Raw genomic sequence first — 1,104,063 nt, forward strand, 5'->3', positions numbered from 1 at the left:
CCAGTGGATGTGGTGTATTTAGGGTTTCAGAAGGCTTTTGATAAGGTCCCACATAAGAGGTTAGTGTGCAAAATTAAAGCACATGGGATTGGAGTAATAAACTGGCATGGATTGAGAATTGGTTGACAGACAGGAAACAGGGAGTAGGAATAAACGGGTCTTTTTCCGGGTGGCAGGCAGTGACTAGTGGGGTACCACAGGGATCAGTGCTTGGGCCCCAGTTATTCACAATATATATTAATGACTTGGGTGAGGGAACTAAATGTAACATTTCCAAGTTTGCAGACGACACAAAGCTTGGGGGTGAATGTGAGCTGTGAGGAGGATGCAAAGAGGTTGAAATATGATTTGGACAAGTTGGGTGAGTGGGCAAATGCATGGCAGATACAGTATAATGTGTATAAATATGAAGTTGTCCATTTTGGTTGTAAAAACAGAAAGGCAGATTATTATCTGAATGGTGATAGATTGGGAAAGGGGGAGGTGCAATGAGACCTGGGTGTCCTTGTACACCAGTCGCTGAAAGCAAGCATTCAGGTGCAGCAAGCAGTTAGGAAGGCGAATGGTATGTTGGCCTTCATTGCAAGAAGATTTGAGTACAGGAGCAAGGATGTCTTACTGCAGTTATACAGGGCCTTGGTGAGACCACACCTAGAGTATTGTGTGCAGTTTTGGTCTTCCTAACTGAGGAAGGATGTTCTTGCCATGGAGGGAGTGCAAAGAAGATTTACTAGGCTGATTCCTGGGATGGCAGGATTGACGTATGAGAAGAGATTGGGTCGACTAGGCCTATATTCACTAGAGTTTAGAAGAATGAGAGGGGAGTTCATAGAAACCTATAAAATTCTAACGACTAGACAGGCTAGATGCAGGGAGGATGTTCCCGATGGCTGGGGAGTCCAGAACCAGGGGTCACAGTCTCAGGATGCGGGGTATACCATTTAGAACCAAGATGAGGAGAACTTTCTTCATTCAGAGGGTGGTGAACATGTGGAATTCTCTACTGCAGAAGGCAGTGAAGGCCAAGTCATTAAATATATTCAAGAAGGAGATGGATATATTAATGCCAAAGGGATCAAGGGATATGGGGAGAAAGCGGGAACAGGGTACTGAATTAGACCATCATCCATGATCTTTTTTGAATGGTGGAGCAGGCCTGAAGGGCCGAATGACCTACTCCTGCTCTTATTTTCTATGTTTCTATCACCATCCCTGGGGAGGAACCCACTGGCAGGACAAACCCAGCAGAGGCGGTGGTACGGTGGTATACAGGCAGGAGGGCGATGCCCTGGGAGTCCTCAACATCGACTCCAGACTCCATGATGTCTCATGGCATCAGGTCAAACATGGGCAAGGAAACCTCCTGCTGATTACCACCTCTCGCTATAGGTTTCTTGCTACTTTCAGGAGTTAGTTTAATCTGAACAGGGTGACTTGCCTGTGACTACAACAAAGCACTATGGGTACAGGTATATGTTGGTTATATGTGTAGCAGATTTATTAAGTAATTTATATTCAGTACAAAGAAGTAATACTTAACAAAGCCAATTGGCGCAGTCTTTCTTTCTCTTGCTGTGTTCTGTTGACTGAAGATTCTCTTCTTTCTTCCTGTGGATTTTTCGTGCTGCTTCTCAGGTTCAATAGCTGTTCTTTTTATACCCTCTTTGGCCATCAGACCACCTTGTAGTTTGCCCGATGGTTGGTCCAGGCCCTGTGATGTCAGTTACTGCCCAACTCTAATTGGGGCTTAATCGATAAAACATTTTGCCAATCATTGAGATAAAATGCTATGAAGAGTTCTATTCATTCGGGCTGTTATCTCCTTGGACAGTATGAATTTGATTCTCTTTTAGCAAAGTTAAGAATGTTATCCGGGTCACAATACTTTTTCTGCTGACTTTATATCACAGTGACTTCCAAAGTCCTACTGATATTAAAATTCTTACAAGCTTAAGACTTAGTTTTTAAATGTAATACTTTTAAATTAAAGCCCATTCTTTCTAGCATGATTCTTAATTCGTTAATTGCAACTCAATCAAGGTGCATTGCTTTGTAATCATTGTTTCTTGACGGTTTACTACTTAATACATAAATTTGATTCATACAGTTGCTGATACAAGACACAAAAATGACTTCTTTAGTCACGTGTTAGTCTTAAGATGGCTCACCTGACATTGTTCAGAGGATACAGTGTGAAAATGGTCAAGTTAAGCTAAAATCCAGCTACCCAAACCTACTTACAACTCCCTGCTGTGAGGGTGAAATATATGACAATATATTGATCCCTCGCTACATTCCATTGACTATTGGTTTCTTTTAGACGTAAGAGCTGGGTTCCAGCTCAATTCAGTTTAGTTTAGAGATACAGCACTGAAACAGGCCCTTCGGCCCACCGAGTCTGCGCCGACCATCAACCACCCATTTATACTAATCCTACACTAATCCCATATTCCTACCACATCCCCACCTGCCCCTATATTTCCCTACCACCTACCTATACTAGGGGCAATTTATAATGGCCAATTTACCTATCAACCTGCAAGTCTTTGGCATGTGGGAGGAAACCGGAGCACCCGGAGGAAACCCACGCAAACACAGGGAGAACTTGCAAACTCCGCACAGGCAGTACCTAGAACTGAACGCGGGTTGCTGGAGCTGTGAGGCTGCGGTGCTAACCACTGTGCCGCCCAAATTCAGTGCTTCGGCGGTCCTGAGGTAAAGTTTCTCAAATAACAGAGGAAGGCTATTATTACAATTGTGAACACTGTTTGCATATTTCACATGTTAGTACAATTTATCCCTGATTCCCATGATCACTATTGATTGTTTTGACATTCCCCACCTGCAGATCACCTCACTCAATAATGTTCTCAACTATTAGCACATAAATACATATAATTCAAGCAATCAGTCATGCATGGACTTAAAAGATTCTGCAGCTCTCCTTTTATCTGTATCCAATTGTGGATAATTCTTACTAAATGCTAGACCTGGCCCTTAATTGTCTTAATCCAGATTCCATATCCCTCTTTATGTTAATTTTACTCCCTCTGACAGTAACGTTCTATCCTGATTAGAGTCAGTTTCTCTATGGAATATATGGCAATGCCTTGATGATTCAAAATGTTGTCTCACTCTACTGGCCACATTAACTATTTCATGCCATGCTGTTTGTCGAGTAGTTGCACATGTCTGAGACCCGTTCTTCGGTGCATTTCACCAAGTATTTCTGTATTTTAGTTACTTCACATGTAACAAGTCACACCTTCATACTTGCACAGGTATCCCAATATCATGACACACATTCTCGACTCTCAGGTGATCTTATCAAAAGATCAAAAAGGTGGGTCGTGAAACCTTTCCTTATCTCCCCCTGTATGGTCCCAATACCTCGGATAGTGACCCAACTATCAAATGTGGTTTTCTTAAAAGAAAGAAGTCTGTAGGCAAAGATACAAACATCTCCAAGAGAAAGCTATCAATTACAATTCTCATCTATATTTTCCTGACTTTCACTGGAAAGTTCTGGACTTCTAGGAAATTTTACTCCATATTAATTTAGTGGTTTGAATTCTAATTTTCCAATATTTGTTCCCAAAATTCCTTTATTACCTTTTGCATCATCCAGATCTAATTGCCAGTTCTCATTAATTATAATTCTATTTTATTCATGAGCTCGGGAAAAACATTACAGTCCAATACTCATAATATCTTTAAAACAGAAATCAAACATTCCCAAGTGGTCCCAGTTATTAACACATTTGTTTGTTTGTTCTATATTTTTGATGATATTTTCATTTCTTAAAAATAACTTTTTAAGTTACACTGGACTCTTTACATCTCAAAATTATCCCAAATTCAAATAACAGTGTTGCTGGGGTGACAGGTTTTGTTAATATTCAATTTATTTCTTCCCAAAAGAGCTTTATTCTCATGCACTCTGTCTTGGAAGATAACAAACAACAACGGTCTTTGAAAAGATAAAGCCTTCAGTCCAAATTTGATGTCTGTAGATCGGTTCTTAAATTCTTTTTTTTTAAATTATATAGAAATTTTACACTTAGCAATACAAAAGTTGTGTGGTGAATTAAATGGAAAAAAGTTGTCAGCACAAAGGGTTAATTTCTCTACTTGTTTAAGCAGATGGAGCAAAACATTCTCAGATGCGTCACGCTACCTTTTTTTTTTAAAAAAACTTTCCCGATTGAAAATAACCAAACTCCATTTTAAAATTAAAAGCTAAATACTGCAGATGCTGGAAATCTGAAATAAAAACAAGAAATGCTGGAAATACTCAGCAGGCCTGGCAGCATCTGTGGAGAGAGAAGCAGAGTTAACGTTTCAGGTCAATGACCCTTCATCAGAACTGGCAAAGGTTAGAAATAAAGCAGGGGTGGGGCAAAAGATAACAAAAGGCAAGGTGTTGATAGGACAGGGTGACTTTGCTTCCAATTTGCACCCTTCTCTCACCTTTACATGGTCCATCTCCGACACTTCCCTTCCCTTCCTTGACTTCTCTGTCTCCATCTCTGAGGATAGACTGTCTACTAATATTCATTATAAGCCCACCGACTCCCACAGCTGCCTCGACTACACTTCTTCACACCCTGCCTCCTGTAAGGACTCCATTCCATTCTCCCAATTTCTCTGTCTCCGTCGCATCTGCTCTGATGATGCTACCTTCCATGACAGCACTTCTGATATGTCTTCCTTTTTCCTCAACTGAGGATTCCCCACCACTGTGGTTGACAGGGCCCTCAACCGTGTCCGGTCCATTTCCCGAACCTCTACCCTCACCCCTTCCCAGAACTGCAACAGGGTTTCCCGTGACCTCACTTTTCACCCCATCAGCTACCACATCCAAAGGATCATCCTCCGCCATTTCCGCCAGCTCCAGCGTCATGCCACTACCAGTCGCATCTTCCCCTCCCTTCCCCTGTCAGCATTCCGAAAGGGTCATTCCCTCCGTGACACCCTGGTCCACTCCTCCATTACCCCCAACACCTCGTCCCCTTCCCACACAATCACAGGAGGTGTAAAAACTGCACTTTTACCTCCTCTCTCCTCACTATCCAAGGTCCCAAACACTCCTTTCAGGTGAAGCAGCGATTTACTTGTACTTCTTTCAATGTAGTATACTGTATTCGCTGCTCACAATGTGGTCTCCTCTACATTGGGGAGACCAAACGCAGACTGGGTGACTGTTTTGCGGAACACCTCCGCTCAGTCCGAAAGCAGGATCCTGAGCTTCCGGTTGCTTGCCATTTCAACACTCCCCCCCCCCCCCCCCCCCCCCCCCCACCCTGCTCTCATGCTCACATCTCTGTCCTGGGATTGCTGCAGTGTTCCAGTGAACACCAACGCAAGCTCGAGGAACAGCATCTCATTTACCGATTAGGCACACTGCAGCCTGCCGGACTGAACATTGAGTTCAATAATTTCAGAGCATGACGGGCTCCCCATTTTACTTTTATTTTTAGTTATTTTTTTCTTTTTAGTCTGTTTCATCATCCATTTTTCTTACCATGTGCCTGCCCCTGTTTTTTTTCATGTTTGTGCTTTGGGCCTGGGCTGTTCATTTTTCTGTCCATTAACACCCTCTCTGTACTAACGCTTTGTCTTTCAGCACACCATTAACTTACCGTTTGCCTTTGCTCCATGACCTTCTGGTCAGTTATTCACTGTGACCCTGTCCTATCAGCACCTTGCATTTTGTTATCTCTTGCCCCACCCCCATTTTATTTGCTTAAAACCTATTACATTTCTAACCTTTGTCAGTTCTGATGAAGGGTCACAGACCTGAAACGTTAACTCTGCTTTTCTCTCCACAGATGCTGCCAGACCTGCTGAGTATTTCCAGCATTTCTTGTTTTTATTCTGTTTTTAAAAAAAAAATTCCAACTCTTTTTGATATCCCCAGGAACTGAATACAACAAAAATCATTAGTAACATTATCAACTTCAAAGGAAAACATATCCATCAGGGAAGACAGCATTTTAGATTAACCTCTGATTGTTTCCAAACTTTTAACATCTTTTGTAAGAGGTTTCTAATCCAACGATTTTTTATTTGCTATAACCAGGATGATTCCAAATCCCAATTTATGGCAATAAACATTTACAATTCAAAACTGCCAATGTTATATGAGTGAGCCTTCTATCTGGAATTAAAGACTGCCTCAAAACTTGACATAATTACTTGGAAATGCATAGTGGCACAAATGAAATTACAGTTTTTCCAACTTAACAGGTCAGTTAACCTTCATAATTTAAACTAAATTCAGACTTAGACTTAACACCTGTCTCTGAAACAACCTTTAAACAATCAGAATCTTTCACATATCTCCTTTATTTATCCTTTTTTCTGATGTTTGTGATTTAGCCTCATTTGAAAGAAACAGTCATTAATATGTGTCTTTAATTTGATTTTTCTAGCAATGTTTTGAAAAGTTCAAATTGGATTTCTGCCAGGTTTCTGCTTCAAGGCTGAAGTTTTATCTCTTACAAGGCAAACCAGTGCTTTTGCAAAAGTAGCTCCTTCAAAAGACAACACTCACATTTTAAATTAACAATACTGGTGTGATTTTGTTTTAATATTTTGACTGATTCAACAGAAAAATTCATACTGTTTCCCACAAAGATATGCACGTGCATAGATATGGAGATAGGATCAGTGACAAATTTTTGCTTTCAACACTAAAAACCAGACAAGAAAGGATTAAAGACTTTAAGTTCTGCAAACCAGAGCACAGGCGTACACAAATATAAAAATATTTCCTCACAGCAGCTCGAACATTTTGCTGTGGGATTTTTGACCTATTTCTTTTCCCTTTAGCCATTCTCTCTAATCCGGGTGGTACTTTTGGAGGGTCCCTTGTTTCAATCAGTGGGGGGTATATTTCCACAGGAGCAGCATATGATGGTGCCATGGGGGAAGGGGGGTGGGGTTCCCTCATTTTAACCAGTGGGGGAAAAATCATTTCTACTGGCGATGATGGATTTGGCCAATCCCAGTCTGACACACATGCCTCTGAGTCACTCTGTTGTACATCAGGTATCTCACCTCCCCTAGTAATGGCAGTGACCACAGCCAGCTGTCTGCCTAACTTTCCTTCCAGTTCAAAAGGTTGCTGCTAGTCGATATACTCCCTAGGGGTTCCCCTTGCACTTTCCAAATCTAACTCAAGTTTTTTAGTGGGGGGTTTATTTTGCAGATTTTGGAGAATTTCTCCCAGTCCCGCAGCTGGTGCATTAGAAACCACCTGAGTCCTAATAACTAACTGGGTTTTCTGTATTTGAGAAATCAAGTGGAGCTTTCTCTTCACAGGAGATTTTTGAGACTTCCTCTTTGTTACGACTAAAATAGGGCTGAGGATCCGACCTAGAAGGAGATGGTAGGGGAGAATATAAATTTTCACTCAATTCGTCAAAGTCGGGGCCATAATCTGGGTTTGGGTCTCCCATGGTTACTGTCACTATGACTGCATTTTGTTTTCCCAGCTGTTTTTCTAACTGGTAAATGATAGTGAGACAGTGTCAGTGATAGGCCTCTCTTTGGGGGTTCTGGAGAGCTTCTCTTTCGGCTCCTTGTGAATCTTCCAATTGTCCAATGAGTCTGTTATTATCTTTGGTAAGGGTGTCTACCTGACACTTGACTTTCTCAAGATTCTGCAGGGTTAATCTTGCCTGAACAGCATTAACCCTCTGTTGTTGCAAAGTTGCCACAGACGAGGCTACTTGACTCTGCAGAAGCTCGATCTGATGTTGCTGCTCTGATATCTGTTTTTGCAGTTCTCATATGTGTTCTTCTACTATTTTATCATCCTTCGTTAGGATGGTCTTGTTATCTTGCTGCGCACAGTATGAGATTACAAATGCAATCAAACTCATCACTTTATCTAACTTTCATTTCTTAGCCATAACCTGTTCTGAAATGAATTTGACTGGATTCTCAAGAGATGCTTTTGGGTCTCTAGCCAGGCACCCCAATAATAGTGTCTGGAAGTGTGCACTGCCACACTTTTTTCCTAATCTCGCTTTATACTTTGGCCAAAGATCCTCTTCAGGCATCTTGGTGTGTTTAGAGAGACACTAGCAATTGTTTTTTCACAAAAGAAAGGAAGACAAAAACCCTCACATCTGCTGCCTTATACTCAACAATACCTGGTTTCAGTTAGTCAGAGTCCCATCTCTGGGATTATAGGTTTCAGGATTCAAGTTAATCAAAACAGGATGACATGTCCATGACTACAACAAAGCACTATGGTACAGGTAGATGTTGGTTATAAGTGTAGCAGATTTATTAAGTAATTTATATTCAGTACAAAGAAGTAATACTTAACAAAGCCAATAGTCACAGTCTGTTCCTCAGAACCTCAGCAGTAGCCCTCTGAGTGACTGTGGTGCGGACGTTCTTTCTCTTGCTGTGTTCTGTTGACTGAAGATTCTCTTCTTTCTTCCTGTGGATTTTTCGTGCTGCTTCTCAGGTTCAATAGCTGTTCTTTTTATACCCTCTTTGACAATCAGACCACCTTGTAGTTTGCCCGATGGTTGGTCCAGGCCCTGTGATGTCAGTTACTGCCTTACTCTAATTGGGGCTTAATCGATAAAACATTTTGCCAATCATTGAGATAAAATGCTATGAAGAGTTCTATTCATTCGGGCTGTTATCTCCTTGGACAGTATGAATTTGATTCTCTTTTAGCAAAGTTAGGAATGTTATCCGGGTCACAATACTTTTTCTGCTGACTTTATATCACAGTAACTTCCAAAGTCCTACTGATATTAAAATTCTTACAAGCTTAAGACTTAGTTTTTAAATTTAATACTTTTAAATTAAAGCCCATTCTTTCTAGCATGATTCTTAATTCGTTAATTGCAACTCAATCAAGGTGCATTGCTTTATAATCATTGTTTCTTGACGGTTTACTACTTAATACATAAATTTGATTCATACAGTTGCTGATACAAGACACAAAAATGACTTCTTTAGTCACGTGTTAGTCTTAAGATGGCTCACCTGACATTGTTCAGAGGATACAGTGTGAAAATGGTCAAGTTAAGCTAAAATCCAGCTACCCAAACCTACTTAAACTGTTCCCCTCACCCTCCCCCTGCCTCCGCCCCCTCCCCCCCACTCAGCTGATGACTCAGTACTCCTCCATGTTGAACAGCACTTGGAGGAAGCGCTGAGGGTGGCAAGGGCACAGAATGTACTCTGGGTGGGGGACTTCAATGTCCATCACCAAGAGTGGCTCAGTAGCACCACTACTGACCGAGCTGGCCGAGACCTAAAGGGCATAGCTGCTAGTCTGGGTCTGCGGCAGGTGGTGAGGGAACCAACGAGGGAAAACATACTTGACCTCGTCCTCACCAGTCTGCCTGCTGCAGATGCATCTGTCCATGACAGTATTGGTAGGAGTGACCACTGCACAGTCCTTGTGGAGACAAAGTCCCATCTTCGCATTGAGGATACCTTCCATTGTGTTGTGTGGCACTACCACCATGCTAAATGGGATAGATTTCGAACAGATCTAGCAATGCAAAACTGGGCATCCATGAGGCGCTATGGGCCATCAGCAGCAGCAGAACTGTACTCAACCACAATCTGTAACCTCATGGCCCGGCATATCCCCCACTCTACCATTACCATCAAGCCAGGAGACCAACCCTGGTTCAATGAAGAGTGCAGGAGGGCATGCCAGGAGCAGCACCAGGCATACCTCAAAATGAGGTGTCAACCTGGTGAAACTACAACACAGGACTATCTGCGGGCCAACCTGCGTAAGCAGCATGCGATAGACAGAGCTAAGCGATCCCATAACCAACAGATCAGATCTAAGCTCTGCAGTCCTGCCACATCCAGTTGTGAATGGTGGTGTAGAATTAAACAACTAACTGGAGGAGGTGGCTCCACAAATATCCCCATCCTCAATGATGGGGGAGCCCAGCACATCAGTGCGAAAGATAAGGCTGAAGGATTTGCAACAATCTAGAACCAGAAATGCCGCGTTGATGATCCATTTCAGCCTCCTCCTGAAGTCCCCAGCATCACAGTTGCCAGTCTTCAGCCAATCCGATTCACTCCATGTGATATCAAAAAATGACTGAAGGCACTGGATATTGCAAAGGCTATGGGCCCTGAAAACATTCTGGCAACAGTACTGAAGACCTGTGCTCCAGAACAAGCCCCTAGCCAAGCTGTTCCAGTACAGCTACAACACTGGCATCTACCCAGCAATATGGAAAATTGTCCAGGTATGTCCTGTACACACAAAGCAGGACAAATCCAACCTGGCTAATTACTCCCCGTCAGTCTACTCTCAATCATCAGTAAAGTGATGGAAGGTGTCGTTGATAGTGCTATCAAGCAGCACTTGTTTTGCAATAACCTGCTCAGTGACGCTCAGTTTGGGTTCCGCCAGGGCCACTCAGCTCCTGACCTCATTACAGCCTTGGTTCAAACATGGACGAAAGAGTTGAACTCAAGAGGTGAGGTGAGAGTGACTGCCCTTGACATCAAGGCAGCATTTGACCGAGTATGGCATCAAGGAGCCCTAGCAAAACTGAGGTCAATGGGAATCGGGGAAAACTCTCCACTGGTTGGAGTCGTACCTAGCGCAAAGAAAATGATTGTAGTTGTTGGAGGCCAATCATCGCAGCTCCAGGACATCACTGCAGGAGTTCCTCAGGGTAGTGTCCTCGGCTCAACCATCTTCAGCTGCTTCATCAATGACCTTCCTTCAATCATAAGGTCAAAAGTGGGGATGTTCACTGTGCAATTATCAATGTTCAGCACCATTTGTGACTCCTCAGATACTGAAGCAGTCCGTGTAGAATTGCAGCAAGACCTGGACATTATCCAGGCTTGGGCTGGTAAGTGGCAAGTAACATTCGCGCCACACAAGTGCCAGGCAGTGACCATCTCCAACAAGAGAGAATCTAACCATCTCCCCATGATGTTCAATGGCATTACCATCGCTGAATCCCCCACTGTCAATATCCTGGGGGTTGTCATTGACCAGAAACTGAACTGGAGTAGCCATATAAATACCGTGGCTACAAGAGCAGGTAGAGGCGAGGAATCTTGCAGCGAGTAACTCACCTCCTGACTCCCCAAAGCCTGTCCACCATCTACAAGGCACAGGTCAGGAGTGTGATGGAATACTCTTCACTTGTCTGGATGGGTGCAGCTCCAACAACACTCAAAAAGCTCGACGCCATCCAGGACAAAGCAGCCCGCTTGATTGGCACTCCATCCACAAACATTCACTCCCTCCACCACCGACACACAGTGGCAGCAGTGTGTACCATCTACAAGATGCACTGCAGCAACACACCAAGGCTCCTTCGACAGCACCTTCCAAACCTGTGACCTCTACCAACTAGAAGGACAAGGGCAGCAAATGCATGGGAACATCACCACCTGCAAGTTCCCCTCCAAGTCACACACCATCCTGACTTGGAACTGTATTGCCGTTCCTTCACTGTCGCTGGGTCAAAATTCTGGAACTCCCTTCCTAACAGCATTGTGGATGTACCTGCCTCAAATGGACTGCAGCGGTTCAAGAAGGCAGCTCGACACCACCTTCTCAAGGGCAATTAGGGATGGGCAATAAATGCTGGCCTGGCCAGCAATGCCCACATTCCATGAATGAATTAAAAATCAGGAGAAATGTTAAACAGGCTGCCGACTCGTTTTATTCTATTTCGCAAATTCAAAATCTTATGTCTTGTTTGCAATCCGCTCAAAGTAACCTTCCATTTTAGTGTAGTTTCTGTGACTGTTATCACTGCAGGTATATACTGACACCTGCGTATCAGTTACAAGCCCTCTCACTGGCAGCCCAACCTGGATTGGAGTTAGTTTAAGGTTCGTGAGACGCGAAGAGTCACATCTCAGCTTCTTTCACAAGACAGTGGCTGTGTGTGTTTGGAAATACAGGTTTCCCTCGTTTTTCATTTGCCATTTACCAAAAACCTTGTCCACGGTCGGATTAGCAACAGTTGGGTTATTTATCTGGTGAAGTGGCTGGTTAGCTGCTTACGTTAAAAGTTCACTGTTACCAACTGTGGGTTGGCTGCTAGATCTAGGTAAGGGGAATGAAACGGCTTTTTTAGGAAGTGCAGATTTTATAACTCTTGTTCCGTAGTTTATTTTATGAGCCACACATTACAACAGTGACTATATATCAAATGTACCTCATTAGCTATGAAGCACTTTTTAATGTCCTGAGGTTGTGGAAAGTGTTGCGTTAATGTAAGTTTGTTTGTAAACAAGAAAAAGTGGGTATTTCAAACAAAAGAACCTGTAGCCTCCAATGCAGGAACAGCACAGAACTAAACTTAAAGAATTCCAGATTAGGACAAAGAATCAAACTGAGACTGTACATGTGAAGGAATGCTTCCCTTTATTCTATTATCAGGTATCAAACAAAATCTCGCAACAACAATGCAACAGTAAATGGCAAAGTTGAAGTCACAGAGCATTAAGCGTTTTCTAACTGTCTGGAAATACACAAAGTTGCTAGCAGTTTCAATCAGCACACTATCACTCTCAATATATGAGTTACATTGAAAGTAGGCAAAAAGCAAAATATTCCTTTGGAGTGTGTTTGTTTCAATTTCTGGTGACTCCAGATCCAAGCAACAGTATCTGCTGCAGGTTACTCACTAAAAGCTGAACCATGCGCTGCAGCCATTTGGGGCCTGTGCACCCACTGGGGGATTTTCACAAGGGTCAGTACAGTTCCTGAAGCCAGACTGAATCTCCATCACGCTGACTGCTGACTAGACGATTCAATCTCCAATCATCCCTCTGCCATGAGCTTGCTCTAAAGAAATTATTGAAGTTCCACCCATTTTTGGACACGTGTTGGTGATGAGATTAATCGTTGTGTTCTTAAAGGTATGTTCTGTGCATTTCCAAGCAGTTTAAGTTGTCTTGTGCAATCATTTAATGAGAGAACATTCCACTTTTAAAGATTATAAAATATACAACACTTACAAAATGTCATTACTTTTTTACATAATTTTCTGAAAGTGTTCACTCCCTAGTACCTCAACCAACTAGTTGTTCTTCAGGCCTGACACTAGTCAATGACTCGCAACAGGCTGTTCAGCTGCGCAAGCATCATATAAAATATTAAATGGAAGGCAAGTCAATCGAACACCCCTAACACAGCAATTCCTTGTCAGGGAGGCTCCAAAAGGTGTTTGTAACTAAATTGAATCAGAGAAACATTGTTGTCTAACTACAGAAATGCAGAGATGCTGGACAGGTGAACAGTCTTTGTGACACCAGCCGTTACACTATGTCATGTGTAGCTCGTATGCTCGATCCATCAGTCCACCACATGCAAGTTTTCAGTTCCGCACACCACACTGTAGGAACGATATATTGATCTTGGACAGGATGCAGCACAGATATACCAGAATCATGCTGGAGCTAAAGGGGTTAAATTATGAGGGCAGCTTGTATGCATTAGGTTTGTACTCCCTCAAGTATTGAGGTTAAGGGGTAATATAATTGAAGTGTATAGATAATTAAAAGATTTGATAGTTTCCCTCTATAAAGCCTATTTCCTATGGTGGGGGATCCAGAACAAGGGGGCAGAACTTCAAAATTTGAGCCAGGTCGTTCAGGGGTGATGTCAGGAACTTCTTCACACAAAGGGGAGTGGGAATGTGGAACTCCCTCCCCAAAAAGCCGTTGAGGCTGGGGGTCAATTCAAAACTGAGATTGATAGATTTTTGTTGTGGAAGAGTATTACGAGTTACAGAACCAAGGCAGCTAAATGGAGTTAAGATACAGATTAGCTATGATCTAATTGAATGGTGGAACAAGCTCCAGTGGCTGAATGTTTCCTGTTTCTGTGAAGATTGCAGAGACGAGGGGTAGTCATCTCTGGGTGACACTCACATCAGCTCTGGCTGGCTCCAAACACCCTTAATAAAACCAACCCTGTTTAAATCCAGTGGAATGTGGATCGAGTGACCATGGCAAGGTGAGGAAGATGTTCATCAATATTAAGCTATGGTCCCATGGAGGAGGAACAGCAATGGATGCCCATTGCTAGTGTCTCTAATGATTGATCATAGTAACGGAGACAAAAAATCCAGGGAGGAAAATGAGGAGAAACGTTTTCACGTGACGAGTTGTTAGGGTGTAGAATGCACTGCCAGTGAAAACAGATTCACTAGTAACTTTCTAATGGGAATTGGATAAATACTGGAAAAGGAAAAATTTATGCGGCTATGGGGAAAGAGCAGGGGGGAGTGCGATTAATTGGATAGCTCTTTCAAAGAGCTAGCACAGGAACAATAGGCTGAATGGCCTCCTATGCTGGATCATTCTATGAAGATTCAATGAATCACAAGAAAGAAAAATTAAAATAACTTTCAACTCCTGATATTGTATCTGAATTTGCATAATTTTTCACCATGGACTCCAGAAGCATTCTAACTGCACCCCCACACTGTTCTATTCCCTTTCCCTCATGTGTTTAGCTTCCCTTTAAATGTCTCGATACTATTCACCTCAACCGCTCCTTGTGGTAGCGAGTTCCACATTCTCACCACTTTGGGTGAAGAAGGTTCTCCTGAATTCTTGATTGGATTTATTAGTAACCATCCTAGTTTTTGACTCCCCCACACATGGAAACAATTTCTCCAAGTTTACCCTATCGAAACCCCTTCATAATTTTAAAGATTTCTATTAGGTCAACTATCACTTCTCTAGAGAAAAGAGCCCCAGCCTGTTCACTCTTTCCTGATAAGAATAACCTCTCAGTTCTGGTATCATCCTTCTAAATCTTTGTTATACTTTCTCAAGTGCCTTTATAACCTATTTCTAATATGGAGACTAGAACTGTTCACAGTGCTCCAAGTGTGGTAGAACCAAAGTTCTATACAAATTTAAAATAACCCCCCCCCTGCTTTTAAATTCTATTCCTCTAGAAATGAACGCCAGTGCTTTGTTTGCTTTTATTATGACCTTAACTTGTGCCACTACTTTTAATGGTTTGACAATCTGCATTCCCATGTCTGTCTGCTCCTCTTCCCCCATTTAGGCATTTATTTTCCAAGGAGTATGTGCCCTTTTTATTCCTCCTACCAAAATGCACCACCTCATACGTATTTATATTGAAATTATTTATACATCCAATTTGCCATATACACTCCCCACTTCTGTTTTATTAACCCCCACTTTCTAGTTACTGTTAAACATGGGCTGAAATTAGCTCCATGTTTAAACGTTAGACCAGGAAGTGGTATTTTCAGAAAGTGAAGCGTTCCCATTTTTCCCAGCATGTTTCAGATGGAAATGGCTGTCCATGGTCTCTTGGCTAATACAGCCCATCTCTCTGAGAAGTTTCAAGATGTCATTTTTGAACTTGACCCCAATAAACACATAAAGGACAGGGTTCAGACAACTGTGACTGAATCCAATGCTCTCTGACACCACAATGGTAAACTTCAGCTTGCTGTTGAAATCACAATCTGCACTGATCACATCGAGTGAGTGTAATGTTTTGATGAACAATGCCACATTGTAGGGTGTCCAGCAGATGAAAAACATCGCAGTGACCGTCAGCACAACCTTGACAGCCTTGTGCCTCTCAAAGTTCTGGGTCTTGCACAGGGTTTTGATCACCTTGGCATAACAGTAACACATGACAGCAAGTGGCAAGGAGAAGCCAATCCCATGGTATAAAAATTGCTCAACTAGCAGCCAGTTGTTGGCCCTCATATCATCTGACGGGTAGGTGCATACGGTATAATTCCTGAGCACGTCAGTCTCAATTTTAAAGAAGATTAGATTTGGAATTTGGAGGATGAAACCTGTCACCCAGACAGCTGAGCAGACCAGGTGGACATACTTGGCTTTACGTTTTTTGTAAGTCTGGACTGCATGGACGATGGCGAGGTAGCGGTCAAAGCTGATACAACCTAACAGCAGGCTGTTACAGAAGAAGTTGAGCTTGTGGATGGAACCTATTAGTTTGCAAAGGACGTCTCCAAAGAGCCACCCGAAAATACTTTCAATGGCAAGAAAAGGTAGGACCAAGACTAGAAGTAGGTCTGCCATTGCCAGGTGCAGCAAGTAGTTGTCAGTTGGAGTCCTCGATTGCCTGTAACGTAGCAGAATCAACAGCACCAGGGCATTTCCAATGGTCCCAAAGAAGAAGACCAAGAAATAAACTATGGGTACAATGACTTTTTTGAAATACTTGGGGATGTCATCTTCTTCAGAGCAGTACGATTCTCCATAATCCAAAGTAATACCCTCAGAGATAGATGTATTGTCCATAAACACAGTGTCCAGAAACTAAAGGGAATAAAATTCACAAACACTGAGCATTAAAATGGTTTTAGAAACATTTGGCTTATTTACTTTGAAAACATGTCTGCCTCATCATCCCAGAAACCGTGTCGCAATCCCTTGTGCCTCAGTAAGATGGTTCAGTGAGCTCAGACTAATAGATCAGATTTCAGTCTGATCTCAGCTGGCTAAAGGGGAGGAACCTGAGAATGAGCCCTTATTGATTCTGGGTTAAGGGAGGGGGAAGTTGGCCAGAATACCCAGCACTGACTCCGGCTGAAACCTGTGACTGTATGAGGGTTGGGTGAGGATATTGTCAGAGTGCTCACAGCCCAGCAGCTTGCTGTATTGATGGGAATGTCAGTCTTCCTATCACCAACAAAGCTTCTCAATCTCTGATACCAACTCATTTGGTTTTAGCAATAGTGTTGATGTACAAGGCATTTTGACAACATGAAAGATAATTATTTCTTGGGGATTAACCTGTAGTTAGTGGGGGAGCTTCACAATTTCAATATGGTATACAGGGGAAATGGGAGTAGGTCATTCAGTCCCTTGGACCTATTCCACCTTTCTGCCCACCTTGGTGCAGTAACCTCAATATACCTACCCCAGACAAATCTATCAACACAGAAGCAAAATACTGCAGATGCTGGAAATCTAAAATAAAAATAGAAAATGCTGGAAATACTCAGCATGCCTGGCTGCACCTGTGGAGAGAGAAACAGAACTAATGTTTCAGATTAATGACCTTTCATCAAATTTATCAATCTCAGTTTCGAAATTTTCGATTGACCCCGCCCCCAGCCTCAACAGCTTTTTGCAGGAGAGAGTTCCAAATTTCCACTCCCCATTGTGTGAAGAAGTGCTTCCTGACATCAGCCCCTGAACGGCCTAGCTCTCATTTTAAGGTTCTGCCCCCATGTTCTGGACTCCTCCCACAAGAGCAAATAGTTTCTCTCTATTTGCCCTATCAAATCCTTTAGTCATTGTAAACAACTCAATTAGATCATCCCTTAATCTTCAATACTCAAGGGAGAAGATAATCATGGGCGGTATCAAGAATTTGTGTGGGGGCCGTGGAGGAAATTTAACAGGGCACAGGAGCGTGGAAAGTATGCTGCAGATTTATTGATGCTAACCCCACCCAACCCCCCCCCCCCCCCACCCCACTGTGTTGGGGATGGCAGCTGCTGCGTCCAGAATTCACACTGAGATATATACAAACCAAGTTGTCATCTGGTGTCTACTGTGGTCCTCAGAGAGGACAGAACCTTCACCACCATCTCAAGAGACTGAAAACAAGTGTTCTAGATTCTAAATGAAATGGGTCAGACCAGAACGTTACTAATTTAGAGACTCTATTTTGAGATGACTGTGTTTTATATCTCATGCTATTTATTTTCTAAACCACCGTCAGTCTCAGTTGCCTTTAATAGTCATTCAGTAAAAGCCCAATTCTGGTTATTTTGAGACACTAAGCTTTTGTGAAGATTCCACACTTGCTTAGCTTTGTGTAAATTGTGGTGTATAAATTCCATGAGTCCAAAGCAATCAGTGATCGTAACAGCAACATTTTAGCATTAATTCAATACACTCTCATCCCAATATAGAGAGTGAGGAGAAAGGTTAGGAGAAATTGCTTTAGTTGGAGCGTGGAATGCTTTTCCATAGGGAATGTTTGAAGCAGAGAGCATTGAGTCTTAAGAGAAAATTGGATGGAACTTTTGAAGCAGAGAAAGATACAGGGTTATTGGGAGAGATCTCAGAGGATTATAGGGCTGGAGGAAGTTACAGAGATAGGGAGGGGGCGAGGTTAAGGAGGGATTTATAAACAAGGCTAAGAAATTTCAAATCAAGGCATTGCCAGACTGGGAGCTAATGTAGTGAGCACAGGGGTGATGAACGAGACCTGGTGTGAGGTATAATACAGGCAGCAGAACTTTGGATGAGCTCAAATTTATGGAGGGTGGAAGGTGGGAGGCTGGGCAGGAGTGTGTTCAAATAGTCATGGCTAGAGGTAACAAAGGCACAGATGAGGGTGTCAGCAGCAGATGAACTGAGACGGGGACAGAGTCAGTGATATTACAGAGGTGGATGTAGAGAGGTCTTAGTGATGGAGTGGATATGGGGCTGGAAGCTCAACTCTGTGAAGTGGCACAGGATATTTTTTCTACATTAAAGGTACTATATGAATGTAACTGCCAGTAGTAATACACAGAAATCAGTTATTATACTGTTCAGTATAAACTCACACACTGTATGATATAAACTCACACTGTTCAGTATAAACTCACACACTGACAGCCTATCTGAAATTCTGGTGGATCTGTTGCACATTCTCAGCATTTTCTGTTTTTGTTTCAGATTTTCTGGTTATGTAGTATTTTTCTTTTTGTGCCTGTGGTTCTCAGACGCTGCAGTGCAGCATTCGTGTGCAGAGGGCAGTTGGTTTACAGAGCTGACTTGTTGTTAAAAGGTACCTGGACATGCACCTGAAGTGCTTTAACTGGCAAGGCGATGGACCATGTGTTAGAAGGTGGGATTAGATTCGGCGGCTAGTTTTTTCAGCCGGCACGGACACGATGGGCTGAATGGCCTCCTTCTTGCTGTAATTTTTCTATGGTTGGTCCTGGATAGTGCAGTGGGTTAATCACACCGTGCTTCATCTCTGTTCTAAACTTATAAATAAAGATTGAACTTGCATTTCTATAGCACCTTTCAGAACCTCAGGATGTCCTGAAGTGCTTTACAAATAATCAGGTACCTTTGTTGGTGTTGGAAACACGGCAGCCAATATGTGCACAGCAAGATCCCGCAAACAGCAATGTGATAATGACCACTTAATCTGTTTCTTAGTGTTAAATATTGTCCCCAGGACAGAGGGAGAACTCCTCTGCTCTTTCAAATAATGTCATGGAAAGGGCAAATGGGGCTTTAGTTTAACATCTGATCTGAAAGCCACCCCTCCGACAGTGCAGCACCCCCTCAGTACTGACCCTCTGACAGTGCAGCACCCCCTCAGTACTGCCCCTCTGACAGTGCAGCACCCCCTCAGTACTGACCCTCTGACAGTGCAGCACTCCCTCAGTACTGACCCTCCGACAGTGCAGCACTCCCTCAGTACTGCCTCTCCAACAGTGCAGCACCCCCTCAGTACTGCCTCTCCAACAGTGCAGCAACCCCTCAGTACTGCCCCTCTGACAGTGTGGCACTCCCTCAGTACTGACTCTCTGACAATGCAGCGCTTCCTCAGGACTGACCCTCCATCAGTGCAGCGCTCCCTCAGTACTGCCCCTCTGACAATGCAGCACTCCCTCAGTACTGACCCTCTGACAGTGCAGCACTCCCTCAGTACTGACCCTCTGACAGTGCAGCACTCCCTCAGTACTGACCCTCTGTCAATGCAGCACTCCCTCAGTACTGACCCTCTGACAATGCAGCACTCCCTCAGTACTGACCCTCTGACAGTGCAGCACTCCCTCAGTACTGACCCTCTGTCAATGCAGCACTCCCTCAGTACTGACCCTCTGACAGTGCAGCACTCCCTCAGTACTGACCCTCTGACAGTGCAGCACTCCCTCAGTACTGACCCTCTGACAGTGCAGCACTCCCTCAGTACTGACCCTCTGACAGTGCAGCACTCCCTCAGTACTGACCCTCTGACAGTGCAGCACTCCCTCAGTACTGACCCTCTGACAATGCAGCACTCCCTCAGTACTGACCCTCTGACAGTGCAGCACTCCCTCAGTACTGACCCTCTGACAGTGCAGCACTCCCTCAGTACTGACCCTCTGACAATGCAGCACTCCCTCAGTACTGACCCTCTGACAGTGCAGCACTCCCTCAGTACTGACCCTCTGTCAATGCAGCACTCCCTCAGTACTGACCCTCTGACAGTGCAGCACTCCCTCAGTACTGACCCTCTGACAGTGCAGCACTCCCTCAGTACTGACCCTCTGACAATGCAGCACTCCCTCAGTACTGACCCTCTGACAGTGCAGCACTCCCTCAGTACTGACCCTCTGACAGTGCAGCACTCCCTCAGTACTGACCCTCTGACAGTGCAGCACTCCCTCAGTACTGACCCTCTGACAGTGCAGCACTCCCTCAGTACTGCCCCTCCAACAGTGCAGCACTCCCTCAGTACTGACCCTCTGACAGTGCAGCACTCCCTCAGTACTGCCCCTCTGACAGTGCAGCACTCCCTCAGTACTGACCCTCTGACAGTGCAGCACTCCTTCAGTGCTGACCCTCTGACAGTGCAGCGTTCCCTCAATACTGCACTGGAATTATGCTAACTCATTGGGTGAATGTCTCCCCTCACTGCTCGTCATAGGACTCCTGATCAGAATAAATATGGACAGTTTAAACATTACTGTTTTGATGATTCAGAACAAACGGACCCAAATTAATAGCCTCTCTGAGAGAGGATGTATGTGGGAAATGGATGATCCTGTAGCAGCTGCTTTTTTAGGTTAACTTTTACGTTGTACCTAACCTGCACTGGCCTTTCTTCCTCTTAATGTTGGTCCCCTGCCTTTTACCCTCCATCATCTTGAGCTCATCCAAAACTCTGTTGCCTGTATCCTAACTCACACCAAGTCCCATTACCTATCACCTCCTGTGCTCACTGACCTACACTGGCTCCCGGACCAGCAATGCCTCCGTTTTAAAATTCTCAACCTTGTTTTCAAATCCCTCCATGTCCTCGCCCCTTACAATCTCTGTAACCTCCTCCAGCCCCACAACCCTCTGAGATCGCTGCGCTTTTCCAGTTCTGCCCTCTTGCACATCCCTGATTTTAATCACTCCGCCATTGGCGGCCGTGCCTTCAGCTGCCTGGGCCCCAAGTCCTGGAATTCCCTCCCTAAACCTCTCCGCTCTCTATCGTATGCTCCTCTTTTAAGACTTTCCTTAAAGCCGACCTCTGACAATGCTTTTGGTCATCAGTCTCAGTGTCTCATGTTGCTGGGTGTCAGTTTGTTTTGATAACACTCCGTTGAATCTCCTTGGAATATTTTATTATATTAAAGGCACTGTGCAAATGCAGATTGTTGCTGTTGATGCCCAGATTCTTAAAGGCTTCCCAATGAACTAATAATCCAGAGAACGTGAGTTCAAATCCTACCATGGGCAATTTGAAAATTTGAATTCAGATTCTTTTTTAAATTTGGAAATATAAAGATTGCCTCAGTAAAAGTGACCATGAAGCTTGTATCGTCATTAAAACCCAATTTGTTCACTAATGTCCTTTAGAGAAGGAAACCTGCCATCCTTACCTGGTCTAGCCTACACGTGACTCCTGTCCCACAACAACCTGGTTGACTTTTAAGAGCCTTCTGAAATATCCCAGCAAACCGCTCAGTTTGTATCAATCCATCCCAAAGAAGGCAGCTCATCACACCGTTTCTGGGCCATTAGGGACAGGAACATAGGAACAGAAGTAGGCCATTCAGCCCATCGAGCCTGTCCCGCCATTCAATATGTTCATGGCTGATCATCCACTTCAATGCTTTTTTCCCACACTATCTTCATATCCCCTTATGTCATTGGTATTTAGAAATCTGTCCATCTCTCCTTTAAACATACTCAATGACTGAGCTTCCACAGCCCTCTGGGGTAGAGAATTCCAAAGATTCACAACCCTCTGAGTAAAGAAATTTCTCCTCATCTCGGTCCAAAGTGGCTTCCCCCTTGTTTTGAAATTGTGTCCCCTGGTTCTAGACTCCCCAACCAGGGGAAACATCTTACCTGCATCTACCCTGTCTATCCCTAAGATGAGCAATAGATGCCAGTGACACCCACATCCAGAGAGTGAATTTAAAATGCAGTTTGATGATGGCTCCAAAACAGTAGATAATGGGGAAACAGCAGGAAACAGTATCTGCTGACGCACCGAGTGGTCAGCACAGAGTGGTCAGCACAGAGTGTAAAAGTTGGGACCTTATTCATCAGGTACGTGGTTCTTGTTCCCTGTGTGGATGAGGACAAAGTCTGCAGGCAGCATGAGCAAACTGACTAATGCACTGAGGTACAGGAGACCATTCAAATGGGAGGAGTGAAAACAAATGCGGTAGTGGTAGGGGACACTACAGTCAGGGGGATGGATACTGCTCTCTACAGCCACAACCAGAAGTCCTGAAGGTCATGCTGCCTGGTCGGTGGTGGGTAAAGCTAAGCAGAGTGTGGCTGGAAAGGACAGTGTTTAACAGTAATAGTCCATTAGAGTCAGAGAGAGATACAGTACTGAAACAGGCCCTTCGGCCCACCGAGTCTGTGCCGACCATCAACCACCCATTTATACTAATCCTACATTAATCCCATTTTCCCTCTCATATCCCCACCTTCCCTCAATTCTCTTACCACCTACCTACACTAGGGGCAATTTTTACAATGGCCAATTAACCTATCAACCCACAAGTCTTTGGCACGTGGGAGGAAACCGGAGCACCCGGAGGAAACCCACGCGGTCACAGGGAGAACTTGCAAACCCCACACACAGGCAGTACCCAGAACTGAACCCGGGTCACTGGAGCTGTGAGGCTGCGGTGCTAACCACTGCGCCACTCTACAGGAAAAATGGTAAAAAGTTAAAATTAAAAGTGCCTTATCTGGATGCACAAAGAATTTGTAACAAGATAGGAAATTAATGACACAAATTGTGATAAATGGATTTGATCTCATTGCCATTACAAAGATGTTGCTGCACAGTGACCAAAGTTGGGAACTAAATATTCCAGGGTGCTTGACATTTCAATAACAAGGACAAAGTGGGAAAGGAATGAGAGTAGCCCTTATAATAAAGAACAATATAGGGATAGTAATGAGAAAGGATCTTGGCTTATATAAGCGGGATCTAGAATCAGTATGGGTGGAGATAAGAAAAATGGGCAGAAAACACTGCTGGGAGTAGTTTATAGGCCCCTAATAGTAGCTTGCCCGTCTAAGAGCGAAGTCCAAAGTACGGAAAGTCCTCATCAGGGAACTCCTCTTTGCTGACGATGCTGCTTTAACATCTCACACTGAAGAGTGCCTGTAGAGTCTCATCGACAGGTTTGCAGCTGCCTGCAATGAATTTGGCCTAACCATCAGCCTCAAGAAAACGAACATCATGGGGCAGGACGTCAGAAATGCTCCATCCATCAATATTGGCCACCACGCTCTGGAAGTGGTTCAAGAGTTCACCTACCTAGGCTCAACTATCACCAGTAACCTGTCTCTAGATGCAGAAATCAACAAGCGCATGGGAAAGGCTTCCACTGCTATGTCCAGACTGGCCAAGAGAGTGTGGGAAAATGGCGCACTGACACGGAACACAAAAGTCCGAGTGTATCAGGCCTGTGTCCTCAGTACCTTGCTCTATGGCAGCGAGGCCTGGACAACGTATGTCAGCCAAGAGCAACGTCTCAATTCATTCCATCTTTGCTGCCTCCGGAGAATACTTGGCATCAGGTGGCAGGACCGTATCTCCAACACAGAAGTCCTCGAGGCGGCCAACATCCCCAGCTTATACACACTACTGAGTCAGCGGCGCTTGAGATGGCTTGGCCATGTGAGCCGCATGGAAGATGGCAGGATCCCCAAAGACACATTGTACAGCGAGCTCGCCACTGATATCAGACCCACTGGCTGTCCATGTCTCCACTTTAAAGACATCTGCAAACGCGACATGAAATCCTGTGACATTGATCACAAGTCGTGGGAGTCAGTTGCCAGCGTCCGCCAGAGATGGCGGGCAGCCATAAAGGCGGGGCTAAAGTGTGGCGAGTTGAAGAGACTTAGTAGTTGGCAGGAAAAAAGACAGAGGCGCAAGGGGAGAGACAACTGTGTAACAGCCCCGACAAACAAATTTTTCTGTAGCACCTGTGGAAGAGCCTGTCACTCTAGAATTGGCCTTTTTAGCCACTCCAGGCGCTGCTTCACAAACCACTGACCACCTCCAGGCGCTTACCCATTGTCTCTCGAGATAAGGAGGCCAAAGAAGAATAGTAGCTACACTGTTGGATAGAGTATTAATCAAGAAATAAGAGGAGCTTGTAACAAAAGCAATGCAATTATTGTGGGGGGACTTTAATCTTCATATAGATTGGACAAACTAAACCAGCAAAAGTAGTTTAGAAGACGAGTTCACGGAATACATTCAAGACTGTTTTCTAGAACCATACATCATGAAACCAACCAGGGAAGAAGCTATTTTAGATTTTATTTTGTGTAATGTGACAGGGTTAATTAGTGATCTCATAGTAAGGGATCCTCTGGCAAAGAGTGTTCATAATATGATAGACTAATACACTGGTTTCAGACTTAGGTACGTCAGGATCAAACTCAACGTGAAAGAGGATTGAACTTAAATAAAGCCAATTACATAGGTATGAGGGACGAGTTGGCTAAGGTAGATTGGGAAATTAGCTTAAAAGCTTTGACAGTAGATGAGCAATGGTAAATATTTAAAGAAATATTTTATCATTCTCAATAAATCAGCGTTCTATTGAGAAATAAAAAACTCCAGGGGAAAAGTGATCCATCCGTGTCACAAACGAAAGAATTTAAGGATAGTATTGGATTAAAAGCAGAGCCTTATATTGCCGAGAAGAGCAATAAACCTGTGTTTTAGATACCTGCAAAGAATGACCAAAAAATAGATAAGGAGGGAGAAAATAGAATGAGAATAAACTAGTCAAAATTATATAAAAACAGATTGTAAGAGTTTCCACAAGTATGTAAAAAGGAATAGATTAATGAAAGTAAAGGTGGGGCCCTTAGAAGATGAGACAAGAGAAATTATAATGGGGAATCTTCCCTTCTTAGACAGTCCCTCGGGATCGAGGATGACTTGCTTCCACTCTGATTCAATGGGTACTGAGATGGCTGATAAGTCCAATGCGTGATCTGCAGACTCTGCCACATGAGGGAAAGGTGGTGCTTGAAGGGTCAGGTTGATGAGTTGTTTGGAGGTTTACGTGCTCCCTCTGATGCCTCAACTTCACTTCTGCATGTTCCTGACCAAGTCCCTCGAGGTGTATGATCCCTTCCCGAATGAGCTTTCTCCATCTTGGATGGTCTGAAGCCAGGGACTCCCACAGGTCGACCGGGGATGTTTGATCTCTTCAGGGATGCTTTGAAGACATCTCAAAAACGTTTCTACTGTCTTCTTGGGAGTCTCCTGCCACGACCAAGTTCTGAGTAAACAGCTTCTTCGGGAGTCTGGTGTCAGCCATGTGAATGTCCTGCCCAGTGGAGCTGGTTTTGGGTGATTAGATCCCCAATGTTGGGCAGTTTGACTTGGGAGAGGACGTTGCTGTTGGGCCGCCTTTCTTGCCACCGGATTTGGAGATCTTGTGGAGGTATCTCTGGTGGTACTTCTGCAGTGCTTTGAGGTGTCTCCTATAGGCTGTCCAAGTCTCCGAAGCATATAGAAGCACAAGAGTCACTGCTGCCCGGTAAACCATGCTCTTAGTCTCGGGTTTGACATCCTGATCCTTAAATACTCTCTTCCTCAGTCATCCGAAGGCTGAGCTGGCACCTTGGCGGGGATGATGAACCTTGTCAACTATTTCCGGTTTCACTGAAAGGAGGCTTCCATGATATGGAAAATGGTCCATATTTTCCAGGATCCTGCCATTGATCTTGATTGATGGGGGGAGGTGTTGTGCTATGGGAGCTGTTTGGAAGAGGACATTCATTTTCTGAGTGTTTAGCGAAAGACCCATTTTCTCATGGGGAATAAGGAAATGGCAGAGACGTTAAACAAATATTTTGTGTGTCTTCACAGTAAAAGACTCAAAAAAATACCAGAAATAAAGGGTAACCAAGGGGCCAATGAGAGTGAGGAACTTAAAGTAAATAATATGAGTAAAGAAAAAGAAAAATGAATGTCCTCTTCCAACCAGCTCCCACAGCACAACACCTCCCCCCATCAATCAAGATCAATGGTGAGGTCCTGGAATATATAGACCATTTTCCAGATCTTGGAAGCTGCCTTTCAGTGAAAGCAGACAGAGCAACAAGGTCCATTGTTGTCTCCAACGTATCAGCTTAGCCTTTGGCTGACTGAGGAAGAGAGTATTTGAGAATCAGGATCTCAAACCCAAGACTAAGATCATGGTTTACCAGGACCAAAAGCCGTCAAATCCCCTGGACCTGATGGCCTACATTTTAACGTTCAAAAAGAGATGACTGCGGAGATGGTGGATGCACTGGTTGTGATCTTCTAAAGTTCCCTAGATTCTGGAATGATCCCAGTGAATTGGAAAGTAGCAAATGTAACACCGTCATTCAAAAAGGAGGAAGAGAGAAAGCAGGGAACGACAGGCTAGTTGTCATCACTTGTCAGGAAAATGTAGGAATTCATTATTAAGGAAGAGATAACACAGCACTTGGAAAATCATATAATTAGGCTGAGTCAACATGGTTTTATGAAAGGAAAATTGAGTTTGACAAATCTATTGTAGAGTTTTTGAGGATATAACTAGCAGGTTAGATGAAGGGAAACCAGTGGATTTAATATATTTGGATTTTCAAAAGGCATACAATACATGTTACATAAAAGATTGTTGCACAAGATAAGGTTTCATAGGGCTGCGGGTAATATATTAGCATGGATTGCAGATTGGTTAAAGGATAGAAAACTGTGAATAGAAATAAACAGGTCTTTTTCAGGTTGGCAGGTCTGTTATTAGCAAAGCGCCAGAAGGGTCAGTGCTTTGGTGTCAGCTATTTACAATCAATGTTAATGACGTAGATGAAGGGACTGAGTGTAGCTTATCCAGCTTTGCTGACGGTTCAAAGCTAAGTGGGAAAGTAAACTGTGAGAAGGACACAAAATAGGCTGCAAAGTGATATAGATAGGTTAAGTAAGTGGGCAAGAAGGTGGCAGAGGACATCGCTGCAAGAGTTCCTTAGGGTAGTGTCCGAGGCCCAACCATCTTCAGATGCTTCATCAATGACCCTCCCTCCATCATAAGATCAGACGTGGGGATGTTCACTGTTGATTACACAGTGTTCAATACCATTCGTGACTCCTCAGATACTGAAGCATTCTGTGTCCATATACAGCAAGACCTGGACAGCATTCGGGTTTGGGCTGATAAGTGGCAAGTAACATTTGCACCACACAAGTTTCAGGCAATGACTGTCTCCAACAAGAGAGAATCTAACCATCTCCCCTTGATATTCAACAGTGATAGCACTGCTGAATCCCCCAACATCAGTATCCTGGGTGTTACCATTGACCAGAAACTGAACTGGAGTAGCCATATAAATACCTTCACTACAACAGCAGGTCAGAAGATGGGAATTCTGCAGCAAATAACTCACCTCCTGACTCCGCAATGCCTGTCCACCATCTACAAGGAACAAGTTAGGAATGCGATGGAAGACTCTCCATTTTCCTGGATGAGTGCAGCTCCAACAACACTCAAGAAGTTCAACACCAAATGGGACAAAGCAGCCCGCTTGATTGTCACCCCATCCACTGCCTTAAACATTCACTCTCTCCACTACAGACATACAGTGGCAGCAGTGTGTACCTTCCAAACTTGCGACTTCTCCAAATAGAAGGACAAGGGCAGCAGATGCATGGAAACACCACCACCTTCAAGTTCCCCTCCCAGTCACACACCACTTGGAACTATATCGCCGTTCCTTCACTGTCACTGGGTCAAAATTCTGGAACTCCCTTACTAACAGCACTGTGGGTGTACCTACACCCCAAGGACTGCAGCGGTTCAAGAAGGCAGCTCACCACCACCTTCTCAAGGGCAATTAGGGATGGGCAACAAATGCTGGCCTAGCCAGCGACACTCACATACCATGAACAAATAAAAAAGAATGTGGGGGAATGTAAAGTTATTAATTTTGGTAGGAAGAATAAGAAAAATGAATATTTTTAAATGTTGAGAAACTATAAAATGTTGATGTTGAGAGGGATTTGGGTGTCCTTGTACAAGGAAGACAGAAATCTAACATGCAGATATAGCAAGCTATCAGAAAAGCGAATGATATGTTGGCCTTTATTGCTAGGGGCTTGGAGTACAAAAGTAAGGAGGTCTTGCTGCAATTGTGCAGGGGTTTGGATTACTGTGTACGCTTTTCGTTCCATACTTAAGGAAGGATATACTTGCTTTAGGCGGGTGCAGCGAAGGTTCACTAGGTTGATTCCTGGGATGGGAGAGTTATCCTACGAGGAGAGATTGAGTAAGCTGGAGCTGTATTTTCTTGAGTTTAGAAGAATGAAAGGTGATCTTATTGAAACATATAAGGTTCTGAGAGGACTTGACAGAGTAGTTGTTGAGAGGCTGTTTCCCCTGGCTGGAGGGTCAACAACTAGGGGTCATAGTCTCAGGTTACAAAAATATATTGATCTCTGTCTTGAATATAGTCATCATCCGCATGAACATCCACAGCCGTCTGGGGTGAAGAATTCCATAGATTCCCAACACTTTGAGTGAAGAAATTTCTATTCATCTCAGATTAGTAAATAGACCAACTATCAAATGGGGAATTAACCCAAAAACATTACACCTGATGGAAAATTATTCTCATTAATAAACACTGACCAGAGCCAGTATTGTGAACAGAGAAAATATTACTTAAAAAATTTTGCTCCATGCAAAATCTAAAAGCTGCACTGTGCAAATAATTGCATTCAGCATTGTTATTCCCCCTGCTCACTAATCAGCTCTACAGCCTTTAGGCTTTGAAAGGTAACTTAAGAGGCAGCCAGAACATTTCTCACATGTTATTACGAATGTCCCCATCACACCCCCATTAATGGAGAATGAGGAATACTTACTTCAGATAGGTTATCCATCATGGTCAGTCTCATCTTGGACGTTTATACTCAGGTAATAAGTTTTACTGATGTGGTGATGACCCGCCTCTCAGTTTCACTAATACATTGCCGTCTCCTTCGAATATGCAGAACTGCTACCCAACAGTAAAATCTAGTCAGTAAAGATGTTTTTTTTAAATGATTGACACCCTTCCTGTCAGACAAATTTAAATAAGGGGGAGGAGTGGGTGCGGCTGGGAATGTTCCCTTTTATTCCTTGATTTGCATAATGATCTGCATTGGTCAAATGTGACTTTGAGCAGCTGTTCAGAGCAGGTAAAAGAAAGAGTTGCATTTATATAGCACCTCTCACATCCTCAGGATGTTCCAAAGACTTTCACAGCCAATTAAGTATTTTGAAGCGTAGCCACTGCTAAAAGTGACCTATTTGTTGCTAAAGTCCCAATGATCCATTTTCCTAAATACCAAAAGAGAGAAGAAAAAATGCCCCAAAGGAAATGTCTCAGCTAACCAGGAAGAGGACAATCTGAGGTGGAGATGGGAAAAATAAAGAAAGCACCAAATGCACTAGACTGGAAGGTGGATTATTAAGAAGTTTCGGTGGCAAGGCAGAGAGTTACAGGTATAGTGACTGATAGCACAGGGTCCAATAATGTGGCAAACAGAATGGGGTACAAGCAAGCCAGATTGCAAGGAGCAGAAGACATGAGCTGGAACATGGGGCAGGAGAAGATTGCTTAGATGAGCTGGGTGGAGATTGTAGAGGAAATTGAAAGTGAGAATGAAGAATTTTGAAATGAATGGAAGTGGGGGAAAGAGAATTTGTCGGAGTTGGGTGGGACAGGACTTGGTGTGAGAAAGACTCGGAGTATAGAGTTTGCATTAAATGCAGTTTGTGAAAGGTGGGCAGGGAATTCAAAAACTCAGTTCTAGGGCTGATGAACGTGTGGGTTTAGGTTTAGCCAGTGGAAGGGGTGAGGTAAGGGAGCAATAAATACGATCTTGGCCAGGGTTTGGAGGCAGAAAGCCACTTTGGAGACAAGAAGAACCCAGAGATTCTATGCTACTTGGCTGTGCCTGAACGGCTAACCAGAGGCCTGCTGGTACCTGGTGGGGACTGAAAAGAGTGGCTTCAGTTCTGGTTTTGCTGAGCTACTGGACATTTCAGCTCATCTAAGACAAGCATGTTGGATAGTACACCACCAACCTTGGTAGTGGGAGATTTGCACGTAATTTTCTAATTTCCTAACAGGAAGCCTCACCAGACTGGCAACATATCAACAACGTTAGAAAAATCATACACACAGCTCGTCAAATGTCTGCTACATTCTTCCTCCCAGTGACCTGGCCAATATTTATCCCTCAACCAACATCACCAAAACAGATTATCTGGTCACTATCACCTCGCTGTGTACAAATTAGCTGCTGTGTTTCCTGCATTACAACAGTGACCACACTTCAAAAAGTACTTCATTGGCTGTAAAGTCCTTTGGGATGTCCAATGGTCGTGAAAGGCACTATATAAATGCAAGTTCTTACTGTTTTTAGAACAGAGGAAATCAGGTGATGATTTGATAGAGATGTTTTAAATTATGAAGGGATGGTTCAATGTAGATGCATATTAACTGCTCCTCTTAACTCAACAAAGCTATAACCCTGGATTCCTACTGGGCTGCTTTTGGAATGATCTGTATCCCTGAAAACTGTAACTTGGGCCCTACCCATATCCTGTATAATAAAAGAGGCTTACCACTTGAAACAGACAAACATGCCTCATCCCCTTTAAGAATGGCGGTAATGGGAGTGTCACATTAAAGCAGTGGTGTTAATGCCAATCTGACCTAGATTAAATGGTCTGGCTGAGGAAATTGGGGATATTTAAAGAGAGAATGACTTGCATTTCTATAGCACCTTTCATGACCTCAGGGCATTCCAAAGTGCCTTACAACCAATGAAGTACTTTTGAAGTGTAGTCACTGTTGTTATGACAGTTCCAGAAAAGAAGCTCAAGGACATCTTAGTGAGCGGTACTCAAGCTAAAGGTGGTGTAAATAAACTGAACCACAATAATAGCAACAAAGCAACAGCGGGAGGCCATTCAGCCCCTCAAGCTGCTCTGTCATTCAATTAGATCATGGCTGATCTGTATCCTCAGCTCCATTTTCCAACTTTTGTTCCTTGATATCCCTGTAGCCGGATGGCTAATAGCTATACATCTGCAAAGCATGAAGGGAAAAATAGCCAGCCTTACACAAGGACAAAGACTGCTTCCTGATTTCACTCCTAACTGGCTGAACTCTAATTTTAAGTTTATGCTGGACACCCCCACCAGAGGAAATAGATTTTCTCTATTTACCCTAACAAATCTTACTAATATTATAAATGCCTTGATGAGATCATCCCTCAATCTGCTGAGTTCAAGGGAATAAAAGCCAACTTTATGAAAACTGTCATGGAACATCCTGGCCCAGGAGATTGGAGGCAGAGGTCAATGGCAAGTTCAAAAAGGAACAGGATAGATACTTGGCTGAGGTGTATGGAGCCACTTCCTAAACTAGGTGAGCAGCCGCAGACAAACCCTCCAGGAGTACAGCCCTTCTTAATCTGCAGGATATCAATGTTTATGAGCCGATTACAGCCACCAGAACTCAGCAAAGTGACAATATTTCAATGTGACTGTTGCATTTCCTGGCTGATAAGTTCTATGGTTCTGGGAAGACTGGAGTGCCTACAGTTTTTAGCAGCACTGCGCTATTGTTTGCCCTCTGGTACATTGCTAAAAAGGACCATTATTCAATATGTGATCTTCGACAGTGTCACTGGGCTATTTGAGTATGATGTAGTACATCCAGGTCTGATGCTTAAAAGGGCAGGGAAGTCAATAGCATACTCAAAAACAATTTATATTTATATAGTCCCTTTAACATAGTAAAAGGTCCCAAGGTGCTTCACAGGAGCCATTAACAAACAAATTTTAATATCCAGCCACATAAGGAAATATTAGGATAGGTAACCAAAAACTTGGACACAGAATTAGTTTTTATGGAGCGTCTTAAGGCAGGAGAGAGAGCGACGAGAGGTTTAGGGAGGGAATTCCACTGCTTAGGGCCCATACAAGTGAAGGCACGGTATTCAATGGTGGAGCAGGGGAAACTGGGGATATGCAATAGGACAGAATTGGAGGAGCACAGAGATCTTGGAGAGTTGGAGGAGTTTACAAAGAAAGGGAGGGATAAGGTCATGGAGGGATTTTAAAATCAAGGCATTGCTAGACCAGGAGCCAATGTAGGTCAGAGAGAATGTTGTAAAGAATGATTTGGGTTAGAGTCTCAAGTACACAGAGCTGCTAACACTGAGCTTTGAGTTACTGGCTGAGTGACTTTGTGTTGGAGGTTTATTTATAGCGACACTACTTTTCAAAACCTCTCTCTATCACCCCCTGGTGGACATACCATCAGTAATTTCACAGCTACAGGTAGTTTTGCCTCTCATTCTCCCCACTCTTTGTTAAATATAGAAATGTTCATCAAAGGTTATTCCTCCCCTTGTGCTCTTTTTTCCCATTCTATTTCTTCTTTCTGTTTGGCTCAGACCTGAACATTTATCTGGATTATACAGAGAGATATGGAACTGCAAGAGATTTGCCTCCAATTAGAAGTGTTTGCATTACAGTAGTCAGCAGAAACATGTACCAATTAAAAACAGGAGTACATAGGAGTATGCACATACACACACACACATGCTCACACACACTTGCACTTGCACACATAATGATCAGGACTGGTTTCCCCCTGCTAGCCCTACAGTTATTCACCCACGCACATACACACTAGTCTTGTGTGAGCCATTCAACTGTGGGGCCATTGCAGCCAAACCTGATCCTGTCTGACAGCACACACGCACCCTTTCCAGTAAACCAATGAAAAGAGTAACTCGGGCAGTGTGTATAATGGGAGGCCAATCCAATATTGTCAATTTTACCCAATTGTTGTAGCGGCTCAAACATGAAGAATGTTGGAAAAAGATTTAATTTAAATTTTTGTGTTCATCAAGGTGAGGGATGTTGGTATTGGGGAACAAAACTCTTTCCATTGAAACACTCCCAGGTCAGCTGTGGCACAGCCAGATGCAGAGTAAAGCTCCCTCCTCCCTCTTCCAAACTCCAGAACAGCCTCCTCTATTGCACCAGTGTAACAGCCTGCTATCTGCTACACCAGCAGTGGGCACTCTCCGGCCTTTCAGCGTGAGACTGACAATTACTGATCAATTAGAACACTTTGGCTTTGTAGGACATTGGTTTGCAAACAGGGATCCACGGATCCCTTGGGGTAGATATAGAATTTCCAGGGGATCTTGCAAAATAATATGAACTGCGAGCTGGAAGGTGGGAGCAGAGTGCGGCCTCCACATGTGCAGCACAGTGCTGGCTGGCTGTCTCACTTAGAAGGGGACCACAGGAGAAAGAACATGATTGCCAGGTAGACACGCAGTTCCCAAGGCTGGTGATGGTGCCAGGTGAATTCAATCTTGTTCAAGAGAGGGGAGTTTTTTTGAATATTTAAGTACTGCAACTCAGCAGTGAGAAGCAGGCACACCCATCTCACTAATATCTGTAAATTAATCCCTGTTTCCTTAAAAGCATTATTAAAACAGTCTTTACATGCAGCACCTTCATATTATAAGTAATTTTTATATTTGTTTCATGGGATGTGGGCATTACTGGCTAGGCCAACATTTGTGGCCCATCTCTAATTGCCCTTGAGAAGGTGGTGGTGAGCTGCCTTCTTGAACCACTGCAGTCTTTGGGGAGTAGATACACCCACAGTGCTGTTAGAGAGGGAGTTCCAGGATTTTGATCCAGCGACAGTGAAGGAACGGCGAAATAGTTCCAAGTCAGGATGGTGTGTGGCTTGGAGGAGAACTTGCAGATGGTGGTGTTCTCATGCACCAATTCTCCTTGTCTTTCTAGGTGGTAGAGGTTGAGGGTTTGGAAGGTGCTGTCGAAGGAGGTGTGGTGAGTGGCTGCAGTGCATCTTGTAGATGGTACACACTGCTGCCACTGTGTGTCGGTGGTGGAGGGAGTGAATGTTTGTGGATGGAGTGCCAATCAAGCAGGCTACTTTGTCCTGGATGGCGTCGAGCTTTTTGAGTGTTGTTGGAGCTGCACCCATCCAGACAAGTGAAGAGTATTCCATCACACTCCTGACTTGTGCCTTGTAGATGAGCCTACTATAGTACTGTAATTTAGATGGAGATCCAAGATTGCTAATCCATTTGATAAGGGGTCCTTTAACCAAAAAGTATGAGACCCACTAATGTAGGACCATGACTACAATGAACTGGAAAACAAAGATAGTATCAGACAAAGTCAACATAGGTTTATGAAAGGGAAATCATGCTTGTTAAATATAGAAGAGAAACTGAGTCATTCTGAAAGGCAGAGCAAATATAAACCTGTTAAGGCACAAGTGAAAAATGCAAGGATGGATTGCATTTATTTTAATGCAAGGAGTCTTACTAATAAGGCAGATGAATTAAGGGCATTGATTAGCACATGGGATTATGATATTATTACGATCACAGAGACATGGTTGAGGGAAGGGCAGGACTGGCAACTCAATATTCCAGGGTATAGAATCTTCAGGCGTGACAGGGGAGGGAATAAAAGAGGAGGTGGTATTGCACTGTTGATCAAGGAGTCAATTACTGCAGTAAGGAGGGATGATATCTTAGAAGTGTCCTCAAATGAGGCCATTTGGGTAGAACTTAAAAACAAAAAGGGGGAAATCACTTGGCTGGGAGTGTACTACAGGCCTCCAAACAGTCAGGGAGAGATAGAGGAGCAGCTATGTAGGCAAATCTCGGAGAGGTGTAAAAATAATAGGGTAATAATAGTAGGGGATTTCAACTTCCCCAATATCAACTGGGACAGTCTTAGTGCAAAAGGCTTAAAGGGGGCAGAATTCTTAAAATGCATACAAGAGAGCTTTTTGAGCCAGCACGTAGAAAGTCCTACAAGAGAAGGGGCAGTACTGGACCTAATCCTAGGGAATGAAGCTGGACAGGTAGTAGAAGTGTCAGTGGGGGAACAGTTCGGGAATAGTGACCATAACTCTGTAAGATTTAAGGTAGTTATGAAAAAGAACACAGACGGGCTGGAAATAAAGGTACTGCATTGGTGGAAGGCCAATTTCAATTTGATAAAACAGGATCTGGCCAAAGTGGACTGGGAGCAGCTACTTGTAGGAAAGTCTACATCAGATCAGTGGGAGTCATTCAACGAGGAAATAGTGAGAGTTCAGAGCCAACATGTACCCGTTAAGGTGAAGGGTAGGACTAACAAGTCCAGGGAACCCTGGATGTCAAGGGATATGGAGGATTGAATCAGGAAAAAAAGGAGGCTTATGGCAGATTCAGAGTGCTGAAAACAGTGGAGGCCCCAGAGGAATGTAGAAAGTGTAGGGGGGTACTTAAAAAAGAAATTAGGAGAGCGAAGAGGGGACATGAAAAAACATTGGCGGGCAAGATAAAGGAAAATCCTAAGCCATTTTATAAGTATATTAAGGGCAAGAGGATGACCAGGGAGAGAGTGGGCCCATTAGGGACCAAAGTGGCAATGTGTGTGTGGAACCGGAGGACATAGGTGAGGTTTTAAATGATCACTTTTCATTTGTGTTCACTATGGAGAAGGACGATGTAGGTGTAGAGATCAGTGAGGGGGATTGCGATATATTTGAACATATTAGCATTGAAAGGGAGGAAGTATTAGATGTTTTAGCGGGCTTAAAAGTGCATAAATCCCCAGGTCCAGATGAGATGTATCCTAGGCTGTTATGTGAGGCAAGGAGGAGATAGCAGGGGCTCTGACACAAAATTTCAAATCCTCTCTGGCCACAGGAGAGGTATCAGAGGACTGGAGGACAGCGAATGTGGTACCATTATTCAAGAAGGGTAGCAGGGATAGACCAGGTAATTACAGGCCAGTGAGACTAACATCAGTGGTTGGGAAACTATTGGAAAAAATTCTGAGGGACAGGATTAATCTCCATTAATCAGGGATAGTCAGCATGGCTTTGTCAGGGGGAGATCGTATCTAACTAACAATTGAATTTTTCGAGAAGGTGACTAGATGTGTAGATGAGGGTAAAGCAGTTGATGTAGTCTACATGGACTTCAGTAAGGCTTTTGATAAGGTCCCACATGGGAGATTGGTTAAGAAGGTAAGAGCCCATGGAATCCAGAGCAATTTGGCAAATTGGATCCAAAATTGGCTTAGTGGCAGGAAACAGAGGGTGATGGTCGAGGGTTGTTTTTGCGAGTGGAAGCCTGTAACCAGTGGTGTACCACAGGGATTGGTGCTGGGTCCCTTGCTGTTTGTAGTGTTCATTAATGATTTAGACGTGAATATATGAGGTATGATATGTAAGTTCGCAGATGACATGAAAATTGGTGGTGTCGTAAATAGTGGAGGAGGAAAGCCTTAGATTACAGGACGATATAAATGGGCTGGTAAGATGGGCGGAGCAGTGACAAATGGAATTTAATCCTGAGAAGTGTCAGGTGATGCATTTTGGGAGGACTAACAAGGCAAGGGAATATACAATGAATGGTTGGACCCTAGGAAGTACAGAGGGTCAGAGGGACCTCGGTGTACTTGTCCATAGATCACTGAAGGCAGCAGCACAGGTAGATAAGGTGGTTAGGAAGGCATATGGGATACTTGCCTTTATTAGCCAAGGCACAGAATATAAGAGCAGGGAGGTTATGATGGAGCTGTATAAAATGCTAGTTAGGCCACAGCTGGAGTACTGTGTACAGTTCTGGTCACCACACTATAGGAAGGATGTGATTGCACTGGAGAGGGTGCAGAGGAGATGCACCAGGATGTTGCCTGGGCTGGAGCATTTCAGTATGAAAAGAGACTGAAAAGGCTAGGGTTGTTTTCCTTAGAGCAGAGAAGGCTGAGGGGAGGACATGATTGAGGTATACAAAATTATGAGGGGCATTAATAGTTCAGATAGGAAGAGACCTTTTCCCTTAGCGGAGGGGTCAATAACCAGGGGGCATAGATTTAAGGTAAGGGGAAGAAGGTTTAGAGGGGATTTGAGGAAAAAAAATTTCACCCAGAGGGTGGTTGGAATCTGGAACGCACTGCCTGAAGAGCTGGCAGAGGCAGGAACCCTCACAACATTTAAGAAGTATTTAGATGAGCACTTGAAACGCTATAGCATACAAGGCTACGGACCAAGTGCTGGGAAATGGGATTAGAATAGTTAGGTGATTGATGGCTGGCACAGACATGAATGGCCGAAAGGCCTGTTTCTGTGCTGCATAACTCTATGACTCTATGACAAATCTACTGGAACTTTTTGAGGATGTAACTAGTGGAATAGATAATGGAGAACCAGTGGATGTGGTGTATTTGGACTTTCAGAAGGCTTTCGATAAGGTCCCACATTAGAGATTAGCGTGCAAAATTAAAGCACATGGGATTGGAGGTAAGAGATTGACCTTAGACGTGAATATAGGAGCTTTAATAAGTAAGCTGGCAGATGACACAACAATTGGTGGTGTCGTAAATAGTGAGGAGGAAAGGCTTAGATTACAGGACAATATAGATGGGCTGGTAAGATGGGAGGAGCAGTGGCAAATGGAATTTAATCCTGAGAACTGTGAGGTGATGCATTTTGGGAGGACTAACAAGGCAAGGGAATATACGATGGATGGTAGGACCCTAGGAAGTATAGAAGATCAGAGGGACCTTGGATAGAGAACTGGTTGGCAGACAGGAAACAAAGAGTAGGAATAAACGGGTCTTTTTCCAAGTGGCAGGCAGTTACCAGTGGGATACTGCAGGGATCAGTGCTAGGACCCCAGCTATTCACAATATATATTAATGATATGGATGAAGGAATTAAATGTGATGTATCCAAGTTTGCAGACGACACAAAGCTGGTTGGGAGTGTGAGCTGTGAGGAGGATGCAGAGAAACTCCAGTGTGATTTGGACAGGTTGAGTGAGTGGGCAAATACATGGCAGATGCAGTATAATGTGGATAAATGTGAGGCAGATTATTATCTGAATGGCGATAGATTGGGAAAGGGGGAGGTGCAGCGAGATCTGGGTATCCTTGTGCACCAGTTGCTGAAAGTAAGCATGCAGGTGCAGCAGGCAGTTAAGAAGGCAAATGGTATGTTGGCCTTCATAGCGAGAGGATTCAAGTACAGGAGCAAGGATGTCTTGCTGCAATTATACAAGGCCTTGGTGAGACCACATCTGGAGTATTGTGTGCAGTTTTGGTCTCCTTATCTGAGGAAGGATGTTCTTGCTATGGAGGGTGTGCAGCGAAGGTTCACCAGACTGATTCCTGGGATGGCAGGACTGACGTATGAAGAGAGATTGGGTCGATTAGGCTTCTATTCGCTAGAGTTTAGAAGAATGAGCGGGGATCTCATAGAAATCTACAAAATTCTAACAGGACTGAAAAGACTAGATGCAGGAAGGATGTTCCCGATGGCGGGGGAGTCCAGGACCAGTCTAAGGATATGGGGTATACCATTTAGGACTGAGATGAGGAGAGATTTCTTCACCCAGAGAGTGGTGAACCTGTGGAATTCTCTACCACGGAAAGCAGTTGAGGCCAAATCATTAAATATATTCAAGAAAGAGTTAGATATAGTTCTTAGGGCTAATGGGATCAAGGGATATGGGGAGAAAGCAGGAACAGGTTACTAAGTTTGGATGATCAGCCATGAACGTATTGAATGGCGGTGCAGGCCCGAAGGGCCGAATGGCCTACTCCTGCTCCTATTTTTCTGTGTTTCTATGTTTCTAAGTGGGTTTAGACGGGTAAACTAATTTGACATCAGGCCCGTAAAGCCAGAACAGAGAAGAAAGATCACCACATCTCTCCTAACTGGTTCCAAGATCACTATGATAATTTGGTGGAATTTTTTCCCAGATATAAAATATCCCTTTTGGAAACAGAAATTAATCTTCCTTCTGCAGCAGATGGATGTTTGGGGGGAACATTGCAAAAAGAATCTGTTCTTCCATTTCCCTCTACAGATTATTCACAGCACTTAAATTGCTCATTGAGAAGACTGAAGAAATGAATATTTGGTCTGGATTTTCCGATCAGTTTGTGCCTGCTTCCCATTCACCCCTATCCTACTATTTTTGCATTGTCCATGTAAACATGCACAAAGCCAACCAAACACCACATGCAGTGGGGGTCGAACTGGTGTGCAGCGGACGGTTCCTTAAAACAGGTGGTAAAAAATCAGCTGTCTGCTTTACACCACCCCACTCCATTTAATGGAAAATGAAATTGGGTGGGTGTAAAACGGCCAGCAAGTTCACTATTGCCCAATTTCTACCCTCTGTGTCTGTGTTTGAAGGTGTTTTGGGGAGCCAGTACTGCAGGTCTGGATGTGCAGCCTGTTAGCACTACAGTGGTCCAGGGCAAGGCAGCACTGCAGAAATGCCAAGCCACACTGGCAGTCATGCACCCCATTTATGTAGGCAAGCAGTGCTTTGAGAGACGAGGCCCCACCCACATCCAGTTGACCAGAATGGTTCTCCTTATTGGTCAAGAACCAATGGGTTTCACAGGCAAAATGAGGCTCCCACTGGGAAAAGTATTTTAATTTGAATATTCTGAGCACTCTGCCAGATTCTGCAAACCACACTCTGTCCAGTGAATCTCCTGTCCAGTGAATTTCCTGTCCTGAGAATTACCTGTCCAGTGAATCTCCTGTCCAGTGAATTTCCTGTCCAGTGAATCTCCAGTCCAGTGAATCTCCCATCCAGTGAATCTACTATCCAGTGAATCACTCATCCAGTGAATCTACTGTCCAAGGAATAGCTCGTCCAGTAAATCTCCCGTCCAGTGAATCTCCTGTCCTGAGAATTACCTGTCCAGTGAATCTACTGTCCAGTGAATCTCCTGTCCAGTGAATCTCCCATCCAGTGAATCCTCTATCCAGTGAATCACTCATCCAGTGAATCTACTGTCCAGTGAATATCCCGTCCAGTGACTCTCCCGTCCAGTGAATCTCCTGCCCAGTGAATCACTCATCCAGTGAATCTACTGTCCAGTGAATCTCCTGTCCAGTGAATCACCTGTCCAGAGAATCTCCTATCCAGTGAATCACCTGTCCAGTGAATCTCCCATCCAGTGAATCACTTGTCCAGTGAATCTCCCATCCAGTGAATCTCCCGTCCAGTAAATCACCTGTCCAGTGAATCTCCCGTCCAGTAAATCACCTGTCCAGTGAATCTCCAGTCCAGTAAATCTCCCGTCCAGTGAATCTCTTGTCCAGTGAATCTCCTGTCCTGAGAATTACCTGTCCAGTGAATCTTCTATCCAGTGAATCACTCATCCAGTGAATCTACTGTCCAGTGAATATCCCATCCAGTGAATCTCCTCTCCAGTGAATATCCTGTCCAGTGAATCACCTGTCCAGCGAATCTCCCGTCCAGTGAATCTCCCGTCCAGTGAATCTCCTGTCCAGTGAATCTCCTGTTCAGGATTGCCTCAGACAATCAGACTTCTTGTTCTCTCTTTGCCCTCTGACCACTGTTCTGCACTATTTTTTGGAATCTCTTAGCTTTCTCCCTACAGTCATCTTTAATTTATTCGTTCTTGGGATGTGGGCGACAGGAGCAAGCCAACATTTATTGCCCAACCCTAGTTGGTGTATGGGCATTGAGAGTCAACTATGTATACTGTGTAGGCAGCAGATTCTCTTCTCTGAAGGATATAAAAAATTTATCAAGGAAAGGTTGACGGGAAGTGCAAACGGATAGAAGATATTTTAACATAGTAATTGATGGCTTAGGACACTGTGGTACAGACACACACTAGAGAACAAGAGACTGCCAAAGTACTTCTGTTTTGTTGATTTTACCATTGTAACATTTTTTGGATTATTGAAATAAAATGTTAACATCCATTTCCCTGCATTGATTTGCATAATGACACACAGGTGCACCCAAGTGTGACTGTGTTCCAAGAGCCTACAGCCACACACAGATGTGTTCCTCATTCTTCTGATATTTTGAATGTACTGCGGAGTAAATACTGAGACCAGGTGGCTAATTGCAACCTTCAATGAACAAGCCAGCAAGAAAAGTAACAAGAGTCTAAGATGATTTCTGCAATCACAGCCACATAAATGTTGGAGAGATACGGGTGGAACACGGAGTCAGAACATCTTAAAGCTGCACTTCTCCCCAACTTCCTCCCACACAAACAAACACTAATCTGCTGGATTTAATTGCCAACCCAGTACAGAACCCACACAGTAAACGAACGATCCGCTCCAGTAGGTTACCTCCCGAGTGGTTAAGGTGTCAGCTGTGCCTCTGTGGGTCGCTCTCTCTCCTCTGAGTCGGAAGTTTGTGGTTTCAATCTCCACTGCAGAGGCCTGAGCACAAAATCCAGGCTGAGGGAGTGCTGCACAGTCAGAGGTGCCGCCTTTTGGATGAGATGTTTAAACCAAGGTCCCATCTTCCCTCCTAGGTGGGTGTGAGAGATCCCATGACACTATTTCAAAGAAGAGCAGGGGAGTTCTCCCTGGTGTCCTGGCAGATATTTATCCCTCAACCAACATCACAAAAACAGAATAGCTGGTCATTATCACATTGCTGTTTCTGGGATATCGCTGTGTGCAAATTAGCTGCCATTACATTACATTGCCTGTAAAGTGCTTTGGGATATCCCAAGGTCATGAAAGGTTGTGTATAAATGCAAGTCTTTTACCACAGTAACTCTTACTTAAGGAATGTACCTTGGTCAAATAAACTCCTAAAATTAAATCAAACTTTTAGGTTCTATCCTTGCTCTCTCTTGAGTTAGCTGAATTGCAACAGGGCAGGAATCAGGTGTGCAATTATTCTCAATGCTGGAGAGAGAAAACATCAGCCAGGTTTCTTGCTCCTGAGTGACATCTAGTGACTTCTGCCAGAAACTGCACCTATGTATGGCCATTGGTAAAAATAAGATCAGACTTTGCATTCAGCAGTGTCAAGACTCACACAAGAATGGTCACTTTTGTGGGTATTGGAGTATAAACAATTTTTGTGGAACCCTGCCTCAGCACAGCTCAGCACTTCCAGGAGGCAGGAGAAAATACTTTTGAGTTTGAGTTTATTTCAAAGCCTCTTTTGTTTTTTTTAAAGAAGATTTTGCTCTGTCTTTGTGCCTCTCTGTGCCAAGTATCATTCTCTGAGCGGATAAACAGTCAGGAATCCTGCTACCCTTCAGTTTGTGTTTCACCATTCAAATTCCTCCAGGGCCTCGCCCCTCCCTTTTTCTGTAACCTCCTCCAGCCCTACAACCTTCCGAGATCTCTGCGTTCCTGCAATTCTGGCCTCCTAAGCATTCTCCACTCGCTTCACTCCACCATTGGTGGCCGTGCCTTCAGCTGTCGAGGCCCTAAGTTCTGGAACTTCCTCCTTATACCTCCGCCTCTCTAACTTACTCCTCCTTTAAGGTGCTCCTTAAAACTTACCTCTTTGACCAAGCTTTTGGTCACCTAACCTAATATTTCATTAATAAAATAAGAAAATGCTGGGAACATTTAGGGAGTCCGGCAGCATCAGTGGAGAGAGAAACAGAGTTAAAATCTCAGGTCGATGCTCTTTTGTCAGGCGGCACAGTGGTGCAGTGGTTAGCATTGCAGCCTCATAGCTCCAGGGAGCTGGGTTCAATTCTGGGTACTGCCTGTGCAGAGTTTTCAAGTTCTCCCTGTGACCGTGTGGGTTTTCGCTGGGTGCTCCAGTTTCCTCCCACTGCCAAAAACTTGCAGGTGATAGGTAAATTGGCCATTGTAAATTACCCCTAGTGTAGGTAGGTGGTAAGGAACATGGGATTACTGTCGGGTTAGTATAAATGTGTGGTTTTTGGTCGGCACAGACTTGGTGGACCGAAGGGCCTGTTTTAGTGCTGTATAAATAAATAGAATTGGAAGAAGTTCCAGATTTAACAATTTTTAAGCAAGTATATAGACAGGAAAAGAGTGGGAGGGGAGGAAAGAACAAAAGTGAAGTGATCATTTCCTTATGTGGCTCGGTGTCAATTTTTGTTTGATAATACTCTTGTGAAGCACCTTGGGATGTTTTATTACATAAATGATGCTATATAAATGCAAGTTGTTGTTGTAGCAGTAACAGTTACAAGGTGAATATGTTGGAACTTTTTGTTTGTATTTTCAGGGATTTTGTTCTTTTTCTTCATCAATGAGATGTCACTTATTGATGTAAATGTCAAACCAGCAGGCAATCCTTCAACTAGCAATGTCCTGCGTGGGTTACAATGCACGTGGAAAAATCGTCTGTAACCGGCAGAGACCCACAAAACGTGTGGTCAAATTAGTATCCTTATTGCAACAGCACTTCTTTAAATACAAGATTTCTAGTTATTTTTTCACCAAAGACTTTAACAGAATCAACATTTCACACTCTGGAAAAAGCTACATAAAACTGTCCATGTGTGAAAACAGGCCGAGGAATATAACTACAAATTTTGTCGAGAGTCTGGCCTTGTGACATGTTTATATTCATGGAATATGAAAGTCTAATTGGGAACTGTTATCTCCTGAGTTGAAAAGGCAGGTTTACATCTGATGAGCTCAATATTATTTGAGGAATAAACACTCTATTTCCTTGAAATCTGGCTGCAATCATTTCAGCATCTATCATTGAAGAAAACAGCTTCTTAATTACCAATATAAAAGCAAAATACTGCGGATGCTGGAAATCTGAAATAAAAACAAGAAATGCTGGAACCACTCAGCAGGTCTGGCAGCATCTGTGGAAAGAGAAGCAGAGTTAACGTTTCAGGTCAGTGACCCTTCATCGGAACTGACAAATATTAGAAAAGTCACAGGTTATAAGCAAGTGAGGTGGGGGTGGGGCAAGAGATAACAAAGGAGGTCGAGATTGGACCAGGCCACATAGCTGACCAAAGGGTCATGGAGCAAAGGCAAACAATATGTTAATGGTGTGTTGAAAGACAAAGCATTAGTACAGATTAGGTGTTAATGCACTGAATATTGAACAGCAGCAAGTGCAAACCTGAAAAAAACAGTGGGTAAGCAAACTGAACAAACTAACATGAAATGAACTAAATGCAAAAAAATACATTCTTTTTTACATTTTTTACAATCTTTTTTTTGCATTTAGTTCATTTCATCTTGGTTTGTTCAGTTTGCTTACCCACTGTTTTTTTTCAGGTTTGCACTTGCTGCTGTTCAATATTCAGTGTATTAACAGCTAATCTGTACTAATGCTTTGTCTTTCAACACACCATTAACATATTGTTTGCCTTTGCTCCGTGACCTTTTAGTCAGCTATGTGGCCTGGTCCAATCTAGACCTCCTTTGTTATCTCTTGCCCCACCCCCACCTCACTTGCTTATAACCTGTGACTTTTCTAATATTTGTCAGTTCCGATGAAGGGTCACTGACCCGAAACGTTAACTCTGCTTCTCTTTCCACAGATGCTGCCAGACCTGCTGAGTGGTTCCAGCATTTCTTGTTTTTATTTATTCTTAATTACCAATCTTGTTTCATTATGGAGTCCTTGATTCGGATTCAAGTTTCTTAGCAACTTTATAACTGCTCCTTCCTTGAGTCTAAGTTTGTGTGGTGACATTCCCATTGGAGCTGGACTGTGTGGAAACTCTGGAGAATATAGACTATCATCTTTGTCTATAGAATCAACACTAATATATTCTTTAAATTCACCTGACAGTTTTTCTAATTTTTTAAAATTCAAATCTAGTGAATCTTCATTTTTAGCACAAAGAATAGCTTTCCAATAATAAGTTGTATCAAATAATTGTCCCTGCCATTTTGCCACACTTCACCAATTCCACCATCTCATCCACCCCTCCCATGCCATCCTTCTTATCCCATCCCCATCCCATTCATTCCATTCCTCCCTTGCCGTCTCCATCCCTCATGGAAACAATCTCTCCAGCCAGGGTAACTTTGTTGTTGGGCTCCCCTTACCTTCCACTGTTTTTGCTTTCCACCAACATCACCCCCCAAACTCACCACTGTTGCCGGCACATGTGCGCCATGCATTCCAATCCTCCGTGTGCCCCACGTGGCCCAGCGTGTGCCAGGCACCATCCACCAAATCAACCCACCAACAGACATGCTCCTTAAACTGACCAATCAAAACAGTCCGGACAGACAAAAAACGAGCATTATTATTCTAGATTCAGAAAGGAGAGAGTCTGTATGTTGAGCTGCCACTCCTGTCCTTCTTTAAGTCATGCTTCAGTAATAGCTATTTCAATCAAGTCGCCTCTTGCTCTTCTAAACTCCAGTGGATACAAGCCTAGCCTGTCCGACCTTTCCTCATATGACAGCCCGCCCATTCCAGGTATTAGTTTAGTAAACCTTCTCTGACCTGCTTCCAACACATTTACATCCTTCCTTAAATAAGGAGACCAATACTGTACCCAGTACTCCAGATGTGGTCTTACCAATGCCCTGTATAACATAAGCATAACCTCCCTACTTTTTTATTCAATTCCCCTCGCAATAAACGACAACATTCTATTAGCTTTCCTAATTATGTGCTGTACCTGCATACTAACCTTTTGTGATTCATGCACTAAGACACCCAGATCCCTCTGCATCTCAGAGTTCTGTGATCTCTCACCATTTAGATAATATGCTTCTTTTGTATTCTTCCTGCCAAAATGGACCATTTCACATTTTCCCACATTATACTCCATTTGCCAGATCATTGCTCACTCACTTAACCTATCTATATCCCTTTGTAATCTCCTTATGTCCTCTTCACAACTTATCTTCCTACCTATCTTTGTGTCATCCGCAAAATTTAGCAACCATACCTTCGATCCCTTAATCCAAGTCATTTATATAAATTGTAAAGAGTTGAGGCCCCAGCTCTGATCTCTGTGGCACACCACTCGTTACATCTTGCCAACCAGAAAATGGCCCATTTATGCCTACTCTCTGTTTCGTGTTAACTAGCCAATCTTCTATCCATGCTGTACCACCTATCCTTCATGGAGCAGTTTCTGCGGGAAAACACCTTTGACCACCGGTCCATCAGGCAGTGGTCTGCACGGAATGTCCTCAAGGCCCTACGGGAAAAGGAGACGGTGGATCCTGTCGGATGGTTCCCCGAGCAGACCGTCAAAGTCATTTGGCGGAATGCCTCATCACCAGAACTTTCAAACAAGCACCAAGACGTAGCTTGGCTGGTGGTGAGAAGGGCCCTCCCCGTCAGATCCTTCATGCACACCCGAAGTCTCGCCCCCTCCGCACAATGCCCCCACGGTGGCTGTGGTGGGGAAGAGACGGTTGCCCACCTCCTCCTGGAATGTGTCTTCGCAAAGCAGGTGTGGAAAGAGATGCAGTGGTTTTTGTCGAGGTTCATCCCAAGCAGCTCTGTAACACAGGAGTCTGTGCTCTACGGGCTGTTCCCAGGGACGCACCCCGAGACAAACATCAACTGCTGCTGGAGGACTATCAATTCGGTGAAAGACGCCCTTTGGTCTGCCCGAAACTTGCTGGTCTTCCAGCGAAAAGAGTTGTCCACGACCGAACGTTGCAGACTGGCACATTCCAAGGTCCAGGACTACGTGCTGAGGGAAGTAAAGCTTGGGGCAGCCGCAGCAAAGACTCAATGGGGAAAGACCACAGTGTAAGGTCCCCCCACCAAGCTGAACTGAGGGGCTGGATCCATGGGAAACCCCTCGAACTGTATCGGAGAAATTTTGTGTAAAAATGTATATGGCATGACAATGAAATGGAAGGGTTGTGAGGCAACTCATGATTGTATAGAAGGCAACTGATCACCTTTGCACTGTTTGTATTTTTTGACTTGATGCTGTTTTAAACTGTTTGGGAATGTAATTTTTACAGATTTTTATGAATAAAGTATATTTTGGAAATAAAAAAAAAGAAACTAGCCTGAAAACATTCTATGAACTCCTCATCTAGGCTACCTTTGCCCATCTGATTTTTCCAGTCTATATGTAGATTAAAATCCCCCATGATTATCTCCGTACCTTTCTGACAAGCTCCCATTATTTCGTCTACCCCCTCCTACCGTGTGGCCACTGTTAGGGGACCTGTATATCGCTCCCACAAGTGACTTCTTGCCTTTACCACTTCTCATCTCTACCCAAACCGTTTCTACATCCTGGTTTCCTGAACTTAGGTCTTCCCTTTCTATTGTGCTAATACCATCATTAATTAACAAAGCCACCCCTCCACCTCTTCCTAGCTTCCTGTCCTTCTTAAATGTCATGTACCCTTCAATATTCAGGTCCTATTCTATATCATCCTGCAGCTATGTCTCTGTAATGGCTATCAGATCATACTTATTTATTTCTATTTGCACTATCAGTTCATCTGTTTTGTTTTGAATGTTACATGCATTCAGATACAGAGCCTTTATTTATTTTTTAAATTTTATTTAGAGATACAGCACTGAAACAGGCCCTTCGGCCCACCGAGTCTGTGCCGACCAACAACCACCCATTTATACTAACCTTACAGTAATCCCATATTCCCTACCTACACTAGGGGCAATTTACAATGGCCAATTTACCTATCGCCTGCAAGTCTTTGGCGGTGGGAGGAAACCGGAGCACCCGGCGAAAACCCACGCGGTCACAGGGACAACTTGCAAACTCCGCACAGGCAGTACCCAGAATTGAACCCGGGTCCCTGGAGCTGTGAGGCTGCGGTGCTAACCACTGCGCCACTGTGCCGCAGTTGTATCTTTTTATTATGTTTGTAACCTCTAGCCTTATCTGCTGATTTACTCTTAGATTTGTGCTCTCTGTCCCATCCTGTCATGGTCTGTTTATCATTTCCCATATTAATACCTTCCTCTCTTGCCCTGTCGCTACTCTTTGATTTACCACGTCTTCCCAAATTTGATCCCTTTCCCCCGCTATTTAGTTTAACATCCCCTCTACTTCCCTAGTTGTGCAGCTCACTAAAACACTCGTCCCAGCATGGTTCAGGTGAAGACCGTCCCAATGGTACAGCTACCACTTTCCCCAGTACTGGTGCCAGTGCCCCACAAAGCGGAACCCACTTCTACCACACCAGTCTTTGAGCCATGCGTTCATTTCTCTAATCTTATTTTCCCTATGCTAATTTGCACGTGGCTCAGGTAATAATCCAGAGACTGTTACCTTTGAGGTTCTGCTTCTTAATTTGGTGCCTAGCTCCTCATATTGACTATGTAGAATCTCTTTCCTTGTCCTGCCTATATTGTTGGTACCTACATGGACCATGACAACTGGATCCTCCCCCTCACTGTAAGTTGCTCTCCAGCCCTGAGCAGATGCCCTGAACCCTGGCACCAGGCAGGCAACACAGACTTCTAGATTCTTGCTCTTTGCTGCAGAGAACAATGTCAATCCCTCTCACTATACTGTCCCCAACTACCACTACTTTCCTTTTTGCTCCCCCCGCTTGAACGGCTTCCTGTACCATGGTGCCATGGAGAGTTTGCTCATCCACCCTGCCGACCTGACTTTCAGCCACACAGGTTGCAAGCACTTCAAACCTGTTTGACAATTGCAAAGGCTGAGGCTCCTGCACGACTGTCTGTTTGGTCCCATTACCTGCCGCCTTCACAGTCACACTCTCCCGTCCCTCTCTGTTGGCCAAAACAGAGGACCCTAAACTAAGGGGTGTGCTTTGTTTTGCTTCTCTCCCTTCTGGATCTACACACAGGTTCCTATTCTGGTTTAAACCCTCCCCAATAGCACTAGGAAACCATCCCACCATGCTATTGGTCCTGGTCCTGTTGTGGTGCAACCTGTCCAGCTTATCCAGGTCCTTCTGCCCCCAGAACAGGTCCCAATGCCCCAGGAATCTGAAGCCCAACCTCTTGCACCATCTCTCCAGCCAGGCATTCAGCTGTACTATCCTCCTACTTCTGTACTAATGCGTGGCACTGGGAGTAAGCCAGAGATTGCTACCTTTGAGGTCCTACTTGTAAATTTCTTCCCCAGAATCTGCCTGCAGAACCTCATCCCTTTTCTTCCAAAGTCATTGGTACTGACGTGGACCACAACTTCTGGCTGTTCACCCTCCCCCCTCAGAGTGCTCTGCAGCTGCTCAGTGACATCCTTGACCCTGACACTAGGGAGGCAACATAATATCCTGGAGCTATGTCTGTGGCCGCAGAAAGGCCTATCTGTTCTCCTAACTATTGAATCCCTTTTTTTTTTGAATCCCCTATCGCGATTGCTTTTTTGACCTTCCTCCTGCACCCCACCCCCACTCCCCAGTGGACCCTACACCGGAAGGACTGCAGCAGTTCAAGAAGGCGGCTCCTTCTCAAGGCCAATGAGGAGTGGGCAACAAATGCCGGCCTTGCCAGCGACACTCAGATCCCATGAATGTGGTCAGGGAGCAGAAGGGAAGTGGGTGAATGGGAGTTAAAAGCACAAAACAAAGCCAATCAGACCAAAATTAGTCTTAGCGCCCTGCACGCTCCTCTTAGATCTGCATTTGGAAATATTAACCTTTAAAAGATGCACCAAACATTCCCTTTGGCAAAGCATTCCTCGCGTCAACAATTCTCTGCTTTGAGCATTTGCCAGGAAAACTCGAATGGAACAGGGAATGCGACTGAAGAAATTAAGATCACTCAACGTGAATGGGTTAAATTTCCAAACTTGCCACATCTTGAGATGGAAAGTGGAGCTTCCAGGAGAGGGCGTGAATGTGGAACAACAAGATCAACAAACAGCAATACAAACAGAGGGGGGAAATAAAATAGGATAAACATGACAAAAAACTAACAGCATCAATAACAAACAAAAAACTTCCAAAATGATCAAAGAATAAAAAGTTAAGGCAGAAACCTGCAGCTTTGGTGGGGGGTGGGGGTCACGTGACGAGACAATTTCCCCCCGGGGACACCACCTTTAAATGTAAATTAAATTTTCAAACTGACGACAGTTTCGGCATTTTATAGTCGATTTAAGGAGTTTGATGAGGTAACCCCGATGTTTTAGCGGGCGGGATTGCTTTAAAAGTCGACTGATTTATTCGGGCTCGGCCGGTGACGTTGGGCCGAGGGGGGGGGGGGAGACGCCATATTGGAATCGGGCAGACAAAAAAAGCGAATAAACATAAGGCGAATCGGAGAGAAATCGCCGTCATCGTGGGTTCGTTCACTAGTATTTTCTCCTAAATTCTTTTGTCTGGGTGTCAGGGGTTGGGATGTAGTTTTATTCTTGAAAACGGTTGTTCGGCTGCTTTTATTTATAAAGCTGCGTAGGAAGTTGATCATTTTTTCCTCTCTTCCGTTGGCCGTTGCTTTGGTGCAAGGCCCGAAAGTCGCTTTTTGGCGTTTTTATTTTCAGTATGTTTATCGATCGCTTTTAAAATTCGTGTTTTGAGTTAAATTTTTTTAAAGCTTTTGTTTTTCGCGAGTTTTTACATAGTTTTCCTTACCTTTTTCTTTACATTGTAATTCGTTTAATTTCTGACAGTCAGTCGAGATTCTTTCTGTATTGTGAATAATTTGTGGAAACGTTTGGGTTTGTTCAGTTCCTTTCTCTATTTGGGGTGATAAAAGGGAGAAGGCTTGAGTTTTATGTGGGAAACGGTGTAAATATTGACCCATTTAGCCCTCACTTCACCCTGCCAGTAATCTGCAGCTTGCCACTGTCTGCTAGCTGATAAAATATATAAATATGTCTTGTATTTTAATTTGAGGTACATGGAGTTTTTTGTTTACTCTCTGAAGCTACATTTTGGAATCCAGTTTTGCTTATGTCAATGCAATGTGACAGATGGTGTTGGGACTTTAGGGCTTAAAAAAAACTCTCAATAATTCCAGGAAAGGGATGAGAAACTAAAGGAAAATAGTTTGTGAATATTGACTACTTGCTTTACTTCAAACTATTGGATAGTTTTTTTAAGCAAAAGTGACTAAATTGAATTTGAAATTCTGCTTGTTAACTACTGTTGTAAGATTACAAAACTCAATTGAAGTTTGTTTTATTTAAGGGGAATTATTACATTTACATTTAAACTGATTTACTTCATAGTCATATTTTCTGTCTTAATATATAGTTTTGATAGTGAATGTAATCTGTGTTTGTGCAGTTTAATGTAGACAATGGATAAAGTGAGAAATGTTCTATTTAAATATTGCAGAAATAACAACTTGTATTTATATAGTTCCTTTTATTGTTGTAAAACATCCCAAGGTGCTTCTCAAGAGCATTATGACAATGAGCCACAGAAGGAGATATTAGGACAGATGACCAAAAGTTTGGTCAATTAGGTAGGTTTTAAGGATCCTCTTAAAGGAGGAAAGTGGGGCAGAGAGGTATCGGGAGGGAATTCTAGAGCGTAGTCACAAAATTAGTTAAGCTTTTCTCTCTGCTTTTCATAAAGCATCAATTTGTAATGGAGTGGGGAGGTAGTTTGAGGCAGATCCTCACTCAGAAGCCCTCATTTTTCTTGCTACTCGAGCGAATGTCCAATCCCTTTTACATGACTTCCTGTATTTTGGCAGGTTACTAAGTAGTTGAGATGTGCTGTCTGTTAATTTAAGGTTGCTTAATTTGAATAGTCAATTTGAGCAAGAAATGCCTTCTGGTTTGTTTAAGTTGCTTAATTCAATCTGCAGGATATTTAAATTTTTGGAGGCAGAAATGATTGGATTGCGTTTTTTATTTTCTAATAACTAAATATGTTTGGGATAATGTTGGTTTAAAGCATTGCCTGCTCCTGGCTATAAAATGAATTAAGGTTTGTATGGACACTTTGGCTTTCTATACCACTTGCTTAGCTTTACCCTTTTAATTGGCACTTAATAGCTTTTTTGGCAATAGGGCTAGTGGACAGGCTTTAACAATTTAAAGAAGCAAAATACTGCGGATGCTGGAAATCTGAAATAAAAACAAGAAATGCTGGAACCACTCAGCAGGTCTGGCAGCATCTGTGAAAAGAGAAGCAGAGTTAATGTTTCGGGTCAGTGACCCTTCTTCGGAACCTAAATTTAACAAATTAAAGCCTGTTTCCAGTGCAGTGTTGCATCCGATAATGTGACTTGGACCACTAATATTTTTGTTGGATAAATAATTTGAGGTTGGCAAGCTATCTGCCTGCTAGTTCTCATTACATAGGATATACAACACAGAAACAGGCCATTTGGCCCAACTAGTCTATGCTGGCATTTATGTTCCATTTGAGCCTCCTCTCCTCTTTCCTCATCTAAATCCATCATTGTAACCTTCTATTCTCTTCCTCAAATACTTGTTTAGCTTCCTCTTAAATGCATCTATACTGGTTTCAGTAACAGTGACAGGAAACTATCATCGATCGTCATAACCCATCTGCTTCATTAATCCCCTTTAGGGGAGGAAATCTGCTGACCTTACCTGGTCTGGCCTACATGTGATTCCAGAACCACAGCAGTGTGGTTGACTGACTCTTAACTGCCCTCTGAAATGGCCTAACAAGCCACTCGGTTCAAGGGCAATTAGGGATGGGCAACAAATGCTGGCCTTGTCAGTGATGCCCACAACCCATGAAACAAATATTTTTTAAAAACCTCTTTGCTTCAACCACTCCCTGTGGTAGAGAGTTCCATGTTTTCACCACTCTGGGTAAAGAAGTTTCTTCTGAATTCCTTACTGGATTTCTTAGTGACTATCTCTATATTGATGGCCTCAGTTATGCTCTTTCCCCACAACAGGAAATACTCCCTTTGCTTTCCCTCTGTTTTCACTCTATGAAAACCTTTAATTTTTAAAGACCTCTTGGGTCATGCTTATTTTTCAAGAGAAAAGAGACCCAACCTGTTCATCCTTTCCTGACTTGTATACCCACACATTGTTTGAGTGCATGTATTAATGAGCAATCTACCAAGTCTCCCAGTGTCTCTGTCCAGCTACGAAAGACAAGATGCGAGAGGTGAAAGATCCTTTTCTTAAAACTTGTCACTCATGGCTAGTTTCATCTTGATCAGTCTTAATTATAATATCATAATGACTGCGTCACTCATTAAAACTAACAGTACAGTTACACTGCTGATTTTGCATTACATCGTGAAGTAAAAACTAGTTGATAGTGATGCAAAGGTGATCACACATTAGAGTTCATCCCAACCTGTGTACAATAGTGTGAGAACTCTTTAGGAACATTGCATCATAGGGACTGTGTGCAATTTGGGTGAAATAAAATGCTCAGAGGGTTTTATAAACTGGAGGTTTAAAGTGTTCAATGCTGTTGCCAATTCAGTTAGCATGCCCAAAGCATTGGAAATTTACGCACTGGGAGCAAAGCTCTGTGCACGCATACAATTGCAGAGCTGTCCCCTGTATGCACAAGTTTGCCCTTTTGGCAGTTTGTGTATCCTTTTGCATTTAAAGGGCTGGTTGCAGTGATTAAAATATGTTGAGCACAGTGTTACATAAAATACTTGCACATTTCTCATGGTGATCAATCAGTTTAGTCACAATGGGTGCTATGGAAAGAAAATGTGAGATGTGACCAATCAATCTTTGTTATCCCAGACCTGTGAGTCTTAAAAGTCATAGGATGAAAGAGATGTTGCTTTTTAGAGTGAGATACAGATGACAAGAGTCTGATCAGTATGATGGAACAATATACAATCAAGGCCTTGGAGAGGGTGCAGAGGAGATTTACTAGAATGGTACCAGGGCTGAGGGACTTCAGTTATTTGGAGAGACTGGATAATCTGGGGTTCTTCTCCTTAGTTCAGGGAATGATGAGGGGAGATTTAATAGTGGTGTTCAAAATCATGGAGGGGTTTGATAGAGTAAATAAAGAGAAACTGTTTCCAGAGGCAGTAGGTTTGGTAACCACAGGATACAGATTTAAGGTGACTTGCAAAAGAACCAGAAGGGCTTGAGGAAACTTTTATTTTTCCCATAGTTAGTTGTGATCTGGATTGTGCTGCCTGAAAGGGCACTGGAAGCAGATTCAGTAGTAACTTTCAAAAGAGAATTGGATGATTACTTGGAAGAAAAAAAAATTACAAGTTTCTGAGGAAAGACCAGGTAGTGGGATTAATTGAATAACTCTTTATCGAAGAACTGGCACAGATGTAGTGGGCTGAATGGCCACTTGTGCTGTAGTATTCTGATTCTATACTTTCCATAGCCAGTTCATGCTTGCTGTTCTCATGTACAAAAGTTTTTTTTTGACAGGAGTTACTACAGTCTTTACTATTTGTGTAAGATATATGTATCTTTTTATTGACCACTGACTTGTCAATTGGTGGTCGAGTCTAAATTTGAATCCATCTGCTTATTAGGAATTCATCGTTCTGAAGTCTGTGTTCCACTGCTGAATTTAATGGTGCTGCGAAAGGATCCTGAAATTAGAACTGCTGCAGTAAAAAAAAATCAGTTTTGTATCCCAAGTATAACCAAGGCTTCAAAACTCCGTGACCCTATTCCCAGCATCATACCTATTTCCCAGCCTGATTTTATATCTTCCTAGTAGGTAATTTTTTTCTTCTGTCTGCCATTTCTTATTTCTACTGCAGTTATCTTAAGTAGTTTACACTTGAGAGGTTAACTTTGTTTTAAAGTTTTTAATTTAAATTTTATATTTCCTTACAAAGCTGTAAAACTGGTACAGACACGATGGACCTTGTGGCCTCTTTCTGTGCCTTAACTTTCTGTGACTCTTGAAAAGCTGTCTATTGTAATGTTTGTGTCTTGGTGAAAGACATGCCTTTATATGGCACTTTTCATGACCTCTGGGCATTCCAAAACACTTTACAGCCAATGAAGTACTTTTGAAGTGTAATTACTGTTGTAATGTAGCAAAGTTGATGCTTGGACAAAATACTTCGCAAAATTTGTAAAACCTAAAACCAACCTAGCCAGAATTATTGAGCTATGTTCTGTGCAGTTTGCCTTCTGAGTTGGGCAAGTCTATGAAAATCACTTAAGGTTATATTCTAATTGAAATGACCACTTTCCTTTCTCAATAGTTTAATGCTTACCTGGGCCAGTTGCCTCAGTAATGGAGAATCCAGCAGCTGATTGTGATTTGACATTGGAAAATTCTGATCATGATCTGCTTGGAGCCCAAATAAATTTTTTGCCAAATTTTAAATGGGAGTTGCTGTATAGCACAGTTCTCACTTGATTTGTGAGAAACCAGAGACTTATTTTAAGGTAACTTGGTTGTATTCTCTTTGGCTGTAATTTTGGTAAATGTTTTTTTCCTGTTCTCCAGGCAAACCTCTAGTTTGCATTCTTTACCCTGCCAGAAACATTGCGGGGTTGGGGGAAGTGGTGGGGGGGCGGGGGTGCGGGCGGTAAGGAACAGAAAGGTAGGTCTGCATTTGGTATCTTATTACAATACAACATAATCATCTCTTCAAGAATGAGAACATGTATTTTGAGTCTCTGGTTTCTAAAGGTGGGCTACACTGAGGTTGAATCCAGAAAGCATGTGGAAAATGAGATGTGATGAACAGATCACTTGTTTCCAGACTTTTTTTGTCTAAACTGCTGGAGGCACATGATGACTGTTTATATAGAGCCATTAATGTAATAAAATGTCCAAGATGTTTCATGAGCATTATCAAACAAGATTGAACATCAAGCCGCATAAGAAAATATGTGCGCAGATGGTCAAAGAGGTAGGTTTTAAGTAGGGAGGAGAAACACCAGGCATACCTCAAAATGAGATGTTAACCTGGTAAAGCTACAACCCACAACTAGTTGAGAGTCAAACAGCGTACACAGCATGCAATAGACAGAGCTAAGCGATCCCATTACCAACAGATCAGATTTAAGCTCTGCAGTCCTGTCACATCCAGTCGTGAATGGTGGTGGACAATTAAACAACTAACTGGAGGAGGTGGCTCCACAAATATCCCTATCCTTTGCTGGGGATATCCCAGTACATGAGTGCAAAAGATAAGACTGAAGCATTTGCATCCATCTTCAGCCAGAAGTGCCGAGTAGGTGATCCATCTCGGCCTGCTCCTGAAGACCCCAGCATCTCAGATGTTAGTCTTCAGCCAATTCCATTCACTCCGTGTGCTATCAAGAAACGACTGAAGGCATTGGATGCTGCAAAAGCTGTGGGCCCTGACAATCTGGCAATAGTACTAAAGACCTGTGCTTCCGAACTTGCTGCACCCCTAGCCAAGCTGTTCGATTACAGCTACAACACTGGCATCTATCTGGCAATGTGGAAAACTGCTCAGGTTTTTGTGTATACGCAAAATGCAGGACAAGTCCAACCCGGCCAATTGCCACCCCATCAGACTACTTAGTCATCAGTAAAGTGATGGAAGGTGTCATCGACTGCGCTATCAAGCAGCACTTGCTTAGCAATAACCTGGTCACTGACGCTCAGTTTGGGTTCTGCCAGAGTCACTTAGCTCCTGACCTCATTACAGCCTTGGTTCAAACATGGACAAAAGAGCTGAACTCCAGAGGTGAGAGTGACTGCCCTTGACATCAAGGCAGCATTTGACTGAGTATGTCATCAAGGAGCCCGAGCAAACCTGGAGTCAATGGGAATTGGGGAAAACTCTCCACTGGTTGGAGTGGTACCTAGTGCAAAGGAAGATGGTTGTGGTTGTTGGTCAATCATCTGAGCTCCAAGACATCACTGCAGGAGTTCCTCAGAATTAGTGTTCTAGGCCCAACCATCTTCGGATGCTTCATCAATCATAAGGTTGGGGGATAGATTAGATTAGATTAGAGATACAGCACTGAAACAGGCCCTTCGGCCCACCGAGTCTGTGCCGAACATCAACCACCCATTTATACTTCTTTTGGGCCTCCTTATCTCGAGAGACAATGGATACGCGCCTGGAGGTGGTCAGTGGTTTATACTAATCCTACGCTAATCCCATATTCCTACCAAACATCCCCACCTGTCCCTATATTTCCCTACCACCTACCTACACTAGTGACAATTTATAATGCCAATTTACCTATCAACCTGCAAGTCTTTTGGCTTGTGGGAGGAAACCGGAGCACCCGGAGAAAACCCACGCAGACACAGGGAGAACTTGCAAACTCCACACAGGCAGTACCTGGAATCGAACCCGGGTCCCTGGAGCTGTGAGGCTGCGGTGCTAACCACTGCGCCACTGTGCCGCCCTATGTTTGCTGATAATTGCACAATGTTCAGTACCATTCATGAGACCTCAGATACTGAAGCAGTCCGTGTAGAAATGCAGCAAGACTTGGACAATATCCAGGCTTGGGCTGAAAGGTGGCAAGTAACATTCGCATGCCACACAAGTGCTAGGCAATGACTATCTCCAACAAGAGAGAATCTAACCATCTCTCGTTGCCATTCAATGGAATTATGATTGCTGAATCCTCCACTATCAACATCCTGGGGGGTTAACATTGACCAGAAACTGAACTGGATTGCCATATAAATACTATGGCTACAAGAGCAGGTCAGAGGCTGGGAATCCTGCGGCGAGTAACTCCTCCTGACTCCCCAAAGCCTGTCCACCATTTACAAGGCACAAGTCAGGAGTGTGATGGAATACCCTCCACTTGACTGGATGGGTGCAGCTCCAAAGGTACTCAAGAAGCTCAACACCATCCAGGATAAAGCAGACCACTTGATTGGTATCCCATCTACAAACATTCACTCCCTCCACCACTGATGCACAGTGGCAGCTGTGTGTGTCATCTGCAAGATGCACTGCAGACTCTTCTAGAAAGCACCTTCCAAACCTGTGACTTCTACCACCTAGAAGGAGAAGGGCAACAGATGCATGGGAGCACCACCACCTGCAAGTTCCCCTCCAAGTCACACACCATCCTGACTTGGAACTGTAATCACCATTCCTTCACTGTCACTGGGTCAAAATCCTGGAACTCCGTAATAGATGTAGGTGTACCTACCCCACATGGACTGCAGTCGTTCACGAAGGCAGCTGATCACCACCTCCTCCAAGGGCAATTAGGGCTAGGCAATACATGCTGGCCCAACCATCGACGTCCACATCCCATGAATGAGTAAAGAGGTTTAGCATCTTGGGAGGGGATTCCAGAGCTTGGGGCCTTGGTAGCTGAAGGTTTGGCCACCAGTGGAGCGATTAAAATTGGCTGCTCGAGGCCAGAATTAGAGGAGCACAGATATATTGGAAATGTTGTAGGACTGGAGGAGATTAACCATAGGGAGATGTGGAGATAATGGGATTTGAAAAATGAGAATTAAAATTTTTTTAAGTTGATGTGTTGCTTATCCTGGAGTCAACGTATGCCCGCAAGCTCGGGTGATTGGTGAATGGGACTTGGTGAAAATTGGGACACAGAAGCAAGTTTAGAGGGTAGAACATAGAAGGCCAGACAGGTGTGTTGAAATAGCCAAATCTAGAGGTAACAAAGGCATGGATTAGTGTTTTAGCAGCAGATGGGCTGAGGAAGACGTAGAGTTGGGTGATGTTATAAAGGTGGAAATAGGTGGTTTTGGGGGTGAACAGTCTGGTTCAACCTCACAGTTGCCAGGGAAAGGGGGATGGAGGCTGTGGTTTGGAAATGGAGTTTGTAGTGAGGACCCAAAGACGATAGCTTTGGTCTTAATATTTGGAGGAAATTTCTGCTGATCCAGTACTGGATGTTGGATGAGTAGTCTGACCATTTCGAGATAGTAAAGGAGTCGAGAGGTGGTGAAGTAGAGCTCGACCAGCTTGTGTGTGGAAACTGATGCTCTACGGAGGATATTGGCAGGGGACTGCATGTAAGTGAGAAATAGAAGGCGATTGAGGATTCCAGAGGTAATGGTGCAGGAGCGGGAATAGAAACCACTCTAGGTGATACTCTATCTACAACTGGATAGAACCAGGTGAGTGCAGTCTGACCCAGCTGGACAACAGTGAAGAGGCATTAGAGGAGGTTAGTGTGGTCAATTGTGGCAAAGGCTGCAGACCAGTTGAGAAGGACGAGGGGTAATAATTTACCCTTTTCACAGTCACATCGATGCAATTTTTGATTCTGATTACTTCTGTACTGTGGCAGGGATGGAAACCTGATTTGAGGGGTTCAAGCATGGACCCCTGGTAAACATGGATTTGGGAGACGACAACACATTCAGGGACTTGGAGGGAAGGGATGTTGGAGATGGGATGGTGGTTTGTAAGGATGGAGGGTGTCAAAGGTCAAATTTTGAGGAGAGGGGTGATGACAGTCGATTTTGAAGGAGATGCACAGTACCTGAGGAGAGGGATCTGATGAGTGTCAGATAATGTGGAAGTGAGGAAGGGAAGTTGTGCGGTCATTAGTTTAATGGGAATAGGGTCAAGGAAGCAGGAAGTGAGTATTGTGGACAAGATGAGCTTGAGTGGGCATGAGGGGATATAGGAGAAAAACTAGAGAAAGATTATAGGGTAGGGAGGAACCTTCAAGGTTTGGCTTCGTTGCATGGGGGAGCAAGAGTAGCGGCACAGACCCCCTGATCTGATGGTCTTAATCTTAGTGACAAATGAGTTCCTCGCACTTGGAAGTGAGAATGGAGGAGTTGGGGGCAAGGGGTTTAAGATGGCTTATAGCTGAGAAAAGGAACCTGGGGTTTACCTTTGCATTCCAAGATGATCCTGCAATAATGAAATGTTTTGGCAGATGAAAGTGTGTCATAGTGCTTTGTGATCCAGCCAGATCTGGTGGTGAATGGCTAAACCAGTTGTGCGCTTTATCCATTCAAGTCTGTCATTCGGCCTTTAGTTTTAGAGATACAGCACTGAAACAGGCCCTTTGGCCCACCGAGTCTGTGCCGACCATCAACCACCCATTTATACTAATGCTACACTAATCCCATATTCCTACCACATCCCCACCTGTCCCTATATTTCCCTACCACCTACCTACACTAGGGGCAATTGCTAATGGCCAATTTACCTATCAACCTGCAAGTCTTTGGCATGTGGGAGGAAACCGGAGCACCCGGAGGAAACCCACGCAGACACAGGGAGAACTTGCAAACTCCACACAGGCAGTACCCAGAATTGAACCCGGGTCACTTGAGCTGTGAGGCTAACCACTGCGCCACTTAAGGGAGTGAAGATAAGGACGGTACTGGGGGAATGGGTAGGGTGATATAGTGTCGTTTTAATGGGGACTAAGGCATCAAAGGTAGAGATGTGTGTGTTGATGTGTCCTATGTTTCAGGCTTTCAATATTCAAAGGAAAAATAGGTCTGGTAATTAAATATGGCACTATCCTGCACATGAAATCCAAAACTGTTTAATGATTGCATTGTGGAGTGATGGGCAGTACTGAATCTAACGTTTGTGTTTCCGCTACCTGCTATTAAGGAAATACAGTTGGCCAAACTATGCAACTCCTGTTCCTCAGCATGGCATGGTTTCAAAATGTAGGGAAGGACAGCGAGAGAGCAGTGGTTTTCTGACTTTAAAACATGTCTATAAATAAAGTGTACTGGGAATGTTGAACCTTGCAACTGTAGTGATGACCCTCCTAGTTTAGAAGTAAACTTTTTTTTGTTCAGTCATTGGTCTGAACTTTGTCAAGAGAATGGAAAAAGCTACAGTTCCAGTGAAGTAGGTTTAAATGTTAGTTCTGGAATCTCTTTTTAAATGATTTTTATTGCATTGCAGGTGGAAGTGAATACGCACAAGACCTTTATGGAAAAGGATTTATGTGAAAAAGTATTGTCTAATAATAAGCATCAGTGCAAGTGACTGCTTGACTTTTTAAAAGACTCGTACGAGTGCTTGCCTTGATTGCAACAGAGGACTCGTATATATTGAGCAGACTTTATTATCTCTTCATTTGAAGAGGTTTAAACTATTACAGTTTCTGTATGAACATTGGGCTGTAAACTGAAACCACGCATACACATATATATATATATATATATAAATACAATGACCACAGCCAGGACGGAAAATCCCGTTATAATGGGTTTGTCTACTCAGAATGGGCAGTTGAGAGGCCCTTTGAAACCCAGTGCAGGCCCGGGAGGGGTGCCGCCACAGCAAGTCACACAGACCAACCAACAGCTACAGCAGCTAAAGAATGCCAGCACACTTAATGGCACTCAGCAGCAAGCACATACGACCAGCAGTACTATTAAGTAAGTATCTTTCGAACCATAATCTATTCTGATTTGTGAAATAAGCTTGCCATTTGTTTTTATGGTTAATTTTTAAATGGAATGTATTTAGTTTTTATTTGGAGCTAGTCTCCTGAATTACTACATTTTGGGATGTCTACTATAGCACCAAATGTGAAAGACAAAGAACTTGCATTTATATAGTGCCTGTCATGATCTTGTGATATCCCAATGAAGTATTTTTTGAAATGTAAGTAGTGTTACAACGTAGGAAAACATGGCAATCAACTTGTGCACAGCAAGGTCCCACACACAGCAATGAAATAGTGACCCAGATAATTTATTTTGGTGCTGTAGTTTGAGGGATAAATATTGGCCAGGATACCGAGCAGAACTCGCCTGCTCCTCTTTGGAATAGTGCACTGGATCTTTTATGTCCACCTGAGGTGGCAGAGAGGACTTCTGTTTAACTTCTCATCTGAAAGGTAGCACTTCTGAACTTGCAGCACTTTAGTACTGCAGTGGAGTGGCATTTGAATCCACAACCTTCTGATTCTGTGAAGAGTGTAATAACCAAGCCACAGCTGATGTCTTGCTTCTGATTTATTTATGTTGGCAATCTGTACTATTTAGTTGGAAGTTTTATCTGTGGCTTTATGTTGCACATTATTTAAAAAATCTATTTGAGATGCTAACTTGTTTTTGTTTGCTTAAACTGATTAAATCACTGGGCGCTAGCTTGGAGAGATTATTCTGATCTTGAAGATAAATTCATGTTGAGACAGCCCATAGCCTAGAACATTGTTAGTGATTAGTTCATCTACATATTTCTCCCCCTTGTACTGTCTGTGTAGCAAGTCAACTCCTGATAGCACTTCATTTAAACAAATTTAGTTTTTTTTTAAAGGTGTTTAATTGATTCCAGCTCTTTTTTTTTGAGAGGTGCTGATTAACTCATTTATCTAAACAAAGTATGAAAAGGATGATGGTAAAAGTCTATCTAGTTAATCGTACCTGTCCCACCTGAGTTATGCTGTCCTCTAGGAGAGGCAGAAACCCTGAGGCCAAAACTTGGAAAAATTCCTCTCTGGCATCAAGGAAAGCTCTAAGGAGACTGGTAACCCATAAATCTAATCGCAGCTGAGCTGTAGTTTGCCCTCCATAACTGGCAATGACTTCCTCGCTCTAGAACTTGTGCTGTTCCTTTTTTAAAGGACTGCAGGGAATTTGTACTTGGCACCTGCTTTGGTGATCTGTTCCAGAGGACTGCATCTTATCTGAAAATAAATATTTAGGTAGAGGGGATAGGTTAGATGTAACTAAGTATTTTGTAAATGTACTTGCAGTTCTACCATTTCTACTGATCTCGAGTGACCTGTCTACTGGATACAATTTAGTCCTTTTTTAATGTATGTGTCTGTTTTGGTAATGAAAATAAACATGGTTCCTTGATCCTAAGACTAAATAAAATTTTGGTTCCCCTCCTCTGCACCCTATCCAGGGTACCACTCTGTTACGATGAGTAGAACTGGATGTGCAGTGTTCTGACTGTACTGATCATAAATGGGAGCAGGAGTAGGCCATAAGAAATAGGAGCAGTAGAAATGTTTCCCCTAGCGGAGAGGTCAATTACCAGGGGGCACAGATTTAAGGTGATTGGTAGAAGGATTACAGGGGACGTGAGGAAAAACTTTCACCCAGAGGGTGGTGGGTGTCTGGAATTCACTGCTAGGAATGGTGGTGGAGGCAGAAACCCACAATTCTTTTAAAAGGTACCACAGACACGATGGGCTGAATGACCTTCTGTGCTGTAATTTTTCTATGATTCAGGCTTAAGCCATTTGGCCCCTTGAGCATGCTCTGCCATTTGATAAAGTCATGGCTGATCTGACTGAGGCCTTAACTCCACTTTTCCTGCCTGCCCCCGTAACCCTTGACTCCCTTGTAGATCAAAAATCTATCTAACTCAGCCTTGAAAATGTTCAGTGACCCAGCCTCCACTCTCTAGGGAAGAGCATTCCACAGATCAACGACCCTTTGCTAGCAAATTCCTCTTTATTTCTATCTTGAAAGGGAGACCCCTTTTGAAACTGTGCCCCTGTTCTAGTACCCACCCCCATGTGAGGAAACATCCTGCCAAGCCCCCTCAGAATCTTGTATGTTTCAGTAAGATCACCTGAGGTCTTGTACAGAGTAAATATGATGGTTGTAGTTTTCTGTTCGAGCAACAGGACCTATAGTTCTATTTACCCTCCTCGTGGCATTGGTCATCTTCAATAATTTATCACATTTGACTTTCCCATCCTGCCCCTCGATTTCTCTCTTGATCTGTAAATGTTATTTGGTACCCTGTGGAACTCCATTCATGACCTGATTATAGACAGATCTATTCCTGTTGATGCCAACCCTTTAAAGAGATTTCAGCTATTTAATTATCCAACTTAATATCTGACTCCCATTCCCATCAGATGAAATATTTCTCGATGGCTGGCTGTGTAGCACTTTATTGAGTGTTTTCTGGAAGTCAAGGTGCAGTCAAACAACTGCCAAAATCCAGTAATTTGGTCACATTCTCAGCCCAGTCAGGTTGGTAAGGCAGGGTCTGTTTCATAGAAACATAGAAAATAGGATCAGGAGTAGGCCATTTGGCCCTTCAAGCCTGCTCCGCCATTCATTATGCTCATGGCTGATCATCCAACTCAGTAGCTTGTTCTGGCTTTCACCCCATACCCTTTGATCCCTTTTAGACCCAAGAGCAATATCTAACTCCTTGAAAACATACAATGTTTTGGCCTCAGCTGCTTTCTGTGGTAGCGAATTCCACAGGCTCACCACTCTCTGCGTGAAGAAATTTCTCCTCATCTCAGTCCTGAAAGGTTTACCCCGTATACTGAGACTATGACCCCTGGTTCTGGACTCCCCCACCATCGGGAACATCCTTCCTGCATCTACCCTGCCAAGTCCTGTTAGAATTTTATAGGTTTCTGAGATCCCCTCACTCTTCTGAGCTCCAGCGAATATTTTTATTTTTTTATTTAGAGATACAGCACTGAAACAGGCCCTTCGGCCCACCAAGTCTGTGCCGACCAACCACTACCCATTTATACTAACCCTGCAGCAATCCCATATTCCCTACCACCTACCTACACTAGGGGCAATTTATAATGGCCAATTTACCTATTAACCTACAAGTCTTTGGCTGTGGGAGGAAACCGGAGCACCCGGCGAAAACCCACGCGGTCACAGGGAGAGCTTGCAAACTTCGCACAGGCAGGACCCAGAATCGAACCCGGTTCCCTGGAGCTGTGAGGCTGCGGTGCTAACCACTGCGCCGCCCACCTGCGCCACTGTGCCGTCCAGTATATATGTGCCGCCCAGTATATATAATCTAATCCTAACCGACTCAATCTCTTCTCATATGACAGTCCCACCAATCCAGGAATCGGTCTGGTAAACCTTCGCTGCACTCCCTCGATAGCAAGAACATCCTTCCTCAGATAAGGAGACCAAAACGGTACACAATATTCCAGGTGTGGCCTCACCAAGGCCCTGTATAATTGCAGCAAGACATCCCTACTTCTGTACTCTAATCCACTCGCTATGAAGGCCAACATACCATTTGCCTTTTTTACCGCCTGTTGCTCCTGCATGCTTACCTTCAGCGACTGGTGTACGAGAACACCCAGGTCTCGCTGCATATTCCCCTCTCTCAGTTTATAGCCGTTCAGATAATAATCTGCCTTCCTGTTTTTGCTCCCAAAGTGGATAACCTCACATATATCCACATTATACTACATCTGTCATGCATTAGCCCACTCACTCAACTTGTCCAAATCACCCTGAAACCTCTCTGCATCCTCGTCACAACTCGCCCTTCCACCCAGTTTTGTGTCATCTGCAAATTTGGAGATATTACATTTTATCCCTCATCTAAATCATTAATGTATGTTGTGAGTAGCTGGGGTCCTAGCACCGATCCCTGTGGTACCCCGCTAGTCACTGCCTGCCATTCGGGAAAAGACCCATTTATCCCTACTCTTTGTTTGCTGTTTGCCAACCAATTTTCTGTCCATGGCAATACACTACCCCCAATCCTTTAGTTTTACATGCTAATCTCTTATGTGGGACCGTGTCAAAAGCCTTCTGAAAGTCCAAATAAACCACATCCACTGGCTCCCCCTCATCAACTCTACTAGTTACATCCTGGAAGAATTCTAGTAGATTTGTCAAGCATGATTTCCCTTTTGTAAATCCATGCTGTCTCTGTCCGATTCTACCACTGTTCTCCAAGTGCTCTGCTATAAAATCTTTGATAATGGACTGTAGAAATTTCCCCACTACTGACATTGGGCTGACTGGTCTATAATTCCCTGCTTTCTCTCTACCTCCTTTTTTAAATAGTGGAGTTACATCAGCTACCCTCCAATCTGTAGGAACTGTTCCAAAGTCTATAGAATCTTGGAAGATGACCACCAATGCATCCACTACTTCTAGGGCCACTTCCTTAAGTACTCTGGGATGCATACCATCAGGCCCTGGGAATTTATCGGCCTTCAATCCCATCAACTTCCCCAACACCATTTCTCTACTAATGCTGATTTCTTTCAGTTCCTCTCTCTCACTAAGCCCTGTGTTCCCCAACATTTCTGGTATGATAGTTGTGTCCTCCTTTGTGAAGACAGAACCAAAGTATGCATTTAGTTGGTCAGCCATTTCTTTGTTCCCCATAATAAATTCCCCTGTTTCTGACTAAGGGGCCTACATTTGTCTTCTTCAATCTTTTTCTCTTCACATACCTATAGAAACTTTTACAGTCAGTTTTTATGTTCCCCGCAAGCTTGCTCTCATACTCTACTTTCCCCTTCTTAATCAATCCCTTGGTCCTCCTTTGCTGAATTCTAAACTGCTCCCAATCCTCAGCTCTCTTGTTTTTCCTGGCAAATTTATATGCCTGTTCCTTAAATCTAATGCTATCTCTAATTTCCCTTGTAAGCCATGGTTTGGCTACCTTTCCCGTTTTACTTTTGCGCCAGACAAGGATAAACAATTGTTGCAGTTCATCCATGTGCTCTTTAAAAGTTTGCCATTGCCTATGCACTGTCATCCCTTTAAGTAACGTTTCCCAATCCATCGTGGCAAACTCGTGCCTCATACCTTCGTAGTTTCCTTTACTAAGATTCAGGACCCTTGTATCTGAATCAGCTACGTCACTCTTCATCTTGAAGAATTTTATCATATTATGGTTGCTTGTCCCCAAGGGGTCTTGCACCACTAGGTTTTCAATTATTCCCCTCTCTCATTACGCAATACCCAGTCTAGGGTGGCCTGTTCTCTAGTTTCCTGAGGCTGTGGTGGAATTTCCTAATTGTCAATCTCTCCAGATGATCATAAGTCATTTTGCCATCAATATCCTTCCAATTTCCTTTGTTCCTATGAGTATATTCAAGTCAGAGATTGATAGATTTCTAGGTATTATAGATATGAAAGGTTGTGGAGATAGTGCAGGGAAAATTATGTTGCGGTAGATCAGCCGTGATCTAAAAGCAAAATACTGCGGATGCTGGAAATTAGAAATAAAAACAGAAAGTGCTGGAAATACTCAGGTCAGGCAGCCTCTGTGGAGAGAGAAGCAGAGTTAATGTTTCAGTCTGTGACCTTTCATCAGAACTACCTGCCCACCCTAACCTTGTAGGGCACTAATGCATTGTACGTGCTGGAGCACAGTTCCGTTGGTGCTTGTAGCACTATTATATTTATTCTTTTCCCTGAGCCTGGATAACAAATATAAGCTGGAAATATGACTGGAATCCTAATGGTTGTTGCTCATCTCTCTCAGCGGTTAGTATACTTTTTGTTTTGTCTCTGCCCCAAAAAAAGGAATAATTTGATTATTATCCCAGTCCACCATTTCCAGCCATGCTGAGATCAGCTATACAGCACAGAGAAATTTAAACTGCTCTTTCTGGCTCAGTGCCACGCCTGTGGTCCAATTATTCACCAACTGCTAACTTCGTTTCAAAATTTACCCCAGATACCAAAAAAAAAAAAACTATTACTGAATGGTGCAAGTTGCATAATTACCATGTTAAATAATCATGCAGAACTTTTCCATTTGTATTCATATACTATGGTGCATGCTTTACAGATTATGCTAATATGAGGTGCTGCAACTGAATCTAATCCAAGTCCCTTTTTAAAAAAGAAAAATCAGCATATATGTCTTATTTTGTTAAATATGGTTCAGGTGCTTCAGTCCTGAACTTTAAGATTTTGTAAACTGCATATTAAAATTATTTCTTCATGAACTTCATAAATTGGATTTTTTGAGGAAAGAAATCATAGTGTGAAAAGGAATGAACTTGCTGTTGTATCAGATTTGAACTTCAATGTGCTCAGTTGTTTTGACGTTGTACCTGAAGATTGCAGTAGACTTGCAGCCTAATTAGATGCAACAGCAAATCCTTGTGGATGGATTTGATATGTATTCACTTTATAGGTTAAATTTCACTATTGTAATTTCATTTTGGATATGTAATATGTAAATGTTTGTAATCTTTATTTTTCATTCTCTGCAGACCAGGTGATGACTGGAAGAAAAGTTTAAAATTGCCTCCAAAAGACAGGAGGATGAAAACTTCGGTAAGAGGAAATTTAGTATTCCATTCCCTAGTAGTTATTCATTCTCTGCTTGAAATTGTTTGAATTAGAACTGTTCTGTGCCTTTTCAGAAGTAGTGTCAAGTGTTGCATTGTCAGCCAGCATACAGAGAGTCGAGCTTATTTTCAAGATAAAGTACTTTGTGTCCCTTGTATCTCCTCCTCTTCTTCGCCCCCCAAACTAAATATAAAAATTAAGGACTCCTAACTTTAGAACTTGTTCTCTAATTTCTCATTTCCTGTAGACCAAACTATTCAGGACTTCATTTGCATTGGAACAATTTTGTTTGAGAATGTGGAAACTGGTGTTTTGGCAGACTTGATAATGATGCTGCTGCCAAAATTAGGAATTTGGGCTCCAGACCACTTTTTATGTTCAACAAAGTGCTGCTCTGACCTCTAATCCTTTTGAACTTATTTCCATAAATTGAGATTTGATTTGCTTTGTAGTGATCAATTATCCTCTTGACAGATTGCCACAATTTCACTGCTAGGGAAATTTTTTTAATGGGTTTGTTAGTAACCAGTTTTGACCAGGATTACATGGAGTTGCTAATGCTTTATCTTGTACAAAGAAGAAAAAAAATTAAGATAACTAGTGTCTAATCTCAGCAAGCCGCAAGCAGTGTGATGCTAATTTTCCTTTTTTTCCAGTTGCTTATCAAATACAGAACATTCACCTTGAATCTGTAAATTGGGAAGATTGAGAATTTGATACTGGAACAGTGTTAAATGGAGAGTGATACCGGAGAGAGAGTCCTGGCAGTTAAATAATCAAAGGGTTTGGATGACTTCAAATTTAGCAAGCCTAAACTTCAATTATTGCCCTCTAAAATCCTTTTGTAAAACTGGTGTAGTTTTGTTCTGTTGTTTGTCTACTTTGCTGGCTGCAGTAACTGTCAATGGTATCTCAGTCTTTCAAATGTGGACATAGTGACTGTAAATTTGACATTGCAGTTTGTAGTGGCAAGGTTATGTAGCAAATATTCTTGGAGCTGTGTTTACTTCATAGACCTAGGTGGAATGCATAGTTAGTTGAAGCATGAGAAATTTACTTTTAGATTCTAGTAGCTTTATGCTGACTGTGCAGTGCTACAGTTGCACTGTCTTTTTCAGCATGTTACTTACAAGTGCTGCTCTTTCACTTCACTCCTGTAGCTTGATTGAATAATTCCACTAATCAGAATAGGCAGGTTGGGGTATCTACACTCTAACCATGGGCAAAGCAGAACAAATGGTAAATGACAAAAAAAACAATGCTCTATGTTTACTGGTTTTGAAGCAGTGTGTTGATAACTGCACTTGAATATCTGTGGTTCACTTTTCACTTTGTTTTTTTGTCTTTGTTTAGGATGTAACAGCCACAAAAGGCAATGAATTTGAAGATTACTGTTTGAAGCGAGAGTTGCTAATGGGTATTTTTGAAATGGGCTGGGAGAAACCATCTCCAATCCAGGTGTGTATGCAGTTGACAGAATGCTGGGAGGTTTGGCTAAGAAAGTAGAAACTGGGTTAGTGCTGTGTCTAGTGTGAACATTTATTTGTCCTCTGTTCAATAAGCTTGTCTATTTGTAAGCTTCATAAGTTTGTTCAGTACAGACTTTTTTTTGTTAAGCTGCCATAAGTGTGGTTTCAATTTAATTTGATATTTTGCTAATCTTGTTTCTCAGGAGGAGAGTATTCCTATTGCATTATCTGGCAGAGATATATTGGCCAGAGCCAAAAACGGAACAGGTAAAAGTGGAGCCTACCTCATTCCATTACTTGAACGGCTGGACCTGAAAAGAGACTGTATTCAAGGTTTGTGTAATCATGTGTAATTGTTGCTGCCAATTTTTCTCAATCTTCCCAATTATCACAAAAATAGCATTTTTAGGTTTTGGGTAGGAGTGGTAGAAAAGAGGGAAAAAATGTTAACCCTTTTTAAAACCAAATGTCACAATAAAGTTAACTTCTAATGCTATTTAGTTCAGTGTGGAGGTGCACATTGTGTTCGCTTAGATTGGATTTAGTAGGGTTTTTGGCATGTTTGGATCCCTATTCCAGGGTTTGCTATAGAACCCCTTTCCAGCATGATTTGGTACCATCAGGAAGGATGAGGTCACAAGCAAGTAATGTGACAATTATGTGTTGGCACTAAAATGGATCTGTTGGTTACTTGCTGCGAATATTGACATTCTAAGATAGCAACAGGTTTAATTCCTAGCCATATGAGCTGCTTAATTCCTATATCTAATGAATGTTCTTGAATTTAAAAAAAGTTTGCTTCTTGAAGCAGGTTTCCAAAGGCGCTTGTACATATTTTGTATTTCCATTTGTATCTTTTTTTTTGTTAATGTAAACCTTTTTGTTGGGGCAGGGAGGGACACTTACTATATTGGAGGAAAAGAGAAGAAAATTGAAAGTAACAGTGTTACATTTCATTATTGTATATCAGTCAGCTGCTTGTATTAAGAAATTGCATTCATATAGTATCTTTCATGACCTCTGGATGTCCCAGAGCTAAGTACTTTTGAAGTGTAGCCACCGTTCCAATGTATTGCATACAGCAAAGTTCCACAAACAGCAATGAGATGATTACCAGATCATCATCTGCCTTTTTTTCAACGATGTTGGTTGAGGGATAAATATTGGTTAGGACACTGGGAGAATCCTCCATCTGCTCTCAAACAGGGATCTTTTTCTGTTCACCAGAGGGGGTAGTTGGGGCTGTTTACTGTCTCTTACAGAAGACATCTGATAGTGCAGCATTCCCCCACTACTGCACTGAAGTGTTTCCCTGGATAATGTGCTCAAGTCTCTGGAGTGGGACTTGAACCCACAACCTTCTAACAGAGGTATGTGTTCCACCACTGAACCAAGGCTGACGACTAGTACTGCTGCCAGTACTAACATGGTGGCCCAAGAAGTCCTGGGACTCAAAGGGTTGTTTCTGTGGCTGCTGAAAGAGACTGCCACCTTTTTGGGCCACCCATACAGCCCAGTGAAGTGGTTTCTGTACTTGCTAGCATGTGTACTTTTCCCAGGCCAGGACATGTGGCTTTGAAGCTGTATGTGCAGTTTTAGAAAGGAAAATTTAGGCTGCTGTGGAATATGTCCACTACTGGACTGGGACCCTAATATGGAATGTTTTTAAGCATTAGTTCTGCAATATAAACTCTTCAAAAAAAAAATCCATTGGTTTGAAGTTCCCACTATTGGAATTAACAATGCCTTTTTTGAAAGAATAATTTTTATGTTTGGTTGCAGGGTGACTGTGTCTCCATAGTTTTGCCACAAATATATTTACTGTGCTACTTGCATTGATAACTAACCCAGCTTTAATTTTTGCTTTCATTTTTAAAGCTATGGTAATTGTGCCTACCCGAGAGCTGGCACTGCAAGTCAGTCAGATCTGTATCCAAGTCAGCAAGCACATGGGTGGTGTGAAAGTGATGGCTACCACAGGAGGAACCAACCTCCGGGATGACATCTTGAGGCTCGATGAGACTGGTGAGTGTAAGGCCTGATCATATGCATAGTGTACCTGATCTGACCCATCTTTCAGGAGATCTACAAAATTTTCATTTGTCAGTAAATGCAGTTACACTGTGGAAATGCAGTTATCCAGATTTCAGTAGTTTAAAAGCAGGTCTCCTCTTGTAAGCTGAGGCCTCCCAAGTCAAAATAATGGTAGGCTCACCTTTCAGAGTTTCTGTAGTAGGAGATGCCAGCAGGATTACTTCAGTAACTTGTCAATAGTAAACTTGCAAAAGGGTTTTTAAAAAAAAAACTTGCCTTTCTTTAAGCATCTTCTTTGACCACTGGATGCTTTACTGCGAGTGAAGTACTTTTGAAGTGTAGTTATTGTAATGCAAGAAACGTGGCAGCCAATTTGTGAACTCCCACAAACAGCCATGTGACAGTGACCAGATAATGGGATAAATATTGGCCAGGACTCTAGAGATAACTGCCCTGCTCATCAAAATAGTGTTGTGGAATCTTTTACATCCCTCTGAAAAGGCAGACGGAGCCTTAGTTTAACGTCTCATCCCAAAAGCAGCACCTCTGATGGTGTAGCACGCCCTCCGTGTGCACTGAAGTGTCAGCTTAAGATTTTTTGCTCAAGACCTGGAGTGGGATTTGAACCCGCAACCTTCTGACTCTGAGATGACCGCTACCAACTGAGCCACAATGTCCGAGAAGTTACTGCTAGAGAAGCAGATTATTGAGCTTCTATGCAAAATTTTGATTTTTCAGGGGAATTTAAAATTTTCATTTTGGGTAGGGGAGGGTTAAACTAACCGACCCAATTGATGGTCAGTGCTGATGTGTAAGAGGTTGACATGAACATAATTCTACAGGACAGTATTAATGAACACTATCATCTTGAAAATGGTGATGTTGCAGGTACTACATCCTCTAATTTAAATTGCCAAAGGTTTGCATAGGTAAAAATTACAGCTATTACCAAACCCAAAAAAAGCTACTCTGATTTATGTGACTTTCTTTTTGTCTGCTTTTCTAGCAGACGGGTTAACCTAATTAAATATCCTGGATAATACCCAGGATAAAAATGAGCATATTGAAGGTTCATCCAGTAATATTGATAACATTTGGCCCATCATGCTTGTGCTGGCTCTTTGAAAGAGCTATCCAGTATCCCACTCCCTCTGCTTTTTCCACATAGCCCTGTAATTTTTTTTTTGTGTTCATCCAATTTTCTTTAGAAAGTGATCAATGAATCTGCTTCCACTGCCCTTTTCAAGCAGTGCATTTCAAATCATTGTAACTAGCTGCATTTAAAAAAAAAAAAAATTCATTTCTCCTGATGCTTTTGCCAATGATAAATCAGTGTCCTCTGCATTATCCTTATTCACGCTTAACAAAGCTTTCCTTAACCTTCTGTGCACTAAGGAGCCTAATCCCAGCTTCTCATCTATGCACAAGGATTTTCTTTTAAAGATAATCTAATGATGCCTTTTTGATTTAAAAAAAACCTTGGGTTACAGTTGTAACAGTAACTGTAATATGTGCCCTTCTGATAGCGAAAGGACATTCAGTATTGAAAGATTAAAACGAGCAGAGTGTACTGTACTCTGGACAGCTAGTGCTGTTTGAGTCAGGGCAAAAATAGAAGTATAATCCCTGTATTAATAGGGTAAGTTAACACTAAAACATTCTGGCTTTCAGTGGTTGTTTTGAATCATGCAGAATATCTTTAGTTTAATATTTTTGCAACTTGTTTTTTGTCCACCGCCCCCACTTCTATTACAAGCTCTGTATGTGTGTCTTAAATGCCAAACCTCATCTCTGAGCCAGCAGGCAGAATTCCTCTTCAAGTACATGAGCAATACATATCGACCTCAATTGCGTAGGTTATAGCCTGATATGCGAACTGTGCTGGGACCCTTGAGGCCATAATGAGACGATATGTATTGCTCAGTTGAGCAATTTTTAATTGTCATTCCATAGTCCATTTCGTCTTCCCTGTTGGAGAGGGGTGGGTGTACTTTATTTATGACAGTTAACCTCTTGTTCAAGTATCCTATGTGTCTACAATTGTTACTTTGCACTTCAATGTGATATTAATTGTTTTTTTAAATACAGTCCATGTGGTGATTGCAACACCTGGAAGAATCCTGGATTTGATTAAGAAAGGCTTGGCTAAAGTGGACAACATACAGATGATTGTATTAGATGAGGTAATGTAACATTTAAATAGTGCAGCCATTAAAATGCAGCAATAGCTTTTTTATGTGTACCATCGTAAATTCCTTTTAGTTTTCCCTTTTTGTATTGACTTGAGTTTAGGGGTCCATTTGCACTTGCGACTAAAGTGAGCATGCAATTTATTTGTTTTATGGTAGTTTTATTCACCTGGAAGCCCCTATGCACTCTGAAAAGAGGAAACCTCTGAATAAAGGCCTAGAGTGCCAGACAATGGGAGATGTTCCACTCGTGTTTTACTGAAGGCATCTGGAAACTACCTCCAAATATACCAGTCGAAGTGACAACTACCCTGTGGATAATGTTTTGAGGATAAGATTTCCTTTGGTTTCCCTGTAGCACACATTACCCACAACCGAGAGGTTGGGAGACCTACTGTAAGGTGTCTGTCAATACCATTTTAAAATGACCAGAATAAACTGTGCAGCTGGTCAAATGTTAAGTAACTTATATCTCCTTTTGGGAAGTGCTTTATTCAGAGGTAGGTAATTTAGTGCAGAGTTATGGATCCAAACCTTTTTCCTCCATAGCTGTGTCATTGTGTTACGTACAGCAACTGTTATTGAAGAAGGAGGCTACTTAAACCATTTAGAAATGCTTTATTAATGCATAGGAATTGCTAGGTGGTCTGTGTAGTTTGCTGTCTACTATCAACAAAGAACAGTACAGCACAGGAACAGGCCATTCGGCCCTCCAAGCCTGCGCCGATCTTGATGCCTGCCTAAACTAACACCACCTGCACTTCCGGGGCCCATATCTCTCTATTCCCTTCCTATTCATATATTTGTCAAGACGTGGCGCAGTGGTTAGCACCGCAGCCTCACAGCTCCAGCGATCCAGGTTCAATTCTGGGTACTGCCTGTGTGGAGTTTGCAAGTTCTCCCTGTGTCTGTGTGGGTTTTCTCCGGGTGCTCCGGTTTCCTCCCACAGCCAAAAGACTTGCAGGTTGGTAGGTAAATTGGCCATTATAAATTGTCCCTAGTATAGGTAGATGGTAGGGAAATATAGGGACAGGTGGGGATGTGGTAGGAATATGGGATTAGTGTAGGATTAGTATAAATGGGTGGTTGATGGTCGGCACAGACTCGGTGGGCTGAAGGGCCTTTTTCAGTGCTGTATCTCTTTTATAAAAAAAAATGTCTCTCAAACGTCGCTATTGTATCTGCTTCCACCACCTCCCCTGGCAGCAAGTTCCAGGCACTCACCACCCTCTGTGTCCTGTAAACTTTGCCCCTCGCACCTTAAACCTATGTCCCCTAGTAACTGACTCTTCAACCCTGGGAAAAAGCTTCTGACTATCCACTCTGTCCATGCCGCTCATAACTTTGTAAACCTCTATCATGTCGCCCCTCCACCTCCGTCGTTCCTGTGTAAACAATCCGAGTTTTTCCAACCTCTCCTCATAGCTAATGCCCTCCAGACCAGGCAACATTCTGGTAAACCTCCTCTGTACCCTCTCCAAAGCCTCCACGTCCTTCTGGTAGTGTGGCGACCAGAATTGCACGCAATATTCTAAGTGTGGCCTAACTAAAGTTCTGTACAGCTGCAACATGACTTGCCAATTTTTATACTCTATGCCCCGACCGATGAAGGCAAGCATGCCATATGCCTTCTTGACTACCTTATCCACCTGCGTTGCCACTTTCAGTGACCTGTGGACCTGTACGCCCAGATCTCTCTGCCTGTCAATACTCCTAAGGGTTCAGAGTAATGATTGAATGATGTGACAATAATCATGAGGTGAGGATAACCCCGGTGGTAGAGTTTTGGGAACCAAAGTCGTCCTTTTCCTCCCAAGCATACTACATTTACTGTATGTCATATCTCAAATTACTTGTACTATATCCCAAATTATTTTCTGAGAACTCTGTCTATTTTGGAATAAAATAAATTGATATGAACTGCTTCCACTGTCTCCCTAGTGAGCCTGTTTTGTAGATTGACCACTCACTCACTGAACTGTTCGTAATTGTGGGTAGTTTTTTTTATATAAATATTTTGTACCAGTGACAGCTGTTCATTTTCTGACCTCGGTACCCTTTGTCCATTTATCTAAAGGTCTAGCTGAGCAAATCTGTTTTGTAATGCTGACTGTTTAACAGAGTGCTTTTTTTTCCTGACTGTTCCTATAGGCAGACAAACTGCTGTCACAGGACTTTGTGCAGATGATGGAGGACATAATCTCTACATTACCAAGAACTAGACAGATCTTGCTTTACTCTGCCACGTTCCCACTCAGTGTACAGAAATTTATGGTAAGAACTTGAAACAAGCTATCTAACAAAATGTGTCTCTGCACTGTATATAACTTTTTCATTTTGGCGCCTCCCCACTGACGAGTGGGTCTCTGGTTCAGTTGCTAAGAATTGTACTTGAATGATTTAGGAAGAGGGACCAGAGCCACCCCTCTCCCCTTCAGATAATCAGGCTGGCAAGCATGATTATACAATCTGGCTTTTTGCCATCTGCCCCCGCTCCCTCAATACAGTAAGTACAATTCGCATTGAAATTAGGCACTGATTAGTCTAGTGCCATAGTATTGAAGGAAGATTTGTCCAGAAATAATTAATTATTGCCTGTGGTCCAGTATACTTTGCCTACTTTTTCTCATCAGGACCATGTACATTTTTTTTTTTGGGGAAGTTTGATGTGCAAAAGCGATTATTTCACTGATATGTGATATAATTTCTCAGACTTCCCTTTTTTGAAATTGTGTATTACTTTAAAACTGGTTACAGGTATTTTGTGTGGAACTTTCCCTTATTGTGCAGTGCGCTCCACGGTTTCTAGGACAAATTACACATATTTGGTACTGTTTGTGACGTGTCAAGGCACTTCATGAATGAGAAGATGACAATGATTCTTTGTAGTATGGCTGTATAGCCTAATTCTAATGGGGAACTTCTAACATAAAATATCTACACTACTATAACAATTTTTAAAGTAAAATTGAACTTGGTATGATGTACTCCCTTTAACTGATTTGTGTTTTAAGGTGAGAAGATATCTTTCGGGTAATTATCTCACTTGGTGTGACATGCAACTAATTGAGAAGTGTTGTTGTTCTGTGAGACCATGTAAAATCTGTTACAAACAGCTGACCGTGCCCAGCAGTGATCAGTCAAGTCTCTTGATGTTTTGAGTTGAAATTGCGCTGAAACTAATGTATTGAAGATCTGGATTCAAGCTGCATGATTACAGCATGCATGAGACAAACTATTTTTGAGTCGTTTAAACTTTCGAGTAATGATGCACTAACTTGTCCTCTTGGCAGAATTCACATTTGCAGAAACCGTATGAAATTAACCTGATGGAAGAGCTGACACTGAAAGGAGTAACCCAGTACTATGCCTATGTTACAGAACGGCAGAAAGTGCACTGTCTCAACACTCTTTTCTCCAGGGTAAGAACTGCATGAATGCTGAAAACCCCACAAGTCAGACATTGTGTAGTAAGAGATTAACCTGATCTTCTGCCATTTTAATGGCTGAAATGAAGCTATTCCTCTAGGCTTGAGTGCATGATGCAACCTGACATTCCAGTGCAATATAGCGAGACTGCACCATTGTCAGAGCCATTATCGTTTGATGACATGTTGGATCCTCCATGTCCCTGGCTCAATTTGAAGAGGAGCAATGAGTTCTCCTGATATTCTGATCAATGAACATCTGGTTGCTGCCTCTGAGACATTATCAATTAGTTTTAAGGGAGAATTACTTCTGACTGAAAATTCTTGGCAGTTGCAGGGGACCCAGTAAATCTGTAAATTGCTGTAACAATGTCCTGCACCATGTAGTTGCACGATGCCACTCACTTTGAAGTCCTGTTGTGACATGAGGGAGATGCTGTACAAGATGCATTTCTGTACACAAAGGCTATGTTGCCATTCTTCACTCGTTTGTCCACCAGCCACTGCAATAAAGAGCAGCATTGGAAAAGCTCCAAATTGGGCTGTCTGCATACCAACTCAGAATATTAAGTACAGAGGGGCTGGCTGGGTAGAGGTGAAAAGCCTGGCATGCATAAATAGGTTTTGTATTTGCAAAATTTTCTTGAAAATGAGTTGTAACGGGCTTTTTTTTTTTTGTTAGCTTCAGATTAACCAATCAATTATATTCTGCAACTCCTCCCAGCGTGTGGAGCTGCTGGCCAAGAAAATCTCCCAGCTGGGTTACTCCTGTTTCTACATTCATGCTAAAATGAGGCAGGTGAGTATAAAAGGAACTTGAAGACTGAAGGAGCTCTCTCCTTTGAGTTGATGCAAAATGTTTGAATATAACAGTACTTAATTTTTTTTAATAAATCTTGGTAAGACTAATTGTCTATTCCATCTCCCACTGTGGTCATACAGATGTCACTAGCTACAGTCTCCACTAATTTGTATTTTTGAGGGAAGGACTGGAGGTTTGTTCCTCATTACTTTTTATTTTTCTTCTCACTATTCACTAAATACTTTTTTTTGGGTCAGTCTAGAACTGGACTGAAACCAAACTAGTTAAATGTGAAATTATACACTCAAGTAACTTAATTTGCTGTTTCTCCGTGCTTCTGTACAGTGTTGACTTTTTTTATTGAGATATTGTTCTACAGGCACCTGACATCCTCAAGTACTTACCCCAGTGACCTTTCTTAAGTTTGTAGACTTTGAGTGTTGCAAGGCTATTTGGCCATAGGATTTTTAAAGTGGAGTCTCTTCCTGCCCTTGCTGTTTAACCATACTTGCAGCAGATGTTGCTGAATAGTGATTGGGAGTGAGTTGTTTTCTTTGTGGGGGGTGGTGTGGGAGAGGGGAGAAAGCAGTTAAATACTTGCCTCATACCCCTTTTGGGACTTCAGTTACCCAAATATCAATTTTAGAGTAAAGGGAAAAGAGGGCGAGGAGTTTCTGGATTGTGTTCAGGAGAACTTCCTTGATGAGTATATTCTCAGCCCAACTAGAAAAAAGGCAATTGCTGGACCTGGGCTAGGAAATGAGGTGGACCAAGTGTCAGGTGGGGGAGTACTTGAGCAAGAGTGATCGTTTGTATCATAAGGTTTAGACTCATGATGCAGGAAGGCAAAGAACAATTTTTAAGGTAGAACAGCTAGATTGGAAGAGGGCTTGGATTGTGAGGGAGATGGAGATTGTGGTGAATTGGGGAAGAGAGTGTATGATGCATGTCAGGTGAATTCTTCAAGTGAGAACCAGACCAAATACAGTAAGTTGAAAGGAGAGGTGAAGCGGAAAATAAGACAAACAGAATTTGAGAATAGAATGACAGTCAACATCAAAGGAACTCAAAAATCATCTGGCATGTAAATAGTAAGCAGGTAGTAAGAAGTGGAGTTTTTATTCATTCAGGGGATGTGGGCTTCACTGGCTATGCCAGCATTTATTGCCCATCCCTAATTGTCCTTGAGAAGGTGGTGGTGAACTGCCTACTTGAACCGCTGCAGTCCATGGTGTACCTAAACCTCAACAGTGCTGTCAGGAAGGGAGTTCCAGAATTTTGACCCAGTGACAGCGAAGGAATGGAGATACAGTTCCAGGTCAGGATGCTGTGTGGCTTGGAGGGGAACTTGCAGGTGGTGGTGTTGCCATGCATCTACTATCCTTTGTCCTTCTAGGTGGTAGGAGGTGCAGATTTGGAAGGTGCTGTCGAAGGAGCCTTGGTGAGTTGTTGCAGTGCATCTTTTAAATGGTACACACTGCTGCCACTGTGTGTCCGTGGTGAAGGGAGTGAATGTTGAAGGTGGTGGATGGAGTGCCAATTAAGCGGGCTACTTTTGTCCTGGATGATTTCGGGCTTCTTGAGTGTTGGAGCCGCACTCATCCAGGCAAGTGGAGAGTATTCCATCACGCTTCTGACTTGTCCCTTGTAGATGGTGGACAGGCTTTAGGGAGTCAGGAGGTGAGTTACACGCCTCTGACCTGCTCTTGTAGCCGCAGCATACTGGCTGATACAGTACAGTTGCTGGTCAATGGTGGGGAATTCAGCGATGGTAATGCCATTGAATGTCAAGGGTTAGATTCTCTTATTTGAGATGGTCATTGCTGGCATTTGTGTGGTGCGAATGTTACTTGCTACTTATGCAGCAAGAGCTGGACAACATCCAGGCTTGGGCTGATATGGACACTGGCTGCTTCAGTATCTGAGGAGTCACGAATGGTGTTGAACATTGTGCAATCATCAGCGAACGTCCCCACTTCCGTCCTTATGATGGAGGGAAGATCATTGATGAAACAGCTGAAGATGGTTGGGCCTAGGACATTACCCTGAGGAACTCCTGCAATAATGTCCTGGGACTGAGATGATTTACCTCCAACAACCACAACCATCTTCCTTTTGTGCTAGGTATGGCTCCAACCAGTGGAGAGTTTTCCCCCTGATTCCCATTGACTCCAGTTTTGCTAGGGCTGCTTGATGCCATACTCGGTCAAATGCTGCCTTCGATGTCAAGGGCAGTTACACTCACCTCACCCCTGAAGTTCAGCTCTTTTGTCTGTGTTTGAACCAAGCTGTAATGAGGCCAGGAGCTGAGTGGCCCTGGCGGAACCAAAACTGAGTGTCTGTGAGCAGGTTATTGCTGAGCAAGTGTGGCTTGATGGCACTATCGTCGACCTCTTTTCTCACTCTGCTGATCGAAACTAGACTGTTGGGGTGGTAATTGGCCTGGTTGAATTTGTTGTGCTTTTTGTGTACAGGACATATCTGAGCAATTTTTCACATTGCTGGGTAGATGCCAGTCTTTTTATACTGGAACAGCTTGGCTAGGGGTGCGGCTAGTTCTGGAGCGCAAGTCTTCGTACTATTGCCGAAATGTTGTCAGGGCCCAAAGCCTTTGTAGTATCCATTGCCTTCAGCTGTTCCTTGATATCACGTGGAGTGAATCGGATTGGCTGAAGACTGGCATGTATGATGCTGGGAACCTCAGGAGGAGGCCAAGATGGATCATCCACTCGGCACTTCTGGCTGAATAAGGATGCAAATGCTTCAGCCTTTTGCACTGATGTGCTGGGCTCCCCCATCATTGTGGATGGGGATATTTGTGGAGCCTCTTATTCTGATTAGTTGTTTAATTGTCCACAACCATTCACGACTGAATGTGGCAGGACTGCAGAGCTTAGATCCGTTGGGCTGTGGAATCGCTTAGTCCTGCCTTTTGCATGCTGCTTCCATGTTTGGTATGCGAGTAGTCCTGTGTTGTAGTTTCACCAGGCTGACACCTCATTTTAGGTATGCCTGATGCTGCTCCTGGCATGCCCTCCTGCAGCCTTCATTGAACCAGGGGTGGTCCCCTGGCATGATGGTAATGGTAGAGTGGGGGATATGCTGGGTCATGAGGTTGCAGATTGTGGTTGAATACAATTCTGCTGCTGATGGCCCAATTTTGGAGTAAGTTGTGGATGCCCAATTTTGAGTTGCTAGATCTATTCAAAATCTATCCCATTTAGCATGGTGATAGTGTCAGACAACACTATGGTGGGTACCCTCAGTGTGAAGACAGGGCCTCGTCTCCACAAGGACTGCAGTGGTCACTCCTCCTAATACTGTCATCAGCAACTGCATCTGTGACAAGTAGATTGTTGAGGACGAGGTCAAGTAGGGGCCTATTAGGGACAAAGAGGGTGATGTGCTGAGTGGCACAGGGCAAGGCTAGAATAATTGAGTACTTTGTACTTTATTAAAGAGGAATCTGACAGAAAGTCGGTAGAAGCAGAGAGAGTAGTGGTGTTGGATAGGGTAAAAATTGAGTGAGATGTACTGGAAAAACTGACTGAGCTTAAGGTAGATAGGTCCAGATAGCTTGCATCCCATGTTGCTAAAGGAAATTGGCGTGGAGATAGCGGAAGGGCTTGCCATAATCTTCAGTCTTCCCTGGATACGGGGGAGGTGCGAGAGGACTGGAGAATGGCAAATGTGACACCCCAAGAAAGGGTGTACAGACAGTCCTAGCAACTACAGGACAGTTAATTTAACATGAGTGGTGGGTAAGGTTTTAAAAACAACTGAGGGAAGAAAAATCAATAGGCATTTGGGAGAGGTTTGACTTGGTTAAGGATAGCCAGCACAGATTTGTAAAAGGCAGATTGTGTTTGCCTAATTGAATTTTTTGATGAAGTAACAGAGGAGGTGTGTGGCTGTTGTCTATATGGATTTTAAGAAAGTGTCTGAAGTATGACCTAAAAGGCTGGTTGATAAAATTGAGGGTCAGTGCCTAATTGGATGAAAAATTGGCTTAAGGACAGAAAATAGCAAGTCATGGTAAATAAAAGCAAAATACTGCAGATGCTGGAAATCTGAAATAAAAACAGTGCTGGAAGTGTGTGCGTAATGCAGAGTAGAATGTCACAATTTCCTGATACCACATTTGGAGCGGCAAACAGTGAAGATGATACGAACTGCATGAGACAGGACATAGGCTAGCAGAATGGGCGGACAAGTGGCAAATGGAATTTAATACTGGCAAGTGGGAGATGATGCATTTTGACATCATACACTTAATGGCACAGTTCTAAAGAGTGTGCAGGGATACATAGATCTTTGAAGGTGGCAGGACATAATTGAGTGAGTAGATAGCAAAGCATATGGGCTTCATAAGTAGAAGCATAGAGTACAAAAGCAGGGAAGTTATGCTGAAAGCTCTGGTTAGGCCCCAGTTAGAGTATTAACTTCCAGTTCCGGTCATCACACTTTAGGAAAGATGTGAAGGTCCTTGAGAAGGTGCAGAGGAGTTTTACCAGAATGGTTTCAGGGATGGGGGCGTTTTAGTTACAAGGTTAGGTTGGAAAAGCTGGGTTCTTCCTGGAACTGAGATTTGATAGAGGTGTACAAGATTATGACTGGCTTTGATAAGTTGGACAAGGAAAAACTGGTCTTTGTACCAGTAGTTAGAGGGAAAAGGTGACACAAATTGAAGGTTTTGGGCAAGGGATGCAGGGGGGGGATGTGAGGAAGAACTTTTTTTTAAACAGTGAATAGTCATGACCCGGAACTTAACTGCCCGCTGGAAGCAGAGACTGTTAGTGATTTCAAAGGGAAATTGGATGGGCACTTAAAGGAAATAAACTTGGAGGGCTACAGGGATAGAGCGAGGGCCTAGGACTGACTGGATTGCTGCGCGGAGAGCTGGCATGGACACATTAGGCCGAATGGCTGCTTCCTGTGCCGTAGATGAGATGACGCTGTGGAGTTGACGTAATAGTGTGGTTGTTGCATTCAATTAGATCCTCTGTACTGGCAATAATTTCACAAAAATTATTAGTTTTGTATTTAAAATAGTATGGTTCATTTTGCACATGACACTGATTATTGTAAAGAATGAACAGTCCTTTTGGTTAGATGAGTTGTCAATTTTTGTTTTGACAGGAACATCGTAACCGTGTGTTCCATGATTTTAGAAATGGAATGTGTCGCAATTTGGTTTGCACTGGTAGGTACTAAATTTTATGAAATTGTTTGCTTTCACTTTGCAAGGCCAAACATTTGTTTAGGTGTTCTTGGGTTATATAAGTCTGCATGCTGTGTTATATCATCCCACGCATACTATTGGATTGGTCTTCAGAGGAAGGAAAACCTTTGGGAAGTGATAATTCTGCAGTCACATCTGAGTAAGAAATAGTATTGGTGCTTAAAGTACACTACTTTTGAGAATTATGTGGATATAGGCCCTACTGGTTTGTAGTTTAGCTGTTGGTTCTGTTACCAGGTGAAGGAGGAGTCTCCGTCTTCCCTTTTGCCCCTTCTCTGGTTGGACCGCAACAGGGTTTATCTTTTAAACAGTGATTTAACTTCCTTTTAACACCTCAGTGAGCATTTGCTCCTGTTACTCTAATATAATGTCAAATTAACCAATCAGACAGGTTTTCTTGAGTTTAAACAAAGATGTAAGTTTATTAATCTTATCACTCTAAGCAGGTTAAAATTACTAAAATACACAATGCATCCACGCTCACATTCACACAAGAGACATACACACATATACAAATAGATTACAGAGGGAAAATAGAGTTGGGATGTTGAAGTAAATTCCATAATAAATGGAATTCAAATACTGAGGCTCAGTGTCTTTAGTTGAAATTAAAGTCTTGAAGGCCTTGCTGGGCCACGTGCATAATTCTGGCTTGCTTCTCTGGTTCCGGAAGGCTTTTGAGGATCAACATTGACAAAACCATTCTAGGTAGTTTAATCAAAGAATCCAATTTTCTGGCTAGACTTGGTAATCACCTCTGGTTCCAGTCAGCCGTTGGCTTTTCATGTGCAAATTTGTGCGTGGCCATCTTTAGCTGCTCTGTTCTGCTTTTTAAGAGTTATTTGGAATAATGCCAGTAAAAGTCTCAGGCAAAGTTAATTTTGTCATATGGAATATTTCCACGTGGCATGTGGGGTTTCTGTTACACCTCTGTACCATGCCAAATGAAATGTGATAATGGGGAGCATTTCATTCTAAGTTTTAAAAAGAGAAAACGCGTGCGTTTTTCATTCACTCTCATCCACTCGAATCTTAATTGTTGCAGCTTGTCTTTTTCTCTCTGCAGCACTGCTGATTTAAACTGCCCTTTTCCCTTGAGGTTGCTCTGAGATGGTTAGGTTTTGTCTAGTGGGTTTAAAGTTTCTTTAGTATCAGTTTGTAATAAGCTAGTGATGGGCATCTCCATAAACATGTGGTTGTTGGGGGAACTTGGTGTCTGTAAATCTCTGTAATTGTTTGGGGTAAGTTCTTCTTTGTGCATGACCTTTAACCCCTTTAGCTGCTGTTTCTGCAACATGTTCTAACCCTTCAGGTTCCAGTACCTTGCTAATTTCTCTCCTTGGGGTAGTACTGGGTGATTTGGTTTTAAGCCCCTGTGAGGTTCCTGAGGTTTCCTCTGGGCCTTTTGTTCTGGTTGCAGTCTGAAGTTGGATTTAATTAGCTCTGGGCTTGAGCTCTGATCATGGGAGACTGCAATAGGTGGATCCACTCTGACCTCATTTTCAGTGCTCTGGTGAGTCATACAAGTGCTGCTCACTTCAGGACATTTTTGTTTCCCTTTCTCTTGAGAGGAGATTAGCAAAGGGCCCTCCTCAATGTCCTCTCGGACATCCCTGCTCACAGGTATTTGTCCAGATTCCACTGCACTTCCCTGTGGCACTTGACTAGGTGAGGCATCGCCCTCACTGTTTCTCTACCCTTTTGGGAACTTTGCTTGTCCCTGCACGTTTCTGTAAATGCTGTCAGCAGCCCTGGAAGGGTGCTTCTTTTGCCTGCATTTTTGTAGGAGGGCGTGGGTTCTAATTTTTCCAACATTTCAGGGTTGGCTGACAGGACAGCAGGGTGTTTCAGTTGGGAATCCTTTTTTTTAAACCTGTTCTCCCTGTCCTTTTCGTCCTTCCTTTCTAACTCTCTGCCAGACCTGTGCTTGTTTGTCCCCTTTTGTTCTCAGCAGGGGTCCCTCACAAGTCACCAGCCCTCTGCTGGAGGGTTGTCCAAAAGCTGGTGCAGATTTCACTGCAGGTTGGGGCTTCCTCACAACCTGGCACATGTGGCAACTCCTACAGAACTCCACTACTTTGTTGTCCTGAGGTCTGTGAGGAGAGTTCCAGTTCTTTATCACTTTATTCTTTACATAGTAGCAATCCGAGACTCCCTCTGCTTCAATTTCAGTTTGGGCAGCCTGTGCTAACTTTCTTAATACTGGGTTGGCTTGCTGAGCCTCAATTAGGGAAGATTCGTTTAACCTATTCTTTGGGTCCTCTAACTCCCTAAAGAAAGTTTCAGACCGCATAGTCATCTGTCTGCAGTGCCAATTCAGTCTCCTCCTGAAGGAGCTGATTTGGCCATGGCTCGAGTCACTACACAATCAGGGGACGTGCAGTGGACGTTCTCCTGCCACTGCCCTGTCTGTTTGACCACCTTCGGTCTCGCGACTGAGGAGGCTACTGCCTTCACCCTCAGCAGATCATTACCTAGGAGCAGGTCAATCACGTCCACGGGAAAACTCTGGATGATCCCTACTATCACCGGTCCCGAAACTAGGTCGCAGTCCACATGTACCCAATGTAAAGGTACGGCTGTACGTTGTCTTCTGATAGCATTCGCTATCATCCTTAAAGTCACTGCACTCTCTGGGGGGGGGGGGGGGGGGCAGGGAGGTCATGCCTTTCCCCAGCAAAAGGGATCTGGTGGCCCTGAGTATGACAATGGGCTTGCTTGCCCCACTCGAAGGGTATGGGGTTACTCTCCCTTTGGACGCAAAGTCCTGATAAACTTTCAGGGATCTTGTTAAATTTTCCTGCACCCACAGCAGTATTATTCTTGGGTCTTACTGCTGTTGCAGTTAAAGCCATAGCCTGCTCTGCTGTGCTTTCCATCAGGGTCCCTTCTCCTGCACTGGTCGGGTGTGCCATGATTAACCCGATAGGCTTCCCCCGTAGTTTCCAGAAGTCAGCTTTGAAGTGACCTGCCTTATTACAGTGGAAGCACACAGGTCTCCAGGTCTAACTCCTGCTTTCAGCACCATCTTTTTTGGCTTGAGAAGGGCCCCCTGTGTTTCCGGCTTTTCTTTCTCTCCCAGGACTGTTTGGGCTCTTGTCACCTCATCCTTTTCAGTTTAGTTTAGAGATACAGCACTGAAACAGGCCCTTCGGCCCACCGAGTCTGTGCCAACCATCAACCACCCACTTACACTAACCCTACACCAATTTCATATTCCTACCACATCCCCACCTGTCCCTGTATTTCCCTACCACCTAGCTATACTAGGGGCAATTTATAATGGCCAATTAACCGATCAACCTGCAAGTCTTTGGCATGTGGGAGGAAACCGGAGCACCCGGAGGAAACCCACGCAGACACAGGGGGAACTTGCAAACTCCACACAGGCAGTACCCAGAATTGAACCCGGGTCCCTGGATCTGTGAGGCTGCGGTGCTGACCACTGCGCCACTGTGGGTGACTAGGAAAGGTTTTTCACTGGGGAACCGACTTGTATAGGAGAGCGAACTCGTCAGCCAGAACTGCGGCTTATCTCGCTCAGTGCACTTTTTGTTCCACCACCTGGGGGTTTATAGAGGGGAGAGTTTTTAAATTCTTCGAGTAGGATCACTTCTCTGAGGTTTTCATACATGGGCTGTACTTTAAGGGCCCTTAACCACTCTTCAAAAGCCAGCTTACTTCGCTCAAACTCCAGGTCAGTTTGATCAGTTTGTTTCTGGAGGGTCAGGAATTTCTGGCAGTAGGCTTCTGGTACTAGCTCATGTGCCCCGAGGATAGCATTTTTACTCAATTCATAATTTGGTGAACATTCATCTGGCAACAGGGAATAAACCTTATGGGCTTTTCCTGTTAGCTTGCTTTGAAGCAGTAGTGTCCAGCTCTCGGCTGGCCATTTTAACTGTCTAGCAAGCTTTTCTGAAGTTACAAAAAATGCATCCACGTCTCCCTCATTGAACTTTGGGATCAATTGGGAGAATTATAAGAGCTCAGTGGTCGGAGCTGAGTTAAGTGTAGCCTCCATATTGGCCATGCTTTCACTGGGGTTACTCTTGTCACCCCCCAGCTAATTCAAGCTGCCGTAACTCCCTTTCCTCTTGCTCCTTCTGAAAAATGCTCTTTTTCCTGTATTTCTTTCTCTTTCTCTTTTTTTCCCTATCTTCCAATTCAAGTCTCTTCTGTTCCAATTGTATCTGTTACCCTGTCTGAATCTGATTCCAATCCTGCCTCTGACACTTCAGGTTCAAGGGAAAATGGTTGGCCACGAGTCTTAGGCGTTCGGATTTCTTGGCTTTGGCACAGAATGTGATCCCACGCTGCCCAGCCATTTTTCTCAACTCTTCCATAGATAGTGCCATTAACTTATCCCAAGTTACTTCACCCTGGCTTGGGAAGGTACTGCCTTCGGATGCAGACATGTTAGTATTCTAGCATCACAAACCACAAGGAAACCTGTATTGAAATCTTTTTTTGATTGGGATCAATTTAGTTTCCCACTTCCAATTTCTCATTTGTGGGTATAAAAGAACAAAGAACAGTACAGCACAGGAACAGGCCATTTGGCCCTCCAAGCCTGCGCTGATCTTGATGCCTGCCGAAACTAACACCTTCTGCACTTCCGGGGCCCATATCCCTCTATTCCCTTCCTATTCATGCATTTGTCAAGATGTCTCTTAAACGTCGCTATCGTATCTGCTTCCACCACCTCCCCTGGCAGCAAGTTCCAGGCACTCACCACCCTCTGTGTAAAAAAAAAAAACTTGCCTCGCACATCCCCTCTAAACTTTGCCCCTTAAACCTATGTCCCCTAGTAACTGACTCTTCCACTCTGGGGGGGAAAAAGCTTCTGACTATCCACTCTGTCCATGCCGCTCATAACTTTGTAAACCTCTATCATGTCGCCCCTCCACCTCCGTCGTTCCAGTGAAAACAATCAGTTTTTCCAACCTCTCCTCATAGCTAATGCCCTCCAGACCAGGCAACATCCTGGTAAACCTCCTCTGTACCCTCTCCAAAGCCTCCACGTCCTTCTGGTAGTGTGGCGACCAGAATTGCACGCAATATTCTAAGTGTGGCCTAACTAAGGTTCTGTACAGCTGCAGCATGACTTGCCAATTTTTATACTCTATGCCCCAACCGATGAAGGCAAGCATGCCGTATGCCTTCTTGACTACCTTATCCACCTGCGTTGCCATTTTCAGTGACCTGTGGACCTGTACGCCCAGATCTCTCTGCCTGTCAATACTCCTAAGGGTTCTGCCATTTACTATATACTTCCCACCTGCATTAGACCTTCCAAAATGCATTACCTCACATTTGTCCGGATTAAACTCCATCTGCCATTTCTCCGCCCAAGTCTCCAACCGATCTATATCCTGCTGTATCCTCTGACAATCCTCATCATTATCCGCAACTCCACCAACCTTTGTGTCGTCCGCAAACTTACTAATCAGACCAGCCATATTTTCCTCCAAATCATTTATATATACTACAAAGAGCAAAGGTCCCAGCACTGATCCCTGCGGAACACCACTAGTCACATCCCTCCATTCAGAAAAACACCCATCCACTGATATCCTTTGTCTTTTATGACAGAGCCAGTTCTGTATCCATCTTGCCAGCTCACCTCTGATCCCGTGTGACTTCACCTTTTGCACCAGTCTGCCATGTGGGACCTTGTCAAAGGCTTTACTAAAGTCCATATAGATAACATCCACCGCCCTTCCCTCATCAATCATCTTTGTCACTTCCTCAATAAAACTCAATCAAATTAGTAAGACACGACCTCCCCATCACAAAACCATGCTGTCTCTCGCTAATAAGTTCGTTTGTTTCCAAATGGGAGTAAATCCTGTCCCGAAGAATCCTCTCTAATAGTTTCCCTACCACTGACGTAAGGCTCACCGGCCTATAATTTCCTGGATTATGCTTACCACCCTTCTTAAACAAAGGAACAACATTGGCTATTCTCCAGTCCTCTGGGACCTCACCTGTAGCCAATGAGGATGCAAAGATTTCTGTCAAGGCCCCAGCAATTTCTTCCCTTGCCTCCCTCAGTATTCTAGGGTAGATCCCATCAGGCCTTGGGGACTTATCTACCTTAATGCTTTGCAAGACACCCAACACCACCTCCTTTTTGATAATGAGATGACTGAGACTATCTGCACTCCCTTCCCTAGGCTCATCATCCACCAAGACCTTCTCCTTGGTGAATACTGATGCAAAGTACTCATTTAGCACCTCACCCTTTTCCTCTGGCTCCATGCATAGATTCCCATCTCTGTCCTTGAGTGGGCCAACCCTTTCCCTGGTTACCCTCTTGCTCTTTATATATGTATAAAAAGCCTTGGGATTTTCCTTAACCCTGTTTGCCAATGACTTTTCATGACCCCTTTTAGCCCTCCTAACTCCTTGCTTAAGTTCCTTCCTACTGTCTTTATATTCCTCAAGTGCTTCATCTGTTCCTAGCCTTCCAGCCCTTACAAATGCTTCCTTTTTCTTTTTGACTAGGCTCACAATATCCCATGTTATCCAAGCTTCCCGAAACTTGCCAAACTTGTCTGTCTTCCTCACAGGAACATGCTGGTCCTGGATTCTAATCAGCTGACGTTTGAAAGACTCCCACATGTCAGATGTTGATTTACCCTCAAACAGCCGCCCCCAATCTAAATTCATCAGTTCCTGCCTAATATTGTTATAATTAGTCTTTCCCCAAATTAGCACCTTCACCCGAGGACTACTCTTATCCTTATCCGCAAGTACCTTCAAACTTATGGAATTATGGTCACTGTTCCCGAAATGCTCCCCCACTGAAACTTCGACCACCTGGCCGGGCTCATTCCCCAATACCAGGTCCAGAATGGCCCCATCCCTAGTTGGACTATCTACATACTGTTTCAAGAAGCCCTCCTGGATGCTGTTCACAAATTCTGCCCCATCCAAGCCCCTAGCACTAAGTGAGTCCCAGTCAATATTGGGGAAGTTAAAATTACCCACCACTACAACCCTGTTGCCTTTACAGTGCCGGACTAGAGCCCCCAAATGTCTGTTACGACCAGGTGAGGAAGGGGTCTCTGGCTCCCCTTTTATCCCTTCTCTGGTTTGACCACAACAGTGATTTAACTTCCCACCTCTGAGCACTTGCTCCTGCTCTTCTAATTGGTTCATTTACAATTATTATCAGACAGGTTTTTTGAGTTTAAACAAGAATGATGTAACTTTATTAACCTTATCACATTCTAAACTGGTTAAAATTACTGAAATTCACAGCACATCCACGTTCACATTCACATGAGAGACACACACATGTACAAATAGATTACAGTTGGGAGATTTGAAGTCCGTAATAAATGGAATTCAAATACGGAGGCTCAGTGTCTTTAGTTGAAGTTAGTCTTGAAGTCCTCGCTGGGCCTCGTGCACAATTCAGGCTTGCTTCTCTGGTTCTGGAAGGTAGGAGAGGGGCTTTATCCATCTCCCCTGGTTGTTGACTGTAAGGATTTGTAGTCTTGAGACTTAGTAGCTGCCACCAAGGCTTCCCTGGGACTTTGCTACTGAGAGAGAGATGTTCCTTTCCTGGAGTTCAGTTACTGTCTTTCTTGAGGCATAATTCACAAATTGAGTTATGCAGGCACGCGTCATGTGACCACCTCTTTGTTTGAAACAGCACCTTCTGGACTGATCTTTGAAATTCAAAGCTGTTCAGACATGCATGGTGGGGATGCGCGGTTGGTTCTTTCAAAATCAGTGGGTGTCAATGGCTCTTGGGGATCAACGTTGACAAAACCATTCTAGGTAGTTTAATCAGAGCATCCCGTTTTTCTGGCTAGACTGGGTAATCACTTCTCTCCAGTCAACCTTTGGATTTTCAAGTGCAAGGCCATCTTTAGCTGCTCTGTTCTGCTTATTAAAAGTTATTTGGAATCATGTCTAGTAAAAGTCTCAAGCAAAGTTCCATATGACGAAATTAATATTTTCATGTGTTGTGGGGTTTGCATTAGTGATCTAAAGCACTATTCCTACAATTAGGTATGTAGGCAAAAGGTGATAATACATGATGCCCATTGATGCAGGCAGATTTATTCTGACTAGTTACAAAACCTAGAGGAGAAAATATTTAAATCAAGGAAATTGAGTAATTTTAGAATTTAACTTCACCTACTGTGTGATTAGTGATTTGGAAAGTTACTAAGAAAGCCCATCTGTGCAAATAGTGCAGTTGGGTTAGAGGCAACTAGATAATGCCTGTGAGGGAAAGAATGAGCCATTATGAATCCTTTTTGGTTGTTTCGTCTAAGTGGCTATTCTCTGTGACTAAACTGTTTTATGTGGTGTTTTGCTTGTAGGCAGTGGGCAGTAATTCTTTCAAAAAAGAAAATCTGTTTCCAGGCAGGTTTTTAACCTGAATTATGTTTTTTTTTTACAGATCTGTTCACTCGTGGTATTGATATACAAGCTGTGAATGTTGTGATAAACTTTGATTTCCCAAAGATTGCAGAGACCTATCTACATCGTATTGGCAGATCCGGTGAGGATAAACCCTATTATTTGTTCCTTTATTTTCCTATGTATTACCAGCTCAGGATACAGTTTGTTCCCAGGTTGCCACATGCTGAGGATGATTGCAGTTTTTCTCCCCTTCCAATGCCTGCACCTTTCCTTCCTTTGGAAAGTGCTTTCCAGCAATACCCTCGTTGAGGATTGGGGATTTGGAAGTGTTCAAGATTCTTTGAGTAAACCCTATGGGTCCAAAAAAATTTTCTTTCCCACTCGAAACCCATTCACTTAAAAGTTAAAATCAGGCCCATATGCAAGTCCCCTCTCTGGCATTATTGGTGCCTCCATCATGTTGAGCCTAACACTATGTGGACTGCAGAAGTTGAAAAGGCAGCTCACTGCCACCACTTTCTCGAGGGTAACTGGGGATGCGCAATAAATGCTGACCTTGCCAGTGACATTCCGTCCTGAGGGAAAAGAAAAGCATAAAAAGCTAATTGTGTAGAGTTTCACAACTGGGTGGTTTGTTTAGATTTTTTAAAATTCACATCAGGGAATGAGTGTCATAGTCAGAGTTATACAGCATGAAACAGGCCCATTGTGTCCGTGCTGGCCATCAAAAGCCAGCTTTTATTGCCTATCCCTAATTGCCCTTGAGGTGCCACCACTTAACAACTGACTGGCTTGCTCGGCCATTTCAGAGGGCAGTTAAGAATCAACCACATTGCTGTGAGGCTGGAATCACATATAGGCCAGACTGGGTAAGGATGGCAGATTTCTTGCCCTAAAGGACATGAGTGAACTAGATGGGGTTTTTATGACAATCCAGTAGTTTCATAATCACCATTACCGATACTAGCCTTTTATTACATTTATTTAATTAACTTCATTTAAATTCTCCATCTCCTGAGGTGGGATTTAAACCTGTCTGAATCATTTGTCCAGGCCTTTGTCCACTGCTTTATTTTAGATTGGAGAAGATGCTGTCTAATTCAGATGTTTTTTTATTTTAATTCAAGCCTTCTAAAGTGTGTTTAAATGTCTGTCTGCAGGACGGTTTGGCCATCTGGGCCTGGCAATCAACCTCATCACATACGATGATCGCTTTAATCTGAAGGCCATTGAGGAGCAACTCGGAACAGAGATCAAGCCTATCCCTGGGAGCATTGACAAGAGTCTGTACGTTGCAGAGTACCACAGTGAGCCAGATGGCGAGGACAAACAGTAACACTGCAAACAAAACCCGTGAGTACTGAATGGAACTTTACCAAGTGGACACTGATAATGTGATGGTCATTCTTTCCATATCATTAAATGTTGATGCTTATATTTTCTGAATTGCATAAGCTGCAAATTATGCCAATAAGTATTGGGTTCCTGGAGTTTCCCATGGTATCTGCCTTCCCCAGCAGAAAGGACAGGCTGGAGACCTTGACGTCTCAGTCCCATTTTATAATGGTCATCAGCAGGTGCAGAGATGAGAAATTATTTCTCTCAAAGGGTCGTGAGTCTGTGGAATTCACTACCCCAGAGTGCGGTGGATGCTGGGACATTGAGTAAATTTAAGGAGGAGATAGACAGATTTTTAATTAGTAAAGGCTTGAAGGGTAATGGAGAAGAGACAGGAAAGTGGAGTTGAGGCCGAGATAAGATCAGCCATGATCGTATTGAATGGTGGAGCAGGCTCGAGGGGCTGAATTGCCTACTCCTGCTCCTTGTTCTTATGTAATAGACTGTGACTTTTTGTTTTTCCCTCTGCCGTTTTGGGGCAAATTCCTGATCCATGTGATGCTATTTGACTTAACTGTCATGACCAAGATTGGGATAATCATTTCCATTTGAAAAATTGTATGTGCGTTATAAATGTCATAACTCCACATGGTGAGTTAAAATGGAATGGTGGCCAGTGGGTACAGAAAGCTGTTCATGAACACTTAATCTTTAAAGGATCTGTGAAGAGGTTGAAGTGGAACTCCACATAAGTTGACCTCTTTTGATGTATGCAAGTACATTGGGTAATTTTTCAATGTAGCGTTTGCACTTCTGAAGGAAAAATTGGATTGTTCCTTCAGATTTTTTTCTCATCAGCTGACCAATTCTGATGTGCCAGCAGCCTTTTTGGCATCTTGCTCTAGTGCTATTCTTAACTGTGAATGTAACACTGTTGGCAGGCTTCCTTACCAAGGGAGGATATAATCATATCGGATCCTGTCTTGTCCAGTTGTCCACACTTGCATGCTTCGTAATAGCGAGCACTGGGCACTATCCTGGTTTTCCTGACCATGGCTGTGTTGCTGTGGAAAACTGCCAGGTGGAGGCTGATGTTCTGCCATTGTCTGGTGGTTCAACAGATGTGAGAATCCTGGCAGCTAATTGTAGGTGCAAGAGTTGTAAAGTTTTCTTAAGTAATGCTTAAGTTATAGTTTGGAAGTTGGACTCCTTTAGTTTCCAATCCTGCTGTTGACTGAAGTGGGACTTTTTGTTTGGGAGGGGTATAGGGTAGGAAACCAGTGACCCTGTCTAACCACATGTAACATACAGCCTTGTGACACTATCAGACTTTTGCATCCCTTCACTTGGAGGAAAGCCAGGATGGAAATGGGTGAACTGCCTGGAGTTTGAAGGGGTGAACAATGTCATTTTCATGGGATTTTTAACTAGCATCATCCTTTTGCTATGGTCAGATCTCTGAAATGGCTAATTACAATTTTTTTTTTTTTGTATCCGCAGGCACCGATCACGGAATACAGAAACAAGATTTTTTTTGGCCTGTTCTGGAACACATCATTTCTTGGGGATACCCTTCTCTTTTCTTTGTCTAAGACAACATCATTATTTTCCTTCATTTGATGATGACACAAAGTGTAGTTCCCTGATTTTTGTGAAGGACCATTTCTTCCTGAGCTCAGCGGTTTGCACTGTGTGCAGGGAGTGGACAACTATTGCACTAACTGGCATGGGGGTTCTGGACTAAGCGGCACTGAAGAGCTGAACTGAACAGCACACTTTGTTGACTCCTCCTTTTCTCCTTCCTTCCCCTCTGTTTTACCCTTCCATTTACGCTGAAGCCACTGACCAGGATATTCATCTGATAGCTTCTCAACTTCTCCTAGTCTACGTACTCATCAGTCTTAGGCTACCAAGTTTTTATGGTATTTGTATAAAGTGCCTTACGATGTTGCAGGACCATATGAATACCATCCCTAGATTATAGCCATCTGTCACTTATTTTTGTCGGGGTGGGGGGGGAGGGAATGTTATGTGACATTAACTTCATCTGTTTTCCATTGGTGAGAGTAAAATGGCATGTATTTGGGGAGGGGGGGGGGGCGCGGGGTGGGAGGGAGAGAAGAATCTGCAAGTTTTTAGATATTTTAATTTTTGAAGGGGACTATTTTCCTTGGAGAAGTTGAGCTGGAACTCCAGATGAGATGTCATCTCTATGTATATATGTTAAATATGTTGGGGCTAATTTTGTTGACTTTGCGATCAGAAGGAAAGCTTGCATTGTGCATTTTTAATTTTGTTTTCTTCACGGAGGTTGGCCGGAAGACTCCAAGCATGACCCTAGCAGAACACTAAAGTACCCCACCCCACCCACATCCCCCTTAGACTTGAATGTAGACTGTTCTGCAGCAACTACACTCTGACTCGAAGACTTCTAAACACAGGCATCCATTTTCCTTCTGGCAGCAAGATGAAGTGTGTCCCACAGAAGATTGATGTGTATACACCTGTAAACATGTAAATAGGTTTTTTCTATCATCGTGTTACCTTTGATATAAAATATTACTGGTTACTGGGGCTGGTAGGGAATGGGTAGGATGTTGCTGTAAAGCTAAAGCTGTGAGGGGCACTGTTGCATACAACACCAGCATCGTAGTGGACTTCTGTTCGTATAGTGGAAAGACATCCAGCAACCTGCAATTGGGAGTTGGTAACACAGATGCAAGTGCCTGAGAGAGCACTATCTGCATTCTGCATGGAACTATTTGGCCACCAGTGACGATAACAAAAACCTTTTGCTGCCAAATACTTGGCAGTGAAATGCCTCTTAATAAAACATTCTGTAAACCACCTCCCCTGCATGTACCCCTGCACCCCCAAAAATCCCATCTAAAGGTACTTAATTGTTGTGAAGTAAGAAAAAGCCTTTAAATTATTCGGTCAGCTGCTGCCCTTTAGTGTATTCCCAATGCAAACAATAGATGCCAGTAGGAGTCTCAAATTGGTAACTGAAAACTTGAGTACGGCTGCAAGGATTAGAAGGTCAGCAGTTTATAGTTGCCACAGTACTCTCCCCAAATCATGTCAAATCTTAGCTCTCGCTTTAACAGAGTTAAGGTGGCCTGACTACCCATTGTTTTTATTTGGCTATCTGTATTTTTCACTTTGATCTTATTTCTGTCCTCGTGGTCTGAAGACTCTCTTCTAGTGTAACGTGTTGGATTGGGATTTACATTTGATTGAAACCGAGGTAACAAAAAAAATTCCCATTTGTTCTGTTTTTCTCCACACTCTGTAGCAGCACTTTTGAAGGAGCTGTATCTCCAATTGGCATTGTTGCACACAGCAGAGGGGCGATGAAAGAAAACCTTAATGCAGTTTGGTATAGTCTGGGCTGCATGGAGCTGGTCGAAGCAGCTGAATCTTTACCATATGAGCCAAATGACAAGTGAAGTCACAGCTGTGATTGCTCATTGTTTTAATGGGGGCAAGTGCAAAACAATAGATACAGCCGTCAGTAGTTCTGAAACATGTTTATTCATGTTAATGTGAGAAAATCGGACCTCTAACAAATTTACTCCTAGAACTATTTTATTTGGACTTGTGAAACTACTATCTTTTTTTACCCCATCCATCAATCCGGTTTGTGTATGTGCACATGTCACATTCTGCTTTTGGAGCAGGTCTTATGCTAAAATAATTTGAAGATTCAATTTATTGACAAAATATAACCATGTCTGTGTAACTGAAAAAGATAGGATGTCATTACCTCTACTTTTGAACCCTTTTAAGCATTGGTAATGACATTGTATCTTAAAGCCATTTTCTCCCCTAACTTGTGCCCCATTGCCATTTAAATTTCAAGTTTTTTTTAAATAATGGTAAACAGTCTGACACATTGGGGACTGTATTGAGCTCATTAGTTTTTTTTAATCAAATGGCTGTAATTTTTTTATGTTGCCTGTAGCTGTGCCCCTCACAGTGTGCTGGTAGATTGGCCTGATGTACAGGCAGTGTGAAGCAATGGGATAGAAAACAGATTGCTAGTATCCTCCAGCCTGAGTAACTGCTGTCTCAGAGGCACCTGTACTTCTAATCAACTCCTGCACTCACAAACTTAGGATAATTTGTGATCCAAATGCAAAATGGTAGCTGGAAGAATCCTTTTTAGTCGTGAACCAGTAGTCTGTGGCCCAAATGGAATTTTCCACTGGCTTGCGTATTTGAGGACAAGGGAGCAAGACTGTCATTTGAACACCTTGAAAGAAATTATTGCATTCAGACTAAAGTATTAACTTTATAAGTCTTACTATAGTTATTTACTGCTGGCAAACACCCAAAAGTCCATAAATCCTGGAGTTGGCTTGTTGAGGTGTTGGATTGGTGGTGGTTCATTCTCCTAAAATTCATGTTGGTTTTGTTGTGTGGGACCTCGGTGATTGACCAGTGGATTCTTCCAGCATTTAATTCCTTTCTGTTTTGTGAAGTGAACAACCATTTCACAAATACTTGGGAATTGATTTGAAGAAAGTGCAGATGTATTTCAGGACTAGAATCCAATATTAAGTGTAATGTATGCGTAAATAGGCACCTTGCACTTGGAGTACAATAAACATTTAGTGCATTATATTGCCGACTATTTGCTAATCAAGATTTTGAGTTTAACAAACTTGCACTTTTTGAGGAGTGGAATTCTGGGTGAGTGCAGGTGCCTCTTTGACAGACTTGCATTTTGTTAATGTGCAGAGATTATAGGGTTTACAAGATTTAAAATGCTGTAAGATAAGTGTCAGTAGCAGAAAGCTGTGTTAACAGACTTGAGCACAGGTACCAGCTAGGTAAACACCTCCAGTTTTGCAGGTACTTCATGTAAAAGCAGCTATTGTTGCGGGGAGTGTGGATGAGAGAAAAGAAATTAACCAAAAGTAGCATGTTGCTCTTGTGCTGCAGCTTTCTTCATCAATGGATAAAAGATGAAGGGATCGTTCCACACACTCCCTTCCCATCTTGTAAATAGAGAGCAGACGGCAGTGTGCACATCAGACGCAAAGCTTGTGTTGGACTTTGAGCGTACACACTGCCATCATTAACCAACAAGCCTGGTGCCATGGTTTAACGATCCCTACTGAAGCACAGATAAGGTTGAAAATATGTAGTATTAATGCTTGGCCTCTCCTGTAAGGGTTGGAATTTAACTAAACTATCCCCTTGATAGCTTCTGGTGTCAGCAGCTATCTGGGGATGGTAAGACTATGCCGGAGAATGCAAATTTTATTTTGGATCGGGAAAGATGCTTTGTGCTCCCATTGTTGAGTCGAGTGTATAGTTGCATTTCTGCCTCAACAATGAATTTCTAACTATAAAAGCCAGTGATGTAGGCAGGTAACGGCAGATGCCTACATCAAACTGCTGTAAGAACTTGGTCAGTATACAGCTCACAAAAAGATATTTCTTAAATGAAGAGCAACAGCTTTGCTCTTCACTAAGGAACATCTTTTTAACAATGGGGTGATCCTACAAAAGGGTTGTGCTGTAATTATTCACTAAGTTTTTCATAGCACCTAACTGGCTTCTGGGAATATAATGAGGATTTTTGTTGGGAAGGGCCAAAACTTTTTAATATGGAATGAGATGAGAGCATCTTTCCCTTGTTCTCCACAGCATATTTCTGATGTGTGAAGTAGCTAAACTTTGGTTCACAATATCATCAGTGAGCCCTTCACACATTAGGTGACTGAGTCATCTCATTCTATTTTTGTGTTTGGGGAGTTAGGGTGGGTTATTCTGCTGTTAAGAGGACTTCATCTGCATGAAAACTGAGCAATTCAAAACCTGACACGGTGAAAATTGATTACGTTTCCATTACCTAGTGGAATTTTATGTCTGCCATACATGGCCATCTGACATCAAGCTATTTCATTAATGGCCATTGAAACCATTTGGAGGTGGTTATTTTGACTTGGATAATTGGACATCTTGTATTTTTTTTCCCCCTTTAGTTCTCTTTGAAGGGTGGGGGTGTGGGGAGATCCTTGGCAATATGGAACTCTTTCATTGTGCAGATGTAGTCCTCCTTGGGATGGGGGGAGGGGGGATGGTCAGGGTTGTGGGTTGTTACAGAGTTCAAGTAATGCCATATGAATACCAAAGCGGGAGGGCAATGGGCTTGGGTGTAAAAACAAACTAAAGGCAAACCTGTCCCATTTCAGTGTTCAAGAAAAAAATTTAAGTTTCCCCAGTTTGAAAAAAGATACTTAAATTGGCGGCTTAAAGAGAAAGCATAATCTAAACCCATTGCATTAAGGATACTGAAATGTTAGGACTGTTAAATGGTAACACTTGACAAAAGTGAATAGTGTTATTTACAAATATGAAGAAGAGTCTATTTAAATAGAACACAAATTTGGTTCCCTATTATGGGTGTAATTGGCTCTGAATATTCCAGTGAACTACAAAAAAAAAACTTTACTTTCAAACCAGAACTTTTCTTTAAGGCTGATGCTATGTGGTCCGGTTGTGAAATGATTTGGATGCTTATTCAGAATGAGTTGAGAGATTGTTTAAAGAAAGCTACAGAGTTGCATTTTGTTCCTTTCAATAAAACTCACTGGAATCTAATTGTGTATTTGTGTTTAAATTTTGATCTTTGATCATTCAGCTAAATATGTATGAGGTGCTGAGCCATACAGAGCAGAAAAGCTCTGGTTTTAATATTTGGTCTGTGCTGAGTTGACTATTCTGGGCCACGGCAGTAGTTGCGGCGCTACAGTTGACCTTCACAGCCTTGGCTAGAGTTGTGAAGCATTGGCCTAAATTCTGTTCGTAATAGATGAATAGACATCCCAGGCTGTAGTTTGTACATGAAAATGTGTGTTTTGGGAGAGTTACTGGGGCCATGGTAGCACCTGCTGCCCAGCAGGAACCAACGTGTCCACCCTGATCACGCTATCCCGTTCCCCAGCAAATAAACTGTACTTTTGAAATCCCTTTGATCACCTTTTCCTAATCTGTGACTTATCCCCTGCTCCATTGCTTCCCTTGTGGAGTGTCTTGAGGTGTTTCATTGTCTGAAGAAAGCAGTATGAATTAAAGGAGGCAATTCCTGTTCCTTGCTCTAATTCTTATTAACACCATTATGTCATTGTCCAGCTTTTGGAGTCATAGTGTTATATAGCACAGAAATGGGCCCTTTGGCCCACTGTGTCTGTGCCGGCCATCAAGCACCTATCCTAATCCCATTTTCCAGCACTTGGCCCATAGCCTTGTATGCTATGGTGTTTCAAGTGCTCATCTAAATACTTAAATATTGAGGGTTCCTGCCTCTATCACCCCTTCAGGCAGTGTGTTCCTTGTTCCAACCACCCTCTGGGTGAAAAATGTTTTCCTAAAATTCCCTCTAAACCTCCTGCCCTTTACCTTAAATCTATGCCCCCTGGTTATTGACATCTCCGCTAACGGAAAAAATTTCTTCCTGTCTATGCCCCTCATAATTTTGTATACCTCAATCAGGTTCCCCCTCAGCCTTCTCTGCTCTAAGGAAAACAACCCTAGCCTATCCAGTCTCTTCATAGCTGAAATGCCAGCCCAGGCAACATGCTGGTGAATCTCCTCTGCACCCTCTCCAATCACATCCTTCCTATAGTGTGGCGACCAGAACTGTACACGGTATTCCAGCTATGGCTTAACTAGCATTTTATACAGCTCCATCATAACCTCCGTGCTCTTATATTCTATGCCTTGGCTAATAAAGGATATTTTTTAAGGTTGCGTATGTGTCTTCCCTTTCTAAGACTTGTTTGACTTGAAATATGCAAGCTTTTTTTGCATATTTTCCTGTGGAGCCACTGGGACTGCAGTGAGGAAACAAATTTGAAGCTTAATTCTGGTTAATTCGGGTGGTGCAGTGGTTTGCACCGCAGCCTCAGCTCCAGCGACCTGGGTTTGGTTCTGGGTACTGCCTGTGTGGAGTTTGCAAGCTCTCCCTGTGACTGCGTGGGTTTCCGCCAGGTGCTCCAGTTTCCTCCCACAGCCAAAGACTTGCAGGTTGATAGGTAAACTAGCCATTGTAAATTGTCCCTAGTATAGGTAGATGGTGGGGATGTGGTAGGGAATATGGGATTTAATGTAGGATTAGTATAAATGGGTGGTTGTTGGTCGGCACAGACTGGCTGAAGGGCCTGTTTCAGTGCTGTATCTCTCTATGTCTACGACTCTAATTTGCATATGTCTGGTGCCAACAGATCTTTGCATTCTGATTGAGATTTAGACACACATGAAGTTAACAAAGCTTTCCAAACAATCCGTCCCATGAAATTTGAGCAAACTTGGCTTGATTGGCAACTGTCAGGAATGGCATGTGGCTCATGGGTTATAGTTTGACAGTCTCTGTTAAAGGCTATTCACTAGCACCTGTGTCTAGCTTTATTTGGTGGTTAGCCAGCAACTAGCCACTGCCAACAGCACTTTTTCTAACCACAAGCTAGTGTCTAAACTAAAACATTTTCGGTGTGCTATTTGAATCATCTCGAGTGTGATACATTTTTATACAATTTTTGTTTTTCTTGTGTCTTGAATCTGCTGACTCATTACTGTAATGACCTGAGAGTGAGTGTCAGCAATTTACTTGGTAGGGGCTTGACTGCTGAGTCAGATCTTAACTATGTACCTACTTCCAGCAGGATTCACAAGATAGTGATGAGGGATAACGATAACATTTCTCCCACTCCCACCCTGACCCAGGGATGCAGAGATCAGGTATAGTGTCTATATCTAGGGTTGCAATTAATCAGCTAATTGGGTACAGTCCTGCATCCTGGTTTAGTACTAAACTGAGCGTTGACCATTGGAGTTTTTTTACAAAAATGACTTTTAGTGAAATACCAACTTTTCAGCAGGATCTGGTGATTGAATGTAAATGCTTGTTTACTTCATTAAAAGTAAATTCAGTCTTGTTAATGCTATCAGTTTATGCTGAACTTTGAGAATCGTGTCTCCTCCCTCTTGAGCTATCTTTAGACTCGTTAATTGGACCTTTGCACTGTGAGTAACTTTCATTTTTCTCTGTGGTGTCTCGCTACTGTTGTACTAATTGAGACTCATTGTCTGCAATCTCAGTTAAATTATGGTTCTGGAATCCTGGGGTTTACTGGTGGTAGCCTTTTGCTTATTTGATGAATCTGCAATGCGACTGCCTCCGCCTTGTGACAGGTACATGTTTAATTTTCTTTTGCATATAGCAATTATTTCAAGTACTAGCTTGGTTCAATTGGTAGTTTCTTCCTTTTTGAGTTGGAAGAGATGAGCACACAATCCAGACTGACACTACAGTGCAGTACTGAAGGAGTGCTGCACTGTTGGAGGTGCCTAATTTAAATCAAGGCCTTGTCTGCTCTTTCTCGGGTGAACATAAAAGGCCCTGTGGTGCTATTCAGTGAAGAGCAAGTGTCCTGGCCAATATTTATCCCTAGCCAGCATTGCTATAACAGATTATCTGATCATCTCATTGCTGTTTTGAGACCTTGCTGCATGCAAATTGGCTGCCACATTTCCTACTACATTGCCAGCACTTCAAAAGTGCTTCGTTGACTGTAAGCTACTTTGAGAGGTGGTGAAAGGCACAGTCTTGACTGATACACTAATGCAGTACTGAGAGAGCGCTGTCATGTTGAGGTGCTGTCTTACAGCTGACATGATCTTGGCACCATCTGCCTGTTCAGATGAATGTTAGAAGGCCATGGCACTATTTGAAGATGAGTTCTTCTGATGTCCTGGACAACATTCCTCCCTAAACATCTGAAGAAACATTAGGTGGTAATTTGCTTCATTTTTGTTTCAAGGAGTGAGTAGGTGGGCATTGGTTGACTTATCGCAAGTAATCCATTCTGAAGAAATTTGAGGATGTTTGAAAAGTACAATATATAAATGAGTGTACTTTTGAGATTGTGTATAGAACTACCTTTTTGTGTGGTATTTATCTGCATTAGAAACTCTCCAGTATATTGCTTTTTTTTCCAATCTAGGTGCACCAGTCTCCTCTTCACCTCCATTCTCTTTCCCAACTTCCTGTTCCTTATTTAAGTTAAAAGGCAGAATCGCATCTGAATTCTGTTTTGTGTATGTACTTTTAAGCAGCGTCTCTGGATAGAGATTAGAAGCAGGCATGCTGGCTAATTTGAATTTGAGCCTTCCTTCTCTGTAGGGCATAGAACTGTACCACACTCTGCATTTATCCATTGGGATAACTAACTTGGTGTTTGCAGATATGATGGTGGTTTAACTTATTCAATAAAAACGTAATGTGTGTGTATATATATCTGCCCTAATAATGGTGTTGGATCTTAATGCAAGACTATAGAGCTAGTAAGATGAAGGTTCTGAATGGGCAACTTGAGATGTCATAGTCTGAACCTGTAGACCTAGCGGCGCAGTGGTTAGCACTGCAGCCTCACAGCTCTCCAGCGACCCGGGTTCAATTCTGGGTACTGCCTGTGTGGAGTTTGCAAGTTCTCCCTGTGTCTGCGTGGGTTTCCTCCGGGTGCTCCGGTTTCCTCCCACATGCCAAAGACTTGCAGGTTGATAGGTTAATTGGCCATTATAAATTGCCCCTAGTATAGGTAGGTGGTAGGGAAATATAGGGACAGGTGGGGATGTGGTAGGAATATGGGATTAGTGTAGGATTAGTATAAAATGGGTGGTTGATGGTCGGCACAGACTCAGTGGGCCGAAGGGCCTGTTTCAGTGCTGTATCTCTAAACTAAACTAAACTAAAACTAAACCCATAACAGATGAGACTGATGCAACCTGGTTTGAACTTATAGAGCTACAGCTTCCAACCTTTCTTGCCAGATGGATTTGTGATTGTAGTGGAATGAATATCCTGAAGTTTTGACTCCAATGAGAAAACTCAAATGGCAGATTAAATAGCACCAACCGTGTTATAGGTTGTTGTGGATTTAGGAAGGAGTGCTGTGATGGGGTGGATTCCATGACCAGGTAGATTGTACACTGACTTTAGAAATAGTCGGAGTGATTTGTTGGTCCTTGAACAAGTATAGCAGGAGTATCCAAATTGCAGCCCCAAAACTTATTTCTCTTCCGCTGATTAGTCCTGTTTATAGTTCATGGGCTGGAGGTGGGAAAGGGCTGTTCTTGGTCATGTTGTCTCATTGATGGATAGATCTTAAATCAGAACAAGTTCTTCTTCTTTGGCCTCCTTGTCTCGAGAGACAATGAGTAAATGCCTGGAGGTGGTCAGTGGTTTGTGGAGCAGTGCCTGGAGTGGCTGTAAAGGCCGATATTAGAGTGACGGACTCTTCCACAGGTGCTGCAGATAAAATTGGTTGTCAGGGCTGTTACACAGTTGGCTCTCCCCTTGCGCTTCTGTCTTTTTTCCTGCCAACTGCTAAGTCTCTTCGACTCGCCACGCTTTAGCCCCGCCTTTATGGTTGCCCGCCAGCTCTGGCGATCGCTGGCAACTGACTCCCACAACTTGTGATCAATGTCACAGGTCTTCATGTCGCGTTTGCAGAAGTCTTTAAAGTGGAGACATGGAGGGCCGGTGGGTCTGATACCAGTGATGAGCTCGCTGTACAATGTGTCCTTGGGGATCCTGCCATCTTCTATGCGGCTCACATGGCCAAGCCATCTCAGGCGCCGCTGGCTTAGTAGGGTGTATATGCTGGGGATGATGGCCGCCTCGAGGACTTCTGTGTTGGAGATCCGGTCCTGCCACCTGATGCCAAGGATTCTCCGGAGGCAGCGAAGATGGAATGAATTGAGACGTCGCTCCTGGCTGACATACGTTGTCCAGGCCTCGCTGCCATAGAGCAAGGTACTGAGGACACAGGCTTGATACACTTGGACTTTTGTGTTCCGTGTCAGTGCGCCATTTTCCCACACTCTCTTGGCCAGTCTGGACATAGTAGTGGAAGCCTTTCCCATGCGCTTGTTGATTTCTGCATCGAGAGACAGGTTACTGGTGATAGTTGAGCCTAGGTAGGTGAACTCTTGAACCACTTCCAGAGCGTGGTCGCCGATATTGATGGATGGAGCATTTCTGACGTCCTGTCCCATGATGTTTGTTTTCTTGAGGCTGATGGTTCGGCCAAATTCGTTGCAGGCAGCAGCAAACCTGTCGATGAGACTCTGCAGACACTCTTCAGTGTGAGATGTTGAAGCAGTATCGTCAGCAAAGAGGAGTTCCCTGATGAGGACTTTCCATACTTTGGTCTTCGCTCTTAGACGGGCAAGGTTGAATAACCTGCCCCCTGATCTTGTGTGGAGGAAAATTCCTTCTTCTGAAGACTTGAACACATGTGAGAGCAGCAGGATGAAGAAAATCCCAAACAGTGTGGGTGCGAGAACACAGCCCTGTTTCACGCCACTCAGGATACGAAAGGGGTCTGATGAGGTGCCGCTATGCTGAGTTGTGCCTTTCATATTGTCATGGAATGAGGTGATGATACTTAGTAGCTTTGGTGGACATCCGATCTTTTCTAGTAGTCTGAAGAGACCACGTCTGCTGACTAGGTCAAAGGCTTTGGTGAGATCAATGAAAGCAACGTAGAGGGGCATCTGTTGTTCGCGGCATTTCTCCTGTATCTGACGAAGGGAGAACAGCATGTCAATGGTCAGTATCTCGGCACGGAAGCCACACTGTGCCTCAGGGTATATGTGCTCGGCCAGCTTCTGGAGCCTGTTTAAAGCGACTCAAGCAAAGACTTTCCCCACTATGCTGAGCAGGGAGATTCCACGGTAGTTGTTGCAGTCACCGCGGTCACCTTTGTTTTTATAGAAGGTGATGATATTGGCAGGAGTATCCAAATTGCAGCCCCAAAACCTATTTCTCTCCCACTGATTAGTCCTGTTTATAGTTCATGGGCTGGAGGTGGGAAAGGGCTGTTCTTGGTCATGTTGCCTCATTGATGGATAGATCTTAAATCAGAACAAGTAGAGTCTGTTCATATTAGCAGCTGGGATTTTATTCAAATTAACCGGGCCCATGGGTTTAAACTTGGCCTCAGACTCCATGGCATGCAACTATTTGGCTGATGGAGCCAAAGACCTGAATATCCCTGTTTAGGGGCTTAAATGGAATGTGTGTATTGAATGTTTACCAAGTGTAACCCAGTCTGATGTAATATGGTACTTACTCATTGTCAAATATTGACTCTTAACTTATTGTTTCTCTCCCTCCCCAAGCCACATCTATTGCACTGGAGAGCTTCTGCACCAAGTGCAGATGGCCAAACTCTTTGATGATGACAAGCATTTTGTGGATATGAAGTTAAAGATGAATCCAGGTACAAGACCACACCTCTTCCTCAGCCTGCTGTTTCCTCTCAGTTTCCAGGGAATGCTACAAGTAGGATTCCTTCAAACTGTAACTTGTAAATATTGCTGTCAAAGTAATTAGCCAGTTCAGTTGCTCACTTTCTACAATTGAGACAGCGGTAATGGCTTTGTTGAAGTGTATTACTCTGAACACGGGTTCAGAGAACATCAGGCATCTGTTTTATAATCCATTCATTTGTTATATCCATTCATGGCAATGGCAGGGAAGTCTGCTGAAGGTCAGGGAGGTTATAGTCCAAGATAGGGTTGTCCAACATACGGCCAGTGGGTGTAAACTGTACCCGGGCCGTTCCTCAACTTTGCTAGGGGTCCGTGACTGGAGATGAGAAATTTCTCATTGTTGTCTTTCAGACCAGCTTTTTAAAAAGATCGCAAGTCAGTTTCACGGCTGACCGCTGCTGTATCGGGAACAGCAGCTTCCCAACTTCGGAAAGATACGGTGTTTTCCAGCTGGTTCTGACTTTTTTTAAAAAGACCGCTGGAAAACCACGAAACTGTCGGAAGTTGGGAAGCTGCTGTTTCCTCTCCCAGCACCTGTCAGCTGTGAAACTGACTTGCAATATTCTTTTTTAAAAAAAAAAGTACCAATTACCTGCTGAGCTTTCCCGCTCTCTGCAAATATCTGAGGGATCAATGGAGATCACTCCTGACAGAATGACATCTATCTGGGATACTCAGCATTGTTACATTCAGGTGTACGGGCAAACATTGACTACTTGTGCAAGCAAAAAAAGTGCCAGGTATCTTAGTAAATCAGTGTCCAATATAGTGATGAGAAAGTAAGTCAATAAATTAATCTTCTCATTTAAAGCTTCGTCACAAAAATTTACTTTTTTAAAAACTCTTTAATGCCTTTTATCTTTCCACAATTCTCATTAGGCCCCTATGTAACACAAAAATTGTAATGTGCCCCCCCCCTCCCCCACACGAAAAAGTTTATAACCCAGGTCCAGCGCCTTTTTTCTGTTTAATTCTGACTTATGACGTGTCATCATTTAAGGATCTCTTCCATATAAAGTGAGAAAAATTAGAAGAATCCCTCTCTGATAACTACTGCTCCTCTCAAACTTGTCACTGTGGGCCAGAATTTGCTGGCAAATAATTTAAAGGCACTCGCCATTATTTACGTGTAAATCACCCAGAAACTTTTGGCAAGAAAGAGAAACCTCATGAGTTGCGAATTGCCACAGGTTGCTATATGATTTGTGCCCCTCCGCCGTTAGCTTTGCAAGAACCAAATCTGCTTCAACCTTCCCGTGAAGTTTCAAGCCGTCGCTGCATTTGCACGTTCGTTGCTTGTTAAACTTGCTACAAGAAGTTAGGGATGGAACTTAACAGCATAAGAACTCCTTTCTAATGAGATTTAATTTCCTGCAATTTAACTCAATCTCTCCAGAAAGTGAACAATTAAAACTGATGTCTCATTCCTGAAGCTAGTAAATTATTCTTGGAGATTTTTAACATCTAAAATTAACACTTTGCTTTTCCCTTTTTATCTCTATCAAATCTATCTTTTCCCCTCTCTCTGTACCTGGTTTACCTCTCGTCCAATATCCTCTATCTATCTTTCTTTCTCAATCCTTAAATCTCACTGGTTAAAGAGATACTGTTTCCCAATTAAGGTTCCTGATATTCTGTTGCCCTCACCATGCCATTAGCAGTTCGCTCTTCCAGCATGTTGCAGGGCAATATGTTTTTGAGCAGTAGTGAGGATAAAAGTCTAACATTGTAGCATGCCTGGAGTTGCCTCACTCCAGCATATTCTGGGCCATTAACTCATGGCTCAATCTCATTGATACTAAAATTGAATTAAAAAAAAAAAAATGCTACAAACGTTTTTTATAGAGAATTGTTCCTGGGGCCTTGAGGGTTTTTGGCTCTGTGTAGCCCCAGATCTGGCACTTCATGCTTGTGCAGACTCCTTGGGACTTAACTTGCTATAGCCTTTACTCCCTGATTTGAATATTATATAGGCAGTATTTGTTTCTGGCAAGAATATTGCCTTGACTGTTACAGGACCTGAATGAGGAAAGGTGTTACAGCAAAGTTGTGGGAAAAAATTCATGGACAAACATTTTGAAGATGATGTGGGTTCATCTTTGCAACTGTGGGGTTGCCTGGGGTGGGTCAACCACCACTTTGTATTGTAATGTTACTAAAAAGCACATTTGTTCACGATATGCCTTCTCCACCCCCAAAATCTCACTGGAATGTGTTTAAACCTTACCCAAGTGGCCATTCTTGTGTGATCCTAAGACCGTTGGTGTTGGCAGAGTATTCAGCTGTCAAGGGTATCATGCTGAGCCTGATTCTGTTCTCACTTGGCATTCATACATTGGATAGCAATCCCCCTTCACCTTGAGGACTAAAGCCAGTTGAAGTCCCTGCTGCTGCCTTCGCTCCCTGAGCACAGGCCCAGAGATGGAACCTGCAGCCTTCAGATTTCTGACTTGGCACTACACCAGGGAATCATTATGAAAAGGATAGAGGCACCAGAGAAGGTGCAGAAAAGACTGGATGGAAAGGTATAACTACTCACTGCTGGTACCAATCAAGAAAGATTGAATAGCCTTTGACGAGGTCCCTCATGGCAGACTGGTACAAAAGGTGAAGTCACATGGGATCAGAGGTGAGCTGGCAAGATGGATACAGAACTGGCTCTGTCATAGAAGACAGAGGATATCAGTGGATGGGTGCTTTTCTGAATGGAGGGATGTGACTAGTGGTGTTCCGCAGGGATCAGTGCTGGGACCGTTGCTGTTTGTAGTATATATAAATGATTTGGAGGAAAATGTAGCTGGTCTGATTAGTAAGTTTGCGGACGACACAAAGGTTGGTGGAGTTGCGGATAGTGATGAGGATACAGCAGGATATAGATCGGTTGGAGACTTGGGCGGAGAAATGGCAGATGGAGTTTAATCCGGACAACATTTTGGAAGGTCTAATGCAGGTGGGAAGTATACAGTAAATGGCAGAACCCTTAGGAGTATTGACAGGCAGAGAGATCTGGGCGTACAGGTCCACAGATCACTGAAAGTGGCAACGCAGGTGGATGAGGTAGTCAAGAAGGCATACGGCATGCTTGCCTTCATCAGTTGGGGCATAGAGTATAAAAATTGGTAAGTCATGCTGCAGCTGGACAGAACTTTAGTTAGGCCACACTTAGAATATTGCGTGCAATTCTGGCTGCCACACTACCAGAAGGACGTGGAGGCTTTGGAGAGGGTACAGAAGAGGTTTACCAGGATGTTGCCTGGTCTGGAGGGCATTAGCTATGAGGAGAGGTTGGAAAAACTCGGATTGTTTTCACTGGAACGACGGAGGTAGAGGGTCGACATGATAGAGGTTTACAAAGTTATGAGCGGCATGGACAGAGTGGATAGTCAGAAGCTTTTTCCCAGGGTGGAAGAGTCAGTTACTAGGGGACATAGGTTTAAGGTGAGAGGGGGGTGGTGACCTGACCTGACCTGACCTGATGGCGGCCTTTAAGATTGTGAAAGGGTTTGATTAGGATAGATGTAGAGAAGGTATTTCAATTTTGTGAGAGTGACAAGAACCAGGGGTCATAAATCTGACAGTAATAAATCCAATAAGGAATTCTGGAGAAACTTCACCCAGAGAGTGGAGATAATGTGGAACTCGCTACCACGGGGGTGGTTGAGGCGAATAGTATAGATATATTTAAGGGGAAAACTAGAAAAACACGAAGGAGAAAGGAATGCAGAGATATGTTGGTGATAGATGAAGTAGGATGGGAGGAGGTTTATGTGAAACGTAAAGACTGGCCTAGACCTATTGAGCCAAGTGGCCTGTTTCTGTGCTGTAAATACTATTATTCTATACAGTACTATTAACTCCAGTGTCTAACTCCACTAACTGTTGGATTGATTTTTTTGTTGATATTTTGCAATATTGTCGACTCAAGATAGACCTGCTGACCTGACTATATACATCTGAATTTATTTTTTAAAATGTAGTTCGGGTCATTTTTAATCTCTTTCCCATCTGAAAATCAAAGATGTCATTTTGGAAGCTTTTCGAAACCTCACCAGTGCCTCACCTGCTACAGACCTAACAAAGAAGCAACTGCAACTCTTTGTCCAAGCGTACTTCGATGCTCCCGGACAGGAGTTTGAGAAATGGACACCGGGCGACTGGCATGATCAGTAGGTGTAAAAACAGCACAATTTTTCTGTCTTCAGCTCGGTAGTGCTGGCAGCTTTGCACCTGAGGTTAAACTCCATGGCCGACAAAGTTATTTTAAAAACTATTTGACCTTATTGGTTAAAAACGTCCGTTCGGTTCCGTCTGGGTCAGAAGGAATGGGCTGAAACCCAGCCCTGTTACATAACCTAGGCTAATGTTTCAGTACTGCACTATAGCATTGTCTGATGCATCCTCATTCGAAAGAGACGTTAAAAGAATGAACTTGCATTTCTTTAGCACCTTTCATGACTTTGGGACGTCCAAAAGTACTTTCTGAAGTGGTGTCCCTGTTGTAATGTAGGAAAGGTGGTGCCAATCTGCATATAGCAAGCTCCCATAAAGGGCAAGGTGATGATGACCTGTTCTGTTTTAGTGATGTTGGTTGTGATAAATATTGGTTAGGACATCATGGAGAACGCCCCTACAGCTCTTCAAAATAGTGCCATCCAACTAAGAGGGCAGATAGGGCCTAGGTTTAACTGAGGCTGTGTCTGACTGTTAGTTGACTGTTTGTTTGAAGAGGAGGAGTGAGTTCCCTGGTGTCCTGGCCAACATTCTCCCTCAACCAACACCACCCAAAGAAATTAATTGGTTCATCTTGTTGTCTGTAGGATTTTGATATGTGCAAAATAGCTGCTGCATTTGCCTACATAATTCACAGCATGTCCAAATAACTCTGTGCATGAAGCATTTTGAAATGTTTGATATAAGGCATTGTATAAATGCAAGTCTGTGTACAAGTGCAAAATTGGATTCTGGTAAGAAATCAATGGTAAAACTAGTCAAGGGAACAAGATACTAAACTGAGCATTGATACTCAGTGATTGAGACTGTTGACAATAATGACAACACTTCAAATGTAAAGTGACATCCTGCAATTGTGAAAGGCACTATAGAAATGCAAGTTTGTCTTTTATGAATTTGATGCATTGTACGAGGAATATTGAAAGTTAGCATGCAGGTACAGCAAGCAATTAGGAACGCAAATGGCATGTTGGCCTTTATTGCAAGGGAACTGGAGTACAAGAATAAGGAAGTCGTGCTGCAGTTGGGCTTTGAGAACACGCCTGGAATAAGTTTTGGTCTCCATATCTAAAGAAGGATATATTTGCATCGGAGGCAGTACAGCAAAGGTTTGCTGTATGAGAGACGGAGTAAATTAGGCCTACACTGTCTGGAGTTTAGAAGAACGAGACATGATTTATTTGAAAAGTAAAAGATTCTGAAGGGGCTTGAAAGGGTTTCCCTTGGCTGGGGAATCTAGAAATATGGGGGCACATTCTCTGGGTAAGGGGTCAATCATTTAGGACTGAGATGAGAAATTTCTTTACATGAGGGTTGTGAATCTTTGGAACATGAGCATATTCAAGGCTGGGATAGACTTTTTTGCTCTTGGGGAATTGAGGGATACGGGGAGTGAGTGGGAAGGTAGAGTTGAGGCAGAAGATCAGCCATGATATTGAATGACAGTGCAGGCTCAAGGGGCTGTGTGGTCTACTGCTGCTTCTACTCTTTTTATGGACTTCTGGAATTTGTACCTAGAATTAGTTTGTTAATTGCTTCCTGATGGTTTCTGTTTTTGTCTAAATTATGTTTTAACTCACTGGCAGTTGAAGTGTGACAGTCAATCCAAAGGTAGAGGCAAGGCAAGAGAATAGGAGACAAAATAGAAAAATTTTCTTCAACCCAGCATTAAAAGAATGATCATAGACCATTGTATATGGTAGAGGGCCCTTTGTGTGCAGATCCACAGTTGGTAGCATAAATAGATGGGGCATTAAGACCACCAATGGATTCTTTAGTTTTGTGTCTTGGGGCACAAAGTAGAAGAACTGAATCAAATTAACCCCAGAGTGAGAGTTCAGCAGTAGTCAGTCGAGAGCAGATTGGGGAAAATTGATGCCGTGAGTTAGGTGAAAGGAGAAAGATGTTGATTTGGGCAAGTTGGGAGGGAAGGGTTATAAATGGAGACATTACATTTAATAAAAATCAACTCTTGCAGCCCCCGAGTCCTTCAGAGGATTTCTGACCAGCAGTTGCGACTTTGGGCTACAGAACTGCATGCTCTCTGGAAATCCTTGGGGAGAAAGGTATGTGTGGAGCTGTATTTACATCATATTCACAGACATATGTTAACCTCTGAGCAGTGTGGGGAAGGGGTAAAGAGACAAAATAACCTACCGTGGGATCTAACTGAGTCGCTATCGGGAAACGTTTGGGCACAATCACTCCCAAAAAGTTCCCCTTTGAAAGCAGGCTGTCAGGGCCACCATGTCAAGCTATGACTGGTGCGTGCTCTGGTTTCTACCTACTGGGAGCTGAAAATCTACAAACCCCTGTCCATTTGTAAACTCACCCACAAATGAACAATTAAATTCTAAGTGACTCCCAAGAATCTGAGTTAGAAGACCTTGTGGCCTTAAACAGACAGGCCTCCTTACACTTCCATCTGAGCAGCAGCATAATCCATTGCGAGACGCACTCTGGTCCTTGAAAAACTGAATTACTGCTCACGTACTGTGATCAATACCAGGGGTCATTCGTGTGCGTGTTTTTTTTTAAACATTCATATTCTCAATGAATCATAGCCTGAACTTTAATCTATATCAGCAGGTCTGGCAGCATCTGTGTAGAGAGAAAGAGTTAACGTTTCAGGTTTGTGATCCTTCATCAGGTGAAATGTTGCAGACTTGACACGTTAACTCTGTTTCTCTCTACACAGATGCTACCAAACCCGCTGAGTATTTCTGGCACATCTTGTTCTCGAGTTCCAGCATCTGCGTTATTTTGTGCTCTCTTTAATCTATCTCCTTCAGTTGCTGTTTAAATTAAATAGAACCTGCCAAAGTAAACGGGATGGGTTTGGGGGTTCATTGTGTGACGGAATGTGTGAAGTATATTTCATTCATTGTTGGATTGAAGAAAGTGCCAGTCTACCTGAATCTGATTAAACACACTCTTGTTCCTTTCAGATTAAGCTGGATGTGCAGTCACACCCTGAACTCTATTCCCAGATTTATGTGCCCAAACCATTGATTGTGCCTGGTGGTCGATTCAGGGAATATTATTACTGGTAAGAGTGTGTTGAGTGGATTTGCTGGGTTTGACACTGTACTGACACAGCTAGCTACCAATGGGCTCAATAAATCATCACTAGATTAGGCAGTTTTTATACTGCTGATCTCTGAGCATCAAGACATCAGAGTTGGTTCCACATTGTATTGGATGGTTGATACTGTATCAGGTGCTGTACTCTGCATACTGCATCGAGGATTGTGTACTGATTGTTTTCTTCTCATCCTCAGGGACTCGTACTGGATAATAAGGGGACTGCTCCTCTCTGAGATGAGCGAAACCGCCAAAGGAATGATTGAAAATTTCCTGTATCTCATCCAAAGGTAAAAAGTGATGGGAGACAGGTGTATACTCCACCTTCAGGAAAGGAGGGGGCCTGTACCCCCAGAGTGTCAGCACCTTCAGAAGAGATGTTAATTTTAATTAAAAGCAAAATACTGCGGATGCTGGAAATCTGAAACAAAAACAAGAAATGCTGGAATCATTCAGCAGGTCTGGCAGCATCTGTGGAAAGAGAAGCAGAGTTAACGTTTCGGGTCAGTGACCCTTCTTCGGAACTGACAAATATTAGAAAAGTCAGATTATAAACAAGTGAGGTGGGGGTGGGGCAAGAGATAACAAAGGAGAAGGTGCAGATTGGACCAGGCCACATAGCTGACCAAAAGGTCACGGAGAAAAGGCAAACAATATGTTAATGGTGTGTTGAAAGACAAAGCATTAGTACAGATTAGGTGTGAATACACTGAATATTGAACAGCAGCAAGTGCAAACCTGAAGAAAAACAACCTGAAAAAAACAGTGGGTAAGCAAACTGAACAAACTATGAAATGAAATAAATGCAAAAAAAGATTGTAAAAATGTAAAAAGGAATGTAAAAAAAAAAAAGAAAAAATAACTAAAAATGAAAGTAAAATGGGGGGCTGTCATGCTCTGAAATTATTGAACTCAATGTTCAGTCCGGCAGGCTGTAGTGTGCCTAATCGGTAGATGAGATGCTGTTCCTCGAGCTTGCGTTGATGTTCACTGGAACACTGCAGCAAACCCAGGACAGAGATGTGAGCATGAGAGCAGGGGGGAGTGTTGAAATGGCAAGCAACCGGAAGCTCTGGGTTCTGCTTGCGGACTGAGCGGAGATGTTCCGCAAAGCGGTCACCCACTCTGCGCTTGGTTTCCCCAATGTAGAGGAGACCACACTGTGAGCAGCGAATACAGTATACTACATTGAAAGAAGTACAAGTAAATCGCTGCTTCACCTGAAAGGAGTGTTTGGGGCCTGGGATAGTGAGGAGAGAGGAGGTAAATGGGCAGGTTTGCACTTGCTGCTGTTCAATATTCAGTGTATTCACACCTAATCTGTACTAATGCTTTGTCTTTCAACACACCATTAACATATTGTTTGCCTTTTCTCCGTGACCTTTTGGTCAGCTATGTGGCCTGGTCCAATCTGCACCTTCTCCTTTGTTATCTCTTGCCCCACCCCCACCTCACTTGTTTATAATCTGTGACTTTTCTAATATTTGTCAGTTCCGAAGAAGGGTCACTGACCCGAAACGTTAACTCTGCTTCTCTTTCCACAGATGCTGCCAGACCTGCTGAATGATTCCAACATTTCTTGTTTTTGTTAATTTTAATTCACTGCTAATGCTTGATAAACTTGCTTTGAGAAATGATGTGGGATCCATTTTAATATTTCGCCTCCGCTCAGTCTGAACGCATGACCCCGAGCTTCCGGTGGCTGGCCATTTCAACAACAACACCCAACCACCGCTCTCATGCCTACAGCTCTGTCCTGGGATTGCTGTAGTGTTCCAGTGAACATCAATGCAAGCTCGAGGAACAGCATCTCATTTACCGATTAGGCACACTACAGCCTGCCGGATTGAACATTGAGTTCATAATTTCAGAGCATGACAGGCCCCCCTTATTATTTTTAGTTATTTTTTCTTTATTTTAATTTTAGTTTGTTTCTACTGTGCCTACCCACTTTTTTTTTCATGTTTGTGCTTGGGCCCAGTCTGTTTATTTTTCTGTCCATTAACACCCTATCATTCACCACGTCATTAACATACCGTTTGCCTTTGCTGCATGACCTTCTGGTCAGTTATTCTCTGTGACCTTGTCTATCAATATCTCTTTGGTTATCTCTTGCCCCATCCTCACTTTACTGGCTTAAAACCTATTGCACTTCTAATATTTGCCAGTTCTGATGAAAGGTCACTGACCTGAAACGTTAACTCTGCTGCTCTCTCCACTGATGCTGCCAGACCTGCTGAGTGTTTCCAGCATTTCTTGTTTTTATTTCAGATTTCCAGCATCTGCAGTATTTTGCTTTTATTACATTTCAGCTCCTGGAGTATCAGAACTGTTAGTGACACTTTTTTAAAGCAAAAATTGAATAAAATTGCTCCCACAAACTCCATCGTGTGTGTGTATATATTTAAAAGAGCATATGTGGGAGTGTTTATAAGGCTGCAATCTCATTTTGTGGATCAGATGATTTGTGAACTGATCCCTCTTCACTGTCCCATCTATGACAAATGACCCTCTGGTGAGATTATTGCTCTGTTTCTACTATTCTAGTATTCAGTTTTAAGTCGTCTATTGTGCAATATTGTAGATGGACGATACAGCTATCTTTATCACTAGCACCTTCATTTTCCTTGCTTCTCCGTTGGTGGCTGTCTTCAAAGGTACTATAAATATGCAAGTTGCTATTGCTCTTGGAGAGATATTTGAAAATTTAAATATATTCCTTTTCCTTTCTCTTTAGTCCAGTCTGCCTTTCTCTTTATTTCTCTTTGTATCTGATTTGCCTCTCATTCACCCTATTTCCTTCTTTATCATTCCTGTTTCTTTCTCAATCCTTAAATGTTATTGGTTAAAGGGAGAGACAATTGAACCTGTCATTGGGGTGGCATGATATGTTAAAGGCACTCTATAAAGGGAAACTGTTCCTTAACCTAGCCAGGTACTCGGTGTGTCTACATTATCTGTCAGATATCCCTGGCTGAGGTCAGGATCTTGCTACTTGGGATAACTTCCCTTTTGCATATTTTTCTTCCTCCTACCCTGTGGAATTTATCTCTTTGCTGTAATCCCTGCTGTCTCCGTAACATAATTCCCAGTCACTTGCTTTCTGTCTTGCTTCCCGTCTCCTACACTGCTGTACCTTGCAGCTTCCACCATCAATCCCAGCATTAAATCCTGCTATTTAACATTGCAAACTTCAGTCAACCAAACCTGTGCTGGGTTAGGAGAGGAATGATGTGAATCAAAATGTTTAACCTCTCTCTTGATTTTCCAGATTTGATTTAATCCCAAACGGAGGGCGGGTGTACTATGAGCGCAGGAGTCAGCCACCCTTCCTGGTGCTGATGATGGAGAGTTACATCAACGCCACAAATGACAGGACCTTCTTAATGTGAGCTCTCTGATATCAATGTTGGCTGCGCTGTGGAGTCTGTGTTTGAGTTTTTAAGGAGTGTTTATTACTTTCTCGCCACTCCTCAGGCTGAGTAGGACAGTGGGGATGGAACAGGGTATCTACTTGATTTCTCTAACCAATATGGGGTGGGGAGAAACCTTGGTCACTTTTCCCCCCCACCCGAAACTTGTCTCAGCACATTGGTGCTCCCTTGTACATGCTGCATTTTCATGCTCGGTTTTATTTGTATAAGTTTGTGATGGAAGATTAATGTGCTCTGAGTAGGTACTAATCAGCACAAACCAGCAAGGTCCCTGCTTCTCCACTGGTTTGCTGCTGCAACTGACATTAGTGCCCCTGGACTCTGAAGGGGAAAGTTAGCCCAGAGCACACTGTTCACTGATCCCTCTGGGAGCATCAAATAAGCTGTTGACACTCTGGATTGAATGTGATCCCCAAAACATTGTCAAAGATCCTGTGTAATAAAAATGGAATTTGTGCTCGGCCAATGTAAAGCTGAGGTGCTCGACATCACTCTTTCGACTGGGCTTTAAGTATTTTATTCAGCTTCTGTTCCTAACGAGCCAGATGTAACTGCTGTCTGGTCGCATTCATTATAGTTCTGTAAAACTAGTAAAGTTTATACTGTCGAGTTACAATGAGCAGCCCTTACCCTGAGTAAACAGTGACTCTGTATGGTTACATAGTGAGTAATCCCTATCCTGCAGAATACATACAAAAAAAATCTGGAAATAAAAAGCTAGTGTCAATAAGCTGAAGAGCATATCACTAGGTTGTCTTTAAAAACCCAACTCATTCATCAGTGTCCTTTTAGGGAAGGAAACCTGCCGTCCTTACTTGGTGGGACCCATATGTGATTCCAGTCCCCTACCAATGTGACCTCTGGAGTGGCCAAGCAAGCCCCACAATTGTAAAACAGCAGCGATTCAAAAAGAAGGCCCACCAATGTCATCTCCGCTGATTTAAGCGGGCAGTAAATGCTGGCCTTGCCAGCAGATGTCCGTGAATGAATTTGGGCAAACTATGAACCATTAGTGTAGGATTAGTATAAATGGGTGGTTGATGGTCGGCACAGACTCGGTGGGCCGAAGGGCCTGTTTCAGTGCTGTATCTCTAATCTAATCTAATATACACTTGGAGTGGAAGTTGTTTCATGTCGGTATTTGTCTTCACATCCCCACACTTCAGAATAACTTGAAATGTAACTTTTTTTTAAAATCAGGCAAAATATTGATCTCTTGGACAAGGAGTATGAATTCTGGATGAGGAATCGATCTGTTCCTGTCAACATGGGGAGGAAAACTCATCATCTGAACCGGTATATTGTTGAAGCAGCTGGGCCCAGGTTTGTGCAGATCTGCTTTCTGCTGTTCAACTTGTGACTCAGATTTACTGAGGGAGAGCAGCAGATGAACACTGATGTTCCTGCCTTCATTACCTTAACACAGTATTATCGTGCAGCAAGAAGATTTGCTGATTTAAAAAACAAAAAACAAATGTTGAACCTGCAGACAGACACAGGAACACAAATGGACTGACAACTGGGGTAGGGGTCCATTGTCAGGAGTCTGTCATTAACCTCTCTGCTGCGCACTCTGATTGACCTCCTGTGTTCTTCCAGTGTTTTGTTATTTAAGATTACTTGCTTTTTTTCTAAAATAGGCCTGAATCCTACAGCAAAGATGTAGATTTGGTGCAGTCGCTAACAGAAGGTAATTTTTTTGTTCTAAAAACAGTTTGCATTCCAAAGCAAGGTGGTGAAAGAAATGGTACCACCCTGGGAGTGTTTGGGGACAGTGTAGAGGGAGTTTTACTCTATCTAGTCCTGTGCTCTACCTGTCCTAGGAATGTTCGGTTTAATCAGTGGGTGATGGTTTGCTGTCTACATGTGCAGAGTCTGCTGCAGTCCAAGCTCTGCAATGATTCTGTAGTTTGTGCTGAGGCCTGATGCAGGCACTTTAAAATTGAACTAGAGTCTTGCTAATCAAACGAGGCTTGTACGATATTTCAAGTGACGCTGACTGTTCTCCTCAGTTGCTCAAGGAGACCTGTGGGTGGAGCTGAAAACGGGAGCAGAGTCTGGCTGGGATTTCTCATCACGTTGGTTCATTGACCCCAGTGGGGAGAATAGCGGAACATTAAAAGACACAAAAACCAAGCACATTCTCCCTGTCGACCTCAACTCCTTCCTGTGCAAGAATGAGCGAATCTTGGCATCGTTCCACAAGAAGCTGGGTCGGTATCATTTAACGGGCTAGTGTGGGAGACTTTCATCCCTTTCTGTTCTGTTTCTTTATATTGCAGCTCCTTGTTCCAACTCTAGTACATGTTGGTGTGTTGTAAATAGGCAAGTTGGATCAAGGAACAATACCTGTGGCCAGCTCGACTCTGAGCTGAAAGGTCATGTGTTCAACCCCCTCTCCAATACTGGGTGACAGTTGAGGGAGTGCTGCACTGTCTGAGGTGCTATTCTTTGGATATGATAAAGTGAGGCCCCATCCACCAGTTCAGGTGGATGTTGAAGATCAGTGGACACGACCAAACCCAGGTTTAAATGGCCACTATTTCCATTGCAGTTTTTTTGATCTATGTATTGGCTGCCTCATTTGCCTCATAATAGTTTCTCCACTTCAAAAGTAATTTGGGATTTTTACAACATCCGGTAGTTTGTCAATCATTACTAATACTTTAATTCCAGATGTATTTAAATTCCCCAGCTGCTATGGTAGAATTTGAAATTGTCATTGGATTACTAGTCCAGTAGCATAACCATTATGCTACCATACCCTAATGCTTGCAGGGTTCTTCCACATAATCTGGCTAACTTCAGGTTTCCTCTGACCAGTGTAAACATAATAACCTAGGCTGAGAGAGTCTGCTGCATGTAGTGATATCCAGCTTCAGTGATGGATCAAAATTCACCCTGTGTTACTGAGCCACATGGAGCAGAGGGCCACAGCTTCAGTCCCCAGCAGTGCTGTTAGTTTCTCTACAATTGTCCTCCGTGCCCCTGGTTACAGAAAGCAGGGGTGGGGGAGATTGGCTTGAATTCCTGTTGTCTGGTAACTCCCGTAAGGTGAAAGTCTTTGAGGACCAAAATGGCCATGGCTTTGATGGCCCATAAATATTCTGCTGATGTGCACTACAGGGAGACAGACATGAAGCCTGGTCATTTAAAAGCAAAATACTGCAGATGCTGGAAATCTGAAATAAAAACAAAGTGCTGGAAATACTCAGCAGGTCAGGTAGCATCTGTGGAGAGAAGCAGAATTTTTGTTTCATTAATGTGACCTTTTGTCATAGACCTGAAATGTTAACTCTGCTGAGTATTTCCAGCACTTTGTTTTTATTATGAAGTCTGGTCACTTGGGCCAGGTCAGAGGGTACTGTGGTCCAGCAATAGGCAGCACCTCCAGGGGAGGGTGGTACAATGGGGAAAACTAGCTATTTCAGCAAAAAAAAAAATCCATTGACTACTTCATTTAGTTTCTTTTCTGATGAAAGGCCACCTCTCAAACATTAAACCTTTCCTATGGGTACCCGCATGGATCCTAGTTATGTCTGTCTTTTTGTGGGATATGTCGAACATTCCTTGTTCCAGTCCTACTCGGGCCCCCATTCTATTCCTTTCTCCCAGTTTCTCCATCTCCGACGCATCTGCTTTGATGATGCAACCTTCCACGACAGCGTTTGATATGTCTTCCTTTTTCCTCAACCGAGGATTCCCCGCACTGCGGTTGACAGGGCCCTCAACGATATCCAGCCCATTTTCCACACCTCTACCCTCACCCCTTCCCTTCCCTCCCAGAACAGCGACAGGGTTCCCCTTGTCCTCACTTTCCATCCCACCAGCCTCCATATCCAAAGGATCATCCTCCGCCATTTCCGCCACCTCCAGCGTGATGCCACTAGCTAACTCATCTTCCTCCTCCCTGTCCCTGTCAGCATTCCGAAGGAATCGTTCCCTCCACGACTCCCTGGTCGCTCCTCCATTACTCCCAACACCTCATCCCCTTCCCATGCAATCGCAGGAGGTGTAATACTTGCCCTTTTACTTCCTCTCTCCTCGCTATCCTAGGCCCCCAAACACTCCTTTCATGTCAAGCAGTGATTTACTTGTACTACTTTCAATGTAGTATACTGTATTCGCTGCTCACAATGTGGTCGTCTCTACAATTGGGAGACCAAATGCAGATTTGACCACTTTGCGGAACACCTCCACTCAGTCTGAAAGCATGACCCCGAGCTTCCGGTTGCTTGCCATTTCAACGCTCCCTCCTGCTCTCGTGCTCACATCTCTGTCCTGGGATTGCTGCAGTGTTCCAGTGAAGATCAACACGAGCTCAAGGATCGACATCTCATTTGCCGATTTAGGCAGACTACAGCCTGCCGGACTGAACATTGAGTTCAATAATTTCAGAGCATGACGGTACCCCTCCCCCCAACTTTTTATTTTGTTTTTTTTTTTCTTTTAGTTTTTCATTTTTCTTACCATGTGCCTGCCCACTTTTTTTCATGTTTTTGCTTTGGGCCTGGGCGGGTCATTTTTCTTTCCATTAACACCCTCTCTGCACTAATGCTTTGTCTTTCAACACACCAAGATACCATTTGCGTTTGCTCCATGACCTTCTGGTCAGTTATTCACTTGTGACCCTGCCCTATCAGCCCCTTGCCTTTTGTTATTTCTTGACCCACCCCTGCTTTATTTGCTTAAAATCTATTATATTTCTAACCTTTGCCAGTTCTGATGAAGGGTCACTGACCTGAAATGTTAACTCTGCTTCTCTCTCCACAGATGCTGCCAGACCTGTTGATATTTCCAGCATTTCTTGTTTTTATTTGATTTCCAGCATCTGCAGTATTTTGCTTTTTATTAAACCTTTCCTTGTCGTTCTCTCACTGATCATTTCCAGCATTTTCTCACCATTGGATATTCTCTTTCTCTCTCATCTACAGCCCAGTGTTACAGACCCCAGATAAAGATGCGCTGTAACTGGGGGTTGAGCTACCTGAGTGCAGTGACCAATTCTGAGCATGTGTGGGCTCCGTGAGATTTCTTGGTCTTGGGGACAGCTGAGATTGGTAACTCATCTCAAACTGTTGTACCACCTATGACAGACCGTACCTTGTGATGTCCCCTGCACTGATGCATAGAATCATAGAATGTTTAAGGCACAGAAAAGAGACCACTTGGCCCATTGTGTCTATGTCGGCCGAGAAACGATCCACCCATTCTAATCCCTCCTTCCAGTGTTTGGTCTGTAGCCCTGCAGATTACAGCACTTGAGGTGCATATCCAGACTCTTTTTGAATGAGTTGAGGGTTTCTGCCTCAACTATCCTTTTCAGGCAGTGAGTTCCAGACCCCCACCACCCACTGGGTGAAAAAGCTTTTCTTCCTCCTGCCCTTTTTTTCTACCAATCACTTTAAATCTATGCCCCTAGTCACTGATCTCTCTGCTAAGGTGAATAGACCCTTCACCTCCATTCTATCCAAGCCCCTCAATTTTGTACATTTCAATCAGATCTCCTCCCCTCCGTTTTCTCTGTTCCAAGGAGAACAACCCCAGCCTATCCAATCTTTCCTCATAGCTGCATTTTTCCAGTCCTGGCAACATCCTGTTAAATCTCCTCTGTACCTTCTCTTAGTGCAATTACATCCAGAGTCCCATGATGTGACACCACCATTGCAATGCACCTGTCTTTGTTTTACAGGTAACTCTGTCAAGGCCAAGTACTATGAGGATGCCCTGAACCGTCGCATTGATGCTGTGCGTGACGTGTTCTGGGACAAAACGCAAAGAATCTGGTTTGATTACAACTTAATAAGTAACCGCAGCAACACTGCATTCTATGCTTCCAATCTAGCCCCTATCTGGGCCGAGTGCTTTGCTGAGCAGGAGCAGGGGGAGATGGTAGACATGATGATCCGTTACTTGGAGGTATTGCTGCTCACACAAGTTACCCCTGAATATACCCCTTTTATACCCTAGGGGGCGGGGGGGGGGATAATTTCTTTTAGCCTCAAATGAGTAGACGTGTCACACCTGTAGTAAAACATTTGAGATCTCAGTGATTACTTGCAACTCTTTTCCCTGCTCTCTAGGACTGTCAGTGGGCTACAGGTCCATGGATAATGCAACCTCTGGTATCTTTGCCAAAGGTGGCGATTGGGATTCTGCTGGATTATGGCCAGGACGACTGCAGTTTGGGTCCCTGGTCTGTCCTGAGTTAGCTCATTTCAACAACCAGCTGCTGTTGAGGAAAAGAGTCAGGGTTCCTGCCACTGATCACTGTCTAGAGACCCTTGCTGGGAAGTGAACTGGTGGTGGTTGAGGATGGAATGGGACACCATGGTCAAATAAATTGTGAAGGCTCACAAATGAAGTATCAGATGACAACTGTTGATCATTAAACCTGTATCTCCAGAAGACTCAACTTTCAGAAGAAGAGAATTTATTAAAATATTTTTTTTAAATTACTGACCCTGAGGGGAGGGATTAATTATCCTGCAGTTACTGACAGTCAAATGATTATAGAAACCAAGTTATCGTCTGAGCTTTACACATTCATAACAACAATGCAAGCATTTATATAGTCAATGTAGTAAAACATCCCAAGGCACTTCACAGGAGTATTTCAAAACAAAATTTGATACCAAGCCACTTACCAAGATATTGGGACAGGTGACAGATGAACATATGAATTAGGAGCAGGAGGAGGCCACTCGAGCCTGCTCTGCCATTCAACAAGATCATACCTGATCTTCTTGTAACCTTGACTCCACATTCCCACCTACCCCGATAACCTTTCACCCCCTTGTTTATCGAGAATCTATCTACCTCCGCCTTAAAAACATTCAAAGACTCTGCTTCCACCACCTTTTTGAGGAAGAGAATTCCAAAGACTGACACTCAGAAAATTTTTCTCCTCACCTCTGATGAAAAGCTCTGTCAAAGAAGCAGGTTGTAACGTGTGAAGTACTCGCAGGAGAGGCCAAGAGACACTGGTAAATATTAGGTTATATAAGTAAACTGCAGGACTGTGTATGTACCCCTTGCCCTCAGTAGATCTATGCTTTAATTGACAGGACCAACAACTACTCTGGTACAGGAACGGAATCCCAACATCCCTGGTGGCAAGCGGTGAGCAGTGGGACTATCCCAATGCCTGGCCGCCCCTACAGCAAATCATCATTGAAGGTAAACTAATCCTGCTTTTATTTCATTCACTGCCATTTGACGCCGAGCTGTGTCAGTGAGAGTGATTCCAGGGCAGACAGGCAAAGTTTTACTGATGAGTTTGAATGTTTGCAGGGCTATGGGGAAAACGCGGGGGAGTGGGACTAGCTGAGTAGCTCTTGCAGACAACCAGCACAGACGTGACTGGCCAAACGGCCTCCTCCTGTGCTGTGTCCATTCTATGATTCAGTGTGGGACCCAACCGTTCTGAGAAGCAAATGGTTACAGACTTTTTTTTTTAAAAAAAAGTAAATGTTGTTAGTGGGACAAGGCTTTGATCCTGTGATTTGTGTTGTGTGGCGTTAAGGATCTGTCCTGTGAGTGCAGGAGTGGCCCAGAGTGTACCTATCCTGGAGTGAGGGGAGATTGGAGTGACATTTGCCTGGGATTGTCCTTTGGACCTACCAGTGGCTGATTTCTGAGCACCACCGGAGAGGATCTGTTGCAGCTCAGGGGAGCAAGAATACAGCTGCAAACAGCTGGTTTCCGTGTGGAGCAGCGACACTGTCCCCCATGGTGTGTCAGTCAATACTCTGAGGTGGGTGCATTTTTGCCCACTCCATTTCTGTCTTTGCATAGATTAAAAGTCTGACTTCGGGTTCCACATGTATTGTGATGATACCCAACTCCACCTCACCACTGCCTATCTTGCCCCCTTTGCTTCTGATTAGTTACGCTGTTTGCCAGACACCCAGTCCTGGATAAGTCACAATTTCCTTCAATTAAATGTTGGGAAAACGGAAACCACTGTGTTCAGAGTCCCTGCCACATACTCTGTTACCTAACCACTGGTTCTATCCCCGTCCTCCCCGGGCCACTGTTACAGGCTGAACCAGACCGTTCAGACTCGACCTCCTAATTGCCCCGGAGTTGCGCTTCAACCCTCCAGCCAGGAGAGCATTGGAGTAGTTGAGTCTGGAGGTGAGACTGGATGAAGGTTTCAGCGGCAGATGAACTGTGGCAACATTGGAGTTTGTCTGGAGGTGGAAATAGGACGGTGAGGTTGTGAACAGTCTGGTTCAGTATGAGATGGGTCAGAGGGGATGGAATTGGTAACAATGGTAGAGTTTGTGCCTGGAAGCCTTGGCCTCGTTCCAAGGGAGACCATCCCTGTGGCCTTTAGAAGAAAATGTAAAGTGCAAGTGGAACCTGAGTTGGGGAGTCCCAAGATTCCAAGGGGAAGCTGATAGTCCAGGACAGCTAGGGAAAACCAGATAACTCCAGAGTTGTGCCAAAGGACTTAGATTTTAAAGGGCTGTAGTTTGCAATAAGGGAAGAGTGGAGTTCAACAGTAGTTTAAGGTTGGATGAAAGAATAGGCGTGTAGAGAAGCCAGGTTCTGATGAGAGCTAGTAGTGTGTGCTCGACATTGGGTTACTTGGACAGTAGTTAATAGGAACATACGAATTAGGAGCAGAAGCAGGCCATTTGGCCCCTCTAGCCTGCTCCGCCATTCAATAAGATCAAGGCTGAAGTGTTTGTGTCTTGAATTCCACACTCCCATCTACCCCTGATAACCTTTGATTCTCTTGCCTAACCAGAATCTATAAGACCCCATCTCCACCACCTTCTGAGACAGTTCCAAAGTCGCACAACCCTCAGAAAAAATTTCTCCTCATCTCTGTCCTAAAAGGGTGACCCCTAATTTTTAAACAGTGCCCCCCTAGTTCTGGACTCGCCCACAAGAGGAAACCTCTTTTCCACATCCACCTTGTCAAGACCCCTCAGGATCTTATAAACTTCAATCAAGTCTCCCCTCACTCTTCTAAACTCCAGTGAAAACAAGCCTAGTATGTCCAACCCTTCCTCACAAGACAACCCACTCATTCCAGGCTATCAGTCTCGTAAACCACCTCCAACGCATTCACATCCTTCCTTAAATAAAGAGACCAAAACAGCTCACACTATTCGAGATGTGGTCTCACCAATGCCCTGTGTAACTGAAGCATAACATCCTTACTTTTATTTTCAGTTCCTCTCGTAATAAAGGATAGCATTCCATTAGCCGCCTTTATGACTTGCTGTACTTGCATCCTAACCTTTTGTGACTCATGCACTAGAACACCTAGATCCCTCTGCACCTCTCAGTTCTGCAGTCGTTTTCTGTTTAAGTAATACTCTGCTTTCAATTGTTCATTCAATCATTCGCTATTCTTTCTCCAAGCCTCAAATATGAGGTGGAGATCTTGATCGCAAAAGCATCTGGGTAGATGGTATAGTTTAAGCTTCTTTTCAATTTTTATTTTGTGTGTAACCCAGGGCTGGCAAAGTCTAACTCTGAAATAGGCCAGAGAATTGCATTCCAGCAAGCGCAGAAGTGGATCCATTCAAACTGGGTTCTGTACAAGAAACATCAAGCCATGTTTGAGAAGGTGAGCAGAATTTCTTTGCAGAACAGCTGAGATAGAGACGGACCCCCAAAATCAGGATATCCATGTCTTTAGGGCTGGCTAGTGCAACGGTCTCCTCATTCTGGAAGTGGGCGGGTGGGATGTTCCTGTGTAATGCTCTTCACTATTCTATTCTGGTGGGCCACAAACTCCCTCCTTGCTCTACTTTCTTCCTGGAATGGGGATTGTAGTCCGATGAGAGGTGGGGAGGTTGGACTGGGCTGTTCTGTCTGGCTGGTGCTCCCTTGTGCAGTGAGGGGGTGGGAGGGTTAGGGTGTAACCTCCATCTGCGAGGCAAGGATATGAAGGTTGTGGCTATCCCTGGGATTATAGCGTTAACTCTTACTGAAGAATTCCATACACTTTGTTAAAATGGCTGCAATGACAGCTCAGTGTCCTGTCTAAATGGGGAAAGGAGTGATCATTTCATGTTTGCAAACAGCTGAGCACACTGTTTACACAGCGAGAACTCACTGAAGAACCAAACCCACTTGACACAAGGAAGTGAGTCGAGAGTATTCTTCCAAGTCATACTTCAGCTATACCTGTTTAATTTTTGTTCAAAGTATTTCAACTGTTTTTCAAAACCAGTGATCCTAAAAGGCAATTAATTACCTTCCACATTTAGCTTTGATTTAAAAAAAAACTTTTCAAATGAATTATCTGAAGTTGTGGGTTGGGTGTAAACTGCATGCATGGTGGTTGGCTGATGTTGGGGTTATCCCACCTGTTCAGTAAGGCATTCAGTCATTGGTGAGAAGTTGCCTCTCCCACTGCAGAGCCTATTTTGTCTGAGTAACTTTCTTTCTTTTGCTCTTGCAGTACGATGTGAGTGGGGACGGTAAACCAGGTGGGGGTGGAGAGTATGATGTGCAGGTCAGAGCCTCTTCCATTTGCTATTGAAATAAGTTGACACTGAACAGTCTTTACTCTCAGCGCTGCTGCAAGGGTTGGAGTGAGCAGCAGCTGGAGCAGACGCTGGGGCCCCAAGACCCTCGAGCAGTATTGCCCAGTGCATGATGTGGTCAAGTCTCCGGAGGCTGCACAGCCAGCGAGGTTTGCTGCAGTATCAGAACTCACTGTGGCCAGTCCTGTAACTTGCCTCCACATTTCACTATCTTACCCTACTTCAAGTGCTCCCCACACCCATATAGCCCAATTCAAAGAATGATGCAGCACTAAAGGAGGCCATTCGGCCCTTGGTGCCAGTGCTGGCTCTTTGAAAGAGCTATCCAATTAGTCTCACTCCCCTGCTCTTTCCCCACACTCCTGCAAATTTCTCCCCTTCAATAATTCCCTCATTATTGAAATAAAAACAGTGTTGGAAATACTCAGCAGGTCTGGCAGCATCGATGGAGAGAGGAACAGAGTTAACTTTCCAGGTCTGTGACCTGTTTTGATGAAACTTTGTTTTTATTTCAGATTTCCAGCATCTGCAGTATTTTGCTTTTATTTTAGCCCTCATTATTGAATCTGCTTCCATTGCCCTTCCAGGCAGCACATTCCAGATCACCGCTTGCTACATAATAAAGAAAAATCTCATCTCCCCCTGATTCTTTGTCAATCGCCTTAACTCTGTGTCCTCTGATTACTGACCCTTCTGCCATTGGAAACTTTCTCATTTACTGTATTAAAACCCCTCTATTAAATCTCCCCTTAACTTTCTCTCTCTGCTCCAAGGAGAACAATCCCAGCTTCTCCAATGTGTCCATATAACTGAAGTCCCTCATCCATGGTTCAATTTCTATAAATCTGTTGTGCACCCTCTAAGGTGATGCTAAAATGTAATAAAAATCAATGTTTCACTGTGCTCTCACGTGAGTTTCTGTTGTGCAGGGGACTCGTTTGCATCTTCACATTTTATTTACGAGGCTTGACTGCAGTATTCTGATTTCTGCAAGTGAGTTTGCAGCAGAGAGTTGAGTGAGTTTTCCTTCAAGGATTTCCCTCGAGCTGCACGATTTTGATAATGATGAACTCATTGAGCTCGTTGGGAGCAATCAGCTCCAGGCCTGAGGACACTCTAGGTCAAAAGCCCTGATCTGTGCAAGTCATGGGGGTCTCTGTGGAGTGGAGTTTATCTTCTGAACTGCTAATACTATGTGGTGTCCACAGGTGGGGTTCGGATGGACAAATGGTGTGGCACTGCAGCTCCTGGACCAGTACGGAGACCATCTCACATCAGGGGTCGACGACCGGACTTGCTTCTCCTTGCTCGCTGTGCTTCCAGCTGGGTTCCTGCTCTCTCAGTTCCAATAAACAATGGTAACACCACAAATTAGCAGCCTTCAAATTCAGCTGGTAATTGGCAACATTCTAGAATCATAGAAAGTTTAAGGCGCAGAAAGAGGCCACTTGGCCCATCATGTCTGTGCCAGCTGAAAAACGATCCACCTATTCTAATCCCACCTTCCAGCATTTGGTCTGTAGCCCTGCAGATTACGGCACTTGAGGTGCACATCCAGACCCCTTTTGAGTGAGTTGAGGATTTCTGCCTCAACTACCCTTTCAGGTAGTGAGTTCCAAGACCACCACCACCTTCTGGGTGAAAAAGATTTTCCTCATCTCCCGTCTAATTTTTCTACCAATTACTTTCAATCTATGCCCCCTAGTCAGTGACCTCTCTAAGGTGAATAGACCCTGCACCTCCACTCTATCCAGGACCCTCAAAATCTTGCACCTTTCAATCAGATCTCCCCTCAGCCTTCTCTGTTCCAAGGAGAACAACCCCAGCCTATCCAATCTTTCCTTTATAGCTGCATTTTTCCAGTCCTGACAATATCCTCGTAAATCTCCTCTGTATCCTCTCTAGTGCAATTGCATCCTTTCTGTAATGAGGTGACCAGAACTGCACACAGTACTCAAGTTGTGGCCTCACCAATGAATTATACAGTTCCAACATAACCTCCCTGCTCTTATATTCTATACCTCAACTAAGAAGGGAAAGGATTCCATATGCCTTCTTAACCACCTTCTCGATCTGTCCTGCTACCTTTTAGAGATCTGTGGACATTCACTCCAAGGTCCCTCACTTCCTCTACACTTCTCAGTATTTTCCCATTAATCGTGTATTCTTTTGCGTTGTTTGACCCTCCCAAATGAATCACCTCACACTTCTCTGGGTTGAATTCCATTTGCCACTTTTCTGCCCATCTGACCAGACCATTAATATCTTCCTACAGTCTACAGCTATCCTCCTCACTATTTACAACAGGGTCAATTTTTGTGTCATCTGCAAACTTCTTGATCACGCCCCTACGTTTATGACCAAATGTTTGATATATACCACAAAAAGCAGGGGACCCAGTACGGAGCCCTGCGGAACGCCACTCATCCTCATCTGTCAGCCGCTGCTTGTTTGAGGAGGAGGCAGAGACTGAAAGAGGGGAAAAAAAACTTTCAGAAGGGAACAGATGGTCAGTAATTTTGCGAAGAAGTTTATGATGGGGTCATTTGCTGCCAAAAAAATAATCTTTAAAGAGTGTGAGTCTGCTGGTGAAGCTGTTGCTGTTTTCTTCTGTAAACCACTTCCTGAGTTATTTCCTCTGCTCTGTGCTTAGTCTTGTAGGACTGATGATCTGTGTGCACGGACTGAATGTAAACACAGCAATAAAAATGAATCAAACAATTCCAAATATTCTTACCAGTGCTGACATGTTTTGTTTTCTGCAAAGGCTCAGTGGGTAAAAGCTTGACCCAAAGTCCTGCTGGGCCACAGACCAAGATTCCAAGGAATTGGGCTGAAACCCACATACCCTTGTTCTTGGCTTGGGCAGTTTTGGGGTTGCTACAGTGGACCTCATCAGTGTAGGGAGGTGAGTCAGTCAGGGATCTCTAGTGCCTCCTGCAGGAAGGTGAGGGTGAGGCACTTAGCTGTGGTGTGTCCTATGATCAGATATCCTCCAGACACTGAGGTTTGTGCAGGAAGGATGAGGTATTGGAATGATGCTCTAGCACCTTCGGGGTAAAGAGGAGAGAAAGAAATAACCTTCCAAGGAAAAGCAAAAGACTGCTGGAAATTTTGAAGCAAACAAAAAAAATGCTGAAAGCTGTCAGCAAGTTAAGCATCTTCGAGGGAGTCTGCAGACCAATTGCTGTCTCTGATGTGGACTGTTTCCAAAGAAGGGACAATCAGTTTATTTACATAGTTAACACATTGAAACATTTCAGTTAATTCTAAATAATCTAACCTAGTAAAGGTCTCCCAGGTTGCAGCTGTCTCTCTTCCTCTCCTTTCTAAAACTATTGGTTTAATGTACTTTTTTATATATATTGATTGTAAATGACTGGTGTAAAACACACAACCTGTGCACAAATGAGTAGGAAGCTCTCTACATTTGTACATTTCAGAAAATCTGCCCTCCAAGTGCAAGGAATGAGACCCTGTATAAAATAAGTTAGTCCCTTTCCTCATCTTTTCCAGACACGCAGGTGTTTAGATTTAGAAAATAAATGCCTTTCATCTAATTGTAGTTCCTAAATCATTAAATTGGATAATCTCCTTTGGTGTCGCTGACTGCAACAAAACCAAGTATAGTTTTTAAGGAACGTGGGGTTTGTGTGTGGGGGTTACTTGAGTCAGAACTCTCTCACAATTCAGTCTACTGTATTCGAAAGAATGATAGAATGAATGACCCTTTCAATTTTGTATGTCCCCCTTTATAATGTGTACTATGTGGATATTATGTTGAAATTATACTCCTGCCACTGGTGCTGCTACAGTGTGTCTGCTGGTGGGCAAATTCAATTCCCAGTGTGATGTTTGCATAGGTGTCTTGTCCATATTTAAAATGGAAGGTGCCATCAGCATTTATAATGGGGAACGTTGATGAGAAATGCATGTAGCTGAAGTGTAGTCACTATTATAATCTAGGAAATTACTACAAATAGCAGTGAAATGTATAGGTAGAGGATGACTGGTCTGGAATTCACTGGAGGCGGAAATCCTCATTGTATTTAAAAGAAAACACTTGGATTTGCACTTGAGGTGTTGTAACCTATAAGGTTACAGACGAAGGGCTGGAAGGTGAGATAAGACAGGTTAGCTGTTTTTCAGCTGGTATAGACACACTGTGCGAATGGCTGTCCCCTGTGCCATAACTATTTCTGTTTCTGTAACCAGTTGCTTGAGGAATGAATGTTGGGCAGCACACGGGCAAGAGTTCCCCTGCACTTTGCATTGGGCTGGGATCTTTCACATGCACCTGCGAATGCAGATAGGGATGTGGGGGGTAATATTTCACTTGCAAAATGGCACCTCTGACTGTGCAGTACTCCCTCATTAACTTCTCCGTGCATTCTGATTGGAGATTTGAGAGATGTTCAAAGGTATGACTGGTTCTGATTGAGGATAAAGGAAACTATATCTAGTGACAGAGGGGCGATAACTGGAGGCCACAGATGTAAGGTGTTTGGCAAAATGATGGAGATGGGAGGAAGCGGTGCTGTAGCTAGTTGTGATGTATTGGCTGAAATGGTGGTGGAAGCAGAGGCAATACTAACTTTCAGTAAAGGAATTAAGTAAGTACATAAAGAAAAAATCCAAGGCCCTGGGAAAGAGCAGGGCGAGTAAGATTAATTGGATAGGTCTTTCAGAGGTAGTACTGATAGGATGGGCTGAGTGGCCTCGATGCATGCTGCATCAATCGATAACCCTTGTGTGAGGCTAACAGCTGCTCTCCAGGATACTGATTGCTGCACAATACAGTCCTCCCGCTCTTCCGCACTGAGCCTCCAGGAGGTTATCTCTTGACTTGCGTTGTCTCATTGGCGTTCCTGACGTGGACCAATGGGAGGGCGGTTATTCTGAATCCTTCTGTTAGCAGTAGCTCCGCCCTTTTGACGTGGACCAATGGACGAGCGGAGCAACGGGGGATCTGCGGTGACGCGGACCAATAGGAGCTCGCCGCGTTCCAGCGGGGCCGGCGCCGGGTAAAGGAGCGCGCCGGCCGTGAGGGAGAGAGCAGGAGGCCCGAGAAGCCGGTGCAGCACGGCCCCATAGCCGGTCCCCGACAAGCCGGTGCAGCGCGGCCCCATAGCCGGTCCCCGACAAGCCGGTGCAGCGCGGCCCCATAGCCGGTCCCCGAGAAGACGGTGCAGCGCGGCGGGTCAGTGAGTTACTTGTCCGCTATGAAGGCACAGCCTTGGTCATGGAAGTGAGGAGTCGGATGGAGGTTAGGGGATTAATCGCAAACGGGGTGTAGGGGCATGGGGTGGAGGGAGAGTGGGGAGTGTAGGGGCATGGGGTGGAGGGAGAGTGGGGAGTGTAGGGGCATGGGGTGGAGGGAGAGTGGGGAGTGTAGGGGCATGGGGTGGAGGGAGAGTGGGGAGTGTAGGGGCATGGGGTGGAGGGAGAGTGGGGAGTGTAGGGGCGTGGGGGGTGGAGGGAGAGTGGGGAGTGTAGGGGCATGGGGTGGAGGGTGGGGAGTGTAGGGGCATGGGGTGGAGGGAGAGTGGGGAGTGTAGGGGCATGGGGTGTAGGGAGAGTGGGGAGTGTAGGGGCATGGGGTGGAGGGAGAGTGGGGAGTGTAGGGGCATGGGGTGGAGGGAGAGTGGGGAGTGTAGGGGCATGGGGTGGAGGGAGAGTGGGGAGTGTAGGGGCATGGGGTGTAGGGAGAGTGGGGAGTGTAGGGGCGGGGAGTGTAGGGAGAGTGGGGAGTGTAGGGGCATGGGGTGGAGGGAGAGTGGGGAGTGTAGGGGCATGGGGTGGAGGGAGAGTGGGGAGTGTAGGGGCATGGGGTGGAGGGAGAGTGGGGAGTGTAGGGGCATGGGGTGGAGGGAGAGTGGGGAGTGTAGGGGCGTGGGGGGTGGAGGGAGAGTGGGGAGTGTAGGGGCATGGGGTGGAGGGTGGGGAGTGTAGGGGCATGGGGTGGAGGGAGAGTGGGGAGTGTAGGGGCATGGGGTGGAGGGAGAGTGGGGAGTGTAGGGGCATGGGGTGGAGGGAGAGTGGGGAGTGTAGGGGCATGGGGTGGAGGGAGAGTGGGGAGTGTAGGGGCATGGGGTGGAGGGAGAGTGGGGAGTGTAGGGGCGTGGGGGGTGGAGGGAGAGTGGGGAGTGTAGGGGCATGGGGTGGAGGGTGGGGAGTGTAGGGGCATGGGGTGGAGGGAGAGTGGGGAGTGTAGGGGCATGGGGTGTAGGGAGAGTGGGGAGTGTAGGGGCATGGGGTGGAGGGAGAGTGGGGAGTGTAGGGGCATGGGGTGGAGGGAGAGTGGGGAGTGTAGGGGCATGGGGTGGAGGGAGAGTGGGGAGTGTAGGGGCATGGGGTGGAGGGAGAGTGGGGAGTGTAGGGGCATGGGGTGTAGGGAGAGTGGGGAGTGTAGGGGCGGGGAGTGTAGGGAGAGTGGGGAGTGTAGGGGCATGGGGTGGAGGGAGAGTGGGGAGTGTAGGGGCATGGGGTGGAGGGAGAGTGGGGAGTGTAGGGGCATGGGGTGGAGGGAGAGTGGGGAGTGTAGGGGCATGGGGTGGAGGGAGAGTGGGGAGTGTAGGGGCATGGGGTGGAGGGAGAGTGGGGAGTGTAGGGGCATGGGGTGGAGGGAGAGTGGGGAGTGTAGGGGCATGGGGTGGAGGGAGAGTGGGGAGTGTAGGGGCGTGGGGGGTGGAGGGAGAGTGGGGAGTGTAGGGGCATGGGGTGGAGGGTGGGGAGTGTAGGGGCATGGGGTGGAGGGAGAGTGGGGAGTGTAGGGGCATGGGGTGTAGGGAGAGTGGGGAGTGTAGGGGCATGGGGTGGAGGGAGAGTGGGGAGTGTAGGGGCATGGGGTGGAGGGAGAGTGGGGAGTGTAGGGGCATGGGGTGGAGGGAGAGTGGGGAGTGTAGGGGCATGGGGTGTAGGGAGAGTGGGGAGTGTAGGGGCGGGGAGTGTAGGGAGAGTGGGGAGTGTAGGGGCATGGGGTGGAGGGAGAGTGGGGAGTGTAGGGGCATGGGGTGGAGGGAGAGTGGGGAGTGTAGGGGCATGGGGTGGAGGGAGAGTGGGGAGTGTAGGGGCATGGGGTGGAGGGAGAGTGGGGAGTGTAGGGGCATGGGGTGGAGGGAGAGTGGGGAGTGTAGGGGCATGGGGTGTAGGGGCGTGGGGGGTGGAGGGAGAGTGGGGAGTGTAGGGGCATGGGGTGGAGGGAGAGTGGGGAGTGTAGGGGCATGGGGTGGAGGGAGAGTGGGGAGTGTAGGGGCATGGGGTGGAGGGAGAGTGGGGAGTGTAGGGGCATGGGGTGGAGGGAGAGTGGGGAGTGTAGGGGCATGGGGTGGAGGGAGAGTGGGGAGTGTAGGGGCATGGGGTGGAGGGAGAGTGGGGAGTGTAGGGGCATGGGGTGGAGGGAGTGTAGGGGCGGGGAGTGTAGGGAGAGTGGGGAGTGTAGGGGCATGGGGTGGAGGGAGAGTGGGGAGTGTAGGGGCATGGGGTGGAGGGAGAGTGGGGAGTGTAGGGGCATGGGGTGGAGGGAGAGTGGGGAGTGTAGGGGCATGGGGTGGAGGGAGAGTGGGGAGTGTAGGGGCATGGGGTGGAGGGAGAGTGGGGAGTGTAGGGGCGTGGGGTGTAGGGAGAGTGGGGAGTGTAGGGGCGTGGGGTGTAGGGAGAGTGAGGAGTGTCGGGGCGTGGGGTGTAGGGGGAGTGTCGGGGCGTGGGGTGTGGGGAGAGTGGGGAGTGTAGGGGCGTGGGGTGGGGGGAGAGTGGGGAGTGTAGGGGCGTGGGGTGTAGGGAGAGTGAGGAGTGTCGGGGCGTGGGGTGTAGGGAGAGTGGGGAGTGTCGGGGTGTGGGGAGAGTGGGGAGTGTAGGGAGAGTGGGGAGTGTAGGGGTGTGGGGAGTGTATGGGCGTGGGGTGTGGGGAGTGTAGGGGCATGGGGTGTAGGGAGAGTGGGGAGTGTAGGGGCATGGGGTGTAGGGAGAGTGGGGAGTGTAGGGGCATGGGGTGTAGGGAGAGTGGGGAGTGTAGGGGCATGGGGTGTAGGGAGAGTGGGGAGTGTCGGGGCGTGGGGTGTAGGGAGAGTGGGGAGTGTCGGGGCGTGGGGTGTAGGGAGAGTGGGGAGTGTCGGGGCGTGGGGTGTAGGGAGAGTGGGGAGTGTCGGGGCGTGGGGTGTAGGGAGAGTGGGGAGTGTCGGGGCGTGGGGTGTAGGGAGAGTGGGGAGTGTCGGGGCGTGGGTTGTAGGGAGAGTGGGGAGTGTCGGAGAGTGGGGAGTGTCGGGGCGTGGGGAGAGTGGGGAGTGTAGGGGCGTGGGGTGTAGGGAGAGTGGGGAGTGTGGGGAGTGTAGGGGCATGGGGTGTAGGGAGAGTGGGGGGTGTAGGGGCATGGGGTGTAGGGAGAGTGGGGAGTGTAGGGGCATGGGGTGTAGGGAGAGTGGGGAGTGTAGGGGCATGGGGTGTAGGGAGAGTGGGGAGTGTAGGGAGAGTGGGGAGTGTAGGGGCATGGGGTGTAGGGAGAGTGGGGAGTGTAAGGGCATGGGGTGTAGGGAGAGTGGGGAGTGTAGGGGCATGGGGTGTAGGGAGAGTGGGGAGTGTAGGGGCATGGGGTGTAGGGAGAGTGGGGAGTGTAGGGGCATGGGGTGTAGGGAGAGTGGGGAGTGTAGGGGCATGGGGTGTAGGGAGAGTGGGGAGTGTAGGGAGAGTGGGGAGTGTAGGGAGAGTGGGGTGGAGGGAGAGTGGGGAGTGTAGGGGCATGGAGTGTAGGGAGAGTGGGGAGTGTAGGGGCAGGGAGTGTAGGGAGAGTGGGGAGTGTAGGGGCATGGGGTGTAGGGCAATCCTCCTTGGGTAATGTAATGGGCAGGTTATGTGTTGCTGTCGGTGGAAGTGAATTGGGAAAGAGTTTCCTCTGTATCGGCAACGGGAAACCTCTGATGCTGCCCTGCAGGTTGTGGTAAATGGAAGAGTGTTAAAGCATGTTTTATAAGCAGCAGGTGTCAGCTATACATCCCTCGGGCCTGCTTCACTATTCATTAAGATCATAGCTGATCCTCAACCTTAACTCCATTTTCTCACCTGATCTCTGTATCCCTTGAATTCCTTAGGGCCCAAAACATATTGATCTCAGTCTTGAGTGCACTCAGTGATTGAGCATCCACAGCCCTCGAGTAGAGAATTCCAGAGATTTACAACCCTCTGAGTGAAGCAGTTTCTCCTCACCTCAGTCCTGAATGATCGACCCTTCATCCCGAGACCATGCCCACTTTCTAGACTCTTCAGCTGTGGGAAACAGCCTCTCCGTCTATCCTGTTGCTTCCTCTCAAATTTTGTATGTCAATGAGATCACCTTTCATTCTTCTAAGCTCCAGAGAGTATAGGCCCATTCTTCACCATCGCTCCTCAAGACATTTCTCGCATCCCAGGATTCAATCTAGTGAATCTTTGTTGCACTCAAAGTGAGTAAACCCTTCCTTGGGTAAAAAGAGCAAAACTGTGCTCCGGATGACATCTCGCCAAAGCTCTGTACAATTGCAGCAAGACTTCATTACTCTTTGTACTCCAAGTAAAGTGAATAATTTCACCATTCCCCACATTCTAATCCATTTACCATCATTTTGCCCACTCACTTAATCAGTCTGTATAACTTGGCAATCTCTTTGTGTCCTCCTCACAGCTTACTTTCCCAGCCAGCTTTGTATTGTCAGCAAACCTGGATGCATTGCACTCAATCCTCTCATCTAAGTTATTGATGCAGATTGTAACTAGCTGAGGCCCAAGCATGTTAAAGTTCCTTGGAGAACTCCCCTACTCCTCTTCAAAATAACTTTGTTGGATCTTTTACATCCAGCTGAGAGGACAAGTGGCGCCTTGGTTTAACATCTCATCTGAAAGACAGCACCTCTGATGGTGCAGCACTCCCTCAGTACTCGGCTGAAGTGCCAATTAGATTATGTGCTCAGATTTCTGAAGTGGGGCTTAAACCCAAAATCTTCTGACTCCAAGGTGAGAGAGGCAGCACTGAGTCATGGCTGACATCATCAGTTGCATGCTCACTTTATCCAGTAGTGTTTTTATGATTTGCCTTTATAGTGTCATAAATAGTGACAAGCTCTTTCTGACTTATTATCTACACCTGTTTTGCAAGTTGTTCTTGTGCAAAGGTGGCAGTGATGCTATGACTGGCAGTTACGATTTGAATATATTTCATAGATTTTGTACACTGACTTCGCACACCTGAGATCCTATCATCATGGGCGGTACAGTGGCGCAGTGGTTTGCACCGCAGCCTCTCAGCTCCAGCGACCCGGGTTTGGTTCTGGGTACTGCCTGTGCGGAGTTTGCAAGTTCTCCCTGTGTCTGTGTGGGTTTCTGCCGGGTGCTCCGGTTTCCTCCCACAGCCAAAGACCTGCAGCTTGAAAAGTAAATTGGCCATTGTAAATTGTCCCTAGTGTAGGTAGGTGGTAGGAGAATTGAGGGAGAAGGTGGGGATGTGGTAGGGAATATGGGGTTAATGTAGGATTAGTATAAATGGGTGGTTGATGGTTGGCACAGACTCGGTGGGCCGAAGGGCCTGCTTCAGTGCTGTATCTCTCTATGACTCTGACATAACTTGTGACATGACAGACTAGTGTTTTGGGAAGGTGATGCTGGGGCAGAGAAAAAAGAGTGAAGTCAAATGACCAACTTCTGCTGCTTTTGTGTCTTGTGGATGGATTGTCGGGGGCACTTGCCCCGTGTGTTTCAACCTTGATTTGTATCCCTGTTAATCAAATTTTGGGAGGAGAGGTTACCAGCAAAATAGGAATTGCGGGAAAAAAGTATTGCAATGCCCAAATGGTGGCATGTTATTGTTTAGGGGATGGAGGAATCTTTTAAAATAGTTGAGCTGACACATTGCCCGATGAGCAGAGGTCATTACGATGAGCAATACTTGGGAGAGTCTGTAACTATCTGATTGGATTGCTGATTTCTTTCAGAACAGACCATTTTGGCTTCACATGAAAATGGTATCAGATAGTTGAGTGACTACATCAGGATTGCTTTGGGTGGAGCTCTGTGTACTTTCTGTTAGTGTGAATTGAGGTGTGTGCTGGATGTATTGTATTGAGGAAGTAGGTGGGTGATGCTCAGCCGAGCTATACCTTCAGGTTCAATAGTGAGAAACCTCGAGTGTGGGTCATTTTGCTTTACTTAGAACTGTGTTGGGTTCTGTATAGAATAGGTTCCTAATTCCTGCTGCAGGAAGTTTCCTGTACCCACCAGAGGAGCAACTCCAGTGAGATGCCTCGGAACAATTACCTGAGTCCTGGGAGAGGCAAGGAATGAGTATAAACAGACACTGTACAGGAAGGATCGGAATGTGTGCACAGGAGATTACAAATGGATAGCACAGCAGCTGCAAACAGCAAGTAAAATATCAGTGAAGATGGAGCAGAGAAAAAAAGAAGTTTGTGTGCACTCCATATCTGGATCAAGACTGTGGACAGTGAATTCCCAGGCCTCTGTCGATGGGTGACTTATGACTGTCTGCAAAGTGTTTTCTTTGACAGCACACGTCAGAGTACCTTGTTCAGTGACCCCATGACAGTGTTGGTCTTGTGTTTGAGCAAATATTGTTGCAGTTTTTATAAACCCCATGGTTGTTATATTATTTGTATGATCAGAACTGCCCAACTTTTATATATAGTTTGTCTCAAACAACTATTGCACAACAATATGGATCATAAAAGCTTCTGTGTGAGCAGAGGATATATCAATTAAATGTTTTAAAAACATGCAGATGGTATGAGAGTCTGACCCTTGCTTTTTCTCCTGTAGGTGAACCTTTACAATGGACAGAAAGATGGGGCTGTCAGTCTGGGTGGTATTGTGCTTCACACTAGCTCATTTGGCCCTACACACAGGTATGTCCGACTTGGAATTAACTAAGTCACTCCAGCAAGATTTGAATTGTAATTTTCCTTGAAAATTTGTTGAACACTGTGGGGGAAAAGCAGTCATGGGACGTAAAACTTATGCAGACCAATTGCAGCCCAGGGCTTTACTACAAAGTGCTGTTGATGGTATAGTGTCTCATATGTATAAATCTGTGCTGAAACAAGTGTGTTAGGTAGACCTGGCTGTGCTTTGAATGCATCCACCATTTGGTTGGGTAAGTTTGGAACATGGGTTTGCTGGTGGTGTTAACTCCATCCTGAGTGTGTGCTCCTGTCATTGTTTGAAAGTTATATTGGAATGCACTAATATTGAATCTTATGTTTTATTTAGAAATCATGTGGGGTGGGTAGGTTGAGGGTGGGGGAAGAATAAATTACATAGAATATACAGCACAGAAACTGACCATTCAACCCAGCCAGTCCATTTAGGTGTTTATGCTGCACTTGAGCTTCCTCATCTATCTCTACTCCCTATACTGTTCGTGCTCAGCTACTGCCTGTGGTAGCGAGTTCCACATTCTCATCACTCTCTGGGTAAAGACGTTTCTTCTGAATTCCCTTTTGGATTTATCAGTGACTATTTTATGTTGTTGATCTCTAGTTTTGCCTTTCCACACAAACGAAAACACTACCAAAAACTCAATCTTAAAGACCTCTATCAGATCACTTCTCAGCCGCCTTGTTTTTTTCAAGAGAAAAGAGACCCAACCTATTCATCCTTTCCTACAAAGTATAATCTCACAGTTCTGGTATCATTCCTGTAAATCATTTTTGCATCTCCTCCAGTGCCTTTCACCTTTTTATAATATGGTGACCATAACACTACTACAAGTGTGGTCGAACCAAGATTCAAGAAAAGTTCTAGTAGTTTGCTTAAAATCCCCGTGCTCAAGTTTAATCTTCTACTAACGTCAGACTGGTAACGCTGTTAATCCATTATGTAGATTGCTGCAAAATAAGGTTAATGGTCAACGTGACTTACTGCACGGCAGATTATCAATAAAAATAAATACTGCTTTCTCAGTAATAGAGACCAAGATTCACGTTATGGGAGTTAGAGAGCAGCTGGAAGAGAAATGGTGCATTGAACAGCTTCAGTTGTGAGATGTGAGTCCGAGCAGAATGCTGAGTGTGAGGGAGTTTGGTTCCCTTGCCCTGTAGCATCTGGTTGAGCAATTTGTGTGCCAGCATGTAGAGCCTGCAGTGGAGAAGTATTTCACACTTGACTCTCCTGCCTGCCAATCAGGATGGTTAGAAAAGTGAAGTGCATTTCCTCGGAGGTCCCTGTTCATGACAGTTGCGTCAGTTTTATTTTTCTGTTCTCACCAGGAGAATGATTCCACAAATGCAGGCCCAAAGGTCTATTATTTATGTGACGCTTGGGCAATGAGTGTTAGTAGACTACCCTTGGCAACAGAGGTCAAAGATAACAAGCGGGAACACTGTTTTTTTCTGAAGTCCTCTCTAACCCTGGGATGTCCCCAAATCTCTACCAGGCCGGTGTTTAGGCAAAGACCAAACTTTGACTCTATGGGCCACATCCACTGCATGTTGGAGATGCTCAGAACTTTTAATGTTGCTTGGTCACGTGACTTTCAGGGTGATGGCCAATCTTTGGGCGAGGCTTTAATTGTGCATCACTAGAATGCTGAACAAACTAACGTGTTTCAACAACGTAAACCCCTTTCCTCCTCTGCCTCTTTCTCCTTCGTTACCAGTTCTGGTGGTCTGTCTGACTGTTTTCATGTGCTCCTCTTGTACAGATTCGGTAGCAGTGATGTCAGTGGACTTGGGGAGTGAATGGATGAAGATTGCCATTGTGAAGCCAGGTGTGCCCATGGAGATTGTATTAAACAAGTAAGTGCACCAGACAGAATTTACCAGTTGGACACCTGATTCTGAGTTGGATTTTGTTTGTACTGAGCTTGTATGTTTTTGGCTGTTGCAGGGAATCAAGAAGGAAAACTCCAGTTGCTGTTGCTTTAAAAGAAAATGAGCGACTCTTCGGGGACAGTGCAGTAGCAATGGTGAGACTTCAGTTTCTCGGATAGGAAAGAGTGAAGTGACTGCACATAGACGTGGCAGAGATCTACCTGTACATGTATTTATGGAACAATGAGTGTTTCCTTTTGTTTTCCAAGTGTTTTTATTTCTTGCCCACCTCTAGGTTGTAGGCTGTGATGGGGATGCAGTTCCATAACTGCTGGTAACTGTCCAGTCCCTCCTCTTAGTGGCCACTCTGATGTGAAAGTTCAGATAGTTTGTGAGAGCAGACTTAGTATTCTGGCAGTTTTAAAAAAGACTTGCATTTATATAGCGCCTTTCATGTCTTCAGGATGTGGCAAAGCACTTCACAGCCAATGAAGATTTTTTTTTTGAAATGTCATTTTTGCGATGCAGTCAGTTGCCATAAAAAGATGTGTCCAAGCACACACAAACTGATTTGTGTAGTTTTTTGGGGTGTGAGTGTGTTGAATTCTCTAAGCTCCCTTTCGGTTGTGCTTCACAGTCGGCGAAGAACCCAAAGGTGGTGGTCCGCTACTTGCAGGATCTGCTGGGGAAACGGTCTGAAAACCCACAGGCAGAGCTGTACAGGAAGCGTTTCTCTGAACATCAGTTAGTGGCAGCTGAGCAACGAGGGACTGTTGTCTTCAAACTGTCTGAGTGAGTATTTATACAATGCCAAAGTTGGGGAAGATCGTTTTGCTGTCGGTGTACTGCCCTTGTTGAAAGAGACACTTCACGTAATAAATTAACACGCGATGTGCTTTGCCCGTGTCTCAAAACAGATTTTATTTTGTCTTGATTTTTGTCCTTCTCCTGGGGTGCAGATCTACAGCCAGCTATTCTACCTTTGTGTTCTCAGCAGTTTGACAGTTAGTACTACTGTTTCTGTTGCTGCTGCGGATCAGCTGACTCACACCCACCGTTCCTGATCAATTATCTGTAACTTTGTGTATGATTGCATCATGGAAAAGCTGGATTGAGGCTGGTCAAACTGCATGTGGTCAGAAGTTGCTTGAGAAAATTATTCATTCTATCTGTAATAGTTTGAACTCTGCACCATCCAGTCCTCACTCAACATTTAACTTAAAAAGTTGTTTCTCTTCCTTTCTAGTGAATTGTATTATTCCCCTGAGGAGATCCTGGGGATGGTACTGAATTATTCTAGAACCTTGGCTCAGGATTTTGCAGGTTGGTCCAATTTCCCTCAACTAAGATTAAACATTTTCCTTCCTCTGCTGAAGGTGTGAGCTGATGCTGAGTTGCAATTCCACTGATTGTAGCAACTCTCCCATTGCTTACCTGTATGCTCCCAGGCAGCGTGTGTTGTAGGGTATTAACCATAGAATGTGTTTCAACTGACATGCAGCAAGGGTTATTGGATAGTGATACTGGAGCAGGAAGCCTGGCTTTGTGTTTTTCCAAGTTAATAGGCTTCCTTTGGTTTGATCCCCACTTATAACATTGTGTGCCATTGCAGTGAAAACCTTTTGGATTGTAAATTATTTGGCTCTTAATGCATTTCCTGGCCGATTGTCGAAATTAATTTTCACTGGGTGTTCCTTTCTGTGGTTTGTCATTAATTGGCTATTAAGAGTTGCCTGACCCTAACACATCTAACCAAAAACAAGAGTTGGAATTTTACTCTAACACGCTTATATAGTGCACAGGGCTGTATTATCAGATCTGGATTAGCTTCCTAATATGACACTGTTTACTTACCTGATTCCAATCATTCAGAACCTGTTGGGAAAATAGCTCAGAAGTAATCTTAACAAGGAAGCACACCTTTTAATGAGGTAAATACACGAGTTGCCTTAAACTAATCTGACTGAAGGAGTTCCACATTTTGCGCATGTAAAGACTATCTTTATGCAGTAATTCAAGTGATTGAGATATTTCTGACTGTTGTATGTTTTACCCTCGTTCTGCAGAGCAGCCCATTAAGGACTTGGTGATCACTGTGCCAGCATATTTTAATCAGGCAGAGAGGCGGGCAGTCCTGCAGGCTGCTCAGATGGCGGGCTTGAAGGTCCTTCAATTGATCAATGACAACACGGCTGTGGCCCTGAACTATGGTGTGTTTCGGAGGAAGGACATTAATGCAACAGCCCAGGTAGGGTGTTGTTGCTAAAATGAACCCCAAGTTCAAATAAAATTGTAATTAAAAGTTCTCTTGAGTGATGGTGTGAATCAGAGGACTGGGAAATGGCCAGCGTAATACACATTTTCAGATAAAGAGGCCAGGCTAACCCGGATAACTACAGGCTAGTTGGTCTATGGTAGGGAAATTTTGGTATTTTTAAAGCTAAGTGTATTAAATCTCTAGAATTGGAAGCAGCCAGGACAGATTTCAGAAAGAAAGATTTCACTTGACGAACCTAATGGAGTTCTTTTGAGGAGGTGACTGATGCGGTCAGTGGGAAAAATGCACTGGATGCAGTTTACATGGACTTTCAGAAAGCCTTTGACTTGGTACCACACGGAGGCAATTGGTGAAGATTAAGGGGGGTGGAATTGAGAAGCATTGCAAATTGGATTATTTAGGATGTACTATATTACTGTTACTCAGAAATCTGATTATCCACTCTCTCTCTCTGATGTCTGATAACTTATTTCAGAATGTGATGTTCTACGACATGGGATCGAGCAGCACCACTGCCACCATTGTTACCTACGTAACAACTAAGACGAAGGATTCAGGAACACAGCCTCAGCTCCAGATCCGAGGGATCGGGTAAATTTCTATTTGAAGCCCCACCGCGCATTTAATGACTTTTAATTTTGCCACTCAGCCTCGAAAGGCGTTACAGACGCAGTCAAGACTAAATCCATCCTTTTTGTTGAGAGGGAAAGAGGATAGTCAAAAATAAATGATTGTTCTGGAGAAAATTAATTACGTGTAGATTACAGTTTTTGTGGGGGCTGATCAGCGCAAGTGGGAAGATACGGTCCTGTCTACCAGTCAATCCCTGTAGTTAACACAGGGCTGTTTGAAAAGGGATAACAGTGAGTGACAGGTAACTTTGTTATCTGCTCATCTGGTATCTGCAAAACACCAGCATGACTCATTTCCTTGTGGAATATTGGGCTGAAATCATTCCTGAATTGGATATCTGCATTTGCTTTAAATCTTGGGGGCTAAAAAAGATAAATCTGGGTAAAGAAAGAATGTTGGTAGTTCCTGGGTCTGAATGCCTGGTTACTGTGTCCAACTGCTCTGACTATTCTGTATGAATAGAAAGCCCAGTTCACTGACTTGTGCTTTTAATGCTCAATGCATAATAGAAGCTAGAATCTGCATTAGTGTTCCAGTGCTGCTATCTAGTATTTAATCGTTTCAATTGTTATTTTAGGTGAAAAATAATTTTGCCATCTCCGTATGCTCAAAGAATTACAGATTACAACATAAGAGGAGATCATTGTGTTGGGTTCTAACAATTCAGTTGGAACTATAATTGTAATCCTATTTCTCTTTGTCTACTTTTATATTAACTTTAAATGCTGTTATCGTCTCTGCCTTAATAACCAATTGCAGTAAAGTATTCCATGTTCTAATAACCCTCTGTATGCAAACATTTCTTCTATCTCTTTTTCACTGTTCTAGTGACGTTCTCGAACCTTGCCCCCTTTTTACCAATTATCCTAACCACTAGGAATGGTCTATAATAATTTTGAACCCCTCAGATCCCTTTAACTTCTCTGTCCCAGTGAAAAATGCCCCAGTTTTGCAAACATTTTCTTGTGTGGGGTAAGAAAAGGAATTTTGCCACATTTCTTTCCGAAATTGAATAGCTGTCTGTGTGTTTGCATAATTTGGTGTGTTTTAGGCTGGGTTTAGGACAATAGGCTGTACTACCCAGTGCCTAATTTTCAGCAGGGGACTCTCTGCTCTGCTGACTTCCCCCGCCCCAGTTAGATGGTCCCAGAGGTAATGGGTCGGGGGAAACTTGGGCATCTTATTTCAGTAAAAGTCATTACAACCTAGAGTTTTCTGGACAATTGTGTGCAGAAAACAAATAATTGTAATTTACTCTCTCAGACCCTGAGACATTGGTAAAAGAATTGATTTACCATTTGCCTTGCGTGTTTGAGAAGAGAGACATGTGTTTCTATTCCGTCTTCCACAATTTGGCATGTCCCAAAGTGCTTTACAAGGAAGTAGTTTTGAAGTGTTGTTATCACTATTGTAATGTAGGAAAGAAAGCAGCTAATTTGCACACAGCAAGATCTCACTAGCAGTAGTGTGATGATCTGTTTTCTGTTGATAGTTGACGGTTGAATATTGATCTGAACACCAGGGGAACCTGCCTCTGTCTCTCCAAACGGTGGCATGGGGTCTTTTACGTTCACCTCAGAGGGCAGGCGAGTCCTTGGTTTAACATCTCATCTGAAAGACGGCACTTCCGACAATGCAGCACACTCTCGGTACTGCATTTGGAGTGACAGTCTAGATTTTGTGCTCAAGTCTCTGGAGTGGGACTTGAACCCATAACCTCCTCACTCAAAGGCGAGGTTGTTACCCACTGATCCACTGCTATTGTCTGAAGTTGGGTTTATAAATTTATTTTGCTGCTTTCCCTGTCACCCTCAGGTTTGATCGGAATCTGGGTGGACTTGAGATGGAGCTTCGACTACAGGATCACCTAGCAAAACTCTTCAACGCACAAAAGAAGACTTCCAAAGATGTCCGTCAGCACCCGCGAGCAATGGCCAAGTTGTGGAAAGAAGCAAATCGTGTGAAAACAGTTCTGAGTGCAAATATAGATCATATGGCACAGGTAAATAAAATTAGTAGCTTTGCCATCAGTTCCTGCTGCCTCTGGAATGCAGGGCAGCTTTCCCACATTAAATGTGTATTTGAGGGACATAATTACATCTATTAAATGTTTGGTCATGCTTTGCACAAAAAACTCAGCTTTTACTGGAAACAGTATAAAATCATAGAATCACTACACATCTTGCCTTTGTTGGCTCTTCGAAAGAGCTATCCAGTTAGTCCCACTCCTCCTTTTTCCCCATAGCCCTGCTATTTTCTCTGTTTTCAAGTATTTATCCAGTTCCCTTTTGAAAATTATCTTTGCATTTACTTCCACCACCCTTCCAGATCAGCGTAACTCAATATTTTAAAAACTCTCATCTCGCCTCTGGCTGTCTTGCCAATAACCTTATAAATCTGTGTCCTCTGGTTACCAGATTTGATAGATCTTGTCTTTGTGTTTTCTGTGCAGATTGAGGGGCTTCTTGATGATATTGACTTCAAGGCCAAAGTAACAAGGCAGCAGTTTGAGGAACTGTGCAGTGATTTGTTTGAGAGAGTTGCAGATCCTGTACATCAGGCCTTAAAAGTGTCTGAGTTGAAAATGGTGAGTACTTTCAATAAACTGGGATGACTAAAGGGCTTTATGGTGAATGTGTATGTTGTTTAGTTGATATTGTAACTTAATTTTATTAAGTTTGTTTTTGGTACAATGATGAGCTGATTTCTAGCATTCTGGCTGTGTAAGTATCACAACAAGTGCAGGGACTTGAGTTTTTCCATTGTGTAAATACGAGCATATGAATTGGGAGCAGGGGTAGACCACTCGGCCCTCGAGCCTGCTCCACCATTCACCATCACGGCTGAGCTGATTGTAACCTCTACTCCACATTCCCACCTACCGCCAGATAACCTTTCACCCCCTTGCTTATCAAGAATCTATCTAGCCCTGCCTTAATAAAATTTAACGACTGTATTCCTCAAAAGGCAGTGGAAGCAGAGTTCCAAAGAGTCACGACCCTCTGAGAGAAATAATTTTTCCTCCTCTCTGTCTTAAATGTGCGACCCCTTATTTTTAAATCGTGATCCCTGGTACTAGATTCTCCCACAAGGGGAAACATCCTTTCTACATCCACCCTGTCAAGAGCCCTCAATCAAGTCGCCTCTTACTCTTCTAAACTCCAGCAGATACAAACCTAGCGTGTCCTTTCCTCAGAGGACAACCTGCCCATTCCAGGTATTAGTCTAGTGAACCTCTGAACTGCTTCCAATGCATTTACATCCTTCCTTAAATAAGGAGACCAGTACTGTACACAGTACTCCAGATGTGGTCTCACCAATGCCCTGTATAGCTGAAGCATAACCTCCCTACTTTTGTATTCAATTCCCCTCGCAATAAACGATAACATTCTATTAGCTTTCCTGATTACGTGCTGTACCTGCATACTAACCTTTTGTGATTTATGCACCAGGACACCCAGATCCCTCTGCATCTCAGAGCTCTGCAATCTCTCACCTTTTAGATAATATGCTTTTTTAAATTCTTTCTGCCAAAATGTTGAGACTGTATGAAATGCTGCTTCGAACCAGGGTGATGTACATTTTTTTGTTACTAAAAAGAGAAGCCGGTTGCCAGTCAACATCAACTTGCTAAGGCTTCTTTGACAGCACCTCCCAAACCTGCGACCTCTACTATCTTAAAGGACAAGGGCAGCAGCCATGGGAACACCACAAACAGTAAATTCCCTTCCAGGTCGCACACCATTCTGATTTGGAAATAGAACCTTCATTCCTTCACTGTTTCTGGGTCAAAGTCCTGGAACTCCCTCCTGACCACACTGTGGGTGTACCTTCATGTGGAATAAAGCCTGGCTCGGGTATAAAATTAAAACCCGAACCTGGGCCCAACCCGACCACAGCCAAACTGAGCCCGACCTGGGCCCAAGTCCTTCGATTTTTTTTTTTCATGCCTGACCCGACCTGAAAATATCAAACATGTTATTAATACTGGAAAAAAGGACGCGTCAAATGTAGATTTAAAAAGATAACAATACAAAACGAAACCCGACAACAGCCAACCCGAACCTGATACATGTAGTCGGGTTTGGTCGGTTTTGGGTCAGGTAGCCAGGCTTTAATGTGGAATGCAGCATAGAGCATGGCTACCCGACCAGGCCCGACAATGTGTCGGGTTCGGGTCGGGTCACTCTTCCGGGTCCAGCATTCGGGCTCAGGTCGGGTTGGATCGGACACAGTGACAGCCAGGACGTCAAGGTGGGAAACGTGCATCTGGACTCTGCACTAGTCTACAGTGAGTAATTCCATCCAAGGTAGAGCACAACATCTTTAATATAATCAACTTCATTCCTGTGGTCGGGTCGGGCGCAGGAAAAAAATCAAAGGACTCTGGCTGGGCTCAGGTCGGATGTGGTTCTGTTGGGCTCAGGTCGGGTTTCAGTTGCAGACCTGAGCAGGCCTTTAATGCAGCAGTCCAAGAAGGCGGCACACCACCAATGGACAATTAGGGATGGGTAATAAATGCTGACGTCAGTCCCTGCATTTCATGAATGAATGAATTTATTAGTAAGTCAGCTGGATTTTAAAAAAGGCAGATGGAATTTTAAAGTTTTGTTCCCTGAAAGGACTCCCTTTTTCTTGATGTAGGACGAAATTGATCATGTGGTCCTGGTGGGAGGAGCTACACGAGTTCCTAAAGTCCAGGAGGTCCTGCTGAAAGCTGTTGGAAAGTAAGAGTTCTGTTTTCACGTTATTTGACCCAGTGTTGGCTCAGATTTCATCCTTGACCTCATTCCTCGATTATCCGTTAAAGTATATATGAATAACTTGGACCATTCGATTAAGTTATCCTGCTCGATAATGTTATCTGTAATTGATAAATCGGTGCTTGTCCCTCATTATAGGAGTACTGAGTTTAAATCTATTGTGAAGCAATAACGTTTGTGGTGAAACTGTGATCTGACACTGGATATGACATGCCTTGAGTTGCTTTCCAGCAGGAATATCACAGCAAGTGAACATGAGAGTGTGGTGAATCCGGTAAAGTATCAATAAGCCGATAAAGATGAGTCTGCAAATGTGGCTGTTTTTCCTTTTAGAATCATAGAATGGTTAGAGTGCAGAAATACTTTTAAAGTTGTTTTTGAAGTTTCTCTGTGCTGCTAGCCTTTATGTCCAGAAAAATGCAGAGCTAAAAGGGTTGCTTAAAAGAGGCTGCTCAAAAGAACAGGAGGCGATTCAGCCCTTCAAGCCTGTTCTGCCATTGTTAGATTGTGGCTGATCTGTATCGTAACTCCAGCGACCTGCCTTGGTTCCATATCTTCTGCCAAACAAAAATCTATCAATCTTCGTCATATAAATTTCAATTGACTTTGTGGGGGGAGAGTTCCAGATTCCTGCTACTCTTTGTGTATTGAAAAAGAAAAGTTTCCTGATTTCACTCCTAAATAGCCTGGTTCTAATTTTAAGATTGTGCCTTTTTCCTGGATTCCCTCACCAGAGGAAGTAGTTTCTCTCTCTACTCTATCAACAATTATTTTAAACACTTCCATTAGATAACCCCTTAATCACCTATTATAACAACCGACCAGTGCATTGGAGCCCTACGTAATGCCAGGTGGTAGGCACAGGATCCTCGCCGTAGTGTCGCCATGGGACTTGCTGAATACTCCCTAGAGATTTGGATAGGCATGAGGCATGGCCTGGGGAGACCAAAGGAAGTGGGTAAGCCTCCAAAGGGAATTTTTCTCCTGATGGAAAGCTGGAATTCCTCAGTAAGTAACGAGTTCACAAAGTATTTACAGGTCATTTTGCCCAACAGGTCTATGTCTGTATTGATGCTCCACATGAGCCTCCTCCTGCCCCTCTTCATCTAATCCTGTCAACATAAACTTCTATTCCTTTCCTCCTTGTATGCTTATCTAGCTTCCCCTTAAAGGCGTCCATGCTATTTTCCTCAACTACTCCATGTGTTTGGGTTCCATATACTAAACACTCTCCAGGTAAAGAAATTCCTTCTGAATTCCTTATATTTATTAATAGTTATCTTATGTTTATGGACTTTTGGTTCTCATCGCACCTGCAAGTGGAAATGCCTTCTCTACGTCTACCCTGTGAAACCCTTTCCTAATTATAAAGACCCCTAACTGGTCACCTTTGTTGTAGAGAAAAGAGCCCCAGCGTGTTCAATCTTAATTTCTCTTTGTGTAGTTTGCAGCAACAGTGCATTCACACCCTAGGGTGGTGTTTAGTATGAGAATGCAGGACCTGTGCAATCCCTTTATTTCAAAATTAAACCTGAGGAAATGGGCATTACTATTAACCTTTTTATGGTCAGCAAAATGGTCACTGCTGGCTGTCTTTTCTGTTTTTGCTGTCTTTCTCAGTAACTGGATTTATTTTCTTTTTGCAGGAAGGAGTTGGGAAAGAATATAAATGCTGACGAGGCAGCGTCAATGGGAGCCGTGTATCAGGCTGCTGCTCTCAGCAAGGCCTTCAAAGTCAAACCCTTCCTTATCCGCGATGCTGCCATGTACCCCATTCAGGTAAACTTATACTGTGGCTGTGTGTGCATCCACAGGTACATGCTCCACTCAGTCACTGAAGATTACGTTTTCACCAGTGTTTAAAGGCTGCTTTTTAAATTGTGAAATCTTCTTGGAGTTGGAGCAACAAGAAGGAATCGACGTCTGAAGGTTTGAAATAAGTTCTCCACTGAGAGAATCTTTCCTTTTGATTCTTTGAACTGAACTTGCTTGCTGCTGTTTGTGTAAATTTGCTTTCTTTGCTACACTAAACTCTGCTCAGACCTTATACATCAGACTGGGGTAACAATAGGAAAATCAGATTCTGTGGCGTTTCTAGTCATCAGTGCAAAACTAAGATGCCTATACTTTGGTTATTAATTTTTAAAAAAGGGTTCATTTGCATATGGAGTATTGTCCAGTTTGGGTCACCACTTTTAACTATGGTTATTGAAGCTGGTTATTGGATGTAGAGGAGAACAACAGTAAGTAAACTTAGATTTCTGTTAGGGCAGGATGTGAGTTAAGATATAATGAGTTTTTTTTTAATTCCATAAGGCTTGGGTGCCGTGGATTTGGATAAGATAATGGGAATTGAATCGCAAGATAAGAGGCACACATATAAAACAGAATATCAGTACTGTGTAGGGACAGCTGTTCACAATTTACATAAATGATTTTGGGCTCTAGAATGGGAAGTACAATACAAAAACTTTGGAAGACACCAAATTGAGAGGTCTGGTTAATACTGCGGAAAACTACAACAAGACATTAATACACTTGCAGAATGGGCGTCTAAATGGCAAAGATATTTCAATATCAATAAGTGCAAGATGGTGCCTTTTGATAGGAAAATAAGATTTTTTTTTTTATTCGTTCGTGGGATGTGGGCGTCACTGGCTAGGCCAGCATTTATTGCCTGTCCCATTTTAAATAGAGTAGAGGATGCTCGTGTGGAGCATAAATGCTGACACACCCTTGTTGGGCTGCATGGCCTGTTTGTGCTGTAAATACTATGTAAGATAAAGTGCCTGGCAATGAAAGTTAAGAACTAAGTAAATCGTCAATGGTAAACTCGGTAATCGGGTATCGAACCAGGCTGGTCTGCAGTACTCCAAGGTACTTAATGAATGGCCACCTGGTTTTGCTCGCTAGTAGATCGCCATTCCAGACAGAGTGTGCTGGGATTTTGCCCAGTCAACCCCAGGTAACCTCAAGCCAGTAACCTAATCAAGTTGGAGCCAGACAAGTAAAGGGGAATGTACTGTAGCCAGCCGTGTGCAAGTTAAGCAGCATGGCTTTAATTGGTTAAACTCCAGCAACCAACTGAGCACTTGGCACGTCATAACATTCAAGGCTATGGGCCAACTGCTGGCAAATGGGATTAGGTAGACAGGTCAGGTGTCTTTAATGCATCGGTGCAGACTCGATGGGCCGAAGGGCCTCTTCTGCACTGTATTATTCTGTGAATAGCCCAACACATTTCTAGTTCCTAAGCTGTCTTGACTTGAGTAAATTGTCCTGTGTGGGGAGTGCACACTTTATATCGTGCAAACAGAAACTCTGTATGGATCTTGGTAATTTGCTTTGGAGGCTACTAAACATGGCAGGTGCTTTGTCTGGTTGTCCAAAATAAAACAATGAACTCTGCGTATGCCGGTGCCACTGGCATTACACTGAGGTCACACTTTAACCAAAGACCCATGGATTGTTTTTTTTTTAAAGGGCAGGAGTAGGTTTCCTCAGTGGTTCGATGAACAGCTGAGTTGTATAGACTAGAAACTGTCAGGTTTGATCCTCAATCTGTGCTGTTAGCTGATCTCGGTTCGAGCAATGCTGAGGTACTATAAATGGTTTGGGCCATTGAGGAAAATTCAGCAGGGTTCCTACTCCTGATCTTTGTCCTGTAAAGCGTGAACATAGTGAGAACAGGAGGTGGGCATGGCTGTGATGGCCTCTGGTAAAATATCATTATACTACCTGGATTTGCATATAGAAATCACAGCACAAGAGATGGCCATTTGGCCCATCATGCCAGTGCTATCTCCAACTGTAGCTAACTCTGTATATGAGCAAGAGCCATATGCTGGAATTTGTTTTCTAATATCTGTCAGAGGGCACACACTGGGGTCGCGTCACTCAGACTCTCCTCCCACAGCCCAACATTGTAGTCTTGCGAGCCAGTAGCCTCTGTTTGCCTAATTTCTTTTTGTTCTGCCATGGCAGGTTGAATTTACACGGTCGATTGAAGAGGATGGTGTGAAAACCATTAAACACAACAAGCGTGTGCTGTTCCAGAGAATGTCTCCGTATCCCCAACGTAAAGTCATCACCTTCAATCGCTACACTGATGACTTTGAGTTCTTTGTGAATTATGGGGATTTGAGCTTCCTCAGTGAGAGTGACCTCAGGTAATGAGACTGGGAGGGGAAGCATTAGCTGATGCCTGTTTAATGGCAATGTTTTGCTTGGAGCTGTACAGTGCCTTATCATAGGTGTCAGTACAGCAACATTTCAGCCCATCGAATCTGTACTGATGTGTTCTCCACACGAAGCACTTGCTTTAATCGCACTCTCCTGCTTCTTCCCCATACCCTTCAACAACCTTGGTATTCAAGCAATTCTCTGTTTCTTTTTTTTTTATAAAGAGTGTTTGGCTTTTGCTTCAACAGCAGCCTGTTGCAGAAAACTCCACATACAAACTAAACAAATGTTCTGTAATCTCTTTTTTGATTGTATGTGAGGCACTTGAGAAATGTTGAGCAATGTGAGTTCATGGTACTTCAGATATGGGTTTCAGCTGGTTACTTAGGCAACTTGTAACAATTATTTTGAACCTAGCAAGATTTTGCATATAAAGAGATGAATGACAGATCAGCTTCTTGTGATGGTGGAAGGAGAAATATTGGGCAATGAGAATTTTCTAATATCAAAAAAAAGTGCTGGAAATACTCGGCAGGTCTGGCAGCATAGTTCTGAAGAGTCATATCTGACTTGAAACGTCGACTCTGCTTCTCTCTCCACAGATGCTGCCTGACCTGAGTATTTCCAGCACTTCCTGTTTTTATTTCAGACTTCCAGCATCCACAGTATTTTGCTTTTATTTTTGAGAATTTTCTAATCTGTTTTTAGCTGTGCTGTAGGATCTTTAATGTCCCATCTTCAATTTAGGTGGACCTTGGATGATATCCTACCTGCAGGATAATGCTGTACTGAGGTGCTGACCCAAGCTGCCACTTTGTAAACACTCATTTCTTCATTGTATGATGTTTCCCACTAGGGGCAGATTGTAGTCTTGAGCTGCACTGTTAAGTGTCCTGCAGGTGACTATTCCTTTTCTCTGTCCATGCTGCTAGGACATATGCCGTAATGTTAGATTCACTGTAGGGAAATTCGGGACCAGATGTGTTGTTTTCCTCTGAGTGTACAGCGCTGACCTTTTCATTCTTTCAAATACAGATTCTGCCGATAGTTTGCTGCAATGCTGTTTGTAAAGCATCCTGAATGTGTTGCTGGGTTCACCTACAATGCAATTACCTAGCAATGCACAAAATGAGCTGTGGATAGTCATGGTTATATTAACCTCTAACTCTGTCTTTTCCCTCCAGTATCTTTGGATCATTGAATTTGACCACAGTTCGATTGAGTGGAGTTGGTTTAAGTTTTCAGAAGCATTCGGATACCGAGTCTAGAGGGATTAAGGCCCATTTTAATATGGATGAAAGTGGAATACTAGCACTGGACAGAGTGAGTATGCATGAGGTTCTGTTCCCTTCGCATGCGGATCAGCCATTGCATGCCCTCCGTTCTCCCACCTAAACTGGGAAGGTGGCCTCTGCAGTGGATTAACCCACAATTTCTGTCCATCTTGTGAATTATCAGCTGATCTGGAGAGTGGTTGAAGTGTAAGACTGGAGAAAAGGTTTCACTTGGTGAAGAAGTTACATTGTGTGTCATTTTGCTTGTGGGAGTCTGGCAGGCAATGTCTAGCAGTTTTCCAGTTAGTACAAAGATATGGTTCAAAATCTTCAAGTTAACCAGTGCAACTGCAGTTAGTAAGTTCTTCCCTGGCTTCCTTCTGAGATGAAGTGATTGGGTAGAAATCAGCTTTTCTTTCCCCTTGTTTGCCCCCTGTCTCTGGAAGGGGCCGTCCCTCGCTGGGGTAGGGTTCCACTGCTGCTAGTTGCTCTCCACTACCACCCCCCACCTGTTGCACTCACCCAGTGTCACTCAGCATCGTGGGCAAGCACAATCCTCTTACTGATGCCCAAACGCCCACACATTTCCTGGCCTGAGTTGCTGGATCGTGGTCAGGAGCAGGAATCCGGTCTGATTTATTTTTTTTCTTTCTCCTTTTCCCTGCTGGGATCCTGAGGATATTGCAGTATCCGTATTGCCCTAGGTGGGATCACGCAACTTTAGATGTTTATTTCACTTGTGTCTGTGTCCAAAAGAAGTTGCTGATCAGCCACAGCGACACTGCTGCAACCATTTGAACCAGTTTAATGGAAGATGTTATGAACTGCTGGACTTTGTAACGTGATTGTTTTAAAAATTGTGATTTTTAAAAGTTTAAGATGGTGTCGGGAAGGTCAAGTGTCCTCTCATCTACTCTGCTAAAGGACAAGACAGACATCTTGGTTACCAGAACAACAGAGAGCATAGATCAAAAACTTTTTTTTTTAAAGAAACAGACTGCAGGGGTAACACCTGAAGAACAATAAGTTTCCCCTTCCAGACTTTCGGATCATAAACAAGGGCGGCGCAGTGGTTAGCACCGCAGCCTCACAGCTCCAGGGACCCGGGTTCAATTCTGGGTACTGCCTGTGTGGAGTTTGCAAGTTCTCCTTGTGACTCTGTGGGTTTTCACCGGGTGCTCCGGTTTCCTCCCACAGCCAAAAGACTTGCAAGTTGATAGGTAAATTGGCCATTGTAAATTGCCCCTAGTGTAGGTAGGTGGTAGGGAATATGGGATTACTGTAGGGTTAGTATAAATGGGTGGTTGTTGGTCAGCACAGACTCGGTGGGCCGAAGGGCCTGTTTCAGTGCTGTAGCTCTTAAATAAAAAATTAAAAAAAATAAAGGAGTCAGCGATTCTGAAGTTGCAAATGTACCAGGCAGCTGTTAACACCTGAGAACAATGGAAGGCCCAGATGTCTCTGTGAAACGTGACCTCTGGACTTTGCATATTGAAAAAGGGACAAAAAGCTATTGACTTTTGAGTCCAGATAAATTTAACAGATATTCTGAAGGCAGACAGGCTGTACAGAAGACCAGAGGTGGCAGCCTCAGAGCAGGCAGTAAGGAAGACAACCAGCGGTGGCAGCCTCCAGAGGGAGAAAGGGAACACCTGTTCACGGAAGCCTGAGACAGCGAAAGACTGTGAAGACTGTTTTGAAAGTTGAAGCTTGCAGAGAAGTAGAAGACCAACAGGATCGCCAGGAATTGCCTTATTCACGGGTGTCCAGGTCAGAAGTGCTCAGAGAAATGAGCGAAGAGGCTATTGATATTTTGAAAAGATCAGGGAGCTCCAGCGCATTGCAACTGGGAGGTGTTTGGGACTTTTAACCACAAAGGCTTTCGCCATCAAAATGGTAGTGTGGTGTGAGGTTTTCAAGTATTTTAATAAGTGAAGAAAGTACCTTTCTTTGTAATTTGGGGTATCAGCTACTTACAAAGTACTGTTACAAAATAGTAAGAGAGACTGTGGCGTAGTGGTAATGTCACTGAACTAGTAATCCAGAGGCCCAGGCTAATTCCCTGGGGACATGGGTTCAAATTCCACCACAGCAGCTGGTGGAATTTAAATTCAATTAATTAATAAAACTTGTAATTGAAAACTAGTCTGCATAATGGTGCTATGAAACTATTGTCTTAAAAACCCATCTGGTTCACTAGTGTCCTTTAGGGAAGGAAATCTGCTGTCCTTACCTGGTCTGGCCTGCATGCGACTCCAGACCCACAGCAATGTGGTTGACTCTGAACTGCCCTCTGGCCTAGCAAGCCACTCAGTTTGAGGGCAATTAGGGATGGGCAATAAATGCTGGCCTAGCCAGCGACGCCCACATCCCATGAAACAAATAAATAAAAATCAACTATGAAAACAACACTCACTCTCTGCTTTTCACTTTACCATTTTAGCAACAAATCTATAAAAAGGTTAAAGTTCACATGCACTCGGTGTGAATGAGCATTGAGGTCACAAACCCAACAAGTGTTAATTCCTCATAATTTCTTTACTAATCAAATGCAATTAGGCACGTCTAGATTCCCAATTGACTACATGTGGCTAACATTTTTTTTTTAATTTGTTCTTGGGATGTGGGTGGTGCTGGTAAGGCCAGCATTTATTCCCTAATCGCCACTGAGAAAGTGGTGGTGAGCTGCTGTGTTGAACCACTACAGTCCATGGGAGATAGGTACACCCACAGTGATGTTAAGGGAGTTCCAGGATTTTGACCCGCCGATATAGTTCCAAGTCAGGATTGTGTGTGACTTGGAGGGGAACTTGCGGGTGGTGGTGTTCCCATGCATCTGATGCCCTTGTACTTCTAGATGGTAAAGGTCATGGGTTTGGCAGGTGCTATCAAAGGAGGCTTGTTGAATTGCTGCAGTGCATCTTGTGTATAGTTTACACTGCTGCCACTGTGTGTCAGTGGTGGAGCGAGTGAATGTTGAAGGCGGTGGATGGGGTGATGATCAAGTGGGCTGCTTTGTTCTGGATGGTGTCGAACTTCTTGAGTGTTGTTGGAGCTGCACCCATCCAGGCAAGTGGGGAATACTCCATCACACTCCTGACTCTTTTTATATTCGTTCATGGGACGTGGGCGTCGCTGGCTAGGCCAGCATTTATTGCCCATCCCTAATTGCCCTTGAACTGAGTGGCCATTGCAGAGGGCATTTAAAAGTCAACCACATTGCTGTAGGTCTGGAGTCACATGTAGTCCAGACCAAGTAAGGACAGCAGATTTCCTTCCCTAAAGTCCCCAGAGGACTAGCCTGGACCTCAGGATTACTAGTCCAGTGACATTACCACTGCGCCACTGCCTCCCTACTGCCTTGTAGATGGTGCACAAGCTTTCAAGAGTTGAGAGGTTAGTTACTCACGCAGAATTACCAGCCTCTGACCTTTTCTTGTAGCCACAGTATTTTTATGGCTGGTCTTGTTAAGTTTCTGGTCATTGGTAACCCCCAGGATATTGATGGTAGGGGATTCAGCAATGGTAATGCCATTGAATGTCATGGGGAGATGATCATTGCCCACCATTTGTGTGGCACAAGTGTTACTTGACACACATCAGCCCAAGCCTAGATATTGTCCAGGTATTGTTGCATTTCTACACGGATTGTTTCAGTATCTGAGGAGTTGTGAATGGTGCTGAACGCTGTGCAATGATCAGCGAACATACCCACTTCTGACCTTATGGTTGAAGGAAGGTCATTGATGAAGCAGCTGAAGATGGTTGGGCCTAGGACACTACCCTGAGGAATCCCTGCAGCAGTGTCCTGGGGCTGAGATGATTGGTCTCCAACAACTACAGCCATCTTCCTTTGTGCTAGGTATGACTCCAACCAGTGGAGAATTTTCCCCTAGATATGCATTGGCTTTCAATTTGGCTTGGGCTCCTTTATGCCAGACTCGGGCAAACGTTGCCTTCATATCGAAGGCAGTCACTCCCGTGTTCATTTATACTACTTAAAATAAATCACTTCAGATTGTCCAATTGACCTTTGTTTGAATTAAAGTGTCACCTTTTGGTGTAGGTGGAAGCTGTTTTTGAGAAGATACAGGATGGAGAACCCGAGGAAGAGTCCACCCTGACTAGTAAGTACATTATACCTGCCAGTAGATTAATGTTTACATGAGGTGGTGCAAATGTTTTATGATCTGAGAAGTTGAATGCTTTTATCTTTCTTTCTGTGGAGAGTAGTAGCTGGAAAGTTTCTCCAGATTTCTGCCAGACACTGGGTGTGAGCAGTCCCTCCATTACTCCATACTGTGGGGTAATTGTGGCCATTGACTTGCCTCCTGTCGCTCTCCTGAGCTTAAGATCCAACCTGTCACTGTAATGGTACCCCAGGCTCTTTTTAAAAACCCCATTTGTTGTGTGTCTGCTAATGGAGGTGTACAGCTCTGGGCACTACACTATAGGAAGGATGTGATTGCACTGGAGAGGGTGCAGAGGAGATTCACCAGGATGTTGCCTGGGCTGGAGCATTTCAGCTGTGAAGAGAGAGTGAAAAGGCTAGTGTTGTTTTCCTTAGAACAGAGAAGGCTGAGGGGGGACGTGATTGAGGTATACAAAATTATGAGGGGCATTGATAGGTTAGATAGGAAGAGACTTTTTCCCTTAGTGAAGGAGTCAATAACCAGGGGGTATAGATTTAAGGTAAGGGGCAGGAGGTTTAGAGGGGATTTGAGGGAAAAAACTTTCACCCAGAGGGTGGTTGGAATCTGGAATACACTGCCTGAAGAGGTGGTAGAGGCAGGAACCCTCACTACATTTAAGAAGTATTTAGATGAGCACTTGAAACGCCATAACATACAAGGCTATGGGCCAAGTGCTGGAAAATGGGACTAGAATAGTTAGGTGCTTGATGGCCAGCACGGACACGATGGGCCGAAGGTCCTGCTTCTGTGTATGACTCTATGACTATAAATGGGCAATAAATGTGACCTTGTCGTCATTGGCTACATCCTGAAAAACAAAATAGCCTCCCCTTCCTGTGTCCCAGAATAATGTCTTTGGTGTACCTTCTTGATCCCATGTGCTCCATATTCTGTTTCCTCCCAATAACTTGCTTATTCAGTGAGTGAATGATGAACACCAGAGAGTTGCAGGTTCGATTTCGAACATGTACAGGTTTAGCTATCTCAATTGAGGTGCTGTTCCTAAACTGGTATGAGAATCTCTGCCGGGGTCCCTGCCTCTGGTTACAGTCCCCCTGCTGCTGAGTGACTGTGTATGGGCATTGAGATGGGCCCACGTTGGACTTGGCTGCTCTGTGATCCAGTTGAAAGGCCTGCTGATACTCGCTGTCCATGGCAGTTGTGAGGGGCCCAGAAGGTGGCTGGTCCCTGTGGAAGGAATCGCAGGGAGGGTGTTAGGGTGGTTGGGTGCACGTGTTGTCATTTATTTCTAAAGAGCTATTTTTTGAGTTTTAACTGTAAATTCAACTTCTGTTATTGGGTAAAGACCTTGTTTGGGATAGTGTTTTGCCATTTCACATAGTTTGATCTTATCTGCAGAGCTTGGAAACACCATTTCTAGTTTATTTGGAGGTGGGAGCTCCGAAACAGATGGGAAGGAGAACCTGACAGAATCTGTGCAGGTAAGTGTGCACTCACTCTGGCTTCCATCCTTGTATTGGTCCCCTGATGGGTAAAAACATCCATACAGGCCAGGAGACCTCTGGTTTGCTTCCTGGTCTGTGCTTCTACATGTTTGAAGCTAAGGAAGGATATAACAAAAACAGCCTGTATCCCCTGCTCACTATCCAGTGACCTGGAAAACTGAGGGTATGAAGTAAGGGCTGGATCAGTGGTGACTGTGATGACCTGCTGACGCTCATCTAGGCTCCAAAATGAAGGCACAGGGACATTGCGAGTGGCTGTGGACCTGTACATTTGAAAAATTTGGTATCTAAAGGCGGAGAGAAAGATGGCAAAATAAATGAGTTAAGGCTGCTCTGTAACCAGGTGCCTTGCTGCTTAATCAGGAGAGTGCTGCCTTTACTATCCAGTTATTCAATAAACTGCTTGTTTTGGCCTTCCCTGTTTGCGCTGTGTTGATGGGCACTCACTATAGTACATGAGCTGATGTGACACACAGTGTTTGTTTTGAGTTTGTTCACGGGAAGAAAGTGTTTACTGCATGGGAGGGGACATGAGGCAGCAACAAATCATTTGCTGGCCAGCGGCATTGTTGTGAAGCAGGCCAGTGTTTGTGTGTTTCTGTTTGAATGCTCTGTCTGTGCCGGGGTTGCTCAGTCCCAGGTATTCAATCAGTCAGTTAGTGAGTGGTGGACTGTCACTGGGCGATGAGCAGTCCAGGTGACTCATCCTCCTGACTGTGGATGGAAGCTGGAAAAATGTCCTCTGCGGCTGAAATTCTTTATTTTTTTCATTGTTGGCAGGATGAAGAGGAGGCCACGAGTAAAAGTGAGAAGGACGATCGGGAAGAACTAGAGACCCCAAAAGAAAAAGAAACTCCCAGAGAGGAGGAGAGCAGTAAGCCCGATGAGCAAGGCAAGGCTGAATCTGATGGAGAGCAAGCAGACCAGCCTGAAACTGGAGAGGACCAGGCCAAAACTGAGAAGCCTGAAACTGTGGTATGGGAATGCTGCTCTTGGTGGCCTGTGAAATGAATAATGTTTCCATCTTTCCATGATCAGCTTTTCTGCAGATACCACCTCATTCGGTGGGTGCCCTCAGCTACCTCCTCGATCCTCAGCAGTGAGTCTACAGCAGGCTGCTCAATCGTGGGTAGCATCACAGACAGTCTCCCAACCTATCATTGTTCGGTCGACTTGACTGTTCCAACGCGGTCCTGGCAGGCCTCCCACATTCCACCCTCTATAAACTTAAGATTATCCAAAACTCTGCTGTCCATGTCTTTACTTGCACCAACACCCCTGTGCTCTGTGACCTACATTGGCTTCTGATTAAGCAATGGCTTTTAAAAAAAAAAATTCATATCCTTGTTTTCAAGGCCCCTCTGTAATTTCCTCCAGCCCCACAACCCTCCGAGATCTCTGGGCTCCTCTAATTCTGGCCTCTTGTGCATCCTTGGTTTTTGGCAGCCATGCCTTCAGTTTCCAAGGGCCCAAGCTCTGAAATTCCCTTCCAAACCTCTCCACTTCTCCTGCTTTAAGATGCTCCCTGAAACCACCTCTTTGACCAAGCTCTGCTCTACTATCTCCATTTGTGGCTCAATGTAAAACACTTTCAAGAGCCTTGAGATGTTTTATTATGTTAAAACTATATAAGTACCAAGTCGTCGTCCAGATGTGAATTTTCCAGTAGAAAGCTGGATGGGAGCAAACTCTCTTATCCCCCAAACCAGCTGGGGATGTTGAGAGCAAAGTAGTTACCTGGGCTGAGATGCTCTTTATTTAATGACTTTGCGAGTTAATTCCTGTTGACTGACTGGGTTTTGAAATGTGCTTGAGGTATTAGCTCTGGAGTCTGTTTTGTTGTAAATGTGTCAGTGACACCCTGGTGGGTTTTCTTTTCTTTTTGTGCAGGATAAAAAAGCGGAGGATGTTGGGAAGGAGAAGGTGGAAGATCCAGAGTCTAATAAAACGGAAGAGGTTAAAATGCCAAAGGGACCCAAGAGGGTAAAGATTAGTGAGAATGTGACTGTCGGATTAGAAATCCAGGACCTGCCAGATCTGACCCAAGAGGAAATGAGCCAATCTCAAAAAAAGTAAGGTTTGGTTGTTGTTTAAACTCCTCTTGCTTCCGAGTGAGGCAGAGAAAACATTGAAGATTAGTGGAAACATAATTTAGAACTGTACAGACTTTACTTAGTAACAAATAGTTTCAATAATTTTCTCAGCTAAGCATTGGAATTATTTATTTTTATTTATATAGAGATACAGCACTGAAACAGGCCCTTCGGCCCACCGAGTCTGTGCCGACCATCAACCACCCATTTATACTAATCCTACATTAACCCCAGATTCTCTACCACATCCCCACCATTTTCCTACCACCTACCTACACTAGGGGCAATTTACAATGGCCAATTTACCTATCAACCTGCAAGTCTTTGGCTGTGGGAGGAAACCGGAGCACCCGGCGGAAACCCACGCGGTCACAGGGAGAACTTGCAAACTTATTTAGAATACAGTTAAATTCCATGATGGAGAGGCTCTGTGCCAGAGGCAAGGACTTCAATGGGAATTACTGTAAATTGTCAGATTATTTGAGATATGCAGCACTAGCCACACTTACAGGTATTTTGCACCAGGTAACCCCCAACCAGGGCAAGCTTCAGTCATTTTGACACTTGCTGATTCCTTTTACTTTTGCAGTCCCTCACTCCTGTATTTATATCTAGGCTTCAGGACCTTACAGATCGGGACCTCCAAAAACAGGAGCATGAAAAAATGGCCAATTCACTAGAAGCTTTCATCTTTGAATCACAGGTGAGCTATTCTGTCACTCATAATCCTAAACAATTACTATGTCCAATATATGGACCCGATCTCTTTAAATAACTGATCACTGACAGCCAGCAGTGTGGGACATTGGCTCCCCAACTCATGGTGGACTTGGCAGTTTTGGGGAAGGACTGTTTATCAGGTCTGTTAGAACGTGTGCTCTGCAGCCCAGCAATACAGCAGCTTTACTGCCAAACACAAGATCTGCATAATTGACTGCACTGGAGTGTGACTTGTGAAAGGCTTTGGGCTGGTTGAGGGATGTGCTCCTGGTATAGACCACAGTGCCTGCACACACTGAGGTTGATGCAGTTGTATCTGGGGCCACATTTACCCCTGTTCTTGTGCAGCAACCACTGCCGAAGCCTATGCTTTCCAGAGTGTTTCACAGGAATCCAGTGAGCTTCAGCACCTCAATCTGATCCTTTGAGCGTTTCTTTCCTCCACTTGTGCGAGAGTATTTTCCCCGCTGGCTATTGGTGGGTTGAGAGTCATTTTAAAATTGTAAAGGTGTTGCTCACGGGTTTTTGTGTTGCTAATACATATGCTTTTTTCTTTCTGTAGGAGCTTGTTTGATACTTGTCTACAGAGTATAGTTGTTAACAATCTTGAGGGACAGTCTGGTTAAGAGTTAAGGCTGGAGTGCGAGCAAATGTCTTGACATGTATCTTTTTAAAATAACTGATATTCTGTGTAATTACAATAACACGTGTCCTTGCAACAGTTGGACCAGGTTATATGGAAAGAGGATGTGTAATTGAAGAAAATTGGCAACTATTTAATATCAAACAGTTGCATTAACTGACATCCTGTGGTCACTATTGTGTAAGGATGGCAGTTAGATTCTTGTAAACCAGTTTCCTATACAAGGTGCCCAAAGCCACTGGATTGTTTTAAAAAAAAAACAGACTTGATACAGCTGCAGTGATGGCCATATCTCAGTTCTCAGAGTATCAGTAGCCTTTGTTTGACTTTTTATATTGGGTAGTGTTATTCTGTATTTTAGTATTAGGTCGTTAAAGGCAGTATGTTGCTGTGCACTTCTTATCGCAGGTTGAGAATCTTAACACTTTCATCATTGAGGTAACATTATCTATCAGCTGTGACTCAGTGGGTTGTACTTTCGCCTAAGTCAGGAGGTTGTGGGTAATATTCCCACTCCAGAGACTTCAGCACTAAAATCTAAGGTTTTTGCAGTACTGAGGGAGTGCTGGGCCATCGAAGGTGTCGTCTTTCAGATGAAACATTAAATTGAGGCCCCATCTGCCCCCTCGGATGACACTAGCTCAAAGAAGAGCAGCGGTGTTTAGATTAGATTAGATTAGAGATACAGCACTGAAACAGGCCCTTCGGCCCACCGAGTCTGTGCCGAACATCAACCACCCATTTATACTAATCCCATATTCCTACCAAACATCCCCACCTGTCCCTATATTTCCCTACCACCTACCTATACTAGTGACAATCTATAACGGCCAATTTACCTATCAACCTGCAAGTCTTTTGGCTTGTGGGAGGAAACCGGAGCACCTGGAGAAAACCCACGCAGACACAGTTATCCCTAGCATCCCAACCAATCTTTATCCCTAAATCAACAACGTAAAATTAGCTAGTCCTTATCACATTGCTGTTTGTGGGAGCTTGCTGTGTGTAAAATGGCTGCTGCAATTAAATATTTCATTGGCTGTGAGGCACTTTGGGATGTCCTGAGGTTGTGAAAGGTGCTATGGAAATGCATGTCTTTCTGTTTTAATCTGCGAGCCAAAGGTTAGGGTCTAACTGTTTGAGGCTTGATGGGAGTGGTATTTTGGGGTGTGGGGGAGGCTGTGCCTGACACAGCAGGTAAGTAGCTGCTACACTGCATCTTACTTTGTCCCTGCATTGAGGAGTTCCAAACTAGTTGTGATTGAGCAGAGGGCAGGTACTTTCTGCAAAGGGGAAATATCAGGAGATCACACCTTTTTTTTTTAAGTTTTAGGTTATTCTGTGTCTGAATTTACTTTCTCAGCCTGCAGTTGCTAACCTTTGCTACTATTCCCTAGGACAAGCTGTACCAGGACGAGTATCAGGCAGTCTCGACACAAGATGAACGGGACCAGATCTCTTCTAAACTTAGCGAGGTCTCAAACTGGCTGGACGAGGATGGATACGCTGCCACCACACAGGTTCGAGTTTGTTTTATTTGGCTGCTGTTTTCATTCTGATACCTGGGAATAACTGGTCCAGCAGCAGACGATATTGACAAACTATACATCTGTATGTAGTGTACAGAAAACAACAGATCCGACAAGTATGAGGCTGGAATCTAGACCTGAGCTTTATATAACACTGATGCTGGAGTGAGTTGTTTAGTGTCTTGCTTACTCTGGCAGGGAGGTAATATCACTGAAGCTGAACTCTGGGTGCCTGATGCAACCTTGTTAAGTTTGTAGTTTAATAATTGCCACAATATGTAACACACAGCCTTGCTACAGCAGCCAAACACAGATGCATTCTGTTTTGTGTCACATATGCATGTTGGGATGCTGCCAGTGAATTATACTTTTGTGTGCTTAGGAACTAAAAGCAAAGCTCTCTGAGCTACGGAAAATGTGCAAGGAACTGTTCTTCAAAGTAGAGGAGAGGAGAAAGTGGCCAGACCGCCTGGCTGCACTGGACAGCATGCTCAATCATTCCACCATCTTCCTCACGTAAGTATCCTGATGAATGCAAGGAGCTCTGGGCAGAATTTTTGATCATATTTTCAGTGCACTTTTAAGGGGCTGGTTCAGTAAACAATGGCATTGATTTGATTGGGGTAGTTCCATGGGCATTGGTACCCTCCAAGTCTGGCTCCCAACTCTGACTCTTGTCAGTGAGCTTTTCTACTATTACGTATGAGGCAGGAGTCACTTGAACTTTAGTCCAATTCAGTCTTCACTTGAAGACCACATACTCAGCAGGCGAGTGGGATTCCTAGTTTATTTATCCCCACCTCAGTGGTACTGTAGTGCCCCTAATATTGCGCTAGCTGAGGTGGGTTCACGCGGCACAATCCAAGGATTGAACGGGGATATTCCTGCTCAGCTATTCCCTGGATAAACTGAAGAAACTAAATAGTTAAGTTCGGAGTAACCATGCTTACCTACATGCACAGTTGGGAGCAGGGAGATAGTACAGTTGCTGTCCCTATTTCTTACTGTCTGTTATGTCTATGGCTTCAGGGGAGCAAGACTCATTCCAGAAGCTGACCAGATTTTCACAGAGGTGGAGCTAAACACGCTGGAAAAGGTCATTACCGAGACAACCGTAAGTACAGCAGGATCCAACTATCGCTGAGGGCAAAGCTACTAAACTGGGTGAAATCTGATTTGAGTTTTGAAAACAAAGAGCAGGACAGGAACAGGCCATTCGGCCCTCGAAGCCTGCGCCGATCTTGATGCCTGTCTAAACTAAAATCTTCTGCACTTCCGGGGCCCATATCCCTCTATTCCCATCCTATTCATGTGTTTGTCAAGATGCCTCTTAAACGTTGCTATCGTACCTGCTTCCACCACCTCCCCCGGCAGCAAGTTCCAGGCACTCACCACCCTCTGCGTTTAAAAAAAAAAACAACTTGCCTCGCACATCCCCTCTAAACTTTGCCCCTCGCACCTTAAACCTATGTCCTCTAGTAACTGACTTCCACCCTGGGAAAAAGCTTCTGACTATCCACTCTGTCCATGCCACTCATAACTTTGTAAACCTCTATCATGTTGCCCCTCCACCTCTGTCGTTCTAGTGAAAACAATCCGAGTTTATCCAATCTCTCCTCATAGCTAATACCCTCCAGACCAGGCAACATCCTGGTAAACCTCTTCTGTACCCTCTCCAAAGCCTCCACTTCCTTCTGGTAGTGTGGCGACCAGAATTGCACGCAATATTCCAAGTGTGGCCTAACTAAAGTTCTGTACAGCTGCAGCATAACTTGCCTATTTTTATACTCTATGCCCCGACTGATGAAGGCAAGCATGCCATATGCCTTCTTGACTACCTTATCCACCTGCGTTGCCACTTTCAGTGGTCTGTGGACCTGTACGTCCTCTCCGCCTGTCAGTACTCCTCAGGGTTCTGCCATTTACTGTATAATTCCCACCTGTATTAGACCTTCCAAAATGCATTACCTCTAATTTGTCCAGATTAAACTCCATCTGCCATTTCTCCGTCCAAGTCTCCAACCGATCTATATCCTGCTGTATCCTCTGACAATCCTCATCATTATCCGCAACTCCACCAACTTTTGTGTCGTCCGCAAACTTACTAATCAGACGAGCCACATTTTCCTCCAAATCATTTATATATACTACAAACAGCAACGGTCCCAGCACTGATCCCTGCGGAACACCACTAGTCACATCCCTCCATTCAGAAAAGCACCTTTCCACTGCTACCCTCTGTCTTCTGTGACAGAGCCAGTTCTGTATCCATCTTGCCAGCTCACTTCTGATCATGTGTGACTTCACCTTTTGTACCAGTCTGCCATGAGGGACCATGTAGACAACATCCACTGCCCTTCCTTCATCAATCATCTTTGTCACTTGCTCAAAAAACTCGATTAAGTTAGTGAGACACGACCTCCCCTTCACAAAACCATGCTGCCACTTGCTAATAAGTTCATTTTGTTTCCAAATGGGAGTAAATCCTGTCCCGAAGAATCCTCTCCAATAATTTCCCTACCACTGACGTAAGGTTCACCGGCCTATAATTTCCTGGATTATCCTTGCTACCCTTAAACAAAGGAACAACATTGGCTATTCTCCAGTCCTCAGGGACCTCACCTGTAGCCAATAAGGATACAAAGATTTCTGTCAAGGCCGCAGCAATTTCTTCCCTTGCCTCCCTCAGTATTCTGGGGTAGATCCCATCAGGCCCTGGGGACTTATCTACCTTAATGCTTTGCAAGACACCCAACACCACCTCCTTTTTGATAATGAGATGACTGAGACTATCTACACTCCCTTCCCTAGGCTCATCATCCACCAAGTCCTTCTCTTTGGTGAATACTGATGCAAAGTACTCATTTAGTACCTCGCCCATTTCCTCTGGCTCCACGCATAGATTCCCTCCTCTGTCCTTGAGTGGGCCACCCCTTTCCCTGGCTACCCTCTTGCTCTTTATATATGTATAAAAAGCCTTGGGATTCTCCTTAATCCTGTTTGCCAATGCCTTTTCATGACCCCTTTTAGCCCTCCTGACTCCTTGTTTAAGTTCCTTCCTACTTTATATTCCTCAAGGGCTTCATCTGTTCCCAGCCTTCTAGCCCTTACAAATGCTTCCTTTTTCTTTTTGACTTGACTCACAATATCCCTCGTTATCGAAGGTTCCCAAAACTTGCCAAACTTCTCCTCCTTCCTCACAGGAACATGCCGGTCCTGGATTCTAATCAACTGATGTTTGAAGGACTCCCACATGTCAGATGTTGATTTACCCTCAAACAGCCGCCCCCAATCTAAATTCTTCAGTTCCTGCCTAATGTTATAATTAGCCTTCCCCCAATTTAGCACCTTCACCCGAGGGCTACTCTTATGTGGACTACCCACAAGTACCTTCAAACTTATGGAATTATGGTCACTGTTCCCGAAATGCTCCCCTACTGAGACTTCAACCACCTGGCCGGGCTCATTCCCCAATACCAGGTCCAGTACGGCCCCTTCCCTAGTTGGACTATCTACATAAATAAAAGCAAAATACTGCGGATGCTGGAAATCTGAAATAAAAACAAGAAATGCTGGAATCACTCAGCAGGTCTGGCAGCATCTGTGGAAAGAGAAGCAGAGTTAACGTTTCAGGTCAGTGACCCTTCATCGGACCTCCGATGGACTATCTACATATTGTTTCAAGAAGCCCTCCTGGATTCTCCTTACAAATTCTGCCCCATCCAAGCCCCTAGCACTAAGTGAGTCCCTGTCAATATAGGGGAAGTTAAAATCACCCACCACTACAACCCTGTTACCTCTACATCTTTCCAAAATCTGTCTATATATCTGCTCCTCTACCTCCCGCTGGCTGTTGGGAGGCCTGTAGTAAACCCCCAACATCGTGACTGCACCCTTCCTATTCCTGAGCTCCACCCATATTGCCTTGCTGCATGACCCCTCCGAGGTGTCATCCCGCAGTACAGCTGTGATATTCTCCTTAACCAGTTATGCAACTCCCCCACCCCTTTTACATCCCCCTCTATCCCACCTGAAGCTTCTAAATCCCGGAGCATTTAGCTGCCAATCCTGTCCTTCCCTCAACCAAGTCTCTGTAATAGCAACAACATCATAGTTCCAAGTACTAATCCAAGCCCTAAGTTCATCTGCTTTACCTGTTCTACTTCTCGCATTGAAACAAATGCACTTCAGACCACCAGTCCCACTGTGTCCAGCGACATCTCCCTGCCTGCTCTTCCTGTTCGTCTTACTGGCCTTATTTACTAGTTCCCCCTCAGTTATTTCACCTGCTGACCTCCTGCTCTGGTTCCCAGCCCCCTGCCGCACTAGTTTAAACCCTCCCTAGTGACGCTAGCAAACCTCGCAGCCAGGATATTTGTGTCCCTCCAGTTTAGATGCGACCCATCCTTCTTGTACAGGTCCCATCTGTCCCGGAAGAGAAGGATCCAGATATCTGAAACCCTCCCTCCTACACCAGCTGTTCAGCCACGTGTTTAGCTGCACTATCTTCCTATTTCTAGCCTCACTGGCACGTGGCACAGGGAGTAATCCCAAGATTACAACCCTAGAGGTCCTGTTTTTTAACTTTCTACCTAACTCCCTGCAGGCCATCGTCACTCTTCCTGCCTATGTCGTTGGTACCAATGTGTACCACAACCTCTGGCTGCTCACCCTCCCCCCTTCGGAATGTCTCCTGCCCGTTCAGAGACATCCTTGACCCTGGCACCAGGGAGGCAACATACCATCCTAGAGTCTCTTTCACGTCCACAGAAGCGCCTATTTGTGCCCCTGACTATAGAGTCCCCGATAACTATTGCTCTTCTGCACTTTGCCTCTCCCTGCTGAACAACAGGACCAGCCGTGGTGCCAAAAGCTCTTTCATAGTTTATTCAATCCTTTCTGATCCTGCAGCAGGGATAGAGAGCAATGATTTTATGCAGGGGGTTGAGGTGTTAATTCAATTGTTAATGTTTTATTTGTCGGGCTGTTGCCTGCAGAGTCTTGGGATTGTTGACTTGCAGTCTAGGAGTCTGAATCTGATTTTTGAGTTGATCTTGTGTGGAGTTCCGAGAAGAAACTGTACAGTTTTGCTGCTCTTGTCTTAAAGGGGGCTTGACAGGGTAGATACTGGGAGGATGTTTCCCCTGGTTGGAGAGTCTGGAACTAGGGATCATATAGTCTCAGGATAAGGAATCGATTAAGATGAGGAGAAATTTCTTCAGTCAGAAATGTGAATCTTTGGAATTCTATACCCCAGAGGGTTGTCGATGCTCCATTGTTGAGTATTTTCAAGATGGAGATTCATAGATATTTGGGCACTAAGGGAATTGAGGAATATGGGGCAAAAACAAGAAATGCTGGATTCACTCAGCAGGTCTGGCAGCATCTGTGGAAAGAGAAGCAGAGTTAACGTTTCGGGTCAGTGACCCTTCTTCGGAACGCTTCAGTTCCGAAGAAGGGTCACTGACCCGAAACGTTAACTCTGCTTCTCTTTCCACAGATGCTGCCAGACCTGCTGAGTGAATCCAGCATTTCTTGTTTTTGTTTCAGATTTCCAGCATCCGCAGTATTTTGCTTTTATTTGAGGAATATGGGGATCAGGCTGGATAATCTAGCTGAGGTAGATGATCAGCCATGATCTTATTGAATGGTGAAATAGGCTTGATTGGCCATGTGACCAATTCCCTGCTCTTATTTCTTGTGTGAGAAGGGTTAATTTGGGCTAAATCATCTGGTGGAGATGAACTGGATGAGGGAATGTACCCAGCTTAAAAATATCCTTTGGAGCTCTATGTCCACCCACCCCAACCCCATCCATCCAGGATGCTCTGTATCTGAAACTGTACCCCAGTGTGATATATCATTGGGATAGGGGGAGGGTGGAGGGAATGGGTAACTGGCAGTGTACTTGAGGTTGTGTGATACCAAGGAGAGTATGTGAGGCAGGACACTCAAGAATATTCTACGGCTAATTATATTTAACTCATGTTTCAGGCATGGAAAAACGAGACGGTACGCGAGCAGAATAAGTTGCCGTCAACACAAAAACCCGTCCTTCTCTCCAAGGACATTGAGGCAAAGCTCGCTCTCCTGGACCGAGAAGTCAAATACTTACTCAATAAAGCAAAATTTGCCAAACCCAAACCCCGAAAGGAGAAGAACACAACACAGGAAGTGAAAAACACAACACTGGAGGACAAGAATGCAGCAGCTGCTGATAACGAGAGCGTAATACCACCTGAGAAAGACACAGTGGGTGACACAGGTGAGCTCATTGCAAAGTGGGAAAGGTGGACCCTATTTCCATGGATGTAACTGAGGAATTGCAGTGTCTAGCAGAACTGACCAGATGAGCCCTTGATCAGGGTCTCCATGAGTTGTATGGGTGTATACAGTGGATGGGATGGCCATGTGTAAAGTTCGAACCCATATCCCCATTAATTCAGGAGGCATGGGGACTGTACCCCAGTGAGAGTCAGCACCTTCAGGAGAGGAGGGATCCTGTACCCCAGTGAGAGTCAGCACCTTCAGGAGAGGAGGGGACCCGTACCCCAGTGAGAGTCAGCACCTTCAGGAGAGGAGGGATCCTGTACCCCAGTGAGAGTCAGCACCTTCAGGAGAGGAGGGATCCTGTACCCCAGTGAGTGTCAGCACCTTCAGGAGAGGAGGCATCCTGTACCCCAGTGAGAGTCAGCGCCTTCAGGAGAGGAGGGGACCCGTACCCCAGTGAGAGTCAGCGCCTTCAGGAGAGGAGGGATCCTGTACCCCAGTGAGTGTCAGCACCTTCAGGAGAGGAGGCATCCTGTACCCCAGTGAGAGTCAGCACCTTCAGGAGAGGAGGGGACCCGTACCCCAGTGAGAGTCAGCACCTTCAGGAGAGGAGGGATCCTGTACCCCAGTGAGAGTCAGCACCTTCAGGAGAGGAGGGATCCTGTACCCCAGTGAGAGTCGGCACCTTCAGGAGAGGAGGGATCCTGTACCCCAGTGAGAGTCAGCACTTTCAGCAGAGGAGGGGACCCGTACCCCAGTGAGAGTCAGCACCTTCAGGAGAGGAGAGAAAGTAAATTAAATCCAATGGACTTTTCCCTGTGGGTTTTAAATCTTTGTTACATATACTTGGCGTATATTGCCCATCCTCTTGTGAAGTGATGGCTCACTAATGGGAATATTTCCTTCCCAACAGAGTATAAGGAAGAGGTGCAACCCGGAGAGGCTCCACCTACAGCAAGCGAAACTAAAAGCAACACTGAGGGGGATGAGGCCAAGATACCAGATCAAATAGTGTTAGAGTCCAGTAAAGGTGAGGATCTGTGAGTGTGAGAGAGTTTACATATCTGTGTTACCTCGAACAGTTTTTGAGAATTTTTGCTGGGCAATTTGTGTCACTGGGAGGAACGGGGAGAAAAATATTGATAGTCAGGCTTTGTCAAGAAGGTTGACTTTGGAAATCAAAGCCATGCAAAGCCTCTACCAGAAACTCTGTTCAAGTATGGAAAGAAGTTTTTCACTGTCTGTTTTCTGCAATAGTGACTTATATCATAGGATTATACAGCATATAAGGAGGCCATTTGGCCCATTGTGCCTCTGCTGGCTCTTTGAAAGAGCTATCCAATTAATCCCACTCTTCTGTTCTTTCCCCATAGCCCTGCAAATTTCTCCCTTTCAGGTATTTATCCAATTCCTTTTGAAAGTTCCTATTGAATTTACTTCTGCCGCTCTTTCAGGCAGCACATTCCATATCACAACAACCCATTGAGTGTATTTTTTAAAATCACCATCTCCTCTATGGTTCTTTTGCCAATTACGTTAAAAGTGTGGCCTCTGGTTACTGACCCTTCTGCGAATAGTTTCTTTACAGTATCTAAACAAATCATAATTTTTAAACACCTTTATCAAATTTCCCCTTAACCGTCTCTGCTCTGTGGAGAACAGTCTCAGCTTCTCCAGTGTCTCCACATGGTTGAAGTCCATCATCCCTGGAACCATTCTAGTGAATCTCTGTGTTGGGGAAGGAAAAAAGGAAGGTAGGGGGGTAGTACTGATTAGGGAAGACATTTAGTGTTGGAAAGAGAATGTCCTCACAGGGGCAAGGACAGAATCCTTTTGGTTAGAGTTGAGAAGCAAAAAGAGTATGGTCACGCTACTGGGGGTATTCTACAGGCCTCTAAATAGTGAAGAGAGTGTTTGAGGAGCAAGTCTGAAGGGAAATCAGATGTGCAAGCACTACAGTGGTGATATTGGGGGACTTTAATTACCGAAATATTCATTGGGATAATGTTAGAGTGAAGGGTAAGGAGGGGGAAGAATTTCTGAAATGCGTTTAGGAGAACATCCTCGACCAGTACATTCTCAGTCCAACTAGGAAGAGGAGGCATTGCTGAATCTGGTGCTGGGGAATGAGGTGGGCCAAGTGGCCCAATTGTCTCTGGGGGAGCTCTTGGGTAAGAGTGATCATTGTTTAGACTAGCAATGGAGAAGAGCAAGAAACAATCTAAAGTAGAACTTCCAAATTGGAAGAGGGCTAATTTCAATGCAATGAGAAGGGACCTAGCCAGGGTAAAATGGAACCAAAGGCTGACAGGAAAAATTATAACGGAACAATGCGTTATGTGTAAGGAAGAGATGTTTCAGGTACAGGCTAGGTACATTCCAACAAGGACGAAAGGTAGGGGAACTGAAACCTGGGCTCCTTGGTTGATGAGGGAGATAGCGAATATGGTAGAAGAAAAGAGGGGTTGCAAATAGTCGTTTGGTAGCACAGAACTTGAGAATTGCTGAAAATAGAGACATGTTGTCAAAGCTTTTCATCTTGCACTCATCAGGACAATAGCAAGAATAACCAATGTAAAGGAAAACAAGAACTTATACTGCATGTGAAGAGAGTGTTGATTGGTTGGCAAGTGAACTCTGGTAGAGGCTTTGCCATGGCGAATGCACAGTTTACAGTGACTGACAGTTAACTTTAGAAAGGATGTGAGGGTCCTTGAGAGGGTGCAGAGGTGATTTACCAGAATGGTTCCAGGGATGAGGGATTTTAGCTACAAGGTTAGTTTGGAGAAGCTGGGGTTATTCTTGAAGCAAATGAGATTAAGGGGAGATTTGATAGACGTGTACAAGATTATGACAGGTTTAGGTAAGGTAGACAAAGAAAAGCTGTTCCTATTAGCTGATGGTACAAGGACTAGGGGACACAGAGTTAAGGTTTGGGGCAAGAGGTGCAGGGAGGATGCAAGGAAGAACATTTTTTTTATGCAGCGAGTGGTAACGACCTTGAACTCGCTGCCTGTGAGGGTGTTCGAAGCGGATGCAGTCAGTGATTTCAAAGGGAACTTGGATGGGCACTTGAAGGAAGTAGCCTTGCAGGGCTGTGGGGACAGAGTGGGCAAGTGGCACTGACTGGATTTCTATACAGAGATCTGGCGTGGAATCAATGGGCTGAATGGCCTCCTTCAGTGCTGTAATGAATTTTTTTTTTGCTCTTGCTCTCTTCGAATAAAAATTGTTTCATCATTTTGCCCCTTTTTTGAGTTTGTGTTTAATGAAAATTGTTTCTTCCAGATACAGCTGAGGAGAAACTGGAAGGCAAGTCAGACAAACACCCTCCAGATGAATTGTAACCCCTCCTGGCTCCTGCACCAGTTCTATTTATATTACATTACTTTTTATGTAATGGACCATTTTGCCATAATTTAACAGAACGATGATATGTGATTTGGAGCAGAGGTGTACATTTCCTTTTTTTTAAAAAAAAAAACTGGATTTTCCTGTGACAGACTTTGTTGGATAGTTTTACTTAAAACCAAGTACAGTTCAAACCACATTGTGATCAGCAGGAGGCAGTGTTTGCAGGAAGGATGTTGACGTTCAAAGGGATTTAACAGCTTCGAGTTATTGGAAGCCAAGTGTTTTTGTTCCTTGTGTTTCTTCACCTCTCGCTTGTTGTGTTTCTTTTTAAATGAATGGTTATGAATGAACTTATTGCACTGAATTGAAGTATGTTAATTTTATTTTAAATTGTCAGCTTGGCAGCCGATTGCACCTATTAAATCAAAAATTAACAGCCCTGGAGCTAATTCTAGGGCTGCATACTTGGTTTTAAAAATAAGTTGACAGTGCCACAATCTGGCAGGGTCTGTGAGCTATTAATGCAGGGGTGCATTGCCTCATTACACAGTGGACCCTCCTGCCTCAGAGGGCACATCCATGCACTACATGCACAGAGCTTGGAGAAGTGAATTTGGGGCAAGTTTCCTCTTTTTTTTTTTCTTGTAAATTTGGCCTGATGTTTGCAGCCTAGAGTGTTCGAGGGTGCTGCCAGCATGCCCCCATCACTAGCGAGGGACAGGGGTGTGGTGCTTCCCCCGCCCCCTCCCCCCATGAAAGGTGGGTACAGGGGCAATTCACTGATGCAGCCACTTTGGAATCAGCTTATTCTGATGTCCTGAGCTTTCACGTGGCACCAGTTTCTGTGAGAACTCTTGCAACATTGAAGGACTGAAAATACCAAATTAATCCACAATTGGTGGGCATCTTGGTGAATTCGCTAACACTCTACGCTGCAGCCTTGATGGACACAGATGCAGGACAGACACAGAACTTGTGTTTTGTTTCTGAATTTAGCTTTGGATCCAGTCTTTAGTATTTCCCTGAAACATTCACTGACCCCCTGATTCTTTCTCCAGTTCATGTGCAGTGCAGTCAGGCTTCAGAATCGACCCAGTGCTTCAATCGTTACGGCACCCATCCTTGATGAAGTTTAAAAAAGAAAATTGCTGAAAAATGTGGAATAAAACCACTCATGCAAACTCCGGCTGTGTTGTGCCTGGGGTATGGGGGTCTGTGGGATATCATGCCCCAGGTTGCCTGCAGCAAATCACAGCTGGAGTGCATTCAAGAATGTTACATGACAAGATGATGTTGACATTGCTTAAGCTTCACAGTTTATAGTGAAGCCCCTTGTGGCATTCTCCAGTCGATGTGCCACACTGTGGGTAACACACTGGCCTTCGAGTTATCTAACCTGGTTGTTGTATACATCAATTCTGTTTTGTTTTTAATGAATTATAACGGTGGCACCCTGAAGGTGCTCACTTGCTGTAATGATGTTGAGAAGCTGCTGCTGTAAAGCGACGGCTAGAAGTGTAATTTCAGTGCTGGCTGTCTCTGATATAGTTAACCGCTTGCTGTCCGTTAAATATTAAATATGACTGCAGAGGGGGTTTTTTTTTTTGCTCCCTATTTTGCTCTCGGTGCTGGATTCCTGCCTCATGCTGGTCGCTAGCAGTGACCAATCAGACAGCAGCATAAAGTTGCTTCTTTTGGTCTGCAGTCAGTGGGCTGTGGGTTTTAACAATTTAATTTGAGTGTCCACTCCTGGGCCAGCTACTGAAGTAGTGACTGACATTAAAGATGACTCCTTGTTGTCTAACGCTGCCCATTATTTTGCAGCAGATGGTTTCCTTAAACTGCATTTAGTTTGCTGGGAGAGAATGAGAGTGGAGACTGGTTTCCCCTGAATGGTTTTCATTTAATTGTAGGGAAACATCTTTTCCAACCAACTGGTATCAAAATCTGGGTCTCTGTAGATTCACCCCACCCCCGCCCCACTCTCCTTTGCCCAGCTGATGTCCTGAGAGCAATCTTACCAGACGCACAAATGACCACTACAGTGGTTTGGACTGTACTTTAATTTACTGAAGGTCTGCTTCAGTACTATTTATATGTTGTAGTTACATTATTCTTAGTGGGTTTTCCCCCTGATGTTGACGTGGTTTATTTTGAATGTCTAATTTCAAAAAGTGAAATTTAAAGAAAATAAAACTTCTGATCTAATAATGAGTCCGGTCCAGCAGCCAATCGAACTGCCATGAGGTACTAGTGAACATAGGGAGTTGATATGAAAAAGGGACCAGCTTTCTATTTGTGCTTCTGGTCAATTGTCTGTGCCCATTGTAGAATGTACAGTGTGCAGTCTAAATTAGGGGCCATTTCTGCACACACAATCCCTCAAAAAAAAAAAATAACTGACCTACCAAGGCTCCATTGTGTCCCTACCAATTGTGTTTATCTGCACTGTTCCCTCTCCCTAATAAAATGTTGATTTATTTTTCTGAATCTGTCAATGGCTGACTGCGTACTGGGCCTTCTGTTTGTAACTAAGCTTGGAGGACGTGGCCTAAGTGAGACTGCTCTCTGATTTTGGGTCTTTACTGGGTCCCACGTTCTTCCAGTGTGGCACTTTTTTCCTCCTGGCCCTCTCCTAAGAAGCTGTCAGACCTTTAGGTGTCCACCCTGTAACTTATTTTCCTTTACTCACGTGGAGACCACACTGGGTGATGCTGCCTTGTGCATGTGCTGTTTAGCTGCTGAGTTATTTTTGCTTCAGGAGTTGCCTCTCAGCTGTGGAGTAGTCAGTCCAGTCGGGAATTTTCCCAGTTTTAATCATTCATTCTCAAACCTAACCAGTAGCTGCCTTTTAAAAGGGCTTCTGTGTTACAGTGAGAGCCCCCTTGAACTTACCACTCTGGGTTTGATTTACTGCTTGCCTTAGATAGTGAAAATGTTTTAATTTTTGTTAAAACGAGGAAGGATGAACTGTGTATTTTTTTTATGGCAGTGAATGTCTGCTAACACCAGGCCATGAGTAGTTATATAACACAACATTAACTCTCAGCCCTCCAATTGCAGAGTAACAGCCTCTTGCTCTGATGCTCTTCATCCTGTGGCTGTACGTATGAACACACCTCAACCCTCACTGGCACTGGGCTTGACCAGGAGGTTGAGAATAAGGCACTTGTTTGTGCGGGTTAAACACGTCCCATCTACCTCACCCGTCCAAAACGACTAATAGTCTCCTTTCTCCCTGTCCTCCATTAAAGCTTCAAAATATCTCTTCTAATTCTGGGTCTCTGTTTGCAGTCCCTAGCCTGGATTTCATCCCAGGTTTTGATCATTGGTGAAGGCTAGCAGCACAGGATGATGGGTCTTGCTGCTTCATGCAAAATACCATCTGAATGTAAAAATAGTTTGTGTTAAGCTGAGTGGGGAATGAGACTTTGCTGCTTTTCAAACCTGCTGTGCCACGCAAGATGGGGAAACTGGCAGCACAGGGGTCAGCTGCCCTCCTCCCCAGGGTAGCAGGTTTCTCTGTTGCAGGAGTTGTGATATTGGGAACTCTTGGTGCCAGCAAACTTAGCTGGATAAGGGGTTTACTCAGATTATTTATGTAAACTCAGACTAAGCAGGAATATGCCACCTGAAGGAAACCTCTCTCCAGCCCACTGGGGAAACTTGTCCTGTTAATAAAATTGAAGTTGATTTTTTCAAACATTAATTTTCTTGGTGTTTTTCAAGAGTTGCTTATACTGTTGCAGAACTCGGTTCAGTCTGCAAAGACCCTTGGGTAAATGAAAGGATTATTGTATAAACAAGCCCCTGCAGGAGGCCGTTTTAATGACTGGGTGTCGTTTAGGAGGCATGACATCTCTTCAGTTTGGGATTTTTGCTGAAAATATTTTGAAAGCATCCGAGATCCAGGGAGCAGCTGGCGCTTTGGGTGTTTGGATGGATTGAAGGCAAAGCTGATGGCACGGACCTCCTTTATTCATTTATACCACATTACCAAGAGTTGAATAACAGAAGATGACTGACACATCGATTGTAATTGTATTTTGTCTGGTGAAGTGACATGCCGAGCAATTTAAATACAAAGCTTTTCTAAAATACTCAGTGAGTGAGATGTTTTTAATGTAACCACAGTGGGGAGAGGTGGGGTTATGAGTGCAATCAGCATTACTGTATTCAGAAAAAAAATTGCAGGCCTACAGGAAAAGGGGACTAGCTGAGTTGCTCATGCAGAGAGCTGGCATGGATATATAAGGCTGAATGGCCTCCCTCTGTGGTGTAACTATTCTATGATTCAAAATCTCAGCTACAGCTCAGCAATGCTTTCAGATCTGCCTGGGTCATTCATATCAGCTAGTGCGAGCTGTGTTACGCTCGTTGACCATACACAGTCTACAGACCAACTTGCATTTATAAAACACCTTTTAACCTAAAACATTCCATGGTACTTCACAAGAGCAATGTGGAACAAAATTTGACACTGCCACATAAGGTGATATTAGGGCAGGTGACCGAAGGCTTTATCAAAGAGGTAGGGTTTAAGGAGTGCTTTAAAGGAGGAAAGTAAGACAGAGGTGTTTAAGGAGGAATTCCAGAGCTTAAGGCTCAGGCAACTGAAAGCACGACTGCCAATGGTGGATTGAAGGAAATCGGGGCTGATCAAGAGGCTGGAATCTGGTCTAGGGCAGTTACCTTTGTACGTTGTTTCAAACAGATGCAATGCATCTGAGCAAATCCAGATATTTAAAAGCTTTGGCCAGTTTAACCTTGCAGCTTTGGTCTGGTTTGCTTTGCCTTGACTGCAAGAAGTGTGAAGATGTTTCCATCATTCAGCTGACACTTGACTGGTGTTAAAGAATTTTTCAACAGCTGGAACCCAGTTACTGGACCTGAAGTTCTGGTTAACATTGTATTTCACAAGCAACACAGGGTACTTGTAGTTACTGGCAGCAGTCTTCAATCTGATGGTTATCTGTGAATTAGCTCAAGACGCTGCTCTATATAAACTCATCACAGCCACTCTTCCTGACTGCAAACTGTCAACAACTGGTTGTACAACTTAAACAGAGCTTCTTCAATATTAAAATATAGTTTGCAATGTATCGACTGGCTATAGTACTGGTTATGCTACTGGACTAGAAAACCATTGGTTAATTTAAATTTCACCATGGTAAGTCATGAAATTGAATTCAGGAAAATTGATCATAAAAGCTTCCAGATTGTTGTAAAAACAATTGGTTCATTAATGTCCTTAAGGGAAGGGAACCTGCCTCCCTTAACCAGTCTGGTCCATGTGTGGTGTACTCTTAATGCCTCTGAAGTGACAACTGAGTGGTAAAAACAATTGCTTCTGAAAGTCACAACCACATCCTTGCAGTCATGTCCTGAGAGCCAATTAAAAATACATATTTTTAACTTGACAGTGTTTAAAATATTTTGTCATTGAAAGCTGTACATGACATCTTTATATGCTCAGTTGGGAGAGATGATGGAGTAACTCTCCTTGACTTTCTCTGCTTCTTGTAGTCCTTTGCAGGTGCTTTACTCATTGTTTTCTTGGGGTCCTGCCTGGGAGCTGATTTCTTCTCAGGCATTTTCAAACTCAATTTCGGACACAAATTCAGTCTGTGAATTTGAATTTGGTTTTAACAAATTATAGGGGAAAAAAGCCAAGATCAATGAAAGTGACTGTGGAGCTGTTAAATTGTCATTTTAAAACCCATCTGATTGACTAATGTCCTTTTGGGAAGGAAATCTGTCCTTATCTGGTCTGGCCTATATGTGATTCCAGACCCATAGCAAAGTGGTTGACCATTGTCTTCTGAAATGGAGCAGGGTGGCGCAGTGGTTAGCACTGCAGCCTCACAGCTCCAGGGACCCGGGTTCGATTCTGGGTACTGCCTGTGCAGGGTTTGCAAGTTCTCCCTGTGTCTGCGTGGGTTTTCGCCGGGTGCTCTGGTTTCTTCCCACAGCCAAAAGACCTGCAGGTGATAGGTAAATTGGCCATTATAAGTTGCCCCTAGTGTAGGGAGGGAATATGGGATTACTGTAGGGTCAGTATAAATGGGTGATTGTTGGTCGGCACAGACTCGGGCCGAAAGGCCTGTTTCAGTGCTGTATTTCTAAAAACAAAAGCTGCTCGGTTATATCAAAAACCTTTATCAGCAGTTCAAAGAACCACTGCCATTATCTCGGCAACTAGGGTTACGTAATATCTGTTAACCTTGCCAGTGAATAAAGTGGTCGGCCAGTTAGGCCTGAAATGAGGAGAGATTTCTTTGCTCAGTGGAAATGTGAATCTTTGGAATTCTCTACCCTAGAAAGCTGTGTCTTCATGACTGAGATCAAAAGACTTTTGGATGTGAGGCTCAGGCGGATAGTAAAGTTAAGGTAGGATATCAGCCATGATCTTATTGAATGGCGGAGCTGGTTTGAGGGGCTGAATGGCCTATCCTGATCCTATTTCTTATGTTATGGATTTTTTTTTGGCTGGCAGAGATGGGCCAAGTGGCCCATCTTTCTCTGCCTTAAACTTTCAATGATTCAATGATGCCCCTATCCTGGAAATTAATGTTAAAATCACTCTTTGCAGCTTCAACAAACTCATTGGAGTTGCCTGGTGGAGAGTTTGGCCACTCAGGTGACCACAGCCTCCGGGTGGGGGTGGTCACTTTAAGGAGAGTCACATGATCCCTGATCACGTGCGCAGGTCATGTGACCACAAGATGGCCGCCTTCCTGCAATGGAGACGTTTCGTTTTTTTCGACAAGGAGCCGCTGATGGAGCCGGCCCGGGAATTCCGCTGCCCCGGGGACTCGGCCATCAGCGTCTGCACCAGCGGCAGAGGCAGCCTGGTGTTGGGGGATATCCTTCACCTCAGGCCGGGGGGAGGGGAGGCTGGGCTGGGCCTGACCTGGCCTTCCAGCCTGGGGAGCGGGTTCCATCTTCCCCGGGGCCGGTGCCCCTTCTCCCGGGCTAGGCCTTGGTGCAGCCCCGGGATGGATTTGCTGAGCCAGTCCAGGGCCCGAGGCTTGGCTTTGGGAATGTGCCGGGTGTTGAATTTCTCCCCCGCCCTGTCCTGCAGCTCTAGGGCTGCTGCTGTTGCTGGATATTCCAGCTTGTTTTAGACAATAGCAGAGGGATCTGAAAGCTGCTTCACTGTCTTTAGTGGTGACTCTTGGGTCAATTTTAAAGGAATAGTTGCCAGTAAGAACATTACATTTTCTGACAATGAATAGATCAGTTTTGATAAAACAGAAAATGCTGGAAATACTCAGCAGATCTGGCAGCTTGTGTGTAGAGAAAAGTAGAGTTAACGTTTCGATTATCTCTCTTTCTTTCTCTCCACAGGTGTTAGACTTGCTGAGTATTTCCGGCGTTTTTTTTGTTTTGATTTCAGATTTCCAGCATGCACGCCATTTTCCTTTTGTATTTTAGTTTTGGTAATGCTTTGTGACCTGTAGATATTAGTTTTGCTAAGATAATGAATGAGTTCCTTAACAGGAGAGCACATATTGAGGGGAATATCTGGTTCCTGTCACGGACGTTGCAGTTCAGCTCCTTCCAGGCCTACAAGCTGCGAGTTACACACCTCTACCAGCTCAAACAACACAGTATCCTGGTCTCAGTGGGAGAGGATGAGCTCGGGATTAACCCACTGGTGAGTGACGCAAGCCTGGTTAATCAGACGCCAAGGCCGAGATTGAGTCCCACAGTTTGAGAGAGACTCATAGTGGTTAATCAACCAAGGCACTACACTTCTCAGTGCCCTTGGCTCTTTGAAAGTAGATATTAAGCAAGGAGTAGTTCAAACAATTGTTCAATTTAACTTCAAAATGAGCAACAGCTGAACTAAAACAAAAGAACTATACAAACATTATTCCTTTCCTTTCCTTTCACCCTGCCCCTGTCCAGTTTTGTTAACTCTCCCGAGGCCCCTGACTCTTGGGGTATAGGTTCCACAGGCCGGTCTTCAGTACCTCATCTGGATGGCTGTACATGCCTGAACCTGTTGGGGGTGGTGTTGGTGTTGGTGTCTGCCTCGTGCTGTCCTTGCCTGATGTCTGAGTGTCCTGAAACTGAGAAGTCTCGTGCTGATGCACTGGCTGGGAGCAGCTAATTCAGCAATGAGTTGCATTTATGTAGCTCCTTTAACATAGAAAAACATCCTAAGGTGTTTCACGGAGGCATAATCAGGAAAAAAAATGGACAATGCATCAAAGATGATGTTAGGTACAGTTAAAAACTTGGTCAAAAAGATGGATTTTAAGGACGTTATTAAAAGGGAGAGAGACATGGTGAGCTTTAGGGAGGGGGCATTGCCGTGTGGGACCGAAGTGACTGACAGCAAAACAGCCAATGATGGCATGAAGCAAAGAGGCAAATGAAGAAAAAATTAGTGGAACATAGAGTTCAGGGTGAGGTTGTAGGGCTGGACGAGGTTGAGATTGAGGAAACATGAGTGGGAAATGAGGACGGGGTTAATGGATGAGCAGATGGGATGATTTTTTTGCTCGAGCCCAAACTTCGTACTTGAACCTACAACTTGTGACTCGGGCGAGAGTGCTACCCACAGCCATGGTAGAAACGCAGAGGTCGGGCAGTCAGATATTGACTATGTGCCCTGCTCCGAGGGAATCCCTTATGTTTGTACATTTAGTGCTGGTTCTCTGAGAATAATTTGATTTGTGCAGGAATTTTGTAGGTTTGTCTGGATGGACAGCTGGATTCCCATTAAACCAGGAGCTCACTGATATCACTCAACCTTTTTATTTTTCTTTACATTGCAGGTGAAAGTCTGGAATCTGGAGAAGCGGGATAGCAGCGGGAATCCTCTCTGCACGCGGATATTTTCTGCGATTCCGGGAAACAAGCCCACAGAAGTCTCGTGCCTCACCGTTCATGAAAACCTCAACTACATGGCAATCGGTAATTCAGTAACTGCTGCTGGCTTATTGTGCTGACAACAGCTAATGCAGCATAACCAGGGTACAAATTGGGGTATAACTGACCTGTGAAACTCAGTGCCCCGTAGGGCAGTGCATCGTTCATCATTAAACCCTTCCACCCCCTCAAAATCTGAAAAGTCTCGTACAATATTTCAGTGCCTCTCCCTGTTCTAAAGTCAGGATTTCTTCCCATTGCATAGAATTTACAACAAAGAAACAGGCCGACAGCTGTTTAAACACCGCATGAGACTCCTTCCATCCCTACTTCATTTCACCCGCTCAGCATATCCTTCTATTCCTTTCCCCCTCGTGTTTATCCAGCCTCCCCTAAAGTATATCTATGCTATTCACATCAACCACTCTGTTCTGTGCAGGGTTCACGGATGGTAGTGTTGTCCTAAAGAAAGGGGACATCACTCGCGACAGACACAGCAAGACTGATGTTATACCAGAGGGGACCTACCCCATCACTGGCCTCGGGTTCCAACAGTCTGGGAAACAAACCCATCTCTTTGTGGTTACTACGGAGAATGTCAAGGTGGGTGGGATTTGTTTTTTTTTCCGTTGTGAAAATGAGTGGTGTAAAGAAACATGCTGGCACTGCAGTAAGTGCTGAGCACACAGTGATTCCCTCCCACAGGAGGGGATCCAGCAGCTGAGCAAAACTGAAACTGTTTGTAGTCATGTCCCAGCAGTGGGACTGAGGTGGGTCTTGTACTCACTTGTTCCGTGTAACTTGAAGTGCCAACAGAGCTTTCCCTGGTGGTCAATGTAATGTCTGATGTGGGACTGAGCCACATAGGCCCAGGTTTGACCTCTTGCCTATGCTGAGTTAACCAGGGCAGCAGTGGTGATGCAAAATTTGCCCTCAGCATCTCTGGACTAGGAAAGGGTGAATAATCTATCAGGATTCCTGCTGTACCGCAGGACTCCCACTGGGAGGTGCATGTGTGGTGATGTTGGTCTGACCTGCTCAGTGTTTGCTCTCTCTTTTCTCGCTCTTTGTAGTCGTACAATGTTTCAGTGAAGGATTTCCCTGCAATGGAGCTGGATAACCATGGTTGCAGCCTGCACTGTTCCGCCCTCTGTGACCCCTCGCAAGACAACCAGCTGATTGTTGCGGGGGATGACTGCGTGTATCTGTACCAGCCCGATGAGCGAGGACCCTGCTTTGCTTTCGATGGCCAGAAACAGATCGTTCACTGGTACCGCGGCTACCTGATCATCGTCTCAAAGGAAAAGAAGGCCTCCAAGTATGAGGATAGTTTCATAGCCTGTCTGAGGGGATTGTTCGAACCGGGCTTTAGTCAATCACTGATTCATTTAAAAAGAAATAATCAGCTCATGAACATGAATGACCGCACTGCACAGTTAGTAATGGATCCAGTGATTGGATTAGGCAAGAACATTACAGCAGTGGATCCAGGATTAATCTCCCTCACATGGGACTAAAGTTCCTCTACACTGTCCCCATCAAACACTCCCAGGACAGGTACAGCACGGGGTTAGATACAGAGCAAAGCTCTAACTAGTCCTGATTTAGAAGAGCTTCTTCTGCTGAGTTGGTCAAGGGCTCCTGTTTAACAAACATACATACAAATTAGGAGCAGAAGTAGGTCATTCGGCCCCTCGAGCCTGCTGCACCATTCAGTAAGATCATGGCTGATGTGTTTGTGTCTCGAATTTCACACACCCATCTACCCGCGATGACCTTTGATTCCCTTGCTTAACCAGAATCTATCTACCTTCGTCGTAAAAATATTTAATGACCCGGCCTCCACCACCTTCTGAGGCAAAGAGTTCCAAAGTCACGCAATCCTCTGAGGAAAAATTTCTCCTCATCTCTGCCCTAAAAGGGTGACCCCTAATTTTAAAACAGTTCTGGACTCGCCCACAAGAAGAAACATCCTTTCCACATCCACCTTGTCAAGACCGTTCAGGATCTTATAAACTTCAATCAAGTCTCCCCTCACTCTTCTAAACTCCAGTGAAAACAAGCCCAGTCTGTCCAACCTTTCCTCATAAGGCTCATTCCAGGTATCAATCTAGTAAACCTCCTCTCAACCACCTCCAACACATTTACATCCTTCCTTAAATACGGAGACAAAAACTGCACACAGTGTTCGAGATGTGGTCTCACCAATACCCTGTGTAACTGAAGCATAACATCCTTCCTTTTATTTTCAATTCCTCTCGTAATAAAGGATAGCATTCCATTAGCCTTCTTTATGACTTGCTGTACTTGCATACTAACTTTTTGTGACTCATACATTAGAATACCTAGATCCCTCTGCACCTCGGAATTCTGCAGTCGTTCTCCAAACAATTTCACATTTTCCCATATTATACTCCATCTGCCAGATTTTTGCCCACTCACTCAACCTATCTATATCGGTCTGCAACCTCTTTATGTCCTCTTCACAACATACTTTCCTACCTATCTTTGCGTCAACTGCAAATTTAGCTACCAAGCCATTGATATAAATTGTACAAAGTTGAGGCCTCAGCACAGACCCCTGTGGGACTCCACTCGTCACGTCCTGCCAATCAAAAAAGGACCCATTTATGCGTACTCTTTGTTTTCTGCCAGTCAGCCAATCTTTTATCCATGCTAATATGTTGCCCCCTACACCATGAGCTCCTACTTTGCGCAGTAATCTTTAATATTGCACCTTGTCAAATGCCTTCTGGAAATCTAAGTACGGTACATTAACAGGTCCCCTTTATCCAAAGTGCATGTTACTCCTTCAAAGAACTCCAATAAATTGGTTAAACATGATTTCCCTGCCCTCTGCCCCCACCCCAAACCTGTGATCTTGTGGCTAGTCTGAGTGGTGCTGGTTTTGAATGTTGTCACTGACTATACCCAGTTTTAAAAGGTTCCCTAAATATCCAGTGTGAAGGTGAGACCTTCACAAGTTCTGAGCTACATAAGACCTTGTGCTCCACAAATTAAAGGTCAGTGCTCTGGACCCTAATATTTTATGGTTTCTGCATCGTGAGGAGAGCAGAGTTCCTGGATTTTTGAAATTGAAGATATGGTCTGGTATCTTAACATGTTGCACATCCAGTGCAGAGATTCACAGGCAGGTCATGTACATTGCGATTGTGAATTCCAGGTCTCAGCTGGGGCATTGCGGAGGAGGTGGGACTGAAGGAGGCCGGAGTCTGTGGGATGGGATTGGGGAGTCCTGCGGACTGATTTCATTGTTCCTGTTGGCAGGTTATGATGATGGACGAGATTATGGAATGAAACCTGCCACACAATTTTCTCAGTCCACCTCCACAGTTTCATAAAGGCCCACCACCATCTAAAGGGGAATCAAGGGATGGGCAGTAAATGTCAGCCTTCCTTGCAGCTCCCACATCCCGAGAATGAATTTAATAAGTTTATAGATTCAAGTCCCACTCTGGCATTTAGCTTATTACACAAGACCTGGATGTGTGACTTCAATCAGAGAGAACATAAATTGCAAGTGGTTTTGTTTTTGGGTGGAATTGCTTTGCTTCTTCTGGTCTGAGCTGCAAGTTGCCCCACTGTCTGTCTCATCCCTCACTCCTTCTTTCCCCAGGACTGATTTTGTTGGAAGTAACGAGCAGGCTTCAGAGAAGCAGATACTAACCATCTATGACCTGGATAATAAGTTCATTGCGTACATGGCAGTGTTCGATGACATTGTTGATGTGCTGTCAGAGTGGGGTTCTCTCTATGTGCTGACCAGCAATCGGAAAATCAGCATCCTGCAGGAGAAAGACACACAGACAAAACTAGAGGTACTGGCGTGGCAGTGCTTGGGTGGTCAGCGCAAGGCAGGGACTCGCAATGGCATTCGGTTACAGAGGCACTGTTACAAGCTGCTCAATATAAATTGTGTCAGGGTGACTCGGGAGGAACACTTTCCATCTGTATTAGGGGCGCAGTGGCTGTTGTTGGATGAATAATATAGAGAACACGAGTTCAAACTTTAGCATGGCACTTCAAAAATTTGAATTCAGTAATTGGAAATAAGTTGGTCTCAGTAAAAGTGACCATGCAGCTGTCGATTATCATAAAAACCCAACTGGCTCACTAATGTCCCTTAAGGAAGGAAACCTGCCACCCTTACAAGGTCTGGGCTTATATGTGATTCCGCACAAGTGTGCCCTCTGAATTGGCCTAGAAAGTTACTCCTTTCTATCAAACTGCTACCAGCGGCTCAAAGAAGGCTGCCCACCATCACCTTGGGTAATTAAGGATGGGCAATAAATGACAGCCATATTCCAGGATTGATGATAAAGTTATGTTCAAGGTGCACTCCAAAAATGGAGTTCCTGACATAGGTTGACAACCAATGCAGTATTGAGGAGGTGCTGCACTGCCAGAGGTGCTGTGCTTTGATTGAAGTAATAAACTGGAGCTCTGTCTGCCTGCTAAAGCTTTAATGGTAGGGGAAGAATAGTTTGCGTTCTGAAAGATTGAGATGAAATAGACGGAAAGGCTTCTCAAGCAAATCCCAAACTGAATTGTAGGTAGAGTATGATGAAGAATATTGGTGAGGTTATGTATTAAATGCTGCATTCCAACTATTGATAGCCGTTTGATTTCTCTCTCATCTTCAGCTGATCATGGGCATGTGTTGTGGTTGAATCATGAAGTTGCAGTTTGTGCAGTTAGTAACGATTTGGGACAGATTCCCTTTACTGCATTGAAGTAAAATATTATACTGTCTCCATGGAAGCTGTAGCGGTGAGAATGAAGTATTGTTATCGGCACAGTTTCTGCAGTACCGAGTTCCGGTGACATTCAGCAAGGAACAATGAAGGTTCATTCACTTTCTTCAAAGGTGGGAAATTTCACCTGAATCCCATCTCAGACCAAGGATTCAGCTTGCACTCTCCGAAAGCCATCTACTTTGGTTCACTATTGGTTTTTTGTCTGATTACACGTCTGAGATGTTCAGTGTTAAAAGGCATAATGCATGTATAAATGCAAGTTGTTGTTGTAAGGTTGAGGATTTATTAATATAATTAAAATAATGGAAACATTTGACTGGGTTGGTAAGGAAAACAGTGTCAATGGGATTGGAATCCTGAATAAGGGGAGATCATCTTTGAATTTAATCTGAGCGACAGCTGGGTGATTGGCTTTCTTCTCTGTGTAAATCCTGTGTGGCCTGTTAACTGAAGCAGTGTGTTACCTGTTCCTTTCAAACACTGGAGGGAGCATTAGACAGTGGAGGGGCTCAGCTCATGCAGCATGTTAGCACCGGATGACCACTGGTACATTTTTGCACCCAGGCTCACTTATTCCCATGGGAATGGTTTGCTTGTGTGTGATGGGAAAATGAGGAGGACACAGTCTGTAAAGGGATATAGATGAAGTAACAGATGGAGTATAATGTGGGGAAATGTGAGGTTCGTCACTTTGGTAGGAAGACGAGAAAAACAAACCATTTTTAAATGGTGAGAAACTATTAGATGCTGGTGTTCAGAGGGATTTGGGTGTCCTTATACACAAAACGCCAAGTTAACATGTAGGTACAGCAAGTAATGAGGGAGACAGATGGTTATATTGACCTTTAGTGCAATTGGGGGGGCAGGGGGGAAGGAGGTTGGAAGGAAATCTTGCTGCAATTCTACAAGTCTTGATGAGATAACACCTGGAAAGATCTGGTATAATTTTGGTCTCCTTATCTAAGGAAGGACATGCGTGCATTACAGGGTGTGCAATGAAAGTTCATTAAACTTATTCCTGGAATGAGTGGGTTGTCCTATTAGGAGTGATTGAGTAGAATGGACCAATACACTCTGTTCTTTAGAAGAATGAGAGGTGATCTCGTTGAAACATGTAAAATTCTGAGAGGGCTTCACAAGGCGGCACAGTGGTTAGCACTGCAGCCTCACAGCTCCAGCGACCTGGGTTCAATTCTGGGTACTGCCTGTGTGGAGTTTGCAAGTTCTCCCTGTGTCTGCGTGGGTTTCCTCCGGGTGCTCCGGTTTCCTCCCACATGCCAAAAGACTTGCAGGTTGATAGGTAAATTGGCCATTATAAATTGCCCCTAGTATAGGTAGGTGGTAGGGAAATATAGGGACAGGTGGGGATGTGGTAGGAATATGGAATTAGTGTAGGATTAGTATAAATGGGTGGTTGATGGTCGGCACAGACTTGGTGGGCCGAAGGGCCTGTTTCAGTGCTGTATCAATATCAATATCAAAGGTCAATGCTGATGAGATGTTTCCCCCTGGCTGGAGTGTCTAGAGCTAGGGGGTTAGAATTGAGGGATATGGGAATTGGGATGGGAAAGTAGAGTTGTACACCATCAGCCTTGCTATTGAATGGCCAGTAGGCTCGAGGGATAGTGTGGCCGCCTCCGATTTCTTATGTTCTTGAGCTCTTATGCTCCTGCAGTTCAGGCTTCTCACGCATCCTGGTTTTCATTGCTCCACCATTGGCAACCGTACCTTCAGCTGCCTCGGCCCTAAACTCTGCAATTCTCTCCTTAATCCTCACCACCTCTTTACCTCTCTCTGCTCCTCTAAGACACTCCTTAAAAGAGGTAGCTTTTTTGACCAAGTTTTTGCTCACCTGTCCTAATAGCTCTTTATGTGGCTCAGAGTTTGTCCTGTGAGGTGCCCCGTGATGTTTCTTGTAGGTTAAAGGCACTATATAAATGCAGGTTAAAGGCACTATATAAATGCAGGTTAAAGGCACTATATAAATGCAAGTGGTTGCTGCTGAAACAGCTTTCCTGTTTGACAGATGTTATTTAAGAAAAACCTGTTTGTTATGGCGATCAACCTGGCAAAGAGCCACCACTTGGATAATGATGGGCTCGCGGAAATCTTCCGACAATACGGCGACCACCTGTACGTGAAAGGGGATCATGATGGTGCCATACAGCAGTACATCCGGTATGTGTCTCTGTAGTTTTGGGTTTGCTCCAGATCCTAAAGGGGAGCCTCGTGATCCATGGTCACGATGTAAAAAAAGCACCTTCTTCCAATAGGCTCAATAAATGGCACAGGATTGCAGTCCCTCTTCTGGTGGCTTAATGAATAAGAACACTTGCTGGGAGTGGTCCCTGGGCTCGGGAGAGAGAAAGTCCTCATCACTATTTCATGATCCCAGCTGGAAAGTGTCTGTGTGTTGCCTTCCCCAGACAAATAGTCTGCTGATATGAACTGCCTCAACTCTCAAGTGAAGATCAGCCCTTGGGCACTTGGTACGTAGGGAGTGGTATCCCAGCATGAATTGCTGCCCTTCAGGGGCAGAGCCAGTGAGGAGTCACAAGCTCCCCCACACCATCCTTGTGGTCAGTCAAATGGAGTGTGGCCTCCAATTTTCTGGCAGGAATCTCTGTCCCACCTCTTCCTTCGGACCTGGTGAGCCACCATTCCCGGGTCCCAGCTTGGGCCCCTTTCTGCCAAGTCAGCCAGATCTTGAGTGTCCCCCTCCAGCTCCATGTCTGCCCCCAGATGGAAGAACGTGTCACAAAGTCACATGGGTGTGAGCTCAGCCAGTGGGGTTTGTGGCTGACTGTTTGCTTACACCATTAAATCACTTCCTCACTCCTGTCGGCAGCACCATCGGGAAGCTGGAGCCATCCTATGTGATACGGAAGTTTCTTGATGCACAGCGGATCCACAACCTAACAGCGTACCTTCAGGCCTTGCACCGCCAGTCACTGGCTAATGAGGATCACACGACACTTCTCCTCAACTGTTACACCAAACTGAAAGACAGCTCCAAACTGGAGGAGTTCATCAAGGTAAAATTCAGTGCGTGTTCTCTCCAAACATTTCAAATAAAGAGCAGGGGAAACTTTAGAGTTGAGGAATGCACTATTGGAGTTAATGATTGAAGCAGAGACCATGAGAACATTTAAGAATAATTTCAATAAGTAGTTGAAGGAAAGGGGAATATGGGAACAGAACAGACAAATGGCATTAGGACGACTGTTCATGTTGAGTAGAAACATCAACACAGACTGGGCTGAGTGACTATGTTGTAATTTCTCTAACTCTGATTTTTGAAAATGCTTCTTGTGCCTCACTAATTAAATTACAGAATTTAGAGGGTTTCATAAAGGGCTGTAGAGGCTCAGTCGTTGAGTATGTTCAAGACTGAGATCGATAGATTTCTACATATTAAAAACATCAAGGGATACAGGGATAGTGTAGAAAAGTGAAGTTGAAGTCGAAGATCAGCCATGATCTCATTGAGTGGTGGAGCAGGCTTGAAGCGTTGAATGGCCTACTCATGCTCCTATTGTGTCCACTGACTCAGTCCCCATCCCAGAACCTGCTGGCTAATTCACAATGAGGAAACATAAATACTCATCCACCCCCTTGCTTCTTGAGAGTTCACTCAGAATTTCATAAGTCTCCAGACAAACGACTCTGTTTGCCAACACTGGGTAGGTGGGAAAAAGTAGTTATCTGCCTGAAACAGTTACTGCGTTTAATCAATGCCGACTGCAGCCTTTCCTCAGCCTGAAACCATTCAGTGAAAGCTTTCCCTGAGTTGTCATAGGTAAATATTTTGTTAAGCAGTTTCCCACCTGATGAGGTAAATGCCAATTTGTTTTGATCACATTATATGGTAGTGATAGGACAGATTGTGCATGGGGCAGCTGGAGAGTCACAGGACTGATTGTACCTCGTGTCTCCTGACAGACAGCTTGAGTTGAGCTACTTTGATCTGAGAACTGTCAGTGGTTTAAAGTACAGCGCTGACCGAGGGTGGCAGTCCTCAGTCAGCCCAGATCCATTGGAGAGGCATGTGAGCATGGAGCTGAGAGATTCCCTTATGGTGGTTATTCCTTCAGCAGGGAATTCTCCCCGGTGTCCTGGCCTATATTTATCTCTCAACTAAATCATTTAAAACAAAAATCCCAGATTTTCTGACCATTATCTCACTGCTGTTTGTGGAATCTTGCTGTGCACAAATTGGCTGCCACGTTGCCTACATTATAACAGTGACTACACTTTCTTTTTTAAAAAGTACTTCATTGGTTGTAAAGTGCTTTGGACATCCCAAGGTCGTGAAAGGTGCTATAAAAATGTAAGCCTTTAATTCTTTATGGCAGTGAACCTGGAGCGTGGACATTAGCTCAGTATTGGAATTGACCTTTGCCTGTTGACCTGTTCTTTATCCACTTTCATCCCAGACCAGTGACAGCGAGGTACATTTTGACGTTGAAACTGCCATCAAGGTCCTGCGCCAGGCAGGTTACTACAGACATGCTGTCTATCTGGCCGATAAACATTTCCACCATGAATGGTACCTCAAGATCCAGCTCGAGGATATTAAGGTAGCCCTATTGAAGCTTTCAGCTGCTCCTTCCTCAGAATAATCGCGCACCACTGTGTTTATTTCAAAGGGGCTGAAATGCAAAGGGGGTGGAAGTTGTGCTGCAGTTGTACAGAGCCTTGGTCAGACCCCATCCAGGGTAGCTGTTCAGTTCTGGGCACCGCACCTGAGGAAGGATATATTGGTCTTGGAGGGTGTGCAGCCCAGATTCACCAGAATGAGAGCAGGGCTGAAGGGGTTAAATTATGGAAAGGTTGCATAGACTAGTCTTGTATTCCCTCAAGTATAGAAGATTAAGGGGTGATCTAATTGAAGTGTTAGGATTTGATAGGGTAAATAAAGAGAAACTGATTCCTCTGGTGGGGATTTAAGAACAAGGGATATAATCTTAAAATTAGAACCATGCTAATCGGGGTGAAATCAGAAACCACTATTTTTGCACGAAGGATAGTGGAAATATGGAATTCTCTTTCCTCTTTCTTCCCCCCCACAAAAAAACAATGGCTGTGAATATTGGAGCTAAAGGCCTGTTCAGGTCAGGAAATAAAAACCCGACCCGAACCACATCGGACCCGGGCCCGAGTCCCTCCACTTTGTTCCACGCCCGACCCAACCACTGGAGTGGTTACCTACCTTAATTCCATAGTGCACTCACTCACTCTACCGCTTTTGGATGGATTAAGGAAGCTGCAGCGTGATGATGTCATTGAGACGCTCACTGCGCAGACTGAGTTTCCCTCCTTGACCTCCTGGACTCCAGCTCAGGTGAGTTTTTAACTTTTACACTCTCCACTCCAGCAGAGCCTGAAAGCTGGACCCAGAGGAGCGACCCGACCCCAACACACGTCGTCGGGTTGGGGTCAGGTAGCAGGCCTTTAATTGGAGTTTTCAAGATTGAAATTGATCGATTTTTGTTGGGTAAGGGTATCTAGGGATATGCAGCAAAGGCAGGTAAATGGAGTTAAGGTACAGATCAGCCATGATCTAATCGAATGGAGGAGCAGGCTTGAGGGGTTCAATGGCCAGAGGAACCTGGGTGTCCTTGTACATGATTCACAAAGTTAATATGTAGGTACAGCAAGCAATTGGGAAAGAAAATGGTATGTTCACCTTAATTACAAAGAGATTGGAGTATAAGAGTCAAGAAGTCTTCCTGCAAACATATAGCGCCTTGGTGAGACCACACCTGGAGAATTATGCAGTTTTGGTCTCAGTATCCAAGGAAGGATATCCGTGCTTCAGAGGGAATGTAGAGAGAGGTTCGCTAGACTGATTCCCAACATGAGGGGATTGTCCTATGAGAAGAGATTGAATAGACTGGGTCTGTTGCCTAGAATTTGGAAAAATGAGAGGTTCTGTCATAGAAACATAAAATCCTTAGGGGGCTTGACCGGAAAGATGCTGTGAGGATATTTCCCCCAGTTAGTGAAACTAGAACTAGGTTTGGCCATTTAGGACTTGAGAGAAATTTCTTCCAAAGATTCACAACTCTTTGAAGGACAAAATTTCTCATCTCAGTCCTAACTGACCGATCTCTTATCCTGAGACTTTGACCCTGTGTTCTAGATTCCCCAGCCGGAGGAAACATTTTCTCAGCATCTACCCGGTCAAGCTTCTTAAGAATTTTATGTTTCAATTAGATCACCTCTCATTCTCCTAAACTCCAGGGAATATCGGCCTAATCTACTTAATCCCTCCTCATAGTCCCCTCTCCTGCGCTGTATGCCTTGTTACCTTGCTGTTTCTCTCCACTCCCTGGCCCTGCCTGCTTTTCTGTGCTAGATTAGCAACTGCATTCCTGCCCCTGGGAGATTGACAGGTTGGAGTCGATGTGTGTAATTAATGGCTGGTGAGTGTGGTGCTGAATTATTCCAGATTGCACTGTTTACTTCTGTTGAAGATGTAATGTACTTCATTCCATCAACTCTCTCCCACCCCACGCCCAAAACAAAGCACCAAGCTCTATAATTACACAAGAGAAAGGACGACAAGTCGGTTGCATTCCCTAATCCACCCCACAGTAACCTTCAATTGCCTTATCTCCAGAAGCCGATTTAATTCTCCCCCTCCATCTTTATACTGTCTGATTCACCATCTTCCCCTGGATCATAATCTGCAATCTATGGGATAAAAAGTTCCCTCCTTGCTCCTGATTTTATTTTTTTCCGCCTCTGAGCGCCTATGCCAGGGATTTTGCTCCTAGTTGGAATTGTTTTCTCTTCACAGAACTATCAGGATGCCCTGTGCTACATCGGGAAGCTACCCTTTGACCAGGCAGAGCAGAACATGAAGAAATATGGGAAAACACTGATGCATCATGCTCCAGATGAGACCACTGAGCTGCTGAAGATCCTGTGCACAGATTACCGACCCAGCGGAGAGCCCCCAGCAGACAGAGAGCCTGTCAGCAGATATGAGGACAAGGTACTGGGCACAGTCCCCTCCGATTTCCCCCTCAATATCATACAATGATACAGCGAAGAAGGAGGCCATTTACCCATCGGGTTTGTGCTGGTTCTTTGGTAGAGCGATCCAATTAGTCCCACTCCCCTGCTCTTTCCCCACAGCCTGTAAATTTTACCCTTTTCAAATATTTATCCAATTCTCTTTCGAAAGTTATTATTGAATTTTCTTCCACTGCCCTTTCAGACAGTGCATTTCCAGATTGTCACCTTAAATCTGTGTCCTCTAGTTACTAATCCTGCTGCCACTGGAACCAGTTTTTCCTTATTTACTCAGTCAAAACCCCTTATGCTTTTGAACATCTCTAGTAACTCTCCCCCAAATCTTCTCTGCTCTAAGGCGAGTAATCCCAGCTTCTCCAGTCTCCAGATAACTGAAGTTCTTCATCCCGTACCATTCCTGTAAATCTCCTCTGTACCCTCTCCAAGGATTGACATCTTTCCTAAAGTGTGCTACCTAGAGTTGGACACATTACTCCAGGTGGGGCCTCACCAGTGATTTGTAAAAGTTTATAATAACTCTGTTTTGCCTTGTTTTCCTATTTTGTTTTAGGCGAATTCCGAGGAGTTTATTTCAATCTTTGCCAACAACCCACGAGAGCTGAAGAATTTCTTGGAGCACATGATCCAGGTGCAAGCCAACTCCCCACAGGGTGTGTACGATACACTGCTCGAACTGAGGCTGCAGGACTGGGCTCACGAGGAGGATGCCCAGGTTGGAGCTGTTTGCCTTTCCCCTGATAAACCCTGATGAAATTTTTCCACAGTTTTTTGCTGGGCAATGAAAACATTTTCTATTTTTGTATCCTCAGTACAGCATGGGGTAGAGGGATGAAAATGTTCTCAATTCCTGCTCCAACAATATACCTCATCCCAGCCTCAGTAGAATCCCTTGCTGCCCCTCTGCAGCATTGACATTTCTCCCACCACACCTCCTGGGGCCGAGCGAGATTCCCAGTTGTGTCTCTGCTCACTTGATGCCATATGGCTTTGTCCCATCACTCTGGGCTAGACTACATAGGATTTCATAGAATTTAAAGCACCATTCGGCCCAATCAGTCTGTGTCTGTGTATATGCTCCACACGAACCTCCTCACGTCCTGCTTTCTCTGTCTAACAGCATCTCTTTCTATTCCTTTCTCCTTCGTGTTTATCTATCTTCCTGTTAAATGTATCGATACTATTCACCTCAACTACTCCCTGTGGTAGCGAGTTCCACATTCTCACCAGTCTCTGGTAAAGACGATTCTCCTGAATTCCCTGTTGGATTTATTGGTGACTATTTTGTGCTTCCCCACAAGTGGAAACATTCTCTCTGTGTCTACTCTATCAAACCCCTTCATAATTTTAAAGACCTCTATGAGATCACTCTTCAGCCATCTCTTTTTTTTTATATAGAGAATAGAGCTCCAGCCTGTTGAGCCTTTCCTCATTGTTCTAGCCTTGCAGTTCTGGTATCATCCTTGTAAATCTTTTTTGCATTTTCTCCAATGCCTCTATCCTTTTTATAGCCTCACAAGTGCTCCAAGTGTGGCCTAACCAAGATTCGATACAAGTTTAGCATAACTTCTCTACTTCTCTATTCCCTAGTGCTTGGTTTACTTGATTTTTATGGATTAGTTGACCTGTGTCGCTACTTTTAGTGATCTGTATATTTGTGCTCCTAGATCCTTTTGTTCCTCTACTCCATTTAGATTCTTATATCTATGTTGAAATTCATTTGCCCATTCTGCACATTCTTAAAATGTTTTCTTGTAGTTTGTTGCAGTCCTTCTCTGTATTGACCACTCCAGTGCCGTCACCACCAGAATTTGGGGTTGTCCACAGATGTAGAGATTTGAGAGCCAGGATTCTAACCCTGGCCTAATCAATAACACTTATAATCTTGGGGACCATTACGACAGGCCCGGGTATGGTGGGTGTAGAAGGAGAGTGAGTCAGTGTATTTCCAGTCAGTCAGTACGGCCGCCTGAGCTTCTGTTTGGCACCGTTTCCTGCTCTGTATTAAATGGGTGATTTTGTTGCCTTTTCCTATCAGGCAAAGAAACGGCTGCAGGAAGATGCGATGAGCCTATTGAAGAGCGGATTATTTAAGGCTGTTTTTGACAAAGCGTTGGTGCTATGCCAGATGCACAATTTCAAAGATGGAGTGTTGTACCTCTATGAGCAGGGGCGACTGTGAGTATAGAATGAGATCACTCATGTTGCTGAATTGCTGTGACATCCTTACTTGTTACAAAGGCACTGACTGTTGCAGTGTTTTATAATTTACAGCTGCTGGTCAGAGGCTGCCTGGGAGCAAACATTTGTGTTGGTTTCTTTCGCAGAGAAATAGTGAATAAGGAAGGAAGAATTTGAGAGGTCACAGGAGCAAGACACTGCACCCAGCCTCTGAACAGAAAATTAAATACGAGGCCAGGGGAGGGACTGGGGTCATTAATCACAGTTGAGAAAAGCTCCATTTGTAACATATGATGAAGAGATTGCAAATATACCTTAACTGGTGAAATTCTTAGCAAGTAATAGAGCTCAGATGTATTAGTTTTTACAACAGTTTATGTTTAAATAGCACATTTTAATGTTGTAATTCACTCCATGGGATCATAATCAGACAACAATTGACACCAAGCCAAAAGAGGAGATATTAGGATGAGTGACAATTTGGTCAGAGGTAGGGTTTAAGGAGTGTCTTCAAGGAGGTTAGAGAGCCAGGGAGGGAATTCCAGAGCTTGGGCCCAGGCAACTGACTGCACGGCCGCCTGCGATAGCCTGAAGGGATACTGTCACGGACTTGTATTTATTTTCTCCTCAGATTAAAAACAGTGTGTGCCTTTAAGACTCTGTTTGAAAACAATGTTCCTTTAAGACTGAGCACAGGGTGCCAGCTGCACCTGTCCCTAGGCCACAGCAGGAGAGAGAGATCACATGGTATAATGTTTTGATACTGTGTGTAAAACTGGCGCAAAAAAAAATGGTCTGAACCAATTTTTGAGAGACTCTCCAGCGAAGCGTGCTACTGAAGAAAAAAGCTGTCTATTCTCTCGGCAGAAATTCTACAAGGAGCTACAGGCTGAGTTAATTGCCTAAGGGGGAAAAAAGCCTTTTTTTGTTGGAGACCATTTGTTTTGCTGAAGGTAGCAAAACTCATTTTCTTTACTTCCAAGCCTGGAAGTATTTGCTTCAATATTGAATCTCTCTTAACTGTATTTTTTGGAATTCGCCGGTGGGCTTGACGCCTGCTGCAGCCGAAGAGTTTTGAATGCCTATCTATTGAAGGACTATTTCATCAAATCCGTGTGAAGACTTCGAGTAGCACTTGATTATTTTTCACATTAGAATATTTCACCCATCAGGAATGTAACCCACAAAGTCTTATTTATTCTTAAGAAATAGCTAATTTTTAAAAAACACCACTTTTAAAGCCAGTTAACTGTTAGTTTTGAATGTATGTGTGTGTATGGGGGAGTTAGGTTAAAATAAGTTATAAGGTCTTTAGACATAGGTTTATCTTAATAGTGTTTAAGATTTCGTTTTTTCATAAATAGTTAATTTGTTGTTGTCTAAAGATACCTGGTTTCGTCTGTTTTATTCTGGGGTTTATTAGAGGGTTTAATTTGGCTGTTTTTCCAGTTGGGTGGGAAAACTTTAATAATATGCTGTGACCTGTGGAGTGATGGGACTGAATTGACAGTGCGTTGCTCCCGCCTCGGTCGTAACATTTTAAATTGGGGGCTCGTCCAGGATCAGAGTCAGATTAACTGGGGGGTTTGTGTTTGGAATCATATTAATTGCTTGTCACTGCGATAACACATAAATTGGGGTCTTGCATCTGGCATCATATTAATTGCTCTCGCGTCTGGGATCATATTAATTGGAAATTCGATTATCGGGATCCAAATCTAACGCCAATTACAAAAAAAAGGAACCAGTTTCTTGTGTAATAAGTTATAGTCTGTACCATCGGAATGGCATTAGCAGTTGCAGCAGAGTTTCTGGGAAAGGAGAATGTTGCCCTCTGATTTGATAACTTTAAGAATAAACAAAAAGAATTGGTGGCAAAATTGGGGTTAGAATTGAAATCGGGTGTCAAAAAAGCAGTGATATTTGATAGTCCAACATTTAAAATTAGAAGAAGAGGAAGAAGATGATAGTAAGTCAGAGTGTGTTGCAGTGGAATTGGCTAGAATTCATTTGGAAATGAAAAAACTTAGGCTTCAACAGGAAACAGAAAAAGAAATGGCAGTAAGAAAACTTGAATTGGAAAAAGAGAGCATTTCAGAGAGAAAGTGAAAGAGAAGAAAGGGATTTTAAATTGAGAGATGGAACTAAGACAAAGGGGTAGTCTTGACTCTAAAGAAAATTCGGGTCAGGAAGATTCTGAATTTAGCTCAGGACCCAGCGAAAAGCTGTTGAAATTTATACAAGCTATTCCTAAGTTTGAGCTTTTGCAGATTATGAGATGGCAAAAAAGGCTATTCTTGCTGCGTATGAGTTAGTCCCTGAAGCTTACCGTCAGAAGTTTCGGAAATTAGGGAGGTTGGCTGGGCAGACATATGTATTAGGGTGAAGCAAATTATTTTGACCGTTGGATACGGGCATTAAAGATAGAAACCACATATGAGAACCTTCGAGAGTTGATTCTCTTGGAAGAGTTTAAAAACTCCATTCCTTCAGTAGTGAGAACTCATGTAGATAACCTGAAAGTTTTGAAAGCTAGACAAGCAGTGGAAATTGCTGATGATTTTGAGCTTGTGAATAAGTCAAAACCTTTTGTCTATCACCCCCATAAACACAAGAAGGATGAAAGTGGGAGAATGAAAGGAAGGCAAGTAGCTGGGGACAAGAAGGAACAGCTGGGAATGCCCTAGTATCACCACCTGAGGGTAGAAGTGAGGTTCACAAGCCAAAGTGTTATCATTGCCACAAAACAGGTCATCTTGGTTCAGAGTGCTGGAAATTGCGAGGTAAACCCATAGGATTTGTTGGGGTACGCAAAGCTAATGCAGAGGAAAAGACTCTGACTGAGAGTATAGCAGCTCAGGCTATAGCTTTAACGGCAGCTGTAAAACCAGATACAAAAACTGAAGTGTGTTTAGAGGTTAAGTGGCGCAGTGGTTAGCACCGCAGCCTCACAGCTCCAGCGACCCGGGTTCAATTCTGGGTACTGCCTGTGTGGAGTTTGCAAGTTCTCCCTGTGTCTGCGTGGGTTTCCTCCGGGTGCTCCGGTTTCCTCCCACATGCCAAAAGACTTGCAGGTTGATAGGTAAATTGGCCATTATAAATTGTCCCTAGTATAGGTAGGTGGTAGGGAAATGTAGGGACAGGTGGGGATGTGGTAGGAATATGGGATTAGTGTAGGATTAGTATAAGTGGGTGGTTGATGGTCGGCACAGACTCGGTGGGCCGAAGGGCCTGTTTCAGTGCTGTATCTCTAAACTAAACATACCTGAAAGTTATAATGAATTTTTGTCAAAGGGGAGAGTTAATCCGTATCCTGTAAGTGAGGCAGGAAAACCTATCATTATACTCAGGGATACAGGAGCAACCCAAACATTCTTGCTGGGGATCGATATGTTTCCACCAGGAGCGCCATGAACGCTAAAGTTTTAGTTAATGGAATTGGTGGGGAGTATATACCCGTACCTTTATATAAAGTATGCCCAGAGAGTGACTTAATATCTGGGATGGTAACTGTAGGAATTGTTCACAGTTTGTCAGTAGAGGGAATTGATCTACTCCTAGGAAATGATTTGGCCGGATCCAAAGTAACAGTTTCTCTTATAATTACAGAGGAACCAAGTGAAGTTAAAGAAACGGAGCAATCACAGGAACAAGTTCCAGGAATATTTCCTGCGTGTGTAGTCACCCAAACAATGGCTAAAAAGGATCTATTGTCGGAGGTGAAACTGGCACGACAAACATATAGCCAAGTATCTGAAACATTATTTGGGGATTTAGATAATCCAAATGAGATCTTTAACAGATCTTCTATAATTGCTGCACAACAAGTTGATCCAGAGTTATAACGAATAGCACAGACGGCTCTAACACAAGCTGAGGCGAAGGGAGTTTCAGAAGGCTATTATATGGCAAACGGGGTTTTGAGGAGGAAATGGAGACTGCCTCATAGATCTGCAAATGAAGACTGGACAGTTGTTGAACAGATAGTGGTACCACCTAAATATCACCAGGGATTATTAAGGTTAGCACATGACATTCCTTTTGCAGGAAATAGGGAAATTCGGAAGACCAAATCACAGATAAGCCAACGTTATTACTGGCCAGGCCTTACAAAGGACATAAATCAGTTTTGTAGGACTCAGGAACACCGTGAAGCAACCCAGGCCAATATGAAAAAATGGGCAGACAAGAATGCAAAAGCTCACAATTTTCAACCAGGGAATGAAGTGTTGGTGTTACTGTTAATTATTGTTACCTCGGTCGTAACAATACACAAAAGGTCAGAAATTGGTGGAACGCAAAGATCATGGAGGGTTGTACCTCCTGGAGGCTGCAGGAGGTTGAGATAGGGAGGGGTTAAGCCATGGAAGGATTTGAACATGAAGACATTGGACAGAGGGATTCCCTGGATTGTGATGCTAAGCAGACGGACTAGGGATATGCATAGAATGTGTCAGCAGTGGTTCAGTGGGGAGCACTCTCGCCTCAGTCAGAAGTTGTAGGTTCAAGTCCCACTCCAGAGGCTTGAACACCATATCTAGGCTGACACACTCAGTGCCAATGTTACTGGAGTGCTGGATTGTCGGAGGTGTCTTTCGGATAAACCGAGGCCCTGTCGGTTCCATCAGGTGGATGTAAAAGATTCCATCGTGCTTTTTGAAGAAGCGACAACACTTCAAAAGTACTTCATTGGCTGTAAGCACTTTTCTCCTGAGATCGTGAAAGGCTCTATATAAATGCAAGATTTTGTTTCTATGGATAGAATGCTGACTAGGGGAAGGGGGAGAGGATGGACAGTGTGTGTGTGTTGTTGCTCTATTCCATATTGTAAGTGCTTTCTCTGTCGGCTCAGGTACCAGCAGATAATGCATTATCACATGCAGCATGATGAGTATGCCAAGGTGATTGAGACCTGCGAGCGGTATGGTGAGGAGGAGGTCTGCCTCTGGGAACAGGCACTCGGATACTTTGCTCGGAAGGAGGAGGATTGCAAGGAATACATCACTGGCGTGCTGAGACACATCGACAGGAACAACCTCATGCCTCCTTTGCTGGGTAAGGCTAGGCTTTCTAGTTGTAATAGTATCTTGTGGTAGGAGCCAGTTGGCTGCCTCACCCTGTGGGTAGCACTGGACTCGCTCACGCCCCCGCAACTAAACTCTGAATGTTTCGTTGGTCAGATTATCCACTTTGAATTATGGTTTTCCCGAGTGGCGAGTGCTGATCCACTAGGACCCCTGTCCAATCCAGGCTTGTGAAAGGCAGTGTTGGCTGTATCTTCACTGCAGAAACTGTTGGTCATAGCATTGTCCAGTGGAAGACAGTGAGTAGCCACAAGTGTGGCTATGGGGTCAACGGTTAGAGCCACTTGCACGGAGTTTAGGTGATAAAGCCTTACACACGAGACTGGATAAATAGTCTGTACATGTGTATATTTACTTCACAAACATCCACCAGCATTCTGTACCAAGGAAGTGAAAGACTTTCCCACTCTGCTTTTCATCTCAGCACAGAACACACACAAAGGTTGAAGCTCATGTCCACACCCCATGTAACTATGCACATTGCAATCCCATAGTCAACGATGGTCTATTACTTTTTACTGATTGGGACTTTCTTTAGCCACATCTGGATTCCCAGTTCCCTACATGTGGCCAGTGGTTAATGTGTGGACAACACTGGGTTACAGCAACAGAGAAACAAGTCAATGAATACAGAAAAATATTGAATCAGGTTCTGCAGACATTGCTCACTGACTGGGCTGGCCACTGTCAGACTGAAACCAGATTTTTTTTTTTTTTTTTTATAGAGATACAGCACTGAAACAGGCCCTTCGGCCCACCGAGTCTGTGCCGACCAACAACCACCCATTTATACTAACCCTACAGTAATCCCATATGCCCTACCACCTATCTACACTAGGGGCAATTTGTAACAGCCAATTTACCTATCACCTGCAAGTCTTTTGGCGGTGGGAGGAAACCGGAGCACCCGGAGGAAACCCACGCAGACACAGGAAGAACTTGCAAACTCCACACAGACAGTACCCAGAATTGAACCCGGGTCCCTGGAGCTGTGAGGCTGCGGTGCTAACCACTGCGCCACTGTGCCGCCCCACATTGTTTCACAATGTCGTGTAGATTTACTATTGATGTAAAGTCTCCTTTAAAATGCAGGTCTCTGTGTGTCTCGCGCTTCTGTGCTTTACAATTGCAAGATGATAAATGGGGGGAAACAGATTGCACGTTTGGGGGCGCAAAAGAAATTCAACTGTGAGGGGAGAGCAGAGTGCCCAGCCTTTGTCCTTTAATTCCTGGGCAATGCACATTGCTGCTTGAACCCATGTACAGTTATCACTTGTTAAGAAAGTGATCTTCACAGAATCATTGTACCCTTGCTGACTCTCTGAAAGGGGTCTCTGCTTAGCCCCAATCCGCTGCCCTTTCCTCATACCCTTTAAAATGATTTATTTCAGGTATTTATCCACTTCCCTTTTAAAACCTGTCTCAGATTCTGCTCCCCAGGTGAGTGAAAATTCTGTTGTCAGTATACACGAATCTGAAGCTTCCCCCACCCTCTCTTTTCTTCTCCAGTTGTACAGACGCTTGCTCATAACTCCACAGCCACACTCTCAGTCATTAAAGATTACCTCATTAACAAGCTGCAGCAGGAAAGTGACCACATTGCTGAGGATGAGCGAAGGATCAAACAGTATCGAGAGGAAACCAAGAAAATCCAAGAGGAGATTGAGGAACTAAAAAGCAGGTAAATGAGCATAAAGCCAGCGAAAGTTTTTTTGCCTCATTCGGTCAGTTATAATAGCGTGTGGCCAAACTAATAATGGCATTGCGAGCCTCTGACTGTGTCTCAGATATGATGTGCCTGTAACTCATTCCCTGACATCCACCACTACTGGGACACCTCGATCATGTTAGTGCTTTGCGCATCTTCAGGGCATTCATTTTCAGAATGTTTTGAGGCTGTAACTCTGTCTCAGGGCTGCAGAGTTGCTTGTTAGTGTTCACCACGACAACCTCTGGAAGCAGAGGCTTAGCCTGAGCTCAGCACCAGCTTTGTGCTGAGAGGAAAATCCATCCCTCAGCTGTGAACTCTCTCTCCTCTTTCTCTCTCTCCTCCCCCCCCCCCCCCCCCCGTTCACTTTCCCGTTTTCAGTTTTATTCCCTCTCCCCTCTTTTTCCCCCCCCCCTCCCCACTCCCTCCTGTTAAATTATGTTAACATCTGTTAAATGAAACAGCATGTATAAGCTTCTGCCTGTATGCCTTGTAATCAGCAATGTGGTGTGCTCTGCTTGGAACACGACGAGTTATCGGGTTGATGTTTATCTGTTGTCAGTGCTAAGATCTTCCAGAAGCCAAAGTGCAGCATGTGTAACAGTCCCCTGGAACTGCCCTCCGTCCATTTCCTGTGCGGTCACTCCTTCCACCAGCACTGCTTCGAGAGTTACGCAGAACATGACTCCGAATGCCCGACCTGCATGCCCGAAAACCGGAAAGTCATGGACATGATCCACGCCCAGGAGAAGAAGCAGGATCTTCACGACAAGTTCCAGCATCAGGTAACGGGAAACTTATCGCGCGCGCAGGCTTCGGGGTAATGGGAATGCATTGTGTTTGAGGCCTGACAGGCTACTTGACTATGAGAGCCATGGCAGTTGATCTCAATCCTGGCCTTGTCCGATATCCAACTGTGCAGAAATCACCAGTTAGTGATCAGAAACTCCAGCTGCCTCCCTCCTGTAGACCAGGGTCACTGCAGTCAGTCCAGCGTCCTGACTGTGGACCTACCAGAGGTTAGCCGATGGGGTCTGTACCATGCATTGGCGGCGCAGTGGTTAGCACCGCAGCCTCACAGCTCCAGCGACCCAGGTTCGATTCCGGGTACTGCCTGTGTGGAGTTTGCAAGTTCTCCCTGTGTCTGCGTGGGTTTCCTCCGGGTGCTCCGGTTTCCTCCCACATGCCAAAGACTTGCAGGTTGATAGGTTAATTGGCCATTATAAATTGCCCCTAGTATAGGTAGGTGGTAGGGAAATATAGGGACAGGCGGGGATGTGGTAGGAATATGGAATTAGTGTAGGATTAGTATAAATGGGTGGTTGATGGTCGGCACAGACTCGGTGGGCCGAAGGGCCTGTTTCAGTGCTGTATCTCTAAACTAAACTCAAACCTGCTCAAGGTTTTACTGATCCTATTGCATTAATGATCTCGCGCTTTGCTTCTGTTCATCTAACATTCTGACCGTTGCTTCACAGCTGAAGTGTTCGAAGGATGGATTCTCGGTCATTGCAGATTACTTTGGCCGTGGGGTCTTCAACAAACTGACGCTAATCACGGACCCCCTCCCAGGGAGAGCAACCACTGTGTGCATTGATGCCGGACTTCAGAGAGACCTGCTGATACACACGAAGAGAACAGCCTAGGGACGGAACCCAACGCTTGCAACTTCATCAAACACTTTTTTTATAACACATCATGTTGAACTCCTGCTCTGCTATAAAAGTTGCAGTCAGTTGACTTGCTTAGTGACAGACTTGCTACATTGATGAAGAGTGTGTTTATCCAATGTGAATCAGTAACCCCACAGAGTGCTCGTGAGCACTGCCCCCTCTAACTGGGCATGACTCTCATAAGCATTATAACCATGGATTTAACTTCACTGAGGCCCAGCTGCCATGTTACTATGGGCTGGAGACAAAGATCCCTCCAGCTCTGTATGTTGGGATAAGGCTGGTTCCAGGTCTTAATTTGGAGTAATTTAAAACTGTCTGAAAACACTCACATGTGGTGCCCTGTATAGGGTGTATACTGGGTCACAGAACCCTTCTGATTGGAGCAGAGAGTCTCCCACCCAACCTGGTGCATCCGATGCAGGGAGGATCCTGACAGATTCCAGCTGCACTGTCTATTTATGCAATGTTGGATTATCTGCGTTTGAGGTTTTATATGATTCTGCATTTGGGGTCACCATGTAAATGCTGCTTGATGGTGATGTGAGTTGCTTTTGCATCTCCCTGGCAGTTGACTGAAACACTAGAGAAAATCCTACTAATCATGACTCTGAATTATTGCACCAGGCACATCAGCATTAAATCCCCTCCTTCCTTCCAATCACTGTCTCACCAGCTGAAACAGAGCCACAGCACCTACTGCAGGGAAAGATCCCGTCCAATTTTTTCCCCAATCTGGCAGTGTTGGGGGAGTGAGCATGGTGTTTCTCCACCTCAGTCCATCTGCCTTAAATGCCTGATTGTAACCATCTTGTATCTTGGGAGACAGGAGGATGCACAGACTCGGTGGGCCGAAGGGCCTGTTTCAGTGCTGTATCTCTAAGCTAAAAACCCCCAATAATTGTGTCCTGTGCAGCTTTGCAGGTGATGCATAAGGAATTTAATTGCTTTTATGATTCAGCCTCATGTGTCTCTGTTTGAGTTCAGCCTTGCACCTTGACTTACGCAGCCCACGCTGTTGGGACCCTTCCCCTGGTTCTTTGTGATGTCACTTTTTTTGCATTTTCTGCTATTCTGCTTGGATCTTTGCATGCTTCAGTGATGAATAGATTGTATCTGTGCAATAGCTGAAAGGTTACCTTCAGAATTTGAAAATGTAAATAAAAGGTATTGCAGTTAATGGATTGCTGTTCAGATAAATATATTATCTGCATAGATAAATCCAACGACAACAATTGCATCAATAAAAACCTACCAAGGTGATCACAGGTACAATATCAGACAGAATTTGACACCAAGCCACATAAGGGGATATCAGGACAGGTTTTAAAGAGCATCTTGGAGGAGGAGAGATATGGAGAAGTTTAGTGAAGGAAGTTAAAAGCTTGGGGCCCAGGCAGCTGAAGGCATGGCTGCCAATAGTGGAGTGATCAAACTTGGGGTCGCTTAAGAGGTCAGAATTGGAGGAGCCCAGAGATTTTGGAGTGGGGCTGGAGGAGGTTACAGAGTTAGGTTGAAGATTTCTCTCCAGTTTGAGCAGGTAGATTTCACAACTGGATTACAGAGCTCCAGGAGCATTTGATCGCCAAGCTCTGAGTTAGCTAATTACAGTGCTCTATTTAAACTCCCATCTAATCACAGTGACCAGACTGGGGCATTTGGATGTCTGGGTTGAGCAAGAGTAGGCTCTGATATATCCTCCAGTCAAACAGGCAATGGCACTGCAGACGTGTGCATACAAAATGGCCACTTGGTTTGACAGCAGCGACTAACCTGAGCATGTTTACCCACAACTTGGGAACCCTGTTACCTCCAGGTCAGTCCTGCAGTCAAAAGACTGAATGAAAGCATTCTTAACTGAGCTGGAGCTATTAAGTGAGACAGGCTTTTCTGAAGAATCAGGATGAGGACCTGTACTTCTGTCTCAATCTTACTTTGCCAGAGGTTTATCACAGAGGTTGGTATAGATTCGGAATGTGATAAATCTCGTTCCTAGGAATCTTGCAAAAATATGTTTAGAAAGAACTTGCATTTATATAGCACCTTTCATGACAACAGGACATCCCAAAGCACTTTACAGGCAATTAAATACTTTTGAAATATAGTCACTGTTGTAATGTAGGAAATGGGCAGCCAATATTCACACAGCAAGCTCCCATAAAGAAAGATAATCTATTTTTGTTAGTTGTGGGATAACTATTGGCCTGGACATTACAGGAGAACTCTTCTTTGAAATATTACAAAAGCCTGGTTAGATCCCACTTGGAGTACTGTGAGCAGTTCTGGGCACCGCACCTTAGGAAGGATATATTGGCCTTGGAGGGAGTGCAACGTAGGTTTACAAGAATAATACCTGGACTACAGGAGTTAAGTTACAAGGAGAAATTACACAAATTAGGCCTGTTTTCGGTAGAATTTAAAAGGTTAAGGGGTGATCTGATCGAAGTCTTCAAGATATTGACAGGAAAAGACAGGCTAGATAAAGATAAACTATTTCCACTGGTTGGAGATTCTAAAACTAGGGGCCATAGTCTAAAAATTAGGACCAGACCGTTCAGGAGAGATAAAAACAAGAAATGCTGGAACCACTCAGCAGGTCTGGCAGCATCTGTGAAAAGAGAAGCAGAGTTAACGTTTCGGGTCAGTGACCCTTCTTTGGAACTGACAAATATTAGAAAAGTCACAGGTTATAAGCAAGTGAGGTGGGGGTGGGGCAAGAGATAACAAAAGGAGGTGTAGATTGGACCAGGCCACATAGCAGACCAAAAGGTCATGGTGCAAAGGCAAACAATATGTTAATGGTGTGTTGAAAGACAAAGTATTAGTACAGATTAGGTGTTGCTGCTGTTCAATATTCAGTGCATTGTGCAAACCTCAAAAAAAAAAGTGGGTAAACAAACTGAACAAACTAAGATGAAATGAAATAAATGCAAAAAAAATTGTAAAAAATGTGAAAAGGAATGTTAAAAAAAAGGAAGAAAAAATAACTAAAAATGAAAGTAAAATGGGGGGCTGTCATGCTCTGAAATTATTGAACTCAATGTTCAGTCCGGCAGGCTGTAGTGTGCCTAATCGGTAAATGAGATGCTGTTCCTCGAGCTTGCGTTGATGTTCACTGGAACACTGCAGCAATCCCAGAGATGTTAGGAAGCACTACTTCATGCAAAGGGTGGAAGAGGTTTGGAACTCTCTCCCACAAACAGTAGTTGAAGCTAGAACAGTTGTTAATTTTAAATCTGAGATTTTTGTCAAGCAAAGATATTAAGGGATATGGGCCAAAGGCAGGTATATGGAGTTAGACCGCTGATCAGCCATGATCTCGTTGAATGGCGGGACAGGCTCGAGGGGCTGAAAGGCCTACGCCTGTTCCTATGTGACTGTAGGATCACTTGCATCCACTTGAGGTGGAAACAAAACTGAACACAAAAGTTGAACATATCCACTATGTAAACAATTGCAGTGGTGTATAATTGCAGATAAGTTTATCTCCTGCATGTTGCGCTGCTGCGGGAGGTCCGGCACGGGTCCCCTCACATCGATGTTCTCTTGACGTTTGTTAGGCTCGTTGGTGGATGCGGTTGGTGGGAGCCTGAGTCTGCGCAGGCGCGGCCAGTTCTCGCGGTGTTTGGCGGCAGGGTTCATGGCGGAGTCGGACTCTGAGGGAGCGAAGGTAACCATAGCAACGCGGCCTACACTGGGCCTCGGCTGGAGCCGCCTCACTCCAAATCTGGCTTCTTGGAGCTGGGTGACTTCATGCTTAGCTCCGCCACTCAGGGTTAGAGGAGAATGAGGGGAGGCGATCAGGTAACTGGGCCGGGGGCGGGATCCGGCCACCGGGGCAGGGCCTGTTACTGCCGCCGGCTGAGGGCAGTGTGCGCACAGCAAGATCCCACACACACAACAATGAGATGAATGGTCAGTTAATGTAGGTTTTGGTGTTGGTTGACGGAGGAATGTTAGTCAGGTCACTGGGATTGATTGACACTGAACCCGGGCCTGTAAATTAGGATTAGAAGCCGTTATCGTCAGCGTATCATCAATGGAGGACACAATGTCACTGGTTTGTTATAAATAATGCAGTGGAATCTTTAACATCCACCTGAGGGAGCAAGACAGGTTTACCGCCATGTCCAAAGGATAGCCCCTCCGACAGTGCAGCACTCCCTCAGTACTGACCCTCCGACAGTGCAGCCCCTCCCTCGACACTGACCCTCCGACAGCGCAGCGCTTCCTCGGCACTGACCCTCCGACAGCGCAGCACTCCCTCAGTACTGACCCTCCGACAGCGCAGCCCTCCCTCGGCACTGACCCTCCGACAGCGCAGCGCTCCCTCGGCACTGACCCTCCGACAGTGCAGCACTCCCTCAGTACTGACCGTCCAACAGTGTAGCCCTCCCTCGGCACTGACCCTCCGATAGTGTAGCACTCCCTCAGTACTGACCCTCCGACAGCGCAGCGCTCCCTCAGTACTGACCCTCCAACAGTGCAGCACTCAGTACTGACCCTCCGACAGTGCAGCCCCTCCCTCGTCACTGACCCTCCGACAGCGCAGCGCTCCCTCAGCACTGACCCTCCGACAGAGACCCTCCAACGGTGCAGCGCTCCCTCAGTACTGACCCTCCGACAGTGCAGCCCCTCCCTCGTCACTGACCCTCTGACAGCGCAGCGCTTCCTCGGCACTGACCCTCCGACAGCGCAGCACTCCCTCAGTACTGACCCTCCGACAGTGCAGCCCCTCCCTCGTCACTGACCTTCCGACAGCGCAGCGCTCCCTCGGCACTGACCCTCCGACAGCGCAGCGCTCCCTCGGCACTGACCCTTAGACAGAGACCCTCCAACCATGCAGCGCTCCTTCAGTACTGACCCTCTGACAGCGCAGCGCTTCCTCGGCTCTGACCCTCGGACAGCGCAGCCCTCCCTTGGCACTGACCCTCCGACAGCGCAGCCCTCCCTTGGCACTGACCCTCCGACAGCGCAGCGCTCCCTTGGCACTGACCCTCCGACAGTGCAGCCCTCCCTCGGCACTGACCCTCCGACAGCGCAGCGCTTCCTCAGTCATGCATTGGGCATTTCAGCCTGGATGTTGTGCTCCAGTCTCTAGAATGACCCTTGGGAAACCACAAGCTTCTGACTCAGATGCAAGAGTGCTACCAACTGAGCCACTGCTGACACTTGCAAAGAATGTAGTACGAGGTTGAGAGAATTGTTGTTATCAAGATGTGGAATGCTGTACCAGAAACTGTTGGAAGTAGAATTCATAATGGCTTTTAAAAGGGAGTGGATAAATATTTTAGAAGTAAAGGGTATAGGGAAGGGACAGGAGACGGAAGAAAACTACAAATCTGTCTTTCTTAATACTTTCTATGGCATTAATGGGAGGTGAGGGAGTTCTGTTGGTGTCCTGACCAAGATCCCTCCCTCAACCAACAACACCAAAGCACATGAACTGCTCATTTATCTTATTGGAGTCTGTGGAATCTTGCTGTACACAAGGCGACTAGTGTGTTTGCCTGCATAACGGTGACAGTACATCAGTGTAAACCATTTTACGTGTGGTGCTTTGGGACATTGCTGACAGATGTGATAAGGCACTCTGTAAATCATTTTCTTTTTATATGAGACTGAATGTAAATCCTATTCAGTGATGTACCAGCATTGTTACGTTTGCTGGTATCCAAGGTGTTTGCATGTGAGGGGAACCTGAATGAGGTAAACCTAATAGTCATGCTGGTAACTCTCTATTTCCTCTGAAGTCTCAAACTCTGACTCCGTTCTGACCTACCACACGCACCTTATCCATGTGGCCATGATTCATGTGTAAACTCAGCCTGTGAGTAACCGCTGGATGTTCACCTGTGGGAGACATCACAGCTGAGTCTGATGATGTCCTCATCAGACATCTCGGGATTCTTGACAGCATGAGTTACTGGACAATGATCAGGGATGTAAACCCTTGCTCATTCCCAACACCATCCCCCCACCAACTCCACAACCTACCTCCATCCTTTAGCCCAAGGATGTTTATGAAGTACATCACACAAGACTGATCTGCTTCAGTGGTTGAAACCAATTATTATATTTAAATTAAAAGAACCTTTTAATTTGTTTTCAGACAAAGCTTGTTACTAATCAGCCATATGATGAAAGTCTGGATGTGAATGACTCTGAAGAGGTAGCTAGCATCTACACTCCATCCCCAAGGCAGCCTGGTAGGTGAAAGGAAGTATGTGGTGTAAGAGTGAGATAGCGGAGGGCACACAGGTAGCACATGTTACATACTGGGGATTGCACATACTGGAATGTGACATGAAGAGTAACACATGGACTAGCATGACAACACAACATGACAAATGCCACAGTGTGAGGTTGATGAGAGAAATCATAGACAAAGTCACAAGTGCAGGTATCAGTGCTAGTCATTGCTGACTCTAGTTTATTCTGTTTATGATGCTTGTAGTATGTTCCCAACTGAACAAACAAAATACTTGTTGGCTGAAACCTCTTGTCGCTGTCTCTTGATATAATCTGTAACATTCCCCCCTCCTGTTGCAAAGGCAATGACTCCTGAAGGAGGTACAGTTCCAGGGACACAGAGTGTTCTCTGCTTTATTACCCAAATAGCTGTTATTTATATGTGAGAGTGTTGACCTGCTATTCATTGTGGGAGGTAACACAGGAGCCGAATTCCGTACTCGCTCAATCTCCACCCACACATAATTACTTTGAACAAGAGTCACTGGTTAATGATCTGGAGTGGGAACCATTGAGGATATTCTCCTTTTCTCCCTATCCCAAGGACACCAAGTCCAATCTCAGCTCCCATACACTTCGCTGTGGAGACCTGCTAACTCAGCATGTACAGGGCATTGAACCTTACACATTCTTGTTTTGCATTAGTCACTGAAGTACCAGGAGTCCACTGCAGAATGTAACAGTGTGACTTGGGTTAGGGTTTGTGCTTGCACACAAGGCAGGACCCAGGAGTGCCAAGATGCTTGAATCCGCTGGTATTTTATGCCCAGGCCCTGCAGTTATTGCTGCAATGGGGCTCCTGTCACTGCAAGCACCCAGTGACCATCGAGCTCTGCCTCTCCCCCTCTAATGATATAAATTGGTATGCAGCATTTCAGTTTGTTTCACAGGTCCCACAGTTGATGCATTGAAAGGTCTTGAGCTGGAAAGACAGGTTGTCCTCAGTTAGAATAGCCCTTACCCCTTTACCACAGATCTAAGATGTTTTAATTGAACCTACTTCCCCGTTCATTAAATACATTGGTGGGCAGAGAGTGGCTCTGTTGTGTACTGCAGAGGTCTGGGAAGAAGTCTGAACTGATGTTGTATCACTGACATTGTTCAGATTGTGAGTGCCAAATTACTGGTGTATAGCAGCAGTTGGATGTCCACTCAGAGCTTGACCGATTTCAAAGCATTGTGAAACCTATTCCTTCCTTCCTAAATCACCCTGTTTTAATACCAATATTAAGACCTCTTTATCTGAACTATAGTGGAAATAAGAGCACCATTTACACATGTAATGTATAACATGAGCCTGCGGCACATTCACAGCCACTGCCAGTTGGCATCAAAACCAGAACCAAGACTCAAAAGATTTTTTGAAATTTCATTCTGTTTGCTTTTAGCTGGACCCAGGTCAAACCGTTCCCAGACCAGGCTCATGGCAGATAACAGCAGCGATGAGTACGAGGAGGAGAACAGTAAGATAACATCCACAGAGGTAATCCACACATTCATGTTTGCACCACAGCACTACCCAGGTCAGGCTCTGCATGCACATCTGACTGCAGTGACACACCAACACTACACAAGAGAAAAGTGTGACTCTGAGGTAATGTCACCCTGGCTGGACTTAAATCCGTGCACACACTGTTTCTGCATACTAACCTGACACAAGATGAACAGCTGCCTGTGAGTGCAGACACATATTCCTTTTTATACACTTAACACTACTAGGTTGGATTTGGTTGCATGCATACTTTTTAAATGGAAAAGTCCAGTTAAAGGGCTTTATGTCCAAAGCCCAGAACAGCAACAATGTTGAAAATAATGAAAGAGAAGTCTAGAAGCCAAAAACTGCAAGTGGTGATAAGATAACCAGTTCAATTTTAAAAGGCTGTAGAATGTAGTGTGCAACATGCAATGGAACGATTGAGGAATATATAAATGTCTGCTGGAAATCATATAATGGAATTGTTGGAGGAACTGACTCACACTTTCTCACACACATACAAACACAGAACACAAACCCCATAGCCGTGCAGTGTTCCCTGACCCACATTGCAAACAGTGCTCAGTAATCTATACCTCCTTCCAGGGACGAGTTGCCTTGATTTTACGTGATGTCTTCCACCAATAAGAATGGAGAACTTGCTTTTTTCCAACTTGTGAGAGACTTATTGTCCAAGGAGATGTAAGTTGCTACACCCTGCATATTCAAAGTCTTTTGGAAGTCATGCAACAGTGGGGGTGTAGGTGGCAGAAAATGAAAATGCAAACTTTCCACAAAGATTTAAACCAGTCACCACTCCAGAAGTTGCAACAATAATAAATACAGCATAAGATTTCAGAACACGATTGGATGGATTGTAGTAATGTGATTATTAAAGTGACTTCACTCCTTGGGTCAGTGCTCAAAGCCTCTGCATGTCCCGACACTGGCAGCCATCTATGAAAAGGTGGGCAGTTACATTGGCTTTTGAATGGATCCTCTTACAGTCCTTTTCTGTAATTTGTGAAGTCTCCATTTATATTGAGCATATGAAAAGAAGGGTGAGAAGAAGCTGTCAATCTCAAGCATATGTACCACACTTGTCAATGCACGTGATGCTAGCTCTTGGGAGGGAGGGGATAATCTGTGGTCAATTTCAGGAAAACTCTGGGGAGATTCCTCTCCAACTTCATAATACAGTTGAGCGAATTTCAGGAAATTGTGGTTTCCTGTGATGCATTATTTGGTCCCTCCCCATGTATTCTGGTGGGTCTCCTCGCTCAGAAACTTGACAGTCCCTTATACGACTGTAGCAGACCCACGCTAACTGCAACCACCAGTACATGAAGCATCTGACCTAGCTGAGGAGCTTTGCAGTCTCTGTCCTCAATCATTAAAAATGGTTTATTGTGAGTTCAGCAAGCAGTTCAGCTGGTTTAGACCTTGAGCTGATTCATGCAGTCCATCAAAGACCCAGGTTCAGTTCTCATACTGAGTTACGAGCTCAGCAGGCTAATTGTCCCTGTCTCAATTCGAGGAAAGTATGTTGTGAAGAGGACATAAGGAGGTTGCAGACCAATATAGATAGGTTGAGTGAGTGGGCAAAAATCTGGCAGATGAAGTATAATGTGGGAAAATGTGAAGTTGTTCACTCTGGCAGGTAGAATTTAAAAAAGCAGAGTATTACTTAAATGGAGAACGACTGCAGAATTCCGAGGTGCAGAGGGATCTAGGTGTTCTAGTGCATGATTCACTAAAGGTTAGTATGCAGGTACAGCTAGTAATAAAGAAGGCTAATGGAATGCTATCCTTTATTACGAGAGGAATTGAAAACGAAAGGAAGGATGTTATGCTTCCGTTATACTGGGCATTGGTGAGACCACATCTCAAATACTGTGTGCAGTTTTGGTCTCCTTATTTAAGGAAGGATGTAAATGTGTTGGAGGCAGTTCAGAGGAGGTTTACTAGACTAATACCTGAAATGAGCGGGTTGTCTTATGAGGTAAGGTTGGACAGACTGGGCTTGTTTTCACTGGAGGTTAGAAGAGTGAGGGGAGACTTGATTGAAGTTTATAAGATCCTGAATGGCCTTGACAAGATGAATAAGGAGAAGATGTTTTCTCTTGTGGGTGAGTCCAGAACTGTGGGGGCACTGTTTTAAAATTAGGGATCGTCCTTTTAAGACAGAGATGAGGAAAATTTCTTCTCTGAGGGTTGTGCGACTTTGGAACTCTCTGCCTTAGAAGGTGGTGGAGGCGGGGTTATTGAATATTTTTAAGGCGGAGGTAGATAGATTCTGGTTAGGCAAGGGACTCCAGGGTTATTGGGGGTAGATGGGAGTGTGGAATTCGAAACACAAACAGATCAGCCATGATCTTATTGAATGGCGGAGCAGGCTCAAGGGGCCGAATGGCCTACCCCTGCTCCTAATTTGTATGTTCGTATGTTTCTTATGTTCTTTTCAAATGAGGGAGAATTTGGCATTGTCTCTTGTTCTTCTTGAATTTATACTCCTGATAGCTGATCACAGAGTTAATGCAAGTCCCCCGATAACTCGGTAGGAAATGGACTGCCCAATTGAGAACTGAGCTGTAGGGACTAGAAGAGCCTCAGATTAGATCTGTGTTGAGTTAGCTGATCACAGTTGAGGTGATCCAACTGGGCTAAATGTTGGCAGGTTCGAGAAGGGGGCAGTCACCCTGCACCTGCTCCTCATCATTATCCACAGACTCTTGTGCATGTGTGTGGACAGGATTAGTCAGCCTCAGCTGTAAGACTCAGGGTCCAAGGTCTCACTGTAACTAGTGGGCAAGGTACCAGAGTCGACCACTACTACAGAATTCCCAGAAAGAGTCAGTCCCTATTGGGGAGGGAAAATGAGCCAGAGTTCTGCTCACAGAGAAAGTATGGTAGTAGAAGGTTTAGTGAAGAGGAACAAACACGAGCAGCTGAAGTTATTTCTTCTTCAAGATGGACAATCTTTGCACTTATTTAACAGGAGAAGAAGAAAGGGTCAAAGGCCATGCAGCAGGGGTTTGTAGAGAATGAGGATGAGGAGGATGATGAAGATTCGGACGACACAGAATCTGATGAAGATGATGAGGAACATGGAGCACCACCAGAAGGGTGAGTCAGACCAGAAGTTGGAACTGAATTGCAGTATTTTAGTGAAGTCACCATCATCCATGCTTGTTAGGGGTAGTTGCCTGTATCGAGCAAATGATGCTGATCATTTGTCATTGCTTTCGGCATCAATTACAAAGGGCAACTGAAAAGGTATTAAGCGCACTGTGCAGTTCAGTACTTACTGTGTGTTATTTGTATAGTATTTGAGAATTTAATTTTATTCCGGTGATAGGCATTAAATGAGGATTCACATATGCTATATATAGGAGCAGACTGAAACTGGTTGGGTTTGAGGGCGCATGTTTGTAATGTGTGTCTATGTAAATAAAAGCATATGAAGTGTGTAAAAATTAGGCTCCAGTTCTATCCTTCACTTCCTGACTTTGTGGATTAGAAGACTGATGCTCCTTCCTATTCTTAACTTTCTAAATGCTCTGCTGATTTCAGGCAACATCACCTTCAATCAGCTGTTCGCACTGTTAACAATTGTGGCATCTTCAAATATTGCACATCTCCCACAACCTCCAAATCTGGCCTCGGGAATATCTGCTCTCCTTCACCCAAACATTTGTAGCAAAGCTTTTAATCACCATGATCCTACACTCTAACTCTCGCCCTAAACCGTTCCACCCCTTACTCCTCTTCTAAACACCACCTCACAACCCATCTTTTTCACCTAGCCTTCAGTCACCTCTCCTAATCCTCTCCAATATTTCAGCATTCATCCTACTCAATATTTCTCTGTCAAGTGCCTTGAAACATCTTGTCTGTTGATTGCAAAATATTGTTGTTGAACGTCCGTCCATCTTAGATCAACACAGACCAGGGATTTTGCCTGGGTGTTCTGGACCATATGACTCAATAACACACCAAGTGGGGCGTTTACACCAACTAAACCACCAGGGAGAGCTCTCTGGCTTTCATTTCCGTTCACTACCTGGTCTGATTAACTAATGCTTCCTGTAATTTTAGACCCTTTTTGTCTTAAAAGATGCTGAGCCTCATGACATTGGCACTTTTTACCTGGGCCCATCATAAATTGAAATGTTAATGTCCTTTTAAATTACAACTATTTATAATGTCCATAAATTCTGACTCTGTTAAAATGCAGCCAACCACAACCTATCCCGCACTAAGCCCCCAACCTCGACCCCCCCCCCCCCCACCAACCCCTTACCTTGTCCTTGCTGACCCACACTGGCTCCCTGTCCGCATGACACATCTAATTTAAAATGCTTGTCCATATCTTCAAATATAGATTAATAAAGACTTTGGAGATTGCGATGGCTTTGCTGAGGGGCTGCTGATGCCAGAAGCAGCAGGTGACAGGCTTTAAGGGCTGATATTCCGGGACTATAAAGAGCCGGTAATTTTCTGCAGTCCGGATTTCCAGTGAGACTGTTTGTTTTTTTGAGCCCATTTACAATTTCCATTTACCTGCACAGTAAGGTAACAGGAGAAAGACCACGGGCCTGAATGAGAAGCTTTGCTGCTCTGCATCCCCTGCATCAGATGCGGTAGCTGGATTGAACACGCACTCTGTCATGCTGATGCTTGGCTACAAATCAACAGTCACTTTATTAACATCAGGAATAAGGAACTGTAATTACACTATGAGACATGAGATACCGGACCGTTTTCACTAAGAGGAAGTTTTTAATGTTAAAAGGATTTTGATAATTAGACAAAGACATAATTCCTCTGGTCTATGGGTTTTCTGAGTTCTGTTCTTATTGGCAGACTCTCACCTGACTGTTTAGAGGTTTCACTGTGATTCCATCTTCTGGGTTAGTTGTGTGATGTCAGATCTGAGTATTTTAGGATCACAGACTGAATCGCTATCTATAATCTAGAATGTTCTGTCTCTTTCAGTGCATATGATCCTGCAGATTATGAGCATCTACCCACTTCCACTGAGATAAAGGAGCTCTTCCAGTATATCACACGGTAATAGCCAGTCAATCATTTATTTCATTCAGATCCCTCTGCCTCTGTAGGTGCTTTTATACTCCAGCGACAGTATTGAGAGAGTGGTTCTATGGCAGTCCCTCAGTGACAATTTACACTCCCACCTGCCAGACAAAAGTGGAGCTTGTGAATCAGGTGATAGCTGCTGAGATTCATGGAAGTTGGCAGTTTTATATTATAAATGCTGGCGGCAGCAGATGGCCAATCTTCTGTGTACCTGCACAGCATGTTTCTAACTCGCTGTGTACCTGCACAGCATGTTTCTAACTCGCTGTGTACCTGCACAGCATGTTTCTAACTCGCTGTGTACCTGCACAGCATGTGCCTAACTCGCTGTGTACCTGCACAGCATGTGCCTAACTCGCTGTATACCTGCACAGCATGTGCCTAACTCGCTGTGTACCTGCACAGCATGTGCCTAACTCGCTGTGTACCTGCACAGCATGTGCCTAACTCGCTGTGTACCTGCACAGCATGTGCCTAACTCGCTGTGTACCTGCACAGCATGTGCCTAACTCGCTGTGTACCTGCACAGCATGTGCCTAACTCGCTGTGTACCTGCACAGCATGTGCCTAACTCGCTGTGTACCTGCACAGCATGTGCCTAACTCGCTGTGTACCTGCACAGCATGTGCCTAATTCGCTGTGTACCTGCACAGCATGTGCCTAACTTGCTGTGTACGTGCACAGCATATTTCTAACTTTTTATTTTATTTATTCATTCATGGGATGTGGGCACCACTGGCTAGGCCAGCATTTATTGCCCATCCCAAATTGCCCTTGAGAAGGTGGTGGTGAGCTGCCTTCTTGAACCGTTGCAGTCCATGTGAGGTAGGTACACCTACAGTGCTGTCAGGAAGGGAGTTCCAGGATTTTGGCCCAGCGACAGTGAAGGAACGGCGATATAGTTCCAAGTCAGGATGGTGTATGACTTGGACGGGAACTTGCAGGTGGTTGTTTTCCCATGCATCTGCTGCGTTTGTCCTTCGAGGTGGTAGAGGTCGCCGGTTTGGAAGGTGCTGTCGAAGGAGCCTTGGTGCGTTGCTGCAGTGCATCTTGTAGATGGTACAAACTGCTGCCACTGTGCATCGGTGGTGGAGGGGGTGAATGTTCAAGGATGGTGTGCCAATCAAGTGGGCTGCTTTGTCCTGGGTGATGTTGAGCTTCTTGAGTGTTGTTGGAGCTGCACCCACCCAGGCAAGTGGAGAGTATTCCATCACACTCCTGACTTGTGCCTTGGAGATGGTGGACAGGCTTTGGGGAGTCAGGAGGCGAGTTACTCACCGCAGGATTCCTGGCCTCTGACCTGCTCTTGTAGCCATAGTATTTATATGGCTACTCCAGTTCAGTTTCAGGCCAATGGTAGCCCCTAGGATGTTGATAGTGGGGGATTCAGCGATGGTAATGCCATTGAATGTCAAGGGGAGATGGTTAGATTCTCTCTTGATCGAGACAGTCATTGCCTGGCACTTGTGTGGCGCAAATGTTACTTGCCACTTAACAGCCCAAGCCTGTGGCGCAGTGGTTAGCATCGCAGCTTCACAGCTCCAGCGACCCGGGTTCAATTCTGGGTACTGCCTGTGCGGAGTTTGCAAGTTTTCCCTGTGAACCATGTGGGTTTTCGTCGGGTGCTCCGGTTTCCTCCCACAGCCAAAGAATTGCAGGTTGATAGGTAAATTGGACATTATAAATTGCCCCTAGTATAGGTAGGTGGTAGGGGGATATAGGGAAGGTGGGGATGTGGTAGGAATATGGGATTAGTGTAGAATTAGTATAAATGGGTGGTTGATGGTCGGCACAGACTTGGTGGGCCGAAGGGCCTGTTTCAGTGCTGTATCTCGAAATAAAAATAAATAAAGAATGTTCCTAACTCGCTGTGTACCTGTACAGAATGTTTCTAACTCACTGTGTACCTGCACAGCATTTTCCTGACTTGCACTGAGTAGAGAGCATGTTTTGTTCATGGAGAGGGGAAGGTGATCAGTGGGAGGGTCACCTCAGGGCAATTGTGCACCTCTCAGTAGCCCATAAGAAGGTGTGATTTTACCCATGCGTTGAGTTGTTTGTCTTGTCTGCCCTCCACTCAGTTCAGTTATTTCGCGTCAAAGAAGGGGCTGTTTTAGAGTTATACAGCACAGAAACAGGCCCTTCAGCCCATCATTTCTGTGCTGGCCTCCAAGCACCTATCTATTCTAATCCCATTTTCCAGCACTTGACCCGTAGCCTTGTATGCTATGGCATTTCAAGCGCTCATCTAAATACTTCTTAAATGTTGTGAGGGTTCCTGCCTCTACCACCCCTTCAGGCAGTGTGTTCCAGATTCCAACCACCCTCTGGGTGAAAAGAGTTTTCCTCAAATCCCCTCTAAACCTCCTGCCCCTTACCTTAAATCTATGCCCTCTGGTTATTGACCCCTCCACTAAGGGAAAAAGTTTCTTCCTATCTATCCTATCAATGCCCCTCATAATTTTGTATACCTCAATCAGGTCCCCCCTCAGCCTTATCTGCTCTAAGGAAAAGAACCCTAGCCTGTCCAGTCTCCCTTCAGGGCTGAAATGCTCCAGCCCAGGCAACATCCTGGTGAATCTCCTCTGCACCCTCTCCAGTGCAATCACATCCTTCCTATAATGTAACTGTACACAGTACTCCAGCTGTGGCCTAACTAGCATTTTATACAGCTCCATCATAACCTCTCTGCTCTTATATTCTGTGCCTCGGCTAATAAATGCAAGTATCCCATGTGCCTTCCTAACTACTTTATCTACCTGTGCTGCTGCCTTCAGTGAACTATGGACAAGTACACCAAGGTCCCTCTGAACCTCCTGGGGTCCTACCATCCATTGTTTATTCCTTTGCCTTGTTAGTCCTCCCAAAATGCATTACCTGACACTTCTCAGGATTAAATTCCATTTGCCACTGCTCCGCCCATCTTACCAGCCCATCTATATCATCCTGTAATCTAAGGCTTTCCTCCTCACTATTTACGACACCACCAATTTTCATGTCATCTGCAAACTTACTGTTCATACCTCCTATATTCACGTCAAGGGGAGGCAGTGGCGTAGTGGTATTGTCACTGGACTAGTGACTCAGAGTATTGCTATGGGGACATAGGTTCGAATCCCACCACAGCAGAAGGTGGAATTTGAATTCAATTAATAAATCTGGAATTAAAAAAGCTAGTCTAATGATGGCCATGAAACCATTGTCGATTGTTGTAAAAACTCATCTGGTTCACTAATGTCCTTTAGGGAAGGAAATCTGCTGTCCTCACCTGTTCTGGCCTACATGTGACTCCAGACCCACAGCAATGTGGTTGACTCTTACATGCCCTCTGAAATGGCCTAGCAAGCCACTCAGTTGTATCTATCCGCTACGAAGTCAATAAAAAAAACAGCACTGTGGGTGTACCTACCCCACATGGACTGCAGCAGTTCAAGAAGGCAGCTCACCACCACCTTCTCAAGGGCAATTAGGGATGGGCAATAAATGCTGGCTTGGCCAGTGATGCCCACATCCCATGAATGTATAAAAAAAAAATCATTAATGTACACTACAAACAGCAAGGGTCCCGGCACCGATCCCTGCGGTACACCACTGGTCACAGGCTTCAACTCACAAAAACAACCCTCGATCATCACCCTCTGCCTCCTGCCACTAAGCCAATTTTGGATCCAATTTGCCAAATTGCCCTGGATCCCATGGGCTCTTACCTTCTTAACCAGTCTCCCATGCGGGACCTTATCAAAAGCCTTACTGAAGTCCATGTACACTACATCAACTGCTTTACCCTCATCTACACATCTAGTCACCTCCTCGAAAAATTCAGTCAAGTTTGTTAGACACAATTTCCCCTGACAAAGCCATGCTGACTATCCCTGATTAATCCCTGCTTCTCCAAGTGGAGATTAATCCTGTCCCTCAGAATTTTTTCCAATAGTTTCCCAACCACTGAAGTTAGACTCACTGGCCTGTAATTACCTGGTTTATCCCTGCTACCCGTCTTGAATAATGGTACCACATTTGCTGTCCTCCAGTCCTCTGGTACCTCTCCTGTGACCACAGAGATTTGAAAATTTGTGTCAGAGCCCCTGCTATCTCCTCCCTTGCCTCACATAACAGCCTGGGATACATCTCATCTGGGCCTGGGGATTTATCCACTTTTAAGCCTGCTAAAACAGCTAATACTTCCTCCCTTTCCATGCTAATATGTTCAAGTATATCACAATCCCCCTCCCTGATCTCTACACCCACATTACCCTTCTCCATAGTGAACACAGATGAAAAGTAATCATTTAAAACCTCACCTATGTCCTCCAGCTCCACACACAGATTGCCACTTTGGTCCCTAATGGGCCCTATTCTTTCCCTGGTTATCCTCTTGCCCTTAATATACTTATAAAACGCCTTGGGTTTTTCCTTTATCTTGCCCGCCAGTATTTTTTCATGTCCCCTCTTCACTGTCCTAATTTCTTTTTTAAGTACCCTCCTACATTTTCTACACTCCTCTAGGGCTTCCGCTGTTTTCAGGGCTTTGAATCTGCCATAGGCCTCCTTTTTTTTCCTGATCCAATCCTCTATATCCCTTGACATACAGGGTTCCCTGGACTTGTTGGTCCTACCCTTCACCTTTACGGGAACATGTTGGCCCTGAACTCTCACTATTTCCTTTTTGAATGACTCCCACTGGTCTGATGTAGACTTTCCTACAAGTCACTGCTCCCAGTCCACTTTGGCCAGATCCTGTTTTATCATATTGAAATCAGCCTTCCCCCAATTCAGTGCTTTCATTTCTGGTCTCTCCTTGTCCTTTTCCATAACTACTTTCAATCTTAGAGTTACAGTCACTATCCCCGAAATGCTCTCCCACTGCCACTTCTACCACTTGTCCAGCTTCATTCCCTAGGATTAGGGCCAGTACTGCCCCTTCTCTTGTAGGACATTCTACGTGCTGGCTCAAACAGCTCTCCTCTATGCACTTTAAGAATTCCGCCCCCCTTTAAGCCTTTTGCACTAAGACTATCCCAGTTGATATTGGGGAAGTTGAAATCCCCTACTATTATTACCCTATTATTTTTACACCTCTCTGAGATTTGCCTACATATCTGTTCCTCTATCTCTCCCTGTCTGTTTTGAGGCCTGTAGTACACTCCCAGCCAAGTGATTGCCCCCTTTTTGTTTTTAAGTTCTACCCAAATGGCCTTATTTGAGGAAAGATATCATTCCTCCTTACTGCAGTAATTGACTCCTTGATCAACAGTGCAATGCCACTCCTCTTTTACACCCACCCCTGTCGCGCCTGAAGATTCTATACCCTGAAATATTGAGGTGCCAGTCCTGCCCTTTCCTCAACCATGTCTCTGATAGCAATAATATCGTAATCTCATGTGTTCATCAAGAAGATGTTTTAAAAGAAGAGGATTAGGAATGGAATGGACTGGGTAGATGTGGAGAGAATGTTTCTACTGGGTGAATCCGAAACCGGGGCCATCCATCAATACAAGAACACGAGAATTAGGAGCAGGAGTAGGCCATTCAGCCCCTCAAGCCTGCTCCTCCATTCAATAAGATTATGGCGGGTCTGATTGTGGCCCTCAACTCCACTTTCCTGTCTACCCTCCATAACCCTTGAATCCCTTGTCAATCAAAATCTATCTAACTCAGCCTTGAACATATTCAATGACCCAGCCTTCACTGCTCTCTGGGGAAGAGAATTCCACTGACTAACGACTCTGTGAGAGAGAAAAATCCAATACGGAAATGGAAATATTTCTTTATTCAATGAGTGGTTAGAATGTGGAGCACATGACCAGAGACAGTGGTTGCGGCAAGTATCTTCAATACTTTCAAATGGAAACTGGACAAGTCCATGAGAGAAAAGGGAATAGAAAGATTTGCTGAAAGGCTGAGATAAGACAGATGGAATGGGAGGAGAATCATGTGGAGTATAAACATCTGCACAGACTAATTGGGCTGAATAGCCTGTTTGTGTGCTGTATATTCTATGTACTTATCTAGCTTCCGCTTAATGCATCCATGCTATTAAACAAGTGCTGAGAAGTGGTTGTGCATTTGAGTATGTTTGTCCTTGTGTGATAGGTACACTCCACAGTCCATTGAACTGGACCACAAACTGAAGCCGTTCATTCCTGACTTCATTCCTTCAGTGGGTGATATCGATGCCTTTTTGAAGGTACAGAAGTTAAATATTAATTTTATTATAATTGTTATGACCAAGGAGTGCACAGTCTTTCTCTAGTTCCACTTCTCCACAGGTCACAACATATATTTAAATGTTTACCCAGTTACCAGTATGGCCAATTATATACTCTATTTTTATTTCAGAATAAAATCCACCAACCAGGTTTCATTAGTAAACAACAAAATTATCAATTTATTGTAAAACAAGACGTATTCAGTAAAGGTGCAAAACATTAACACACAGATTGAAATATAAGAGTTCCCTTCTAACTTAGTCCAACGCATACATACACACACACCAGTTAAAGAAAAGATAGAGGTTTTGTCTGCAAAGATTTTTTAACAAAAAGACAAAAAAAAAACACTTTGGCCAAATATTTGTTAATTCTTGAAGGAAAAGGATAAGATACGGAATGATATCAGTTGTCCCTTTATTCTGGGGTCCCAAATACACGTCGATGGCTGCCCATGGGATCTTTCTGGAGCAGTTCTTTTTAGGCGGCATCGAGGATTAATCTGACAGGCTTTCCAGGAGAAATGCAGCATTGGGTTTCAACCATCACACATTGGATTTTCAGGGTTTCTGAGAGAGGTGGAGAATGCATGATCTAGTCTCTTTTGGCAGGCTGACCCCCAACTGACTCAAAACAATCCCAAAACGAAACCAACTCTTGACCACCATAAATCTTGACATGTCACTTCTCTGTAAACAACTCCCATAGTCCAGTAAGTGTTTTGTAAACAAAGTTCCCCAAAAGCCCTTCCAGTAACTTTTTTTTTAAACCAAAGTCTCACATCTATGGAATCTCTTCAGTCCCAAATGAATCCATTTCCACAATTTTAAAACACAACTTCTCACAAAAATTTAAAAATGGAAGTACTTTCATAACGCAATACATAGTTGCCCCTTCTTTATTCTTGTTTTCCTAGTCTTAATTTTATGTTTTATTTTGTTATTCAATCTATTTTAACCATTTTATCTCTTAAAACACTCCTGATTAGCTACTGTCTGTTCCACATATCACAGAAGCACATCAAACTAGAGAGAGCTATTAACAAACTAGTTAGCTGATCAACATGTCCTCGGAGCCTTGTTGTAGCTAGACAAAAGTCAACGCATCTGTGGTGTGTTAAGGGTTTAAACTGTTTACTGATTTCAGCCTTACCAGCACACCAGTGATTGATAAAAATTATGGTGTGAATGCTTATTACTATGATTTTCCCTGATTGGTTGAGTTATTTCCATGTGACCTGCAGGTACCTCGCCCTGATGGGAAGCCTGACAACCTGGGCCTGATCCCATTGGATGAACCTTGTGCGAAGCAGTCTGATCCAACTGTACTGTCACTATGGCTGACGGAGAATTCGAAACAGCACAGTATCACGGTAAAGGGAGGGCAGTTAATAGAGGTGACACAGCCTCTGCTGGGAGCTAGTGCTGTTGTAACACTATTGATTAACCCAACCGCCAAAACCAGTTCAGTGCTCGCTCGAAGAATTCAGTAAAGGTTGGGTGAAAATTCTGCAGTGCATTTTCTTAAACTGTGAAAAACATCCAGCAGCCTCATTCTAGATTCTATCCTTGTAGACTTGTGTCTAGAGAGAGTGCTTTGAATTGTAGGGTAAAGTGCTGGTGGTTACAAACCTCTCACTCGGTGTCTCAATCTCACAAAAAGCTGTTGATGCTGGGGGTCAGTTGAAAATTTCAAAACTCAGATTGATCGATTTTTGTTAGGTAAGGGTATTAAAGGTTATGGAACCAAGAAGGGTAGATGGAGTTAAGATACAGATCAGCCATAATCTAATTGAATGGTGGAACAGGCTCGAGGGGCTGAATGGACTACTGCTGTTGATATGAGGGAGCAATTTAAGAGGATGAATTCAGAGCATCATGCAAGAAATGTAATTTTTTCTTTATTGATGGAGCAATTAAAATTGGGGACGCACAAGGGACCAGAATTGGAGGAGTGCAGATATTTCAGTGTTGTAGGCTTGGAGGAGGTTACAGAGATGGGGCGAGGTTGAGCCCATGGAGGGATTTCAACACAAGGCTGGGAATTTTAAATTTGTGGTATAAGTCAGTGATTTGGAGGAGAGGGGAAGGAAAACGGAAGTTCTGTAATTGTGCCTGTGTCTAGGTCTAAGGTGCTATTATGGGTATTATTCAAGGTTCCAGTATCACATCTGTCAGCGGTTTAAAAGTGCTTTTAAGGTTGAGTTACCATTTATTTCTTTCACAACAGCAGTTGAAGGTGAAAAGCCTGGAGAATGCAGAGAAGAATCCAAAGGCTCTTGATAACTGGATGGACAGCATCAGTGAGCTGCACCGCTCCAAACCACCCGCCAACGTCCACTACACCAAGTGAGTCATGTCTGCCCCCTCCCCCCACTTTCTGTCCCTTCTGCTGAGTCCATTGCATCAAATATCCAGGATCCAAACAGAATTATATTATGCAGTTACCCCCTCAGTTATGTTGGCAGGGGATACATTGTCATACTGTGTAGCATGGTTGTGGTATCTGAACCCATTGCTCTGTGCTGCCTGCTGTCTTTGAAAGGTTACAGGAATTCCTCTGATGGCTTGATATGTTTATCCAGCCAGTAGCTGAGCTGCACTGACCAGAAAGATCCCCAATTGGATTGCTCCTACCCACACTTGGTGCTAAGTGTGATGATTTCAGCCTAAGCAGTAGGTTGCTACAGTTGGCTTCAACGCTCTGAGATAGGGAGGGGAAGATGAGGCCGGGGTCCTGCTCCTGATCATTGTCCAGTGACCCCTACTGAAAAGTGCATGGGCACTGAGTGTGGACAGGACAGGGCTTAATCGAATAACCCATTGATGTTCACTGGCTCGGCTTGAATATGAAGCATTGCGATGGCTTCAGGTGCAGGACAGTACTAGCGGACCTGTACCCCAGTAAGGCTTGGTGTCTTAAGGAGAAGAGGGGGATAAATGCTCAGCTTGTAGCTGTGAGTTGATGTAATTTGTTGTTCTTCCTTCCTCCTAGGCCAATGCCTGATATCGAAGCTCTGATGCAAGAATGGCCACCAGAGTTTGAGGAGTTGCTGGGAAAAGTGAGTGAGTCTGATCAGGGCTGTAAACATGTGGCTCTTATTACTATTGCAAGTGTGAAGTATTTCTCTCAGTGGCTAAATTAAGTACCTTCCTTTCAACCTAGGTGAGCCTGCCCACAGCAGAGGTCAACTGTGACCTGACCCAATACATTGACATGATCTGTGGTAAGCACAAGCTGTTAGCATTAAATGATTGGCGGGGGAAATTTAATAGCATATTGGGTAACTTCAGGCAACCTGTAGAGATACAGAATGGCTGCCAGAGTGTGGGTCAGAAGTCTGTCCCATCCATCTCTTGGACCTGGGTGATAAGCCAGACTCAGGAGATGAGGTGCTTTGTTCAGTGCCAAATCGTTCATTTACATATTCGACTCTGCTTCTTTCAGTCCAGCCATCTCCTCAGGCACAACAGTGATTGGGCTGTTGCAGTTAGCTTCAGTAGCTCCAGGCAAGGGAGAGGAACAGGTTGGCAGGCTACTTGCTATTGTCCAATTACCTCCAGTAGTAAACGTGAATGTGTGGACATCATTCATGTTCAGGTGTGGCAGTGATGCTTCCTTCATGGCTGAATAGCTTGCTGCAGATAAGAATAGCTAGTTTGGGGAGGCATTGGAGGACTGGCAGCTCACGTGGAACTGTACCTCAGCAAGATTCAGTGTTAAAAGGAGTGGCTAGTGAGATAGTTGATGGGTTAGTTTTAATTTTCCAAAATTCCCTAGATTTGGGGAAGATGCCATTAGATTGGAAAATAGCAAATTTAATTCCTTTATTCAAAAAGGGAGGGAGACAGAAAGCAGGAAACTACAGGCCAGTTAGCTTAACATCTGTCTTAGGGAAAATATTAGAAGCACTTAGAAAAATTCAAGGTAATCAGGCAGAGTCAGCATGGTTTTGTGAAAGGGAAATCATGTTTAACCAATTTATTGGAGTTCTTTGAAGAAGTAACATGTGCTGTGGATAAAGGTGGATGTATTGTACTTGGATTTCCAGAAGGCATTTTATAAGATGCCACATCAAAGGTTATTGCAGAAAATAAAAGCTCATGGTTTTGGGGGTAACGTACTGGCATGGATAGAAGATTGACTAGCTAACAGGAAACAGAGAGTAAGTGTAAATAGGTCATTTTCTGGTTGGCAAGATGTAACGTGTGGTGTGCCACAGGGATCTGTGCTGGGGCCTCAACTTTTTACAATTTATATAAATGACTTAGATGAGGGGACTGAAGGTATGGTTGCTAAATTTGCTGATGACACAAAGATAGGTAGGTAAGTAACTTGTGAAGAGGACATAAGGGGGCTACAAAAGAATATAGATATGTTAAGTGAGTGGGCAAAGACCTGGTAAATGGAGTATAATGTGGGAAAGTGTGAAATTGTCCACATTGGCAGGAAGAATACAAAGAAGCATATTATCTAAATGGTGAGAGATTGCAGAGTCTGAGATGCAGAGGGATCTGGGTGTCCTAGTGCATGAATCGCAAAAGCAGGTACAGCACGTAATTAGGAAAACTAATAGAATGTTATCGATTATCACGAGGTGAATTTAATACAGAGGTAGGGAGGTTATGCTTCAGTTATACAAGGCATTGGTGAGACCACATCTGGAGTACTGTGTACAGTACTGGTCTCCTTATTTAAGGGAGGATGTAAATGCATTGGAGGCAGTACAGAGAAGGTTTACTAGACTAATACCTAGAATGGGCAGGCTGTATCACGTGGAAAGATTGGACAGGCTAGGCTTGTATCTGCTGGAGGTTAGAAGAGTACAAGGCAACTTGATTGAAACATATAAGATCCTGAGGGGTCTTGACAGGGTGGATGTGGAAAGGATGTTTCCCCTTGTGGGAGAATCTAGAACTAGGGGTCACTGTTTAAAAATAAGGGGTCACCCATTTAAGACAGATGAGAAATGTTTTCTCTGAGGGTTGTGAGTCTTAGGAATTCTCTTCCTCAAAAGGCGGTGGAAGCAGAGTCTTTGAATATTTTTAAGGCAGAGGTAGATAGATTCTTGATAAGCAAGGGGTGAAAGGTTATCGGGGGAATGTGGAGTCTCGAGTCTACTCCTGCTCCTAATTCGTATATTTATATGTTCGTATGCCTACAGGGGAGCAGAGGAAAACATTTCTGCTTTGTTCCAACCATCACCGTACAGCTGAGATCAGGGATTTTCTGTGTGAAGTTGTAGAAAAGAACCAATATCCTGTACACCAACCCACTACACTGTCTGCGAGACTGAGCCAGACCCATATCCTGTCATAGCCAAACAACAACAGGTGTAGCCATGACAGCTAGTCAATAAATGTATCTGTTACAGCCAATCAATAGAGATTGTTCATGAAATCATTAGTTTAGATTGCGTGGAAATTTCCCATTCGATTGGCTGCTGCCCAGGCTGTTGACACTAAAATTCTTAGGTATTTATTGTTTTCTCTCCTTTCTCCACAGCAATTCTGGATATCCCTGTGTACAAGGACCGCATCCAATCCCTGCATGTGCTTTTCACCCTTTACTCTGAGTTCAAAAACTCACAGGTAAGTGATACTAGGATAAGGATTGAAAACATCGGTGCGAAAGATAAAGCTGAAGCATTTGCAACAATCTTCAGCCAGAAGTGCCGAGTTGATGATCCATCTCGGCCTCCTCTTGAAGTCCCCAGCATCACAGATGCCAGACTTCAGCCAATTCGATTCACTCCGCGTGATATCAAGAAACAACTGAAGGTACTGGATACTGCAAAAGCTATGGGCCCTGACAATATTCCAGCAATAGTACTGAAGACATGTGCTCCAGAACTTTCCGCGCCCGTAGCCAAGCTGTTCCAGTACAGCTACAGCACTGGCATCTACCCTGCAATGTGGAAAATTGCCCAGGTATGTCCTGTACACAAAAAGCAGGACAAGTCCAACCCGGTCAATTACCGCCCATCAGCCTACTCTCAATCATCAGTAAAGTGATGGAAGGTGTCATCAACAGTGCCATCAAGCGGCACTTGCTTAGCAATAACCTGCTCAGTGACGTTCAGTTTGGGTTCCGCCAGGGCCACTCAGCTCCTGACCTCATTACAGCCTTGATTCAAACATGGACAAAAGAGCTGAACTCAAGAGGTGAGGTGAGAGTGACTGCCCTTGACATCAAGGCAACATTTGATTGAGTATGGCATCAAGGAGCCCTAGCAAAACTGAGGTCAATGGGAATCAAGAGGAAAACCCTCCGCTGGCTGGAGTCATACCTAGCACAAAGGAAGATGGTTGTGGTTGTTGGAGGTCAATCATCTGAGCTCCAGGACATCACTGCAGGAGTTCCTCAGGGTAGTGTCCTAGGCCCAACCATCTTCAGCTGCTTCATCAATGACCTTCCTTCAATCATAAGGTCAGAAGTGGGAATGTTCGCTGATGATTGCACAATGTTCAGCACCATTTGCGACTCCTCAGATACTGAAGCAGCCCGTGTAGAAATGCAGCAAGACCTGGACAATATCCAGGCTTGGGCTGAAAGGTGGCAAGTAAAATTAGCGCAAGTGCCAGGCAGTGATCATCTCCAACAAGAGAGAATCTAACCATCTCCCCTTGACATTCAACGGCATTACCATCGCTGAATCCCCCACTATCAACATCCTGGGGGTTACCATTGACCAGAAACTGAACTGGAGTAGCCATATAAATACTGTGGCTACAAGACCAGGTCAGAGGCTAGGAATCCTGAGGCGAGTAACTCACCTCCTGACTCCCCAAAGCCTGTCCACCATCTACAAGGCACAAGTCAGGAGTGTGATGGAATACTCTCCACTTGCCTGGATGGGTGCAGCTCCAACAACAGTCAAGAAGCTCGACACCATCCAGGACAAAGCAGCCCGCTTGATTGGCACCCCATCTACAAACATTCACTCCTTCCACCACCGACGCACAGTGGCAGCAGTGTGTACCATCTACAAGATGCACTGCAGCAACTCACCAAGGCTCCTTAGACAGCACCTTCCAAACCTGCGACCTCTACCAACTAGAAGGACAAGGGCAACAGATACATGGGAACACCACCACCTGCAGGTTCCCCTCCAAGTCACACACCATCCTGACTTGGAACTATATTGCCGTTCCTACACTGTCGCTGGGTCAAAATCCTGGAACTCCCTTCCTGAACTCCCTGTTGGTGTACCTACACCACATGGACTGCAGCAGTTCAAGAAGGCAGTCACCACCACCTTCTCAAGGGCAATTAGGGATGGGCAATAAATGCTGGCCTGGCCAGTGACGCCTACATCCCATGAATGAATTTAAAAAAAACATGGAGCTTTACTGTTTGTTTTTATTTATCCTTCCAACCAGAATCATCCAACAGGCTCTAATCCACATCTGGCAGATTGATACCAAAAATGTCACCCGCCCTTCATTTCTACACCCCCCATCCTACAAAATAGGCAGTTTTGTAAATAGTCCTTTCACTCCCACCATTCTTCCCGCATCTTACTCTGCCCAACAATAGTTCTCATCTGCTCTGTCGAAGGGGCAGTGCTGAGGTAGTGCTGCACTGTCGAAGGGGCAGTAGTGAGGTAGTGCTGCACTGTCGAAGGTGCCAACTTTCAAAAGAGATGTTAAACAAAGGCCTCTTCTGGCCCTCTCAGGTGGATGTAAGATATCCAACAACCACTATTTTGAAGAAGAGCAGGGGGGTTCTCTTCGGTATCATGGGTAATAATTTGTCAACTAATCAACATCACTAAAACAGATTATCTGGTCATTTTTTTCATTGTTGTTTGAGGGAGCTTGCTGTACACAAAGTTCCTGCTGTGTTTCCTACATCACATTGCACTTCAAAAGTACTTAATTGGCAGAAAATTGCTTTGGGACATCCTGAGAATGTGAAAGGTGCTGTATCAGGGTTGTCCAACCTTTTTGGCGGGGGAGGGCACATTACAATTTTTGTTTTACAAGGGGGGGGCCAGTGAGACAATTACAAAAAGATAAAGGAATTAAAAATTTATCTTACTATTAATCAAAACAACAACAAATGTGCATTTTTGTAAAGAAACTTTAATTGAGAAGATAAATTTATTGACTTACTTTCTCATCACTGTGTTGGGCACTGATTTAGTGAGACACCTGGCATTTTTTGCTTGCACAAGTAGTCAATGGCTGCCCACACACTTCTTGTAGTGATGTGGAGTGTTCTGGACAGATGTCCATCTGTCAGAAGTGATCTTGTTCATTCTCTCTGCGTTGTTTCCCCCACCCCCCCCCCCCTCCGCCTTGTTCCCACCCCCCTCCGCCTTGTTCCCCCCCCCTCCGCCTTGTTCCCCCCCCCTCCGCCTTGTTCCCCCCCCTCCGCCTTGTTCCCCCCCCTCCGCCTTGTTCCCCCCCCTCCGCCTTGTTCCCCCCCCTCCGCCTTGTTCCCCCCCCTCCGCCTTGTTCCCCCCCCTCCGCCTTGTTCCCCCCCCCGCCTTGTTCCCCCCCCCTCCGCCTTGTTCCCCCCCCTCCGCCTTGTTCCCCCCCCTCCGCCTTGTTCCCCCCCCTCCGCCTTGTTCCCCCCCCTCCGCCTTGTTCCCCCCCCTCCGCCTTGTTCCCCCCCCTCCGCCTTGTTCCCCCCCTCCGCCTTGTTCCCCCCCTCCGCCTTGTTCCCCCCCTCCGCCTTGTTCCCCCCCTCCGCCTTGTTCCCCCCCTCCGCCTTGTTCCCCCCCTCCGCCTTGTTCCCCCCCTCCGCCTTGTTCCCCCCCTCCGCCTTGTTCCCCCCCTCCGCCTTGTTCCCCCCCTCCGCCTTGTTCCCCCCCTCCGCCTTGTTCCCCCCCTCCGCCTTGTTCCCCCCCTCCGCCTTGTTCCCCCCCTCCGCCTTGTTCCCCCCCTCCGCCTTGTTCCCCCCCTCCGCCTTGTTCCCCCCCTCCGCCTTGTTCCCCCCCTCCGCCTTGTTCCCCCCCTCCGCCTTGTTCCCCCCCTCCGCCTTGTTCCCCCCCTCCGCCTTGTTCCCCCCCTCCGCCTTGTTCCCCCCCTCCGCCTTGTTCCCCCCCTCCGCCTTGTTCCCCCCCTCCGCCTTGTTCCCCCCCTCCGCCTTGTTCCCCCCCTCCGCCTTGTTCCCCCCCTCCGCCTTGTTCCCCCCCTCCGCCTTGTTCCCCCCCTCCGCCTTGTTCCCCCCCTCCGCCTTGTTCCTCCCCTCCGCCTTGTTCCCCCCCTCCGCCTTGTTCCCCCCCCCTGCCTTGTTCCCCCCCCCCGCCTTGTTCCCCCCCGCCTTGTTCCCCCCCGCCTTGTTCCCCCCCGCCTTGTTCCCCCCCCCGCCTTGTTCCCCCCCCCGCCTTGTTCCCCCCCCCGCCTTGTTCCCCCCCCGCCTTGTTACCCCCTCCGCCTTGTTCCCCCCCCTCCGCCTTGTTCCCCCCCTCCGCCTTGTTCCCCCCCCTCCGCCTTGTTCCCCCCCTCCGCCTTGTTCCCCCCCTCCGCCTTGTTCCCCCCCTCCGCCTTGTTCCCCCCCCTCCGCCTTGTTCCCCCCCCTCCGCCTTGTTCCCCCCCCTCCGCCTTGTTCCCCCCCCTCCGCCTTGTTCCCCCCCTCCGCCTTGTTCCCCCCCCTCCGCCTTGTTCCCCCCCTCCGCCTTGTTCCCCCCCTCCGCCTTGTTCCCCCCCTCCGCCTTGTTCCCCCCCTCCGCCTTGTTCCCCCCCTCCGCCTTGTTCCCCCCCTCCGCCTTGTTCCCCCCCTCCGCCTTGTTCCCCCCCTCCGCCTTGTTCCCCCCCCTCCGCCTTGTTCCCCCCCCTCCGCCTTGTTCCCCCCCCTCCGCCTTGTTCCCCCCCCTCCGCCTTGTTCCCCCCCCTCCGCCTTGTTCCCCCCCCTCCGCCTTGTTCCCCCCCCTCCGCCTTGTTCCCCCCCCTCCGCCTTGTTCCCCCCCCTCCGCCTTGTTCCCCCCCCTCCGCCTTGTTCCCCCCCCTCCGCCTTGTTCCCCCCCCTCCGCCTTGTTCCCCCCCCTCCGCCTTGTTCCCCCCCCTCCGCCTTGTTCCCCCCCCTCCGCCTTGTTCCCCCCCCTCCGCCTTGTTCCCCCCCCTCCGCCTTGTTCCCCCCCCTCCGCCTTGTTCCCCCCCCTCCGCCTTGTTCCCCCCCCTCCGCCTTGTTCCCCCCCCTCCGCCTTGTTCCCCCCCCTCCGCCTTGTTCCCCCCCCTCCGCCTTGTTCCCCCCCCTCCGCCTTGTTCCCCCCCCCTCCGCCTTGTTCCCCCCCCTCCGCCTTGTTCCCCCCCCTCCGCCTTGTTTCCCCCCCCTCCGCCTTGTTTCCCCCCCCTCCGCCTTGTTTCCCCCCCCTCCGCCTTGTTTCCCCCCCCTCCGCCTTGTTTCCCCCCCCTCCGCCTTGTTTCCCCCCCCTCCGCCTTGTTTCCCCCCCCTCCGCCTTGTTTCCCCCCCTCCGCCTTGTTCCCCCTCCCCGCGCCCTCTTCCCCCCCCCTCCCCGCGCCCTCTTCCCCCCCCCCTCCCCGCGCCCTCTTCCCCCCCCTCCCCGCGCCCTCTTCCCCCCCCCTCCCCGCGCCCTCTTCCCCCCCCCTCCCCGCGCCCTCTTCCCCCCCCCTCCCCGCGCCCTCTTTCCCCCCCCCCCCCTCCCCGCGCCATCCTCCCCCCCCCCCCCCTCCCCGCGCCATCCTCCCCCCCCCCCCCACCCCCGCGCGCCATCTTCCCCCTCTCTCTGTCTCTTTGACAGTTGCAGGCAGCGGGAGCACTCCACACAGCAGTTTGGTGGTTGGTCAGTTTTTTTTTAAATCGCAAGTGTCAGTTTCACAGCTGACAGGTACTGAAGCAGGAACATGCTTCGCAACTGAGAACAGATTCGGGGTTTTGTGGCAGGCCTTTAAAAAAAAAGTCGGAACCTGCTGGAAAACCCCAAATACAAATGCAAGTCTTTTTTCTTTCTGAATTCGTCCTTAAGTTCTTGGTTTGTAAAACACAATACATGGACAGTGACTGGTACTCAGTGAGACACTCACTTTTGAACTGTATTCTCACTTATAAAACACAGCTGTTGGTTCAATACATTTGCAGTCATCTGTCTCACTTGTTCAGATGTGAATCTCATTTCCTAACACTTCCCTAGCACTCACTGCTCATCAGCCCTTGTTCCAACCTGACAAATGTCGCTCATTGGGAGTGACACATACTCACTTTGTGTTAAATGTATTTACCCTTGAAGGGGGCACTGGTCAGGGACAGGTGTTTGCACTTGCAGTCTCTATCCAATAGCTCTCGTCTTCTGTTTGCAGCATTTCAAAGCTCTGGCAGAAGGGAACAAGGTGAGCAGTTGTGAGGAGTCTCCGTCCCACAATGCAGAAGTGGACACAGTAACATTCGACTGAACAGCAGCTCTTAGCAAATAACTTTCACTGATAAAAGCTTCAGAATTTTCCTTTATTCTAAAAACCTATCTTAAGTTGTTTTATTTTTCTATTTATTGTATAAATTTTCCTAATAAATATTATTCTGACAACTTTCTTCTTTGTTAATACATCACATCTATCGCAGCGGGACAAATGTGTCACAAGGACCTTTGGGAAAAATAGACCCATTGTCAGGTGCATCAGCAGACTTTAGTTGAGTGGGTGGTCACCCATCACCCACCCCAAGGTGTGTAATTTTTTAAAATGAAGGCAATCAAATGAGTTTTAGGAGATGGCAGTGACTGGGAGACAAACCATCCCTAGAGACCCAATACCTTCTATAGGTGGATATGTTGCTATTCTGAAGAACACACGTAGCTCCCTTCTGAGCACTTGCAGTGAATCCGCTCTCCCTTCATGTTCCAGCAGCTAATTCCAGAGCTTGACAGCTGTGAAAAGAAGTAGCTCCTAGCATCTAAACTGGGTCCATGCTTCCGTAACTTATACTCATGCCCCTTGCTCCTCCCTGTTCTATCAAGTTCAAATTAGAACAAATCTTCCCTTTTGCTATCTTAAAATCCTCAATCAAATCTCCTCAAAGTCGATGCTTTTCGAAAGTAAAAAGTCCCCAGCGCTCTCAGCATATCGAGATAACTGAAGAAATTTAATCTAGATATCAATCTATGGAATGCCTCTGAAGTGTTTTCCAAGGCTTCTATATCCCTCACCATGTGAAGGGACCAAGACAAGATGCAGTATTCCCGATGAGGCCAGACTAAGGCCTCGTACAAAGAAAGGATAGTATTTCTTGTTCTTTGTTTAATTGCCCTGTAAAACATCCTAACACCCTATTCTGTTTCACAATAACCTTGCAACACCATTCATAACTCATGCAATATAATTCCCAGGTAATTCTACCACTCAGCAACCTTGAGTATGTACCCTGCATGGTATACACGTGCTTGGTGTTACGTTACACAAATGCATCATGCTACATTTACCTATATTGAAATAGATCTGCCAGTCAGGGACCCATTCTCCCATCTCATCTGTCTGCAATCTGGTCCCTGCACCTGCACATCTCTTTGTGTCATTGTAAGCCTGCAGTTATTTCCTCAGTTCAGATGTCCAGATCGTTGATAAAGGTGTTGAAGGACAAAAGCAGGTGACACAGGTACCTGGAGAATCCACCAGTGAACAACCCCACACTGAACCGCTATCATTAATACCTAACTGCTATATTAGTACCTTTTATGAGAATGCAACCAGCTCCTTACCCAATCCACGATCTGCCCGCCAATCCCAAAGGACTCATCCTTGCTTAATTGCCTTTCAGAAGCAACTTTGTCAAAGGCTTTTGGAAGTCAAGATGATGAGTATTAAGTGGACTTCCAACATCATAGGAACATATGAGGATAGGAACAGGAGTAGGCCATTCAGCCCCTCGAGCCTGTCCCGCCATTCAATGAGATCATGGCTGATCCGCGGCCTAACTCCATATCCCTGCCTTTGACCCATATCCCTTAATATCTTTGCTTAACAAAAATCTATCTATCTCAGATTTAAAATTAACAACTGTTCTAGCTTCAACTGCTGTTTGTGGGAGCGAGTTCCAAACCTCTACCACCCTTCGCGTGAAGAAGTGCTTCCTAACATTTCTCCTGAGCTGTCTGGTCCTAATTTTTAGATTATGCCCCCCAGTTTTAGAATCTCCAACCAGTGGAAATAGTTTATCTTTATCTCGCCTGTCTTTTCCTGTCAATATCTTGAAGACTTCAATCAGATCACCCCTTAACCTTCTAAATTCTTGCAAAACAGGCCTAATTTGTGTAATCTCTCCTCGTAACTTAACCCCTGTAGTCCAGGTATCAATCTTGTAAACGTACGTTGCACTCCCTCCAAGACCAATATATCCTTCCTAAGGTGTGGTGCCCAAAACTGCTCTCAGTACTCCAAGTGGGGTCTAACCAGGGTTTTGTACAGCTGCAGCATAACCTCCGTGTCTTTATACTGCAATCCTCTAGATATAAAGGCTGGCATTCCATTAGCCTTTTTGATTATTTTCTGCACTTGCTCATGGCATTTTAAAGATCTATGCATCTGAACCCCCAAGTCTCTTTGGACATCCACTGTACTTAACCTCTTCCCATTTAGAAAGTACCCTGCTCTATCCTTTTTTGGTCTAAAATGGATAAACTCACACTTTCCCGCATTGAAATCCGTCTGCCACAGTTTTGCCCACTCACCTAGTCTGTCAATATCTCTTTGCAATTTTATGCAATCATCTAGACTGTCTACAATGCTGCCTAACTTTGTATCATCAGCAAATTTGGATATATGACTTACTATGCCATCATCCAAGTCATTAATGAATAATGTGAATAATTGAGGCCCCAACACAGATCCCTGCGGGACACCACTAGTTACATCCTGCCAATCGGAGTACTTACCCATTATCCCCACTCTCTGTCGCCTACCACTCAACCAACTTTCTAACCATGTCAATAATTTTCCCTCAACTCCATGGGCTTCTACCTTAGTTAACAGTCTCTTATGTGGGATTTTATCAAATGCCTTCTGGAAGTCCATATAAATAACATCTATGGGCACTCCCCTGTCCACTACCTTAGTCACCTCTTCAAAACATTCAATGAGATTTGTCAGGCACGACCTTCCCATCATGAATCCATGTTGGCTGTCCCTGATTAACTAAAATTTTTCTAGGTGTTCAGTCACCCTATCCTTGATTATAGACTCCAGCCACTTGCCCACCACACGATGTCAGGCTAACTGGTCTGTAATTTCCTTGGTTCCCTCTTTCACCCTTCTTCAAGCATCCACTGACTTTGGTTCCCAAAATGCTCTCTCATCTCATGTCTGAGTCTGGTGCAGATTAATTGATAGAGATTGATTGCTGTGATTAGTCAACATCTCTAATGGTGTCATGAACCATAGGACTACCACAACGATAGAAAGCAAACTGGATGGACCTTGGTCTTTCTTTGTCCAGTAATTCCTATGTTCCTACATTTGATGATCCAGAAACCATGCTAATATTCTCTAATAACCTCTTCTCTTTCAAGTTGATTGGTCCAGAGCGTATCTAAGATTCCTTCTAGCATTTGCCTATAACCAAAGTCAAACTAATGGACCTATAATTTCCTCATCTGACTTAGTGCCCATTTTTAGATATTGGTACCAATTGGGCATGCCTGGAGTCCATGGAAACAATCCTGGGCTCCAGAGAGCTGTTAAATATATAAGTAAGTGAATCTCACAGCACAGGCCTCATTTTAGTTCCCTAGAGTAAATGGTGTCAGGGCTCAATAGCCTGATCTGTTTTGAGATCACCAGGACCATATCTGCTTTATCTATTTTGGCACATTCAATTAAAGCACCCATCCTCTGTGGTATTCCTGATAACATAGCATCAGCTTTAGTAGTGAAGACAGATATAAAGTAGCCAAATAAAACCTCTGCCATGTCCTCAGACTTCATCTATATTTGCCCTGTGGAATACCTTAATAGCCCAATACAGCCCTCAATGGCCCTACAGAATCACCAGAGGAAATAATTTATCTACCGTAATCTGTCATAGCGAATCCTTTTGTTATATCAAACACTCAATTAGATCATCCCTCTGCATAAGAACATAAGAAATAGGAACAGGAATAGGTCATTCAGCTTTTCGAGCCTGTTCCACCGTTCAATAAGACTATGGCTGATCTTCTAGCTCAGCTCCATTTTCCTGCCCTTTTCCAGATCCCTTGATTTCCTCAGTGCCCAACACTTTATCGATCTCAGCCTTGAATTTACTCAATGACTGAGCATCTCTGGTGAAGAGAATTCTAAAGATTCACAACCCTCTTGAGTGCAGAAATTTCTCCTCATCTCAGTCCTAAATGGTCGACCTCTTGCCCTGAGATTGTGACTCCTTGTTCTAGATTGTCCAGCCAGGGGAAACAGCATCTCAACATCTACCCTGTCAAACCCTCTAAAAACGTATTATGTTTCAACGCGATCACCTCTTGTTCTACTCGAGAGAATATAGACCCATTCTACTCAAGTTCTCCTCATAATATTTTGAAACTCATGGGAATACAAACCTGGTTGATCCAATTGGTCCTCATAATTTAAGCCTTTGAACTCCATAAGGTAAGGCATGTAATTTGTTAACTTTTTGTAAACTTGTAGCCAATATTTCTCCTTGAACCAAAACCAGTAAAACAGATTCTGTCACATTTCTTACATCACAACTGTAACTACACTTTAAAAGTACTTCATTGCCTGTAAGGTGCTTTGGGATGTAATAAAGTTGTGAAAGGTGCAAGATGAAGGTAAGTCCTCTACTTTAACTTCATCCAGTTCCATTGTTCAGCTTCATTGTCACTTTTACTGAGACCAGTTTTTTTATCTTGAGTTTTTTAAAAACTGAATTCAATTTTTCACCTTGGGTTTTGAACTCGTTTTCTAGAATATCGCTAGACAGTAACAGCCACAACACTACCAAATCCAATTGTAGTGATATTCCTTTAACTGAACAGCTGCCTCTTCATTGACACATAGGAGACTTTGAGCAATAAGTAACTTTATTAAAGTAATTAAGGTTACAGCAAAGTAACAACAGAGGGGCTTCAGAGGAATCACAGATAATTCTAGGAAGAATCACTGATATGAATCATAGATTTGCTTTTGGGCTCTAGAAATAGGTGTAATCTGTATTCAGATCATCTCAATCCTGTGTCACCTATAATCAAAGCATTAGAGTGTAAAATTCAACGCATACAATGCTCACGATACTATTTTTAAGTATATAATTGCGTTTTGTTTTAAAATGTACTTTTTAGACAAAAACTCAGATGGTTCAGCCACAATAGCCAAGATATTTCCACTTCTGATCGCAGTTCTATGCCAATTTAGCTGATCTCAGCCAGAGTGCAGGTAGGGGCAGTATAATTTTCTTGAGCCAGGTTAAGGAGCAGAAAATCAGCCAGGATTCCCACTCCTGCCCACTAGCCAGTGATTTGCTGGAACCTGTGTCTGTGTGAGTGCATGTATGTACAGGGTCAACAAACAACCAAGGAAGAAGGAAAAATACAGGAACGAGAGGAAAAGACATCAAGTGAGTGATAGAAGGATGGGGAACTGAAAACTATGGGCTTTGAGAGCATTTTTAAAGATAGAGAGAAGAGCAGCGAGGAAGGGGTTTAGGGAGGGAGTTCCTGAGAGCAAGGAGAGGTGGCTGACTGTGGTAATACAAAGAACAAAGAAAATTACAGCACAGGAACAGGCCCTTCGGCCCTCCAAGCCTGCGCCGATCCAGATCCTCTATCTAAACATGACGCCTATTTTCTAAGGGTCTCTATCTCTTTACTTCCTGCCCATTCATGTATCTGTCTAGATACATCTTAAAAGACGCTATCGTGCCCGCATCTACCACCTCCGCTGGCAACGCGTTCCAGGCACCCACCACCCTCTGCGTAAAGAACTTTCCACGCATATCCCCCCTAAACTTTTCCCCTTTCACTTTGAACTCGTGACCCCTAGTAATTGAATCCCCCACTGGGAAAAAGCTTCTTGCTATCCAACCTGTCTATACCTCTCATGATTTTGTACACCTCAATCAGGTCCCCCCTCAACCTTCGTCTTTCTAATGAAAATAATCCTAATCTACTCAACCTCTCTTCATAGCTAGCGCCCTCCATACCAGGCAACATCCTGGTGAACCTCCTCTGCACCCTCTCCAAAGCATTCACATCCTTTTGGTAATGTGGCGACCAGAACTGCACGCAGTATTCCAAATGTGGCCGAACCAAAGTCCTATACAACTGTAACATGACCTGCCAACCCTTGTACTCAATACCCCTTCCGATGAAGGAAAGCATGCCGTATGCCTTCCTAACCACTCTATTGACCTGCGTTGCCACCTTCAGGGAACAATGGACCTGAACACCCAAATCTCTCTGTACATCAATTTTCCCCAGGACTTTTCCACTTACTGTATAGTTCACTCTTGAATTGGATCTTCCAAAATGCATCACCTCGCATTTGCCCTGATTGAACTCCATCTGCCATTTCTCTGCCCAACTCTCCAGTCTATCTATATTCTGCTGTATTCTCTGACAGTCCCCTTCACTATCTGCTACTCCACCAATCTTAGTGTCGTCTGCAAACTTGCTAATCAGACCACCTATACTTTCCTCCAATTCCTCCAAAGAACAGTTCTGAAGAAGGGGCACCAACTTGAAATGTTAACTCTGCTTCTCTCTCCACAGATGCTGCCAGACCTGCTGAGTATTTCCAGCATTTCTTGTTTTTATTTCAGATTTCCAGCATCCACAGTATTTGGCTTTTAATGGAAGACTAAGATGATGAATTGAGCATCGGGCTGCTGAACTCTGAGCTCCTGTGTTTTTTTCCTGAGATCTGTGTGTTCAGTAGCAGTTGCTGACTGCTCACAGATGTTGTGACAGTGACACCATATGAACCACTTTCACTAATTTTAGTAGAAAACACCTTACGGATAAATGTACTTCACGTGTATATTTACTTACCAAACATCTGCCACCATTCGGTAACCAAAGAAGTGAAGCATTCACACACTCAGCTGCTTGTTTTACTCTTTTGACAACAGACGCACAAAAAGGTTAACATTCACAAGCAATCGCTATGCAAAATGAGTATTGAGATCGCAGGTCCCACAACCGTGTCTCTTATTCATTTTGTTTATTAATCAGAAATGCAATCAGCCATCTATGGCTAGTGGCTAACTTATCAGACAACATTGTCTTAGATAATCCACAGCATCTTCCCAAACATTTTCATAGTCATTTGGTTACAAAACATGAAAAAATGTTACAAAACGTATGAGGGGAGAATCAGCTCTGGTCAATCAGCTATTTTCCAAAGCTAACATTGTAAGAAGTGGATGAGAATCTGCATTCAGATAGTGATAAAGCTCAGGCTCTAACACAAAATGTATTTGCATTTTACTCTCCTGTTAATGAGAGATAAGAAACCACGAGCAGTAAGCATGATCTCGCTGTGCACCAGAAATACAACACGATGCAGTTGCCCTTTCCAACTCTCAAACTGCAGCAGCAAAGTCACGTGGAAACTGCCATTTGCTTAGAAAAAAATGTTAGCGATAGTTAAAAGGTATATTTATATTGCACTTTAACTCTCAAATATGAGGGATATGGTGAGTAGGTGGGTTTGGGAGCCATGGTGAGAAGGTGGGTCTGAGTGGGGTTAGAACCATAGGTAAATTAACAGCACAGAAGTCCATCGTGTCCGCGCAAACCGAAAAAACTAGCCGCCCAATCTAATCCCACCTTCCGGCACCTGGTCCATAGCCTTGCCATTACAGCACTTCAGGTGCATTTCCAGGTACCATTTAAAAGAATTGAGGGTTTCTGCCTCCACCACCATTCCTGGCAGTGAATTCCAGACACCCACCATCCTCTGGGTGAAAAAGTTTTTCCTCATGTCCCCTCTAATCCTTCTACCAATCACCTTAAAGCTATGGCCCCTGGTAATTGACCTCTCCGCTAAGGGAAGCAGGTCCTTCCTATCTACTTTACCTAAGCCCCTCTTAACTTTGTATACCTCAATTAAGTCACCCCTCAGCCTCCTCTGTTCTAAGGAAAACAACCCTAACCTATCTAATCTTTCCTCATAGCTGCAACTTTTGAGCCCTGGCAACATCTTGTAAATCTCCTCTGTACGCTCTCCAGAGCAATTATGTCCTTCCTGTAATGTGGTGACCAGAACTGTACACAGTTCTCCAGCTGTGGCCTCACCAGTGTTTTATACAGTTCCAGCATTGCATCCCTGCTTTTATTTTTAATTTATTTAGAGATACAGCACTGAAACAGGCCCTTCAGTCCACTGAGTCTGTGCCGAACAACAACCACCCATTTATACTAACCCTACAGTAATCCCATATTCCCTATCACCTACCTACACTAGGGGCAATTTACAACGGCCAATTTACCTATCACCTGCAATTCTTTGGATGTGGGAGGAAACCGGAGCACCCAGCGAAAGCCCACGCAGACACAGGGAGAACTTGCAAACTCCGCACAGGCAGTACCCAGAATCGAACCCAGGTCCCTGGAGCTGTGAGGCTGCGGTGCTAACCACTGCGCCACCCCTATATTCTATACCTTGGCCAATAAAGGAAAGCATTCCATATGCCTTCTTCACCATTCTACCAACCTGTCCTGCCATCTTCACGGACCTGTGGACATGCAGTCCAAGGTCTCTCACTTCTTCTACCCCTCTCAATATCCTCCCATTTATTGTGTATTCCCTCGCTTTGTTTGCCCTCCCCAAATTCAGTACCTCACACTTTTCTGGATTGAATTCCGATTGCCACTTTTCCGCCCATTCAACCAAACCATCGATATCATTCTGGAGTCTACAGCTATCCTCTTCACTATCAACTACACGGACAATTTTTGTGGCATCAGCAAATTTCCCAATCATGCCTCCCACATTTAAGTCCAAATTATTAATATATACCACAAACAGCAAGGGACTCAGCACTGAGTCCTGTGAAATACCACTGGATACAGCTTTCCATTCGCAAAAACATCCGTCAATTACTACCCTTTGTTTCCTGTCCCTGAGCCAATTTTGGATCCAACCTGCCACATTCCCCTGTATCCCATGGGCTTTCATTATACTGACCAGTCTGCCATGCGGGACCTTGTCAAATGCCTTACTAAAATCCATGTAAACCACATCCTTTGCACTACCCTCATCAATCCTCCTTGTTACTTCCTCAAAAAACTCAATCAAGTTAGTAAGACATGACCTTCCCTTAACAAATCCATGCCGACTGTCCCTGATTAATCCGTGTCTTTCTAAGTGGCAGTTTATCCTGTCCCTCAGAATTGATTCTGATAAGTTACCCACCACCGAGGTCAGACTGACTGGCCTACAATTATTTGGCCTATCCCTCGCACCCTTTTTAAACAATGGTACAGCGTTCACAGACCCCCAATCATCTGGTACCCCGCCTGTCTCTTAGTGAGGATTTGAAGATGATCCTCAGAGCATCCGCTATTTCCTCCCTAGCCTCCTTTAACAACCTGGGATGCAATCCATCCGGCCCTGGTGATTTATCCACTTTCAAGGATGTTAGACCCTCTAGTGCTTCCTCTCTCATTATGCTTATAGTATCTAATATTTCACACTCCTCCTCGCTAACTACAATGTCTGCATTAACCCCCTCCTTTGTGAAGAAGGGTTGAGGGATATGGTGGGTAGGTGGGGTTGAGGGATATGGGATTGATCTATGAAAAGGGATGAGCTTGTTGGGTCTAATGGCCTTTTTCGTGTTCCTGGGCATTCTTTTGTTTTTATATGTCATACAGGTGAGAAAAATAAATTAAAAAGGTGTGAGGTCAACTGATAATTTACCCCAGCCAATCACTGGATGGGGAATCACAGACCTGAGAATCAATCCTCACCAAAATGAGTTTGAAAGGTGCTGATGTAGGCAATAATCCTGCTGACTATGCAGCTGTTTGATAAACCTCATTAGAAATGTGGTTTAGCCTTATTTACATCTCCATTTCCTTTCTGGTGCTGTTTAAGAAACAGAAACCGTGTGACCCACAAACTGGTTTGATGAAGAGTGTTGTGTACAGCAGAAAAATCTTTTCTCGTGCTGATTTAAGATACAACATTCACTCAGGGATAACTTGCTACTTATTTGTGTTGTTTTGTACCAATCTGACATGTTAGTTCAGTGTGATTTAGAAATCTCCACAGGAAACCAGAGGTGCATTCATGGGATGTCTATCTAAAATCATCGGAGCCATGCTGCAGTCACAAAGTTATTTAACTTCATTCATAATCCTGCTCCTTGGGCACCTGCAGGGAGGTAAGTATGAATGTTACAGTACATCGAGGAAGTTGATCATCTCTGTCTTGTTCAGTGATATCATTACAGAACTGGGAAGAAATGATAGTGTGTGGTGGAGGAGGTAGGTTTTTAAATTTATAAAGGGTATCGCCAAAAGCAGTCCAGATAAACCCTTCTCTTTTGCCAAGTGCTTAAATCTCAGGGTAAGTCAGGAAGTTAGCAGTGAGAATAACTTTTTCTCCCAAAGGATAATTGAGCTGTGAAATAAGTTAGCAGGGATAGATATTGATGTGCACAGCGGAAATGGGTCAAGACACAATTGAAACACCAAGGTGCCTGACTAGGAGAAAAAAGACTTACGCAGTGAGTTGTGATCTGGAGTGCACTGCCTGAAAAGGTTTTAAAAACAGATTCAATAATAACTTTCAAAAGGGAATTTGATAAATACATGAAGGGAGAACATTTTCAGGACGGTGGGGAAAGAGCACTGGGGGAGTGGGACCCCATTGAATCGCTCTTTCAAAGCTGGCACAGGCACAATGGGTGGAATTGGTAATGACCACAGTGAGACCATTAACATTAAAACATGAGATATGAACTCTCCAGACCAATTTAAAGAATTACACCACAAGATTTCATTTTTTAAGACTTTTATTATAACAATTAAACTAAAAGAAATCCCCATTAACTAAATGCTACTTTCTAAGTAGCTGATACTCCAAATTACAGAGAAAGGTATTTTCTTCACTTATTAAAACACTTGAAAACCTCGAACCACAATTAAACATTACACAATCCTCCTAGCTGCAAAATCTTTGCATTCAAAAGTCCCAAACTCCTCCCAGTTGGATCTCCCAGACCTTTCTCAAAGTCAATGTCTTCTTTGCTCACCTTTTCCGAACACTTTTGACCTGGATTTCTGTGAATGAGGTGATCTGTGGTGATCCTGTTGGTCTTTTACTTCTCTACAAGCCTCAACTTTCAGAATAGGTTCAAGTCTTCACAGCCTATCGCTTTTTTCTGAGAGAGGGTATTCTCTCTCTCTCTCTTCTCTGAGGCTGCCACTGCTGGTCTTCTTCTGGTCTTCCTTACAGCTTGCCTGCCTTTTGAAAATCCGTTGAATTTATCCGGACAAAGACAATAGCCAATTGTCTTTTCCAATATGTAAAGTCCACAAGTCTGACTGCAGCAGAACCACCTGGGCGTTCCACTGTTTCCAGGTGTAGCAACTGCAATTTGCAGTTACATTTTCAGAACTACTGACTCTTTGTTTACAATCTGAAAGTCTGGGAGCGTGAAACCCATTGTTCTTTAGGTGTTACACCCCTGCAGTCTCTGCTTTTCAAAAAAGGTCTTTGATCTGGGTTCTTTGTTGTTCTGGTAACCAAGATCCCTGTCTTGTATTTAAGCAGGTAGATCTGTGAGCTAACACCATATACCCGCCTTTGCCCTATATCCCTTAATAACTTTGGTTAACAAAAATCCAAATAGACAAAACTCCAGCATACAAGCAGAAAGAAGCTTTCAGTGCTTAGCTGATGAGCTGTACAGTTTTTCCTGGAAAAAGTCCAGGTGTAACCCTGCGCACACTTGGGGTCCTGAATCCTTTGGTTTTCCAACCTACACTTCTGTTCTCTGGATGGGTAACTGGGGGTGGGTGTCCCTCTGGAGCAAGTTACTGTACACCATGTGGGTCAAACAGAAACTATGTTGTGGATTTCTCATGAGCTAGGTTCGTAAACTCTGATGTATGGAGATAGACTCCCACATGTATCAGATATCCAGCTAAACAAAAGCATTCCTGAGGTGAAAGGCTAGTGTCTGGAACAATCACATCACCCAGGCCCTGAAAAAAACAGCTTTCTGTTATTTTAATATATGTTTTAATTCCCTTTCAGCATCTGCACAAACAAAACTAGTGACTGGATTTCTGCATCAACCCATCTGTCTTGCAGTGGAGGGGAATAGGAATGAGTCAAGCCTGGTACAAACCATCAGCTGGCACAGAGGGATCCAGTCGATCGTCCAATACCAAAACACAGCACACTCAACAGTAAAGATCTTTCCCAAGTACGAGGGACGTATAACCTATATCGCAGAAAACAACTCACTGCTCATCCACCAACTGAGCCTCCTGGATGAGAGCACGTACATGATAACCACAACACTTAATTCTGGGCTGGAAATTCATAAGTTCATCAACCTGACAGTGCTGGGTCAGTTTATAACATTTTTGTAAGCAATTTTAGTTCATTAAAGCTTAGAGAGGTAATTTTAGTATCAATATTTCACACGCACAGACAAAATATAACATGAGTCAAAGCTCTCTATATGGGATATTGCAACTCATATTTTACCTTGGAACAGCAAGCCCCAGGCAACCATTGATTCCTTCCATAAGAAGGTTAATTTTGTACCATCATTTTGTGGTGCCTTTTGACCCAGAAAACCTTTATTAAAACAAAATTCTGTCACTCAGAATCCTTGTAGTTGGTGAAAGGGGTGTTGCCCTGCTCGAGTGCACCTCTCAGTAAAGTTGCAACACACTGCACCACCCTGTAACGGGACAGGGGTCTGTGACTCTCTACCCAGTAATGCGATGGGGACTGTGTCTATGACTTTCAGTCAGGGTCACCGGTCGAGATCAGGAGAAGGTACCACCCAGCGGTACTGAGGCCAACTGCAAAGCCCCAACTGCTACCAGCTGAGGTCAGTATTGAAATCTGAGCCTTTCCTTGTCTATGTGGTTCAATAATGAAGCAGTTAGTGCCTTTAACACTGCCTCCATTTCCAGGGTGCTGGTGGACTCTGCCTCACATGGACTGTCCTTATTTAGTTCCAGTTTCAGAGCCCAGCATTACAGTGCAAACAGAAGACGCTCCCTACCCAAAGCTGACCATGAACTGCACAGTCAAGAGCGGTTCCAACCCCCAGTTCTCCTGGATGAAAGACGATCAAATCCTCCCGGTTGACCAACAATTCCAGCTGTCGACTGACCGTCGTAGTTTGGGAGTATCCAACCTGACCAGCTCGGACTGTGGCACTTACAGTTGCATCATCCAAAACCCTGTCAACAGGGTTGAGGCACAACAGCTGATCACAGGTAAGGATAAGGAAAGAAACAATTTGTATTTACATAACGCCTTATACACCCTCAGGACATCCCAAAGCACTTTACAGCTAATGAAGTACTTTTGGAAGTGTAGTTACTGTTGTAATATAGGAAATGTGGCAACCAATTTGCGTACGGTAAGCTCCTACAAAGGACAATGTGATAATGGCCAGATAATTGGTTTTAGTGATGTTGACTAAGGGATAAATTTTGGCCAGGACACTGGGGAGAACTCCTCTTCAAAATAGTGCCGTGGGATCTTTTACGCCACCTGAGAGGGCAGATAGGGCCTCTGTTTAATGTTTATCCAATAAACAGCCTCATCGACAGTGCAGCGCTTCCTCAGTATTGCATTGGGAGTGTCAGCCTAGATCATGGGCTTAAACCTCTGGTAAACTCTTTGCACAAATGAAACATAAAAACTCCCTGGCGGATCATTGTTTCACTGCATCAGCTGCGGTTAGTTATTCTCTGCCAGGATTATCGGTGGGGTCACTTACCATTTGTGTCCCTGAGCTGGGCAGTGCAAAAAAAGCCTCTAACTATCTATGAATATAGAAAGTGGATTGTATTGTGTCTAAATCTGCATGGAGCTCAAGGCTGTTTCATTGGGTACATTTCCCAGTCCAAGCCCTGTGCTGTGGGACTGTATCCTGAATGGGGAGTCATATCTTGAGGAGGGGAGAAAAAAAGACAGAATGTATTTTTTTAAAAAGGAAGAAGATAAATGCCAGAATTTGTGAATGGGAGCGATTTGTATTTTTGTTTGTTTCATGTTTCCCCAGATGACCATTTCCAGGACTGTGTGCGTCTACCCACCGTGGGACCAGAGCAACATCTCGGCACCACTGTAGCCATGTTCTGTGTGGTCGGTTTCCTTGTGGTTTTCCTTGTGGTTTTCCTTGCAATCAAAAAATACAAAGAAAGGCAAAGGGGTAAGGTGTTTAAATATCCAGAATCTGTCAGTGAGAGTCACCCAGAGATTTGGGACTGCAGGGGATGCCTGTGTTGTGGCTGTACTGGAATAGCTTAGCAAACGGTGTGGCTAGTACTGAAGCACAAGCCTTCAGTACTACAGCTGGTTGTCAGGGCCCATAGCCTTTGCTGTATCCAGTGCCTTCAGACATTTCTTGATATTACATGGACTGAATCGAATTATCTGAAGACTGGCATCTATGATGGTGGGGACCTCAGGAGGAGGCTGAGATGGATCATCCACTTGGCACTTCTGGCTGAAGATGGTTGCAAATGCCTGGTGCAGCCCTGGCATACTCTCCTACATGCCTCATTGATCCAGGGTTGGTCTCCCGCCTTGATGGTAATGGTAGAATGAGGGATATGCCGGTCCATGAGGTTACAGATTGTGGTGGAATACAATTCTGCTGCTGCTGATGGCCCACAGCACCTCATGGATGCCCAGTTTTGAGCTGCTAAATCTGTTCTGAGTCTATCCCATTTAGCCTGGTGGTAGTGCCACACAACACGATGGAGGGCCTCTCAATGTGGAGGTAGGACCTGTGTAGTGGTCAGTCCTTCCAATACTGTCATGGACAGATGCATCTGTGACAGGTGGATTTGTGAGGATGCATCAAGTAGGTTTTTCCCTCTTGTTGGTTACCTCACCACCTGCCGCAGATCCAGTCTGGCAGCTATGTCCTTTAGGCCTCAGCCAGATCAGTCAGCAGTGGTGCTATGGAGCCACTCTTGGTGATGAACATTGAAGTCCCCCACCCAGAGTACATTCTGTCTTGCAGATGCAGCCTGGAAATTCCAGGAAGGTTTCCAGGTTTCGAGCTCTGGTCGATGCTGGTAACTGACTGCAATTTCCACAAAGCCACTCGGTCGAGGAGGAGAAATCAGTCCTATGAGTCTTGCTGGAAAATGCGTGTGTGGCATTGTGAGGGTGAGATTCTGACAATGTGCTACCACCATAGTGGAATAGGCTGCCAAGGTTCACTGTTAGACTCACACATGAAGTTTGGTAAATTGGGAGCACAGCAGGAGGGAAGACAAGTGGAAAAAAATCCAATGACTAAAACCTGTCGGTTACAAGCAGTCATGATCCTTGAGGCTTAAACCACAACATTCTCACATTCTCAGAGAAACATATAGCAGTGAACACTCAGGACTACCTGTGCCTCCATTCTCGCCCAAATCTTGTAAAGGGAATACTTTAAAAATAGGTGCAATGTAATTACTGTATCTCCTTGTACTCACTTTATCATTCGCTCACGCTTCTTTCAAATTTTCCACTTGCTGCCTAGCCACTGATATTTGCAACTCAAGCACAGCATCACCTGACCACTATTTGCCAAATAATTTCCTAAGAGTCTTGTCTTTTCAGCCTTGCCAGTGTCCTTTCATTCATGAGATGTGGGTTTCACTGGCTAAGCTAACCTTGATTGCCCTTCCCTAGTACCCTTTAACTGAGTGGCTTGCTGGGTAACTGCAGACAGCAGTTAAGAATCAACTGCATTGTTGGAGTCACATGTAGGCCAGACTAGGTAATGTTGGCAGATTTCCTTCTCTTATGGGCATTATTGAACCGGATGGGCTTTTTTGACAATCTGGTAATTTCATCAACACCATTACTGATATTAGCTTTTTATTCCGGATGTATTTAATTACTGAATTTAAATTCCCCAGATGCTATAGTTAGATTTGAACTCATATCTCCAAATCATTAATTCAGGCCTCTGAATCACTTGTCCAGTAACATAACCACTATGCGATCATTCCTCGTGTGAGACTGGGCACTTGCCCTGGTGTCCTGCCCTGTAGGACTGGATCATTAGAATGTGTCACCTTTCAGTTTATGATATTGATTTTCATGCTCTATTTCTGCCCAGGTTTGCGGCTCAGGGAGCAGCTTAACGGGGAAGAAGATTTATTCAGAGGTAAAGAATTTGCTTTCAATTTTTTTTGCAGAATCTTGCTGTAGTTTCTCTAATGGTGAAAATGTGTATTTTCTTCAGGCGGTATCTGCAGGAGTATGCACGGATACAGAGCATGCAAGGATACACCCCGTGTATCGGCACATTTCAAACTGGGTGTAGTGTCACACACTTCATAGAATCACAGAGTTATACAGCACAGAAACAGGCCCTTCAGCCCATCGCGTCTGTGTCGGCCATCAAGCACCTAACTATTCTAATCCCATTTTCCAGCACTTGGCCCGTAGCCTTGTATGCTATGGCGTTTCAAGTGCTCATCTAAATACTTCTTAAATTTTGTGAGGGTTCCTGCCTCTACCACCTCTTCAGGCAGTGTGCTCCAGATTCCAACCACCCTCTGGGTGAAAAGATTTTTCCTCAAATCCCCTCTAAACCCCCTGCTCCTTACATTAAATCTATGCCCCCTGGTTATTGACTCCTCCGCTAAGGGAAAAAGTTTCTTCCTATCTACCCTATCAATACCCCTCATAATTTTGTCTACCTCAATCATGTCCCCCTTCAGCCTTCTCTGCTCCAAGGAAAACAACCCTAGCTTTTTCAGTCTCTCTTCATAGCTGAAATGCTCCAGCCCAAGCAACATCCTGGTGAATCTCCTCTGCATCCTCTCCAGTGCAATCACATCCTTCCTATAGTATGGTGCCAAGAACTGTACACAGTTCTCCAGCTGTGGCCTAACTAGCATTTTATACATCTCCATCATAACCTCCCTGCTCTTATATTCTATGCCTCGGCTAATAAAGGCAAGTATCCCATGTGCCTTCCTAACCACCTCATCTACCTGTGCTGCTGCCTTCAGTGATCTATGGTCAAGTACACCAAGGTCCCTCTGACCCTCTGTACTTCTTAGGGTCCTACCATCCATTGTATATTCCCTTGCCTCGTTAGTCCTCCCAAAATACATCACCTCACACTTCTCAGGATCAAATTCCATTTGCCACTGCTCCGCCCATCGTACCAGCCATCTATTTCATCCTGTGATCTAAGGCTTTCCTCCTCACTATTTACGACACCACCAATTTTTGTGTCATCTGCGAACTTACTGATCATACCTCCTATCTCTTTGGCCTCCTTATCTGGAGGTGGTCAGTGGTTTGTGAAGCAGCGCCTGGAGTGGCTATAAAGGCCAATTCTAGAGTGACAGGCTCTTCCACAGGTGCTGCAGATAAAATTGGTTTTCGGGGCTGTTACACAGTTGGCTCTCCCCTCGCGCTTCTGTCTTTTTTCCTGCTAACAGCTAAGTCTCTTCGACTCACCGCCCTTTAGTCCCACCTTTATGGTTGTCCGCCAGCTCTGGCGATCGCTGGCAACTGACTCCCGCGACTTGTGGTCAATGTCACAGGACTTCATGTCGCGTTTGCAGATGTCTTTAAAGCGGAGACATGGATGGCTGGTGGTTCTGATACGAGTGATAAGCTCGCTGTACAATGCGTCCTTGGGGATCTTGCCATCTTCCATGCGGCTCACATGGCCAAGCCATCTCAAGCACTGCTGGCTTAGTAGGGTGTTTTTGCTGGGGATGTTGGCTGCCTCGAGGACTTCAACGTAGAAGTCCTTGAGGTGGCCAACATACCTCCTATATTGACGTCTAAATCATTAATGTACACTACAAACAGCAAGGGTCCCAGCACCGATCCCTGTGGTATACCACTGGTCACAGGCTTCCACTTGCAAAAACAACCCTCGACCATCACCCTCTGCCTCCTGCCACTAAGCCAATTTTGGATCTAATTTGCCAAATTGCCCTGGATCCCATGGGCTCTTACCTTCTTAACCAATCTCCCATGCGGGACCTTATAAAAAGCCTTACTGAAGTCCATGTACACTACATCAACTGCTTTACCCTCATCTACACATCTAGTCACCTCCTCGAAAAATTCAATCAAGTTAGTAAGACATGATCTCCCCCTGACAAAGCCATGCTGACTATCCCTGATTAATCCCTGCCTCTCCAAGTGGAGATTAATCCTGTCCCTCAGAATTTTTTCCAATAGTTTCCCAACCACTGATGTTAGACTCACCGGCCTGTAATTACCTGGTTTATCCCTGCTACCCTTCTTGAATAATGGTACCACATTCACTGTCCTCCAATCCTCTGGTACCTCTCCTGTGGCTGGAGAGGATGGGGTATTTCTGTTAATAGGGCTGGGGCAGTGTCTGATGCCCAGCCTGGGAGGGGATTATGTTGGGTTGCTGTACTTGTGGGGCCTCTGAATATGTAGTGGTGCAATGCAATTTCTCTCTCATTTCAGTGTCTCCCAGTCAAGCAGCTGACCTAAGGTTTCTGGGCAACACTGTGGTTTGAAATTTGATTTCCTGCTGCCCTTTCAGATACCAACTCTCTACAGCTCAATTTAACTGTGCTGGCTATAAGATGGTGCTCAACACAAAACTGTAACACATCAGGATAGTTTTTTATGGGACCCTTGATTTTGCCTCACTCAGAGCTCCATTTTTTTGTTTCAGCTTCTTTGTCCAAAGGGAGCAGCATGAGAGATTTGATTTTGATTTAGAGATACAGCACTGAAACAGGCCCTTCGGCCCACCGAGTCTGTGCCGACCATTAACCACCCATTTATACTAATCCTACACTAATCCCATATTCCTACCAAACATCCCCACCTGTCCCTATATTTCCCTACCACCTACCTATACTAGTGACAATTTATAATGGCCAATTAACCTATCAACCTGCAAGTCTTTTGGCTGTGGGAGGAAACCGGAGCACCCGGAGGAAACCCACGCAGACACAGGGAGAACTTGCAAACTCCACACAGGCAGTATCCAGAATCGAACCCGGGTCCCTGGAGCTGTGAGGCTGCGGTGCTAACCACTGCACCACTGTGCCGCCCTTGCTCCCATTTGCTGCCAATTACCCCGGTAACTGGTTGTTGGGATCACCCTGGTTTGCTCATCCCTTCTTATCACACCCCACCACTCCCCCACTGCCCCCTGTCTCTTCCTGGGCTGGGACATCTAACACCTCCCTCCATTCCACAAAAATGAACAGAAGATTTACATTTCTATAGCACCTTTTACAATCTCAGGGCGTCCCAAGGTGATTTACAGCCAATTAAGTACTTTTTGAAGTATAGTCTCTATTGTAATATAGGAAACATAGCAGCCAAATTGCACACAGCAAGCTCCCACAAACAGTAATGTGATATTAACCAGATAAGTGTTTTTTGTGATGTTGGTTAAGGGATAAATATTTACCAGGACATCAGAGAGAACTCCCCTGCTCTTCTTTGAATAGTGCTGTGGGATCTTTTATAGTAACCTGAGAGGACAGACAGGGCATTGGTTTAATGTCCCATGTTAAAGATAGACCCTCCAACAGTGCAGCAGTCGCTCAGTACTGACCTCTGCCAGTGCAGCAGTCCCTCAATACTGCACTGGGCATGTCAGTCTGGATTCTGTGCTCAAATCTCTGGAGTGGGACCTAAACCTACAACCTTCTGCTTCAGAGGCAAGAGTGCGACCCACTGGCACTTTTTGACTCAAGTTTGGGAGCTGAGGAGAATGAGACTCAAACCTGTATGATGTTTTAGTAATTCTGTTTTTCCTGTGGAAAGGTTACACAATTTCCAATTATGAAGGAAAGTTAATGTGCTCCCTTCTCTTGCAGAAGACAAGGTCCAAAATGAACAAAGCCAAACTAATGTGAGTAGGAATAAACCAGTGTTGCATAGAGGAAATTTACAAAACTTTCCAGTGGAGATAAACCTACATGTTTGTGTACTGAACAAAAGCTCAATGGGCGTTTACAAATCAATGCTGGGTGTTTAAATCAGCACTGGGTGTTTAAATCAGCACTGGGTGGTTAACTCAGCACTGGGTGTTTAACTCAGCACTGGGTGGTTAACTGAGCACTGGGTGTGTAAATCAGCGCTGGGTGTTTAACACAGCACTGGGTGGTTAACTGAGCACTGGGTGTGTAAATCAGCGCTGGGTGTTTAACTCAGCACTGGGTGTTTAAATCAGCACTGGGTGTTTAACTCAGCACTGGGTGGTTAACTGAGCACTGGATGTGTAAATCAGCGCTGGGTGTTTAACTCAGCACTGGGTGTTTAAATCAGCACTGGGTGTTTAACTGAGCAATGGGTGTGTAAATCAGCACTGGGTGTTTAACTGAGCACTGTGTGTATATCGGCGCTGGGTGTTTAAATCAGCGCTGGGTGTCTAAATCAGCACGGGGTGTCTAAATCAGCACTGGGTGTTTAACTCAGCACTGGGTGTTTAACTCAGCACTGGGTGTTTATAAATCAGAACTGGGTGTTTATAAAGCAGCACTGGGTGTCTAAATCAGCACTGGGTGTCTAAATCAGCACTGGGTGTTTAACTCAGCACTGGGTGTTTAAATCAGCACTGGGTGTTTATAAATCAGCACTGGGTGTTTATAAATCAGCACTGGGTGTTTAACTGAGCACTGGGTGTTTAAATCAGCACTGGATCTTTATAAATCAGCGCTGGGTGTTTAACTCAGCGCTGGGTGGTTAACTCAGCGCTGGGTGTTTAACTCAGCGCTGGGTGTTTAACTCAGCACTGGGTGTTTAAATCAGCACTGGGTGTTTAACTCAGCACTGGGTGTTTAAATCAGCACTTGGTGTTTAAATCAGCACTGGGTGTTTATAAATCAGCACTGGATATTTATAAATCAGCACTGGGTGTTTATAAAACAGCACTGGGTGTTTATAAATCAGCACTGGGTGTTTATAAATCAGCACTGGGTGTTCAAATCAGCACTGGGTGTTTACATCAGCACTGGGTGTTTACATCAGCACTGGGGGTTTAAATCAGCACTGGGGGTTTAAATCAGCACTGAGGGTTTATAAATCAGTGCTGGGTGTGTATAAATCAGCACTGGGTGTTTATAAATCAGCACTGGATATTTATAAATCAGCACTGGGTGTTTATAAAACAGCACTGGGTGTTTATAAAACAGCACTGGGTGTTCAAGTCAGCACTGGATATTTATAAATCAGCACTGGGTGTTTATAAAACAGCACTGGGGGTTTAAATCAGCACTGGATTTTTATAATTCAGCACTGGGTGTTTATAAATCAGCACTGGGTGTTTAAATCAGTGCTGGGTGTTTATAAATCTGCACTGGGTGTTTAAATCTGCACGGGGGTTTAAATCAGCACTGGGTGTTTATAAATCAGCACTGGGTGTTTATAAAACAGCACTGGGGGTTTAAATCAGCACTGGGTGTTTATAAATCAGCACTGGGTGTTTAAATCAGTGCTGGGTGTTTATAAATCTGCACTGGGTGTTTATAAATCTGCACTGGGTGTTTAAATCTGCACGGGGGTTTAAATCAGCACTGGGTGTTTATAAATCAGCAATGGGTGTTTAAATCAGTGCTGGGTGTTTATAAATCAGCGCTGGGTGTTTACATCTGCACTGGGTGTTTAAATCTGCACGGGGGTTTAAATCAGCACTGGGTGTTTACAAATCAGCACTGGGTGTTTAAATCAGTGCTGGGTGTTTATAAATCAGCAATGGGTGTTTAAATCAGTGCTGGGTGTTTAAATCAGCACTGGGGTTTAAATCAGCACTGGGTGTTTATAAATCAGCACTGGGGTTTAAGTCAGCACTGGGTGTTTATAAATCAGCACTGGGTGTTTATAAATCAGTGCTGGGTGTTTATAAATCAGCGCTGGGTGTTTACATCTGCACTGGGTGTTTAAATCTGCACGGGGGTTTAAATCAGCACTGGGTGTTTACAAATCAGCACTGGGTGTTTAAATCAGTGCTGGGTGTTTATAAATCAGCAATGGGTGTTTAAATCAGTGCTGGGTGTTTAAATCAGCACTGGGGTTTAAATCAGCACTGGGTGTTTATAAATCAGCACTGGGGTTTAAGTCAGCACTGGGTGTTTATAAATCAGCACTGGGTGTTTAAATCAGTGCTGGGTGTTTATAAATCAGCAATGGGTGTTTAAATCAATGCTGGGTGGTTAAATCAGCTCTGGGTGGTTATAAATCAACACTGGGTGTATAAATCAGCGCTGGGCATTTATAATTTTATTAATCAATGCTGGGTGTTTAAATCAGCGCTGACTGTTTATAAATCAGCACTGGATGTTTATAAGTCAACACTGGTGGGTGTTTATAAATCACTGCTGAGTGTTTATAAATCAATGCTGGGTGTTTAAATCAGTGCTGGGTGTTTATAAATCAACACTGGGTGTTTAACTCAGGGCTGGGTGTTTATAATTCAACACTGGTGGGAGTTTATAAATCAATACTTGGTGTTTAAATCAGCGCTGGGTGGTTATAAATCAGTGCTGGGTGTTTAAATCAGTGCTGGGTGGTTATAAATCAACACTGAGTGTTTAATTCAGTGCTGGGTATTTATAAGTCAACACTGGGTGTTTAAATCAGCACTGGGCATTTATAAGTCAAAACTGGGTGTTTAAATCCGTGCTGGGTGTTTATAAATCAACACTGGGTGTTTAAATCAGGGCTGGGTGTTTATAAGTCAACACTGGTGGGTGTTTATAAATCAGTACTGGATGTTTAAATCAATGCTGGGTGTTTATAAATCAACACTGTGAGATGTGGGAGGTCTGTGACGCTTCCAGCGTTCCGGACGACCACGTCTGCAGGAAGTGTACCCAGTTGCAGCTCCTCACAGACCGCATGGATCGGTTGGAGCAGCAACTGGATGCACTTAGGAGCATGCAAGTGGCAGAAAGTGTCATAGACAGGAGTTTTAGAGAAGTGGTTACACCCAAGGTGCAGGCAGATAGATGGGTGACCGCTAGAAGGGGCAGGCAGTCAGTGCTGGAATCCCCTGTGTCTATCCCCCTCTCTAACAAGTATACCATTTTGGATACTGTTGAGGGGGATGGCCTATCAGGGGAAAAGAGCAGCAGCCAGAGCAGTGGCACCACGGCTGGCACTGTTGTTCAGCAGGGAGGGACAAAGCGCAGAAGAGCAATAGTTATAGGGGACTCTATAGTCAGGGGCACAGATAGGCGCTTCTGTGGACGTGAAAGAGTCTCCAGGATGGTATGTTACCTCCCTGGTGCCAGGGTCAAGAATGTCTCTGAACGGACAGGGGGCATTCTGAAGGGAGAGGGTGAACAGTCAGAGGTTGTGGTACACATCGGTACCAACGACATAGGCAGGAAGAGTGATGAGGTCCTGCAGGGGGAGTTTAGGGAGTTAGGTAGAAAGTTAAAAGACAGGACCTCTAGGGTTGTAATCTCGGGATTACTCCCTGTGCCACGTGCCAGTGAGGCTAGAAATAGGAATATAGTGCAGCTAAACACGTGGCTGAGCAGCTGGTGTAGAAGGGAGTGTTTCAGATATTTGGACCATTGGGATCTCTTCAGGGACAGATGGGACCAGTACAAGAAGGACAGGTTGCATCTAAACTGGAGGGGCACAAATATCCTGGCTGCGAGATTTGCTAGCGTCACTCGGGAGGGTTTAAACTAGTGTGGCAGAGGGTTGGGAACCAGAGCAGTAGGACAGCAAACGAAATAAATGAAGGGGAACTAGTAAATAAGACCAATAAGACTAAGAGGAAGAGCAGGCAGGGAGATGTTGCGGAGAACAGCGGGACTGGTGGTCTGAAGTGCATTTGTTTCAATGCAAGAAGTATAACAGGTAAGGCAGATGAACTTAGAGCTTGGATTAGTACTTGGAACTATGATGTTGTTGCTATTACAGAGACTTGGTTGAGGGAAGGACAGGATTGGCAGCTAAATGTTCCAGGATTTAGAAGCTTCAGGCGGGATAGAGGGGGATGTAAAAGGGGTGGGGGAGTTGCATAACTGGTTAAGGAGAATATCACAGCTGTACTGCAGGAGGACACCTTGGAGGGGTCATGCAGCAAGGCAATATGGGTGGAGCTCAGGAATAGGAAGGGTGCAGTCACGATGTTGGGGGTTTACTACAGGCCTCCCAACAGCCAGCGGGAAGTAGAGGAGCAGATATGTAGACAGATTTTGGAAAGATGTAAAGGTAACAGGGTTGTAGTGGTGGGTGATTTTAACTTCCCCTATATTGACTGGGACTCACTTAGTACTAGGGGATTGGATGGGGCAGAATTTGTAAGGAGCATCCAGGAGGGCTTCTTGAAACAATATGTGGATAGTCCAACTAGGGAAGGGGCCGTACTGGACCTGGTATTGGGGAATGAGCCCGGCCAGGTGGTCGAAGTTTCAGTGGGGGAGCATTTCGGGAACAGTGACCATAATTCCATAAGTTTTAAGGTACTTGTGGATAAGGATAAGAGTAGTCCTCGGGTGAAGGTGCTAAATTGGGGGAAGGCTAATTATAACAATATTAGGCAGGAACTGAAGAATTTAGATTGGGGGCGGCTGTTTGAGGGTAAATCAACATCTGACATGTAGGAGTCCTTCAAACATCAGTTGATTAGAATCCAGGACCAGCATGTTCCTATGAGGAAGAAGGATAAGTTTGGCAAGTTTCGGGAACCTTGGATAACGTGGGATATTGTGAGCCTAGTCAAAAAGAAAAAGGAAGCATTAGTAAGGGCTGGAAGGCTGGGAACAGATGAAGCCCATGAGGAATATAAAGTAGGAAGGAACTTAAGCAAAGGAGTCAGGAGGGCTAAAAGGGGTCATGAAAAGTCATTGGCAAACAGGATTAAGGAGAATCCCAAGGCTTTTTATACATATATAAAGAGCAAGAGGGTAACCAGGGAAAGGGTTGGCCCACTCAAGGACAGAGAAGGGAACCTATGTGTGGAGCCAGAGGAAATGGGGCGAAGTACTAAATGAGTACTTTGCATCAGTATTCACCAAGGAGAAGGACTTGGTGGATGATGAGCATAGGGAAGGGAGTGTAGATAGTCTCAGTCATCTCATTATCAAAAAGGAGGAGGTGTTGGGTGTCTTGCAAAGCATTAAGGTAGATAAGTCCCCAGGGCCTGATGGGATCTACCCCAGAATACTGAGGGAGGCAAGGGATGAAATTGCTGGGGCCTTGACAGAAATCTTTGCATCCTCATTGGCTACAGGTGAGGTCCCAGAGGACTGGAGAATAGCCAATGTTCCTTTGTTTAAGAAGGGTAGCAAGGATAATCCAGGAAATTATAGGCCGGTGAGCCTTGCATCAGTGGTAGGGAAATTATTAGAGAGGATTCTTCGGGACAGGATTTACTCCCATTTGGAAACAAATGGACTTATTAGCGAGAGGCAGCATGGTTGTGTGAAGGGGAGGTCGTGTCTCACTAATTTGATTGAGTTTTGTGAGGAAGTGACAAAGATGATTGATGAAGGAAGGGCAGTGGATGTTATCTATATGGACTTCAGTAAAGCCTTTGAGAAGGTCCCTCATGGCAGACTGATACAAAAGGTGAAGTCACATGGGATCAGAGGGGAGCTGTCAAGATGGATACAGAACTGGTTCGGTCATAGAAGACAGAGGGTAGCAGTGGAAGGGTGTTTTTCTGAATGGAGGGATGTGACTAGTGGTGTTTCGCAGGGATCAGTGCTGGGACCTTTGCTCTTTGTAGTATATATAAATGATTTGGAGGAAAATGTAGCTGGTCTGATTAGTAAGTTTGCGGACGACACAAAGGTTGGTGGAGTTGCGGACAGTGATGAGGATTGTCAGAGGATACAGCAGGATATAGATCGGTTGGAGACTTGGGCGGAGAAATGGCAGATGGAGTTTAATTCGGACAAATGTGAGGTAATGCATTTTGGAAGGTCTAATGCAGGTGGGAAGTATACAGTAAATGGCAGGACCCTTAGGAGTATTGACAGGCAAAGAGATCTGGGCGTACAGGTCCACAGGTCACTGAAAGTGGCAACGCACGTGGATAAGGTAGTCAAGAAGGCATACGGCATGCTTGCCTTCATCAGTCGGGGCATAGAGTATAAAAATAGGCAAGTTAGGCTGCAGCTGTACAGAACTTTAGTTAGGCGTGCAATATTGCGTGCAATTCTGGTCGCCACACTACCAGAAGGACGTGGAGGCTTTGAAGAGGGTACAGAAGAGGTTTACCAGGATGTTGCCTAGTCTGGAGGGCATTAGCTATGAGGAGAGGTTGGATAAACTCAGAGTGTTTTCACTGCAACGACAGAGGTGGAGGGGCGACATGATAGAGGTTTACAAAGTTATAAGTGGCATGGAAAGAGTGGATAGTCAGAAGCTTTTTCCCAGGGTGGAAGAGTCATTTACTAGGGGACATAGGTTTAAGGTGAGAGGGGCAAAGTTTAGAGGGGATGTGCGAGGCAAGTTCTTTACACAGAGGGTGGTGAATGCCTGGAACTTGTTGCCGGGGGGGATGGTGGAAGCAGGTACCATAGAGACGTTTAAGAGGCATCTTGACAAATACATGAATAGGATGGGAATAGAGGGATACGGACCCCGGAAGTGCAGAAGGTTTTAGTTTAGGCAGGCATCAAGATCAGCGCAGGCTTGGAGAGCCGAATGGCCTGTTCCTGTGCTGTACTGTTCTTTGTTCACTGGGTGTTTAAATCAATGCTGGGTGTTTATAAATCAACACTGGGTGTTTAAATCAGTGCTGGGTGTTTATAAATCATTGCTGAGTGTTTAAATCAGCGCTGGGTGTTTATAAGTCAATACTGGTTGTTTAAATCAGCGCTAGGCATTTATAAGTCAATACTGGGTGTTTAAATCAGTGCTGGGTGTTTATAAATCATTGCTGAGTGTTTAAATCAGTGCTGGGTGTTTATAAGTCAATACTGGGTTTTTAAATCAGTGCTGGGTGTTTATAGGTCAATACTGGGTTTTTAAATCAGTGCTGGGTGTTTATAAATCAACAGTGGGTGTTTCAACCAGCACTGGGTGTTTATAAATCTTTGCTGACTGTTTAAATCAGCGCTGGGTGTTTATAAATCAACTCTGGGTGTTTAAATCAGTGTTGAGCATTTAAAGATCAGTGCTGGGTGTTTAAATCAGCACTGGGTGTTTATAAATCAACTCTGGGTGTTTAAATCAGTGTTGAGCATTTAAAGATCAGTGCTGGGTGTTTAAATCAGCACTGGGTGTTTATAAATCAATGCTAGGTGTTTAAATCAGTTTTGGGCATTTATAAATCAATGCTGGGTTTTTAAATCAGTGTTGGGCGTTTATAAATCAATGCTGGGTGTTTAAATCAGTGCTGGGTGTTTATAAATCAACAGTGGGTGTTTCAACCAGCACTGGGTGTTTATAAATCTTTGCTGACTGTTTAAATCAGCGCTGGGTGTTTATAAATCAACTCTGGGTGTTTAAATCAGTGTTGAGCATTTAAAGATCAGTGCTGGGTGTTTAAATCAGCACTGGGTGTTTATAAATCAATGCTAGGTGTTTAAATCAGTTTGGGCATTTATAAATCAATGCTGGGTTTTTAAATCAGTGTTGGGCGTTTATAAATCAATGCTGGGTGTTTAAATCAGCGCTGGGTGGTTAAATCAGCACTGGGTGTTTATAAACCAGGACTAAGTATTTATAAATCTGCACTGAGTGTTTATAAATCAGCGCTGGGTGTTTAAATCATCACTGGGTGTTTATAAACCAGGACTAAGTATTTATAAATCTGCACTGAGTGTTTATAAATCAGCGCTGGGTGTTTAAATCATCACTGGGTGTTTATAAATTAGCACTATGTGTTTATAAAGCAGCACTGGGTGTTTATAAATCAGCGCGGGGTGTTTATAAATCAGCACTGGGTGTTTATAAATCGGCACTGGGTGTTTATAAATCGGCGCTGGGTGTTTATAAATCAGCACTTGGTGTTTATAAATCGGCACTGGGTGTTTATAAATCGGCGCTGGGTGTTTATAACTCAGCACTGGGTGTTTATAACTCAGCGCGGGATGTTTATAAGTCAAAACTGGGTGTTTATAAGTCAAAACTGGATATTTAAGTCTGTGCTGGGTGTTTAAATTAACGCTGGGTGCTGCGTTAGTTCTCGGAGATGGGAAGAGCTGTCAATCACTGATGTTCTTCACTGCTGTTTATCAGATGTCTAGCTTGAGGGATGGGCCTCAGAGTTGCCAGTACACCTACCTGCATTTCATTCCCAGAAGTGGGAGTCAAGAGGAGGAGAAGGATCAGTCTGGATACTGCACCATTGGACCCCGACTGTGAGCCCTGTTTAAATCGCAGAATATTCTTTACCTGATCTTTGAACACAGTACACAGCAACTTAGAGTTGCAATGAGTGACTGTGCAGCAGATGACTTGAAATACGAGTTTAAAAAGACACACAGATAGAGTCATCGAGTTATACAGCACAGAAACAGGCCCTTCGGCCCATCATGTCTGTGCCGGCCATCAAGCACCTAACTACTCTAATCCCATTTTCCAGCACTTGGGCGGTAGCCTTGTATGCTATAACGTTTCACGTGCTCATCTAAATAGTTCTTAAATGTTGTGAGGGTTCCTGCCTCTGCCACCTCTTCAGGCAGTGCATTCCAGATTCCGACCACCCTCTGGGTGAAAGCATTTTTCCTCTAAACCTCCTGCCCCTTATCTTAAATCTATGCCCCCTCATTATTGACCCCTCCACTAAGGGAGAAAGTTTCTTCCTATCTACCCTCTCAATGCCCCTCATAATTTTGTATACCTCAATCAGGTCCCCCCTCAGCCTTCTCTGCTCCAAGGAAAACAACCCTAGTCTATCCAGTCTCTCTTCATAGCTGAAATGCTCCAGCCCAGGCAACATCCTGCTGAATCTCCTCTGCACCCTCTCCAGTGCAATCACATCCTTCCTATAGTGTGGTGCCCAGAACTGTACACAGTACTCCAGCTGTGGCCTAACTAGCGTTTTATACAGTTCCATCATAACCTCCCTGCTCTTATATTCTATGCCTCGGCTAATAAAGGCAAGTATCCCATATGCCTTCCTAACCACCTTATCTACCCTCCTTCAATGATCTATGGACAAGTACACCAAGGTCCCTCTGACCTTCTGGCCTTCCTAGGGTCCTATCATTCATTGTATATTCCCTTGCCTTGTTAGTCCTCCCAAAATGCATCACCTCACACTTCTCAGGATTAAATTCCATTTGCCACTGCTCCACCCAATTACCAGCCCATCTATATCGTCCTGTAATCTAAGGCTTTCCTCCTCCACTATTTACGACACCACCAATTCTCGTGTCATCTGCGAACTTACTGATCATACCTCCTGTATTCACATCTAAATCATTAATGTACACTACAAACAGCAAGGGTCCCAGCACCAATCCCTGTGGTACACCACTGGTCACGGGCTTCCACTCGCAAAAACAACCCTCGACCATCACCCTCTGCCTCCTGCCACTAAGCCGATTTTGGATCCAATTTGCCAAATTGCCCTGGATCCCATGGGCTCTTACCTTCTTAACCAATCTCCCATGCAAGACCTTATCAAAAGCCTTACTGAAGTCCACGTAGACTACATCAACTGCTTTACCCTCATCTACACATCTAGTCACCTCCTCGAAAAATTCAATCAAGTTATGTAGACACGATCTCCTCCTGACAAAGCCATGCTGACTATCCCTGATTAATTCCTGCCTCTCCAATTGGAGATTAATCCTGTCCCTCAGAATTTTTCCAATAGTTTCCCAACCACTGATGTTAGATTCACCGGCCAGCAATTACCTGGTTTATCCCTGCTACCCTTCTTGAATAATGGTACCACATTCGCTGTCCTCCAGTCCTCTGGTACCTCTCCGGTGGCCAGAGAGGATTTGAAAATTTGTGTGAGAGCCCCTGCTATCTCCTCCCTTGCCTCTTATAACAGCCTGGGATACATCTCATCTGGGCCTGGGGATTTATCCACTTTTAAGCCCGCTAAAACATCTAATACTTCCTCACTTTCAATGCTAATATGTTCAAAATCTTCTGGAACTGTGGGGGCAGGAAACTAGGGTTTGGGGATTAGGCTACAGAACGGAGAGCGCTGGCACACAGGCACAAGTCTCTCAAACAGGGTGAGGTCACCTGTGTGGCTCCTGGTTCAGGGCCAGAAGATCTTGATTGATTCTCCTCACCTGTCAGGGGGAGATTGAATGTTTCAGTTGTTTGAAATGAGAATCCCATCAATTTCTCAGAATTTTCAGTAATTTAAGGGGACGGAGAGGGAGCTGTGAAAATCTCCAGCCCAACAGCCAGAGAGAGAGAGAGATTGAACATATACTCCAGAATACTGTTGGTAACAGATTTCTGCTCCTTCTCTGCCATCCCCTTTAGCATGCTGTTCCCTCCTCCAGGGACTAATGGGCTGTGTTCTCTCCAATTCAAACACGGTGGTTTATTAGACAAAGTGTGATATATCAATAATATTTGAGTAAACTTTGCTGGTTAATCACTGGGATTACTATCAGTTCAGGAACTCTCCACTGGGTGTGTAAAAAATAAATAAAACATAATGAAACATGGTACAAATCTGCCTGTGTCTAGAACCTGTTAAACATTCACCAATCTCTCTGTAGTCTCGGTGGTTTATTAAGGATGTGCAGTCCTCTAACTATGCCCAACTCCAGTGATGTTACTGGTTAGGCAAGTGACTTGGTAAAACACAATCTTCCAGTGATAGACTCCACTAATCTCTGCAGTTATTGAAGCACACAAAGGCTGGTAGAAGTGTAGAACTCTTTCCCACAAAAAGCAATAGATGTCAGTTCAATTAATAACTTTAAATTTGAGATCAATAGATTTTCGCTGGTCAAGGGTATTAAGGGATATGGAGCCAAGGCGGGTGGAGGGAGTTAGGATTGAGGATCAGCCATTGAATGGCAGAACAGGCTGAGAGATAATGGGGCTACTTTCCTTTTCAAATAATTGTCCAATTCTTTGTCAGCCTGTTTTATGGATTTATCTATCTGAACTCACATTTTCAGCAAGTTCTGTATTGGAATTCTGTGTCTCTATCTTCATCCACACCCTTCAATATCTATCAATTTTTTAAAAAGTCTTGCATTTATATGGTGCATTTTCACGACCTCAGGACATCCCAAAATGCTTTCCTGCCAATGAAATACTTTTGAAGTGTAGTCACAGCAAACTCCCACAAACAGCAATGACCAGATAATCTATTTTTAACTGCTATTGGTTGGTTGCTAAATATTGAGCAGGACAGAGGGCGAACTCTCCTGTGTTTCTTTGAAATTGTACCATGAGATCCTGTACACCAATCTGAGAGCGCAAATGGGGCCTTGGTTTAACTTCCCATCTGAAGGATGGATTGGGTGACCTAATGCGTTAGAGTTTCCCTGTCTCTCCCCTCCTGTCCTGCAAGCACTGACTTCTGCTGGGGACAATTTCATGGGCCCTTCTTTCCCTCCAGTAGCTTAGCAAGTGCGACCTGAGTACTGGCGAGTTGTTCAATCATGGGCCTGGAGGATTTCGGAATGCGAGCCATGCCCCCAACATCAAACTGCAAAGTGTTTACTCCGTGATTATTCAGGCAGTGCCAACTATTACTGGAATGGATTTTATTTGGGGTTTATTGTAATAAAGCTGCTTTGATGTGACCAGTAACACACAAGTCCAGACAGACATAGACAACTGCATAGGGACAGGTACAGAGAGAGATACACACGCAGACAAATACAGAGGGGTACAGAAAGACAGATACACACAGACAAGATAGAAACATAGGGCTGGAGACGGACTGGGAGGCAAGAAGCCTCATAAAATGGAGTCGGGGGCCAGCCTGTTTTTTATTAGTTTATGGGATATGGGATCCCTGGCTAGGCCAGCATTTATTACCCATCCCTAATTGCCCTTGAACTGAGTGGCTTGCAAGGCCATTTAAGAGTTGACCATATTGCTGTGGGTCTGGAGTCACATGTAGGCCAGACCAGGTAAGGACAGCAGATTTCCTTCCCTAGAAGACATTAATGAACCAGATGGGTTTTTACAACAATCGACAATGGTTTCATGGCCATCATTAGACTAGCTTTTTAATTCCAGATTTATTAATTGAATTTAAATTTCATCATCTGTCATGGTGGGATTCAAACTCATACCCCTAGAGTATTAGCCAGGGCTCTGAATTACTAGTCCAGTAACATTACCACTGCACTACTGCCTTCCCCTGATGCTTTCCTGTTACCATGGGATATTCCCAACTTCAGTGTATTGTGTGTGTTTCAGGTACACTTGAACAAATCAGATTACAAATCACTTCCAGAAACGTGGATGCATTTTGTCGTATTTTATGCTGTTGGTTAATTAAAAATTATATTCTAAGTTACAGATCAGGAGGGAAAAGATGGCTATTGAGATTGAAAATATTTCTGAACTTTTATTTTACACTAGGATGTGAGGATTACACCAGGATTTAGATGGGATGATTTTTGCACAGGTTCCTTCTTTAGTCAGAAAATTGGCTTCCAACTCGATTATATATCCAATTTGAAGTAAACAAAAAACATTTTTTAAATAAAATTTGAGTTATTAGAATACTTTGGATAGACATATGGATGAAAATGGAATAGCGTAGGTCAGATGGTTTCACAGGTCGGCGCAACATCGAGGGCCGAAGGATCTGTACTGCGCTGTAATGTTCTAATTCTAATTCTAATTCGTCCAAATCCAGGAGTGAGTGTCTCATTAAACAGAGCCACTTTAGATTCTGAGAGTTGGGTCCAACAGGAGCCTGTGGAAATGGAGACGTTTTTTCGGAGTCAGAGGCACCCCAGGGTGCCTTTAGCCAAGTGTCCACCGCCTCCCCAAAGCTTAAATCTCCAGTGGGTTGAGCCCAAATTCCAGCAGTTTCTGCTTCTGTTCTGAATGGAAACGCGTTGCTGTCTTCTCCCACTGACGTCTGGCCATTTCCAGTTTGTTCAGCAGCAGGTCCAGGCTGTCCTGTACCGGGGGGAGGAGGAGAGAGGTCAGTGCATCTCACTCTTCACAAAACCCTGGCCTCACAGCACCCCGGGCAAAAGAAGATACAAGTTAATCAGCAAGTTTTTGAGTTGGGTTTTTCTAAGTTTACAGATTGTGAGGAGGGGGGAGGATTCTGAGGAAGCTGAAGAGTTCCACAGTGGAAAGAATGAGCTAGGGTAAATGTCATAAGACAACTGGATGTGTACTGCAGGATAATTATTTACACACTGAGTTGTTGTGATCTGGAATGCGCTGCCTGAAAGAACAGTGGAAAAATATTCAATAGTAACTTCCAAAAGGGAATTGGATAAATACTCACCACCACCTTCTCAGGTGCAATGAGGGATGGGCAGTAAATGCTGGTTTTGCCAGTGACGCCCACATCCCTAATACAATAAACTTGAAAAGGAAACATTGCAGGGCAATAGCGAAAGAATGGGCAAGTGGGGCTAATTATCTAATTAACTAATAGCTCTTTCAAAGTGCTGCACAGACATGACGAGCCAAATGGCCTCCTTGTGTGCTGAGAGATTGTAAAGTAGGTGCGATGTGTCTTCAATGCAGCATAATGAGGATGCAGGGAAGAGAAAGAGTCTGTAGGATGGGAATTGGGGCTCAGGAGGAGTGTGAGAGGGACAGTACCCCATAGAACAGCTGCCAGGCTTACAGGCTGCCCTCTTATATTCAGTTTCTTACACTGGAGACCATTTTCAAGATAGAGATTTTTAGATAATGAAAGAGGTCAATAGGGTAGATGTAGAAATGATGTTACCACTTGCGGGGGAAACCAGAACTAGGGGTCCATAAATATAAGACAGTCACTAATAAATCCAATAGGAAATTCAGGAGAAACTTCTTTACCACAGGGAGTGGTTGAGGTGAATAGTATCGATACATTTAAGGGAAAGCTGGATAAATACGCGATTGAGAAAGGAATATGCTGATAGGGTGAGATGAAGTAGGAATGGGAGGAGTCTCCTCATGTGAACCATAAACACCAGCATAGATCAGTTGGGCTGAATGGACTGTTTTTGTCCTGTAAATGCTATTTTAGAAGTTGCCCCTCTGCCTCACACAGTGAACTCCAAAACCTCACTCTTGTGTGTGTTTAGAGCTCAGTCACAGAGACAAAAGGCAACAGAATGAAATACTTGCATTTCTATAGCACCTTTCAGAACCTCATGGTGTCCCAAAGCACTTTACAGCAGTTATCTGCTATACAGGAACCAAGGCAGCCAACTTGCACACAGCAAAATCCCACAAACAGCAATGAGATACATGGTCAGATAATCTGTTTCAGTGATGTTGATTGAGGGATAAATATTGGCCAGGATACTGGGGAGAAATCCCATTTTTTTTAATGGTGTCAAGGGATTTTTTTTATGTCGAGTTGAGAGGACAGACAGTTTAACATCTCATCCAAAAGATGGCACCTCCAACATTGCAGCACTCCCTCAGTGGTGCACTGGAGGGTCGGCCTGGATGATGTGCTGAAATCTCTGGAGTGGGTCTTGAACCCTCAACCTTCTGACTCACTGAGCCAAGGCTGACACCTTAACAATGCATCTTAACCCTAACTCAGATATGGGGTCCCTATAACACGCATGTGTCTCTCACTTCCTACAGGCCTGACAGTGATACCTACATGGAGGATGGCCTCATACTCAGTCTCCATGTTGTTTATCTTGCTCTGGAGCTCTTCTATGATGGAATCCTTTTCCTTGATGATCTGCAGTTTCTCTTCCTGAGTCCTCACTAACTGTTGCTGACATGATGCTGACAGGAAATTACATCACAGAATTAGTTCCTACATATGACCCTCACCAATCCCCACCCCCAACCCACTTCCTAACTAGACCAAATGCCAGAAAAACCCCATTGCACAACCAGCACTGCAATATCCACCAAGATCCCACAGTCCCATAGCAACCCAGCACAGAAATCCCAGCACAGCTCCACAGCAATCCCAGCACAGCTCCAACACAATTCCACAGCAATCCCAGCTCAGCTCTGGCACAATCCCACAGCAATCCCAGCACAGCTCCAACACAAGCCCACAGCAATCCCAGCACAGCTCTGGCACAATCCCACAGCAATCCCAGCACAGCTCCAGCACAAGCCCACATCAATCCCAGCACAGCTCCACAGCAATCCTAGCACAGAAATCCCAGCACAGCTCCAACATAATTCCAGTACAGCTCTGGCACAAACCCACAGCAATCCCAGCACAGCTCTGGCACAATCCCACAGCAATCCCAGCACAGCCCCAGCACAATCCCACACAGCTCCACAACAATCCCAGCACAGCTCCAGCACAATCCCACACAGCTCCAGCACAATCCCACACAACGCCACATCAATCCCAGCACAGCTCCACATCAATCCCAGCATAGTTCCATTGCAATCTCAGCATAAGATGCAAGTTTATTGCAGGTCTTTGTGTCAAAATGATCAAGTGAAATTTGGGTATGCGTGTAATCAGTTTATACTGCACACATTCAGTCGTTCACTCTCTGGCATATACTCAATTACTCACACACACTACACTATAGTTAGTCAAACCAACACACACTAGTCAGTCACATACACAGGCACTGTGCTCACTCATTCATTTACCACACTCAAACAATATACTCATACATACTACACTTACATGCACATACTGCAGTCACCCACTCACGTGCACTCTCAGAGCTTACGCTCATCTGCAGTATTTTACAGTTGGTGTGATTTTCACTGGCACTTACTGAGTTGCTGCTGCAGGCGACTGACCTCAATCTCCAGCTGATGGACTCGGAGGTCCATGTCTGACCGCATCGTCTTGTACTGACGGGTCATATCTGAGGTTCAGAGAAAATGAGGGTGGTTACACAGAGCGGGGATTGTTTATTGCTTTTATTTCAAATTTGCCACATTTCTGCTCCCCCCACCGTGGAGGTCACATCAGTTCCAATCTTGGCCGGTCCCTGAGTTTATCTCAATGATCTCCAAGTGCAGAAATTCCTCTAGTGTGATATTCTAGTGCAGCTCATAATCTGAAATTGTTAGTAGCTATATTAAAATAGCATGGAGGACAAACCTGGATATTGGGAGGGTAAGAGGGCAGAGCAGTCGGAGGGAGCAGGCAGAGTGGGGAAGGAAGGGGTAGGTGAGGCAGGAGGGGAGTGGGAGGGGGCAAAGGCGAGGGTTAGGCTATCCCACCTGCAGCTAACCCTCTCTCCCACTGCTTGGAAGAGACCAGGACCTCCTGCTCTGCTCTCTGCTGCTTCTTGCCATCCAAACCTTGTCCTAAACTAATGAAACACATGATCTAATGCAGCAACTAAAAGCATTTTAAAAACAATCAGAGGGACCTGATGATGGACCAGGGCTGATTCCTAACCCTGAAATCAACTGGAATATGAGAGAGGTTTGATATCCTGATTTACAGCAGTAAATTCCCTCTCCCTACCAAATGTATAAATGATTCATTGGATGTGTTAGTTCAATAATTGATCCAATTTCAATTAATAAAATAATTAATCACCTGAAATTCTTGTTCCCACCACCTTCCCCAGAGGTGACATCTTGTGCTGGGGTTCAAGTGACTTCTGTTGTCTCAGCCAAGAAGCCATTCTTCATATGTGAGCCCAGACTCAACATGTTGCTGGGCTATTCAGTTCTGATGTGCCTGATCATGTCTTCATTTGACAACCACACAACAGGAACCATTGAACTTCAATGGGGAAGCCCCTCTAACCTGGAAAACACCCTTCCTAACCTGGGGCATCTCCTCTCTCACCCGGGGATCGCCCTGTATCTCAGGGAACCCTCTCTCTAACACGAAATATCCCCTCCAACCCAGGGAACCCTCTCTTTAACTCAGGGTGCAGAGGCCACGTTGCTCCCCCTCTGCTCCAGCTGAGATCCTCTAACTCAAGGCAGACCGGAGTCAGACCCCAATGGTTGTGCTTTGTGTGAACGTTTCCTCAATATGCCATCAGAGGTGCCCCTCCCCCACTCTGCTTAAAGGTCTGAGCCTAAATTTGCCCCATCTACATCTGCTTACCTGAGTGTATCGCCTTCTTAACATCTTGTTCCTCATTCAAATCATTCTTGAGAACTTGCAGCCTTGCCTTCCACTCCTCTTTAACCAACAAGGCCTGTCTAGCGATATCCCTCCGCAGAACTAGTATTTAAGGGATAAAAATTCATACAGAACCTTTAATCCAACTGTCATTTTATAATCATCAAGCAAAAGATACTAATACTGGAAAATAGAACTTTTGTCACTTTCAATATCTAGTGTCAGCATTCCAGCGCAGGTACAGCACGGGGGTTAGATACAGAGTAAAGCTCCCTCTACACTGTCCACATCAAACACTTCCAGGACAGGTACAGCACGGGGTTAGATACAGAGTAAAGCTCCCTCTACACTGTCCCCATCAAACACTCCCAGGACAGGTACAATACGGGGGTTAGATACAGAGTAAAGCTCCCTCTACACTGTCCACATCAAACACTCCCAGGACAGGTACAGCACGGGGGGGTTAGATACAGAGTAAAGCTCCCTCTACACTGTCCCATCAAACACTCCCAAGACAGGTACAGCACGGGGTTAGATACAGAGTAAAGCTCCCTCTACACTGTCCCCATCAAACACTCCCAGGACAGGTACAATACGGGGGTTAGATACAGAGTAAAGCTCCCTCTACACTGTCCACATCAAACACTCCCAGGACAGGTACAGCACGGGGGGGTTAGATACAGAGTAAAGCTCCCTCTACACTGTCCCATCAAACACTCCCAAGACAGGTATAGCACGGGGGTTAGATACAGAGTAAAGCTCCCTCTGCACTGTCCACATCAAACACTCCCAGGACAGGTACAGCACGGGGTTAGATACAAAAAAATAAAAAAATAAAAAAATAAAAAAAAAAAACTGTGAAGAGACATCTCCTGGTTGTCTGATTGTTAAATCTTCCAGGAATAAATGTGTCGAAAAATCCTTTCCCATTCATAAAACCAAGTTCACTCTGAAAAAAAAAACGGGGTTAGATACAGAGTAAAGCTCCCTCTACACTGTCCCCATCAAACACTCCCAGGACAAGGTACAGCACGGGGGTTAGATACAGAGTAAAGCTCCCTCTACACTGTCCCCATCAAACACTCCCAGGACAAGGTACAGCACGGGGGTTAGATACAGAGTAAAGCTCCCTCTACACTGTCCCCATCAAACACTCCCAGGACAGGTAGTGCACGGGGTTAGATACAAAAAAATAAATAAATAAATAAAAAAAAAAAAACGGGGTTAGATACAGAGTAAAGCTCCCTCTACACTGTCCCATCAAACACTCCCAAGACAGGTACAGCACGGGGGTTAGATACAGAGTAAAGCTCCCTCTGCACTGTCCACATCAAACACTCGCAGGGAAAAAATAAAGAAGAAAAAAAAACAGGGTTAGATACCCCCGGTGGAGGTCTCTCTATGCGAGAGTTCTCCCCCTTTACATCGGTGACCTGGGGTTGAGGGTGTAAAAAAAAACAGGAAAAAAACGGGATTAGATACAGAGTAAAGTTCCCTCTACACTGTTCCATCAAACCCACTGGATTGTTTTAAAGTGTCAGAGTGACAAATCATAGATGGTATGTAGGCAGAATTCTTCTCTTTATAACTGCATTAGAAGAGTTTGCAGATGCTATCAAGATGATCATGTCCCTGTTCTTAATCTAGACTTTGCAAAGCTGCACTACCAGAGTATGGCCGCTGATGGCGACAGTGAACTACTGAAAGTCACACAATTATCAGTGGCACCAACAGCAGGAGTTATGTGGAATTGCAAGTTTTTATTCTAGTCCATTCAGCCCCATCACCCCTTCAGCTCAACAAATAGAAACTTGGGACAAAAGTTTATTTCAAATACTGGATATAGAATATTCCAACTTACCCAACTGATCTTTGAGTGATTCCACTTGATGAACTGTTCTCTTGTATTTCTCTTCAATGCTGTCTCCTGTAATATGAGAAACAGTGTGAGGGGCACAGGAGAGAGGCCAGGAGTCGGGTGGGCAAGGGGGAACAGAGAGAGAGAGAGGGGAGATTAGATAGATTTTCTTGATAAAATTACAAATCATTTGCAAATCAGAACAGTTGATCCACTCTGAGGTTCTCTTGACTGTTCCAGCAGCAGGTTACAAGGCAGAATCATTACTAGGTTGATTCTCTCAGCCAGGGAATAGTTGCACAGAATCTACAGACAGAAACAGACCATTTTGGGCTATAGTGGGCTTTGTACTCCACATGAGGCTCCCCCCATTCTAATTACTTCTTCTCACCCTGCCCCTGTATCCTCTGTTCCTTTCTATTTGTGTATACTTCAAGACTCCCCCTAAATACTGTGTGCTTTCTGCTTAAACCAGTCCATGTGGCAGTGAGTTCCACATGATCATCACTGTCTGTGTAAAGAAATAACTCCTAAATTCTTCATCTGATCTGGAATTTCCTCCTTTACACTTCTCTGCCTCTCTACCTCTCTCTTCTTTAAGATGTTCCTTAAAACCTAACTAGCCAAGCTGTTCCAGTACAGCTACAACAGTGGCATCCTCCCATCAATGTGGAAAATTGCCCAGGTATGTCCTGTACACAAAAAGAAGGACAAGTCCAACCCGGACAATTACCGCCCCCTCAGTATACTCTCTATCATCAGTAAAGTGATGGAAGGTGTCATCGACAGTGCTATCAAGCGGCACTTGCTTAGCAATAACCTGCTCCGTGATGCTCAGTTTGGGTTCCGCCAGGGCCACTCAGCTCCTGACCTCATTACAGCCTTGGTTCAAACATGGACAAAAGAGCTGAACTCCAGAGGTGAGGTGAGAGTGACTGCCCTTGACATCAAGGAACCCCAGTGAAACTGGAGTCAATGGGAATCAGGGGAAAACCCTCCGCTGGCTGGAGTCATACCTAGCATTTAAAGAGCGCATGGATGAATGACAACAATTTTTCATTCCTGCCTGGCACAAAAATAAAACGGGAAGTGTGGCTCAACCGTGGCTTACAAAAGAAATTAGAGATAGTATTAGATCCAAGGTGGAGAAATATAAAATGGCCAGAATAAGCAGAAAACTTGAGGATTGGGAGCAGTTTAGAATTCAGCAAAGGAGGACAAAGGGATTGATTAAGAAGGGGAAAGTAGAGTATGAGAGTAAGCTTGCAAAGAAAATAAAAACTGACTGTAAAAGCTTCTATAGATATGTGAAGAGAAAAAGATTAGTGAAGACAAATGTGGGTCCCTTACAGAAATGGCAGACCAATTAAATACAAACATTGGTTCTGTCTACACAAAGGGGGACACAAATTACCTCCCAGAATTTTTTTTAAATTCATTCATGGGATGTAGGCATCGCTGGCCAGGCCAGCAATTATTGCCCATCCCTAATTGCCCTTGAGAAGGTGGTGGTGAGCTGCCTTCTTGAACCACTGCAGTCCGTGTGGGGTAGGTAGGCCCACAGTGCTATTAGGAAGGGAGTTCCAGGATTTTGACCCAGCGACAGTGAAGGAACGGCAATATAGTTCCAAGTCAGGATGGTGTGCGACTTGGAGGGGAACTTGCAGGTGGTGGTGTTCCCATGCATTTGCTGCCCTTGTCCTTCTAGTTGGTAGAGGTCGCAGGTTTGGAAGATGCTGTCTAAAGAGCCTTGGTGAGTTGCTGCAATGCATCTTGTAGATGGTACACACTGCTGCCACTGTGCGTCAGTGGTGGAGGGAGTGAATGTTTGTGGATGGGGTGCCAATCAAGCGGGCTGCTTTGTCCTGGATTGTGTCAAGCTTCTTGAGTGTTGTTGGAGCTGCACCCATCCAGGCAAGTGGAGAATATTCCATCACACTCCTGACTTTAGTTTTAGAGATACAGCACTGAAACAGGCCCTTCGGCCCACCGAGTCTGTGCCGACCATCAACCACCCATTTATACTAATCCTACACTAATTTCATATTCCTACCACATCCCCACCTGTCCCTATATTTCCCTACCATCTACCTATACTAGGGGCAATTTATAATGGCCAATTAACCTATCAACCAGCAAGTCTTTGGCATGTGGGAGGAAACCGGAGCACCTGGAGGAAACCTACGCAGACACAGGGAGAACTTGCAAACTCCACACAGCAGTACCCAGAATTGAACCCGGGTCGCTGGAGCTGTGAGGCTGCGGTGCTAACCACTGCGCCACTGTGCCGCCCCCTTGCACAAGGCCGCAACCTTGTAGATGGTGGACAGGCTTTGGGGAGTCAGGAGATGATTTACTCGCTGCAAGATTCCTAGCCTCTGACCTGCTCTTGTAGCCACGGTATTTATATGGTAATGCCATTGAAAAGGAGAGATGGTTAGATTCTCTCTCGTTGGAGATGGTCATTGCCTGGCACTTGTGTGGCGCGAATGTTACTTGCCACTTATCAGCCCAAGCCTGGATATTGTCCAGGTCTTGCTGCATTTCTACAGGGACTGCTTCAGTATCTGAGGAGTTGCGAATGGTGCTGAACATTGTGCAGTCCCCACTTCCCCACTTCTCACCTTATGATTGAAGGAAGGTCATTGATGAAGCAGCTGAAGATGGTTGGGCCAAGGACACTACCCTGAGGAACTCCTGCAGTGATGTCCTGGAGCTCAGATGATTGACTTCCAACAACCACAACCATCTTCCTTTGTGTTAGGTATGACTCCAACCAGCAGAGAGTTTTCCCCCTGTTTCCCATTGACCTCAGTTTTGCTAGGGCTCTTTTATTTCTCTTTTTTTTTTTGATGGGACAGTATGGAGGGAGCTTTACTCTGTATCTAACCCCGTTTTTATTTATTTATTTACTTATTTATTTTTGAAGGTGGCCTTTATACCCCAGGCCCCTTTTATGTATTTTATTTCGAGGGGGTCTTTATTCCTCAGGCCCTCTTTTCATACATTTTTAAAATAACTTTATACAAATCGAATAAATAAACCAAAAACTCAAATTAAAATGCCATTTTGCTAGGGCTCCTTGATGCCATACTCGGTCAAATGCTGCCTTGATATCAAGGGCAGTCACTCTCACCTCAACTCTTGAGTTCAGCTCTTTTGTCCATGTTTGAACCAAGGCTGTAATGAGGTCAGGAGCTGAGTGGCCCTGGCGGAATCCAAACTGAGCGTCACTGAGCAGGTTATTGCTAAGCAAGTGCCGCTTGACGGCATTGTTGATGACACCTTCCATCACTTTACTGATGATTGAGAGTAGGCTGATGGGGCGGTAATTGTCCGGGTTGGACTTGTCCTGCTTTTTGTGTACAGGACATACCTGAGCAATTTTCCACATTGCTGGGTAGGTGCCTGTGTTGTAGCTGTACTGGAACAGCTTGGCTAGGGGCACGGCAAGTTCTGGAGCACAGGTCTTCAGTACTATTGCCGGAATATTGTCAGGGCCCATAACCTTTGCGGTATCCAGTGCCTTCAGTTGTTTCTTGATATCACTTGGAGTGAATCGAATTTGCTGAAGTCTGGCATCAGTGATGCTGGGGACTTCAGGAGGGGGCCGAGATGGATCATCAACTTGGCACTTCTGGCTGAAGATTGTTGCAAATGCTTCTGCCTTCTCTGTCGCACTGATGTGCTGGGCTCCCCCATCATTGAGGATGGGGATATTTGTGGAGCCACCTCCTCCAGTTAGTTGTTTAATTGTCCACCACCATTCACAGCTGGATGTGGCAGGACTGTAGAGCTTCGATCTGATCCATTGGTTGTGGGATCGCTTAGCTCTGTCTATCGCATGCTGCTTACACAGTTTGGCACGCAGATAGTCCTGTGTTGTAGCTTCACCAGGTTGACACCTCATTTTGAGGTATGCCTGGTGCTGCTCCTGGCATGCCCTCCTTCACTCTTCATTGAACCAGGGTTGGTCTCCTGGCTTGATGGTAATGGTAGAGTGGGGGATATGCCGGGCCATGAGGTTACAGATAGTGGTTGAGTACAATTCTGCTGCTGCTGATGGCCCACAGCGCCTCATGGATGCCCAGTTTTGTATTGCTAGATCTGTTCAAAATCTATCCCATTTAGCGCAGTGATAGTGCCACACAACACGATGGAGGGTATCCTCAATGTGAAGGTGGGTCTTCGTCTACACAGGGACTGTGCGGTGGTCACTCCTACCAATACTGTCATGGACAGATGCATCTGTGGCAGGCAGATTGGTGAGGACGAGGTCAAGTATGTTTTTCCCTCACCACCTACCGCAGACCCAGCCTAGCCGCTATGTCCTTTAGGACTCGGCTAGCTGGGTCAGTATGGTGCTACTGAGCCACTCTTGGTGATGGGCATTGAAGTCCCCCACCCAGAGTACATTCTGTGCCGTTACCACCCTCAGTGCTTCCTCCAAGTGCTGTTCAACATGGAGGAGAACTGATCCATCAGCTGAGGGAGGGCGGTAGGTGGTAATCAGCAGGAGGTTTCCTTGCCCATGTTTGACCTGATGCCATGAGACTTCATGGGGTCCGGAGTCGATGTTGAGGACTCCAAGGGCAACTCACTCCTGACTGTATACCACTGTCCCGCCACCTCTGCTGGGTCTGTCCTGCCGGTGGGACAGGACATACCCGGGGATGGTGACTGCAGTGTCTGGGACATTGTCTGTAAGGTATGATTCCGTGAGTATGACTATGTCAGGCAGTTGCTTGACCAGTCTGTGGGACAGCTCTCCCAACTTTGGCACAAGGCCCCAGATGTTAGTAAGGAGGACTTTGCAGGGTCGACAGGGCTGGGTTTGCCGTTGTCATTTCCAGTGCCTAGGTCGATGCTGGGTGGTCAGTCCGGTTTCATTCCTTTTTATTGACTTCAAAGCGGTTAGATACAACTGAGTGGCTTGCTCGGCCATTTAAGAGTTAACCACATTGCTGTGGGTCTGGAGTCACATGTAGGCCAGACCAGGTAAGGACAGCAGATTTCCTTCCCTAAAAGGACATTAGTGAACCAGATGGGTTTTTACAACAATTGACAATGGTTTCATGGCCATCATTAGACTAACTTTTTTTTAAGTTCCAGATTTATTAATTGAATTCCAATTCCACCTTCTGTTGTGATGGGATTCGAACCCATGTCCCCAGAGCAATACCCTGGGTCTCTGGGTTACTAGTTCAGTGACAATACCACTATGCCTATGCCACCACCTCCCCTGTTGGGGAACATAGGGTCTAGTGAGAAGGAGGAACTGCATGAAATCAGTATTAGTAGGGAAATGGTGTTAGGGAAATTGACGGGATTGAAGGCTGATAAATCCCCCGGGCCTGACAATCTACATCCCAGAGTACTTAAGGAAGTGGCCCTAGAAATAGTAGATGCATTGCTGGTCATTTTTCAAAATTCTGTAGACTCTGGAACAGTTCCAATGGATTGGAGGGTAGCTCATGTAACCCCATTATTTAAAGAAGGAGGTAGAGAGAAAACAGGGAATTGTAGACCAGTTAGCCTGACATCAGGAGTGGGGAAAATGCAAGAGTCCATTATAAAAGATATAATAGCAGAGCACTTGGAAAACAATGACAGGATTGGACAAAGTCACCATGGATTTATGAAAGGGAAATCATGCTTGACAAATCTACTGGAATTCTTTGAGGATGTAACTAGTAGAATAGATAAGGGAGAACCAATGGATGTGGTGTATTTGGACTTTCAGAAGGCTTTCGATAAGGTCCCACATAAGAGATTAACGTGCAAAATTAAAGCACATGGGATTGGGGGTAAGGTACTGACATGGATAGAGAACTGGTTGGCAGACAGGAAACAAAGAGGAGGAATAAATGGGTCTTTTTCCGAGTGGCAGGCAATGACTAGTGGGGTACTGCAGAGATCAGTGCTAGGACCCCAGCTATTCACAATATATATGAATGATATAGATGAGGGAATTAAATGTAATATATCCAAGTTTGCAGACGACACAAAGCTGGGTGGGCGTGTGAGCTGTGAGGAGGATGCAGAGAAGCTGCTGATTTGGACAGGTTGAATAAGTGGGCAAATACATGGCAGATGCAGTATAATGTGGATAAATGTGAGGTTATCCACTTTGGTGGCAAAAACAGAAAGGCAGATTATCTGAATGGCGATAGATTGGGAAAGGGGGAGGTGCAGCGAGATCTGGGTGTCCTTGTGCACCAGTTGCTGAAAGTAAGCATGCAGGTGCAGCAGGCAGTTAAGAAGGCAAATAGTATGTTGGCCTTCATAGCGAGAGGATTCAAGTACAGGAGCAAGGATGTCTTGCTGCAATTATACAAGGCCTTGGTGAGACCACATCTGGAGTATTGTGTGCAGTTTTGGTCTCCTTATCTGAGGAAGGATGTTCTTGCTATGGAGGGAATGCAGCGAAGGGTCACCACACTGATTCCTGGGATGGCAGGACTGACGTATGAAGAGAGATTGGGTTGATTAGGCTTGTATTCGCTAGAGTTTAGAATAAGAAGGGATCTCATTGAAATCTACAAAATTCGAACAGGACTGGACAGACTAGATGCAGGAAGGATGTTCCCGATGGCGGGGGTGTCCAGGACCAGGGGTCACAGTCTAAGGATAAGGGGTAAGCCATTTAGGACTGAGATGAGGAGGGAATTCTTCACCCAGAGAGTGGTGAACCTGTGGAATTCTCCACAACAGAAAGCAGTTGAGGCCAAATCATTAAATATATTCAAGAAAGAGTTAGATATAGTTCTTAGGGCTAAAGGGATCAAAGGATACCGGGAGAAACTGGGAACAGGGTACTGAGTTTGGATGATCAGCCATGATCATATTGAATGGTGGAGCCGGCTCGAAGGGCCGAATGGCCTACTCCTGCTCCTATTTTTCTATGTTTCTATACCTAGCGCAAAGGAAGATGGTTGTGCTTGCTGGAGGTCAATCATCTCAGCTCCAGGACATGACTGCAGGAGTTCCTCAGGGTAGTGTCCTTGGCCCAATCATCTTCAGCTGCTTCATCAATGACCTTCCTTCGATCATAACGTCAGAAGTGGGGATGTTCGCAGATGACTGCACAATGTTCAGCACCATTTGTGACTCCTCAGGTACTGAAGCAGTCCGTGTAGAAATGCAGCAAGAGCCGGACAATATTCAGGCTTGGGCTGAGAAGTGGTAACATTCACACCATACACGTGCCAGGCAATGACCATCTCCAACAAGAGAGAATCTAACCATCTCCCCATGACATTCAATGGCATTACCATCGCTGAATCCCCCACTATCAATATCCTAGGGGTCACCATTGACCAGAAACTGAACTGGAGTAGCCATATAAAGACTGTGGCTACAAGAGCAGGTCAGAGGCTGGGAATTCTGCAGTGGGTAACTCACCTCATGACTCCTCAAAGCCTGTCCACCATCTACAAGGCACAAGTCAGGAGTGTGATGGAATACTCCCCACTTGCCTGGATGGGGGCAGCTCCAAAAACACTTAAGAAGCTCGACATCATCCAGGACAAAGCAGCCCGCTTGATTGGCACCCCATCTACAAACATTCACTCCACCACCGACACACAGTGGTAGCAGTGTGTACCATCTACAAGATGCACTGCAGCAACGCACCAAGGCTCCTTAGACAGCACCTTCCAAACCCGCAACCTCTACCAACTAGAAGGACAAGGGCAGCAAATACATGGGAACACCACCACCTGCAAGTTCCCCTCCAAGTCACACACCATCCTGACTTGGAACTATATTGTCGTTCCTTCACTGTTGCTGGGTCAAAATCCTGGAACTCCCTTCCTAATAGCACTGTGGGTATACCTACCCCACATGGACTGCAGCGGTTCAAGAAGGCAGCTCACCACCACCTTCTCAAGGGCAATTAGGGATGGGCAATAAATGCTGGCCTGGCAAGAGACACCCACATCCCATGAATGAATTAAAAAAAAATCTCTTTGACCAAGCTTTTGGTCACCTGCCCTAATAGCTCCATATGTGGCTCAGTGTCAGTTTTGTTTGATAATGCTCCTGTGAAGCATCTTGGGGCATTTTACTATGGTAAAGAAACTATATAAATGCAAATTATTGTTGATCTGTTAGTGCCTATCCTTTATTTAATCCCTCTTGTTCTGGACTCAGGCACAAGTGGGAACAGTTTCTCTACATCCACTCCATCGAACCGCTCTGTAAATTTAAAGACCTCTATCCGGTCTCCTCTTAATCTTCTCTTTCCCAGAGAAAAGATCCTCAGCCTGCTCAGTCACTTCCCGATAGCCACATCCTCTTAATTCTTTGTAACAACATTGCAAATCTCTCCTGCACTTTCTGCAGTGCATCAATATCCTGTTTGCGTATGAAAACCAGAACTGTGCACAGCACTCAGTGTGGGGTCTAACCAAAGTTTGATATTAATTGAATATCACCTCCCTGTTAACCCCTCTAGATATGAACCGGACGCTTTGTTTTCACACAGTGGTGGCACCAGCTGGCTGTGTGTCAGGCAGCTGCTTTCTCCAGGCCTCTGCAAGGAGGTGGTGTGTGAAGGGGGAAGGGTGCAAGAGGACTTAAAGAAGAACTGAAATAACTAAATGAATCATGTGCTCTGAATACTGAGCATTGCATCCTTTATCGCAACGTTCCTTTCTGGACTCTGCTGCATTTGTGGCTCTTCTATGGGCTTCCTGACATCACATTTGCCTGACAACCTGCAGCATGTACTTGGGTGCACCAGTGAGATAAGGCCCTGCCAATCTGACCACAACAACTGTTTGCTGAAATAATTTATCAGTGATATTTCTGGTATGAATTGGTGACAGGTGAATACAGTGATTTGTTTTTTAAATCTTTTTATTCACAGGATGTGGGCAGGCTGGCAAAGCTGGCATTTATTGCCCATCGCTAGCTGCCCCGAGGCTCTGGTGGTGGTGAGCTGCCTTCTTTAAACAGCTGGTAACAGTTTGATACAATGACAGGGTTTCCTGAGCCACTTCAGAGGGCAGTTAAGAGTCTAAGAGTCGACGCGTTAGTGTGGGCCTGGAGTCAGATATAGGGTAAGGACTGCAGGTTTCCTTCCCTAAGTGACATTAATAAACTAGTTGGGTTTTTACAGCAATCTGACAACTTCATGGTGACTTTACTGAGGCCAGCTTTTAATTTCCAGACATTTTTAAAAACTGAATTCAAAATTCTCAAACTGCTGTGGTGGAATTTGAACTCCTGTTTTCTAGATCATTAGTCTGGTAATAGAATCACTACACCATTTCTGTCAAACGCAAGCTTGTCACTATTTCCTCCTCATTCCTGTCCTGGCTTTTGCTGGGCTACAGATTCCACGGCTCCCAGCGGCCCTCTTGTACCTCGACCAAGTGGCCCTTCTTAATGTGTGAGTTTAGGCAGAAGCTATTCAACCACAGGGGCACCGTATCTGACCCTGACCTCACCACACGCTTCCCAGAAAGGATCATTGGATAGTGATCGGAGTGGAGATCCTGGCTGGTATTTCCATCCACAGCCCTGGGGCGTACTGGCCCCAATCTTGGCTGGAGTGACAGAAGACAAGATTCAAATTACCCACTTCATCTGAGGCACTGCAAATGGACTTGCTTCACGTCATTCACTGCCTCCTCCTGTAATTTATAAAATATTTGTCAGGCTTAGTGGCAAATGAATCTTTCATATTCCCTAAAAAAAAAATTCTGACTCATTGGGCAGCTGCACAGACACTGATCTCAAAGTTTAAATAGTTTAAAGTATTTTCTTGCCCAGTGACTGAGCATGTGGTCAGTCCCACGGTCTGTTTGAACTGTGACCCATGCTGAGCTGATTGCAGTTCAGTGTGACGGCAGGGAGGGAACAGTGAGGCCAGGCTCTGATCCTTGCTCAGCCCCCTGCTGGAACAGATACTGCATGTAGATGTCAAGAGATGATGTGAACCCTGGGACACTCTATATCTCAGTTCACACCTGGAGAATGGCCACTTGGGGAATTGTTATTTTAAAAACCTGTCATTTGCTAACCTAGAGTTGTTGGGACTAGCCCAAGTGCCATGTTAGCCCAGTACAATCCCTCCTTTCTCTGCTCCCAGGAGCCACTGAGATCTGTGTTTGTTATATTTAGTGGCTGCGCCCTCATATTCCATTAATACTTATGGGCACAATAGGTTATTGGTTATGGTACTGGACGAGCAAACCAGAGGTTATATGAATATAAAAAATTGACAGACAGGAAATGACCAGCTGGTTCATCGAGCCTGCCTCACACCATAATGGCTGGAGCATCGTGGCGAGACACTTCCCAGCACACCCCGTTCTCCACTCTTCCCCACTTCTCCCCTCCCTTCCTCCCCAGACGCTATGTAATCTCCCAAGCGAGATAAAAAAAGAGACAAAACCCTGGGCCAATAGGGAAATAATATACTCTAGAAAATTCCTTTCCAACCACCTCAGGCAATCAAAACAAGTCTAAGAGTTCATACAGACCTTGTGTTATCTATAAAGGAGCTTACCTTCTACAATGCATGATGTGATCTCTGCCCCAGCTGTTCCAGCTTCCTTAGATAAGTGGCCTTGGAAGTGGTTCTGAGGAGAACTATCAAAATAATTCCTAGGTCGTGAACGTAACTCCCACCATGACAAGTTGTGAAACTGAAGAATAAATCTATGGGCTGGCAACAGAAAACGTGACCCTGAAAAATGCCAGTCAGATATAAAAACAGTTGCTCTCGAGGAGAAGATCCACAATCACCTTCTCAAGGCAACCAGGCAAGGGCAATAAATCCTGAAATCAATTAGAAATATATAATTCTCAATCACGGGTGCCGGGGATTTCTGCTGTTTGCTGGAGCTGGATGTTATTGGTGATCTTGTATTGTTTATCACCGCACTGGAATGTGTGTGTGAGGAAGGAACAAAACTCACCAACCTGGATATCGTCATTTATACCGCTCCTCACTCACCTGCTCCTTTCTTCCCTTTCTTTGCCTTCCCTTTATTCTTGGGTGGCATTTTCCTCAAAAGGAAACAACCTGCAAAGAAACAAAATAAAAATCTGACTGGAGAGCAGGCTGGAAGTGGTGGTTACACTTGTCAACGTTTCTACCTTTCATGTTAGCTGTGGCTCAGAAGATAGCATTCACACTTCTGAGGAAGAAGGTTGTGGATCCAAGTCCTGCTCCAGAACTTTGAGCACAAAATCTTGGCTCACACTTCCAGTACAATACAGAGGGAGTGCTGCACTGTTGGTGCTGTCTTTTAGATGAGGTGTTAAACCAATGCCCTGTCTGCTCTTTCAGGTGTATGTAAAAGATCCCTTAGCACCATTTTGAAGAAGAGCAGGGGCGTTCTCCTCATTATCCATATTCATTCCTCAATCAACATGACTAAAAACAGATTATCTGGTGATTTATCACATTGCTGTTTATGGGAGCTTGCTGTACACAAATTGGCTGTTGCATTTCCTACATTACAACAGTGACTACACTTCAAAAAGTACTGATGAAAGGTCACAGACCTGAAACATTAACTCTGTTTCTCTCTTCACAGATGCTGCCAGACCTGCTGATTATTTCCAGCACTTTCTGTCTTTATTTCAGATTTCCAGCATCTGCAGTATTTTGCTTTTATTATAACAACGAAGACCAAAGTACGGAAAGTCCTCATCAGGGAACTCCTCTTTGCTGACGATGCTGCTTTAACATCTCACACTGAAGAGTGTCTGCAGAGTCTCATTGACAGGTTTGCGGCTGCCTGCAATGAATTTGGCCTAACCATCAGCCTCAAGAAAACGAACATCATGGGGCAGGATGTCAGAAATGCTCCATCCATCAATATTGGCCACCACGCTCTGGAAGTGGTTCAAGAGTTTACCTACCTAGGCTCAACTATCACCAGTAACCTGTCTCTAGATGCAGAAATCAACAAGCGCATGGAAAAGGCTTCCACTGCTATGTCCAGACTGGCCAAGACAGTGTGGGAAAATGGCGCACTGACAAGGAACACAGAAGTCCGAGTGTATCAAGCCTGTGTCCTCAGTACCTTGCTCTATGGCAGCGAGGCCTGGACAACATATGTCAGCCAAGAGCGACGTCTCAATTCATTCCATCTTCGCTGCCTCCGGAGAATACTTGGCATCAGGTGGCAGGACCGTATCTCCAAGGGAGAAGTCCTCGAGGCGGCCAACATCCCCAGCTTATACACACTACTGAGTCAGCGGCGCTTGAGATGGCTTGGCCATGTGAGCCACATGGAAGATGGCAGGATCCCCAAAGACACATTGTACAGCGAGCTCGCCACTGGTATCAGACCCACCGGCCGTCCATGTCTCCGCTATAAAGACGTCTGCAAATGCGACATGAAATCCTGTGACATTGATCACAAGTCGTGGGAGTCAGTTGCCAGCGTTCGCCAGAGCTGGCGGACAGCCATAAAGGCGGGGCTAAAGTGTGGCGTGTCGAAGAGACTTAGTAGTTGGCAGGAAAAAAGACAGAGGCGCAAGGGGAGAGCCAACTGTGCAACAGCCCCGACAAACAAATTTCTCTGCAGCACCTGTGGAAGAGCCTGTCACTCCAGAATTGGCCTTTATAGCCACTCCAAACGCTGCTTCACAAACCACTGACCACCTCCAGGCGCGTATCCATTGTCTCTCGAGACAAGGAGGCCAAAGAAAGAAAGAAAGAAAGAAAGAATAACAACTAGCATTTATTCAAAGTCTTAATGACATCGAATATTCCCGGGTGTTTCCCAGAGAGGAGGGTCAGAGAATTAAAAATGTTGATTCCAGCACATTTTTGGAAAGACTTTTAAAGGCGGGAGGGAAGTCACAAAGTTAAGAGGTTTGGAGAAGGACAAGTAAAGAAAGGAATAAAACACTGATCTAAAATCCACCCAGTCACGATAAAAATACCAAGCAAAGCTGAGGCAGATAAATTAAAATAGAAGAGATTGGAACTTTTTAACAACAGGCAAATCTGATTACAGGGAAAATACAACTAAAAGGATGGAACGTAAATTGCAATTTATTGATAAATTGATTGATAAAATCAATCGAAACAACTGCAAATATTTTAATAAGTTGCAGAAGTCGGTTAAGAATAAAACAGATCTATTTGCAATTAAAATAAAAACATATTTACACAAACACAGCCTGTTAGATCGATGTGACGCTGCACCGATTAGAATCGGCTACTTTGATGCTGCTTCTGCCAGGACTCGGTCGATCGGTCCTCTGCCCACTGAAACGGGGATGTCATTTGATTGACATGCTGCCGCGTCAATCAGAAACTGTATTAGAACGCCAGTAATGCCATCTGACCAATCAGCGCGGCAGAAGGGCGGGTATTCAGTATCAATGTTTGACGTTGCTAGGCAGCGCAAGGCTCGTTGCCTGGATACCGAAACCTGACTCAGTGTGGAAGTGACTGAGCGCCATCTTTGAGACAGGCGGATGAAGCCCAATTTTTCAGGTGTTCGTCGCCTCTTCCTGTCTGTGAATAAAGGAATATATATCTTTCGGTGTAAAAATCTGTATATAAAAAAAGTGTTTTGCTTTAGTTAGAAAAAATATGACTAAATAAATGTATTTCATACGAACATACGAATTAGGAGCAGGATAAGGCCACTCGACCCTGCTCCGCCATTCAATAAGTTCATGGCTGAACTGATTACTCCATATTCCCGCCTACCCCCGATAACCTTTCGCCCCCTTGCTTATCAAGAATCTTTGCCTTGAAAATATTCAAAGACTCTGCTTCCACCACCTTTTGAGGAAGAGAATTCCAAAGACTCATGACCCTCAGAGAAAATAATTTCTCCTCATCTCTGTCTTAAATGGGCGACCCCTTATTTTTAAACAGTGACCCCGAGTTCTAGATTCCCCCATAAGGGGAAACATCCTTTCCACATCCACCCTGTCAAGACCCCTCAGGATCTTATATGTTTCAATCAAGTCATCTCTTACTCTTCTAAACTCCAGCAGATACAAGCCTAGCCTGTCCAATCTCTCCTCATAAGACAGCCCACCCATTCCAGGTATTAGTCTAGTAAACCTTCTCTGTACTGCTTCCAATGCATTTACATCCTTCCTTAAATAAGTAGACCAGTACTGTACACTCCATTTGTGAAATCTTAGCATCAGAATATTAAAAATTATCAGAAGACGATTTTATACAGAAACTGTTTTCTCCCTTTTTCTCACAGTGAAATGACCATGGAAGATGGTATTTCAATCGTTTACCAAGAGCAGAGAGTCAGGCAAGCCTCTCACGTAATTGTGAGGGGCCTGGATAGGGAGGACTTAATTCCATTAGCAGAGGGGTTAATAACCAGGTGTCAGAGATTTGAAGTAATTCTTCTTCTTCTTTGGCCTCCTTGTCTCGAGAGACAATGGGTAAGCGCCTGATTAGAGGGGAGCTGAGTAATTTTTTTCACTCAGAGGATGGTGGTGATCTGGAAGTCACTGCCTGAAAGGGTGGTACAGACAGAAACTGTCATCACATAAAAAAAAATGCTTGGATATGTACATGAGGTGCTGTAACCTATAGGGTTACTGACCAAGACCAGGAAGGGGAGATTAAACTGGATAGTTCTTTTTCTGTTGGCACAGACACGATGGCCTTCTGTGCTGCAAATATTTCAATGTTTCTATGTAGGGTATCAGTAAAGTTGAAAGGAGTAGGATAGAAGTCCAAATACATGGGGAAGTGGTAATTAAGTGACACATGCAGTAGGACCATTCCCAGGTCACAGGTACCTCCACTCACATCACCTCCTGGCTGATGCAGAGGCTCTGGAATAACACATATGTTTGCTGAAGCCACTAGAAGAATTCCTGTCCTTTTATTCAAGGATTTGGGTAGATCATTTGGTTGAATGCTGGGAAGATTTTGGGTTAAAATATTGGTTAGGGCTCATTAAGTTGCAAGCAGTGTGGAGACAGCATGGCCTTGCAGTATCTCCTGGTTTGTCTGCAATGTTTGTGTCTAATGGAAATCTTTCCCCACTTGGAGAAGAAATTGGTCTCTTTGCACTCTGCAACAATTTCTATGAAATTAGTGAAATTGGGGCATGTTTGGAAAACAGGAAAATTGAAGCATCAAGAAGACCATCGTTGTGGTGACTCATTAAACGACAAACAGCCAATTCTACGTAATCTCACGTTAATGCCTTGTCTTATTGTACCTCAATCCTGCATTGTTGAAACCTGACAGCTGCTGGGAGAGCTGTAGGGACCTCGCATCATGTTCAGATAATTATGGGTTCCAACACTTGCAGACTTGCCTTGTTCAACCTTATTGGTTGATTCAAAGAATAAAGTCCATTCCAGGCATCTCAATCACTCTAGACCCACCACAAATGCTACTTGCTGTCCCTTTTGATTTCAAAATAGTTCACTTGCTTGGTCTGCTGTTTGCAATATGGCAGAGTATTCAGGTGATGTGGTGTCAGGTGGGACTCCTGTCATTGATTCTGTGCATCCACATTTAGTGGAACAAAGCCCATCAAAGGAAGTCAGGTTCAACTTAGACTGACACAGGACAAAGTCATTCGGACATGGTGGGTTGCCATTCCCTTATCCCTGTCAATACAACAATCTGCCCAACCATGTTGCCAGCTCTGTTGAGCTTTCTTGGCAGGAACTTATAAAGAGGGAAAAGGATGTGATAAATTATTTTTCACCAGCTCACAGCTTGTTTTGTTTAACAAGTCAACATGGGTGACTTTACAGTCCGGTGCATGTGAATACATCCTTTCCCCCTTCCTCTCTAGAGGGTGCCTGAGGCTAATGATCCACTGATAATTGGGTTTACCTCCAATTCCCGCCTCTCGCAAGCTTTAGCTAGGGCTAAATTATCCTGCCTTACAGAATGAATATCCAAGTGCTACATTGTACCTTTAGCCTATCCTCTTTATTCTGTGGCTATGGCACAAACATGGATGGTAAAAGTTTTAGATTGTAAGTGAAAGGGAAGGCTGAGAAAAGTAAGAAATTCCATGAATTTGAGAGAAAATATTTATGCTAATCTCCTGTGCCATGTACGTGGAGAGTCAGGAGCAAAGCACGGTTAGAAGGAAAGGGAATAATTAGATCAGGATGTGCAGGTGCAATTCCATTTCCATTTTAGTGTTATACATGCCATCCTTTATTACAAAGAATTAATGTTAGCATTAGGAGTTTCTCTGCATTGCAAACTGCAAGACAAGAAGCTAAGGTGATGCAGCACCTTCTAGCAAGAAGGAGTAATTACAGCGTGACATTGTTTACTAAACAGTTTTTATAAGTGTGGACATAGTGTGAGAAACGTAGCCCACTTAATAATAATTTACACCAAGTCAAACTCTGAAGAAGTAAGTTTATTTAACGTTCTTGCAAGATCGGGTGTCCTACAAGCAGGCACACCCATCAACATATTCAGTTCATGTTTATACAATACAAATCCATTTTTCCACGCCTTTAGTTTACATTATTGGTTATAACATATTATGACACTAACCTATCCTATAGTTGCTACAGTCTCCTCCTCTGTTTACTTCTCCCCCTACTCTAACTTTCTAGCCCCTAACTCTTGTTGTTGTTTTACCTTATTTGGCTCTCCATTGTGTGTTTTAACTTGCAGCTGTCAGCCTTTATCTTAGTGGGGCAGTTTCTTATTCACTACATCCTTTGTTCTAACTCTTGCTGTTTCTCTTTTCTCTGCCTAAGCACAATTTTTAACTGCTGTACTGTCTCAAGGTCTTTACTTACATCCCCTTATCCGTTCTCTTTTTCAGTGATTTCATTATGTTGTGTAGAAATGATTTCTTGGTAATTTTCCACAAGCTGTAGAAACAACATTTCAGTATTTCTTATTCTCACAATAGGAACTTCTAAGGTAAGTTCTTTTTATAACCCTTTATTATTTGGGAAAGACAATGTCAGTGCATTGGCTTTATGGGATTTATTTAACAATAAGAAAAACGTTTCTATTTAAATAATGTATTTATTTTAAATCATTGTTGTTAGACAAGGGTATTAAGGGTTGTGGAACCAAGGTGGGTAAATGAAGTTAAGATACAGATCAGCCACGTTCTAATCGAATTGATGAACAGATTAGAGGGGCTGAATGGCCTCTTCCGTTCCCATATAAATAATGAAAACAGAAAATACTGGAATTACTCGGCAGGTCTGGTAGCATTTGGCGAGAGAGAAACGTTTCAGATCGATGACTTTTCTCGCAGTTCTGCAATGCGCCAGTATCCGCAGGAATTAGCTTTTGTTTCATGTAAATAATATCTTGCCAGTATGAAACATGGCGCCTCCGCTAAATGGTTCACATCTCCGGCCGGGCTGACCCGCATGCGCAGTCCATCCCTCTTGTCTCTACACGGTCCGCTTTCCTCTTCCTCTCGGTGAACTCTGACCCCGGTGGCGGCTGCGCACGGAGGGCGGGACCGAGCGGAAAAAAACTGAAGCCAATTTCGCGGCGACTGGGTTTAAAAATTAAAGTAATGTGAGCGGAGAGGGGACCGTTTCCTGAGGTAAACACGTCCTTTAATCCACTCACGTATCGTCTCCTATCCTTTTCCTCGCTTACAAAGTGTACAAAAAGGGAAATATATTTTACAGATTATAATTCGCTCCGCTGGTTGTCGATGGCGGCGGCGGCGGCGCGGGGCAGCAACCTGAGGAAAGCGGGCGGCTTCATCGGGCTGGTGAAGGACGCCTTCCAGCCGCACCAGCACCAACACCAGCCGGCGGGCATCGTGGACAAGAGGGCGGTGGAGAAATGCTGGAAACTGATGGACAAGGTACGGGGAGCCCGGGGGAGGTGTCCCGGGGACCGGGGAGAGGGAGAGTCCGCCTTTCCGCCGCCCCCTCAGCCCGAGTCCGAGTAACGGCATCTGCCGAGTCGCCGGCTCTCGCTCTCTCATTCTGAGGGGTTGAGGGGGGAGGGGGGTGAGACCTCCCTGTCCCGGCCGGGGGTTTGTTGTGCCCGCCCAAACTCGTAAGAAGCAGATGTACCAGTTTATTTATTAGTATAAATGTTGTTTCAGTTGGCAATATTTCCCGGAGGCGACTTTCAACACATTACTGGGCAGACTGATGGTCATGGTGCAGGTTACGTTTCCGTGACATTATCATGGTCATCTATTTAGGAGGTTTAGTGCTTCTGGATGCAAATAGGAATGGTTTACTGTTAACACAGGTGGATAAATATCACAACAAATTTAGATCTGGTCTTGTGTCATCCAAGGAGATCTGAAATAATTCAAAATAAATACCATAGATAGGATCTAAAGTGTTCAAATTATAGAGTTTATGTATGTTATAGAATAAAGTTTCGTACAGGATTTATCTGTTGCTCGTACTTATGGTAAATATTGCGAAAATATATTTCTGAATCACATCCTGTATGTTAATAAAAACAGAAAATGCTGGAAGTAAGCGGATCAGGCAGCATCGATGGAGAAAAATGGCGAAAGGTCACCGACCTGAAACGTTAGCTCTGTTTCTGTCTTCACAGATGCTGCCAGACCTGCTATGTATTTCCAGTATTTTCTGTTTTTATTTCAGATTGCCAGCATCTGCATTACTTTGCTTTTGTAGAAGTCTTGTGTATTTTTAGCGGTTATCCTTGCTGCATTGCTAGATAAATACTGGGCACCAAGGACCAGGTGATCAGTGTAATTACAGTGTGTGTTCTAGCTCCCTTTATTAGTGGTCCATCATTGTCCAGGTAGATAAACAATTGCTATACAGATTTTTTTTTCTCATCAAAACTGTGGATATTGGCAAGATGGAATGCCAGGCTACCAAATCACATTGTGTTGCAGTTAAGTCTTTCTTACTGTCAAACAGTGTCACGAGTTTCTATATATTACTCTGTCATGCTAGGCTCCCACCTGCCAAGAATGAGGCGCATTAATTTTGTCATGAACGTTGATTTTACATTGTTATTGGAGTGAAGAAAGGACTTGTTAAACAGATCAGCCGTGGCTGGAAAAGACATTTGCATATTAACAGTGTTTGGAAGGACAAATCAGCCATTCCCTGACATTCAACCTACAATGGACTTTTGATCACCAGACGTTGAAGGTGGGGGAGCTCGCATTCCAGGTTGACTGCTAAGATGGCTGAATACAGAAACTGACATGGTCAAACCAGCTAGTCACATGACTAACCTGCTGGGCAGCCTGAGTTTTTTGAATTTGTACAAACAGTTTGGCAGAAAGCAGAATGCTCCTGGACTGAGAAGATCTCTCCTGTCTGCCTGCTCCCAACTCTTTCTCTCAAACCTCTGAATCAACTGAAGACACATAAACCCAAGAAAGAAAAGTCTCCTACAGTGAACTAGGTTTAAGAAGAATACTGGGCCCCAACAAAAAGCAAGATCTACCAGCCATCAAGGACTCTCTACAGTGAGCTTGAAGAACCGTTGCAAAAACTCTTCAGATATTGTCTCAATCTTTTTCCATTTTATTTCTTCTCTTTTCTGTCTCTATTTGCATGTGTGTATTGTGTATGCATGCTGGCATGGGTGCATCGAGTATCCGTAGGTGCCAACCGAATTAGAGTTTTAAGTTTAATAAATTTCAATTTTTCTTCAAACCTAAGAAAGCCTGTTTGTGCTGGTTTCTTTGCTTTATAATTGGAAAGCAATGAATAAGGATTCACCAAGGGGGATCTAAAAACACGGTGTGTTCAAAATCAAATCCTGTTACAGTAAGACCAGGTGAAGGCTGAGAGAGACCCCTAGACACCTTTCTCACCAGGTTGTAACATCTGTTTGAAAGCAAGTGTAATGTGAGTGCTGTAGTTAGTGAGTTTATGGTTAGTCTTGCTGTTTGTGTGTATAAAAGCAGCCAGTCTATGGTGAGAAATGGGAAGAGTAAATGCTATTGCAGTGTGTACATTCATTTATTAACCCAATTACTGCATTGCTTGGGTGTGTAATATTTTGATAGAAACATAGAAAATAGGAGCAGGAGTAGGCCATTCGAGCCTGCTCCGCCATTCATTATGATCATGGCTGATCATCCAACTCAGTAACCTGTTCCCGCTTCTTCCCCCCCCCCCCCCCCTCCATATCCTGTGATCCCTTTCGCCCCAAGAGCTATATCTAACTCCTTCTTGAAAACATACAATGTTTTGGCCTCAAGTGCTTTCTGTGGTAGCGAATTTCACAGGCTCACTACTCTCTGGGTGAAGAAATTTCTCCTCATCTCAGTCCTGAAAGGTTTACCCCGTATCCTTAGACTATGACCCCTGGTTCTGGACTCCCCCACCATTGGGAGCATCCTTCCTGCATCTACCCTGTCAAGTCCTGTTAGAATTTGATAGGTTTCTATGAGATCCACCCTCACTCTCCTGAACTCCAGCGAATATAATCCTAACCGACTCAATCTCTCCTCATACGTCAGTCCCGCAATCCCAGGAATCAGTCTGATCAACCTTTGCTGCACTCTCTATAGCAAGAACATTCTTCCTCAGATAAGGAGACCAAAACTGCACGCAGTATTCCAGGTGTGGCCTTTTTTCTTTTGCATCTTTTAGAGATGTCTGAAACAACTTCAGGTTTTGTCTTGTGGAGAGCTCTGTTCACTTAAAAAAAAAACTGACCCATAATACACACAGCTTACAATACCAGGAGCTGAAATTTCTTAATTTAGTAGCTTCCAAAAGCAAAGGTTATCCAGTAATTGACCGTGATAGTTGATTTGATGTGCATCCCTGTCTATAGATTCAGCCTTGCCACTCAGCTGTAACTAGCAAAACTGCTATCTGTCTTTGAAGTCTTTTTGTAACAAGTGAATTGGATGCTTTCACTTTCAAATATTCTATCAGTAGAATATCTGAAGTTTTGCCAAATGCCAAAAGTGCACATGGGAAGGTGGAAATAATGGTATGTGTAAAACTCCTTTTTTTAATGTTGGTTTGCAAACATATAAGATCCTGAGGGGTCTTGACAGGGTGGATGTGGAAAGGATGTTTCCATTTGTGGGAGAATCTAGAACTAGGGGTCACTGTTTAAAAATAAGGGGTCGCCCATTTAAGATAGAGATGAGGAGAAATGTTTTCTCAGAGGGTCGTGGATCTTTGGAATTTTCTTCCTCAAAAGGCAGTGGAAGCAGTCTTTGAATATTTTTAAGGCAGAGGTAGATAGATTCTTGATAAGGGGGCGGAAGGTTATTGGGGGTAGGTGGAAATGTGGAATAATCAATTGCTCCATGAACTTATTGAATGGCGGAGCAGGCTAGAAGGGCCGAATGGCCTACTCCTACTCCTAATTCGTATGTTCGTTTGTAAAATCTGAACGTTGTTGCTGAACTTCAAAAAGAGGTCTTAAAAGATATTGAAAAAGAGAACTCTTAATGAATCATTTAGTATCTGCTGTAGTGCTGAACCACAGAGACCAGCAAGGTTAGGTTTAAATATAAAATAAAAACAAGAAATGCTGGAAGTACTCAGCAAGTCTGGCAGCATCTGTGGAGAGAGAAGCAGAGTTACTCTTTCAGGTCAGTGACTCTTCCCTTGTTCTTGTTTTTATTTCAGATTTCCAGCATCTGCAGTATTTTGCCTTTATTTTAAGGTTAGGTTCAAACCTAGTCTTATGCTGAATCAGTTAATCTCAGCCTAGGTAGCAGTTGGGGCATTACAATTATCCTCAGCACCCCTGGCCCAGGGAGGGCGGGGGGAAAAAATATCAGCTTGCTTTTATAACGCGTCTTTCACAACCTCAGGATGTCCCAAAGTGCTTTATAGCCAATGATATACTTTTTTTTTAAGAAGTGTAATCACGGTTGTAATGAAGGAAACACGGTAGCTAATCTGTGCACAGCAAGGTCCCACGAATAGTATTGTGGTAATGACCAGATAATCTGTGTTTTTGAGAGTTAATTATTGCCCAGGACACCAATTATAGAATCATATTACACGAAAGAGCCAGCGGAGACTGGAATGGCCTCCTTCAGAAGAGTTGTCCAGCTTGTCCCACTCTATCGCTCTTCCCCACATCGGCAATTTTTTTCTTCAAGTATTTATCTAATTACCTTTTTAAGGGCTACTATTGAGCCTGTATCCACCCCCCCCATTGGGTGGTGCATTCCAAGTCCTAACCACGTTGCATGAAAATGTTTTTCCTCATGTTGCTTCTGGGTCTTTTGCCACTCACCTTAAATCTGTGCCTTTTGGTTAGTGACCCTTCAGAGTAAAGAAAGAGAAACCCTTCATGATTTTAAGTACCTCTATCAAATCTCCTTGCAGCCTTCTCTGCTGTAAGGAGAGCAACCCTAGCTTCTCTAGTTTATTCACATAACTGTAATCCCTCATTCCCTGAATCATTCTGGAAAATCTCTTCTGTACCCTCTCAAAGCCTTCATGCCCTTCCAAAAACATGATGCCCAATTAGCCGCATTACTTCAGCTGGGGCCAATCTAGTGTTTTATTTAGCATGACTTCCTGGCCTTTGAACTCTATGCCTCTTTATAAATCCCAGTATCCCATATGCTTTAACCTGCTTTGCAATCCTCAAAGATTCGTGCACAAGCATCCCAGGTATCTCCTCTTACATCCTTTTAACTTTGTCCTATATTTCGCATGTATTGTTTCTCATTCTTCCTACCAAATATATTGCCTCACTTTTGAGTTGAATTTCATTTGCCATGTGTCTGTCCATTCCACCAGCCTATCTCCTCTTGAAGTCTATTACTATCTTCACTACATTGCCACTTTTTGTCATGTGCAAATTTTGAAATTGTACCCCCAAGTTCAAGTCATTAAAATATATCCAAAACATCAGAGGTCCTAGTAGCAAACCTTGGTCACATCTATTTTTTACCCCCTACAGTCTGAAAAACAGTTCTTTTCTATCCCTTATCCAATTCTGTATTCATGCTGCTACAGGGGAGGTGGTGGCATAGTGGTAATGTCACTGGACTAGTAATCCAGAGCCCAGGCTAATGATCTAGGGTCTTGGGTTGGAATCCCACCATGGCAGATGGTGAAAATTTAAAAAAAAAAATCTGGAATTAAGACGCTAGCCTAATGATTCTGATTTTTGGAAAGACCCATCTGGTTCACTAATGTCCTTTTAAGGAAGAAAAATTGCTGTCCTTACCTGGTCTGACCGATATGCAACTCCAGATCCACAACAATATGGTTGACTTTTAAATGCCCTCTGAAATGGCCTCTAGCAAGCCACTCTGTTCAAGGGCAATAAATGCTGGCCTAGCCAGCGACGCCGACATCCCACAAACGAATAAAAAAAAAGAAAACTGCCCGTTTATACCATGGGTTTTAATTTTGCAAGGCTACTATGTGGTACTTTATCAAATGCCTTTTGAAAGTCCCTATTTCATTTATTACATAATATATATTTTTTTATATATAAAAACTGCACTGCCCCCATCCACACAGTTTTTTGATGAGCTGAATCTAGTTAGTCGAACACAGTTTAACAAATCTGTGCTGGCTTTCCTTTATTAGTCCATGTGTGTCCAGGTGGCTGTTAATCTTCTTCCAGATTATTGTTCCTAAAAGTGTCCTCACCACTGATAAACTGACTGGCCTGTAATTGCCAGCTTTATGCTTCGCCCCTTTTTGAATAAGGGTGTAACATATGCAATCTTCCAGTCCTCTGGCATCACTCCTGTATCTAAGGAGAATTGGAAGCTTGTGGCCTGCACCACCGCAATTTTTACCCTACTTCCCTCGGCAACCTAGCATGTATTCCATCCTGTCCAGGTGACTTATCCACTTTAAGTACAGCCAGCCTTTCTGTTACTTTCTCCTCTTCTATTTTTATCTTGTCCAGTATCCCCACAACCTCCTCGTTTACCATTGCTTTGGCAAAGTCCTTTCCTTGGTAAACACAGAGGCAAAGTACTCATTTAGCACCTCAGCTGTGCCTTCTGCCTCCATGAGTAGAGCTCCATTTTGGTCCCTAATCAGCTCTAGTGTTCCTCTAACAACCTGTTGACGCAGTTTGTTAATATGTCTGTAGAAGGCCCGTCAATTCCCTTTTATGTTAGCTGCCAGTCTATTTCTGTATTGTCTCTTTGCCCCTCTTATTTCCTTTTTCACCTGTCCTCTGTACCTTTTTATGTTCAGCCTGATTCTCCCTTGATTGTCAAGCTGAAATCTGAGAGAATTCTCCTGCTTGTAAGTAGTTACATAGTAGGTTACGTAGCACATAAGCAGGTTGTTCATCCCAGTAGGTCCATGTTGCTGTTTATGCTCTAAACGAGTGTCCTCCATCTTCCTTCTAACCCCGTCAACATAGCGTATTCCTTTCTCCCTCATTTGTTTATCCAACTTCCCCTTAAATGTATCTTTAAATGCTTTTCTTTGAAGTAGTGCCATGGGATCTTTTACGTCCATCTGAGGGGGCAGACAGGGCCTTGGTTTGATGTCTGATCTGAAAGATGGCATCGCTGACACTCCAGCGCTCCCTCAAACTGTACAGGGAGTGTTAGCCTAGAGTTTGAGTTCAAATCTCTGGAATTGGACTTGAACCCATGATCTTCTGACTCGGATGAGAGTGCTACACACTGAGCCATAGCTGACATGGCTGAAAGTGAGTGCTGGTAGTTTTATTATTAGCTGCTTGTCATTCAAGTATGTAAAACTTATTCATTGATCCATAGCGTTAATGACAGTTGCAACAAGAAACTCCTGTTTTAAAACAGCAGAAGCTTGAAAGTTTATATTTCAAAGCTGTAGAAAAATTTATTTTATTGACAAGTAAAACTTAGCAAGATTTTGCTCTGATCTATTTTGTTTAACCTGTGCATGGAGAGGATATTGGTCCTACTGAGCTGGCACTTGGACAAGACATTTTCCACAAAAGGCAGACAAGAGATGGAAAACGTCAGACACCTAAGAAAGATTACAAGACAATAATCTTGAGCATTTTCAGTCATAGTAAATTATGAATGCCATTCTATCTCAATCACACTCTGGTATCTTGATTTTTTTTTTAGAAATTACATTCTCCTGTTTTATTTCTTTGAATACTGCACTATAATAGAACTAAAACCAATCACCTTCATGTCAATAAAGTAATGATGGAGGTCACCCTGGAGGTGAAACTATTGCGGTGTTACAGTAATGTAATTTTCAATTCCAGAATATTTTATAACCTATATATATTTTCTAATTATAATTTAGTCGCAATGACACTGCAGCCACTTAGTTTTATTTACCCTGTTCTGACTCGTGATCTGTTCAGTCAACTACAGCGTGGACACAACAGTTTTTTAGGGAAGAGTTGGATTTATAAAAATTCTCATCCTCATTTTCAAATCCCTTGGTGGCCGTGTCCCTGCCTATCTCTGTAACCTCCTACAACCCTCTGAGATCTCAGCTCTTCAAATTCTGGCCTCTTGCCTGGCCCCAATTTTAATCGTTCTACGATTGGTGATTGGTCTTAAGCTCCCAATTCCCTCCATAAACCTCTCCACCTCTCTACCTATCTCCACTTAAGATGCTGCTCAAAATCTACATATTTGACCAAGCTTTTGGTCACCTGTGCTATTATCTCCTTATATATCTCTGTGTCATTTTGCTTGATAATGCTCCTGTGCAGCACATTAGGACATTTTATTATGTTAAATGTGACCTGGAACTCGCTGCCCACAAGGGTGGTGGAAGTGGAGACAATCAATGACTTCAAAAGGAAATTGGATGGCCACTTGAAGGAAATAAAGGTGCAGGGTATGGAGATGGAGTGGGACTGATGGGATAGCTCGGTGGAGAGCCGGCATGGACTCAATGGGCTGAATGGCTTCCTTCTGTGCCATAAATGACTGACTCTATAAATGCAAGTTGTTGTATGTTTTTCTTCTATCTAATTGCCTTACTTGTAAATGGAACTATTTTTGCCCTGCATGTAGTGGTCTGACAGTGTGATATTTACTGCAGTCTGAAGAGAACAGGAGACGTGGTGGACAGCCCACATCGCTCTGGCTTGAAACTGTGGTTGAGAGGAGTTATTAATCCTGTGACATGCTATTCCACTCACATCATGCATAAAAGAGCTAGTTTTCAGTTCATGGGAGTCATGAGGCTGTTCATAGAAATTGGTTTTCTGCTATGCACATGAGTAAAATGTGTTACCAGGAAGTTCAGTAAGCATGTTAAAGGCTATTCTTAACTTCTGGGTTTTGGACACCCCTGGTTTATGATTTGATCGAAAGCTGAGAATGTCTCTTCAATATCCTGGGGAGGCGGTGGCTAGTGATAATGTCACTGGACTAGTAATCCAGATGCCCAGACAAATACTGATGGAACATGGGTTCAAATCCCACCGTGGCAGATGGTGAAATTTGAATTCAATTAATAAATCTCGAATTAAAAGCTAGTCTAATGGTGACCATGAAACCTTTGTCAAATGTTGTAAAAACCCATCTGGTTCACTAATGTCCTTTTCAGGAAGGAAATCCCACATCCTTACCTGATCTGGCCTACATGTGACTCCAGACCCACAGCAATGTAGTTGACTCTTAAATGCCCTAGCAGCTCTGAATGAATAAAAAAAAACTCCCAATTCTCTGTACAGCCTGCAGTTTTATATTTGTGAACTGTATTTGTCTTTTTTTAATTTGTTCTCGGGATGTGAGCATCGCTGGCAAGGACAGCATTTATTGCCCATCTCTAATTTCTCTTGAGAAGATGATTAGCTGCCTTCTTGAACCCCTGTCCATGTGGTGTAGGTACGCCCACAGTGTTTTTTCTCTGTAGCAGTTTGATATAACTGAGTGGATTGCTGCACCATTGCAGAGGGCAGTTAAGAGTCAATCACATCACTTTGGATCTGGAGTCACATTTCGGCCAGACTGGGTAAGGACGTGTAGCTTTCCTCCATTGAAGGAAGTTAGTGAGCTAGATGGGTTTTTAACAACATGATCATTATGAATGAGACTAGCATTTTATTCCAGATTTATTTATTTAATTGAATTTAAATTCCCCCAGCTGCTGTGGTGGGGTTTGAACTCATGACTCCAGAACATTAGTCCAAGCTTCTGGATTACTAGTCCAGTAACATTACCACTATGCTGGCATCCGCCATATTGTCCAGTCTGTGTTTTGCTACAGTGCTTTGCTTCGTGTCTTTTGCAACCTGTGATAAGAGGATAGTTTTGCAAGGAAATATGTGGTTTTGTCTGGTGACTGTGCTTTAAAAAGATTTAACACACACTGTTCTGAATCTGATCATAAATATCAACAGAAATTGCAAATGAGTGCCCAGTGAAATGCCTATCGGTCCACATAACCGGCTTATGGTGACCTCTGAAATAAATGAGTGGATGTAGATTAAACTTCACTGGGCTACTCTTTTAATTTCTGGTTTGTACTAGTGGCTTGAATAGAATCCATCGGTTCATTTTCTATGTAATCTTTCAATGGCTTCTCACCAGTTTGACCTCCATTAATAATAAAATACATGTAAAGAAATACCAGTAGAAATAAAAATACATATTACCAGAAGGTACGATAGTGTAATGTTATGTTTCTGGACTAGTAATCCAGAGAGCATGTGTTCAAATCCCATTATGGCAGTTTGAGAATTTGAATTGGTTTCAAAAAAATCTGGAAAATAGAAAGCTAATGTCAGTAAAAGCTGATTGTCATAAAAAAACCCAACTGGTTCACTGTTGTGTTTTAGCGAAGGAAACCTGTTGTCCTTGCTGGGACTGGCCTACAATTTTTAATAATTTTTCTATTTAACTATCATGTGATTCTTAAACTTATTACCTCATTGCAAGATTCTGAAGGAGCTTTACAGGTTAAACAATGAGAGAACTAAAAACAAAGTACTGGAAATACTCAGCAGGTCTGGCAGCATCTGTGGAGAGAGAAACAGAGTTAACGTTTCAGGTCTGTGACCTTTCATCAGAACTGAGAGGTTGTTTCCCCTGGCTGGGGAATCCAGAACACGGGAACAATCTCAGGATAAGGGAACGATCATTTAGGGCTGAGATGAGAAATTTCTTGAATGTATATATTTACTGTCATATTTCAGACTGTGCGTTAATACTTTGCATCGTTATTGACAGTCTTGTTTTATAATAAATTAATACTTTTGTTTATTAAAAAACCTGGTTGGTGGATTTTATTTTGAAACTAAAATAGATAGGATATATAATTGGCCGCATCGGTTACTGGGTACACATTTAAACATATGTTGTGACCTGTGGAAAAATGGAACTAGAGAAAGACAGTGCACTCCTTCCGCCTTGGTCGTAACATCAATAAGAAAGTGATCACTGCACCTGAGACCAATCAAAAGAACTGGGGAGAGTCGTTTCGGTTAGGGCCGTAAACTTCCAAGAAAGGGTTGAGAATCTGTGTGTAGCAGTCTGTGGCACACAGATTTGCTGACAAAGAGGAGGAAAGAAATAATAAGTAGTTAGTAGAGGCCAGCATAGCATCACTCTGATTCCAAGTGCTGTGGGAAGTAAAGACCATGTGCAACTTGTGAACTATCACCTGGTTGTTAAGTATAATTTTGTTAATAAATCCTCTACTTCTTGATATCGAAACTATTGTTTGCAATCATTTTGGCTTGTCCACAAACCCCATAAATAATTTTTTAAAAACTGGTAAATACTGACTCAAATCAATACATATTTTGCTAAATGACATGTTTCAAAAACTTAATTGTTTTCTAGTGTTTTACTGGATAAGAGGTAGATTATTACCCATTAGGTTTAGACTAAATTCTTCAAATGAGGATTCCACAGAATAGCAGTAAATCAGGATATTGCACCCTGTTGAACCTGAGCCTGCAAAGGCACTTTTTCTTGAAGATTGCCACGTAGTTGTCTCAGCTTGGACACAGAAATATTTGGGTCCTGGTGGATGCAGGAAGTGTACCTCCAATGCATCTGATCTTCCTGGCACTTACCCAGAGCTCTTCATCAATCAAATCTAATGAGAGCAGAGCAATGAACCCAATGGCCATAACTTTGAAGCCAATTGCAGCTTAAAGTTCCAGCTATTAAAACAAAAATCAAGGACTGAATGTAACTGGCCTTTAATGTCTTATTTCAATAGACACACATCACATTGCTGAAGTCACCATTTTTCACTAAGATGTTAAACCAAAGCTCCTGTATACCTGTTCATGTGGATGTAAAGATCTCACGCACTAGTCAAAAAAGAGCAGGCAGCTCTCCCAGGGTCTTGGCTAACATTCCTCCCTCAAGCAACAGAATAAAAAGAATGTTTATGTCATTCATTTATTTGCTATTTGAGTTTATCTATGCAAATTGTCTGTCATATTGCCTACATAACAATAACTGTGCATTAAAAATAATTGGCTGTGAAGTATTTTGGGACATGAGGATGTTAAAGGTACGATACAAATTCAACTTTTTTCCTTCTTAAGGCAAAATTAATTACATTAAGAACAAAGTATAATAGCCAACATAAAATGTGAAAAGTACTCACTGTATGAAGAGCTTTGAGGCGATGGCATGTTAAGTGCTATATAAACCAAAGCATTATAAATAGGACAGCTCGCTATAAGCAATACAATACTAAATATCTCCACAAGCAAGACTGATCGAACAACCTACATGTGACAAAGTAACAAGTATATTACAGTTAATATCACAAGAGGTGGATTTCGATCACACTGACCGCAACATTTGATTCACAGTATGTCTGGAAGAGAAATTAATTTTACATGGGTATTTTTGTAGTCCATGACTATCAGCGAAGCTTTTAAAAAAAAAAAAAAAAAATTGATTCTTGGGATCTAGGTGTCACTGGCATTTATTATCTACCCTAGCGACAGTGTGGTACTTGGCCTTTTACAACTGCTGCAGGCTGTGTGGCTTGCTAGACCACTTCAGATGGCTGTTAAGAACATAAGAAATAGGAGGAGTAGACCATACAGTTTGTCAAGCCTGCTCCGTCATTCAATACGATTGTGGCTGATCTTCGGCTTCAACTCCACTTTCCTGCTTGCTCCCCATATCCCTTGATTCCCTGAGACCAAAAATCTGTATCTCAGCCTTAAATATATTCAATGAAAAAGCATCCACAACTCTGAGGTAGAGAATTCTAAAGGTTCACAACCTCTTGAGTGAAGAAATTTCTCATCTCAGCCCTAAACGATCGTTCCCTTATCCTGAGATTGTTCCCGTGTTCTAGAATCCCCAGCCAGGGGAAAGTGGTTAGCACTGCAGCCTCACAGCACCAGCGACCTGGGTTCGATTCTGGGTACTGCCTGTGTGGAGTTTGCAAGTTCTCCCTGTGACCGCGTGGGTTTTCGCCGGGTGCTCCGGTTTCATCCCACAGCCAAAGACTTGCAGGTTGTTAGGTAAATTGGTCATTATAAATTGCCATTAGTATAGGTAGGTGGTAGGGGAATTGAGGGAAGATGGGGATGTGAGAGGGTAATGGGATTAATGTAGGATGAATATAAATGGGTGGTTGATGGTCGGCACAGACTCCGTGGGCCGAAGGGCCTGTTTCAGTGCTGTGTATCTAAATAAATAAATAAATATCCAGCGCGCACAGGTTAAAGGAAGAATAAAGGTGCTTTGGCTAAAGTACTTAATTCTTGAAGAAAAAGGATAGGATATGCTATGTTCCAGATGACACACAGTCTGGCCTCCGAGTACGCATGGACGGGTCACTGGGATCTTTTCAGAAGCAGTTTGTTCCGGAGATGTCGAGAGGAAGTCTTCCAAAAGCTTCTTAGGAGAAATGTGGCATCAGATGTTAGAGCTATCTCACACTGGATTTTTTTTGCCGGGTTTCTCAGAGGTGGAGAAAAGATGAGCTGGGTGTTTCAGCAGGCTACAAACCCAACTGCCTCAAAACAGTATTCAAAAATGAGACCCACTCTTGAGCACCATAAATCTTGATATATCACTTCTCTTGCAAACAACTCCCATAGTTAGAAGGCACCTGTTGTTTACTTAGCTGAATACATGTGACATCCAGTAAATGTTGTTTTTAAACAGAGTCCTTCCAGTGACTCTTTTTAAAAAAAAAAAATCCAGCATCTATGGCATCACTTCAGTGCTCCAATGAATACATCTCCACAATTCTAAAATACGCGTCCTCAAAAAATATTAAATAGAAGCAATTTCATAACACCTCTATCCTTGGAGGAATGAAATATAATTTTTAAATGTATTTCATTACAAAGTGTGTATATAAAAAAAAAATTAAAAATATTAAAACACATTTACACACACATTCCCAATCAGTCTTTATGTGTAATTAATACAGTTCTGCTTTGTACCATCTTTGTACTTATAACTCAAAGCAAAGTTAGATTCCAGACAAAGCATTGGCAATTGTTTTCCCCGCAGTGTGGATAATCTTTAAGTGATAGGGCTGCAATAGTAAACTCCATCGGAATAGTCTGGCAATTTGGTTTTTGAATTTTTCCACAAAGGCTGGTAGGTTATGATCAGTATATACCAGTGTGTCTCTCTAGTTGTGGCGGACACAGACTTGAAAATGTTTAAGAGCTAGTAATAAGCCCAGCGTTTCCTTTTCCACTGTTGAGTATCTCTTTTGGTGTCAATTTAGTTTTTTGGAAAAGTATCCCATTGGCCTTTGTATGCCCAATTCATCATCTTGTAATGCTGAGGAACACGTCGTCCGCCTGGGTTGTGGAGTTCTACTCGTCTTGGTGCGGCCACTGTGTTAGCTACGCGCCCACCTGGAAGGCGCTGGCCAGGGATGTGAAAGGCGGCCCGAGTGCCCATGAGGCGGTCGTCGAGGCTCAGGGCCTCAATCCGGCCTCAGTCGCACTTCTGCCGTCATAGCTGGGAGCTGGGAAAGAAGCTCCACCGTGAGCTGGATGGCGACCACGAGCGCAGCGTCAACCTGGAGGATGCCGATATTGAGGAGGCTGTGGGCTGGCCCACTCTCCAGGGTCACGACCCCTGCCGGGCGCCTCCACCCTCTCCCCACCCCCACACCACCTTCCTCCCCCCCAGTACCCCCTTCCCCCCACTCCCTCCCTTCCTGGCTCTTTCTCTCCCCCCCCCCCCCCCCACATCCTGTCTCCCCCGCGCGCCCCCCCCCCTCCCCCTCCCTCTCCCTCCATGAAATCACACAGTTTACTTGTTAGCTCCTATCCCTGTGCAGGGGTCCTAACAACCCCACTGCTTTGTGGGCATCTTGGGAGAGACCAAGACTAAGGGAGTAAACCCTAACACAAAATCTGGAGTGGAACCCCGAAGGCGATCATGTGTCACCTTTGGTATGTTTCCGGCAGTTCCTGCAGCCATACCGTTGCCAAGTGTCGTGCTCTGCACTCCTTTGGACCCCACTAGGAAGGCCGAGAGGGGGGTTTTGACCTTTGGGCAACTTACAATCTCCATACATCCGCCCATGCATGCGCCATGGAGAGGTCGCTCCATAGTTGCCTAACAGTGACCAAAGCAACACGGAAGGCAGCAGTTATGGGTTATAAGTCCAGCTCAGTTGGCGTAGAGGTTGGGCGCCACGGGTTGCCTTTGTCGGTGGGAGAGGTCATTGCATCTCGCTGGACAGTTACCACCCGCCTCAAACTGGGCAGCCCCCGGTCAGTAAGGTTCTGTCCTGCCACAGTCCACCTGCATCAATGGGTGCTTGGAGCTCAGGGTCATTGCCTGACAAGTGGACTGTAACACCGCACCAAACAGCACGACAAATAAAGGAAAGAAGGTACCAGCCCTTCGTTTTGCAAGCTGGAATGTGTCCTGGCCTGTTGGAAGACCTTACACAAATCAACGATTCTCAGAAGGCCGCCATCATTAACAACGAGCTCAGCAGACTCAATGTGGACATTGCAGCACTTCAGGAGACTTGCCTCCCTGTGAGCGGATCTCGAAGAGAGCAAGACTACACCACCTTCTGGCAAGGTAGGGATCTGGAAGAACCAAGACAGCTTCGCCATCAGAAACTCTTTGCTCAGCATGATAGAGCCACCTTCAAATGGCTCGGAATGCGTACCGTCCATCCGACTGCTCACCCCCTCTGGTCCAGTACACCTCCGCATCTATGCTCCAACACTCTGCTCCCCACCTGAAGTTAAAGACCAGTTCTACGAGGAACTCCATAATATCATTAGTAGCATTCCCAGTACCAAACATTTGATCTTGTTGGGGGACTTCAATGTCAGGGTTGAGACTGACCGTAACACATGGCCCTCCTGCCTTGGGTGCTATGGCATTGGAAGGATGAATGAGAATGGACAGAGACTGCTGGAATTGTGTACCTATCACAACCTCTGCATCACCAACTCGTTCTTTCATACTAAATCCTGTCACCAGGTTTCTTGGAGGCACCCAAGATCGCGTCATTGGCAGCAGCTGGACCTCATCGTCACAAGGCAAGCCTCTTTAAACAGTGTTCAAATCACACGCAGCTTCCACAGTGCAGACTGCGACACCGACCACTCCCTGGTGTGCAGCAAGGTTAGACTCAAACCAAAGAAGCTACATCACTCCAAGCAGAAGGGTTGCCTGCGCATCAACACTTACAGAATTTCTTATCCACAGCTGTAACATAAGTTTCTAAATTAACTTGAAAAAGCCCTTCAAAACACTCCTACAGGGGATGCAGAGACCAAGTGGGCCCACATCAGAGACGCCATCTATGACTCAGCAATGACCACCTATGGCAAATGTGAGAAGCAGAATGCAGACTGGTTTCAATCTCACATTGGAGAGTTGGAACCTGTCATAGCCGCTGAGCGCATTGCACTGTTAAACTACAAGAAAGCCCGCAGCGAGTTAACATCCGTAGCACTGAAAGTAGCCAGAAGCGCTGCACAAAGAACAGCCAGGCGCTATGCAAATGATTACTGGCAACACCTATGCAGTCGTATTCAGCTGACCTCCGACACCGGAAACATCAGAGAAATGTATGATGGCATTATAAGAGAGCTTTTGGACCAACCATCAAGGAGATCGCCCCTCTCAAGTCTAAATCAGGGGACACGATCACTGACCAACGCAAGCAAAATGGACTGCTGGGTGGAGCACTACCTAGAGCTGCACTCCAGGGAAAATGTTGACACTGAGACCGCCCTCAATGCAGCCCAGTCTCTGCCAGTCATGGATGAGCTGCACGAACAGCCAATAAAATCGGAACTCAGTGATGCCATTGATTCTCTAGCCAGTGGAAAAGCCCTGGGAAGGACGGCATTACCCCTGAAATAATAGAGTGCCAAGCCTGCTTACTCTCCGCACTCCATGAACTGCTTTGCCTGTGCTGGGATGAGGGAGCAGTACCACAGGACATGCGCGATGCCAATATCATCACCCTCTAAGAACAAGGGTGACCTCGGTGACTGCAACAACTACCGTGGAATCTCCCTGCTCCGCATAATGGGGAAAATCTTCGCTCGAGTCATTTTAAACAGACTCCAGAAGCTGGCTGAGCGTGTCTACCCTGAGGCACAGTGTGGCTTTGGAGCAGAGAGATCCACCATTGACATGCTGTTCTCCCTTCACCAGCTACAGGAAAAATGCCAGTGGCGCAGTGGTTAGCACCGCAGCCTCACAGCTCCAGCGACCCGGGTTCAATTCTGGGTCCTGTCTGTGTGGTGTTTGCAAGTTCTCCCTGTGTCTGCGTGGGTTTCCTCCGGGTGCTCCGTTTTCCTCCCACATGCCAAAGACTTGCAGGTTGATAAGTAAATTGGCTTTATAAATTGCCCCTAGTATAGGTAGGTGGTACGGAAATATAGGGACAGGTGGGGATGTGGTAGGAATATGGAATTAGTGTAGGATTAGTATAAATGGGTGGTTGATGGTCGGCACAGACTCGGTTGGCCGAAGGGCCTGTTTCAGTGCTGTATCTCTAAATAAAATAAAATAAAAAAAATAAAACAACAGATGCCCCTCTACGTTACTTTCATAGATCTCACCAAAGCCTTTGACCCCGTCAGCAGACGTGGTCTCTTCAGACTACTAGCAAAGATCAGATGTCCACCAAAGCTACTAAGTATCATCACCTCATTCCATGACGATACGAAAGGCACAATTCAGCATAGCGGTGCCTCATCAGACCCCTTTTCTATCCTGAGTGGCGTGAAACAGGGCTGTGTTCTCGCACCTACGCTGTTTGGGGCCATCTTCTCCCTGCAGCGCTCTCATGCGTTTAAGTCTTCAGAACAAGGAATTTTCCTCCACACAAGATAAGATGGCAGGTTGTTCAACCTTGCCCGTCTTGGAGCGAAGACCAAAGTACAGAAGGTCCTCATCAGGGAACTCCTCTTTGCTGACGATGCTGCATTAACATCCCAGTGTCTGCAGAGACTCATCAACAGGATTGCAGCTGCCTGCAATGAATTTGGCCTAACCGTCAGCCTCAAGAAAACAAACATCATGAGACAGGACATCAGAGATGCTCCTTCCATCAATATTCTGCGACCACGCTCTGAAAGTGGTTCAAGAGTTCACCTACCTTGGCTGAACTATCACCAGTAACCTGTCTCTTGATGCAGAAATCAACAAGCGCATGGGAAAGGCGCCCGTTGCTATGTCCAGACTGGTCAAGAGGGTGTGGGAAAATGGCACACTGACACGGAACACAAAAGTCCAAGTGTATCAAGCATGTGTCCTCAGTACCTTGCTCTACGGCAGCGAGGCCTGGACAACGTATGTCAGCCAAGAGCGACGTCTCAATTCATTCCATCTTCGCTGCCTCTGGAGAATCCTTGGCATCAGGTGGCAGGACCATATCTCCAACACAGAAGTCCTCGAGGCGGCCAACATCCCCAGCATATACACCCTACTGAGCCAGCGGCGCTTGAGATGGCTTGGCCATATGAGCCGCATGGAAGATGGCAAAATCCCCAAGGACACGTACAGCGAGCTCGTCACTGGTATCAGACCCACTGGCCGTCCATGTCTGTGCTTTAAAGACGTCTGCGCTTTAAAGACGTCTGCAAACACGACATGAAGTCCTGTGACATTGACCACAAGTTGTGGGAGTCAGTTGCCAGTGTTCGCCAGAGCTGGCGGACAGCCATAAAGGCGGGGCTAAAGAGTGGTGTGTCGAAGAGACTTGGCTGTCTGCAGGTAAAGGGACAGAAGCGCAAGGAGAGAGCCAACTGTGTAACAGCCCCGACAGCCAATTTTATTTGCAGTGCCTGTGGAAGAGTCTGTCACAATAGAATTGGCCTTTATAGCCGCTCCAGGCACTGCTTCTCAAACCACTGACCACCTTCAGGCGCTTACCCATTGTCTCCCGAGACAAGGAGGCCAAAGAAGAACAGGGCTGCACCGACCCCCAGGTCACTAGCATCAATTGCTAACTTGAAGGGCTTAGTGAAATTTGGGGCAGCCAACACTGGTTCATTGATCAAAATGGCTTTCAACCTCTCAAAAGATGCTGGATGCTGTCCTGACCACACTATCTTGGCGTTCTTTTTTTTCGTAGCAAATCCGTCAGTGGAGCAGCTACAGTGCTAAAATTTGGTACAAATTAGATGTCAAAACCACACATTCCCAAAAACCTCATGATTTCTCATTTAGTCTTAAGGGCAGGGAACTCCATCAATGCTTTTGCTGTTCTTGGCAACACTTGTCCTTGTCCTACTATATGCCCTAAGTAGGTTACCTGCCCTTTTGCAAATTCACTTTTGGCAAGGTTTATCACCAAATCAGCCGACTGTAATTTTCTGAATAGAGTTTCAAGTTGTACCAAGTAGTCCTTCCAAGTGTCACTGTATACCAGTACATCAACGTAAACCACACAGGAACGCTGGCTACCACTCGGTTCATCCGCATCTGAAAAGTGGCTGGGGCAATTTTTAGCCCGAATGACATCAGTCAGCATTGGGAAAGACCGTCTGGTGTGACCAGGGCTGATGTTTCTTTAGCTTGGGATGTTAAAGGAACCTGCCAGTATCCCTTTAACAAATCTATTTTTGTAAGAAATGTGGCGCTGCCAATTCTGTCAATACAGTCTTCAAAGTGAGGAATTAGCCTTTCTGTTGTCTGTCCAAAATCTAGTTGAACCGTCAGGTTTAGGCACAAACATGACTGGGGAGCTCTAGCTGCTTCGACTGGGTTCAATTATTTTTTTTAAAATTCATTCATGGGATGTGGGCATCACTGGCCAGGCCAGCATTTATTGCCTATCCCTAATTGCCCTTGAGAAGGTGGTGGTGAGCTGCCTTCTTGAACCGCTGCAGTCCATTTGGAGTAGGTATACCCACAGTGCTGTTAGGAAGGGAGTTCCAGGATTTTGACCCAGCGACAGTGAAGGACCGGCGATATTGTTCCAAGTCAGGATGGTGTGTGACTCGGAGGGGAACTTGCAGGTGGTGGTGTTCCCATGCATTTGCTGCCCTTGTCTTTCGAGGTGTTAGAGGTCGCAGGTTTGGAAGGTGCTGTCTAAGGAGCCTTGGTATGTTGCTGCAGTGCGTCTTGTAGATGGTACTCACTGCTGTCACTTTGCGTCGGTGGTGGAGGGAGTGAATGTTTGTAGATGGGGTGCCAATCAAGCAGGCTGCTTTGTCCTGGATGGTGTCAAGCTTCTTGAGTGTTGTTGGAGCTGCACCCATCCAGGCAAGTGGAGCGTATTCCATCACACTCCTGACTTGTGCCTTGTAGATGGTGGGCAGGCTTTGGGGAGTCAGGAGGTGAGTTACTCGCCTCAGGATTCCTCGCCTCTGACCTGCTCTTGTAGCCACGGTATTTATATGGCTACTCCAGTTCAGTTTCTGGTCAATGGTAGCCCCTGGGATGTTGATAGTGGAGGATTCAGCGATGGTAGTGCCGTTGAATGTCAAGGGGAGATGGTTAGATTCTCTCTCGTTGGAGATGGTCATTGCCTGGCACTTGTGTGGCACGAATGTTACTTGCCACTTATCAGCCCAAGCCTGAATATTGTCCAGGTCTTGCTGCATTTCTACACGGACTGCTTCAGTATCTGAGGAGTCATGAATGGTGCTGAACATTGTGCAATCATCAGCGAACATCCCCACATCTGACCTTATGATTGAAGGAAGGTCATTGATGAAGCAGCTGAAGATGGTTGGGCCAAGGACACTACGTTGAGGAACTCCTGCAGTGATGTCCTGCAGCTCAGATGATTGACCTCCAACAACCACAACCATCTTCTTTGGTGCGAGGTATGACTCCAGCCAGCGAATCGTTTTCCCCCTGATTCCCATTGACCTCAGTTTTGCTAGGGCTCCTTGATGCCATACTCTGTCAAATGCTGCCTTGATGTCAAGGGCAGTCACTCTCACCTCACCGCTTGTGTTCAGCTCTTTTGTCCATGTTTGAACCAAGGCTGTAATGAGGTCAGGAGCTGAGTGGCACTGGCGGAACCCAAACTAAACGTCACTGAGCAGGTTATTGCTAAGCAAGTGCCGCTTGATGGTACTGTTGATGACACCTTCCATCACTTTACTGATGATTGAGAGTGGGCTGATGGGGTGGTAATTGGCCGGGTTGGACTTGTCCTGCTTTTTGTGTACAGGACGTACTTGGGCAAATTTCCATATTGCAGTGTAGATGCCAGTGTTGTAGCTGTACTGGAACAGCTTGGTTAGGGGTGCGGCAAGTTCTGGAGCAGCGGTCTTCAGTACTATTGCCGGAATATTGTCAGGGCCCATAGCTTTTGCAGTATCCAGTGCCTTCAGTTGTTTCTTGATATCACGCGGAGTGAATCGAATTGGCTGAAGTCTGGCATCTGTGATGCTGGGGACTTCAGGATGGGGCCGAGATGGATCATCAACATGGCACTTCTGGCTGAAAATTGTTGCAAATGCTTCAGCCTTATCTTTCGCACTGATGTGCTGGGCTCACCTATCATTGAGGATGGGGATATTTGTGGAGGCACCTCCTCCAGTTAGTTGTTTAATTGTCCACCACCATTCACGGCTGGATGTGGCAGGACTGCAGAGCTTAGATCTGATCAGTTGTTTATGGGATCGCTTAGCTCTGTCTATCGCATGCTGCTTACGCAATTTGGTACGCAGATAGTCCTGTGTTGTAGCTTCACCAGGTTGACACCTTGTTTTGAGGTATGTCTGGTGCTGCTCCTGGCATGCCCTCCAGCACTCTTCATTGAACCGGGTTGGTCTCCTGGCTTGATGGTAAGGGTAGAGTGGGGGATATGCCGGGCCATGAGGTTACAGATTGTGGTTTAGTACAGTTCTGCTACTGCTGATGGCCCACAGCGCCTCATGGATGCCCAGTTTTGCATTGCTAGATCTGTTCGAAATCTATCCCATTTAGCACGGTGATAGTGCCACACAACATGATGGACGGTATCCTCAATGTGAAGGCGGGACTTCGTCTCCACAAGGACTGTGCGGTGGTCACTCCTACCAATACAGGCATGGACAGAAGTATCTGCGGCAGGCAGATTGGTGAGGTCGAGGTCAAGTATGTTTTTCCCTCTTGTTGGTTCCCCCACCACCTGCCGCAGACCCAGTATAGCAGCTATGTTCTTAAGGACACGTCCAGCTCGGTCAGTCGTGGTGCTGCCGAGCCACTCTTGGTGATGGACATTGAAGTCCACCACCCACAGTACATTTTGTGCCCTTGCCACCTTCAGTGCTTCCTCCAAGTGGTGTTCAACATGGAGGAGTACTGAGTCATCTGCTGAGGGAGGATGGTAGGTGGTAATCAGTAGGAGGTTACCTTGCCCATGTTTGACCTGATGCCTTGAGACTTCATGGGGTCTGGAGTCGATCTTGAGGACTCCCAGGGCAACTCCCTCCCTACTGTATACCACTGTGCCACCACCTCTGGTAGGTCTGTCCTGCCAGTGGGACAGGACATACCCAGGGCTGGTGATGGCAGTGTCTGGGACCTTGTCTGTAAGGTATGATTCCGTGAGTATGACTATGTCAGGCTGTTTCTAGTCTGTAGGACAGCTCTCCCAACTTTGGCACCAGCCCCCAGATGCTAGCAAGGAGGATTTTGCAGGATCGACAGGGCTGGGTTTGCCGTTGTCGTTTCCGGTGCCTAGGTCGATGCCGGGTGGTCCATCCGGTTTCATTCCTTTTTATTGACTTCGTCGCAGTTAGGTACAACTGAATGGCTTGCTAGGCCATTTCAGAGGGCATGTAAGAGTTAACTACATTGCTGTGGGTCTGGAGTCACATGTAGGCCAGACCAGGTAAGGACAGCAGATTTCCTTCCCTAAAGGACATTAGTGAACCAGATGGGTTTTTACAACAATCGACAATGGTTTCATGGCCATCATTAGACTAGCTTTTTTAATTCCAGATTTATTAATTGAATTCAAATTCAGCCTTCTGCTGTGGTGGGATTCAAACCCATATCCCCAGAGAAATACCCATGGTCTCTGGGTTACTAGTCCAGTGATAATACCACTATGCCACCGCCTACCCGGTTTCGGCAGTTTTCCAACCTATATTGGATTTCTGCTTTCACCTGGGCCTGTTGCTCTGGACTTAAGCGATAAGGATGCTGTTTTATCGGAGAGGATTCTTCTACATCCACATCATGTATGGCTCAGGTTGTACATCCTGGTTTATCCCTACAGACTCTCTTAAATGCTGTGAGTAGCCTTGTTAGGTCTTCTCGTCGTTCTGCAGTTGAATATGAAAGCATAGTGTCTAATCTCCCTAACTATTTAGTATTAGTTAACCGGATGGTAGGAGGTTCAATTTGAGAATTGTCTAGGCCTCCTTCTGCCTCATCCTCACTATCCCTTTCATCCTTCACTGTCCTTACTACCTGTTCTTGCTTATTCACCTCCCGAAGGTGATATTGTTTCAACATATTGATGTGACGCAGCCAATTCTTTTTCCGGCGGTCTAGAGTGTCAAACAGTTTACTTTCCCAATCCTTTTGACTATTCTACATGGACCACTGAACCATGCTTTCAGCAGCTCACCCAGTAAAGGCAGTAATACTAACACTTCATCCCCTAGTTGAATTGTTCGGGTCTTGGCATGCTTGTCTGCTCATTTCTTCTTAGTTGTTTAGGAAGCTTTCAGGTGTTCCTAAGCCACTTTGCAGGCTCTTGTAAGCCGCTCCCGGAACACGGTTACATAATCTAATACGGAAGATTTGTCCCTCTGTTCTAAAAGCTTTTCTTTGATTAGTTTTGAAGGACCTCTTATTCTCATGTCCATAAACTAATTCAAAAGGACTAAAATCGGTAGACTCATTAGGTGAATCCCTCGTGGCAAACCAAAGGAATTCCAAACCTTTATCCCAATCATGGGGATATTCATGACAGTATGTCCTGATCATCGTTTCGAGGGTCCAATGGTACTGTTGTAAAGCCCCTTGTATCTGTGGGTGGTATGCTGAGGACTTTAACTGTGTTATACCCAGATTACTCATAACTTCCTGTAAAATTTTATACATAAAATTAGAACCTTGGTCCGACTGAATCTCAATCGGTAATCCATATGGAGTGAAAAATTGGGTTATCTTTTCTACCACTACCTTAGCAGAAATTTTTCTCAAGGATTGGCCTCTGGGAACCGAGTAACCATATCCATGATGGTGAGAATATATTGGTGTCCTGCTTTTGTTTTCGGTAAGGGCCCTACACAGTCTACCAGCACCCTACCAAAGAGTTCCCCAAAAACTAGTATGGGAATTAGAGGTGCTGGTTTTATGGCAGGTTGCAGTTTTCCAACAATCTGGCATGTATGGCACATTTTACAAAACTGCACCAGGTCCTCTTAATGACCCGGCCCGTAAAAATGCCGACTTGTACGTGATTGGGTCTTACGAATCCCTACATGTCCCGCTATAGGAATTTCATGGGCTATCCTTAATATTTCCCGGTGATACTTGGGCGGTACCGCTATCTGGTGAACTACTGTTCATTCTTTGTGCACAGCTGTGTGAGGAGGTCATTTCTTTTTCCTGTTCAAGCTGCTACATCTTTAACTGAATCCTAGCTAATTCAACTGAATTGTCATCTGGATTGCCTTATCCTTCCAGTTTCAAATGCTGTGCTATTACTTCAATTATGTTTGTTTTCTTGGCTCCTGGTTTTAACTTTAACTCTAACTCCAACTTTTCTGTCAATTCCTTTAGCCTAGCCTTGGTTAAGATTTGCAAATCACCCAGGGGTAAATCTTTCCTCCCCAGAAAGGTCATAGCAATTGACAAAGCCATTCTGGTAGTGTAAACTTTAATGCACAAGAAACCTGGTGTTTTCCTTTTCCTTTTTTCAGTTACTATTACCCCACTTACAATTGCACGTCGTTGGCTTTGGATTATCCCGCAACGAGCCGCCAACTATATGTTAGAACCAAGGCTGGAGGAATGCACTGTCTTTCTGTAGTTCCACTTCTCCATGGGTCACACATATCTTTAAATGTTTACCCAGTTACCGATGTGGCCAGTTATATACTCTTGACTATTTTGGTTTCAGAATAAAATCCACCAACCAGTTTCTTTAATAAACAACAAAAGTATTAATTTATTATAAAACGAGACTTAGTCAATCAAGATATTAAGCTCTAACACAGTTTGAATTCTAAAACACGAGTCCTCAAAAAAATATTTAAAAAAATGGAAGCCCTTTCATAATATTGGTTTCTTAAAGTCACAAATACCTGAGGCAGTAATATCTATCCACTACACCGTCCGTTTGTGTTCTCGAGATAAGGAACCCCGTGTTTTACAGGAATTAGCGTCATGTGGTGTCCAGGAATCCCGTCTTATCTCTGAAACTCAAGGAGACCACATGATTTCCAAGAATCCGAATTCCTGGGGGAGTCACATGGTTTCCAAGAAATTGTCTTATTAGGGGTGAATAATGTTTTCAGCCTTGAAAAAGTAGGTGGGTACATGTATAAAATATGGCAGCAAGATTTCAGAATAACTTGATTGATACGTGTGCATGGATAAATGAATTGGAACAAGGTTCATATTCTTACAAGGGAGATGGCAACAGAGCTCTTCAGTCCGATACCAATAGACTTGCAGGAAACCTTGACCTGTTTTTGTCCTGTATCATTCTATGATTTTTGCAGGGATCTATCTGCTGGGCATCAATGGGAATTGCTTGGGATTTGATTGGACCTCTACCTCCTTGTGCTAATTCATGACTCTGCGATTGCTTATCAAACATCCACAGCTGAGATGGATAACTTGTCCTACCCATTTCTGACCCTTTGAAGTCTTGCCATACTCTGTTTCTGCTCCATTGATGGTATCGTTGTAGTTACCCTATTAATGCATAATGTTCTGAATAAAGTTGCAGCCAGCTAGAACATTGGTAGCTGTGTGAAAACGTTTCCTTATCCTGGGTTATCACTAAGCATATTTAATGTATTGGTACAATGCATTAAATTATTCCTCTGCAATAGGAAAAAATTTAACTTAAGCCATTACGCTTCAGTGTTGTGTGATTATGGTTCTAATGTTCTTAATTCATCACTGCAAATTGATCCCACTGCTACTTCACCCTATTGTTAGACAGCTATACTGCTATTTAGATTAAAGACCTAGCGAGAAAGGCCAAAATTGGTAATTTTACTGCTGAGTTTTGAGTGTTCACATTTTATGTAGTACAAAAATTTCATTTGCATGCTGTTACATTTTATTGCAATTATTAAACCTACCAACATCCGCTGGCACTTTTGCTCAAGTATTCATTCTTGACTTGAATTTAGAAAGTGAGTGTAGAGGCTATTCAGCTATAGCAGATGTCATAGAAGATCTGATCCTCTCCTTGGCTAACATCCACAAACATGCATCTGTGGTGTGAGGTCACGTGGACGACAATGTGGAGAAGGAACTCTGACCAATTTTCTTCACTAACCCGGAGACATTGAGACCAGTTGTAGCAGTTTTTTGCTGCCTTTTTGAAGCTCAGCACAGAATATGGATTGAAGCTGTGGCTTTCACAGTTTGTGGTTTCAGTACTGCACCAGGTGGTGCATTTACCCACAAAGTGATGGTATTCTGCAGTCATGACGACATCAAATAAACCTCTTGCAGTTTCGATCAGTGCTGGTGACATTTTATGCTGGCTGAGGTACGGCTGTTAATGTCTAACCAAGCCAGTGTGTCACCGTGGCAATGGGCCCTACCTGTGGAAAACCATTACCAACCTTTTAAGTGAGGAAAGAGTGGATGGGAAAACTCCCTAGCAGTTTGGGGGCTGCTCTGTACCCAAACAGCTCCTCACATTTTCTGAAAATGAATTTTATCTCACTCTCATAAACCTATTTTGAATATGTCTGTGAATTGAATAAAATATTTTTCCACTTTTTGAACTCCAGTATATGTGTAAGATCAGAATACTATGGGTTGGGTCCAATGAAAGACTCTTTACTCTGCCTTGACAGTGTGCTTTAGCTCCAACCTGTGAAAAGCTCCTTCTGTTGCATCAGTGTGCATTTTGGCTGAACTTCCAGCACCAGTCATCATTAGGGACATTGAGAGATATTGGCAGTTTATGTGCCCGCAAGTTACTGCCCAACTGTCTTCTCTTATGGACATTTGAGAGAGAAAATCTTTATCCCATCAATCTGGGCTGGATTAAATACAAGAAGGATGTGATTGCACTGGAGAGGGTGCAGGGGAGATTCACCAGGATGTTTCCTGGGCTGGAGCATTTCAGCTATGAAGAGAGACTGAAAAGGCGAGGGTTGTTTTCCTTAGAGCAGAGAAGGCTGAGGGGGGACCTGATTGAGGTATACAAAATTATGAGGGGGGTAGATAGGAAGAAACTTTTTCCCTTAGTAGAGGTGTCAGTAACCAGGGGGCATAGATTTAAGATTAGAGGCAGGAGGTTTAGAGGGGATTTGAAGAAAAATTTTTTCACCCAGAGGGTGGTTAGAATCTGGAACACACTGCCTGAAGAGGTGCAAGAGGCAGGAACCCTCACAACATTTAAGAAGTATTTAGATGAGCACTTGAAACGCCATAGCATGCAAGGCTACGGACCAAGTGCTGGAAAATGGGATTAGAATAGATAGATACTTGATGGCCAGCACGGATACGATGGACCGAAGGACCTGTTTCTGTGCTGTATAACTATGACTCTATGACAAGTTGTATTATCTGAAATTTTGAGACAGATGGAAGAAAAACAAGTTATTGAGAGATGGCTGTGTAAAGTTTGTTACGCATTTAAAAACTGCCAGTCAGCTGTGTGTGGGGGGCTGGCATTATGAGCTACTGTTAAATTTTAATATGTGATATAGCTGTACTCACTTGGTTGACTGAGATCTAAATGTAAACAAATGAAATAAGCCTTGTATTAGTACTTTGCGTAGGACTGGCTGTTCAGATTCTATAGATTGGTGCAACTGAAGCTTGAACAGTTGAGTTAGTGAGTTAAAACGTGTAAAAGAATTTCAACACAGTACTGAAAACAGGAATATGGTGGAAGATTAGTTCATTTGTAATCTAAGCACAGAAATTCAAACTTCACAAATTATACTCAGGAAGCCTTTAATTGTTTAGCTGGATTATCAGAACCCAGGGCTGTAATTAATGGGAACATTCCGTAACTAAAGGAATAGCTGTTCAGGTGAACTAGTTAATATTTTCTATGCGCAATAAAACATCTTATAATTTGATACACCACCCCCTGGTGAGAGTTTTTACATAGGTTGGACTTCTAAAGATTAACTTTTTAAATCAGAAACTGGATCAGTCAATAAAAAAATCAGGATCCTGTGAAGTGCCTTCGGTTGGTTCTACTAGATTTAAAGATGCTGTATAAATACAACTTCACAGATCACATAATTGTTACAACACATAGGCCATTCGGCCCCTCATGTCTGCACTGGCTCTCCGAAAGAGCAATTTACCTAGTGCCACTCCCCAACCTTCTCCCCATCGCCCTGCATATTTTTTCTTCTCAGATAACCATCCAATTCCCTCTTTGAATGCCTTGAGTGAACCTGCCTCCACCACACTTTCAGGCAGTGCATTCCAGATCCTAACCACTTGCTGCGTGAAAAGGTTTTTCCTCATATTCGCTATTGCTTTTGCCAATTACCTTAAATCTGTGCCCTATTGTTCTCGATCCCTGCACCAGTGGGAACAGATTCTCCCTATCTACACTGTGCAGACCCCACATGATTTTGGATACCTCTATCAAATCTCCTCTCAACCTTCTCTTCAAAGAAAACAGTCGCAACATCTCCAGTCTATTCACGTAACTGAAGTTCCTCATCCCTGGAACCATTCTCATGAAACTTTTCCGCACTCTCTCCAATGCCTTCATATCCTTCCTAAAGTGTGGCACCCAGAACTGGACACAGTACTCCAGTTGAGTCAGAACCAGTGTTCTGCACAAGTTTAGCATCTTTGTTTTTGTACTGTATTCCCCTGTTAGTGAAGCCTATAATGTTGTATGCTTTATTAACTGCTCTATCAATTGTCCTGCCACCTTCAGTGATTTATGCACATATACGCACAGGTCCCTCTGCTCCTGCACCCCCTTTTTAGAATTGCATCCTTTATTTTATATTGTCTCTCTGTGTTCTTCCTAGCAAAATGAATCACTTTATATTTCCCTGCATTAAATTTCATCTGCCACTTGTCTGTCCATTCCACCAACCTGTCTGTCCTTTTGAAGTTCTACATTAACCTCATAGTTTACAATATTTTCAAGTTTTGTATCATCTGAAAAATTTTGAATTATGCCCTGTACACCAAGGTCTCGGTCATTAATATAATCAGGAACAGCAAAGGTTCTAACACTAACCCTTGGGGCACTGCACTACAAACCTTTGTCCAGTCTGAAAACATCTATTAACCACTACTCTGTTTCCTGTCACATAGCCAGTTTTGTAACCATGTTGCCACTGTCCCTTTTATTCCATGAGCTGTAACTTTTCTCATGTCTGTTGTGTGGCACTTTATCAAATGATTTTTGGAAGTCCATGTACATCACATCAACAGCATTGCCCTGATGAACCTTCTCTGTTACCTCTTCAAAAAACTCCAAGTTAGTTAATCGCTATTTGCCCTCACAGATTGGTGGTGGCTTTCCCTAATAAATGCATATTTGCCCAAGTGACTATTAATTTTGACCCAAATTATTGTTTCTAGAAGCTACCCACCACAGAGCGACTGGTCCGTAGTTGCTGGGTTTATCTTTACACCCTTTTTTGAACAAGGGTGTAACATTTGCAATTCTGAAGTCCTCTGTCACCACCCCTGAATGTAAGGAAGACTGGAATGTTATGGCCAGTGCCTCTGCAATTTCCACTCACTTCCCTCAGTATCCTTGGATGCATCTCATTTGGTCCTGGTGCCTTATCAACTTTAAGTACAGCTAGCCTATCCAATAACACCTTATTAATTTTAAACCCTTCAGGTGTCTGAATTACCTCCTCTTTCACCATGACCTGCGCAGCATCCTCTTTGTTGGCAAAGACAGATGCCAAGTATTAAATACCGCAGCCATGCCCCCTGTCTCCATGTAATATAGAAACGGGTGAAGGCACTGGATACTGAAAAGGCTATGGACCCTGACAACACTCGGCAATAGTACTGAAGACTTGTGCTCCAGAACGAGCTGCGCCCCTAGCCAAACTGTTCCAGTGCAGCTACAACACTGACACCTACTCAGCAATGTGGAAAATTGCCCAGGTATGTCCTGTGCACAAAAAGCAGGACAAATCCAACCCGGCCAATTATTGCCCCATCAGTCTACTTGCGATTATCAGCAAAGTAATGGAAGGTGTTGTTGACAGTGCTATCAAGCGGCACTTGCTCAGTAATAACCTGCTCACTGACACTCAGTTTGTTTTCCGCCAAGGCCACTCAGCTCCTGACCTCATTACAGCTTTGATTCAAACTTGGACAAAACGCTGAAGGCCAGAGGTGAGGTGAGAGTGACTGCCTTTGACATCAAGGCAGCATTTTACCAAGTATGGCATCAAGGAGTCCTAGTAAAACTGGAGACAATGGGAATCGGGGAAAATATTCTGCTGGTTGGAGTCATACCTAGTACAAAGGAAGATGGTTGTGGTTGTTGGTGGTCAATCATCTGAGCTCCAGGACATCACTGCAGGAGTTCCTCAGGATAGTGTCCTAGGCCCAACCATCTTCAGCTGCTTCATCAATGACCTTCCCTCCATCATAAGGTCAGAAGTGGGAATGTTCACTGCACAATGTTCAGCATCATTCGCGACTGCTCAGATACTGAAGCAGCCCGTGGCAAGTTACATTTGCGAAACAAGTACCAGGCAAGGACCTCTCAAACAAAAGAGATTCTAACCATCGGCTGTTGATGTTCAATGACATTACCAATGCTGAAGCCCTCACTATCAACATCTTGGGGGTTAAAGTTGACCAGAAATTGAACTGGGCCAGTCACATAAATGCTATGGCTACAAGAGCAGGTCAGAGACCTGCTCAGTTGGGGGGGAAAAAAGAACCCGACCGAACCACAGCGGGCCCGACCTGGCCCGATTCCCTCTGATTTTGCCCCGAGCCAGACCCGACCCGAACCAGCCCCCACTTGACCCGACCATCCCTTTACTTACCTTCCGATTGGGAAGCTCCACGAAGCTGCAGCGCATGCGCAATGATGTCATAGTGACGTCACTCGCTCACTGCGCAGACTCAGTTTCGGCCTGGACTCCCAGCTCAGATAAGTTTAAAATTATTTTTTTTCTATTTTTATACTTCCCAGCAGAGCTCTTACCGTGTGTGTCGGGCCCGACCCGAACCCAACACATGTCGTCGGGTCCCTTTGGGTCAGGTAGCAGACCTCTAGGTCAGAGGCTGGGAATTCTGCGGTGAGTAACTTGCCACCTGTCTCCCCAATGCCTGTCCACCATCTACAAGGCACAAGTCAGGAGTGTGACGGAATACTCTCCTCTTGCCTGGATGGGTGCAGCTCCAACGACACTCAGGAAGCATGACACCATCCAGGACAAAGCAACCCGCTTTATTGGCATCCCATCCACCACCTTTAACATTCACTGCCTTCACCACTGACGCACAGTGGCAGCAGTGTGTACTATCTATAAGATGCACTGCAGCAACGCACCAAGGCTCCTTTGACAGCCCCTTCCAAACCTGTGACCTCTATCACCCAGAAGGACAAGGGCAGCAGATGCATGGGAACACCACCACCTGCGAGCTCCCTTACAAGCCACACACCATCCTGATTTGGAACTATATCGCCATTCCTTCACTGTCGTTGGGTCAAAATCCTGGAAGTCCCTTACAGCGCCGTGAATGTACCTGTACCCTAAGGACTGCAGCGATGCCAAAAGGAGGCTCACCACTACCACCTCAAGGGCAATTCGAGATGGGCAATAAATGCTGGCCTAGCCAGCGATGCCCACATCCCACAAACAAATTAAAAATATGTAAATCCTTTTTTGATCCCTAATTGGCCCCACTCATCCTTTCACCACCCTTTTTAGTATTAATATGCCCATAGAAGACTTTTGGATTCCCTTTCATATTAGCTGACAGTCTCTTTTCATGCCTTCTCTTTGCTTCTCTTATTTGCTTTTTCACTTCCCCTTTGAACCTTCTATATTCTGTCTGGTGAGTTGTTACAGGCTGTTTCTCTAACTGATATTAGTCCACCACTGTGGCCTAGAACTGTAAGCTTCATGGTCTAACATCCTTTGTACCTATGGGGCAAAGTATTTTTTTTGGTGGTAGATGATTTGGGATAGATTCATGGTATCTATGTGATCTACCACTCAGTTTTATCCAAAAGCTTTAGTTTAGATTTTTGAGAGAAAGGACATTCTTGGAATTTGCATTAAATGTGGCACTAGAATTTTGGAACTCTGGGATCCCAAACCTTTAAAACAAGGTGATGTCTGGGAATTCAGAGCTTAAAAATCCTCGGATTTGGGGGTTGCAGAAATCCTGCAGTGAAGTTCACAAAACAACTACAGTACTTCAGATTGTATTGAGCATCTATGTTAGACAAAGTATTAATGTTGTGTGATTCTGCACCACCTGACGGCTGTAACTAGTACAAACGCCATGTGGGGAATTGAATCAATGGTGGAGTTGGAAATAGTACAAAAGATTTAGAAGATTATTGATGGGTTTGATGGTTAGTTCATTTAGAGGAGACTGCTGTAAATGTAAAACTGAAGTGATGGAGGAAGTAAAATAACCTTTCGTCCAGATAGAAAAGAAAATTGATTATGGCTCCACCTGCATCAGTTGAAGAGTACAAATCAGAAGGATTATAGTAGTTATTTTGAAGGAAAGAATGAATAGCTAGCCTTCTGCAAGTTGTGCAAAGAGAAAACGTACCTAATAAATGACCTGGCAGTTGTATAAAAGATTTGAACGTACATCTTCAAGTAGAGCACAGCACTGATCCAAACAAAAGATATGTGAAGAGAAAAAGATTGGTGAAGACAAATGTAAGTCCCTTACAGTCAGAAACAGGGGAATTTATTATGGAGAATAAAGAAATGGCTGACCAACTAAATGCATATTTTGGTTCTGTCTTCACAAAGGAGAACACAAATATCATACCAGAAATGTTGGGGAACACTGGGCTTAGTGAGAGAGAGGAACTGAAGGAAATCAGTATTAGTAGAGAAATGGTGTTGGGGAAATTGATGGGATTGAAGGCCGATAAATCCCCAGGGCTTGATGGTATGCATCCCAGAGTACTTAAGGAAGTGGCCCTAGAAGTAGTGGATGCATTGGTGGTCACCTTCCAAGGTTTTATAGACTATAAAATAGTTCCAACAAATTGGAGGGTAGCTAATGTAACCCCACTATTTAAAAAGGGAGGTAGAGAGAAAGCAGGGAATTATAGACCAGTCAGCCTGATGTCGGTAGTGAGGAAAATTCTAGAGTCCATTATCAAAGATTTTATAGCAGAGTACTTGGAGAACAGTGGTAGAATCGGGCAGAGTCAGCATGGATTTACGAAAGGGAAATCATGCTTGACAAATCTACTAGAATTCTTCGAGCATGTAACTAGTAGAGTTGATGAGGGGGAGCCAGTGCATGTGGTTTATTTGAACTTTCAGAAGGCTTTCAACAAAGTCCCACATAAGAGATTAGCATGTAAAATTAAAGCGCATGGGATTGGGGGTAGTGTATTGCGATGGATAGAAAATTGGTTGGCGGACAGGAAACAAAGAGTAAGGATAAATGGGTCTTTTCCCGAATGGCAGGCAGTGACTAGTGTGGTACTGCAGGGATCGGTGCTAGCACACCAGTTATTCACAATATATTTAGATTTAGATGAGGGAACTAAATGTAATATCTCCAAATTTGCAGATGACACAAAACTGGGTGGGAGGGTGAGTTGTGAGGGGGATGCAGAGAGGCTTCAGGGTGATTTGGACGAGTTGAGTGAGTGGGCTAATGCATGGCAGAAGCAGTATAATGTGGATAAATGTGAGGTTATCCACTTTGGTAGCAAAAACAGGAAGGCAGATTATTATCTGGCTATAAACTGAGAGAGGGGAATATGCAGCGAGACCTGGGTGTTCCTGTACCCTAGTCGCTGAAGGTAAGCGTACAGGTGCTACAGGTGGTAAAAGAGGCAAATGGTATGTTGGCCTTCATAGCGAGAGGATTCGAGTACAGGAGCAGGGATGTCTTGCTGCAATTATACAGGGCCTTGGTGAGGCCACACCTGGGATATTTTGTGCAGTTTTGATCATCTTATCTGAGGAAGGATATTCTTGCTATCGAGGGAGTGCAACAAAGGTTTATCAGACTGATTCCTGGGATGGCGGGACTGACGTATGAGGAGAGGTTGAGTCGGTTAGGATTATATTCGTTGGAGTTCAGAAGAGTGAGGGGGGAATCTCATAGAAACCTATAAAATTCTAACAGGACTTGTCAGGGTAGATGCAGGAAGGATGTTCCTGATGGTGGGGGAGTCCAGAACCAGGGGTCATAGTCTAAGGATACAGGGCAATTGAGAAATTTCTTCACCCAGAGAGTGGTGAGCCTGTGGAATTCGCTACCAGAGAAAGCAGTTGAGGCCAAAACATTGTATATTTTCAAGAAGGAGTTAGATATAGCTCTTGGGTCTAAAGGGATCAAAGGGTATGGGGTGAAAGCGGGAACAGGTTACTGAGTTGGATGATCAGCCATGATCATAACGAATGGCCGAATGGCCTACTCCTGCTCCCATTTTCTATGTTTCTATGTAACAAGCCTATCACACCGACACTGAAGTTGGTGACAACTCCGACAGCTGCACCTGGTACAAAGGTGAAACATGCTACCGATTTTGTTGGCAGTGGTGAAAGTCTAAAGGAATGCTTGCGCATTACTACAAGAGATGGTTTGTCATTTAGGATGTTCTATTCTTACCTGATCTTTGAGGCTTTACAAGTAAAGGGAAATTATTTTACCAAAGCCTCTAAAAAGATAGCGACACCAAGCGGCCAGCCGACACCCTTGGGGCTGGAATCTGCTTTTGGTCCCTCGGCAGAAACATTTCAGAGATGGTAAGATTCCACCCCTTCATGTGTCCAATATGATTCTGTAACTTTTTACTTTTTCAGGATTAGGTTGTCTTTGAGACCTCTAGTAACTGTCAGAGCATCAGCTTTCTAAAGGGAATTGGATATATACTTGAAATTTTACAAAAAGACAATGGGAGAAAGACCAGGGGAATGGACTAATGGGATAGCTTTTTCAAAGAGGCAGGATAGGCACGGTGGGCTGAATGGCCTTCTGCGCTATGATTCTATGATCAGGCCAAATATTTTATCAAACCTAAATTAGACTGTCAAATGTGGGTTTGATAGTTTTGTGGTCCTTGACGCCTCGTTGAATTTTAAAATTATACTTAGCTGGAAGCTTAACTTTTTTTAAAATCAAAAGCTATTGTGGAATATTGCAGCTGGGTCAAAATCCTGGAGCTCCCTTCTTAACAGCACTGTGGGTGTACCTACTCCACATGGACCGCAGCGGTTCAAGAAGGCATCTCACCATCACCTTCTCAAGGGCAATTGGGGATGTGCAATAAATGCTGGCCCAGCCAGCGACACCTGCATCCCCATAAGTGAATTAAAAAAAAAGCTTTAAGGGAAAAGTGACCAAATTTTGCCAAGTTTTTTTTTTATGACTGTTACGACCAGGTGAGATAGGGGTCTAGGGGCTCCCTCTCAGCCTTTGCCTGGCCTAACTGTAACAGGGTTTAATTCTAACAACACAGTGTACTTAGCTCCCTTCCCCAGTGATTTCTTGTTCTCTGCTTTCCAATTGTAAGGCAAAGAAATCTGACAGGTTTTCTTAGATTTAAACAAGAAAGGTGGAAACTCATCTTAAACTCCATTTCGACTACGAGTATGCGACGCGACCATGCTAGCATGCATGCACGATAAACGCACATGCGGATAGAGACATAAAAAGTAGAAGGAATAAAGGGGGAAAGTTTGAGGCAATATCTGGTCGTTATTTATGGTCCTTTAAGTTCAATGTGGAGTCTTTGGTTGCTCTAAGTCTTGCTGTTTGTTGGGGCCCAGTGCACGCTTCAATTTGTTTCGATGTAGGAGTCTTTTCTCTCTTGAGGTTTAAGCGACTTCATTGGGTCCAGAGGCTAGTGAGAAAGTGAGAGCGCCAGCCAGGAGAGAGGCTGTCTTACTCCAGGTTCAGCTACAATCTGCAGTCTGAATTCAAACTATCCTGTGTCTAGTTCAAAAAGCCTGGACCAGCTGGTTAGTCATGTGACTGAGTTTTTTTCAACAAACTCTTGCATTTGTGGATTTCAAAGCTCTGTTTTTTTGGGGAGGTGGGGGTGGGGGTGTAGTGCTGTCTCTCACCCCTACAAGATGTGGATCACCATTGCCCAGCCCAATCTCTTAATTGAATCAGTGTGCAATTCTTTTGTCTCTCCAAGCATTGTCTCTTAGTATGCAAATGTCCTTCCGCCAAGTGTCTGGTGAGTTTTGGCCTTTATTGCTAGGGGTTTAGAGTTTAGAAATAGGGAAGTCTTGTTACAACTGTACAGGGTGTTTGAGGCCACACCTGGAGTGCTGCGTACAGTTTTGGTCCCCATATTTTAAAGAGGGCTATACTAGCATTGGAGGCAGTTTAGCAAAGGTTCACTGGGCTGATTCCTGAGATGAAGGGATTAAACAAAGAACAAAGATAATTACAGCACAGGAACAGGCCCTTCGGCCCTCCAAGCCTGCGCCGATCCAGATCCTCTCTCTAAACATGTCGCCTATTTTCTAAGCTTCTGTATCTCTTTTCTTCCTGCCCATTCATGTATCTGTCCAGATACATCTTAAAAGACTCCATCGTGCCCGCATCTACCACCTCCGCTGGCAATGCGTTCCAGGTGCCCACCACCCTCTGCGTAAAGAACTTTCCACGCATATCCTCCCTAAACTTTTCCCCTTTCACTTTGAACTCGTGTCCTCTAGTAATTGAAACCCCCACTCTGGGAAAAAGCTTCTTGCTATCCACCCTGTCTATACCTCTCATGATTTTGTACACCTCAATCAGGTCCCCCCTCAACCTCCGTCTTTCTAATGAAAATAATCCTAATCTACTCAACCTCTCTTCATAGCTAGCGCCCTCCATACCAGGCAACATCCTGGTGAACCTCCTCTGCACCCTTTCCAAAGCATCCACATCCTTTTGATAATGTGGCGACCAGAACTGTACGCAGTATTCCAAATGTGGCCGAACCAAAGTCCTATACAACTGTAACATGACCTGCCAACTCTTGTACTCAATGCCCCGTCCGATGAAGGAAAGCATGCCGTATGCCTTCTTGACCACTCTATTTACCTGCGTTGCCACCTTCAGGGAACAGTGGACCTGAACACCCAAATCTCTCTGGACATCAATTTTCCCCAGGACTTTTCCATTTACTGTATAGTTCACTCTTGAATTGGATCTTCCAAAATGCATCACCTCGCATTTGCCCTGATTGAACTCCATCTGCCATTTCTCTGCCCAACTCTCCAATCTATCTATATTCTGCTGTATTCTCTGACAGTCCCCTTCACTATCTGCTACTCCACCAATCTTAGTGTCGTCTGCAAATTTGCTAATCAGTCCACCTATACTTTCCTCCAAATCATTAATGTATATCACAAACAACAGTGGTCCCAGCACGGATCCCTGTGGAACACCACTGGTCACACGTCTCCATTTTGAGAAACTCCCTTCTACTGCTACTCTCTGTCTCCTGTTGCCCAGCCAGTTCTTTATCCATCTAGCTAGTACACCTTGGACCCCAAGCGCCTTCACTTTCTCCATCAGCCTGCCATGGGGAACCTTATCAAACGCCTTACTGAAGTCCATGTATATGACATCGACAGCCCTTCCGTCATCAATCAACTTTGTCACTTCCTCAAAGAATTCTATTAAGTTGGTAAGACATGACCTTCCCTGCACAAAACCATGTTGCCTATCACTGATGAGCCCATTTTCTTCCAAATGGGAATAGATCCTATCCCTCAGTATCTTCTCCAGCAGCTTCCCTACCACTGACGTCAGGCTCACCGGTCTATAATTACCTGGATTATCCCTGCTACCCTTCTTAAACAAGGGGACAACATTAGCAATTCTCCAGTCCTCCGGGACCTCACCCGTGTTTAAGGATGCTGCAAAGATATCTGTTAAGGCCCCAGCTATTTCCTCTCTCGCTTCCCTCAGTAACCTGGGATAGATCCCATCCGGACCTGGGGACTTGTCCACCTTAATGCCCTTTAGAATACCCAACACTTCCTCCCTCCTTATGCCGACTTGACCTAGAGTAATCAAACATCTGTTCCTAACCTCAACATCCGTCATGTCCCTCTCCTCGGTGAATACCGATGCAAAGTACTCGTTTAGAATCTCACCCATTTTCTCTGAGTCCAAGCATAACATTCCTCCTTTGTCCTTTAGTGGGCCAATCCTTTCTCTAGATACCCTCTTTCTCCTTATATATGAATAAAAGGCTTTGGGATTTTCCTTAACCCTGTTTGCTAAAGATATTTCATGACCCCTTTTAGCCCTCTTAATTCCTCGTTTCAGATTGGTCCTACATTCCCGATATTCTTTCAAAGCTTCGTCTTTCATCAGCCGCCTAGACCTTATGTATGCTTCCTTTTTCCTCTTAGCTAGTCTCACAATTTCACCTGTCATCCATGGTTCCCTAATCTTGCCATTTCTATCCCTCATTTTCACAGGAACATGTCTCTCCTGCACGCTAATCAACCTCTCTTTAAAAGCCTCCCACATATCACATGTGGATTTACCTTCAAACAGCTGCTCCCAATCTACATTTCCCAGCTCCTGCCGAATTTTGGTATAGTTGGCCTTCCCCCAATTTAGCACTCTTCCTTTAGGACCACTCTCGTCTTTGTCCATGAGTATTTTAAAGCTTACGGAATTGTGATCACTATTCCCAAAGTAGTCCCCTACTGAAACTTCAACAACCTGGCCGGGCTCATTCCCCAACACCAGGTCCAGTATGGCCCCTTCCCGAGTTGGACTATTTACATACTGCTCTAGAAAACCCTCCTGGATGCTCCTTACAAATTCTGCTCCATCTGGACCTCTAACATTAAGCGAATCCCAGTCAATGTTGGGGAAATTAAAATCTCCTATCACCACCACCCTGTTGCTCCTACATCTTTCCATAATCTGTTTACATATTTGTACCTCTATCTCACGCTCGCTGTTGGGAGGCCTGTAGTACAGCCCCAACATTGTTACCGCACCCTTCCTATTTCTGAGTTCTGTCCATATTGCCTCACTGCTCGAGTCCTCCATAGTGCCCTCCTTCACAGCTGTGATATCCTCTTTGACCAGTAATGCAACTCCTCCACCCCTTTTACCTCCCTCTCTATCCCGCCTGAAGCATCGATATCCTGGGATATTTAGTTGCCAATCATGCCCTTCCCTCAACCAAGTCTCAGTAATAGCAATAACATCATACTCCCAGGTACTAATCCAAGCCCTAAGTTCATCTGCCTTACCAACTACACTTCTTGCATTAAAACAAATGCACCTCAGACCACCAGTCCCTTTATATTCATCATCTGCTCCCTGCCTGCTCTTACCCTTAGTCACACTGACTTCATTATCTAGTTTCTTACAGGCTTTTGTTACTACCTCCTCACTGTCAACTGACCTCAATTGGTTCCCATCCCCCTGCCACATTAGTTTAAACCCTCCCCAACAGCGTTAGCAAAAGCACCTCCAAGGACATTGGTTCCAGTCCGGCCCAGGTGTAGACCGTCCAATTTGTAATAGTCCCACCTCCCCCAGAACCGGTCCCAATGTCCCAAAAATCTGAACCCCTCCTTCCTGCACCATCTCTCAAGCCACGCATTCATCCTGACTATTCTTTCATTTTTACTCTGACTATCACGTGGCACTGGTAGTAATCCTGAGATTACTACCTCTGAGGTCCTACTTTTTAACTTGGCTCCTAACTCCCTAAACTCTGCTTGTAGGACCTCATCCCGTTTTTTACCTATATCATTAGTGCCTATGTGCACAATGACAACTGGCTGTTCACCCTCCCCCTTTAGAATGTTCTGCAGCTGATCTGAGACATCCCTGACCCGTGCACCTGGGAGGCAACATACCATTCGGGAGCCTCGTTTTCGACCACAGAACCGCCTGTCTACTCCCCTTACAATCGAATCCCCTACGACTATAGCCCTTCCACTCTTTTTCCCGCCCTTCTGAGCAGCAGAGCCAGCCACGGTGCCATGGACCTGGCTACTGCTGCCTTCCCCTGGTGAGCCATCTCCCTCAACAGTATCCAAAACGGTATACTTGTTTTGGAGGGAGATGACCGCAGGGGACTCCTGCGCTGCCTTCCTGCTCTTTCTCTGCCTTTTGGTCACCCATTCCCTTTCTCCCTCAGCAATCCTAATCTGTGGTGTGACCAATTCACTAAACGTGCTATCCACGACCTCCTCAGCATCGCGCATGCTCCATTGTCTCATCAAGAACGGCTAAAAAGGTTAGGCCTTTATTCATTGGAGTTTAGAAGAATGAGAGGTGATCTTAGAGAAACATATAAGATTTTAAGGGGGCTTGACAGGGTAGATGTTGAGAAGTTGTTTCCACTAGTGGGGGAATCTCGAACTAGGGGACATAGTTACAGAATAAGGGGGCACTCATTTAAAACGGAGATGAGAAAGAATTTCTTCTCTGAGGGTGGTGAATCTCTGGAATTCTCTGCCTCAGAGAGTTGTGGAGGCTGGGTCACTAAATGTATTTAAGGAGGAGGTAGATAGATTTTTGAAATCTCGGGGAGTCGAGGGTTATGCGGAGCAGGCCCGAAAGAGGAGTTGAGGCTTGGGACAGATCAGCCATGATCTTATTGAATGGTGGGGCAGGCTTGAGGGGCTGAATGGCCTACTCCTGATCCTATTTCTTATGTTCTTGTGATCTCTTGTAAAAGAAGTCATTTCTTCACTCCAGCAACAGTTTAAAATTAATTTTCATATGACCAAGTTAACATGCCTCATTCTTGGCAGGTGGGGGTCTTCATGACGATGAACAATAATTAAATCTGACATTTTGAAAAAAGATGTAGGTGTATGGCTTGAGAATTGGATTACTTTTTTTAAACTTTTAATATATAAGTATATTTAGCAACATGTGAAGTTAGTGTTTTGATCGACATTTTCATCAGAAATTCTTTGGGACAACTGATTAGGCTTTGGGAGACTAAAGACATCCATCACTTTTTTTTCTCTGTTCAGTTTCAGCAGTCCCAAAAGCAGTGGAACTGGGGCTCAGTTGGTTCTACGTACCTGAGTCACAAGGTTCTGGGTTCAAGTCGTAAGCCAGGGCTTGTGCACTAAAATCAAGTCTGACATTCTAGTGTGCTGTCTTTCGGATGAGACATTAAACCTAGGCCCCATCTGCCTGCTTGGTTGGATGTAAAAGATCCCATGGCACTATTTCGAAGAAGAGCAGGGGAGTTCTCCCAGGTGTCCTGGCCAATATTTATCCCTCAATCAACATCACAAAAACAGATGATCTGGTTGTTATCACATGGGAGCTTGCTGTGTGCATGCTGGCTGCTGCATTTTCTGCATTACAACAGTGACTACACTTCAAAAAGGACTTCATTGGCTGTAAAGCACCTTAAGATGGCCAGTGTTCATGAAAGGCATTATATAAATGCAAGTCTTCTTTAGCAATCAGTTCCCTTTTTAAAAAAAAATGTTACAAAGACGTGGTTTAACTTCATCGTCCTTTTTGGTTTATTTCTGTTCCTGTTGATTTTCGATATTTTTGAATGTGTGTGTGTGTATATCTCTTCCACACTAGTAGACTCAATTAACTTCTTGGATTGAGAAGCATCTGATCCTGAACATTTCAGTGCTGGCTGGATGCACATTATACAGTAGTATCCAGCTGGTCTGTATAATTTTTTTGCTGATCTGTACAGGGCTGTGTGAAATGCTCACGTCCACCTGAGTGGCTCTGTGGTAGGTTTGGTGATCTGAAATGGCAGGACTTTATGGACCTCTTGAGGCTGATGGTTTTTAAGCCTAACTTTTTTTGCAGGGTTTGGGGGATGAGAATAGTTTTACAATAGGAAAAACTTTCTTTAGCTATTGTATAGAAATTAGAATGTGGAACAGCCACACTTTTGGCAGTTATCCTTCATTTAAACCATCGTCTTAATCCCATCTGTCCTTTCTAATCACACATCCCTTTATTCTCCTTTCCTTCAAACACCTATCAATGCTGTTGTTTATATGTTGGCATGTTCCTATGACATGGTCTCTGCTTCAATCATTTAACTTCTTTTTGGAAAACTTATCAGTACTTCTTTCTAAAAATTGAGCAATTGGAGAATGTAACTCATTTAAGCAGCCAAGTTCACTTCCCTTGTGCTAACAAGGGAAGTTTTAAAAAAAAAAGTAGAAGTGTAACTTTATCCTCATTTTCTTGACGTCAGTGGCTTGTCCTCCTAGCCACTTCCCCAGTGGTGGAATCAGGACTTGAAGTATGTTTCTGATTTGTTTTCCTTCAAAGAGAAATTGATCAGTTAGTTCTTTGTGGTGGTTTTTCTCTCTCTTTCCCCCATGCCCCAGTTTCTTTTCTTACCTAAAGATGGTGATGTATGCTCAGGTGCAGTTTCATTCAGTAGTGCTATTACCTTGCTATGGGGCTAATTTATAGTTAAGGTAATGTGTCAACAAGCCAACTAACTAGGTGGAAGGGTCTTCATTGTCGAGCCATTCCTGTCCATATTTAACCACACACAGCATTTCAGCAGTTTACGATGAATTGACACTATGGTAGGTTTCTACTTTCGCCACTCTGGCGAGCAATCATCTGGGAAAGCCAAGACCAATTGCAGCATCCTTATTGCTGCCTTGGTTGTGATCTGTTAGTTCACCATAAGAATGAGATTGAACCCAAGATCTTCCAGGGTTTTTTGGCTTAGTATCATAAGCTAATTCAATCTAGCCTGCCTGGGTTGTAAATAAAAACAGAAAATGCTGGAAATACTCAGTAGGTCTGAAACAGTTATCCTTTTAGGTCTGTGACCTTTTCATTATAAGTAGATTTGTCAAAGTTAAGTAGTATCTGACAAATTGCGTTCCTTGAAGAAAGAAGCAGTTGTGTTGATAAAGGAACTGCAGTGAATGCTATATGTCTGAATTTTTAAAATGTATGTTATCGGGTACAGTATGGGAGGCTTATTGATAAAATTGAGATACATGTTATTAAAACTAAGGTAGCTTCATTGTTAGGAAATTGAGCAAAGGGAGAGAAAACTGGACGCAAAATACTGTCTAATGGACCTTTTTATGAACTGGAGGGAAGTAAACAGTGGCTTCACCAAGGGGTGAGCATTAAGACTATTTGCTCTTAAATTAATTACATGATCTGGCCTCTAGTATGGGTACACAATTAAAGAATTTGCAGTCACAAAAATAGGGCAAGTGATTGATTAAATGTGAAGAGGACTGTAGGTGATTTCAAGAGGTAATAGGTTGGAGAGGTAATAAAATGAAAGGTCATACATTTTGCGTGGAAGAAAATATAGGGAACATATAGACTTAATGCTCAGGGGAATAAAGGAGCAGGGTTCAGATATATAAATCTTCAAAAGTGGGAGGGCAAATTGGCAAATGTGTGTTTTAAAAAAAATTCCCAAAGGGTGTGGGATTATAGGTTATCGGTTTTATAAAAAGATCAGAGTAAAGAAATGAGGTAATGCTAACCCTATACAAATCATTGATTAGACCATAGGTAGCATACTGTGTCCTATTTTAGGAAGGATATCTTAAGCAGTGCGAGCAGGAGTGGGCCATATGGCCCTTTGAACCTACTTTGCCATTCAGTAAGATCATGGCTGATCTACCTCAACTCTCCCTTCCTGCACTATCCCTATATCTAGAATTCTTTCGACCTCTGTCTTAAATATACTGAACAACTGAGCATCCACAGCGCTCTCGGGTAGAGAATTCCAAAGATTCACACCATTTTGAGGTAAGAAATGTTTCTCCATCTCAGTCTAAATGTCTGACCACTAGTTTTAAACTCCCCAGCAGAGGAAACTTCTTCGTAGCGTCTACCATGTTAGGCCCTTAAAATTTTATATGTTTCAAATGAGATCGCCTCTCATTCTTCTAAATTCTAGGGAATATAGGCCTTGTTCGCTCGATCTCTGCTCATAGCACAATCCCTTCATCCCAGGAATCAGTCTAGTTAACCTTTTGTTGCACTCCCTCTAATGCAAGTATATACTTCCTTAGGTAAGGAGACCAAAACAGTACACGCTACTTCAGGTCACTAGACATCACTGGAGAAAATTGGCTCTGATCTGGTGAAAAGAGAGGGTTAAAAGGAGTTCGTTAGATCTGAAGGGGTCTTGATATGTTAAGTAAGGAAAAACTGTTTCGACCAGTCAGCAAGTCAATAACCCGAGGGCGTAGGTTTAAGATTATCTAACAAATGAAGGGAGATGTTAGCAGAAATGTTTTTGCACAGAAGATTATTGGAACGTGGAAAGTCTTACCAGTAATAGCGGTGGCAACAGAATCCATAATAGGTTTTGAAAGGATATTGTCATGCTAGGCCCCCACCTGCCAAGAATGAGGCACATTAATTTTGTCATGAACATTGATTTTAAACTGTTACTGGAGCGAAGAAAGGACTTGTTAAACAGATCAAACCTGGCTGGAAAAGATATTTGCATATTAACAGACAATGTTTGGAAGGACAAAGCAGCCATTCCCTGACGCATTCAACCCACAATGGACTTTTGATCACCAGACGTGGAAGGTGGGGGAGCTCGCATTCCAGGTTGACCGCTAAGATGGCTGAATACACAAACTGACATGGTCAAACCAGCGAGTCCTAGTCACATGACTAACCTGTTGGACGATCTGTGTTTTTTGAATTTGTACAAACAGTTTAGGCAGAAAGTCTGTTTGCTCCTGGACTGAGAATATCTCTCTCCTGTGTGCTCCCATCTCTTTCTCACAAGCCTCTGAATTCACTGAAGACGCATGAACCCCAAGAGAGAAAAGTCTTCTACAGCAAACAAGGTTTAAGGAGAATACTGGGCCCCAACAAAAAGCAAGATATACCAACAATCAACAACTCTACAGTGAGCTCGAAGAACCGTAACAACAACTCTTCAGATATTGCCTCAAACCTTTCCACTTTATTTTTCTTCGGCTCTGTTCTGTGTCTATCTGCTTGTGTATATTGCGTATGCATGCTAGCGTGGGTGTGTCGTGTATCAGTAGGCCTCAACCGAATTAGAGTTTAAGTTTAATAAATTTCAACCTTTAAACCTAAGAAAGCCTGTTTGTGCTAGTTTCTTTGCCTTATAATTGGAAAGTTGTGATCAAGGATTCACCAAGGGAGAGCTAAAAACATGGTGTGTTTAAAATTAAATCCTGTTACAGTAAGACCAGGTGAAGGCTGAAAGGGAGCCCAGGACCTCTTTCTCACCTGATCGTAACAATATTGAAAAAGATTTGAAAAAATTACGGAGAGATGAAGAGTGAGTAGGAGAATTAACTAAATCGATAACTTTTTCAGAGAACTGATAATGTCTTAATGGGCTGAGGCCTCCTTCCTTCTATTCTAAGATTCTGCCATAATTGAGAAAGATTTTACTTTTGTTATAAAGATCTCCTCTTTCAGTGGCCAGAACAAACTCTTTACTTGCATTTGTATGTCATATCTCTTTATTTACACATTCCTTGGTTAATTTATTTTCCCTGTATAGGTGGTGAGACTGTGCCAGAATCCCAAAGTAGGGCTAAAGAACAGCCCTCCCTACATTCTGGATCTATTGCCTGACACTTATCAGCATCTGCGCCTAATTCTGACTCGATACGAGGGCAAGATGGAGGTTCTTGGAGAGAATGAATATTTCAGAGTCTTCATGGAGAACCTACTTAAGAAAACAAAACAGACCATTAGCCTTTTCAAGGAAGGGAAAGAGAAAATGTATGAGGAAACCTCACAGCCGAGGTAGGAGTGGATTATGTTTTTATTCCCATTGTCGTCCCTATTGCTGGTGGTATAACTAGACAGAATGGTTGAGAGTCTGTGTTTGAGTTGTTCAAAATTCTATCATTTATATAGCTTTACTGCAGAATACTTCAGTGTATAAAATTTATAACCTGGAACTGGTATATTGTGCTGTAAAATTGTCTCTTAGCTAACTATATAGCAACTCCAGTATAAAGCACCAACATGTTGAGTGCAACGGTATCAAATTCAAAGTTAGTTTGAAATTTTTAAATTGTTAAACCCTTCCCTTTTGCAAGAAGAGTGGTGTCATCTGACAAGATTAGTTAACTGAATATGTGGTGGATACAGGATATGAGTTGGTATGTTTGGCTGCTTTTGGGGTTGCAGGATGAAAACTGATGACTCTTGAAAAATGGTTACTATATTGGAAATTGGGGTCCAGAATTGAGCTGAAACTTCAAATGGGACCTTGGGTATCCTGTGGAATGATGGCAGCTAGTCTTTGACTTTTGTTTCCTAAGTTATCTGGTTATTCTGAGACTAACTTGCTTTGATCTCCACACGTAATTCCCTAGAAGAGCCCTCAAAATCCTTTTGTATTGTATGCAATTTATTTATTTAGCATCAGGAAATCTACTAACTTTAAAAAAAAAACTCTCAAAGCTGGCCAATATTTAAAAAAAAACTGACACCATTCCCAAAAAGCTGATTGCTCAGGAATGACCCTGACGTGTGAAAACTAGCCTTTACATAGACTTTGTAACTTAAATTGTCGATGCTCTCTTTTCCTCCAACACTCTCCCTTCTATTTCATACTGATGCTCTTGCATCCACCTCCAGTTCAAACTTGCTACGCTCTATCCCTCCAGCCCAGTTAAAGTGACAGTCTTTGTCGCCCCATATCCCTCCAATTTATGTTGGAAGTCTTTCTCCCCGCTCAGTTAGTTCTGGAACTTTCCCCACCTCACCTGAATGTGCTTTTCCAGCTTCTTCTGTCTTCCCTCTCCTCTACATTAGTATGCATCTCTCTCACCTTCATTCTTACCCCTCTCTGTTTCATTGTAATCAACATCCCCTTTTTTTATCCCTTCAGTTCTAGTTTCACTCAAAAGAGTTACTGCCTGCACTATGCAGAGGTTCCAAATGCTACCATTAATTTTGGGAGCAGCACTGAGCGTAGGTCCGACACAATAGCAGTCATACTTGGGAATCAGACTGGCAGGAGGAGGCTGCAGTCTGCTGATGTTTGTTGGCAAACACTGACAGTTCGCATATGTGAAATTTCAGTTCCAGGGTGAAGGATCCAAAGCTTAAAACAAATTCTAAAACTTAGATGAGGAAGTGCTGGCACAATGTTGACTTAAGCACCTTGGGACATTTCCTATGTTAAATGTGCTATATAAATGCAAGCTATTGAGGTGGTTTTGGCATTAGCTGATTTCGAAGCAATATCAGTCATGCCCTGGAGAAAACGGTACAGGGTGGGGATATATATAGATTTGGGATTGTCTTTAGGATATATCTGTAACAAGTAAAATGTTTAAACTGTACTATATCTTCTAAACTGAGTTCCAGTTCTTCCTTCCCTATTGTGTAATTTTGGATAGCAGTGTTTTTCCATACAATTAGAACTCAAAATCTGCATTAGTATTCTATGTGAATAAAAAAGACTTGCATTACTGTAGGTTTAAAAAAAAACCTTTGGACCATCAGCCATGGCTCAGTTGGTAGCATTCTTGTCTCTTGAGTCAGAAGGTTGTGAGTTCAAGACACACTCCCAAGACTTGAATCTCCGCCTAGAACTTTGTACATCAGTGCAGTATTGAAGGAATGCTACACTTTGAGGTGCTGTCCAGATGAGATGTCAACTCAAGGCCCTATCCACCCTCTCAGGTGGATGAAAAAGATCCCATGACGCTACTTCAAAGAACAGCAGGGGCGTTCTTCCTGGTGTCCAGGCCACTATTTATCTCTCAATTAATATCATAAAAAACGATTGTGGTCATCACATTGCTGTTTGTTGGAGCTTGTGCCCAAATTGGCTGCTGACTTCCCTACATTCCAACAGTGACTACATTTCAAAAGTACTTCACTGGTTGTAAAGTGCTTTGGGACTTCCTGAGGTCATGAAATAAACGAAATGAATGTATATTTTTCCTTCCCTGACCTCTTTTATAATAGTGCATTATCACAATTTTGTAAAATTTCTGTTTCTGTTAGATGAAATAGGATTGGTGGTAACATTTAATAGTTGTAAAATTGTGTAGGGAAAAATAAGATGAAGCTAAGAGAGAGGATAACATTAAAACACCATTTTGTACTAACAGTAATTCTTAACTGCCTTTTCCTTTGCTCAGGATGTTTTAATGATCCTGTAAACCCACAAAAATAAATTGCCATTTTTTTGTAGGTTAGTTTCCAGTCATCCCTTGTAAGGAAGCATTTCCTGTAAAAAGCCATGACAAATTTGCATCTTGTGTATTTTGATTATGCTTAGATAGATGCTGGCTGTATTAGCACTATCAACCTCATTAACAAACATATCAAAGTGCTTAAATAAAAGCAAAATATTGCGGATGCTGGAAATCTGAAATAAAAACAAATAATGGTGTGTTGAATGACAAAGCATTAGTACAAGCATTAGTAGCATTGCTGTCCTGGGATTGCTGCAGTGTTCCAGTGAACATCAACGCAAGCTCGAGGAACAGCATCTCATTTACAAATTAGGCACACTACAGCCTGCCAGACTGAAGATTGAGTTCAGTAATTTCAGAGCATGACGGGGCCCCACATTTTACTTTTATTTTTAGTTATTTTTTTGCTTTTTCCTTTTAAAAAAAAATTTTTTTTTGTGTTTATTTAATTTATTTCATCTTCGTTTGTTCAGTTTGCTTACCCACTCTTTTTTTTCCATGTTTGTACTTGCGGCTGTTCAATTTTCAGTCCATTAACACCCTATCTGTACTAATGCTTTGTCATTCAACACACCATTAACATATTGTTTGCCTTTGCTCCACAACCTTCTGGTCAGCTATTCTGTGACCTTGTCCTATCTCCACCTTCTCTTTTGTTATCTCTTGCCCCACCCCTGCTTTACTTGCTTATAACCTTGTACATTTCTAATATTTGCCAGTTCTGAAGAAGGATCACTGACCTGAAACGTTAACTCTGCTTCTCTCTCCACAGATGCTGCCAGACCTGTTGAGTATTTCCAGTATTTCTTGTTTTTATATCAAAGTGCTTATTTTCTCACAATTTGAGGAAAAAGCTAAGTCCCTGAGATGGTTTTTGATGTCAGATGTTAAAGGTATGAATTTACTCCAGTAGTTTTGTAAACTCTAGTTACTTGAAAGAAGTCAAGGTTGTTGAATAAAGACGAGAGAAAGTATTGCTCATAGTTTGACCAGACTAAGGACTCAGTCAGACAATTGAGCCATTCAGTTCAACTGGGAGATCTTGCAATATTTAACTTCAGAGAGAGAGAGGGGGAGAGAGATCCTGCTGAATTTACCAGTTTGTTTATTTTTCTCTTGCGACTTCATCCTAATTTCTGCTCCTCTTTGTCTCTCCCTCCCTCCCAAACCTGATTATCTGGAATCAGCAATGTATAGTGATTACTATGTCAATCATAAAAATCTTATTTTTAAATGTTGGCATCTTGGTAACAGATTTCTGTAACCTTTTAAATTTTGGGTCATACGGTTAATATATAGTTAAGTAGAATAACTTGTGATTATTGATTTCACTTCTGAATAAAACCATATCATTTCTTAAGTGGTGGATGTTGAGCCTAGGAAAGGGAGTGTAGATAGTCTCAGTCATCTCATTATCAAAAAGGAGGAGGTGTTGGGTGTCTTGCAAAGCATTAAGGTAGATAAGTCCCCAGGGCCTGATGGGATCTACCCCAGAATACTGAGGGAGGCAAGGGAAGAAATTGCTGGGGCCTTGACAGAAATCTTTGCATCCTCATTGGCTACAGGTGAGGTCCCAGAGGACTGGAGAATAGACAATGTTGTTCCTTTGTTTAAGAAGGGTAGCAAGGATAATCCAGGAAATTATAGGCCGGTGAGCCTTACGTCAGTGGTAGGGAAACTATTAGAGAAGATTCTTTGGGACAGGATTTACTCCCATTTGGAAACAAAATGAACTTATTAGCGAGTGGCAGCATTGTTTTGTGAAGGGGGGGTTGTGTCTCACTAATTTGATTGAGTTTTTTGAGGAAGTGACAAAGATGATTGATGAAGGAAGGGCAGTGGATGTTATCTATATGGACTTTAGTATAGCCTTTGACAAGGTCCCTCATGGCAGACTGGTACAAAAGGTGAAGTCACACTGGATCAGAGGCGAGCTGGCAAGATGGATACAGAACTGGCTCAGTCATAGAAGACAGAGGGTAGCAGTGGAAGAGTGCTTTTCTGAATGGAGGGATGTGACTAGTGGTGTTCCACAGGGATCAGTGCTGGGACCTTTGCTGTTTGTAGTATATATAAATGACCTGGAGGAAAATGTAGCTGGTCTGATTAGTAAGTTTGCGGACGACACAAAGCTGGTGGAATTGCGGATAGTGATGAGGATTGTCAGAGGATACAGCAGGATATAGATCGGTTGGAGACTTGGGCAGAGAAATGGCAGATGGAATTTAATCCGGACAAATGTGAGGTAATGCATTTGGTCGGGGCATAGAGTATAAAAATTGGCAAGTCATGCTGCAGCTGTACAGAACTTTAGTCAGGCCACACTTAGAATATTGCGTGCAATTCTGGTCACCATGCTACCAGAAGGACATGGAGGCTTTGGAGAGGGTACAGAAGAGGTTTACCAGGATGTTGCCTGGTCTGGAGGGCATTAGCTATGAGGAGAGGTTGGATAAACTCTGATTGTTTTCACTGGAATGACGGAGGTGGAGGGGAGACATGATAGAGGTTTACAAAGTTATAAGCGGCATGGACAGAGTGGATAGTCAGAAGCTTTTTCCCAGGGTGGAAGAGTCAGTTACTAGGGGACATAGGTTTAAGGTGAGAGGGGCAAAGTTTAGAGGGGATGTGCAAGGCAAGTTCTTTATACAGAGGGTGGTGAGTGCCTGGAACTTGTTGCTGGGGGAGGTGGCGGAAGCACGTACCATAGCGACGTTTAAGAGGCATCTTGACAAATACATGAATAGGATGGGAATAGAGGGATACGGACCCCGGAAGTGCAGAAGGTTTTAGTTTAGGCAGGCATCAAGATAGGTGCAGGCTTGGAGGGCCGAATGGCCTGTTCCTGTGCTGTACTGTTCTTCTTCTTTTGGTGGAGTCTTTTTTGGTGTGAATCTTCAGAAGGCTTTAGAACATTTTTCTATAACTGCTACTCTGGTGTTAAATCTCCAAGTTTTGGTTGGTGTGTTTGCATGATTGGAGACAAAACCAGGAACAATTTGTGTTTTGAGCTGTTACTGATCCCATTTTACCTCTTGTGCAATAATCGTGCAGTCACTTGTTTTAGGAGAGAAAAATGTTTGGGTGACTTTAGTTTGCATGTAAAGGAGGAGGGGGAAGGAAGTTCAGTTTCAAAATCGCCTTGTCAGTACTATTTCTTTTCTGAGGCTTAAATGTGATTTAACACTTTATGCGTTGGGGTTCCTTTGCAGAGATTCTGGCTGTCACAAGTTTGAGAATTAAATATCTTGCCAAAACTACTTTAGGTATTGAGTTAAATCTTTGGGATTCTGCACTGTTGATGGATAGTGCCAGCACTTCGAATAACAAATGACATAAATCACTAACAGGGTCCCTCTTTAGAGTGAAAGTAATCTGATCTTAAAATTAATAATTCCAGTACACTAAGTCCTGAATTTACAAATGTTTTACAACTTTCAAAATTAGCAATATCCATTGAATACTTTTCAGTACAACCACATTTTTGAGAAATATGCTTTTGTCTCCTACTGTTTCTAAATCCGCACCATTTTCATTCCATTGTTACAGAATTTACAGTATTGCTCTGAGGGCTAGTATTTTCTAGAATGTGCCCTTCACTGGAACATGGGTAGTACATACTGTTTACTGCACATTGATACAGAAACCATGTGAAACTTGATCTGTGCTATAGTTTTGAATGTAGCCTTGTGGGGCGGGGGGTGGGGGGGGACTTGGGGGCGGTTCCTAACAAGTGTTGCAATGGCTGTTAGTACCGTAAACTTTTCCCCTCTCACAGCTGCAGTTTTGTTTCAAGGTGCAGGTTGTAAATGTTGACTTTGAGATAACTCTAGTGAGCTTGTTCAGTGAATAGCTGAGCCAAGTTTGATTTTTGGCCTGTGCTGAGTTGGTTCATCCTAACTGAGGCAAAAGTGAAGAATGCTACATTTCATGTCAATGCCACTGGGTGAAGAAGGGAGAAATTGGCCAAGGTTTCTTCCTCTGACCGTATCCAGTATCCTCGGCTGGAAATATATATGTGTGGATTTTGAGAGGATTGGGTTAGGTTTTGGCTGTGATACCTCCTCGGGAGAACTGGTCTGTCAAAATCCACATTTATTAATGCATTTCTGGATGAGGTATTTGGATATTCTTGTAGCACCATATCCAAACAAGATAGAAACGTAGATTTTCAGCACAGAAGGAAGCCAATTCAGCTCATTGTGTCTGTTACGGCCAAACAAGACCTATCCAGCCTAATCCCACCTTCCAGCTCTTGGTCTGTAACCCAGTAGGTTATGGCACCTCAAGTGCACAAGCAAGTGTTTTTTAAATGCATTGAGAGTTTCTGTCACTACCACCCTTTCCAACAGTGAATTCCAAACCCTTACCGCCCTCTATGAGAAAATTACTCAACTTCCCTCTAATGCTCTACCAATTATTTAAAATCTATGCCCCTAATTATTGACATCTCTAATGGAAATAATCCTTTCTATCCACTCTATCTAGGCCCCTCTTAATTTTATACACTGCAATTAAATCTCCCCTCAGCCTCCTCATTCCAAAGAAAATAACCCCAGCTTATCCAATCCTTCCTCATAGCTAGACTTTTCTCCATTCCTGGCTATATCCTTGTAAATCTCCTCTGTACCTTCTCTAATGCGATCATATCCTTTCTGTAATGTGGTGACCAGAAATGTATGCAGTACTCTAGCTGCAGTCTAACTAGTGTTTTATACAGTTCTAGCATTACTTTCCTGCTCTTATACTCTAGGCCTCAGCCAGGATAGGAAAGTATCCTGTATGCCTTCTTGATCACCTTTTTCTACCTGTCCTGCTACCTTCAGGGATCTGTGGACATGCACTCCAAGGTCCCTCTTTTCCTCTACACCTCTCAGAATCCTACCATTTATTGTGTCGTCTTTTGCCTTGTTTGTCCTTCCCAAATGCATTACCTCACTTCTCAGGATTGAATTTTATTTCCCTTTTTTCTGCCCACCTGATCAGTCCACTGATATCTTCCTGCAGTCTACAGCTTTCTTCCTTACTGTCAACCACACGGCCAATTTTTGCATCACGTGCAAATTTCTTACTCATGCCCCCCTCCATTCATGTCTAAATCATTTATATTTACTACGAGCAGCAAGGGACCTAGTACTGATCTAGAACCTTCAGGATGAGACAGGAGAAAAGGCCACGGTAAATTGTAATCCATTTTTATAATCATTCTCTCCTTTAGGGAGTGTCCACCTTTTTTGAAATGCTTCAAATAGTTACCAGTTAGTTCAATTATGACATTTTTGTGTTAAGCTTCTGCCTCGTCCTTTTCCTGCTCAATTTGTACTCCTTCCACCCCCTCCCTGCCCCCTTCGAAAGCTGGAGTGAGGGCCCTTACCATGCCAAATTATCTATTATTCGTGTGTAAGTCTTAATGGTGAGTGTTATAATCACATCTGAGCCTGATCCTGTCCTCAACTAACATTCGCATAATGCATTCTTCTGTTTTTTTTCTGGGATGTGGGAATTGTGGACAAGGCTAGCATTTAGTGCCCATCCCTAATTGCCCTTGAGAAGGTGGTAGTGGTGAGCTGCCTTCTTGAGCCTCTACAGTCTGTGGTGGTCTACCCACAGTGCTGTCACTGTGGGGAATTCCAGGAGTTTGACCCAGGGAAGATGATGGAATGGTGATATATTTCCAAGTCAGGATGGTGTACAACTTGGAGGGGAACTTGCAGCTGGTGGTGTTCCTGTGCTGCCTCTTCTAGGCCATAGAGGTTGTGAATTTGGAAGGTGCGGCCGATGCATTGCATCTTGTAAATGGTGTACACTCTGTTCAGTGTACCAGTGGAAGAGGGAGTGAATGTTTTAAGGTGATGGTGAGGTGGCAATTAAGCGGGCTACTTTGTCCTGGATGGTGTGGCTTGAGTGTTGTTGGGGCTGTACCAGTCCTAGCGAGTAGGGAATAGTCTTTCACATTCCTGACTTGTGGCTTGTAGATGGTAGAAATGCTTTATGGAGTCAGGAGATGAATTACTTGGGCAGGATACGCAGTTTTTGCCTGCTCTTGTAGCCGCAATATTTGAGGCTGGTCCAGTAAATTTCTGATCAGTGACCTCTAGGATGTTGATGGGGTTTCGATGACAGTTAATGCCTTTAAATATCATTGAGAGGTGGTTAGCTTCTCTCTTGTTTGAGGTGGTCATTGCCTGGCCCTTGTGTGGCACAAATGTTACTTGCCACTTATCAGCCCAAACCTGAGCATTGTCCAGGTCTTGCTGCTTCAGTATCCTGGGGTGTTGCAAATGGAACTGAACGTTCAGCAAATGCCCCACTTCTGACCTTATGGAGTGAAGGTTATTGATCAAATAGCTGACGGTGGTTGGGCCTAGGATACTGCCCATTGAGTTGATAGCAGTGAGGAGGAGATGAAAAGAGAAGGTCTAGTAGTGAGGAAGATCTGTTAGGGAGAGTGATCTTCAGAGAATACTTCAGTTTTTGGTATTTTGTAGTTCAGGAGAGGGTCCTGAAATGAAATCATTAAACATCCACTATGGCTATCAGAATGTAGTTTTCCTTTTTTAATCATAAGACCCTTCCTGTGGGTTTTGCCCCAGAGCAGCTTTTTTGTTTTCTGCATTAACTGTAGATTGTGGATTTCTTATCCTGTGAAATGTGTGTTAGAGATTCTTTATTTGTGTTGCTTTGAGTAACCCACCAGAAGTTCACCCAGCCGAAGTGTTTGCATTTCATATAGTATGCTGTGATCTTGATAAGAAAATTAGTTTTTGAAGTTGTTGGTTCTGCTATTAGTGTTGCTGGGCAGTGACTTCTTGTATGCTTTGATTGTTCTGCATTGCTGCTGCTTTCAACCGTCTGCTTTGAGACAGTGTTGTAGTCTTTCTGTGATCACTCCCACCTGTCTCTCCATATCTGGTATCCATTTCAATAAAACAATTTCCTTAAGTTGCTCAATCTATTTGGAATATTTCTGTGGCCCAGAGCAAAACAAACTATTATCAGACGCTACATCAAATTTCCATCACAAGCTGGTCTGTGCTGACAATGCTTGATATTTTTGACAATGGTGTTGAGAAGGAAATGGGAATCCCTGGGAGAGCATATCTGCTGTTTGACATTGGTGTCTGTAGTGCTAAGAAACTACCTGAAACACATCCTGGGCTAAATACTTCTGCATGCAATCCACCCTGCCCCACCCTTGTAGCAAAGGTTGTTTAGCACAGAAATGCCCTGGAACTGTACTTTCTATAATCTATAGTATTCTTTTGAAATGCTTCAAATTGTCATGACCAGTGAATTCAATTATGATATTTTCGAATAGATGCATAGAAATTTCCAGTGGCATCATGCCAGATCTTTGGTTTCCAGTAATCTCTATAATTGCGATTTTTTTTTTTTTTTGCAATTTGTCATGCGATCTATCCAAAGTTGAATTTGTTTTTGGATTTTACTAAATTGATTTTTGATTCTTTTGATGTCTTAAATATATTTATGAAAAATGTTTTTCTTTGTCTTGCTAGGTACTTCCTGTTGAAAAATACTGTTGATACATCTTTCGGTAAATTTAAATCCTGTTACCGACTGAAACTAGAGCAAAGACAGCATTGTGCACAGTAGGGATTATTAATACTACTATACCTAGTGACACAAATAGTTAAGACTGCTTAGACTGATACCAGTTTTTCGCATAGAACTATGCAAAAATAGTCTGTGGGTGTCAGCTGTGTTATCAGCATTTCCAAAGCACTTTTTTTTTTGAGGGTTGAACTGCTGTTTTGTGTTGACAGATGCTGCAGAGTGCAATAACACTTCTGTGGCTTCATTGCACTCTTACTTCCTTCCTCATTTCTTTTAGCTGTTGCACAGTTTTTCATTTTTGCCAACGTCTCCCAGTTGCTTCTGTCAGCTCACTGGACTTAAATTGCAGGTTGAAAGATCATAGTTACTTGAATTGTAACACATTGTGGATACATGGATTAAAGGGGTAGTGGCAGCATGGATACAAAATTGGCTGAGAGAAGTGGTAAACAGTTGTTCTTTGCACTGGAAGGAGATGTACAGTGGAATTCCCCAGGGGATGGTATTAGAATCACTGCTCTTTTTGGTAGATATTAATGACCTGGACTTGCGTATACAGGGCAAAATTTCAAAGTTAGCAGATGGTGCAAAACTTGAAAATGTAAACATGAGGATAGTAGTAGACTTAGGAGGACATCAGCTGGAAAATTGGGTACTCACATGACAGTTGAAATTTAACACACAAGTATAGAGTTCAAAAGCAAGAAAGTGATATGTGAAATTATTTATTTTGGTAAATAGCATGAAGAGTGGCAATATAAAGTAAATGGTACAATTTTAAAGGAGCTGTATGTACTCAAATCTTTGAAGGTGGCAGGGCAAGTTGAGAAGGCTTTTTTTTTTAAAGAGAAAGGGATCCATGGCTTTATGAATGGAGGACTAGAGTACAGAAGCAAGGAAGTCGCACTAAACTTTATAAATCACTGGTTAGGCCCCAGCTGGAGTATTGCTCAATTCTGGGCATGAAGGATGCCAAGGCCTTAGAGGGTGTGCAGCTTAGATTTCCTAGAATGATACCGTGAATGCAGGACTTCAGTTGTGTGCAGAGATTAGAGAAACTGGTGGTGTTTTCCTTAGAGCGGGAAAGATTGAGGGGAGATTTAATGGAGGTGCTCAAAATCATGAAGGGTTTTGATAAAGCAGTGACAGCAGGATTGGTAACCAGAGGACACAGATCTTGGGTAATTGGCAAAAGAACCAGAGTTGCTATCAGGAGAAATTCTGTTTAATGAGTTATGATCTGGAATGTACAGCCTGAAAATATGGTGGAAGCAGATTCAACAATAAGTTTTCAAAAGGAAATTGTGTAAATACTTGAAGGGGAAAATTAGCAGGACAATGGAGAAAGGGCAGGGAAATAGAACTAATTGGCTAGCTCTTTCAAAGAGCCTTCTCAGGCATGATGGGCTGAATGCTCTTCTGTTTCACATGAAATTGAGGCATTCCAGAAGTCTAGGCACAGTATTTCAGAAATCTTTGCAAAGTTCACAGGCTATTCAGTTCCTTAAAAAACAGGTCATGCAGTTGGTCAGGCTCAAGTATTACCTCTGACTGAGCTGGCCGTGTACTGAAGGAGCCAATTTGCTGACCTGGTCTGTCAGGTTAGGGACCAACAAGAAGGAAGTAACCTACTGGATCTCATCCTCACCAACCTACCTGTTAAAGACATCTATCCACAATAGGATTACTTGAATTCATTGCTGCACAGTTCATGTGAAGACAAATTGTCGACCCCAGGGTGACTGTTCTCCATTACGTAGTGTGGCACTACCACTGTTTTAAATGGGGAGGAATAAGGACAGACCCAGCATTCTAAAACTGGGAGCCTGTGAGGCGCTGTGGTCTATCAGCAGCAGAGTTGCATACCAGCACAATATGTAACCTCATTGCCTGTCACATCCCAAACTCAGTGATGACCATCAAGTCAGAAGACAAATCTTGGTTCAATGTGGAGTGTACAAAGGCATGCCAGGAGCAGCACCATGTGTAGCTTTGATTGAGGTACAAATCAAGTGAAGTTACACTACATGCATGCTGAACACCAAAAGCAGCAGACTATGGATGAGCCAAGTGCATCATGCTTAATGGATTAGAACGAAGCTTGGTAGCCACATCCCATTCAGAATGGTGGAGGGCAATCAGCCAACTAACTGGAGGAGGAAACTCCATAACCATTCTCATCCTCAACCATGTTAGAGCCTAGTAAGTGAGTGCTTTGAACAGGGTAGAGAAGAGATTTTCTGGAATGATTCCAGGGATGAGGGATTACAGTTACGTGATGAGACTAGAGAAGCTGGAGTTGTTGTTCTTACAGCAGAGAAGGCTGAGAGGAGATTAGATAAGGGTGTTTAAAATCATGAAGGGTTTAGATAGAGTAAATAAAGATAAACTGTTTCCAATGGCTGAAGGGTCGATAACAGGAAACCGATTTCAGGTGATTGGCAAAAGAACCAGAGGCAACATGAGGAAAAACTTTTTAACATAACAAGTGGTTAAGATGACCTGATAGGACAGTGGATAGAGACTCAAAAGTAACCTTCAAAAGGGGATTCGAGAAATACTTGGAGAAAAATTTGCAGGGATATGGGAAAAGAGTGGGGGAGTGGAACTATCTGGATTGCTGTTCAAAAGAGCCAGCGTAGACGCGATGGGCCAAATGGCGGCGGCCTGTGCTGTACTATTCTATCATTCTATCAACTAAAAGTGCGAAGTGGACCATCCTACCTGGCTGCCTTTTGAGGGTCCCACCGTCAATAAATATCAGTGTCCAGCTCATTTAGTTCAGTCCATTTGATGTTGAGAAGCAGTTGCGTGCACTGGACACAGCAAAGGCTATGAGCCCTGAGAATAAAATGGCTGGAGAATAAATTAAATCAGCTGTAGCCTTGTTGAATTGTCCAACTGTTTGGATGCAGAAATGTTGCTGTAGCACTCAGTTAATGCAAATTAAAATGGTTTGAAGTAACTTTAGCGGCCTGTATATGAACATGTTTACTGAGCAGCATTCTATTAATAATTGATTCTGGCATACAACCAAAAAGTAATTCATTTCCAGAATTACTGTAATTACCAATACTTGTAAAATTCTTCATTGAGATCTGGCCAGAGACATACACACAGAAGATGCTGCAGTTGCCTGTGCATAAACAATCAAAACAGGGAATTCCGGTAGAGCAAATCTTTCTGATGTAAGCATAAAATGTTCCAAATTGAAAGTATTGATTCGTTTAGTCAATACATTTCACCCATTGTAAGAACTGATCTGGAATAGCAAATCCTTCTAGAAATGTAATTATTTCTGCATAGAATGTTGTTTTAACTGCTAATGTGTTCTGATTTTACTTTTATTAGAATTGCTAAATAATTTGGAGTGTTTTATCAGTCCCCATTTTTAAACATCAAATGAATTATCGTAGACTGAATCATAGAATGGTTACAGCACAGAAGGTGGCCATTCAGCCTGTTGAGCCCATGCTGGCTCTCTGCAAGAGTAATTTTTCCCTGTAGCTGTGCAATTTTTTTCCCTTTAGGTGCTGATCCAATTCTGTTTTGAAAGCCACAATTGAATTATGGTCATCCTTGATTTTTTCTTAAATAAGTCCTTTTATTCCTCAGCATATTTTATCGATCCTTTGTTTACAAACACCCATCATAATGTTTAGTACTTGGAGCTTTCTTTTGTCAATTTTGATTGATGCAAATTTAGTGAAAATGGGACTCTTTTACATTCCTCCCCAGACAAAAAAGTAATTTTCCACACGCTTTCACATGATGATGCTCCTGTATATTTTGTGCAGCTGTGTTTGCTGAGAAGATTGGCTTCTGCAGTGGGGTGGAATATTGCGCTTTTGCCTCTGAGACTTTGCTAAGATCCAGCTCAATGTAATAGAACTCAAATTTTCACCTTCCCCTCAATTGCAAGGATTCCAAGTAAAATGATGATGGGAGCACTTTCAACGCAGTTCAAGGTGTTAGTCCACAGCATGAAACTGCCGGGAATTCATATATTCACTCAACCCATTGGAATTATTACTGTGGGAGTTGAAATCTCTCTCGGGTGTAGCAGGATATATTCAAAGTTGTGTTCAGGCTGTGGTAGTGTTGAGGGGAATTCTACTCTGCATCTAAACTGTTCTGTAACTAACCTGAGCTGTATGATGCTAACGCTGGGTTCCAGAAATGGAAAATGGTCTGATTTTCAGTACTGATATCCCTCACCCCCTTTTAAAAATAAAAAGGAAAGAAATACAGATGTTTAAGGCGTCGGTGACGGGGGAACTGAGCAGCGGCGCCGCACTCGAAGCTTTCCTCATGCTTTTGGGAATCCGAGGAGCGGCCTCCTCCCTGGAGCCCGAAATGACCGTGCCGCCCTTCATGTTCGACGCTCTGGACGGACAACTGAGTTTCCCGCCGGCTCGGGAGCAGCGTCCTCGCTCCTTCATCTTTCAGGCGTTTACAAACCATTAAAAACAGGTATCGACCTCCCATTTTCAGTACCCATGAAATCCAGTTGAGTTGTTGTGCTGGGAATCCCCCCACCCCCTCGCACCCCCTTCCTCTCGCAGCCCCCTTACCCCCCTCCCCTCGCACCCCCTTCTCCCCCCCCCACCCCCCCCCCCCCCCACCGGCATCCACATACCCCTGAGCAGGGGCCCCGAAGGTGGTCATGTGTCATTTTTGGCATGTTTCCGGCAGTTCCTGCAGCCATACTGGTGCCAAACGTCGCGCTCTGCATTCCTTTGGACCCCACCAGAAAGGCCGAGGGGGGGTTTTGACGCTTGGGCAACTCACAACCTCCATACATCCGCCCAGGCATGCGCCATGGAGAGGTCACTCCATAGTCGCCTCACAGCGACCAAAACAACATGGAAAGCAACAGTTATGGGTTATAAGTCCAGCTCAATTGGCATAGAGATTGGGCGCCACGGGTTGCCTTTGTCGGTGGGAGAGGTCATCGCATCCCACTGGACAGCTACCGCCCGCCTCAAACCGGGCAGCCCCCGATCAGTAAGGTTCTGTCCCGCCACAGTCCACCTGCTTCAATGGGTGCTTGGAGCTCAGGCTCATTGCCCAACAAGTGGACTGTAATCACCGCACCAAACAGCACGACATAAAAAGGAAAGAAGGTACCAGCCCTTCGTTTTGCAAGCTGGAACGTCAGAACTGTGTGTCCTGGCCTGTCAGAAGACCTTACACAAATCAACGATTCTCGGAAGACCGCCATCGTTAACAACGAGCTCAACAGACTCAATGTGGACATTGCAGCTCTTCAGGAGACACACCTCCCTGCGAGCGGATCTCTAAGAGAGCAAGACTACTCATTCTTCTGGCAGGGTAGGGATCCAGAAAAGCCAAGACAGCATGGAGTGGGCTTCGCCATCAGAAACTCTTTGCTCAGCATGATAGAGCCACCCTCAAATGGCTCGAACGCATACTGTCCATCCGACTGTTCACCGCCTCTGGTCCAGTACACCTACTCAGCATCTATGCTCCAACACTCTGCTCCCCACCTGAAGCTAAAGACCAGTTCTACGGGGAACTCCATAATATCGTTAGTAGCATCCCCAATACCGAACATCTGTTCCTGATGGGGGACTTTAATGCCAGGGTTGGGGCCTACCATGACTCATGGTCCTCCTGCCTTGGGTGCTATGGCATTGGATGGATGAATGAGAATGGACAGAGACTGCTTGAGTTGTGCACCTATCATAACTTCTGCATCACCAACTCGTTCTTTCACACTAAACCCTGTCACCAGGTTTCTTGGAGGCACCCAGATCACATCGTTGGCACCAGCTGGACCTCATCGTCACAAGGCGAGCCTCTTTAAACAGCGTTCAAATCACACGCAGCTTCCATAGTGCGGACTGCGACACTGACCACTCCCTGGTGTGCAGCAAGGTTAGACTCAAACCAAAGAAGCTGCATCACTCCAAGCAGAAGGGCCGCCCATGCATCAGCACTAGCAGAATCTCTCATCCACTGCTGTTACATAGGTTTCTAAGTTCACTTGAAAAAGCCCATCAAAACACTCCAACAGGGGATGCAGAGTCCAAGTGGGCCCACATCAGAGACTCCATCTATGACTCAGCAGTGACCATCTATGGCAAACGTGTGAAGCGGAATGTAGACTGGTTTCAATCTCACTTTGAAGAGCTGGAACCTGTCATAGCCGCTAAGCGCATTGCACTGCTGAACTACAAGAAAGCCCCCAGCGTGTTAACATCCATAGGACTTAAAGCAGCCAGAAGCGCTGCACAAAGAACAGTCATGCGCCGCGCAAATGACCACTGGCAACACCTATGCAGTCATATTCAGCTGGCCTCTGACACCGGAAACATCAGAGGAATGTGTGATGGCATGAAGAGAGCTTTTGGGCCAACCATCAAGAAGATCGCCCCCCCCTCAAATCTAAATCAGGGGACACGATCACTGACCAACGCAAGCAAATGGACCGCTGGGTGGAGCACTACCTCAAACTGTACTCCAGGGAAAATGTCACTGAGACCGCCCTCAATGCAGCCCAGTCTCTGCCAGTCATGGACGAGCTGGACGTACAGCCAACAAAATCGGAACTCAGTGATGCCATTGATTCTCTAGCCAGTGGAAAAGCCCCTGGGAAGGACGGCATTACCCCTGAAATAATAAAGAGTGCCAAGCCTGCTATACTTACAGCACTGTACGAGCTGCTTTTCCTGTGCTGGGACGAGGGAGCAGTACCACAGGACATGCGCGATGCCAATATCATCACCCTCGAAAAGAACAAGGGTGACTGCAACAACTACTGTGGACTCTCCCTGCTCAGCATAGTGGGGAAAGTCTTCGCTCGAGTCGCTTCAAACAGGCTCCAGAAGCTGGCTGAGCACGTCTACTCTGAGGCACATTGTGGCTTTCGAGCAGAGAGATCCACCATTGACATGCTGTTCTCCCTTTGCCAGCTACAGGAGAAATGCCGTGAACAATAGATGCCCCTCTACGTTGCTTTCATTGATCTCTCCAAAGCCTTTGACCTCGTCAGCAGATGTGGTCTCTTCAGACTACTGGAAAAGATAGGATGTCCACCAAAGCTGCTAAGTATCATCACCTCATTCCATGACAATATGAAAGACACAATTCAGCATAGCGGCGCCTCATCAGACCCCTTTCCTATCCTGAGTGGCGTGAAACAGGGCTGTGTTCTCGCACCAACACTGTTTGAGATCTTCTCCCTGCTGCTCTCACATGTGTTCAAGTCTTCAGAAGAAGGAATTTTCCTCCACACAAGATCTGGTGGCAGGTTGTTCAACCTTGCCCGTCTAAGAGAAGACCAAAGTACGGAAAGTCGTCATCAGGGAACTCCTCTTTGCTGACGATGCTGCATTAAAATCTCACACTGAAGAGTGTCTGCAGAGACTCATCGACAGGATTGCAGCTGCCTGCAACGAATTTGGCCTAACCATCAGCCTCAAGAAAACGAACATCATGGGACAGGACGTCAGAAATGCTCCATTCATCAATATTGGCGACCACGCTCTGCAAGTGGTTCAAGAGTTCAACTACCTAGGCTCAACTATCACCAGTAACCTGTCTCTCGATGCAGAAATCAAGCGCATGGGAAAGGCTTCCACTGCTATGTCCAGACTGGCCAAGAGGGTGTGGGAAAATGGCACACTGACACAACACAAAAGTCTGAGTGTATCAAGCCTGTGTCCTCAGTACCTTGCTCTACGGCAGCGAGGCCTGGACAACGTATGTCAGCCAAGAGCGACGTCTCAATTCATTCCATCTTCGCTGCCTCTGGAGAATCTTTGGCATTAGGTGGCAGGGCCGTATCTCCAACACAGAAGTCCTCGAGGCAGCCAATGTGCCCAGCATATACACCCTACTGAGCCAGTGGCGCTTGAGATGGCTTGGCCATGTGAGCTGCATGGAAGATGGCGGGATCCCCAAGGACACACTGAACAGCGAGATCGTCACTGGTTTCAGACTCACCGGCCGTCCATGTCTCCGCTTTAAAGACGTCTGCAAACGTGACATGAAGTCCTGTGACATTGATCACAAGTCGTGGGAGTCAGTGCCAGCGATCGCCAGAGCTGGCGGGCAGTCATAAAGGCGGGGCTAAAGTGTGGCGAGTCAAAGAGACTTAGCAGTTGGCAGGAAAAAAGACAAAGCGCAAGGGGAGAGCCAACTGTGTAACAGCCCCGACAACCAATTTTATCTGCAGCATCTGTGGAAGAGTCTGTCACTCTAGAATTGGCCTTTCTAGCCACTCCAGGCGCTGCTTCACAAACCACTGACCACCTCCAGGCGCTTACCCATTGTCTCTCGAGACAAGGAGGCCAAAGAAGAAGAATAAGTAACTATATATTTTTTAAAATTCTAATCCTTGTACTCATCTGTAAATCCTTCAAGTCTTGTCCTGCAGTATTTCTGCAGTCTCCTCCAATCCTGCATTGCCTCTCAAGTACTCAGTTCCTCTAATTCTGATCTCCTTTCCCCGCCCCATCCCTGCCTTCGATTTGTTTCATCATTGCTGACAGCTTTATGCTGCCTTGGTCCAATTCATTGGAACTGACTCCCTAAATTTCTCTTTAAAAAAGGAAATCTCCTCAAAACTCATCCCTTGAACTAAGATCAGCCACTCCTCCTTTCTTTCTAGTTTGGTTTACATTTTCGTTTATGTCTAATAGTGTGGCACTTTGAGACGTTTCTTTAAGTTGCAGGTAATACACAAATGAAAGTTTATAGTTTCAGCCCTTTGCATCCTCAACACGCAAAAATTTGCAATTTAATATACTGTATTCGCTGATCACTGTGTGGTCCACTCTACATTGGGGAGAACAGACACAGATTGGGTGATTTGCTTTGCTGAAAAATTCCATTCAGTCTGCAAGTGTGACCTTGAGATTCTAATTGCTTGCCACTTTAATTTATCATCCCTCCCACCCCTCTGGCTTTGGCCTCCTGCACAGTTCTAAGGAAGCTCAACACCAACGCAAGAAATAGCACCTCATCTTTCTATTAGGCACTTTACAGCCTTCTGGCCTTAACATTGAATTTAACAAATTTAAATGTTAACCACAGATTCCATGTTCTTGGACATCAGATGCTGGTTATGGAGGATAGCTGCACCAGAGCCACAGGGAGTAGAGGATGTGTGGGTTGGTGCTTGGGGTGGGGATCTCCTATCAGTACACAGCTGGTAGAGTAGTCCCCAACCCTGGGGTCTCCCACCTTTCTCCACCACATTTGCAGGCCCTTGGAGCCTTCTAGAGTCATTTATGGCACAGAAGGAGGCTATTGGGCCCGTTGAGTCCATGCTGGAAGATTTTTCATACTTCCCTCTCTTTAATTCTGCTGTAACAACTTACACCATCTCTGCACTTACCTTTTTGTTTCTTTGCTTGTCTCATTACCATCCCCTTTTGCCTTGCACCATCTTCCCTTGTCATTTAAATCACTCTTGTCCTCCACCCTATCACAGCCCTTGCATTTTTGTTCTTTCCTTCCCTCATTTCACCCCCACTCCCACTTCCCCACTAACCTGCCCCATCCCTCAGACGCTTTCCTTGGCTCTGTGCTGGCGTAAAATCTGTTGATCTCAAACATCCATGTCTGATGAATGGTCATCGACCTGAATCCTAAACGCTCTTTCTCTCTCCATTGATGCCTCCTGACCTGATATGGTAGGGCAACAGAGTTTTATTCTGATCTGTTGGTTGTGGGACTGCTTAACTGTTGCTGTTTTTGGTGTTTAGTATGCAGTTAGCTTGTGTCGTAGCTTCATTAGCTTGGTGCCTCATTGTAAGGTATGCCTGGTGCTCCTCCTGGTACACCCTGCTGGTTGGTTGGCATGCTCCATCTACGAATGATGATGGACACGCAGCAGATAATCCATTTAAGTGGGGTGTCTTCTCTTGGTATTACTTTGGCTGTGAAAGCCAATCCTTGAGAGGCAGGTTCTGCCACATGTGCTGCATGTGAAGCTGCCAAGTGATGCTGAGAGTTGTTTTTGGTGTTGGCACCAAGCTCCTGTAGCCACTGGTCATCATGCCATTCCACAGGATGTATTGCCATTTCCCTCTTTCGCCAGCTTCTGACTCCCAGGTGCAATATTTGACATTTAGGACCTTCATGTCATACTTGCAAGCATCCTTGAAGCAGAGCTTTGGGCGTCCCACTGGTCGCCTGGCCCCAGCTAACTCAATATACAGAAGGTCTTTGGGTATTCGACCGTCTTCCATCCTGCGGATGTATCTGATCCACCAAAGCCGCCTCTGTTTGAGTAGTGCCAATGCACTTGGGAGCTCTGCCTGTGAGAGGACTGCTTCATTTGTGATTTTGTCCTGCCAGGATATACCCATAATGTACTGCAGACAGCGAAGATGGAAATTATTGAGCTGCTTTTCCTGGTAGCTGTAAGTCGCCCAAGTTTCACAGCTAATACAGCAAGGTGCTCAGAACACAGGCCTTATAAACCATGAGCTTGGTCTTAAGGATCAGCTTGGTGTTATCCCATGCACCTTTCGCGAGTCGGCCAAAGGTGGTAGCGGCTTTCCCTTTGCGTGTATTGAGCTCTGTATCAAGCGGCAGATTGTCTGTCACCGTGGACCCAAGGTAACAATTTGCTAACCACTTCCAGTGGGATGTGTTATTTAGTATGATCAGGGGCAGAGATGCAATGCCTTGTCCCATGACCATGGTTTTCTTGATGCTTGTCAAGGAGAACAAGTTACAGGCATGGGAGAGACAGTCCATGAGTCTTTGTAGCTTAATTTTCTGTACGAGCGTCGCATGGCATCGTCAGCGTCGAGGTGTTCTTTGATCAGGACACGATGTGTTTTTGTTTTCACTTTCAGCCTGATGGATTGCAGAGCTTGCCATCTGAACTAGTGTGCAAGTAGTGTCCTTCCATATCTGCAGGGAAGGCAAAGGTCAGGATCATGTAGGAGAAGAAGATGCCAAATAGAGTGGGGGCTATGACACAAGCCTGTTTCACACCTTTCTCCCATTGAACCAGAGTTATCTCCCAACTAGATGTTCTCGGCCATGAGGTTACAGATTTTGGTGGTATACACTTCTGCTACTGCCCAAATCTATCAGTGGAGATCACTGCTCACTCGGCTGTCCCTCCTTTCATCTGCAAGAATCCTGAAATATGTTCAGGTGTTATCATGGTGATAAAAAAGACTTCTTGAAATGTCTCCCCAGTAAAGTCATTTGCAAGATTTACTGTAAAATTCCACTTATTTTATAGCTATAGGTCTTCCATAAAGTCTCAGTTTTGGGATACACCACACCAGCAAGATCTTGTAAAGTATACACTGTACAGGACAAGACTAAAGGTCATGCCTGTTTGGATTAATAATGCTGTACATTTTGTGGTTGTACTTCCTTCTTTGGACCTTCCTCATTTATAACCTGCAATATTTCCATCTCCAACTTTTAAAAATTCTAAATGGGGAAAAAAAGGCTAGAGTGAAATAGCTTTTTAGCACACTGCAACAAACTACAGTACCAGCAAGTGTTTAAAAAAAAAAGTTTAATCATCAGTGAAGACAATTTCATCTGACATGGCCTTTGAATGCTTCTGGGAAGTTCTGTCTTGTATAGTTAAAATTGCTTCCTCGTGGGTGGTTCGCAGTCTGAAGTTACCAGCGCTTCCTCAAACTGCAGCTGAGTGCTAGCACTTGTTAGCCTGCGCTACTAGGACAGTAACATTAACCCATTATGGTTCCTTCACTTAAGATGCATTCTGTAAAGCAGGTTATGTAGCTGCTGCAAGTAGCATAATAAACCAGGTGGATGCTGTATGAACTTGCTACATATACATAATGTATACAGTAGTTTACACTTTTTTTCTACTGCACTGCTTTTAGGTTGTTTTGGTCTAGAAATCAGATGGGACAAATTTTAACTATGATGTGCAAAAAATCTCTACTTAGTTAAGGGACTAACCCGTGAGAAATAATTGTCAGCTGATGGTATTCAAGCAGCTAAGCAGAGCAAGGGCAAGTAAATTGCTGGTTCAGCTGTAAGGAGTATTTGGGGCCCTGGGAAGGGAGGAGGTGAAAGGGCAGATATTGCATCTCTTGTACTTGCATGGGATGGTGCCAGGGGAAGGGCAACAGAGGTTGGAAGTGATGGAAGAGTGGACCACTGTGTCTGGAGGAAACTGTCCTTTTGGAATGCTGAAGGGGCAGGGGAAGATATTTGGTTAAATAGGAGAAAGTGACTTCATGAGTTTCCCATTCTCAATCATAGTGGAGGCAAGCATAAGTGCAAAAAACAAGCATCTTCAGCCAAAAGTGTTGAGTGGACTAACCTGCTTGATCTCTTCCCTAGGTCCTCACCACGTCAGATGCCTGTGTCCAGCCAGTTGGGTTCTCCATTTGAAATTACGAAATGGCTGAGTGCACTGGACACAGCAAAGTCTATGGACCCGGCCAACACTACATTTGGATAAATAATTTAGTGGCCTCTGAGAAGAATGATTAGTTGAGAAGTGTGGACAATCCTAACCTTAGGTGTTTGTATTGTGGCAAAGCTGTTTCTGGGCTCAGACTGTAATGTTGGTAGTCAGCTGCTTTGAAGGCAACATTATATTGCTTTAGAAGTCTAAATTCAAATTAAAATCTAGAAAGGCTTTGTCTTGTGTTGACGATCCAGCTATTCCAATCACACCTTCCAGCATTTGGTTCGTAGCCCTGCAGCTGACGGCACTTAAGATGCATATCCAGACTGCTTTTGAATGAGTTGAGAGTCTTGAGCTCAACTACACTTTCAGGCAGTGAGTTCCAGACCATTACCACCCTCTGGGTGAAAAAGTTTTTCCTCATCTCCCCTCTAATTTTTCTACCAATCACTTTAAATCTATGTCCCCTCATCACTGACCTCTCTGCTAAGGTGAATAGACCCTTCACCTCCACTCTATCCAGGCCCCTCAAAATGTTGTACATTTCAATCAGATCTCCCCTCAGCCAAGGAGAACAACCCCAGCCAATGCAATCTTTCCTCATAGCTGCATTTTTCCAGTCCTGACAATATCCTCGTAAATCTCCTCTGTATCCTCTCTAGTGCAATTACATCCTTTCTGTAATGAGGTGACCAGAACTGCACACATTACTCAAGTTGTGGCTTAACCAATGAGTTATACAGATCCAGCATAACCTCCCTGCTCTTGTGTCCTATGCCTCGGCTAATAAAGGAAAGGATTCCATATACCTTCTTAACCACCTTATTGACCTGTCCTACCTTCAGGGATCTGTGGATATTCACTCCAAGGTCCCTCACTTCCTCTACACTTCTCTGTATTTTCCCATTAATTGTGTATTCCTTTGCCTTGTTTGACCTCCCCAAATGCATCACCTCACACTTCTCCGGGTTGAATTCCATTTGCCACTTTTCTGCCATCTGACCAGACTATCAATATCTTCCTGCAGTCTACAGCTATCCTCCTCGCTATCTTCCACATGGCCAGTCTTGTCGTCTGCACACTTCTTGATCATGCCCCTTACATTTACTCCCAAATCGTTAATATACACCACAAAAAGCAGGGGGACCCAGTACTGAGCCCTGCGGGATGCCACTGGAAACAGCCCTCCAGTCGCTAAAAGAGCCGTCAACAATTACCCTTTTGTTTCCTGCCTGAGCCAATTTTGTATCCACCTTGTTGCATTTCTCTGGATCTTGTGGGATTTTATATTTTTAACCAGTCTGCCATGTGGGACCTTGTCAAAAGCCTTGCTGAAATCCATGTTGACCACATCAACTGCATGACCCTCATCAATCTTCCTTGTTACTACTTCAAAAATTTCAATCAAGTTGGTAAAACAAGATCTTCCCGTAACAAATCCATGCTGACTATCCTTGATTAACCTGTGCCTTTCTAAGTGATAGTTTATTCTGTGTCTCAGAATGGATTCCAATGATTTGCCCACTACTGAGGTTAGACTGACTGGCCTGTAATTATTCGGTTTATCCTTTGCTCCCTTTTTAAACATCACTATCACCAAAATTTGTTTCAAATATAGCCTTTCGAGAGCCAGAACTTTCCCTAAATTGTTAATTTTTTTTTTAAAAGCAGTAAAGGGGCTCACATAGAGTCTAAGCCACAGAACAAAGAAGGTTAAAGAGGGTCCTGGCTGAATACTTAACTGCTCTGTTAGTTGCTTCACTCCATACGTTGGATAAGTCAGTTCCTCTGGGACTCACTTAAATGGATTATTGCACAAGCTCAGAGCTTCTGCTTCACACTGACCTGCTCACAGTAGTCTGAACCCCAGCTCCATTTTGTGGATGGATTCTTCCCTGTGGAAAAAGTTGATTACGGAATTATGATTTCTCTGAAATGTGTGCCTGCTTGTCTCAGTGGTTAAAGAATGAACTTTAATTTGTAATGTGACTTCCAAGTCGTCGACGTTAAATGTGCTTCATGAACAATGTGTTACGACAGGGTGAGGAAGGGTCTCAGGCTCCCCTCTTGCCCCTTTCCTGGTTTGGCCATAACAGGGTTTAACTTTTAAAATGCAGTGTTTTTAGCTTAACCCCTCAGTGAGTCCTTGCTCACTGCTTTCTAATTGTAATTGTAAATGAACCAATCAGACAGGCTTTCTTGGGTTTAAACAAGAAAGGTGCAAGTTTATTAACCTTATTACTCTAACTCAGTTAAAATTACTAAAATACGTGACTACTATGCTAGCATGCATAGGAGAGAAACACACACAAAGAGATACAGAGGGGGAGAAAGAATAAAGGGGTGGGAGGGGGGTTGGAGTAGTAAATGAAATTCAGTTACTGTCTTTAGTTTTGCTGTAAAGTCCTTGATTGGAGTTGAAGTCTTGTAGTTCTCGCTGGGGCCCAGTGCATACTTTCAAACTAATTTCTCTAGTACCAGAAGGCTGAAGAGGCCCTCTGTCTTGAGGCTTAAGTTGCTTCCATGGGTCCCAGGGTCTTTGCTTGAGAGAGAGAGAGGTGCTTACTTCTTGAAGTTCAGTTTCAGTCTGCCCTTAACCTTCCTGTGAGGCACAAGTCAAACAGGTAAGTCATGTGACCAGCTCTTTGTTTGAAACAGCATCTTCTGGGGAGGATTGTTGATTTTGCAAAGCTTGCTAGACATATTCGGTAAGGGGGCATGGGAGTGCTGGCTGTTACACAGATAAGATGTGGATCATCACTGTTGCCCAGACTAATAATGTTAATTGAATCAGTGAGCACTTCCATTGTCTCTCTCTCCAACTGTCTCTCAGAATGCAAATGTGCAGCCATGTTTTAGCTGTTCAGCTCTGTGGTCCTTTTTAAACAAGTTATGTTCAATGTCCAGTAAAAAGTTCAAGTAGTGTTCCATGTGATGAAATTAATATGTTTCCATTTGGCCAGTCACATTAATTACTTTTGAAATGTAGTTACTGTTATTGTACAGGTAAACATGGCAGCCAGTTTGCACACTGCAAGGTTGCACAAAAAGCAGATGAGATAAATGACCAGTTTGTCTTTTTGGTGGTGTTGATTAGGGGATAAATTTGGGGCAGGACATCAAGGGAGCTCCCCTTTGTTCCTTTAAATAGTGCTACGAATCTTGAGTCCATCTGAACAGACAGGATCTTGGTTTCATTCTCATCCAAAAGATCACACTTCAAACAATACAGCATTCCCTGAATGCTTCATTGAAGTTTCAGCCTAAATTGTGTGTGCAAGTCCCGGAGTAGAGCCTGGACCAATAACCTTCTGACAGAGGCAAAAATGTTGCCAATTGTACATTTACTGGTTCTGAAGAAGAGTCATATCCGACTTGAAACGTCAACTCTGTTTCTCTCCAAGGATGCTGCCAGACCTGCTGAGTATTTCCAGTACTTTCTGTTTTTATTGTACATTTATTAGAATGAACTAGGGCAATGCTGAAAAAGGGAAGTTTTTATTCTAATTAGTGGTGCCATCAAGGACTGACTGTGATAGTAAGGAATGGGGATAATTGTTTCCCTTAAACTTCAAAAATCTACTCTCTGCCTCAACTGTCCAGCGTCTTGTTTCACATTGGACACAGTGTCACTTTGATGAACTCATGGAACAAAGAACCTGGGCTGAAGGTACTAGATGTAATGCCATCCTTGTGATCTTCTGCAGGCATTTTCTATTTTGCTGCTTCAGTTTCGGAGAGCAGTGCACTTTTTATTACTTTTCGTGTCTGCTATGCTCAAGACACCTGTTCTGAACATTTGAGACCCATTGTCCTCGCAAATGCGGAGCTTAGTGACTTCTATTTCAACCAGAGTATTTTCATTAGTATATTAATGTTAAAGGCTGTAACAGTTGTGTAACATCTACAAGATGTACTGCAGCAACTCCCAAGGCTCTTTTCAGAGCACCTTGCAAACCCGAGACCTCTACCCACTATAAGGACAAGGACAGCAGATGTATGGGAATGCCACCACCTGCAAGTTCCCCTTCAAGTTACACGCCATCCATTCCTTCACTGTGACTGGGTCAAGATCCTGGAACATCCTACCTAACACCACTATGGGCATACCTGCACCACATAGACTGTAGCAACTCAAGAAGGCAGCTCACCACCATCTGCTCAAGGGCAATTAGGAATGAGCAATGATTGCTGGCCCTGCCAGTGATGCTCGAATCCCATGAATACATTAAAAAAAATTGGAGATACATCCTCCTCCCTTAGAACTTCAAGTGACAAACTTGTTGGTTCCTAAAACCTTAAAGTTAAAAAACGTACTATAACTACTTTGTCCTGGGTCTATCAGAGGAAGATGCCTTGCCCAATCCTACATGAATAAGTCACCATTTACTTATTTCGGAAAAAGTAGATCTGAATCCTTTAACACTTAAAAACAGGGAGCCTTGGAGAAGGTAAAATGGTACCGGGTGGGAATGAAGTGACATCAAGTTGCTAAGTGGACTCTACCTAATCTTAAGCATCCCCCAGGCATTACTCTCAATTTGATGGTACCTCTGACACTGCATCAGTACTGCACTGTTTGTACTCAATCCTGAAGTGAAGCTTGAAACCAGAAACTTCTGATCTAGCAGCTGTGCTACCAATTGAGCTAAGTTGATCTCCAAAAAAGATGTGAAGTGCAAACTCCAGAGGGTAGGGGTATAGTGGCTGAAAGTGCAGCCACCAATGTGATCAGAGGGTGTGAGGTAAAAAGGACTAACACAGCATTTGATGACTGGAGGGTTATTGCAAAGCATGTCGCTGGAGGGGATTTCTGAGGTCGACTGGGGTGAGTCCAGGGAGGCATTTGAAAGTAAGGAGAAGGAAGTCTTGCTGAGGCTTGGGGAACTTGATTGAAACATATAAGATCCTGAGGGGTGTTGACAGGGTGGATGTGGAAAGTATGTTTCCCCTTGTGGAAGAATCTCAAACTAGGGGTCACTGTTTAAAAATAAGGGGTCACCCATTTAAGACAGATGAGGAGAAATTTTTTCTCTGAGGGTCGTGAGTCTTTGGAATTCTTTTCCTCAAAAGGCAGTGGAAGCAGAATCTTTGAATATTTTTAAGGCAGAGGTAGATAGATTCTTGATAAGCAAGGGGTGGAAGGTTATCGGGGGTAGGTGGAAATGTGGAGTAATCAGTTCAGCCATGAACTTATTAAATGGTGGAGCAGACTCGAGGGGTCGAGTGGCCTACCCCTGCTCCTAGTTCGTATATTCATATTATAACCTGTGAAACTGGGCAAGAGCGATGAGAGTGCAAAACTTGTATGGGTAAGGATGCAGACTGCAGCATTCTGAATGAGTTGTCATTTGTGGCAAGTGTAGAGTAGCTGGAAGAGCATTAAAGAAATTGCATCTTACTGGTGCAGATGTGAATTAAGGGAGAGATAGGGATGCAGAGAGATGATTTGAAAATAAGAGAAAGCAGTCTTAATAACAAAATGAACATGAAGGAATTTCAGCTTAGAGTGCAGCAATTTTCCAAAGTTCGCCATCTCCTGACTTTGTTGGAAGGGATAGCAGGGAGGTTGATAGAACTGGAATGATGTGTGTGAGAGCTAGCAAACTGAAGAGAATGTCTGGTTTGCTATCATTAAGCTGAATTTATTTGGTTATCCCCAGGCCTAAAATTTCTTAGTTCTGTTCAGTCAAATCCTCTGTTTCTGAAGAAGGGTCACTGACCTGAAACGTTAACTCTGCTTCTGTCTCCATAAATGTTGCCAGCCCTACTGAGTATTTCCAGCGTTTCTTGTTTTTATTTCAGATTTCCAGCATCTGCAGTATTTTGCTTTTATTTACCTCTTTCTCTTGTCAGGCTTGTGCCAAACCGTAACATCTCGCCTGTACACTCCAACTTGCAGTTGCATGCGTCAAGTCTCGTTAGCATTGTTTCTCTATTTGGCATCTTCTAATGGTCTCCTGTTGCTGCATCTGATGACACTAAGAGTAGTCTGCAAAGTTTTTGAGTGCTATTTCTGTTCAGCCAAGAAACAGTGGCACAGTGGCGCAGTGGTTAGCACCGCAGCCTCACAGCTCCAGTGACCCGGGTTCAATTCTGGGTACTGCCTGTGTGGAGTTTGCAAGTTCTCCCTGTGTCTGCGTGGGTTTCCTCCGGGTGCTGCGGTTTCCTCCCATGTGCTAAAGACTTGCTGGTTGATAGGTTAATTGGCCATTATAAATTGCCCCTAGTATAGGTAGGTGGTAGGGAAATATAGGGACAGGTGGGGATGTGGTAGGAATATGGAATTAGTGTAGGATTAGTATAAATGGGTGGTTGATGGTCGGCACAGACTCGGTGGGCCGAAGGGCCTGTTTCAGTGCTGTATCTCTAAAACTAAAAACTAAAAAACTACAGGCAAGAAAGCTGAAAAAAAAAATCCTTATCTCTGCAATGATTGCCCTCTGGCCTGCTGTGTTAACCTGAGTTTAGTTTTAAAGGAGTCAGATTTGTTAAGGCAAATCACACATTTTGGGTGTGTATAAGCTGCATGCCTTTTTTAGGTGAAAGGACCAATACTATGATGCTGGGATACTCCATTTTATGTCTGAAAGAAGAGACGTCTGTTGTCTCTGAGGTAGATTCATCCCTTGCCTGCGATGGTTTATGCAAGAGGAGTGCATCATCTCTATTTGGGCTGGATCCAAACTTGGATTCAGGAGGGGTAGGTGTTTGGTCAGTCATATACATTCATTTCAGTGTGCATGGGCTTTATGTTGACCGTGTAATCCACGACATCCAGTTAGAGACGAGCTTGGAACTCCACCAATGCCTATGGAGGTGATGAAAGCCATCACATGAAGAAGAACAAAGTGGCAAGAAGTGATCAAATCCCCATTGAAATCTTTAAGCATGGAGGAGAGGAGCTAACATTACAGCTCCATGCCCTCATCCTACAGATCTGGAATGAAGAGGAGGCCCCGAATGATCACCAGGATGTTATGATTGTGACAATCTTCAAGAAAGGGGACAAAACCAACTGTGGAAATTACAGAGGTATCTCCCTGCTCTCCACTGCAGGAAAGATCATTAGAAGAGCCCTTCTGAATCGACACATTACACTTGCTGAAGAGCTACTCCCCAAATCTCAATGTGGGTTTAGGCCATCAAGTGGCAATACTGACATGATTTTCACAGTTCGCCAACTACAAGAAAAATATCGCGAACAATATCAACCTGTCTACATAGCGTTTTTTGACTTAACAAAGGGCTTTGACTCTAAATTGTGAGGCACTCTGGAAGACGCTGTTGAAGAATAGATGCCCTCCAAAATTCGTCACCATCCTTTGCCTGTTTCATGATATGCGAGTGGTGATCATGCACAACAGATCCATTACAGACCCCTTTGAGGTTCAGACAGGAGCTAAACAAGGTTGCGTCATCGCTCCAACTCTTTTGCAATCTTCCTAGCAGCCATGCTCCATCTGACTAGAGACGAGCTCCCTGCTGGAGTGCAGCTTATTTATTGAATGGACGGTAAACTATTTAATCTCTGGCGATTCCAATGAAAAACTAAGACTATCCCGACTTCAGTCATTGAACTCCAGTACACTGAGACTGTAGTAAGTGCTGTGTCAGAAACGGATCTTCAGAAAATCGTTGATATTTACTGAGGCATATGAGAAGATACCAAAACTCACTGGATTCCGGTAGGGTACCAGCGGATTGGAAAACTGCTAATGTGACACCCATATTCAAGAAAGGAGGGAGACAGAAAGCAGGGAACTATAGACCGGGTTAGCTTAACATCTGTCATTGGGAAAATGCTAGAGTCCATTATTAAGGAAGAAATAGCAGTACATTTAGAAAAACATAATGCAATCAAACAGAGTCAACATGGTTTTATGACAGGGAAATCATGTTTGACAAATTTATTAGAGTTCTTTGAGGATATAACAAGCAGAGTGGATAAAGGGAAACCAGTAGATGTAGTGTATTTGGATTTTCAGAAGGCATTCGATAAGGTGCCACATAAAAGGTTATTGCACAAAATAAGAGCTCAGGGTATTGGGGGTAATGTGTTGGCATGGATTGAGGATTGGCTAACACAAGGCAGAGTGTCGGGATCAATGGGTCTTTTTCAGGTTGGAAAGCCGTAACTAGTGGGGTGCCACAAGGATCGGTCCTAAGGCCTCAACTATTTACTATCTATATTAAAGATGTAGAGGAAGGGACAGAGTGTAGTGTATCCAAATTTGCTGATACAAAAATACGTGAGAAGGCATGTTGTGATGAGGACACAAAATCTGCAAAGGAGTATAGATGGGTTAAGTGAGTGGTAAGATGGTGTTCGATGTGGGAAAGTGTGAGGTAATCCACTTTGGTAGGAAGAATGAAAAGATGATTATTTAGATGGAGAAAGACTACAAAATACTGCAGTTCAGAGGGATCTGGGTGTTCTTGTACATGAAACATAAAGTTAGCATGCAGGTGCAGCAAGTAATTAGGAAGGCAAATGGAATGTTGGTCTTTATTGCTAAGGGGTTAGAGTTTAAAAAAAGAGAAGTCTTACAACTGTACAGGTTGTTGGTGAGGCCACACCTGGAGTACTGTGTACAGTTTTGGTCCCCATATTTAAGGAAGGATATGCTAGCATTGGAGGCAGTTCAGAAAAGGTTCAGTAGGCTAATTCCTGGGATGAACGGGTTGTCTTATCAAGAATGGCTAAACGGGTTAGACCTCTATTCATTGGCATTTAGAAGAATGAGAGGTGATCTTATTGAAACATATAAGATTCTGAGGGGGCTTGACAGGGTAGATGCTGCGAAGATGTTTCCACTAGTGGGGGAATCTCGAACTAGGGGACATAGTTACAGAATAAGGGGGCACACATTTAAAACAGAGATGCGAAGGAATTTCTTCTGAGGGTGGTGAATCTCTGGAATTCTCTACCTCAGAGTTGTGGAGGCTAGGTCACTAAATGTATTTAAGGAGGAGGTAGATAGATTTTTGAAATCTCGAGTTGAAGGTTATGCAGAGCAGGCCCGAAAGAGGAGTTGAGGCCTGGGACAGATCAGCCATGATCTTATTGAATGGCAGGGCAGGCTTGAGGGGCTGAATGGCCTACTTCTCCTCTTATGTTTTTATGTTCTTATGGGACTTAGTGAACTTTCAGAAGGCCAAAGTCCTCCATTGGCAAGCTCCAAATGCACATGCCCAGCCCCATTGATTAGGATTCATGATAAGTGCCTGGAAAATGTGGAATGCTTCTAGTATCTTGGAAGTTATCTTTCACAGAAGGCTGACATTGACGAAGAAATCCAGCATCACCTGAAATCTCCTGGTGCAGCCTTTGGTCACCTGAGGAAGCGAGTGTTTGTAGATCATGACATTAAGACTGAAACCAAGCTCATGGTCTACCATGTGGTTGTGATCCCTACTTTACGGTACAGGGCTGAAACATGGACAACTTACAAGAGGCACCTCCAAAGCACTGGAGTAATTTCATCAATGCTGCCTGCGGGAAATTCTACATATCAAGTGGTAGGACAGGTGCACCAACATCAGTGTCCTGTCACAAGCAGGCACCACAAGCATCAAGGCTATGATCATCCGCCATTAACTTCGTCAGGTTGGTCATAAAGTTCAGATGTCCGATACCACGCTTCCAAAGCAGGTCGTCTTCTCCCAGCTCAGTAAGGGCAGATGCACCATTGGGGGGCGGGGGGGAGAGGAGAGTTTGGCCAGTCACTTAAATTCACTTGTGTGTGCATGGGCTTTATGTTGACATTGTAATGCAGCTGGAGTATTGTTGCTTCTGGATTGTGTTAGTTCTTTTCAGATCTTCGTGGTCTTGATGTACATTTGAATTATGAAGGGAGTAACAATCCAACAAGTTGCCAGCCGCCTTTTGTAATCATACATTCCCTGTCCTGAATTAAAAACTTCTGCAGCAAGACTCCTGCAACTGAGGGTCCTGACGAGTGACTTATCAGTGAATTTGAACAGAATTGCATTCATGACTTGGATTGAAAAACATTTTGACAAGATAAGCTGAACTCCATTGGCAAACGTGACTCCAGGATGGGATGTTGCCTCCCTGGTGCTAGGGTCAAGGATGTCACTGAGCTGCTGCAGGACATTCTGGAGGGGGAGGGTGAACAGTCAGAGGTCGTGATCCATATTGGTACCAACGACATAGGTAGAAAGAGGGATGAGGTCCTGCAACAAGGATTTAGGGAGCTAGGTAGCAGTTTAAAAAGCAGGACCTCAAAGGTTGTGATATCTGGGTTACTCCCGGTGCCATGTGCTAGTGATTATAGGAATAGGAGGATAGAGCAGATCAATGCATGGCTGAGGAGATGGTGCAGGAGGGAGGTCTTTAGTTTCCTGGATCACTGGGTCTGTCTCTGGCAAAGGTGGGACCTGTACAAGTTGAACGGGTTGCACCTGAACCGGAACGGGGCCAACATCCTTGCTGGGAGGTTTGCTAGTGCTGTTTGGGGGGTGGGTGGGGTTTAACCTAATTTGGCAGGGGGATGGGATACAGAGTTGAGGTACAGTAGGGGGTGATGCACAGTTAAGTATAGAAGAGAAACTAAGTCAGTCTGGAAGGCAGAGCAAATATAGACCTGTGAAAAATGCAAGGCTGGATTGCATCTGTTTTACTGCGAGGAGTCTTTCCAGTAAGACAGATGAATTGAGGGCATTGATTAGCACATGGGATTCTGATATTGCTATCACAGAGACATGGTTGCAGGAAGGGCAGGACTGGCAGCTCAATATTCCAGGGTATAGAATCTACAGGCGATACAGGGGAGGGGGTAAAAGAGGAGGTGGCATTGCACTGTTTATTCAAGGAGTCAATTACTGGAGTAAGGAGGGATGATATCTTAGAAGGTTCTTCAAATGAGGCCATATGGGTAGAATTTAAAAACAAAAAGTGGGCAATCATTTGGCTGGGAGTGTACAGGCCCCCATACAGTCCGGGAGAGATAGTGGAGCAGATATGCAGGCAAATCTCAGAGGTGTAATAATGGGGGATTTCAACTTCCCCAATATCAACTGGGATAGTTTTAGTGCAAAAGGCTTAAAGGGGGTGGAATTCTTAAAATGCATACGGGAGAGCTTTTTGAGCCAGTATGTCCTGCAAGACAAGGGGCGTACTGGACCTAATACTAGGGAATGAAGCCGGACAAGTGTTAGAAGTGTCAGTGGGGGAGCATTTCGAGGATGGTGACCGTAACTGTAAGATTTAAGGTAGTTATGGAAAAGGACAAAGATGGAACGGAAATAAAGGTACTGAATTGGGGGAAGGCCGATTAAAATATGATAAAACAGGATCTGGCCAAAGTGGACTGAGAGCAGCTACTTGTAGGAAAGTTTACATCAGACCAGTGGGAGTCATTCAAAGAGGAAATAATGAGAGTTCAGAGCCAACATGTACCCGTTAAGGTGAAGGGTAGGACCAACAAGTCCAGGGAACCCTTGATATCAAGGGATATAGAGGATTGGATCAGGAAATAAAAGGAGGCTTATGGCAGATTCCAAGCCCTGAAAACAGCGGAAGCCCTAGAGGAGTGTAGAAAGTGTAGGAGGGTACTTAAAAAAGGAATTAGGAGAGTGAAGAGGGGACATGAAAAAAGACTGGCGGGCAAGATAAAGGAAAATCCTAAGGTGCTTTATAAGTATATTAAGGGCAAGAGAATAACCAGGGAAAAAGTAGGGCCCATTAGGGACCAAAGTGGCTTTGTGTGTGTGGAGCTGGAGGACACAGGTGAGGTTTTAAATGATTTCTTTTCATCTGTATTCACTAGGGAGAAGGGTAATGTGGGTGTAGAGATCAGGGAGGAGGCTTGTGATATACTTGAACATATTAGCATTGAAAGGGAGGAAGTATTAGCTGTTTTAGAGGGCTTCAAAGTGGATAAATCCCCAGGCCCAGATGAGATATATCCCAGGCTGTTATGTGAGGCAAGGGAGGAGATTGCAGGGGCTCTGACACAAATTTTCAAATCCTCTCCGGCCAAAGGAGAGGTACCAGAGGATTGGAGGACAGCAAATGTGGTACCATTATTCAAGAAGGGTAGCGGGGATCGACCAGGTAATTACAGGCCGATGAGTCTAACATCAGTGGTTGGGAAACTATTGGAAAAAAACTCTGAGGGACAGGATTGATCTCCACTTGGAGAGGCAGGGATTAATCAGGGATAGTCAGCATGGCTTTGTCAGGGGGAGATCATGTCTATATAACTTGATTGAATTTTTCGAGGAGGTGACTAGATGTGTAGATGAGGGTAAAGCAGTTGATGTAGTCTACGTGGACTTCAGTAAGCTTTTGATAAGGTCTTGCATGGGAGATTGGTTAAGAAGGTAAGAGCCTATGGGATCCAGGGCAATTTGGCAAATAGGATCCAAAATTGGCTTAGTGGCAGGCGGTAGAGAGTGATGGTCGAGGGTTGTTTTTGCGAGTGGACCCCTGTGACCAGTGGTGTACTACAAGGATCGGTGCTGGGACCCTTGCTGTTTGTATTGTACATTAATGATTTAGACGTGAATATAGGAGGTATGATCAGTAAGTTTGCAGATGACACGAAAATTGGTGGTGTCGTAAATAGTGAGGAAGAAAGCCTTGGGTTACAGGATGATATAGACGGGCTGGTGAGATGGGCAGAGCAGTGGCAAATGAAGTTTAATCCTGAGAAGTGAGAGGTGAGGGGCATTGTTAGGTTAGATAGGAAGAAACATTTTCCCTTAGCAGAAATGTCAATAACCAGGGGGCATAGATTTAAGGTAAGGAGCAGGAGATTTAGAGGGGATTTGAGGAAAAAACTTTTTCACTCAGCGGGTGGTTGGCATCTGAAATGCACTGCCTGAAGGGATGGTAGAGGCAGGAACCCTCACAACATTTAAGAAGTATTTAGATGAGCACTTGGCACGTGGCCTTGTTTGCAGTGATGTTTCAAGTGCTGTAAAATGGGATTGTAGTAGTTAGGTGCTTGATGGCCAGCACAGACAGGATGGGCTGAAGGGCCTGTTTCTGAGCTGTATGACTCTATGACTAAATACTGCTTTGAGGAATAGAACACAGAGGTGGCAGTGGAACTATTCAAACAAAGTTGAATGCATTTTTAGGTTCCACTTGGAGCAACCGGCAAGTTTAGGCGGCGCAGTGGTTAGCACTGCAGCCTCACAGCTCCAGCGACCCGGGTTCAATTCTGGGTACTGCCTGTGCGGAGTTTGTAAGTTCTCCCTGTGACCACGTGGGTTTTCGCCTGGTGCTCCGGTTTCCTCCCACAGCCAAAGACTTGCAGGTTGGTAGTTAAATTGGCCATTATAAATTGCCCCTAGTATAGGTAGGTGGTAGGGGAATATAGGGACAGGTGGGGATGTGGTAGGAATATGGGATTAGTGTAGGATTAGTATAAATGGGTAGTTGATGGTCGGCACAGACCCGGTGGGCCGAAGGGCCTGTTTCAGTGCTGTATCTTTAAATAAATTAAATAAATAAATACCTCTTGTATAGCCAGCTAAGACTTTAAATGGTGTCCAGGACTGAATGGACCAAATTGAATGATTTATTTTGTTTGACATGTGAAGCATAATTCCCAGGCTGAAAAACGAGATAAAATTTTAAATAAAAACCGAAATGTTGGAAATACTCAGGTCAGGCATCGTCTACGGAGAGAGGAACAGAGTAAACATTTCAGGTTGGTAACCTTTCATCAGAACTCTCATTTGCCTTCTTGCACTGTTCATATGGTAAGGACTCAATTTTAACCCACCCACACAACTCGCACAGCAAGAATGCAGCATGAGAAGAGGTTAAGATTAAGTCGAGTTCTCTTACTGGCCTGATGTCACTGGCCTGGCATCATTTCATCTTTGCTGATTTTCAGGTTGGCTGAGGCTTCTGCTATAGCCTGTAAAACCTGAGGCTCAAGAGTCAGAAATAAGTGTACAAGTGTCTGAGTTTATTCTTGCTGAGCCTTTCTTCACTTCCTGAAGGGAAACATATGTTTTCTGCTTTACAAAATTCCCCAGACATATTGCTGAGATTTGGAACACACTATGTGGAGAATTGCCAGTATGAACTTCCATTGCATGCCTTGCTGGTCCTCAGTTGAGCTACATCTCACAAAGTGAATGTGATTTACTTTCTTTTGGATTTATCTTCATTGCTTATCTGAATTTGTCTGTGACAGGACTAACTCACTCATCTGAGTTGATTTGGATGGCAGTTTATATTGCATGAGATTCAGGAGGTTTTTTACTCGACTTATGCAAGTATGTTTCTATAGAACCATAGAAAAATTACAGCACAGAAGGAGGCTGCTGAGTCCGTCATGCCTGTGCCGGCCAAACAAACTAGCCGCCCAATCTAATCCCACCTTCCAGGTCCATAGCCTTGCAGGTTATAGCACTTCAGGTGCATGACCAGGTACCTTTTTAAATGAATGAGGGTTTCTGCCTCGACCATCATTCCTGGCAGTGAATTCCAGACACCCACCACCCTCCTGGGTGAAAAAGCCTTTCTTCATGTCCCCTCTAATCCTTCTACCAGTCACCTTAAATCTATGCCCCCTGGTAATTGACCTCTCCACTAGGGAAAACTGGTCCTTCCTGCTTAGTCTATCTAGGTCCCTCATAATTTTTTGCACCTCAATTAAGTCACCCCTTAACCACCTCTGGTCTAAGGAAAACAATCCTAGCCGACCCAATCTTACCTCATAGCTGCAACTTTCAAGCCCAGGCAGCATTCTTATAAATGTCCTCTGTACTCTCTCCAGAGCACTTATGTCCTTCCTGTAATGTGGTGACCAGAACTGTACGCAATACTCTGGCTGCGGCCTAACCAGCATTTTATAATTCTCGCATTACATCCCTGCTTTTGTATTCTATACCTCTGCCGATAAAGGAAAGCCTTCCATTTACCACCTTCACTCTATCTACCTGTCCTGCCACCTTCAAGGACCTGTGGACATGCAGTCCAAGGTCTTTTACTTCCTCTGCCCTCTCAATATCTTCCCTCGCATTATTTTCCCTCCCCAAATTCATTACCTCTCACTTCTCTGGTTTGAATTCCGATTGCCACTTTTCCGCCCATTCAACCAAACCATTGATATCAATCTGGAGTCTACAGCTATCCTCTTCACTATCAACTACACGGACAATTTTTGTGTCATCAGCAAATTTTCCAATCATGCCTCCCACATTTAAGTCCAAATCATTCATATATACCACAAACAGCAAGGGACCCAACACTGTGCCCTGTGGAATGTCACTGGAAACAGCTTTCTATTTGCAAAAACATCTGTCGACTACTACCCTTTGTTTCCTGTCCCTGAGCCAATTCTGGATCTAACCTGCCACCTTCCCCTGTATTCTGTGGGTTTTCATTTTACTGATCAGTCTGCTATGCGGGACCTTGTCAAATGCCTTACTAAAATCCATGTATACCATATCCACTGCGCTACCCTTATCAATCCTCCTTGTTAGTTCCTCAAAAAACTCAATTAAGTTAGTAAGACATGACCTTCCCCTAACAAATCCATGCTGACTATCCCTGATTAATCTGTGCCTTTCTAAGTAGCAGTTTATCCTGTCCCTCAGAATTAATTCTAACAATTTACCCATCACTGAGGTTAGACTGACTGGCCTATAATTATTTAGCCTATCTCTCGCACCCTTTTTGAAGAATGGTACATAGAAACATCGAAAATAGGAGCAGGAATAGGCCATTCGGCCCTTCGGACCTGCTTACCCATTCAAAAAAGATCATAGCTGTCCGTCTAATTCAGTACCCTGTTCCCGCTTTCTCCCCATATCCCTTGATCCTTTTGGCATTAAGAAATATATCTATCTCCTTTTTGAATATATTTAATGACTTCACCTCCACTGCCTTCTGTGGTAGAGAATTCCACAGGTTCACCACCCTCTTGAGTGAAGAAATTTCTCCTCCTCCTCGGTTTAAATGGCATACCCAGTATCCCGAGACTGTGACCCCCCCCGGCCCCATATTTCTGGACTCCCCAGCCATCGGGAATATCCTCCCTGCATCTAGCCTGTCTAGTCCTGTTAGAATTTTATAGGTTTCTATGAGATCCCCTCTCATTCTTCTAAACTCTAGTGAATATAGACCTAGTCGACCCAGTCTCTCCTCTCCACCAAGGCCCTGTATAACTGCAGTAAGACATCCTTGCTCCTGTACTCAAATCCTCTTGCAATGAAGGCCAACATACCATTCGCCTTCCTAACTGCTTGCTGCACCTGAATGCTTGCTTTCAGCGACTGGTGTAAAAGGCCACCCAGGTCTCGTTGCACCTCCCCTTTCCTAATCTATCACCATTCAGGTAATCTGCCTTTCTGTTTTTACAACCAAAGTGGATAACCTCGCATTTATCGACAATATACTGCATCTTCCATGTATTTGCCCACTCACCCAACTTGTCCAAATCACATGGAGCCTCTTTGCATCCTCCTCACAGCTCATATTCCCTCCCAGCTTTGTGTTGTCTGCAAACTTGGAAATGTTACGTTTAGTTCCCTCACCCAAGTCATTAATATATATTGTGAATAACTGGGGCCCAAGCACTGATCCCTGCGGTACACTGCCTGCCACCCGGAAAAGGACCCATTTATTTCTCCACTTTGTTTCCTGTCTGTTAATGTTCACAGACCTCCAATCGTCTGGTACCTTGCCTGTATCTAGTGAGGATTTGAAGATGATCCCCGATGCATCCGCGATTTCCTCCCTGACTTCCTTTAACAACCTGGAATGCAATCCATCTGGCCCTGGTGATTTACCTACTTCAAGGATGTCAGACCCTCTAGTACTTCCCCTCTCATTATGCTTATCGTATCTAATATTTCACTCTCCTCTTGAACTGCAATGTCTGCTTCAACCCTCTCTTCTGAAGACAGAGACAAAAAACTCATTAAGAACCCTGCCCAGATCTTCTGCATCCATGCATAAGTTCCCTTGTACATCTCTGATAGGCCCTACCCTTCCCTTAGTTATCCTCTTGCTTTTAATGTACTGATAAAACATCTTCGGGTTTACCTGCCAATAATTTTTCATGTCCTCTCTTTGCTTTTGTAATTTCCTTTTTTACTTCACCCCTGCACTTTCGATACTCCTCTAGGCTTTCCAAAGTATTAAGATTTTTGTGATTGTCATAAGCTTTCTTTTTCTGCTTACTCTTGCCCTGTAAGCTTCTAGATAACCGGGGGCTCTAGATCTGGCAGTACCACCCTTTATCTTCGTGGGAACATGCCTGCAGTATCTCACTTTTGACTGCTTCCCACTGGTTTGCCACTGATTTTTCTTCAAGTAGCTGTATCCAGTCCACTTTCGCCAGGTCACCTCTCAGTTTTGTAAAATTTGCCCCCCCAGTTTAGAACCTTTTCTCCTGTTTTATGTTTGTCCTTTTCCATGATTATGCTAAAACTAACTGTATTAGTATTAACAAAATGGTCACCCACAGTTACTTCCACTTGCCCAGCTTGATTACCGAAGACTAAATCTAGATTTGCCCCCCTCTTGTTGGGCTTGTTACGTGCTGGCTAAAAAAAGTTCTCTTGAATGCAGTTCAAGAACTTTGTCCCCTCTGTGCCCTTCACACTGTTTGTATCCCAGTTGATATTGGGGTAGTTGAAATTCCCAACTATTATTGCCCTCTAGTTTTTGCACTCAGAATTTTGCCTACATATTTGTTCTTCTATCTCCCTCTCACTATTTGGGGGTCTGTAGTACACTCCTAGTAGTGTGGCTGCCCCTTTTTTATTTCTTGAGCTTCACCCATATGGCCTCGTTTGATGATTCATTTAGCATATCATCCTGCCTCACAGCTGTTATTGATTCCTTAACTAATAATGCTACACCCCCTCCTTTTTTATCTCCCTCTCTATCCTGCCTGAAAACTCTATATCCGGGGATGTTGAGCTGCCATTCTTGTCCCTCTTTAAGTCAAGTTTCCGTTACAGCAACAATATCGTGTTGCCATGTGTCTCTGTGCCCTCAGCTCATCGGTTTTATTGACGACTACTACTTCTTTGGCCTCCTTGTCTCTAGAGACAATGGGTAAGCGCCTAGAGATGGTCAGTGGTTTGTGGAGCAGCGCCTGGAGTGGCTATAAAGGCCAGTTCTGGAGTGACAGACTCTTCCACAGTCGCTGCAGTTAAAAGTGGTTGTCGGGGCTGTTACACAGTTGGATCTCTCCTTGCACTTCTGTCTTTTTTCCTGCAACTGCTAAGTCTCTTCGACTCGCCACTCTTGAACCCCGCCACCAGCTCTGACGATCACTGGCAACTGACTCCCGTGACTTGTGGTTAATGTCACAGGACTTCGTGTCGCGTTTGCAGACGTCTTTAAAGCGGAGACATGGACGCTTGGTGGGTCTGATACCAGTGACGAGCTCGCTGTACAATGCGTCCGTGGGGATCCTGGCCAAGCCATCTCGAGCGCCGCTGGCTCAGTAGGGTGTATGTGCTGGGGATGTTGGCCGCCTCGAGGACCTCTGCGTTGGAGATACGGTCCTGCCACCTGATGCCAAGGATTCTCCGGAGGCAGCGAAGATGGAATGAGTTGAGACGTCGCTGTCAGCTGACATACGTTGTCTAGGCCTCGCTGCCGTAGAGCAAGGTACTGAGGACACAGGCTTGAAACACTCGGACTTTTGTGTTCCGTGTCAGTGCGCCATTTTCCCACACCCTCTTTGCCAGTCTGGACATAGCAGCGGGCGCCTTTCCCATGCGCTTGTCGATTTCTGCATCGAGAGACAGGTTACTGGTGATAGTTGAGCCTAGGTAGGTGAACTTTTAAACTACTTCCAGAGCGTGGTTGCTGATGTTGATGAATGGAGCATTTCTGACGTCCTGTCCCATGATGTTTGTTTTCTTGGGGCTGATGGTTAGGCCAAATTCGTTGCAGGCAGCTGCAATGCTGTCGATGAGTCTCTGCAGACACTGTTCTGTGTGGGATGTTAATGCAGCATCGTCAGCAAAGAGGAATTCCCTGATGAGGACTTTTTGTACTTTGGTCTTCGTTCTTAAGACGGGCAAGGTTGAACAGCCTGCCCCCTGATCTTGTGTGGAGGAAAATTCCTTTCTCTGAAGACTTGAACGCATGTGAGAGCAGCAGGGCGAAGAGGATCCCAAACAGTGTAGGTGCGAGAACACAGCCCTATTTCATGCCACTCAGGATTGGAAAGGGGTCTGATGAGGCACCGCTATGCTGAATTGTGCCTTTCATATTGTCATGGAATGAGGTGATGATACTTAGTAGCTTTGGTGGACATCCGATCTTTTCTAGTAGTCTGAAGAGATCACGTCTGCTGACGAGGTCAAAGGCTTTGAGATCTATGAAAGCAACGTCGAGGGGCATCTGTTGTTCATGGCATTTCTCCTGTAGCTGGCGAAAGGAGAACAGCATGTCAATGGTGGATCTCTCTGCTCCAAAGCCACAATGTGCCTCAGGGTAGACGTGCTCAGCCAGCTTCTGGAGTCTGTTTAAAACGACTCGAGCGAAGACTTTCCCCACTATGCTGAACAGGGAGATTCCACGGTAGTTGTTGCAGTTACTGCGGTCACCCTTGTTCTTATAGAGGGTGATGATATTGGCATCGTACATGTCCTGTGGTACTGCTCCCTCATCCCAGCACAGGCAAAGCAGTTCATGGAGTGCTCAGAATAAGCAGGCTTGGCACTCTTGATTATTTCAGGGGTAATGCCGTCCTTTCCAGGGGCTTTTCCACTGGCTGGAGAATCAGTGGCATCGCAGAGTTCCGATTTTGTTGGCTGGTTGTTCCAGCTCGTCCATGACTGGCAAAGACTGGGCTGCATTGAGGTTTTGTTAATTATACTCCTTGTATTTAAATAAATACCCTTTAACACGGCCAAATTCCTGTCCACACTTTTTAACCTTTGCTGCTTCTGTCTTTCAGAGTCACTCGCTAATTTTCTGCCTCCTGTTCCCTGCCCTGAATTTGTCCTATCGAAGACTCTGCTCAGGTTCCCATCCTCCTGCCAAACTAGTTTAAACCATGCCCAATAGCACTAGCAAACCTTCCTGCAAGGATATTTGTCCCAGTCCTGTTCAGGTGCAGACCGTCCAGCTTGTACAAGTCCAACCTTCCCCAGAATTATGAAGCCACGCATTCATGTGGTGTCTTTTCCTATTTCTATACTCGCTCGCACATGGTCTTGGGAGTAATCCGGAGATTACTACCTTTGAGGTCCTGCTTGCTAATCTCGTTCCTAACTCCCAACACTCAGCCTGCAAGACCTCATCCCTCTTTCTTCCTATATTGTTGGTACTCATATGGACTATGACCTCTGGCTGTGCAACCTTGCCCTCCAGAATGTCCTGTAGTCGCTTGGTGATATCCATGACCCTTGCACCAGGGAGGCAACATACTATCCTGGAATCATATCTGCGACCACAGAAATGCCTATCTGTTCCCATAACTATAGAGACCCTGCCACTATTGCTCTCTTGTCCTTTCTCCTCCCTCCCTGCACAGCTGAGCACCCATGGTGCTCTGGTCATGATTCTCGCTGCACTCTCCAGAGGAGCCCTCCCTCCCATCGGTACTCAGAACTGAATACCAGTTAGAAAATTGGATGCCCTTTGGGGACTCTGCACTACCTGCCTTGACCTTCTTGTCTGTCTGGCAGCCACCCAGTCCCTCTCTGCCTGTGCTCTCTTGAGCTCCGGGGTGACTACCTCCTGAAACGTGCTATCCACGTAGTTCTCTGCCTCGCGGATATGCCACAGTGACTCCAGCTGCCGCTTGAGTTCCGAAACCCAGAGCTCAAGCTTCTTCAGCTGGTGACACTTCCTGCAAATGTGTTTGTCAAGGACACATAGTGTGTCCATAACTTCCTACATGCCACAGAAGGCACATTCTACTTGCTTCATACCACCTCCCTGTTGCTGAAACCCTCATCCAAGCCTTTGTTTATCTCTAGACTTTAACTATTCCAACTGCTGGCTTCCCACATGCTTCAAAAAAGATGGTAAAAAAGCATTTTGAAGTCTGAACTGAAACCTTAGTAAATAGCTCCTAATGTTTTTTTTTTCATACCACCTCCCTCAATCCTTCACTGTCTTTAAATTGTTACACTGCTTGCCTGACATTCAGTACTAAATGAGCAAAGATTTTCTCCAACTAAATATCAGGAAGATCAAAGCCATTGTCTTCGGGTCACACCACAAACTCCATCCCCTAGCCACTGATTCCATCTCTCTACCTGGCAACTGCCTGAGGCTAAACCAACCTTTTTGCAGCCTTGGCATCATATTTGACCTCTGAGTTTCCAATTACGTATCCGAACCATCACCTAGTCCATCTATTTCCACCTCCGTAACATCACCTGACTCTGCCCTGCTTCAGGTCATCTATTGCTGAAACTCTCATCCAAACTTTTGTTCATCTCTAAACTTAACTATTCCGGCTGCTGGCTAGCTTCCCACGTTCTACCCTTTGTAAACTTGATATCATCGAAATTCTGCTGCTTGTATCCTAACTTGCACCAAGTCCCCCATGCACCTGTCACCCCTGTGCACCCTCTACATTGGATCCTGGTTAACCAACGCCTCAATTTAAAAAAAATTCTCATCCTCGTTTTCAAAACCTCTGTGGACATGCCCCTTCCTATGTCTTAATCTCCTCTAGCCCCAGAACAATGGGGAGACAGCGCGTAGTGGTAATGTCACTGAACTAACAGTCCAGAAGCCGAGGCTAATGCCCTGGGAGCATGGGTTTAAATCCCACCATGACAATTGTTTAAATTCAATGAATTAATAAAATCTCGAGTTGAAAGCTAGCCTCAGTAATGGTGCCATGCAACTATCATCAATTTGTTGTAAAAACCCATCTGGTTCACTGATATCCTTTTGGGGAAAGAAATCTGATGTCCTTACCTGGTCTGGCCTTGGCTGTGACTCCAGACCCACAGCAATGTGTTGACTCTTACTTAACTGCCCTCTGAAATGGCCTAGCAAGTCACTCAGTTGTCGAGGACAATTAGGGATGGGCATCAAATGCTGGTCTTGCCAGAGACTCTCACCCCATAAAAGAATAAAAAAACCCCACCAGGAACCCTGTATTCCTCTAATGCTGGCCTCTTTCACATTCCCAATTTTAATTCTTCCACTGGTGGCCATGCCTTCAGTTGCCAAGCTTTGGAGTTCCCTCCCTAAACCTCTCTACCTCCTTCCTCCTTTAAAATGCTCCTTAAAACCAACCTCTTTGACTAAGCTTTTTGTTATCTGCCCAAAATCTTGTCATATCGCTCAGTGTCATATTTTGTTAATGCTCCTTGGAAGTGCTTTTATTACCTTTAAAGGCTCTTTATAAATACAAGTTGTTGTTGGTTTGTGTGTTGGGGGATTGTGCCACAAGTGCGGAATGTGGTTAGTGGCAAAAGTGCCAAAGCTTACCCCCTACTTGTGATTGTCGGCTTGAATACCTTCCAGATGGTATAAACTATTGTTTAAAAACAATTTTTCCGTCATACTGCTAAGACGACATTTAGTCTTTCCACCACCTCCCATTCTTATGGAAAACTGTATGTCTTCTCATTGCACCATTCTTTGCCTTTCCTCTTTTGAAATGGTCTAAAGCAAGTGTTTTCTGCTGTCACCTGTGGAGACTGTGAACTTGAGATTTTAATTCATTTAACAAGCTGATCATGTCCTATTTGTAGAGCAGAGAAATATGTAATGTAATTTTGTACTTCAATACAGGGTTGAGCTGAATCTTTCTAACTTATTATGATTAACCTGTTTCTTAAAAACTGGAATAATTACCCTGCAGCTTTATAAATCATGGGTGTTTCAATTTTTAAATAATATTGCAAAGTGCATGTTTGATGGCCTAGCTATCAGAAATCTAATTCCAGAACTGCATACCTGTAATATTGGAGACAGGTGGAAGAGATTTTGTAATTTTTGCAAATATTGCTATTTTTAAGGTGTCATCCTTTGCTCAGTGGTAGAAGCCCAACTCCAGATGCTAGGTGCCATCTTTCAGATGAGATGTTAAGTAGAGGACTTATATTCCCCCTCAGACAGATGTAAAAGAGCCATGGTACTGTTCAAAGATAATCAGAGAAATTTTCCTGGTAACCCTCAACCAATATCACTAAAATAGAATATCTCCCATCTGTCTCATTGGTGTTTGGGGGGACCTTGCTTTGTCCAAATTGGCTGCTGCATTTCTCAATATATTACAATGGTAACTACATTTACTAATTTGTTTGCTGTGGAGTGCTTTGGAATATCCTGAGTTTATGAAAAGCACCATATAAATACAAGTTTGTTCTTGCTAAACACAGATTTTTCAGTTGGGGTCAGTACATCAAATAACTATGCTTTTAGTGCTTTAGCTATAGATTATGATTCATTAAGTAGCACGTGCTTGTGACATCAAGGAGTAGTTGCTTCTGAGCTTGCAGCAGTGCACGGATAGAGGTGGGCATCCAGTAGAAATAATCAATTTTTGCCGAAGCCTAGTACTGTCAGGCAAACATGAGCGTGGTTAGCCTCTCTGATGAATTGCAGGGTTCTGAAATGTCGAGGAAGCCTTTCAGAATGAGAAAATACTTGTTTGTTTGAATTATGTTCCTGTCAAAGTTGAGACTGAAGATTTTGGTTAGATCAGGATATTAAAGGATATGGAACAAGGTGGATAAATAGAGTGGAAATACAGATCAGCCATGATCTAATTGAATGATGAACAGACTTGAGTGTCTAAATGGCCTGGTCCTGTTCTGATATTTGTAATTGTTAGGACTGAGGCAGGAGGTGTGCACTGTTAATTCAGTCCCACTTCTCCACAAGTCACAACATATATTTAAATTTTCCCACTTAGCAAAACCATCAGTCAGATACTCTATTTTTACCCCAGAATAAAGCACAGCAACCAGGTTTCTTTTATAAACAGAATTCTCCATTTATTATACCCCAAGTCTTAACCTATAATAAAGTAAACATACACGTGAATTGAAATATTGAAGCCCCCCGATTTATCCTAGCTCTCATGCATACACTCACTTACCTAACTGGTTAACTGGGGGGAAAAAAAGGGATTTTTGTTTACAGCTGTTACAAAGAAATAGAAGGAATAAAAAAAAACTTAGACTGAAGAGAAGATATGGAAGTCCTTTGTTTTGGCGAGGTGTCCCAAAGGTGAATAGGTGGCTGTCACTAGGAATCTTCCGAGAAAAGTTCTTTCCAGGTGATGTTGATGAACAGTCTGGGTAGGCTTTCAAGCGATGCAACTACAGAAGGCTTCAGATAGGTCTTACATCAGGTGTGCAGCAACAAACGTTTCAATTCTCTCACATTCGATGCAAAGTTCCTTCAAAGATGCAGAATTTCTTATAATACAGGAGGCTACCGAAACTACACTTGATACAGGGTTTGCTTTTCAAGAGAAATCAGATACTTTCCTGTACGATTTATTTACTGGTCAAGCTTCTGTTGACCTTCCTTTTAAGAGAAACGCTCAAAGTTCAGTCTCCAAGGTTCCAGATGAGTCAGAGTCCACAATCCAACTATAATTTCTAAAATATATTGTACAATGTAAAATAGAAGTGCTCACGTAACATAATTGAGTTATTTTATTTTCAATTTACACCAAGTAGGCAGCAGATATTAAGAGGGTACAAGATGAATTTGTTTCCAAATTCGAAGTGTCTCTGGATTCAGTACTGCTTACTCTGAATTCAGAGTCCCTTAATTCAAATTGCCTGGTCATTCAATTTTTTAAAGCATTAAATGGCCACTTTTCTGTGTTTGTGTTGTTCAGTCTGAATTACTGGATAGCTTTAATTTCTTTGGTGCGAAAAGTTATTGAATAGACTGTAAGTGAAATTTTTAGGAATTGATGAATTATGATGGTTCAGTAACCTAAAGGAGCCTGCCTAGACTGAACTCTGATTTTACATTGCCAAATGTAGTCCTTGAGACTTTAATCATTCATATTTTTATAATCAAACCTGTGGAAGTTCAATACCAGTTGTAGATGGAAGTTGTGTATTAAAAATTATTTTGAAACTGTTGCCTGTGTATAGTAGGGGCCTGTGATGCAGCATGATGTGATGTTCATGGCATATTTTGTGTAAGCAATAAGTCAAAGTTACGTACATCCTTTGTGTGCAGTCACCCAACCCTCTCCCAGAAGAGAGGATGGGAAGATCTGAGAGCTCAGGGCAGCATGGGGAGAAAACTGGGAGTCGTTTGTAATGATGTGTGTTGGGATTGGAGGAGGTGGGGTGGGGGGAGCGGGGGGTGCCGGGGCGTGTGTGGTTATGGTACTTTATATTATATTACTGGACTAGTAATCTTGAAATCTGGACTAATAACCTATAGCATGCGATTTCAAATTGAAATTTCAGATTGCGAATTGGAATTCAGTTTTACTTTTTAAAAAAAAATCTGTAAATAAAACTATTGGATCAGCAAAAATGACTGTGAACTTGACAGATTGTAGTAAAAATCCAATTGATTCACTAATCTCCTTTATGCAAGAAAACCTGCCATCCTTGCCTAGTCTGACCTAAATGTGACTCGAGAAGCACACTCCAGACCCATGGCAACATGGTTGACTCTTAATTGCCCGCTGAAGTGGCCTAGCAAGTCACTTAGTTGTCAGTGCAGCTAAGGATGGGCAATAAATGCTGGCCTTGCCAGCGATGCCAAAATCCTGAGAATTAAATAAAATGTACAGAACTTGAGTATTGCTGAAAATAGAGACATGTTTTAGAAGCTTTTCGTCTTGCACTCATCAGGACAGTCGCAAGAATAACCAATGTAAGGGGAAACAACAACTTGTACTGCATGAGAAGAGAGTGCTGATTAGTTGGCAAGTGAACCCTGATTGGTAGAGGCTTTGCCATGGCGAATGTACCAGTTTACGGTGACTGACAGTTAACTGCCAAGCTTTGTTTAAAATTTAAACCAAGCAGCTTGACTCTGATCAAGGCATTGATCATTTATATATTATATATCATGATTGTATTAAATGGCGGAGCAGGCTAGAGGGGCTGAATTGCCTATTCCTAGTTATGTTATTTTCAGCAATAAATAAAATGTATGGTTGTAGGTGAAGCCGGAGGAGAAAGAAACATTTTTTGGGAGAGGGGATATATAAATAAATTGTTGCGGGGGCAACTGTATCCTGTACACATCAGTTACTTTTGTTCCCTACTATGAAAGGACCTCATTATGATTGCCTTAACATTGTCTTTTGGCCACAGTTTCCTGATTTACAATTCCCTAGGAATGTGATAAACAGATGAAATCAATAGCATGTGTTTTACATATTGTGTGTCTTTACATGAAGATGTAACATACTTATGCTATCTGTGTACTGAATTTCCTTTCCAGCTTTCACAATGCACATGTTCTCAATCATAAAACAGCTGTAAAAAATCACTTTTCTGTACCTTTTGAATGCTGCTGAAGAACTGTTGGGATTTGAAGATGCATCTGTTGTGTGGAAACGGAACAGTGAAGCAGAGAGCCCTACATCTCCTCAGAGTACTGAAGACTTTTTTTGGCCTTTCTCTATTGCAGTTGTTGCATGCTTTACTCTCTAATGTATATGGTTATTTCATTAAATTGTACCAAACAAGATGAATCCTTTTTCAGTGTTGTATTTTAAAATGTATCCTGATCATTATTCAGATTGCTCAATATCACATGTCTAGCTTCAACTAGCATTGTAGAATATTGAAGGGGGAGCGAAGAAGGAAGAAAGATGGGGACTGAGAGTGGGTGAGACAGTTTGCATTTAAGAGGGAGATTGCAATGCAATGTATTTTCATTGTTCTTGGATTGAATATGAGGTTACATTTATATCCGAAATAATCTGATTGTCATCAAGTTGTCAATCTTAACTTATCAAGGTTGTCTAGAATAAGTTCCAGCCCATCAAATAGAATGTTTATTATTAATCATCATTAATGAAACTGAAATCACCTTTCTGATGCTGTTCGAGTTTTATAATGCTCTCAACTGTACTGAAGGGTTAACGGTTTTTACACTTGGATGAAAATATTGCACATGCCTTTGACTTTGCCTGTGTGAGTAAGACCAGAGCTGTCCCTCTAATTCCCATTGAAAATGGGAATTCCTGCAGTTCTTGAACAAAATGATTTAACCCTTTCATGTCAGAATTCCATCCTCATTTATGCACAAATTTAAACAAGTGACAACAGAGTTCCACCTAATCCAGTTCTCCCCTGAAGCCCGCATACACTTTCCAGCAGGCAACGCTGAGTAATGTTAAGGTGTGGAAAGTTGGTTGGTATCTCCCCTTTCCTACAGTTGTACGGAATCACTTGTGGTTCTTGACTGCTGTCTCACTTCAGGTCAGATAACTCAACTCAGAAAAGTAAATTAAATGTTTTGGGAACAGGTGTAAATTTAATATGTCTAATATTCAAACAAGAAATGCTGGAAATGCCTTTGACCTCGTCAGCAGACGTGGTCTCTTCAGACTACTAGAAAAGATTGGATGCCCACCAAAGCTACTAAGTATCATCACCTCATTCCATGACAATATGAAAGGCACAATTCAACATGGTGGCTCCTCATCAGAGCCCTTTCCTATCCTGAGTGGCGTGAAACAGGGCTGTGTTCTCGCACCCACACTGTTTGGGATTTTCTTCTCCCTGCTGCTTTCACATGCGTTCAAGTCCTCTGAAGAAGGAATTTTCCTCCACACTAGATCAGGGGGCAGGTTGTTCAACCTTGCCCGTCTAAGAGCGAAGTCCAAAGTACGGAAAGTCCTCATCAGGGAACTCCTCTTTGCTGACGATGCTGCTTTAACATCTCTCTCTGAAGAGTGCCTGCAGAGTCTCATCGACAGGTTTGCAGCTGCCTGCAATGAATTTGGCCTAACCGTCAGCCTCAAGAAAACGAACATCATGGGGCAGGACGTCAGAAATGCTCCATCCATCAATATTGGCCACCACGCTCTGGAAGTGGTTCAAGAGTTCACCTACCTAGGCTCAACTATCACCAGTAACCTGTCTCTAGATGCAGAAATCAACAAGCGCATGGGAAAGGCTTCCACTGCTATGTCCAGACTGGCCAAGAGAGTGTGGGAAAATGGCGCACTGACACGGAACACAAAAGTCCAAGTGTATCAAGCCTGTGTCCTCAGTACCTTGCTCTATGGCAGCGAGGCCTGGACAACGTATGTCAGCCAAGAGCGACGTCTCAATTCATTCCATCTTTGCTGCCTCCGGAGAATACTTGGCATCAGTTGGCAGGACCGTATCTCCAACACAGAAGTCCTCGAGGCGGCCAACATCCCCAGCATATACAGTGGCGCTTGAGATGGCTTGGCTATGTGAGCCGCATGGAAGATGGCAGGATCCCCAAAGACACATTGTACAGCGAGCTCGCCACTGGTATCAGACCCACCGGCCGTCCATGTCTCCGCTTTAAAGACGTCTGCAAACGCGACATGAAATCCTGTGACATTGATCACACGTCGTGGGAGTCAGTTGCCAGCATTCGCCAGAGCTGGAGGGCAGCCATAAAGGCAAGGCTAAAGTGTGGCGAGTCGAAGAGACTTAGTAGTTGGCAGGAAAAAAGACAGAGGCGCAAGGGGAGAGCCAACTGTGTAACAGCCCCGACAAACAAATTTCTCTGCAGCACCTGTGGAAGAGCCTGTCACTCTAGAATTGGCCTTTATAGCCACTCCAGGCGCTGCTTCACAAACCACTGACCAGTTCCAGGCGCTTATCCATTGTCTCTCGAGATAAGGAGGCCCAAGAAAAAGAAATATTCAAACAAGAAATGCTGGAAATACTCAGCAGGTCTGGCAGCATCTGTGGCGAGAGAAGCAGAGTTAATGTTTCAGGTCAGTGACCCTTCAGCAGATGAAAGGTCACAGACCTGAAACGTTAACTCTGCTTCTCTCTCCACAGATCCTGCCAGACCTGCTGAGTATTTCCAGCATTTCTTGTTTTTATTTCAGATTTCCAGCATCTGCAGTATTTTATTTTAATAGGTCTAATATCTATTGTGGGTTGAATTCCCAAACCCATGTATATTTATAGTTCTCATGCAGTCATAGTCATGATTTTATGTTTAAAGGATAGGATTGCGGGCATCTTTGGTCTTACTGAGTTGATTACCTTTGTTTGAGACATCAGATTATTTATTTATTTATTTATTTAGAGATACAGCACTGAAACAGGCCCTTCGGCCCACCAAGTGTGTGCTGACCAACAACCACCCATTTATACTAATAACCCGACAGTAACCCCATATTCCCTACCACCTACCTACACTAGGGGCAATTTAAATTAGCCAATTTACTTATCACCTGCAAGTCTTTGGCTGTGGGAGGAAACCGGAGCATCCGGCGAAAACCCACGCGGTCACAGGGCGAACTTGCAAACTCCGCACAGGCAGTACCCAGAATCGAACCCGGGTCCCTGGAGCTGTGAGGCTGCCGCGCTAACCACTGCGCCACTGTGCCGCTACTGCCTGTTCATCAAATTAATTAATATAAAAATCAGTAGATTTTGTGTTTGGCTGTTCATACATTTTGCCATTGTGTATGGAGATAGGCCAAACTCTAAGCTGGTGGTTGTGTAAATCCTTGGAAGCCTGTATTCTCTTTTCACTGACCAACAAAAATGCAAAGAACAATTTGTCATAAGATCAGCCAGAAGAATTAGAGGGATTTGTTTGACTGTATTGTTTGTTTTAACTGGTAAATTGTCTCCAGGTTACTGTATTATGTTGTATAATGCAATGCTTAAATTTGCTTCCATAAGTAATTCTATTTTGATCCAGTGCACGCATATTGCAGGATCCCGAATGACATGTCTGATTTCCACATGCAACGTGAATGTCTGACAGCGTTGCGAGGTCTTGAGACCAACCTGGAAATACACATCAGTAAATCTGACATCCTAAACCAGCGTGATTATATCAACAAAATGCATGCCATTCTTAATGATGGGTCCAAATTAGTATCCATTGGACCTGCGTTCAATATGACCGGGCAGCCTTGCTCGAAAGTAAGCTTAAAAAAAAACCGCTTGCTGGACTTGTGTAAGAGCAATGAGCTGCCGGATGATATATATGATAGGGTTCGTCCTCACGGCTTGCTGCGTCAGCGTACGTATGGGCTTCCCAAGACATGCAAAAGTGATGTCCCTCTGCGCCCTATCTTATCTTTGACCGGTTCTGCACAATATGAATTGGCCAAATGGTTGGGAGAATTGTTACAACCAGTTTTGAGCAAGTTCTCCACATATATGGTGAAGGATTCCTTCACATTTGCGAAGATCATACAGAACTTGCATATCGATTAGCAATGCCGTGTCCATGTGCTCATTTGACATAGCCTATTCACCAATGTACCACTTAAGGAAGTCATAGATATTTGCGCTGCAGCACTATATCATGGCGATCTAGACCCGCCACCACTCTGTGAATCTGTATTCATTGAACTTATGAACTCAGCAACTTGCGCAATTGAGTTCAGTTTTAACGACACCATGTGTGCCCAAATAGATGGTGTTGCCATGGGATCCCCTCTAGGCCCCGCTCTCGCAAACATCTTCGTTGGGTTCCATGAGAAACATATTTTAGAGATAATTACACCTAACCTCTGACCTCATGCCTATTTCCAATATGTAGATGATACGTTTGCTATATTTGAATCTGCAGCTGCATGCAGCTTCCTTACATGTCTTAATTGGCTCCATCCTGTGCTCAGATTCACCTTTGAAATGGAGCAGTCAAATGAGCTCCCTTTCCTTGACTGACTAGTTGCGAAATCTGCTAAGAGGTTCTCTACCACGGTCTACCGCAAACCTACCTTCACTGGTCAATACATGCGTTGGGATTCTTACAATTCCACGCACTATAAGATTGGCTTTATCGGCAACCTTGTAAATAGGGCCTGAGCTGTTTGTTCATGCAATCTTGATGCTGAAATAGGGCGAATCAAAGGCATCCTGCGTGACAATGGCTACCCTGATCAGATCATTTCTCACTGTATATTGCACAAGCTTATGAATGGGTGTAAGGCCATCACTTTCGGCCCTGAAAAGTGCCCAGTCTATCTGAAATTACCCTGGAAGGATAATGTTTCCCAAAAATTTGAGCTACAGGTGAAGCTAGCTGTTTCACGCTGCTACTATACAGTAGCAACACATGTGGTATTTGCCACTAACAGGATGTTGCTGTCAAACCAAAAAGATGTCCTGCCTATCACACAAATGATTGATGTGATATTTGAATTTCAATGCCAGTGTGATGCTAGGTATATAGGCCCTATGACCCAAAGACTGGCGGATCATATCAAACAACATGTCCCTTTCGCTGTCCGCAATGGGCAAAGTACAGGCCGTACCCAACCAACCTGTGCTAGCAAAACTCAAAGCACATTGTCCAACATTAGATGTGATTCCGCGAAGGGACAACATTTGCTAAATAATCCTCAGTGTGCTAAGAATTACGCTGATGACCAATTTAAGATTGTCAGTAGGGCTCGCAGTGTGGTGCAGTTGCGCATACTGGAAGCTTCATATATTAATACAGAGGGCCCTGTTCTTTGCAGACAGAAAGAACATGTACACACACTGCACCTGTTCCAGCTAAATAAAATAAGTGACAGGCATTCGCTGGTTCATTGGTCAAGGCATTGCCCTGAAGAATCAGAGTCAAGCTGCCGAGTTTAAATTTTAAACAAAGCTTGGCAGTTAACTGACAGTCACCATTAACTGGTGCATTCTCCATGGCAATGCCTCTACCAATCAGCACTCTCTTCTCATACAGTATAAAGTTGTTGTTTTTCCTTACATTGTTATTCTTGCAGATTGTCTTGATGAGTGCAAGAGGAAATGCTTTGACAGCATGTCTCTCTTTTCAACAATACTCAAGTTCTGTACTACCAAACGACTAATTCTATTTTGTTAGTAAATCGGAATTAATAGCTTAACCAGTTATGAAACGTGTCTTGCGTAATTGATATCTGCCCTGCCTGTGGTAATAGAAAAGTAGTGGAATTGTGCAGACTACTGGCAGGTTTACAGTGAGGGCAGTTACATTACATGCACAATAAAACAAAGTTTCAGTTGATAGATTCCACTGACAACTGCATTTCCTATCTGTTGTAATGTGCATGGATACTGGGAAAGAAAGCCCAAATTCTAGCAGAATCCTTGGTGTATGCTAGGAATATTTTCATGGACTGCTTACAGACTGTCATGTAAGAGTAGCGATATCAGGAGTGTCTTGAAATATTTTCCTTGTGTGGATTCTGTTTTTAAATGCCCCACAATCATAAATATCCAATAGTGGTGAAGATCCTAATTCTCCTAAGTGCTATTCTGGTGATCATATGTCCTGTGACCTGGACTTACTTGTCTGTGGGTGTCACTGGCTAGGCCAGCACTTATTGCCCATCCCTAATTGCCTTTGAGAAGATGGTCGTGAACCACTGTAGTCCTTGTCGTGTAGGTACACCAATCGTGCTGTTAGGAAGGGAGTTTTAGGATTTTGACCCAGCGACAGTGAAGGAACAGCGATTATAGTTCCAAGTCAAGATGGTGTGAGCTTGGAGGGGAACTTGCAGGTGGTGTTTCCATGCATGTACTGCCCTTGTCCTTCTCGATAGTAGAGGTCACTGGTTTGGAAGATGCTGTCTAAGGAGCCTTAGTGCATTGTTGCAGTGCATCTTGTAGATGGTACACACTGCTGCCACTGTCGGTGGTGAAGAGAGTGAATGTTGAAGATGGTGGATAGGGTGCCAATCAAGCGGGCTGCTTTGTCCTGGATGGTGTCGAGCTTGTTGAGTGCTGTTAGAGCTGCACCCATTCAGACAAGTGGAGAGTATTCCATCACACTCTTGACTTGTGCCTTGGAGATGGTGGACGGGCTTTGGAAAGTCAGGTGATGAGTTACTTGCTGCAGGATTCCCAGCCTCTGACCGGCGGCATGGTGGCGCAGTGGTTAGCACCGCAGCCTCACAGCTCCAGCGACCTGGGTTCAGTTCTGGGTACTGTCTGTGTGGAGTTTGCAAGTTCTGCCTGTGACTGCGTGGGTTTCCGCCGGGTGCTCCGGTTTCCTCCCACAGCCAAAGACTTGCAGGTTGATAGGTAAATTGGCCATTGTAAATTGCCCCTAGTGTCGGTAGGTGGTAGGAGAATGTTGGGGATGTGGTCGGGAATATGGGATTAATGTAGGATTAGTATAAATGGGTGGTTGTTGATCAGCACAGACTCGGTGGGCCAAAGGGCTTGTTTCAGTGCTGTATCACTTTATGACTCTATGACTATGATGTTCTTGTAGCCACTGTATTTATATGAATACTCCAGTTAAGTTTCTGGTCAATGATAACCACCCCCTCCTCCCCCCCCAGAATGTTGGTAGTGGGGAATTCAGTGATTGTAATGCCATTGAATGTAAAGGAGAGATGGTTAGATTCTCTCTTGTTGGAGATGGTCATTGCCTGGCACTTGTGTGGCACGAATGTTACTTGCCACTTATCAGCCCAAGCCTGGATATTGTCCAGGTCTTGCTGCATTTATACATGGACTGCTTCAGTATCTGAGGAGTTGCGAATGGTGCTGAACATTGTGCAATCATCTGCAAACATCCTCACTTCTGATCTTCTGATTGAAGGATGTCATTGATCAAGCAGCTGAAGGTTTCTGGGCCGATGGCACTACCCTGAGGATCTCCTGCTGTGATGTCCTGGAGCTGAGATGATTGACCTCCAACAACACAGCCATCTTCATTTGTGCTAGGTATGATTCCAACCAGCAGAGAGTTTCTGCCCTGATTCCCATTGACTCATGTTTTGCTAGGGCTCCTTGATGCCATACTTGGTCAAATGTTGCCTTGCTGTCAAGGGCAGTCACTCTCACCTCACCTCTTGTGTTCAGCTGTTTTGTCCATGTTTGAACCAAGGCTGTAATGAGGTCAGGAGCTGAGTGGCACTGGCAGAACTCAAACTGAGCGTCAGTGAGCAGATTATTGCTAAGCAAGTGCCGCTTGATAGCACTGTCGACAAAACCTTCCATTACTTTACTGATGATTGGTCTGATTAGTAAGTTTGCGGACGACGCAAAGGTTGGTGGAGTTGCGGAAAGTGATGATTGTCAGAGGATACAGCAGGATATTGATCGGTTGGAGACTTGGGCAGAGAAATGGCAGATGGAGTTTAATCCGGACAAATGTGAGGTAATGCATTTTGGAAGATCTAATACAGGTGGGAAATATACAGTAAATGGCAGAACCCTTGGCAGTATTGACAGGCAGAGAGATCTGGGCGTACAGGTCCACAGGTCACAAAGTGGCAAAGCAGGTGGATAAGGTAGTCAAGAAGGCATACTGCATGCTTGCCTTCATCGGTTGGGGCACAGAGTATAAAAATTGGCAAATCATGCTGCATCTGTACAGAACCTTAGTTAGGCCACACTTGAAATATTGCGTGCAATTCTGGTCGCCACACTACCAGAAGGATGTGGAGGCTTTGGAGAGGGTACAGAGGAGGTTTACCAGGATGTTGCCTGGTCTTGAGGGCATTAGCTATGAGGAGAGGTTGGATAAACGCGGATTGTTTTCACTGGAACGACGGAGGTGGAGGGGCGACATGATAGAGGTTTACAAAGTTATGAGTGGCATGGACAGAGCGGATAGTCAGAAGCTTTTTCCCAGGGTGGAAGAGTCAGTTACTAGGGTACATAGGTTTAAGGTGTGAGGGAAAAAGTTTAGAGGGGATGTGCGAGGCAAGTTCTTTACACAGAGGGTGGCGAGTGACTGGAACATGCTGCAAGGGGAGGTGGTGGAAGCAGGTACGATAGCGACGTTTAAGAGGCATCTTGACACATACATGAATAGGATGGGAATAGAGGGGTACGGTCCCCCGGAAGTGCAGAAGGTTTTAGTTTAGACAGGCATCAAGATCGGCGCAGGCTTGGAGGGCCGAATGGCCTGTTCCTGTGCTGTACTGTTCTTTGTTCTTTGTTCTATACAAGTGGGGCGGTAATTGGCCGGGTTGGATTTGTCCTGCTTTTTGTGTACAGGACTTACCTGGGCAATTTTCCACATTGCCGGGTTGATGCCAGTATAGTAGCTGTACTGAAACAGCTTGGCTCGGGATGCGGCAAATTCTGGAGCACAGGTCTTCAGTACTATTGCCGGAATGTTGTCAGAGCCCATAGCCTTTGCTGTATCCATGCCTTCAGTCGTTTCTTGATTTCATGCGGAGTGAATCGAATTGGCTGAAGACTGGCATCTGTGATGCTGGGGACCTTGAGGAGGCCGAGATGGATCATCCACTCAACACTTCTGGTGCAAGTGCTTCAGCCTTATCTTTTGCACTGATGTGCTGGGCTCCCCCATCATTTGAGGATGGGGATATTTGTGGAGCTGCATCCTCCAGTTAGTTGTTTCATTGTCCACCACCATTCACGACTGGATGTGACAGGACTACAGAGCTTATATCTGATCCGTTGTTTATGGGATTTCTTAGCTCTGTCCATCGCTTGCTGCTTACGCAGTTTGGCATGCAAGTAGTCCTGTGTTGTAGCTTCACCAGGTTGACACCTCATTTTTGAGGTATGCCTAGTGCTGTTCCTGGCATGCCCTCCTGCACTCTTTTTGAACCAGGGTTGGTCTCCCGGCTTGATGGTGATGGTAGAGTGGGGGATATGCTGGGCCATGATGTTACAGATTGTGGTTGAGTACAATTCTGCTGCTGCTGATCGCCCACAACGGCCAGTTTTGTATTTCTCGATCCGTTCAAAATCTATCCGATTTAGCACGGTGGTAGTGCCACACAACACGATGGAGGTACTCTCAATGTGAAGGCGAGACTTTGTCTCCACAAGGACTGTGCGGTGGTCACTCCTACCAATACTGTCATGGATGCATCTGCGGCAGGCAGATTGGTGAGGATGAAGTCAAGTATGTTTTTCCCTCCTGTTCATTCCTCAACACCTGCTGCAGACTCAGTCTAGAAGCTATGTCCTTTCGGACTCTGCCAGGTCGGTCAGTAGTGGTGCTACTGAGCCGCTCTTGGTGATGGACATTGAAATCTCCCACCCAGAGTACATTCTGCGCCCTTGCCACCCTCAATGCTTCCTTCAAGCGCTGTTCAGCATGGAGAAGCACATGGATTCATCAGCTGAGGGGGGCAGTGGAGGAGCAGTAGGTGGTAATCAGCAGGAAGTTTCCTTGTCCTTGTTTGACCTGATGTCATAAACCTTCATGGGGTCTGGAGTCGATGTTGAGGACTCCCAGGGCAACCCCCCCCCCACCACCCCGACTGTATACCACAGCGCCGCCACCTCTGGTGGGTCTGTCCTGCCAGTGGGCCAGGACATACCCGGGGATGGTGATGGCGGTGTCTGGGACATTGTCTGTCAGGTATGATTTGGTGAGTATGACTGTCAGGTTGTTGCTTGACTAGTCTGTGGGACAGCTCTCCTAATTTTGGCACAAGCCCCCAGATGTCAGTAAGTTTATACTATCAGAACTCCTCAATCATAAACTACTTAGAAATAGCTAATGTTCTTCATGTACCGAGCCCTGCTTGCAGCCCTTTATATTAGTCACAGTGATGCTGATTTGCTCAGTTTAACAGTGCATTTATTGATCCTGTAACTATAAAAGTACACCACGCAACCAGGGTGAGTTGTCACAGGAAACAGGAAGGGAGAAGCTTGACTGACGCGCATTCTGAATGATGCAGGTCAAAGGTTATGAGTAGAGGAAACTGATGTGACTGGAATTATTGTTACTATGGTCTGCTACAATAGGTGAGTGGTTCCACATGTTACAGTGCTATTTGTTTGTATCAAATGCTGAATCACTGAATCAGAAAATGAATGCCCTCAAATTACTTTTGAAAGCGCTAACTTAGAATTTGGATCTAACTGAATTTTTGGCTGCCTAGAGACTATGGGATAGCTCCCATTTAGCAGCCGAAAGATATATCTATTGTGAAAACCAATTCAAATAAATATAGCATTATGTACCTAAAGGCATATTTATCATGACAATGCCATTAATTTCTGATGTGTGGTTTCTACTGCTACCTGTGACACTATATAAATGACCTTACATCTGGTGTTATAATGGTACAAATGCAGCAACATTGGGCACAGAGAAATAATCGAGAGTGGTATTATCTGTAGTGAAGCAAACTAAGATAATTAATGGTGTTTTTTCACCGGGGTATGGAATCTAATAGATTATCTCGGACCCCAGCTATTTACAATCTATATAAATAACTTGGATGCAGGGATAGAAGGTACTATAGCCAGATTTGCAGATGACACTAAAGTTGCAATAAAGAAATAAGAAATAAATCTACAAATGGATATGGATAGATTAGATAAATGGGCCAAAATTTGGCAGATGGATTTTAACGTGGCTAAGTGTGAGGTTATCCATTTTGGTCGGAAGAATAGAAAGGAAAATTATTAATCTAAATGGAGAGAAACTTCAGAGTGCTTCGGTGCAGAGGGATCTGGGTGTCCTCGTACATGAATCACAGAAAACTAATTTGCAGGTACAGCAGGTGATCAGGAAGGCAAATGGAATTTTGGCATTTATTGCTAAAGGAATAGAGTATAAAAGTAGGAAAGTTTTGTTACAACTGTACAAGGCATTAGCGAGACCACACCTGGAGTATTGCGTACAGTTTTGGTCCCCTTACTTGAGAAAGGATGTAGTTGCATTGGAGGCAGTTCAGAGGAGGTTCACTAGTTTGATTCCAGAGATGAGGGGTTTGTCTTATGAAGAGAGATTGAACAGTTTTAGGCCTTTACTCTCGAGTTTAGAAGAATGAGAGGAGATCTAATTGAGGTATACAAGATGATTAAGGGGATTGACAAAGTAGACATGGAGAGGATGTTTCCTCTTGTGGGGCAATCTAGAACGAGAGGTCATAGTTTTAGGACAAGGGGTAGCAGATTTAAAACAGAGATGAGGAGAAATTACTTCTCTCAAAGGGTCATGAGTCTGTGGAATTTACTACCCCAGAGTGCGGTAGATGCCAGGACATTGGGTAAACTTAAGGAGGAGAGACAGATTTTTAATTAGTAATGGGTTGAAGGGTTATGGAGAACAGGCAGGAAAGTGGAGTTGAGGCCAAGATGAGATCAGCCATGATTGTATTGAATGGCGGAGCAGGCTCGAGGGGCTGAATTGCCTACTCCTGCTCCTAGTTCTTATGTTCTATTAGTTAGATTTGAAATACAATTGCTTGTAGTGTTTGCAGACAATGCTAACTCTGCATAATGACTAAAGGGGAAGTACCATTTTTCCACTGTTACACCAGGAAATGCTACGGTTAGTAAATGGAAAAGGGGAAGTTGGTAACAGACTGGTCAGAAATTTCCCTCACAGAAAAGGAAAATTTAAGAACATTGTCTCTTGAGCTGTTAACTTACCCCTAGCAGTTTAAGAGTGACCATGGCTGAAGCCTCTCTAGCTTATAAAGCGGCATATGATGTACTGTATACAGGGACCTAAAGATGACGAAAATAAATATCAAAGTGTAGACTCTGAAGAACTTTATAGTCTATAACAATGATACAGTTTTTGTCTGTCTGGACTGTTTTGATTGGTCAGTTTAAGGGGTGCGCCAAACTCTCGTTTTGCACCTGTGGGTTGACTTGGTTTAGTAGATATTTTAAAACTTTATTGTAACTTTGTGGACCAAGTATAACAATTTTTTGATCCATTTGATACAAGGCACCTGGAGTTAGGTGTAAGGTCCTCTTATCGTCATTTATGGTACAGAAGGAGGCCATTTGGCCATCGAGTCCATGCCAGCTCTCCACAGACCTATCCAATCAGTCCCACTTCCCCGCTTATCCCCGTAGCCCTGCAGGTTTATTTCCTTCATTAGTTTCCTTAATTAAATGTTTGTACTTTTAAGTCTCATTGTGGGGTGCAGCAGTACAAATGCTTAAACTATCTCGATGACACTTCTTCCTCTGTCAGTTGAACCCAGCTAATGCCTTGATCAAAGCAGCGGAGGGAGCATTTTCATAACCATATGAGGTGCTCCTACTCTAGTATCCGACAACACGTTGCAGCTTTTTCCATACCTTGCCTCATGTTAAATTTCACAAACCTTTGGGGTGGTGGAAGCTCAGTCACTGAGATCGATAGATTTCTAGTTCCTCAAGTGATATGGGAATAGTGCAGGAATATGGTGTTCAAGTAGACGATCAGCCATGATCTAGAATGGCGGAGCAGGCTCGAAGGGCTGAATGGCTTACTCCTGCTTCTATGTTCTTATATCCTGCATCAAAGAATCTCAAGTGCAATCAGTTATTTATACAACTTCAGGTTACAAGATACTGGAAACACAATATTTGGAACAGCAAAAGCTGACTGACTCCATCCTCTTCTGCTTTCCTTATTGTTGATAACATCTCACCTCCAGGAGCTTTCTCTCAACCCCTTTCCTGTTCCTCCGTCTCCCCCTGAAAGCATTGGCTCTTTGTTGTATAGCTCCATGCCATCTTGGTCAAGCACCTGTTCTTCATTCTTGACTCTCGACTGTGAGTGTTAGGAGGCAATTCAACTGCAGGTAGCTGCACAGCCAAGCCCATTCCTTTCCTCGGTCTACGGTCCACGCAGGTTGCACTCTTGAGGATTGTTAGGTAATGGTTGGAAATGGGGTCTCTAGCCAAACTTCTCTCTTTCTGGCCCAGAACTGAATTCAGTTGTAGCCTGTCCAGCTAAAAACATCAAACTAAACAGACGGGGATCTAAACCAGGGATCTTCCTGCTTGCTACGGCTTAGCACCTCATACTTAAACCATGAGTGAAACTTGTTGTTGCAATCAGGTGCGACTCTTCCAATCTCTGCCATGGAAGTAGATTCTGGGAAGTGGTTACTCAGCGCAATTTTTAAAACTACTCACTATACTTTGTGGAACCTTGATATGCACAGAGTTGTTGCCACTTTGATTTGGTGGGCAGAGCCTGGGCACCTGGAAACACATGGGATATGCGGAGGAGTGGAGTTGGTGATGCATGTGCGGTTGCCAATGGTTGGTGTGTTGCTGTCCCCATGCAACGATAGATGGAATCTGGGTATGTGTGAAGTGGTGTGGGTTTTCCCTGACTTATGAAGGTCATTTGTTTATTTTTTAAAATCTGAGGGGGAAACCAGTGGGCAGTGCCAGGATTTGTCCTTTCCTCTCACTTCCCTCTGGTGGTGGAAACATGCAGTAGATGAGTATGTGGAAGCATTACCTAGAATCACCACAGCAACGACTGCTTGATCAGTCAGCAGCCCCGATCTGGCTGCGCTCAGCAGTCACGGTTGCAGTGGGACTGACCTGGGAAGGTACCCTGGGTTGTTCCATTTTATTAGGCTTACTGGAATTGAAAAGATGAGCTGCATGATTGTTTACATTATTATACACCAAATTATCCAAAATGTGATTACAGCCCTCCCATTAATAATTTTGGAATATAATCTTTAGAAGTTGGATGGTATTATTAAAATTTAGGAAACCATGGAATGTGCAATGCCATTAAGCTGCTCCTTCACAAACAGTTTACTGTGGAATCTACTCCACACAAAGATAGAGAAGCAAAATTCAGAATATCAGTTCAGCAATTTAGTCATTTAGTCCTTTGCCTGCTGTCCTATGAAGATGACCTGACTCATTAAAACTTTGAATTCTATTTATAACCAGATATTTATCCAGCTCATTTTTGTTTAGATAGTGGGTAATGATACAAGGTGTGTCTAACCCCACTAATGTTGGTGGAGCTGAATTAATAAGAGCATTACAATCAAAATACTGCTAGGGAACAGTTTCTGCACCTAAAGTGTGTGAAGAGCTGGATGTTACATTGGATGGATTAAATTCTCTGTTAACTTGGTGTGATTATTCACAATCTATTTTAAACACCGATTGGTTTTACTTTAACTAGTTGGCAGCAATTCTGTTTTCATATCATGGATGTTTATATTTAAAAGCTTTTGCAGCCCATGTTGTGTATGCTGTTAAAGGAAGCAGTGCATACTACAAGGTAACGATTTCTCACCATATTAGTACAAAGGGATCATAGAAGAAACGCACAACAGTACATTTGATGCTTTTCGGATACCAGTGATCCAGGCAGAATATTTAATTTTTAAAATATCTCTGATGGAACCGTATTCAAAGGCCACAGACGCTGCAGGTGTGAAGCTATCTTTGATTGCATTTCATCCAATGATTGTCAAACAGCATAAACCAACAGGAAATTATATCTTAACCCGATGCGTGCTTGTGAGGGACAGCTGGTATATTCTGTTTCAGTTAAATAATGGAATTGAATATTTCTCACAGCAATAGCAGTGCCAACTAATATTGAATAATACATGGTCTTCATTTATTACTTAGAAATAAGACTTTACATGTAAAGATTAAGACCAGTTCAGTGGAATAGGAACGTAAGAACTGCTAGATGAAAAAGAACCAACCCCAATCAAGTTGACCATCTACCATCCTGGTTAGTCGCTTGATGCTATGCTAATTGTGTTTTTGACTAATTGTAGTAATCACTTTTTATGAATTAGCCAACAACAGACCTGGACAGGTGGTGAAGAGAAATCCTGGTGTTGGAAAGCTTTGTGAATTTAGGTCCAAAGCTACCTGTTCCTCTCATATGTAATGTCTCAAATTACTCATACTGAGTTCCAAAATACTTTTTTCTAAAATAAATCAATAGAGTTTGTATTTGAATGAACCAAAACTGTTTCCATTGTCTCCCTAGGGAGCCTATTCCATAGATTGGTCCCTCACTCACTGAAATAATGTTTCCTTAGATTAGTTTTAAATGTACCCACTTCAGGTGTCCTCTGGTTCTTTTACTCAGGGCAAGGTAAAATACTTGATATAGTCTACATTATCTAGTCCCTTAAGCATCCTAAAAAGAACAGTTATATCACCTTTCAGCCATCTCATTTCCAGTGAAACATTTGTCCACTTGACATAATAGCTACTCATAATCCAATCCTTCCATGCCCTCAGTCATCCTGGTTCTTCTTGGTCTATGTATTCAATAGTTTCAATGTCCTTCTTGTACTGTGGTGACCAGAGATGTACACAGCAGTGTTTAAATACTGTTCAGCCAATGATTTATGATGTGGGAGGATTACCCCACGATTTTGGCTTAATATTGACATTTTTAATATATTCCAGCATCAGCTTGCTTTACTCACTGTCACTAAGCATTGCTGTAATAGCTTCAATTTATTATCATAAAGGACCCCAAAACGTCTTCCATTTTCCATGCTTATTATTTTCTATCCATTTGAGTGATGGTGCTTTCCTGAATTTTTTTGTCTACCTGTGAAGCATTTTGCGTCTTTTTTTATCCATGCATGGGATGTAGGTGTCGCTGGCTTGGCTGGCATTTATCGACCATCCCTAATTGCCCTTGAGCAGGTGGTGATTAGCTGCCTTCTTAAACCGCTGCAGTCTGTGTGGAGTATGTACACCAACAGTGCTGTTAAGAAGGGAGTTGCAGGATTTTGACCCAGTGACAGTGAAGGAATGGCGATATAGTTCCAAGTCAGGATGGTGTGTGACTTGGAGGGGAACTTGCAGTTGGTGATGTTCCCATGCATTTGCTGCCCGGGTCGTTCTAGGTGGTAGAGGTTGTGGGTTTGGAAGGTGCTGTCTAAGGAGCCTTGGTGCGTTGCTGCAGTGCATCTTGTAGATGGTACACACTGCTGCCACTGTGCGCGGTGGTGGAGGGAGTGAATGTTTGTGGATGGGGTGCCAGTCAAGCGGGCTGCTTTGTCCTGGATTGTGTCAAGCTTCTTGAGTGTTGTTGGAGCTGTACCATCCAGGCAAGTGGAGAGTATTCAATCACACTCCTGACTTGTGCCTTGTAGATGGTGGACAGGCTTTGAGGAGTCAGGAGGTGAGTTACCGGATTCTTGGCCTGTGACCTGTTCTTGTAGCCAGTTCAGTTTCTGGTCAACGGTAACCCATTGGATGTTGATAGTGGAGGATTCAGCAATTGTAATGCCATTGAATGTCAAGGGGAGATGGTAAGATTCTCTCTTGGAGATGGTCATTGCCTGGCATTTGTGTGGCGCAAATGTGACTTGCCACTTATCAGCCCAAGCCTGGATGTTGTCCAAGTCTTGCTGCATTTCTACATGGACTGCTTCAGTATCTGAGGAGTTGCGAATGGTGCTGAACATTGTGCAGTCATTTGCAAACATCCCCACTTCTGACTTCATGATTGACGGAAGGTCATTGATGAAGCAGTTGAAGATGGTTGGGCCTAGGACACTACCCTGAGGAACTTCTGCAGTGATGTCCTGGGACTGAGATGATTGATCTCCAGCAACCACAATCATCATCCTTTGCGTTCGGTACGACTCCAACCAGCGGAGGGTTTTCCCCCTGATTCCCATTGACTCCAGTTTTGCTAGGGCTTCTTGATGCCATACTTGGTCAAATGCTGCCTTGATGTCAAGGGCAGTCACTCTCACCTCACTTCATCTCAAGTTCAGCTCTTTTGTCCATGTTTGAACCAAGGCTGTAATGAAGTCAGGAGCTGAGTGGCCCTGGTGGAACCCAAACTGAGCGCCACTGAGCAGGTTATTGCTAAGCAAGCGCCGCTTGATGGCACTGTTGACTACCCATTCCATCACTTTACTGATGTTCGAGAGTAGGCTGATGGCAATAATTGACTGGGTTGGATTTGTTCTGTTTTTTGTGTACAGGACATACCTGGGCAATTTTCCGCATGGCCGGGTAGATGCCAGTGTTGTAGCTGTACTGGAACAGCTTGGCTAGGGTGGCGAGTACTGGAGCACAGGTCTTCAGTAGTATGATGGAATGTTGTCAGGGCCCATAGCCTTTGCAGTATCCAGTCCCTTCAGTCGTTGCTTGATATCAGGCGGAGTGAATCGAATTGGCTGAAGTCTGGCATCTGTGGTGCTGGGGACTTCAGGAGAAGGCTGAGATGGATCATCCACTCAGCACTTCTCGCTGAAGATTGTTGCAAGTCCTTCAGCCTCATCTTTTGCACTGATATGCTGGGCTCCCCCATCATTGAGGATGGGAATATTTGTGGAACCACCTCTTCCAGTTAGTTGTTCAATTGTCCAGCACCATGCATGGCTGGATGTGGCAGGACTGCAGAACTTATATCTGATCCGTTGGTTATGTCAACGCATGCTGCTTGCATTGTTTGGCACGCAAGTCGTCCTGTGTTGTAGCTTCACCAGGTTGACACCTCACTTTTGAGGTATGCCTGGTTCTGCTCCTGGCATACCCTCCTGCTCTCTTTTTTTTTGAACCAGGGTTAATCCACTGGCTTGATGATAATGTTAGAGTGGGGCATATGCTGGGCCATGAGGGGTTACAGATTGTGGTTGAGTGCAACTCTGCTGCTGTTGATGGCCCACAATGTCTCATGGATGCCCAGTTTTGTGTTGCTAGAGCTGTTCGAAATCTATCCCATTAAGCACGGTGGTAGTGCCACACAACACCATGGAGGGTATCCTCCTACAGATGGGACTTTGTCTCCACAAGGACTGTGCGGTGGTCACTCCTACCAATTCTGTCATGGACAGATGCATCTGTGGCGGGCAGTTTTGCGCAGACGAGGTCAAGTATGTTTTCCCCTCTTGTTTGTTCCCTCACCACCTGCCGCAAACCCAGTCTAGCAGCTGTATCCTTTAGGACTCGGTCAGTCGTGGTGCTACCAAGTCACTCTTGGTGATGGACATTGAAGTCTTCCACCCAGAGTACATTCTGTGCCCTTGCCACCCTTAGTGCTTCTTCCAAGTGCTGTTCAACATGGAGGAGTATTGATTCATCATCTGCGGGTGGAGTGTGAGGTGGAGGTGCAAGTGGTAATCAGGTTTCCTTGCCCATATTTGAGCTGATGCCATGGGACTTCATGGGATCTGGAGTCGTTGTTGAGGACTCACAGGGCAACACTCTCCTGACTCTATACCACTGTGCCGCCAGTTCTGCTGGGTCTGTCCTGCCAGTGTGACAGGGCATACCTGAGGATGATGATGGTGCTGTCTGGAACATTGTCTATAAGGTATGATTTGGTGAGTGTGACTGTCAGGCTGTTGCTACAACCAAGTGGCTTGCTAGGCCAGTTCAGTGGGCATTTAAGAGTCAACCACATTGCTGTGGATCTGGAGTCACATGTAGGCCAGACCAGGTAAGGACAGCAGATTTCCTTCCCTGAAGAGCATTAGTGAACCATTGAATTTCATCTGCCTCCTGTTTGTCCAAAGCTATTGTGCTCGTGACTACTAGCTCCAGATGATTTATGAAGATATGAAACAAAAGTGATCTCAAGACAGACACCACAGGTAACATTCTTCAAGACTGATGATGATCCCTATACTACCACCATTTGGGTCCTATAAGTCAACCAATTACATATCCATTCTAAAATGTTGTCAATGATTCACGCTTTCTTTGTTTTCAGTACAAAACTTTTCAGTGAAACTATACCATGGCCTTACTGAAATCCAAGAACATTACATCTACTGCCTTACTCCTATCAAGTGCTTTTCATCACACCCTTAAAGAAAACCAGAAAGCTACATTGAGCAGACCTCCCCTCAAAAACCCACATTGATTAATTTTTTTCAAGATTTTATTTCTCTTCAGGTAATCTGTGATCTTATCTGTCATAGGGTTTCCATAACTATCACAATATATGTCAAACTCACTGGTTTGCAGCTTTTTTTGAAAAATAGGAGTAACAGCTGCCTTCCTCCAGGCACCTGTCCTATATTTAGTGATTTTGAGAAGATTTATACCAGAGTTCCTACAATTTCTTGTCTTGTCTCCTTAAATATCCTTGGATGTATCTTATCCAACTCCTAAGGTTTTTTTAACATTTAAGTTTGCAGAGCTGTTTGGCCTGCATGCTTAGTAGTAACATGAATAGTGTCACAAAGTACTTCTGCAGCACCCTCTAGTTCCCTTTTCCAAACAAGTACGTTCCCCATCTCCTCCTTGGTGAAAACAGATGCAAGAAACTTATTTACAACTATTCAATAGCTTCATCTTCACTTTGATCCAAGCTTTTAAATTTCCAGACTCTTTTAAAAACTGAATTCTTAAACTGTCATCGTGCGACTTGAACTCGCGTTCTCTGGCTTATGAGTCAGGCCTTTGGATTACTGTCCAGTAACATAACCACTATGCTATTGTGCTGATGCATTGTCAACAAAAGCTACTACTAATAAAAAAAATAAGCAATGAGACAGCTCAAGGTATTGTTTGAAAAACTTTATTTCCATCTTAGATTCTTGCTAGCTGAGCTAAAATGAATCACAAAATTTAAAAGAAAGCAATTAATCTTACCTTTACATTAGCATTTTGTGTTGAAAATATTTTTAGTAAAATTTTGCATTGGCAACCTATACTTCACTGAGGGGCTTCACAAAGCTATTACTTTTAGAGTCAGAGTTATACAGCACAGAAACAGGCCCTTCGGCCCATCGTGTCCGTATCGGCCATCAAGCACCTAACTATTCTAATCCCATTTTCCAGCACTTGGCCCGTAGCCTTGTATGCTATGGCGTTTCAAGTGCTCATGTAAATACTTCTTAAATATTGTGAGGGTTCCTGCCTCTACCATCTCTTCAGGCAGTGCGTTCCAGATTCCAACCACCCTCTGGGTGAAATTTTTTTTCCTCAAATGCCCTCTAAACCTCCTGCCCCTTCCCTTAAATCTATGCCCCTTGGTTATTGACCCCTCTGCCCAGGGAAAAAGTTTCTTCCTATCTAACCTATCAATACCCCTCATAACTTTGTATACCTCAATCATGTCCCCCCTCAGCCTTCTCTATTCTAAGGAAAACAACCCTAGCCTTTTCACTCTCTCTTCATAGCTTAAATGCTCCAGCCCAGGTAACATCTTGGTGAATCTCCTCTGTACCCTCTCCAGTGAAATCACATCCTTCCTATAGTGTGGCGCCCAGAACTGTACACAGTACTCCAGTTGTGGCCTAACTAGTGTTTTATACAGCTCCATCATAACCTCCCTGCTGTTGTATTCTATGCCTCGGCTGGTAAAGGCAAATATCCCATATGCCTTTCTAACCACCTTGTCTAGCTGTGCTGCTGCCTTCAGTGATCTATGGACAAGTACACCAAGGTCCCTCTGACCCTCTGTACTTCCTAGGGTCCTCCCATCCATTGTATATTCCTTTGCCTTGTTAGTCCTCCCAAATGCATCATTTCACACTTCTCAGGATTAAATTCCATTTGCCACTGCTCTGCCCATCTTAGCAGCCCATCTATATCGTCCTGTAATCTGAGGCTTTCCTCCTCGCTATTTACGGCTCCACCAATTTTCGTGTCATCTGCAAACTTAACGTTCATACCTCCTATATTCACATCTAAATCATTAATGTACACTACAAACAGCAAGGGTCCCAGCACCAATCCCTGTGGTACTCCACTGGTCACTGGTTTCCACTCGCAAAAACAACCCTCAACCATCACCCTCTGCCTCCTGCCACTAAGCCAATTTTGGATCCAATTTGCCAGATTGCCCTGGATCCCATGGCTCTTACCTTCTTAACCAATCTCCCATGCGGGACCTTATCAAAAGCCTTGCTTGAAGTCCATGTAGACTACATCAACTGCTTTACCTTCATCACCACAGCTAGTCACCTCCACGAAAAATTCAATCAAGTTATATAGACATGATCTCCCCCTGACAAAGCCTTGCTGACTATCCCTGATTAATTCCTGCTTCTCCAAGTGGAGATTAATCCTGTCCCTCAGAATGTTTTCCAATAGTTTCCCAACCACTGATGTTGGACTCAACTGGCCTGTAATTACCTGGTTTATCCCTGCTACCCTTCTTGAATAATGGCACCACATTCGCTGTCCTCCAGTCCTTTCGTCAGCTGAATAGACCCAACAATATAGTGAACTTCATTTCCCAGGTGCATTTATACCTGCAACTCCCAGAATATTTTGATTTGAAAATTAAGTTGGACATTGACAGATTGTGCCAGGATGTGGCGTTCATGAGCTCTGCCTTCCCTTACTCTTCTGTCCAGTGATGGAGAAGGGCTAATAGGATGAATGACCCATTTTACAAAAAGTGAAAAATCTGAGTTTCAGTTTTTTGATCTGAAAATCACAGGAGAATGAAACTTTTCGACTTTACGAAGTAATTTTGTTAAATGTCACTATATATTTAACACATGCAGCATGACCAGTAAAATTTTTGTGCACTGAAATATTTTGTAATGCATTCAGCAACTACATTCCTTTTATTCAGGAATATTGAAAGAATTTAACAGCTCATAATCCTACATAACAGTACCATTTTTAAAGTTTGGTGGAGGTTGAGTGAAAATCCTGAATTAAAATATCTAATTTAAGCAGAACCATTTAGTACTAATCACTTTTTGGTCAAGAATGTGTTCAAACTCATTAAATCTTTTACGGTTTGTATATTGGCCCTTGCTATAAAAACATAGACTCTGAAGAGATGGACAGTAGAAACGAACAACTGCTGCTCCCTTGTTACATGCAAATGATTTTATGTGACTGCGTGATGTATGATAGGAGCAAATTTATTGACCTATGCTGTGTCAGTCATGGCCCAGTTGGTAATACATCACCTCTGAATCCAGCAGTTGAGGGTTCAAGTCTCACTCCAGAGACGTGAGCCCAAAATCTAGGCTGACATTTCAGTGCAGGATTGAGAGAGTGCTGTACTGTTGGAGATGTCATCCTTTTAGAATGAGATGTGAAGCTGGGGATCTGTCTGCCCTTCTGGTGGATGTAGAAAGAAGGTTCCTATAGCACTATTCCGCTGAAGAGCAGGTGAGTTCTCCCGAGTGTCCTGGCCAATATTTATTGCTCAGTCAACACCCAGAAACAGATTATTGGGTCATTATAATATTGATGTGAGTGGAACAAACGGCAGGTACTGTGGATGCTGGAAATCTTGTATTTATATAGTACCTTTAATCTAATAAAATATCCTAAGGCGCTTCACAGGTGCATTATAAAAGAAAATATGACACTGAGCCACATGAGGTAATTGGGTCAGGTGACCAAAAGCTTGGTCGAAGAGATAGGTTTTAAGGAATGTCTTACAGGAGAAAACTGAGGTAGAAAGCGGGGAGGTTTAGGGATGGAATTCCAGAGCTTGGGGCATAGGTAGCTGAAGGCATGGCCATCAATTGTGGAGTGATTAAAATCTGAGATGCAAAAGAGACCAGAATGAGATGAGCGCAGATAATTTGGAGGGTTATGGGACTGGAGGACATTCCAGAGAGGGAGGGGTGAGGCCATGGAGGGATTTGAAAACAAGTTTGAGAATTTTAAAATAAAGACATTGCTTGACCAGGAGTCAGTGTAAGTCAGAAAGCATAGGGATGATAGGGGAACAGGACTTGGAGTGAGCTAAGACACAGGCAACAGAGTTTTGGATGACCTCAAGTTTGTGGAGGGTAGAATGTGGGAGACCAGCCAGGAGTATGTTGGAATAGTCAACAGAAAATGCTGGAAAAACTTGGCTGGTAGGGAATTTGTACTGAATTTGAAAATAAAACATTGGTAAAAATTGATTAAAACACTTAATTAACTAATTAATAAGTAGAGTAACTAAACCAGAGGGAAGAGATTACTGTATTTAGTTAGCATTTAGTATTTATAGTAGAAATCTAGCACTGGGGACCATATAGTTAATTATAACAATTGAGTGAGGATTTAATAAGTATTTATTTTATATTAATTAATTAATTAATTAGTGCTAGAAATGTCAGTTAGAGGGGTGAAGTGCTTCACCTGTGAGATGTGGGAGGTCCGTGACGCTTCCAGCGTTCCGGACGACTACATCTGCAGGAAGTGTACCCAGTTTCAGCTCCTCACAGACCGCATGGATCGGTTGGAGCTGCAACTGGATGCACTTAGGAGCATGCAGGTGGCAGAAAGTGTCATAGACACAGTCTCAGTCATCTCATTATCAAAAAGGAGGAGGTGTTGGGTGGCTTGCAAAGCATTAAGGTAGATAAGTCCCCAGGGCCTGATGGGATCTACCCCAGAATACTGAGGGAGGCAAGGGAAGGAATTGTTGGGTCCTTGACAGAAATCTTTGCATCCCCATTGGCTACAGGTGAGGTTCCAGAGGACTGGAGAATAGCCAATGTTGTTCCTTTGTTTAAGAAGGGTAGCCAGGATAATCCAGGAAATTATAGGCCGGTGAGCCTTACATCAGTGGTAGGGAAATTATTAGAGAGGATTCTTCGGGACCAGATTTACTCCCTTATGGTAACAAATGGACTTATTAGCGAGAGGCAGCATGGTTTTGTGAAGGAGAGGTCGTGTCTCACTAATTTGATTGAGTTTTTTGAGGAAGTGACAAAGATGATTGATGAAGGAAGGGAGTGGATGTTATCTATATGGACTTCAGTAAAGCCTTTGACAAGGTCCCTCATGGCAGACTGATACAAAAGGTGAAGTCACATGGGATCAGAGGGGAGCTGTCAAGATGGATACAGAACTGGCTCTGTCATAGGAGACAGAGGGTAGCAGTGGAAGGGTGCTTTTCTGAATGGAGGGATGTGACTAGTGGTGTTTCGCAGGGATCAGTGCTGGGACCTTTGCTCTTTGTAGTATATATAAATGATTTGGAGGAAAATGTAGCTGGTCTGATTAGTAAGTTTGCGGACGACACAAAGGTTGGTGGAGTTGCGGATAATGTTGAGAATTGTCAGATGATACAGCAGGATATAGATCGGTTGGAGACATGGGCGGAGAAATGGCAGATGGAGTTTAATTCGGACAAATGTGAGGTAATGCATTTTGGAAGATCTAATGCAGGTGGGAAGTATACAGTAAATGGCAGAACCCTTAGGAGTATTGACGGGCAGAGAGATCTGGGCGTACAGGTCCACAGGTCACTGAAAGTGGCAACGCAGGTGGATAAGGTAGTCAAGAAGGCATACGGCATGCTTGCCTTCATCGGTCGGGGCATAGAGTATAAAAATTGGCAAGTCATGCTGCCTCTGTACAGAACTTTAGTTAGGCCGCACTTAGAATATTGCGTGCAATTCTGGTCGCCACACTACCAGAAGGACGTGGAGGCTTTGGAGAGGGTACAGAAGAGGTTTACCAGATTGTTGCCTGGTCTGGAGGGCATTAGCTATGAGGAGAGGTTGGATAAACGCGGATTGTTTTCACTGGAACGACGGAGGTGGAGGGGCGACATGATAGAGGTTTACAAAGTTATGAGCGGCATGGACAGAGTGGATAGTCAGAAGCTTTTTCCCAGGGTGGAAGAGTCAGTTACTAGGAGACATAGGTTTAAGGTGCGAGGGGCAAAGTTTAGAGGGGATGTGCGAGGCAAGTTCTTTACAGAGAGGGTGGTGAGTGCCTGGAACTTGTTGCCAGGGGATGTGGTGGAAGCAGGTAGCATAGAGACGTTTAAGAGGCATCTTGACAAATTCATGAATAGGATGGGAATAGAGGGATAAGGACCCCGGAATGCAGAAGGTTATAGTTTAGGCAGGCATCAAGATCGGCGCAGGCTTGGAGGGCCGAATGGCCTGTTCCTGTGCTGTACTGTTCTTTGTTCTTTGTCAAGCTGGCGACACTTGCTACACTTCTCACATGGTACAGGATATGTATTACACGGGGCTGAAATTCCTTGCTATGCCTTTTCTTTCCTGGACTATTATGTAGAAACACTTATCAGCTACTCACCAATCAGCTCCTTCCCTGGTTGTGACATTACTGTAACTGTTGTGCAGATGTTGCTTTTATTGGTGATTTCATTGGAGGCTTTCTCCCTCCACTTTAATCTCTCGGTCACTGTGGTTAGTCTCCTCCCGGGTACCCCAGCACTGCTGCTGGTGAGACTCTAGAACCATGTTAGATTTACACTGTTGTGCAAACTGGACAGAAAAAAATCTAACAGCAAAGAATCTGTAAAGCCATCCAGTTGCCTCACAAAAGGGAAACCTCTTGGTCAGCACTATTGGAAAGGATATTAATGATAAATGGGTAATCTGTGTTTGCAGAGAAATCAAAATTACGGCAGTGCAAGCCCCATTTTAAAAGAAAAATGAATGGCACTCTACAGAGACCTGGCACACCAACAATCTAGAACCTCCCGAGTGTTCTATTTGTGTTGTGATAGTACGCAGAAAGCAGTGAAAGTCATTCTTAGTAAAATGTGACAGGACTGTGGATTGTGTGGCTTCAGTCCATTGTGCACTGCTTGTTCTTTCAGGGCTCAATTATAACAAAACTATGTGTCTGTGTCAAGCTGAAATCTATTTGCATAATGTGAGATGGGAATAGATTGTGTTTATTCCATGAGTTTGAAATGTTTATTTCCCAGTCTAACAATACAACTTCCTGAAACGTAATAACTTTCAATGGTCCAAAGTACGTTTTGTTACTTTTCTAAAATTGGAATTAGGTGATGGATAAATAAATTAACATCCGGTGTGCAAGTCTAACTTTATTGTACTGGTACTGCAGGGTAGCCATCTGTAACACTAGGTTTAGTGCTATTAATGATACAGGGATGTATGCACAAGGTTTAAGTTTATTGTACAAACTGTTGATTAAGGTGTATTCTGATAAATAGTCAGTGGAGTCAAGAATGGAAAAACTTTATCAAAAAAAGGGATGGAAGCAGAGGGATAATATATACTTTGCCCTGAAACAAAAGCAAAATACTGTGGATGAGGAAACCTGAAATGACAAAAAATTCTGGGAACGCTCAGCAGATCAGCCAGCATCTGGGGAGAGAGAGTGAGTTAACGTTTCAGGATCAGAAAGGATGGGGGAGGGGGGTAATTTTAACCTCTCAGGATGTGGAATCAAGCTGCATGCCTCATATTTTAGCAGTTATTTGAATTTAATGGCTGTTGGCCGGGTTCCCAGGGCTTGGGAACCTCCCAGCTAAAGGGAGGTGAGAACTGCTGGGTACAACACTGCATGTGGACCAGGAGGACCATCCCCTGCCCCCTAACCAAACCCCCTGCGATCTGATGCTGCTTCCCCACCCACGCGATTGAACAACAACCCCGTCACGTAATCTGATGTCTCACCTCCGTGTTTATCCCCAATTCGCCAATCTCTCCATCCCTCCTCTCTGGTTCTTGGCTGCGGCCTTGTATCACAGGCTTTCCTGCCTAGCAGCCAGCCAACTTAAATCTGGCCAGCTGCCAAGCGGGAACCAGAGAAAAAATATTCAAATTGGGTTCTACTGTTTAAATTCTGCAGTTCCTCCATCTTTCACCCCTGCTCTTTTCTTGCCTCCCCATAAATATTGGAGCTGTAAACTCTTTTTTTTGTATGTCTTTTCCTGTACTTAGCCATGTATTAAAGCTACTTTGAATTCCCACAAGTGTTTACTTATATAGCATAATTTATGGATTATGCATAGTTTTTGGATATTTAATTCAAATTTTCTTTAAATTACCTTTACTTCTGTGGAGGATATTTTTGTTAAACCAGTTTGTATTACATGAATCAAAGCTTTTATTACTTTTCAACAATAATGTATCCTTAATTTAACTAATGTCAGACTCTTATATTGTTCTGTGCTGAGTTAACTAATATTAGCTAGGGCAGTGATGGGGATGCCACAATTGGCCTCAGCACCGCAAATTAGGAAAAATTGGCTAGGACTCCTGATCCTGCTTGCAATCCCATGAATTCTGCTGAAAAATGCATGTTTGGATGTTGGGTGAAGACAGGTTTGAGTTCTGCTGTGGTGTTGTCTGCAGCAGCCCTGCCAACTCATGAATAATGGGCATATGGACAAATAACTGTACTGAGCAAGGAGTGAACACTTCCAGAAAATGAGGCAAGAAAATTGGTGAAAAGAAAAATTGCAACCTTCATTACCAGGATTTGCTATCCTTATGTTTATTTTAAAAAGCTTTTATTTATGTTAACACTAAATTTGTTATTTTGGCAGCTTTACAGAGCTTTTAATTAAGAACACTTTGGTTATAAATGTCATTATTTAGATAAAATATTTCTTCTCTTTTCTGAACTTTTCTCTTTTTCCTTGCAGGCGACATCTGACCAAACTGTCACTGATATTCAGTCATATGTTGGCAGAGCTGAAGGCTATTTTCCAAAACGGAGTATTCCAGGGGGACACCTTCAGGATCACAAAAGCAGATGCAGCAGATTTCTGGAGGAAAGCATTTGGAGAAAAGTGAGTTCCTTAGTTTGCAATTATTTCAGTATGGTTTTTCAGCATGGTGATAAAATCCTGATAACTCCCCCTTAAGGAAATCACCCTTTGCTTTTGCTATAATCAACCTCCTGGTTTATGTATTGGTGTGTTTTAAATTCTTGATAGGTGAAATAGCATGTGAATTCTGTACTCCATATTCTCAGCAGGCTAGGTATTACTGAACGTTGCAATGACCAAGCCACTACTTGCATGATCATGAGGTATGTTCTTTTTATGTTTCTCAGATTCATTTTAAGACCTATTGCCTTCTGTGTTTGTGTTTATCTTTTTGTTTCTCTCCTATCCCACTCCATTTTTCAAAGATATACTTCACAGCTCTTTTTTCACAACATAACTCCAAGTATCTGCATCCTGGCCGCCTTTCCACTCCTGCATCCCCGGCCCCCACGCTCTGCTGACCGCCTTGTTTCAACTCCAGAGATCCCTGAGGTGGCCTGTTAACCCATCCAATCCATTCACACAGCCAAATCTCTCATTTTAAAAGGGAACTGCATCACACCATGGACAGGATGTGCTTTTCAATTGCACAAGTGAGATTCTGTTTGTGGAAGTCACTGTTATTTAAATTGTAAGCTGTCAGGTGATAGGAAAACGGCACGGTTTGGGCATTTGGAGCAAGAGTTTGTAAAAGGGAGTTACGAGTGGCAATAGTTGTAAAAGACTAGGATAGGCTTTAAAAAATATTTGTTCCAAGGTTGCTGACCAGACTGCATGTAAGAAGGAGGAGAAGGTATGGTTGTTTGGCTGGAGAGATGGTGGAAGGCAGAGGGAAAGGTGGAATGAGGTATAGGGGCTGAAAGCAGAGGGAGAAGAGAGGTGAAGAAGAATGAAAGCTCCAATCCATACTTTGCATAGGAACGTAGGGAGTAGGAGTAGGCCATTCAGCTCGGTCAAGCCTGCTCTGTCATTCAAACAGCTCATGGCTGATCATCTACCTCCACCATTTTCCCCCCATTATTCCCATATCCCTTGATGTCATTTGTCTTGGACATGCTCAATGATTGAGCTTCCGCAGCCCTCTGGGTAGAGAATTCTAAAGATTCACCACCCTCAGTGAAGAAATTCCTCCTCATTTCGGTCTTAAATTGCCTGCTGCTTATTCCGAGACTGTGTCCCCTGGTGCTATACTCGCCACCCTGGGGAAAAAGCTTCTGACTATCCACGCCGCTTATAACTTTGTAAACCTCTATCATGTTGCCCCTCCACCTCCATCGTTCCAGTGAAAACAATCCAAGTTTATCCAACCTCTCCTCATAGCTAATGCCCTCCAGACCAGGCACACTCCTGGTAAACCTGTACCCTCTCCAAAGCCTCCACGTCCTTCTGGTAGTGTGGCGACCAGAATTGCACGCAATATTCTCAGTGTGGCCTAACTAAAGTTCTGTACAGCTGCAGCATGACTTGCCAATTTTTATACTCTGTGCCCCGACCGATGAAGGCAAGCATGCCGTGTGTCTTCTTGACTACCTTATCCACCTGCGTTGCCACTTTCAGTGACCTGTGGACCTGTATGCCCAGATCTCTCTGCCTGTCAATACTGCGAAGGGTTCTGCCATTTACTGTATACTTCCCATCTGCATTAGATCTTCCAAAATGCATTACCTCACATTTGTCCGGATTAAACTCCCCCTGCCATTTCTCCGCCCAAGTCTCCAACCGATCTATATCCTGCTGTATCCTCTGACAATCCTCATCACTGTCCGCAACTCCACCAACCTTTGTGTCATCCGCAAACTTACTAATCAGACTAGCTACGTTTTCCTCCAAATCATTTATATATACTACAAAGAGCAAAGGTCCCAGCACTGATCCCTGCGGAACACCACTAGTCACATCCCTCCATTCAAAAAATCACCCTTCCACTGCTACCCTCTGTCTCCATCTTGCCAGCTCACCTCTGATCCCATGTGACTTCACCTTTTGTACCAGTCTGCCATGAGGGACCTTGTCAAAGGCTTTACTGAAGTCCATATAGATAACATCCACTGCCCTTCCTTCATCAATCATCTTTGTCACCTCAAAAAACTCAATCAAATTAGTGAGACACGACCTCCCCTTCACAAAACCATGCTGCCTCTCACTAATAAGTCTGTTTGTTTCCAAATGGGAGTAAATCTTGTCCCGAAGAATCCTCTCTAATAATTTCCCTATCACTGACGTAAGGCTCACCGGCCTATAATTTCCTGGATTATCCTTGCTACCCTTCTTAAATAAAGGAACAACATTGGCTATTCTCCAGTCCTCTGGGACCTCACCTGTAGCCAATGTGGATGCAAAGATTTCTGTCAAGGCCCCAGCAATTTCTTCCCTTGCCTCCCTTAGGATTCTGGGGTAGATCCCATCAGGCCCTGGGGACGTATCGACCTTAATGCTTTACAAGACACCCAACACCTCCTTTTTGATAATGAGATGACTGAGACTATCTACACTCCCTTCCCTAGGCTCATCATCCACCAAGTCCTTCTCTTTGGTGAATACTGATGCAAAGTACTCATTTAGTACCTCGCCCATTTCCTCTGGCTCCACACATAGATTCCCTTCTCTGTCCTTGAGCGGGCCACCCCTTTCCCTAGTTACCCTCTTGCTCTTTATATATGTATAAAAAGCCTTGGGATTCTCCTTAATCCTGTTTGCCAATGACTTTTCATGACCCCTTTTAGCCCTCCTGACTCCTTTGCTTAAGTTCCTTTCTACTGTCTTTATATTCCTCAAGGGATTCATCTGTTCCTAGCCTTCCAGCCCTTATGAATGCTTCCTTTTTCTTTTTGACTAGGCTCACAATATCCCACATTATCCAAGGTTCCTGAAACTTGCCAAACTTATCCTTCTTCCTCACAGGAACATGCCGGTCCTGGATTCTAATCAACTGACATTTGAAAGACTCCCACATGTCAGATGTTGATTTACCCTCAAACAGCCGCCCCCAATCTAAATTCTTCAGTTCCTGCCTAATATTGTTATAACTAGCCTTCCCCCAATTTAGCACCTTCACCCGAGGACTATTCTTATCCTTATCCACAAGTACCTTAAAACTTATGGAATTATGGTCACTGTTCCCGAAATGCTCCCCTACTGAAATTTTGACCACCTGGCCAGACTCATTCCCCAATACCAGGTCCAGTATGGCCCCATCCCTAGTTGGACTATCTACATATTGTTTCAAGAAGCCCTCCTGGATGCTCCTTACAAATTCTGCCCCATCTAAGCCCCTAGCACTAAGTGAGTCCCAGTCAATATAGGGGAAGTTAGTCACCCACCACTACAACCCTGTTACTTTTACATCTTTCCAAAATCTGTCTACATATCTGCTCCTCTACCTCCCGCTGGCTTTTGGGAGGCCTGTAGAAAACCCCCAACATCGTGACTGCAGCCTTCCTATTCCTGAGCTCCACCCATATTGCCTCGCTGCATGACCCCTCTGAGGTGTCCTCCCGCAGTGCAGCTGTGATATTCTCCTTAACCAGTAATGCAACTCCCCCACCCCTTTTACATCTCCCTCTATCCCGCCTGAAGCTTCTAAATCCTGGAACCTTTAGCTGCCAATCCTGTCCTTCCCTCAACCAAGTCTCTAATAGCAACAACATCATAGTTCCAAGTACTAATCCAAGCTCTAAGTTCATCTGCCTTACCTGTTATATTTCTCGCATTGAAACAAATGCACTTCAGACCACCAGTCCCGCTGTTCTCCGCAACATCTCCCTGCCTGCTCTTCCTCTTAGTCTTAGTCTTACTGGCTTTATTTACTAGTTCCCCCTCATTAATTTCACTTGCTGTCCTACTGCTCTGGTTCCCACCCCCCTGCCACACTAATTTAAACCCTCCCGAGTGACACTAGCAAACCTCGCAGGCTTTCTACTGGCCTCGCAACAGCCAGCGGGAGGTAGAGGAGCAGATATTTAGGTTGTGAACATGTCATTTAACCATCACACTGCCTAAAACACTAGCATTAATCTGTAATTATAACAGGTTCAAGTTAACGACTTTACTTTCAAGCCCCGAGGAGTGCTTTACAGTCAGTGGTCACTGTTGTAATGTGGGGAATGCAGCAGGCAAATTGTGCACAGCAAAATCCCACAATCAGCAATGTGATCATAGCCGGATAAATCTGATTTAGGTTGGAATTGATTAAAAGACAAGGCAGGAATATTTTTAAACAAAATAATACAGCAAGAGTCAAGGGTTCCCTCTCTCAGTTACACATACAATATCTCAGCAACATCCAAATACAAATCACGCTTCAAAACCAGAGATAGTTGCCTTCACTTACCTTGTGTGTATTTGTCTCTCTGTCTCTTTTATCTGTTTCTTTCTGTTCCTGTCTCTCCCTAATTCTATTCTCCTAAATTCTATCTAGGTTGCATCTCTGTCTAGCAGATTTGAGGTTCTTTCAACTTGTACGGATGAGAGCGGGGGCTGCATGGTGGATGAGCAAACTGACAATGGCACTATGGTACAGGAAGATATGAATTGGAGAAGGAATAGACCACTCGGCCCCTCGAGCCTGCTCATGGCTGAACTGTGTGTAGCCTCGACTCCACATTCCCGCCTACCCCCAATAACCTTTCACCCCCTTGCTTATCAAGAATCTATCTACCTCTGCCTCCACCGCCTTTTGAGGAAGAGAATTCCAAAGACTCACGACCCTCTGACAGTAAAAAAAAAATCTCTCCATCTATATCTTAATTGGGCGACCCCTCATTTTTAAATAGTGACCCCTAGTTCTAAATTCTCCCACAAGGGGAAACATCCTTTCCACATCCACCCTGTCGAGATCCCTCAGGATCTTGTAGGTTTCAATCAAGTCGCCTCTTACTCTTCTAAACTCCAGCGGATACAATCCTAGCCTGTCCAACCTTTCCTCGTAAGACAACCCGCCCATTCCAGGTATTAGTCTAGTAAACCTTCTCTGTACTGCTTTCGATGCATTTACATCCTTCCATAAATAAGGAGACCAGTATTGTACACAGTACTCCAGATGTGGTGTCACCAATGCCCTGTATAGTTGAAGCATAACCTCCCTACTTTTGTATTCGATTCCCCTCACAATAAATGATAACATTCTGTTAGCTTTCCTAATTACGTGCTGAACCTGCTTACTAACCTTTTGCGATTCATGCACTGGGACACCTAGATCCCTCTGCATCTCAGAGTTCTGCGATCTCTCACCATTTAGATAATATGCTTTTTTATGCTTCCTGCCAATATGGACAATTAACATTTTCCCACATATTCCATTTACCAAATCTTTGCCCACTCACTTAACCTACCTATATCCCTTTGTAGCCTCCTTATGTCCTCTTCACAACTTACTTTCCTACCTATCTTTGTGCCATCAGAAAATTTAGCAACCATACCTTCAGTCCCTTCATCCAAGTCAATTATATAAATTGTAAAAAGTTGACTTTCCTGATCCTCATCACTCACTAAATGCAAATACGTTCCCCCTTACCTGTTTTGTCCTATTCACCTTATCTAGCTCCTACCCTAAACCACACTGCCTTCCTATCTCTTCCTGCTCAGTCCTACTTCCTCCACACCCCCACCTGGCCAAACACTACTTCCATTTTGTCCTTCCTCACTTCCTGCAAACCCCTGCCACCTTTTGCTCATCCCATCCTGAATGCCTAACCCACTCTCACTACTGCCAGACTCCGACAGCCCCTAATACGATTGAGCGCAACACAACTCCTGCTTGTATTGGAGTCACGTCCCAGTATTAATAAATCCAGGCCGCTATCCTAGTCCCACCAAACTCAAGATTATTCCTTATAATACCCAAACTCAGGACACTTGGCTGGATGAGTGCAGCTTCAACAAAACTCAACGCAACACCAACCAGGCCAAAGCAGCCCGCTTGATCGGCACCCCATCCACCACCTTAAACTTTCACTCCCTTCACCGCCAGTACACAATGGCAGCAGTCTGTTCTACATACAAGCAACTCACTAAGTCTCCTTCGCCAGCACCTTCCAGACCTGTGACCACTACCACCTAGAAGGACAAGGGCAACAGATGCATGGGATCACCACCTGTAAGTTCCCCTCCAAGTCACACGTACAGATATACAAAGTAGGAGCAGAGGTAAGCCATTCGGCCCCTCTAACCTGCTCCGCCATTCAATAAGATCATGGTTGATCTATTTGTATCTCGAATGCCACACTCCCATCTACCCCAATAGCCTTTGATTCCCTTGTCTAACAAGAATCTGTCTATCTCCGTCTTAAAAATATTCAATGACCCCACCTCCGCCACCGTCTGAGGCAGAGAGTTCCAAAGACGCACAGCCCTCAAAAGATTTCTACATATGTACGGACATACGAATTAAGAGCAGCAGCAGGCCACTCGGCCCCACGAGTCTGCTCCACCATTCACTAACTTCATGGCTGAACTGATTACTCCACATTTCCACCTACCCCCGATAACCTTCCATCCCCTTGCTTATCAAGAATCTATTTACCTCTGCCTTAAAAATATTCAAAGAAACTGCTTCCACCCCGTTTTGAGGAAGAAAATTCCAAACACTCAACCCTCAGAAAAAATTTCTCATCTCTGTCTTAAATGGGTGACCCCTTATTTTTAAACAGTGACCCCTAGTTCTAGATTCTCCCACAAGGGGAAACATCCTTTCCACATCCACCCCGTCAAGACCCCTCAGGATCTCTTGTGTTTCAATCAAGTCGCCTCTTACTCTAAATTCCAGCGGCTACAATCCTAGCCTGTCCAATCTTTTCTCGTAAGACAGCCCACCCATTCCAGGTATTAGTCCAGTAAACCTTCTGTGTACTAACTCCAACACATTTATATCTTTACTTAAATAAGGAGACCAGTACTGTACACAGTACTCCAGATGTGGTCTCACCAATGTCCTGTATAGCTGAAGCATAAGTTCCCTACTTTTTTTATTCAATTCCCCTCGCGATAAACAATAACATTCTATTAGCTTTCCTAATTACATGCTGTACCTGCATGTTAATCACTTGCGATTCATGCACTAGGACACACAGATCCCTCTGCATCAGAGCTCAGCAATCTCTCACCATTTAGATAATGTGCTTTTTTATTTTTCCTGCCAAAATGGACAATTTTACACTTTCCCACATTATATTCCATTTTCTCCTCATCTGTCCTAAAAGGGCGACCCCTAATGTTAAAATAGTGTCCCTTTGTTCTGGACGCACCCACAAAAGGAAACATTCCTTCAACATCCACCTTGTTAAGGCCGTTCAGGATCTTAGGAACTTCAATTAAGTCTCCCCTCACTCGTCTAAACTCCAGTGAATACAAGCCCAGTCTGTCCAACCTTTCCTCATAAGACAACCCGCTCATTCCAGGTATCAGTCTAGTAAAGTTCCTCAGATTCGCCTCCAACGCATTTACATCCTTCCTGAAATAAGGAGACCAAAACTGCACACAATATTTGAGATGTGGTCTCACCAATGTCCTGCATAACTGAAGCATAACATCCTTACTTTTATTTCCAATTCCTCTCTCAATAAAGGAGAACATTCCATTAACCTTCTTTAGTACTTGCTGTACCTGTATACTAACTTTTTGTTACGAATGCACCAGAACACCTAGATCCCTCTGCACCTTGGAATTCTGCTGTCATTCTCTGTTTAAGTAATACTCTGTTTTTTTTTTATTCTTCCTGCTGAAGTGAACAACTTCACATTTTCCCACTCCATCTGCCAGATTTTTGCCCACTCACTCAACCTATCTATATTGGTCTGCAACCTCTATGTCCTCTTCACAACATACTTTCCTACCTATTTTTGTGTCCTCTGTAAATTTAGCTACCATGCTATTGCTGCCCTCATCTAAGTCATTGATATAAATTGTAAGAGACTGAGGCCCCAGCACAGACTGCTGCGGGACTCCGCTTGTCACATCCTGCCAATCAGAAAAGGACCCATTTATGCATACTCTGTTTTCTGCCAGCCAGCCTATCTTCTGTCTATGCTATACATGTTATCCCCTACACCATGAGCTCCTATTTTGTGCAATAACCGCTTATGTGTCAACTTGTCAAATGCCTTCTGGAAATCCAAGTATAGTAAGTTAATGGACACCCCTTTATCTGCAGCGCATGTTAGTCCTTCAAAGAACTCCAGTAAATTGGTTAAACATGATTTCTCTTTCACAAAACGATGCTGACTATTCCCGATTACCTTGAGTTTTTCTAAGTGCCCTGCTATAGCCTCCTTGATGATCGATTCAAACACCTTCCCCACTTAAAGAACTGGTAGAATCGGGCAGAGTCAGCATGGATTTACAAAAGGGAAATCATGCTTGACAAATATACTAGAATTCTTCGAGGATGTAACTAGTAGAGTTGGAGGGGGAGCCAGTGGATGTGGTTTATTTGGACTTTCAGAAGGCTTTCGACAAAGTCTCTCATAACAGATTAGCATGTAAAATTAAAGCACGTGGGATTGGGGGTAGTGTATTGCGATGGATAGAAAATTGGTTGGCGGACAGGAAACCAAGAGTAGGAATAAATGGGTCTTTTTCTGAACGGCAGGCAGTGACTGGTGTGGTACCGCAGGGATCGATGCTAGGACCCCAGCTATTCACAATATACATGAATGATTTAGATGAGGGAACTAAATGTAATATCTCCAAATTTGCAGATGACACAAAACTGGGTGGGAGGGTGAGTTGTGAAGAGGATGCAGAGGGGCTTCAGGGTGATTTGGACAAGTTGAGTGAGTGGGCTAATGCATGGCAGATGCAGTATAATGTGGATAAATGAGAGATTATCCACTTTGGTAGCTAAAACAGGAAGGCAGATTATTATCTGAATGGTTATAAACTGAGAGGGGAATATGCAGCGAGATCTGGGTGTTCTCGTACACCAGTCGCTGAAGGTAAGCATGCAGGTGCAACAGGTGGTAAAAAAGGCAAATGCTATGTTGGCCTTCATAGCGAGAGGATTTGAGTACAGGAGCAGGGATGTCTTGCTGCAATTATACAGGACCTTGGTGAGGCCGCACCTGGAATATTGTGTGCAGTTTTGGTCTCCTTATCTGAGGAAGGATGTTCTTGCCATTGAGGGAGTGCAGCGAAGGTTTTCCAGACTGATTCCTGGAATGGCAGGACTGACGTATGAGGAGAGATTAAGTCGGTTAGGATTATATTCGCTGGAGTTCAGAAGAGTGAGGGGGGAATCTTATAGAAACCTATCAAATTCTAACAGGACCTGACAGGGTAGATGCAGGAAGGATATTCCCGATGGGGGAGTCCAGAACCAGGGGTCATAGTCTAAGGTTATGGGGTAAACCTTTCAGGACTAAGATGAGAAATTTCTTCACCCAGAGAGTGGTGAGCCTGTGGAATTTGCTACCACAGAAAGCAGTTGAGGCCAAAACATGGTATGTTTTCAAGAAGGATTAGATATAGCTCTTGGGTCTAAAGGGATCAAAGGGTATGGGGCGAAAGCGGGAACTGGTTACTGAGTTGGATGATCAGCCATGATCACAATGAATGGCGGAGCAGGCTCGAAGGGCCTAATGGCCTACTCCTATTTTCTATGTTTCTATGACAGACGTCAAGCTAACTGGCCTATGGTTACCTGTTTGATGTCTCCCCAGCCCCATCCCCCACCTGAACAGAGGGGTTATATTTTCTATTTTCCAGTCCAATGGAACCTTTCCAGAATCTAGCGAATTTTGAAACATTAACACCAACGCATCTACTACCTCATGAACCACCTCTTTCAAGACCCTAGGATGAAGCCCAGTATCCGGGGACTTGTCAGCCTCCAGCTCCATCAGTTTCCTGGTGATTGTAATTTCACCAAGTTCCCCTCTCCCTTTCACCTCCTGATTTACAGCAATTCCAGGAATGTTTTTTGTTTCGTCTGTGTTGAAGACAGAAGAAAAGAATTGTTCATTTCGTCCGCCATTTCCTTTTTATCTATTATTAACTCCCCTTTCTCACTCTCTAGAGGACCAACACTCACTTTACTTGCTCTTGTCCTTTTTTAAAATTCCCTGTAGAAACTCTTGCTACCGTTTTTACGTTTCTAGCTCGCTTCCTCTCGTACTCTAATTTCTTTCTCCTGATTAACCTTTGTCATTCTCAGGCGTTCTTTATATTAGAATTAGAACATTCTACCACTCACTCATCTTTGCGCAGTTATATGCTTTTTCCTTCAGTTTGATGCTTTCCTTAATTTCTTTAGTTAACCAGGGATGGTGGGTCCTCGCCTTAGAATTTTTCTTTATGGTAGGAATATACTTTGCCTGAGTATTCTGAACTATCCCCTTAAATGTCTGCCACTGCTTCTCTATTGATCTATCTCCTAGCCTAGTAACCCAGTTCACTTCAGCTAGCTCAGCCTTCATACCCACATAGTTGCCCTTATTTAAGTTTAAAATATTCTTCTGTTTTTCCAACTGGATGTAAAATTCAATCATTTTGTGGTCGCTGCTATCTAGAGGTGCCTTTACTCTGAGGTCATTAATTAATCCTGTCACATTACACAATACCAAGTCTAATCTAACCTGCTCTCTGGTTGGTTCCAGAACGTGCTGCTCTTAAAAAAAACTATCTCGAAAGCATTCTATGAACTCCTCATCCAGGCTACTGTTGGCTGTCTGTTTTTCCAGTTCATATGTAGATTAAAATCACCCATGATTATTGCCGTTTCTTAATCACAAGCACCCAATATTTCTTAATGTGTACTTCGTCCTACGTTGTGGTTACTGTTAGGGAGCCTTTTGACCACTCCCACTAGTGACTTCTTTCCCCTACTATTCCTCATCTCCACCCAAACCGATTCTACATTCTGATCTCCTGAAGGTCATCTCTAACTACGTCCTAGTGAGCATAGGAATAGGAGGATTGATCGATTGAATACATGGCTAGAGAATTGGTGTAGGAGGGAGGGCATCAGATTTCTGAGGCATTGGAACCAGTTCTGGGGCAGGTGGGACCTGTAGAAGATGGACGGGCTACACCTTAAAGGACTAAATCGAACATCCTTGCAGGGAAATTTTCTAACACTGTTTGGGAGGGTTTAAACTCTTGTCAGGGGGTTGGGAACCTGAGGGATAGCTCAAATTGGAAGGAAGTAAAGCTGGTAACAGGAGGTAGAAAAGTAGCAAGTGACATTAGAAGGTAGGCGAAACAAAGGCGAGCATCATCTAGGCTTGGAATGCAGAATGACAAGAGGACAAGGTTAAGCGCACTCTACTTGAATACACGCAGAATTCACAACAAGGTGGATGATTTAAAGGCCCAAATAGAGGTAAATGGGTATAATCTAATTGCCATACTGGAAACGTGGCTATAGAGTGACCAAGACTGGGTACTGAATGTTCAGGGATATTTGATATTTAAGAAGGATAGGCAGAAAGGAAAAGGAGGTGGTGGTGCACAGATAATTAGGGATGAGATCAGTACATTAGTAAGGGAGGAACCCAGATCGGAAGAACAAAATGTGTAATCTCTTTGGGTGCAGCTAAGAAACAGCAAGGGGCAGCAAGCATTGGTAGGAGTTGTTTATAGGCCACCAAAGAATAGTGGTAATGTGGGGCATGGTATTAATCAAGAGATTAGAGAAGCATGTAGCATGGGTAATACTGTAATCATGGGTGACTTCAATCTACATATTTATTTTATTTTTATTTATTTAGAGATACAGCACTGAAACAGGCCCTTCGGCCCACCAAGTCTGTGCCGACCAACAACCACCCATTTATATTAACCCTACAGTAATCCCATATTCCCTATCACCTCCCTACACTAGGGGCAATTTACAACGGCCAATTTACCTATCACATGCAAGTCTTTTGGATGTGGGAGGAAACCGGAGCACCCGGCGAAAACCCACACAGACACAGGGAGAGCTTGCAAACTCCGCACAGGCAGTACCCAGAATCGAACCCGGGTCCCTGGAGCTGTGAGGCTGCGGTGCTAACCACTGCGCCGCCCAAGACTGGGTAAACCTAATGAGCACTAATGCTGTGGAGGACGAGTTTCTGGAGCGTGTTAGGGGTCGTTTTCTAGAACAGTATGTTGAGGAACTGACTAGAGAACAGGCTACTTTAGATCTAGAATTATGGAATGAGGAAGGGCTAATTAATAATCTTGTTGTAAAAGAACCTTTCTGAATGAGTGAGCATAATATGATAGAATTTTACATTATGTTTAAAGTGAGGTAGTTCAATCTGAAGCCAGGGTGTTAAATAGGAACAAAGGAAATTATGAAGGTACGAGGGACAAATTGGCTGAGTTGGATTGGGAAAATACATTAAAAGGCATGACAGTACATAGGAAATGGATAGTCTTTAAAGAACTATTACATAGTTTACAGTGTTGTACATTCCTTCAAGATACAAAGACCCCCAAAAGTAAAGGCAGTCAATGGTGGATAACAAAGGAAGTTAAGGATAGTACAGAGTTAAAGAAAAAGTCTATAAAGTTGCCAGAAATGTTGGTAAATCTGAGGATTGGGAGGATTTTAGAATGCAGCGAAGGAGGATCAGGAAACTGATAAAGGGATAATAGAAAAAGAAAGCTAGCAAAAAATATAAAAACGGACTGTAAAAGCTTCCATAGGTATGTAAAAAGGAAAGGTTTGGCTAAGACAAATGTGGGTCCATTACTGGCAGAGTCAGGAGAATTTCTAATGGGGAATAAAGAAATGGCAGAGAAGCTAAATGATTATTTTGTGTCTGTCTTCACTGAGGAAGATACAAGAAATCTCCCAGAATTAGAGATCCAAGGATCAGGGAGAATGAGGAATTGAAGGAAATTAGTATTCGTAAGAAGGTTGTGTTGAGAAATTAATGGGGTTGAAGGTTGATAAGGACCTGATATTCTACATCCAAGTGTTGAAAGAGGTAGCTATGGAGATCGTGGATGCATTGGTGGTCATCTTCCAAAATTCTGTAAATTCTGGAATGGTTCCTGCAGATTGGAAGGTCACAAATGTCATCCCACTATTTAAGAAGGGAAGGAGAGAGAAAACAGGAAACTACAGACCTGTTAGCCTTATATCAGTAGTAGGGAAAATGTTAGAATCTATTCTAAAGGGTGTGATAAATGGACACTTGGATAATAATGATCTGATTTGGCATAGTCAACATGGATTGATGAATGGGAAATCATGTTTGACGAACCTTTTGGAGTTTTTTTGAGAATGTTACTAACAGAATTGATAAAGGGGAGTGGGTGGATGTGGTATACTTGGATTTTCAGCAGGCTTTTGTTAAAATCCCCCACAGGAGGTTGGTTAGCAAAATTAAAGCACATGGGATGTACTATCCTGGCATGGATTAAGGATTGGTTAATGGGCAGAAAGCAGAGAGTAGGGATAATCGGGTCATTCTCGCGTTGGCAGGCTATGACTAGTGGGGATCAGTGCTTGGGCCCCAGCTGTTCACAATATACATCAATGATTTGGATGTGGGGACCAAATATTATATTTCCAAGTTTGCGGATGACACAAATCTAGTTGGGAAGGTGTGTTGTGAGGAATATGTAAAGTGGCTTCAAGAGGATTTGGACAGACTTGGTGAGTATGTTCCTATTGCACCAATGCCATCCTTAATTAACAGTGTTACCCCTCCACCTTTACCTCGCTTCCTATTCTTCTTGAATGTCATTTACCCCTCAATATTCAGGACCCAAACCTGGTCATCCTGCAGCCACATCTCCGTGATGGCTATCAGATCATATTTATTTACTTCAATCTGTGCTATCAGTTCGCTTACTTTATGAATGCTGCCTGTGTTCAGATAGAGAGCCTGTAGTTTTGTTTTTTTGTTATCTTTGTAACATCTCGTCTTGACTGTTGGTGTGTTATTAGGTTTTTTTCTCCATCCCTTCCTGCCATTCTCTGACCTTCATTTCCCATATTACTATTCTGTTCTCCTGCCTTGACTCTACCCCTTAGTTTGCTACATTTACCCAGGCTTGATCCCTCACCAACCACCCCCACCCCAACATATTGTTGAAGCAGAACCTCTTTCCTAGTCCTACTGATGTTGGTACCTACATGGACCACAACAATTGGATCCTCCCCCTCCCATTCCAAGTTCCTGTCCAACCCTGAGCAGATGTCCGGAACACTGGCATTGGGTAGGCAACACAGCTTTCTGAATTCGCGCTCTTGGCTGCACAGAACAGTGTCAATCCCCCTCACTATACTATCTCTACTACCACTACATTCCTTTTTGCTCCCCCCACTTGAATGGCTTCCTGTCACACAGTGCCATGGCCAGTCTGCTCATCTGCCTTACAGACCTCACTTTCGTCCACACAGGTTGAGAGCACCTCAAACCTATTTGACAATTGCAAAGTCTGAGGCTCCTCCACAACTCTCTGCTCAATCCTATTACCTGCCTCACTCACGGTCGCCTCCTCCTGTCCCTCACTGTTAACCAAAGCAGATAACTCTGTTCTAAGAGGTGTGACCGTCTTCTGGAATAAAATGTCCAGATGTTTCTTCCCCTCCCTTATGTTGTGCAGTGTTTGCAGTTCGGCTTCCAGATCAATAGTTCTGATCCGGAATTCCTATAGCTGCTTGCACATTCTGCAGACGTATCCAAAAGCTCCCACATACCACAGGTGCAACATAACAGCTGTCCTGTCATTGTTATGCTATTAGATAATTTACTTCAATTACTTAATTAACTCGCTGTTTCCCATCTACTAAGCTTAATTATTAAAGCAAACCTTAAAATTACCTTAGTTTTGAAAGATAAACTATAAAAAATTCACCAATCAATCACCTACCTTGGAGACGAGGGAAGACTCGCCAGCTGCTGGAGGCTAAAAAAAAAAAAGCCCCTCTGCACCGAATTCCCACATGCACCAAATTTCTAGCTTCACTCTGGCAATGTCTCACACAAGCAGATGTCTCCTCTCACTGCATCCCCAAAATGCGTTGGCTAAGAACAGCTCTGCTTTTTATAGAGATTCTGATGACTCACTAGCTCAGCTTCTGCTGCAATAATTAGCACCTATTGAACCTAACAACTTTCAACTAATTGAGAGATAACTACCACTGCTGGCTGCTGCTTGTTTAACAAGGCTATTTACATAACCAGGAGATTTTAAAGCCTGACTCTTAATCTAAAATTTAATTTAAAATTTAAGCTTGACAAAAAACTCAGCAGAACTTAACATGTGCACCAAATTTACGGCTTCACTCTGGCAGTGTGTCTCATGCAGGCAAATGTCTCCTCTCACTTCATCCCCCTCACTGCATCATGCTGACTTCGACCTATATCGCTGCCGTTCCTTCACTGTCGCTGGGTCAAAATCCTGGAACTCCCTTCCTAACAGCACTGTGGGTTTACCTACACCCCAAGGGTTGCAGCGGTTCAAGAAGGCAGTTCCCACCAGCTTCTCGAAGGAAATTAGGAATGAGCAACAAATGCTGGCCTTGCCGGTGATACTCGCATCCCATGAAAGAATAACAAAAACATTCTTTACAGCAAAACCCCAGGAATGTACTCTTTTGACCCCCCAACCCCCCCACAATTATTGCTATACTCCTGCTACCTATCTATAATTGTGCACATCTTCCTACCTCCTTCCTGTGTATCTTGGACTTCAAAAACAAGTACCAGCTTAAAGGGAGTGTCTGAACCACCTTTGTGAAAAGCTGCTGGACCATGACCCCTGAAGTTTATATGCTGAATTTCATCCTGTTGGATGTAACTGTAATGCTCACCATATTATAATGTGGAATGGTATGTTAACGGCTAAAATTGATTTGCAGGCATCAATAAACAGGTGAGCAATCGACTAGTTTCTATCTAATACAAGCCCAGAAAGTTGCCCATGTTCAAAGGGTTTTGATATGGGATTGTTTGTATATAAGGAGACTGTTGTAGCCTTTAACATCTCATCCAAAAGAAAAGACCTCTGACAATACAGAACCCCTTCAGTACTGTACTGAAGCATCAGTCTAGATTATGTGCGCAAGTCCAAGAGTAGTAGGGCTTGTACCCATGACTACCTGACTCGGAGGAGTGAAGAATCAGTAGATGTCAACTGTAGTAACTTACAAAAGCTATTGTTTCACAATAAAAGAAAACAGCCCACCAGCCTGATAGAAACAGAAAATGTGATCGCTGTACCTTACACACAAGTGTTTGTTTGGAAGCAGTTGTTAAACAGCTTGCACCAGCAGCTTCCTGGGTGTGGGAGCACAGAGCAGGCACTGATTCATAAGACCAGCTGCACTCCCACTCTCACCATCCTTTCACAAAATGTACTAATCTCTCATTAGCAGTCTGGGGCTTAATTTGGAGTCCTTCATTTACGCAACAGAACCTTATAGTGGCAAACAATGGCTATATTTATGTATCTGTTATAGTGAAGGGGTGCCAAACAAAGTATTGAAACCAACAAGTTGAATCACTGCTCTCCCACAGGATTTTAAAGACCTGTTTCGTATTTTCAGTGAATTTTTCTTTGTTTATTCAATATTTTGAAACTGCTAATCTCATTTGACAAAAAAGAAATCCCATGAATGTAAGGGGGGAAAAAAGTTCTTAAATTTCCAGTACTAATTGTGTAATTGAGACCTGTTCATTATGTGGTTGAACTTAGCAGATTGGTAACTATATTCTTGCAAGCTTCAAGCGGAGCTTCAAAGTAACAGTGTAGTCAATTATGCTATTACTATAAGGGGTGTTAGTCAGACCCCAAATGATGTACAGCTTCAAAGGCTGTAATCCAATTGAAAGAAGACAGTTATTGAGCATGGTTGAAGGGTGAGCAGACAAGATTTTCGCTATTGGGTTTCTAGGCTGTAATGAAAGATTAAGAAAATTAGGCTTGTTTTCCTTTTATGGAGGGGCAGTACTTCAAGGCGATAATTTTTCAACATTTATAAAGATACTTGACAGTATCATGCTAGGCCACCCCCCCCCCCCCCCCCCCCCCCCCCCGGGCCAAGAATGAGGCACATTAATTTTGTCTTGAACATTGATTTTAAACTGTTATTGGAGTGAGGGGAGGACTTGTTGAACAGAGCAGCTGTGGCTGGGAAAAACATTTGCATATTGATAGACAGTGACATTCAACCCGCAATGGACCTTTGATCACCAGACGTTGAAGGTGGGGGAGCTTGTATTCCAGGTTGACTGCTAAGATGGCCAAATACACAAATGGACATGGTCAAACCAGCTAATCACATGACTAACCCACTGGGCAACCTGAGTTTTTTGAATTTGTACAAACAGTTTAAAAAGAAAGCGTTTTGCACTTGGATTGAAAAGACCTCTCCTGGCTGGCCTGCCACAGCCTCTCCTGTCCACTCCCATCTCTTTCTGATGGAACTCCAAAACCCACTGAAGACGCATGAACCCCAAGAGAGAAAAGTCTCCTACAGCGGACAAGGTTTAATAAGAATACTGGGCCCCAGCGAAAGGCAAGATCTACCTACAATCAAGGTCTGTACAGCAAGCTCGAAGCACTGTAACAGAACCCCTCTTCAGAGATTGCCTCAGTCTTTTCCACTTTATTTTTCTTCTGCTCTTTCTGTCCCTATTGTTCGTGTAATTTTTTTTTCTTTTCTGGGAAGTATGCAGTGTGCCTTTAAGGCTGTAACAGGATCAGTGCTGCTTTAAGGCAGCAAGCTCCAGGGACTGAGTCAAAGGATGCATTCTCATTGCCATAGGATACAGCCAGCTTCAAATATGCATGCTCGTTGCCGTAGGATACAGCCGTTTGGAGAATAAGGACAAAGATACAATGTTGCCGATTGACGTTTGAAACTAGCTGAAAAACTGGCTTTTGTAACACAGTTAACAGATACACGCACAGACTGGCTGCCAACATATGCTGAAGGAAAAGAGAGCTCTCTCTCGGTTTATTTAAGCCCTATACTCTCAGAATTCTGATGTTAAGCCGGATTCATTTCTTAAATGAAAATAACCAAATTCCTTTAACTACTGAATTGTAATTGCTGAAATTCATCGCTGGAAAAGAAGAGCATCAGTTGAACTGCTGAACTAGACTACGGACTGTTGAAGAACCTTTTCTCCCCCCATCGGACAGCTGTGAGGACTTCAAACAACCTTGGACTGTTACGCGTTGGAAGAGTCCACTTAGGCAGGAGCGTAAATCTGCAAGGACACATTTTTCTATTTTAAATGTTGTTTATATCTTAGTACTGTTTAAGAATTTAGTTTTTCTAATTAAACAGTTGATTTGTTGATCTAAAGACACCTGGTTTGGTTAGCCTCATTCGGGGTTAATAGATGGTACAGTTTGTATGGGTCTTTAATTTGGAATGTTTAAAATATGTTAGGCGATCTTTGGAGGGGTGGGACTGAATCAACAGTGCGTTTCTCCCACCGCAATCAATCATATATTTTGATTTGGGGGCTTTGTCTTGAATGGTTGGTCGTAACACTATCTGCTTGTGTATCACGTATGCGTGCTAGCGTGGACGTGTCTGTATATCCGTAAGTGTTAACTGAATTAGAGTTTAAGTTTAATAAATTTCAATCTTTCTTCTTTAAACCTAAGAAAGCTTGTGTGTGCTGGGTTCTTTGCCTTATAATTGGAAAGCGGTGAACAAGGATTCACCAAGGGGGAGCTAAAAACATGGTGCGTTTAAAATTAAACCCTGTTACAGTAAGACCAGGTGAAGGCTGAAAGGGAACCCTAGATCTCTTTCTCACCTGGTTGTAACAGAAATTTGGATGCTAGTCCGGAATTTTACCCATAGACAAACGAGAGACGTTGGAAGTGGGAAGCCAAATTGCTACCAATTGGAAAAGAGCAAGAGTAATGCAGGCTTTCTTGTGGTTGTATTTGCTTGAATACGAACATGTCTGCAACTGAAGCTAGTAGTTCTCCAATCCAGGGTGAAGTACTTGGGATAAGTTAAAAGCACAGTCTACGGAGGAGTTGAGGAAAATGGCTGAGCAGTGTGGGATCACTGTGTGACAAAGCTAGGAAGTCTGAACTCCTAAGACTAGTGGCCAAGCGTTTTTCCTTTGAATCTGAAGAAGCAGAAACAGGGTTAGAAGCAGACTCCGACAGGGTATTGTTAGCAAAGATACAATTGGAACAGAGGAAAGAGAGAGGGAGAGAGAAAGAGCATTCTAGAAGGAACATGACGAAAATGAAAGACAGGAGAAGGAACGAGAGAGGAGGAGAATATTCCAGAAAGAATGCGAAGAAAGAGAGCTGAAGCAGCTTGAGTTAACTAGGGGCGACAGAGTAACCCCAGTGAAAGCATGGCCAATATGGAGGAGCGTAATTCAGGGCTGGATACAGAATTGTAAAAACTAGCTCAATTAATTCCAAAATTCAATGAGGAAGATGTGGAGGGATTTTTTTTGTCCTTTGAGAAACTGGCAAAGCAGCTAAAATGGCCATCTGAGACCTGCTCTTTGTTTTTTTTACTGCAAAGCAAGCTAACTGGAAAAGCCAATGAGGTTTATTCCCTGTTGCCAGATGAGAGTTCATCAAATTATGAACTGACCAAAAATGCTATCCTCAGGGCATATGAATTAGTATCCGAATCCTATCGCCAAAAGTTTAGATCCCTCAAGAAGCAAGCTAATCAATCTTATCTGGAGTTAAAAGATGTAAGCAGCTGGCTTTTGACTGGTGGCTGAGGGCTCTTAAAGTGCAGCTCAGTTATGAGAATATCAGAGAAGTAATTCTGTTCAAGGAATTTAAACACTCTCTCCCGCTCTACATAAAGACTCATGTGGAGGAGCAGTGGGTTCAGAGAGCCTGGTAAGCAGCCGTTCTGGCCGTTGAGTTTGCTTTAATTAATGTCGGTTTCCCAGGGGACAACCTTTCCTAGTCACCCCCACAAATCCGAAAAGGACAAAGGGTGGGAAGGTGATAGGAGCCCAAGCTGTCCTGGGAGAGAAAGGAAAGCAGGAGACACGGGGGCCGCCTCTAGCCAAAAAGGAAAGTGCTGTAAGCAAGAGTGAGACCCGGAGACCTGTGTGCTTCCTTTGCAATAAAGCAGGGCATTTAAAAGCTGACTGCTGGAAACTAAAGGGAAAACCTGTAGGGTTAATCAGGGTACACCTGCTCAGTGAAGAAGGAAACCTGATGGAAAGCACAGCAGAACAAGCTGTGGCTTTAACTGCAGTAAGAGTGAGACGCAGGAAGCTTACGGCTGCAAGCGCAGGAAAATTTAATAGGATTCCTGAAGGCTATCAGAGTTTTGTGTCTGAAGGGAAAGTAACCCCATACCCTCAAGTGGAACAAACAAGCCCATAGTGATTCTCAGGGACACGAGTCACTTGATCCTTTTTACTGGGAAAAGGCCTGACCTTTCCCCCAGAGAGTGCAGTGAACACCAAAATGGTGAACGGTATTTAAGGGCAGTGTATGCCTGTACCTTTACACTGGGTGCACCTGGAGTGCGACCTAGTTTCGGGACCGGAGACCGTAGGGATTGTCCCTAGTTTGCCTGTGGATGGGGTTGACCTCCTAGATAATGATCTGGTGGGGGTGAAGGTGGTAGCCCCCACAGTAGTGAAAGAAAGGCCGCAGGAGGTCAGAGAGACGGGGCAGTGGCAGGAGACGGACCCCTGCAGTTTCCCTGAATGTGTAGCGGATCAGGCCAAGATCAAAACAGCTGCCCCAGAGGAGACTGCATTGGCACTGCAGGCAGATGACCATGAGTTCTGCCTGTCTGAGACTTTCTTTGGAATGTTTGGAGACCCAGGAAATGAATTAAATGGATTTTCCCTAGCTGAGGCTCAGCGAGCTGACCCAGTATTGCGAGAGTTAGCACAGACTTCCCAGTCTGAATGTGAAGCGGAGGGACTCCCTGATTGCTAATATTTAAAGAATGAGATGCTGATGAGGAAATGGAGTTCTTCTCACTGACCTGAGAGCGGGGAGTGGACAGTGGTTTACCAGTTCGTGGTGCCGCAGAGGTACCGGAGAGAAATATTAAGAATGGCTCACGAGACTACAGTGGCTGTCCATGCCGGTATACGAAAGACCAAAGCCCGCATAAGACAGCAGTTTGACTGGCCAAAACTCCACAAACGTGGTGGAGTACTGCAGGAGTTGCCATATTTGCCAGGTTGAGGGGAAACCCCAACCTACAGTGAAACCTGCACCCCTAAGTCCTGTACTGGTGTCAGGAGGACCCTCCAGCAAAGGGCTAGTGAACTGTAAGGGACCCCTGCTGAGAACAAAAGGGGATAAGCATGCCCAAGGCTGGCAAAAGGTTAGAAAGAGAAGGGGAAAAAGTGACCAAGAGGGTAAGTTAAAGGATGTCTGGGAGGAATCCTGGATGAAAACCCCTACTGCCTGGTCAGCCAACCCAGGAAAATGTGAAAAGTTAGACCCCATATCTTCCTGTGTAAATGCAAACACTAGAAGCAGCCCACTAGAGTGGCTAATAGCATTTACAGGAACCTGCAGAGACAAAGAAAGACCTCTCCGGGGCAGAGAAACCATGAGGGTGATGCCTCACCTAGTCGAAGTGCCACAGGGGAGTGCAGCAGAGTTTGCACAAACCCCTGCAGGCAGGAGTGTCCTCTGGGACAAAGGGGAGATTAGAAAAGAATCCTCCCCCAGAGTCAGAAAAAAAGGGAACCACCCATCCCCTGAAGTCAAAAATCTTTGACTCAGCAAAGCACTGAAAGAGAATTCAGGATAGACCCGCTACTACTGACTCATTTACCAAAAAAATTACCTCAGCAGGAACAAAGACCCTAGGCAGCCATGGAAATGGGCAAATGGAAGAGAAACTTCTCCCCCCATCCCAAAAAAAACCCACATGTTTTTTGGGATGCCAAAAAGGGCAATTAAAGCAGCGCTAGCACCAAGAGAAGACAGGCTGTAATAAGTTTTAGGATTTATGAATGAATGGGAATGAATAAAAGAAATGCATGTTTTTTTCTGTATCTTACATTTTTTTCGACCCTTTTAATGAAGTGCGCTTTATCTCAATTCGCACTTCATTCCGCTGGGTGTAGAGGTATCCTGCTAGGACCCCCCGGGCCAAGAATGAGACACATTAATTTTGTCATGAACATTGATTTTAAACTGTTACTGGAGTGAGGAGAGGACTTATTGAACAGATCAGCTGTGGCTGGGAAAAACATTTGCATATTGACAGACGGTATTTGGAAGGACAAAGCAGCCATTCCCTGACATTCAACCCACAATAGACTTGATCACCAGACGTTGAAGATGGGGGAGCTTGTATTCCAGGTTGACTGCTAAGATGGCCGAATACACAGGCAGACATGGTCAAACCAGCTAATCACATGACTAACCCACTGGGCAACCTGAGTTTTTTGAATTTGTGCAAACAGTTTAAAAAGTAAGCGTTTTGCTTCTGGATTGAAAAGGCCTCCCCTGGCTGGCCTGCCACAACCTCTCCTGTCCATTCCCATCTCTTTCTCGTGGAATTCCAAAACCCACTGAAGACACATGAACCCCAAGAGAGAAAAGTCTCCTACAGTGAACAAGGTTTAATAAGAATACTGGGCCCCAACAAAAAGCAAGATCTACCTACAATCGAGGATTCTACAGCGAGCTCGAAGTACTGTAACAAAAACCCCTCTTCAGAGATTGCCTCAAACTTTTCCACTTTATTTTTCTTCTCTTTCTATCCCTATCTGCATGTGTGTAATACGTATGCATATGCCGTTGTGTATCTGTAGGCGTTAACAGAATTAGAATTTAAGTTTAATAAATTTCAATCTTCTTTAAACCTAAGAAAACTTCTGTGTGCTAGTTTCTTTGCCTTATAATTGGAAAGTGGTGAACAAGGATTCACCAAGGGGCAGCTAAAAACTGTGTGTTTAAAATTACAGTAAGACCAGGTGAAGGCTGAAAGGGAACCCTGGACCTCTTTCTCACCTGGTCATAACAGTCAATCCAAGAAAATTGGTCATTTTATGGACAAGGGTCCAAAAAATTTTTTTTTTAAAGTAAGGAAGTTCGAAGAAACCAAGGAACGAGTGGACTATTAAAAATATAGACTTCTGGTTACCAGTGAAGACTATTGAAGGGAACAGGGTAAATGGATTTAAGAAACCCTTAATTTCTGGAGCAAATGTTTGAACGATGCAGTGAGAAAGAGTTTTGTGGAGTTCAGATCAGTCAAAAATGGACAGGCTTGTTGAGCCTAATGGTTTTTGCTTAATCATTCTTGTGTGCTTGCAGCAAATTCAGAATTCATAAATTGAACAGGGTTGTTGACATTCTCATATACAAAAGGTTGCAATAAGTAGCATGTACTGCAACTCCATAAAAATTTATGTATTTTTAAGGAAACTTTTAGCTTAAGTCAAACTGACCTTGGAGATTTAAGATTAATCACTTTTATGGCAGGAGCTCTTTATGCTGTCAATCTGAAGGCAATGCTATGGTACCTATTTTTTGAAGTTAATAATTACTATCATACAAATGGTAGCTAATCCAATATTGGGGCTGTGTGATCATGGCAAATAGCTGTTTTAGCTACATGTTTAACAGTAATTATCAAGATTATAGACTTTATATAATTACATATATTACAGACATTATCTGGTCATATTCTAAAAGTAGAGCCCGATGTTACAATTGTCTGTAGAATCTGTGACAGCTGACCTGCTTTTAGTGTTTCATTGTCAGTACCTAAAATAATCACTTTGTTTTAAACCGTAGAAAAAATATGGAGGGTATACGCTGAGATTTGTTTTATATATGACATTTATCCTTCAACCACTATCAGTAAAACAGATTATCTGGTCATTATTACTTTACTGTTTGTGGGAGCTTGCTGTGCGCAAATTGACTGCCATGTTTCTTGCATTACAACAGTGACTACACTTCAAATAGTACTTCATTGGCTGTAAAGTGCTTTGGGACATCGTGAAATCTTGAAAGGTGCTATATAAAAACAAGTCTTAATATTTATAAAAAGGGTCAAAGTGACCGAATAAAGCACCTGCAGCAAAATGGCAAATGTGTCATGATGTTGGGGCCACATGGTGACAGATATAACAGTAGGTATCTGTTTATGCACCATGGATATAAACAAATTTTTTTTGATTGAAATGTGATTGACCACACCTTTCCACCTGCACAGGAATGTTTGTTCGGCTTAGGATTTTTCCCAGTGTCAGTGATGGCATATGGCTCTATTTAATATTTACCATGTTTTGCTTTGCCCATGTGTAGAATGGAACTTGGCCAATTCATTTATATTTCATGGGCTGAGGAATGTGGTCAGATTATAGTGTGCTGCTATCAACAGTTGGTTAACATTCATAATTTATTTGGTTGACCAGGTGTCTGAGATGTGCAGAAACTCATCAACATCCGGTGTGTTCCTTCTTGCATTGGTGCTTATTAAAGTTTGGAGAGCAGGATGCCAGCTGTTCAGATTTGTGTACATGCAAAAAAATGTGGGTCTGTGATTCTTCCCTGGGTTAACTGAGCTAGTGTGAATAGTGTTAATACAGGGAGCTTGATGCCCAGATACCACTCCAAAATCTGAACTAGAAATATGAAAGTGTGAAAAGACCCCTAAGAGTCTCCAAACCAAGCTACTGAGAAATACAATCAGATAGAGGTTCTGTTTGTCTGAAATGGAACATCCACTCAAACTCAACCTGTCTAGCTTCAGTAAGGATTGGCAACAGGATGGTTATGCCTTAGCACTGAGCTCCTGTTGCTCCTCTAGCTAGGTCTACTATCTTCATTAGCTTGCAGGTTTGTCAGGAATTGAGAGTGAGCAGTTTCAGGCCCCAGTGATGGGCCAATCTGTAGCTCACCCGTCTCTAATCAATCAACTTTATTATTGATTGTTTTTTATTTTAACTTTGACACTAATTTTGCTATGATTACTCATCCTTAACTTTTTTCTGTCTGTCATGTTGCTAACCTACTTTGCTTCATTACCTATCACCGAGTTCAGTTTTGCATCTTTCCTTATAGGACTTGTTATGCACTGTAGAAAGCTATCAGCAAGCTTGTGCTGTGACTTTCAATGCTGCTTTGTTGCTTGCTGCTGCAGACTGACTGAGCTCGAGTGTTCCACGATGAGATCACTTAACAGTGACAATTACTGTACGGATGTGAAATGTCTGTGTAGATTGGGTATGGGTAGCCAAAATTTAGAAGGCATACCTGCCCCTGAGATGTTAGAAAAAAAATTGCTGTCAGTTAAATTCTAATTAAATTGACATCTGGCAGAGACACTTACTTGAACCATTGTGTTATATTCTCAGCTACTGGGGCTGTTGTTCTTAATAATCTTGTGCATCTAGTTTTATCTAGGCTGCTGTTTCTGCAAGTTGCAACACGTAGCTAATTGCATAGCTCCCATTTCCAAAGCTGTAGATGTTCAGGTTTCTGGTGTATGTTAGTGCTGACCTATAATATACAATAATGTCAACTCCAGCTATTTTTTTTCCCACAGCATTTTTATTTAAAATCTTTTCCCCATTTTTTTTTTCCTCCCCTCTTCTGTCCTCCACTATTAATGCATTGATTCTGCGAGTGTTGGTTGCCTGTGGTACTTTGTCCAACTGGTCATTCTTTGTGTCATCCGACACAATGAGTGCCAACAGGCTATTTCACTGCAGAGGACATCAGAATCGACCCAGGTCCTGATACACCTGAGGTCCATGTATTTCTCGCTTTGGATATCAGTCAAAACTGGAAACCAGTATCAATTTTCCCTTATAAACTGACCTCAGCATCCCATATTATCATGCTGCAATTGCTGTACCATCAGAGATGAGCTAAATCAGTAGTGCATGGGAGTTGGACATGGAACATCTGTATTTGTACTTAACCTAGATAGGAGACCACAAGGTTGGGTGTGACCTACCCCATAAGCTGCTTTTAATCTGTGTTGGAGCTCCAGCACACTCTGCAGCAAGTTAGCAGGATGTGGGGTCATTTTGGTAGTCAATAATTTCCTTGCACAGCAAATTATGAATTTAAGTCATGCATTTATGGAGAATCAAAATGTGCAGCTCAGGTATTTCCTCCTAGGGAGGAGGGAAAGGGAAATCAAAAAATGTAACTCTGTGATGCACGGGCATTCTTATGAAGACTGATTTATTTAGCAACCTAGGAGCTGCGAGTGCTTTGTACTTTGTGGGACAAGTTGGTGGAGAGAACATTTACTGCCCACTAGTATCTTGCCTTTTCCATCTTCCCTTTTCAGTTTCCTCAGGTTTTTTAAAATCGCATTGTTGTTGTTAGCAAGTACACACTGAGCCACAATTTTGTGGGTCCACAATGTCAGAGGTCCCATGAGGTAGGGTCATCTATACAGTGCAGTTCACAGTAGGAGAACTGTGTGTCCAATGTCTGCTACACTCCTGTACAAAATAGTATGAACACTATTTTATAGCCTGCCAAATAATAAAATTGATTGACTGGTGCTGTTAAAAGATAGCCATTCAGGACTACTGGCACCATTGTAGCTTGTAAATTAAGACATATTTGTAGTAGATCCGAGTGGCCTTATGCTACTGTAGAACCTTCTACATTCCATACTGTTTCATTTTGTAATTTGTGTGATGATTGATCTGTGTCTTCTCCCTGTGTCAGGACGATCGTTCACTGGAAGGTTTTTCGACAAGCCTTACATGACGTTCACCCAATTACCTCTGGTCTGGAGGCAATGGCCTTGAAATCTACTATCGATCTGACATGTAATGACTTCATCTCTGTCTTTGAATTTGACATTTTCACTCGACTTTTTCAGGTAAGTACATCAGTATGTGACCACACGTATGAGAGGGCCACTCATCTAATGGCCTAGTGGGCAAAGGCACTGGACAATGTTAAACAAAATAACCATAAAATCCCATTTTTAATTATCAGGACAGCAATTGGAATGCTGCAATTAGCCCCTGCACCTTTGGGTTAGCAAGGGGAAGTCTCTGCTCCTGAATGTTATCTGGTGACCCTTGTGGCAAATTTGTTTGTATCCAATAAGGCCAGGATCGGATTTGTGGTGCTGATATAGTAGAGTGATCTGCTGTCACTAGCTTTTTGTGTTCTGACGTGAAGAATAGGCTCTTGGGTAAGGTACCTGTAGAACTGTATTTCAGCGAGAGATTTATTTGTTTGGAGATACAGCACTGAAACAGGCCCTTCGGCCCACCGAGTCTGTGCTGACCAAGAACCACCCATTTATACTAACCCTACAGTAATCCCATATTCCCTACCTACACTAGGGGCAATTTACAATGGCCAATTTACCTATCACCTGCAAGTCTTTGGCAGTGGGAGGAAACCAGAGCACCCGGCGAAAACACACTCGGTCACAGGGAGAACTTGCAAGCTCCGCACAGGCAGTACCCAGAATTGAACCCGGGTCCCTGGAGCTGTGAGGCTGCGGTGCTAACCACTGCGCCACTGTGCCGCCCCTTCCATGATGGCTTGGTGGGGAGAGGGGTGGTGGCGGTGGCAGTGGCAGGCGGGAGAGAGAGAATATGAGCTGGTATCTTTAATTAGGTAAAATTAAAAATTTATTCTATATTGAAATGAGGGAGTTGAGTTAGCAGAAAAGTCCTAGAAGTTGATTACTTCCTTAGGTGATACTTCCTTCATTCTTGTAAAAGTCTTTTATGGAATGTGAAATGCTTTTCCTTGAGGCTTTTTATTTCAATTTGTGTCTCAGTTCATATAGATGCAGATAATTTCCTCAGCAAGCACTTGTACATGTCTAGTGCAAATAAACTAAATAAAATAAAGTCAATGCTTCCAATAATGGTTAGGTTTTGTACATCTACAGGTCATGGAGGTTCTGGCTAATTAATGGTAAACTGTTTTTCGATTATAAACTTGAGGGTTGGTACTCTTCCATTGTGAATGTCATTCTGTAACAGCTTGGAGTGCTCAGATAATTGCTCACACTGACTGTCAGCACAAAAATAGACCCAAATCTGAAAATTTCATGTTGTGAAAAGTAGCAGGTAATGGAGAATCGCAGACTTTTCATGTTACATTGTTGAAGTGTAAAAAAAGATTTACAGGAATGATACAGCACTGAGAGGGTGCAATAATCAGGAAAGACTAAACAAACTGAAATTCTTTGCTCTAGAGAAGGCTGAGGGGTGAGGATTGGAGGTCTTTAAAATTTTGAAGGGGTATGATAGGGCAGATGTAGGGAGTATGTTCCCACTTGGGGAGTCCAAAACTAGCCATCATAAATAAATGGTGGTCACTAATCTAATAAGAAAATTCAGGAGAAATTTATTTACCCAGAGTAGTGAGAATTTAGAACTCATCACTGCAGGAGTGGTTGAGGTGAAAGCATAGATGTTAAGGAGAAGCTAGATAAGTACATGAGAGACAAAGGAGTAGAAAGATGTGCTGACAGGGTAGGATGAAGTAGGGTGGGAGGAGCCTTGTGTGGAGCATAAATGCTGGCATGAAGCAGTTGGGCTATGTTCATTTGTGTGCTGTAAATTATCCTCTCAACCTTTATGCATTGTGGCAACATGAATCTGTGGCAACTGTACCTCACTCTAAGGCATCCATTATTCGACATGTAAACTACGCAAACCCTTTGATCTTGTTCAAAGTATGAATATGTAAGTCTTTTTAGGATTGATTGTCTAAAGCATCTTTGTGTTTTAATGTTCTTTCATTGTGTGCAGTGCTTCTGTGTCTAAGGTGACACTTGGGAGATTACAAAAACATTCAAGGAGTAAAACTTTCTCATTATTTCTAATCCATTACTGCCCTCCTCTTCCAATAACACCCTCGCTGCCCACCAAAGGAATTTTAAAAGAATTGTTGACCCCTTGTGTTGAATTTAGATAAAGCCTCTTGGCTGCTATGGGCACATCTGGACTTTGCAAGGGTTATTTAATCATCCCCATGTGAGTGAATAGTTTCATTAAGATTAGCCATGTAATCCTGTTTGGCAGGCAAGGATTGTCAGTTCCTCGACTACACTGGCCACATCTGTCTCTCTGATAACTGGACCTGTGCCAGTCACTGTAAAAGTTGCAGATTGCCACTAGTCCAGTTTTATTTTTCATGTTACTCATTGTAGGACTTGGTCCTACTACAGCTTCCATTATCCATTTTCCAATGATGTGCTGTCTGTTTCATTCATTGTAGTTCACACCACTATAGCAGGAAGCCCACTATATTTGAATTGTGACTGAGTGAATTGCTGTTACGGAGAGCCAGTGCGGACACAATGGGCCGAATGGCCTCCTTCTCCACTGTAACGATTCTGAGATTCTGTCATGGGTTTGAGACCCAAGGCTAAATCCCCATAGCTTTGTGTTTGTTCTGGTTTTATTTTTTGGTCCTGCTGTTGTGTGGAACCACCCACATTCTTTGTGTTTGTTTTGTTTAGAAATGGAGGAAACTAATACAGGCTATCTGCTGATCTGAAACTATATAGGCAATATCTGTAGTGGATTAAGGAGTCATTATATCTTATCCATGTGGCTGGAGAAAACCTAGCAGGAAAAATGAAGAAAGTAACTTAATTTAGCATTGCAAAGGTATTAAGAGCAATGTTGTACTGTCAAATGAAATTGTTTGTTTAAGCATCCTGCTGTGAAGACAAACATGGAGATTGGTGCTACCTGTTAACTGCCAGGCTTGCCTTTTCAAATGTGGCTGGCCCAAGGACAATACAGTTGTGTTCCACCTACCTCCAAATGGGCCAAATTTCTCAGGCTGCAAAGGGCTTGCTTTCCTGACTTGCTCATTTTATGACAGTGAATGGAAACAAAGGGGCTGAATTAAAGGAGTGGTATTCTGTTATTAATATTCTTCGAGATAGAGATGTTTCTTAAAATGGCCGTTCAAAAAAAGTTTCTCAAATTGACTGCTCTCCAAATATTCCATTCCAGCCAAGGTGTTCTGCTTCTGATATGAGTCTGTAATGTTTTGCCTCCAATTGAAGTGGAAGATTTGGCCTTGTGAGCACAAAGTGGAAAACTCTGGCCTCTCTGTTTCTTCTCCACTCCAAATTGATTGAAGAGGGGAAATATCCGTAAACAAAAGAGTGCAGAAATGTAGTGACCTCATTTTTAAAAAAAAACTAGGGATTTAAAAAAAAAGCTCCAGGATTAGAGTTCATGTAGCTGAGTTGGAAGGGTCTTTATATGATTACATTTGAAGTATTCATGCAAAGTAAGATTTTAAAAAGTCTTTCAAAGACCAACCCTTGTATTGGGTAGGCTGCAGTTAAACCTTTTTGAGGTCATCTGATATCCCAATAACCATGGACCTTTAGTTATACCACTTGTATGTTTAGGGGTGAGGTGGAGGAGAGTGGTAAGGGGTGTGTTACTGCCTTTGAGCCACATATTGTCATGACTACTCACTGGTGCATAACAGCCTGCACTCACTGCTCATTTAATTCTGATACTAGTGTCACAGAATTTGATTCTTGGGATTTAAAATTATGCTGTATAACATTGGTAACAGTTAATCTATTTGTATGAAATTTCCTTATCTGAGATTTTAATGAATGTTACTAACATTACTCAACATAATGCAATATTACAATGTCTTAAAGCACTATCTGCATTCTCCACCAAACTCATTACTAGATGACGTAATGTGGGTTAAGAAAGTCGAGATCTAGAAATTTTATGTAACAGCATAAGAAATAGGAGCAGGAGTAGGCCATTCAGCCCCTCAGGTCTGCCCCGCCATGCAATAAGATCATGGCTGATCTGTCCCAGGCCTCAACTCCATTTTCGGGCCTGCTCCGCTTAACCCTCGACTCCCCGAGATTTCAAAAATCTGTCTACTTCTTTAAATACATTTAGTGACCTAGCCTCCACAACTCTGAGGTAGAGAATTCCAGAGATTCACCACCCTCTGAGAGAAGAAATTCCTTCACATCTCCCTTTTAAATGTGTGACCCCTTATTCTGTAACTGTATCCCCAGTTCGAGATTCCCCCACCAGTGGAAACATCTTCTCAATATCTACCCTGTCAAGCCTCCTTAGAATCTTATATGTTTCTCTAAGATCACCTCTCATTCTTCTAAACTCCAATGAATAAAGGCCGAACCTGTTTAGCCGTTCTTGATAAGACAACCCCTTCATCCCAGGAATCAGCCTAGTGAATCTTTGCTGAACTGCCTCCAATGCTAGTCTATCCTTCCTTAAATACGGGGACCAAAACTGTACGCAGTACTCCAGGTGCAGCCTCACCAACACCCTGTACAGTTGTAACAAGACTTCCCTATTTTTAAACTCTAATCCCCTTAGCAATAAAGGCCAAAATTTCATTTACCTTCCTAATTACTTACTGCACCTGCATGCTAACTTTTTGTGTTTCATGTACAAGAACACCCAGGTCCTGCTGTACTGCAGTATTTTGTAGTCTTTCTCCATCTAAATAATCTGCCTTTTTATTTTTGCTACCCTAACCTCACACTCTCCCACATTGAACTCCACCTGCCAAGTTTTTGTCATGCTTCTGTAGAATTATGGAATCATGGAATATTGCAATACGGGAACAGGCCATTTGGCCCATGAAGTTTGCACTGGTGCTTTTCTCCACATGGTTGAATTTGACCGATCTCTTGTTTACTCCTCGTGTCCTTTCATATTCCTCTCTTTCAAGCAGCTAACAAGGGAGTAACAGAATCTGTCAGTACAGATGCAGATTGTTAAGCACATCAAGTTAGTGCCAGTGTTCCCTCTGTGAGAAAGCATGCTTGTGTAATCAGTAAAAATCTACTTCTTGTAAGGGTGAGGTCTTGCCCCAGTACCCAAAAACGCCTTGAGAGTTGGATGTCTTGTCCAAACGAGCAATCTTTATTACGCGCATGCAAGGAGAAGTCCTAATCTCTCGAATGATCGGAGGGATTCTACTGGTACAGTGTTTGAGCAGTCATTTCATACAGTTCACATGAGGTTTACTTGACAAGCTGTTTATTTAATTACATCATCTCCCATCTACTGTCTTCCCTAATCCCATCCAGCCTTGATTATATGATTCACCTCGTCAACCTCTTGATTAGGTTATTCATGTGGTTCGGGTGTCTAACAGGAAAGCTTTTCTCAAGTTTCAGGGACCCAAGTTACGCCAAGTATCCCATGATTCCCTAAGCCAGTCTCCCCCTACTTTCACATTGCCAAATCCCTTTGTTCCACCACTGGCAGCTATTTGTTCAGTAACTATATTCCTGTTCTCTGGTACTTTCCCCAAGATCTTACTGGCTCACTGCCTTCCTTCCTGTGCTTTTATATTTGTTCTCCAATGTGGGCATTGCTAGCAAGACCACACTTATTGCACATCTCTAGTTCCTCTGATGCTTGTAGCATTACAAGTCTACCACGTGGTATAGACTAAAGTCATGTGTAGGTCAGACCAGGAAGGAATAAATTATTCCAGTTAGATATTTATGACAAGCTGGCAGTTTTCATGGTTTTGTTTTCTTAGTACAAGCCCAATGGTGGGATTTAAATTCTCAACTTATGAGTTGCTAGTCCAGAATCTCTCACAATCAGTACATTATTGTGTTCCTGTCTTCAAAAGCCTCCTTTAAAACCCTTCATAGGGAACTGTTTTGCACATTAGCTTAGACATTGGTCCTTCACCACTGGCACCTGGGCTCAAATCTGGAATGTGATCTCTTTTGTTGCTGGACAGTCTTGTATGGGAACATACAAAAAAAAAGACAGGTAAAGACTTGCTGGACAATTGATGTAACTTGTGCACACCAACAACCCACTCAAACCTTTTGCCATAATAAAAGCCCTTCATGAGTCTCAGTAAGTGTCTGCTTATAAGTGCTCAAGTAAGACCCCATTAGCACTCTCCACCTGCATATAATGAAACAATTTTTTATTTATTCATTCAAGGGATCCAGGCCAGCATTTATTGTCCATCCCTAATTCCCCTTGAGAAGGTGGTGGTGAGCTGCCTTCTTGAACTGCTGCAGTCCATGTGGGGTAGGTACACCCACAGTGCTGTTAGGAAGGCAGTTCCAGGATTTTGATCCAGCGACAGTGAAGGAATGGCGATATAGTTCCAAGTCAGGATGGTGTGTAACTTGGAGGGGAACTTGCAGGTGGTGGTGTTCCCATGCATTTGCTGTCCTTGTCCTTCTTGTTGGTAGAGGTCGCCTGTTTGGAAGGTGCTGTCTAAGGAGCCTTGGTGCATTACTGCAATGCATCTTGTAGATGGTACACACTGCTGCCACTGTGCGTCGGTGGTGGAGGGAGTGAATGTTTGCAGATGGGGTGCCAATCAAGCGGGCTGCTTTGTCCTGGATGATGTCGAGCTTCTTGAGTGTTGGAGCTGCACCCACCCAGGCAAGTGGAGAGTATTCCATCACATTCCCGACTTGTGCCTTGTAGATGGTGGACAGGCTTTGGGGAGTCAGGAGGTGAGTTACTCGCCGCAGGATTCCTCGCCTCTGACCTGCTCTTGTAGCCACGGTATTTATATGGCTACTCCTGTTCAGTTTCTGGTCAATGGTAGCCCCTGGGATGTTGATAGTGGGGGATTCAGCGATGGTAATGCCATTGACTGTCAAGGGGAGATGGCTATATTCTCTCTTGTTGGAGATGGTCATTGCCTGGCACTTGTGTGGCATGAATGTTACTTACCACTTATCAGCCCAAGCCTGGATATTGTCCAAGTGTTGCTGCATTTCTACACGGACTGCTTCAGTATCTGAGGAGTCGCAAATGGTGCTGAACATTGTGCAATCATCAGCGAACATCCCCACTTCTGACCTTATGATTGAAGGAAGGTCATTGATGAAGCAGCTGAAGATGGTTAGGACCCGGACACTACCCTGAGGAACTTCTGCAGTGATGTCCTGGAGCTCAGATGATTGACCTCCAACAACCACAACCATCTTGCTTTGCGCTAGGTATGACTCCAGCCAGCGGAGGGTTTTCCCCCTGATTCCCATTGACCTCAGTTTTGCTAGGGCTCCTTGATGCCATACTCGGTCAAATGCTGTCTTGATGTCAAGGGCAGGCACTCTCACTTCACCTCTTGAGTTCAGCTCTTTTGTCTTTGTTTGAACCAAGGCTGTAATGAAGTCAGGAGCTGAGTGGCCCTGGCGGAACCCAAACTGAGCGTCACTGAGCAGGTTATTGCTAAGCAAGTGTCGCTTGATGCCTCTGGTGATAACACCTTCCATCACTTTACTGATGATTGAGAGTAGGCTGATGGGGCGGTAATTGGCAGGGTTGGACTTGTCCTGCTTTTTGTGTACAGGACATAGTTGAGCAATTTTCCACATTGCAGCGTCAATGCCAGTGTTGTAGCTGTACTGGAACATCTTGGCTAGGGGTGCGGCAAGTTCTGAAACACAGGTCTTCAGTACTATTGCCGGAATATTATCAGAGCCAATAGCCTTTGCAATATCCAGTGCCTTCAGTCATTTCTTGATATCACACAGAGTGAATTGAATTGGCTGAAGTCTGTCATCTATGATGCTGGGGACTTCAGGAGGAGGCCGAGATAGATCATCAACTCGGCACTTCTGGCTGAAGATTGTTGCAAATGCTTCAACCTTACCTTTCGCACTGATGTGCTGGGCTCCCCCATCATTGAGGATGGGGATATTTGTGGAGCCACCTCCTCCAGTTAGTTGTTTAATTGTCCACCACCATTCACGGCTGGATGTGGCAGGACTGCAGAGCTTAGATCTGATCTGTTGGTTATGGGATCGCTTAGCTCTGTCTATCGCATGCTGCTTACGCAGTTTGGCGTGCAGATAGTCCTGTGTTGTCGCTTCACCAGGTTGAGGTATGCCTGGTGCTGCTCCTGGCATGCCCTCCTGCACTCTTCATTGAACCAGGGTTGGTCTCCTGGCTTGATGGTAATGGTAGAGTGGGGGATATACTGGGCCATGAGGTTACAGATTGTGGTTGAGTACAATTCTGCTGCTGCTGATGGCCCACAGCACCTCATGGATGCCCAGTTTTGCATTGCTAGATCTGTTCCAAATCTATCCCATTTAGCACGGTGATAGTGCCACACAACACGAAGGAGAGTATCCTCAATGTGAAGGCGGGACTTCGTTTCCACAACAACTGTGCGGTGGTCACTGCTACCAATACTGTCATGGACAGATGCATCTGTGGCAGGCAGATTGGTGAGGAGAAGATCAAGTATGTTTTCCCCTCTGTTGGTTCCCTCACCACCTGCCGCATACCCAGTCGAGCAGATATGTCCTTTCGGACTCAGCCAGCTCGGTCAGTAGTGGTGCTACCGAGATACTCTTGGTGATGGGCATTGAACTCCCCCAGCCAGAGTACATTGTGTGCCCTTGCCACCCTCCTTGCTTCCTCCAAGTGCTGTTCAACATGGAGGAGTACTGACTCATCAGCTGAGGGAGGGCGGGTAGGTGGTAATCAGCAGAAGATTTCCTTGTCTATGTTTGATCTGATGCTATGAGACTTCATGGGGTCCAGAGTCGATGTTGAGGACTCCCAGGGCAACTCCCTCCCTACTGTGTACCACTGTGCCGCCACCTCTGCTGGGTCTGTCCTGCCGGTGGGACAGGATATACCCAGGGATGGTGATGGCAGTGTCTGGGACATTGTCTGTAAGGTATGATTCCGTGAGTATGACTATGTCAGGCTGTTGCTTGACTAGTCTGTGGGACAGCTCTCCCAACTTTGGCACAAGACCCCAGACAAAGAACAGTACAGCACAGGAACAGGCCATTCGGCCCTCCAAGCCTGTGCCGATCTTGATGCCTGCCTAAACTGACACCTTCTGCACTTCCGGGGCCCATATCCCTCTATTCCCTTCCTATTCATATATTTGTCAAGATGTCTCTTAAACGTCGCTATCGTATCTGCTTCCACCACCTCCCCTGGCAGCAAGTTCCAGGCACTCACCACCCTCTGTATAAAAAAAAACTTGCCTCGCACATCCCCTCTAAACATTGCCCCTCGCACCTTAAACCTATGTCCCCTAGTAACTGACTCTTCCACCCTGGGGAAAAAGCTTCTGACTATCCACTCTGTCCATGCCGCTCATAACTTTGTAACCTCTATCATGTCGCCCCTCCACCTCCGTCGTTCCAGTGAAAACAATCCGAGTTTTTCCAACCTCTCCTCATAGCTAATGCACTCCAGACCAGGCAACATCCTGGTAAACCTCCTCTGTACCCTCTCCAAAGCCTCCACGTCCTTCTGGTAGTGTGGCGACAATAATTGCACGCAATATTCTAAGTGTGGCCTAACTAAGGTTCTGTACAGCTGCAACATGACTTGCCAATTTTTATACTCTATGCCCCGACCGATGAAGGCAAGCATGCTGTATGCCTTCTTGACTACCTTATCCACCTGCGTTGCCACTTTCAGTGACCTGTGAACCTGTACGCCCAGATCTCTCTGCCTGTCAATACTTCTAAGGGTTCTGCCATTTACTGTATACTTCCCACCTGCATTAGACCTTCCAAAAATGCATTACCTCACATTTGTCCGGATTAGACTCCATCTGCCATTTCTCCGCCCAATTCTCCAACCGATCTATATCCTGCTGTATCCTCTGACAATCCTCATCATTATCCGCAACTCCACCAACCTTTGTGTTGTCTTACTAATCAGACCAGCTACATTTTCCTCCAAATCATTTATATATACTACAAAGAGCAAAGGTCCCAGCACTGATCCCTGCGGAACACCACTCGTCACATCCCTCCATTCAGTAAAACACCCATCCACTGATACCCTCTGTCTTCTGAGACCGAGCCAGTTCTGTATCCATCTTGCCAGCTCACCTCTGATCCTGTGTGACTTCACCATTTGTACCAGTCTGCCATGAGGGACCTTGTCAAAGGCTTTACTAAAGTCCATATAGATAACATCCACTGTCCTTCCTTCATCAATCATCTTTGTCACTTCCTCAAAAAACTCAATCAAATTAGTAAGACACGACCTCCCCTTCACAAAACCATGCTGTCTCTTGCTAATAAGTTCGTTTGTTTCCAAATGGGAGTAAATCCTGTCCCGAATAATCCTCTCTAATAGTTTCCCTACCACTGACGTAATGCTCACCGGCCTATAATTTCCTGGATTTTCCTGGCTACCCTTCTTAAACAAAGGTACAATATTGGCTATTCTCCAGTCCTCTGGGACCTCACCTGTAGCCAATGAGGATGCAAAGATTTCTGTCAAGGCCCCAGCTTTCTTCCCTTGCCTCCCTCAGTATTCTGGGGTAGATCCCATCAGGCCCTGGGGACTTATCTACCTTAATGCTTTGCAAGACACCCAACACCTCCTCCTTTTTGATAATGAGATGACTGAGACTATCTGCACTCCCTTCCCTAGGCTCATCATCCACCAAGTCCTTCTCTTTGGTGAATACTGATGCAAAGTACTCATTTAGCACCTCGCCCATTTCCTCTGGCTCCACACATAGATTCCCATCTCTGTCCTTGAGTGGGCCAACCCTTTCCCTGGCTCTTGCTCTTTATACATGTATAAAAAGCCTTGGGATTTTCCTTAATCCTGTTTGCCAATGACTTTTCATGACCCCTTTTAGCCCTCCTAACTCCTTGCTTAAGTTCTTTCCTACTGTCTTTATAAGTGCTTCATCTGTTCCTAGCCTTCCAGCCCTTACAAATGCTTCCTTTTTCTTTTTGACTAGGCTCACAATATCCCGTGTTATCCAAGCTTCCCGAAACTTGCCAAACTTGTCTTTCTTCCTCACAGGAACATGCTGGTCCTGGATTCTAATCAGCTGACGTTTGAAAGGCTCCCAGACGTTAGTAAGGAGGACTTTGCAGGGTCGACAGGGCTGGGTTTGCCGTTGATGCTGGGTTTCATTCCTTTTTATTGACTTTGCAGCGGTTAAATACAATTGAGTGGCTTGCTAGGCCATTTCGGAGGGCATGTAAGAGTCAACCACATTGCTGTGGGTCTGGAGTCACATGTAGGCCAGACCAGATAAGGAAATCTGTTGTCCTTCCCAAATGGACATTAGTGAACCAGATGGGTTTTTGCAGCAATTTACAGTGGTTTCATGGCCATCATTAGATGATTAGACTAGATTGGACTAGCTTTTTAATTCCAGATTTATTTGAATTCAAATTCCAGCTTCTGCTGTGGTGGGATTTGAACCCATGTCCCCAGACCAATATCCTGGGTCTCTGGGTTACTAGTCCAGTGACCATACCACTGCGCCACCGCCTCCCCCATACACAATTAACAGATTAACATCCTACTGTGATGATAAATACAAAATATTTGTTTAACACTTCTGCCATTTCCTTATTCATTATAATTTCTCCTGTCTCAGCTTCGAAAGGACCCATGTTAACCCTTGCTGCCCTCTTCCTGTTCTCATAACTGTAGAAGCTCTTACAATCATTTTTTATATTTCTTGGTAGTTTATTTTCCCTCCATTAATTTTTGGTCATCCTTTGCTAGTTTCTAAGACTTCTAATCCTCAGGCTTACTGCTCTTGGCAACATTATAAGCCTCTTCTTTTCATCTAAAACTGTCCTTAACCTTTTTTCTTAGTCACGGATGGATCAGTTTTCCTGTGGAGTATTTATTTCTCAATGGAATGTGTAGTTGTTGAGAATTGTGACATTTTAAAAAATGTTTGTGGTTGCTTTGCTCCCATCCTATCTTTTAATCTAATTTTCTAATCTACCTTGCCCAACTTTCCCCTCATACCTAATTAATTGGTTTTATTTAAGTCTCTAATTTTAGACCTAAGTACATTACTCTTGAACGCAATGTAAAATTCATCATATGATTGCTCGTCCCCAGAGGATCTCTTACCATGAGATTACTAATCAATCTTGTATCATTATACAAGATAAGAACCAAAGTAGTTTGTTTTCTGGTTGGTTCCATGATGTATTCTGGAAAACTGTCTTGAATGCATTCCATGAACTCCTTCTCCAAATAACTATCACCAATTTGATTTGTCCCCTCTATGCAAAGATTAAAGTCCCCCATAATTATTGCATTATCGTTCTTACAAGCTCCTCTTATTTCTTGATTTAATATTCTGCCCAAAAGTATAGCTACTGTTCGGCAGCCTATAAATTACTGCTACCAGTGTTTTCTGTCCCTTGTTATTTCTTATCGCCATTTGTTCTATTTCCTGATATTCTGTGCCAAGATCCTTACTCACTATTGTCTCTATGTCGTCCTTTGTTATCAGGGCTATCCAAAGTCAGCATCGCCGCCCCCTGCCCGGCCCACCTTTTCCATTTTGTCTATCTTTTCGAATGTCAGGTACTCAGGAGTATGTAGTTCCCAACCTTGGTCATCGTGCAGCCACATCTCTAATGACTATTAAATCAGACCCATTTATCTCTCTGTATCATTCATTTGTCTTTTTGTTCTACCTATGTCATTGGTTCCTACATAGACCGCGATAACTATATCCTGTCCCTCATGTTCCAAATTCTTTTCCAGCCGCAAGAAATTTGATGATCAGGCCTAACGATATTGCTAGTTTGTCACATATACTCTAATTAAGGTGTCTGAATTTGAAATTCATTGAAATCTGAGTTTGGAGTCTGCAGATATTTGTTTCCAACAGAAATAACCATACCTGTACCCTGCCTCATCGAATACAGGGATGGCATATTAGGGCCTTTGATTGCACTGAGCAAAGAATCAGTGACTATTGATAAGACTATAGTTCAGTGCAGTGGTAAATGCATTCTAACATAAAGGAGGTCCATAGCATTCCCATGTGAAAGTAACTGGGACAGGCTTTTTGAAAACATTGATCAAACACCACCAGCCTGTAACAGCAATGAATTTAATTTGTTGCATTCTGTCAGGTATTGTCCTGGGTCTACTGGATGCCTGGCCCTTGCTTCTGTTGGACATGAAATCAAAAGGGTTGTGGTGGACATTTGCTAATGTTTGGGACTGCTCAGCATTTTTCTTTGATTGGATTTGACTGCGCACAGCCAGTGACTACCAAAGGGACATGTTTTGTGAGCTATCAAATGTAAAAATTCATATTTTGTGAACACCTTGCTGTGTGCGTGTAGGTGTATACACTGCAGAGCACACTTACTTGAAAATGCTGGGGAGAGTGCAGAAAGAAGTTCATAGCTTAAAAAACTTCTGAAATCCAGCTGTTGACATATTGCTGAGCTGTTGCTGTACAGCTCTCAGAGCTTAATGTTCATAGTTTGAGGCTTAGAGAATCCAATTAAAAACAATGATTCTGTACATTCTTTAAACTGTATCTGTAATTTTAATGTACTGACTACCAAAACGTTCTAATATACAATACTAACAATGACTTACTGTTCCATTTGTTACCTGAGCCCCTCATCAAGTACAGCAATGGCCTAATCCAGAAGGGGCCCATCAGTTAAACTTAACCCATAAATTTGCGCCATATTACACCAATAACATCAGTGCAGTGACTGTTAACACAGTAAGCTGTAGTTTATAACAGCAAACCATGGTGCAAGTTTGAACATATTCACAGAGTATTAATTTAAATTTGAAACTAGCAGGAGGAAATTAATGACAAATATAATCAAAAGAAAAATACATTTCATAATATAATGTAAATGCATTGTGGGTGAGATTTTGCCTGCAATCTAGTACACATGGTTTTAATCACATTAAATGTAAATGATATCTGCTAGACCATAAAACTCCTGTGACTATTATCAAGTATTGATGTTTTGGAGTACACTTCCAGTGGGCGTGCAAGCTGATATCCAGGATTGGTACAAAATGCAACCAAAATAGAATGAAGCCACCCTGTATAGTTAACTGTATATTTGTCTTTATTTATCAAAGGGTTCAAGTCCATCACACTTCAGGTGTCATATTTAGTTAGAGTTGTACTGCTTAACTGCACCATAATAAATCAGAAAAAGTAGAGCTTTGCAAATGTGTTCTTGCTGGTCTCTGATGTTAGTAACATTATAAATGTATCTCTCCCACTCCTAACCCAGAATGGCCTGAATACTGCACCTGCCTTGTGTCCCTGTCTGCAATGTCATGGCATCCAATATGTGGAGACTAAAAGCTAAGTGAGTTTGTTGCAAAGCGGCATCATAATTTCGGGATTCTTGATGCCTGAATCACCAAAGAGAAATTTTCTTGTCCATGATTTAAGGTTCGGCACAACATCGTGGGCCGAAGGGCCTGGCCTGGCCTGTACTGTGCTGTACTGTTCTATGTTCTATGATTGGCATGTGAGATTTGCCATTTGAAATTTTATCTGGTGACAGTTTTCAAGTGCAGTGCAATCCCTAGTCTGCATTAGTACTGACTGCTACAGGAGTTCCGCAGGATAGTGTCCTAGGACCAACATTTTCAGCTGCTTCATCTATGGCCTTTGCTTCATCATAAGGTCAGAAGTGTGGATGTTTGCTGGTTGCACAGTGTTCAGTGCCATTCACAGCTTCAGATACTGAAGCAGTCTGTGCCAGCATGCATTAGAACGTGGATAACTCTCCAACTTGGACTGATAAGTGGCAAATTTCATTCGCCCCATACAAGGGCCAGGCAATGACCGTTCAAAGAGGAAATAATGAGAGTTCAGAGCCAACATGTACTGTTAAGGTGAAGGGTAGGACCAACAGGTCCAAGCAACCCTGGCTGTCCAGGGATATAGAGATTGGATCAGGAAAAAAAAAAGGAGGCATATGGCAGGTTCAGAGTGCTGAAAACAGCAGAGGCCTTAGAGGAATGTAGAAAGTGTAGGGGGGGGTACTTAAAAAAAAAAGTAATGAGGAGAGCGAAGAGGGGACATGAAATAACACTGGCGGGCAAGATAAAGGAAAATCCTAAGGCATTTTATAAGTATTTTAAGGACAAGAGGACAACTAGGGAAAGAGTAGGGCCCATTAGGGACCAAAGTGGCAATCTGTGTGTGGAGCCAGAGGACATAGGTGAGGTTTTAAATGATTACTTTTCATCTGTGTTCACTAGGGAGAAGGACAAAGTAGTTATATAGATCAGGGAGGGGGATTGTACCTGTTATATCTGTTAATCGAATCATAGAATGGTTGCAGCACAGGAGGAGGCCACCCAGCCCATTGTATCTGTGCTGGCTGTCTGCTAGTTACTGTTTGAGATGAAACCCTCAATTAGAATTGATACATTTCTCTTTGTGTCCTCTTCCTGAACCCATCTCTGAGGTATTAAACTGAAGCCCCCTCAGATGGATGTAAAAGAACTGTTTAGAAGAGGAGCTGGGGAGTTGTCCCTGGTGTCGTGAGCAATGTTTATCCCTCAATCAACACCACTAAAACAGATGGTTTGGTCATTTCCGATGGTTATTCATGGGACCTTGATGCAGGCAAATCGGATGGTGTGTCTCCTATATTGCAACATTGACTACTTCAAAAGTACTTGATTGGCTATTGGGATGTGCTCAGGTCGTGAAAAATGCTGTATAAATGTACGCCATTATTTTTCTTCCTTCAATCCAATTTTTTTAAATTCGTTCCTGGGATGTGGGCGTCACTGGCTGGGCCAGCATTTATTGTCCATCCCTAATTGCCGTTGAGAAGGTGGTGGTGAGCTGCCTTCTTGAACCACTGCGCTCTATGTGAGGTAGGTACACCTGCAGTGCTATTAGGAAGGGAGTTCCAGGATTTTGACTCAGTGACAGAAGTAATGGTAATATGGTTACAAGATGGTGTGTGGCTTGGAGGGGAACTTACAAGTGGTGTTCCCATGCATCTGCTGCCCTTGTCCTTCTAGTTGGTAGAGGTCATGGGTTTGGAAGATGCTGTCTAAGGAGCCTTGGTGCATCTTGTAGATGGTTGCCACTGTGCGTCGGTGGCAGAGGTAAAGGTGGTAGTATAGAAGGGCTTGACAATACTGGTTTTGCATATTGGTGACTTGTCAAATGTTTAAGAATAATTTGTGTACAGAGAGTTTTGAGTATATATTTTTAAAAATCCATCATTTGCAGGCCAGCAAAAGGCACACTGTCTTGTAAGTGTCGGCAACATTGCAGCTAATTGATGTAGGATTTTGCAATTTTGTTCCAACCTACAGAATTTAAAGCTGTTATTCCCTGCTCCATTGCTTCCATTCAGACACTCAGTTTGTTTCACAGATCTTAATTAAGTTGATCCCTCCATGTTTTTGCTCTTTATTTGCTTTCTTTTAAAATAAAAAATTATTCCTTTCCCCTCAATTTTTTTCCTGCATCATCCTTTAATGAAACTGAGGAGTAAGTATCTAAATGGAAACTGGTAGGGTGGAATCATTAGGTACCCTTGTGGAATAATAATTTGATCTGAAAGAAAGATGGGTTAATGTTTCGGATCAGACCCTAAATGAAAAATGCGACATCCCTGTTTGTGTAACCTTGCTGAACACAATCTCTGAACTTTGGAATCATATAGACGAGCATAAAAGGAAACCATTTAGCTCATCAAGTCTGTACTTGCTGTTTCGAAGACAATTCAGTTAATCCCACTGCCTTGCTCTTTCCCCATATCCTTGTATTTTTTTCTCCTTCAAGCATTTATTCAATTCCCTTTTGAAAGCTACTATTGAATCTGTATCCAGCACCCTATTAGGCAATGTATTCAAATCCTAATTATTCATATAAAAAAGGTTTTTCCTCATGTTGCCTCTGGTTCTTTTGCCAATCACCTTAAATCTGTCGCCTCTGGTTGTCCATCCTTCAGCCATTGGAAACCATTTCTATCAAGCGACACTTGCTTAGCAATAACCTGTTCAGTGACGCTCAGTTTGGGTTCCGTCAGGGCCACTCAGCTCCTGACCTCATTACAGCCTTGTTTCAAACATGGAGAAAAGAGCTGAACACAAGAGGTGAGGTGAGAGTGACTGCCCTTGTCATCAAGGCAACATTCGACCGAGTATGGCATCAAGGAGCCCGAGCAAAACTGAGGTAAATGGGAATCAGGAGGAAAACCCTCCGCTGGCTGGAGTCATACCTAGTGCAAAGGAAGATGGTTGTGGTTGTTGGAGGTCAATCATCTCAGCTCCAGGACATCACAGCAGGAGTTCCTCAGGGTGGTATCCGAGGCCCAACCACCTCAGCTGCTTCATCAATGACCTTCCTTCAGTCATAAGGTCAGAAATGGGGATGTTCGCTGATGATTGTGCAATGTTCAGCACCATTTGCGACTCCTCAGATATTAAAGCAGTCCGTGTAGAAATGCAGCAAGACCTGGACAATATCCAGGCTTGGGTTGATAAGTGGCAAGTAACATTCATGCCACACAAGTGCCACGCAATGACCGTTTCCAACAAGAGAGAATCTAACCATCTCCCCATGACATTCAATGGCATTACCATCGCTGAATCCCCCACTATCAACATCCTGGGGGTTACCATTGACCAGAAACTGAACAGGAGTATCCATATAAATACCGTGGCTACAAGAGCCAGGTCAGAGGCTAGGAATCCTGCGGCGAGTAACTCACCACCTGACTCCCTAATGCCTGTCCACCATCAGCAAGGCACAAGTCAGGAGTGATGGAATACTCTCCACTTGCCTGGGTGGGTGCAGCTCCAACAACACTCAAGAAGCTTGACACCATCCAGGACAAAGCAGCCCGCTTGATTGGCACCTCATCCACAAACATTCACTCCCTCCAGCACCAGCGGACAGTGGCAACAGTGTGTACCATCTACAAGATGCACTGCAGCAATGCACCAAGGCTCCTTAGACAGCACCTTCCAAGCCCACGACCTCTACCACCTCGAAGGACAAGGACAGCAAATGCATGGGAACACCACCACCTGCAAGTTCCCTCCAAGTCACACACCATCCTGACTTGGAACGATATCGCCGTTTCTTCACTGTCGCTGGGTCAAAATCCTGGAACTCCCTTCCTAACAGCACTGTGGGTGTACCTACCCCACATAGACTGCAGCGGTTCAAGAAGGCAGTCACCACCACCTTCTCAAGGGCAATTAGGGATGGGCAATAAATGCTGGCCTGGCCAACGACGCCCACATCCCATGAATGAATTTTTAAAAATCCTCTCTATTTGCTCTGTTCTAAACTCTTCATATTTTTAACCATCTCTTTCAAATCTCATCCTAGCCTTCGCTGCTCGAAGGAGGACAGCCCCAGCTTCTTCAGTCTATCCACATAACCGTAATCCCTCATTCCTGGAACCATTGTATTAAATCACTTTTGTACCCTCTCCAAAGCCTTCATGAATTCCTAAAGTGTGCTGCCCACAATTGGACACCATACTCCAGCTGGGGCCGAACTAATGTTTTGTATAGTTTAGCATAACTTCCTGGCTTTTGTAGTGTCTATCTTTACAATGTCCAGGATCCCATATGCTTTTTTAAATAATCGTTCATGGGATATAGATGTTGCTAGGAAGGCTAGTATTTATTTCCCTTCTCTAATTGCCCAAGAGAAGATGGTGATGAGCCGTCGTCTTGAAATGCTGCAATCTGTGTGGAGTAGGTACGCCTTCATCGCTGTTAGGTAGCGAGATCCAGAATTCTGACGCAGTGAAGATGAAGGAATGGCGATATATTTCCAAGTCAGAACACCTCCTGCCCCTGTTCTAGGCGGTAGAGGCTGCAGTTTTGGAAAGTGCTGTCAAAGAAGCCTTACCAAGTTGCGCCAGTGCATCTTGTAGATGGGACACACTGCAGCCATGGTGCACTGGCAGTGGAGGGAATGAATGTTTTAAGGTGGTGGATTGGGGTGGTAGTGTGGGGGCAGTCAAGTGGGCTGCTGTGTCCTGAATGTTGTTGAGCTTCTTGTGTTATTGCAGCTGTACTCATCCATTGCCTGACACCTGTGTGCATGAATGTTACTTGTTACTTACCAGCCCAAGCCTGAATGTTGATCAGTTCTTGCTGCATGCAGGTATGGACTGTTTCATTATCTCAAGAGTTGTGAATGGAACTTAACACTGCACAATCATTAGTTAACATCCCACTTAGTCATAGCTGGGATTTTGCGTGAATCAACGAGGAGGGGAAGGTGGGACCAGAAGCAGATGGCCCTGAAGCTCCCACTCCGATCCCTGATCTCGCTGCAATCTTGCGCTGGCTGCCCAATTAATGGCCAGTAGGCGGTGGTGGGGGGGGGGGGTCGACAATTCAGTGCTTGGAGGTGGGGACTGAGATGGTGGCCATGTTAGCTGACATCGGATGTGCTGCTGCTATCTTTAAAGGGCTACGAGCATCGGAATGCAGCCAAATGCCTGCTTCAGCCTTCCCCATAAGATCTCCAGCCAGCAGTGTAGCCCTGCCACTGGGAGAAGGCCAAGAGGTCAGCCAGGCAGGCATAGTGAAGGCCAGCGGGGAGAGAGGCGCAGTCTTCGGTGACACTGCTGCTCCAACATCTGGATGTAGCTCATTCTCTGTCTGTACACCCTTGCTACGGAGTACCTTCTGTGCACTGGTGCCTGCTCGTGGTCCCTTCTGTGGCCTTCTGTCATTTTCTATCTCAGACATGCCCCTGCAGGTGGTCATGAGGTTGCTGCTATCCAGATCCCTGTGGCTGGACCTCCCTCCCTCTTGGGCCCTCCAGCGAGGAGGAGAACCTGCCTCCTGAGTGGACAATGCCCATGGCAGGAGGGCACTGCTGGGCAGGAGGGGCACTGCCAGGTGCTTCCTCCAAATACCCCACTTCACCCCTTCTCAACCTTGCCTCAATGCACCCAGGTGTCAGCAGCCAGATGGCATTATGGAGGCTCGACCCCAAAGCGCTTGCACCTGAACTCACCCTCCTCACTGCAAATTGCTCTGATCGTGCTGCCCCAGCCTTCCTGTGAAGGCATACTGCCTCACCTCATGGCTGCCGAATGCAGCAATCACCTCAGCTGCTGCCCCTAGGCACTTGCTGGACAATTCAAACAGGCCTGTAAAACACCATTCAATTACAACTTTAATTACCATAACTACCTCTTAATTGCAATGTTTCCAAAAGCACACACTGTTCCAACTTGACTTGCTGTCCACTGCTGGTAAAATCTGGACCCAGTGTGATGGCATTGGACATCTGTGCTGACACCACCCCACTCAGTTTTTTTTTTGTTCTCCCCTGCCTCCATGGCCACCCTCAAAGGGACCGGAAAATTCCAGCCATAGAGTCATAATGGCACAGAAAGATGCCATTTGGCCCATCGAGTCCATGTCGGCTCTCTGTAGGGTAATCTAGTCAGTCCCATTCCCTACTGTATCCCCATAGCCCTGCAAGTTTAGTTCCCTCAAAGGCCCATCTAATTTGCTTTTGAAATCATTGATTGGCTCCGCTTCCACCACCCTCACAGGTAGTGAATTCCAGGTCATAACCGTTCACTGCTTAAAAATCATCTTCCTCGCATCCCCCGCTTCTGTTACCCAAAACCTTCAGTCTGTGTCCCCTTGTCCTTGTATCATCATTTAATGGGAACAGTTTTTCTTTGTCTACCGTATCTAAACCTGTCATAATCTTGTACGCGTCTATCAAATTTCCCTTCAATCTCATTTGCTCCAAGGAGAACAGCCCCAGCTTCTCCAACCTCACCCTGTAACTAAAATCCCTCTTCCTCTGCAACCTCTCAAGGACCCTGTGTATGACTCCAGCCCGTGGAGAGTTTTCCCCCGATTCCAACTGGCTTCAATTTTGCTCGGGCTCCTTGATGTTGCCCTCTGTCAAATACTGCCTTGATGTCATACGAACATACGAATTAGGAGCAGGAGTAGGCCACTCGACCCCTCCAGTCTGCTCTGCCATTCAATAAGTTCATGGCTGAATTGATTTCTCCACATTACCACTTACCCTCGATAACCTTCCACCCCCTTGCTCATCAAGAATCTATCTACCTCTGCCTTAAAAATATTCAAAGACTCTGCTTCCACTGCCTATGGAGGAAGAAAATTCCAAAGACTCACGACCCTCAGAAAAAATTTCTCCTCATCTCTGTCTTAAATGGGCGACCCCTTATTTTTAAACAGTGACCCCTAGTTTGAGATTCTTCCACAAGTGGAAACATCCTTTCCACATCCACCCTGTCAAGACCCCTCAGGATCTTGTTTCTATCAAGTTGCCTCTTACTCTTCGAAATTCCAGCACATACAAGCCTAGCCTGTCCAATCTTTCCTCATAAGACAGCCCACCCATTCCAGGTATTAGTCTAGTGTCAACCTTCTCTGTACTGCCTCCAACGCATTTACATCCTTCCTTAAATAAGGAGACCAGTACTGCGCACACTACTCCAGATGTGGTCTCACCAATGCCCTGTATGGCTGAAGCATAACCTCCCTACTTTTGTATTTAATTCCCCTTGCGATAAACGAAAACATTCTATTAGCTTTCCGAATTACGTGCTGTACCTGCATACTAACCTTTTGCGATTCATGCACAAGGATACCCAGATCCCTCTGTATCTCAGAGCTCCGCATTCTCTCTCCATTTAGATAATATGCGTTTTTTATTCTTCCTGCCAAAGTGGACAATTTCACACTTTCCCACATCAAATGGAGCCACTCTCGCCTCACCTCTTTAATAACATTTAATTCAGGCTTTATTAACTGCTTTGTTAACCTGTTCTGCCACTTTGAAAGATTTGTGCACAAACACCCCCAAGTCTCGCTCTTCTTGCACCACCTTTAAAATTGTACAATTTAGGATGTATTGTGTCTCCCCTTTCTTCCTACTAAAATGTATCAATGCACACGTTTCTGCATTGAATTTTGTCTGCCCATTCCAGCAGCCTTTCTGGATCCTCTTGAAGAGCGTTACTGTTTTCCTCATTGTTTACTACACTTCCAAGTTTTGTCATCTGCAGATTTCAAAATTGAGGCCTATATCCCCCAAATCCAAGTCATGAATATATATCAAAAACAGCAGTGATCCTAGTACTGAACCTTGGGGAGTTCAACTGTCTATCTGCCTCCAGTCTGAAAATAGCCATTCACCACGGCTCTCTCTTTTTTATCCTTTAGATAATTCTGTAATCATGCTGCTACTGCCCCTTTTATCCCATGGGTATCAATTTTGTTAACAAGTCTTACATATGGTGTTTTATCAAATGCCATTTGAAAGTCGATATACACAACATCCACTGTGCTGACCTCATCCACCCTCTCTATTCCCTCATCAAAAAACTCAAGTTAGTCGAGCACTATTTTCCCTTGACAGATCTGCGTTGGCTCTCTTTATTAGTCTATGCTTGTCCAAGAGAATGTTTATTTTCTCCCAGATTATTGTTTCTAAATGCTCCTCCACCATTGAAGTTAAACTGACTGGCTTGATTGTCAGGTTTATCCTTCTGCTCATTTTTGAACAAAGATGTAACATTTGCAATCCTCCAGTCCTTAGGCATCACTCCTGCATCTTAGGAAGATTAGAAGATTGTAGCCAGCATCTCTGCAATTTCTACCCTTACTTCCCCCAGCAACCTAGGATGCATCCCATTTGGACCGAGCGATTTATCCACTTTCCAAGTGCTACCACTGAGCACTTGGCACGTCATAAGGCTACGGGCCAAATGCTGGCTAATGGGATTAGGTAGACAGGTCAGGTGTCTTTAATGCATCGGTGCTGACTCGATGGGCCGAAGGGCCTCTTCTGCACTGTATTATTCTGTAATACCAGGCTTTCCAGTACCTCATCCACTATCCTGACGTCCTCTTCATTTACCTTAGGTTTGGCTGTCCTCTTCCTTAATAAACAGTGATGTAAAGTACTAGTTTAATACTCAACTGTAAAAATAGAAAAGCAGAATATTTTTTACAAGATGTGAAACTGGTAAGTGTTGATGTTCAGAGAGACTTGGGGGTACTCGTACAAGGAACACACAAAGTTAACATACGGGTGCAGCAGGCTATTAGGAAGGCAAATAGCATGTTGGCCTTTATTGCAAGGGATTGGAGTACAGGAATAAAGAAGTCTTAATAAAATTGCATAGGGCTTTGGTGAGACCGCACCTGGAATACTGTGTGCAGTTTTGGTCTCCACATTTAAGAAAGGATATTCTTGCACTGAAGGCAGTGCAGTGAAGATTTACTAAATTGGTCCCTGGGATGAGGGGGCTTGTTCTATGATAAGCTGAGTAAATTGGGCCTATATTCTCTGGAGTTTAGAAGAATGAGAGGCGATCTAATTGAGACATACAAGATTCTGAAAGGGCTCGATAGGGTAGAAGCTGAGAGATTGTTCCCACTGGTCAGGGAATCTAGAACACGGGGACACAGTCTCAGGATAAGGGGTCAGTCATTCAGGACTGAGATGAGGAGAAATTACTTCATTCAAAGGGTTGTGAATCTTTGGAATGTTCTGCCCCAGAAGGTTGTGGATGCTCCATCATTGAATATATTTAAGGCTGAGGTAGATTTTTGGTCTCGAAGGGATATGGGGAATGGGCAGGAAAGTGGAATTGAAGCCCAAGATCATCCATGATTGTATTGAGTGGCAGAGCAGGCTCGACAGGCCACATCATCTACTTCTCCTATTTCTTGCGTTCTGCCTCCGCTAATAGATCTCCATTTTGGTCCCCAATCGGCCCCACTGTGCTTTTGAACCTATGTAGGAAGCAGTGTGTTATTGGGAAAGGCCATATTTGGGGGAAATAAAGGAATTGAGGCAAGGATTTGATGGGCTGATGTGGTTGGGTTAATTTGCTAGATGTTCATTTGAATCAGATCAGATTTTGGAGCTGTTGGAGCCAGCTGATTTCAGTATGTTGTTAGTGCGAGGCTATCGGTTATTTAGTGCTTGGGATTATGTAATTTGAATTTTGCAAAAATCTATAAAGATGTGGGACCAAAGATTTGTTTTAACCATAAAAAGTACCTTATCCAATCATCAGAAATATTGTAAAGCATCATTATCTCCTCCTAGTTCAGCCACTAGCAAGTTTCACGAGTACAGTGACACCATCTGGTGGTGGAAGTATTAAAACAGTAAGTTATTGAACTCACCAGGATCTTTCTGTTTGGGCAGAATGTACAGAGTGCCCTACCTGGAGTTTTGGATCCTGATAATTTTTTATCAGTTCTATTCAAAGTTGTATTTTATATGTATATTTTTGGAACGCTTTTAATGCTTCTGTAGAAAATGAATTGTTGAAGACTGAATGCAGGAATCTTCATGTAAAATTATCTTGTTTACTTTTGGACTGCGTTTTGGCAGCTGAAGACCTAGTTGCTTAGAAATTTTGTTTTGGAATATTATCTCTGAACTGATAAAGACGATCTTTCCTACTCTTGTGACTCCAAATTGTGCAGGTAGTTGATTCGTGTTGACTATCACAAAACAAGCACCATATAAAATAAAATTAACCTAATTTGTTGTGCTGGCTTACATGGTGCAATGACAGTGTGGCAAAGAGCTTGATCAAGAACAAGGAGGTTCAAACACACTTTATATGTCTGGAGGGCAGTGGCTGAAATGGACATAACCATTATAGTAAGGAAATTTATCCATGTCGTAATCACTATACTTCTTTCCCAAGGGAATATATATACACAGGACAGACCAGATTTGAAATGCATTAGGGTCAGAATAAACAGGAAAACATGGCTGTAATTTTCTTAAACAAGCCGATCAAAAAGATTCCTCTGATCCGTTCCTGTCGACTCATTTAAATTTATAAACCTTGATGGAGGGCCGAGATTGAAGACTGGAAAGAGTAGGTGAGGTAAACCAAGTAGTAGTTATTGGGTGACAGCAGTCTTGACTTTGTAAAAGCCTGTACAGTTACTGGTCAGAGAAGAGTGAAGAAGATAGTCTCTTGTTTTCACAGTGAGGGCATATTGTATCATGTGATGTGGCACTTAACCGACATGCTATGTGGAGCAGACTGCAGACAGATTTAAGAGTCCAAAAGAGGATGATTATGGGATCTGTTAGTAGCAACGGAATTGTATACCACCACAATCTGTAACCTCTTGGTCTGATTCTACCAGGGCCACTCGGCTCCTGACCTCATTACAGACTTTGTCCAAATGGGGACAGAAGAGCTGAATTCAAGAGGTGAGTGACTGCAGCATTTGACTGTGCATCAAAGAGCCCAAGCAAAACTGGAGTCAATGGGAATCGGGGAAAATTGGTTGGTTGGAGTCATGCCTGGCACAAATGAAGATGGTTGTGATCGTTGGAGGCCAATCCTCTCAGTCCCAGGACATCGCTGCAGGAGTTGCTCAGAGTAGTGTCCTAGGCCCAACCTTCTATGGCTGCTTCATCAATGACCTTCCCTCCATCATAAGGTCAGAAGTGGGGACGTTCACTGATGATTGCACAGTGTTGATTACCATTCCAAACTCCTCGCATACTGAAGTGGGCTGATAAGTGGCAAGTAACATTCGCACCACACAATTTCCAGGCAATGACCATCTCCAACAAGAGAGAATCTAACCATTTCCCCATGACATTTAATAGCATTACCATCGCTGAATCCCCTGCCATCAACATCCTGGGGGTTGCCATTGATCAGAAACTTAACTGGACCAGCCAGATAAATACTGTTGCTATAAGTGTAGGACAGAGGCTGGGAATTCTGCGGTGAGTAACTCACCTCCTTACTGACTCCCCAGAGTCTGTCCGTCATCTACCAGGCACAAGTCAGGAGTGTGATGGAATACTCTCCACTTGCTTGTATGAGTGCAGCTCCAACAACACACGAGAAACTCAGCACCATCCAGGACAAAGCAGCCCACTTGATCAGCACCCCATCCACCACCTTAAACATTCACTCTCTCCACCACTAGTGCACAGTGGCAGCAGTGCATACTTTTACAAGTTGCAGAGCAGCAACTCCGAGTCTCCTACAACAGCACGTTCCAAACCCGTGACCTCTACCACCTAGAAGAACAAGGGCAGCAGACACATGAGAGTGCCACCACCTGCAAGTTCCCCTCCAAGTCACACACCATTCTGACTTGGAACTATATCACCATTGCCTTCACTGTCGCTGGATCAAAAACCTGGAACACTCTTCCGAACAGCATTGCGGGTGTACCTACACTAGGTGGACTGCAGCAGTTCAAGGCGGCGGCTCACCACAATCTACTCGAGGGCAATTAGGGACGGGCAACAAATGCTGGCTTGCCAATGACACTTGCATCCCATGAAACAATAAAAAAAACCCCGCACACCTTGCTTATCGAGCCAAGAGGCTGAATATGATCCAATGCAGAGTGTTGAAGGGTGCAGCAGAGGCATACCTTACATTGAAGTGCTAATCTAGTGAAACTGTTATGCAGGGCTACCTGAATGCTAAATACCAAAAGCAACAGGATTTAGACAGTCACACAACAACGGATTAGAGAAAAGCCCTGATATGGCCCTACCATATCCAGTTCAGGATGGTTGAGAAGAAAACAGTTCACAGGTGATGAAAACTCTATGAACATTCCCCTCCTGAACCATGGTGGAGCCCAACTAGAGTGCAAGAGATGAGCTAGAATGTGTTTGCAATTATCTTCAGCCAAAAATGGATAGTCGTACTCAGCCGCCTTCTGAGACCCCCTCTCCCCCTGCTCCTTAGCATGCATGCCAGTATCCTGTCGATATAGTTCATGGTAGGCATTAGGAAGTGGTTGTGTGCACTGGAAACAGCGAAGGCTATGAGCCCTTTTAAAAAAATTCGTTCTTGGGATGTGAGCATTGCTGGCAAGGCCAGCATTTATTGCCCATCCTAGTTGCCCTTGGGAAGATGGTGGTGAGCCATTGCCTTGAACCGTTGCAGTCCATGTGGTGTAGGTGCACCCACAGTGTTGTTAGGGAGGGAGTTCCAGGATCTTGACCCAGCAACAAGGAAGGAATGGTGATTTAGTTCCAATTTAGGATGATATGTGATTTGGTGGTGTTCCTATGTGTCTGCAGCCCTTATCCTTCTAGGTGGTAGAGGTCATGGGTTTAGAAGGTGCTGTCAAAGGTGCCTGGGTGAGTTGCTGTAGTGCATCTTCAGATGGTACACACTGCTGCCACTGTGCGCTGGTGGTGGAGGGAGTGAATGTTGAAAGTAGTGGATGGGGTGCCGATCAAGCGGTCTGCTGTGTCTAAAATGTTGTTGAGCTTCTTGAGTTGTGTTGGAGTTGCACTCATCCCAGGCAGGTGGATTTCATCACACTCCTGACTTGTGCCTTGTAGGTGGTGGACTGGCTTTACGGAGACAGGAGGTGAGTTATTTGCCACTGAATTCCCAGGCTGTGACCTGCTCTTGCAGCCACAGTATTTATGTGGCTGGTCCAGTTAATTTCTGGTCAATGGTAGTCCCCAAGATGTTGACAGTGAGGGATGGCAAAGGAGGACAAAGGACTTGATTAAGAAAGGGAAAATAGAGTATGAGGGAATTAGAGATGCATGCAATAAGGGTGCAACTGTAATTATAGGTGATTTTAAACTACATATAGATTGGGCAAACCAAATTAGCAATAATACTGCAGAGGAGGAATTCCTGGAGTACGTACATGATCGTTTTTTGGACCAATACGTTGAGGAGCCAACTAGAGAATAGTCCATCCTAGACTGGGTATTGTGTAATGAGAAAGGATTAGTTAACAATCTTGTGCGGGCTCCCTTGGGGAAAGAGCAACCATAACATGATAGAATTCTTCATTAAGATGGAGAGTGAGAGAGTTGGTTCTGAGACTAGGGTCCTGAATCTAAATAAAGGAAACTATGAAGTATGAGGCGCGAGTTGGCTATGATAGATTGGGGAACGTTATTGAAAGGGTTGATAGTAGATAGACAATGGCTAGCATTTAAAGAGCACATGGATGAATTACAACAATTGTTTATTCCTTTCTGGCGCAGAAATAAAACAGGAAGGATGGCTCAACCGTGGCTTACAAAAGAAATTAGGGATCCAAGGAGGAGCAATATAAAATAGCCAGAACAAGCAGCAGACCTGAGAATTGGGAGAAGTTTGGAATTCAGTAAAGGAGGACAAAGAGATTGATTAAGAAGGGGAAAGTAGGGTATGAGAGTAAGCTTGCCGAGAACTTAAAAACTGACTGTAATATCTTCTATAGATTTGTGAAGAGAAAAAGATTAGTGAAGACAAATGTGGGTCCTTTACAGTAAGAAATGGGGGAATTTATAATGGGGAACAAAGAAATGGCAGACCAATTAAATACATACTTTGGTTCTGTCTTCACAAAGGAGTACACAAATGACCTCCCAGAAATGTTGGGGAACATAAGGTCTAGTGAGAAGGAGGAACTGTATGAAATCAGTATTAGTAGGGATAAGGTGCTGGGGAAATTGATGGGATTGGAGGCCAATAAATCCCCAGGGCCTGATGATCTACATCCCAGAGTACTTAAGGATGTGGCCCTAGAAATAGTAGATGCATTGCTGGTCATTTTTCAAAATTCTATAGACTCTGGAACATTTGCAACAGATTGGAGGGTAGCTGATGTAACCCCACTATTTAAAAAAGGAGGTAGAGAGAAAACAGGGAATTATAGACTGGTTAGCCTGACATCAGTAGTGGGGAAAATGCTAGAGTCCATTATAAAAGATGTAATAGCAGAGCACTTGGAAAACAACGACAGGATCGGACAAAGTCAACATGGATTTACGAAAGGGAAATCATGCTTGACAAATCTCTTGGAATTTTTTGAGGATGTAACTAGTAGAATAGATAAGGGAGAACCAGTGGATGTGGTGTATTTGGACTTTCAGAAGGCTTTCGATAAGGTCCCACATGAGAGATTAGTGTGCAAAAGTAAAGCACATGGGATTGGGGGTAAGGTACTGACATGGATAGAGAACTGGTTGGCAGACAGGAAACAAAGGGGAGGAATAAACGACTCTTTTTCCGAGTGGCAGGCAGTGACTAGTGGAGTACCGCAGCAATCAGTGCTAGGACCCCAGTTATTCACAATATATATGAATGATATAGATGAGAGAATTAAATGTAATATATCCAAGTTTGCAGATGACATAAAGCTGGGTGGGCGTGTGAACTGTGAGGAGGATGCAGAGAAGCTGCAGTGTGCTTTGGACAGGTTGAGTGAGTGGGCAGATACATGGCAGATGTAATATAATGTGGATAAATGTGAGGTTATCCACTTCGGTGGCAAAAACAGGAAGGCAGATTATTATCTGAATGAAGATAGATTGGGAAAGGGGGAGGTGCAGCGAGACCTGGGTGTCCTTGTGCACCAGTCGCTGAAAGTAAGCATGCAGGTGCAGCAGGCAGTTAAGAAGGCAAGTGGTATGTTGGCCTTCATAGCGAGAGGATTCGAGTACAGGAGCAAGGATGTCTTGCTGCAATTATACAAGGCCTTGGTGAGACCACATCTGGAGTATTGTGTGCAGTTTTGGTCTCCTTATCTGAGGAAGGATGTTCTTGCTATGGAGGGAATGCAGAGAAGGTTCACCAGTCTGATTCCTGGGATGGCAGGACTGACGTATGAGGAGAGATTGGGTTGATTAGGCTTGCATTCGCTAGAGTTTAGAAGAATAAGAGGGGATCCCATAGAAACTGACAAAATTCTAACAGGTTGGAACAGACTAGATGCAGGAAGGATGTTCCCGATGGCGGGGAGTCCAGGACCAGGGGTCACAGTCTAAGGATGGGGATATGCCATTTAAGACTGAGATGAGAGATTTCTTCACCCAGTGAGTGGTGAACGTGTGGAATTCTCTACCACGTGAAACTGTCGAGGCCGAATCATTAAATATTTTCAAGAGTTAGATATAGTTCTTAGGCTAATGGGATCAAGGGATATAAAGAACAAAGAACAGCACAGGAACAGGCCATTCGGCCCTCCAAGCCTGCGCCGATCTTGATGCCTGCTGAAACTAACACCTTCTGCACTTCCGGGGCCCATATCCCTCTATTCCCTTCCTATTCATATATTTGTCAAGATGTCTCTTAAACGTCGCTATCGTATCTGCTTCCACCACCTCCCCCAGCAACAAGTTCCAGGCACTCACCACCCTCTGTGTATAAAAAAAAAACTTGCCTCGCACATCCCCTCTAAACTTTGCCCTTCGCACCTTAAACCTATGTACCCTAGTAACTGACTCTTCCACCCTGGGAAAAAGCTTCTGACTATCCACTCTGTCCATGCCGCTCATAACTTTAAGGAGTTAGATATAGCTCTTGGGTCTAAAGGGATCAAAGGGTATGGGGAGAAAGCGGGAACAGATTACTGAGTTTGGATGATCAGCCATGATCGTATTGAATGATTTAAAAAATTTAAGATTTAAAACCGAGATGAGGAGAAATTACTTCTCTCAAAGGGTCGTGAGTCTGTGGAATTCACTACCCCAGAGTGTGGTGGATGCCGGGACATTGAGTAAATTTGAGGAGATAGATTTTTAATTAGTAAAGGGTTGAAGGGTTATGGAGAACGGGCAGGAAAGTGGAGTTGAGGCCGAGATGAAATCAGCCATGATCGTATTGAATGGTGGAGCAGGCTCGAGGGGCTGAATTGCCTACTCCTATTTTTCTGTTTCTTTGTTTCTGTTCAGTAATGGTAATGCTATTGAATGTCAAAGGGAGATGGTTAGATTCTGTCTTGTTGGAGGTATTCATTGCATGGAACTTGTGTAGTGTGAATGTTACTTGCCACTTATTAGCCCAAGCCTGAATGTTCAGGGCTTGCTGCATGCAGGCACAGATTGCTTCAGTATGTGAGGAGTTTCGAATAGAAACATAGAAAATAGGAGCAGGAGTAGGCCATTCAGCCCTTCGAGCCTGCTCTGCCATTCATTATGGTCATGGCTGATCATCCAACTCACTAACTTGTTCCCGCTTTCGCCCCATACCCTTTGATCCCTTTAGACCCAAGAGCTATATCTAACTCCTTCTTGAAAATATACAATGTTTTGGCCTCAACTGCTTTCTGTGGTAGCGAATTCCACAGGCTCACCACTCTCTGGGTAAAGAAATTTCTCCTCATCTCAGTGCTGAAAGGTTTACCCCGTATCCTTAGACTGTGACCCCTGGTCCGGGACTCCTCCCACCATCGGGAACATCCTTCCTGCATCTACCCTGTCAAGTCCTGTTAGAATTTTATATGTTGCTATGAGATCTCCCCTCACTCTTCTGAACTCCAGCGAATATAATCCTAACCGACTCAGTCTCTCCTCATACGTCAGTCCCGCCATCCCAGGAATCAGTCTGGTACACCTTCGCTGCACTTCCTCTATAGCAAGAACATCCTTCCTCAGATAAGGAGACCAAAACTGCACACAATATTCCAGGTGTGGCCTCACCAAGGCCTTGTATAATTGCAGCAAGACATCCCTGCTCCTGTACTCGAATCCTCTCGCTATGAAGGCCAACATACCATTTGCCTTTTTTACTGCCTGTTGCACCTGCATGCTTACCTTCAGCGACTGGTGCACGAGAACACCCAGGTCTCGCTGCATATTCCCCTCTCTCAGTTTATAGCCATTCAGATAATCTGCCTTCCTGTTTTTGCCACCAAAGTGGATAACCTCACATTTATCCACATTATACTGCATCTGCCATGCATTAGCCCACTCACTGAACTTGTCCAAATCACCCTGAAGTGCCTCTGTATCCTCCTCACAACTCACCCTCCCACCCAGTTTTGTGTCATCTGCAAATTTGGAGATATTACATTTAGTTCCCTCATCTACATTATTAATATATATTGTGAATAGCTGGGGTCCTAGCACCGATCCCTGCGGTACCACACTAGTCACTGCCTGCCATTCAGAAAAAGACTCATTTATCCTTACTCTTTGTTGTATAGCTAATGCATTGGTACTGAACACTGTGCAAACACCAGCAAGCATCCCCATTTCTGAACTTATGTTGGAGGGAAGGTTATTGATAAAGCAGATGAAGATATTTTGGCCTAGGTCGCTATCCTGAGGAACTCCTGCAGCGATGTCCTGGGGCTGAGAGGATTAGCCTCCAATAACCACAACTATCTTCATTTGTGCTAGGTATGACTGCAACCAGTGAGAGTTTCCCCTTAATTCCCATTGACTTCAATTTTACTGGGGCTCCTTGATGCCACACTTGGTCAAATGCTGCTTTGATGTCAGGGGCGGTTACTCCAACTTCACATCTGGAATTCAGCTCTTTTTGTCCCTGTTTGAGCCAAGGCTGTAATGAAGTCTGGAGCTGAGTGGCCCTGGCAGAACCCAAACTGAGCATCAGTGAGTAGGTTGTTGCTGACTAAGTGCTGCTTGATAGCACTGTCGGTGCCACGTTCCACCATTTCTGTTGATGATTGAGAGTAGAACAATGGAGCAGTAATTGGCTGGATTGGATTTGCCCTACTTTTTGTGGGCAGGATATACCTGGGCAATTTTCCACTTTGTCAGATAGATGCCTGTGTTGTAGTTGACAGCATCCTGGCTGTGGTGCTGTAGCTCTGTGAACCAAAGCAGCTGCTCCCCTAGCCAAGTTGTTATATAGCTAATGCATTGGCATCTACCTAACAATGTAGAATATTGCCTACATTCGTCCTATTCTCAAAAAAAGGACAATAATTGGTTGGGTTAAATTAATCCCATCAGTCTCCTCCCAAAAATTAATAAAGCAATGGACAGAGTCGTGACTGTGCCATCAAGCAAGGTTTATTTACCAAACACAGTTTTGGTTTTGCCACAGCCACTTGCCCCCAGACTTCATCACAGCTTTGGTCTAGATATGGATTCAGGAGCTGAATGCCAGAAGAAAGTGAGAATAGCTTCCCACAACTTCATGGCAGCAGTTGACCAAGTATGGCACCAAGGAAACCTAGCAAAACTGAGGTCGGTGGGGTCAAAGGGAAAGCCCTGCGGTGTTTGAAACCATATTTGATGCAAAAGAAGGTAATTGTGACTGTTGGAGGCCAGTCGCCATAGCCCCAGGATATTACTGCAGGAGTTCTTCAGCGAAAGGTCATTGCCCCAGCGAACTTCAGCTGCTTTCTTCATGTCAGGTGAGGAGCCATTTGCTGGCAATTCCAGTGTTTAATTCCATTCACAGCTTCTTAGATAATGAAGCAGCCATACTGGGATTAGGTTTACTGCTCATGTGGAAGAAGAACACCAGCAGGTACTAGTTGGACTGGGGCTGTAATGGCCTGTTTCTGTTTGTAATTTCTAGTGTCCCTTCTGCTCTGGCTGGGCTGTGAGAACGTACCCTAGACCAAGTGTTGAACCTGAGATCTTCCATGTCTGTGCAGCTTAGTCGTTCACTCAGTAAACTTGCTGAGATACTAGGGGAGTGAAAAGTTTGTGTTTATAAGGACGTTTTCCAGTTTGCTCAGTTTGGATTGGTATAGACTTCAGATTGTGTGAACTGGCATAGTGTTAATATTCTAAATGCAGTAAATGTTTCAGATTCTGAACACAGGTGTCACAGGTCAAGAATCTGAAAGCTGTGCTTCAAAAACTGAAATGAAAACAGAAAGTGCTGAAAATACTCAGCAGGTCAGGCAGCATCTGTGGAGAGAGAAGCAGAATTAACGTTTCAGGTCCGTGACCTTTCAACAGAACTATTCTGAAATGTTAACTCTGGTTCTCTCTCCACAGATGCTGCCTGATCTGTTGAGTATTTCCAGCATTTCTGTTTTTATTTCAGATTTCCAGCATCTGCAGTATTTTGCTTTTATTTTAGTCTTCAAAAACTGAGTTTGTGGAAAACATTGCTATTCAGAAACTGCAATCCAAAAATTGGAAGATCAAATTATAATATGGAGTTTGGCTTCCTTGATTGCTCAGAATAACTTGCAATAGGGGTGATCAAAGGTGTGCAGCTTCTGTTTCACTTGCCTTTGTTATCGCTGCTTGGAAAAGCCTCAACAGTTAGCTTTGGAAAATCTAATTTCTGTCCAGTTGGAATCAATTGTGAGAGAAACTTTAAAAATAAATGTAAATAATTGCTATTGCAAATATCTAGCCTCGTTGGGCCTGCAGGTGTCCAAATCAACTGATGTAGAGGTAGCAATAAGCACTTTGGCCACAAGGCACCAGCAGTTCCAATTTATGAAATAGGGGCAGACTGTAGCTGGCCAGTAATATGCAGTTGGTCCTTAGACCAACTTAGAAATCTTTTTTAATTAAATTGTGCAAATAGTTCTTTTAATTTGTTTAATTTGAATTGTCTGTAACTTAAATGGAAATTATGCAAAAAAGGCCTTTGCTGTTTAGGTGCATTTGAACAGGAGTAGGCCAGTCGGCCCATCGAGCCTGCTCCACCATTCAGTACAATCATGGCTGATCACCCACTTCGATGCCTTTTCCCCATTCTATCCCCATATCCCTTTGTCATTGGTATTTAGAAATCTGTCAATCTTTACTTTAAACTCAATGACTGAGCTTCCACAGCCCTCTGTGGTCGAGAATTCCAAAGATTCACAACCCTCTGAGTAAAGACATTTCTGCTCATCTCTGTTCTAAGTGGCTTCCCCTTTATTTTGAAAGTGTGTCTTCTGGTTCTAGACTCCCCAACCAGGGGAAACATTTTACCTGCATCTACCCTGTCTATCCCTTTAAATATTTTGTAGGTTTCAATGAGGTCATCGCTCATTCTTTGAAACTGTAGAGAATTCAGGCCCAGTTTCCCCAATCTCTCTCCATAGGACAGTCCCGCCATCCTGGGAACACGTCTGGTCAACCTTCGTTGCACTCACTCTTTGGCAATAATATCCTCCCTAAGGTAAGGGGACCAAAACTGCACACAGTACTCCAGGTGCGGTTTATCATAGATCAACTATACAACCTATATAGTTTGTTTAAATTGCTTAGTTAAAGCTATCTTAAAAGCAAAAAAAGCTTCAAGTTTAATGGATATGGTGAGTCATTGGCTGTAATTTAGTTAGGCTTGGGCAATGTACTGTGTGTGTTTTATAAAGCAGACTGTAGAGTTATGAGTGATTTTCTTCTGTGTGGGTCTGTTTTTCTTTCTTTTGTTAACTCTTGTGACACTGACCACAGGTTGTATAGTTGATGCATGATATGCTATTAAATATTGAACATTACCAAGTGATAAAACAATTGAAATAATGTGACATTGTCAATTTGTAGATTACTGGTTTTAGAATTGCCGTCTCGTTCAAATCTTGCTTGCAGTGCTTGACCGTTGCCTTTTCATGTGCAAGAAGTATATGTAAAATATTAATCTTTTTCATATAATTATTTTTCAACATGATTACATTGTTTTTAAAATGTTTTCATAAAGTAATTCATTTATGATTTCTTCCATCCCCTTTGGTCATTTTTGTTGCTGTGGGTTGACAGCTCCCCTGCAGTACAACAATTGACCAGCCACTTGAAGGCACCCACTACCGCTTAGACTGAAATTGTTGGTCTATTTTGACCTTTATCTCTTTACCCCAAGTACACCTCTTTCCCTCTTGCCCACACGCCCTGTAGGCAATGTTACTTGCCGCTGCTTGTCGTTTTCCCTTCAATGCCACTTAAGTGGAGTTGAGTGATGCAGGGAATTGAACCTGTACCTTTCTAATCTATAGCACTCGGAGTTGATGCAGATCTCAGTGGCAACATGCTGCCTTGAATGGGAGTGGAGAGCAAGAATATCAGTCAGCCAAGGTCGTCAAGAAGGTGAAACTGATCCTAACCAGTCAGATTGAGTGCTAACGTGGTCATATACTCATTCAAAATTAGCAATTTCAGCAGCAGTTGCAGCTGTGATTAGATTTAAGATTTTTTCTTCACTCATTTTATCAGTGTTCCTATTTGCTGAATTTACTGGTGCATTTCTGTTGGTAAAATTGAAGGAAAGAAAGGGTTAATGACAGAAAGAGGAAATGTTGACTAATTTTAGCACAAGTTCTGGTAAATATGCAAATGTATGATTTGCTGCTTGACTATTGACTTCAAAAATTCACTTAATTTCTTAGAATAACTAGTTCCACCCTGACCTTTTAAGAACTAAGTTGGGTGAGGCTGAGCAGTATTAATCATACATTTCCTATTCAGATATTTCAACAGAAAAAGGAAGAACTTATGCAGCTTGTAACATAGCTATTTAGAAACCTGTAACTGTCAATACTTTACAACATAGCTTCTGCAGTGGATAAGTTGGTGCTACTTAAAGTCTGAAGCAAAAACTACTGGAACAATGGTTTATATTTGAAATTAAATAATGTTGTTGTTCACAGACTGTCAAACAGAAGTATGGAAGGGGCTAGGTAGCGTGAGACTAGTTAGAACATGAGGATGTGAGTTTGAATCCAGCCCCTATTATTGCTTTAATTTGCAGATTTCCGACAGTTGAGAGCAAGAGTATGATAGTTTCCTCTCTTTTCCACTCTATAAATTATGTATATAACAGTTAATGAAACCACAAATGTTGGTAACATTAGGAATGAAAGGCTTCCCTGTCTCAGCTGGCTGGAAAGGTTCTGCATGAAATTAGTTTTGACAGTCTCAACTTGGTTGCTCAGTGGGTGAAAGTCCACAGCAGAATAATTCTCTCAGCTTGGCACAAATTTGGCAATCATTAATTAATAGCAGAATGTGTGGGAAATGGAGGATACAAAATGAAGACAGTCGTCAAGGGTCATATCACAGGAGTGGGTTGACCTGATGAGTAAGTGAGAATTATAATTGGTGTCATTTGTGTGGCAAAATTCATTCCTAAAAAGTCATCTGAAACATTAGAAAAGTTTGTTCCTATAATGTCAATGGTAGCTTAAAAATTAAGTGCATCTCCAGTTTTACTCCTCTTCCCTTAAAAATTTGTTTTTATTCTTGCGAAGTACTTCTCTTCATAATGTATTTAAATACGATCTTCATATGCTGCAGATTTAGATGGTTGTGAGATTGAATCCCTAGGTATGATTCACTTGTCCACTGTGGTTGAGGTCTGTCAATTCTGCCATTGATCATTATGTAGGGCATGAACATTGCTTTATAATGTGTGCAGTCTGACAAAATTCTTCAGCCAATGCACATCTTGTGGATATAAAAAGTTTTTTAAGAAGTTATATTTCGTGGCTGGTGGTGATGTAGAAGAGAATTAGCTATCAGTTATAACAAATAAGCTGTACTTAACTGATTTGTGTTTCTATTGCATAGCCATGGTCGTCGCTGCTCAGGAACTGGAACTCATTAGCTGTCACTCACCCAGGGTATATGGCCTTCTTAACCTATGATGAGGTAAAAGCAAGACTCCAGAAATTCATCCACAAACCTGGGAGGTAAGGAAATTAAGAGCTGCAATACCATTTTGTGTGGAAGGTGGAATAGAAAGAGGGAACAAGAGGAAGAACGACTTTCACAACATGACTTGAGGCAGGATATCATGTTTCATTAGCAACTCCCAGTTTTCCTTTGGGTAATTTATGCTTCCTGTAGCCAAATTAGAGAAGGGAAAAATATTCCTTTAAATCTGTATTTTTGTGGTAGGTGGCATTAGTAGGTATAGTGTGATGCATGGCAGGATCCTAATTAATATTCCTTGGTGAATTTGGGTATTGTTAGTTGAAAGCACTCAAAAATGCCAGAAGAGTTCCTATATTTATATACCATTTGCACGGTGACTGCAGTTACACAACAACTGTAATGTTAGTGTAGAGAGGTTACATTCCCCACTTTTATGCTAAGTTGTAGTGTAAATCCAGAGCCAGGGCAGATTCCAGAATTATACTGCAAGTTTAGGAATCATGCTCAGTGAATGCAGTCTTGAGTTCTGATGTGGTTTCGTATAGAGAAGCATCATCATGTGAATCCTGCCCGAGTATGTAGCAATCAAGATGATTTTTGTTACATAGATCTTGATTTTTTTTTGATCTGTTAGGAATCTCATTAGATTGATGGTGCTGACCTCTTGGCACCCTTTGCTCGTCACCATCCAGGACAAAGCAGTCCACTTGATTGGCGCCCCATTCCTGGGGATCTTCCAGGGTTAGGCTTAACATACCGAGAGTCATACCTAGCATCAAGGAAGATGGTTGTGGTTGTTGAACGCCAATCATCTCAGCCCAGGACTTTGCCACAGGAGTTCTTCAGGGCAGTGTCCTCGACCCTGCGATCTTCAGCTGCTTCACTAACAACCTTCCCTCCATCATAAGGCCAGAAGAGGGAATGTTTTCTGTTGATTGCACAGTCTTCAATTCCATTCGTGACTCCTCAGATACTGAAGCAGCCCGTGCCAGCATTCAGCAAGACCTGGGCAACTTTCAGGCATGGGCTGATAAGTGGCAAGTAACATTTGTGCCACACAAGTTCCAGGAAATGACCATCTCCAACAAGAGAGCCTAATGACCTACCCATGGCATTTAATGGCCTTGCCATTGTTGAATTGTCCACCATCAACATCCTGTGGGTCACCATTGACCAGAAACTTAACTGGACCAGCTACATAAATACCATTGCTACTAGAACATGTCAGAGGGTGGGGTATTCTGTAGCAAGTGACTCACTATCTGACTCCCAAATGCCTTTCCACCATCTACAAGGCACAAGCCAGGAGTGTGATGGAATACTCTCCACTTGCCTGGATGAGTGCAGCTCCAACAACACTCAGAAAGCTGGACACCATCCAGAACAAAGCAGCCCACTTGATTGCCACCCCATCCATTGTCTTAAATATTCACCCCCTCATAGAATCATTGAATGGTTACAGCACAGAAGGAGACTAATCAGCTTGTCGTGTCTGTGCTGGCTCTCTGCAAGACCAATGCGACTAGTCCCACTCCCCTGCCCTTTCCATGTAGCCCTGCAATTTTTCTCTCTTTAAGTGCTTCTCCATTTCTCTTTTAAAGCCACGATTGAATATGACTCCACAACACTCCTCGGCAGTACATTCCAGATCCTAAGCATCTCCTGTGTTTAAAAAAAAATTTTTTTTCCTCATGTCATACAAGCATGTGAATTAGGGATGAGAGTAGGCCACTCAGCCCCTAAAGCCTGCTCCACCATTTAGTAAGATCATGGCTGAACTGATTACTCTGCATTCCCACCTACCCCCAATAACCTTTCACTCCCTTGCTTATCAAGAACCTATCTACCTCTGCCTTAAAAATATTCCAAGACTTTGCTTTCACTGCCTTTTGAGGAAGAGAATTCCAAAAACCCACGACCCTCTGAGAAAAAATTTCTCCTCATCTCTGTCTCAAATGGGTGACCCCTTATTTTTGAATAGTGACCCCTGTTATGACCAGGTGAGAAAGGTGTCTAGGGATCCCTCTCAACCTTCACCTTGTCTTACTGTAACAGGGTTTAATTTTTAACACACATTTTTAGCTCCCCCTTGGTGAGTCCTTGTTCACCGCTTTCCAATTATAAGGCAAAGAAACCAGCACAAACAGGCTTTCTTAGGTTTAAAGAAGAAAAGTTGAAATTTATTAAACTTAAACTCTAATTCGGTTGACGCCTACAGATACATGACGCGCCCATGCTAGCACGCGTACGCAATACACACATACAAATAGAGACAGAAAAGAGCTGAAGAAAAAAATAAAGTGGAAAAGTTTGAGGCAATATCTGAAGAATTTTTGTTACAGTTCTTCAAGCTCATTGTAGAGTCCTTGATTGTAGGTAGATCTTGGTTTTCGTTGGGGCCCAGTATTCTTCTTAAACCTTGTTCGCTGTAGAAGTCTTTTCTCTCTTGAGGTTCATGTGTCTTCAGTGAATTTAGAGCCTTGTGAGAAAGAGATGGGAGCATACAGGAGAGATCTTAGTCCAGGAGAAAACCGACTTTGAATTCAAACTCTTTGTACAATTCAGAAAAACCTGGGTTGCCAAGCAGGTTAGTCATGTGACTAACTGGTCTGACCACGTCTTGGATTGTATCACCTTAGCAGTCTCTGGAATGCTCCTCTTACACACACTACCTGGTGATCAAAATCCATTGTGGGTTGAATGTGTCAGGAAACGGTCCTTTTGTCCTTCCAGTCACCGTCTGTTAATATGCAAATGTCTTTTTCAGCCGCGGCTGATCTGTTTCACTCCAGTAACAGTTTAAAATCAATGTTCATGACAAAATTAATGTGCCTCATTCTTGGTAGGTGGGGGCCTAGCATGACACCCCCTAGTTCTAATTTCTCCCACAGAGGAAACATCTTTTCCACATCCACCCCGTCAAGACCTCTTAGGATCATCTTTGTTTCAATCAAGTCGCCTTACTCTTCTAAACTCCAGCAGATACAAGCCTAGCCTGTCCAACCTTTCCTCATAAGACAACCCACTCATTCTAGGTATTCTAATAAATCTCTGTGCCATTGGTTCTTTTGCCGGTCACCTTAAATCAGTGTCTTCTGGTTCTCAACCCTTCTGCAAATGGGAACAGTTTCTATCTATTTCGTGTACCCCACATCAACCAGATTATCCTCATCAACCCTCTCTGTTACTTCATCACAAAACTCAATCAAGTTAGTTAACCACGAATTTGCCTTTAACAAATACATGCTGGCTTTCCATAATTAATCCACACTTGTCCAAATGATTAATTTTGTCCCGTATTATCATTTCTAAAAGCTTTCCCACCCCTGAGGTTAAACTGACTGACCTCACTCGATCATTGGTGCACTGTGGCTGCAGCATGTACCATCTGCAAGTTGCCCCTCATCATTTTAAACATTTCTATTAAATCTCCTCTCAGCCTTCTCTTCTATAAGGAGAACAACCCCAGATTCCCCAATCTATCCATGTAACTGAAGCCTCGCATCTCTGCAACCAATATTGTAAATCTTCTCTGCACTCTCTAAAGCCTTCACGTCCTTACTATTGTGCAGTGCCCAGAGTTGGACACAATACTCGAGTCGAGGCTGAGTCAGTGTTTCATAAAGTTTCATCAGAACTTGCTTGCTTTTGTACCACGTACTTCTATTTATAAAGCGCAGGATCCCATGTGCCTTTTTGATCACTTTCTCAACCTGCCCTGTCACCTTCAATGATGTGTGCACGAATACCCCAAGGTGCTTCTGTTTCTGCACCCCCTTTAGAATTGTATCCCTTACTTTATCTTGCTTCTCCCCTCGTTCCTCCTAACAATGTATCAGTTCACACTTCTCTGCAATAAATTTTATCTGCCATGTGTCCACCCACTCTACCAGCCTGTCTGTGTCCTTTGAAGTCTTATCACTCTCCTCCTCACGGTTCACAATACTTACAGGTTTTGTGTCATTTGCAAATTTTGAAATTGTGCCATGTATTTCCAAGTCTAGGTCTTAATATAGATGAAGAAAAGCAGCGGTCCCGATACCGACCCCTGGGGAACCCCACTGTATACCTCCAGTCTGAAAAACAACTGCTCACCACTACTGTCTGTTTCCTGTCACTCAGCCAACTTTGTATCCATGTTGCCACTGTCCCTTTGATCATCGATGCACCATGGCTGCAGCATGTACCATCTACAAGTTGCACTGTAACAACTCACCAAGGCTTCTTTGCAAACCTACAACCTCTACCGCCTGAAGGACAAGGTTGGCAGATGCATGGGAAAACCACCACTTACAAATTCCCCTCCAAGGCGCATACCATCCCAACTTGAAAATATGTTGTCCTTCCTTCATCATTGCTAGGTCAATTACCTCAGCATTATGGGAATATCTTCACCACACACTCTGTAGCATTTCAAGAAGGCTTCTCAAGGGCATTTGGGGTTGGGCAATAAATTTGGCCTTGCCAGTGAATGAATATTTTTTAAAAAGTAGTATGCTGTGATTCCTCCACAGCCAGTGTGTCTTAACCTAATAAATGGATTACTCTACAATCAATTGCGTGAGGCAAGTTTGGCCATTTCGATTGTAAAGGCTTCCTGTACTGCTTTAACAACAATGGATGCGAGGGATCCAATGGCATTAATAACAGGAAGTAAACTGGCTGTGTTCTATTATTTGCATATGCCAGCCTGATTATGGCAGACATGTTCAATGCCCCCATTATTTCTGGTGGAAATCCCCTTAAGTTATTATGGGTGCCAGAGATATGGCCTAAAAAGTGGGGGGAGAAGCAGAAAAACTTCAATGACGAAACTATCCACAGTGTGGAAAGTTGACATTTGGTTTACTACGATTCAGATAAACCAAACTAAGCTTCAGAAAGGCCTGCACATCAGAGTTGAGCACAAGCTGAGTTTTTTTTTGGTACTAAATGGGGTAATGTGACTTGATCTTGTTTGCTGCAGATCTTCATTGTGAAGCCGGATATTGCAAGAAAATCTATACCATCCCAGAACAGCCCAACTGCTCCTTTCATTCAGTGAATGAAACAATTGCCACAGTAGATTAGTGGAGAATCAGATTTAATGTTGGTTTTGTTTCATTCGCTGACAGAAGTACCAGGTGGTGCTGTTCTAGTCTTGGATGGTACCAGTGTTGATGTTGCGTTTCTGTCGCTTTATTGCAGTGACTTGTTTTGCAATGGAGATGTGTAGAGAACGAATAGTTGTTGTAGTAAATGCTTCACATATTTTGCCCATCCTGACTTGGAACTATATTGTCGTTCCTTCACTGTTGGTTCAAAAACCTGGAACTCCCTCCCTAACAATGCTGTGGGTATACCTACACCATGTGGACTGCAGCAGTTCAAGAAGGTGGTTCACCACCACCTTCAAGGGCAATTAGGGATGGGTAACAAATGCTGGCCTTGCTAGTGACACTCATACCCCATGAATGAATAAAAAAATGAACTTGCAAACCTGACCGATGAAACCAGCTGTTTGGGTAGTGGTGCTAGGATTCACCTAACTTAATTTTTGCTCTCCGTTTTTCTTTCAGTTACATATTCCGGTTGAGCTGCACCAGGCTTGGCCAGTGGGCAATTGGTTATGTCACTGCAGATGGCAACATTCTCCAAACAATCCCTCACAACAAGCCCCTCTTCCAGGCTCTCATTGATGGATTTCGTGAAGGATTGTAAGTTCACAAACTTTACTTAATGCTATAATGTTACTAAAATAATTAATCTAAACGAGATGTTAGCTTCACTTTAGATTGTGCTTTAAAGTGTTGAATCGCATGTGAATTACAGTGTTCATGTTCAACTGATACTCATTTGATTGATAATATTGAGAATATTATCTGTTCAATTTAACTGTGCAATGAGATTTGAATTGCGACTAATTACTTGGGTATGGGTATGAGCTTGAGAGATGCTGCAGATATCTTTTTCATGGTTTACACAAAGTATTTTTTTTTCACAAACCTATTGAAGTTGAAATTTTGGATGATTGGAAGCTTCAGTGATGAACACATGTGTTTTTAGATTTTACACTCCAGGATTTGGAAATTCTTGGTTTACTTTTCCTCCTGCAAGAGTGGAAATTCTGCAATAGTTTATGCGTTGGGCATTCAAAGGACATAGCTAAAGCAAATACGAAGAGTGAACAATTGCTAGCATATACTGTCTCGATTCCTGAACTTAAAAGAAGAAATGCCAGCCTGTTTAAATTTGTTTCTTTAAATAGTCAGTACAGCCCAACACTGACTAACTTCTTCACACATTCCATATAGTTGAATTCACAGATGGTATTGGCATCAAATGCCAATTATCCACAAACTGGGATGTTGTACAGTTTCTTCAGTTCTCAAAGTAATGGTTATCAAACTTTTCTGTGTGGAGAATCCCCTATAAATACTGATATAATTCAGGGACTCTATCTCCTCCCCTTCCTTTCCTTCTCCCTTCAAACGATAGTCAGCTTCACAATGGAAAAACCAAACTATTATGAGAGAGGAAGTGCTTGAGGGTCTGACATCCATGAAAGTGGATAAATTGCCAGCACCGGATGAATTGCATTCCAGGTTGTTAAAGGAAGCCAGGGAGGAAATCGCGGATGTGCTGAGGATCATCTTCAAATCCTCACTAGATTAAGGCGAGGTACCAGATGATTGGAGGTCTGCGAACATTGTACCATTGTTTAAAAAGGGTGCGAGGGATAAGCCAGGTAATTATAAGCCAGTCAGTCTGACCTTGGTGATGGGTAAATTATTAGAATCTACGATGAGTGAACATCGGGAGAGGAAAGGCATGGATTAATCAGGGATAGTCAGCATGGATTTGTTAAGGGAAGGTCATGTCTTCCTAACTTAATTGAGTTTTTTGAGGAAGTAACAAGGAGGATTGATGAGGGTAGTGCAGTGGATGTGGTTTACGTGGATTTTAGTAAGGCATTTGACAAGGTCCCGTACGGCAGACTGGTCAGTAAAATGAAAGCCCGTGGAATACAGAAGAAGGTGGCAGGTTGGATTCAGAATTGGCTCTGTGACAGGAAGCAAAGGGTAGTAGTCAACAGATGTTTTTGAGAATGGAAAGCTGTTTCCAGTGGTATTCCACAGGGCTCGGTGTTGGGTCCCTTGCTGTTTGTGGTATATATTAATGATTTGGACTTAAATGTGGGAGGCATGATTGGGAAATTTGCTGATGACACAAAAATTGTCCGTGTAGGAGAGGAAAGCTGTAGACTGCAAAATGATATCAGTGGTTTGGTTGAGTGGGCAGAAAAGTGGCAAGTGTGAAGTATTGCATTTGGGGAAGACAAAAAAGCGAGGGAATACATAATAAACAGGAGGATAGTGAGAGGGGTAGAGGAAGTGAGAGACCTTGGAGTGCATGTCCACAGGTCCCTGAAGGTGGCAGGACAGACAGATAGATAGAGTGGTGAAAAAGACATGGATTGCTTTCCTTTATTGGCTGAGGTATAGAGTACAAAAGCAGGGATGTGATGCCACACCTGGAGTATTGTGTGCAGTTCTGTCACCACATTACAGAAAGGACACAATTGCTCTGGAGAGAGTGCAAAGGCGATTTACAAGAATGTTGCCAGGGCTTGAAACTTGCAGCTACGAGGAAAGATCGGATAGGCTAGGGTTTGTTTTCCCTGGAACTGAGGGGGCTGACTGGTGACTTGATTGAGGTGTACAAAATTATGAGGGGCCTAGATAGAGTGGACAGGTAGGACCTGTTTTCCCTGGTGGGCAGGTAGTTACCAGGGGACACAGATTTAAGGTGATTGGTGGAAGGATTAGAGGGGACATGAGGAAAAACCTATTCACCCAGAGGATGGTGGGTGTCTGGAATTTGCTGCCAGGAATGGTAGAGGAGGCAGAAACCCTCAATTCTTTTAAAAGGCACCTGGAAATGTACCTGAAGTGCTGTAACCTGCAGGGCTATGGACCAGGTGCTGGAAGGTGGGATTAGTTTGGGTGGCGAGCTTGTACGGCCGGCACAGACACGATGGGCTGAATGGCCTCCTTCTGTGCTGTACTTTTTCTGTGGTTAGATACGAACATACAAATTAGGAGCAGGAGTAGGCCACTCGACCCCTCAAGCCTGCTCCTCCATTCAATAAGTTCATGGCTGAACTGATTACTCCACATTTTCACCAACCCCCAATAACCTTCCATCCCCTTGCTGATCAAGAACCTACCTACCTCTGCCTTAAAAATATTCAAAGACTCTGCTTCCACCGCCTTTTGATGAAGAGCATTCCAAAGACACACGACCCTCAGAGAAACATTTCTCCTCATCTCTGTCTTAAATGGGCGACCCCTTATTTTTAAACAGTGACCCCTAGTTTGAGATTTTCCCACAAGGGGAAACATCCTTTCCACATCCACCCTGTCAAGACCCCTCAGGATCTTGTTTCTATCAAGTTGCCTCTTACTCTTCGAAATTCCAGCACATACAAGCCTAGCCTGTCCAATCTTTCCTCATAAGACAGGCCACCCATTCCAGGTATTAGTCTAGTAAACCTTCTCTGTACTGCCTCCAACGCATTTACATCCTTCCTTAAATAAGGAAACCAGTACTGTACACAGTACTCCAGATGTGGTCTTACCTATGCCCTGTATAGCTGAAGCATAACCTCCCTACTTTTGTATTCAATTGCCCTCGCGATAAACAACAGTCTATTAGCTTTCTTAATTACGTGCCGTGCCTGCATACTAACCTTTTGCGATTCATGCACTGGACACCCAGGTCCCTCTGCATCTCGGGGCTCTGCAATCTCTCACCATTTAGATAATATGCTTTTTTATTCTTCCTGCCAAAGTGGACAATTTCCCACTTTCCCACATTATACTCCATTTGCCAGGTCTTTGCCCACTCATTTAACCTACCTATATCCCTTTGTAGCCTCCTTATGTTCTCTTCACAAGTTATTTTCCTACCTATCTTTGTGTCATCAGCAAATTTAGCAACCATACCTTCGGTCCCTTCATCTAAGTCATTTATATAATTTGTAAAAAGTTGAGGCCCCAGCACAGATCCCTGTGGCACACCACTTGTTACATCTTGCCAACCAGAAAATGACCTGTTTATGCCTACTCTCTGTTTTCCTGTTCGCTAACCAATCTTCTATCCATGCCAATATGTTATCCCCTACACCATGAGCTTTTATTTTCTGCAATAACCTTTGATGTGGCACTTTATCAAATGCCTTCTGGAAATCTAAGTACAATACATCCACCAGTTCCCCTTTATCCAAAGCACATGTAATTCCCTCAAAGAACTCCAATAAATTGGTTGAACATGATTTCCCTTTCTGAACACCATGTTGTCTCTGCCTGATTACCTTGAATTTTTCTCAATGTCCTGCTATAACATCTTTAATAATAGTTTCTAACATTTTCCCTAAGATAGATGTGAAGCTAACTGGCCTGTAGTTTCCTGCTTTCTGTCTCCCTCCCTTTTTGAATAAAGGAGTTACATTCGCTATTTTCCAATCCAACGGAACCTTCCCTGAAGCTTGGGAATTTTTGGAAAATTAGAACTAAGGCATCAACTATCTCACTCGCCTCTGCTTTTAACACCCTAGGATGAAGTCCATCAGGACTCGGGGACTTATCAGCCCACAGCTCCAACACTTTGTTCAGTACCACTTCCCTGGTGATTGTAATTTTCTTGAGTTCCTCCCTCCCTTCCATTTCCTGACTTACAGCGAATACTGGGATGTTATTTATATCCTCAATAGAGAAGACCGATGCAAAATGTCTGTTCAATTCATCTGCCATCTCATTATCCGTCATGAATTCCCCAGACTCACTTTCTATAGGACCAATGCTCACTTTAACTTTTTTTTAAATACCTAGAGAAACTCTTACTGTCTTTTATTTCTAGCTAGCTTTCTCTCATACTGTAATTTTACCTTCCTTATCAATCTTTGTCATTCTTTGCTGTTTTTTATATGCTGTCCAATCTTTTGATCTGCCTCCTATCTTTGTGCAATTGCAGGCTTTTTCTTGAAGTTTGATACTATCTTTAACTGTTTTAGTTAACCACGGATGGTTAACCCTTGAAATTTTTCTTTCTCGTTGAAATGTATCTATTCTGAAATATCCCCTTAAATGTCTGTCACTGCGTCTCTATTGACCTATCCCTTAACCTGATTTGCCAGTTCACTTTAGCTCGCTCTGCTTTCATGCCCTCATAATTGCCCTTTCTTAAGTTGAAAATATTAGTCTTGGACCCACTTTTCTCTCCCTCAAACTGAATGTAAAATTCAATCATGATCGCTGCTACCTAGGGGTGCTTTAACTATGAGGTCATTAATTAATCCTATCCCGTTGCACAATACCAGGTCTAGTACAGCTTGCTGTCTGCTTGGCTCCAGACGTATGGTTCTAAGAAATTATCCCGAAAACATTCTATGTACTCCTTATCTAGGCTCCCTCTGCCCATCTGATTTTTCCAGTGTATATGTAGGCTAAAATCCCCCATAATTCTCGCTGTACCTTTCTGACAAGCTCCCATTATTTCTTCCTTTATACCCCGTCCTACAGTGTGGTTAATGTTAGGTGGCCTGTACACCACTCCCATGTGACTTCTTGCCTTTGATATCTCATCTCTACCCAAACTGCTTCTACATCCTGGTCTCCTGAACCTAGGTCATCCCTCGCTATTGCGCTAATACCATCATTAATTAACAGAAATACCCCTCCACCATTTCCTAGCTTCCTGTCAATCCTAAATGCCATGTACCCTTCAATATTCAGGTCCCAATCTATGTTTTCCGCAGCCACGTCTCTGTAATGGCAATCAGATCGTACTTATTTATTTCTATTTGTGCTGTCAGTTCATTTGTTTTGTTTCGAATGCTATGTGCATTCAGATGCAGAGCCTTTAGTTTTGTCCTTTTGTTATTTTTGTAACCTCTAGCCTTATCTGTTGATTTTCTCTTAGATTTATACTTTCTGTCCCTTCCTGTCTCAGTCTATTTATCATTTCCCATATTAATACCTTTCTCTCTTGCCTTGTCTCTACTCCTTGATTTATCATATCTTTCCAAATTTGATCCCTTGCCCCCACTATTCAATTTAAAACCCTTTCTACTTCCCTAGTTATGCGACTTGCTCGAACACCGGCCCCAGCACTGTTCAGGTGTAGACCGCCCCAACGGCACAGCCGCCACTTTCCCCAGTACTGGTGCCTGTGCCTCACGAACCCGAACCCACTTCTACCACACCAGTCTTTGAGCCATGCATTAATTTCTCTAATCTTCTTTGCTCTATGCCAATTTGCACGTGGCTCAGAGATTATTACCTTTTGAGATTCTGCTTAATTTGGCGCCTAGTTCCTCTAACTGACTATGCAGAACCTCTTTCCATGTCCTGCCTATGTCGTTGCTACCTACATGGACCACGACGACTGGATCCTCCCCCTCCCACTGTATGTTTCTCTTCATCCCTGAGCAGATGTCCCGAACCCTGGCGTGGGGCAGGCAACACAGCTGTCTGGATTCTCGCTCTTTGCTGCAGAGAACAGTGTAAAACCCCCTAACTGTACTTACCCCTACTACCACTACAATGCTTTTTTTCTCCCTCGACTTGAATGGCTTCCTGTACCATGGTGCCATGGTCAGGTTGCTCATCCACCCTTCAGCCCCCACTCTCATCCAAACAAGCTGAAAGAATCTCAGACCTGTTGGATAATCGCAAAGGCTGAGGCTCCTGCCCTCTGGGTCCGCTTACGTGCCTCAGCTGCAGCCACACCCTCCTGTCCCTGACCACTGACCAAATCAGAAGACCCTATCCCAAGGGGTGTGACCGCCTCCTGGTACAAAATGTCCCAGTAACTTCCCCCTCCCTGATGTGTCGCACTGTCTGCAGCTCGGCCTCCAGTTCAATGACACTGAGCTGAAGCTCTTCGAGCCGCAAACACTGTAGACGTGTTTGCCCTGGATCTCACTGGCATCCAGGAGCTCCCACATGCTGCAGCTGTGATACATCACCTGTCCTGCCATCCTTAATGGTTCTATTGTTACAAAAAAAGTTTCAGTTTATAGCAACAGAAGTAATGTGCTAATTCACTCCCTCCACCACCGATACACAGTGGCAGCAGTGTGTACCATCTACAAGATGCACTGCAGCAATGCACCAAGGCTCCTTAGACAGCACCTTCCAAACCCGTGACCTCTATAGCAACAGAGGTAATGTGCTAATTCACTCCCTGCACCACCGACGCACAGTGGCAGCAGTGTGTACCATCTACAAGATGCACTGCAACAATGCACCAAGGCTCCTGAGACAGCACCTTCCAAACCCGCGACCTCTACCAACTAGAAGGACAAGGGCAGCAAATGCAAGGGAACACCACCACCTGCAAGTTCCCCTCCAAGTCACACACCATCCTGACTTGGACCTATATTGCCGTTCCTTCACTGTCGCTGGGTCAAGATCCTGGAACTCCCTTCCTAACAGCACTGTGGGTATACCTACCCCAAATGGACTGCAGCGGTTCAAGAAGGCAGCTCACCACCACCTTCTCAAGGGCAATTAGGGATGGGAAATAAATGCTGGCCTGGCCAGAGGCACCCACATCCCTGAATGAATAAAAAAAAAGTTAACAGATACAAAAAATGCAGAATACAGAATTCTTGATGCACTGCTTTGTGGAGAACAAAATGCCTGATCCCAGGTGGACAGATATCTCAAGTTGTAGATACTGGGGATCCTTTAATTGACCTCATAGGGATCATAGATCCCACTTTACTATGAAGTATGGCCTGTGACATTCAACTGTTTGCCCAGTTTGAAATCTCAGTAAATTATGTGAACTTTATTCATAAAACAAGTCTAAAATCTAGCAGTCTGTTGTTGCAATTACTGTTCAAAGGATTAAAACACTGAAGGCATTGATAATTCAGTGTTCTTGCTAGATTGGAGTGTTTTCCTTCTGTTGCTGCACTGAATCTTACATGGTTTGCATTCTGTCATGTTGCTCCCATTATTTTAACTCATGACCATTTATGCCAGTAATGAGTTTAAACCTAATTTTGAGACTTGAAAGATCTTCATTATTATGTCTGAGAGGACATCATTCACATGTTAGCCTGTCAGTGTCAATAGGCTTTTGAAATGGGCAGATGTGTTGCTCACAGCTGAGTCAGATCCTGTTGCTTAGTAGATATGAGAAAACCCAGAGTAATAAAAGGCTATTTGACCTGTCAGCCCAACTCCATCCCAAGTTGATGTATGTTTATTCTATCATTGACTTTTCTCCCACACCACCTGTTGTGCCCATATTTGAAGGAAAATGAATTTCCTCCCCTGATCGCCACTGGGGGAAATATTTGCTAATAGTAGTACTATGAACCATCTCTGAATCTTCTCCACAATTGTTAATCCATTTTGTTTTTGAAGAATGCTGTTGACCCCACATCAATTCCATTCCCTGTGCCGCATTTCAACTATTCTGTGGAGAGGGGTAGTTTTTTTCCTAACTTTTAATCTCACTAAAGACTTGTGAATTTTGTAACTGTTTACTGCCACCTCATCTATATACACACTGTGTCACCCTTTAGTCATCTGTTTCTCGAGAGAAAGTAAATGGTTGCTTGTACTGCCTTTCATAAAATCACTTTTCTGAAGCCTGGAACCATCCTAGAGTCAGTCATTACGGCACAGAAGGAGGCCATTTGGCCCATCAAGTCCATCCCAGTTACACTTCTCTGAACCCCTTCTGATGCACCAATATCCTATTTGAAATAGGGTGACCATAATTTTGAATAAGCCTCACCTTGGATTTGTATAATGCAAGTAAAATGTGATCTGATCTGTAGTCCAGTGTTCTGCAGATAATACTTTTAGGTGGCTAAAATAAACACTTGAAACATAAAGTTAAAAGGAAATTTCAATTCTGCTCATTCAGTCTTCCACTAAAGAAAGGATATAACAAGAAAGAGAAGGTGCATGGAAATTCTGTAAGATGGGGGAAACCATATGAAATACATACGAACATACAATTTAGGAGCAGGAGTATGCCAGTCAGCCCTTCGAGCCTGCTCTGCCATTTGATAAGATCATGGCTGATCTGATTGCAGTCTCAACTCCTGTCTACCTGCTATAACCTTTGACTCCCTTGTCAGTCAAGAATCTATCTAACTCAGCCTTAAAAATATTCAATGACCCTGCCTCCACCTCTCTTGCAATAAGTGGGAACATTCTATTTGCCTTCCTAATCACTTGCTGTACCTGCATACTAGTTTTTTGCGATTTATGTACCGGGACACCCAGATCCATCTGTATCAGAGTTCTGCAATCTCTGTATGTAAATAATCTGCTTTTATGTTTTTCCTGCCAAAATGGACAAGTTCATATTTTCCCACATTACACTCCACCTGCCAAATTTTTGCCCACTCACTTAACCTATCTATATCCCTTTGCAGACTCTTTATGTCCTCTTCACAACTTATCTTTGTTATCACCAAATTTAGCAACCATAAATCCGGCCCCTTCATCCAAATCATTGATATAGGTTGTCAATAGTTGAAGTCCCAGCACTGATCCCTGTGGCACTCCACTAGTTACAGCTTGCCAACCCGAAAATGACCCACTTATCCCTACTCTCTGCTTCCTGTTAGCTAACCAATCTTCTGTCCATGATAAAATGTTACCCCCTACACAATGAGCTCTTATTTTGTGGAGTAATCTTTGATGTGGCACCTTTTGAAAATCCAAGTACACCACATCTTCAGGTTCCCCTTTATCCACCTTGCTTGTTACTTCCTCAAAGAACTCTGATAAATTACTCAAATGCGAAATGCCTTTCACAAAACTATGTTGACTCTGTCTGATTGTATGAGTTTCTAAGTGCCCTGTTATAACCTCTTCAATATTAGATTCTAGCATTTTCCCTCTGACAGATGTTAGGCTAACTGGCCTGTAGTTCACTGCTTTTTGTCTCCAAGAACGCAAGAAATAGGAGCAGAAGTAGACAAATGACCCATCGAGCCTGCTCCGTCATTTGATATAATCATGGTTGATCTTGGGCTTCAACTCCACTTTCCCATCCACTTGCCATATTCCTTGATGTCTGAGACACCAAAAATCTGTCTGTCCCAGCCTTAAATGTATTCAGTGATGGAGCATCCACAACCTTTTGGGGTAGAGATTTCAAAGATTCACAACCCTTTGAAGGAAGTAATTTCTCCTCATCTCAGTCCTAAATGATCGGCCCCTGATCCTGAGACATTGCTCCCGTGTTTTAGATTCCTCGACCGGCGGAAACAATATCTCTGTCTACCCAAACAGCCCCTTCAGAATCTTTCATGTTTCAATGAGATCGCCTCTCATTCTTCTAAATTCCAGAGCATATAGGCCCGATTTGGTCAGCCTCTCATCAGAGGACAACCTCCTCGTCCCAGGCACCAATTTAGTGAACCTTCGCTGTACTGCCTCCAATGCAAGTACATCCTTTCTTAAATGTGGAGACCAAAACTGCACACAGTACTCGAGATGTGGTCCAGGAGTTCCTCAGGATAGTGTCCTTGGCCCAACTGTCTTCAGCTGCTTCATCACTGATCTTCCATTAATCACAAGGTCAGAAGTGGGGGATGTTCGCTGATAATTGCACAATGTTCAGTACCATTCGCGACTCCTCCGATACTGAAGCAGTCCATGTAGAAATGCAGCAAGACCTGGACAATATCTAGGCTTGGGCTGATGACATTTGCGCCACGCAAGTGCAAGGCATTGACCATCTTCACAAGAGAGAATCTCGCCATCTTTGCTTTACCTTCAATGGCATTATGATCACTGAATCCCCCACTATCAACATCCTGGGGGTTACCACTAACCAGGAACTGAACTGGACCAGCCATATAATTACTGTGGCTGCAGGAGCAGTCCACCAACTACCTGGCACAAATCAGGAGTGTGATGGAATACTCTCCACTTGCCTGGATGGGTGCAGCTCCAATAACACTCTAGAAGCTTGACACCATCCAGGACAAATCAGCCTGCTTGATTGGCACCTCATCCACAAACATTCACTCCCTTCACCACCAATCAACAATGGCAGCAGTGTGTACCATCTACAAGATGCAGTGTGCCAAGGCTCTTTAGACAGCACCTTCCAAACCCATGACCTTTACCACCTAGAAGGACAAGGGCAGCAAATGCACGGGAACTGGCAAGTTCCCCTCCAAGCCACACACCATCCTGACTTGGAACTGTATTGTCGTTCCTTCATGTGTCGCTGGGTCAAAATCCTGGAGCTCCCTTCCTAACAGCACTGTGGGTGTACCTACCCTATGTGGACTGCAGCAGTTCAAGAAGGCAGCTCACCACCACCTTCTCAAGGGGAATTAGGGATGGGCAATAAATGCTGGCCTGGCTAGCGATGCCCACATCCCATGAATGAATTAAAAAAAAAAATACCTGTACAATGTAGCAAGGCTTTTTTATTGTACTCCAGTCACCTTGCAATAAAGGCCAACATGCCATTTGCCTTCCTAATTGCTTGCTGTACTTGCATGCTTTCTTCATTCCTTGTACAAGCACACCCACGTCTCTCTTTGAACATCAATACTTGCAAGTTGAAGACCTTTTTTTAAAAAAAAAGTGCTTTTCTATTCTTCTAAAGTGAATAACTTCACACTTCCCTACATCTTGTTGCCCACTCACTTGACCTGTCTATATCTCTGCAGTCTCTCTGTCCTCCCCGCAACTTACCTTTCCACCTACCTTTGTATCATCAGCAAACTTGGATACTTTCCTCTCTGTCCCTTCATCTAAGTCATCAATATAGATTGTAAATAGCTGAGGCCCCAGCACAGATACTTGTGACACTCCACTATTCACTGCCTGCCAACTTGAAAACGCCCCATTTATGCCCACTGTTTGCTTCCTGTCCATTAACCAATCCTTTATCCATACTAATACTCAACTCCATGAGCCCTCATCTTGCCTATTAACCTTTTGTGTGACCCCTATCCAATGCCTTTTGGAAATCCAAGTATATTACATTACTGGTTCCCCTTTATTTACCTTACTAGTTAGATCCTCAAAAAAAACTCAATGTAAAATTAAAACTCTCTCTGGACTGATGCTTTGTCTATTTGTCTATACTACTATTAGCACTCTCTTTGCCTTTGATCATAAGATCTTTGTCATTTAATCTCTCCTGCCCTCTGCCCTATCACAGACCTTCCCTTTTGTTGATGTCCCCCCCCCCCCCAACACCCCCTTCTTTCACTTGCTCAAAGCCTATTTACATTTATAACCATTGCCAGTTCTGATGAAAGGTCACAGACCTGAAACGTTAACTGTTTCTCTCTCCACAGATGTTGCCAGACCTGCTGAGTATTTCCAGCACTTTGTTTTTATTTTAGATTTCCAGCATCTGCAGTATTTTTCTTGTATTTTATAAATTTGTCAAACAGGATTTCCCTTTTTTAAAACCATGTTGACTTTTTCTAATTATACTGTGCTTTTCTCAGTGCATTGTTAAGACTTCCTTAATAATAGAATCCAGCATTTTCCCTACGACTGATAGGCTAACTGGCCTGTAGTTCGCTGTTTTCTCGCTCCTTCCTTTCTTGAAAAGAGGTGTAACATTTGCCAACTTCCAATCTGATGGGACCATTCCCTAATCTAAGGCATTTTGGAACATCATAGCTAGCACAACCACTATCTCTGCAGCTGTCTCTTTTAGAACCCTAGGGTGTATGCTATCAGGTGCTGGGGATTTGTCAGATTTTAGTCCCTTAAGTTTCTCCAATATTTTTTCTCTGCTGATATTAATTTCCTGACTCGTTATAGCCCCTAGGCCACTGTCTGTTTCTGGTATGAAACTTGTGTCTTCTATTGTGAAGACAAACACAAAATATTTATTCAATGCCTCTGCCATTTCTTAATTCCTCATGATTTCTTCTGTCTCTGCTTCTAAGGGACCAACGTTTACTTTAGTGATTCTCATCCTTTTTATATACCTACAAAAGCTCTTACAATTTTATATTACTGGCTAATTTACTCTTTCTATTTTTTTTTTCCTTTTTTTAATCGACTTTTTGGTGGCCCTTTGCTTGTTTCTTAAAAAAAACTCCCAATCCTCAGACTTGCTATTTTTATTGCAACATTGTCAGCCTCTGCTTTTGATCTAATACTATCCTTAATTTCCTGAGTGAGCCACAGATGGGTCGGTCTTGCTGAGTTTTTGTTTTTCAATGAATGTATTTTGTGCCTGTCTTCGCTGTAGAAGACACGAGTAGCATCTTGTAAATCAAGAAGTGAAAGCAAGAACATAAGAAATAGGAGCAGGAGTAGGCCATTCAGCCCCTCAAGCCTGCCCCACCATTCAATAAGATCATGGCTGATCTGTCCCAGGCCTCAACTCCTCTTTCGGGCCTCCCCAAGATTTCAAAAATCTATCTACCTCCTCCTTAAATACATTTAGTGACCCAGCCTCTACAACTCTCTGAGGCAGAGAATTCCAGAGATTCACCACCCTCAGAGAAGAAATTCCTTCGCATCTCAGTTTTAAATGTGTGCCCCCTTATTTCTCATTATTAATTCCCCATACTCTCACTCTAGAGGACCAATGGTCATTTTTAGTTACTCTTCCTTTTCAAATACTTGTAGAAACTGTTACTATCTGTTATATTTTTAGCTCGCTTTCTCTCCTTTAATTTGCCCCTCTTTTTTTTTTCCTTAATCTGTGCTGGTTTTTAAATTCTGTCCATTAATCTTTGCAGAATTGTATGCTTTTTCTTTCAATTTACTATTATCCTTAACTTCCTTAGTTAGCCACGGATGGTGTGTCCTTCTCAGTCTTTCTCACTGGAATGTATCTTTGCTGAGTGTTATGAAGTATTTCCTTAAATGGCTGCCACTGCATCTCTACTGTCCTACCCTTTAACCTAATTTCCCAAATCACTTTAGGTAGCTCTGTCTTCAAAACTTTGTAAATTGACTTTATTTAAGTTTAAAACACAAATCTTAGACCCACATTTCTCACCCTCAAATTGTGAAATTGAATCATGTTATGGTCACTGCTACCTAGAGAGTAAGCCCCCACTCTGTTTGGCATCATCTTCTCCATGCTCCTGACCTCCACCTTCCCTGCAGATATGGAAGGAGTCTACTTGCACACTAAATTAGATGGCAGCTCTACAATCTGCCAAGGCTGAAAGCGAAAACAAAAGCACATCACGTCCTGATCGGAGAGGTCCTCTACACTGATGGTGCTGCACTAGTTGCTCACATAGAAATTCAGCTGCAAAAACTCATGGATTATCTCTGCCATGCTTGTAACTTGTTCTCCTTGATGATAAGCGTCAAGAAAACAGTGGTCATAGGACAAGATGTTGCAACTATGTCCCTGATCACACGAAATAGCACCCCACTGGAAGTGGTTAGCAAATTCTGCTACCTTGGTCCACGGTAACAGACAATCTGTCCTTTGATGCAGAGCTCAATACACACATAGGGAAAGCAGCTACCACCTTTGGTCGAGTTGCAAAACGCACATGGAATAACAGCAAGCTGACCCTTAGAACCAAGCTGATAGTTTATAAGGCCTGTGTTCTCAGCGCCTTGCTGTGTGGCTGTGAAACATGTGTGACTTGCAGCTACCAGGAAAAGAAGCTCAATAATTTCCATCTTTACTGTCTGCGGTGCATTGTGAGTATATCCTGGCAAGACAAAATCATAAATGTGGCAGTCCTCGCAAAGGCAGAGCTCTCAAGTGTGTTGGCACTTATCAAACAAAGGTGGCTTCAGTGAATCGGGCAGTTCCGCAGGATGGAAGATGGTCGCATACCCAAGGACTTTCTGCATGGTGAGTTAGCTGGGGCCAGACGACCAGTGGGGTGCCCAAAGCTCCGCTTCAAGGATACTTGCAAGTGTGACACAAAGGTCCTCAATGTTGACTCTTGCACTTGGAAGTCACTAGCTGGCGAAAGAGGGAAATGGTGACACATCTTGTGGACTGGTGTACACTACCACAGTAACCAGACCAGTTGCTACAGCAGCTTGGCAACAGGCGACAATGTCAAAAACATCTCTCAGCATCACTTGGCAGCTTCACTTGCGGCACTTGTGGCAGAACCTGTCTGTCAAGGATTGGCCTTCACAGCCATCAACAAAGGTGCACCAAGAGAAGGCATCCCACTTAAATGGATTGTTTGTTGTGTGTCCATCATCTTTCATAGATGGAAGTATGCCAACCAACCAGAGACTTCTTTACTATGAGGTCATTAATTAATCCAGTCTCATTGCACATAACCGCAGTGGCTAGCACCGAGGGTTCAATTCTGGGTACTGTCTGTGTGGAGTTTGCAAGTTCTCCCTGTGTCTGCGTGGGTTTCCTCCGGGTGCACCGGTTTCCTCCCACATGCCAAAGACTTGCAGGTTGATAGGTAAATTGGCCATTATAAATTGCCCCTAGTATAGGTAGGTGGTAGGGAAATATAGGGACAGGTGGGGATGTGGTAGAAATATGGAATTAGTGTAGGATTAATATAAATGGGTGGTTGATGGTCGGCACAGACTCGGTGGGCCGAAGGGCCTGTTACAGTGCTGTATCTCTAAACTAAACTAAACCAGGTTTAGAATAGTGTGCTCTCTGGTTAGCTTGAGAATATGCTGCTCTAAGAAATTGTCCCAAATTCACTCTACAAACTCATTTTCCAGGCTAACTTTGCCAATCTGATTCATCCAATGTATATGTAGGTTAAAATCACCCATGATTATTGCTGTACTTTTCTTACAAGCCCCCACTATTTCTTTCTGTATAGATTATCCTCATGAGTAACTACTGTTACGGGGTGTGGGGGGTGGGGGTGGCAATAAACTATTCCCACAAGTGACTTCTTACCTATTTCTTATCTCGACCCAAACTGATTCTACATCTTGGTCTTTAGAAATAAGGTCATCTCTCACTATTGTACTAATGTCATCCTTAATTAACAAAAGCAAAATACTGCAGATGCTGGAAATCTGAAGTAAAAACAAGAAATGCTGGAACTGCTCAGCAGGTCTGGCAGCATCTGTAGAGAGAGAAGCAGAGTTAATGATGAAGGGTCACTGACCTGAAATGTTAACTCTGCTTCTCTCTCCACAGATGCTGTCAGACCTGCTGAGTATTTCGAGCATTTCTTGTTTTTATATCTTTTCCTAGCTTCCTGTCCTTCTGAAATGTCAATTACCCTTGAATATTCAGGTCCCAGGCTTGGTCACCCTGCAGCCATGTCTCTGTAATGGCTATCAGTCATATTTATTTCCATTTGTGCTGACATTTCATCCTTTTTGTTATGAATGCTGCATGCATTCAGATACAGAATCTTTAATTCTGTCTTTTTGCTATTTTTGCAAATTCTTGCTTTATCTGCTGGATCACTCTTAAATTTGGATGCTCTGTCTCTTCCTGCCACGCTGTGATTATCGTTACCCTTATTGCTACTTTGCTGTATTGCCTTGTCCTTTTCCTTTAATTTACAACATCTTTTCTCACCTGATCCCTCCCCGCTACAATTTAGTTTAATGCCCTCTCTACCGCCCTAGTTATGCGACTTGCCAGAACACTGGTCCAAGCACAGTTCAGATATAGACCATCCCTATGGTATTGCTTCCAATTTCCCCAGTACTGGTTCCATTGCCCCATGAATCGAAACCCATTCTGCCCACACCAATTTTTGAGCCACACATTTAACTCCCTAATCTTATTTACCCTACACCAATTTGCTTGTAGCTCAGGTAATAATCTAGAGATTATCATCTTTGTGGCTCTGCATTTTAGTTTAGCTGCTAACTGCTCATACTCCCTAAGCAAAATCTGTTTCCTTGTCCTATCTATGTGGTTGATACCTATGTGGACAAAGACAACTGATGCTGCCCATCCCACTGCAAGTTTCTCTCCAGCCGAGCCGATGTCCCGAATCCTGGCACCAGGCAGGCAACATAGGCTTCTGGACTCTCGCTGTCAGTTACAAAGAACTGTGCCTATCCCCAGTACATTCCTATTTACTCCCCACCTCTTGAATGGCTTCCTGTAACATGGTGCCATGGTCAGTTTGCTCATCCACCCTGCACCTTCACTCTCATCCTTCCAAGCTGAAAGAATCTCAAACCTATTGGACAATTGCAAGGGCTGAGGCTCCCCCACTTCTGCCTTCTCGATCCCCATACTTGCCTCACTCTCAATCACACCCCCTGTCCCTGACCACTGACCAAATCAGAAGACACTATCCTAAGGGCTGTGACTGCTTTCTGGAACAAAGTGTCCATATAGCTTTCTCCTTCCCTGATTCTCTAAGATGGGGCAAACCATGTTAATGGTTCAAAATGATCAACACAAGTGTTGTTGTCATGTGAAATTATATTGTGTGTATGTGTTATTCAGAGAAAATATTCAACCTGCTTGGTTTTACTCTTTCCTAGTTACCTGTTTCCTGATGGACGTAGTCAGAATCCAGATCTGACCGGTTTGTGTGAACCAACACCACATGACCATATCAAAGTGACACAGGTAGGGTTCTGAGCTATCTGCTCCTGCTTTCTGGGGAACCCAGTACTGCTTTTAATACGTTGATTTTTGCCACATTTTTATTTTTAGTTCATCTATGAACTCGTTGAGTTGAAAAGCTTTTAGAATATTGTCTGTGGGCTCTGTGGTACACTAGGTACATAGTCAGCACAAAACTCTTTCATTTTCACCCATTTTAGCTGGTCCCTGCACTGATTCCAGGTGATATTTGTCTCTAGATGTCCTCCACTGTGCTTTACCAGGGTATTCTTGGCTATCCATGCTTCCTTTTTCTAGTTGGTTACCATTTCATTGCATAACGTATAGTTTTGCACCCTGACCATGTGACCCCATTTCTATTTGCTGGGTTGACTCATTGGCAGCTGCTTGTGTTATCTTCGTTTGCTCGTGTTTTCCCTTGTCGGTGCTTGGGAAAATGTAATTGTTTATAATATGAACTATCCTGTGCTCATTTATTGTTTGAAGCCCATTTGCTTCTGAAGTTATTGTCACTACTTTTCTGACTGCTGTCTTATTGTTGAAAAACTGAAAGACTTTCTTAGTTATATTTGCCTTTGAAGTTAGATGAACTGGAAAATGGCAAGGCCGCTTGGCTCATTCAAGTCTTTGAATTTGATGAACGCTGTTAAATCAATTTTTTTTATCGAATGACTTTCAAGTGCAGAATTCAGGCTTTACCATCTCAACCTTGAATTTTTGTGGAGCATATGCAGAGGTTAAGGGGAAATGGAGAGGGAAGCAGAAGAGAAAGCGCATTTGAAATAGAAGGCTATTTGTGCAAAGATTGGAGATCCAGCCGAAACAAGATCATAATACTGGCAGTTTGTTGAAGCCTAAATACTAAAATTATGGTTGTACTGAATGTATATGGGTTATGACAGCAGTTGACTCGAGGTACTTGTAATTACTATGTACTTAATTAAAATGTTCTTTTTGCAACAGTACATAAAGTCAGTGTTACCACTTCAGCTCAATCCTGCAAGCATTGCAAATGGGAAAATGTAGACAGCAGTAATTAACCCTTGCAGAATGATGTTACAAGTCTACTTATGTTCTTAAGACATTTTTTTATTCGTTCTTGGGATGTGTGTGTTGCTGGCAAGGCCAGCATTTATTGCCCATCCCTAATTGCCCTTGAGTCACCTTCTTGAATTGCTGCAGTCCACATGGTGTAAGTACACCCACAGTGCTGTTAAGAAGTGAGTTCCAGAATTTTGACGCAACGACAGTGAAGGAAAGGTGATATAGTTCCAAGTCAGGATGGTATGTGACTTGGAGGGGAACTTGCAAGTGGTAGTGCCGTAGTGGTAATGTCACTGGGCTAATAATCCAGTTCAAATCCTAGCATGGCAGCTGATGGGATTTAAATTCAATTAATTAATAAATTCAATTAATCAATAAAAAAAATCTGGAATCAAAAGATATTCTCAGTCCTGAAACTACCATTGTTTGTTGTAAAAACCTATCTGGTTCACTAATATCCTTTAGGGAAGGAAATAAGCTGTCCTTACCTGGTGTGACCTACATGTGACTCCAGACCCATAGCAATGTGGTTGACTCTTCTGAAATGGCCTAGCAAGCCACTCAGTTGTCAAGAACAATTAGGGATGGGCAACAAATGCTGGCCTTGCCAGCAGTGCCCATATCCCATGAAAGAATTTTTATAAAATCATGGTGAAATTGCATTGCACTGCCTGTACAGCCTCAGTATCCTTCCTATAATGTGGAGCCCAACGCTGCACAAAGTAATCTAACTGAGGTCTTCCTTTAGGTTTTATGGAAGCTGACCATTATTTCAGCTTTTATATTCTTGTTGTGATAAAAGCTAGAATTCCCTTAGCAAGCTTTTTTCTAGCTTTGTTTTGTACCAGTGGACCTGTACCCCCAAAGCCCTCTGCTCTTCCACAACATTGAGTGTAATTGCTGTTTTTTTAACCAAATGCTGACAGTAAATTCCATCCCTTTGGTCCATTCTGAATTTTATCAATATCCCTTTGAAGCTTCCATTGATCTCATGAAGCATTAAATATACCTTCTATTTGATATAATCTTGATATTTCAACACCACTTCCTCCAGGCCTATATCCAAATCTTTGATATACACAGTGAACAGAAGTGGCTCCAGAACTAAACCTTGTGGGACACCACTACCCGCTTCTACCCACTCTGAAATATTGTAATTGTAAGTTGTCTATCTGAAATGTGGCTGCACTTTTTAAAATTGGTGAAGGCAAATTGTTGCCTAATCTTGAGGTTTAAATGATTAAACAAGTTGAGCATCAGTATTGCTGAAAATAGAGACAGTATGTCGAAGCTTTTCATCTTGCACTCATCAGGACAATCTGCAAGAATACCAATATAAGGGAAAACAACAAATTTATATTGCATGAGAAGAGAGTGCTGATTGGTTGGCAAATCAACTCTAATTGGTAGAGGTGTTGCCGTGGAGAATGCACCAGTTAATGGTGACTGTCAGTTAACTGCCAAGCTTTGTTTGAAATTTAAACCAGGCAGCTTGACTCTGGTCAAGGCATTGCCCTGAGGAATGAACCAGTGCATGGCTGTCACTTTAGCTGAAACAGGCGCAATGTTTGTACGTATTCTTTCTGTCTGCAAAGAACAGGGCCCTGTGTATCAATATATGTAGCTTCCAGTACACGCAAATGCACCACACTGCGAGTCCTACTGACGATCTTAAATTGGTTGTCAACGTAATTCATAGCACACTGAGGATTATTTATTGGACAAATGTTGTCCAATCACTGAATTACATCTAATGTTGGACTTTGTGTTTTGAGTTTTGCAAGCATGGGCTGGTTGGGTACAGCCTGTACCTTGCCCATTGCGAAGAGCAGAAGGGACATGTGGTTTGATACGATCTGTGATTCTTAGGGATATAGGGCCTATGTACCTGGTATCACAGTGGCATTGAAATTCATATATCACATTACTCATTTGTGTGATAGGCAGGACGTCTTTTTGACTTGGCGGCATCCTGTTAGTGGTGAACACCACACGTGTTGCTACTGCATAGCAGCCTGAAACAGCTAACTTCACCTGTTGCTCAAATTTCTTGGATACATTACTCTTCCAGGGTAATTTGAGGTAGACTGGGCACTTTTCAGTGCCGAAATGACGGCCTTGGTGAACAAATAGCTCGAGCCCTATTTACGAGGTTGCTGATAAGGCCATTCTTCCAGCGCATGGAACTGTAAGAATCCCAACTTGTGTATTGACCAGTGAAGGTAGGTTTGCGGTAGACCGTGATAGAGAACCCCTTAGCAAATTTCTCAACTAGTACATCAAGGAAAGGGAGCTCCTTTTTCCTCAACCGAGGATTCCCCCCCACTGTTGTTGACAGGGCCCTCAACCGTGTCCGGCCCATTTCCCGTACCTCTGCCCTCAGCCCTTCCCCTCCCTCCCAGAGCTGTGACAGGGTTCCCCTTGTCCTCACTTTCCACCCCATCAGCCTCCATATCCAAAGGATCATCCGCCGCCATTTCCGCCACCTCCAGCGTGATGCCACTACCAAATGCATCTTCCCCTCCCTTCCCCTGTCAGCATTCCGAAGGGATTGTTCCCTCCGCGACACCCTGGTCCACTCCTCCAGTACCCCCACCACCTCGTCCCCGTCCCATGGCACCTTCCCCTGCAATCACAGCAGGTGTAATACCTGCCCATTTACCTCCTCTCTCCTCACTATCCCAGGCCCCAAACACTCCTTTCAGGTGAAGCAGCGATTTACTTGTACTTCTTTCAATGTAGTATACTGTATTCACTGCTCACAATGTGGTCTCCTCTACATTGGGGAGACCAAGCGCAGACTGGGTGACCACTTTGCGGAACACCTCCGCTCAGTCCGTAAGCAGGACCCTGAGCTTCCGGTTGCTTGCCATTTGAACACTCCCCCCTGCTCTCATGCTCACATCTTTGTCCTGGGATTGCTGCAGTGTTCCAGTGAACATCAACGCAAGCTTGAGGAACAGCATCTCATCTACCGATTAGGCACACTACAGCCTGCTGGACTGAACATTGAGTTCAGTAATTTCAGAGCATGACAGCCCCCCATTTTACTTTCTTTTTTAGTTGTTTGTTTCTTTTTTTTTTCTTTTTTACATTTTTTACAACCATTTTTTGCATTTATTTCATTTCACCTTGGTTTGTTCAGTTTGCTTACCCACTGTTTTTTTCATGTTTGCACTTGCTGCTGTTCAATATTCAGTCCGTTAACACCTTTTCTGTACTGATGCTTTGTCTTTCAACACACCATTAACATATTGTTTGCCTTTGCTCCATGACCTTTTGGTCACCTCACCTGCTTATAACCTGTGACATTTTTAATATTTGTCAGTTCCGAAGAAGGGTCACTGACCCGAAACGTTAACTCTGTTTCTCTTTCCACAGATGCTGCCAGACCTGCTGAGTGTTTCCAGCATTTCTTGTTTTTATTTTACTTAGGAAAGGGAGCTCATTTGACTGCTGCATTTCAAAGGTGAATTTGAGCACAGATGGAGCCCATTAATATGTTTAAGAAAATTATTGCATGCAGCTGCAGATTCAAATATAGCAAACATATCTACATATTGGAAATACGCAAGAGATAGGAGGTTAGATGTCTTTCCCTCAAAGACACATTTCTCATGGAACCCAACAAAGATGTTTGCTAGAGCTGTGCCTAGAGGGGATCCCATGGCAACACCATCTATTTGGGCTCACATGGTGTCGTTAAAACTGAACTCAACTGCGTGAGTTGCCGAGTTCATAAGTTCAATGAATACTGATTCAATGGTGGCGGGTCTAGATTGCCATGATATAGTACTGCAGCACAAATATCTAGGCTTCCTTAATTGGCACATTGGTGAATAGGCTAGCAATGTCAAATGAGCACATGGACACTACATTGCTATTGATATGCAAGTCCTGCATGGTCTTCGCAAATGTGAAGGAATCCTTCACCTCATTTGTGGAGAACTTGCTCAAAACTGGTTGTAACAGTTCGCCCAACCATTTAGCCAATTCATGTTGTGCAGAACCAGTCATAGATAGGATAGGGCGTAGAGCGCAAACTTATGAACGGTCCTAAAGCCGTCATTTTCGGCACTGAAAAGTGTTCAGTCTACCTCAGATTACCCTGGAAGGGTAATGTATCCCAAAAATTTGAGCAGCAGGTGAAGCTAGCTGTTTGACGCTTCTATGCAGTAGCAACCCATGTGGTGTTCACCACTAGCAGGATGCTGCAATCAAGCCAAAAAGACGTCCTGCCTATCTCTCAAATGAGTAATGTGATATATGAATTTCAAAGCCAGTGTGATGCTAGGTATATAGGCCCTACGTCCCAAAGACTGGCAGATCATATCAATCCACATGTCCCTTCTCTTCACAATGTGCAAGGTACAGGCCATACCCAACCAGCCCGGGCTTGCAAAACTCAATTCACAGTGTCCAACATTAGATGTGATTCAGTGACTGGACAACATTTGCTAAATAATCCTCAGTGTGCTAAGAATTATGTTGACAACCAATTTAAGATTGTCAGTAGGGCTCGCAGTTGCAAGTACTGGAAGCTACATATATTAATACACAGGGCCCTGTTCTTTGCAGGCAGAAAGAATACGTACAAACATTGCGCCTGTTTCATTGCCCTGAGGAATCAGTCAAGCTGCCTGGTTTAAATTTCAAACAAAGCTTGGCAGTTAACTGTCAGTCACTGTTAACTGGTACATTCTCTATGGCAATGCCTTTACCAATCAGAGTTCACTTGCCAACCAATCAGTACTGTCTTGTCTTACAGCATAAATTTGTTGTTTTTCCTTACACTGGTATTCTTGCGGATTGTCCTGATGAGTGCAAGACGAAAAACTTAGACATTCTTTTCTTTTGGGCCTCCTTATCTCGAGAGACAATGGATACGCGCCTGGAGGTGGTCAGTGGTTTGTGAAGCAGCGCCTGGAGTGGCTATAAAGGCCAATTCTGGAGTGACAGGCTCTTCCACAGGTGCTGCAGAGAAATTTATTTGTTTGGGGCTGTTGCACAGTTGGCTCTCCCCTTGCGCCTCTGTCTTTTTTCCTGCCAAAAAAAAAAAAGAAAGCTTGGCAGTTAACTGTCAGTCACTGTTAACTGGTACATTCTCTATGGCAATGCCTTTACCAATCAGAGTTCACTTGCCAACCAATCAGTACTGTCTTGTCTTACAGCATAAATTTGTTGTTTTTCCTTACACTGGTATTCTTGCGGATTGTCCTGATGAGTGCAAGACGAAAAACTTAGACATAATGGCTCTATTTTCAACAATACTCAAGTTATGTACTACCAAATGACTATAAGTTGAGCTTCATTGTTTTGAATTAGCTGACTCCCTTAATTAGGTTGCTGTATTGTAATCATTTACAATTACTTCCACGTATCCATTATTCAATATTTAAAATGCAGGTTATAGTTTTGGTTTGTGTAGAGATAGCAGAGAGTGTGGATTGAATGGGAAATGGATCCTGACCAACCCATTATTCTGGAACTGAGAGTCTGGAACCCACATCCGAGACACTCGAAGAGCATTCACTCTTTCAACAAAAGAAAGTTGCATTTCCAGGATGAAATGCAATTCCATTTGCACACTCCTTGTTTGTACTTGTGCTAATTTTATGGTGCTTCTCTTTAACATTCATATCCCAATAAAAAGGAGAACTAAATGTTTTTATTCAAATATTATATTCATAACACACAATACTTGTAGAAGTGTAATTGAAGAAGATATGTGATATGACTGAACTATCGAGCTAGCTCAATGGCTTAATTAGTATAGAGAGCGTATAACTGAACTATTCAGATCCGGATTCGGCTGTGGTCTCCATGATTGTTCGGCTGAATGCCTCAGACTTGGAAGGGGGAAAAAATGAGCCAGGGATCTCCTATCTAAATTCTTTTCACTGAGCTCTTGAAATTGTGTGTGGTCATTGGGCATGGGCAAGATTCCCTTCCCCTCCCCAGTCCTAATTGTTGTCCACACTCACTTTTCATAAACAAAGAATAGCCACTTGGGCATGAGGTACCAAAGAGCAGTTGGCAGCTGTGGAACTGCATCAAAAGCAGGGGGCACTGTTTTGAGGGGATAAAAGGGAAAAGTGAATTACATGAACACTAAGACATAATTCTCATTTTTTGGTTTCTCCTCTGCAAGGAACAATATGAACTGTATTGTGAGATGGGCTCCACTTTCCAGCTCTGCAAGATCTGTGCAGAAAATGACAAGGATGTGAAAATAGAACCCTGTGGTCACCTAATGTGTACTTCCTGTCTTACAGCCTGGCAGGTAGGAGCGAATAAGATGGATTGGTCATTGGCATGAGTAATTCTATACATGTGTTCATGCAACTTCTCATCAAAGATGTTCCGTTATCACTTTCACTTTATTCCTGATCTGTGTAGGCAGGTCATAACACTGAATGCAGTTAGAATGGGTACTGTAAACCTCAACCATGATCTGTCACTGTTTATTTGGTATCATTATTTATCTGAATCACAATTGGTAATCAGAAAATCACTTCATAAAGTATTATTAAAAGTCGTGTTTCAATTAAAAAGGCACATTCTTTGCAACTCTTAAATGCATTTTTCCAGTCGGTATAGCTAGGTACTGGAAGAAACCAGTCAACTAAAAAAAAATAGTGAACTACACTATAAAGAATCTGCTGAACTTTCAGCACAGTTAGTAATTACTAAATCACAAAGTGAAGATATTTAATTCTTTGTTTTTATGCTGTTTTCTTTCATAATGCTTCAGTCTTCTTTCGCCTAATGTTATCAATCTTAGGGTTCGTCACACTTGTAGTTTTGTATTCAGGTAGTGACAGGAAATGGGCGTGAAAGAGAAATGCCATGGATGCCATGCCTCAGTGTGTGGCTCACTAACCCTGGCCTGTAGCTCTGGTCCACTACTAATGTAAAGAAGAGGAAGTAACTGGGGATAGAAGCAAAGTCACTAACTCACCAATAGGAACTGTAGATTTAAACATTTTCTCTACCATGATAGTTAAGTTCCCTTTATCAAAAATACTTAGTTTTGTTTTGCCCACATGGTTTCACAGAGTTTTAATTAATATTGTTATCATACTGCTGCCATTAATGGCTCTAGAAATTGGTCCTGTATCAGTAAGCTCCTCTTCTGGTCTAACAGACATTTAACTAGATCCCAGAACTAGGGTTAATGAATGACATTCAGAACGGTTCAGGTCAATTGAAATGACGGGAGTAATATCCTTATGCATTGTGGGCTGCAGAAATAACCTCCAAACAAACAACTTTAACCTCATTTTCTATTTATGGAATGATAAATTTCTGATACTGTATGTAGTTCTGTACAATTACATGCTCTGTACAGTTAATTATGCATGTTTTCCTATACAGAATGGTTGAGATTAAGAAATTGGCATGTGAAGAAGAATTGTTACCAGAACCCCAATTGTAGAATTCCATTTGATATCACTAGAATTTCAGTATAATTTCACGCTAGCTGTATGAAATTATACATAAATTAGGGAAGTCCTTATAAACTTGTGTTATATCTGAAGAGGACATACACTAGTGGTGAAGCACTAGTGATTACAAGTCTGTCACTCATGAGAACATGCCATGAATTAAGAGCATTGCACAGTGTTAAAATTGGTTTGAGTGTGATTTGCCTATGGTGTTTTGTATATGGCCTGGTGACAACAGTAATTTATTAGAGTTTTTTGAGGAAGTAACAAACAAGGTGGATAAAGGGGAACCTGTGGATGTGGTGGACTTGGATTTCCAAAAGGCATTAGATAAGGTAGCACATCAAAGGTTACTACACAAAATAAGAACTCATAATGTAGGGGGTAACATGAATAGAGGATTAGTTAGCTAACAGGCTAGAGATTAGGGATAAATGGGTCATTTTTGGGTTGGCAAGCCGTTACTACTGGAGTGCCACCGGGATCAGTAACGGGACCTCAACTATTTACAATCTATATAAATGACTTGGATGGAGGGACCGAATTTATAGTTGCTAAATTTGCTAATGACACATAGATAGGTAGGAAAGGTAAGCTGTCAATAGGACACAGAGTCTGCAAAAGGATTTAAATAGGTTAAGTGAGTGGACAAAAATTTGGCAGATGGAGTATAATGTGGAAAAATGTGAACTTGTCCACTTTGGCAGGAAGAATAGAAAAGCAGAATATTTGAATGGAGAGAGACTGCACAACTCTGCAGTACAGAGGCATCTGGGTGTCCTGGTACAAGAATCACAAAGTTAGTATGCAGGTACAGCAAGTGATTCGGAAGGCAAATGGAATGTTGGCGTTTATTGCAAGAGGAATGGAATATAAAAGTTAGGGAAGTGTTGCTACAGCTGTACAGGGCCTTGGAAAGACTGCATCTGGAGTACTGTGTACAGTTTTAGTCGTTTTACTTAAGAAAGGATATAATTGCATTACACCTATGCTCCAGAACTTGCCGCGCCCCTAGCCAAGCTGTTTCAGTACAGGAACGACACTACCCGGCAATGTGGAAAATTGTCCAGGTATGTCCTGTAAACAAAAAGCAGGACAAGTCCAACTCTGCCAATTACCACCCCATCAGTCTACTCTCAATCATAGTAAAGTGATGGAAGGTGTCATCAACAGTGCTATTAAGCGGCACATGATTAGCAATAACCTGCTCAGTGACGCTCAGTTTGGGCCACTCAGCTCCTGACCTCATTACAGCCTTGGTTCAAACATGGACAAAAGAGCTGAACTCAAGAGGTGAGGTGAGAGTGACTGCCCTTGACATCAAGGCAGCATTTGACCAAGTATGGCATCAAGGAGCCCTAGCAAAACTGAAGTTAATGGGAATCGGGGAAAACTCTCTGGTTGGAGTCATACCTAGCGCAAAGGAAGATGATTGTGGTTGTTGGAGGTCAATCATCTGAGCTCCTGGATATCACTGCAGGAGTTTCTCGGGGTAGTGTCCTAGGCCCAACCATCTTCAGCTGCTTCATCAATGACCTTCCTTCAATCATAAGGTCAGAAGTGGGGATGTTTTCTGATTGCGCAATGTTCAGCACCATTTGCGACTCCTTAGATACTGAAGTAGTCTGTGTAGAAATGCAGCAAGACCTGGACAATATCCAGGCTTGGGCTGATACGTGGCAAGTAACATTCCTGCCACACAAGTGCCAGGCAATGACCATCTCCAACAAGAGAGAATATAACCATCTCCCCTTGACATTCAATGGCATTACCATCGCTGAATCCCCCATTATCAACATCCGAGGCGTTGCCATTGACCAGAAACTGAACTGTAGTAGCCGTATAAATACCATGGCTGCAAGAGCAGGTTAGAGGCTAGGAATCCTGCAGCGAGTAACTCAGCTCCTGACTCCCCAAGGCCTGTCCACCATCTAGAAGGCACAAGTCAGGAGTGTGATGGAATATTCTCCACTTGCCTGGATGGGTGCAGCTCCAACAACACTGAAGAAGTTCAACACCATCCAGGACAAATCAGCCTGCTTGATTGGCACTCCCTCCAGCACTGACGCACAGTGGCAGCAGTGTGTACCATCTACAAGATGCACTGCAGCAATGCACCAAGGCTCCTTAGACAGCACCATCCAAACCTGCAACCTCTACCACCTAGAAGGACAAGGGCAGAAAATGCATGGGAACAAGTTCTCCTTCAAGTCACACACCATCCTGACTTGGAACTATATCGACGTTCCTTCACAGTCGCTGGGTCAAAATCCTGGAACTCCCTTCCTAACAGCACTGTGGGTGTACCTACCTCACATGGACGGCAGCGGTTCGAGAAGGCAGCTCACCACCTTCTCGAGGACAATTAGGGATGGGCAATAAATGCTGGCCTAGCCAGCGATGCCCACATCCCATGAATGAATAAAGAAAGCAGTTCAGAGAAGGTTCACTCGACTGATTCCTGGGATGAAAGGGTTATCTTAAAGGTTGAGCAGGTTGGGCCTATACCCATTGGAGTTTAGAAGAATGAGATATGATCTTATTAAAACATATAAGATCCTGACGGGATTTGACAGGGTGGATGCTCAGAGGATGTTTCCCCTTGTGGTGGGGTCTAGAACAAGGGGACACAGTTTAAAAATTAGGGGTCTCCCATTTAAGACTGAGCTGAAAAATTGTTTTGTCTCAGAAGGTCATTAGTCTGTGGCATTCTCTTCCCCAAAGAGCAGTGGAGACAGGGTTATTGAATATATTCAAGACTGAGTTAGATTTTTGATGTCCAAGAGAGTCAAGGTTATGGGGAGGCTGACAGGAAAGTAGAGTTGAGGCCGCAGTCAGATCAGCCATGATCTTATCGAATGGCGGAGCAAGAATGAGAGGCTGAATGGCCTGCTCCTACTCCTAATTCATGTGTACTACTATGGAAGTATGTTTGAGTTCCACTGCACTGAAAATTACTTTCACAGTAATTATTGTAAAGCTCCAGTAGGTGTGTTGTAAAGTACAGTGACACTGCCTCAGACCCTTTGATAAGGGACTTGGTTCTAGGAAATTCAGCTGACTAAATTCCATGTGGTCTGTCTAGGAATCCGAAGGTCAAGGCTGCCCATTTTGTCGCTGTGAAATAAAAGGCACTGAACCAATTGTCGTAGACCCTTTCGACCCCAAAGATGGACCAGGTCAAGCTCGGTTAGGAATGGAGACAATGTTATCCCCAAATTATGAGGATGAAGATGATGACCGTACTGATGAGTTGTTTATGATGAACAAGCTGTCAAGTACCAAGGTAAATACAGACTTTGGTGTGTACATTTTTTAAAAATCCAGTTAATGAAATTTGCCAGGGCTCACTGCTGAACTTTATTGTTTGTGTAGCCGTGTCTGCTGTGGTGGGATATACTAGTCCAGCTTCCGTCAATAAAATATTTTGACAAAATAATTGGGATCAAATTTCAAAGAATAATTATTATAGGAATGTAAGAACTTTTTACTTGTTTGTTTGTCCAGGGTTTTGGGCATGTTTGTAATCCAAGCTAGCAGGATACCTTGCTTTGAAAGATTTAGTATTCTTTTTTGATGCCTGATTATAATTTGGAATGATGAGCTAACAGCAGATTGAAGATTATTGACCAATGAGCACTCAAATTACTAGTCCCAATTTCAGAAAGGGCATGGTCCAGATACTGGGACTAATTTTCAGTTAGATAGAGATGCTATAATGAGCTTCCAGATGGAAATGTAATTTTGTAGTGCCCACCTACAGTATGCTGAAACATAACTACAGCAAATAGCAGCAAGAACCTGATACTGCAACAATATAAGGAGAGTTTTCTTCTTTAAAGGGCGCAGTGGAGTTAGTAAGATTGATAGCTGACAAATCACGGCCTGAGATACATGGTGTCCTGATGCTAACTCCTGAATTGTGCGAGGAACACGGAATAAGAAAATCTCCCCTTAATACGTTTGAGTCAAAAATTTGCCACAGTGCCACCCAGTGACACAAATTGGAAGCTACATGAATTGGACAATTACCCCTCAAACAAGAGGGGGATGATGAAAAGCATGAAGGAAAGAAAAGTTAAAGGGATCTCTTCCTCGATTCTCTCCACCTTTCCAAAAAATCAGAACTTTCGTTAGAAAACCAGTATTTATACAATACTGTCTGGATCATGCTGTTTCTGAAGTTGGTAAAGTTGAGGATGTCATTTTAATGCACATCAATGCTGTATCAGTAATTTTCAGTGTCCGATTTGGCTGCTGTTAATCCAGCAATTTGGATAAGGGAAAGAACTCATTGCTGCTGAGCCTTGCAAATGTAAATACCCAGCCACAGTTTTTTTTTGCTCAGCAGCTCTTGCCTGTGGTAACCTGAGATAATAGAACATTATTATTTTATTGACACAGGATTTGTTGTAAACTGCTACAAGACCATCTTTTCATAATGGAGAAACTGGCTTTTAAGATTCAATGACTGCATTGACTTGTCCAAGCGCAGACTGGGTGACCGCTTTGCGGAACATCTCCGCTCAGTCCGCAAGCAGGACCCTGAGCTTCCGGTTGCTTGCCATTTCAACACTCCCCCCTGCTCTCATGCTCACATCTCTGTCCTGGGATTGCTGCAGTGTTCCAGTGAACATCAACGCAAGCTCGAGGAACAGCATCTCATCTACCGATTAGGCACACTACAGCCTGCCGGACTGAACATTGAGTTCAATAATTTCAGAGCATGACAGCCCCCCACTTTACTTTCATTTTTAGTCATTTTTAGTTATTTTTTCTTCCTTTTATTTTTTTGCATTCCTTTTTACATTTTTTGCATTTATTTCATTTCATCTTAGTTTGTTCAGTTTGCTTACCCACTGTTTTTTTCAGGTTGTTTTTCTTCAGGTTTGCACTTGCTGATGTTCTATATTCAGTATATTCACACCTAATCTGTACTAATGCTTTGTCTTTCAAAACACCATTAACATATTGTTTGCCTTTGCTCTGTGACCTTTTGGTCAGCTATGTGGCCTGGTCCAATCTGCACCTTCTCCTTTGTTATCTCTTGCCCAACCCCCACCTCACTTGTTTATAATCTGTGACTTTTCTAATATTTGTCAGTTCCGAAGAAGGGTCACTGACCCGAAACGTTAACTCTGCTTCTCTTTCCACAGATGCTGCCAGACCTGCTGAGTGAATCCAGCATTTCTTGTTTTTGTTTCAGATTTCCAGCATCCGCAGTATTTTGCTTTTATTGACTTGTTCTTATACATGTTTCCCTGTTGTGGCACCATTATATATAGTTAATGTGCCTCCATATGTGCTACATTAGTCAGGATCGTGATAATTGAGATGGCACCATTTTGGGGCTTTGTACTTTGGAAGGGTGTCAAAAAGGGCAATTTTATTGTGTATTTAAAGTCAGTTTGTGATTTTCATTGCTGTACACTTTCTTAATTCTAAATGCCCTCCTTACACCTTGTGAAATCTCATGATATCGAGTGGGAAAGTTGCTGAATGTAATTATGCCGCCAGCAAATCTTAGTCGTAGCTAAAATGATACTGTGGCTTCTACACATAGCATTGCATATTGTTGTGCAAATCTGTTTCCTTAAATGATTGTGGAACTCTGCTTACTGATATTAGGTATTTTATTTTGTTTGGCGTTAGTTATTAGTTTGATATAGAAGCTCTGCTGCATTTACATTCCACTACCCAGAGCAACAGAGATCTCCTTGGTGCTCTGGCCAACATTTATCCCTCCGCCTTTATCATTTAACAGCACTAAAACAGATAATCTCATCATATTGTAATTGCTAATTGTGGGACATTGCTGTGCTCAAGTTGGTTGCTGCATTTCTGACATTGCAACAGCAGCTACTCTTCAAAAGTACTTAATTAGCTGTTTGGCTCTCTTGGATATCCTGAGGTCGTGAAAGCTGCTATATAGATACAACTTGCTTTGATTTTTTTTTTAACTGAACAGTGGGACTTACCATCTTGATCCTGGGACTGATCCCAATGATGCTGTGTGTAGCCTGGAAAGACGCATAGCAAAAACAGAATTTTATACCCTTCTATCTCAATAGGGATGGTTGAATCCTGACTTACTGTAGTATAATCTTCCAGATGCAGCCATGCAAACTAAAAAAAACTAAATGCTGGAAGGCTGAAATAAATGATTAATTCTATTTAGTTGTCAGCCTGGTATAATGGTGAGAGGTTAATGTTTTATGTTTATGTTAGATAAGGGAATTAAACATTGCAGGGTGTAACATATTTAGAAAAGATAGAGGTGAAAAAAGAGGTGGAGTAGTTATTAGGGATAACAGTGGCAGTAGAAAAAAAAGAGAGACAGCTATCAGCAAGACAAAAATAAAAATCCATATGGATAGAGATAAAGGATCAATCCCACTAAAAGGTGTAGTCTGCAGCAGACCACTTAATAGTGAAAGGGAGGTGGAGGAAGAAATAGGCAGATAAATTCGGGAATTGAGTAAAAAACAGAGAATAATCATCATGGGGAATTTCAGCTACCCCGATATTAAATGGACAGAAGTGATTGGTAACAGGGATAAAGGAATGGAGTTCCTACAGGACACCTTTCTAACCCAGTATGTAAAATAAAAACAACATGGGTTGATTCGCTATTGAATCTAGTAATGGGGAATGAACCAGAGCAGATAAGATAAGTAAATTAAGGGAATATCTGTGCATAATATAAATATGCTTTAAGATGATAATAGAAACAGATATAAGTATGATGAAAACCAGGTTAGTAGATTGAAGAAAAGCTGATTTTGAGCTGCTGAGAATAGAACTTGGGAAATTAAAATGGGCAACAATATTGGCAAACAACAAAGAACAACAACATTGGGAAACATTTACAACTGTGTTCAACAGTGCAGAAAAAATATAATCTGCTAAAAGGAAGGAACAAACTAAACACTAGTGCGACTCCATGGATTAGTAGAGACATGGGAACAATTGAGGAATAGGGAAGAGGCATAAATTAAGTGCATAGACAGCAGAAGATTGTATGATAAGAGAGAATACAAAGTGATATCAAGGAACATAAAACAAAATAAAATAGTTTACAGGCGCATCCAGAAAAAATGGAAGGTTGGGATAGACAGGAGAATACCACAGTTAATGATAGAGAGATGGCAGAAATATTAAATAATTTTTTCGCTTCGGTCTTTACCAGGGAGATAGAACAGGTAGACATGACATTGAATGATGAGCTGAGTAATTAGATAAGTGCATTTAAAATTGTTGCGGTCAAGTGAGGAGGGATTGAAGGGCTTCCCTCTTTTCCCTCTCTTTGTTTGACCACAACAGGTTTAATTCATAAAGTGAATGTACTGGCCAATTCACTGGATGTTTGATTACTTACTTGCTATGATCATAAAAAGAACCAATCGGACAGGTTTTCTTGAGTTTAACAAAGAAAGAGGGTAACTTTATTGTACCTAATGGGAACTAATAAAAATAATTAAACTATGTGCCAACTTTCACTCACGCACACACACACTCTAGAGGTTTACAGACACACAAATAGGTTACAGAGTGGGAAAAGATAGATTGGTTGAGTTAGAGTCCATGAAAAAAGGGGTATACAGTCTGTGGTGTTTCAGCTGGCTTCTGGCGGCATTTGGTGGTCCTGAGGCTTTTAGTTTGAAGAGGTAGATGACTGGTAGGGTCTTTTGGAGACAATGATGCGGATGATTTCCTCCAACAGGGTTTCTGATTGTAGCCAAAATATGCAAAGGTTGTCAGTCAACAAGTAGGATTTGAAGCTTATAAGCTAAAATGGGGGGGTAGAGACACCCATTTGGGTCTGCATGTGTTAACGTCCAGAAGCTTCTCCTCTCTGCTGCAGAAAGACACGAGCTTAAAACCACAGACGGGGAGAGGACTTGTCACATGACAGTCACCCAGTCATTCAAACATGGTAGCAGTGTTTCTCCTCTTGTCAAAAAGAACAGGTAGTTCCCTTAAACTTCCTGGGCCTTGGTTCTTGCTGGGAAATGAGCAGACATTTCAACTCCTTCACAGGCTTTGCGATGTAGGATACAGTGTTGCAAATTAGCTGGCCATCCTAAGCTCCTAGCAAAGTCGGCTTTTTTTAATCTGTTTTTTAAAATGTCATCCAAAAATATAAATTCAGATCTCCAGTCAGTGGATTAAAGAAAATTATCATTCAACAAAGCAAGTTGGCATGACAAAATAAAAAAGGGGATGTATTGAATAAACTAATCAAACTCTGAGGGGAAAGCCCCTGGTCCAGATGGATGCCGTCCACATATTTTGAAAGAATTTAGGGAAGAGATAGCAGAGGCGTTACTACCATATTTAATCTTTCATTAGAAAGAGGTGTAATGCCAGAGGACTGGTGGATATCTAACGTAATTCCTATATTTAAGAAGGGGGACAGAACATGCCCAGGGAATTATGATCAGTGAGCTTAACATTGGTGGTAGGCAAAATAACGGAATCTCTACCAAAGGAGAGAAGGGAAGAACATTTTTTTAAAAAATGAATAGCTAGCATGGATTTCAAAAGAGAAAATCTTGCTTGACCAACCTTCTTAAATTTTTTTAGGAGGTAACAGAGGGAGTAGACAATGGTTTTGCAGTAGATGTAATTTATCTGGATTTTCAAAAGGCCTTTGATAAGGTGCCCCATAATAAACTAATAAATAAGGTCAGAGAATGCTGAATAAGGGGACAAGTGGCAGAATGGATTGCTGGCTGGCTTCAAGACACAGCAGAGAGTGGGAGTAAAGGGTAGTTATTCAGAATGGCAGAAGTTGGGAAGTGGTGTTCCACAAGGAACCACTGCTGTTCACATCTTATATTAATGATTTGGTTGGGGTTTGGAATCAAAAACACTAATTTCTAAATTTGTCGATGACACCAGATTGGAGGGGGATAGTCAATACTGAGGAAGATTGCAACAAATGACAGGATAACATTAATAAACTTGCAGAATGGGCAAATAAGTGCAAATAAAGTTCAACACAGATAAATGTGAAGTATTACATTTTCATAGGAAGAATAGGAAGGCCACTTATTACTTGGAAGGTGCGAGTCTAGGTGGGGTAGAGGAGCAAAGGGATCTCTGAGTACAAATACACCAATCACTAAAAGGTTGTGCCACAGGTTAGTAAGGCGATAAAAAAGCTAACTGAGTACGAGGCTTTATTTCTAGAGGGATAGAACTGAAAAGTAGGGAAGTATGCTAAACCTGTATCAAACCTTGGTTAGAGTATTGCGTACAGCTCTGGTCACCATATTATAAAAAGGATATAGAGGCACAGGGGAGGGTGCAGAGAAGATTCACAAGGATAATACCTTGCATAAATGCATGGGTATATATTTCATGAAAGGATGAACAGGATGGGGCTCTTGATAAAATGAAGGCTGTGGGATGACCGAATAGAGGCCTTTAAAATTATGAAAGGTTTTGATATAGTGGATACAGAGAGAATGTTTCTACTTGCGTGGAAGAATATAACTACAGGCCATCAATATTAAATAGTCTCCAAGAAATCCAATAGGGAATTCAGAAGATACTTCTTTACCCAAAGGTGTTGAGAATGTAGAACTCTCTTCCACATGATGTGGTTGAAGCGAATAATATAGATGCATTTAAGGGCCAAGCTAGATAAGCATATGAGGGAGAGGGAATAGAGGGTTATGACGATAGATTTAGATTACGAAAGACGGGAGGAGGCGCGAATGGAACATAAATGTTGACATGGACTGGTTGGGCCAAGTGGCCTGTTTCTATGTACATCTTTCAGTGGAAAGTAGGCACCCTATAAAAGATATTATGAACATTCATAAGATATGACTTATGCTGCATAATTGGAATGCAAGTTGCATCCAATAAGTTTTTGTTGTATATTCTATATTGCCAAGAAGTATTTACTATTTTGTATTCCTTTATAGTTGGTTCCAGTGCAGTTGCAGGCAGTACGCTGTGTGTGGTTTATCGTGTGGGTTTGAATTTTGAACATTTTGTGCTCAAACAAGTTTTGAAAGCAAAAGTAGCTCCTAATAATTAGATTATAATATGTCTCCATGAAAAGTCAAAATATAATAAGCCTATCCCCTAATGGCTTGGTGGATAATGATACTTTTCTCTGTAATACTTAGCCACGCAGATCAAAAGTTTCCAGGTTTGATGCTCTGTGTATACTGAATTGGTTGATCTTAGCCAGGATGGTAACCAGAGAGTTGTAACAATTGACCTCAGCACCCTTTGGGTTAGGGAGGAAAAAAATGAGCTAATACTCATGCTCCTGATATGCTATTTCCAGCAGGGCTTACTGAATAGCAAAGAACGTAAGAAATAGGAGCAGGAGTAGACCATACGGCCCCTCGAGGCTGCTCTTGCATTCAATATAGTCATGGCTGAGCTGTTTCAACTCCAGTTTCCTGTTTGCTCCCCATATCCCTTGGTTCCCTGAGAGACCAAAAATCTGTCTATCTCAGCCTCAAATATACTTAACATGGAGCATCCGCAACCCTCTGGGGTAGAGAATCATAAAGATTTTCAATTCTTTGAGTGAAGAAGTTTTTCCTTGCCTCAGTTTTAAATGATCGACCCCTTATCCTGAGACTGTGCCCCGATGTTCTAGATTCCCCAGCCAATGGAAACAACCTCAGTGTCTACCCTGTCAAGCCCCTTCAGAATCTTGCATGTACATTTTGTGAGGACAGGATTAGAATGAGCTAATAATTCATCACCATGCTTGAAAAGCCTGCTTGTGCTCACTGTCTCATCTCACATGAGGATTATCACTTGCACGAGTCCACGGTGATAGACAATCTGTCCCTCGATACAGAGCTCAGTACACGTATAGGGAAAGCAACTACCACCTTTGGTCAACTTGCAAAATGTGCATGGGATAACACCAAGCTGACCCTCAGGACCAAGTTGATGGTTTATAAGTCCTGTATGCTCAGCATCTTGCTGTATGCTGTGAAACATGGGCGACTTACAGCTACCAGAAAAAGAAGCTCAATAATTTCCATCTTTGCTGTCTGTGGCGCGTTATGAGTATATCCTGGCAGGACAAAATCACAAATGTGGCAGTCCTCTCAGAGGCAGAGCTCCTCAGTGTGTTGGCATGAATCAAACTGAGCAGCTTTGGTGAATCAGACATGTCCGCAGGATGGAAGACGGTCGCACACCCAAGGATCTTCTGTATGGTGAGGTAGCAGGGGCCAGACGACCAGTGGGGCGCTCAAAGCTCCACTTCAAGCATACTTGCAAGCACGACACGAAGGCCCTAAATGTCAACTATTGCACTTGGGAGTCACTAGCTGGCGAAAGAGGGAAATGGCAATGCATTCTGTGGACTGGTGTGCACTACCACGATGACCAGTTGCTACAGCAGCTTGGCAACAGGTGACAATGTCCAAAACAACAACTCTCAGCGTCACTTGGCAGCTTCACGTGCAGCACTTGTGGCAGAACCTGTCTGTCAAGGATTGGCCTTCACAGCCATCAACAAAGGTGCACCAAGAGAAGCCACCCCAGCTAAATGGATTGTTTGCTGCATGTCCATCATCTTTCATAGATGGAAGGATGCCGGCTGATGTAACCCTGCAAGGATTGCTGTCTTCAAGGGAGAAAATTGGCATTTTTTAAAAGAAAAATTAAAATGTCAATATTTCATAGGTGTGAATTTAGATACAGCACTTGGACTTTCTTTCAGTAGCTGGATTTTGTTCCCTGAAAACACTTCAAATTCTAGATTTTGAGTCTGACTTGAACAGGAGCATCTGGTCCTGGTGTATTGCCTCCAGTGAGTCTGAAATCATAATATTTCTTTAGTATTTTCATAGTCTTGATTTGGAGTTTGCTTCTTTCTGTAGTGGCTCACTACTGCCTTCTGGTGCAGAGGAAGAGTAAAGGCTCTCTCCAGGCAGTGCTGTGGATGTAGCCTAATCTCTCCAGAGTAGCAAGCTCCTTTTCGATAACCAATCCATTTGAAGCCAATTAGCAAACTTCAGGCAGGAAAACAGAGGAAATGAGAATGAAACTGCTCATCTACACTGTTAAAATAATTTAAGTATGCACAGGACTCGATTTGTGCCCAAAAAATTGATTAAAACTTGCACACCTTTCACTTGTGTGGCTCCTTAAAATGGAGCTAAGGTGAATGTTTGTTTTTCCACCTTTGAAACGCTTATCAAACATTTGAATATCTGCGCCCTGGAAGCAAGAAAACAAAATAGTGAGTTCTCGGAGCTGAACAATGTTACTGATGGATTACCGTTGGAATATGAAGAGTATTGACTAATTCCCAAGCACACAAGGAACCCATTAACACTTTTGCTCTCTTAATCCTACCTGAATGGAGAACTGCTTTAAGCTGTTGCAAGTTATTAAAGTGACAAGTCTTCATTTCCGTTTTATATTTTTAAAAAAACCACACAGTAATTGTGCAGTTAGCAGAATCAAGCAACTGTACAAAGCCAAACAGTTACAAGTACAGATGGGACCCTTTGGAAGAAAATACACTTTCACAATATGATCCCTTAATTTACTGAATGAGAGGAAGATATTACTGTGCCATAATAAAAACAAGAAATGCTGGAACCAATCAGCAGGTTTGGCAGCATCTGTGGAAAGAGAAGCAGAGTTAACGTTTCGGGTCAGTGACCCTTCTTCGGAACTGGCAAATATTAGAAATGTCAAAGGTTATAAGCAATTGAGGTGGGGGTGGGGCAAGAGATAACAAAGGAGAAGGTATAGATTGGATAAGGCCACATAGCTGACCAAAAGGTCATGGAGCAGAGGCAAACAATATGTTAATGGTTTGTTGAAAGACAAAGCATTAGTACAGATAGGGTGTTAACGGACTGAAGATTGAACAGCAGCAAGTACAGCCTCAGTTGTTGGCCTCTGAGCCAGTAGGTTCTAAGTTCAAATCACACTCCAGGACTTAACTACATTTATATAGGCTAAATTCTAGTCTATAATTGGAGAACAGCAAAGTTTCCTTTCTCTGCCAGCACCAAAAAGAAATCTATATGGTTATTCATTTATTTCAGTTGGTGGGGTGTTGCTGTATACAGTTTGGCTGCCACTTTTTCCTACATAAGTTGTTGCATTTCACAATTTATTTTCGCATAGCCCTTCTGAGGGATACAGTACGACACAATTTAAATACAAGGCTTCTTTATTAGTGCATCTGTTCAAATACTAGTTGACCTCCCGGCCCAACCAGTGTTTTGTGGTCGAGACTTTAAAATAGTTTTCTTCCATTCCCTTAAATTAGCTTCTCCTCTGCAATAAAGGTCAGACATGTTGCATGGAATTAAGACGTTTTATTTGACTGCTCACCAAGTAACTCCAGTAATCCTTCCATAACATAATCGGGTGTTGAGTCTGGATTATAGCCCTGGGTTTCACCATTGAACATTATATCTGACGAAGATGCAAAGCAGCTTCAAGGGGATTTGGACAGACTTAGCGAGTGGGCATGAACATGGCCGATGAAATATAATGTGGAAAAATGTAAGGTTATCCACTTTGGTAGAAGGAATAGATTATTCATTTATTTTTTATTTATAGATACAGCTCTGAAACAGGCCCTTCGGCCCACCGAGTCTGTGCCGACCAACAACTACCCATTTATACTAATCCTACATTAACCCCATATTCTCTACCACATCCCCACCATTCACCTACCACCTACCTACACTAGGGGCAATTTACAATGGCCAATTTGCCTATCAGCCCGCAAGTCTTTGGCCTGTGGGAGGAAACCGGAGCACCCGGAGGAAACCCACGCAGACACAGGGAGAACTTGCAAACTCCGCACAGGCAGTACCCAGAACTGAACCCGGGTCGCTGGAGCTGTGAGGCTGTGGTGCTAACCACTGCGCCGCTGTGCAGAGTATTTCTTAAATGGTAAGAGATTAGAAAGTGTAGATGTACAAAGGAACCTGGGTGTCCTCGTCAGTGAGTCACTGAGAGCTGACATGCAGGTGCAGCAAGCAATTAGGAAGGAAGGCTAATAGTATGTTTGCCTATATCGCAAGAGGATTTGAGTACAGGAGTAGTGATGTCTTGCTTCAATTGTATAGAACCTTGGTTAGACCACACTTGTGGTACTGAATGCAGTTTTGGTCCCCTTACCTTAGGAAGGATATTATTGCCATAGAGGGAGTGCAACGAAGGTTGACCATACTTTTTCCCGGCATAGCAGGACTGTCCTACGAATAGAGATTAGAGAATACAGGCCCAGTTTCCTCAGAGTTTCAAAAAATGAGAGGTGATCCCATTGAAACCTACAAAATACTTAAAGGGATAGACAGGGTAAATGCAGGTAAGATGCTTCCCCTGGTTAGGGAGTCTAGAACCAGGGGACACAATTTCAAAATAAGAGGGAAGCCACTTAGGACCGAGAAATTTCTTTACTCAGCAGGTTGAGAGTCTTTGGAATTCTCTACCCCACAGGGCTGTGGAAGCTCAGTCATTGAGTATGTTTAAAGCAGAGATTGACAGATTTCTAAATACCTTTGGCATAAAGGGATATGTGGATCGTGTGTGGAAAAAGGCATTGAAGTGGATGATCAGCCATGATAGTATTGAATGGCTGGGCAGGCTCGATGGGTTGAATGGCCTACTCCTGCTCCTATGTTTTTAATTCATTCAGGGAATGTGGGCCTCGCTGGCTAGGCCAGCATTTATTGCCCATCCCTAATTGCCCTTGAGAAAGTGGTGATGAGCCGCCTTCTTGAACCGCTGCCGTCCATGTGGTGTAGGTACACCCACAGTGCTGTTAGGAAGGGAGTTCCAGGATTTTGACCCGGCGACAGTGAAGGAACAGTGATATAGTTCCAAGTCAGGATGGTGTGTGACTTGGAGGGGAACTTGCAGGTGGTGGTGTTCCCATGCATCTACTGCCTTTGTCCTTCTAGGTGGTAGAGGTTGCGGGCTTGGAAGGTGCTGTCGAAGGAGCCTTGGTGCGTTGCTGCAGTCCATCTTGTAAATGGTACACACTGCTGTCACTGTGCTTTGGTGGTGAAGGAAATGAATATTGAAGGTGAGGAATGGGGCACTAATCAAGCGGGCCATCCTGGATGGTGTCGAGCTTCTTGAGTATTGTTGGAGCTGCACCCATCCAGTCAAGTGGAGAGTATTCCATCACACTCCTGACTTGTGCCTTGTAGGTGGTGAACAGGCATTGGGGAGTCAGGAGGTAAGTTACTTGCTGCAGAATTCCCAGCCTCTGACCTGCTGTTGTTGCCACGGTATTTGTGTGGCTGGTCCAGTTCAGTTTCTGGTCAATGGTAACCCCCAGGATGCTGTTAGTGGGGGATTCAGCAATGGTAATGCCATTGAACATCAAGGGGACATGGTTATATTCCCTCTTGTTGGAGATAGTCATTACCTGGCACTTGTGTGACGTGAATGTCACTTGCCACTTATCAACCCAAGCCTGTTCCTATGAATATTGCTTTGTCAATCCCCTAAAATAGTCCAGTACAGTAAATGTAAAAGCCAGGATCAATCACAAACACACTTCATAGTCCATAGTTATGGGTTCCAAATATTGTGACTTACATAGCCATGTGTGGTATTGTCTGAGAGCCACCCACTGCTACCTCTTGAATTAGTGCGAATTGTGCACATAAAAATAAATGTATGATTCATTAGTTTTAAAAATGACTTACATTTTACAAAAAAAGGGATTTTTTCCAGGTTTACTTCACTACAAAAAAAAAATTATAGGTTACACTAAATACAGATTATGTATTTGTATACCACTGTGTCATCCAGCATTGTCAGTAAATGGTAACGGTGAAATGGGGCGCAACCTATGGGCCAGAATGTTGACTGAACTAGATTTCAGGGGGGTTTTCAGTGCAGCCCAACTTCAAATTGGAGAAGAGTAGATTCCACTTGACTACAATTAATAAATAAGCAGGAATCCACTCAACCCAATCTTGACTGGTTTGCATTGGAGCAGTGGAAGTAAAATATCCAGCAATTTGTGAGAGAGCATCAGATCCCAAGCTTCAGAACCAGTGTCACATTGTGCAGTTCAGGTTCAATATGCAGAATGATAGGATCATGCCTGTAACATCAGAATGGCAAATGGCTTTGAAGTGTTTTCAAAACCAAGAATTTATATCAGGCTTGGGAGAGCCAGTGTTAATCAGCTTTCCAGACCAACAAGGAACTTGGGTTTGATTTACTCTGTGTTTGCTTTGTAAACTATTATGATCCTGTAGTTTTTTTTCGGGAAGAATGCGGTGTGCCTTTTAAGGCTGGAAAAGGAGCCATACTGCTTTACGGCAGCAAGCCTCAGAAACTGAGTCAGAGAATGCATTCTCATTGCCCTGGAATACAGCCATTCAGAGACTGTGATTCAAAGAGTGTATTCTGGTTGCCCGGGATACAATCACTCGGACTGAGCATGGAGAGATACATTGTTGCCGATTGACATTTGAAATTAATTGAAAGGCTGGCTTTTGAGAGACAGTTAACAGATATAGACAGACAACTGGACCAGCATATACTGAAGGAAATGAGAGCTCTCTCTCGCTTTATTTAAACCCTATTTATTATAATCTCAGAATTCTGATGTCAAGCCAGATTAATTTCTTAATCAGTATAAACCAGGAAATACAGAAAGGTACGGCAATAAGCATGGGTGATTTTAATATGCATATAGACTGGATTAACCAAATTGGCAAGGGTAGCCTTGAGGGAGAGTTCATTGAATGTATTAGAGATTGTTTTTTGGAGCAATATGTTGCAGAACTAACCAGGGAGCAGGCTATTCTAGATTTGGTATTGTGTAATGAGGTGGGTTTACTTAATGATCTCCTAGTTAAGGATCCTCTGGGGAAGAGTGATCATAGTATGCTAGAATTTCAAATTCAGTTTGAGGGCGAGAAATTGGAGTCCCAGGCTAGCGTTCTGGAGTTAAACAAAGGTAATTACATAGGCATGGGGACAGATTTGGCCCTAGTGGACTGGGCAGGAAGACTAAAAGGTAGAACAGTTGATGAGCAGTGGCAGATGTTTAAGGAGATGTTCAGTTCCTCCCAACTAAAATATATTCCAGAGAGGAAGAAAGATTCTAAGAAGGGGAAAAAATATCCATGGCTAAGCAAGGAAGTTCAGGATAAAGTGAATGTAGGTCCCTTGGAGGATGAGACCGGGGAGTTAATAGAGGGGAACACAGAAATGGCGGAGACACTAAATCAGTATTTTGCCTCAGTTTTCATGGTGGAGGACACTAGTACCATCCCAATAGTAACCGGTAATGCAGAGGTAATAGAAAGGGAGGAACTTAGAACGATCATCATCACTAGGGAAAAAGTACTGAGCAAACTATTGGGATTGAAGGCAGACAAGTCCCCAGGGCCTGATGGCCTACATCCTAGGGTCTTAAAGGAAGTGGCAGCAGAGATAGTGGATCCATTGGTTATAATATTTCACAATTCTCAATGCGGGAAAGGTTCCAGTGGATTGGAAAAAATCTAATATAGTGTCCTTATTCAAAAAGGGAGGGAGGCAGAAAGTAGGAAACTATAGACCAGTTAGTTTAACGTCTGTCGTTGGGAAATTGTTAGAATCCATTATAAAGGTAGTGATAACAGGACATTTACTAAGTGAAAACTCAATCCATCAGAGTCAGCATGGTTTTATGAAGGGTAAATAGTGTTTGACTAATTTGCTAGAGTTCTTCGAAGCTGTAACAAGCAAAGTGGCTAATGGGGGTCCTGTAGATGTAGTATATCTGGACTTCCAGAAGGCATTTGATAAGGTGCCGCACAAAAGGTTAATACACGAGGTAAGATCACATGGGGTTAGGGGCAATTTATTAGCTTGGATAGAGGATTGGCTAACCAACAGAAAACAGAGAGTCAGGATAAATGCACTAAATAAACTATTTACAATCTATGTTAATAACTTGGATGCAGTGATAGAAGGTACTATAGCCAAATTTGCAGATGACACTAAAATAGGTGGGATAGTAAGTTGCAATAAAGAAATAAGAAATTTACAAATGGATATGGATAGATTAGGTGAATGGGCCAAAATTTGGCAGATGGAGTTTAATGTGGATAAGTGAGAGATTATCCATTTTGGTTGGAAGAATAGAAAGGAAAATTATTATCTAAATGGAGAGAAACTTGAGTGCTTTGGTGCAGGGGGATCTGGGTGTCCTCGTGCATGAATCGCAGAAAACTAGTATGCAGATACAGCAGGTAATAAAGAAGGCAAATGGAATTTTGGCATTTATTGCTAAAGGAATAGAGTATAAAAGTAGGGAAGTGTTGCTGCAACTGTACAAGGCATTAGTGAGACCGCACCTGGAGTATTGCATACAGTTTTGGTTCCCTTACTTGAGAAGGTATGTAGTTGCATTGGAGGCAGTTCAGAGGAGGTTCACTAGATTGATTCCAGAGATGAGGGGTTTGTCTTATGAAAAGAGATTGAAAAGTTTAGGCCTTTACTCTCTCGAGTTTAGAAGAATGAGAGGAGATCTAATTGAGGTATATAAGATGATTAAGGGGATTGACAAAGTAGACATAGAGAGGATGTTTCCTCTTGTGGGGCAATCTAGAATGAGAGGTCATAGTTTTCGGATAAAGGGTAGCAGATTTAAAACAGATGAGGAGAAATTACTTCTCTCAAAGGGTCGTGAGTCTGTGGAATTCTCTATCCCCAGAGTGCGGTGGATGCCGGGACATTGAGTAAATTTAAAGAGGAGATAGACAGATTTTTAATTAGTAATGGGTTGCAGGGTTATGAAGAACAGGCAGGAAAGTGGAGTTGAGGCCGAGATGAGATCAGCTATGATCGTATTGAATGGTGGAGCAGGCTCGAGGGGCTGAGTTGTCTACTCCTGCTCCTAATTCTTATGTTCTTGTGTTCTGAAAAGAAACTAATCAATTCCTTTAACTACTGAACTGTAATTGTTGAATTCATTGCTGGAAGAAGAGAATCATTTCAACTTCTGAACTAGACCACTGACTATCCTACTCTTGAAGAACCTTTTTCTCCCCCCCCCCGACCCCATCGGACGGCTTTGAGGAATTCAAGCAACATTGGATTATTCCACATTGGAAGATTTCACTTTGGCAGGAGCGTCATATGCAAGGACTCTAATTTTTCTATTTGAAATGTTGTTTATTTTTATTTATTTATTTATTTTTGTTTAGCGTTACAGCACTGAAACAGGCCCTTCGGCCCACCGAGTCTGTGCCGACCAACAACCACCCATTTATACTAACCCTACAGTAATCCCATATTCCCTATCACCTCCCTACACTAGGGGCAATTTACAACGGCCAATTTACCTATCACCTGCAAGTCTTTTAGATGTGGGAGGAAACCGGAGCACCCAGCGAAAACCCACGCGCAGACAGGGAGAACTTGCAAACTCCGCACAGGCAGTACCCAGAATTGAACCCAGTTCCCTGGAGCTGTGAGGCTGCGGTGCTAACCACTGCGCCACTGTGCCGCCCATATTATATTATAGTAGTGTTTAAGAATTTAGTTTTTCTAATTAAACAGTTAATTTGTTGATTTAAAGTTAATTAGCCTCATTCGGTGGCGGTGGGGGTGGGGGGGGAGGGTGCGTTAATAGATGGTACAATTTGGCTGGGTCTTTAATTTGGAAAGTTTAAAATGATATATTAACCGATCTGTGGAGAGACGGATTGAATTAACAGTGCGTTTCTCCCACCACAATCAATCATATTTTGATTGGGGGCTTTGACTGGTCATAACATACTAATTGGGTTTTTCATCCGGGATTTGAGTCATAGAGAGATACAGCACCAAAACAGGCCCTTCGGCCCACCGAGTCCATGCCGACCATCAACCACCCATTTATACTAATCCTACATTAATCCCATTTTATCCCTCTCACATCCCCACCTTCCCTCAATTCTCCTACCACCTATAATGGCCAATTTACCTATCAACTCGCAAGTCTTTGGCATGCGGGAGGAAATCGGAGCACCCGGATGAAACCCACGCAGTCACAGGGAGAAGTTACAAACTCCGCACAAGCAGTACCCAGAACCGAACCCGGGTCGCTGGAGCTGTGAGGCTGCGATGCCAACCACTGCGCAGTGTGCCACCCTAATATCTCATATTGAATCTCATATTAATTGGGGGCTCGCTCACAGCTGAATCATATTTAATTCGGTGGCTCATGTCTGGGATCAGAATCAGACCAATCTGGAGGGCTCGCATTTGAAATATTAATTACTCGTTTCTGAGATAACATTTAAATTGGTGTCTCACGTTTGGCATCATATTTAATTTCTCTCGAGTCTGGGATTATATCAATAATAAACTCGATTCTTGGGATCTAAATCTGACACCAATTGCATAGAAATAAAAGAACCAGGTCTCTTATATAATAAGGTACAGTCTATACCATTGTAATGGCATTAGCGGTTGTCGCACAGTTTTTGGAAAAGCAAAATGTTTCCCTGAGTGACTTGATAACTTTGAGAACAAATTAAAAGAATTGGCAGTGAAATTGAGGTTGGAATTGAAATCAGGTGCCAAAAAAGAAGAGATAATTGACATAATAGCCGAACATCTGGAATTAGTAGATGATGATGAAGCTGAAGGGGAATACGAGAGACAAAAAGGTAGTCGGTCCGAGAGTGATGCAGTGGTATTGGCTAGGATTCAGTTAGAAATGAAAAAACTTGAATTGGAGGAAAGGGAGAAAGAGAGTGCATTTCGGAGAGAAAGTGAAAGAGAGGGAATTTAAATTAAAAGAGATGGAACTAAGACAAAAGGGTAGTCTTGAAGCCAGGGAAAATTTGGGTCAGGAAGAATCTGAATTTAGATCCGGACCCAGCCAAAAGCTGTTTAAATTTATACAGGCTCTTCCTTAGTTCGAGGAAAGGGACATAGAGGCATTTTTCATATCTTTTGAAAAAATAAGCAAACAGATGAAATGGCCGAAAGAAAGCTGGACATTGCTAATTCAGGGCAGGCTGGTAGGAAGAGCTCATGAAGCTTATGCCATGTTTTCTGAAGAGGCTTCTGCAGATTATGAGATGGCAAAAAAGGCTATTCTCTCTGCATATGAGTTAGTCCCTGAAGCTTACCATCAAAAGTTTAGGAACTTACCGAGATTGACTGGGCAGACAGATTTAGAATTTGAAAGGGTGAAGCAAATGAATTTTGACCGTTGGATACGGACGTTAAAGATAGAAACCACATGAGAACCTTCGCGAATCGATTCTCTTGGAATGGAGTTTTAAAACTCCATTCCTTCAGTAGTGAGAACTCGTACAGATAACCTGAAGGTTTTGAAAGCCAGGCAAGTAGCAAAGATTGCTGATGATTGTGGGCTTGTGAATAAGCCAACCTATTTTGTCCATCAGCCCCCATAAACCCGAGAAGGATAGAAAGTGGAAGAGTGAAAGGAAGGCAAGTAGCTGGGAACAAGGAGGAACAGCTGGGAATGCCCCAGGATCACCACCTCAGGTCAGAAAGGAAGGTGCTGAGGGTAGAAGTGAGGTTTGCAATCCAAAGTGTTATCATTGCAACAAAACGGGTCATCTTCATGCAGAGTGCTGGAAATTGCGAGGTAAACTGATAGGACTTGTTAGGGTATGCAAAGTTAGTGCAGAGGAAAAGACTCTGACTGAGAGTATAGCAGACCAGGCTATAGCTTTAACGACAGCTGTGGATGTGAAACCAGACACTAAAACTAAAACGAGTGCAGAGGTTAAAACTAAAATACCTGAGAGTAAGAATTAATCTTTGTCAGAGGGGAGAGTTAATCCATATCCTGTAAGTGAGGCAGGAAAAACTATTACGATACTCCAGGACACGGGAGCAACCCAAACACTCTTTCTGGGGAAAGATGTGAGGTTTCCACCAGAGAGTGCCTTGAACGCTAAAGTTTTAGTTAATTGAATTGGCAGGGACAGTATGCCTAGAGAGTGACTTAATATTTGGGATAGTTACTGTAGGTGTTGTCCACAGTTTACCAGTAAAGGGAATTGATCCACTCCTAGGACATGATTTGGCAGGATCAAAAGTATCAGTTTCTCCTAACGTTACAGAAGAACCAAGTGAAACTAAGGAAATGGAGCAATTGCAGGAACAAGTTCCGGGAATATTTCCTGCTTGTGTAGTCACCCGAGCAATGACTAAACAGGATTCATTGTCGGAGGTAAAAGGGGCACCACAAATAGATAGCCGAGTATCTGAAACCTTATTTGGGGATTTAGATCATCCAAATGAGAAGTTTAACAGATCTTCTATCATTGCAGCACAGCAAGCTGCTCCAGAGATAGACCGAGTAGCACAGACGGCTCTATCAGAAGCTGAGGCGAAAAGAGTTCCGGAAGGCTATTATATGGCAAACGGGGTTTTGAGGAGGAAATGGAGATCGCCTCATTAGCCTGCCGACAATCACTGGACAGATGTTGAACAGATAGTGGTACCACCTAAATATCGCCAGGGATTATTAAGGTTAGCACACAACAATGCTTTTGTAGGAGTTGGGGAATTTGGAAGACCAAATCACACATACGCCAACATTATTACTGGCCAGGTTTTTCAAAGGATGTGAGACAATTTTGTAGGACATGCCATACCTGTCAAATGGTGGGAAAACCACAACCTACCATAAAGCCAGCACCACTAGTTCCCATACTAGTGATTGAGGAACCATTTAGCAGGGTATTAGTAGACTGTGTAGAGCCTTTGCCAAAAACAAAGGGCATCAATACATAGTATCATGGAAATGGCTACTTGATTTCCAGAGGCCATTCCTTTGAGGACAATTACTGCTAAGGTAGTTGTAGAAAAGTTAACCCAACTATTTACGAAATATGGGTTGCCGCTTGAAGTTCAATCAGATCAAGGTTCTAATTTCATGTCTAGGATATTTCAAGAAGTCATGGGTAATTTGGGAATTAGACAGTTGAAATCTTCAGCATGTCATCCACAGTCATGGAGCTTTAGAGAGATTTCACCAGATTCTCAAAACTATGATTAGAACATACTGTCACGAATATCCACATGACTTTGGATAAAGGACGAGACTTTTTTATTTGCCTCTCGCCAATTGACTCTACAGGCTTCAGTCCTTTTGAATTGGTTCATGGACATGAAGTAAGAGCTCCTCTAAAACTTATAAAGGACAGGTTCTTGGAACAAAAGAATGAATCTTCAATACTGGACTATGTATCTGTGTTCCGGGAAAGGCTCACGAAAGCTTGCGGTGTAGCTCAGGAACACCTTAAAGCATCCCAAGCCAATATGAAAAAATGGGCAGCCAAGACTTCAGCCAATTCGATTCACTCCGCGTGATAGCAAGAAATGACTGAAGGCACTGGATACTGCAAAGGCTATGGGCCCTGACAACATTCCGGCAATAGCACTAAAGACCTGTGCTCCAGAACTTGCCACGCCCCTAGCCAAGATATTCCAGTACAGCTACACTGGCATCTACCCAGCAATATGGAAAATTGCCCAGGTATGTCCTGTACACAGAAAGCAGGACAAGTCCAACCCGGCCAATTACTGCCCCATCAGTCCACTCTCAATCATCAGTAAAGTGATGGAAGGTGTCATCAACAGTGCCATCAAGCGGCACTTGTTTAGCAATAACCTGCTCCGTGATGCTCAGTCTGGGTTCCGCCAGGGCCACTCAGCTCCTGACCTCATTACAGCCTTGGTTCAAACATGGACAAAAGAGCTGAACTCAAGGTGAATTGAGCGTGACTGCCCTTGACATCAAGGAACCCCAGTGAAACTGGAGTCGATGGGAATCGGGGAAAACTCTCCGCTGGTTGGAGTCATACCTAGCACAAAAGATGATGGTTGTGGTTGTTGGAACTCAATCATCTGAGCTCCAGGACTTCACTGCCGGAGTTCCTCAGGGTAGTGTCCTAGGCCCAACCATCTTCAGCTGCTTCATCAATGACCTTCCTTCAATCATAAGATCAGAAGTGGGGATGTTCGCTGATAATTTCACAATGTTCAGTACCATTCGTAGCTACTCAGATACTGAAGCAGTCTGTGCAGAAATGCTGCAAGACCTGGACAATATCCAGGCTTGGCCTGATAAGTGGTAAGTAACATTCGTGCCACACAAGTGCCAGGCAATGACCATCTCCAACAAGAGAGAATCTAACCATCTCTCCTTGACATTCAATGGCATTACCATCACTGAATACCCCACTATCAACATCCCAGGGGCTATCATTGACCAGAAACTGAACTGGAGTAACCATATAAATCTTCTTTGGCCCCCTTATCTCGAGAGACAATGGGTAAGCGCCTGGAGGTGGTCAGTGGGATGTGGGCGTCCATATAAATACCGTGGCTACAAGAGCAGGTCAGAGGCTAGAAATCCTGCGGCGAGTAACTCACATCCTGACTCCCCAAAGCCTGTCCACCATCTACAAGGCACAAGTCAGGAGTGTGATGGAATACTCTCCACTTGCCTGGATGGGTGCAGCTCCAACAGCACTCAAGAAGCTCGACACCATCCAGGACAAGGCTCCCTATCCACAAACATTCACTCCCTCCACCACCGTCGCACAGTGGCAGCAGTGTGTACCATCTACAAGATGCACTGCAGCAACGCACCAAGGCTACTTAGACAGCACCTTCCAAAAGCATGACCTCTACCACCTAGAAGGACAAGGACAGCAAATGCATGGGAGCACCACCACCAGCAAGTTTCCCTCCAAGTCACACACCATCCTGACTTGGAACTGTATCGCCGTTCTTTCACTGTCACTGCGCCAAAATCCTGGAACTCCTTTCCTAACAGCACTGCGGGTGTAGCTACCCCACATGGCCTGCAGTGGTTCAAGAAGGCAGCTCACCACCACCTTCTCGAGGGCAATTAGGGATGGGAAATAAATGCTGTCCTAACCAGCGACGCCCACATAACATGAATTAAAAAAAAATGCAAAAGCCCGTGATTTTCAACCAGGGGATGACGTATTCGTGTTATCTTTACAGGGAGAACAATTAAAAGCATGGTTAAATGGCCCATTTACAGTGATCAAAAGAGTGGGTAAGGTAGATTGATGCCCCGATCACCAAAGGAAGATCTGGTTGTGTTACATTAATACGCTCAAACAATATTACCGCAGGGAGGAGGATAAGCCAGTACAGGTATGTCAGGTAATCGGGACTGTTAAGTAAAAGGATAGTGAGGATGAGGCAGAAGCAGGCCTAGGAAATTCTCAGATTGAACTTCCAACTATCCAATTAGTAAATACAGAATGGCTAGGAAAATTAAACAATAGGCTTTTACACTTGGAGGCGAAACAGCGTGAGGTCCTAACCAGAGTTTTCACAACGTTTCAAAAAGTTTGTAGGGATAAGCCAGGATGTACAACCTTAGCCACACATGATGTGGGTATAGGGGGAACCATTCCTTTAAAACAACATCCTTGTCTTGGGTCTAGACAGACAGGCCCAAGTGGAAGCAGAGGTGCAATGCATGCTGAAGGGTAGCTTAGTTGAACCTCGTCAGGACAGCTGGAATTCGCAGATGGTCTTGATGTCTAAACCTAGTGGGTTGGCTCAAACTTGCATAAACTCCGAAAAGTCACTGGTAAAGAAGGCAGACTCCTACCCAAATCCTTATTTAAAGGACTGTATGGACAGAGTGGGCAACATAATGTGTCTTAAAGAGACAGATGTGTTGGAGGGATACTGTCAAATTCCTTTGACACCCCGGAGTAAGAAAAAATCAGCTTCTGTTACACCGGACAAGGTTTTCCAGTGCCAAGTGATGCCACATAGATTAAGGGGTACTCAAGAAACTTCTCAGAGAATAGTAAACTCAGTAGTGGTCAGTGCTCCTAGCTGTGCTAGGACCTAGCACAGGTCCTAGCACCTGGCTGAGGTGCTGGACAATAGGGACGCTTAGAAGGAAAACACAAAACAATTGGAAGTCTATGCTTGTAAATTTGAAATGGGTTAATTGGGACAACCTTTTGAAAATTTAAAGCCGAAATGTTCTGGTGGAACTTGTGCTGTAGTCTTAACATTTTTGAAAAGACTATATCTGTAAATGCAGGAATAAATGTGTTAACGTTTTTCAATTTGTATTTTTTACCCATTGTAATGAAACGCATTTCAGGAATGGTGTTTCATTCTGACGGGGCAGAGGTGTTATGATCCTGTAGTTTGTTTTTTGGTAAGAATGTGGTGTCCCTTTAAGGCTGGAAAAGGAGCCATACTGCTTTAAGGCAGCAAGCCCCAGAAACGGATTCGAAGAGTGCATTCTGGTTGCCCAAGATACAGCCACTCTGACTGAGCATTGAGCGATACATTGTTGCCGATTGACATTTGAAACTAATTGAAAAGCTGGCTTTTGAGAGACAGTTAACAGACACAGATAGACAGCTGGACCAGCATATACTGAAGGAAATGAGAGCTCTCTCTCGGTTTATTTAAACCCTATTTATTATGCTCTCAATTCTAATGTCAAGCCAGATTCATTTCTTAAAAGAAAATAACTAATTCCTTTAACTATTGAACTGTAATTGTTGAATTCATTGCAAGAAAAAGTGAATAATTTCAACTTCTGAACTAGACCACTGACTATCCTACTCTCGAAGAACATTTTTTCCCCCCCATCGGACGGCTTTGAGGACTTTAAACAACCTTGGACTATTCCACATTGGAAGATTTCACTTTGGCAGGAGTGTAATATGCAAGGACACTAATTTTTCTATTTTGAATGATAATATCTTAGTGTTTAAGAATTTATTTTTTCTAATTAAACAGTTAATTTGTTGATTTAAAGACACCTGGTTTGGTTAGCCTCATTCCGGGGGGGGGGGGTGGGGTGGTGTTAATAGATGGTACAATTTGGCTGGGTCTTTCTTTAATTTGGAAAGTTTAAAATGATATGTTCGGCGATCTGTGGAGGGACGGGATTGAATTAACAGTGCGTTTCTCCCATCACAATCAGAATCGTGTATTTTGATTGGGGGCTTTGATTGGAGCGGTGGGTCATAACAAAATTATATGTACATTTAGAATATCTGCATCTTAATTTGTACAAAGTGAATTTATTTCTGGTCGAAATTCTTGTTGCTTATGGAGGTAATTGGTATCCCACAGGATTTGAGCCAGAGCTTTTGCATTTTTGGTATTGAAACTGTAGGAAAATGTTTAGGTAGCTTCACACTGATGTATTTTTCCCTTAGGATTTTGCCCTTCACTCTTGCCTCCAATTTTCTCTTGACGCACCTGGCTTGATGCATCATGCTGGGGTACACTCCCACCTCTTCAGTACCTCCTCAACTTGGTATAACTGTTTATCACATGCAAGTAGCACTGTGTTGATTTGGCTATTTAACAGTAGGGCCAATACAGCTGAGCTTGATGCTGTTGTCATTTGGTATTCACCTTTGCAAAATCCTTATGTATGGAGGGAGTCTCTTGATGTCACTATATTCCTCGCTGTCCCCTCTCCAGTCTGTAGTTGCTGAAAGCAACTGTTTCACTGCCACCCTCAGCTGGTACTCAGCACAGAAAACATTTCTATTTAAATTCTGCTATACTTCACCCAGGGCTCGTAATCATTTAAGTAATGAAAGTGTCCTCAACTGGGAGGGAATAGGGAAGTGTGCTAGCTTAGTGTGAGAACTAGATGCTCCTTTTATTGCTTCCTTTATAATTTAGAGCTGGAAAATGTCACGGCAACCGTAGAAGAAATGAGTAAGCATGAGCGCTGTAACTAAAGAGTTAAATAACCGAGAAGAAGCATTTGTGATAACAAGAGTATTGTTGTGGAGTTCCCCTATAATAATGTTGTGAACTTAGTTACTCCGTGTGATGCTGACTGTAGAATTTCCATGCATTGTCAGCATTACATTGCAGCTGCATTCAAAATCAGCATATCAGTCAGTTCTCTATATTTATACTGGAAGTTCTCATGTTGTTTCACTTTGGTTTGCTTTACTGATATAGATGTGTCTGGTTTTTAGTCCTTTGTAAGTGTAGAACATTTATTCTTTGCCCCTATTTGAGTATCTGTGTCAGTCTTTATTTTTATCCTCCTTTCTCCCCTCTTCTGAAGGGTGCCAGCTGCTCTCCAAAAGAGAGTTCTTCATGTGTGATCTAGATGGTGAGAGTAATCAGGCCATGTGCCTATGAGGGTAATCTCATTCAAGTCTGGTGCTGTATTGTCTCTGACTAGATATGTGCTCTTTCTGTCAGGGCAGTTAGAGGTAAGAGGCTTGGCTAATTTCCCCCGTCCTTCTGCCAATTACTTGATTCTGTTTTTACAGAGAAACAGTAACAGGTATACTGTATTGCAGAAGTGTGCAACAAGACTGTTGATATTGTGTAAAAAATGTTCTGTGCTAAAGACCTTGCACAATGTTCCTTGTGAGCATTTCTCACTATATTAGTTTAAATTTGTTTCCTAAACAGATTGAGCGGCCACCGTCTCCAGTCACCCCAGCTCCCAATTCTGTGCTTCCACCAGTTCCTCCGAGGTTAGATCTGTTGCAGCATCGATCACCCACTGTGTCCTGTGCTCCTAGCCCTTGTGTTTCACCCAAGGTAAGTAACTGTTTGTTTTATTGGGATGATATTATGTGCATTTATAGACAATATCACTGGGGTACAGGGGTTGCTATATTGTCGCAGTGTACTGGGTAGAGGTGGGATTTACACCTGTAGCTCCTGGTGTGATGAGTTCTTGATTTTTTTTATTCATTCATGGGATGTGTGTGTCACTGGCTAGGCCAGCATTTATTGCCCATCTTGAGAAGGTGGTGGTGAGCTGCCTTATTGAACTGCTGCAGTCCATTCAACTTCGTAGAGGTTGATACAGTGGAGTGGCTTGATAGGCCATTTCAGAGGGCATTTAAGAGTCAACCACATTTCTGGGGGTCTGGAGTTACATGTAGGCCAGAACAGGTAAGGCGGCAGATTTCCTTTCCGAAAGGACATTAGTGAACCAGATGGGTTTTTACAACAATTGATCAGCTTATTTTTAAATTCCAGATTTATTAATTGAATTCAAATTTCACCCGCTGCCGTGGTGGGATTCAAACTGATGTCCGCAGAGCATTTGCCTGGGCCGCTGGATTACTAGTTCAGTGACATTATGCTACCATCTTGACCTGGCTGCCAGTGGTAGGCTCTGTTAGGCTAGGATAACAGAACAATTGTGAACATTAATTAGAAACTCTTGATACCTTAATCAATGGTAAATAAAAAATAATTGCACCAGTGATATAACAGATTTAAATGAAACTTGATTTCCTATTCCCGCAACATGCAAGATGCAGATCAGTACGACTCAAAAGTTTTAAAACTCCCTTTCTCTGGATGTGGGTGTTGCTGTAATGTGACATTTATTGACCATCTCTTGTTACCCTGCGAAGCTGTTGATACAACTGAGAACAGTTGGTGTAGACTGGCATTGCATATAGCCCAGACCACATAAGAATGGCAGACTTCTTTCCTTAGAGGATATTACTGAACCAGTTTGATTTTTACTACTATCTGACAACTTAACAGTCACAGTTACTGATACCAGCTTATTATTTCCAGATTTCTTTTTAAACTAAATTCAAAATCTCAAGCTACCATGGTGGGCTTTGAAGTCGCTCACTGTAGTCCGCCAACACAACCACTGCACTACTGAATCAATGTCATAATAGATCATAAGTTGATCCACATTCTTAAAATTATTGTATCCTATGAGGATAAAGGCTCGTATGGTGAAGGTAATATTCTCGTGCAGTTTCGAAATGGATGTTCGAATTGCATGGTGCTATTTCTACAGTTCCTTCAGAACAGGGGAGCTAATTGGGTTGAAACCACGTTCTAACCAACTTTCAAGAAGGAGCCGAGGTCATAACTAAATTGTGCTAAAATCTGGAGTGCAATATGTAATTGGACTACTTCCTTGTAGTTCAATTGGAAGGGAATGTATCAAAATGTTTGATGTGATTGTGTTTTCAGGATAGATTCAGCAAGCTGATAGCTCTTGGTCATGTTCGGGGATTAATACATGACCATTTCAATTGCCCAAAATCTCTTATCAAGCAGAGCGAACAGCTTGATTTACCTTTGCCCAATTTAAGGAGGAGCTTCAGAACCAATGTGGTATTGCACCTTTGGTCTGTCAGAGTGAGGGTGACCATTTATTTCCAAATTTGCTGTGCCCACTGAGAACTGGGATTGACTGTTGAAACCCATTCCACATGGGACCTCTACAGAGGTATTGTGTTGGATTGGAACCCTGATCCCAGAGCTGAAAGAAGCTCATTCTGACCCACTGTGGGAACCTGCTGCCTCGGTTTTTATGACTTTTATATGACAAAAATGAGTATGTTTAAAAATCTGTAGAGCATGGTATCTGGCTATCTTAGACTGTAAGTGAGAAATAGTCACATACTCCTGTCATGTTTACAATGTGCATTTTATAGCTCCATAATACTGTATTAGATGGTTTGCAAAGCAAACTTAGAAGCTAGCAAAAAAAACTGAGATGAATAAATTAGTGATCGCCTTCTGTTGCTTACCCTCACCTCTGTGGTTGTTGAAGCACTGTGCTTTTGTCAAGTCATTGCTGAACCTTTGTTTAGTGAGAACTTTCCAACCTCAAACTCCTGCTCTAAAAGCACTATTCTCACATGCTTCAAAACAAAGATACGTGTTTAAATATCCAAAGGTTTGGTGTTGAGTGTATTTTTTTCTCCTCCCACAGACTACCTCTGGTGGCCTGCATAAACAGGACAAGCCTTTACCTGTTCCTCCAACTCATCGAGACCTTCCGCCTCCCCCTCCTGAGCGTCACCCATCAGTGAACATGGATTCTCGGATGCAGAGACGCCCTTTACCAAGCACACCAAGCGATCTCCTACCACGAGATAAGCCACCTCTTGTACCGCCAAACCGACCGGGAGAAGCCTGGCATTCGCGATCTCAGGCAGCTAAAGCACCGCTCCAGCCTCTTAATCCTGGGGATAGATGGACAGGCCGAGAATTATCTAACAGACACTCGTTGCCTTTAGCACTGTCATCTCAGATGGACGCTAGGACGGAAGCAGTTAGGCATAGCAGCTCCCTCGGGCTTGACAGTACGGCGGTGAGAACTGCAACAGCATCATTTTTGTTAGAGTTGGATACTTTCATATGCAGATCTTGGGTTAACTTCAGCATAACTTCTCAATTAACCAGCCTACCTAGATGTTTGATTCAAGCTTCTTTTTAATAGTGTGGTGCAGGGTTTTTACTTAAGGAAACATTTTGTCAGACATGCAGTCATTAGTACTGTTCCAGTTTACATCAGTGACTTGGATTCAGAAACCCAAATTTAGTAAAATAATATCAAATTGAGGTGCAGTGAAATCCAAGGAGGCAGCTCAGGAGTTGCAACTAAGTTGTACAAAGATATGTAAGTGGGTGGAGCAATGGCAGTTGAAATTGATTGCAGTCATGTGTACAATACTGCACTTAGAAATGAAAACAAAGTGACACCAATACTCCAAGAATAGTTGGAAAATAGCTAAGGATGGTGTTAAGGGACCTAGGAATCACTTTAGACTTGAAGTTCAATATGTCCAACTGAGATAGAGCAGCACTCCATAAAATGAACACAGTAGAATACAAGTCAGAGGGAGCTGTGATCAAACTGTATGGTGCTCTGATCAGACTGCATCTTGAGCACTCTGTCCATTCAGGTTACCAAAACAAGGAAAACATTTCAATGCTGGAGTCAGTACAGAGAAGAGCCACAAAACTGATTCCTAGTGCGGAAGGTCTCAGTCCTGATGAAAAACTGGATAGGTTTGGCTGTTACAGGCTCGAAAAGAAGCATCAGAGAAATTATCTTAGAGATGTAAGGTAGTAAACAGTATGGAAAAGGTAATCTAGAAAATATCAAATTAAGTTGAGAGAGTTGGACAAGGGAATATAGATTCAAGCTAATAAAATGTAAAATTTGGACTGATACCAAGAAACTCTTCACATAAAGGATTAGCAATGTATGGAATGGACTCCCAGATATAATAAAGGTCAAACCCTGGAATTATTTAGGAAACAGTTGTATGCTGCAGTAGGACTATTTAAGGATCTCTAGATGAATGAGCTAAGACATGCTGAATGGCCTTCCTCAGTCATAATGATCTTGTAATTTTAAATGGTTGTTCAACTTGCAAGAATTAAATTCACTTCATGGACAGAAATGCAAGTTACCATACCCATATGCATAGGTTTATATACCAGACTAAGTGACTTTGATAGTAGCTTGCCAGCATAAAACACAAACTATAGAGTAATAATCAACTTCTTCAGTCTCGGGGATCATTGTGGAAATGAAGGATGCAGATGAAGGAAGAAAAAGAAAATAGGGTGAACTAGCAAACGTCGCGGTGATATCTTTGTGCTGTTGTGGTCCTTTATTATGGAGAGGGCTTTAGTAGATTCTACGCCTTGAGTGGGACTGATAAAGCTACTTCACAGCTTAATTTATGTTCTTGGATACTCATCCAAATATATATCTAACTCACCTACTTTATGCCAATTTTAAAGAAAAAATTCAAATCAGATACACCAAACCTTACATAATATCTTCTAATTATTGCAGGCTTTCAGTGGTACCTTGAGCGATGTTTCCGAGTATGACATCTCCAAAGTGAAACCCTCCACATCAGCAAATGCCATCTACTCTCTCGCTACACGGTACATAAAGCTTTGCATTATGGATATTGCATTGAGGTCAGGTGTCACCTGATGGTTTATATTACTTACATAGTGTATTTCGGGAAGTGAATAACTTTATCTGTATGAGAGCATAGATGACCTATTGCATAGTGCAATCACAGTTTTCCTTCACATGACCTGCAATGCTTTTATGAACTGAGATGTCAACATCACTTGTGCTTGTCTCTGGTACAAGTATATATCGTAAACCTCTACTTAAATTAATAACAGCAAACTGGTAGAAAGATCCTAACTTAAAATTTTACTTGACTTTCCTTCCTCTGCAACCCACTGTGTTTATTGTTTTCTTCACTGCACTCCTGAAGAAATTCATCAAACCTTTGCTGTTAATCGAGGGCTGTAGTTGGGGCAGTGAGGGGAAGCATGGGTTAGAAAATTGTGGATGAAGTTTTTGGGCCCAGCTCTATTCTGTGCTGCCGTCCAGCCTAGTTCTGCACAGAGAGTGAGGGATTAGCAAATTTACCCAAATTGCAGTATAGTTCTGTGGGTGCAGGTACCTTGCACAAGTGACCATTTCTCATGAATAGAACAAAGAAAATTACAGCACAGGAACAGGCCCTTCGGCCCTCCAAGCCTGTGCTGATTCAGATCCTCTACCTAAACATGTCGCCTATTTTCTAAGGGTCTCTATCTCTTTGCTTCCTGCCCATTCATGTATCTGTCTAGATACATCTTAAAAGACGCTATCATGTTCGCATCTACCACCTCCGCTGGCAACGCGTTCCAGGCACCCACCACCCGCTGCGTAAAGAACTTTCCACGCATATCCCCCCTAAACTTTTCCCCTCTCACTTTGAACTCGTGACCCCTAGTATTTGAATCCCCCACTCTGGGGAAAAAGCTTCTTGCTATCCACCCTGTCTATACCTCTCATGATTTTGTACACCTCAATCAGGTCCCCCCTCAACCTCCGCCTTTCTAATGAAAATAATCCTACTCTACTCAACCTCTCTTCATAGCTAGTGCCCTCCATACCAGGCAACATCCTGGTGAACCTCCTCTGCACCCTCTCCAAAGCATCCACATCCTTTTGGTAATGTGGCGACCAGAACTGCACGCAGTATTCCAAATGTGGCCGAACCAAAGTCCTATACAACTGTAACATGACCTGCCAACTCTTGTACTCAATACCCCGTCCGATGAAGGAAAGCATGCCGTATGCCTTCTTGACCACTCTATTGACCTGCGTTGCCACCTTCAGGGAACAATGGACCTGAACACCCAAATCTCTCTGTACATCAACTTTCCCCAGGACTTTTCCATTTACTGTATAGTTCACACTTGAATTGGATCTTCCAAAATGCATCACCTCGCATTTACCCTGATTGAACTCCATCTGCCATTTCTCTGCCCAACTCTCCAACCTATCTATATTCTGCTGTATTCTCTGACAGTCCCCTTCACTATCTGCTACTCCACCAATCTTAGTGTCGTCTGCAAACTTGCTAATCAGACCACCTATACTTTCCTCCAAATCATTTATGTATATCACAAACAACAGTGGTCCCAGCACGGATCCCTGTGGAACACCACTGGTCACACGTCTCCATTTTGAGAAACTCCCTTCCACTGCTACTCTCTGTCTCCTGTTGCTCAGCCAGTTCTTTATCCATCTAGCTAGTACACCCTGGATCCCATGCGACTTCACTTTCTCCATCAGCCTGCCATGGGGAACCTTATCAAACGCCTTACTGAAGTCCATGTATATGACATCGACAGCCCTTCCCTCATCAATCAACTTTGTCACTTCCTCAAAGAATTCTATTAAGTTGGTAAGACATGACCTTCCCTGCACAAAACCATGTTGCCTATCACTGATAAGCCCATTTTCTTCCAAATGGGAATAGATCCTATCCCTCAGTATCTTCTCCAGCAGCTTCCCTACCACTGACGTCAGGCTCACCGGTCTATAATTACCTGGATTATCCCTGCTACCCTTCTTAAACAAGGGGACAACATTAGCAATTCTCCAGTCCTCTGGGACCTCACCCGTGTTTAAGGATGCTGCAAAGATATCTGTTAAGGCCCCAGCTATTTCCTCTCTCGCTTCCCACAGTAACCTGGGATAGATCCCATCCGGACCTGGGGACTTGTCCACCTTAATGCCTTTTAGAATACCCAGCACTTCCTCCCTCCTTATGCCGACTTGACCTAGAGTAATCAAACATCTGCCCCTAACCTCAACATCCGTCATGTCCCTCTCGGTGAATACCGATGCAAAGTACTCGTTTAGAATCTCACCCATTTTCTCTGACTCCACGCATAACTTTCCTCCTTTGTCCTTGAGTGGGCCAATCCTTTCTCTAGCTACCCTCTTGCTCCTTATATATGAATAAAAGGCTTTGGGATTTTCCTTAACCCTGTTTACTAAAGATATTTCATGACCCCTTTTAGCCCTCTTAATTCCTCGTTTCAGATTGGTCCTACATTCCCGATGTTCTTCCAAAGCTTCGTCTTTCTTCAGCCGCCTAGACCTAGTGTACGCTTCCTTTTTCCTCTTAGCTAGTCTCCCAATTTCACCTGTCATTCATAGTTCCCTAATCTTGCCATTTCTATCCCTCATTTTCACAGGAACATGTCTCTCCTGCACGCTAATCAACCTCTCTTTAAAAGCCTCCCACATATCAAATGTGGATTTACCTTCAAACAGCTGCTCCCAATCTACATTCCCCAGCTCCTGCCGAATTTTGGTAGAGTTGGCCTTCCCCCAATTTGAATAGAGCATAGATAAGATGCAGGTTATTGGTTCAAGGGGGGCATTATAGTTGAAGTCAATCCTTTCCTTGCCAGATATCCACACCGACATTCTTTCCAATAAGGGTAACTGGATAATGATCAGGAGTGGGACCTGCAGCTGATTTTATTTTCCTCCACCTCAAAGCTTTTGTTAATTTAGGGTTTACTGTAAGCATTGATTTAAAAAATTATCCTAAAGGAAAGCCTGTAGTTGGAGGTTACTACACATGGAGCTGGAGAAGTGAGTGAGGCATTTTTAGATAGATAAGTGTTGGCAAGTAGCAATCCACATAGCAAAGATGATTCAGTTCTGCTGGGAGAGGCTTTCTGTTCACTCTGCTATTCTAATTTTAAAATTTCTATGCTCTTGACTGCTCCTTTTCTATCTGTTAGAAGTGGAATACAGGGAGCCTGAAATATACAATCAGTCCCGAGATAAGATCCTCTATGGTAACTGAATGGTGGACTGAACTTATCTAGAGGTGTCAGGCCTGCTGAGTATTTCCAACATTTCTTGTTTTTATTTCAGATTTCCAGCATCCGCAGTATTTTGCTTTTATCTGGAGCTGTATTCTGTTTTTAAAAAATTCGTTCATAGGATGTGGGCATCGCTGGCTAGGCCAGCATTTATTGCCCATCCCTAATTGTCCTTGAACTGAGTGGCCATTTCAGAGGGCATTTAAGAGTCAACCACATGGCTGTGTGTCTGGAGTCGCATGTAGGCCAGACTGGGTAAGGATGACAAATTTCCTTCCCTGAAGGGCATTAGTGAAACAGATGGGTTTTTACAACAATCGATAATGGTCAGCATTAGATGAACTTTTTAATTCCGGATTTATTTATTGAATTCGAATTTCACCATCTGCTGAGGTGGAATTTGAACCCATGTCCCCAGAGCATTAGCCTGGGCCTCTGGTTACTAGTCCAGTGACACCAATACGCCACCGCCTCACCAACTGCTTATAACTACTGTACCTTGTACTTTTTGAATATAAGTTACTACGTTTGGCAGTAACTATGGAATTGTTACCTATTAAGTTTCTGTATGGAACACTGGTTTAGTAGAGCATGGAGTAATATTTTTGTAAATTTTGCTACATTGCTATTGAAGGCCAGTTACACCTAAGTATGAGCCGCATAATTAACATGGAGGTCACAATTTAAGTACAGGGGGACTCCATAAACTCTTGAGGTGGGAAGAAGATGCTAAGTTCATTGCTTAATTGTATGTTGTAATTTCTCTGCAGCACCTGTGGAAGAGCCTGTCACTCTAGAATTGGCCTTTATAGCCACTCCAGGCGCTGCTTCACAAACCACTGACCACCTCCAGGCGCTTACCCATTGTCTCTTGAGATAAGGAGGCCAAAGAAATGTTGTAATAACCAAAGTTCTAATTTGATCTGAGGAACAGCTGCTCAGACAAGATGTTATATGGCAGTTTTAATATAAAAGCACAATTTGCTGTAAAAATGCAGGAGATCCATCTGAATCTGTAATGAGAAATATTTTCAATGTAACATCCTTCCTGTGGCAGTTATGACAGTTGTAGTTGTCTTCTGGCTCGATATATCTATACAGATATATCTTCAATTTATATTAATGTACAGAAGTTGTAGAATTTTTAAAATTGTTTCTGAAAAAATATTCAATGAGAAGCATTAAAACCCAACTGTAAACATGCAGTTTAATTTAGAAAAGCAACATTTGTGTCTTTTTAGTACCCCACTTGGTGCTTCAGTATAATGTGCCATGATAGTACTTGAATTTGGGTTCATGTCCATGGCTTTCCACGTAGTGAGTTTCTGGTCATAACGACCAGTTGGGAGAGCCCAGTGACAGCCAGCCACATCTCATATAGCGGGCAAGAGGATCCAGTGGTTAATTGTGCCCCAGTAGCTTTCGTGCATTCAATGCAGAGCATTGTACAGCGGCATTGACAGAAATCTGAAGGTAAGATAGCCTCTTCTCTGAGACGTGATTTGTGTTACAGGGAATAACTATAACTAAGGCTAATATAGACAGAAAGGCATGGTCAATTAATTTGATCCCTCCTGTAATGGGTTAAGCCATTTCCTGCAGTAAGTCTTGCACTAAATTTCCAAAGTAAGAGTTTAGTTGAGTAACAGATGTGTTGGCTTGGGTTTCAGCTTCCTGTGAAGTTGTTTTGCTTCTGTGCCTTGTGGAGTCCTGAACAGGTGATCGTTGTTTAAGGTGGCATCTGGAGTCACAGTATTTTATAGTTTAACTTCTCTGGAATAGAAAGTTTAGTATCTCCAAATTAGTTAGCCTTTAAATACATGAAATAGTGCTATTGTATGTCGAGTTTAACGTTAATCATTGTTACCAATGAGATACTGCTGTATGTAGTGGCAGTATTTGTGGCAATTTTTCTGTGGTCGATAGGCTGAGATTATGCATAAATTTCTACAGGTGGGACAGCCGCCATCCAGCCTAATCACACTTACCAGCCCTTGGTCCGTAGCTTAGAACCATAGAAAGGTTACGGCACAGAAAGAGGCCATTCAGCACATCGTGTCTGCGCCGGCTGAAAAAGCTCGCCGCCCATTCTAATCCCACCTTCCAGCATCTGGTCTGCAGCCTTGCAGGTTACAGCACTTCAGGTGCAGGTCCCAGGTACCTTTTAAATAAGTTTGAGGGTTTCTGCCTCCTTCACTGATCTGGGCAGCGAATTCCAGACACCCATCACCCTCTGGATGAAAAAAGTTTTCCTCATATCCACACTAGTCCTTCTATCAATCACCTTAAATCTGTGCCCCCTGGTAATTGACCTCTGTGCTAGGGCAAACTGGGCCTTCCTGTCTACTCTATCTGGGCCCCTCATAATTTTGTACACCTCAATTAAGTTACCCCTCAGCCTCCTCTGTTCTAAGGAAAACAACCCTAGCCTATCCAATCTTTCCTCATAGCTGCAATTTTCAAGCCCTGGCAACTTTTTTTTTTAATTTGTTCATGGGATGTGGACGTCGCTGGCTAGGACAGCATTTATTGCCCATCCCTAATTGTGCTTGAGCAGGTAGTGGTGAGCCATGCTCTCGAACCACTGCAGTCCACATGGGGTAGGTACACCCACAGTGCTGTTAGGAAGGGAGTTCCAGGATTTTGACCCAGTGACAGTGAAGTAACGGCAATATAGTTCCAAGTCAGGATGATGTGTGGCTTGGAGGGGAACTTGCAGGCGGTGGTGTTCCCACATATCTGTTGCCTTTGCCCTCCTAGGTGGTAGAGGTTGCGGGTTTGGAAGGTGCTGTCTAAGGAGCCTTGGTGCGTTGCTGCAGTGCATCTTGTAGATGGTACACACTGCTAGAACTGTGCATCGGTAGTGGAGGGAGTGAATGTTTGTGGATGGGGTTCTTGTAAATCTCCTCTGTACTGTCTCCAGAGCAATTACATCCTTCCTGTAATGTGGTGACCAGAACTGTAAGCAATCTCCAGCTGTGGCCAGACAGTGTTTATACAGTTCCGACATTACATCCCTGCTTTTGTATTCTATACCTCGGCCAATAAAGGAAAGCATTCCATATGCATTCTTCACCACTTTACTTGTCCTGCTACCTTCAGGGACCTGTGGACATACACTCCAAGCACTCTCTCTTCCTCTACCTCTCTCAATATCCTCCCGTTTATTGTTTATTCCCTTGCTTTGTTTGCCCTCCCCAAATGCATTACCTCACACTTCTCCAGATTGAATTCCATTTGCCACTTTTCTGCCCACTCAACCAAACCATTGATATCATTCTGGAGTCTATAGTATCCTCTTCACTGTTAACTACACGGACAATTTTTGTGTCATCTGCAAATTTCCCAATCATGCCTCCCACATTTAAGTCCAAATCATTGATATATACCACAAACAGCCAGGGATCCAACACTGAGCCCTGTGGAACGCCACTGGAAAACTATTTCGATTCACTAAAACATCTGCCGACCATTACCCTTTGGTTCCCTGTCTGAGTCAATTTTGGATCCAACCTGAATCCCTTGGGCTTTTACTTTTCTGACCAGTCTGCCATGCGGGACCTTGTTAAATGCCTTACTAAAATCCATGTAGACAACATGCACTGCACTACCCTCATCAATTCTTCTTGTTACCACCTCAAAAAATTCAATTAAGTTAGTAAGATACGACCTTCCCTTAACACATCCATGCTATCACTGATTTATCCGTCCCTTTCCAAGTGACAGTTTATCCTATCTCTCAGAATTGATTCTAACAATTTGCCCACGGCCGAGGTCAGACTGACCAGCCTATAATTATTTGGCCTGTTCCTCGCACCCTTTTTAAACAATGGTACAACGTTTGCAGACCTCCAATCCTCTGATACATCACCTGTATCTAGTGAGGATTTGAATATGATCCTCAGAGCATCTGCTGTTTCTTTCCTGGCTTCCTTTAACAGCTTGGGATGCAGTCCATCTGGCCCTGGTGATTTATCCACTTTCATGGATGTTAGACCCTCTAGTACTTCCTCTCTCATTATGCTTATCGTATCTGATATTTTACACTCCTCTTTACTGCAGTGCACTGGATTTTAACTAGCCCTTGACGTCGTGATCTGTGGTGGGGAGGGCCTGAAGGTGGCTCTGAATGAAGCCTGCCATGGACATAGACGCTGGCTGGGCCCGGCTGTATCCTCCCGGCGGCGGCGAGACTCCATGGCGTCCCCCCCCACCACTGGGTGACGGGACCACAATTTAAATATGCAAATCAATAAAGTTAATAAATTGAAATACACTTGCCTTCAATCTTGAGGGCCTGCTGTGAGCTTAGGTGCAGTGGCTGGCACTCCCGTGCCTTCAGGTCTCTTTCGGGGAAACGTGGTGCCCCACTGTTGGGGATGGGGGAGGAGGTAAGTTTGTCAGTGTGGGACAGGACGGGGTCAAATACACGTAATGGGTGTAGGAGATGATGAAAAGGGTTGAACCTTAAACTTTGTGTAGTTTGCTGGGATGGGGTGGGGGATGTGGGAAAGGTCAGATGTACAAGGTAAGTGTTTTTTGGGGTGGGGGGGAAGGGCAAATAGTTATTGTAACTGCTATTGGCGGAGTGGGGAAGATACATAAGAAATTTAATTATTTAATTTTGTGGGATCTTTCTTTAAAACTTTAAAGATGCCGGGAGGGCTGGCTGCCCTTTAAAATGATGCCTGTGGATAGGCAGCTGACGCCATTGCCGGGGACAGACAGTCCACCCCCTCCACATGATTGGGGGATGGGGCCACCCCGGCCATCTTTTGAACTCGCCACCGAGGTCGGTGGCGGGCTCTTAAAATCCAGGCCAATGTCTGCATCATCCCTCTCCTTTGTGAAGACAGAGACAAAGTACTCATGAAGAACTCTGCCCATATCTTCTGTATCCATGCATAAGTTACCTTGTACATCTCTGATAGGCCCTACCCTTTCCTTAGTTATCCTTTTGCTCTTAATGTACTGATAAAACATCTTTGGGTTTGCTTTAATTTTACCTGCCAATACTTCTTCATGTTTTCTCTTTGCTTTCCTAATTTCCTTTTTACTTCACCCCTGCACTTTCTATACTCCTCAAGGCTTTCTAAAATGTTAAGTTTATAAGTTTAACTTATAAACTTAGTTACGATGCTTCAAGTGCATATCCAACTAAGTTTTACATATTTTTGAGGGCATCTATCAGCCTTTTAGGCAGTGGGTTCCAAATTCCCCACCTCCTTTGGGTGAAAACATTTCACCTTGAATCCCCTCTGTTCTCTTACCTCTTTCCCTAAATCTATGCCCCCTGGTTATAGGCCCCTCAACCAAGAGGAATAGGACCTTAATTTCCGCTCTAATTTGAAACACTTCAATCAGGGCGGCGCAGTGGTTAGCACCGCAGCCTCACAGCTCCAGGGACCCGGGTTCAGTTCTGGGTACTGCCTGTGTGGAGTTTGCAAGTTCTCCCTGTGACCGCGTGGGTTTTCGCCGGGTGCTCCGGTTTCCTCCCACCGCCAAAGACTTGCAGGTGATAGGTAAATTGGCCATTGTAAATTGCCCCTAGTGTAGGTAGGTGGGTAGGGAATATGGGATTACTGTAGGGTATAAATGGGTGGTTCTTGGTCGGCACAGACTCAGTGGGCCAAAGGGCCTGTTTCAGTGCTGTATCTAAATAAAATAAAATAAATAAAAAATAGATCTCCCCTTGTAGATCCCCTGTGTATCTTGTCTCGTGCAATCACATCTTTCCTGTAGTGCTGTGGCCTAACTAGTGTTTTGTACAGTTCTAGCAAAACCTCCCAGCTCTTATATTCTGTGCCTCGGCTAATAAAGGCAAGTCTCCCATTTGCCACCTTGATATCCTTATCTACCTGTCCAGCTACCTTCAGGGATCTGTGGACATGCACTCCAAAGTTCCTCTGTTCCTCTACAGTTCTCAGAATCCCACCATTTATTGTGCATTCCATTGCCTTGTTAACCTTCCCCAAATGCATTCCCTCATGTTTCTCCAGACTGAATTCCATTTCCCACTGTTTCGCCCACCTCACTAGTCCATTGAAATCTTCCTACAGTCTACAGCTTTCTTCTAATTTATCAACCACATGACCAATTTTTGTATTTTCTGCAAACATCTTAATCATATCCCCTACATTCAAGGGACCTAGTACTGAGACCTGCGGAACTCCACTGGAAACAGCCTTGCAGTCACAAAAGTAGCTATCGACTGTTGCCCTTTGCTTCCTGCCTCAGCCAATTTTGCATCCAACTTGCCACTTTGCCTTGGATCCCATGGACTTTTACTTTCATTACTGGTCTGCCATGTAGGACCTTATGAAAAACCTTGCTGAAATCCGTATAACAGATTGAATGCACTACTCTCATCCACCCTCCTTGTTATCTCCTCAAAAAATTTCTTCATGTTAGTCAGACACGACTTTCCCTTAACAAATCCACATTGACTGTCTTTAATTAATCCATGTCTTTCTAAATGAAGATTTATCCTGTCCCTCAGAATTTTTTCTAATAATTTTCCCACCACCGAAGTTCGGCTGACTGGCCTGTAGTACTTGGTCTATCCCTTACTCCAATTTTAAACAGTAGTACAATGTTAGCTGTCCTACAGTCCTCTGGCACCACACTGGCAGAGAGAGAGAATTGGAAAATGATGGTCAGAGCCTCTGCTATTTCTTCTTTCCTTCCCTTAACAGCCAAGGATACATTTCATCTGGGCCTGGGGTTTTGTCCACTTTTAAAGATGTTAAACCCCTTAATAATTCCTCTCATTATGTTAATTTACTTTAATATTTCACATTCCTCCTCTCTGATAGCAATGTCTGCATTATCCCTCTCTTTTGTGAAAACACGCCAAGTATTCATGAAGAACTATACCAGTGTCCTCCGCCTCCACACACTGGTTACCCTTGTGGTCCCTAATAGACCTTACTCTCTTTAGTTATCCTCTTGCTCTTTATGTATTTATTTAAAAAAAATTGAATTTTCCATGATTTTACTTACCAATATTTTTTCATGCACTCTCTGCTTTCTGAATTTCTTTTTTAATTTCACCCTTACACTTTTTATACTCCTAGGTTTTCTGCAGTATTGAGCCTTCGGTATCTGTCATAAGCTTCCCATTTTTTCTTTATCCTCTCTTTTAAGCCCCTTCACGTGCTGGGGACTCTGGATTTGTTAGTCCCACCCTTTTTCTTTAAGGGAACATACTTGCTCTGAATAAAAGCAAAATACTGCAGCTGCTAGAAATTTGAAATAAAAACAGAAAGTGCTGGAAATGCTCAGCATGTCTGGCAGCATCTGTGGAAAGAGAAGCAGAGTCAATGACCTGTCATCAGAACTTGCTATGAATCATCACTAGCTTCCTTGAAATGCCTTCCACTGATCTGGCACTGATTTTCCTTCAAGTAGCTGTTTCCAGTCCACGTTCGCTAAATCACATTTCAGTTTAGTAAAGTTAGCTTAACCTCAATTGAGAACTTTTATTCCTGGTCTGTCTTTGTCCTTTTCCATAACTACCCTAAATCTAACAGAATTATGATCACTTCTACCAAAGTGCCCCCCAACTGAAGACCCTTCCACCTGCCCAACTTCATTCCCTAAAACGAAGTCCAAAACCACCCCCTGTCTTGTTGGGCTTGCTATGTACTGGCTGAAAAGAACAGTAGTACCGCAGCCTCACAGCTCCAGCGACCCGGGTTCAATTCTGGGTACTGCCTGTGTGGAGTTTGCAAGTTCTCCCTGTGTCTGCGTGAGTTTCCTCCGGGTGCTCCGGTTTCCTCCCACATGCCAAAGACCTGCAGGTTGATAGGTTAATTGGCCATTATAAATTGCCCCTAGTATAGGTAGGTGGTAGGGAAATATAGGGACAGGTGGGGATGTGGTAGGAATATGGAATTAGTGTAGGGTTAGTGTAAGTGGGTGGTTGATGGTCGGCACAGACTCGGTGGGCCGAAGGGCCTGTTTCAGTGCTGTATCTCTAAAACTAAAAAAAAACTAAAAACATTTTAAGAATTCTGCTCCCTCTGTGCCTTTCACACTAGATTTCTCCCAGTTATTATTAGAGTATTTGAAATCCTCCACTGTTATGGCCCTGTTGTTTTCGCACTTCTCGAGATTTGGCTGCATATTTGCTCTTCTATCTCCCTCTGATTGCTTGGGGGTCTATAGTACACTCCTAGCCGTGTGATTGCCCCTTTTTTGTTCAGTTCAATCCACATGGCCTCATTTGATGATCCTTCCACCATATCATCCCCCCTCATGCCTATAATTGTTGCTTTAATCAATATTGTGACTCTCCCTCCTTTTTTATCCCCATCTCTTATCTCGTCTGAAACCACTGTAACCAGAAATGTTAAGCTGCCATTCCTGCCCCTTTTTTCAGCCTTGTCTCAGTAATAGATATAATATCATACTCCCACATATCAATCTGTGCTCTCAGCTCATCTGCCTTACTCTCAGAAATGCTAGGGAACCTAGGGACTTGCAAAAATGAGGAACTGAAAGAAATAAGTATCAATGAAGAGGTAGAACTGAAAAAATTAATTAGATTGAAAGTTGATAAATCCCATGGACCAGATGAGCTACGTCCCAGGGTATTGAAGGAGATGGCTACAGAGATAGTGGATGCATTAGTGGTTATCTTTCAAAATTCTATAGATTCTGGAAGGGTTCCTGGAAAGTAGCAAATGTAACCCCATTATTTAAGAAGGGAGCAAGAGAGAAAACGGAGAACTACAGACCTGTTAGTTTGATGTCAGTAGTAGGGAAAATGTTCGAATCTATTATAAAGGTTGTGATAACTGGACACTTGGAAAATAATGATATGATTAGGCACAGTCAACATGGACTTATGAAAGGGAAATCATGTCTCATAAACCTGTTGGAGTTTTTTGAGGATGCTACTTGTAGCATAGATAAAGGAGAACCAGTGGATGTGGTGTGTTTGGATTTTCAGAAGGCTTTTGATAAGGTCCCACACAAGAGGTTTGTAAACAAAATTAGAGCACATGAGATTGGGGGTAATATACTGCTATGGATTGATAATTGGTTAACAGACACACCACAGACAGTAGGAATAAATGTGTCATTCTCAGGATGGCAGGTTGTTACTAGTGGGGTACTGCAAGGAACAGTGCTTGGGCCACAGCTGTTCACAATCTATATCAATGATTTGGATGTGGGGATCAAATGTTATGTTTTCAGATTTGCTGAACACACAAACTAGGTGGGAATGTAAGTTGTGAGGAGGATGCAAGGAGGCTTCAAGGGGATTTGGACAGGTTAAGTGAATGGGCAAGAATATATCAGATGGAATTTAATATGAATAAGTGTGAAGTTATCCACTTTGGTAGAAAAAACAGAAAGACAGAGTATTTCTTGAATGGTGAGAGGTTAGGAAGTGTAGATATTCAAAGGGACTTAGGTGTACTTGTTCATGAGTCACTAAAAGCTAGCATGCAAGTGCAACAATCAATTAGGAAGTCAAATAGTGTGTTGGCCTTCATTGCAAGGGGATTTGAGTACAGGAGTAAAGAAATCTTGCTGCAATTGTATAGAGCCTTGGTGAGACCGCACCCGGAGTATTATGTATAGTTTTGGTCTCCTAATCTAAGGAAGGATGTACTTGTCATAGAGAGAGTGCGGCGGAGGTTCCCCAGAATAATCCCTGGGATGGCGGGATTGTCTTATGAGGAGAAATTGCAGAAATTGGGCCTGTATTCTCTAGAGTTTGGAAGAATGAGAGGTGATCTCATAGAAACTTAAAAAATTCTTACAGGGCGTGACAGGGTAATGGGGATAGGATGTTTCCCCTGGCTGATGAGTCTAGAATCAGGGGACACAGTCTCAGATTAAGGGGTAGGCCATTTAAGAGTGAGATGAGGAGAAATTTCTTCATTCAGAGGGTGGTGAATCTTTGAAATTCTCTACCTCGGGGGGCTGTGAAGCTCAGTCATTGAGTTTGTTTAAAGTAGAGATTGAGCATGTTCAAGACAGACATCAAGGAATATGGGGAGAGTGGGGGAAAATGGCATAGAGGTAGATGATCCTCCATGATCTAATTGAATGGCAGAGCAGGCTTGATGGGCTGAATGGTCTACTGCTCCTATTTCCTATGTTCCTAGGCTTCTTGTATTGAAGTCTCAACCATTTAACCAAACTGCCTTGTTTATTTTCTAGCCTTTGTTTCCTCTCCCTTCCGAACACACTTGCTAATTTTCTGCCATCTTTTTCCAACTTTTCTTCTCTCCTAAATCTACGCTCGGGTTCCCATCCGCCTGTCCAGCTAGCTTCAACCCTCCCTAACAGCACTAGCAAACCCTCTGTGAGGATATTGGTCCCGGCCCTGTTGAAGTGCAACCTTTTTGGCTTGTACAGGTCCCATACCTCCCAGAAGTGATCCCAATGCCTCAGCCCTCCCTCCTGCAACATCTCTCCAGTCATGTATTCGTTAGCTCTACCTATTTCTGTACTCACCCAGCATGTGGTACTGGGAGTTATCTGGAGATTACTACCTTTGAGGTAAAAACAAGAAATGCTGGAACCACTCCAGCACAGTGGCGCAGTGGTTAGCACTGCAGTCTCACAGCTCCAGCGACCCGGGTTCAATTCTGGGTCCTGCCTGTGTGGAGTTTGCAAGTTCTCCCTGTGTCTGCGTGGGTTTCCTCCGGGTGCTCCGGTTTCCTCCCACAAGCCAAAAGACTTGCAGGTTGGTAGGTAAATTGGCCATTATAAATTGCCCCTAGTATAGGTAGATGGTAGGGGAATATAGGGACAGGTGGGGATGTGGTAGAAATATGGGATTAGTGTAGGATTAGTATAAATGGGTGGTTGATGGTCGGCACAGACTCGGTGGGCCGAAGGGCCTGTTTCAGTGCTGTATCTCTAAACTAAACACTCAGCAGGTCAGGCAGCATCTGTGGAAAGAGAAGCAGAGTTCACGTTTCGGGTCAGTGACCCTTCTTCGGAACTACCTTTGAGGTCCTGCTTTTGAATCTCTCTCTTAGTTCCTTAAACTCTGCCTGCAGGACTTATCCCTCTTTCTGCCTATATCATTTGTGCCGATATGGACCACGACTTCTGGCTGTTCGGCCTCCCCTCTCAGAATATCCTGCAGCCACTCAGTGACATGCTTGATTCTGGCACCAGGGAGGCAACATATCATCCTGGAGTCGCGTCTGTGGCCACAGAAGTGCCTGTCTGTTCCCTTTGCTATTGAATCCCCTATTAGTATTGCTCCCCAACTCTTCTTCCTCCCCAGCCCTGTGCAGTTGAGCCGCCCATGGTGCCGTGGACTTGGCTCTGCCTGCACTCCCCACCAGAACCATCGCTCTCACCAGTGTTAGAACTGAATACCGGTTGGAGAGCGAGATGCACTCGGCAGATCCCTGCCTGCTTACCTGGTCCTCCTTGTCCCCCTGGCGGTCACCCATTCTCTCTCTGCCATTTTTAAGCTGCAGGGTGACCACATCCAGAAACGTGCTATGCATGAAGCGCTCAAGCTTCGCAGATGCCCCTTAGTGACTTCAGCCGTTGTTCAAGCTCCGAAACTGGGAGCTCAGGCTGCTCTAGCTGGCAACACGTACTGCACATGTTCGTCCAGGATTTCCCACGTGGCGCAGGATGTGCATTCCGTGGGGCTGAGTGTCCCTGCCTTGCCTTTACTTTCTAGACTATTATCTGGAAACACTTAGCAACTACTCAACAGTTGGCTCCTTTCCTGGTTCTGACGTCACTAGAGCTGTTTTGCAGATGTTGATTTGTTGTCAGAGATTTCGCTTGAGGCTTTTCTCCTGTGCTTTAACTCCTCGGTCAGTTTCCATCTAGGTCCACCGCCACCACTGCTGCTGGTGAGTCTCTCTGTAATATAGATAAATGCCTCCCTGCTCACCCAGTTAATGCCTCTAGACTTCAGCCCTCAGGTTTTGCTGACGACTGCTCCCTCACTCAGACCACACCTCCTCCTTTTGTGATAGACCAGAATAGCACCTTTTCCCTCACTGCGCCGAATTCCCTCATTCAGCAAATTACCCAAGTTAAGTACTCTGTTGAGGCATTACTCTGTCGAACTGGACTCTGTGGCGCTTACTTCCAATTTTAATTCCCACTTTGTACTTTCAGACCCCTGACAAAGCCATTTACAACAGAGGAACGTTCAGAGAGCAGTGACGAAGATATTGATTACATGACTCCATCCTCACTGCCTGTACATGCTCCACTCTGCATCACCTCCTCCTTGGATTCCAGACTTTTAGTACAGTCACAGAGCAGCCACAACACAGAGTAAGAGAAATTTTGTTTCAGGCATGTTTTTTATGTAAGACACCTGGGCTGGTAGAATGCAGATTCTTTACTTGAATCTGGGTGATATTGATTACAGCCAAATTCATCTGTGGCAGAGGCTAATGTGGAACGCTGCTGTCCCCTACTGGCTGCTGCTGGAATGTGTTTGGTAACATTGGGCTGAAATTTATACTTCCGTCGCCGAAATCAGCAGCGTTTGAAAACAATCCGGAGCTGCCACAATCTTCCGTGCAGCAGCTCATTTAAATAGCCGGGGCGGACCACACCCCTGATGACGTGGATGGAACGGGCTGTCCGTCCCCGGCAATGGTGTCAGCTACCTGTGTGCAGCTGTTGACACCATTTTTAAAGGGCTTCGAGCCTTACAGTTCCATTTAAATATTTAAAGAGACATTTAATAAAATAACTAAATACATTTATTCTGCCCCTCTCCTACCCCCCCCCCCATAACAATTAAATTAACTACCTGCCCTCTCCCCTGCCCAAAAAAAACATCTTATCCACCTGACCTTTCCCCACCCCCCCAAAGTACATTAACTTTAACCTTATAACCCTTCCCACCATCCCCTACACTAATGATATTAATTTGACCCCACTCCCGCACTGAGAAAAATCCCACCTCCCCACCAGTGTTCTGCCTCAGTTCCCTGGACGGGGTCCAAAGGCACGGGAGTGCCGGCCAGCGGCACAAAGATTGCACCGGGACAGACGGCGGGAAGATAGGTCTCATTAATTCATTGATTTTAATTAATTTGAATATTTAAATGGCGATCCTGTCGCCGAGCAGTTGTGGGGGTGGGGTGGGGGGTGGTTGCTGCCACCGGCAATATCGGGCAGGGTCTTCCCCATGTCGGGATGTGTGGCGACCCTCTTTTGGAGGCATTTTCTGGCCCCCCCATATCGCCACGACCCCCGACATCGGGGCAGTCTGTAAAATTCAGCCCATTAAGTGCAGTTGAATAGAATTCATAAAACAAAAGAAAAGTTCAGTGGTAGTAATACTGAATGCGCTGTGAAGATGCTTTCTGAAGGAGACTACAAGTACTTGGTTACTAACTGAACCCTTGCTAATGTTGAGTTCATCAAGTGCACACCTGATAACAGATTAACTGAAAAACATAATCTAGAGGAACTGGTTCTTGTAACTGAGTAATTGCTGTTGATTTTTTTCCCTTTGTTTTGATTAGAACTTTGACTGAATCAGACCCGTTGAGACAGATGTGCGAATCTATGTTTACATCATCTCAGGCAATGAACATAGATTTTACATCTGGTAAGCTGCTTCTACACAAATTGTTATCCTTCAGTGAAACCTAATCCCCTGAGATGTAACGTATACTTTTATGCCCCTTCCAAAAGTTTAGGGGTCTTTTGTTCTGTCACTCACTGAGCTATTAAACCTCATATTCATTATCTGTAGATAATGGTGACTGTGCCATCAGCGACGGGCCTGAACGGGGTGAGAGTGAAGATGAGGATAACGCTTATGACTTCCCCAAACCACCTGTGCCACTTCCTCCAGCTCGTCGCACATTGTCTGATATCTCTTATGCCACTTCAGCATTTGCCACTGTGTCTGTTGATCAGAATCTGCCTAATCCTAATGCACATACAGGAGGTGAGTTTTAAAAAATTTATTCTCTGGATGTGGGTATCACCAGCTACTACGGTTAGTTGGTTGGCATCCTTCCATCTATGAAAGATGATGGACACGCAGCAAACAATCCATTTAGCTGGGGTGTCTTCTCTTGGTGCAACTTTTGTTGATGGCTGTGAAGGCCAATCCTTGTCAGGCAACTTCTGCCACATGTGGCGCACGTGAAGCTGCCAAGTGACACTGTGAATTGTTTTTGATGTTGGCATCTGTTGCCAAGCTGCTGTAGCAACTGGTCATCTTGGTAGTGCACACCAGTCTACAGGATGGTTCGTCATTTCCCGCTTTCGCCAGCTAGTGACTCCCAACTGTGATAGTCGACATGTAGGGCCTTCATGTCACGCTTGCAAGTATCTTGAAGCGGAGCTTTGGGCGCCCGACTGGTCATCTGGCCCCGGCTACCTCACCATACAGAAGGTCCTTTGGTATGCAGCCATCTTCCATCCTGCGGACGTGTCCGATTCACCAAAGCCGCCTCTTTTTTTTTAGCGTCAACACACTTGGGAGCTCTGCCTTTGAGAGGACTGCCATATTTGTGATTTTGTCCGACCAGGATACACCCATAATGCGCCACAGACAGTGAAGATGGAAATTATTGAGCTTCTTTTCCTGGTAGCTGTAAGTCGCCCATGTTTCACAGCTAATACAGCAAGGTGTTGAGAACACAGGACTTATAAACCGTCAGCTTGGTGCTAGGGGTCAGCTTGGTGTTGTTCCATGCACGTTTTGCAAGTCGGCCAATGGTGGTAGCTGCTTTCTCTATGTGTGTATCGAGCTCTACATCAAGGGACAGATTGTCTATCACCGTGGACCCAAGATAGCAGAGTTTGCTAACCACTTCCAGCAACGCCAGCATTTTTATTGCCATTTCTTGTTTCCCTGAGGAAATGGTGACCCGCCTTGAACCACTGCCGTCCGTGTGGTGAAGGTGCTCCCTCAGTGCTGTTCGGTAGGGACTTCCAAGATTTTGACCCAGCAACAGTGAAGTGGCGGTGATGTATTTCAAAGTCTGGGTGTTGTCCCTTTTGTTTAATTCATTCGCGGACTGTGACCATTGCTGGCAAGGACAGCATTTTTTACTTATCCCTCATTGCCCTTGAGAAGGTGGTGGTGAGCCATCTTGAACCACTGCAGTCCATGTGTTATAGGTGCACTCACCGTGCTGTTAGGAAGGGAATTCCAGATTTTTGACCCAGCGACAGTGAAGGAACAGCAATATAGTTCCAAGTCAGGATGGTGTGTGGCTTGGAGGGGAACTTACAGGTGGTGGTGTTCCCATGTATCTACTGCCCTTGTCCTTCTAGGTGGTAGAGGTCACTGGTTTGGAAGGTGCTGTTGAACAAGGTTTAGTACATTGCTGCAGTGCATCTTGTATATGGTAGACACTGCTGCCACTGTGTGCCAGTGATGAAGGGAGTGAATGTTTAAGGTGGTGGATGGGTTGCCAATCAAGTGGGCTGCTTTGTCCTGGATGGTGTCATGCTTCATGAGTGTTGTAGGAGCTGCACCCATCCAGGCAAGTGGAGAATATTCCATCACACTCCTGACTTGTGCCTTTGTAGATGGTGGACAGACTTTGGGGAGTCAGGAGGTGAGTTACTCACTGCAGAATTCTCAGTCTCTGTCCTGCTCTTGTAGTCACAGTATCTAAATGGCTGGTTCAGTTAAGTTCCTGGTCAATGGTAAACCCCACCCCCCCCCCCCCCACCCCCACCCCGAGGATGTTGATGGTGGGAGCTTCAGCGATGGTAATGCTGTTGAATGTCATGGGAAGATGGTTAGATTCTCTCTTGTGGGCAATAGTCATGGCCTGGCACTTGTGTGCACGAATGTTACTTACTAACCACTTATCAGCCTAAGTCTGGATGTTGTCCTGGTCTTGCTTGCATCTGGACCTGGGCTGCTTCAGTATCTGAGGAGTCGCGAATGGTGCTGAACATTCTGCAATCATCAGCGAACATCCCCACTTCTGACTTTGACAGAGGGAAGGTCATTGATGAAGCAGCTGAAGATGGTTGTGACGAGGTCATTACTCTGAGGAACTCCTGCAGTGAAGTCCTGGGACTGAGATGATTGACCTCCAACAGGCACAACTATCTTCCTTCATGCTAGGTATGACCCAAACCAGTGGAGAGTTTCCCCCCCACCCTGATTCCCATCAATTTTGCTAGGGCTCCTTGATGCCACACTCTGTCAAATGCTGCCTTGGCGACAAAGGCAATCACGCTCACCTCACCTCTGGAGTTCAGCTCTTTTGTCCATGTTTGGACCAAGTCTGGATTGGGGTCTGGAGCTGACTGCCCCTGGCGGAACCCAAACTGAGCATTGGTGAGCAGGTTATTGTTAAGTGCTGCTGGATAACACTATTAAGGTCACCTTCCATCACTTTTCTGATGATCGAGAGTAGACTAATGGGGCAATAATTGGCTGGATTGGATTTGTCCTGTGTTTTGTAGACAGGACATACTTGGACAATTTTCCACATTGTTGGGTAGATGCCAGTATTGTGGTTGTACTGGAACAGCTTGACTAAGGATGTGGCTAGTTTGGGAGCACATCTTCTGGAGGGGAACTTGTAGGTGATGGTGTTCCCATGTGGCTGCGGCCCTTGTTCTTCTAGGTAGTAGAATTTAGAGGTGCTGCCAAAGAAGCCTTGGTGAGTTGGTGCAATGCATCCTGTAGATAGTATATACTGCAGCCACAGTACACTGGTAGTGGTTATTTAGGCTAGCCGGTAAATTGCTGATGAAGCAAACTGCTTTGTCTTGGATGATGTCAGGCTTCTTGATAGGTTGTAGCTACACCTATCTGGGCAAGTGGGGAGTATTCCATTTCACTCCTGATTTGTGCCTTAAAGGTGGCAGAGACACTTTAAGGTGTCAGATGTGAATCATTTGTCACAGAATACCCAGCCTCTGAACTGCTCTGGTAGCCACAGTATTTATGTGGCTGGTCCAGCTGCATTTCTGGTTAGTGGTGACCCAGAGGATGCTGATGGTGGGAGACTTGGTGATAATGCTATTGAACGTCAAGAGAAGGTGGTTAGGCTCTCTCGTTGGAAATGGTCATTTTGGCACAAATGCCACTCGCTTACCAGCCCAAGCCTGATTTTTTTTCCAGTTTTACACATGGGCATGGACTTCTTCATTATCTTAGGAGTTGCAAATGGAACTGAACACTGCAATCATCAGGCATCAGCCCCACTTCTGATCTTATGATGGAGAAAAGATAATTGATGAAGTAGCTAAAGATGGTTGGGCCTCGGACAGTGTTCTGAGGAACTTATGCAGTGATGCCCTGGTGCATTTGATACCAATAGCAATGTTGTATTACAAACTGCAATAACGATTTACTGTGTCCTGCAACTCAGAAATTGCAACTTCAACTTCATTTCACTGTGTCACCTCTGAGTCTACTGCTGTGTTTTCTTTCATTTTTGTCATTTTTTTCTTAATTGAGAAACCTAGGTGAAGGGCCACGGCCCAACGAGCTGGAAACCACTAACGTTTCGAAGACTGAATAATCAATGAGTAGTAACTGACATTAATCTTGTATTTTAAAATTCTGTAGATTATAGCATGAAGAGAAGACAAAGGGAGGTAAATTTTAAGATCTTGGGAATGTGCAAGTTAGGACAGGAAATGATGCACTAGTTTTGATTTCAATACAGTGCGGATATAAGGAGGAGGAGTAGCGTGAATGGTAGAATATTGGCAGCTGAAGAGGACAAGAGAGAAGAAGTTTAAGCAAAGGACCAAAGCGGTGATAAATTAGATGAAAGTTTTTGACAGTGAAGTTAGAAGCTACAGATCGATTTAAAGTGTTTCCTTGTGTCATATCCAGGAATGTGTGAGATATGCTAGAAGAGCCTCCCAAAATTTGGTGAGCAGTATTCAAGATTTGAACAGACTGGGCTTTGGAGAAAGTTGTTGAAGGGAGAATTAGTGTTTGACATGAAATGATTGCTCCTTCCTTGGGTTTAAATGACATCAGATAGCAGGTTAAGAGATTTATTGTGGTGATCAGGATGCTTCAGCATTCTGCCTTGCAGCTGGGCTCAGTATCTCTTCCAGGCTGTTCCATGCCTTCATATGAAAAAGGAGAAAAAAAAGGAAGTTCTTGAAAGTTATAGTCCTAGTCTTAGTGATTTTTTTCTCTAAAAATAGGTCTTAATCTTAAGTGTATATTTGTTTAGTTGTATTCAGGTGGTGGGCATTAACTGGGGCTTCACCTGTGCTCATATAGGAGCAGGCTGAAAACTGGTTGTTGGGTTTGGAGGTGCACAATATATGTAATGTGTGTCTCTGTAAATAAAAGCTTGTAAGTGTATAAAGATTAGTTTCCAGTTCTATCTTCCAACATCTGGCTATCTGACTTATAACAGTTAAGATCTGCTGCTGACTTAACTAGTAAAGGAACTGGCTAGTGTTGAACTGACCAGGAAGTCTTGCATTGGATCCCTAGTCTGCTGAGTTAGCTGATGTCTGCCTCGGTGAAGGAAGGGATAAATAGGCCAGTTTATCTGTTTTTAATCTTTGTTCAGTGACTTGTGCTGGAAAACTGTCAGTCTGTTTGGGTCCAGAATCGAATCGTCTGCCAACTCTCACTGTCTGGGCCGACAGGTCCAAAATGACCATTTGGGTAAGTTACTGGAGGGCAGGTGCTGATTATAGAACTAAACTCCAGCAGCAACCCCCACTTCAGAAGAGAAGAAAACCTGTGAAAATAAACTTGAGGTTAATTTTATAATTCAAGGATATATATTAAAATAGAGTGCCAATATTGAATGTGTTGTGTGTCTGCGATAAACAGGATTGCTACTCGGGTGATGTATGGGATAGTCACTTCCTGTAACCCAGCATGAATTTTTATTTTATTTTTTGTGGGATGTGGGTGTCGCTGGCTAGGCCAGCATTTATTGCCCATCCCTAATTTCCCTTGAACTGAGTGGCTTGCTAGACCATTTCAGAGGGCATTTAAGAGTCAACCACATTACTGTGGGTCTGGAGTCACATGTAGGCCAGATCAGGTAAGGACGGCAGATTTCCTTCCCTAAAGGACATTAGTGAACCAGATGGACTTTTACAATGGTTTCATGGTCACCATTAGACGAACTTTTTTTTAAATTCACCATCTGCTGTGGTGAGATTCAAACCCATGTCCCCAGAACAGTAACACAGGTCCCTGTGTTACTAGTCCAGTGACAGTACCAATGTGCCATCGCCTCCCCTTAATTGGTGCCTTCAGGTCAGGAAAAGATAAAAAGCGGAGAGTTTAAAAAAGATGAAGATTTCAGATGATGAGTCTGCCTCATCAGTTTTTTAATTTACTTTTTCTCAGATTCATCTGCACCTGAAAGACCTCCCAAACCATTACCTCGTCGAATCAACTCTGAGCGCAAATCCAGCCCTAGTCGGTCAAACAGCTGTAACATCTCACAGCAGCAGACTCTCTCAGCCGAGATCAACAGCCTCTTGAGCCAGGGCTACTCATATCAGGATATCCAGAAGGCATTGCTAATTGCACAAAACAACGTGGAAATGGCAAAGAATATTCTGCGAGAGTTTGTGTCTGTTCCTTCCCCTGCACACATTGCAACGTAGCCAACCCTCAGGACACTGCCTCCGGCAAGCCAGAGCTCATAGATGGGGTCTGATATAAGCTTCGGCTTGAGTGACAACGTGCCTCATCTAACCCTGTCGCCTCATCAATTTGAATAATCAGGTCTGTGCAAATACTGAAGGATGGTAGCTCCCTGCCTTGTTTCCATTCCAGCTGTGGGCTTTTTTTAAAAATAAAGTTTATATATGAAGGTTTATATAAGATGTCTGACCTTGACACAGTTGCATTATTGAGAGCAGTTATCACATACAAAGGAATTTTGCAATTACTTTAAACTGATCCCAATTGGTTCATTTATGTATAACTACCATAAATGTTTTCAATATAATGTGCATTTCCACTATCAAAAAAAATTCCAAAAGTGAATGTGCCACAACGCACGAATGTTAAAATTATTTTTTCCAAATTGTAGCCCAAAGTTAAGAAATATGTATTATACACAGGGTGTATTATATTCAAAGATTGTATGTATTCAAAGTATGTAGTAACAGGCCTCTCTCTGCCTGTGCAAGTATTGTGTAAAACGAAATCGGAGATATTAGCAGTGAGTTGGGTTTCAGAAGTCATGGTTCCAGCTTAAGGGGCTTTAAAAGTAGGCCTGGACTCATCTGGTGTTGCTTGTAAATGTCTGGCACTGGGATATGCAGCTGCTGTTGTGGAACCAGGTTAGCATTTATACCAGCCTGCCATTCAGAAAAACATGTGGGTCTATTTTTGTCCAAACAGGAATCATTTGCACACAAATAAAATATAGTTAGAAAGTTGTATTCATACAATAACTGGTGGTGTACATATGAGAGAGAACTTTAATGTGAAAAGTGGATCCCAATCTAGACAGGTCGAAAAGAGATGTTCAGACCAGTGGTGCAAAGTCCGTGCCGTAAATACATCTGCAATGACAGATTGAGATTCCCTGTGTAATTATAATCTATATTTTCCCCATTTGAAATATTGTGCCTAGCATGAGTCTTGAATGTAAAATAAGCAAACAAGAATGGAAATTGAGTGGCAGGTGGCTGCATGAGATCAGTGCAACACTGATACTGAGCAGATATTAGAGCAGTTTGAGGATTATTCCCAGCTGATCCCTGATGAAAATATCGTTGCTGGTTTACCCAGAAAGAGCTTTCTGGGTTAAAAATACTTGGTTTGTAAATCTTTGTGCCACAATGAATTTAATCCCAAGTACATGAGAAAAGTCAGGAATCTGACTCATGAAGCTTATCTTCCAAGAACATTTGCCCTGTCCTTATAACATCACATGCATTTGGCTATTCAGTCCCCAAAAAAAATGTACTTGTTATTTCCAATATGCTGCTGTCTGTCCCGTGTAATTTAAAAAAAAATATTTGGCACTGAGTTGTGATTTTTGACTTTTAATGGCTGTATTTTAAAACTAAGAAGCCTAGTACAAAAACAAAATATTGGGGATGCTGGAAGTCTGAAATAAAAACAGGAAATGCTCAGGTCAGGCAACATCTGTGGAGAGCGAGAAAGAGAAAAATGTGAATGTTTCAGGTCAATTATCTTTCATCAGAACTGGTTTCATCGACCTGAAACATTAACTCTGTCTCTCTCTCTCACTCTCTCTACAGATGCTGCCAGACCTGAGTATTTCCAACATTTACTGTTTTTATTAATGAAGAAGCCTTTTTCTGTTTGGATTAAGAATTGCCTACACCAAGATTGAACAGGAGCAACTGTTGGGGGACTGCAATCCCCTGAACTAGGGAAGGGAAAAATCAGCTTCTGATTGCTTTCCAGTGACTCCTACAAAAGTGTGTGTGTCTTTGTGTGTCTCCTGTCTGTGTCTGTGTCCCTGTCTCCTGTCTGTGTGTTCAAGCGTGCAGATGTTCTGCAAGCAAAGGGTTGGACTTGTCTTTTGTGCTCTCCATAGTGAAATAGCCTGGGTTTGTCAGCTACTAGAGGGTTGCTGGGATTTGAAGTTAAGAATGAGTTAGTACCTTCAGGAGAAGGGAGATGAAAAAACTGAAGAAACATGTGGGTTGTTGAATCAGATACACCTTTAACTTCAGTTAATTGCACTGGTCTAGACATTCCTGCTCTGTACAAACTGAATTGGGCAACTCTTCGCCAATTGTGCTGTAGCTCCTGATAACAGGAAACTGCCCAAAATGCCACATGACACTCTGGTCAGGAATAGTTTTAGAATTGTTTACAATCAAGTTTGGAGATTTTGTAGAAATCTGCTTCCCATCAATGCTTTTAGTTCAAAACCTGGTAAAATCTAGATAAAAAATTTAAAACTGCCACATCAGTCAAGTAAGACCAACAGCAATGATAGTTCTGCATTTTTAAATAAAGTCCAGTGCCGGCGTCTTCGGAACACTCCCAGATTCGCCCATGCGCAGAATGTGTGATAAATTGAGCAGCGCCATCTTTACTACTGGCAACTGCCAAAAACGTCGCAGACATGTTTCAGTGCATGAGGCTGCATTTGCGCATGTGCAAGTACTGCGCCATCTAGTGGCTGTGTTGTCAGCAAACGCAGCCTTAAATAATTCTCCTACTCTCCCCATGCCAGCATTACTGTTAGAAGTAATATCGGGTACGATTTTTCACCGTGCTGTTGTGATCAACAACCAGCAAGTAAAACTTGACGTGACATTTACTGTGAAGTTCATGAAAGTATGTGACATTGGACATTCTTCAAAGAAAATATTAATACCTAGTATAAGTATTATAAAATCACACAATGATGCAGCAGAACAGAAGGCCATTTGGCCCATCATGCCTGTGCTGGCTCTTTGAAAGAGCTATCCAATCAGACCCACTCCCCTGCCCTTTCCCCATAGTCCTGTAAAGCTTTTCTCCATCGCACATTGTCAAAAGCACAATGGTTTAACTTTTGTTTACATTTCTGCTCTAGCAGAATGTTTACAATTTTATCTGGGATAGGACAGGGATCAAATGTTAAAATTAAAAAAAAAGGATAGTACAGGAAGTTCTTCGATCTCAAATTTGCAAAAATAAAAAGTTCTTGAATGAAAATTCTGGTTCAGCTGTTGGAAAGGTTGCACCCTGCATGCAGCCATATACAATTCTAAATGCATAACACTGTGTTCCCATTGATTCTTCATCCATCCTTCCACTCCATTTACAAGTTTAAGGAGTTCTTCGTGAGACTGTTCCTTCACCAAAAGCTGCATGATGTCTGATCTGAGGCAAATTGTTGGTGTTTTTAAACCCACGTTGTGGGCAGTTTCTTCATAAAGGAGTGATTTTCATCTGTCTGAATGCAAGCATATGTGTTTGTATTGTAATGGAGTATAGAAGATTGGTTGTAGTGAACTATCCTTTTTCCAGTACTGTATGCGTTGTCTAAATATTCTGGCTGATGTCAGGCAGAGTTGAACACTGGATGAATGTCTGCAGGGTCGATTTGCTGGAATAGGAGGTATAACTAAAATGTGCTTTATCACAATTTGCTAATGGTCTAATTTAATTCTATTCTTGCTGGTTCAGCACAGTTCAGTTTTATAAACTATCTAATTACTTGGATTAAAAAGAATTTTCATATTATTTAAAGATTGCTATACTTTGATAATTATAACATGCTTGGAGCCAGCTTCACATGCAGTCAGTGAATCACATGATTGCCTGGTATATTCTTACTGAGAGTAGCTGATGTATTGTGCCATATTTTGAGAGGGGGGTGGTGTTGGGGGGGAATGGTAGTGATCATTAGTTACTGAGTCTAAATATCTTGTGACAAGTTGTGTTTAATGTTCATTGTTATCTTAGATGCACTGATTTGTGTAGGTTGGATCAGTGTTGTGATCATTTGTAATTATTGGTCAATGGTTGGCATTAATAACTGGATTTTTCATTTACCTGAAACACTGACAGTGTTGCACTTCAATATGGCTGTAATTAAACCTTATACAAAATTAAACAACATTAATACAAATACATTTTTATTAACAAAAAATATGCTGTATTTCAGTTTCCTGGGAGGTGTATAACTCGTTAGATGAATTATATCTTTGGGGTCATGGTGGCAACTTTCACATGGTTTAGGAAGATCTGTCAGACAGTGATTGTGTGAAAGGGATTCACATTTCCCAAGAAGCAAGGATTGTCAGTTTGTAGCCCGCTTACCTGTGGAAAAATGTTTGACATGTCCTCCGGAGACGTCATTGCATTTTGGGGTCAATCCTGATTCTGAAAGCCTCTAGCATTGTGTTTGCCATCTTAAAAATCACAAGTAATTAAATAAGTGAATATTCTCCCTCACAACTGCGACATCTAGCACTGAGAACCTGGCTGCAGATTTCTTTAAAGAATGCTGCACAGTGAGTTTAGTTCTTGCCTTTTTCACTTTTATTTTCTCCCTATGTCTCCAAGTAATCCTCCATCTAATGACACGAATTGACCACAAACACTCTGAGATAGGAAATTAAAGTAGTCTTTGAGCTTTGGGCTAGACGTTTTAGTTTGGAGTTCATGCACAAACCTGATTACAACAGCAGAGAGTAGCTGAGGATGGAACCCATCATGCTATCCCACTGCAAGTTTACTTAACGGATCCATCTCTGTTCAGATGAGTGGAACAGTATCTTCAGGGCTTTAGTAATGTGTTCATTTTCAAAGTGGACAGGGACTGGGTGGGTTATTTCAGTTTTACATCCTTTTCTAGTCAGGACTTTAGTCACTGGGAATTGAATGGGAAATCCAGCTAGGAGGGGGACAAGCAACCTTAGTCAAATAATATGAAACCTGCTAATTCATTAGCGCTTCCATCAGCTACAGAAAAGGGTTTAGAAGACATTGATAATTTCATGGCTTGGTTTGCGCTATTTACTGCTGCTTATTTTGTGTGAGGACGGCACATTATTCAATGAACGTATGGTATAAAAAGTATATATATATATATAAATTGTTAAATTAACTGATATTAAATATGAAAATGCAATGTTTTGAAAAGCTGGGCTTAATCAATGGGCTTGATCAGGTGAGGGGGTTGAGAGGGTTCATTTTCAGGAGAAAACAAAATGCTAGCGGTTGTTAAAACAACCTAACCAGCAGCAGGATCTGGTGAACTGTATCATGAAACACTATTTATCAATCTCAAAATTTGAGATATGGTGTTCTAACTTCCCCCTCACCATATTCCTTCAGTTGAATGAACAGAGGGTCATATCCTATAGTTCCTTTCACTGAATCTAAGCTGTGAACATCACTTCTGGAGCTCTCAACTTTTGTAGAATGCTAGAGTAATTTATGACACCGAAGGAGGCCATTTTTTTTATTTCATGGGATGTGCATGTCGCTGGCAAAGCCACCATTTGTTGCCCATTCCTAATTGCCTTCAAGAAGGTGGTGGTAAGCCACCTGTCGAGTCCATGCCAGCTCTCCGTGCAGCAGTCCAGTCAGTTCCGTTCCCTCACTCTGTCTGTGTAGCCCTGCAAGTTTATTTCCCTCAAGTGCCCATTCACTTTCCTTTTGAAATCATTGATTATCACTGCTTCCACCACCCTCATAGGCAGCGAGTTCCTGGTCATTACCACTCGCAGCATAAAAAAGTTCTTCCTCATGCCCCCCTGCATCTCATGTCCAATCTGTGTACAAGGACGAGGGGACAATCAGTTAATGGGAACATTTTTTCCTTGTCTACCTTATCCAAACCTGTCATAATCTTGTACACCTCTATCAAATCTCCCCTCAACCTGCTTTGTTCCAAGGAGAACAACCCCAGCTTCTCCAACCTAACAAAGCCAAGGTTATTCACTGCAACTTCATCTGGTAAATTGTGATTCAGTGCAGATGTAACAAACTTACCCTGCCTGTAAAACCTGTGTAAAGCATCTCCCGAACTGTACCAATAATCTAAAGTGTATTGTATTGAGAAGGAATCTTGAATTTAAGACTGAGGCTGCAGGGCTGAACTCTAATAGGAAATGGAGTGTGATGCTGATTGTTGCTTGCAGATGAAAGACAGAGCTGAGACACCCCAGTTAACCAAACTGGTGACCATTGACCACTGCAGATGCAGGATGTGACCTGTAGCTTAGTTTATCTTTCACTGCAGCTCAAACTTGAGCCTTAATGAACGTCACAGTTTATAAAGTAGACATCTGTTTTTTTACATGCTAAACATGAGGCTGGATTGAAATTGAAGTTAGAAATTTCCTGAAGTTAGGAATTCTAAGCCCTAAATTGATTTAAATGCAGCTGTAGTAATACAAGATGGTTTCATTAAATCAGGGTCATATATTTTAGATAAACAATTTTTTACAAATGTTAAAACCTTTGACTTCTGCATTTCTTGAATTTTCAGTGGCAATCGTGCAGCCGGTTTTATCCGAGGCCTGGTTTGGTATTTTTTATGTTCTTGCCCCAATTTCAGAAATGGGTGCCAGAATGTGCGCTTTCCACCACCCACCCCCAACCCCCTTTTTAAAAAGTTGAAATTTTGATGTAAGAGAACACAAGTTCATCTGTATTGAATTTCTCACCGTGTAGCATGCTGCAGTCATTCTGTTTGTACCATACAGTCCAACATTAGTTGATTTCCTCAGGATTTCAGCAAGGATTACATTTAGTCAATGCAATGCAGAGCTTTGTGTATTTGGATCTGCAGAATGTTTCTCTCCTCCAAACTTTCTGAGACACCACCTCTTGAAGAGAGAACAAGTCAGTCAGTGTCCAAGGTAGATGTGGCCCAAAGGTAAGTAAGAATCCTAAAGAATATGAATAAGATTATTTGCTTAAAGCTGATTAAATCCTATTGCTTTATAGTCCATTTCAAACTTTGCATGTAAAATGGGCAATCTCTCCACAGGAGCAGGACCGATTGATGGGTTTTGATTCTGATTAGCACCAGATTCATAGCTTGATAGTTCTTGTGCTCTCCAGTCTTATCAGTGGGTGTCTCCAGTGAATAAGCAGGTTGTGGCGAAATCACCTTGTGAAGTTGAGGCTTGAATTATGCAGTGTCTTATCACATCTCTCCGAAATGTTTGGCTTCACACAGCAAGTTATTTTGGAAACGCACTGGCTGTTAATGAGCAAATGCAACAAATAGCAATGAGATAAATCACCAGCTAATTTCTCCCTGCTCCTTAACTAGAGCCATGAGAGCTTTTAACATCCACCAGACTGACCATTTCATCCAAAGGATGATACCCCCTACAGTGTAGAGTATTAGCTTGGAGTATGAGCTCAAATGGCATGTGTGGGGCTAGAACCTACAATTCACTAGCCCTGAGATGACTGCTACCAACTGAGCCAGCCTGATCAAGTAGCTGAATTTCACAGCAAGATGGGCTGCCAGTTTGAGCCATGGTAGCAGTGACTTTCATTTGATCTTCCACTTTGCCAGTTCTTGTCAGTCAGCTGATCAGGGAGCTCAATTTGTCCCAGTTAACACCCAGTTGTCGCAACAGAAAGATACTGCATTGAGCAGAGAAACCTGAGGGGGGATTAAGAAAAATAGGGTCTGTAGATATGAGAAGGAGAGGTGGTGAGCCCAGGGTTGAAATTATTTGTAGCAGTGACTATTTCCTGTAAATTGAATACAGGACTGTGGTTTGTATGCAATGTGACCTGAATACTTGAGTGGTGGACTTTGCAAAGTGAGCATCCACTTTCTCGTATGTTCCAGTCGAGTTCAGCATTATGCTGGATCTGAATTGTTGTATGGCGTAGTTTGCAAGCTTGGTATTGATGAGGATGGGTAGGGGCGGGGTGTATGTAGGCAGCACTGCCACATACACACTGGCAAGGCACTATCAGAAGATAACAAGAGCCTGCTTTTAAAGGATTTCTGCATTAACCCTTTGAGTACTCAACAGCTTTCTAAATATGCACTTGCTTTGCCTCATAGCCTTTGAGCAAAGGATTTTCTGTAAATTTCGTATGCTCAATGTTGAAATGTACAGAACTACAGGACGTTTAAGTCTCGGTATTTTTATTAAATACTGTAAACTTAAGATTTTAATTTTGGTGAAAATACTACTATGAGAGATGATCTTCAATGCTTTTGATATGATGAAGGTTGAGACTCGCCATGCAACTGGTCAGTCTCTGTGTCCATTTCAAGCAATGCGTCCGTTTCCTGAGATATTAATTTGTTTTATTCTGCACTGATGTAGGACGATCTTTCACTTTGTTCAGGGTTTTTTGTGCTTGCAATATGTAATTTTTTTAAACTCCTAACCTCATCGCAGATTCTGAAAGTTCTGTGCAATTAATTTATATTCATTTAAGTGCTCTCTGACTGTGTTGGTAAGTGTTTTAAGAAATAGCAAATGGAAAATGCTATTGTGAAATAATGTATTAAATATGTACTGAAATCACGCAAGCTTGTGTACAGCTTTTTATTGAGGGGTCACAAACATTAATAACTCTGGCAAAGAAAAGTTCTGTTGAGGAAATATAGCCTTTTGTCTGATGGCCAATCCTTTTCCCCGTCACCTCCAGCTGTTTGTTTCTCATCTCTCATTTCTAATAAGCAATTCCTGTCACTTTTATAGTCTGGAATTTCTCTCTCCTTTCACGCCTAATCTTTCTCTCATCTGATAGAGGCTTCTTTCCCCTCCAACTTCTCTCTCTTGACCTTTCGTGTGTGTGTGTGTCTTTTTCTCTCTGTTTCATCAATGCTGATATAGTCAATGGCCTTTTAAAGCACCCTTGTTCTTCCTAAGCTGTCCTGTATGCACCCATCAAACCACTCCACCCCCCACCCCCCAACATCCTCATTATTGAAATCAAGTCTCCAACTGTAACCTCCTTTCCTGTACCTCACTCGCCCCTCAGTGATGAGACAAAAAAAACACAACAGAGGTGGGAAAACACAGGATTCCTCCTTGCCACAGAATTCCCCTGCCCCTTCCCCCCCCCCACCCACCCCAAAATAAAACCACAGCAACCTAGTGAACTTGTGAAGGATATTTATTTTTGCCTGCATGGGGACGTAGGTAGATGCTATAAGAAGAGGTGATGGGGTGGGGAAGAGAATTAGGCCTTCTAAACCTTGCTGTATCTTCTCCTTGTCTCACTCCCTTTGTTAAACATTTAGTTCCGAAGAAAGTCCTACACCTGAAATGTTAACTTGTCTTTTCTCTTAACAGATGCTGAATGACCTGTTGTGTATTTCCAGCATTTAATGTTTTTATTTGATTTTCAGCATCTGCTGTTTTTCCCTTCAGGTTTAAGTAGACCCATTGCTAAAGATGTTGATGTATCCACAGGCTGTTTGATTCTGAGTTTATAACTAGAGTCAAACTTACAAATTGAGTGAGTTAATTCTAAAATGCAGTTTTACCTTTGTGAGACCACGTCTGGAGTAGTGCATGCAGTTTTGATCTCCCATTTTAAGAAAAAGACTGTTAAGTTATTGGAGGGTGTATGGAAGATGAGCCTGGTATGCAACACTACTTTTAGAAGAGGAGAAAAAAATTACAAAGAAAGTTAAAACTTCAACCATGAATTGGTTTGAAAAAGGAGCTGTTGGCTTTTTATGGAAGAAAGCTTTTTATAATGAGTTTACAGTCTCACATCAAATGGACCCTGGCTTCTGCTCACTCCAGGTATGTTGGCTTACATTTAACAATCTGAGGCAAGAATAAAGCATTTGTGACTTTGTTGGGTTATTTATTGGATTCTTTCTGGCTGATCACAGCACCCTTAGAGTTAATGTTAAATACTATGAACTGGTTCATCAATCGGCACAGAACATACAATGTGACCTGGTATGTTGAAACATTAATATTGACCATTTAATATACTAATGTCTGTTGAGTACATCCTGTTGAGTAGGTTCCTGATAGCTTGATAAGTGATAATTTCATGCAATCACGAATCAGTAGGTTTCCTAGAAAAATTATCCTTTGTAATTGACATAGGGATCTTTTTAAATTAATAAATTTGATTAACAGTTAGATCAGGAGTGAAGAGTTAAGTCGGATGTGTCAATGATGGGACCACATTTCATGGTAGTCCTGATGCTAGGCTTGAGTTTGCCTGCCTGCACTTAGCTCAATAATTAGTTCGCAGCTGTCAGGATTGAGACCAGTCAGAACAGTGTGGCTTAATGTTCGTGCAGGAGAAAGGTCATTAATATTTTTTACAGTTTAAGCTTAGTAATAGTTTGTAATTACTGTAATTATGTTTGTACTAAGGACTGCTCTTGAACCTATTTTATGCTATACTTGAGATTATGTTGTGGCATATGATATATTCCATTAAACAAGCGTTCTTGCATTGCTGAGTTTTACTACATTTATCTAGGTATTGGGTAGGAAAAGGGACACTCTAATTTCTAAGGAACCTGAGTTCCACTTGTGGTAGTGTCTGAGATCAACATAGGAGTAAAACCCCAAAACAAAAAAGAATCATAGAATCTTACAGCTTAGAAATGGCCATTCAGCCCATATCTGTGCTGGTGTTCTTCTCTTTGAGCCACTGAGTCTAATCCCACTCTCCCGTACCCATTCATATCCTTTTAAACTAACTAATTCCCTTTTGAAAGAATTGATGAGCTTTGCTTCAGTGCAAATTGTGGCTGAGAAATCCACATTCTAACCGCAATCTACAACAACTTTTTCTAACCACCTCTTAAGTTCTTTTAATGACCACACATTTATGCCATCTTAAAACTTTCTTCTGAACCAGCAGCAAAAAAAAGTCTTTGCTGCTTATGTGAATAACCTAAAATAACCAGCAGAGCTACAGGGTTCGCATTGCCCCACAGACAACAGTAAAACTCCCAGAGCCCCAAAGAACGTGGCTTATTCAGTCACCGAAACCAATGCCCTCCGGTACTCAATATACAGATACTGTTCACAGCATATTAGAATATGAGAGTAAACTAGCAAAGAATATAAAAACAAATAGTAAGAGCTACTGCAAGTATGTAAAAAGGAAGAGTAGCTGAAGTAAATGTTGGTCTCTTAGAGGATGAGACTGGGGAATTAATAATGGGAAACAAGGAGATGGCGGAACCTTTGAACAGGTATTTTGTATCTGTCTTCTCGGTAGAAGACACTAAATGCATCCCAAGAATAGTAGAAAATCAAGGGGCAAAAGGGAGGGAGGAACTTGAAATAATCACTATCACTAGTGAAAAAGTACTAGGAAAACTAATGAGACTAAAGGCTGACAAGGTTCCCTGGACCTGATGGCCTGCACCCTAGGGTCTTAAAAGAAATGGCTGCAGAGATAGTGGATGCACTTGTTGTAATCTTCCAAAATTCCCTGCATTCTGGAAAGGTCCCAGCAGATTGGAAAACTGCAAATATAACGCCCCTATTCAAGAAAGGAGGGAGGCAGAAAGCAGGATACTAAAGACCAGTTAGTCTAACATCTGTCTTTGGGAAAATGCTGGAATGCATTATTAAGGAAGTAGTAAGAGGGCATTTAGAAAATAATAATACAATCACACAATCAGAATTGTTACAGCGCAGAAGGAGGCCATTCGGCTCAACGTGTCCGCACCGGCTGTCCGAAAGAGCAATTCACTTAGTGCCTTCTCCCCGTAACCCTGCACATTCTTCCTTTTCATATAACAGACTAATTCCCTTTTGAATGCTTCAGTTGAACCTGCCTCCACCACACTCACAGGCAATGCATTCTAGTTCTTAACCACTCGCTGTGTGAAAAAGTTTTTCCTCATGTCGATTTTGCTTCTCTTACCAATTACTTTAAATCTGTGCCCTTTCATTCTTGATCCTTTCATGAGTGGGGACAGTTTCTCCCTATCTATTCTGTCCATACCACTCATGATTTTGAATACTCTATCAAATCACCTCTAAACCTTCTCTTCTCCAAGGAAAACAGTCCCAACTTATCCAATCGGGAAAAGCAAGGGTCCCAACACTGACCCGTGGGGAACTCCACTACAAACCTTCCTCCAGCCCAAAAGACATCCATTAATCACTACTCTGTTTCCTGCCACTCAGCCAATTTTGTATCCATGTTGCTACCGTCACTTTTATTCCATGATCTATAACTTTGCTCACAAGTCTGTTGTGTGGCACTGTATCAAACGCCTTCTGAAAGTCCATGTACACCACATCAACTGCATTGCCCTCATCAACCCTCTCTGTTACGTCCTCAAAAAAACTCCAGCAAGTTCGTTAAACATGATTTTCCCTTTAAAAAATCCATGTTGACTTTCTTTAACTAACCCACATTGTCCATGTGAATATTAATTTTGTCTGGAATTATTCTGTCTAGAAACTTTCCCACCACTGAAGTTAAACTGACTGGCCTGTAGTTGCTGGGTTTATCTTTACACCCTTTTTTGAACAAGGGCGTGACGTTTGCAATTCTCGAGTCCTCTGGCATCGCCCCCGAGTCTAAGGAAGACTGAAAAATTATGGCCAGTGCCTCCGCGATTTCCACCCTCACTTCCCTCAGTATCCTTGGATTCATCTTATCCTGTCCTGGTGCTTTATCCACTTTAAGTACGGACAGCCTATCTAATACATCCTCCTTGTCAATTTTAAACTCTTCTGGTGTCTGAATTAGCCCCTCTTTCACCATTACCTCAATTGCATGGTCAACAAGCCGAGGCAACATGATTTGACGAAAGGGAAATCGTGACTTTTATTGGAGTTCTTTGAGAATGTAACAAACAGGGTGGATAAAGGGGAACCAGTAGATGTGTATTTGGATTTCTAAAAGGCATTTGATAAGGTGCCACATAAAAGGTTACTACATAAGATAAAAGCTCATGGTGTTGGGGATGATATATTACCTTGGATAGAGGATTGGCTAACTAACAGAACAGAGTCAGAATAAATGGGGCATTTTCAGGTTGGCAAACTATAACTCGTGGATTGCCACAAGGATCAGTGCTGGGGCCTCAACTATTTACAACCTATGTTAATGATTTGGATGAAGGGACAGAGTGTATTGTAGCCAAATTTACTGACAATACAAAGATGGGTAGGAAGCAAGTTGTGAGGAGGACACAGAGTATACAAAGAGATTAAGTGAGTGGGCAAAAATTTGGCAGATGTAGTGTAATGTGGGAAAATGTGAGGTTATCCACTTTGGCAGGAAGAATAGTAAAACAGAATATTATTTGTATGGAGAAAGACTGCAGAATGCTGCGGTACAGAGGGATCCTTGTACGTGAATCACAAAAAGTTAGCATACAGGAACAGCAATTAGGAAGGCAATTGGAATGTTGGCATTTATTGCAAGGGGATGGACTATAAAAGTAAGGAAGTCCTGCTACAACTATACAGGGCATTGGTGAGACCACACCTAGAGTACTGCATACGGTTTTTGTCTCCTTATTTAAGGAGGGATATACTTGCATTGGAAGCAGTTCAGAGAAGGTTCACTAGGCTGATTCCTGGGATGAAGGGGTTGTCTTATGAGGACAGGTTGAGGAGGTTGGGCCTATACTCATTGGAGTTTAGAAGGATGAGAGGTGATCTTATTGAAACATATAAGATTCTGAGGGGGTTTGACAGGATAGATGCTGAGAGGATGTTGCCCCTCATGGGGGAATCTAGAACTAGGGGGGTCGCAGTTTCAGAATAAGGGGTGTCTCATTGAAGACGGAGTAGAAGAGAAATTTGTTCTGAGGGTTGCTAATCTTTGGATTCTCTTCCCCAGAGAGTACTGGGTTTGATCATTGAATATATTCAAGGCTGAGCTAGACAGATTTTTGATCTACAAGGGAGTCTAGGGTTATAGGGGGCGGGCAGGAAAGTGCAGTTGAGGCCACCATCAGATCAGCCATGATCTCATTGAATGGCGGAGCAGGGTCGAGGTGTCAAATGGCCTACTCCAGCTATTTTTTACGTTCTTAAGTATGCATAATACGGGAATTTTCTTGCTCCCGTAATCAGCCCCTCTCTCTCATACTCTCAGCAGTCAGCAGAGGGAGTTGATGCACTACAAAGTACCTTAGAATTCCATTGAATGCAGGTACTGTTCTTTATAGAAATCTAAGGGCTAATCTTTTACAGCTTACTCCGTGATCTGATTTTTCTGAGGCCTGTGCCATGGACCAGGTCCCCGCCTGACTGCAGTAATGACGTATAGAAAGAATAAACATGTTTTTGTATAGTGCCTTCCATAACCTCAGGACATTCCACCAAGACTTTCACTGCCAATAAACATTTTAAGCATAGTCACTGTTGTAGGGAAACACGGCAGCCACATTACGCACAGCAAGTTCCCACAAATAGCAGTCAGATAAATAATTAGATAATCTGTTTTACTGATGTTGGTTGAGGGATAAATATTGGCCAGGCCACAGGGGAATGCTCTTTGAATAGTACCATTGGATCTTCACATCCCTCTGCGAGGGGAGAGGGTGCCTTGATTTAATGTTGCATCTGAAATCTGGCAGCTCCATCTGTGTAGCGCTCCCTCGGCACTGGCCCTCCAACAGTGCAGCTTCACTGGAGTTTCAGCCATGATTTTTGTGCTCCTTCCTCTGGTGTGCGACTTGAACCTACAACGTTCTAACACCACAGCTCACCACCACCTTCACAAGGTCAATTAGGGATGGGCAATAAATGCTGGCATAGCCAGCGATACCCATATCCTATGAAAGAATAAAAAAAAAGTGTGCTACCCACTCAGCCATGGCTGATGTACGAGGAACAGGGAGGCAGAATATATCATCAGTGACTGGGGGGTGGTGGGGTGGGGGGGGGGAGATGATTGGCGAGTGGGACTTAGTATGGCTCAGGAAATGGATGCAGCTTTTGGGACAATTTGTGGAAGGTGCGAGGGCAGCTGAGAGTTAATCGGAGGTGAGAAAGGCATGAATCAGGATGGCAATGATGGAGAGATGGGTAGAATTGGATAATGTTAGAGAGGTGAAGTAAATGATCTCAGTGATGGAGACAGATCTTACAAATGGGTAAACCCCCTTCCTGGGTCCCCTCTTTGGAGCTATCTAGTAACAGACCTGCAAAAGGTGAAAGCGTATCACAAATGTGCCTGTGCTCTGTTCTCTGCCTCTGTCAGCACACGACCCTACTTCTCATTTTATTCTCATCCTTTGTGAAAATGATATGCAGGATTATTTTTTTAAATGGCAGCATGAGCGTGGGAAATAGCCACACTCAGTGGGGAGGAAGAGATGCTCTCCAGATGAAGCCCTGTCTTAGCCTTTTGATTATCCTATGCAAATCATCCTCTTTAACAAACTCCCAAGTGAAACAAAGTGAGGCAGGTGGTGGGCTGTAATGAGGTTTGTCTGTGTGGGTCCCAGTTGTCATACAGTCTGTTTTCTCTCTTTAATTCCACCTGTCAGCAGTCCTGACTGCCACTTCCTCCCGCATGGAAGCCCAGGTGTCACCATCCTGGATACAACTGTGATACCAGTTAATGGATTGCAGTTCTCAGCAGCAGCAGCTGTTTCACACAGAATTAAACTTCATCTGTTATTTTGAGCAAGATAGAAATGACTGAGAGGCCTCAGGTTAAACTCTAGGCTTATATTTTCTGTTCCCAATGGTGACTGCAATTTCCAGATTTTTTTTTTTGATGTAATCCATAAATTGTTAAAGACCAATACAGCATCTAACACTGGCGGAAGGACAGGGCAGTTCATTGCTTTCAAGTCTCACTCCCCTCCCCATTTTCTCCCCCACTTCTCCTAACGGTTTTGAGTCCTGTTTGGATGATCTTTCACTAGCCCTTTACATAAAGGGGCATTCCTCGTAGAAACATAGAAAAATAGGAGCAGGAGTAGGCCATTCGGCCCTTCGAGCCTGCTCCGCCATTCAATATGATCATGGCTGGTCATCCAAATTCAGTAACCTGTTCCCACTTTCTCCCCGTATCCCTTGATCCCATTAGCCCGAAGAACTATATCTAACTCATGAGCCAGGCTGGGCTGAATATTGGTAGATAATTTGCCCATGGTGATAGTGGTGACCTGCCCAAGGACAGGTCCTCTGCTCATTCCTCCACACATAGAAACATAGAAAATAGGAGCAGGAGTAGGCCATTGAGCCCTTTCAGCCTGCTCCGCCATTCATTATGATCATGGCTGATCATCCAACTCAGTAACCTGTTCCTGCTTTCACCCCATACCCTTTGATCCCTTTAGACCCAAGTGCTATATCTTTTTTTGTCAGTTCCGAAGAAGGGTCACTGACCCGAAACGTTAACTCTGCTTCTCTTTCCACAGATGCTGCCAGACCTGCTGAGTGATTCCAGCATTTCTTGTTTTTGTTGCTATATCTAACTCCTTGTTGAAAACATACAATGTTTTGGTCTCAACTGCTTTCTCTGGTAATTTCTCCTCATTTCAGTCCTGAAAGGTTTACCCCGTATCCTTAGACTATGACCCCTGGTTCTGGACTCCCCCACCATCGGGAACATCCTTCCAGCATCTACGCTGTCAAGTCCTGTTAAAAATTTTACCTCATGGTCCTGCGCTTTGCTCTTCAGTTGCTCGTAGGAGCCTCCCTTTTTTAACTTCCATGAGATATGAGCAATATGACAAGGGAAGAAGTACATGAGGTGGTTTTTCATAGTCTTCCTCATGTGTACTTTAAAGGAAACCCAAGTTCTCTTCCTGTAGGATCCTCTGCCTGTAAAGCAGCCTTGTCCCTTGAGGTTTTAGTTCTTCCGCCATCACCACCAAAATTTGCTGATTCCATCATTGACCATGGCTTATAACCCTGAGCACTGGATCCTTGCCTGGGGTGACTTGCAAAAGGGCAGGGATGACCACCCCCTGATTTCTCAAATGACCCTGCTATCCTAGTTGCCTGTGGTGTCCTCATAGCCCATCCTGATTCTCTGTTCATCTGATGTCTATTCACTTGCACTTTCCAGCACTGGACACTGAGCGAGTTTAGCTGTTTTCTTTTCCTTTCCTAGTTCAGTGGCACTGTGGCCAATGATTGCAAACTATTGCCTCAATTGTAGTGGTTGATTTGGTCAGTAGGTGGCTGAGTCTATACATCAAGGTTTTCTCCCGGGTCTGTCCTGAGTTAGCTGATCTCAGCAGGGGTGGGAATTGGTCTGTTCCTGCAGCTGATCACTGACCCTGGATGGACAAGCTCTGCAATTGTTTTTATTCTTTCATGGGATGAGGGCGTCGCTAGCAAAGCCAACATTTGTTGTCCCATCCCAAATTGCCCTTGAACTGAGTGGCTTGTTAGGCCATTTCAGAGGGCAGTTAAAAGTCAACCACATTGCTGTGGGTCTGGAGTCACATGTAGGCCAGACCAGGATGGCAGATTTCCTTCCCTAAAGGACATTAGTGAACCAGATGGATTTTTATGACAATCAATGATAGTTTCATGCCACCATTACTGAGACTAGCTTTCAATTCCAGAATTTTAATTAATTCAGTTTAAATTCCGCCGTAGTGGGATTTGAACCCATGTCCCCAGGGCATTAGCCTGGGCCCCTGGATTATTAGTCCAGTGACATTACCACTATGCCACCTTCTCCATCGTTGCAGCTCTTCTCTAATTTTATTTTTATTTGTTCATAGGATAATGGTGTCACTGGCTAGGCCAGCATTTATTGCCCATCCCTAACTGCCCTTGAGAAGGTGATGGTGACCTGCCGTCTTGAACTGCTACAGTCCTTGGGGTGTAGGTACTCTAACAATGCTGTTAGAAAGGGAGTTCCAGGATTTTGACCCAGTGACGGTGAAGGAACGGCAATATAGTTCCAAGTCGGGATCGTGTGTGGCTTGGAGGGGAACTTGCAGGTGGTGGTGTTCCCATGCATCTACTGCCCTTGTCCTTCTAGGTGGTAGAGGTTGCGGGTTTGGAAGGTGCTGTCTAAGGAGCCTTGGTGCATTGCTGCAGTGCATCTTGTAGATGGTTCACACTACTCCCAATGGCCGTCGGTGGTGGAGGGAGTGAATGTTTGTGGATGGGGTGCCAATCAAGCGGGCTGCTTTGTTCTGGATGGTGATGAGCTTCCTAAGTGTTGGAGCTGCACCCATCCAGTCAAGTGGAGAGTGTTCCATCACACTCCTGACTTGTGCCTTGTAGATGGTGGACAGACTTTGGGGAGTCAGGTGGTGAGTTACTCGCCACAGGATTCCTAGCCTTTGACCTGCCCTTGTAGCCACAGTATTTATATGGCTACTCCAGTTCAGTTTCTGGTCATTGGTGATCCCCAGGATGTTGATAGTAGTGGGGGATTCAGTGATGGTAATGCTGTTGAATGTCAAGGGGAGATGGGTAGATTCTCTCTTGTTTAAGAGAGTCATTTCCCGGCACTTGTGTGGCGCGAATGTTACTTGCCACTTAACAGCCCAAGCCTGGATATTGTCGATGTCTTGCTGCATTTTGACACTGATTGCTTCAGTATCTGAGGAGTCGTGAATGGTGCTGAACATTGTGCAATCATCAGGAACATCCCCACTTCTGATCTTATGATGGAGGGAAGGTAATTGATGAAGCAGCTGAAGATGGTTGGACCTGGGACACTACCCTGAGGAACTCCTGCAGTGATGTCATAGAGATTTGCAGCACTGAAACAGGTCCCTCAGCCCACCGAGTCTGTGCTGGTTGGATTTGTCCTGCTTTTGTGTACAGGACATACCTGGGCAGTTTACAACATTACAGGGTAGATGCCAGTGTTGTAGCTGTACTGGAACAGCTTGGCTAGGGAACGGCAACTTCTGGAGCACAGGTCTTCAGTATGATTGCCGGAATGTTGTCAGGGCCCATAGCCTTTGCAGTATCCAGTCCCTTCAGTCATTTATTGATATCATGTGGAGTGAATCGAATTGGCAGAAGACTGGCATCTGTGATGCTGGGGACTTCAGGAGGAGGCCGAGATGGATCATCCGCTCAGCACTTCTGGCTGAAGATTGTTGGGTGGGGAATGCTTCAGCCTTACCTTTCGCACTGATGTGCTGGGTTCTCCCATCATTGAGGTTGGGATATTTGTGGAGCCACCTACTCCAGTTCGTTGTTTAATTGTCCACCGCCATTCACGACTGGATGTGGCAGGACTGCAGAGCTTAGATCTGATCTGTTGGTTGCAATGCTCCCCATAGTCAAATAGCTGGGCTTAGGCAGTTGATCAATCAGAAGAATGGCCACTTTGGTAGAGAAATGGAACTGAGCAAGAGTCAGCACTTTGTGGCAAGGAAGAGGAGAAGCAGCAAAGGACAAATCAAACCTGGTGTCTGAACAGTGAATTGATGCAATGCTGAACAGCTCTGGAATAAACTACAGTAATTCTAAATCTGTGATATTGTATGTATGATGAGGGCAATCCAGTCACCAACAGCAGAGGAGTCGAGGTGTTCAAAAAAAGCTGGCATTAATCAAACATTAACATTACCTGGATATGAACACCTGATGTGTTCTGGAAACGGGTAGCTGTGGGGTTTGATTTTCAGTGATGTTTGAATTGATCTCAGATAAGCTCACGATTATGTTAGCAGTTGGTAAGGGAGACTTGTGAAATGTTTGGATGAGGTGAAGTCTCCCCAGATGCTTCTCATTGCCTCAGAAGGTTGTGTGGAATCTGAGAGAATTATTGTCTGTGATTTGTTTTGGATGCAGTTTTTACTGGTGTGCTCACAGTCTGATGATTAACCAGATGAAGGGGTGAATTACAGGATTGGTGCAGGGTGCTGCATATTAAAACACAGGGTAGCAAGGGCTCAGAATGTACTCTGGCTGGGGGACTTCAATGTCCATTGTCAAGAATGGCTCGGTAACACCACGACTGAGCGAGCTGGCTGAGTCCTGAAGGACATAGCTGCTAGACTGCATTTGTGGCAGGTGGTGAGGGAACCAACAAGAGGGAAAAACCTACTTGACCTTGTCCTCACCAATCTACCTGTCGCAGATGCATCTGTCAATGACAGTATTGGTAGGAGTGACCACCGCACAGTCCTTGTGTAGACCAAGTCCCGTCTTCAGATTGAGGATACCCACCATCGTTTTGTGTGGCACTACCACTGTGCTAAATGGGATAGATTTGGAACAGATCTAGCAACTCAAAACTGGGCATCCATGAGGTGCTGTGGGCCATCAGCAGCAGCAAAATTGTATTCAACCACAATCTGTAACCTCATGGCCCGGCATATCCCCCACTCTACCATTACCATCAAGCCGGGGGACCAACCCTGGTTCAATGAAGAGTGCAGAAGGGCATGCTAGGGGCAGCACTGGGCATACCTCAAAATGAGGTGTCAGCCTGGTGAAGCTACAACCCAGGACTATTTGCATACCAAACAGTGGAAGCAGCATGCGAGAGACGGGGCTAAGCGATCCCACAACCAACAGATCAGATCTAAGCTCTGCAGTCCTGCCACATCCAGTCGTGAATGGTGGTGGACAATTAAACAACTAATTGGAGGAGGAGGAGGTGGCCCCACAAATATTACCATCCTCAACGATGGGGGAGCCCAGCACATCAGTGCAAAAGACAAGGCAGAAGCATTTGCATCCATCTTCAGCCAGAATTGCCAAGTAGATGATCCAACTCTGCCTCCTCCGAGGTCCCCAGAAACAGCTGAAGGCACTGGATACTGCAAAGGCTATGAACCCTGACAACATACCAGCAATAGTACTGAAGACTTGTACTCCAGAACTAACTGCGCCCCTAGCCAAGCTGTTCCAGTACAGCTACAACACTGGCATCTAATTGGCAATATGGAAAATTGCCCAGGTATGTCCTGTGCACAAAAAGCAGGACAAATCCAACCTGGCCAATTACTGCCCCATCAGTCCACTCTCAATCATCAGCAAAGTGATGGAAGGTGTCATTGACGGTGCTATCAAGCGGCACTTGCTTAGCAATAACCTGCTCAGTGACGCTCATTTTGGGTTCCGCCAGGGCCACTCAGCTTCTGACCTCATTACAGCCTTGGTCCAAACATGGACAGAAGAGCTGAATTCCAGAAGTTAGGTGAGAGTGACTGCCCTTGACATTAAGGCAGCATTTGAGCAAGTGTGACATCAAGGAGCCCTATCAAAACTGGAGTCAATGGGAATCAGGAGGAAAAGTGTCTGCTGGTTGGAGTCATACCTAGCACCAAAGAAGATGGTTGTGTTTGTTGGAGGTCAGTCATCTGAGCTCCAGGACATCACTGCAGGAGTTCCTCAGGGTAGTGTCCTAGGCCCAACTATCTTCAGCTGCTTTATCAATGACTTTCCCTCCATCATAAGGTCAGAAGTGGGGATGTTTGCTGATTGCACAATGTTCAGCACCATTCACGACTTCTGAAGCAGACGTGTCCAGATGCAGCAAGACCTAGACAACATTTAGGCTTGAGCTGATAAGTGGCAACTAACATTGGCGCCACACAAGTGCCAGGCAATGACTGCCTCAAACAAGAGAGAATCTAACCATCTCCCCTTGGCGTTCAATAGCATTACCATTGCTGAATCCCCCACTATCCCCCACCGAGAACCCAATACTACGGAAAGCTGAGAGGAGTATCGAAAGTGGAGAGGTGAAATCAAAAACGAAGTTATGAAAGCAGAGAGAGGACATGAAAGAATATTGGCAAGCAAAATCAAGGTGAACACAAAGATATTTTATCAATACATTAAGAGAGTATAACTAAGGAGAAGGTAGGGCCCATAAAAGACCAAAAAGATAACCTATGTGTAGGGGCGTAAGATGTTGGTATGGTTCTTAATGAATACTTTGCGTCTATCTTCACAAAAGAGGGGGATAATGTAGATATTGTAGTTAGAGGAGTGTGAAGTATTGGATGTGATAAACATAGAGAGAGAGGAAGTATTAATGGGATTAGCATCCTTGAAAGTTGATAAATCACCAAAGCCAGATGAAATCTACACTACGCTGTTAAAAGAAGCAAGAGAGGAAACAGCAGAAGGTCTGACAATCATTTTCCAGCCCCCACTGGATACTGGAGTGGTGCCAGAGGATTGGAGAACGGCTAATGTTGTACCTCTGTTTAGAAATAGAGCAAAGAATAGACGGAATAATTGCAAGTCTAACCTCAGTAGTGGGCAAATTATTGGAATCTATTTTAAGAGACTGGATAAACTCTCTCTTAGAAAGGCACAGGTTAATCGAGGATAGTCACGTGGATTTGTTACGGGAAGATCTTGTTTGAGCAACTTGATCGAATTTTTTTGAAGAAGTAACAAGGAAGGTAGATGAGGGTAGTGCAGTTGGTGTGGTCTACATGGATTTTAGCAAGGCTGTTGACAAGGTGTCACATGGCATACTGGTTAAAAAAAATAAAATCCCATGGGATCCAGGGAAATGCAGCAAGGTGCATACAAAATTGGCTCTGGCAGAAAAGAAAGGATAATTGTTGACAGCTGTTTTAGCGACTGGAGGGCTGTTTCCAGTGGTGTTCCGCAGGGCTCAGTACTGGGTCCCCTGCTTTTTGTGTTATTAACGATTTGGACGTAAATGTAGGGGGCATGATCAAGAAGTTTGCAGACAACACAAAGATTGGCCGTGAGGAAGATAGCTGTAGGCTGCAGGAATATATTGATGTTCTGGTCAGATGGGCAGAGAAGTGGCAAATGGAATTCAACCTGGAGAAGTGTGCAGTGATGCATTTGGGGAGCTCAAACAAGGCAAAGGAATACACGATTAATGGGAGAATACTGAGAAGTGTTGAGGAAGTGAGGGGCCATGGAGTGAATGTCCACAGAACTCTGAAGGTAGCAGGACCGGTCGATAAGGTGCTTAAGAAGGCATATGGAATCCTTTCCTTTATTAGCCGAGGTATAGAATATAAGAACAGGGAGGTTATGCTGGAACTGTATAACTCATTGGTTAGGCCACAACTTGAGTACTGTGTGCAGTTCTGGTCACCTCATTACAGAAAGGATGTAATTGCACTAGAGAGGGTACAGAGGAGATTTACGAGGATGTTGCCAGGACTGAAAAAATGCAGCTATGAGGAAAGATTATATAGACTGGAGTTGTTCTGCTTGGAACAGAGAAGGCTGAGGGGAGATCTGATTGGAATGTACAAAATTGGGAGGGGCCTGGAAAGAGTGGAGGTGAAGGGTCTAGCAGAGAGGTCAGTGACGAGAGGGCATAGATTTAAAGTGATTGGTAGAAAAATTAGAGGGGAGATGAGGAAAAACTTTTTCACCCAGAGTGTGGTGGGGGTTTAGAATGCACTTCCCAAATGGGTAGTTGAGGCAGAAACCCGCAACTCATTCAAAAGGGAGTCGGGATATGCACCTCAAGTGCTGTAATCTGCAGGGCTATGGACCAAATGCTGGAAGGTGGGATTCGAATGGGTGGATCGGTTTTCTGCCGGCACAGATGCGATGGGCCAAGTGGCATCTTTTTCTGTGCCTTAAACTTTCTATGATCAATATCCTGGGGGTTACCATAGACTAGAAACTGAACTGGAACAGCCACATAAATGCTGTGGCTACAAGAGCAGGTTAGAGACCAGGATTTCTGCGGCAAGTAACTCACCACCTGTCCCCCCCATTGTCTGGCCATCATCTACAAGGCACAAGTCAGGAGTGTGATGGAATACACTCCACTTGTCTGGATGGGTGCAGCTCCAACAACACTCAACAAGCTCGACACCATCCAGGACAAAGCAGCCCACTTTGGCACCCCGTCCACCACCTTCAATATTCACTTCCTGCACCACTGACGCACAGCGGCAGCAGTGTGTACCAGCTACAAGATGCACTTCAGCCACTCACCAAGGCTCCTTCGACAGCACCTTCCAAACCCGCGACCTCGACCATCCAGAAGGATACCACCACCTGCAAGTTCCCCTCCAAGCCACACACACCATCCTGACTTGGAGCTGTATCGCTGTTCCTTCACTGTCGTTGGGCCAAAATCCTGGAACTCCCTTCCCAACAACACTGTTGGTGTTACCTACACCCCAAGGACTGTAGTGGTTCAAGAAGGTGGCTCACCATCATCTTGAGCAATTTAGGGATGGGCAACAAATGCTGGCCTAGCCAGCAACACTAACAACCCATAGAGGAATAGAAAAAATTAGTTTTAACCTCTGGGTCTTGGGTTCCAATGCAATATGTTGAATTTTCTAGAAATTCCAAGACACAAAACGGCTGTTCCACCTAATCTGTGTTGCTGTTTACCCTCCACATGAGCAGTGTCCTAATTCCATGTACCTGCCCTGTTTCACGTTGCCTTTATTCCCCTTTCCTTCAGTCACCTATTTATAAATGTTAACATGGTTTCCGTTTCAATCGCTAGCTTTGATGCAATTCTGTACTCTCAACAAAATAGTTTCCCCTAAATGCTCCATCTAATGAAGGGAGATGATCTACTATTAGATCAGATGTATCCTAGGATGCTATGGGAAGCAAGGGAGGAGATTGCTGGGGCCCTGGCAGAGATTTTTGTATCATTAGCTACGGGTGAGGTACCGGAAGACTGGAGGATAGCTAATGTTGTGCCTTTATTTAAGAAGGGCAGCAGGGATAAGCCAGGGAACTACAGGCTGATGAGCCTTACATCAGTGGTGGGAAAGTTATTGGAAGGGATTCTGAGAGACAGGATTTATATGCATTTGGAAAGGCAAGGTCTGATTAGGAATAGTAAGCATAGCTTTGTGTGTGGGAAATCATGTCTCACAAATTTGATTGAGTTTTTTGAGGAGGTGACCAAGAGGATTGACGAGGGCAGGGTGATGGATGTTGTCTACATGGACTTTAGCAAGGCCTTTGACAAGGTCCCGCATGGTAGGCTGGTCCGGAAGGTTCGAACACATGGGATCGAGGGTGAGCTAGCCAATTGGATACAAAATTAGCTTGGTGATAGGAGGCAGAGGGTGGTAGTGGAGGTTGTTTTTCAGATTGGAGGTCGGTGACCAGTGGTGTGCCGCAGGGATCGGTGCTGGGCCTTCTGTTGTTTGTCGTATATAATAATGATTTGGATGTGAATGTAGGGGGCATGATTAGTAAGTTTGCGGATGACACCAAAATTGGTGGTATAGTGGACAGTGAAGAAGGTTGTCCAAGGTTACAACAGGATATCGATCGACTGGGAAAGTGGGCAAGGGATTGGCAAATGGAATTTAACGCAGACAAGTGCAAAGTGATGCATTTTGGGAAGTTAAATCAGGGCAGGACATATATAGTGAATGGCAGGGTCCTGGGGAGTGTTGTTGAGCAGAGACACCTTGGGGTACAAGTCCATAGTTCCCTGAAAGTGGCAACACAGGTAGACAGGGTGGTGAAGAAGGCATATGGCATGCTTGCCTTCATCGGCCGAGGCATTGAGTACAAGAGTTGGGATGTCATGTTACAGTTGTACATAACGTTGGTTAGGCCACATTTGGAGTACTGTGTGCAGTTCTGGTCGCCGCACTACAGGAAAGATGTGATTAAGCTAGAGAGGGTGCAGAAAAGATTCACAAGGATGTTGCCTGGTTTGGAGGGCTTGAGTTATAAAGAGAGATTGGATAGGCTGGGTCTGTTTTCTCTGGAGCGAAGGAGGCTGAGAGGGGACATGGTAGAGGTATATAAAATTATGAGAGGCATAGATAGGGTAGATAGCCAGAGTCTGTTTCCCATGGTAGGGGTGACTAAAACTAGAGGGCATAGATTTATGGAGGAGGTTTAAAGGGGATCAAAGGGGTAAATTTTTCTCACAAAGAATACTGGGTATCTGGAATGAGCTGCCAGAGGAGGTGGCGGAGGCAGGAACAGTAGCAACATTTAAGAGGCATCTGGGCAGGTATTTTTTTTTTTAGAATATTACAGCGCAGTACAGGCCCTTCGGCCCTCGATGTTGCGCCGATCATCTGACCTACACTATTCCATTTACATCCATATGTCTATCCAATGACCACTTAAATGCCCTTAAAGTTGGCGAGTCTACTACTGTTGCAGGCAGGGCGTTCCACGCCCCTACTACTCTCTGCGTAAAGAAACTACCTCTGACATCTGTCCTATATCTTTCACCCCTCAACTTAAAGCTATGTCCCCTCGTGTTTGCCATCCTCATCCGAGGAAAAAGACTCTCACTATCCACCCTATCTAACCCTCTGATTATCTTGTATGTCTCTATTAAGTCACCTCTCCTCCTCCTTCTCTCTAACGAAAACAACCCCAAGTCCCTCAGCCTTTCCTCGTAAGACCTTCCTTCCATACCAGGCAACATCCTAGTAAATCTCCTCTGCACCCTTTCCAAAGCTTCGACATCCTTCCTATAATGCGGTGACCAGAACTGCACGCAATACTCCAGGTGCGGCCTCACCAGAGTTTTGTACAGCTGCATCATGACCCCGTGGCTCTGAAACTCGATCCCCCTACTAATAAAGGCTAACACACCATATGCCTTCTTAACAGCCCTATTAACCTGGGTAGCAACTTTCAGGGATTTATGTACCTGGATACCAAGATCTCTCTGCTCATCTACACTACCAAGAATCTTCCCATTAGCCCAGTACTCTGCATTGCTGTTACTCCTTCCAAAGTGAATCACCTCACACTTCTCCGCATTAAACTCCATTTGCCATCTCTCAGCCCAGCTCTGCAGCCTATCTATGTCCCTCTGTACCCTACAACACCCTTCGACACTATCCACAACTCCACCGACCTTCGTGTCATCCGCAAATTTACTAACCCACCCTTCTACACCCTCATCCAGGTCGTTTATAAAAATGACAAACAGCAGTGGCCCCAAAACAGAACCTTGCGGTACACCACTAGTAACTAAACTCCAGGATGAACATTTGCCATCAACCACCACCCTCTGTCTTCTTTCAGCTAGCCAATTTCTGATCCAAAGCTCTAAATCACCTTCAACCCCATACTTGCGTATTTTCTGCAATAGCCTACCGTGGGGAACCTTATCAAACGCCTTACTGAAATCCATATACACCACATCCACGGCTTTACCCTCATCCACCTGTTTGGTCACCTTCTCGAAAAACTCAATAAGGTTTGTGAGGCACGACCTACCTTTCACAAAACCGTGCTGACTATCGCAAATGAACTTATTCTTTTCAAGATGATTATAAATCCTGTCTCTTATAACCTTTTCCAACATTTTACCCACAACCGAAGTAAGGCTCACAGGTCTATAATTACCAGGGCTGTCTCTACTCCCCTTCTTGAACAAGAGGACAACATTTGCTATCCTGCAGTCCTCCGGCACTACTCCTGTCGACAATGACGACTTGAAGATCAACAACAACGGCTCTGCAATCTCCTCCCTGGCTTCCCAGAGAATCCTAGGATAAATCCCATCTGGCCCAGGGGACTTATCTATTTTCACTCTTTCCAAAATTGCTAACACCTCCTCCTTGTGAATCTCAATCCCATCTAGCCTAGTAGGCTGTATCTCAGTAATCTCCTCGGCAACATTTTCTTTCTCTACTGTAAATACTGACGAAAAATATTCATTTAACGCTTCCCCTATCTCCTCTGATTCCGCACACAACTTCCCACTACTATCCTTGATTGGCCCTGTTCTAACTCTTATCATTCGTTTATTCCTGATATACCTATAGAAAGCCTTAGGGTTTTCTTTGATCCTATCCGCCAATGACTTCTCGTGTCCTCTCCTTGCTCTTCTTAGCCCTCCCTTTAGATCCTTCCTGGCTAGCTTGTAACTCTCAAGCGCCCTAACTGAGCCTTCACGTCTCATCCTAACATAAGCCGCCCTCTTCCTCTTGACAAGCGCTTCAACTTCTTGAGTAAACCACGGCTCCCTTGCTCGACAACTTCCTCCCTGCCTGACAGGTACATACTTATCAAGGACACGCATTAGCTGCTCCTTGAATAAGCTCCACATTTCGTTTGTGCCCATCCCCTGCAGTTTCCTTCCCCATCCTACACATCCTAAATCTTGCCTAATCGCGTCATAATTTCCTTTCCCCCAGCTATAATTCTTGCCCTGCGGTATATACCTGTCCCTGCCCATCGCTAAGGTAAACCTAACCGAATTGTGATCACTATCGCCAAAGTGCTCACCTACATCTAAATCGAACACCTGGCCGGGTTCATTACCCAGTACCAAATCCAATGTGGCATCGCCCCTGGTTGGCCTGTCCACATACTGTGTCAGAAAACCCTCCTGCACACACTGGACAAAAACAGACCCATCTAAAGTACTCGAACTATAGTATTTCCAGTCAATATTTGGAAAGTTAAAGTCCCCCATAACCACTACCCTGTTACACTCGCTCCTGTCGAGAATCATCTTCGCTATCCTTTCCTCTACATCTCTGGAACTATTCGGAGGTCTATAGAAAACTCCCAACAGGGTGACCTCTCCTCTCCTGTTTCTAACCTCGGCCCATACTACCTCAGTAGACGAGTCCTCAAACGTCCTTTCTGCCGCTGTAATACTTTCCTTGATTAACAATGCCACACCCCCCCCTCTTTTACCCTCTTCTCTGTTCTTTCTGAAACATCTAAATCCCGGAACCTGCAACATCCATTCCTGCCCCTGCACTTGAATGAGCAATGCATAGAGGGATATGGAATTAATGCAGGCAGGTGGGATTAGTATCGATGGGCATTATGGTCGGCATGGATGTGGTGGGCCGAAGGGCCTGTTTCTATGCTGTAAGACTCTGACTCTATAAATCACTCCTGAATACACAGGGACCCACGTCCAGATGTACAATCTGATAAAGAGAGCAACTTATACATTAATGACTGCATTTATGTCTCAGAAATAGCTACTCAGAATGATTCTTCCCAAGGAGCTTGTAACTCCTTGTCTCCTGCTCACTTTCCTTTCAGAAGTCCTGTACTGTTGACCTTGTCTAGAGCTGAAATCCTTGCCCAGTTCTAAACAGGGGAGTTTGGGGGTGCGGGGTGTTGCCGCAGCAAGGGTCAAAATTCTACTATGACAAATTACTTCAACCATTGTTTCTCTTAACCTTTATCTCTCCTCTCTCTCTCTTCTGCCTGATTCTCTATCTTTCCCCCTCTTTTGTTTGTCTATTTCTGCATCTCTTTGTCTGTGTTTCTCTTTCTGTCTGTCTCTATTGTCTTGTCTCTGTTTCTGTCCCTCTATCTATTTTTATGTTTAAGTTTTGCTGTCATGCTTTCTGTGCGTGTTGCAGGATTTCCTTGTTCCTGTCTGATTTCCAGCTCTTTGTTTAAATGCTCCAGAGCTCAATTTAGTGCCGCTGCCTCCCGGGATCAATTTCTCCTCTTTTATGCTGACAGTATGAGGGAGCTGGATTAACAACAGTAGAGATATAGTTAGTAACACAGGGCGCTGAGGGGAGCGGGGTAACTGAGTGACTGTGTGAGGGAGCTGGATTAACATCAGTTAACTAGTGGGAGACAGTGGCATTGTGGTAATGTCAATGAAGTAGAAATCCAGAGGCCCAGGCTAATTCTCTGAAGGCACTGGTTCAAATCCCAGCACAGCAGCTGGTGGAATTTAAATTCAATTAATCAATAAAAAAGATCTGGAATTGAAAGCTAGTCTGGATTGAGTAGCCTGTTGACACTCACTGCCAAGGTAAACAAAAGAATAGCCCCAAGAGCAATTACTGAAGGCTTGCTTGCCTTCATCGGTCGGGGCATAGAGTATAAAAATAGGCAAGTCATGCTGCAGCTGTACAGAACCCTAGTTAGGCCACTCTTACAATATTGCGTGCAATTCTGGTCGCCACACTACCAGAAGGACGTGGAGGCTTTGGAGAGGGTACAGAAGAGGTTTACCAGGATGTTGCCTGGTCTGGAGGGCATTAGCTATGAGGAGAGGTTGGATAAACTCGGATTGTTTTCACTGGAACGACGGAGGTGGAGGGGCGACATGATAGAGGTTTACAAAGTTATAAGCGGCATGGACAGAGTGGATAGTCAGAAGCTTTTTCCCAGGGTGGAAGAGTCAGTTACTCGGGGACATAGGTTTAAGGTGAGAGGGGCAAAGTTTAGAGGGGATGTGCGAGGCAAGTTCTTTACACAGAGGATGGTGAGTGCCTGGAACTTGTTGCTGGGGGAGGTGGTGGAAGCAGGTACCATAGAGACGTTTAAGAGGCATCTTGACAAATACATGAATAGGATGGGAATAGAGGGATATGGACCCCGGGAGTGCAGAAGGTTTAAGTTTAGGCAGGCATCAAGATCGGTGCAGGCTTGGAGGGCCGAATGGCCTGTTCCTGTGCTGTACTGTTCTTTGTTCTTGCACTTGTATAACTGTAACAGTCAGCAACTTCAAATTGAAAACTGGAAGGGAATAAATAGGGACTCAAACATGGAAAGATTTCCCCTCACTGCATTGACACTTTCAGCTGAGATGGCAGTTCTAGTCTGGCCTGTAAGTGTTGCTAGATAAACAGGCCAGAGGCAATCCCATGGATTGCATTCCTGGCAGAAACTGCTCCTTTGGCCTGCGCTGCCGGAAGGAAATCATCTCCCAGTCCTGGCTGAAAGCTCTAAGATTTACCCCACAACTGATTTGAATGGCAGCCACATTGCCGCTCTGTGTCTGAAACACAAACTTTGCTGCTGCAGTTGGTGCAAGCAATTTGTGAGAATGTTTCTGATGACCTATCGCCATCTCTGATAATTCTCAGCATGCTGCAGGGGAAGTGTGAGATGTCTTTCTAGCAATTGCAGCTGCAATAACATTAAGCTTTGGCATTCTGCAATTCCCTATCGTCATGTTCCACAATATGGGAGGCTGGTTACTTTCCCAATTAATGGAACAAGTCCCATTGCATCTAAAGCTCTTTCATCTGATAGGTGAATAATGAAGGCTTCAGGTAATCATTGTAATAGAGACAGCCAGACTGTAGGAATCTGACACTAACACAAATTTTAGACTTGTGCCACACAGCTGTCTTAGGCAGATATATTAAAAGAAACATTTTCTATGGTTCTGTCATAATGCTGGATGTTCTAGAGGTTGATCCCACCCCATAGTTCTTCCTTTCTGAAAACATTGCTGCTGAGGAACAGATCCACTGGGGAAGGGGTGGATGATGATAGTTGTACAGTCACAGGGTTTTCCTGTAACCGTGCCCATTCTCCAAATGGGAGTCTAGACAACGAGACAATGTGCGTTGACAAGGCTATTTGATTAAACAACCGAGCCTGGTCCTGTCTCCATCTGCCCTCCACAGGTGAACTTCCCAGCAGGAGTCATTGGATGATGATCAGCAGTGGGAGTCCCAGCACATTTTTTTTTCTCTTTCTGATCCCCGAGCTGCCAAGGATGATTCTAGCCCAGCTGAGATCAGCTTAGGTAAAGGATTGAAGCTGTGATCTCTCTACCATTAGATGGGTGGGGGAACAGAGTGAATTCAACACTGAATGAAAAGAATGCCTTTTTTTCCCCTTTTCGATCTTGGACTGCTCAGAAAGGATAGTGCAACTGAGTGAATAAATTGTTTTATGTTCTTATTCCGCAAGTCAGCTTAGCTTGTAAACCCTTTTGAGATACTAAATCAGATGCTTTCAGCAAAGAAACAAACTCATTTAATAAATGAAATTGTCATATCTCTCTACTTGGCCTGCAGTAGGAGGTGTTGTGATTGACCTCTGAGGCTCTCGCTGTATGTGTAGACGTCAAGTTAGGACAGGATATGGACTATGCCTGATGGCCTGGTTATTCTCGTTGAAGTGTGGTGACTCTAGTCAGGTAGCAGAGAGTACCTGGCACCTATGGAACTTGTACCTTGAGGAGAGGAGAAAATTGGGAAACCAAAAGCTTCTCTAACATCTGAGTTGTAAATGAAGGGTTAAAAGTCAGGGTGAATTGAGGTTTCTCTCTGGGATTCCCTTTTGCCTTTTCCCATGCAGAAAGATTTTGTTAAACAACGGAATTGCTTAAAGTAAGTGGAGAAGACAAATGGTCATTCTAAAAATACACGCATGGAAAGGAAGTCTATTCAAATAGGCTTGAAGTTGATCCAAGTTTGATCAGTGATAATGGTTTCATGTTTTGAATGAGGAAGGCAATAACCTAGAATCATATTTGATAAGGAAAAGCCTAGGAACTCTGAAACTGTGGGGAATTCCATGATGGTGTGTGGTGCAGCATTTACTATGAATTTATTCCTTTACACTCACAGTATAGGTTAGATACAGAGTAAAGCTCCCTCTACATTGTCCCATCAAACGCTGCTGTTGCAATATGTCTTCAGCCAATCTCCAAAGTGCCAAATGCACCACTGTAGTATTTCAATCTCTGGCACCATTGAAGCCTCACAGAGTGAGATTGCCAGTTTGTGCTTTGTTGTTTTTTTTCCTCTAAACTCATTCTCATCAGAACCTGGATTACAGGGGATCTGATGCTTCCTATATGGGCCTTGCAGCCAGTAAAGGAGACTTTGGTCCCTTCACAGTCTGGCCGGGATATTTGCTGAGTTCAGCATCCAGCCCCTCTCTATTTTACACACATTTACTGCTAACAGGCATCTAGATCTAGATTCTGTGATTCAAATCTTCACAACATTTTTTTAACCACAGTAATTTTAGTTAAGAAATCAGCTTTTACATTTGTAATGCTGGTACTTAGAAATGGCAGGGGTTTATGTTTAACTGGTTTATCATGCTGAAATAGTTGCATTTTGTTGAATTCTTTATTCTGTTAATGGCTGCCCAACAGTAGTCACATCTGGTCTCTCCTGGTTTAGGATCAAAAACTACTTGAATTTCTGCCTGTTTTATTCTCTCTCCTCCCATCCCTTGAATCCAAGTGCTATTCATAAGAGACCCTCGATCTTTGGAAAAATCATTCTGCTGCCAAAAGGCTGGTGTCTTGGAGACCTGAGTGACTGCTGAATATTTCAAAAAGAAAGAGTCCGATTCACTTCGGGTGCAGCGAGTTCAGGCTAAATTCCTTTGGACTATTTCAGATGCCTCTGCAGATGAACGGCTGTTTTGTAGGATTTTTAGACTAAGTTCCTCTCCCTCTTGGGCTATAATGCAGTTGCTAGAATGTGGAAATCCAGATGCAAGAAATTCAAACAGGATAATGTCCCAATTGTGGTTTTTTTTGGATAATTTTCTTGGCTTTTCTCAAAGGTGCTGTCTCTTGCTGGTTTTCAGTTCAAGGTATCTGTCTGTCTCTCTCTCCCTCTTCCATCTTGCCTAAGTAACCATTATTCAAATGAATATATATCAATCATTGGGGGGGCGGGGTGGGTGGGAGGGAGAGAGAGCTGAAGATATGTAATCACAGTCGAGCCCGGTTCTGGTATCACATACATATTTTACAGTAAGGATCACTGGATAGGGACAAGGAGAGTTGATCCTGGATGACTGCTCCTTCCCTAGTTGGGGTGCCCAGGCCAATTTTAGCACCTGCCTCAATGACCTGGAACAGACCAATGATCAAACCTAGTATCTTTTGATCATACTTCAGTAATATTAACCCCCTAAGCTGCCATACATCCATACCACAACACCTTCCACCCCGCCCTCCCACAATTGATGTGACATCTTGGGCATCAGACACTGAGGCTCAGATCCGCTGGATGCTAGAGTGGGAACCAAATTAAATTGGTTAATTCTAAATCGATGGCACAAAGGACTGTTTCTGCCTCCAGCCCCAGACATTAATTGGGCCAAAAAACTCTGTTCTCTCCAATTGTATCAAGTCTAAATCCAGCTTTGCCTTCCAATTAAATTGCTGCTACATATTGTTCTATTCAACCCTGCCCACTCAACAATGTTTGCTCCCAGAATGATGATAATACAGATGACTTGTCGCAGAGCAACTCTAATCTCATCACCTACCGTTTGGAAAGGAGTAAGCACTACTACTTCGAATAAATCAAAGCTGAGAGAAAGATGGGCCAGGAGTGAGGCTACTGATGACAGAATTCAACCCCCAGCTCCTTGGTCTGTTTACAGACTATAATATCAGAATATGTATGATAAGAGATTGGGCATGTTCAAAGCAAAGGAACTATTGTTTTATTATATCCAAATGAATGTTTGAGATTTCAGAATGCTCCAAATCATGTCTGGAATCTGCAACAATATTTTTATTAGCATTTTCTTCACAAATTATAATAAAACACAAACAGAAACAGTCACAATTTGTTTTTTTCTTAATTTACATAAGTACTTCAGTGGAAGGAAGCTGTGCAGGTAGCTCTAGGGCACATAATTGATCCCAGACATGTTCCATACTTGCAGAGGAGTCTCAATATGTATATTTTTCAGAGCAACTCGCCCATCCTTGATGGTTGAGCGATGGTGGCTTTGTAACTCCTGTCTGTGTAGAGCTGGCTGACCTTGCCCAAAGTAATGTACAGACACAGCTAGTTACACTCACTACCTCAACCAGCACATCTGTCAGGTTAAAGCCAGAACTGAATCTGTTCTATTGCATACAGTTGTGCATTTCAGGCTCAATAATGGAACTGGGAAACAACCCAACAACGTCAGATGGTCTCTCTCAGCTCTAACGGAATGGGGTGGTCCTTGTCGAATGAGTACCAGTGCTCTGTACTGGTTGGCTGTGGTTTTAGCTGATTAAACTTGAGTAGTACCCTTGCTTAAGTTGGTTCCACCACTCTGCTCTGAAGTTCTCTGGGGTGAGGGGTACACTCCATTTCGGGCAAACAGGAACTCTAACCGTGGGTGCTTCTTGGTAATGCCTGTTAAGACACCTAGCTGCCCAAGAAAAATAATGAGGCTACTCCTGCTGCTTCATTAACTCCAAGAGCCAGTGCCTGCCCAGCTGCTCACAGGGGTGCTGAGTCCAGCCCCAACATTAGTCATTCAAACTTAAAGGGGGGTTTCTAATTAATGGGTGCCATTGTGCTAGCTCTGCAGCAGTTCAAATCTGTGTACAGTATAATTTTAGCTAATCGTGTGTGTGTATATAAAATCCAGATACAGTTTCAGCACCTGCAGCAATGTTCTTGAAATTTCAACACAAACAAAAAAGCAAACAAGTTCACTTTAGTACAGCAAAAGCAGTATTAATATGTTTATAGTCCCCTTTCCTAATGAGTCAGAGATGGCAGAGAACTGCAGCAGGGGCAGCGTGAGATTGAGACAGCTCATTCTAAGGAGACGCTCTATGTTACTCTGTCTTCTTTGACTCCTCAAATCCAATATTGAACTCTTGCCAGTCTGACTGGATGCTTAGAGAAACTCCTGGGTGTTTCCAGTGACGTGATCATCTTCATTTGAGGGCTTTGGAAAGGTTTCCCCATCTACTGACCACGGTCTGATTGTGAAGAACCTCTGAGGGCTTTTCATCGGCTTCACTGCTCGAAAGCTCACAAACATTGAGGCAGGAAATGAAGCAAATGGAACACAGCAGTCTGTTTGGTGGAGGAGGCAGGCCAGTACAACTGGTATTTGGGTCAGTATCAAATATTAGTCAACAGCAACTGCTCATCAATTTGAATTAATATTTTCTGATGTGTGTAGTGCTCTGATTACTAGAGACTAGCAGCGCTGGATTATCAGAAGGACAAAGTAAGAAATCTGCGAGTTTTAGGAAAATACCCACTCTCAAAAAACTTGTCAAGTAAACTATTTCCACTCTCTCTCACCCACACCACTTGACAATCTATCTTTACCAAATAAAATGTCTGGCAATTAACTTTTTATGGTTGAGTTATACGCCTGGTGTGTGCCAGGGAACATTACCCTCTGGGCAGTAGGGGATAAGGTTTGATTTCATCTGACTTCAGGCCATAATCTTGACCGCTCAGAGTGAGACTTTTGCTAGTTGCTTGATTCTAGCATTGCCTCTCGCGTCAAAGAGCCAAAAAATGGAGTCAGTGTTTGCAGAATATGATACATGCCCAATTGTTCTTTAAATGGTGAATCTGAAGGCTGAGACACTGTCAGTAGTGCAGACTGGCATAGACAGCCTACGAAAGGTAACAGGACTCACTAAAAGGTGTACTCCATCATTAAACTATATACAACCTCTTCACAAGCTAAGCGGGGAACACAAAGTACATGAAATGTGGGGCCTACAGGCAAGTGGACAGAAACAAAGTCTTGTGACTCTTGGTGGGAGCTGAGCTCCACAGGACTGCAGGAACATATCCTGGAGATTAATGGAAACCATCCCCCCCCATGTTTTCACTCCCTCACAGCAAAGAAACACAAAATGCTACAAATACTCAGCAGGTCAGTGAAGAGAGAAACACAAGCTAGCTTTCTGGCAATTCCTTCACTGCTGTACTGGAAAACTGCTTTCCTCCCTATATAACTTATTGTAATGTTTATTCTTGGATAGGACTGTAAATTTTTTCTGTAAAAATTTGTTAAAGAACAACTGATAATTAAAGAGGATGTGCAGCATTTCCAAACAGATCACAAGTTTGAAAATAAGTTATGATTGCCCCTTTCTTCAATGGAATATAGACCCTGCCACACAGAACCACAGACCCAGCGCACGCAAACACTGTCCCAGCCACTCAAATACACAGCCCTTGACATTCATAGAAACACAGACCTTGCCACTTGCAGAAACACAGGCCCACAGCCCCTCAGACACACAGGCCTTGATCTTCCCAGAAACAGACCAACAAACACAGCAAAAGCCACTCTCAGATATACAGGCCTTGATCTTCACAGAAACAGACCCAGCCACTCTCAAATACACAGCCCTTGATCTTCACGGAAACACAGATGGTCCCAGCCACTCTCAAATACACAAGTCTTGATCTTGACAGAAACAAAGACCCAGCCACTCTCAAATACACAGGCCTTGATCTTCACAGAAACGCAGACCCAGCACACACACGCAGTTCCAGCCGCACTCAAATACACAGGCCTTAATCTTCACAGAAACATAGACTAAGCACATGCAGACAGTCCCAGTCACTCATAAATATACAGGCCTTGATCTTCACAGAAACACACACCCAGCACACACACAGTTCCAGCCACACTCAAATACACAGGCCTTGCTCTTCACAGAAACACAGGCCCAGCCACTCACAAATATACAGGCCTTGATCTTCACAGAAACACAGTCCCAGCCACTCACAAATATACAGGGCTTGACGTTGCCAGAAACACAGTCCCAGCCACTCAAATACATGAGCCTTGACATTCATAGAAACAGACCCAGCCACTCACAGGTACACAAACCTTGAACTTCAGAGAACCACAGGTCCAACCACTCAGATACACAGGCCTTGACCTTCACAGAAACACAGGCGCAGACACACAGCCCTTGCGCTTCACAGAAACACAGGCCCAGCCACTTGCAGAAACACTGGCCCTGTGCTGTTGAGGACATTAAATGATTACCTCTGCTTGTGATTTAATTAAGATTTGGTCATTTCAATTCAGTGCCTGAATCAAATTGTTATTTCTGGAATCTCAGTTTGGAGGAGAGCTACGATTGATGCTGAAATGTAGTAAAATTACTTACAATACAGTGCATTTCATTTGGACTCGTCAGAGAGTAAGCACCGCAATCAATGAGTTATCAACATTCTCAATAGAAACTCCCTCCAAACAAAACATTACTGGATCCTGAGAATTTACTTAAGGATTCCTGATCTGATGTTAATAGTTCTATTGCAAAGCACTGTGGGAACAACAGGTAACCTTCCCTGCCCATAAATTGCATCCCTATTGCACTGTGTCACTGACTGCAGTATGTCCAGCTCAACGGTGATACATCAGGTACTGAATACAGGCCTCAGCTAAAACCTACAAAAGTACTTTTATCCTGGCAACTAATTCTTCTGGGGCGAGATGGGGATATTGATTTAAAAACATGCAATGGAATGACACAGACCCATGTGGCATTGTAACATTGATCACCCGCCAGATGAAATGTTGTGATATCCAGCCCAAGTCATGGTGACTCATATGGAAAACGAAAATGCCTATCTGCAGCTGGTTGGATTAATTCTAGGATGGTGCCAAGAATTCCCTTCTGAACACCGTTTTCCAATCTGGATGTTTACATCCACGCTGTTCATGAAAAAGGCCAATTTTCAATTGGTGTGATCAAAGGGGATTCATAGGAATTATGTGGAAAGGTGGCTTGAATTTTCTTTTCAATTATCTTGAGGAGACATAGCCTGGACAGGCATTTCACACTGTGTAACTGCTGATGTGACAAAACAATAACTTGAGCAGAAATCTACAGCTGAGGGCTAACTTGCAATTACTGAGATTAAACAAAAAATCATCAGGACCCAGTTTGACCGTGGACCTATCAGCCGGAGCGACAGGCCATGTGTTCATTTCAGTAAAGTGTTCAGTTTCCAGTGAAGGAAAGGCTGTAGCATTGGTTGGAACTGCTTCAGTGTAGGAGCATGTGCAGCGTTTGTAAAGGCAAAAACATTTCATGTCACTATCATATCCGTGCGGTCAGGCCAGGCTGGAGTGCTGTGGTTACTCGTCTTCACTCCGAAGGTCTGCATATGCCTTCCTCTCCCTTCACTCCAGAAAGAGAATGGAAAACAATAGAAGAATGTTAACAAAGTCTTACTGCTGGATTGCCAGTGAACATACTACTGATTGGTGAGACATACACGACCCTATGACATAGGAACAGGAGGCGGCACTGAGTCTGCTCCGCCATTGTAGTAATCATGGCTGATCTGTACTTCAACTCCATTTTCCTGCCTATGCTCCATATCCTGAGATACCCTTACCTAACAAAAATCTACGTATTTGTGACATGGATTTGGGTGATTCCTCGGAGGGTTGGCAGAGTGGGGGGGAAGCTCAGAGAGAAAATAATCTCAATCGCCTTGATGTGCATCAAACAGAAGAGTCCAAACATGGAAAGGAAAATGGTAAATAAGGAGATCCACCAAGAGTACATGAAGAATTCTTAGGGGTAATCAGAGGAAGGGATCTTTAAACCATCCTACTTAGGGAAGTTCAGACCCAAACTGACACTGTGCCTGCTCCCAGAGGTTTGGAGCCACCAAGAGAACAGCAAGATGTCAGTGTAAAACTAACACATGATCCCCATTACTAACTATCATATGCAGGAACTTTCATCTTTATTGAGTAGTGGTAATTCATCTGCCACAATTAGTTGCTACCATAAGCACTGATCTGGACCTGATGCAGACACCTGCACACAGGTACTGATCTGGATTGGGTACATAAATACCTGGTCACAGGGACTGATCTGAAATCATTATGTACACTTGTATATGTCCAGTTTGCTATGAAATCCCTCAAGAATACACACAGGTATTTTTGTTCCCTAACCTGGTCACTGGGTGGTTTTTTCTCTCCATTGACTCCTTGCAGAAGCACTGTCTCTTCTGGAACCTTCTGGTCATTCTTAACTTCCACTACAATGTCATCGTGAGCATCTGTCTGTGTACTAAACAAAACCTCTCGTTAGTTTACCAGTGGCTGGGAGACACCTCATTACCAGAGACAGCCTGACATTAGGACATTGGCCAGAGTTGAAATATTCTGCACAGTGAGGTGCACTGTGGAACATGGAATATATACCACAGTAGATTCTCCAACCAGGCATGTGTATGCAAAAAACACAAAGAATTATCCATACATTACATCATAGAATGGTTACAGCACAGAAGGAGGCCTTTTGGCCTGTAGTGTCCATGCTGGCTCTCTGCAACAGCAACTCATCAAGTCCCACTCCCCTGCCTTTTCCCCGTCAACCTGCACATTTTTCGCTTCAGTTAATTATCCAATTCCCTTTTGAAAGCCACAATTGAATCTGCCTCCACCACACTGTCAGGCAGTGCATTCCAGATCCCAACTACTCGCTGCATAAAAAACGATTTTCCTCACGTCACTGTTGCTTCTTTTGCCAATCACCTTAAATCGGTGTCCTCGGGTTCTGGATCTTTCTGCCAATGGGAACAGTTTCTCTCTGTCTACTCTGTCCAGACCCCTCTGATTTCGAACACCTCTAACAAATCTCCTCTTAATCTTCTCCAAGGAGAACAGCCTCAGCTTCTCCAATCTATCCACGTAACACAAGTTCCTCATCCCTGGAACCATTCTCATGAATCTCCTCTGCACCCTTTCTGATGCATTTACATCCTTCCTAAAGTGTGGCGCCCAGAATTGGAGACAATACTCCAGTTGAGGCCGAACCAGTGTTTTATACAGGTTCATCATGACTTCCTTGCTTTTGTACTCTATGCCCCTATTTATAAAGCCCAGGATCCCGTATGATTTATTAACCGCTTTCTCAACCTCCTATTCCACTTTCAATGATTTGTGCACAAATACCCCCAGGTCCCTCTGCTCCTGCACCCCCGATAGAATTGTATCCTTTATTTTATATTGTCTCTGCTTGTTCTTCCTACCAAAATGAAACATTTCATCTGCCACATATCAGCCCATTCCACCAGCCTGTCTATATCCTCCTGAAGTCTATCACTATCCTCCTGACAGTTCACAATACTTCCAAGTTTTGTAACATTCACAAATTTTGAAATTGTATCCTGTACACCCAAGTCTAGGTCTTTATATCAAGAAAAGCAGGGGTCCTAATACTGACACTGGGGAACAGGACTATATACCTTCCTCCAGTCAGAAAAATAACTGTTCACTACTACTTTCTATTTCCTGTCACTTAGCTAACTTCGTATCCAAGCTGCTACTGTCCTTTTTATTCCATGGGCTTTGACTGCTGACAAGCCTGTTACGTGGCACTTTATCAAATGTCTTTTGCAAGTCTTTGTATGTCACATCAACCTCATTAAGCCTCTCTAATACCTCATCAAAAAACCCAATCAAGTTAGTTAAACATGATTTGCCCTCAACTAATCCGTGCTGGCTTTCCTGAAATAGCCCACATTTGTGCAAGTGACTGTTAATTTTGACTGGAATTATCGTTTCTAAAAGCTTTCCCACTACCGAGGTTAAACTGACTGGCATGCAGTTGCTGGGCTTATCCTTACACCCTTTTTTGAGCAGGGTGTAACATTTGCAATTCTCAGTCCTCTGGCGTCACCCCTGTATCTAAGGAGGTCTGAAAGATTATGCCCAATGCCTCCACAATTTCCACCCTTACTTCCCAATACATCTCATCCAGTCGTGGTGACTTACCAACTTTAAACTTGACAAAGTTGATATATATTGAAGTTTATACAGGTACAATCGCTCACACTAACTGTCTCTTTCACATGCACCCTCTCACACGTACGCTCGTACAAACACATTCTCACATGCACAGATGTGCAGCTTACATGTGAACACTTAAAATAACAGCAAGACTCACATGTCTTGTTTTCCTGAGCGACCACAGGGGATCTTGCCTTTTTTGTAGAGGAAGTAGAGGACAGCACCCAGGATGGCAAGAAGAAGAATGCACACAATGATGACGACTATCACCACACCGCCACTGCTTCTACCATGTGAGACATCTAGATAAACAGAAGACTGGATGAGGCATAAGGTGGTGACACTGAGACACTCCTACACTAACAGCTCTTCTGTTCGTACCAGATTGTCCTGTTATCCCTGTGTTTCCTGTGGCTCCTCTCCTGAAGGTGTTGACCCAGGTTGAGGTAAAATTCTACAGTTTTGGACTGTGGTTGCCCACCAATGTAGTCATTCTTTATCTGTGATCCTAGAACAGCCCATCCTGATCCTGTCCTCATCCAACATCCTAACATTAACCACACTGTAGTATGGGGTATAAAGGAAGAAATAATGGCAGCTTGTCAGGAAGATACAGTGATAATTATGGGGGATTTTAACCTATATATAGACTGGAAAAATCAGATGGGCAGAGGTAGCCTAGATGAGGAGTACATAGAATGTTTTCGGGATAATTTCTTGGAACAATACATTCTGGAGCCAACCAGAGAGCAGGCTATACTACACCTGGTATTGTGCAACGAGATAGGATTAATTAATGACCTCATAGTTAAGGTACCCCTAGGTAGCAGCGATCATAATATGATTTAATTTTACATTCAGTTTGAGGGGAAAAAGAGTGGGTCCAAGATTAGTATTTTAAACTTAAATAAGGGCAATTATGAGGGCATGAAAGCAGAGCGAGCTAAAGTGAACTGGCAAATCAGGTTAAGGAATAGGGCAATAGAGATGCAGTGGCAAACATTTAAAGGAATATTTCAGAATACACAGAATCGATACATTTCAACGAGAAAGAAAAATTCCAAGGGTGGGACCCGCCATCCGTGGTTAACTAAAACAGTTAAAGATAGTATCAAACTTCAAGAAAAGCCCATAATTGCACAAAGATGGGAGGCAGTTCAAAAGATTGGACAGAATATAAAAAACAGCAAAGAATGACCAAAAAATTGATAAGGAAGGTAAAATTAGAGTACGAGAGAAAGCTAGCTAGAAATATAAAGACAGGTAGTAAGAGTTTCTCTAAATATTTTTTTAAAAGTTAACAAAGCGAGTGTTGGTCCTATAGAAGTGAGACTGGGAAATTAATAATGGTAACAAGGAGATGGCAGATGAACTGTACAGATATTTTGCATCAGTCTTCACTGTTGAGAATACAAGTAACATCCCAGTATTAGCTGTAAGTCAGGAAATGGAAAGGAGGGAGGAACTCAAGAAAATTACTATCACCAGGGAAGTGGTACTGAACAAACTGTTGGTGCTGCGGGCTGACAAGACCCGTGTCCTGATGGACTTCATCCTAGGGTCTTAAAAGAAGTGGCTCATGAGATAGTTGATGCGTTTATTTTAATTTTCCAAAATTCCCTAGATTTGGAGAAGGTTCCGTTAGATTGGAAAATAGTGAATGTAACTCCTTTATTCAAAAAGGGAGGGAGACAGAAAGCAGGAAAGTACAGGCCAGTTAGCTTAACATCTATCTTAGGGAAAATGTTAGAAACTATTATTAAAGGTGTTATTGAAAGGCATTTAGAAAATATCATCAGGCAAAGTCAACATGGTTTTGTGAAACGGAAGTCATGTTTAACCAATTTAATGCAGTTCTTTGAGGGAGTTACATATGCTGTGGATAAAGGGGAACCAGTGGATGTATTGTACTTAGATTTCCAGAAGGCATTTGATAAGGTGCCACATCAAAGGTTATTGGAGAAAATAAAAGCTCATGGTAGGGGGGTAACATATTGGCATGAATAGTAGATTGGTTAGCTAACAGGAAAGAGAGAGTAGGCATAAATGGGTTATTTTCTGGTTGGCAAGATGTAACGAGTGGTGTGCCGCAGGGCCTCAACTTTTTACAATTTATATAAATGACTTAGATGAAGGGACCGAAGGTATGGTTGCTAAATTTGCTGATGACACAAAGATTGGTAGGAAAGTTACTTGTGAAGAGGACATAAGGGGGCTACAAAGGGATTATAGATAGATTAAGTGAATGGGCAAAGACCTGGCAAATGGAGTATAATGTGGGAAAATGTGAAATTGTCCACTTTGGCAGGAAGAATAAAAAAGAAGCATATTATCTAAACGGTGAGAGATTGCACAGCTCTGAGATGCAGAGGGATCTCGGTGTCCTAGTGCATGAATCGCAAAAGGTTAGTATGCAGGTACAGCACATAATTAGGAAAGCTAATAGAATGTTATTGTTTATCGCGAGGGGAATTGAATACAAAAGTAGGCAGGTAATGCCATACAGGGCATTGGTGAGACCACACCTGGAGTACTGTGTACTGTACTGGTCTCCTTATTTAAGGAAGGATGTAAATGCGTTGGAGGCAGTACAGAGAAGGTTGGACAGGCTAGGCTTGTATCCGCTGGAATTTAGAAGAGTAAGAGGCAACTTGATTGAAGCATATAAGATCCTGAGGGGTCTTGACAGGGTGGATGTGGAAAGGATCTTTCTCCTTGTGGGAGAATCTAAACTAGCGGTCACTGTTTAAAAATAAAGGCTCGCCCATTTAAGACAGAGATGAGGAGAAATTTTTTCTCAGAGGGTCGTGAGTCTTTGGAATTCTCTTCCTCAAAAGGCGGTGGAAGCAGAGTCTTTGAATATTTTTAAGGCAGAGGTAGATAGATTCTTGATAAGCAAGGGGGTGAAAGGTTATCGGGGGTAGGCGGGAATGTGGAGTAATGAGTTCAGCGATGAACTTATTGAATAGTGGAGCACTAATGCACATTCTAGCAGAACAGACTAGACAGCAATCAGAATCGGGACTGCTGGCTGGTTCTGCCCTAGCCAGAGCCTTCAGATCAATTATAGCACACCTGCTGAGATTAGCATAGATCACAACACAAGATGTGGACCTGGGCTGCATGTCCCACCCAGTATGACACTGGATGGTACATCAACCCATTAGACAAGGGGACTCAGGGAATTGGCTCTTCTCATTGAGGTTTGACATTTTTGAATACTGGGGAGGGACGATTCTCTGTCTAAATCATTAGTGATTGGTGAGTAGCAACTGTCAATTGTGACTGATACAGAATTCCCATCTGGAAATCTATCAAAAATCAGATGATTCCAATGAACTCTCCAAAGAATTTAGAAGGGACATGGAGGAGAACATTTTTTGGGATTCATTGGCAGGGCTCGTTCAGGAATTTCTTGGTTAAAGGTGAGCTCAGGGCATAGTGCCAGTAATGGCATTCAGCTTTCCATAGGGGATCCTCCCCGTTGACAGAAGTGTGGCACTGTTTCCTGTTCTCCAATTGCTCCAGCCATAGAGACGTCAGCGGCTGCACTGATTTTAGCGGTAGGGGCTCTATCCTGGAAGAGCTTGGGTTGGTTAAAAGCAGGGAGCAGGAAGATCACGAGGAAGGAGGTGCAAAGATGCTCACTCAATAATCTGATTAAATAGAGCAGTGTGAGCCGCATGCATATGGCAAGCTGCAGAAAACACTGACCTATTGTGATCATGCCCAATGACAAGCATTGACTAGAGAAATGAGACACTACTAACCTCAGCCTGCTAACAACTTACTGCTTATTTGTGTAGCAGCGACCTGATATGTAAGCTGCACCTGTAGATTTGTAGTGATTTTGCTTTTAAGTGTTAGCTGCTGTATTTCGTTGGTGCCAACAGCATTTTACCAACAGTATACGTGGTGAGACAGGCCACAGCACTAGCAAACCCTCTGTGAGGATATTGGTCCCAGCCCTGTTGAAGTGCAACCTTTTTGGCTTGTACAGGTCCCATACCTCCCAGAAGTGATCCCAATGCCTCAGCCCTCCCTCCTGCAACATCTCTCCAGTCATGTATTCGTTAGCTCTACCTATTTCTGTACTCACCCAGCATGTGGTACTGGGAGTTATCTGGAGATTACTACCTTTGAGGTAAAAACAAGAAATGCTGGAACCACTCCAGCACAGTGGCGCAGTGGTTAGCACCGCAGCCTCACAGCTCTAGTGACCCGGGTTCAATTCTGGGTACTGCCTGTGTGGAGTTTGCAAGTTCTCCCTGTGTCTGCGTGGGTTTCCTCCGGGTGCTCCAGTTTCCTCCCACAGCCAAAAAAGACTTGCAGGTTGATAGGTAAATTGGCCATTATAAATTGCCCCTAGTATAGGTAGGTGGTAGGGAAATAAGAAAATACAGGTGGGGATGTGGTAGGAATATGGGATTAGTGTAGGATTAGTATAAATGGGTGGTTAATGGCCGGCACAGACTCGGTGGGCCGAAGGGCCTGTTTCAGTGCTGTATCTCTAAAACTAAAAAAAAATCTAAATATCACTTTAGATCAGGGTTGTTCAAAATATGGCCCCTGGGCCAGGATCCAGCCTGCGGCTGTATTTCAGAGATAACATTTTTTTTAAAGGCGGACGGAAAACCCCAAATCTGTCTGAAGTTTAGAAACCGCTGTTCCCGATGTCAACACCTGTCAGCTGTGAAACTCAGTGCAAGGTTTTAAAAATCTGACCAACCATAAAGCTGCTGTGCTGAGCGCTCCCGCTCACTGCAACTATCAGAGAGAAAGAGAGGGGGGAACAGAGAGAGAGAGAGAAAGAGAGGGGAGGGACAGAGAGAGAAGGGGGGACGGAGAGGTGGGGGACAGAGAGAGAGGGAGGAAAGAGAAAGAGTAGGGAAGAGAGAGAGTGGGGGGCAGAGAGAGGGGGGAACAGAGAGACAAAGGGAGAAAGAGCGGGAACAGAGATAGAGAGGGGGGAAAAGAGAGAGATGGGAGACAGAGAGAAAGAGAGATGGGGACAGAGTGAAAGAAAGAGGGGGGACAGAATGAGAGGGGGGATAGAGAGAGGGGGGAACAGAGAGAGAGAGAGGGGCAGAGAGAGAGGGGCACGGGGGGACAGAGAGAGAGAAAGGGGGGGACGGAGAGCGAGGACGACACAAAGAAGGAACACAGAGAGGGTGAGAGATAGAAAGAGAGGTAGAAGGGACTGATTAAAATTACTCCTGACAGATGGACATCTATCTGGAATACTCCGCATCGCTACAGGAAGTGTGCGGGCAAACACTGACTACTTGTGCCAGCAAACAAATGCCAGGCATCTCACTAAATCAGTGTCCAACATAGTGATGAGAAAGTGAGTCAATAAATTAATCTTCTCATTTAAAGCTTCTTCACAAAAATTCACATTTGTTGTTTTGATTAATAGTAAGATAAATTTTTACTGTCTATCTTTCTGAAATTGTCTCACCAGCCCCCACATAAGACAAAAATTGTAATGTGGCCTCCGCGCGAAAAAGTTGGACAACCCTGCTTTAGACAGGGCTCAAAGGTGTGCATAGTATACCGTTTACTCACCTCCCACTGTGGTTCAGTTTTTAACATCATCAGAAGTAGATTTTTTTTAAGTTTGAAAAAAAGTTTAAAAAGTGGAGAGCGAATGGCATCCACTACACTGCAAAGACAAATGGTGCAAACTTCTTTCAGAGTGACCTCATTTCTGTGAGTGCCAATCCAAAAGTTTTAATATAAACCCAGCACCTAACGCAATGACACTCACATTTGTCTCACCCTGTGTTGTGGCCTCTAGCATTAGTTACCATGTACAGATCATAGCTCCCCACCATCCCTCAACTCCATGACTACCATGCTCATCCTAACTCAGTGCTGACGTGTTAACTCAGAAGCTTAATACACAGCACATGCAGAATGAGGTGATATTAGTGAGATCTCAGAATGTCTCAGATCCTTCTCTGCTGTAAGTGGAACTTCTACAAATAACCTGCCTCTGAGTGAATTGGTATTGCATAAAATTGTGAAGCTGGTCTGACGTAACTGATTCTTACCAGCAGTAGGAGGTCCTCTTGTAGAAACTGTCATTGACCCTGTAAAGAAGTAGAGAATCGTCAAGAGAATGCACAGTGTGCACAAAAAGAGCAGGAAGATTGCTTGTCAAAATTAGAGAATTGTTGGGGAGAGGAACACTTTGTGACTTTTAACACACAGCGTTAGCATAAAGAATTAACAGGGCATACACCACATGGGTTAGAAAGAATAAACTTCCCTCTAAACTGCCTCAGTAAACTCTCCCAGGGCAGGTACACCACGGGTTAGATACAGAATAATGTTCCCTGTATACTGTCCCATCAAACACTTTCAGAGTCGTACAGCACGAGTTAGATGCAGGATAAAGCTCCCATCAAAAGGGTAGCGTTTTCTTCTTTACTGCGCTTAGAAAAATTGACGATCCCTCAGGCACAGTGAATAACTAAAAGGGGTGGGTACCTTTTACTGCAGGGTCTTTGCCCTCATTTTCCCACCAAGATTGGTGAGTTCATGCCGTCTTTCAGGTGTATGGAGACAGCAATCCTGCTCCTGATTGTCATTAAGTGGTAGCTGCTAGAAAGTGCATGAGTAGCCATTGGGTGAGAACAGGATTAGTTCCTCTGTGATACTTGCTATGGTTGTGCAGCCTACTGACAGTCATTGCCTAGGCTTACACATGGAGAGCAGTTACTTGGGTGAGACAAGCAGTGAGTGAGCAGCACCCATGGAACTGTACAAGTTAGAGTCTTAAGGAGAGAAAATCCACAGGATCATTTTGAGAGAAATGCTTCACTTTGTTGGTGTCAACTCTTCAGTCCTACTCCTGAATGGCCTGTGATCAGATTCTCACCTCTATACACAGTGAGGTTGTGAGTCGTGCTGCCATACACATTGGCACCATTACACATCAAGTTCAGCCTCTCCTCAGTGAGCGGTACAATCAATTCACTGACAACAATGTAATTATTCTGATGGTACCTTATGGTCTGTGGAAAGACAGAGAAAAACACAAAAGTATAAAAAACAATCATCTGAGGAACCGTGGCAGCAAAGAAAACAATTCAGTGGACAATATTTAGAAGAGTTTCCCCCTCAACGTTCCTATTAAGGGAGTTACATCGTCAGGACCCCTTTTAAAAGTGAGAGTCTCACCATGAGGACATCGGGTTCAAAAGAGATAGAGGGAAACAGACATTTGCACAATACAACTAACAGAATGATACATGGATTGTAAGGTAGCAAATGTAACCCTGCTATTCGAGAAAGGAAGGAGAGAGAAAACAGAGAACTATAGGCAAGTTAGCCTGACATCAATAGTAGAGAAAATGCTAGAATCTACTATTAGGGACACGCTAACAGGGCACTTTGAAAATCGTAATATGATTAGGCAGAGTCAACATGGTATGAAAGGACAATAATGTTTGGAAAATCTATTTGAGCTTTTAGAGGTGTAACTAGCAGGGTGGATAAGGGAGGACAAGTGGATGCAGAATATTTGGATTTTTAAAAGGCATTCCATAAGGTGCCACACAAGATGTTACAAAATATTCAGGCTCATGGAATTGGCAGAAATATATTCGCACAGATTGAGGATTGGTGAAAGGACAGAAAACAGAGAGTTGGAATTAATGGGTTATTTTTGGGTTGGCAGGATGTAACAAGTAGGATGCTGCAAGGATCAGTGACTGGACCTCAACTCTGTACAATCTATACCAATGATGTAGATGAGGGGGACAGAGTACAATGCAACCCAAGTTGCTGATGATACAAAGCGAAGTGGGAAAGTAAGCTGTGAGGAGAATGTGAGGTATATCAGAGTGTTACAGTGAGGGGTGTGGGATATCTCAGGGTTTCAGTGAGGGGTGGGGGGTATATCAGAGGGTTACAGTGAGGGGTGCGGGGTATATCAGAGTGTTACAGTGAGGGGTGTGGGGTATATCAGAGTGTTACAGTGGGGGGTGTGGGATATCTCAGGGTTTCAGTGAGGGGTGGGGGTATATCAGAGGGTTACAGTGAGGGGTGCGGGGTATATCAGAGTGTTACAGTGAGGGGTGTGGGGTATATCAGAGGGTTACAGTGAGGGGTGGGGGGGGATATCAGAGTGTTACAGTGAGGGGTGTGGGGTATATCAGGGTTTCAGTGAGGGGTGGGGGTATATCAGAGGGTTACAGTGAGGGGTGGGGGGGATATCAGAGTGTTACAGTGAGGGGTGTGGGATATATCAGAGTGTTACAGTGAGGAGTGTGGGGTATATCAGAGTGTTACAGTGGGGGATGTGGGATATCTCAGGGTTTCAGAGGGGTGGGGGTTATATCAGAGGGTTACAGTGAGGAGTGTGGGGTATATCAGAGTGTTACAGTGAGGGAGGTGTGGGATATATCAGAGGGTTACAGTGAGGGGCAGGGGGGATATCAGAGTGTTACAGTGAGGGGTGTGGGGTATATCAGAGTGTTACAGTGAGGAGTGTGGGGTATATCAGAGTGTTATAGTGAGGGGTGTGGGGTATATCAGAGTGTTACAGTGAGGAGTGTGGGGTATATCAGAGTGTTATAGTGAGGGGTGTGCGAAATATCAGAGTGTTACAGTGAGGGGTGTGGGATATATCAGAGGGTTACAGTGAGGGGTGTGGGGTATATCAGAGGGTTACAGTGAGGGGTGTGGGGTATCTCAGAGTGTTACAGTGAGGAGTGTGGGGTATATCAGAGTGTTATAGTGAGGGGTGTGCGAAATATCAGAGTGTTACAGTGAGGGGTGTGGGATATATCAGAAGGGTTACAGTGAGGGGTGTGGGGTATATCAGAGGGTTACAGTGAGGGGTGTGGGGTATATCAGAGTGTTACAGTGAGGAGTGTGGGATATATCAGAGGGTTACAGTGAGGGGTGTGGGGTATATCAGAGTGTTACAGTGAGGGGTGCGGGGTATATCACAGGGTTACAGTGAGGGGTGTGGGGTATATCAGAGTGTTATAGTGAGGGGTGTGCGAAATATCAGAGTGTTACAGTGAAGGGTGTGAGGTATATCAGAGTGTTACAGTGAGGGGTGTGGGATATATCAGAGGGTTACAGTGAGGGGTGTGGGGTATATCCTGGGTAGGTATTTTCCTTAAAGGTGCGGAGCTCCGTGGACTCGGCCTCATTTCCCGGCGGAGCAGCAGGAGAAGGTAGCGACTCTTCGGTGGGTGAGTGAAGGCATCAGGAGCTGTGTTTTAAAAGTAAGTACTTACTGTTTTACTTACTGTTTTCCTTGTCTTTGAGTTTCTTTTGGCGCCGGAGGAACCGGAAGCTGGTCGGCAGCGAGGACTCCTGGGTAGGTATTTTTCTTAAAGGTGCGGAGCTGAGTAAACCCGAGGCACTACACATGTAGTGTCTCCCACTCATCCTCCTCCTCTAACCTAATAATAAGACCCTTTTTACCCTCCTCCTCTAACCAAAAAGGACTGAGCAGGTAAGCTATTTACTGTTTTTGTTAATATCTATAGTTGTACTTAACTAAGGGGTAATTGAATAAAAGAAATGGCAGCCAGTGTAGTGTATTGCTCCTCCTGCAGAATGTTCGAGGTGAGGGAAACCTCCGGTGACCCTGCCGACTTCACCTGCTGGAAGTGCATCCGTCTCCAGCTCCTATCAGACCGTGTTAGGGAATTGGAGCTGGAGCTGGATGAACTGAGGATCATTCGGGAAGCTGAGGGGTTGATAGATAGAAGCTACACGGAGGTCGTTACTCCACAAATCAAAGGCAGCTGGGTAACAGTTAGAGGTGGGAAGAGGTCAGTGCAGGGATCTCCTGTGGTCGTTCCCCTCAACAACAAGTATACAGTTTTAGATACTGTTGGGGGGGACGGCCTATCGGGGGCAGGCTGCAGTGACCGGGCCTCTGGCACGGGGTCCTGCACTGTGGCTCAGAAGGGAAGGAGGGAGAATGGGAGAGCACTAGTCATCGGGGACTCGATGGTGAGGAGTACGGACAGGCGGTTCTGTGGGCGCAGGCGAGACGCACGGATGGTTTGTTGCCTCCCTGGTGCCAGGGTCCGTGATGTTTGTGATCGCGTCTTCAGGATCCTTAAAGGGGAGGGGGAGCAGCCAGAGGTCGTGGTGCACATTGGCACCAACGACGTAGGAAGGAAGGGTGGCACAGATGTTAGAAGTGAGTTTAGGGAGTTAGGCTGGAAGCTGAAAGCTCGGACGGACAGAGTTGTTATCTCTGGTTTGTTGCCGGCGCCACGTGATAGTGAGGCTAGGAATAGGGAGAGAGCACAGCTGAACACGTGGCTGCAGGAATGGTGTAGGAGGGAGGGCTTCCAGTTCTTGGATAATTGGACTGCATTCTGGGGAAGATGGGACCTGTTCAAACAGGACGGGCTGCATCTGAACCAGAGGGGCACCAATATCCTGGGAGGGAGGTTTGCTAGTACTGTTCGGGAGGGTTTAAACTAGTTTGGGAGGGGGATGGGAACCGGACTTGTAATCCAGGGACCAGTGGGTCCACTCAGAAAGACAAAGAGTGTAGTGAGGTATTGGGGAAGGTAGCACTGTCACAGAGGACAGATGGGCACGGAGAAGGGTTAAAGTGCGTATACTTCAACGCAAGAAGCATCAGGAATAAGGTGAGTGAATTGAAGGCGTGGATGGGCACTTGGGACTACGATGTTGTGGCCATCACTGAAACGTGGATAGGTGAGGGGGAGGAATGGTTTTTGGAGGTACCTGGTTATAGATGTTTTCATAAGATTAGGAATGGTGGTAAAAGAGGTGGGGGGGTGGCATTGTTAGTTAGAAATAGTGTAACAACTGCTGAAAGAATTTTCGAGGAGGATCTGCCGACTGAGGCACTGTGGGTTGAGGTCAGGAACAGGAAAGGAGCAGTCACCTTGATGGGAGTTTTCTATAGGCCCCCCAATAGCAGCAGGGAGGTGGAAGAGCAGATTGGGAAACAGATTTTGGAAAGGAGCAGAAGTCACAGGGTAGTAATTATGGGGGATTTCAACTTCCCAAATATTGATTGGCAACTCTTTAGATCGAATAGTTTGGATGGGGTAGTGTTTGTGCAGTATGTCCAGGAAGCTTTTCTGACTCAGTATGTAGACTGCCCGACCAGAGGGGAGGCAATATTGGATTTGGTACTAGGTAATGAACCAGGGCAAGTGATAGAGCTGTTGGTGGGCGAGCACTTTGGAGATAGTGATCACAATTCTGTAGCATTCACTGTGGTAATGGAGAGGGATAGGTATGTGCAACAGGGCAAGGTTTACAATTGGGGGAAGGGTAGATATGATGCTGTCAGGCAGGAACTGAGGAGCATAAGTTGGGAGCATATGCTGGCAGGGAAGGGCACGGTCGAAATGTGGAACTTTTTCAAGGAGCAGATAGTAGGGGCCATTGATAAGCATGTCCCTGTCAGACAGGGAAGGGATGGTCATGTGAGGGAACCGTGGTTGACAAGAGAGGTTGAGAGTCTTGTTAGGAAGAAGAAGGATGCGTATATAAAGTTGAGGAAAAAGGGCACAGGCATAGCTCTGGAGGGATACAAGATGGCCAGGAAGGATCTGAAGAAAGGGATTAGGAGAGCTAAGAGAGGGCATGAAAAATGCTTGGCGGGTAGGATAAAAGAAAACCCCAAGGCCTTTTACGCGTATGTCAGAAATATGAGGATGACTAGGGGGACCATAGGTCCGGTCAAGGACAATAGCGGGAGACTGTGTGTTGAGCCGGAAGAGATAAGTGAGGTTTTGAATGAGTACTTCTCTTCGGTATTTACGAATGAGAAGGGGTGTATTACTGAAGAGGACGGTGTGAAACAGACTGGTAAGCTCGAGGAAGTGCTCGTTAGGAGGGAAGATGTGTTGGGGTTTTTGAATAACTTGAAGATAGACAAGTCTCCCGGGCCTGACGGGGTATATCCAAGGATGTTATGGGAAGCAAGGGATGAAATTGCAGAGCCGCTGGCAATGATCTTTTCATCTTCTCTGCTGACGGGGGTGGTACCAGGTGATTGGAGGGTGGCAAATGTTGTGCCCCTGTTCAAGAAAGGGAATAGGAACAACCCTGGGAATTACAGGCCAGTTAGTCTTACTTCGGTGGTAGGCAAGTTGATGGAAAAGGTGCTGAGGGATAGGATTTCTGAGCATCTGGAAAGACACTGCTTGATTCGGGACAGTCAGCACGGTTTTGTGAGGGGTAGGTCTTGCCTCACAAGCCTGATTGAATTCTTTGAGCAGGTGACCAAGCAAGTGGATGAGGGTAAACCAGTGGATGTGGTGTACATGGATTTTAGTAAGGCATTTGATAAGGTCCCCCATGGTAGACTTATGGAGAAAGTCAGAAGGCATGGGATAGTGGGGAATGTGGCCAGTTGGATTAAGAATTGGCTAACTGATAGAAGGCAGAGAGTGGTCTTAGATGGTAAATACTCAGCCTGGAGCCCAGTTACCAGTGGCGTGCCGCAGGGATCAGTTCTGGGTCCTCTCCTGTTTGTGATTTTTATTAACGACTTGGATGAGGAAGTCGAAGGGTGGGTCAGTAAATTTGCAGATGATACAAAGGTTGGTGGAGTTGTGGATACCGAGGAGGGCTATTGTCGTCTGCAAAGGGACTTGGATAGGTTGCAGTGCTGGGCTGAAAAGTGGCAGATGGAGTTTAACCCTGAAAAGTGTGAGGTCGTCCATTTTGGAAGGACAAACATGAATGCAAAATACTGGGTTAACGGTAGGGTTCTTGGGCATGTGGAGGAGCAGAGAGACCTTGGGGTCTATGTGCATAGATCATTGAAAGTTGCAACTCAAGTGGATAGGGCTGTGAAGAAGGCATATGGGGTGTTAGCGTTCATTAGCAGAGGGATTGAATTTAAGAGCCGTGAGGTGATGATGCAGCTGTACAGGACCTTGGTAAGGCCTCATTTGGAGTACTGTGTGCAGTTCTGGTCGCCTCATTTTAGGAAGGATGTGGAAGCCTTGGAGAGGGTGCAGAGGAGATTTACCAGGATGTTGCCTGGAATGGAGAATAAGTCTTACGAGGAAAGGCTGAACATTCTAGGCCTCTTCTCATTAGAAAGGAGAAGGATGAGGGGTGACATGATAGAGGTTTATAAGATGATCAGGGGAATAGATAGGGTAGACAGTCAGAAACTTTTTCCCCGGGTGGAGCAAAGCGTTACAAGGGGTCATAAATTTAAGGTGAAGGGTGGGAGATATAAGGGGGATGTCAGGGGAAGGTTCTTTACCCAGAGAGTGGTCGAGGCATGGAATGCCTTGCCCGGGGAAGTTGTTGAGTCAGAAACTTTAGGGACTTTCAAAAGGCTTTTGGATAGGTATATGGATAAAGGAGAATGATGGGGTATAGATTAAATTGTCCTTGACAGAGGACAAAGGATCGGCACAACATTGTGGGCCGAAGGGCCTGTTCTGTGCTGTATGTTCTATGTTCTATGTTCTATCAGAGTGTTACAGTGAGGGGTGCGGGGTATATCACAGGGTTACAGTGAGGGGTGTGGGGTATATCAGAGTGTTACAGTGAGGAGTGTGGGGTATATCAGAGTGTTATAGTGAGGGGTGTGCGAAATATCAGAGTGTTACAGTGAAGGGTGTGGGGTATATCAGAGTGTTACAGTGAGGGGTGTGGGATATATCAGAGTGTTACAGTGAGGGGTGTGGTGTATATCAGAGGGTTACAGTGAGGGGTGTGGGGTATATCACAGGATTACAGTGAGGGGTGTGGGGTATATCAGAGTGTTACAGTGAGGGGTGTGGGATATATCACTGTTACAGTGAGGGGTGTTCCAGAGTGTTCCAGTGAGGGGCATGGGGTATTATCAGTTACATTGAGGGTTGTATCAGAGTGTTATGGTGAGGCATGTGGGGTGTATCAGAGTACTACATTAAGGGATACTTGTTACGAATCACAGAAAGTTAACATGCAGGTACAGTAAACAATTAGGAAGGCAAATGGTATGTTAGGTTTTATTGAACGGGTCTATCAAAATAAGGAAGTCTTGCTGCAATTATATATGGTCTTGGTGAGACCACACCTGTGTACAGTTTTGGCCTCTGTACCTAAGGAAGATATACATGCCTCAGAGGTCATGCAATGAAGGTTCACTAAATTGATATTTGGAATGAGAAGGAAGATTGAGTAGAATGGAGTAAAATAAACTCTGTGGAGTTTCGAAGAATGAACGTGATCCCATTGAAATGTGTAAAATTCTTAGAAGGCTTGATAGAGCAGATGCTGACAGGCGATATCCCCCGGCTGGAGAACCTAGAACTTGGGGAATAGTCTCAAGGTAAGGGGGTCAACCATTTAGGACTGAGATGAGGAGAAATGTCTTCACCCAGAGTTGTGAATCTTGGGAATTTTCTACTCGAGGGCTGTGGATGCTCAGTCAGTGAGTATGTTCAAGACTGAGATTGACAGATGTTCGGAATCTAAGGGAATTAAGGGATATGGGGATTGGGCGAGAAAGTGGAATTGAGCTAGAAGTTCAGCCATGATCTTATTGAATGGTGGAGAAGGCCCAAGGGGCCGAATGGCCTATTCCTGCCCCTATTTTCTATGTTCTTATATATGAAAGAGAGAAATAAAGGGAATCAAATGGCAACTCAGGTATACAGAGATTGAGGGAGAGGACAGAAAGAAAAAGATACAAGAAATAGAATGTTGTAATTGGGCCTCTTAACATGAAAGCCAACTCCCACAGGCAAGTCCGTACCTCCTATGAATTGAAGCAAGGCCTTGTGGGACAGTCTGGTCTGAATAAACAATCCAGTGAGAAAGGAAACAAACTGCAGCAGCAAAAAAAAGAGAGCAGAAAGGATAAAGAAGTCAAAGACAGAAAACTAAGAAAGTCACCAAAAGAATAAATAAGTTGAGGAGATTCCCAATGATAGAATACCTTGGACCTCAGTATCAACTCCTATCAGAGCTGCCCACGACAACGGCCCCTATTTAATGGTAATGGAGGCAAATTTTCTGGGACCGCAAGTGAGAGCCCTGGTATAGAAGCCCCTGGTAGACCCCACGTCTGTCACTCTAACACTGTTCCGCTGGCCTATAGAGAACTAGGTGGAAAGGAGGCAGGGGCTGCAGAAATTCCTGGTGGGGCAATTGCCTCCTGGCATCTACTGTCCCAGAATAAACTTTACTATCACAGTAAAATCCTTTTACCACATGCATTTTGGTTGTATTTGTTTAATGTGAGTACTGTGTATGCCTGAAATGCAGCAATATTTAAACTGGAAGGCTTGGTCGGCCTCTGTCACTCATACTTTGATATGTGTTGACTGTTATTTCTTCACCACCCAGGATCATATAATGCAGGCTGACTCACTCACTATTTACTTACCGGTGCTTGCTTTACATTGCATGTAACCTCTGGTGCTGGATTGCCTTTGAACATACAAGTTAGGTTGAAGTGAGGTCCATTTTTGGAGAATTTCTTCTCAGTGCAGTTTACTTCAGGTGGTCCTGGAGGAGGAAAGACACAACAGAGTTCAATTCCAGGGCTGCTACACCAACACACACAATTTTATTCAACCAGCTATTAACTCCCCGAGTCTTTCCTGAAGGCAGTGCCTGTTGCAGGAATGCATTTTCTTACCTCTAGGTGCCCAATAGTACCTCAGCACCTTAACTATTCAACTTAGGTGTGCCCAGAGTGTTGGCAGCTATTGGACCAAAGTCATCACAGCCAAATCTGGTCTGGTCCTTAGCTGCCTCCACTCACAGACCTTCTCCAGCAGAAAACTACCACAATTAAGAAGAGTTTGGGGTATATCAGAGTGTTACAGTGAAGTGTGTAGAGTATATCAGAGTGTTACTTTGGGTGTGGGGTATATCAGAGAGTTACAGTAAGGGGTGTGGGATCTATCAGTGTTACAGTGCGGGGGTGTGGGATATATTATTACAGTGCGGAGGTGTGGGATGTATTATTACAGTGTGGGGTGTGTCAGAAGTTACAGTGAGGGGCATGAGGTATATCAAAGTGTTACAGTGAAGGGTGTGGGGTGTATCAGAGTACTACGGTGAAGGGTCCTAGAGTCATTATGGCACAGAGCAGGTCATTTGGCCCTTCAAGCCCATGCCAGCTCTCAAGAGCAATCCAATCAGTCTCATTTCACTATCTATCTCAGCAGCCCTGAATTTATTTCCCTTTCATTTTGAAATCATTCATTATCTCTGCCTCAGCTCCAACCTTGAAGGCAACAATGGTCCTAGCACTGAACCTTGGGGAACACCACTGTCTATCATCCTCCAGTCTGAAAAACAACTATTTACCATGAGTTCCGAAGAAGGGTCACTGACCCGAAACGTTAACTCTGCTTCTCTTTCCACAGATGCTGCCAGACCTGCTGAGTGAATCCAGCATTTCTTGTTTTTATTTACCATGACCCGCTGTTTTCTATCCGTAAACAAATTTTTTTATCGAAGCAGGCACTGACACTCCTTTCCCATGAGCCTCAATTTTGGTAACCAGCCTTTTATGTGGTACTTTGTCAAATGCTTTCTTAAAATCCATATAGACAATATCCATAGCATTCCCTTCATCAACCTTCTCTGTTACTTCATCAAAAATTCAATTAGATTTGTCAAGCACAATCTGCCTTTTACAAATCCATGCTGGCTCTCCTTAATTAAAGCAAACTTCTCCAAGTGCCGGTTGATTTTTTCCCTGATTATTGTTTCTAAAACCTTACCCACCACCGATGTTAAACTGACCGGCTGGTAGTTACTGGAATGTCATTACACCCTTTCTTGAATAAGGGTGTTACATTTGACAGGTGTCAGGTGGATAATACAACTGAAAACCAGGCCGAATATAGAAGGTTCAGAGGGAAATGAAAAAAATAATGAGAAGCAAAGAGACAGTGTGAGAAGAGACTGGCAGCTAACATAAAAGGGAATCCAAAAGTATTCTTTAGGCATATGAATAATAAAAGAGTGGGAAAAGGAGGAGTGGGACTGTTTAAAGACCTAAATGAGAATTTACATATGGAAGCAGGGGGCATGGCTGAGGTACCAAATGAGTACTTTGCATCTGTCTTTACTAAGGAAGAAGATGCTGCCTAAATCATAGTGAAAGAGAGGGTAGTTGAGACACTGGAGGGGCTAAAAGTTAATGAAGAGAAGGTATTGGATAGGCTGGCTGTACTTAAAAGTTGATAAGTTATTAGGACCGGATGAAATGCATCCGAGAATACTGAGAGAAGCAAGGGAGGAAATTGCAGAGGCACTGGTCATAATCTTCCAATCCTCCTTAGATACAGGGGTGGTGCAAGAGGACTGGAACATTGCGGATGTTACACCCTTGTTCAAAAAAATTGTAAGGATAAACCCAGCAACTACACTGAGTAGTGCAGTGGTTAGCACTGCAGCCTCACAGCTCCAGCGACCCGGGTTCAATTCTGGGTACTGCCTGTGTGGAGTTTGCAAGTTCTCCCTGTGACTGCGTGAGTTTCCACTGGGTGCTCTGGTTTCCTCCCACAGCCAAAGACTTGCAGGTTGATAGGTAAATTGGCCATTGTAAAATGCCCCTAGTGTAGGTAGGTGGTAGGAGAATTGTGGGGATATGGTAGAGAATATGGGATTAATGTAGGATTAGTATAAATGGGTGGTTGATGGTCAGCACAGACTCGATGGGCCGAAGGGCCTGTTTCAGTACTGTATCTCTCTATGACTCTACAGGCCAGTCAGTTTAACCTCTGTGGTGGGAAAGCTTTTAGAAATAATAATTCAGGACAAAATTAACAGTCACTTGAACAAATGTGGATTAACTAAGGAAAGCCAGCATGGATGTGTTACGAGCAAATCATTCTTAACTATCTTGTTTGAGTTTCTAGCCTTACCCTGTGCCTCTAAGCAGATCACCGTCATTGTCCCTCATAGGTCCCACCCCACCTCTTACTACCCACTTAATATTTACATGCCGGTAGAAGATTCTTGGGTTTCCTTTTATGTTGAGTACCATTCTATTCTCATATTCTCTCTTTGCCAGTCTTATTTTCCCCTTCACTTCACCACTGTACTTACTGTATTTGACCTGGTTCTCACTTGAATGCCTGACATGCATCATGCATCCTTTTTTTTTGGTTCATCATATTCTCTATCTCCCTCGTCATCCAAGGAATCCTGGCTTTAGTTTCCTTACCTTTCGTCCTTGTTGGAATGTACCGAGCATATACCTGAAACATCAGCTTAAGATCACCCATTGTTTCTTTGCAGTTTTTCCTGTCAATCTTTGGTTCCATTTACCCTGGCTAGATCTCCTCTTATCCCATTGAAATTACCCCTCTTCCAACATACGGACATATAAATTAGGAGCAAGAGTAGGCCACTCAGCCCCTCGAGCCTGCTCTGCCATTCAATAAGATCATGGCTGATCTGATTGTAACCTCAACTCCACATTTCCACCTACCCCCAATAACCTTTCACCCCCTTGCTTATCAAGAATCTATCTACCTTTGCCTTGAAAATATTCCAAGACTCTGCTTCCACCACCTTTTGAAGAAGAGAATTCCAAAGACTCAGGACCCTCTGAAAGAAAAAATTTCTCCTCATCTCTGTCTTAAATGGGTGACCTCTTATTTTTAAACAGTGACCCCTAGTTCTAGATTCTCCACAAGGGGAAACATCCTTTCCACATCCACCCTGTCAAGAGCCCTCAGAATATTATGTTTCAATCAAGTCGCCTCTTACTCTTCTAAACTCCAGTGGATACAAGGCTAGCCTGTCCGACCTTTCCTCATAAGACAACCCGCCCATTCCAGGTATTAATCGAGGAAACCGTCTCTGAATTGCTTCCAACGCATTTACATCCTTCCTTAAATAAGGAGACCAGTACTGTGTACAGTACTCCAGATGTGGTCTCACCAATGCCCTCTATAGCTGAAGCATAATCACCCTACTTTTGTATTCAATTCCCCTCACGATAAACGATAACATTCTATTAGCTTTCCTAATTACTTGCTGTACCTGCATACTAATCATTTGTGATTCATGCACGAGGACACCCAGATCCCTCTGCCTCTCAGAGCTCTGCAATCTCAGTCAGGAGGGCTAAAAGGGGTCATGAAAAGTCATTGGCAAACATGGTTAAGGAAAATCCCAAGGCTTTTTATATGTATATAAAGACCAATGGGGCTAATGAGGGAAAGAGTTGGCCCACTCAAAGACAGAGAAGGGAATCTATGTGTGGAGCCAGAGGAAATGGGTGAGGTACTAAATGCGTACTTTGCATCAGTATTCACCAAAGAGAAGGACTTGGTAGATGATGAGCCTAGGGAAGGGAGTGTAGATAGTCTCAGTCATCTCATTATCGAAAAGGAGGAGGTGTTGGGTGTCTTGCAAAGCATTAAGGTAGATAAGTCCCCAGGGCCTGATGGGATCTACCCCAGAATACTGAGGGAGGCAAGGGAAGAAATTGCTGGGGCCTTGACAGAAATCTTTGCATCCTCATTGGCTACTGGTGAGGTCCCAGAGGACTGGAGAATAGCCAATGTCCTTCCTTTGTTTAAGAAAGGTAGCAAGGATAATCCAGGAAATTATAGGCCGGTGAGCCTTACGTCAGTGGTAGGGAAATTATTGGAGAGGATTCTTTGGAACAGGATTTACTCCCATTTGGAAACAAACAAACTTATTAGCGAGAAGCAGCATGGTTTTGTGAAGGGGAGGTTGTGTCTCACTAATTTAATTGAGTTTTTTGAGGAAGTGACAAAGATGATTGATGAAGGAAGGGCAGTGGATGTTATCTACATGGACTTCCGTAAAGCCTTTGACAAGGTCCCTCATGGCAGACTGGTACAAAAGGTGAAGTCACATGGGATCAGAGGTGAGCTGGCAAGATGGATACAGAACTGGCTCGGTCATAGAAGACAGAGGGTAGCAGTGGAGGGGTGCTTTTCTGAATGGAGGGATGTGACGAGTGGTGTTCCGCAGGGATCAGTGCTGGGACCTTTGCTCTTTGTAGTATATATAAATGATTTGGAGGAAAATGTAGCTGGTCTGATTAGTAAGTTTGCGGACGACACAAAGGTTGGTGGAGTTGCGGATAGTGATGAGGATTGTCAGAGGATGCAGCAGGATATAGATCGGTTGGAGACTTGGGCGGAGAAATGGCAGATGGAGTTTAATCCGGACAAATGTGAGGTAATGCATTTTGGAAGGTCTAATGCAGGTGGGAAGTATACAGTAAATGGCAGAACCCTTAGGAGTATTGACAGGCAGAGAGATCTGGGCGTACAGGTCCACAGGTCACTGAAAGTGGCAACGCAGGTGGATAAGGTAGTCAAAAAGGCATACGTCATGCTTGCCTTCATTGGTCGGGGCAAAGAGTATAAAAATTGGCAAGTCATGCTGCAGCTGTACAGAACTTTAGTTAGGCCACACTTAGAATATTGCGTGCAATTCTGGTCGCCACACTACCAGAAGGACGTGGAGGCTTTGGAGAGGGTACAGAAGAGGTTTACCAGGATGTTGCCTGGTCTGGAGGTCATTAGCTATGAGGAGAGGTTGGATAAACTCGGATTGTTTTCACTGGAACGACAGAGGTGGAGGGGCCACATGACAGAGGTTTACAAAGTTATGAGCGGCATGGACAGAGTGGATAGTCAGAAGCTTTTTCCCAGGGTGGAAGAGTCAGTTACTAGGGGACATAGGTTTAAGGTGAGAGAGGCAAAGTTTAGAGGGGATGTGCGAGGCAAGTTCTTTGCACAGAGGGTGGTGAGTGCCTGGAACTTGCTGCAGGGGGAGGTGGTGGAAGAAGGTACGATAGCGACATTTAAGAGGCATCTTGACAAATACATGAATAGGATGGGAATAGAGGGATACGGTCCCTGGAAGTGCAGAAGGTTTTAGTTTAGGCAGGCATCAAGATCGGCGCAGGCTTGGAGGGCCGAATGGCCTGTTTCTGTGCTGTACTGTTCTTTGCTCTTTGCTCTCACCATTTAGATAATATGCTTTTTTATTCCTCCTGCCAAAATGGACAATTTTGCATTTTCCCACATTATACTCCATTTGCCAGATCTTTGCCCACTCACTTAACCTGTCTATATCCCTTTGTAGCTTCCTTATGTCCTCTTCACAACTTATTTTCCTACCTATCTTTGTGTCATCAGCAAATTTAGCAACCATACCTCTGGTCCCTTCATCCAAGTCATTTATATAAATTGTAAAAAGCTGAGCCCCTGCAGCACATCTTGCCAACCAGAAAATGACCCATTTATGCCTACTCTGTTTTTTGTTAGCTAGCCAATCTTCTATCCATGCCAAAATGCTACCCCCATCACCATGAGCTTTTATTTTCTGCAATAACCTTTGATGTGGCACCTTATCAAATGCCTTCTGGAAATCTAAGTACAATACATCCACCAGTTCCCCTTTATCCACAGCACATGTTTACTTCAAAGAACTCCAATTAATTGGTTAAACATGATTTCCCTTTCACAAAACCATGTTGACTCTGCCTGATTACCTTGAATTTTTCTAAATGCCCTGCTATAACGTCTTTAATAATAGCTTCTAACATTTTCCCTATGGCACATGTTAAGCTAACTGGCCTGTAGTTTCCTGCTTTCTGTCTCCCTCCCTTTTTGAATAAAGGAGTTACATTCGCTAATTTCCAATCTAAAGGAACCTTCCCCGAATCTAGGGAATTTTGGAAAAGCAAAACAAACGCATCATCTATCTTGATAGCCACTTCTTTTAAGACCCTAGGATGAAGTCCATCAGGACCCAGGAACTTGTTCTACTTTAGACTGTATGTGGGGTGTATCAGCATTATGGTAAGGCATGTGGGATATATCAGAGTGTGATAATGACTAACTATTTAGGGACAAAGTTGGTGATATATGCTTAGATGCACAGGGCAAGGCTGGAATACTTAATGAACATTTTGTATCCTTGTTTACTAAAGGAAGGGGCTGCTGACAAGATATCAGTAGAAGCAGAGATGGTAGAGGTGAAGGATGGAGTGAAAATTGATTGGCAAGATGTACTGGAAAGGTTGGCTTTCCTTAGAGTGGATGAGTTGCCTGGTTCAGATGGCTTGCATCACAAATTGCTGAAGGAAATGGGAGTGGAGATAGCAGAAGGGCTTGCCATAATCTTCCAATCTCTCCTGGATACGGGGGAGGTGCCAAAGTATTGACGAGTGGCAAATGTGACATTCTTATTCAAGAAAGGGTGTAAGGACAGTCCAGTAACTAAAAGCCGGTCAGTTTAACATCTGTGGTGGGTAAGGTTTTACAAACAATAATCAGGGGAGAAAAATCAACAGGCAGTTGGAAAGGTTTGAGTTAATTAAGGAGAGCCAGCATGGATTTGTAAACGGCAGATCATGCTTAACTAATCTAATTGAATTTTTTGATGAAGTAACAGAGAAGGTTGATGAAAGGAATGCAGTTGGATGTTGTCTATATGGATTTTAAGAACGTGTATGAGGGGTGTGGGATATATCAGTGTTACATTGAGGGTTGTAGGGTTTATCAGAGTGTTACAGTGAGGAGTGTGAATTATATCGGTGTTACAGTCAAGCGTGATGTACCAGAGCAAGTGTCGGGAAATAAAACATTAACAGCATTCAGCATGCGGACAGTAGTATTACTGATTGGCTGCTCATACCTTTGACGACAATGCTGATGGATTTTTGTCGTGTCAGGTTTGGAATGCTCGGGACTGTAACTTTGCAGATGTAGTTTCCGGAATCATCAAATGTGACCACTGGTAATCTAAGCACATTCATAAAACTGACCACTGTCTTCTGAAAGAACAATCAGGAGATGGTTAATAAACAGGAGGTGTGTGAAATTCCTCAGACATGCTCCTGTACAAACTGGGAAACAGCACCTCTCTTTCTCAGCTAGTCCTGGTTCCATATGGGTAGCAGAGAGAAAACTCTCCAATGTCTGGAGTTATACTTTGCACAAATGAAGATGGCGGTGGTTGTTGGAGACCATTCATCTAAGCCCTAGGTCATTGCTGCAGGAGTTCCTCAGGGCAGTGTCGTAGACCAAATAATCTTCAGCTGCTTCATCAATGACCCTCCCTTCGTCATAAGGACAGAAGTGGGGATGTTTGCTATGATTGCACAATGTTCAGTTCCATTTGCACCTCCTCAGATAATGAAGCAGTCCGTGTCCGCATGCAGCAAGACCTGAACAACATTCAGTCTTGGGCTGATAAGAGGCAAGTAACATTTGCACCATATAAGGGCCAGGCAATGACCGGCAATAACAACCGCCGCCACCACCAACAACGTATTTATATCACACCTTAAACATTATAAAATTTCACAGAAATATTATAAAACTAAATGAAACACCGAGCAATGTAAGGAAGCATTAGGTTAGATGATTAGGTCAAAGAGCAGATAAGAGAAGTCTGACTGGTTAAAAAAAATAAAATCCCATGGGATCCAGGGAAATGCAGCAAGGTGGATACAAAATTGGCTCAGTGGCAGGAAAGAAAGGGTAATTGTCGATGGGTGTTTTAGCGACTGGAGGGCTGTTTCCAGTGGTGTTCCGCAGGGCTCAGTACTGGGTCCCCTCCTTTTTGTGGTATATATTAACGATTTGGACGTACGTACATGTAGGGAGCATGATCAAGAAGTTTGTGGACGACACAAAGATTGGCCATGTGGTAGATAGCGAGGAAGATAGCTGTAGGCTGTAGGAAGATATTGATGGATTGTTTTTTCTGGAACAACGGAGGTGGAGGGGCGACATGATAGAGGTTTACAAAGTTATGAGCGGCATGGACAGAGTGGATAGTCAGAAGCTTTTTCCCAGGGTGGAAGAGTCAGTTACTAGGGGACATAGGATTAAGGTGAGAGGGGCAAAGTTTAGAGGGGATGTGCGAGGCAAGTTCTTTACACAGAGGGTGGTGAGTGCCTGGAACTTGCTGCCAGGGGAGGTGGTGGAAGCAGGTACGATAGCGACATTTAAGAGGCATCTTGACAAATACATGAATAGGATGGGAATAGAGGGATATGGTCCCTGGAAGTGCAGAAGGTTTTAGTTTAGGCAGGCATCAAGATCGGCGCAGGCTTGGAGGGCCGAATGGCCTGTTCCTGTGCTGTACTGTTCTTTGTTCTTTGTTTGTTCTTTGGTTCAGTCTTCATTAATGTCAATGATGGGACAGCACCGTTCCCATGTTTGCATCCAGTGCCAGATTAGTGTTCCTGGATTACGTACCGATACAGAGAAAAATTCCCTCTACACTGTCCTATCAAACATTCCCAGGGCAGATACAACATGGGATACGTACAGAGTATAGCTCCCTCAACAATGTCCCATCAAACATTCACACAGCCTGGAATTGATACACATTATTAGTTTTACTGATTATTGTGCAAAGAGGAAATTAACTCCAAAGTTTGCTTTCTGCATCATTTTATGGACTTTACTCCTACCTTATGTTTTGTCCAAACTACAGATGTCTGTTGTGATCCCTTTGCATCACAAGATACATTTACATCTCTGTCACCGTCTGTAAAAATATATGGTCCTTTTGGTTTCAATCCAATGGGATCCAGATCTGTAGGAAAGCAGCGGAAGAGGGAAAGAAACTCAATGACTGGTTGTTTCGATTAAACAGCTTTCTGTCCCCTAATCCACATATAAAACAGGAACCTAAGCCTTCAGCATACAACCACCTGTGGCATCCCTGATGGTTCAGTGAGTAACTATGGCTTCCAACGTAGTGCTGAGCAACATGGGGCAGACAGGTACCAGGAGAAATCCTAGTCTGTGTTGAGCCAGTCAAGTGGTAAGGGTGCCCATGGGCTGAGCAGGGAAAAATCAGCCAGGGTTCCGATTCCTGATCTCCTGCTAGACTGTGCCTTTATCATGTTGGTTAAGGAAAGAATCAGGGTTGGTGCGATGCCCAAAGAGCAGAATAGTTGTTGACTGCTTGGGGGTCACCCATTTTTTAGCCACCTTGGTGTCTGACAAACATAGAAACCCTTCATTATGCTCAAGAATCTTGACACCAAGCTACTGAAAAATCCAAAATAAAAACAGAAAGTGCTGGAAATACTCAGTGGGTCTGGCAGCATCTATGGAGAGATAAACAGTTAATGTTTCAGGTCTGTGACCTTTCATCAGAACTGGCAAAAGTTAGAAATGTAATAGGCTTTAGGCAAGTGAAAGAAGGGAGGGGGAAGAAGAACAAAAGGGAAGGTGTGTGATAGGGCAGAGGGCAGGAGAGATTAAATGACAGAGATGTCACCACTTAGGTTGAATTTCTATCTGCCCAATATGGATTAAACTCTCCATGTAAACACTTGATTTACCCAAGTCTAGATATCTTAGGTACAGGTTGGCAAAAAGCAATGTTTAGGGAACTTAAGTGTTTTCAGAGGTACTACTGGTGTTTAATCACAACACTTGCCAACACAAAGCCTTGGTAAGCTTCCCTCGTGTACATATCCCCTCGCCTGTTGGGGGTCTGGCTTTTAACATTACCCTGAATTATTGCGCGAAGAAGCCCAACATCGAGTGAAAAGCCCATCCCACCGAATCCCATTCATGAGCCAGGCTAGCTGATCAGTGTCCTGGAGCACTAGGGCCCTGTGGCTCAGATATGGGATTACCACAGCTTCCACATGAAGTTGACTGGATTCAGATCTTCTATGCCTAAATATATCACGTTGGGACCACCTTAATTCCAAAGTGACCCTTCTTATTTCCCTTTCCAGGAGGACAATCATTAAACAACTGGCAAAGTGAATTGCAAATACCAGAAGCTCCCGACAAGGAGCACAACTCACCATAAAATCTGCAAAAGCATTCCCATCCTCCTCCAACCATAATATGAACACACACCATACCTCATTAATCATGGTTCTATCAGTTAGAAGTGTGGAACTCTGGCTGCAATTGCTTGTCTCTCTACATCCAAAGCTGAACCGTGGATGTATGAGTATTTGTTCTCATATCTTGTCTCCTGCTAACATCTTTAATAGCTGGCATCCTTTAGTGTCAGCTGTGGCTCAGTAGGTAGCACTCTCACCTCTAAATCAGAAGTTTATGAGTTCAAAGGCTGACACTCTAGTGCAGTACTGAGGGAGTGCTAACTTTCAAATGTGACATTAAACCGAGACCCCAGCAGCCCTCCCAGATGGATGTAAGAGATCCCAGGGCACTATTTTGAAGAACAGGGGAATTATTTCAGCATCCTGGCCAATATTTATCCCTCAGTAAACATCACAAAGGAGGAAAGCCTTAGATTACAGGATGATAAAGATTGGCAGAGCAGTGGCAAATGGAATTTAATCCCGCGATGTGTGCGGTGATGCATTTTGGGAGGACTAACAAGGCAAGGGAATCTACAATGGATGGTAGGACCCTAGGAAGTACAGAGGGTCAGAGGGATCTTGGTGTACTTGTCTATAGATCACTGAAGGCAGCAGCACAGGTAGATAAGGTGGTTAGAAAGACATATGGGATACTTGCCTTTATCAACTGAGGCATAGAATATAAGAGCAGGGAGGTTATGATGGAGCTGTATAAAATGCTAGTTAGGCCACAGCTGAAGTACTGTGTACAATTCTGGTCACCACACTATAGGAAGGATGTGATTGCACTGGAGAGGGTGCAGAGGAGATTCACCAGGATGTTGCCTGGGTTGGAGCATTTCAGCTATGAAAAGATACTGGATAGGTTCGGGTTGTTTTCCTTAGAGCAGGGAAGGCTGAGGGGGGACCTGATTGAGGTAAACAAAATTATGAGGGGCATTAATAGGTTAGATAGGAAGAGACTTTTTCCCTTAAAAAAGAAAACAGTGAAAGCTGTGTAAGTGGGTTTCCCCCGAGCCTTTCAATGTTCCACAATATTGTATAAAACCACAATTTCTACTACACATTCCACACAATAATGAAATTCAGCTTGGTCTTTTAGAATGTTTTGGAGACCTCTACAGTAAGCACAATACATGCTGTGACAACCCAAAGAATTGTCTTAAAAGCCAGTGATATCAGCAAGGTAGTTTTTGGTTCAACTTGGATCCCTGTTCTTACAGATACATGAAGAATCATCACTAAAGAGTGCATACCCTATATACTTATGGAATTGGATCCCAGTCAGAGGAGGAAGGGGAAAAGGGGAGAGAAAAGGAATACGTACAATTGATTATTATTGTCTTGTTACTGTCAAAATACTTGTCTTCTACTTCCAAGTCCAGCACTCTACAGCCATAAATACCACTGTCCATTCGTTTCACTCCATTAATCTCTATGGTGTTGCCATTGCTTTCAAGGTCCTCCTCCTCCTTTCCATCCTGTTTATCAGAAGGGAAGCACAGTTCTCGTTACAAAGATTATTTCCATCTGAGTAACCTCAGAGTGCTCAAAGATCTTGTGTTAAGTTAAGGACAGAAGAATTAGGAGCAGGAGTAGACTGTTTGGTCTCTCGAGGCTACTTTGCCATTCAATATTAGAACATTAGAACATTAGAACATTACAGCGCAGTACAGGCCCTTCGGCCCTCGATGTTGCGCCGACCATCTGACCTACACTGTTCCATTTTCATCCATATGTCTATCCAATGACCACTTAAATGCCCTTAAAGTTGGCGAGTCTACTACTGTTGCAGGCAGGGCGTTCCACGCCCCTACTACTCTCTGCGTAAAGAAACTACCTCTGACATCTGTCCTATATCATTCACCCCTCAACTTAAAGCTATGTCCCCTCGTGTTTGCCATCATCATCCGAGGAAAAAGACTCTCACTATCCACCCTATCTAACCCTCTGATTATCTTGTATGTCTCTATTAAGTCACCTCTCCTCCTCCTTCTCTTTAACGAAAACAACCCCAAGTCCCTCAGCCTTTCCTCGTAAGACCTTCCTTCCATACCAGGCAACATCCTAGTAAATCTCCTCTGCACCCTTTCCAAAGCTTCCACATCCTTCCTATAATGCGGTGACCAGAACTGCACGCAATACTCAAGGTGCGGCCTCACCAGAGTTTTGTACAGCTGCATCATGACCTCGTGGCTCCGAAACTCGATCCCCCTACTAATAAAAGCTAACACACCATATGCCTTCTTAACAGCCCTATTAACCTGGGTAGCAACTTTCAGGGATTTATGTACCTGGACACCAAGATCTCTCTGCTCATCTACACTACCAAGAATCTTCCCCTTAGCCCAGTACTCTGCATTGCTGTTACTCCTTCCAAAGTGAATCACCTCACACTTCTCCGCATTAAACTCCATTTGCCATCTCTCAGCCCAGCTCTGCAGCCTATCTATGTCCCTCTGTACCCTACAACACCCTTCGACACTATCCACAACTCCACCGACCTTCGTGTCATCCGCAAATTTACTAACCCACCCTTCTACACCCTCATCCAGGTCATTTATAAAAATGACAAACAGCAGTGGCCCCAAAACAGAACCTTGCGGTACACCACTAGTAACTAAACTCCAGGATGAACATTTGCCATCAGCCACCACCCTCTGTCTTCTTTCAGCTAGCCAATTTCTGATCCAAAGCTCTAAATCACCTTCAACCCCATACTTCCATATTTTCTGCAATAGCCTACCGTGGGGAACCTTATCAAACGCCTTACTGAAATCCATATACACCACATCCACGGCTTTACCCTCATCCACCTGTTTGGTCACCTTCTCGAAAAACTCAATAAAGTTTGTGAGGCACGACCTACCTTTCACAAAACCGTGCTGACTATCGCAAATGAACTTATTCTTTTCAAGATGATTATAAATCCTATCTCTTATAACCTTTTCCAACATTTTACCCACAACCGAAGTAAGGCTCACAGGTCTATAATTACCAGGGCTGTCTCTACTCCCCTTCTTGAACAAGGGGACAACATTTGCTATCCTCCAGTCCTCCGGCACTACTCCTGTCGACAATGACGACATAAAGATCAACAACAATGGCTCTGCAATCTCCTCCCTGGCTTCCCAGAGAATCCTAGGATAAATCCCATCTGGCCCAGGGGACTTATCTATTTTCACTCTTTCCAAAATTGCTAACACCTCCTCCTTGTGAATCTCAATCCCATCTAGCCTAGTAGGCTGTATCTCAGTAATCTCCTCGGCAACATTTTCTTTCTCTACTGTAAATACTGACGAAAAATATTCATTTAACGCTTCCCCTAACTCCTCTGGTTCCGCACACAACTTCCCACTACTATCCTTGATTGGCCCTGTTCTAACTCTTATCATTCTTTTATTCCTGATATACCTATAGAAAGCCTTAGGGTTTTCTTTGATCCTATCCGCCAATGACTTCTCGTGTCCTCTCCTTGCTCTTCTTAGCCCTCCCTTTAGATCCTTCCTGGCTAGCTTGTAACTCTCAAGCGCCCTAACTGAGCCTTCACGTCTCATCCTAACATAAGCCGCCCTCTTCCTCTTGACAAGCGCTTCAACTTCTTGAGTAAACCACGGCTCCCTTGCTCGACAACTTCCTCCCTGCCTGACAGGTACATACTTATCAAGGACACGCATTAGCTGCTCCTTGAATAAGCTCCACATTTCGTTTGTGCCCATCCCCTGCAGTTTCCTTCCCCATCCTACACATCCTAAATCTTGCCTAATCGCGTCATAATTTCCTTTCCCCCAGCTATAATTCTTGCCCTGCGGTATATACCGGTCCATGCCCATCGCTAAGGTAAACCTAACCGAATTGTGATCACTATCGCCAAAGTGCTCACCTACATCTAAATCGTACACCTGGCCGGGTTCATTACCCAGTACCAAATCCAATGTGGCATCGCCCCTGGTTGGCCTGTCCACATACTGTATCAGAAAACCCTCCTGCACACACTGGACAAAAACAGACCCATCTAAAGTACTCGAACTATAGTATTTCCAGTCAATATTTGGAAAGTTAAAGTCCCCCATAACCACTACCCTGTTACTCTCGCTCCTGTCGAGAATCATCTTCGCTATCCTTTCCTCTACATCTCTGGAACTATTCGGAGGTCTATAGAAAACTCCCAACAGGGTGACCTCTCCTCTCCTGTTTCTAACCTCGGCCCATACTACCTCAGTAGACGAGTCCTCAAACGTCCTTTCTGCCGCTGTAATACTTTCCTTGATTAACAATGCCACACCCCCCCCCTCTTTTACCCTCTTCTCTGTTCTTACTGAAACATCTAAATCCCGGAACCTGCAACATCCATTCCTGCCCCTGCTCTACCCATGTCTCTGAAATGGCCACAACATCAGGATCCCAGGTACCAACCCATGCTGCAAGCTCACCCACCTTATTCCGGATGCTCCTGGCGTTGAAGTAGACACACTTTAAACCAAGTTCTTGCTTGCCAGTGCCCTCTTGCGTCCCTGTAACCTTATCCCCTACCTCACTACTCTCAACAGCCTGTACACTGGAACTACAATTTAGGTTCCCATTCCCCTGCTGATTTAGTTTAAACCCCCCCGAAGAGCACTAACAAATCTCCCCCCCAGGATATTGGTACCCCTCTGGTTCAGGTGAAGACCATCCTGTTTGTAGAGGTCCCACCTACCCCAGAAAGAGCCCCAATTATCCAGGAAACCAAAACCCTCCCTCCTACACCATCCCTGCAGCCACGTGTTCAACTCCTCTCTCTCCCTATTCCTCTCTTCGCTAGCACGTGGCACGGGCAACAACCCAGAGATAACAACTCTGGTTGTTCTCGCTCTAAGCTTCCACCCTAGCTCCCTGAATTTCTGCCTTAAATCCCCATCTCTCTTCCTACCTATGTCGTTGGTGCCTATGTGGACCACGACTTGGGGGTGCTCCCCCTCCCCCTTAAGGATCCCAAAAACAATATGATCTTGGCTGATCTTCTACCTCAATTCCACTTTCCTGCCCACTCCCCATATCCCTCTATTCCCTGAGAGATCAAAAATCCACCAGCTTCAGTCTTGAATATACTCACCAGTGAGTATCCACAACCTTCTGAGTGAACAAATTTCCCCTCATCTCAGTCCTAAATGATTGACCCCTTATCCTGACACTGTGCGCCTATGGTCTAGATTTTCCAGGGAGGGGAAAAACCTTTCAGTGTCTATCCTGTCAAGCTCCTTCAGAATCGTGTATGTTTCAATGAGATCACTTCTCATTCTTCTAAACTGCAGAGAGTAGAGGCCCAATTTACTCAGCATCTCATCATAGGACAACCCTCTCATCCCAGGAATCAATTTAGCGACCTTTGCTGTACCACCTCCAAGGCAAGTATATCCTTCCTTAGATGTGGAGACCAAAATTGTGCACAGTACTCCAGATGCTAATTGTATTCAGGTAGTGAGTATCAATTGGGGATTCATTTATGCTCATATATACGGAGGAGGCTGAAAGAGGGGTTGTTGGTTAGAGGTGCATGATATGCAATGTCTGGCCCCGCAAATAAAAGCTGGTAAGTGAATAAAGAGTGAGCTCCAGTGTTCTATCCTTCACTACCTGGCTATCTGAGTTCTAACAAGGAGCACTGGTCTACAAGCTCATTTGAGATGTAATCCACTGAATACCTTATAATTTCTTTAGGATCCTGCTTTCTACATTGTGCAAAATTCACCAGATGAAATTGTGGGCTACTGTGGGCTGCTCCTCCTTTTGGTCAGTGGCCTCAGCTTTTCAGAACAAAGTTCTAGAATGTATGTACAGTGTACATATGACAAGAAGGATGACTGGTGAGAACTAGAGTGCTACCACACTACACTAAGACACAAGGTGTTGTTATTCAAAATGTTGGGCTTTTTTGATGGTTCAGTGGTAATGAGTCACATGTTGTGAAACTACATTACACAGGCCTGCGAGAAAATGAGGTGTTTTATATTGAAAAGTTGGAGCAAATACAGTTTTATAATAATGACATGCTATATAACACACGGTGTAATATCAGGGCCATTAATTTACAATGATTGAATAAATCAAATTCCACTCTGGCAAATTGACAAAGTGTGATGGGGGAAAATGTTACAGAAAGTGTGACACAGCAAATTAACACTATATGCAAGACAATAATTAAACTCTGCTTGACCTTAGCCTCTGCTTATTTTAACTTTGTATTTTTAAAGGGGGTCATTTCTACTTCTCAACAGAATAAAACGTTTCTTCCATAAGCACAAAACAAAAAAATGTTGGAGGAAAGCCCAAACTGTAAGACGCCCAGGTTTGATCCTTGATAATGTACTGAATTACCTGATTTGGTGGCAATATATGGGTGTTACAAATTCTCACCTTGGCTTAGATATTCTCTCAAGTACAACAGCGCTGGCAATCTGAACACTTTACATTTAGGGTTGTAGCTATGCTGCCCAATAGCTAACTATAAATAGTGTAACCTGGAGTGTAACGATGGTATCTTGTGTTCTGAACTGGATGTTTGTGTCTTTTGCATGTGCAATTCTTCAATCTTATTGAAGGTGGATGAGAAAGCAGTTGATAAGACAAGACCAGATACAAATCATGAAGCTAGTTTATTTCTGAGTGACTGAACAGACAGAGCAGCTGTTGTGAGTTCATTCACTTCGATCAATCAATTTAGATCAACTTGCCTTCACATAATAATACAAAATAATTAACAAACCACACTTCCCTGATAAATGGGTTGCTTGCTAAAAAATTAATTCCTAACTACCTTATGCATTCTGAGTTCTTGCAGCCTTTACTGGGTGGGCCTTACTGCCCTCATAGTATTCTGTATAAAACCCCACAAACCTCTGTTTCCATTCCTGTTTCCTATTTCTCTCTGTTCACAGTCAAAAATGATCAGAGATGTCTTAACACAATAGTAGTGAGGAGTTTATCAATTGATGAGTTGAACAAATGGCTCATTATTTATAGTCTTTGGGGAAATGACGTCAAAGATCAAATCACTGGGATTTTAACCAGCTATTATCTCAGTTCCCTTTTAAACCTGTGTGATTTATTTATTTAGAGATACAGCACTGAAACAGGCCCCTCAGCCCACCGAGTCTGTGCCGACCATCAACCACCCATTTATACTAATCCTACATTAACCCCACATTCTCTACCACATCCCCACCATTCTCCTACCACCTACCTACACTAAGTGCAATTTATAATGGCCAATTTACCTATCAACCTGCAAGTCTTTGGCTGTGGGAGGAAGCCGCAGCACCCGGCGAAAACCCACGCAGACACAGGGAGAACTTGCAAACTCCACACAGGCAGTACCCAGAATTGAACCCAGGTCGCTGGAGCTGTGAGGCTGCAGTGCTATCCACTGTGCCACTGTGCCGCCCAAATATAATGATCACACTATGTTTTAAAACATCACCTTTAAAAATAACTTTTTTCAAATCCTTTCTGTAGTGAAATAGTGAAAATATGATAGGCCTACAACTGGCTTCAGTGATAGTGGTCTGGGGGTGTGGCGGTGGTGGGTGATGTGAACAGAATAACTACATTTCCTATTCACTATTAGCCAATGAATTCTGCTGGAATTCAGGAGGGGACATAATTAAGTTTTGCTGTGATGCATGACTCCTGAAAGATAACTGCTGAAAATTATTGTCTGGGCTCACACATGAAACCTACGAGGCACTATTAGTGCTAATGCATTAATTTCAACCCATTGAAGAATGGAGAAAGGGAGGGAATTTTTTTTAAACAAGGGTCAAATTATACTGATCAGCTTCGAAACTGTCTACTTCTTGATTATCAAGAGTTACAGATGCCAAAAGCAAATCTCCTCACCCGCACTCTATAAAAGGTGTATTCAACAGGTGATGAACCATCGGATTTGCATTCCATTGTCATATTGTCTGCCTCCTTCAACACGCTGGGCTGGATCAGAAATTCCACATTCTCTGTCGGATCTGGTGAGGAATAAACAGAAAAAGACCTGGTAGTGGGGGTAGACTGAAAAACTGATCACTCGCTGCTGGTAAAATTGCTGATAATCTTCATTAAACAAATTTTTGTATCTGTCTATACAGTATAAAACACAAAAAGAACATCAAAAATGGCAGCGATCCAAAGGGCGACTGAGAATGAGGAACTTAAAGTAAATAGTCGTTTGGTAGCACAGAACTTGAGTATTGCTGGAAACAGACATTTTGTCGAAGCTTTTCATCTTGCACTCATCAGGACAACTCGCAAGAATACCAATGCAAGGGAAAGCAACAAATTTATACCGTATGAGAAGAAAGTGCTGATTGATTGGCAAGTGGACTCTGATTGGTAGAGGCATTGTCATGGAGAATGCACCAGTTTATGGTGACTGACAATTAACTGCCAAGCTTTGTTTGAAATTTAAACCAGGCAGCTTGACTCTGATTGGTCAAGGCAGTGCCCTGAGGAATGAACCAGTGAATGGCTGTCACTTATTTTGTTTAGCTGAAAGAGGTGCAATGTTTGTACATATTCTTTCTGTCTGCAAAGAACAGGGCCCTGTGTACTAATACATGTAGCTTCCAGTACATGCAAATGCACCACACTGCGAGCCCCACTGACAATCTTACACATCTTAATGGGCTCCATCCTGTGCTCAGATTCAACTTTGAAATGGAGCAGTCAAATGAGCTCCCTTTCCATGACTGACTAGTTGAGAAATCTGCTCAGGGGTTCTCTACCACGGTCTACCGCAAACCTACCTTCACTGGTCAATACATGTGTTGGGATTCTTACAATTCCACGCACTATAAGATTGGCTTTATCGGCAACCTTGTAAATAGGGCCCGAGCCATTTGCTCACCATGCAAGCTTGATGCTGAAATAGGGCAAATCAAAGGCATCCTGCGTGACAATGGCTACCCTGATCAGATCATTTCTCACTGTATATTGCACAAGCTTATGAATGGGTGTAAGGCCATCACTTTCGGCCCTGAAAAGTGCCCAGTCTACCTGAAATTACCCTGGAAGGATAATGTGTCCCAAAAATTTGAGCTACAGGTGAAGCTAGCTGTTTCACGCTGCTACTACGCGGTAGCAACACATGTGGTGTTCGCCACTAACAGGATGTTGCTGTCAAACCAAAAAGATGTCCTGCCTATCACACAAATGATTGATGTGATATTTGAATTTCAATGCCAGTGTGATGCTAGGTATATAGGCCCTATGACCCAAAGACTGGCGGATCATATCAAACAACATGTCCCTTTCGCTGTCCGCAATGGGCAAAGTACAGGCCGTACCCAACCAACCTGTGCTAGCAAAACTCAAAGCACATTGTCCAACATTAGATGTGATTCCGCGAAGGGACAACATTTGCTAAATAATCCTCAGTGTGCTAAGAATTACGCTGACAACCAATTTAAGATTGTCAGTAGGGCTCGCAGTGTGGTGCAGTTGTGCATACTGGAAGCTTCATATATTAATACAGAGGGCCCTGTTCTTTGCAGACAGAAAGAGCATGTACACACATTGCTCATATGTCTTGAGATGGTGTGAACATTCTGCAGCACAGAGCTGTGAGATGTGGCAGACACCTGTAGCTCACCACTACTATGAGCTCCCAAACTCATCATTTCTGCCACAGTGTAGGGAGGGCAGAAACTTCATAGTGCAGAGAATAAAAGGCATCAGTCCACCTGTGGTACAGTGTGCTGAATGACCAATCTACTTCCTCTACAATACTTCTTACACTGCAATAGATTCTCTAGGTCAGGTTATGGTGATCTTAAATTTCAAATTGTACCTGCATCTGCACTTATTGAATGGGAATTGGAGCCTCTAGGTCAGACTCCATCATCTTGCAGTGAAACTTGTACTTGTGACAATAGTATATGTGTTCAATCCTCCAAATGAGGAGAGTTGAGCATGTAACTACAGCCTTATCAGGCAGGTCCATGCAATATTGTACTGGTTCCTAGTTTAAATTTGCTCTGCAGTGCTCATGAATACTCACAGGTTACTGGGATGCTGAACCTATCAGACTCCTTCATTTTGTCCACTCCCGAGGGCATTCTGTAGCTCACCTCACAGTAAAATTTAGAATCTTTGTCCTTTTTCTCAGGCAGATAATAAAGTGTGCTTTCAATGGTATAAAGGCCATTGGGCTCCTGCGTGGCCTTAGACATCACGTACATCTCTAAAGAAAAACATAAAACCAGACAGAAAGCAGGAGGCTGTTATCAAACCCACTGGGACGTGAATGGTGCTCTACCCACTTTCACCTTCAATTACACAAAATAATTCACACACTGGATACAGGACAGAGGCTGCCCAACTGACTATAGATCAGTAACTAAAAACTCAATATTTTCTAAAAAAAATACGCAATACATAACTGGGACACAATCTCAGCAGTTACATGAGGATCCCAATCCCCAGTAATCTCTGGTCATCAGCCGTGGCTCAGTGGGCACCACTCTCCTCTGAGTCAGAAGGCTGTGAAAGTTCTGGAGATTTGAACACAAAAATCTTGGATGATACTCCAGTGCAGTACTGAGAGAGTGCTGCACTGTCGAAGGCACTGTATTTCAGATGAGCTGTTAAACCGAGGCCCAATCTACTCTCCAGATGAATGTAAAAGAACCCATGGCTCTATTTTGAGGAACAAGGGAGTTGTCCCAAGTACCCTGGCTAATGTTTATCCCTCAATCAGCACTAAAATCAGGTTATCTGGTCATTATCACTTTGCTGTTTGTGGAAGCATGCTTCGCACAAATGGGGTACTATGTTTCCGGCACTAAAACAGTGAATTTACACTTGAAAAAGCACTTAATTGGCTGGTAAAGCACTTTAGGATGTCCTGAGATTAAGAAAGGTGCTATAGGAATGGTTTTTGGTGCTAACTGCACTGGAGTTTGTAGAGATCCTGAGAAAACAACACTTCATTTACATGGGACAGGTGGGCACAGCTCCAGCATCCATTTGTCCAATGTGACTGGAAACTCCAATGCTTAATCCAAGGCTTGCTAGTGAACTTAAGGATAGTATTAGATTAAAAAAAGAAGCTTGTAATGTTGTGAAGAACAGCAGTAAGCCTGAGGATTGGGAGAGTTTTAGAAACCAGCAAAGGGTGACCAAAAGTTTATAAGAAGGGAGTGTGATGGAATACTCTTCACTTGCCTGGATGGGTGCAGCTCCAACAACACTCAAGAAGCTCGACATCTTCCAGAACAAAGCAACCCGCTTGATTGGCACCCCATCCACAAACATTCACTCCCTCCACCACCGACGCACAGTGGCAGCAGTGTGTACCATCTACAAGATGCACTGCAGCAAAGCACCAAGGCTCCTTAGACAGCACCTTCCAAACCCACGACCTCTACCAACTAGAAAGACAAGGGCAGCAAATGCATGGGAACACCACCACCTGCAAGTTCCCCTCCAAGCCCCACACCATCCTGACTTGGAACTATAACGCCGTTCTTTCACTGTTGCTGGGTCAAAATCCTGGAACTCCCTTCCTAACAGCATTGTTGCTGTCCCTATACCCCACATGGACTGCAGCGGTTCAAAAAGGCAGCTCACCACCGCCTTCTCTAGGGCAATTAGGGATGGGCAATAAATGCTGGCCTAGACACCAATGTCCACATTCCACGAACGAATAAAAAAAAGCTGCAGCACAGCGGGCAGTTCTGGCCACTGCACAATCTAGTGCACTAGAAAGGGTACAAAGGAGATTAATGAGGATGTTGCCCGGACTGGAGATTTTTAGTTATGAGGAAAGATTGGACAGGCTAGGGTCAAACTAACATCAGCTTGTAATCAAATTCTGCGTAGCAACCAGTGGCTGCAGAACATCCACTCTGAGCTGTGTCTGATGTGCAGACCAAGTCAGGAAGTGAATGATGGATGATACCTGATGCAGCAATTAAATACAGGTTGTGTGGAGGTGAGGTGCTCTTTTCACTGTTCTCAGGCAGTCTATGCCACAGGTAACAGCAGTCTGTGGAGGGGGAGAGAAAGGCAGCATGAGAATGTGACGTACTGTGATTTATCTTGGTGGTAGCTTGCAGTGGGGTGTGGTCCTTGTACCACGTAATGTTGGGAGCAGGATAACCATTCCTGGTGCGGCACAGGGCAATCTGAAAAAGATAAATACTACAGTGACTGTCAAAGCACATCAATGATTGACAACAGTAAATCATGCTTCAAAAACATTTCACAAAGTGCATAGAAACATCCTAAAGTTGTGAAAGGGGCGATATAAATGTAAGTTTTTTCTATCTGTCACATGCTCGATGAGACAGGAGAGATTTTGTTCGGTTTTCAATCAGGCGAAACGGATTGCCCAGGTGCAGTGAATATCCCACACGCTTTTAAGAGTGAAGAAATTCTCAACACAAAGTACAAGTTGTTGTAAATATTATTCAAAATTATGACATTTATTTTAATGAAGACATTTTCCATTTGTCATAGGGAGGATTGGTACTACTTGACACAAAGGCCTCAATATTTACACGGTAATAAGTTCCGATTGGGGGCTGAAGTTATGGACGGGAAACTGGAAGTATGGGTTTCCCAAACATCCTGCACTTCTAATTTTTTTCTTCAGGTTTCCAGCCCAACAGCTGATTGACAGGCAGGCTCCCTGTCAGACAGGAAAGCCAGTGGTAGGAGATCATAGCTGAGAAGCAGAGAGTAGGTAGGTCGGGTTGGAGGGGGCGGTGGTGAAATCACGATTGTGGGGGTTGGCAAGAGCATGAAGATGTCGGAGGAGAGTGTGGCTAATTGAGAGATCATGGGGAGGGGGAAGTGTAAAGCAGGGGGAGAGTTAGCAATCATGGAGCTGGAAACAGGTAAGCTTGTTGGGTAGGGCAGAGAACACACCTGCACCTCCTGACCCATAAACAATGCTGTAAATACTCTTACCTTATGATGGGCTGAATGGCCTACTCCTGCTCCTATGTTCCTAATACCTTCTTGCCTCCTTTTACCTGCCGACCCAGCCAAAATGGGTTAAAAATAAAAAGCCTGTACAAATGGAGGCATATCGCCTCCTTAAAAGCTTTAACTGCCCAACCCACCTCTGAGAGCAGCTTGGTTGCCCCCTCCCCACTCCGTTAAAACCGGAGTTTTAAAAATGTAACTTCTCACCCAATCCAAATGCACCCATTTTGGAGGGTTAAATTTAGCCCCAACATTTCTTCTACCCACCATCAGCATCAGCATCAAGCACTGGCAGATCAGGTATTGATCCAGAGTAATACTCCGACTACACGGCCAGTAACAGGTATTTTAACAATCAGGCCTCAGTAATATGCTACTTACTGACTTTTTAACTGAAACAGCTGCACAATCGTTAGAACTGGGCAGCAGCAGGCCACTGCCAGGGATGCATGGAAAAGGTAAAGGCTCCAGAGGGGAATACTAAGTGGGAGAAGCCCGGAGCAGGTGCAGCTGTAAGTTTCTTTGCGTGGTCCAGAGATGTGGCCACTTGTCAAGGCCTTTCAGCAGCAGCTTAACAGGAGATGTATTTTCCATCAAGAACAGAAAGAAGCAGCTCTACGGAGCAGTGTTTAACATGCATACAAAACCTATAACAGCAACTACTTAAGATTTCAAATTGGTTAAGGTGGAAAAACTGCAAGTGACTGCCAGGAAAATGTCTCCAAAAGTTTCACCCAGCTTTACCTGACCGAAGCTGGGAGTCCCTCTAACTATCATTGGAAACTGCAGTGTCCCAAATGTATCACTCCTTCATTGGTGGGTGGGAGCAGGAATTGTTGCTAGTCAGGCAGAAATTCCAACAAGATTCAAGCCGTGGTGAATTAGCAGGATTTGCAGCCACTCCATTTTCTACACTACTGCCTATCCTTTGAGTGCAAATGGTGCAACAGCAAGATAAAAATCAAGGACTTCTGATGAAGGGTCTACACACAAAACATTAAACCATCTTTTCTCTTCACAGATGAATGGGCCCTCTACCTATTTCCAACATTTTCCTTTATTTATAATAAATTGCTTATAACAGATATTCTGAAACCCTTCCTGGATTTAGGAGCATTGGAACAGAAGTAGGTCATTTAGCCCCTTGAGTTTGTTCTGCCATTCAATGAGATCATAGTTGATCTGCGACCAAACTCCATACCAGTTAACAATAGGACTTAGATTCTCTGGAGAGAGACATCTGTGAGGCTCTGCAATTTCTTTATAACAATAAAACATTCTCCAAGGTTAAAAGTGAGACAACAAGGTGTCACCCATTTAGCTCCTCTTACATCTGATGGGTTTATCTTCATTACTGATACTCTTGCTTCAGTTGGAATTATCTCGGGCACTTCTGGTGCTCCTGCCAAAAAAGGAGAGATTGGTAAACACAGAGAAGCAAGGTCTCGTTAAAGGCTGCAGAAAATCTATCCATGTCCTGGGATATCTGTCCCTGCAATGCAATATGCAGTTGTGAAGTCAATCTGTGTCAAGTGACTGGTCAAAACAGGACACACTGCAATCACAAAAAGAACCAGAGGCAACATGAGGGAAAAGCAATGTAGGCAGTGAATTGCTGGGATCTGGAATGCGCTGCCTGAAAGGATGGTAGAAGCAGATTCAATAATAAATTTCAAAGGGAATTGAATCAATATTTGAAGGAAAAAGGTTGCAGGGATAGATAGAGCAGGGGGTTTGGGACTAATTGAACAGCTCTTTCAATGAGCTAGCTTGGACATGATGGGTTGAATGGCCTCCTGTGTTGTATCATTCTATGATCCTAACAGATTATTCCACAAAAGATGCCTTACCGTAAACCTTCAGTTCTGTTGTGGCTTCACCACTGCCTGCTGGACCAGCACCAACTTGGCACAAAAATGTCCGCTCATCTCCAAGCTTGACATGGTCAATGGTCAGAGTGTAGTTCTTATTCACCCTGATCCGACCAGTGTAGTCAGTGCCATTGTCAACAGTGCTACTTTCTCCATCCTGGAAATAGATTCGTTGCCGAGTATTCTTCTCCATCTGAACACAGACACAAGTTGGAATTTTAAAGAGTTTTAATAAAATTTAAGTTCCGTAGTTACAATTCTCACCCCCCCCCCCGCCCCACCCCCCATAGCTGTGTCTCCTTGTGCCACACGCTATACCCCAGCTGAAATGCTAAACAGGCGGCCCACTTCAATGCATCAGGCAGTGCCAGTCTGACAGAGGCATCCAGGAAATGCTGAAGAGCGGACGATGTGCACTCTCTCCATGCCTTCCACAATTGCTGTAGGCCACATTTTCTTCCACTCCAGTACTGCAGATACCGGGTACAAATCAATGTGCTCACCATCCATGGAGCTCAGTGCTCTAACATGCTATTTTGGCACCACAGTTTAAGGTCAGGATTTGTTACAGATCAACACTCTCAGGGAGAAATGTGAGACAATTCTATTGGAGGCTTTGTCTTGAATCCGTCACTGATCAGAAGCCATGGATGGAGACCAGATGCTGACCAGCTGGCAATTTGCTGGCAATTTGGCAAAACGTTGTATGCTCACAGCTTTTAAGACAAAGACACGCTCGTTAATTGATTTAACATTTAATCAATTCCAATTTATCTCCTAATTAATTTAGAATTAAAATCTATATGCATGTTCCCACGAACTACACTTTCAATGTGGTAAATAAACAGTTTTAATAAATACTTTCTCAGAGTCTGAAAAACATACCTTCAAAACATTATTTTTGCTGATACTCTTTGTCAACTGAGTGGTAGAATTTTAATTGCAATGCTTTTTCTCGTCTTAGTACTCCAGGGTGCTTACTGGAACAGGACCACACCACTATGGGATCAGCCAGTCACTCAGTGGAAGGGCCACACTATCAAGCAGTCTCTCAGTTAGTCAGTCATACAGTAACAGGATGCTCGATTGTGGGATCAGTCAGTTAAGCAGCAACATGGTTATACTTACAACAAACCACTGGACATATTTCATAGTGCTTGGAGTGGATATCTCGGGAACACATGGTATGTTGATGGGTTTTCCAATCTCTGCTTCCACCACAGGTGGTGTAGAAACTTGAACTGTGCCAATTATGCCTGTGAGAAAAAAGCAAACAATGATATTAGCTTCAAATATTTTCTCTGCAGTTCTTAATATATTTTCTGCTTGCAATATAAAATTTGACAGGTCTAAGAGTATATCAGTGATTGTTACAGTGAGGAGTATGGGGTATATCAGAGTGTTAGAGTGAGGGGTGTGGGGTATATCAGAGTGTTAGAGTGAGGGGTGTGGGATATATCAGAGTGTTACAGTGAGGGGTGCGGGGTATATCACAGTGTTACAGTGAGGGGTGTGGGATATATCAGAGTGTTACAGTGAGGGGTGTGGGATATATCACAGTGTTACAGTGAGGGGTGTGGGGTATATCAGAGGGTTACAGTGAGGGGTGTGGGATATATCAGAGTGTTACAGTGAGGGGTGCGGGGTATATCACAGTGTTACAGTGAGGGGTGTGGGATATATCAGAGTGTTACAGTGAGGGGTGTGGGATATATCAGAGTGTTAGAGTGAGGGGTGTGGGGTATATCACAATGATACAGTGAGGGATGTATGGTATATCAGAGTGTTACAGTGAGGGGTGTGGGGTATAACACAGTGTTACAGTGAGGGGTGTGGAGTATATAACAGAGTTACAGTGAGGGGTGTGGGGTATATAACAGTGTTACAGTGAGGGGTGTGGGGTATATCAGAGTGTTACAGTGAGGGGTGCGGGGTATATCACAGTGTTACAGTGAGGGGTGTGGGATATATCAGAGTGTTACAGTGAGGGGTGTGGGATATATCACAGTGTTACAGTGAGGTGTGTGGGGTATATCAGAGGGTTACAGTGAGGGGTGTGGGATATATCAGAGTGTTACAGTGAGGGGTGCGGGGTATATCACAGTGTTACAGTGAGGGGTGTGGGATATATCAGAGTGTTACAGTGAGTTGTGTGGGATATATCAGAGTGTTAGAGTGAGGGGTGTGGGGTATATCACAATGATACAGTGAGGGATGTATGGTATATCAGAGTGTTACAGTGAGGGGTGTGGGGTATATCACAGTGTTACAGTGAGGGGTGTGGAGTATATAACAGAGTTACAGTGAGGGGTGTGGGGTATATAACAGTGTTACAGTGAGGGGTGTGGGGTATATCAGAGTGTTACAGTGACGGGTGTGGGGCATATAACAGTGTTACAGTGAGGGGTGTGGGGTATATCAGAGTGTTACAGTGAGGGGTGTGGGGTATATCAGAGTGTTACAGTGAGGGGTGTGGGGTATATAACAGTGTTACAGTGTACTTAGTGTTACAGTGAGTGGTGTGGGGTGTTTCAGTGAATGTTACAATGAGAAGTGTAGGGTATATCAGGACTGTAATGGAAGACAAACCCCTATTTTTGTAATAAATTACTGGGACAGAGAAAGAAAACTGATTTGCAGAGAATTGTGAGTTCGTTGGACAGAACCAGTTCACCTGGAAAGAGAACAATCAGAAGAATGAGACTACTGGTTTGGGAGAGAAACAATCATTCTTTATGACAAATTATAGCACACTTGTCCACTGCCAGTTATACTGGATATTACAAGGAAACAATTTATTTCTTAAATAGCAGCAACAAAAACCCTCCTCCACACTCACACCCTCGCCCTCACTGTAAACCCTCCTCCACACTCACACCCTCTCCCTCACTGTAAACCCACCTCCACACTCACACCCTCGCCCTCACTGTAAACCCTCCTCCACACTCACACCCTCTCCCTCACTGTAAACCCACCTCCACACTCACACCCTCGCCCTCACTGTGAACCCTCCTCCACACTCACACCCTCGCCCTCACTGCAAACCCTCCTCCACACTCACACCCTCGCCCTCACTGTAAACCCTCCTCCACACTCACACCCTCTCCCTCACTGTAAACCCTCCTCCACACTCACACCCTCTCCCTCACTGTAAACCCACCTCCACACTCACACCCTCGCCCTCACTGTGAACCCTCCTCCACACTCACACCCTCGCCCTCACTGCAAACCCTCCCCCACACTCACATCCTCTCCCTCACTGCAAACCCTCCCCCACACTCACACCCTCTCCCTCACTGTAAACCCACCTCCACACTCACACTCTCGCCCTCACTGTAAACCCTCCCCCACATTCTCACCCTCGCCCTCACTGTAAACCCTCCCCCACACTCACACCCTCGCCCTCACTGTAAACCCTCCCCCACACTAACACCCTCCCCCACACTCACACCCTCCCCCACACTCACACCCTCGCCCTCACTGTAAACCCTCCCCCACACTCACACCCTCCCCCACACTCACACCCTAGCCCTCATGGTAAACCCTCCCCCACGCTCACACCCTCGCCCTCACTGTAAACCCTCCTCCACACTCACACCCTCTCCCTCACTGTAAACCCTCCTCCACACTCACACCCTCTCCCTCACTGTAAACCCACCTCCACACTCACACCCTCGCCCTCACTGTGAACCCTCCTCCACACTCACACCCTCGCCCTCACTGCAAACCCTCCCCCACACTCACATCCTCACTGTAAACCCCCCTCCACACTCACACTCTCGCCCTCACTGTAAACCCTCCCCCACACTAACACCCTCCCCCACACTCACACCCTCCCCCACACTCACACCCTCGCCCTCACTGTAAACCCTCCCCCACACTCACACCCTCGCCCTCACTGTAAACCCTCCCCCACACTCACACCCTCGCCCTCACTGCAAACCCTCCCCCACACTCACATCCTCACTGTAAACCCCCCTCCACACTCACACTCTCGCCCTCACTGTAAACCCTCCCCCACACTAACACCCTCCCCCACACTCACACCCTCCCCCACACTCACACCCTCGCCCTCACTGTAAACCCTCCCCCACACTCACACCCTCGCCCTCACTGTAAACCCTCCCCCACACTCACACCCTCCCCCACACTCACACCCTCGCCCTCATGGTAAACCCTCCCCCACGCTCACACCCTCGCCCTCACTGTAAATCCTCCTCCACACTCACACCCTCGACCTCACTGTAAACCCTCCCCCACACTCTCACCCTCGCCCTCACTGTAAACCCTCCCCCACACTCACACCCTCGCCCTCACTGTAAACCCTCCCCCACACTCACACCCTCGCCCTCACTGTAAACCCTCCCCCACACTAACACCCTCCCCCACACTCACACCCTCGCCCTCATGGTAAACCCTCCCCCGCACTCACACCCTTGCCCTCACTGTAAACCCTCCTCCACACTCACACACTCGCCCTCACTGTAAACCCTCCCCCACACTCACTCCCTCGCACTCACTGTAAACCCTCCCCCACACTCACACCCCGCCCTCACTGTAAACCCTCCCCCACACACACCCTCGCCCTCATGGTAAACCCTCCCCCACACTCACACCCTCGCCCTCACTGTAAACCCTCCTCCACACTCACACCCTTGCCCTCACTGTAAACCCTCCTCCACACTCACACCCTCGCCCTCACTGTAAACCCTCCCCCACACTCACACCCTCGCCCTCACTGTAAACCCTCCCCCAGACTCACACCCCGGCCTCACTGTAAACCCTCCCCCACACACACCCTCGCCCTCATGGTAAACCTTCCTCCACACTCACACCCTCGCCCTCACTGTAAACCCTCCCCCACATTCACACCCTCGCCCTCACTGTAAATCCCCCTCCACACTCACACCCTCGCCCTCACTGTAAACCCTCCCTCACACTCACACCCTCGCCCTCACTGTAAACCCTCCCCCACACTCACACCCTCGCCCTCACTGTAAACCCTCCCCCACACTCACACCCCACCCTCACCCTCACTGTAAATCCTCCTCCACACTCACACCCTCACCCTCACTGTAAATCCTCCTCCACACTCACACCCTCGCCCTCACTGTAAACCCTCCCCCACACTCACACCCTCGCCCTCACTGTAAACCCTCCCCCACACTCACACCCTCGCCCTCACTGTAAACCCTCCTCCACTATCTCACCCTCGCCCTCACTGGAAACCCTCCCCCACACTCACACCCACGCCCTCACTGTAAACCCTCCCCCACACTCACACCCTCGTCCTCACTGTAAACCCTCCTCCACACTCACACCCTCACCCTCACTGTAAACCTCCCCCACACACACCCTCACTGTAAATCCTCCTCCACACTCACACCCTCACCCTCACTGTAAATCCTCCACACTCACACCCTCGCCCTCACTGTAAACCCGTCCCCCACACTCACACCCCGCCCTCACTGTAAAGCCTCCCCCACACTCACACCCTCGCCCTCACTGTGAATCCTCCTCCACACTCACACCCCGCCCTCACTGTAAAGCCTCCCCCACACTCACACCCTCGCCCTCACTGTAAACCCTCCCCCACACTAACACCCTCCCCCACACTCACACCCTCGCCCTCATGGTAAACCCTCCCCCGCACTCACACCCTTGCCCTCACTGTAAACCCTCCTCCACACTCACACACTCGCCCTCACTGTAAACCCTCCCCCACACTCACTCCCTCGCACTCACTGTAAACCCTCCCCCACACTCACACCCCGCCCTCACTGTAAACCCTCCCCCACACACACCCTCGCCCTCATGGTAAACCCTCCCCCACACTCACACCCTCGCCCTCACTGTAAACCCTCCTCCACACTCACACCCTTGCCCTCACTGTAAACCCTCCTCCACACTCACACCCTCGCCCTCACTGTAAACCCTCCCCCACACTCACACCCTCGCCCTCACTGTAAACCCTCCCCCAGACTCACACCCCGGCCTCACTGTAAACCCTCCCCCACACACACCCTCGCCCTCATGGTAAACCTTCCTCCACACTCACACCCTCGCCCTCACTGTAAACCCTCCCCCACATTCACACCCTCGCCCTCACTGTAAATCCCCCTCCACACTCACACCCTCGCCCTCACTGTAAACCCTCCCTCACACTCACACCCTCGCCCTCACTGTAAACCCTCCCCCACACTCACACCCTCGCCCTCACTGTAAACCCTCCCCCACACTCACACCCCACCCTCACCCTCACTGTAAATCCTCCTCCACACTCACACCCTCACCCTCACTGTAAATCCTCCTCCACACTCACACCCTCGCCCTCACTGTAAACCCTCCCCCACACTCACACCCTCGCCCTCACTGTAAACCCTCCCCCACACTCACACCCTCGCCCTCACTGTAAACCCTCCTCCACTATCTCACCCTCGCCCTCACTGGAAACCCTCCCCCACACTCACACCCACGCCCTCACTGTAAACCCTCCCCCACACTCACACCCTCGTCCTCACTGTAAACCCTCCTCCACACTCACACCCTCACCCTCACTGTAAACCTCCCCCACACACACCCTCACTGTAAATCCTCCTCCACACTCACACCCTCACCCTCACTGTAAATCCTCCTCCACACTCACACCCTCGCCCTCACTGTAAACCCGTCCCCCACACTCACACCCCGCCCTCACTGTAAAGCCTCCCCCACACTCACACCCTCGCCCTCACTGTGAATCCTCCTCCACACTCACACCCCGCCCTCACTGTAAAGCCTCCCCCACACTCACACCCTCGCCCTCACTGTGAATCCTCCTCCACACTCACACCCTCACCCTCACTGTAAACCCTACCCCACTCTCACACCCTCACTGTAAATCCTCCTCCACACTCACACCCTCACTGTAAATCCTCCTCCACACTCACACCCTCGTCCTCACTGTGAATCCTCCTCCACACTCACACCCTCACCCTCACTGTAAACCCTCCCCCACACTCACACCCTCACTGTAAATCCTCCTCCACACTCACACCCTCACCCTCACTGTAAATCCTCCTCCACACTCACACCCTCGCCCTCACTGTAAACCCTCCCCCACTCTCACACCCTCACTGTAAACCCTCCCCCACACTCACACCCTCACTATAAACCCTCCTCCACTATCTCACCCGCCCTCACTGGAAAACCTCCCCCACACTCACACCCTCGCCCTCACTGTAAACCCTCCCCCACACTCACACCCTCACTGTAAATCCTCCTCCACACTCACACCCTCACCCTCACTGTAAACCCTCCCCCACACTCACACCCTCGCCCTCACTGTAAACGCTCCCCCACACTCACACCCCACCCTCACCCTCACTGTAAACCCTCCCCCAGACTCACACCCCGGCCTCACTGTAAACCCTCCCCCACACACACCCTCGCCCTCATGGTAAACCTTCCTCCACACTCACACCCTCGCCCTCACTGTAAACCCTCCCCCACATTCACACCCTCGCCCTCACTGTAAATCCCCCTCCACACTCACACCCTCGCCCTCACTGTAAACCCTCCCTCACACTCACACCCTCGCCCTCACTGTAAACCCTCCCCCACACTCACACCCTCGCCCTCACTGTAAACCCTCCCCCACACTCACACCCCACCCTCACCCTCACTGTAAATCCTCCTCCACACTCACACCCTCGTCCTCACTGTAAATCCTCCTCCACACTCACACCCTCGCCCTCACTGTAAACCCGTCCCCCACACTCACACCCCGCCCTCACTGTAAAGCCTCCCCCACACTCACACCCTCGCCCTCACTGTGAATCCTCCTCCACACTCACACCCCGCCCTCACTGTAAAGCCTCCCCCACACTCACACCCTCGCCCTCACTGTGAATCCTCCTCCACACTCACACCCTCACCCTTACTGTAAACCCTACCCCACTCTCACACCCTCACTGTAAATCCTCCTCCACACTCACACCCTCACTGTAAATCCTCCTCCACACTCACACCCTCGTCCTCACTGTGAATCCTCCTCCACACTCACACCCTCACCCTCACTGTAAACCCTCCCCCACACTCACACCCTCACTGTAAATCCTCCTCCACACTCACACCCTCACCCTCACTGTAAATCCTCCTCCACACTCACACCCTCGCCCTCACTGTAAACCCTCCCCCACTCTCACACCCTCACTGTAAACCCTCCCCCACACTCACACCCTCACTGTAAACCCTCCTCCACTATCTCACCCGCCCTCACTGGAAACCCTCCCCCACACTCACACCCTCGCCCTCACTGTAAACCCTCCCCCACACTCACACCCTCACTGTAAATCCTCCTCCACACTCACACCCTCACCCTCACTGTAAACCCTCCCCCACACTCACACCCTCGCCCTCACTGTAAACGCTCCCCCACACTCACACCCCACCCTCACCCTCACTGTAAACCCTCCTCCACACTCACACCCTCGCCCTCACTGTAAACCCTCCCCCACACTCACACCCTCGCCCTCACTGTAAACCCACTCCCACACTCACACCCCACCCTCACCCTCACTATAAACCCTCCTCCAGACTGACACTCCACCCTCACCCTCACTGTAAATCCTCCTCCACTCACACCCTCGCCCTCACTGTAAACCCTCCCCCACACTCACACCCCACCCTCACCCTCACTGTAAACCCTCCCCCACACTCACACCCTCACCCTCACTGTAAATCCTCCTCCACACTCACACCCTCGCCCTCACTGTGAATCCTCCTCCACACTCACACCCTCACCCTCACTGTAAACCCTCCCCCACACTCACACCCTCACTGTAAATCCTCCTCCACACTCACACCCTCACCCTCACGGTAAATCCTCCTCCACACTCACACCCTCGCCCTCACTGTAAACCCGTCCCCCACACTCACACCCCGCCCTCACTGTAAAGCCTCCCCAACACTCACACCCTCGCCCTCACTGTGAATCCTCCTCCACACTCACACCCTCACCCTCACTGTAAACCCTACCCCACTCTCACACCCTCACTGTAAATCCTCCTCCACACTCACACCCTCACCCTCACTGTAAATCCTCCTCCACACTCACACCCTCGCCCTCACTGTAAACCCTCCACCACACTCACACCCCACCCTCACCCTCACTGTAAATCCTCCACCACACTCACACCCCACCCTCACCCTCACTGTATATCTACCTCCACACTCACACCCTCACCCTCACTGTAAATCCTCCTCCACACTCACACCCTCACCCTCACTGTAAATCCTCCTCCACACACACACCCTCACCCTCACTGTAAATCCTCCTCCACACTCACACCCTCACCCTCACTGTAAATCCTCCTCCACACTCACACCCCATCCTTAGTATAAACCCTCCTCCACACTCACACCCCATCCTCAGTATAAACCCTCCTCCACACTCACACCCCATCCTCAGGATAAACCCTCCTCCACACTCACACCCCATCCTCAGTATAAACCCTCCTCCACACTCACACCCCATCCTCAGTATAAACCCTCCTCCACACTCACACCCCATCCTCAGTATAAAACCTCCTCCACACTCACACCCCATCCTCATTATAAACCCTCCTCCACACTCACACCCTATCCTCAGTATAAACCACCTCCACACTCACACCCCATCCTCAGTATAAACCCTCCTCCACACTCACACCCCATCCTCAGTATAAACCCTCCTCCACACTCACACCCTATCCTCAGTATAAACCACCTCCACACTCACACCCCATCCTCAGTATAAACCCTCCTCCACACTCACATCCCATCCTCAGTATGAACCCTCCTCCACACTCACACCCCATCCTCAGTATAAACCCTCCTCCACACTCACACCCCATCCTCAGTATAAACCCTCCTCCACACTCACACCCCATCCTCAGTATAAACCCTCCTCCACACTCACACCCCATCCTCAGTATAAACCCTCCTCCACACTCACACCCTATCCTCAGTATAAACCACCTCCACACTCACACCCTATCCTCAGTATAAACCACCTCCACACTCACACCCCATCCTCAGTATAAACCCTCCTCCACACTCACACCCCATCCTCAGTATAAACCCTCCTCCACACTCACACCCCATCCTCAGTATAAATCCTCCTCCACACTCACACCCTCGCCCTCACTGTAAACCCTCCCCCACTCTCACACCCTCACCCTCACTGTAAACCCTCCCCCACACTCACACCCTCACTGTAAACCCTCCTCCACATTCTCACCCTCGCCCTCACTGGAAACCCTCCTCCACTATCTCACCCTCGCCCTCACTGGAAACCCTCCCCCACACTCACACCCTCGCCCTCACTGTAAACCCTCCCCCACACTCACACCCTCACTGTAAATCCTCCTCCACACTCACACCCTCACCCTCACTGTAAACCCTCCCCCACACTCACACCCTCGCCCTCACTGTAAACGCTCCCCCACACTCACACCCCACCCTCACCCTCACTGTAAACCCTCCTCCACACTCACACCCTCGCCCTCACTGTAAACCCTCCCCCACACTCACACCCTCGCCCTCACTGTAAACCCTCTCCCACACTCACACCCCACCCTCACCCTCACTATAAACCCTCCTCCAGACTGACACTCCACCCTCACCCTCACTGTAAATCCTCCTCCACTCACACCCTCGCCCTCACTGTAAACCCTCCCCCACACTCACATCCCACCCTCACCCTCACTGTAAACCCTCCCCCACACTCACACCCTCACCCTCACTGTAAATCCTCCTCCACACTCACACCCTCGCCCTCACTGTGAATCCTCCTCCACACTCACACCCTATCCTCAGTATAAACCACCTCCACACTCACACCCTATCCTCAGTATAAACCACCTCCACACTCACACCCCATCCTCAGTATAAACCCTCCTCCACACACACCCCATCCTCAGTATAAACCCTCCTCCACACTCACACCCCATCCTCAGTATAAATCCTCCTCCACACTCACACCCTCGCCCTCACTGTAAACCCTCTCCCACACTCACACCCCACCCTCACCCTCACTATAAACCCTCCTCCAGACTGACACTCCACCCTCACCCTCACTGTAAATCCTCCTCCACTCACACCCTCGCCCTCACTGTAAACCCTCCCCCACACTCACACCCCACCCTCACCCTCACTGTAAACCCTCCCCCACACTCACACCCTCACCCTCACTGTAAATCCTCCTCCACACTCACACCCTCGCCCTCACTGTGAATCCTCCTCCACACTCACACCCTATCCTCAGTATAAACCACCTCCACACTCACACCCTATCCTCAGTATAAACCACCTCCACACTCACACCCCATCCTCAGTATAAACCCTCCTCCACACTCACACCCCATCCTCAGTATAAACCCTCCTCCACACTCACACCCCATCCTCAGTATAAATCCTCCTCCACACTCACACCCTCGCCCTCACTGTAAACCCTCCCCCACTCTCACACCCTCACCCTCACTGTAAACCCTCCCCCACACTCACACCCTCACTGTAAACCCTCCTCCACACTCTCACCCTCGCCCTCACTGTAAACCCTCCCCCACTCTCACACCCTCACCCTCACTGTAAACCCTCCCCCACACTCACATCCTCACTGTAAACCCCCCTCCACACTCACACTCTCGCCCTCACTGTAAACCCTCCCCCACACTAACACCCTCCCCCACACTCACACCCTCCCCCACACTCACACCCTCGCCCTCACTGTAAACCCTCCCCCACACTCACACCCTCGCCCTCACTGTAAACCCTCCCCCACACTCACACCCTCCCCCACACTCACACCCTCGCCCTCATGGTAAACCCTCCCCCACGCTCACACCCTCGCCCTCACTGTAAATCCTCCTCCACACTCACACCCTCGACCTCACTGTAAACCCTCCCCCACACTCTCACCCTCGCCCTCACTGTAAACCCTCCCCCACACTCACACCCTCGCCCTCACTGTAAACCCTCCCCCACACTCACACCCTCGCCCTCACTGTAAACCCTCCCCCACACTAACACCCTCCCCCACACTCACACCCTCGCCCTCATGGTAAACCCTCCCCCGCACTCACACCCTTGCCCTCACTGTAAACCCTCCTCCACACTCACACACTCGCCCTCACTGTAAACCCTCCCCCACACTCACTCCCTCGCACTCACTGTAAACCCTCCCCCACACTCACACCCCGCCCTCACTGTAAACCCTCCCCCACACACACCCTCGCCCTCATGGTAAACCCTCCCCCACACTCACACCCTCGCCCTCACTGTAAACCCTCCTCCACACTCACACCCTTGCCCTCACTGTAAACCCTCCTCCACACTCACACCCTCGCCCTCACTGTAAACCCTCCCCCACACTCACACCCTCGCCCTCACTGTAAACCCTCCCCCAGACTCACACCCCGGCCTCACTGTAAACCCTCCCCCACACACACCCTCGCCCTCATGGTAAACCTTCCTCCACACTCACACCCTCGCCCTCACTGTAAACCCTCCCCCACATTCACACCCTCGCCCTCACTGTAAATCCCCCTCCACACTCACACCCTCGCCCTCACTGTAAACCCTCCCTCACACTCACACCCTCGCCCTCACTGTAAACCCTCCCCCACACTCACACCCTCGCCCTCACTGTAAACCCTCCCCCACACTCACACCCCACCCTCACCCTCACTGTAAATCCTCCTCCACACTCACACCCTCACCCTCACTGTAAATCCTCCTCCACACTCACACCCTCGCCCTCACTGTAAACCCTCCCCCACACTCACACCCTCGCCCTCACTGTAAACCCTCCCCCACACTCACACCCTCGCCCTCACTGTAAACCCTCCTCCACTATCTCACCCTCGCCCTCACTGGAAACCCTCCCCCACACTCACACCCACGCCCTCACTGTAAACCCTCCCCCACACTCACACCCTCGTCCTCACTGTAAACCCTCCTCCACACTCACACCCTCACCCTCACTGTAAACCTCCCCCACACACACCCTCACTGTAAATCCTCCTCCACACTCACACCCTCACCCTCACTGTAAATCCTCCTCCACACTCACACCCTCGCCCTCACTGTAAACCCGTCCCCCACACTCACACCCCGCCCTCACTGTAAAGCCTCCCCCACACTCACACCCTCGCCCTCACTGTGAATCCTCCTCCACACTCACACCCCGCCCTCACTGTAAAGCCTCCCCCACACTCACACCCTCGCCCTCACTGTAAACCCTCCCCCACACTAACACCCTCCCCCACACTCACACCCTCGCCCTCATGGTAAACCCTCCCCCGCACTCACACCCTTGCCCTCACTGTAAACCCTCCTCCACACTCACACACTCGCCCTCACTGTAAACCCTCCCCCACTCTCACACCCTCACCCTCACTGTAAACCCTCCCCCACACTCACACCCTCACTGTAAACCCTCCTCCACACTCTCACCCTCGCCCTCACTGTAAACCCTCCCCCACTCTCACACCCTCACCCTCACTGTAAACCCTCCCCCACACTCACATCCTCACTGTAAACCCCCCTCCACACTCACACTCTCGCCCTCACTGTAAACCCTCCCCCACACTAACACCCTCCCCCACACTCACACCCTCCCCCACACTCACACCCTCGCCCTCACTGTAAACCCTCCCCCACACTCACACCCTCGCCCTCACTGTAAACCCTCCCCCACACTCACACCCTCCCCCACACTCACACCCTCGCCCTCATGGTAAACCCTCCCCCACGCTCACACCCTCGCCCTCACTGTAAATCCTCCTCCACACTCACACCCTCGACCTCACTGTAAACCCTCCCCCACACTCTCACCCTCGCCCTCACTGTAAACCCTCCCCCACACTCACACCCTCGCCCTCACTGTAAACCCTCCCCCACACTCACACCCTCGCCCTCACTGTAAACCCTCCCCCACACTAACACCCTCCCCCACACTCACACCCTCGCCCTCATGGTAAACCCTCCCCCGCACTCACACCCTTGCCCTCACTGTAAACCCTCCTCCACACTCACACACTCGCCCTCACTGTAAACCCTCCCCCACACTCACTCCCTCGCACTCACTGTAAACCCTCCCCCACACTCACACCCCGCTCTCACTGTAAACCCTCCCCCACACACACCCTCGCCCTCATGGTAAACCCTCCCCCACACTCACACCCTCGCCCTCACTGTAAACCCTCCTCCACACTCACACCCTTGCCCTCACTGTAAACCCTCCTCCACACTCACACCCTCGCCCTCACTGTAAACCCTCCCCCACACTCACACCCTCGCCCTCACTGTAAACCCTCCCCCAGACTCACACCCCGGCCTCACTGTAAACCCTCCCCCACACACACCCTCGCCCTCATGGTAAACCTTCCTCCACACTCACACCCTCGCCCTCACTGTAAACCCTCCCCCACATTCACACCCTCGCCCTCACTGTAAATCCCCCTCCACACTCACACCCTCGCCCTCACTGTAAACCCTCCCTCACACTCACACCCTCGCCCTCACTGTAAACCCTCCCCCACACTCACACCCTCGCCCTCACTGTAAACCCTCCCCCACACTCACACCCCACCCTCACCCTCACTGTAAATCCTCCTCCACACTCACACCCTCACCCTCACTGTAAATCCTCCTCCACACTCACACCCTCGCCCTCACTGTAAACCCTCCCCCACACTCACACCCTCGCCCTCACTGTAAACCCTCCCCCACACTCACACCCTCGCCCTCACTGTAAACCCTCCTCCACTATCTCACCCTCGCCCTCACTGGAAACCCTCCCCCACACTCACACCCACGCCCTCACTGTAAACCCTCCCCCACACTCACACCCTCGTCCTCACTGTAAACCCTCCTCCACACTCACACCCTCACCCTCACTGTAAACCTCCCCCACACACACCCTCACTGTAAATCCTCCTCCACACTCACACCCTCACCCTCACTGTAAATCCTCCTCCACACTCACACCCTCGCCCTCACTGTAAACCCGTCCCCCACACTCACACCCCGCCCTCACTGTAAAGCCTCCCCCACACTCACACCCTCGCCCTCACTGTGAATCCTCCTCCACACTCACACCCCGCCCTCACTGTAAAGCCTCCCCCACACTCACACCCTCGCCCTCACTGTAAACCCTCCCCCACACTAACACCCTCCCCCACACTCACACCCTCGCCCTCATGGTAAACCCTCCCCCGCACTCACACCCTTGCCCTCACTGTAAACCCTCCTCCACACTCACACACTCGCCCTCACTGTAAACCCTCCCCCACACTCACTCCTTCGCACTCACTGTAAACCCTCCCCCACACTCACACCCCGCCCTCACTGTAAACCCTCCCCCACACACACCCTCGCCCTCATGGTAAACCCTCCCCCACACTCACACCCTCGCCCTCACTGTAAACCCTCCTCCACACTCACACCCTTGCCCTCACTGTAAACCCTCCTCCACACTCACACCCTCGCCCTCACTGTAAACCCTCCCCCACACTCACACCCTCGCCCTCACTGTAAACCCTCCCCCAGACTCACACCCCGGCCTCACTGTAAACCCTCCCCCACACACACCCTCGCCCTCATGGTAAACCTTCCTCCACACTCACACCCTCGCCCTCACTGTAAACCCTCCCCCACATTCACACCCTCGCCCTCACTGTAAATCCCCCTCCACACTCACACCCTCGCCCTCACTGTAAACCCTCCCTCACACTCACACCCTCGCCCTCACTGTAAACCCTCCCCCACACTCACACCCTCGCCCTCACTGTAAACCCTCCCCCACACTCACACCCCACCCTCACCCTCACTGTAAATCCTCCTCCACACTCACACCCTCACCCTCACTGTAAATCCTCCTCCACACTCACACCCTCGCCCTCACTGTAAACCCTCCCCCACACTCACACCCTCGCCCTCACTGTAAACCCTCCCCCACACTCACACCCTCGCCCTCACTGTAAACCCTCCTCCACTATCTCACCCTCGCCCTCACTGGAAACCCTCCCCCACACTCACACCCACGCCCTCACTGTAAACCCTCCCCCACACTCACACCCTCGTCCTCACTGTAAACCCTCCTCCACACTCACACCCTCACCCTCACTGTAAACCTCCCCCACACACACCCTCACTGTAAATCCTCCTCCACACTCACACCCTCACCCTCACTGTAAATCCTCCTCCACACTCACACCCTCGCCCTCACTGTAAACCCGTCCCCCACACTCACACCCCGCCCTCACTGTAAAGCCTCCCCCACACTCACACCCTCGCCCTCACTGTGAATCCTCCTCCACACTCACACCCCGCCCTCACTGTAAAGCCTCCCCCACACTCACACCCTCGCCCTCACTGTGAATCCTCCTCCACACTCACACCCTCACCCTCACTGTAAACCCTACCCCACTCTCACACCCTCACTGTAAATCCTCCTCCACACTCACACCCTCACTGTAAATCCTCCTCCACACTCACACCCTCGTCCTCACTGTGAATCCTCCTCCACACTCACACCCTCACCCTCACTGTAAACCCTCCCCCACACTCACACCCTCACTGTAAATCCTCCTCCACACTCACACCCTCACCCTCACTGTAAATCCTCCTCCACACTCACACCCTCGCCCTCACTGTAAACCCTCCCCCACTCTCACACCCTCACTGTAAACCCTCCCCCACACTCACACCCTCACTGTAAACCCTCCTCCACTATCTCACCCGCCCTCACTGGAAACCCTCCCCCACACTCACACCCTCGCCCTCACTGTAAACCCTCCCCCACACTCACACCCTCACTGTAAATCCTCCTCCACACTCACACCCTCACCCTCACTGTAAACCCTCCCCCACACTCACACCCTCGCCCTCACTGTATACGCTCCCCCACACTCACACCCCACCCTCACCCTCACTGTAAACCCTCCTCCACACTCACACCCTCGCCCTCACTGTAAACCCTCCCCCACACTCACACCCTCGCCCTCACTGTAAACCCTCTCCCACACTCACACCCCACCCTCACCCTCACTATAAACCCTCCTCCAGACTGACACTCCACCCTCACCCTCACTGTAAATCCTCCTCCACTCACACCCTCGCCCTCACTGTAAACCCTCCCCCACACTCACACCCCACCCTCACCCTCACTGTAAACCCTCCCCCACACTCACACCCTCACCCTCACTGTAAATCCTCCTCCACACTCACACCCTCGCCCTCACTGTGAATCCTCCTCCACACTCACACCCTCACCCTCACTGTAAACCCTCCCCCACACTCACACCCTCACTGTAAATCCTCCTCCACACTCACACCCTCACCCTCACGGTAAATCCTCCTCCACACTCACACCCTCGCCCTCACTGTAAACCCGTCCCCCACACTCACACCCCGCCCTCACTGTAAAGCCTCCCCAACACTCACACCCTCGCCCTCACTGTGAATCCTCCTCCACACTCACACCCTCACCCTCACTGTAAACCCTACCCCACTCTCACACCCTCACTGTAAATCCTCCTCCACACTCACACCCTCACCCTCACTGTAAATCCTCCTCCACACTCACACCCTCGCCCTCACTGTAAACCCTCCACCACACTCACACCCCACCCTCACCCTCACTGTAAATCCTCCACCACACTCACACCCCACCCTCACCCTCACTGTATATCCTCCTCCACACTCACACCCTCACCCTCACTGTAAATCCTCCTCCACACTCACACCCTCACCCTCACTGTAAATCCTCCTCCACACACACACCCTCACCCTCACTGTAAATCCTCCTCCACACTCACACCCTCACCCTCACTGTAAATCCTCCTCCACACTCACACCCCATCCTTAGTATAAACCCTCCTCCACACTCACACCCCATCCTCAGTATAAACCCTCCTCCACACTCACACCCCATCCTCAGGATAAACCCTCCTCCACACTCACACCCCATCCTCAGTATAAACCCTCCTCCACACTCACACCCCATCCTCAGTATAAACCCTCCTCCACACTCACACCCCATCCTCAGTATAAAACCTCCTCCACACTCACACCCCATCCTCAGTATAAACCCTCCTCCACACTCACACCCTATCCTCAGTATAAACCACCTCCACACTCACACCCCATCCTCAGTATAAACCCTCCTCCACACTCACACCCCATCCTCAGTATAAACCCTCCTCCACACTCACACCCTATCCTCAGTATAAACCACCTCCACACTCACACCCCATCCTCAGTATAAACCCTCCTCCACACTCACACCCCATCCTCAGTATGAACCCTCCTCCACACTCACACCCCATCCTCAGTATAAACCCTCCTCCACACTCACACCCCATCCTCAGTATAAACCCTCCTCCACACTCACACCCCATCCTCAGTATAAACCCTCCTCCACACTCACACCCCATCCTCAGTATAAACCCTCCTCCACACTCACACCCTATCCTCAGTATAAACCACCTCCACACTCACACCCTATCCTCAGTATAAACCACCTCCACACTCACACCCCATCCTCAGTATAAACCCTCCTCCACACTCACACCCCATCCTCAGTATAAACCCTCCTCCACACTCACACCCCATCCTCAGTATAAATCCTCCTCCACACTCACACCCTCGCCCTCACTGTAAACCCTCCCCCACTCTCACACCCTCACCCTCACTGTAAACCCTCCCCCACACTCACACCCTCACTGTAAACCCTCCTCCACACTCTCACCCTCGCCCTCACTGGAAACCCTCCTCCACTATCTCACCCTCGCCCTCACTGGAAACCCTCCCCCACACTCACACCCTCGCCCTCACTGTAAACCCTCCCCCACACTCACACCCTCACTGTAAATCCTCCTCCACACTCACACCCTCACCCTCACTGTAAACCCTCCCCCACACTCACACCCTCGCCCTCACTGTAAACGCTCCCCCACACTCACACCCCACCCTCACCCTCACTGTAAACCCTCCTCCACACTCACACCCTCGCCCTCACTGTAAACCCTCCCCCACACTCACACCCTCGCCCTCACTGTAAACCCTCTCCCACACTCACACCCCACCCTCACCCTCACTATAAACCCTCCTCCAGACTGACACTCCACCCTCACCCTCACTGTAAATCCTCCTCCACTCACACCCTCGCCCTCACTGTAAACCCTCCCCCACACTCACATCCCACCCTCACCCTCACTGTAAACCCTCCCCCACACTCACACCCTCACCCTCACTGTAAATCCTCCTCCACACTCACACCCTCGCCCTCACTGTGAATCCTCCTCCACACTCACACCCTATCCTCAGTATAAACCACCTCCACACTCACACCCTATCCTCAGTATAAACCACCTCCACACTCACACCCCATCCTCAGTATAAACCCTCCTCCACACACACCCCATCCTCAGTATAAACCCTCCTCCACACTCACACCCCATCCTCAGTATAAATCCTCCTCCACACTCACACCCTCGCCCTCACTGTAAACCCTCTCCCACACTCACACCCCACCCTCACCCTCACTATAAACCCTCCTCCAGACTGACACTCCACCCTCACCCTCACTGTAAATCCTCCTCCACTCACACCCTCGCCCTCACTGTAAACCCTCCCCCACACTCACACCCCACCCTCACCCTCACTGTAAACCCTCCCCCACACTCACACCCTCACCCTCACTGTAAATCCTCCTCCACACTCACACCCTCGCCCTCACTGTGAATCCTCCTCCACACTCACACCCTATCCTCAGTATAAACCACCTCCACACTCACACCCTATCCTCAGTATAAACCACCTCCACACTCACACCCCATCCTCAGTATAAACCCTCCTCCACACTCACACCCCATCCTCAGTATAAACCCTCCTCCACACTCACACCCCATCCTCAGTATAAATCCTCCTCCACACTCACACCCTCGCCCTCACTGTAAACCCTCCCCCACTCTCACACCCTCACCCTCACTGTAAACCCTCCCCCACACTCACACCCTCACTGTAAACCCTCCTCCACACTCTCACCCTCGCCCTCACTGGAAACCCTCCTCCACTATCTCACCCTCGCCCTCACTGGAAACCCTCCCCCACACTCACACCCTCGCCCTCACTGTAAACCCTCACCCACACTCACACCCTCACTGTAAATCCTCCTCCACACTCACACCCTCACCCTCACTGTAAACCCTCCCCCACACTCACACCCTCGCCCTCACTGTAAACGCTCCCCCACACTCACACCCCACCCTCACCCTCACTGTAAACCCTCCTCCACACTCACACCCTCGCCCTCACTGTAAACCCTCCCCCACACTCACACCCTCGCCCTCACTGTAAACCCTCTCCCACACTCACACCCCACCCTCACCCTCACTATAAACCCTCCTCCAGACTGACACTCCACCCTCACCCTCACTGTAAATCCTCCTCCACTCTCACACCCTCGCCCTCACTGTAAACCCTCCCCCACACTCACACCCCACCCTCACCCTCACTGTAAACCCTCCCCCACACTCACACCCTCACCCTCACTGTAAATCCTCCTCCACACTCACACCCTCGCCCTCACTGTGAATCCTCCTCCACACTCACACCCTCACCCTCACTGTAAACCCTCCCCCACACTCACACCCTCACTGTAAATCCTCCTCCACACTCACACCCTCACCCTCACTGTAAATCCTCCTCCACACTCACACCCTCGCCCTCACTGTAAACCCGTCCCCCACACTCACACCCCGCCCTCACTGTAAAGCCTCCCCAACACTCACACCCTCGCCCTCACTGTGAATCCTCCTCCACACTCACACCCTCACCCTCACTGTAAACCCTACCCCACTCTCACACCCTCACTGTAAATCCTCCTCCACACTCACACCCTCACCCTCACTGTAAATCCTCCTCCACACTCACACCCTCGCCCTCACTGTGAATCCTCCTCCACACTCACACCCTCACCCTCACTGTAAACCCTCCCCCACACTCACACCCTCACTGTAAATCCTCCTCCACACTCACACCCTCACCCTCACTGTAAATCCTCCTCCACACTCACACCCTCGCCCTCACTGTAAACCCTCCACCACACTCACTCCCCACCCTCACCCTCACTGTAAATCCTCCTCCACACTCACACCCTCACCCTCACTGTAAATCCTCCTCCACACACACACCCTCACCCTCACTGTAAATCCTCCTCCACACTCACACCCTCACCCTCACTGTAAATCCTCCTCCACACACACACCCTCACCCTCACTGTAAATCCTCCTCCACACTCACACCCTCACCCTCACTGTAAATCCTCCTCCACACTCACACCCCATCCTTAGTATAAACCCTCCTCCACACTCACATCCCATCCTCAGTATAAACCCTCCTCCACACTCACATCCCATCCTCAGGATAAACCCTCCTCCACACTCACACCCCATCCTCAGTATAAACCCTCCTCCACACTCACACCCCATCCTCAGTATAAACCCTCCTCCACACTCACACCCCATCCTCAGTATAAAACCTCCTCCACACTCACACCCCATCCTCAGTATAAACCCTCCTCCACACTCACACCCCATCCTCAGTATAAACCCTCCTCCACACTCACACCCTATCCTCAGTATAAACCACCTCCACACTCACACCCCATCCTCAGTATAAACCTTCCTCCACACTCACATCCCATCCTCAGTATAAACCACCTCCACACTCACACCCCATCCTCAGTATAAACCCTCCTCCACACTCACACCCCATCCTCAATATAAACCCTCCTCCACACTCACACCCCATCCTCAGTATAAACCACCTCCTCACTCACACCCGAATCCTCAGTATAAACCACCTCCTCACTCACACCCGAATCCTCAGTATAAACCACCTCCACACTCACACCCCATCCTCAGTATAAACCACCTCCACACTCACACCCCATCCTCAGTATAAACCCTCCTCCACACTCACACCCCATCCTCAGTATAAACCCTCCTCCACACTCACACCCCATCCTCAGTATAAACCCTCCTCCACACTCACACCCCATCCTCAGTATAAACCCTCCTCCACACTCACACCCCATCCTCAGTATAAACCCTCCTCCACACTCACACCCCATCCTCAGTATAAACCCTCCTCCACACTCACACCCCATCCTCAGTATAAACCACCTCCACACTCACATCCCATCCTCAGTATAAACCACCTCCACACTCACATCCCATCCTCAGTATAAACCACCTCCACACTCACACACCATCCTCAGTATAAACCTTCCTCCACACTCACACCCCATCCTCAGTATAAACCCTCCTCCACACTCACACCCCATCCTCAGTATAAACCCTCCTCCACACTCACACCCCATCCTCACTTTCAAAAGGAAGAGAACAGCTAAAGTAAACATTAGTCCTTTGGAAACAGAGACAGGAGAAAATATCATTAGGAACGAGGAAAGGGCAGAGGCATTGAACAAATATTTTGTGTCTGTCTTCACAGTAGAAGACACAAGTTCGGTACCAGAAACAGACAGTATCCCAGGGGCTAAAAATAGTGAGGAAATTCATATCAGCACAAAAAAATTATTGGAGAAACTTAAGGGACTAAAATCTGACAAATCCCCAGGACCTGATAGCATACACCCTAGGGTTCTAAAAGAGACAGCTGCAGAGATAGTGGTTGTGCTAGCTATGATGTTCCAAAATGCCTTAGATTAGGGAATGGTCCCATCAGATTGGAAGTTGGCAAATGTTACACTGCTTTTCAAGAAAGGAGGGAGAGAAAAAACATGGAACAGCAGGCCAGTTAGCCTCACATCAGTCGTCGGAAAAATGCTGGAATCTATTATTAAGGAAGTCTTAACAATGCACCTAGAAAAGCACAGTATAATTAGAACAAGTCAACATGGTTTTACTAAAGGGAGATCCTGTTTGACAAATTTATTAGCCTTTTTTGAGGATGAACTAGTCGGGTAGATAAAGGGGAACCAGTAGATGTAGTATACCTGGATTTCCAAAAGGCATTTAATAAGGTGCCACACAAAAGGTTAATTGGCAAGATAAGGGCTCATGGAGTTGGGGGTAATATATTAGCGTGGATAGAGGATTGGTTAACAGACAGGAAGCAACAAGTGGGCGTAAATGGAGCATTTTCAAGTTGGCAGGCAGTGAATAGTGGAGTGCTGCAAGGATCAGTGCTGGGGCCTCAGCTATTTACAATCTATATTAATGACTTAGATGAAGAGTCAGAGAGTAATGTATCTAAGTTTGCTGATGATACAAAGTTAGGTGGAAAGGTAAGCTGTGGGGAGGACACAGAGAGGCTGCAGAGAGATATAGACAGGTAAGTGAGTGGGTAACAAGATGGCAGATGGAGTATAATGTAGGGAAATTTGAAGTTATGCACTTTGATTGTAAGAAAAGAAAAGCAGAATATTTTTTAAAAGGTGTGCAACTTGTAAGTGTTGATGTTCAAAGAGACTTGGGTGTGCTCGTACAAGGAATGCAGAAAGTTAACATGCAGGTACAACAAGCAATTAGGAAGGCAAATGGCATGTTGGCCTTTATTGCAAGGGAACTGGAGTACAATAATAAAGAAGCCTTGCTACAATTGTACAGGATTTTGGTAAGACCACATCTGGAATACTGTGTGCAGTTTTGGTCTCCACATTTAAGAAAGGATAACTTGCATTGGAGACAAGTAGCGAAGGTTCACCAGATTGGTCCCACCCTCATTATAAACCTCCACACACAAACCATCCTCACTATAAATCAACAGTTGTCAATCTCCACAGTCAGTCTTTAACAATCCTATTTCATATTTATAGTGCATATGGCTTCATGAAAGGGTCCGGCAAAGTTTCCTTTGTTTGTAATCAAACACAGTGATGTAAATCATGTTGAAGTGAAGTGTTTGCTAAAGGTATAATCACACTGAACCTTCTTGGACCTGAGCTCAAAATAGCTTTACTCAACAACAGCTGTGCTTTAACCTCTTATTTTCTCATGCTATGAGAACTGTGCCACATGACAAAGCAATGTGTTTCAACATAGACAAAGGCTGAAGTCAGCAATAACTGAAGGGTTAAACCAGTGCTTTACATACTCCCCTCCTGAAGAAATATTGGGAACACTTGCTTCTGAGGAGGTACGGAAAAATGGACTGGAATCTTATGAGTGCTGTGGCATTCCTGACAGCGGGATCAGAAGTTGTCATAAGTTCCGCCCCCGCTGCAAATCCCGTTTCCCACGCAATTCTGTATTTAAATTAGCCATGTGGCAACAAGCACGGGAAACACGAGGGATCATGTGGCAGGGGCAGCCTTTCACTGGTCGAATCCACCGTCACTGCTCCACGCACCATGATCACACAGATATAAAACATTCTGTGCTGCAGCTTCAAGGAGCAGCAGCCTTCCTTTCATGTAAGTAAATTCAGACTAACTTAAATTGAAGCTTTTACTTGAATCAAAATGTTTTTGCCTCCTTTATTTTGTAAAAGTCACCACCAACTTCAGAGCATTTATTTTCCCTACAGCCAAAGTGAATGACATGGCAGCCAGCAGGCAGTGTCCCGCCCCACGGTTCAGTGATGTCTCCCTGCAGGTTCTCCTCCCCGAGTACCCTGCCCTTCTCCTCCATGCACCTGATCAACTCCACCCTTCCCTCCCCGACTACCCTGCCCTGCTCCTCTATGTAGCTCCGCCCATGCCATCGCTGCCATTCTTCGAGATGATTCGCCCTTGCTGCTGCCGAGCTTGGAGGCAAACATCCATTCCAATGCTGGCGTTAGTTTAGTGGCTGAGTGAAAGAGAGAAGTGCACAGTCCTGAGACTCAACTGCACAAATCCGACTGTTGCACACCATGTTGAAACATTCATGAACCGGGTGGCACGGGAATATCATTACCATTCACTTAATTTGGCAGGTAGGACTAAATCCTAACTATGTGTAGTGTAATGAGTATTCATGTTATTTAAATGAATGCAAAGCTGGAATCCTCTACCACACCGGGGAAACCCCGGAACACCACAAACCTGCCGCCGAGTTATTTCCTCTAAAATATCCCGCCATATGGAATCCGAAAAATACCTTCTGCATAATTATTTCACCCCGCACACCACCAAATCCATCGTGGCGGACTGCATAAACCTCTCCCCCTTGGTGTGTCAACATAACCATGATAACTGCAATTACAAACATACCTCCTTGGAAGCAAGTGTTCCCAATATTTCTTCAGAAGGGGAGTATTTAAAGCACTGGTTTAACTCTTCAGTTGCTGCTGTCTTCAGCCTTTGATTGATCATGTTGAGATACATTGCTTTGTAATGGGACACAGTTCTCAGAGCCATGAGAAAATATAAGCTTAAGCACCGTTGCTTGTAAATAAAGTTATTTTGTGGGTCAGCTCCAAGAAGGCTCCATGCGACCATACCCCAAAACAAACACTGATTGTTAAACTGTACCAATCTGCAATAAACAGTAAGGCTGATATCAACTAGGAGCATAAATTTGTCTGTGCAGCTTAATCTATTATTCAAACTTTTACCACTTGGGTACACAGCCTCTGCACTGCAACTGTCATCAATCCCCCTCACCATTCAGGAACTTATTGTTTTGTGGCACTAACCCACAATTCGACAGCATCACTGCCAGGCTGGCATATGCAGTAAATGCCCTGCTGACTCATCCTCTTCACTCGACAGGTACCTGCACTGTACAAAAGGAAAGCTGCAAATCCAGTGCTGTTTAGCTGATTTCAACCTGGGGAATGGGAGTGTGGGCCTGCTAGAAAGTGCATGTGTGTGAATGTTGGGTAAGGACAGTGGGCTGCATATGATATCCTGCAGATGTCACAGACAGTTTAACTGGATGAGGTACTGTAGCAGAACAGAGGCTGGGAATTCTGCAGTAAGTGATTCACCTCCTGAGTCCCCAAAGCCTTTCCACAAGGCACATGTCAAAGTATGATGGAATACTCTCCACTTGTATGGATGTGTGCAATTCCAACAAAGCTCAAGAAGTTTGACACCATCCAGGACAAAACAGCCTACTTGATTGGCACCCAGTCCACCATGTTAAACATTCACTCCCTCCAACACCATCATTCCATGTCTGCAATGTGTACCATCTACTAGATGCACTGCAGCAACTCACCAATACTTCTTCGAGAGCACCTTCCAAAACCTTTTTTTTATTCTTTCATGGGATGTGGGCGTCACTGGCAAGGCCATCATTTGTTGCCCATCCTGAATTGCCCTTGACAACTGAGTGGCTTGCCAGGCCATTTTGGAGGGTAGTTAAGAGTCAACTATGAGTCCCATGTAGGCCATAGGTCAGACCAGGTAAGGACGGCAGATTTCCTTAGTGAACCAGATGAGTTTTTATCACAATCGATTATAGTTTCATTACTGAGACTAACTTTTTTTATTAATTAATTGAAATTATTAATCAATTGAATTTAAATTCTATCAGCTACCATGGTGGGATTTGAAGCTGTCCCCAGGGCATTAGCCTGGGCCTCTGGATCAGGGATAGGCACCAACATGTTGCACCACGGACATCTGACAAAATTATTGACTCAGCCACTCAGCCGTCAAAACGTATTAGCTAAACATACAAACATTAATGGAGAGCAGCATGACTATATTAGCTGGCTAGCAAGCAAAATAGTATGCAATGCCAATATGAATGATTTTTTATTGACAGAATAGAGCTAGCTACACCATGTCACGGGGTGGTAGATGGACTTTATCAGATGACCTCTGTGGATTCACACTGTGTCATGAGTGCAAATTCATCCAATAAACGATGAAACTCAAGGAGAGGATTGTTATTGTGGTTACTGAGGTTAGGCAGATAAAGCAGCATTTCTTACACTGCTGTTGTCACAAGACATTTTAACTCACGATGGTCAATGCTTTGCAACTTGTAATATGTGTCTGAAGACGGGACAGACAACAAAAGGGCAGTGATCTCCAAATCAGGAGAATTTTATAGAATGAAGCAGATAGTACTTCAGAAGAGTCATGTTAAAACAGAAAAGTAGAGTAGGACAGGAGTGGACAGAGAGATTAATGGTAGATGGTCAAGACTAGTTTATTCATTTTGACAGGCTGTTAAACGAGGTCACGGATTCTAAAATATAGAAACAACAGAATCTCTCATGGACAAAATGTCATTTGCTCACCAAAGCTGATGACAAAATTAGATAAATACAATGAGAAATAAAGAGTGCCCTTTAGTTCCTCCAATAAAGCGATTCTCTTAAATTCACTTATGTCTATATCTTATTCTATCACTGACGATTTTCCAATTCAGCTCTGACAAGATAATTATTAACAAAAAGCTTTTCTGCAAAAGGTTGAGTGGTTGTTACTGCATGTATTATTCAGTTGCAAAATGTTTAGTCACTATCTGTAAGATTCTACTCCTGACTAATCAATTTATGTCCAAACTAAATCTATTACCTGTTAGCAAAGGTGCAATTTTAACGTAATGTAATTATTGCTGCAAATACAGATATGTTGTCAAAGCTGTTCATCTTGCACTCGTCAGGACAATCTGCAAGAATAACCAATGTAACGGAAAACACAATTTCAATACCACTGTCATGCTAGGTATATAGGCCGTACATCCCAAAGACTGGTGGATCGTATCAAACAACATATCCCCTCTGTTGTTTGCAACGGGCAAGGTACAGGCCATACCAAACCTGCCTGTGCTTGCAAAACTCAAAACAGTGTCCAACATTAGATGTGATTCTGCGATTGGACAACATTTGCTAAATAATCCACAGTGTGCTAAGAATTATGCTGACAACCAATTTCAGATTGTCAGTAGGGCTCGCAGTTTGGCGCATTTGCACTTACTGGAAGCTACATATATTAATACACAGGGCCCTGGTCATTGCAGACAGAAAGAATATGTACAAACATTGCACCTGTTTCAGCTGAACAAAATAAGTGACAACCATTGCTGGTTCATTCCTCAGGGCAATGCCTTGACCAATCAGAGTCAAGCTGCCTGGTTTAAATTTCAAACAAAGCTTGGCAGTTAACTGTCAGTCACAGTAAACTGGTGCATTCGCCATGGCATCGCCTCTACCAATCAGAGTTCACTTGCCAACCAATCAGCACTGTCTTCTCATGCAGTATAAGGGTATAAGTTGTTGTTTTCCCTTACATTGGTTACTCTTGCAGATTGTCCTGGTGAGTGCAAGACGAAAAGCTTCGACAACATGTTTCTATTTTCAGCAATACTCAAGTTCTGTACTACTGAACGACTAATGTAATTATATAATACAGACAACTTTCAAATAACATTGGCCACTCAGGTTATCTTCCCTCAAATAGGATAGTAAATGATGCTCATTGCAGTTACTGATTTTTGACATACTTGTAAAACTTGTCCTTTAATCCAATTCACAGCAAAAAAAATCAGTTAATGACTGTTTCTAACATGGTCATTGAAACAGAATAAATTTTTACTATGTCTTCCCTGACAGTTTTTAAAACTGCAAATGCAGCATAGATTGTGTTAAGGAATCGTAGACAGATTATCATAGATTAAAGTTTATCAAAGCTATCCGTTACATTATAGTTACTAACTATTGTATATGGATCAGCAGCATCCTGTTTTTGCCAATATCACTCAGCTCCATTACACTGCACTCTTGCTTTCATGAGAAACATACAGTGCTGACTTCTGGAGATTCCTTGGATTTTCTTGCCTGTTTTCCCCTCAGTACAAGTTCTGGAACAATATGATTCCAAATGGGTAGCAGAGGAATTACGACATTTATATAAAAGTAAAAGTCCAGCAACTTTCAACATGTCACTGAGCTTGTAACCCAGGTGAAAGTAATGTGTGCCAGAGTGTAGAAATCGTGACATTTGCCATTTTAAAATCAGTTTACATAACACAAGCCTTTAAACTTGTCTTTTAAACTAACCTAGCTGCTAGGTTATTTTAAAACACAAGGTTAAGGGCTTGAGGCAGGGGTGGCCAACATTTTCACGTGGGGGCCACATTACACTTTCTGTCTTAACATGGGAGCCGGTGAGACAATTTCAGAAAGATAAAGGCATAAAAATATTTATCTTACTATTAATCAAAACAAGGTGCATTTTTGTGAAGAAGCTTTAAATGAGAAGATTAATTTATTGACTTACTTTCTGGTCACTATGTTGGACACTGATTTAGTGAGATACCTGGCATTTTTCTGCTTGCACAAGTCGTCAATGTTTGCCTGTACACTTGTTGTAGCGATGCAGAGTATTTGGGATAGACACTATCTGTCAGGAGTGATCTTGATCGCACTCTCTTCTACCTCTCTCTCTCTCTCCCCCTCTCTGTATTCCACCCTCTCTGCGTCGTCCCCTCTCTCCGTCTCACCCCCTCACTCTCTGCCCCCATCTCTCTCTCTTTCTGCTCCCTCTTTCTCTCTGCCCCCTTTCTCTCTCTCTGCCCCCTTCCCCTCTGTCTCTCTCTGCCCCTCTCTCTCCCACCCTCTCTCTCTGCCCCTCTCTATAGGTATGTGAAGAGAAAAAGATTGATGAAGACAAATGTAAGTCCCTTACAGTCAGAAACAGGGGAATTTATTATGGGGAATAAAGAAATGGCTGACCAACTAAATGCATACTTTGGTTCTGTCTTCACAAAGGAGGACACAAATATCATACCAGAAATGTCGGGGAACACAGGGCTTAGTGAGAGAGAGGAACTGAAAGAAATCAGTATTAGTAGAGAAATGGTGTTGGGGAAATTGATGGGATTGAAGGCTGATAAATCCCCAGGGCCTGATGGTATGCATCCCAGAGTACTTAAGGAAGTGGCCCTAGAAATAGTGGATGCATTGGTGGTCATCTTCCAAGATTCTATAGACTCTGGAACAGTTCCTACAAATTGGAGGGTAGCTGATGTAACCACTATTTAAAAAGGGAGGTAGAGGGAAAGCAGGGAATTATAGACCAGACTTTGGTAGTGGGGAAAATTCTAGTGTCCATTATCAAAGATTTTATAGCAGAGTACTTGGAGAACAGTGGTAGAATCGGGCAGAGTCAGCATGGATTTACGAAAGGGAAATCATGCTTGACAAACCTACTAGAGTTCTTCGAGCATGTAACTAGTAGAGTTGATGAGGGGGAGCCAGTGGATGTGGTTTATTTGGACTTTCATAAGGCTTTCGACAAAGTCCAACATAAGGCGGCACAGTGGCGCAGTGGTTAGCACCGCAGCCTCACAGCTCCAGCGACCCGGGTTCAATTCTGGGTACTGCCTGTGTGGAGTTTGCAAGTTCTCCCTGTGTCTGCGTGGGTTTCCTCCGGGTGCTCCGGTTTCCTCCCACATGCCAAAGACTTGCAGGTTGATAGGTTAATTGGCCATTATAAATTGCCCCTAGTATAGGTAGGTGGTAGGGAAATATAGGGACAGGTGGGGATGTGGTAGGAATATGGGATTAGTGTAGGATTAGTATAAATGGGTGGTTGATGGTCGGCACAGACTCGGTGGGCCGAAGGGCCTGTTTCAGTGCTGTATCTCTAAAGCTAAAACTAAAGAGATTAGCATGTAAAATTAAAGCGCATGGGATTGGGGGTAGTGTATTGCGATGGATAGAAAATTGGTTGGCGGACAGGAAACAAAGAGTAGGGTTAAATGGGTCTTTTTCCGAATGGCAGGCAGCGACTGGTGGGGTTCCGCAGGGATCGGTGCTAGGACCCCAGCTATTCACAATATACATGAATGATTTAGATGAGGGAACTAAATGTAATATCTCCAAATTTGCAGATGACACAAAACTGGGTGGGAGGGTGAGTTGTGAAGAGGATGCAGAGAGGCTTCAGGGTGATTTGGACAAGTTCAGTGAGTGGGCTAAAGCACGGCAAATGCAGTATAATGTGGATAAATGTGAGGTTATCCACTTCGGTAGCAAAAACAGGAAGGCAGATTATTATCTGAACGGCTATAAACTGAGAAAGGGGAATATGCAGCGAGATCTAGGTGTTCTCGTGCACCAGTCGCTGAAGGTAAGCATGCAGGTGCAACAGGCGGTAAAAAAGGCAAATGGTATGTTGGCCTTCATAGCGAGTGGATTCGAGTACAGGAGCAGGGATGTCTTGCTGCAATTATACAGGGCCTTGGTGAGGCCACACCTGGAATATTGTGTGTAGTTTTGGTGTCTTTATCTGAGGAAGGATGTTCTTGCTATAGAGGGAGTGCAGCGAAGGTTTACCAGACTGATTCCTGGGATGGCGGGATTGACGTATGAGGAGAGAAAGAGTCGGTTAGGATTATATTCGCTGGGGTTCAGAAGAGTGAGGGGGGATCTCACAGAAACATATAAAATTATAACAGGACTTGACAGGGTAGATGCAGGAAGGATGTTCCCGATGGTGGGGGAGTCCCAAACCAGGGGTCATAGTCTAAGGATACGGAGTAAACCTTTCAGGACTGAGATGAGGAGAAATATCTTCACCCAGAGAGTGGTGAGCCTGGGGAATTCGCTACCACAGAAAGCAGTTGAGGCCAAAACATTGTATGTTTTCAAGAAGGAGTTAGATATAGCTCTTGGGGCGAAAGGGTTCAAAGGGTATGGGGAGAAATGAGAACAGGTTACTGAGTTGGATGATCAGCCATGATCATAATGAATGGCGGAGCAGGCTCGAAGGGCCAAATGGCCTCACCCTGCACCTATTTTCTATGTTTCTATGTCTCATCTGAAAGACAGCACCTCTTGACAGTGCAGCACTCCCTCGCAAAGAAGTAAAACAACTTATATTTGTCAAAAACAAATGAGGAACTATCCAGGTGATCAGGTACATGGGATTCATAGTTGCTTTTTTCTCACTTTTATAAATCAAAGTGGAATCTAAAAACACAATTTAAATGAATAATTTTTAAAACATGACTACATTTAGACAAAAGTGAAAATGTAGAGTGTGGATTAAATCAAATACAAAGAATTATCACCAGTCGGGGCGGTGCAAGGGGAGGGGATATGCAAAGGGCAGGGCTTCTGTTCTAAAGACCCGCAAGGACTTTTCACAATCGCACATAGTGCACAATGATGCCTCGCACTCTGCCAGTCTTTATTCTGTACTGTTAAATCCAGATGTTCCCAATTAAGGGTATGAGAATTTGCTCAACCGCTACCAGTTGCAGGAATGTATTTCTGGCTCCCTCTCCCTCCTGAGCTGTGCTCCATTTGGGGCTCAACAGAGTTTCTAAGTACGCTTCACAGTCTGTTTAGAAAAAAAAAAATAGCCATCACATTTTTGGCAGTAAACTCTCAATAGCTGCATTCATTCTGTTTATCCTCACTGGCCAGCAATAAGCCAACTCGATCTAAACGTCAAACATGCGTAATCTGTTAAAGTTAAAATTAGGCATTGGCAGAAAGATCTGTTAACCATTGCAATGCAAACCCACCCAAAACCTGTGGGTTGAAGATAATGTGTAAATAGGGAGGACACAACATTGCATACAGTGAGAAGACTTTGCCATACCTCTGCTGTAGTGAATTGCTATACTATCCCACTTAGTTTAAGATGTGCTGTTTTACCCTTTAGTTTTACTCACACATGTGCATGCACACATACCACTGCATTCCCCCATCAATAAAGTGAACTTTCAAAAAAGGGTATGCGTCTGGAACACGTGCATCTCACCATACGGATTCTGTCCTCTCATCAACTTTCTCTTCTCCTCCTCTCTTGCAGCTGTTGACTCCATAAATACTGGCAAGCCTCCAGAAGTTCACTCAAGTGGCCGGTCTTTGTGTGTATGTCTGAACAGCAATGTCTGAATTCTCCATTTCAGGGTAGAGTTCTATGGGGGCCATTTTCCCTGGGTTGGGGTTCATCCTGTACAAACAGCAGACTCTTCCAGTGTAGAGGTAGAGAATTCTAATGGATGCAGAGCCCAAGATCTTCAGTGGGTAAGTGTTTAGGGCTGACTGACAGGAGATGAGGCTACTACAGAAAGAAGCCTCAAGGCCTTTACTCCATCTTCCAGATTGCTGCCTCAGGAAATGGTGGTAAGTGAGGTGAGAGGCATCGGGCTCCCGTCTCATCTGGCTATTTGCATGCAGCATGCAGGGAAGGAGTGGGAGAAGGGAAATCCCAGTCATGGCAATGAGATAGCAGTACACCTCATTCACTGCCTTGTTCTGACCTGATTTCAGGAGGGATCACAGTTGGGAAATTCCCCCAGTGTTGGTAGGTTATTATACCAGAGACGCACCTAATTAGAGGCAGCGGATAGAGATCTAAAGCAGCAACCAGGCTGATTTTCCGCTTGTGAGCCTGAGGATGCTGAGACTAATTGCAGTTGCTCAGCTGCTATCTGAGCTTAGATTAGCTAACTCACAGAGACAGTCTTCATAGATCTTTCTGATCAACTCTTACTTTTTACTGCCAGATTGGAGGGATGGCAATCAGGTTTCATTCAGTACACCATTCTCTTTGTACTGGGGTGCAATGCACAGCAAAAATATTAGAAAGCAAAGACAACCACTGAGGGCATGAGTTAGGCCAGGAAGCTTCACGAGGCAATAATGAAGAGGCATACTTCACCTAGTGGCACACTTACCACAGATACTATGTTGGGTGCCTTAACCCACATGGTCCCAGATCAGTAATGCCTGCAGTGTTCAGACAGGCTGTGAAACTGAACACCACAGCAGAGCTCCAGAATACAGCCCTTGTTCACACTGCCACTGACATGGACCCCTCTCACTGTCAGGACTCGCCATCCGACATCAAGGTACTTTGTGCTTCCCCCCCCACCCCCCCACCCCCCCAAGAGCTCAATGATGGTATTTCAAATGGGCACACTAAGAAGCTCATCCCTCCCCAGTGGTGAACATAAATGGAAGTTATTCAGTTGATGTTACACCCACTGTTGAGACTGTGGTTTGACAGAAGAGCTGCCTCTCACCTCATTGCAGTAATGCCAGTTGCACAGGATGTAATCTTGTTCTGCGCACTGGGTTTTTGTTTGCAGTTTGTGTTAGAGTTACAGTTCAGCTGTGGTGCAAATGGGATTCAAGGGCAGATTCAAGGCTAATATTTCTTTTGGCAGCACTAACACATGGGCAGTTCATCATATTTTACACCTTAACTATACAAAACCCTTTTGGTAGCACTCATGGGACCTGCAACATGACACTCAGAACAGTTTGAAAAATTCAACTGCAGAGAGACAATCTGAGACTCAATCCATTCCTTCTCGCCATTGTAGGATGACAGTCCTCTTGCAGTAATCACTGCAATTCCAGTAAGGAGGATCTCCTAGTGTGCAACTATAATTAAACGGGAAATGATTTACAAGTGTTTCAATGTTGTGAGTAACAATGTTAATGAAACATGATCCATCTCCATAGGCAAGTGTACATATTCTGATGTACTCTCAAGTGAGAGATCCTGTGAAACTGAGACACAGCATGGTAGTGGACAAAACTGTCTGCCTCACCTTGGCTCATGGCCTGTAACTTTTTCTGTTGTAAATTTTGTTTTCCTCTATTTTGCTTCACATCTCTGCTGAAGGCACTGGGGCACAGTTCAAAAGGTACTGCCTACCTTTGGATACCTTGTCCCAGTGGCCAGTCTTCATGGGTGTACTATGACTATCCTGACCATGGGGTGCAGCAAAGCCAAGACCAATCATGTCCACATTCACACTTGTGCATTTTCTAGTAGGGGCCACAGGGCATTGATAAGCAGCTAACTTGAGCCCCTCCTCCTTCTAGGGTGCCAGTATCAACTGTAGCTCCATCAGCCCAGCTGAAATCAGCTAACTCATCACAGACTAAAGATTGAGCCTAGGACCATACTGATCTGTATGACATTGGATGGTGCCAGACACTACAAGTGCCCATGTAGTGATCAATTTCAACTTGCATATTTACATTGCCTTTAACACAGAAACATGTCCCAAAATGCATCATAGAGGCATAATAAAAAATGCATCTCATGGTCAGAAAACCAGGAGCAGATCGGCCATTTAGCCCTTTGAGTCTGTTCCACTATTCAGTAAGATCATGGCTGAATTGTGACCTATCTCTCTAACTGCCTTTGCCCAATATCCTTTAACACCTTTGATTAACAAAAATCTATCAATCTCAAGATTTAAAATTAACAACTGATCTAGTATCAACTACAACTTGTGGAAGTTCCAAACTTCTACTACTCTTTGCATGTTGAGTGCTTCCTAACTTAATTGCTAAAAGATCTGGCAAAATTTTTAGGCTATGTCTCCGAGACCTATGGCTGAATTTTGTGAGCCCTCCGGTGTCGGGGGTCGTGGCAAGGGGCCCGGAAAATTCTTCCAGGAGAGGTCCGCCACGACCCCTGATGCCGAGAAGGCCCCACCACATTTACTGGCGGCGGTGAGGGCTCGGTGCAGCCCCCCTGCTGCTCAATAGTGGGGCCTTCATTTTAATATTAAAATCAAGTTAAAAACATGCAAATTAACTTACCTTGTCCTGGCTGCCATCCCACGTCAATATTCCGGCCACCGGCTGGAACTCCTGCGCCTTCGGAACTCCATTTGGAGTTCCGATATGATACTGGTGGGGAGTCGGGAGGAGTGAGATTATCAAGGTGGAGTTGGGGGGGGGGCGAGGGGGAAGCAGGGAAAACCCTTTGTATTGGCTGTGGGGATGGTGCGAAGGGGATGAAGGGCAAATTTAAAGAGGTTGGGAGGGGAAGGTTCGGGTAGGAAAGGGCCCCCAGCTTTTATTTAATTTTTTTAAGACAATGCACCATACGATAACTTTAAAAATTAAAACTTCTTCTAAGGGTTTGAAGCCTTTTAAAAATGGCGCCTGCGCTGTGGCTCCAGACGCTGTTGCCGGGGTGGAGTGGTCGCCCCCTCTATGTCATCGGGGGTGCCCGCGGCACCTCCTCCACTTAAATAAACCCCACGCGGAATATTGCAGGGGCTTTAGCACGGGGCACCCATGCAGGAAAACCACCGCGATCAGAGTGCGACGCCACGATTTGCAACATGCTCAGAAAATTCAGCTCTAGACTCCCCAACCAGTGGAAATAGTTTCTCTTCATTTAACCTTTCAGTTCCTTTTAACATCTTGAACATTTTGATCAAATCACCCCTCAGCCTTCTAAATTCCAGCAAATACAACCCAAGTTTGTCGAATCTCTCACATGGGCCCTTACACAATGTTCCTGTGACTGTCAATCAACAGAAAGGGGACAAATAGAAAATATCTAAAAGAGCCCGATCCTTAACAAAAATAGAACAGGAAATCAAATGGGGACATGAATCTTGTTGCTGATTTTTACACGGTTAAATTGAAACTCTAATTGCCTCCAAGTCAGTAAACATCACTAAGATGAAAATTAATTGGACTGTAAAACTCCCTACCAGCTGCTGATACTTTTATTCAAAGGATTTGTGTATGAACTGGAGGGGAGCAGGGAAGGGGCAGAGATTTTGGAATTTGAACTTTCTAAATTGTTATTGACTAGTAGAAAAGACTCCCATCACCCTAGCTAATTAATGAATTAATTACACCATAGCATTTGAACAATCTTGGTTAGTGGCGCAGTGATTAGCACCGCAGCCTCACAGCTCCAGCGACCCGGGTTCGGTTCTGGGTACTGCCTGTGCGGAGTTTGCAAGTTCTCCCTGTGACCGTGTGGGTTTCCGCCGGGTGCTCCGGTTTCCTCCCACAGCCAAAGACTTGCAGGTTGATGGGTAAATTGGCCATTGTAAATTGCCCCTAGTGTAGGTAGATGGTAGGGATGTGGTAGGGAATATGGGATTAATGTAGGATTAGTATAAATGGGTGGTTGTTGTTCGGCACAGATTCGGTGGACCGAAGGGCCTGTTTCAGTGCTGTATCTCTAAATAAAATAAATCATTGTTTAAGTTGTGAAGACTCCATGAGCTGAAGGGTGGGAACTTTTATTGAAATATCATTAAGTAACAGAGGGTAGATATTAATCCATGTCACACAGGAATGGTGCACACGGAGAGTTAACAGAGAACAAGCACAGGAGGGTCACCCGACTGTAATGGGGGACCATTACTTTGCATTGTAAAGTCATAGCCTGATGACGTTATTGGCACCGCACTAGTATTTTAGCTTTCGGAAGTAAGAGACCCACACTATGGTGGGAATCACGGATAGACCAAGAAGAGGCCAAGGTAAGTTTAAAAATGTCACTTTTCTGTGTAATTCTGTGGGCCAGGAGGAGCAGAATCTTTGGGCTTCTGCAGATTGGCTCCCTCTCAGTGCTGATACTGGCAGCTATTCCCCTTCCCTTGCACTAACTTTTGCCCGGGGCAATTCCCTTGGGTCCTTGGTTGCTAACACAATTTATGCTCCTGCCCACTGACCCTGAAGTCACTCCTGCTGGTTTTGGGCAGGAGTCCTGTTTTTAAGAAGCAAATTAGACGCATTTCTTTCAGAAAATATCTTGGGATACAGTATATGTGTAATTTGAGACATGACATATATCAAGTGCAGCATGCTTGGGAGGAACAGGCAAAGTTGGACCTATGTCACCATTGTGATTTCCCGGTCTCACTTCTGGGTCTGTTGTAGAATAAATCAATTGCCATGATTATTGTATTACGTGACTACCAATAGAAGGCAAACTAGATGGTATTTTGTTGTTTTTTTGCTTAGCAATTACAATGCTCTTATGTTTATTCAAATAAAGGCCAGGAGTTTAAATGTCCTGAGCCTCACACTGGGCTCCCAGTGGGCATTCACTCCTTTCTGGCTCCATACCTCAGCCCCAAACATGCCCCCAGTTATTCCACCAACTTCAGCATGAAGGTGGCGGCACAGTGGCGCAGTGGTTAGCACCGCAGCCTCACAGCTCCAGCGACCCGGGTTCAATTCTGGGTACTGCCTGTGTGGAGTTTGCAGGGCGGCACAGTGGCGCAGTGATTAGCACCGCAGCCTCACAGCTCCAGCGACCCGGGTTCAATTCTGGGTACTGCCTGTGTGGAGTTTGCAAGTTCTCCCTGTGTCTGCGTGGGTTTCCTCCGGGTGCTCCGGTTTCCTCCCACACGCCAAAGACTTGCAGGTTGATAAGTAAATTGGCCATTATAAATTGCCCCTAGTATAGGTAGGTGGTAGGGAAATATAGGGACAGGTGGAGATGTGGTAGGAATATGGAATTAGTGTAGGATTAGTATAAATGGGTGGTTGATGGTCAGCACAGACTCGGTGGGCCGAAGGGCCTGTTTCAGTGCTGTATCTCTAAAAAAAAATTGATGCCACCACCAAACACATCTTCCCCTCCCCTCCCCTTTCAGCATTCTGAAGGGACTATTTCCTCCGTGATACCCTGGTCCACTCCTCAATCATGCCCAATATCAATATCAATGCCCAAACACATCTTCCCCTCCCCTCCCCTTTCAGCATTCTGAAGGGACTATTTCCTCCGTGATACCCTGGTCCACTCCTCAATCATGCCCAATATCCCGTCCCCTCCCCACAGCAACTTTCCTTAAAGCACAGGAGATGTAATGCCTGCCCTCTTACTTCTTCTCTCCTCACTTTCCAAAGCCGCAAACACTCCTTCCAGGTGAAACAGCAATTTACGCGTATTTCTCTCAATGTAGTATACTGTATTTGCTGCTCATAATGCAGTCTGCTCTACAATGAGGAGACCAAAAGCAGATTGGGTGACTGCTTTGTGGAACACCTCGTTCAGTCTGCAAGCATGACTCCAAGCTTCTGGTGGCCTGCCATTTTAATTCTCCACCTCGCTCTCACGCTGGCATCAGTGTTCTCGGCCTACTGCAGTCTTCCAATGAAGCTCAACACAAGCTCAACAGAATATTATCTTTCGATTCGGAACTTTATGGCCTTCTGGACTCAACGTTGAGTTCAACAATTTCAGACTGTAATCTGCCCCAATTTTGATTCCTTTTCTTTGCATGTTTCAGCCTTAATCTTGTTTTGCTTTCAGACTGGCAACTGTTCATTATTCTGCCATTCACACTTCCTCTGGACACTTCTTTAGTCTCATTACTTAGAACATAGAACATAGAACAGTACAGCACAGTACAGGCCCTTCGGCCCACGATGTTGTGCCGAACATTTAACCTACTCTAAGATCAAACTAACTACCTACCCTTCATTCTACTATCATCCATGTACCTATCCAAGAGTCGCTTAAATGCCCCTAGTGTATCTGCTTCTACTACCACCGCTGGCAGCGCATTCCACGCACCCACCACTCTCTGTGTAAAGAACCTACCTCTGACATCTCCCCTAAACCTTCCTCCAATCACCTTAAAATTATGCCCCCTGGTGATAGCCCTTTCCACCCTGGGAAAAAGTCTCTGGCTATCCACTCTATCTATGCCTCTCATCATCTTGTACCCCTCTATCAAGTCACCTCTCATCCTTCTTCGCTCCAATGAGAAAAGCCCTAGCTCCCTCAATCTTTCTTCGTAGGACATGCCCTCCAGTCCAGGCAGCATCCTGGTAAATCTCCTCTGCACCCTCTCTAAAGCTTCCACATCCTTCCTATAATGAGGCGACCAGAACTGAACACAATATTCCAAGTGTGGTCTAACCAGGGCTTTATAGAGCTGCAGCATAACCTCGCGGCTCTTAAACTCAATCCCCTGTTAATGAAAGCCAACACACCATACGCTTTCTTGACAACCCTATCAACTTGGGTGGCAACTTTGAGCGATCTATGGCCATGGACCCCAAGATCCCTCTGTTCCTCCACACTGCCAAGAATCCTGTCTTTAAGCCTGTATTCCGCATTCAAATTCGACCTTCCAAAATGAATCACTTCACACTTTTCCAGGTTGAACTCCATCTGCCACTTCTCAGCCCAGCTCTGCATCCTGTCAATGTCCCGTTGCAACCTACAACAGCCTTCCACACTATCCACAACTCCAGCAACCTTCGTGTCATCGGCAAACTTGCTAACCCAGCCTTCCATTTCCTCATCCAAGTCATTTATAAAAATCACAAAGAGCAGAGGTCCCAGAACAGATCCTTGTGGAACACCACTGGTCACCGAGCTCCATGCTGAATACTTTCCATCTACTACCACCCTCTGTCTTCTATGGGCCAGCCAATTTTGTATCCAGACAGCCAACTTTCCCTGAATCCCATGCCTCCTTACTTTCTGAATGAGCCTACCATGGGGAACCTTATCAAACGCCTTGCTAAAATCCATATACACCACATCCACTGCTCTTCCTTCATCAATGTGTTTTTTCACATCTTCAAAGAATTCAATAAGGCTTGTGAGGCATGACCTGCCCCTCACAAAGCCATGCTGACTGTCTCTAATCAAACCATGCTTTTCCAAATAATCATAAATCCTGTCTCTCAGAATCCTCTCCAATAATTTGCCCACTACCGACGTAAGACTGACTGGTCTATAATTCCCAGGGTTATCCTTATTCCCTTTCTTGAACAAGGGAACAACATTTGCCATCCTCCAATCATCCGGTACTACTCCAGTGCACAGTGAAGACGCAAAGATCATCGCCAAAGGCGCAGCAATCTCTTCCCTCGCTTCCCGTAATATCCTTGGGTATATCCCATCTGGCCCCGGGGACTTATCTGTCCTCATATCATTCAAAGTTTCTAGCACATCCGCCCTCTTAACCTCAACCTGTTCGAGCATATCAACCTGTTCCACGCTGTCCTCACAAACGACCAGGTCCCTCTCACTAGTGAATACTGAAGCAAAGTATTCATTTAGGACCTCCTCTACCTCCTCCGACTCCAGGCACAAGTTCCCTCCACTATCCCTGATCGGCCCTACCCTCACTCTGGCCATCCTCTTGTTCCTCACATAAGTGTAGAACGCCTTGGGATTTTCCTTAATCCTACCCGCCAAGACTTTTTCATGTCCCCTTCTAGCTCTCCTAAGTCCATTCTTCAGTTCCTTCCTGGCTACCTTGTAACCCTCTAGAGCCCTGTCTGATTCTTGCTTCCTCAACCTTAAGTAAGCTTCCTTCTTCCTCCTGACTAGCTGTTCCACATCTCTTGTCATCCAAGGTTCCTTCACCCTACCATCCCTTCCCTGCCTCATCAGGACAAACCTATCCAGCAGTTGCAGCAAGTGCTCCCTAAACAACCTCCACATTTCTGTCGTGCATTTCTCCGAGAACATCTGTTCCCAATTTATGCTCCCCAGTTCCTGCCTAATAGCATTGTAATTCCCCCTCCCCCAATTAAATATTTTCCCATCCCGTCTGCTCTTGTCCCTCTCCATGACTATAGTAAAGTTCAGGGAGTTGTGATCACTATCACCGAAATGCTCTCCCACCGAGAGATCTGCCACCTGGCCTGGTTCGTTGCCAAGCACCAAGTCCAACATAGTCTCCCCTCTAGTCGGCCTATCTACATATTGAGTCAGGAAACCTTCCTGGACACACCTGACAAAAACTGCTCCATCCAAACTATTTGCACTAAGGAGGTTCCAATCAATATTAGGGAAGTTGAAGTCACCCATGACAACAACCCTGTTACTTCTGTACCTTTCCAAAATCTGCCTCCCAATCTGTTCCTCCATGTCTCTGTTGCTATTGGGGGGTCTATTACTTCCTTTGACTCTGCCTGACCAACTCTTTTGTCATTTAATGTCTCCTGTCTTCTGCCCTATCAAAGAGCTTCCTCTTCATTCTTTTTCCACCATTCCCCATTTAACCTATTTAAAACTTTTCACATTTTTCCAATTCTAATGAAGGTTCATCAACCTGAAACATTAATCTTTTTGTCTCTGCACAGATGCTGCCGGGGCTGCTGAATATTTCCAGCACTTTCTGTTTTTATCCCCCTGTTAAAATTGACCCCAGAATATCAGTGTGACTGTATCCTTGTGAAACTTCTCCTATAATAGATGAAAAACACTTGCATTTATATAGTGCCTTTCACAACCTCAGGACATCCTAAAATGCTTTACAGCCAATTAAGTATTTTTATAATGTAGGAAAACATTGTAATAAAACCAATGAAAATCTATGATCCATTGTTACTCCAAATAAAAATATGCTAAAATAATATGAATTAAAGAATGGAACACATATGGATAGGTACCTAGTAATACTGTACCACACATAAAGAACAGATGTTTAAAAGATCATGAAATTATTGCAACAGGCTGTGGGCACTCAATGAACATTGTTTTAACAATAAACTGTATTCTTTTTCCAATCTTCTGCCCTAGAAGATACTGCAGTAGAAATTTGTCTTTGTTGGGAGCAGAGAAGGGGCTCCAGCAAATCAGCTGCCAATTGTACGCACCAACCAATTTTCATTTCTATTGAAGTCAATGGATACATAAATCAGCCAGTATGTCAAACACTACCCTCCTGCCCCCATTTACACTACCGCCCAAGACCAATTCCCATCCAATGCTCCCGCACCCTCCACCACCCCGCACCACTGGCTTTTTGTGGGGTACATGACTTTGGACACAAGCGGCACTCCAGCACCTTAATCTAGTGGCCATTCTTCATACCTGTGAGTGTCAGCAGGATAAATGACTGTGGAAGACATAACACTGACCCTGTTCTTCATACCTGTGAGTGTCAGCACGATAAATGACTGTGGAAGACATAACACGGACCCTGTTCTTCATACCTGTGAGTGTCAGCAGGATAAATGACTGTGGAAGACATAACACTGACCCTGTTCTTCATACCTGTGAGTGTCAGCAGGACAAATGACTGTGGAAGACATAACACTGACCCTGTTCTTCATACCTGTGAGTGTCAGCAGGATAAATGACTGTGGAAGACATAACACGGACCCTGTTCTTCATACCTGTGAGTGTCAGCAGGATAAATGACTGTGGAAGACATAACACGGACCCTGTTCTTCATACCTGTGAGTGTCAGCAGGATAAATGACTGTGGAAGACATAACACGGACCCTGTTCTTCATACCTGTGAGTGTCAGAAGGATAAATGACTGTGGAAGACATAACACTGACCCTGTTCTTCATACCTGTGAGTGTCAGCAGGATAAATGACTGTGGAAGACATAACACGGACCCTGTTCTCGTGCTGCAACATCCACAAGCACACACTTTACAGCAGGAGGGAAGTGAACTGCAATCAGCAGTGGGAATCCAGCTGACATTTCCCCTCTTCATTCCAGTAGTGTTAAGGGCAATTGCACTGGCTCTAGTTACAACTCTGGCTCAAATCAGCTAACTCTATCGAGGCTAGGGATCGAACAAATCATAGTATTATTGCATGGTTTAAAAAAACTCACTGGTTTCTACCTTTCCTCGATCCATCTCGAAAGGGTTAAAAGGTAAATCTATTCTCCTCTCCGGATGGTATGGAGTAGGATCTGTTATACGAGTGATGAATGCATCCTGAATTGAGAAATGTTTTAGAGTGGGTAATTCTCCCACCTGTGGATGCCATGTGCTCCCTCCCCTCACCCTGCAGTGCCCGCTCCCCAAACAGTACCCCTCTCTCTCCCTCCAGTGCCCCTTCCTCTGCAGTGCCCTCTACTCCCACTACAATGCCCCTCCCCCTCCTCTGCAGTCCTCAGGCTTGGACTGTGAGACCGGCTCATTTGTGAGCAGTGACATCACTCAAGGGGCTGAAACTCTCCTTTGTTCTGAACAGGAAGTGGAAGGTTAGCGTTAATCACCGGGGTTTGGTATACAATAATCTCTGCTTTGTTCCAGCAGCTGCATCTGTTTGATCCTCCTTGAAATCTATTCAGTATTCCACTCTTGCAATTTTTAATAGGATGCAGCAGCGCTATTTTTCAATGTCAGGCTAGTGTAATATCACTTGCACTGCATAGTATTCAGTGCACGAGTGACCCCCAGAAGCTTATCCGTTCAGTTATTTACAAAAAAAAGGCTCTCTGGACACATATCACGTGAGAGGCATTCACGAGGCTGTATTTAGACATAAATGCATGAGCAAGGCACTTTATACATGGCTAAGCACAATTCTGACCAGCTGTTACTCAAGCACGCATACACACGCACACAACTTTGTGTCTGCATTGATCAAGGCCAGTTCTACTTGCAAAGACTCCTATATTCCATTGTTACCACCTAGACTCACTTGATGCCTCAAAGTGGCATGGTAGTAACCAAAATTGGCTGTGTGGGCAATTGCAGACCCATGTCTTACCTTCTCTACAAGCTGAGTATATCTTAGACCCTTACTTTATATCAGTTTCCTTATTCTATGATTACTGACTATGTAACATAGAATCATAGAACGGTTACAGCACAGTAGGAGGCCATTCGGCCCATTGTGTCCATGCCAGGTCTCTGCAAGAGTAACTCACCTGGTCCCACTCCCCAGCCTTTTCCCATAGTCCTGCAATGTCTTTTCTCTTTACATAATCATTCAATTCACTTTTGATGCCTTGATTGAATCTGCCACCACTGCACTCTCAGGCAGTGCATTTCAGATCCTAACACTCCTTGTGTAAACAAGTTTTTCCTCATGTCACTGTCATGTCTTTTGCCAATCACCTTAAATCAGTCTCCTCTGGTTCTGGATCCTTCTGCCAACAGGAACAGTTTCTCCCGATCTACTCTGTCCGGACTCCTCATGATTTTGAACACCTCGATCAAATCTTCTCCTGATCTTCTCTTCTCTTCTCCAAGGAGAATAGCCCCAGCTTCTCCATGTAACTGAAGTCTCTCATCCCTAGAACCATTCTCGCAAATCTTTTCTGCACCCACTCTAATGTCTTCAAATCCTTCCTAAAGTATGGTGCCCAGAATAGGACACAATAATTCCGGTTGAGGCCCAACCAGTGTTTTATACAGGTTTATCATAACTTCAAGAAACGCTGGAAAGACTCAGCAGGTCTGGCAGCATCTGTGGAGAGAGAAGCAGAGTTAACGGTTCAGGTCAGTGACCCTTCTTCAGAACTGAAACGTTAACTCTGCTTCTCTCGCCACAGATGCTGCCAGACCTGCTGAGTATTTCCAGTGTTTCTTGTTTTCATTTCAGATTTCCAGCATCCGCAGTATTTTGCTTTTATTCATCATAACTTACTTGCTTTTGTACTCTATGCCCTTATTTATAAAGCCCAGGATCCCTTTATTAACTGCTTTCTCAACCCGTCCTGCCACCTTCGATGATTTATACACATATACCCCCAGGTTCCTCTGCTCTTGCACCCCTTTAGAATGTACCCGTTATTTTATATAGCCTCTCCTTGTTCTTCCTACCAAAATGAATCACTTCACACTTGGCTGCATTAAATTACATCTGCCACTTGTCCACCCATTCTGCCAGCCTGTCTATGTTCGCCTGAAGTTAATCACTGTCCTATTTAAGAAAGTGTTTGATAAAGTACCATATAAAAGGCTAGTTAGCAAAATAGAGGCTCATGAAATAGGAAGGTCAGTGTCCAATTGGATAAAAAATTGGCTCAAGGACAGAAGACAGCAAGTCGTGGTAAATGGTTGTATTTCAGACTGGAGGATGGTAGACAGTGGTGTTCCCCAAGGGTCAGTTCTGGGACCACTGCTTTTTTTGCTACATATAAATGACTTGGATCTTGGAATACAGAGTAGAATTTCAAAATTTGCTGATGATACCAAACTTGGAGGTGTGGCAAACAGTGAGGATGATATGAACTGCCTGCAACAGGACATAGATAGGCTAGCAGAATGGGCAGACTACTGGCAGAAGGGATAGGTTGAGGCAATAAAGACTTAATGGTGCAGTTTTAAAGAGTGTGCAGGAACAGAGGGACCTGGGGGTGCATGTGCATCCATCTTTGAAGATAGCAAGACATATTGAGAGAGTGGTTAGCAAAGTACATGGGTCTTGGGCTTCATAAATAGAGGCATAGAGTACACAGGCAGTGAAGTTATGCCAAACCTTTATAAAGCTCTGGTTAGGCCCCAAGTAGAGTACTGTGTCCAATTCTGGATGTGAGGGTTCTGACAGGGTGCAGAGGAGATTTACCAGAATGGTTCCAGGGATGAGAGATTTTAGTTACAAGGTTAGGTGGAAAAGCTGGGATTGTTCTTCCTGGACCAAAGGAGATTGAGGGGAGATTTGATAAAGATGTACAAGATTATGACAGGCTTAGATAAGGTAGACAAGGAAAAACTGTTCCCATTAACTGATGGTACAAGGACTAGGGGACACAGATTTAAGGTTTTGGACAAGAGATGCAGGGGGAATGTGAGGAAGAACTTTTTTTACGCAGCGAGTGCTAATAACCTGGAACTTGTTGCCCATCAGGGTGGAGGAAGCAGAGACAATCAATGATTTCAAAAGGAAATTGGTTGGGCACTTGAATTGAAGGAAATAAACTTGCAGGGCTACGGGGATAGAGTGTTGGAATGGGATTGACTGGATTGCTCCACAGAGAGTCAGCATTGTCTCAATGAGCCGAATGGCCTCCTTCTATGCTCTAAATGACTCTATGACTCCTCCTCACAGTTTGTGTCATCTGCAAATTTTGAAATTGTGCTCCTGTAAATCATTAATATAGATCAAGAAATGCAATGGTGCTAACTCCAACCCTGGGGAACACCACTATATACCTTCAAGTTCACCTTACATTCTCTGTCCTGTCACTCAGGCAACTTTGTATTCATGCTTCTACTGTCCCATTTATTCATGGGCTTTAACTTTGCTGATAAACCTGTTATGTGACACTTTATCAAATGCCTTTGGGAATACCTCACATCAACCCTCTCTGTTACCTCATCAAAAAACTTAAGCAAGTTAAGCAAGCATAATTTGCCCTTATTACTTAATTAGTCCACATTTGGCCAAATGCCTGTTAATTTTATTTCAAATTATCGCTTCTCAAAGCTCTCATACGAACATACGAATTAGGAGCAGGAGTAGGCCACTCAGCCCCTCGAGCTGCTCTGCCATTCAACAGGATCATGGCTGATCTGATTGTAACCTCAACTCCACATTTCCACCTACCCCCGATAACCTTCCACCCCCTTGCTTATCAAGAATCTATCTACCTCTGCCTTGAAAATATTCAAAGACTCTGCTTCCACCGCCTTTTGAGGAAGAGAATTCCAAAGACTCACGACCCTCTGAGAGAAATAATTTCTCCTCATCTCTGTCTTAAATGGGCAACCCCTTATTTTTAAATAGTGATCCCCAGTTCTAGATTCTCCCACAAGGGGAAACATTCCTTCCACATCCACCCTGTCAAGACTCCTCAGGATCTGATGTTTCAATCAAGTTGCCTCTGACTCTTCTGAACTGCAGCGGATACAAGCCTAGCCTTTCCTCATAAGCCAACCCACACATTCCAGGTATTATTCTAGTAAACCTTCTCTAAACTGCTTCCAACACATTTACATCCTTAGCTAAATAAGGAGACCAGTACTATACACAACACTCCAGATGTGGTCTCACCAATGCCCTGTATAGAGTCATAGAGAGATACAGCACTGAACCTGGTGTCAAGCTCATGATCTACAGGGCCACAGCGTTACCTGCCTTCCTGTATATGTCGGAAACATGGATACTGTACAGCAGACATCTCAAAGCCATTTATGCCTACTCTCTGTTTCTTGTTAGCTAGCCAATCTTCTATCCATGCCAGTATGTTACCCCCTACACCATGAGCTTTTATTTTCCGCAATAACGTTTGATGTGGCACCATATCAAATGCCTTCTGGAAATCCAAGTGCAGTAGATCCACCAGTTCCCCTTTATCCATAGCACGTGTTACTTCTTCAAAGAACTCCTATAAGTTGGCTAGACATGATTTACCTTTCACAAAACCATGTTGACTCTGCCTGATTACCTTGTATTTTTCTAAATTGCTATAATAGCTTCTAACATTTTCTCTATGACAGATGTTAAGCTAACTGGCCACCACCAAGTTTAAACTGACTGGCCTGTAGATGTTGGACTTATCCTTACACTCCTTCTTGACCAAGGATGTAAAGTCTGACTACCCGACCTGAACCCGACGATATGTGTCGGGTTCGGGTCGGGTCTGTATTCTGCGTCCAGCATTCGGGCTCGGGTCGGGATGGGCTGGACTGTACTGTTTTGTTTCGTACTGTTTTCGTTTTAACCTACGATTTTTTTCTGCTTCATTAATATGTTTGTTATTTTTGGGTCGGGTCGGGTCAGGCATTTAAAAAAATTAAAGGACTCGGGCCCGGGTCAGATTCAGGTTGGCTGTTGTCAGACCGGGCCCGGATCGGGATTTACTTTTATACCCAAGCCAGGCTTTACAAGGGTGTAACATTTGCAATTCTCCAGTCCTTTGGTACCATCCAAGTATCTAAGGAGACTTGTAAGATTATGGCCAGTGCATCTGCAATTTCCACCCTTACTTTCCTCAGTATCCTTGGATGTATTACATCTGGTCCCAATGACTTATCAACTTTAAGATCTGACAGCCTATCTAATACCTCCTTCTTCATCAATTTTTAGCCCATGCAGTGTCTCAACTACCTCCTCTTTCACTGTGATTTGGGCAGTATCTTCTTCCTTGGTAAAGACAGATGCAAAGTACTCATGTAGTATCTCAGCCATGCCACCTGCCTCCATGTGTAATTCCTCCTTTTACCATCCTTTTACTATTTATATGCCTATCGAAGACTTTTATGTTAACTGCCAATCTCTTCTCCCACTCTCTCTTTGCTGCTCCTGTTTCTTTTGTCACTTCCCCTCGGAACATTCTATATACAGCCTGGTTCTCAACTGTATTATCCACCTGACATCTGTCATACACACCCCTTTTTGCTTCATCACGCTCTCTATCTCGCTTATCATTCAGGGAGCTCTGGATTGTTTGTCCTATCTTTTCCCCTCATGGGAATGTACCTCAACTGTATCCAAACTCGCTCCTCTTTAAAACAGTCCATTGTTCAATTACAGTTTTGTCTTCCCATCTTTGATTCCAATTTACCTGGGCTAGATCCAATTCATTATTTTTGCCACAGTTATCGTGGATGTCATAGCTGGTACTGCAGTTATATGATGCACATTGGGAGGTCATTGAATATATCCTTAAACCTCACTGCCTCGCCACCTCCCTCTCCTCATTTAAGACATTAAGAGGCCGGATAGGGTAAACACTGAGAGATTGTTTCCATCTGGTCGGGGAATCTAAAACATGGGGACACAGTCTCAGGATAAGGGACCAATCATTTAGGACTGAGATGAGGAGAAATTACTTCACTCAAAGGGTTGTGAATCTTTGGAATTCTCTACCCCAGAGGGTTGTGGATGCTCCATCACTGAATACATTTAAGGCTGGGATAGACAGAATTTTTGGTCTCTCAAGGAATAAAGGGATATGGGGAATGGGCGGGAAAGTGGAGTTGAATCCTAAGATCAGCCATGATCATTTTGAATGGCGGAGCAGGCTCAATGGACCATATGGTCTACTCCTGCTCCTATTTCTTGTGTTCTTGTGTTCATTCCTTAAGACCTAGCTTTTTGTCACCTGCCCGAATATCTCTTTAAGGGGCTCACTGTAAAATTTTGTTTTGATTAGGCTCATTTGAAGCCCCTTGGAATGTTTAACTACATTAAAGATGCTATATAAATGTATGTTATTGTTGTTCTAACAATAACCCTGAGTCCTGGTAACTGAAGAAGAATGATTGATGTCCAGCTGTTCGCGGATTAATGCTACTACTACAAACAGCTGTATTTCTTTAATAAAAACAGAAAATGCTGGAATACTCCCTTCCTAACATATCTGTGGGTGTACCTACACCAGATGGACTGCAGCAGTGCAAGAAGGCGACTCACCACCACCTTCTCAAGGACAATTGGGCAACAAATGCTGGCTTTGCCAGTGACGCTCACATCCCATGGAAGAATTAAGAATTAAGACCTTTATTGCACCACCCCCTACTTTTGCCTTGCACCATGATTTTATCATTTAATCTCTCCTATTTTCCATTTTATCACATACCTTCCCTTTTGATCTATCCTCCCCTATCCCTGTCCCTTTACTTGCTTTAAACCTATCATATCTCTAATTTCTCCAGTTCTGCTGAAAGGTCATTGATCTGAAACATTAACTCTGTGTCTCTCTCCACAGATGCTGCTAGACCTGAAGTATTTCTAGCATTTCTCATTTTTATTTCAGATTTTCAGCATCTGCAGTATTTTGCTTTTGCATTTATATTTCTTTAATGTTCAGTTCACTCCAAATCTCATCTCCTGGTGATACCTGGCCCACAACCTACATGTAACCATAACCGTCAGCCCTGCACACAGCCCACCATGCTAATGGGACAAGCAGGTGGTTATCTTCAAGGACAACACCTGGTGCCAACATATTAAATGGTACCTCATTAACATCCAAATATTTCACTGAATTTTCCTTAAAATTTATAATTCTGGAACAAGCTGTGCCATAGTGGTGGTCTGCCAAAGGGCAGGTCCTCTGCTCTTTTACTCCACATAGGAGAGATCAGCATGACTCGGGAAGATGGTATATCAGGTAGTTTCCTGTTGCCTTCCACAGATTGGAATGGGAATTGAAGCCAAGCTGTTGATGTTGTTCTGAACCACATACTAACCATCTAAGCTAGCCAGCCCCACCCTCTGGAAAAAGCAGCACTGCCATCTTAAAACAAAGAAACAAATATGGGTTTATTAACGAGTTCACGGGATGGGGAATTTATCAAGGCAAAGTGAGAAATAGATTTTTTCCCTCTCTTGCAGATGTTGCTCCTCATCAGGTAAAGCTCCATGATGCTAATTGGCCTTAAGTGGTTATTATTCACGTCTGAGTTCAGATGGTGAGCATTGTGTAAGAATATGAACTATGTTCCGATTAATTTATACATGCACATGTATCAAGTGTATTTTGAAATCTTTTTGCCATAGGTTATACACCATATTTTTGTACATTAGTATTTTATACACTCCAGTTATATATTTATTGTTATACATCCTAGTTGTCACATGAACTAGTTTTAATATTGTTTAAGTTTTGAGTTTATGCACCCTCTTATATTTTGTCATGGTTGAAAACATTATTTGGCCCGAATAATTTCATTGATAAGACAATACAGGAAGTGCAGACCCTTTGCCTTGAAACCATGTGATTCCCCCAAGAGTTCAGATTCTTGGAAATCACGTTGTCTCCCCAGGCGGCAGAATTCTTGGAAATCATGTGGTACCCTTGAGTTTCAGTGATAAAGCAGGATTCCTAGAAACCACATGACCCTAATTCCTGTAAAACGCGGGCTCCCTTATCTCCAGAGAACCAAGGGACTGTGTAGTGGATAGTAGTGCCCTAGGTGCCTGTCACTTTAACCAATAAGAAAGTGATCACTACACCTGAAACTAATCAAAAGAGCTGGGGAGGGTGGTCTGGTTAGGGAAAGGGTTACAGCTTTACTAGAGAGAAGAAAAAAGTAAGAAGAGGCCAGAAATAGTGTTGTTGGTGTCAAAGTGCTGTGAGAAGTAAAGACCGTGTGTGACTTGTAAACTATTGCCTGGTTGTTGAGTATTATTTTGTTACTTAATAAATCCTTTAATTTGTTGCATTAAAACTATTGTCCACAATTGTTTTGGCTTGCCCAAAACCCCCCAAAAAAGGTTCAGAACCACTAAGAACCTTTACGATTGGCAGGCTATTCAATTGCGAGGGTCTTATCCTCACACAGATACAGTACTTTGATTTTACAATTTTACAAGATTGTTTAAGAGGCTTCCCTCCGAAGAGTACACACACAACCTTGTGCCTGGCAGATGGATAGCATTTACCAAGGGCAGTAAAAGCCCCAGTTGTGCAGAAAGCTATACATGGTCAGTTGGGATGTGTGAATGCAGGCAGCCACTGACGCTGTTTTCAATCAGCCAATTAGAAGCCAAAGGTCCAAGAACACTCAGTATGTTAGTGTGAGGTTTTGAGTAGACGATGTAGTCAATATAATTTCAATAAGGCATCAGGTCATTCTTATAGAGGATGTAACAAGCAGGGTGGATAAAGGGGAACCAGTAGATGTAGTGTATTTGGATTTCCAAAAGGCATTTGATAAGGTGCCACATAAAATGTAACTACACAAGATAAGAGCTCATGGTGCTGGGGGTGATATATTAGCATGGATAGAGGATTGGCGAACTAACAAGAAACAGATAGTCAGGATAAATACAGCATTTTCAGATTGGCAAACTGTAACTAGTGGAGTGCTACAAGGATCAGTCCAGGTGCCTCAACTATTTACGATCTATATTAATAACTTGGATGAAGGGACCGAGTGTATTGGAGCCAAATTTGCTGATGATACAAAGATAAATAGGAAAACAAGTTGTGAGGAGGAGACAAAGTCTGCAAAGGGAGAGATAGGTTAAGTGAGTTGGCAAAAATTTGGCAGCTGGAGTATAATGTGGGAAAATGTGAGGTTGTCCACTTTGGCAGGAAGAATAGAAAAGCAGAATATTATTTAAATGGAGAAGGACTGCAGAATGCTGTGATACAGAGAGATCTGGGTGACCCTGTACATGAATTACAAAATGTTAGCAAACAGGAACAGCAAGTAAATAGGAAGGCAAATTGAATGTTGACATTTATTGCAAGGGGTGTGAAGCATAAAAGTAGAGAAGTACAACTATACAGGGCATTGGTGAGACCACACCTAGAGTACTGCATACAGTTTTTGTCTCCTTATTTAAGGAGGGATAACTTGCATTGGAAGCAGTTCAGAGAAGGTTCACTAGGCTGATTCCTGGGATGAAGGGGTTGTCTTATGAGGAAAGGTTGAGCAGGTTGGGCCTATACTCATTGGAGTTTAGAGAGGTGATCTTATTGAAACATATAAGATTCTGAGGGGGTTTGACAGGGTAGATGCTGAGAGGATATTTCCCCTTGTGGAGGAATCTAGAACTAGGGGACACAGTTTAAAACTAAGGGGGTCTCCATTTAAGACGGAGCTGAGGAGGAACTTCTCTCAGAGACTCATTAAGCTTTGAAATTCTCTTCCCCAGAGAGCAGTGAAGGCTGGGTCATTGAATATATTCAAGGCTGAGTTAGACAGATTTTTAATCCAAAAGGGTGTCAAGGATTATGAGGGGCCAGCAGGAAAGTGAAGTTAAGGCCACAATCAGATCAGCCACGATCTTATTGAATGGCGGAGCTAACTCGAGGGGCCGAATAGCCTACTCCTGCTCCTATTTCTTATGATCTCATACTTTCCAGAGGACACTAGGCAACGATCATATACAAGGATTAGTAAATTTTCTCCTCTCCAGCTAAGAGACCCTGAGGGCAACTGGAGAAACTCTACAGCAACCCAGCTAGATCAGCACAGATTAGCTACTGACTCAAGCTGTGTACAGTTCTCTGGGTGCTGGCTGTCCTCTGGTACCTTCTAAAAATGGTTGTTTGCATATACGAGTGTAGACTTTGTCCTGAGGCATCAGCGCCAAGCCCAACTTTTGTCTTTCCCAATATGCGTACACTTTCCCACAAAAGTCGCTGGACACTGGAATTCTGCTTCATTTCTCCTTCTTAGACCAAGGGTGCTGGGGCCAATTGTAGTCCCTCAACTGCTGCCCTGGATGAGATCAGATAACTGAGCACAGTACAGGGATCAAATCTGGGACTTTCTTGGTCTATATGTCTTGGAACTGTTCATACCTAGAGTTACATTTGCTCACTGGAGCATAAGGGGAGCTGCAGGACTGTATTCCGTTGTTGGGACAGAGCTCATGTTGGTTGAGGGGTGTATCAGATTGAGAGGAGTATCAGGTAGGACTGCAAAGAAGTTCATTATCCAGACTACAGATTCTGGGATCTGCAAGATAAATGTGATTTTCAGGCAAGTAATTCATTACATGTGTTTCGAGCAGGGCCAGGCAATTAGCTGGCAGGTGTCTGAGTATGATTGGCTGCATTATAGCACATGGAAACAACAACAAAAACATGCACAGGGATTCTGATTTTACTGCCATGGCTTCAGCTGGGAAAATGGTATAAATTGCTAAAATTAGTTATTTCTCCAGGGTCTCCGCTGAAGTTGTGGCAGAAGATTGGGAGAATGCTGTGGATAGTTTCCCTACACTGTCTATATATCAAGCAGTGAGAAAAAGTGGCTTTGTAACCAGTTTGTTTTCTTGCAGCATCTCATGAACCAATCATTCTTTAACAATCTAACTGGGAAGAACCTCAAGAGAGAAAGAAGGAAAAAAATATCAGAGAAAAATCCATGCTACTTACCAGTGAGTGCCCACGTCCCCTTAAAACTGAAAACAACTCAGGGAGAAAACAATGAAATACAAAACTACCCTGACCTCACTGGTTTTAAAATATCAGCAGGAAATGGGTCCTCTGACCCTTGCCCTCTTCTCATAAAATAGCAAGGGTGCTAATGAAAGGCTTATTATTTACTCCTCATCTGTTTTAAGGAATTCTGCCAGTTGGCGCAGCCAGTAATAGAGATGTTTAAAACCCCTCATTTTATGATCATTTACCAGCCGCTCAACTCATAGAGCAGTAACCCCGCATGGCTCCATTTTACATTCAGTCTGAACTCTGCTGCATTTACACACTGAGCAAAAGAATCTAGATGAGTAAACACAGCCAGAGATTACCAAACTCTAACTGCACATAATGGAAAGGTGGTCCCCATAGGTATCTGGAAGCTCGGAATATTTACCAACGTCCGGAGAACCATGCAGATGGGAGGAAGAAAGCTGCAGGATTCAATATAAGTGCAGCATAACGAGAACAGTTTTGGAACAGGGTGCAAATTGCTTAAATGGAATGACACTGGACTGGGAATGGAGATCAGTATATGGCCACTGGATGGTATCTGGACCTATTTTATGGTGTTATTTTTCCTACACTCCTGTGAAGTGCCTTGGGATATTTTTCTATGTTAAAGACACTACATTACAAGAGTGACTACACTTCACAAAGTACTTAATTGAGATATCCTGAGGTTATGAAAGGCGGTAAAGAAATGTAAATCCTTTTTTCTCTCATATAAATACAAGTTATTATTCTGATTACAAGATTGTTAATGTGATGCTAGAGGAAGGGTCAATCAATGACACAAGGGAAAGACAGCTCATGGTCATAGTGCACAAAGGTATTTAAAGCAGTTTCAGTCATAAAGCTATTAAATATATTGCTGCACATAGCAGTGTAGGCTGTTGTACACACATTTTTAAAACAGTAATTTCCTCACAAAAACACATTTGTTTACAGTTCATTGATCGCCCTTTGTACCATCCCATAATTCCTGGCCAGACCATGAGGATAGATGAGATGCTTCCACATAAGGTGAGACAGGGAATCAGAGGGAGAATCTACTCTGAGGGCTCCTCTGATATAACCTAATGAGTTATGAATTTGCACTGTCACAGGTCTAGGAGTACGTAGCAGTGTCACTGTTAAATCAGCAATAATATGATTGTGACAATTACCCCGACATCAGACCCTGTTCTCAGACTATAACAGACACAACTGAACAGTATCATTCACTAAACAACCAAGGAAGGATTCACCTGTTTCTCACATCAAAATTGCATTGTAAAAAGCACTAAAGCCGTTAAATCCCTGCTATTTCTAATTTTTCGGCTTCAAAGGAAGTAGAGGCAAAAAGATGATGAGGGGAAGTATTATGTTACACTAAGAGAAAGCTGTAGACATCCTTAACAGACAGTAATCTCTATACTAAAGGCTGCCTGACCTTACTAGAGCTTTCAGAGAAAACTTCCTCCGGCATAAACAGCTTGTCTGTAACAAACAACTTCTCACTTACTGAGTAGTGGTGAGGTACTGTCCATGAAGACTATATCCAGAGTCTGCATTAGCACTCTGGGAACAGTAATACCATTCTGCACTGATATAATGAGCACTAATGCCATAAAAAAAAAACAGGCCCTGGACCTACAGCAAGATCAAGGAATGTATCACCATTGTAAGAGTAGGAGAAGTCCCTGCATCAACACTGTGAGATTACGTGCAGGCCCTGCATTAACAGTACACATCCAGTTGCAGTCTGTGAACAGCACCATGACAACCAGGAAGAAGCCCTCGGGTTGGCAATGGGGTAGTGGGATTCCATACAATGGCTACAAATAGGATGGGCAGAGATTTAGGACAATGCTTACAGCAGAAGTCAGTTGAGCCCGATTTTTATCACTGTGACTAAATATGAAATGACCTCCAAACTCCTTGATATGACTGGAGCAGACTTTCTGCCTGATAATCTCCAAAATATGAAATGATGCCCAAGGAGACAAATCCTTTAACTATGGAACTTAATTCTGCTTTTACTGGATTCCAGAGACATTCCAACATCTGCTGCTCAGCAGCTGTAACACCCAAAGAGTTTGAAATGCATGCCTTGGAAATATAAAACTATGCTCCACATTGTCATCTCAAACATTCTTTGCCTCAATCCACATTTATATAAAGCTAGAAATGCTGGATTCACTCAGCAGGTCTGGCAGCATCTGTGGAAAGAGAAGCAGAGTTAACGTTTCGGGTCAGTGACCCTTCTTCGGAACTCGGAGTTCCGAAGAAGGGTCACTGACCCGAAACGTTAACTCTGCTTCTCTTTCCACAGATGCTGCCAGACCTGCTGAGTGAATCCAGCATTTCTTGTTTTTGTTTCAGATTTCCAGCATCCGCAGTATTTTGCTTTTATTTATATAAAGCTAGCTGATCTTCTGTGGCATTATTTATAGTATGTCAGACGCATTATAATTACAAGGGTGTTTTGATCAGTCATATCATCAGGAACATTAACTTATCAGCATTGAGGACAGTCCACAATGACATTAACAGCATGAGTCTCAGGGTCCACTAATACTTTGAGGGCAGCTCAGTGTCTTGGAAGATTGAGTTGGAGTTGTGGAAACACTGGGACAGGTCTTGCCGTCTGGAAGAGATACTGGGTTCACTGGGAGAGGCAGCCAATGTTATGGAGCATTAATGAGGGAGACCCAGGACTGGGAGCATAGGGGTCACCCTGGGATCAGGAACCACGTGTGGTCTAGGGTTTGTGAGTACTGAGAGAGGGTTCTGAGAATGGGAGGAAGTCCTAAGAAAGGTGGTCCTTGAATGCAGCTGAACTGGGGAGTGTTTGGGAGTTTCGGGATGACAGAACCTGGCCAAACTGGGGTTTGCTGGAATCTGGCAGTATTTGAGGGTGCAAAGGTCTAGCAACCTGATGGTGGAGGAACCCAAGAAAATGGGCCCCTTTAAAGCCATCAGGATCCCCAATCTATCAAAAGATAAACATTATCTCATAATAACAAAGTTTGTTGTTTATAGATTCCCAATTTTAAATAAAAATATTCACTTAACCCCTCAAAAATAGTTCAGAATATTCAATGCTTTCATGCTTGCTGGTACTGTCCAACATTGCTGCCATTTGCTATGCTGCCATCCTGCTCCACCACAATGGGAAAAGTCATTTTCAACCCCAACATTCCCATTTAAAAAGACTTGAAAGCATTTAACATTGCATCGGCCATTGTGGGAAACAGCAACTAATATTCATGCAACTGATATCAAACCCTATTCATGCAGCATAAAACTTCTCAACACTGGCTTTGACCTCCCTCAGAAACAGTGCACAGCGCTCAACTGCACCTGCACAGGGCATGGACAATGCAGCCACCTGCTCCATACGTGGAAGATGAGGGATGACCCTAAGTATGGTTGTGGCCATGAGACCCAGACCATGGAACACATCATATCAACCTGCCCACTAAGATCTGTTGCAAGAGGCACCACATTTCTCCACTTGGCATCCTAGGAGGCCATTGAATGAATAGCCAAACTGGACATCCCATCATAAGCTTTTCCCGTGATACAAAAGTAGTGGTAGTAATGGTTCAGAAAAGAAAGATTTTCTTAAATGAATTTTGAAGAAAAAGAAATCTATTCTCAATAACCAACCTATGTTAACAGTTATAAAGGAAAGCAAAGAAACCACAATTTCTACTGATCAAAGATCCTCATAATAGAAAACACTTTTAATACTTCGAAGGAAATGGGGCTAAAATGAATATTTTGAAAATACAATCTCCAGATTGTTTAAAAATCTTTGTAAAAAGCAAATAAACACACAAATTTGCACAGAATAATGGGATAGAACTTTCTATACTTCCAATCCTATTGATGTAGATTGCAAGGTGGGAAATTCTACACATTGCACATGCTGGGCTGAATCTTATTCTCCCCCAGCTGGGAATGGCGGCAGGCAAAGAAAGTGGCAGCCCGCACACACGGGCTGCGGGCCACTTGATATAGTGCGCGGCGGCTCATTTAAATATGCAGGGCAGGCCACCTCCCCACCCCCCAATCACACGGTGGGGGCAGCCTCAGCAATGCCGTGACCGGCATCTGCCAGGCTGGTGCCATTTTTAAAGGGCTGCCAGACCTGCACAGAAACTACAGAGCTGAACCCCCACCCCCCACTCACTACACATTCCTGACCTGTCTCACAACCCCCCCCCACTCCCACAATACAATGAAAATAAATGTCCCCCCTTCCCCCTCACCAAAACACTTACATTGAAAATTTGACTTCTCCCCCCGAAAGTGCTGCCGTCACCCTTCCCACTCCCCCACCCCCACACTAGAAATACAGAGTTGACCCCCACCCCTGCCCCCAAATACACTAAAAATCCTAAGTTCCCCCCTTCCCCACCTGGACGGGAAAGTGAAGGCACATGAGTGCTGCCCATCGCACAGAAGATCCTGGACAGCCAGTAAGATGCAGGGGGGCTGCCACAGAGCCACACAACCACCGGGAAGATCGAGCCTGGCAATCCTGGCGTTGGTCTCTGTGGCAGGCCACTGCCGCTGCGATCATCTGGCCCCCTCCGCCAACCCACCCCAGCCACCGAGCCTAACATCAGAAGCTCAACAAAATCCAGCCCATTCAGTCTGTACAGCTGTGATTGGAGCGCTCTGCAACTTTTTCTGACATAAATATTTCCAATTGAGGCCCAGATTTTTGCAATGGGCTGAGGCTTTGAGTAAAAATTTTAATCAAGGCAACAAAGATACAAACAATGGACCAACAGATACATTCAATAATGTTATTATGAAATAATGGAATGTTTTCAATTTTATTTTGTTTAAAATCTTATTTTGGATTTTCTAAATTTCAGTTGTCAAGAAAAGAATGGATTTTTTTTGGGAAAAAGCATTTGGACTGATTCGATTGGTTCATGGACAAATCAATGCAGCAACTGCTTAATATGGAAATTTGTATTTTTGTTTAAAGAGATAGTTTCAATGTTGCCACAAAAGTGACCAAAAATCAAGGCAACCGGAAGTAACGTTTGTAAATAGGAATTAGTTTTAGCCAGATACATAAAATAATCTGAGCCACTTGGTTGGGAGTATTTGGGGTAAACTATAACAAGAGTATAATACACAAATTTGACTGTTTTTTTATTAACAGAAACTTGCATTTATGTAATACCTTTAGCGTGATAAACATCCCAAGGTACTTCATAGAAGCGTCATCAAACAAAATATGACACCAAGCCACATAAGGAGATATTAGGTCAGATGACCAATGGCTCAGCCAAAGTGGTAGATTTTAAGGAGTGTCTTAAAGGAGGAAAGCTGGGTAGAGAGGTGGAGAGGTTAGGAAGGGAATTCCAGAGCTTCGGGTCTGGGCAACTGAAGATGCAGCCACCAAAGGTGCAGCAATTAAAATCGGGTATACTAAAGAGGTCAGAATTAGATGAGCGCAGATATCTTGGACGGTTGTGGGGCTGGAGGAGATTCCAGAGATAGAGAGGGGCGAGGCCATGCAGGGATTTGAAAACAGGATGAGAATTTTAAAATCAAGACGTTACTGAACCAGGAGCCAATGTAGGTCAGTGAGCACAGCGGTGATAGGTGAATGGGACTGGGTGGGAGTTAAGACACAGGCAGCAGAGTTTTGGATGACCTCAAGTTTACAGAGGACAAAATGTAGAACAGCCAGGAGTACATTGGAATAGTCAAGTCTGGAGATAACAAAGGCATGAATGATGAGCTGAGACAGAGTGAAGGCTGGTTACAGAGGTGGAAATAGGTGGTCTTAGTGAACAGGACTTGGTGTGAGTTGGGATGTGGGTGGTAGAATTTTGAATAAGTTCAAGTTTATCTTTATCCTGATGTGATAACGGGGCACACGACCTGAAATCTATTTCAGATCTGCATCTGATGCACTTACCGTGATCAACTGAGCCATGTGTATCAACACTATATTAACAAATACCTGGCCAACACGCTGGCAATATGTCGAACTACTATGTTCTATTTTCCAGCACCTAATTAACAGTAGAATGTTACAGAAGCCAACAAATCCACTGTTGCTACAGTGTTAAACTATCCACCAGTCTTGTAAATGTTTGGTATACAGTAACATAGCGATTATGGTACCAGACTAGTAAGACAGAGACTTGAACTAATGATCCAGAGAAATGAGTTCAAATTTCACCATGGCAGTTGGAAAATTTAAATTCAGTTAATTAAATAAATCTAGAACTAAAAGCTAGTATCAGTAATGGTGGCCAAGAAACTACTGGATTGTTGTAAAAATAAAATCTGGTTCACTATGTCCTTCAGGGAAGGAGATCTACCGTCCTTACCCGGTCTAGCCTACATGTGATCCCTGAGTCACAGCAATGTGGTTGATTCTCAACTGTCCACTGAAATGCCCTAGCAAGCCACTCAGTTGTACAGGGATGGACAATAAATGCTGGCCTTTCCAGCAACACTTGATCCCATGAATGAATAAAAAAACTCTCTGGCTCAAGCAACCAACTTGACTAAGATCTCTGTGAGACTGCCCTGTCTTATTTAATTCATAACAGAAAATCCAGGTTCACTTCAGTCTCATGCTCTTGCAAATCCAAATACTAGAGAGCTCAAGGTCTAACTGTGTGCACACCTGCCTCCAACACTCCACTTGACAGATATCCTGTCTGTATCCATAGGAACCAGTGTCTAAAATCTCCATGTAAAATCAAAGCTATTAGTCTGTTACTCAGGCTGGTCGGCAATCCAGAGATGCAAGTGGCAGGTGCATGGGGGAGGAGAGGAAAAACTGAAACCAGTGTGCCCATGACAAATGTAAGTGTTAGTGAGTGCAGCTTCTATGCTTCATTTATATTTAATTAGATTTTTGTCTGGGTAACTTTACTTCCCTATTCCCCCCCACTTTCTATTTCCTTCTCTGTCTTGCCTGACACTATCAGCTGGATGGGTCATCGGACATTGTAGTCCCAAGTCACCTCTAAAGTCAACTATTGATAACCTACAGACAGTGGCAGAGGCCACCTGTATTCACTCTTCCGCCACACCTCCACCCTCAAATTTTCTCTGCTTCTGGTGGGAAGTGTCACAGCTTCTTGTGCCATTAATGCTTGATGTGGCCAAGATGGAGACTATACTCACATGGGATGAGTCAACCTCACAGTAACGGGCTGTCAAGTCAGTCAAGGATCCAGTTACAGGGCTGCACTATAGGAGGTCAGTCAATCACATAATGACAGGCGCACAACAAATAAAGCTTCTAATTTAAAATTGCACCACTTTGAAAATGAGCATCCTTTTAAGCTGTGCTGCTTCGTAACTAATTACAGGTTCCAGTACAGCTACAACACTGGCATCTACCCGACAAAGTGGAAAATTACCCAGGTATGGCCTGTTCACAAAAGGACAAATCCAATCTGGCCAATTACCAACCCATCACTCTACCTGCAATCATCGGCAGTGCTATCAAGAAACACCTACTCACCAATAACCTGCTCACTGATGCTCAGTAGGGTTTTGCCAGGACCACTCATCTCCAGACATCATTGCAGGCTTGGTTCACACATGTACAAAAGAGATGAATTCCAGGTTAGGTGAGAATGACTGCCTTGACTTCAATGCAGCCTTTGACTGAACATGGCACCAAGGACCCGAGCAAAACAGAAGTCAATGGGAATCGGGGGAAGATGCTCCACTGGTTGGAGTCATACCTAACACAAAGGAAGATGGTTGTGGTTGTTGGAAGCCAATCATCTCAGCTCCAGGACATCACTGCAGGCATTCCTCAGGGTAGTGTCCTGGGCCCAACCATCTTCAGTTGCTTCATCAATGACCTTCCTTCAATCATAAGGTCAAAAGTGGGGATGTTCACTGATGATTGCACAATGTTCAGCACCATTTGTGACTCCTCAGATACTGAAACAGGCCGTGCCCACATGCAGCAAAATCTGGACAACATTCAGGCTTGGGCTGATAAGTACCTAGTAACGTTCATGCTACACAAATGTCAGGCCATTGTCTCCAACAAGAGAGAATCTAACCACCTCCCCTTGACAGTAAACAACACTACCATCATCCTGGGGTTACCATTGACCAAAATCCTAACTGGACCAGCCACATAAATACTGTGACTGCAAGTGCAGGACAGAGGCTGAGAATTCTGCAGCAAGTAACTCACCTCCTGTCTCACCAAAGTCTTTTCACCATCTACAAGGCACAAGTCAGGATTGTGGCGAAATACTCTCCACAGTGGCGCAGTGGTTAGCACCGCAGCCTCACAGCTCCAGCGACCCGGGTTCAATTCTGGGTACTGCCTGTGTGGAGCTTGCAAGTTCTCCCTGTGTCTGCGTGGGTTTTCTCCGGGTGCTCCGGTTTCCTCCCACAAGCCAAAAGACTTGCAGGTTGGTAGATAAATTGGCCATTATAAATTGTCACTAGTATAGGTAGATGGTAGGGAAAATATAGGGACAGGTGGGGATGTGGTAGGAATATGGGATTAGTGTAGGATTAGTATAAATGGGTGGTTGATGGTCGGCACAGACTCGGTGGGCCGAAGGGCCTGTTTCAGTGCTGTATCTCTAAACTAAAAACTTGCCTGGATAGGTGCAGCTACGACAAAACTCAAGAAGCTCGACACCATCCATGATACAGCAGCCCGCTTGATCAGCATCCTGTCCACCAGCTTAAACATTTACTCCCTCCACCATCACCACAACATGCTGCAGTGTGTGTACTATCTACAAGATGTAATTATGCAATTCGCTAAGGCTTCTTCCACAGCACATCCCAAACCCACAACCTTTACTACCTAGGTCAAGGGTAGCAGGTGCATCACAACCTGCATTCCCCTCCAAGTCACACACCATCCTGACTTGGAAGTATATCGCTGTTCCTTCACTGCCACTGGGTCAAAATCCTGGAACTCCCTTCCCAACCATATTGTGGGAGTATCTTCACCACACAGACCGCAGCAGTTCAGGAAGGCAGCTTACCAGCACCGTCTCAAGGGCAATTAGAGATGGGTAATAACGTCTAGCAACGTCCTTATTCCATAAATGAATAAAATAAAGGTTGATGAGTCCTTGTGGGAATCTCACTCCTGAAAAGAATGAACTCAGCTGCTCCCAATTCCCATCTACCTCATCACTTTTTCCTGAAACAAATCCCCTCCCCTCAAGCCCTGAACCATGACTAACAAGCACATTATACTCACAGCTGCTTTCATTTTCAGGTCAGTGCAATTCAAACAAATCTTCATTAAAAGTTTCCCATGCACACAGCCAATACTGCCAGCGTGCAGCTGGGTCGCCTCACACCACAGACTGAGGGAGGAGGCAGAGTTCTTCTCCGAAATATAAAAATCCACAGTACTATCTAAAGATTAGCTTTACTACTTAAATAACAGGCATCTACTATGCTGTTGATCCCTTTCCTTACTCAAAGCCTCAGTACTTGGTTACCCCCCCACCCCCCAAATAGATCCAAGCTAATTGTTAATGGCTCCCTTTACTCAACCATTATCCCTCATTCTTTCAAAACTATCAGCAGAATCATCAGCCCCCTTCTCATCTAACTGCCTCCCCATCGTTAATCTCTCACAACAAGGGATATGGGGATAGTGAGGAAAAATGGCGCAGAGGTAGATGATCAGCTATGATCTGTTTCAACGGCAGAGCAGGCTCGATGGGCCGAATCGCCTACTCCTGCTCCTATTTCCTATGTTCCTCGCCATTTTCTCTAAGGTATTAAATTTGTGAGAACCTCCCAGCTCCAGGTCTACTTCTCAAACCTCACTGTCTGAATGCCTCCAGTCCAACTTCCACTCTTCTCACAACACTGAATGGCCCTGGCCAAAGGCATGATAGGAACTCTGTGCAACTGTAACCATAATGCATTGTTGCTCCTTGCTCCTGCCCACACCCTGGTCCTCCAGCATCTCTCCTCTGCTGCCTGGCTCCTTGGACTGATCTGGCATGGTTTTGAGAGAATCTCTCCATCTATATTTGGCTTACTATTATGCCAATAACAGTTTTTGTGGCTCACTGTATTTTATTTTGGTTAATGCCTCTTTGTCTCTCAGGCTCTTTCTTCTGATTGCACTCACTGTTCGATTGCCTTTTTCAGCTTTTCCAAGCCTCTGATTTGCCAGAGCCAGAGGTGATGATGAAGAAAGTCAACTCATTGGCAGTAGATGTGAAAACAGAAATGAATTCCAGTAAATCTGTCATTTTACTGCTAATCAAACACGAAGGGAGTCAGTGGAAGCCATGTTGAGTTAAAAACAGCTGCAACAACTGACTGATAATTCCGTTCTGTTCCTTGCTGGTGTCTGATATTCAATCTAGTACCAGAGTCCAGCAATGTTCTCTATCCTTCCAATAGTACAGTCCAGTATTACCCCTTGTCCCTCCAATAGTACAATCCAGGAATGCCCCGTCCCTCCAATAGTCCAGTCCAGCAATATTCCCCTGTCCTTCCAATAGTCCAGCCCCTACTATCTTAGTATTGCCCCCTTGCCCTCCAGCAGCACATAACCCAGTACTGCATGGCACGACACTCTCACCCTACTACATACAGGCCAGTGTATTTCAACATTGCCCCCTTTTCAGAGCAGAACAGCCCAGAATATAGTGGCTATATCCCATCCTTTCACCACAACCAGACACACAGTTTTTTCAACGAACCATGCTAGCTTCCTTCCCAAATACAGCACTGTATAACACAGAGGGAAAGTACAGGTTGACAGTGTGCACCATGGAAACAATTAACCTCAATAATTGCTACTGTCTGATCATGGTGACTGACTGGCAAAAGTTTGGTCAAAGAGGTAGGTTTTAAGGATTACCTTAAAGGAGGAAAGAGAGGTAGAGAGTCAGAGAGGTTTAAGGAAGGAATTCTTGAGCTTAGGGCCTTGGCAGCTGAAGGTATGGCCACTAATGGTGGCGCGATTCAAATCAAGAATGCTCAAGAGATCAGAATTGGAAGAATGCAGCTATCTCAGAGGGTTATGGGGCTGTAAAGAATTACAGAGATAGGAGGCCATGGAGGCATTTGAAAACAAGGATGAGAATTTTAAAGTTTCATTACTTTTGAACTTCAATGCTTTGTCAGGATTCTAGTATAAATGGGTGGTTGTTGGTCGGCACAGACTCGGTGGGCCGAAGGGCCTGTTTCCGTGCTGTATCTCTCTATGACTCTTTGACACTAAAATGAGTCAGGAAACAGAGAAAAGCGAAATATTAGAAAGCTTAAATGAAAGCTTTGTCCTTTCTGAAATGCAAGTTTTGTTTAGTAGGTAGCACTTCTGAGTCAGATTCTTATGGGTTCAAGCTTCACTCTGAGCACATAGTTGATCTCCCACGTCAATGTAGTGCTGCTATCACTGCTGCATTGTCAGAGGTGCTGTTCTTTGAATGAGATGCTAACTGAGGTTCTGTCTGCCTGTTCTGATTGTGCTGGTAGATGTTTAAAACCCCATGGCACTATTTGATGAATAGTAGCAAGTTCTTTCACTGTCTTGACAAACATTCCTTCCTCAACCAACGCCGCCAAAAATAGATAAACTATTCATCCCGCCTTGTTGTGTGTGGACCCTCCTGTGCGCTGAAGTTACTGTACTTCAGTATCACATCACAACCCGAAATTCTGCAGTCATTTTAGAGGGCAGGTAATCAAGTACTGCATGCACATGAACTTACAACAAAGCACATCCCGTGGACAAGGCTCTGGAACATGAAATAGAAAATTTATGCTTAAATATCAATCTAAGAATGTTGTGCAGAGCATATTTCAAACACATATATAGTGTCTCTCGGCCAGCTGCTTGGAGACTTGTATCAGTGACCCTGTCTGACTTTTTCCTCCCTCCTTGCACTAAGTGTCTTTTTTTTATTCTTAAGATATGGGTAACACTGCATATATTGTCTGTATAGTGTGCAACAGGAGGAACACATACGCTAGACCAGATATGCATGGCAGGTTCCCTTCCCTGAAGTTCATATTGAGCCAGTTGGGTTTTTACAAACTGGCAGTACTCATGGTATTTTCAGCCTTCTGGAATTCTATTTCAGTTATTATGAACTACACTAGCGTATCCTGCTTGGTACCTCCTGATGATAGCGTACCTGAGGTCAAGAGTTCAGCAGTGTATCTCAATGTTGTGCCCTGTCCTGCCACGATCCACAAGCTGGTCTTCATTCTACACCTCTCTCTTTTTAAGTGGCAATATCCAAGACAACGTGATATCCTTTATCCTAAAAGGTGACAAAAACACACCCAGGCAATTCCAGACTCACATTAACAGGTACAGTGGGAAGCCTCTTCACACAATTGCCTACTGCCTTGGCTTAAAGAGATGATAAATTCAAGGTAAAACTTGAGAATTAATAAATATTTGACTAAAGGATAAATGGCTATGGATAGTTGTTTAGGGGAATGATGTTATGGTGGGTAAGGTACTGAGTGAATGGCCAAAGAACCACTGCTGCTAATTGAAAATAAACTTGGATTCAGACTTATGATCCAGAACTAGCCATGCCAAGCTGTTTCAGTACAGCTACAACACTAACAACTAACCTGCAATGTGGAAAATTGCCCAGGAATATCCTGCCCACAAAAAGCAGAACAAGTCCAAACTGGCCAATTACCGTCCCAAGGCACGTTGCGCACCATAAAGTATCAGCCAGTGTATCAAGGGGCTCATTAAGGCCTCAGAAATAATGCAAGTGAGAGGACCTTCCCATAATGTAGCTGGAAGACGTCAGTGGTATTCTAGAAACATGGTGCTCCCTCAGAAAGAGCAGTGATGGGATGTCTGCTGCAAACATTGAAATCTTTACTTTTGACAGGCCTCCTCCCTAGAATTGTCCTATAGTAAAGTCCTCTCCTTCATCCAGGTTTCTAATGTCCTTTTCAGTGGGGAGGGACTTTGTACTGCAATCAAGTAAAAACACTGGCACTCCAGAGGCAGCCAACAACCCCTCCTAGCCTCCCCTGGTACATCCAGCAAGTCATCCACTGCATGCCAGGAGTGCCAGGAAATATTCAAATGATCTGACTGTACATTATCAGCTCATTTTTTACTGTCTGCTGGGCAGCAGTGACATGCAAGTACTGTTCTCTCAGCCCCATGTACTCCATGAATGCTGGAGTTGGCTAAGGATGAAGCTACAAGAAATCTGCGGCATGAGTAGGCTTAACATGTTCAGTTTCTCTGGACCAGCAAACAACGCTGAACTGCAGAGCCAAAACATTGTGGTAAAGTTGAAGGATGTCATATTAAAATTGCACACTTCTTGAATCATTGAAATGTAGCTCTCTAACGCTAGCGCTGTCTAACTCTTCCATAATGTTATCACACTGTATTTTTAACTACCCCAAATGTTTTTATCTCTATTATCCTGTGTGACAGATTATTCCAAACATTCTCACTCTCTGAGTAATGCTCTTGTCTAAATTTCTATCTCCATTTATGTCCTTTGCTCCTACTAACCTAACTTAGTTTGAAGTATTAATCTGGGTTTACCTCAACTACACCAGTTACTGTTTTACGTGCAAACACGTCAATGAATACTCTCATGAATGCTCATGCTGTAGTGTGGGGATTGAATGGATCTCTGCTACTTTTACCTTAAAAGCCACTTTACATGCCTGAACACTGACAAGAAGTACTGGGGCGTGAAAGTTTTGGTAATTATTCATTTTGAAAAAACAGAATTTTTCAACATACCATGCAACTATTAGACTGGTACAAGGGTAGGTATTGAGTGTCTTAGAGAAAAGGCTGAGTCAGTGAGTGTCTCAGAGAAAAGGGTAGGTCAGTGAGTGTCTTGCACACAAGGAAGTGTGCGTGTCGGGTATGGTGCAAGGACTAGAGGACCATTTTCTGGCTGGCAAGATGTAACGCGTGTGTGCCACAGGGATCAGTGCTGGAGCGTCAACTTTTTACAATTTATATAAATGACTTGGATGAAGGGACCTAAGGTATGGTTGCTAAATTTGCTGATGACACAAAGATCGGTAGGAAAGTAAGTTGTGAAGAGGACAGAAGGAGGTTATAAAGGGATATAGATAGGTTAAGTGAGTAGGCAAAGATCTGGCAAATGGAGTATAATGTGCGAAAATGTGAAATTGTCCATTTTGGCAGGAAGAATAAAAAAGAAGCATATTATCTAAATGGTGAGAGATAACAGTGCTCTGTGTTGCAGAGGAATCTGGGAGTCCTAGTGCGTGAATCGCAAAAGGTTGATATGCAGGTACAGCAAGTAATTAGGAAAGCTAATAGAATGTTATGATTTATTGCAAGGGGAAGTGAATACAAAAGTAGGGAGGTTATGCTTCAGCTATACAGGGCATTGGTGAGACCACATCTGGAGTACTGTGTACAGTATTGGTCTCCTTATTTAAGGAATGATGTAAATGCATTGCAAGCAGTTCAGAGAAGGTTTACTAGACGGTAGGGCGGCACAGTGGCGCAGTGGTTAGCACCGCAGCCTCACAGCTCCAGGGACCCGGGTTCGATTCCAGGTACTGCCTGTGTGGAGTTTGCAAGTTCTCCCTGTGTCTGCGTGGGTTTCCTCCCACAAGCCAAAAGACTTGCAGGTTGATAGGTAAATTGGCCATTATAAATTGTCACTAGTGTAGGTAGGTGGTAGGGAAATATAGGGACAGGTGGGGATGTTTGGTAGGAATATGGGATTAGTGTAGGATTAGTATAAATGGGTGGTTGATGTTCGGCACAGACTCGGTGGGCCGAAGGGCCTGTTTCAGTGCTGTATCTCTAATCTCAATCTAATCTAGACTAATACCTGGAATGGGCGGGCTGTCTTAGGAAAGGTTGGACAAACTAGGCTTGTTTCCGCTGGAGTTTAGAAGAATAAGAGGCAACTTGATCAAAGCATAGAAGATCCTGAGGGGTCTTGACAGGGTGGATGTGGAAAGGATGTTTCCCTTTGTGGGAGAATATAGAACTAGGGGTCACTGTTTAAAAATAAGAGGTCGCCCATTTAAGACAGAGATGAGGAGAAATTTTTTCTCTCAGAGGGTCGTGAGTCTTTGGAATTCTCTTCCTCAAAAGGCGGTGGAAGCAGAGTCTTTGAATATTTTTAAGGCAGAGGTAGATAGATTCTTGATAAGCAAGGGGGTGAAAGGTTATCGGGGGTAGGCAGGAATGTGGAGTTGAGGTTACAAACAGATAAGCCCTGATCTTGTTGAATGGCAGAGCAGCTCGAGGGGCCTACTCCTGCTCCTAATTCGTATGTTTGTATGTATGTATGTTCGTATGAGTGTCTCAGGTATAAGACAGAGTCAGTGAGTGTCTCGGGTACAAGGCTGCTCCAGTGAATCTTAGGTCCTAGGCTGTGAATGGGCTAAATTTTCACCATGGAGGCGGGAAACAGGAACCAGGTTTGTTTTCGGGTCAGAAACCTGCCTCCAGTGGAAGACTGATTAAAGTTAAGTTTTTCAGATGGGGAAGACCTTAATTGGCATGGAGACGGGTTTCATGTCCACTTGGAGCCAGTGGGGGCGTGAACGGGGGATGTCAGATGAAGTATGAGACGCAGCCATCACTCAGGCTGCTGAGGAGAAATCTGCTGATTGTGTCAAAGCCATCCACAGCACCAGAGGAAATCGAAATGTCACAGGAGAGCCGGACGTTTGGCACCCAGGGCAGGGCTGACCCTCACTTCAATGATGCCAACCTGGATCTAATGCTGGAGGCCGTGAGAGAAAGGAGGGAGGTCCTCCTCCCGGAGAGTGGCAGGAGGAGGCCACCACATCATGCAGCAGGGGCATCACTCTGTTCAGCATCATCTCCCTCCATCTCCTCTTCCTCCTCCTCTCTCACCTCCAGTTCCTGCTCATCCTCCGATGAGCTGTCTCCTTCTAGTGCCTCATGGTTCTCTAGGTCCATACCCCTCTGGAGGGCCATGTTATGGAGAACAATAACTGGGATCCTTGCAGGAGTGTATTGGACGGCGCCACCCAATCTGTGTGGGCACCAGAATCACATCTTCAAAAGCTGAATGGCCGACTGAGCAGGTGGCATTGGTTGTTCTGCCTCTGCCTGGGGCTACTGTAGAGGGGTCAGTAGCCATATCTTCAAGGGATAACTCTTGTCTCCGGGGATCCCTCCACCCACTTTGGGGGTTGGAGTGAAGATCTGAGGCTGCTTGGACTGCCAGAGGATGAAGGAGTCATGGCAGCTGCCAGGAAAGTAAGCACACACATGGAGGAAACTCTTGCTGTGGTCGCAGATCAATTGAACTTGAGGGAGTGGAAGGCCTTCCTCTTAATAAATCTGACTTGGCTGTTGCTGGGTGCTTTGATGGCCACATGGGTGCAATCAAAGATGTCCTGCACTTGGGGGAATCCAGCAATGGCAACGAAACCCAATGCCCTCTGTGACTGTGAGGCCACATCTGTTATGTAATGAATGTATTGTACAGCCCTGGCAAAGAGGGCATCAGTGACCTGCCAGATGCAATGGTGTGCAGCCGCTTGCAAGATGCCACCAAGGTCTGCAGCTGATCCTTCAAAAGGAGCCAAAAGCAAATGAGTTCAAGGTCACAGTGACTTTGACGGCTACAGGCAGGGCTTGGCAAATGGGACTGTGAGGTGCAAGGTTTTTGACGACGAGGTCACAGGTTTTTGATGATGAGGTCACAGATGTCTGTGACCATCTGCCTGGAGAAACGCATTCTCATGCGGCACTGGGTCTTGGTCATCTCCAGGTAGCTCCCTCTTTGTTGCTAGATCTTGTGTTGACGATATGGCCTTCATTGCCTTCCTGCCCCTCTTTCCTCTCCTGTGCCCTCCTGCTGCTCGTGGTTCCACCCTTCCTGTGAAGGATGTTGCCCCTCATCGGCACCAGGCCCAGAATCTGACAGTCGTGCCCCATTGCCAGCCGCAGCTTTTCCTTCTAGGCAGGTGGCCACTCAATTCTCCTTGGCAGCCTTGCCTTCTGCTCTTCTGCTCCCGCAATGCCAGGGGAGTGCTCACCCTGTTCAATGTCTGGGCACTGAGTGCCCACTCCCCCTGCCATCTGCACAGCACCAAGGGGATCCCCTTACCAATTGCCGAGTTCCCCTTTGCCCCACTGACCCTCTTATGGGGCTGTGTTGATACCCTGGGGCAGCCATGTCTACACTGGCTCCCCACTCTGTACCCTCCACCCTTCAGCTAATCTGTTTCTGAAGGTGTGGGTAACCCGTGTGCCCCTTTAAAAATTTCAACATCCAACTTTGACACAGCCATAGCTGGAGTACTGTGTGCAGTTCTGGCCACCTCACTATAGGAAAGATGTGATTGCACTAGGGAGGGTATAGAAGAGATTTACGAGGATGTTTTCTGGACTGGAGAATTTTAATTGTGAGGAAAGATTGGATAGGCTAAGGTTGTTTTCTTTGGAACAGAGGAGATGAGAAGAGACTAACTGAAGAGTATAAAACTATGAGGGGTCTAGATATAGTGGATAGGAAGGACCTACTTCTCTTGGCTGAGGGGTCCATAACCAGGCAGCGTAGATTTAGGGCAAGAGATAAGAGGTTTAGAGGGGATTCGACGGGAAATTTTTTAATTTGGGTGGTGGGGATCTGGAACTCACTGCCTGAAAGGGTGCTAGAGACAGAAACCCTAATAACATTTAAAAAGTATTTGGATATGCACTTGAAGTGCCATAATCTACAAGGCTACAGACCAAGAGCTGGAAAGTGAGATTAGGCTGGATGGCTACTTATCAGCTGGGCCTGAAACGATGGACCGAATGGCCTCCTTCTGTGCTGTAAATTTCAATGATTCTATGATTTGAAACGCTGTCAATGAACTTTTAAACAGCTTTAATTGGTTTCATTTGGGAGGAGAGTGGGATTCCTGTCCCTGTCCTAAGCCCTGGCCCGGCCACCCCCACCCCCACCCCCCACCCCTAGTGAACATTGCCAACACCAGGAATGGCATCCTGTAACTGGCACAGTGCCCAGTGCTGGTATTTTCAGAGCCCCCCCTACCTCTGTTCCTGCCACGAAAATTCAGCCCAGTGAGACTCAGGCACAAGACTGAGTCAGTGATCAGCGAGTTTGTACATTAACAGTGAGTTGGTATGTTTTCAGGCGTTGATGTTGGTCAACAATGTTGCCGAATAGCCAAGTAAGTTAAATGAATTCTACAAATACTCCACCTGCAGCTGTTTACCAATTCGGGGTTAACATGCTGCTGTTTCTGTGCAGAGAAGTAAGCTGAAGAATGAACAGCCTTTTCAGAAGCCATGTTGCAGGATAGAAACATAAAAAATAGGAGCAGGAGTAGGCCATTCGGGCCTGCTCCGCCATTCATTATGATCATGGCTGATCATCCAACTCAGTAACCTGTTCCGGTTTTCACCCCATACTCTTTGATCCCTTTAGACCCAAGAGCAATATCTAACTCCTTCTTGAAAACATTCAATGTTTTGGCCTCAACTGCTTTCTGTGGCAGTGAATTCCACAGGCTCACCACTCTCTGGGTGATAATGCATGGGGTAGGGACGCTACAGACTGACATTTGTGATGTGTGGCACCTGACAAAAATTCACAAAACACAGCCTTTGAACCCACAGTACGGAGCTTCAGAGCAACACTGTCTGAGTCAGTATCTTTGTACAGCTGAAAATTGCGAGTCTGTTGTTGCACTGAAAACTGATAACTGTTCAAGTGCACTGGAAGAATGAAGGACTTGTACCACAGTCCACATATAGGAAAATACAACCAAAATCCGCCAACAATCGTTAAATAGAAACACGGACCAATTCAACGTCAGAAACCTCAAGTCCTGATGTAATCACAAAAACCGGATGGGAGATAATAAACTGCAGCATTTCTCCTTCAAAGGGGCTCACTCATGGGAAAGGAATGCTTCTAAATAAAGACTGGAAATAAAGTCATCACTGAATATAATAAATAATCTGGGAACTCAGACCCTCCACACAGCATCTGACAGAGTTCTACATATAGAGTACCCAATGCTTGGAGGCTGAGGGCTTATTCTAGAGTTGTCACTTTGTGAAGCATTACTTCATGAAGCAGATATTGTCATCACAGGTCACCCAGCTGTGACTGTCCCAAGACCTTTATTTGAACTTTTAACTGTTTTCTTACAACCTGATTTCCACCCGCCCCCATCATTCTCTTCATTCCTTTCTGACAATGGTGTTTCACTGGCAATGAATGAAAGTGACCAGGTTCAGGCCCAGGATTTTGTGCAACTATCAGTCTCTGAGCCAGGGGATGAGAGCCAAGTTAACAAGATTCATCTCCTCCCCCTGCAGTCTGGCTCTTCAAAGGAATTAAGAAAGCATGAATAATACACTGCTGTTCTGCATTGTATCTACTTTGTCTCCTTGGAATATGGTGCTGTCAATCCCAAATGAGAAAGAATGTTAAAAACAGAGAGATAGGACAGAGAGCTGAAGAGAGAAATACAGAGAAAAATAGAATAAGAATAAGAACATATGAAATAGGAGCGGGAGGAGGCCATTCGGCCTCTCAAGCCTGCTCTGCCATTCAATAAGATCATGGCTGATCTGATTGTGGCTTTAACTCTACTTTCCTGCCCTGCCCCCATAATCCTTGACTCCCTTGTAGATCAAAAATCTGTCGAACTCAGCCTTGAATATATTCTATGACCCAGCCTCCACTGCTCTCTGGGGTACGGAATTCCAAAGATTAACCACCCTCTGAGAGAGGAAATTCCTCCTCAACTCCATCTGAAAATGCAAACCCCTTATTTTTAAACAGTGCCTCCTAGTTCTAGGTTCCCCCACAAGGGGAAACATCCTCTCAGCATCTACCCTGTCAAGCCCCCTTAGACTCTTATATGTTTCAATAAGATCACTCATGGACAAAAAGAGAAACAGAATAAGTGAGATAAATACATTTTTAAAAAAGAGTTCCAGTAGTCCAGTAGGAGTGGTGCAGTGGTTAGCACTGCAGCCTCACAGCTTCAACAACCCAGGTTCAATTCTGGGTACTGCCTGTGCGGAGTTTGCAAGTTCTCCCTGTGACCGCATGGGTTTTCGCCGGGTGCTCTGGTTTCCTCCCACAGCCAAAGACTTGCAGGTTGATAGGTAAATTGGCCATTATAAATTGCCCCTAGTATAGGTAGCTGGTAGGGATGTGAGAGGGTAATGGGATTAATGTAGGATTAGTATAAATGGATGGTTGATGGTTGGCACAGACTCAAAGGGCCTGTTTCAGTGCTGTATCCCTACATAAATAAATGAGTCAAGTTTGATAAATTCACAAAATTATTAAAGAGCTGATTTTAATGCTGCTTGGCTGAAGGAAATCAGGTGAGAAGGCAGTTAAAATTGTTGCAGTGACCTACTCCCTTCAATCCTGCTGCCTGCCCATGAGTTGTAATTTTAACCAGCTCTTTTGAGCACCCACCTAAATACACAGATTGAGCTCCAATAATGGCACTGGGGCTTTGACTACAATTTTAACCCAAGGCCTTTGCAGGGAAGCCGTCATGACGTTCCCACCAGGCCAACACGACAGCAAGAGGAATCTCAGAGACATAGGTAAAAATGTTTCTTACCTTGTGGGCTACAATGAGCAGGAGTGCTGCTTCATGCCCATGAAGGTCCTCTCCTGTTACAGGCATCCCTTCTCCCCCACCTCGACTACAATACACTCCCGATCCTGCTCCGAACCATTGGGTGAGGAGCGGTGACCGTTCCTTTGGGTCCCCAGCAGCTGCCTCCTGCTGCCTGAAATCCTGTATGTGCCAGCTGGCTGGCACGTCACACCAGATTCAGGCAGGAGACTGATTGGGGCTAGGCTGATGAGACCTAGGAGTTAAAATCTTCCCAACCTCATGCTGCTGACAGCTACATGCTTTATTGTTCACCTCGACCACTGGCTACACGACTATCAAGTGGCAGCTCCAGAAAGCAGTGGTAACAAAGGCAGATGCCAAGAAAGTAAGCCAGGGACCCTGCCCCGAACCACTGCAGCAAGTGGGGAAGGAGTGGCCAGTGACAGTCTCAGTGGGGATGGAGAGAAGGAAATACAGGTCCAGTAATGAGGCTGTGAGGTGGTATGTCTCAACATCTGAATCTTTCACCATTTTCAGCATTAGTCCCATCAGTTTCAGACAGGATCACAGAGAAGAATCCAGTCTTGTTAGTTCTAGAAAATACAAAATATTGTCCCTTTTGATAGCCAGTTATCACATCTGTTGCCTTTTCATCTATTTCAGTTATTAGTGGATATCAGACTGGAGGATCCTCTTCCTGTCATTTATAGAAGTCCATGTTATAGCTGGTTTTAGGAAGATCATCAGAATCTGTCTAAATTATACTGAACATGAGGAAAGCATTGGTTAAAAGTGTGGGCTCACTGAGAAGAGATTCAAGGCATCAAGGTGGCAATCAAAGCTGTCTTTACTCCTTTCTCTGACTGAGATTACAAATGCATGTTCAAGACTGCGAATAATTAGGCTTGCGACTTTTTAAAAAAAGACTTTTCCTCCCAAGAAGACTCAATAATCTTCTGTAAACCACCAACACCTACCTCACTTGAAACTTTAAACTACCTCTTACCCATTTCTCTCTATCTATCTATTAGAATCATAGAAAGTTTACGGCACACAAAGAGGCCACTTGGCCCATGGTGTCTACTCCAGGCGCAAAACAAACCACCCAACCTAATCCCACTTCCAGCATTAGGTCTGTAGCCCTGCAGATTACGACACTTGAGGTGAATATTCAGACACTTTTTAAATGAGTTGAGGGTTTCTGCCTCTACTACCCTTTTGGGCCGTGAGTTCCAGACCCCCACCTCATCTCCCCTCGACTCTTTCTACTAATCACTTTAAATCTATGCCCCCCCAGTCACTGACCTCTAAGGTAAATAGGCCCTCCACACCATTCGACCCAGGCCCCTCACAATTTTGTACATTTTAAATCTCCCCCGAGCTTTCTCTGTTCCATGGAGAACTACCCCAGCCTATCCAATCTTTCCTCCATAGCTGCATTTCTCTAGTCCTGGCAACATCCTCGTAAATCTCCTCTGTACCCTCTCTAGTGCAATTACATCCTATTCTTGTGTATGTATGTGTGGGTGAATGAGGTTGCGATCATTTTTGGATTTGTTTAAAAAATAGTTTTTTTTCACCTACGAGAAAACCTTTATTTGACCCTAAAGACAGTCAGGTTAATTCCACAATCCAAGCAGGGAAGCCTCACTCAAAGAGCGTGGGTGCTAAAGATAGGGCCACATAACTGTAGACAAAAATAGTGAATCCATGTGGGTGCAGCTCCCTAATGGGAATGTGGGATTGGCCCTAGTATTTGAAAACCTGGATCTTCATATATCCATTTACCTTCATCTGGTGTCACGGAAGGAGCCATGATGAAATAAACAATGAAATGGAGGAATTATAAAGTGAAAAAGTCAACTGTTAAAACTAAATCACAAGAACTTGAGACATTTGGAGTAGCAGCCATGTGACCCCTCCTGTACTGGAAATCCACAAACTCGACTGCAAAGATGAGGATCGTTAACCTCATCTGAAATAGCTCTGCGGAGAACCCCTTTGATATTGAAAGGAGCTATTGCATATTAATGACTCTGATTGACAACAATGAACTAACAAAGGATGCTGAAGACAGGCTGACTCATAGCCAAACCAAGATCAATAAGCTGTGAAGCAACAATATAACATAATGATTTCCATCCAAACATCAAACGATGGCTATGGTTATCATCCTGGCCCATTGTGTGGTCAAAACAGGGGAGAGGGTCATGCATCTCCTAACAGAAACTCAAATGTGATAGATTTTGACCTTAAAAAGGTAGATCTCGAGGGAGAGAGCGTGGGGAGATCAAGCCAACATCACAGAAAGCCTGTGTGAAGGATCCAGCAGGCAAGAGAAGAACACTGCTAACCAAGAACAAGCAGCACAGCAGAGACATCACAAAGTGACTTTGAGACTTACAATCTCTGAAGGTAACAAACAACACACCATCAGCTTTGAGCTGTATTACAACCACTAGAGCTGTACAATACCTCTGCAAGTTCAAAACTGCAAATAATCAGGCCTGCAACTTTTTAAACAAAGACGTTTCCTTCCAAAAAGACTCAATAATCTTCTGTAAACCACAAACACTTACCTCACTTGGGACTTTAAACTACCTCTTACCCTTTTCTCTCTATCTATTCTTGTGTATGTATGTCTGGGTGAAAGAGGGGTGAGTGAGATTGCGATCATTTCGGGTTTGTTTTAAAAAGAAATTTTACCTATGAGAAATCCTGCTACTTGTCTGTTTATTTGACCCTAAAGACACTCAGGGGCTAAAGCATCATTTTAACAAAAACACGACCATGGTCAGTTGGGAGGTGAACAGTGGGAACTACCCACATCCCTTACCACCTGTCTGTAACACTGGAAAAACAGAACATAAAGCACAAAGTTTTTCTAACATTTGAATATTACATTTCCTCCTCTTGATCCTCCTAAGAAACAAAAACACTGTCTACATGTTTTTCCTCCTTACATTTCAACACATTAAAGACAAGTCTCCACACATCGTTTCCTCACCTAATTCCCAGAATCTCAAAACAGTGGAATTCCTCATCTGTCTTAATCTTACATTTCTTTTCCAATCTATAGGTTTTTGAAACTTACATATGGTATCACTAAGCCATTACTCACAGAATTATCCAATCAACCCTCCTACGTTGAGGTGGGAGTGACTGCCCTGAAGTAGAAGATCAGCCATGATCTCATTGAATGGCAGAGCAGGCTCGAAGGGCTGAATGGCCTACTCCTGCTCCTATTTCTTACGTTCTTATGTTCTTCACAAAGACAAATTTTTGGGGCATTTCTTGTTCATTGACCTTTGATGTGTACAAACTGGCTACTGTGTTTGTCTACAAAACAACAGTGATTACACTTCAAAAGTAATTCATTGGTTGTGACGTGCTTTGGGGAGTCCTGGGAATATGAAAGGGGCTATGAAAATGTGAGGTCATTCTTTAACCTCTGTTCTGAAGCCAAAATCAAAAGGCCAGTCACAGTCAGCACTGATGAATTTAAACTTCAAAATGACGAACACAGAGAGGGCAATGAAAAATGAACGGGTTCCAGATAACACAAACCTCATCCTAGAACAATTCCAATAAAATTACAGGACTTTTTTGATACAAATCTTTTGCTCTTCATTCCCTTTGAACAGAGTTTCAACAGACAAAGCTCCTTCCCAACCACATCCTTTGTACAGAACCCCAGGAGACCATATCCCTTCAGTTTGACTCTCCTAGTTTAGATTTCCAATTGACCAAACTCCTTTCCCATTCAGAACTGTGATGCAAAAAAGTAAGGAATGGAAAAAAAAGCTTGATTGCAACTTTAATCCACTGTCGCCTAGAATGAACTGTGCATGCAGTAATAAACACACATCCATACATCTCATCTCATCAATACTGTCACAGCCTCTACACAATACACACAATACACAGGATATCCCTCTTGGGCTGCAGTCGCTTTGCCATGTCAGAAGGCCCCTGATAACAAGATACATGAGTGTTTGTCTGTGCATAGACTGTGGTAACAAAAACTCAATTTCTAAATTTGCAGATGACACCAAATTGGGGTGAGTGGGGGGAGGTGGTCAGTCAATACTGAGGAGTAGTAACAAGTTACAAGAAGGTATTAACAAACTTGCTGAATGGGCATCTAATTGGCAAATGAATTTCAACATAGATAAATGTGAGATAGTACATTTTGGCAAAAAAAAGGAGGTTGCATATTACTTCAAAAATAAGGAATTAAATGGGGTAGAGGAGCAAAGGGATCTGGGAGTACAAATACACCAATCACTAAAACTAGTCAGACAGGTTAGCAAAGCCATAAAAAAGCAAACCAAGCACTAGGGTTTATTTCTAGAGGGATAGAATTGAAAAGTAAAGAAGTTACACTAAACTTGCATTGAACCTTGGTTCAGCTACACCTGGAGTACTGCGTACAATTCTGCTCGCCATATTATAAAAAGGATATAGAGGCACTGGAGAGGGTGCGAACAGATTTACAAGGATGATACCAGAAATGTGAGGGTATACCTAAGAGGAGAGGGTGAACAAGCAGGCAAAACATGCGCCAAAAAATGTAAGCAGTGAGTAGCAATGGTAAAACAGAAACTGGGCATGTAGGAGCAGCGATCTCTCTCCATTGTGGGTAAGAACCTGGTCATCAGGTGCAAGGTGCTCACGTTGTTACTGTACGTGGCGCAGGTCTGGCCCATACCCCACTCCTGTGCCATGGCAGTCACCCGAGCCGTCTTCCGCTTTATCTGGAGATCAAAAATGGACCCTGTCCCCAGGGACACGATGTTCAAACCTCTGGATAACAGGGGGTAAACGTACCCAAGGTTGCCCTCATCCTGATGAACACCTTTGTGTGCAGCAGTATCAAGCTGTGCATAGAACCCCAGAACGCAAACACCAAGCGTCACTACGTGCTGAGGTTCTATCTGGCCACATTGCCGTGAAACGCTCCATTCAGTTGGACCGTGCCGCACAACCTATCTTTTATGGAAAAGGTTGTGCAGATAAACACCTTTGATCACAAATCCATCAGGCAGTGATTTGCATGGAATGTCCTCAAGGCCCTGTGGGAAAAGGAGGGTCACGCAAACTTCAGTATGAAGAGAGGGCAGACAGTCAAAGTCATTTGGCAGTATCTCTCATTGCCAGAACTTTCAAACCAGCACCAAGACGTAGCTTGGCTGGTGGTGAATCATAGAACGTTTAAGGCACAGAAAGAGGCCACTTGACCCATCGTGTCTATGCCAGCCGAAAAATGATCCACCTATTCTATTCCCACCTTCCAGCATTTGGTCTGTAGCTCTGCAGATTGCGGCACTTGAGGTGAATATCCAGACTCCTTTTGATGAGTTGAGGGTTTCTGCCTCAACTACCCTTTCATGCAATGAGTTCCAGATCTCCAGCACCTTCTGGGTGGAACAGTTTTTCCTCATCTCCCCTCTAATTTTTCGAACAATCACTTTAAATCTGTGCTCCCTCGTCACTGACCTCTCTGCTAAGGTGAATAGACCCTTCACCTCCACTCTATCCAGGCTCCTCAAAATTTTGTACATTACAATCAGATCTCCCCTCAGCCTTCTCTATTCCAAGGAGAACAACCCCAGACTATCCAATCTTTCCTCATAGCTGCATTTTTCCAGTCCTGGCAACATCCTCGTAAATCTCCTCTGTATCCTCTCCAGTGCAATTACATCCTTTCTGTAATGAGGTGACTAGAACTGCACACAGTACTCAAGTTGTGGCCTAACCAATGAATTATACAGTTCCAGCATAACCTTCCTGCTCTTATCTTTTATACCTCAGCTAATAAAGGAAAGGATTCCATATGACTTCTTAACCACCTTATCGACCTGTCCTGCTACCTTCAGGGGGATCTGTGGACATTCACTCCAAGGTCCCTCACTTCCTCTACACTTAGATTTAGATTTAGAGATACAGCACTGAAACAGGCCCTTCGGCCCACCGAGTCTGTGCCGACCATTAACCACCCATTTATACTAATCCTACACTAATCCCATATTCCTACCACATCCTCACCTGTCCCTATATTCCCCTACCTATACTAGGGGCAATTTATAATGGCCAATTTACCTATCAACCTGCAAGTCTTTTTGGCTGTGGGAGGAAACCGGAGCACCCGGAGGAAACCCACGCAGACACAGGGAGAACTTGCAAACTCCACACAGGCAGTACCCAGAATTGAACCCGGGTCACTGGAGCTGTGAGGCTGCGGTGCTAACCACTGCGCCATTGTGCCTGAGTATTTTCCCATTAATCGTGTATTCCTTTGCCTTGTTTGACCTCCCCAAATGCATCACCTCACACTTTTCTGGGTTGAATTCTATTTGCCATTTTTCTGCCCATCTAACTAGACCATCAATATCTTCCTGCAGCCTACAGCTATCCTCCTCGCTATCTGGCACACGGCAATCTTTGTGTTTTTTGCAAACTTCTTGATCATGCCCCCTACATTTACTTCCAAATTGTTAATATATACCACAAAAAGCAGGGGACCCAGTACTGAGCCCTGCTGGAAACAGCCCTCCAGTCGCTAAAACACCCGTCAACAATTACCCTTTGTTTCCTGCCACTGAGCCAATTTTGTATCCACCTTGCTACATACCCCTGCATCCCATAGGATTTTACTTTTTAACCAGTCTGCCATGTGGGACCTTGTCAAAAACCTTGCTAAAATCCATGTTGATGACATCAACTGCACTACCCACATCTATCTTCCTTGTTACTACTTCAAAAAATTTGATCAAGTTGGTCAAACAAGATCTTCTCGTAACAAATCCATGCTGACCATCCTTGATTAACTGTGCCTTTCCAAGTGACAGTTTATCCCGTCTCTCAGAATAGATTCCAATAATTTTCCCACCACTGAGGTTAGACTGACTGGCCTGTAATTATTCGGTCTATCCTTCGCTCCCTTTTTAAACAGAAGTACGTTAGCAGTTCTCCAATCCTCCAGCACCACACCTGTATCCAGTGAGGACTGGAAAATGATGGTCAGACCCTATTTCCTCTCTTGCTTCTTTTAATAGCCCTGGTGATTTATCAACTTTCAAGGATGCTAATCCCATTAATACTTCCTCTCTCCCTATATTTATGACATCCAATACTTCACACACTTCCTCCTTAACTACAATATCTGCATTGTCCCCGTCTTTTGTAAAGACAGATGCAAAGTATTCATGATGAACCATGCCAACATCTTCCGCCCCTACACATAGGTTACCTTTTTGGTCAGTTATGGGCCCTACTCTCTCCTTAGTTATCCTCTTACTCTTAATGTATTGATAAAACATCTTTGGGTTCACCTTGATTTTACTTGCCAATATTCTTTCATGCCCTCGCTTTGATTTCCTAATTTCCTTTTTGATTTCACCCCTCCACTTTCTATACTACTCTCGGCTTTCTGTAGTATTGAGTTCTCGGTATCGGTGAGAAGGGCCCTCCCCGTCAGATCCTTCCTGCACACAAGTCTCACCACCTCCGCACGCTGCCCTCACGGTGGCTGTGGTGGGGAAGAGCCTGTTGCCCACCTCCTTCTGGAATGTGCCTTTACAAAGCAGGTGTGGAAAGAGATGCAGTGGTTTTTGTCGAGCTTCATCCTGAGCAGCTCTGTAACGCAGGACTCAGTGTTGTATGGGCTGTTCCTAGGGACGCACATCGAGATAAACATCAACAGTTGCTGGAGGACCATCAACTCGGCGAAGGATGCACTTTGGTCTGCCCGAAACTTGCTGGTCTTCCTGTGCAAAGAGTTGTCCACGACCGAGTGTTGCAGACTGGCACATTCCAAGGTCCAAGACTGAGGGACTGTGCTGAGGGACGCACTAAAGTTTGGGGCAGCCGCCGCAGAGGCTCAATGGGGAAAGGCCACGGTGTAAGGTCCTCCCACCATAGTATACTGAGGGGCTAAATCCATGGGAAACCCCTTGGGCTGTATACACCAAAAATGTTTTGCGATGTAATGCAAATGTACAATGCATATAAAATGGAATGGCAAGAGTTGTGAGGCAACTCATGTTCTGTATTGAAGGAACCTGATCTCTATTACACTTTCCGAAATGTCAAATTTGAACAGTTTTGTAATGTACTTTTTACAAATTTTTATGACTAAAGTATATTTTTTGAAAAAAAATGAACAGGCAGGGGAGAGATCTTGATCATTAAAGTTCACAGACCTGAAACGTTAACACTGTTTCACTCTCCACAGAAGCTGCTAGACCTACTGAGTATTTCCAGCACTTTCTATTTTTATTCCTGCAGCAGGTGTTTTTTTTTGGTCTTTGGGGGTTTCAGTGCCCCTTTATTGGCGTTTCACCCCTTTGGAATTGGAGTTCTCCCGTGGTTGTTGTTTTCCTTCTGGTTTGAGTCTTGGTGCCTCTCCTGGGAAAACGTCAAGTAAAAAATGGCTGCAACAAATAACAGAGCTCCAGTCTTCCTTCATTAAGCGAGTCCTTTATGAATGCTGTGGATTCGAAGCTGTGGACATCTTCTGCTTGCAGGACCTCCCCAGCAGTGACTACTTTGACGTGACGTTCAAGAACGTGGCGGGATTCATGAAGTTCCTGAAGGTCTTCAAGGAGAGAGGAAACTAGGTGCCACTGTTGATCCTCACGGCGGAGCTGCTGTTTATGCTGCCATTGCAACGGAACTGGGTGGTGACCATTCGCCTCTACAACCCCCATATTCCTGTTGTGGATGTGCTCACTTTCCTCGCCAGGTAGATTGAGATGGCCGGGAACAGCACTGAGGTCAAGGACCCGTTCGGGATTTGATCCAGAAAACAGCAGGTCAAGGTAACCTTGAAGGTGGATATCAACGGAGCCATCCTCCACCCTCCCTCCAGCTTTGCTATCGGGGCAACCCAGAATTTGTTGTACCTGTGGGAAATCTGGTCATGTGGCGGCCAACTGCAGAACAGTGCTCTGCAAGAACTGCAGGCAGGAAGGACATCAGACATAGGACTGCAAGCAGAGTAGGTGCTGTAACCTGTGTGGTGGGACAGGCCATCTGCCCAAAACACTGCCCCAGTTAGTGGCAAGAACCAAGGAGAGGCAGGAGGAAGGAACAGTGAGCGTGGCTGATGTTGCAAAGGAGACCAGCAACTCTCCTCTCCCCGAGCCCCCCAGTGAGGAAAATTTCTCGTAGTAAGACAAGGAGAAGCAAAGGAGAGGGAGCTGCAGCAAGCTGCCAAACACCGTCCCTGTGCCTGGAGCCTCCTCCGCAGCAGACAGAATCAATGGAGAAGGAGCCAGCAGAGGGACAACCAGGTGAGTGGCACGTGGTCAAGAGGAAAACCACAAAGAAGAAGGCCCGAAGAAAGGAACAGACTACCACCCAAACCCATGGCAGGAGGAGGCTAATGTCTGAAACGGACTACAGTGGCTGCTCCTCATTGGATGAGGAAAAGCAGGAAAGACGAGACCAGAAAAGAAGAGGCAGAACGTAAAGGGGCTGGAAGAGAAGGCCCCCCAGCTCCGAAGCATTGGAAGCAGCAAAGGGCCCAGCGCACCCCAGCTCGGGGAAACCAGGAGTACTGAAGCATCCAGCACACCCCAGCTCCAGGGAGCCGGGAGCAGCAACGTCCTGGAGCTCCAAACCTTGCTGCCCACAAGAACCCCCTGGTGGAACAAACCCCCATGAGTGACCAGGACAGTTTTCTGAGCCCAACTGTGCAACAGTTTGCGAATGCTATGGGTATGCAGGCACATAGTCAAGGAATGGGACCAGTAATGACACCAGGAGTGGTAAGCAACATATTAATGGGTTTAAAGATTGCTTCCATTAAAGTGCGTAGCATTAAGTCTACTACATGACGTGTTTCAACCTTGGGTTAACTCGCCACGACTTGCTGTTTCTGCAGGAGTGTGGAATCCTGCACCTCAGCACCTACAGGCAATGGTCGCGATAGTGGTCCCACGGGCCATTGATCTGGTCGGGGGAAATGATTCCTGTTTCTCTGGCCTCAGGACTACGTGCTGAGGAATGGACTAAAGCTTGGGTCAGCTGCTGCAAAGGCCCAATGGGGAAAGACCACTGTGTAAGGTCCTCCCGCATAGTATAACGAGGGGCTGGAACCCGTGTAAAACCCCTCGAGCTGTACGCACCAGAAAATGTTTTTGCTACGTAACACAAATCTACTTTGTATATAAAATGGAATGGCAAAAGCTGTGAGGCACCTCACAGTTCTGATGAAAGGTCACAGACCTGAAACGTTAACCCTGCTTCTCTCTCCACAGATGCTGCCTGACCTGCTGAGTATCTCCAGCACTTACTGTTTTTATTTCAGATTTTCAGCATCCACAGTATTTTGCTTTTATTATGTGAGGCACCTCACATTCCACTTTTTGAAATGTCCACTATGAATTGTTTTGTGATGTTTTTTTTTACAAATTTTATGAATGAAGCATACATTTGGGAAAAAAATGAACAGGCTGGGTCCACATTAATGTCCTCGAAGCCCTGCGGAAAAGGGGGATTGTGGATCTTGTCAGATGGTTCCCTGAGCACACCATCAGACTCATTTCGCAGAATACCTCATCGCCAGAACTTTCAAACAAGCATCAAGACATAGCTTGGCTGGTGCTTAGAAGAGCCCTCCCTGACAGATCCTTCCTTCACGACCAGAGTCTCACCGCCAATGCACGCTGCCCTTGAGGCAGCAGCGGCTTCAAAGGCTCAGTGGGGAAAGGCCTTCCTGCCATAGTATACCGAGGGCCAGAAACTGTATCAAACCCTTCAGGCTGTATGCACCAGCAAATATTTGACATGAAATGTAAATCTACATTGTAAATATAACCTGTAATAGTGTAGTGAGGCACCTCATGTACTTTATTGAAACTGATCTGTATTGCACTTTATGTAATATCAAATTTGAACTGTTATGTAATGCACTTTTACAAATTTTACGAATAAAGTATATTGGGGGGGGCGCGGGGGGTGGAAATGAACAGGCTGGGTCTCTTTTCTCTTGAAAAGAGAAGGCTGAGGGGTGACCTAATAGAGATCTTTAAAATTTTGAAAGGTTTTGATTGAGTAGACACAGAGAGAACGTTTGCACTTGTAGGGAAGAGCAAAACTGGAGGACACCAATTTAAGAGTCACCAAGAAATCAAATCGGGAATTCAGAAGAAACTTCTTCGCCCAGAGAGTGGTGAAAATGTGGAACTCAGTACAACAGACAGTGGTGAAGTGAATAGTATAAATGCATTTAAGAGGAGGCTAGACAAGCATGTGAGGCAGAAGGGAATAGAGGATTTTGCTGATAGAGTTAGATGAGGAAAGACGGGAGAAGGCTCGAGTGGAGCATGGACTGGTTGGGCCGAATGGCCTGTTTAGGTGCTATATGTAATACTATTTTCCACATGCTCTAACTTCCTAATTATAACTTATTTATTTTTATAAGTTTAAAAGTTTATTTTAAGTTATATTACTTTTTAAAATGAATTTAGTATTGGAATATTTCATGGTCTTCCCGTGGTGTAATATTGAGCCTGTCAAAACTGGAAGGTCCCAAGTTCCAAGCCTGCATTGCTGAGAAAAGTGACCTCAGCTGAAGCAGCAGTTGGGATGTTACAACTGACATCAACAGCTCCAGAGTAGGGAGGGGATACATCAGTCAATGTTCCCATGACTGATTAATACCCAATAACCATGTGTGAAATCCGTCCAGAACAAGAACAGGCTCAACATTAATGCTGGCACAGTCACATATCCTCCAAACTCTCAATTTCACACTGATGCATTTAGCATTGCATGGTAATTCTTTGCTTCAGAAAATTGTATGTAAAAGAGTGACACAAAAACAAAATTATATAAAGTTATGTTTCAGGTGAATTTGTCAAAAGATGTTTTCCAAAATTCAAAACAAAACTCAACTCCATAGCCACATTTTATTACAGAGTAAACAAAGGGCTGGTGAGGGGGCAACCATTCTGTAAAGGAGCAGGGAAGGAAGATGATTTATAGTTACAGATCAATGACCCAAACCATCTGTATAGCAGCATATGAATAGTGTTCACAAATAATAGCTTCAATAAACAAACCAGACCCCTCTACAACCAAGCGGGGAGAGAATCTACATTAATCAATGTCACGTCAGACACAGAACTCTTGTCAATAACCACTGACAAAAGCCTCATAATTCAGGTTCTCAGCATCACATACCATGCACTTTTCAGCAATCAGGAGCAGTAACCCTAACAATCAAATCCTCAGACCAACTGTAACACCGTGACAGATACTAACTTATTCAGCACAGACCAGGCAAGGATTGAAGCTACAACCTTCCTGGTCTGTGTTGGTCAGGACCACAGCAGTCGGTACATTTACACACTATATCAAGAGAGCCCTATTACGCTAACAGAAGTCAAGCTCACATAGAGGGTTATATCATCTATTGTGGCTAAGATTAATCCTACAGATACACAGTAATCTGGTGCCAGGGATGTTAGTGTTGCTAGAACAGTGTACGGAAGTTTTCAGGTACAGCACATTCCTGTAACATTGTTCACATACAGTGGCAATATATTTCCTGCATTACAACAGTGACTACACTTCAAAAAGTACCTCATTGGCTGTAAAGTACTTTGAGACGTCCGGTGGTCATGAAAGGCACTATATAAATGCAAGTCTTTCTATGTAAACTCATGATGTAACACACACGCCTGCTTCAGCACAGACCTTTACAATGCATTTTTAAATTTTTCTTAAAATGCTAAAAAATGATGTAGGTATGTTTAGAGGGGTGCAAAAGCATTTTTGTGTCACCACTTGTATCTCTAAGGCTCACAAAATAGGTCATTTTTTGAGAGATATTTTACAAGCTATCCAAATGACCGAGAGGCCTGATAAAGCACTGTGCAATCCCTGGCCTGTGCTGTTAGCTGATTTCAGCCAGGATAGCGGCAGTAATGCAAAAGTAGGTTTCAATATCTCTGGATTCCTGCTTCTGATCTCATTCAGGAAAGTGAACATCAGGTGTGGCCATCAGGTAGAGATCCAGGTACAGAAATCACTAAAAGTTAGTGGACAGGCAAGGGGACATAAGCTTAAAATTAGAGCTAGGCCATTCAACGGTGATGTCAGGAATCACTTTTTCACTCAAAGGGTAGTGGAAATCCGGAACTTTGTCTCCAAAATGTTATTGAGGGTGGAGGTCAATTAAAATTTCAAAATTGAGACTGATTTTTGTTAGGCCAGGGTATTAAGGGGTACAGATTCCAGGTGGGTAGATGGAGTTAAGATGGATCAGCAATCAGAACAGGCTTGAGGGGCAGAAAGGCCTACACCTGTTCCTCTATTCCTAAGCAAGGACAGGTTTAGGTTTTGGCTCTAATGCACCCCATGACAAAATAACTAGTTATCTGGGCTGACACATGAGAACAGCCATTTTCCGAGGGTTTCTGGCACAATGGAGTTATTAACCACCGAGAGTCAGTGCCTTCAGCACAGAAAAATTAAAACCTTGTGAAAATCGGTGATGGGGGAGGGTGGCAGGAATGAAAGATGCATTATCAGACAATATGGTCCTTACAAACAAGGTTTTTAATGACACATTTCTCATCAGTGAGGAATGTTGCACAAATCCCACAAAAAAGAAAAAGACAAAACTGCTTTAAAAAAAAGGTTATTTTGCATTGATGGATTTTTGGATAAAAAGCACTGAAGAGAGCTGATCACAAGGCACGGATCAGATGCTTCAGCCCCTGTGGCTCTGTTGTTATTTACATAATAATGTCATTATGATGCAGTAGACAATTTTCAGACAGCCTTGATACAGACACTTCAGCAAAGAGGATTGCCAGCACCACTGCGCTTCTGAGCCCTGAGGAGCTCCCATTGATTTGTGTAGTTTAACCCCGCTGTGACTGGCACACACTGTGATGCTGTTCTGCAGCATGTCTTCAAACCATCTGCTCTTACTCTGCTCTAGAGACAAGACTGTCAGCCACAGATTGGACAGACCTGCCATCTGAGCAAACAGCCCAGCACGAGAACCTCACTGGAGTATACAAAGCACTGTTTACTCAGGGGAGGTGGGGGAATGAGAGTTCAAATCAGTTGTACAGAACCTATTTGTGGACTAAGACTTTTTGCAATACAAAGATGTTATCATCATAATTGTTGGAGGAAACAGCTTCCTATTCCAGAAGCATGAGCAATACTAAGTGATTAACAGTACATTCAGAGAACAATGGCTTAACTATCAACAGGATGAGCTGCTACCGTGTCAAATTCAGTGGGATTGATTTCTGATACTACACAAAAAAAGCGCAAAATTGGCTCAAGTAGAACCATTGGATTTGCACCACTCTGTCTGCCCCACACTGCCGGCCACTTCCTTCTGCAAGTCTCCACAGGGGCCAGAAGATCTTGAATGGATGCTATCCTGACCTCACACAGCCCAACCGGCTGATATGATGCCAGGATTCCAAATTTGGTCCGCAAACGTGCAGGCAGCCTCTTTGTTCACTCTGCAAACAAGCATGAAGCTGCGTTGGGCCCTGCACTAGCATTATTTAAAGGGCTCAACTTGCAGGTAACGTAACATTTTGGAACTTTTTCTATTGCTAAGTGTCTGGAGGTATGATGGAGAGTTCTTGGAGGTATTTTGGTGAGTTTCTGGATTTGACAGAGTGTAGCTGTAACCCTATGGGGGGACCGGAGGAGTAGGTGACCTGTCCACACAAACCAACAGCAACTTATACTTATATAGCACTATTATTGGCGACCACGCTCTGGAAGTGGTTCAAGAGTTCACCTACCTAGGCTCAATTATCACCAGTAACCTGTCTCTAGATGCAGAAATCAACAAGCGCATGGGTAAGGCTTCCACTGCTATGTCCAGACTGGCCAAGAGAGTGTGGGAAAATGGAGCACTGACACGGAACACAAAAGTCCGAGTGTATCAGGCCTGTGTCCTCAGTACCTTGCTCTATGGCAGCGAGGCCTGGACAACGTATGCCAGCCAAGAGCGACGTCTCAATTCATTCCATCTTCGCTGCCTCCGGAGAATACTTGGCATCAGGTGGCAGGACCGTATCTCCAACACAGAAGTCCTCGAGGCGGCCAACATCCCCAGCTTGTACACACTACTGAGTCAGCGGCGCTTGAGATGGCTTGGCCATGTGAGCCGCATGGAAGATGGCAGGATCCCCAAAGACACATTGTACAGCGAGCTCGCCACTGGTATCAGACCCACCGGCCGTCCACGTCTCCGCTTTAAAGACGTCTGCAAACGCGACATGAAATCCTGTGACATTGATCACAAGTCATGGGAGTCAGTTGCCAGCGTTCGCCAGAGCTGGCGGGCAGCCATAAAGACAGGGCTAAAATGTGGCGAGTCGAAGAGACTTAGTAGTTGGCAGGAAAAAAGACAGAGGCGCAAGGGGAGAGCCAACTGTGTAACAGCCCCGACAAACAAATTTCTCTGCAGCACCTGTGGAAGAGCCTGTCACTCTAGAATTGGCCTTTATAGCCACTCCAGGCGCTGCTTCACAAACCACTGACCACCTCCAGGCGCATATCCATTGTCTCTCGAGATAAGGAGGCCCAAAAGAAAAGAAAACATAATAAAACATCCTCAGGAGCTTCACAGGAGCATTAATAAACAAAATATGACACCAAGCCACATAAGTAGATATTAGGTTAAATGATCAAATGCTTGAGCAAAGAGGTCGGTTTTACGGAGTGTCTTAAAGGAGGAAAGCAAAGTAGAGAGGCGAAGAGGTCTAGGGAGCGTATTCCAGAGCCTGAGGACTAAGAAACTGAAGGCACAGCCACCGATGGTGGAGCGATTAAAATTGGGGATGCTCAAGAGGCCAGAATTAGAGGAGAGCAGGTATCGCGGAGGATTGTAGGACGAGAGGAGATTATAGAGATAGGGAGGAGCTTGGCCATGGAGGGATTTGAAAGCAAGGAAGAGAATTTTAAAATCAAGGCATTTTTTGACCAGGAGTTAACATAGGCCAGCGAACACAGGGGTGATAGGTGAACAGGACGTGGTGCGAGTTAAGACATGGGCAGCAGAGTTTTGGATGAACTCAAGTTTATGGAGGGTAGAATCAGAGAATCATAGAAAGTTTATGGCACAGAAAGAGGCCACTTGGCCCATCGCGTCTGTGCCAGCTGAAAAACGAGCCATCCATTCTAAACCCACCTTCCAGCATTAGGTCCGTAGCCCTGCAGATTACGGCACTTGACGTGCATATCCAGACTCCTTTTGAATGAGTTGAGAGTTTCTGCCTCAACTACCCTTTCAGGCAGTGAGTTCCAGACCATCACCACCCTCTGGGTGAAAACATTTTTCCTCATCTCCCCTCTAATTTTTCAACCAATCACTTTAAATCTATGCCCCTTCATCACTGACCTCTCTGATAAGGTGAATAGACCCTTCACCTCCACTCTATCCAGACCCAACAAAATGTTGTACATTTCAATCAGATCTCCCCTCAGCCTTCTCTGTTCCAAGGAGAATGGAGACATGGTTGAGGGAGGGGCAGGATTGGCAGCTCAATATCCCGGGATATAGAATCTTCAGGCGAGACAGAGGAGGGGGTAAAAGAGGAGAGGGCATTGCAATATTAGTTAAGGAGTCAGTTACTGCAGTAAGGAGAGATGATTTCTTGGAGGGGGCATCAAATGAAGTTTTATGGGTAGAGTTCAGGAATAAAAAAAGGACAGCCACATTGCTAGGTGTTTATTATAGACCCCCAGATAGTCAGCGGGAAATTGAGGAGCAAATATGTGCGCAATTTGCAGAGGTGTGTAAAAATAATAGGGTAATTATATTAGGTGATTTCAACTTTCCCAACATTAAGCCATGTTTCTGTAATAGCTATGATATCATATTGCCATGTGTCTATCTGTGCCCTCAGCTCATCTGCTTTATTTGCTATATGCCTTGCATTGAAATAGGTACCCTTGAGCACTGCCAAACTCTTTTTTTTATTTTCTAACCTTTGTTTCCTCTGTCTTCCAGACTCATCCATTAATTTTCTGAATTCTATTTTTATTTCTGATTTTGTCCCAACTGAGTCTACCCTCAGGTCCCCATCCTCCTGCCAAACTAGTTTAAACCCTCCCCAACAGCACTAGCAAAACATCCTGCAAGTAACTCAGTCCCAGCTTTGTTCAGGTGGAACCTGTCTGGTCTGTACAGGCCCCATCTCCCCCAGATGCGGTCCCAATGTCCCAGGAATATGAAGCCCTCCCTCCAACACCATCTTTCCAGCCACGCATTCATCTGTCTTATCCTTCTTTTTCTATACTCACTTGCGTGTGGCACTGGGAGTAATCTGGAGATTACTGCTTTTGAGGTCCTGCTTGCTAATTTCTTACCTAGGTCACTAACGACTGCTGGCTGTTCATCCTCCGCCTTCAGGATGCTCTGCAGCTGCTCAGTGACATCCTTGACCCTGGCACCAGGGAGACAACACACCATCCTGGATTCATGTCTGCAGGCACAGAAAAGCCTGTCTGTTCCTCTGACTATTGAATCACCAATCACTATGGCTGTTCCAGTCTTACCTGTATTCCCCCCACCCCCCAACCCGTGCAGCTGAGCCACCTGCGGTGCCATGGCCTTGGCTCTGGCTGCACTCCCCAGATGAACCATCACTTTCCTCAGTATTCAGAACTGAATGCCTGTTGGAGAGTGAGATGCACAGGAGTCTCCTGCACTACCTGCCTGATTCATTTTGACTGTCACCCATTCCTTCTCTCTCTGCATACTCATAAGCTGTGGGGTGACCACATCTATAAAAGTGCTATCCACGTAACTCTCATCCTCTCAGTTGCACCGCAGTGTCGCCAGCTGCTGCTCAAGTTCCAAAACCCGGAGCTGAAGCTGCTGCAATTGACAACACGTCCTGCACAAATGGTTCTCCAGGATACGGGAAGCATCCTGGAGCTTCCACGTAGCTTCCATGTGAACTCTCAAGGTTGAAGCAACACTGCCATTCCTTTATTTATTAGTTGATCCTTTGCTACTGTTAAAAAAATGTTATCAATACTGAAACACCTTAGAATGAATAATAAAATAATAAAATGTTGTGACAAAGGGATGGCCAAAGGCTAGACAGTTAGGTTTTTGAAAGGCTACAACAGGTATGAGGGCAGCAGTGGCAGTACCTCTGGGTTTGCAGCACCACAGGAAAATGGAGCATAGTCTGCAGAGAGGGAAACCCTGCACCATTCCTCTGTCAACTTGGAGCTGGACTCCTCCATGCTCCTTGACAGTGACAGGAGGCTCTCTGGTAAGCCAGTCAATGCACCCAGCATTTCGGTGTGAATGCCATCAGCACTCTCCTGTATGTCACCCCCTCGAGGTCCTCATCTGCAGTACTTGCCTGTGACCTTGCCTTCTCGTGAGCTAACAAACGAACCATCCTTTACCACTTGTGCCCAATTCACTCACCAGTTGTTGATCCCAACTCTATGCTAGCCTCCAAGACACATGCAGAGTCAGTATCTGAACTGGTAGCTGCGAGTGTCAGATCAAGTGAAAGGGACTCTTCATTCGTGCTGTGCTGTTGCTCTGTTCCCTCCTCCTGGGGCTGCTGTGGCTGGGAGGTTCTTGAGTGTGTGAAAGCAAGAACTCAGAAGGGGAATTTTGGTGTGAGAGAAGGGGGTCGGGTGGGAAGCAAGAGGTCCAGGTCATATCATCAGCAGCTTACTCATCACGCCAGTTAGCAGGATAAGAGTGAGCTGGGGGTTGAGAAGGGGCATAAGATAGGAACATACTATCATCCTCAATTTTCTCAACAATGTCATAGGTCCAATTGCAGCTGGCCCCATGATGCAGAGAACTATCTCCTCTGTTGGGATCAAGAGATACTATCTCCTCTGTTGGGATCAAGTCCTTGGGCCTCACCAGTTCTGCTCTGCTCCCTTCAATTGGTTCTGCAAGAGAGAGAGCATTGGCTGTGTAGCACTTTGTTTGGGTGAAGTGGTTGCCATAGCTGAATAAGTGGAGGCATGTGAAGGCAGCAAGACGTGGGTGTGAGGTTGGCAGCATTGATCTGTGTGAGGGTGAGGTGGAGCATCTGGATGTTGGGCGTGAGTCCTGCCAGAGAGTGCTGCTGGTTGAGTGATGAGGGTGCACTAAGCAGTGTGAGAGGCTGGAGTTTTGGTGGTTCTGAGATGTCACGTGAAGATGCATTCATTGATGTTGACCGTCCACTGGCACGAGATCATTAGACTTCTTGAGGCACTGCTGCCAGGTTCTTGGATCCAGACTTTGGGAGTTGACCTTCCTGGCTCCCACTCCCTCTGAGTGTGGTCCTTGAAGGCCTCCCGGGACCCCATGGAACTATGCTGCCTCTCCTCCTTCCCACCTGCACCATGAATGCCTTCAGCAACGTATCTGTTTCTACACAACACTCTCTCTGCTCTGTTGTTCACTTTGCAATAATATACATTGCAGCAATAATTTTGTGTAGCTTCCCTTTGAGGAGCAGCCTACCTTTAATAGCCTGCTGGCTGTACCATGTTGTCTGCAAACAGCACTGCCAGAACCCCAACTGAGTGCAGAAGCCATAGGCAGCTTGGAGGTGCAACAGTGCTGGGGCTGCTCAGGCCAACGCTAAGATCATGCAAATGTGTGGGTATACCAAATTTACATGTTGCCCACTGCACCCAAAAAACAGGACTATTCAATTTCTAGCCCATAGCTTTATAAAGGTTTAATTGATTTCAGGTCATGGAACTCCTTTTCCACATCCCATCCCCCATTTTCTTTGTTCCTGCTCTCCTCCCAGGACATGGACCTACACCATGTTGTTCTCTCAGGTCAATACTAAGACAATATCATATAATAAAAGCAAAATAGCAAAATACTGCAGATGCTGGAAATCTGAAACAAAAACAGAAAATGCTGGAAATACTCAGCAGGTCTGGCAGTATCTGTGTAGAGAGAAGCAGAGTTAATGTTTCAGATCAGTGACCCTTCATCAGAACAAGACAATCTCAGCCAGTTTCACTCCATCCAATTTTTCTGCACCTCACTTGAGGAGATGTTTGGCCTCTACAAACACACAGATGAGATCAGTAACTCAGAAGAGAGCAGATCTACACCACAGCAATCTGTAGTGTAGCGTGCTGATGGTGCCAGTCTGTAACATAACCCAGGCTACAACGACCCAGTCTTGGATAAAATACAAAGGAAAGCTAATTTCAAATTGTGATCCCAATATATTGTAAACTTTGACATACATGTCACAACTTTTGTTGCATTTCTATGTCACCTAAGAACAGAGATGCAGCTTATAGTGCTTTTTACTCCAATCTCACATGCTGATGAATCTGTCTTTTTTGTGGGACCTTGCTGTGCAGCTTGGCTGCTGCGTTTCCTAAATTACAACAGTGACTACACTTCAAAAGAAAAGTGCTTCATTGGCTGTAACGTGCTTTGGAATATCCTGAGGTTGTGCAGCATGTTGTATGAATTCAATCTTTTTTTTAGATTAGATTAGAGATACAGCACTGAAACAGGCCCTTCGGCCCACCGAGTCTGAGCCGAACATCAACCACCCATTTATACTAATCCTACACTAATCCCATATTCCTACCAAACATCCCCACCTGTCCCTATATTTCCCTACCACCTACCTATACTAGTGACAATTTATAATGGCCAATTTACCTATCAACCTGCAAGTCTTTTGGCTTGTGGGAGGAAACCAGAGTACCCGGAGAAAATCCACGCAGACACAGGGAGAACTTGCAAACTCCACACAATCTGTCTTTTTATTTTGGTTGACCAGGTGAATAGATCACTTAGGCTTAGGCTCAGGAGCACCGACGTTACTCCAAAACTTAATAGTGGCTCCAAAAGATCACCTGTGTTGATAGATCTCTTGTTTAGGGAGAACTTGGACCACAGGTGAGACTAAGTATTTCCACTTTACTGCATAAGTTACATTTCCAGTGTTAGTTCCAATCAGACTGCAGCTGACAAATCAGCCTGCACAGGTCCAGAGTCACCAATGCAAGTGTCCTAGTTCATGCTACACCACGTTACTGTCACAAAGTCACAGAGAATGATATAAAATGCTATTTAAACAAAGACAGGCTTACTTGTATAAACATGTACATGAACTAAGTAATAGCAGCAACTGCAGCTAAGTTATAGCAGCAAATCAGTGCCCTCAGGAGAGAAGAGGAGTAAGGAAATGTAAGCTGTAGGAACAAAAAGGCAGGATTATGAGCTGGTGACATTAGCTGTCTGTATCTTGTAGTCTTAAAACTGATCCAATTCTTTGTTCAGCAATACCCTGCAGGACCTCATTAACAGTACAATTAAAAGAACGAACAAACTGCCAGATGCCCACAGTGAAGTGCCTAACAGTTACACCCACTCTAGCGGCTATTTCAAGAGCTGGCTCATTTATGTTTCACACTGTGCAAATATAGACAGCTGGGGTACTAATAAATTGAAGTCGAGCTCCCTCCCTCACTCTGGGAGTTGCCTAGTAAAACCACTCCAGCGCTACTGGGCTGAACACTTCCTTTAGACCATGCAGCAGAGGCTTCAGTCACGGTAACCCTGAAGTAGAGCCGGTGGAGGGCTTCACCAGACACATAGGTCCCTCTAAAATAAAAGCAAAATACTGCAGATGCTGGAAATCTGAAATAAAAACAAGAAATGCTGGAAATACTCAGCAGGTCTAGCAGCATCCGTGGAGAGAGAAGCAGAGTTAACGTTTCAGGTCAGAGACCCTTCTTCAGAATTGGCAAATATTAGAAACGTAAAAGTTTTTAAGCAAGTAAAGTGGGGGTGGGGCAAGAGATAACAAAGGTGAAGGTGTTGATAGGACAAGGTCACAGAAAATAACTGACCAGAAGGTCATGGAACATGACTGTCTCCAACGCATCTGCTCTGATGATGCTACCTTCCACGACAGTGCTTCCTATATGTCTTCCTTTTTCCTCAACCGAGGATCCCCCCCCACTGTGGTTGACAGGGCCCTCAACTGTGTCCGGCCCATTTCCCGCACCTCTACCCTCACCCCTTCCCCTCCCTCCCAGAACAGCGACAGGGTTCCCCTTGTCCTCACTTTCCACCCCATCAGCCTCCATATCCAAAGGATCATCCTCTGCCATTTCCATCACATCCAGCGTGATGCCACTACCAAACGCAACTTCCCCTCCCTTCCCCTGTCAGCATTCCAAAGGGATCGTTCCCTCCGCGACACCCTGGTCCACTCCTCCATTACCCCCGACACCTCGTCCTCTTTCCATGGCACCTTCCCCTGCAATCGCAGGAGGTGTAATACCTGTCCATTTAGCTCCTCTCTCCTCACTATCCAAGGCCCCAAACACTCCTTTCAGGTGAAGCAGCGATTTACTTGTACTTCTTTCAATGTAGTATACTGTATTCGCTGCTCACAATGTGGTCTCCTCTACATTGGGGAGACCAAACTCAGATTGGGTGACCACTTTGCGGAACACCTCTGCTCAGTCCGCAAGCAGGATCCCAAGCTTCTGGTTGCTGGCCATTTCAACACTCCCCCCTGCTCTCATGCTCACATCTCTGTCCTGGGATTGCTGCAGTGTTCCTGTGAACATCAACGCAAGCTCGAGGAACAGCATCTCATTTACCGATTAGGCACACTGCAGCCTGCCGGACTGAACATTGAGTTCAATAATTTCAGAGCATGACGGGTCCCCCTTTTTATGCGTAGTTATTTTTTCTTTTTCTCGTTTTCCTTTTTTATTTGGTTATTTTATTTTAGGTTTTTCAGTTTGTTTAGTTTGTTTCCATTGTGCTTACCCACTGTTTTGGTTTTTTTCATGTGTTTTTTTTGTGTTTGTACTTGGAGTGCTCTGTTCTTTACAGTCATTCACACCCTCTCTGTACTAACACTTTGTCTTTCAGCACACCATTAACATACCGTTCGCCTTTGTTCCATGACTTTGTCCTATCAACACCTTCTCTTTTGTTATCTCTTGCCCCACCCCCGCATTACTTGCTTAAAACCTTTTACATTTCTAATATTTGCCAGTTCTGAAGAAGGGTCTCTGACCTGAAACATTAACTCTGCTTCTCTCTGCACAGATGCTGCCAGACCTGCTGAGTATTGCCAGCATTTCTTGTTTTTATTACATAGGTCCCTCTGCTCTCTCCAGCAGAAGCTTCCTGGGACAAAGTCCTCTGTCTGTCCAGGTGTGCAGCTGCAGACACACAACAGATGCAGTCTCTTGTCAGTTGAGTTGCTGATGTTACACCAGTCCAACCTCAGCCCGCTAGTAACTAACAACCCTAAAGCAGGATCTGAATGGAGCTATTCTTTCTTTTCCCCTATGTATTAGAATTCTTGTTCAGATTCTGCATTATTTAACCTCTTCTCCAATTAATAAAGTCAAAATCCACACAGTTAACAGAACAACTGCTGCAACTAATACTTTTAAAGACCAACCTGACCCGGATATATAGAAATGTTAATTGAGAGCTCCCCTTAGATTATTTTATCTGAAGCAGCAGTTACTGTACTTTCTTTCAGAACTACAGGAATACGTTTCATAAATCTTTATGTTGCAGAAGTACTTCTACAGGCTCCAGAAGCTGGCCGAGCGCGTCTACCCTGAGGCACAGTGTGGCTTTCGTGCAGAGAGATCGACTATTGACATGCTGTTCTCCCTTCGTCAGATACAGGAGAAATGCCGTGAACAACAGATGCCCCTCTACATTGCTTTCATTGATCTCACCAAAGCCTTTGACCTCGTCAGCAGACGTGGTCTCTTCAGACTACTAGAAAAGATCGGATGTCCACCAAAGCTACTAAGTATCATCACCTCATTCCATGACAATATGAAAGGCACAATTCAACATGGTGGCTCCTCATCAGAGCCCTTTCCTATCCTGAGTGGTGTGAAACAGGGCTGTGTTCTCGCACCCACACTTTTTGGGATTTTCTTCTCCCTGCTGCTTTCACATGCGTTCAAATCCTCTGAAGAAGGAATTTTCCTCCACACAAGATCAGGGGGCAGGTTGTTCAACCTTGCCCGTCTAAGAGCGAAGTCCAAAGTACGGAAAGTCCTCATCAGAGAACTCCTCTTTGCTGACGATGCTGCTTTAACATCTCACACTGAAGAATGCCTGCAGAGTCTCATCGACAGGTTTGCGTCTGCCTGCAATGAATTTGGCCTAACCATCAGCCTCAAGAAAACGAACATCATGGGGCAGGATGTCAGAAATGCTCCATCCATCAATATTGGCGACCACGCTCTGGAAGTGGTTCAAGAGTTCACCTACCTAGGCTCAACTATCACCAGTAACCTGTCTCTAGATGCAGAAATCAACAAGCGCATGGGTAAGGCTTCCACTGCTATGTCCAGACTGGCCAAGAGAGTGTGGGAAAATGGCGCACTGACACGGAACACAAAAGTCCGAGTGTATCAGGCCTGTGTCCTCAGTACCTTGCTCTACGGCAGCGAGGCCTGGACAACGTATGCCAGCCAAGAGCGACGTCTCAATTCATTCCATCTTCGCTGCCTTCGGAGAATACTTGGCATCAGGTGGCAGGACTATATCTCCAACACAGAAGTCCTTGAAGCGGCCAACATCCCCAGCTTGTACACACTACTGAGTCAGCGGCGCTTGAGATGGCTTGGCCATGTGAGCCGCATGGAAGATGGCAGGATCCCCAAAGACACATTGTACAGCGAGCTCGCCACTGGTATCAGACCCACCGGCCGTCCATGTCTCCGTTATAAAGACGTCTGCAAACGCGACATGAAATCGTGTGACATTGATCACAAGTCGTGGGAGTCAGTTGCCAGCATTCGCCAGAGCTGGCGGGCAGCCATAAAGACAGGGCTAAATTGTGGCGAGTCGAAGAGACTTAGTAGTTGGCAGGAAAAAAGACAGAGGCGCAAGGGGAGAGCCAACTGTGCAACAGCCCCAACAAACAAATTTCTCTGCAGCACCTGTGGAAGAGCCTGTCACTCCAGAATTGGCCTTTATAGCCACTCCAGGCGCTGCTTCACAAACCACTGACCACCTCCAGGCGCGTATCCATTGTCTCTCGAGATAAGGAGGCCCAAAAGAACTTCTACAACTATATTGTGATTTTGAACAATCTTATAATTCGAAATCTGGTATTTTTGCTTTTAGCTCTAAAGCTGATATCTCTGAAAGTGAATTACAAACCAGTAGCACTTCAGTAAATTGCACTAATTTTTATTTTAATGTTTTTTTGTCATATTTTTCTCTTCTGCCCTCCTCTCCCAATCTGAAAGAACTGGATCATGCTGAAGTACATGGGTCACCCCTCTGGTATCTCACCCAAGTGAGCTTTCGCTGTGTGTGAGGCCAGACAGTTGGCAGGCGATTCCTCTGTACCAGGCATTGTATATCAAAGCCACTTTTCAGCAAAGGTCATTGATAATGACAGAAGTGGGAATCCTGGTTGATTTTCCCTCCTCTAGCCCTGGATCAAATATACTGTCACGGCTGCTACCTGACAGTAATCTATACTTTATCCTTGAATTAATAAAACTTAACACAATATATTAAAATCCTCGAGACTTTTTGCTTATCACGCCTGTTGTTATAGTTTAATAATGCTTTGAGACATTTGGAGATCAATTTTAACTGTTCCCATGGGGTGGGAAATGGGCAGAGTGGAAAGGGTGAGCTGTAAAACAAGCTAAAAATCAAAAAGTGCTGGAAATACACAGCAGATCTGGCAGCATCTGTGCTGAACATTCTGATGAAAGGTCACAGACCTGAAACGTTAACTCTGTTTCTCTCTCCACAGATGCTGACAGACCTGCTGAGTATTTCCAGCACTTTCTGGTTTTATTTCCAATTTCCAGCATCTGCAGTATTTTGCTAAAAATCAAGCTTTACTAACACCTCAGATGGCACTGTGGGGTGTGTTGCCTAGAACTGACCTTTTTCACTTAGTTTTTTCTTCTCTGTGGGTAAGTTTTTAATTTTCATAATTTGCAGTATTTTTAATTTCATTATTTTATACGTTGACTCTGTGACTCTATTGTTCTCTCGTTTCCCTGTAGTTTCTTGCCCCTAACCCACTGAAATTTTCTTTGAACTCTTCCTTCCAGTTTCTCTGACATCACTATAGGTTCCCAGCCCCAACGATGACTCTTTTCAAGATTTTTCATGGACCTCTAGCCCCCACACCTTGTCGTTTGGAATCCAACTGCCACTTTCTTTCTGGTCTAGTCCTGGGCCTCCAAACACTGTTAGTGCTCTGGCCTTTGTTTGTTATAATGCTTTAGTGCCTTAAGAAAAAAAAAACTCTTTTTTCTTAGCACTATAACAAATTTGTTCTTTAAAGGTTTTGGAGTTTGCCCAATTAGGTTTTTGGCACCACACAAATAGATGGATTAGGACAGGGAGGGGAATGAGGGCCAGAGAGAGAGCAGTAATACAGAGTGATAAGGGAATGAGCATTTAGTGAACAGTGAAATCTGGGAAATCAGAGTGACCAGATACATTCCCTGATAAAACAACAGATCATGTAGTGTAGCATAGCAAACTCTGGTTGGGCATATTCCTGGAGGCTTCATCACATTACCTCATGCCTCCAAGGCCACATCTAAATAAGCAGCTTTTTTCCCCAAATGAAATCTTCAAAGAAACAGAAAAATGCACAATTTTGTTAATTCCCCTGTGATTTTCCTTCTGGGTTGCTCACCACCACCTTCTCAAGGGAATTTAAGAAAGGGCAATAAATGCTGGCATAGCCAGCGATGCCCACATCTCCTGAACGAATAAAAAATGACCTTTGGGTCAGCAAGTGTCTGAGCCCTACTCCAAAATTTGCGCACATAATCTAGGCTGCTATTCTGGTGCAGCAGAGATGGGGATGCATTGACTGAGGTGTGCTGTCTGCTGTTGAAGTAGATGTTAAAAAGTTTAATGGGAGAACATGAGGGTTACTGCCCTAGAAGGATGAGATCAAAGGGGAAAGGTGTCATCTTCATCCAAACCTATCTTGTGATCAAGTGAGGCTTTATTTTAAGATTATTCTTCTCTACATCAAAACCATGGCCTAATTACTTTTGTTCTGTGGCTTAAGTTCTACTGCACTCAACCAAACACAGCACAATCCCTGTCCTACATTCCTTTAGTATGTCTCAATCTTTATCTCAGCTGAATCCTCACATTAGAAGTCACCAGAACAATTCCCAATCCCATTAATGTTCTTATGAAACACATTATCTGCAGAGCTGATGAAATCCATCAAGATGACAGGAAACTCAATAAATTATTCAAGTCAATTTTGCAAGGGCAACAGTCGGGCAGCCTGCCCCGATGAGAGGTGAGCCCTCGACCGTATTACTTCTGAGTCTGCACTCAACCCTGACCCTTAAACTGGTGATTTATTTTTGTTTGTTGCCAGCAATGATCAATCGAGGGCCAATCCTGGTTTGAAGCTGTTCCACAATGATCAATCTAGGGCCAATCCTGGTGGGAAGCTATTCCACAATGATCAATCTGGGGCCAATCCTGGTGGGAAGCTATTCCACAATGATCAATCTGGGGCCAATCCTGGTTGGAAGCTATTCCACGATGATCAATCTAGGGCCAATCCTGGTGGGAAGCTATTCCACAATGATCAATCTGGGGCCAATCCTGGTGGGAAGCTATTCCACAATGATCAATCTAGGGCCAATCCTGATGGGAAGCTATTCCACAATGATCAATCTGGGGCCAATCCTGGTTGGAAGCTATTCCACAATGGTCAATCTAGGGCCAATCCTGGTGGGAAGCTATTCCACAATGATCAATCGAGGGCCAATCCTGGTTGGAAGCTATTCCACAATGATCAATCTAGGGCCAATCCTGGTGGGAAGCTATTCCACAATGATCAATCTGGGGCCAATCCTGGTTGGAAGCTATTCCACAATGATCAATCTGGGGCCAATCCTGGTGGGAAGCTATTCCACAATGATCAATCTAGGGCCAATCCTGGTTGGAAGCTATTCCACAATGATCAATCTAGGGCCAATCCTGGTGGGAAGCTATTCCACAATGATCAATCTAGGGCCAATCCTGGTGGGAAGCTATTCCACAATGATCAATCTGGGGCCAATCCTGGTTGGAAGCTATTCCACAATGATCAATCTAGGGCCAATCCTGGTGGGAAGCTATTCCACAATGATCAATCTAGGGCCAATCCTGGTGGGAAGCTATTCCACAATGATCAATCCAGGGCCAATCCTGGTTGGAAGCTATTCCACAATGATCAATCTAGGGCCAATCCTGGTTGGAAGCTATTCCACAATGATCAATCTAGGGCCAATCCTGGAGGGAAGCTATTCCACTAGCCATGCATATCATGAGACTGCAATCATACAGTTCCTGATTTCTGATATGTACACCTGGTAGGCAATGCTCCCCGAGTCAATATCAGAACTGGGAATAATAGCTTATCTCTGTTAATGCGCCTAAGCTTGCACATGGGATGCGCAGGTACATAAAATTCCTTCTTCCATTCTCTTTCAGTTACTCTTAACTCGTGTGAAATTTGGCTTTTAATGAAAAATGGGCAAGTACCTGTTTATCTCTAGAATAAATGAACTAAACCTCATTAGCAATACAGGAACATAGGAACAGGAACAGGCCACTCAGCCCCTCGAGCCTGTTCTGCCATTCAATGAGATCATGGCTGATCTATGACCTAACTCCATATACCTGCCTTTGTCCTATATCCCTTAATACCTTTGGTTAACAAAAATCTATTAACTTTAGATTTAAAATTGGTATCAGTTGCAGTTTACAGAAGAGAGCTCCAAACTTCTACCATCCTTTCCATGTAAAAGTATTTTCTAACTTCACTTCTGAAGAAATTGATAGAAATTGTACGTAACAAAGCCATGATTATTAGTTTGTTCATTACAAAGAAAAATAGCCTTCTTTAAAAGAAGAATTTCATCACCTTAGGATTTAAATATTCACAAACTACCAACAGGAATGTGAATCTTGAACATTAGCTTCAAATAAATGCCAAACTGATCTAAGAATAGATATATGTTCCAATGGACCAACCAAACTGATAGTTGATCCTTCTTTCAACTCTTTCTGGGTGCAACATTTCTCTTCTTGCTCTATTTTCCCAACATACATCAGATGGATTAAAAAATGGGAGCTGTGAAAATTTAGAACTGTTCTGGATAAGAACGTCTTAACTTCGGGGGGTACGTCATATGCCAGAAATTAGGTTGGATACCGGATGCACCGGGCCTGAGCTACAGCTGATGTTTCTGAAGTGGCTTTTTGGGATGCAGCTTCTGCCCACTCCAAATGCAATCATCCATGAAACAGGTACTGGGCTGGAGGCAGGGATTCTGAACACCAGTGTCCCCATTCCCTGAGCCTTCAATGGAATCTGCAGTACGGTTTCTAGGGATATGCCTGGCATACTCCGTCACCCACTGACAAATATGGGGACCACCTGGTGGTTCAGGCTAGGATCATGGCCTAGATCCTTGAAGATCTGACACAAGTATTTTTAAGTGTGCTCCTTTGTAAGTGACCTGCTCGGGTCATTGCGGGGGAGCGAGTGCCCTGACAGTTCCCTGGCCTGGGTACCCACGTTTTACTTTTTGATATGTTTTATATGGTGCGTGCCCTGAGTGGCACTGATATCTGCCATTTGCAGGAAAATTAGAAAATCCGCTGGGGTCTGCAGTGGAGGTTCCCAGCAGGAAAAATCCCAGTATGATTAAGGAACACTGGCCAAATACTTTATTGGCTGCATTGGCACTATTTGAAGAGCAAGTTCTCTCAGTATCCTGGTCAACATTTCTCGATTAACCCACACCACCAAAAATGAATTATCTGGTCATTCATCTAATTTTTATCTGTGCAACTTTGCTACACACAAATTGGTTATTGCATTTGTCTTTCTTTTATTTCTTTTGGGCCTCCTTATCTCGAGAGACAATGGATACGCACCTGGAGGTGGTCAGTGGTTTGTGAAGCAGCGCCTGGAGTGGCTATAAAGGCCAATTCTAGAGTGACAGGCTCTTCCACAGGTGCTGCAGAGAAATTTGTTTGTCGGGACTGTTGCACAGTTGGCTCTCCCCTTGCGCCTCTGTCTTTTTTCCTGCCAACTACTAAGTCTCTTCGACTCGCCACAATTTAGCCCTGTCTTTATGGCTGCCCGCCAGCTCTGGCGAATGCTGGCAACTGACTCCCACGACTTGTGATCAATGTCACACGATTTCATGTCGCGTTTGCAGACGTCTTTATAACGGAGACATGGACGGCCGGCATTTGTCTACACTTCAATTATTACTGCCCTTCAAAAGCAAGCTATTGGCTGTGGAGCACTTTGGAAGATCTTGAAAGAGTAATAAAGTTTATTAAAAATGCAAGTTTTTCTTCTTTTCTTCTCTTTTTCCTTAAGTTCCAATATGTTACACCAAAGAGAGGCAGATCAAGTGTGCATTGCTCCTCACATGGAGAGTTCCCAATCTTGGATGTGCTTTTGCTGTGGCAGAAGACAAAGAGGCAACAACTGCAAATGAGGAACCTCCCCACACAAGAGAAAAATCACCAGGTTGGCCTACCTGAGGGGAAGTCAGTTGCTTTTATACCTCCCAGACAATGTCATCAGCAGACACCTAGAACAAATTACTTGTTCGCCATATCATGTAGGATGGAGTGCTAGACAGCCAGAAGAAAATTAAATTTAAAGTGGAAAAAATTGCATTTATTGGATTCAAAGTGCTCACAGGTTTATTTCAATCAACGTGCAGACTGAATCCAGAAACTGATTAAATAAATAGTAGTAAGAAAAGGCATGTGTGGCAGCTTTCTGTAAGCATCAATAAAGTAGTCATAGCTTACAAAACAAAACAAAACTAGTGTTGGCCACTTAAATACGTGGTTTGTTTTTTATGCCCAGCCATTCAAAATGCAAGAAACCACCAAAGAGTTTGGCAACAACCAAACTATACCAAAATGCTCAAAGTTCAGTCTTAAAGCAGCAAGGAAAATCTAACTGTAGCTCAGTGGTAGTCACAGGCTGGAATGTTACAGCCCCCAAACGAGCGGGCTGGTGGCGGGGGGGCCTCAAATTGAGTGGGAGGTGGTGGGGGGGGGGAGGGCCGTTCCCGACCCTCGCCCACCCCCCTGAAATTTATGTGGGGCGGCGACGGTGACACACGGCCTGCCCGACCCAGGCCAATCAAGGCTCTTAAGTGGTCAATTAACTGGCACTTAAGGGCCTCCTCCCGCCGACACGGGTATTTTACCCTTGGGGGCTGGACAGCAAAAGCTTCAAGAACCCTGCCTGGTAAAACCAGGTGGCCTTCTTGCAGGCTGTGGGGGAGGTGCTCCTTATCAGGCAGCCTGTGCCCCACAGAGGGCCATCCCGAAGCCCCAACCGCCTCAATGCACAACACTCCTCCCACCCCCTAACCAACCCCCCTTGCCTCACAGAGGCCCAGCCGATTGTTCTTGGCGAGGTCCTAAAAACTTACCTGTCTTACGGGGCCGTCCTTCTCCTTGCTTGCAATGGTTGGGTGTAATCCCAGCAGTGGCCACCATTCCCAGTGGCGCTGCTGGGACTAAGAGCTGCCTGTCCACTGATTGGCCGGCAGCTCCGTCAGGCGGGACTTCCTGCCTCAAGGAGGTGGAAATCCTGTCCAATACCAATTAAGGGCCTGGGGAGCAAAAAATCCCAGCCTGACTCTCCAGGCCTTGCAGAGGCGGGCTCACCATTGACTTTTCGGCTGGGGGGGGGGGCCTCCCGCCCAATGAAAAATTCCAGCCGCTGAATCAAAAGGTTGTGTGTTCAAGTCCAACTCCAGAGACTTGAGCACAAATCCTTGGCTGACATTACAATGCAGTGCTAAGGGACTGTCAGTGAGGTAGTACCAAGGGAGTGTTGCACTGTTGGAGATGCCAACTTTCAGTGGAGATAAAATATACATAAAAGGACACTATCTATAAAGAGCAGGGACATTCCCCCTGATGTCCTGCTTTCGGACATTTAAAAAAAAACTCAAGTCAATAAACATGGTTATTCTAGTGTCATCTGACATTGAAGATTCTGTTTATACTCTACAGAAATAATAATGAGATTGTGCATTAATTACATTTAGTAATATTAGATATAACTTATACAACTCTAAAAGAAATTTCATTCTGCTTGAAAAGATTTTTTTCCATTCCTTTCCAAACTTGTCAGAAGATTACCGAGGAAGATGATGCTGCCAGATTCATAGCGAATGAGGAGGTAGTTGAGATACTGGATGGGCTAAAAATTGATAAAGAGGTGGTATTAGAATGGCTGGCTGCACTTAAAGTTGATAAGTCACCCGGATAGGATGGGATGCATCCAAGGATACTGGGGGAAGTAATGGTGGAAATTGCAGAAATTACCCAAAGAGTGACACGAATGTGGAATTCTCTACCACACAGTGTGGTTGTAGCAAATAGTATCAATGCATTTAAGGGGAAGCTAGTCAAGCATATGAGGGAGAAGGGAATAGATAATTACAACGATAGATTTAGATGAGGAAAGATTGGAGGAGGATCAAGTGGAGCATAAATACTGGTTGGGCCAAATGGCCTGTTTCTGTGCCATATGTCCTATGTATGTAAAAGGGAAGTTGGCTGAGTGACAGGAAACAGAGAGTAGTGGTGAACATTTGTTTTCCAGACTGGAGGAAGGTATACAGTGGGGTTCCCCAGAAGTCACTACTAGGACTGCTGCTTTTCTTGATTTATATTAATGATTTAGACTTGAGTGTACAGGGCACAATTTCAAAATCTGCAAATGACACAAAACATGGTTAGGATCTGCAATGCACTGTCTGAGAGGGTGGTGGGGCAGATTTAATTATGGCTTTCAAAGGGAAATTGGATAAGCACCTGAAGAGAAAAAAATTACATGAAAGGGTGGGGGAGTAGAACCAGCTAAATTGCTCTTGCAGACAGCTGGCATGGAGTCAACAGGCTGAATAGCCTCTTCCATGCTGTAACCATTCTATGATTCTGTAAACACAAGATAGATACAAATGAGGAAGGCCATCTGCCTACTTTAGCGAACCAAATAGAAGGAACCACCTACAGTCCGCCATCACAGCTCCAACTGTCTCGTAAATAATTCAAGGATCTTGTCTCCACTGTTCTACCTAGAGTTCCATTCCTGGTATTGATCACTTTTTGTATGAAGAATTTTCCATTTGCAGTCCCAAATTTACATTTTGTTAATTTGAATATATGCTTTATTTGTCTCACTGTCTTGGTTTAATTTGAAGTTGTGTCCCGAATTTACTTTTTCATTACCATTATGCTTATTTCTATAACGTTACTGCTCCATTTCAGGCTTAAAAGCCCAAGTTTCTTTCCAGCCTCAAACTCTTGAGACTCTCAAACTTCCCAACATATGATAATTAACCTCAGATGAAAGCTAAGTAGAAAATATCTGTTAAGGTGGTATTTGATCTCAGCTCTTAGGGATAGTCAGCATGGCTTTGTGCGTGGGAAATCATGTCTCACGAATTTGATTGAGTTTTTCGAGGAGGTGACCAAGAGGATTGACAAGGGTAGGGCGATGGACCTTGTCTACATGGACTTTAGCAAGGCCTTTGACAAGGTCCCGCATGGTAGGCTGGTCTGGAAGGTTCGAACACATGGGATCCAGGGTGAGCTAGCAAATTGGATACAAAATTGGCTTGGTGATAAGAGGCAGAGGGTGGTAGTGGAAGGTTGTTTTTCAGATTGGAGGTCGGTGACCAGTGGTGTGCCGCAGGGATTGGTGCTGGGCCCTCTGTTGCTTGTCGTATACATTAATGACTTGGATGTGAATGTAAGGGGCATGATTAGTAAGTTTTCAGATGACACAAAAATTGGTGGTATACTGGACAGTGAAGAAGATTGTCTAAGGTTACAACAGGGTATAGATCAACTAGGAAAGTGAGCAAGGGAGTGGCAAATGGAATTTAACGCAGACAAGTGTGAAGTGATGCATTTTGGGAAGTTAAACCAGGGCAGGACATATATAGTGAATGCCAGGGCCCTGGGGAGTGTTGTTGAGCAGAGAGATCTTGGGGTGCAAGTACATAGTTCCCTGAAAGTGGCAACACAGATAGACAGGGTGGTGAAGAAGGCGTATGGCATGCTTGCCTTCATCGGCCGAGGCATTGAGTACAAGAGTTGGGACGTCATGTTACAGTTGGTACATGTTACATAACGTTGATTAGGCCGCATTTGGAGTACTGTGTGCCGTTCTGGTCGCCGCACTACAGGAAAGATGTGATTAAGCTAGAGAGGGTGCAGAAAAGATTCACAAGGATGTTGCCTGGTTTGGAGGGCTTGAGTTATAAAGAGAGATTGGATAGACTGGGTCTGTTTTCCCTGGAGCGAAGGAGGCTGAGAGGGGTCATGATAGAGGTATATAAAATTATGAGAGGCATAGATTTAAGGTGAGAGGGAAGAGGTTTAAAGGGGATCAAAGGGGTACATTTTTCACACAAAGAATAGTGGGTATCTGGAATGAGCTGCCTGAGGAGGTGGTGGAGGCAGGAACAGTAGCGACATTTAAGAGGCATCTGGATAGGTACTTGAATGAGCAAGGCATAGAGGGATATGGAATTAATGCAGGCAAGTGGGATTAGTATAGATAGACATTATGGTCGGCATGGACGCAGTGGACGCGTTTCTATGCTGTACGACTCTATGACTCTTCTGGTATGCGGGTACAACAAGTAATAAAGAAGCCTAATGGAATGCTATCCTTTATTATGAGAGGAATTGAAAATAAAAGTAAGGATGTTATGCTTCAGTTATACAGGGCATTGGTGAGACCACATCTCAAATACTGTGTACAGTTTTGGTCTCCTTATTTAAGGAAGGATGTAAATGTGTTGGAGGTGTTTCAGAGGAGGTTTACTAGATTGATACCTGAAATGAGCAGGTTGTCTTATGAGGAAAGGTTGGACAGACTGAAGTTTAGAAGAGTGAGGAGAGACTTGATTGAAGTTTATAAGATCCTGAACAGTCTTGACAAGGTGGATGTGGACAGGATGTTTCCTCTTGTGGGTGAGTCCAGAACTAGGGGGCGCTGTTTAAAAATTAGGGGTCGTCCTTTTAGGACAGAGATGAGGAGAAATATTTCTCTGAGGCTTGTGTAACTTTGGAACTCTGCCTCAGAAAGTGGTGGAGGCGAGATCACTGGATAATTTTAAGGCGGAGGTAGATAGATTCCTGTTAGGCAAGGGAATCAAAGGTTATCGGGATAGACGGGAATGTGGAATTCGAGACACAAACAGATCAGCCATGATCTTATTGAATAGCAGAGCAGGCTAGAGGGGCTGAATAGCCTACTTCTGCTCTAATTTGTAAGTTCGTATGGTGCTGAATGTGGTGCACTACCATTGCAAATACTGGGGAAGCATGAGGTCAAACATTTACAATAACAAATTCAAATACACTAGTTCTGGAAAGTTAGTAAAGAACATGAGAACATAAGAAACAGCTGCTCAAGCCAGCTCTGCCATTCAGTAAGATCATGGCTCATCTTCTACCTCACTCCATTTACCTGTCCCATCCCCATATTCCTCAATTCTCTTTGTGCCCAGAAGTCTATTAATCTTAGTTTTGAACAAACTCTATAGCTGAGCATTCACAGCCCTCTGTGTTAGAGAATTCCCATTATTTGATAAGGTGCCACAGTAAAGGTTACGACATAAATTAAGAGCTCATGGTGTGGGGGGTAACATATTAACATGGGTAGAGGATTGGTTAGCTAACAGGAAGCAGAGAGTAGGGATAAATGGGTCATTTTTGGGTTGGCAAACTGTAACTAGTTGAGTGTCACAGGGATCAGTGCTGGGGCCTCAACTATTTATAACCTATATAAATGACTTGGATGAAGGGACCAAATGTATAGTTGCTAAATTTGCTGATGACACAAAGATAGGTCGGAGAGTAAGTTGTGAAGAGGACATAAAGAGTCTGCAAAGGAATGCAGATAGGTTAAGTGAGTGAGCAAAAATTTGTCAGATAGAGTATAATGTGGGAAAATGTGAACTTGTTCACTTTGGCAGGAAGAATAGAAAACTAGTATATTATTCAAATGGAGAGAGACTGCAGAACTCTGCGGTACAGAGGCATTTGGGTGCCCTGGTACATGGTTCACAAAAAGTTAGCATGCAAGTACAGCAAGTGATTAGGAATGCAAATGGAATGTTGGCATTTATTGCAAGGGGAATGGAACATAAAAGTAGGGAAGTTTTGCTACAGTGTACAGGGCGTTGGTGAGGCCACATCTGGAGTACTGCGTACAGTTTTTGTGTCCTTACTTAAGAAAGTGTATAATTGCATTAGAAGCAGTTCAGCGAAGGTTCACTCAACCGATTCCTGGGAAGAGGGGTTTATCTTATGAGGAAAGGTTGGACAGGTTGGGCCTGTAGCCATTGGAGTTTAGAAGAATGAGAGATGATCTTATTGAAACATGTAAGATCCTGAGGGGACTTGACAGGGTAGATGATGAAAGGGTGTTTCTCCTTATGGGAGAGACTAGAACTAGGGGACACAGTTTAAACATTAGGGGTCTCTTACTTAAGACGGAGATTAGGAGAATTTTTTTCTCTCAGAGTGTTGTTAGTCTGTGGAATTCTCTTCCCCAGAGAACAGTGGAGGTGGATCATTGAATATTTTAAAGTCTGAGTTAGATAGATTCTTGACTGATAAGGGAGTCAAAGGTTACAGCAGGTAGACAGGAAAGTAGCATTGAGGCCACAATCAGATCAGCCATGATCTTATCAAATGGTGGAGCAGGCTTGAGGGGCCAAATGGCCTACTCCTGCTCCTAATTCGTATGGTCGTATTTACGTGTGTATGTTCGTAAGATTCACAACTCATTGAGTGAAGAATTTTCTCCTTATCTCATTCCTAAATGGTCAACCCTTATCCCTCATTCTAGACTCTCTAGTCAGGTCAAACAGCCTCTCGGCATCAACCCCATCAAGCCTTCTAAGAATTTTATACGTTTCAATGCCATCACCTCTCATTCATCTAAACTCCAGAGAATGTTGGCCCATTCTACTCAGACACAAGCATGATGGTAAAATAAATGTGTAAAGAAAGAGCAGCTGTTTTCCTAAATGAAACCCATGTCCTTGGTACTAAACTTAACAGCCATTAGGAGAGGTGAAGGAAAATGTGTATTACTTACCTAAAGTGAACACAATATTAATTCCCTCCCTGCTCCTTTCCAAGTCAAATAGTTCAGAAGACATTGTAAAAGGATATCCTGTCTAATTTCTTTCCCTTTTTGTCCCTCCAATTTTTCCCCTCCTTTCATGGAGGCAAGATTGTTAATTGCGAGGGTTAGTTTACCTCTAGAATCACACCCAAGGGACCATTCTTTATGTGAGAACCTGAACTTCGAATATTTTAAGTTTTTTGACAATGGGGATATAACAGCTGAGCTTGATGTGTCCTCAACTGACGTGCATTTTTCCAGCAACCAATTGCAGGAAATGCAACCATTTTTTTCCCTTTTTCCTATGCTCGGCATGGCCGATATCCTTTTTCCTCCTTATTGTACAATACTTTCAGATGTTTTCCTGCACATGAGGAATATTGTATAAATGCAAGGAAATGTATCAGCATGGATACAAAGTTGGTTAACAACAGGAAACTGAGTTAGAGTAAATGGAAATAGCTTGGATTAGAGAAGAGTTAGAGCTAGTGGACCCCGGGGGTTAATACTATGTCCATGGGTGTTCTAGCATACTCCTGCCTCAACCTCAGTGCCAGTATGCTGGAAAGGCTAGATATACTGGTGCCACTCACGCGCTGAAGTTTCACCTTAGAGGGTGTGAAAGAATATTGACAAGTAAAATCAAGGAGAAGGCAAAGATGTTTTATCAATACATTAAGAGTAAGAGGATAACTAAGGAATGAATAGGGCCCATAAAAGACCAAAAAGGTAACCTACGTGTTGAGGCGGAAGATGTGGGTATGGTTCTTAATGAATACGTTGAGTCTGTCTTCACAAAAGAGGGGGACGATGAAGATATTGTAGTTAAGGAGGAAGAGTATGAAGTATTGGATGTGATAAACATAGGGAGAGATGAAGTATTAAGGGGATTAGCATCCTTGAAAGTGGATAAATCACCAGGGCCAGATGAAATGTACCCCAGGCTGTTAAAAGAAGCCAGGGAGGAAATAGCGGAAGGTCTGACCATCACTTTCCAATCCTCACTGGATACAGGTGTAGTGCCGGAGGATTGGAGGTCTGCTAACGTTGTACCTGTATTTTAAAAGGGAGCGAGGGATAGACTGAATAATTACAGGCCAGTCAGTCTAACCTCGGTAGTGGGAAAATTATTGGAATCAATTCTGAGAGACAGGATAAACTGTCACTTAGAAAGGCACAGGTTAATCAAGGTAGTCAGCATGGATTTGTTAAGGAAAGGTCGTGTCTGCTAACTTGATTGAATTTTTAGAAGACGTAACAAGGAAGATTGATGAGGGCAGTTGATGTGGTCTACATGGATTTTAGCAAGGCTTCTGACAAGGTCCCAAGTGGTAGACTGGTTAAAAAAATAAAAGCCCATGGGATCCAGGGACATGCAGCAAGGTGGATACAAAATTGGCTCAGTGGCAGGAAACAAAGTGTAATTGTCTATGGGTGTTTCTGCGACTGGAGGGCTGTTTCCAGTGGGGTTCCGCAGGGCTCAGTACTAGGTCCCCTGCTTTTTATGGTGTGTATTAACGATTTGGACGTAAATTTAGGGGAAATGATCAAGAGGTTTGCAGACGACACAAAAATTGGCCGTGTGGCAGATAGCGAGGAGGATAGCTGTAGGCTGCAGGAAGATATCAATGGACTGGTCGGGTGGGCAGAAAAGTGGCAAATGGAATTTAACCCAGAGAAGTGTGAGGTGATGCATTTGGGGAGGTCAAACAAGGCAAAGGAATACACAATAAATGGGAGGATACGGAGAGGTGTAGAGGAAGTGAGGGACCGTGGAGTGAATGTCCACAGATCCCTGAAGGTAGCAGGACAGGTTGGTAAGGTGGTTAAGAAGGCATATGGAATCCTTTCCTTTATTAGCTGTGTATAGAATATAAGAGTAAAGAGGTAATGCTGAAACTGTATAAAACATTGGTTCGGCCACAACTTGCGTACTGTGTGCAGTTCTGGTCACCTCATTACAGAAATGATGTAATTGCACTAGAGAGGATACAGAGGAGATTTACGAGGATGTTGCCAGGACTATGAGCCAAGATTGTATTGGCTGTGGTTGTTCTCCTTGGAACAGTGGAGAATGAGGGAGATTTGACTGAGATGTACAAAATTGTGAGGGGCCTGGATAGAGTGGAGGTGAAGGGCCTATTTACCTTAGCAGAGAGGTCAGTGACTAAGGAACATAGATTTAAAGTGATTGGTAGAAGGATTACAGGGGAGATGAGGAAAACATTTTTCATCCAGCAGCTGGTGGGGGTCTGGAACTCACTGCCTGAAAGGGTGGTAGAGGCAGAAAACCTCAACTCATTTAAAAGGTGCCTGGATGTGCACCTGAAGTGCTGTAACCTGCAGGGCTACGGACCAAATGCTGGAAAGTGGGATTAGGCTGGGTGACTTTTACTTTGGCCATGCAGACACGATGGGCCAAGTGACCTCTTTCTGTGCCTTAAACTTTATATGATTCTATGATAGAAATAGTGAGGGCTGTAAACGGCTTCAGGAGGACAGATGGGTTAGTAGAAGGGCCAATTTGGGGCAGATGCAATATAAAAAAAAAAATTTCATGGGATGTGGGCATTGCTAATTGACCTTGACAACTAAGTGCTTGCTCAGCCATTTCAGGGGCAGTTAAGAGTCAACCACATTGCTGTGGGTCTGGAGTCTTAAAGTCATATGTAGACCAGATCAGGTAAGGACAGCAGATTTCCTTCCCTAAGGACATTAATGAACCAGATGGGTTGTTATGACAATCCATGATAGTTTCATGGCACCAGTACTGAGACCAGCTTTTAATTCCAGATTTTTATTTTATTTTATTTAGAGATACAGCACTGAAACAGGCCCTTCAGCCCACCGAGTTTGTGCCGACCAACAACCACCCATTTATACTAACCCTACAGTAATCCCATATTCCCTACCACCTACCTACACTAGGGGCAATTTACAATAGCCAATTTACCTATCACCTGCAAGTCTTTGGCTGTGGGAGGAAACCGGAGCACCCAGCGAAAACCCTCGCGGTCACAGGGAGAACTTGCAAACTCCGCACAGGCAGTACCCAGAATTGAACCCGGGTCCCTGGAGCTGTGAGGCTGCGGTGCTAACCACTGCACCACTGTGTCACCCCTATTTTATTAATTATTTGAATTTATATTCTACCAGCTGCCATGGTGTGATTTGAACCCGTGTCCCCAGGGCAACAGCACAGGCCTCCTAGCACAGTAACATTACCACTAAACCACAACCTCCCTGTGAAGAATTTAACATGGAAAAGTGTGAGGAAAAATAAGGAATAGAAGAGTACACACAATGGATAGATGCTGAAGGGTGTGGATGAACAGAGCGACCTACAAACTGAAATACAGAATTTTCTGGATGCAGGAAGATTAAGCCACAAAGAAGCCAGTAGCATTTTGGATTTTATAAATAAGAGAGTAAAGTATAAGACTAAAGAGGTAATGATAAATGTGTACATTGTGAAGAATACTCTGTGCACTGTGGGCACCCTACCATAGAAGGAACATTAAAGCCATAGGGAGCGTGCAGTGTACATTCACCAGAGAGGGGAAACTATACTTATAAGGATTAATGAGATAATGGGATCAGTTCAAAGCTAAGAATAGAGTTTTTAACATTATGAAAGATTTTGATCGGTGACTAGGGAAAGATTTCTATGGTTCTAAGTTGTTTCACCAGGTTCATCCTAAAAATATTTTTAATTTTAGTCTTGCCTTTTTAATCTTATTTTAAGTCTTACGAATGTCAATAAAGTTGATGAAAATACAATGAATTTGATAAGTATTCTCAACCTAATTTCAATTGACTAAAACAATGGTTTGCACCAACAATATAAAAAAGACAGATGTTTCATATTTTTGTTGGAAGTTCGGAAAAAACTTAAAAATCATTCCACTTTTTCCATTTGTTCTCGGTATGTGAGTGATGCTGACAAAGCCACATTTATTGTCCATTTCTGGTACCCAGGTGCCAGGCCTTCATAAAGAAGCAGATATTTTACCCAATAAATGCTGCATGATTCAGAGATTCTATTAACAACGGCTCAGAGACCGATGTCTCAAACTCACAGTTTGACAGACTGTGGCACGGTGGAGACAGAGTGCGGATGTTCTATAAACTTTCCTGGAGTTGATTACTTTGAGGTAAAATGGAGTGGATTTACTTCAAAAATGTCTGTGTACCATATGGCAATCACACAGACTGCTGAAAAGAGTTTTGTCTAATTTCCAGAAAGTTCTGGCGGTTAAATGGATCTCAAGAAGAACATGCTACTGAAGCCTGATCCTGGATTGCGATATCACTACACACAGGTGCACACGGTACACACACAGGTACACCTCAGCAACAACTTCAGCATCTTCTACTTAACCAAAATACACCAAACCATTTTGGCTACAAATATAAATTTTAGTTTGATTTGAAGAATGAGCGAAAGCACATAAACATTTCTTGTTTCATAAGTTCCTTTCATTTTTCTCTTTAGTTAACTCCTTGTTCCTTCTCCCCCAGCCCAACAGTGCTATTTCAGTGCTGTATCTCTAAACTAAAAAAACAACACCGGCCCAATACTTTCTCCTTTTCTTTTAAAGGTATAAGTAATCAAGTTAGGTTCAGCACCAAGTAGTCATCCTTCATATGTGAGCCTTGACAGCAAGTGTCCACAGGCTACTTGACCATGGACGGCATCACAGCTGAGGTCAATGTCCACATATATACACTTTCCAGTGGGGTCACTAGATAGTGATCTAGTGGGGGGAGGGGATTTTTCCCTTCCTCTTCTAAGGTGCTGAGCTCAACTGTAATGCTCCAAACAGACAGCAGATACTCACTATAGATTAAGGGTTAAATCTGGTGGGAAAAGTCTCATTGGAAGCTTTATGCAAGTACAGTCCATCTTTTATTCCATAAATGTACTCTAAAATTCCTATCATCGCAGTCTAGGAGCTTAAATAAGTGAGTTCAGAGTCCTGTAATCAAAGAATAAAAACAGCTGAGTCATGGGAGAACCTACTCTAGAAATAAGACTCATGAGTCATTTGTGCTATAAGGCATTTTATTATAAGGCAATCAGCTTCGGGCTGACAACTTTCCTTTGTGTCCTATATACACTCCTTGCAGCATCCACCTCATTAGAACACACAAAATGACTTGACTCCCAAGGATCTGTTATAATGAATAGGATAGCAATTTAAAATGGACAGACTCACCCACTAAGGAGGTGGAGTGGATGGTTCAGAGAAAGGGGTGGAAATCTTTCCATTTAATCCTTAAGATTTCTAACTGTGCTTTGGGTATTTTACGCCAGCACATGACTTGGTGTGAAATGTGGTCCCGAACTCCATGGAGTAGGTGGAAAGATTTCCAGACTGTTGAAAGGGAACAATGGTTTGTTTGCGGGTTAAAGGAAAAACATCAGTTGTCTTTCAAGGAAAGATTCATCTTGTTTTATATTTTCACTGACTATCATGAGCGAGGAACAACAGTTAAAGTCAGAGGAAGTCATGCTGAAATTGTATAGTACTCTGGTCAGCCCACGCTGTGTCCCCTTTTGATCAACAAGATGAAATAATGGTGTTCAAGATTCAGAAAAGAGCCAGGAACCTAATCCTAAGCATCAGAGGGCTGAGTTCTGAAGAAAGTCTGGGGCACAGAGGATTTTCAGCCTACAAATGGAACTGGGATATGTACAACATAAGCAAATAGCGTATAAGTACTACTTCAAAACAATCTGTGACAAAAGGAAAAGGAGATTCAGGTTCAAACTAGTAAAAGGCAAACTTAGGACTAATATCAGGAAGCCCTTCATACAGAATGATCAATTCAGAATAGGTTTCCAGATCATGTATAGGAGGCAATAAACCTAAAATCAGTTGAAAGTTGCCGAAAGACCACTATGCTGAAAATGAACACTGAAACACTGATGCTGCAAAAATGGAAATGGATACATCCACGTTCCTAGGATATTGTGAACCCAGTGAAGGGGCATGCAAGAAAATTGTGAAGAGATAGATTATGTCTTTGATATACTTTTGAAACTACTCTGGAGGAGAGATGTATCATACAATATAAAAAGAATGTACAAAGCTAGTTCACACTTCTGCATGGTTCTGGAATTTGATGATAGCATGAAGTAGAGTTTATAAGCTTTTGGAATGCACAGGGAGGATAGAATAACCAACAATGAAGTAATGAGTGTTGTATGTTTGGTTTGTCTACTGCCACTTTAATATACTTCTTTAATCCAGCTTCGAGAAATTACTAAGTCATCTGTACTTTGAACATTAACTATTTATTAGATTCTAACTATTTACAGCTTGTTACAACCGGATGAGAAGGGGTCTAGGGGGTCCCTCTCAGCCTTTGCCTGGTTTAACCATAACGGGGTTTAATTTTAAAACACTGTGTTTTTAGCTCCCCCTCAGTGAATCCTTGTTCACTGCTCCAATTGTAAGGCAAAGAAATCAAACAGGTTTCCTTAGATTTAAACAAGAAAGGTAGAAGTTTATTAATCTTAAATTCTAATCCGGTTAATGACTACGAATATGCGACGTGACCACACTAGCATGCATACGTGATAAAACACACACGCAGATAGAGACAGAAAAAGTAGAAGGAATAAAGGGGAAAAGTTTGAGGCAATATGTGATAGTTACAGTCCTTGAAGTTCAATGTGGAGTCTTTGGTTACCGGTAAGTGTTGCAATTTGTTGGGGCCCAGTTCACGCTTCAACTTGTTCCAATGTAGGAATCTTTTCTCTCGAAGTTTACCTGTCTTCCGTGGGTCCGATGGCTTGGGAGAAAGCAAGAGAGAGAGAGGGAACCTTCCTTGTTCCAGCTTCAGCTGCACACTGCCTTCTAAATTCAATCTGTCCTGTGGCTAGTTCAAAAAACCTGGACCAGCCAGTTAGTCATGTGACCAGTTGGTTTAACCAGTCCTGGCTCTGTGGATTGTATCATTTTAGCAGGACCTGGAATGCGCTTCCTTTAACCTTCAATGTCTGGTGATCAAAATCCATTTGGGTTAATTGGAGCAGGGAATAGCCCTTTGTCTCCACAAGCAGCGTCTCTTATTATGTAAATGTCCTTCCAGCCCAGTGTCTGGTGATCTTCAAACGAGTCATTTCTTCACTCCAGCAACAGTTTAAAATCAATGTTCACATGATGAAATTAATATGCCTCATTCTTGGCAGGTGGGGCTCTGCACGACAAGCTTCACACCAGTCTGTGTGACTTCTCTGAAGCCATGCTGCATCTCCCTCCAGTCTCTCTCACATGTGATCTCTTACATCATCATGATGGGAGGTATTCCTTAGACTGTCTCAATCATTAACCCTTTCAGACCTTTGTACTACATTTCCCCCAAGTCTTTATCTATATATATTTATACATTCACTTATATTTATGCATTTATTTTATTTACTTTTACATACTACCCGATCTCCCCCCCACCCCTCCCCCCCCCCCCCCCAAGTCTCTGACATCACAGATTCAATCTGTCGGGAGGCTTCACAATTCTCCCTGATTGTGTTGTCAGACGCGGATGATCAGTTGTCTTTCTCTGACCTGGAGGGCCTTCATTGAGGTTTGTACTATCGGTGCTTTCTGAATTTCAGATTCAACATCTGGTTGGTCCAAACGTATGACAGATTGACGTCTTTGATGAATAGGAATAAGATTCCTCCTGTTTTTTCTTATAGTATCTTCGGAAGAATGTATTAAATAAGATCTCTGTTGATTCTCATCTCTCCAGACAATTACTCCTTCTCTGCCTTGGTCTCGTACCCATACCTTTCGTCCTTCAGTCCACTTAGGTAGGTTCCTGGTATGGCATTTCCTACAATGATAAGCCTATTGCTTTCGGTAAGACTTTTCTGTCTTGAATTTTCTGATAATTCTGGACTTCGAGCCCTGGAAGTAACTTTTTGGGTAGGATTGGAAGTTGTGTTTTAAGCTCCCTTCCCATCAACAGTTCTGATGGTGCTAATCTGCATAGCAATGGAGTAGTTCTATAGTTTAGGAGTGCCGTTTGAACGTCTTTATTTGTCTTTAACAGTGCTTTGATAGTTCTGACTGCTCTCTCAGTTTCTCCATTATATTGTGGATATCTAGGGGATCTTGTAAAATGTACAAATCCACAGTTTTCAGCAAAGTGCATGAAGTAGTCGTTTGTAAATTATGGTCCATTATCGGACACTATCTGGTCAGGTATACCATGTGTTGCAAAGATTTCTTATAACATTCAAATGACGGTCATAGAGGCATAGAGTCATACAGTTATACAGCACAGACACAGGCCCTTTGGACCATCGTGTCTGTGCCAGCCATCAAGCACCTATCTATTCTAATTCCATTTTCCAGCACTTGGCCTGTAGCCTTGTATGCTATGGCGTTTCAAGTGCTCATCTAAATACTTCTTAAATGTTGTGAGGGTTCCTGCCTCTACCATCCCTTCAGACAGTGTGTTCCAGATTCCAACCACCCTCTGGGTGAAAACTTTTTCTTCAAATCCCTTCCAAACCTCCTGTCCTTTACATTAAATCTATGCCCCCTGGTTATTGATTCCTCCACTAAGGGAAAATGTTTCTTCCTATCTATCCTATCAATGCCGCTCATAATTTTGTATACTTCAGTCAGGTCCCCCCTCAGCCTTCTCTGCTCTAAGGAAAACAACCCTAGTTTATCCAGTCTCTCTTCATAGCTGAAATGCTCCAGCCCAGGCAACATCCTGGTGAATCTCCTCTGCACCCTCTCCAGTGCAATCACATACTTCCTATAGTACGGTGACTAGAACTGTACACAGTACTCCAGCTGTGCCCTAACTAGCGTTTTATACAGCTCCATCATAACCTCCTTACTCTTATATTCTGTGCCTCGGCTAATAAAGGCAAGTATCCCATATGCCTTCCTAACCACCTTATCTACCTGTGCTGCTGCCTTCAGTGATCTATGGACAGGTACACCAAGGGTGCTCTGACCCTCTGTACTTCCTAGGGTCCTACCATCCATTGTATATTCCCTTGCCTTGTTAGTCCTCCCAAAATGCATCACCTCACACTTTTCAGGATTAAATTCCATTTGCCACTACAAACAGCAAGGGTCCCAGCACCGATCCCTGTGGTACTCCACTGGTCACCGGCTTCCACTTGCAAAAACAACCCTCGACTATTACCCTCTGCCTCCTGCCACTAAGCCAATTTTGGATCCAATTTGCCAAATTGCCCTGGATCCCATGGGCTCTTACCTTCTTAACCAATCTCCCATGTAGGACCTTATCAAAAGCCTTACTGAAGTCCATGTAGACTACATCAACTGCCTTACCCTCATCTACACATCTAGTCACCTCCTCGAAAAATTCAATCAAGTTTGTTAGACACGATCTCCCCCTGACAAAGCCATGCTGACTATCCTTGATTAATCCCTGCCTCTACAAATGGAGATTAATCCTGTCCCTCAGAATTTTTTCCAATAGTTTCCCAACCACTGATGTTAGACTCACTGTCCTCTAATTACCTGGTCTATCCCTGCTAGCCTTCTTGAATAATGGTACCACATTCGCTATCCTCCAGTCCTCTGGTACCTCTCCTGTGGCCGGAGAGGATCTGAAAATTTGTGTCAGAGCCCCTGCTATCTCCTCTCTTGCCTCACATAACAGCCTGGGATACATCTCATCTGTGCCTGGGGATTTATCCACTTTTACGCCTGCTAAAACAGCTAATACTTCCTCCCTTTCAATGTCTCCATTGTCGTTGTGTACAAATGTTTGACCTCAATCCACCTTGAAAAATAGTCAATGACAATCAGGTAGGATTTTGCATTAAACATGAATAGATCCATTGCCAGAAGTTCCCATGGTCTGGTTGGTAAATTGGTCAAGATAAGGGGTTCCCTCTGATTCTGTCTGTGCACTGCGCATACCTGGCAATTAGAAATAATTTCTTCTTTATCTTTCAATATTCCTGGCCACCACATGGACGATTGAGCCCATGCTCTACATTTCATTGTACCCATATAGCCTTGGTGTATTATCTCCAAGATGTCTACACGGAGTGACTCTGGAATCACCCAGCCTCTCGTTGTGTACCAGCAACTCATCCACAATAGTGAAGTACCTTCTGTGCTCGAAGATGATTTTTATTCTCTTACCACTGGGACGCTGCTGTGACCAGGCTTGCGTGCAATATTGGCGGATATAGATGCATTCTTCATCTTGCAGCTGAGCATGATGAATTTCTTACAGCTTTTATGAACTTGCCGGCCATTGTGATACAGTGAACTGAGAATATGACTCAACTTCATTAATAAAATTAACATCCTGTTGTGTAGGATGGTTGACAGTAGCTCTGAACAATGCACCTGCTGTTGTCTGTTGCTTGCCCTGTGCCTGTACCGTTTCGTACATGAACCTCACCTCAACCGGAATCTCTGGATTCGCGGAGGCATCCTAGCGAGTTCCTTTTTGTGGTATGTCTCTATGACAACCTTTAAGCCGATAACATAACCTGAAAACTTCTCACAAGCCCACGTGACTGCGAGAGCTTCTTTATTATGTCGTACCTCGTCTCAGTGTCAGACAATGCTCGTGATGCATATTAAACTAGTCTTCAACATCCATCTGGCTGTTCTTGGAAAAGGACTACCCCCATCCCTGTAGATGAGGTATCTGCTGCAATTGTGGTTGGTAGTGAGGGGTTATAATGTGCTAAGATATCCGATGAAATCAGCATCTCCTTGATCCTTTGAAATGCTTGCTCCTGATGTGCATCCCAATACCATGCTTGAGCTTTCCTTAATAGCTGTCGTAAGGGCTCAGTAATTTGCGCTAGATTGGGTAAAAATTTTGCCAACTGATTGACCATTCCAAGGAATCATTGAAGATCTTGGACAGAAGTAGGAAATGGGAATTCACCGATGGCTCTGGTCTTTTGCGGGTCTGCCATTATGCCATTGCTACCGACAACGTGTCCTAAAAAGCGAATAGACGTTTTCAAAAATTCACACTTTTCATTAAGTGTGAGGCCTTCGTCTCACAAATCACTCTAACCCTCAGGTCATGTTCTTCAATGGATTCACCATGGGCTAATATGTCATCCATATGGCATATTACTCCTTTAAAGCCCTATAGAATGTTCGACATAGTTCTTTGGAATATTTCCAGTGCTGATGTTATACTGAATGTAAATGAATGGAGTGATGAAGGTTGTCAATAACCTTGACTTCTTATCCAATAGAACTTGCCAAAAAGGCACCACTCATGTCAAGCTTCATGAACATGGTACTTCTGGATAACTTTGCTAAGCTTTCGTCCACTGAGGACATCGGATGAACTCCTCTTGCTACAGTCTTATTGAGTTAAGTCTATACAAATACAAAGACTACCGTTAGGTTTAGGAACTGGAACTATTTCCTGAACACCACTCTGTAGGTTCAGTGACAGGAGAAATGACTCCCATCCTGATCATCTCTTCCAGCTGATGTTGGACTTGCTTCATTAGTGGGTGTGGTGTCTTCCTAGGCGTGAAAAGACATACTGGTTTAACAATTTATCGCAAAGTAATACAATATTCAGTCTTCAGTCTTCCTAGAGCAGTAAATAATTTCGGGAAGTCTTTTTGGAAGTGACTCCTGGATTCTTTTTGTTTAATTTCTTCCACTTTTCTTATAAAATGAATGTCAATACAAGCACTTCTACTTAAGAGACAGAATTCCTGATTCCTTAGAACATACAATGTTTCCAATATCTGATTCCCCTTGTACTGAAGTGTTGCCTGCAGCTTTCCCTTGACTTTCAGTTCAATCCTTCCTGGGCCGTATAACTGAGTTTCTGTTGGCTGCAGGTAATGCGTTGACAACCACAGTTCGTTGTCCGATAAGACCATTACACTTGCTCCAGTTTTTAGTTTAAAATTGGTTATATGTCCGTCGATTTATATATCTGCAGACTAAAATGCCTGATTAGGATCATTGATCCCACCAAAGAAGTCTTCTGATTTCTCTCCTGATGAAGATTGTTCAACTTCATTAACAATTCTATGCTTGAAGACTTTTTCTTTTGAACTTGTGGGAGTAGAGATTTTACTTTGGTACATCTTCCCAAAATGGCCTATTTTCTTGCAATGGAAGCAGTCTGCTTTGTTTGCAGAACACTGTTCGCGTCTGTGGGTCTTTTTGGTGCCATAGCACTGGCAGAGTTTCATGGCGCCTTGCAAGTCTGCCCCCCCCCCTCCTCCTTCCCCCCCCCACCTTCTTTTCTGGTGCTTCTTTTACAGTCCCTGATTAAGGAGCTGTTCAGTGGCTGGAGGTTTCCTGAATCAAGGTCTTCACCTCTCAGGACTGCTTTATTCTTCTTCCGAACGTCTGCTTGTCTCACCAGCTGTATTGCTTTGTCCAGGGGGAGGTCTTCTTTAGACTGCAATAAATCTGATCGGGACTCATCAGCAATACCTACTACAATGTGGTCTCTTATTAATTCTGCTTTTAGGTCTTCATATTCACATCCTTAAGCTAGTCTGTAAAGGTCATTGATAAAAGCATCAACTGTTTCACCTGGTTTCTGGACCTTTCTGTTAAATCTTGCCCTTTCCAGAATCTTATTGCTCCTCAGGTTGAAATAGCTATCTAAAGCTTTTAAAACTTCATCAAATTTATCTGATGTCTGATTAATGCCTTGTCTTGCAATATCATCTGCTATTGCCCCAATGGAATACAGCAATGTGTTAACTTGCTCTGCTTCAGATTGACTGTTTAATTTGGAAGCAATTATATATCTCAAAAATCTTTTTCGCCAGTGATCAACTTTGAGTTTGATTTGGTCTTTTCATGTGTCCAAACCTCTCTGGTATTGTGAATTTAAGATCCATAGCTTTCTATGCAGTTTACTTTCTTTTTAAAGTTTTCCCTCCAGTATTGGAAGTTTCCTGCGCTTTTCAGCCTCACACTGACTCCAGCTATGGTCACCGTTTCTCCCTATGAAATCTTGCTGCTAGACATTGGATTTATTTCCTCCTTGTTTTACATGCAGTTTTGTAGCGTTTCTGATGTACTCTTTTTCACTCCCTTCACTTAGAGTATTGAGTATTTGCGGCCTCTTTTTTATCCGTTCACTCCAATCGCCATGTGTAATGGTGCCGACATCAGATCCACCCTCACTAAGGACTTTTAGTTTTCCCAGTGCTGTCTGCCAAATGCCATTAGGAACAAAAAATTTTACCCTCTTTACTGGTTGTTCACCAGATCCTCGATTGTTGCTTGGTTCTCCAACTTGAAGCCTACGATCGCTGGACCAGATTTTTTTCACAGACTACCCACCTCTGTGATGCAGCCTGAATGCCTCTACAAGCCGTTTCCCCGACTCTCTGTGCCTCTTTCATCCATGGAGCAGCTCTGGAGCTTTTCACAGCCTCTTCGAGTCCTGCTGTTTGGGTGCTTTTTTCTCAGGTCAGCCTTCTTCAAAGTATTTCTTCAAATTCTTTTTCTGGATGTTACATGGTAAGAACCACTGCTGTTCACCATATTGTATATTTGGTTTGTCCGCTGCCACCTTAATATACTTAGTTAATCTAGCTCAGAGAGATTACTGAGTCTTCTGTACTTTGAACATTAACTCTTTATTACATTCTAACTATGTAGAGTTTCACACCAGTATGTATGACTTCTCTGAAACCACGCTGCATCTCCCTCCAGTCTCTCTCATATGTGATCTCTTACATCACCATGGTGGGAGGTATTCTTTACACTGTCTCAATCATTAACTCTTTCAGACCCTTATACTACAATGAGGAGAAGCCAAAAAGTGATGGGAAGGGAGCCAGCTGGGATAAGATAATATGGAAAGCCAAAATAATATTGTGGGACAATGAGAGACGACGTAAACGAAAAAGCCATTCTGGTCAGATAGCAGTGGGAACTGATAGAAAGGAAAGGAGAGGATGTTGGGTGTGTCTTGCAGTAAGCTTAGTTGGTAGAATGACTGAACGCGTATCTGCATGCAGTTTGGACAAAGAATATAGCAACTGCTGCTCCAGGGGTTAGAATCTGCTCCCATCCAGAAGGCTCTGCTCTGAAATTGGCAACAAATGAAAGCTCAGAATGCAACAAAATGCAAACAAAATCATACCTGGAATGTGTCATGTGAAAGATGAGTGCACATTTTATGAGGTACTGCATTGCATAGCAACAACATCCCAAACTGAAAATTTTAAATTATAATACCGTAAGATGTAAAACCTACAGCGAAACCTAAAAATATTATTGTCCAAATTTTGGCCCTTCTTAAAAAAAATAAATGAAGAGTTTGGGAAAATTTTCAAGCCAAATGCAGAAAGTATACTGAATGCCTAAGAAACACAGAAAATGGTCATTCTGGTGCAGGGATGTTTTCCTAAGTTTGGGAAATTGATATGCATTATCACACAGTCAAGAGACACTATCCTGTATAATATCCAATATGACAGCTCTGGACTATTTTGCCTATACAATACTGAACTTGGGAGTTGTTTCCAAACAGTACATTACCCAACAGGAGGGTTGTTCATCCATCTACCCAAAGCTTACTGGGATTAAATGAGAAATCTCCTTCATAATTATTCTAGTTTCAGTCTCCCTTATCTCTATTGAAGGTAAGCTAACAGAGCATCGACACTGATGGACAACCACAAGTGCAGGAAGTGGCATCAGCTTAAAGAGCTTGAGCTCCGGGTTTTGGAGGTTTAGTGGCAGCTGGTGTCACAGCATGCACATTTCTGGATGTGCTCACAGGAGGGCTTGTAGGCAGAGAGGAAATGGGTGACCGTCAGGCAGTCAAAAAAGACCAGGCAGGTAGCGCACAGGAGCCCCCTGAGAGCATCTCACTGTCCAACCGATATTTAGTTCTGGCTACAGATAAGAGTGATGGTTACTCATGGGAGTGCAAGTCCATGGCACCACGGCTGACTCAGCTGTACACGGGGGCAGGAGGAAGATTGGGAAAGCAATAATGGTAGGGGATTTGATAGTTAGGGGAACAGACTGGCATTTCTATGGCCGCAGACGTGAACTCAGGATGGTATATTGCCTCCCTGGTCGGAGGGGGCCAAGGATGTCACTGAGTGGCTGCAGAGCACACTGAGGACAGAGCGTGAACAGCCAGAGGTCATAGTCCATATCGGTACCAATGACATAGGTAAAAAGAGGGATGATATCCTGCAGGCAGATTTTAGGGAGCTAGGAAAGAGATTAAGAAGCAGGACCTCAAAGGTATAATCTCTGGATTACTCCCAGTTTCATGCACTAGTAAGCATAGAAATAGGAGGATAGTGCAGCTGAATGCATGGCTGGAGAGATGGGATTTAGATTCCTGGGACATTAGGGCTGGTTTTGGGGGAGATGGGACCTCTACAGATTGGATGGGTTGCACCTGAACAAAGACGTGACTCAAGGACATTGGGACCAGTTCTGGGAGAAGATGGCACCTCTACAAACTGGATGGGTTTCACCTGAACATTGCTGGGACCAATGTCCTTGAGGAGCAGTCTCCTAGTGCTATTGGGAGGGTTTAAACTAACTTGGCAGGGGAATGGAAATCAATAGGTAACATTAGAGAGGAAAAACATAGTGCACAAAGAATTGGGAGAGGCAGATAGCTTGAGAGTAAGATATGGTAAGGTATTAGGTGGGGTCAGACTAAGAGGGACTGCAATAAGGTCTAAATTAGATTTACAGTCCATGTAGGAGAATGCATTGACTGTGGTTAATAGAGTTGTTGAGCTGCAGGCGCAGGTAGCCATGTGGGAGTAAGATGCTGTGGCGATAACAGAGAGCTGGCTCAAAAAATAGCAGGACTGTGTACTAAATATTCCTGGATACAAGGTGTTTAGGAAAGATAGAGAAGGAAAGGAAAGGAGGAGGGTGGCAGGATTGATTAAAGATAATATTATAGAGAGAGAGGCTGTCCTAGAGGGATCAAGGACATAATCTATTTGGTTAGAGCTGAGAAAAAATAGAGGTACCGTTATACTACTGGGTGTATTCTATAGGCCACCAATTAGTGGGAAAGATATAGAGGAACAAATTTTGAGGAAATTACAGATAGGTGCAAAAACAATAGAGTAGTTATAATTGGGAACTTAAATTATCCCAATATGGACTGGGATAGTAATAGTGTAAAGGGCAGAGAGGAGGAAGTTTCTGAACTGTGTTCAGGAGAATTTTCTACATCTGTATATAGAAAGAAGACATTGCTGGATCTGGTTCTGGGGAATGAGGTGAGACCAAGTGAATCAGATGTCAGTAGGAGAGCATTTAAGGGACAGTGATCATAGATCATAAGGTTTAGGTTAGTTATGGAAAATGACAAAGAACAATCCACAGTAAAAATAATTAATTGGGGGAGGGCCAATTTCAATTGGGTGAGAACAGATCTAGCCCAGATAAGTTGGAATCAAAGATTGGCAGGCAAGATTGTAATTGAACAATGGGGAGAGGTGGTGGCGTAGTGGTAATGTCACTAGACTAGTAACAGAGCCCCAGGCTAATGCTCTGGGGACATGGGTTCGAATCCCACCACGGCAGACGGTGGAATTTGAATTCAATTAATAAATCTGGAATTAAAAGGTGACCACGAGAACATTGTCGATTGTTGTAAAAACCCATCTGGTTTCTTAATGTCCTTCAGGGAAGGAAATCTGCTGTCCTTACCTGGTCTGGCCTGTATGTTACTCCAGACCCACAGCAATGTGGCTGACTCTTAACTGTCCTCTGTAATGGCCTAGCAAATCACTCAGTTGTATCTTCTTTTGGGCCTCCTTATCTCGAGAGACAATGGATACGCGCCTGGAGGTGGTCAGTGGTTTGTGAAGCAGCGCCTGGAGTGGCTATAAAGGCCAATTCTGGAGTGACAGGCTCTTCCACAGGTGCTGCAGAGAAATTTGTTTGTTGGGGCTGTTGCACAGTTGGCTCTCCCCTTGCGCCTCTGTCTTTTTTCCTGCCAACTACTAAGTCTCTTCGACTCGCCACAATTTAGCCCTGTCTTTATGGCTGCCCGCCAGCTCTGGCGAATGCTGGCAACTGACTCCCACGACTTGTGATCAATGTCACACGATTTCATGTCGCGTTTGCAGACGTCTTTATAACGGAGACATGGACGGCCGGTGGGTCTGATACCAGTGGCGAGCTCGCTGTACAATGTGTCTTTGGGGATCCTGCCATCTTCCATGCGGCTCACATGGCCAAGCCATCTCAAGCGCCGCTGACTCAGTAGTGTGTATAAGCTGGGGATGTTGGCCGCTTCAAGGACTTCTGTGTTGGAGATATAGTCCTGCCACCTGATGCCAAGTATTCTCCGAAGGCAGCGAAGATGGAATGAATTGAGACGTCGCTCTTGGCTGGCATACGTTGTCCAGGCCTCGCTGCCGTAGAGCAAGGTACTGAGGACACAGGCCTGATACACTCGGACTTTTGTGTTCCGTGTCAGTGCGCCATTTTCCCACACTCTCTTGGCCAGTCTGAACATAGCAGTGGAAGCCTTACCCATGCGCTTGTTGATTTCTGCATCTAGAGACAGGTTACTGGTGATAGTTGAGCCTAGGTAGGTGAACTCTTGAACCACTTCCAGAGCGTGGTCGCCAATATTGATGGATGGAGCATTTCTGACATCCTGCCCCATGATGTTCGTTTTCTTGAGGCTGATGGTTAGGCCAAATTCATTGCAGGCAGACGCAAACCTGTCGATGAGACTCTGCAGGCATTCTTCAGTGTGAGATGTTAAAGCAGCATCGTCAGCAAAGAGGAGTTCTCTGATGAGGACTTTCTGTACTTTGGACTTCGCTCTTAGACGGGCAAGGTTGAACAACCTGCCCCCTGACCTTGTGTGGAGGAAAATTCCTTCTTCAGAGGATTTGAACGCATGTGAAAGCAGCAGGGAGAAGAAAATCCCAAAAAGTGTGGGTGCGAGAACACAGCCCTGTTTCACACCACTCAGGATAGGAAAGGGCTCTGATGAGGAGCCACCATGTTGAATTGTGCCTTTCATATTGTCATGGAATGAGGTGATGATACTTAGTAGCTTTGGTGGACATCCGATCTTTTCTAGTAGTCTGAAGAGACCACGTCTGCTGACGAGGTCAAAGGCTTTGGTGAGATCAATGAAAGCAATGTAGAGGGGCATCTGTTGTTCACGGCATTTCTCCTGTATCTGACGAAGGGAGAACAGCATGTCAATAGTCGATCTCTCTGCACGAAAGCCACACTGTGCCTCAGGGTAGACGCGCTCGGCCAGCTTCTGGAGCCTGTTCAGAGCGACTCGAGCAAAGACTTTCCCCACTATGCTGAGCAGGGAGATTCCACGGTAGTTGTTGCAGTCACCGCGGTCACCTTTGTTTTTATAGAGGGTGATGATGTTGGCATCGCGCATGTCCTGGGGTACTGCTCCCTCGTCCCAGCACAGGCATAGCAGTTCATGTAGTGCTGAGAGTATAGCAGGCTTGGCACTCTTGATTATTTCAGGGGTAATGCTGTCCTTCCCAGGGGCTTTTCCGCTGGCTAGGGAATCAATGGCATCACTGAGTTCCGATTTGGTTGGCTGTTGTATCAGTTGTATCACACCGCTACAAAGTCTAAGAAGAGGAATGAAACCGGACGGACCACATAACATCAACTTAGGCACTGGAAACGACAACAGCAAACCCAGCTCTGTCAACCCTGCAAAGTCCTCCTTACTAACATCGGGGCTTGTGCCAAAATTGGTAGAGCTGTGCCACAGACTAGTCAAGCAACAGCCTGACATATTCATACTCACGGAATCATACCTTACAATGTCCCAGACACCACCATCCCTGCGTATGTCCTGTCCCACCAGCAGGACAGACTCACCAGAGGTGGCGGTACAGTGGTATATAGGCGGGAGGCAGTTGCCCTGGAAGTCCTCAACATTGATTCCAGAACCCATGAAGTCTCATGGCATCAGGTCAAACATGGGCAAGGAAACCTCCTGCTGATTACCACCTACTGCACCGCCACCCCCCCTCGGCTGATGAATCAGCGCTTCTCCATGTTGAACACCACTTGGAGGAAGCACTGAGGGTGGCAAGAGCACAAATCTACTCTGGATGGGGGACTTCAATGTCCATCAACAGGAGTGACTTTGTAGCACCACTACCGACCGAGCTGGCCAAGTCCTGAAGGACATAGCTGCTAGACTGGGTCTGTGGCAGGTGGTGAGTGAACCAACAAGAGGGAAAAACATACTTGACCTCGTCCTCACCATTTTATCAGTCACAGATGCATCTGTCCATGACAGTATTGGCAGGAGTGACCACCGCACAGTCCTTGCAGAGATGAAGTCCTGTCTTCACATTGAGGATACCCACCATCGTGTTGTGTGGCACTACCACCGTGCTAAATAGGATAAATTTCGAACATATCTAGAAATGCAAAACTGGGCATTCATGAGGCGCTGTGGGCCATCAGCAGCAGCAGAATTGTACTCAACCACAATCTGTAACCTCATGGCCCGGCATATCCCCCACTCTACCATTACCATCAAGCCAGGAGACCAACCCTGGTTCAATGAAGAGTGCAGGAGGGCATGCCAGGAGCAGCACCAGACATACCTCAAAGATGTCAACCTGGTGAAGCTACAACCCTGGACTACTTGCATGCCAAACAGAAGCAGCATGCGATAGACAGAGCTAAGCGATCCCACAACCAATGGATCAGATCTAAACTCTGCAGTCCTGCCACATCCAGTCGTGAATGGTGGTGGACAATTAAACAACTAACTGGAGGAGGTGGCTCCACAAATATCCCCATCCTCAATGATGGGGGAGCCCAGCACATCAGTGCAAAAGACAAGGCTGAAGCATTTGCATCCATCTCCAGCCAGAAGTGCTGAGTTGATGATCCATCTCGGCCTCCTCCTGAGGTCCCCAGCATCACAGATGCAGTCTTCAGCCAATCCAATTCACTGTGTGTGATATCAAGAAATGGCTGAAGGCAATGGATACTGCAAAGGCCATGGGCCCTGACAACACTTCAGCAATAGTACTGAAAATTTATGATCCAGAACTAGCCGCACCCCTAGCCAAGCTGTTCCAGTACAGCTACAACAATGGCATCTACCCAGCAATATGGAAAACTGTCCTAGTATGTCCTGTACACAAAAAGACGGTGAAATCCAACCCGGCCAATTACCGCCCTATCAGTCTACTCCCAATCATCAGCAAAGTGATGGAAAGGGTCATTAACAGCACTATCAAGCAGCACTTGCTCAGCAATAACCTACTCACTTATGCTCAGTTTGGGTTCTGCCAGGGCCATTCAGCTCCTGACCTCATTATAGCCTTGGTCCAAACATGGACAAGAGAGCTGAACTCAAGAGGTGAGGTGAGAGTGACTGTCCTTGACAGCATTTGACTGAGTATGGCATCAAGGAGCCCTGGCAAAGGATCATTACTTGGGCCCCAGCTGTTCACAATATATATCAATGATTTGGAAGTGGGAATCAAATGTAATATTTCCAAGTTCGCAGATGACAAAAAAACGGTTGGAATGTGTGTTGTGAGGAAGAAGCAAAGTGGCTTCAAGGGGATTTTGATAGATTTAGTGAGTGGGCAAGAACGTGGCAGATGAAATATAATGTGGAAAAATGTGAGGTCATCCACTTTGGTAGGAGGAATAAAGGGGCAGAGTATTTCTGAAATGGTAAGAGATTAGAAAGTGTAGATGTACAAAGGGACCTGGGTGTCCTTGTCAATAAGTTAATGAAAGCTAATATGCAGGTGCAGCAAGCAATTAGAAAGGCTAATGGTATGTTAGCCTTTATCGCAAGAGGATGTGAGTACAGGAGTAATGAAGTCTTGCTTCAATTGTATAGAACCTTGGTTAGACCGCACCAGTAGTACTGTGTGCAGTTTTGGTCCCCTTACCTTAGGAAGGATATTATTGCCATAGAGTTAGTGCAACAAAGGTTCACCAGACTTGTTCCTGGATGGCGGGACTGTCCTATGAAGAGGGATTAGGGAAACTGGGCCTGTATTCTCGAGAGTCTTGAAGAATGAGAGGTGATCTCACTGAAACCTACAAAATACTTAAAAGGATAGACAGGGTAGATGCAGATAAGATGTTTCCCCTGGTTGGAGAGTCTAAAACCAGGGGACACAATTTCAAAGTAAGGGGGAAGCCACTGAGGACAGAGATGAGGAGAAATTTCTTTACTCAGAGAGTTGTGAATCATTGGGATTCTCTACCCAGAAGGCTGTGGAAGCTCAGTCATTTATGGAATATGCTTAAAGCAGAGATTAACAGATTTCTAAATACAAATGACATAAAGTGATATGGGGATAGTGTGGGGAAAAGGCATTGAAGTGGATGATCAGCCATTATCATACTGAATGGCGGAGCAGGCTAGATGGGATGAATGGCCTACTCCTGTTCCTATGTTCCTAAAACTGGAGTCAATGGGAATCAGGGGAAAAATTCTCCACTGGTTGGAGTCATACCTAGTACAAAGGAAGATGGTTGTGGTTGTTGGAGGTCAATCATCTCAATCCCATGTCATCACTGCAGGAGTTTCTCAGGGTAGTGTCCTAGACCCAACCATCTTCAGCTGTTTCATGAATGACCTTCCCTCCATCACAAGGTCAGAAGTGGGGATGTTCGCTGATGATTGCACCATGTTCAGCACTATTTGCGATTCCTCAGATACAGAAGCAGCCCATGTCCAGATGCAGCAAGACCTGGACAATATCCAGGCTTGGGCTGATCAGTGGCAAGTAACATTTGCAGCACACAAGTGCCAGGCAATGACCATCTCCAACAAGAGACAATCTAATCATCTCCCCTTGATGTTCAGTGGCATTACCATCGCTGAATCCCCCACTATCAATATCCTGGGGGGTTACCATTGACCAGAACCTGAACTGGAGTAGCCACATAAATGCTGTGGCTACAAGAGCAGGTCACAAGCTGGGAATTCTGCGGCAAGTAACTCACCTCCTGTCTCCCCAATTCCTGTCCATCATCTCCAAGGCACAAGTCAGGGGTGTGATGGAATACTCTCCACTTGCTTGGATGGGTGCAGCTCCAACAACACTAAAGAAACTCGACGCCATCCAGGATAAAGCAGCCCACTTGATTGGCACCCCTTCAACATTCATTCCCTCCACTACCGACGCACAGTGGCAGCAAAGTGTACCATCTACAAGATCCACGGCAGCAACTCAACAAGGCTCCTTCGACATCACCTTCCAAACCCGCGACCTCTACCAACTCGAAGGACAAGGGCAGCAAATGCATGGGAACACCACCATCTGCAAGTTCCCCTCCAAGCCACACACCATCCTGACTTGGAACTATATCGCCGTTCCTTCACTGTCGCTGGGTCAAAATCCTGGAACTCCCTTCCTAACAGCACTGTTACCCCACAAGAAGGCAGCTCACCACCACCTTCTCAAGGGGAATTAGGGATGGGCAACAAATGCTGGCCTAGCCTGAACGAATAAAAAAAAAATGGGCTGCCTTTAAAGAGGAGCTAGGTCAGGCATAGTTGAGGTCCATTCCCATGAGGGTGAAAGGTAGGGGAAAAGAAGCCACAGAGTTCCCTGGATGACGAAAGAGATATAAAGTAAGGTGAAGCAGAAAAAGGATGGGTCTGACACATCAGTTTGATAATACAAGTGAGAACCAGGCTGAATGTAATAAGTTCAGAGGGGAAGTGAAAAAAGAAATAAGAGCAGCAAAGAGAGAGTATGAGAAGAGACTGGCAGCCAAAATAAAAGGGAATCCAAAAGTCTTCTATAGGCATATAAAGAGTAAAAGGGTGGTAAAAGGAGTAGGGTCAATTAGGGACCAGAAAAGGGATTTACATATGGAGGCAGAGGGCATGGGTGAGGTACTAAAAGAAGCTGCCAAAGTTGTAGTGAAAGAGAAGGTACTTGAGACACTGGATGGGCTAAGAATTGGTAAAGAGGGGAGTGTTAGAAAGTCTGGCCATACTTAAAGTTGATAAGTCACCTGGAAGAGATGGGATGCATCCAAGAATACTGAGGGAATAAGGGTGGAAGTAGCAAGGCATTAGCCTTAATCTTCCAATTAAAGGCCTGCAAATAAAAACCTGACCTGAGCCCGACAGAACCACATCTTACCCGGCCCCAGTCCTTCCATTTTTTTCTGTTACCTGACCATCAGTTAACTTACCTTCCGTTTTTCACTTTGCTGCTGATCTGCACAAGCTTAAATTAACTCTAACAAAATCACCTTTCTAGTCCAAAAATTAAATTAACAGTGGAACCACTTACCTGTGATAGAGCGTGTCCGATCCGCCCCGACCCGAGCCCAAATGCTGGTGTAGGTGGTGCCAGAGGACTGAAGAATTGCAAATGTTACACCCTTGTTGAAAAAAGGGTCTAAGGGTATACCCAGTAACTACAGGCCAATCAGTTTAACCTTGATAGTGGGAAAACTTTTAGAAATGATAATTCAGGAAAAAATGAACAGTCATTTGGACAAGTGTAGATTCATTAAGGAAAGCCAGCACAATTTATGAAGGGTAAATCGTGTTTAACTAAATTGATGAGTTTTTCAATGAGGTAACAGAGCGGGTTGATGAGGGTAATGCGGTTGATGTGATATACATGGACTTCCGAAAGGCATTTGATACATAACAGGCTTGTCAGCAAAGTTGAAGACCATGAATACAAAAGGGATAATGGCAGCATGGTTTTGAAGTTAGCTGAGTGACAGGAAACAGAATGTCGGGTGAATAGTTGTTTTTCGAACTGGAGGAAGGTATATAGTGGGGTTCCCCAGGAGTCGGTATTGATACCACTGCTTTTCTTGGTCTATATTAATGACGTATACTTGGATTTGCAGGGCACAATTTCAAAGTTTGAAGATGACAAAAAAACTTGCAAGTATTGTGAACTATGAGGACGATAATGATAATTTCAAGAACAAAGACAGGCTAGTGGAATGGACAAACACGTGGCAGATGAAATTTAATGCAGAGAAATGTGACATGATACAGTTTGGTAAGAAGAACAAGGAAAGGCAATATAAAATAAAGGATACAATTCTAAAAGGGGGTACAGGAGCAGAGGGACCTGGGGGTGTATGTGCACAAATCGTTGAAGGTGTCAGGGCAGGTTGAGAAAGCAATTAAAACGGCATACAGGATTTTCTGGGCTTTATAAATAGAGGCATAGAGTATAAAAGTAAGGAAGTTATGGTGAACCTCTATAAAATACTGAATATTATCTCCAATTCTGGGCACTACACTTGGGGAAAGATGTGAAGGCTTTAAAGAGGGTGCAGAAAAGATTTACAAGAATGGTTCTGTGGATGAGAGACTTCAGTTAAAAGGATAGATTGGCAAAGCTGGGGCTGTTCTCCTTAAGGTAGAGAAGGTTGACAGGAGATTTGATAGAGGTGTTCAAAATCATTAGGGATCTGATCAGAGTATGGTTGGGTCTGAAGTTCTCTTAATGACGATAAATACCTGGTAGTTCAAGATAATAGGATGAACAAGTGTTGGGTGTTAATTAGTTAATCGTATTCAAGTGTGTATATATAAAGAGCCAGCCAGCGCTAGCTGGTGATGTTGTTTGGAGAGCAGAAGTAAGCTCTGTGACAAGCAATAAACAATCTCCACCAAAGCATCCTAATCAAACAGGCTTAGATATTTCTCTAACAGAGTAGATCGAGAGAAACTGTTCCCATTGGTGGAAGGGTTGAGAATCAGATAATACGAATCTAAGGTGATTAGCAAACGAACCAGAGGCGATATGAGGAAAAACCTTTTTGTGTAGCGAGTGGTCAAGATCTGGAATGCACTGCCTGAGAGTACAGTGGTGGCAAATTCAATTGTGTCTTCAAAAGAGAATTGGATAATTATCTGCAGAGAAAAAATGTGCAGGGCTATGAGGAAAAGGCGAGCGAGAGGAACTAGCTGAGTTGCTCTTACAGGCACGGACACAACAAGTCGAGTGGCCTCCTTCTATGCTGTAACCATTCTATGATTCTCTGATTCTATGAATGGCATTTTCCTCTGAGTAAGCAATAGGGAATTTGCGAATGAAACTGATCATAAAATCAATCAATTACAGGTATCTTTAAATCAGACACTGACTCCAACAGTAACTCCAATGTGGATGACATTCCACCCAATGTCATCATAAGATTCAACTCAACAACAGTTCAATTACTAAATTCACAGCCAGAGATGAAATCCTTGCAGATCAAAACAGACACCAGCATCAAATCATGTAATGTTCTCATTTCCAATTTTGAAAACAAAAGAATAATCAGCTGCTCTCTAATGCGATAAGACAACTCTCTGCATACTGTAGGATGAATGGTTACAGCACAGAAGGAAGCCATTCGGCCCATCATGCCTGTGCCGGCTCTCTGCAAGAGCAACTCAGCTCATTCTGCCCCCCTGCCCTTTCCCCATAGCCCTGCAATCAGGTGCTTATCAGGTGCATCATACTGAATTTACCCTGCCCTATTGATGAGATAATAGTTCTTAAAGTTAGATAATGCCAATTTCAGATTCCAAAGACTTTGGTGATGGTGAGGAATTCATCATTGCCAATGGAAGTCAATGTAACACATGCTAAGTCAGTATGCCAGAAGTATGCATGACACAGAGAGAACTATGTGGTCACAAAAGAGGGCAACTGGTAAATGGGACTGAGTTCAGTTGCATTCCATGTCCAACACAATGAAGCCCTTTTCTCAGTAACAAGCTCAGAGCAGAAGCTACTGTTTGAATGTTCCTTCCCCTCACCACCATCCCCGCCCCACCATTTCAAAGTCAGAAACATATCTGGAAAACACTCAAAGCTTTATGAAGCGACAGTTTGAGATGTGTTAAACACATTAAGCAATTGCATCAGACAGATCATGACTGTCAGCCCCAACATTTTAATGGTAATTTCAAGCTTTATTTATTCCACTTTGTTTCGCTGCTGAAACAGCCATTGATAACACATCTAGATTGATTTGTCAATATTGCAGTTTTCTGACATTTTAATGGAATCCGTGACTATAGTGTGCGCTGTGCAATGATGATGGAAAACATTTCAAAAGCAGCAAAAGGAGTACATTCATGCCAACTTAGAAAACGAACAAAAGCCCTTTGTCAGCATTCTAAAGTAGGTACAAGCAGTTTATTTCCATACAACATGCATTTCCCTGCATCAATGTTTGTTTCCTCAATACTTGTCTTTGATGATAGTGTAGAATGGATGTGTGTGTCTAGTATAAGATGTACTAGACACCATTACAGCTCCACATTCGGCCAACATTCTACTTTGTGTAAAAGGACTGGTGCGCATGGAAGTAATTGGAGGAGACATACTGAATGGGTGAAGAAATATGCAACAGCTCTATCAGTGAATGAAAACCTTGGCCTTCTCCTGCCACCAAACTAGAGTTGCATCTCTGAGATAATAGTGAGTAGATGTAAACTGACAGAATTGGGGCCAGTGCAATGCAGCCTGTATATCTGATGGATCAGCATGCTTTGGTCTGACTGCATTCTTTTCAGTGGCCACTCTTCAAAACCACCTTGACACTTTTTTTCAGTCTTAATAATTTTCTGCACATTTGCCTCAGGTGCACTCTAGCCCATGGGAGACTGCATTCTCTCTGCCACTTTCGGCAATACCTATTGCACAGTAGCTCAGTAAAGAGGGCACTCCAACCCAAAGTTGGTAATTTTCCTGGGTGCCACCTCCTCCAGGCTCTCTTCAGCGGAAGAAACAGTTTTCAGGGCTGCTGCAACAATTCTCTGAATCAGGAGTCAATTTCCAACAAAAAAGGATTGTGCCCCCTTTAAGAGCTGTTGCCTTCAAAGCCCCTCCCCCCACCATCCCATGTAGCAATGCTCCCTGTACATGTCAAAAATACACAAGAACACAAGAAGTAGGATCAGGAGTAGGCCATTCAGCCCCTCAAGCCTGCCCCGCCATTCAATAAGATCATGGCTGATCTGTCCCAGGAAACTCCTCTTTCAGGCCTGCTCTGCATAACCCTCGACTCCCCAAGATTTCAAAAATAAAAATACGCGTGGAGTATACTTGTATTATTTAAATTACCCAACCCTGTGAAATCCACCTGGGACAGGAGACCTTGTAAACAGTGCAAGTGCAGACAGTGCAGCCCAATTTTAACCTCAATCAGGGATTTGTCACCTTTATTTGCCAACTACAGTCTAATGTAGTTATTGTCCCTCAACCACTACCAGGTTAACTGCAGACTTTTCTACACCCATACCACATAGTTTATGTTTATGCCTGTGCAAACACATACAAAGAGCTCCTGGTAAGTGCATATATATTAACCTTGCTCTGAGAACACAGTGAAATCTGTTATTTGAGAAACTCTATAATTAAACAGCTTGCATTGGAACATTTGACCCTGTCACTGCATAAAATTAACGACTGTTACGACCAAGGAGGGAGGAGTGCACAGATTTTCTCTAGTTCCACTTCTCCACAGGTCACAACATATGTTTAAATGTGTAGTCAGTAATCGATGCGGCCGATTACATTATCTATTTTAGTTTCAGAATAAAATCCACCAACCAGGTTTCTTTAATAAACAACAACAGTATTAATTTATTATGAAACAAGACTTAGTCAATAAAGATACAAAGCTTTAACACACAGTTTGAAAATGACAATAAATATATATATTCCCTTCTAAATACGCAACACACACACGCAAACACATACCAGTTAAAGGAAAAATAAAGATGCTTTGGCCAAAGTACTTGAAGAAAAAGGATAAGATATGTTATGTTCCAGATGGCATACAGTCTGGCGTCCAAGTACACGTAGAAGGGTCACTGGGTTCTTTTCAGAAGCAGTTCGTTCAGGAGATGTCGAGAGGAAGTCTTCCAAAAGCTTCTCAGGAGAAATGTAGATCAGGCATTACAGTAGGCTACAAACCCAACTGACTCAAAACAGTATTCATAAATGAAACCCACTCTTGAGCACCATAAATCTTGACATGCCACTTCTCTTGTAAACAACTCCCATGGTCAGAAGGCACCAGTTGTTTACTTGGCTGAAGACATGTGACATCTAGTAAATGTTGTTTTTAAACAGAGTCCTTCCAGTGACCCTTTAAAAAAAAGTCCAGCATCTATGAATCACTTCAGTCCTCCAATGAATCCATTTCCACAATTCTAAAACACAAGTCCTCAAAAAAATGTTTTTAAATGGTAGAACTTTCATAACATTATCTCATTTGTTGCCAAAAGAAGTATATAAACAGTCAGGCAAACCCTCCACCTGCCAAGATTGAGGCACACATGATTTCGCCGCATGAACACTAAAACTTAAAATTGCAAGCCCCTGACTGGAAGGACATTTGCATAGTAACTAGCAGAGTTGGAACAAGGGACAAAGGACCATGTCCTGACCCATTCAACCAACAATGGACTTTTGATCACCAGACGTTGAAGGTGGGGGGAGCTAGCATTCCAGGTTGACTGCGAAGATAGCAGAATCCACAAACACAGAAGAAGTGGTCATACCAGTTTTAGTCACATGACTAGCTGGCTGTTGAGATTTGAACTTCCAACAAGGGATTTGAACTCAGAAGGCTGTTAGCTCCTGGACTGAAAAGACCTGTCTCCCGTCTGCTTGCTCACCGCTCAGGGAACTGAATCTTGTGAAAACACGTGAACCTCAAAGAGAGAAAAGTCTCCTACGTGAACAAGGTTTACGAATACTGGGCCCCAACGAAAAGCAAGATTATCTACAATCGAGTGAGCTTGAAGCACAGTAAACAAGAAACTCATAAATTTCCTCAAAGCCTTCTCTACTATACTTTCCTCTACTCTTTTCTGTCCCTATTTGCATGTGTGTATCGCATGTGCATGCTAGCATGGGCGCATCATCCGTAGGCGTGAACCGTATTAGAGATTAAGTTTAAGTAAGTTTAATAAATTTCACTTTTCTTCTTTAAACCAGAGAAAGCCTGTTTATGCTAATTTCTTTGCCTTATAATTGGAAAGTTGTGAACAAGGATTCACAAAAGGGGATCTCAAAACACAGTGTGTAAAAAATAAAACCCTTTTACAATAAGAACAGGTAAAAATAGTAACAGACCCTTAGACACCTTTCTCACCTGGTCGTAACAAAACCAACAAGCGTATTACCTTTCTAGAGTCTCATTCTTCCTTCTATTAAGCCAGATAATTTATATGAGATCTCCAACAGGCCTACCACTAAACTTTTGTTCCCCTCCATTGCTTGCCGTTCTCCTCCTGAGGGTGCTGATTCCCATTGGGTCCCACAGGTGCTGTCCACTCTCTGGTAGCTAATTGACCATTTCTTGTGTCTGAGCCTACACCATGTCAGCGGGATATTGGACCATGGGGGCATCAAAACCAAGCTTAATCCTGTCCTCAATTGCTGTCCATACACACACATTTTCCAACAAGAATCTCTGCTGAATGATCAAGAATGGTCACCCTGATTTTTCCATCCTTAGCTAGGAAGGTCGAGGTATTTTAAAAAATTTATATAAGAACTTATATTGAGATTTCAGGATGCAGATTTCAGTTTGCAATTCCAGATGCTGGTAGAAACAATAGACCTTTCAGATTTTTTCCCCTCCTTTGCCCAGCTAAAATATGTATGTGGTGATTACAGTATTTTTGTATTCTGTGTGAGGGTCCAGAGACTACACAAAGCAGTATGATGCAGAAATGTGAGCAGGTAGGGATGATGAGATTGCAACTCTTTGTTATGATAAAATGTGTTCATCTCTACATTCTGACTAACTTGCTGTTCGACCAGCTTCAAACTTTCTTTGCACTTTTCAGCTTGTTTTAAACACTTGGAACCAAAGTTCCGCCTTATGTTTATTTCACAGAAACAACGGAAGGACAAAAGCACTTAATCCTCAACATGCACAGAGAACTTGAGCAAACAGTGGTCCATATGTGACCTGACAAAATGCACTGATGTCCTGCTAAAACGTGTTTTGTGAAACTGGGTTGAAATCTTAGCAATCTTTTTTTCCCCAAAAATATACTTTATTCAAAAAATTTGTAAAAATACATTACATAACAGTTCAAATTTGACTTTATGTAAAGTGCAACACAGATCATTTTCTTTGCCTTTATAGGTTATATTTACAAAGTACATTTACATTCCATGTCAAACATTCCCTGGTGCACACAGCCGAGGGGTTCTATCAGAACAAATCAACAGCCAAGAGGCAAAGAGAGTGCTCTGTTTCCGAGACACTCCTTTGCTAATGTAGTTTAAAGTCATGCTGCACCTTCAGCGTTTGTTAGTGATGCCCCACTAGCAGTAGTTTATTTTTCAAAATGCAGCAGCAGCTTTTCGTGGTCTGTCAGCAGAGAATCTGGTTTTCACGAGCACAAGACCACGCCATCCATCACTCCTCTCATGCTGCTGCTTCAAATCTTGGCTGAAACTTTAAACTACCTCCATCCGACTATTTACTCTAACTGAAACTAGAGAGCCTTGAACTGAAAAGAATAGAAAAGAACCAGCTGCCCACTTCAGAGACAATAAACAGGTGACTACTATGAAACCACATAACATTCCCATTTATAACGATCAAAATCTTTAGCAATTCTCTAATTGCTTGTATCCTAAAAAGGCAGTAAAAAATGAAATGGATCTACTGAAACAAAGTTTTAAAATGCTTTGTTTTATAAAACATTTATGATTTCCTTTTTAAAATTGTGCCACAGTCCTGTGCTGTACTGTTCTTTGTTCTCAACATCGATCACAGTGGCAATTAAAATAACCGGCAAATTAACTCAATTGCTAAGAGCAAGGTACATGGGTGTGGCTCGCACCTGTCCCTTCACATCAGCAAATTTAAACAGAAGTGTAGTATCTACTGCAAAGCACAATCTCAAATGTTTCACAAGAAAGACTATAGCAGCTGTAACTATCATGAAAGTCAGTTCTAGCATCAGCAGGGTAATGTGAATCGGGCTACAGCGGTCAACTGAGATTGTTTTCAGAATTGCAGCCTTGAATTTAAATGTTACAGGAAACTAGACCATTTATCCCGTAATTCTTGACAGATGTATGCTTGTAGCAGGACTCAATTAAGTTCTGTTCTCACCAAAGTGAGTGACACAAGTGCTGATGAACAGAAATGCCACAGATCAGAAGATGAATGGACATTAAGACCACCAATCTATCCAGCCTGCTCATCCAACCAAAATAAAAAATTTAAGAGTTACCCCATCACGCCAACCAACAGGCTCTAGAAAGACCTTAGTTTTTGCCTTCTCTACTATTTTTGACATGTGTTAATTAAACTTTGTACAAATGATTTCCCTCTAATATCAGCTTGAACCAATGTCACCTTCATGGTTTACTGCTTAGTATCTTGTACAACCTATAAAGCTCCCTCAGTCATTCCCGAGGCAAAAAAACCCAGTTTCTCAAATTCATCTGCATAGCTCAGCCTTCTCATGCCGGGGTTCAGGCTCGAAGCCTTCTTTCAATTGCCTTGTGTCCTAGTGGCCAAAATTTGACAGAGTTTCTAAGTGCAAACTGTTGACAGAAATTAGAATAACAGCACTCCACTCAGAACTTGCTGGAAGTTATTGTCACTCCTCTAACACATATCCTATCTTTCAGCCAACTTCTTATCCATTTCCAGATTTTACCCTGAAATCCTACTTGAGCTGATGTACCACAGCTTTCCACAAGGAAGTTTTTCAAATGCTTTCTGGAAGTCTCGGTATATTTCACCACATGGTGTAGCAGAGGCCATTTCCTCAAAAGTCAACATGGTAGGTTAGGTAAGACTTGCCCTTCTGAAGCTATGATGTCTGGTACTCACGAGGTTATTATTTTATAGATAAGCTAACAGTTTGCTGCTGATAATTGTTTCCATTATTTTATATGTTATCGATATATAATTAATGGGTTTGTAGCTTCCCAGATTTGATTTTCACCTCTTGATTTGATTAAAGGTATGACGTGTGTTTGTTTCCATTCCAGTGAGATCTCCCCTGTGTTGGATTACTCTCTCATGAGGACCATCACTACTTTAAAAATCTTAATTCTTGGGTTGGATTTTCCTTGCTGTGGTAGTTTTCCAGTAAAGGTGGGGGGGGGGGGGGGGGGGGTTGGATTTCCGGCCACCCATGCATGGCAGGCTTCTTTGGGAATTCCTGCCACTGCTGTGAGGATGCCACTGCAGCACCTGAAGACAGCAGGAGCTGCAGCTTTGCAATCTTCGGCAGACACCTGGGGCAGTTAAGTGCTCAGAATCTTCATCCATTTGCAGACATTGTGGGCCAATACCGCCGCTTTCCCTGGGCAGATCACCATCGACACGAGGTGGTAGAAAGGAGCAGTGGTAACAGAGGTGGAAATAGTACGAGAGGCGGGGCCCAGCCTGATTTTGCACATGATAATGGAGAAAGACCAAACCTTTTATCTCCCTTGGCACTTAAACACCATCCATGAACCCTTTATACCTGTCTCTCCTCCCAATTGAGGGCAATGAAGATTAGTTAAAGCTTGTTGGAGGGGGGAGAATATAATACTTAAAGGAGTTCACGGGTTTCAGAAGCAGTCAGTTTCTGATCAGCTGAAGGAAGGCGGGTACTGAGTGGGGAAGCAGTCAAGGCTGTCCCAGGTGTAAGCGACCACAATCCAACCTGTGAATTGTATGTGACCTGTTACATAAGGAAACAATGTGTGCGGCTAAAAGTGTAAATAAGTCCACAGCAGGGACGTAGAGATGTGCTGATTCAGCTATGTGTTGTAACTGTAAAGGGGAAGTGGATGCACTAACACCTACGAGGTTTGATGAAGACATGTCTAACTTACTGCTAAATTTGTAACAGATGCGCCATGTGGGCTGGTTGCTTGGAGACCGGGGGATTGGCGGAGTGATGTAATGCCTTGTTATCAGACAAGGGCTGGAGAACAGAGAACTAGCTATGCAATGTGGTCGAAACTTGAGGAATGAGGCTACCAAAAGTAAACAGCTGTCAAAACCGATGAAAGGTTGACCGACTGTGGCTGATGTAGCACACCCACGGCATTAGCAACAGCTGACCAACCAATCACTGGACATCGGGTAGTCAGGTCCGCTCCATTCCGAGCTGATCACACAGGCAGCATGCACGAAACAGGGTATGAGAAAGCTCCGAAGTGCTGGCTGGCTAGCTCAGGACTAAGTAATCTGATCAACTACTTGGAGAATCAGAAGGGGAGGACTGATCACCTGCTCTGTTCCGACTCTCGATGAATCTAAGTAACCTAGCTTACGTGGACGTGTGAGTATAATCTCTTTTGAAGATAAAATTTTGAAACGCTGAATAAATGTGCTATGTGTGAACAATAATTTGGTAGTCTTGAGTCATTGATACCCAGAGTAAACCTCTGGACTAGGACCAGTAGTAGGGATAGGCTACACAGGGCATTACCCCAGCCCCATAAGAGGGTCATGAGGACAAAGTGGAACTCAGCACTTGGTAAAGAGGTTCCTATGGCACTGCGCTGGTGGCAGGGAGGGTGGGCACTCAGCGCTCAGTGAACTGGGACATCACCTCCCTGGCATCAGGGGGCAGAAAGCAGGGGCAGGGTTGCCAAGGACAATTGGGCAGCCAGCTATCCAAAAGGAAAGCTGCAGCTGGCAATGGAGGCACGGCTGTCAGATTTTGGGCCTAGCTGCGATGAGTGGCACACCCTGCGCAGTAATCGCAGAACCCTGGGCATCAGAAGGGCACGGGAGAGGAAAGAGGGGCAGGAAGGCAATGGAGGCAATACCCTCAACACAGGATCTACCGCTGAAGATGGAGCCACCTGGAAATGACTGAGACCCAGTGCCATAGGAGACTGTGACTCTCCAGGCAGATGGTCACAGACATCTGTGCCCTCGTCGCTGAAGACATCATACCATGCCCTGCCAGTGGCTGTCAAAGTCACTGTGGCCTTGAGCTTCTTCACTTCTGGCTTCTTCCAAGGATCAGCTACAAACCTTAATGGCATCTCAAAAATATATGTACGCCACTGCATCTTGCTGGTCACTGGTGCCCTCTTTGCTAGAGCTGGACAGCACATTCATTTCACAACAGACACGGCCTCACAGAGATAAAGGACATTGGGTTTCGCCTCCATCGCTGGATTCCCCCAGGTGCAAGGCATCACTGATTGCACCCATGCGACCATCAAGGCACCCAGTGTCCGGTCACTCAGATCCATCAACAGGAAAGTCTTCCACTCCTTCAACATCCAACTGGTCTGTGGCCACAACAAAGCTTCCTTCATGTGTACATATGTTTCGATCACTTTCCTAGCAGCTGCCATGACTCCTTCATCCTCTGCCAGTCCAGGCTGTCTCAGGTCTTCACTCCAACCATCCAAAATGCATGGATAGATCCTAGTGGGAAAGGGATATCCCTTGAAGACATGGCTATTGACCCCTCAACAGGAGCTCCAGACAAAGGCACAGAGGCGATGCAACCAACGCCACCTGCTCAGTAGGACAACCATTGAGCAGGCCATTGGAGTCCTGAAGATGTGTTTCTGGTGCCTGGACCAATCAGGTGGCACCCTCCAATACCCTCTTGTAAGAGTCTCGGTCATTCTGGTGGTCTTCTGCGCTCTCCATTACATGGCCCTCCAGAAAGCTGTGGACCTTGAGGAGAATCAGGTCCTGGAAGGAGACAGGAGGTGAGAGAGGAGGAGGAAGAGGAGGTCATTAAGTCATAGAGAGCTACAGCACTGAAACAGGCCCAGGTGGAGGAAGATGATGCTGAATAGAGAGGTACCCCTGCTGCATGATGAAGTAGCTCCCTCCTGCCACCCTCTGGACGAGGACTTCTCTCCCAAACAGCTTCCAGCATTGGATCCAGGTTGGCATCGATGAGTGAGGGGCAGCCTTGCCCTGGTGCCAAGCCTCCAGCTTCCCTGTGACATCTCACTTATCTCTGGTGTTGCAGAAGGCTTTGGCACAAACGGCAGATCTCTCCCTCAGGACAACCAGCAGCCTCAGTGATGGCTGCCGTGGGAGTCTAAATGAGTCCCTCACTTCATCTGATCTGCCTCCGTTCCCGCCCCCACTGGCTCTAAATGTACAGGAAACTTGTCTCCATACCAATTATGGGCTTCTCCATGTGAAAATCTTAACTTTAATCAGTTTCCCACCGAAGGTGGCTTTCTGACCTGAAAACAAATCTGGCTCCTATTTACCCCTTCTGTGGCGCAAATTCAGCTCAACATTTCAGAATGTTCTATGCTAGTTCAGTAGGGAGTACCTTTCTGAAGCTAAGTAATGGTTAAGATGCATTCTGGAGCAGAGTAGAGGGAGCTTCATTCCAAATCTACCTTGTTCTGTATCTATTTTGGGAATGTCTGGAACAATGTGGGGACAGTTTTATCTTCATCGAGGCCTGGGTTTGATGGGGGTAGTATAGAGGGAGTTTTACTCTGCATCTAAAATCATTCTGTACCTGTGAAGGGCATGACATTGACAATGTGTACAAAGAGTAGAACAAAATCCACTCCAAATTCTGATCTCTCTCACAAGAGGCATAAAGATTTGCCCCTAACAAATGCAACTGTTGGAAATTTTACTCTTTAAAGCAAGGCTGTACAGAACATGGTCTGTCAATTTGACAATCGATTAAGATTAACAACAGTTGGAACATCAGACACTGAGGACTCCTGATGAAATGTTATATTTGACACAAAACAAAGGTGCAGCTCAAATTTCAGAAAATAGAGTCATAGAGTTATACAGCACAGAAACAGGCCCTTCGGACCATCATGTCTGTGCCGGCCATCAAGCACCTAACTATTCTAATCCCATTTTCCAGCACTTGGCCCGTAGCCTTGGATACTATGGTGTTTCAAGTGCTCATCTAAATACTTATTAAATGTTGTGAGGGTTCCTGCCTCTACCATCCCTTCAGGCAGTGTGTTCCAGATTCCAACCACCCTCAGGGTGAAAACATCTTTCCTCAAATCCCCTCTAAACCTCCTAACCCTTACCTAAATCTATGCCCCCTGGTTATTGATTCCTCCGCTAAGGGAAAAAGTTTCTTCTTATCTACCCTATCTTTGCCCCTCATAATTTTGTATACATCAATCATGTCCCCCCTCAGCCTTCTCTGCTCTAAGGAAAACAACGCTAGCCTTTTCAGTCTCTCTTCATAGCTGAAATGCTCCAGCCCAAGCAACATCCTGGTGAATCTCCTCTGCATCCTCTCCAGTGCAATCACATCCTTCCTATAGTGTGGTGACCAGAACTGTACACAGTACTCCAGCTGTGGCCTAACTAGTGTTTTTTTATTCAGCTCCATCATAACCTCTCTGCTCTTATATTCTGTGTCTCGGCTAATAAAGGCAAGTATTCCATATGCCTTCCTAACCACCTTATCTACCTGTGCTGCTGCCTTCAGTGATCTATGGACAAGTACACCAAGGTCCCTCTGACCCTCTGTACTTCCTAGGGTCCTACCATCCATTGTATATTCCCTTGCCTTGTTAGTATTCCCAAAATGCATCACCTCACACTTCTCAGGATTAAATTCCATTTGCCACTGCTCTGCCCAATTACCAGCCCATCTATATCGTCCTGTAATCTAAGGCTTTCCTCCTCCACTATTTACGACACCAATAATTTTCGTGTCATCTGCGAATTTACTGATCATACCTCCTAAATTCACATCTAAATCGTTAATGTACACTACAAACAGCAAGGGTCCTAGCACCAATCCCTGTGGTACACCACTGGTCACAGGCTTCCACTCGCAGAAACAACCCTCGACCATCACCCTCTGCCTCCTGCCACTAAGCCAATTTTGGATCCAATTTTCCAAATTGCCCTGGATCCCATGGGCTCTTACCTTCTTAACCAAACTCCCATGCGGGACCTTATTAAAAGCCTTACTGAAGTTCATGTACACTACATCAACTGCTTTACCCTCATCTACACATCTAGTCACCTCCTCGAAAAATTCAATCAAGTTAGTAAGACACGATCTCCCCCTGACAAAGCCATGCTGACTATCCCTGATTATTCCCTGCCTCTCCAAGTGGAGATCAATCCTGTCCCTCAGAATTTTTTTCCAATAGTTTCCGAACCACTGATGTTAGACTCACCGGCCTGTAATTACCTGGTCTATCCCTGCTAGCCTTCTTGAATAATGGTACCACATTCGCTGTCCTCCAATCCTCTGGTACCTCTCCTGTGGCCAGAGAGGATCTGAAAATTTGTGTCAGAGCCCCTGCTATCTCCTCTCTTGCCTCACATAACAGCCTGGGATACATCTCATCTGGGCCTGGGGATTTATCCACTTTTAAGCCCGATAAAACAGCTAATACTTCCAGGGATATGGAATTAATGCAGGCAGCTGGGATTAGTATGGATAGGCATTATGATCGGCATGGACGCAGTGGGCCGAAGGGCCTGTTTCTATGCTGTACGACTCTATGACTACTATGTGCAAGTATATCACAATCCCCCTCCCTGATCTCTACACCTACATTGTCCTTCTCCATAGTGAACACAGCTGAAAAGCAATCATTTAAAACCTCACCTATATCCTCCGGCTCCACACACAGATTGCCACTTTGGTCCCTAATGGGCCCTACTCTTTCCCTGCTTATCCTCTTGCCCTTAATATACTTATAAAACGCCTTAGGATTTTCCTTTATCTTACCTGCCAGTGTTTTTTCATGTCCCCTCTTCGCTCTCCTTATTACTTTTTTAAGTACCCCCCCTTACACTTTCTATATTCCTCTAGGGCCTCCGCTGTTTTCAGCGCTCCGAATCTGCCATAAGCCTCCTTTTTTTTTCCTGACTACACTGTCAAAATAAATAGTGACTACAGTTTCAAAATAAAATGTAATATTAATTCATGTCAGTCTCCATCACAGCCAAACATCGACAAAGGCACAGCAACCATTCTGACGAGGAGTTATCCATTGCTGCTAAGTCTTTGTTAGACAAACAGAATTTTCCCCAAGCCAAGACTTTATTTGATCCCATAATCAACTCTACAAATCTCCCAGTTACTGTCAGATCTAATGCCAAATCATTTCTCTGTAGGACATCAAGAAACTTGTAGCTTCTGACAAGGAAGGTGAAAATGAAATTTCTACCAAAAACTGTCAGCTGTTAGAGAAAAGTTACAAGGGAGCAGGATGCCAAATCTCTGCTTGATTTGTATACGCCTTATATATTTAATTTCCTGCATTGCTTGCTTTTGTAATATCACTGCCTGTCATAAAGAATTATAATCACTGACATACCATGGTATAATTCACAGGGAAGGAGAAAGATATGGTAAAGATTGGGCAAAAAGCAAGAACTGTTTCTGAATAAACAGTTCAAACTGGAGCCTGACCTTACCCCATGGCACTTGTGCTTTTGGCCCAAGTCAATTTATATTTGTATTAAAACCAGAAAATGCCAGAAAAGCCCAGTAGGTCAATCAACATCCAAGACAGACACAAATAACAGTTCAGGTAGACCTTCCTCAGAACTGACTGTCAAGCTGAAGAAGCCCTTTTTTGTAGGCCAGATAAGTCAGGACGTGTCATGAAAATTAGGGCAAAACAGATGGAGGTCAACAGTTCAAATCTACTATCTGCTTTGAACAAAAACACAGTTAATCTTTTAGCAGGTTATTAAGAGCATATTTTAAAATAATGGAAACGTAGTTTCCAGCTTTTCATGTTTTTGTTTCTGATTTCCAACATTTTTAATTTTCCTTTCACTTCAACTGTGAGAATGTCTATTTGAAGACTTGTTGTGGCACTATAGAACCAATCACAGTTCTGGTACATTCTGTTTATTTATACCGGACTATCCATACTTGCTCACTCTCTAAATACACCATCAGTTCATCAGTTAGCAATGTGCTTTGTTTAGTTTTTTTGTGTTTGTTTTTTAAAAAGAGATGTTAATCAAGGGAGACCAGGTGGTGTAGTACAATGCCCTTTCACCTTCGGCACCTGGGCTTGAATCTAGCCAGATAGATGGAATGAAAATGTGTCTCAAAGCTCTTTGCGAAAGTATTTTGAGAAAGTCTCCACCCAGTTCTTAGTAGGCACTGATCCAACAGCACAAACATGCTAGCAATTTGTATTACACTGGTGGATCTTGCATGACATTATTTAAGGCAAATTATAGAATATGCTGTTCTATGAAGATAAAATAAATCATTTAACACACAAGCCTAGATCTTCTGGGTATTCGGTTGCTAAAATGCTGCTGTGTATAAGTTAGCTGCCATTCCTTTAAGGGCACAATGTTTCATAGCTATAAACAATACCTGCTCCAGATTCCACAAATCCAAATTCTGGCACAACACTTTGACATGGAGGGTTAATATGGGGAAGGCAGTATTTATTGTACATCTCACAATGACTTGAGGATATTAAGAGTCATCCACATAACGTGGGACTGGAGTTATATGTAGACCAGGCCAGTGTTCCAGTGAACGTCAATGCAAGCTTGAGGGGCAGCACCTGATCTTTCAATTAGGCACTCTACAGCCTTGCAGACTGAACACTGAATTCAATAACTTCAGAGCATGACTGTCATTTTTAAAATATTTTATTTTTTAACCATGTGCCTGCTTTTCATGTAGTCACGTAGCTGCTCATTATTCCACTATTAACACTCTCTGGACTAATGCTTTGTCTTCACCACAAGCACTAACACACGCTTTGCATTTGTCCCAGGACAGCTTTGTTATTTAACCACCCTCTGCCTTATCAAACATTTGCCCTTTGTTTTCTCCCCCCACCAACCCACCCCCCCCCCCCCCTCCCTTGCTTAAAACCTAATTCTTTTCTAACCTTTGCCAGTTCTGATGAAAGGTCACAGACATGAAACATTAACTCTGCTTCTCTCTCCACAGATGCTGCCAGACCTGCTGCGTATTTCCAGCACTTTTTGTTTTTGTTTCAGATTTCCAGCATCTGCAGTATTTTGCTATTATTTAAGATGTCCAGTGACATTGTTTCATGGAATCACAAGGGGTAAATTATTTCAGAAATGAAGAGCAGTTGTCCGCTGGCTTAAGGAAGAGTTCCAGACCTGTACACACAATGGAAAATCAGGGAAGGACGATACTGGACATCTTGGTTGGACAATGTTTGTCCACAATTAAAGTGGTAACTGGTTCAGGGGTTATTAGAAAAGGAAAGGTGAAGCCAAAGTGTGAAGCTGAAGCAGAGATAAAGAAAACAGCAGAATAAAGAGGGAGAAAGCAGAGGAAATTGGAGGGAAAGAAAAAAAAGAATAAAGTTGCTCATGAGAGAGAAGGTAAAGAATAAATGTAAAGGTTTTAAAGTAAAGAAGTCGATTTTCTTCTGACATGCTGCAATTCACTCAGTGATCAACACAGCTTGGGCTCTGGGGTGGGACTGAAAAGCTTCCTACCTCCTGCTAAAAGACTAAATTGCTGGTGGAAACAAGATTTAAGTTTTACTTTATATAATCATTGATTAGTTGTGATTTCATGATAATTGAACAAGAGGAATAGTTATTTTTACAAAAAGTCAGATTTGAACTATCGAATGGATTGGTGAATAAGGGCTGGGCAGACTGCTGTCTTCATTGGATTAACATAATCCAATGAACTGACCATCACTCCAGGGAGTGGCTGCTGTTAGCATTAGGCATTTCAAACTCAAGCGCATACAGGCCCCGGCCACAGGAAAACAAATAAAACTAATGAAATAAATATAGAAATAAAAATAAATCAGTAAACTCTCATTTGACTTTGACCTCAATTCCTACAACAGCTCTACGTTCAACAGACCTGGCCCTGACTCAGGCCCTCCTCCACTTTATTAAAAGCTAACTTTGGAAACAAAATTTGAGACTATTAACAGATAAAAAAACTTAACGCATGCATACATTTAACACAAGAATAATGCATGAACGCTCCATTTAATGAGATGAGTATATTCTATATCAATATAGAAAAATAGATACACAAACAATTCCAGGTACATGCATCAGTAACTTGGTTTGGCGAGATTTACAAAAGATGCTGCAAACAATTGCAGCAACTCCTGGATTCCAGCTGGCTGCCGCTGCCTTCGCTCTTCCTCATTTGTTGTTTCAAGCTCGTTGTCTCTTTCTCCTTTTTGTCATATTTTTCTTAACTTCTACCACGGTTTATTCAGCCTGGTTTATCCTCAGTCCCTCTTCTCTCATCTCTGTCTTTTATTCATTCTCTCTCCTTCCCCGCATTGCTCGCTTCCACTCCCTCTGTCTGTTCTCGTCTCCCTTTTTGCCTCAAATCATTCCCTCTCTCCCCTTATTCGTATCATCCCTCAGATGAGGCGGGCTCCTGCTCACCTCCGATTCTACATTTTGGAAACACAAATGATCGCGCCCCAGAAGTTTCCGATCTGATGTTCGTCCCCTGCAGCAGTGAGAATGAGAATGAGAGTGCAGCATATCCCGGGACTCAGGCAGCGTCTGCCTTGCAGCAGCCCCCTCTCCGGGGGACCATTCCCCCTTCTCCGGGAGACCATTCCCCCTTCTCCGGGAGACCATTCCCCCTCTCCGGGGGACCATTCCCCCTTCTCCGGGAGACCATTCCCCCTTCTCCGGGAGACCATTCCCCCTCTCCGGGGGACCATTCCCCCTTCTCCGGGAGACCATTCCCCCTCTCCGGGGGACCATTCTCCCTTCTCCGGGAGACCATTCCTCCTCTCCGGGACAATTCCCCCCTCTCCGGGAGACCATTCCCCCCTCTCCGGGACCATTCCCCCCTCTCCAGGGGACATTCCTCCCTCTCCGGGACCATTCCTCCTTCTCCGGGAGACCATTCCTCCTCTCCGGGACAATTCCCCCCTCTCCGGGAGACCATTCTCCCTTCTCCGGGAGACAATTCCCCCCTCTCCGGGAGACCATTCCCCCCTCTCCGGGAGACTATTCCCCCCTCTCCGGGACACCATTCCCCCCTCTCCGGGACAATTCCCCCTTCTCCGGGAGACCATTCCTCCTCTCCGGGACAATTCCCCCCTCTCCGGGACAATTCCCCCTTCTCCGGGAGACCATTCCTCCTCTCCGGGACCATTCCCCCCTCTCCGGGGGACATTCCTCCTCTCCGGGACCATTCCCCCCTCTCCGGGAGACAATTCCCCCCTCTCCGGGAGACCATTCCCCCCTCTCCGGGAGACTATTCCCCCCTCTCCGGGACACCATTCCCCCCTCTCCGGGACAATTCCCCCTTCTCCGGGAGACCATTCCTCCTCTCCGGGACAATTCCCCCCTCTCCGGGACAATTCCCCCTTCTCCGGGAGACCATTCCTCCTCTCCGGGACAATTCCCCCCTCTCCGGGACAATTCCCCCTTCTCCGGGAGACCATTCCTCCTCTCCGGGACAATTCCCCCCTCTCCCCAGATATTAGTAACAGCTCAAACTACTGCTCCGCGTCTACACTCTTCAATTATTAACTATTGGTGATGTCTAAACAATTCTAAAAAAACAGGCACACAAATCCTTCCCTCTGCAAACTGCATTTTCCCCTCAAATTCCACAAATTCCTGCAATTCTTTTTCTCCAGCTTTAAGTCGGTTTCCGGGAAATCTGCGGTCCGTGATCGGCAGTTACCTGGAGGCGGGGAGAGTCCTCCTCCCTGTAGCGCCGGCATGGGCGGGGTGACGCTTAACTCGGCATTTCTTACCTGTGATGGCGAGGATGAGAATGAGCATGGTGAGGCAGAGGCTCCCGCTTACTGATGCTGGCCCCGGTTTGGCTGCTGAGGACATGTTTCCACCTGGAGACTCGGTAGAAGAATGAGACACCAAGAGAGCAGCAGCTCAGGAGAGAGGGAGGCGAGTGATTGAGAATCGGCCAAATCCCACCCACAGTAACAGAGACCACCCCCCACCCGCCCCGCAGAACACAACCAGCAAAGCAATGTGAGTACAAATATAGCAGAGGAATACTGCAGAGTAACTATCCACAGGAAAAGCGAAAGCAGAATACAGTAATAAATAAGATATAACATTGAGTTGACGTAGAATAATATGGAGTAACCATTTAACAGATTAATACAATAATTTGTATTTGTATATCTTTAACATAGTAAAACATCCCAAAGTGCTTCACAAGAGCATAAAAACAGACAAACTTTAACATTGAGCCACACAAGCAGATATTAAAAAGACCACCATTCTGCAGATGCTTGAAATTTGAAATATAAACAGAAAATGCTAGAAATACTCAGCAGGCCAGGCAGCATCTGTGGAGAGAGAAACAGAACTAATGTTTCCAGGAAGGGGGGAACCCTGTCCTCGGCAGGTGCTAGCTGAGTCTCAGTTTGGGTAATGGCTTTGCAGAACACCTCCATTCAGTATGCAAGAGTGACCATGAGCTTCCTGTCACCTGCCATTTTATTTCTCCATCTCGTCATCATCAGCTGTCCCACGATTCGAGGATGACGTCTACTCAGGGTCTCGTAAGTTTCTGCCCTGGGTCTTTATGTGACTGAACAGGCCGATTCTTGACCGGAAGATCTTTGGGTACATGGGGCAGGATGTCCCATGAGGTAGTGGGATCCAGAGTGCAGGATTTGCTTCCTTTCCTTGCCTTTCCTGCCGCTGCTCTGCCTCATCATTGAGGCATTTGGACTCAAAGAGCAATGCAGCTTGATGGACAAGTTGTTGCCATTTTGAGCGATTGGTAGAAAGCTCCTCCCAGTCAATGTCAATGCTGCCGTGCTTCAAAGAGAGCTTCAGAGTGTTTTTCAAGCATTTTTTGTCCTCTCCGAACGCTGACCTTTGAGAGTTGAGAAAACAGGACCAGGCGGAGCAGACAGTTTTCAGCCATCCGGGCACTGTGTCCAGTCCATCGAAGTTGATTTCACAAGAGTTTTGCCTGAATGCTTGTGGAGCTGGCTTCAAGGACACTAGCATTTGTTCGCCAGCCCTTCCATTGAATCTGGAAGATGCGGCAGAGGCATTGCTGATGGAATTCCTCCAGCGCTCTTATGTGTTGCTGATACACAGTCCCAGTCTCACTGCAATACAGGAGTGTGGTGACAACTGCTCTGTACACAAGGGATGTTGTTGATTTGCAGAGGTCTTCGCTGTCAAACACTCGTTGCCGATTTTGTAAAAGGCTGAGCTGACACAGCTGATCCGTTATTTGATCTCCTCACCAATGGTGGCCTTTTGAGAGAGGTGGCTGCCAAGGTATGGGAAGTGTTCAACATATTCCAGAGTCTCTCCTTCAATATATGTGGGAAGTAGAATATTTGCCTGACCAGGTGTGGATTGATATGAGTTTCATTTTGGCAACTTTCAAGGACAGGCCAAGTCTTTTGGTTGCAGAATTGAAGAGATCAAAATCAGTTTGCAAATCTAGTACAGAGTGGGCAACGACACTGCGGTCATCTGCAAACTGTAGATCATGTATGTCTATCGTGGTTAGTTTAGTTTTGACACAGAGATGACTGAGGTTAATGTGTTTTCACCTAGGTGGTATTTAATACTCACACCAGAGGGCAGCTGATCTTTGATGAGGCAAATAGCTACTGTCAGGTACACTGTAAATAGTATGGTGGTTATCAGACAGCCTTGCTTGACCCCAGTCCAGATTTTGAAGGTGTCTGTTTCAGATCGCCCACTCAAGACGGTTGCAGATATATTATCATGGAGCAATTGCAGGATTGTAATGAGGTTCCTTGGACATCCAAATCTTTGGAGCACAATCCACTGCGCCTCATGATTTACTGAGTCACATGCTTTGGTCAGGTCAATGAATGCAATGAAAAGTTCCTGGTGTTGTTCTTGACATTTTTCTTGGAGTTGTCTGGCAATACAGACCATGCCGGAGGTTCCTCTGGAAGGTGTGAAAGAAACCCCACATGCCAAGTGGAAAATATTAATTTTGTCATGTGGAACTCTGCCTGAGTCTTTTTACTGGACATTATCAATAACTTTTAAAAAACAGAACAAAACAGCTAAAGATGGCCATGCACAATTTGCATATGAGAAGCCACAGGCCGACCAGAGACAGAGGTAATTACCCAGTCTAGCTAGGGCAATAAGGGTGTGTTCCGATTCAGTTACCTAGAATGGGTTTTGTCAATAGTAGTCGTCAAAAGCCTCGACATCCATTGTCTTTGAAAGAACCAACCCCCCACTCCCCCCCCACCAAGTATGTTTGCACAGCTTGAGAGAAGAACGTTGAATTTCAAACAACCTTCCAGAAACTTCTGTGTTCAAACAAAGAACATGACATACCTGCTGGTGTAACACTGAGTTTGTGAACTGTGCCTGAGAGTGAAAAAAAGACAGCAACTGAACTCTAAGAAGGAAGCATCTCTCTCTCTCTGTCCCTCTCTCTCCAACAAAGTCCCAGGGAAGCCTTGGTGGCAGCTACAAAGCCTCAAGACTACAGAACCTTACAGGCAACAACCAAGAAGACAGATAAAGCCTCTCTTCAGCCTTCCGGGAGCAGAGGAGCAAGCCCAAATTGTGCACGTGGCCCAGCGAGAACTTCAAGATTTTAACTTAAACTAAGGACATTGAAACTCAGTATTTGAGTTCCATTTATTACTGACTTTATTTCAACCTCCCAACTCTACTTTTCCCCTCTGTATCTATTTGTGTGTGTGTGCGTCTCTCGTATGAATGTGAGCGTGGATGCATCGCATATTTTAGTAATTTTAACCGGTTTAGAGTGATAAGGTTAATAAACTTACATTTTTCTTGTCTAAACTCAAGAAAACCTGTCTGATTGGTTCATTTGTAATTATTTTTGAGGAACAGTGAGCAAGGGCTCACTGAGGTGGGAAGTTAAATCACTGTGTTAAAAGAATAAACCCTGTTGCGGTTAAACCAGAGAAGGAGCGAAAGGGGAACCTGTAACCCCTTCCTCACCTGGTCATAACAGAGGCATAAAGCCACACTGTATCTCTGGGAGGATTTCCTCAGCCACAGGAAATAAGCGATTCAGGACAATGTGTGTCAGGATTTTCTCTGCTGTGGAAACTATCTCCCTTCTTGAAGATTGTTACAATTATCGCATTCCTGAAGTTGGGGCGAGGGTGGGGGTGCAGATCTTTTTCCTTCCAATTCCATAGAATGAGTGCATGGAGTCTTGATGAGAGCAAAAGCCCAACAGCTTTGAAGACCTCAGCTGGAATACCATCAGAGCCGCAGGCCTTGTTGTTTTTCAACCATTTGCTTACTCCCACTCTGACCTCTCTTGGCCTTCTGTACTGTTCCAGTGAAACTCAATGTAAGCTTGAGGGACAACACCTCATCTTCCGATTAGGGACTTTTCAACCCTCCGGACTCAGCACTGAGTACAACAACTTCAGATCATAACCATTGCTCCCATTTTTTTGGACATCAGTGGTTGGTAATGATTCTGCTATTCTCATTTACATAAACCCATCTTTTGTTTCTTTACTTGTCCCATTACCACCTCCATCCTATTACAGAGCTGCCCTTTTGTTCTTTCCTCCCCACCACCTTTCTCTGCCTCTATACTTGCTTCAAACCTGTTACATCTCTAACCTTTTCCAGTTCTGATGAAACCTGAAACAATAACTCTGCTTCTTTCTCCACAGATGCTGCCAGACCTGCTGAGTAATTCCAGCATTTTCTGTTTTTGTTTCAGATTACCAGCAGTATTTTTCTTTATGTTGAAGTTTCAGGTCGATGACCTTTCTTCAGAACTGGAAAATGTTATAGATGTGACAGGTTTTAAGCAACAACAGAGGCAGGGCAAGTGGGAGGGGAGCAAAGAATAAAAGAGGTCTGTGATAGGGCAGAAGGCAGGAGTGATTGAATGACAAAAGGGAGGATGGTCCAAAGCAAAAGGAAGTGGTCCCTTCCGACCTACATCCAGGACTCATTCGATGCACTCAGTCACTTTAACAGTTTCCAGTTTCCGAGCCCTATCTTTTTCCTTTTCACTGGGACATCCAGTCCCTCTACACACCTATTCCTCACCTCCAGTGCGATGCCAACACCAAAAACATTTTCTTCTCCCCTTTCAGTATTCCAAAAGGACCATTTCTTCCGCAACACCCTGCTCCACTTTTCCATCATCTCCAACACCATAGAGTCATACAGCACAGAAACAGGCCCTTCGGCCCATTGTGAACACCAGCTCCCCTTTCCCTGGACTCTTCCTATGCAAACACAGACGATGCAAACATGCCCTTTTGCGTCCTCCCTTCATACCGTCCAGGGCCCAAACACTCCTTCCAAGTGAAACAGCAATTTATTTGAGATGCAGAGGGATCTGGGTTGCCTAGTGCATGAATTACTAAAGGTTAGTACGCAGGTACAACACATAATTAGAAAAGCTAATAGAATGTCATCGTTTATTGCGAGGGAAATTGAATACAAAAGTAGGGAGGTTATGCTTCAGCTGTACAGAGCATTGGTGAGACCAATTGGTGAGACCAGGGCATAAATCCCTGAAGGTTGCTACCCAGGTTAATAGGGCTGTTAAGAAGGCATATGGTGTGTTAGCTTTTATTAGTAGGGGGATCGAGTTTCGGAGCCACGAGGTCATGCTGCAGCTGTACAAAACTCAGGTGAGACCGCACCTGGAGTATTGCGTGCAGTTCTGGTCACCGCATTATAGGAAGGATGTGGAAGCTATGGAAAGGGTGCAGAGGAGATTTACTAGGATGTTGCCTGGTATGGAGGGAAGGTCTTACGAGGAAAGGCTGAGGGACTTGAGGTTGTTTTCGTTGGAGAGAAGGAGGAGGAGAGGTGACTTAATAGAGACATATAAGATAATCAGAGGGTTAGATAGGGTGGATAGTGAGCGTCTTTTTCCTCGGATGGTGATGGCAAACACGAGGGGACATAACTTCAAGTTGAGGGGTGAATGATATAGGACAGATGTGAGAGGTAGTTTCTTTACTCAGAGAGTAGTAAGGGCGTGGAACGCCCTGCCTGCAGCAGTAGTAGATTCGCCAACTTTAAGGGCATTTAAGTGGTCATTGGATAGACATATGGATGAAAATGGAATAGTGTAGGTCAGATGGTTTCACAGGTCGGCGCAACATCGAGGGCCGAAGGGCCTGTACTGCGCTGTAATACTCTAATTCTAATTCTAATATCTGGAGTACTGTGTACAGTACTGGTTTCCTTATTTAAGGAAGGATATAAATGCGTTGGAGGCAGTACAGAGAAGGTTTACTAGACTAATACCTGGAATGGGTGGGCTGTCTTATGAGGAAAGATTGGACAGGCTAGGCTTGTATCTGCTGGAATTGAGAAGAGTAAGAGGCGACTTGATTGAAACATACAAGATCCTGAGGGGTCTTGACAGGGTGGATGTGGAAAGGATGTTTCCCCTTGTGGGAGAATCTCGAAGTTGGGGTCACTGTTTAAAAATAAGGGGTCGCCCATTTAAGACAGAGATGAGGATAAATTATTTCTCTCAGAGGGTCGTGAGTCTTTGGAATTCTCTTCCTCAAAAGGCAGTGGAAGCAGAGTCTTTGAATATTTTTTTTATTTATTCATTCATGGGATGTGGGTGTCTCTGGCCAGGCCAGCATTTATTGCCCACCCCTAATTGCCCTTGAGAAGGTGGTGGTGAGCTACCTTCTTGAACTGCTGAAGTCCATTTGGGAGAGGTACACCAACAGTGCTGTTAGGAAGGGAGTTCCAGGAGTTTGACCCAGCGACAGTGAAGGAACGGCGATATAGTTCCAAGTCAGGATGGTGTGTAACTTGGAGGGGAACTTGCAGGTGGTGGCGTTCCCATGCATTTACTGCCCTTGTCCTACTAGTTGGTAGAGGTCGTGGGTTTGGAAGGTGCTGTCTAAGGAGCTTTGGTGCATTGCTGCAGTGCATCTTATAGATGGTACACATTGCTGCCACTGTGGGTCGGTGGTGGAGGGAGTGAAAGTTTGTAGATGGGGTGCCAATCAAGCGGGTTGCTTTGTCCTGGATGGTGTCGAGCTTCTTGAATGTTGTTGGAGCTGCACCCATCCAGGCAAGTGGAGAGTATTCCATCAGACTCCTGACTTGTGCCTTGGAGATGGCGGACAGGCTTTGGGGAGTCAGGAGCTGAGTTACTCGCCTCAGGATTCCTAGCCTCTGACCTGCTTTTGTAGCCACGGTATTTATATGGCTACTCCAGTTCAGTTTCTGGTCAATGGTAGCCCCTAGAATGTTGATAGTGGGGGATTCAGTGATGGTAATGCCGTTGAATGTCAAGGGGAGATGGTTAGATTCTCTCTTGTTGGAGATGGTCATTGCCTGGCACTTGTGTGGCACAAATGTTACTTGCCACTTATCAGCCCAAGCCTGGATATTGTCCAGGTCTTGCTGCATTTCAACACGGACTGCTTCAGTATCTGAGGAGTCACGAATGGTGCTGAACATTGTGCAATTATCAGCGAACATCCCCACTTCTGACCTTATGATTGAAGGAAGGTCATTGATGAAGCAGCTGAAGATGGTTGGGCCCAGGACACTACCCTGAGGAATGCCTGCTGTGATGTCCTGCAGCTCAGATGATTGACCTCCAACAACCACAACCATCTTCCTTTGTACTAGCTATGACTCTATAGCTATAGCTAAAAGCTTGGTCAAAGAGAAAGGTTTTAAGGAACCTTTTAAATGGAAAGACAGGTAGAGATGCAGGGAGATTTAGGGATGAAAATCCAGAGTAACAATAGATCATAGAATAAAAACATAGAGAATAATGTGACAATGATTAACAATGCAGAATAACACAACCGAAGGCCGACAATTCATAACAGAATAATACACAGTAACAATTCTTTGGCCTCCTTATCTCGAGAGACAATGGATAAGTGCCTGTAGGTGGTCAGTGGTTTGTGAAGCAGCGCCTGGAGTGGCTATAAAGGCTAATTCTAGAGTGACAGACTCTTCCACAGGTGCTGCAGAGAAATTTGTTTGTCCCCGACAGTAACAATACACCTCAGGTAACATCAGCATAGAAAAAATTAACAAACACAGCAAAATACAAAGAATAAAAATAAGGGCTAATTCTCATATCAGGCAGTATTGTCACAGTACAGCCCTGACGACAGTAGTTGGAGAATTACAGGCCTGTGGCACCTGATTTTCTGCCCATTAATTTGAACGGGTAGAAAATTCGGGTCTGCAGGGCCATGATCTCCCATATGTCACCACCTATTAGCACAAAGAGTTCCTGATCAAGGAATCAAATTAGATTGGATGGGTGGATGAAGGAAAAAATGTTGAAAGGATATGGAAACAGGGTGGATAAATAAGATTAGAACCATTTGCTCACCTGCAGGTAAACACCATCACAGACCAATTGGGATGAATGGCTGGGTTCAGTTGTAACTTCTTTGTATAGTCTACAGGCCGTACTGGAGCATCTCATGGGGTTAGAGCACAAAAAAAGAAGTGATGCTTCACCTGCAGAGTCTTGGCCAGACCTCATCCGAAGTACTATATTCACTCTTGGCACTGCACCTCAAGAAGGGTATATTGGCCTTGGAGATAGTGGAGCAGATTCACCGGGGCTTAAAGGGTTAAATTATGAGGACTGATTGCATAAATTTTGTTTGTATTCCCTTGCGTTTGGAAGGTTGAGGGTGATCTAACTGATGTGTTTAAAATGTTACAGGGATTCAATAGGGTAGATACAGAGAAATTATTTCCTTTTGTGGGGAAATCCAAACAAAGTGGACAAAACCTTAAAATTACAGCTCGGCCAGTCAGGAGAGAAATCAGAGACATATATTCACACAAATGGTCATGAAATTCTGGAACTCTCTTCCCCAAAACGGATGCTGGGTCAATTGAAATTTTCAAGACTGCAATCAATAAATTTTGTTAGCTAAGAGTATCATGGGATATGGGGCAGAGGCTGGTAAATGGAGTTAATGTGAGCCATGATCTAATAGAATGGCAGAACTGGTTTGAGGAGTTGAGTGGATAACTCCTATATTCCCATGAATAACAGCACAGCACAAATTTAACAATACAAAGAATTGCAAGAACAAAGATTTAAAATATAGCAGAGTAATACACCACAGAAAGTATCAATACCCCACAGAGGATACATTGCAACATGACAGTATTACATCAACACAGTGATCAAGAAAAGTGTAAGTGATTAATAGAGGAACATATGTGTGGAAACCCCAATGGTACAGAAGTTTAGCTGGGTGATCACTTCCACTTTCACAGATTGTTAACTGTGTGTTACTCCTTGGCTAGACCTCAGTAAGGGGCAGTGTGTAGAGGCATGCATATTATTTCTGATGTGTCACTCTGGAACCAGGCATGCAGCCAAAAATCAGTGTACAGATAGTACTTTTCTTGTTGAATTTGAAAGCACAGAGTGAGTGCTTTTGTCCTTTCAGTTCTATCTGTGCATAACACTAGTTAAATCAATGATCTTTCCAGCCACTCTAATACTTCTGAAATATGTCCATTACCTCTCTCTATGATCTATTTCCATCTGGTTACTGGATATATTCAGGTTGCCCATACTCCTCTGTGAAAGTATTTAGGTAAACCAACATGAGATGTGCAACCTCTGGACAGTTGTTCCTACCTACTAATAAGTTAATTGGCACTCAGACCCATATATAGCAATATAAAATAATTGCCCATATATAGCACGACAGGCTAACCAATAGTCATCTTGTGGTTTACCTTGGAACTTTTCAAATTGAATGCTTTTGTCCGCACGTCCTTTCAGGTGCAATAGATTCCGCATTAACATCCAGCAGGATTGCCTTCATGCCTGTTTATGCTCTTCTAACTCCACAGAAGGCATTTCACCATCCTCCTTACAGTTAGCTGAAATTTCTCTTCCATGAAGTGAATTTTTTTAACATCTCTGTGTTCCATTGTGAGGCTCAAATTTGTAACACTCCACAGCTGGACTAATACCCACTGCATTATTTTCAGAAGTTATATTTCTTTTACGATGGATAGCAGGTGATTCAACAGGATTATTACAGGCATTCTGCTTAGCTACTCAAATATGTATTAGTTGCAATCATCCCAAACACCAAGAATCCAAAATGGGACAACTTGTATTCCTGCAAGTGTGCTAAAAATGGAGAAAAAAAATGAACTCCCATTTAACACACATTCCAATGCATTGGTCACCTTTTTGATGTATATGTGGGCAGCACAGTTCCTGATATTGCAAATAAAAACAGAAAGTGCTGAGAGGTCACAGATCTGAAACATTAACTCTTTCTCTCTCCACAGATGCTGCCAGGCCTGCTGAGTATTTCCTGCAATTTCTATTTTTATTTCAGATTTCCAGCATTTGCTGTATTTTGCTTTTATTTTACCTGATATTGCAATGCTAGCTGAAAATGAGCAATAGGTGCAACAAAGAGAGGATGGGAGTTCTGCCCGTGTCTTGAGCAAGATTTATCCCTCACCCAACAACACCCAAAAACAGTATATTTGGTCATTATCTCATTGCTGTTTGTACGACCTTGCTGTGCGCGAATTGGTTGCCATGACACCCTACATTACAAGAGTGACTGCATTGACTGAAGTACTTTGGGATGCATTGAGGTCATGAAATGCAAGTTCTTGCTTATAATAGAAGACGATTGTGCATTTAGGCTAGAAACTGAGTGAACTATGGTAGAGGAGAAATTTACAGCTGAAGTTGTTTAGTTGATATAGATGACTATGTTGAAGCAAGTTAGATATGGCAATGCCAGAAAGACTGAGAAAGATTGAGAGCTTCCCACATGGGGAACTGTGGCTGTGGATCTGGATCAACAAGCACCTTTTTGCAATGTGCTAGGCATGCTATTGGGTCATGTCCAAAATGAGTATTTCTTTTATAGTTGTTATCCCATTTTTTCCCCACTTCTCCTGTGGCACAGACCCTTGCCAGGGTACCTCTGCACAGACTCTAAATGCTATCAGGTTCCTCATCATTCTTTATGTCTGAGCCTTGATAGAAAGTGTCAGTCTATTCAACAATAGGTGACATCACAACCAAGCCAGATCCCATCATACCTGACATCCAGACACACTCTTTCCAGCAGGTTTCACACAATAACTACCAGGAATAGAAATCCTGGCTGATTCATCCTGGAAGCGCTGAGCTTAAATACAGTGTCACCATTACCACCCATGAACACACTGGTTAATTCAGCATAAACCGAGAATCAAATCTAGGGCTTCCTGGTTTGTATTGCTCAGTATCACCATAGGTAATACATTTATTCACTGATTCCTTGACAGCTCAAGATGATGAAAATCTGCCTAAAGTTGAAGTTATAGAGAAAGAAAGAGTTAAGAATCTGAGAGTTGACATACCCTTATGTGAGAGGCTAACCTCTAGTATATTTTGGACAAACTCATTATGACAAGTAACTTTAATATTCTTATACAAACTACAATACAATCTAAAAAAACCCCCACTATGATCATTCCACAGATCCCCAGGGGGCTGCAGTCCAGTGATTAAAAATGCCTGCCTCAATACATTTCTCTGCCAACAGAAAGGCTACACAAATAACCTTTCCCATGTTAATGCTGACTTTTGGATTAGAAGTGCTTCCCAGTGTGCAAGGTCGAATAATGCTTGTTTTGATGCTCCACACCATTTATAGAAAGCCACTGTCCTGATTCTATTTGTGGCTATAAGAATCTTTAAAGCATAATAACATTTAGGAATAAAAGTTATTAGGTCAAAAAAATGTTTTTTTTCCATAAATGAGCTCCACTGTATCCTTCAATTCTTCTCAGAAATGTGTCTAATTGTCTCAAACTCTCACCGTCCATTTCAATGGCCTTCCCTGGTCACTTGTTGCACAGATTTGTTATAGTTTGTAGAACAAGGATCCCTCGGATTTCTTTTCTCAAAAACAACAATAAAGGTGGACTGTAAAAGTTCCTCATTCTTTAGGTATGTGAAAAGGAAAAGATTAGCAAGGATGAATATGGGTCCATTGCAGGCGGACACAAGAGAGTTTGTGGTGGAGAATGAGGAAATGGCAGACAGACTAAACAATTACTTTGTGTCTGTCTTCACGGAGGAAAACGCAGAAAATCTCCTAGAAATACTATGGAACCTAGGGCCTTGTAAAAGTGAAAAACTGAAAGAAATTAGTATCAATAAAGAGGTAGTACTCGAAAAATTAATTGGATTGAAAGTTGATAAATCCCTGGACCAGATGAGCGACATCCCAGAGTATTGAAGGAGATGGCTATAGAGATAATGGATGCATTGGTGGTTGTCTTTCGAAATTCTATGGATTCTGGAAGGGTTCCTGCAGACTGGAAAGTAGAAAATGTAACCCCACTTTTAAGAAGGGAACGAGAGAGAAGATGGAGAACTACAGACCTGTTAGTTTGACGTCAGTGGTAGGGAAAATGTTAGAATCTATTATAAAGGATGTGATAACTGGACACTTGGAAAACAATATGATTGGGCAGAGTCAACATGGATTTATGAAAGGGAAATCATGTTTGACAAACCTGTTGGAGTCTTTTGGAGGATGTTACCTGTAGCATAGATAAAGGAGAACCAGTGGATGTGGTGTATTTGGATTTTCAGAAGGTTTTTGATGAGGTCCTACACAGGAGGTTAGTGAACAAAATTAGAGCACATGGGATTAGGGGTAATACACTGCAATGGATTGAGAATTGGTTAACAGAGAGAAAGCAGAGAGTAGGAATAAATGGGTCATTCAAAGGGTGGCAGGCTGTTACTAGTGGGGTACCGCAAGGATCAGTGCTTGGGCCACAGTCGTTCACAATCTATATAAATGATTTGGATGTGGGGACGAGTTATAATATTTCCAAAATTGCTGAGGACACAAAACTAGGTGGGAATGTAAGTTGTGAGGAGGATGCAAGGGGGCTTCAAGGGGATTTGGACAGGTTAAGTGAATGGGCAATAACATATCAGATGGAATTTAATATGAATAAGTGTGAAGTTATCCACTTTGGTAGAAAAAACAGAAAGGCAGAGTATTTCTTAAATGGCGAGAGGTTAGGAAGTGTTGATGTCCAAAGGGACTTGTGTGTCCTTGTTCATGAGTCACTAAAAGCTAGTATGCAGGTGCAGCAAGCAATTAGGAAGTCAAATGGTATGTTGGCCTTCATTGCAAGGGGATTTGAGTACAGGAGTAAAGAAGTCTTGCTGCAATTGTATAAATACTTGGTGAGACCGCACCTGGAGTATTGTGTACAGTTTTGATCTCCTAATCTAAGGAGGGATATACTTGCCATAGAGGGAGTGCAACAGAGGTTCACCAAACTAATCCCTGGGATGGCAGGATTGTCTTATGAAGAGAGATTTCAGAAACTGGGCCTGTATTCTCCAGAGGTTCAAAGAATGAGAGGTGATCTCATTGAAACTTACAAGCTTCTTACAGGGCATGACAGAGTAGACGTGGATAGGATGCTTCCTCTGGCTGGTGAGTCTAGAACCAGGGGACACAGTACAGAATAAGGGGCAGGCCATTTACGACTGAGATCAGGAGGAATTTCTTTCCTCAGAGGGTGGTGAATCTTCAGAATTCTCTACCCCAGAGGGCTGTGGAAGCTCAATCATTGAGCATGTTCAAGACAGAAATCGATAGATTTCTGGATACTAATAACATCAAGGGATATGGGGATAGTGGGGGAAAATGGTGTAGAGGTAGATGATCAGCCATGATTTGTTTGAACGGCAGAGCAGGTTCGATGGGCTGAATGGCCTACTCCTGCTCCTATTTCCTATGATCCTATGATCACCTCTAGCTAGGGAAAAACAGCATCTCAGCATCGACCCTGTAAAGCTCTCTACAAATTTTATGTTTCCTTTTTATGACACAGAGTCAAGTAACACTAACTTCTTGTAATTTTATTAGAGTCATAGAGCCGTACAGCATAGAAACAGGCCCTTCGGCCCACCGTGTCCATGCCGCCCATAATGCCTATCTATACTAATCCCACCTGCCTGCATTAATTCCATATCCTGCTATGCCTCTCATTCAAGTACCTGTCCAGATGCCTCTTAAATATTGCTACTGTTCCTGCCTCCACCACCTCCTCTGGCAGCTCATTCCAGATACCCACTATTCTTTGTGTGAAAAATTTACCCCTTTGATCCCCTTTAAACCTCCTCCCTCTCACCTTAAATCTATGCCCTCTAGTTTTAGTCACCCCTACCATGGGAAACAGACTCTGGCTATCTACCCTATCTATGCCTCTCATAATTATATACCTCCGTCATGTCCCCTCTCAGCCTCCTTCGCTCCAGGGAAAACAGACCCAGCCTATCCAATCTCTCTTTATAACTCAAGCCCTCCAAACCAGGCAACATCCTTGTGAATCTTTTCTGCACCCTCTCTAGCTTAATCACATCTTTCCTGTAGTGCGGTGACCAGAACTGCACACAGTACTCCAAATGTGGCCTAACCAACGTTATGTACAACTGTAACATGCCGTCCCAACTCTTGTACTCAATGCCTTGGCCGATGAAGGCAAGCATGCCATACACCTTCTTCACCACCCTGCCTACCTGTGTTGCCAAGGTCTCTATGCTCAACAACACTCCCTAGGGCCCTGCCATTCACTGTATATGTCCTGCCCTGGTTTAACTTCCCAAAATGCATCACTTCGCACTTATCTGCGTTAAATTCCATTTGCCAATCCCTTGCCCACTTTCCCAATTTATCTATATCCTTTTCTAACCTTAGACAACCTTCTTCACTGTCCGCTATACCACCAATTTCTGTGTCATCTGCAAACTTACTAATCATGCCCCTTACATTCACATCTAAGTCATTAATATATATGACAAACAACAGAGGGCCTAGCACCGATCCCTGTGGTACACCACTGGTTGCTGGTCTCCAATCTGAAAAACAACCCTGCACTACCACCCTCTGCCTCCTGTCACCAAACCAATCTTGTATCCAATTGGCTAGCTCACCCTGGATCCCATGTGTTCGAACCTTCTGGACTAGCCTACCATGCGGGACCTTGTCAAAGGCCTTGCTAAAGTCCATGTAGACAATGTCCATTGCCCTGCCCTCGTCAATCCTCTTGGTCACCTCCTCAAAAAACTCAATCAAATTCGTGAGGCATGATTTCCCACGCACAAAGCCATGCTGACTATCCCTAATCAGACCTTGCCTTTCCAAATGCATATAAATCCTGTCTCTCAGAATCCCTTCCAATAACTTTCCCACCACTGATGTAAGGCTCACCGGCCTGTAGTTCCCTGGCTTATCCCTGCTGCCCTTCTTAAATAAAGGCACAACATTAGCCATCCTCCAGTCTTCCAGTACCTTACCCGTGGCTAATGATGATACAAAAATCTCTGCCAGGGCCCCAGCAATCACCTCCCTTGCTTCCCATAGCATCCTAGGGTACACCTGGTCAGGCCCTGGGGATTTATCCACCTTAATGCACTTCAAAACCTCCAACACCTCCTCCTTTGTAATGTTGATGTGCTCCAGGATATCGCTGTTCCCTCCCTTGAACTCACTAGCTTCCATGACCTTCTCCACGGTAAATACAGACGAGAAGTATTCATTTAAGACCTCGCCCATTTCCTGTGGCTCCACACAGATTACCACACTGATCCTTAACGGGACCTATTCTCTCCCTAGCTACCCTTTTCCTCTTAATATACTTATAGAATCTTTTAGGATTCTCCTTTATCTAATCTGCTAGGGAAATCTCATGGCCCCTTTTCGCCCTCCTAATTTCCTTCTCAAGTGTATTCCTACATCCCCTGTACTCCGAGGGACTCGCTTGATCCCAGCTGCCTATACCTGACATATGCCTCCTTCTTTGTCCTGACCAGACTCTCAATATCCCTCGTCAACCAAGGTTCCCTAAACTTGCCAGCCTTGCCCTTCCATCTAACAGGAACATGCCGGCCCTGAACTCTTCCTATCTCACTTTTAAAAGCCTCCCACTTGCCAGATGTCCCTTTACCTGTAAACAGCCTCTCCCATTCAACTTTTGAGAGTTCCTGTCTGATGCCATCGAAATTAGCCTTCCCCCAATTTAGGACTTCAACCTGAGGACCAGTCCTATCCTTTTCCATAACTATCTTGAAGCTAATAGTTATGGTCACTGGTCCCAAAGTGCTCCCCCAAAGTGTAGCCCCTTCTCTAGTAGGGCCATCCACATACTGCTTCAGAAAACTATCCTGGACACACTTAAATTCTTCCCCATCTGATCCCTTAGGACTAAGGCAGTCCCAGTCAATATTAGGGAAGTTAAAATCACCTACTATTACAACCCTATAATTCCTACACCTATCTGTGATTTCCCTACATATATGCTCCTCCAATTCCCTCTGATTATTGGGGGGGCCTATAGTATGATCCCATCAAAGTGATTTCTTATTTCTAACTTCTACCCATATGGCCTGGCTGGACATTCCCCCCTGGGATATCCTCTCTAAGTGCAGCTGTGATGTCCTCCCTAATCAATAGTGCAACTCCCCCTCCTCTCTTACCCCCACCTCTGTCACACCGGAAGCATCGGTACCCCGGAACATTGAGCTGCCAGTCCTGCACATCCCTCATTCTAACATGAATTCCTGTCACATACACACACTATTTCCATCACTCTATTTCTGTTATTGCTATTGTAAAAATTTCTTACCGATTTCACGGGGGTGATTAATGGCACTCATGTATCGAGGCCTGCTACCCAACCCAAACCCGACAATGTGTCGGGCTCGGGTCGGGTCGGACCGAGCCGGACACATAGGGTCAGTGCTGTGCCGGTGAGTATTAAAATTTTTTTTAAAACTTACCTGAGCTGGGAGTCCGGGTCGAAACTGAGTCTGTGCAATGAGCGAGTGACGTCACTATGATGTCATCACGCATGCGCGGCAGCTTCGTGGAGGTTCCGAGTCGGGAGGTAAGTAAACGGATGGCCAGGTCGAGTTGGGGTGGGATCGGCTCGGCTCGGGTCCACGGTGGTTTGGTTGGGTTCAGGTTGGGTTCATTTTCCTGACCTAAAGTAGGCCTCTACTCAAGTAGTCCTCCCAATTGAACCTCCCAGTCAGTTGCGCATGGCACCTATCCTTCCTGCCATTTACCTCTGATTGGCCAGAAATGAACATATGATATGGCATTTCCAGCTGCATCTCCGTTGGATCTAGTGTTTCATCCTGTTGGCCAGCCTTCAACCATTCCTCTTGCACCATTCCTTTCCCCCACTACTGCTGCTAGCCGCTCAATGAAATTTAGGACGAAAGAAGGAAAGAACATGCATTTATGTAGAACCTTTGATGTTCTGAGGACATCCCAAAGCATTATGCTGTCAGTAAATGGCTTTTGAATTGTGATTACTTCTATAATGCATGCAAATAAAGCATGTAATTTGCATACTACAATTCCCAAAAACAGAAAAGAGATGAATGACCAGTAATCTGTTCTTAGTCATAGAAAGAGTTATACAGCTCAGAAACAGGCCCTTCGGCCCATCATGTCTGTGCCAGCCATCAAGCACTTAAATATTCAAATCCCATTTTCCAGCACTTGGCCCGTAGCCTTGTATGCTATGGCATTTTGAGTGCTCATCAAAATACTTCTTAAATGTTGTGTGGGTTCCTGCCTCTACCACCTCTTTAGGTAGAAGATAGGGATAAATTTGGTCAGGCCACTGGGAGAAGTCCTCTTCTACTCTTCAAATATTGCTGTCGGATTTTTTAAGTCTACCTGAGCTATCTGATAGGGCCTTGCTTTAATGTTTCATTTAAAACAAAGGATACCTCCAACAGTGCAGCACTCCCTCAGTACTGCACTGAATTGTCAGGGGAATTGTGCTCAAATCCTGGAGTGGGATTATGAATTTACAATCTTCTGACTCAGAGGTGAGAGTACTTATGCTGAGCCAAGGCTGATACTACTCCCTCCTATCACATCCTGCCTAAGTGTCCATACCTTCCCTCTTCCCGTGCTCTCCTCTTTATTTTGTAGTTGCTGCTGTAAGTACTCACATCTTTGACGCTGGCTATTCATTCCTACTGACTCCTGCCCCAAGTGCCTATACCTTTCCCCTCTCTCCTACCACTCATTCCTCCCCATCATAGTACTGACAGGATCGAACAGCACCCCAGTAATACCTAAACCTCAACTCTCCATAATTGCCAATCCCCATGAAATGTACGTCTCACTTCTCATTACTTCTACCTACCTAAAGCTGCGAACATCTTCCCACTATTTCCTGCATATCATGAACTTTAAAAAAGGCAAAAGATAATTAAATACATATCTAAATAGACACAGAATAATCAAGGCTACTCAGTTTTCACAAAATTTAATCCACAAAAATGTATTAAAATTCCCAAAATTCTATGCAGTAAAAACAGAACTTCACATCTTCGGGCACTGTAAATCAGCGACCTTGATGGCACATTTTGGGCAATTTTCACCACCACTTTTTGAGGGGTAAATGGGAGGAGCGGATCAGGCCGTAAACTGGCAAGAGCAGGTCAGGCAAAGTGGATCAGGCAGAACAGATGGTCAGTGCAACTTTAATTTCCATTGAAATCAACAGAGATGAAAATCAGGTCAGAATCAGTAAGAACATAAGAAATAGGACCAGGAGTAGGCCATTCAGCCCTTCGAGCCTGCTCCGCCATTCAGTGAGATCATGGCTGATCTTCTACTTCAACACCATTTTCCTCCACTATCCCTGTATCCCTTGATGTTTTTAATATGTAGATTCCTTGAGAATATTGTGGGAAGGAATAAGCAGTTTTGAATCTTGTGCTGGGAGAGGGGGATGGATTGAGGGGCTTTGAAATTCAACTTCAACAACACAGGATGTGGGAAGGATTGGTGAGAGGGTTAGAAAACCTTGGACCAGATTACAGTTTTCCTTATTTATGCTTAATAGTGTTGCGGACAAAAATGGGAAAACACGGAGATAATTTTATGAGTCTGCACTTCTGGTGAGTATTCTTACAAATAGAAATTCAGGTGTGCATTGCCCAAAACTTTACTAGTTGAAAAGTCACAGCTGGTGCACACTCAGATTTCTGATTTGCACCACTGGTGGGTGAAACCGATCACTGGCAGCACAGCCTCGTAAAATTACCCCTGTTGTTATGGAAACTAGACAGAGTCTTAGCTTACTGCACCTGTTTCTAAGTATAACTGTTAGACAGATCAGTGAAATGTGTTGATAGTTTAATTGTGCTTTGTATCTGTTGAACTGCAGCTTGCGTAATTAAAACCTGACAAGACATCACAGAAACTTTAGTACTGAATAAAGAAACAGCATTCTCAGACCAGGGAACTTACTGTTTGCCCCATTATTCTCCCTGCTCCTGACAACAGTAAACTCTTGCTATGGTAGTCCCATGGGTGTTGTTTACCCTCTGCTATCTCACTTAAGTGTAAATGTGTAAGCCTAGAGAGTGAGAGTCAGCAGATTATCCAGCCGTGCAGAGCATCACAGCTAAATCCAGTCATTTCCTCTCCCCAACTGAGATCCACACACTTGCACTTCTACCATGGAGATCACGGATAGCAATCAGAAATGCAAATTCGACTGATTTCTTTCTTCCTTAGTCCAAGGGTCCTGAAAGTGATCGTCTCACCCACACTTCTGCCCTAGCAGATAAAAGATCTGCGAATTTTTCTCACTTTGTATCTGCTCTAGTGACTCCCAGATTGGGAATATATAGATACATCATAAGCAGGTACTGTGAAGAGTTAGTGTGCCCAGAATATAGCAACTCACTCACTATAATCAGGCACATCTCTTGCTGTTTCAAAGCCTATGTAATTTTCACCTTCTCTAGTTAATCCTTTTTGTTTTAGGTCTTTATTTTAGAAGGAGGAAAAACAATTTTCAAATTCTCCCCTCTCACCCTGAGAGCACAGAACAGAAATCCTGAAACTCAGTGAAGCTCTGGTGATGATAATTTCAAAAAAACTAAAGGGCAAGACATGCAGCAGCAGCAATTGTTCAGAGTTTGCGGATACAGAGAATGTCATTCTTTGCATTATTAAACGTGCCTCTCAAAGCATTGTGTTTGTTTTATCCCTCATCAGAGACAGCAATTTAACCAAGCTTCAATTATATATCGTCAGACAGCCAGAGTTCTGATGAAAGGTCACAGACCTGAAACATTAACACTCTCTCTCTCTCTCCACAGATGCAGCCAGACCTGCTGAGTATTTCAGGCATTTTCTCTTTTTATTTAAGCTAGAGACTGGAATGGGTGGGTGTAGAGAGGTGGGGATGATTATTGAGGATAAATATGAGAAGGGATGGAATTGTGTGGTGAATGAGTCACTCCCAAACTCTGATTTATAATGATATTGTGATACCTTGGGCTTAACAAGGCATAAAAAGATGAAATAGAGAAACCGAAAAGCGCTGATAAAATAGGAGTGATGCACAGCAGAGAAATTTAAAGAGTCCCTGTTATCTTAACTCCTGACCAAGGTAATGATGCTCCCATAATCTCTTCACTTACTGTGTATGAGTGGTATCATCAAGGCAAACAGAACAAAATCAGGTTAACAATGGTCTGCAGTAAATAGAAATAGATACTATGTCTGCATGAATGTGTTGTGGGACAGAAGGAAAGGTGGCAAAAGACAACATATCAGTGCTGTTGAACATGTGGCTCTGTCAGCATTAGAGATTTTTGCAATAAGCACTTAAAGTACTTAGTAGATATAAAATATTACAAATGGAGTGAGAAAGAAAGGAACAAAGTAAGATGGATGACAAGGTAGACAGAGATAATGATTGAGAAATACAGTAAGAGAGAAATGGAGTGAAACAAAGTGGCCAAGTCTTTAATTTTCAATATCTAGGTATATGATGGGCTGAATAGCCTCCTTCTGTGCTGCTATGATTTTATGACTATGAACTTTGCCCGCCGGGACAGCCTATTAGAACTTCTGGCAAGATGTGTCCACAAAGGACGGAAGATCAGATTTAGTTCTGATGAAAGTCATTAACTCTGTTTCACTCTCCACAGATGCTGCCTGACCTGCGTATTTCCAGCATTTTCTGTTTTTACTCCAATAATCAGTCTCCTTAACTGCTATGTGACCATGAGAGGCAAAAAATTGTCTGTCAGCAATTTGTTTTCTCGAATCAATTTATCCTTAGAATGCTAAAATTTTACTTTTAGCAGACACCATAATAGCAGCAAGAACATGCCATGCTATAGCTTTCACTTTTATTTATTTTCTTAGCTTCCAGAAAGCACATTCACAGGTACTTCAAGACATGAATAAATATATCAGATATGTTTTCTAGTATAGGTCATCTAATTGCTGATGCACTGACATATTTTCAGCATTCAGTTTTCAGAAACCTAGTGGACGGAGAAACATAGAAAATAGGAGCAGGAGTAGGCCATTCGGCCCTTCGAGCATGCTCCGCCATTATGATCGTGATCATCCAACTCAGTAACCTGTTCCGGCTTTTGCCCCATATCCTTTGATCCCTTTCGCCCCAAGTGCTATATCTAACTCCTTCTTGAAAACATACTATGATTTGGCCTCAACTGCTTTCTGTGGTAGCGAATTCCACAGGCTCACCACTCTCTGGGTGAAGAAATTTCTCCTCATCTCAGTCCTGAAAGGTTTACCCCGTATCCTTAGACTATGACCCCTGGTTCTGGACTCCCCCACCATCGGGAACATCCTTCCTGCATCTACCCTGTCAAGTCCTGTTAGAATTTGATAGGTTTCTATGAGAACCCCCCCTCACTCTTCTAAAGGAATGGAAAGACAGGACTACAATGCATGTGTGTAAATGCACAAAGTGTGGTGAATAAGGTGGTGAGCTACAAGCACAAGTAGCAGTATAGGAACATGTAGTGGCAATAATGGAAACGTGGCTTAAAAATGGCAAGGACTGAGTGCTTAATATACACGGATATAAAGTATTCAGAATAGATAAAGAAGGAAAAAATGGAGGTGCAGTGGCAGTACTGATTAGGGAAGACACTGCAGTACTGGCAAAGGAGGATGTCCTTGAAAGGACAAGGACAGAATCCATTTGGTTAGAGTTGAGGAGAAAAAAGGGTATGATCACACAACTACAGCTATTCTATAGGCCTCGAAATAGTGCTGGGAAATCACAGATGTGCAAGAACTATAGAGTACTAATATTGGGGGACTTTAATTACCCAATTTGGGCGGCACAGTGGCACAGTGGTTAGCACCGCAGCCTCACAGCTCCAGCGACCCGGGTTCAATTCTGGGTACTGCCTGTGCGGAGTTTGCAAGTTCTCCCTGTGACCACGTGGGTTTTCGCCGGGTGCTCCGGTTTCCTCCCACAGCCAAAAACTTGCAGGTTGATAGGTAAATTGGCCATTATAAATTGCCACTAGTGTAGGTAGGTGGTAGGGGAATTGAGGGAAGGTGGGGATGTGGTAGGAATATGGGATTAATGTCGGATTAGTATAAATGGGGTAATGCCGTCCTTCCCAGGGGCTTTTCCGCTGGCTAGAGAATCAATGGCATCACTGAGTTCCGATTTTGTTGGCTGTACGTCCAGCTCACCCATGACTGGCAGAGCCTGGGCTGCATTGAGGGCGGTCTCAGTGACAACATTCTCCCTGGAGTACAGTTCTATGTAGTGCTCAACCCAGCGGTCCAGTTGCTTGCGTTGGTCAGTGATTGTGTCTCCAGTGATTTAGACTTGAGAGGGGCGATCTTCTTGATGGTTGGCCCAAAAGCTCTCTAAATGCCATCATACGTTCCTCTGATGTTTCCGGTGTCTGAGGCCAGCTGAATATGACTGCATAGGTGTTGCCAGTAGTCATTTACGCAGCACCTGACTGTTCTTTGTGCAGCGCTTCTGGCTGTTTTAAGTGCTACCGATGTTAACTCGCTGGGGGCTTTTTTGTAGTTCAGTGGTGCAATGCACTTAGCGGCTATGACAGGTTCCAGCTCTTCAAAATTGACCATTGACATGTTGTTCTCCCTTCGTCAGCTACAGGAGAAATGCCGCGAACAACAGATGGCCCTCTACGTTGCTTTCATTGATCTCACCAAAGCCTTTGACCTCGTCAGCAGACGTGGTCTCTTCAGACTACTAGAAAAGATCGGATGTCCACCAAAGCTACGAAGTATCATCACCTCATTCCATGACAATATGAAAGGCACAATTCAGCATAGCGGCGCCTCATCAGACCCCTTTCCTATCCTGAGTGGCGTGAAACAGGGCTGTGTTCTCGCACCTACACTGTTTGGGATTTTCTTCTCCCTGCTGCTCTCACACGTGTTCAGGTCTTAAGAAGGAATTTTCTTCCACACAAGATCAGGTGGCAGGTTGTTCAACCTTGCCCGCCTAAGAGCGAAGACCAAAGTACGGAAAGTCCTCATCAGGGAACTCCTCTTTGCTGACGATGCTGCATTAACATCTCACACTGAAGAGTGCCTGCAGAGTCTCATCGACAGGTTTGCGGTTGCCTGCAACGAATTTGGCCTAACCATCAGCCTCAAGAAAACGAACATCATGGGACAGGACGTCAGAAATGCTCCATCCATCAATATCGGCGACCACGCTCTGGAAGTGGTTCAAGAGTTCACCTACCTAGGCTCAACTATCACCAGTAACCTGTCTCTCAATGCAGAAATCAACAAGCGCATGGGAAAGGCTTCCACTGCTATGTCCAGACTGGCCAAGAGAGTGTGGGAAAATGACGCACTGACACGGAACACAAAAGTCCGAGTGTATCAAGCCTGTGTCCTCAGTACCTTGCTCTACGGCAGCGAGGCCTGGACAACGTATGTCAGCCAAGAGCGACGTCTCAATTCATTCCATCTTCGCTGCCTCCGGAGAATCCTTGGCATCATGTGGCAGGACCACATCTCTAACACAGTAGTCCTCGAGGCGGCCAACATCCCCAGCTTATACACACTACTGAGTCAGCGGCACTTGGGATGGCTTGGCCATGTGAGCCGCATGGAAGATGGCAGGATCCCCAAGGACACATTGTACAGCCAGCTCGCCACTGGTATCAGACCTACCGGCCGTCCATGTCTCCGCTTTAAAGACGTCTGCAAACGCGACATGAAGTCCTGTAACATTGATCACAAGTCGTGGGAGTCAGTTGCCAGCGATCGCCAGAGCTGGCGGGCAGCCATAAAGGCGGGGCTAAAGTGTGGCGAGTCGAAGAAACTTAGCAGTTGGCAGGAAAAAAGCGCAAGGGGAGAGCCAACTGTGTAACAGCCCCGACAACCAATTTTTTCTGCAGCACATGTGGAAGAGTCTGTCACTCTAGTATTGGCCTTTATAGCCACTCCAGGCACTGCTCCACAAACCACTGACCACCTCCAGGCGCTTACCCATTGTCTCCCGAGACAAGGAGGCCAAAGAAGTATAAATGGGTGGTTGATGGTCGGCACAGACTCGGTGGGCCAAAGGGCCTGTTTCAGTGCTGTATCTCTAAATAAATAAAATAAATACTGATTGGAATAATTTTATAGGGTAAGGGGGGAAAAGGATTTGTGAAATGTGTTCAGGAGAGCTTCCTTGATCAGTACGTTCTCAGCCCAACTAGAAAAGAGGCATTGCTGTATCTGGCGCTGGGAAATGAGGTGGGCCAAGTAGATCAAGTGTCTGTGGGGGAGCACTGGGGTAATAGTGATCATCGTATCATAAGGTTTAGACGAGTAATGCAGAAAAGCAATGGATAAAATAAGGTAGAATGTCTAAATTGGAAGAAGGCTAATTTCAATGTGATCAGAAGGGATCTAGCCAGGGTAGAATGGAACCAAAAACCGGTAGGAAGAGCTGTATCGGAACAAGGGGTGATCTTGAAGAAACAGATGCTTCAGGTACAGGCTAGGAGCATTCCAACAAGGGTGAAAGGTAGGGGAACCAAGAACAGGGCTCCACAAATTTTTTTATTCATTCGTGGGATGTGGGCGTTGCTGGCTACACCAGCATTTATTGCTCATCCCTAATTGCCCTTGAGAAGGTGGTGGTGAGCTGCCTTCTTGAACCGCTGCTGTTTGTAAGGTGTAAGTACACCTACAGTGCTGTTAAGAAGGGAGTTCCACCCAGCAGCAGTGATATAGTTCCAAATCAGGATGGTGTGTGTCTTGGAGGGGAACTCACAGGTGGTGGTGTTCCCATGCATCTGCTGCCCTTGTCCTTCGAGGTGGTAGAAGTTGAGGGTTTGGAAGGTACTGTCAAAGGAGCCTTGGTGAGTTGCTGCAGTGCATCTTGTAGATGGTTCACACTGCTGCCACTGTGCATCAGTGGCGAAGGGAGTGAATGTTGAAGGTGGTAAATGGGGTGCCAATCAAGCAGGCTGCTTTGTCCTGGATGGTGTCGAGCTTCGAGTGTTGTTGGAGCTGCACCCCATCTAGGCAAGTGGAGAGTATTCCATCACACTCCTGACTTGTGGCTTGAAGATGGTGAACAGGCTTTGGGGAATCAGGAGTTGAGTTACTCGCCACAGGATTCCTAGCCTCTGACCTGGTCTTGTAGAGACAGCATTTATGTAGCTGGTCCATTTCAGTTTCCGGTCCATGGTGACCCCTAGGATGTTGATAGTGGGGGATTCAGCAATTGTAATGCCATTGAACATCAAGGGAAGATAGTTAAATTCTCTCTTCATAGAGAGATACAGCACTGAAAAGGTCCTTCGGCCCACCGAGTCTGTGCTGACCATCAACCACCCATTTATACTAATCCAACATTAATCCCATACTCCCTACCACATCCCCACCTTCCCTCAATTCTCCTACCACCTACCTACACTAGGGGCAATTTACAATGGCCAATTTACCTATCAACCTGCAAGTCTTTGGCTGCGGGAGGAAACCGGAGCACCCGGTGGAAACCCACACGGTCACAGGGAGAACTTGCAAACTCCACACAGACAGAACCCAGAACTGAACCCAGGTCGCTGGAGCTGTGAGGCTGCGGTGCTAACCACTGCGCCACTGTGCCGCCCCATGTTTGATATGGTCATTGCCTGGCACTTGTGTGGCGCAAATGTTACTTGCTACTTATCAGCCCAAGCCTGGATGTTGTCCAGGTCCTGCTGCATCTGGACATGGGCTGCTTGTCGCAAATGGTGCTGAACATTACGCAATCAGCAAACATACCCACTTCTGACCTTATGACGGAGGGAAATCATTGATGAAGTAGGTGAAGATGGTTAGGCCTAGAACACTACCCTGAGGAACTTCTGCAGCGATGTCCTGGAACTGAGATGATTGACCTCCAATAACCACAACCATCTTTTGCGCTAGGTATGACTCCAACCAGTGGAGAGTTTTCCCCCGATTCCCATTGACTCAAGTTTTGCTCGGGCTCCTTGATGCCATACTCGGTCAACTGCTGCCTTGATGTCAAGGGCAGTCACTCTTACCTCACCTCTTGAGTTCAGCTCTTTTGTCCATGTTTGGACCAAGGCTATAATGAGGTCAGGAGCGAGTGGCCCTGATGGAACCCAAACTGAGCATCACTGAGTAGGTTAGTGCTGAGCAAGTGCCGCTTGATAGCACTGTCGATGACCCCTTCCATCACTTTGCTTTTGATCGGGAGTTGACTGATAGGGCGGTAATTGGCCGGATTGGATTTGTCCTGCTTTTTCTGGACAGGACATACCTGGGCAATTTTCCACATTGCCGGGTAGATGCCAGTATTGTAGCTGTACTGGAACAACTGGATAGGGGCATGGCTAGTTCTGGAGCACAAGTCTTCAGTACTATTGCCAGAATGGTGTCAGGGCCCATAGCCTTTGCAGTATCCAGTGCCTTCAGCATTTCTTAATATCACACACAGTGAATCAAATTGGCTGAAGACTGGCATCTGTGATACTGGGGACCTCAGGAGGAGGCTGAGATGGATCAGCCACTCGGCACTTCTGATGGAAGATGGATGCAAATGTTTCAGCCTTGTCTTTTGCACTGATGTGCTGGGCTCCCCCATCATTGAGGATGGGAATATTTGTGGGGCCTCCTCCTCCTGTTGGTTGTTCAATTGTCCACCACCATTCACAACTGGATGTGGCAGGACTGCAGAGCTTAGATCGGATCTGTTGGTTGTGGGAACACTTGGCCCTGTCTATCGCATACTGCTTCCGCTGTTTGGCACGCAAGTAGTGCTGGGTTGTAGCTTCACCAGGTTGACACCTCATTTTGAGTTATGCCTGATGCTGCTCCTGGCATGCCCTCCTGCACTCTTCATTGAATCAGGGTTGATCCCCCGACTTGATGGTAATGGTAGAGTTGCTTCTTCCATTTGGTGTTCAACATGGAGAAGCACTGATTCATCAGCCGAGGGGGTGCAGCAGGTGGTAATCAGCAGGAGGTTTCTTTGCCCATGTTTTACCTGATGCTGTGAAACTTCATGGTGTCAGGAGTCAATGTTGGGGACTCCCAGGGCAACTCATTCCCAACTGTATACCACTGTGCTGTCACCTCTGCTGGGTCTGTCCTGCTGGTGATACAGGACATACCCAGGGAGGTGATGGTGGTGTCTGGGACATTGTCTCTGAGGTATGATTTTGTATGACTACGTCAGGCTGTTGCTTGACTAGTCTGTGGGACAGCTCTCCCAACTTTGGCACAAGCCCCCAGATGTTAGTAAGGAGGACTTTGCAGGGTCGACAGGGCTGGGTTTGCCATTGTCATTTCCAATGCCGAGGTCAATGCCATGTGGTCTGTCTGGTTTTATTCCTTTTCTTAGACTTCATAGCGAAGTTGATGAGGGAGATAGAGATAATTGAATGTTTATGGCACAGGAAGAGGCCACTTGGCCCATCATGTCTGCACCAGCCAAGAACTGGACATAGAGGAGGTGCCAGAGGATTGGCAAGTGGCAAATGTGACACCCTTATTCAAGAAAGGGTGTAAGAACAGCCCTAGCAACTACAGGCCAGTTAGTTTAACATCAGTGGTAGGTAAGGTTTTAGAAAGAATAATCAAGGAAAATATCAGACACTTAGGGAGGTTCGTGTTAATTAAAGATAGCCAGCATGGATTTGTAAAAGGCAGATCATGCTTGACTAATCTAATTGAATTTTTTGATGAAGTAACAGAGAAGGTTGAAGAAGAGAATGTGGTGGATGTTGTTTAAATGGATTTTAAGAAAGCATTTGATAAGGTACCACATAAAAGGCTGGTTAATGAAATTGAGGCTCATGGAATAGGAGGGTCAGTGTCCAATTGGATAAAACATTGGCTTAATGACAGAAAACAGCAAGTCGTAGTAAATGATTGCTTTACAGTGCCATGCAGGCCCCCACCTGTAAGCATGAGGCATATTAATTTCACCACATGGACATTAAATTTCAAACTGTTGTTGAAGCAAAGAAAGGATTTGCTTTAAAAATTGCCAGATGTTGGCTGGAAAAACATTTGCATATTAACAGACAGTGTTTGGAAGGACAAAGCAGCCATTCCCTGACACATTCAACCCACAATGGACTTTTGGTCAACAGATGTTGAAGGTGGGGGAGCTCGCATTCCAGGTTGACTGCTAAGTTGGCCGAATACACAGGCGGACATGGTCAAACCAACTAGTCCTGAGTTTTTTGAATTTGTACAAACAGTTTGGGCAGAAAGCAGAATGCTCCGAAACTGAGATGATCTCTCCTGGCTGGCTCGCCACAGCCTCTCCTGTCTGTCTGCTCTCATCTCTTTCTTCCAAGCATCTAAATCCACTGAAGACACATGAACCCCAAGAGAGAAAAGTCTCCTACAGTGAACTAGGTTTAAGAAGAATACTGAGCCCCAACGAAAAGCAAGATCTACCTACAATCAAGGACTTTACAGTGAACTTGAAGAACCGTAACAAAAACTTTTCAGGTATTGCCTCAAACTTTTCCATTTTTTTTTCTTCTGCTCTTTTCTGTCTCTTTGCACGTGTGTATTGCGTATGTATGCTAGCGTGGGCGTTTCGTGTATCTTAGGCATTATCTTAGTTTAAGTTTAATAAATTTCAACTTTTTCTTCTTTAAATCTAAGAAAACCTGTTTGTGCTGGTTTATTTGCCTTATAATTGGAAAGTGGTGAACAAGGATTCACCAAGGGAGAGCTAAAAACAGTGTTTAAAATTAAACCCTGTTACGATAAGACCAGGTGAAGGCTTAAAGGGAACCCTAGACCTCTTTCTCACTGGGTCCTAACAATGGTATGAACCGCCTGCGACAGGGGCTAGCAGAATGGGCAGAGAGGTGGCAGATAGAATTTAATTCTGACAAGTGTGAGATGATCCATTCTGGCAGAAGGAATAGGGAGAAGCAATATAGACTTAATGGCACAGCATTAAAGAGTGTGCAGGAACAGAGGGACCATGGGGTGCATGTGCATAGACCTTTGAAGGAGGCAGGACATAATGAGAGAGTGGTTAGTAAAGCATAACAGATCTTGGACTTCACAAATAGAGGCATTGAGTACAAAAGCAGGGAAGTTATGTTGAACCTTTATAAATCTCTGGTTAGGCCCCAACTAGAGTAGAGTATTCTGTCCACCACACTTTAGGAAGGATGTGTGGGTCCTTGAGAGGGTGCAGAGGAGATTTACCAGAATGGTTCCAGGGATGGAGGATTTTAGTTACAAAAAACTGTTCCCATTAACAAATAATACAAGGACTAGGGGATACAAATTGAAAGTTTGGGGCAAAAGATGCAAGAGCAATATGAGGAAGCCCTTTTTTTTTTACGCAGCGGGTGGTAATGACCTGGAACTCGCTGCCCACAAGGGCGGTGGAAGTGAGACAATTAGTGACTTCAAGAGGAAGTTGGATGGCCACCTGAGAGAAATAGACTTGCAGGGCTACGGGGATTGAGTTGGAGTGGGGAGCTGACTGCATGGATGGGCCAAATGGCCTCCTGCTGTGCGGTAATTGACACTATGACTCTATAAAAGTGTTAGTCTTCGGTTGCTCTGTTTAAGAATTTTGGAAGTATCACTCTTGGCCTTATTCTATCAATTTATTACCTATTGGGACCTTCCAAGGGATGTTAATCTTTTAATTGCTAGAAGTAGAATTTCATACTTTCAAGGACTATATCTTTGTAAATAGCCATTAGATCAGAATAAGATTCAAGCACATGTAGAACGAGCAGCTGGGATCCAAATTGAACTCATTAACATTTAATATTTTGTGGAACTACAATGACCAATTTGATGCTACAAGCTGAGGATTGATCCCCCAGTCTTTTAAACCCTGGATTGTGCTCATTGTGGAACCTTTTTCAATGCATTGACCAAGAGGAGTCTATTATGTGTTAACATGCTGATTGTTCACCTAGCCCCTCTCTGACTACCATCTCATTTCCACTCCAAGGTCTTTGAATGTTACTGCCTCTCGATGCCATGTTAACCTCTTCCACAACTGCCAGTGTGAATCATTTCAGCCTGTTTTCCACCTCCCCCACAGCACCTAGCTCGCCATAATTAAAGTTACCAGTAATGTCTGTTGCTTTTTTGGGGGCATTACTCTTTTCTTGGTGTGGGAATTTTAGGTGTTTCAGACCACTCTTGCACATATGCCCTAGCTCCTTCTGTCTTGGAGAGTGTTTTCACTTGGCCAAATAGCTATGAAAATTTATAGCGTGTCTAGAAATTAAACAGAGAATTCTCTCCTATAGAATCATAGAATGGTTACAGTACAGAAAAATACCATTCGGCCTGTCGTGTCTGTGCCGGCTCTCTGTACAAGAGCAACTCACCTAGATCCACTCCCTTGCCTTTTCAGATAATTATCCAGTTCTCTTTTGCAGGCCTCGATTGAATCTGCCTCCACCACACTCTCAGGCAGTGCATGCCAGATCCTAACCACTCCTTGCGTTAAAAAGTTTTTCCTCAAATCTTCAGTGGTATCAAGTAATCTCATGTGATTCTCCTCATCTTTGGTTTGGCAGCAGGATAACAATATGCCATACTGTGACTTAGAAATTAGAACAAATAGGAGTGGGTAGTCTGTTTTGGAGCGGCTGTCTGGAAATTTCTCCGGTGTAATAGAAAGACAGAAAAAAACCATCTCTAAAACAGAAGTAATTTTTGCATTTATGTGTCAGTTGTGAAAATGGAGTGAATGAGATTCCACAGTTCCACCCGTCTCCTGCTGCAACTGCAATGGGAGACTAACAGACTCCCTACAGAACTTGTGGAGACCCAGTATAAAAGGCGGAGACTGCAGGGGACCACTGGAAGCCCTGTGGAATTTTAGCCCTGTGTTATTTAGTTTTTCAATAATAACAAACTGAAATGATATTAACACTTTTCGTGTTACAAAATATAGGAAGGAGATTGACGGGAAGGGAAACACAAAGCAGTAGTACAAGAATTTGTCATCATCTACAAAGAGAATATCTGAACTTGAGTCATGATCCCATTCTCTTGTCCCATCTTTTTATCTACCCCTGTCTGATTTGGACTTGGCAAAAGGTGCCTCCTCTAATACCACACTAAAGAAGTGATAAACATGCTAGTCACGCAGTCAGATGGTACAGCAGCTCTAAAAATCAATTCTGGTCCAATTAAAGTCCAGTATGTGCTTAATCGAGTCAAATGAGCTGGAAGTAGAGCTTACAGAGGCCAGACCAGGCACTCAGTAGATGTTCAGCCTGGACTTAGTCAGGGCTCTTGTCAGACTTTCAACAGAGACTCAGTTATAATGTAGGCCGGAATCCAAGATGTAATTAAAAAAAAATCACATTTTTATATCACCAACAGTTCTACATTCAGATTACCTGTCACAAATCAGTTAATTGATACATATATTTGAATTACTTTGAAGTAAAAACAATATTGTTGGCAGGAGTTGTAGCAGGAGTCTAGTCGAGCAGCAAGAAAATTTGGCACCACCGAGTTTAACAGGCTGTGTTACTGTAGCTGTGTGGTTGATGCAGGAGTGGGACACTACTTCAGTGAGTGGGACAGGGCTTCAATGAGACTGGGGCTACATCAGTGTGGCAGCTGCTAACATCACACACTCTGAATTGGAAAATTAAAATACTGATAAACTTAAGATGCTATTCCATGATTATGTGATTAGAGGAAATTGCATGGCCCAGACAGTACTATGACTTTTCCCTTCCTCATGGTAAAAAAAGAGTAGTTGAGCCACATAGACTAGCTTTGATCCCTGTATAGCTGATCTTAACCAGGGCAGCCTTGGTTATTCATATTGATCTCAGTACACTCAGGCTATAGAAGGGAAAAGTAAGCTATGGTTCTTTCTCCTCATCAATAGCAAGTGCCCTGCTGGAAGTGCTTGGGTGAAGACAGGATTAGGTATGAAGTCCACTTTAGCATAACAGCCTGTTGATATTCGCTGTATAGGCTCACATAGAAAGAAATACTTTGCTGAGGTACCAGAGTGTGCATAGTACCCATTCATGTCCCTGCAAGAAAATAAATAGAAATATAAAGATGGAAAAAATAATCTACTATCCATCATGCATTTATGTTTATGGAGACTGACAGGTTCTGCAGCTTTACATCCATAAACAGATCCAGTCTGCATTAATGAACTTACTTATGAATACTGTCAGATAGGAGACAAAACATTATGATACACAGGTAAAATAGCAAGGATGACATTGACAGGTTGCCAGAAAAGCTTTCCAGTCAGGATATTATATAACTACAGGATCTGAGAGCTTTCAACGCAATCTGGATATTCACTTACTTGAAAAAGCACATTTCTGTGGAAAAGTGGCACCATTCTTGAAATTTTATTATTTGAGATGAGTGATTATACCCCATTACTTTCTTCTGATATGGTGTTATTACAGTAAGAGGTTATGAAGAGACCTGGCTGAGTGGTAGTTGTGTTTAACATACCAGTGCACTTTGACACAGAATGATAGCAAGTAGTTTCTAACCCAGAGTTAATCAAGAGAACTCCAAAATATCCATCCATTACCTCATCTCTGCAACTGAATCTTGGTCTACTGTCCTCCAAAACAACTTTTCCTTCCCTGACCCAGTATAGGAGCAATAGTGTTTCATCTCAGTCAATATCTAGCCTTATAACTTGCAATACTGTTCCCAAACAGATATTTATCTCGCTTCTTTTTGTAGGATTATTTGTTTCTGCTACTTTAATTGAGAGTCTGTTCTACAGATCATTTAGTTTTCCTCTTGTTGAACAGGTCAGCCCACCATACTCCAGGTGTCTTTTTGGCAAGTTGCAGTTTGTGCTTATGATAGTGGCAGAAATTAGCTTACTGAACAGGGGGAAGAGGGCATATCTGTAGGATACAGGAATCACTTTAGTGGAAAGTTACAGCATGCCTGTGTATTTTTATTATGTTAAAGGTGCTATTAAAATGCACTTATTCTCAGGACTCCAGAATGGATGAACGCTGCAGTTTCTCCCTAACACATTAAACCTAGTCAATACAGAAATCACCAAGTGAAAGGAAAGACTAGGTTAAGGGTTTGTGTCTTCTTTACTAATAAAATAATATTCCATTACAGGATATATTTTTTCTATCCACTACCATTTCTCACCCATCTAAAAAAAAGTTACTTGATTATTTTCCAAAGGGGTGGAATACAGCAACCTAGAAATTCCACAATCTTTTGGATGCAAAAAAGACACATTTCTGGCAAAGGGATTTGAGGTGGGCCGAGATGAGCCCAAGTTCCACACATTCTAAAATACACTAGAAATTCCAGCAGAAGTGGGGCAAAGTGTAATATACATCTAATGGCAAAGTGTCAGATGTATGCAGATAATAAGATAATAAAGGCACAATCTAATTTGTTAATGATTTTGCCATTTAAACCAGTATTGTACCTGATTTAGCTCAAGCCCCTATGTGAGAGTCATGAGTTACTTGAAGGACTGGACACAGGCTTTGTTGATAACTCAGCTTTGATTGAATCAATTTAAAAAAATGCCGTTATACTGCTAAGAAAGCAACTAATGTGATTCCTATGTATAAAAAAGGAGGTAGAACAAGTCCAGGGAACTATACACCTAGCAGCTTAATGGAGAAATGATAATATTGGAAAGGAGCAGAGAAGTCAAAGGAGATTTTCATTTTTAATTTACCTCACCAGGGCGCCTCTATCTTGAGGCGCCCCCGGGGTTTCCAACCTCCCTCAGCAGCACCCATTTCTCACAGTAGTGCTGCTGAGGCTTCAGAGGTGCTAACCCTCTAATTGGGCCAGCATCAGGAGCCCACCCACCATTCCTAATTGGATAGCAGGCCTGGAGGCGGCGGCCGCCTGCGGTACAATTGCCGAGCCAGTCCCACTGCCAACAAGTTTGGGCTCGGGACCTCCATTTGGTCCTGATGTTGGGGTCTCGAAGCCCACTAAAAAAAAACCGAGCCCATTGTGTCATAGTCAGCACAGTGGGAGCAGTGTCAGAGCCCAAGCAATTTAAGTTAATTGTTTAATTGATTTGCACTAATTTCAACACTAAACAAATCTATCAGCTCTATATAAGTAATTAAATATGTTAAAAATCAGTAATTAATTATGAATTCATTTGTAATCATAGTAAATCTCTCATTATAATCTAGACCTCAAGTAATTCTATTAGTTCTAGAAATATATTACTACTAACTAAAAATAAATAAAGATTAGAAAGGGCAGCACAGGTAGTGTGTTGGGACTGCAGAATGTGGGAGTTTGGGGATAGTGAAACTCTCCCGATTGCCACATGTGCAGGAAATATCTCTACCTTGAATCACTCCAGCTCAGTCTTTGAGTTGGAGTCCAAGTTAGAGACACTCCGACACATAAGAGAAGGAGGAATGTCTTGATAGTTTTTTTCCAGAGTGAAGTCACACTCCAGAGGAACACAAAGGAACAGGAAGTGGAGAGAGTGACTTTCAGTTAGTAGACTATGGGGAACCATGGGGCGGGAGAGAAAGAGATCCCACAGACACTGGTCCTGTCCAACAGGTACAGTCTGTTTGCTGCCTGTAAGGATAGGGATTCACAAGATTGGTTCCAGGGATGAGGAACTTCAGTTATGAAAATGGATTGGCGAAGTTGGGACTGTTTTCCTTGGAGAAGGGAAGGCTGACAGAAGGCCTCCTCCTGAAGTCCCTAGCATCACAGATACCAGACTTCAGTAAATTCGATTCACACCACGTGATATCAAGAAACGACTGAAGGCACTCCATGGCACTGCAAAGGCTATGGGCCTGACAGTATTTTGGCAATTGTACTGAAGACCTGTGCTCCAGAACTTGCTGCACCCCTAGCCAAGCTGTTCCAGTACAGCTACAACACTGGCATCTACCCAGCAATGTGGAAAGTTGCCCAGGTATGTCCTGTACACAAAAAGCAGGACAAGTCCAACCCAGCCAATTACCGCCCCATCAGTCTACTCTCAATCATCAGTAAAGTGATGGAAGGTGTCATCAACAGTGCTATCAAGCAGCACTTGCTGAACAATAACCTGCTCAGTGACGCACAGTTTGGGTTCTGCCAGGTCAGCACTTGACCTCATTGTAGCCTTGGTTCAAACATGGACAAAAGAGCTGAACTCAAGAGGTGAGGTGAGAGTGACAGCCCTTGACATCAAGGCAGCATTTGACCAAGTGTGGCATTAAGGAGCCCTAGCAAAACTGGAGTCAATGGGAATCAGGGGGAAAGAAATCTGTGCTGGTTGGAGTCATACATAGCTCAAATAAAGATGATTGTGGTTGTTGGAGGTCAATCATCTCAGCTCCAGGACATCACTGTAGGAGTTCCTCAGGGTAGTGTCCTAGGCCCAACCATCTTCAGCTGCTTCATCAATGACCTTCCTTCAATCATAAGGTCAGAAGTAGGGATGTTCGCTGATAATTGCACAATGTTCAGCACCATTCACAACTCCTCAGATACTGAAGCAGTCCGTGTAGAAATGTAGCAAGACCTGAACAATATCCAGGCTTGGCTGATAAGTGGCAAGTAACATTTGCATCACACAAGTGCCAGGCAATGACCATCTCCAACAAGAGAGAATCTAACCATCTCCCCTTGACATTCAATGGCATTACCATTGCTGAATCCTCCACTATCAACATTCTGGGGGTAACCAATGACCAGAAACTGAACTGGAGTAGCCATATAAATACTGTGGCTACAAGAGCAGGTCAGAGGCTAGGAATCCTGCGGCAAGTAACTCACCTCCTGACTCCCCAAAGCCTGTCCACCATCTACAAGGCACAAGTCAGGAGTGTGATGGAATACTCTCCACTTGCCTGGGTGGGTGCATCTCCAACAACACTCAAGAAGCTTGACACCATTCAGGGCAAAGCAACCCGCTTGATTGTCACCCCATCCACAAACATTCACTCCTACCACCACCGATGCACAGTGACAGGAGTGTGTACCATCTACAAGATGCACTGCAGCAAAGCACCAAGGCTCCTTAGACAGCACCTTTCAAACCCGCGACCTCTACCATCTAGAAGGATAAAGGGAGCATATGTATGGGAACAGAACCAACTGGAAGTTGCCTCCACGTCACACACCAACCTGACCTGGAACGATATCGCCCTTCCTTCACTGTCGCTGGGTCAAAATCCTGGAACTCCCTTCCTAACAGCATTGTGGGTGTACCTACCCCACATGGCCTGCAGAGGTTCAAGAAGGCAGCTCACCACCACCTTGAAGGGCAATTAGGGATGGGCAATAAATGCTGGCCTAGACAGCGACGTCTGCATCCCACGAATGAATTAAAAAAAAGGATCGAGAACGAGAGGGCACAGATTTAAAGTAATTGGTAAAAGAAGCAAAACGACATGAGGAAAAACTTTCACGCAGCAAGTGGTTAAGATCTGGAATGCACTGCCTGAGAGTGTGGAAGAGTCAGGTTGAATTGAGGCATTCAAAAGGGAATTAGTTATATGAAAAGGAAGAATGTGCAGGGTTATGGTGAGAAGGCGGGAGTGGTACCAGTTGAAATGCTCATTAGGAGAGCCGGTGCAGACATAACGAGCTGAATGGCCTCCGTCTGCACTGTAACAATTCTGTGATTCTGTGAGATAGAAAATCAGCAGGAAGTGAGCTTCTAATTTCAGTGAAACAGAGATGGATACATTCCTGAAAGCTATGAGGGCAAAACGGGCAGGACTGCTTGTCACACAAGGAACCCTGACAGGCTGCAGTGGAACGATCCTGGAAGGTGGCTGAAGCTATTAGTGCAATGTCCATAATCCCAAGATTAGCAACAGTGCAGGAAAAAACATCAATGATTTGACCACAATAGGCAAGCAAAGTGCCTCATTCACTCCATTAAAGTTTATACAGCTAGCACCTAGTATTGAGGCACTTGGGCACAATTAACATGTCTCATAGTGACAGTGCAAGCTTACAAAAACACAACCATCCCTTTAATTAAAGATAGTGCCAAACACCCATTATTGTGGATCCCCTGAATAAATTAATTATGAAGACAACATAGGACAGATCAATGGCACTAAGGCATGGCATATGGAATATCAGGAATACTTGGACTACTATGGCTGTTAAATAGGACATCTGCTGTCTGAGATTTGTCACAGGAATTTCCTTAACATGTACAAGTCTCTTGGATAAGGCTTTGCCAACAGATGAGAGAGCAGAGTGTAAAATATTAAAAATCTGGAAAGAAAACGTGTCAGATATTCTTCTTAAAATCCTGACACAGGGATTAAGGTAAAAGAGAACAAAGAACAAAGAACAAAGATAATTACAGCACAGGAACAGGCCCTTCGGCCCTCCAAGCCTGCGCCGATCCAGATCCTCTCTCTAAACATGTCGCCTATTTTCTAAGGTTCTGTATCTCTTTTCTTCCTGCCCATTCATGTATCTGTCTAGATACATCTTAAAAGACTCCATCGTGCCCGCGTCTACCACCTCCGCTGGCAACGCGTTCCAGGTGCCCACCACCCTCTGCGTAAAGAACTTTCCACGCATATCCCCCCTAAACATTTCCCCTTTCACTTTGAACTCGTGTCCTCTAGTAATTGAAAGGTAGCATTAGAAAAAAATTAAACGCAAAGGAGATGCATTCAGAAAGAGACAAAGTAGGAGAGGGGGAAAGAGAAAGAAAAAGAGAAATCAAATAGAGACAGAAATCCAAAGCTGGACAAACATAATCGGAAAAACAAAGATGGAGAGAGAGATAGAGACAAAATAGAAACAGAGACAGAAAAAGGCTGTGATTGAAGATGTGAACGGTGCGTCATAGTGCTTTGGTCAGTGGTCACCAGCCCTTAAAGACAACTTCAAACAGCCCTAAGGTGGCAAAAATTTGGGGAAAATATCACACTTACAGAACTGTTTATTTTCATTGACAAACTTTGTAATCCTAGCACATTTGTTCTATTTTGTTCGCAGTCTGTACTCATTAAAGGAAAATACAGTGGTGAAGAATGGAATACTTCACTGCATTAAGCACTCCTAGATCAGATACAACAGAGATTAACAACAACAACAACAACTTGTATTTATATATAACGCTTTTAATGTAGCAAAACATCCCACAGCATTTCAAAAGAACATCAACAATCACATTTTGACACCTAGTCACGGAAGGAGCTATCAGGACAGGTGACCAAAAGCTTGGTCAAAGAGGTAGGTTTTCAGGAGCATCTTAAAAAAGGAGAGAAAAGTGGAAAGGCAGAGAGGTTTAAGGAGAGTATTAGAGACTTAGGGCCAATGCAGTTGAATGCATTCTTCGACACTGCCCTATCAAACCCTCCGAGGTCAGGTAAAGTGGGGCTCAATATGAAGTTAACCTCCCTCTTCATTGTATATGTTTTCTACATTGGGCTGGATTCTCCTTCCATTGGCCGGTTCGTTACAGAGCAGACTACTGTCTTTGCTGAACTGTCCTCCGAGGGCCCTCATATGGTCTGCAGGATACATTTGGAGTGTTAATACTAATACCGATAAGTTTACTGCCATTTGAAGGATCAAAAAGTCAGTAAGTAATCCAGCAGCCGCCTTCAAAAGGCTGCAATCAGTTAAAGGCACCATAGAAAAATTACAGCACAGAAGGAGGCCATTCAGTCCATTGTGTCCGTGCCGGCCGGAAAAAAAGACATCACTTTCAGCAGAAAAGGAGTGCAAAATGTCTTGAGGCAGGTGGTTATCAGCAGGAAGGGCTCCCAGATTCTCTAATGCCTCTGTGGAGGTTTTAATGGATGAAGTTAGGAGGAGAGGGGATTGACAGTTTGAAACTGATGGGAGAAAGCCCAATGATAAGGTCATTCAAGCTGTATGGCGGAAGCTTCTCTCTAAAGTCCAGGTTTTGTTTTGTTTACATTTAGCGATTAACTGAAATTACTGTTTAAACTCTGAGAGTAGCTGTAGCTAGTTAATTAGGTAGGTAGCTTAAACTGGTTTCTGAGCTCTAGCAAAGCTGACAGCATTGTTTTCAGAGAGTATAAATTCAGGGGACTCTCAGTGCTACTTGTTTGCACTGAGTGCTGCTGGAGTGCACAGAGTGTGAAGAAGGGAGTTCGGTAAAGAGGGGAACTATAAATTACTTAAGAAAATAAATTTAATGTAATTAACACAATATAGATGGCAGGACAGGTGATGTGTCATGGCTGCAGTATGTGGGAGCTCCTGGATGCCACAGCAATCCATGGCAATCACGTCTGTAGTGTCTGTGGCTTGAGGAGCTTCGGCTCAGAGTCACTAAGCTGGACCTTTGTGATGTGATTTATTTAATTTGAGTCTTTAAACGATACAACTGAGAATCCTGAATGGCAGGAACAGTCAACAACAACAAAGAACAGTACAGCACAGGAACAGGCCATTCGGCCCTCCAAGCCTGCGCCGATCTTGATGCCTGCCTAAACTAAAACCTACTGCACTTCCGGGGTCCGTATCCCTCTATTCCCATCCTATTCATGTATTTGTCAAGATGCCTCTTAAACATCTCTATGATACCTGCTTCCACCACCTCCCCCGGCAACAAGTTCCAGGCACTCACCACCCTCTGTGTAAAGAACTTGCCTCGCACATCCCCTCTAAACTTTACCCCTCTCACCTTAAACCTATGTCCCCTAGTAACTGACTCTTCCACCCTGGGAAAAAGCTTCTGACTATCCACTCTGTCCATGCCGCTTATAACTTTGTAAACCTCTATCATGTCGCCCCTCCACCTCCGTCGTTCCAGTGAAAACAATCCGAGTTTATCCAACCTCTCCTCATAGCTAATGCCCTCCAGACCAGGCAACATCCTGGTAAACCTCTTCTGTACCCTATCCAAAGCCTCCACGTCCTTCTGGTAGTGTGGCGACCAGAATTGCACGCAATATTCTAAGCAAATATTCATGCAAGATTTCACAAAAATAAAGTAAATACAAGATTTCATCTCTCTATAAATTAACTATAGAATGCACGGAAGGGGACAGGTAAGGGCCGTGAGCCTTGAAACAAAAAAGAAAAATCAGGTAGAAAGCTACACTGCAGTAAGGGTTCATATCCCATTCCAGGGCTTGAGCATAAAAATCAAGGCTGATGCTCCACTGCAGTACTGGGGAGCGCTGCATTGTCAGAGGTGCCATCGTTTGAAAGAGATGTTAAACTGAGGCCCTATCTGCCTACTTAAGTGGATGTAAAAGATCCTATGGTACTATTATGAAGAAGAGCAGTGAAGTTCTCCCTGGTGTCCTGGCCAATATTTATCCCTCAATCAACATCACAAAAACAGATTATCTGGACATTATCTCATTGCTGTTTGTGGGAGTTTGCTGTGTACATATTAGCTACTGTGTTTCCCATATCACAACAGTGACTACGCTTCAAAAGTACTTAATTGGCTGTAAAGCGCTTTGAGACATCTGGTGGTCATGAAAAGCACTATATAAATGCAAGTCTTTCTTTTAATGTATACTAAGGTGTCAAAGCACACGCAACAGCAACCACAAGGGAGTTCAATAAGTCTTGATGTAAAATTGCAATCTCAAGACCTGTAGTGTGATTTGAAGGATAGACAGCAACTACAAGGCCAAATGTTACTCAGGGTGCAGTGCAGCAAGAGGAAAAGCCAACAGTTTCCTGAGAGTAGGTGCCTTTCCCTGACCTGGGAGTGCTCAATGGGACAGAAGAACGAGCTTTACCTTTCGTCTTATGCATAATATAGCAGACCTAGAACTGCTGACATTTGGTACAAAATGTGAAACATTTTCTAATCCACGGCAGAAAGCTGGAATATTTTGATAACCTTGATGGGAAAAACACAAAGCTTCCCCAATTTATAAGGGGAAAGTAATGTTATGTGAACCTTTAGTTTTTTTGTAAACGCGTGATGTAACAAAGTAAGCAGTGCCAAATGCATCATTGTGTTGGTTGTGTGTGATGTCACCTTGACAGAAACAACTCCTGTGATACTTCTCCCTTTCCCAAATGGTTGCCTATAAAAACAGCATCCTTTCAATATTTCAGATTTGGCATCGTGGGGTCTACATATTGGCCATATAAATACTATTGCTATCCCATAGTTTCACTGGCTAAAGACACCATTTAGACTGAGAGTGTCTGCAGCAAGCCATGTAGACAGGAAAGGCCCTTGAACAATATCCTTGGCCGATGCTATATTATCTCATTTTAGCCAGGGTGGTGGTCGGCACCGTGCCCTGGGTTATAAAGGAGAAAAATCAGCCTGAATTTCCACTCCTACTCACTATCCAGTGACTCCTGTTGGAAATTGTACATTTCTGGATTTAGAGAGGAAACAGGATTGGCCTCTCCTGTGATGCATGCCGTGATGGAATTACCTGATGATAGTCATGAAAAATGGCCACTTGAGCAAGTTACTGGAGTGCTGCCAGCAGCCGTGCCGTTATGTCAGCAGGAATCAGGCTGTCAGGGAAAAAAAGGGGAAAATTGAGTGTATGTAACTACTCTTTCCAGTAAGAGATATGAAAGCAGTGTTTATTTATTCAGATATTAATAAGCATACTGCATCCTCAGACAAAGTTCTATCCTTTATCACTACATGTCACTGGAAAATTATCCAGGGGTTTGCAGTAGAGTTGAAAATTGGTGAAGTGTCCCTGGTCTCCAGCTAATTATTGTGGATAATGGATATGGAGTGGCTGCCTCTGTGGCTCTTTGATAAGTGTTTATATCAGATTCCCTTTGTCCAGATACTTCCAACCTTTGCTTTCACATAAATTGCAGGCTCACTCAGGTGACAAAGGCCATCGGTTGCCTCACAGATTTCACTTATCCAATTAAAATTATTCATCAGATAAAGAACAGGATCAGGAAAGGGTCTCATTTATCTACAGGACAGGACAGCAGTGGGAGCTTTGCTACACCTTCTGTGGCCCTGTTCTGCAGAATAGTCACTGAAAATTAACATTTAAAAAATATATCAGCATTCTGACAATTACAAATGCACTTAAGCGTATTAGTGGATCACCTATTTAATATGATTATGCTTTTTGGATTTTTTCAATGTTAAAATTGCTATATAAATGCAAGTTGTTATTGCTAAAGATATCATCTGATAGTTGATGAGTGTGATGTGAACATAAGCTGGTTGGTGCAGATATTGTACAAAAGTGGAAACTAATATCTGAGTCTTTTATTGTTGAGCCGTTCGTAAAGATTAAATAATTTGTAACTGATAGAAAATGCTGGCAGAAGGGATAGCCATTTCAGAGGTTCAAATGCACCGATTCTGAAATAATCCACTGCACATAAACTTCCAATATTGTGACTGCACGCGAAATAAAGCACAAATAAAGTCACTTTGAGTTTGGTTCAGTTGTACTGCAGCAGTACTCAAAGTGTTAAAGCCATTTTCCATGTTCTTTTCTCTCTCATTAATATCTCTCTCCCAGTGGGTGATGTCATGGTGATGACCAGACCCACAGTCTGTGTGTGCTGTCCCATCTGTGAAAGTGCAGATAATCTTATGGAGATTATTAAAATGAGGACCCACAGGACTTGGCTAATTCCATTAATCTCTTTGCTGCTTTCAGAATCAGTTTGATAGCTCAAGGATCAGAAAGCTTCATCACTTATGCCTATCATTACACAGGATAACCAGGTCATTTCACTGCACTGGGGCTAGCAGTGATTGTAGTTGGCTTTTGCCACCGGGAAAAAAATATAAAAAGAACTTGCATTTTTACATTTATATAATGTCTTTCACAATCATTTCGATGTCCCAAAACACTTCACAGCCAATGAATTAACTTTTGAAGTTTAGGTGCTGTCATAACATAGGAGAATTTGGAAGCCGATGTTTACTTGGCATGGTCCCACAAACAGCAATAATATAAATGACCATATATTGGTGGTATTGCTTAGAGATACATGTTGGCTTGTTGGTTCCTAAAAACTTCCCAATCCTCTGGCCTACCACTAGTTTTCACTGCTTTGTATGGCTTGATTGGATACTCTCCTTGACCGCCTTTATTAACCACGGGTGGTTCATCCTTCCCATCGAATCCTTCTTTTTGACTGGGATAAATTTTTGCTGAGCATTATGAAATATCTGCTTAAATGTCTGCCACTGCTCATCCACTGACCTTCCCCTTAGTCTATTTTCCCAGCCCGCTTTAGACAACTCTTTCTTCAGACCTCTGTAATTGCCCTTGTTTAAGTTGAGTGTTGTTTGTAAACAGGAACATACTCGGTTGTGATACCCACAATGGGCTGACTTTTCACTGCAGGGGTGGGGAACAGAAGTTGGGTCTGTTTCCGGGTCACAAACCCGCCCCGGGGGGAAACAGTAATCAGCCCTGGGTTTCGTGGAGGCGGCCCCTTAATTGGTACGGAGACAAGTTTGGCATCCAATTAGTGAGAGCGGGAACAGAGGCAGGACTGCTTAAGTGTCAGCCCGGTTTAACCACACCACAGCAGTCATTTTTGTGGCTGTCATTTGAGTGGTGTTACTTCAGACTGGAAGAACAGAGAAGATTTGTATTAAGTATGTCTCAGGAGAGTCAGAGGCCTGGAACCTGGGGCAGGGCAGTCCCTTGCTTCTTTCATGTGGACCTTGAAGTGCTGCTGGAGGCTGTGAAGGAGAGGAGGGAGATCCTCTTCCTGGCAGGTGGCAGGAGGAGGCCACCCACCCAGACTAAGCAGGCATGGATGGACATAGCTGACAATGTCAGCAGAGGAAGTGCGGTCAACAGAAGTTGGATACAGTGTCGGAAGAGATTCAATAAACTAATACGCTCAGGCAAGATGAATGCTCCCCCCAACCCTCAGGCAGGCCTCTGGGTATTCACCCTGCAGCAGGCACACCAGCTGAGGAACCTCAGGGCACATGCTGCTCATGAACATGGGAGGGTGTTTGCCAGGGCACTGAACTGACCCCACAGAATGGCTCAGAACCATAGCGCTGCTGAGGATCTTTCACCACTGAAATATGCAGCTTCTAATGGATTGGAGCAGCTGGCATTGGCCATAAGGACAGCTGTGCCTATCACGTTCTCTTTTGTCCTTGCAGGAGAAAGGGCTCGTAATGCCTGAGAGAGGGCCCAGACCGGTGGAGGGGCCCCCTACCGTCAAGTGATCACACCAATGAGGAGGGAACAATAGAAAGAGCCAGGATTACAGACCATGAGGAAGTCAACCATGGCAAGAATGGGCACTCACGGAGATAGTGTTTCGAAAGGGCAATGCGCTCATTAAGGGGAGTCTTGCACTCCACCCCATCCGACAGGAAACCGTACACTGAGTTGCATTGGGAAACCTCAGCACTGCAGAGGCTTTAGCTGTCATGATCTCTTCTTGTGTCTCTCACAGGTGCAGATGTCAAGGCAGGGAGACCATCTCCCTCACCATTACGGGGCCAAAGCAGCAGCAGAGCTCCAAAGAAGCACCGTTTGGTAATCTTAGCACTTTCTCTTACCTTATTCCTTACAGTCACACAGACCAACAGGATCATTGTGGTCTACGATCACCTCTGACCATATTAACATAAAAGGAGATGACATTTTTGTGATGATTAGAGATATTCTTTGCTTCTCAGTGGACAGGGGAAAACTGCAAGCACATTAGTGAGGGCTCTGGGAGGTAAAATGCTAGTTCTCTCTGAAAGATGGAGTAGGATCCAAATTCAGACATATTGAAGGCCCTGTGAAACCATTTCCCTGCCTCCTTTACATTTCTAGAGATTTCCTGGGAATTCCCTGGCATGGGGTGGTGCACAGCAGGCTACACTTTGAACAAGTGGGCCCAGTGTAACTGAGGGGAGCCCTGAATAGGCCTCTTGCCTTATTTTCCTCCAGGTACAGTCAGGTGTTCATATGGGGGGTTGCAGAGAAGTTGACAGTAGCCCTTGCACCTGGTCCCCCTCAGATTAATGGATCTGGCATGAGCAGACAAATAGACTGCAAAACCAGTTGGGTTTTTTTGCAGCTCCTCAAGGTCTTTAGGTCTGGAGGCCTTCTGGCTACTTCCTTTAAAGAGTAGTAAAAGGCTGTGAAGCCAACAGCCATAAACATGCTGTCAGACCTGCAACAGCAGCTGCATTTCCACCACTGATTCTCAGAGCAGATCACTGCCAAATGCCAGGTGTATTGGGTTATGCAATTGAGCTGAACCTTCAAATATAGGTGGTTCCAGTTCAGGCCAGATTCTGCATACTTCAGGTGACTTGTACTCATCATCATTCATACCATTTTTCAATTTGTATCTCTCAAGGCCACAGTAACAGAATATTCTACATTTTGTGCACTTATGTATTACAGTTTTTTTGTTTTTCTATTTTAAACTGTTAATCACAGTCACACTATTGTCAGCCCTCCAGTTTTTGCCTGGAGGTTCTGAGAACTCCCACGCTATCTCTGGACTCCACACTCAACCTCTACATTCTTTAAAATTCCCAACTGGAAAGAATCCACTGCAATTTGTAACCAGAAACTAACTCCCAGAACCCACTAGCACATGTTGTGTCCAATCACTGAGTTCCCAATCCCACTATCTTTGGATCTGAAGGTCCACTTTCCCTTTTCCCTCTCCCCTTTCATCTTTCCCTTTTTTTGGAGCTATGGAGAACACATTCCCAGAGGGATAGTACTAGAGGACTGCAAAAAGATGTGATTTCAGTCATTTTTTTAAACAATATAGCCCAAGCCATCAATAAGCATTTGTGAAAGGTCGGTGCAAATACAAGGAGAGCAAATCAATGGAAGCATTAGTGGAGTGCAGAAAGTGTTGGATGGAGCTTAAGAAAGCAATTAGGAGAGCAAAGAGGGGATATGAGAAAGCTCTGGCTGGTAAAAGTAGGGAAAATCCCAAGATATTCTATAAGTATATCAATGGGAAGAGGATAACCAGGGAAAGAGTAGGACCCATTAGGGACCAAGGGGGAAATTTGTGGGTGGAGCCAGAGGACATGAATAGGGTGTTGAATGAATACTTCACATCTGTCTTCACCCAAGAGAATGAGGATGTTGATATGGAACTCAGAGAGAGAGACTGTGAGGTTCTTGAGCAATTGTCATAGGGAGTGACAAGGTATTGAAGGCTTTGGAAGGCTTAAAAGTGGACAAATCTCCAGGTCTGGACAATTTGTGTCCCAGGATGCTGTGGGAGGCGAAGGTGGAGATTGCAGGTGCTCTGACCCTAATTTTTAATTCCTCTCTGGCCATGGGAGAGGTGCCAGAGGACTGGAGAACAGCTAATGTGTTCCCACTATTTAAGAAAGGTTGTAGAGATAAGCCAGGGAACTATAGACCAGCGAGTCTCACGTCAGTGGTAGGGAAACTATTGGAGAAAATTCTGAAGGAGAGAATCTATCTCCGCTTGGAGAGGCAAAATTTGATTAGGAATAGTCAGCATGGCTTTGTCAGAGAGAGGTCATGCCTAACAAATTTGATTGAATTTTTTGAGCATGTGACCAGGGGTGTAGATGAGGGTAGTGCAGTTGATGTAGTTTACATGGATTTCAGCAAAGCCTTTGACAAGGTCCCACATGGGAGACTTATCAAGAAAGCAAATGCACATGGGATACAAGGTAACTTGATAAGGTGGATTCAAAATTGGCTTAGCTGTAGGAGACAGAGAGTGATGACCGATGGCTGTTTTACTGACTGGAAGCCAGTGTCCAGTGGCGTACCACAGGGATCTGTGCTGGGTTCCCTATTGTTTGTCATTTATATAAACGACATAGATGATTATGTTGGGGGGTAGGATCAGTAAGTTCACGGATGACACAAAGATTGGCCGAGTGGTTAACAGTGAGGTGGAGTGTCTTAGGTTACAGGAAGATATAGGCGGGATGGTCAAATGGGCAGAAAAGTGGCAGATGGAATTTAACGCTGAAAAGTGTGAGGTGATACACTTTGGAAGGAGTAATGTGACGGAAGTATTCAATGAATGGCCTGACACTGGGAAGTTCCGAGGAACAAAGGGACCTTGGCGTGTTTGTCCATAGATCTCTGAAGGCAGAAGGGCATGTTAATAGGGTGGTGAAAAAGGCATATGGGACACTTGCCTTTATCAATCGAGGCATAGATTACAAAAGCAGGGAGGTCATGTTGGAGTTGTACAGAACTTTGGTAAGGCCACAGCTGGAGTACTGTGTGCAATTCTGGTCGCCACATTATAGGAAGGATGTGATTGCATTGGAGGGGGTGCAGAGGCGATTCACCAGGATGTTGCCTGGGATGGAACATTTAAGCTATGAAGAGAGGTTGGATAGGCTTGGGTTGTTTTCGCTGGAGCAGAGAAGACTGAGGGGTGACCTGATCGAGGTGCGCAAGATTATGAGGGGCATGGACAGGGTGGATAGGGAGTAGCTGTTCCCCTTAGTTGAAGGGTCAGTTACGAGGGGTCACAAGTTTAAGGTGAGGGGTGGGACGTTTAAGGGGGACTTGAGGAAGAACTTTTTTACCCAGAGGGTGGTGACAGTCTGGAATGCCCTGCCAGGGAGGGTGATAGATGCAGGTTGCCTCACATCCTTTAAAAAGTACCTGGATGAGCACTTGGCACGTCATAACATTCAAGGCTATGAGCCAAGTGCTGGCAAATGGGATTAGGTAGACAGGTCAGGTGTTTTAATACATCAGTGCAGACCCGATGGGCCGAAGGGCCTCTTCTGCACTGTATTATTCTGTGATTCTGTGAATCACCAATCTGTTGGACCTCTTTGACCAGGTAAGACAATTCCTAGATGAGGGTGTGTCTTGACCTATACTGCAGATTGGAAGGTCGCAAATGTCACCCAACTAGTTAAGAAAGGAGGGAGAGAGAAAATAGGGAATTACAGACCTGTTAGCCTTACATCAGTTGTCGGGAAGATGCTGGAATCTATTCTAAAGGATGTGATAAATGGACACTTGTATAATAATGATCTGATTTAGGCATAGTCAAAATGAATTTATGAATGGGAAATCATGTTTGACGAACCTGTTGGAGTTTTTTGAGGATGTTACTAACAGAATTGATAAAGGGGAGTAGGTGGACATGATATACTTGGATTTTCAGAAGACTTTTGATAAAGTCCCCCACAGGAAGTTGGTTCGCAAAATTAAAGCACATGGGATAGGAGGTAATATACTGGCATGGATTAAGGATTGGTTAACAGCCAGAAAACAGAGAGTAGGAATAAACAGGTCATTCTCACGTTGGCAGGCTGTGACTAGTGGGGTACCACAGGGATCAGTGCTTGGGCCCCAGCTGTTCACAATATATATCAATGATTTGGATGTGGGGACCAAATGTAGTATTTCCAAGTTCGTGGAATACACAAAACTAGGTGTGTTGTGAGGAAAGTGCAAAGTGGCTTCAAGGGGATTTGGAAAGACTTAGTGAGTGGGCAAGAACGTAGCAGATGGAATATAATGTGGAATAATGTGAGGTTATCCACTTTGGTCGGAGGAACAGATGTGCAGAATATTTTTTAAATGGTAAGGGATTAGAAAGTGTAGATGTACAAAGGGACCTGGGTATCCTTGTCAATAAGTCACTGAAAGCTAACATGCAGGTGCAGCAAACAATTAAGAAGGCTATGGTATGTTAGCCTTTATCGCAAGAGGATTTGAGTACAGGAGTAGTGAAGTCTTGCTTCAATTGTATAGAACCTTGGTTAAATCGCACCTGCAGTACTGTGTGCAGTTTTGGTCCCCTTACCTTAAGAAGGATATTATTGCCATAGAGGGAGTGCAATGAAGGTTCACCAGACTTGTTCCGGGAAGGCGGGACTATCCTAGAAAGAGAGATTGGGGAAACTGGGCCTGTAATCTCTAGAGTTTCGAAGAATGAGAGGTGATCCCATTGAAACCTACAAAATACTTAAAGGGATAGACAGGGTGGATGCAGGTAAGATCTTTCCCTGGTTGGGGAGTCTAGAAACAGGGGACACAATTTCAAAATAAGGGGAAAACCACTTAGGACAGAGATGAGGAGAAATTTCTTTACTCAGAGGGTTGTGAATCTTTGAAATTCTCTACCCCAGAGGACTGTGGAAGCTCAGTCATTGAGTATGTTTAAAGCAGAGATTGACAGATTTCTAAATACAAATGACATAAGGGGATATGGGGATAGTGTGGGAAAAAGGCATTGAAGTGGATGATCAGCCATGATAGTATTGAATGGCGGAGCAGGCTCGATGAGCTGAATGGCCTACTCCTGTTCCTATGTTCCTATGACAGCTTTGAGCAGTAGGGAGCATGTGTCCAAGACAGATCTGCAATAATGTAGCACCAATACCCTGCATTCGCTTTCAGCGTGATTTCCCCAGTGAGTGATTTTAAATGTTTTCATGGGATGTGAGTGTCGCTGGCAAGGCCAGCATTTGTTGCCCATTCCCTACTTGCCCTTGAGAAGGTAGTGGTGAACCGCCTTCTTGAACCGCTGCAGTCCATCTAATGTAAATTTTGTATTTATTGCTATTGTCAAAGCTCATGGAATTTCAGATGAAGTTGTAAATAGATTATTAATTGCATAAGCAGCAGAGGTTAGTTATCAGTGGGAACAGTTTTAAGTGGGCAGCTTTGACCAGTGGAGACTGCAGGGATCAGGCCTCGGACTCTTGCTGTTCATTAAATGTTTTTATTGTGGTATTGTAAGTAAAATACAATTTTGTGGATCAGATAAAATTATACAGGAAGACAGGATATTGAAAGGATATAATTGAAAGAAACTTAGTCACATAGAAACTGGAGAGCTGAACAGCTGTATTTAGTATTGAGAAATGTTAAAGATGTATAATGGTATAAAAAGCAAATCAATTACACAGTGAAGAGCAGATTTGTTAAATAAAGTGCAACAGAAAAAGGACTGGGTTTTGGTATTTAACCAAATACTTACCATTGTATTTGCAGAGCAATGTGATCGAGATCTATAGGGCACATTTTCTAATTGGTAATCCCCAATTTTCAGGCATAAAGTGAGGGAAATTGGGTGGTGACCCACAACACTGGATCTCCACACATTTTTGTACATCAGACACATGCCCAATATTGAATTAAATGGGTGCAGGAAACTCCTATCTGAAAGAGGTGAGAGCTTCATTGCAGTATTTAAATAAAGTTTCAGTTACTGAAAATATGCTCCTGCTGCATTGGAGCACTCACATTTTGCTTTTTTGGTGCACCAAGCAAACTTAGCAGGTTTTCTGCGATTCCCTTGTTTCTGCAGCTCTTCTGCCGAAGTCACAGCAGATGAGTGGGACATCCACCTCCTATTTTTTCACAACAACTACTGGCTCCAAATTGGAAAGAAAGAAAACAACAATTATTGAGCGACTTTAAATCCTGATATAGGAGCAAAATTATTTTTGGCCCAATTTCCTTTCCCCAGCTCTTGACTCTTGCTAAGGTACATTTTGAGGGCACTGGCAGCCGAATTGGTTATTTTTCATTGTGTGAGTCTGGAATGTTGTTTCACAATTTTTGAACCCAATTTCCTGTGTGGCAACTTCACAATTTTGGTGATGGCAATATGCGGTTCCCCAATCAGGAGAAGTGAGATCTTCTGGGTTGACTCTGTATAAACGGCGATTGGAAACCTTCAATTAAGATGCTGGAGCAGGTCACCTGTCTGTTCGTCTCCCAAGGAATGACAGGAGAAGCAGATGCCAGTGAAAAGGAGGCAAAAGGCATAAAAGGAGCATAATAGTAAAGGATATATCCAAAAGAATAAAAATCTGACTCAATCTCATAAGCGTGCACATGTTAATTAGAAGCAGGACAGGTGTTCTAACAACATGATGTGGCCACTTTAAAAGTGCATTGTACCCCCATCCCCCACTTTGATAAGATCTCTGTCAAGCTCTGTTCACATTGCTGAAAACAGGGCTTGCAGGCTGCTGTTTTAAGTTCAGTTACCAGGGAGAGCTAGACAAGACCTAACGGTTTTTGGAGAGGTTTACTTTGGCTCTTCGAGAGGAAAGATTAATTTCACTATATATGGTAATAAACCATTCTACCTACCAAACGGGCTGATGGCCTTAGTATGCAAGACGTCAGAACAAATATTTCCTTAACTTTATGAATGCTGCAGCTTTATCTGTTTTGCAGGACAGAAAAAAAGACCCAGCAATCAGGGCTGAACATTAATAGGGAAGATAAGCAGTTTGGTCCCCCTCCTCTCAGTACTGTATTTACTTGTACTGTAGTTTTTTTCCCCTTTTAATCTTGTATCATGCTAACAGTAAATAGTATGGATGGTAAACAGTGTAGCTCTAGACATACAATCTACTGAAAGATTGGAATTTATGTTGGCATTTGGAGCAGGAGTATGGCTTCTGTAGAACCAACAGATCACTGAATTTTAAACACTGCTGCTTTTCTCAATGGCACTGTTTAATGTTGGAACTGTTCAATTAACATAAAGTGTTGAGAAGTATGCTAAATATTTATTCGTAAATAACAATTAATAGCACTAATGGTGAGTAGTGTCAGTGGGAAACAAGATTAACAGTAAATAATAGCAAACAGTGTTAAAATACCTTAAAGATGAAACAAGTAGCCTGGATTTTTTTTAACCTCTTAAATAAGATGTTTTAGAAAATTTGATCAATCAGGAAAGAGACAAATGGACCCAGAGTTTTAAAGGCAGAAAAAGAGATATAAGATATATGGCTAGATAAACAAAGTGAGATAAAGGTTAAATTTAGTTTCTTGTTGCTATGTTGAGAGTGAGCCTGGTGAATCATTCCTGAAAGGCACATTCCACTCAGTGTTCTGTCATAATGATCTTACCGTCTGGGAGGTTGCTAAGGATTCTTCTTTTAATTGTCAGGCAATTGGCACGTGTGAACAAATCGAGTTGCCAGTTAAAGGCAGTGGTCTCCTCGGGACTAATCTTATAAAAAGCCATGACAGTTGCCACCAGAGAGTGCATCAAGTGACTCCTACAGGAGGCCTGGGAGCATGGCATAGTGGTGGACCAACACAAAGTAGCACAAAGTGCCACATAACAGGTTTGTCAGCAAAATTGAAGCCCATGGAATAAAAGGGACAGTGGCAGCATAGATACAAAGTTGACTAAGTGACAGGAAATGGAAAGTAGTGGTGAATAGTTATTTTTTGGACTGGAGGAAGGTACACAGTGGGGTTCCCCAGGACTCGGTATTGGACCACTGCTTTTCTTGATCTATATTGATGACCTCGATTTGGGTGTGGAGGGCACAATTTCAAAATTTGCAGATGACACAAAATTTGGAAGTATTGTGAACTGAGGAGGAAAGTGATGGACTTCAAGAGGACATAGCAGGCTGGTGGGATGGGTGGACACGTGGCCAATGAAATTTAATGCAGAGAAGGGTGAAGTGATTCATTTTGGTAGGAGGAACGAGGAGAGGCAATACAAAATAAAGGATAACATTCTAAAAGGGGGTTCAGGAGCAGAGAGACCTGGGGGTATACTTGCACAAATCGTTAAAGGTGGCAGGGCAGATTGAGAAAGAGGTTAATAAGGCATACAGGATCCTGGACTTTATAAATAGAGGCATAGAATATGAAAGCAAAGAAATTATGCTGAACTTTTATAAAACACTGGTTTGACCTCAACTGGAGTATTGTGTTCAGTACGGCGCACCACACTTTAGGAAGGATGTGAAGGCATTGGAGATGGTGCAGGAATGATTTACAAGAATAGTTCCGAGGATGAGAGACTTCAGTTACGTAGCTAGATTGGCGAAGCTGGGACTGTTTTCCTTCGAGAAGATTGAGAGGAGATTTGATGGAGGTGTTCAAAATCATGAGGGATCTGGACAGAATAGATATGGAGAAACTGTTCCCATTGACGGAAGGGTTGAGAACCAGAGGACATCAATTTAAAGTGATTGGCAAAAGAACCAAGGGTGACATGAGAAAAATCTTTTTTACACAGTGAGTGGTTAGCATCTGGAATGCACAGCCTGAGAGTGTGGTGAAGGCCGATTCGATCGTGGCTTTCAGAAGGGAACTGGAGAGTTATCTCAAGAGAAAAGATTTGCAGGGCTAGAGGGAAATGATGGAAGAATGGGACTAGCTGAGTTGCCAAATGGCCTCCTTCTGTGCTGTAACCATTCAATGAAATGGTAGGCAATTTATAGAATGTGCATCAAATAAGTAAGCAGGATTAAGGGGGGAAATGTCCCCAGGGTGGGGAAATCGGACCATTGGTCAAATAGTCGTTTGGTAGTATAGAACTTCAGTATTGTTGAAAATAGAGACATTGGTCTGCATTTCAAAACTCCGCTGCCAAAATAGGGGGCGGATGTAAACAAATGCAGTTTGCGTGCATGGGGACCATGTCATGGAGCCGCCACAATTTCAAATGCAGCAGCTCATTTGCATGGCTGCGGCGCCCGCCGCCCGCAATGACGTGGAGGGGGTGGGTGAGCTGGCAACGGCCTCCGGTGCCAATGCACAGGCACCAATGCAATTTTTAAACAGCTTGCAGCCCAAAAAGAGCTTTTAAATTTTTAAAGGGCCAGTGACTTTAAAGTTTAAAAAATCAATGTACAAGTCTTCCCATGCATTCTTCCAACACCGCCCACCCTCCCCCCCCCCCCGCCCATGGCATATCACAACATTCCTGTCCTTACCCCACCCCGGAATACAGATATTGAGAATTTGACCCCTTCCTATCACGCCCCACTGACCAATCAGCAGCATTGCAACCCCACTCACCCACTCCTGCACCGAGAAAATCACCTCCTCCCCCCGCCCCCACAGGTGTCGCACCTCGTTTCCCTGAATGGGGATTCGAAGGTGCGGCATTGTCAGCCACACAAATAGAGATTGGAACGCGGTGGCTGAATAGCTGTGGCCAACATGGTAAGTAGGCAGTAACATTTTTAACGCTGGCCCCGTCACTGAGCGGCGGGGCGGCTGCCACAAGGCCTCGTCACCGCCGCTGCCGAGATCGGTACGGGGTCTGCCACCGTCAGGGTCGGTGGCAGGCCTCCGCCTTACCGATCTTCATTGCCCCACACCCCCTCCCCACCACCGATCCCAATGGTGGAGGGGCTTTAAAATCCAGCCCAATTTTGTCAAAGCATTTTGTCTTGCACTTATCAGGACAATTTGCAAGAATACCAATGTAAGGGAAGCAACAAATTTATACTGTATGAGAATAGAGTGCTGATTGGTTGGCAAGTGGACTCTGATTGGTAGAGGCGTTGCCATGGAGAATGCACCAGTTTATGGTGACTGACAGTTACCTGCCAAGCTTTGACTCTGAGCAAAATGTCTCTATTTTCAGCAATACCATTTTCAACTTGGCAGTTTTTATGTACCTACAAATTGCTGGATAAAAATTGAAATTGGGAGAACGGCCTCTCAATGAATTGTAATATAACATAATTTCTAAATAACACGGCATAATTACATCATTGGACACTTTTTAAGACATGTGACATCGTAACTATAAATGGCTACTTTAATGATACCAGTGTGCCTTTAAAACCCATTATACACCATTTTGGTCATGACCTTACAGCTGTGAGGATTGTGCTGGCTGAAAGAAGGGATTTATTTGTGACTGGTGGGAAATATTTCTCTACTCCAACCAAACTACAAGGGAGAAATCTGACATCTTGTTGCAATGGGGAAAACTGATATTATGGGTAGAATTTTCTTGCAGACTTTGGGATCCCAACATTGGGAACAAATGGGGGTCCAGAGCCAGCATTTGTCGGGAGGGAAACTGGCCAAGCAATCTTCTTGGAGGCGGTCTTCTAGTTGGCCACCTCCGCACTCATCTTCCAATTTAGGATGGCGGACGGGTTCCCGATGTTGCCGGCTCTATCACAGGGCTGGCGACCTCAAGATGGAGGCAACCTTGGAGGCGTAAATCTAAACGAAAATTTCAGAGGGGCCAAGCCAGTAGTCTCCTCAGAGCAGATGAGAAACCCCTCCAGTGGAAGCAGTTGGGCTGCAGGTTCAGCCTTTCATGCCACCGGCCCCCTCTTTGGGGCATGAAGCCTCTGGCACCTATGGCCCCAGCCTGTCACAGGGAGGCTACCTCCATGGAGCCGGAGAGCTTCACATTGCCGGGGGGGGGGGGCGCCACTCTACCTCTGGCAAAATGCTGTCAGTACCACAAAATCACCCCTAATTGGGGCTTTCGTTATGTAAATTGCCTGACTATGGGCAGGCGATCTGATTCCTAGACAAGAATGCATCGGGGAGCCGTCCTGTCCCAGTTCCCCACTATTTTCCTGGCCCCCAACCACCCACCCTCCCCACCCCCCCGCCTCCAAGCCCGCCGCCATGGGCCCGGGAAAATTCAGCCCTATGGTACAATATTGTGGTACTCAACTGATTTTCATCAGTTGTGATTTTGAAGAATCCACCTGTCTGACTCTGCACTCTACCCTATTGCTATCGAATGCTGCTGTGGTCATGGTTGACTGGCATTCTTTTCTAAGCATCTGTGTTAATTTTAGAAAATCAAAATATTAAATTCCTAAAATTGTAACATTGCCTTTTTAAGAGAAATTTCCTCAGCTTTTCCTGAAGGCATAGCAGAACAGAACTAATTCCATGAAAAATCATTTCCTAATAGGGGTACAAACTGGCATGCTCACACTGGCACAGCTTATGTGCATGCTGCTTTGAACACAGAGTCAACACGGAGTGATCTCACACTGGAATGGCATGGACTTAAATGGATGGAAAGGAAGTTTGGATGACAAATCAAGAGGACTCAGACCCCAGTGAAAGCGGCCATTTCACTCAAGGTGTCCTAGATTGTCCTGGAGCTTCCCGGAATTGAAGATTAATCTCCTGGATTCTGCTGCAAGCAACCCAGAGAAAAATCATAGGTGCATTAAAACAATTGTGTGCTTTTCTTATTTTCATTGAACACCTTAATTATTAGTTATAAAAATATTAGAGATAGGAAGAAAGTTTGTCTGACCCAGTGGGCAGTTGGAAGCAGGATGTCATGTGATGATACGTCTAGAAATACGTCCAGAGTTGCAAGTTTGCATCTTCATTGTATTGAAATCAAGACAGATCGCAGCTACCCTGACTCATTCTTTGCCAGAGCTTCTTTATCTCCCTCAGTTGCCCATTCTCCTGCATCCTTTGGTGCTGCCACCTCATTTACCTGATCGTGGCACTGGGCCAAGGCGCTCCTGTGCTGCTGGCTGCCTCTGTGCTCAGCAGGGAGCCAAGTAGCATTGAGCTGACAGCACGTGGTGCTGCCAGCCTTTGGACCTTAAAGGCAGTCTGTCCCTCTTAAAGGGAAGCTGCACTGAATTACAGGAGGCTGCTGCTGAAAACTAGTGCTGCAATTCTAATCAAGGAAAATGGATCACCAGAGCAGAGGGTCATGGATGCAGCACTGGAGGCCTTAGTGGTGAAGGTGAACTGGAGGAGAGATACCATGGCTCCATTGGTTTGGGGGTTGGAGTGAGGTGGCAGCAGTCCTTCAAGGACCATCCTCAGAAAGGTTTGGGAGCAAGTGGCCAGGGAGATCAGTTCCCCACATCTGGACCTGAGGACCTGTCAGCAGTGCCACAAGAAGTCTAATGATCTCACGTGAGTGGTCAACATCAATGAATGCATCTTCACATGACATCTCCTACTCAACGCACATCGACCGAAAACGCTGATCAATGCACTGCCCCCCTGCCCCATCACTCACCCAGCAGCAACCCTGACACTCAGGACTCATGCCCAACATCCAGATACATCGCCTCACCCTCATATGCCTACCAATGCCACCAGCCTCAAACTCACCTTTTGCTGCACCCATACATCTCCAGCAATTCAGCTATGTCAGGCATGTCAAAACATTACTACACAATCACTGACATTCTTCCCTCCTTGCAGGACAAGGTGGCACACAGTAGAAGGCAGTAGAGCAGAACCAATGAGGGACAAGGACATTTGAATCTCCTGAGCCCTAGAAGATAATACTCTGCATTATACAGCACTCCGCATCATGGGGCCGGCTGCAACAGGGCCTGTGGCATCCAGTGTCATGGAGAACATTGAGGATAACGGTACCTTCCTGCCTATGCACCTTCTCAATTCCCAGTCACCCTCATCCTGCTATCTAGCATGATGAGCGAGCTGCAGATGGACTTCTTGCTCTCCACCCTACCCACCCCCCCTTCCCTCATCCCAACCTTCCCTTCTGCTTTTCATTTCAGACACCCAAGAATTGCCACTTACCCAGCCACAGCAACCCTAGGAAGAGGAGAGAGAACAGCACAGCACTGAAGAGGCCCTGTCATTTGATCTCATATTTGCAGCTACCAGCTCAGATAACTGGCACTGCATGTTCCTTGGAGGTTAATATAGAGTTGGAATCAGCATGTGGTGAGTCACTGGTGTCACGAATAAATGAGAACCCACTGTAGATTGTGTTTTGTGCATTTGAGTATTAACGTCAACCAGCATTTTTTATACAGCATGTTAAGTTTTAGCTGGGTTCCACTTGTTAAAATGGAGGAGAGAGAGAGATCATGGGACAGCATCTCGAAAGAGTCTAGTTTTAGGACCTAGGAAACCCCTATCCAACCTGCCTGGACTTGAAACTGTAACAGTTTGAGGGTGCAACCTGTTTTCAATCCACAGCTGCCTTTGCTGGAGATTCACCCAGCTGCCTGAAGCTGCACACCTCTCTAAGACACAGCCTGCAAGAAGCCAGAAAAAAAAGACAGACTGCAAGCAGCGAAGAAGATTAAAGACAGTCTGCAAAAATAGCAAGAAAACCTGCTTTCTGCTAGCTTCCTCTCCATCTAAGAAAAATGTGACTTCAGAAAAATTAAGCGACCTCTATATCTGAGAGTGCAAAGAAAAAGACATTTGTAGGGGAAAAGATATTTCCAACAGCTCCTCCCCAATTTGGCATTTCCAGTCAGTGATCTCCAATTTTTGGACTTTTTTGATAATTTAAACAGACACTAGTTTTAACCGAAATTCATGTTAGTTTATAGTTTTATTTAGTAAATGTCCTTGCCTTTTTATGCCTTTAACCTTACCCTGTATGTTTGTAAGCGTGTGTGGCGAAATTAAACCCCTTCCCAAGTTTAAGAATGTGTAAATAAACTGTTATTCTTTGATTTAACTCTAAACAACCTTGTTGTTGTTGCAGTCATTTATTATCAGGGTTTAAGGGAGGGAAATATTCAATCACTAATCTGTTTATGGACAAGTGGTTGAAACAACAGAGGAATTTGTTCAGAGGGAAAAAAAGTTTAACTGTCCATTCGTAACACTGGGCATGAATGGGCTGCAGCCAGGTGTAATAGATGGTCCACTTAGCAGCTGACTGGAGGACGAGGTCACAGACGGGTTCTGCTACAGGAGACTCAGATGAGAACCTCAGTGGAGCGACAGGAATGCTGACGGGCATGCACACCAAGATGCTGGGTATATTGGCTGGTCTGCCAGGCAGCCACCTGTCACTGTCCAGGAGCATGGAGGAGTCTGGCTCCAAGTCGACAGAAGGCATCATGCAGCGCTTGCCCTCTCTGCAGCCTCTGCTCTATCTCCCTGTCATCCTGTAGACTCAGCAGCACTGCAACTGCAGCTCCTTTACCTGCCACAGCCTTTGTGTGTTCAGGTCACCAAATCCTCTGACCTCCTTGTGATAATGCAGCAACATTCCCTGCCAGATGCAGGATCTTACCACAACACCACCAGAAACACTTCACAATGCCTCCAGACACTTTGCAAAGCAGAATTTCTTCAAATCCACCTTACCTGCAAGTTGGATGCCTGGCTCTTTAAATAATGCTGCTAGTGGGCTCCTCTTGCAGCTGACTGCTTGATCTTTGTTGAGTGATGTACCAATTCATTGTCTTCATCTGTGTGGTCCAAATTAGGACAATTGACGTCACAACAGCCAGTAGAACTGTGTGACGTCAGGATAGCACTGGTTCAGTTGTTTCCAGTGCACGCAGGTGACGACCGCACAGACGACATTCTTAAGATAGCATACCACTCGGGCTGCAATGGAAGTGGCTGGCGGTGCAGCCTGCACCCCCAGGATGACAGTCAGCTTCCTTAGCGCTGCCTCCAGCACTACGGATATTAATTTCAAGCCCAGAGTCACTTTATTAGAGATAGCAGAGTTACTGGAAATGCCTGATCTACCTGCTGCAGACTGTCATTATTTGTAACTGGAAAGATTATATCTACAACATGTGTATAGGTTTCCTTATAGCCAGCAAATGCAATTAGTGACAACATGGCACTATTTTGATGCCAACCACATCTTGACGGAACTGTAGGGCATGATTTAGGAGAACCTGCAGCTCAACCCTAGGGGATCAATGGTACTGCAAGTTGCAATGAAAGTGACAGTTACCTTAAATGCTTTTGACTCAGGCTCTTTACAGTGGACAGTGTGGACATAAGTGACATGAATTAGTTTGCAGTGCATTGCTGCATAAAGCAAATGATGGCTTCCTTATTTGCCAGAGTAAGTAGGTACATCCCTTTCCCCATGAACGAAAAGAATGCAACAGGAGATCTGGGTTTTTTTTTATAGATAGCAGTATGTAACTGGACAGAAGCTTTCACAAGCCCAGGATGTAATTGACACATCCTAAATAATCCTACACATGTGGGCAGTGTAAAATACCCGTACGTGAATCAAAAGGAGTTTTATTCCATCAACATGAAGGTTGTGTGTGACCAACTTCCTTGGATACTGCACTCTTAACACCCAATTCCAAATGCACCTCTATTTTATCCCCATTTCTTATAATGTGATAAGCTACATATCCCAGCTCCACTCAGCTGAGGAATGTGAACTTCTGCCTCCTCTACCCATTCCTGCTACTCCCCAGTTTCCATTCGTGGCCCAATGCTGCTGTTTGAGTGAGATGAATCTCTCACTTCGCCTCTCCTGACCTCTTCTGTCCCAAAACTAGAGGCAGTCTCACCATTCCTGACCCACCATACTCCAAGAAAGGCCATATTTCCTTGAGTGGAATCTGACTTTAAGTTCTTTAAAATGCTTAATGCACTTTCACCACAAAGCTTTGAAGAACATAAGTCTGGTTCTTGAGCCCTGGCCAGAAACTCAGCAATAGAGCCTTTCTGGAAGCAGGGATTGATGGCCAGTAACAGCTTTCCTGGGAATGAGCCAGAAGCATTGTCTGAGTATTTAAAACATATAGTGCAGTTTCACTGTCTTTGCCAACATAAAGGGACCGATTTTCATTATTGGTAGATGTCAAGCGAGAGGCCTGAGCCATTTTGATGGTTGGGGCTAATTTACATTTGATTGGCAAGCTGTGGGTACTGAACCACAGGCAGCTGACCAATTGGGGTAGGGATGGAGATCTTCCTTAAGGTTGGGTTTGGGGCTTGTGGGGGGGGGGGGGGGGCACGAAAGGACTGGTAGGGCCAGAAGATTTTTGAACCAGAAGAAATCATGATCTCCATGGCCTCACAAAAATCATTTTGAAAACTTATCTGTGCTGTTTCCAGAGCAACCTAAAACTCCCTTTTTAAGATTTCTGGTTAGGCTGCTCTGCACGAAGTATCAATGGGTAGAGTGTGCGTGGCGCACATTTGATTCATTGGTACTAGAAAATTGCATCAGGATCCAATGTACACTGATTTGCAACCTTTAACCTGGTTCCATTCTTATCTTATCACCCCCCAATTAGTCAGAGAATCTTCTGCAATGGTCTGTTTTCCCACTCCCGCACCATTATCTCCGGAGCCCTCTAAGGATCAATGCTTGGTCCCCTCCTACTTCTCATCTGCATACTTTCCCTCAATAACGGCCAAATGGCCTCCTTCTGTGCTGTAACCATTCTATAATTCTATCAGGTTCTATATATACGCTGATGATAGCCAGCTTTGCCTCATCATCACCACCTCTCAACCCCTCCACCGTCTCAAATTTATAGCACTGCTTGTCTGACATCCAGGATAAGATGAGCAGAAATTTCCATCAATTAAATATTGGGAAGACCAAATCCATTGTTTTGGCAATGGAGGGGTCGAGAGGTCAAGTTGAATGTCATCAGTGTTCTTGTGTAACCTGATGTGTTTTCGGATAATGTTACCGAGGATCAGTGTGTAGACAAAAATAGGATGAGACTATGGATAGATCCTAGGAGACTGCAAGAGGTAATGGTTTCAGGATTGGCAGAGAAACTATTCTTTGGCTACAAACGGATAGGTGAGTAGAACCAGGCAAGGGAAGCCCTCTCAGCTGGACAGCAGAGAAGAGGCATTTAAAGAAGGATGGTTGAATCAATCATGTAGAAGGCTGCAGCAGATCACATATTAGATCAGACCATTTTACAGACATTCAGCCCCTTATACATGTAAATGAGGGGTTGAACGCATGTTTGCTTACCCTTCGACCAAAATGGATTGCAATGAATGGAGCCAATTCTGTTATTCTATTTTGGCAACCACAGCCAAAAGTTAAGTTTAGCAATTTATTTTTGTGTTAAAAGTTCTGTGGAAAGTTCTGTGGAGCCAGGAGTACTTCTTCTTGACACCATAGTAGTGTGATCGCGACACCACCCCCCCCCTCCCCCCCCCCCCCCCGCTTCCTCTTGACCCCATGCCACTGCACTATCCCTCCCCGGGACTCCCCCTGGGGCCACTGTCTGCAGAGCAAGTAGTCTGAAATTCTTTCATGTAAAACGGCCAATCTGCCTGTGGAGATGCGACATACAACGCAGCTCATCCAAATTATGTACATAAGCCTCGGGGCTCCTGGTTAGCCTGTACACTCTTTGCGAGCCACTGGTTATGTAACATCCCAGAAATAGCTGTAAATCCAGAAATGGAAGGGAGGGAGGAACTCAAGAAAATTACAATCACCAGGAAAATAAAAGCTCATAGTATAGAGTGTAATATATTGGCAGGGATAGAAGATTGGCTCGATAACAGGAAAGAGAGTAGGCATAAATGGGTAATTTTCTGGTTGGCAAGATGTAATAAGTGGTGTTTTTTTTATTCACTCATGGGACGTGGGCGTCGCTGGCTAGGCCAGCATTTATTGCCCATCCCTAATTGCCCTTGAAAAGGTGGTGGTGAGCTTCCTTCTTGAATTGTTTTAACCTTTGATGTGGCACCTTATCAAATGCTTTCTGAAAATTAGCACGTTACTTCTTCAAAGAACTCCAATAAATTAGTTCAACATGATTTCCCTTTCACAAAGCCATGTTGATTCTGCCTGAATCCCTTGAATTTTTCTAAGTGCCTTGCTATAAAGTCTTTAATAATAGCTTCCTTCTTGAACCGCTGCAGGATTTTGACCCAGCGACACTGAAGGATCGGTGATATAGTTCCAAGTCAGGATGATTTGTGACTTGGAGGGGAACTTGCAGGTGGTGGTGTTCCCATGCATCTGCTGCCCTTATCCTTCTAGATGGTAGAGGTTGCGGGTTTGGAAGGTGCTGTCTAAGGAGCCTTGATGAGTTGCTGCAGTGCATCTTGTAGATGGTACACACTGCTGCCACTGTGCATTGGTGGTGAAGGGAGTGAATATTGAAGGTGGTGAATGTGGTGCCAATTCAAGCGGGCTGCTTTGTCCTGGATGGTGTCGAGCTTCTTGAGAGTTGTTGGAGCTGCACCCATCCAGGCAAGTGGAGAGTATTCCATCACACTCCTGACTTGTACCTTGTAGATGGTGGACAGGCTTTGGGGAGTCAGGAGGTGAGTTACTTGCCGCAGAATTCCCAGCCTCTGACCTGCTCTTGGAGCCATGGCATTTATGTGGCTAGTCCAGTTCAGTTTCTGGTCAATGGTAACACCCAGGGTGTTGATAGTGGGGGATTCAGCGATGGTAATGCCATTGAACATTAAGGGAGATGGTTAGATTCTCTCTTGTTTGAGATGGTAATTTTTTGGCAGTTGTGTGGCGTGAATGTTACTTGCCACTTATCAGCCCAAGCCTGGATGTTGTCCATGTCTTGCTGCATCTGGACACGGACAGCTTCAGTATCTGAGGAGTCGCAAATGGTGCTGAACTTTGTGCAATCATCAGCGAACATCCCCACTTTTGACCTTATGATGGAGGGAATGTCATTGAAGCAGCTGAAGATGATTGGGTATTGGTCACTACCCTGAGGAACTCCTGCAGTGATGTCCTGGGACTGAGATGATTGACCTCCAACCACAACCATCTTCCCTTGTACTAGGTATGACTCCAACCAGCAGAGAGTTTTCCTCCTGATTCCCATTGACTCCTGTTTTGCTAGGGCTCCTTGTTCAAATGCTGCCTTGATGTCAAGGACAGTCACTCTACCTCACCTCTGGAGTTCAGCTCTTTTGTCCATATTTGGACAAAGGCTGTAATGATGTCAGGAGCTGAGTGGCCCTGGCGGAACCCAAACTGAGCGTCTGTGAGCAGGTTATTGCTGAGCAAGTGCCGCTTGATAGCACTGTCAATGAGCCCTTCCATTACTTTGCTGATGATTGAGAATAGACCGATAGGGCAGTAATTGGCTGGGTTGGATTTGTTCTGCTTTTTGTGTACAGGACATACTTGGGCAATTTCCCACATTGCCGGGTAGATGCCAGTGGAGTAACTGTACTGGAACAGCTTGGCTAGGGGCATGGCTAGTTCTGGACAGAAGTCTTCAGTACTATTGCCAGAATGTTGTCAGGGCCCATAGCTTTTGCAGTATCCAGTGTCTTCAGCCGTTTCTCGATATCACTTGGAGTGAATCGGATTGGCTGAAGACTGGCATCTGTGATGCTGGGGACCTCAGGAGGAGGCCGAGATGGATCATCCACTTGGCACTTCTGGCTGAAGATGGATGCAAATGCTTCAGCCTTGTCTTTTGCAGTGATGTGCTGGGCTCCCCCATCATTGAGGATGGGGATATTTGTGGGGTTACCTCCTCTTGTTAGTGCCACAGGGTTCAGTGCTGGGGCCTCAACATTTACAATTTATATAAATGACCTGGATAAAGAGACCGAAAGTATGGTTGCTAAATTTGCTGATGAGACAAAGATAGGTAGGAAAGTAAGTTGTGAAGAGGACATAAGGAGGCTACCAAGGGATTAAGAGAGGTAGACAGGTTAGGTGAGTGGGCAAAGATCTGGCAAATTGAGTATAATGTGGGAAAATGTGAAATCGTCCACTTTGGCAGGAAGAATGAAAAATAAGCATATTATCTGAATGGTGACAGATTGCAGAGCCCTGAGATGCAGAGGGATCTGGGTGTCCCAATGTATGAATCGCCAAAGGTTAGTATTCAGGTACAGCAAGTAATTAGGAAAGCTAATAGAATATTATCGTTTATTGCGAGGGGAATTGAATACAAAAGTAGAGAGGTTATGCTTCAGTTATACAGGGCATTGGTGAAACCACATCTGGAGTACTGTGTACAGTACTGGTCTCTTGATTTAAGGAAAGATGTAAATGCGTTGGAAGCAGTTCAGAGAAGGTTTACTAGACTAATACCTGGATTGGGTGGGTTGTCTTATGAGGAAAGGTTGGACAGGTTAGGTTGATATCCGCTGGAGTTCAGAAGTGTAAGAGGCGACTTGATTGAAACATGTAAGATCCTGAGGGGTCTTGACAAGGTGGATGTGGAAAGGATGTTTCCTCTTGTGGGAGAATCTATAACTAGGAGTCACTGTTTAAAAATAAGGGGTCGCCCATTTAAGACAGAGATGAGGAGAACATTTTTTTCTCCCAGAGTGTTGTGAGTCTGTGGAACTGTCTTCCTCAAAAGGCAGTGGAAGCAGAGTCTTTGAATATTTTTAAAGCAGAGGTAGATAGATTCTTGATAAGCAAGGGGGTGAAAGGTTATTGGGGGTGGGTGGAAATGTGGAATTGAGGTTACACTTAGTTCAGCCATGATCTTGTTGAATGGCGAAGCAGACTCGAGGGGCTGAATGGCCTACTGCTCCTAATTCGTATGCTTGTATCCAAAAACGGGCCATAGTTAATTACTGCTCCCTCTCTCGTCTCCGCAGGCAGCTTGGCCATTTTAAGTAGATGAATTTGAGATTGCTTGCCCTCTCGACTGTGGCCCTAGAGGAGTTTCGTGTGCAGGGGTGGTGGAGTGACATGAGGGAGATCGATCAGACGTACAGTGAAGTCAGGAAGAATTCCCCCTTTTGGCAGCAGTCATCGCTTAGGCCGTATCGTAGAATAATCCCTAGCTGAGTTGGTTCTGTTCATGACCATTGAGTTTTCCCCGAACAAAGGCACTGTTCAGATCTTCAACCTGACTAATAATTAACCTTTGAATAAATTCAACCAATGTGTATTTAAAATCAGGACAAAAGCAAAATACTGCAGATGCTGGAAATCTGAAATTAAAAACAGAAAATGCTGGAAATACAGAGCAGCATCTGCAGAGAGAGAGAGAGAGAGTTAACATTTCTGGTCACTGATCTTTCATCATCTGTTTTTCTCTCCGCAGATGCTGCTAGACCTGTTGAGTATTTTCACCATTTTCTGTCTTAAACATTCTGAGGCAGAGAGGTGGAAAATCAACCATTGTTCCTATTCCTGTGCATTATTCTGTGAGTCATGTAGGAAAGTGTACGGATATTGTGTGAGGACAGGATCAGGCTGTATGGATCGTGTCCCATAGTTCATAGCCAGCTGACACGCACCAACTAACAGTCTAGAACAGCTACTTGGAATTGTGCTAGATAACATAGAGTCATTTACGCATAGAAGGAGGCCATTTAGCCCATCGAGCCCATACCAGCTCGCCACAGAGCAATCCAGTCACATATGTGGAACTGTATTCCAGCTTAAGTCAGTACTATCAACAGGATATGGAGATAAATGAAAGATCATCTGGTGTGTCCTCTCATTATAGTAACAGGAATAATGATATCCATAGGTAATGCCAACTTTATTGAATGCATTTTTACAAAAATCAATCATTGGAGAATTTCAATAAGCTGCCTGGCCAGTAGACAACATAAACGTTCATGGGACTGGAATATTCAAGATCGTGTACCCTTTTTTACAACTCTTACCGTTTGGATGAAAATGTTTTGCTTAATTTCTCTTCTTAACTTCCTAATATTTAACTGTCCTCTGGTATATGAATTGTTCATCACCATGAACAAATTGTCTGCATCACTTTTTTCAATCTTTTTAATACTGAAACCACAATTATGTCACTTGAAAGCCTCTTTACAAAAGAGAACAAGCTCAACTACCTTGACTTTACTTCATAATTTAAATTCATGGGTGTTGATGGTGAAGCCAGTCGATAAGAATTCAAATTCATGATATCTGTAATCATCTTGGATTCCTGCCAAAGGTAATAATGTCTTTCCCATGACTTAATAGTCAGAACTGCACAGATCGGAGATAGTTTCACAAGTCCACACTGCCGGTAGCTCACTAGCTGCACTATCAGAAATTTGAGCACACATTGGCTACAATATTCCGACCGTTAAATTATGCACCTGAATTTCTGATGCATGCTGACAGCAGTGAAAGCTTCCTCATCACAACATGTTCGAATAAAATTGCTCCAATGCATGATTACGCAGTCAAATGCACTTTAGGTGGGCTGCTGGATTACTCAATTGACTACTGGTTCAAAGTTCAAGTTTATTTTCCTAGATTTGACTGCTGGAAGATTGACTGCAAGACAAATTTGAGTATTGCACACTGCACAATTGAACAAATGGCTGCCAAACCCTGAATGAATAGAACCTGCAGCATATGCACCATTAGACTGCAAGTGCCTGGGTCAGAATCTGGGCATTAACTTGTCATTTAGGTACTACAGAATCGCCTCAGTTATTACTCAGCTGTGTGTAGCTGCTGTCAACGATTTCAGCCTCACTTTGTGAAACTATGGTGTCTGTGTTTCATACTACAGACAGTAAACATCTACTGCTGAACATGATGGGACAGCAATTCTCCTGCTTGCTCCACACCACACTTTATGGTGCTGCTCCTGACCTGTGTTGACATGACTAGTGGTGTAGGTTTGACACAGTAAGGTCTGCTGCTGTGACTCCTTGGAGGAGAGTGGTCACCTAGTATGAGTAACAGGAAAATTAGGAGCAGAAGGTTTTTCATCACATTGATCCCCAAGCTGCAATTCAGTCCAACTGTACATAGTCCCTCCTTTATACAAAGGTTCTTTGTGGAGTTCCCATGATTGGAAAGAACAGAAATAAATAGGAGAGGAAACAAATGATTATTTCAAAAGCACGAGGAGAAAAAAAAAAACAGCTCATCATGAGATTTTGGCAATGAGGTCCCATAAGGGCACAGAAACAATTTGTAGCAGTCACTGAGAGAGAAATATGTCCGAATTACTGAGCAAGTAATCAGCAGATATCAGCTCGACGAGTCAGTAAAGATTTTGAACAGACTGAGACTCAAAGATTACTGAGCTAAATTTAAAATATATACATACAAGCATTACAAGGGAAAAGTTATCAAAGAAACTCTTCAAATGAACAGCACTGAGCTTGGACAGGAATTGTGAGGCTTGGATCTAACTCAATGCAAATATTCCCATTTGTTAACGATATAGCAGAGTGAATGATAGGAGGAGCCTTGCCTTTCCCGCATCTTTTTGTGCACCTGGCCTGCAATTGATGCTGTCAGTGTCAAACCAGATAAATACTTGCAAAGTCCAAAAAGAGCACGTACTGCTGAAGTTATTATTTATGTTTGGACTGCTGCGCAGGCTTGTATTTTAACACTGGCTCTTTCTATCCATTCCTCTGAAGTCCCCACCCTGTCCCAATGCTGTTATCATTTTGTAACACTATGTAGAGAAAGACTGATCAAGCTAGTGCAACAATGTGACATTTGTATTTTTCACATTAATTTTTTTTATTCAATCATGGGATGTGGGTGGCGCTGGCTAGGCCAGCATTTATTGCCCATCCCTAAGTGCCCTTGAGAAGGTGGTGGTGAGCTGCCTTCTTGAACCGCTGCAGTCCATGTGAGGTAGGTACACCCACAGTGCTATTAGGAAGGGAGTTCCAGGATTTTGACCCAGTGACAGTGAAGGAGTGTTGTTGGGGCTGCACCCATCCAGGCAAGTGAAGAGTATTCCATCACACTCCTGACTTGTGCCTTGTAGATGGTGGACAGGCTTTGGGGAGTGTGGAGGTGAGTTACTTACCACAGGATTCATAGCCTCTGACCTGCTCTTGTAGCCACAGTATTTATATGGCTACTCCAGTTCAGTTTCTGGTCAATGGTAACCCCCAGGATGTTGGTAGTGGGGGATTCAGCGATGGTAATGCCATAAATGTCAAGGCAAGATGTTATATTCTCTCTTGTTGGAGATGGTCATTGCCTGGCACTTGTGTGGCGTGCATGTTACTTGCCACTTATCAGCCCAAGACTGGATATTGTCCAAGTCTTGCTGCATTTCTACACAGACTGCTTCGGTATCTGAGGAGTCACGAATGGTGCTGAACATTGTGCAATCATCAGCGAACATCCCCATTTCTGACCTTATGATTGAAGGAAGGTCATTGATGAAGCAGCTGAAGATGGTTGGGCCTAGGACACTACCCTGAGGAACTCCTGCAGTGATGTCCTGGAGCTGAGATGATTGACCTCCAAAAATCACAACTATCTTCCTTTGTGCTAGATATGATACAACCAGCGGAGAGATTTCCCCCTGATTCCCATTGACTACAGTTTTGGTAGGGCTCTTTGATGCCACACTTGGTCAAATGCTGCCTTGATGTCAAGGCTGTCACTCTCACCTCACCTCAAGTTCAGCTCTTTTGTCCATGTTTGAACCAAGGCTATAATGAGGTCAGGGGCTCAGTGGCCCTGGCGGAACCCAAACTGTGCATCACGCAGCAGGTTATTGCGAAGCAAGTGCCGCTTAATGGCACTGTTGATGACGCTTTCCATCACTTTACTGATGACTGAGAGTAGACTGAGAGGGCGGTAATTTGCTGGGTTGGACTTGTCTTGCTTTTTGTGTACAGGACATACCTGGGCAATTTTTACATTGCCGGGTAGATGCCTGTGTTGTAGCTGTACTGGAACAGCTTGGCTAGGGGCATGGCAAGTTCTGGAGCACAGGTCTTCAGTACTATTGCTGAAATATTTTCAAGGCCCATAGCCTTTGCAGTATCCAGTGCCTTCAGTTATTTCTTGATATCACGCAGAGTGAATCGAATTGGCTGAAATCTGGCATCTGTGTTGCTGGGGACCTCAGGAGGAGGCCGAGATGGATCATCAACTCGGCACTTTTGGCTGAAGATAGTTGCAAATGCTTCAGCCTTATCTTTCCCACTGATGCGCTGGGCTCCCCCATCATTGAGGATGGGGATATTTGTGGAGCCACCTCCTCCAGTTAGTTGTTTAATTGTCCACCACCATTCATGGCTGGATATGGCAGGACTGCAGAGCTTAGATCTGATCCGTTGGTTATGGGATCCCTTAGCTCTATCGCATGCTGCTTATGCAGTTTGGCCTGCAAGTAGTCCTGTGTTGTAGCTTCACCAGGTTGACACCTTGTTTTGAGGTATGCCTGGTGCTACTCCTAGCATGCCCTCCTGCATTCTTCGTTGAACCAGGGTTGGTCTCCTGGCTTGATGGTAATGGTAGAGTGGGGGATATGCTGGGCCATAAAGTTACAAATTGTGGTTGAGTATAATTCTGCTGCTGCTGATGGCCCACAGCGCCTCATGGATGCCCAGTTTTGCATTGCTAGATCTGTTCGAAATCTTTCCCATTCAGAACGGTGGGAGTGCCACACAACACGATGGAAGGTATCCTCAATGTTAAGCCGGGACTTCGTCTCCACAAGGACTGTACGGTGGTCACTCCTACCAATACTGTCATGGACAGATGCATCTGCAGCAGGCAGATTGGTGAGGACCAGGTCAAGTATGTTTTTCCCTCTTTTTTTTTGGTTTCAATGGTTTATTTTAGGCTGGTTTCAAATTTTAGAAAAAGAATCCTAGGATTTTTCCTCCTGTGTGTTTTCGCTTGGCCTCTTCAAGGTCCATGATGCCAGCTGAGGTTGTTAGAACGATGTACCCAAACTGACGGAAGGCAGTAGACCATTTTGCCACCTTTCTAGCTCCTTTACTTGAACATCAAATCTGGGGCTAATGACACCACACTTGTTCAGTCTGCCTGTGAGATTAACAACAATTTTCCCACCCCTGTGGTCATCAATAATCTCAAACTCTCCAACGTAACCATGCTTCATCATTACTGTCAGAAATCTCACAATCACTTTGGAGCATGGCCGAATGAGAACCTGGCGTTTTCCACATTTCTCTGCATTGTTGATGCTTGTAAGAGCATCGGCAAGAACGTTCATGCGCACCATAATGCCAGTTCGTGCTTCCCTCACCACCTGCCGCATACCCAGTCTACCCTCTACTGAAAGCACTGATTCCTTCTAGAATATTGTTCCACAGATGCAGTATTTTTCTACAGCTTCATCTGACTAACGATTATTCACATGTGAGTCTAGGTAGTAAATGTTTTCAGGCTATTGTTATGGCCGAGGTGGGAGGAGTGCACTGTTTATTCCAGTTCCACTTCTTCACAGGTCACAACATGGGTTGAATTTTATGAGGCCTCCGGCATCAGGGGTCATAAGGGGTGGGCCCCAGAAAATTCTTCCAGGAGAGGCCTACCACCACCCTCGACGCTGAGAAGGCCCCGCCGCATTTTACCGGCGGCGGCGAGGTCTCGGTGCGGCCGAGTGACGAGGTCTTCATTTCAGTATTAAAATCATGTTAAAAAAATTCAAATGAACCAATCTTGTCCCGGCAGTCGTCCCATGTCAATATTCCAGCCACTAGCCAGAAGTCCCACGCCTTTGGAACTCCCTTCGGAGTTCCGAGGCATGACACTGGTGGGGAGGGGGAGCAGTGAAATCTTCAGGTTGGGAGGGGTGTGGGAGTGGGGAAAACAGCTCTGACTGATTGTGGGGATGTGGGAAGGGCTTGAGGGTCAAATGTTATGAAGGTGGGGGGTTAAAGTTCGTCATTTTAAAAATTGGTTTTCCAGGGGATAGGTAATTCTATTTATTGAGAATTCATTGGGGTTGGGGGGTGGGGGGGGGCGGCGGGTGGCAGAAGAGGGGATGCAAAGTTTGAATAAAATTTAATTGATACTATTAAAGCGGCGGGACCTTTAAACACTTAAATTTACCTGAAGGGCTTGAAGCCCTTTAAAATTGGCACCGGTGCCTGCGCAGTGGCACAGGACGCCATTGCCATGGACAGAGCGGCCGCCCCGTCTACGTCATCAGGGGCGGCTGCTCCACCCCCTCCATTTAAATGAGCAGGGGCTCAGCAACAGCGCATCTGCGCTTGAAGACCACGATTGGCGACACACTCATAAATTTAAGTCCCATATAAAAAATTTTCCCACTTACCAATACTGTCAATCATAGACTCTATTTTTATCCCAGAATAAAACACACCAACCAGGGTTCTTTAATAAACAACAAAATTATTAGTTTATTGTAAAACAAGTCTTAACCAGTAATGAAGCAAATCATAAACACACAGATTGAAATATTAAAGTTCCCTTTTTACCTTAAACCCTCACACACACATACACCAGTTAACTGACAAAAAGAGATTTACTCTTTAGAGCTCTACTACAACAAAAAAGAGAAAATATGAAAATATGTCAGGTGTCCTTTTTTTGGCATGGCATCCCAAATATGTGTAGACGGCTGTCACTGGGATCTTCCTAGAACAGACCTTGTCAGGCGACGTTGAAGATTAGTTTGGGCAGGCTTTCCAGGAAAAATGCAGCAACAGGGGTTTCAGGCAGTTTCTTACACTCAAGAGATGGAAAACTGGCAGGCTTTTACAAAGAGCTGGAACAGACTGAGGTGGAGTTTGCTTCCTTGGCAAGTTTTCTCCAACTGTCTTCAAATCATTGTCCATATCCCAACTTTACAAAAGTAAAGGCAGTCAACTGTGGATAACAAAGGAAGTTAAGGATTGTATAAGATTAAAAGAAAAGGCCTATAATGTTGCCAGAAATAGTAGTAAACCTGAGGATTGGGAGAATTTTAGAATACAGCAAAGGAAGACAAAGAAACTGATAAAGAAAGGGAGAATAGAATATGAATGTAAGCTAGCAAAAAATATAAAAATGGACTGTAAAAGCTTCTACAGGTATGTAAAAAGGAAATGTTTGGCTGAGACAAATGTGAGTCCATTACCGGCAGAGTCAGGAGAATTTATAATGGGGAATAGAGAAATAGCAGAGAAACTAAATGATTACTCTGTGTCTGTCTTCGCTGAGGAAGATACAAGAAATCTTCCAGAATTAGAGATCCAAGGGATTGGGGGAATGAGGAATTGAAGGAAATTAGGAGTAGTAAGAAGGTTGTATTGGAGAAATTAATGGGACTGAAGGTTGATAAGTCTCCAGGACCTGAAATTCTACATCCCAGAGTCTGGAAAGAGGTAGTTATGGAAATAGTGGATGCATTGGTGATCATCTTCCAAAATTCTACAGATTCTGGAGCGGTTCCTGCAGATTGGAAGGTCGCAAATGTCACCCCACTATTTAAGAAGGGAGGGAGAGAGAAAATAGGGAATTACAGACCTGTTAGTCTTACATCAGTCATTGGGAAAATGTTAAAATCTATTCTAAAGGATGTGATAAATGGACACTTGTAAAATGGTGATCAGATTAGGCATAGTCAACATGGATTTATGAATGGGAAATCATGTTTGACGAACCTTTTGGAGTTTTTTGAGGATGTTAGTAACAGAATTGATAAAGGGGAGTCAGTGGACGTGGTATACTTGGATTTTCAGAAGGCTTTTGATAAAGTCCCCCTCAGGAAGTTGGTTAGCAAAATTAAAGCTCATAGAATAGGAGGTAATATACTGGCATGGATTAAGGAATGGTTAACAGGCAGAAAGCAGAGAGTAGGAATAAACGGGTCATTCTCGTGTTGGCAGGCTGTGACTAGTGGGGTACCGCAGGGATCAGTGCTTGGGCCCCAGTTGTTCACAATATATATCAATTATTTGGATGTGAGGACCAAATGTAGTATTTCCAAGTTCGCGGATGACACAAAGCTAGGTTCGAATGTGTGTTGTGAGGAAGATGCAAAGCGGTTTCAAGGGGATTTGGACAGACTTAGTGGGTGGGCAAGAATGTGGCAGATGGAATATAATGTGGAAAAATGTGAGGTTATCCACTTTGGTAGGAGGAATTGATGTGCAGAGTATTTCTTAGATGGTAAGAGATTAGAAAGTGTAGATGTACAAAGGGACCTGGGTGTCCTTGTCAATAATTCACTGAAAGCTAACATGCAGGTGCAGCAAGCAATTAGGAAGGCTAATAGTATGTTAGCCTTTATCGCAAGAGGATTTGAGTACAGGAGTAATGAAGTCTTGCTTCAATTGTATAGAACCTTGGTTAGATCGCACTTGGAGTACTGTGTGCAGTTTTGGTCCCCTTACCTTAGGAAGGATATTATTGCCATAGAGGGAGTGCAACAAAGGTTCACCAGACCTGTTCCCGGGATAGTGGGATTGTCCTATGAAGAGAAGATTGGGGAAACTGGGCCAGTATTCTCCAGAGTTTCAAAGAATGAGAGGTGATCTCATTGAAACCTATGAAATACTTAAAGGGATAGACAGGGTAGATGCAGCTAAGATCTTTCCCTGGTTGGGGAGTCTAGAACCAGGGGACACAATTTCAAAATAAGGGGGAAGCCACTTAGGACAGAGATGAGGAGAAATTTCTTTACTCAGAGGGTTGTGAATCTTTGGGATTCTCTACCCCAGAGGGCTGTGGAAGCTCAGTCATTGAGTATGTTTAAAGTAGATATTGACAGATTTCTAAATTCAAATGACATAAGGAGATATGAGGATAGTAGTGATCAGCCATGATCGTATTGAATGGTGGGGTAGGCTCGATGGGCTGAATGGCCTATTCCTGATCCTATGTTCCTAACTCACTGTCCAAAGTAAAACCAAAAACAATGTCACAAGAGTCAAGCGTCCAGATCCTATAAATCTTGACCTCTCATTTCTTTGTAAACTGCTTTCCCCAAGCCAAAAACAACCCCTGCTGGGTAATTATTTGAAGACAGGTGCTTTCTAGTAAGGACTTGTTTTTAGCACTCCTTGATTCATCCAGTAACTGTTCAAAATCCAGACCTCTCAGTGACCCTTGTAAAAAAAAAATCCATGGACTCCTTTTCAGTTTTAAAACACAAACCCTCAAAATTTAACAAAAAAAGGGAAGCACTCATAACACCTCCACCCTTGGAGGAATGAAATGCCATTTTTAATGTGTTTCCTTACTAAATGTGGGGGGGGGAAAATGAAAACATTTTAAAACACCTTTTCACACTCATACTCATTCACTCTTTACCTGTAGTTACCACAGTTCTGCTTTGTACCATCTTTACACTCATATAACTTAAAACAAAGTTACATTCTAGGTAAAGCATCTGCAATTACATTATTTTTGCCCGCAATGTGGATCATCTTTAAGTGATAAGGTTGCAATAGTAAACTCCATCAGAATAGTCTGGCATTCTGATTTTTAAATTTTTCAACAAAGGCTAAGGATTTATGATCAGTATATACCACTGTCTCTCAGTAGTCATGGTGGACATTGACTTCAAAATGCTTAAGAGCCAATAATAAACCTAGGGTTTCTTTTTCCACTGTTGAATATCTTTTTTGATGTCGATTTAGTATCCCACTAGCCTTTCTATGCCTAACTCATTGTCTTGTTTAAGGCAGCACCAACCTCCAGGTCACTAGCATCAATTGCTACCTTGAAGGGCTTAGTAAAATTTGGAGCAGCCAACACTGGTTCATTGATCAAAATAGCTTTCAGTCTCTCAAAAGATGCTTGGCACTCCCCTGACCACACTACCTTGGTTTTTCTTTTTCTGTCAAATCTGTCAGTAGAGCAGCTATACTACTAAAATTTGGGACAAAATTGCAGTAGAAACCACACATCCCCAATCACCTCATGATTTCTCGCTTAGTCTTAGGGGTAGGAAACTCCACCAATACTTGTACTTTCGCTGTTCTTGGCAACACCTGTCCTTGCCTGACTATATGCCCGAGGTAGGTTACTCTAGCTTTTGCAAATTCACTTTTGACAAGGTTTATCACTAAATCAGCCGATTGTAATTTCTTAAACAGAGCTTCTAGTTGTTTCAAGTGATCCTTCCGAGGCGCACCTGGGGACTGAGTGGAGTTATATAAATTAAAGAGCGGGGCTCGAGGCCCTGACTTACCTGAAGTCCGGGGCAGCAGCAGTCAGCAGCGGACCTGTGAAGAACCGGGACCGAGTGGAGCTATATAAATTAAAAAGCGGGGCTCCAGGCCCTGACTTACCTGAAGTCCGGGGCAGCGGCAGGCTTTCTGGCTGTGTCGGGAGCGCTCTGTTGGATAAGTGAAAAAAAACTATCAGTGACATCATGGGAAATCTGTGGGCTGATTGGTCGGTGGTTGGCAGCTGTTGTTGCCTGTGAATAGCTTAGATAGAGTAAAAAAAAAAGTTATTTTTAAAATAAAACCCTAGGATAGCTACCTGTAATTTATTAGTGATTACTAGCTGGAATAGTGCTGTTTGCACAGAGTGAGGCTATGAGTTTTGTGTGCAGGATTTCACTGGCTGTTGGTGGGGGGGCTGGTGGTGGGGGGAGTGCTCTTTGGTCTCTTTCTTTTCTGCCTTTTCAGCCTCCACAGTAGAGGGAATAAAGCTGATTGCAAATAACTGGTAAGTTATTACACTTATTGCACTAGCAATAATTGGATTGTAAAGCTAAGTAATGGCAGGGCAGCTTGGCCAAGTGAAACGTGCCTCCTGTGGTATGTGGGAAGTCATGGAAGCACCATGTGTCCTTGACAAACACATCTGCAGGAAGTGTCTCCAGCTTCAGAAGCATGAGCTCTGGGTTTCGGAGCTCGAGGGGCGGCTGGAGTCACTGTGGTGCATCCGTGAGGCGGAGGACTACGTGGATAGCATGTTTCAGGAGGTAGTCACCCCGCAGCTTAAGAGAGCACAGTCGGAGAGGGACTGGATAGCTGCCAGACAGACAAGAAAGTCAGGGAAGGTAGTGCAGGAGTCCCCGGAGGGCATCCCACTTTCTAACCGGTATTCAGTTCTGAGTACTAATGGGAAGGAGGGTTCCTCTGTAGAGTGCAGTGAGCGTCATGACCGGAACACCATGGGTGACTCAGCTGTGCAGGGAGGGAGGGAAAAGGACAAGAGAGCAATAGAAATAGGGGATACTATGGTTAGAGAAACAGATAGGGGTTTCTGTGGTCACAGACGTGATTCCAGGATGGTATGTTGCCTCCCTAGTGCAAGGGTTATGGATATCACTGAGCGGCTACAGAGCATTCTGGAGGGCGAGGGTGCACAGCCAGAGGTCGTGGTCCACATTGGTACCAAAGATATAGCAAGAAAGAGGGATAGGGTCCTGCAGGCTGAGTTTAGGGAGTTAGAAAAGAGATTAGCAAGCAGGACCACAAGGGTAGCAATCTCCAGATTACTCCCAAGGCCACGAGCTAGTGGGTACAGGAATAAGAAAATACACCATATGAATGCACGCCTGGAAAGATGGTGCAGGAGGGAGGGCTTCAGATTTCTGGGGCATTGGGACTGGTTCTGGGGAAGGTGGGATCTGTACCAGCCGGACGGTCTGCACCTGAACAGGACTGGGACAAATATCCTTGCAGGAACGTTTGCTAGTGCTGTTGGGTCTGGTTTAAACTAGATTGGCAGGGAGATGGGAACCTGAGCACAGTCTTAGATAGGACAATTTCAGAGCAGGGAACAGGAGACAGAAAATTAGCAAAATTAGCAAGTAACTGAAAGACAGAAGAAGGAAAGGTTAAAAAGTGTGCAACACAGGAATTTGGCAGTGTTAAAGGGTATTTATTTAAATGCAAGGAAAATAGTAAATAAAGCCAATGAGTTGAGGGCAGAGATAGACACATGGCAACATGATACCGTTGCTATAGCGGAAACTTGGCTTGAACAGCAGCAAGAGTGGCAGCTCAACATCCCTGGATGTAGGGTTTTCAGGCGTGATAGAGAGAGAGATAAAAAAGGAGGGGATGTAACATTATTAGTTAAGGAATCAACAACAGCTTTGAGGAGGGATGATATGCTAAATAAATCATCAAACGAGACCATATAGGTGGAGCTCAGAAATAAAAAGGGAGCAGCCAATTTACTGGGAGTTTACTATAGACCCCCAATAGTGAGAGGGAAATAGAAGAACAAATATGTAGTCAGATTTCTGAGTGCAAAAACTTTAGGGCAATAATAGTTGGGGATTTCAACTACCCCAATGTCAACTGGGATACAAACAGCGTGAAGGGCACAGAGGGGACAAAATTCTTGAATTGCATTCAAGAGAACTTTTTTAGCCAGTATGTAACAAGCCCAACGAGAGGGGTCGCAATTCGAGATTTAGCCTTCGGTCACGAAGCTCAGTAAGTGGATGTAGTAACAGTGGGCGACCATTTTGGAGATAGTTCGTTTTAGCATAATCATGGAAAAGGATAAAGATAAAACTGGAGCAAAGGTTCTAAATTGGGGGTAGGCAAATTTTACGAAACTGAGAGGTGACCTGGTGAAAGTGGACTGGATACAGCTACTTGAAGGAAAATCAGTGTCAAACCAGTGGGAGGCATTCAAGAGCGAGATACTACAGGCACAGTGTAGGCATGTCCCCACAAATATTAGGGGTGGTGCTGCCAAATTTAGAGCCCCCGGTTATCCAAAAGCTTACAGGGTAAGTTAAAGCAAAAAAAGCAAGCTTATGACAATCATAAATATCTTAATACTTTAGAAAGCTTAGAGGACTATAGAAAGTGCAGGGGTGAAGTAAAAAAGGGAATTAGAAAAGCAAAGAGAGGACATGAAAAATTATTGACTGGTTAAATCAGGGAAACCCCGAAGATGTTTTATCAGTACATTAAGAGCAAGAGGATAACTAAGGAAAGGGTAGGACCTATCAGAGATGTACAGGGGAACTTATGCATGGATGCAGAAGATGTGGGCAGGGTTCTTAATGAGATTTTTGTCTCTGTCTTCGCAAAGGAGAGGGTTGTTGCAGACATTGCAGTTAAAGAGAAGGAGTATGAAATATTAGATATGATAAGCATAATGAGAGAGGAAGTGCTTGAGGGTCTGACATCCCTGAAAGTGGATAAATCGCCAGGACCAGATGGATTGCATCCCAAGTTGTTACAGGAAGCCAGGGAAGAGATAGTGGATTCACTGTGGATCATCTTCAAATCCTCACTAGATACAGGCAAGGTACCAGATGATTGGAGGTCTGTGAACATTGTGCCATTGTTTAAAAAGGGTGTAAGGGATTAGCCAGGTAATTATAGGCCAGTCAGTCTGACCTCGGTGATGGGTAAATTGTTAGAATCTATTCTGAGGGATGGGATAAACGAATCAATCAGGGATAGGCAGCATGGATTTGTTAGGGGAAGGACATGTCTTACTAACTTAATTGAGTTTTTTGAGGAAGTAACAAGGAGGATTGATAAGGGTAGTGCAGTGGATGTGGTTTACTTTGATTTTAGTAAGGCATTTGACAAGGTCCCGCATGGCAGACTGGTCAGTAAAATGAAAGCCCATGGGATACAGGGCCATGTGGCAGGTTGGATCCAGAATTAGCTCAGGGAAGGAAACAAAGGGTAGTAGTCGATGGATGTTTTTGTGAATGGAAAGCGGTTTCTAGTGGCGTTCCACAGGGCTCAGTGCTGAGTCCCTTGCTGTTTATGGTATAAATTAATGATTTGGACTTAAATGTGGGAGGCATGATTGGTAAATTTGCTGATGACACAAAAATTGGCTGTGTCGTTAATCGTGAGGAGGAAAGCCGTGAACTCCAAAATGCTATCAATGGTTTGGTTCAGTGGACAGAAAAGTGGCAAATGGAATTCAATCCAGAGAAATGTGAGGTATTGCATTTGGAGACGGCAAATAAAGCGAGGGAATACATAATAAGTAGGAGGATATTGAGAGGGGCAGAAGATGTGAGAGACCTTGGAGTACATGTCCACAGGTCCCTGAAGATGGCAGGACAGGTAGATAGAGTGGTGAAGAAGGCATATGGATTGCTTTCCTTTATTGGCCAAGGTATCGAGTACAAAAGCAGGAATGTGATGCTGGAACTGTATAGAATGTTGGTTAGGCCACAGCTGGAGTATCGTGTGCAGTTTAGTTTAGTTTAGTTTAGAGATACAGCACTGAAACACGCCCTTCGGCCCACCGAGTCTGTGCCGACCATCAACCACCCATTTATACTAATCCTACACTAATTCCAGATTCCTACCACATCCCCACCTGTCCCTATATTTCCCTACCACCTACCTATACTAGGGGCAATTTATAATGGCCAATTAACCTATCAACCAGCAAGTCTTTGGCATGTGGGAGGAAACCGGAGCACCCGGAGGAAACCCACGCAGACACAGGGAGAACTTGCAAACTCCACACAGGCAGTACCCAGAATTGAACCCGGGTCGCTGGAGCTGTGAGGCTGCGGTCCTAACCACTGCGCCACTGTGCCGCCTCATCACCTGTCACCACATTACAGAAAGGACATAATTGCTCTGGAGAGAGTTCAGAGGAGCTTTACAAAAATGTTGCCAGGACTTGAAGGTTGCAGCTATGAGGAAAGATTGGATCGGCTAGGGTTGTTTTCCCTGGAACGGAAGAGGCTGAGGGGTGACTTGATTAAGGTGTATAAAATTATGAGGGGCATAGATAGAGTGGACAGGAAGGACCTGTTTCCCCTGGCGAAGAGGTCAGTTCCAGGGGACACAGATTTAAGGTGACTGGTGGAAGGATTAGAGGGGACATGAGGAGAAACTTTTTCACCCAGAGGGTGGTGGGTGTCTGGAATTCACTGCCAGGAATGGTAGAGGAGGCAGAAACCCTCAATTCTTTTAAGAGGTACCTGGACATGTACCTGAAGTGCTGTAACCTGCGGGGCTATGGACCAGGTGCTGGAAGGTGGGATTAGTTTGGGCGGCTAGGTTGTTCGGCTGGCACGGACATGGTGGGCTGAATGGCCTCCTTCTGTGCTGCACTTTTTCTATGGTTCTGTGGTTCCATGTGTCACTGTATACCAGCACCTCATCAAGGTAAACCACACAGTTAGGAACACTGGCTCCCACTTGATACATTAGTCTCTGAAAGGTTGCTGGGGCATTTTTAGCCCGAATGACATCACTCGGCATTGGAAAAGACCATCTGGTGTAACAAAGGTCAATATTTCTTTAGCATGGGGTATTAAAGGAACTTGCCAGTATCTCTTTAACAAATCTAGTTTTGTAAGAAACGTGGCACTGCCCACTCTGTCAATACAGTCTTCCAAGCGAGGAACTGGATAGGAGTCTGTCTTTGTTAATGCATTAACCTTTCTGTAGTCTATGCAGAGTCTAGTTGAACCATCAGGTTTAGACACGAATACCACTGGGGAACACCAGCTGCTTTGACTGGGTTCAATTAGGTGGTTTTCCAACAAGTATTGGATTTCTGCTTTTACCTGGGTCTGTTTCTCTGCACGAAGCGATAAGGATGCTGTTTTATAGGAAAAGATTCCCCTACATCCACACCATGTGTGGCTAAGATTGTATATCCTGGCTTATCCCTACAGACTCTTTTAAATGCTGTGAGTAGCCTTGTTCGGTCTTCTCGTTGTTTTGCATCTAAATATGAAAGCATAGAATCCAATCTCCATAACAATTCAGTATTAGCTAACCGGATAGTAGGAGGTTCAATTTGAGAATTGTCTAGGTCTCCTTCTGCCTCATCCTCACTATCTATTTCATCCTTCACTGTCCCCTCTACCTGACATACCCATGCTTGCTTATCCTCCTCCCGGCGATAATATTGTTTCAACATACTGGTGTGACACAGCCAGTTCTTTTTCCGGCTCTCTGGGGTGTGAATCAAATAATGTAATTTACCAATTCTCTTGACCACTTTATATGGACCACTAAACTGTGCTTTCAGCGGTTCACCCTGTAAAGGCAGTAATACAAATACTTCATCCCCTGGTTGAAATATTCAGGTCTTGGCATGCTTGTTTGCCCATTTCTTCAGTTGTTTGAGAAGCTTTTGAGGTGTTCCTGAGCCACTTTGCGGGTTCTCATGTGCTGTTCCCTGAACATGGATGCATAATTTAGCACAGAAGATTCGTCTCTCTGTTCTAAAAACTTTTCTTTAATTAGTTTTAGAGGACCTCTTATCTCATGTCCATAAACGAATTCAAAAGGCCTAAAACTGGTAGACTCATTAGGTGAATCTCAAGTGGTAAACTAAAAAATTCTAGCCCTTTATCCCAATCATGGGGATATTCATGATAGTATGCCCTGATCATTGTTTTGAGGGTCTAATGGTACCTTTCTAAAGCTCCTTGTTTTTCCATTTCCTGTTCCTGCTCAAGCTAATTCATCTGTAACTGAATTTTAGCTAATTCAACTGCACTAACCTCTGGTTTGCCTTCTTCCAATTTGAAATGATGTGCTATTACTTCAATTATGTCTGCTTTCTTAGCTCCTGGTTTTAACTCCAACACCAACAGTTCTGCTAAATCTTTTAGTCACACCTTCTCAAATCATTCAGGGATACGTCCTCCTTCCCAGAAAGGATGCAGCAACTGATCGAGACATTCCGGTAAAGTAAACTTTAATCTACTGCACAAGAAACCTTTTTTTTCCTTTCCTCTTTTCAATTATTATTATCCCACTTACAATTGCATATTGTCAGCGTTGGGTTATCTAGCAAAAAGCCCCCAGTTATATGTTACGAACAAGGTGGGAGGAGTGCCCTGTTTATTCTAGTTCCACTTCTGCACAGGTCACAACATATATTTAAGTTTTTTCCCATTTACCGATATGGTCAATCATAGATTCTATTTTTATCCCAGAATAAAACACACCAACCACGTTTCTTTAATGAACAAAAAAAAATCAGTTTATTATAAAACAATGAAGCAAAGCATAAACACACAGATCGAAACATGAAAGTTCTCTTTTTACCTTACCCCTCACGCACACACACATCGGTGAACTGAAAAAATAACAAGATTTACTCTTTAGCGCTCTATTACAAAAAAAAAGGAATACAGTGGCCAAAATACTTGCTAATTCTTGAAGGAAAAAGAGAAGATATGAAAAGATGTCAGGTATCATTTTTTTGGTTTGACGTCCAAATACGTATAGACAGCTGTCACTGGGATCTTCCTAGAATATTTCTTGTCAGGTGACTTTGAAGATCAGTTTGGGCAGGCTTTCCCGGAAAAATTGCAGCAACAGAGGTTTCAGGCAGTTCTTACACTTGCTTCTCAGCTTCTCAAGAGATGGAAAACTGGCAGGCTTTTTCAAAGAGCTGGAACAGACTTAGCTGGGGTTTTGCTCTCTTGGCAAGTTTTCTCCAACTGTCTTCAAACCCTTGTCCATATCCCAACTCACTGCCCAAAGTGAAACCAAAAACAATGTCACGAGAGGCAAGCCTCCTGACCCCTATAAATCTTGATCTGTCACTTCTTTTTAAACATCTTTCCCCAAGTCAAAAACAATCCCTGCTGGGTAATTATTTGAAGACAAGTGCCTTCCAGTAAGGACTTGTTTTTAGCATTCCTTGATTTTTCCAGTAACTGTTTACAATCCAGACCTTTCAGTGACCCTTGTAAAAAAAAAACCCATGGACTCCTTTTCAGTTTTAAAACACAAATCCTCAAAATTTAACAAAAAAAATGGAAGCACTCATAACACTATTCAGTGTGGGACCATCACATTTGAGCCCAATCCTGTCCTCATCCTCCATTCACACAGACCCACCACTTTAAACATTCACTCCCTCCACCACCAGTGCACAGTGGCAGCAATGAGTACCATCTACAAGATGCACTGCAGCAACTCACCAAGCCTCCTTTGACAGCATCTTCCAAACCCGCGACCTCTACCATCGAGAAGGACAAGGGCAGCAGACATATGGGAACACCACCACCTGCAAGTTCCCCTCCAAGTTACACATTATCCTGACTTGGACCTATACCGCCGCCGTTCCTTCACTGCTGCTGGGTTAAAAACCTTGAACTTCCTTCCTAACAGCACTATGGGAGTACCTACACCAAATGGACTGCAGCGGTTCAAGAAGACAGCTCATCACCACCTTCTCAAGGACAATTAGTGATGGGCAACAGATGCTGGCCTAGCATCTTCACATCCATGAAAGAAATTTTAAAAAAACAGGGTGAGGGTCACTGGATAAGAATCATGAACAATCATGAGCCCTGGTTGATTTCCCCCATCCCCAGGAGCACTGAGACCAACTGTGGTACCCAAACAGTTACTTTGACTGAAGTCTGCTAACTCAACACAGAGCAAGGATTGAACATGGGACACCCCGATCTGCATAGCCCAATTTCACACAGGGAGGTATATCCTTTAATTTTGTCCTGTTTAGAGATGGGAGTATGCAGATGCCACTGTAGTTTTTATCAAAATTCTACTGTAGATGGCCAAGATATTTGGTAATTCTCTCATGCATTTCTTCCCCTATAAGTAAATTTTGGCAGCTGTAAGGAACCACTCCTGAAACCAAATCAACCATTGGCACAACCTAGACCATCAGGTATCCCTCCCCAGAAGATGCACCCACAGCTCCGTATTACAACAGTGTAATGCTGCATATTTAATGTTGAGTTGATTTAGCCACAACAGATACGTTTGCCACAGGAAATCAAGTACCAGAATAGCCTCAAGAGTTTCAAGACTGCAAAGCACCTCCATTAGGAGCACAATACCATAAGATTTAAACTTAGTTTCCTTAAGAATGTTGGGCTGCTGGAGGTGAGAGATGTTAATGCTGGGAAATCGAAGCCTTTCACTTTTGCGCACCCAGTATCAACAACAAGCAATATCATCTTTTAGATACAGACTACAATTTCCTCTACTTGCTGCAAGAATGTTCCTCACCCACAATCTCAGAAGAATGCATCATGCTGCACCAATTAGACATTTTTCCATTGCCCAGACCCGCCATCCTGTGATCTCTTTGAGAAAGCCAAATAATGTCAAATTAGGAGTAGTTTTGTACTTTAGACCTATACCTATCAGGAACTAGACTGAGATTTTTGACACTCAATCCACGTAGGCCCTTTCCCGGCAGCAGGTAAAGGAGTGTTTCACCCTATCGGTCTAGGATTGATTGAAAGACCAGGGTCTAATCCATTGTACCACACAAATCAAGTCTAAATGAGAGAATACAGTGAAAGCACTTAGCAAACACAGTTGGCCCATCCTTCTTACAGAAGAGCACAAAGTTTGAGTGATCCCGTTAAGGGGTGCTGCCATTAGGGGCAACAAGTACCTTAAAGAAAACAATAAGAGCCAGAAAGAAAGCAGTTAATCTTGAATTGACTTACGTTTCAACTTTGCTTACACTTAGTGAATAAAATCACTCCCTGTGACTTCGTCATTTCAACTTAGTCTGTTCTACTCTCCACAACAATTGCTTGCATTTATACAGCGCCTTTAATGTAATAAAAGGTTCCAAGGCGCTTCACTGAACCATTATAAAACAAAGTATGGCACTGAATCACAAAAGCAGATATTAGGTCAGATGACCGAAAGCTTGGTCAAAGAGGTAGATTTTAAGGAATGCCTTGAAGGAGGAAAGCAAGGTGGAAAGGTGGAGGGGCTCAGCGGTGTAGGGAGGGTATTTCAGGGTTTGGGCCTAGGTAATTGAAGGCGTGGCCACCAATGGGTTTATTCTTGTTCCACTCTACTAGTACCCAATGGACTACCTAAAACCCAATGGACTACAATACTGTAGTAGCATTTCTCTGACCCACACTCCTTTTGAGTCCAGCTCTTCACTGGACTCACAGGATCACTGAATTTATAAACGTATATTTATAAATGTTGTGATTTTGTTTTATTCGTTCATGGGATGCGGGTGGCGCTGGCCAGGCCATCATTTATTGCCCATCCTTAATTGCCCATGTTAGAAGGTGGTAGTAATGAGCTGCCTTCTTGAACCGCTGCAGTCAATGTGGGGTAGGTACACCCACAATGCTATCAGGAAAGGAGTTTCAAGATTTTGACCCAGCGACAGTGGAGGAACGGCGATATAGTTCCAAGTCAGGATGATGTGTGGCTTGGAGGGTAACTTGCAGGTGGTGGTGTTCCCACGCATCTGCTCCCCTTGTCCTTCTAGGTGATAGAAGTCGCAGGTTTGGAAGGTGCTGCCTGAGTAGCCTTGGTCCGCTGCTGCAATGCATCTTGTAGATTTATTTTTTAAATTTATTTAGAGATACAGCACTGAAACAGGTCCTTCGGCCCACCGAGTCTGTGCCAACCAACAACCACCCATTTATACTAACCCTACAGTAATCCCATATTCCCTATCACCTCCCTACACTAGGGGCAATTTACAACGGCCAATTTACCTATCACCTGCAAGTCTTTGGATGTGGGAGGAAACCGGAGCACCCGGCGAAAACCCACGCAGACACAGGGAGAACTTGCAAACTCCGCACAGGCAGTCCCCAGAATCGAACCCGGGTCCCTGGAGCTGTGAGGTTGCGGTGCTAACCACTGCGCCACTGTGCCGCCCATATGGTACACACTGATGGTACACACTGCTGCCACTGTGCATCGGTGATGGAAGGAGTGAATATTTGTGGATGGGGTGCCAATCAAGCAGGCTGCTTTGTCGTGGATGGTGTCGAGCATCTTGAGTTTTGCTGGAGCTGCACCCATCCAGGCAAGTGGAGAGTATTCAATCACACTCCTGACTTGTGCCTTGTAGATGGTGGATAGGCTTTGGGGAGTCAGGAGGTGAGTTACTCACCGTAGGATTCCTAACTTCTGACCTGCTCTTGTAGCCACAGTATTTATATGGCTACTCCAGTTTAATTTCTGGTCAATGGCAACCCCCAGGATGTTGATAGTGCTCCTGATATTACAGAAATAGTGGTCCTGATATTATGGGGGAGAATGGGGGAGTGCAGGGATGACTGAAAATAGCCAAAGAATCCCGCAAGGCCAGGGATATGAAGTCCCTGCCGAACTTAACAGCAGCAAGGAGGCTGGACCCCTGGACAACCTGAGCAACAAGAGTCAATTTTAAATGGGGTTCCCAATTGCACTGTGGGAGCCCGATTTACATATGTTAGTTAAGTGTCCTGCTTCTCCACAGCAGGACACTTGGGCCCTCTGAAATCCACCACTGTAAAAACGGTACGGAATGTTGAGGACATCTTTCCTGTATTTAACTCTTTAACCCCTCCCCCACCTGTTGTGGGAATGTTAATATCAAGGCCAGTATGTTAATATCCATTTTATCCATCACACTTAAGTTTTCAGAATTTATGGTTCGTAAAATATACCCATAAAACTGTCTTTTGTGTCTTTGAGTACCTTTATCGATATTTTGGACTTGCAGCCATTGGCCTTTCTCAAAGCCTATGGTTGGAGTTGATATTCTTCTGAAAACTATCAATCTGTTAGCTGAGCAGAAACAACAAGTACATCGTATCTGTACTTCTCAAAATGCTTCCCTCTGAGCATCAGTAGAATCTTCAACCATGCATCAGAACGGAGTGTGTTCCCTTCAGCGCTAACAGTAAATTATTTACAAATACGTTCAAAACAAGTTGGAGCAAAAATTTTAGAACCCTTTTTTGACAGAAAGAATATTTACAAGCACTTGCAAGACAGAGAGGGGTTGCTATGGAGGCGAAAGAATCATCTAACAGCACCTGCCTTTTTATCCATAGTGAAAACTCTAAACAATCGCTTCTTGGCCTTTTGGCTCAGATGAAGTGTAAGTTCCGAGTTGCAAGTCCTTCAGTTTTTTTTTTTTGTTTTTGGATGGATTTCAATGCTGGCTTCGGCCTAATGCCCCAACTATGTTTGAACTCGCCTGTGATCCGTGGAACTTTATGCTGGCTCAGGCCTAACGCTAATACAGTGAAGACTCAACATTTTCAGCTTTGGTTGCAACCAACACCACCACCTGCAAGTTCCCCTCCAAGTCACACACCATCCTGACTTGGAACTATATCGCCGTTCCTTCACTGTCGCTGGGTCAAAATCCTGGAACTCCCTTCCTAACAGCACTGTGGGTGTACCTACACCACATGGACTGCAGCGGTTCAAGAAGGCAGCTCACCATCAGCTTCTCAAGGGCAATTAGGAATGGGCAATAAATGCTGGCATAGCCAGTGACGCCCACATCCCATGAATGAATAAAAAAAAACACCTGAGCTCCAAGCCAAGAGGTGAGTAATACTGTCAGAGTGACAGTCAAGAAGATGGAAGAAGCATGCCAATGGACTGCACCTTCTTTGTGAAGAGGATCCTATTTAACTGCTATAGATTCAGAGTTGCAGACATCTTCTGCCTGCAAGATTTCCCCAGAAGTGGATATATTGAGGTTACCTTTAAAAACATTGTGGAATACCTGAAAAATCTGAAAGCATTCAAGGAGAGAGGAAACTAGGCACCACTATCGATCCTCACTGTGGAGCTGATGTTTAAGCTGCCGTCACAACAGAACCACATGGTGATGATCCACATGCAGAACCCTCATATCCCTGTCATGGATGTGCTCACGTTCCTTGCCAGGTACATCAAGGTGGCTGGAAACAGCAGTGAGGTCAAGGAGCCTTGGAATTTGGACCAAGTGGCAGGTCAAGGTGACCTTGAAGGTGGATACCAAGGGAGCCATCCTCCAGCTTTGCCACCGGATGAAGTCGAGCCTACGTGGTTTATGCGGGGCCGCCCAGAGTGTGTCAAACCTGGACAAAGGCGGACACGTGGCCGCCAACTGCAGCACAAACGTCTGCAGAAACTGCAAGCAGGAAAGTCACCAGACAAAGGAATGCAAGGCAGACAAGTGCTGCAATCTGTGTGATGAAGCTAGCCACCTTGACAAGGCCTTCCCAAAACGCAATGCCACCTATGCAAAGGTAATTTAAGAAGGAGCAACAAACAGGGGCGCTTCAAAGGAGATTAACACCCCAACCTCCACCAAGGGCCTTGGAACAAGAAAGTGGACATGGCGAGTGGCAAAAATGGGAAGGACACTTCAGTAAACTGTCAAACCCAAAACATCCTCCAAAGCGTCCTCTCGAGCAGACAGAATTGATGGAAGGGGAGGCAGTAGGGGAACAACAAGGTGACTGACAGGTGGTTAAAAGAAGAACCACAAAGAAGAAGACACAAAAGAAGGAAAAAAACTACCATCTAAACTAGTGGCAAGAAGGGGCTGATGTCCCAAACAGACACCAATGGCTGCTCCTTGTAGGACACCAAAGGGCAAGAAAGCTGTCACCAGCATAAAAAGCGGTAGAGCATGAAGGAGATAAAGGAGGTGATGGGCCCCATGCTCTGAAACATTGAAAGAGGTGAACGGCCCAATGCACCCCAGCCCCAGAACAGCAGCACAGTGAAGTGCCCAGTGCACCTCAGCTCCAGGAGGCTGGGAACAGCAAAATCCTTGACGAAAAAAAAGAGATGACAGCACCTTTGGGGGACCAGCCAAACCTGCCTGGATACACAACCCCCTCCCTGGGCAATGTTCTCATGGTGGAACAACACTTGTGTGGGAGACTTGGACTGGTATCTCAGCCCCGCATCAGTGCAACAGTTTGTGAACACTACGGGTATGCAGGATCATACTCAAGGGCTGGGAATAGGATAGACAATTGGACTGGTAAACTATACATAGTCTAAGTTGGATTATAAATTTGCCTCTATTAACATGCTTAACATTAAAGTTATTACACGATGTATTTCAATCTTGGGGTACCTTGCCCAAGGTCAAAGCTGATCTGCTGTTTCTGGAGGAGTGTGGACTGCTGCACCTCAGCACCTACAGGCAATGGTCGTGATAGTCGCCCCACAAGCCACCAATCTGGTCAGGAGGATCTGGCCATTCCTACGGCCTGGATCCTCTGCTTGGGGGAGGCAACTTCACCATCACCAAAGTTATGGAGGTGGTAAGCGGTAGCCGACATAATGTACAAAAATACTCTGCTTGGGTTAATCAACGTGTACGCCCCAGCTCTAAAGAGCAAACTGTTGCTCATCTTCCAGCAATCCCCACTGCTGCTGGCGACATCCAAGCTGGTTATTCTAAGCAGTGACTTCAACTGCATCATTGACGCGATTGGACAATCTGGCAGGGCCGACAGCAAGCTGGATTCTACGTCAAGACTCTTGATGGATGCAGTAAAAGACGCCAAGCTGCGCAACATCTCAGCAAACCTGCAGACGGAGCACCAGGTAGATAAACCTGGTTGAGGCCAGACAGCTCCATCTATTCCAGTATAGACTTTCTGTTTATGTCCCGAGTGCTCACGGGCAGATCCAATGATGTCAAGCCGGTGTTCTTCTCTGACCACTGCCTGCTACTGGCTATCAGCTACAGGAAGACCAGAACCTCAGCAGGGGTACATGGAAGCTGAACGTGAAACTGTTGTCTTCAGGAAACACTGAGGAACTCAAAAGGGATTACAAAGGTTGGAGAACCGTGAAACTCCTCTTTGAGTTTCCAACACACTGGTGGGAAGCAATTAAAGTGAACATCAAGAGGTTCTTCATCCTCAAAGGTGTTCAGAAGGCGAGAGAGAAACAATGGGAAATGTCCCGACTCCAAAAAGCATGCAGAATCTGCTCCTTCTGCTGTCGATGGGGGTCGATGTCAAGCAGGATCACCAAGAGCCGAAGAGCCAGGAGGCCTTTCTGTTTGCCTCGGAAGCTTCCAAGATGATCTTCCAGTCTAGAGTCCGCTCTGTGGAGCAGGTTGAGACTTGCTCACATTTCTTCTTCCAAAAGGTACACAGAGAGAGCTCTGTGATCAGCAGCCTGAAGGAAGACAACGGCTTGGTAACATTATCGCGGACTGACAGACTAAGGATCAGCAAATCCTTTTATGCTGGACTGTACAATGAAGCCCACAGATAGTTCGGCTTCCCTGTCATCTATCAAGGAAGTCTTAGACAACAGTACATGGGAGCATCTAGACAAGCTGCTAACTCTGGATGAGGTAACAAAGGCTGTTGGGTCCTTCAAGATGAGTAAAACTCTGGGACATGATGGCTTACCACCGAGTTGTATTCAACTCTGTGGGACAGGATTGGCCCAGACCTGCTGGAAGTGTACGAGAGCATGCTCCTGGCCGGCAGCATGTCAGAATCAATAAGGAAAGGCATCATCACCCTCATCTACAAGAGGAAGGGAAGTGGATGGAATTGGCAGCCCATTTCACTGCTTAATGTGGACTACGGCTTTCTGTCCAAGGTCACTGCCATTTGGGTCAAGTCTGCCCTGGAGTTAGTAAACCACCCTTATCAGGCCTGCACTGTAACCAGCAGGAATATCTCTGATAGTCTCACGCTACTCAGGGATATGATTGCCTATGTACAGGACAAGAGGGTGGACACCTGCCTCATCAGCTTGGACCAGGAGGAGGCCTTGGACAGAAAATGTCACACCTATATTAATGGACTTGCTCTCCAAGATTTTGGAGAGGGAATACACAATTGGATCCAACTGCTCTACACAAACATCAGTAGTGCAATTTCAATCAGTGGATGGGAATCGGAAAGCTTTTCAATCAAATCAGGCTGCCCTCTCTCCTCTGTCTTGTTCGTGTGCTGTATCAAATCCTTGACCGAGTCCATCCGGAAGGATGAGTGATAATCCCCAGGCAGCGGAGGCATTCAGGTCATGTACGTGCACGACATTGGCGTCTGCTGCTTGGACTCGCTGTTGGTTCACAGACTGACGAGCAGTGAACTAGCCTTGGGAGCCAAAGTAAATCATGTCAAGAGCGAGGCCATGTTTTTTGGGGGCTGGGCCGATAGATCCTTTGTCCCCTTCACTGTCAGGTCAGACTACCTAAAGGTGCTGGGGATATGGTTTGGAGGGGCCAAAACATGCGCCAAAAACTGGAAGGAGCATATAGCCAAGGTGAAACAGAAACTGGACATGTGGGAGCGACGTTCCCTCTCCATTGCTGGTAAGATCCTGATCATCAGGTGCGAGGGCTGCTGGTGTTGCTGCACATGGCACAGGTCTGGCCCATACCCTGCTCCTGTGCCATGATAGTCACCTGAGCGTTACCTGGAGATTGAAAATGGACCATGTCCGCAGGGACACGATGTACGAATCTTTACATAAAGCAGGAGAAAAGCATACCCAACATCACCCTCATCCTAATGGTCACCTTTGTGTGCAGCTGCAGCAAGCTGTGTGTAGACTCTCAGTAAGCAAACTCCATGTGTCACTCACTACATGCTGAGGTTCTATCTGTCCCCAGTGTTATGAAGGATGAGTCTGGCCTCGTTGCCTTGGAATGCTTCATTCAGTTGGACCATGCCGCACCACCTGACCCTTGTGGAAAAGTTTGTGCAGAGAAACATCTTTGACCACAAGTCCATCAGGCAGTGGTCCAAACATAATGTCCTCCAGGCCCTGTGGTAAAAGGAGATTGGTGGAACCTGTCGGATGGTTCCCTGAGCAGACTGTCAAAGTCATTTGACAGAATGCTCAGCGCCATAACTTTCAAACAAGTACCTAGACATAGCTTGACCGGTGATGAGATGAGCCCTCCCCACCATACCCTTCATGCACACCCAGAGTCTCAGTACCACTGCACGCTGTCCTCAAGGCGGCTATGGTGTGGAGGAGACCGTCATCCACCTTCTGAAATGTGCCTTTGCAAAGCATGTCTGGAAAGAGAAGCAGTGGTTTTTGTCAAGATTCATCCCAGCAGCTCCATAACACAGGATGCTGTGCTCTACGGGCTGTTCCAAGCGATTCACATCGAGACAAACTTCAGCTGCTGCTGGAGGATCATCAACTCGATGAAAGACGTGCAATGGTCTGCCTGAATCTTGTTCGTCTTCCAGTGCAAAGAGCTGTCCATGACCAAGTGTTACAGACTGACACCCTCCAAGATCCAGGACTACGTGCTGAGGGACACGCTAAAGCTTGGGGCAACTGCCGCAAAGGCTCAATGGGGAAAGGCTGGAAGATACATAGTACACCAAGGGGTTGGAAACCGTGTAAAACCCCTCGGGCTGGATGCAGCAGATAATGTTTGATATGAAATGTAAATGTATATAATGTATGTACCAGAATGGTTCCAGGGATGGAGGATTTTAGTTCCAAGGTTAGGTTGGAAAAGCTGGGTTTGTTCTCCTTAGAACAAAGGAGATTGAGGGGAGATTTCATAGAAGTGTAGAAGATTATGACAGGTTTAGATAAGTTAGACAAGGAAAAACTGTTCCCATTAACTGATGGTAATCAGTAATCAGTCAGGACTAGGGAACACAGATTGAAGGTTTTGGGCAAAAGATGCAGGGGGAATATGAGAAAGCACTTTTTTACACAGTGGGTGGTAATGACCTGGAACTCACTGTCTCCACTTCCACCACCCTTGTGAGCAATCAATGACTTCAAGAGGCAGTTGGATGGCTACCTGAGAGAAATAGACTCGCAGGGCTATGGGGATCTAGCCAGGGAGTGGGACTGAATGCATAGTTCCAGGGAGAGCCGGCATGGACTTGATGGGCCAAATGGCCTCCTTCTGTGCTGTAAATGACTCTGTCTCTATATCGTAAATCTAATATCTATGTGTAGTGAGGCACCTCAGAGTGCCATGAACTATATTGAAAGAAACTGAACTGTATTGTACTATATGCAATGTCAAATTTGAACAGTTAAAAAATGTACTTTTACAAATTTCATGAATAAGTACTTTTTTTGGAAAAAAGATAAATTCAAAACAATTGTTCACGTAAACAGTTATTCATGTATCTGTGTTGTAAAATGGATAATATCTTAGTTTGAAGAAACCAATTTTTAAAAAGAAACATGTTCCCAATCAATTTCTAGATCTCTAAAACAAAAACAGAAAATGTTGGAAATACTCAGCAGGTCAGGCAGCTCTCCTCTTGAAATCTAAAAGTTGCATTATTCGCTATAGTTCACCAGGAGTTACTAATCCTCTTACCATCCAATGCTTTTCTTCTGTTTTCATATCACAGTAGCATCAGTGTGTGGTAACCTGGATAAAGTAATGGGTTGAGAAGGTATAACATCGACAGAAACTCCTGCCAACAGAATAAATAAAACACAAACAAAAAGCAAAGAGAGTGAAAGACAGAATTAGTGAATGGAAAATAAGCAAAAAGTCAGTTTCTACAATATATGTTTTTAACTTGTGCTCATGAGAAACACTATGGGACATCAGCTAATAATTATTTAATATTAAAAATAAAGCTGATATGATGAGTTGGCTGATCTCAGCTGGACAGAGACAGAGGCTCTATAATAAACCTCAACATCCTGGGGAAACTTATTTCTAGACCCTGCTCTTCATTGATGGCAACTTGAGGCTTTCGAGAGGGTACTGAGGAGATTTACCAGAATGAAACTAGAGATGAGGGACTTCAGTTATGTGGAGAGACTAGAGAAGCTGAGATTGTTCACCTTAGAGTAGTGAATGTTAAGGAAAGATTTAATAGAGGTGTTCCAAATTATAAGGGTTTTGATAAGAGTAGATTTTTAGATAGAGTAGCAGATCTTTCCATTGGTGGAAGGGTTGGTAACCAGAGGACATAGAATTGCCAAAAAATCAAGGGGAGAATGTCAGAGATTTGTTTTTTATGTAGTTAGTTACTACAATCTGGCATGGTAGGGAAAGCAGATTCACTAGTAACTTACAAAATACTGCCATATAACTGTATACCTGAAAAGGAAAAAATTTGTCAGGCTATGGGGAAAGAGTAGGGAAATGGAACTAATTGCATAGCTGTTTCAAACAGCTGATATAGACAAAATGGCTGAATGGCCTCTTTCTATGCTGTATGATTCTATATAGATGTTGGGTGAGGACTGAATCAGGCACCACTATGATGCCCTACATGGTTGAAGAACCCATTGGCATTCACTGTCTGGGTTCACACATGAAAAATGATCACTTGGGTGATTTATCAGAGGCAGCAGGCATGGAGTTTATCCCAGCTGCAGCAAGTGGACTTGACAGAGGAGATCCTGAGAGGCTGATTCCACCTGGCTGGACAGTCTAGAACTAGGGACTGTAGTCTCAGGCTATGGGATTGGCCATTTAGAACCAAGATGAGAAATGTCTTCAGTCAGAGTGAATCTTAGGAATTCTCTACTCCAGAGGGCTGTGGCTGCTCCATCGTTGTGCATATTCAACGCTGAAATCGATAGATTTTGTTTACTAAAGGTTACGGCGGAAAGTGATGCTGAGGTAGAAGATCAGCCATGATCTCATTGAATAGCAGTGCCGGCTCGAGGGGCCGAATGGCCTATCCCGCTCCTATTTTTTTAAATCCCTTCAGATTAGAGAAAAATGTAAAAATGAAGCACTGAATCGAGTAGGATGAATGCTAACTATATTTTTTAAAAATTACCTTTTTTAAAAAGCTGCAGTAAAGCACAGTTGATGTGTTTGAGGGAGGAGGGGGAAGGGCATTATAAACAGAATGCCGCTTTCCCTCAGCATGGCTTCCGATCGATGGTTCGGCGCTTCTCCCGCAGCCTCTCGCTCGGTGTGTTGCGATCGGCTCATTTGGGCTGGCAGTTTATTTTTGAATTGGGTTTGACGGTTGGGGGCGGGGCCGCCGCCGCGGTCAGACCGGGAGCGGGAACCGGAGCTGGAACCGGAGCGGCCGTGGCTCTCCAGGCACGGCAATGGCCGGCGTTATAATCATCCTGATTAGCAGCCTGGGCCGGGCCCTGGACCTGCTCTGCTTCTTGTTGGACCTCAATTTCTGGCTGGTCTCCTCGGCGCTGACTGCGGTCTCGGGCCTCCTGCACCTGCTGCTCTGCATCCCCGGGGTCGTGGCCTGCTTCTTCGCCCTGTGCTATAACCTGCTGGGGCTGTTGGTACTGGGGGTGGCAGAGCTGTGCTCCGGCGGCTTGCACCTCACCCTCAACCTGCTGTGCAGTTTGCTGAGGGTGGTGTGTGGCCTGGCAGAGAGCCTGAAGGTTGTGGGGCACCTGCTGTCTTACCTGAGTCTGCGGGGGCGAGAGGTGCTGCAAAGGGGCTTTGCCAACACCGTCTGCTCCGGCCACCTCTTTCTCAAACAGCTCTGGGATGCTTTGGGGATCTTGGCCAGCCTGGCTGCGTATTTTGTCAACACTGTCATCAACATGTTCCTCATTGGGACCCAGAACCTGTTTTCCATTGCTGCAGTGCTGTGGGACCCTTTGGTAGGGGCTTCGGAAGTTTTTGCTTCGATCCTCACCTATTTGTCCAGGAGTGTCCTTGGCAATGTGATCCTGCTGTGGACTCCATGCCAGTTTGTGATTGAAATCTTGATCTCCCTCACCAGAGTGTTGGCAGATGTGTTTCTCCTGAATCTATATGGGTTGGTGATCACTTTTGTCATCATCTCCAGTCTAACAATTTATGCAAATCCAGAGATGATAATAAGAACTGTTAATCAAGTGAATCTACACTTGAACACTGCACCAAATCTTCACCGGGTCAGGAGGAATGTCATGCATGTTTGTAGGTTAGTAGTGGCCAGTATGCAGCTGATGGTGAACTCAGAGACATGGCGGCGAATGTACAGTGAAGAACTGCAGGGATTGAACCCAGGTTTTGTCAATAACTGGCCTCTTAACCAGCGGCGGCCCCAGGCGGATCCTAATGAGAACTTGGAGGATGAAACAGCTGTAGAGCAGCAACTGGCTCTGCAGCTGGAACAGCAAACCGATCCCAACCCAGTCCAAGGTGATGGTAACTCTGTAAGAGAACAAGAGCTGATCATGACTGAGACTTCTGTATGTGGATCAGAAGCCAGAGATGGAACTTTACGTTCGGTAACGAAACCAACTGGCAGTAAAGATGATAATAGCAATGTCCCTGTGGAAAACAATCTCTGGATGCTCTTGAAGGAACAAGAAGAACGAAAAAAATGTGTCATCTGTCAGGACCAGGCAAAATCTGTGTTGCTGCTCCCGTGCCGACACCTGTGCCTCTGCCAAGGTTGCACGGACATTCTCTTGCAGCAGCCCATCTACCAACGCAACTGCCCACTTTGCCGACAGATGATTTTACAAACATTGGATGTGTATTTCTGATTTACCATTTGAATAAGCTTTGATGGAAAGAGTGTGTTGTGTAGCAGATTATTTTTAAAAATGTATGGGAGTCTTGTAAGCCTATTTTCCAATGGCTATGCAGATCCTTAGCCATAGACTTCATATGTTTTATTTTCTTTTATTACCTTAAGGATGTCTGTATATTTTGCTGGGAATTAGGAGCCTTAGTTCCAGAACTTAATTAGGTAACCTGGCAGAGTCAGAACAAAAAGCATAGTGATTGGCTTTCTTGTGTCCCATTGGGTGCTTCAACTTCTGCCATTTTGGTCACTGGTTTCAGAGTTGATGGTGGGAAACTGAAACCACTGTCTTTCTGTTGATTCAATGACCAGCACCACCTAGTAAACAAGATGCAAATGTTTTTTGATTTAATGAAGGAGTTGGGGGTAAAAAATAATCAGCTTTGAGAGGCTGGTACTATAGATTCAGTGAATGTTTAACTTTTATTTTTATTACAATGAGCTGTGCAGAGTCAGGGCCTAATGATCCTATATTTCTGGATTGTCTGTACAGTGCACCCTATGTGTAATTTTCCTTGTTTAAAAAAGATTTGTGTAAATTCTTTTGAGATTGCTGACTCCAGGATTATCTTCGACATATTTCCGAGATATTTGTTGTTCCATCTCCAAAACATTGCTCCTTGATTGCTGCTCTACCATCCAATGCGCAACATATATTGTGTGCACTGAGGTTGGGGCAGTACTGGAAGCTGAGGCTTAATGATGGAATATTTTCTTTGGAAAAGCAGCTGAAACAATGGCTGTGAATAGGAGGCGAGACACGACATGAATCTTTTTAAATTTTTGAGTTTTCTTTTTTAAGTTACCAGGCTTTATCCCTTTAAATAATCAGCAATTCTTGATTACCGATTATGTGGGTCAGAATTTTACTTTATTTCTCCTTTTTATTAACAATTCTGCTCACCAAAGAATAGCAGCATTGTTCAATGGTTGTGCCTCCAGACATTTGTTTGATGCATCAACTTTGTATTTAATCAAATCCATTTCATTTGGGAATCATAGATTGTTTTGAGAAATTGAGTTTTGAGGACCATTTCTGTGTCTGTGTTGGAGGTGGGGCAAGGGATGGGATAGTTCTTCAGTCTAGACATCTGGGTATATTATCGAGAAACTGATAAATGCACTGCTTGAATTGAGCTCAGCTATTTTTCTGAGATACCAAATATTTATCACTACAAAACTTGCCTGAATAGCACATGCTTTCTGCTGCACAAATGTGACCTTACTGAGATGTTGAAGTGATGTGTGCCCATCTTCCAGCAATTGTAACTGAATATAACAAGCAACAAAGATTTTTTTATATAGTAACACAACTTGAAATAAATGGAGTTGTTGAGGATGAGACCCTGTATGACAAGAATATTTCCTTCCTTGGTATCTGCAGTGGTTGATGGGATGCCAAGCATACCATAGTCAACCCTCTGATAACTGCATTTGGAGATGTGTGACTGCAAATGTTGATTGGGGTATTCTTGGCTTGGGGTATTATTGGAAATCTCTTTTCTTCTGCTTTGCACCTATTTGGAAGCTGCTCATGTGGAGAATTGCAGGTGTGACCGACTGTACCGGATACAGTGCATTAGTTTGCACCACTCTGATTTTGGAGTTTGCAGATGTCAGTTTAAAACTTGTAGAAGAGGAGAGTGATTAGATTAGGAGAGAAGAGGAATCGGCTCACAACATTGTATTTAACGCATTTGAATCTATTCAGATGGTCTATTCAGACCCAGAGGCCTTGATTTTAAACCACCTCCTCCCAATTCCCACCATTCCAGACAAGCACAAAGTCTTGAGCAAGCGGTTCAAAATGAGAGATGCTGCATTCCTGACTACCATACTTTTAATGGCAGAGATGCAGGCCCTAGTTGAGGCTCCTTCTGAAAGCAGATGGGAACCTATTTAAGATTCAAAAGTCGTGGTCTGATGATTTCATCCGTGCTGGAACATAATTTTAAAAGTCTGTGCGCTGTCTGTTGCCCAGCATCAGAAACATGGTGGGAGGCGCTGATTGGCCACAAGAGGTCCAGTGACTTTAAAAACACTTCTCTCTTTGACCTCCTTCTGTGCCAGGACGAGCAGGAGTGGTCCCCTCAGATCCTGCAAAGAGTTCTTGGGCCTACTCAGCTCCAACATCCCATTGATCTTTGGGGAGTCCTGACAACTGGCATCCTCCTGATTCCTGAAGGTAAGGAAACTCCAGCCTTCCCCTTCTACCATGATATGAGTGAAAGCCCTCCACCCACTGATTGATTGTAGGGTACCATTCCCTGCAGCTATATTCCTGCTCTCCCCCACCAGCCAGATTGTGAAGCTGATCAGGAGCAAGTTTTATTTAAATGAGCAGAGCCCACACGTCCCCAATTGGTTGGGTGTGCTGCACCTCTAGTGGGTCCCCTACATTAAAATCAAACCTAAAGTCGATAAATGTTTACTGTGATGATTTAAAATCAGTTTTAGGAGCCGATAGTATTATTAATTGTAGCTGTTGTGTTTCTAAGATATTTTTCAGGGTTCTCATAGCATTCCAGACAAACAAAAATTCTTTAATGCATGGTGGTTACTGTTGAATGCAGTGCATTTGTTCCAGAATCACTGATTATAGTGCAGGGGAGATGTTCCAGCTTATTTATGAATGATGTTACCAGTCTATTTTTTAAAAAAGCCTATTTACTTTGTCTTTTTGTATAAGTTCAGTGAGTATTTTCTGAGCCATGTGTAGGACCTGAAGATAACTTTTGTTTTTCTCCCCATAACATTCCTCCTAGCTACCCTGACAACCTAGTGGATAAAAACACTGAGAATGCACTAAGGCATGCAAACCAAAGGTTTCTGGTAATTGGTTGTGGTTTACAATTAGCTTCAATGCTATGCACAGGAGAATTAGCTAAAACTTACACTCTTAATAGTTATCCAGTGATTCCTGATTGGAAGTGTATTTGTGTGGACATCAGGTGAATTAAGTATTGGTGTAAGCTGTAAGGTTTTCCCATACACCCTCTTCACCACAGTTGAACAGCCTGCGTGTCCAAGTCTTTAATTTTTCTGGACTGAGTACCTTTGTTTAAAATGGGAAGCTCTTTAAAAAGAGCCATTAGGGCTAGGGTGAAACATTTAGTTCACTACTGTAGTTACAGGGCAGCTCACTATCTGGAGAGAAAAGGAGGGAGCTGACAGAGATGTTCATTGGCTTGAAGATTTTCAAGGCAGCACCAGGAGAGCCAGAGCCATTGGGATGTTATTACTTTGGTCGAGGTGCCTTGCTGGTGATGGCTGCAGATACATACTTAAGAATGGGTTGACTGGAATTTGACTTACTGCTAACACAGTGGTGGTTACTGTTCAATGCAGTGCATTTGTTACAGAATCACTGATTATAGTACAGGAAAGACATTCCAGGTTATTGATGAATGATGTGTTACCAGACTATTTTTTTTTTAAAGCCTATTTACATTGTCTTTTCTGTGTAAGTTCTATGAGCTATTGTTTATTTGATCTATAATAGAGAGCTGCTGTGTTAAGTTCAGTTTCACAGTGCTGCACTCAGTGAGCTAAATGTAATTACTGTTAAAATAAATACATTTATGTATTTTTCATTGCTCATTACTCTTGTTCTCTCAGCACCAGCTGACATGCAATGAAGGATTTGAAAGCTAAGAAAACTATGAAACTATTGTATATTTTACACTCTGGACTGAATTTTACTAGCCCTCAGACGTCGGGGGTCGTGGCGGGGTGGGGCCGGGGAAATTCTAGAGCCCCCTGGTTATCTATCTAGAAGCTTACAGGGTAAGTTAAAGCTGAAAAAGAAAGCTTATGACGATCATAAAAATCTTTATACTTCAGAAAGCCTAGAGGAGAATAGAAAGTGCAGGGGTGAAGTAAAAGAGGAAATTAGAAAAGCAAAGCGAGGACATGAAAAATTATTGGCAGGTAAAATCAAGGAAAACCAGAAGATGTTTTATCAGTACATTAAGAGCAAGAGGATAACTAAGGAAAGGATAGAGCCTATCAGAGATGTACAAGGGAACTTGTGCATGGTTGCAGAAGATGTGGGCAGGGTTATTAATGCGTTTTAAGTTTCTGTCCTCACAAAGGAGAGGCTTGATGCAGACATTGTAGATAGAGGAGGAGTGTGAAATATTAGATACGATAAGCATAATGAGAGAGGACGTACTAAAGGGTCTGGCATCCTTGAAAGTGGATAAATCACCAGGGCCGGATGGATTGCATCCCAGGTTGTTAAAGGCAGGGAGGAAATAGCAGATGTGCTGAGGATTGTCTTCAAATCCTCACTAGATACAGGCGAGGTACTAGACGATAGGAGGTCTGCGAATGTTGTACCATTGTTTAAAAACGGTGCAAGGGATAGGCCAAATAATTATATGCCCGTCAGTCTGACCTCGGTGATGGGTAAATTGTTAGAATCAATTCTGAGGGACGGGATTAACCGCCACTTAGAAAGGCACGGATTAATCAGGGATAGTCACCATGGATTTGTTAGGGGAAGGTCATGTCTTACTAACTTAATTGAGTTTTTTGAGGGAGTAACAAGGAGGATTGATGAGGGTGGTAAGGCATTTGACAAGGTCCCACATGGCAGACTGGTCAGTAAAATAAAAGCCCATGGGATACAGAGGAATGTGGCAGTTTGGATCCAGAATTGGCTCGGACAAGAAACAAAGGGTAGTAGTCGACGGATATTTTTGCGAATGAACAGCTGTTTCCAGTGGCGTTCCACAGGGCTCAGTGCTGAGTCCCTTGCTGTTTGTGGTGTATATTAATGATTTGGACTTAAATGTGGGAGGCATGATTGGGAAATTTGCTGAAGGCACAAGTGGCTGTGTAGTTGATAGTGAAGTGGATAGCTGTAGATTCCAAAGAACAAAGAAAATTACAGCACAGGAACAGGCCCTTCGGCCCTCCAAGCCTGCGCCAATCCAGATCCTCTATCTAAACCTGTCGCCTATTTTCTAAGGGTCTCTATCTCTTTACTTCCTGCCCATTCATGTATCTGTCTAGATACATCTTAAAAGACGCTATCGTGCCCGCGTCTACCACCTCCGCTGGCAACGCGTTCCAGGCACCCACCACCCTCTGCGTAAAGAACTTTCCACGCATATCCCCCCTAAACGTTTCCCCTCTCACTTTGAACTCGTGACCCCTAGTAATTGAATCCCCCACTCTGGGGGAAAAAGCTTCTTGCTATCCACCCTGTCTATACCTCTCATGATTTTGTACACCTCAATCAGGTCCCCCCTCAACCTCCGTCTTTCTAATGAAAATAATCCTAATCTACTCAACCTCTCTTCATAGCTAGTGCCCTCCATACCAGGCAACATCCTGGTGAACCTCCTTTGCACCCTCTCCAAAGCATCCACATCCTTTTTGTAATATGGCGACCAGAACTGCACGCAGTATTCCAAATGTGGCCGAACCAGAATGATATCAATGGTTTGGGTGAGTGGGTGGAAAAGTGGCAAATGGATTTTAATCCAGAGAAGTGTGAGATAATGCATTTGAGGAGGGCAAATAAAGCGAGGGAATACACAATAAACAGGAGGATAATGAGAGGGGAGATGAAGTGAGAGACCTTGGAGTGCATGTCCATTGGTCCTTGAACTTGGCAGGACAGGTAGAGTGGTGACGAAGGCATATGGGATGTTTACTTTTATTGGCTGACGTATAGAATACAAAAGCAGGGATGTAATGCTGGAACTGTATAAAACGTTGGTTAGGCCACATAGAAAATAGGAGCAGGAGTAGGCCATTCGGCCCGTCGAGCCTGCTCCGCCATTCATTATGATCATGGCTGATCATCCAACTAAGTAACCTGTTCCCGCTTTCGCCCCATACCCTTTGATCCCTTTAGACCCAAGAGCTATATCTAACTCCTTCTTGAAAACATACAATGTTTTGGCCTCAACTGCTTTCTGTGGTATTGAATTTCATAGGCTCACCAGTCTCTGGATGAAGAAATTTCTCCTCATCTCAGTCCTGAAAGGTTTACCCCGTATCCTTAGACTATGACCCCTGGTTCTGGACTCACCCAACATCGGGAACATCCTTCATGCATCTACCCTGTCAAGTCCTGTTAGAATTTGATAGGTTTCTATGAGATTCCACCCTCACTCTTCTGAACCCCAGCGAATATAATCCTAACCGATTCAGTCTCTCCTCATACGTCAGTCTCGCCATCCCAGGAATCAGTCTGGTAAGCCTTCGCTGCACTCCCTCTATAGCAAGAACATCCTTCCTCAGATAAGGAGACCAAAACTGCTCACACTATTCCAGTTTGGCCTTACCAAGGACCTGTATAATTGCAGCAAGACATCCCTGCTCCTGTACTTGAATCCTCTCGCTATGAAGGCCAACATACCATTTGCCTTTTTTACCGCCTGTTGGACCTGCATGCTTACCTTCAGCGACTGGTGTACGAGAACACCCAGGTCTCGCTGCATAGTCCCCTCTCTCAGTTTATAGCCGTTCAGATAATCTGCCTTCCTGTTTTTGCTACCAAAGTGGATAACCTCACATTTATCTACATTATACTGCATCTACCATGCATTAGCCCACTCACTCAACTTGTCCAAATCACTCTGCTATAACATCTTTGATAATAGACTCTAGAATTTTCCCCACTACCGACGTCAGGCTGGCTGTAATTCCCTGCTTTCTCTCTACCTCCCTTTTTAAAAAGTGGGGTTACATTAGCTACCCTCCAATCTTTAGGAACTCTTCCAGAGTCTATAGAATCTTGGAAGATGACCACCAATGCATCCACTATTTCTAGGGCCACTTCCTTAAGTACTCTGGGATGCTTACCATCAGGCCCTGGGGATTTATCAGCCTTCAATCCCATCAATTTCCCCAACACCATTTCTCTACTAATACCGATTTCCTTCAGTTCCTTTCTCTCACTAAGCCCTGTGTTCCCCAACATTTCTGGTATGATATTTGTGTCCTCCTTTGCGAAGACAGAACCAAAGTATGCATTTAGTTGGTCAGCCATTTCTTTGTTCCCCATCATAAATTCCCCTGTTTCTGACTGTAAGGGACCCACATTTGTCTTCACCAATCTTTTTCTCTTCACATACCTTTCGAGACTTTTGCAGTCAGTTTTTATGTTCCCGCAAGCTTGCTCTCGTACTCTATTTTCCCCTTCTTAATCAATCCCTTGGTCCTCCTTTCCTGAATTCTAAACTGCTCCCAATCCTCAGGTCTGTTTTTTCTGGCAAATTTATATGCCTGTTCCTTGGATCTAATGCTATCTCTAATTTCCCTTGTAAGCCATGTTTTGGCTACCTTTCCAATTTTACTTTTGCGCCAGAGATAAACAATTGCTGCAGTTCATCCATGCGTTCTTTAAATGTTTGCCATTGCCTGTCCACCGTCATCCCTTTAAGTAACGTTTCCCAATCCGTCATGGCCAACTCACGCCTCATACCTTCACAGCTGGAGTACTGTGTACAGTTCTGGTCACCACATTGCAGGAAGGTCATAATTGCTCTGGAGAGAGTACAAAGGTGATTTACAAGAATGTTGCCAGGGCTTGAAAATTGCAGCTATGGGGAAAGATTGGATCGGCTAGGGTTGTTTTCCTTAGAAGAGAGAAGGCTGAGGGATGACTTAGTTGAGGTGTACAAAATTATGAAGGGCCTAGATAGAGTAGGCAAGACGGACTTGTTTTCCCTGGCAAGGCGGTCAGTTACCAGGGGACACAGATTTAAGGTGATTGGTGGAAGGATTAGAGGGGAAATGAGGGGAAACTTTTTCACCCAGAGGGTGGTGGGTGTCTGGAATTCACTGCCAGGAATGGTGGTGGAGACAGAAACCCTCAATTCTTTTAAAAGGTACCTGGACCTGATGTGCTGTAACCTGCAAGGCTGTGGACCAGGTGCTGGAAGATGGGATTAGAGTGGGCAGCTAGTTTGTTCGGCCAGCATGGACATGACGGGCTGAATGGCTTCCTTCTGTGCCGTAATATTTCTATGGTTCTATTGCCTGGGATGGCGAGGCCACCCCCTCTACGTCATCTGAGGCGACTGTTCCACCTCCTCCATTTAAATGAGCCCCCGTGCGAAATATTGCGGGGGCTCTGTGGCAGCTGCTCCACGCGGGAGGGCCGCTGACTTCAAAGTGAGCCACTGCGATTTGCGGTGTGCTACTAAAATTCAGTCGTCTGTGTCTCTAGCTCCAGCTATCAGCATATGGGACCCTCTGCTTTATAAACAGAGTCAGAGTACAAAAGCAAGGAGGTTATGATGAACCTTTGTGAAACACTAGTTCAGCCTCAGGTGGAGTGCTGCATCCAATTCTAGGCACTGCACTTTAGGAAGGATCTGAAGGCTTTAGAGAGGGTGCAGAAAAGATTAACAAGAATGGTTCCAGGATGAGGGCCTTCAGTTACATGGATAGACTGGAAAAGCTGGGGTTGTTCTCCTGTGAGATGAGAAGGTTGAAAAGAAATTTGATAGTTTTCAAAATTATGAGGGGTCTGGACAGAGTAGATAAAAACTATTCCCATTGGTGAAAGGGTCAAGCACTAGAGGACACCAATTTAAAGTGATTGGCAAAAGAACCAAAGGTGACATGAGGAACAGCTTTTTACACATGAGTGATTAGGATCTGGAATACACTGCCTTAGAATGTGGTGGAGGCAAATTCAATCATGACTTTCAAAAGGAAATTGGATAAGCACCTGAAGAGTTAAGGCATTTGCAGGTCTACGGGGAAGAGGCAGGGTAGTGGGTCTATCAGAGTGGCTCTCCCAGAGAGGCTGGACACAATGGACCTCCTATGCTGTAACCATTCTATGTGTGCCATGGTAGTGTTGAGATGCACATGGTGCAATATGCTGCTGGTTCAGCTTCATTTATGTGGAAGTCATGCAAATCATGGGAAATTCATTTTCTCTAAGTACTATATATGTCTGTTTGTTTGTCTCCCCATTGCCCTGATCTGACGCTATGTGCCAACTTGGAAAGCTTTTAGATCAGCTCGATGATCCATTGTAAACCACGTTGGGTTTTGCAAGACAGTAATTCAGTTGTCCCATCCAGCATTTCCTCTTCATGATGAAGCTTTAAATGATTTTTCCCCCTCATTTATCTCAGTGCCTCATGATATGGAGGTAATAGGTAGTAAAAAAAATTATCAGCAAAACAAACTTTCGAATTGAAGCCGTGATTCCACCTCCTGTTGAGCCCTCATCCTGACCCCTCTGGTTTTAGACTTGGTAGCAGGCAGCAATCTTAGAATAATTATTAATATCCAAATTAACAGGACATTGTGAGCTGGGACCACCAGAAAAATATTTTATTACAAATGACTTATTACAGTAAACAGGTTCCTCTCAATGACATTGTGTGAATGTAAAAGCAAAATATCGTGGATGCTGGAAATATGAAATAAAAACAGAAAATGTTGGAAATCAAAATGTTATCTTTGTTTCTCTCTCCATAGATGCTGCCTGACCTGCTGAGTATTTCCAGCATTTTCTGCTTTATTGTATAAATGTAGCCAGATGATAAGCGAACACACCCCTCCCCCAACAGTAACCCTGCACTTAATAAATGACTAACTCCAAAACCAGACTTGCCCAATATAACCCCTCTCTTCTTTTGGGCCTCCTTATCTCGAGAGACAATGGATACGCGCCTGGAGGTGGTCAGTGGTTTGTGAAGCAGCGCCTGGAGTGGCTATAAAGGCCAATTCTGGAGTGACAGGCTCTTCCACAGGTGCTGCAGAGAAATTTGTTTGTTGGGGCTGTTGCACAGTTGGCTCTCCCCTTGCGCCTCTGTCCTTTTTCCTGCCAACTGCTAAGTCTCTTCGACTCGCCACAATTTAGCCCTGTCTTTATGGCTGCCCGCCAGCTCTGGCGAATGCTGGCAACTGACTCCCACGACTTGTGATCAATGTCACACGATTTCATGTCGCGTTTGCAGACGTCTTTATAACGGAGACATGGACGGCCGGTGGGTCTGATACCAGTGGCGAGCTCGCTGTACAATGTGTCTTTGGGGATCCTGCCATCTTCCATGCGGCTCACATGGCCAAGCCATCTCAAGCGCCGCTGACTCAGTAGTGTGTATAAGCTGGGGATGTTGGCCGCTTCAAGGACTTCTGTGTTGGAGATATAGTCCTGCCACCTGATGCCAAGTATTCTCCGAAGGCAGCGAAGATGGAATGAATTGAGACGTCGCTCTTGGCTGGCATACGTTGTCCAGGCCTCGCTGCCGTAGAGCAAGGTACTGAGGACACAGGCCTGATACACTCGGACTTTTGTGTTCCGTGTCAGTGCGCCATTTTCCCACACTCTCTTGGCCAGTCTGAACATAGCAGTGGAAGCCTTACCCATGCGCTTGTTGATTTCTGCATCTAGAGACAGGTTACTGGTGATAGTTGAGCCTAGGTAGGTGAACTCTTGAACCACTTCCAGAGCGTGGTCGCCAATATTGATGGATGGAGCATTTCTGACATCCTGCCCCATGATGTTCGTTTTCTTGAGGCTGATGGTTAGGCCAAATTCATTGCAGGCAGACGCAAACCTGTCGATGAGACTCTGCAGGCATTCTTCAGTGTGAGATGTTAAAGCAGCATCGTCAGCAAAGAGGAGTTCTCTGATGAGGACTTTCCGTACTTTGGACTTCGCTCTTAGACGGGCAAGGTTGAACAACCTGCCCCCTGATCTTGTGTGGAGGAAAATTCCTTCTTCAGAGGATTTGAACGCATGTGAAAGCAGCAGGGAGAAGAAAATCCCAAAAAGTGTGGGTGCGAGAACCCCTCTAATGTATATATATCCAGAAATTATGGCTGTGCATGTTCAGCCCCACAAACTCTTGAGCTTCCCCTGGCTGCCTCCATACCAGTAAGGATCGGGAACTCTCTTTGGAAGGCCACAGTGTGGGACAGTCATCTCAAGCGTCAACAGGCAGCGTTAGTACATTTCCTTATTGACCTATGAGGAAGCCATTCAATCAGCAAGTACACAGGATTTAATATCTTTTTGTGCCATAGATGCCTGCAAAGGTTTTGCTTCACATACTGAAGCTACTGACAACAGGCGGCTGTGATGTTCCAACTTGTGACTTACCCAATTAATTTCTTTCAGCACCAGCTTTTCAGTTTCATGCAGTAAAAGAGTGGCAACCGTGACTGTTCAGCCAGTAACAATGAACGTGGCTGATATTGTTAACTAACTGATGAGGTCTGACTATAAAAACAAGAAATGCTGGAACCACTCAGCAGGTCTGGCAGCATCTGTGAACAGAGAACAGAGTTCTGAAGAAGGGTCACTGACCCGGAACGTTAACTCTGCTTCTCTTTTCACAGCTGCTGCCAGACCTGCTGAGTGGTTCCAGCATTTCTTGTTTTTATTTCAGATTTCCAGCATCCGCAGTATTTTGCTTTTATTATGATGAGGTCTGACTTACTGCTTTATTTACATTACAAAGATTACCAGCCAGGGACACAGGCACATGATTCATTAGGAGTTTGATTTACCACCAACTTCCCTGCCCCCGCAAGAGAACCTATGTTGTTCAGACAAAGGGGCCTCTGTTAACTAATTTATCCAAAAGGTATTGGGACAGCCAAGATTTATAAAACAATAATTGGGTTGAAGAGTGAATGGTGATGTAGGTAATTCAGGAAATTTGCTACTCCATCAATTAAGATAAGTATGAACAGGAAAACCAGGTTCAGTGAAAAATATAAACGTTAAAAATTGTTAGTGTCCTGATGTAATTTAAAAAATTTTGTTGCAATATTTCACCCTTTCACTTTGCTCCTGAAAGTTTTGCGTGCGTGTGTGTGTGTGATCTACAAGTGCTGTCCTCCAGTACCTTGCCCGACATGTGGACGCCCATCACATGCTTAAACCAAGCTAAGAAATTTGCACAGGTACAATATTTGTTTGCCAGGTATGGAGTGCACTCTGTCTCCCTGTAGGGATGCAGCCAACTTCTCTAATTCCAGAGAACTTAGGCAGAGGTTAGCAAGAGTCATGGCTTTGGAAACCCCAAGGTGTATTGCTAAATTTAAACAGCTGAGATCATTCAATTTATTAGCACAGGGCACTTGTAATATTCCTACTGCTTATGTAAGCACAACCATCATATCCATTAGGGCGTTAACTTGCAGGGTTATCTCAGGGAATCCCCGGGACCAATCTAAGACGCACTGCAGCCTCGCAGCTCTAGCGACTCAGGTTCGGTTCTGGGTATTGCCTGTGCAGAGTTTGCAAGTTCTCCCTGTGACTTCGTGGGTTTCCACCGGGTGCTCCGGTTTCCTCCCACAGCCGAAGACTTGCAGGTTGATAGGTAAATTGGCCATTGTAAATTGCCCCTAGTGTAGATAGGTGGTAGGAGAATTGAGGGAAGGTGGGGATGTGGTAGGGAATATGGGGTTAATATAGGATTAGTATAAATGGGTGGTTGTTGGTCGGCACAGACTCGGTGGGCCGAACGGGCCTGTTTCAGTGCTGTATCTCTTTATGACTCTAAGACCTCCCATTATTGACAATTGAATTACTATGGTTGCCTGATTTGGATATTAAACTAACACGTCTTCCATGCAAAGAAAGAAAGAACAAAGAAAATTACAGCACAGGAACAGGCCCTTCGGCGCTCCAAGCCTGCGCCGATCCAGATCCTCTATCTAAACATGTTGCCTATTTTCTAAGGGTCTGTATCTCTTTGCTTCCTGCCCATTCATGTATCTGTCTAGATACATCTTAAAAGACGCTATCGTGCCCGCGTCTACCACCTCCACTGGCAACGCGTTCCAGGCACCCACCACCCTCTGCGTAAAGAACTTTCCACGCATATCCCCACTAAACGTTTCCCCTCTCACTTTGAACTCGTGACCCCTAGTAATTGAATCCCCCACTCTGGGAAAAAGCTTCTTGCTATCCACCCTGTCTATACCTCTCATGATTTTGTACACCTCAATCATGTCCCCCCTCAACCTCCGTCTTTCTAATGAAAATAATGCATGGCTGACTTAATTCCTAACAGCCATTGGCAGACAGGCATAAAATGTGTATTGGCACCAAGCTGACAATAGTGGAGACAAACAGCACATCCAATCTAATGGTGGTCACACCACTTGACAGTGCTGATCTACAGCACCAAATACTTATCACTCTGCAACCCAATGAGGATAGTTACCAAACCCTTGATATATAACTGCATGTTCTTAGCCTCTGCCTCTGACAGTTGTCATTCTTGAATCTCTGTGCTCATCAGCAGACATCCACTTTCATTGTGACAGAAAAACCCAGCAGAACAATTTGCAACATACCAATTGTCTTATTCCAATTCCAGTGCTGTCTAAGGTCACATACCAGACTTAGCTGTCATGATCTTTAAGCTTATGATGTGATAAGAACCCCTCTTTTTTTTGCCCTCTGTCCTATTCTCTTTCCTATATCTCTGCAATATACATACACCATCTGTTAATAGTTCCAATACTATTATTTTAATGGAGGTTCCCTATCCAACTTATTTTCTTTTACCTCCCATTGACGATGTGCTATTCATTAGATTTTCCTTAAAAGTTGCTTTGCCTGTGAGAACAAACGAGCGGTGAATACCAGGGGTTTAAAAAATAAATAATATCCTCTTCTCCCTATTGGATTACAGATGTCAAAATTGGAATAATGAAGACAATAATTGCAGATGACTCAGTGTTTAGCACCAGATATCTGATCCTGAACCTAAATCGCATACCACAAACTGCTGCTTCTTAAAAGAGAAAGGCTTTTATCTCTACAGCGCCTTTCACGACCACAGGACATTCCAAAGCGCTTTATGGCCAATGAAATACTTTTGAGGTGTAGTCACTGTTGTAATGTAGAGAGTGAATATTTGGTTCTTACCAGTATATTTTCCCCATCCATCCCCATGCCATTGTGCAATATATCCTTCCATAATTCAGTTCAGAGTAGGAAATTTCATGGAGTAAATTGTTGTTAGAGATTTCAAAAATGTCAGGTTTTACATATTTACATTTTTACTTGTCCTTTCGGTCTTTTTTTCTCTCTTAATCCAATCTTTCTTTCCCTCCATTTCTCTTTCTGTACCCGATTAAACTCTAATTCATCCTGTATCTCCATCGTTCCTCTGTTTCTTTCTCGATCCTCAAAACTGATTGGTCAAGGAGATCAGCTGTTTTCCAGCCATTCACTAAGGTCCCAGATGACCCGTTACACTCGACACGACAATTATCGGCTTGCACTCACAGCAAATTACGGCGCAAAAAGATGCAAGCTGAAAGATGTGGAAAAGAATCTAACCAAGGTCGCATGTGGTGAGATGCCTCACTCCGGCAAGATTCGGTTTAATATATGGGACGGATTCATCCTCCTTATCTGCTGTTATTTGTAAACCATTCAACTGAGTTGCTGTCACATATGTTGCTATGACCCATCCATTGTAGTTTGAATAATAAATACTGGGGGGAAATCGCCAGTAAATTGGGTTTAGCAATAACATTAGCTCTGATTGACCACATCATGATTGTTATTATCCAAGAAACCCAACATTTTGCTGCCTTGAGCTGATGAAAGTCCTCATCCAATGACTTTCAATCATTGTAAGCGGTGAAGTTGTGGACTGTCTGCCACCTTCAACAATTTGTGCACATATACCCCCAGGTCCCTCTGCACCCCCTTTCAGAATGTTATCCTTTATATTATATTGCCTTTCCTCGTTCTTCCTACCAAAATGTATCACATCACCCTACTCTACATGAAATTTCATTGGCTATGTGTACGCCCATTCTACCAGCCAGAATGTTTAAACTTTTATGATTATTTTTGTAAATGTTCTATGAAAGAGACTTGATCTTGGATATATTCTATGTTACGTGGCACAAAACTACAAATGTTCCAACTCACAATGACAAACACCGTGCAGATCTGTAAATAGCTATATCATTTTTAAAACCGTGCACCTGTGTGCTTCCTATCCACAAGACCTACTTCCTATTGTTATAATTTTTGATCATACATTTGTGTTAATATTTAACATTGAAAAGGCCTAGGTAAACATTTATAATGGGAATTTCTGATGTAAAATATTGCCTATAACAACTTTTTGAGGAACCAATCAAATCACTTCAAATGCTTTTTCAAGAAAAATCTACCTTTTTCAGTAACTGAAATGTCAATGTACAAATTAGAGTTTTAAACAAAATATTACAGCAACTCCAGGCCAGTCAGTTTAACCTCAGTGTTGGGAAAGCTTTTAGAGATGATAATCTGGGACAAAATTAACAGTTGCTTGAACCAGTATGGATTAATTGGGAAAAGCCAGCATGGATTTGTTAAGGGCAAATTGCGTTTAACTAACCTAATTGAGTCTTTTGATGAGGTAATGAAGATGGTTGATGAGCGTAATGGGGTTGACATGGGGTCAGTATATGGACTTCCAAGAGGTGCTTGATGAAGTGCCACCTAGCATGCTTGCCAGCAAAGTTGAAGCTCATAAAATAAAAGGGAAAATGGTTGCATGGATACAAAATGAGTACGAGGACCATGCTTTTCTTAATATATGTTAATGACCTAGACTTGGGTGTGCAGGGCACAATTTCAAAATTTGCAGTTGACGCAAGACATGGAAGTATTATGAACTGTGAGGAGGATAATGATAGACTTCAAAAAGAGAGACAGGCTGATGGAATGGGCAGACACAAAGCAGCTAAAATTTAATGCAGAGAAGTGTGAAGTTGTACATTTTGGTAGAAAGAACAAGGAGAGGCAACATAAAATAAAGGGCACAATTCAAAAGGGAGTACAGGAACAGAGAAACCCAGAGGTATATGTGCACAAATCATTGAAGGTGACATGGCAGGTTGAGAAAGTGGTTTGAAAAGGCATACGAGATCCTGGGCTTTATAAATAGAGGCAGAGAGTAAAAAAGCAAGGAACTTATGATGAACGTTTATAAAAGTTTGGTTCATCCTTAACTGGAGTATTGCGTCCAATTTTGGGCACCGGAGTTAAGGAAGGATGTGAAGGCTTTAGAGAGTGTTCAGAAAGGATTTATGAGAATGGTTCCAGGTATGAGGGACTTGGGGTTGTTCTCCTTAGAGAAGAGAAAGTTGAGAAGAGATTTAATAGAAGTGTTCAAAATCATGAAGGGGCTGGACAGAGTAGATAGAAACTGTTCCCATTGGTGGAAGGTTAAGAACCAGGGGGCATTGATTTCAAGGCGATTGGCAAAAGAACCAGGACTGACATTTTTACATAGCATGTGGTTAGGATATGAAAGGCACTGCCTGACAGTGTGTTTGAGTCAGATACAATCATGGCCTTCAAAAGAGAATTGGATGAGCACCAGAATTTGCAGGGCTGTGGGGAATAGGCAAGGGAGTAGGACTGGCTAAGGTGCTCTTGCAGAGTGCTAACACGGACATGATGTCAAATGCCTCTTGCACTGTAACCATTCTCAGCCTGTACCTTTTTTTTATTTGTTCATGGGATGTGGGCGTCGCAGGCGAGGGCAGCATTTATTGTCCATCCCTAATTGCCCTTGAGAAGGTGGTGGTGAGCTGCCTTCTTGAACCGCTGCAATCCATGTGGGGTAGGTACACCCACAGTGCTGTTAGGAAGGGAGTTCCAGGATTTTTTGATTAGATTAGAGATACAGCACTGAAACAGGCCCTTCGGCCCACCGAGTCTGTGCCGGACATCAACCACCCATTTATACTAATCCTACACTAATCCCATATTCCTACCAAACATCCCCACCTGTCCCTATATTTCCCTACCACCTACCTATACTAGTGACAATGTATAATGGCCAATTTACCTATCAACCTGCAAGTCTATTGGCTTGGAGGAAACCGGAGCACCCGGAGAAAACCCACGCAGACACAGGGAGAACTTGCAAACTCCACACAGGCAGTACCCGGAATCGAACCCGGGTCCCTGGAGCTGTGAGGCTGCGGTGCTAACCACTGCGCCACTGTGCCGCAGAAACGGCGAGATAGTTCCAAGTCAGGATGGTGTGTGACTTGGAGGGGAACTTGCAGGTGTTGGTGTTCCCATGCATTTGTTGTCCTTGTCCTTCTAGTTGGTAGAGGTGGCGGGTTTGGGAGGTGCTGTCTAAGGAGCCTTGCAGTGCATCTTGTACATGGTACACACATGCCACTGTCCTGGATGGTGTCGAGCTTCTTGAATGTTGTTGGAGCTGCACCCATCCAGGCAAGTGGAGTGTATTCCATCACACTCCTGACTTGTGCCTTGTAGATGGTGGACAGGCTCTGGGGAGTCATGAGGTGAGTTACTCACCGCAGGATTTCTAGCCTCTGACCTGCTCTTGTAGCCACGGTATTTATATGGCTACTCCAGTTCAGTTTCTGGTCAATGGTAGCCCCTAGAATGTTGATAGTGGGGGATTCAGCGATGGTAATGCCATTGAATGTCATGGGGAGATGGTTAGAATCTGTCTTGTTGGAGATGGTCATTGCCTGGTACTTATGTGGCGTGAATGTTACTTGCCACTTATCAGCCCAAGTCTGGATATTGTCCAGGTCTTGCTGCATTTCTACACGGACTGCTTCAGTATCTGAGGAGTCACAAATAGTGCTAAACATTGTGCAATCATCAGCAAACATCCCACTTCTGACCTAATGACTGAAAGAAGGTCAAGATTGAAGGCACACAAACTGAGCATCACTGAGCAGGTTATTGCTAAGCAAGTGCCGCTTGATGGCACTGTCGATGAAACCTTCCATCACTTTACTGATGAATGAGAGTAGACTGATGGGGTGGTAATTGGCCAGGTTGGACTTGTCCTGCTTTTCGTATACAGGACATACCTGGGCAATTTTCCACGTTGCAGGGTAGATGCTAGTGTTGTAGCTGTACTGCAACAGCTTGGCCAGGGGTGCAGCAAGTTCTGGAGCACAGGTCTTCAGTACTATTGCCGGAATATTGTCAGGACGCATAGCCTTTGCAGTATCCAGCGCTTTCAGTTGTTCCTTGATATCACGCGGAGTGAATCGAGTGGCTGAAGACTGGCATCTGTGATGCTGGGGACTTCAGGAGGAGGCCGAGATGGATCATCCACTCGGCACTTCTAGCTGAAGATTGTTGCAAATGCTTCAGCCTAATCTTTTGCACTGATGCGCTGGGCTCCCCCATCATTGAGGGTGGGGATATTTGTGGAGCAACCTCCTCCAGTTAGTTGTTTAATTGTCCACTACCATTCATGGCAGGATGTGGCAGGACTGCAGAGCTTAGATATGATCAATTGGTTATGGGATCGCTTAGCTCTGTCTATTGCATACTGCTTACGCAGTTTGGCATGCAGATAGTCCTGTGTTGTAGCTTCACCAGGCTGACACCTCATTTTGAGGTATGCCTGGTGCTGCTCCTGGCATGCCCTCCTGCATCTTCATTGAACCAGGGTTGGTCTCCTGGCTTGATGGTAATGGTAGAGTGGGGGATATGCCATGAGGTTACAGATTGTGGTTGAGTACAATTCTGCTGCTGCTGATGGCCCACAGCGCCTCATGGATGCCCAGTTTTGCATTTCTAGATCTGTTTAAAATCTCCATTTAGCACGGTGGCAGTGCCACACAACACGATGGAGAGTATCCTCAATGTGAAGATGGGACTTTGCCTCCACAAGCACTGTGCAGTGGTCGCTCCTACCAATACTGTCATGGACAAATGCATCTGTGGCAGGCAGATTGGTGAGGACAAGGTCGAGTATGTTCTTCCCTCGTGTTGGTTCCCCCACCACTGCTGCAGACCCAGTCTAGCAGCCATGTCCTTTAGGACTCGGCCAGCTCGGTCAGTAGTGGTGCTACCGAGCCATTCTTAGTAATGGACATTGAAGTCTTCCACCCAGAGTAGATTCTGCGCCCTTGCCACCCTCAACGTGCTGTTCAACATGGATGAGTACTGATTCATCAGCTGAGGGGGCAGGGAGCAGGCGGTAGGTGGTAATCAGTAGGAAGTTTCCTTGTTGCCTTGTACCTCTCAAATCTGTGGGCAATATTCCCAAACATTTCCATTAATTACACTGAGGGCTAATGACAGAGGCTAAGCTATGTATCAGTTCTAACACACCCATCTCGGAGTCAGAAAAAGACAGACAAGAAGGTCAAGGCAGGTAATGCAGAGTCCCCAGAAGGCATCCCATTTTCTAACTGGTATTCATTTCTGAGTACCAATGGGAGAGAGGGCTCCTCTGGAGAGTGCAGCGAGAGTCATGACCAGGGAGGGAGGAGAAAGGACAAGAGAGAAATAGTGGAAGGGTCTCTATAGTTAGGGGAACAGATAGGCGTTCCTGTGGTTGCAGATGTAATTCCAGGATGGTATGTTGCCTCCCTGGTGCAGGGCATTCTGGAGGGGGAGGGTGCACAGCCAGAGGTCATAGTCCACATTAGTGCCAACGATAAAGGAAGAAAGAGGGATGAGGTCCTGCAGGCTGAGTTTAGGGAGTTAGGAACGAGATTAGCAAGCAGGACCTCAAAGGTAGTAATCTTCGGATTAATCCCAAGGCCACATGCTAGTGAGTATAGAAATAGGAGAATACACCAGATGAATGCATGGCTGGAGAGATGGTGCAGGAGGGAGGGCTTCATACTTCTGGGGCATTGGGACTGGTTCTGGGGAAGGTGGGACCTGTACAAGCCGGACGGTCTGCACCTGAACAGGACTGGGACAAATATCTTTGCAGGAAGGTTTGCTAGTGCTGTTGGGGATGGTTTAAACTAGGTTGGCAGGGGAATGGAAACCTGAGGGCAGTCTTAGGACAAATTCAGGGCAGGGAACAGGAGGCAGAAAATTAACGAGTGACTCTGAAAGACAGAAGAAGCAAAGGTTAAAAAGTGTGCAACACAGTAATGTGGCCGTGTTAAAGGGTATTTATTTAAATGCAAGGAGTATAGTTAATAAAGCTGATTGGCTGAGGGCACAGATAGACACATGGCATCACGATATCGTTGTTATAACGGAAAATTGGCTCAGAGAGGGGCAAAAATGGCAGCTGAACTTCCCCGGATATAGAGTTTTCAGGCAGGATAGAGAGGGGGATAAAAAAGGAGGGGGTGTAGCATTATTAGTTAAGGAATCAATAACAGCTGTGAGGCAGGATGATATGCTAAATGAATCATCAAACAAGGCCATATGGGTGAAGCTCAAGAAATAAAAAAGGGCAGCCACACTACTAGGAGTGTACTACAGACCCCCAAATAGTGAGAGGGAGATAGAAGAACAAATATGTAGGCAAAGTTCTGAGTGTAAAAACTTTAGGGTAATAATAGTTGGGGATTTCAACTACCCCAATATCAACTGGGATACAAACAGTGTGAAGGGCACAGAGGGGACAAAATTCTTGAACTGCATTCAAGAGAACTTTTTTTAGCCAGCACGTAACAAGCCCAAGAGGGGGCGCAATTCGAGATTTAGTCTTTGATAATGAAGCTGGGCAAGTGGAGGAAGTAACAGTGGGTGACCATTTTGGAGATAGTGACCATAATGCAGTAAGTTTTAGCATAATCAACAAAAGGACAAAGATAAAACAGGAGTAAAAGTTCTAAATTGGGGGAAGGCAAATTTTAAGAAACTGAGAGGTGATCTGGCGAAAGTGGACTGGATACAGCTACTTGAGGGAAAATCAGTGGCAAACCAGTGGGAGGCATTCAAAAGTGAGATATTACAGGCATAGTGTAGGCATGTCCCCACAAAGATAAAGGTGATACTGCTAAATCTAGAGCCCCCTGGTTATCTAGAAGCTTACAGGGTAAGTTAAAGCAAAAAAAAAGCTTACGACGATCACAAATATCTTAATACTTTAGAAAGCCTAGAGGAGTAAAGAAAGTGCAGGGGTGAAGTAAAAATGGAAATTAGAAAAGCAAAGAGAGGACATGAAAAATTATTGGTGGGTGAAATCAAGGAAAACCCAAAGATGTTTTTATCAGTACATTAAGAGCAAGAGGATAACTAAGGAAAGGGTAGGACCTATCAGAAATGTACAAGGGAACTTATGCATGGATGCAGAAGATGTGGGCAGGGTTCTTAATGGGTTTTTTGTCACTGTCTTCGCAAAGGAGAGGGTTGTTGCAGACATTGTAGTTAGCGAGGAGGAATGTGAAATATTAGATACGGTAAGCATAATGAGAGAGGAAGTACTAGAGGGTCTGACATCCTTGAAAGTGGATAGGTTGCCAGGACCGGATGGATTGCATCCCAGGTTGCTAAAGGAAGCCAGGGAGGAAATAGCAGATGCGCTGAGGATCATCTTCAAATCCTCACTAGAGACAGGCGGGGTACCAGATGATTGGAGGTCTGTGAACATTGTACTATTGTTTAAAAAGGGTGCGAGGGATAGGCCAAATAATTATAGGCCAGTCAGATTGACCTCGGTGGTGGGTAAATTGTTAGAATCTATTCTGAAGGACAGGATAAACTGCCAGTTAGAAAGGCAGGGATTAATCAAGGATACTCAGCATGGATTTGTTAGGGGAAGGTCATGTCCTACTTCCTCAAAAAACTCAATTACGTTAGTAACAAGGAGGATTGATGAGGGTAGTGCAGTGGATGTGGTCTACATGGCTTTTGGTAAGGCATTTGACAAGGTCCCACATGCAGACTGGCCAGAAAAATGAAAGCCATGGGATACAGGGGAAGATGGCAGGTTGGGTCCAGAATTGGCTCAGTGACAGGAAACAAAGGGTAGTAGTTGATGGATGTTTTTGTGAATGGAAAGCTGTTTCCAGTGGCGTTCCACAGGGCTCAGTGTTGGGTGCCTTGCTGTTTGTGGTATATATTAATGATTTGGACTTAAATGTGGGAGGCATGATTGGGAAATTTGCTGATGACACAAAAATTGTCCGTGTAGTTGATAGTGAAGAGGATAGCCATAGACTCCAGAATGATATCAATGGTTTGATTGAGTGGGCGGAAAAGTGGCAAATGGAATTCAATCCATAGAAGTGTGAGGTAATGCATTTGGGGAGGCAAATAAAGCGAGGGAATGCACAATAAACGGGAGGATATTGAGAGGGGTAGAAGAAGTGAGAGACCTTGGAATGCATGTCCACAGGTCCGTGAAGGTGGCAGGACAGGTGGACAGAGTGGTGAAGAAGGCATATGGAATTCTTTCCTTTATTGGCCAAGGTATAGAATACAAAAGCAGGGATGTAATGCTGGAACTGTATAAAATGCTGGTTAGGCCACAGCTGGAGTATTGCGTACAGTTCTGGTCACCACGTTACAGGAAAGACATAACTGCTCTGGAGAAAGTACAGAGGAGATTTACAAGAATGTTGTCAGGGTTCGAAAGTTGCAGCTATGAAGAAAGATTGGATCAGCTAGGATTGTTTTCCTTAGAACAGAGGAGGCTGAGGGGTGACTTGATTAAGGCGAACAAAATTATGAGGGGCCTAGATAGAGTGGACAGGAAGGACCTGTTTCCCTTGGCGGAGAGGTCAGTTACCAGGGCGCACAGATTTAAGGTGATTGGTAGAAGGTTTAGAGTGGACATGAGGAAAAACGTTTTCACCCAGAGGGTGATGGGTGTCTGGAATTCACTGCCAGGAATGGGGGTGGAGAAGAAACCCTCAATTCTTTAAAAAGGTACCTGGACATGCACCTGAAGTGCATCAAGCTGCAAGGCTATGGACCAGGTGCTGGAAGATGGGATTAAATTGGGCGGCTAGTTTCTATTTTTTTTTCTTCTCGGCCGGCATGGACACGATGGGCTGAATGGCCTCCTTCTGTGCTGTAATTTTTCTATGGTTCTATGGTAATCTCTCTTTCTAACCAGACATCCTCAAAACCCATTAAACCCTCCTTCAGGCAGAACAACACCCCATATAAGTGAGAGAGAGTGAGATGAAAGAAAAAAGTTCATTGTCAAATATGTTTTTGGCAAACATAGGACAGAAGATGTCAACATCTTCTCGCAATCTGAGCAGAGTATAGTTGTTTCCATAGGGTTGTGTAGCCTGCATTGTGGTAGTAACCAGAAAGGAGCTGCACCTCCAGAAAAGTAGTTTCAGCTTTTCGGTTATTTGGTTAAATTCTTACAGATTATCAAGTAAACTGAACGCTGTAAACTACTGAGTGAAAGGAAGGGCAGGAAGACAGATGACCATCTGAACAGCTCACTTTTAAAAGGCAGGGAATGTTTTGCAGTTTGTGTCCCAGACATCTCATATCAGTGATTTGTAAAATCAGAGCAATAATGGGAGCTGATCTTCTCCTCATCAAACTGTAGGCGAGTGTTCATTAAGGCCAGTACCTTTATTCTCATTACTTTCTGCAAGTGATTCGTGTTTACACTTTTCTCCCTTACACTCTGCAGACAGAACATCCAATCCATTTCCCCACCACTGGGTAGAGTTTACAACTCATTGCCCCCACTCCAGTGACGTGAGCACTTAATCCAGGCTGATACTCCAGTGCAGTACTGAGGGAGTGCTACACTCGGGGGTGTTGTTTTTCCAGATGAGACGTTAAAGGAATGTCCCATCAACCCTCTAAGTGGATATAAACAATCCTATGGTGCTATTTCAAAGAAGAGCAGGAGAGTAATCCCTGGTGTCCAGGCCAATATTTATCCCTCAACAAATACCTAAAAGCATATTATCTGATTAATATCACATTGCAGTTTGTGGGAATTTGCTGAAATAAACTGGATGCTGTGTTTACATTACAACAGTGGCAAAATCTCAAAAGTACTTAATTGGTGGTAAAGTGCTTTGGGATATCCTGAGGTTGTGAAAAGTGCAATTTAAATACAAGTTCAGACTTTTTATAAGGCAAAGAAGCCACTTTTTCAGTTTCCTGCTTTCCTAAAGGTGCGCATTTTTGCTGTTCCATGAGTGCGGTCACAAGGGCACAGGCAAGTACCCACTACCCTTCCCTGCAGCCATTCTTCAGATGCAAGCCTGGACAATGATAAGTAAATCTCCCTGAAAACTGGGAGGGAAGTACATATAGTGGGCTTCACAAGTGCTGGTTTGGTCATCTCATTAAGATTAATTGTGAGCTCCTGGGATACCACTGTTGAGATTTCACAATTTTCTGTGCTGGACATCTAATGTGGTCCAGGTTTTAAAAGCATAAAAAGCCTGTAGCTGGGTCCTAATGAAAGGAGGGTTTGTGGAAGCACGAATTACATTGGAATAGTACAGAAGGTGATACGAACTGAAGGAGTAATACCAAGAACCTCAGGCTTCCCAAATGCCAGAATAGAGGTCCAATTGGAGCAAATCTATGTCAGGAAGACAGCTCTTTCTTGTGTGCAAGGCCATGGGACCCAAGTGAACAGAAGGACATGCCAACCCACATCAATGTGTACAGTAACTCCTAAAGGACATGGGTTCAAATGTGCAAGAAATTCAGAGTCCTCCTTTTGTGCTGTAACTGACTCCATGACTCGATCAGTCCACTAAAGGTTGGTCCAAAGACTACAACATTCTCTAAAGTAGGACACCAAGAATGCACAGCACATTGGATTCTTTCAGTCCTTTCACTGTACCTTTTACCTGTGTGCCTTGAATTGAAAATGAAAGTAAGGATGTTATGCTTCAGTTATACAGGGCATTGGTGAGACTACATCTCAAATACTGTGTGCGATTTTGGTCTCCTTATTTACGGAAGGATGTAAATGCATTGGAGGCGGTTCAGAGGAGGTTTACTAGATTGATACCTGGAATGAGTGGGTTGTCTTATGAGGAAGGGTTTATTTTCACTGGAGTTTAGAAGAATGAGGGGAGACTTGATTGAAGTTTATAAGATCCTGAACGGTCTTGACAAGGTGGATGTGGAGAGGATGTTTCCTCTTCTGGGTGAGTCCAGAACTAGGGGTCACTGTTTTAAAATTAAGGGTTACCCTTTTAGGACTGAGATTAGGAGAATTTTTTCTTCTCAGAGAGTTATAGAGTCATAGAGTTATACAGCACAGAAACAGGCCCTTCAGCCCATCATTTCTGTGCCGGCCATCAAGCCGATCTATTCTAATCCCATTTTCCAGCACTTGGCCCGTAGCCTTGTATGCTATGGCAGTTCAAGTGCTCATCTAAGTACTTCTTAAAAGTTGTGAGGGTTCCTGCCTCTACCACCCCTTCAGGCAATGTGTTCCAGATTCCAACCACCCTCTGGGAGAAATTTGTTTTCCTCAAATCCCCTCTAAACCTCCTGTCCTTTACCTTAAATCTATGCCCCCTGGTTATTGACACCTCTGCGAAGGGAAAAAGTTTCTTTCTATCTAACCCATCAATACTCTCATAATTTTGTATACCTCAATATAGGGCAGCACAGTGGCGCAGTGGTTAGCACTGCAGCCTCACAGCTCCAGGGACCCGGGTTCGATTCTGGGTACTGCCTGTGCGGAGTTTGCAAGTTCTCCCTGTGACCGTGTGAGTTTTCGCCGGGTACTCCGGTTTCCTCCCACAGCCAAAGACTTGCAGGTTGATAGGTAAATCAGCCATTGTAAATTGCCCCTAGTGTAGGTAGGTGTTAGGGAATATGGGATTACTGTAGGGTTAGTATAAATGGGTGGTTGTTGGTCGGCACAGACTCGGTGGGCCAAAGGGCCTGTTTCAGTGCTGTATCTCTAAAATAAATAAATAAATATCCCCCTCAGCCTTCTCTGCTCTAAGGAAAACAACCCTAGCCTTTTCAGTCTCTCTTCATAGCTGAAATGCTCCAGCCCAGGCAACATCCTGATGAATCTCCTCTGCACCCTCTCCAGTGCAATCACATCCTTCCTATAGTGTGGCAACCAGAACTGTACACAGTTCTCTAGCTGTGGCCTAACTAGCGTTTTATACAGCTCCACAATAACCTCCCTGCTCTTATATTCTATGCCTCGGCTAATAAAGGCAAGTATCCCATATGCCTTCCTAACCACCTTATCTACCTGTGCTGTTGCCTTCAGTGATCTATGGACAAGAACACCAAGGTCCCTCTGACCCTCTGTACTTCCTACAGTCCTACCATCCATTGTATATTCCCTTGCCTTGTTAGACCTCCCAAAATGCATCACATCACATTTCTCAGGATTAAATTCCATTTGCCACTGCTCTGTCAATCGTATCAGCCCATCTATATCGTCCTGTAATCTAAGGCTTTCCTCCTCTCTATTTACGACACCACCAATTTTCATGCCATTTGCGAACTTACTGATCATACCTCCTCTATTCACGTCTAAATCATTAATGTACATTGCAAACAGCAAGGGTCCCAGCACCAATCCCTGTGGTACTCCACTGGTCACAGGCTTCCAATCGCAAAAGCAACCCTCGACCACCACCCTCTGCCTCCTGCCACTAAGACAATTTTGGATCCAATTTGCCAAATTGCCCTGGATCACATGGGCTCTTAACCAAACTCCCATGCAGGACCTTAACGAAAGCCTTACTGAAGTCCATGTAGACTACATCAACTGCTTTACCCTCATCTACACACCTAGTCACCTCCTCAAAAAATTTCAATCAAGTTTGTTAGACATGATCTCCCCCTGACAAAGCCATGCTGATTATCCCTGATTAATACCTGCCTCTCCAAGTGGAGATTAATCCTGGCCCTCAGAATTTTTTCCAATAGTTTCCCTACTACTGATGTTAGTCTCACTGGCCTGTAATTACCTGGTTTATCCCTGCTACCCTTCTTGAATAATGGTACCACATTCACTGTCCTCCAATCCTCTGGTACCTCTCCTGTGGCCAGAGAGGATTTGAAAATTTGTGTCAGAGCCCCTGCAATCTCCTCCCTTGCCTCACATAACAGCCTGGGATACATCTCATCTGGGGCTGGGGATTTATCCACTTTTAAGCCCGCTAAAACAGCTAATACCTCCTCCCTTTCAATGCTAATATGTTCAAGTATATCACAATCCCCCTTCCTGATCTCTGCACCCACATTACCCTTCTCCATAGTGAACACAGATGAAAAGTAATCATTTAAAACCTCACCTGTGTCCTCCAGCTCCACACACAGATTTCCACTTTGGTCCCTAATGGGCCCTACTCTTTCCCTGGTTATCCTCTTGCTCTTAATATACTTATAAAACACCTTAGGATTTTCCTTTATCTTGCCCGCCAGAACAAAGAACAAAGAAAATTACAGCACAGGAACAGGCCCTTCGGCCCTCCAAGCCTGCGCCGATCCAGATCCTCTATCTAAACATGTCGCCTATTTTCTAAGGGTCTGTATCTCTTTGCTTCCTGCCCATTCATGTATCTGTCTAGATACATCTTAAAAGATGCTATCGTGCCCGAGTCTACCACCTCCGCTGGCAACGCGTTCCAGGCACCCACCACCCTCTGCGTAAAGAACTTTCCACGCATATCCCCCCTAAACCTTTCCTCTCTCACTTTGAACTCGTGACCCCTAGTAATTGAATCCCCCACTCTGGGAAAAAGCTTCTTGCTATCCACCCTGTCTGTACCTCTCATGATTTTGAACACCTCAATCAGGTCCCCCCTCAACCTCCGTCTTTCTAATGAAAATAATCCTAATCTACTCAATCTCTCTTCATAGCTAGCGCCCTCCATACCAGGCAACATCCTTGTGAACCTCCTCTGCACCCTCTCCAAAGCATCCACATCCTTTTGGTAATGTGGCGACCAGAACTGCACGCAGTATTCCAAATGTGGCCGAACCAAAGTCTTATACAACTGTAACATGACCTGCCAACCCTTGTACTCAATACCCCGTCCGATGAAGGAAAGCATGCCGTATGCCTTCTTGACCACTCTATTGACCTGCGTTGCCACCTTCAGGGAACAATGGACCTGAACACCCAAATCTCTCTGGACATCAATTTTCCCCAGGACTTTTCCATTTACTGTATAGTTCACTCTTGAATTGGATCTTCCAAAATGCATCACCAGTGTTTTTTCATGTCCCCTCTTCGCTCTCTTAATTACTTTTTTAAGTGCCTCCTACACTTTCTATACTCCTCTAGGGCCTCCGCTGTTTTCAGCGCTCTGTATCTGCCATAAGCCTCCTTTTTTTTCCTGATCCAATCCTCTATATCCCTTGACATCCAGGGTTCCCTGGACTTGTTGGTCCTACCCTTCACCTTTACGGGAACATGTTGGCCCTGAACTCTCACTATTTCCTTTTTGAATGACTCCCACTGGGTTGTGCGACTTTTGGAACTCGTTGCCTCAGAAGGTGGTGGAGGCGGGGTCATTGAATATTTTTAAGGCGGTGGTCGATAGATTCTTGATAGGCAAGGGATCAAAGGTTATCAGGGGTAGATGGGAATGTGGAATTCGAGACACAATCAGATCAGCCATGATCTTATTGAATAGCAGAGCAGGCTAGAGGGGCCAAATGGCCTACTTCTCCTAAAAATGTTCGTATAACCTTCTTAGGAAACTGCATGCTACTTCCTTATCTCTGCTTCTGTCTTTAAAGAATTCCAGCACATAACCGTCAAGTGCTGATTCATACGGCAAGAGAGCCAAACAATTACTGGTCCCCCAGTTATTTTGAAGAGGCAGAACTTGGGTTGAAGGCTGCCCCCAATGGTGGTGTCATTTTTATCATCCTCTTTACTCTCATTCTATTGAATTGTTCACCCATTCATCAATGTATGCACTCATTTCTTTATTATCATACTATGAAATAATACAATAGCATCTTAATTCCAAACAGTAAGAGAACACAATGTATTGAGGTAGGTATTATTAGCTGGAAAATGTAACATCTGATGTTACAAAAGTAGTTCAAATATTCTTTTCTTTTGGGCCTCCTTATCTCGAGAGACAATGGATACGCGCCTGGAGGTGGTCAGTGGTTTGTGAAGCAGCGCCTGGAGTGGCTATAAAGGCCAATTCTGGAGTGACAGGCTCTTCCACAGGTGCTGCAGAGAAATTTGTTTGTTGGGGCTGTTGCACAGTTGGCTCTCCCCTTGCGCCTCTGTCTTTTTTCCTGCCAACTACTAAGTCTCTTCGACTCGCCACAATTTAGCCCTGTCTTTATGGCTGCCCGCCAGCTCTGGCGAATGCTGGCAACTGACTCCCACGACTTGTGATCAATGTCACACGATTTCATGTCGCGTTTGCAGACGTCTTTATAACGGAGACATGGACGGCCGGTGGGTCTGATACCAGTGGCGAGCTCGCTGTACAATGTGTCTTTGGGGATCCTGCCATCTTCCATGCGGCTCACATGGCCAAGCCATCTCAAGCGCCGCTGACTCAGTAGTGTGTATAAGCTGGGGATGTTGGCCGCTTTAAGGACTTCTGTGTTGGAGATATAGTCCTGCCACCTGATGCCAAGTATTCTCCGAAGGCAGCGAAGATGGAATGAATTATATATTACTGATGAAAGGTCACAAACCTGAAATGTTAACTCTGTTTCTCTCGCCACAGATGCTGCCTGACCTGCTGATTTTTTCCAGCACTTTCTGTTTTTATTTCAAATATGGAGTTTAGAAGAATGAGAGGTGATCTCATTGAAACATTTAAAATTCTTAAGGGGCTGGATAGGGTAGGCTGTTTCAACTGGCTGGAGAATTTAGAACTAGGGGGTCTCAACCTACGGTGCTGGCCATTTCGAAGAAGGCCCAGAGGTCAGTGTCTGTCAGTTGTTCAGTATATTCAAGGCTGAGATTGATAGATTTTTAGACTCTAAGGGAATCAGTGATATGGGGATCAGGCGGAAAAGTGGAGTTAAGATCAAGGATCAGACATGATCTTACAAAATGGCAGAGCAGGCTGGATTTCAACACTCCCCCCTGCTCTCATGCTCACATCTCTGTCCTGGGATAGCTGCAGTGTTCCAGTGAACATCAACGCAAGCTCGAGGAACAGCATCTCATCTACCGATTAGGCACACTACAGCCTGCCGGACTGAACATTGAGTTCAATAATTTCAGAGCATGACAGCCCCCCACTTTACTTTGATTTTTAGTTATTTTTTCTTCCTTTTTTTTTGCATTCCTTTTTACATTTTTTACAATCTTTTTTTGCATTTATTTCATTTCATCTTAGTTTGTTCAGTTTGCTTACCCACTGTTTTTTTCAGGTTGTTTTTCTTCAGGTTTACACTTGCTGATGTTCAATATTCAGTACATTCACACCTAATCTGTACTAATGCTTTGTCTTTCAACACACTATTAACATATTGTTTGCCTTTGCTCCGTGACCTTTTGGTCAGCTATGTGGCCTGGTCCAATCTGCACCTTCTCCTTTGTTATCTCTTGCCCAACCCCCACCTCACTTGTTTATAATCTGTGACTTTTCTAATATTTGTCAGTTCCGAAGAAGGGTCACTGACCCGAAACGTTAACTCTGCTTCTCTTTCCACAGATGCTGCCAGACCTGCTGAGTGAATCCAGCATTTCTTGTTTTTGTTTCAGATTTCCAGCATCCGCAGTATTTTGCTTTTATATAGGCTGGATGGGTTGTCTTGTCCACTCCTGTTCCTTTCTCTTATGTTCTTATAGAACTAAATCAGCATCATTGGATTCTATTATCAGTTGATATTGCATTAAATGATGGAATTATTAACTATGATTACAAAATCAATCAGTTAGTTAGAGTCTCCTGTGCCTCGGGTACATGAGGCAACCCATTTATTATACTGCTGTTGGTCCAGAGCAAATTATCTGAATCCTTTGGAGCATCATTCTGCCTTAGATCCAGCAGATTGTGTTTTTTCACAGTTGATGTTTACATTTGCAAGTCTGTAAGAAACACATCTTATCTCTGGATTGTTTATATACTGAAAGGCATTCTTACCATAAACAGGCCTTTAGCCTGACTCACAACCCTCTACCATCAAAGCAAGGTTACAAAGGCAGTTCCCATGCATGACTAATTAATCATCAGCTGGACTCTACTATTGTAACGTAATAATATGCTGTATCCAAGATTGACATATAGTCAGCGAGATTAGCTTGGATTAAACGCTGCGTGTAACCGGCAGGTTAATAGCCTTGATTAACTATTGGATGTATTAAGAGTCTAGGTATGCTCGCAGCTTAGCAAGGATTTCAGGATCTTGTCTTTTGGCATTGATGCAGTAGAGTTGGTTATTTAATCTTCTCTAGGCTGCTTGGGTTTGTTTCTGCATCATAGGCAGGATGAATCTCAGTCTGATTTTATAATCTCTCTTCCTCCTTCTGCTGTTGGTACCCAGGAACATATCTCTTAGATACATGTGATACACTAGATCACATGCCTATCCCAGAGTAGGAGAGTTTCTAAGATTTTTCTGAACTCTAACTTCCTCATTTTCCTCCCCTTAACTAAGTGTTCCGAGCTTTTGTGTCAAAAGCCATCTTTTAAACATTTGATTAGCAAAGTTAATTCCTTCAATTTTATTTAAACCAATCTGTAATACATTTGTTGTGGAGATTCCCTTATTAGGTGACAAGCCTGTTTGCTTTGCTGGCCATCATTACCTGTAGTAAGGCGCCCAGATAGAAATGAAGATCTCAAGGCCATTTGTGAGGATTCCTTGCACATTGCTGAGCCATAACCACAACAGTGGGAAATGGCACAAGGTAAGAAAGGATACTCTTGTGGCCATCTGAATATAATCTCTCATTCCCCTTTTACAAGCCTACTTTTTTTTTGGTTCCAGTCCCTAATTGGGACTAAATATTAACTGAGGGAGAGAGATCCTTTATCTCATGGTGCATGGGGATATATGGATGTACCCAAAGTTTCCCGCAGTTCATCTGAATTAATGAAAGTCCCATTTTAAGGATATATCTGAATATTTAAAGGACACTTTTCCCACAACACACACACAGGCAGCCTGCTACAATACCCAGGAGACCAACTTCAGCAGTGCCCATTGAGCCCTTCTTGTTGAGTAAGTGTCAGGGTGTTTGGTTCAGGTGAGCTGGTGAAGTGTGAATGATCCCAGTTTGTCACTAGGTTTAATTTAGTGTATTGGTACCAACACACTACTGAAAAAAAATCACACTTAAGCCAAACTTTGGTGTTGTACCAATACAAATATTGTGCGATACACTTAACTATTGTATTACTTCAGGTCATTAGTAACAGCAGGGATAGGCCTATACTTACTGGCACTTTACCTTCATGTTATACTGATGAACTATTTTTTCTCGACACAACCCATGTTTGGAAGGACAAAATCTAGAGCTGTTCAGCTCGATGTTCTTCACAGTTCAACTGGACATGATTTCACTTATCCACCACTAATGACACTGTATCCAGTCCTTGGTAACTCACTGGGATTGCTGCCAGGACATGGTCATGCAGTGCGAGCTCAAACAGCTCGCTAATAATTGCCATTCATATTTCCCTAGGGTGGGGGTGGGGAGAAGTCATGCTACTGAGATAACACAGCATAATGAGTGACCCGATGGAGTGAGTCACAAATGTAACGAGATGCAAGGAGAAATTAACAATTTACCACTGGAATTAGATTGCTTTCACTCATTCTCTGTTTTTTGGAACAAAACATTTAAACTCTATTTTGAGATTGTGAATCTTCTGATATTTTTTAGTCTCTTCTGTCTGCTCACAGCAGACAGTATCTAAAGCTTTGAGTGATATCTGCCAAGAGTCTGCCCACACATCTCTGACATGTTACTGGGAGTCATGACAGACAGAGCAGGGATCTCTCTTCCATAATTTTCAGTTTGGCCCTGTGGCAGATGATTGGCTTTCACTTCACACCATCCCACAGCATTGCAACAGATCACATGGTAGTGAAGGAATGAAGTACAGCCCAGATCTGTAGCACTGGCATACTTCTTTTCTACACTGCTATATTATACCCAGTGACATGATAGGTAAGTACACTTCCCGGAATGAAACTAAGCAATTCATCTCGGGGTTCATGAACAACAACAACTTGCATTTATATAGCATCTTTAACATAGCAAAATGTTGCAAGATGCTTCACAGGAGCATTATCGAACAAAATTTGACAGCAAACCACATAAGGAGATATTACAGCAGATGACCAAAAGCTTAGTCAAAGAGGTAAATTTTAAGGAGGGTCTTAAAGGAGGAAAGAGAGATGCAGAAATTTTAAGGAGGGAATTGCCTTAGGGCTTCGGCAGCTGATTGGTGGAGCGATTAAAATCGGGGATGCTCAAGAGGCCAGAATTGGAGGAGCACAGATATCTTGGAAGCTTGTAGGAGTGGAGGAGGTTGGTGATATTAGGGGGCGAGGCCATGGAGGGATTTGAAAACAAGTTCGAGAATTTTAGAATTGAGGCATTGCTTAACTGGGGGCCGATGTAGGTCATTGAGCACAGTGGTGACGGTGAACAGGACTTGCTGTGAGTTAGGATACGGGTAGCGGAGCTTTAAATGAGTTTGAGTTCATGGAGAGTGATAAGGACAACATGTTTTAGGTTCAGCTATGACTCTGTGCATGGGCAAATAGCCTGCTTGCATTCACGCCCTAGGATGACACTTGAAGAATAGCCATCAGGAGTGACCATTGCAGAACAGGAGGAAAGAAAAGTTGGGATGTGCAGATTCTGAAGGTAGATGTAAACAGTCTCAGTATTTCCTGCCCATGGTCCTCAACAATAGCACAAGCTGGATTGGCTCAATGGCTTTTCCAATTCATCCTTCTTATGACTCAATTTTGTTTTTAAAATGGGGCTACAAGTGAAAAAGTGTTGAATTTGCCCATCATTCTCACACAATAGTTTTTTGAGGCAGACAGTGTAAGACAGGCTTTGAGACTGAAAGTGTGAGGGAGGTACTGATCCCTGATACTGAGAGGGAGTCGAATTGTTACCTGTTGTAAGTGCAGTTTTAATTGGAATATATCATTAATGCCTTCTGAGTCAACACCTACCACTGCTGTTGCACTGCTTGCTTTCCATTCATTAATAATAATGTATCACAATCCACTCCTAACACTCAAATCCACAATACTTCAGCATGGTATGAAACACTGTGCCCAAGGTCTTTAAAGCTTGTTTGAAAGAAAATTCATATCAAATGTTTACTAAGAGATACAAGATCTGCAAAATAGAATAAATTTGAAGAACAGAGAGCAGGACCCAGGTTCGAGAACCCTCCCCTTTCTCAGGGCAACACTTGTCCTCTCTGCGCAAAGACATGTGGTTCCAGGATTGGCTGCTGAGCCACCTGAGGACACACAAATCATGAACCCTGGCAGACGTCATCCTTGTTTCAAGGGACTGACGATGACGATAAAAAGGTAAAACTTTGGTAACACTTAATATCTGCCATCAAATAGTTGTGCTGAATAGAATGTAAACCCAGATATTCCATTGCTTCCATTTTTATTAATTGTCTGAACCAAAAATACACTTTTAAAAATCTTTATAAAAACTCAGTATTGGGGAGCTGGATGTTGCAGTGGCTTTCCACTCTGGGACTGCTGTTTAAATCTAGGGTTGATAGATTCTGTCTGTGAGGATTCTTTGTGAATAGTTTGAGCAGTCAGATTCCATCTACTACTGGACTTGAGCCAACACCACAAACCTTCCCATAAATCAGCTCCAAGTTTCTCATTTCACAGAGGTCACATGATGGCTGGTGTTGGAAATAGAAAATATCACGTTGGTGCAATAGGAGTGCTGGTCTGAGGCTGGAGCTGAGATGTCGTATTACAGTATTGTTAAAGGAGCATTACTCTGTGTCTGACCCATTGCCAAATCTGACTTTTGAGTATTTGATATTGACAGAGTCCCTGAAAAGTAATCCATACATAAAATTCACAAAACAGTTAAACTGACTGAAATGATGCTGCTCCCCCACTTCTGTATAATAAAATGTCCCAATGATGTTGAACAGCTGTGAATGACATTATCAGAAGACTAATGTAAACAGGATCATGGAAGGTTTATGGTAAAAGTTTTCTTTTTTACATTAACTCTTGGGATGTCTATCCCTAGTTGCCCTGAGGGTATTAACAGTCAATCAGATAGAGTGGGACTGGAGTCATATGTAGGCCAGATCAGATAGGGCAGGTTCCCTTCCTTGGAGGACATTAGGGAAGTAATTGGAATTTTACAACAATCCAGCAACTTTCATGATCATTTTGCCTGGTGCCCACCCACAAATTTACCAGATTTAATAACATCAATTGCCCAATTTGCAATGACAGGATTTGAACTCTCATCCTCAGGATTGTCAGTCCAGGATAATAACCACTAGTTCACCATAGCCATATACTTTGTCTTATTTAGATTGCAAAAATACTTCTGGAAACAGTTCTGCAATTTTGCCTGAGAGTGTAAGGCGGATATCACAGCACTGGAACAAGTATACATGAGACTTTATTTCTGCCTGTTGCGCATTTCCCATTGGTTAGGGAAGGCATGAACAGACCAGTGAGAAAAAAGATCACGTCTCTGTGGATATGCTGGGCAGAAAGGTGCTACCCTCTAGTTTTATATCACCACTCAGAGCAACACTGGTTTTAGTGGTATTCAGCGAAACAATTCTTTACAAGATCACAAGATAATGATGGATGAAAAAGGCCGTGTGGCCCATCAATATCTGTACCAAAAGTTTTTCATGTTTGAAAATGTGTACTTTTGTTCTACTCCCACATTTAACTTAAAGACATATTAAACCATTTTTTCTATTTCCTTGACAGTGGTGCAATCTTGATGCCTCTGGAATGAGCAATGCTATCTTTTCTTGTTTAATATTACCACTAAGACAATTAGTAGCTGTGCTGTGTACAGTAAATGGGTCATTTATTCTAATATATCCAGTAAATTGTTCAAATGTATTAATAATTTTAATTATAAATTTTTTTGCAATGACATCTAATTTGAATGCCGATAACTTGTCCGAGGAGATGACTGGGTTTTGATGAATAAATCTTGTTCAGCTGCCTGTGCAAGAAGTCCAGTATAGTCTGAAGGTACAAATTCCATCTAACTGCTGGACTCAGTGCTGGCTGACTGGGATGGCTTCTCATGGCCTCAATCCTGCATAATGTGTTGAGTGGTGACTGAAGCTGAGTCTATCCATGAAATGCTATCAAGAGGACAGTTATCAGCTTGTGCCAAGTGCTAATACAGTTGTTTATTGTCACATGCTTCAAATCCAGGCTTGACGCAGGACAATGAAGCCCCAGATTCTGAGACAGCACCATATTATACCATGCTCTACACAGCAAGGACTCACAGCAGTGGCATTAACTCTTCCATTGTCCAGCTCCCTTTACGGCTTTCAAATGCATATTTTGTATAATAGTTTTTATTAAAATTAATTCACAGGATGTGGGCATTGCATTTATTGCCCTTGAGAAGGTGGTGGTGAGCTGCCTTCTTAAATACAACTGGGTGGCTTTCTAGTCCATTTCAGAGGGCAGTTAAGAGTCAACCACATTGTTGGTCTGGAGTCACATGTAGGTCCAACCAGGTAGGGACGGCAGATTTCCTTCCCTGAAGAACATTAGTGAATCAAATAAATTTTTACGACAATCCAGTAATTTCATGGTCACCGTTACTGATACTAGTTTTCTTTTATTACAGATTTATTTAAATCTATTTATATTTATGTAATTCATTGAATTTAAATTCACCATTTGAACTAAGTGTCAGCTATGGCTCAGTTGGTAGACTCTTGCCACTGAGTCACGAGGTTCTGGGTTGAAATTCCACTCCAGGGCTTGAGCACAAAATTCAAGGCTGATACTCCATTGCAGTACAGAGGGAGTGCTGCACTGTCGGAGGGTCAGTACTGAGGGAGTGCTGCACTGTCGGAGGGTCAGTACTGAGAGAGTGCTGCACTGTCGGAGGGTCAGTACTGAGAGAGTGCTGCACTGTCGGAGGGTCAGGACTGAGGGAGTGCTGCACTGTCGGAGGGTCAGTACTGAGGGAGTGCTGCACTGTCGGAGGGTCAGTACTGAGGGAGTGCTGCACTGTCGGAGGGTCAGTACTGAGGGAGTGCTGCACTGTCGGAGGGTCAGTACTGAGGGAATGCTGCACTGTCGGAGGGTCAGTACTGAGGGAGTGCCGCACTGTCGGAGGGTCAGTACTGAGGGAATGCCGCACTGTCGGAGGGTCAGTACTGAGGGAATGCTGCACTGTTGGAGGGTCAGTACTGAGGGAGTGCTGCACTGTCTGAGGGTCAGTACTGAGGGAATGCTGCACTGTCGGAGGGTCAGTACTGAGGGAGTGCTGCACTGTCGGAGGGTCAGTACTGAGGGAATGCTGCACTGTCGGAGGGTCAGTACTGAGGGAGTGCTGCACTGTCGGAGGGTCTGTACTGAGGGAATGCTGCACTGTTGGAGGGTCAGTACTGAGGGAGTGCTGCACTGTCGGAGGGTCAGTACTGAGGGAATGCTGCACTGTCGGAGGGTCAGTACTGAGGGAATGCTGCACTGTCGGAGGGTCAGTACTGAGGGAGTGCCGCACTGTCGGAGGGTCAGTACTGAGGGAATGCTGCATTGTCGGAGGGTCAGTACTGAGGGAGTGCTGCACTGTTGGAGGGTCAGTACTGAGGGAGTGCTGCACTGTCGGAGGGTCAGTACTGAGGGAGTGCTGCACTGTCGGAGGGTCAGTACTGAGGGAGTGCTGCACTGTCGGAGGGTCAGTACTGAGGGAATGCTGCACTGTCGGAGGGTCAGTACTGAGGGAGTGCTGCACTGTCGGAGGGTCAGTACTTTTTTTTTTATTTCCAAAATATACTTTATTCATAAAAATCTGTAAAAATTACATTGCCAAACAGTTTCCAAACAGCACCAAAAAATACAAACATTGCAAGGGAGATCAGTTTCCTTCAATACTGTCATGAGTTTCTTCCCAACCCTTCTGTTTCACAATTGTCATGTCAATTACAGTTTTACATTTACAGCAATTGAGAATATTAACGATCCAGTTCGAGGGGTTTCCCATGGATCCAGCCCCTCAGTCCAGCTTGGTGGGGGAACCTTACACTGTGGTCTTTCCCCATTGAGCCTTTGCTGCGGCTGCCTCAAGCTTTAGTGCGTCCCTCAGCACGTAGTCAGTACTGAGGGAGTGCTGCACTGTCGGAGGGTCAGTACTGAGGGAGTGCTGCACTGTCGGAGGATCAGTACAGAGGGAGTGCTGCACTTTTAGGTGAGATGTTAAACTGAGCCCCATCTGCCTGTTTGGGCCGATGTAAAAGATCCCACGGCACTATTTCGAAGAAGCGAGGGGAGTTCTCCCTGGTGTTCTGGTCAACCTTTATCCCTCAATCGATATCTTTAAAACTGATTATCTGAACATTATCACATTGCTGTTTGTGAGAGTTTGCTGTATGTAAATCGGCTTCTGCATTTCCTACTTTACAACAGTGACTACACCTCAAAAGTACTTCATTGGCTGTAAAGTGCTTCGAGACGTCTGGTCATCATGAAAATCGCTATATAAATTGAAGTCTCTATTTCTGCGTGTCTCTGGATCATGAGTCACGGCCTCTGGATTTATGTAGCACCTTTAACATAATAAAAAGTTCAAAGGTGCTTCACAGGAGCATTATAAAACACAATATGAGAGCAAACCTTGATATCGCTAGTCCAATAACATAACCACTATGCTACCATACCCCTGAATAATGTTACCTTCTCAGGGAGGTGAATGTGGGGGTGGGGGGATGATCTGTAAAAATTATCCTATCCCAGGCTTCCTATTGGACTGACACCTCCTCCTTCCAAAAATATTTGTAGTATTCACTTGTAAATGAGAAGCACTTGATTGTACTGGTGAAATTGTAGGAATTTGCATCAGCAGCAAAATATCTTTGTTAATTGAAGTACAAATTGCATTCTCAATAACGTTGATAATTTTTAACAGCCCCTTTGATTATGAAAGATTTAGTCCCACCAAGTCCAGTAGAGTGAAGAAACATTAACTGAGCCACAGTCCATCACTCAGGGTGATCCCAGTCTCTATTAGCCTCTTTGACGTGTTTCATGCAACTGTGGGAACCAGTGGTGATTTTGAAAGTTTATGTAGAATGTGTGTTGGTTCAATAAAAATCATATTAGTCTTTGGTTTGGGTAAATGATAAAAATCTGTGTAAGACAGTCAGGAGGCAGATTGCTTTGCCCTCAGTGAATGATGGCAGAGAGTGATCTATTGGGCATTTCAAACCCTTCTGCTGTGAATGTTTGGAGGTGAAAGAGTATTTCTGTGCATTTTACACTCTGTCCTGCAGCTTTGTACATGGAGAAATACAGTGGCTTATATTGATCCCATTTCAAGTTTTAACTGCTTGGGATTATCCCAGAAAGGCTTTGTTCTCAGTAACTTTTGGAATATTCTCACAGTGTCACTGAAATCAATGCATGTCTGAGCAAATATTTTACATCTGAATAATTTTGGACTCTTGCTGGATAGTTACATAGGAACGGAAGGTGGCCATTCAGCCCCTTGAGCCTGCTCAACCATTCAAATAGCGTGTGATTGATCTGTAACTCAAACTCCAATTAACTGTCTTTGCTTCCTATCGCTTGATAACCATCAGACATATTTAGGGTCTTTCTTGTTAGGTGAACGAAAATGGATCTAATAGTTTTGGTGACCAAACCCAGAACCACACTAGGCAGTGCATTCATTACTGAGCCGCCATGGAAGCTCCAACATGATCCAGCAGCCTTGAAGATTAATTGACTACTTCTTGCACAGAGCTCCTCCATCTTATTTATTCATTTGTGATTAGATTCAGCCTGAAGAGAAAGCCTTTATATGAAGCAGGGATTTACATTATACACAGCAGAGACACCCACTGATTGTGACAAAGACTGCAGATGAAGGAACCTGTCAGGTTGATTTGAGAGAGTCCCCCAGCTGTCCCTAAATGATGAGCTACGTCACTGTCTCCTCAATCAATACCCATTCTCTTTCTGTCCAACGTCATTGTGGAAACATTCCAAACTGTGAGATGTGGTGTGGTTTAATTACTCATTATCTCAGCTGCATGGTAACCAGCACGAGCCCTGGGACATTTGGGCACTCATCAATTCTCTAAAATGATTTATTCAAAATTCTATAACATATTGAACAGCAATTTATTACAGTGTTCAATTCTTGATGAAAAGAATCATTTTATATTCGTTTTCTTGCTTTGGCTTTCTGTTTTATTTCTGTGTTGTGTTCACTCTGGCTCCTGTGCTTCTTACTAACTGTCTCACACAGAGTTCAAACACATGTCACACATTTTTATGTTAAACTCACTGTCTCTCTGTCACACACTGTTACAAGCTTTCGTTGTCTCAAATTTTCATTTGGTGTCTCTCACCAGTCTCTCTCTCACACACAATTCTTTTGCACTCTGGGTATCATACACTTTGAACAATATTCAGCTGTTGAGGTTCTCTGGCTGCTTCTTGCCTGTCAAAGGGTCAATTTCCGAGGGTGAGGGAGGATAAACCTAAAACCATTGAAGCAGGGCGTTCTGTCTGAAGGCCTTTGAGAATCGGCCAGAAGCCCAAAACATCCTGCAGACCCTCGATAAAGTAACTGCAAGAGATAGTAATTAAGAAAAGGGGTAATTTTCTTTTCTTTCTCTGTCATTGTAGCATTTTGATATATAGACTACAATAAGTTTAATTTGAAGATCTGTACATTGTGCCCATGATCAAGAATGACCTGTCTCAACATTTGGACACAAAAAAAATTAAAATAAAATTCAAATTCAAATGAAAGCAGAAATTGTTGGTTCCTGAGCATCTGATTGAGAAAAGACAGTTTAATGATCTGGGTGTGATCCTTTACTAGAACAAAATGATCAAATGGTCTATAGTAGTTCAATCTGTTTTAAATGGAAATATACTGAGTACTGCAAAAAGTTTGTATATGATGCTGTTTTTGTAGGTAGCTGAGGAGTGGGAGGCACTGTCAATATTGTCACACCCTTCCTGACAAACACCAGCGATCTCCAGACACTACCGAGCTTTACTATATATCTGGCTTGGAATTTTCCTACCTTACAACAGTGACTACACTTCAAAAGTACTTTATTGGTTGTAAAGTGCTTTGAGACATTGTGAAAGGTGCTGTATAAATGCTAGTCTTTCTTTTTTCTTTATGGAAGAGTTTGAGGGCCATATTGTAGAAAGAATCTGACTCTGCACCTGACCTTGGAGCAACACTGGATGCAAGAAGCAGAACAAATCAATATGAACCCACGGAACTGCATCATTCTACAGAATGTAACATTTAATTGGACATTGGGTTTGATCCCCACCTAATGTTGGTTACAGCCTGTGTTTCTGATTAAAGGCTATGCATTTACAGTACAAAAGGATTTCCTAAGATATCAACATAATGATGTTTAACAAATCACAGTTCTATGTTTCATTGTCAGATTGGACAAGAGTCATCAATATCGACCTCGCTTTTGTATTTCTTTTTCTGTCAGTGAAAATTGAGTGTTCAACAAGGTGATTAACGTTAGTGCTGGGGAATACAACACACAGCTTTAGTACAAACTACTTCAAGTCACAGTATAGCTCACTTTATTCAACCCAGCCTCAGAAGAGCAAGGGCAATAAATGGTTGTAGGATGGCTGTCGACTCCAGAATGATATCAATGGTTTGGTTGAGTGGGCGGAAAAGTGGCAAATGGAATTCAATCCAGAGAAGTGTGAGGTAATGCACTTGGGAGAGAAAATAAAGCGAGGGAATACACAATAAACTGGAGGATATTGAGAGGGGTATAAGTAGTGAGAGACCTTGGAGTGCATGTCCACAGGTCCCTGAAGGTGGCAGGACAGGTAGGTAGAGTGGTGAAGAAGGCATATGGAATGCTTTCCTTTATTGGCCGAGGTATAGAATTCAAAAGCAGGGATGTAAAACTGTATAAAATGCTGGTTAGGTCACAAGGCAGCATTTGACCGAGTATGTCATCAAGGACCCTAGCAAAGCTGGAGTCAATGGGAATCAGGGGGAAACTCTCTGCTGGTTGGAGTCATATCTAGCACAAAGGAAGATGGTTGTATTTATTGGAGGTCAATCATCTGAGCTGCAGGACATCACTGCAGGAGTTCCTCAGGGTCGTGTCCAAGGCCCAACTATCTTCAGCTGCTTCATCAATGACCTTCCCTCCATCATCGGGTCAGAAGTGGAGATGTTCACTGATGATTGCACAATGTTCAGCACCATTCACGACTCCTCAGATACTGAAGCAGCCCCTGTGCAGATGCAGCAAGACCTGGACAACATCCAGGTTTGGGCTGATAAGTGGCAAGTAACATTCTCGCCACACAAGTGCCAGGCAATGACCATCTCAAACAAGAGAGAATCTAACCATTTCCCCATGATGTTCATTGGAATTACCATCACTGAATCCCCCACTATCAACATCCTGGGGGGTTACCATTGACCAGAAACTGAATTGGAGCAGCTACATAAAAGCTATGGCTACAAGAGCAGGTCAGAGGCTGGGAATTCTGCGGTGAGTAACTCACCTCCTGACTTCTCAAAGCCTGACCACCATCTACAAGGCACAAGTCAGACAATGGAGAGACAATATAAAATAAAGGGTACAATTCTAAAGGGGGTGCAGGAGCAGAGGGACCTGGGGCCATATGTGCATAAGTCATTGAAGGTGGCAGGACAGGTTGAGAGAGCAGTTAATAAAGCATACATTATCCTGGGCTTTATTAATAGGGGCATAGAGTACAAGAGCAAGGAAGTTATGTTGAACTTGTATAAGACACTAGTTCGGCCTCAGCTGGAGTATTGCGTCCAGTTCTGGGCGTCGTACTTGAGGAAAGACGTGAGGGCATTGGAGAGAGTACAGAAAAGATTCACGAGAATGGTTCCAGGGATGAGGAATTTCAGTTATGAAGATAGATTGGAGAAGTTAGGACTGTTTTCCTTGGGGAAGAGAAGGTTTAGAGGTGATTTGATAGAGGTATTCAAAATCATGAGGGGTATGGACAGAATAGATAGGGAGAAACTGTTCCCACTCATGAAAGGATCGAGAATGAAATGGCACAGATTTAAAGTAATTGGCAAGAGAAGCAAAATCGACATGAGGAAAAACTTCTTCACACAGCGAGTGGTTAAGGTCTGGAATGCGCTGCCTGAGAACGTGGTGGAGGCAGGTTCAATTGAAGCATTCAAAAGGGAACTAGACAGTTATATGAAAAGGAAGAATGTGCAGGGTTACGGGGAGAAGGCAGGGGAGTGAAACTGAGGGAATTGCTCTTTCTGTGATTCTGTGGTCAGGAGTGTGATGGAATACTCTTCACTTGCCTGGATGGGTGCAGCTCCAACAACACTCAAGAAGCTCAACACCATCCAGGACAAAGCTTGGCTTGATTGGCACCCCATCCACCACCTTCAACATTTACTCCCTCCACCACCGATGCACAGTGGCAGCAGTGTGTACCATCTACAAGATGCACTGCAGCAATGCACCAAGGCTCCTTAGACAGCAACTTCCAAACTCGCGACCTCTACCACCTAGAAGGACAAGGGCAACAGATGCATGGGAACACCACCATCTGCAAGTTCCCCTCCGAGCCACACACCATCCTGATTTGGAAATATATTGACATTCCTTCACTGTCGCTCGGTCAAAATCCTGGAACTCATACAAACATATGAATTAGGAGCAGGAATAGGCCACTCGGCCCCTCGAGCCTGTTCAACAAAATCATAGCTGATCTGATTGTAACTTCAACTCCACATTACCACATACCCCCGATAACCTTTCACCCCCTTGCTTATCAAGAACCTATCTACCTCTGCCTTAAAAATATTCAAAGACTCTGCTTCCACCGCCTTTTAGAGAAGAGAATTCCAAAGATTCACGACCCTCAGAGAAAAATTTCTCATCTCTGTCTCAAATAGGTGACCCCTTATTTTTAAACAGTGACCCCTCATTCTAGATTCTCCCACAACTCCCTTCCTCACAGCACTGTGGGTGTACCTACACCCCAAGGACTGCAACGGTTCAAGAAGGCGGCTCATCACCACTTTCTCAAGGGCAATTAGGGATGGACAATAAATACTGGCCGAGCCAGCGATGCCCACATCCCATGAATGAATAAAAATAAATCCATTAATCTCAGTTTGGAACTCAGCTTCAACAGTATTTTTTTGGGGCGGAGGGGGGAGAAGAAAGAGTTCCAGATTTCCATTACTCTTTGTGTGAAGAAGTGCTTCCTAACATCAATGGTGAATGGCCTAACTCGAATTTTATTCTACCCTCTTGCGCTGGACACCGCACTGAAAGGGAAGGACAATAATCAGTGTGCAGTTCTCACCATGTTGTGAACGTATCTCCTATTGTCTGGATCAAACCTGCAAACTACGGTTCATACACGGTCGACAGGAGAACAAAGGAAGAGGATGCAGAAATAAATGTTTTCAAAAATTAAGTTTGTACCCTTACAGGAAATAAACTTAAGGCTAGGTCTTACATGAAGAGAATCACCGACACAGCAGCAGTATTGGTACATTCACCATCTCCCCCATATATCACTGATACCCCAGTAACCCACCTTCACTTCGATATTGCGTATCAACACATTATACTATGATTGTCATCATAGCAGAACTTGATCTTTCAAATCTGTCATAAGGAGGCTTTGCCATCTTGATCTTTATGACCCTTTCTCCTCTCTCAAAGCTGTTGACTCCGACTAGGAGCTATATATATATATATATATATCTATCTATGTGTGTTCGCAACCATTGGAGTCTTCACCCACGTGACCATTTATTTTTCGCGTGTCAGCCTAGACAGTGATGGTTAGCAGGATATTTTATCAGTGAAACTTGAACCCACAAGCTCCTGACTCAGAAACGAGAGTACCACCCGCTGAAGCATGGCTAACAATAAAGTGCATATATATCCTAGGGGCAACTCTCAACCTCCATAAATTTGCCCAGGCATGCGCCATGGAGAGGTCACTCCACTGACCACCTCCAGGCGCGTATCCATTGTCTCTCGAGATAAGGAGGCCCAAAAGAAAGAAAGAAAGAAATATTCTGCCATACTCTTCAACCCTCACTGTAAAACTCACATCTCTCAGGAGTATCTGTGGGTAATATGGTGCATCAGGTAGCGACTAGTGAACCAGTACTAGAAGTGGAGATGATGTAAGCGCAGGGCTTTCTAAATCTGTTCCTATCAAGTTCAGCTGTTCTGCCAGTGATCAGAGCCCCGCTGTTTCCCCAAAATACAGATAGCTAAACCTCTCCAGGCAACTGATCTGATTAGTGCAGGTCACCTGCAATATTAACATATTGTTTGCTGTTGCTCCATGACCTTCTGGTCAGCTATTCTGTGATCTTGTCCTATCTCCACCTTCTCTTTTGTTATCTCTTGCCCCACCCCTGCTTTACTTGCTTAAAATCTTTTACATTTCTTATATCTGTCAGTTCTGATGAAGGGTCACTGACCTGAAACGTTAACTCTGCTTCTCTCTCCACAGATGCTGCCAGACCTGCTGAGTATTTCCAGCACTTTCTGTTTTTATTTCGGATTTCCAGCATCCGCAGTATTTTGCTTTTATTCGATTCGTGCAGTGATGTTTATTACTTATGTAGCCACTGCAAACTCGTTAGGCAGGCATAGCTGCTCAATATTAAAGCAGACACATTCAGAAACCTTTTGGTGGTGAAGATGTTTTCAGTTGTCTGAAACAATCTCATTATAACGAGCCTATTCTGCAGCAGGACGAATTGGGAACTGGAAAGTTCGCTGTATCTTTGATCAGTCCATCCCTCTCTTAGAAGCTGCTGTTAATGCTCGAAGCAAAGATTCACATTCTCCCAGAACAGATCTATGAACAATTGAACCCACCCCAGATTGTGAAATATATTCAAATTAGAAATGGGTTTTCCATCATGTTGTATTCCGTTAAATTGTCAGGAACTACCTAGTGTCCTGCTAGTTAATGATACACTTAGGTGGTACAGTGGCTAACACTGCAGCCTCACAGCTCCAGCAACCTGGGTTCAGTTCTGGGTACTGCCTGTGCAGAGTTTGCAAGTTCTCCCTGTGACTGCGTGGATTTCCTCCCACATGCCAAAGACTTGTAGGTTGATAGGTAAATTGGCCATTGTAAAAAATTGCCCCTAGTGTAGGTAGGTGGTAGGAGAATTGTGGGGATGTGAGAGGGGAAAAAAGGGATTTATAATAGGATTAGTATAAATGGGTGGTTGATGGTCAGCTCAGACTTGGTGGGCTGAAGGGCCCGTTTCAGTGCTGTATCTCTCTATGACTCGAGACAATACTACTAGAGAAAGGGAAGCCTGGAAATGACTGCTGTGAGTAGGATCTTGCAGCTGAAATGCAATGTTTGGAAGTTTTTGCTCTTCTTGGACCAGGACCTGCTAGACAGCTCAATTAAGCTTCTGAATCATGGATTCCCTGACTGCTTGACCACATGTGGCCTCACAGTTCAGGGAGCTGTTTACTGAATAAAAATTCAGCAATGCGTATCGAGCACAGAATTCTGTAAGAAATAATTACAGCCAGAGACCAACAGACTGCGAGGGATCAGTGCAAACACAGCAAGACTCCGAGAACTCAGCTTCAGTGTAATTACTGTTGGGCCACATTATGCTAATAGAATCAGACTCTAAAACATGTTCGGTTCTTTCACTATCGCCCAGAAATTTCAAGCTTTGAATAAACTTACGGTTCTATTTAGCGCAACTGAGCTTATTCAAGTTACCTGAACAAATGACCTTTACGGATTCATAGGATTTATTGAACATCCTCTCAAACCCTGTAAGAAATTCCAGTGACTGAGCGCTAACTGGCGATAGGTTCCTGCTTTCTAGACTCACCTGGAATGGTTAAAGTCTGAGAGTTAATGTTCTGGATCAGATGTGGAGGGGGAGAATCAAGTTCTCAACATTCAAACCTAGTACCAAAACTGTTGGTCAATATGGGGTTTATATTTGAAATAAAAAACAACCTTCCATCTGTACTTCACTTATTGACGAGGCCTATAGGACAGACGTATCAGCCATCTTCCACCAGCTCCCATCGGCACTAACACCCCTAAAACCCTCAGCATCGTCCAGCCGACCAGAATGCTTCCAATTCCCAAACGAGAAGATTTTGCAAGGGGTGGAAGAAGTGAGAGACCTTGGAATGCATGTCCACAGGTCCCTGAAGATGGCAGGACAGGTGGACAGAGTGGTGAAGAAGGCATATGGAATGCTTTCCTTCATTGGCCGAGGTATAGAATACAAAAGCAGGGATGTAATGCTGGAACTGTATAAAATGCTGGTTAGGCCACAGCTGGAATATTGTGTACAGTTCTGGTCACCACATTACAGGAAGGACATAACTGCTCTGGAGAGAGTACAGAGGAGATTTATAAGAATGTTGCCAGGGCTTGAAAGTTGCAGCTATGAGGAAAGATTGGTTCAGCTAGATTTGTTTTCCTTAGAATAGAGGAGGCTGAGGGGTGAATTAATTGAGGTGTACAAAATTATGAGGGGCCTAGATAGATTAGACAGGAAGGACCTGTTTCCCCTGGCGGAGAGGTCAATTACCAGGGGGTACAGATTTAAGGTGATTGGTCGAAGGATTAGAGGGGGCATGAGGAAAATCTTTTTCATCCAGAGGATGGTAGATGTCTGGAATTCACTGCCCGGATTGGTGGTGGAGGCAGAAACCCTCAACTCATTTAAAAGGTACCTGGACCTGCACCTGAAGTGCTGTAACCTGCAAGGCTGTAGACCAGGTGCTGGAAGGTGGGATTAGAGTGGGCAGCTAGTTTTTTCAGCCGGCGCAGTCACGATAGCCTGAATGGCCTCTTTCTGTGTTATAACATTTCTATGGTTCTATGGTTCCCATCAAAACCCTATTACAATATTGACATCATTCAACTGTGGTACATAGTATAGGCAACAGACAGTGATAAAGCTACAGCCAACCAGCACTAGCATCATCAAGGTATTTCCATTATGCTGTGATCCCAAACCCTGGTCCATACAGTTATATTGAAAGATAAAATTACAGAGTGGAGTTGTGGACTCAAGTTCTTTTGTTTGGGTGAGACATGGGCCTCCTCGTTCAGAGCAGTACAATTAACTCAAGCACACCTGCCAACTTATCTGTCCTACCAAATCCTAGCCGTCAGCTAATGTTAACTTTTTTTTTCTTCTGATTTTTCTCTCCTCTTGGCTATGGTTTTATACTTTTACTGCAGATTTCTAGGATTAACAGTTTCTTATTTCTCCCTTGGGTTTTTGAATGAAGGTGTTGATTTATGCAGTTATGGTTCCGGAGGCACTGGTTGTTTATCAGTGCCTCACTGCAGAGACCATTCTTTGTACGTAAACTAAGGTAATGAGTCTCATCAGGCATTCAAATGTGAAGAACATTGCAGTCAAGCGACTGTTCATACACGTACATTCCCCAGCGGCAGTAACCTAATAATGATCAGGAGCCCTGGCTGGTCATTCTCCTCTGTAGGTTAGATACTGTAACCAATTGTAGCACCCATACACTGCTGCATTGGGTGAGATCAGCTATCATCACAGAACCATAGAAAAATTATGGCACAGAAGGAGGCCATTCAGCCCGTTGTGTCTGGCTGGCCGAAAAAACTAGCCGCCCAAACTAATCCCACCTTCCAGCACCTGGTCCATAGCCTTGCCGGTTACAGCATTTCAGGTGCATTTCCAAGTACCTTTTAAAAGAATTGAGGGTTTCTGCCTCCACCACCATTCCAGGCAGTGAATTCCAGACACTCACCACCCTCTGGGTGAAAATGTTTTTCCTTGTGTCCCGTCTAATCCTTCTACCAATCACCTTAAATCTGTGTCCCCTGGTAATTGACCTCTGCATTAGGGGAAACAGGTACATACTGGAATGTGAAACTGGGAGTCACTAGTCTGTACAGTTCAGTGCCACTCATGTCAATGGGTTTGTCCATTTGAAATTATATGTCACAGCAGAGGAGTATGTTGGAGGAGGAAGGGAAGTCCCACATTGTCCCTTTCACCCATCATGAACCACACTTCTAACAATAAATCGTGGAGCATTGTAGGAGATGGTGACAGAGACGCCTTGTCTTTCTGTTAGGAGAAATGTTGTAGAAATGTGTGCAAAGGAATGCAGAACTGAATAGAAAAGGTAGAATCAATATTTCCAATTTGAATTGGACTGTAGTTCCCAGAGGTGCATGCTTCACTGATCCAATTTTGATTTTTCAACAGAGATGAACAAATTGCAGCGTGTCACACAGACAACCTGCTGATATGTTCATTAAGACATGTAATTGGTCTAAACATAGCAAAGTCCTGAATAATTAATGACTGCCCCACAGGGATTGTAATGACATGTTCCTGGATGTGGTCTCCAGGAAGTAGGGAAAGCAAGTGCAATTAACGTCATGTGATCAGCTAAATATTAGCAAGGCTGTAAGGGACAGAAGAGAAAATAAAAAAGACTTGCATTTATATAGCGCATTTCACAGCCTCAGGATGTGCCAAAGCACTTTACAACCAATGAAGTACTTTTTGAAGTGAAGGAAATATAGGAAACATGGCAGACGATTTGTACACAGCAAGCTCCTGCAAACAGCAATGAGATAATGACCAGATAATCTGTTGTTCTAGTGCTGTTGGTTCAGCGATTAAATATTAAATAAATACTCTGCTGCAGCACTTCAAGGCGTGTTGTACTGTCATCTTTGGATGCAATGTTATACCAAGGTCCTGTCTACCGTCTCAGGTGAATGTAAATGATTCCATGGCACAACTCAAGGAAGAGCAGAGGAATTCTCCCTGCTGTCCTCACCATTAATAATCCTTCAACCAACATTGCTAAAACAGATTATCTGGTTATTATCTCATTAACGCATGTATGTAAATGCATAAAGCGTAGTGAATAAGGTTGGTGAGCTCAAGCATAAATATCTATATGGGAATATGATGTAGTGGCAATAATGGAAATGTGGTTTAAAAATGGTGAGAACAGCGACCAGTTGCTACAGCAGCTTGGCAACAGGCACTAACATCAAAAACAACTCTCAGCATCACTTGGCAGCTTTACGTTCGGCACTTGTGGCAGAACCTGTCTGTCAAGGATTGGCCTTCACAGCCATCAACAAAGGTGCACCAAGAAAAGACACCCCAGCTAAATGGATTGTTTGCTGCATGTCCATCATCTTTCATAGATGGAAGGATGCCAACCAACCAACCAGAGAGCCAGGGTAAAATGGAATCAAAGACTGACAGGAAAAACTGTAACGGAACAAAGGGTTATCTTTAAGGAAGAAATGCTTCAGGTACAAGCTAGGTACATTCTAACAAAGGTGAAAGGTAGGGGAACCAAAAACAGGGCTCCTTGGATGACAAATGAGATAGAGATTATGATGAAACAATAAAAGAGGGTGTATGATGCACGTCAGGTGAATTCTTCAAGTGAGACCCAGGCCAAATACAATAGGTTGAGAGGGGAGGTGAAGAGGAAAATAAGACTGACAAAGGGAGAATATAAGAACATAGGAAATAGGAGCAGGAGTAGGCCATTCGGCCCATTGAGCCTGCTCTGCCATTCAAACTGGCTGATCATGGCTGATCATCTACCTCTATACCATTTTTCCACACCATCCCCATATTCCTTGATGTTTTTAGTATCCAGAAATCTGTTGATTTCTGTCCTTAACAAACTCAATGATTGAGCTTCCACAGCCCTCTGGGGTCGAGAATTCCACAGATTCACCACCCTCTGAGTGAAGAAATTCCTTCTCATCTCTGTCTAAATGGCCTGCCCCTTATTCTGAGACTGTGTCCCCTGGTTCTAGATTCACCAGCCAGAGGAAACATCCTATCCACATCCATCCTGTCACGCCCTGTAAGAATGGCAGTCAACATAAAAGGGAACCCAAAAATGTTCTACCAGCATGACAAGAGCAGGTAGTAAGAGGTGGAGTGGGGCATAGTGGGATCACAGAGGGTAATATATGCTTAGAGGCGTAGGGCAAGGCTAGAATACTTAATGAGTACTTTGTATAGGTATTTACTAAGGAAAAGGAATCTGACAAAAAATCAGTAGAAGCAGAGAGAGTAGAGACAATGGATAGGGTAAAAGTTAAGAGGGAGGAGGTACTGGAAACGTTGGCTATCCTTAGGGTAGATAAGTCACCTGGTCTTGCATCCCAGGTTGCTAAAGGAAGTGGGGGTGGAGATAGCGGAAGGATTTGTCATAATCTTCCAATCTTCCCTAAATATGGGGGAGCTGCCAGAGAATTGGAGAGTAGCAAATGTGACACCCTTATTCAAGAAAGTGTGTAAGGACAGTACTAGCAACTACAGACCAATTAGATTAACATCGGTGGTGGGTAAGGTTTTAGAAACAATAATCAGGGAAAAAATCAACAAGCACTTGGAGAGGTTTGAGTTAATTAAGGAGAGCCAGCATGGATTTGTAAAAGGCAGATCATGCTTAACTAATCTAATTGAATTTTTTGATGAAGTAAAAGAGAAGGTTGATGAAAGGAATGCAGTAGGATGTTGTCTATATGGATTTTAAGAAAGCATTTGATGAAGTACCACATAAAAGGCTAGTTAACAAAACTGACGCTCATGGACTAGGAGGGCCAATGTCTAACTGGATAAAAAAAATTGGCTTAAGAACAGAAAAGAACGAGTCATGGTAAATGGTTGTTTTTCAGACTGGAGGATGGTAAACAGTGATGTTTCCCAAGGGTCAGTGCTGGGACCACTGCTTTTTTTTTGCTATATATAAATGACTTGGATCTTGGAATACAGAGTAGAATCTCAAAATTTGCAGATGATAACAAACTAGGAGGAGTGGCAAACAGTGAGGATGATATGAACTGCCTGAAACAAGATGGGCTAGCAGAATGGGTAGACAAGTGGCAGATGAAATTTAATACAGAGAAGTGTGAGGTGATGCATTTTGGCAGAAGGGATAGGGTGAGGCAATATAAACTCAATGGCACAATTCTAAAGAGTGTGCAGGAACAGAGGGGAAGCATGTACATCGATCTTTGAAGGTGGCAGGACATATTGAGAGAGTGGTTAGTAAAGCATATTGGGATCTTGGGCTTCATAAATAGAGGCATAGAGTACAAAAGCAGGGAAGCTATGCCGAACCTTTATAAAGCTCTGGTTAGGTCCCAAGTAGAATATTACATCCAGTTCTGGACCACACTTTAAGAAGGATGTGAGGGTCCTTGAAAGAGTGCAGAGGAGATTTACCAGAATGGTTACAAGGATGAGGGATTTTAGATTGGAAAAGCTGGGGTTGTTCTTCTAGGAGAAAAGGAGATTGAGGGGAGATTTAATAGAGATGTACAAGATTATGACATGCTTAGATAAGTTAGACCAGGAAAAGCTGTTCCCATTAGCTGATGGTACAAGGACTAGTTAACATCCGTAGCACTTAAAGCAGCCAGAAGCGCTGCACAAAGAACAGCCAGGTGCTGTGCAAATGACTACTGGCAACACCTATGCAGTCGTATTCAGCTGGCCTCCAACACCGGAAACATCAGAGAAATGTATGATGGCATTAAGAGAGCTTTTGGGCCAACCATCAAGAAGATCGCCCCCCTCAAGTCTAAATCAGGGGACACAATCACTGACTAACGCAAGCAAATGGACCGCTGGGTGGAGCACTACCTAGAACTGTACTCCAGGGAAAATGTTGTCACTGAGACCACCCTCAATGCAGCCCAGTCTCTGCCAGTCATGGATGAGTTGGACGAACAGCCAACAAAATCAGAACTCAGTGATGCCATTGATTCTCTAGCCAGTGGAAAAGCCCCTGGGAAGGACGGAATTACCCCTGAAATAATCAAGAGTGCCAAGCCTGCTTACTCTCTGCACTCCATGAACTGCTTTGCCTGTGCTGGGATGAGGGAGCAGTACCACTGGACATGCGCGATGCCAATATCATCACCCTCTATAAGAACAAGGGTGATCGCAGTGACTGCAACAACTACCGTGGAATCTCCCTGCTCAGCATAGTGGGGAAAGTCTTTGCTCAAGTTGTTTCAAACAGGCTCCAGAAGCTGGCTGAGCGTGTCTACCCTGAGGCACAGTGGGACTTTCCAGCAGAGGGATCGACCGTTGACATGCTGTTCTCCCTTCACCAGCTACAGGAAAAATACCACGAACAACAGATGCCCCTCTACATTGCTTTCATAGATCTCACCAAAGCCTTTGACCTCGTCAGCAGACATGGTCTCTTCAGACTACTAGAAAAGATCGGATGTCCACTAAAGCTACTAAGTATCATCACCTCATTCCATGACAATACCAAAGGCACAATTCAGCATAGCGGTGCCTCATCAGACCCCTTTCCTATCCTGAGTGGCATGAAACAGGGCTGTGTTCTCACACTAACACTGTTTGGGATCTTCTTCGCCCTGCTGCTCTCACATGTGTTCAAGTCTTCAGAGGAAGGAATTTTCCTCTACACAAGATCAGATGGCAGGTTGTTCAACCTTGCCCGTCTTAGAACGAAGACCAAAGTACGGAAAGTCCTCATTAGGGAACTCCTCTGGCCTAACCATCAGCCTCAAGAAAACAATGTCCAGACTGGCCAAGAGGGTGTGGGAAAATGGCGCACTGACACGGAACACAAAAGTCCGAGTGTATCAAGCCTGTGTCCTCAGTACCTTGCTCTACGTCAGCGAGGCCTGGACAACGTATGTCAGCCAAGAGCGACGTCTCAACTCATTCCATCTTCGCTGCCTCCGGCGAATCCTTGGCATCAGGTGGCAGGACTGTATCTCCAACGCAGAGGTCCTCGAGGCGGCCAACATCCCCAGCATATACACCCGACTGAGCCAGAGGCGCTTGAGATGGCTTGACCATATGATCCACATGGAAGATGGCAGGATCCCCAAGGATGCATTGTACAGCGAGCTCGCCACTGGTATCAAACCCACCGGCCGTCCATGTCTCCGCTTTAAAGATGTCTGCAAACGTGACATGAATTCCTGCAACATTGATCACAAGTCGTGGGAGTCAGTTACCAGTGATTGCCAGAGCTGGCGGACGCCATAAAGGCGGGGCTAAAGTGTGGCGAGTCAAAGAGAATTAGCAGTTGGCAGGAAAAAGACAGTAGCGCAAGGGGAGAGCCAACTGTGTAACAGCCCCGACAACCAATTTTATTTGCAGCGCCTGTGGAAGAGCCTGTCACTCTAGAATTGGCCTTTATAGCCACTCCAGGCGCTGCTTCATAAACCACTGACCACCTCCAGGCGCTTACCCATTGTCTCTCAAGACAAGGAGGCCAAAGAAGAAGAACAAGGACTAGGGGACACAGATTTAAGGTTTTGGGCAAGAGATGCAGGGGGAATGTGAGGAAGAACATTTTTACGCAGCAAGTGTTAACGACCTGCCACTCGCTGCCCACGAGGGTGGTGGAATGGGAAACAATCAATGAATACAAAAGGAAATTGGATGGGCACTTGAGGGAAATAAACTTGCAGGGCTACAGGGATCGAGCGGGGGAGTGGGACTGACTGGATTGCTCCACGGAGAGCCGGCATGGACTCAATGGGCCGAATGGCCTCCTTCTGTGCCGTAATGACTCCATGACTTTAACGGATTGGAATATTGCTGTGTGCAAATTGGCTACTTTCCTTTCAGTCTGCACACGTGACATTAGTAACATTTAACATCACTGCATCTGGGAGGTCAAAGATCCTTACGTCGTATGTTAACTCCTCTCGAATCACAACGTGACCGAGAGTCCACCATTGGGGTTTTCCCAGCATGTGAGAATGATCAACTGCACCCGCAAGGGGATTCATGGCTGTCAACTGAACAACCATACATAGAACGGGATTTCAGTGCGCAAAGAGTTCATTCAAATTAGAGACTGTGGCACTCATGAACTGAAGCACTCTGGGTACTGGAGTATGGTCTGCAATGTAAAGTGTGGCTGTTCTTCAAGTGCTTTCAGCTGCACTGTGTGTTTGACAATCATGTAATCTGAGGCTGTTGTTAATGCACCTGGAGTGACCTCCATGGAATCAATTAGCCTCCAATTGCAGCACTCACTTTTACAAAATGGGTGGAAATGGGATCAAACAGCATAAATTGCATATAGTGCAGAGGAGGGTTTCAACTCTTAAGACCGCTACAATTATTTTTTATGCATCACTTGCACAGTGCACTACTTCCCTCATCTCCAATGCGGTCAATACAGTTGCCCTTCCCCCTCTCCATGCAGTGCATTGTCCAAACAACTGCCCATTCCCATGTAATACATTGCTGAGTCCTTACTGCTCTCTGCCTGCTGTTCTGATTGGCCAGTTAGGACAATACTTGGTTGCTCCAATGTCATCAAACAAAATAAAATTAATGTCAAGGGGAACAAACATAAAACGAAGGAAACTTACCAACTTATATAAGAATATTATTTTCTGTGTCTGTAATACATTCCAGTCCCTGCTTTGTCCACTGATTATGAAAGCCTCAAGCTCTTTCTTCAGTCCAGTCCAATTATGGACATAACTACAGAAGAGAGGCAGATAGCCAGAGCAAACACCCCAATTGGCAGCAGTTTTGACCCAACCCTGCTGCTGGCCACCTTGGCCAGGCCCAGTAGCAGACCCACAAGGAGTTCCTCGGACTCGCCCTCACACCAAGTGGCTGAAGATCAGGAATGTGGGACTGAATGGCAGCCAGAAATTGAGGGGCAATCGCCTCGAGTAGTGGTAGAGGGGCTGCAACCTCTCACATTCTTTGTAAATGTGAAATGCGGACTCATCTAGGGCATAAAAAGTTGCAGACAGCCAGGATGAGTCCATGAAGTGACTTAAAAAGCTGTTGAACAGGGTAACTCAATGATACACCCTCCAAACCAGATCCCAGACTCCACAGCGCAATCATGGTTCAGTCCATACATGGGATCCTTAAGTCTACAGTGGTTTCTGATTCAATTCAATAAAATGAGGAGAAGAGTTTGGACCTGGAAATACAGGCAATAATCAGCTGTTAAATTATCAGGGCTCTCAGTTAGTAAATGTACACACAGAGACAGAGCCCTAGCTTGTCACCAAACTTATTAATTGAAAATCTTTTCTTTTTATTTGTTGTTGGGAAATGCCACACTAGAAGTGTGCCACACGGCACAGTGGCGCAGGGCAGCACAGTGTCGCAGTGGTTAGCACCGCAGCCTCACAGCTCCAGCGACCCGGGTTCAATTTTGGGTACTGCCTGTGTGGAGTTTGCAAGTTCTCCCTGTGTCTGCGTGGGTTTCCTCCGGGTGCTCCGGTTTCCTCCCACATGCCAAAGACTTGCAGGTTGATAGGTAAATTGGCCATTATAAATTGCCACTCGTATAGGTAGGTGGTAGGGAAATATAGGGGCAGGTGGGGATGTGGTAGGAATATGGGATTAGTGTAGGATTAGTATAAATGGGTGGTTGATGGTCGGCACAGACTCGGTGGGCCGAAGGGCCTGTTTCAGTGCTGTATCTCTAAAAAAAAAAGAAGAAAGTTTAAGGCATAGAAAGAGGCCATTGGCCCATCGTGTCTGTACCGGCTGAAAAACGATCCACCTATTCTAATCCTACCTTCCAGCATTTGGTCCGTAGCCCTGCAGATTACGACACTTGAGGTGCATATCCAGTCTCCTTTTGAATGAGTTGAGGGTTTCTGCCTCAACTACCCTTTCAGGCAGTGAGTTCCAGGCCATCACCACCCTCTGGGTGAAAAAGGTTTTCCTCATCTCCCCTCTAATTTTTCTACCAATCACTTTAAATCTATGCCCCCTCGTCACTGACCTCTCTGCTAAGGTGAATAGACCCTTCACCTCCACTCTATCCAGGCCCCTCAAAATTTTGTACATTCCAATCAGATCTCCCCTCAGCCTTCTCTATTCCAAGGAGAACAACCCCAGTCTATCCAATCTTTCCTCATAGCTGCATTTTTCCAGTCCTGGCAACATCCTCGTAAATCTCCTCTGTACCCTCTCTAGTGCAATTACATCCTTTCTGTAATGAGGTGACCAGAACTGCACACAGTACTCAAGTTGTGGCCTAACCAATGAATTATACAGTTCCAGCATAACCTCCCTGCTCTTATATTCTATACCTTGGCTAATAAAGGAAAGGATTCCATATGCCTTCTTAACCACCTTATCGACCGGTCCTGCTACCTTCAGGGATCTGAAGATGGTTAAGGTGGTATTTGTTGCCTGTCTTTATTTGCCCTGAGGGTATTAAAAATCAACTACATTGTATGGAAGTAGAGTTACATGTAGGCCAGAACAAATTCCCTTCATGAAGGACGTGAAATAAAGCTGTGCAAGAGTAGGTACTGTCAGGCAAGCCCCCCACCTGCCAAGAAAAAGGAAAATTAATTTTGCCGTACGAACATTGATTTAAAACTGCTGATGGCCAAGAAAAAACTTGCTTTAAAAAACAACTGGAGACTTTGGCTGGAGAGAGATATTAGCATACCAACAGACAAGTACTTCAAAGGACAAAGGAGCTATTCCCTGCTCCAATTTAATCCACAATGGACTTTTGATTACCAGATGTTGAAGCATTCCAGGTTAACTACTAAGATGGCCGAATACACAAACAGACGTAATCAGGCCAGTTTGGTCACATGACTGACTGTAGGAGTTTTTGTATTTGAACTTCCAACAAGGAATTTGAAACCAGAAGGCTGTTTTCTCCTGGACTGAGAACGCCTCTCTCCTGTCTGCTCTCATCTCGCTCTCACCAGCTTCGGAAACCATTGAAGACACATGAACCCCAAGACAGAAAAATCTCCTACAGTGAACAAGATTTAAGAAGAATACTGGGCTCCAACGAAAAGTAAGAGCTGACTACAATCAAGGACTCTACGGCGAGCTGGAAACACAGAAACAATAACAAGAAACCGCCTTTTAGAGACTGCCGCAAACATCTCCATTTTACCTTTCTTCTGCTCTTTTCTGTCTCTATTTGCATGTGTGTATCACGTGTGTATGCTAGTGTGGGTGCGTGGTATATCCATAGGCGTTAACCATATTAGAGTTTAAGTTTAAGGTTTAATTAATTTCACTTTTCTTCATTAAACCTAAAGAAAACCTGGTGTGCTCATTTCTTTGCCTTATAATTGGAAAGCTATGAACAAGGATTCACAAAGGGGGAGCTCAAAACACAGTGTGTTTAAAATTAAACCCTGTTACAAAAAGACCAGGGTGAGGACAGTAAGAGACCCTGAGACACCTTTCTCACCTGGTCGTAACAGTACAGACTTGATGTTTGCCAATTCTTCTTTTCCCAGAGAGTAGTGAGCCTCTGGAATGCACTGTTGGCTATTGTGGTGGGTGCTGATTCTCTCTGCCTTCAAGAGGAAGCTGGACTGGTTCTTAGAGTCATAGAGTCATAGCACAGAAACAGGCCCTTCGGCCCATCGTGTCCATGTTGGCCATCAAGCACCTACCTATTCTAATCCCATTTTCCAGCACTTGGCCCATAGCCTTGTATGCTATGGCATTTCAAGTGCTCATCTAAATACTTCTTAAATGTTGTGATGGTTCCTGCCTCTATCACCTCTTCTTGACTGAGGCACCATATAAAGATATTTATAAAGTCTTTATAGATAACACACGGGCCATGTAATCTCGCGGACTGGTTTTGATCACCTGAGGAGGTTGGAGATGAATTTTTAAAGAGTATTCTTTTCCCTATTGGCACAGTGCTCTTTCTCTGTTTTGTTGTGCCTCTCCCAGGTGATGACATAGCTGCTGGGGGTGGAGAGGAGCGGAGGGAACGCAGTATGAAAAGTGTCTAGTCATGATGCTCATGGTGTGTAGTACAGGCCTGATGGACCAGCTGGTCTTTTCCTGCCCATCAATTTTTGAAGTTTGTAGTGAGCTGGTTAGGTTTCTACAATAATCCAGCAGTTTTCATGGTCATTTTTTCCCAGGCTTCACATCATCTACCCACACTTCTTGATTAATGTTGTCCTCTATCTTTTTTTAATCTCAGTGGAATCCTGCATTCTTCCTCAAACACATTGATCTTCTGTGACCGTGCCGAAGCAGCAATGTTCATTGTTACTAATGTGGCCTGTATTGAGCTGCGACTTTACCCAGGGAGCCCCAGCACTGATTTAAATGAACCCTCTTCTGCCCCCTTTGTGTTCCTGTAATTCATTCCAATCGCAATGTGCAGGACAGCACAGTCAATCTCAGGATTAACTGCTCCTAATGCAGTTCCTTTTCATTCAGCCAATATTGGATTTATAAAGTTATCAAAACAGAGTTAAAAGGCTAATCAGACTGTTGCCCTTCCACACACAGCACAAATGTAACAGTTATCAGCATTCATCAGCTCCCTAAGGATACAACAAACTTGTGTCAACAATAACAGATAAATCCAGAATTAGAGCAGCTGCAATCACTAATTTGACCCTTATTGAATCTTTACCTGCTGTCGAATTATTTGGGTCCTAGCTGGTGGTGATAGCATCAGCAAATTTCTCCCTGTCCAATATTCTCCCCTCCAAAATACACTGACTCTCTCCGGAGTAAGTATCATGTGGGCCCTCTTGTATTGTGCCTTTGGCACAATTCTTTATGTGTTAGTTTACACAATCAGTATTGGCAGGATACTTAACTGTGGGGAGTATGGCACTGTCCTTACTCAGTATTTACAGATGCCCTTTCCAGTAGGAATGACTGGGTGGTGATCGGGTAGTCAAGAAACCTGGCTGATTTTGCTGATGCCCCAGAAGCTGCTTAGGCTGAACATGGATTAAACATGGGACCTCCCGGGTTTGCATGGTTCAGTACTTCACTACATGGTACAGTTACCCACTGAACTATCGTTAGAGCCGCACATGTCTAACCACATGGGATGTGCACTTGGATGAAGCTGGCAGCTGGTAGGAAGGTGTATGTTACTGTCACTATCTCACACAGCCATCTCCTGATCCTGACCCCTGCACCAGAGATAGTGGGCAAGGAGGAGAGGTATTTTCTCACCTTGTCAGGTGTGCTAACATTTTCTTAAAGTTTAAGGCATATCAAATGGTTTTGGTAGCAGTCTGGTCCCTGGAGTGAGTCTTCAATTCATGAGTGGAGCAGAGAGAGAAAATAAATAAAAAGAAAGCTGATGTGTAATACTGATCTGCAAGCGGTACCACATTTTCATGCAGACAGGGAGCAGACTTCATAACACAGACGTGTCACAATTCTTTTGAGAGAAAGAGACATAGCTGATGTTAGTATAGCAATCCTTGTGTAGATAAATATATCAGTGCGTTTTACAATGGGAAGCGACACACTGAGTATGAAGGAGGTGAAGGAATCTGGGGGGACACCAAAGACACCTGTGAAGAATGAGACTATTAGGAAGCTTTTGAAGGAAATGAGAGGTATTGAGTTATGTTGGAGGATAATTCCTGAGGACGGGGATGAAGTGATTGAAAGATCAGCCCTCATGGAGCAGGGGTGGGAAACATGGACTGACCCAAAGTCAGAGGACAGCCTGGAATGTACAGCAAGCAAAGATTTCCCAGGCAGGAGCAAAATCATGGAGCAATTTGAATACAATTGGAATGTGGTGATTCTAAGCAATAATCACAATGAGAAAGCAAAACACATTCCAAATTAATAGTGTCAGATTCTCATAAATAATACATATCTTGCTAATTTTAAATAAATCTCAATGAAATTGCATTTGAAGCCAATGTCTGGTATAAATGTCTGGTGATATTAACTCTTACTCTGCTGCTTAATACACAACGACTCTGTGCAGTTATACAGTGTGTAACCTTCCCCCATGGAGGCTTCCAAGATAATCTTCCGGTGCAGAGTCCTCCTCCATGTTGAACAGCACTTGGAGGAAGCACTGAGGGTGGTAAGGGCACAGAATGTACTCTGGGTGGGAGACTTCAATGTCCATCACCAAGACTGGCTCGGTAGCACCACTACTGACCGAGCTGGCTGAATACTAAAGGACATAGCTGCTAGACTGAGTCTGCGGCAGGTGGTGAGGGAACCAACAAGAGGGGAAAACATACTTGACCTCGTCCTCACCAATCTGCCTGCCGCAGATGCTTCTGTCCATGACTGTATTGGTAGGAGTGACCACCGCACAGTCCTTGTGGAGACGAAGACCCGCCTTCACATTGACGATACCCTTCTTCGTGTTGTGTGGCACTACCGCCGTGCTAAATGGGATAGATTTCGAACAGATCTAGAAATGCAAAACTGGGCATCCATGAGGCACTGTGGGCCATCAGCAGCAGCAGAATTGTATGCAACTACAATCTGTAACCTCATGGCCCAGCATATCCCCCACTCTACCATTACCATCAAGCCGGGGGATCAACCCTGATTCAACGAAGAGTGCAGGAGGGCATGCCAGGAGCAGCACCAGGCATACCTCAAAATGAGAGTGTCAACCTGGTGAAGCTACAACACAGGACTATCTGCATGCCAAACTGCGTAAGCAGCATGCGGTAGACAGAGCTAAGCGATCTCATAACCAACGGATCAGATCTAAGCTCTGTAGTCCTGCCACATCCAGCTGTGAATGGTGGTGGACAATTGAACAACTAGCTGGAGGAGGTGGCTCCACAAATATCCCCATCCTCAATGATGGGGGAGCCCAGCACATCAGTGCGAAAGATAAGGCTGAAGGATTTGCAGCAATCTTCAGCCAGAAGTGCCGAGTTAATGATCCATCTCGGCCTCCTCCTGAAGTCCCCAGCATCACAGATGCCAGACTTCAGCCAATTCGATTCACTCCGTGTGATATCACGAAACAACTGAAGGCACTGGATATTGCAAAGGCTATGGGCCCTGACAATATTCCGGCAATAGTACTGAAGACCTGTGCTCCAGAACTTGCCGCGCCCCTAGCCAAGCTACAACACTGGCAACTACCCTGCAATGTGGAAAATTGCCCAGGTATGCCCTGTACACAAAAAGCAGGACAAGTCCAACCCGGCCAATTACCGCCCCATCAGCCTACTCTCAATCATCAGTAAAGTGATGGAAGGTGTCAAAAACAGTGCCATCAAGCGGCACTTGCTTAGCAATAACCTGCTCAGTGAGGCTCAGTTTGGGTTCCGCCAGGGCCACTCAGCTCCTGACCTCATTACAGCCTTGGTTCAAACATAGACAAAAGAGCTGAACTCAAGAGGTGAAGTGAGAGTGACAGCCCTTGACATCAAGGCAGCATTTGACCAAATATGGCATCAAGGAGCCCTAGCAAAACTAAGGTCAATGGAAATTAGGGGAAAAACTCTCCGCTGGTTGGAGTCATACCTAGAGTAAAGGAAGATGGTTGTGTTTGTTGGAGGTCAATCATGTCAGCTCCAGGACATCACTGCAGGAGTTCCTCAGGGTAGTGTCCAAGTCCCAACCATCTTCAGCTGCTTCATCAATGACCTTCCTTCAATCATAAGGTCAGAAGTGGGAATGTTCACTGATGATTGCACAATGTTCAGCACCATTCGTGACTCCTCAGATACCGAAGCAGTCCGTGTAGAAATGCAGCAAGACCTGGACAATAACCAGGCTTGGGCTGATAAGTGGCAAGTAACATTCCTGCCACACAAGTGCCAGGCAATGACCATCTCCAACAAGAGAGAATATAACCATCTCCCCTTGACATGCAATGGCATTACGATTGCTGAATCCCCCACTATCAACACTGGCTACCATTGACCAGAAACTGAACTGGAGTAGCCATATAAATACTGTGGCTACAAGAGCAGATCAGAGGCTAGGACTCCTGCAGCGAGTAACTCACCTCCTGACTCCCCAAAGCCTGTCCACCATCTACAAGGCACAAGTCAGGAGTGTGATGGAATACTCTCCACTTGCCTGGATGGGTGCAGCTCCAACAACACTCAAGAAGCTCAACACCATCCAGGACAAAGCAGCCCACTTGATTGGTATCCCATCAACAAATATTCACTCCCTCCACCACCGACGCACAGTGGCAGCAGTGTGTACCATCTACAAGATGCACTGCAGCAACTTACCAAGGCTCCTTAGACTGCACCTTCCAAACCCACGACCTCTACCAACTAGAAGGACAAGGGCAGCAAATACATGGGAACATCACCACCTGCAAGTTCCCCTCCAAGTCACACACCATCCTGACTTGGAACTATATCGCCGTTCCTTCACTGTAGCTGGGTCAAAATCCTGGAACTCCCTTCCTAACAGCACTGTGGGTATACCTACCCAACATGGACTGCAGCGGTTCAAGAAGGCAGCTCACCACCACCTTCTCAAGGGCAATTAGGGATGGGCAATAAATGCTGGCTTGGCCAGTGATGCCCACATCTCATGAATGAATAATAAAAAAAAAATTGGATCAAACTGCTCTGCAGTTAGTGTGCACCAAAACCTGGAAGGACCGAGTAGCCAAGGTACAACATAAACTGAGCATGTGGGAGCAGAGTTCTTTCTCCATTGTGGTTAAGAATCTGGTCATCAGGTGCGAGGCGCTCACGTTATTACTGTATGTGGCGCAGGTCTGGCTCGTACCCCACTCCTGTGCTGTGGCAGTCACCTGAGCCATCTTCTGCTTTATCTGGAGATCGAAAAGGGACCGTATCCACAGGGACACGATGTTCAAACCTCTGGATAAAGGGGGGCAAAACGTACCCACCCTCATCCTCATCCTGATGACCACCTTCGTGTGCGGCTGCATCAAGCTGTGTGTAGAACCCCAGTTACGCAAACACCAAGTGTCACTACGTGCTGAGGTTCTATCTGTTCCCGGTGTTGTGAAGGATGGGTCTGACAACATTGCCGCGGAACGTTCCATCCAGTTGGACCATGCCGTACCACCTATCCTTCATGGGAAAGTTTCTGCAGGAAAACACCTTTGACCACAAATCCATCAGGCAGTGGTCTGCACGGAATGTCCTCAAGGCCCTACGGGAAAAGGAGACGGTGGATCCTGTCGGATGGTTCCCTGATCCGACCGCCAAAGTCATTTGGCAGAATGCCTCATCACCAGAACTTTCAAACAAGCACCAAGACGTAGCTTGGCTGGTGGTGAGAAGGCCCCTCCCCGTCAGATCCTTCCTGCTTGCTCGGAATCTCACCGCCTCCGCACAATGCCCCTGCGGTGGCTGTGGTGGGGAAGAGACGGTTGCCCACCTCCTTCTGGAATGTGTCTTTGCAAAGCAGGTGTGGAAAGAGATGCAGTGGTTTTTGTCGAGGTTCATCCCAAGCAGCTCTGTAACACAGGAGTCTGTGCTCTATGGGCTGTTCCCAGGGATGCACACCGAGATAAACATCAACTGCTGCTGGAGGACTATCAATTCAGTGAAAGACACTCTTTGGTCTGCCCGAAACTTGCTGGTCTTCCAGCGCAAAGAGTTGTCCATGACTGAGTGTTGCAGACTGGCACATTCCAAGGTCCAGGACTACGTGCTGAGTGACGCACTAAAGCTTAGGCAGGTGCGGCAAAGGCTCAATAGGGAAAGACCACAGTGTAAGGTCCTCCCGCAAAGTATACCGAGGGGCTGGAACCGATGTAAAAAACCCCTCGGGCTGTATGCACCAAAATATATTTTTGCTGTGTAACGCAAATGTAGATTGCATGTAAAATAGAATGGCAAGCGTTGTGAAGAAACTCACATTCTGTATCGAAGGAAACTAATTTCTTTTGCACTTTCTGGAATGTCAAATTGGAACTGTTTTGTAATGATTTTTTTTACAGGTTTTTTTGAATGAAGTATATTTTTGGGGGAAAAAATACAGTGAGTAACCTTACCCTGCTAAGAATTGCATGCTGTTACACAACGAGTAACCACTCTTGAGTACCTCATGCAAGTGCTTATTCTTCAGATGTGAGCCTAGACGGAGGATGCCAGCAGGTTATTCCACCATGGCGGTCATCACAGTCAAGCACTATCCTGTTCTTACCCAATAACTACAAATGCAGGAGTGACTAGTCTGTGGAGCCCAATTCTGGTGCCCCAACTGCAGTCCTGACTGAGGTTTACTAACTCTGCACAGACCAGGGATAGGAGCTGGGGTCTTCTGGTTTGCACACCGGGCAGTATATTTGTATATTATTCAATTTAAGGATGTGGACATCACTGGCAAGGCTGGCATTTATTGCCTGTCCCTAGTTGTGCTGAAATAAGAGGCTTCAGAGGGAAGTAATGAGTCAACCATGTTAGTGTGGGACTGCAGTCACATATATGCCTAGACTGGGTAAGGACATTAGTTGGATTTTTATGACAATCCAACAACTTCACAGTCACTTTTACTGATAGTAGCTTTTCACTTGCAGATTTTAAAAATATTGAATTCAAATTCTCATGCTGCTATGGTGTGGTCTGAACTTACATTCTCTCTTTTATTAGCCCAGGCCTCCAGATTACTAGTACCTGATACACACCTATACACAGAGATAGTCTGTGACCTCTGGGAAATCAGTGAGTGATGATTAAAGTGTTGTGAGGATCTCTGTGAGCTGCTTGGAGTTCTGGCTGCATATTCCAGCACCTTTCTGTGTAAAAATTTTACCTCCCCAAAAGAATGAAATTGAAAACTTTTAGTAAATTTTTACAAATCTGTTATTTCTCCTTTGCCTCACCCATGTATAACCCTCCATTAAGAGGACTAATGCACTATCAGTTCTGAAACTTTTGCCAATCCATTTTTGTAGGAGGTGTTGTACCCCTGTGTGGATGACTTTCACTCACTCTGGGGCGATAGTTTCCTCCCTGTAAAGGATCATCCCAGATTAGGAATTTAGATGCAAGTGATTATAAACACAAAATGACACTCTTCACACAGAGAAATGGACCTTCATTTCACGGTACCAGCGATTCACTCAACAACATTAAAACACTTTCGTAAAACAGAAGCAGGTTATATTATAATAAAAGACTGTTTCTGGTAGAATCCCAGTCACATTAGAGGTGCCACCAGAAATGCAAGACAATTTGTGTTAAATACCCATCATTATCTGGCACTGCACATCTGACTCCACACATCAGAACACAGGACAAACGAAAGCAGATTTATGTTCCATCACCTCATCCACACTGCAGTACATCCATTTAATCCAATGCTTTGAAAACTGCAAGAAAGGCAAGATTTAGATGAAAGCAGAAGGTTAGTGAGCGGGCTAAAACCTTTGTTGCTCAGAAGATAGATCCATTTTCCTTGATATTGTGCGTCTGCAGATATTCCAGATAATTGAAACTATGAGAGCAGTCACAATCGTGATCAGAGATTCTATAAACATTATGCCGAATCCTTACAACTATTAGCCTGCAAACAGTAGGGATCATCTGTGCATTCAACACAGTCACAAGTGGAATATTTAAAAGTGTCTTGGCCCAATCTGCAGCAACTTCAGCTCATTTATTTGGTACTAATATACAGATGTGTTATTTTAAGATAACATCTTGGCCACCTCCACAGAAGTTAAATCCAAGTTACAAAGAAAAATGATATTTAATATTTTTCTGTTTATTTCAATCATTTCTGTTGATTTAAAGGAACAGATTTTTGTATATATAGTGAGCTCTCATTACATCATTGGAAAAAATTACTGAACTGAATGCAAACTGTAACACATATAAAGTCATTAACCTTAGTGCCTGTGAGCATAAACTACAAGCAGGCAGACTTTAATCCCAGAGATGTCAACAAGCATAACATATAACACATTACTTCAATGCTGTGAGGAATCACAGTGCTGTCATTTGCAAATGATCAAAGGTTTTCTGAACATGAGCAATAAAAAGACATACATTTATATAGCACTTCTTGTGATCTCAGGATGTTCCAAAGTGCTTTATAACCAATTAAGTACTTTCTAAAGTGTAGTCACTGTTGTAATATAGGAAATACAGCAGCCAATTTACACACAGCAAGATCCCACAAACAGCCATGTGATAATGGCCAGATCATCTGTTTTTGTGATGTTGATTGAGGGATAAATATTGTCCAGGACACCGGGGAGAACTCCCCTGCTCTTCTTCAAAATAGTGCCACAGGATTTTTTAGATCCACCTGAGAGTGCAGACAAGGTTTCATATTTCATCCAAAAGATAGCATCTCCAACACTGCAGTGCTGCCTCAAGGGTGTACAAGAAGATCCTAGATGCATCCCTGATTTGTACTGCAAATGTCCTTCATGCCCCTGAGCTGCAAAAGAGAAAATCAGCTGCTTTCACACAATAGCCAATGACCACTACCACCCATCCCCCCCCCCCCCACCACCGCTGAAAAGTAAGTACATTTGGATGTCAGCTGAGGATAGATTACTTAGCTGCCTTGTTCCCTCCTCCCATTCCCCCTCCCCCACAGGCCTAAATGTCACGACGTGCTGAGGTTCTATCTGTCCCCGGTGTTACGAAGGATGGGCTTGGTCACATTGCTGTGGACTGCTCCATCCAGTTGGACCGTGCCGTACCACCTATCCTTCATGGAAAAGTTTTTGCAGAAAAAACACCTTTGACCACCAATCCATCAGGCAGTGGGCTGCACAGAATGTCCTTAAGGCCTTACGGGATAAGGAAATGATGGATCCTGTCGGATGGCTCTCTGAGCAGACTGCCAAAGTCATTTGGCAGAATGTCTCATCGCCAGAACTTTCAAACCAGCACCAAGACGGAGCTTGGCTGGTGGTGAGAAGGGCCCTACGCGTCAGATCTTTCCTGCATGCCCGGAGTCTCACCACCTCCGCACGCTGCCCTCGAGGTGGCTGTGGTGGGGAAGAGTCTGTCATCCACCTCCTTCTGGAATGTGTTTTTGCAAAGCAGGTGTGGAAAGAGATGCAGTGGTTTTTGTCGTGGTTCATCCCAAGCAGCTCTGTAACACAGGAGTCTGTGCTCTACAGGCTGTTCCCAGGGACGCACACCGAGACAAACATCAACTGCTGCTGCAGGACCATCAACTCAGTGAAAGATGCCCTTTGGTCTGCCTGAAACTTGCTGGTCTTCCAGTGCAAAGAGTTGTCCATGACTGAGTGTTGCAGACTGGCACATTCCAAGGTCCAGGACTACGTGCTGAGGGACGCACTAAAGCTTGGGGCAGCCACAGCAAAGGCTCAATGGGGAAAGGCCACTGTGTAAGGTCCTCCTGCTATAGTGTACCAAGGGGCTGGAACCCATGTAAAACCCCTCAGGTTGTATGCACTGAAATATCTTTTTGCTGTGTAATGCAAGTGTACATTGCATGTAAGAGTTGTGAGGAAACTCACGTTCTGTATCGAAGGAAACTGATTTCTTTTGCACTTTCTGGAATGTCAAATTGGAATTGTTCTGTAATTTTTTTTTACAGATTTTATGAATAAAGTATATTTTTGGAAAAAAAACCTAATCAACACCTACTGTCTGGCATCAGCCATAAATAATTGTCCCTTAGAAGATTGAAGCTGTACCCGAGCAGAAAGTTAGTCTTCAGACAGGAGAATGTTAGTGAGTAACAGCAAAGGACTCAGTAAATTGTGATAAATATTCCAGCCTTAAGAACGTGACAGCTTACTGCACCATAATGGCAGGTTTGCAGTAAACACAGAAGAGAGTTTAACAAAACATGCTGTGGCAGGATGAGAATAAGCAGTGAGCACACTCGCACTAATAGGCAACATGGCCGTCTGCCAGGGCCGAGTTTGGAGTCTGTCAGAGTTTGCAGCTCGGGCTCATCCATCGACAAGGATCCGAGAAACAGCAGGAGTCACAGCTGAACCAATGACTCACTGACACCAGAGCAGAGACAGGGAAACAAGGAAACCATTAGCTCCATTAATCAAACCAGATTGTAATACTTTTTCAAAGAAAAGTGGGAAGAAGACTTCAAGAGTGAAGGGCGAGTGTGTGAGAGAATCAGAGAGAAGTGGGATGGTGGGAAGGTGAGTGTTCAGTTTCATCCAGATGTACAGTGGTGTACCAGGGCATTGGAAGTTCTAATCATGCCTATGCCCTAGGGGAATGGCCTCAGCAATGAGAGAAGTAGACTTGCATTTATAGACCTCCCTTCATGACGGCAGGACCTCCGAGAGTGCTTTAAAGCCAAAAGTGCTGTAATGTAGGAAATGCAAAAGCAAATTTATGCACAGCAGGAGCCCATAAACAGCAATGCGGTAATAACCAGATAATATATTTCAGCAAATTGCTGAGCAGGATACTGAACAGCATACCAGGCGAACGCCCTCCTCCTTTTTTGAAATTGTGCCATGGGATTATTTACATATACCTGAAGGATCAGGTGGGACCTCAGTTTAACATCCAAAAGATAGCACAGCGCTTACTCAGTCTGGAAAGGCAGCTGAGAGTTTTGTGCTTAGGTCTCACGTGGGATTTGAACCCACAGCTGAATTAGCAAAAGGAATGCTGGCCACTGAGCCACAGAGTGCAAGGTATGGCTAATGAGTTGGGGTAAGAGCAGTGAGTGTGGGGTTTAGTTAACGCGTTTGGATAAGGTCAGTGAGTGTGGGGTTTAGTTAAAGCGTTTGGATAAGGTCAGTGAGTGTGGGGTTTAGTTAAAGCGTTTGGATAAGGCCAGTGAGTCTGGGGTTTAGTTAACGCGTTTGGATAAGGTCAGTGAGTGAGGGGTTTAGTTAAAGCGTTTGGATAAGGTCAGTGAGTGTGGGGTTTAGTTAAAGTGTTTGGATAAGGTCAGTGAGTGCGGGTTTAGTTAAAGCGTTTGGATAAGGTCAGTGACTGTGGGGTTTAGTTAAAGCGTTTGGATAAGGTCAGTGAGTGAGGGGTTTAGTTAAAGCGTTTGGATAAGGTCAGTGAGTCTGGGGTTTAGGTAAAGCGTTTGGATAAGGTCAGTGAGTGTGGGGTTTAGTTAAAGCGTTTGGATAAGGTCAGTGAGTGTGGGTTTAGTTAAAGCGTTTGGATAAGGTCAGTGAGTGTGGGGTTTAGTTAAAGCGTTTGGATAAGGTCAGTGAGTGTGGGGTTTAGTTAAAGCGTTTGTGTAAGGTCAGTGAGTGTGGGGTTTAGTTAAAGCGTTTGGATAAGGTCAGTGAGTGTGGGGTTTAGTTAAAGTGTTTGTGTAAGGTCAGTGAGTGTGGGGTTTAGTTAAAGCGTTTGGATAAGGTCAGTGAGTGTGGGGTTTAGTTAAAGCGTTCGGATAAGGTCAGTGAGTGTGGGGTTTGGTTAAAGCGTTTGGATAAGGTCAGTGAGTGTGGGGTTTGGTTAAAGCGTTTGGATAAGGTCAGTGAGTGTGGGGTTTGGTTAAAGCGTTTGGATAAGGTCAGTGAGTGTGGGGTTTGGTTAAAGCGTTTGGATAAGGTCAGTGAGTGTGGGGTTTGGTTAAAGCGTTTGGATAAGGTCAGTGAGTGTGGGGTTTAGTTAAAGCGTTTGGATAAGGTCAGTGAGTGTGGGGTTTGGTTAAAGCGTTTGGATAAGGTCAGTGAGTGTGGGTTTAGTTAAAGCGTTTGGATAAGGTCAGTGAGTGTGGGGTTTAGTTAAAGCGTTTGGATAAGGTCAGTGAGTGTGGGGTTTAGTTAAAGCGTTTGTGTAAGGTCAGTGAGTGTGGGGTTTAGTTAAAGCGTTTGGATAAGGTCAGTGAGTGTGGGGTTTAGTTAAAGCGTTTGTGTAAGGTCAGTGAGTGTGGGGTTTAGTTAAAGCGTTTGGATAAGGTCAGTGAGTGTGGGGTTTAGTTAAAGCGTTTGGATAAGGTCAGTGAGTGTGGGGTTTGGTTAAAGCGTTTGGATAAGGTCAGTGAGTGTGGGGTTTGGTTAAAGCGTTTGGATAAGGTCAGTGAGTGTGGGGTTTGGTTAAAGCGTTTGGATAAGGTCAGTGAGTGTGGGGTTTGGTTAAAGCGTTTGGATAAGGTCAGTGAGTGTGGGGTTTGGTTAAAGCGTTTGGATAAGGTCAGTGAGTGTGGGGTTTAGTTAAAGCGTTTGGATAGGGTCAGTGAGTGTGGGGTTTGGTTAAAGCGTTTGGATAAGGTCAGTGAGTGTGGGGTTTAGTTAAAGCATTTGGATAAGGTCAGTGAGTGTGGGGTTTAGTTAAAGCGTTTGTATAAGGTCAGTGAGTGTGGGGTTTGGGTAAAGCAATTGTGTAAGGTCAGTGAGTGTGGGGTTTAGTTAAAGCGTTTGGATAAGGTCAGTGAGTGTGGGGTTTGGTTAAAGCGTTTGGATAAGGTCAGCGAGTGTCGGGTTTAGTTGAAGCGTTTGGATAAGGTCAGTGAGTGTGGGGTTTAGTTAAAGCATTAGTATAAGGTCAGTAAGTGTGGGGTTTAGATAAAGTGTTTGTCTAAGGTCAGTGAGTGTGGGGTTTAGTTAAAGCGTTAGTATAAGGTCAGTGAGTGTGGGGTTTAGTTAAAGCGTTAGTATAAGGTCAGTGAGTGTGAGGTTTAGTTAAAGCGTTTGGATAAGGTCAGTGAGTGTGGGGTTTGGTTAAAGCGTTTGTGTAAGGTCAGTGAGTGTGGAGTTTAGTTAAAGCGTTTGGATAAGGTCAGTGAGTGTGGGGTTTAGTTAACGCGTTTGGATAAGGTCAGTGAGTGTGGAGTTTAGTTAAAGCGTTTGGATAAGGTCAGTGAGTGTGGGGTTTAGTTAAAGCGTTTGGATAAGGTCAGTGAGTGTGGGGTTCAGTTAAAGCGTTTGGATAAGGTCAGTGAGTGTGGGGTTTGGTTAAAGCGTTTGGATAAGGTCAGTGAGTGTGGGGTTTAGTTAAAGCGTTTGGATAAGGTCAGTGAGTGTGGGGTTTGGTTAAAGCGTTTGTATAAGGTCAGTGAGTGTGGGGTTTAGTTAAAGCGTTTGTATAAGGTCAGTGAGTGTGGGGTTTGGGTAAAGCAATTGTGTAAGGTCAGTGAGTGTGGGGTTTAGTTAAAGCGTTTGGATAAGGTCAGTCAGTGAGTGAGTGTGGGGTTTGGTTAAAGCGTTTGGATAAGGTCAGTGACTGTCGGGTTTAGTTGAAGCGTTTGGATAAGGTCAGTGAGTGTGGGGTTTAGTTAAAGCGTTAGTATAAGGTCAGTGAGTGGGGGTTTAGATAAAGTGTTTGTCTAAGGTCAGTGAGTGTGGGGTTTAGTTAAAGCATTAGTATAAGGTCAGTGAGTGTGAGGTTTAGTTAAAGCGTTTGGATAAGGTCAGTGAGTGTGGGGTTTGGTTAAAGCGTTTGTGTAAGGTCAGTGAGTGTGGAGTTTAGTTAAAGCGTTTGGATAAGGTCAGTGAGTGTGGGGTTTAGTTAACGCGTTTGGATAAGGTCAGTGAGTGTGGAGTTTAGTTAAAGCGTTTGGATAAGGTCAGTGAGTGTGGGGTTTAGTTAAAGCGTTTTTATAAGGTCAGTGAGTGTGGGGTTTAGTTAAAGCGTTTGGATAAGGTCAGTGAGTGTGGGTTTAGTTAAAGCGTTTGGATAAGGTCAGTGAGTGTGGGGTTTAGTTAAAGCGTTTGTATAAGGTCAGTGAGTGTGGGGTTTAGTTAAAGCGTTTGGATAAGGTCAGTGAGTGTGGGTTTAGTTAAAGCGTTTGGATAAGGTCAGTGAGTGTGGGGTTTAGTGAAAGCGTTTGGATAAGGTCAGTGAGTGAGGGGTTTAGTTAAAGCGTTTGGATAAGGTCAGTGAGTGTGGGGTTTAGTTAAAGCGTTTGGATAAGGTCAGTGAGTGTGGGGTTTGGTTAAAGCGTTTGGATAAGGTCAGTGAGTGTGGGGTTTAGTTAAAGCGTTTGGATAAGGTCAGTGATTGTGGGGTTTGGTTAAAGCGTTTGGATAAGGTCAGTGAGTGTGGGTTTGGTTAAAGCGTTTGGATAAGGTCAGTGAGTGTGGGGTTTAGTTAAAGCGTTTGGATAAGGTCAGTGAGTGTGGGGTTTGGTTAAAGCGTTTGGATAAGGTCAGTGAGTGTGGGGTATGGTTAAAGCGTTTGGATAAGGTCAGTGAGTGTGGGGTTTGGTTAAAGCGTTTGGATAAGGTCAGTGAGTGTGGGGTTTAGTTAAAGCATTTGGATAAGGTCAGTGTTGTGGGTTTGGTTAAAGCGTTTGGATAAGGTCAGTGAGTGTGGGGTCTGGTTAAAGCGTTTGGATAAGGTCAGTGAGTGTGGGGTTTAGTTAAAGCGTTTGGATAAGGTCAGTGATTGTGTGGTTTGGTTAAAGCGTTTGGATAAGGTCAGTGAGTGTGGGGTTTAGTTAAAGCGTTTGTGTAAGGTCAGTGAGTGTGGGGTTTAGTTAAAGCGTTTGGATAAGGTCAGTGAGTGTGGGGTTCAGTTAAAGCGTTTGGATAAGGTCAGTGAGTGTGGGGTTCGGTTAAAGCGTTTGGATAAGGTCAGTGAGTGGGGGGTTTGGTTAAAGCGTTTGGATAAGGTCAGGGAGTGTGGGGTTTAGATAAAGCGTTTGGATAAGGTCAGTGAGTGTGGGGTTTAGTTAAAGCGTTAGGATAAGGTCAGTGTTGTGGGTTTGGTTAAAGCGTTTGGATAAGGAGAGTGAGTGTGGGGTTTGGTTAAAGCGTTTGGATGAGGTTAATGAGTGTGGGTTTGGTTAAAGCGTTTGTATAAGGTCAGTGAGTGTGGGGTTTGGTTAAAGCATTTGGATAAGGTCAGTGAGTGTGGGGTTTAGTTAAAGCGTTTGTGTAAGGTCAGTGAGTGTGGGGTTTAGTTAAAGCGTTGGTATAAGGTCAGTGAGTGTGGGGTTTAGTTAAAGTGTTTGTGTAAGGTCAGTGAGTGTGGGGTTTAGTTAAAGCATTTGGATAAGGTCAGTGAGTGTGGGGTTTAGTTAAAGCGTTTGTGTAAGGTCAGTGAGTGTGGGGTTTAGTTAAAGCATTTGGATAAGGTCAGTGAGTGTGGGGTTTAGTTAAAGCGTTAGTATAAGGTCAGTGAGTGTGGGGTTTAGATAAAGTGTTTGTCTAAGGTCAGTGAGTGTGGGGTTTAGTTAAAGCGTTAGTATAAGGTCAGTGAGTGTGGGGTTTAGTTAAAGTGTTTGTGTAAGGTCAGTGAGTGTGAGGTTTAGTTAAAGCGTTTGGATAAGGTCAGTGAGTGTGGGGTTTGGTTAAAGCGTTTGAGTAAGGTCAGTGAGTGTGGAGTTTAGTTAAAGCGTTTGGATAAGGTCAGTGAGTGTGGGGTTTAGTTAACGCGTTTGGATAAGGTCAGTGAGTGTGGAGCTTAGTTAAAGCGTTTGGATAAGGTCAGTGAGTGTGGGGTTTAGTTAAAGCGTTTGTATAAGGTCAGTGAGTGTGGGGTTTAGTTAAAGCATTTGGATAAGGTCAGTGAGTGTGGGGTCTGGTTAAAGCGTTTGTGTAAGTTCAGTGAGTGTGGAGTTTAGTTAAAGCGTTTGGATAAGGTCAGTGAGTGTGGGGTTTAGTTAAAGCGTTTGGATAAGGTCAGTGAGTGTGGGGTTTAGTTAAAGCGTTTGGATAAGGTCAGTGAGTGTGGGTTTAGTTAAAGCGTTTGGATAATGTCAGTGAGTGTGGGGTTTAGTGAAAGCGTTTGGATAAGGTCAGTGAGTGTGGGGTTTAGATAAAGCGTTTGGATAAGGTAAGTGAGTGTGGGGTTTAGTTAAAGCGTTTGGATAAGGTCAGTGAGTGTGGGGTTTAGTTAACGCGTTTGGATAAGGTCAGTGAGTGTGGGGTTTAGTTAACGCGTTTGGATAAGGTCAGTGAGTGTGGGGTTTAGTTAACGCGTTTGGATAAGGTCAGTGAGTGTGGGGTTGAGTTAAAGCGTTTGGATAAGCTCAGTGAGTGTGGGGTTTAGTTAAAGCGTTTGGATAAGGTCAGTGAGTGTGGGGTTTAGTTAACGCGTTTGGATAAGGTCAGTGAGTGTGGGGTTTAGTTAACGCGTTTGGATAAGGTCAGTGAGTGTGGGGTTTAGTTAACGCGTTTGGATAAGGTCAGTGAGTGTGGGGTTTGGTTAAAGCGTTTGGATAAGGTCAGTGAGTGTGGGGTTTAGTTAACGCGTTTGGATAAGGTCAGTGAGTGTGGGGTTGAGTTAAAGCGTTTGGATAAGGTCAGTGAGTGTGGGGTTGAGTTAAAGCGTTTGGATAAGGTCAGTGAGTGTGGGGTTTAGTTAAAGCGTTTGGATAAGGTCAGTGAGTGTGGGGTTGAGTTAAAGCGTTTGGATAAGGTCAGTGAGTGTGGGGTTTAGTTAAAGCGTTTGGATAAGGTCAGTGAGTGTGTGGTTTAGTTAAAGCGTTTGGATAAGGTCAGTGAGTGTGGTTTGGTTAAAGCGTTTGGATAAGGTCAGTGAGTGTGGGGTTTAGTTAAAGCGTTTGGATAAGGTCAGTGATTGTGGGGTTTGGTTAAAGCGTTTGGATAAGGTCAGTGAGTGTGGGGTTTAGTTAAAGCGTTTGGATAAGGTCAGTGATTGTGGGGTTTGGTTAAAGCGTTTGGATAAGGTCAGTGAGTGTGGTTTGGTTAAAGCGTTTGGATAAGGTCAGTGAGTGTGGGGTTTAGTTAAAGCGTTTGGATATTGTCAGTGAGTGTGGGGTTTAGTTAACGCGTTTGGATAAGGTCAGTGAGTGTGGGGTTTAGTTAACGCGTTTGGATAAGGTCAGTGAGTGTGGGGTTTAGTTAACGCGTTTGGATAAGGTCAGTGAGTGTGGGGTTTGGTTAAAGCGTTTGGATAAGGTCAGTGAGTGTGGGGTTTAGTTGACGCGTTTGGATAAGGTCAGTGAGTGTGGGGTTGAGTTAAAGCGTTTGGATAAGGTCAGTGAGTGTGGGGTTTGGTTAAAGCGTTTGGATAAGGTCAGTGAGTGTGGGGTTTGGTTAAAGCGTTTGGATAAGGTCAGTGAGTGTGGGGTTTGGTTAAAGCGTTTGGATAAGGTCAGTGAGTGTGGGGTTTAGTTAAAGCGTTTGGATAAGGTCAGTGAGTGAGGGGTTTAGTTAAAGCGTTTGGATAAGGTCAGTGAGTGTGGGGTTTAGTTAAAGCGTTTGGATAAGGTCAGTGAGTGTGGGGTTTAGTTAAAGCGTTTGGATAAGGTCAGTGAGTGTGGGGTTTGGTTAAAGCGTTTGGATAAGGTCAGTGAGTGTGTGGTTTAGTTAAAGCGTTTGGATAAGGCCAGTGAGTGTGGGGTTTAGTTAAAGCGTTTGGATAAGGTCAGTGAGTGTGGGGTTTAGTTAAAGCGTTTGGATAAGGTCAGTGAGTGTGGGGTATGGTTAAAGCGTTTGGATAAGGTCAGTGAGTGTGGGGTTTGGTTAAAGCGTTTGGATAAGGTCAGTGTTGTGGGTTTGGTTAAAGCGTTTGGATAAGGTCAGTGAGTGTGGGGTTTAGTTAAAGCGTTTGGATAAGGTCAGTGTTGTGGGTTTGGTTAAAGCGTTTGGATAAGGTCAGTGAGTGTGGGGTCTCGTTAAAGCGTTTGGATAAGGTCAGTGAGTGTGGGGTTTAGTTAAAGCGTTTGGATAAGGTCAGTGATTGTGTGGTTTGGTTAAAGCGTTTGGATAAGGTCAGTGAGTGTGGGGTTTAGTTAAAGCGTTTGGATAAGGTCAGTGAGTGTGGGGTTCAGTTAATGCGTTTGGATAAGGTCAGTGAGTGTGGGGTTTGGTTAAAGCGTTTGGATAAGGTCAGTGTTGTGGGTTTGGTTAAAGCGTTTGGATAAGGTCAGTGAGTGTGGGGTTTAGTTAAAGCGTTTGGATAAGGTCAGTGAGTGTGGGGTTCAGTTAATGCGTTTGGATAAGGTCAGTGAGTGTGGGGTTTGGTTAAAGCGTTTGGATAAGGTCAGTGTTGTGGGTTTGGTTAAAGCGTTTGGATAAGGTCAGTGAGTGTGGGGTTTAGTTAAAGCGTTTGGATAAGGTCAGTGAGTGTGGGTTTAGTTAAAGCGTTTGGATATGGTCAGTGAGTGTGGGGTTTAGTTAAAGCGTTTGGATAAGGTCAGTGAGTGTGGGGTTCAGTTAAAGCGTTTGGATAAGGTCAGTGAGTGTGGGGTTTGGTTAAAGCGTTTGGATAAGGTCAGTGAGTGTGGGGTTTAGTTAAAGCGTTTGGATAAGGTCAGTGAGTGTGGGGTTTGGTTAAAGCGTTTGTATAAGGTCAGTGAGTGTGGGGTTTAGTTAAAGCGTTTGTATAAGGTCAGTGAGTGTGGGGTTTGGGTAAAGCAATTGTGTAAGGTCAGTGAGTGTGGGGTTTAGTTAAAGCGTTTGGATAAGGTCAGTCAGTGAGTGAGTGTGGGGTTTGGTTAAAGCGTTTGGATAAGGTCAGTGACTGTCGGGTTTAGTTGAAGCGTTTGGATAAGGTCAGTGAGTGTGGGGTTTAGTTAAAGCGTTAGTATAAGGTCAGTGAGTGGGGGTTTAGATAAAGTGTTTGTCTAAGGTCAGTGAGTGTGGGGTTTAGTTAAAGCATTAGTATAAGGTCAGTGAGTGTGAGGTTTAGTTAAAGCGTTTGGATAAGGTCAGTGAGTGTGGGGTTTGGTTAAAGCGTTTGTGTAAGGTCAGTGAGTGTGGAGTTTAGTTAAAGCGTTTGGATAAGGTCAGTGAGTGTGGGGTTTAGTTAACGCGTTTGGATAAGGTCAGTGAGTGTGGAGTTTAGTTAAAGCGTTTGGATAAGGTCAGTGAGTGTGGGGTTTAGTTAAAGCGTTTTTATAAGGTCAGTGAGTGTGGGGTTTAGTTAAAGCGTTTGGATAAGGTCAGTGAGTGTGGGTTTAGTTAAAGCGTTTGGATAAGGTCAGTGAGTGTGGGGTTTAGTTAAAGCGTTTGTATAAGGTCAGTGAGTGTGGGGTTTAGTTAAAGCGTTTGGATAAGGTCAGTGAGTGTGGGTTTAGTTAAAGCGTTTGGATAAGGTCAGTGAGTGTGGGGTTTAGTGAAAGCGTTTGGATAAGGTCAGTGAGTGAGGGGTTTAGTTAAAGCGTTTGGATAAGGTCAGTGAGTGTGGGGTTTAGTTAAAGCGTTTGGATAAGGTCAGTGAGTGTGGGGTTTGGTTAAAGCGTTTGGATAAGGTCAGTGAGTGTGGGGTTTAGTTAAAGCGTTTGGATAAGGTCAGTGATTGTGGGGTTTGGTTAAAGCGTTTGGATAAGGTCAGTGAGTGTGGGTTTGGTTAAAGCGTTTGGATAAGGTCAGTGAGTGTGGGGTTTAGTTAAAGCGTTTGGATAAGGTCAGTGAGTGTGGGGTTTGGTTAAAGCGTTTGGATAAGGTCAGTGAGTGTGGGGTATGGTTAAAGCGTTTGGATAAGGTCAGTGAGTGTGGGGTTTGGTTAAAGCGTTTGGATAAGGTCAGTGAGTGTGGGGTTTAGTTAAAGCATTTGGATAAGGTCAGTGTTGTGGGTTTGGTTAAAGCGTTTGGATAAGGTCAGTGAGTGTGGGGTCTGGTTAAAGCGTTTGGATAAGGTCAGTGAGTGTGGGGTTTAGTTAAAGCGTTTGGATAAGGTCAGTGATTGTGTGGTTTGGTTAAAGCGTTTGGATAAGGTCAGTGAGTGTGGGGTTTAGTTAAAGCGTTTGTGTAAGGTCAGTGAGTGTGGGGTTTAGTTAAAGCGTTTGGATAAGGTCAGTGAGTGTGGGGTTCAGTTAAAGCGTTTGGATAAGGTCAGTGAGTGTGGGGTTCGGTTAAAGCGTTTGGATAAGGTCAGTGAGTGGGGGGTTTGGTTAAAGCGTTTGGATAAGGTCAGGGAGTGTGGGGTTTAGATAAAGCGTTTGGATAAGGTCAGTGAGTGTGGGGTTTAGTTAAAGCGTTAGGATAAGGTCAGTGTTGTGGGTTTGGTTAAAGCGTTTGGATAAGGAGAGTGAGTGTGGGGTTTGGTTAAAGCGTTTGGATGAGGTTAATGAGTGTGGGTTTGGTTAAAGCGTTTGTATAAGGTCAGTGAGTGTGGGGTTTGGTTAAAGCATTTGGATAAGGTCAGTGAGTGTGGGGTTTAGTTAAAGCGTTTGTGTAAGGTCAGTGAGTGTGGGGTTTAGTTAAAGCGTTGGTATAAGGTCAGTGAGTGTGGGGTTTAGTTAAAGTGTTTGTGTAAGGTCAGTGAGTGTGGGGTTTAGTTAAAGCATTTGGATAAGGTCAGTGAGTGTGGGGTTTAGTTAAAGCGTTTGTGTAAGGTCAGTGAGTGTGGGGTTTAGTTAAAGCATTTGGATAAGGTCAGTGAGTGTGGGGTTTAGTTAAAGCGTTAGTATAAGGTCAGTGAGTGTGGGGTTTAGATAAAGTGTTTGTCTAAGGTCAGTGAGTGTGGGGTTTAGTTAAAGCGTTAGTATAAGGTCAGTGAGTGTGGGGTTTAGTTAAAGTGTTTGTGTAAGGTCAGTGAGTGTGAGGTTTAGTTAAAGCGTTTGGATAAGGTCAGTGAGTGTGGGGTTTGGTTAAAGCGTTTGAGTAAGGTCAGTGAGTGTGGAGTTTAGTTAAAGCGTTTGGATAAGGTCAGTGAGTGTGGGGTTTAGTTAACGCGTTTGGATAAGGTCAGTGAGTGTGGAGCTTAGTTAAAGCGTTTGGATAAGGTCAGTGAGTGTGGGGTTTAGTTAAAGCGTTTGTATAAGGTCAGTGAGTGTGGGGTTTAGTTAAAGCATTTGGATAAGGTCAGTGAGTGTGGGGTCTGGTTAAAGCGTTTGTGTAAGTTCAGTGAGTGTGGAGTTTAGTTAAAGCGTTTGGATAAGGTCAGTGAGTGTGGGGTTTAGTTAAAGCGTTTGGATAAGGTCAGTGAGTGTGGGGTTTAGTTAAAGCGTTTGGATAAGGTCAGTGAGTGTGGGTTTAGTTAAAGCGTTTGGATAATGTCAGTGAGTGTGGGGTTTAGTGAAAGCGTTTGGATAAGGTCAGTGAGTGTGGGGTTTAGATAAAGCGTTTGGATAAGGTAAGTGAGTGTGGGGTTTAGTTAAAGCGTTTGGATAAGGTCAGTGAGTGTGGGGTTTAGTTAACGCGTTTGGATAAGGTCAGTGAGTGTGGGGTTTAGTTAACGCGTTTGGATAAGGTCAGTGAGTGTGGGGTTTAGTTAACGCGTTTGGATAAGGTCAGTGAGTGTGGGGTTGAGTTAAAGCGTTTGGATAAGCTCAGTGAGTGTGGGGTTTAGTTAAAGCGTTTGGATAAGGTCAGTGAGTGTGGGGTTTAGTTAACGCGTTTGGATAAGGTCAGTGAGTGTGGGGTTTAGTTAACGCGTTTGGATAAGGTCAGTGAGTGTGGGGTTTAGTTAACGCGTTTGGATAAGGTCAGTGAGTGTGGGGTTTGGTTAAAGCGTTTGGATAAGGTCAGTGAGTGTGGGGTTTAGTTAACGCGTTTGGATAAGGTCAGTGAGTGTGGGGTTGAGTTAAAGCGTTTGGATAAGGTCAGTGAGTGTGGGGTTGAGTTAAAGCGTTTGGATAAGGTCAGTGAGTGTGGGGTTTAGTTAAAGCGTTTGGATAAGGTCAGTGAGTGTGGGGTTGAGTTAAAGCGTTTGGATAAGGTCAGTGAGTGTGGGGTTTAGTTAAAGCGTTTGGATAAGGTCAGTGAGTGTGTGGTTTAGTTAAAGCGTTTGGATAAGGTCAGTGAGTGTGGTTTGGTTAAAGCGTTTGGATAAGGTCAGTGAGTGTGGGGTTTAGTTAAAGCGTTTGGATAAGGTCAGTGATTGTGGGGTTTGGTTAAAGCGTTTGGATAAGGTCAGTGAGTGTGGGGTTTAGTTAAAGCGTTTGGATAAGGTCAGTGATTGTGGGGTTTGGTTAAAGCGTTTGGATAAGGTCAGTGAGTGTGGTTTGGTTAAAGCGTTTGGATAAGGTCAGTGAGTGTGGGGTTTAGTTAAAGCGTTTGGATATTGTCAGTGAGTGTGGGGTTTAGTTAACGCGTTTGGATAAGGTCAGTGAGTGTGGGGTTTAGTTAACGCGTTTGGATAAGGTCAGTGAGTGTGGGGTTTAGTTAACGCGTTTGGATAAGGTCAGTGAGTGTGGGGTTTGGTTAAAGCGTTTGGATAAGGTCAGTGAGTGTGGGGTTTAGTTGACGCGTTTGGATAAGGTCAGTGAGTGTGGGGTTGAGTTAAAGCGTTTGGATAAGGTCAGTGAGTGTGGGGTTTGGTTAAAGCGTTTGGATAAGGTCAGTGAGTGTGGGGTTTAGTTAAAGCGTTTGGATAAGGTCAGTGAGTGTGGGGTTTGGTTAAAGCGTTTGGATAAGGTCAGTGAGTGTGGGGTTTAGTTAAAGCGTTTGGATAAGGTCAGTGAGTGAGGGGTTTAGTTAAAGCGTTTGGATAAGGTCAGTGAGTGTGGGGTTTAGTTAAAGCGTTTGGATAAGGTCAGTGAGTGTGGGGTTTAGTTAAAGCGTTTGGATAAGGTCAGTGAGTGTGGGGTTTGGTTAAAGCGTTTGGATAAGGTCAGTGAGTGTGTGGTTTAGTTAAAGCGTTTGGATAAGGCCAGTGATTGTGGGGTTTGGTTAAAGCGTTTGGATAAGGTCAGTGAGTGTGGTTTGGTTAAAGCGTTTGGATAAGGTCAGTGAGTGTGGGGTTTAGTTAAAGCGTTTGGATAAGGTCAGTGAGTGTGGGGTTTAGTTAAAGCGTTTGGATAAGGTCAGTGAGTGTGGGGTATGGTTAAAGCGTTTGGATAAGGTCAGTGAGTGTGGGGTTTGGTTAAAGCGTTTGGATAAGGTCAGTGTTGTGGGTTTGGTTAAAGCGTTTGGATAAGGTCAGTGAGTGTGGGGTTTAGTTAAAGCGTTTGGATAAGGTCAGTGTTGTGGGTTTGGTTAAAGCGTTTGGATAAGGTCAGTGAGTGTGGGGTCTCGTTAAAGCGTTTGGATAAGGTCAGTGAGTGTGGGGTTTAGTTAAAGCGTTTGGATAAGGTCAGTGATTGTGTGGTTTGGTTAAAGCGTTTGGATAAGGTCAGTGAGTGTGGGGTTTAGTTAAAGCGTTTGGATAAGGTCAGTGAGTGTGGGGTTCAGTTAATGCGTTTGGATAAGGTCAGTGAGTGTGGGGTTTGGTTAAAGCGTTTGGATAAGGTCAGTGTTGTGGGTTTGGTTAAAGCGTTTGGATAAGGTCAGTGAGTGTGGGGTTTAGTTAAAGCGTTTGGATAAGGTCAGTGAGTGTGGGGTTCAGTTAATGCGTTTGGATAAGGTCAGTGAGTGTGGGGTTTGGTTAAAGCGTTTGGATAAGGTCAGTGTTGTGGGTTTGGTTAAAGCGTTTGGATAAGGTCAGTGAGTGTGGGGTTTAGTTAAAGCGTTTGGATAAGGTCAGTGAGTGTGGGTTTAGTTAAAGCGTTTGGATATGGTCAGTGAGTGTGGGGATTAGTTAACGCGTTTGGATAAGGTCAGTGAGTGTGGGGTTTAGTTAAAGCGTTTGGATAAGGTCAGTGAGTGTGGGGTTTAGTTAAAGCGTTTGTGTAAGGTCAGTGAGTGTGGGGTTTAGTTGAAGCGTTTGTATAAGGTCAGTGAGTGTGGGGTTTAGTTAAAGCGTTTGGATAAGATCTGTGAGTGTGGGGTTTAGTTAAAGCGTTTGGATAAGGTCAGTGACTGTGGGGTTTAGTTAAAGCGTTTGGATAAGGTCAGTGAGTGTGGGGTTTAGTTAAAGCGTTTGGATAAGGTCAGTGAGTGTGGGGTTTAGTTAAAGCGTTTGGATAAGGTCAGTGAGTCTGGGGTTTAGTTAAAGCGTTTGGATAAGGTCAGTGAGTGTGGGGTTTAGTTAAAGCGTTTGGATAAGGTCAGTGAGTGTGAGGTTTAGTTAAAGCGTTTGGATAAGGTCAGTGAGTCTGGGGTTTGGTTAAAGCGTTTGTATAAGGTCAGTGAGTGTGGGGTTTAGTTAAAGCGTTTGGATAAGGTCAGTGAGTCTGGGGTTTGGTTAAAGCGTTTGTGTAAGGTCAGTGAGTCTGGGGTTTGGTTAAAGCGTTTGGATAAGGTCAGTGAGTGTGGGGTTTAGTTAAAGCGTTTGGATAAGGTCAGTGATTGTGGGGTTTAGTTAAAGCGTTTGGATAAGGTCAGTGAGTGTGGGGTTTAGTTAAAGCGTTTGGATAAGGTCAGTGAGTGTGGGGTTTAGTAAACGCATTTGGATAAAGTCAGTGACCGTGGGGTTTAGTTAAAGCATTTGGATAAGGTCAGTGAGTGTGGGGTTTAGGTAACGCGTTTGGATAAGGTCAGTGAGTGTGGGGTTTAGTTAACGCGTTTGGATAAGGTCAGTGAGTGTGGGGTTTAGTTAAAGCATTTGGATAAGGTCAGTGAGTGTGAGGTTTAGTTAAAGCTTTTGTATAAGGTCAGTGAGTGTGGGGTTCAGTTAACGCGTTTGGATAAGGTCAGTGAGTGTGGGGTTTAGTTAACGCGTTTGGATAAGGTCAGTGAGTGTGGGGTTTAGTTAAAGCATTTGGATAAGGTCAGTGAGTGTGAGGTTTTGTTAAAGCTTTTGTATAAGGTCAGTGAGTGTGGGGTTTAGTTAAAGCTTTTGTATAAGGTCAGTGAGTGTGGGGTTTAGTTAAAGCATTTGGATAAGGTCAGTGAGTGTGGGGTTTAGTTAAAGCTTTTGTATAAGGTCAGTGAGTGTGGGGTTTGGTTAAAGCGTTTGGATAAGGTCAGTGAGTGTGAGGTTTAGTTAAAGCTTTTGTATAAGGTCAGTGAGTGTGGGGTTTAGTTAAACCTTTTGTATAAGGTCAGTGAGTGTGAGGTTTAGTTAAAGCTTTTGTATAAGGTCAGTGAATGTGGGGTTTAGTTAAAGCATTTGGATAAGGTCAGTGAGTGTGAGGTTTAGTTAAAGCTTTTGTATAAGGTCAGTGAGTGTGGGGTTTAGTTAAAGCTTTTGTATAAGGTCAGTGAGTGTGGGGTTTAGTTAAAGCATTTGGATAAGGTCAGTGAGTGTGGGGTTTAGTTAAAGCTTTTGTATAAGGTCAGTGAGTGTGGGGTTTGGTTAAAGCGTTTGGATAAGGTCAGTGAGTGTGGGGTTTAGTTAAAGCTTTTGTATAAGGTCAGTGAGTGTGGGGTTTGGTTAAAGCGTTTGGATAAGGTCAGTGAGTGTGGGGTTTAGTTAAAGCGTTTGGATAAGGTCAGTGAGTGTGGGGTTTAGTTAAACCTTTTGTATAAGGTCAGTGAGTGTGGGGTTTAGTTAAAGCTTTTGGATAAGGTCAGTGAGTGTGGGGTTTGGTTAAAGCGTTTGGATAAGGTCAGTGAGTGTGGTTTGGTTAAAGCGTTTGGATAAGGTCAGTGAGTGTGGGGTTTAGTTAAAGCGTTTGGATATTGTCAGTGAGTGTGGGGTTTAGTTAACGCGTTTGGATAAGGTCAGTGAGTGTGGGGTTTAGTTAACGCGTTTGGATAAGGTCAGTGAGTGTGGGGTTTAGTTAACACGTTTGGATAAGGTCAGTGAGTGTGGGGTTTGGTTAAAGCGTTTGGATAAGGTCAGTGAGTGTGGGGTTTAGTTGACGCGTTTGGATAAGGTCAGTGAGTGTGGGGTTGAGTTAAAGCGTTTGGATAAGGTCAGTGAGTGTGGGGTTTGGTTAAAGCGTTTGGATAAGGTCAGTGAGTGTGGGGTTTAGTTAAAGCGTTTGGATAAGGTCAGTGAGTGTGGGGTTTGGTTAAAGCGTTTGGATAAGGTCAGTGAGTGTGGGGTTTAGTTAAAGCGTTTGGATAAGGTCAGTGAGTGAGGGGTTTAGTTAAAGCGTTTGGATAAGGTCAGTGAGTGTGGGGTTTAGTTAAAGCGTTTGGATAAGGTCAGTGAGTGTGGGGTTTAGTTAAAGCGTTTGGATAAGGTCAGTGAGTGTGGGGTTTGGTTAAAGCGTTTGGATAAGGTCAGTGAGTGTGTGGTTTAGTTAAAGCGTTTGGATAAGGCCAGTGATTGTGGGGTTTGGTTAAAGCGTTTGGATAAGGTCAGTGAGTGTGGTTTGGTTAAAGCGTTTGGATAAGGTCAGTGAGTGTGGGGTTTAGTTAAAGCGTTTGGATAAGGTCAGTGAGTGTGGGGTTTAGTTAAAGCGTTTGGATAAGGTCAGTGAGTGTGGGGTATGGTTAAAGCGTTTGGATAAGGTCAGTGAGTGTGGGGTTTGGTTAAAGCGTTTGGATAAGGTCAGTGTTGTGGGTTTGGTTAAAGCGTTTGGATAAGGTCAGTGAGTGTGGGGTTTAGTTAAAGCGTTTGGATAAGGTCAGTGTTGTGGGTTTGGTTAAAGCGTTTGGATAAGGTCAGTGAGTGTGGGGTCTCGTTAAAGCGTTTGGATAAGGTCAGTGAGTGTGGGGTTTAGTTAAAGCGTTTGGATAAGGTCAGTGATTGTGTGGTTTGGTTAAAGCGTTTGGATAAGGTCAGTGAGTGTGGGGTTTAGTTAAAGCGTTTGGATAAGGTCAGTGAGTGTGGGGTTCAGTTAATGCGTTTGGATAAGGTCAGTGAGTGTGGGGTTTGGTTAAAGCGTTTGGATAAGGTCAGTGTTGTGGGTTTGGTTAAAGCGTTTGGATAAGGTCAGTGAGTGTGGGGTTTAGTTAAAGCGTTTGGATAAGGTCAGTGAGTGTGGGGTTCAGTTAATGCGTTTGGATAAGGTCAGTGAGTGTGGGGTTTGGTTAAAGCGTTTGGATAAGGTCAGTGTTGTGGGTTTGGTTAAAGCGTTTGGATAAGGTCAGTGAGTGTGGGGTTTAGTTAAAGCGTTTGGATAAGGTCAGTGAGTGTGGGTTTAGTTAAAGCGTTTGGATATGGTCAGTGAGTGTGGGGATTAGTTAACGCGTTTGGATAAGGTCAGTGAGTGTGGGGTTTAGTTAAAGCGTTTGGATAAGGTCAGTGAGTGTGGGGTTTAGTTAAAGCGTTTGTGTAAGGTCAGTGAGTGTGGGGTTTAGTTGAAGCGTTTGTATAAGGTCAGTGAGTGTGGGGTTTAGTTAAAGCGTTTGGATAAGATCTGTGAGTGTGGGGTTTAGTTAAAGCGTTTGGATAAGGTCAGTGACTGTGGGGTTTAGTTAAAGCGTTTGGATAAGGTCAGTGAGTGTGGGGTTTAGTTAAAGCGTTTGGATAAGGTCAGTGAGTGTGGGGTTTAGTTAAAGCGTTTGGATAAGGTCAGTGAGTCTGGGGTTTAGTTAAAGCGTTTGGATAAGGTCAGTGAGTGTGGGGTTTAGTTAAAGCGTTTGGATAAGGTCAGTGAGTGTGAGGTTTAGTTAAAGCGTTTGGATAAGGTCAGTGAGTCTGGGGTTTGGTTAAAGCGTTTGTATAAGGTCAGTGAGTGTGGGGTTTAGTTAAAGCGTTTGGATAAGGTCAGTGAGTCTGGGGTTTGGTTAAAGCGTTTGTGTAAGGTCAGTGAGTCTGGGGTTTGGTTAAAGCGTTTGGATAAGGTCAGTGAGTGTGGGGTTTAGTTAAAGCGTTTGGATAAGGTCAGTGATTGTGGGGTTTAGTTAAAGCGTTTGGATAAGGTCAGTGAGTGTGGGGTTTAGTTAAAGCGTTTGGATAAGGTCAGTGAGTGTGGGGTTTAGTAAACGCATTTGGATAAAGTCAGTGACCGTGGGGTTTAGTTAAAGCATTTGGATAAGGTCAGTGAGTGTGGGGTTTAGGTAACGCGTTTGGATAAGGTCAGTGAGTGTGGGGTTTAGTTAACGCGTTTGGATAAGGTCAGTGAGTGTGGGGTTTAGTTAAAGCATTTGGATAAGGTCAGTGAGTGTGAGGTTTAGTTAAAGCTTTTGTATAAGGTCAGTGAGTGTGGGGTTCAGTTAACGCGTTTGGATAAGGTCAGTGAGTGTGGGGTTTAGTTAACGCGTTTGGATAAGGTCAGTGAGTGTGGGGTTTAGTTAAAGCATTTGGATAAGGTCAGTGAGTGTGAGGTTTTGTTAAAGCTTTTGTATAAGGTCAGTGAGTGTGGGGTTTAGTTAAAGCTTTTGTATAAGGTCAGTGAGTGTGGGGTTTAGTTAAAGCATTTGGATAAGGTCAGTGAGTGTGGGGTTTAGTTAAAGCTTTTGTATAAGGTCAGTGAGTGTGGGGTTTGGTTAAAGCGTTTGGATAAGGTCAGTGAGTGTGAGGTTTAGTTAAAGCTTTTGTATAAGGTCAGTGAGTGTGGGGTTTAGTTAAACCTTTTGTATAAGGTCAGTGAGTGTGAGGTTTAGTTAAAGCTTTTGTATAAGGTCAGTGAATGTGGGGTTTAGTTAAAGCATTTGGATAAGGTCAGTGAGTGTGAGGTTTAGTTAAAGCTTTTGTATAAGGTCAGTGAGTGTGGGGTTTAGTTAAAGCTTTTGTATAAGGTCAGTGAGTGTGGGGTTTAGTTAAAGCATTTGGATAAGGTCAGTGAGTGTGGGGTTTAGTTAAAGCTTTTGTATAAGGTCAGTGAGTGTGGGGTTTGGTTAAAGCGTTTGGATAAGGTCAGTGAGTGTGGGGTTTAGTTAAAGCTTTTGTATAAGGTCAGTGAGTGTGGGGTTTGGTTAAAGCGTTTGGATAAGGTCAGTGAGTGTGGGGTTTAGTTAAAGCGTTTGGATAAGGTCAGTGAGTGTGGGGTTTAGTTAAACCTTTTGTATAAGGTCAGTGAGTGTGGGGTTTAGTTAAAGCTTTTGGATAAGGTCAGTGAGTGTGGGGTTTAGTTAAAGCTTTTGTATAAGGTCAGTGAGTGTGGGGTTTAGTTAAAGCATTTGGATAAGGTCAGTGAGTGTGAGGTTTAGTTCAAGCTTTTGTATAAGGTCAGTGAGTGTGGGGTTTAGTTAAAGCTTTTGTATAAGGTCAGTGAGTGTGGGGTTTAGTTAAAGCATTTGGATAAGGTCAGTGAGTGTGAGGTTTAGTTCAAGCTTTTGTATAAGGTCAGTGAGTGTGGGGTTTGGTTAAAGCGTTTGGATAAAGTCAGTGAGTGTGGGGTTTAGTTGATGCATTTGGATAAAGTCAGTGAGTGTGGGGTTTAGTTAAAGCGTTTGGATAAGGTCAGTGAGTGTGGGGTTTAGTTGACACATTTGGATAAGGTCAGTGAATGTGGGGTTTAGTTAAAGCATTTGGATAAGGTCAGTGAGTGTGAGGTTTAGTTAAAGCTTTTGTATAAGCTCAGTGAGTGTGGGGTTTGGTTAAAGCGTTTGGATAAGGTCAGTGAGTGTGAGTTTAGTTAAAGCTTTTGTATAAGGTCAGTGAGTGTGGGGTTTAGTTAAAGCGTTTGTATAAGGTCAGTGAGTGTGGGGTTTAGTTAAAGCATTTGGATAAGGTCAGTGAGTGTGGGGTTTAGTTAAAGCTTTTGTATAAGGTCAGTGAGTGTGGGGTTTAGTTAAAGCATTTGGATAAGGTCAGTGAGTGTGGGGTTTAGTTAAAGCTTTTGTATAAGGTCAGTGAGTGTGGGGTTTAGTTGAAGCGTTTGGATAAAGTCAGTGAGTGTGGGGTTTAGTTCAAGCGTTTGTATAAGGTCAGTGAATGTGGGGTTTAGTTAACGCGTTTGGTTAAGGTCAGTGAGTGTGGGGTTTATTTAAAGCGTTTGGATAAGGTCAGTGAGTGTGGGGTTTACTTAACGCGTTTGGATAAGGTCAGTGAGTGTGGGGTTTAGTTAAAGCATTTGTATAAGTTCAGTGAGTGTGGGGTTTAGTTAATGCGTTTGGATAAGGTCAGTGAGTGTGGGGTTTAGTTAAAGCTTTTGTATCAGGTCAGTGACTGTGGGGTTTGTTTAATGCGTTTGGATAAGGTCAATGAATGCGCATTTTAGTTAACGCGTTTGGACAAGGTCAGTGAGTGTGGGCTTTGGTTAACGCGTTTGGACAAGGTCAGTGAGTGTGGGCTTTGGTTAATGCGTTTGGACAAGGTCAGTGAGTGTGGGCTTTGGTTAATGCGTTTGGATAAGGTCAGTGAGTGTGGGGTTTGGTTAAAGCGTTTGGATAAGGTCAGTGAGTGTGGGGTTTGGTTAAAGCGTTTGGATAAGGTCAGTGAGTCTGGGGTTTGGTTAAAGCGTTTGGATAAGGTCAGTGAGTCTGGGGTTTAGTTGATGCATTTGGATAAGGTCAGTGAGTGTGGGGTTTAGTTAAAGCGTTTGGATAAGGTCAGTGAGTGTGGGGTTTAGTTAAAGCGTTTGTGTAAGGTCAGTGAGTGTGGGGTTTAGTTAAAGCGTTTGGATAAGGTCAGTGAGTCTGGGGTTTAGTTAAAGCGTTTGTATAAGGTCAGTGAGTGTGGGGTTTAGTTAAAGCGTTTGGATAAGGTCAGTGAGTGTGGGGTTTAGTTGATGCATTTGGATAAGGTCAGTGAGTGTGGGGTTTAGTTGATGCATTTGGATAAGGTCAGTGAGTGTGGGGTTTAGTTGATGCATTTGGATAAGGTCAGTGAGTGTGGGGTTTAGTTGATGCATTTGGATAAGGTCAGTGAGTGTGGGGTTTAGTTGATGCATTTGGATAAGGTCAGTGAGTGTGGGGTTTAGTTAAAGCGTTTGGATAAGGTCAGTGAGTGTGGGGTTTAGTTGATGCATTTGGATAAGGTCAGTGAGTGTGGGGTTTAGTTAAAGCGTTTGGATAAGGTCAGTGAGTGTGGGGTTTAGTTAAAGCGTTTGGATAAGGTCAGTGAGTGTGGGGTTTAGTTGATGCATTTGGATAAGGTCAGTGAGTGTGGGGTTTAGTTAAAGCGTTTGGATAAGGTCAGTGAGTGTGGGGTTTAGTTAAAGCGTTTGGATAAGGTCAGTGAGTGTGGGGTTTAGTTGATGCATTTGGATAAGGTCAGTGAGTGTGGGGTTTAGTTAACGCGTTTGGATAAGGTCAGTGAGTGTGGGGTTTAGTTAAAGTGTTTGGATAAGGTCAGTGAGTGTGGGGTTTAGTTGATGCATTTGGATAAGGTCAGTGAGTGTGGGGTTTAGTTAAAGCGTTTGGATAAGGTCAGTGAGTGTGGGGTTTAGTTAACGCGTTTGGATAAGGTCAGTGAGTGTGGGGTTTAGTTAACGCGTTTGGATAAGGTCAGTGAGTGTGGGGTTTAGTTAAAGCGTTTGGATAAGGTCAGTGAGTGTGGGGTTTGGTTAAAGCGTTTGGATAAGGTCAGTGAGTGTGAGGTTTAGTTAAAGCTTTTGTATAAGGTCAGTGAGTGTGGGGTTTAGTTAAAGCTTTTGTATAAGGTCAGTGAGTGTGGGGTTTAGTTAAAGCTTTTGGATAAGGTCAGTGAGTGTGAGGTTTAGTTAAAGCTTTTGTATAAGATCAGTGAGTGTGGGGTTTAGTTAAAGCTTTTGTATAAGGTCAGTGAGTGTGGGGTTTAGTTAAAGCATTTGGATAAGGTCAGTGAGTGTGAGGTTTAGTTCAAGCTTTTATATAAGGTCAGTGAGTGTGGGGTTTAGTTGAAGCGTTTGGATAAAGTCAGTGAGTGTGGGGTTTAGTTAAAGCGTTTGGATAAGGTCAGTGAGTGTGGGGTTTAGTTGATGCATTTGGATAAGGTCAGTGAGTGTGGGGTTTAGTTAAAGCGTTTGGATAAGGTCAGTGAGTGTGGGGTTTAGTTGATACATTTGGATAAGGTCAGTGAATGTGGGGTTTAGTTAAAGCATTTGGATAAGGTCAGTGAGTGTGAGGTTTAGTTAAAGCTTTTGTATAAGCTCAGTGAGTGTGGGGTTTGGTTAAAGCGTTTGGATAAGGTCAGTGAGTGTGGGGTTTAGTTAAAGCTTTTGTGTAAGGTCAGTGAGTGTGGGGTTTAGTTAAAGCATTTGGATAAGGTCAGTGAGTGTGGGGTTTAGTTAAAGCTTTTGTATAAGGTCAGTGAGTGTGGGGTTTAGTTAAAGCGTTTGTATAAGGTCAGTGAGTGTGGGGTTTAGTTAAAGCATTTGGATAAGGTCAGTGAGTGTGGGGTTTAGTTAAAGCTTTTGTATAAGGTCAGTGAGTGTGGGGTTTAGTTAAAGCATTTGGATAAGGTCAGTGACTGTGGGGTTTAGTTAAAGCTTTTGTATAAGGTCAGTGAGTGTGGGGTTTAGTGAAAGCATTTGGATAAGGTCAGTGAGTGTGGGGTTTAGTTGAAGCGTTTGGATAAAGTCAGTGAGTGTGGGGTTTAGTTCAAGCGTTTGTATAAGGTCAGTGAGTGTGGGGTTTAGTTAACGCGTTTGGTTAAGGTCAGTGAGTGTGGGGTTTATTTAAAGCGTTTGGATAAGGTCAGTGAGTGTGGGGTTTACTTAACGCGTTTGGATAAGGTCAGTGAGTGTGGGGTTTAGTTAAAGCATTTGTATAAGGTCAGTGAGTGTGGGGTTTAGTTAATGCGTTTGGATAAGGTCAGTGAGTGTGGGGTTTAGTTAAAGCTTTTGTATCAGGTCAGTGACTGTGGGGTTTGTTTAATGCGTTTGGATAAGGTCAATGAATGCGCATTTTAGTTAACGCGTTTGGACAAGGTCAGTGAGTGTGGGCTTTGGTTAATGCGTTTGGACAAGGTCAGTGAGTGTGGGCTTTGGTTAATGCGTTTGGATAAGGTCAGTGAGTGTGGGGTTTGGTTAAAGCGTTTGGATAAGGTCAGTGAGTCTGGGGTTTGGTTAAAGCGTTTGGATAAGGTCAGTGAGTCTGGGGTTTGGTTAAAGCGTTTGGATAAGGTCAGTGAGTCTGGGGTTTAGTTGATGCATTTGGATAAGGTCAGTGAGTGTGGGGTTTAGTTAAAGCGTTTGGATAAGGTCAGTGAGTGTGGGGTTTAGTTAAAGCGTTTGTGTAAGGTCAGTGAGTGTGGGGTTTAGTTAAAGCGTTTGGATAAGGTCAGTGAGTGTGGGGTTTAGTTAAAGCGTTTGGATAAGGTCAGTGAGTGTGGGGTTTAGTTAAAGCGTTTGGATAAGGTCAGTGAGTGTGGGGTTTAGTTGATGCATTTGGATAAGGTCAGTGAGTGTGGGGTTTAGTTAAAGCGTTTGGATAAGGTCAGTGAGTGTGGGGTTTAGTTGATGCATTTGGATAAGGTCAGTGAGTGTGGGGTTTAGTTGATGCATTTGGATAAGGTCAGTGAGTGTGGGGTTTAGTTAAAGCGTTTGGATAAGGTCAGTGAGTGTGGGGTTTAGTTGATGCATTTGGATAAGGTCAGTGAGTGTGGGGTTTAGTTAAAGCGTTTGGATAAGGTCAGTGAGTGTGGGGTTTAGTTAAAGCGTTTGGATAAGGTCAGTGAGTGTGGGGTTTAGTTGATGCATTTGGATAAGGTCAGTGAGAGTGGGGTTTAGTTAAAGCGTTTGGATAAGGTCAGTGAGTGTGGGGTTTAGTTGATGCATTTGGATAAGGTCAGTGAGTGTGGGGTTTAGTTAAAGCGTTTGGATAAGGTCAGTGAGTGTGGGGTTTTGTTAAAGCGTTTGGATAAGGTCAGTGAGTGTGGGGTTTAGTTGATGCATTTGGATAAGGTCAGTGAGTGTGGGGTTTAGTTAAAGCGTTTGGATAAGGTCAGTGAGTGTGGGGTTTTGTTGATGCATTTGGATAAGGTCAGTGAGTGTGGGGTTTAGTTAAAGCGTTTGGATAAGGTCAGTGAGTGTGGGGTTTAGTTGATGCATTTGGATAAGGTCAGTGAGTGTGGGGTTTAGTTAAAGCGTTTGGATAAGGTCAGTGAGTGTGGGGTTTAGTTAACGCGTTTGGATAAGGTCAGTGAGTGTGGGGTTTAGTTAACGCGTTTGGATAAGGTCAGTGAGTGTGGGGTTTAGTTAATGCGTTTGGATCAGGTCAGTGAGTGTGGGGTTTAGTTAATTGAACATTAACTTGAGGAACAGTTCCTTATCTTTCAATTGGGCGCTTTACAGCCTTCTCGACTCAACATTGAGTTCAACAATTTTAGATCGTAAGCACTGCCCCCATTTTGTTTCGTTTTTCTTTACTGGTTTGGCTTTTTCTCTTGTTTTTCTCTGATTTCTTTTAATTTGCTTTCAGACATCCAGCCGCTATTCAGGATTCTGCCATTCACGCCTCCTCTCGATACATCTTTTGTTTCTTTATTTGTCTCATTACCACTCCCTTTGACCTTGGACCTTGAAGCCTTTTCTCAGTTAATCTTTTCTGTCCTCTACCCTATCACAAACCTTCCCTTTTTTTCTCCTCCCCACTCTCCCTATTCACTTGCTCAGAACCTATCACATTTCTAACTTTTCCCAGTTCTGATGAAACTCTGTTTCTCTCTCCTCAGATGCTGCCAGACCTGCTGAGTACTTCCAGTTTTTATTTTAGATTTCCAACATCCTCAGCATTTTGTTTTTGTATAGTTAATGGGTTTCGGTAAGGTAAGGTCAGTGAGTGCAGAGTATACGGAGGATGAAGTAAACTTACACATGATGGTGTTCACATTGAGAGGGTAACAGGAGAGGTCAATTGTAAAAAAGATGTGAAGTATAGAAATCAAAAAATAATATTGTAGAGAAATGGAAAGGAGGGAATTAAGGTGCAAAGACCAGTTGGATTGACAGGTCGAACACCAAAAAGATCAGGTGTAGCCGGAGCTAACAAATGGAGAGAGTGTCATATTTTCCATTTCATCCTCGGAACGAGAAGATTCTCCAGTTCCGAATCAAATTGTGTCTAAAGGAATAAGGCAGTGATGGGAACTACAGGAGATGGAAGATCTATCATTAAATATTTAAAGATTGTTCAGCTCTGATGAAACTCAGTCTGCCTGGCACTATAGAGAGAAAAATGCCTTTCTGTCACATTACAGGATGTGTCACAAAATGAATACAGAGAGTCCCATTTCCACACTTTGCAGAGTTGTTAAGATTTGGTTTTCTCCAAACAAATTTGCTGTAAGAATTCTCCCTTTCTCCCAGAGGTCTTTCCAAGCAATAAACTTCCTGTACTGGGCACTTAATTATGTTGAAAGTGATTTTATACTGAGACCCCCAAATACAGCTCCTAAAAACATTTCTCTCAGGATGTTGAGTTAAGGCTCCTGATCATTTGAATCTGCAATTCAGTTTTTGACTGGATTCCATCATCAGGTCCCAGTGGAAGGAGAGTTGACTTTTGATCAGCTGTGCTTTGATAATTTATTTACCTTTCTGCTTTTAGCTATCTTATTTCTTTCCATTATCTCCCTTCCTAGCCCATATGTCTCCTGGATCAGAGTGCAGGTGCCAAGAGGCTGTTCCACTGTCAGTATTTCTCTGTAACAGGCAGCTGTCCCACTGAATTGTCTCCCTCCATCTGAGAAAGTGCTCACTCTATCCTGGGTCCTGTGTTAAGGACCTTTCCTGGCAGGATCTGGGACTCTGGGTGCCATATTGCTTTTGGTCAAATCCCACTTCCTGCCAGACAGCACTGCTGTTCAGGGAGCATCCCTGTTCATGGAATTGTGCCATCTCTTGATCAGTGCAGGATGGCGAGGGAGAGTTTGAGAAAATAACACAACAAAAAGCTCTTGAGCTGAGTCTACGCCCAAAACATATTCTTTCTCTTTTAAAGGCTGAGTGACTCTTAAGACTTGCTGATACGCAGCTATTCCTGACTTCCTCAAAATTTAAGAGGTTCAAACAATGTCAAACCATAGTAAGAAAAATAAAAGGAATGATTCACTCCCATTTATTATTCTATGGCACTTGTGAACCTCTGCACAGCGCACTGGTAAAAAGGACCAATTTATAACTGATGTTGTATAACTTGTGTGCGTCTGTCTGTGGTGTATGTGTCTTTATGTATGTGTGTGTTGGTATGTGTATATATGTGTGTGTCAGTGTGTATATATATGTCGGTAGTTCGGTGTGTGTATATGTGTGTGTGTGTTGGTGTGTGTATATATGTCGGTGTGTCGGTGTGTGTGTGTGTGTGTGTGTATGTGTGTGTGTGTGTGTTGGTGTGTGTGTGTATATGTGTGTGTGTGTATATGTGTGTGTGTGCTGGTGTGTGTATATATGTCAGTGTGTTGGTGTGTCGGTGTGTGTATATGTGTGTGTGTATATGTGTGTGTGTGTCGGTGTGTGTATATATGTCGGTGTGTTGGTGTGTCGGTGTGTGTATGTGTGTGTGTGTATATGTGTGTGTGTGTGTGTGTGTCGGTGTGTGTATATATGTCGGTGTGTCGGTGTGTATATGTGTGTGTGTATGTGTGTGTGTGTGTCGGTGTGTTGGTGTGTCGGTGTGTATATGTGTGTGTGTGTCGGTGTGTGTATATATGTCGGTGTGTCGGTGTGTCGGTGTGTATATGTGTGTGTGTGTCGGTGTGTGTATATATGTCGGTGTGTCGGTGTGTATATGTGTGTGTGTGTATGTGTGTGTGTGCGTGTCGGTGTGTTGGTGTGTCGGTGTGTGTATGTGTGTGTGTGTATATGTGTGTGTGTGTGTGTTGGTGTATGTATATATATATGTGTGTCGATGTGTGTATATATGTCGGTGTGTCGGTGTGTGTATGTGTGTGTGTGTATGTGTGTGTCGGTGTGTTGGTGTGTCGGTGTATATATGTGTGTGTGTGTCGGTGTGTGTGTGTGTCGGTGTGTTGGTGTGTCGGTGTGTATATGTGTGTGTGTGTGTCGGTGTGTGTGTGTGTGTGTCGGTGTGTTGGTGTGTCGGTGTGTGAATATGTGTGTGTGTGTCGGTGTGTGAATATGTGTGTGTGTGTCGGTGTGTGTATATATGTCGGTGTGTCGGTGTGTGTATGTGTGTGTGTGTATGTGTGTGTCGGTGTGTCGGTGTATATATGTGTGTGTGTGTCGGTGTGTGTGTGTGTCGGTATGTTGGTGTGTCGGTGTGTATATGTGTGTGTGTGTCGGTGTGTGTGTGTGTGTGTCGGTGTGTTGGTGTGTCGGTGTGTGAATATGTGTGTGTGTGTCGGTGTGTGAATATGTGTGTGTGTGTCGGTGTGTGTATATATGTCGGTGTGTCGGTGTGTGTGTGTGTGGGTCGGTGTGTTGGTGTGTCGGTGTGTATATGTGTGTGTGTGTCGGTGTGTTGGTGTGTCGGTGTGTATATGTGTGTGTGTGTCGGTGTGTGTGTATATATGTCGGTGTGTCGGTGTGTTGGTTTGTGTATATGGGCAGAATTTTACTGACCCTGTGGCAGCAAGATCAGAGGTGGGTGGGTTGATGAACTAGCGTGGGGCTGTGCCAGTCTGGCTGCCCAATATCATCCTACTGATGGCCTAACTTCCCAAATGCAGGCAGACAGACTGATCAGCTTCACACTGAATGGACAGGTAATTAAGGCTGCGAATCATCCAATTGACAGCGATTTTTCCAGCGATTTGGGATTTTGCAAAGGATGCATGGGTTGCACGGAGCATCAGTGGCTCATTTCCTCAAAAGAGGCAAGTGCTCAGTTGGTGAGTGGTGAAGGGAAGAGGCAGCCATTGCTTGTAGCTGTGTGCTGAAACAGGCAGACTGTCTGTCAACAAATCGAGGGCTAGCAAGTTCGGAGGCAGTGCAGTGGGTGAGGCCAGAGTGAAGGGCTGCTAGTGGAAGGTGTCTCCCAGGCCCACTGAAGCAAATGGAGGCAGGACTAGGAGCTTGAGAGGCTCATTGCCATGAAGGCTTCATTTGCCATTGGGTCTCTATATTCAGAGTTTGAATCTTCCAGTGGGGAGGAGAGTGGCAGAGAGATTTGCAAGGAAATTACAGAGAGGTGCAAAAACTGTAGAGTAGTTAGAGTGGGGGACTTTAATTATTTTAATATAGATTTGTATAGTAATAGAGTAAAGGGCAGAGAGGGGGTAGAGATTCTGAAGTCTGTTCAGGAGAATCTTCTAGATCAGTATATTTCTGGTCCAACAAGGAAGGAGACATCACTGGATGTGGTTCTGGGGAATGAGGTGGGAAAAGTGGATCAAGTGTCAGTAGGGAACATTTAGGGGGCAGTGATCATAGCATCATAAGGTTTAGGTCAGCTATGGAAAAGAACCAGGAGCAATCCGGAGTAAAAATAATTAATTGGGGGAGGGTCAATTTCAGCAGGATGAGAACAGATCTAGCCCAGGTAAACTGGAATCAAAGATTGGCAGGAAAACTATAATTCAACAATGGGCTGCCTTTAAAGAGGACATTGTTCGGGTCCAGTCAAGTTTTGGTCCCACGAGCGGGAAAGGTAGGACAGAGAAAGCCAGAGCTCACTGGATGACAAAAGAGATAGAGAGTAAGATGAAGCAGAAAAAGGGTGTGTGACACGTCAGGTTGATAATACAAGTGAGAATCAAGCTAAATGTAGAAAGTTCAGAGAAGAAATGATAAAAAAGACGAGAGAAGCAAAGAGTATGAGAAGAGACAGGCAGCTAACATAAAAGGGAATCTAAAAGTCTTCTAAAAGCAAATTAAGAGTAAAAGGATGAAAAAAGGAGTAAGGCTGATTTGGAACTAAAAAGGGAATTTACACGTGGAGGCAGATGACATGGCCTAGATACTAAATGAGTACTTTTCATCTGTCTTTACCAAGAAAGAGGATGTTACCAAAGTCTTGGTGAAAGTGGAGGTCGTTGATCTATCGGTTGGGCTAAAACTTGAAAAAGAGGAGGTATTAGAAAGGCTAGCAGTGCTTAACAAGTTGATAAGCCAGCAAGACCATTGGGATGCATCCAAGGATACTGATGGAAGTAAGGGTGGAAATTGCAGAAATACTGACCATAATCTTCCAATCCTCCTTAGATACAGGGTTGGTGCCAGAGAACTGGAGAATTGCAAATGTTACACCCTTGTTCAAAAACATGGTGTAAGGGAAGCCCAGCCACTACAGTCAGTTTAACCTCGGTGGTGGGAAAGCTTTTAGAAACAATAATCTGGGACAAAATTAACAGTCACTTGGACAAATGTGGATTTGTTAAGGGCAAGTCGTGTTTAACTAATTTGATTCCGTTTTTTGATGAGGTAGCAGAGAGGGTTGATGAGGGTAATGTGGTTGATGTGGTGCACATGGACTTCCAAAAGGTGTTTGATAAAGTGCCACATAACAGGCTTGTCAGGAAAGTTGAAGTCCTTGGAATAAAAGGGACAGTAGCAACATGGATACTAAATCGGCTGAGTGACAGGATACAGAATGTAGTGGTGAACAGTTATTTTTCAGACTGGAGGACAGTATATAGTGGGGTTCCCCAGAGCTTGTTTTTAGGACCATGGCTTTTCTTGATCTATATTAATGGATTAGACTTGGGTGTGCAGGGCAAAATTACAAAATTTGCAGATGACTGAAAACCAGAAGATCTGGATATGATCTTGCCATCGGGTCCTCCACAGAAACGGTAAAATCCAGCCTTATGTGTGTTTGGTGTGTGTGTATATCCAAATGTGGACATCCATTTATGTATCTGACCTGATATTAAAGCAGTTTCTATTTCCAGGGCAGTGATTAGGTCCCTCATTGGGTTACTGGATTGTATGGAAACCCTACTGAATACATAACGGCCACAATGTTGTCACCCTACCCAGTGCGCAGGACAATGGTCTTAGCAAGCGAGTCAGACGGTTGTTGGAGGGCTTGAGACCAAAAACTAGTATTTGCCAGTGTTTTTATTAATATCACAGAGTTTGTTTGTGATTTTTTTTTTTGCTGAAACTGAATTTCAGCAACACAGACTGATTGTAATATCCAGTCATTAGTTCTTTTCTCTCCTCACCTTTTTCTCCTCTCCTCCTCCCCTCCCTTCCTCCTTTGGTTTTGTATCTAGTATCCCACTCAGGTGGTCTCTGCCAGTACATTCCAGCATCCTATTCAACTACAGAAGGCATCGCACTCGAGCCTATTCTCACCTGATGGCCACGTAAGTGCGCTTTCCATTAGGAGCTATGGGATAGTGAGGGAAGGCTCAATATAAATGCAAGTTCTTTCTTCCCATCTCAGTGCATGTTGGCAGCCATTTGCTGTGTCTATCAGAGCTGTGATATTCTTTGCCACTTCCTGATGCAGCCCTGGGCTATTCAACTCTCAACATAAGGGAAATAATAGGTGCTCAACCAGCAAAGGTGACACAGATTTCAGCAGATGGAGTTTGTTCATTGTTATGAGTGACAATCATCAAAATTGGTCACCTTTTTAAACTAAAATAATTTTTGCTCCTTGGGTCATTTGCCAGGCTTGGTATCAAGACTGGAATTTGGAATCAGATCTACAAATGTTCAGATATTTTCGTAGTCAGTTTTTATATAATTTAAGAATATTGCTTTAAATAGATGTCCTTTTAAATCAGAACGATTGTACTGAACTTTTCTTTGTAATGTGCTTATCTCACTTGCACAAACTCAAATATTTTGAACTGATCTATTTTTCTGTTTCGGCCATAAACTGCAGTCTGATTTAGGTACACACATATATTTTTTCTTAACTAGATTTAAAACAATATAATCTGGGTTTTTAGAGGATATATCACATCCTGCAGATGGTTCTCTGGACATGTTCCTTAGCAATCTGTCCAATGTTGGGAAATTTCTGTCTAAAGATGCAGGGCTAGAATTTGGTCTACCCTGGCTTTTGGGCACAGGGGTTGCAATTCGCGACATGCCCATATCTGCTGAAATTAAGATGGGCAGAATGCAATTTTCATCTTCCCGCCTCATTTGACTGACAGTAGAATTGGGCTGACTGGCTCTGGCACTGCTCCTTTTCTCTTCATGCTGCCTGTGATGTCTACACACAGCAGGGCGGCCGGGCAGTGTTGTATGAGCTCCAGGTGGTAGGTGTGGTGGCATACTTAATGGCTCTCTGCCTATTAGAGGGAGGGTGCGCAACTGAAATCATAGATGATGGAAAATCATTTTGATTAGCAAGGACAAATGTGGGTTTATTACAGGCAGAGACAGGAGAATTTATAATGGAGAATAGGGAAATGGCAGAGAAGCTAAACAACTACTTTGGCCAGAATTTTGTGCCACCCAGCAAGGTGGTGGGGGGGAGTGGCGTAAAATTGAGCCGGAGGCCTTCCCGGCCCAGTCCCGCTTCCGCCCCACTTTACGTGGGGGTGGGCGGGACGGGGAGTGCAAGAAAAAGGCCGCCCCACCCAGGCCAATCAAGACACTTAAGTGGCCACTTAACGACATTTTACCCATGGCAAGTGGGCATCCAGGAGACGTGAAAGGCCGCCCAGTGATACTAGATGGCCTCTCAGCACACCGGGGGGGGAGCCCCTGACAATTGGGCACAGGATGCCCGATTGAGGGCCAACCCTGCTCCCCCAACCATCCCCAGGACCCGAGACGCCCCCCCCCCCCTTCCTGCCAAACACCACCCTTGCCTTGCCGGGGTGCGACCAATTTCCCCAGCGAGGCAACCCTTACTTACCTTCAGTCCTGGCTCCATGTCTTCAGCTGGGCTGCAGTCCCAGCAATAGTTACCGCTCCCGGTGGCACTGCTGGGACTAAGAGATGCCGGCCCGATGATTGACCAGCAGCTCAATGAAGTGGAACGTCCTCCCTCAAGCGGGTGGAAGTCCCGCCTCGTAACAGTTAAAGCCCGGGGACCCGTAAAATGCGGGTCGGATCCCCGGGCTGGGCGGAAGCGGGTCCGCCACCAACTTTTACGTCAGTGGCCAGCTCCCATCCGCCCGGCGTAAAATCCAGCCCTTTGTGTCTGTCTTCACGGAGGAAGATACAGAAAATCTCCCAGAAATACTAGGGAACTAAAGGACTTGTAAAAATGAGGAACTAGAAGAAATTGTTATTAATGAAGAGGTAGTACTCAAAAAATTAATTGGATAAATCTCCTGAACTAGATGAGCTACATCCTATAGCGTTGAAGGAGGTGGTAATAGAAATAATGGATGCATTGCTGGTTATCTTTCAACATTTTATAGATTCTGGAAGGTTCCTGCAGAATGGAAGGTAGCACTATTTAAGAAGGAACAGAGAGAGAAAATGGAGAACTACAGACCTGTTAGTTTGACGTCAGTAGTAGGGAAAATGTTAGAATCTATTATAAAGGATGTGATGACGAAACACTTAGAAAACAATGATATGATTGGACAGAGTCAATATGGATTTATGAAAGGGAAATCATGTTTGACAAGTCTGTTGGAGTTTTTTGAGGATGTTACTTGTAGCATAGACAGTGGATGTGGTGTGTTTGGATTTTCAGAAGGCTTTTGATAAGGTCCCACACAAGAGGTTTGTAAACAAAATTAGAGCACATGAGATTGGGGGTAATATACTGCTATGGATTGATAATTGGTTAACAGACACACCACAGACAGTAGGAATAAATGTGTCATTCTCAGGATGGCAGGTTGTTACTAGTGGGGTACTGCAAGGATCAGTGCTTGGGCCACAGCTGTTCACAATCTATATCAATGATTTGGATGTGGGGATCAAATGTTATGTTTTCAGATTTGCTGAACACACAAACTAGGTGGGAATGTAAGTTGTGAGGAGGATGCAAGGAGGCTTCAAGGGGATTTGGACAGGTTAAGTGAATGGGCAAGAATATATCAGATGGAATTTAATATGAATAAGTGTGAAGTTATCCACTTTGGTAGAAAAAACAGAAAGACAGAGTATTTCTTGAATGGTGAGAGGTTAGGAAGTGTAGATATTCAAAGGGACTTGGGTGTACTTGTTCATGAGTCACTAAAAGCTAGCATGCAGGTCCAGCAAACAATGAGGAAGTCAAATGGTACGTTGGCCTTCATTGCGAGGGGATTTGAGTACAGGAGTAAAGAGGTCTTGCTGCAATTGTATAGAGCCTTGGTGAGACCGCACCCAGAGTATTGTGTACAGTTTTGGTCTCCTAATCTAAGGAAGGATATACTTGTCATAGAGGGAGTGCAACAGAGGTTCACCAGACTAATCCCTGGGATGGCAGGATTGTCTTATGAGGAGAGATTGCAGAAACTGGGCCTGTATTCTCCAGAGTTTCAAAGAATGAGAGGTGATCTCATTGAAACTTACAGAATTCTTGCAGGGCGTGACAGGGTGAATGTAGACAGGATGTTTCCCATGGTTGGTGAGTCTAGGACCAGGGAACATAGTCTCAGAATAAGGCCATTTCAAACAGAGATGAGGAGGAATGAGGATGCTCTACAGCCCCATCACTCACCCAGCAGCTCTCCCTGGCCCTCAGGACTCATGCCTAACATCCAGATACTCCACCTCAACCTCACACATCTACCAATGCTGGTAATATCATACTCACCTCTCCCTGCTTCCACACACTTTGAACTATTCAGCTATAGCAAGCACATTACCCAAGCACAGTATCAACAACAACAACTTATATTTCGATAGTGCCTTTAACATAATAAAATGTTCCAAGGTGCTTCACAGGAGTATTTTGAAACAAAATAGGACACTGAACCACAAAAGAAGATATTAGGTCAGGTGACCAAAAGCTTGGTCAAAGAGGTAGGTTTTAAGGAGTGTCTTAAAGGAGGAAAGTGAGGTGGAGAGGTGTAGGGAGGGTATTCCAAAGCTTAGGGTCGAGGCAACTGAAGGCATGGGCATTAATGGTGGAGTGATTAAAATTGGGGATGGTCAAGAGGCCAGAATTAGAGGACTGCAGATATCTCGGAGGGTTGTAGGGCTGGACGAGGTTACAGAGATAGGGGGAGGTGAGGCCATGGAGGGATTCGAAAACAAGGATGAGAATGTTAAAATCAAGACGTTGCTTGACCGGGAGTAGGTCAGTGAGTACAGGGGTGATAGGGGAACGGGACTTGATGTGTGTTAATGTAGGTTAGCGAACACAGGGATGATAGGGAACGGGACTTGGTGTGTGTTAATGTCGGTCAGTGAGTACAGGGGTGATAGGGGAACGGGACTCGGTGTGTGTTAATGTAGGTCAGTGAGTACAGGGGTGATAGGGGAACGGGTCTCGGTGTGTGTTAATGTAGGTCAGTGAGTACAGGGGTGATAGGGGAACGGGTCTCGGTGTGTGTTAATGTAAGTCAGTGAGTACAGGGGTGATAGGGGAACGGGTCTCGGTGTGTGTTAATGTAGGTCAGTGAGTACAGGGGTGATAGGGGAACGGGACTTGGTGTGAGTTAGGACATGGGCAGCAGAGTTTTGGCTGACCTCACGTTTACGGAGAGTAGAATGTGGGAGACCAGCCAGGAGTGGGTTGGAATAGTCAAGTCTAACAGTAACAAAGGCATGAATGAGGTTTCAGCAGCAGATGAGCTGAGACAGGGGTCAAAGTCGGGCGATGTTACAGAGGTGGAAATAGGCAGTCTTAGTGATGGTGCGAATATGAGGTTGGAAGCTTCTCTCAGGGTCAAATGTAACACCAAGGTTGCAAACAGACTGGCTTAAACTCTGACAGTTGCCAGGGAGAGGGATGGAGTTAGTAGCTGGAGAACGGAGTTTGGAACAGGGACTGAAAACAATGGCTTCAGTCTTCTCAATATTTAATTGGAGGAAATTTCTGCTCATCCAGTATTGCCTGTTGGATAAGCAGTCTGATAGTTTAGCAACAGTGGAGGAATTGAGAGAGGTGGTGGTGAGGTAGAGCCGGGTGTTGTCAGTATACATGTGAAAACTAATGCTGTGCTTTCGGATGATGTCACCGGACAGGCAGCATGTAGATGGGAAATAGGAGGGGGGCAAGGTTAGATCCTCGGGGGACACCAGAGGTAACAGTGCGGGAGCAGGAAGAGAAGACATTGTGAGTGATTCTCTCTCTGGCTCTGATTAGATAGATAAGAATGGAACCAGGTGAGAGCAGTCCCACCCAGCTGGATGACAGCGGAGAGGTGTTGGAGGAGGATCGTGTGATCAACCATGTCAAAGGTCGCAGACAGATCTAGCGGGATGAGGAGGGAAAGTTTACCTTTGTCACAGTCACATAGGATGTTATTTGTGACTTTGATAAAAACTGTTTCTCCAAAATTACTGACATTCTCTCCTCTTTCTTGCAGGAGAAGAGAAAGATAGAACACCAGAGAGGGTTCTTCACCCCCTGGGCCCCTGGAGGAGATGGTGCTCTGCACATGGAGCCAGAGACAATGCAACCAGTGGCATCTGGTGCAGGGGAGGCAGTCGAGGATGACGGTAAATGATAGCTGTATGCCCCTTTTCAACTCCTTCTCAACTCTGTCCTGTGATGTGGTATCAAGTGGAAGGTGAAGATGGTGTCACCATGGAACTCCTGCTATCCTCCCTACCCCACTTCCCTCACCCCAACCCTCTCCTTCTTGTATGCTTTCAAATACAGAAGAACTGCCACCTGGAGAAGCCACCTGGAGCAGAAGCAGGGGGAAGAGGTTGGGTAGGGCCTTTGATGGAGAGCCCGCCTTCTCCTCCATCCTCGCAGAGTTTCCCCTCTCCACCTCCTTCATTCCATCTGCTAGTCATGTTGCAGATCAAGAGATATTGCAACAACTGCCCTCATGCCTGGGGGCAGTACTCGTCCCTCCTCCATGACTGTAATTACCAACTGCCAAAAAACACCTCCAACAACATTCCACAGTGTTTCTACCAATTCTGCCGAAGCAAAAGTAAGTGAGAAACAGCTCAGCTGTGACTTGTTGAGTGGTTTTTTAAATTGCTGTAGTTCAGGGTTCATCTTGCCTTTCTGCACTTGAGTGATTAACACAAACGTAGACAGAACCTGCTTGGTCCAAGTTTGCAACCCTGTGACATCACAATAGTGTCCATTCACAGCTTAGCGGTGCAGGCAGCGGACAAACCTGAGTGCCCCCTTCTTCCGTGCCTTATGCTGCGTGGCCAGAGTGAGGCCCATACTCAGTAAATGGCGTAAGGCTGCAAGTGACTCTACGTGACCCAAATTTGCACCCACAGTCCTTTCTTCATCAACCAACTTATTGATGGAATGCAGAGCTATTCAACAAGGAGCGTTATTTTTCATTCTTAATGACTTGTTTCATGAATTTCTTACTTATCAAGGTGAGAGTTGCTTGTGCAAGTGAATGGAATATTTTCCATTTCAGGCACCTAGGCCCCGAGATTAGTGAGCAGGAAGTGGGGGAGGTCGGTAGCAAAGACCTTGGCAAAGCCAGGGACATGGAGGCTCGGCCAATCACAACAGCCAGACCACATTTAAATAAATAGGTGAAAATTCCTGCCTGACAGCGGCTAGACGACCCCCTGCTGGCCAGCCAGGCTGTTTTTTTTTGTGACGGCCTCCTCAATAGAGTTTAGGAGTTAGTTGTTGTTTAGTAGTAGCACTCGCACTCTGAGTCAGAAGGCTAAGGCCTCAAGTCCCACGCAAGAAACTTGAACACATAATGCAGGCCAGCACTCACTGAGGGAATACTGCACTGTCGGAGGTGCCCTCTTTCAGATGAGGCGTTAAACCAGGGCCTGGACATAAAGAATCACATGGCACGATTCGAAGAAGAGCAAGGGAGTTGTTCCCGGTGTCCTGGGCAATGTTTATCCCTCAACCAACACCTGAAAACAGTTGTTATCTCATTGCTGTTTGTGGGATCTTTCTGTGCACAAATTGGCTGCTTTGTTTCCTGCACTACAACAGTGACTACACTTCATTGGCTGTAAAGTGTTTTGGGATGTCCTCAGGTGGTGAAGGTGGTACCAGTCTTTCTTCTTTCAGTAGCACCTGGGGAAACCCACTGAACCACCATGGGAAGTTGTAAATTGAAAATAGCTTTCACAAGGAAGAAGCAGGTTCCAGTGACTAATGCTATCTGAACTTTATTGATCGTTTAGGAAATGTAATTTGTTCAAATTCAATTTTTTAATGTTTCAAGCAAAAAGGGAGTATTTCCAAACATCTCAGTGCTGTAAAATACACAAATTAAACTTCCAGCACTGTCAGATCCAGCCGAATGCAGCATATTAGGGAAGATTGCACTCATCGGATTTTCCTTTAATGCAAAAGGAGAAGTTTTGGGCTCCCCCATTAATATTGGTGGCTCCAGACAATTTCATTCTTTCCATCTCAACTCCATCTATGTCCCACATCCAGATGACCCAGAGCCACATCCCAGCAATGTGATTGGATCCCAGTAGGCAGCAGTCCTTCTCCATTGTCCCATACAGTCCCACCAATGCTGGTACAGGTGGCAAGTCCTCTTGAGCGGGCTTAGACCATGACTGTTGACAGGTGCTTTGACCATGGACGCCAAGCATTTAGTCTGATATTGTTCCCACCCGATAGCCACATGTGCACCCCTTCCAGTGAGGGGGTCAGTACATCTTGTTTGGGGAAGGAGGATTGAGATTACAGGGCTACTCCTGTTACTTTATCAGCTTTTCCTGGCAGGGCTGTGTTTCTGGCCGAGTGAATAGGGCAAGTGACATGTTCCCAGGCCTCGGCCTATCTCTGTTCCTAAAAAACGTACTAAAACAGGGTGATTAACTCTTTTAGTTTTCCTACTTCTGCAGCAGGAATGTACGAGTGCCTGACACCTCTTCATACCCTTATTTACTCATTTGCTATCTGAAACTCACACCATATAGAAATATTGATTCACAACAATGTCCCAACTCCCCATGGTTTACCATTTGTGCTGCACCCTGCCACCCCCAGGGTAAATAGTCGATTCAAGCAGTTTTGGCCCCTCCTATAAAATGTAATTTTTTTTTGGCATACACTGAATACAGTTAGTTATTTCTTGAATTCTGGCTTGAGGATTTGTGCTGAAGCAAATCAAAAGCCTCAAGTTTGATAAGTTCCTGTTTTAGCTTTTCGGAGTCCTCACATTCAGAGGAAATTGACTGAAACACCATTAAACATATACAGAAAAAAATCATCAATGAGGCTGGTTGAAGATTTTCTAATACCTTTGTATAAGGGTGGAATTTCATGATCTGAATTTTGTGTTCACTCTTCCCTCTCTCCTCAACACTAACTTGGGATTTATAGAACTATAAATCCATTTAAAAAATGTCACTTGTCATATCATCACATTGCTGGTAATCTGAGTGAGATGGAAAAGCTGGTTTATAATTTGTACAATGGAGAAGTCCTGGGGAAAATTGATGTCCAGAGAGATTTGGGTGTTCAGGTCCATTGTTCCCTGAAGGTGGCAACGCAGGTCAATAGAGTGGTCAAGAAGGCATACGGCATGCTTTCCTTCATCGGACGGGGTATTGAGTACAAGGGTTGGCAGGTCATGTTACTGTTGTATAAGACTTTGGTTCGGCCACATTTGGAATACTGCGTGCAGTTCTGGTCGCCACATTACCAAAAGGATGTGGATGCTTTGGAGAGGGTGCAGAGGAGGTTCACCAGGATGTTGCCTGGTATGGAGGGCGCTAGCTATGAAGAGAGGTTGAGTAGATTAGGATTATTTTCATTAGAAAGACGGAGGTTGAGGGGGGACCTGATTGAGGTGTACAAAATCATGAGAGGTATAGACAGGGTGGATAGCAAGAAGCTTTTTCCCAGAGTGGGGGATTCAATTACTAGGGGTCACGAGCTCAAAGTGAGAGGGGAAAAGTTTAGGGGGGATATGCGTGGAAAGTTCTTTACGCAGAGAGTGGTGGGTGCCTGGAACGCGTTGCCAGCGGAGGTGGTAGACGCGGGCACGATAGCGTCTTTTAAGATGTATCTAGACAGATACATGAATGGGCAGGAAGCAAAGAGATACAGACCCTTAGAAAATAGGCGACATGTTTAGATAGAGGATCTGGATCGGCGCAGGCTTGGAGGGCCGAAGGGCCTGTTCCTGTGCTGTAATTTTCTTTGTTCCTTGTTCTTTGTTCAAATGATCCTGGTTTAGGACAGAATCCAGCTCCAATTCCATTGTCTGCTCCCAGAAACCTACTCCACTGCAACACCCTGTTTAAACTCAGAGTCTTGATCTGCTCCAGACATGCCACTTCCTTCCCAAAGCCCCACCTACTCTACTCCCAGAACCTCACCCTACTCCACTACTGGAGCCCCGCCACTCTCCTGGGGCCTGACTCCACTCCACTCCCACAGCCTGACTTCACTCCTGAAACTCACTCCACTCCATCCCACACCATTCCCAGAGCCCACACCACTCCTCTACTGGAGCCCAACTGCACTCCACTCCCAGAGCAACAATCCCGGAGCCCCACTCCATTAGTCAACTGTTCCTGCAGCTCGATTCCATTCCACTCCCAGAGCCCACTACCCCTGGAACTCTATTCCACTCCACTCCCACAGCCCCATTCCACTGTCAACACCAGCTTTCTGATCCATTCCCAGAGCCCACACCACTCCTCTACTGGAGCCCCACTCCACTTCATTCCCAGAACCCACTACAGTCCTGTAGTTGACTGCTCCTGGGGCCCGACTCCACTCCACTCCCAGAGCAACAATCCCGGAGCCCCACTCCATTAGTCAACTGTTCCTGAAGCTCGATTCCATTCCACTCCCACAGCCTCATTCCACTGTCAACACCAGCTTTCTGATCCATTTCCAGAGCCAAACACTTTTCCTGGATCAGCAACTGGGAACCAAGGTGATGGGCAATGACTTCAATCGATCTCAGTATTTTTGGGTTGGAAAGAAAACCAGCAAAGATTTCCTTTTCCTGATTATTATTCATTGTCTTCCAGGAAAATGTGAGTGTATGGATGTCGCTGCATCACAAGAAAGACAGTTCAGGTTATCTTGGTTCACACATCCAGAAAGACTCCACAATACCCCCGTCATGGCCTCGAAATGAAAACCTAAATGGCTTCAGGCTTTTTACCCCCAGTAACTGATCCTTTCCACACGATTGTATGAAAATGTGTTTCCTGACATGTGTCCTAAATTTGGCTTTTACAAGTTTGAAGCTGTGTCCCCTTGTCTGAATGTCAGGGTTTGGTTTGAATTTATGTCCCCCAGTAACCCTTTCTGTAGCATCTATAATCTCTGTCCCTATAACGACTCGTCTCAGTCATCTCTTCTTAAAGCTGGAAAGGCCACGTTTTTTCAGTCTTTTCAGATAACTCAATCCCTCAGACTCTAGGGATCAGCTTTATTACTCCTCTCTGAATTGCCTCCAGGGTTTGATTGGCTCCCGGTGTCTCAGTGAGGAGTATGCAGCATCGAGTCCGACCAAAACCCTGTACAGTTTGATCATTTATCTTGTAATCAATGTCTATTCGGAGAATACTTGGCATCAGGTGGCAGGACTATATCTCCAACACAGAAGTCCTTGAAGCGGCCAACACCCCCAGCTTATACACACTACTGAGTCAGCGGCGCTTGAGATGGCTTGGCCATGTGAGCCGCATGGAAGATGGCAGGATCCCCAAAGACACATTGTACAGCGAGCTCGCCACTGGTATCAGACCCACCGGCCGTCCATGTCTCCGTTATAAAGACGTCTGCAAACGCGACATGAAATCGTGTGACATTGATCACAAGTCGTGGGAGTCAGTTGCCAGCATTCGCCAGAGCTGGCGGGCAGCCATAAAGACAGGGCTAAATTGTGGCGAGTCGAAGAGACTTAGTAGTTGGCAGGAAAAAAGACAGAGGCGCAAGGGGAGAGCCAACTGTGCAACAGCCCCAACAAACAAATTTCTCTGCAGCACCTGTGGAAGAGCCTGTCACTCCAGAATTGGCCTTTATAGCCACTCCAGGCGCTGCTTCACAAACCACTGACCACCTCCAGGCGCGTATCCATTGTCTCTCGAGATAAGGAGGCCCAAAAGAAAGAAATGTCTACTATTCTGTGTGTGTTAATAATTGCTGCTAAATAATGATTGCCCATGCTGAACCTCAAGCTAACCAAAGCACCCAGATCTTCCAGCTTCACCCATAACTATTTAACGGCATTTACAGAGCTTTTGTGATGCCCATTATTTCCTCACTTTCAGTAGAATGTTACTCTTTACACTTTTCAGTATGAGATTTCATCTGTCACTGTTCTGCCAACAAATACATTTTGTACTTCATAAACAACCTTCTTAGATTCGAGTGTTCCGAGCTTATCGAGCTCCAGTCTTGTCTGATGATGCCATTCACCTCTTTGTTTAAATGTGAAGCAGGAACTGCAGTCAATTCCCTATTTTAAATAAACCAATAGGGCTGATGCTGGATTGCTCCAGTGTCACTAACAGGGAGGCAATTGCACCAGTTACCCCCTCAAACTAATATTCTAATTAAACTAAAATGTACTCATAATTTAAAACACAGCATTAATTGTTGGTATCATCTGTAAATTTACATCGACATAAACTCTTGAATCAATGCCTTTAATATAAATGAGAATGAGTTGGTCTGAACACTGATTTCCAATGTACCCCACTCTAGCACTTCCCCCTCTCTGACAACTTTTCGAATTACTACCCTGCAACAAGTTTCATATCCACTTCCACCTTTTACACAAGATCCCCACTGCTTTGAGCTTTAATTGGAACAAAAACATGCATTTATATAGCACCTTTAACCGTAAAAGATCCTTCACAGGAGCATTATCAAACAAAAATTGACATTAAGTCAGATAAGAAGATCTTAGGTCAGATGACCAAAAAACTTGGTCAAAGAGGGTGGTTTTAAGGAGGGTCTTAAAGGAGGAGAGAGAGGCGGAGAGGTTTAGTGAGGGAATTCCAGAGCTTAGGGCCCAGGCAGCTGAAGGCACGGCCGCCAATGGTGAGCAAAGTAAGTGGGGTTGCATAAGGTGCCATAATTGGAGGAGCACAGAGATCTTGGAGGGTTGTGGGGCTGGAGGAGGTTACAAAGATAGGGAAGGCGAGGCCATGGAAGGTTTTGGACACAAGGATGGGAATTTTAAAATCAATATGTTGCCATATTGGAGCCAGTGTAGTTCAGCAAGCATAGGGGTGATGGGTGAACATGATTTGGTACGAGTTAGGATATGGGCAGTGACAATGTTGAAAATGCTGGTCCCTTTAATTAACCAGGACTTACTTCAGAGTTAATAGAGAGCGGGTGATGCCCATTGCAGCTTGTATTTAAGGGCTGGGTTTTTCTCTAGTCAGGTAGTTACTTCTGGACAGGGAGTTAGTCCTGCAAAGTAGAAGCTGGTATTTTTGTAATGGACTATGGATTGTGAATAAAGCAATGTGGATCACAGACTGTTTCCTGATTCTGGTGCTATCTGCCAATTGATCAGCAGTAGAGTTTTGGATGATCTCAAATTTAAGATGGTGGAAGATTTAGACTCAATGTATAGAAGGTGTAGGGAGGTACTTAAAAAGTAATTAGGAGAGCAACGAGGGGCCATGAACAAACACTGGTGGGCAAGATGAAGGAAAATCCTAAGGTGTTTTATAAGTATATTAAGGGCAAGAGGATAACCAGGGAAAGAGTGGGGACCAAAGTGGCAATCTGCGTGTGGAGCCAGAGGACATGGGTGAGGTTTTAAATGGTTACTTTTAATTTGTGTTTACTATAGAGAAGGACAATGTAGGTGTAGAGATCAGTGAGGGGGGATTGTGATATACTTGAACATATTAGCAATGAAAGGGGAAAAAGTGTTAATTGTTTTAGTGGGCTTAAAAGTGGGTAAATTCCCCAGGCCCAGATGAGATGTATCCCAGGCTGTTATGTGAGGCAAGGGAGGAGATAGCAGGGGCTCTGACACAAATTTTCAGATCCTATCTGGCCACAGGAGAGGCACCAGAAGATTGGAGGACAGTGAATGTGGTACCATTATTTAAGAAGGGTAGCAGGGATAAACCAGGTAATTACAGGCCAGTGAGTCTAACATTGGTGGTAGGGAAAATTCTGAGGGACAGGATTAATCTCCACTTGGAGAGGCAGGGATTAATCAGGGATAGTTAACATAGCTTTGTCAGGGGGAGATTGTGTCTGACTAACTTGGTTGAATTTTTTGAGGTGGTGATGAAATGTGTCGAGGAGGATAAAGCAGTTGATGTAGTCTATATGGACTTCAGTAAGGCTTTTGATAAGGCCGCACATGGGAGATTGGTTAAGAAGGTAAGAGCCTATGGGATCCAGGGCAATTTGGCAAGTTGGATCCAAAATTGGTTTAGTGACAGGAGGCAGAGGGTGATGGTCAAGGGTTGTTTTTGCGATTGGAAGCCTGTGACCAGTGGTGTACTGCAGAGATCGGTGCTGGGACCCTTGCTGTTTGTAGTGCACATTGATGATTTTAGATGTGAATATAGGAGGTATGATCAGTAAGTTTGCAGCTGACATGAAAATTGGTGTTGTAAATGGTGAGGAGGAAAGCTTTCGATTACAGGATGACATAGATGGCTGGTAAGATGGGTGGAACAGTGACAAATGGAATTTAATCCTGAGAAGTGTGAGGTGATGCATTTTGGGAGGACTAACAAGGCAAGGGAATATACAATGGATGGTAGGATCCTAGGAAGTACAGAGTGACCTTGGTGTACTTGTCCATTGATCACTGAAGGCAGCAGCACAGGTAGATAAGGTGGTTAGGAAGGCATATGGGATACTTGCCTTTATTAGCTGAGGCATAGAATATAAGAGCAGGGAGGTTATGATGGAGCTGTATAAAATACTAATTAGGCCACAGCTGGAGTACTGTGTACAGTTCTGGTCACCACACTATAGGAAGGATGTGATTGCACTGGAGAGGATGCAGAGGAGATTCACCAGGATGTTGCCTGGGCTGGAGCATTTCAGTTATGAAGAGAGACTGAAAAGGCTAGGGTTGTTTTCCTTAGAGCAGAGAAGGCTGAGGGGGGACCTGATTGAGGTATACAAAATTGAGGGACATTGATAGGTTAGATCGGAAGAAACTATTTTCCCTTAGTGGAGGGTCAATAACCAGGGGGCATAGATTTAAGGTAAGGGGCAGGAGGTTTAGAGGAGATATGAGGGGGAAAAAATTTCACCCACAAGATGGTTGGAATCTGGAACACACTGCCTGAAGTGGTGGTAGAGGCAGGAACCCTCAACATTTAAGACATATTTAGATGAGCACTTGAAACACCTTATCTTACAAGGCTACGGGCCAAGTGCTGAAAAATGGGATTAGATTAGTTAGGTGCTTGATGGCCGGTACTGACGCGATGGGCCGAAGGGCCTGTTTCTGTGCTGTATAACTGTGACTCTAAAATTTGATGCAGAATTTTCTCAGTGTTGTTGATTTGAGGACAGGATTGGTTTTGTGCTGTGATGCTCTCCACTGACGATTGTCCTGTCAATTGTGGAGAGTGAAGATTGGAAATCGAATGAAGCTAATGCCATTGTAATGGGCCCTGTATGGTCTTTCATCCTAGCTTCCTATGAGTCATTGACTGTTTTGATGTGAGTGGAATAAGGGTAGCAGGAATGATGTGGGAGAAACAATGAATAACCGCAGGATAGTAATGACTTTGACGCTGATGTTCCTTTAAAATAATTGTTCACACTCAAATCTGTCTGAGTTTAGCAGCACTGGAATCGTAACAGGAATATCCGAAGCAGAATGCCATCATGGTAATGTTTATAAACAAACTGTCGGAGATGAATAGTGAGGGTAGGTGCTTCATGTGTACTGCTTCCGTTGTGGATTGCTGTCTGTTCACTAATGGACTTTAATGGGCTGCAGGGCTGGTAATTGGCATAAATGGACGGAAACTGAGGAAGGAAAAGCACTCGGCAAATCACAATCTCAAAAGAACAAAGAACAGTACAGCACAGGAACAGGCCATTCGGCCCTCCAAGCCTGCGCTGATCTGGACGCCTGCCTCAACTAAAATATCTTCTGCACTTCCGGTGACCGTATCCCTCTATTCCCATCCTATTCATGTATTTGTCAAGATGCCTCTTAAACGTCGCTATCATACCTGCTTCTGCCACCTCCCCCGGCAGCAAATTCCAGGCACTCACCACCCTCTGTTTATTAAAAAAAAAACTTGCCTCGCACATCCCCTCTAAACTTTGCCCCTCACCTTAAACCTATGTCCCCTAGTAACTGACTCTTCCACCCTGGGAAAAAGCTTCTGACTATCCACTCTGTCCATGCTGCTCATAACTTTGTAAACCTCTATCATGTCGCCCCTCCACCTCTGTCGTTCCAGTGAAAACAATCCGAGTTTATCCAACCTCTCCTCATAGCTAATGCCCTCCAGGCCAAGCAACATCCTGGTAAACCTCTTCTGTACCCTCTCCAAAGCCTCCACGTCCTTCTGGTAGTGTGGCGACCAGATTTGCACGCAATATTCTAAGTGTGGCCTAACTAAGGTTCTGTACAGCTGCAACATGACTTGCCAATTTCTATACTCTATGCCCCAACTGATGAAGGCAAGCATGCTGTATGCCTTCTTGATGACCTTATCCACCTGCGTTGCCACTTTCAGTGACCTGTGGACCTGTACACCCAGATCTCTCTGCCTGTCAATACTCCTAAGGGTTCTGCCATTTACTGTATACTTCCCACCTGCATTAGACCTTCCAAAAATGCATTACCTCACATTTGTCCGGATTAAACTCCATCTGCCATTTCTCCGCCCAAGTCTCCAACCGATCTGTATCCTCTGACAATCCTCATCACTATCCACAACTCCACCAACCTTTGTGTCGTCCGCAAACTTGCTATTCAGACCAGCTACATTTTCCTTCAAATCATTTATATATACTACAAAGAGCAAAGGTCCCAGCACTGATCCCTGTGGAACACCACTAGTCACATCCCTCCATTCAGAAAAGCACCCTTCCACTGCTACCCTCTGTCTTCTATGACCGAGCCAGTTCTGCATCCGTCTTGCCAGTTCACCTCTGATCCCGTGTGACTTCATCTTTTGTACCAGTCTGCCATGAGGAACCTTGTCAATGGTTTTACTGAAGTCCATGTAGATAACATCCACTGCCCTTCCTTCATCAATCATCTTTGTCACTTCCTCAAAAAACTCAATCAAATTAGTGAGACACGACCTCTCCTTCACACAACCATGCTGCCTCTCGCTAATAAGTTTGTTTGTTTCCAAATGGGAGTAAATCCTGTCCCGAAGAATCCTCTCTAATAATTTCCCTACCACTGATGTAAGGCTCACCGGCCTATAATTTCCTGGATTATCCTTGCTACCCTTCTTAAACAAAGGAACAACATTGTCTATTCTCCAGTCCTCTGGGACCTCACCTGTAGCCAATGAGGATGCAAAGATTTCTGTCAAGGCCCCAGCAATTTCATCCCTTGCCTCCCTTAGTATTCTGGGGTTGATCCCATCAGGCCCTGGGGACTTATCTACCTTAGTGCAAGAAGGTGTCATGTGCAGAAGGAGCAGTGATGAAATAAACAACGAATGGGAGAAATTATGAAATAAAATTCAACTGTTAAGCTGAACCACAAGAAAATGGGCACATCTTTACCACAGGCAAAATGGAGTAGAGGTTAGGTGACCCCCTCCTGTACTGTCAATAAACAAGCCTGTCTGCAAAGACAACAAAACAGACTTCACAGAACTGGGGCCTTGTCTATTTGCTTTACCAGTGATAGGCAAACAAGGTTCTGCAATTGAACAGAATCCTGTAAAAGGAGACTGGTAGAACAGAGCAGCACAGGACCGTTGGAGTTGGTGACCGAAGGTTCGACAGTTGACATCAGAGGTGAGCAGCCATTTGTTCCAGGGATTTCTGTCAACTATCCTCAGGTTTATTTTAGAACAATTTTGTTCATGCCAGGGTTGACCAGGTAGCCTCAAAACACCATGCCAAATCAGCAATGTGCTGTGCCATTCTACATTATAGCAGTGACAACACTTCAAAAGTGCTTCATTGGCTGTAAAACACTTTGGAATGTTCTGAGGTCATGAAAGGCTCTACATAAATGCAAGTCTTTCTTTCTTTTCACCCATGATTCTTTTGTGGCATGTTTCCAACTACAGTCCTGAGATTGACTGGCAGCGAGTGGAACCCAGATGCTGGGCACAGAGCAGACAGCAGTGATCGGGTAGAGGATGGGCAGAGACTGAGCACAGGGCATAGAGTGGAGACTGGGCATGGAGCAGAGTCCAAGGACGATGAACAGAAGCTAGGCAGAGTGGAAAGCTGAGACCAGGTGCAGAGCAGTAAACAGTGACCAGGAATGGATAATGAGAAATGATGCCCAGTTACAAGAGACAGATGGAGGAATGAGTCACTGGGATTGTCACCCAGCCATGTTGCTCTAGTGCCACCTATCAGATGGTTATGTAACATCTTTAGGACCCTCAAGAAAATAACTAAATACCCAAAAAATAAACCTTGATGATTTCTTGCCTTTTTGCCCATATGAATGCAGCCAGTGCATCTCCAAAAATGGCTTGTCTTCACTCTCTCCACTCAGCCACATCTGGGACCCACCAAGGACCAACCCATCACCTCCATTTCTTCCTTATCTACTTGCTGTCCCTGAGCAACATCAAAAGGCACAAGGTAAGCTTTCTCCCCCTTATGCTGCTGGTACTCAGCTCTGCATCACCAGCACTTCTGACCCATTGCTGCCTCAGTCGTTGTCCGGGTCCTGAATGTAACAGGATTTCCTCCATATCCATCAGGAAGATTGAAGTTGTAGTCCTTTCTGTGACCAGGGCTGCTAATTTCCACCTCTGCCTTTCCCTCAACCCTTCCATTGTTGACAGTCACTCTCTCCTCCCATGAGATTATTCCAGGTCTCTGCCTGCTGGGCTACAATCCTCCACTTTCTATAAATTCCACTTTCTCCAAAACCAAAACTCTGCCACATGTATGATGCTGCATGTGCCTGGTTCAACCCTGCCAGTACTGACCTACATTGGGTCACCATCCCAGATTAAAAATTATAGTCCTCATCTGTAATTCTTTCCAGAGTCTTGCTGCATCCCAACTCTAATCTCCTCCCTTCTACCTCCTGCCTTCTATTACCCCAGCTCCCCCATTCAAACTTTTCCCTCCCCCGCTCCCCCCCCACCCCCCTCCACTGGAAGCAGGCCTTCAGCCTCCTTGCTTCCACTCTGGTTTTTCCCCCTCCCCCAGAATTTCATTACATCATCTCCTCCAGGAGGAGTTAGTGTGGGAATGCAATAGTTATAGGGGATTCAATTGTAAGGGGAATAGATAGGTGTTTCTGTGGCTGCAAAAGAGACTCCAGGATGGTATGTTGCCTCCCTGGTGCTAGGGTCAAGGATGTCTGAGTGGTTACAGGACATTCTGAAGGGGGAGGGTGAACAGCCAGTGGTCGTGGTACATATTGGTACAAACAACGTAAGTTTAAAAAAAAAAAGGATGAGGTCCTAAAAGCAGAATATAGGGAGCTAGGAAGTAAGTTGAAAAGTAGGACCTCAAAGTTAGTGATCTCAGGATTACTACCAGTGCCACATGCTAGTCAGAGTAGAAATAGCAGGATATATCGGATGAATACGTGGCTGAAGAGATGGTGTGAGGGGGAGGGTTTTAGACTCCTGGGGCATTGGGACCGGTTCTGGGGGAGGTGGGACCAGTACAAACTGGACGGGTTACACCTGGGCAGGACCGGGACTGATGTCCTAGGGGGAGTATTTTCTGGAGTGGTTGGGGAGTGTTTAAACTAAAATGGCAGGGGAATGGGAACCTTTGCAAAGAATCAGAGGAGGGGGGATCAAAGACAAGAACAAAAGACAGTAAGGGGAATAAGAAAAGTGATAGACAGAGAAATCAAGGGCCAGAATCAAACAGGGCCACAGTGAAAAACATTGGGAAGTGGACAAGTAATGTTAAAAAGACAAGCCTGAAGGCTTTGTGCCTTAACACGCGGAGCATTCGTAATAAAGTGGATGAATTAATCGTGCAAATAGATGTAAACGGGTATGATCTAGTCGGGATTACGGAGACATGGCTGCAGGCTGACCAGGGATGGGAAATGAACATCCAGGGATATTCAGTATTTAGGAAGGACAGACTAAAAGCAAAGGTGGTGGAGTTGCATTGCTGGTTAAAGAGGAAATTAACGCAATAGTGAGGAAAGATATTAGCTCTGATGATGTGGAATCTGTATGGGTAGAGCTGAGAAACACTAAGGGGCAAAAAACATTAGTGGGGATTGTATATAGACCCCCAAACTGTAGTGGTGATGTTGGGAATGGCACTAAACAGGAAATTAGCGATGCATGCGACAAAGGAACATCTGTAATTATGGGTGACTTTCATCTGCATATAGATTGGGCAAATCAAATTAGTCAATACCGTAGAGGAGGAATTCTTGGAGTGTATACGAGATGGTTTTCTGGACCAATAGGTTGAGGAACCAACTAGAGAACAGGCCATCCTAGATTGGGTATTGTGTAATGAGAGAGGAATAATTGACAACCTAGTTGTGTGCGACCCCTTGGGGATGAGCGACCATAATATGATAGAATTCTTCGTCAAGATGGAGAGTGATGTAGTTGATTCTGAGACAAGGGTCCTAAATCTTAGTAAAGGAAACTACGAAGGTATGAGGCAAGAGTTGGCTATGACGGGTTGGGAAACGTTACTTAAAGGAATGATGGTGAATCGGCAATGGCAAACATTTAAAGAGCGCATGGATGAACTGCAACAATTGTTTATCCCTGTCTGGCGCAAAAGTAAAACGGGAAAGGTAGAGTCATAGAGTCGTACAGCATAGAAACAGGCCCTTCGGCCCACCATGTCCACGCCGACCATAATGCCTATCTATACTAATCCCACCTGCCTGCATTAATTCCATATCCCTCTATGCCTTGCTCATTCAAGTACCTGTCCAGATGCCTCTTAAATGTTGCTACTGTTCCTGCCTCCACCACCTCCTCAGGCAGCTCATTCCAGATACCCACTATTCTTTGTGTGAAAAATTTACCCCTTTGATCCCCTTTAAACCTCCTCCCTCTCACCTTAAATCTATGCCCTCTCGTTTTAGTCACCCCTACCATGGGAAACAGACTCTGGCTATCTACCCTATCAATGCCTCTCATAATTTTATATACCTCTATCATGTCCCCTCTCAGCCTCCTTCACTCCAGTGAAAACAGACCCAGCCTATCCAATCTCTCTTTATAACTCAAGCCCTCCAAACCAGGCAACATCCTTGTGAAATAAAAACAAGAAATGCTGGAACCACTCAGCAGGTCTGGCAGTATCTGATGGCAACAGATGCTGCCAGACCTGAGTGGTTCCAGCATTTCTTGTTTTTATTTCAGATTTCCAGCATCTGCAGTATTTTGCTTTTACATCCTTGTGAATCTTTTCTGCACCCTCTCTAGCTTAATCACATTTTTCTTGTAGTACAGCGACCAGAACTGCACACAGTATTCCAAATGCAGCCTAACCAACGTTATGTACAACTGTAACATGACGTCCCAACTCTTGTACTCAATGCCTCGGACAATGAAGGCAAGCATGCCATACGCCTTCTTCATCACCCTGTCTACCTGTGTTGCCACTTTCAGGGAACTATGTACTTGCACCCCAAGGTCTCTCTGCTCAACAACACTCCCAGGGCCCTGGCATTCACTATATATGTCCTACCCTGGTTTAACTTCCCAAAATGCATCACTTCGCACTTGTCTGCATTAAATTCCATTTTCCAATCCCTTGCCCACTTTCCTAGTTGATCTATATCCTGTTGTAACCTGAGAAAATCTTCTTCACTGTCCACTATACCACCAATTTTGGTGTCATCTGCAAACTTACTAATCATGCCCCTTACATTCACATCCAAGTCATTAATATATATGACAAACAACAGAAGGCCCAGCACCGATCCCTGCGGCACACCACTGGTCACCGACCTCCAATCTGAAAAACAACCCTCCACTACCGCCCTCTGCCTCCTATCACCAAGCCAATTTTGTATCCAATTGGCTAGCTCACCCTGGATCCCATGTGTTCGAACCTTCTGGACCAGCCTACCATGCGGGACCTTGTCAAAGGCCTTGCTAAAGTCCATGTAGACAACGTCATAAACCATGGCTTACAAGGGAAATTAGACATAGCATTAGATCCAAGGAAGAGGCATATAAATTTGCCAGGAAAAACAACAGAGCGGAGGATTGGGAGCAGTTTAGAATTCAGCAAAGGAGGACCAAGGGATTGATTAAGAAGGGGAAAATAGAGTATGAGAGTAAGCTTGCGGGAACATAAAAACTGACTGTAAAAGTTTCTATAGGTATGTGAAGAGTTAGAGTTAACTCCTTAGAGTTAAACAGGGGAATTTATTATGGGGAACAAAGAAATGACTGACCAACTAAATGCATACTTTGGTTCTGTCTTCACAAAGGAGGACACAAATATCATACCAGAAATGTTGGGGAACACAGGGCTTAGTGAGAGAGAGGAACTGAAGGAAATCAGTATTAGTAGAGAAATGGTGTTGGGGAAATTGATGGGATTGAAGGCCGATAAATCCCCAGGGCTTGATGGTCTGCATCCCAGAGTACTTAAGGAAGTGGCCCTAGAAGTAGTGGATGCATTGGTGGTCATCTTCCAAGATTCTATAGACTTTGGAACAGTTCCTACAGATTGGAGGGTAGCCAATTTGTACAATTTAAACAGGGAGGTAGAGAGAAAGCAGGGAATTATAGACCAGTCAGCCTGACGTCATTAGTGGGGAAAATTCTAGAGTCCATTATCAAAGATTTTATAGCAGAGCACTTGGAGAACAGTGGTAGAATTCGACAGAGTCAGCATGGATTTACGAAAGGGAAATCATGCTTGACAAATCTACTAGAATTCTTCCAGGATGTAACTAGTAGAGTTGATGAGGGACAGCCAGTGGATGTGGTTTATTTGGACTTTCAGAAGGCTTTCGACAAAGTCCCACACAAGAGATTAGCATGTAAAATTAAAGCGCATGGGATTGGGGGTAGTGTATTGCGATGGATAGAAAATTGCTTGGTGGACAGGGAACAAAGAGTAAGGATAAATGGGTCTTTTTCCGAATGGCAGGCAGTGACTAGTGGGGTTCTGCAGGGATCGGTGCTAGGACCCCAGCTATTCACAATATACATGAATGATTTAGATGAGGGAACTAAATGTAATATCTCCAAATTTGCAGATGACACAAAACTGGGTGCGAGGGTCAGTTGTGAGGAGGATTGGGAGAGGCTTCAGGGTGATTTGGACAAGTTGAGTGAGTGGGCTAATGCATGGCAGATGCAGTATAATGTGGATAAATGTGAGGTTATCCACTTTGGTAGCAAAAACAGGAAGGCAGATTATTATCTGGCTATAAACTGAGAGAGGGGAATATGCAGCGAGACCTAGGTGTTCTTGTACACCTGTCGCTGAAGGTCAGCATGCAGGTGCAACAGGCGGTAAAAAAGGCAAATGGTATGTTGGCCTTCATAGCAAGAGGATTCGAGTACAGGAGCAGGGATGTCTTGCTGCAATTATACAGGGCCTTGGTGAGGCCACCCTTGGAATATTGTGTGCAGTTTTGGTCTCCTTATCTGAGGAAGGATGTTCTTGCCATTGAGGGAGTGCAGCGAATGTTTACCAGACTGATTCCTGGGATGGCGGGACTGACATATGAGGAGAGATTGAGTCTGTTAGGATTCTCTTCACTGGAGTTCAGAAGAGTGAGGGGGGATCTCATAGAAACCTATAAAATTCTAACAGGACTTGACAGGGTAGATGCAGAAAGGATGTTCCCGATGGTGGGGGAGTCCAGAACCAGGGGTCATAGTCTAAGGATATGGGGTAAACCTTTCAGGATTGAGATGAGGAGAAATTTCTTCACCCAGAAAGTGGTGAGCCAGTGGAATTCGCTACCACAGAAAGCAGTTGAGGCCAAAACATTGAATGCTTTCAAAAAGGAGTTAGATATAGCTCTTGTGCCTAAAGGGGTCAAAGGGTATGGGGTGAAAGTGGGAACAGGCTACTGAGTTGGATGATCAGCCTGATCATAATGAATGGCGGAGCAGGCTCGAAGGGCCAAATGGCCTACTCCTGCTCCTATTTTCTATGTTTCTGTCTTTAAAAGTCTTCTCGAAACCTCCCACATTAACTTAAGGGAGAGTGGGAGCTCATGAACAGCTTCACTGCTTGACCCCAGCACTCATAGTGGGAGGACTGGCACTGACTGGGCTGTGTGGAGCAGGGATTGGGAACCTGCCTGGGAGGTTAATATCCATGTGCAAGATTTCAGGATTGAAATTCCTTTAATGCCTGAGTGCTTTAATGGGAAGCCGATTAGAAAAATAATTTTCCAGAGAATGTTGTAATAAAGAGTCAGAGGTAAAGGTCAGCATACAGTATGACCCTGTGGTGGAGCACATTTCAAAACACTCTTTAAATAGTCCACATTCTTTCCATTCAGTAAACAGACTATCCCAAGGAATTATGAAAAGGTCCCGATGAGGTGTTACAGCCAGCTGCATGTTTTGATGGCGTTCTCCTAGATTAAGAATTTAGAAATGGGAAAAGACCACTAGACCTAACAGACCCACCCATATTGATGGATCAACTCCCCTCCCACTATCCTTCAATCCCTTCCTTCTACAAAATTGTAGTTAATTGTCTCTAACCTTTTTATACTGTCCTTAGTCAATGCTCTTCCCTGGTAACTTTATTTCACAGAAATGCAATCAATGCTTTCATTATGCCAACACCTGAAGCCTCTGACATTGTTAGTTCCTGCCTAATTTTTAATTTTATTCTTTCATGGGGATGTGGGCGTCACTGGCCAGGCCAGCATTTGTTGCCCATTCCAAATTGCCCTTGAGAAGGTGGTGGTGAGCTGCCTTCTTGAACCACTGCAGTCCATGTGGTGTAGGTACACCCACAGTGCTGTTGGAAGGGAACTTTAAATTGCATCCTGAAAGTATCACATATTTGCCAGTCTGTCTGTGTGCTGTTTTCTACCATTGTCGAATAACTTGTACCATGAAGAACAGGACGGATCAGACTTCCTGTCAGTGCAGGGAGACATGGGAACAGTCTGAGAATTAATATGATGACCCTTGCTGGTTTTGAAATATGAATTTAGACAATGGTTGGACATGTTTGAATTTATTCAGTTAACACGTGCACAGAGCAGAGTGTTCATTTTTTCCCCCCACTTTGAAAAGTGATTTCAATCAACGATATGGTCTGGTAATTCTAAAATAACATCAGACTCTGCAGAGGACAAGGTGACCATTGGTGACCAAAACCACTCATTCCGCCTCCGAGAGCCCAGGAATTGAGTCAAAGACTCTACAGGGGAGTAAATCCTCTAACAGTCGGCCTTTAATGTTCGGGGTGACCCTAAATTTTTCCAATTTCCTTCCTTCCATAAATTAATAGAATAACTGTTTGTCGAAGATGCCAAGCTGTGTGGGAAAACAGGAAAAGGGACACCGTTCAGAGTTAGCAACTGGGCAGAAGTGTAATGTTTTACCCCTAACTCGGGGCAATCTTGCCAAAAACATTCTGGAGGCATCTCGTTTAGAGGAGATTCTGAAGATATGATTTTGAACACTAAATAAAAGTTGAAAATTCTTATTGAAGCAAAGTGATTTCTGCCTCTATCACTGTTTCCGAAGGAATTTGGAAAGTTGTTGACAAAATGAATGACAATAATCGTTGTAAAATCAGCCATTTGTTGTTGGTGTCAGACAGGCTCTCAGCACTGCCCATGGGCAGTTAGTGGTAGTGCAGCCACTTTCCTGAAATTCAAAATAATTCCAGAATATGACTGTATAGAAACCTTATTTATCATTTAAAATGTTCCCCTGCTCTCCTGAAAGCACTGATTGTTGTTGGGGTTCTGTTACATGGAGCTGATCACCCTCCAGTAACTCCCTAATCATTGTGGACCTGGACTGCTATTCAGCAGCAGAGTCCAGTGCTGTCCTCTCTATGATCACAGGATTCAGTACTCAACACACACAGCTAATGGAACATTTATAATGCATCTGAAAGGAAGTCTTCAGTTCTTGGTTGCAACTTGCCTAGTATATTGAGCATGCTACATTGGGAAGGATACATTACTGACATACTTTCTTCAGACTGTTCAGGACTGGTCCAAGTAGATATAAATAAGGTATTTCTGCTATGTGATGCTTACTGTCACTGCCAGACTCTTTGTTCTCCATTACTGTTTAATACAGGAAAGGAATTTTGAAATTGAGAGAATATTGGCAGAATGAGGTGCTTTAGGCATATCTTTGTCAGTAACTTGGTTTTGTAGATGTTTAAGCAGGGTGCTGGGTTTCCATGCTTGTCCAACTTTCCAACAGTGCTGGAGGAGGTTACAACGATAGGGTGGGATGAGACCATGAAGGGATTTAAACACAAGGATGAGAATTTGAAATTTGAGACGTTGCTAGACTGGGAGCCAATGTAGGTCTGTGAGCGCTAGGGTGATGGGGCACGGTCTGGGTTAGGAACAGGTAGCTGTATTTAGGTGAGCTAAGGTTTCAGCCAGGGGAGAATTAAAACAGTTGAGCCTGCAGGTGACCAAGACATGGGACGTAGTTTCATTATCAAGTGAGGTCAGAATCTCAGCTCGGGATCAAATGGGAGCCCAAGGTTACAAACAGTCTGATTCTGTGCCTGGGGATGAAACCGAAGCAGTGGATAGGGAAAGGAGTTTGTGGTGGAGGCTGAAGATCAAGGCTTTGGTCTTCCCAACTGGGGAAATTGTGGCTCATCCAGGATCGGCTATCAGACAAACAGGCTGACAACATAAAGGCAGTGGAGATGGTAGAGGGGTATGTGCTGGGTGTTAGCATACATATGGAACCTGACCCCATGTCCTCTGAAATCGTTGAGAGGCTGCAAGTAGGAAAGGGAGAAGAGAGGGCCAGAGAAGACATTTGGGGTCTCTAGAGGTCAGTGTGGGGTGGGAAGAGAAGGCATTGCTGGAGATGCTTTGGCTACAATCTAATAGGTAAGAGTGGAAAAAGGTGAGGGCAGTCTTGCTGAACTGGAAAATGAAGGAGGATAATGGGGGTCACTGATGTCGAATGGTCAAGGAGGATGAGGAGTCATAGTGCATCATGATCACAGCTGTTTGTGACTTTTGATTAGGGATATTTCAGTGCTACGGCAGAGTAAAAACCTGATTGGTGTGCTTCAAGCATGTGAAAGATAGGCATGAATTTGGGAGACAACAATACATTCAAGGACTTTGGAAAAGAAAAGGTGGTTGGAGATGGAGCAGTAGTTTGCAAATAGTGTTTGAAGGTGGGTTTATTGAGGAGGGAAGTGATGACAGCAGATTTGGTAGGGAAGGTTCATTACCTGAGGAGAGGGAACTGTTTACAAGATCAGCTAGCATGGGGATCAGAAAGGGGTGGTCAGTGGTTCAGTGAGAATGGGCTCAAGGGTTCTTGTAGACAAAATGAGCTTGGAGAGGGTGAGGGGTGATGGGATAGAAGCTAGAGAGAGACAGGGGGCTGAATTGAGGTCAGGAATCCGACACCTGGAACATTTTCAGGTCCCAACCCTTTCAGCCTGAAAGTATGGAGCAGCAGGGAGCTCTGAGGGCCAGTGCAAGACTGGGCATGCATCCCCAGATGGCACTGCTATTTTCTGATGCCTCCCTTGAGGCGTTAATGGATGCAGGATGGCACACAGGAGAGATGTTCTTTTCCCTCTGTTCAGAAGGAGAAATCCCACCCCTCACCCCCAGAGAGACCAAGAGGGTATGGTCAGAGGGGGCCACAGATGTCAACAGCCAGAGGCTCACCAGAGGGACGTGGATCCAGTGCAGGAAGAGATTCAGTGACCTGATGAGGTCTGGTAAAGTCTGTGGCCAGCAGCACCCAAGTGATTGATAGGTCACCAAACCTGTAAACACCAGCATGCATACGAGCTGACCTCAAAGAATCTCCATAGTTCTCCCTAACATTCAGATCAAGTGCCCAGTCACTCTACTGAGACTACAGCCACTCTCATATGGGGTGCTTTGCAGACGGAGATGTTACTGAGGGGCATATCAGCTCACGTCTACATGATGCTGGAAGAGATGAGGGAGAGCAACCTACTCGAGTCATTCTCCTCTTATCCTGCAGGGGAAGTAAACCATAACACTTGGAAAATGGCCAGAATGAGGGGTGATATGACCCAATTCCATACTCTGATGAAAATGGAGGAAGCAACGCTGGAGATCGCCAGGGTTCCTATGAGTCATTTGGGGGGGGGGGGGGGGTGGGGGGGGGGTGGGGGGGGGGGAGTCGGTGAGACAGGGGGCCATGAACAGCAGGGTCATTTGATTGATCTATCTTGAGATCAAGGGCATGGAGGACACTCTTTCCCAATGCGTGCTGTGGCTCTTCAACTGCTGTCATCTAAGGGGATTCTGGAGCGATCGGTGAGTAGGATGAGTTCTCATGTTCACTTTTTTGTGTTTTCCACAGGGTCAGTTACAGACGGGGAAGAGAATGCACAAGCATAATCATCGCCACCCTCCTCAGCAGCAGGGAGACACACTGGAATCGGCACCGTCACATCATATCAACATCTTCCACCAGCACAGACACACTCACCTCTGTTGGGCCCGGAGTAGCCTGGAAAAGAGAACTCTGGGGGAACCTCATCACATGAGGAGGAGGAGGGGCATGAGGCAGAGTCAGTTGTGCCAGAGTCCCCCTTGGAATATGGAGGACAAATATAGTGATGCCCTGCTGGGCAAAGATGCTGGGCCTCGGGTGTCACAGACAAGGAGAGTCTTCCTAAAGAACTAGTGGCAAAGGCATTCCCATTTATCGGAGTTCCCTGAGGCCTTGAGGAGCCACGGGCAGGCAATGGAGTCCATGCAGCGCATGTACTCTGTCATGACTCAGGGATTCAATCGCATGTGCTCCTCCATTGAGATTGGGCAGCCTCTTGAGAGCCATACGCAGCACCAGAAACCATGTGTGTGCCAAGGTCCAGTGACAGAGGCAACCCCTGCAATGACACAGGTGTGGCAACCTGTGGAGGAACCCCTACGGGCATGTTAAAGATGAGGATGGAAACTACAGGCATCTCGGCCAAAGGCAGAAAGTAAGGAGTAGGCTGCCTCCACCTCATCCTGTGCTGTAGGGGGAGGACCCTGTAGAAGGAGAGAAAGAAAGGCACCATGCTGTTGATTTCACTTAATGGATGACCTGGTGCTGTTTTTTTTCATTGCAATATCACCTGTTTATTTTATCAATTAAATATGTGTGATTGATTTTTCATGGCAAAAGGGGTTGGAAGTCATGTGGGGTGGATGGGGGACACCAAAGGGTCCTGGGGTTGTTATATTTCCATGCTTTGTGACGTTGGAGAGTGTTGGCAGTGGAAACCTCATTCTCCATTACCATGGCTGGCAGTGGGACTTCACAGATGTGGGTCTTGGAGGAGTGATAGCTCTCCATGCTAGAAGGTGAGTTCACATTTCTTTGGTCAAGAGGGTTTGAAGGTGAGAAGATGAAACACTACTGAATCAGGCCGTGCTAGCCTGGAGTTCACACTGAGATCTGGGACAGCAGAGCCAGGAGTCCACTGCTGCCCGGTCGCCAGCCACCTCTTGAGCGAACCCTACCTCCACCTCTCAATCATCTTCTTCCTCCTCTCAGTCTTCCTCCGAGGTGGAGCGGTGTTCCAGGTCCTCCTCCTCATCCGTCTCCAGGCTTCTTTGACTTGTTGTGCAGGTGCAGCAGACACCCACAATGAGACACTCTCTGACTGGCCCTCCTATTGGAGGGCACCAGCTGACCAGTCAAGGGAAGCGCACCTTCAAGATGCCAATGGTCTGTTCAATGTGGGTCTGTTAGGAATGGCTCTGGTTGTAGCACCTCTCCATCCGTGTCTGGGTAGCGGACGGGCGTCAGGAGGACGAGGGATGTGAGCATCACTGGCTGGGCCAGTATCTATTGCCCATCCCTAATTGCCCTTGAGGAGGTGGTGGTGAGCTGCCTTCTTGAACAGCTGCAGTCCTTGGGGTGTCGGCACACCCACAATGCTGTTAGGAAGGGAGTTCCAGGATTATGACCCAGTGACACTGAAGGAACGGCGATATAGGTCCAAGTCAGGCTGGTGTGTGGCTTGGAGGGGAACTTGCAGGTGGTGGAGTTCCCATGCATTTGGTGGTAGAGGTCGTGGGTTTGGAAGGTGCTGTCTAAGGAGCCTTGGTGTGTTACTGCAGTGCATCTTGTAGATGGTACACACTGCTGCCACTGTGCGTTGGTGGTGGAGGGAGTGAATGCTTGTGGATGAGGTGCCAATCAAGTGGGCTTCTTTGTTCTGGATGGTGTCGAGCTTCTTGAGTGTTGTTGGAGCTGCACCCATCCAGGCAAGTGGAGAGTATTCCATCACTCCTGACTTGTGCCTTGCTGATGGTGGACAGGCTTTGAGGAGCCAGGAGGTGAGTTACTTGCTGTAAAATTCCTAGCCTCTGACCTGCTCTTGTAGCCACAGTATTTATGTGGCTACTCCAGTTCAGTTTCTGGTCAATGGTAACCCCCAGGATATTGATAGTGGGGGATTCAGTGATGGTAATGCCATTGAATGTCAAGGGGCGATGGTTAAATTCTCTTGTTTTAGATGGTCATTGTCTGGGGTGGTGCAAATGTTACTTACCATGCATCAGCCCAAGCCTGGATATTGTCCAGGTCTTGCTGCATTTCTACACAGACTGCTTCAGTATCTGAGGAGTCGCGAATGGTGCTGAATATTGTGCAATCATCAGCGAACATCCCCACTTCTGACCTTATGATGGAGGGAAGGTCATTGATGAAGCAGCTGAAGATGGTTGGGCCTTGATCCTCTTTATCCCTAAACCCCCAGCAGCCACCCATGGAGTCTGGATGTAGGCCTGAAGAGGTGCAGCACCTGGGACTCTCGCAGGAGAAAGAAGTCATGACAGCTGCCTGGGAATTGGGCGCAAACATGCAAGATTTGCTTCCTGTGGTCACCAGCTGGACATTCAATAAGTGGTCGCCTTTTCTGTTCAGGAATCTGGCTGGTGCTCTCATAGCTCCCTGCAGTATTCACTATTTCTACACCCTGCTGTGCTCCAGACATGACATTTCCCCATGCACTCCCATTGAAAATTACAAACTGCTCCTGAGAAGCTTTTCAATGAACTCAACAGGTGATTAATTGGAGGTGTTGGTACTTCTGGTCCCTTCCAGCGTCCCCTTTAAAAATCGCTTCATGTGCCAGAGGTGGCAGGAGCCAGTACAGATCTCCAAGAATGTGATCTTCAAATCGTGCGCACACTCACTCCCACACCCACCAGGAATTGATAATCTAGCCCCTGGGATCAGGACTAGGGAACTGGGGAGTCTGAGGTTTGGCTTCGTGATCAAGGGAAGGGGGGGGAAGTGAAGTTGCAGAGAATGGTTTCCTGCTTAGTGATGGAGAATTCTCTGAGCTCCTTGCACTTGTTGATGAGGATGAAAGGGTCTGGGGAAGAGGAATTTAAGGAGATGGTTGATCGTGGAGAAAAGCTGTGAGTAATCTCTGCTCCCCAGGGTAATCCTGGAATCATGGGCATTTTTGGCAGTGGAATTTAAACTTTATGCTCCAGCTAGATGGAGTGATAACCAGTTGTGTACCAGATATGCTCAAGTCCGTGCCCCTTGAACTTGAAGGTGCGAAGATGGGGCCAATGCCTGGGGGAATGGCCACAGTATAGGTTTTACCAGGGACAAGGGCATCTAAGGTGGACTGAGGTTCATTGATCATCTTGATAGCTGCAGAACTATGGCGGTAAATGGAGGGTCAAAATTAGGCAGCTGGGGGTTTGAAATTGCCATGGTAAATGAGTTTTTTTTTTTGAGGACAGACCCAGAAAGAAGTGGTGCTGGATGGGTCTAGGAGGATGTGAGTTGAGGGATACAAAGAAATGGTCAGAAATGCGTGCTGCGTATTTCCAGTCTTTATTTCAGATTTCCAGCATCTGCAGTGTTTTTGCTTTTGTATTAGTGGGCAGAGACGGCTTGTTTGAGAACATGGAAGTAGAGAGATCTTGGGATATGGCATAGCCTGGGGGTGCTGGGAGGGAAGAGGTGTGAATATGGATCAGAGAGTTCATACAGAGAAAGATTTAGGGAGGGCAGAAGGAAGTAACTTCAGAGGAAATCAGGCTAGGAGAGATGGGATTCAGATCACTGAGGCTGAGGATTCACAGCGCAGAGGCCGAGAGGAAAGGAGGGTGCATACCTTGAGGGTAGAAAGTTGGAATGTGCATGGGGGGAGCAGTAGATGAAAATGTTTTAAAGGAGAGATGAGGGGGTGGAATAAGGTCAGGTGCTTGAATGAGAAGGTTCAAGGGAATTAAGAGGAGAGAACAAGGTGTAACTTAACTGGGATCGAACTAGGTCTATATGGTGCAGTAATGCAGTAAGGCAGTGCATTTATCAATCAAACCACTCGGGGGTGCCCCTACCTACAAATTTGGAATAACAGGTTTGATTTTGTGAATTGAGTTTGTTGAACTGTAGCTTTGCAAGTTTAAAGGTTTGACAGTTTTCAAATTTGTGTGCTTGAGAATTTGCAAGTTTGCTGGTTTGCAGGTTCACTGGTTTGCGGGTTTACGGGTTTGCGGGTTCACTGGTTTGCGGGTTCACTGGTTTGTGGGTTTGCGGATTCACTGGTTTGCGGGTTTGTGGGTTTGCAGGTTCACTGGTTTGCGGGTTTACGGGTTTGTGGGTTTGCGGGTTCACTGGTTTGCGGGTTCACTGGTTTGCGGGTTTGTGGGTTTACGGGTTTGTGGGTTTACGGGTTCACTGGTTTGTTGGTTTGTGGGTTCACTGGTTTGCAGGTTCGCTGGTTTGTGGGTTCACTGGTTTGTGGGTTTGCAGGTTCACTGGTTTGCAGGTTCACTGGTTTGCAGGTTCGCAGGTTTGCGGGTTTGCGGGTTTGTGGGTTTACAGGTTTGTGGGTTTACGAGTTTGCAGGTTCACTGGTTTGTGGGTTTACGGGTTTGCAGGTTCACTGGTTTGTGGGTTTACTGGTTTGCAGGTTCACTGGTTTGTGGTTGCACACTTGTTGGCTGCAGGGATCACCGTGACATTTATCAAATTTCACTGTCGTTTTGCTACATTCCAACCTGCTTTGTCCTAAGTTTTGGAGCCAAATCACCTTTCCCTCCACACTTGCAACTCTCATCTGGTATACACTCTCAACCCTCACACCTGCCTACTCCCACATTTATCTGACTCAATCCAAGTCTCTCACCATCCTACTTTGCTGAGTTATGTGGATAGGATTTTACTCCCAGTGCAGGCCTGCCCTTTGGCAGGGTCCTGTGTTGGTGAACTGGATAGGAACATGGGCGCAGCTGTGGGATGGGCTGCCAGTCTTGACCTTTCTTGATGAGCAATAGAGTGAAGGCCCCATGCCCATAGATCCACCATGAGGCTAAAGTCCTTATTGCCTGGCCCTTTCAAATCCCCTGATATCAGTGGAAGCTAAAGGTTGAGGAACACCTCCTCCCACCTCAGCCACGATTGCCCTGACCCTGCGCCAGTGTGGGCCTTGCCCAGGTCTGCCTCTGAGAAAGCTCTTGGGCAACTGAAAGGTGCAGAGGTAATGAGCGATCTCACTTCTCCATTTTTATACTGCTGCTGAGCTGAGCACTGCCCCATGTACATCAGACCCAACACATTGTAAGACAAGGAAGCAAGTGAAGACAAAATAGGCTTCATTTATAAACACATTGGATCTGGTTTACATTTTAGGAAAACTGGACAGATGGTGACCCTAAGGCTGAGGAAACATGTATAAATGATGCAGTAAATGTCTAACAATGAGACCTGTTTAAAGTTCAGTTTGATGTAAAATACAATCATTACATGACACAGCAATGACCAGAGCTGATGGACATTAAACCAGGAATTGAGCATTTTGCCAGTCAGAATAGACTAAAAACCCAGTGAAGGTGCTGTCTGTCTTTGCACTGGAGTAAATCCCATTGTAGTCCCCCACTGCCACTTGTACCCACACCTGGTCCTTGGGCTCCAGGTGCAGGAGGGCTCCACCTGATAGTGAGACAGGCTTCGGCCAGTTTCCATAATACTGGAAGAAGGAAGAGATGGAAACATTGTTCTTCATGATGTCGAACTGCAGGCTGGTTTTGTAAACTGTAGAGTGAACCACAAAATAGTAGAGCCCCGGGATCTCACAGGTGAACTTTCCTGTCACAGGGTTGTAATGCCTCTGATCATTGTGTATAACCACATCGAACCGGACTGCCTCCTCGAGCAGGGGGAAGATGCGGGTCTTGGAACGTTTTGCACTGAATGCAGAGTTGTAGCTAATTACGCTGTCCCCTTTCACTCCCTTCTCACCTGTTAACCCAGGTAGCCCTGGAATACCCTGCTCTCCCATTGGCCCAAGTAAACCTGAAAAGCAAAATCATGATTTAGACCATTGCAATTAAGATTGCTTCTTTTCTCACACCTAGAAGAGGGTGCAATGCAGTAGTTAAACTATGGCCTGCTTCTCTCTGAACCAAAGTTCACATCCAGCATGTGAGGGGGGTGCTAAAGATGTTCTCTCAACAGAGACTGAGTGGTACATTGGGTTAGACTCTGTTCTCATTACAAAGTATTATAAAGTATTTACAGCACAAACAGACCATTCAGACCAACTGGTCAGTGTTTCTGCTTCACATGAGAGTCTCTTCTCACCCTTCTTCATCTCACTCTATCAGCATAATCTTCTACTCTTCACCCTCACCTAGCTTCCCTTTAAATCATCTATGCTATTCACCTTTACTACTCCTTGTGGTAGCAAGTTCCACATTATAACCACTTTGCGTTTAAAAAAAGTTTCTCCTGAAATCATTATTGGATTTATTGTGGCGATCTGAAATATGTTCCCTAGTTCCTGCCTCCCCACAAGTGGGAACAGCTTCTCATGCCTTGGACTAGGGTGAATCATAGAATTGGAGAATTTTACATTGCAGTAGGGGAATATTTAGCCCATAGTGTCTATGGCAGCTTTCTGAAAGAGTTCTCCACTTTGTCCCATGCCCCTTCCCCTGCCTCCTGACCTGTGCAAATTTTCTTTTTCAAATATTTATTCACTTCTTTCAGTAGCTTCTGAGTGGATGATCCATCTCGGCCTCCTGTTCCTGAGGTCCCCACCATCAGAGATGTCAGGCTTCAGACAATTCAATTGACTCCACATGATATCAAAAACGACTGAACATAAGAAATAGGAGTAGGCCATTCGGCCCCTCAAGCTTGCCCCGCCATTCAATAAGATCAGGGCTGATCTGCCCAGACCTCAACTCTCTTTCATGCCAGCTCCTCATAGCCCTCAACTCCCCAATATTTCAAAAATCTATCTACCTCCTCTTTAAATACTTTCAGTGATCTAGCCTCCACAACTCCCTGGGGTAGAGAATTGCAGACATTCACTACCCTCTGAGAGAAGAAATTCCTTCACATCTCAACATCTTCTCAACATCTACTCTGTCAAGCCCCCTCAGAATCTTGTATGTTTCAATAAGATCACCTCTCATTCTTCTAAACTCTATTGAATAAAGGCCTCACCTGCTTAGCCGTTCTTGATAAGACAACTCCTTCATCCCAGGAATCAGCCTAGTGAACCTTTTCTGAACTGCCTCCAATGTCAGTATATCCTTTCTTAAATACAGGGACCAAAACTGTACGCAGTACTCCAGATGCAGCCTCACCAACACCCTGTACATTTGTAACAAGACTTTCCTATTTTTAAACTCCAACCCCCCAGCAATAAAGACCAAAATTCAATTTGCCTTAATTACTTGCTGCACCTGCATGCTAACTTTTTGTGTTTTATGCACAAGAACACCCAGATCCCTCTGTGCTGCACTTTTTTGGAGTCTCTCTCCATTTAAATAATAGTCTGCCTTTTGATTCTTCCTACCAAAGTGCATGACCTCACACTTTCCTACATTAAACTCCATCTGCCAAGTTTTTGCCCACTCACTCAACCAATATCCCATTGCAGATTCCTTCTGTCCTCATCACAACATGCCCTCCCACCTATTTTTGTATTGTCAGTAAATTTGGATATATTACACTCTGCCACCTCCTCCAAGTCATTAATATAGATAGTAAATAATTGAGGCCCTAGGACTGATCCTTGTGGCACTCCACTAGTTATGTCTTTCCAACCTGAAAAAGACCCTTCAATCCTGACTGTTTTCTGTGTGTTAACCAATCCTCAATCCATGCCAATACATTACCCCCAATACCGTGAGCTCCTATCTTGTGCAATAATCTTTTATGTGGCACCTTATCGAATGCCTTCTGGAAATCCAAATACACTACATCTACCGGTTCCCCTTTATCAACTCTGCTTGTTTTGACCTCAAAGAACTCTAGCAAATTTGTCAAACATGATTTCCCTTTCACAAAACCATGTTGACTCTGTTTGATTGCGTTAAGCTTTTCTAAATGTCCTGCTATTTGTTCATTAATAATGGACTCTAGCATTTTCCCAATGACCAATGTTAGGCTGACTGGCCTATAGTTTCCTGCTTTTCTCTCCCTCCCTTCTTGAATAGAGGTGTCACATTAGCGGTTTTCCAATCCGCTGGGGCCCTCCCGGAATCCAGTGAGTTCTGGAATATTTTGACCAATGCCTCCACTATCTCTGCAGCCACTTCCTTTAAAACCCTTGGATGTAGGCCATCAGGTCCTGGCGACTTGTCTGCCTTTAGTCCCATTAGTTTGTCAAATACTTTGTCCCTTGTGATAGAGATTGTTACAAGATCTTTCCTCCCATTAGCTCCTTGCTTATCTGATATCTGTGGGATGTTTATAGTGTCCTCCACTGTGAAGATCAAAGCAAAATATTAGTTTAAATTATCTGCCATTTCCCTGTTCCCCGTCATCAATTCTCCAGTCGAATCCTCCAAAGGTCCCACGCTCACTTTAGCTACTCTCTTTTTATATACCTGTAGAAGCTCTTGCTGTTTGTTTTATATTTCTTGCCAATTTACTTTCATAATCAGTTTTCTCCCGCTTTATTAGTTTTTTAGTCATCTGCTGGTTCCTAAAAAATTCCCAATCCTCTGGCCTACCACTAGTTTTCGCTGCTTTGTATGCCTTAGTTTCGGATTGGATACTCTCCTTGACTGCCTTTATTAACCACGTGTGGTTCATCCTTCTCATCGAGTCCTTCTTTTTGACTGGGATAAATGTTTGCTGAGCGTTATGAAATATCTGCTTAAATGTCTGTCACTGCTCATCCACTGACCTTCCCCTTAGTCTATTTTCCCAGCCTGCTTTAGACAACTCTTTCTTCAGACCTCTGTAATTGCCCTTGTTTAGGTTGAAGACACTGGTTTGAGACCTGAATTACTCGCCCTCAAACTGAATTTGAAATTCTACCATGTTCTGATCGCTTCCCTCTAGAGGATCCTTAACGATGAGATCTCTTATTAATCCTACCTCATTACACATTACATTATAGAGGTTTACAAAGTTATGAGCGGCATGGACAGAGTGGATAGTCAGAAGCTTTTTCCCAGGGTGGAAGAGTCAGTTACTAGGGGACATAGGTTTAAGGTGCGAGGGGCAAAGTTTAGAGGGGATGTGCGAGGCAAGTTTTTTACACAGAGGGTGGTGAGTGCCTGGAACTTGCTGCTAGGGGAGGTGGTGGAAGCAGGTACAATAATGACGTTTAAGAGACATCTTGACAAATACATGAAGAGGAAGGGAATAGAGGGATATGGGCCCCGGAAGTGCAGAAGGTGTTAGTTTAGGCAGGCATCAAGATCGGTGCAGGCTTGGAGGGCCGAATGGCCTGTTCCTGTGCTGTACTGTTCTTTGTTCTTTGTACTTTATTACCAAATCTAAAACAGCCTGTTCCCGGGTAGGTTCTGCAATGTATTTCTCTAAGTAACAATCCCTGATGTGCTCTACAAATTCGTCTTCCATGTTACCTCTGCCAATCTGATTTGTCCAGTCAATATGCAGATTAAAATCACGCATGACAATTGTAGCGCCCTTCTTACACGCCTCCATTATTTCCCGATTTATACTTTGTCCTACAGTGAGGCAACTCTTTGGGGGCCTATAGACCACTCCCACCTATGCCTTCTTCCCCTTTGCTATTTCTTATTTCCACCCAAACTGATTCCACATCACGATCTATTACACCTATATCACTACTCACCACCACACTGATACCTTCCTTTATTAACAAAGCTACCCCACCTCCTTTTCCTTTTGGCCTATTTTTCCGGAACATCGAATACCCTGGAATATTGAGTTCCCAGTCTTGGTCACCCTGCAACCACGTCTCTGTAATAGCTATCAACTCATATTCATTTATTTCTATTTGTGCCGTCAACTCATCTATCTTGTTACAAATGCTGCGTGCATTCAGATAAAGAGCCTCAAGCTTTGACTTTTTGCCATTATTACTCATTCTGGTTCTAATTTCTGCTGCACTCTTCTGCTTGTATTTTCTGCCCCTTCCTGTCACACCTTGATTACTGTTCGCCTCTTCACTACCCTGCACCTCTGCTCTCTTGTTTCTGTTTGATTTTTTAAACTTCCCTTCAATTGAACCCTCACTAATTAGTTTAAAGTCCTATCTACAACCCTAGTTATACGATTTGCCAGGACATTGGACCCAGCATGGTTCAAATGCAGCCCGTCCCAACGGAACAGCTCTCTCCTTCCCCAGTGCCAGTGCCCCATGAATCGGAACCCATTTCTCCCACACCAGTCTTTCAGCCACGCGTTTACCTCTCTAATCTCATTTACCCTAAGCCAATTTGCACGTGGCTCAGATAGTAATCCAGAGATTATTACCTTTGTGGTTCTGCTTTTTAATTTAGCCCTGGGCTGCTCAGAGTCCCTCAGCAGAAACTCTTTCCTAGTCCTACCTATGGCGTTGGTACCCACATGGACCATGACAACTGAATCCTTCCCCTCTCACTGCAAGTTCCTCTCCAGCCCAGAAGAGATGTCCTTAACCTTGGCACCAGGTAGGCAGCACAGCCTTCGGTACTCTAGTATCTACTCCCCTAACTGTGCTATCTCCTACTACAACTACATTTCTCTTTTCTCCCCCTACTTGAATGGCACTCTGAACCACGGTGCTGTGGTCAGTTTGCTCATCCTCCCTGCAGTCTGTGCCCTTGTCCACAGCAGGAGCAAGAACCTCGTACCATTGGATAAGGGCACTGGCTGAGGCTCCTCCAAAGCTAAATTCTGGATCCCCATACCTGCCTCACTCGCAGTCACACCCTCCTGATACTAACCACGGTCCAGATGCGATGTAATTAATCTAAGGGGTGTGACTGTCTCCTGAAACACAGTGTCCAGGTAACTCTCCCCCTCCCTGATGTGTCGCAGTGTCCGCAGCTCAGACTCCAAATCATCAACTCTGAGCCGAAGTTCCTCGAGCAGCCAACACTTGCTGCAGATGTGGTCACTGTGAATCGCACCGGCGTCCACCAGCTCCCACATACTACAGCTGCAACACATTGCCTGCCCAGCCATCTCTATTCTATTTAATTAATTAATTAAGGCACTGGATACTCAAAGGTTATGGGCACTGACAAGACCCTAGCTGTAATTCTGAAGATTTGTGCTCCAGAGCCAGCCGCACGTAGCCAAGCTGTTCCAGTACAGCGACAACACTGGCAAGTACCTGACAACGTGGAAAATTGCCCAGGTATGTCATATCCACAAAAAGCAGGACAAATCCAATCCAGTGAATTACCACACCATCTGTCTACTCTCAATCATCAGCAAAGTGATGGAATGTGGCATTGACAGTGCTAGCAAGCGGCACTTACTCAGCAACAACCTGCTTACCGATGCTCAGTTTGAGTTCCGCCAGGGTCACTCAACTGCTGACCTCATTACAGCCCTGGACCAAACATGGACAAAAGACCTGAATTCCAGAATTGAAGTGAGAGTGACTGCCCTTGACATCAAGACCGCATTTGACTGAGTATGGCATCAAGGAGTCCTAGCAAAATTGAAACCAATGGGAATCACAAGAAAATGCTCCACTGGTTGGAGTGGTAGCTCGCACAGAGGAAGATGGTTGTGGTTGTTGGAGGCCAATCATCTCTGCTCCAGGACATTGGTGCAGGAGTTTTTCAGGGTGTGTCTTAGGCTCAACCATCTTCACCTGCTTCATCAATGACCTTCCCTCCAACATAAGATCAGAAATGGGGATGTTCGCTGATGATTGCATAGCATTCAGTACTATTTGTGACTCCTCAGATACTGAAGCAGCCCATGTCCACATACAGCAAGACCTGGACAACATCCAGGCTTGGGCTGATAAGTGGCAAGTGACATTTGTGCCACACAAATGCCAGGCAATGACAATCTTAAGCAAGAGAGAATCTAACCATCTCCCCTTGACATTCAACAGCATTACCATCGCTGAATCCCCCACCATCAACATCCTGGAGATAATCATTGACCAGAAACTGAACTGGAGAAGTAGAAGGTCAGAGGCTTCTTTTTATTAATTCATGGGATAGGAGCATCGCTGGCTAGGTCAGCATTTATTGCCCATCCCAAATTGCCCTTTAGAAGGTGGTGGTGAGCTGCATTCTTGAACCTCTGCAGTCATTGGGGTGTAGATACACCATTGGTGCTGTTAGGAAGGGAGTTCTGGGATTTTGACCCCGTGACAGTGAAGGAACGGCGATATAGTTCCAAGTCGGGATGGTGTGTGGCTTGGAGGGGAACTTGCAGGTTGTGGCTGCAACTAGTAACTCACTTCCTGACTCCCTAGAGCCTGTGAACCATCTACAAGGCACAAGTCAGGAGTGTGATGGAATACTCTCCACTTGCCTGGATGGGTGCAGCTCCAACAACACTCAAGAAGCTCGACACCATCCTGGACAAAGCAGCCCGCTTGATTGGCACCCCATCCACCACCTTTAACATTCACACCCTCCACCAGTGGCAGCAGTGTATACCATCTAGAAGATGCACTGCAACAACTCACCAAGGCTCCTTCGACAGCACCTTCCAAACCCGTGACCTCTACCACCTAGAAGGACAAGAGCCGCAGACACATGGGAACACCACCACCTGCAAGTTCCCCTCCAAACCACACACCATCCTGCCTGAGAACTCTATTGTTGTTCTTTCACCATCCCTGGGTCAAAATCCAGGAACACTCTATCTAACAACACTGTGGGTGTACCTGCAATAGATGGACTGCAGCTCACCACTAACTTCTCAAGGGCAATTCGGGATGGGCAATAAATGCTGGCCTGGCCAGTAATGCTCACATCCCAAAAACAAATTTTAAAAAAACTTTCTGGTCAGGCATTCTGTGTCTTAAATTACTAGATAAAAGACCATTTCGAGGCAGGAAGAGCATAAAATCGGGTGGGATGGGGGCTGGGGGATGGGTTCCTGCCTCCACCAAATATAGTCCAGGCCTTCCCACTCTGCCACCAATTGAGGCCTTTAACTATGTAACTAACCCCCAATAGAGGACCTCTTCCCACGGCAGCCGCAATTAGCTGTGCGGCAGGCAGCCCTGTGCCGCACGGCACAGACAACCATCCGGGCTGCTTCCTGTGTGGTGACGAGGGTGTGTGTCCCTCTTTTTTAAAGGCATTTTGTGCCTGAATGAGGGACCCAGCATTGGGAAGGAGGGAGATGCCTGCTGAAAGCCACCCCCTGCCCTTGCTGCCAACCCCTCCACCTGCAACCCCCATCCCGTGAGACCCCTCCCAGCCTGACCTACCTATGGCCTGGTTCCAGCGCTGCTCCTCAAGCAGCATCCACCGCCTCTGCAGTGGCACTGCAGCTGCCGGCATCTGATTGGCTGGAAGCTCTCCGAGGGTGAGACCTCTGGCAACGGGGTCCTTGATCACGTGGCAGGCCTGCCACTGACCACTTAAGTGCTTGATTGGCACTGGACTTGGTGGGCCTTCCGGAGAAGAGGCAATGCAGGGATCTCGGCACACTTTTTCTGGATGTCAAGACCCTGCCGCCAGCATAAAAACCCCCCCAATTTCTCCTAAACTCACATTTCATTTAAATTTATCCCCTCTAGGTAGTGACTCACTGACCAGTGGAAATAGATCTCCTCCTCCACCACTGTAATAAAACATGTCACAATTTCTCTTGTCTCTCCTCGTAAATAAAGCCTCTTGTCCTTGGTATAGTGCAGTGAATCTCCTGCACCCTCTCCATGACCTTGACATTCTCCTCAATGTGGGGTACCCAACACTGGATGCAATATTCTTATTGTAGCCAAACCAATGATGTTTACAGGTTTAGCATCACCTTTGCTTTTGTACTCAATGCCCCATTGATAAATCCTAGGATCTCATATACCCAATATTTTAACAGCTTTGTTAACTTCCCTCTATATTTAGGGAAGTAGCACTAAAAAATTGGTGGAACCCCAAGTGAAAGAGAGACTGGGCTCTGGTGGCTGCATCCTAGAGCACTGAGGGAAGTTGGAGAGGAAATAGCAAAGGGTCTGAGCACAATCTGTCAAACATCCTTGGATTAAAATGTGAGAGAGGGTTGTCAATGCAACACCTCTGTTCAAAAAGGGGGAAAGGGATAAACTAGGTAACTAGAGATCAATTAGCCTAAGAACCATCTCTTGAACTCTTTCGTTCCCACTATGTACTCTCCTGTTAAAACTGTAACATAGTCCTTCTTCAGTATTTTTGCAATGAAGGCATGAGTCTTTGACCTAGAAATATTCATTGATCAGAAAGTCAGCCATTGATTTTATTCATAAACAAAGCAGTAAATCTATCGCGTGCCTTCACACTGAGATTATTTAACACGTGGATAAATATTGGATGATAATGAATTCATCAGACTGGTTCTAGCCTGTATCTTAATCAGGTTCAGTTGACATCATAAACTAAAACATCCAGTAAATACATGGCTGGGACTAAGTCTCTCGTCACACTCAGCACTTTAAATTAAAAGTGTAATCCTTTTAATGACTCAATGGGTAAATGTACCATCTGATGTAGAACTGGGCAAGGAGCAAATGTCTGTCCCTGGTCTGCCCTGAGTTGATTTAATTGCCCTCAGTGCTGATGGGCTGAGGGCAGGAAGAGTGAGTCAGGGTTTTTATTCCTGATAACTGTCAGGTGACTCTTACTGGAAAGTTCACCCGTGTGGATGTTGGATGTAGGCCAGGATTGGACATGGCCGTAAAGCAGCTGAAAGACAAAAACTACACATCAGCAGGTCCGTCAGCATCTGTAACCGGAAAAAAAATGGGTTAAAGTGTCAGGTGTGACCTTTCTTTAGAAGTGGGGAAGGGTTTCCTCCAATTTTGGCCTCTTGTGCATCCTTCACTCTGCTATTAGCAGCCATGACGTCAGGTGTCTGAGCCCTGACCTCTGGAATTTTCTCCCTAAACCTCTCTGCCTCTCTCTCCTCCTTTAAGATTTTTAAAACCTACCTCTTTGGCCAAGCATTTGGTCACCTGTCCTAATATCTCTTTATGGGCTTGGTGTCGCATTTTGTTTGATAATCGCTCCTATGAAGCGCCTCGGATCATTTTACTATGTTAAAGGTGCTATAAAAATGCAAGTCATAGTCGTTGAAATGTTAACTTTACTTTACAAAGGCTGATTGACCAGCTGTGTAATTCCAGCACATTCTATTCTTCTGCCAGAGTCAAAGTCCCCGATGACATTCACTGCCTGGGCACATGTGAAGGGTGGTCACTGTGGCGAGGCAGTGAATGGGAAGCTAGTTCCTGCGGAGCCTGTGTCCCAACAAAAATCAGTACCTTCAGCAAAGGAGAGGAGAAAATTGGGCTTCCCAGTGCTGAGAGTCTGTGGCTGACTCTGTAAACAGAAGCAACTGCAAATTCCGGGACTCTGTCCAAGTAAGTTGTACGGCACCATTTCAAAAGAAAAAATGGGGATTTTTGATCAGAATAAAATGAATCAGGGCCAGGGGTGTATTCCAACTTCCTTTAAAAGAAAACAAAATAAAATTACAAAGTTACCCGGATCGCTCCTCCTCAGTTCCAGATATCCCTCCCCATCTCCTCTTACATTTCCAGCTGAATGTAATTAAGAACAGAAAAGAATAATCAGCAACTAAACTGTTACTGAAAACCCCAAACATATCCCTTAAAGGGACACTGCAGTCACAGAGGAAAAGCAAGTGTGACAAAAAATTTTGTTTAAGGGAGCAAGCTCTGATCTGTCCATACAAGTAATAAAGTTCTGACACAGTTTATATTATTGTACTGTGATATGTAAAGTATCAACTCTAGGATAGCGTCCTGAGACGGAAGCTCCTCGATGGCATAGGCTGAGATGAAGGAATGTAGTGTTCAAGAAAAGTTGCTATCAAAGGTGATGCTAATAATCAAAATACTGGAGCAAATTGAGGCAAGGAGCACAGAGAGCTTGTGTCTCATGCACGGCTGAATGTTATACCCTGCCTTGTAGTGTTGTCTCTAATCTGGGAGGAACATTGTGGAGAGGGTGAAAAGCAGAGTCGAGCTCTCTGAGAACACAAATCAAAACCGACCTCGATAACCCACTTTTAGCCAATTATGATTTTTGCTTGGTTCTCCTTTCTCTTCTCTTGAAGCATTGATGTACGCTCCATGGGTGCCAGGTGTGCTTCACCCAAGGGACCAAGACAGGGAGTATTGTCGGGCAATTCAGCCATGGGGGCAGCACAGATGAGTTAGCAATGTCCTCACCCAAACTTACAAAATCTAACTACTGTGTGGCATCTTGGTTTAAAATTATTTCCTGATTACCATTTGGTCCATATTTTAACATAACACATGCTTATAGTAGACTGTAGGATCAGTGGCCAGGAGCAGTGTGAACAATGTCACATGACTCTTACCTTGTTTTCCTGTATCGCCTTTCTCTCCTGGTATTCCAGGCATTCCGTCCCTCCCATTTCTCCCATCCCGTCCTGCCATCCCTGGATACCCATTACGTCCTGGAGTTCCTGGAATTCCTGGATGACCAGCACAAAAGCCGGAGAGGTTGTTGTCCTTAATGTTGGCCGAGGCACATGAAAGCAACCAGAGCAACACAGACAAGGTAATGGGACTCATCCCGAGGTTCGGGTAGAGACTCCAACCCTGTAGAGATAAAAGGAATCACTGGTTATGCCCCTGCTGGAGAATTGTGTCCAATTCTGGGCACCATACCTTGGAGAGGATGCAGCTGAGATTTACTAGAATAATACCATGGATGAGTGACTTCAGTTCTGTAGAAAGACTTAAGAAACTCTGTTGTTCTCAAAGCAAAGAAGGTTAAGAGGAGATTTAATGGAAGTATTCCATATCACAAGGTATTTTAACACAGCAAATGAGGAGAAACTGTTTCCAGTGAGTGGAGGGTCAGTAACCAGAGGACACAGATTTAAGTTGATTGGCAAAAGAAACATAGGGGAGATGAGGAGAAGTATTTTTACGCAGTGAGTTGTTGTGATCTGGAACGCGCTGCCTGAAAGGGCGGTGGAAGCAGATTCAATAGGAAATTGGATAAATACTTGAAGGGGAAATTTACAGGACTATAAGGAAAGAGCAGGGGCAGTGGGATTAACTGGAAAGCTCTTTCAAAGATCCAGCACAGGCATGATGGGCAGAATGGCCTCCTTCTCTACAGTATATTTTAATTCTGATTTGTCCTGGTAACTTTTATATTCCACAAATTTGTATCTAAATCTCGCCAGTTTCCCTTGAGAAGTGTCAGGGTGACTGTACAAAGTAAATCCTTCTTTACACTGCCCAAGCTGAAGGTCAGAGGAATAAGTTGCAAACTCACACTCACACCACAGGGTGCCACTCAAGACTGTCAAAAACTGACAAAGTTTTGGTATCAAATCAAGCTGCCGCCCACTGATTCAGGCAACAAACTGGAGATTGAATGCCTATTGGGAGAAATGAATCTGAGGGGCTTGCAGCCTCTGGCTCAGTCTCTCAATTGGATCTCGCTGATTTGTCGCTGTCTTGTAGTCTGTCTCTGTAACCCAGATGATAGTGACACAGATGTCTCCTTGGCTGCAAATCCCTTGTGGTTCATCATCTTTACAACAGCAATGATACTCCATTGGCAGCTCACACAGACTGACCCCTTCCAGCACACACAGGTCCCAGGACCTGCCCTCTGAATGTGGTCTGCTGTCCAGTCAGTGGGAGAGCAAGTCACTCTGTTTGAGAAAGTGTTTGTCTGACCCCTGGATGTGGGAAGAGATGTGTATCACAACAACATTGTACACAAACACAGTGATGCATTTTATTCCGATTTATACCACTGCATGTTTAATGAATTGTCAAACAATATGTCATGAAAGCCATGCTCTGTTAATTAAAAGAAGTGTAGGCTGGGCTCTGAGCTACCCCTTTACTCCACTGTAATGTATTTACTCCACTGTAATGTTTATTCGCCAGAGCTGGCGGGCAGCAATAAAGACGGGGCTAAAATGTGGCGAGTCGAAGAGACAGAGGCGCAAGGGGAGAGCCAACTGTGCAACAGCCCCGACAAACAAATTTCTCTGCAGCACCAGTGGAAGAGTCTGTCACTCTAGAATTGGCCTTTATAGCCACTCCAGGGGCTGCTTCACAAACCACTGACCACCTCCAGGCGCTTACCCATTGTCTCCCGAGATAAGGAGGCCCAAAAGAAAAAAAGAAATGTTTATGAAGTCTTGTGACCCAAGCAATCTAATTTCTGTCATTATAAACGCAAACTGGCCTCAAATCAACTGGAGGTTCGGAAGAATTTGTTAAACCATTTTATTCATCTCTTTACAAACACAATACAATGAGGTACAACATCCCAGATAGACCATTTTGTCACACACTGGCATCATCCTAGTCAGCTTTTTCTTTACTCTAGAAACTAAGATTGTTTTTGAAACACTTTTTCAAGAAGCCAGTTCCCCTTTAAATCCCCTTATCTGTTCAATGAAATGAGAGCCCATGTTTTAAATTTGCTCCACACTCCCAATTCTCTGGTTACTGTGAAACAAAATAGAATAACAGGATGGGAGTTCTCTTAAGGAACAATTAAAACCTCTCGGACTGCAGGCTGGAGTCTGTACATCCACAGAACGGTATTTTGAACCCAACCCATAGTCAACATCTGAGGCTCTGTCTCTAACAGTTGGAGTGTGTACAGGAAGTGCTTAGATTGTTACTAAGATTTTAAGTTCCATTCCTTCATTCCCTTGGAAAACTAAGAGACGCTGTTTAAAAAATATATTAAATAACTCACCATAAAGATGAAATATTTTCTACCTCTAGAAGAAGCGAAACAGAGAATGGTAGTGACAGCTCTTTGATACGGGTAGTCTGTGTCAGTCTGGTTCTGTACAGCCCTCAATCTCCTGATCAGACAGCCCCACCACTCAGCTCAGTCCAAAGGGAATGAGAAAACTCTCTTACTCACAGACTCTGACTCCAGGAGGAAATGGTTGATGCGCTCAGAGGCAAATCCAGGAACAGCAGGAGGAGAAAAGCCATAGCAAACGGGAAGAGAATGATAAAGACAAACTGATTCTCACAAACTGTTTTCTTTTCAAAGAAAGACTTCTGAGGGTAATAAATGATAACTAATACAAAACAGATGTCCAGTAGTGTTATACAACTTCAATGCCACTGTTGTATAAGCATTCAATTCCACTCCAGGACCTGACAATATAACTTAAGCGACATAACAATCCAACATGGAGGAATGTATATTGTCAGAAGTGTGGTCATTTAGATTACTTTAAATCAACACCTGACTCCCTGTCCCAGTTGTTCACGTGAATGTTAAAGGTATTATTTGATGATCAGGGAGTTCTCTGGCACCCAGGGACCAACATTTTTCCCTCAACCAATGCCACAAAAAATAGACTAACTGTTCACTCAAACCACATTCCATAATCCATTTTATGTGAAGCATCTCTGAGGAATGTGATAAGGCAGCACATAAATGCAGGTATCCTGATAGACTGGAGCCCACTAAAAATAGATTGATTTCAGTGAACATATTGCTGTTTTATTTATTTCTATATGTAAATTAAATTAGTTGTTTTAAAGTAATACAAGATGCAGATAATTTGCACTAAGTGGATTATTATGTAGTGTTGAAAGTATGGTTGTTGGGCTACCTTTTTCTTTACCATTTCCCCAGTTTCTTTCTCCTCTCCTGAATATGCTGATTTCTTGAGTACCTCATCCAAGTCATCATTCTTCAAGTGTGACCCTCAACAATGAGTGTCAACAGGCTGCTCAGCTGTGGTGTATCACAGCCCAACCAAATCTAGTCCTCACGAAGCAGCCATGAGCATACTTTCTAGCACCAGTCACTGGCTAGTGATCAGGAGTAGGGTCCCTGGGTGATTTCTTTCCCCTTCCAGTATATGGATACTAATGTAAATCTGAAAGGTCACAGACCTGAAACGTTAACTCTGCTTCTCTCTCCACAGATGCTGCCAGACTTGCTGAGTATTTCCAGCAATTTCTGTTTTTTTGTCAGATTTCCAGCAACCGCAGTATTTTGCTTTTATTTTAGTGAAAACCTTAAACGCTACCCTAGCTGAGATTAACTAACTCCGCACAGGCTGGGCATCAAACCCAGGACCTTGGTGATCTGTGTGACTCCATGTCGCACTGGGCAGCACATGCACCCAATGGACTTTGGGGCAACTGCTTTCAGACTTATGACCATCATATTGGGGATCGGAGACTGATGGGATCGGGTGTGACCTTACCCAAGTTGATAATCAGGCAGGGTGTAAACCCAGTGCTCCTTCCTATCCTGTCGGTTTCCTGCTGGGTAGGTGAGGTTACAATTACCCCAAATGAATCAGCTCCGGCCAGGGAGGCATCGACAGGTTATAATAACAGTGATTTCATTTACCAGGAATCTGCAAACCTACTGTGTCGTCATTACCACAAAACATGTCCATGTTTAAGATAAGTTAAAATGGCTGCTTGAAAGCCTCTTAGCCATAGTTTGAGCCACTTCAAAAAAAAAATCCTGCCTCCCACAGTGCAGGTGTTCCCACTGTAGGGGCAGTAATGTCCCAGTCTTGCACTGGTCCATCTGCAGGGTGCAAGGCCAACCAGGGGTTATGATACATCTTTAAATCTGAGTTCCATCATCATAGCTTTGGTCTTGTCAAAGAAAGAATAAAATTCCACATGGTAGGGACTTATAAAAATTCTAAGCTCCTCACTTTCACTAAGAAATGCATTATTAATGCTACATTGAGGTTTGTTCATACGGTTCTCCCATTGCTGTTGTTATTGGAGTTGCAACTCTGACAATTTCTGTTCCGGTTGTTAAGGTGAGTGGTAGCTGCAGGTATAGGTTGGGTCAGAGAGTTATCTCTCCAACTATGGTCTCACACATTCAATGGGGTCATCAGCGTCTGGGAAAAGGTTACAGTTGAAAGGCCACATTATGCCCAAGGACTCAAGTGAGAGCTGACACTGTTTCTCAGCAGACAGGCAGAGGGACTGGCAGGGTGGAACTACCCCACCGTCCCGTGTGCACTTCGGTACAAAGATGCTGCAAGTCAATAGGCGGAGATTTTCATAACAAACCAACTCAGTCAGAAGCTGTTGAAATGAAAGGATAAACCATTAGTTTTGGAACATCCAGACATCAAAGATTAGAACTGGTCAGAATCATTAGCACTGAAACTTTGTTAGACCGAATCAAACACCCAACCATTCAGCAGAAAGCTGTCAAGAATGGAAAGAATTCCTGATAACGGGGTTGACAGTAACAGACTCCATGGAAAAGTGGCAGGAGCTATTTCATTTCCATACTTCAGAAAAAATTTGGATAAATATCTAGTTGGGACCAGGATCTCACCATTTCCTTGAAGCCTCGACACAAAAATAAGTCATTACATCTGTGCGCTCTAGAATATTCCCACTTTCCTGCCCTGACTCATTGTTTATTGGCACCTCAAAACTGTGGAACTCTCCAAGTCCTTCAGTCTCACCTTCCCCCTACAATCTACAACCCAAACTTGGCAACACCTAATACTTGGTTCATCCGCTGCTCTTTTAAACCTTGCTTTTATCCTGAATAAGGGGTAGTCCATTTAAGACTGGGATGAGGAGGAATTTCTTCATTCAGAGGGTGGTGAATCTTCGGCATTCTCTACCGCAGAGGGCTGTGGAAGCTCAATCATTGAGAATGTTCAAGAAAGATCAATAGATTTCTGAATACTAATGACATCAAGGGATATATTGATAGTGGGGGAAAATGGCATAAAGGTAGATGATCAGCCATGATTTGTTTGAATGGCAGAGCAGGTTCGATGGGCCGAATGGCCTACTCCTGCTCCTATTTCCTCTGTTTCTATGAATTATGGATCTTATCCTGCCTTTATCTCCAGTATGCTCCACTACTACTGAGACATAGCTGTGTCCCTGCATTGATTGAGGGGCTTCCCTACACTGAGGTATGGGCTTCCCTGCAATGAGGGAGGGGCTTCACTCCACTGAGGGAGGGGTAAGTGTTGACGGACAGCAGTCTAGGGTGTAATAGTACAGGAGTGAAGCTATAAGAATATTTTGGAGATTTGCTTGAATATCACAGGAGAACAAATGATTGGAGTGAAGTCTATAATGGGGAATCCATGGCATGGTGAAGGAGTGGGATAGATGGATGGAATACTCTTTCCATATTCCATATGAACATACGAATTAGGAGTAGCAGTAGGCCACTCGGTCCCTCGAGCCTGCTCCACCATTCAACAAGATCATGGCTGATCTGATTTTAACCTCAACTCCACATTCACACCTAACCCCGATAACCTTTCATCCCCTTGCTTATCAGGAATCTATCTATCTCTGCCTTAAAAATGTTCAAAGACTCTGCTTCCACTGCCTTTTGGGGAAGAGAGTGCCAAAGATTCATGATCCTCTGAGAGAAATAATTTCTCATCTGTCTTAAATGGGTGACCCCTTATTTTTAAACAGTAACCCCCAGTTCTAGATTCTCCCACAAGGGGAAACATCCTTTCCACATCCACCCTGTCAAGACCCCTCAGGATCTTATATGTTTGAATTCAGTCATCTCTTACTCTTCTAAACTCCGGTAGATACAAGCCAGGCCAGTCTAACCTTTCCTCATAAGACAACCTGTCCATTCCAGGTATTAGTCTAATAAACCTTCTCTGAACTGCTTCCAACGCATTTACATTCTTCCTTAAATAAGGAGACCAGTACTGTACACAGTACTCCAGATGTGGTCTCACCAATGCCCTGTATAGCTGAAGCATATCCTCCCTACTTTTGTATTCAATTCCTCTCGCGATAAACAATAATATTCAGTTAGCTTTCGTAATTATTTGCTGGACCTGCATACTAACCTTTTGTGATTCATGCACTAGGACACCTAGATCCCTCTGTATCTCAGAGCTCTGCAATCTCTCACCATTTAGATAATATGCTTTTTTATTCTTCCTGCCAAAGTGGACAATTTCCCATCTTCCCACATTATACTCCATTTTTCTTAAGGTAACAAAGGAGACAGTGGCGTAGTGGTAATGTCACTAGACTAGTAATCCAGAGTCCAGGCTAATGATTTGTGTTCAAATCCCACCACGGCAGATGGTGAAATTTGAATTCAATTAATAAATCTGGAATTAAAAAGCTAGTCTAATGGTGACCATGAAACCGTTGTCAATTGTTGTTAAAACCCATCTGGTTCACTAATGTCCTTTAGGGAAGGAAATCTGCTGTCCTTACCTGGTCTGGCCTACATGTGATTCCAGACCCACAGCAATGTAGTTGACTCTTAAATGTCCTCTGAAATGGTCTAGCAAGCAACTCAGTTCAAGGGAAATTAGGAATGGGCAATAAATGCTGGCCTAGCCAGCGACAGCCACATCCCACAAACAAATTTTTTTTTTAAATTGCAAGCTGGTACAACGCTGAGGTTCTGTTACTCGGTGACTGAGGTTCTGTTACTCGGTGACTGAGGTTCTGTTACTCGGTGTGTGATGGGATAGCAATCCCTCATTGCACTCAGTTTGATTTAATTTCAGGATATTTATTGAGTTAATTCCTCCTGCTGCGTTGCTGCGTTTCTCATAAGTTGACCTTGTCCTCTACAAACTGGAAGCCCCAGGTCTTTCGTTGCCCCTGTAATGGCCTTGTGCCATTTAGGACTCACACAATACTAGATTGCGAGTGCCCAGTCCATTTTATTTTTCTCCAAAGTGATGAGATGATATCAGCACAGCACAGTTCAGTTGGACTCAGTTCATAATTAACTAACTAAATATATTTACAAAAGTTAAACCATTCAGACAAATAGAGAACAACACACTCCTGACACACTGAGAATTGGTAGGCATATCTGAGCCCTCCTACCTTGTAGTCCTTCAGGGTAGAAATAGCACTTCTCTGATCTGGAATTCCAAGCCAAATGTTGGGGAATGAAGTCTCATTATAACTGAGGCCTTGACACATCTCAACCTCAATCTTCTCACAACCAGTTGCTGGAAAACAAGAGCAAAATATTAATGACATGTTTTGGGTAAATCAGAATTTAATAGGTTGTGGGGCAGCTTCATTAATCCCTGTGTCTACCCTGCCCCCACGGCTCGGTGGGTATATGTACTGCCAAGTGCAGTACTGAGCCATTAATCAGAAAGATATCAAGTTCACTCTGTGGTCTGTGCTCAGTTTACTCGTCAGTAGTTGATATTACAACTGGGGAACATTACCATGGTGGAATAACTTTATGACACTGTCTAGGTGCAGACAAGAGAATGGCTGCTTGGGCTGAGTACCAGAGGGTATTTGGGGTGGTGCTGAATCATTCAAACCAGAATATCACAATTTCAATCCCCAGAAAGGAGTCAGTGACTTCATTAGAAGAACAGAGAATGGGGTGAAGGGAATTTGGGGTAGAGGGGAAGAATGTCCCCAAATTTTCAGTCAGAAAGAAATAAAAGATCAACTTCACCAGATAGTTACAATTCCCTTCAGAAACATTTGATTTTTTTTAACAGATATTTTTATCACAGTACTGTCAGAATCTGCTCCCTGAAAGCTCCTGTGTGACTTTTCATCGTACATGTCCTGGGTTTGAGCTCAGTCTGACCTGATGGGATGAATGTCCCTCAAGTTTATCAGTAGTCTCAGCTCACCTCCATTTAGGATGAGTTACAACATAAACCACCTGATTTCTCTGTACTTTTATCAAACAAAATACATTAATAAGTATAGAAGCAAAGGACAAAGTAAGCAAGTGGTCAATCTATTGAACAGATTTCCTAGGGAAACAATAGAAACAGATAGTATTGATTCATTCAAATGCAATTTGGATAGATTCTTTTTAGAAAACAATATTTTAGAATACAACTTTTAACAAAAAACTCTTTCATGGGATGTGAGCATTGCTGGCAAGGTCACTGACATTTGTTGTGAATCTCTAATTGCCCTTGAGAAGGTGGTGGTGAGCTGCCTCCTTGAACCACTGCAGTTCATGTGGGGTAGCTATACCCACAGAGCTGTTAGGGAGGGAGTTCCAGGATTCTGACTCAGTGACAGTGAAGAAATGTTGACATATTTCCACCTTCTCGAGGGCAATTAAGGATGGGCAATAAATGCTATCCTAGCCAGCGACGCCCACATCCCATGAATGAAGAAAAAAAAAGTCAGGATGGTGTGTGGCTTGGAGGGAACTTGCAGGTGGTGGTGTTCCCATGCATCTGCTGCCCTTGTCCTTCTAGATGGTAGAGCTCACTGAACAAAGAACAAAGAACAAAGAAAATTACAGCACAGGAACAGGCCCTTCGGCCCTCCAAGCCTGCGCCGATCCAGATCCTCTATCTAAATATGTCGCCTATTTTCTAAGGGTCTGTATCTCTTTTCTTCCTGCCCATTCATGTATCTGTCTAGATACATCTTAAAAGACGCCATCGTGCCCGCATCTACCACCTCCGCTGGCAACGCGTTCCAGGCACCCACCACCCTCTGCGTAAAGAACTTTCCACGCATATCCTCCCTAAACTTTTCCCCTTTCACTTTGAACTCGTGTCCTCTAGTAATTGAATCCCCCACTCTGGGAAAAAGCCTCTTGCTATCCACCCTGTCTATACCTCTCATGATTTTGTACACCTCAGTCAGGTCCCCCCTCAACCTCCGTCTTTCTAATGAAAATAATCCTAATCTACTCAACCTCTCTTCATAGCTAGCGCCCTCCATACCAGGCAACATCCTGGTGAACCTCCTCTGCACCCTCTCCAAAGCATCCACATCCTTTTGGTAATGTGGCGACCAGAACTGCACGCAGTATTCCAAATGTGGCCGAACCAAAGTCCTATACAACTGTAACATGACCTGCCAACTCTTGTACTCAATACCCCGTCCGATGAAGGAAAGCATGCCGTATGCCTTCTGGACCACTCTATTGACCTGCGTTGCCACCTTCAGGGAACAGTGGACCTGAACACCCAAATCTCTCTGCACATCAATTTTCCCCAGGACTTTTCCATTTACTGGTTTGGAAGGTGCTGTCTAAGGAGGCTTGGTGAGTTGCTGCAGTTCATCTTGTATCATGTACATACTGCTGCCACTGTGCGTCGGTGGAGGAGAGAGTGAATGTTTATGGTGTGGTTGGGGTGACAGTCAAGGGGGCTGCTTTATCCATAATGGTATCAGTTTCTTGAGTGTTGTTGGAGCTGCACCCATCCAGGCAAGTGGAGAGTATTCCATCACACTCCTGACTTGTGCTTTGTAGATGGTGGACAGGTTTTGAGGAGTCAGGAGGTGAGTTACTCGCCGCAGGATTCCTCGTCTCTGACCTACTCTTGTATCCACGGTATTTATGTGGCTGGTCCAGTTAAATTTCTGGTCAATGGTAACCCAGAATGTTGATAGTGGGGGATTCAGCGATGGTAGTACTGTTGAATGTCAAGGGATGATGGTTCAATTCTCTCTTGTTGGAGACAGTCATTGCCTGGCACTGGTGTGGCGCAAATATCACATACCATTTATCAGTCCAAGTCTGGATATTGTCCAGGTCTTGCTGCATTTCTACACGGACTGCTTCAGTATCTGAGGAGTCACAAAATATACTGACCCATCAGTGAACATCCCCAATTCTAACCTTATGATGGAGGGAAGCAGCTGAAGATGGTTGGGCCTAGGATACTACCCTGAGGAACTCCTGCAGCAATATCTTGAGGCTTAGATGTTTGGCCTCCAACAACCACAACCTTTGTACTCGGTATGACTCCAACCAGTGGAGCGCTTTCCCCCTGATTCCCATTGACTTCTGTTCTGCGAGGGCTTCATGATGCCACACTTGGTCAAATGCTGCCTTGATGTCAAGGGCAGTCACTCTCACCTACCTCTTGAATTCAGCTCTTTTGTCCATGTTGAACCAAGGTTGTAATATCTGGAGCCGAGTGGCCCAGGCAGAACCCAATCTGAGCATCAGTGAGCAGGTTATTGTTATGTAAGTGCCACTTGATAGCACTATCGACAACACCTTCCAATACTTTGCTGATGATCATGAGTAGACTGATGGGGCGGTAATTGGTCGGATTGGATTTGTCCTGCTTTTTACGGGTAGGATATACCTGGGCAATTTTTCACATTGTTGGGTAGGTGCTAGTGTTGTACCTGAACTGCAACAGCTTGACTAGGGGCACGGCTAATTCTGGAGCACAGGTCTTCAGTACTACGGCTGGGATGTTGTCAGGGCCCACAGCCTTTGCAATATCCTGTGCCTGCAGCTGTTTCTTGATATCACACACAGTGAATCAAATTGACTGAAGTCTGGCATCTGTGATGCTGGGAACCTCAGGAGGAGGCCGAGATGGATCATCAACTCGGCAGTTCTGGCTGGAGATGGATGCAAATGCTTCAGCCTTGTCTATTGCACTGATGTGCTGGGCTGCCCCATCATTGAGGATGGGGATATTTGTGGAGCCACCTCCTCTGGTTATTTGTTAATTGTCCACCACCATTCACGATTGGATGCAATAGGACTACAGAGCTTTGATCTGATCTGTTGGTTGTGGGATCACTTCACTCTATCTATTGCATGCTGCTTCCACTGTTTAGTATGCATGTAGTTCTCTGATGTAGCTCCACCAGGTTGGCACCTCATTTTTAGGTATGCCTTTTGCTGCTCCTGGCATGTTCTCCTGCACTCCTAATTAGTCCAGGGTTGATGCCCTGGCTTGATGGTAATGGTAGAGTGAGGGATATGCCAGGCCATGAGGTTACAGATTGTGGTTGAACATAATTCTGCTGTTGCTGATGGCCCACAGCGCCTCATGGATGCCCAGTTTTGAGCTGCTAGTTCTTTTCTGAATCTATTCCATTTAGCACGGTGGTAGTGCCACACAGCACAATGGACAGTATCCTCAGAGTGAAGGTGGGACTTTGTCTCCACAAGGATGTGCTGTTGTCACTCCTACCAATACTGTCATGGACAGATGCATCTGGGACAGGTAGATAGGTGAGGGTGAGGTCAAGCAGATTTTTCCCTCTGTTGGTCCCCTCGCCACCTATCGCAGGCCCAGTCTGGTAGCTATGTCCAACGGGACTTGGCCAATTTGGTCAGTAGTCGTTCTATCGAGTTACTCTTGGTACCCTGAGTGCTTCTTCAAGGGGTGTTCAATATGGAGGAGCACTGCTTCATCAACTGAGGGAGGGTGGTAGGTGGTAATCAGCAGGGTATTTCCTTGCTTATGTTTGACCTGATGCCTTGAGAAGTCATGGGGTCCGGAGTTAATGTTGAAGACTCCCATGGCACTCCCTCCTGACTGTATACCACTGTGCTGCCACCTCTGGTGAGTCTGTCCTGCAGATGAGACAGGACATACCCAGGGATGGTGATGGAGGAATCTGGGACATTGTCTGTAAGGTATTATTTGGTGAGTATGACAATTTCGGCACAAGTCACCAGTAGGGAGAACTTTGCAGGGTTGACTGGGCAGGGTTTGCCATTGTCATTTCTAGTGCATAGATTGATGCTGGCGGTCCATCAAGTTTTATTCTTTTTTTGACTTTTCTGTATCAGTTTGGTACAACTGAGTGTCTTGCTAGGTCATTTCAGAGGGCATTTAAGAGTCACCACATTGCTGTGGGCCTGGAGTTACAAGTAGGCCAGACCGGGTAAGGACAGCAGATTTCCTTCCCTAAAGGGCATTAATGAAACAGATGGGTTTTTACGACAATCTGATAGTTTCATGGTCACCATTACTGAGACTAGCTTTTAATTCCAGATTTATTAATTAATTGAATTTAAATTCCATCAGCTGCCTTGATGGGATTTGAACTCATGTCCCCAGAACACTTGTTGGGGCCTCTGGATTACTAGCCCAGTAACATTACCACCACGTAATATGAGTAATTTGAGACATAGCATGTGGTGAGTGTAGCGAGCTTGGGAAGAACAGGTGACTTTGGAGCTGTGGTTCCCAAAACTCTTCACCGCTGCAGGTTTTTCTCACCTCATGATCAGACTATTTGGTAGAGATTTATCACTATGATTAGCCAACAACTCCATCATCATATCATTCAACTATCTGGATGGTAGGTGGCGAAATAGATAGACTGATCTTTCTTCATCCAGCAATTTCTATGTTTCATGTTCCTATAGGTAGCTGTGTGTCATGGTTCCATTTAATCCCATTCACAGGTTCATACCATAAGGCAAGTGTGTGACACCACTGCAGTTCATCTCGTCACTCCCATCCGAGCAGTCATTCCAGCCATCACACACCCACTGCATTGCTTCACACTGCCCATTTATACAGGTGAACTCATGAGGGCTGCATGTCGCTGAGAGAGAAGAAACAAGGAAGAATGATCAGGGTCAGTGATTTAACACAGTCGGACATTTTAAGCATGCAGTGTAATTTCCCCCCCAAATATTACAAATGTGGATCTTGGCAGAAATATGTTGGATTCTGAGTGAACCTAACTCATAATAAGTCATTAACCCTGGCAAAGATTTAGGATACACCACATTTTATCTTTGAGTCAGAGGAAAGGGGAGTTGAATTTTCATTTGGAATTTTTGCTCCTCTGAATCCTTGAACATCGGAGCCATATAACCGGGGTTAACCCCCATGACATCGGAGCCAAATCACCGAGGTTAACCCCCATGACATCGGAGCCATATCACCGGGGTTAACCCCCATGACATCGGAGCCATATCACCGGGGTTAACCCCCATGACATCGGAGCCATATCACCGGGGTTAACCCCCATGACATCGGAGCCATATCACCGGGGTTAACCCCCAAGACATCGGAGCCGTATCACCGGGGTTAACCCCCAAGACATCGGAGCCGTATCACCGGGGTTAACCCCCAAGACATCGGAGCCGTATCACTGGGGTTAACCCCCATGACATCGGAGCCATATCACCGGGGTTAACCCCCATGACATCGGAGCCATATCACCGGGGTTAACCCCCATGACATCGGAGCCATATCACCGGGGTTAACCCCCATGACATTGGAGCCGTATCACCGGGGTTAACCCCCATGACGTCGGAGCCATATCACCGGGGTTAACCCCCATGACGTCGGAGCCATATCACCGGGGTTAACCCCCATGACATCGGAGCCATATCACCGGCGTTAACACCCATAACATCAGAGCCGTATCACCGCGGTTAATCCCCATAAGCCATCATTTGGTATATTCTGGTATCATTGCTTGTTTGGCAGAGACACCCAGCTAAAGTACAGTATCTTTGTAATAAATGCAGAAATTCGAACAAGAGGGCAGTGCAGTCGACTGTCCAAGGCTACAGGGGTCAGGGTACCTGCCCGAACTACATTACAACAATGTCGACACTTCAAAAATACTTCATTGAGTGTGAAGCATTTTGGATATCCTTAGGTGGCAAAGTTGTTTTACAAAGAAAGTTTTATTCCTTTTCTCTTTTGCACTTTTTTATGAGGGAGATGAAAAAATGGAGAAGGAGAAATAATGGAAAAACAAAGGGAGGTCAAAAGTTTGAAACAGATGCAGGATAGCATAGAAATAATGGTGTAACACAGCAATGTTCAAATCACATTTAGAATTTTTAATCACTTTTTCCACCTGGGTAAAATGCTGTGGAATGGCAAGCTGTATAGTTTAAGCTTGTGATCCCTCACACAATGTTTTTCTGATCCCCACTGTTACATATAACTCAGATTGTTATCCTCATGAATGCAATATTGTCTCTCACACAACTGAACAAATATTAATAATTTAAATTAAAAGAAACTCTGTACAGATTGGCCGTGATATGCTCGGTGAGTAATCCAGGGCACTAGACCATATGGTATCAAGGGTCATTGAGACTGAGAACAAAGCACTCTCATTCACCCTGTCAGTTATACAGGAGCACTCATGATCCCAAGAGAAGCTACAGCACTGGTTCCTTTCTCAAGGATGTGGCACAACACAGGAAGAAACCAAAGCAAATTAACAACTTGAATAGATTAATAAATACAGCTCAGTCGAGCAGAGAGGACAGGCAATGGTGCAGTGTTGTTTCTTACCCTCACTCCTGTTGAGCGACTGGTAAGTGGCAAAGAATCCCACGTCTGTTTCTCCCTCATCAGTCACAAAAAGAACCAGCATCTCGTGTCGGGGGGATGTCAGAGTTGGAGGGAGCGAGTCCCCACAGTATCTTTAAAAGGAAAGGAGTGGCTATACTTAGAGCTGAGAGTTCAGACAGACGTACTGTCCCCCATCCCCTTGTAACTGACTCTCAGGAGGCTCCAGAAACTCTACAGGCATTGACAATAACAACTTGCATTTATTTAGCACCTTTAACATAAAACGTCCCAAGGCACTTCACTGGGACATTATAAAACAAAATATGAGACTGACCAGATTATCTAAAGCTTGGTCAAAGAGGTAGGTTTCAAGGAGTGTCTTAAATGAGGAAAGTGAGGGAAGTGGTTTAGGGAGGAAATTCTAAAGCTTAGGGCCGAGGGAGCTGTAGGCATGACTGCGAATGGTGGAGTGATTAAAATCAGGGATGCTCAAGAGGCCAGAATGAGATGAGTACAGGTATCTTGGAGGGTTGTGGGGCTGGAGGAGATTACAGTGATAGGGAGGAGTGAGGCCAAGGAGGGATTTGAAAACAAGGATTTAAATTTTAAAATCAAGGTGTTGCTTAACCTATAGTCAGTGTAGGTCAGCGAGCACAGGGGTGATGGGTGCATGCAATTTGACGCGTATTGGGACATGATCTCAAGTTTGCGGAGAGTTGAATGTGGGAGAGCAGCAGGATTGCATTGAAATAATCAAGTCTAGAGATAAAAGGCAGCAGTAGAGCGAAGACAGGGGCAGAGTCTGGTAATGCTACAGAGGTGGAAATGGGTGGTCTTAGTGATGACATAAATACATGATTTAAAGCTCATCTCGGAGTCAAATGTGACAGCAAGGGTGCGAACAGTCTGGTTCAGTTTCAGACGTTTGCCAGGGAGATGGTGCTACTCAAAGCCTCCTTCTCCCTTGCATGAATGAATTTTCTTTTGGGAGTGGGAAACAGGAACCGGGACTGTATCTGAGTCCTGAACCCACCCTCCGGGGGGAAGCAGACACTCGGAGGGATTTTGACTTGTGCACCCCCTTATTTGGCACGGAGAGGTTCCCTGTCCAGTTAAAGGCAGTGGGTGGGCTCTCGAAGCTGGAGGGCTGCCTGCAGTAAGGGGTAAGTAACTGAGAGTGCGCTTCAAGATAAAAGTGCCCTCTCAGCAACCTGTTTACAAATTCAAATAATAAATAGAAAAAGCAGCCAGGCCACCACTGTGGTGGGGGAGGTACTGGGGGAATCCCTGAACAGGACGGCCTTTGGCTGCACCCACACCCAGGCAAGCAGGGAGGGCCTGTACACCTGCCTGCCTGGAGCACTGGCCTTCAGCCTGCTGCTGGGTGACCGCCTCCAGGCAGTTGAACACCCCGACCACACACCCCGCCCCCTCCACCTGTCGTGTCAGGAAACTGGAGGCCGACTGGAAAATCCCAGTTGGCCTCCATTCCCGACTGTTAATGATGTTTTTATGAGCCTAATTAGCTGCCTGCCTAGTGGGAACCCGTCTTCCCCAAAATGGCTAGCGCCAGGAACGGAGTCAGGAAACCGGTACATCTGCCGGCACCAGTATTTTCAGGCCTTATCCACTTTGTTCCTGACCTCAGTGAGGCCCAAATATCCTGCCCTGTATGTCACCTTGCTCATTGTCATCCCATTCCCCATGTGAGAGAGGAGACCTTTCACACATGGGAAGTTTAAATCTGGGCCCCAGAGGTGAAAGACCATGATATCATGCAGTCCTCCTTCATTGATCTTCCCAGGCTGAATTTAGCCCTGGGTACCAGGGCTGAAAGGTCACTGTTATATTTTTTTCCCAAAAATATACTTTATTCATAAAAATCTGTAAAAAAATACATTACAAAACAGTTCCAATTTGACATTCCAGAACATGAGTTTCCTCACAACTCTTGTCATTCCATTTTACATGCAATGTACATTTGCATTACACAGAAAAATCATATTTTGGTGTATACAGCCCGAGGGGTTTTACACGGATTCCTCAGTTCACTCTGGTGGGGGGACCTTACACTGTGGTCTTTCCCCATTGAGCCTTTGCTGTGGCTGCCCCAAGCTTTAGTGCGTCCCTCAGCACGTAGTCCTGGACCTTGGAATGTGCCAGTCTGCAACATTCGGTCGTGGACAACTCTTTGCGCTGGAAGACCAGCAAGTTTCGGGCAGACCAAAGGGCGTCTTTCACTGAATTGATAGTCCTCCAGCAGCAGTTGATGTTTGTCTCGGTGTGCGTCACTGGGAACAGCCCGTAGAGCACAGACTCCTGTGTTACAGAGCTGCTTGGGATGAACCTCGACAAAAGCCACTGCATCTCTTTCCACACCTGCTTTGCAAAGTCACATTCCAGAAGGAGGTGGGCAACCGTCTCTTCCCCACCACAGCCACCTCGAGGGTAGCATGCAGAGGATGTGAGACTCCAGGCGTGCATGAAGGATCTGACGGGGAGGGCTCTTCTCACCACCAGCCAAGCTACATCTTGGTGCTTGTTTGAAAGTTCTGGTGATGAGGCATTCTGCCAAATGACTTTGGCGGTCTGCTCAGGGAACCATCCGACAGGATCCACCATCTCCTTTTCTCGTAGGGCCTTGAGGACATTCCGTGCAGACCACTGCCTGATGGATTGGTGGTCAAAGGTGTTTTTTCTGCACAAACATTCCCACGAAGGATAGGTGGTACGGCACGGTCCAAAAAAGGTCACTGTTATACTGCACTGCACTGCACCCTGTGGGTATTTTGTACACATTACCTGCCCATGAGGCTGCTGGGACTGTTGCTCGCTCGGTCATGCACCTCCACAAAGTCATAGCGACAGTCTGCCGCAGACTCCAGGCTGAAGTTGTGGAACAGCAACTGCACTATGTGGCCCTGAGGGACTAAGATATGCCAGACACACACCTACACAACAACAGAACACAGGAATTACCGAACAACACAGTCTGTGTAAAACTATACTGTTAATTCATCGAGAGTCCTTCACTGAGACAATTCTAATTACTTACATTGGGAAAGGCTTAAATATACAGCTAGACAAAGAGAAAAGCTGATAGTATGAACTGTAAGTGCATGGATTGCCAGGGCTGTAAGCATACAGATTTGGAAGGCCCCAAGAAAGAAAAAAGATCTTGCATTTATATAGCACCTTTCACATTTTTAGGGCATCCCAAAGTGCTTTACAGTACTTTTGGAGTGGAGTCACTGATGTAATGTGAGAAATGCAGCAGCTAATTTACGCACAGCAAGCTCTCTCAAACTGCACTAAGATCAATAATCAATTAAACTGTTTTACTGATGTTGGTAGAGGGATAAATATTGGCCAAGACAGCAAGGAAACTCAGCTATAATAAAAACAAGAAATGCTGGAACCACTCAGCAGGTCTGGCAGCATCTGTGAAAAGAGAAGCAGAGTTAACGTTTCGGGTCAGTGACCCTTCTTCAGAACTGACAAATATTAGAAAAGTCACAGATTATAAGCAAGTGAGGTGGGGGTGGGGCAATAGATAACAAAGGAGAAGGTGCAGATTGGACAAGGCCACATAGCTGACCAAAAGGTCATGGAGTAAAGGCAAACAATATGTTAATGGTGTGTTAAAAGACAAAGCATTAGTACAGATAGGGTGTTAACGAACTGAAGATTGAACAGCAGCAAGTGCAAACATAAAAAAAACAGTGGGTAAGCAAACTGAACAAACTAAGATGAAATGAAATAAACATACAAAAAAAATTGTAAAAAATGTAAAAAAGAAAAAATAACTAAAAATAAAAGTAAAATGGGGGGCCCGTCATGCTCTGAAATGATTGAACTCAATGTTCAGTCCGGCAGGCTGTAGGCACACTCTTCTTCACATAGCGCATTGGGATCTTTTACATCCGCCTGAGAGGGCAAATGGGGCGTTGACTCAACGTCTCATTCAAAAGATGGCACCTCTGACAGTGCGGTGCTAAAGTGCCAGCCTAGATTATGCAAGTTTCTGGGGTGGAACCTCAGAGATGAGAGTGCTACTACAGAGCTATGCCTGACACCCAAAGTCAATTGCTGGTCTGTGCTGAAATAGCTGATCTAGGTTGGGGCTGTACATTTGGCCTCAGTACCTCTGGGTTGCAAAGAGCGGAACAGCCACATTCCGTTCCCTCATTAGCATCCAGCACCTCCAGCCAGAAAATAATCCTGTATGAGTGCCAAGTGAAGATACAATGGGGGCTCAGTGTCAAGCTTCCTGTACTCAAATAGCCTGCAAACACTCACAGTCTAGGCTCACAAAGAGTGGCCACTAAGCTCTGGTAACAGAGGGAATTATGCAACCTTGGGAACTATGCCCCAATTAGAGTCAGTGCCTTCAGAAGAGGAGAGAAAATTGAGGTGGGAAATTGCTGGACAAACAGACAAAGTTAGTGCAGATAGATGGATAAACGGAGAGGACAGTGAGACAGACGGGCACAATGTAGAAGTGAAGCAATGTATTGTTTTTAACAGCCCAGCTAGTCATACATCAGAATTTATTCGTAATGGAGCCACTATGCTGACCACACACATACCAGACTGAACAATGTGCATTAATCAAATGCACATGAACATCTGGAGTTTCTTTTAATGGTACAACCCATTTACATGTCTCGTTCTGCTGTACAGAGTGTGTTCTGTGTCTAACACCTGCTGCTTGCTCCCTGATCCTCAGTTAAATAGCTTGCCAAAGCTTGCCATGTAAGGTAACAGGTGCCAATCATGGCTGAGTGGGAAGCACTGTCACTCCTGAATCCGAATGTCATGGAGTCAAGTTGCACTTCAGAGCCTTGAGCACTAATCCAGGCTGACAGTCCCAGTGCAGTACTGAGGGAGTGCTGCAATGTCCGAGGTGCCATCTTTCAGATGAAACATTAAAGCGAGGCCCCTTCTGCCCTGTCAGGCACATGTAAAAGATCCCATGACATTATCCGAAGAAGAGCAGGGGAGTTTTCCCCGGGGTCCTGGCCACTATTTATTGCTCAAACAACATGGCTAAAATAGATTATCTGGTCATTATCTCATTGCTGTTTGTGGGATTCTTGCTGTGCACAAATTAGCTGCCATGTTTCCTCCATTACAGCAGTGACTACACTTCAACAAAGTACGTCATTGGCTGTAAAGCACTTTGGGACATGCTGAGGTTGTGAAAGGCGCTATATAAATGCAAGTCTTCCTTTCAAAATGACTGTGAAAAAAACTCCATGTTTGAAACTGCAAATACCCAGACCACACAGATGGGTGGAAATCTTTCTGTTTTTCCGCTGAACAGTGGCTACTTTAGGTGAGGTGGCATTGGGTTAACCCCAGGAGAGGAGTAGATACAATTGGAGAAAGAGGTGGATCTGGAATTGTGAGTCACTGCAGTGGTCAGCGTGGGTTTAATGGATTGCAGAGTCAGGCTGGGAATGGTGGATGAACGGAGGATCAATAAAGGGGATAGGATTTTGTTAATGCTGATTTAGACTGTGCCATGTTTACGTACTTGCCTGTGTGGATACTGCTCAGGATGTTTGGGAGTGGCCAGAGATCCTTCCAAAGCAGTCAGAATTCCACCGCAATCTAAACAGAGCAATGGGAACATTGGGAATAAGTTGTTAATTCACAACAGCCTTAGAATCTGTCATCAGGTATTTAGCTGCTGAAAACTTCCATTCATATAAAATAAATTAACGGGAGCACTGAATATTTACACCTTCACAGCCTTTCAATCCTTGATCTATATTGATCTATATTGATCTCTATTGATCTCTATTGATCTATATTGGTCAGCTAATTGATTTTGCACCTACTCACCACTAACACCCTTATGATTAGGACCATCCCCTTCTGAACCAGTCTGGCATTCCCATTTTTGACTTGTTTAGGGGAGATTTTCCACGACAGCCATCCCAGTTTGGAGCTGCACCCACCAAACGCAGGTATCGGGAAGTCAGAATCTCCAGCCCATGAATGTCCACGTCATGGGAAGAGCACATGGCAGGCAGCAGATGGTAGGGAGGAGGGCGAGACCTTTCCTGGTGGGTGCAGTTCCTCACCAGGAGCACTGAAGTGGAAAAGGTCTTTTCCATACCAATCCACCTCGGAATGGAGCCTTCCACCGGATCACAGAACCATTCTGGATGGGAAACTGTGGGTTCTGTACTTACCCTGAATAAACGGTGACTCCGTACGGTTACACAGTGAGCGACCCTCACCCTGAATAAACGGTGACTCCGTACGGTTACACAGTGAGTGACCCTCACCCTGAATAAACGGTGACTCCGTACAGTTACACAGTGAGTGACCCTCACCCTGAATAAACAGTGACTCTGTACAGTTACACAGTGAGTGACCCACACCCTGATTAAACAGTGACTCTGTACAGTTACACAGTGAGTGACCCTCACCCTGAATAAACAGTGACTCTGTACAGTTACACAGTGAGTGACCCTCACCCTGAATAAACAGTGACTCTGTACAGTTACACAGTGAGTGACCCTCACCCTGAATAAACAGTGACTCTGTACAGTTACACAGTGAGTGACCCTCACCCTGAATAAACAGTGACTCTGTACAGTTACACAGTGAGTGACCCTCACCCTGAATAAACGGTGACTCCGTACAGTTACACAGTGAGTGACCCTCACCCTGAATAAACGGTGACTCCGTACAGTTACACAGTGAGCGACCCTCACCCTGAATAAACAGTGACTCTGTACAGTTACACAGTGAGTGACCCTCACCCTGAATAAACGGTGACTCCGTACGGTTACACAGTGAGTGACCCTCACCCTGAATAAACAGTGACTCTGTACAGTTACACAGTGAGTGATCCTCACTCCGAATAAACAGTGACTCTGTACAGTTACACAGTGAGTGACCCTCACCCTGAATAAACAGTGACTCTGTACAGTTACACAGTGAGTGACCCTCACCCTGAATAAACAGTGACTCTGTACAGTTACACAGTGAGTGACCCTCACCCTGCTGAATAAACACCTATTTGCAATGTACCTATCCTGTTCCTATCTGGCTGGGGACAGCCAACTTGAAATTTTCCTGCCAGCAGTTTGAAGTATTTTAAAGGGATTGTTGATTGACAGGTGTCTGACAACAATGTTTGGATATCTCCTCTGTGCAGGATTATACCAGACTGGGTGCTTCCCAGGCTCCCTGGAAGTGAGTGAGGGGACGGACACTTACCATGATGGTGATAAGCACAATTCACCTCATCAGTCTTGTCCAAACAATCGTAAAAGTTGTTGCAGTTAAAACTGGCAAAAAGACAGCGGCCACCATCACACAGAAACTCGTCCCAGGCACAGCTCTCTGAGAGAAGGAAGATTATATGTCATCAGCAATCCTTGTTGATAAGACCTTCTTCCTGAGATGCAAGCCATGTCTCACAGAAACACATCATACAAAGTGCAGGCAAAGCAATAACCTGTCTGGACTCTGATAACTCATCTGGCGTGCAATAACCCGCCTGAGCTGTGTTAAACCACCTGCCCTGTGATAACCCGCCTGAGCTGTGTTAAACCACCTGCCCTGTGATAACCCGTCTGAGCTGTGTTAAACCACCTGCCCTGTGATAACCCGCCTGAGCTGTGAAAAACCACCTGCCCTGTGATAACCCGACTGAGCTGTGTTAAACCACCTGCCCTGTGATAACCCGTCTGAGCTGTGTTAAACCACCTGCCCTGTGATAACCCAACTGGGCTGTGAAAAACCACCTGCCCTGTGATAACCCGTCTGAGCTGTGTTAAACCACCTGCCCTGTGATAACCCGTCTGAGCTGTGTTAAACCACCTGCCCTGTGATAACCCGTCTGAGCTGTGAAAAACCACCTGCCCTGTGATAACCCGTCTGAGCTGTGTTAAACCACCTGCCCTGTGATAACCTGTCTGAGCTGTGTTAAACCACCTGCCCTGTGATAACCCGTCTGAGCTGTGTTAAACCACCTGCCCCGTGATAACCCGACTGAGCTGTGAAAAACCACCTGCCCTGTGATAACCCGCCTGAGCTGTGAAAAACCACCTGCCCTGTGATAACCCGTCTGAGCTGTGTTAAACCACCTGCCCCGTGATAACCCGACTGAGCTGTGTTAAACCACCTGCCCTGTGATAACCCGTCTGAGCTGTGTTAAACCACCTGCCCTGTGATAACCCGTCTGAGCTGTGTTAAACCACCTGCCCTGTGATAACCCGTCTGAGCTGTGTTAAACCACCTGCCCTGTGATAACCCGACTGAGCTGTGTTAAACCACCTGCCCTGTGATAACCCGACTGAGCTGTGAAAAACCACCTGCCCTGTGATAACCCGTCTGAGCTGAGAAAAACCACCTGCCCTGTGATAACCCGTCTGAGCTGTGTTAAACCACCTGCCCTGTGATAACCCGTCTGAGCTGTGTTAAACCACCTGCCCTGTGATAACCCGTCTGAGCTGTGTTAAACCACCTGCCCTGTGATAACCCGTCTGAGCTGTGTTAAACCACCTGCCCTGTGATAACCCGACTGAGCTGTGTTAAACCACCTGCCCTGTGATAACCCGTCTGAGCTGTGTTAAACCACCTGCCCTGTGATAACCCGTCTGAGCTGTGTTAAACCACCTGCCCTGTGATAACCCGACTGAGCTGTGTTAAACCACCTGCCCTGTGATAACCCGCCTGAGCTGTGTTAAACCACCTGCCCTGTGATAACCCGTCTGAGCTGTGTTAAACCACCTGCCCTGTGATAACCCGTCTGAGCTGTGAAAAACCACCTGCCCTGTGATAACCCGTCTGAGCTGTGAAAAACCACCTGCCCTGTGATAACCCGTCTGAGCTGTGTTAAACCACCTGCCCTGTGATAACCCGACTGAGCTGTGAAAAACCACCTGCCCTGTGATAACCCGTCTGAGCTGTGAAAAACCACCTGCCCTGTGATAACCCATCTGAGCTGTGTTAAACCACCTGCCCTGTGATAACCCGTCTGAGCTGTGAAAAACCACCTGCCCTGTGATAACCCGTCTGAGCTGTGAAAAACCACCTGCCCTGTGATAACCCATCTGAGCTGTGTTAAACCACCTGCCCTGTGATAACCCGTCTGAGCTGTGAAAAACCACCTGCCCTGTGATAACCCGTCTGAGCTGAGAAAAACCACCTGCCCCGTGATAACCCGTCTGAGCTGTGAAAAACCACCTGCCCCGTGATAACCCGTCTGAGCTGTGTTAAACCACCTGCCCTGTGATAACCCGACTGAGCTGTGTTAAACCACCTGCCCTGTGATAACCCGTCTGAGCTGTGTTAAACCACCTGCCCTGTGATAACCCGACTGAGCTGTGTTAAACCACCTGCCCTGTGATAACCCGCCTGAGCTGTGTTAAACCACCTGCCCTGTGATAACCCGTCTGAGCTGTGAAAAACCACCTGCCCTGTGATAACCCGCCTGAGCTGTGAAAAACCACCTGCCCTGTGATAACCCGTCTGAGCTGAGAAAAACCACCTGCCCCGTGATAACCCGTCTGAGCTGTGTTAAACCACCTGCCCTGTGATAACCCGTCTGAGCTGTGAAAAACCACCTGACCTGTGATAACCCGACTGAGCTGAGAAAAACCACCTGCCCCGTGATAACCCGTCTGAGCTGTGTTAAACCACCTGCCCTGTGATAACCCGTCTGAGCTGTGAAAAACCACCTGCCCTGTGATAACCCGTCTGAGCTGTGTTAAACCACCTGCCCTGTGATAACCCGTCTGAGCTGTGAAAAACCACCTGCCCTGTGATAACCCGCCTGAGCTGTGAAAAACCACCTGCCCTGTGATAACCCGTCTGAGCTGAGAAAAACCACCTGCCCTGTGATAACCCGTCTGAGCTGTGAAAAACCACCTGCCCTGTGATAACCCGTCTGAGCTGTGAAAAACCTCCTGCCCTGTGATAACCCGCCTGAGCTGTGAAAAACCACCTGCCCTGTGATAACCCGACTGAGCTGTGAAAAACCACCTGCCCTGTGATAACCCGACTGAGCTGTGAAAAACCACCTGCCCTGTGATAACCCGACTGAGCTGTGAAAAACCACCTGACCTGTGATAACCCGTCTGAGCTGTGAAAAACCACCTGCCCTGTGATAACCCGACTGAGCTGTGAAAAACCACCTGCCCTGTGATAACCCGTCTGAGCTGTGAAAAACCACCTGCCCTGTGATAACCCGTCTGGGCCTTGAGATACTAATTTTCCTGAGGAGCTTCAAAAGACTCTCATGGTCAGTGTCTATTCTTCCTTCTACAGCCTCCAGGTCCCTACATGTGCTGTTTAATGAGTTTTCTTTTTCAAAAGTATACTTTATTCATAAAATTTGTAAAAGTACATTACATAACAGTTCAAATTTGATATTACATAAAGTGCAATATTGAACCGTTTCTTTCAATACAGTTTATGAGGTGCCTCACTTCACTTGCTATTACAGGTTATATTTACTGTGTACATTTACATTTTGTGTCAAACATTCACTGGTGCAAACAGCCTGAGGGGCAGGAGGACCTGACACTGTGGTCTTTCCCCATTGAGCCCTTGCTGTGGCTGCCCCAAGCTTTAGTGCGTCCCTCAGCACGTAGTCCTGGACTTTGGAATGTGCCAGTCTGCAACAGTCAGTCCTTGACAACTCTGTGCGCTGGAAGATCAGCAGGTTTCGGGCAGACCAAAGAGTATCTTTCACCAAATTGATAGTCCTCCAGCAGCAGTTGATGTTTATCTCGGTGTGCGTCCCTGGGAACAGCCCGTAGAGCACAGACTCCTGTGTTACAGAGCTGCTTGGGCTGAACCTCGACAAAAACCACTGCATCTCTTTCCGCACATGGTTTGCAAAAGGGCATTCCAGAAGGAGGTGGGCAACTGTCTGTTCCCCACTGCAGCCACCTCAAAGGCAACGTGTGGAAGCAGTGAGACCACAGGTGTGCAGGAAGGATCTGATGGGGAGGGCCCTTCTCACCACCAGCCAAGCTACATATTGATGTTTGAAAGTTCTGCCGATGAGGCACTCTGCCAGATGAGTTTGACTGTCTGCTCAGGGAACCATCTGACAGGATCCACCATCTCTATTTGCCGCAGGTCCTTGAGAATGTTACGTGCGGACCACTGCCTGATGGATTTGTGGTCAAAGGTGTTTATCTGCATAACCTTTTCCATGAGGGACAGGTGTTACGACATGGTCCAACTGAATGGAGCGTTCCGCGGCAATGTGACCAGACCCATCCTTCGCACCACGGGAACAGATAGAACCTCAGCACGTAGTGACACTTGATATTTGCATACTGAGGGTCTACACACAGCTTGATGCAACCACACACAAAGTGCAATTTAACCAGTGACATTGAAAACAATCTGGCTTCTGGAACATTGCAAAATGCTACATTCCTAAATGGCCCAGATATATGTGGATCATTCCTTTAAGAATAACATAGTTCATCTCTTTTTGTCCAATAACTCACTCGGGCGTATTATTATGGTGTGCTTCAGAGAGAACTGAGGCTGCTGGTGAACTGATGATCAGTTAGGTTATAAACCTGGCACCTTATCCCTGAATGTGGAGTCCAGGCATTCTGGGAATGTGTAGTCTGTGTAAATTGAAACCACATGGAAGCACACAGTAATTCCAAACCTTAGCTAGGACTTTAACCCTCTGGCTCGTCACAGTCTCATTTCAAATATAATTTAGCAAACTCCACCTTAGGTATTTTATATCCCTCAACCAACATCTCTGAAATCAATGATCTGATCATTATCACATTGCTGTTTATGGGAGCTTGCTGTGCACAAAGTGCTGCTGAGTTTTCTACATCACAACTGTGACTAAACTTTAATAAAATACTTCATTGGTTCGAAAGCACTTCAGAGTGTCCTGAGATTGTGAAAGGCGCTACTGAAATGCAAGTCGAACTGTCTTTCAAAAGGATTGTTAAAAGCTCCTGGGACTATATTACCCAGACCAGACTAATGGGCACATCATAATAACTAAAGATTGAGGTGTACCTATTTCTGGAACATTCTCTGTGCCTGAATGGCCCAATATTGGGCTGGGGGGTTCAATTTCATGGAACTGGCAAGAGGCAGAAAGCAACTGGGAGCGGCCGGTGAAGATTGGGGATCTGCCGATGTTTCAACAGCTCTCAGATAAGCGAGGAAAGGGGGGATGACCAGGAATAGGGGAGAAAGTGGGAAAGGGGAAGGAACTGGGAAAGGAGGAGAGGGATCGGAAAAGTGGGGTGACAGGGAATGGAGGGACGTTTACAGGGAAAAGGGAAGGAACCAGGAAAAGGGGATAAACGGGGAAAGGGGGAAGAGGATTGGGAAAGGTGGGTGACCAGGAAAGGGGGAGTGGGGGGGTGACAGGGAAAACTGGGGGTGGGAGTGTGGGGGGGGGGGGGTGCGGTTCTCATCTATTTTAGCAACATTACTTCAGGCAATTACTTGTGAACTCTGCTTTCTTATTCCTTTGAATTTCCAAACAACTAATCCAACACACTTCTTCCTCTTTGCATTCTTTGCCTAATTGAAACCAGGATCTTACACTGAAACATCTCACCTCCCTCAGTCCTCCTCCTACTTTTAAACCTCAATCTTCGTGACCCATTACTATTGAATACCTCATTTTCCATCATTCCTAGTGCTGTGGCCCTTCACTTGGTTTTCCAAATGTTATAACATAAAGCTCCCTCTACACTGTCCCATCAAACACTCCCAGGGCAGGTACAGCACTGGGATTGGCTGCTCTCTGATTTGGGAGCCTGAGTGCATCAACGAGGTGCAGTTGACTGTGGCTGTGTGCAGAGGTTGGAGGCTGCAGGCTGTGTGACTGCTGCAAGAGGGAGAGACTCAAACTGAAACAAAAGCTTTTTCCAAATTTCAACAAAGGAAGGAAGTCGGAGAACTGGAAGAACTGGAAGCTCTTTTGTGAGTTTGTTTTATCCTGAAGTCTTTTTCATTGATTGTTGGGGGTGGGGAAAAGAAGAGACCTGAAGACCTTGGGTGGGGCTGTATTGTTCAATAGGGAGCTCCTGTGTTTATCATCTTTGGATAGGGAGCTCCCTCCCCACCCCAACTACTAAGCCTGGGACAGCTGGAGCTGCCCAGGTGAAGAGACTTATTATCTGAACATCGAAGGAGGCGTGTGCCTGGGCATCTTACAGCTGACCCAGGTGAAGACATCACCCCACCCTCCCAACTGGAAGACCAGCTACGACTTCTTTAAAATACCAACAAAGACTGATTCCTCCTGGCCTTCCTCTCCCTCAGCCTCTTCTCCTGTGCTACATCCTTTAAGTGTTGCTTTTTTGATTTATTGTATTTGCTCTTTTTTTTTCTCTCAACAAAGTGCCTGTAACTCTTCTACCCCATGACTTCTCAGTCCTCTCCGGTGGCGGGGCCCTCCTATGCTGCAGCAGCTGCGACAGCTGCTCCTGTGGCCCCGTCACCATTTAAAATCTTAACATCAAAGCATGGGGTGAAGAGTTACACCCATCCTAATATAACTATTGAGGCTTGTGTTAAGGCAATGGCCGTGGTTGTCGGCCCCTCGGCCATTGTTGCAGCCTCAAAGATGTATGGGAAGGCTGTGTTCTTCCTGATGACCGAGCGGGCTGTGTCCCTCGCCCTAAGTACGGGGCTCACAGTGGGTGGGATTTTCTTGCCAGTGGACCCTCTGGGGGTCACTGCGCATCGGGTAACCTTGTCGAACGTCCCACCCTTCATTCCTGATGAGCTCCTCCTCCCCCACCTACACCATCTGGGGGAGGTGAGGTCAGGGATCACCCCAGTCCCGCTCGGTCTTCAGGAGCACAGCCTCCGACATGTGTACTCCTTCCGCCGCCAGTTATTCATGCAGCTGGCGCGGGAGGAGGTCTTGGAGGGCCACTTCGGTATAGAGTTTCAGGGGACGGCCTACCGCGTCTTCTGGACCTCTGATGGGGCGCGGTGCCACGTCTGCAAGGGGGTGGGGCATTTTCGTAAGAACTGCCCCAACCTCCCGGCCGCCAGCTCCACCTCGGTGGCCCAGAGTGGTTCCACAGCACCTCCTCCCTCTCCCCCCACACATCCAAAAGACACCGCTCAGTCGGTTCCGGAGGCTGTGGTTTTCACAGCCTCTGGCGGGGAGGGAAGCGTCCGTCCGAGCGGAAGGAAGACGCGGGGAAAAAAGAAACATCATGAGGCGCGTCCCCTGGACACTTTGACTCAACCTGAGCCTGAGCTCAGCCCAAAGCCCATTCCCATGGAATCCACCTGTCCCAGGGCTGGGCTCAGGCCCAGGGTGACTAAAAAGGAAAAAAAGGGTGCGGAGGCGGAGGCCTCTGATGACATGGAGGTCTCTGAGTCTCCGCGCCCTAGTGGGAAAAAGAGGAGAAGGCACCCCTCCACAGAAATAACACAGGACCTTGAGGTGCAGGGCCCATCTGTTGGAGGGAAGCTGCCTCCTGTTTCGGGTCCTCAGGTTCCCCCTACCGCCACCACCAACGCTACAAAGTCCGGGCAGGAGCTCCCTATTCCTCAGGATGGAGGGGAGGGGAAGGCCCCGGTACATGAGGCCCCTCCTCAAGGAGTAAGTGGGGCCCTGCTTGTGGTGGGGGAGCCTGGGGACGCCGCCCATTCCACCACTGCTGCTGGGTCGGGTGCCCTAAATGAAGGGGAGGGCGACGCCCCAGAGTGTCAGCCCTCCCAGCTGGAGTCCACCACCAACCAGGAGACACTCGACCTGGTGAAAACTGAGAATGCTGCCCCATCTGCTGGACCTGTGGGTGCTGGCGGAGCGGGAGATGGCCTCCTCTCTCCGCCTCCAGTCTCGGCTCCGGCTGGATTTCCGGAGTCGGGATCTTATCTCTCCCCTGGACCACTCATTGGCCTGGGGACGGAGGTGGAGGGGGTTCCCACTCTGCTGGTACCCACAGGCTCCAGTTTCACAATAGAACCCAGAGAGGACTCCTCCGCCATCGATCCTGGGGGTGGGATCGTGACGGAGGCAGGACCAGCTGGCGCAGCTGGGACGTCCGCCGCACAGTGTGTGGTGGATGTGTCGGCCGCTGGCGGTGACGACCCGGAGGAGGATGGGGATTCGGTGTGGGCCACGGAGGATGATCTTGATTCCATCGCCAGTGAGGTGGTGGAGTCCCTCGTGCCTCCCACCGAATCTCCTCTCATCCCCACGGCGGAACTCCGGGATTTCCTCGCGGCTTGCAGGGGTTGCCGCGATAAAGTTCAGCTGGCCCTCGGCCGTTGGTCGAATCTGGCGCTGATCATACAGTCCGTCCGTGCCGCCCTGAAGAAAGCGGGCAAGCGCACGGGCGTGAAACTGGTTGAGAGGCGCCGTTTTAATGTGTTCCTCAATGGGTTGCTGGGGGAGTGGAAGGCCAGGTGCACTTCCACTCCCTCCTCACAGTGTGGTGTTGGTGACGGGTTGGTACCTTTGACATGAAGATAACCACAGCCAGCCTCAACATCAACGGCAGCACAGGGGCTCACCGCAGATTTCACAATCTCTCAGTCCTCAGGGAAGGGAGATACGCGGTGAGCTTTCTGCAGGAAACCCACACCGTTCCGGGAGACAAAGCCACCTGGCTCCTGGAGTGGCAGGGTGGGGTCTACATGAGTCACCTCACCCCTATTTCTAGTGGGGTGGCTATCTTGTTGGCCCCGACTTTTCAGCCGGAGATCTTGGGGGTCAAGGAGCTAGTGCCGGGCCGCTTGCTCCACCTCGCCGTTCGCCTGGGTAGCGTGTCACTCCGCTTTGTGAACGTGTACGCGCCCAGGCCCGGCGCGTTGCAAGCGCGCTTCTTTGAAGAAGTGTCCGCTCTCTTGAGCTCCATCGATAGCGGCGAGTGCATCATATTCGGCGGGGAGTTTAACTGCACCCTCGAGGTGGGGGATCGCTCCGGTCCCCAGCGCGGCCAAGCGTCGGTGGAGAAGTTGAGGGAACTGATCAGCTCCCTTAACTTGGTGGACGTCTGGCGGAATCTCCATCCTGACTCCAGCGCCTTCAAGTGGAGGTCTGGAGGAGGAGGGTCCCGAATCGACCGCCTCTACTTTTCGCAGGCGTACGTCTCCCGCATCTCGGCGGCCTCCATGCGGCTGGTGCCGTGCTCGGACCACCACCTGGTGTGGGCGAAGTTAACTCCCCTCCGCACGCGGGCGGGGTCCGCGTACTGGCACTTTAACAACCGGCTGCTGGAGGACGAGCGATTTCGGGACTCGTTCTGTCGATTCTGGGCCGACTGGAGAAGGAAGCGGGGGCTTCCCCTCTTTGAGGCTATGGTGGGATGTGGGCAAGACTCACATCCGCGTCTTCTGTCAGGTGGACGTGAAGGGGTCGACCAAGAGGCGGGAAGCCGAGATCGGGCGCCTTGAGAGGGAGGTGCTCGACTTGGAATCCCGCCTCGGTCATGCCGTCGCGGACCCGGCCCTGTGGCAGGCGTACAAAGAGAAGAAGGGCGCGCTGAGGGACCTGCAGCTCATAGGGTTCTGAGGTGCGTACGTGAGGTCGCGGATCCAGATCCTGGAAGATTTGGACCGCGCCTCACCCTTCTTCTACTCGCTGGACAAATGGCGGGGGGTCCGTAAGCAGCTCGTTGAACTGCTGGCCGACGACGGATCCTCCATCACGGATCCGGAGGGAATGGGCCTCCTGGTCCGGACTTATTACAGTGCGTTGTTCTCTCCGGATCCGTCCAGCGAGGATGCGCGCAGAGTTTTGTGGGAGGACCTGCCGCAGGTCAGCCCGGAGGGCGCCGAAGGATTGGAGGCTCCGCTCACGTTGGCGGAGCTGACTGGTGCCCTCCACCAGCTCTCAAGGGGCAAATCCCCAGGGCTGGATGGGTTGACCGTGGAGTTCCTCAGGGCGTTCTGGGACGTCCTGGGGGACGATTACGCGCGGGTCCTGGGGGAAAGCCTAGCAACCGGGGAGATGCCCCTTTCGTGGCGCAGGGCGGTCATCGTTCTGCTGCCGAAGAAGGGCGATCTCCGCCTGCTTAAAAACTGGCGTCCGGTCTCCCTCCTCAGCACAGATTATAAGATCTTTGCCCGGGCTATGTCTACCCGCCTGGGCTCCGTGCTGGCCCACATGATCCACCCCGACCAGTCCTACACGGTCCCGGGCCGGTCCATCCAAGACAACATCCACCTGGTCCGGGACCTGATCCATCTTTCCCAGAGGACTGGTCAGTCGGTCGCCTTTCTCTCCCTCGATCAGGAGAAGGCATTCGACAGGGTGGATCACGATTACCTTTTCGGGACTCTGCGTGCTTTCGGACTCGGGCCGCATTTCGTGGCCCGGGTCCGACTTTTATACGCCGCCGCAGAGTGTCTGGTCAAAGTTAACGGGTCCTTGACGGCGCCCCTTCGCTTTGGGAGAGGAGTGCGTCAGGGGTGCCCCATGTCCGGCCAATTGTATACCATCTGCGTGGAGCCCTTCCTGTGCCCGCTTCGCAGGAGGTTGACGGGATTGGCTCTGCGCGAGCCGGCCATGCGGGTCGTCCTCTCGGCTTATGCCGACGACGTGCTCCTCGCAGTCACAGATCCCTTTGACTTGCGGAGGATGCGCGACTGCCAGCAGACCTTTTCTGCCGCGTCCTCCGCGAGGATCAATTGGGAGAAATGTTCCGGACTCCTGGTTGGTCAGGGGCGGGTGGACTCCCTGCTGGAGGAGATGACACCTTTTGCGTGGAGCACCACGCACCTCCTCTATCTGGGAGTCCATCTTAGCCCCGCTGAGGAAGCCTGGCCGGCAAACTAGCAGGAGTTGGAGGCGAAAGTCACTGCTCGGCTGGGGCGCTGGACAGGACTGCTCCGAGTGCTTTCCTACAGGGGCCGAGCGCTGGTCATAAACCAACTGGTGGCCTCCATGCTGTGGTACCGGTTGGTTACTTTGGCCCCGCCCCCTGTATTTGCCACCAAGATCCAGAAGAAACTTGTCGATTTCTTCTGGGGCAAGAGGAAACACTGGGTCTCTGCCGCGGTCCTGTGTCTCCCGATTGAGGAGGGCGGTCAGTCGCTGGTGTGCGTCCGCACCCAGGCTGCGACTCTCCGCCTTCGGACCCTGCAGAGATACCTGTTCGTCGAGCGTCCTCCCAGATGGTGTGCGCTGGCGACGTATTTTTTCCGCCAGTGTCACTGACTTCAAGACGACACGCAGCTCCCGGTGGAGTCCGTTAGCCGCGCCTCTCTGAGGGAGTTGCCTGTCTTTTACCGGGATCTATTCCGAGTCTGGAACATGGTCGCCTCCAGTCAGGGTGCTCCCCCCCGGCGGAGGAGAGCGCCTCGGCTGTCCGGGTGGCCAACTCCGGGGACGGACCGGCGGGCAGAGGAGTAGCCGAAGCCTCCGGGACGCCCCTCACTGCGGGTGGCGAGGGGCCTCGGGAGTGCGGAGCGATCCCGGCCGAGCTGACCCCCGCTCGGCTGGAACTGCTCATCGGATCCAGGCTCCGAAACCCTCCTCGGGAGCCGGTCCCGCACAACCCGAGCCGCCTCTCGGAAATGCCCTCCGTGCCATTCCAATCGGCGTGGAGGGGTTTCCTGTACGGGCTGCTCCTGCACACTCTCCACTTCCTCGCCCTCGTCAGCCGGCCGGACACGCCCTGGCGGTCCGCGTTGCCATCTGGCGGCGAGGGGAAACCCCGATGGAGGTCTCTCTATGCGGGAGTCTTCCCCCTTTACATCGGGGACCTGGGGTGGAGGGTGCTGCACAGAGCAGTCCCGTGCAATAGACTTTTAAGTAGGTTCACGGACTCCCAGGCCGCCTGTACTTTCTGCGGCCTGGACGAGTCCGTTTTCCACGTTTATACAGAGTGTGCGAGGTTGCAGCCCCTATTTGAGTATCTGAAGGGGCTGTTCCTCAAATTCTGGCTGCACTTCAGTCCCACGCTCCTGATCTTTGGGCACCCGGTGCGGAGGAGCTTGGGCCGGGAGGAGGATCTCCTCGTCGGTCTGCTCCTGGGCCTGGCCAAGGTGGCAATCCACAGGTCCAGGTTGCGGGCCGTCGGGGGGTCCGTCCTCCCCGATTGCCTGCCCCTCTTCCGCGGTTACATTCGCGCCTGGGTGTCCCTGGAGAAGGAGCATGCGGTGTCCGCCAGTACGCTCGAGGCCTTCCGCGACTGGTGGGCACCGCAGGGACTGGAGTGCATCGTCGACGCCGAGAATGGCATTTTAATTTGAGTTTTTTGTTTATTTATCTGTCTTTAATAAAGTTATTTTAAAATGTATATAAAGGGGGCCTGAGGAATAAAGGCCCCCTCGACATAAAATACATAAATGGGGCCTGGGGTATAAAGGCCACCTTATAAAAAGAAAGGGAAAAAAAAAGCTTACTGACGCAGCAAGGAGTACATTCCACATTGGAAAAATCACCCTGCTCTGGAGACCAAAACAAGCAGAGGCACTTCCTTCAAAACTTGGAACATTCCCAGTGAAACTCTGGATGTGAATCCTCCCTTCATTATAGAACATAGAACATAGAAAATACAGCACAGAACAGGCCCTTCGGCCCACGATGTTGTGCCGATCCTTTGTCCTCTGTCAAGGACAATTTAATCTATACCCCATCATTCTCCTTTATCCATATACCTATCTAAAAGCCGTTTGAAAGTCCCTAAAGTTTCTGACTCAACAACTTCCCCAGGCAAGGCATTCCATGCCCCGACCACTCTCTGGGTAAAGAACCTTCCCCTGACATCCCCCTTATATCTCCCACCCTTCACCTTAAATTTATGACCCCTTGTAACGCTTTGCTCCACCCGGGGAAAAAGTTTCTGACTGTCTACCCTATCTATTCCCCTGATCATCTTATAAACCTCTATCATGTCACCCCTCATCCTTCTCCGTTCTAATGAGAAGAGGCCTAGAATGTTCAGCCTTTCCTCGTAAGACTTATTCTCCATTCCAGGCAACATCCTGGTAAATCTCCTCTGCACCCTCTCCAAGGCTTCCACATCCTTCCTAAAATGAGGCGACCAGAACTGCACACAGTACTCCAAATGAGGCCTTACCAAGGTCCTGTACAGCTGCATCATCACCTCACGGCTCTTAAATTCAATCCCTCTGCTAATGAACGCTAACACCCCATATGCCTTCTTCACAGCCCTATCCACTTGAGTTGCAACTTTCAACGATCTATGCACATAGACCCCAAGGTCTCTCTGCTCCTCCACATGCCCAAGAACCCTACCGTTAACCCAGTATTTTGCATTCGTGTTTGTCCTTCCAAAATGGACGACCTCACACTTTTCAGGGTTAAACTCCATCTGCCACTTTTCAGCCCAGCACTGCAACCTATCCAAGTCCCTTTGCAGACGACAATAGCCCTCCTCGGTATCCACAACTCCACCAACCTTTGTATCATCTGCAAATTTACTGACCCACCCTTCGACTTCCTCATCCAAGTCGTTAATAAAAATCACAAACAGGAGAGGACCCAGAACTGATCCCTGTGGCACGCCACTGGTAACTGGGCTCCAGGCTGAGTATTTACCATCTAAGACCACTCTCTGCCTTCTATCAGTTAGCCAATTCTTAATTGTTCTGTTAACCTTCTTAAAATGCTTAAAAGAGCAGACAACTAATGATTGTGTTGTGTCGTCTCTCCAGATACAGTGCGACACTTCACATTATCACAGCTGTCGTCCTCAACAATTCCCCCAACCCCAATATCCTGCTGCAGGAGCAGAACTTCAGGAGATTCCAGAAGAAAACCCACAGGTCTTGGATCAATCTCAGTCCAGTCTGGAAATTAACAACCTGAAAAAAAGCAGTCTGGGAATGAGCAGTCTGGAGATGAGCAGTCTGGGAATGGGCAGTCTGGGGATGGGCAGTCTGGGAATGAGCAGTCTGGGAATGGGCAGTCTGGGAATGAGCAGTCTGGGATGGGCAGTCTGGGAATGAGCAGTCTGGGAACAGTCTGGGAATCAGCAGTCTGGGAATGAGCAGTCTGGGATGGGCAGTCTGGGAATGGGTAGTGTGGGAATGAGCAGTCTGGGAACAGTCTGGGGATGGCCAGTCTGGGAATGAGCAGTCTGGGAACAGTCTGGGGATGGCCAGTCTGGGAATGAGCAGTCTGGGAACAGTCTGGGAATGAGCAGTCTGGGATGGGCAGTCTGGGAATGGGCAGTCTGGGAACAGTCTGGGGATGGTCAGTCTGGGGATGGGCAGTCTGGGGGTGGACAGTCTGGGGATGGTCAGTCTGGGGATGGGTAGTCTGGGAATGGGCAGTCTGGGGTTGGGCAGTCTGGGGATGGGCAGTCTGGGGTCAGTCTGGGAATGGGCAGTCTGGAGATTTGCAGTCTGGGGTTGGGCAGTCTGGGGATGGTCAGTCTGGGAATGGGAATTTTGGGGATGGGCAGTCTGGGGTCAGTCTGGGAATGGGCAGTCTGGGAATGGGCAGTCTGGGGATGGACAGTCGATGAGCTGTCTGGGGATGGACAGTCGATGAGCTGTCTGGGGATGGGCAGTCTGGGGTCAGTCTGGGAATGGGCAGTCTGGGTTGGGCAGTCTGGGGGCAGTCTGGGGATGGGCAGTCTGGGGATGGGCAGTCTGGGGTCAGTCTGGGGATGGGCAGTCGGGGGTCAGTCTGGGGATGGGCAGTCTGGCGATGGACAGTCTGGGGATGGGCAGTCTAGGGTCAGTCTGGGGATGGGCAGTCTGGGGATGGACAGTCGATGAGCTGTCTGGGGATGGGCAGTCTGGGAATGGGAATTTTGGGGATGGGCAGTCTGGGGTCAGTCTGGGAATGGGCAGTCTGGGAATGGGCAGTCTGGGGATGGACAGTCGATGAGCTGTCTGGGGATGGACAGTCGATGAGCTGTCTGGGGATGGGCAGTCTGGGGTCAGTCTGGGAATGGGCAGTCTGGGTTGGGCAGTCTGGGGGCAGTCTGGGGATGGGCAGTCTGGGGATGGGCAGTCTGGGGTCAGTCTGGGGATGGGCAGTCGGGGGTCAGTCTGGGGATGGGCAGTCTGGCGATGGACAGTCTGGGGATGGGCAGTCTAGGGTCAGTCTGGGGATGGGCAGTCTGGGGATGGACAGTCGATGAGCTGTCTGGGGATGGGCAGTCTGGGAACAGTCTGGGAATGAGCAGTCTGGGGATGGGCAGTCTGGGGATGGGCAGTCTGGGGTCAGTCTGGGAATGGGCAGTCTGGTGATGGGCAGTCTGGGGTCAGTCTGGAAATTTGCAGTCTGGGGTTGGGCAGTCTGGGCTTAGTCTGGGAATGGGTAGTCTGGGGTCAGTCTGGGAATGGGCAGTCTGGAGATTTGCAGTCTGGGGATAGGCAGTCTGGGGATGGTCAGTCTGGAAATGGGAATTTTGGGGATGGGCAGTCTGGGGTCAGTCTGGGAATGGGCAGTCTGGAGATTTGCAGTCTGGGAATGGGCAGTCTGGGGTTAGTCTGGGAATGGGCAGTCTGGGGTTGGGCAGTCTGAGGTCAGTCTGGGAATGGGCAGTCTGGAGATTTGCAGTCTGGGGATAGGCAGTCTGGGGATGGTCAGTCTGGAAATGGGAATTTTGGGGATGGGCAGTCTGGGGTCAGTCTGGGAATGGGCAGTCTGGAGATTTGCAGTCTGGGAATGGGCAGTCTGGGGTTAGTCTGGGAATGGGCAGTCTGGGGTTGGGCAGTCTGAGGTCAGTCTGGGAATGGGCAGTCTGGAGATTTGCAGTCTGGGGATAGGCAGTCTGGGGATGGTCAGTCTGGAAATGGGAATTTTGGGGATGGGCAGTCTGGGGTCAGTCTGGGAATGGGCAGTCTGGAGATTTGCAGTCTGGGAATGGGCAGTCTGGGGTTAGTCTGGGAATGGGCAGTCTGGGGTTGGGCAGTCTGAGGTCAGTCTGGGAATGGGCAGTCTGGAGACTTGCAGTCTGGGGATAGGCAGTCTGGGGATGGTCAGTCTGGGAATGGGAATTTTGGGCATGGGCAGTCTGGGGTCAGTCTGGGAATGGGCAGTCTGGGGTTGGGCAGTCTGGGGTCAGTCTGGGGTCAGTCTGGGAATGGGACCTCTGGGTTTCATCAGTTCTGATGAAGGGTCACTGACCTGAAACGTTAACTCTGCTTCTCTCTCCACATATGCTGCCAGACCTGCTGAGTATTTTCAGTATTTCTTGTTTTTATTTCAGATTTCCAGCATCTGCAGGATTTTGCTTTTATTTTCGTGTTTAATTCACTGCCACTTCTCTTCCAGGAATGTCTACATTGAGGGAGTTCTGCTCTTCTTTCCGACGGGATTTTTGTTTGTCTCTTTTACCTTGTTCACCTTCATTGCTTTCTATTTCCCTCCTGGTGTTTGATAAGGTATCTACCAAATCTTGTTTTCACAGCCACATCTCCTTCCTCAGTGACTGTCTCCGGCTCCAACTTATTCCACGTGGATTCCAACTGCATTTTTACCCATCATGTTTTGAATCCACCCAGGATTACAGTTATCTCCGAGAAATACAACGTTCCTCGGACTGCTACTCTCGTCGCATCCTGAGATCTACACTCAGTGCTATGCGCCGCCACATGCACACACTGGACCTCTCTCTCCAGCAGCACCGTCTCACCTTATCTCAAATCTGTTCTACTCCGCAGTTTCATCTCATCTTTCGTCTCATCCGACGCATCAACAAAAAACTTTTTTTCTTCCTTTCAGATGTCAAGGAACGCAAGCTCCAGCAGCTGATGGGGACGAATGCCCCTCCAGATCCTCCTTCCGCTTCACTTCCCTCTGACCCCACCCCTTCTGATCTGACCCCTTGCCGTGTATTCACTATACCCTCTGACCTCCCCCTCTCTGATGCTGAGCGTTCTGTACTCAGCAAAGGTCTGTTTTATCCCCTTACGTCCCCACCTCAATGAATTTCGCGCTCGGCATGACGTTGAGCTCTTCATCCGTCGCCTCCGTCTCTGGGCTCACTTCTTTGACCAGGAGTCCTCCCATCGATCAGCAGACCCATTCACCCGCCTCCAGCATTCTCCCTCTACCTGGACCCTTCCCTCTGGCCTCTTACCCGCTCTTGATCTTTTCATTGAAAACTGTCAACGTGCCATCGGCCATCTCAATTTCTCTGCCCCCCTCACTCACTCTAACCTGTCCCCCTCTGAACTTGCCACACTCCGTTCTCTCAGGTCTAACCCTGACGTTGTGATCAAACCTGCTGACAAGGATGGTGCTGTTGTTGTCTGGTGTACTAGGACCCCAACTATTCACAATATATATGAATGATATAGATGAGGGAATTAAATATAATAAATCCAAGTTTGCAGATGACACAAAGCTGGGTGGGAGTGTGAGCTGTGAGGAGGATGCAGAGAAGCTCCAGTGTGATTTGGACAGGTTGAGTGAGTGGGCAAATACATGGCAGATGCAGTATAATGTGGATATATGTGAGATTATCCACTTTGGTGGCAAAAACAGAAAGGCAGATTATTATCTGAATGAAGATAGATTGGGAAAGGGGGAGGTGCAGCAAGACCTGGGTGTCCTTGTGCACCAGTCGCTGAAAGTAAGCATGCAGGTGCAGCAGGCAGTTAAGAAGGCAAATGGTATGTTGGCCTTCATAGCGAGAGGATTCGAGTACAGGAGCAGGGATGTCTTGCTGCAATTATACAAGGCCTTGGTGAGACCACATCTGGAATATTTTGTGCAGTTTTGGTCTCCTTATCTGAGGAAGGATGTTCTTGCTATGGAGGGAGTGCAGCGAAGGTTCACCAGACTGATTCCTGGGATGGCAGGACTGACGTATGAAGAAGGATTGGGTCGATTAGGCTTGTATTCGCTCGAGTTTAGAAGAATGAGAGGAGATCTCATAGAAATCTACAAAATTCTAACAGGACTGGACAGACTAGATGCAGGAAAGATGTTCCTGATGGCGGGGGTGTCCAGGACCAGGGGTCACAGAGTAAGGATAAGGGGTAAACCATTTAGGACTGAGATGAGGAGGGAGTTCTTCACCCAGAGAGTGGTGAACCTGTGGAATTCTCCACAACAGAAAGCAGTTGAGGCCAAATCAATAAATATATTCAAGAAAAAGTTAGATATAGTTCTTAGGGCTAATGGGATCAAGGAATATGGGGAGAAAGCAGGAACAGGTTACTGAGTTTGGATGATCAGCCATGAACGTATTGAATGGCGGAACAGGCTCGAAGGGTCGAATGGCCTACTCCTGTTCCTATTTTTCTCCACCTTTCAGAGGCTCAGCGCCAACTCTCAGACACTTCTTCCTACCTCCCTCTGGACCATGACCCCATCACCAAACATCAAGCTACTGTCCACAGGACTGTCACTGACCTCATCTCCTCCAGAGACCTTCCCTCTACAGCTTCCAACCTCATAGTCCCGCAACCCTGGTCAGCCCGCTTCTACCTCCTTCCCAAAATCCACAAACAGGACTGTCCCGGCAGACCCATCATTTCAGCCTGTTCCTGCCCCACTGAACTTATTTACATAGAAACATAGAAAATAGGAGCAGGAGTAGGCCATTTGGCCCTTCGAGTCTGCTCCGCCATTCATTATGATCATGGTTGATTATCCAACTCAGTAACCTGTTCCTGCTTTCACCCCATACCCTTTGGTCCCTTTAAACCCAAGAGCTATACCCAGGTCTCGTTGCATATTCCCCTCTCTGTTTATAGCCGTTCAGATAATAATCTGTTTTCCTGTTTTTGCTACCAAAGTGGATAACCTCACATTTATCCACATTATACTGCATCTGCCATGCATTAGCCCACTCTGGGGATAGGTTGTCTACTAATATCCATTATAAGCCCACCGACTCCCACAGCTACCTCGACTACACTTCTTCACACCCTACCTCCTGTAAGGACTCCATTCCATTTTCCCAGTTTCTCCGTCTCTGACGCATCTGCTCGGATGATGCAACCTTCCACAACATCGCTTCTCATATATCTTCCTTTTTCCTCAACAATGGTCCCCCCCACTGTGGTTGACAGGGCCCTCAACCGTGTCCGGCCCATTTCCCGCACTTCTACCCTCACCCCTTCCCCTCCCTCCCAGAAACGTGACAGGGTTCCCCTTGTCCTTACTTTCCACCCCAGGAGCCTCCATATCCAAAGGATCATCCTCCGCCATTTCCGCCATCTCCAGCGTGATTCCACCACCAAACGCATCTTCCCCTCCCCTCACCTGTCAGCATTCCGTAGGGATCATTCCCTCCGCGATACCCTGGTCCACTCCTCCATTACCCCCACCACCTCGTCCCCTTCCCATGGCACCTTCCCCTGCAATCACAGGAGGTGTAATACCTGCCCATTTACCTCCTCTCTCCTCACTATCCCAGGCCCCAAACACTCCTTTCAGGTGAAGCAGCGATTTACTTGTACTTCTTTCAATGGAGTATACTGTATTCGCTGCTCACAGTGTGGTCTCCTCTACATTGGGGAGACCAAACGTAGACTGGATGTCTACTTTGTGGAACACCTCCACTCAGTCTGAAAGCAGGACCCCGAGCTTCCAGTTGTTTTCCATTTCAACACCCACACCCCCCTGCTCTCATGCCCACATTTCTGTCTTTGGCCTGCTCCAGTGTTCCAGTGAACGTCAACGCAAGCTCGAGAAGCAGCACCTGATCTTTCGATTAGGCACTCTACAGCCTTGTGGACTCAACATTGAGTTCAATAATTTCAGAACATGACTGGCCTTTTTTTTCATTATTTTTAATTTTTTTTAACCATGTGCCTGTTTTTCACGTAGACAGAACTGCTCATTATTCTGTTATTAACACTCTCTCTGGACTAATGCTTTGTCTTTCACCACAAGCATTAACACACTCTTTGTCTTTGTCCCAGGACAGATTTGTCATTTAATCTCCCTTGCCCTCTGCCCTATCAAACACCTTCCCTTTTGTTCTTTTCTCCACCAACCTCCCCACCCCCTTCACTTGCTTAAAACCCAATTCTTTTCTAACCTTTGCCAGTTCTGATGAAAGGTCACAGGCCTGAAACATTAATTCTGCTTCTCTCTCCACAGATGCTGCCTGATCTGCTGAGTATTTCCAGCACTTTCTGTTTTTATTTAAAAGAGCTATCCCCTTAGTCACTCCCTGCTCTTTCCCCATGGCCCTACATATTTCACCCTTCAAGTATTTATCCAATTCCCTTTTGTAAGTTACTATTGAATCTGCTTCCACCGTCCTTTCAGGCAGCGCGTTCCAGATCACAACAATTTCATACATAAAATAAATTCTCCTCCTCTCCTCTGTTTCTTCTGTTAATTATCTGAAATCTGTATCCTTTGGTTATGGACCAATACAGCCATTGGAAACAGTTTCTGCCTATTTACTCCATCGAAACCCTTCATAATTTTGAACACTTCCATTAAACCTCCCCTGCTCTAAGGAGAACAATCCCAGTTTTTTTAGTCATAGAAGATCCTCGGATCAATATTACTCTGTTCTGTTAACTGATCCCAGCTGAGACCACAGTGAGCCTCATTGTCTCTGGTGTAGGGAGGGGTTAAAATCAGGCAGGGCTTCCACTCTTGATTGTTAACCAGTTTCCCTTCCTGAGGTCTGGACATCAGTAAGGCCAGGATCGGGCTGGAATGTGATGCTTCTCATGGTCAAATACCCTGCTAATTTTTTTTGTGGTCTGGGCTCACACATGAAGAACTGCCACTTGGGTGAGGTACCCGATGCCTGTAGATTTACACCACAGCAGAACCCGAAACCTTGGCGAGGGGAGAAATTGTAACTGGCCCTGGGATTGAAGCACAATTGATGCATTTATGTAACACCTGAAGTTTATTGGAATTTTCTCTCAGTACTTCAGATATAATGGGAGTTGGTTTGACTCTGTGCGATGATATAAAACGGACGATAATGAGTCAGCAATCCCTTTTACATCTCTCTCCACTTTTATTTCCATTGACTTCACCATCACGTAAAGTCACCCACCATTAAATTATCTTGAAGTACAGTGACGATTGCTCTGTGGTAAAAGCAGTGGTCATTCTGTGCACAGACATGTGTGATTGGTGCAAGGAATTTCCACTCTTCAAAACAGGATCTCAATTTTGATCCCGTTGATTTCAATGGAATAATTATCAGGCACTTCTACAATAGGTGGTCAGTCTGCTCCCCCAGTTACTGCCCAGATGCTGAAAGTGAAAATTGCACCTTTCTCCCCCGCACCCCCCACCACCCCCACCCCCCCCCCCCCCCCAACCCTTCCTCGGGATCTCTCACATCCACCTGAGCCAGCTGGAGCAGATCTTAAATCCACTTACTGTCACTTGATGCGATCATCCAGTATCGTGCTGTGAATCCCCGTCGCCCAACACTTGTGTCTGACATGAAAGAAACTTTAAGCCTGCTGGTGTTGGTGTTGACAGTAGGAGGTGCAAGATTCCCACATAACCTGGTGAGAGGGAACCATAAAGTGTGGTAAAAAGGCAACTCAGAAAACTCACCACCTCCCCCTGCAGTAACATGAGATCTGATTTCCAATCGATGATGTTATTGATCCCAATTGACCAAAGATGTGTAAACTCCTGCTTATTTATAAATACAATGAAAAGCAAGACTTTATTAACATACTTGTTCTTAATATACTTGCTTCCTAGTTGAGGTATGTCTTGCTCAACTCATCAGACCTGAACTGAATGGCATTGCCCTGACTCCTGTAACAATGCCCATTCCACTGGCACATGGACAACCCACAATTGGATCATTCTCTTTCCCTAACTCTGGATAAAAGCCTCAAGTCTACTTAACACCTTCCTGGATAGTGCAGTTGAGTCTAGCCCTCACTGCACAGAAATATTTTGTTATTATTTTTTAAAATGCCATTTGTCACCACCAGAGGGAATATGTTCACACTTTGATCCAGAGTTCCACAGGACATGGGGAGTCCTCAGTACTGAGGTCGAGGAGGGCACTCTTATCTGGAAGAGCAAGGGGACAGAGGTGCATTAAAATCCATTTGCCCAGACAATGGGGTGTAGGGAGTGAAGTATTTTAAATAAACACAAAGCTGTGTGTTCTCAAGCAAACGCCTGAAACTGAAAGTGAGCAACTGATCAGATCGTACGTATTTACTAGAGAGGAGGGGAGAAAAGCAGAGGCAGGGGAAAAGAAGGTTCCAAACTCTCTATTTAACCTCACACTCAACGCTTTAAATAAAGTGCCAAACAACACTCAGAGGAAGTAGAATCAGGAACTAGCCGGAGAGAATTGCTGAGATATTAGGGGGTCAATTTAATCTGAGACACTCATCAGGAAACTGATGTGCTCAGGACCAATGCTGGTTTTACGCCCCACCTGATTTTACTCTCCATTGAAATCAATGCAAAGAAATATTGGGTGAGATGTAAAAACAGCATTCCACTCATGGAATTCCCACTCAGTGAACTCATTAAAATTACCCCAATTTCACTAACATTCGCCAGCGAGTTTATTTTTTAAGCATGGTCTTGTTTTTCCTTTTTAGACTGTTGACTGACCTTGTTATCTGGTGCGAGTGAAGTCCGTCCCCCGTCTCCTCATGAAGATCCAGCCAGTCAAAGTGGCATGGTGGCTGTCCTTCAATGCTCAGCGAGTCGATCTTAAACTGGATCACGTGGCTTGGCTCTGCCACAATCCACCAAACACACACCAGGTTTGCCGGATATTGTGCTGGGTAACGGGGGCTGGAAAATGAACCTTCAGCGTTTTGAAAAATCCCACCACACACTGCAAACAGAGGAAATAGGAATCAGTGCAGCTGGCGATTAACCCCTTGAGCTTTGCCTCGGCTAAAGACTCCCAGGAGAGAGGAAATGCTTTAGGGACATTCTCAAGGTATCTCTGAAGAAATCCAAAATACCCACCGACTCATGGGATTTGTCCCTGTCCCTGACCCTGACCCTGACCCTGTCCCTGCCGCTCGACTGCTCAAAGCAGAGAAGGTACATTCGGGAAGGTACTGAGCACCTCGTGAGATTTCAATGGAGGCAGATGGAAGCCAAGTCCGGGCAGTGGAAGGAGGGCACAACCCCTCAAATAACTCACTGCTCCAACTCTTCAAACACCACCTGCCCCACGTGTGGCTGAATCTGTGGTTCGTGCATCAGACACGTTAGCCATGCTGGAACACACTGAACCAGGGTGGAAGTAAGTGATCCTCAGCCCCGAAGAGAGAGTGGAATAATTTGCCTGAGTGGATAGCCCAGAGCCAGGGGCACAAAACATCCCCTCTGTCAGTATCAGATGGATATTCAGAGTGCAGTGTCTCTGCACCATTCTCGAGACTCCCCAAAAGACCAACTGGCTTCCTATAAAGCCTAGATATTCTCCTGACTCTCTTTCCTGCTACTGACAGTGCTGCGTTTTACCAGGTTCGACTACCTTTTATATTCGAAGGGCAGGGCTGGAAGGAAACTTCCTGGACTGTAAAAACATGCTGAAGCTATTTTTATTATGTTACACCTAAATAAATAGGAAGAAACAATTTCAGTGTTTGTTAATACACCAAATTAGGAGGTTTGGTAAATTTTAGTGAAGACTGAAAGACAGGTCAGGGTTAGGAGAGCAGGAAGGGCTGATGAGGTGACAAATGCAGCTCAATGTAGAAAAGATGTGAAATGTGAAGTATATTGTGGAATTAAGAATGGAGAATGGAAATACATATTAAATCATAAGATTTTAAGTAGAACAGAGAAGCAGAGGGACCTGGAGTGAGCAGTTATACAGGTCAGTAAGGGGCCAGAAAAAGATAAATGGAATCTATGGTTTGTATCTAGGGGCACGGAATAGAAAATCAAGGAGGAACTGTTGGCATGTACAGATTTTAGTTGAGTTGCATTTGAAGTATTTAATGTTGTGCACATTATTCTATGAAGGATGTAGAAGCATTGGAAATGGTACAGTGTAGATTAAATGGTACGTTACCAGGGAAACGGGAGTTACAATTATAAAGAGGGACTCGAGGGGTTTTTTTTGTTCACTTGAGGGGCAAGCTGATAGAAATTAAGATAAGGTTAAGAACGATAAATTGCTTCCATCGGTCGGGGAGACGTTAATTTAAGATCTTTATTCAGAGGGTGGTTTAAATGTGGAATTCTCTGCCAGAACATATTGTTGAAGCAAAGTCCATGAACTCCTTGAAAGGGGAATTAGAATTGCTTGAGAAAGAGAATTATTGAAGGGAGGGTGTGAGCAGGAGAGTGGGATTAGACTGGATGGCCCGAATGGCCTGTTTGTGTGCTAGAACATTCTACACTTACATGGCGATGGTGTTGAGGTTCGGGATGGTGCAGTAGCTGCTGAAATATTGGGAGTTTCCAGGATCACGTTCTCGGAGCTGGTAGTAGCAACAAAGGTAGAGGCCGTAAAGAGGCTGATAAAAGTCTTGTTACCATCGTTTTGGGCAGTGGCCATTTGCCCAGATCGATTCTCTGATGATTCCTGAATAACAAATTCTACAGAGAGAAATTGGATGGATCAGGCAACACCAAACGTATCGACATAACAACAGGCTATTCTCACAGAGTTAGACAGGGCAGTGCGAGCGTGGACAGAGTGTTGGACACCTGAGTCATGCTATGGGTTGGGGGGTTTGATTTGGACTGGTCCTCCACTCAGTCCCAGTCCAGACCGAGGTGTCTGCAAGTAAGAGGAGGTAAACCGGAAGGGGAAGGAGTGTTACTGAACGTTGTAGAAGCTGGGCTAGTAGGTGTCAGCTGTGGGTTAGTGGGTAGCACTCTTGCCTCTTAGTCAGACAATTGCAGGTTCAAACTGCAATGTGGAGACTTGAGTCCAAAATCTAGGTTGACACTCCAGTGCAGGACAGAGGGAGCACTGCACTGTCAGAGGTGTAGAATTTTGGATGAGACGTTAAACTGATGCCCCATATTCCCTCTCAAGTGGCTGTAAAAGATCACATGGCACTATTTAATGAAGAACAAGGTAGTTCTTGGTGTAAAATAAAAAGAAGAAATGCTGGAAATACTCAGCAGGTCTGGCAGCATCTGTGGTGAGAGAAACAGAGTTAACGTTTCAGGTCAGTGACCCTTCAGCAGAGTTCTGTGCTAATAGTGTAGGAATGATTAACACATACAGGTACATTGGAGGGAAAACTTTGATGGAGTGTAAAAATCATGGACCAGAGAGCTGCTGGTGAATCACACAGCTATCCATTTACCTTACTGTTTGACCATCGAAATTAGATTTGGAGACATGAGTTTAACAGATGGATGGGGGTAACAGTAATTAGTTATTACAGTCTCCAAGACTGTGCTTGATCACTTCACTGCTTGCTGCACCCAGGAGATTGAGTGACTGGGGAGAGTTGATGCTACCCAGGGTATGGGTTAGGACAGTCTGGATGAACCAGTTCTCTTTTACTGGCCTTTTCTAATGATGATATGTTTGTGATCCAAATACATCTCAGCTTTCCTCTGTGCATTCTGAAACTATTTGTCTGTGATAACAGAGAGGCTTTGCCCACCAAAATTAAAACATTTTCCCACCCAACTACAATGTGGGCAGTCACACAACACTAAAAATAACAGTAAAAATCACACAGCACTTGGGGTAACAGTGGGAGTTGCTGCCTGTGTGGGCAGTCACACAGCACTGGGGGTAACAGTGGGAGTTGCTGTCTGTGCGGGCAGTCACACAGTATTGGGGGTAACAGTGGGAGTTGCTGCCTGTGCGGGCAGTCACACAGCACTGGGGGTAACAGTGGGAGTTGCTGTCTGTGCGGGCAGTCACACAGTATTGGGGGTAACAGTGGGAGTTGCTGCCTGTGCGGGCAGTCACACAGCACTGGGGGTAACAGTGGGAGTTGCTGCCTGTGCGGGCAGTCACACAGCACTGGGGATAACAGTGGGAGTTGCTGCCTGTGCGGGCAGTCACACAGTATTGGGGGTAACAGTGGGAGTTGCTGCCTGTGTGGGCAGTCACACAGTATTGGGGGTAACAGTGGGAGTTGCTGCCTGTGCGGGCAGTCACACAGCACTGGGGGTAACAGTGGGAGTTGCTGCCTGTGCGGGCAGTCACACAGCACTGGGGGTAACAGTGGGAGTTGCTGCCTGTGCGGGCAGTCACACAGCACTGGGGATAACAGTGGGAGTTGCTGCCTGTGCGGGCAGTCACACAGTATTGGGGGTAACAGTGGGAGTTGCTGCCTGTGTGGGCAGTCACACAGTATTGGGGGTAACAGTGGGAGTTGCTGCCTGTGCGGGCAGTCACACAGTATTGGGGGTAACAGTGGGAGTTGCTGCCTGTGCGGGCAGTCACACAGTATTGGGGGTAACAGTGGGAGTTGCTGCCTGTGCGGGCAGTCACACAGCACTGGGGGTAACAGTGGGAGTTGCTGCCTGTGCGGGCAGTCACACAGTATTGGGGGTAACAGTGGGAGTTGCTGCCTGTGCGGGCAGTCACACAGTATTGGGGGTAACAATGGGAGTTGCTGCCTGTGTGGGCAGCCCAGGTTGCCTGAATAAATTCAGATACTCACGGATAGTGAAGGTGATCAGACTCCCTCCGATAGTCAGGGTTAGAACTACAGCAGTCACTGTGACAAAGAACCATACTGTGCCTGGACACGTGTTGGCTCTTCCAGCAAGCATTTCCCAGAAGCCATTCACTGGAAAAGGGAAAGACAGAATTCATTAACAGCTTTCTCACCCCCAACTGACAGCCAGCACCATGGTTTTGATTACTTCTCTCTCCTCCCTCTGGTGATATTGCTGAATCAGCCTATTGGACATTCCACTAGCCAGACACTCAAATTTTATCCAAGTGTTGAGAACTAATTGTTCAATAGAACATCAGAGTTGAGCCTGATCCTCTCTACACGTGTAATGTCTGACATGGGTGATCAGATATAATCAGGTGCAGGTACCCTCGAAGCTTCGGGCCTGTTGTAGGACAGTGATTGCCTCACCTGAGGTGAGCTAAGACCATCGAGCAGGAATTTATACATGGGGCTTTCCTGTCTGTGTGATTCAGTAACACACCCAACGGGAATCTACCAACGGGACCATTATAGGGAGCTGAGTTACCAACATTTTAACTTCAATTACAATATTTGTTTCCTATGAGATGCTGTTTCATTTGTTTGAGTTTAGGGAGCAGAGGCTTGCAGTGTTAGATTGACCCTACTAGGAGCAGAAGAATTGCTGGACAATAATAGACAAAGGTCCATCTAGTTTGTTTTCTACCATCCTGGATGTTGAGAATGTTGATAAACAAGCATATGGGATCCTTGACTTTATTAATTGTGGAATAGAGTACAAAAGCAAAGAACTTATGATAAAAAATTATAAAAGACTGGTTAGACCTCAGCTGGAGACCTTGGGGTGAAAGTACAAAGTTCCCTGAAAGTGGCAACACAGGTAGACGGGGTGGTGAAGAAGGCGTATGGCATGCTTGCCTTCATCGGCCGAGGCATTGAGTACAAGAGTTGAGACGGCATGTTACAGTTGTACATAACATTGGTTAGGCCACATTTGGACTACTGTGTGCAGTTCTGGTCGCCGCACTACAGGAAAGATGTGATTAAGCTAGAGAGGGTGCAGAAAAGATTCACAAGGATGTTGCCTGGTTTGGAGGGCTTGAGTTATAAAGAGAGATTGGATAGGCTGGGTCTGTTTTCCCTGGAGCGAAGGAGGCTGAGAGGGGACATGATAGAGGTATATAAAATTATGAGAGGCATAGATAGGGTAGATAGCCAGAGTCTGTTTCCCATGGTAAGGGTGACTAAAACTAGAGGGCATAGATTTAAGGTGAGAGGGAGGAGGTTTAAAGGGGATCAAAGGGGTAAATTTTTCACACAAAGAATAGTGGGTATCTGGAATGAGCTGCCTGAGGAGGTGGTGGAGGCAGGAACAGTAGCAATATTTAAGAGGCATCTGGACAGGTACTTGAATGAGCAAGGCATAGAGGGATATGGAATTAATACAGGCAGGTGGGATTAGTATTGATAGGCATTATGGTCGGCATGGACGCAGTGGGCCGAAGGACCTGTTTCTATGCTGTACGTCTCTATGACTCTATGACTATTGTGTTCAGTCCCGGGCACCACACTTTAGGAAGAATGTCAAAGCATCAAGCCCTTGGAGAGGATGCAGAATAGATTTACTGGAATGGTACCAAAGATGATGAACTTCAGTTCTGTGAAAAGACTGGAGAAGTTGGGTTGTTCTCTTTAGAACAGAGAAGGTTAACAGGAGATTTGATCGAGTAAAGAAGGAGAAACTATTTCCAGTAGCAGAAGGGACAGTAACCAGAGGATGTAGATTTTAGGTAATTTGCAGAAGAACTCGAGGCGACATGCGGAGAGTTTATTTACACAGTGAGTTGTTGTGATCTGGAACGCGCTGCCTGAAAGGGCGGTGGAAGCAGATTCAATAATAACTTTCAAAAGGGAATTAAATAAATACTTGAAAGTAAAGATCGGCAGGACTATGAGGAACGAGCCTGGAGTTGGCTTAATTGGGTAGCTCCACCAAAGAGCCAGCACAGATACAATGGGCCGAATGGCCTCCTTCTGTGCTGCATCTTTCTATGATTCTATATGATTTATATTAGTTACTAATATGTTCAATTAATTTTCATCAGCTGCAAACCAAAACCCGAGAACTCGAGGCTGATCACAACTTTACCCCAGACCTTGGACTCAACAAGGTTCAGCATTTCCAGGATCTCCTGATTCTGGTCCGCCTGTCAGTTCGACTCAGCGTCTATCAATTGTACAAAGTTTCTTTAAGTATGGTTTAGTATAATCTCACTGCCAAGGATCTCACACTCCTACATGTTCCTTCCATCATCTGCCCAGAGTCATCTTGCCTTTGAGCCCACTTGAGAGGAACTTGAGACATCTCCTGTAAGACAGAGCTGCTCTCTCCTTCTCCCTAAGCTGATCCTGATGGACACAAGCAGATACCAGGCTTTTGCCCTCAGGCTGGGTTTCCCTCCCTCTCAACAGGCAGTGTGGGAAGGAGGTAAAATACAAACTCCACCCTTTCCCACCCTCTTCCAACCCGCTGCAGCTCTTACATAGAAACATAGAAAATAGGAGCAGGAGTAGGCCATTCGGCCCTTCGAGCCTGCTCCACCATTCATTATGATCATGGCTGATCATCCAACTCAGTAACCTGTTCCCGCTTTTCCCCACCACCCCCCTCCCTCCCCTCCATATCCTTTGATCCCTTTGAACCCAAGAGCTATATCTAACTCCTTCTTGAAAACATACAATGTTTTGGCCTCAACTGCTTTCTGTGGTAGCGAATTCCACAGGCTCACCAGTCTCTGGGTGAAGAAATTTCTCCTCATCTCAGTCCTGAAAGGTTTACCCCGTATCCTTAGACTATGACCCCTGGTTCTGGACTCCCCCACCATCGGAAACATCCTTCCTACATCTAGTCCTGTTAGAATTTGATAGGTTTCTGTGAGATCCCCCCCTCACTCTTCTGAACTCCGGCGAATATAATCCTAACCGACTCAGTCTCTCCTCATACGTCAGTCCCGCCATCCCAGGAATCAGTCTGGTAAACCTTTGCTGCACTCCCTCTATAGCAAGAGCATCCTTCCTCAGATAAGGAGACCAAAACTGCAAACAATATTCCAGGTGTGGCCTCACCAAGGCCCTGTATAATTGCAGCAAGACATCCCTGCTCCTGTACTCGAATCCTCTAGCTATGAAGGCCAACATACCATTTGCCATTTTTACCGCCTGTTGCACCTGCATGCTTACCTTCAGTGACTGGTGTACGAGAACACCCAGGTCTCGCTGCATATTCCCCTCTCTCAGTTTACAGCCGTTCAGATAATCTACCTTCCTGTTTTTGCTACCAAAGTGGATAACCTCACATTTATCCACATTATACTGCATCTGCCATGCATTTGCCCACTCACTCAACTTGTCCAAATCACCCTGAAGCCTCTCTGCATCCTCCTCACAACTCACCCTCCTACCCAGTTTTGTGTCATCTGCAAATTTGGAGATATTACATTTAGTTCCCTCATCTAAATCAGTAATATATATTGTGAATAGCTGGGGTCCTAGCACCAATCCCTGCGGTACCCCCACTAGTCACTGCCTGCCATTCGGAAAAAGACCCATTTATCCTTACTCTTTGTTTCCTGTCTGCCAATCAATTTTCTATCCATTGCAATACACTACCCCCAATCCCATGCCCTTTAATTTTACATGCTAATCTCTTATGTTGGACTTTGTCGAAAGCCTTCTGAAAGTCCAAATAAACCACAAGCTTCCCCTCATCAACTCTACTAGTTACATCCTCGAAGAATTCTAGTAGATTTGTCAAGCATGATTTCCCTTTTGTAAATCCATGCTGACTCTGCCTGATTCTACCACTGTTCTCTAAGTGCTCTGCTATAAAATCTTTGATAATGGACTGTAGAATTTTCCCCACTACTGACGTCGGGCTGACTGGTCGATAATTCCTTCGTAGTTTCATTTACTAAGATTTAGGACCCTTGTCTCAGAATCAACTATGTCACTCTCCATCTTGATGAAGAATTCTATCATATTATGGTCGCTCATCCCCAAGGGGTCTCACACCACTAGACTGTCAATTATTCCTCTCTCATTACACAATACCCAGTCTAGGATGGCCTGTTCTCTGGTTGGTTCTTCAACGTATTAGTTCAGAAAACCATCCCGTATACACACCAAGAATTCCTCCTCTTTGGTTTTGTGACTAATTTGATTTGCCCAATCTATATGCAGATGAAAGTCACCCATAATTACAGATGTTCCTTTATCGCCTGCGTCTTTAATTTCCTGTTTAATGCCATATCCAACATCACCACTACAGTTTGGGGCTCTATGTACAACCCCCACTCATGTTTTTTGCCCCTTAGTGTTTCTCAGCTCTACCCATACAGATTCCACATCGTCAGAGCTAATATCTTTCCTCACTATTGCATTAATTTCCTCTTTAACCAGCAATGCAACTCCACCGCCTTTTGCTGTTTGTCTGTCCTTCCTAAATACTGAATATCCCTGGATGTTCATTTCCCATCCCTGGTCACCTTGCAGCCATGTCTCTGTAATCCCGACTATATCATACCCGTTTACATCTATTTGCACGATTAATTCATCCACTTTCTAGCGAATGTTCCACACGTTAAGGCACAAAGCCCTCAGGCTTGTCTTTTTAACATTACTTTTCCCCTTCCCACTATTTTTCACTGTGGTCCTGTTTGATTCTGGCCCTTGATTTCTCTGTCTATCACTTTTCTTATTCCTCTTACTGTCTTTTGTTCTTGTCTTTGATTCCCCCTCCTCTGACTCCTTGCAAAGGTTCCCATCCCCCTGCCATTTTAGTTTAAATCCTCCCCAACCACTCTAGCAAATACTCCCCCCTAGGACATCAGTCCCGATCCTGCCCAGGTGTAACCCATCCAGTTTGTACTGGTCCCACCTCCCCCAGAACTGGTCCCAATGTCCCAGGAATCTAAAACCCTCCCCTTCACACCATCTCTTCAGCCACGTATTCATCCGATATATCCTGCTATTTCTACTCTGACTAGCACGTAGCACTGGTAGTAATCCTGAGATCACCCCCTTGCCCAGCCTATTCTTAAACTCTCCCAAAACCCTCTCCAGCCCCTTCCCTCCCCTTCTCCACCCTCTTCCCCTCCCCGTGCTCAACACCTGTAACCCACCAGGGAAGAACCCAAAATGATTCAGACTTGAGGCACTGGTTTTAGAGTTCAGTGTTGCTTATACTTTGTTTCTGTCTTCACAATCGAGGACACAAATAACCACCCAGAAATGTTAGGGAACCAAGGATCTCATGAGAGAAAGGAACTGAAGGAAATCAGTATGAGTAAAAAAAATAGTGCTGGGAAATCAATGGGGTTAAAGGCTGACAAATCCCCAGGACCTGATAATCTACATCCCAGAGTACTAAAGAAAGTGGCCCTGGAAATAGTGGATGCATTGGTGGTCATCTTCCAAAATTCTATAGACTCTGGAGCAGTTCCTAGAGATTGGAGGGTGGCAAATGTAACCTCATTATTTAAAAAAGGGAGAGAAAAAACAGGGAATTACAGACCAGTTAGCCTTACATCTGTAGTGGGGAAAATGCTAGAGTCTATTATAAAGGATGTGATAGCAGAACACCTGGAAATCATAAACGGGATTGACAAAGTCAGCATGGGTTTACGAAAGGGAAATCATGCTTAACAAATCTACTGGAGTTTTTTGAGGATGTAACTAGTAGAATAGATAAGGGAGAACCAGTGGATGTGGTGTATTTGGATTTTCAGAAAGCTTTTGATAAGGTCCCACATAAGAGGTTAGTGTGCAAAATTAAAGCACATGGGATTGGGGTTAATATACTGACATGGATAGAGAATTGGTTGACAGACAGGAAACAGAGAGTAGGAATAAATGGGTCTTTTTCCGGGTGGCAAGCAGTGACTAGTGGGGGTACCGCAGGGATCAGTGCTTGGGCCCCAGTTATTCACAATATATATTAATGACTTGGGTGAGGGAACTAAATGTAACATTTCCAAGTTTGCAGACGACACAAAGCTGGGGGGGAATGTGAGCTGTGAGGAGGATGCAAAAAGGCTCCAATGTGATTTGGACAAGTTGGGTGAGTGGGCAAATGCATGGCAGATGCAGTATAATGTAGATAAATGTGAGGTTATCCACTTTGGTTGTAAAAACAGAAAGGTAGATTATTATCTGAATGGTGATAGATTGGGAAGGGGGGAGGTGCAGAATAAAGGCCAGCTACCCAACACGAACCCGACGGGACCCGACGACATGTGTCGGGTTTGGGTCGGGTCGGGTCGGGCTGGGTCAGGTCGGGTTGGGCTGAGGTCGGGTCGGGTCGGGCTCAGGTCGGGTCGGGTCGGGCTCGGGTCCGATGTGGATCTGTTGGGTTCGGGTCGGGTTTTTCCTGACCTGAGCAGGCCTTTAGTGCAATGAGACCTGGGTGTCCTTGTACACCAGTCGCTGAAAGCAAGCATTCAGGTGCAGCAAGCAGTTAGGAAGGCGAATGGTATGTTGGCCTTCATTGCAAGAGGATTTGAGTACAGGAGCAAGGATGTCTTACTGCAGTTATACAGGGCCTTGGTGAGACTACATCTGGAGTATTGTGTGCAGTTTTGCTCTCCTTATCTGAGGAAGGATGTTCTTGCCATGGAGGGAGTGCAAAGAAGATTTACTAGGCTGATTCCTGGGATGGCAGGATTGACGTATGAGGAGAGATTGGGTCGACTAGGCCTATATTCACTAGAGTTTAGAAGAATGAGAGGGGATCTCAGAAACCTATAAAATTCTAACAGGACTACACAGGCTAGATGCAGGGAGGATGTTCCCGATGGCTGGGGAGTCCAGAACCAGGGGTCACAGTCTCAGGATACGGGGTATACCATTTAGAACCGAGATGAGGAGAAATTTCTTCTCTCAGAGGGTGGTGAACCTGTGGAATTCTCTACTGCAGAAGGCAGTGGAGGTGAAGTCATTAAATATAGTCAGGAAGGAGACAGATATATTTCTTAATGCCAAAGGGATCAAGGGATATGGGGAGAAAGTGGGAACAGGGTACTGAATTAGACGATCATCCATGATCTTTTTTGAATGGCAGAGCAGGTCCAAAGGGCCGAATGGCCTACTCCTGCTCCTATTTTCTATGTTTCTATACCTGATCCATTTAGTGGGTTAGCTTTCACATAGTTTCCAGATCCTCGATCCACCTGTTCTTCGATTCCACTGTCAGGCTGGTAGACTGGGTTAACAAAATCAGTCTGAAAACAAGCATATAATTCATTTCATTTTTTTCCACATTTCAAAGCTTTTCTCTATTTTAGTTTCTTTGTGCCCTGTGCTATTTCACAGGGTCCCAAGGGGCGATAGTTGAATGATGGTGGTGTAATATAACTATGACTAGGGGTTTTATAATGAGCTTTGCTGGATTCTGGAAGGGGAGAATCAGCCGGGGTTCAGGTTTTGAAGAATGACCATAACCGGGGAGGGTTTGTGGGGGAAGCACAGGATGCCTGTGGAATTGGACCCAGCATAGAGAATCAGTTCAGAACAGGAGGGGAAATGACATTGGGGAGAAAAGGTTTCACAGACAGCATTGTCAAAGTGGGCAGCTCCAAGAAGGACCTGAAACATTGGGCTGGATTCTTTGCCCCTGTCAGGGGCAGGAACAGAGACAGGCGGGCATGGAATTTTGCACCATCAGCCTGCGTGCCAATTCCCCAATTCAATCCCACCATAGGCCATTTTCCTAGAGGCAGGATGCAGAGTGGTGGCAGATCTACTCAATTGACTCAATTAAAGGCCTATTAAGGCCTATTAATGGAGGCTGACTGGGATTTTCTAGTCATCCTCCAGGTTCCTGTAGGCAATTGGGTACCTTTTAGTGGCCTGGAGGGCCTCCCAGCAACAAGCCAGGGGGCCAGTGCTCCAGACAGGCTTTGACAATTTCCAGTTTCCTGGTCCCAACCGCCTCCTCTTCACTATGGACGTCCAATCGCTCCAGACACCTCTTCCTACCTCCCTCTGGACCATGACCCCACCACCGAACATCAAGCCACCGTCCAAAGGACTGTCACTGACCTCATCTCCTCTGGAGATCTTCCCTCTACAGCTTCCAACCTCATAGTCCCGCAACCCCGGACAGCCCGCTTCTATCTCCTTCCCAAAATCCACAAACGGGACTGTCCCGGCAGACCCATTGTGTCAGCCTGCTCCTGCCCAACTGAACTTATTTCTTCCTATCTAGACTCTATCTTTTCTCCGCTGGTGCAGTCTCTTCCCACCTACATCCGTGACTCTTCTGACGCCCTACGTCATTTTGACAATTTCCAGTTTCCTGGTCCCAACCGCCTCCTCTTCACTATGGACGTCCAATCGCTCCTCCGCGACACCCTGGTCCACTCCTCCATTACCCCCACCACCTCGTCCCCGTCCCAGGGCACCTTCCCTTGCAATCGCAGGAGGTGTAATACCTGCCCATTTACCTCCTCTCTCCTCACTATCCCAGGCCCCAAACACTCCTTTCAGGTGAAGCAGCGATTTACTTGTACTTCTTTCAATGTAGTATACTGTATTCGCTGCTCACAGTGTGGTCTCCTCTACATTGGGGAGACCAAGCGCAGACTGGGTGACCGCTTTGCGGAACATCTCCGCTCAGTCCGCAAGCAGGACCCTGAGCTTCCGGTTGCTTGCCATTTCAACACTCCCCCCTGCTCTCATGCTCACATCTCTGTCCTGGGATTGCTGCAGTGTTCCAGTGAACATCAACGCAAGCTCGAGGAACAGCACCTCATCTACCGATTAGGCACACTACAGCCTGCCGGACTGAACATTGAGTTCAATAATTTCAGAGCATGACAGCCCCCATTTTACTTTCATTTTTAGTTATTTTTTCTTTTTTTCTTCTTTTTTACATTTTTTACAATCTTTTTTTTGCATTTATTTCATTTCATCTTAGTTTGTTCAGTTTGCTTACCCACTGTTTTTTTCAGGTTGTTTTTCTTCAGGTTTGCACTTGCTGATGTTCAATATTCAGTATATTCACACCTAATCTGTACTAATGCTTTGTCTTTCAAAACACCATTAACATATTGTTTGCCTTTGCTCTGTGACCTTTTGGTCAGCTATGTGGCCTGGTCCAATCTGCACCTTCTCCTTTGTTATCTCTTGCCCAACCCCCACCTCACTTGTTTATAATCTGTGACTTTTCTAATATTTGTCAGTTCCGAAGAAGGGTCACTGACCCGAAATGTTAACTCTGCTTCTCTTTCCACAGATGCTGCCAGACCTGCTGAGTGAATCCAGCATTTCTTGTTTTTGTTTGAGACCCTCCCTGCCTGCCTGGGTGCAAAGCAGCTGCAGGCCTCCCTGTGGAGGGGCTCTGTGCCCCCCTCCCCCTGCCTTCCCCCCGCCCCACCAACAGTGGTGGCTGCACAGGCCATCTTTCATTTTAAATTTGATAAAGTTGGAGAGGGGCGCCTCCATTTTGAAGTGCCCTCTCCTTTAGAGTCATCGAGTCATAGAGAAATACAGCACTGAAACAGGCCCTTCGGCCCACCGAGTCTGTGCCGACCAACAAACTGCTGCTGCTTTCAAGTTGGGAGGCCTCTGATGAAAGGTCATTGACCTGAAACGTAAACTCTGTTTCTGTCTCCACCGATACTGCCTGACCTGCTGAGTATATTTCCGTCATTTTCTGTTTTTATTTCAGATTTCCAGCATCCGCAGTATTTTGCTTTTGTGGGAGGCCTCTGATTGGCCCTCCAGCTTCCAGAGCCTGCCCACTATTGTTAATTGGGACGAGACCAAGCTCTGGCCTCTGATTGATCAATCTGGAGAAAATCACATTGAGGGTCTGTTTCCCACACACTGTGGGTTTCTGACCCCTATTTGAACCTGATGGCAGCGTTCAGAAACCCGAAGGAAAAATCCTGCCCTTTGAGTGATTTTTAAAAATCATCTGTGAATGGATTTCTCACTTTAAACAGCTGAGATTATAAGCCTGTACCTGACGTCCTGTTCTTACCTTACTCTCCTCTCTCCTTTGATCTTCCAAAGTGATTTCTGTGAACTCCATTTTGTCTCTCATGTTTGAAGAAACCCTGCACTGGCGACAAAAATCAATTAAAAAGTTTTACAGAAAATTGGTTCAGTTTCCCAGCAAGCCATCAGTGTGTCCGGAGAAAGAATATTTCAGTATGTAGTTCAGCTTTAAGATGCTCAGTAGATTTTATATATTTCCTCCTCTGTCCTTGTTTATGAATATTAATTGTCTCATTCTGCCTTACTTTCTCTATATTTTAGTATTTTTTTATTTCTACTCTTACCTCTCCCTTTCTCTGTTCTCTGTGTAACCTCCAGTATCTCATATCTTTCTATACCTCTATCCCCATCACTTCCTCTGTCTGACTGTCTTCCTCACTGTCTTTCTCTGTCTGTTCTACTCCTGTCTCTCTTTCTCTCTCCTCTTTCACACTCTGTCTCTATTCCTCCGTGTCTGTTTCTCTCTTTCTCTCCCACTCTCTCTGCCTGTCTCTCTCTCTCCTGCTATCTTTATCTGTCTCTCTCCCTCTCTCCTGTCTGTTTCACTCTGCCTCTTTCTCTCTCTCTTTATATCTCTTTCTGTCTCATCTTTCTCCCTGCATCTCTTTCTCCATCTCTCTTTCTACCTCTCTGTTCTGTCTGTCTCTCTATTTTTCTCTCCCTCTCTCCTCTTTGGGTCTCTGTCTCTGTCTTGCGCTCTCCTTTCTGTTCTGTCTTTCTGTCTTTCTCCTCCTCTCTCTCCATTCTGTTTCTGTCTCTCTCTCGCCCCCTCTATCTGTCTGTCTGTCTCTCCTTCTGTCTCTATTGTGTCTCTCCCTCTCCCTCTCTCTCTCTGTCTTTCTCTCCTCTCTCTTCACTGAGTCTCCCCCTCTCTCTATTAAGTTCTATGATTACCGTGCAGTACTCACAAGTTTTCAAACAGATTAAATCCAGGATCAGCTGCTGCTCTGTTGGTTCAAACTGTCACTTCAAACACTATAATTAAACACATTTAATGATGAAAACTGCAAAAAGATTCCAGCACATGACAGAAAGATTCCCCAGTCTGAAGTTGACAGTGTGTGTCAGTTACTCCTCCGTTCTGCATTCTGAGAAGTGGGTTTGAATCAAGAAGCTGCCTGTCTTGATCTCTATTCCAGTCACATGTGACACTGTGGCCAAATACCTTGAGACTTATCGTTCTCCCTTTCTGAATAGCTTGAAGTTTTACTTTAATCTGAGTCGAGTGTGATAGGAGTTAGCAAAGCGTGACTGGGAAAGAATCAGACTGAGTGGGAACTAGACTGAGGGGGAACTAGACTGAGGGGGAACTGGACTGAACTTAGTACAAATCAAACACACAAATAGTCTGGTCCAACAGCATCACTTGGGGTGATGGACATTTGCACACTTATGCAAATGCATGTTCAAGTCACTTGTGCAGCCACTTTCTAAAACTTTCTCTTTCTCATTCAGTCTCATTGTGTAGAATTAAAATGCAGCCAAATCCCTTCCCTTTCACTCTCACTGTCTAGATTATAATTGGGTGGATTGATGTTTTTGCGTCTGGGGCATGTGCCCACTGGCTGTGACCAAATATGTGCCCTTGTCAGATTTGTGGTGTGACATTGAGTGAAGTGGGATTCCACTCGAATATAGAGAGCAGGACTTGGGCTGGCTGTAATGAGGGAGTGACGGAATGAGGGATGAGAGGGCAAGGGGATGGGAGGGAGGGAAGGAGGAGAGGGGAGTGAGAATAAGTGGAGTGAGGGAAAGGGAGCACCAGTGGTGTTGCGGGGATTGTTAACGCTGACTGAGGGATTTACCCATTTAATAACCGTTGGATACGGTTCCCAGCCAGGCCAAACCCTGAACAGTTCCCCAGGCTCTTCCTGCCCTGCTTTGGCACAGGGCCACCTCTCACACCTGGGAGGGTGTGCAGTTCAACATGAGGAAGTGCGATATCCACAAGACCAGAGGTAGGGGCCACAAATGATGCTGGGGTGCCCAGAGCCCCAAGAATTCTTAATCCAGTTCTGTCCCGAGTGGACCGAAACCCTCCCCATTGGCTCCTCTTGTATAGAATTCCTGAGCTAAACACATTACTTGGCACTGTTGAAATATTACACAGTGTTGAGAGCGTGTGGCTGTAGTTTATTCTTTCACTCTCATTGAAAAATATATTGGAAACTGTAAAAATATTGCTGTCTGTTTGAGTTCTTTAAATTCACATGACATTGAAAAGCACATGTTAGTTTGGTTTGAATATCTATGTGTGATTATTCATCCTCTCACCTAGAAACGAACGCTCCCAATTAGCCGTTAAAGATTTCCAACATGCTCTAAATAATCAGGATTATTCATTATTAAATACTTTTGCATGCACATTCCTCTCTCTAAGCTGTGCCTGTGTTATTCCAAATTAAATATTTGAATTGGAAGCAATCCCAAAGGCTCTGATTGAATAACAGAAGATTCTTAAGTTACAAAATAGGCTCATGAATTCACTGCAGAAAGGTCTCTTCCTGTAGAATGGTCTCCCTCTCCCTCTCTCTCTCTCTCTCTCTCTGTATTTCTAGCTCTGTATTTATCTCTCTTTCTTTTTCTCTCTATCTCTGGACCATCTTCCTCCCAGTCTGTGAAATGGAGACATGTGTCCTGGGGTTGAGGATGGAGATAGAGTCGGGGTAAAGTTGGGGATGGTGTTAGCGGATGAGGTTAGGGGGTGATATAGGCTTACTCTCCCTGATACTGGATGCAGAGTGCTGGAACACAAACAGCAAATGTTGGAAATACACAGCATCAAAAAGGAGAAAACACAGATTCACCTTTCAGAGCTCAGGTCTTTTTATTATTTTAGCATGGGATGTGGGTGTCTCTGGCCAGGCCAGCATTTATTGCCCAACCCCAATTGCCCTTGAGAAGGTGGTGGTGAGCTGCCTTCTTGAACTGCTGCAGTCCATGTGAGGTAAGTACACCCACAGTGCTGTTAGGAAGGGAGTTCCAGGATTTTGACCCAGCGACAGTGAAGGAACGGCGATATAGTTCCAAGTCAGGATGGTGTGTGACTTGGAGGGGAACTTGCAGGTGGTGGTGTTCCCAAGTATCTGCTGTCTTTGTCCTTCTAAGTGGTAGAGGTCACAGGTTCGGAAGGTGCTGTCGAAGGAGGCTTGGCAAGTTGCTGCAGTGCATCTTGTAAAAGTACACACTGCTGCCACTGTGCGTCAGTGGTGGAGAGAGTGAATGTTTAAGGTGGTGGTTGGGGTGCTGATCAAGTGGGTTGCTTTGTCCTGGATGGTGTTGAGCTTCTTGAGTGTTGTTGGAGCTGCATCCATCCAGGCAAGTGGAGAGTATTCCATCACACTCCTGACTTGTGCCTTGTAGATGGTGGACAGGCTTTGGGGAGTCAGGAGGTGAGTTACTCACTGCAGGATTCCTAGCCTCTGACCTGTTCTTGTAGCCACAGTATTTATATGGCTACTCCAGTTCAGTTTCAGGTCAATGGTAGCCCCTAGGATGTTGATAGTGGGGGATTCAGCAATGGTAATGCCGTTGAATGTCAAGGGGAGATGGTTAGATTCTCTCTTGTTGGAGATGGTCATTGCTTGGCACTTGTGTGGTGCTAATGTTACTTGCCACTTATCAGCCCAAGCCTGAATGTTGTCCAGGTCTTGCTGAGTTTCTACACAGACTGCTTCAGTGTCTGAGGAGTCACGAATGGTGCTGAACATTGTGCGATCATCAGTGAGCATCCCCACTTCTGACCTTATGATGGAGGGAATGTCATTGATGAAGCTGCTGAAGATGGTTGGGCCTAGGACACTACCCTGAGGAACTCTGCAGTGATGCCCTGGGACTGAGATGATTGACCTCCAACAAACACAACCATCTTCCCTTGTACTAGGTACCACTCCAACCAGTGGAAGGTTTTCCCCGATTCCCATGGACTTCAATTTTGCTCGGGCTCCTTGATGCCATATTCGGTCAAATGCTGCCTTGATGTCAAGGGCAGTCACTCTCACCTCACCTCTTGAGTTCAGCTCTTTTGTCTGTGTTTGAACCAAGGCTGTAATGTGGTCTGGAGCTGATTGGCCCTGGTGGAACCCAAACTGAGCATTGGTGAGCAGGTTATTGCTGTGTAAGTGCCACATGGAAGCACCGTCAACAACACCTTCCATCACTTTGCTGATGATCAAGAGTAGACTGATGAGGGCGGTAATTGGCCGGGTTGGATTTGTCCTGCTTTTTACAGGCAGGACATAGCTGGGCAATTTTCCACATTGTTGGGTAGATGCCAGTGTTGTAGCTGTAATGGAACAGCTTGGCTAGGGGTGCAGCTAGTTCTGGAGCCTAAGTCTTCAGTCCTACTGCTGGGATGTTGTCAGGGCCCAAAGCCTTTGCTGTACCTAGCGCCTTCAGTCGCTTCTTCATATCATGTGAAGTGAATCAAATTGGCTGAAGATGGTTGCAAATAATTAAGCCTTGTCTTTTGCATTATGTGCTGGGCTCACCCATCATTGAGGATGGGGATGTTTGTGTATCCTTCTCCTCTGGTTAATTGTGTAATTGTCCACCACCATTCAGGACTGGATGAGGCAGGACTGCAGAGCTTTGATCTGATCCGTTGCTTGTGGGATTGCTTAGCTCTGTCTATTGCATGCTGCTTCTGCTGTTCAGCATGCAGATAGGCGTGTGTTGTAGCTTCACTAGGTTGGCACCTCATTCTTAGGGAGACCTGATGCTGCTCCTGATGGATCCAGGGTCAATCCCCTGGCTTGATGGTAATGGTAGAGTGAGGGATATGCTGGGCCATGAGGTTACAGATTGTGGTTGAATACATTTCTGCTTCTGTTGGCCCACAGTGTCTCATGGATGCCCAGTTTTGAGCTGCCAGTTCAGTTCTGAATCTATCCCATTTGGCACAGTGATAGTGCTACACAACATGATGGTGGATATCCTCAGTGTGAGGTTGGGACTTTGTCTCCACAAGAACTGCGCAGTGGTCACTTCAACCAATACTGTCATGAACAGATGCATCTGTGACAGCTAGACTGATGATGGCAAGGTAAAGTAAATTCCACCACCCCCCCCCGCCCCCCCCACCACCACTCTTTGTTGGTTCTCTCACTGTCTATTGCAGGCCCAATCTGGCAGTTATGTCCTTCAGGACTTGGCCAGCAATGGTGCTACCAAGCCACAATTCATAATGGGCATTGACGTCTCCCCCACAGTACATTCTGTACGCTTGCTACCCTCAGTGCTTCTTCCAAGTGGTGTGTAACATGGAGGAGTACTGATTCATCAGCTAAGGGAGGACAGTAGGTGGTAATCAGCAGGAGTTTTTCTTGCCCATGTTTGACCTGATGCCTGAGTCACTGTTGAGGACTCCCAGGGTCACATCCTCCAACTGCAAACCACATTGTCTGTAAGGTATGATTCAGTGAGAATGACTATGTCAGGCTGTGGGACAGCTCTCCCAATTTCAGCACAAGTAAGGAGGACGTTGCAGGGTCAACTGGGCAGGGTGTGCCCTTGTTATCTATGCTACCTAGAACGATGCTGTGTGGTTCATCTGGTTTTATGTGTAGCGGTTTGATAAAATGGTCTCACCAAGCCAGTTGTAAGAGTCAAACAGGTGGGTTTTTACAACAATGAACAATGGTCACAATTAGACAAGCTTATATTAAGTGAACTTTAATTTCACCATCTGCCATGGATTACTAGTCCAGTGACATTACCACTGCCTCTCTGCAGATATCTAGCCTCCTTTACAAAGGGGCTGATTTCAAGCTCCAGACTCCAAGCTTGAGATTGCTGACTGTAAATTTGCAGAGCAGAGCTGGTGTATTATTTTATTAACCTTATAGGTCTCCTGGAATGGGGGAGTCTAAGTCTGAACCCAGGAAGTGGTTAGGAAATGTTGGTGCTGAGCTGAATTTCAGGCAATGTATCCTGTGAGGTAGAGCATGGACACCCAACCCAAACCCACTGACGTGTTGGGTTTAGGTTGCTCTTCCGGGTCCAGCATTCGGGCTCGGGTCGGGTTGAGGCGGATCGGACACTCTATCACCCCTCCAGTAAGTGGCTCCAATGTTAATGTACTTTTTGGATTAGAAAGGTTGTTTTAGTTTAGTTTAGAGATACAGCACTGAAACAGGCCCTTCGGCCCACCAAGTCTGTGCCGACCATCAACCACCCATTTATACTAATCCTACACTAATTCCATATTCCTACCACATCCCCACCTGTCCCTATATTCCCCTACCACCTACCTATACTAGGGGCAATTTATAATGGCCAATTGACCTATCAACCTGCAAGTCTTTGGCATGTGGGAGGAAACTGGAGCACCCGGAGGAAACCCATGCAGACACAGGGAGAACTTGCAAACTCCACACAGGCAGTACCCAGAATTGAACCCGGGTCGCTGGAGCTGTGAGGCTGCGGTGCTAACCACTGCGCCACTGTGCCGCCCTGCAAACTCCACACAGGCAGTACCCAGAATTGAACCCAGGTCGCTGGAGCTGTGAGGCTGCGGTGCTAACCACTGCGCCACTGTGCCGCCCTGCAAACTCCACACAGGCAGTACCCAGAATTGAACCCGGGTCGCTGGAGCTGTGAGGCTGCGGTGCTAACCACTGCGCCACTTTGTTTATTACTTATCTGCACAAGCTTAAAAAAACTATGTGAAAAACGGAAGTTAGGTTAACTGATGGTCGAGTCGGGTCGGGTCCGGTGCGGGAAAAAATGAAAGGACTCGGGCCGGGTTTCATTTGCAGACCCAAACCGACCT

The 1,104,063-nt window shown here is 44.6% G+C and overlaps 13 protein-coding genes and 1 pseudogene across 28 annotated transcripts; 8 read left to right on the forward strand and 6 right to left on the reverse strand.

Annotated features, from left to right (window-relative positions):
• Window positions 1-12,392: 12,392 nt before the first annotated feature.
• On the reverse strand, window positions 12,393-29,289 carry LOC137381480 (C-X-C chemokine receptor type 5). Of its 2 annotated transcripts, none has more exons than XM_068054149.1 (2): window positions 29,120-29,289; window positions 12,393-16,329 (listed from the first exon to the last, which is right to left on the reverse strand). In XM_068054149.1, exons 1-2 carry the CDS (start codon window positions 29,150-29,152, stop codon window positions 15,250-15,252), a joined length of 1,113 nt encoding a protein of 370 aa, XP_067910250.1. In that variant the 5' UTR covers window positions 29,153-29,289; the 3' UTR covers window positions 12,393-15,249. The 2 variants fall into 2 exon arrangements, with proteins under 2 accessions (XP_067910250.1, XP_067910251.1); XM_068054150.1 differs by lacking the exon at window positions 29,120-29,289 and adding an exon at window positions 27,643-27,878.
• A 20,786-nt stretch (window positions 29,290-50,075) lies between these two features.
• Window positions 50,076-99,359, forward strand: ddx6 (DEAD (Asp-Glu-Ala-Asp) box helicase 6). 4 transcript variants are annotated; one of them, XM_068054154.1, is made up of 15 exons: window positions 50,208-50,312; window positions 54,443-54,633; window positions 60,743-61,221; window positions 67,776-67,839; window positions 69,208-69,312; window positions 69,527-69,656; window positions 71,202-71,348; window positions 73,446-73,540; window positions 75,698-75,820; window positions 76,840-76,968; window positions 77,657-77,773; window positions 82,916-82,979; window positions 91,444-91,545; window positions 92,567-92,759; window positions 94,245-99,359. In XM_068054154.1, exons 3-14 carry the CDS (start codon window positions 61,013-61,015, stop codon window positions 92,740-92,742), a joined length of 1,461 nt encoding a protein of 486 aa, XP_067910255.1. In that variant the 5' UTR covers window positions 50,208-50,312; window positions 54,443-54,633; window positions 60,743-61,012; the 3' UTR covers window positions 92,743-92,759; window positions 94,245-99,359. The 4 variants fall into 4 exon arrangements, with proteins under 4 accessions (XP_067910257.1, XP_067910255.1, XP_067910256.1 ...); XM_068054155.1 differs by having other exon boundaries at window positions 54,443-54,629; XM_068054156.1 differs by lacking the exons at window positions 50,208-50,312; window positions 54,443-54,633 and adding an exon at window positions 50,076-50,141.
• Window positions 99,360-99,454: 95 nt separating this feature from the next.
• On the forward strand, window positions 99,455-130,062 carry treh (trehalase (brush-border membrane glycoprotein)). 3 transcript variants are annotated; one of them, XM_068054151.1, is made up of 16 exons: window positions 99,455-101,495; window positions 101,856-101,948; window positions 105,942-106,042; window positions 110,113-110,260; window positions 112,303-112,390; window positions 113,273-113,373; window positions 113,606-113,698; window positions 116,680-116,796; window positions 118,043-118,165; window positions 118,483-118,532; window positions 118,855-119,055; window positions 122,535-122,761; window positions 123,910-124,021; window positions 126,319-126,431; window positions 127,272-127,325; window positions 128,565-130,062. In XM_068054151.1, exons 2-16 carry the CDS (start codon window positions 101,863-101,865, stop codon window positions 128,706-128,708), a joined length of 1,758 nt encoding a protein of 585 aa, XP_067910252.1. In that variant the 5' UTR covers window positions 99,455-101,495; window positions 101,856-101,862; the 3' UTR covers window positions 128,709-130,062. The 3 variants fall into 3 exon arrangements, 2 of the variants coding, with proteins under 2 accessions (XP_067910252.1, XP_067910253.1); XM_068054152.1 differs by lacking the exon at window positions 101,856-101,948; XR_010977184.1 differs by lacking the exons at window positions 99,455-101,495; window positions 127,272-127,325; window positions 128,565-130,062 and adding an exon at window positions 124,368-124,598 and having other exon boundaries at window positions 101,706-101,948; window positions 126,319-126,406.
• A 2,276-nt stretch (window positions 130,063-132,338) lies between these two features.
• Window positions 132,339-178,246, forward strand: hyou1 (hypoxia up-regulated 1). 3 transcript variants are annotated; one of them, XM_068054158.1, is made up of 25 exons: window positions 132,339-132,622; window positions 139,153-139,238; window positions 141,035-141,128; window positions 141,220-141,298; window positions 141,781-141,935; window positions 142,390-142,466; window positions 143,210-143,391; window positions 143,897-144,012; window positions 145,870-146,056; window positions 146,507-146,641; window positions 148,699-148,781; window positions 150,464-150,596; window positions 152,802-152,986; window positions 154,184-154,322; window positions 158,340-158,400; window positions 159,826-159,908; window positions 160,713-160,907; window positions 161,823-162,004; window positions 162,641-162,728; window positions 164,786-164,908; window positions 165,300-165,433; window positions 165,947-166,031; window positions 170,912-171,182; window positions 172,101-172,217; window positions 174,476-178,246. In XM_068054158.1, exons 2-25 carry the CDS (start codon window positions 139,166-139,168, stop codon window positions 174,532-174,534), a joined length of 3,036 nt encoding a protein of 1,011 aa, XP_067910259.1. In that variant the 5' UTR covers window positions 132,339-132,622; window positions 139,153-139,165; the 3' UTR covers window positions 174,535-178,246. The 3 variants fall into 3 exon arrangements, with proteins under 3 accessions (XP_067910259.1, XP_067910258.1, XP_067910260.1); XM_068054157.1 differs by having other exon boundaries at window positions 132,339-132,556; XM_068054159.1 differs by having other exon boundaries at window positions 132,339-132,556; window positions 174,482-178,246.
• A 2,995-nt stretch (window positions 178,247-181,241) lies between these two features.
• Window positions 181,242-208,717, forward strand: vps11 (VPS11 core subunit of CORVET and HOPS complexes). Its single transcript, XM_068054160.1, has 16 exons — window positions 181,242-181,405; window positions 182,053-182,201; window positions 183,331-183,469; window positions 183,864-184,027; window positions 184,498-184,742; window positions 187,062-187,263; window positions 190,229-190,380; window positions 191,051-191,237; window positions 192,639-192,782; window positions 195,008-195,205; window positions 195,797-195,958; window positions 197,282-197,421; window positions 202,277-202,479; window positions 204,018-204,189; window positions 204,779-205,001; window positions 205,695-208,717. The coding sequence occupies exons 1-16, from the start codon at window positions 181,267-181,269 to the stop codon at window positions 205,860-205,862; spliced, it is 2,787 nt and encodes a 928-aa protein (XP_067910261.1). The 5' UTR covers window positions 181,242-181,266; the 3' UTR covers window positions 205,863-208,717.
• Window positions 208,718-209,472: 755 nt separating this feature from the next.
• Window positions 209,473-236,415, forward strand: ift46 (intraflagellar transport 46 homolog (Chlamydomonas)). 4 transcript variants are annotated; one of them, XM_068054376.1, is made up of 12 exons: window positions 209,479-209,559; window positions 212,002-212,098; window positions 213,530-213,624; window positions 216,614-216,741; window positions 218,614-218,688; window positions 224,809-224,902; window positions 226,168-226,296; window positions 227,154-227,272; window positions 227,919-227,985; window positions 228,090-228,150; window positions 230,430-230,515; window positions 236,192-236,415. In XM_068054376.1, exons 1-12 carry the CDS (start codon window positions 209,530-209,532, stop codon window positions 236,282-236,284), a joined length of 1,074 nt encoding a protein of 357 aa, XP_067910477.1. In that variant the 5' UTR covers window positions 209,479-209,529; the 3' UTR covers window positions 236,285-236,415. The 4 variants fall into 4 exon arrangements, with proteins under 4 accessions (XP_067910480.1, XP_067910477.1, XP_067910478.1 ...); XM_068054377.1 differs by lacking the exon at window positions 209,479-209,559 and adding an exon at window positions 209,567-209,693; XM_068054379.1 differs by lacking the exon at window positions 212,002-212,098 and having other exon boundaries at window positions 209,473-209,559.
• A 9,509-nt stretch (window positions 236,416-245,924) lies between these two features.
• Window positions 245,925-266,604, forward strand: LOC137381655 (hepatic and glial cell adhesion molecule). Its single transcript, XM_068054380.1, has 7 exons — window positions 245,925-246,200; window positions 248,081-248,398; window positions 249,019-249,285; window positions 250,080-250,229; window positions 252,144-252,191; window positions 255,874-255,908; window positions 264,206-266,604. The coding sequence occupies exons 1-7, from the start codon at window positions 246,107-246,109 to the stop codon at window positions 264,329-264,331; spliced, it is 1,038 nt and encodes a 345-aa protein (XP_067910481.1). The 5' UTR covers window positions 245,925-246,106; the 3' UTR covers window positions 264,332-266,604.
• Window positions 266,605-268,363: 1,759 nt separating this feature from the next.
• On the reverse strand, window positions 268,364-288,237 carry drc12 (dynein regulatory complex subunit 12 homolog). 2 transcript variants are annotated; one of them, XM_068054383.1, is made up of 7 exons: window positions 288,134-288,237; window positions 285,959-286,027; window positions 274,993-275,058; window positions 273,114-273,233; window positions 271,813-271,905; window positions 270,711-270,841; window positions 268,832-269,044 (listed from the first exon to the last, which is right to left on the reverse strand). In XM_068054383.1, exons 2-7 carry the CDS (start codon window positions 286,005-286,007, stop codon window positions 268,916-268,918), a joined length of 588 nt encoding a protein of 195 aa, XP_067910484.1. In that variant the 5' UTR covers window positions 286,008-286,027; window positions 288,134-288,237; the 3' UTR covers window positions 268,832-268,915. The 2 variants fall into 2 exon arrangements, with proteins under 2 accessions (XP_067910483.1, XP_067910484.1); XM_068054382.1 differs by lacking the exon at window positions 270,711-270,841 and having other exon boundaries at window positions 268,364-269,044.
• A 4,162-nt stretch (window positions 288,238-292,399) lies between these two features.
• On the forward strand, window positions 292,400-573,737 carry cbl (Cbl proto-oncogene, E3 ubiquitin protein ligase). Of its 2 annotated transcripts, XM_068054161.1 has the most exons (17): window positions 292,400-292,514; window positions 292,603-292,784; window positions 338,074-338,321; window positions 414,772-414,918; window positions 441,484-441,640; window positions 478,777-478,898; window positions 484,422-484,559; window positions 501,303-501,390; window positions 508,583-508,714; window positions 512,965-513,165; window positions 538,314-538,445; window positions 540,607-540,987; window positions 542,488-542,582; window positions 557,958-558,119; window positions 559,328-559,413; window positions 559,561-559,758; window positions 565,135-573,737. In XM_068054161.1, the coding sequence occupies exons 2-17, from the start codon at window positions 292,629-292,631 to the stop codon at window positions 565,395-565,397; spliced, it is 2,706 nt and encodes a 901-aa protein (XP_067910262.1). In that variant the 5' UTR covers window positions 292,400-292,514; window positions 292,603-292,628; the 3' UTR covers window positions 565,398-573,737. The 2 variants fall into 2 exon arrangements, with proteins under 2 accessions (XP_067910262.1, XP_067910263.1); XM_068054162.1 differs by lacking the exons at window positions 292,400-292,514; window positions 338,074-338,321 and having other exon boundaries at window positions 292,745-292,784.
• A 25,509-nt stretch (window positions 573,738-599,246) lies between these two features.
• mcamb (melanoma cell adhesion molecule b) lies at window positions 599,247-801,824 on the reverse strand. 3 transcript variants are annotated; one of them, XM_068054163.1, is made up of 16 exons: window positions 801,666-801,824; window positions 648,069-648,196; window positions 646,920-647,133; window positions 646,401-646,471; window positions 644,168-644,264; window positions 642,137-642,319; window positions 639,985-640,106; window positions 633,434-633,587; window positions 630,721-630,845; window positions 628,932-629,070; window positions 621,661-621,782; window positions 613,177-613,312; window positions 612,347-612,385; window positions 606,448-606,592; window positions 604,449-604,566; window positions 599,247-603,657 (listed from the first exon to the last, which is right to left on the reverse strand). In XM_068054163.1, exons 1-16 carry the CDS (start codon window positions 801,748-801,750, stop codon window positions 603,625-603,627), a joined length of 1,911 nt encoding a protein of 636 aa, XP_067910264.1. In that variant the 5' UTR covers window positions 801,751-801,824; the 3' UTR covers window positions 599,247-603,624. The 3 variants fall into 3 exon arrangements, with proteins under 3 accessions (XP_067910264.1, XP_067910266.1, XP_067910265.1); XM_068054165.1 differs by having other exon boundaries at window positions 599,247-603,662; window positions 801,666-801,823; XM_068054164.1 differs by lacking the exon at window positions 801,666-801,824 and adding an exon at window positions 713,321-713,401.
• Window positions 801,825-871,058: 69,234 nt separating this feature from the next.
• LOC137381489 (small ribosomal subunit protein uS8-like) lies at window positions 871,059-871,501 on the reverse strand (annotated as a pseudogene).
• A 24,301-nt stretch (window positions 871,502-895,802) lies between these two features.
• rnf26 (ring finger protein 26) lies at window positions 895,803-906,735 on the forward strand. The gene has a single exon (XM_068054166.1). It carries the CDS (start codon window positions 895,910-895,912, stop codon window positions 897,305-897,307), a length of 1,398 nt encoding a protein of 465 aa, XP_067910267.1. The 5' UTR covers window positions 895,803-895,909; the 3' UTR covers window positions 897,308-906,735.
• Window positions 906,736-1,027,952: 121,217 nt separating this feature from the next.
• Window positions 1,027,953-1,041,676, reverse strand: c1qtnf5 (C1q and TNF related 5). Its single transcript, XM_068054384.1, has 3 exons — window positions 1,041,503-1,041,676; window positions 1,039,119-1,039,362; window positions 1,027,953-1,028,669 (listed from the first exon to the last, which is right to left on the reverse strand). The coding sequence occupies exons 1-3, from the start codon at window positions 1,041,503-1,041,505 to the stop codon at window positions 1,028,152-1,028,154; spliced, it is 765 nt and encodes a 254-aa protein (XP_067910485.1). The 5' UTR covers window positions 1,041,506-1,041,676; the 3' UTR covers window positions 1,027,953-1,028,151.
• Window positions 1,041,677-1,043,503: 1,827 nt separating this feature from the next.
• LOC137381658 (membrane frizzled-related protein-like) lies at window positions 1,043,504-1,098,224 on the reverse strand. The gene is made up of 14 exons (XM_068054385.1): window positions 1,098,200-1,098,224; window positions 1,097,275-1,097,355; window positions 1,094,407-1,094,509; window positions 1,087,233-1,087,361; window positions 1,084,996-1,085,190; window positions 1,083,235-1,083,463; window positions 1,082,020-1,082,150; window positions 1,061,010-1,061,135; window positions 1,059,310-1,059,386; window positions 1,056,573-1,056,721; window positions 1,053,771-1,053,901; window positions 1,051,915-1,052,049; window positions 1,046,614-1,046,741; window positions 1,043,504-1,043,838 (listed from the first exon to the last, which is right to left on the reverse strand). The coding sequence occupies exons 2-14, from the start codon at window positions 1,097,335-1,097,337 to the stop codon at window positions 1,043,614-1,043,616; spliced, it is 1,821 nt and encodes a 606-aa protein (XP_067910486.1). The 5' UTR covers window positions 1,097,338-1,097,355; window positions 1,098,200-1,098,224; the 3' UTR covers window positions 1,043,504-1,043,613.
• Between the last annotated feature and the right edge of the window lie 5,839 nt (window positions 1,098,225-1,104,063).

This window comes from Heterodontus francisci, chromosome 22 (genome assembly GCF_036365525.1).
Source record: "Heterodontus francisci isolate sHetFra1 chromosome 22, sHetFra1.hap1, whole genome shotgun sequence".
Taxonomy (NCBI): Eukaryota; Metazoa; Chordata; class Chondrichthyes; order Heterodontiformes; family Heterodontidae; genus Heterodontus; species Heterodontus francisci.

What these genes read in the sequence shown, in the direction of transcription:
- LOC137381480 (XM_068054149.1), bottom strand. Translation starts at nt 29,152, where the DNA reads ATGAGACTGACCATGATGGATAACCTATCTGAA. An exon ending in TGATGGATAACCTATCTGAA is followed by an intron (nt 16,330 to 29,119) that starts GTAAGTATTCCT and finishes TATTCCCTTTAG; the next exon opens with TTTCTGGACACTGTGTTTAT.
- ddx6 (XM_068054156.1), top strand. Translation starts at nt 61,013, where the DNA reads ATGACCACAGCCAGGACGGAAAATCCCGTTATAATGGGTTTGTCTACT. An exon ending in TCAGTGTACAGAAATTTATG is followed by an intron (nt 75,821 to 76,839) that starts GTAAGAACTTGA and finishes TCCTCTTGGCAG; the next exon opens with AATTCACATTTGCAGAAACC. An exon ending in TCAACACTCTTTTCTCCAGG is followed by an intron (nt 76,969 to 77,656) that starts GTAAGAACTGCA and finishes TTTTTTTGTTAG; the next exon opens with CTTCAGATTAACCAATCAAT.
- treh (XM_068054151.1), top strand. Translation starts at nt 101,863, where the DNA reads ATGGTTCTGGAATCCTGGGGTTTACTGGTGGTAGCCTTTTGCTTATTT. An exon ending in GAAGTTAAAGATGAATCCAG is followed by an intron (nt 106,043 to 110,112) that starts GTACAAGACCAC and finishes TGAAAATCAAAG; the next exon opens with ATGTCATTTTGGAAGCTTTT. An exon ending in GGAAATCCTTGGGGAGAAAG is followed by an intron (nt 112,391 to 113,272) that starts GTATGTGTGGAG and finishes TGTTCCTTTCAG; the next exon opens with ATTAAGCTGGATGTGCAGTC.
- hyou1 (XM_068054158.1), top strand. Translation starts at nt 139,166, where the DNA reads ATGGACAGAAAGATGGGGCTGTCAGTCTGGGTGGTATTGTGCTTCACA. An exon ending in GGAAGAGTCCACCCTGACTA is followed by an intron (nt 158,401 to 159,825) that starts GTAAGTACATTA and finishes TCTTATCTGCAG; the next exon opens with AGCTTGGAAACACCATTTCT. An exon ending in AGGTCATTACCGAGACAACC is followed by an intron (nt 166,032 to 170,911) that starts GTAAGTACAGCA and finishes CTCATGTTTCAG; the next exon opens with GCATGGAAAAACGAGACGGT.
- vps11 (XM_068054160.1), top strand. Translation starts at nt 181,267, where the DNA reads ATGGCCGCCTTCCTGCAATGGAGACGTTTCGTTTTTTTCGACAAGGAG. An exon ending in TCAGCAGATATGAGGACAAG is followed by an intron (nt 195,206 to 195,796) that starts GTACTGGGCACA and finishes ATTTTGTTTTAG; the next exon opens with GCGAATTCCGAGGAGTTTAT. An exon ending in CCTCATGCCTCCTTTGCTGG is followed by an intron (nt 202,480 to 204,017) that starts GTAAGGCTAGGC and finishes TTTCTTCTCCAG; the next exon opens with TTGTACAGACGCTTGCTCAT.
- ift46 (XM_068054376.1), top strand. Translation starts at nt 209,530, where the DNA reads ATGGCGGAGTCGGACTCTGAGGGAGCGAAG. An exon ending in TTGAGGAGTTGCTGGGAAAA is followed by an intron (nt 227,986 to 228,089) that starts GTGAGTGAGTCT and finishes CTTTCAACCTAG; the next exon opens with GTGAGCCTGCCCACAGCAGA. An exon ending in ATACATTGACATGATCTGTG is followed by an intron (nt 228,151 to 230,429) that starts GTAAGCACAAGC and finishes CTTTCTCCACAG; the next exon opens with CAATTCTGGATATCCCTGTG.
- LOC137381655 (XM_068054380.1), top strand. Translation starts at nt 246,107, where the DNA reads ATGGGATGTCTATCTAAAATCATCGGAGCCATGCTGCAGTCACAAAGT. An exon ending in GGAAGAAGATTTATTCAGAG is followed by an intron (nt 252,192 to 255,873) that starts GTAAAGAATTTG and finishes CTTCTCTTGCAG; the next exon opens with AAGACAAGGTCCAAAATGAA. An exon ending in ATGAACAAAGCCAAACTAAT is followed by an intron (nt 255,909 to 264,205) that starts GTGAGTAGGAAT and finishes GCTGTTTATCAG; the next exon opens with ATGTCTAGCTTGAGGGATGG.
- drc12 (XM_068054382.1), bottom strand. Translation starts at nt 286,007, where the DNA reads ATGCCACCCAAGAATAAAGGGAAGGCAAAGAAAGGGAAGAAAGGAGCA. An exon ending in TAAGAAGGCGATACACTCAG is followed by an intron (nt 271,906 to 273,113) that starts GTAAGCAGATGT and finishes TCTGAACCTCAG; the next exon opens with ATATGACCCGTCAGTACAAG. An exon ending in TCGCCTGCAGCAGCAACTCA is followed by an intron (nt 269,045 to 271,812) that starts GTAAGTGCCAGT and finishes CCCCCGGTACAG; the next exon opens with GACAGCCTGGACCTGCTGCT.
- cbl (XM_068054161.1), top strand. Translation starts at nt 292,629, where the DNA reads ATGGCGGCGGCGGCGGCGCGGGGCAGCAACCTGAGGAAAGCGGGCGGC. An exon ending in TTTTCACTCGACTTTTTCAG is followed by an intron (nt 441,641 to 478,776) that starts GTAAGTACATCA and finishes TCTATTGCATAG; the next exon opens with CCATGGTCGTCGCTGCTCAG. An exon ending in TCCTAATGCACATACAGGAG is followed by an intron (nt 559,759 to 565,134) that starts GTGAGTTTTAAA and finishes ACTTTTTCTCAG; the next exon opens with ATTCATCTGCACCTGAAAGA.
- mcamb (XM_068054163.1), bottom strand. Translation starts at nt 801,750, where the DNA reads ATGTCCTCAGCAGCCAAACCGGGGCCAGCATCAGTAAGCGGGAGCCTC. An exon ending in AAGAGGACCTCCTACTGCTG is followed by an intron (nt 606,593 to 612,346) that starts GTAAGAATCAGT and finishes CTGTTTATCTAG; the next exon opens with ATGTCTCACATGGTAGAAGC. An exon ending in CGCTCAGGAAAACAAGACAT is followed by an intron (nt 604,567 to 606,447) that starts GTGAGTCTTGCT and finishes GGTTTTGTTTAG; the next exon opens with TACACAGACAGATGCTCACG.
- rnf26 (XM_068054166.1), top strand. Translation starts at nt 895,910, where the DNA reads ATGGCCGGCGTTATAATCATCCTGATTAGCAGCCTGGGCCGGGCCCTG.
- c1qtnf5 (XM_068054384.1), bottom strand. An exon ending in AGGCGATACAGGAAAACAAG is followed by an intron (nt 1,028,670 to 1,039,118) that starts GTAAGAGTCATG and finishes TTTGCTTTTCAG; the next exon opens with GTTTACTTGGGCCAATGGGA.
- LOC137381658 (XM_068054385.1), bottom strand. Translation starts at nt 1,097,337, where the DNA reads ATGAGAGACAAAATGGAGTTCACAGAAATCACTTTGGAAGATCAAAGG. An exon ending in GATGATCGCATCAAGTGACA is followed by an intron (nt 1,061,136 to 1,082,019) that starts GTAAGTGGATTT and finishes TCCTTCTCTCAG; the next exon opens with AGAGCTGTGCCTGGGACGAG. An exon ending in AGCAGTATCCACACAGGCAA is followed by an intron (nt 1,056,722 to 1,059,309) that starts GTACGTAAACAT and finishes GTTGTTGTGTAG; the next exon opens with GTGTGTGTCTGGCATATCTT.